This window comes from Diabrotica undecimpunctata, chromosome 1 (genome assembly GCF_040954645.1).
Source record: "Diabrotica undecimpunctata isolate CICGRU chromosome 1, icDiaUnde3, whole genome shotgun sequence".
NCBI classification, from domain to species: Eukaryota; Metazoa; Arthropoda; class Insecta; order Coleoptera; family Chrysomelidae; genus Diabrotica; species Diabrotica undecimpunctata.
The window spans coordinates 30,863,120-32,016,552 of record NC_092803.1 but is presented as its reverse complement, the minus strand read 5'-3'; the positions used below and the strand labels follow the sequence as shown (position 1 = coordinate 32,016,552).

Here is a 1,153,433-nt window from a genome sequence, read left to right as displayed (position 1 = left end):
ATTTCTGTTGGTTTTAGTAGTCTTTGTGTTTTCGCCGTATCTACTCTTGTTTCCGCTATGAAAGTCATTATCGGTCTTATTGTTGTATTTATATATCCTGGTTTTCGTTTCCGTTGTGAGGTATTCGTTTTTCCAGATTGTGTTGTTGAGACATCTTGCTGCTCTGTTTGCCATGTTCAATTGTTTTGTACTTCTTCTTCCACTTTTCCGTAGCTTGAAAGTTTTATTCCCAAGTATTCAGTTTCCATCACTTGTTCTATTATTTTGTTATTTACGACTAGTTTACATCGTCTCGGTTCCGCTGATATCACTATCGTTTTAGTTTTCTCTGTTGAGATCTCCATGTTGTGTATGAGCGCCGTATCTTTGAATTCTTTAATTAATCTTTGTAGGTCATCTTCATTTTCGGCTCTTATTATGGCGTCGTCGGCCTAGCATATTATCCTTATTTCCTTTTCTCCCATTCTACATCCACTTCTTTTTTAACTTTCTTTATAATTTCATCCATTATCAGATTAAATATTAATGGGCTCAGCGAATCTCCTTGTCTAATGCCAGTTTCATATTTGATAGGTTGAGATAGTTTTCCTTTACATCTTACCATAGCTATGTTATCTTTATATATATTCTCAATAGTTTTTACTAAATCCAGTGATATTCCCTTTTCATAATAATAAATGTATCGCGTCCCGAATTCTCACTCTATCAAACGCTTTATTAAAATCTAGACACATATATGCTGGTTTGTTGTATTCCAGCGACTTTTCTTTTATCTGTCTTATTACAAAAACTGCATCCGTGCATGATCTTTCTATCCGAAATCCTTGCTGTTCCTGTTGCAGAGATATTCGTTCGTTTATTTTTGTCGCTATTATTCTTGTTGTCAATAGATTTATTGCTCGATAATTATTGGGGTCTTTCTTATCTTCTTTTTTGAAGAACATCACCATGATCGCTCTCCTCCATTCATCTGGTATTCTGTTCGTGGTGATTATTTTATTAATAAGAAGTTGCAGTTGTTGTACAAGGTGATCACCTCCATAATTTAAGAGTTCATTTGGTATTTGATCTTCTCCTGGTGACTTTCTGTTTTTTAATTTGTTTATTCCTTTTTTCACATCGTTTTGGGAGATTTCGGTCTTTTCCTCAGTTATTATATTTGGCGTTTCTTGTAAAGGTTCTTTGTTTTGTTTTTTAAACATTTCTGTCAGGAAGGCCACCCATGTATCCTCTTTTATGTGTTCTATTTCAACTAGTTCTTTCATTTCGCTACTTTTTTGTCTTATGAAGCGCCATACTTGTTTCTGTTGTCCATAGAAATCCATCTCTAGTCTTATTCTTTTATATTCTTCATATGATTCATTCGTTTTTTCTGACTTATATTTTAGGTAAGCTTTCTTTTTTTGGTTGACATTTTTGTTTAACCTCTAGTGTAAACCATGGTGTTTTCGTTGACCACGTTTTGTTTATTATTTTCGTTCCAAGGGCTTCTCGAGCAGCATCCAGAATATTTTTCTTAAGTTTTCTCCAGCTAGTCTCTACATTGTTTTCATTTTCGATATTCTCCATTTGTATTTTCTGTTCTAGCCTTTTTTGATATAATGATTTTATAGAGTCATCTCTTAAATTTTCTATTTTTATTATTTCCTCTGCATTGATTTGTTTAAGCTTCTCTTTTCATCTTTCATTGAATCTAATTTCACCAAGTACCAAATAGTGATGGCTTCCCACATTGGCTGACGTCAAACTTCTCATATCTACTATCTGTTTATGGTGAATATTTCTGTTTGTGACCACATAATCTATCATTGATCTATGTCCTCTTGTATTTTCAAACGTGTATTTGTGTTGAATTTTATGATCAAAAAATGTGTTGGTTATCCTTAGTTCGTTTTATGTGCAGAATTCTACCATTCTTTTTCCGTTTTCATTGATAACTCTTTCATTAAACCTTTGTTTATATGGTTAGATTAAAAAATACTAATTTCAGTATTAAATCAAAACAACTGAAAACGAATCTATCGTTAATATCTATATTATCGATATTTTTCTTTTCTATCTTCTCCTTATTTTAAAATACCTACCAAGACATAATAAATAAAATCAATGGGGCAGCCTATGAAGTGCTCCGCACGCACACAGGGAACAAAAAGCTCCAAGGAACTCCATTGTGGTAGACAAATTAGATCGATAATGCAGTACACAATAAAAAACAAGCATATCCAGCAAACAAGCGCAACCAAATGACCCAGATGATAAAAGAACATATACAACATTAAACAGAGAAGCAAGAAACCTACTTTTTCAAGATAAAAATACCTTCTGAGAGTCGATGCGAAAGCAAATGGGAAGAGTTTAATAAACAAATACGGTCAAAAAATTATTAGAAGTAAGAAAAACGGTCAAACGTTTTAGAACAAATAGTAAACAAGTAAAATAGATTTAATAAAGTAAAGATCTTGAATGGAACATTACTTATAACTTCTGACTAAAACAAGACTTCAATTCAAACACCATCACAACAACGTATGAAGTGGATAAAGACGATTAAATTTCAGTACAGAAAGTAGAAAATGCAATAATACCTTTATTAAATTGAAAAGCCTGTGAACTACAAACTAAACCGAGCGAATTACTAACACACAGCTCACGAGTATTACGAGAGTTACCATGTTTTCACCTTATTCTAAAAAATTAGATAAAATAATGTATCAATAACATTGACAAAAGGGGCATAGAAAATTTTGTTTAAACTTATCATCATTCAATCTTCGCTTTTCCACTACTGGACATAGATATCCCTTATAATTTTCCATCTGTTTCGATCTGGTGCCTCTTGCATTCAGTTACTATGGAAACATTTTAGATCATTAGTCCAACGTGTTGATGGACAACCTCTACTTCGGTAGGCATCATACCTTGGTCTCGATTCCAGTATCGGTTTTGTCGATCTGTTATCTGTCATTCGAGCCAACGTGACCTGCTCAGTTCTATTTCAGTGTTGCAAGTAACTATACAGCATCAGGCTAACGCTGAGGATGATTGTTTAAATTACCGAGGGCTCATTATCAAAATTTCAGTCACAAAACTATGAAAATGTTATAAAAAAAAATTGAAAAAGAGACATCAGATGTAGAAGAAAAAAATGGCTTACGTGTTATCGGCATAGAGGCTTAATATAGTTCCTGGTATTCTTAGAACGTCGGCGACACATATTGTGTATAGCAGAGGTAACAGGACCGCTTTCTGTAGCAATCCAGCTGGGGTTTCGAGCTCGGATGGGACTTGTCCTAGATGAACTCTGAAACTCCAGTTGCTCACGTACGAAGAGATTAGTCTCGTCATTACTCTGCTGTATCCGTATCCTTTTACATTATAGATTAGCCCTTTATGCCAAACTCTGTCAAAAGCTTTCCTTACGTCTAGGAAGGCTGCTCCTGTATTGTCTATCGTTGAATCCAGCTACTATGTACTCTGTTAATCTGAGTACTTGTAGCTCACTGGAGTACTCTGAACTAAATTCGAACTGTGCCTCTAGTATTATATCTAGTCTATCTGTTTCGGCTTGGAGTCTGCTGAGTATGATCCTCTATTACTGATTGCACATAGTAATCTTATTGGCTTGTAATTTTGCGAAAATCTTTTCTTGGCTTTAATACCATGATAACATGGGCCTCTTTTCACCGGTTTGGGAATTGCCTGTATTCTTGTAAGTACTTTAAAGCCCTGTTTGTTATTTGGTCTGGAGTCCAGGTACTTTTTTTGGCGAGCTTCTTTAATTAGCTCGTTTAGCTTCTCCAGTGATGTTGGAGGAATGATTTCGTTTGGGTTCTTGAGTCTTTCTCTGTGTTCTTCGACTTTTTCTATTAGGTCGATGAGTTCGTCTGGGTGATAATTTAATTTCCACTCTCTCGGGAGAGAGTAGTCCACATTACCCCTGCTTTTTCTTTAGTGGAGTATAATATTCCGTTTTCTTCGTGTATTGGAGGGATTGATTTTTTATCTTTTCTGAGTATTCTTTAAAGCCTTAAAATATTTTGCATATTTGGGCCCTATTCTTTCATGTCTCGAATGTGATTTTTCCAGGTTTGACTACGGTTTTGGGTAATGCTGTTTTGACTTCTCTATTTAGTCTGTTTGCCCTGTTTTTGTCCACCTGGTTCCTTGTCCTTCTCGCTGTCTGCTTTGTTCTATTCTGTCCCCCCACCAAGCCCTTAAATTTTTTCTAAATGTTATGTCAATTTTCATACAATGTTTTGACAAGACTACTTAGTCGTTTTATTAAAAATGGTAGTTATTTTTCCTAACCTCATGGTACCACCTTTGCCGCCAGTATTATGTTCGGGAATATCAATAACCACAGGATATGGAATGATCTCGTTGACTTCAGTATAATTGGCTCCAGCTAAATTAAGAACATTTCTCGCAAACTCTATCACAGCTGCTTGGAAGTCCAAACATATACCTAAAAAAGGGTTTGTCATTCAGCCTGAACCATTTACAAGCCTCAATGTTTTCCAAAGCCTCCAGGTACAACAAAGCCATCGCAAACACATAAATTATACCAAGCATTATGGTAAGAAGCCGGATCCTCATTTAGCATAGTAGTTTTTAAAGTGGAAACTTAAAATAAACTTCAAATTAACTTTAAATCCAGCTTTATTTCCCGCGTGTCTTAAAGCTTTAGTAATCGACGTATACGAATCTTCTAATCGTGTGTATTTCCCCACAGATCCTATCCTAACTTCGTTCTTGAGATTGGTCATTCTATCTCCAAGATCTATCCACGGTTTCATATACTTTTTTAATGGAATTAAGGGGGTAATTCCTAAGTGTAGTCTTCTACATAAATATTCTGCCATACCGTGATTTTCCATGAAAACTGGAACTTCGTATACTGGACACAGGCATAAGTATGAAGTGAATCCCGAATATATTGAGTCTTTTGAGGAAAACCTATGTCATGTCTTTAAATCTTTCCGTAACTTCCGTAACTTTATATAATATATTTATGGAAAAATATGGAATAACTGCAGCTGTCAGTAGAGCCTACCCACATGCTCTGGGGACCTAACCACATGCTCTGGAGGACTTAACCACATAATCTGAAGGCCACATATATTTAGAAGCAAGCAGGTACAAATTTATTTAATGTAAAGCATTAGGTAGGGTTGTTTTTGCAACTTAAATGTTATTTTTTATGTTAAATAAATATGATTAGTTAAATCATTGTTTTATTTGTCACCAGCTAAATGTTCATTGTTTAATTCATAGTTTAAGACAATACTGATTTTTGAGAGACTAAGCTAGGCAAAGCAAAGACGATAAGCTCCCATGGTTGATTGAGGTATTATTTTTTTAATAGTATTTTAATTCTATTTGGTAGTCTTATCGTTACACATTGGCTAGACACATACTTCCTCTTCTTTAGTGCTGTTTTTGAGTGCTTGTTGAATGATATTTTCAAACTCTAGAACTCTTTACTCTATATCTTCTTTCTCTCAAGTTTCTAATTCTAGTAGGATGGGATTCTGTATCTTCGTTTAGTGTTTGAAATTCTGTTTGAAGTCCTAGGTTTCTAGCGAGGTGGGTAATGTGTTGGGTCGGTGGGGCCCATTGCCATGGTGTCCTCGTTGTTTTCTATGTATTGGCTTAATAGTCTTCCGTTTCTGTTCGTAGCGCTATTGCTTTAGTTAGGGTATCTTGCGTTTATTTTGAGTTGAGGTGAAACGAAACTTTTCCTTATATAAGCAACGATCTTATTTCATATTATTAAATGTAATTAATATAAATAAGTGTGAATATTTATATTAAACAAATTTCTATTTTTTTTTAGTATAATATCTATTTTATTATATAGTAAAATTATATAAGCAGGTTTTATAGATTTTAAGTTTCAATCTCCTTTTCTGTTTTAGTCATTGATTCTTTTTAATAAATAAATAGAAATTTTAAATCCTCAAAAAGTAGTTTTAGTATTTAAGTATTCTAAAAGGGTTCAAGTATTAAAACAAACAATTTGCATCATCTGTATATTTTAACCATAATCTTGCATTTTTGTTACAAAAATTTGTGCATTAAAATTCGCGTTTATTAAAGCTTTTCTTTGCAGTTTATTCACTCTTTTGTTATAAATACTTCCTGGATCTTCTTTTTTTATCTTGTGAAATCAACTGTAGATTGTTATGCTAAATCATATTTTCTTAATATTGTTCTGAAGCTATTTTCTTGTGGCATTTTAAATTAATTAATATTTAAATGGGAATAAGCCACAATTAAAGGTTAAAATACATTTATTGACGTTTCAATTTCCACTTCGGAAATCGTTCTCAAAATACCTTTTTTGAGAACGATTTCCGAAGTGGAAATTGAAACGTCAATAAATGTATTTTAACCTTTAATTGTGGCTTATTCCCATTTAAATATTAATTAAATCATATTTTCCTTAACACATTTGTTTTATATTCATTTTTTAATAAAAATTAGAATTTAATTCGAATTTTTACACCTCTTTTAACATCACGTTATTTGGTAAAGATATTTCGAGATTTAATATTATCACTTTTCGTTTTTACATAGCGACAGATAAGAAATCTTAGGTATTCTTTTTATAAAATTTAAAGACCAACTTTTATTAACATCGGTGTCTCCGCGACCCTGATGAAAGATTTAATTGCATACTTGGCTTTCATAATGTAAAAATAAAATATAAACTTCCTGATATTACGTATACTTTTTACTGTATTCCCCAGCTCTATCTTAATTTCTTTATGTTCGTTTATCTTCTTGAGAAATGTTATATCACATTAATCAATTTAGTTTCTTGTAAATACTCCAGTCATCAGAGACCAAAATGCCACTGAACCTCTAAAATTATACGTACAATCTGAATTTTGTTGAGAATGTCAATTTTGGGACTCCACAAAGAATGTAAAACACTTTACCTCTTCTACCCCCAAAACCCCCCTCGAATAGAAGAAAAAACGGAAAAAATCAATTTGCCAAGAATCTTTACAGATAAAGAAAAGAAAGTCTTCAAATAAAAATCTAACTGAGATAATTCTAAATCTACATTCTAAAAAGAATGAAAAAACAAAAAGATGTCATTAAAACTATCGAAAATAGAAAGTTGCATTATTTTAGCCAAGTTATGAGAGGAGAGAGCTACGAAATACTGCCCATAATTATGCAGGACATTTACTAGGATGAAGAAGCTGAGGTTGAAGACGCATTTTCTGGCTAAAGAATCTATGAACGTTGTTTTAACTGCTATTTTACATAGACAACACATTAAAAAAGCAAAATATTTTCAGATCTTTCAAAATACTTTCTTTTAATTATTAGTTTTTATGACCTATTATCTTTGTTTTTATTTTAGTTTTCTTGTTAGTAATTTACAGTTCGAGCAAAATCAAAAATAAAACGCCACTTTTATTTTATTATTTATTCTTCTTAGTGTATTTAAAATGATCTCTTAAAAAAGAAAATTTATTTTTAAGACAAGCATATTTTCTTACCCAATATTTATTTAATCGTACTTTTTATTATTCCCAATATACTACATACAATTAGCTTCGTTTCCATTATGTGGACAATAAGCACTAAACCCCTGGGAATCTGAGTATCGTGCTAGTTATTGTCTCGACACACCAAACGTGACATATTACTAAACAACTAAATTGTGTGCTAATCTCTCTAACTGCCAAATATTTACATGTTCTCACTTGCTCGACACTTCAACCCTTCAACAGAGTTTGGGTCACGACTTGCGGTTGCCGGCCAATATTCGGACGTCAAACTTTGTTTTCAGTTAGGCATAAATAATTCCCTTCTAGGATGTACAGTGGGGACTTAAAATTTAAAACTTTAAATTTACCTACGATAAAGTTTCACCTTACTGGAGTATTAATAAATTAAAGCAATGAATAGGGATAGGCAAATTTGTAAAATTGAGAAAAATATAAAATATAAGTGTAGGTAGTATTCTCTTGAAAAGATTGCTAAAGATAAATGATATTAATATCATGCAAATTTACTGGAAAACACTGCGAATATCTTTTCTTTTTCTAATGGTCCTACTTTCTATTGGAGTTTAAGATCAATCTCAGTAAACAAAATATAGATATTGTGCATCTCAAAACATTGAATATGAATCCAAACCAGTTCAATAGCTTATATTTGACCATGAATATTTGTCTTCCCGTTCTCTCTTGCATTTTATTTTCTATTTATTCTTCGATAATAAACTTTTCGAATTACACGATTAGCCCCTATCTAAAATAACAAACCTGGAATCATCAGAAATGCCAGATATAACACTATACGAAGTTAAAACTACACTCTCAGAAATAAAAACTACGAAATTCTTGGCGGTAATGAAGTAGACAATGATCGAGATGATCAAACTAGGTGGAAACAGAATCATTCAGGCTTTAGCCAAACTTTTTACAGAAACAATCTACCATGGAAAAACCTTAACTATGAAACAGTGCAGCAGTCGTTGTTTTATTACACAAGAAAGGAGATATAACAACCCTAAAAAACTCTTGACGTTTCAGTATGCTATAACACATGAATATAAACTTTTAACCAAAAGTTATTAAAACAAGTCCGGAGGGTAAGTGCGACTTGTATCAGCCCAAAGAACAAGTTAGATTAACTGCAGATCTACAGCACTAACGATGATTTACTACTAGATATACAGGGTAATTTGTAGAATACAATAAACCATATATTCGTAGACTACGAGAAAGCATTCAGTACTAGAAACCAGCAGAAAATGTTAACAGCATTAACAGAATGTCGAATAGACCATTGCGACACTGATATAATCCTAGAAAAAAAAACAAATACATTCTAAATACAGCGAGGAGTACGGCAAGAAGACATTGTCTCTTCAAAGCTATTCACGACAATTTTAGAACATACTATGGTGTATTTTTTAACCAGGAAGAGTAAACTAGAAAGATATTCACAATCAAAAAAGTTACTAGAAAAGTCCTCAGAAGCATTTTCTTTTTTGGTTGATTATCTCGGCCTTGTGGTAATCCAGTAATCAGTATCGGACAAACTCACACGTCGATTCTAACCTAACTGTGTTTTTTTATATTTAAATAATTTTTTCCAATTCACTTACAACTTTATTTTTCTAATTATAATAAAAAAATGTTAGATTGTTATGAAGAAGTTGAAGAATTTTTTAAGAGTTTATTTATGACATTGTAGAAGAAAATCAACCGGAACGTATACTAAAGCAATATATTCGTGATAAAATTATATCTAAAATCCAATGGAATTTTACAATATTTCATTAGCACATTAACTGAAACAACAAATATTGTATGCTACTTTATAGGAATATAACCAGTTTATATTTTATATAACCAACTCTTTCATCGTATGTTGCAAGGATAGAAAGTCGACCGCCATATCTTTAAGACATCTTACTGTTCCAGTTTGCCTATATTCCTTAATTGTTCTTTAAATAGTTGAATTTTATTTTTGCTACCATGGCTGTTATTTTCATTCCAGGATTATCAATTTTTATTTGCGTGTACATGTTTATGTGGGCCAATTTGGCCCACATTAGCCCCATTTATAAAAAGGGAGACAGAAAAGAATGCGGAAATTATAGAGGCATTAGCGTAACTAGCTCGCTGGGAAGGTTATATGGTCGTATATTGAAAAGAAGAATAGAAGAGGAGTATAAAGAAATTGAAGAACAAAGCGGCTTTAGAGCAGGAAGATCGTGCGTGGACAACACATTTACCCTTCAACAAGTGATTGAAAAACGAACAGCTCGAAACCTCCCTACGCATCTGGTATTTATAGATCTGGAGAAGGCTTATGATACAGTTCCTTTAAAACTCTTATTTAGTGTCTTGACGAAAACGGACCTTAGTAAAACATATCTAAAAGCAATACTGAACATCTATAAATGTCCTCAAAGCTCTGTAAAAACAGGAAATACTTTCTCAAGGGTATTTACAGTAACGAAAGGCTTGAGACAAGGATGTTGTCTTTTCCCCATCCTATATAAAATATATATCCAAGAAGCACTGCACCAGTGGAGACAAAAATGTGCGGGAATGGGGTTGAAGCTTAATCACCATTATCTGACAACGCTGTTCTTTGCAGATGATCAAGTACTAATTGCAAGCTGTGAAGAAGATGCAGATTATATGCTTAGAAAGCTCAAAGATGAATACGAAACATGGGGGATGAATATGAATATGTCTAAAACAGAATATATGCGAATAGGCAGTGAAGACGAAGAACCGGATATGAAAATTAGACAAATGAAAAGGTGCTACGCATACAATTATTTTGAAGTATTATCTGCAGTAAAGGAACAACGGAACGAGATATAGACTATGGAGTGCAACAAGGCAGGAAGAGTGTTCAAATTCTAAATTCGATACTTTAGTCCAACAAAGCTACTACGAGAACTAAAATGACTATCTACAAAGTAATTGTAGAGCCCATTCTTACATATGGAGCAGAATGTTGGCAAATGACAGTAAAAGGAAAGAAAAAAGTTGACACGGTTGAAATGGACTACCTGAGAAGAGCTTCCCGTATATCAAGAGTAGAACGTATACCTAATTCTGAAATTAGAAGAAAAACAGATAGAGTACATACAACTTCTGAAAGAATAGAAACTAGACAGTTAATATGGTATGAACACGTACAGAGGATAGACGACAACAGATGGCCAAAAAGAGCTATGAAATACAATCCAAGTAATAGAAGGAAACGAGGAAGACCAGCCAAGTCTTGGATATAAGGTATTATGGAAACCATGAAAGACAGAGCCATTGATGAAGACACCTGGAGAGATAGAAAAAGATAGCGATAAAAATCCGGGAAGTGGCAGAAACTGTAGTATCCCCGCTTATATATATATATACATGTTTATAATGCATTGTTTTTCATTTGATGATAAAAGGCCCAAATCTACTCGGCGTTTTTTAGGTGGAGAAGAATAATTACCACTATTACTTGGCATTGAATCCATATTGTTTTCTTAACACTAATACGTCGCTAAATAGTTCTGAAAACAACTGTTTTTTATATAAATGCAAACGAAAAATCTATAGGAATATTGCAGAAAACACAAAAAATCGTCGATATAGATTTTAAAACTTCATAAATGCCATTAGTGTCAAAATGTCATAATTTAGTGTAGTAAACTTACCTGCGGTTGAACCAATTACAAACAAGCATTACGGCGCAGTAAATTTGAATTACTTCTTCTGGTTAAAACACAAACCATGGTATAAATGCAGATCTGAAGAATGGTTTCAATAGAGAGAAACTCAGTCATTCGAGATTCGGAGAAAACATTGTTCTTATGGCCGATCATATATATGATGCAATAATAGTGTTGGAAAAGTTATATTAGATTTACTTAAACGTTAGACTAACGGTCATGACATGAGCCAGACGCAAATAATGACTAATTTGGTGCTAAATCGTAATATTGCTCGTGATGATAGAAACTTAATGCATGAAATTCGGTTGGGCAGAGATAACCAGAGATATGGACTCCCTCGCCGCATAGGATTAACCTGGGCAGCGTTTGGTAAATTAAATTACGAATATAAATCGGACCTATATTAGCTAGTACACTAGACCTTACCTTTTATTTGAAATAAATTTTTTTTTTAAGATATCACATGCTTCTTTGTATTAGCTTCTTTTTTGATAAACATATTATTAAATGATAAATTTTAGGATTAGTATGAGGAAAAAGAAAAACAAGAAAAGGAATATGTCATAAAACAAACACTATTATTATTTACTGTTTATTTTAATATAAATTAAATATAAATATTTTTCACTTAGTATTATTTAATTGTTATTATTGGAAGGACTGTAATTTGTGATAGCGTCTGTTATAGCATTTAATAACGGGTATTTATCACCATAATCTCCATTAAAATCGTCTAGTTCAAGAGCCCAAAACATAATTCCACCAAGTTTCTGCTCCATTGCATAATTAACCTAAAAAAAGAGATATTTTTAAGGTACACTGCAGTATACGAAAGTTGTAGCTTGATGAGTGCTTATAATCAACATCATTTTATTTGCCATTTTCCTATATTATGGTGTAGGCTTTTCAAATTTAAGGCGCATCAACCTATGTGGATATTAGCGCGTAGACTGATGTGACTTAAATTTAAATAAACAAAAAATTGTTGTTTATCAAGACAAAAGCTTTAGTTAATAACAACAGTGATAACGCAAGATACAGTGAACGGCTAAATTATGGAATATTATCATTATTTCGAGAACCGTCGAGTTTTGAGGAAAATCCCGAAACAGGTCGATTTTTGTTATAAAATACCCATCTTATAACGTACATGGAGTAGAGATTACGTCACCGGTGTGGGTGTAGTGACGTAATCGTTAATTTTTTTAAATAGAAATCGGTATAAAGCGACACCTCATTTAAACTAGAATTTAATTCTCTATTTAACGATATTACATTTTTAACTAAAATATTTTTTTAAGGGTACAAAAACAATTTTTTTTAATTTAAATTCAACTTAATTACAACTAATGATTGAATTAATAATGTACTTTAAAGTAACCAAATTATGCATAATAATTATTATTTTAAATTAAATATTCGAAACGCCATCCATCGGTTTCTTGACAATATGCGAATCTACGGACATATTCATCAAGTACATTGCGGATGACTTCTGGAGTATACTCCATTCCACGAATATACGACTGTATTAAATTCGCTTTAAGGTATCGATTTAAATGGTCCAATGTGCTGAATTGTACAAAAGTAAATTCTCCCCATTTTTAAAATACTGTTATGACAAATATAAACCTTAGATTTAAATATGAAGTTATGATATAAATATAGAGTTTAGTATTGTAAACAAGTTGGTTTTTGAACTAAGTTATTTAAACAAAGTGTAACAATACTTAAGTGATCAAATAGGGTAATTTATTTAGTCGAATATTCAATTAGTATTAAAAAAAACAAAAAAACTTACTTATTCTCTTATTCTCCTAATCTCCTAAAACCATCATCAACAATCAGATTCACAGCCATAATCAGTCGGCGATATATGAAACTGTATATAAATTTTCGTTACTTTTTAATATCTGTAACGACTTGTTACTTTAACTATCAATAGCCGGTATATTATACCCGTTACTTTCGGAACTTTTAAGAGTAAATCCCCTCACAGCAAACAAATATTTAAAACTAACAAAGTGAAATATTAAATCCTTTTTCTGGTTTCTGAACCATCGTTCTGCCAATTTCTTTTCATTTATATTAAAAATAGTATATTTTCTTTTTATTACAGTTGTAGTACCTAATAAAGTAATAAAAGAGTGTAATATCAAAGAAACCCGGCACGCCTCTTTGGTGTTTACATTTCACGGAAAGATTACCCAAATGTCTGTCATTATATTTATTTATAGTAGCGTTTGTGTAAAAATTTTTGTTATTTTCGGATTAAATTTCACAATAAATTGTACGTCTATCTGAACATCTATTAACTGAAATAATTTTAGTTTAGATGTCAGACTAGTAGATCCTTTTTATTGGAATAATGATTAGACCAATTTACCTTCATACTTCTACTTACTTACTTACTTCATAATCCAACACAGTCGTATATTCGTGGAATACCCTATAATTAGACTCATTTCATGCCTAATTTTATCTTTCAAGTCCTGTAAGTTTTGGGGTCTATTGACATAAACTTTTGAATTTATGTAACCCCACAGGAAAAAGTCTAGAGGTGTTAGATCTGACGACCTTGCTGGCCACTCTATAAAACCACGTCTTCCGATCCACCTCCTGGGAAAGCAATGATTTAAAAATTGACGTACTTCACGTGCGTAATGCGAAGGGGCTCCATCTTGTTGAAACCAGATATTTTCGGTAGGTAAATTTGGATTATTGGCATTTGGATACATGTTAGCAAGGAAAGGTATAAGTTGATTTCTCAAAAAAGTTAAATAACATTCTCCTGTTAGATTTTCTTCAAAGAAAAAAGGGCCAGTGATTCTGTCATTAAAGATCCCTACCCATACATTTACTTTCTTAGGAGATTGCGTGTGTGACTCAGTCATCCAATGTTTGTTTTCTTGACTCCAATATCTGCAATTTTGACGATTCACGGTACCATGTAGAGATGGCGGTTTTTGACAAAACACCGGTTTTCGGTTATACCGGTTTTTTTGCTTACGGTTTAACCTGGCGGTTACAACCGGCCAAAAAAAAACGGTTTTTGCAAAAACCGGTTTATTGGATTTTTTAATCCAATAGGTTACAAGTTTGCACTTTCAGTTTGCTTCTGTATTTATAAAATAAAATAAAATTTAAATTATGATTTTGTTTGGAATAATTACTTGAGAATAATAATTATGATTGGGATCCAAAATAATACCTAACCTAATCCTAATTAACGTAAAAAATTATTAACCGGTTTTTACTTTAAAAACAAAAAACCGGTTATAACCGGGACAAAAAAACAACCGATAAAACCGGTTATTGCGAAGTAAAAAAACCGGTTTTCGGTTAAAACCGGTAGGTTTTTCCCATCCATAGTACCATGTATAAAAAATGTGGCTTTATCGAAAAAAAAAAGGATTTAATTGATGAAATGTGGATTGCGGATACATAAATCCTGCATAATTTCAGAAAATTGAAGTCGGCGATCAGAATCGTCGTCGTTTAATTCCCGATGTCGTTGAATTTTGTAGGGATGGTATTTTTCTTTTTTTAAAATACGTACTTAATACCGATCGTTGGGAAACTCCAGCATATTCACCAATCTGAGTTGAACTACTGTGAGGATTGTCATGTACATTTAATAAAATATCAAGTTTCACATTGTCTTCTATTTTAGGACGCTCAGTGTTTTAAATATGTTTAAGGTGCCCAGTTTCTCCAAATTTTCGGACTATTTTACTTACTGTTGATTTGATGATGGGTCTGTCTGGATATTTTGCGTTGAATAAATTGCATTCTGTGTCCTTTTTTTATCTCCGCATCTACTAAGAATTAATATATCTATGCGTTGTGTTTCATTTAAGTAAGCCATAATTTAGTATTCAAAAGTAAAAATTACAATTCACAAAATCGAAACATTTACGTCAATAAATATTACAAGTAACTATGCCACTATCACTTGCTTGAATTAACATTTTTGACAAAAAGTTTCAGTATTTATGTATTTATTTATTTTTCAGTATTTACTTCAGAAAGTCATGGCATGAAGCGATGGATGGCATTTCAAACATTTAATTTAAAATAATTGTTATGCATAATTTGGTTACTTTAAAGTAAATTATAAATTAAATCATTAGTTTTAATTTAGTTGAATTTAAATAAAAAAATTAATTAAATAGAGAATTAAATTCTTATTCAAATGATGCGTCGCATTATACCAATTTCTAATTAAAAAAATTAACGGTTATGTCACTACACCCACACCGGTGACGTCATCTCTACTACATATATGGTCTAAGATGGGTATTTTATAACAAAAATCGATCTGTTTCGGGATTTACCTCAAAACTTGACGGTTCTCGAAACAATGATAATATTCCATAATTTAGCCGTTCACTGTATGTCTTTTAATAATATTTTTTTAATCTATGTGTATCATCTGCTGTTTACATATATATCTTGTCTAAACATATTGTGCTATAGTCTCCATTGTCCCAGGGATATTTGCATCTAAACTACTTTTTATTCTCAAAATACAAACATCAGTAAATGGAATTTACTAATGTTTGTATTTTGAGAACGATTTCCGAAATGGAAATTGAAACGTCAATATACTTACTTTAACCTTTAATTGTGGCTTATTCCCATTTCAATAGTAATTACTTTAAAATGTCACAAGAAAACAGCTTTAGAATAATTACACCTATTTAAAACGTGATTGTTTTTAATTAACCTTTTTAACTTTGCTATTTGTATAGTTTGGTTTATGCCCATTTTGTTACTAAGTTATTATTGGTATTTCTCTATTAACTTTTACGTAGCTGAACATTTTTTCTTCTTTTTCTTCTTGTCGTAGCACTACAACCCGGGGTGGGTTTTGGCTGACTGCACAACTTGCTTCCATCTTGAACGGTCGTCCATAATAGTTGGGTCAGTGGGTAGCCCCATTGTTCTTAGACCTGACCATATAAATTGTCTCTCCATCATATTCCTGAAAGTCCTAAGGGACTTCTTCCTGTATGAGCTTCCTCCCATATTAACTTGGCAAGGCGGTTATTAGCGAGTCTATGGACAAGGCCAGCCCATCTTATTAGACGTTAGGATTTAATCTCTTGGACTATATCGCTCGCTCTATAGATCTGCTTGACCTTAGCATTTGTTCTCATTCGGTATTGGTTGCTATTATTGTCGTGATAAGGCACAAAGATTCTTCTGAGGATTTTGCTCTCAAAACATCTAAGTTTCCTTTCAGTTTCTTTGGCCAGTATCCGCGTCTTACACCCATACATGAGCACCGGTCTAATCACCGTTTTATATATATTAATCTTTGATGTGCGTGTTAGGATTTTAGGTTTAATAGTATTGTGGACTTAACTTAACTTAAAAGAATTTGTGACAAATTTCATTCCCTTTAACGAACGTATGATGCTACTTCAGCTGAAAGCCAAACCTCTAAACATAAATCTAATCCAAGTGTGTGCTCCATCATCTGATAGCAATGATGCTGAGGTCGAAAAATTCTACGCGGACTTAGAACTGTTAACAAAAAACATAAAGAAGCAGGAGGTAAAAATAATTATGGGCGACTTTAATGCTAAAGTCGGTCGAGGAAAAACTGGAAATATAGTAGGAAATTTTGGGTTAGGTAAAAGAAACGAAAAAGGAGACAGACTAGTCCAGTACTGCCAGGAGAAAGAATTAGTCATAACAAATACATACTACGACCTACCCTTACGAAGATTATACACGTGGACTTCTCCAAAAGATAACACCAACAATATAATCAGAAACCAAATAGATTTTATAACGATTAACAAAAAGTTTCGTAATGGAGTACAAAGTGTAAAAACCTATCCAAGCGCAGATGCAGATACGGATCATAATCTATTACTAGTAAACGTCAACATTAAACTCAGGAAACCGGAGAAAAAAGTTAAAACCACCAAAATTAACATCAAAAACCTAAAAGACGACAACTGCCAACAGCAACTAAACGCAGAGATAAATAAATTAACTGAAGGAAGCGTTGAATGGGCAGATATGAAAAAAGCCATACTAAAAGCGGGAAAGGAGGTCCTAGGCGAAGAAGAGAAAACCACTAAAAAAGACTGGATGTCACCGGAAATAGTTGAGCTAATAAATGAAAAAAGAAAATACAAAAATAAAGACGAAAATAAATATAAAACCATCAAGAATAAAATCAAATATGAAATCAGAAAGGCTAAGGAGGAATGGATGAACAAAGAATGCCAGGAATTGGAAGAACTCAGCAACAAACATGACACCTCAAACTTACATAAAAAAATGAAAGAACTTACAGGTAACACCAGACAAAGAAGAACACTCATAACAAGAGATAATAATGGAGAAATACTTACTGAAGAGAGCAAAATAAAGGAAGTATGGGAACAATATATAATCCATCTGTTCCATGACGAGAGAGAAAATGAACAAGATATAGGTGAAGAAAAACAATACCTAAAAATTTTACCCTCAGAAGTAAAGAATGCCCTACAGAATGCAAAACAAGGAAAAGCACCGGGTCCTGATCAAATTCCAGTTGAACTGTTAAAAGCCTTAGATGACGGTAATATAAAGAGACTCACCCGAATTCTCAACCACATATATGTAGAGGGCAACATCCCGGAAGAATGGCTTAAATCGATATTTTTATCTCTACCAAAAAACAACAATCCCAAATCATGTAATGACTATAGATTGATAAGCCTAATCTGCCGCCCTTTAAAGATTCTCTTGAAAATTGTTCAAAACCGAATTTATAAGAAATGTGAGGAGCAGATAGATGAAACTCAGTTTGGCTTCAGAGGAGGCATGGGTACAAGAGAAGCATTATTTGCGTTGACGGTACTCTTGCAGAAATGTCGGGAATATAACAAGAGTACATATGTATGCTTCATAGACTTTAGGAAGGCCGAGTGGAGCATATGAAGTTAATAGATGAATTAAAAAACATCAATTTAGACAAAAAAGACATTGAGTTTATTAAGGCTATATACTGGAACCAGAAAGCAGTAGTAAAGGTGAACGATATAGAAACAAATAATATACCGATTGCGAGAGGGGTTAGGCAAGGATGCGTCTTGTCTCCGACGCTTTTCAACGTGTACTCACAGGTCATATTCAAAAAAGCCTTATGGGAAAGAAAAGAGGGATATAGCGGAGAATGTTAAGAATTCCATGGACTGCCAGGGTCACCAATGAGGAAGTGCTGAGAAGGATGAGTCGAGACAAAAAATTGTTGAGAACGATAAAAGTACGCAAGACTGCATACCTTGGACACATACTAAGAAATAATAAATATAGTCTTCTGCAGGTCATCATGCAGGGTAGAGTCGATGGCAAAAAGGGAATAGGTAGAAAGAGGAAGTCATAGCTGCGAAATATTCGAGACTGGACAAACATGACTGTAGACGAATTATTCCACGTTGCAAAAGACAGAGAAGCTTTTAAAAATGTGGTCGCCAACCACCGTTAATGGGGACGGCATAGGAAGAAGAAGAAGAGTATTGTGGAGGCTGTACCTACATCTATTTGCTGCCTGAATTTTTCTTTTAATCTATTCCGCGATATCGTTATCTGCAGTGATTGTTGCTCCGAGATGTTTAAAACTCTCCACTCTTTCAAAGTTATATGGGTCTATTGTAACATTTTGCCCTATTCTATCTCGTCCCTTTTGTCTGTATGCTGTACGCACATGTATTTGGTTTTCTCTTCGTTTACCGTTAAACCAGTTTTCTTTGCCTCTACCTCCAAATTATTAAAAGTCTCCTTCACATTGGTGACTGTGTTTCCCACAATGTCAATATAATCTGCCTATACTAGTTGTAAATTTTGCTGAACTTTTCACCATATTTATAAGAAAAAAAAAATTTAATTCATAGCAATTATTTATTACCCGCTCCTAATCTTTCGTTCTTTTGGGAAATAATAATAACGTAATTTTGAGATGAATATAGAGCAATTATAAAAGGTAAAAGAGTTTGTTTGTCGTTCTTTTTGACTATATATGTATTTTGGTTTTAGAGAGAGGTTTAGCATATTTGTCATATTTTTAGTTTATTTCTTAAACAAGTCTTCTCATACGTCAAGTGTCGAGTTTTCCTCGTCCCCCAAAAAATAACAAGGTGGCGCCCTTTAAGTTTCCCTTTCTTTTTGTAACAAATTCTTGTTAACTCCATTGGTACGTTTAAACTGTTTTTTTTTTGTGAAGGGGAATTTACTTGCACCTGAAATTCTTATTTCTCTTTTAATCCCTACTATCCCTTCCAAATGGTTATATATTACAACATTAAATGCCAAGGTATATCAATTTGTTAACCAAGTAACACCATTTTTTTTTAATGTTATTAGCATCTTTCAGATTGGAATAAGAATAACGATTTGTATTTATTATTTCTGGTTGGCGCGAGTTTATATCACTAACTTAATTTAGAGATATCGTCTAAAGTATAAAAGTAGACTGCTAGAGACAACTGCGCTTAGATGACATAGATCATCAAAAGAAGAGTAAATAATTTGTTCACTTTCTTCATTATAACCATTGCAGTAAACCCTGTTAATAAAATATTCAGAACCTAATACGGACGAACAAAACTGATATGTTTTGATTTGTTAAGTGTTTATAAGATATTTTTGTATGTTACTTACTTTCGTCTTTACGGTCGTAGGTGTATCAAACGTAAACCAGTACTTATCAAAGCTAAAATAATTTGTATCGTCAACGGTTGTAGCTACCTCAGTGGGATCATTCATCAAAGATTTTACCTAAAATAAGTCAAAGTTATTCTTAAAATATTGCCAACTATAATGCTTCCATAATATTATAATATATATTGACAGTTGCGTTTGCGTTTAATTTGAGTCTCTTACTATTTTGTACACATGTTTCAGGGTCTACCCATCACCAGAGAGACTTGTAATGAGACTGGATCCAAATCAAAACGCACCATCTAGTATAGCAATTATTGAAAAATAATTATTAAAGTATGCATTTAGCGACCCCTGACGAGAAAAGATCAAGCGAATATTAATATCGATTAAAGTAAACTGTATACCCAACATTTATAAATAATATTCCTAGCATCGCTCAGAATGGCTTGATTAAGCTTGGGTATACGGCTCACGTATATAATAGTATTACATAGCTAAAGAGAAAGGTTTTTAACAATCTTTAGCTTTGTGAGTATCACATGTATTTTATTGACCAGGAATTAGAGATAACATAATCGTATTGAAAGACGTTTTAAATTTGACAAGTGATTTTATATAATTTTGGAGCGCTGATTCCAAATCTGCAAACCAATTTTTTCTGTCACGTAAGATGTTTTCGCAAATTAAAAAATAAAAAAAAAAACACTAAATGTGCTTATAAATACATTTATTAATATATTTTAAAAATAAGAGTAATGCTCAAAATAAAGAAAACTACATATTTTGTATACACAACTTAATGAAATTTTTTTCTTTTTGTCAAAAAACTGCGTTTGATAGAAATTTTTCTATAAATTTTGTCAGGCTTATCACATTGTAGCATCCAACAGTAGTCTGCCTTCATGGATACGCTCCATTTACCCTGATAACGTCTTTGCATCTGCTTAATGTCTTGGTAGAAACGTTTCTCTTGGTCTTCGCTAACAGCTCCAAGATTTCCTGGAAACTGGTCTAGATGAGCGAATTAAAAATGTACTTTTAAACTCATATTGCATCCTAGAATAAGAAAACTTTGTAACATTTGTGTGACAATGTTTTCATAGTCTGGAACTTTCTTATTTTCCAAGAACTTTTTTGATAACTTCTTTGAAGTCCACGCTTTCTTTTCGATAAGCGTCATAGAATTTTGAAAGTTTTCGTCTCTGCATGAAAATCTAATGTCGGGACCAACAAAACCTCCTTCTTTTATATTTGCATCGGAAAACTTCTGAAATTTTGAACTAATATATTTTTAAAACATTCTCCGTTTTGGTCAATAGCTTTAACAAACTGTTTCATCAAACCTAATTTTATATGCAGAGAGGGCAATAAAATTCTTGCACGATCAACTAAGGCTTTGTGTTTTATGTTTTTACTTCCTGGCGTAAGGTTTTCTTTTGTAGGCCATTCTTTTTGGGTCCAATGTTTATCTCGTACTCGGCTGTTTCATTCACAAATGAAGCAATATGAACTTCATATAACCAGCAAATTTTTATCATGAAGTCTAGAGGCTAGAAGTTCTGAGGCATCTTTGAGAAGATTTAAGTCTCTTATTAAATCATTTAATTCCATTTGATTAAATAGTTGTGGTCCTTCTTCTGATCCAAAAGTAACGTCGGGATCTGTGGACTCAATGCAGACTGTTCCGAATCAGACAATAACACATTCTCTAACTCCTTTGGTGGAATAGGCATGGACGCATCAGGGCCATGAGAAATAGGTCTAATAGCTTAAAATACTTTTTTTATTTTTACAATTAAATCTCTTTAAATCGCAGGAGCAAAAGTAGCAATTATCAGAATGGTTTTGTGGCTCACACCACACCATGGGAACTCCAAAACTTAATGACTTGTTTCTTCCTTTTGTCCAACTTCTTAAAGCTTCTACACAAACTTTACATACAATATGTGGCGCCAAAGATTTGTCTTGTTCTCCCATTTTCACTCCAAAATGATACGCATTACAAACAGATAAGGTTATGTTATGTCTTTGTTTTGCAACCACAAAACTGACACAAATATATAACAAAAGCAGTCTGCATTTTTAACAAAATGTCTCCTTTTCATAGCTCGAAAAAAGAATAGAATAACAAATAAATAGCACTAATTCGAAACACAGCGATAAACCTTATTTACCACTGTTTTCGACACAATTCAGAATTTTATTAAAATATTTTTGGACAACTGTTTGTGCTATATATATTTACACTAATATCCGTTTTTCCAATTTTATATATAACCTTTTCGTATAATCAAGGAATTTTTATAAGATCTCGATTTGCGAAACATTGGAAGGTGTTAGAAAAAAACTAATGTCAGTTTTGGATTCAGGTGGTCAAAATTATCTAACAAAGCATGTTTATTTTAAAACATTAAATTCATTGTTGGCCTGTTTATTGTACCAGTACCACAGCGTATATTCCATAACGTTGTATTTGTACACAAATACTCTAAAAGAAACCATCTAAGCTTTGAAGTATATATATAAATATATATAGGACTAATTACCTCGTAATATGCCAACAATCCTGCTTCCTGAGTGTACTCTCCTGGGTCTCCCTCTCCTGTGACTGGAGCACCTATACCTGTATTTTCTTTATCCGCTAATATAAAAGTTTTAGCATAGGCTGGAATGCCAAGGAAAAGCTTTTTCGATGGTAGCCCTGCTTGCAACCAACGCGCAATAGTTTCTTTCTAGAAGAAGCAATACCAAAGTATTTATTAAGGGAAAAGTTGTAAATTGTTGTTTGAAAGTAAGTTATAACCGCGGAGCTGATCACGAAATTTACTGCACTTCACATTACCTTCCGAACGTACATGCATAATATTTATAGTTGTAAGTGAGTAAGTGGACAGTGCATATCAATGATAGGAATTTTAAATACGAGTATTATAAATACGATTCGGTCCCACAAACCGACGTTATAGTTTCCGTTGCATTTTGAGGTAAGAATAATTTGTTTGAATAGTTTAATGTTTAAAGTACTGATGTATATTATATTTTAGGGCATACTTTTATAATAAATTACAAGAGAAAAAAATAATGGCGGCTTCATGGGAAAATTTTAATTGATTTGAAGACAGATTTTTAGATGATAATAATGTAAGGTTGATAGACGACCATATTATATAGACTCATATAAATCTGATCTATTCTTAAAGAATTTTTAGTCAAACAAGCTGCAAGAATAACCCTTCTTATTGGTAAAGATGGAACTACTAGGTGGCGATAATATCCTGCGTCAGCACGAAATGTTCAAACACGCGCTGAAATCCATTTTGTCATCCATTGACCTGGACCTAAGGGAAATATAAGGTATAAAATTAAAGCTTCAGAAATATGGGAATGCTTGTTTTTTTCCAAAATATTGGAAACACTTTGTTACACTAACAAATTTATAGAAATACAAGCCCAATTTTGCTCCCCAGAATCACACTTATGGTCGATGTACGTACTGCAGCTCTAAAAAAAAGTCGAAAAACAAGATGTTGTGGCACAAACTATAAAAATTATTTATGTCCAGAGCATCTGACGGGATTATGTAGGCATTGTTATGATAATTATGATGCTCAAAATTGGGAATCATAGTTTTAGTAATTAGTTTGGATTTCGAGGGTAAAATTTTATTTACCTTATTTAATAACATGCAAGTAACTGCTTTATGTTTTAGTACAACCAGAATTTTTTATTTGTTATATTTATTTTGATTATGTTTAAAGCTTGTTCATAAAAATAACGTTTTTTTAGTACCTTCTTAGAATTGTTAAAACAACAACAAAAAAAATATAAATTTCATATATTTGTATGGAGAATAAGGTACACAATTATATCATTACAAATATTTGTTACCTAGAGGTAAATTTTTATTATCTTTTTTAATTTTAGAAAAAGTCGGTTTGTAAAACCGACGGTATCAAAAATTTTAAATTTTATCACGTTATCTGCAGAAGGTTAACAAAAACTGTGGGTTATTTCCAATAAAAATAGTAAATTGTAATTTCGCATTTAAAATCACCTTGTATATTAACCCTCCATCACTCACGCCGTTAAAAAAAATTTAACAATTTTATAAATTTCGCCATAAGTTTCGAAATATTGCTTCTTTTGGGTTCTGCAACCAGGGATACTCTTAATGAAGACTCATATAAGACTATGTTAAATAATGGTGGGAGTACCTATTATTTTCTAGCTGACAGCAATAATTGTTAGTTCAAATCTAACACCCGAGCGATCACGTTCGTCGAAGCGTTAGAAAAATTCTAACTACGCGTGTCTTGATTTTTAGAGAACTTAATTAAGAAAAGTTATAAAATTATCATAAAAGGTAAGATTTTTAGTGAAATACCTAGATTGTTGAACATCCCTTATTATAAGCGCTATTTTGGTTTATTGCAGGTAAATATGGACAAGAAAATGGAAAACCAGTTACTAAAATGGTATGAAAAGATATGGTAATGTTCATTCTGAAAACAGTATCCTCAATACATCTTCTAAACTGTCTACACAAGATCTACCCAGTAATTCTGAAGATGCCATGAAAGAAAGCGGCCAAGATGATGGTTATCCAAGATTTAATGGCAAAGATAAAACACCATGGTTGAAACATGAGAAACACACTGCCAAAAGTAAGACAAAAGCTTGTAATATTGTTACGAACTTACCTGGGGTAAAAGAGAAAGCAAAAGGCGCCAAAATCAGAATACTAGAATGCTGGAAATTGTTTTTCTCGGATGCTATGATCAATAATATTGTAAAATATACAAATCAAAAACTGGATATGATGAGAGTGTTTTTTACTTGTCCTGCTGCTGAGTACGAGGAAGTGCTAGTATCTAGCGGACTTTTGTTCCTTGTTGGGGTAAAGAGAGCGCAACATTTAACACTAGAAGCACCAGAGCGGTCATTTTGACTGCTTTTCATTTTTGACACTCTGTATTACCTATTCATAAAAGTTTTAGAAACTTGATAACTTATGACTTTTTCTAGATCTATTTGAAGATTATAAGTTCTCTTTTACAGGTACTTAGCGTAATTACTTTTTAAGATATGGTAACGTATACCTAAAACTACCATATAGCAGTCATTTTGACTGCTTTCTATTTTCGGCCCTCATTAGTCTAGAGTATTACTCATTCATATTTATTTTACAAAATTTATGATTTGGGACTTTATTATTTACTTGAGGATTATAATTTCTCTTTTACAGGTACTTAGTATAATTACATTTTGAATATATTTATGTTGATGTCTACCTCGAAAAATGCGGTCCTAATGACGAGGTAGTCTAATTTTTGTTCTACTTTTCTGGGAAGTTTTTACTTATTTTATGTATAAAATACATCGAAAATATTTGTTATTATGTAGTGTAAGTATACTCTTTGCAATTGCATGTTCAATCTGTATTTTGATTAATTTTACATTGTGATTTTTATTATTTCTGCTGTTATCATGTCTCGCCGATATTTGACTTAGCAGGAGCTATTAGAGTGTCTACAGAATTTGTCAGAAGATAAATCTGTAGCAGAGTTATCTGATGAAAATGTATCCGATAATGAAGTTGACGAGTATGTGCCTAATACAGTTGATCAAGGACATTCATCGGGCAGTGATTCTGAAGGTGAAGTTGAGATTGAGGTGATGCCCAGTACTTCTGCTTCAACTTCGAATGCAGACTTCAATACATCTTCAGAAATTCAGAAATGATTACCAACCAGGTAAGAGAAATTCGCAGAAGCAATTTAGAGAATTCTTTCATAGATACCATAGGATGGGAGTTACTTGACAATAATGCTAGTACACCAGGTAAGCAACTATATTATATTAGTAGCTTCTATTTATGTGTTCACTTAGGTGTATGATATTTTTGAGCATATTCTTCTTGATGTCACGAATATTGGCGATAATCATGGCAATATTTACCTTATCTGCAGGATGTTCTTCTTCCTGGACCCCGTTTTCCAAATATTTTTCCTTGCAGGATGGCTTGTAGAAGGGCGCATCTAGATTCATTTCGCACAATGTTTTCGAAATATTTTAACTTTTGAAATTTGATAGTGGTCCACGGGATTTGAAGTGTTCTCCGATTTAGCCACAGCTCGAATGCTTTCAATTTTCTGCATATATCTTCGTCAAGGTCAATTATTCAACACCATAAAAAAGAACAGAGAAGACGTAGCATCGCAGCATCCTTACTTTTATACCAAGAGAGAGGTTATGACTCTTGAAGAAGGCCCCCATCTGGTTGAAGGTGGATCTAACTTTTCCGATGTGCGCTCTTATTTCTTGGTTGTTGTTCCATTCTTTATTTATTACGGTGCCATTTATTTAAATAAATAAATAAATGAGTATATACCTGCATACTAATTTATCTCGTTCATTTTAGGAAGGCGTACCAGTCAAAATGTTCTAAAGGAAGCTGCCGGACCAACCCCTCATGCTAAGAGAAGCATTATTAGAGATTCTGTAGCTAGTGCATGGCGGCTGTTGATTGATGAATGCACACTCTGTAACATAAAATCATGTACTGTTGCTGAAGGTAGAAGAAAACTCAAAGATGAAAATTGGCAAATTTCTATTGAAGAAATCGAAGCATCTATATCCTTACCGTATGCTAGGGGAGCTTATATGGCACATAATGTTAGCATAAAGATGCTGTGGTCTGGTACATGGGGTCCAAAATTTTTTCAAGAGACGATGTCTAGAAACAAATTTACACAAATAATGAGTTTTATCCGTTTTGATATGAGAAATACCAGGTCTGAGCGATTATCATTAGATAAATTTGCACTTGCGTCGGGAATATGGAACCCATTTATAGAGAATTGTATATTATGTTATACACCTGGCAAAAATATAACTATCGACGAACAGCTTTTTTCCACGAAGGCAAGATGCCGCTTTACCCAGTACATGGCGAATAAACCCGATAAGTTTGGAATTAAATTCTGGCTTGCAGCTGATGTCGAGTCCAAATATTTGTTGAACGGATTTCCTTACCTAGGGAAAGATGAACAACGACCAGCCAATCAACTTCTGGGGAAACATGTTGTTAGCCGTCTAATGAAACCATTTATAAATAAAGGAAAAAATGTCACGACGGATAATTTCTTTACGTCCATAAAGTTGGTTACGAAAGAAGGCTACCAGCATTGTTTAAACAATCAACCGAACAAGAAAGGATATTCCACCGTCAGTAAAAAATGAAAAGATGGAATTGTACAAAACAAAAATTTTCAAACACGAAGGCTTGACGCTAACGGCGTACCAGGGAAAAGTCAACAAAATGTTCTGGTGCTGAGTTCTTTACACTCGAATGATATTAAAATGGGCACAGATTAAAAGAAAAAACCGGAAACCATCATCTTCTACAACCAGACAAAATACGGAGTAGACGTTGTAGATCAGATGGCTAGACTGTATTCAACCAAATCTGCTTCAAGAAGATGGCCGTTGCAAGTTTTTTTTTAATATTTTAGATATGGCAGGAATAAATGCTTGGGTTCTGTATAAGAAAGTTACGGACAGTCAAATATCTAGGCAAGATTTTTTACTTCAGTTAGCAGAAGAATTGCGAGAAGATCACATGACTAAGGGCAGGACAACATCAACGGATACAAATCCAAGAGGTACAAAAAAACCACCAAATAATAAACGTAAGCAGTGTCAAACAGGAAATTGCAACAAAAATAAAACATTTGAAATTTGTCATATATGTAAAAAATTTGTGTGTGGGTCAGGTACAAGCAAAATTGAAAAATTTTTCTACTGCAAAAATTGTACTTAAATAATTAAATAATTTATTTAAATATATTAAATATGTCTTTTATTATTAGTTATTAACTCAATATAGGTTTTTATCAAATAAAAAAGAATACAAAAACGGCTGGCAATAGAAAATTCTAATATCCGTCATTTTGACCGCCGGTGGTGCTTCTAGGTATGCACAAATGCTGGTGCTTCTAGTGTTAAATACTGATGAACTCTGGAAATTAGATGGCACAGCTCCAGATATTTTTGCAGCTACTATGTCCAAGAAAAGATTTCACCAAATAATTTAAGTTGTAAGATTGGACGACGCCACGAAGAGGCAAGAAAATTCAGCAGTTGATAATCTGGCACCCATTTGAGAACATTTGAGAACGCTAGAACATTTTTCACACAAAATCTCGAAATTTACCCCGAAAAACAACCTAAAGGACCATATCAACTACCCAACGATGCATCTAGTGTAGTAAAAATACTTTTACGACCCATAAGTGGAACCGGTCGAAATGTAACTACGGATAATTGCTTTTCTTCTGTACCCTTAGCCAACTCTTTATTGAACAATCGTTACTTGACAACGATAGGTACTTTGCGTGAAAACAAACAATGAATTCCCCTGTTGAGTTGACTAACATAAAAGAAAGACCTTTATGTAGTAGCATGTTTGCATATGGTGACGATAGAATCAAGTGTGTACGTGTATCATATGTGCCAAAAAAAGAATATAATACTACTTTAAACACTACACAGCGATGGTTTTATTGATGAAAACACCAAAGAGCATTTATCATAAAGCCAGAGATTATTACCGATTACAAAATCACAGAAGGCGGAGTGAATGTTGTTGATAAAATGAAGGCAGAATACTCGGTGACTCGATTTAGCAATCGCTCTGCGTTTACTGTTTTTTGAAGCCTACTAAAAATTTAAACTATAACAGCTAAATAATTCACAACAATAACACTAATATTGTAAGATCTCGAAGAATATTCACCAATATTCCAAATCTGCTTTTCAGTTAAGACTCAGGATTCAAAATATAACCAGAGAAAAACCATCAGTTTCTCAAGGGGCAACTCCAACTATAAAACCAAGATGTCCTTTTTGCCCTGTAAGGAAAAACAGGTTTATCCAACAATATTGTACTAACTGTAAGTTACCGATATGTAAAGAGTACACTGGTTTAACAAATTTTACTTTCCACCACTGCCTAGAAGAGGAAGAAATCTAATTTTATGCGTAATGCGTACATTTTCTTTGGAATAAATCCCCTTATTTGTTTTGTTTTACGGTAATGTGTATATTTTTTTAGTTTACCTAGTTTTTTGCAGTTTTGTTTTAATAAAATATAAGTTTATCGTTTTTTGTGAGTTAATAGCCAATAAACCAATCAGTACTAATGACTCATTTATTTGACCTATACTTATAGATAAAATCTAACACGCGAGTAATGGAGTAATTTTTTGAGGTGAGAGTGATGGAGGGTTAAATAATATTCTATTCAAAAAATATTAAGTTTGATTAATATAGACAATAATAACAATCTTATGTACTACGCAAAGTGTAGATATAGGGTGTCAAATCGGAAAATCGGATAGTTTTGAAATAAAATTGGTCATATCTCGTAAAATACTCGGTATAAGGTAGCCTAATCTTATATTGGAGTAATTCTTCAGAACCGTTATATCAAAATAATATCGTAATATAGAGGATTTTATATTTTAACTAAGAAAGTTTTAACAAACTTCTGGTATAACCGAAAGTAGTAGAAGGCTCCACAAATTTTAGAATAATTAGGCATATCTAAAAAAATCCATATAAGTCTAAATTTCTAGATAATAATATATATATATATATATATATATATATATATATATATATATATATATATATATATATATATATCATGTTTCTGTAAAACGTCTAATCAGAACTCAAAAAGAATAACCTTATATAACGAGAAATATCTACTTACTATTTTTGACAATGGAGAAGAGAGTCCAGTAACATTTGAGTTTGATGTCACATAGTCGTAAGCCATCACATTGACGTTATCTACCAAACTAAAAATTAAGAATTAAAAAGCCTTTTATTAAAACTTACATTAGTATAATAATATTAGTTAACACCTGAAGCGCCACCATACTTTGAAAATTGTTGGTCTCTGGGACCAATTTCTTTTGTAATAGTATCTGTTTGCTAAGGTTTTTTATAATCTATTTGAATAATATTTTTGGGTATCTGTCTTTTTTTTTGTAAATTTTGAAAGATTTTTTCGTAGCTTAAGATTTGTGCCAAGTGGCCCAAAGAATTTATATTGCTTTTACAGGGCCATGTGGTATATACGTAAGAAAACATTTTTTTGACAATTAAAAGAAAATGTTTGTATATTATGATTTGCTTTTAAAGCAAAAAAAAAAGCTTTGGCTCTTAAAGTATGAACTCTCTACTATGTTATAATCTTTAACTTTTCTTCTTCTGAATTTTTTTTCCTTAAAATTTCCTTCGTTTTGAAACACGCAGAAAAAACATGTATAAAGGGAGTGCCTAATGATATGTTGTAGTGTCCATTAACGTATGTTCGGATATATAATAACTTTACGAAATGATGTGGATAACGTTGACAGTACATTCCGTAAAGCTTTGTAAAATTCAGATTACATGGTAAATACAAACTAGTTGATCGTCCTCAGTACTACAAACTCATAATTGTAGTGGATCAATCTACCTTTTGTTGTATCTGCCCCTTTTCTCTCTCTTGGTATTTCACTCCAGATAACAAACATACACAAACAATATAAAGGGAGTGCCTAATGATATGTTGTAGTGTCCATTAACGTATGTTCGGATATATAATAACTTTACGAAATAATGTGGATAACGTTGACAGTACATTCCGTAAAGCTTTGTAAAATTCAGATTACATGGTAAATACAAACTAGTTGATCGTCCTCAGTACTACAAACTCATAATTGTAGTGGATCAATCTACCTTTTGTTGTATCTGCCCCTTTTCTCTCTCTTGGTATTTCACTCCGGATAACAAACATTCTTACAACACGCTCTATTCTTTCAGAACTTAAATGAGTTATTGCAAAAAATGTTTTTTTGTTTACTCTTAAAAGTCCACACTCTACTGTAGGAACAAAATATTTAATTGAAATTCCATGTAGGTTTGGACTTGATCGCTTGGGATTTGACCTTTACAACATTTCAGCAAAAAAAATTTTTTATTTAATTTTATCAGTGGTTACATACATATTATTATGGAACTGCTGAATCTCTCGCATCTTTAAATCTTTACAGCAATACACTTTTTTCGTATGCTTACAGGTGGGAAACTCGGGTAAATTCTTAGTTTTATGCCTTAAAATATTGACAATAAGTCCCGAACCTTTCTCGTTAACTGTAGACACCTCTTACCCATTAAGTTTTACTACATTTTGTTTCCATCGTTTTGTTTTTTTTTGTGATAAAAACCTGATGTTTTTAGCACTAAAATAACAAACAGTGCACCCGGTCGCATATGCGCCTTCATAATGGCGTATAATGGCGTAATTGATATGTGACGTGACGTGTGACTCAATGTAAGTGATTGACCAGTTGCAATTACACAGATATCCAACTGGAATAAGTTCACAAATACAAATTTTTTGCATTTGACTCAAGATTTCCAATGTCTATTTCTTAGCAAATATCTTATTTTGCAGCTGAATTTCTACATCAGCAGATAGCTACAACATGTCACAAATAACTGTCAGCTGAAACTCAAGTTTTACAATTTTTGCAAATACAGAGTTTTGCATCTAGTGTACTCATGTACAATGTGGAATGTTCAATTTAGGAAAAATTGACAAATCCTGTAAAGAAAGTTAAATATTTCGCTATGGTAATAGTTTTGGACAATAGTAGACTATATTAAAAATTGTTTACATACAAGTAAATTGCTTGATTTCAAATTTATAATTGTACAGAGTGATAAGGTTGCTATGAAATTAATAAAAAAATGTTATTATCTTTTAACCTCCTATAACATTGCAAAACCTTGTTTATTAAAAACGATAACATTAAAAAAACTTCAAAAATGTCCACCCTGTTAATATGGGTAGCTCTGTCTATTTAAATTATTTTCCATACGGTCTTATCCATGCTCCAACTTTTACCTAAATAATTTTTTCGTATCTATTACGAATAATTATTAATTGGACTTTTTCACACTAATGCCGCAACCTATATTTATGGTTTATAAACGATTATAATTAACTTTTGTATAGTTTAAAGACAGAAATATTTAAAAATAAAACTTCTCAGTTCGGTTCTGCTAGCGATAAAATATACCACGTTATCAGCTGCCTCGAAATATAATTGTTTTAATTAGTAAAAATAAACCATAATTTAATATTTTATATCTTTACTACAAATTTAATTGCATTATTTAGTGCTCAGAATTTTATCCCAAGTGTCTAACTATTCATTTTGTATTATTTTTATAAAAACAACAAAATAACCTTCAAATAATACATACCTAAAGAGATAAGAAAAATTCCAGTTGTGCCTTGATCGGTTTTTGAACCGGCCACAGGACCGGCTCAATTCTGATCAGGAAAATAAATAAAACGAATTCAAACATTAATAATTCTACACACAACGTCACATAACACTCTTACGTAGATGATGCAAATGATATTTTGATAAATAAAACGAATTCAAACATTAATAATTCTACACACAACTTCACTTAACACTCTTACTTAGATGATGTAAATGATAATTTTTAACTTTTAAACATCCTACAAAAGAACAAGCTACAATTACCTTCCGCATTGAAGGTATACCAATTCATGATAATGTTGGTGCAGTTGGATCACTAGTTAGTCCAATTAATGTACTTTTTGCCTCTACAATTACTATTGACAGGATAAGCATATACTTTTCCTCCAAAAACACTCCCGATTTACTTTTTTATATATTATAAAGATATTGAAATAAATGGATGTCAAATCATACTTAAAATATTAACAAACAAGATTGAATTTTGAGCTGGTCAAGAATACTTTTGCATATACCACATTAATACTGTGAAGGTAATAATAGAACAATCTATTGAATGAAACACACGCCTATACATGGTTTTTGTTGACTTCGAGCGTGTCTTTGACAGCTTATCTCATGCTGCTTTATGGAAAATTTTAGAGCTGAGAAACATCCCGCATAAAATAATTTCCATTATAAAGTCACTGTACACTAAAGCGAAATGCAGCGTGACACACAATGAAATCAACAACGACGAATTTGACTTACTTACTGTAGTCGGACAGGGATGTGTACTTTTTCCGTTTCTTTTCAACATAACAGTAGACTATGTTCTCTCTAAACTAGATTTCGACACAAGAGGGATACCATGGACGTTAACCACACGCCTAAACGATCTGGAATACGAAGACGATATTTGCCTGTTAGAATAAAGGTTCCAAGATGTGGCTGATCAATTGGAAACACTTTCCACTGAAGCCAATAAAGTAGGTTTGAAAATCAATATTAATAAAACCAAATCCATGAGAGTAAGTGCAAAAAACAACGCACTATATACTATCAACAGTATGCAGATTGAAAATGTGGAAAACTTTACGTATCTTGAAAGTGTCATAACAGAAAGCGGAAGTACAGAGGACGATATTCGTATGAGAATACGAAAAGCTCAACAAGCATTCAGCATGCTTAACCCTGTTTGGAGATCTGGCGAGTATAGTACAAGGACAAAGATCCGCATATTCCAGTCAAATTCTGTTCTGTACAAAGTCTGTTCTACTCTACGGATATGAAACCTGTAAAGTGACAAAAAACCTTACAGATAAGCAGGTCTTTATAAATGTCTACGACGAATTGTTCGTATTTTCTGTTCTGTTCGTAACATCATCAGAAACGAAGATCTACTACACCTGACCGAACAAAAAAAAAGAAGACAACAAATAAAGGCCAGAAAGTGGGGTTGGATTGATCATAAAATAATTCCAGTATTGCAAAGTCTGCTCCTAGAGTCTGAAGAAGAAAAAGCGGTCGCCCAATACAAACTTGGAGAAGATCCATTATTGCCGAGATAAAATGTCAAGGAAAGTCTTGGAATGAGGTGAAGGAGTGAAGCAAAATAGAACCCGATGGCGCGTTTTCACTAAAGCTCTATGCTCGACGTAAGAGTTCAAGGGCCTTATATATATATATATATATATATATATATATATATATATATATATATATATATATATATATATATATATATATAAATATATATATATAATATATAAGCACAGGGAAGTCACAAAACTGATAAATACGGTAACTTACTGAAAAACCTTATTTATTGTTCTGATTTATTTATTACTTAATACAGGAGATTTAACTGAATTTAATTTTTATAACGGTTTATTTTCTGCCATCGGTATATCCTCATGCAATATGCAGTCAATCACTCTCAACTACATTGTCATCGAACACTTTAAATTCGTTATATAATAGTGACCACTTCCAGTTTCTATAATATTAGATCGCATTCACCCCCTTGATTTCCCAATCTATCAGTTTAATGCATTTGAAATCGATAAAAACTTGAAAATTTTTATTTATGCATCGATATAAACTATGATATTACGACTTTAAATAAACTACTATGGAAGCAGCATTAAAAAATATAAAAAAGACAAAATCCTGTAAAAGGCAACCTGATCCTTGGAAGAATAATGAAATTGCACTACAAACATTGTCATTTTGTAAACATTTTAATATACATAAAAAACATAATACAGACGAAAACTTACTCAACTTTAAAAAACTTAGAGCTTAATCAAGATACCTTATGAAAATAGCAAAAAAGATACTTAAAAAAGTTACGTATCATCAATAAATTTATCAACTCCCTCAGAGGTTATATGGTTTAAAATTCGTAAACTTACTTGTAAGTTTACTTTAATTTTTAATTAATTAATTGTAATAAAGCTATTCGTGAAACTTAAGCTGGAGTTTACCAAGAAAATTTTAGACGATCTGTTAAATGCTGCCTTAACTCTTCAAGAACTAGAATTGTTCATTGTAAACTCTAAAAACACATCTGAACATGATGCGATGATATCTCACCAATATTCATAAGACACCTATCTTTCACAGCAAGAATAATATTGTTAAATTTATTCAACATGTTTTTTAAAACATAAATTTCCAAAATTTGGGTCACAGGCAATAACTTTTCCCATTATTAAATCCAATAAGGTCTGGAGTTGTAAACCGTTAGCAACATTGTAAGTCGTTTTTGTATTTTGGTATTATTATTTCTATTTGTAACTGTTTACGGTGAAATAATAATAAATATGCAATGTTTCTCCTTAAACCAAGAGTAGTATTATTTTCTTATAGAGAAAAATAAAAACTGGATGAGAGTGGCGCAAGACAGACGATGCTGGAAATATGAGAGGGAGACCTTTGTTCAGCAGTGGACTTTCAAGGCTGGATGATGAATCGAACTCTTGTGTACGTTACTCCACTAATAACCGTGCGTAGTTAATGTAAATTGTATGTTTCTAAATAAAAAAAATTCTCATTTCTTACCGTCTCTAATTAATAATTTCTTACTTAATTTACTATAATATAACATTACTATGATAGAATAATATAACAACTTACTCAGCTAATTTTGGTACAAGATATGCTGTATTAATCAAGTCTACATCTATGGAAACAGCAATTGAGAGTTTTAGTTCGTACTTTTTAAACCTACTCTTTAGATCCTGTAAAAGAGAAATGAAATTTTCTCCATCTTCTTTAATACCACCTCTTGTAGTGGGATACTCCCAATCGATGTCAACTCCGTCAAATCCGTAGAAGGCTAAAAATGCTAGGACACTGTCTGCAAAACTTTGACGTAGTTGTTGTGAATCTGCCATCTAAAATATAACTGTATTATAATAACATATCTAAAATTAGACTGGATAAAATCCCAAAAATTTCCATTAACGTCGGACCGGTACTCGACCCATATCGTTTAGTTATAATATGTAATAGGTTACTCTTTGTAAATGTATTTACCAATACAGGCACATATGGCCCATATAAGGTTGAATGGCATACATTTCAGTTATAATTCATTCAAACGAATTCATCTTTAGTTTGTCAATATTATTGAATCTAGTGACTATATACTTTTGATTTATTGTATATCTACAAAAGTAAATCCAGCCGAGTAAGGTTTAAATAATATATTGATTTTGAAATAATTCTTTCAAACAATTGGGAAAGGCCGCATTATAATGGGGAGTGGCTTCGTCCGGTTAATACCACAAATCTTTATGTGGATGTTCGGATTAATATTTTGAACTAGCACAATTAATTATTATGGTACTTTTTCCAGCATCAACAAGTCTAAATATTTTGCACTTTTCGTGAGATTTTCGTTTACGAAAATTGGGCTGATAATCTTTACTGCAATACATTAATCTTATAAGAGAATTGGGTATGGGATTGCGTCATTCAGTGAGATTTTTTTGTTTCCAGTTGTGTTGCCCAAATGCAAGAATAAGGCGAGACTAACACAGTCTTGGTCTTGGCCTTGCGCCAATACACCTGGTCTTGGTTTTGGTCTCGGCATTGCGTTTCCGGTCTTGGTCTTGATCTTGCAGCAAGATTCTTGCAAGTCTCGGCGTTATCCATTAGCCTATTGCTATTTATTAAATGTTACTTTAGGTCTTAGAACAACGTAACAGAGTAGGTACATTTTAAGCTTAAATTAACATAGCCATAATAAAGACCAACCAATTAACTACTCGTTACTTTATATTTTTTACTATCCAACACCCTAAGTACCGAATACCAAACCGAGAATTACATATCGTTACTCCGTTTTGTTACTTTAAATATTTCGGTATTTTGTTTACACGGCAGCCGGCATTAACTGTTTCTGTTATTAATTTATCTCCTTACTGGGGTGTAGAGCTAGTTTGCGTCCATAGTAGAATACTACACGTGTACCCTGGGTAACGCTAAATAAACTAGCAAATACTGGCGGTCAGATAATTTCAGGATATCCTAACCAAAAACACATTGCAAACAATGCCATTTAACGTTATCAGAAGGCGAATTAACAATAATACAAATGGCCCTTCTCAGGACCCAACGACTAGAAAACTCGGACCTATGATCTGAGTATTATTTTTTTATCTTAAATGTAGAAAGCATATGCTATTCAAAGAGCCTGTACTTATTAAAATTTCTGTTCTACAACAGAATGAGTCCAAAGCTACTTGAATCAATACCGGTTGATTAGGCAGGTTTCCAACCGAAAAAAAGCGGCGCAAATCAGGTTCTTCCACTTACCACATTTATTAAGGCAGGGTTCCAGAGAAAACTTAAAACTGCAGCCGCATTCATAGACCTAAAAGCGGCCTACGATACAGTTTGGAGAGAAAGCATACAAGCTCCTCCGTATAATCTCCTGTAAATCCACCGCTCGAATAATCAACAGCATGCTAGCCGACCGAACAATTCAAGTAGTCACGGGAACCGACATCAGCACCCCAAGAAAACTGAAGAAGTGACTAACTCAGGGGTCTCTCCTAGCTCCTCTTCTCTTTAGCCTGTACATCGCTGATATACCAAAAACCAGATCAAGGAAGTTTGGTTACGTCGATTACTGGGTCCTTGCAACAAGGTGTAAGTCATTTGAATAAAGAGAAGAAATTTTCACGGAGGACTTACACACTTCTTCTTCTTCTAGTTCCATGACCGTTATCGACCCAGCTTATTTTCAGTAGTCGTCTGTAAACCCACATCTCAAAGGCTGTCAAGCGTCTAAAGATAGCCTCAGTTAAAGTCCACGCTTCCACTCCATACAGCAGGACAGAAAAGATGTATCAAAATGTCATTCGAACTCTAAGGTCAATGCTAAGATCGTGACTGCAAAGTACGTTTCTCATTTTTACAAAGGCAGTTCGGGCTTGTACTTACACACAGTGGGAAAGCATTGCCGTAAATCGAGGCTCCAACCAAATGCTACCAAAACAGAGGTTTCCAGCTTTCACCTAAATAACAAGCTTGCAGGAAGAACACTCAATATCCAATTCGAAAACACCATACTCGCCTACAATAAAATACCAAAGTACCTTGGCGTGACTCTTCACAACCCCAATCTTTCAAGAAACATCTGTCAAAAACAGCGGAAAACCTTAAATCCAGAAACAATATCATCCAGAAGCTGTGCGGCACAACATGGAGAGCATCGGCTTCCACCTTGCGATCATCTGCCCTGGGCCTTGTCTTCTCAACCGCGGAGCACTACTCTTCAACCTGGCTTAACAGCCCACATATATAGAAAGTTTATGCCCAATTAAATAACACAATGAGAATGATTGCTGGTGTTATCCACTCTACCCCTACGCAATGGCTCCCAGTACTAAGCCACATTCCACCACCCAAACTACGGCGCATACACTCCCTCACTATTGAGTACAGAAAGATACTTAGTAACGAGATCCTGCCAATCCATCAAGATATAGATGCTGCCAACGGTAACCGTCTACAATCCAGACGACCGCCAATAAATACAGCACAGACTGTTGTGGAAAATTTGATCAACTTAACGACCACTTGGACTCGAGAATGGATAGAAAAACAAAATAGCAGCTTACCCTGCATCACACAAAAAAGACCACCAGGTTTTGACTTACCACGCAACACATGGACTATGCTGAACCGAATCAGAACTCAACACGGCAGATGCGGTTACATGATGCACAAATGAGGTAAACGACCATCCCCACTCTGTGACTGCGGACAACCACAGACTATCTGTCACATTACATAGCAGTGTTCCACAAGATCCTATCAAGGCAGGTCTGAGGATTTCCTAATGGCGACTCCACAGTCGATAGATTATATAAATAAGTTAGATGTTCGTTTGTAAACATATGTATTATGATTTATACAAATTAAATGTAAATGTGTCAAGTGCCATACAATAAATAAAATAATAAATCTCGTTACTTTGGAATATTAGCCGCGTTAATACCTATTAAGCGGGTTTCCTTAACAGTACTTAAGTAACTGCTCAAATCTTGCACGGTCAGTCTTGGTCTTCGTCTTGCTAAATTTAGGAGGTCATGGTCTTGGTCTTGGTCTAGCGAAAACGCAAGAACAAGAACAAGACTAAGACCGATTTTGGGCAACACCAGTTCCCAGTATCGACAGTTTTGTTTATTTATGTTGCCATTTAAATAAATAGAAATTTAGCAGCTTTAGAAAAGTTAATAATATTTTTCAAAAGATCAAAATTTATTTTTGCAATTATTAAGTAACAGAATACAAAGAACTTATTGGAGCCATACGAAAACAGATAAAAGACGATATTAAAAAACATCAACAAGAACATGTAGAAAGAGTGATAGAGAAAAATCAAAGTCTGAAATATACCAAACCGAAATTAAGTAAGAAAAATATTATAACTATGAAAAATCAACAAGGCCAACTAGAAACAAGCAAACCTCAGATATCAAACATAGTTGAAAACTTCTATACTGAGTTATACCGCTCAAGAAACGATTCCCCCGACTCTTCAAAGCAAAATCTAAAAAGACAAATAACAAACGTAAATTCTGAAGTAAGGCCCGAAATAAGCGAAGTAGAAATAGAAAATGCAATTAAAGAATTGAAAAGAAATAAAGCACCGGGTAGTGATGGAATTCTGGCAGAAATGTTGAAAGAAGGAGGAGAAGAAGTCATCAGGTACCTAAAAATACTTTCTAATAAATGTCTATTTGAAGGAAACATACCAGGGGAATGGAATACTGCTAACACAATATTAATACACAAAAAAGGGGACAATACAGATCTGAAAAATTATCGTCCAATATCACAACTATCACAACTTTATAAAACATTCACAAAAATAATTACAAATAGATTGACAACAAAGTTCGATGTATATCAACCAGTAGAGCAAGCCGGATTTAGAAAAGGGTTCAGTACATGTGACCATCTTCACACACTAAAGGTCCTAATAGAAAAAGTTAACGAATACAATTTACCAATCTGTTTAGCATTTATAGACTACGAGAAAGCTTTTGACAGCATAGAATTATGGGCTATTGAGGAAGCACTGGTCAACAGCAGAATAGATTCTAGATATAGGATATTAATACATAATATATACCAACACGCTGAAATGGTAGTCACGATGGATAACGGAATGAAAACGAGGCCAATAAAAATCAACCAAGGAGTAAGACAGGGAGACACCATATCTCCAAAACTATTTACTGCCGCACTTGAAGACATCTTTAAATCACTAAATTGGGAAACGAAGGGACTGTTGATAAACGGAAAGTATTTAAACCATCTAAGATATGCAGATGACGTAGTACTAATAGCCGACAGCTGGAAAGAACTGAAGACGATGATCGATGAGCTTCATACGGAATCCATAGAAAAAGGACTGAAAATGAATCTGAGTAAAACTAAGTTAATGTCGAATAAAGATGATCAACCGACGATAACCATCCAAGGAACAAAAGTGGAACATGTAGAAGAATACATATATCTGGGTCAGGATATCAAGGTAAACAAAGAAAACCAAACTACCGAAATAAGCAGACGAGTAAGAATGGGATGGGCCGCATTTGGAAAACTCTCATACATACTGAAAGACAAAAAGATACCCCAAAACCTTCGAACCAAAATGTTCGATTCTTGTATCCTTCCCGTTCTCACTTACGGAGCTCAAACCTGGACATTCACAAAAAAGAACATGGACAAGATTCGAAAAACTCAGCGAGCCATGGAACGACAGATGCTTGGTATCTCACTAATAGATCGGCAAACGAACGAAGCAATCCGGAACAAAACAATAATAAAGGACGCCGCGAAACAAGCAGCTAAATTAAAATGGAAATGGGCTAGACACAACGAACGTCTCGAAGATGGTAGATGGAACAAAGAAGTCGGAAACTGGCGACCGTGCGATGCGAAGAGACCAAGAGGAAGACCTCAAAGGCGCTGGAGCGACGATATCAAAAGAGTCGCAGGACCAATGTGGAAACGCCTAGCACCCAACAGGGATGAATGGCGAGAAATGGGAGAGGCCTTTATTCGACAATTCGGATAGAAAAAGGGCTAAAAAAAAAAAAAAAAATTGATAAAAATAACTTTACAAATTCTCATTTTAAAGGATCTTCTATGATTGTTTAGTAAAGTTGTGTCACTATTCCATATAATTTACTGGTCTTTACCTTACGTTTCTAAAATCAAATAGCGATATAAAATTATTTATATATTGTTTATAAGTGAAAAATGACGTCTAATCATCTTTTGCATATTTTATTTATTACCTATTTTTATCACCAAATTTATCAAAGCAGTTGTTAGATACCTGTATCAAGGAATGTCACAAGAAAATCCTTAGTTTTCTGGTCTATAGTTAACAAAGGTATATTTATATATTTATTCTTACCACAGAATATTTTCTAGAACCTTCATTCCAGCCACCAATAGCTAATATTGTTGTCAAACAAGGATTGTCTTCTTTAAGGGCTGTAAAGTTTGCGAAGCCAGCTTAAACAATTAAATAAAAAATAAATATTTAAATCTATAACTTACTAAGAAGTTACTTAAATAGTATACTTACTCAGAGTTACATCTTTATACGTGTCCAGTGATGTTGTCTTTTGATCTAAATTAAGACCTGCAAATGCATATACAATTGTGGTACAACTTTTGATGTCAATATCCTTAGTTGCAAATTTGCCGTTCTCTTTTCTATATACAGACCAGCTTCCCCAGTAGCAAACTACTTCAACATCTGGTTTTTTATCTAAAATATTTGAAGTATTTTATTGAACACAAACTTGTTTATAATACTTAATACAACTTTAACTGAATGACAGCTATAACCCTTTGTGGTCGGACTTTTTTTTGTTTATATTAAATGGTGAATAATTTGTTTTTTGGACATATTAGGGCAAAGATAGACAAATCAAAGATTTTTTATATTTTATTTTTGTAATTATTAGAAAAAAAGATGGTACTATGTGTAACCACTAGGCCACAAACAAAAAAAATATTTATCGTGAAATGAATTGAAACAATTTTTTTTTCAGATAGACATAAACCTACTTTACATATAGTACAATGCCATCTTGTACGATGAGGAGTTGCCTTGGTACTGTAGTATGTACAACGTACTTTGGCTCCATGCTGAGGCATATGGACTGCTTTTTTAGTTCTTATATTTAGAGGAACTTGTTTTTTGAACCTGTTACTGGTGCTTGGTTTGTCCATAGTTCTTCTTCTAAAATTTGGCATCTGGGGGTCTGATTTAATTAAACCGGTGGCCACAGCAATTTTAAATTCTTTTGAAGACATCCTCGTACCAGTTGTTTATTGTTTGAAAATTATATATGAGTTTAGTAATGTTGGGTCAACAAAATGGAAAAAAATTCTAGGCCACCACTTTTTGGATTTTCTATCCAAGTCTTAGCTAACTAAGATACTAACATATCAGACTTATGTACGAAGCCCATATATTTGTTGTAATCTTTTACTAATTTGCAATTTGCAATTCGGTTTGCAAATAAATTCTACTGATGTACCATCCTTTTCTTTTCTCTTCACAGTGACATTTTCTTCCGGATTGTGAAAATTGCTTAGAAAATGAATGGGTTTTTTATCCATCCATTGCAAAGCTAGCACGGTGCGCCGTCTTCACTCATTCTCCAGTTTGAGCCACTCCTTTTTATTTTTTTATTTGTTTTAAGTTCATTTTGAAAATCTTTTATATCTTTTCGAGTTATTCTGCATGCGTAAATTTTGTCTTTTGTCAAATCGCATTGTAATGCAACAGAATTAAAATAGTTATCGAAGTAAAGTTTCCCGGTGTATATTTGGAATTGTAAAACATATTCTGACTAATCAGCACGTACCCATACCTTATATCCCCTTTTTATGGGCTTCATCGGCATATATTGGCGTAAACTACTTCGGCCCTTGAAACTTATCATCGATTCGTCTATTGATTGTTACCTGCTGGGATAAAATTTGTACACTTTGTAGAGTTTACCATAATTGCCATTAATTTTCTTAGGTTGTAATAAATTGTCATTTATGTAAAGATGAGTAAGCCATCACCTAAATCTATCATGCGACATACATGAAGAAATAAATCGATCCCCGATAACAAAATTTTCAGGCCAGAAATCTCTATAACTGGGCAACTTTTTCACATCCATCAGAAGGTTTATTCCCAAAAAATACTTTATTGCTTCAACTTTTGTGAGAGTGTTGTTTTTATTAATTTCTTGGACTACATATAGTTAGTTTGGCAAACAAGTATATTCATCAGGTTCCCACTAAACAAATAAAGAAAGAAATCAAGGGACGTATCTTAAACTATCAGGAACATTTGGTACAACGTTTTCTGAGAAAGGACGGAGTTGAGGGGCATTAGTTGGGTTAGTAGTCCATTTTAACTCGTCAAGAATAACAACTAATACCTCGTCTTCACCATCATTGTCATTCGCACCGTCTGCATTGTCTGAAATATCGATTTGTCTATAAAAAACAGCTGACTCCAAAGTCATGTTGATAGCTTCATCCTCGTTCTCATCAAAACCGGATACGTCAGATTCATCCGATGGGATAACTGTTAGTAAAGCGTAAGCGTCATTATTTGTTATTTTACTCAAATCAAGACGCCTTTTTATTTTGGAATTCTGTAACAAAACATACCTATTAGTTACTGATCGGCCTACTGGCACCTATTGGAACCACCAATCAAAATATCAAAAATAACTTGGTTATCTACGTAGATCATAAAGGCTCAATACGGTAATACATAAATACGTAAATTAACATAATACATACCTTTTATCGGTAGAAGAATAAATAACCTCACTGTTATTCACTTGTGAGCGCGCCAAATGTATTATGTACACTATGGATAACTGCTGCTGGAATTTTGTAATGGCATGAGAACTAAAATACACGACGTATACATTGCATTCCGTCTGGTAGTCCCAGCGTACGAATACTCGGACAGTACAAAAAATTTTGTTTAATGGTGGTTCCACCGTGGAGCCACTCAGCCGCAATGAGATAAACTTAAAAACTCAAAATACTACTATTCTAAACTTGCAAAAACATCTGTGTATATTTATTTTCTGACGTTCCAAACTTCACTAGACATTTCATGAATTTCCGATATCCTCTTGATTGTTCTCGAACTATTCTTTTTCGTCAAGCCACTTTTTCTATGTAGGAGAATTTTATGGAACTTTCGTAACAATATATTAATTTAAACAACTTTAGCAATAAGAAAATCAACTATTTATAATTTTGTTGTCATAAATAGCCAACAATTGCTATTTAAGTACGAGTTTAAATGGCTAATGAACATTTTTGACTGAAATAATTACTAATTTTTTTTGAGCACTTCTCTCTATTCGGATTGCCGAATAAGGCCTCTCCTAATTCTCGCCATTCATCTCTGTTGTTTGTAAGACGTTTTCAAATTGGTTCTGCAGTTCTTTTAATATCGTCGCTCCAGCACATTTGCGGTCTTTTCTTTATTCCATCGGCCATCCTCAAGAGGTATGTCCAGCCCATTTCCATTTCAGTTTAGCTGCCTGTTCGATAGCATCCTTTACTTTTGTTCTATTCCGAATGTCTTCATTGGTTTTATGGTCTATGAGTGAGATACCCAGCATCTGTCGTTCCATAGCTCCCTGAGTTGTTCTTATTTGCTTTATGTTTATTGTATTGAATGTCCAGTTTTGAGCTCCATATATAATTACAGGTAGGATACAGGAATTAAACACTTTGGTTCGCAGTCTTTGAGGTATATTTTTATTTTTAAGTACGTATGAGAGTCTTCCGAAGGCTGTCCATTCCATTTTTACACGTCTGCTTATTTCGGCAGTCTGATTTTCTTTGCTTACCTTGACAATTTGACCATTTGATATGTATATTCATCTACGTGTTCTATCTCTGTCCCTTGGATGTTTATCATATGTTTGCCATCTTTGTTTGACATTAGTTTAGTTTTGCTGAAATTCATTTTCAGTTCTTCTTTGTGTATAGCTCCTCAATCATCGTATTCAGTGCATTCCACATGTCGGATATCAATACTACATCATCTACGTATCTAAGATGGTTCAAGTATCTTCTGTTAATAATCCCTTATTTTTCCAGTCTATCTATTTTAAGATATCTTCTAGGGCAGCTGTAAATAATTTTTTAGATATTGTATCTCCTTATCTTAAGCCTCAGTTGATTTATACTGGTCTTGTTTGGATTCCATTACCCAACGTCACTATCATTTCAGCTTGTTCGTAAGTATTATGTATTAATATTCTCTACCTGGAGTCGATCCGGTTGTTGACTAATGCTTTTTCTATTATTGCCCACAGTTCTACGCTATCAAAAGCTTTTTCATAATCTATAAAAGCCAGACATAATGGGACATTGTATTCGTTAGTCTTTTCTATTACGATTTTCAAAGTACATAGATGGTCACAAATGCTGTACTCTTTTCTAAATCCGGCTTGTTCTACTGGATATCCGTCAAATTTAATTGTTAACCTGTTTGTAATAATCCTTGTAAAAGTTTTGTAAGTTGTGAAAGAAGTGAAATTTGTCGATAATTTTTCCAGGTCTGTGGTGTCTCCCTTTTTGTGTATTAGTATTGTTTTAGCAGTATTCCCTGAATTCTCATAATTATTAAGAAATTAAAAGCAATATTTACAAAAACAAAAAAATCAGCTGGTTAAGGTGCTATACTTGCTGTATTTTACTCTGTTCCCATTATTTGAGGTATCGATGAACGATCTTGAGAATTGTGAATACTAAGAGTATCTTCGATATACCAGTAAAGTAGTTCAACAATCGAAGCTAAATGATCGAACATTTATATATGAAAATAAAAGAGCAGAGAGAAGAAAGTATATATTTCTTCCAAATGGTTTAAAAGTGCTAGTATTTAACATGCATAAAGAATTAATACAACAAGAAGACGAGATATTGAGTGACAGTTTCCACTAAATTAGTATCATTAGGTTAAAATGTCAATCGCAAGGGAACGTATAAAATCTATTATTTACGTCACTGTGTTTACACTGAAAGCATGTTTATTTGAGTACATATTCAATTACGACGAGATCTATGTGCAAGATAACCCCGGAAACAAAAAAATAATATTTAAGCATGGCACGAAATATCCCGAACAGGTTTTTAATTTTACTAAAGCAGCGACGACTATAATAATATATCCTTCGACTTCAGTATTGCTGTTACCACATTATGTAATATATAAAGCGGAGAAAATATGGTTACAATGGACTGAAAATGGTTCAAAAGAATCACATTGCCGTACTGACAGAGCTGCTCCGTAGGTTCTCAATATAATCGCACTCATTATGGATGGATAGATTCACAGACATCTACGGATTGGATTACGTTGATCTTTTTTAAGAAATAGAGTGCTAAATTGACAACCCTTTGAGTACATTATGTGAAGGAGAAAACATATTTAGCTGCACCATCCAGGCGAAATATTCAGCGAGCCAAAAGTGTTAGAGGTGGAAAATTATCGATAGAAACCTCTAATTTACATTAAATTACATTAGGACTATCAATAGTTTCCCACCTTTAGACGTTAGCTTATGAGCTATAATAGTTGACTTCAGTCATAATATTACAAGTATAACGTCGAACATTGACATTTTTTAAATTTACCATAAAGTAAAAACTGATTGAAGGCAATAAAGCAAATGTAACTAAACAGTTTAATTAGTAGTAATTTGATAACTAATTCTGTCTTGACGAATAAAGAATAACAAGCTATGATAATTCTGTATTGAGAAGAGTGTATGCGACGTCTCAAATCATAGTTTATTATTGATCAATACTTTAATTTTGTATAAAAAAATACTCCTACTTGAACTGTTTTTACTAACATTACGTGATACGTATTACTATGACTGTAGTCAACCAGCTCTTAAGCTAACGTCTAAAGGTGGGAAAATTTCGATAATTCTAATGTAATGTAAAGTAAATTATAGGTTAATATCGATAATTTCTCACCTCTACTACTTTCATCTCTTTTTATTTTACAACGTATTATGTTTTCTATCTTTTGCGTTATTTTGCCGGTTCTTAAGGCACTCATCCCTGTATATATATATATATATATATATATATATATATATATATATATATATATATATATATATATATATTTATATATATATATGTATATATATATATATATATATATATATATATATATTTATATATATATATATATGTATATATATATATATATATATATGTATATATATATATATATATATATATATATATAAATAAATATATATATATCAACAAACATTGAGATGTTTAAGCAGCGTATAACTCGGTGGAAAACCTTCTGAAAGCTTTACACTAAACTAAAGTTGTGGCATTAGAGGCAGAAATCATGTAGGTCAAAATTATAAAACTCAATCAATTAATTACAGGGAAAAGTTTTTTTATTTCTTACTCTTCAATAACGAATTAAAAAATGTCGTCAGATATGAATAGAAAGAAAATCTCACTTAGCTGAATGTATCAGTGTTTATATTATGCCACTTGTTAAGAGACAAACATTGTCAATAACAATCTTTCTAATATATGTTAAATACTTATATATTTTCTATACTTTTTTCCGTAGGTAGGAAAAAAAGTAGAAAGTTAAATTACAGCACACAGGCTAACTCAACAGCTGACTATTTTTCTTACGTTAAGAAATGATTTTATTACAGCAAACGTATAAAAATTATTCTTACCACATTGAGAGTAAACTGAAACAAAAAAACAAGACAAAAATAGTAGTACTGCCTTCATTATTACTGAAAAATCCACTATAATTATTACACCTATTACCAGTTAAGATAACTACTAAATAAATCGTAGTCTTATATCTTGATCTATATACTGACAAATTAAAAAAAAATCAAGAAAGTTTATATGTATACTCAGTCGACTCACGGAAACTTTGTTTAAAATGAAGATTTTTGTAAATTAATATAAAATTAATTCAAAAAGAATTCTTTGAAAATATCAAAACATATCACCGATTTAATTCGTCTTTTTTATGGCCGGTTTTCACGTTACGTCTTATTGTACGTTTTGTTGGATAGGACAAATCCTATACAATAAAACGTGGCATGTAAACAGCAAAACGTACGTCTTGTTGAATCGAAATGAAATCCAAGGTCAGATCGTAGAAATGATGGAAGAAGCATAGTTTTGCGAGAACTGATAGGATAAAACGTTACGTGAAAATACATGTTCAGACAAGTAGTCCGATCTTGACTTATTTGACTACTAGTTCCACTGCAGTTCGTTTCATTTTCCCAAAAAAAGCTTAATAATGTCAGAGTTGCGGCAATGCACCCACGATTTTCTCGGGGAATTTATTTAATTGTATAAAAGTTTTTAAGTAGTTATGTTTTAAAACCAAGTAGATTGCATTAGAGGTTTCAGGAATTATTTGGCTTAACGCTGGTTTGGATATTATGATTGTGAACTCAAAGTCCTTGACGCTGCGTCCTGTTGTAAGATATCTGAGAGTTGCTGTAAGTCTTTCATGGGGTGTAATGGCTTTTCTCATGAGGTGTCTTATTTCAATATGTATGGTGTTACCAACTCTAGCAATTGACAATAGGCTGAGGTGTCCATTCGCAAATAATTGCGCCAGTCATCTGATTCGCCTCTTTTAGTAACGAGACGTGGGAATACTGGCTTCTTTTTAGAAGCCCACTCTCTTGACCATCTTGTCTTTTCCCTCTTCATCTCCTTTTTCCTCAGTCGTAGTATCTTTATAGTTGAAAAAATAAAAGAAAGCAGCCGTGTTTCCTCCATAATAAAAAAAAACACTAAACAAACTTCACACAACTCAAGACTCTGAATTAGAAATGAGGTAGAAACGGAAGGAAAAACGTAGTGTGTATACACTGGACAAAACGTACATTTTGTCGTACGTTTTATATGACCCACAAAACGTACAATAATACGTAGTGTGAAATCGGGCCTTTATACTTTGTAGAAAGTTTTTACGCAGAAAAAAAAAATGATATTGGTATAATCGTTTTCAAGTGATTATCAACATTTGAAGATCTTTTATTGCAATTTTCTATTACAGTTATTTTATCTGAAGAATATATACGAATATTCTCCGGTGCATCTGAAAATCATTGTCATATCTTTTTTATTTATGTCAGCATTATTCAGATATTTAAGCATATTCAGAATTTGTTTTCCTCTAGACATTTTTCAATTTTTACGTATTATATTGTTATTACTAAATTTAAACTAACATTTTATTTGGAAATACTGCATACTAGCTGCATACTAATTTAAGGTTATGCGTGTTGAGTTGGTTACTCGTTACATTAAAATCTAACCGTGAATAAGGGGACAGGCCAACTTGTCTCATTATTCACTAAGAGAAATACTAATATAGACAGTATCAAGAGGAATATGTTAACATATCCCTTTTGACTAAAAACTAAAGAAAAATTTTGATTCAGCACTTAAAGCTATTATTGTAAAAATTTTCAACGGATTTGTGAAGGCGAAAAACGGATTCCTGCTCAACGTGTCAAACTTAACCTAAAACATATCTTGGTTAGCCCCTAGTGATAAGAAATTTTCACCGATCGATCTGAACGTTTTTACCTTGTTTAGGATTTCTGTCTCTGCAAGGAAGGGCTGGTCCTTTTTTTTTGCAGAGCTAGGGGGGTGTGATAGACGCCAAAATTGATTTTGTTGATTGGTTTTTGGTGGTGGAGCGCTAAAGAGCTGGGGTTCAGAAGATGGCGTTTGTGTTTCGGAGCGTATTAAAGGAATTTTTGCTCAGGTAGACAAGCCAAGGAGAGGTACTTCGAGTGTTACCAGCCATGCTAGGAACGACTGTTGATCAACGTTTTTCGCAATTGCAATTGTTATCTGCGATATTTTAGGGGGATTCCTTCTAGGAAGTCGAACTACTCATCACAAAGTTCCTCTCCAGCGTTGTGTAGAAGTTTTGTTGGAAGAAATTAAACTTTTCTTTAGGGAGTCCTGGTGAGTATTTGCCACGGACGATGGCAAGGAGTTTTGAGTGTTTGCTTGGCTCGGTTGTTAGAGGCAGCTATAGTGCAGACGGAGGACATATCTATATTCTTTGCTGAGGGTTCGAATTCTGACAACCGATGTTATGTTTGCTATTTGGTGGATTAGTACTTACGGATAGTCTCTGCGCTTCCTTATGCAAATTCTGAGGATTTTGCTTTTGGTGGATATTTTGTTATATATTTGCTCGAATTTGACGAGCATTTAGTGACACGTAGACGCACTCCTTGTATTCGATTATTGGTCTTATGTAGGTCTTGTAGATGTACAATAGTGTTTTATTTGAGTGACTAGTGTTGCAGAGATGACCAGATAACGCTTCCAGAAGTGTTGCTCTTTTTCTTATCCTGTCTGGGGCGTTTTGTATGTCGGTTTTCCAGTTAAAAGTCCTGTTAAAATAAACTGCCAAATAGGACACCGAGTTTCTGCAATCAAGGTTTTCTTATATGGGGGTAATCTGACTCTGAGCATTACTGCTGTGGAAAGATTTTACTAAGATTAGTTGAGTTTTGGAAGCGTTAATTGTAACTCTCCATCTAGTGCAGTCATCATGTTTTACAGTGAATATTTCATACTACTCTTTACCCTCTTTTGTTACTTATAGTACGTACATATTACTTACTATTAGTAAATGGGTAGGTAAAACGTGTGGATATCATTTGGTATTCCTATTCCTATATATTTTACTCTTTCGCTAAGGTTGGTCTCCCTTAGAGATATAAAAAATAACTAAAGTCCACTGAAAACTTTCCTAATGCCTTTAAATTTAGTACTTGTAACATTATCTACCAATAAGATCTTTATATTCATTGTTTTGTATATCCATATCATAAAAGAATAAATTTTTTTTACGTCTTCTAGGCCATATTCAAATTATTTACTCTTTATCCCCAACTATCAATTCTCCCTTTTCTGATATATTCTTATGCGCTATCAAACCATCTTTGCCTTGGTCGCCTTTTTATTTTTGTAATTGGGTGCCATTTTAGGATCATCTTTGGCATCCTCTTTCTTTTGTATTCTCATTACCATCCATCCTACTCTCTGTGTCTTTATGAAGCGACTAATGTTTGGTATGTCATACAGTCCCCCTAGCTCCCTGTTTGTTCACACAACCCAACCCATAATACATAAAATAAGTAGCGCCTCGGCTAACTTGCCCGGATAAGGGTTAAACGATTAGCCATGTATAGAGTATTATCAAGCGATAATTACCTAAATAATTTCTGACGTTTACAATTATTGGTATTTGAGCAACATCTTTTCACCGCTCTTTTTTTTGTTACCTGTAGATGTTCAGACTATTCATGTAATCTTTTTTTCTTTATATCTGAATGCAGTAAACTGTACTTTAAAATATATTATTTTTTATTGGTTTTAGTTTACGCGATTTTAAATAAATTTAATAAAATGCCACAAATAATTACGTTCCAATCCAAATAAATAATTCAATAATATCACGTCGCGTCGTTGAGGACTCACTCCGAAAACCAAAACGAATTATATGGATGTCTTGTTTTCTATTCATTGAAATGACAAAAATTATTTATTGTTTAATTACGTTTGGGATAAAATTTATGGCTAGTATTAGCTTCAATTATACTTTTATTATATAGAGCGGTTTCCGATAAATATGATTCATTTAATCCGGGCTGTACAGATATTTTAGAAAAATGTGAATTTTTGAATGGATCTAAATTTGAGATACCTGGAATAGTTAATACCAGCTAATAATAAATAATTTATTTATTTATTATGAAAGCTGTTATCGTATATAAAACAGGAAACAAATTATAAAAGAAATCTCTCTAATTTTTTTCGTGCTCGGAAAGTATGGCCAGTCGCACAGGGACATTACAAACATTATATGAGGTATAGTAACATTAATAGGTTATGTCATTTAACAATATTTTAGAGTTTATGATACAATAATATTTTTCTAAAAAACTGTAGAGCTCTTTGTGTTTGAGATTTACACACAACCAAACTTATTTGGAATCACTATGTATTTCCAACGAATATTAATTTTTTTTTGGAAAAACTTATTGTTGTTGCGAAGATAAAGATAAAGATAATAGTTGTTGTTGCGAAGAAAATAAACAAACTAACTTTCGCTTTCAAAAACTAAAATATGCCTTATATGGGGTTAACGGATGTGCAAAGGGAAAATATTTTTTGTATTATGAAGCAAGCAATGTCTCTGGACATTACTGCAGCTATAGGCGTAACACAGTGTTATGTCAAAAACTTATGCGAGGTATCAGGAGTTAAAAACGCTTAAGAATAAACCAAGATAAAGTCGCCAAAAGTAACAACAGCTCGCCACGATCGATTTATTGTCCAAGTAGATAGAAGAGACCCAACAATTTCTCACCTAAAACTCCAAAAGCTGCTTTTGGAACGTACAGGTGTAAGTTTTTCAGTTGAAACTATAAGAAGAAGACTTCGTGTCCAAGTATTATACAGCAGTAGACAGTTACGGGTTCTCGAGTTAACCAAACAGCAAAAGATTGATCGCCTAAATTGATGTCTTTAATTACGTAACTAAAACATTGGGAACTGGCAAAGTGTCCTTTATTCAAACGAAACCAGGATTTGTGTAAAATCGTATAACCGTTGAATTCGTATACTTAGAGAGGAGGAAGGCAAGCAAGAACGGAAAAAGCCTTATCTGTTTTAATAGCTCGCAAGAATGTTGATTTGGATTTAAAACCTATAATTAGACTCTGAAAAAGTGCAGTGGAAAAAATTTAATTTTCATGCATGATAATGCACCTCCACATACCAGCAGAGTCACTACAGACTTCCATAAAGCAGAATATATCACTATTCTGTAGTGGCCTGCTTGCTTACTCGACCTTAACCCTATAGAACATTTGTCAGATATGATTAAAAAACGTGGTTTGTTTGTCAGAATATTGTGATCTGTTGCTACATCTACACTTAGATATGTTTTGACTGCTAATAATAAATTTCTGTATTCTTTATTTATACATATGAAGTGTTTTTGGTTACGAATCACACGTTCAGGTGTATCTGCTGGTGATCTCCAGGTGTAAAGACGACATTGTGTTCTAAAGTTTGCAATCTGTTGCTCTTGATAATTTTTTGCTTTTTTAATTGAGAGCCTAGGCCAAAATAACAGCGATTAGCCACGCATATTCTTTTTCTCCTTTGTAGACTACAAAAACATGGATGTCTTGTTTTTGCAGTCTACCATTGACTCTAAATAGCAAAATTCTTTTCACATTTCTATGGTTTTGTGTTGCACATCTTAGTTATTTTGTTGCATTCTTGATATAGCTGGCATATATTTAGTTTTATGGGTGTTAATTAGTCCTATGTTTTCTGCAGCGTTTTGGATACGTGTGAAAGCTTCAAGAGCTTCATCTCGGGTTCTTTCCATGATCACGATATTTTCAGCATATGCTATTATTTCTATAATACAGATATATATCATACCTTTAAGTTTATTCTCGAATCTGTTATAATTTTTTCTAACGCTAGGTTTGTATCGTAGATATTTTGCAAATGCTACAGCGCCTGATAGCGGATCATACTGGCGCAGTCCTCTGTTGGTTGTAAATGGTTCTAAAACATCTCCTTGTATTTGTACTGTACATTTAACTTTCTTGATTGTTATTTTAGTAAATTCTTCTAATCCTTTTGGTACTCCAAATTCGATCATTGCCAAATATAATTAAGTGCTGTTAACAGTATAGCTACTTTAACATCTGAGAAGGTGCAATGGCAGTCTTTGTCTTAGTTCGTCGTTTTTTCTAATGTTTTTCAAGTGATATGTGATTAAAGAAAGATCTGTTTTTTTTTAATTAAAACCCATATTAACAATAATATTTACAAAACAATAAAATCAAATGAGAAGATACAACGATACGGATATAGAAGAGAAGTAAAACAACATAAAAAACAGCATAATAGAAACTGTTACGCAAATAGGAGGACTACCAGAAATAAAGTCGAAAGAATGGTTTGGTGAAGAACATTATGAAAAGTAGAGCGCAAAGAATAATTCGCTAGAGAATGGAAGACAAAAATAACAAATAATACCGAACTGAAAGAAAGAGACATGAATCTTTAAATAAATAAAACAACTAGAAATAAATAAAAAGGACAATAAGCATTTTTATCGAATATATAAAATAAAAATATAGTACCAAAAAACAACTACAAAGTAAAAAAGAGGGGTGGAAAAATACAATACAGAATTGTCCATTGTCAAACGATTATCTCCAACCCTTTATGATATCAGGACAAATACGTATAATTTTAGGCAACTGGTTTACCATTCTTAATTTAGTGTAAAATATGGTGAAAACCCCAAATTATTTATAAGTGATAGTTAGTATTAGAGACTCCGTAATGGAAACACAAGACATTGTAACATAATTTTTAGCGAATTAGTGAATTGAAACATGCAAAGCGCCCCTATTCGTCTAGTGACTTTAACATCCCTCGTGCACGATTAATCTGATGTAGTAAAAAAGAGATTGTAACATCAAACATGCAAAAAATCAGTCTGCAGGTTATCAGAATAGACTTAACATCATGAGTTATTACAACTAGACGATACTATTCCATTCAATAATCCAAGCGATTTAGATAAGATACCTAAATAATGTTGAATTATTATGGATTAACGGATTTACTATATATATATATATATATATATATATATATATATATATATATATATATATATATATATATATATATATATATATATATATATATATATATATATAAACTACTCTCCAAAATTAACGCACCACCTAAAATGGACCATGATTTTAAAACTATATTTCTTCTGAACGCTTAATTGGATTTCCATGATTTATTTTTCACATTGTAGGTATATTTCTAGTTAATGACTATATTAATGTTTTTTAAGAAACGTTTTACTTATATACAGGGTGTAAAAATAAAGTTGTGTTTTTTCATCTAATTTTGCAACACCCGGTGGAATGTATTAGAAACAAACGCTACATGTTATGAATATTTTAAGATCGCTTCATTCTTTCTTCACATTTTGGTAAAAAAATCATTACGATACGTGTATTATCAAAAAAAAAGTATGTTCAAAGCATTGCGCGATTTTTTACTCTCCAAAATTAACGCCCGACCTTAACTCTACCATAATTATTAAGCTATTTTTCTTGTGTATCCTTGATTGGATTTCAATAATTTTTTTTGCTCATTGCAGACCTATTTCTAAGTAATTACGGTATTATTGTTTTCTGGGAGGTGTCAACAATTCACCTATAATAGGTACGGGGTGTAAAAATAAATTTAATTTTTCATCTTATTTTGCAACACCCTGTGGAATTTACTTAAAGCAAATGCTACATCTTAATCTTAATACTTTAAAAAAGTTTCATTTTTTTTTTCAACATTTTCGTAAAAAAAACATCGATATCTTTATTATCAAAAAATAAAAGTACATTCAAAGTGTAACGTGACATTATTGAATTGTAAAAATTCAACATTCAATTTCAAGAAATCTGAGCCAAGATGAATGTGTTCAGGCAATTACTTTAGCTGATGTAGGCTTAAGTTATCGTGAAATAGGCTTGAGGTTAGGGGTATTTTATATTACAATATCACGAGTTATTCAACGTTTTCGAGAAACAAACGACCATACGAAACGGCGTGGATAAGGAAGAGAAAAACTTACAACACCACGACAAGATCAGTTTATCAGGCTTCGTGCTATAAGAGAACGTTCTCACAATGAGACATTCACAAATACAAGTGACAAATGTTCATAATATTCAAATTAGTAAAAACACTATATAAAGGCGTCTCGCTGAACAAGATCTGCAAATAAGGATACCAGTCAGAGCTTTAAACGTAAATCATTGTAGAAGTAGATTACAATTTGCCAGAGAGCACCTTGACTGAAATGTTGATGATTGGAAGTACGTGTTGTTCACTGATGAATCGTGGTATTGCTTATATAGCTCAGTGTGAGAGTTAATCGACAGCCAAGAGAACGCTATGCACAGTGTAATATACGACCTATTACTTTATTCAATGGTGGATCTGTAATGGTTTGGGGGGGAATATCTCTTACAGCGCAAACGGACCTTGTTGCTTTACGAAGAGATTTCTTAACAGGTGAAAGGTATATTAGACATTTTGTCTAACCATGTAGTTCCATTTGCTCCTTACATAGGAAATAATTTTCTTTTAATGAGAATTTGTGTCTCCTGTCTCTCTTGACGACATAAAAGTTATTGTGAGAGAAGTTTGGGATGCAATTGATCAAGACCAAATACGCTGCTTGATTTTAAGTATGCCTCGCCGCTGTAAAGAAGTAATTAGATTTAGAGGTGGAAATACTCGTTATTAAGTGTTTTTGGAAAAGGGCAATTGTTAAAGAATATTTAGGTTATATTTTCTTAGGCTTTATTTGTATTAAATGTCAATAAAGTTTATGTAAGTAATGTTTTCTTTGCTTTAAATGTTGATAAAAACTTGTTACATTTAAAGGTCTGTATAATCTTTGATAATAGAGATATCGAAATAATTTTTTCACGAAAATCTTAAGAAAAAACCAATTTATCTCAAAATAATAATAAGATGTAGCGTTTATTTCTAATAAATTCCACAGGGTGTTGCAAAAAACGATAAAAAATCACAACTTTATTTTTATACCGCGTATACGGGTAAAACGTTGATATTTTTCAGAAAACATTAATACATTGATTAACTAGAAATAGACCTATAATATTGGATGAGTCGGAGTCAACAAAAAGACTCAATAATACACTTACAATTATTTTCAAGAGCTAAAATAAAAATACAAATCATCTGATAAAGTAGAACGCATAATGGAAAAAAAGTATTCCCTTTAAGAGGTTCCTATCAGAAAGAAAAAAACACGGTATAGCTAACCCAAACACAAACGAACACGAAACGAACTCTTAAAGAGAGGGAAAAAGCCTATTGAAATTGATGAATTTGAAAAAAATGGTATTCGAAGGAAAATTCATGGATTTTTTTTTTAAAAAGAAATACCAAACCTAAACAAAATTTTACAAGAAGTTAGAGACGACCTGGATTTGCGTCATATCGGACGAACTAAATTGTGGCAAGTTTTAAAAGAATTAAATTTCCGGTGGGAGAAATCAGACCGAAAATCACTTTTGATTGACCGGGAGGAGATAATATGTTGGAGAAGAAATTATCTAAGATCCATACGAAAATTCCGGGCTGAAGGAAGGCCCATCTTCTACCAGGATGAAACGTGGGTAAACTCAGGTCATACTCTAAAAAAAATTTGGTCAGATAAAAATATATTAAGCTCCAGGCAAGCCTTTATGGAAGGTTGGTCTACTGGTATCTCCCCACCTTCTGGTCAAGGCAGTAGATTAATAACTTCTCACATTGGCAGTGAAAAAGGATTTGTTAAGCATGGTTTGTTGAAATTTCAGTCCAAAAGCACAAAAGACTATCACGAGGAGATGACAGCTGATGTTTTCGAAGAGTATTTGGAGCAGATGATTGAACACATACCACCAAATTCAATTATAGTATTAGATAATGCACCTTATCATTCACGACTAGTAGAAAGACTTCCAACGACTGCGTGGAAGAAACAGGATACTCTTGACTGGCTGCGGAATAAGTATCTGCCTTACGAAGATGGAATGGTAAAAGCAGAACTTCTAAAAATTGCCCGGCAACACAAATCTAAGTTCAAGGAATACGTAGTTGACAAAATGGCGGAAAGGCGAAACATTACAGTCCTTAGACTTCCACCCTACCACTGCGAAATAAATCCAATTGAACTCATTTGGGCACAAATGAAAAGTTATGTGACTAGAAAAAATACGTTATATAAAATACAAGCTGTACGTGAATTGTTATACGAGTCTTTACAACATATTACAGAACAAAACTGGAAAGATGCAGTAAGGCATGTAATAGAAGAAGAAAAAAAAATGTGGGATCTTGATAACATAATTGATGCGACCGTAGAGACACAACCGCTAATTATTAACCCTCAAGATGACTCGGATTCCGAAGTTGATCCTATTTATTTTGAATTTGAATAGTTTTCTAATCGTAATTATATAAGGTAAGTAATAATAGTTGTAATCGTAAGGTATTAAAAGGGAAAGGCGCAAAATGTCGCCTGTCAGAATGTTCAATGTGTTTTAAATGTATCCATTTTTTTTTCAAATCCTGAGAAAACTAAACAGCATTTTTGAAAAATTTAAAGGCAGAATGAAATATTTATTAGAATAAATAAAAAGTTTCTTTTGCATGCAATATTTTCAATTAAAAATTATACTATATTTTCTCTTTTATTTTCACCCCTGTTACATAACATATTAAAATAAACATTGAAGAACTTTTCAGGGACTTTCTGCGCTCAGTAATAATGTAATCTTTCATTCCGTGTTTAAATTTTTCAAAAATATTTATTAGTTTTCTACGGATTCGAAAATAATGGATCCATTTAAAACACATTGGAAATTATGCCAGGCGACATTTGGCGCCTTTCCCCTTAATTAAATAAATGTATCTTTTACAAATGGCAAGAAACTTTTTATTATTGAATAAAATAAAGAAGTTTTATTAAAAAATACAATTTACATAAGTACAATTTAAAAAATATATTTATTTAGTTCAAAAAAATGTTTCAATCATATACTCTACGACACTGGTGTAACACATCTGTAACCATTCAAAATACCCTCGTAATAGGATTATAAGGTATTGTATTCCTTCAGATACAAGGTGGGTTAGTCGAAAACATCTTAAACCGTCAGTTTCAGGTTGGTTTTTACTATTATATCGTATTACCTATCCTCTCTGTATTTCAGCTCTCTAATTAGGGTTAAACTTTAGTGAGCTATCGACAAATTGTGAACCGTGTATAGAGATATCTAAAACTATTATTTTTAAAGATCATTTCACCTTCTAAAATTATCGCTTTATTTTTTAGTATTATATTCTTTTTTACATAAACATTTTCGGTATATTTTAGTCCTACTAATAATGTCTGCTTTATAACTACTAACAGATTTAAACTTGGATAATCATAAATATGTCAATTATTCAAAATTATAATAAACAAGGTACCCTCTATGCTTGTCTGAAAACAGTGTTCGTAACTTCTTAAAACCTTTGGCTAACTTATAATGTAAGTCTTTGTCAATATATAAGTTTCATGTTGTAAATATATGACTTACAATTTTGAAAATAATATATTCTGTTATTTTTTTATTCGATTTTAAGCCAAAAAACGTGTCCTGTCCACAGTGAAGTTTTGACCCTTGTCATTCAGTTGACTGCATTTGAATAATCTTTTGGTTGGATGTAACCGATTGGACCCAAACCGGATTTGTGACTGTTCTATTTGATATAGAACAAGTTATGACCTAATTCAAGTTTGTTTAATTAAATATTATGATTCCTACAACAACATAAATCGGCCAGATGTACTTATAGGAAAATAAGATATCTTAGAGCTCATTGTGTTATATTAACTTGGGACAAATTGCTAAAATTCAGAACAGTCAGCTGGTTAAATAAGATTAAGCGGACAAATATCAACTTATATTTTATTTATCATTTAGTTTTGGAGATATAAGGCTTAATAGATGCAATCCAAAATTGTATAGTACAAACTACATAATCGCAAAAAACATTTTTATCTTTGCTTTTACCAGTGAACTGACTAATCTGTTGCCATTGTAATGTCACGCGTATTTCAGCATAAGACATCTTGCAAACAAGAATAAAAAATTATACAGGCCGACAAAATTTCACCAATTTTAGGATCTACAGATAAAAATGTACTTTTTAAGTTTTTTGTAGGCTGGATGAGAATCTAAGCTCCAAATTGACAAATTTAATCTGATTTCTAAGATATCCTAACCTAGAACAGCAAAAATAGCTGTTTTTGAATTAGAAATAGATGCAGGGACTGCTTTGCATCAGTTTTCTCTGTCGAACTGGGAGAACTGGCTAATATTGAAGCGCCAAGTCTATTTATGTTATAAATGTAAATGGTTTTTGCCGTTTTAAGGTTATGTAGCGTCGTTATATAATTTCTATTCCAGAAAATGTAACAACCATCTTAAAGAAGATGTGTCAAAATTTTAAATAACTTTGAGTTTACTTCAGTTGCTGTTTTTATCTTTCAGAAGTTATTTGTGTCAGACAGAAATCTAAATTTAGAAATCAAAAACTTATAAACCTTATTCCAATAACCTCAAACCTGACAACCCAAATCAAATAACCCCAAATCAAACAATCTCAAACGAAACACCCCAAACCCAAGCAACCTCTAGAAGCCATCCATTTAAGTCCACTAGCAGGCATGGAATCCCTAAGATTAATTTCTTATTGTATCATATCAAAATAAAATTACATATAGTAATTATTGTGTTTACTGATCGAAACAAAACACCTCTTAACTATCAACCTCTACAAACATCACCCCTAATGATTTTGTATGTCCTGACATTAGAAACATAATAAAAGATGATAATTTTGTGCAAACGTGGGACTGCCAGTAGAAGTTATACTTCCATATACCCATTCGCCGTTACAAATTTATATGGGAGTCAATCTGCACAATCATTACATATGTAATGATTGGGCAGATTGACAGCTGTAGGTAAGAGAGAGCAGAAAGAGGAACAGAATTGGGTATATAGGTATATGGTGCATCGTTTACTGTATATAAACAACATTTGACTTCTAATAGGAGTATAGTAAACGAAGGATTGAATCAATATTTTGATAAAAATTTATATTTTTATTTTGATGAAATGAAATGTATGAAAGTAGTTGAATGCAAAAAAATTTTTTTACACATACTCTGCAGTAAAATTTATTGTTTATTTTGTTATTAATATAAAAATACAATACAATAAATACACTGCAACATAATTCAAAATAATAATACAATACAAATTAAAATGCAATATTCATAAATATTTAAAAATGACAATATACATAACTTACTTACGCATATGTTTAATTTACCATGATAATAATATTAATAAAAAAAATAATAACAACATTAATAAATATTAAATATATTTACAAAATAACATTTTTATTCTAGCGAGAGAAAGAGAGAGAAAATATATCTTCTGTCTCTCTCTTACCTATATCTTACATATGTAATGATTTTGCCGATTTACTCCTGTACAAATTTCCAACGTCGAACGCGCGCATAGAAGTATAACTTCAAAAAATGTTTGTGGAAGATAAAAATAAAAAGCCAACAACTCGGATTATGTTGTAAACTTTCAGTTTATTGTAAAATTTCGCATTTTTGCGTATATAACATATATTTAATAAGATTAACGTGAAGTTTTTAAACATATCAAAAATAAAAAAGGAAATTCATATTGGGATTCGAACTCACATATTCCAGCGTAATAACAAAACACGCAAAAAATTTGACAATTAGACATGACAGTAATGTATTTCAAAATTTACAGTTCTCGGTCATACAGTGATTTATTGTAATTATTATTTTGAAATACAAAAGCCTAAAATAATTATAAACATTTAATTAATAATACAAACATATCACATAAATAATATTATTAATAAATATTAAATATATTTACAAAAAGGATATTTTTATTCTCGAGAGAGAAAGAGAGAGAAAATATATCTTCTGTCTGAAGTATATGTAACTTCAATAAGGATGGGTTAGTTTTCAACAATAATTGTCTAGGAAATCATCAAGATGCAGAATACAAAAGAATCGTATCAACAATGCTAATATATTTTAAAACTAGTCTGCTCAACGAGCTTAAGTTTGCACAGATGACATAGGACGTAAGCCTATGATAGAGTTAGCTTTTCTGTCAACATAGAACAGAATATTTAGTCTACTGGACAGAAAGAGAGAAGGCAAATATTTATTCTACCGGAAAGAAAGGCGATACTGTATCTGAAAGCTCCGAGACGTATTTGTAATTCGGTATTCTGAAAATAAGCACCGCTCAGAAAACTGAAAAATGGTCTGCAACAAGGCTCGGTACTTGCACCACTAGTTTTAGCCTTTAAGTCGCAGATATGCTGATAACATCAACAAAGTATGATTAAGTCAATAACTGGGCTTAATACAAACAAAATCACTAGAAGCTAAAGATATTCTGAATGAAGATCTAGAAGCTATGGGAACTGATTTCCAAAAATAGATATATCGACCTAAAGCCTCAAAAACCAAAGTAAGCTGCTTTGACTTAAACAACAATTGGCTTAAATAACACTTAACATTTACTTTGATAAATTTGGTTACTTAATACTGGTTGCTTAATAACCAGAATAAACACTCAAAATACCTAGGTTTAACTTTGAACACAACGTTAAGCTTTAAATAATATCTAAGTACAGTTGCCGAAAACTAAAAACTAGAAATAACATCATTCCGAAACTCTCAGGTACAATATAAAAAGAATTGGCATCCACACTCAGATCTTCACGCTTAGCTCTTGTTTATTATGTAGTTGAATATTGCTCACCAATATGGATCAACAGTACTTAAGTTAAAAGGATTGGTATCTAGCTAAATAACACCATGAGAATATTCGCTAGAAAATTCAGATCCACACCAACCCATTGGCTACCAGTACTGAGCGACATTCCACTATCACACCTTCGCCGACCAATCTTCTGACCAAAGAATATACAAAGATCCTTGAGAATACGGCGCTATTGATACATAACTATATAGAAGATGCAATCAAAACTCGACTACGCTCCAAAAAATCTCCCATATAGACCGCACAAATGGGCGCAGCCGTCTAATTCAACATGAATGTTCGAAAACTTTAACAAATATAATTATACTTTGCATCATAGACACACCTTCTCGAGTTGACCTACCACGTAAGGCTTAGTTCACACTTAACAGCATCAGAATTCAACATGGTCGATGTGCCTGTAAATTGCATGGGTGGGGTAAACTACCAATACTCTCATTCAGATGCAGTGAGGTCGAACTCCAATCCAACAGGCACTTAACGGAGGAATTGCACCAGCAGGCTACGAGGGGAGTACCCAAGATTTCTCGTTTACGACGTCCAAGTCGACTAACTACATAAACAGTCTCGATGTTTACCTATAAATTAGATATGGATAAGATTTTTATATAGAATAAATTTTAATTTAACTTATTTATTGTTTAATGTAATCTCATAAATATGTCAAAATGTTATAAGCTAAATAATAAATAAAGTGAAATTTGTTTTATATATTGGGTTAGGGTAATACGGATTTAATTTGTAATAATTATGTGAAAATTAGTTCAGGTAGTTCTGAGGTGTACGCAATTTATTTTATATTTTTAGATTGGTAATTTGATTTTATGTAGGTTACCAATTAAAACAAAACATTGTTCCCATATTTTTGTGTCGGAAATCAAATGATGCCAATAGACCAACGACAATTAATTCCAGGTGTCCCGAACGATGTACAGACGCGAACAAAAAGCGCCGACTGGTAAAGGAAAATGACTCCCCGCGGAGACCCTTAGCATTTCGCATCACTGACATTCAGATACATCACGGGCTCTGGGCAACTGAATCGTAACCGAGAGTTACTTTTAACTTTCTGTTAAATGGCCTCTGCTCGAGTGACAGGCGGACACGACCGCACTGGAAAAGTTGGATGCTTCCTGGACACTTTGATTTCTAAGGTGGTGACTCCGACTTATGGTTTTGGAAAGTTAAGTTTTGGGTCGAGCTGATTTAGGCCTTGGGTTAGGTCAGGGATTAACGGCTAGAAATTGCCGAGATATTTTTATCTTTAAGACTATTTTTAAATGTTCGTCTTATGATCGACGAGCTGATTTAGGCCTTGGGTTAGGTCAGGGATTAACGGCTAGAAATTGCCGAGATATTTTTATCTTTAAGACTATTTTTAAATGTTCGTCTTATGATAATATTTATATCCGTATTTTTTGTTTTTCGTAGTAAACCTACAATATTACAGCCAGGAATTATTCTCTTGGGAGATACACAGTAGCATTTAGTACATTGTAGCACAATAAAAGAGAATTCCATACAATAAAAGTTAGTAATTTATTTTAATAAATTGTCGCTGTAATAAATATGGTAGCACCAGTATATAAATAAAGTCAAAAACAATTTTTTCTTTGCCAGCGCATCACGTATGTGAATTCTTATATTCAAATCTTATGCCATTAAAAGCTTGATAATTCACCCTTTAACTCTTTTATGCGATGTCAGGAAATCTAAATATTTCAGTCCTCACCATCGGGTCGGATTATCAGAGGGTGCTAGGAATTGTCTGACTTGACATTGGTAAAGCTTAAAAAACTGAAAGCGAATCTGTAAAAATAATTGCATTTTGGTTTTCCTCCTGCTGTACATGTTCTAATGCTTTTTATACTGCTATAGCTTCAGCTGTAAAAATAGAAATTTTGATGTTTCTCCAAAATTTGGCGTATAACTGTATTATTATATAATGCTAATTCAGAGTAATCAGCAATATCTACATCAAATATTACAAAGTAGCTGAAGTTACTCAAATATTACATTTCTTAGTCCTTTGTTTAGCTTAAATATATTGCTTAGATAGGTGACCCTTTCCTTTGTGATTTAACCATCGTTTTTTCTTCTCAAAACGATCTTCTCAGTCCTAAGGGATATTCGTTGACTTCTACCCTTAGGGATTTATAAAGTGTAGATTTCATTGCCGCCATACATATTCTTAGTGCTTGTTAATATTTAGTTTACGTAGGTTAGTTTTATTGGCTGTTTAATAAAGTGTACAACCATAACCAATTATTGGTCTTATAACGCTCTCTAAAAAAGTACTTTCGCTGCATTTTGCCTTAATCTGTTTAATTGGTAATCTCCAAGTAGGTTTTTTGTCTAGTATAATTCCTAAGTATTTGACATTGGTGTCCCCTGGAACATCTACTTCATTAGTCGTCACTATGAATTAGTAGCCACTCTATATTATGTCTGGTAAAGACTACCACTTTGGAGACTTATAGACCTAAATTAATAAGTTACGGCGCTCAGAATGGGTCCCATAATTAAGTATAAAAGGTTGATACATTGGTTGAGATATTTACTACGTACATAACCAACAAAATCATCAGCGTACCGTGTATTAGTTACTTTAGATAAGAAAGTGTATGTATTTAAGGCGTAAATATTAAAAAGGATTGGTGCAAGGACAGATCCCTGAGGTAACCCTAAAGTTGTAGATTGGTATTTTACTGGGTAGCCATTATCCTTCCTGAGTCCCACTTGTCTGTTTATATAGAGTTTGCGTATGGACTAGGCGGGATCTGTAGAAATTTAGACCATAATGGACATTTTCCATAGGAAGCTATTTTTTTGCTGGAATCCCTTCAGGATGTGCCCAATATCGATAATCACGATATGCGCCAGTCGCAAACCCTGTGCTAAATTATTTAACAAAATCTGAAAACAATTGAAAATTTCTCATTTTTTTGCTCCTATTTTCGTTTATAATTCGGAAAATATTGATCCTAGGGAAAAAATCATAAAAAGTTAAAAGTTTCGTTATTCAATTTTACACAATATTTCGTTAGCTAGAAATTGAAAATTTAATGTTTATTGTTGAAAAGATAGCAATAATTGGAAAAAAAAGTACAAAAAATGAAGTTAATCCTTTAAATGTTTTCGACTTTCTAAACTTGACTTACAAGCTCCATATTTCGCCTAGAAAAACTTTTTAATATTTTTAAAACGTGTGCTAAATTTTGTTAAGATCGGTCGGATAGGTTTTGTATAATAATTTTGCAACCCAGCCTACTGGAAAAAAATCGCAAATTTTCAAATTTATAGTAGGCCCTAAATAAGGCTCTCAGATAGTTGCAAATTTTTTTATATATAAAGGAAGGCTCAAACTTTCAAACGCTTTCTGTAAAATTCAAATCGGTTCACTAGGAGAGCCTAGAAATTTTTTAAAAATTTTAAACACTTTTTAGATTTATAAACAAATTGAATAACTTTACGAGCTTTAAACATATCAATTTCAAAATTTATACACTTAAAGAACATTAAAAGAGGCTTCTTTAAAAAAAATACCCTCGTCTTGTCAAGTTTTTTTTATATGAAAAGTTTTACGTAATGCGCTTCATGGCAACATCCATAAAAAAGACAAATAAAATCATTATTCAGAAATATTAGTTGCAAATGTAAAAAAACTGTACAAAAACATGCAGTTGTATCAAACATGGTCTCAAATGTTCTGACTATTGTCTTCACTGCAATGGTCAGACATGTAAAAATATTGAACACAGTAAAATATTGGAAGAAGTTGAACGAGATATGGATATGGAGTCGATGGATTCCTTAGATTTTCCAGAGGCACAAGATAAAGCTACAGATGAACGAGAAGAAACATTAAATTAACAGATCGAGGATGAAGATATTGAAATGGAAAGTGAATCTTTTGAGGAAGAAATAAGACCTGAAGATTCTTGTTCTTCCAAAAAAAGAAAAAGACTTTAAAAAAAATTATTGAAGATTGAGTCAAAATAGTTTATTTAGGAAAAAAAATTTTTTTTTCGTTCGCCTTTGTTTTAACAATTTAAATTATTTATGAAAAATTTATAAATACATATTTGTTTACTAAAAGTAACAATTTACTTCAATGTATAAATTGCAAGCTCAAAAAAAAGCATGAAGAAAAAATGCAATTACTTGTTTAACATACAATTGTGTATTGCAAATTTCCCAATTTGCAATTAAAAATGGTATTTGAAAATACGATATTTGAAATTCTTGTCGTCCGAGACATCGATTCAAAAAAAAAGAGCAAAATTGGTTAACAAGAAGCCGAGATAATGCAATTTTTAGCGCGCGCTATGATTTTGAACTCGCCGATTCACGAGTTGAATTCGAGTGATTTCGAGTGAATGTCCCCCACCACCACCTCTCATGCATTCTGAGCGACATTTTACGCGAAAACGGTTTTTTATTTTTCTTTTTTATGGATGTTGCCATGAAGCGCATTACGTAAAACTTTTCATATAAAAAGTACTTGACAAGACGAAAGTATTTGTTTAAAGAGCCCTCTATCACTTATGGTTACACATCAAATATATGCCAACTTTGACCTTTAATATCTCGGCAACCAGTAAGCCGAATGTATCTTTTTTTTTAAGAAGCGTCTTTTAATGTTCTTTAAGTGTATAAATTTTGAAATTGATATGTTTAAAGCTCATAAAGTTATTCAATTTGTTTATAAGCCTAATATATATCAAAAATGTTTAAAACTTAAAAAAATTTTCTAGGCTCTCCTAGTGAACCGATTTAAATTTTACAAAAAGCGTTTAAAAGTTTGAGCCTTCCTTTATGTGAAAAAAAATTTACAACTATCTGACCGCCTTATTTAGGAACTACTATAAATTTGAAAATTTGCGATTTTTTTCCAGTAGGCTGGGTTGCAAAATTATTATGCAAAACCTATCTGACCGATCTCAACAATATTTAGCACACGTTTTAAACACATTAAAGGGTTTTTCTAGGCGGAATATAGAGCTTGTAAGTCAAGTTTAGAAAGTCGAAAACATTTAAAGGATTAACCTCATTTTTTTTGTACTTTTTTTTCCAATTATTGCTATTTTTTCCACAATAAACATTAAATTTTCAATTTCTAGCTAACGAAATATTGTGTAAAATTGAATAACGAAACTTCTGACTTCCTATAATTTTTTCTCTAGGATCAATATTTTCCGAATTATAAACGAAAATAGGAGCAAAAAAATGAGAAATTTTTAATTGTTTTCAGATTTTGTTAAATAAAACATTTAGCACAGGGTTTGCGACTGGTGCATATCGTGATTATCGATATTGGGCACACCCTGAAGGGATTCTAGCAAAAAAATAGCTTCCTATGGAAAAAGTCCAATCCAAAACAGATCCCGCCTAGACTAGTATGGTGTTAGCAACTTCTAAGGCAATATTGAAAAAAATAGTAAATAAAACAGGTTAATAAATATTATCCTGATGGCTTTGAGGTCAAAGATGGCCTAGTGGCAGGCAATATTGTTGATTCGGAGACATAAGAAACTGATATCAAAGGAAGTCGAAAAATGACGTAAATATGACGAACTGTCTCTTCGTGATTGTACATTTATGAAATGTTAATTAAAGCTATTTCTTTTTATTTTTTATGATTATATTTGATTTTCATTTTCAAAGTTATTACACTGTTGTATTATTTTTAATGATTATGTAAGTTATTCTAAAATAGGTTATGTTATTATTTCATGATAACTTCTAAATCTTGTCTTTATAATTAGTTGAAGAGGGATATAGCTAGTTTACCATTTATTTTAAAAATTTCATTTCGTTAACGACAGAGAATTTAAAATATTTACCTATTCAATAAAACGATGCGTTTAAAAAAATTTATAAAACTTTTCTCTTCTAATGAATTTCTTAGATATCCCATTCTTTATTGGACACAGGGCCATCATTCTCCTCGGCTCGAGACAGGAAGTTAAACTGAAAAATTTAGTAAGAATAACCCGGAATAAATCTCCAAGTTGACCTAATGTCCCAGTTTTAACAAGCTGAAAAGCAGTAAATTTGGAGCGGTTAATGATCAATAGCAACTTCTACTCGGCTTTAGTTGGAAACGGCACAAATCTCTCGAGATGAGCGGCCGACTTGCTAATAGCCGACTTCTTACGAGAGTTATAACTTCACCTTTAGAATCGACGACTCATTTATTGCCTTATTATAAAGTTAAGTTCAAGAAGCTTTTGTTGAGTGGTAGCGTCGTTACTTTCTTTTTAGGAGCACTCACAAATGTTAAATTTTATCAAACTAATGAGTTATAAGACGACTAGAAGTCTTGTTTGTTTTCTTAGATTGTATGCAACTTCTTTCTTTTAATTAAATCTTGTTTTGAACTTACGACAGCAAAATATTTTATTTATATATCCATTCAGTTCAGTTAAGAAATAAGAAATTAAGATTTTGATTTACTAATTTCCTTTATGTTTATTTGGCATATGCAAAGGGTTGGTCTAATTCTAATACGCCTTGTCAAATGGCATTAACAAACACATTTGTAGTGTTCCATACTCCTATAAGGAGATTCATTTGTGTACGTTTATGTATCGTACTGATTGATAGGAGAGCTTAGCGGCTAGTTTGGCATTGATAGATCATCTAGCGTTACATAGGTTGCACCACAAGGAAGCGAACTATCATTTAAACCCCAACTCAAATCTTCATCCAATCAAATCTGCCACTGGCACCTGGGCGAGGCTTGATCGCATACGTACAGGACATGGTCAATGTGCTGACTCGCTGTTCAAATGGGGCCGCGCAGAGAGTCCACAGTACGATTGCGAATCACATAGCCAGACTGTGTTTCAGACTGCCCAAATCGAAATCTCCATTACTTTGTGGAATGTTCCCCAGAACTAATTGAATAATTGTGTAAATTAGACAATAATATTAAGTTCTATTTTATTTTAATATTTGTATATGTGTACTTATCGTACTTTTAACATTCAACTAGTGTGATGTGAAAGTTATTTGAATTTATTCATAAGAATTGAAGGTTCATATTAATACAATTCTTTCTTCTTTGCTGTTCATGGCTAGGCATAGTTTTAGATAAATTAGATCTCAATGTATTTGTTGTATTAAAAGTTGTTATGTTCAATGCAGTCTATTCTTTATTTATTTTATTTTGAAAATTCCTTATTTATAAACGACAAAGGTTTTTTTTTCTATTTTTGTTTCTTATGATTTACTATGGGATCATTGACAGTAGAATTTTACTCTCATCATTGCACGTGATTGTCTTAAAAAAAATCACATGCTATGGTTTTTTGGCCCATATTTTAAGTTAAAGTTGATTTTATGGAATTGAGTGAACTACCTTACAATAAACCAGGAATGCAAGTCAAAAATATTGGCAATATCATTTTAAAGTCATCTACTTTAAAATGTATAATAAGTGACTGATTTTTTTTATTGAGAATAACCCGCATCAACCATAGAAGGTTATTTTAGCGGTGGTACAATATAGTCTGTAATATATTGTAATAATTAATATAAAATACAAACTATAAAGTTTTTACAAAGTTGATTATAATTTAGAATTTTTCTTGAAGTATCACTTATATTTGATTATACAATTTCGTTTTCTTTAAAAACCTAATAATTTTGTCACAATCCGCACTGGCTAAAGCGTACTTTATATCACTTGGTAGTCCAGTTACTTGTCTTTCCATTTGATATAATGGACAGTATATAACAATGTGGCCTACAGTTAGGTATATTTGTGTCACAGGAGTAGCATATTCTAGGAGGTTCCTTCCTTAGTAGGTGTTCGTGCGTCAGTCTGGTATGTACTATTCAGATACGATGTAGTACAACAAATTTGGTGTTTTCGCTGATGGATCTGGGTTTGCTTGCCGCAATTTAATATTTGATAAGAGTTGCCATCGTCGTAACCATAAGTTTTTTGTGTACTCATTGATGCATTTTTTTCATATCTGAGGGAGGAATTTGGTTAGTTCTTTCATCGGATCTCTCCATTTTACAAGCTTTTTTGGCTATTTGATCAGCTATCTCATTTCTTGGTATCCCCACATGTGATAGTATCCACACAATATGTAGTTGTTTATGAATATTTTGTAGAGTCACAAGGTCTTTTTTAATCTGTTCTAAAATCGGATGATTCGGATATATTTTCTGAATTCCCTGGATTGCACCTAAGCAATCTGTGAATATTACTGTCATGTCTTCAGGTCAATTAAGAGTTTGTTGTACTGCCTTGGATATTGCAAAAAGTTTAGCAGAATATATTGAGTAGTCCTTATGTAGTGGAAACTTGAGCACAGAATCCTTTGTGACAATGGCGGATCCTACTATTTCCAATTCACGTGTTTTAGATGTATCGGTATAAACTAGTTGACAGGATGAATATTTATTTTTAATATTGTAGAAGTATTGGAGAACAAGAGATGAAGGGGTATTGTCCTTAGTATAAGTTGACAGATATGTGTCACAATATAAAATTTGTATAGTCCAAGTGGGAGCATAATCAATATTGGTATGCATAATACCCGGAAATGTGAAGTTGCTAATTCTTTTGCTAAATAATGATCGAAGATTAGGATTTTGATTGTCTTCTTCTTAAAATGCCTATCCGTTCCGGATGTTGGCGATCATCACGGCTATCTTTACTTTATTTATTGCAGCGCGGAACAGTTCAGTGGTAGTCGTGTTATACCACTTTCGTAAATTTTGATTGTAATTAGAATATTAATGTGTGGAGAAAGCATAGGAGTAGGCCGGGTTTTTTGGATTAGTTGATAGCTTGGTTGCGTATTGTAAACTGAGAGGTAATCTGCTAATATAAAGTGGAGATTCATTTGCTTCGACATAAACGCTTTTAACTGGACTAGTTCTGTAGGCTCCTTAGTTCGGTATAAGCTAGTCTTAGTACGGTATTTTGTACAATATCTAATTTTTTTATTGTTGAGTTTTTAGCTGATTTAGGTATATACAATTGACGTGCTGACGTACATGCTGACTATGGGTGATCTTCGGTTAATGTTGTAACTGTCTGACAACTAACGATTCAATTCAATAGATTATCTCTTACCAATTTGTGGGTTTTCACTTTGTCTGCTAACTCAATTTTATGTATATTAATAAACACATGTAATATTGGCATAATTACTATAACCTTTTTTAATCTTTATCTTTATAAGACAGCACCCTAATATGGGCTTTTTATAATTTCAGCGTTTAATTTACTTTGTACCATTTGACCTGAAGATGCTTTGCAAAGTGTAAAAAGCGAAACCGGTCGTTTAATATTTATAATATATGTAAAATTTAATTTATTGTGAGTAAGTCTAATTTTATTTTTTTTTTACCTATTTAAAATGGACTCACATAAGCAACACATTTATGATTTAAAATTTGTTTAATTTATTTTGAGATTTTGAGATATTGTATTTTGAGAACGATTTCTGAAGTGAAAATCGAAACGTCAAAAAAAAAATTAATTTCAAAGTAAAATTGAGGCTTATTTACAACAAAAATAGTATATTGTTTGCTTTAAGATGCCACAAGGAAATAGCTTCAGAACAATATTAAGAAATCGGTATGGGCTCTTTATTCAAAATTTTAGGAGATTGGAAATTCTATATGAAAAAATGACAAATTGTCAATATTTATTTAAATTTTTACGAATTATGTTGATAAAGTAACTTAATACCAAAGGGTCTGAAGTTACGTCTGGCATATTTAAATAAAAGATTACAAAAAATTCTACACAGAGAGGGTCTATCATATTATACCCTGCTAGCCAACCTGAGTTAAGTCTCACACATTTTGTGTTGTGAGCCCACTTCTTACTCTTGCTACATCTTTTGCTAGTTCTCTATTTTTGCTGCATTGGCACACCGACGCCATTTCCATTTTTTTACATTTTGAGCATGCCAACTTTTAGAAACATTAATTTGGATACTGCAATTAGTTATTGCTGTTTAAGTTTATCTTCTTTAACAGTGTTTGGGATCCTGGGGCAGACATTTGATATAACTAGTATTCCTGCTGGTGTAATAAGTGTTCACATTTCTTAGTTCCTTGGCTGACTACGGTTTTATGGTTCTTTAATAGGGTATCTAATATGCTAGTTTTGTTTGAGTAAATACAAACTTGATTATTGTCTATTCGAGATGCAAAAGTAAATTTTTTTGGTGTGAGTAGAGATCCTGTGGCTAGTATACATTCATGTATTTTTATACCTTGAATAGCTGATCGGATAATGAATTGTTCTTTTAAAGAAAAATTAAACTTGCTTACTGCTTTGGTATATGTCGATATTCATGATGTAGTAGGTATGCTAATCTTTTCAAAATCATTTTTTTTGTTTTCTTCATTTCATAGTATTTTGTTGAGCCGGTCCTGTATTAGCTAATACCTAATAATATCAGCCTATCGCGGTTGTCCCAAAAAACAGGATTATTTAATGTGTTGTAATGAATTATTGGTTATATTAATTTAATATTTAATATTATTTAATTTGTATTAAATTGGTAATGTACTCACAGTTTATTTTGTGTTTGATTAAACTTTGTTGTTCAAAAATATTGTGTAAAATTATTTTGCATTTCTTAAATATAAACTGCTAAAAAATTAGTTTTACTAAGAGCAGAATTTAATCGTCACTATAAAAGTTCCAGCTTGTTAACTGAGCGGATTTTCTTTCTGTAAGTCGTACTTATGTATCTAAAATTGGATTTTTATTAGGGCTACTTATATCTCCCTTAAAGCACGACAATTAAATCACCTGAACATTATGTCATTAAATTTTAAGAATTTCTGATTTCCTTTTAACACTGTCATAAACAATTTATTCGTTCATCAATGATTCAGTCTTAATTACATTCTAGCCACATTTTCTCCTTCTAACGTAATTATAAATTTAAATAAAACTGACTCTAATACAAACGATTCCTTATTAACAATTAATGAATAGGCCGAAAAGATCAAAGTTGTTCTCCACGACTTGGGGACCTAGTGGCATAATTTGCCCCACAGACGGTCTTTTGAAAAGCATTTTACTTAAGACAGCTCAAACAAGCATCAATATTTAAAAATGTTTTGCATATCTTATATTACAATGTTCTTGAGAGAATCTCATAAAAATTTAAATTAAATAATATGAAAAATTAGCAGAATATCTAATGTACATAAAATAATTCTTTACTTTGGGTAAAAAAAAAAACAGATTTATTGATACTAGAAACTGTGGCGCACCCAGTGGAGTTAAAGCCCTACCCCCCCCCCCCCCCAGGGCATATAAAGTAAAAAATATATAAAGAATAGTAGGAAAATGTAACTTGTCTTTCACACACAATACAAAAAATCCAAAACGCTAATTGAATAATTAAATTACCACTTTAAATATGTAGAACACAATTTTCATTGTATGAATACACAATAATTAATATTATTTTTCATTATATTTAGATATAGATACCGAATATTAGGCTTATGACAAAAGTAGACAGAACGAGTCCATTGCGAGTAGCATGCGCCTACAGGATTGTATCTGCGGCGGCCTTGTGGACTGTGACGGATTGTGTTCCTCTGCATGTGTAAGTATTAGAAAGGAGACATCTTTATGAGAGAAGAGAGCATTTGACAACAGCTATAAAAAAAAAGAAGAAAGAGAAAGATCAATGGAAAGATGGCAAGAAGAGTGAAACAACAAGGAAGATGTTGCCCAGTGTACCAAGATGCTGTATCTTCATAGATTCAGAAAGACAGATATAGATAAATGCCTATACAGCGAATACTCCGACATTGTTACTTACACAATGCTGGAGTGCAATTAATGTACAGTGGATAGAACCATAATATATAAAGAAATAGGTATGAACCATGTGACTGTAATAAGAGAGATGATCGTGAAAATGATGGGAAGTACGGAGGGATGGAATAGTGTTTACAATTACATCCGAGCTGTCATCAAAAAAAAAAAGAAGAAGAGAAAGAACAACCGGACCAACGACAGAGATAAGATCTAATTACTAATTTAATAGGGATACGCCGCAATTGAAGGTTAAAATAAGTTTATTATTGACGTCTGAATTTTTGATCTTTGATCTTGCACTGATAACTTGTTTATACTCCGACAATTAATAGAAAAAAAATGGCGGTTGGTACCGAAGTACATCTAGCCTTCATCGACCTAGAAAAGGTGTATGATACAGTTCCAAGACTTAAATTGTGGCAAGCTTTATACAACAGATAACATCGACATTAGTCTATACCTTTTAGGAATAATCATAGAAGTATACAGGGATAACACTACTTACCTAAAAATTGGAAATAGACTATCAGAGCCAATAAAAGTAACTAAAGAACTAAAACAAGGATGCAGTATGTGACCCTTACTGTTTAATTTATATATTGAGGCAGCCCTTTAAAATTGGAAAAACCACTGCCAGGAAATGGGAATCACCATTGGAAATGACGTACTGTTCTTCCTGAACTTTGCGGATGACCAAGTCGTCCTAGCTCAAGATTATTATGATCTAGAATTTATGATAAAGCGTCTATACAGAGAATATATTAAATGGAGGTTACATGTCAGCATGAAGAAAACAGAATATTTAGTTATCCATTCAGATGCAAGGTTTGAAGTGTTGATAGACGAGGACGTGCAAATCAAACAAGTGAAAAAATTTAAATATTAAGGTGCACTCATTGCTAAAACCGCTTGGGAGAAACTGAAATTAAACACCGAATTAATCACTGACGTAAAATTGTAGGATATCTGAACTCCCTATAGTGGGATCGCAACATTTCCAAAAGGAACAAAAAAAAAATAGGGCAAAACATGGCTGAATCAGTTCTTTGATATGGCTCTGAAGTATGGACAATTGATGCAGACCCGCAGAGAAGATTGTTGGCACTTGAAATGGATTATTTGAGAAGAAGCGCTAAAACATCAAGGCACGAAAGAAAGACCAAAGAATCTATAAGAAATAACATGAATGCTACAGAAATGGTGATTGACAGAATAGAAAGAAGAAGTTCAAAATAGTTTGGACACATTGAGAATGGCTGACGAACGTTAGCCTCAAAAACTTCACAAATGGAAGCCTCCTGGAAGAAGAAAAAGAGATAGACCTCGACACTCATGGAATGAAGGAATTAAAAGAGCAACGGAATCGAGAGGTTTAGAGGAGCATACCTTGGATCAGGAGGATTGTCGGAGGAGAACGGGAATACGGTGATAGCCGTCTCCAAAATGTATTGTATTTACAAGTTGAATTAATGTCAAACGTCAATAAACTTATTTTAACCTTCAATTGTGGTGTATTCCCAATAAAATAGTAATTACCTTAAAATGCCACAAGAAAATACGATAGATAAACAACAATAGATAAGATCTAGATAAGAGAAGGGAGTGTTCCAAAAATGTCGGCAGCCTTACAGCGGCCACCCCACTTTCGGAGTACGGTACGTGCGATAGTCAACTGCGCACAAGTAAGAGAGGGTAGTTTTAGTTGGTAGGCATGATAATGGACACCTGAATCTTGGCACTGCTATCTTTAGTACTTTAAATTAAACTAAAACCCAAATTTTAGGGCCTCAAAATGAAGGTAGCATAAAAAAATTTCAAAACCCCCCTCAGACAAATTCTGGGTGCGCCACTGACTAAATAGGTTCGCAGAAAATACTTGTTATGTGAAATTTGATATTACCGTTCTGATTTTAACATGCAAAATATTTTAGTTAACAATATGTATATCAAGTAATTGATCTATGCCTTTAAAGCTAAACATTACCAAAAATTAATAATAAAATCAATAGATTAAAAAAATATGTAAATTTAAGCTACAATCCCCAATGTCAAAGTTCTTTTCTAAGTTAGATGTCCTCTCAGTGGAAGTTAGTGATAAATTTTGCCTACTTTGTGCATTTCATATTAGGTTTTGGGGAATAATTCTATGTATTCATTGGTATGTTACATAGACAAGTTATTTATGATCCTTGAGGACTACATCTACCTTTTAATTAGTCTATCATTATAAACTACACTAAATTATATTATCTCGAGTAGCCATTTTTTTTATGTTTCTACTAGCTCAGTTACGAGAAAGAATTGGGTATTTCTTCCTTTTCGATTGCGGATCACATTTTTAAGTCTTCTACGCCAATATTATGCAGTTTGATCATTAGCTGTAATTGGGTCAATGTGTAGCTCAGGGCTGATAATTTTTGAAACCAAAAAACTAATGAGCGGATGGAACCTGTTGTAAATAGGGGGAAATATAACCAAAATTAACAATAATTTTAAAGCTAAAAAACGATTTAAAACGATTTTTGACAGAACTGCAAGTCCAAAGGAAAAACGTTGAATAGCAAAGTTGTAGGTAATACAAAGATCTGCAACTATTTTCACATAATATGAAAATTTATGCAAAACATTCAAATAAACGAGATTTTGACTTTTTTATTTTTATCCTACACAACAATTTTTTTATACAATTTAGTGAAAACTTACCACAAAAGTAATAACAGTGAAGACAAATGGAATATCATAAAAACAACAACTGCCAATATGGCAAGGAAAACATTAGGCGAACCCTTAGGCAAAAGAAACGAGAAATAGTTTGACCAAGATTGCTAACAAGTAATAAATAGCAAAAATACAGCTAGGCAAAAATATCTACAAGGCAATTAATGAATAAATACAACCCTTTTAAACTCAGATGAAAATTAATTGAGAATTTTTCAGAGCAAAATATTAAGAAAGCTATTTAGACCAACCCATTGTAGCGATGGTTCGTGAGGAATAAAAATGAACTATGAGCTGGATAAATTATTGCAGAGCATAGATATCGTTAGATTTGTGAAGTTATAAAGATCAAAATGGCTTTGCTATTTAGGAAGAATGCCAGATAATCAAGGGTTCAACGAGGGGAAGTATATAGCAATCGCCTTTCTCGATATCAGCAAATCCTTTAAGAGAGTCTGGCGTTAAGGTTTGCTGTATAAAATAAACGAATTTGGGCATATAAATGACATGTCTACTCTCGTTATACCCAGCTAACAAAAGAAGGTTCAGAGGTCGAAACCATGTAGGCGAAAGTATCGCAGGGAGCGGTGTTATCGCCGTACCTTTATACAATTTTCACGGCTGAGACCTCAACAGAACCTAAAATAATGCTAGGCCTATACGCTGAAGACACTGTAACGGCAGCTAGCAGCAGAGATCCCAACCTGGCAACGACACACTGAAAAACAGTCATCTTTTTTCGAATTCTGAGAAAACTAACAAATATTTTTAAAAAATTTAAACGCAGAATGAAAGATTACATTATTACCGAGGGCCGAAAGTCCCTTAGAATAAAACGAAACGTTTTTTTGAATGAGATATTTTTAATTAAATATCACACTAAATTTTCTCTTTTTTTTTCACCCTTGTAACTTATTAAAATAAACAATATAGAAGTTTTTAGGGACTTTCGGCCCTCGGTAATAGTGTAGTCTTTCATTCTGCGTTTAAATTTTTCAAAAATACTTATTAGTTTTTTCAGGATTCGAAAAAAATTAATGCATTTAAAAAGCATTGGCCCGAAATTTGGCGCCTACGCTCTAAAGTGGAAAATAGAGGTCAACCCAGAGAAAATATAGGCCGCCATATACCAAAAAAAAAGAAGAACCCAATAGGATACTAACCCTGTTTAACACTACCATTAAATGGGCAAATAATGTCAAATACCTCGACATTAGGTTAGACAAAAATTAACATTCACCGATCATGTCAAAAAAAACAGTAGGTACATAAAGCCAAGCTTCTCGGGAACCAATTCTGGACACTAAAAGGACAAGAAATACATTTAGGTTTAAAACAAAGATCAGAATGGCAAAATGCCAACCATAATATATGCCTCAACGTCATGGGGTTACAGTAAGTCAAATCAAAAGAAAATTCGGATCATCCAAAATTATGATTACGGAGGTTCTGAATCTTCCTGGATATATTATGTAAAAAAGTACCTTTTAGGTACTTATTTACGAATTCTCAACAAAAAGGAATCCTAAAAATAATAGATGACTGGGCACATGAATCTTCAACAACCTTAGGAACCGTCCAAGCCAAATATTAAGAGAGTTGTCAGACTACGATCTCTAAACGTGTGAACATTATAAACAGTCTTATCTTAATATCATAATGGTTCGGATCTTATGCCCATGCATTGGCTTGAACGTTGACATGCTGTGTTGTTTCTTGTATTGTAATTTTGAAATAACAATTTTAAGTTGTGGTTAAAATGATTGATGCATCTACATAAAATATAATTTTATGTAAAAGTGAGAATGAAAATGTGTTATTTAATGTTCCTAGAAAATTCACTGATTTTTTTTTGTAAGGTTCTTTTAGAAATAACCTAATATAGATACCTATGAGTTTAAATATACGTAAACATAAAAATAAATTATACGTGAACCATATTTATATTTAAAACGGTTAATAAAAAACAAATCTTAATAATTTTTTGCAAATAAAAAAAATGTTATTTGCAAAACATTTGAGAAATAAATTTTAAACATTTAAACCTAAACATACGATCAAAAAAATGGTTCCGAACCCGAACTACTTGTACGGTAGTGAAAGAGTGAAAGACTGACTGAAATACTGAAAACCGCGAAGAAAACGCGCGGCCGGCGCCGAGCTTGTGTGATGATAAGACGAGACATCTGGCAACCAGTTATGTTAGGGTTGGATTTCGATTTCGGTCCTACAAATAGTTCTTTCGCGAACTAGTTCACTGAACTAGTTCATTTTTGTGAAATAGTTCTCTTAAACTAGTTCGTCTAAAAGAACTAATAAGCACACCTCTAGTGAACATAGACGACCCAGACAACAGCTAGCTAAATACAGAGAGAACCTAGAGGACCTACGATGAACGAGATAGCCACATGTCACCCTAATGATGCGGTAACAGAAGGCCCAAAAAGAACAGAAAAAACAAAATATACAAAAAACCCAAAACAACACTGTTACCTATTACTTTTCTCCCTATTAGTATTTTATTTTCACCTTAACTAACAACCTTCTGTTCATTGAAATCATCGAAATTAAAGATCAAGTAAGTGGTAAGTGCTGATATCGTTTTACAAAGACTTACCCATATTGAATGTATAAAGGACCCGTTAGGGCTTTTATAGAGCTGCTTAGTCATAGGCCCATGGGGCAGGTTAAAAGATCTTAGTCACGAACACTGAACATCGAGGTCATATGCGACCAGCATGATCTCCATTGCCAGACCTTTTTGGTGTTCAGCCAGCGAGGAGACCAAAATTTATTTTGCCAACTCGACGGCTGAGTAACCAAACACATACATTTCGAACAGGGAGACATGATGACTTAGGTTGATGGCTCTCTATTCAAAACATATACTTTTTAGGGACTGAAGTTCTAAAGTCATGATATAAAATTTAATTTAGTCATTTCATAGGCATAAAAACCGTTTTTAAGCTACCCCTAAAATAAGGTGACCTAACTACAGAAAAACAGAGGATGTTCTGTTACTCATGGCACCCGAAGTAACGATTAGTACATAAGCTCCCTTATTCGTAAGTCACATGATGGCAAGGGGTGGTGGCATAGCTTGGTGGCCAGATGGGTATCACTGTATGATGAAGTGTGATCTTCGGATATGTGGGTCCTACTGTTAAATGGAACACACATGTCCCTAGGGGATGGGTTGTACGTGTGTGTGTGTGTGTGTGTTTGTCTGTCAAACGGTACGTCACCGGTTAAAGGCTAGGTAATAAATCCCACATTTCAATAGTAAATGCCAGTATCTCAGGCAAGAACTTCATCAAATTATAACTTTCTGTTTTTAAATTTAACGAAGGTGGGTTCTTCGACCTAAACTAATAAAAATGTAAAAATGATGATAAGAACGTAAGTAAAAACATTAAAATCATTTAGTTGAATTTATCTTTTTACGCCCATAAAAAATTTTGCTTGTACTATATTTTCTGAGAAATAATTTCTTTGTTCGTTTGTATCCTTGTGTTAGGTATTCTTTATTTCCTTTCATCTTGTTCCGAATCAAAATTGAACTTATTAATAACGGTCTAATTTTTATTTTTATCGCTTATATTACAGAAATCTTCTTTTTGTTCCAAGCACCACTCTTCGAATTTTGGTTCACTAGGACGCATACTAGGTGGCAGAATTAAAACACTCAATTAGCATTAGCATACACATACACTACCGCACATTATGTGAAACAGCAACTACAAAATATCATATGAATCTCAAACTGCCCTTATCACTGAATGTTATAACTGCACTAATATATGCATTAACATAAATATGGAGACTACTGAAACGATAGAGGTTAAAAAGAGCCATATTTGAGAATCGTGTTATAAATTATAATGACGTCGGTATGTGTGAAGTAGCGACTAAAGGTGAAAAATCAATATTTTTTTGCAGAAAACATAGACATATAATTTAAGACAGACTGACTGCTGCAATACGGCTGTTCCCCCAATGGGAAAGAAAAAACTGACGCAAAGTAGTCCCTGCATATCTAATGGGACGGGTTTATTGACCACGTGACTTTCGCGTTGGTCATTTAGGAAACGTGGTCAATAAACCTGGCAAATTAGAAAGAGCTGCAGAGATTGCTTTGCGACAATTTTCTCTGTCACCCTGGGGGAACGGGCTGGTATTATAAGGATCAGTCTATCGTCTAGTATATGTCTATGACTGAAAATAAACAAACCTTACTCAAAATATGAAATAACATTAAACAATTGCAAACAAAATTGCATACATTCCTCAAATAATTGTAGTAAGTTAAACAATTTATGAATTTTTACTTACCTTTCACTTCATGTGCTTTTTTAAACTCAATAGATTATGAAAAATAAATCCATGCCGCACTGGCAAGATGAGTTGTAATCAATTTAAAAACAAACTGCCTTGTGGCACGTGATATACTGTCACACTGTTGAAGCTGATGTAAAAATTATGAAACAGAAAGGCGTATGTTTAGTTACGACATAATATTATCTGCTATTGGAAAACACAATAGTTTAAGTAACCACTCACCCATTTAATAATAAACAATAACTACAAATAGTTAATAGACCAGCAGTTATTTTTAGAACAGTACAGTAAAGAGATACGCCTACATGCCAAGAGTTTCGGAATTCAGAACATTCAGTAGCATTTTAAAGCGGAGAAAAAACAAAACGTTCGACACATTCTTCTGTTACTAAGCAAGCTATATACGTTATGTAAGAGAAGAAATATATCTATTGTCTAAAATAATATTTCTGACTTATTAAATTAAATTTTAATTTATTAAGTCCAAATTTTCCAAAAAGGTATTTTATCAGCAATCATAGTTTTCGTTTAAGGCGAATACCACTTTTTAAAGTGCAAAGTTTGGTCTAGAAACACGGATGGCTGATCATTGCTACTAACAATGTCCTATCCCAATTGAGAAATCGTGTTATCTGCAGGTTTTAAACGTTGAATTCCCTAGGGATTTTACGAGCCGTTTAAACTTTAAATAAAGAGTTTACTTTTAGAGGATTAGATCGCTTATACTGGACAATAACAGTCGCTTAATGAAATAAAATTCCAAGCCGACAATTTGCGGAGGACTTGAATTTTTTAAACTTTAATTATCTAACTAGAACTATGTATACGCAAAACTGTTTTTATGTTACATACGCAAATACATCCATACATCTATAGGTTATAGGAATAATACCTGAAAAATATGAATAATGATATTTAGACTTGGACAAATACGCAAAATTTATATAATATTTATTATTAATTTATATTAATACTTTTCGGGAATATCTGGCTATTTTGCATATTTATTTAAAAAATTGCATAAAATGCATAAACGTAAATTTATTTCCAATTGCGTATAAAGATGTAACTGAAAATATTGTGGAACTAAGTAACTGAAAATTCCATTGTTTATTTCATTTCAATACTTCAGTCTTCAATATTACCGATAGTACCTCTAGATACTACCTAATGTTCTTAGTATTGTTGCTAGCAGGTAACAAATTTTAATCCCGCAATAAAAGTTCGCTTCAAACGTTCATTGTAAGTGGTATGAATAGAATTGTCCTTTGCAAATCATTTTGTTTTCAAAAGTGAAAGTAAAAACTTAAGCATCGCCAGTCGAGCTTGTTTAATTTGTTAATGAATTGAATTATTTTAATTTTAATGCCGAAAATAACCAGTCTCGCTACTTGAATTAAACCTAACAAAGAACTATCTATGGATATGTACAATGTTTATTGTTCAGTTTGTGGCAAAATTGTTAGTACTTAATATTTAATACTTTTCTATATTTGATATGTTATTTAAAATATTTTAATGGTTGCATTAATTTACATTAATAAAACGGGAATAATATAATGATCTTTTAATATAATACTAAACCTATTTATATATATTATGTTTAATAATAATAACTAGACTTCGGCAAATATGCAAATAAAAATGTAGAAAATATGCGCACGTGTTTACCCGAAAATATACAAATATTTTACAAAATATGCATACAAATAAATAAAAAAATCGTAAAATAGTAACAATTTTATTTAAAAAAAAAAGTGTACATAACTAAATATTTCCTACTATTCATTAAGATTTACATTTATTTTAAGTAACTACATCGTTTTTAAGTATGAATAAACTTATTTAGAATTATGGTAACAATAAATGACCAAGTGGTGTTCAAAATTTTCTAACAAAAACTTGTGGCTTCTGTGTGAGTACATATATTTATATATTTATATATGGAAAAACTTTGTTCAACATCAACTGATGTAACGGGAGCATTTTTCAAACTAACCAAAACATTTGGTTCTAAATTAATTGTTTCCGAAATATTTCCAGCTAGAACACTGACTACTTCAGAAAGAATATGGTAACCTTTATTTTTTTCCATAGTAGCTTCAAATTTTTTTAAAATATCTTTTCCAATATTACCTCTAACGTTCCGACAACATGACGCAAATTCTTTTATTAATGCTGTACTTTCGAACAATGACAGTTTTGGTGATTCTAACTGAGTAATTGTTTTTTGAACAAAACTAAAATTTGATTTTATAAATGAAAGTTCTTGTTGAAGCAAGTTACTCTGAAAAGTTTGTTTAGAATCCAAAGAGATTGGGAACTTTCATCTGTTAACGTATCAATTATGTTCTTTATTTTAACAAAATGATCTGCATAAAAATTAGCTGCTTCTAACCATGTTCCCCATCGCGTTAAAATAGGTTGTGGTGGAAGAGGAATGTTAGGTAGCATTTCTTTATAAACTTGAATTCTTATAGGAGATTTAAGAAATACTTTTTTGACACTGGATATCATGGTATTTGCAAAAGGAAACTTTTTTCGTATTTTCTCTGCAACTCTGTTTAATCCATGCGCTACACAAGTAACATGTATTAAATCTGGGAAAAATATTTTTAAATTTTGTCCTGCTTTCACCATATAAGGAGCAGCATCCGATAAAATAAGCAGTAATTTATAAGAAGGAATAGTTGTCGGAAGAAAAAAAGTTGCTAATGTTTCTTGTATAAAACGCGAAATTGTTAAAGCATTTGTTTTCTCAAGTTGCTGGCATGAAATAAGATGAGATTTTGGTAAGGTATCTTCTTTAAGAACATCAATCAATAAATGAGCAATATACTTTCCTGAGGAATCAGTGGTTTCGTCTACAGATATGTAAAAATAATTATCTGCAATTTCTTCCTTAATATTAATTAACACCGACGAGTATAGCCCGTTCACATTATTTCTTCTTAGAGACCGATCACTTGGAACATTAAGTTTGCAATATTTTTTTAGAAACGAACTAAAATTTACATTTGCTAATTTTGAAAGCGGTATGTTTGCAGACACTAATGCGCGACACAAGTCTTCATTAAAAGTTTCTTGCTCATCTAATTTTTTTGAAGTAGATTGGAAACATTTAGCCATTGAAGTTTGATGTTTTCCTCCTATTTTTCCTTTTTTTGCAATGTGTGAAGCAGTTCTCACATGTTGGTCTATCTGAAATTTCTTCTCACATGCTATCTATAAATAAAAATAAAAACCTTCTCTGGGTTAAATAAAAATATTGTTTGATCGATTTATTTTAACCCAACCTTTAAAATATAAAAATATACAATGTGTTTTTGGTTAATCAAATAACTGGTTTGGAAAAAAAAACACTCGCTAAGTGTTTTAAATGCAGTATTAATCCACAAATTAGTTTTTGTTACTAACCATTAGTACATCATATAACTTATTTTAAAATTCAACAAAAGTTTATTTTTTTTGTTAATTCAATTACAATAAAAATAATTGTGTTTTAGAATAGCTGACTTCATAAAAAAAGTAAAGGTGAAAATTTTTTCTAAATACACACCATTGTATTGTACCATGGACAATTTTTTCTCACTAAAGGAAGCTATTTTTCATTTAAAAACAACCTACGAGTACTAAATTTCAAGTAAATACGTTTATTGGTTTTAAAGTTATTGTTGTTATTAACTAAAAGAATTTAATTTTTTTTAATTTTAACACCCTGTATCTCGAAAAGTAAATAAGTTTGACCCCTCATTAACTATATCGTTTTGTTCAATTTTTCGAGAAGTATCTACAGTCAAACGTTGTAAGTGTCATTTGGAAACACCCTGTATGTATGAAATATTAGATATTTAATAGAAAATATTAGATACTTACAATTTTGCCACAGACTGAACAGTAGATTTTTCCCATATCCATAGACAGCTCTTTATAAGGTTTAATCCAAGTTAAAGCACTGGTTGTTTTAGGCATTATAAAATCACAATCTTCCTTTTTGTTACGCACAACGAGTGTTTACACTTTGAATATCAAAACAAAAATGATTTACAAATCTGAGCATCAAATTAGAAATGTTTAGGTACCTAATTCAATAAACTGGGAGATTTTGGAAAATCCCTAAATTAGGAACAAAACTATTAGCCGTTTACCTGCTGTTAAGATACAATAAATTGTAGATAGATTTGGGGATTAGATCATAAAATGCAAATGAGCGAACCCTTAGCGATTATCCAATAACTGAATGCCTCAGTAACCGAGACTTTCTAAGAATGTTGAGGGCTACTTAAATTGATCTTCTTTGAAATTGTAAATGTTTTGTACCTGTAGAGATTACGTACTTAGATCATTTCTTGATTAAAATGACTACAAAATTTTATACAAGAATTGAAATAAATTGGTATGTTTAAAAATTTTCAAATACAGTATAAAAATCTGAACTTTTATGCACTTTATGCAAACTTTTATACAAATATGCCAAAATATGAAATATTTGCATAAAATATGCACAATATGCAAAATATGCAATATGCATATTTGCCGAAGTCTAATAATAACCTAATAAAATATTAATAATATTGTGTCTAATACTATCTACTACTGTTGTTATTTCCAAAAACCTTCTAGAGCATATAAAACAGCTGGGTCTAAATCAGCATCTCTATAAGGTCGTACAGAAAGCTGTACTCCTCGCGACGCGACGTCCAGATGCGTACGAACATTTTTGGGAGATACTTCAGCATTCCAAGTCATTCCATAGCATGGAAAGAGTACTACCAGAGTTTAATCCTTTTAGCTAAATCTGGACAATAATAATAACCTAATCTATTTATGTATATTTTATTAGAAAATAAATATTTTAACCATTGCTGCAATAATAATAACTGCCATGCAATAATCGTGCAGTTACTTGAATGAAATTTTTTTTATTGATGCCTTTAGTTTAAGATTATAAAAACATCGATTTGAACTGTAGGTATTTATATTAAAAATAAATCTATTCCAGGTTGCATGCGAAAAGAAATTTCAGATAGATCAACATGTCACAACTGTGTCACATTAGCCAAATCAAGACAAGACTTGGAGAATCTGGAGAAATCAATCTGGAGAAAAATATCGATCTTCGGTTTCTAAGTCTTTTCGGTAAAGTTAAAAAGGAGAAAATGAATAAGATACTTTTAGTAAAGACTTGTGCTGTGCATAAATCTCTTTAAATCTACCGCTTTCAAGATTATCCAATGAAAAGTTAACTCGGTTCATCGGGTGTGGTCTGTGAGTGCACGGCAAAATAAAATTTTTGGATAATTCCTTCATTTTAACAATTAAATACCACTCGTTTTTTTACAAAAAACTTTTTGAGTACGTTTCGCTTTTAATTTTAAAAGCATCATCAGTTCAAAAAACAATTTGTAGGTTTTTTTAGATGTTATAAAATCTCTACGATAACTTAACATTAAAACTTACTAACTAAACGAGAAAAAAGAAGCAAAAAACACAAGAAAAACTGTAAAAGAGCACTATTGTTCATTGTTTTTGACCGATGGCTTTATTTGAATGTTGGTTTAAAATGCCTAGAAAAGATTAACTGGAGACAGTTTCGTTGGTTACGATGTGACAAATCTAAATAGTTTCAACACAAGTTGTCCTTTGACAAAGAACAACATGTCAAGACCGTAGATTTAGGAAAAAGGTGAAAAGCGGCTACAAATTTATTACCCAAGGAGGCAAATAATAAGCCTGTACCTATAAAAAAAAAAAAGAAAATGCACCTGATGGACTTACTGCCATACATATCAAAATCACTGTGGGAATTTTACAAAAATCTACCCACAGATAAAGACTTAGCTGATGTGCTCCCAGATTCATCAACTTCTGACGACGATTAAAAGTTTAAAATATCTTTTATCTTTTAGCTAGATTTGTACAATTTGTATGCATAGGTATTTAATGTTTAATACGGTAGACGTGTTTATCGACAAAGTCATTAATCTCCCAGTTTTGCGACAATTAGAATATTTTCATTTCGTCGTGTTTAATAATATTTACATATTGTAGTAAAATGGTGATAAAAAAGTGAAAATATTCTTCCGTGATGGGGGAGAATATATTTATAAGACGCTAATGCGCGAACTAAATACCTCTAAAGTTGTTAGTGAACAAGATATGGATACAGTAAATTACACCACCATTTCTACTGCTACAAGGAGAATTTCTTAATATTAATTCTAGTAATTACAACTTTTAAAATTGTTGTGTATATCTTGAAAATACCAATGATTAGAATATAGGCCGATTGCACCCGAGGGTTATGGGGGATATTTTACATCAAAAATTAAAGATCAACAATATTAAGAAAATTAAAAGTATAGGAAGAAACCGTGTTAAAGTAATCCTCCAATCTATTTTCGATGCACATAAATTAGTCAGTAATAGTCATTTAAAAGACGATAATTTAAAGGGGTACATTCCCAATCACCTCTTAGAAATCAAAGGACTGATACGTGATGTCGATCCAAATATAACATTGAATATTTGAAAAAAATATATGACCTCTAGTTTACAAATTATTAATATTAGAAGAATGCACAGGAAAATAGAAGAGGATGAAAATACAGAATATGTACCTAGACGTAATGTTAAAATTACATTTGAAGGCAATTGTTTGCTAAATTATGTTGTAATTAATTATGTATATTTTCAAGTTGAAAAAATGTTAGGTAAAGTTACACAATCTTATAAATGTCTCAAATTGGGACACATTTCTAAACAATGTAAATGTACACAGGAATACTGCATACGATGTGGAGAAATTAAAACTGATACATATACATGTAATGAAAAAAAAAATGTATTTGTGCATACACTGTAAAAGTGACAAGTGACATAAAAAAAACCAGAAAAAAAACCCTAAATTAGCTGAAGCTTACCGACCTATATCATTATTATGATCTATATTGAAGACTCTTAAACGGATGATTAAAATTAGGTTAGATTTGATGGCTAAAAGATCAAAGGCCCTTGCCTGCTAACCAACATGGCTTTAAGAAAGGTTATGGAACTTTAGATTCCTTAAAAAGTCTTGTTGTAGACATTCAGGACAGTTTTGCCAGGAACAGCTATGTAGGATGTGTATGAGCTATGTATTCTACCTGCTTTATTTTTAGACATCGAAGGTGCTTACGACTCGGTATCTCTTACAATTCTGCAAGAGAAAAAGATTAAATTTTTTTTTGTATTCCAGCACAAATAGAATAATTTATTTAAAGGACAATTATTATACTCTTATAGGACCTAGACTCAATAACAAGGGATTACCTCAGGGCTCAGTTTTGAGTCCTATTTTGTTTAAGATTTACACAGTAGATCTACACAACATCACTATTACTAATATTGCATTTAATATTGTACAATATGCTGACGATTTTTGTTTGCATACAGAAAACAAAACATATCAGCAATGCATTGAAAACCTGAATAAAGTTTATAGATTCCATCAAAAATGGTTTATAGAAAATGGTTTTGAATTATCTTGTGGTAAATCAGAAGTATGTTTATTTACCAGACATAACTTTCCTAATGCCAGTTCAATCATTTTAGGTGGGCACCAATTTTCCTTTAAAAACACAAATAAATATCTGGGAATGATACTCGTCCAGAAATTGACCTTGAAGTTACATACTGATGACATGTTGAATAGATGCAATAAACTTTCTTAAATCAATTATTAAAACGTTTATTATTTTACAAAGCTAACATACGATCTATTTTGGATTACGAAAGTGTTTTGTATGGATCAGCAAATAATGTACTACTAAACAAAATCAACCTTTTACAGAACTCAGCCTTACGAATATGTTTAGGAGCCATGACATCCACTCCTATACAAGCTTTATATTTGGAAGCCTTGGAACCTCCTTTAAATATAAGACAAAGTTTTTGGTCCAAAAAATATTTAGTAAAAGTATACTCACTGAACTCATCTCTATACGAGAAGATAGTGACTTTGAATTGCCATGACCTGACAAATAAATATTGGCAAAAAAAGAAATCTGCCTTACTTTGCGAAGCGTATAATCAAAATATAGCACTTTAAAAAAATATAGATAGAACGAACTATATTTTCAAGAACTACTCTTCTTTATTTTTATGAACAGATATTATTGTACCAAATTATAGTGAAAACATAAATTAACCCAGATATTACTGAAACTTTTATTGTTAACATTTTGAATTAATTTCGAATTTTTATGGAAATTATAGCATATGGAACCAAAAAACACAACCATATATTTTTTTATGGCGATACCTGTCAAGTTTTGACATGTTCTTTTAAAAGGACGGTAGTAATATACGGTACCAGATATCATATATATTTTATTAGTATCAATTTACAAAGAATGAAAGGATTTAAAACAAAATTTTGGATGTAAAGGTATTTTGCACTTTTCACAAAAAAACTGGACTTTTTTGTAACAATATTCACATCGTGATTGCTTTTCTTGATAGTCCGCGTTTTGTTTCTTTTTTAAAAGTTTCCAAAATATTAGTTGCAATAGATCTTCTAAATTCAAGTTGATCCAGTTTACCGTCTTGAGTTTTGTGAATCTGCCACGCATTTTGAATAGCCATATCAACGCAATGAGCAAAAAGGGGAAAATACCATTTCTTTCCTCTTATGGACACTCGATATAAACTGATGTTCTGGTCACTGAGATCAACGCCACCCATGAAGTTATTGTATATTCTAACAATATTTGGTTAAGGAACTTGAATATGTTTTTTCTCTGCTTGTGAAAATCTCTTTACAGAGAAGCAAGGCATTACTGGTACAAAATTGGAAGCAATAGAAACGATATTATTATCATGCCAGCGGCAAACCACTATTCCTGTATTTTTATCAAGACGATAGTCGTATTTACCACGTTCAGTTTTTTTTTATAATAGATAAACAGGGTAAAGGATAAAAAAATTTATCTAATGACAAGTTATTGCAAACATGCAAAACTTTCATTATGTGGGAAAATCTATCCCTAGATATAGCAGCTACCACCATTGCGTTGTGCGAATCGTCACGATTTTCCCAGTACATGTACCTTTTCGGCACAACCACATAACCACTCAATACAAGAACGCCTATAAAACATCGAATCTCATTTTAAGTACTGTCGTTCAAAAGATTTCTTTGTCCTGCGTAGATGTTAGTGTATTCGGTAACCAAATTGATGACTTTATCATCAAAAAACAAATTAAAAATTTCCATCGGCGACTGAGTCATTTTCGGTCCAAATTGAGTTTTCCAGTAAGTACAATCAGGGTGTTGATACAAGTCTCCTTGAATCCAGTGTGCAGATATTCTCTTCTCTAATTGATGGGGCAGCTTTTCCTTGAAAAGGAACAAAGCCAATGGTATATTGTCATCATCCGAATCTTCTTCTGGTAGGCTGGAATTCACAGAATCTTGTGGTAATTCAGTCGCGTTGTCAAAAACAAGTTCTACATCGTTTCTCAACTGAATACCCGGTAAATTACTTATTGTAGTTAGTTCTTCATCGCCGGAGTCACAATCGGTGACATCATCATTGGCATTTTCTGGGGGAAATATGATCAAACCATCTGGAGGGACTGGGATTTCATCAGAATCAAGCTCTTCTAACAGCTCATGCAATTTGAGAGGCCTCCTGAAACAATACGCACGTTGGTAGTACTAATTACTACCGTCCTTTTAAAAGAACAAAATGAAATCCCAAGCGGCGAGCCTTTGAAACAACGTGACAACTGTTCGAGCCAAGAATATACGTACATAAGTCCCTATTATACAATAATCCACATGCAAATGCCGTGAAATAACAGTTTTTTAATTCTAGACTTACCTCCAATTATAAGCATCCATTTTGTAGTCCAAAACCTGGCAACTTACACAGATAACCTCACAATTACAGCATGTGCGCGCACTAAAATCGTTAAAACTTGTCGAATGCTGGCTCTTGAAAACACTCCATCTAGAGTCATCTATCAGTTGGTAGCTGTACTAACCTAAATTACGCATAATTTACACTGCCTTTTAAAAGGACGGTAGTAATATCTGGGTTAAATAAAAATATTGTTTGATCGATAAGGATCAATTACAAAGAGGCAATAGCTCTATATACAGATGGGTCTAAATCTCCAGATGGAACCGGATGCGCTTTATTCATACCATCGTGACATGTAGAAAAGAAAAGTAGCTGAAGTTGATTTTGCCTATATTATAATTTGGTCTGACTCCTTAGCGGTGTTAAAATCTATTGGTGAATATGGACTACCAAACTTACAAGACTGCCCATATATTTATAGAATTAAACATATTAATCAAACTCTATTAACTAAAGGAATCAATGTACATTTTCTCTGGATTAAAGCACATGCAGGATTTTAACATAATGAATATGTTGACTTATTAGCCAAAAAAAGCATTTTAATCGATACCTTTTATTCTACATAAAGTAACGCTTTTTGATAGTATTATTTTTTGCAAGTCAACATTGCTTCGAGAGTGGAACAACCAGTGAAAGGAATAATCTTTTGTGAATCAAAATAGATACTCGTTAATTCAGCCAGATATTCCCAAATGTCCTTGTTACAAGTCTTGTGAAGCTTTCAGGAGGCACATACCTTCAACTATTAGAATACGATTCGGACACGCATGTTATTCAAAACACTTATTTAAAATACAGATTTTGGATGATGACAAATTTGAGCATTGTGGAGAGGAAAGTGATTTAGATCATATATTTTTTGATTGTTCTAAAAATACAGTCTACTCATTCAAACTTATAAATGATTTAATAAAATATAAAATAGCGGCTCCTTGGAACATACTATATTTATTATCACTTGGCTCTATAGATATTTACAACTCTTTAATTAAATTTTAAAAGATCATCATCATCAGTGGCGTTACAGCTCTTTATGAGCCAAAGCCTTCTTCAGACCAATCCTCCATTCGCCCCTGTCTCTGGCAACTCTTCTCCATGCTCTAATTCCGATAGACTTCAAATCATTTTCTAGGTTGTCTTGGTACCTAAGTCTCGGTCTTCCTCTTCTTCGTTGTCCGATCGGCCCTCTTCGGTCAAAAACTTTTCTGACTATGGCATCTTCCTCTCGTCTGATTACATGACCTATCCATCTGAGGCGTGCTACCTTAATGAATTTTACAACGTCAGGTTCTCCAAATCTTCTATACAACTCAAAATTGTAACACCTGCGCCACAAACCTTGTTCTTTTATGCCTCCATATATTCGTCTTAGTATTTTTCGCTCAAAACGTTTGAGCAATTCTTGGTCATTCCTAGCACAGTCCAAGTTTCTGAGCCATATGTTAGCACTGGTCTTATTAGTGTTTTGTATACAGTCAGTTTAATTTTTCTAGGCATTTTTGAGGCCATCTGTCTTCTTAAGCCATAGTAACACTTATTGGCGAGCACTATTCTTCTTTTTATTTCTTCACTGACGTTGTTATCTTTGGTTAGCAGCGACCCTAAGTATATGAAGGTGTCAACAACTTCCAGTTCCAGGTCATCAATTATTATTCGTGTAGGTGTCGGGTTGCTTGACCTAGTGCAACACATATATTTGGTCTTTTGAACATTTATATTTAGTCCCATTCTGTGTGCAGATGCTCTTAACGACCAAAATGCTTCAGTCAGAGATTCTGTGGACCTACCTATGATGTCTATGTCATCTGCGTATCCGACAATTTGTACTGATTTGTTAAAGATAGTACCATTCGTAGTAATCTGCGACTCTCGAATTATTTTTTCTAATGCCAGGTTAAATAAGAGACACGATAGTCCATCACTCTGTCTTAGTCCATTTTTGCAATGGAAGGGTCTTGAGAGATCGTTTTGGATTTTTACCATGCTCTCTGCACCTGTGAAGTCAACAAATATGTGGTGGGTGTCGACGCCGAACTCTAGGGTTTTTTCAAGGATCTGCCTCATTGTAAATATCTGGTCCGTTGTTGATTTATTAGGACGGAAACCGCACTAATATCCTCCCACTATTTGTTCGGCGTAGGGGAGGAGTCTTTTGTACAATACGTTGGACAACACTTTATATGCCATATTGAGTAGAGTGATGCCTCTATAATTATCACACACCATCATGTCTCCCTTTTTGTGTATAGGACACAGTACACCTAACTTCCAGTCTGTGGGTGTTTCTTTCTGTTGCCAGATTGCAGTTATCAGTTTATGCATGTGTTTCATGAGGGGGTCGCCGCCATTTTTGAAAAGTTCGGTAGGGAGATTATCCGAACCGGGAGCTTTATTATTTTTCACTGTTGCGATGGCTTCTCTAATTTCTTAATTTCTTCTTCGGTGGGGGGTGGTTGCCGATCATCTTCATTCAGTTGAAACATGGGATCCTCAATCTCGCCATCTTCGTGGTTGCCGCTAAGCAGTTCTTCAAAATGGTCCGCCCATCTGTTTAGTATATGTTCTTTGTTACTAATTATAGAACCGTCCCTATTTTTACAGGCTATTATTCTGGGTTTGAATCCTTTTCTGCAGCTGTTTATCTGTTGGTAGAATTTTCGTGAGTCTTTTCCATTATGGTGGTTAACAATTTCGTTTAGAGCGTGTTCGTATTGTTCTTTCTTTTTTCTTCTAAACATTCTCTTTTCTTCTCTTCTAAGATTTTCATAATCTTCCAGAGTTAATCTCGTTCTGCGCTGCTGGAGTCTCTTATATGTTTTGTTTTTTTGTTGGTTGATATGTTTGCACTCTTCATCGAACCAATCTTCGTGTTTTTTGGTCTTGATAGGTTTTAATACAGTTTCAGCCGCTGTGTGCATAGCTTCTTTACATTTAGTCCAATGTTCTTCTATACTTAGATTTTCTTTGATTGTTGGTAACGCTTCATTTAATGTTGTCATGTAATTAGCTCTAGCAGTTTCAGATTTAACACCTCAATATTATATTTTGTGGATTTTGTGCTGTGACCTTTTTTTGCGTTAGATATCCGTGCTCTAAGTTTTGCTTTTATAAGGTAGTGGTCGGAGTCTATATTAGCACCTCTACATGCTCTTACGTCCAGTACATCGGAGAAATGTCGATTATCTATAAGTACGTGGTCGATTTGATTTTTAGTCTGGCCGTCTGGGGACTGCCATGTAGCTTTATGGATATTTTTGTGGGGAAAGCACGTACTTACTACCACCATTCCTAACGATGCCGCGAGTTCAACCAGCCGTAAACCATTTTGGTTACTGACCGTATGGAGACTATGTTCACCAATAGTGGGTCCGTAGATTGTCTCTTGCCCAACTTTAGCATTAAGATCGCCAATAATAATTTTTATGTCATTGTTCTGGCATTTCCTATAAGTGCTTTCCACTTCCTCATAAAATAGATCTTTCTCCTCGTCTTCTTTATCTTTAGTTGGAGCATGGACGTTGATAATACTGTAGTTAAAGAACCTGCCCCTTATTCGCAATCTACATATTCTTGGGCTTATTGGGTCAAAAGCTATGACTGTTGATTTTACGTGTTTGTTTAGTATAAAGCCTACGCCAAAAGTGTGATTGCTTTCATGTCCGCTGTAGTATAGAGCGTAGTCCTTTTTCTCCAGGCTGCCGCTACCTGTCCATCTAATTTCTTGGAGTGCTATAATGTCTGCTGAGTATTCATTTAGCGTGTTTAAGAGACATCTTAGCTTCCCTGTGCTATAAAGCGTACGAACGTTCCAAGTGAATAATCCAATATCATTAGCCTTATTTCGTTTGCCAAGTCGTCGACAAATAGACCGTCCGGCAGATTGTTGTGAATTTTCCGTAACGTAAAATTTTTTTACGGGAGGGGGGTGTTAACCCACTGCCAACCCCCTATTCTGGGGACCATTTCTCCCATCCTCGTCAGCCCTGACCCCACCTTCCACTGGGGTTGGTTACCCAGTCTCCAGTAGGGTTGCTCAGGTTTACCGGGGTTTCCCCGTGTGATCCGGATCACACTTCTAGGAGGTGAGGATAGGAATTGAGTAGGAGAGGCTAGAGGTGTTAACTGGAAGCAACACCTTATAATGCGCATCACTACCCCATTTAAACCCCAAATTTTAAAAGATAGTGTTGTGTAATTATTGCCTTGATAGGTCCCTAGGCGTGAAGAGTGTGTCCCTGTTCTCCTAATATCGATGTAACCTTTTATTTTAATAGGGCATTTAGTTAAGTTATACTGATGAATACTGCCTTATTCCTTTTGTGTCTGGTTGTATGACGATAAGTCCAAGCCAAAAAAAAACAAAAAATACGTTCCACTTAAGTAAGCTTGTATTTACGTAATAAAATTTTCGATTATCCTTTGTATTATCATTATTATGTTCAATTACAAAGGGAGTAAGTCATATGCTTATTTGTGAAAAAGGAGGTGAATCAAACAAATATTGCTTTAAAAATATGTTGTTCCCAAATACTCAGCAAAAAAATGTTAATCCATTTAGGAAAAATCATTTTTTCGGAAAATTATAAATAGTGTTTTTCTGGATTTCAAGTTTTACTATTTGTCCCCCTTTTCACGCGCAACAGTCAATTGTATTATCTAACCTCAATAACGTATCATTTTGTCAATGCTAGAAAATGTGATCATGACTATATTTTTGGTTTCACACTGTTTTTTACAGTTTAGACGATTCAGAAGGAAACAAACTTTGGTTGTATCTTAACGAATCCTAGAGTTACTATGTATGAAAATGGTATTTTATTTTTAATCTTCGTCCAACACAATAAAAACTAATAGAAACCGTCGTACCACGACCGTAATATTTCGTTAGTGTTGATTTTAAAAAGAAATATACGCCATTAAGTGGCAGAAAAACTTTTAATATTGCCCCGCAGTAGCTCTAAAACAGCAAGATTGGGTAATATTCCCACATATACCTCGAGATTCACAAATATTTGTGGATCGGTATCCGAATGCAGCGCCGTATTGGAAATTCTCCAGGAGAAAAGTTAGTTTCAAACAATGTGTCGAATTCAATTCTTTCCGAACTTAAAATTTTAATAAAATTCTTTTGGAAGTTAGAATAGGGCCCAAGTTCCAAGTTACACTCAATATAGGATATTATGCTGAAGGTGGATGAAAGTTGAATTAATTTTGGAGCTGTTCAATAAAGGAATTCGAATGATTTCGCGAAGTTTTTCTATGCAGAGATTTTTAAAAAAAGTTTCTTTGAGTACGGAAAATAAGTTGATACATATCGCTGCGGTATTACTGAAATAATATATTTTCTTGCCTTACCAATGAAAATTATGCTCTTTTTTATGTGCAACTTGTATAAGGTAGTTGAGTGTAAGGTAGTTTAGCCTAGTTCTAAAGGGTTCTAACAATTCTAAATATTAGAAGTAAATGTATTAGAGTTAAAAATTAAATTAAAACTTGTAACGTTATACACGTCACATCTTTATTAATTTATATTTAAATAATTATTTTATTTTAATTTCTTTATTAATTTATTAATTTCTTTAACTTCAGTTTAGTTTTTACTATTTTTTTATTTAAAAAGTAGTTGGCGCCCTCTGTTTTTCTTTTTACGTCTGTCTTTCTTTTACTTCTCTTTCTGTTCCGTAGAATTAATATTCGCCATCACTCTTTCTATTCGGTAGACTAGATATTCTGTTCCATGTTGACAGAAAATCTATATCTATCATAGGCTTACGTCCTATGTCATCTGTGCTAACTTCATTTCAATCTCAAACTTAGTTTCTGTCCATCAGCTTTTCTGACATAGTGGAATATATTTTTTTGCCCGTTTCTTAAATTTACAATCGAAGGTAGGAATTGTAACCAGCTTCATTTTATGAAGCTTACCTCACTTCTTTCTTATTTTCTTGATTATGATTTTGTTCTCGATTATATGCATCTAGGAATCTGAACAGAATTTAACTAAGTAATAATAATTATATTTCATTTTATCCTTGCCATTCGCTATTTGTTTAATTGTAATTTTGTAAAATGGCAAGGAAGTTAAACCCCTTTTGATGTATCTAATGCAATTTGTTGTTGTATTTTTAGTTTATTGACCATATCGAAGAATATACTGAGAATTTATTGACAACATTTAAATTTATTAACCATATAGAAGAATATATTGAAGACTTTATTGGCAAATTTATTACCCACTTAATCAGGAGACCATTTCCACATGTTACAACATAACATCTAATAAGTATCATCCTCACGAATTAATTGTTAAGCTTTGGCAGGGTTGATTATTGTTTTTTTTTTATTTTTTTTTTTAATAAACATGATTCATTTAAATTTGTTTTATTTGCTATCGGCTAAGGATTCAGGTTCAATCCCTAGTTTAAGACAAGACGAACTCACACTTGAGATACTGAGCTAAGCAAGGCATAGACGATAAGCTCCCATGATTGATTGAGGTATTATTTTTATAATAGTACTTAAATTCTCTTTGGTACTTTAATTCTCTTCTTATCGTTACAAACTACATATAGTTTTATTATTAGCTCAACATAAGAGCAAAACTAAGAAGACAATTACAACAAAAAAGTAATAAAAAAAGAAAATAAACAACAGGTAAATGCAACAACTGAAAAGTCTTATAACAAATCAGAGAAGAAAGCATTCGCTTATTAACTACAAAGAGAAATCAAAGCTGCTTATTGATTAAACGTAAACATAAAACTACAAATCATTTCGTCAGATATTTGACCCCTAAAAATCATACAAACGAGCTGAATTTTGCCGAAAATACCAATTTTGGGACCCTAAAATAGATTCAAAAAAGTTCACCACTTTTACTTCCGGGCATATCCCTGAAACATCTGTCGTAAAAGGGTAGATACTAAAGAAAAATTGATTTCCTAAGAACCTGTATGCCATAGAAAAAAATGATTTAAGTAAAAAATGTAGCTGAGATAATTTTAAATAGAGATATTAGTTTGCACATTTTCTAAAAAATGAACCGTTCTCTCAGAAACAATGCATGAAATGACCGGCGGTTTTGAATGTCAGTTGCGCGCGCGAAATTAACGTTAGTGTATCAAGTCGACGGTAAAAATTCGATATCTTTTGATTTGAGTGTACTATCGATAAAAATCTAAATGCGTTTTAAAGATGAAAAATGCAGCTTTCCTCTACAATGTTTGGATTTTGCCGGAAATGAAGTACGTGTCTATAAATCTGTTCAGTAAATAAACGTTGCGCGATTTTTGACATTTTTTACAATTCTCGTGAGATCAATAAAAATTATCATTTTAGTTAACCGGTCATAGTGAAATTTCAATTTGATTTTTTGAGACTAGCTTACAAAACATATTATAGTAGAAAATTTTAATTTTAATTTGTGGCAACAAATATGAGACATTTAAAATATGACTAAAAAACGCAGAATTTTAACTTTTATATTATAAACTACGCAGGTCACGAGAAATGCCTCCAAGACAATGGTTTTAGTATGATTTGTAGCAGAAGATGGGTAGTTTTAAAAAACGTACTAATGTAATTAAAAAAAATACCAGTTTTACCAGTACGACAGGTCTGTGAGACCCACACTATCTGTTTTACGAGCCATCAGGTGTGAGTAATTACATTCGTCTTCCATAAAAATCTACAAAAAGAAAAGAGCTTATAACTGAAATAAATATGAGTACAACTAAAGACAGAACAATAATAAACGTGACTAAGAAAAAATCCTAATGTAACAGGAAAAAAATACAAAGAAATATTGAGTAAGGCCGGTTACGAAATAATACAAATTCAAAAGGCATATTAGAAATATTTGGAGACATCTATTGAGCAACATAGAAACTATTTACCCTTGCCAAAATATTCGTAGGTGTACTTCAAGATTAAAAGAATATAAAGCTTTTTGTAGAATTCAATTCGTTTAGTAGTTGTTTAGAAAAAGAACATCCAAAAATTACTAATTAAAGCATTTTTTCAATAAAAAGATGCAAATAACTTAAAAAGTAAGCATTTTTCAAATATTATCAAAGCAGTAAAATAAAATTATAAGTTAACTTCGATCAAACGTATTTCTAACAAAAACCAAAGCTATTGAAAATGTTTTTTTTTGATGATATTTGATATCAATTTCCTGGCCACTTGGAAAAATTTTAAAAAATACATTATTTGAACTGAAAAATATAAAGTATCGAGTAAAAAAGGTTTGGTGGATCAGAAATGCAAACAAACATTGGTTAAAAAAAAAAAGAAAAGACATTTATGAAAAGAGCGACTGGTACAGAAGCTCTAAACGTAAATAATAATAAAAATAAAAATAAAAATAAAAATAAAAATAAAAATAAAAATAAAAATAAAAATAAAAATAAAAATAAAAATAAAAATAAAAATAAAAATAAAAATAAAAATAAAAATAAAAATAAAAATAAAAATAAAAATAAAAATAAAAATAAAAATAAAAATAAAAATAAAAATAAAAATAAAAATAAAAATAAAAATAAAAATAAAAATAAAAATAAAAATAAAAATAAAAATAAAAATAAAAATAAAAATAAAAATAAAAATAAAAATAAAAATAAAAATAAAAATAAAAATAAAAATAAAAATAAAAATAAAAATAAAAATAAAAATAAAAATAAAAATAAAAATAAAAATAAAAATAAAAATAAAAATAAAAATAAAAATAAAAATAAAAATAAAAATAAAAATAAAAATAAAAATAAAAATAAAAATAAAAATAAAAATAAAAATAAAAATAAAAATAAAAATAAAAATAAAAATAAAAATAAAAATAAAAATAAAAATAAAAATAAAAATAAAAATAAAAATAAAAATAAAAATAAAAATAAAAATAAAAATAAAAATAAAAATAAAAATAAAAATAAAAATAAAAATAAAAATAAAAATAAAAATAAAAATAAAAATAAAAATAAAAATAAAAATAAAAATAAAAATAAAAATAAAAATAAAAATAAAAATAAAAATAAAAATAAAAATAAAAATAAAAATAAAAATAAAAATAAAAATAAAAATAAAAATAAAAATAAAAATAAAAATAAAAATAAAAATAAAAATAAAAATAAAAATAAAAATAAAAACGTTTATTGCCTTAAAAAATATATTTACATGTCAAACTTAAAAAATTTCAGCCTTCTTTCTTCGGCGTACCGCTTTTGCACCGCCAGCGTTTGTTGTTTCTTCCTCTCGGTTCCTGGATTTTCCTTGGTGATGTCCTCGTCTGCTTCTGTAGGTACTTGTATCGGCAAACGTACCTACTTCCCTGTATGCCTGGTTTTCTAGACCCTGATCAGGTGGTCGATCAGTCTATGGGTGGATCTAAATATCCTCTGGATCCTGTTCTTCTCGAGGATATCCCTGGTCTTACGTAGTCTTCGTGTGGCCTGGTTGAAGAACCACCTGGTTTTGTTCTCGGCCACTTCCCTCAGTGGCCTGTATCCTAATCTGTTCCTAATTGTCACGTTGGTAACTCTATCCTCCCATGATGCTCCGTCGATGATTCGGTAGCATGATGTTTCAGTTGCTTCTAACTTTTTCCAGTGTGATTCCGCAATGGAGCTCCACACTGGTACTGCATACAGAATCACCGACCTAACATATATGCTTGGTAGAGTTGAATTTTCTTTGCCTTCGAAAGTGGACTGGACCTAAAAATGAAAGGAAGTATTAGTTTTTTAGCTGTGTTAGCTTTAACCTTTGTTTTTTGTGTATGCACCCGGAAGTTGAGTCTTCTGTCGAGGTGGACTCCTAAGTATTTGACCGTCTCTGATTCCTGAATTCTGTTGCCTCATACTGTGATCTCGTTCCGTGGTGGTCGTTTTTCCTGGGTGAATATGATGAACTGCGTCTTTTCGGTGTAGTCCTTGATTTTTTCCAGATGGTTCTCCATGTCATCTATGATTCTTCTTTCGTCTTTTCCGGATACATACACTGCTGTGTCGTCTGCATACAGGGCTGTAGAAGTCCTTGGATCTGTTGGAGGTCTAAAACAAAAATGTTATATAATATAGGTGATAAAATGCTGCCCTGAGGCATTCCTTACTGGATTTCTTGGATCGTCGACATCTTTTGGTCAGCTGAAACTTGGAATGTTCTTGGAATTTTCCGTCAATAGAAGCATCAATAAAATGGCTTCAATATGGACACTATAGTGCCATCTAATAATAAATTACGAAAGTAGAAATGCAAAGATTTCTATTGAAGAAAACAAAATTGAGATTTTTGCTATAATCTGTGCCTTTTATAAATTATAAAGTAAAATAGACGATGCTAAAGTCGTAATAGAGATATGGAGAATCTAAAAGTTGCATTCCACAACATATTTTCTGATCTAAACAAAAATCCTTAGCGAATTGCTTTCTAGTACTCAAAAAGAATCAACCGAAATAAAAATTAGTCAGTTTATTCTCTTTTTATGGGGGTAAATGGCCAGCCATTGAAATGTTAGATTTTGTATACCTACACCATTTTTGGCAGTCTTGGAAAAGTGGGGAAACGGTTTGCGCGCTATATTTCGTAACCTAGCAACCCTACAAAAAATTTTATCAGACATTATTTGTAGCAAATTAAGAAAATCTGTTCCAAAACAAAGTTGTATACTTTGTTTTGGAACAGATTTTCTTTTGGACCTTAAAAGTTTTTTTTTGTTAATTTTAGAATAAAATTCTATTAGAGCAATATAATAGAACATTTTTCGTCAAATAATTTTCACTAGAATTTCGTTTAATTTTACAAATGTCTCTGGATATTAAAGCTTTCTCAAGTTGACCGGGTCCTTGAATACTCGCCATCATGGAATAAGGGATGCAAAGGTTTTTTTGCTGTATTTCCTAATCTTGCAACTCTATAAAAAATTTTGTAAGGAGATATTTGTAGCAAATTAAATTTTACCTTTTACGGTAAAATAAAAACTAAAAAAGTTGTTAACAAAATTACCTAAAAATTTTTGAATAATTTTCTTTTCGGCCTAATAAATTGGTATTGAACCTTACTCTATAAAAACCTTATATTTATACTATTGCTCTTATATCATCATACATCAATTTTATATTAAAAGAAAATAGAAATAAAGTTGTAGAAAATTTAATTTTTTACAATATTGTTTTAAAAGATTTTAAAACTCTTCAATGGACAGTGAATTAAACTCGTTTGTTCCGCTAGCACTACTCAGTTATTCTGAAGATTAAAATAAGTTATTACTGATCTCTTTTTTATACTTCTTCTCTAAAACTTTGAATAAACGGATTTGGCTGCCGTAAAGATTACATGCGCCTTTGGATTTCTTCTTTTTCTTCCATGTTGTATGTGGGCTTTAAAGCCTGTTTCTTCTTCAATATTAGTCTCCTAAATTGTTTAAATTGCCGCACCATCTTTTTCTTGGTCTGCCAATACTTCTTCGTTCATTCGGTGACTTATCTCGTGCTATTCGTACTATCATATCCTCTGCCATTCTACTAATGTGTTCGTTCCACTTCTGTTTCCGTTTTTTCACCCATACATTTATGTCTTCTATATTGCATGCTCTTCTATGTTTTCGCTTCTCTCCCTATCCAACAGTCTTTTCCCTGATATTCGTCGGAGTATTTTCATCTCTGTTGTTTCTAGTAGTCGTCTCGTTTTAGATGTGCCAGGTCTTGTCTCCGCCGTGAATGTTAATATAGGTCTAATTGCTGCTTTATAGACTCTTGTTTTTGTGCCTTGTCTTAGGTGTTTGTTCTTCCAGATTGTGTCATTAAGAGATCCCGCCACTTTATTTGCTTTTAAGTTTTGTTGTCGTACTTCTTCTTCAACATCTCCGTAACTAATTATATCTATTCTCAGATATCTAAATATTGCTTTCTACTTTATTATCTTCCCATCAATTTTGATTTTACATCGTAGTGGGTATTTAGATATTGTCATATATTTGGTTTTTTTTTTGTTGATATTATCACATTGTATTTCTTGGCTGTTGTATTGAAGATGTGTGTTAATCTTTGGAGTTCGTCTTCTGTCTCGGCGATTAATGCGGCATCGTCTGCATAACACAATATTTGGATTTCTTTGATCCCCATTCTGTAGCCATGCCCTTTACGTACTGCTTGTATTATTTCGTCCATTATTATATTAAAGAGAAGTGGGCTTAACGAGTCACCCTGCCTTACTCCGCTTTGTATTGGTATAGAGTGTGTTAGTTTTCCATGTACCTTTGCCTGTATTCGATTATAGAAGTAGTTGTTTTCGATGGTTTGTATAATATTGATTGAAAGCCTTTGTCAGGTCTATAAAACATAGATATGTTGTATTATTGTACTCGTCGGCGTTTTCTGTGATTTGTCTTAGTACAAATACGGCGTCTACGTAGGATTTTCCGGATATAAATCCTTGTTGTTCATCTGATAATGTTGTTAGTTGATTGATTTTGTTAGTTAGAACTTTTGTGGTAAGCTTAAGTGCAATGTTCATTAGATTTATACCTCTATAATTGTTGGGAACTTCTTTATCTCCTTTCTTGAACATTGGTATCATTATGCTGTTTCTAAATGCGTCTGGTATCTTGCAGTGCAATATTAGTTTTTGTAGTTTAAAGTTTTGTTATCTCTAGGGTTATACTTTCTCCTCCCTATTTTAAAAGCTCGTTGGTTATTCCGTCTGGTCCTGGTGACTTTCTATTTTTGAGTGAATTTATTGCTATTTCTAGTTCCTGAAAACTGATTTCTATTCGGATTCGGAGCCATCGGATTAGGAGAAGTGAAGAATTTTCTAATCAATTTTATACTACTAGTGAGCAGGTAGTAGCTGATTACTTTGCTGAACGTTGCTGTAATTGTTACTCTCAAAAAAATGTAGCAAAAAAGCTTGAAGCCTTCTGATGCAAAATATCGATAATATAAGTAACCTTTGATTGAAACGGCGATGCTTTTAAACAACATTACATTCCATACCTTAAGAGCAGCCCATATTTCCATTCCATACCTTTAGTACCCAATACTCTCACCTTTTCAATAACAATTAAGTTATCTCTACCATTAAGTACCACCATCAAATCTCGAAAGTTACATTTCTTTGGACATATTATGCTAAATGAATCCAGTTATGCTCTTCTTCAAGCCATCCTGCAAGGAAAAATATTTGGAAAACGAGGTCCAGGAAGAAGGAGAACATCTTGGTTAAAGAATCTCAGAATCTGGTTCAATACAACATATGTGCACTGCTGCTGCAGATAAGATAAAGACTGCCATGATAATCGCCAACATTCGTAACGGATAGGTACATCAAGAAGAAGCCATTAAGCACACAGACGAAATCTGGAAAGCCTACTGGTTTTAATGACATCTACCACATAGACCTGAAAGTTGTCGAAGAAACTTGAAACGAAGAGTTGAATAATACGATTTAGGTACTAAAATTAAAATAAAATTCAAGTTTAATATAGCTTCTTTTCAATATCATCAGTGTGTTTAAAAAAACGGTAAACATAATTTAATTCAAAATTCTTTTTTTATATTATCTCTTTTTTATGTAGGGTAAAGGGAGAAGAGATGAACCAGGAGGATAGTCGGTCCGCTAGGTATACCTAACCAAGATTGGCAACAGGGCAAGTCTATCCTACTCTGTTGTATCGTTTAACGTTAGTTAGTTAGTTGCTTAAGAGACGTCAATTGTAACGCATCAGTCCGTACTTGTAGGAGTGTTATTTACGATAATTGAAACTGCCACGTGTGATAATTTTATTTAAGTTTTTTAAATTTAATTTTTTGTAAAAGCAGGTGAGTTTGACCGATTATTTGTTAGTTTATTATCGAACTACATTTAAAATGTGTATTACAGAGTAGAAACTACTGCTATAGTCTGCTTATTTTAAACAATACAGGCTGGTCCCTCTGTCCTCTTATTTGAGGATAGATGGAGCACTTACGAGGAGGAGAGTTGGACCAGTATGTTTTGTTTTAGGGTTATGCCCAATAAATATATTCGCAAACAGAATACACTTAAGAGAGGTAACTGGACCTCTAGGGAGCTAAGTGATGCCGTAGATGCTGTAAAGAATGGTGATATGGATATCAATGAAGCCGCCAAAGCATTTAAAATACCCAAAACGACTTTTAAACGTTGAATAAAAAAAAACAATATGGATAAGATGAACCGATTGGGTCCAGATTGTTCTTTAGGAACTGCTGTTGAAGCTAAAATCCTTAACCATATAAAAAAAACTACAAAAAGCAGGCTTTGCGCCAACCAGAACTGGAGTAAGAATCATGGCCTTTAATTTAGCTCAGCCATTACGAATCCCAAATAAATTTAATGTAGATGAAGGTACATTTTTAAATTCATAAATCTGATACAAGAGTTACTTACTGTCTACTTTTAGGTAACGCTGAGAAAAAATGGTTAGAACTCTTTTGAAAACGAAGACCTGAAATTTCAATTAGAACAGCTGAGAACACCTCAATTGCACGAGGTTTAGAAATGTCCAAAGAAACAGTCGATAAGTACTTTTTTGATCTCTAGACAATTATGACGAATATAATTTTTATGATAAACCGGGACACATATTGAATACTGACGAAACAGGATTACAACTGAATACTAGAGCCGGTAGCAGAAAAAGTTTCAAAATGTGTTCCTAGCGTAAGCTCTGGGGAAAAAGTATCAAAATGTGTTCCTAGCGTAAGCTCTGGGGAAAAAGATGAAACAATCAGTGTAATAGCTTGCTGTATTGCAGAAGGAATTTTATTGCCCCCATATGGCATTTTTAAGGGAAAAAATAAAAAAGACCAGTGGCATTATGATATGCCACCGGGTTCCAAGATTAGAATGTCGGAAAAATCAGCATACGTTAAGAGTGACATTTTCTTAAAATGGTTACAAACACTCTTTTTGCCGAGAAAGCCTCCAGGTAAAACCTTATTAATATTAGATGGTCACACATCCGATACGACCAACCTGGATCAACTAGAATTTGCAGACCAAAACGAAATAATTTTATTTTTTTGCCATCCTACACAACACATTACTTACAGCCTTTGGATCGTGCTTTTTTAAGTCACTTAAAAGCAACTTTTATGCTTAATGCCGTTTTATGGTACAGAATAACATAAACAGCGTTCTAAAACGCCTTCAGTCTTATAAACTCTTAGGTCGAGCATGTGGAAACTTAGCAACTGTCCAGCGGCTCTTGCATTTAAATCCACGGGAATTTATCCGTTTAATCCATTAATAATCCCAGAATATGTATTTTTGACACAAACCCCATCAGAAACAAAAACAATGAATTTTCCAGTTCAGAATCTCCTCAACCAGATCCCTCTGGAATCAGTGCTAAAATATCCTTGCACGGTAGCTCAAACAAGTCATCAGTTACTGATGAAGATATAACTCCCGGAAAGGCTCTTGATGAGGTAACGCCCGTACCTGTATTGGTGGCAACAGAAAAGAGAGTTCGTAAAAAAATAACGGGAGAGATTACTGCTCAAGACTTTATTTAAATGGAGAAGGATGTCTTGATTAAGCTCATAACCTATAAAAAAACAAAAACGTAAGAGAAAGCCAAGCGAATCGTCACTATCTGAAGATGTTACTCTAAACGATACTAGTGGTGATGAAAACAGGAGTGATATTGAAAATGAGTGTTTTGGATGCAACGAGGACCGTGTAGAAAATATGAATGGTTACAATGTATTTTTTGTAAGCGCTGGTTACATGAAACTTGTATTGGCTTCGCTAATCTCTGTAACAAGTGCGGGAAGTCTCTTGCTATTAAAAAGAAAAAGGTTTAGCTTGGTCCATCTCTCCTAATCTCAGTGGCCCATCTCACCTTCACAATTGAGGAGAGATAAACCGATGAAGTACCAGTGCATTATATTTTTTTTAGGTTTAAGAATTATAATTTCTAGTTTTTACTTATATCAAAACAAATACCAATGTTAAGTTATGTTATACAATTTTTTTTTATTCTGATGTTTATTTAGTAAAGAAACAGACTTCAGTCCATCTCTCCTCATTTTACCCTATATTTATATACAAACAGGATGATGAAGTTCTCATCGTTTCACAGCAATCTCTTGAGCAGCTATCTATTCAATCCGACAGCTGCTTTGCTATGGACTGTCCAAATTGCTCACCACATTTTTTTTATATATTTTTTTTTGATAGTTGACACTGAAGACTATTTTAGAACTTGACAAAAACTTTACTATTGTATTATAAATTCTCTTATTTCCATTAGGTCAGAGACTAAGAATATTAAACGGGGCATAACTAGGGGTTTTGCGTTACTATAATTACTTTTTAGAATAATTTTTGATAACCTACGTTGTTTTGAACTATGACATCCTTGCAATAAGTGAGTAAGATATGACTGAAAACTAATTATCCTATAGATTAATTAAAAATATAAATGGACTTTTTTAATTTTTTGATAGTCACTCTATGACGTTGTTGTTATGAGAATTTAAAACGCTTCTACTTTCATTAAATATAACAACTACTTCAATATATATTGGAAAGTTTATTTAAATGGATTTATATAAATATTCATATAAATCCATTGTATTTATTTTTCAAATTGTTCTCATGTCGAAAGCCCGGCATTGGAAACGTGCACAGATAGATGCATTTCAAATAAATTAAATTTTTGTTATAAAATATATATAGAGGGTGATTCAAAGTGTATCTTTTACTTACAGAAAATAAATACTAAAACAATTCAAGAGCTTGGAATCGTAAAGGCAAACTGCAAAAACACGTTTTTGGAACACTGAGTATAAAGTTTAAAAACATGTTAGAATAGTAAGGGCAAAAAAGTTTTATTTTTTTAACAAACTTAAAATAAGATAAGTTCTGAAGCTCTTTATTTGTGGCATGTTTGATATAGGTATAGTGTTATGAGATGTAGCCACAATTGGCTGTTACGATAATTACATTTTTTAGTTCCTTGGGATATAGGCGGTAAATTAGGAAATTACTCATGAAATAGGCGAGTTACTGCCTCTTGTGTTCGGGTGTTATCTCCGTAACCAATCATTTGTAAAACTGTTATTTTATGCATTTCCGTTAATCTAACCATTTTTCAGAATTGAATTGAACGAACTTTTTACTTAAATTAAAATACTGACAACTTAAATAAAACAATTTACTAATGCATGTTAAAATAATGTTGCCACGGAAATTCTTTAAAGTTTTTTAATGGTAAACGGGAAATAAGTTTTGAGTATATTTTAGCGAATTTCGGTAACCACATGATTTTAATTTATTTTATCTTAATTAATCTTAATAAACTTGAAAGCGACAACATTTTTGAATGGAGAATGAAAAGACCTTTCAAACGATATATTATTATCACAAGCCTGTACTTCCTATTTTAAAAATTGGGGGTTGTACCTGTCATTCTAAGGGGGTTGAAGGTAGGGGTTACATTTTCACGTTAAAGAATGTCAAGTTATAATTTAAATTTGATGTGTTTCGGGATTGTTTATAAATATGTACAGTAACCTAAATAATGAATTTATTCCATTTGGCTTTTACACACTGTATAACTATATACTACATTGACGACACATTTTCCGCTATAGGATTTGAAGGTATAATAAATACGAGCAACCCTCTATACAATTATATTGTGGACCGAAATTAAAATCGGTCATCATGAAAAAAAGTGATTGACAGTCTTTGATAAAAACCGTAGCAACAATTAATTTTACTGATTTTTAGATATAATAAATTCAATTTATATAAAATAACAATATCAAATCAACTATTGTATTATGCAATTTTTGTATATCTAATTAGTTGAAAAACAAACAATATTTTATTGCAACATAATTTTCGATACAAGCGTATTGAAAAATTTTATACAAATACCAACTTTAAATATTTTAAACCTATTTTTGTTTTAGCAGATATTTTACAAATTTGTTTTATTGATAAAATTTGATGAGGAAAATCACTTAACATTTATCTCGAACAATATTTATGAAACTACAATATTACACAATGTTAAAAAAAAATATATTTATTTTTTACTTTCCTTAAAAAGTGCTGTTTAGCCTTTTTTCTTCTTTACGGTTTTTGCTAATTATATTGAAGTGCCAGTAATCGTTCGCATTCATTTTTTATCTGCTTCTATACTTACGTTTTATTTCTTTCTTGTTGTGGTTATATTTTTTATCTTGATCTTATTAATATGAGAAGAATATATAAAATTTATTTTCTCGTTGTCCATTCCAACTTATTGAACATGATCCATATTTTAGGAAAAATGTATTTAGAATTAGGAGTTTCATGGTTTTCAAGAACAATTTTCATGACATCTTTTATGTCTTTCGACCTAAGTAATGGAAAATGCTCTACTCTTTTTGGAAGATTACTTCAAGTAACTAAGTAAACAAATTTATCTTTTTGCATTATTTATTAATAGTATTGATATTTTATGATGTATTTAGGAACCATAATATCGAACCAGGGAACAACAGAAGAAGATATAAACAACAGACTGAGACAAACAAGAAACTGTATAAGACAACTAAACTCAGTGTTGTGGGATAAGAACGTTACGATAAAGACAAAAAAGAGAATATATAATACCCTGACAAGAAGTATCCTGACATATGGGTCCGAAAACTGGATAATAAATAAGAGAAATAGAGGTAGAATAAGAGCAGTAGAAATGGAGTTCCTGAGGAGAAGCTGTAGACTTACAAAAAGAGACAGAATTGAAAACGCAGAGATTAAGCGGAGAATGGGAGTGCAATCAGACATAATTGACTATATAGAGGTGAAGAGACTATCCTGGTTCGGCCACGTCAGAAGAGCGGACAGAGGACGCTGGATAAACAAAATCACAGAATGGAGCTCGATTGGAAGAAGAAAGAGAGGAAGACCCCGAAGGTCATTCAGAGATGAAATCGACGAGGCTATGGAGAAAAGAACCCTGTGAGATGGAGACTGGAATGACAGGGAAAATTGGAGAAAACGGTTGAGTGAAGGAAGACAGTGAAAACTGTGGAAATCCTTAGTAGTAGTAGTATATTTTTTGATTCTGTGAAAAAAGTGTCTTTTCAAAACTAATAATGTATATGAACTTATTTAGTAACCATGAACATCTAAATAGGAAGCAGATCTATAGGAAAGCAGAAAAAAACACATACGGGCGACTAGTGGTCGATGAATAATGTGGCTTTGATTGTGGCTTATTCCCATTAAAATAGTAAATAAATTTTTCCGACTACTACTACTACTGTTCCATTTTTTTTAAATATAATTTGTTTTTTTTTAAACATCTTATTTTGTTTATATAATAAATAAATGTTCTATAAAATGAATTTTATTATATTTTCATAATTTTATTTCAATATAATTTCATATAAATATAATTGATAAAATATTTTAAAAATGTTTATATTTAGACAGTTACAGCGGAAGAGTCCTTGTGTATACCTAACGAGGAGTAGCTGATAGATATACAAAATGTCAAAACTGACCATAATTGGTTACTTTGAATTTTGACATGTTTCCTATTTTGTTTAAAATTTATAAATACAGAAACTTAGTATGAAGCTTTGCGCGCGCTACTCTACAGTACCGCCTGCTGTACCACTGTTTTTTGGCACAAAGTTTAGCTTAGATCAAGTAATGCTAATTTAATTATCAGCATTCACAGTGGATATAAATTTAATACAAGTGTACGCATCAACTGCAGACAAGTAAAATACCGTGATTAAAACATTTTACCAACTTGTATCAGAAGCATTAGATATGACAAAAAACATGAACAACTTATCATGGAGGACTTCAATGCCAAAGTGGAAACAGAAAGTACTCTCAACATTACTAAAAAATAATTCGGTCTAGGATAACGAATTAAAAGATGAAAACAGATTGGCAGTTCTGCCAAGAGGAACAACTTGTAAATATGAATTTATGGTTTTGTCTACCAAAACGTAAACTAAATACTTGGAAGTCTCCAACTAATCGAGGAGATAATATTGAAAGAACTCAAATTAATTATATACCAGTCAATGAACGATTTAAAAAATACATTTAATCGGTCAAAACTTACCCAGGTGCCGCCCATACTTAACATCAGACCATACTCTACTGTGCTCTACGATCACAGTCACGCTAAAGAGAGTCTATTAAAATGATAGTACCTTTAAAATATCAATAAATGCACTCCAAGGAGAGTGCACTCTATATAAGGTTTTTTAAGAAATTAACAACAAGTTCCATGAAATTAGACTAGAAGATACCAACAACATAGATAATTGCTGGAAATAAATAAAAAAAAAATCACTGCATCTCTAAAATCTCTTTCAAGATAATGAACAGTTAAGAATAACTGGATGATATAAGACATCTTAAATCTTATTGACGTTTGGAAGCAGTACAGATCTAAAGAGAGAAAATACAATGAAATACATAAAGAAATCCGAAAAATAATTAAAGTAGCAAAAGATCGATGGCTACAAGGATCCAGTTCAGAAATTGAGAAACTGGAGCAACGAAACGACAGCATTCATTTGCATAAAAAACTAAATAAATTAACAGATAAAAGTAGAATTTACAGGACTCTGGTGGTATAACTTTAAGTGATATGAAAGAGAGCAATACCGAATGAGAAACTTTCATAATAGAATTATTTCAAGATGACCAAAGAATCTACCAAGAAATAACATCTAACCGATATACCGATCCAACGATTCTAATCTCAGAAGCTCAGATGGCCATCGACCAAGCGAAACGAAGAAAAGCTTCTGGTCCTGACTAAATACCCACAGAATTGTACTAACTATTAAATGATGAGAGTGTGGTGACTATCACCTCCTTTTTTAACAAGATATACATCAGCGCTAGAACTTGTTAGAATTAATATTTATAACTATTCCCAAGGAAAGGAATACCAGACAGTGTAGCGACTATCGACTTATCAGTTGCCCGCAAGAGCACTTGTTAACGAACGTTTTTTCAACGAATAACGGGTCAATAGTTACTAAACGGGTACCCGTGTCGACGGTTCATACATTTCAATGGATATGCGTCCTTTGTCAGTATGGAATCTCCTTAATATTGTCAGTTCCAAAGTAACAAGTAACCAACAAGTGCACACAATAGATGTTATATCATGTTGTCTTCAAAGCAAAAAATGATTACACTGGCGTATTATTTGTATAAAAAATGCAAATGAAACGGGAAAAGCGTAAAATAAAATAGGGATACATCTTATTTTATTATTAAGAGAAAAGTATGGTGCTACCCATTTACTATACAAAGAAATAAAAAAAAAGAATCCTTTAATTACTTCCGAATGGGTCAAGAAACTCCGCAAATGGTTAGAAATAGTACATGACAAACTAAAACGTGCTGACACTAATATGAAACTATCCATTCCACCTGCGGAGCGACTAGCTGTTACCTTAAGGTATGTATGAATTATGTATAATATAATAAACAACTTCTTCATATCAAATTTTTTTACGCAACAAAGAAAGAAATTTATTGAAACAACGGATGCTTATCCGACGCGGTCAACACTCTTGCATAAACTAAAGTGGTTCGCTGCATCGGCCCGACGAACGTCTTGCCAAGTGGGATCGGATACGTAGAAGGTCACAAGTTAACCAACGGATGCAGGTTGCAGGTTGCAGGTGCGTGAACAAACATTCATACTAACCTGAAAGACACTGAGCAACGGCTAAAGGAACGGTTTTAAAATTGGACCGTTGACCGTTCTCGATAAAAAGAGATCTAATGCGGCACACGCTTAAAATGTTGCATATCAAATATTACATTGTTGCATGTATAAATTTTTTGAAGTGATAACTAGTGATGAGCAGAATGGTTTCCAAAACGGTATAGGTATTTGAGAGTCTTTTTTAAATGCGATTACTATTACAAAAGAGCATTGAGATTGAGAGCGATGAGAACCTATTAGGTACGTTTGAACGAAAAATCCTTAGACAAATATATAAGGGGGAGAACGAAAATGACATATAGCGCTATATATAAAGATATATTTTTGAACTATACACAGCATACAATGAATCCAAAGTCATAACATCCATAAAGATCGGACGCCCGCGCTGGATGGGCCATGTTAAACAGATGTTGAAGACTGGAACACCAAAACATATAATGACGCATACACCAGTAGAAAGAAGGTCAAAGGGAAGACCCAAACTTAGATACATGGAACAAGTGGAACAAGATCTGAAAACACTTAAGATTACCAACTGGAAAAACAAAGCAAGGAACAGAACAGAATGGCGGAAAATCCTAGAACAAGCCAGGACCCAGAAAGGGTTGTCGAGCTGCTGATGATGATGAAAAAGTAAGAAGACTGCATATTTAGGGTACATATTATGAGGAGAGCTTAGACTAGCACTTAAAAAGATGTTATGGCTGCGTAATATTTGAAAAGAGATAGGAATTCACAGTTGTGAAATGCCTTGTCAAGCTGCTACAAATAGGATACCTTATTCTTGACTATCTAACATCCGCCAAAGCAAAAATGCACGGCACCTTAAGGGCATAGGCGCAAAATGTCGCTTGTTAAAATGTTCAATGTGTTTTAAATGTATTAATTCTTTTCGAATCCTGAGAAAAGTACTATGTATATTTAAAAATTTTACACGCAGAATGAAAGAAAACGTTATTACCGATAGCCGAAAGTTCCTGAAAACTTCTATAATGTTTATTTTAATAAGTTACACGGGTGAGAAGAATAGAGAAAATTTCGATTTCGGTTCAGGATTCGAAAAAAATAAATTTATTTAAAACGCATTGAATATATTGACAGGTGACATTTTGCACATATGCCCTTAAGAAGTAGAAAAATTCATCTCAAACCCTTTTTTAGAATACCTTTTTATACTTTTCTTTATTAACAGTTTTAAATCGTAATAATAATATGAAATATCATTTATTTTTATCCTAGTTATTTTCGATAACTCATCAACCCTTTTAACCTTTATCTAAAAATAATATAAAATGGCAATTTAAAAAGTTATTTTTAGCGACTTGTTTGTGAAGCATCTATATTATACTATTTAAAACCGTTTGTAAGAATATTCGTGTGTATTACAGAAAACCTTAATATTTCCTGACCAATTACTTTTGCCAATTTGCTCCAAAAAGACATTTTGCCGCTAACTTATAGATGACGCCGTCAAAGTGCTACATAATCAATATTCCAGTTACCATTGCCATCTTGTGGGAGATTTTCAAAGTTAAGTAACAGAATGTTTGTAGAAGAAGATCCTGTTTTAAAGGATGTTACATTCTTAGAGAACAAATGCCAGAAAATCATGGTTTTTTATTTGAAGATGTCACTTTAATGGTCGACATGTAAAATCTGATATGACAAAATGCTGTTAAATTATAAAATAAAGAAAATCTTTTATGACCTTATTAGAGTTAAAGTATAAGTTTTAATTAATTAAAACGTTGTAAGTATGATTTGTTTATTTTTATTGTTCAGGAAGATATTGTTATGATCCTATAAACAAATTACTATATACAGTGCGTCCTTAAAGTAACCCATAAATTTATTATTAGCTAAATAAACAAAATTATTAGAAATTCCCATAACAGGTCGGTTTTTGATTTTTACTATTTTTTCTCATTATAATCTAATATAGAGGGTGAACTCTATGCTATATTTTTTACCCACAGAATACAAATCATTATTATTACAAATTTTTAACAATATATGGCAAAATGATAATTTAATTCTCAAAACATGGAGGAGCTATATTGCATTGCCTATAAAGAAGCCAGGAAAGCCAGATAACAACATTGAGTCTTACAAACCTATATCTTTAAGTACTTGTATATTAAAAACTCTAGAGAGATTGATCAAAAATCGGCTTGAATACTGGCTTTAATCCAAAAATATCATTTCCAAATCTCAATAAGGCTTCCGGAATACCGGGTCTAGACAAGATGCTCTTACAGAAGAAATTGTTATATCTTGGTATGTCAGTTAAAATTTCAAATTTCATAATATCCTTGTACAAGAATAGATGGACTTACTTAAAAATAAATGAGAAACTTTTAGCGCCATGGCTAACGAATATAGGTATACCACAGGGTCTGGAACAGATAGTACCTCCACACTCTAATATATTACAGTTTGCAGATGATGTTAAGTTGTATACCTCCCATGCTACCCTAGACATTTGCAGGCGTCTACTCAAATTTACACTAGACTATATAAAAAATTATTACCATTCTCTATGCTCATCAATATCAACTACAAAGACTGAAATTTGTTTTTTTTTAACGCCAAACTACTCAAAGTAACTTCAAATTAGGAAAAATAGAATTTCTAATCAAAAATTTGCACATAGGCACATATTTGGATCGTTATCTGTTATGGAAGGATCAAATTCATTTTATTATAAAAAAAATTGGAAAACTCCGTGAATAGTCTTAGAGCATTTTGTAAAACCAGTTGGGGAGCTGACCCGAATATTGCATTGCTATTCTATCGCCCAATGATTCGACCAATTTTCGACTATAGTTGTCATTTATATAGGTCTGCGGTAACAGGACATCCTAATAAAACTGAAACCCGAAAGAATTAATGTTTGAGGCTATGTCTTGGTTACTTAAAATCCACCCCTACTACTATTATCGAAATTGAAGCTACAGAGCCACCCCTTACACTAAGGAGACAGTTTTGTACAGATAGGTTTGTAGCTAGAGCTATCTCAAAAACTTCAGCTATTTAAAAATATTTGTAACTTGAATATATTAGACTTAAGCCACAAATAATATTGGCATAACAGAAAAACTCCCATATAAGTTAAAAGTTATAGAAAATTGACAATATTTGAAGATCAATTTTATCAAAATAAACTTCCACCAATTTATGTTCAACCTCCTAAGACTCTCTTCTCCAAGATAATAGAAATATATTATATGGATTCAAACTTTTCAGGAAGTATAATCAACAAAATATTTAAAGATAAGTGGCCTGCATTTCAATATATTCTTGCTGACGGCTCTAAAATTCAAAATAAAACTGGTTGTGCAATATATCACTGAAATTATGATTACAAAGAATCATGTCGATTGCCCAATGAAGCTTCAATATATACTGCCGAACTATCAGCTTTATTACTTACGTTAAAATACATAGCCTCTATTGGTATGGATAATTATATCATTCTGACCGATTATAGAAGCATTGTGGACAAACTAACTTCTACCAAATCCGCAAAACCCCTAAACCATATCGAGATAAAAATAGAAAGTTTACATTATGATATTACTTCCGCAGGTAGCTCGATTATTATTTGTTGATATGCTCGATGGCATTAGAACTTGTCTATTTGCCACAGAATATTTGTATTTTTTTTTATTCTTATTATTATTAATATTAAGGATAGGATAGGGATAAAAAACATGGCCACTCGTTTCTTTTCTAGGGACTCATCACGACAGTTTTTTAAGACAAACTAGACTAGGTCACGGGCAGGAGGTATTAACAAATGGGGTAAAACAGAGGTTTGGGTTCTAATTACGTAATGTTTGTAAACACACACATATATATATATATATATATATATATATATATATATATATATATATATATATATATATATATATATATATACACACATATATATATACACATATATACATATACACATATTTAAACTATATATGAGCTAAATATCAATTTTTGCTTTTAAAACAAACTTACTTAAAATGTTGTATATTTCTTTCTCTTGTTGTGCTAATAAAGTAGGAATGTTGGTTGGTAGACTTACAAACTTTTTCAGTTCTTGGTACAGCATATCTGTATGTGCAGTATATTTTTGACACTCTAAGAAAACGTGATTTATATCGGCTAAAAGTTTTTCTGGACAGTGAGGACAACACGGAGAATCTAAGATACCAATCCTAAACAAATGTGCTGGAAAGCGACCATGATTAAGTTTTAAACGTGATATAATTGATGACTTTTATCTATTATAATCCCACGAATTGATGTAAGGAATGATCGTCGGTAAAACCGGTTGAAGTTTAAAATAGAGGTTCTCTGATGTAGTTAAAAATTTACTGTACTGAGTTTCCCATCTAACCCTAACATCAGCCTTATATACATTAATAAGATCTGATGGGTTGCACATGTTTACTTTCAATTCTGAGTCAAGTGCTGTTTTAGCTGCGAGATCAACTGCTTCATTCCCAGTTATCCATTCTAACCCAGACTAATGTAACTCGTACACCATACTCCTGCAGTTTATATAGACTATTTTTTATAGATAGAAGAATATTTTTGTTATAATGATTAAAAGAAGGGCTTTTAATGGCATGCAAAACTGAGAGAGAGTCTGTTACAATTACCACAGATAAAGGTAAATTCTAATCTCACACCAATCTAAAGCTTTTCTAATAGCTATGGCTTCTGCACTAAAAATTGATAAATAATGAGGGACTTGATATTGCTCTACATGGTTAATATTAGAAACTAAAAATGCACAGCCTGTTTTAAACTTTTTTTTTGATCCATCCGTATAGATGATGATTTCATTCTCTCCTAAATTACAGAGTATAAATTTGAAAATTAATTTTGATAGAAATATATTATCTGGATATTGTTCTGAAGCTATTTTTGTGGCATTTTAAATTAATTACTATTTAAATGGGAATAAGCCACAATTAAAGGTTAAAATACGTTTATTGACGTTTCAATTTCCACTTCGGAAATCTGAAGATTTCCGAAGTGGAAATTGAAACGTCAATAAACGTATTTTAACCTTTAATTGTGGCTTATTCCCATTTAAATAGTAATTAATTATCTGGATAGTTTGGAATTATATTGGTTGGTTTAAATATTAAGGCTGCAAAATCGATTTCGTAAATAGGATATTTTTTTTGACTATGTATTAGTTCTTTATGTCTCTCAGTGTCAATAAAAGCATCAGCAAGAGTGGTAGACGTTTTAATTCTCAAATATTTGTTTGTAAGATTCTGGACCGGTATATTTGATATTTTTTTGACCATAAATGTACTAAAAGTCCTATACTTCATTAGCTGTTTATTAGCTAAGTACTCTCTTCGAAGGCACAAAGGCGGTTCTTGTGCTTCAGCGAGAACTGCACAATTCGGAGACGACATCATAATTCCTAGACTTATTTTAATTGCCTTATATTGAATTCTGTCTAAGATTAATAAGTTTGATTTGCTAGTTGAGGCATAAATAGTACATCTATAATCCATTATCGAGCGGATGTATGACTTATAAAAAGTTAGGGATATTTTAACATCTACACCCCATTTATATTTCGAAACTACACGCAGAATGTTGAGCCCTTTCTCACATTTTTGCTTAACGTGTTTTATGTGGCTGGTCCATAGGAGTTTATTATCAATATAGATGCCAAGATATTTATATTTTTTCACTATGGGTATAGTAAAATCACCTATGGTATACAAATCAGGTGTTTTAAGTCTGTGCTTAGTAAGACACATAACCGCTGTCTTTTGCTGTGAAACACTAAAACCTATAGTATGTAATCACGCATGCAGCAAAAAATATACTCCAAATCTGTAATACATCGTTCATATGAACTATGGATAGTATAGAAACAAATATCATCCGCGTACTGTATAACTTTTATAGTGTCATCCATCAAACTATGCAGCTCTGCTGTGTATACATTAAATAAAAGTGGACTCAATATTGATCCCTGCGGCAAACCGTTATAAACTGTTCTTGGCCCGTGGAGTACATTTCTGTGGTCACGAATATAAATTTTTCTGTTTAGAAACAAATTTATTAAGTTATTTGATACCTGTTTACTGATACCGATTCTACACAATTTTGTTTTTAAAATACTTAAATCAACCACATCATATGCACCTTTTAGGTCCACAAATAGGCATAACATGTATTTGTTATCAGATAAGCATATTTGTGCATCTGTAACCATATGGGTCAATGCATTTATAGTACTATGGCCTCTCCGAAATCCATACTGTGTAGTGGGTAGGAGAGAATTGCTTTCAATAAAATGTTCTAGGCGAAACTTAATCATGCGTTTAAAAGTCTTGGTCAGACAAGACATTAACGATATAGCATATAACATTAAAAAACTCTAATATGCTCTCCGTAAATATCAATACCAAAACTAACAACTTATTACACCTATATTTTAAAAGAAACAATCGCCAGCTAATTCACAAAACTCGAATACGTCCACCCACCTTGACTAACGAATTCGAACTCGAAACAACCCACTTCTACCAGTAGCAGACATAGATAATATCAGTAAAAACAATTGCAAACAAAGATGGCAACGTTTATACAACAAAAGTACAACTGGAATAAACTTTAGAACTTGCCAACCACCAATTCCCAATGAGAGATGGTTTAAATATGAGCCACATAGATTATTTATAAAAACAATAAACAGAATAAGATCAAACCACGCACTCACTCCTGCATACAACCACAGCATAGGTATCACTGATAACCCATATTGCTCCTGTGATAAAGTGGGAGATCTACAGCACCTTATATTGGAGTGTGCACAGTACAGACAAAGTATCAAAATGATGTATGAAAAACTAATTGAGCTAAATTGTCCATTGCCTGTCAATTTAAATACAATTATTTTTTAAAATAATAAGCAGATATTAAAATGTATCTACGAATATATAACGTCCTGTAAATTTAACTTATAAGTAGTTTTAGGTAATAAAATAAAAAATTGTAAATACCACAAATAGTGTGGCTAATTGGCTATGCCAAAGGTAAAAAAAGGATCTCTTTGTTTATTTTTACAGATATTTATTTATTCATTTACAGATAAATTAACCATGTGACTATGAGAGAGGTTATAGTGATAAAAGATGACGGAAAATAACGAGGGAATAAATATTGTTTATTATTACGTCCGAGAAGCAATTAAAAATAAAAAAGAACAAAATAAACACCAGCCGAACCAAGGACAGATATAAGATCTAGATAAGAGAAGGGAGTGCTCCGAAAGTTTCGTCAGCCTTACAGCGGTCAACTCACTTTCGGAGTACGGTACTTGCGACAGTCAACTGCGCACATATAGGAGAGGGTGGTCTTAATTGGATGTAGTTCTGCATAAAGGAACCAACCCACATTTTGGCAGTTTTGAGATAATGAAGTTGTCGATTATAAAAATTAGTGTTCTATAAAATGCAAAATAGAACCAACCTATTTATGTGCATAGTCACGCCATCTGTGGGATAGTACCCTTATGCATACAGTAAAACGCGGTTACAGAATTCTGCATAAAGGAACCAAACGGGTTGGTTCCTTTATGCAAATTTTATACCTAGTTATTCTATTGTTGGTTCCGGTTGTGTTTACATAAACCGTTATCTTTCAAATACATTTTAAGTGTTAACGAGTGATATCATTATGTCTGTGTCCAGAGGACGATATATGGTGCAGCTAACACAAAAAGAAAACAAAGATGAGGTATGTAATAAGTATTAAAAGCGTGTAAAAATAAATTTGTTTAGATTAAGTAAAAATTTTAAACCTAACCTCAATACTTTTTAGGAACCTACCACTGACGGTGATAATCTGTTACAAGATTCGGGTGATTTTTTAGAAGACACCGATGATAGCATTGCTGATGCGAATTATGTACCCTCTTCATCAGATACAGAAGATGAAAATGCCCCGTTGGAAGATGTAGTTAGCAATCAAAGTACTTTTACAATCAGACGGCCAAAGGGTCAAAAACGCAAATATAACAATCAAACACGTGATAGCAGGAAAAAGTTCAAGAACACCAACAAACCTTACGTAAATTATAGAGGTATCCATGTTAATTCCAAAGAATTTAAAAACTACGTGTGCAAGTGTAAGAATAGGTGCAGTGAGATGGTTTCTGTGGAAGAACGAGAAAAACTGTTTAAGAAATACTGGGAATTAGAATCATATGATTCCCAAACAACTTATTTAGGTACACTAATCAGCGAGGAACCAGTCAAGCGTCATTATGGAGTTAGTTCTGGTGATCGGGCGAAACAATTTACTCGAGTATATAAAATAAGTAGTATTAAGGTTTGCCGGGACATGTTTGTTAAAACGCTCCAAATATCAACAAAACGTGTTAATACCGCTCTCGTGAAGATTAAGTCGGACAGTATAGTTGATAAGAGAGGAGCGTATGGTGGTTATTATAAACTTAGCAGTACACGTTTCAACGAAGTTATTGACCACATAAAAAGACTTCCAAAATATAAGTTCCAATACAGACGGGAAGACATGCAAGATGCTGAGTATTTAGAAAGCCACATAACTATTGAGAAAATGCATTCTTTGTATTCAGAAGAAGTGGAAAATTCAGTCAGCTATCAAAAGTATAAAAAATTTTTTTATTCAAATTTTAATCTACGGCGTAAGCCGTTAAAAAAGGACACCTGTAATCTATGTGACAAACTAAATGCTGCTGTAAAATGTGCTAAGAGTAACGATGATAAAGAAAAGTTTTTGCAGGAGCATAAAATACATTTAACTAATCAGGAAAAGGCAAGAAACAGAATGAACAAAGACATGCAACAGGCAAAAATCGATGACAGTTTAGAAGTCCTTACGTTTGACATTGAAAAAACATTACCCTTGCCAAAAATTCCCACGAATATAGTTTTCTATAAGAGACAGATATGGTTTTATAATACTGGTATCCATTCATGCAAATTCAATAAAGGATATTGTTATACATGGTTAGAAGGCAAAGCTGGTAGAGGAGCTCAGGAGGTAGGGTCTTATTTGCTCAAGCACATTGCGCGACATGTTCCTGAATCCACAAAACATCTCATACTTTGGTCAGATTCTTGTGGTGGCCAAAACCGAAATATAAAAATTGTACTACTGTTAAAGGCTGCATTGGAAAATCATTTGACATTAGAAGATATGTCATTAAGGTTTGTGGTTTCCGGGCATAGTTTTTTAAAAAACGACAGCGATTTTTCAGACATAGAAAAGGCATTAAAGTTACAGCAAAGAATCTACAGTGAAGACGATTACATAAATATCATAAAAAGCTGTCGTAAAAAAAATCCCTTACAGGTTACGAAAATGAAAACGGAACATTTTTTTGGGACCAAAGATACAAAAAAGCTTATCACCAACCGCAAACTAGATACGTCTGGAGAAAAAATTTATTGGCTTTATTTGAGAGAAATAAAAATTTATAAAGAAAAACCATTTGAATTATTTATGTCAAAAACACACAGGGAAGACTATGTTCAAGTAGACATTTCAAAAAAATCAAAAGGCACACCTTCTTTAGATAACACAAGGAATATCTTTTCGCCATCGCTAACTCAACTGTGGCCTACGGGCAAACTAATATCGCCCAAAGAGCTTGAAGACATCTCATCAAGTGTGATAGACATCAAGTGATAGTAATGTTGAAGATTATCTTGATGGTTACGACGCTAATTTAGATTTTGAATTTGACGGATAATACATGTTGATTTGATAAATAAAATATTTTGCCTTCTAAAGTGTTACTTTTTATTCATATTGAATAAATATCAGAGTGGTTCCAATATTCAAATTTTATAATCCAGGTATTCACATTATGCAAAAAAGAACCAAGCCACATAACAAAAACAAAATAACATTTTTTATAATATGGTCATTAAATTATCTTAGATTTACACCAATAAATTAGTTTTATCCATAAATGAACGCTTAAATAATTCAAACTGCCTTACTACATTTTTTGCAATTTAAATACATAAAACCTGTCATAGCTCATTTTCATAGCATATTTTGGGTTGGTTCTTTTATGCATAACTACATCCAATTATTAGACAGGATAACAGGAAGGCATCCGTTTGCAGAACCTTCTTCTAAGGGGAAATGGGTTCGGAACTCTACTACTCTCTCTCTTACTACTCTCTACTCTAACTAAAATCCAACACATGCCAGCCATTTCTAGGGATGGATTAACCTGATACGGTTTTAGAAATTTCCACCCTCAGAAAAGAAAAAATGTATCTGTTGAGTTTTTCGGTTGGGGTGATTTATTAGCATCCGGTATTACTACACTTGAGTGCAAAACAATCGACTCAAAAGCAATATTTGAGATTACACCTTCTGTTTAAATGTAAAAAGTATGGCAAGTAAGTGCAAGTAAGTGCAAGCAATAACTTTATTATTTAAGTTACAAAAACTGCTATTATTTGGAAGACGCATTATAAAAACTATATGCATTACGAATAGAGTTTCCTAAATATTCATCATTAGAACTAACGCAAGAAAGACGTTATGAACAGGTAAATCATCAATTACAAATTGAATTTCTTTATTTTTCAGTATTTGATATTATCACTAGTTACACTTTCCAATCGATTTCGCATGAATCGGATGACTTTTTAAATAAATTCTTGAGACATTGATCCCCATTTATCATTTAGCGCAGCTCTCAATTCCGTTACGCTCCTTGATGCATGGTTTCTGTCCAGGATCCTTCATTTAAGCTTATTCCAAACATGATCCATTGGATTTATGTCCGGACTCAACGCAGGCCAATTTATTGTAGATATACCGGTCTCAGTCAGATAGGTGGTGGTGACTCGTGTGGTATGACATTGCACATTATCGTGCATTAAAATAAAGGCATCACTAATAAATCCCACGTATGGAACCACATGTTCCTCCAAAATGTCTCTGATCTAACGATCCGCCGTTAAACCTCCTCCACATCCTCCACCAGGCACGATAACCAACTGGGTTTACCATCTATGGAAATGCCTGCCCAAAACATACAAGCATCACCTCCATATGACACAATTTCTCGTATACAACATTGAGCAAATCGTTCTCTTGGCCTTCTATAAACTTGACGCCTCATGTCATTGTCATGTAGGCAGATCCTACTTTCATCGGAGAATAATCCCTGGCTCCATTAAAAGTCCCCTAATCCAGATGTTCACGAGCAAATTCTAATCGCCTTTGCTTTTGTGCTGCAGTTAGCTTGGGATCCGTAGCTGCTCTTTTTGGTGTCAGGTTTGCTGCCTTCAGTCTTCTTCTGACTGTCCAAATGCTGATAACTATACCTCGGACCTCTCTAAGCTCTTCTTTGGCATTAGCACCAGTTAAATGTCGATTTTTCAGGGATTTAAATACAACAAATCGATCATCTCTCTCCGTTGTTATTCGTTTACGGCCTCCTTCTTGTCAGTGGACATAATTACCAGTATCTTGGTACTGACGATACACTCGGGACACAGCAGATTGGCTTAAATTTAGTCGATTTTCCCTCTGGCTTAGGCCTTCTATCAATAATGCTACTGCTAGGTGCTTTGACGGATGTGGTATCCCAATGCAGTTGCGGACTTAAGTGACTGATGTATTATCGGGTTGGAACGCGTGAAGTCGGAGCGTGTCGATTTCAATGAGTCAAATTCTGACCCCGTCTCTACGTGTTTCATTATTTGTTTGTAATAGGTCATCCGATTTAACAAAAAACAAAACTTTTTTAAAACTTAATAACGAGGTTAATGATTGTACACTAAATATTTTTAAATTTACACTTTTTAGATTGAAACAGGAGACGTACTCTCGCAAAATAATTTTGAGTCGATTATTTTGCACTCAAGTATAGATCATTAAAATTTATTTATGTTTTTGAATAATTTTAATTTGGTAATCAGATTATGTAAAATTAGCTACAATATGTCAAATATTGCAACATATACAAAAACAGTGAATAAGCAAATATATTATGCAAAAAATACAATTTTCATGTAGTCCGGTTTCTAGTTATTACCTGTTTTCTTAAACAGATTGAAGTTAAATTCCGAACAGAAACCTATATTACTAGTCCAAAATTGTAACCCTATTAGACTATAATATTATTTGATTACAAATTAATTATAATTATGTTGAAAACTTCTTTATCGAATTGTTTTAGCTCTTGTGAAGTTTGCAGTACTATATTATAATACAACAAACATATTCCCTAACGAAGTTGGTAAGTTCGTTGTGTTTGCATTTTAAACAGGAGCTTTTCCAAACAAATTATGATAATAAAGAGGAGACAAAGCGCTAGCTCTGTTTTAATTCCTGCGAAAAATGTTGTGCGCCAGACAAAACGACATGCAAAATTTATTTACAAAACACGAAGAGTTTGCATAGATTCGTTTTTATTCGTAGTGGATATAGACCAAGCGAAAATAGTTGAAAAGTGGAGTCGGGTTATTCAGGTTCATATATTCGCAGAAGTTAGAATTTAATTAATTATTCAATGTAAATGCAGATATAATTATAAAATAAATAAGCTTACTTCCTTGTCTCCTCTTTTCGATTATTATTTTACTTATTAAATATTACTACAATATTTTTATAGAAATTAATAAAAATACAACTAACAAACATTTTAGTTTAAATAGAAACAAACTTACTATATTGACATTTTCTGTTTGCCTGATCCAGAGAGGACTAGCTAGCCCCTTATATTTTTTATAAAATACCTAAGAACACCGACATATGAAAATAACTCCCAGCTTTCTTCATTAATAGTGTAATATTTTTATTAATCTTATTTATTTTTTTTATTTTAATCAAAGGTTCTACATTTATAACACTTACAAGTTTATTTAAAGTCTTTATTTGTACAATATACTCGTAACTAATTTATTTCACACTAATAATTATATAATTTATTTACATTTATTAAAATACGCCTTACAATTCGAAACTCGGCGCGATATTATTTTCTAGACTAACTATGTTTCCAACAAAATTCTCTCCTTAAATATAAAATACAGTTATTCGAGAATCCCTTCGATTTCGGACGGCGACCTTCTCGAAAATTTCGGCCGGCAAACAGGTCTTTCAGCTGAGTGGCGAAATTACTAGAATAGAATAGATTTGAAAATTATATATTTATAGTTTTATGCGTCATAATATTTATCGTAACAATAGGTTGAGTTTCACAAAAAATTTTTTTTAAAAGTTTGGGGCGTCAAGTTAAAAATAGTGCATCTGGAAACCAACTGAAGTAATTCCATTACTAATGTTTCACTAATTTTGTTATTAGTTCCAATTTTTAAAAAAATATATGTTAGCGGTCTAAGAAGACCGCCGGGGCGTAGGAAGCGACATCCCGTCGTGCCAAGCGGTCGTTAGAGCCGTTTCATCAGTAGAGGTGGGATTGTTAGTAAGACAATGTACTCGTGTTATTTTTAGCGATACACGACTCTAATTCGTACAAATTTGTATAATAATAAAAATAAGTCGCAATAAAGTTATAATTGTTATGGTTTTGAAAAGCAATATACGTAAAATAAATTGCATAGGATTACTGATTGAAGTACGTACAAAATAAGAAAAATAATGCTCTAAAAAATACAAATTTTTATTTATTAGTACGAATATTTGTGGAAGTTTCACGGTTACCAAAAATTTTTTTTCTCATCACGAAACTGATTCAGTTCCTTTGATTCTGACGTAGACCCTCTATTCTTACCGTCGAGCGGTAAAGAAATTTCATATAGCTCTGATGGCTCGGAAGCGTAAACAGATAAAAAAATTTTAAATAAACTCAAAAAGCTAATTAAACTTGTTGCAAAAAGAAAAATTGGTAATGAGCTACTCTGTTATAAGTCACTTTTTAAGCCAGGATAACATTCCCAAAGAAATACGCTCGAGTGAAAATTCGGGCGAAAAGTAAAAAAATATTGTCCAACTACAGCCTTTGGTATGGAACAATGCTAGTTTCTCCGAACAATTAGATGACTTTTTTTAAGTAATGAACGAGGGCAATAAAATATATTATTGTCTAAACAAAATGAAGGTTACCAAAGCCAGCAAAATTCTACTGATGGATACGAAAAAAATCATAGAAAAAACCTATTAGCAATCACAAGATTTTCTACTACTGTGTGAAAAGCTATAATACAGGCAAGTTACGCCGCAGCTCTTGTAAAAAATTGGTCCTCCTGTATTTATTTTTAAATTTTGATGATTGAAGAAGTCAAAGATGAAATGGTTAATCAAACTAAGTTCCCACCAACAAAAAATAATTGGTACAGTTTGCTGTCCTTGTGGGTTATATCGAACTTGTGAGACTGCCTTCTATAGAGAAATACTGGACCACTCACTGTATGGTTTCAAAAACTGTATGGTTTCAAAAATTATCCCTAGAAACCGCCAATGTTAGCTCCCTCTAAGAATGTGGCACTCCTCCACTAATACCACGTGTCCAGATGGTGACAGCTACCACAAAGTAAAACTACTACTAGATAAACTTGTTAAAAACTTTTAAGCAGTTTATACCAGGACGTATATTCTGTATTTATATTCCTTTCTGTCTGTTATTCCTTTCCAAGGTCGGCTAGTAATCTTCTTCTTCTTTAAGTGCCATCTCAGCGGCGGAGGTCGGCAATCATCACAGCTATTCTGACTTTTGAGACGGCTGCTCTGAAAAGTTTATTTGATGTACATCCGTACCACTCTCTCAGGTTGCGCAGCCATGACATTCTACGCCTTTATTAGAAAATATGACGTAAACATCATTTTTACGTAAAATTGGTACTCTTGTTTAAACATGATAATTTCAACTGTTTTCGATAAAAACGCAGTCGAACTGCTTAGAGTCTTAAAAAAGGATTTCAAATATTATTTCATTTATGAAAAGTATGCTTTGGACTGTCAGATAATTGTCAGAGTAAATTATTTTTGATGTGACAGTGTAGTGTAATGTTGCATTTTTTAAAAGTAATCATTACATTTTTTGATTGAAATGCCTCGTCACAATCATTTTACTAATGAAGAAATGCGAGATATGATTTGCGTATACGCACAAGAAAATTTTTGCGGTCGCTCGGCAGCCAGAAGGTATGGAATGTTATACGCAAACAGAAGGCAACCAAATCACAAAACTTTTGCAAGATTATATCGTAGTTTAGGTGAAACTGGGTCATTTCACACTAAAAATCGGGGTGGTCGACCGAAACAAATCATACCTAATCAAGAAGATGAACTTTTGGTTCGAGTAGATGAAAATCCTGAAATAAGTTCACGACATCTATCAGCAGTAACAGAAGTAAGTCAGTCGTCTATTGTTAGAATTCTAAAAAAAGAGAACCTCCATCCTTATCACTTCACTCCTGTTTAAAATTTACTTCCAACAGATCTTCCACAACGGTTACAGTTTTGCTAACCTATTCTGAATAAACATCGCAATGACAGACACTTTATTAAGAATATTGTGTTCACCGACGAAGCAACTTTTACCAGACGAGGGGTTTTTAATTGGCGAAATAGTCATTATTGGGAAGGAGAAAACCCGCATGCTATTAAAGCTAGACATTTTCTTGACATGCTAGACAAAGCTAGACATGAGTTTAAATTGAATATTTGGTGTGGCATTATAGGCGACCAACTACTAGGGCCTTATGTTCTTCCTCCCAATTTAAATGGAGATTCTAATTTATTCTTTTTGGAAAATACTCTTAGTGATATTTTAGATGATCTGTCACTGGATGTAAGAAGAAAAATGTGGTTTATGCAGGATGGAGCGCCACCTCATTTTTCATTAGCTGTTATAAATCATCTTAATAACGTATTTCCTCAACGATGGATTGGCAGAGGCAGTGATTTTCAATGACCACCAAGAAGTCCTGAGTACAACCTGCTAGATTTTTATTTTTGGGTAATAAAAAAGTCCTTAGTTTATGCCAATGAAATTAATACACGAGACGAACTTTCGAGATACATTCAAAATGCAGCTAATCTTATAAGGGGACAGAATAATATTTTTATAGGCATAGAAATCGGAGGAGACCATGTAGAACATTTGGTTTGAGTTTTCAAAACAAAAAATTGTTTTCAATAAAAACTTTTTATTAGAATAGAACAAATTATCAACTTACTTGCTATCTTTGAAGGATGGACAAGGAACTGCTGGACCTTCGTCCCCTTAAAATTGATGTATTCGTTTCCTTTGACTCTTGCTTGTTTTATTATTTTATTTCTATATTCGTAGGACTTTTCTATTCCTTTCTTTTTTTCTGATTCCTCTCACTCATTTTAAAATATTTTTGTTAAGAGGCGCATAATGCAAGAGTGGCCTAACTGGTAAAAATTGATTTTGAGAAAAACACGATTTCAGTTTTATTCAATTTGACCGCTCTATGTTGCTCCAAGAATTATTAACCTTAGTTTTCAATTTCAACACCTTCAGTTAGTAAATTTCATTTCACATCAATATCACAAAAAAGTAAAATTTTCAAAATCTTTTTCGAAAAAAAAATTGTAGGCCATTCTTGCACTAACATTATATAAATAAAAAAAATAAAGTGCGTTTTTGCATAAAATATAAATATTTTCACAATACTTTATTTGTATTTATACAACAAACGAACAAAAATCTTCTATATCATAAAACACGTTATCTTCTCCATCATCATTATTTTTTATACGTTGATCTAAATTTTTAAGATTTAGATTGTTATAAAAGTTATGTAAATAAAGATGAAAGTTTTCTAATAAACGTAGATGTATTGTGCTTCGTAATATCTATATGTTAAAAATATCCTCCGGATGGTTAGACTTGAGCTAAACACCGCAAAAACAAAGGTGATGGTCATCAGTTAAACGTCAATACAACCGTGGTAACAGCCGTGGTAACCGTGGAAGTGGTAACAGCTTATGGTGAACAACTGGAGAGAACTAACATTATCACTTACCTTGGTTAAAATCTAAATGAGGGGACATGAGCAAAAAAAAATTAGAATACGGATAGAGAAGGTTCGAGCTGCATTCTTTAAGATGAAGAAACTGTTATGTAAAAACAATATTACTTTAAGTCTGAAAATTAGAGTAGTGAGATGTTATGTGTTCTCTACTCTTTTGTGTGGTGTCGAAGGTTGGACTTTGACGGATACACTTCTCAAGAAACTGGAAGCCTGTGAAAGTTGTTTTGCATCGGATGGGAAAAGTTACGGAAGTCGTCGAAACAGTTAAAAATCGCAAACTTGAATATTTTGGCCATGTTATGCGCCACCCAGAGAGATATAATATACTCCATTTAATAAAACAAGGCAAGGTAGACGGAAGAAGAGGGCCAGTTCGAAGAAGAACGTCATGGCTTAGAAACCTGTGAGATTGGTTTAACAGATCCTCTGCATCTCTTTTCCGAGCTGCCGTCAACAAAATTACTATAGCCAATTTGATAGCCAACGCTCGATAATCGAGCTCGGCACATGAAGAAGAAGAAGATTGTTAGATTCTTAATAATACAATTGTAGTGGTTCAGTTAAAGAGTATCGCAACCATTGCATTTTTAACCAGTTGATCAATTCACCCTCGACAGTCTTTTTACGATTATTAATGGTTTTCTCTAATGGAACACTACTCACGAAATCGTTGCCGGTCATTTCTACTACTGTGAAAGGTTTTTGTTTTTTGGCTGTCCCAACCACTCTGGTCCAATCCCTGGGTACATAAATATCATTAAAAGTTTTCTTGTTCTTCTCTATGATCCCAAAGTCACGGTCACAGGCTAAATAAAAATGCCAAAATAAGACACCAAAAGTTTATGGTCAATTTGCTGCACTTTTGATATCTTGTTTTGTATAATGTAATTACAAAATAGAGAAATTTTAATGTACCTATTGTCCGCTTCGCATTGGTCACTATACATAATTAGTTTTGACGTGTTAACATAGTTTTTGACATAATGCTGTATACAAGATCCAATCTCTTGAAAACCTCTATATGCTATGGCTTCATCACAAACTTACATGTGGGCCTGATGACTTGACAAATAAGGGATACCTAAGCAGTATGTCCACAACTGTCTTTATTAGTAACCTACCCCAGTTGAAACATGAGGTGTAGGTAATATAGACATGAGATCAAACGCTATTACCGTGACATCGTTTTTCGCTATTTCACCCAATTCCGACTCCAATGCCACCCCAGCAAGTGAGCTTTTTGCCTTTCGATGATGTAATTAATTTTCTAACTTTAAACTTGCCAAAGTAACTGTAGAAGTTTTTTATTTTTTTTTTTATTTTTATTTTAACTGTTTTTATTTTTTGTTCAAATTCATCCCATCTTCTTCAACTGTCAGATACAGGCGCATGAAAAGTTAGATTAAATTTTTTATGAAAACATCCCTAAAAACAAATTGTGAAGCAGGATCATTTCTTTCTTGTACAAGAAATACATAGTTGACAGATTTAAAGTGGGAGCTAAATAACAAAGATTGGGATTTTTTTTTTCTAGAATACTGATATTTTGGGAACCTCGAAATAAAATGAAAAATATTGTATAGTAAGTTTCTTCTGACTTGTTTTATTATGAGGGTCCTTTTTTACTCTTTTATTGTTAGAGGGTGTACCATGTTGCTCTTAATTACGTAAAGCATGTGTACGTCGACCATCTAAAACTCTCAAGCCTTTTTTAAAAAACTCCTTGCAAACTGGAATATCCAGCCCTGTTTCTCTTGTCAAATAATATTGTCTTGTGTATTTTCTGAAGTCACTTTAAGCAGTATTGGTTAATTTTAAAGTAAGTTTGATTTGAACACGTAACTAAAATGTCTGTAAATCATAATTTGCAAGTTCATACAAATCTTTAAAAATAGTTTCTCGCTGTTGAAGAGTAATGAGTTTATGGCATTCGTTAAAACGACGACAGTCGGATGCATCAAACTGTTTGGCAGCAACTACATTACCCCTAATGCTTGTATACTGACGTCCACTATTTCGTAATTGTTTTCTTATATTACATTGCCATTGACTTCTATCTGCAAATTCTCGGCGAGCAACGCGTTGAAAATTACTATGTAAATCCTGATCCAGTCACCAATACATTTTATTAGTTTAAAGTATATTAGTTTCTCGCAAATGATTATAATATTAATAAAATACCAGTACTTTTTGACTTGATGATTCATATCAGAAGGATTGTAACTGAAACCTGAATCTGCATAATGGCTCATCAATACTAGAGACATCACTGTCATTAAAGGTATTATTGCTTTTGGCTGAAAGAAATAAGTTACAATAATTCAGGCGTGTATTCATATATACGTTTAACACCTTATTCCAAAATATCTACTTTTAATAATTACTTAAGAAAATGATCTGGATAATATATTTACCTGATGTGGATGAAATATCCATAATACTTCTAAACTTCTAAGAGGTGCTTAGAAGCAACACGCGATAAATCCACTATTTGACGAAAATGAGATATTGAGCTTAACTAGTTCCCCAGAGTCCATTCTATAGGTACAACACTTTATTTACCGTCAAAACTAATTAATTCCAATACATTTCAATCGACTAAAAGTTACTTTGGAAGCAAAACAGATAAAGTCCCCTCCGCTTAAAGACCAAAACAGGTAAAGTCCACCGCAACGATTCCAACGAACCACAAGCATGCTGTAGACCCACGTGAGGTGGCGCTACATTTACAGAAGTAGATATCAGTCAGCAGTCAGTATTTTATTTTAGTATAGAGAGTACAGTCGATTTCTTTGTAAATTTTATCTGACCACGTGCTGAGAGGTGTTTTGCGGTTAATATTAATAATTGTATTGAAATTTATCCCCGGAAATGGAACAATCCCCTTTAGTTGTGTCTCCATCTAAAGCGAGAAAGAGGAAAGGTAATCCTACTTCTACTAAGAGAGCAGTTGCAATAAAATTTAGAGTAAGTAATTTTTCTTTCTTTTGGCCATTTTTTTCTCTACTCATATGTGATACGACTTAGGCACTTAAAGTGTAATTAAAAAACTTGACCCTATAGTTCGTTTATTTTACACAAAAAACAACCATTTTGTACGTTATAACTAATACTTCTTGTATATTTTAACACTTTAATTTAACATTTTGGTTCAAGACAAAATCTACCATCACAGTATTTAGTAATGACTGTCTACCGTTTATTTCGCCAAAAAAATATAGAAAATTATATACACAATTGAGTGTTAAATACAAAACATTATGACTGTTAAACTATAGGTAATAATCTAGAATAAAATTGAAGAATGATAAACTAAAATCTGTTTTTGTTTCTAGATATTCGGCACCACATGGGCCCATTATAATTCCAGACTGCAATCACGCTAAGAAAAAGATATACAAATGTAATGAATTGACCTACGAGAATGTCACAGCATTTCGAGATGCTTTTTTGCAACTGAAAAGAAAAGTGATCAAGATAGCTTCATTATGAAACACACAGTAGTAATTCCACGCAGTAGTCACCAAAAAAGATCGGCTGGAAACAGAAAAGAAAAAAATTTCATAGGAAGATTTTTCGTAAGGAAATTGGGTGAAGGTGAAAATGTTCAAGTATGTGAACGGGCTTTTCGACTTATTCTAGGGATTGGTAACTCTAGAATACAGACTATCCTCCACAATTATGCAATCTATGGTAATGTTGCTCAGGAAAGAAGAGGTGGTGACCGCATTTCTAACAAATTCAATGAGAGACAACAAGGTGTTATAAAATACGTCAGCTCTTTAAAGTGTAAAGTTTGTCGTATCAATACTCGTCGAAGTTACCTTTCCTCTGATTTGAGTATGGAAAAGTTAGCAAATATGTACAACGCTCAAGCCAACGAGAACTTGAAAGTGAAAAATTCGTACTTTCGCCAGATTTTTGTGCATAAGTTTAATTTGGGCTTTGGTTCACCTAGGGTCGATGTATGCTCGACGTGCCTGGAACTTTCAGAAAAAATAAAGCAAACAACCGATCCTCGGCAAACCGCATCTTTAAAAGCTACCCAAGCTATTCACAAAAAAAGGGCTAAAGCTTTTTTTGCATTACTAAAAGTACAAGAAAATGAAACTCTTACGCTCTCATTCGATTGCCAGCCAGAAAAATTTGCCCAGTCCCAAAATTCCAGATCAGGAGACTTACTATCGACGTCAACTTTACCTCTTCAATTTTTCTATTGTTGTTGGTAGTTCTCAGTGCAAAATGTCACATCACAAATTAAGAAGATAAAACTTTTTGCAGATGGCTGCGGCGGTCAAAACAAAAATAAAACTATGATTGCTATGCTACACAGATGGCTTCTATTCGCTCCTAAGAACGTTGAAGAGATAGAATTGATATTTTCAGTACGAGGCCATTCTTTTATACCACCAGACCGTTTATTCGTCTTTGCGAAAAAGAGTTCAACAAAAAAGAAATTATCGAGACTCCAGATGGCTATGTTAAAATAATTGAAAAGTATGCTACAATAAGACGACTAGGAATTGACGTAGATATTTTTGATTGGAAGCAAGAGGCAGTAGATCATTTTAAACCTATTTATCAATGGCACTTTAAATTTCAGCCTTCAAAAAAGTTCCAATTCAAGCGAGCAGCAAAATCCCAGCACATGATTCTCATCCAAGCAGAACAGTTTTATTACCACTCCATTGGTAATTTCAAATCCATTATGAAAGGGAAAGAAAATGTTTTAAGCATTAATCCTTCAAAAATTGCTAAGGACAATACATTAGTAAACAAGAAAAAATTTTCTGATGTCAAAAGGCTTCTTGAATTGCATTTTGGGTCTGATTGGAAATCTAATCCATGCTTAAAGTTTTACGTCAATTTTTTTGCTTCTTGTGAAGGACGTAGTGAAGTTGGTGCAGAAGTGGAAGAAGATTTATGTGGTATAACTGAAGAAGCACCAGAATTATGTGTCTAACATGTTATTTTTTTTTTCAATTTTCATTAAGAATGTAATAAAATCATCATACAATATATTTTTTACTCACTTCTTAACTAGTTGTTATTACTTTCAAATTAAAGCAAAATGAATAAACTCCATAAACTGAGATACAAAATGCAAAATATTCAACTTTTGGGAGCAAAACAGATAAAATCCATTTTCAAAATAATAATTGAGCCGTTTAGAAATTTTTTGAGAACTCAAGATTTCTGCACAATAATTTACTCAAACATCTAAACATATTTTACATGTTTTCAAAATAAAATATCTTAATATGAAGCGACCACCGTTTTTTGCCCTTTTCTCAAAAGTGACGTCTTTGGACTTAACGCGTTTTGCTTCTAAGCACCACTAAAAACAAACAATTAAAGCATACATGAGCTATTAGAAATCAAAAAATAATTTTAAAAGATAGGCCACTAGTGCACACGAGAAACTAAAACACATTGATAGGCATGAACGTTGGGCTATTCCTGCACGACCGTTTGTCAACAAATCATAATACGCCAAAGTGACCTTGATGATTCCTCTACCGGTATTTTACTCAAATCAATATGGGCCACTATTGCACACGATAGATTAATACAAATACTAACACTTGGTGTTACTAACTCAAATATAATTTTTTTTTTTAGTTAGGCCCTTCTTGCACTATATTCCTCTAATACAAATAAGTAATCTAAAATATTATTACTACTTTATTCGTATTCAATACACATTTATTTATATACATGCATTCACAACACAAGATTAAACTTGACTGAAAATTATTGGCATTAATGCCCCAAATTATAACGACATGCGCGCTGTATAGGAGAAACACCTTTAGTAATGGACTTATGGTGTTTCTCTAATACATCACCAAATCATACCGCTGTAGATAGGTTACGAATGCACTGACTGAAGGTGTTTCTTTACAAAAATGTGTATTTAAACCTAGTTTAAAAGTCCATTTTAGTGAAAAACCGATTTTGGTAAAATTATGACTTATGGGGTTTCTCAAATAAGTGATTTATTTTATTTTTAATAAAAAATTTCGTGCCTAGTAATTTTCGAACTCGCCACTGACTTTTCGTTCAGTAAATTTAATGCTTTACCTACTGGATCACAGAGGCTTTTGGTATTATATTTTTTTAATATAAATATTAAATTTTCAAAAGGCTTTTTAGGAAAAAAAATATTTGATGCTTAAATAAAAATACCAAAAAATTCCCGGTCTATAATAATAACACAGTGGCGGCAAACGATGTAGTTGTTGTTCGCGAGACTGAACAGCATAAGTCACCGAAATGTTTGCTTAATATACCATCCAGCAAACAACGTATAGGCACGAATTTTGGTACAACAGTCGACAAGGCGCTCTCGTTTAAAATGCATCATTATTGCGATTATGTGCATCGAGGCGGCAACGCAACGTTGAACACATATGCAAATACCAGAAAATACCGTCAAAACTACGGAAACTACATACATAGGTTAATAAGGTCTAACATACGATGTATCTTGTGATATGCAGGATGTGGCAAATTTTAATTTTGGTTGTATGGTTTTATGATATTTATTATTTATCAAATATAATATTATTAAAAAAAAACGAAAATAAGTAAAAACCTTATTATTTGAACTAGAAAAGTTTTAACTGATCACGTTAGATTACAAATTATTTGTTTTCATATTTACTTAAAATATTTAGTTAACTCTTTTTATTTAACTTACGCAAAATAATTGTTTGTTTTCCGTAAATTTTTATTTGTGGGTTTAAAAGAGCCATTTGCTTGAGGGTGATATACGGTTGTTCTTAACTGGATAGTTCCAGTTAATTTGCAGGTTGATTTAAATTGTCGACCTTAATCCATTGTGATACGCTTGAGAGTGCCAAAACGAGCTATCCAACCAGAAAAAAATGTTGACTGAAATTGACTCTAATTGACTGAAAGGTGGTAGGAAACTTCCAGTCAATGAAACAATGTGGCGCGATATTTTTGATATTTGGCACTGTAGACACGGTAGAGTCCATTTTTTCACATCTAATTTGATTAAAGGTCAAACATATCGCTGTGTGATCATCTTCACATAACTGTTGATTCCAGGATATGCTAGATTATGCATGGTGCTAAAAATTGCCATTCGGAGTGGTTTGGGTACAAATGGTCTGGCTGTAGATGTTGCTACGTCACAGTACAAGCTAACGTTTTGTTCCGGAAACCGTAATTTCTTTAATTGACACGATGTTTCCTCCCTTAAGTAGGTTTTTAGTTCTGAATTTATTTCTTGTGCGAGAGCTAAGTCCATGATTTCGATATCTTTATTGATGCTATCGACTCGAAATAGTGCGTCTGCTACACAATATTTGTTAATCCAGAGATATGCTGAATGTTGGCGCAAAACTGTCCTATAAAATCTAAATATCGAAATTGTCTAGAACTGCATTTGTCTAGCTTCTGTGTAAAGGCGAAGGTGATTGGTTTGTGATCAGTGTATATAATTATGTCTTTGCCTTGGATCATATGTTTAAAATGTTTTATATCTAAATATATAGCCAATACTTCACTGTCGTACGAACTTTATTTCTTTTCACTAGGTGAGAATTTTTAAGAAAAGAAAGCTAAAGGTTTCATAACTGTATCTGTTTTTTGTTGTAATACAGCTCCAGCACAAAAATCCGAAGCATCACAAGTGATAAATGTGTCAACATCGTTTACAGGGCGGTTCAGTAAAGTAGCATTAGTTCAAATACTTTTGCAGTCCTCAAAGGCTTGGATCCGCTGTGGTGTACATTCAATTGGTGCTTTTCCATTGACATTTCCTTTTAGGGCATCATGTAGTGGTGCTTGAAGCTTAGCTGCATTGTGTATGAACCTTCGGTAGAAGTTCAACATACCTGGAAATGTACACAGGTCTTTCGCTGTTTTAGGATTAGTGAAATTTTGTACATCTGTTATTTGTTCTTGGGGTGGTTTGAGTCCTGCTAATGATACTGTGTAGAAAACGGATGGAGCTGGTGTTGTATCGATGTGGTGCTTGGTTTGATGTTGAATGTCTTTCAGAATACCGGCGGGTCGCGTGTACTCTTCGTTCGAAGAGTTGTAGTACTGTCTATTAAGTACTGGTTATCAATTTCTACTAGGAGAGCGAAATGTGATAAAAAATCAGTTCCTATAATAAGCTTTGAAATCGCAGTGTCATTAGCCGTGCATAGTTCATATGTAGTTTCTTCGCGTGCGCCCCGTACATATTTTCTGGGAATCACTCACAAATCTGCCCCGGTGTCGATTTAAAATTGTTTTTTAGTTTAAAAGTCTGTTACGAAAAGGCGGCGAGACTTTGGGCTTGGATCGGATGCCGTACTTACCGATTGCCCATGTTGATTACCTGGTGCTTGCAAGAAGGTGAGCACTTTTGAGCACTATCATCAAAACGGTAGTGATACCAACATATGTCATTATTATGCTCCCTGCTGTGGCTTCTGTTTCTATGGTATGGTCTTCCTCTTGAGGTGCTGCGGTTACGACGGTATGTATTAGTTTGTGGTTAAGCAGTTGCGATGTTAGCTGGCTGAATTTTGATTTCAGCTAATTCGGCTGTTAATTTTCCGATGGAGCTTTCAAGAGCAGTGGCCGTTTCCGAAATGTGTGTTCTAGGAGCTACGGTTTCGAAAACTGTATGTGCTAGCTCGGCACCTGTGTCTAAATCAGCGTTTGATTAGGTAAGTAAAATAGCCTGTGTAGAGGATGGCAGTCTACCTAACCACAGAGATCTTATAATATTAGATTTTTCTAATATTCTTAGACTTGAGTTAACCAAAGACTAGTAATCAACTTAATGCTTCCTCTATTATTAAACAATTTTATAGTAAGATTGATAAGTACCAGAATTACCAACATATTTATACCGATGCCTTCAAATAAAGAAAAAGGGGGATGTGCCCTCATACACAATGACTACACTGCTTCATACAAAATCTCAAATTTTGACACAATATTTACAGGAGAACTATTCGCAATCTACAAAGCATTAGAATATTCACTGAACGCCAACTAACGACAGGTGCCTAATAATGACAGATTCCTTAAGTTTCATGAGTAGCCTAGGTACCATTTACCCAACTCATCCATTGTTGCGATTGATAAAGAACTATTTGTATCAACTTTAGCAAAAGAATGCGATTGTACAATATATGTGGATTCCGTCACATATAGGTATATATGGTAATGAAAGATTAGATGCTTACAAGACGGAAGAATAAGTGTAGCAACAGGAAAGGTCAAACTATATTAAATAGACTGACAGTAGGAAATACACGCTTAACACATGAATACCATATTACTGGAAGTGTTTATCTAATGTGCGGTAAGTATTTTAACAGTTTAAGTGTCCAACATTGCTTAGTCGAATGCCCTGCATATTCAAATGAGAGGGAGAAGTGTAACCTACCGACAACGCTACGCGAGTCTCTAGAAGAAAACTGTATCTGTTCGTTTTGTTAAAATCAAAAGGAATATACAACTAAATATAAACATCAGTGCGTGTACAAATAAATGTGCAATAGTCAATACTTCTATTAACCAATGTACTTAGTTTAACTCAGATTTATGTATGTAAAAATCTATGTATGTCAAAATCAGTATTTAAATCTTCGAAAATGTAAATATAGGTTGATGCGCCTAAATTTTAAATAAAAAAAAGCTTACAACGTTATGACTTGCATAAATAATGGCATTTACAACGTTTTGTTCTCTTAGTGAAAACCCCTCATTTAATTATTAGAATGATACAAAAGTAACGATATAAACTTTTTATCACTTGTCTGATGTTCGGTCATGTCGGAATATCCCCCAATAAATCCACCAACCCAAGCAAAACTGTCGGCCAAATAAAACGTCAAGTATGTTATCAAAGAATAGAAACATTTCTCCATAAAAGGCTTTTAAGTCCCGCTCATATTATTTTTACTTTTCTACAGAATTCCTTCTTCATCCGACCGTCTGCCTTTCTAAGAGGGGTCTAAATAAAATATAGCCATGAAGATTACATCGTGGCAAAAATTCTCTCTTTCGGTTTATCCATTCTTGTAAATCAGTGTCTCATCAAATTTTAATAGTAGTCTGTTCGTGAATAAATAAAGATTTACAAAAAGCTTTATAGTTTATGAATACGTATAGTTTCTTTAAGTGTTCGTTTTGGCTCCTGGCACTGGCTCCTGTGAATAAGCACATAAGTCAAAAAATTATGAAAACTGGGATATTATGTACTTAACGTTAAAATGTAATTCCCCAACCTGTGAATAAACAAATAAGTCCAATATTTTTAAATTTAGAGAATTATGAGCATGTGAAAATTCAAAAATCTCGAAAATTACAAAACGTAACAGAATAACTAGTGTTTATGGTTTCAATAAATTTTTGCGAATTGGAAACAAGCCGATAAGTACAGTTATTTGCTTATTCACCACGTGATTTAACGGACTGGGTTCACTTGAAACTTCTATAGTAGGCATTTTATCCATGTTGTAAAATGTAAATATTATTATTTGTCATTCTTTTCTCACGCCATGCATCGTCACTACCTCTTAGATGTTTATGACGCCGTCAGCCATAAAAATATGAAACTTAGTATCTTTGAAATTTAATCAGTTTAGTTTATGTCTATCTAAAACAGTTGGAATAATTATATTGTGTTACTTCGTAAATACCTAAATCAGTTTGTTTTTATAATTATTGGAATAATGAACAATAGAACAGCATTTATTTTGAGCCTGTGTAATAATCAAAACCATCAATTTGGTAAGTAACACTGATACTATTAATATTTTTGTTTATTTGCAATTAGAACATTTCAGAAAATAAGAAAAATATTATTCATCATCTTTGTTAGTTTTTTAAGCCGAAATTTTTTATGTTGTCATTTGAAATCTTCGTCATGTTGTGTAAAATTTTTTTAAAAAGTTTATTTAAAAATTCTCATAACGTTTCTTTTTAGAAAATATTGATAATGATGAAAACCAATGTATACCTCTACCGAGTCCTTCAGATATAGAGGAAACACCTTTGTCCAGAACCTATTCATGGATTGAGAAGCATAGCCTAGTCCAGATTGGATGTAGCCAGAAAGAGAATGTTCCGTGTCAAAAGGATCTACAAAATATTCAGGTAGTGCATGATTTAGAGCATGATTTAAATGCAGATTTCCAGTTTAATCAGAATGAATTAAGCAGAGAAATTTTGTCAGAAAATACTCAATTTCACGTAATGGAAAATTGGTCGGACGTACAGAATAATGGCAATATAACTCATTATTCTGCTGCACAACCAATACAAAATAATGATATTTCGTATCAATCACGGAGCATGCTGGAAGATTTTTTTTTAGAAAATACTAAAGAGTTGACAAACCCTGTAACAGATACGGGCGAAATATCACAAACGACAATTAATAACAATTTTGAAAACAGAGTCGAAAATGAAACCGAATTAAATCTTAGTGATAACAGTATAGATTATCCGAACTTTACCTACCATTCAGATTTAAATAGCAGCGTAGAAAGCGATGGCGAAACAACAGCAGTTCGAAGGAAAAAGAATAAAGACGTTCCTACTCCTTTACCCAAATGTAGAGGCAATGAAAAAACAAGTCGATCCAGAAAACAGAAAAAACTAGCTAAAGTATTACGAAATACAGGCAAGTCATATTTAACAGAAAAGGGGAAAACAATAGCAGCAAGAACAATGAACCCGTTAAACGACTGCCGCCTAAGTGTCTTCTTCTTCCTATGCCGTCCCCATTAACGGAGGTTGGCGACCACATTATTTTTAAAAGCTTCTCTATCTTTTGCAACGTGGAATAATTCGTCTACAGTCATGTTTGTCCAGCCTTAAGTGTAAAATAAGGTTTTCTGATGACACAAGACGTTCACTTTTTAATGAATACTGGCAACTTGGAGACCGTAATAGAAGAGCAAATTTTATATCCTCTTTAATTTGTATAGTGGATAAAAAAAACTGTTCGAGTACGAAGTAATTCTGACAGAGTACGAAAATTTTCATGTAAATATGAAGTTTGTGTTAATGGGAAGCGAGAAAAAATTTGCAAGAAATGTTTAATTGCTACGTTTGGTGAAACAAATGCCGTCATAAACCAAATTATAGTAAACAGACACTCGTCGGTGTCTGCGATAATTATAGACGATCAGAGAGGTCTGAATTCACCGAAAAATAAATGGTCAGAACAAGTTTTAAATGAAGTTGTTGCACATATCGGAAGCTTTCCTGCATACGAGAGTCACTATTGTAGACAAACAACATCTAAATTATACTTACAATCTGATTTGACTATCGCCAAAATGTATCGCCTTTATAAAGAGAATACTAAAATAAAAAATTGTGTTTCAATGACAATCTACTCTGCAAAATTCCATGAACTAGGGCTCAAATTTAAAAAGCCCCAAAAAGATACGTGTTCTAAATGCGATAGTTTAGCAATTAAAATATCATATGCAGAAGAAACTGAAAAGAAAAACTTTAGCCATAAATGATCCGACAACTGCAGTATTTGCTTTTGATTTGCAACAATGTTTGCCAACTCCGTATTTAAAAACATCCATTTCATTTTACAAACGGCAACTCTGGACCTACAATCTAACTGTCCACAATTTAGTTACTGGTATAGCTACTTGCTATATTTGGAATAAGTCTGTTTCAGCCAGAGGGGGAAATCAAATTGCCTCATGTTTGTACCGACATCTTATGGATCTTCCATCAACCATAAAAAGAGTATGTTTATATTCGGATACATGCCAGGGCCAGAATAAAAACAGTCACGTGTCAGCAATGTTTATGAGCGTTTTGAAAAACAAAAGTACAATAGAGTATATTGATCACAAGTTTCTTGTAAGTGGTCATACACATATGGAATGTGATGCAGATCATTCTGTTATTGAAAAGGAGAAGAAGAAAACTACAATGAAAATTAACCATCCGTATGATTAGGTACAACTTATAAGAATCTGTAAACAAAAGAATTCTTTTATAGTAAAAGTAATGGAATCCAACGATTTTCACAATTTTGCAGCATTGAGATTTCCCCAACTGAGAGTGGGGAAAAGTTTCTTTGGAAAGATCTGCAGTGGGCACGTTATTCTGCAGATAATTTTACAACTCTGTATTTCAAGTCGTCACTTAATAATGCAGAAGAATTTAAGTCTGTCAACTACAGAAGAAGAGGAAAACAATCAACCCAGCTTCAACTACTAAAGCTGCCTGATGAGCAAGTTCCGATAAGCAAAGAGAAGAAGAAAAACCTTATGGAACTTTTGCCTTTCATAGATAAACAATTTTGGCCATTTTATCAAGAGTTGTTGGTAGCTGATGTTCCTGACATCGACCCCGATTTAGTGGAAGTCGATCCTGATGATATTTAGATATTTTTTGTGCTACTTTGGTTTATAATAAAATATTTTGATTAAAATTTTGTGTAATTATTTTAGATGTAAGCAAATAAATCACACCTAAATGTGCCTAATACATATAACTATTTAAGATATCTTGAGATACCTCAAATTCACACCTATAGTATACAACCGTGAATATACGGATAAGTCATTCAATCTCTTCTAAAACTTAATTTAATGTAACTCGTTATATTTTTATCCAATAATAGTCTCTTGTTCTCGCCAAAAAAGTGCTTTTGAATGTTTAAACGTTATTCTGCGATTTTCCACGATCCCGTAAACATTGTTTCGACTCTCCTGAAAAATTTTTAACTTATCTGCTTATTCACAGGATTATATATATATATATATATATATATATATATATATACATATATATATATATATATATATATATATATATATATATATATTGTAAATATTGAAGCATGGTGTGTAGTGTGAAGTATGAGGCAAACAAATCAAATGCTTGAATTGTTTCAGAGACGACCAATAGAATAAATATTAAATTAACTTTATACAGGTTGCATAAAATAGCTAATTTTCTTATAATAATTAATCTCAGTAAATAGAAATGTCAAATGCAGACTACGTACAGCAACAAAACAAATAACAGGTATTTCGACCGTACTTTATAAAGATATTAGGAATTTTGTAGTAGGTAAATACTCCACGTGGTATGAATAAAAAACAGAAGTAGATACCCGGCTTAAGTATCATTCATTTTTGATATGAATAAAAAGATCTTTCTGCTCTTTAGGATGAGAATCTATTTCATAAATTTGGAGTCTAATGGTTACCAGTCTTCAGTTTCGTCGTGGCAAAGCTATGGATGATTTCATGTTTAATTTGCGCTAAAAAAATATTATAAACCAAGGAGAAGTACGTGTGATCGTAAATTTAAAGTATTATATCGATTTAATAAAGAAAATGTTAAGCAGCTTTCAAATAACTTTTTGATTGAAGAATCAGAAGAAACAAGAGGTGGGGCTATATGTTCTTCTTCTTCCTATGCCGTCCCCATTAACGGAGGTTGGCGACCATAGAGGTGGGCTATAAGTTACTTCGATAAAATGAAAATATTTTTAAGACATGTAGGTGATCTGTGGTTTCAAACAGAAATGGGAGAAGATAATGGTGTTCATCAGACTACTGTGGCTAAAATTGTGACCCAAGTTGCTGATCAGATAATAGAAAAATGCGCACGTTCAATAACATTTCCTCACACTCCGTCGATTATACTAGAATTTTAATCAAATAAAAGGCAGATATCGAGCACAGTTTATTTATGAAATCTTGCTCCTAAGCAAGAATATATATTTCAAGGCCCGATACTTTAGAAAAATGTAGCAAACCGAAGAAGCCAGAAAAATGAAAACGGTAAATTTAAAGAAGTTTTTTGATCATTTTATCCGTGTTGGAGAACTCAAGGTAAAAATGTGTTAAAGACTTTTTAAATTTAAGTAAAATCGTTAATAATTAATAGTAATGTGACTCCTAGAGATAAACGTGGCAAAAATATTAAACGGGCACTAACAGAAGATTAAAACAAATTAGTTCCTCAGCACATTGAAAGCTATCCCGTAAAAAAAAGTCACTTTCCTGGAAAAGAATATAAATATATAGATAGTAGGCTTAATATAAAAATTATGTACGAAATGTTTAGATCCAAGTAACGAAAACTAAATACAGCTATTATTATACATTATTTCGCGAATACTTTACTTTAAAATTTGGGCCTCCTCAAATAGTAATACGTATGCATACTTTTGCTTGATTATATAAAAAATAACATACCACTTAATATAAAAGAGATAAGAGCTTTTTTTGTGACAACTGACATGGGTAAAATAGGAACCACGGTATTATAAGACTATAATTTGGTCCTTACATATATGAGGTGATTCTATAAAATTAAACATAATTTTCCCTTTAGAGGACACTTCTTCTTCCCTGGTACACAGGTATTTCAGTGTCATAAAAAGATACTTAAAAAAATTGACAGAATATTTGAAATTCGTAAGTACACAGAAATTATTGTTAATTCAAGTGCCAAAAGAAAGTTTACTATAAAAGAAGTAAAAACTATTGTGATTATTGATTAATATTATAAAAAGACAAGCCTGTCCACTAACTCCCAAAAAAGAAATCTTTTTCGATCTCAAAAAACTTTTTTTGCAATTTCGACCTTTATTCATAATGTATATGGCTCCAAAACTCCAGGTTATGTAAAGGCATCAAAAATATTAATAGTATTTTTGGTGCTAATCACTTTGATTTGGATTTTACCGAAACACAACAGCCAATTTATTATCGAATAGCCCAAAATACCAGCATATCCTGAAGACGTGGCGCCAATTCCAAAAAAAAACAAGCAAACATTTGCAAAGCCTGAACCAGTGGGTACCAGAAAATAAGCAGGAGTTTTACGTCAACACAATAAATTCCTGAAAAACGAAGAAATCCACAAATCCAAAGCATCTTAATAGAACTGAACGCCATGTTTTTTTCGATTTTGTTTTATACTTTGTAAAAATATTGTTTTATATTATATTATTACTTTAATTTTGCCTTATTATATATACATATATATATATATATATATATATATATATATATATATATATATATATATATATATATATATATATATATATATATACATATGGGGATTAAACGATGGTATAAGTGTTGGAGAGGTTGTTCTTTTGCTGGTGAGAGCACAAACCATTAAAATCTCCGGTAAATGCCTAACTGATAGTGACGAATGGGTCGCAGCCGATCTAGCAAGTCAGCCAGCTCTGCCAACTAATCCTACCTACTACTTTTACGAAGACGTAAGTCGCGTAATCCCCGACAATGTGTGTGGTGTATTCTGAGAGTGCGTTATGTAGCAGAAGGAGGAGGGTGAAAGGAGGGTTTCAACTCCTTATAATCGGAACATACCAGCGAACCCTTACCAACCCGCACTGAGGCAGCGTGGTAAGGTAAGCCTCACAACCCCTAACATGAACGAGATATTCAAATCATGGCCTCTTATTCTCCCTAGGCCCAAATAGTCTCGAAATGGGTAGCTTTCGGTATCAAGCCAGAAGGGCAGAGGCAGGGCTAAGAATCTGCGGAGTCTAAACCACTACCCAAATAAAACAAAAACGTTACAAAGATGTCATTGTAATAAATAAATCTTAAACAGGCAATGACCACAGACTAATCAGGGCAAAAGTTGTTCTAGATCTAAAACTAGAAAGAATTAAATTAATCAAAAAACCAAGAGTAACCGGTATAAATATTGACAATCTAAAAGAAAACTCAGATCACTACAAAAGTACAATTGATGAAAGATTACATGACCAAATTGACAGCTCTTAATTATTGAAAATCATCCTTGATAGTGCCAAAGAAATCAGAGGCCCGCAACAACAAAATGAACATAGTAAACTGTCTGATAAAACTAAAATAATGCTAAAACAAAGAAGGGAAATAAAAGTAAGTAGCAACATACATAGAATATAATATACTGAACTTTATATAAGGAAAAGTATTAAGGAAGACATAAGAAAGTACAATGAAAGACTGGTAGAAAATGCAACCGAAAACAAAAAAAAATAATAATAAAACAAGTACAGCATTAATCATTGGGAAGAAGCAAATCGTTGCTTTAACAGACGAGAACACCAGAATTACAGACAGAAATGAAATAATACAACTCGTGCCTAAAATCTACACCGAACTATACAAAGCCCCTGATAAACTTGAAGAAGTAATCAGTAACCAGATGTACCAGATGTACCAGAAGTCCTTCCGAAAAAAGTAGAATAAACAATTACAAAAATGAAAAGCGGTGGAATAACAGTGGAACTGCTTAAATACGCTGGTAATTGAGCCTGGAAAATCTTAGCATGCATATTTACAAACTGCCTAAGATCGAGATGCATACCAGACCACTGGAATACAGCAACCATAATTCTCATTCATAAGAAAGTTATTCACAAAGATCATTAACAACAGATTAACAAACGCATTAGATGTTGCACAGCCAGGAAAACAAGCTGGCTTTAGAAGTGGATTCAGTACCATAGATCATATTTATACACTTCGAGAATTAATGAATAGAGCTAAAGAATATGAAATACCGCTAGCATTAACCTTCATAGATTTCGAGAAAGCTTTTGATTTTATACATCCTAAGGCAGTAATAGAAGTTTTAAGCAACCAAGAATTTGACAAACCGTATATAGAAACTTTAGCAACTATATACAGACAAGCAAAAGTGAAAGTAAAAATTAATGAAAACACTCCAGAATTTCTCACTACCAGCGGCGTCCGACAAGGAGACGCAATATCACAAAAGCTCTTCACTGAAACTCTAGAAAATATATTCAACATAATAAACTGGCAGAACAAAGGAATATCCATTAATGGGGAATAATCCTGCAGAAGTACAAGAACTTATAGGCGACCTAAATGCAGTTACCAATGCAGTTGACCTAAAAATTAACTTGACACAAAAACAAAAACCATGTACAACGAGCTAGCGGATGTCCAAGATGTAATAAGAAACAACACTGCACTTGAGAGAGTAGACGAGTATGTATACCTGGGATAATTAATACATAAATCTGGCTCCTTACTTCCAGAAATAAACAGAAGAATGAAACTAGCTTGGACATTCTTTGGTAGAAAGTCAGTTATATTCAAATCGAAGATGCCAATCTACCTGAAGAAAAAAGCATTCGATCAGTGTATACTACTAATCATGAGATACGGCTGCGAAACTTGAACACTAAAAAAAAAATAATATCAAAACTCAGTCACTCAAAGGTCAATGGAGCGATGCATTCTAGGTATACCAAAGAGAGATCAAAAAAGAATAGAATAGATCATACAGAAAACCAACGTTATTCATGTAATCCATAGAATTAAATCTTTAAAATGGCAGTGGGCGGGACATTTAGCGAGAAGAACTGACAATAGGTGGTCCACTAGAATTACACTGTGCTCTCGAAGAGGCGTCAAAAGACCAAGAAGACGTCCAAATTATCTGGGGTCTATCAAAACTACGCCATGATAAGCTAAAAGACATTCTTGAAAGAAAGGACATAGATAATAAAGATCTGCGAATAATTCTCAATCTATATTGGAATCAGAAAGCTAACATCAAAATAGAAAATGAGATATCACAAGCAATAGAAATACGTAGAGGAGTACGACAGGGATGCATTTTGTCACCGCTTCTATTTAATGTTTATAGTGAAAGCATCTGCCAGGAAACCCTTTTGCAAGCAAATGAAGGAATCGTAATCAATGGAGAGAATAAAAATAATATTCGATACGCAGACGACACTGTACTAGTTGTAAGAACAGTAGAAGAATTACAATGATTACTTACAAATATAAATATTGCCTGCAACAATTATGGCATGAGTATCAATATCAATAAAATAAGTATATGGTCTTCAGTAAGAACATGACACAACCAACACATGTTAGTATAAACGGCATTCAAATTGAAAAATATCAAGTTAAAAATACTTGGGTACTTCAATAAACTAAACTGGAGACCAAAACAATGAAATAAAAAGACGTATCGAAAAAGAAGTGCCAGGGCCACTTTCATAAAGATGAGGAAATTCTTATGCAACAAAGATATAAGCATTCCTCTCCAATTAAGAATGCTAAGGGGATACGTATTTAACACGCTATTATACGGTGTAGAGGCCTTGACTCTCAAGCAGAATATCAAGCTTATCAAAATATTCGATTGTGCAGATCCACGTTATACTCTGAGTCAGAGTTGAAGGTAACGTTCAATCCACTATACCCACGAGTTCTGCTTGATTAAGGACAGAGCATAATTATCACTGCGGAAGTCTTTCTGTCCGGGTTGGCTCGCAGATTTAATGCACTAGCGAGCCAGGGAGCCTAGAGCGTTAGCCACAAGACACCTTTAACTCCGCTAGCCACTCGCTTTAAATAGCCGCTCCGGACCCCACCTCGTCGTCTTTTCGAACTGTTGAACGCTGTTGCTGTAGGACGTTCAGCATATCGTTACAAGTTTTTAAAATATAACAGTCCGATTCTTAAGTACAGCTTTGATACAGTTCCCCTCAATACAAATATGGCTACTAATGATTATTAAAATATTTTAAACTTACCCTTATAGATCAACTGACTTTTTGTCTTTCAGACAATTTGCAGTCGAATAATAAATACAGTTCTTAATTATACACAGTGGTATTTTATAACATATCATCACTGACTCATTAAATGCTCTATTAGGTGTAAAACAAATATACCCTACAAATCCAATATTTCGGTCTATAAAAAATGAGATAAATATAATTCAATCAACTCGAAAAGAAATAGCATTTATCTGGGTACCGTCGCATGTAGGAATAGCTGGAAATGAGAAAGTGGAGAAAGTGAGAAAGTAGCAAACACAAGTCGAATAAACTCACAATACACAACCAAATCAATAAATTACCCATATTCCGATCTCAAAAACCTAATTAAAGACCACTGTATAAACATATGGCAAGACTACTGGAAAGATTCAGGAACCAAACTATATGAGATTTATCCCCTTGTGAAGACCATCTTGAATAATCCATCCAATAGAAGGGATCAAGTAATAACTAACCGACTAAGGATTTGACACACTGCACTGACCCATCGATTCTTAATCAATAAAGAACCTTCTCTAACCTGCAGAAACTGTTCTCCCCCATTGACGGTGAAGCATATTCTGATTGACTGCCAGTACCACGAAAAAACAAGAAGAAAATATGGAATCTCAGATGACATCAAAACCACTTTAACCATAAACACTGACCATGTAATAAATTATTTAAAAGATTTACGTTTATATACATCTATTTAATGTAAATAAAATCAACTCTTGTGTACGTTACTCCACTAATAACCCTGCGTGGTTGATGTGGATTATATGTTTTTTTTATATAAAAATAAAATAACATAAAATCACTAACACATTCAAAAATTTAATTCACAAAATGACACAATTTAACGTAAACAATTTAAATCAGAGAACAACTTATTGCCGGCGGAGAGTGCTGGAGGGGTATACTCTGTCTACTTACATTTATTAGCAGGACAAAGGAGTGGAAATTAAGGAAACGTACAGGTTGCGCACTTGTAGATATTCTATCTAACGGTTTCATTAATCTAAAACGAAGAGCACAAAGAGTAAACCCCAAAAAAAAAGGTTGCTGGCAGTCAGAGTGTTAAAATCTGATTGTACTAAATATCTTGCACTACTTGCATATTTAGATTTAATGACACTCTTATTGCCTTAATCATGGTCAAAACGACGAAAACGAACCTATCGTTTTCGCCTCTTTTCTTCTATTATATGAACAAAGGATACAATCAAAATTGCAAATATATGCAAATTCCAAAGTCCTTTTTTCTTATTTTCACTTGTTAACAAACTTTTAATGGAAACATCTCATGTCTAGGCGAATTTCCATCTCACCTGACCCGATTCCGTCTTTTTTATCTTAAGAATTAATTGAAAATATCTTTGAGAGTCTCCTTCGGGAATAGATCCGGTAATGGAAAGTGTGTCAGTCTAATTTTCTTGATGGGATTTTCTCTGTTGTAATTCCACTTAGCTTTTTCAAGAAATTACATCACAATTAGTAGTTTACAAGGAAGATTGTCAGATGGATTTTTTAAAAGTTAATTCTGGAGAGGATAATAAACCATTTAAAAGATGCTGGCAATTACCTTTTTAATTAGTTGTTTTATACAGAGTTGTATTGTTTCTAGAATTAAAATTCGGAATTATAAAACCTGTTCAAGCCGGTTTTATGTTGAAAATTTTTTCTGTTTAAAGCTTATTATGTTTGAGCTCATATATTTTTTAATTTTTGATATATGTAAAATAATACTAGATTTTGTGGCTATAATCTTGCTACAGTCGGTTCACAATTTGTTGATAACTCACTACAAGTTTAACCCTAATTAGAAAACTGAAATACAGAGAGGATAGGTAATACGATATAATAGCAAAAACCAACCTAAAACTGACTGTTTAAGACGTTTTCGACTAACCCACCTTATATCTAAAGGAATACAATACCTTATAATCCTATTACGGGGGTATTTTGAATGGTTATAGATGAACGACCAGTGTCGTAGAGTATATGATTGAAACATTTATTTGAACTAAATAAACATATTTTTTTAATTGTACTTATGTAAATTGTATTTTTTAATAAAACTTATTTATTTTATTCAAAAATAAAAAGTTTCTTGCCATTTGTAAAAGATACATTTATTTAATTAAGGAAAAAGGCGCCAAATGTCGCCTGGCAAAATTTCCAATGTGTTTTAAATGTATCCATTATTTTCGAATCCGGAGAAAACTAATAAATATTTTTGAAAAATTTAAACCCAGAATGAAAGATTACATTATTAATCAGGGCAGAAAGTCCCTGAAAACTTCTACAATGTTTATTTTAATATGTTATGTAACAGGGGTGAAAATAAAAGAGAAAATATAGTATAATTTTTAATTGAAAATATTGCATGCAAAAGAAACTTTTTATTTATTCTAAAAAATATTTTATTCTGCTTTAAATTTTTCAAAAATGCTTTTTAGTTTTCTCAGGATTTGAAAAAAAAAATGAATACATTTAAAACACATTGAACATTTTGACAGGCGACATTTTGCGCCTTTCCCCTTTAATACCTTACGATTACAACTACTATTACTTACCTTATATAATTACAATTAGAAAACTATTCAAATTCAAAATAAATAGGATCAACTTCGGAATCCGAGTCGTCTTGAGGGTTAATAATTAGGTTAATAATCTCTACGGTCGCATCAATTATGTTATCAAGATCCCACATTTTTTGTTCTTCTTCTATTACATGTCTTACTGCATCTTTCCAGTTTTGTTTTGTAATATGTTATAAAGACTTGTATAACAATTCACGTACAGCTTGCATTTTATATGACGTATTTTTTCTAGCCACATAACTTTTCATTTGTGCCCAAATGAGTTCAATTGGATTTATTTCGCAGTGGTAGGGTGGAAGTCTAAAGACTGTGATGTTTCGCCTTTCCGCCATTTTGTCAACTACGTATTTCTTGAACTTAGATTTGTGTTGCCGGGCAATTTTTAAAAGTTTTGCTTTTACCATTCCATCTTCGTAAGGCAGATACTTATTCCGCAGCCAGTCACGAATATCCTGTTTCTTCCACGCATTCGTTAGAAGTCTTTCTACTAGTCGTGAATGATAAGGTGCATTATCTAATACTATAATTGAATTTGGTGGTATGTGTTCAATCATTTGCTTAAAATACTCTTCGAAAACATCAGCTGTCATTTCCTAGTGATAGTCTTTTATGCTTTTGGAATGAAATTCCAACAAACCATGCTTAACAAATCCTTTTTCACTGCCAATGTAAGAAATTATTAATCTACTGCCTTTACCAGAAGGTGGGGAGATACCAGTAGACCAACCTTCCATAAAGGCTTACCTGGAGCTTAATATATTTTTATCTGGCCAAATTTTTTTTAGAGTATGACCTGAGTTTACCCACGTTTCATCCTGGTAGAAGATGGGCCTTTCTTCAGCCCGGAATTTTCGTATGAATCTTAGATAATTTCTTCTCCAACATCATCTTCTCCTCCCTGTCAATCAAAAGTGATTTTCGGTCTGATTTCTCCCACCGGAAATTTAATTCTTTTAAAACTTGCCACAAGTTAGTTCGTCCGATATGAGGCAAATCCGGGTCGTCTCTAACTTCTTGTAAAGTTTTGTTTAGGTTTGGTATTTCTTTTTTGAAAAAAAATCCATGAATTTTCCTTCGAATACCATTTTTGGCAAATTCATCAATTTCAATAGTCTTTTTCCCTCTCTTTAAGTGTTCGTTTGTGTTTGGGTTAGCTATACCGTGTTTTTTTCTTTCTGATAGGAACCTATATAAAGTTGACTCTCCTACGCCAGTCATGTTGGCACAACTTTCGACTATGTTGCGAACAGTGTTTGTGGGATTATGAGAAGTCAGAGCATCGTGAACATTCAGGACAATAGTCTTCTCTCTTGGTGAATAGACAGACTTACTGACTGTACGCAACAGTATCGGTGTAAAACTTGATGATGAAGCCATCACAAACAATCCAACAATACGAGCACGAGCGAAAGGTACGTATATCTTCGTAGGTATATGGAATAAAAAATCACTCACGCACTGCTTATAATTCGCAAAAGAAATATTCGAGACGCTAATTACTGCCGTAGACGCGGAAACACCGACGAGACGTAAATTACATGCGATCAAAAACGTACTAAACAAAAAAATTGTTTTCGTTCGTAATAACTTCACCCTTTCAAGTTAAGTTTCGAATATAATTATATTATTAAAAATCTGGGAAATTCCATCTTAATTATCTTGCAACGAATAGTACTTTCAGATATGAATTCCAGGTTTTCTAGTAAAGTGATTAAACGCAAAGATTAGTATTGAAATATCTAAAGAGATAAGGTATTCTTATTTACAAAATTGTTAATGGTTAAATTCTTATTTTTATAAATATAATATAATAACCAACATTAGTCGTGAAAGTTTTAATTGTTTTTTTGCTAAATATATTAGTATTAAAATATTATCAATATTATCTTTAACAGTATTAAAATATTATATTATTATTTAATGAATAAACACCTTAGGAACGCCTATGATTTACGACCGTTTTATGAGTTTGAGGCATATTTCGTGCTCTCAACAATTTGTGAACGAAGAATAGTAGCGAATAATAAAGAAATTGTAACTGTTCTGACAAACTCTCCAGAGCTTTTGTTATAATGGATAAGTCCACTGGTTTTTCCATTCGGTACATCTGATTACAAGTCCTGGCAATTCATGGCCTTGTTAACCCCTTTGTTATCTCGTCATCTCTTTGTCTTCATCATCTCGTCATCACTTGCAAGTTCCATGCGTTGGTTTCAGTATTTGGTGCGTATTCTGAAGTTGGACCTAGTTCCCATGATTTGGCGACTCTCTTGGCCAATGTGACATCGAGATTCCTTCTTTATCGCTGATCCAGCGCCCATTTAACAAAGTGAACAATAAGTGTTTTGAAAACATCCAGTATTTAGGTAATGAATACTTTTTCATTTATAATTCCATTTTAATTTTTCATACCTCATCTTATAATTTTTGTTCCTCTCTTTTGTTCTCTCTATAATTTGGTCAAAAAATTCCTTTCTTTAAAGACAGAATCACAATGTGTTGTTGGTACCGTAAAATGGGGTGTAGGTGACCGCTGGTATGAATTTGACTGAAAAGTTCGAAAATATTTTCAACATGCGTATTTTTTTTGGTATTAATATTAGTAAAGTTTACGGGCTTGCATTTGGGATGAAGTTGACTGCCGGGGTGAAGATGTCCATCAGGTCAAAACTTGCAGGATCTTTATGGTACCTAGATTGAATCGGCGCTGATTATTGTTTTATCGTTAGTTTAGTTTGAAACGCGGACGGGAGCTGACGCGTAAAATATTTTTAAAGATAATTGCGAACTTATTGACAATAAGTTTGTAAAATGCCGAGGGTGTATAAGCGTAAGGATGGTGCAAAAATTCTTAAACAATACAGTGCGGAAACGATAGAAAAGTGTTTAACAGAAGTTTTAGATGGAAAAATAAGTGCTTATGCAGCATCGAAAGAATACAAAATTCCAAAAGGTACGTTAATGAACAGAATACATGGGCGATGTATTAAACAACATGGTGATCAAACTGTTTTTACCAAAGTTAAAGAAGACGATTTTGTGGATGCAGTGATTACTTGTGCGAATTGGGGATTCCCAGTAAATACATTACATATTTGTTTAACGGCAAAGGCTTACCTAGACCGTCTTGGTAAAAACTCACGCTTTAAAAATAATTTTCCTGAGTACAATCGGGTTACATGGTTTCTAGAAAGACATAAACAAACTCTAATTGAACGCTTAAGCAACAACATAAAAAGAGCTCGTGCTGCCGTCGATGCTTAAATATTACCAATTTTTTTTTGAGGAATTAAGCAAAACACTACTTGAAGGTGTCGACCCTGCTCTTTAAGGTGTCGACCCTGCTGCAATATTTAATTACGACGAAAGTAATTTAAGTGATGATCCGGGGAAAAAGAAACTAATTTATCAAAGAGGGGTCAAATATCCAGACAGTATAATAAATTATACCTAAACGTGCTGTGACAATTATATTATGTGTTTCGGCAACTGACGATATATTACCGCCTTATGTAGTTTATAAGGGTACAAATTTGTGGGATTCATAGCACCAAGGAGGTTCTAGGGGCACTTCATGTTGTGAAAAGAAATGCTGCAGTAAAGGTACGCATTTTAATCGATCTATTCATGGATGGTTTGATGCAATTTGTTTTACCGATTGGTTTAAGACTATATTTTTGCCCCATGCTCGTTTAATTAAAGGAAAGAAGGTCTTAATAGGAGACAATCTTTCGAGTCATTTTACAAAATTACTAAAAAAAAGAGGTGCTCAATATTTGTAAAGGTAATACCATTGCTTTCATTTGTCTTCCAACAAATGCAACACATCTTTGCCAACCCCTCGACGTTAGCTTATTTGAACCAATGAAAAATTATTGAAAACAATTACTGCATGAGTGGAACAAAGTCAATCTAAATAATTCCAAGATTATAATAGTTCCCCTAAGTAACATAAAAAAGCTGTTTTTTGTTTTGGACTTATCTGCATGTAATTTTAAATAAGTAACTGTCTTTTTGTAATCAATAGTTACTACTAAATTGTTTATTACGATTTAAAATCATTTTAGTGTGTTTATCTTCAAATCAGTTAACTAAAAATAATTTTTATTAAGTAAAACCATATACAGTCAACTTCACTCCATTTCAAATGAAGTTGACCAAACAAGCTATTTGAAGGTTCTCGGGAGAAAACCATGAATGCCACAAAATATTTTATTGAAAAAAATGAATTTTACAGTTAAATACCATGTAAAAACTAAAATATGTGCCTGACAAAGCATCTGCTACCTTGTTGAGGACTCCCTTTCTATATATTACCTCGAAATCGTACTGTTGCAGTTCTAAACTCCACCTGGCTAACCGACCTGACGAGTTTTTAAGGTTCTTCAGCCATTTGAGGGACTGATGGTCTGATATGACCTTAAAATTGTATCCTTCTATATACGGCCTCATTTGCTTTATCCCGTACACGATGGATAGACATTCTTTTTCCGTTGTGGAATATTTTGTCTCGGCTGGTGTGAGGGTTCGACTAGCATTTACTTGCAATTACTTTATCCTGGCCGTCGTATTTCTGTGTTAGTGCAACTCCAAGTCCACAGTTCGACGCATCTGTTTGCAGGTAAAATGTTTTCGAAAAATCGGGGCATGCTAATACTGGGGCCGATGTAAGTTTTGATTTTAGCTCTTCAAACGCGTTTTCCTGCTTATCGGTCCATTTCCATCTTATCTTCTTCTTCAGAAGCATGTTTAGCGGTCCTGCTATTGTCGAATAGTTCTCTATGAATCGGCGGTTCCCTTGGGATCTAAGCCGCATTTTTCGGCCTCGCTCTGCAATTCCTCTTTGCAAAGTCGATTTATCCACGACGTACCTGTTACTGAGTCTGTGTCTTTATCTGTCGGCATGTTATTAATTTTTGCTCGGGCGCCAGTTTGTGCTCTTTCGGGGCAACAGACTCAGTAAAACACAGGTTTGAAATAAAAATAAATCTATTAAGTATATATATACAATAAATAAAAACTAAAAAAAAAGGAATTCTACGTTGTATACTTATAAAACAAAAATAAAATGAATTCTACGTTTCCGTCTGGGTCCCGCGATGAATGAGTTCCCCGGCAAACGTCTATAAAAGAAAAGAAACTAATTAGTACTACTAATATACTCGCTTTCGCTTCAATTCAGCGAAAGCTCCGAATATGCTCGCAAACAAAATATTTAGCTGTGCAGACCCGCGGCAATGTTCAATACACAATGCCGACGGGTTCCGCTTGGCTAAGGACAGAGTATGATCCTCAATACGGAAATCTCTGTCCCGGTTGGTTCTGTGCAGATCCACGGTAATGCTCAATACGCAATACCGATGGATTCCGCTTGGTTAGGGACAGAGTATGATCCTCAGTACGGAACTATCTCTGTCCAGAATGGCCCGCTGGTTCACTACACCGGCGAGTCAGGGAGCCTAGAGCGCTAGCTACAAGACTGTCTAATTTCGCTATTCACATGTCATCAAGTGCCACCAATCACGCACTTCGATGTTCATCGCCCTTCCTTCTGGAACTTATAATTAAATTTGATTGGTTAAGAAATGAAAAAGTTTCATATAAAAGTTAATTTATCTTTAAATATGGGACGTTTTTCGGATCTCGGTCAGTGGTGACAAGTAGTGAAGTAGTGTCTAACTCATGGTTTTACCCGTGTAGGGTAGCTCCCTAGAGCACTTTGCTCGAAGGGCTCTGTTTCTTTCTAAGACTCTGAAGCTGAGTTTTTTTCTTCTTAGAAAGAATGTGTTTTATTTCAACCACCTAATAAAACCAAAATGGCATTGTCTCTTCAAGATAATGCCACAATAAGAGCGTACCGGCCAACTACGCAATATAACACCATATTGCGCAATAGTTGGACAGATTAATAAACATGGAAACTTGCACCAAGTTGCAATCAGTTTTTCATACGTTTATTAATTACACCGGAGACGACATGGCGCCCAACGTGGGGCGCCATGTCGGTAACTGATATAACTCCCATCTTCTTCTAAAGAGGGAGAAGGCAAGTTAACCGCTCTATCCGTCGCTTGGAGTGACCTCAGAGAGTAAGGCTCTCTGTCGGAAGCCATTATTACCTAGCTAGGGATTAAAGCCTTTTTGAAAGAATAACACAGTAATAAAAAGTTTATTAATTAAAAATGCACAGTAATTATAATAAGTAGAAATGATATAATATAACTTATGCTAAGAATCTGAAAGAGACGTATAATTATCTCCTGATCCGGAAATCGGGAGAATAATTATACTGATTAGTCTTAAACTAAGAATCTGGAAGGGAATACACGTTAGTTATTAATAATAAACAAAATACAACAAAATTCAAATTAGTAAATATAGAAAATGTCACTTGTCAAAAGTACTTGGAGTAGGAAGGAGTTGAGCTAGAAAGTCGGGATAAGGACAGGAATGTCGGTTGTTATGCCAATCGGGATAATCAACAATAAAATGGGGAAGAAGTACACTGTAAAAATAATTATAAGCAAAAATTCAAATTATTTTTCAAACAAATTTTCTAAGTCAATTGGACCTGTAGAAAATAATCAAATGGTGACAAATAGGCACAAATAATGTATATCAATAGCAGTAAATAAAATAAACAACAAGTATTAAGGTCGTAGAAATAATAATAGAAATTTTAACAGTGTAGCTGAAAAATAAATATCATTAATTTAAAGATAGGAAAAAGTACAAGTTATTTTTAATAGTGTACCTGAAAGAGAAAGAAAAGAGAAATAGCATATAAGTTATATATATATATATATATATATATATATATATATATATATATATATATATATATATATATATATATATATATATATATATATATATATATATATATATATATATCAAAGAGTGTTATATTAAATATATAAGTATCAAAGTATTATATTCAAAGTTTAAATACCAAATACCAACCTTTTGCAGTGTACCTGAAAAGGGGGAAAGGAAGTAAAACACAGTTTATGTACGTTTATTTGCAAGTATCAATATGCCTGAAAGAGAAAAATAAAACAACACAGGAAGTCTTTATTAAATCTCAATCTTAGCAAAAGGATATATGCACCGTCCGGTGGCAAAGTCCCGTAAAGTAGGGACTTAGCAAATCTGTAAGAGAATATTTTCTTACATGACATGTAAGCCCGTCGAAATAATCAGGATTTAGACTAAGTCCAAAAACACAGATTAATTCGGCGAAAAATGGCGACGCTCTTAAAGGAATTTATCAGCAAATTTGACTAAGTCAAAAAGCATAAATAAATCCTTCAAAAATGGCCGCCGTGGTTTGTAGACAAACCGTAGTTAAAGATGTGGAACGTTAGGTTCCGGGTTTTAGAGGTGAGCTGAAAGAAAAACAAGAACTCTCTAGGAACTGAATCAACCAGAGGATCTTACTTGCCTAGAAGGCTGGACCAGCGGACATATCCTGACCCGGTCTGATTTCCTGGCCGTCGTGCACTTCTTTTATGCAGAAAAAAGTAGGTCAATCGTAACGGTCGTTTTGGACCTTTTTACGATTGACCGAGCACGGCGACCAATGCCCAATTTTCAGAATTATCATTGGCTGCAGCTCGGATGCATTTCGACCAATGATAATTCAGGAAATGAGCAACAGACTTCTGAATTATGATTGGCTGCAATTACTGTTGCCATTTGACCAATCACAATTCAGCAGGCTGGGCGACACACACGCCTTAAATAGCCGTTCTGAATCTCCCTTCACCGTCACGTTGTAGAAGTGGATGCGCAAATATTGACACTCCTACGGTTCGAACTGTTAAACGATCAGGGCATCGTTACAATATTATATTTCAAAACATTTATCATTAATATTTACTTCCAAAAAACTGGTACTTAAAACTAAATTAATGTAACAAACAGTTTTTGTAAAAGATAGGAAAACATCAGTCAGTGTCAATCTTTTATACAAGAAAATCATGAAAATCCAGGTGCGTTTTTTTTTCTGAGCCAAACGTTTCATCATTATAACAGGCTGCAATTTCTCAAGATTTGAATTATTGACAGTTCTTTTGTTGTTTTTTTTTATCTTTATTTTATGAGGTATACTCGTACTCATGTACATTTTTTTTGCATGTTCGGATTCGCAAAACTTTGACAAAAACCTTATGTCTGTGAACTTGTCTTCGTTAATAAAGTTGAAGTATGATTGCATGGACGAGATGGACAGGTGACATAAAAAGAGTGACTACAAATTGGATTCAGATAGCACAAAATCGGACTAAGTGGAAAGGCATGCCAGAGGCCTATGTTTAGCAGTGGACGTTAGAGGTTAGTTGATCATGATGATGATTGCATGGGTAGCTCAAATTCAGAAGGTGACAATTTATGCGACTTTTTAGCTTGAACGGAAGAACGGATGGGGTCCTCAAGTTTGATACCATTATAGCATCTCGGTAAAATACAGTGCGAGTACATGAGTAGTAACACGCCTCTTTAATTTTTTGCTTAGCAAAAGGAGCTTTTTTTTGACATATCTATTGTTAAAAAATTTAGTCCATCTCTTGATGAAACACAGAGATATTGAAATTACATTAAATGGGGCAGGCTTTGTACAAGAAGCTATAATATTTTCCTCCCAATCAGCAGGCGTATCCATTATTTTTTTAAGGTTAATAAGGCCCATATTTTTATCGCACTCAAGGTACGAATGGCCTCTAACAGGATATGTTATTGTAATGGATTGAAGAAGTTTTACTACTGATACCATGTAATGAATAAACCTTACCACTGTATAGTTTTTGTTTTGTCCACTTGCTCCGGTACAGAAAATGTGTAGATGTTGAACAATTGGAGACAAATGATGCATAATAAAATCAAAGAGAAACGAACACACTTCATCTGATCCCTTTTTAGCAATAAACTCTGGATATGTATAAAAATAAGAATTAGCGTTTGATAACACATGGATTTTTTCGTCTTTCGCGTCGTCAGTTTTTTGTCCCCCCCAGAATCCTTGGGACAGACTGATAAATCAGTGTGAGAAATTGGATTTCTCGCTATACTCACCTGGGGTACATCCGCTTTTGTTTTAAAATCTGACATTTTGTTGGGAGGTATTTGCCTTGAAACACCACGCTGGCAAGGCGGGTTGGTGAGTTTTTAATTCAGCCGCTCATTGTGAGTACCGACGCTGTTTGAAGCCGCCCGCTCCGGGTCAGACGCTTTTAGGTTTGTGATCTTATACTACCCCTAAAATCAAGGGTTGCCAGCTCTACCATCTTCGCCGTACCGGAAGTATTCTTCGTCACCTTGGATGCCGTTCTGGACTTCATCCGTGGTCCTGGACAAGGGACCCTTAGCAGGTGCTAGCTTCCCAGGTCAAGAAGCTCCTGGAATCTGCGGGGGCAGGGATTGATTCACTTTTTCTGATAGGACTATCCAATAGAATCCAAGGGACTCCAAAGGAGTTCCTACCCGCTACCCGTTAATGGATGGCAACAAGAAGCACAGAACCGTGAAGAGTGGCGAAAAATGGGAGAGACCTATGTCCAGCAGTGGACAGAAGAGGTTGCATGATGATGATGATGAACACATGGATGTTAACAGAGTAAATGGAGAGCTGTCGGCGGTAATATACATCAGTGGTGGAGATATTGGGCAAGGAAACATTTTTTTGGAAGTCCCTAGCTGTAGCTTTATAATTCTTTTCTATGCATGCCCTTTTTTTGCTTTCCTTTTTCCTGTCATAAAACGCTTGAGCCCTACGAAGATCGAGCTCTCTAAGTGCTTTTAATTTGGATATTTCAGTACGTCCAGTTTTCTGGTCTGTGTCAGCTGCTTTCATTTTTGCAGTAATTTCGTTACATTGACTTCAGGTATCCGATCGCGGATAACCGAAAATAATATTTAATTTTTGTCTAAAAATGTCTCTGTAACTTTGATAAGAAATTTTAAATACCGGATATTTTTTTTTTTAAAAAGGGGGATTTTCATTATATTTAAAGTTTCAGGCAAGTAGGTTCTACCCTTATTATCATGTAAGCTATAGTGACTACTTCTTGATTTAAATAACTGGATTTGCTCGGGAACATTATTAACACTACTCGGCTTCAGTTTGTTTTAATTTATTCCGCCCCTTTATATATTTATCTTTAGAAACTGTGCCAGACTGCTTTAACTCTTTCTGTAGATGTTGAAGTTTTGCCCCAGTAATATCATGAACTACACGAAAAAACTTGGAACAAACTTGTACTTCTTCGTAATGTTTTTTCTCGTCCTCAGCATTAGCAGTTGACCTTGGCTGAACTCTGACGCTGTACATATAGGCTGCATCATGTACATTTTTTACCCTAGATCACCGCCTCTGTACGTTTACTAATAATATAAGAGAAGACAAATACGCATTTTGTTCATTATGAGATATCAATGAATTAAAATGATTTAAAATTCTTTGTCTATTCATTTCATTGACTGTGTGTTTAAACACTTCAAGCGTTTGCATTTGCAGAATTTATCAAACTCATGTGACTCACCTGCCCATTTTCACTCTCTTTTTAGTGGATATGTTTCCACTATCTGCCATAATGGTTTTTGCATGGTTTTCTACTGATATAGGGTATTTAAAAACTGTTATACCTGTTTTCTTCCTTAGTTGAAATGTCCAAACATATATATTAACAAAACTTACTAGATGGCATACTTAACTCAATTTTAGTTAATTTGTGACATTCATGGTTTTCTCCCGAGACCCTTCATTTATTTTTCTGCTTTCGGTTTTTTAAAATACCGAATGTTTTTTCTACTAAAATTAAAGTTAAGACTTGCACACATATTATGCAAAAATAAATGATATATTTTATTTTGTTCTTTAGGAAATATCTTTAGTTGAAGTTGAAAAACGGTCAACTACACCCAATTTTACAGTACTAGAGTTATTGAGACATCTGTGGCAAGTGTAAGGTTGGAACTTTTTAAATTTTTTCTATCGGAACTAGATTTAACACAATCTTGAAAATATACATTTTTGGTAATACAACATTATTTGTCATAATATATTAACTTGACACTGATAAAGTACAAGTATAGCAGTGATCTAATAATGTAAAATGTTCAATTTACATCTAAAAAACTAGATGACGGCTATAGACACATATTTCCGCTTCTGCAATGTGTCGGCATACAGAAGTTAAAGAATATGATGAAAGGTCTTATGGAACAAATGAGCACTATGCTAAACATACAACACTTAACTCAAAAATAAACTAATGATTAACACAATAAAATTTGCACTATAAAATGCTAATCGCTTAACACATTAATTTGGACTAATGGTTTGGGGAGGCACTTGTGTTTATTCGAGGCAATATGACAGCTGCGCGTTATGTTGATGACATCTTACAAACCACTTTACTGCCTTATCTCAACGCGACAGCTGTTGGACGTCCTTTTTCAACAAGACAACGCGCATATTGCTCGTCAAACTATGGAGTTTCTCCAAGAAGCTGGCGTTAATGTTTTGCCGTATCCACCCCGTGGTCCGGATTTAAATCCTATTGAAAATGTATGGAATATAATGGAAAGAAGACTGTCCAATTTGCACCATCCTCCACAGACTCTGGCACAGTTAATACATGAAGTTTAAGTTGCTTGGAGCGAGGTGCTACAAGCAGATATCGATCATCTCATTTTTTTAATGCCTAGACGTATCTTCTTCTTAACATGCCATACACCAAAGGGCGTAGGCGACTATCTCATTACTAGAATTCTGTTCTTGGCGGCGTGACATAGCTCGCCTGTATTGTGTATTCCTGTCCATTCTTTAATATTCCTTAACCAGGATAATTGTTTGCGGCCGGCTCCTCTCCTACCTTCGATCTTCCCTTGTAGGATTAACTGTGGTATTTCATATTTTGCTCCTCTCAATATGTGCCCAAGGTAACCAATCTTGCGTTTTTTAATTAATTCAAAGAGTTCTCTTTCCACGCCGGCTCTCTTAAGGACGTCATCGTTTCGAACTCTATCCACCCAAGGTATGCGCATCATTCTTCTCAATGACCACATTTCAAATGCTTCAAGTTTGTTGATAGATGTTTTTTTCAAAGTCCACGTTTCCATGCCATAAAGCAAGATGGACCGTATGTAGCACTTGACCATTCTGTAGCGTATTTCGAAATTTAGGTTTTGATTACATAGGAGCGGTCTGAATTTCACAAAAGACTAGACGTATACAGGAGTAAAATCAGCTACGGGGTCGCCAAACACAATATTATTTTTTTTTATTACTTGTTAATAAAAATTCTTGACAACGTTATCGTTTCATTCTTGATGTAAATCTACCATGTTGCCAAAAAATTAAGTTCAGGAAATTCCTTCTGGGTGTAATATTTCTTATGTCATTGAGTATATTTAGGTTGATATTGTATAGGTAGATTGTAACAAAAGTGTAGTTTATAAAATCAACCTAGCTGTTTTATTGCAATGCGTAATAATACACAGGGCATTTAATATAAAATAAGGAAGTTTTAAAGAACTAGTAAACGTTTTAGATTAATTAGGTATTTTTTAAACCCCACATCCTAAATATTTTAGATACTAATTATAATATCAAGTTTCTCTAAAACGTCTAATTGTAAATCGCAAAGAATAACACACTGTATATCAAATTTTACATAAAAACAGCCCAGTGTAAGAAAGTTTACAACATAAGTCATATTATATAAACAAAGCAAAACTTATTTAAGTTTATAATATTTGACCTCAGCAATCTTTTTATTACAAAACACAAAAGAACCAGAAAAATTCGAGTGTTGATAAAATACGGACAGAGAAAATATAAATCAACTGTTTTCACAGGCACTATTAAGTTTTCCGGATGAAAAGATGACGGATGATGATGTATTAGAAAATTCCTTAACACTTGCTTCTTGTCCGTCTTTTTTTGTGTCTCAGAACGAATGCCAGCCAACTTGTTTTATGGTTTAAAATGGATTATACACAAACAATGGGCAGCGTTGCCAAAAGGATGTTTCATAAATTTTTAATTTAGCAGTATCATTTGTTCTTGTCGTCAGCAATGAAAGTAGCTGCCGAGTTATGAATGAAAAACTCTTGGCATACAGTTAATTTACACTTTAATTTATATAATAATTAAATATGTAGATTTAGATAGGATTTAATAACGACTTAATATTACCAAATTATTGAAAACATGTCTTCAAATTTTTAGTATGAAGCAACTTAGTTTTGAGGTTACACAAACAAATTAAAATAAACAAGACTCTGCCACATCAGTACTTTCAGATTTAAAATATACAGGTTGGCCGGACGAGAACTATACAGAAGTATTATCAGAAACTACAGCAACAAATTTTGAAAACACAGCGACAGGTCAATTTTTGATTAAAGGGGGAAGTATCTTTCCAGTCAGTGGCCGGTCTCCGCTTTCGTGGAGGAGGAGCTCCGAACTGAGTAGGGGCTCTTCTGTACTTCACGGAAGACAGACTGGGCGGGGGATATCCTCAACCTCGACACGGCACGTCCCATATGGCTGATAGGGAAAGTTCCTGCAGATATGCAGGACAGGTACGAATAAGGCATTGCCAAATAAGTACCCGCGGATCAACTGAGGATGACATTAGGCAGCAGTAATGTCATTACTGGATTAAGGCTGTGGGAAGTAAAAATCCTGTAGGCTTAATTCCAGATACTCACAGGCGACACTCACATTATGAGTTAAGCGGCTGTGATACTGCGATCTTAGAGCACTCTTTTGTCCTGGAGTTTGAGAAATCGGCTTCGAAGGCGGAGGAACTAAGACTTTTAGTGAACGGCATAAGGATGCAGAAGGCAAGGAGAAACCACTGCATTAAAGACTTCTTGTAAGTATCTCTAGTACAATTATCATGGTGATAAAAAACTTTAAGATTCCGACTACTGATCATGAAAATCGGAATTCAAGATCCGGCAGGGAAGGTAAATCTAGCTCAAACCGTGAGGCCTTCCAGGTCGTTATCAAGAGAAATCCTCACGAACCAAACTACATTCTAGATAATGGATCTCTAAGAGTATTGCGAACAGCCATAAAGATAGGTACATGGAACGTTAGAACAATGTACGAGGCGGGAAAAATCTATAATGCCATTCAAGAAATGGTAAGACTCTCGATTAATATTATGGGAATAAGCGAAATGCGCTGGACAGATACGGGATACCGAGTTATCAAAGATCACAAAATATTTTACTCAGGAAATCTTAAGAACGAACATATAAATGGAGTGGGCCTAATTATGAATAATAAAATCGCCAACTTTGTCACAAAGGATGCTCTTAGTTCAGCTAAACACAACTCCCATAAAAACAAACATTATTCAAGTATACGCTCCTACAGCGGACGCCCCAGAAGAAATCATAGAAGAATTTTACAATGACCTTACTAATATTGTCAAAAGGATTCGGAAAAACGAAATAATACTAATAATGGGAGACTTTAATGCCAAAGTTGGCAAAGGACAAAGTGGTAATTTAGTGGGATCCTTTGGTCTAGGGGAACGTAATGAACGCGGAGACCGTTTGATTGAATTTGCAACTGAAGAACAGCTCGTAGTGACAAACACCTTTTATGATCTTCCTCCAAGACGACTATATACGTGGAAATCTCCCCAGGATACTCCAGATCACACAGTACGAAATCAAATAGACTATATTCTTATTAACAAACGATTTAGAAACTCTATAACATCTGTTAAAGCTTATCAGGGATCCGACATAAATTCGGACCACAATCCACTTATCGCCAAAATGAAACTTAGTTTAAAGAAAGTTCAAAGACCAAAAATTATGAAGTACGATATTAACCAACTGAAAAATAAAACAGTAAAGGAAAAGGTACAAAAACGCCTAAAAGAAAAAACGTGGGCTCGTACAAAAAAACCATGGGCCCGTACAGAAACAGATAACACAGATGTAGAACTAGAAAATTTGCACAAAGTAAGTCAAGAAATAACAAAGAAATACTTAAAACCTGAAAGAACAACAAAAAAGGAATGGATAACGGAGGAGATATTATGTATGATGGAAGACAGAAGAAACGCTAAAGATAATAAGAATTCTTACAACAACATAAATAACGAAATAAAAAGGGCTATTAAAATAGCAAAAGAAAATTGGTTTAGCTCGAAGTGTACAGAGATAGAGTCATTACAACAAAAACATGATTCATTTAACCTCCATAAAAAGATTAAAGAAGCAGCAGGCTTATATAAACACAAGAACACTGGATTCCTGACAGATAATCAGGGAAACATAGTACTGGAAATAGAGCATAAAAGAGATATTTGGATTAAATACGTGGAAAAAACTTTTGAAGATATACGAAGTAACACTGGTATTACAACAAACACCAATTGCGAATCTGGACCACCATTTACAGTCGAAGAAGTAAAATATGCCATCAAAAGCACCAAAGATGGTAAAGCAGTAGGCCCTGATAATTTTCACTCAGAATTCTTAAAACTTATGGACTATGATGGCATAAAATGGTTGACAAATATATTTAACAGTATATATGATACGGGCGTTGTTCCCCAAGAGTGGTTAGTGTCAACTTTTATAAATCTTCCAAAAAAACCCAATGCAAGAAAGTGCGAAGACTATAGAATTATAAGCCTTATGAGCCATTTACTTAAAACATTTCTAAAGGTCATCCACAAAAGAATATATACAAAATGTGAGGAACAACTAACAAGAACACAATTCGGATTTCGTGATGCTCTGGGAACACGGGAGGCCCTTTTTGCTGTACAGGTGCTATTTCAGAGATGCAGGGATGTGAATTGTGACATATACGTATACTTTATAGATTACCAGAAGGCATTTGACAGAGTAAAACATGACAAATTAATGACTCTAATGCAAGAAATTGGAATTGACAACAAAGATCTTAGAATTATCAAAAACATTTACTACAATCAAACGGCCAAAATCAAAATAGAAGACCAGTTAACTGATAAAATTGCAATAGAACGTGGAGTACGACAGGGCTGTATTTTGTCTCCATTGTTGTTCAATATTTATTCTGAATGGGTATTTAAGGAAGCTTTAGACGGTTGTGCGAAAGGAATACTAATAAACGGTGAATGGTTGAATAACATTAGATATGCAGATGACACTATAGTTTTTGCCGATAATCTGAATGACTTACAGATATTAACAAATCGCATAACAGAAGTCAGCAACAGATACGGACTAGCTCTTAACATAAAGAAAACCAAATTTATGACAATTAGTAGTATGAGAACTATTTTCAACAGTCGAGACATATCATTAAAAACAAAATGCCGTCTATTGAACTGCTACATATTCACAGTTCTGCTCTACGAAATGGAAGCATGGACACTGACTGTTGCATCTATGAATCGGCTCGAAGCTTTCGAAATGTGGTGTTATAGGCGCATCTTACGTATATCCTGGGTTGACAGAGTTACTAATGTGGAGGTCCTGCGTAGAATGGGGAAAGAATGTGAAATTTTCATGACCGTCAAAACTAAAAAGTTGGAATATCTAGGACATGTAATGAGAAATCAAGAACGTTACGGCCTTCTCCAGCTGATTCTCCAAGGGAAAGTAAATGGTAAGAGAGGACCGGGAAGAAGGCGCATTTCCTGGCTTCAAAATTTACGAAAGTGGTATAACACGACTACCACTGAACTGTTCCGCGCTGCAATAAACAAACTAAAGATAGCCGTGATGATCGCCAACATCCGGAACGGATAGGCACTTTAAGAAGAAGAAGATCTTTCCAGTATTTTCGATTAATTTACATTCATCTCTAAGCCAGATTAAAAATTACCTCAAGATTTTTTAACAGCCTTGGAGGGCTGCAAACATTATTTGAAAACCTAGTTTAATACACTGCTCTTAAAAATTTTAAATTTGGTCCAATACTTTATTTTACTTATTTAAAAAAATTTAAAAACTTATAATAAAATAGAAAAACTTAAAATTAAAATTGTATTTACCTGCATAATTAGTTAAATTAGTACGCAAATATTTAAGATTTTAATTTCTTTTTTCGCATAGCTTTATTTTTTTTGTCACATTTGTCACATTGTACATAATAGGATGTAAATAGATAAATATCTTAAACTTAGATAATTCTCTTGTGAATATCAGTTGTAAGTATTAATTTGAGCATTCCAATCCGCAAAGAGTATATATCATTTCGTTGTATTTTATTAAGTGAAGACTTTTTTTGAAAAGTGAAAAGACTCTAATTAGTAAACATAGTGAAGTTGCAGTATGAGGATATGTTCATCCAGATTCCATGTTAAGTACGACGAAAGCAACAACATATCCATTGAAAGATCCATCATATACTATATATTAGTGGCCAGACCATCAAGGCAATGTATTAAGTAGGTAAGAGTAAAACGAGAATCTGAGATAAATAGTTGTAGCTATCTAGTAGCTACAACTATCTAGTTGTAGCTAGAACCAGCTTGGGAGTGCAACGAGAACCAATAAAGATAGATACAAAGAAAATAAGTAAAGATCATAGTACCCCCACTATAAAAGTATTCAAGTTAGAGAAGTATTCAGCAGACAAGAAGACAACAAAAAAATTTAAAAACTGCGTTGATAACTACGAATCACAGCACACTGAACAGGACCGTGACTTAGACTAAACTTGAAAGAAGCACTTCTAAACGGTAGTTAACAAGTACGCGGAATTACAAGAAATAACAGAAGTAAAAAGTGTCCAAACTGGTGGAACAATGAACTAAAATCAGAAGTAAAGAGCAAGAAGGTAGATTGAAATATTTATCTAAGAATCGAAATTACAGACATCTACCAAAAATACAAACAGCACAAAATCAAAGTCAAAGATATATGGTACTAGCAACGAAACAGAAAAGTTGTGTAGAATTTGGATACAAGATGGAAGAAAACTACCACACCAAACCAAAAGAATAACCAAACGTTATTCTTCAAACTCCTGAAAAATCCAAGAAGCGAAAAGTCTCTAGGACGAGATCCTTGAAGTAATTCAGGGGGCAGTTCCCTTTTGTTCTTTCTAATGGTCCCCACAACAGTCAATCCAAATTCTTTTTTTAAAACATTTATTAGAGAATAGCTAATGAACCAGTTATCTAGAGTAATGTTGCGCCCAGAATTCTTTATTGCCGCACACATTATTTTTACAACTTCTTTCGGGGAATTGTCTACAGTAAATGGGCCTTCTGGTTGACGACGCACATAAACCTCCATATTTATGGTATAATAAGTTTCAGCATCACATAAACTAAAAATTTTGAGCCCATACTTTGAGCGTTTGCTTCAAATATATTGTATCCAAGGGCAATTTCCTAAAAATCCAGGAAGCATTTCATCGCATGTTAAATTTTGCGAAGATTTATATCCCGATTTACACTTTTCTACGAATTTGTCAAAAAATACTCGGATGGAGGCCATCTATACTGAAATCGGGATAAGGACATAACCAGTCTAAATATTTCGATACCTTCGCCATTAATTTGCCAGATATCTTCTGTATTCAGGTTATGGTCTTTATATGTCCCTGCCAAATATAAAAGGGCCAAATATATAAGAGCGCGAATTTCAGATGGGTTTGTAAGCTTTGCATCCCTCTCCTTATAGAAATATACTTTTAATGTATTTATTAGTGGATTCTACAATTATGTAAATCATGTCCTCATCAATGAAATAACTCCATATTTCATAAATGTCTTTCAACTTTTTCGTAAATCTATTAGGCCCAGGTGATTGTTTTCCTAAATAAGGCTTGCTCATACGTACCCTTTTGTTTTTTCTTTGATGCTTTCTCCAGACTGTACCATCTTTTCCCCTAAAAACACTTTATTCTTGTACATTATTCAGTAAAACTTCTCCCATTTCCTCTAAATCCTGTTCTTGTTCGCTTTCCGAATCTTCCGACCTCTCATCAATAACTTCCGGATTTACTTCATTCTCGTCATCGTCGTCATCATATTCTATATCAAGCGGTTCTTCTTTCATGAGGGCTTGAAGTCCCTGTTGTTCCTTCTCATTGTTCATTCTAAAAATAAAGCCAAACAAGTTAGACATAAAAGTTTGCTGTAGCTTAAGATTTAAAAAAATTAATATTTGATTCTCAATAATAGAACAAAGAAAATTATGAAATATCGTAAAAGTAATTTGCTGCAATGTAATTTAAAAGTTGATGACTAATTACATAGTAAAAGAAACAGTATAATAGTATATTATTTAAAAAAACTAGCGTTTATACATACCTTAAGGTGATAAGAAACACAATAAAACGATTTATAAAAACTTTTTAGCTAACTAGACGCGCTCGGAAATTATGACCTTTGCGCTGTAACTCCTAATCAACAAACCTCCCGCTACTCTGATTTAGTACTGAGGCTCCTTGTATCGAATGAGTAAGCTACTGAAGGCCGTGGTTGTCAAATGTAATTTTTTTCCGAAATATTAGCAATTTTTAATACGTGCAGTCTTTTTGACTATGTAGCGACTAGTTAAGGGTTTTAAAAATGTTAAGGTGATTTTTATTCTCCGAATACCGAAAAAATGTGTACCCCTTTAATCAAAAATTGACCTGTCCCTGAGTTTTTCAAAAATGATGGCGTAGTTCCTAATAATGCCTCTGCTTCGTTTTAGTCCGGCAGCCCTGTATTGTAGATGTATAAAAAATTAAAACAAAACTGTGTACAAAATCTTAACTGTGTACAAATTCGATTAACAAAAGGGTAGTATTTAAATACATTGTTATCGTAAAAATGTAAAGCGTTAAAACAATCAGTGGGTATCGGACGGAATATAATTTAATCTTTAAACGATTTAATAATATTTTAGGACAACTATTTCATGACCGCTTATTTTTGGTATAGGTTTCACTTCAACAGTTATAATACAAACTTACTTTTTATATTAAGTCTCTCGTCAAAGAGTTTTGCTCATGTTCTGTTTCTAACGAATGTTAATTTAGGTTTAAATTTATTCTGCTCTGCATATCCCTGGTATCTAATTTTCACGTTAACATTTATGTATTACACTTCTCTAGTTATTTTAGTTATTTTTTCATGTGCTCTTTTTTCTTTCTTTCATTTACTTGTCTCGTTCTTGAGTGAATGTCGTTTATACCTCGTTTAGGCTGGGCACCTCTTCAAGGTGCGAACTCCCTTGCCAGGGAAAGAGTCGGCAAGAGCAGACGTAAGTCTGCGAAAGCAGTCTGTGATGGTAAAAGAGAGATTGGGAAGACGAGTGGTTTGCTTAGAAGTAGTAATCAGTCAGTGTGAGTATGGTTGTGGTGAGGAAGATTGTCAGTCATGCCTCACCATGGGGTAACTTCGCGTGTTACCAGCTATACATTTGGAATGACTCTTTTGGTAAAACACTTTTGGCTTGCAGATTATTATAATCTGCGATATCTTAACGATGTCGTTTCTAGGGTATTGAAAGACTCATTAGGAAGTTCGTGTCTAGTCAAAATGAAAAGTTTGCAGGGTGCCTGGTCAGTATGTGTCCTAGACGGTGACATGATGTTTTAAGCACTTTCTTTGCTCTTATTTTGAAGCTTGTGATGGTTCGTAGGACGTACCTCTTACCGAGAGTTCGGATTCTACTCTCTATGGTAAGTATATTTGCAAGTTGATAGAGTAGTGCCGATGGATAGTCAGCAGACTTTTTCTTTGCGTTGCATGTACAGATTCCTCATTATAATAATCTGATATTATTTGTTTACGTTTTTGCATTTTAATAAGATTAGTTGGCATTTCTTTTAATATGGAATTAAGGTAGGTTTTATATCTTAACTTTATAACATAACTTCTCTGATTTTTTTTAAATTGTATATTTTAGCTCTTATTTATGTTTGTACTATCTGGTAGTGGCCCGAATCTGTGTTTGGCCTGCGTCTGTTACATACGTTTATTACGTTGAAGTGTTTTATGTCGACCACTAAGTGGTCGATTTAATTTACTGTATTCCTATCACAGCTTTTCCATGTTTCCTTATGTATATCTTTTTTACATAAAGCATTCGCTGGTATTTTTCCCAACCTTATTATTTCCTAAATTCCAATTATATTGCTTTTATATATTTCCACATTACCAGTAAGAGTCTGTAAGGCCTCCAGCCTGTACAGTGATATTACATTCTACGTAAATAACCCTAAATCGTTGTGCTTTAATGCGGCAAGTCAACGTTTAGATTTCAGTCCGGAGACTTCTCCTTGAATTGTTGTTACCTTTTTTTAAGGTGTTGGGGTTTTCTGCAACGGTCAACGCCTTACATAGAGGACTAGAGACTTTTGTGTTAGGGTTATTATACCTTAGACAAGGGGATCCAGATTTAAGGCGGTATAGACTCGCCTTTACCCATTCCATCGCGGGTAGAATTTGTTAGTGTTGATGACATCTATCAACTAGGGCGTTGCTTGGTACTTAATGATAGAAGCCACTTGGAAAAGCTACTGCCACCAAACCCATTCACACCTTCCCCTTTCTAGCATAGTTAGAACTAATAATAAACTTTAAAATTAAATTATAACGCAAAAAGTTCGTTTTCAAAAAAAGAGTTAATAAGAGTTAATAATAATAAAGGTAATTATTATGCTACACCCAACTTGTGACTCTTATAGTTTACCTTGATAGATTTATCACTTTTTAGTTCTTATCATATAGTAATTTGGAAAATATTTTAAAAGATAAAAGTCTCTAGTTTATCGCATGAATGACAATTTTAAAAGTTTTAATATTTTCAGCCTAAAAACGGCACTGTATAAAAATGATATAAATGTAAATAAAAAGATTTGAAATCACTTTTTTTTAAGATTACACGTCAATGTAGTATTGTCCTCTTTGTACCCTTTTCAAAGCTCGTTTGACATTCCCAACCCTCTGTTATCATCCCTAACAATATGTTATAAACATAAAAACATCCCTCTCGTAAAACACTTTAATTCTCCCTCCAATCTATTCCGCACGCATTCCTGCAAAACTAAACTAATAACAAGCAAACAAAGAGTTGATTTATGTTCCGCCGTGTCCATCCTTCGTCCGCTAGCACACACACACTAACAAAAAGAAAAATGGAACTGCGCCGATGGATGTGAAACGAAAATTCAATTACAACAAAAGTTGTACTTTGTCGGGGAATGAAGAAGGCCTAATTATTTTTCGCCAGAAAGCTGGAAAGCTCATAACTGCTAATAAATGGCCACTTGATTCTAGATGTTGGTGTTTATTTTCAAGGGTAAGATATGTTGTTTGCAATTTGAGCTGATTTCGGAGCTTAATCAAGAAAAATGAACAGTTTATGGCCTTCTGAAGTTTTCGCTTCTACATTTATAACTAAAATTACCCTATATATTCCAGATAATTCTGAAGTATGTCTATAGTTTTTAAAGTTTCCAGTTCCTAATTAGAATAGCAACACACTTAACCTGATCTTCAGTTTAAGTAACTAGTCGAGTAAATAAATTAAAAAAAATATTTTAATAATGGAATATTTTTTTGCAATAATTTTTACAGATACGTCACAAACAAAAGAAGTAGCTAGTAGAAATGGGTTTAATAGTCTTATACAATATTCTCTCTAATGTTTACGCTAAGTGTGCGGTAAAAAAGTATATGGGGGCAATAATGTCAAATCGCATATAAAAGTATACTAGAGGGAAGGTAAGTGCCTGTGTTAAAGGTGTCCTTATGATGAGATCATTTGGTTAAACCAAATTTGCTAAAAGAGCGCAGCTAAAATTTAAAAGTATTCTTCTTCTTCTTCTTAGATTACTCCTGTTTGTCTGCCTCTTATTCTGTTTCAGTCGTTGACTACATTATCTTTCCACCTTTTTGGCGGCCTTTCAAAGGGTCTTCTGCTATACGGCATCTTGTTTTTACGGATGTTCGCTAATCTATCTGGTCCCTTTCGGTTTACTGTTTGTTCCAGTTTTTATTTATTTTTTTTATCTACCTGTTAATATTCTGAATTTTGCATTGTTTGCGTATACTCCTGTTGGTTTGTCTGTCTCTTAATGATATGCCCGCTATTGATCTTAATACTTTCATTTCGATATTTTTGATTTGTTGTTTCGTCTTTCTGGTATCGGTCCTTGTCTCCGCTGCATATGTTAGGATTGGTCTTACTGTTGTCTTGTATACTTTCATTTTGCTTTCCGTGGTCAAATATTTGTTTCTCCATATTGTTTCTCGGAGGCAACCACTTACTTTTGATGCTTACCTTGTGGTCTCTGTTTTTATATCCCTATGACTAGTGATCACCAGTTCTAGGTAATTGAATTTCATTACTTGTTCTACAATTTTGCCGTCTATTCCTTGTTTGCATCTAGGCGGCTCTTTACTGATCACTATATATTTAGTTTTTTTCTATTAATATTCTCATATTAAGTTTGTTTGCTGTGATATTGAAGGTGTGGAGCTGCCTTTGTAGGTCATCTTCGTTATCAGCAATTAGTACTGCATCATCGGCATAGCATAGTATCGTGATTTTATGTCTTTAAAAAGAGCAGTTTTAAATGTGTTTTGGGACATTTGTAATCTGAAAGTTTAAATTCAGAGTTTTTTAGGCATATTTCACATGCCTCATATTTAATACCAAAACTCAAAACTAAAATTATATGCTATAGGTTTTAAAGATTAGTACATAAAAATGGAAATTCCGTAGTGACCAGTCAATGTAAGTAATAAATTTTATTGATTTCATAATATCGTAAAAAATAGCAAAAAAAAATTAATACCTTTATATAAACCGACTTTAAAAAATAAGCATTTCAATGTTATTTAAAATTTGTTAGTACTTTTCCAGCAACAATTTTCTTTTATTGTGTTGATCTGAATAATTATTGAATTCTGCTCGATATTTAAGACTCTCTCGCAAAAGCTAGGCGCCAGATATCATTTTGATGGCTGCATTATTTATAACCAATAACATATTTACAACCAATAAATCACTGAATAAAAACAAGCAAAATAAAACAAACCTATGACATGTATAACTTTTATTTCAATATAATATTTAACAATGTTACTGCATTTTTGCAGGATATGTACATTCATTTACATTTTACATTTATTTATGGCTACAATATATTATTAGTACTATAATAATAATTCGGAATTACTGGTATTGGTATGGGATTTTATTGTATCTAAACAGTGTAATCAAAATAAATTATAACGGACAATATATTAATTAGTGTATTCGAAATTGGTTGAAATCATTAAAGGGTAGTAGTGTTTTTGATTATATTAAAATTAACATGATGTAACTAATATACAGGGTGGCGCACTGAAAACGAAACAGATGCATTTACTGACAGATGATTCCTTTAAAAAAAAAACGCTTGGACCCGTTGATTTTGTTATCGAGGGGGAAACAAAATTGGCATAAAATCACATTAACATTTGCAGCCCCCTAAGCGGGGGTGGCACCATCCCTAAAATCTTAAATGGAAAGGGGGGTCGAATGATCCATCATTTAAAAGGTCTTTCAACTTCCTTTACAATGATGTATAATTCATGTACTTCAATTCAGTAGTTTTGGAGATTTATTGATTTAAAATTTAAATACATCATCGTAAGAGGAGATCAATACATAGCAGCAAAGTTGTTAAAAAATAAAGAATGAACTGACCTGTCAGCCGAGTAAATGTTGAAAATGACCACCATTACTTTCCATGCAATAATAAAGATTTTGCTGAAAATGTTGCCGGACATTTTGCAATATTTGAGGAGTAATTTGATGGCACTCATTTACAATTCTTTGTCGTAAATCTTCTAAGGATGTTGGCTGAGTAGCATAGATTTTGCTTTTTAAGTAACCCCACAAAAAGAAATCCAAAGGTGATAAATCTGGCGATCTTGGGGGCCATTCAACGGCACCTCTTCTACCAATCCATTGACCTGGAAAGGTCTGATCTAAATAATGCCGAACTCTTAATGCGTAATGTGGTGGGGCACCATCCTGTTGGAACATCAACATATTCTCAACGTATCGACCATCATTCTTATTTTCAATTATATCTGTTAGCGCAGGATCTATGGCATTTTGCAGTAATTCCAAATACATTTCACCAGTCAAATTTCCAGGTAAGAAAAAAGGACCAACCAAATGATCGCCAAAAATGCCAGCCCAAACATAATTTTTGTGGCTGCTGTGTGTGTACCTCATGGTAAATTCTGGGATTAGAGTCCGACCAATATCGACAATTATGACGATTTACTTCGCCATTTAAAAAAAAGGAACATTCGTCGGAAAAGCAAATGTTAAATAAAAATTGTTCATCGTTTGTAATTCGTTCACTCATAACTTCACAAAATTCTAATCGCTTATCAAAATCGTCTTCATTAAGTTCTTGTACAAGGTGAATTTTATACGGATGAAAATTATGGGCCTTTAGAATCCGTTGGATAGTACGTCGACTAACACCACACGAAGTTTGCAATTTGCGGGTACTTAATGTAGGATCTACAATAACTTGCCCTAAAACCCCCACTTCTGTTGCTTCGTTCCTTATAGGATTTTCAATATTACGTTTTTTATTGGCGACTGATCCAGTTTCCCGAAATTTAGCTACAAGTTCTAGAACATATTTTCGGTGCACATTATTGTTCTCATGTCGCTCATTAAAAATTTGTGCTGTTCTATTAGCGCACTGATTATTTCCGAAAAATATTTCAATAATTTCAACCCTTTCTGCCGTGGAATATACCATGGTTAATTTATGTATAAAGCAATAAATGATATTTTAACAACAAAGATTGGTCAAATCAATCGCAAACTAATGTACTATTTCCTATTTAAAATAAGTACGTGGCATTTTCTACTTATCTTTCTTCAAGAAACAACTTTTTTTGTCACAAAAGACACTTCAATTGCTATTTTTATTATTAATAAACCATGGGCGTAGTAAATAAAAGCATTTACTTATCAAGAAAATGCTTTTACTCAATTTTTTTCTGAAAGAAGTACAAACTAATTTGATGTACCTATTAAAGTCTACTTTAAACTTTAAATCAATAAATCTCCAAAACTACTGAATTGAATACATGAATTTTACATCATTATAAAGGGAGTTGAAAGACCTTTCAAATAATGGATCATTCGACCCTCCTTTTCATTTAAGATTTTAGGGATGATGCCACTCCCGCTTAAGGGGCTGCAAATGTTAAAGTGATTTTATGCCAATTTTGTGTCCCCCTCGAAAACAAAATCGACGGGTCCGAGCGTTTTTTCAAAAAAGGAATCATCTGCCAGTAAATGCCTCTGTTTCGTTTTCGGTGCGCCACACTGTATAATTTTTCATTATATTGAGTGTTTCAATACTCTCAAACAAAACAAAATTAAACATTTTTAATATTACTATTGGTTATCAAATATCATTCGGTTACAATTTTATTTTGAGTATCGAGTTCGTTTGAAAGAATAACAAGAACAAAATAATTCAAAGGAGCTCATCATTATTAAATTGTCACTTTATCACTCAGACTGTAAAAATAAATTAATTATATCATTTTAAGTCAGTTACAGTGCTAATTACAGTCCATACTGCTATATGGTGTAGAAACCTGGACCATAAAGGCCAATGTGATGAACCTATTGGAGGCCTTTGAAATGTGGGTATTTGGAAGATTACTTAACATTCCCTGGACAGATCAGACAACAAAATGTCGAAGTATTAAATCGAATAGGCAGAGAACGAGAATTGCTGCCAACAATAAAAAGAAGAAAAACTGCTAATCTGGGTCATATATTTCGAACTTCCAAGTACCAGTTCTTAAAGCTTATTATGGAAGGGATTATAGAAGGAAAACGGGGCATCGGAAGAAAGAAATACTGATGGCTTAAAAACATAAGGGATTGGACAAACCTCGATGTCCATGCACTCTTTAGACCCACACAAGACCGAGAGAAGTATGCCAGAATTGTCGCCAACATCCACTAATTGGATAGGGCACCATAAGAAGAACAGTGCTAATGAAGGATTTTAATGTGGTTATTATTTATTTATTTAAGTCATGTAATCGGGACTCACCTAGGGTCATAGAAAATTATTTATCACTAGGGTTTATCATCATTATCACCATTATCATCATGATCAGCCTTTATTATTCATGTCCATTGATGGACATCCCTAAGGGCCTTCCTTAAACTCCTCCATTCTTTAAGATTTTGTGCTCCTTGTTGCTAATTTTTGATAATACTCCTGATGTCGTCAGTCCAACGTGTAGATGGTCTACCTCTACTACGTTTTTCTGCAATTGGCCTCCAATTTGTAATTTTGTTCGTCCACTGTAAGTCGTGCATTCTCGCTACATTGCCTGCCGAGTTCTATTTCACTTCCGCTATGCGTTTATAACATCAGCAATACTCGTACTTTTTAGCAGATCTTTGTTTCTTATTTGGTCCCGCAATATTACTCTCAGCATAGACCGTTCCATTCGTCTCGGTGTCACTCCGAAAAATATAACGAAAAAACAGACGTTTTTTCGTTATGCTGGAGGGTAAAGTAAGTAGGTGGAGAGTTAAAAAAAATGGCCTTCCACAGGGAAGTATTTTAGCATCAATGCTCTTCAATATATACACAAACGACCAACCTACGCCGACCGAAACCAAGTACTTCTCTATGCTGACGATCTTGCAATATGGGCTCAAGAAAATAGTTTCAAAGAAGTGGAGAAGAAACTCAAAACTGCATTAAAAACAATGACAGCGTATTACCTGCAGAATTCCCTGAGACCCAATCCCTCTAAAACCCAAGTCTGCCCTTTCCACCTTCGCGCAAAGGAAGCCAAGCGAAAACTCCAAATTGTGTGGAATGGTAATACATTAGAACACACAAACCAACCTATATATCTTGGAGTAACTCTAGACCGGTCCCTCACCTACAGACAACATTGCATAAAAACGAAAGGGAAAGTAACAACTAGGAACAGCATACTCAGAAAGCTAACGGGAAGTAAATGGGGCGCACGTCCTGGCGTTTTAAAAACAACGGCACAGGAACTGTGTTTCTCAACTGCTGAATATGCGAGCCCCGTTTGTGGAAGATCTGCCCACACCAATAGTAATGGGGTGCATGAAACCAACGCCACTCTCAAATCTATATAAAGCAGCGGGTTTTGCAGAACCCTCAACACGCAGAGGCTTTGCAGAGCACATAGAGAAAATTAAACAGATCGCGGACGAGCGGCATGCCCTATACAAAGCTCAAACACCACGAAAGCGACTAAAATCCAGAAAAAGCTTCGTTGGAACAGAGCAGGATGAACCGCCTGAGTATTTTCCTCTTCCCCAGGTTCAATGGACCGGCCTAGACTTTAAAACGTGGAAAACTATGAGTCGGATAAGAACGGGGGTCGCTCCAGTAAAATCAAACGTGGCAAAATGGGGAAAAATCGACCAAGATGATGTGAACTGTGACTGTGGAGAAACACAGAATATGGAACATATTCTTACATGCAGAAACTGTCCTCATCGATGTACCCTCGAAGATTTGTGGCTCGCCAACAAAGATGGAACCGACGTAGCCCGATACTGGGCCGAAATTTTATGAATGACATATCCGGACACGATAAAGTAAAGTAAAGTAAGGTGTCACTCTCAACTTCGAAGCCGTATTCTCGGTTAGAGTCATACTTTCCGCCCCATAGGTCATGACCGATAGTACGCATTCATCAAATACTTTTCTTTTGAGGCTAATTGGTATATTGGCCGTAATTGTGTCTCGCATATTCCAAAGGCTGTTCACGCTACAAAAATTTGTCTTTGGATTTCGGATGTTTGGTTATCCCTGCTGATTTTTATTTCATAACGAAAATACGTATATTTCTCCACCAGTTCTACCACTTTGTCTTAGATAGTTAAATGGTTATTGGGGACCATATTTGTCATAAACTTAGTTTTGGTCAAGTTTATTCTGAGGCCCACCTTCGAACATGCAACTGTCTAATTATTTTAACATATCTATGGCTTCTCCTAAATTATTTATGATAAGGACAATATTATCTGCGAAACGGAGATGGTTAAGCTTTTTGCCGTCTATTGTTACCTCTGTGGTCCCAATTGACCATCTAAAAGTCATACATACTCTACTGTCGTTATAAATAATTTCGGTGACTGTGTATCTCCTTGCCTTATCCCACGTTTTATTTTTATTGGTCGAGTTTTATCGTGTATTTTTACACGATAGTGGCATTTTTGTAAATATTGTAAATAAATTCACTATATCTTTGGTCAATCCTGCTGTCATTTATTTCTTCTATAAAGCTGTCTATTTCAATCGTGTCCAACGCTTTATGAAAATCTATCTAAAATGAAGACAAAAGGTTTGATGTATTATATAGATTTTTTAATAAGTGTCTTTACTGTATGTAGGTGATCATTGGTACCATAATTTGATCGGAATCCTGCCTGCTCTCTCGGTTGGTAGAAATCTAATTTTTTCTCTAATCTTTATATCACTTACACTGAGGTTACCGAGAGCCATATTTTTTTTGTGGCACTTGATTGAAATACTCTCTTCAATCTTCTTTCGCCAAATGGTTGGGTGAATAAATAATTTATCAGTTCGTGGTTGTGATCAGTGGTGTGATTTTTATGTTTTTTTGAGTAACTTTTTATTATCTGCTTGATTAGTGGGATGTCCAGATTATTGTGAAATGTTTGGTTAGATACATACCATGAAGCTTTACTTATATACGGAGTATTTTGGATTGGAATGTTTAAATTATCTTCGTATTTTAAGCTTTAGTACATAAGCAGTTTATTTTCAAAAGATATCTGAGGCCTTTTGTTTAATAGCCAGTTCATATTTTTAAGTTTAAGATATAGTTGTTTCCATTTAATTTTAATGTGCGTTTTCTATGTATTTGACAACTGGTTTGATGGGAATGTGAGTATTATTAATAGAAACTTGTGAACATGTAGATTTTCTTGCAAAAGTAATTGGCACTGATTTGCTGGCAATAACATTGATCTTTCCTCGGTTAAGCCAGTTTTGTACTTAATCTAAATGATTTTGTCTTTTTTGTGATGATACATGATCGATGTCCACTGCCAAGATTTCCGTGTCATCGGTAAAGCAGCTAAGAAGGTTTCATTGTTGGTTGGAATGTCTGCTGTAAATATCAGATACAGAAATGGGTCCAGAACGCTACCCTGAGGTACACCAGATTGTATGACGTTGTCTTCAATTTTGACTTGGAAGTAACCTGAAAGTAAAGAAGAAGAAGTCAGTTCTTCTTCTTGCAGTATCGTCTTCTATCGGAGGTTGGCTAATATTACAGCAATCTTCACTTTGTTGGCTGCAGCTCTGAACAGCTGTATTGAACTGCACCCATACCACTCCCTTAAATTTCGCAACCAGGAAATTCTCCTACGTCCCACATTTCTCTTTCCTGAGATTTTTCCTTGGATTATGAGTCTAAGCAGAGAGTACTTTTCTCCTCTCATTATGTAGCCCAGATATTCCAGTTTTTTCGTTTGTATGGTTTTTATGACTTCGCATTCCTTCCCCATTCTCAGCAGAACATCTTAATTTGTTACTCTTTCTGTCCATGGTATTTTCCACATTTTCTTGTAACACCACATCTCGAATGCCTAAATGTTTTTGATGTTTATATTTTTCAGTGTCCAGGCTTCCATGCCGTATAGCAGAACGGAGAAAACATAGCACCTTAACATTCTCGTTCTTAAGTTTATATTTATGTCCCGGCTGCATAGAAACTTTTTCATTTTGACGCCTTTATCGCCCATCTCTATTCGCCTCTTGATTTCTCTTGTCTGGTCATTAGTATCAGTGAATCAAACCCCTAAATATTTGTAGGACGTAACTCTTTTAACTGGCTGATTATTTATGGTTAAATTCACATTGGTGTATAGCTTCTTTGTTACAATCATGAGTTTAGTCTTTTTGATGTTCAGTTTTAGACCATATTTTTTGGTTTATGTTTTCCATCAAAAACTGTAAATTTGCTAGGTTATCTGTTACTATTAGCGTGTCATCAGTGTATCGTATATTGTTAATTAACTCTCCGTTAATGTTCATACCAATGTTTTGCTCTAGTAGCGCTTTCTGGCATATTGTTTCGCTATATATATATATTGAATAATAGTGGAGAAACCACACAACCCTGACGCACACCTCGACGAATCTCAATTTATTCGGTTAACTCATTATCAACTTTGATTTTTGCTGTTTGTCCCCAGTACAACCTGGATATGATGTTATTGTCACGACTGTCGATGTTTTTGCTTCTTAGAATTTCATACAGCTTTTGGTGTCTGAATTTATCGAAGGCCTTCTCAAAATCCTTGAAACCTACATAGAGGTCTTGGTTTACATCCAAACATCTTTGCATTAACACACTCAGACCAAACAAAGCTTCCGGTGTTCCCAGTCCACCTCTGAATCCAAACTGTGTGGCGCTTATATCCTCTTCTAATTTATTAAATATTGTTTTGTAAATTATTTTTAAAAATACTTTTAGTGTCTGTCTCATCAATCCTATAGTTCTGTGTTCTGAACACTCTCTGGCGTTATTCGTCTTTGGGATTGTGACAAAAGTAGAGGAGAGCCATTTCTTTGGTATGATGCCTGTTCTATAAATTGTGTTAAAGAGGTTCACCATTATTTCAAGTGCGTCGTCGTCTATTAGTTTCAACAATTCTACAGGAATTTCATCTGGTCTTGCAGCTTTACCCCCTTTTGTGTTCCTTATAGCATATTCTACCTCGCTTTTTAGGATTTCAGGCCTTGTTGTGTCGTCTATAGGTTCTGCCACTGCTATTTCTGGTCTTTCGTCTGCAAAAAGTTCTTCAATGTATTCTGTCCATCTTGCCAGTTTTTCATTTAAATCTGTAATTATTTTACCTTTTTTGTCCTTTACTATGGATGCTTGTTTCACTTTTTTACCTGCTATTTTCTTGATCTTTTTATGCATGTTAAAGCTATCGTACTTTCTGTCATATTCTTCTATTTCCTTGCAGTTGTTCAGAACTCAGTTCTCTTTGGTTTCTCTAATTTTTCTCTTAATTTCGCGGTTCACTTCTTTGTATTTTGTCTTGATGGTTTTATTTCTTCGCCTTTCCTCCATAAGATGCAAAACTTCGTTTGTCATCCATTACTTTTTCTTAATTTTGCTTGGAGCTAAGGAGCCTTCACCAGCTGTCATAAGGGCCTTTTCTATCTCCATCCATTTATTCTCTACATTGTCTGTGTTCCTATTTTTTGCAGCGATGTTTCTAAAATTGTTGTTTACCTGTTCTCTTGCCCTCTTTAGTATAGTTGCGTTTTTCAGTTGCTTAACATCTATCTTTTGTTTAACTGCACTTTTCTGTAGTTTCTTGAATCTTATATTTACTACAGCCACTACCGGATTGTGATCTTATATCAGTGCCTGGATAGGTTTTTGTAGACGTGATGGAGTTTTTAAACCAGCTTCTGATTAGTATATACCCGATTTGATTCCTGACGATGTTGTCTGCATTATCTCTTGGTGATGTCTACGTGTACAATCTGCGGTTTGGCAATCTGAACATTGTGTTCATTACTACAAATTCTTTTTCTTGGCAAAATTGTATGAGACGTTCACCTCGGTCATTTCGTTGTCCAAGTCCAAATTCACCAGTGCATTCATCAGTTTTCACCTTACCAACTTTAGCGTTGAAGTCGCCCATGATTACGGTGACCTCTTCTTTTTTGGTCGATTGCAGAATGCGGTTCGGTCAGTAAGATACGATTTTAGTATAAAGTGTAGTTGGTCAGTTAGTTAGTTGATTTAATAATAACGGCAGAGCTTCTACATTAGATAGGATTACTAATAGAATTACTAAAAAGGTATGCACATTGTTCAAATATTCCACTCAAATATGAAAACGATACTAAAATATCTTATGTAACGCAAAGATATAAAAAACAGTTAAATATTCTAGTTATTTTGGCGTAATATAACATCAGACACCTGATAGAATTTAAGTATTGATTGGTTATAAAAAGAAAAATTAAAACAATATAATAGTTGATGATTTTGTGTCAGACTCATGCATATATTTATTATATTAAAAAAAGGTTTCAAAACTAAAAATCTTAGTTAAAACATATGAAACAGGATACACAAATAAAACAAATACATACCTGAACAAGCCTATAAACATAGTTTGATATTATTGTATTTGATACTATATTTACAGAAACATGTCTCTTTCTATGATGATTTCCCCAGATACGTGAATATTATGACTTTTTCAAATAGGATTTCCTCAGCAATTTATTATTAACTGGTGTTTTAAGCGTCGACTATGTTGGGGAGAGTTTTATGAAAATGTTACATAGGTAAAGATATTTTTAAACCTTTGGTATCATTGTTATGAGATATATGAAATTTCATTTAATATTTTTACATTTCGCTTTAAGAGAATTTTTTAAAAATATCTTTTTTAGATGTCTTTCACAATTTTTTTCTTTTAAAAAACCTTTAAGAAATATTCGGCTTTAATATTTATATTATAATCATATTGTAGTCTTCTTTTTATTTAGATTTAAAATTAAGTTAGGGGTTATAGCAGGAGTTGCTATTTTTAGTTTTATAATATTCAAAGACAAAAATCGTTAGACGGCAAGGAATACATTAGTAAAAACAATTCTAAAAAAGTCGAAACCTTAAAATACTGCATAATCTAATGAAAATGACGTAAATGTGGAAACGTATGAAATGTTGACATTTCCTAGAATACAAAATTTTTTTGAAATATGGCTTTACTAAATTTATTCTTGACCTACGTGTGCTCTGGACTCTCGCGTAGCTACCCACGCGGTATATTATCTACACTAGATCTATTAATATAATATTAAACGAATAAATTAATGTTTAGTAATACGAAATTAGTGTAAATTGATTTGTTATGCTGTTTTAATAAAATATATGAAGATAATACAATTCCCAAAAGAAGACATTTGCAACAAAGAGGGAACTCAAGAATAAATTTAAAAAAATTCTGGAAATGAAAATTTCACATCTGTATGATAAGTTTCTTTTATAATATGTTTCCAATTGTAGTCTAGCATTCCAAAAAGTAAGTATGATTTTGCTTTATGTATTAAGATAACAATAGAGTGTCCATCGAAAAAAAAGTTTATGATAGATACTCTCTCCAAACTTTAAGTATTGCTTCATTAGGCCGAGTCTGATAAGATTTCTCTCGTTACAAGATAAGTTGTAACCTAACATCCGAAATGTGTTTATTCGTGCATTTAGTAGTATATTCTCTCATTTTATCTGTAAATATTCTCATAAAAGCGTCTACTTTATTTTGAATATCTTTTGCTTATTGTTTGGCACCGATAAAGATTTTTAGAAGGGTTTTAGCAATTTCTTTGCTAAATGTGCAGCAGTAACAATTTAATTAAATTCAGCCTGAGAGAGTTACATATACACACCTCTTAAAATGACATCCGGAAGTTACAATTCATGGGAGCAAGTTGTATGTAACCACTCCACCGGTTCCAATGCTCCAGATCATTCCTTTCACCTCTATAGAACTTTGATGCATATTAGGGGCTCTCTTATTAGTTAAGTTCTTGTCGTGTATAAGTTCTGGTTACAAAGACACGATATGATAACCCGATAAATGCAGGCTAGTGTGAGGTGCTTTTTCCTGTTTTCTCTATTATGTATCTTCGAATTAAAATCTTATGAGTGGTCATCACACAGTGCCATGAGCACCTTTGTTGGTAGAACTACGAACTACATCTCACCGCGTTACCTTGAAAAAGGTGTTTTTCAAAGGTGAACCGTAGATGCATGTCGGAGTAAAAGGTTATTCCTAGCGTCGTTCTCTAGCATCCAGTAAAAGGCTATAAATTTGCGGTTCACGTCACGACTTTTTGTTTAGATACATACCTTGTACATATGCTGTTGCTAGAGTATCAGGCTGTTATTTTAATTACAATGGCCAAATACTAGACTGCATTTTATTTCAGTCTTAACTTTCACAAGTATTCCTGATGAGGAAATAAATAACTCGACGCATGTGTAGAACAATAGTGAAATTCGAAATAAAATGAAATGCAATCTTTCACTTTTATATTATTAGTAAAAAAGATAGTGTTTTCAAGGGTGAACCGTAGATTCATTTCGGAGTAAAAGGTTATTCTTAGCGTTGTTTAACAACCTCCAGTAAGCGGCTTTAAATTTGCGGTTCACCTAATTTGCTATCAAAGAGAGGTCTCCCGATCTTGTCTCTCGAGGTTGTTTTAATTATAATGGTCAATCAGTAGACTGAATTTTATTTGTCTCAATTTCCGTAAGTGTTCTTGATGAGGAGTTAAATAACTCGAAACACGTGTAGAATAATAGGGGAATTTAAACTGAAATAAAATGCAATCTTTTTACTTTTATTTTCACGTCGTTTCTCTAAAACGACGTAAAAATAAAAGTAAAAAGATTGCATTTTATTTCAGTTTAAATTCCCCTATTATTTCCCCTTTTTTATTTTCACGTCGTTTCTCTTTGGAGAAAACGGTTGAGTGAAGGAAGACAGTAAAGCCAGTAAATATTAACATCATTCAAACTTATGCCCCTACGGCCGATAAAACCATAGAAGAGCTAGAAGCGTGGTATGCTGACGTAGAAAAACTTATAAAGATGACCAAAAAACGAGACCTAACATTTATCTTAGGTGACTTTAATGCTAAGTTAGGCAGAGGAAAAGTTTCTGGATTGATTGGAGACTTCGGACTTGGAGCAAGGAACGACAGGGGAGAGAGAATGACAGAATTCTGCCAACAACACAACATGGTAGCGACAAATACATGGTTTAAATTACACCCTCGCAGATTGTACACTTGGACTTCACCACAACACAATGAAAACAGAGTAATCCGTAACCAAATAGATTACATATTGGTCAACAAAAGATATCACAATGCAATCATCAGTGCAAAAACATATCCTGGAACTGACATCAATTCCGATCATAATCCTGTTGTTGCAAAAGTTCGCGCAAGATGGAAACTAGTAAAGAAACAAAAACCTCAACACCAACTATTAGACATCCAATTATTGAAAAACGACACCATACATCAGACAGTAAATAAAGAATTAAACAAAAATTTAGGAAATATCGACCACAATAGGATTAGCGAGTACGATGACATAAACGTTCTGTGGAAAACAATTAAAGAACAAATGAACAATGTAACGGAAAAACATCTAAAAGTAACACCTAGAAATAACAAACAGGAATGGATGACAGAAGAGATTTTACAATTAATGAACAAACAAAGAGAATCCAAAGGAAAAAATTACAAGGACGGAGAATACAAAAGACTAAATAGAATAATTCGAAAAAAAATAACCGAAGCAAAAGAGAAATGGCTGAAAACAAAATGCGTGGAAATAGAAGAACTACAACAAAGGCACGATTTTTTTAATTTACATAAAAAGGTAAAAGAGTTTACATCGACTACCAAGAGAACGACTTTTCACACCATGCTGAACACGGATGGCAAACTGCTAGAATCAACGGAAGACAAACTGAAAGAATGGGAAAACTATATTAAAATTCTTTTTCACGACATACGAGAAGAACCAAGATTAGAAAATAACAACGAAGGGCCAACAATTCTGAAATCTGAAATCATAAATGCAATTAATCATCTTAAAATAAATAAAAGCCCAAGTCCAGACGGAATATACCCAGAAACGTTAAAATTAATCAGCGAAGAAAATATCGAAATATTTGTCCTTTTATTCAATCGCATTTATGATACAATTAAAATACCCCAAGATTGGCTGGAGTCAATATTCATCCCACTACCAAAAAAGCCAAACCCACAACACTGCAATGAGTTCCGTCTGATAAGCCTTATGAGTCATGCAGTAAAAGTCCTACTAAAAATCGTACATAATCGTATCTATAGAAAGTGCGAAACAATCATCGGAGACGATCAGTTTGGATTCAGAGCCGGCATGGGAACGAGAGAAGCCCTGTTCAGTTTACTAGTTCTCGCCCAAAAATGCTACGACCAACAGAAAGATATATTTATATGCTTTATAGACTTCGAAAAAGCATTTGATAGAGTAAGACACGACCTACTATTAGAACGTTTGCAAGAAGTCGGTTTAGATGGAAAAGACATCAAATTCTTAAAAAACTTGTACTGGAACCAAAACGCCAGAGTTAGGATCGAAGGTTCCACATCCGCAGAAGTAGAAATTAGGAGGGGAGTTAGACAAGGATGTGTTCTGTCGCCTCTGCTGTTTAATCTTTACTCCGAGTTTCTATTTAAAGAAGCATTGGAGGATTCCAAGGATGGAGTCAAGGTGAATGGCATAAATATCAACAGTATCAGATACGCCGATGATACAGTGTTAATTGCGGATTCCGACGTAGGTCTACAACGACTCATCGACAAGACCAACTCGACCTGTGAGCAATTTGGTATGAAAATAAACATTAAAAAAACCAAAGTCCGGAAAAAACCAAAACGTACCTCAACCTTGCACAATAAATGGGCACATTTTAGAACAGGTCAATAGATTTAAGTACCTGGGATGTTGGATCGATAGCAGCCTAAATCCTGATCTAGAAATAAGATCGAGAATAGAACAGGCCAGAAAATCTTTCGAAAAAATAAAAAAACTGCTTTGTTATTCTCGAATAAAACTCGAAATTCGACTACGTTTATCAAAATGCTACGTTTGGTCGACTCTTCTATATGCAGTTGAAACGTGGACCCTAAAAACATCAACCGTAAATAAATTGGAGGCCTTTGAAATGTGGATCTACCGGAGAATGCTCAAAATTTCATGGACATCGCATACCTCAAACGAAGAAGTGCTGCATAGAATAGGCAAGGAAAGAGAACTTTTTAACACAGTAAAAGTTAGAAAAACATCATACCTAGGCCACATACTGAGAAATAATAAGTACCAATATGCCCAACTTATAGTGAAAGGAAAAATCGAGGGAAAGAGAGGCCTAGGAAGGAAAAGACTATCGTGGCTCAGAAACATCCGACAATGGACAGGGCTAAATTTTGAACAGCTAATAAGAACAGCTGAAGATAGAGAAGATTTTAAAATTGTAGTAGCCAACCTCCATTGAGGAGAGGGCACTTTAAGAAGAAGAAGAAGGAAGACAGTGAAAACTGTGGAAATCCTTAGTAGTAGTAGTCGTTTCTCTACTTAAAGAGCGAAAAAAAAAGTATTTTTCAAAGGTGCACCGTAGATGCATGTCAAAATAAAAGATTATTCCTAGCGTCGTTCAACAGACTCCAGTAAAAGGCTTTTAATTTGCGGTTCACCTAATTGGCTATCGTAGAAAAGTCTTCCGATTTTCTGTCACTTCATATATATATATATATATATATATATATATATATATATATATATATATATATATATATATATATATATAAACTAAAAAAACTTTTGATATTAGGAATATCCATAAAATAAATGATCTTAATCTTTATGTATGTAACCTTAACATAGTATAGTATACTTTTTTTTCTAACCACTAAATTACTAGTTACAGTATTTCCTTCTTATAGTACAGGTATTTGTTTATACATATTTAATATATATTTGTTGTTTTACATAGTTTTGATTATAGACTTTACCCGTCGTAGTTCTTGTGGAATGTCCTTTTTAATCACTAAAAATATTGTCAAATCTTAACATCTACCTTAAAAACTAGGTACAATATTTTTAATTTTATGATCGTCATCCTTTAGCATTTAAAAATTTTAAACTGAAAAATATAAATATAAATCGGTGATAAAGGAATACTGTGACAGCAGTTAGGTGAGCTTATGATTTTCACTCAATTTTTAACGTCTACTCAAGTAAATTTTCGGATATTTATGTTCTTTTAAAACTTCATAATTTAGTTATAGTTAGTGTCTAATTGTCAATATTTTGTAAAATTTCAAAAATAAAGTAATTTACTTAATTTGTGTAGTAATCTCTTAATGTCTTGCTTTAAAACAAATTTGAAATTGAAATATTATAGCTTGAACTAGTATCGTTTACTGACTTTTTGAGCTGTACGATATTTGTAAAAATTTTTTAGATTAGAGCAAATGCTTTGCTATCTTTTTGATGAACTGAAACGCCAAATATATGGCAAATTAAGCACGATTCGTCAAACCTTCCGTCTATAAATCGATATAAATAGAGTGTTTTATAACGTTATTTCTGTATCCCAACGTTATCAGGTACTCGATCTGATATTTAGATTCATTAAAGCAATAGCAAAGCTGTTGATGAACTCTCTAAATCTTTTAAAAATTTCGTGTAGTTCAAAGGGCACATTCGCTAGCCGGCCGTCTAGGAGTTTGTATCAGCCCGAGTGTCTGATGACGTAGGGACACAGAAATAACGTTATAACACTTTATTGACTCATCTTATTCTATTCCCAGTAGCTCCAAATAGAAATCAGATCAGTTGACGTTAGAACATTCCACTTCCTAAGATAGGCCTGCCAAGCCTGCCGTCTACGTCCGTGGCCTCTGTTACCCTCAATCTTGCCTTGTAGAATCAACTGTAGAAGTCGGTATTTATTATTATGCATAAAAAAAATCAGTCAAGAGACAAAAAGACTTATGGAGACACGAAGAGAACTTAAGAACAAAAACGATACGAATGCACGCGTACTACAACAACTTAATAAAGATATTAATAAAGCAGTGAAAAAGGACGTACGACAATATAACACAAAAAAGATTACAACGGTTGTCGAGGAAAATAAAAGTTTAAAGGTGCTAAAGAGATGTCAAGCTCTAGGTAAGAAGAATGTTGTTAACCTCGCAGATCGAAATGGAAACGTGGTAACAGATAAAGATAACATAATTAAGGTAGTTAAAGAATTTTTAACATAATTATATAGAGAAAGAGGTAAGAAAGACGGCACCAAGTTGAGAAAAGTCCAGAATGTTGGTTCAAAGGATATCCCAGAAATAACAATCAAAGAAATCTTAAAGTCATTAAATCGAATGAAAAACAATAAAGCAGCTGGTGATGACCAAATCGTTATTGAGGCAGTTAAAGCAGAAGGAAAGACAGTATTGAAAGCATTGACACAATTATATAACTTATGCCTTTCAAAAGAGGTTACACCATCTCAGTGGAATAAAGCTGTTATAGTAGACACATACTAAAAGGGAGATATAACAGAGCTAAGGAACTATAGACCTATTAGCTTGTTATCTCACGTTTATAAGTTGTTTAAAAAGATAATCACTAATAGGTTGACATCAAAACTAGACTTCTATCAACCTTGCGAGCAAGCAGGATTTAGAGCTGAATACAGAACAAATGATCATTTGCAAACCTATAAGTCGTTGATTGAAAAAACAATTAAATATGATAGACTCCTGATACTTGTCTTTGTCGATTTTGAAAAAGCATTTGATGCAGTCAATCAAAGTGAAATGCTCCAAGTTCTAACACAATGTATAATAGATCACCGATACATATCCCTCATCAGATACATCTATTAGCATGCTACAGCCTGTATAAGACGTAATGAGGATACTGGAACCTTTCGTATTGAAAGAGGCGTTCGGCAAGTAGACAACACGTCACCTAAATTATTTACAACTTTGCTAGAATACGCTTGTAAAATAATAGATTGGAACGAAAAGGGCATTAATTTAGATGGAAAATTTTTAAATAACCTTAAATTTGCAGGTAATATCTTTCTTATTGCAGACAGCTTTGAGCAGGCATAGATAATGCTCCAAGAACTCCATACTGCCACAAAAAGAGTTAATCTCAAAATAAATTTTTCAAAAACACAATTTATGACAAATTTAGTGCACAACAAAAACATCTCCGTAGAAGACAAAGATCTTGAGCCAGTTGACTCCTATAAATACTTGGGCCATGAGATCAGAATAAGTCGAGAGTCGAGAAAAACAAAAAAAAATCGAGCTGAAAAGAAGAATACACCTCGCTTGAGCTGCATTTGGAAAGATGAAGGATATTTTTAGGTCTAAAATTCCAATTTGTCTGAAAAAAGAAGTATTTATTCAGTGTATTTTGCCAGTGAATAATCAAAGAATTCCAATTTGCCAATCAAAGAATAATGTTAGGGATTGCTCTACGCGATAGAATAGGTTATTGAAAGGATAACAACACTAAAGTGGAATTAGGCAGCTCATGTAACAAGATCAGTTGATGACCAGTGGACAAAAAGAATTTTGGAATGAAAACCCCGAATACAAGCTAACAGAAATAGAGATGGACATATAACATAAAAAGAGTGACTACAAATTGTATTCAGATGGCGCAAAATCGGACTGAGTGGAAAAGCATGCGAGAGGCCTATATTCAGCAGTGGACGTTAGAGGCTAGTTGATGATGATGCTAATGATGTGGTCGAAGTAAGCCAATTTTATGTTCTTTGCGGTGTTAATAATTTCTTTGTCTATTCTTAGCCTCTAGGGAATAGTTATGATACTTGTGTGGTGTATACATAAGACCCTCAACATTATGTCGGTAGCACCACATTTCAAATGCCTCATGTGGGCGTTTATGTTGGTGTTCCTACTAATGATCATTATGTGTGTCTTCTTGCAATTTAGTTTAAGGCCGTATTTGTTACGTGTATATACAACGTTATCCATCGTCCTTTATAATGCCGGTGACTGCTTTTAATAAAAAATATTAATAAAATTACCTATAAAATGCCTCAGAAATATTATACTACAGTTTCCATTAATAAAAAAAGTCAATATTGTTTAACATATCTACCATACCATAGTATGTGGTTTTCCTTGTATTTTTTAGAGTTTTAATTTCTATTTAATAATTTTTGTATTCCACTTGTAATCTAAACATAATGTCTATGAATATGTCCAGCAAACTTAAAGATAAATTTTAGCCAAGCGGATTAAAACGTGATGCAGATAAACAGAGCATTACTCGTCCCATTACACTTTATATCACATGCATTCTTGATACTTTTTATTCGTTTTTAGTAAAGTGTGGGCAATGCATATTGGTATCGGGAGGATTCACGAGCTAATCTTCCAAAACCAGTGTATGTCATTCTTATTGTTTTCCTATTTTAAAAGTCCTCTGCATAATATTTTAAATGGCACTGACAAATTTTTTTGCTGTAAAATTTTCATATCTCTTGGTAAAATTTTCTATAAAATTTTTAAGTAAAAAGTTTCGTTAGTGGTAAATCGACTTTTATGTCAGTTTAAGATTTGATTTTGCCGCGTTTCGAAATACTTTTGTCTAAATTTATGAGATTTAGCGATAATCTAAAAATATAACACCTAAAGTGTGTTCAATATGATGAAATTCCGCAAAGGAGTTTGGCGTTACAGACCAATAGATTAACGATTCGGTATGTCTTATACACCATTGTTGCGAATGAAACTGATACAGGGTAACTGGTGAGAATACCAGAATACTACAAGAGCTGAAAAATATAGAATCCGTGTCACGACTCACGCCAAAGAATATTTGTTAAGGTTTTCCGATCTAAGTCAACGATTTTTAACAACAAGAAAGATGCAGTAGGAGTTTAGAAACACAAGTGGCGTTTAAATAAGCTTGAAAACGTTTTGACAGTGTATTGTAAAAGAAAATTTACATTTGCACATTGCTTTGGGGCCAGGCGTTAACCAGAGATTATCGTAGAGCACGGGTAAATTTTGGCAGGAAGCAGGTAAATTAGGAAGAAGCCGATTGAAAACGAGTTCTGTAAATAGACGAGTCACGCTTTTGTTTGCATACAAGTGATGGAGAATAAATAGATACAAAAATTGATTAATATGTACAATGAAACATATCGAATACCATTTTTTTTGGTGTTAGCTGGTTTATGGTGTGAAGACGCAATTTCATCAACTCCACCTGTGGTGACAAATGGGTGCATCGAGTAGCTCAGGAGTCACCACTGCCGGTTCTAAGCCTTGTTAAAGAGAAAGGTTAGAGAGTAGGCTGACAACCCACTCCCGTAAAAACACACTGTTACGAAACATGGACTTTTTTATTCTTATCGGATATTTGTTCCTTGCTGGGGTAAAGAGAGCGCAACATTTAAATACTGATGAACTCTTTAAATAAGATGAAACAGCTCCAGATATTCTTACAGCTACTATGTCCAAGAAAAGATTTCCCCAAGTAATTCAAGCTGTAAGATTTTACGACGCCACTAAGAGGCAATAAAAATTCGGCAGTTGATAATCTTGCACCCATTCGAGAAATATATGAAATGTTTTTCACTAGCTGTTTATCTGCATACACTTCTGAATTCTATGTGACCATAGATAAAATGTTGGAAGCGTTCCGTGGTCGATGCAAATTTAGGCAGTATATAGCCGATAAGCCAGTGAAATCAAGATTTATGTCTTGGTGGACGCTGGAATATTTTTCACTTAAAATCTCGAAATTTACCCCGGCAAACAACTTGAAGGACCATATCAACTAACCAACGATGCATCTAGTGTAGTAAAACGACTTATACGACCCATAAGTGGAACCGGTCAAAATGTAACTATGAATAATTACTCTTCCTCTATATCCTTAGCCATCTATTTATTGAACGATCATTGCTTGACAACGATAGGTACTTTACGTAAAAACAAACAACAAATTCCCCTTGAGTTGACAAATGTAAAAGAAAGACCTTTATGTAATAGCATGGTTGCATATGGTGACGATGGAAACAAGTGTGTACTTGTATCATATGTGCCAAAATAAAATAAGAATGTACTATTACGTTTAACAGTACACAGCGATGGTTTCATTGATGAAAACACCAAAGAGCATACCATGAAGCCAGAGATTATTACTGATTACAACCTCACAAAAGGCAGAGTGGATGTTGTTGATAAAATAAAGGCAGAATACTCGGTAAATCGATTAAGCAATCGCTGGCTGTTTACTGTTTTTTTGCAGCCTACTAAATATTTCAACTATGAACAGCCAAATAATTTAGAAAAATAACACTAATATTGTTACATCTCGAAGAAGCTACATTGCGGAGCTTGGCAAGCAACTTTTAATGTCCCATTTTCAACGACGTTCCAATATCCCAAATCTGCCTTTATAGTTGAGACTCAGGATCCGAAATATTATCGGAGAAAAGCCATCAGTATCTCAAAGGGCAATTCCAACTATAAAACCAAGATGTTCTTTGTGCACTGTAAGGAAGAAGAGGTTTACCCAACATTATTGTACTAACTGTAAGTTGCCGATAATATATTATATGTAAAGAGCACACTGGTTTAACAAATTTTACTTGCCACCACTGCCTAGAAGAGGAAGAAATCTAATTTTATGAGTAATGCGTACATTTTTTTTGGTAAATCCCCTTATTTGTTTTGTTCTAGGGTAATGTGTATATTTTTTTAGTTTGCGTAGTAGTTTTTTTGCAGTTTTGTTAAAAAAAATATAAGTTTATCGTTTTTTGTGGATTAATAGCCAATAAAGTTAACCAATAAGTACTAATGACTCATTCATTTGACCTATACCCATATGTGAGATAAAATCTAACATGTGAGGGATGGCGTAAATTTTTGAGGTGAGAGTGATGGAAGGTAAATTTAAACCTGTGTTTTACTGTCTCAAAGAGCTACCGGTAACACTATTTGTAATAGTTGCCCAAATGCTCCAGCGCTATGTTTGAAATATTTTCAAAAAATGCACAAAGATAATATTTTTATCTGTTAAAATATATCTCTTTCTTTGTTTTGTAACTTTTTATAGTAAAATATTTAGCCAATAATGCGTGATTTTTTTAATAATAGTTACTTTTTCCGTCAGATCTTGCTATTTTCTTATTACGTTTTGACTAACTTGACTAATATAAATCACCCGTGATGCCCACTTATCCGACATACTATTAGGTTTACCTACATCCCACCGGCGTACTTTGTTTGCCCGATTATATATACCAAAAATATTAACGGTCATTTAAACTTTACTCTGTAAAGTATCACATGGATACACATTATCCAAAAATAAACCAAGAAAGTTGATCACCGGTGATACATATACACAGTATCATTGAAAGCCAACCTGTTAAAATATATTATCCATTACTTGTTATACCTAGAAACCATGCATAATCATTTTGTAGCAATTGTTTGGAAAAAATGTTTTAATTCTTCTGTAATGTATCAGCCACATACCCAAGGGAAACAACCCCACCCCCAAGCGCAATCGTTAATCAGTTAGCCCGGTATGTAACAAGTCAACATAGCAAGAAAATAAAAGAAACAAAATAAGGGGTAGTTAGCCTAGAAAAGAATAATTATAATTAATTAAATAATTATTATATATTCCAAATTAAATAAAGAATAAAAAAATTCGACATAGTTTAACGTATACATTTTAAATTAAACAAAGAATGACAATTCGACCTAGTTTAACATATATTACACAAGTTTCGATATTAGGTTAGCTCCAAATTTTTAAAAATTGTGACACCTTAGACCTTCGTTGGAAAATAATACAACAAAGCGACACACCAGCGATAAGAATTGAGCTGAGCTAGCAGGGCACACCATCGCATGATCCATTTTAACACGTGGAGTAATTGAGGGTACGCGTTCGCGGGACATAAAAACGAAAAAATTGGTCAACGAGGTAGTGAGTGCTCGACGACCTAGGGGAGTGCTAGTCGGTCAGCCGTCCCGGTGTGTTCAGCTCAGTTAGCGCGGCATTGTGTCCGACGGGAACGGTAGAGAGTATAAGTACTGAATTTTCGTCTCTCTTAAAATCGTGATAGCGTACAGTACTCCTAGAGTTCATTCAGACTGTTCCTGAGTTCCAGTTCGGACTACAAGACGTATTCTTTAGCAAGGGCCTAAATACGCTAAGGTAACTAAACATAAATACTAACTAATGGAAGAATACAAATAATAGTAGATTGTCCACCTTATATACTCCTTAATAAAGTCTCTTCTCGTCTCCTTTCGCAAAATTTGATAAAACAATAATTAGCTATCTCGTATATCTTGTTGCCTTAGTTGTAGATTTACGATTTATTAATATATAGTATGTTTGAAATTTGGCTTTTGTTCTTTCCCGGCCCATTTCAGGTAGAGACTAGAAGAGAACACACTTTTCGCTTTGTACATCTCTCCGGGTTCTAACGTAAGCCAATAACCTCTAACTCTTTACAGGGCCTGCATCTGAACGTCCTTCATCCCCTTATCCAAATTTTTCCTACCCTCTAGTAAGGCCGCGAGGGCGAAATCACATCCGTTCTGACTAGTTGGACCAGTAAGCCTTGCTTCCGTTCGCAGAGTTAAGTTCCCTTAACATTATAGACGTGGATGTTACATTGGTGACAGCGTTTATTACACCTCAGTAGTACAGATATATTGTTTGGATTATTTTGTCGAAAACTATTTATTATTTTGCAGATATTTCATCTCCCCAGGTATATATTTAGTCTGCTAAAAAAAGCGTGTAAAGTTTAAACATAAATACTAACGTGTGCTCTTCCTAAAGGATCTTTAAAACTCACTTCTGTTTTAATTTGCTTTTATCGCGTCCAGTGCTCAGTTGATAACACAAATCGATAAAACTTCCTGAACCGATAAGTTGCTTTTCAAAAACGTTATTATCAGTGGCTTAGTATTAGATTAGCAGCAAATATGCTCCGTAACACGTGCAATTAGCTAATTGCCTCTCGTTTCCCGACCAGTCGTTGCACGTTACGCTCGGGAGATTTCCATAAATGCAAACTTTCTTGTACAATAAATTGGGTGCTTCCTTTAGTACAAAGCGATTAGGACGAAACGTGTATTCATATAATGTTTTTAGGTAATACAGTTTGCATTAATAGAAAGACCAAAGTTTTTGTTCATTGAATTGGATAGAACTAAAGTCGATTTACATAAGTTTGATTACTTTTTAAAGCTGTTTTATTATTAAGTAATGGATTTCGACCGCTACTTGATGGAAACTCATTTTATCTAACAATAAAAACTTTTGTTTTCAGCACTTCCTCAAAATTTATTTTAAATTATTGTCACTACAACTGTTTTTGCCAAAGTGCCTTTTTCAAGTGATCTATTTTTGGTATGTGTTTACACTTTATAGTTTTTAATTTAATACGTTGAGAAGACGAATACGTTAATACGTTTTTAATTTGTTGATTTCTATACATTCTAATCAAGATAGCTCAAGGACTTTATTTTGATTATGACGAATTTGAAATTCTTCATTAAACGAATGAATATGGTCTAGAAGGTGAAAAGTGTACGTAGAGTCTGTTTTTCTGTTATTGAAAGCCCTTTTATGTTCTGTTATACGTTTGATAAAAGTTCTACCAGTTTGGCCGATGTAAGTTTTTGGGCAGCAGCTACATTTAACTTTGTATAGACCACTGTGTAATTGCTTTTTCTTTTGGTTCTTGTTGTTCTTAATATATTTTCCTAAAGTTGTTATTTATTCTAAACGCTGGTGTTATTCCTTTCTTTTTTATGTGTTATGGCTATTTTTGTTGATATCTTGCCTGTATATGTAATCGAGCAGAATGTACTGAGTTTTTCTCTCTTGTGGTGGATATACTAATTTTAGGGATTTCTTATGTAGTTTTTGATTTAAAATTTTATTTATTGTGTGTTCGTTGTATCTATTGTTTACTGTTATTTGCTTAATTATATTCAGTTCTATCTCGAAGTTATTTCATTATTGTTATTAATTATTTTACAACGTATATTACGTATTATATATTATTGGCCCATTTTCAAAATTCGTCTTGTCTAAAATAATATTATGTTTGTCAGAAAATACAAAAAACATGTTTATCATTAACATAAAGAATAAAAAGACTCCGAAATGTTATAAAATCTGTTAAAACCTTCCCAGGAACAGACATCGGGTCTGATCATAATTCACTAGAAGCTCAAGTAAGAGTTAGGCTAAACAACGCAAAAGATGTAAACGAAGTAAACCTTAAAGCCCTGGAGAACAACAACAAAATTCTTCAAATATAAAGCCCAGTCGTCAGAAAATTGACCCCTAAAAATCACACGAACATGCTAAATTTTGCCAAGAATATTAATTTTGCGACCCCAAAAAAGATGCAAAAATATTTTCCACTTTTATCTCCGGGCTTCCCCCTAAAACTCCACCACGTAGAGGGTAAGAACACAAAAAAATCGATTTACCAAGAAACTGTACGTCGTAGAAATAAAAAATACAAAATGTAGCTAAGATATTTTTAAACAAAAACGTTTATTAGCATTTTTTGTGAACAATGAACCGTTCTCTTAGAAACAACGATTAAAGCGACCGTCGATTTTGAATTTAAGTTATGTGCGCGAAAATAATGTTCAATAAAATTTGTATCAGCTCGACGGTAAAAATTTGATATCTCTTGATGCAAGTGTCGTATGGACAAAATCAAGATGCGTTTTAAAGATAAAGAGTGCAGCTTTCGTATGTAGTTTTTGTATTTTGTGGCAAATAAACTCAATTTTTATAAAGGTGTTAATAGTTATTAATGTACCAAAGGTATTTAGTAGATTTCTATGCCCAGAGGGCGACGATGTTCCACCCCGAGGGCCTCCGGCCCAAGGGTTTGTAAGTCGCCCGAGTTCAATACCCGCGGTGCATACAAAATTTGATGTCATACTACTTCGTTATTGCATCTACAAATAAATATGTTCCAAAAAATCCGAAAATTTGATTTTTGACAATATATTTACGAGTATTTTTTATCTTTTTGTTTGTACCTTTACGCCCTTGCGAACCATAAACTACACTTTATGCCCGCGCGGGCATAAAATACACTATTACGTAGTTGGTAAATAAACAATAAAAACACAATAATAAAGTAGTAAGACACAAATAAATAAACGTGGCAAGATATTTGCCATTTTTAAAATTCACGTGATATTAATAAAGTTGATCACTTTTATTAAACAGTCGTAGTAAAATTTCCATATTTAGAGACAAGTCTTTAAAACCTATGACAAGAAATTTCAATTTTTAGGTGTGACAACAAATATGAGGCATTTGAAATATGAATAAAAAACGCAGAATTTAATGTTTTACACGTCACGTCACGTTTTACATCGCACGTCACGGGAAATGACTCTAAGAAGACGGTTTTGGGTGTAGTTTACTAAAATTGGGTTCTTTTAAAAAAGTACTAGTTTTACTAAAAAACTTATATAAACTATATAAAAAAAAACTTATACGTTTTAGATTGTTTATGTGAAAATTAAATGCAACGCTTTTTAAGCATATATCAAATGCGTCACATTTGTTGCCAAAACTTATAACTAAAATTTCATGTCATAATAGATTTTGAAGTTTAGGGTCTAGTAATCGAAACTTTGTAGTGGGCAGTCAATAAAGGGAATAGATTCTATTAATCTCATGAAAATCATAAAAAAATGGCAAAATCGCGTGAAGTTTATTTATTTAACACCTTTATAAAATCTAAGTTTACATGTGACAAAACACAAAAACTGAATACGAAAGCTAAACTCTTTGCCTATAAAACGCATATTGATTTTTGTTGATAGGACACTTGGATCAAAAGATATCGAATTTTTGCCGTTGAGCCGATAAAATTTTTATTGAACATTGATTTCGCGCGCGTAACTGATATTTATTTAAAATCGCTGATTGTTTTAAGCGGTATTTCTGAGAGAACGGTTTATTCTACACAAAAAGTAGTAATTATAATTTTTGTTTAAAATTACCACAGCTACATTTTTTATTTGAAACATTTTTTTCTACAACGTACAGATTCTTAATAAATCGATGTTTTTGCGTTTTAAGGAGAAGTCGGGGGTAAAAGTAGTAAACATTTTTGCATCTTTTTTGAGGTCCCAAAATTATTATTTTTGGCAACATTCAGCTTGTTTGTATGATTTTTAGAGGTTAAGTGGCATTTTCGTCTCTGGCGACTGGAGTAATATACAAAATTAAACAATAAATAGACCTATAGACAATGCAGATATAAATAAGCCATGCACAAATATCAGAGATACAACAAAAGCAATTACATTAGATATTCTGGAAAAAGGAAGTAAATGAAAAGGAAAATATTAAATGACCTATGAAATCCTAAAGCTGATGGAAGCAAAAAGACTAACAAAAAGATAACACACATGAATATGATAAAATCAACAAAATCATCAAAGTCAAAAAAGCCAAAGAAAAATGGGTAGTTGAACAGTGTATAGACATATAAGCATATAATACACTTTAGGGATCACGATAGTTTTATTTTCTATAAGAAGATCAAAGAGATAATACATACTTTTAAATAAAAAAAACACCCAAAACTTATCAACGAAAACAAAAAAATGACAATTCATAAAGAACAAAGCAAAAATATGTAAATCTTACATATCCGAATGTTTTTGTGATGATCAAGATTCAATAGAATAGTCAGATGGCGAGTTAGACGGGCCTTACGTACTTAAACAAAAACTAATTAAATGTTTGAAAGTGTTGAAGTTTTAAAACTTTTGGATAAAGAAGGTATTAATCTTGTGTTTACTTTCAGAGAAAGAACCTTCCGTAACGTCTCCTTTTCGTTTTAAAATTTTTCACTTAAATTTTTCTTAATCATTTTTTTTGCGAGGGCAGATTGAAACTATGGTAATAAATAATTTTTCGGAGATATTATAGAGGTAGTGGATTATCTAAACGACTATGACTCATGCATGCACAAAGTACTAATTTACTCTTCGACCTACAAATTACCTAAAAATTTTATTAATCATGGCAATGATGTAGTATACTAAGAATGCAACATGTTGATATATTTACATGTAGCTGATCAATGACGGAACTGACGTCATGTTATCTACTGCAATATCCGAAGTGAAATTGACAGGTGAATAATATGAATATAGTTATCCCCGATATTTAAACAGGTAACATTATAAGTTAATGTACTCTTCTTGGTAAATCAATAAATTAAATTTTCCTTTAATAAATGTTACTGGAGATGTGATTTCAAAAACGTTGAAGTGTGGATTTATAGTTTTTTAAGTACTGCCAATTATTCTAACACTGCAAACATTGGATACGTATGTCCAATATGAGACAACAAAAAATACCAAAGAATTTTGTTATTAACAGTTATCCACACAATCTCCTCATATATTTTGAATACACAATAATAAGAATTGAAAGCTCAACAAAGTATTAAATAAAAATTGGTAGTTATTAGCGAAAAATACTGTAAGATTTCAAATAAAACAAATTTCATACTTTTATGATCCAGTGGGTATCTATTTTGAATTGGACATTTTCCATAGGAGTCTATTTTTTTGCTGAAATCACTTCTGCCTTGTATCAAAATTCACGATATACGCCAGTCGCCAACCGTGTGCTTAATTTTTTATTTAACAAGATATAAAAAAAAACGAAAATTTTGGCTTTTTGCGCCCATATTTTGGCCTATAACTAGAGATATAATGCTCCTACAAAAAAAAAAATAAACATGAGTAAAAGTTTTGTTTTTCAATTTTACATAATATTCATCTAGCCAAGAACTGAAAATTTAAGTTTATTGTTTAAAAATAAGCAATAATTGGAAAAAAAGTGCAAAAAATGGAGTCCTTTATTTAAAAAATCTCCTTTAAATTTTTTCAACCATTAAACGTAACTTACAGTTTTTTATATTCCGCACAGAAAAACTTTATAATCCTATTAAAATTTGTGATAAATTTTGTTAGGATTGCAAATTTTCAAAATTATACTGAGCTCAAAATAAGTAAATTAACTTCAAAATTTGTAACCTTATAGAACTATGAAAGAAGCTACTTTTTGAAAAAAAAAACAATCCATTTAGTTTATTGGTTACAGAGATATTGAAGCTTAGAGTTGGTTTGTATTTGCCACCTAACCATAAATGATAAAAGGCTCGTTTTTCAACAAATACCCTTGTTTTGTCAAGTACTTTTTATATAATAATTTTTGCGTGATGCGCCTTGTGACAACATGCATAACAGATACAAAAAAATTCGTTTTCTCGTAAAAAGTCGCTTGAAGCGATTGAGAGGAAGAGTGGGGGTAGCTACTCGGCGCGCCAATACTCCAGCAAAGAAATAATGAAATGAGTCATACGCTTGATATTATAAGTTATCGTATAATTTAGCTGTCCAAGCGCAAAATACACCTAAGCAATTACGACGCGATAGCGTTCACGACGGCGACCGCAGTTCAACTCGTTTTTAACAAACAAATCGATCAGCACGTACAGCAACCTCTTCTTCATCTTCTTCTCGTAGCACTACAACCCGGGGTGGGTTTTGGCTGACTGCACAACTTGCTTCCATCTTGAACGATCGTCTATAATAGTTAGGTCAGTGAGTAGCCCCATTGTTCTTAGATCTGGCCATATATTGTCTCTCCATCGCTTTCGTGGACGTCCTAAGGACCTTTTTCCTGTAGGGGCTTCCTCCCATATTAGCTTGGCAAGGCGGTTACATTGTATGTTGGAGACGAGATTATCTAAGAACTATTAAAAAGTACCGAGAAGAAGGGAAAACAATTTTTTATTTGGACGAGACTTGGCTAAATGAAGGTCATACTATGGGTTGATACAAATGTGAATGGGTTGATACAAATTCATCGAAGTTGTATCTACTGAAATAAACAATATTTTCGTTGGAAAAGGACGCAGATTCATAATAACCCATATGGGAAACGAATACGTTTTGTCAATGGTGAATTATAAAGTTTTGCCTCAAAATCAACCAAAGATTACCACGAGGAAATGACTGCTGACGTTTTTGAAGAATATTTTGAGCAAATGTTGGATGCCAATAACGGCATGGAAAAAAGGAAAGGTAATCGAATGGTTGGATAAACACGCAATTGAGTACAAGGAGAATTCGACAAAAAAGGAATTATTACCTATTGTAAGGCAACATAAACAGATTATAAAAAATATATAATTGATGAAATGGCATTAAACCGTGATGTAATTATTTTACGTTTACCCTCATACCACTGTGATCTGAATCCGATAGAAAATATATGGTCTCAAGTAAAGGGTGAAGTCGGATGCAACAACAAAACTTTTAAATTAGAAGACTTACAAAAATTATTAGAACATTCCTTATCAAAAGTAACTCCAGAAAATTGGATAGTTAGTCATGCTCACAAGGAAGAAAATAAAATGTGGAATTTGGTAATATGACTGATGCAATGCTGTAACCGGTAATAATTAACATGGAGTTGAAGATTCCTTAGATTCTGAAGAAAACAGTGAACCTGAAATGGAATTTGATTAAAATAATATTCATTTTTTTACAAATCGGCCCCTGTTATGGCCACAAATTATTTTATATATAACCAATAAAATAAACATCTTACATTTCTTGCAAATTCATTAGTACCTGTTAATCTCCATCACTCCGACAGTGGCAACTTTATTTAGGGATTAGTAACCCTCAAAACTATTGTATTCTATTCTGCTTCAACCTTTATACCTGGTGGTCATACTCAATTTAAAATTGTTTTCCTATATACTTCTGTAAACTTGTTGACAAATATCTATTTTTCGTGAGTCACCCGTATCGACAGTTTAGGGATTTGCATACATAATGTGCTATCAATATGATGGAAATGGACTATAGTATTTTTTGCTTTTCTGTCAATATATTACTCTCCTTATCTCTCTACTTCTTTTGCTTGACTTTTTTTGCGGAAGGTAACCGTATACCGTTATCTGTTTTAGTGAGACAATTTGGCCTTTTTTCAATTTCTATGACCTTTCGAATAATTCTTGGTTTATAGAAGCGGATAGGGGCTGTAGTTCTGGAGTTTTCAAAATCAATTTTGTGACCTGTACGAAGATAGTGTCAATCTAGAGCAGAAATTGAATCGGAATTGTTAACAGAAATGAAATGTTCATAAATCCTATCTTGTATATAATTTGAAAAAATTGTTTATACCTTTATAAAACTGTCTAGGCTCTTTTAGATGACTTATTTAAATTTTTCACTTTGAAAGCTTTAGACTTTCTATTATGTAATAAAGTTTTGGACTATTTAAAGTGGTTATTTTGAGTCTAACATAATTTGGCAAATCCGAAATTTTTTTTACCGGGTCTGGATTCCAAAATTATTATGCAAAAGCTATTAAACCAAGCCCAACAAAAATTAATACATATATATATATATATATATATATATATATATATATATATCAGACGTATTATAAAATTTTTCTTGACGAAATATGAAGGCTGTAGATTACGTTTAAAAAGTCGAAAAAATTTAAGGAATAAACTTATTTTTTTTGTACTTTCTTCCCAACTATTACTATTTTCTAAACAATAAAGTTTAAATTTACAATTTTGAGTAAGTCAAATATTAAGTAAAACTGAAAAACCAAAATTTTAACTTGTCGGATCAATTTTTTCAGATTTTGTTAAATAAAGAACTAAGCATAAGATTTGCGACTGGCCCATATCGTGATTATTGATACAAGGTGCATTCTGAAGAATTTTTAGTAAAAGATAAACCCCTACGGAAAATATTTATTATGGTCTGCTTTTCGACAGATCTCACCTGGACTGCTACCTACATAGTTTCAACAGATTAGCTATTTTGCTAAAAGATAACGATCTAGAAATAATATTTATTTTTCACAACATATAAGATAGATATATAGTAGATTTTAAATGATATATGTATTATATAAGCATATTGTATATAATATATATATATATATATATATATATATATATATATATATATATATATATATATATATATATATATAGCAAAAAATACGACCGTTGATTAAATTTGGAATATATTCAATGGTTAAATAGCAGAGGTTTTATCGGTCAATAATTGGCAAATAAAAGTCGTCAACTACTTTATTGATTTATTCGAATACGTTTCCCTTTTATTTTTAAAAGCATCATCAGTTCACTACAAATAAAAAAGATTTTAGAATATAAGTAAACAAACCAACAGGGTTCATACTTACAAAAAAAATTTGTAGGGTTTTTTTATAGATGTTATAAAAACTCTACGATAACTTAACATTAAAGAATAAAAACTAAACGAGAGAAACGAAACAAAAAAATACAAGTAAAACTGTAAGAACATGAGTTTATTTAATTTTAACCGATGGCTTCATTTGAATGTTGGTTTAAGCTCTTTCGAGGGTCAAACCACACTAATCTTTTCGATTGTTTTAAATCAGCTCTAGGATGTCATAATTTTCACATGTGGCTTATTGTCGTCCATGTGTTTCTTTGATGTACATGGTGCGCTTACGATTCTTATTGGAATTAGCAAGCGGAACAGGGACGGATCTTTTTTTAAAAAAGGATTCATTTATTCCTTTTTCTTTAAAAAACAAACAAACAAAAAAAATTGGAAAGAAGAATGGGAACTTTGTTTATTTTTCTGAGAAGTGTGATTAGATTTTATGGGTTCTATTTTCGGAAGCGTTTGTCGAGTATCTTTAGTGTTGCCCCAGACTTGATCGCTTGAAGTTTAGAGTTGAGAGTGTGGTGTACAATAATTTATGAAAAACAGAATAATAAGCGCTTGCTAAAAAATGAGCTCCAGGAGAGGACTCACGGAAGACGAACTACGAAAAATCCTTGACGAAGACTCAGAAAATAAAGATGAATCTACCAATTTAGAAAGAGTTAGGAGATGAAGAATTTTCTGAATAAGATCATGTATCTACGGTTGATGATGACAAAGAACAAGTAACAAAAATATTTACAATATACTGCTCGCGATGGAATAGTTTGGAACAAATATCCACCACCTCAGTCACGTGTAAGGTAAGTGGTGGCTCAAGTGCTACACATATTTTCTTACTAAATTTGTGGGTTTTACTAATTGCGTTGTATATTGTTTAGATCCATTAATATACTAAATCCTATGCCAGGTTCCACCAGATATGCCACTCAACGATTTACCCATGAACCTAGAATTTAGTTATATGCATGATATTCTGTTTTATTTTACCTTGTTTAAATAGAGCTTGCTATTGTCTTATAATTTGCCTGTCGTAATATACATACTCAAGGTGAAGTGGAGAAACCATCGGATTCTAGATTGAACCATTATCCAAAATCCTTTCATGATGTGCTCAGACGTTATATATATAGGTATCGCATGTGTAGAAAGCAATAACCGACAACAGAGAGACTTTCGAAGTTTAATGAATAATGCACGTTCTATTTCAATGGATATCTTATTTTTTTTTTAATTGGTCTACATTGATTTTTATACATGCTCTAGATATCTAGATTTTTAAATACAGTATCGTCAATAATAAATTTGATGCTTGCATCCGCCGATTCAGTCATGATCATGCATTTAATTTTCTTCCAATTTATCGTCTGCCTTTAGCATAGTTGTTATCCGTCATAATTAATGGATCATCTGCAAAACTTAATTTTTTTTTCATAATTTCTTTACTGACAGATATAAACTCTATGGAATTTAAAAAAGGTTCTTTATATATTGGTTCACTGTAGATATTAAAGAAAAGTGAGAATAGCACGTAATACTGGCGGACTCCTCTCTGTATTTTTATATCTGGGGTATTCTGGTTGTCAACTCTTACCTTGGCAGTTTGATTGCAATATAGATTAGATATAAATTTTATATCACGACTATCGATATTTTAGCTTTTTAATATATCTACTTATTTATAAGATTTTTATGCTGAACCCTAACAAATACCTTTTCAAAGTCTACAAAGCTACAAAACATAAGTAAATATCCTGTAATATCCTACAGGTCAATTTTAGTACATATTATAGACAGAAACAAATATAAATTACAAAAAAAAACAATCAATTTATTACCATCATATTCGATGTTAATCAGAGTTACTGTAAACCACTTTTATACAATTGCCAATTTAAAACAAATTAATTATTGTGTAGTATCATTGTCCAAGCGTATCTGTACAAAAAATGTATACATGTCATTGCATAATTCGAAAATAATGGCACGGAATATTAATACTATTTTAGGTTTATATAATTTTAAAGTTTTTCATTAAATAATAATCACACATTGAAATCATGCTGTGATATAATATTGTATTAATTAATAGAGATGTATTCGTTGGGAAAAATTTGATATACAAAGGATAATAAATAGTCTATCAGATCAGATTAAATAAAACTTTCTACTGGATCTAAACAATGTAACAGGAATATAAATTAACGGCGCTTTTTAGAGCCTACACTGACAATGATTACCATAACTATCAAGATCATTACTTGCAATAAGCAGAAAATTTTATCTGAACTGTGAAAAATCCACAAACGTGATATATTGTGCAAACAAGAGGCTCACTGGGACATATCAGCACATAAAACAAAGAGTGGCTTCAGATCAAAGACGGACATGTGTCAAAAAAATAAAAATTTAGTTAGTAGTGATTTCGTATAGAAATGATCGTGTTCTTTTCAACGGTGATAATAGTTTCCTTTCAACACGGAAGCAAATATGTTATTTTCAACATACTTCACAGTTAAAGGACTGTTTCAAAAACGGACTCCTGCTGTGAAGGTATATTTCAAAAACGGACATCTCCCCAACAGCCAATGAAAATGCTGTATTCTGATCACATGACTGAGAAATCAACAATGGCCGCCATTGCTGTCAACTTGTCTGATGTTAATCATTTTTTCGCATATTATTAGTTTATAAAGTAAATTCATGGAGTCAAATACATCTGCCAATCCAGGGACGATGCGTAAGATGAAGAGCAATCCCGAAAAATGGAAAAAAATATCCAGAAACGACAAAGGTAAGTCTAATCATTGAACTTAATCATGTACTTCACATTTAATTGCTGTAGCAAATTGTCAATAGGTGGGTGGAAGTTTGATATATTAGAAGTTACTATCGGAGTTATGAATAGTTTCTAAGTGATATGATAATGTCTGGTTTTAAAATATGAAGCTTGAAAGTTGGCTCTAAAAACATAACCAGCTAGTACCACTTGCTAAAGTATTTCATAAAATTAAGAGATTCCTAAAGAAAATTCTTATTATTGACTTGAATGAATAGACTATTCATTAAATTAACTAAAGTTTAATTAATTCTTCCTTTTGTATGTTCATGCGGGTATACAGCTAAACATCTTCCTGTGTACCCCACCTGTCATCACCGAGTTGGATACCAGTGCCAGCTTTTAACAATACGTGATGTCATGGAGTTCTACAAAACCTTTCACCCCATCCCAGAAAAAAGCAAGCAAGATGCATTCATTTTGAAATACTGTCAGGCCCAACCCCAAAAGAAAGAATCCTGAGCTTATAAAGGGGAAAACCACAGTCTTTCCATATTCGGTTGTAAACCACGCTGGCAACAATCTCAACGTTTGCAGGGATGCTTTTCTTAAGGTTTTGCAGCCTATTACTAAGCATAGAGTTATAGGAGTATTCCGAAAATTCAAGAGAGGTGTATCTCGTGTCCCAGTGTAAACCCAAGGCGAAAACCACAAGAAAGTACAGTTTGCTCCGAAAAGAGAAAAAGTAAAAAAGTTCATCTGTAGTTGTTAAGCTATTGAATCGCATTATTCACGACATCACTCATCACGTGTCTACCTACCATCAGACCTGATTATTGCCAAAATGTGGAAAATGTTCAGTTATAGTAAAGACGAATCTGAGAAGGTTACTCAGTGATTTTTCAGGAAAATATTTTGCTCAGATTTTAACATTGGATTCTCTTACCCTACCATGGATGAATGTAGTACTTGTCCAGAATTACAAGACATTATCCAGGTGGAAAAAAAACGGAGAAAGAAAACAGGTGTCTAAAAATGAAAATGAAGTTACACAAGAAACAGGCCTTCTTCCAACACCTGCGAGAAAAACCACAAAGATGTTTTATTTTGAGTTTTGATTGTCAGAAGAACCTTGTTTTACCAAAAGTAACTGATCAAAGTGCGTTCTATTCACGACAGTTTTACATGTTATAACCTCTCAGTAGTTAAAGGATTGCCAAATGAATCCCCGAATCCCAGTACTGTCTCAATTTATACCTAGACGGGAGACAAAGCAAAAAAATCATCCATCAAGGTTGCTTTCATTGTATGTATGTAAGTTGAGATCAGCTGATTTCTCAGGATATGACTACATTCGTTTGGTGTTTGATGGTTGCGCTGGACAAAATGAAAATATAAATATTTTAAATATGTGCTGCAATTTTGTGCTCCCTCAAGCATACAAAAAATTTAAACAGTCTTTCCTGTAACAGGGCACTCCTGCCTTTCTGCCGACAGAGTATTTGGGATGATGGAGAAAACATTAAAAAAAATCAACGCAATTATGACAAAAGAAGAATAATATGATATTTTTAAGAAATATGGTACGACTAAGTTGATTGGAAGGGATTGGGTACCGTTGGACTGGAAACAAGAAGAGAAAAGTTTTATGAAACAGCGGGCCAACTTCATTTCAAAATTTCCACCTGCCGACGAATAGTTCTTCGGAAAACTAAATTGGGAAACATCGTTGTGAAAGGAGAGATGGCTTACAACCTTGACACTGTTGCAGAGAGGAAAATTTGTAAGAACAGCTGCACTATTGGACACATCAACCCAAAAGAAATTCGTATTGGTGTGACCCTAAATGCAAAAAAGGTTAAGGAAGTAGCATAATTGCCTGAAAAACATTTTGTAGTTAATTGGAAAGAGAATGGTAATTTGAAGTACTACAAAGACATAATGCATGCAGAACCTGTAATATCGGCTGAATGTGACGATTCATGTGAGTGTAAAAAAATAATAATGCCTATTTGATGGTGATCTTGTGTTAATTTGAATGTTACCAAAGTTCAAATATTTTATAAGTTCGAATTTTTAGTTAAATTTATTTGTAGATAGGTACTAATGCAACTTAAATAAAAGATTTTAAAATTGGAATTTTCATTTAAAATACCTGATTCCCTATATGAATGTTATAACCATTACATTTTAAGTTAGGTCCAAACCAAGGGTTCACTCTTTCAAATACAATTTTTTTGGCATCAAAAACCGGACACCTACCATCACATTTGGATCAAACATGGACATTTACCCATTTTTGGTCCAAAAGTATACATCTTTATTTTCAAATAATAATTTTATAATAATTTTACATATTACTGATATCAGAATGGCCACAAGATTACTTTTGAAGCCATCACTAAAATTATAGTGAGATTTTTATAAAAAGAATAATAGCAGCTGTGTAACAAAAAAACCAATTTATTTCAATTTTTCTTGCATCACACATGTCCGTCTTTGATATGAAGCCACTCCTACTATTGAGTGAATGCAGCAGCTTATCATAGAACACCAAAGTGAAAGACATGAAAGCGCTATCCTACTGAGAGACATTGCTGTAACATCAGCTGATAAAACATGTCACAACGACTTTAATACATTTCCTTTATAAATTATTATATTTAATTTTATTCATATCATACCTATAGATGAAATTATAAAAATATAACGTTTTTATTCTATATAAAACACAAGAATCCTTTTTCAAATTACGATCCATGAACGTCTTGTGCATATAAACTTAATATATGCGACCTGACCTTCCATTCACCTTAAATATAAGTATTGATCTCTAAATAAAAGCATTTTATTATCTATCATATACTTTTAAAAATCACATCCTTGTGTTTTGTTTTGACGAATATCTCTACTATATATCTACTTATATTTGTTGTTAGCCTCCCTGTATAGTTTTCCCCTATTTTATGCATTCACTTATTTCTAACACAATAACCGCTGTATTGTAGCATATTTGGATTGGTTTCTATAAAAGCGCTATATCTACGTTCGGCACTGATATGACATACTTATCTATATACACTACAGTAAAGTTTTGTACATTTTATATTCGTGAAAACCATCCATTAGATAATAAAATAGACGAATCTGTTTTTAAAAGATAGGAAGACAACCACATATTATATAGACTTATACTTTAAATTTAAAATAATACATATTTTTTAACAATATTTACAATTTAACAATAATTAAACCAAAATCACTTTAATCTTATGATGAAACCGCTGCTTTTGATTTTAATCCTGTGAATTATTATCTTTTATGAGAAATATGGAAATACGTGCTTGGCGGAGGAAGGCGATGGATAGGGACGACTGGAGAAAAATTCTTGGGGAGGCTAGGACCCACACAGGGTTGTAAAGCCAAAATGATGATGATGATGAATTATTATCTTAAGTAAAACCATTAATTATATTAACTATAAAGTTTCTAGGTATGCAAGCGACGAACACAAGTTTACATGCTATGCTCTAGTCCTAGTCCAATAGAGAACCAGAACATACCGAAAAGAGATCATATCGACGTAAAGGAACTTAACCTTTGCCATGACAGCTTAGTAGCAGATCTTAAGCCGCGTAGATGACACCAATATATTCTTCAAATCAAAAGCCCTGTGAAAGCTTTATCTAATTGATACTTGAGTACCAAGGTATGTGCAGATAAAGTAGAATTTTTTTGTCGTAATGTGCTTTAAAAGAGAATTTGTGTGTTGTGTAGATGAGCTTTTTGTGTATTTAGTTAAGTTCAACTTTTTAAGGATACCTAGTTAATCAACTGCAGTTAAAAAGGCTCTTTAAGGAGAAAGGCCGAGCACATAGGCAACATATTTACTCATTACTAAAATCATCACTTCCGAACTAAGATGTCTCTATTAAAACCATCTTTTAAAAAGACGACAAGGCCTTTTGTGGAAATTGTCGTTACCATTTTTAAAAAAGACGACCAAGCCTTATGTGAAAATTACCGGAAAATGTCATTATTTGTTGAACTGTTTCAGAACAGTTACTACCAGAAACAGAGTGTAGGTTCAGATTCAGTTTCAGATTCAATTCAGTTATAGATCTTGTTAAAATCTTCGAAACTTCTTCTTATTAGGGTGCCTGTCCGTTTCGAACGTTGGCGATCATTCTGGCTATGATGACCTTGTTGGTTGCTATACGAAAAAGCTGTGTTGAGGTCTTTCTCTACCATGCTCTCAGATTAGCAAGCCAGGATATTCTTTTTTGTGCTGGGGCCCTTTTTCCTTCAATTTTACCTAGCCAAATGCATTGAAGTAGCTCGTGTCTGCCTTGGTTTTTTTTATATATCCCAAGTACTGCAGCTTACTTCACCATGTTGGCCAAATCCGCGGTTGTGTTCATCCTCAGCAGTACTTCTTCATTGGTGACTTTTTCTGTCCATGGTATCTTCAGGATCCTTCTGTGTAACCATAGCCCAGAAGCCTGAAGTTTTGACAGAGTTTTCGACTTCTATGTCCACGTTTATACTACGTACAGAAGCACTGAGTACACATAACATTTAAGAAGCCTTATTTTTGTTTCTAGGGTGAGGTCATGGCTCTTGAACACAGACCTCATAGTCAAGAATGCACTTTTTGCCTTTCCGATGCGACATTTAATCTCTTCACATACAAATTTGCTCCAGTTATGTTTTTTCTGCTTATGATCATTAGCTTGGTTTTACTGGTGTTTATATCCAGTCCATATTTTCTACTTGTTTGCGTTATTTTATTCATTAAGTCTTGTAGTCCTTCTATGGTATTGGAAAACGCTATTGTTTCATCTGTATACCGCAGGTTATTGAGGTTGACTTCATTTATTGAAATGTCTTCATCAATATCTTTTACAGTCTCTTCAAAAATGTGCTCCGAGTACAAATTAAATATCAGTGGTGAAATTATCCACCCCTGTCTCACTCCCCTTAAGATTTTGGTAAACTCTTTTATGGATGACTTTTAAAAACAGCTTCAGCAGATGGCTCATTAGGCTTATGGTCCTATAATCTTCACAAAGTTTTGCTCCTGGTTTTTGGGCAATGGTATGAACTCCGATTTGAGCCACTCTACTGGTATTTTTCCTGCCTTGTATATTTCAATAAATATTACAGTTATTATTTTTATTTGTTCTGCATCTAATAGCTTTAACAGTTCTGCAGGAATTTCATCAAGTCCCGGTGCCTTTCCATCCTTCATTTGTCTGACGGCTGCTGTTATTTCTTCTGGTAGGATTTCGGGGCCTGAATTTTCTTCAATGGTGAGCTCTTGTATTGTTCTAAGGTCATGGAAAAGTTTATCCAAGTATTCTTCCCATATTTTCTTTTTATCTTCTTTGGTTATATCAAGATTGCCTTTATCATCTGTTATTTTTCCACTGTTGCGTTTTCGGAACTTTCCAGCTATTTCCTTCACCTTTCGATGAACATTGAAGTTATAATATCGACTCTGATACTCCTCTATTTCTTGATATTGTTCTGTTTTTTGTTTCTTTTTGGCTTCTTTTATTTTTCTTTTGACGATGGTATCTATTCTCTTATATTCTTGGAGATTTTCTTGGTTTTTTTTTCTCTGATCCATAAGTTCAAGTATTTCATCGGTCATCCACGATTTCCGTTTTTCTGTATCTTTCTTCAGCTGTTGTTTTTATTTCTCTCACTGTTTCTTGTATAATGGTCAGACTTTCCTCTATATTTCCTGCATTTTTGCATTTTAGCACCTTTGTATTGAGGTTTTTACTCACCTTTAGTCGAACATTGGGATCTTTCAGTTTTCTAATATCATACTTTTTTATCGACTTACTTGTAACCTTCTTGTTAAAATCTTCAAAACGGTAACCAAGAAAGACTCTAGAAAATTTTAACCTCTAATAGATGTCCAAAAAAATATGTTAACAGATTGCGGCTACTGCTTGACAATATGACTGCGAGCGTTAGTACCAGCGATAGAACCACTGGGCATTTTCAGATTATCATGGGAGTTTAAAAAGGGTGTGCAATTGCTCCGACGTTGTTTTCCACTTTCGTAGGAACAATAACGCATCTTGTAAGGGAAGCTTTATAACCAGGTTTGGAAGTAGAATATTGATTTGATGAAGAACTTTTTAACCTAAACATATTTAGTGCCCAAACCAAGGTGTTCTTAACTTCAGTAAGCGAGCTTCAGTACGCCAATGATAACATAATCATAGCTTACTCAGAAAAAGATTTGCTAATAATTTTAAATGTATTTAATTAGGCGTACAATAATTTAGTCCTGTCGCTTAACATACGTAAAACACAAGTTCTTTTTCAGCCTGCGCAAACCTCTAATGCTCCCGAACCATCCATCAGAGTTAAGGTGAAAGTCTTGATATTAATCACTTTTCTTATCTCGGTGGTTCTCTTTCTAAAGATGCGATCATCGATAAAGAAATTCAGTACCAACTGAGATGTGACGGTACAGCTTTTAGTCGCCTTATGACAAGGGTCAGTGTGTTTTGCCAGTGTTAACTTACGGTGCGGAAACGTTAACCATGACAAGGAGAACAGTTCAAAAGATCTGTGTGTGCCAAAGGGCGATGGAGCGTGCCATATTGGAAGTTTCACTACGAGACAAGATCCCAAATTGCCAGCTACGACAAAGAACAGGAGTGGCTGGTGCAGTAGAGAGAGTAGCAACACTGAAATGGAACTGGGCAGGTCACGGACAGATAATAGATGGACAAAGCGGATACTGGAATGGAGACCAAGAGATGATGCCTACCGAAGCAGAGGTCGTCCACCAACACGTTGGACTGACGATCTAAAACGTTGTCATAGGAATTGGATGCAAGAGGTACAAGATCGAAATAGATGGAAAATTATGAGTAAGATCTATGTCCAGCAGTGGATAAGCGAAGATTGAATGATGATGACAAGGGTCTTTGATAACCAGAACATCAGCACCCACACAAAACTCTACATTTATCATGCCATACTGATTATTACACTTACCTATAGCTGTGAGACTCGTACTACCCACAAGCAACACCTAAAGTCTTTGAAATTAGAAGAATTCTGAAAGTGACCTGGAAAGATCGAATAATTAATATAAATATCTTGGAAGCAGCGAACTGTACAAGTATTGAACAGACACACCAGCTTCGATAGACTAGACACGTGGCCCTAATTCCCGATACATGCCTCCCGATACATGAATCTGAGAAGAAAAATCGGGAAAAAAAGGAAAAACGAGAACTTAACCGTTTAAGTCAACGAACTCGCTACCAACGCAGACTGGGTATGTAACAATTTTGGTCGAGTATGCGGATCCAGAATCAGCTTATTTTGTCACGGTAGAACCTACAACTGACTATTTGTTAACAAAAATGGCACAGAAGATGTTTGTACTCGTTTTCGAGTACATGCATGGGATATTAATAATTAGTAGAGCTTTTATTTTCTTTAAACGGACTAAGAATTTTATAACTACTGGATTAGAATCTAAAGCCACATCTAATCTCCAAAATATCTTCGACTATTTGATGGAATTACGATATGCCTTGGTGATAAGTATCTAATCTCCCTAGTGTCTTATAATATTGTCTTCTTCATTTTTACTCTTCATTATTTAGAGGTGATTTTCATAGTACTGTTTAATATTAAATAATTCCCTTATTTGACCATTATATTTGTCTATAGTTGTGGTGTACATTTGAATAAAATTAAAAGTTCTAACTGCTCTTTGCTGGACAAAAACTACTTTTGGTCACTATTGCTCCACCATTACATTGATGAGTGTGTTCATTATCGCAGTAGTACACTGTGTTGTGTATAGTTTAGTGTGTATAGTAACGAATAACAAAAATATTCAATGACATATATATATATATATATATATATATATATATATATATATATATATATATATATATATATATATGGAGTAATACCAAGATCATGGCTGAAGTCAACGTTTATTACTCTACCAAAGAAAACAAAATTGGTATCCTGCAATGATTTCCGGACCATCAGCTTAATGAGCCACATTAAAAAGTTATTTCTAAAAATCTAATAAGTTCTATGTCAGCGATTCTAAAAGAAAAAAGTAGAAGAAAAATGTGGACCAGCAAGGCGAACGATTTCCTGGCTGAAAATTCAACACAACAACCAACCACAAATCTTTTCAGAGATACAGTTTGCAAAATACAGATTGCTGTGATGGTCGCCAACATCCGAAATGGACAGGCACTACAAGAAGAAGGAGATACTGTAGTTCCGTCAATTTCAATTTGGCCAGTATCATGAATTTAAGTGGCCTTTCCTGCTTTATATATAGATTTCACATTCTAGAAATTTACCAATAATGGAAATTTTTCTAGCATTTCTAAATGGACAAATATTATGTAATTATAAATATTATGCAATTATCTGAGCACATAGCTAAGTATAACAATAAGATATTATTGTTTTTCTAGTACTTGCATTCGCTATAGAATAAAAGACTTTATTGATTTTACACGATTTAAATAAGGAGTTTAAACAAAGAAGGATTTTACACTGATAAGAGTAAGTACAGGGCCATACCATTATTGAGATACTTCTCAAAATAATACATAAAATACGAAAAATATATAAAGAGTTCTCAATTTGTTTTCCGAATAGGATTTGGAACGAGACAGGCACTGTTTACCCTTAATATGCTTACCCACAGATGTCTAGATATGAATCAGGATTTATGTAACTGCTTCGTTGATTTTTGCGAAGGAAATACACATGGATTATGTCCACTTTCAAATCTGGAGAATACATATATATTTTTATTTTAAGGAATCGCCTGCTTCTCTATCGCTTGCTTAAAATACCAATATTATAAAGGTAGTTTAAGTTATAAAGTAATAATAAACTGTTTATCAAAAATGACTATTCTTTTGAACGTTTAAAAAACTTTAAAGTTGCCTTCTTTCTCAAACAGCTAACGATATAAATCTCTTTACTAGTGACACCAACATTTTATATGTAATATTATATAAACTAAATATATTTGAAATATTCCTAATGATTATTGTTTGCGTAGATTCGTCTATTTAATTTTTCTGTTGATAGTGGAGCTATAAGAAAATTTATTATTTTTTGATTCATACCTAGTGGAGCTATAACAAAATTAAACCAAGTTTTAAGCGAATTTTCAAGATTGTCTGTTACTTATTTATCGTAACCTGTAAATCATAAATAATTAATATAGAAACAAGTAAACAACAATAAACAGATATTCGGGATAAAATATTGTTGTATATGTGTATTTATAGTATCAGTCAAATTGTTTGCTTGTCCGTTTGTTAACTTATAAAACAAATAATATACATTCCCGTCAATAAAGATATTTACAATAACAAAAATTCCTGGAAAGCCAAATATTGGTGAAGAGCTGGGGTTTACCATTACAAATAAAGTTTAAAAATCTCCATCGATCGTATGTGTACTACAAAAGTGATTCGAGGTAAAGGTCAAAATTTGAGGTTTTTTGATTTTTTCTCGAAAACAGTAAGATTTATCAAAAAAAAAAACCTTAAAACCAAAGTTGTCGATATTAAAATTCTCTACAAAAATGGATTGCGTAATATTTTTCTTAAGAGTTACTATTACTAAGATATCGCGATTCTAAGAGTCATATTATACATGAAATGCACACATTTCCACGCCACCTGTGTGGTAGTGTACCCAGCGCGCATTTTTTACAGTGGTTTCACCTGTTTGCCTATTTCACTAACTATCAAGACAAATTTAGGATTCTTTATCTTGATGTGCCTATCCGTTAAGAATATTGGCGATCATCATGGCAATCTTTATCTTATCTGCAGCAGCGCGGAAAAGCTGCACAGATGTTGTAAATTGAACCAGATTCTGAAGTTATTTAACCAAACCTTTTTCCAACCAAACCAAAATTTTTTCTTGCAGGATGGCTTGAAGGAGAGCATATCTGGATTTATTTCGCATAATATGTCCGAAGAATTATAACTTTCGAGATTTGATGGTAGTCAGTACCTCTCGGTTCTTATTCATTCTTCTGAGGACCTCCTTATTTGTAACTAGGTCAGTCCACCGAGTCTTAAGTATTTTACGATATAGCCACAGCTCAAATACTTCCAGTTTTCTGCACGTATCTTCGTTCCAGGTCCTCGATTCAACACCATAAAAAAGGACAGAGAAGACGTAGCATCGCAGCATTCTTACTTTTGTATCAAGAGAGAGGTTGCGACTCATGAAGAAGGCCCCCATCCGATTGAAGGTGGATCTAGCTTTTCCAATGCGTGCTCGAATCTCCTGGTTGTTGGTCCATTCTTTATTTATTATGGTGCCGAGGTAGTTGTAGTGCATCATTGTTTCTACAGGGGATTGGTTAAAGTAGAGTTATCCTTAAATTTAGAATAATTTAAGAAAACACTACCCGTCAAGTTTTAGATATTACCTTATTATTGATTATTGATATTGCTATTAATTATTGAATTAACTATTGTTTTGATTTCTTCAGATATTTTAATCAGATTTATACCCCTGAAAGTCTACTTTAACAGTCAAGCCTTTACGAATTTTTCTTCTTCCTCTTGCTGGATGTTTATAAGTTGTACACAGGTAGCTGAGTCATTGGTCTCTTAATTAAAATCACAGGACTCTTCTTCTATTGTACTAAAATGAACATTTAAGCAAGACTGAACTTGGTAATTGGTACATGCTGGACAACACAGCAACCCGACTTTTTTACAGTCACACGTGATACTACAACCTTTTTGCAATTGCAAAAAATAGTATTGAGGAGTTTTCCTGGAGCAGTTAGGAGTAAAGTTTTAATCGGTTTTAGAGTATTATCTATCAAATGCCCCAGCCTTCTGGATTCAATTGATTGTTTGGCCAATGTTTGAACTTGTTAAATGTTGTTTTACGCACTCCAGCTGCATAGAAAAGTTATAAGGGGTAAAAGGCTACTCATATTTAATAAATTTTTCAATCTCATCCTAAAATTATTCAGTGATACTCATGCATTGAAATAATAATACAGAGTCTATAACTACTTCTTCTTCGTGAGCTTTTACGGTGCTACTCGCAGATAAAAGAAGGAGTGCGCTTTCAGAGGGTTTTAATTTTATATTTTTAAATGTTTCACCTGCTGTTTTGGACATAAAAGCAATTCTAACTTCACGAGCTTTATGGCAATTAATCTTATCGTCACCAACATTTTCAGAAGCAATAGCTACGATTTTATTCATTTTAGGAAGGGGATCACGAAAAATATTCTAGAAGCTTTTTAATATATTTAACATCTTTTACGCTGCGAATAACTTGCATTTACATGCCGATCTGTTGTGTTTAATTGAAAATTAGCAAGAACTTCTAATTTCTTACACACAGTATTTATTGCATGCATTTCGTAAACCTATTTACTTATTATACTTCCTTTCGTACTTCTTACTCGAGAAATGCCCCTATCTGGTTTCATAGATTTCTTCATCGATTGTTTAATATTCATATCTGTTAAAGCTCCACAACAAAGTTTATCAGAACATCAAACATTCTTCTGTAAACCTTTGATAAATACTAGGATCCATTACCTAGTTAAATCAAAGTATGTCAAGGAGTTTGGCAAGACTTAGCATAAAGAAATGGCCAGATGCATGGAAATAAGGCAGCATTTCTTTACCGCAATTCAAATGTGTTTACCAATCTCCCATAAGTTCTGCTCCTATAAACTCCTTTACAATGGACACCATCCGAAAATATTGTACCCGTAATTGTCCAGTTGGCCCTTGTTTCTGATATTCAATTAATTTATTAAGTAAATCCATGATAAGCCTCAACTGATTGTCTTAACTTAAAAGTTTATTGCAAATAAAGCAAAATTGAGATATGTTGTAGAGCTATAAAATAGCACAATAACCTAAATTGTAGACGCTTGTAATAAGTATATTTACTTGAAGTAAACCTTTAGTACTAAAAGAACAATAAGACAATAGAACTCTTTCTTCTTCTTGATGTGCCTATTCGTTACGAACGTTGGCGATCATCATGGCAATCTTTATCTTCTTGTTCTTTTTCTTCCTAGACCTCGTTTTCCAAATATTTTTTCTTGCAGGATGGCTTGAAGAAGAGCATATCTGGATTCATTTCGCATAACATGTCCGAAGAACTGTAACTTTCGGGATTTGATGGTGATCAGTACTTCTCGGTTCTTATTCATTCTTCTGAGGACCTCCTCATTTGTGACTTGGTCAGTCCACGGGATCTTAAGCATTCTCCGATATAGCCACATCTCAAATGCTTTCAGTTTTCTGCACATATCTTCGTTCAAGGTCCACGATTCAACACCATAAAAAAGGACAGAGAAGACGTAGCATCGCAACATTCTTACTCTTCTATCAAGATAGAGGTTGTGACAACACCAATATAATTCGCTAGGAACATTGACAATAAATGAAAACAAATTATCTGTACTCTAAAATTAACCTTAGACATCCGAATTAGGGATATTAAATGCTACGTTTGTCCAGTCCTTCTGTATGGAGTTGAAGTCTGGATATTAAATACCATAAGACGGCTTAAAGTCTTTGAAATGTGGCTATATCATACACATATCAGAGTACTCAAAATATCATGGATACAATACATTACAAATCTAACATAAATATAAAGTTAGAACTTATAACAACGATTAAGAAAAGAAAGACCTCGTACCTAGGCCACATAATGAAAAATGATTAATTTAATCTGCTAAGAATAATAATTTTAAAGAGAAGATAGAGGGCTAAAGTGGAGTAGGGAGAAGCGCCAAATCATGGCTTCGCAATATCAGAACTTGGGCATGAACGTTCAACAATTACTAAGAATGGCGAAGAACAAAGAACATTTCGATCTAGTAATCGTAAACCTCCAGTAATACCACCAGAAGAAGAAGACAAACTGTATTTGATATATAATTGATAATGAGAAAATATTGGTCATTTTTTAAACAAATCTACGAGATCGTACATTTGCAATCATTTATCATACAATAACTACTCGTATTACTTTTCCTAGAAGATCTAAATATAATAAATAGGAGTATAATTACTAAACTGATTACTAAACCCCTCTCTTCTACGATAGATAAATTTATTTCAATCACTTTGCCACTAGTATGGCAAGTCCTGAGGTTTGCTACTTTATTTTTGTGACTCCCTCGTGAAAGATGTATAAATTATTGCTACATTTATTATTTGTAAAATAATAAGATCAATTTAGTAAAATATTTTTACAGGTAATAAAAAAAAAGTAACAGACATATGTCGTAGATGTAACATATCTACCAGTTAATCCGCGCGTCACGTTCGCTTAGAACTCCACTATCCATTTTTTACAGTATATCTTTCCACACACTTATTAGATTACTTTTATCCAGATGTCCATGTCCTCTCGGATCCTACATCATAACACAGGTTTCTCTGGCAGCCGCCTCCTAATAACAACTTATGTGTCACCTGAGAAAAGCAATCAACGTCACGCACCAGCCCAGAGTCAAATGGAAAATAAGGGAGAGCCCTTTGTTTGAAGGGGAATCGGAATGGGTTTCCAATTCCAGCGGGGCGGGAGCGACGCTGGGAAATAGCCAGTTTTCCGAAGGATCCTCATCGATCACTTTGCCACCTGGAAAGACAAAATAAACTTAAATTAAAGGTGGCGGCTTCTTCACTTTGGAGGGCTCGTTTCCTCGGGTATTAATTAACTTTGGAGAAGGAGCGGGGGAGGGTGTAGGAGTAATTGAATCTTTAATCAGGATAAAAATTAAATAAAACTTGATGCTACTCGAGCTAAAAATAAATAATTGCTACTTATTTTTTGTATTTTTAATTTTCTCACGTTTTATTAAATAATAAGTTATAAATTAATTAATTTTTCAACTAAAATTAATCTTGACTCGATTAAAGACAGTTGATAATTAATTAATTTAATTAAAGTACAAAAAACTTAATATCTGCCTATAATTCTAAAAATATTTAAAGTGGTAAAGGGAAAAATTGATTATGAGACATTTATTTAAAAGCATAAGGCTCGGTCACACAGGAGTAGGACGCGATCTGTCGCAGCGGACAGCGATCCAGCGATCGTCGCGGCGGTCTGCGATATAGGAACATCACATAGGACCCGATATCTTTGTAAGCGATACAGTATACTGCTGTTTCTTTTAAGAGAACAAATCGTGCTAGTTTTCATAGTTCTTTTTTTATTTTTGTTGCAATAAACTGTACCTATATGCACTATATAATATATAGTATATATTATATAATATATATAATATTAAAATAATTATATTTTATACTTTTACAAATGAATTATTTGCGTAAAATTAAGGCAACACTTCTTCAGCTACTTCATTATTTGCTTCGGCCTTCATTTTCACATTTTTATATTATTTGTAGGAAGTGTCAAACAAATATACATATAAGGTTGAATGCTCGAATAAATAAACTTTTATAAATAAAGGCGGATATCGAGCACAGTTTTATTAATTAAATCTTGCCCTAGATTTAATTAATAAAACTATGCTCGATATCTGCCTTTATTTTATAAAAAATAAACATATATTTTCACACTTTTTCAGTAAGTAATTCATTTTGCGGTTTTATTGAGGTAATGGTAATAGCCTCTCCTACTCAAGTCAACCTTACCTTTACGTTGGTGAACCCTGTTATCACAAAAGAGGGTCTGGCGACCGAGTATCAGCGAAATAACTGTAAAAACTGGAATTAAGGAAATGTAATTCCATTAAGAGTAATGACTAATTTACACTGAAGTTGTCACTGCGAGTGAAAAGTGCGAGTGACAAATGAAAAGTGAATAGTTGCGTGTGAACAGAATAGCTGTGAAGTGACAAGTGTGAGTGACAAGCGCGAGTGCGAAGTAAAGTAAAAAGTGAATAGAATTGATTCGATTTTTCCTGATAAGTAGCCTTCCCCCTCTCTTCGCAACAACTGAGAACAGTGACAACTTCGCGCAGTGTGAAAACAGTTCCGCTGTGACAAATGCATGGTACGAACACAGAAAATGAAGTGGTCTGAGGAGCAAACTATGCGTTTCGTTAAGGAATTTATACAGTACGAATGTCTTTACGATAAACGTAGCAAACAGTACAGAAACAAACCATTACGCGAGACATCTCTTCGGCCCGAAGATGCATACCTTAAAATAAGAAGCATAAAATCAGCCAATTATCAAAAGCTGAAGAAAGTAAAAAATTCTAACAAGTCTGGTGCTGGGACGAGCGACATTTATGTACCAAATATTAATTGGTTTTATATATTACATGATATCTTGTCGACTGTCAGCAGTACTAGTGAATGCAGAGAAACAACAAATAATCTGGTAAATACATTTTCATTCATTAATCACATCCATACAATTTGGCATGTCACCGTGGAACAGTGTATTAATATCTTTATTCTCCAATGTCTGGGATTTTCCAACGTATGGGAGAGGAAGAAGAGGCCTGTGTATGCCTCGTGGAGATTATACAGATATTACAAACTTTGACGTACAAGCCGAAAGGGGCAAGTTGGGTCCGATTTACTGATCTGAAAAGTATAATATAATTTTTTTTCTCTCGAAAAAACCTTTCGGATTGCATGCTAATGTTGTAAAGCCATGTATACAGTATGTTTATAATAATACTGATAGCGATTAAAATTACACTTAAAATTTTTATTTATTTTAATAAATTGTTAGTTTATCATTCTGTCTTGCCAAGGAACGGCACCTGTCCCAATAAAAAAATCCGCAAATAAGTTTCTTACGTGTTGTGCTTGATTTGACGATCTATTGTGCATATTTCCGGTACTACAGTTTACTAAACCAGCTGATGGAATATCTCTCAAGGTACCATGTATTATATTGCCTTCTGCATCTTCCACTTCAAGTGATACTACTTGCACAGCGCTTTTCGTTTTCCTCAACCAGATGTGTGAAGCACAACAGCATTTAACAATTTTATCAATTTTGTTCACATGAAACGGCAGAGGTTTTTCAAATATACGAAAACATGCTACTAATATTCCAAATGCGTTTTCAACGATTCGTCTTGCTCTTGATAACCTATAATTAAATATTTTTTCCTTGTAAGTGAGATTGTTATCTCCAGATAGCTTCATCAGATAACATTTTAAAGAAAAGGCATTGTCTTCGACAATCACATGGTCTTTGGGTAAAAGGTTATTTTCTAAAGCTTGGCTGAGGCTGCAATTTAGAAAAACTCCACCATCGCTAACTCATTCATTACATCCAACATCGATGTAGGTTAAGCAATAATCATGATCTACCAAAGCCATAAGTACAAAGCTTTTCTGATTCTTATAACTATTGTAAAAACTTCCAGAATTATGAGGTTCTTTAATCACAACGTGCTTTCCATCTATAACACCACAAAAACGAGGAAAATTCCATGTAGTCGCAAACCTCCTTTCAATAGCTTTCCATTCAGCTTTATTCTCAGGTACCTGTAGTTTTGAAAAAAAAAATGGCAAAAAATAGACTAGTACACATGGCATTCATAGATTTAAAAAAGGCATATGACACGGTCCCCAGAAAACAACTATGGATCACGATGAAGGAAATCGGAATAACTCAGAGGTTAATAGAAGCCGTAAACAACCTTTACAACAACAACAAGGTAAGAGTTAAAACCGGCAATAAATACTCCAACGAATTTAAGACCACAAAAGGCTTATTGCAGGGATGCTCTACATCTCCAACACTGTTCAAGATATTCCTCGAACAAATATTAAAACCATGGAAAAGAAAATGTGAAGGGATGGGAATACCAATCCGGGACAACTTCTTGTACACATTAAGCTTTGCACATGACCAAGTATTAACGGCTCAAGATAAAAAAGATCTGTGCTATATGCTCCGAAAATTAGAAAAGGAATACACAAAAAATGGACTGGAAATAAATCTAGAAAAGACCAAATATTTAACAACAGAGCAAGAACCAGTGAGAAACTTGGAAATGGACGATAATAGGGAAATTAACGGCACTGACAAATTCAAATATTTAGGATTCATACCCTCAAAAAATGGAACCACAGAGCAAGAGATAACCAGCAGATTAGCACAGACAATAACATGTATTAAACAAATGAACGGCGTACTGTGGGATAGACAGATTACCAGAAATACAAATAAGAGAATATATAACACCTTGGTACGCAGTATAATGACCTAGAGAGAAGAAAATTGGGTAATAAATAAATAAAACAGGTCCAAAATCACAACATCTGAAATATAGTTCATGAGAAGAAGCTGTAGAGTGACAAAAATGGATCGCATCAGAAATGAGGAAATAAAACGAAGAATGGCAGTAGAACAAGACATACTTAGCTACATCGAAGAAAAAAGTTTAATTTCGTATGGACATATTAGAAGCACAGATCATACAAAATGGATAGCAAAGATTTCGGATTGGAGCCCAATAGGAAGAAGGAAAAGAGGTAGACCCCGAAGATCATGGAGGGATGGACGAGGCCATGGAAAGACGAGACCTTAGAGATGGAGAATGGTAGAACAGAAAGGACTGGAGACGTTGGCTGAAAGAAGGAAGGCGGCGACAGCTGTAAAAATCCTTATATAGATAGATAGGTAGTTTTGAAATAAAAAATGTTATCATTAAGTTTCAGGATGTGTGCAGTCCTCAGGAGACAGAGACAGTCAACAGTTATGAGCACGATACTGAAGTAACTTCTATTAAAAAAATAGACTCTGATTCTACTTCGGCTTCTCAAACAAAAAGCGATGATACAAAAAAGGTAATATTGATTTAAAATATCCAAGAAAAAGGTTACTACGAGAGTACGAGAATTTGATAGACAAAGCGCAAAGTTTGACAAAAGCTGTCAACGAGCCAATTAGACATACCGATAACGAGTTTGACATTTTTGGAAAAAGTATTGCGGCTCAACTAAAGAGTGTGCCTTTGGATTTGGCAATTGAAACCCAAACGCATATACAGAATTATTAATCAGAGATGCGTTTAAAAATTCTCCGACGTAATATCTACTCTTTTCCACAATCATCTTTATCAAATTATAACTTCAACCTGTCACCGTCTTCAGTTCAATCATTCACATCTACATGCAACGCAGAATGATATTTATCACAGTCCAACTTTAACGTGTCACAACCGTTACCTCAACCATTCCAACCTCCGTGCAATACCACAGAATTATTTCCAGACATGTCCAGCAACGACGATTATGTCGCCAAAACTGCAGTTTCATTAGAAACTAGTTTTCGCCTGGAACTTCGTTCGTAACGGGACGATATTAGATTAACATAATAATATGTATCTCAGTGTTTCACTTACCGTAATAAAATCTTTTAATGAGGTAGATATGGCATCGCTCATTTCGGGAATCATTTGTGATATTGCTGTTTTAGATACTCGAAATAGGTGTGAAAGTATTCTTAAGTTGCATCCGGTATTAATCATGTACAGGAATATTTGTAGTTTAATTTTTGCTGACAAGGCACTTCTCATGCTCAATGCTATCACTTCAACTATCTCTCTTATATTGTTTCGTATTGGTAAACGTTGTTCTTCCTCCATTGTGCACGGACGCGGTTACTTTGAACTTGAAAGAAAGAACTTTGCACTGTGTGAAGCTTTATTTGTCACTTCTCACTTAACACCTTTTTGTCATTTGTCACTTGTCACTTCTTACTTGTACTTTTTACTTCTCAAAGTGTTAATTAGCTTTATGTGATGTCGACCCGTCTTTCCGAGGGGTGTTGGCTGAACTGAGTAGGCCACTTAACCTAGGTTGCAACAGTCGACGTTACACATTCTTCTACATCACCAACCCATCTGGCCAGCATGGTCAGATATGGCCAAAACCTCTAAAAATCAACAATGTCGATTTTAACAGAGACACAGAAGGTACCAGGTGGATAAAAACTGTATTCCGCAATCCCACACCAAAGCAATAGCCTGCCACAAGGCTTACGCGGGGAGGCAAGTCGACATTGAAGAAAAATATGAACAACAAACAGTTTCATATAGCAACATACAACATACGCTTCATGACAAAAGATAAAAAACTCAAAAGCCATTGAAAATAACAGAGGTCTAAAATGTCTAAGACCAACATTGAGTGTCCAAGAAATGAGTGAGGATACGGAACGGAATTTTAATAGCCAGGTGCCTGAATAGAAATGTACAGCCAACAAAAACAAACTTAGTTTCTGAAATAGCTTCAGGTCACATTATTCCAATTCATCGAGAGATAACAGCAATCATACAGAATGGTAACACCTTAATAAAACACCCATTTTTTATAGCCCATATTAAAGATAAATGCGTTCTTACGATGGATATTATGCAGAACAAATTTATCATCCCTCCCTCTCTCTTGTCGTTTCCCTATTATTAAGGATCCTGATTTCTTCCAATAATTTTAACAATTTTTCTTCATTCGTCTCTATATCTAGCTGCTCTGAGAGCTTTGCAGAATGAGTTTCGTGCTGAATTCTTAATTTGGTCGGATCATCTAGTTGGTGATCGTCTTCTTGATCTTCTTCCCGGAACGTTTCCAGAAACAATTAATCTCTCCAAACTATCGTCACCTCTGCGAACCACGTGACCGAAAAATTGCAGAATACGTTGCAGATATATTGTGGACAGCCTTTTTTTAATATTGAGTTGGTTTAGATTGAAAATGTTTTTCCTATGGGCTGTCCAAGGCATGCGCAGCATTCTTCTCCTGTCCCACATAATTTATCAAGATTTCCAAAATAAAATTTTGTTTATTGAAAATAAAGAAGTTGACCTAAATTTGGAATACTAGATACCTAAATTAAGAGTTACAGAGAGCGAGGATACAGAAATTTCTCAAAATTCTGAGAGTATCGTCCTGGCAAGACTGAGTCCAAAACTTGAATGTCTACATTTCGGCGTTGTGAAAATTGAGAAACCCGTTAGTGACGGGATTTTGATAGCCAGATGCCACGTTAATGTAGATAAGATGATTCCAGTAAGGGTTGCTAATTTGTCTCGAAAGCCATTCTGTACCCCAGTAGGAAAAATAGTCAAGTGCGAAAAATATTTTCGCAGTTAAATTTTAAATATAATTCTAAATTAAAAATTTAGCTTTAAGTTACCCAGTTGATGCTTGCCTCTTGAAACAACTGATCAAAAATGTTGATCACTTAAAGACTGAAGGATAAGATAAAAATTAATGAATATATTAACGAAAACTAGGACATTTTTAAATCCGAGAAATCTTCAGGCGTATTACTTTAGTTTAACATAAAATTTTTTACTGGAGATGCAAGACCGATTCTCTAAGCCCCATGGAGATTACCATTTGCTAGCCAAAATGAGTTAAAAACATAATAAAAGAATCTTCAGGCGACTGGTGTTCACCAGTTGTCTTAGTATCTAAGAAAGAGGGATCTGCACTGTAAAAGATTTAAAAATAAAAAGAAACATAACCGAAGAAGTAAGTATACAGGTAACAACAGTTATATAGAAAGAATATCATGATCAGACTTTCCTGGAAAACCTTAAAAAGAGTCTAAATATGATAATGACCAAAGAGCCATACAACAATGGCTTAAAAATTGAGTAAAATCTATTTGGCAGGAAATAACCAAATACATTGGAACTCTAAACACGTACTGAGCTCAATTAGAATCTCTGTATCTTTCCAGCGATATATTATACCGGAAGCATGAAAGTCTCGATCGAGTACGTGCAGTGCAATAACTGGTGCTACTACCAAAATGACAAATTAAAATTGTGTTGCAGAAACTGCATAGCAGTCTTTCTGGAGGACATTTTGGAGTCAAAAGAACATTTGCCAGAGTTCGAGACATATTTAACTATATCAATTGTCGCCGAGATGTAGAAGAGTGGTGTAAGAAATGCAATTTATGTAACAGTAAAGAAGGCCCTAGAACAAAAAGATCTGGTTGAGTGGCACATTATTCTTCCTGAGAGCCTTTTAAACAACTTGCAGTAAATATTTCCGGCCTACTTCTCATGACAAAGAGAGGAAATGAGTACTTAATAGTTGCAATAGATTATTTTTTAAAATAACTTGAAATTGCACCCCTTTCTAATTAAGAAACGACTACAGTAACAGAAGCATTTGTAACAGTCTAGGCATGCTTTAAAAACTCACACAACTGACACTTCAAACCAGTGGCGTTGCGCGCTAGCTCTATTTTACTTTATCTTTGATATCTCACATTTTTAACAGCTGACAACACTTATTTGTGACTATTTTTTCTTAGGCAACCTTATATTATTATATTAAAAAAATTAGATTTAATTTGATACAAAAAATATGCATATACATCACTAGCAGCGCATTTTATTTACAAATTAATAAATGAAATAAAATTTTTGGTCAAAAATTAATCACTATTAAGTAAATTAAAAATACTTGCGGCCACTTTTTGACTGGCAATATATTTATCAATGTATTTAATTTTTTGAAATGTATGTAAAAATGTTATGCTTACTCATACTTCCAAAAAGAGGACTTGACGTGCTCTTAAAGCTGCTAGTAATTTCTGAAAAAAAAATATGGATATAGCAAGACTAAAATATATTAATAATAATATTGTTTATTTAGAAAGCTTACATTATAATATACATTAAAAGACACAAAATACATACTAAATAACCATAAAAACTCACTGAAGTAGAGTTACCGTAAAAGTAGCACCCCTTGTCGTGAGACTTAAAAATATATATTCAAACAAAGAAATATTTAACAGAGTCGACAGCTGCTAGTATATCGAAACGGTGTGTTTATTTTTGCCTCTCCAAAATAGTTTAAATTAAGTGAGAACAAGTTTTCAAAATTTAACTACGCTTTGTGAAGTTATTAGTGATCAGCTGAACTCACTTTTGCAGTCTGTAAGTACAGTTTTACTGTAAATTTTACCGAAAATATATAATTAGTACGTATTTAACATCATTGAAAATTTTCATATCCATATTTGCTTGACGATAAACAAAAACATTTAATTACCATTGACCTGTATCTCCGGCCGGTTTTTTTCTGGCGGCGGACAAGTCCGTCTTTGGGAATGTTTAAACACCAACGAATATGTCGCAAATCAATAAAATAAATTTACCAGGCAATTCTCAAATGGATAATTCTACACAAAGAAGTTACTCTACCGCACTAACACAACAAAAATTTCCGTCAAAACGGCAAGCTATCATTTTTAATTTCATCGAAGATGCGAAAATACAAGATTACCTCCTCCCCCTGGGAGAAATCATCCATCCAAAAAATATGCTATTCTACTCTAGATTATTAAACAGTAGAATATGTTTATATTTATCATCGGAAAATATCGTAGAAAAATTCATGAATGAAAATAACGGCAACATTGAAGATAATATCCAGATTATACAAGCTCGACGGTATATAACTCCTTCCGAAAGAATAATTCTCTCTAATGTTTGCCCATTCATTCCTCATGATGTATTAATTAAAGAACTTGAATCCATGGGGCTTGTTATTCTATCTACAATGTCCTTTTTAAAAATTGGTGCACCGTTACCCGAATTTAATCATATAATGAGCCTTAGGAGACAAATCTTTATCAGCCCAACCGATCTCACAATTCCAGAATCGTTTTTAATTAATTACGATAATACTTCATATAGAATCTTTTTATCAAGCGGCAACCAAACGTGTTACAACTGTAAACAAAATGGGCATACGGCAACTAACTGCAAAAACCCTATCAATTCAAACCCAAATCCTACTTCTCCAACCACAGCAGAAGAAATCTCAACATATAGCCCTCCAGAAATATCAACCATCACACCGACATCTACTTCAAGTCAAACAGACACCCCAACTACAGAAAATCAACTAAATATAAAACAAACTACGAACGAAACAACTACCTTACATATGAAAATTGAATCTTCACAGAACAGTTCAAAAAGAACTATTGACGATACCTTAAGTCCTTCTCCGCCTTCCAATGATACCACTAATAAACCGAAATTTACCAGTCCAGCAGAAATACCATTTAATCCTAAGAAAAAACAAAATAAAGGTAAATCTCTAGAAGCATTCATAAACCAGCAGTCACCACCATTTATTCAGATAAAAGACCTATGTTCAGATAAAAGACCTATTCGACAACATAAAAAATTCACCCGATCCACTTACTACCGTTGAAAATTATACAAACAACTTTACAGCTCTCATCGCTATGTTAAGCAAAATATATCCCTATACTCAAGATAGATCTACAAAGACACGAAATACCAAATTAAGAAAAATTCTTCTAAAACACTTACAGATGCAAATCCCACACGACCTAGTATCCGATACATGACTGCTCACAAACCAATCATTAAATAAATTTATTTAATAAAATAGAGTTCAATTAATTAATACAGTGAAATATCAACGGCTATTACAATAATTTACCTATGCTACAGATCATTCTTTCAGAACAAAATCCAGATTTTGTATGTTTACAAGAGACCAATTTTAAACAAAATCAAAATATAAACTTAAGAAACTTTTTGTGTCACAACCAAAATCTGATAGAGATAGAAAATTGTAATAAGGAGGTAATCTTTATTTGGATCCCATCACATAACGGTATTAGAGGTAATGAAGAAGCAGATAAGTGTGCGCGTGAAGCCGTCAATTCAGCTAACTCTATTATTGTGAAATACGTGATAGCTAGTGATGTTTCAAGTGTTATCAAATCGCGGATCCTAAGTGAGTGGCAAAACCGGTGGGAATTTTCAGTGTCCAATCTTCGGAATATTAAACCGGACATTAAACCATGGAGATGTTTCCCCACTAAAAGAAGGGATCAAGTGACAATAGCTCGTCTTAGATTAGGTCATACCAGTGCCACGCACAAGTTCTTAATTACTAAAGAATCCGAACCAAAATGTGAGCAGTGTAACGTTAAACTCTCGGTGAAACATGTTGTTGTAGACTGTCCAGTTTTCTCCACAGCAAGAATCAATTATGGTATCTCAATTAACTTAGAGAAAGCACTTGGTGCTAATTGTTTATTCACAAATATGTTAAACTACTTAAAAGCTATTAATTTTGTTAATATATAATATGTTTAATATTGCAAATCTGATTCTCGCTAATAACCTTCGGGTTGATGCGAATTTGTAAATAAAAAAACAAATTAACAATTGTATAAATATAAATAGTTAGTTACATATGCGCTCTTACAAAAATACATTAATTTTAATTTTAATATAGCATGTGACACAAGTGTGAGTACCATAAAAGTAAAAGTAGAAGAAGAACTAACCGACCCTTTTGAAGCGGACAATGGGACAAGATAAGGAGATTCCCTGAGTCCTTTATTATTCAACCTGATTATGGATAAAATAACAAAAAAAGTAAGAACTAAAAAAGGATACCAAATGGGAGAAAAGAAACTTAACCCTTAACTACTGACGTGGATGTTTCAGGACGTAGACACTGACATGCGGTATGTCATACCGCTGCCTATGCTCCTTTGTTTTTAATATAAATTTGTCTCATATCACTGTATTACTGTCTTGATTAGGACTTAACTTAGTTGGATTCAATCAATTTATTTTTGTGCCCGGAATGGGTAATTTAATTTATCATATACCTTTTTGAAACTCCCTGTATAACTTGTAAAATAGCATCTTAACTATATTGAATGACTAACAAAAACTTGTAGGAATGGTTTGTCTATAACTTACCAATTATATTATTTAGTTTTTTTTTAATCCAATCTTATGTCAGTAAAAATGTGTCTCAACGGGAGTTAAAAGGTTAATAACATCTCAACACACAAAATTTACTAGCTATTATTTTTGCATCTTTATCTGTGAATCGATTCCTTATAAAATGTGTATAGGAAATAGCTGTGGTATGAAAATTTAAGTATGTCAGCTAATAAACCCAATATTGCCTAATAAAAATCCGATGTATCGCTATATCTACGAACGAGACATAAACCCAGTATTACATCCAGCCACCCATTTGTTCCACGTCTACAGTAGCAGTCTTTTTAATACTACCCATAATATATTCTGTAAAAACGTATTATCAATTTGCAGTTGAATGCTCTCAGTTGCTACGTGGTTCGCTGTGAATAGATCATAAACACGGGCGTTACGTAAAAATAACCAGATTATGTAGACAACGAGTTTGTATATGCAGAGAGTGCATCTGAATCTGTATTAGCTAATAGGATTAATGTTTATGAGAAACTCACAGTGCCAGATAAAATTTATTTTTCTACCCGTAAAGTATTATGGCTAGCTCTGCTTATTATGGATTACTTTTGAAATTGAAAACTGGGAGATTATTATTTTAAAAAAGGGGTCAAATACTTTAATAAAAATCATGATAAAATAAAAAAATAGGTAGAGACAACGTTAAGTCCCATTAAGGCCGAGACAATAAACAAAGAGAAATTTGACAATTCATTTATTAGATTGGATTAAAAACACATAAATTAAGACTAATTTACAACCAAAAAGAATTTTTTTTTTCATGAAAGGAAAAACAGGTGGGTGCGTATACGCACCTTTGGCCGAATACGCATACAATTTTTAAAAAAGGAACGTATTGTATCTTAACTGTAAATTAAATTATAAGATGAAAATTTTCGAAACATTCGGGGTGTAGATGCACTGTACACTTTTTACATAAATAAATAGTATTACTTTTGCACATCCGACATTTTCTTCTTGCACTATTATCGTCTCTTTTTATAATGTGGCCAATATTGTCAAATCTAGTTTCATCTGGTAAAGCAAATTTAGATGGACGTCCATATACTGAGTTTGACAATGATGTAGCTGTTTCTTCACTATTCTCTGCATGTCCACTATATTTTAGTAAGTTAAGAACCAATCTCGAACGAAACTCCAGTTGGGAAATTTTAGAATCATTCGCAATTTTAAAAATTTTCCAACTATTGACCACCATACTGTCAATCATGTTAGTAAACAACGGCCACCACCACTTTTTTCCTCTTATTTTAATACGGTAATTCGCAATGCCATTATCATGCAGATCCACTCCACCCATGTATTGCTTATATTGGTGAATTACATTAGGCTGAGGGATAAGAATTTCTTTGTGTTCTTTACAGTTATAACGTTTAGTTTGCATAGGGGGTAAAACGTCACATGTATTTGTCATTACAGTCACTACTGAATTATCGTTCCATCTTGTTACCAAAACTTCTAAATTGGAATCGAATGTACATGTATATGAACCTCTTTCCTTTTTTTCATAATTTTGTTTTCTTCTAGAGGAAATTAGCAGTGCGATTTTCCCTTACTGTTCCTGTTGCAAAGAATCCTTTTTCTTTCAATAGTCCAAAAAGAGCATATGACGTAAAGAATTAGTCGAAAAAAACCTTACGTAGCTGTGCTTTTAACTATCGAAAGTAAATTCAAAACAACTGCCGTTCCTAAGCTAAAAATATTATCTGTTTTCTCAGTTTTTCCGCCATATGAAATAAATTTGAACAAATAACCAGTATCAGAACATAAACACCATAGTTTAAAACCAAATCTAACAGGTTTTCCACGGATGAACATTTTGCACGAATGTCGCCCGAAATATGGAACCATTTCCTCGTCAATGGAAAGATTTTTTGCAAAGACTCCAAATTGTGCAAACTTTCGGTTAATTATTTCAAAAATTGGTGACAATTTTGAAAATTTATCATTTTTATTCAGTAAGGTGTTATCTGACAAATGTATGTTCTGTTTGATTGAACGAAATCTATGTCGGCTCATGCTTTCTCTTACAATGTGCACTTCTTTATCCTCATCCTTCAACCAATACATATCAACTTGAGGCAGAGTGTGATAACCAGATAATATACATATGCCAATAAATTTTTTTAAATCTGTATCATTCATTTCAAAATCGTGACGGTTATTCTGCGATGCATAAATATTTGTAAAATATCGAATGCTCTCACTTACTTCTTTATCAAAAAGAGTGAAAAAACTTCAATAGGTGACTTGCCTCCATGGTTGGCTTTTATATTTTCTAAATATCGATCAGACTGAGGTTGAATTACTGCCGAGTACGAAGGAGTATCTGTTTTTACCCAACTTGGGACAAATTTGGATGTATTATTTTTGCCTGGTTCTTTCTTTGGACGTTTTGATCTGTGGTTCAGAGGAATATCATCATCAGAATCGTCAGATTTCCCATTCACTTGTATTTCATATGTACCTGCAATATCTGTTTTTATTCCTTCTGTACCAATAATATTATCATCAATGTCTTCTACATCGAAAATTTCATCTGTTTCCGGCGGCACATAAACCACATCAAGTGAGTCAGCATTTTCACAGTCTGAGTCTTCTTCTAACAAAGCCATTAACTCTTTAGTAGTTAGTGCCCTCTTCATTTCATATTTCGAGAATTTACTAAAATAAACAAAAAAATGCACTACTACTACTATATACACGCATTCATATGATAATAATATACATATACTTACCTCATTTCAACTTATATGGAATATAAAACAAATAAACACAAGGAAACTTTCAAACTGATTTAAGTCAAGAAAAAAGCAAATATAACGTTTACAGCACACAGCAATTTTATAAATAGTGAATGAAGTGTATTGACTATTGACGAGATCGTAATTTCAGATTGTTTAGTCTACGAAAAAAATATAACATGATTTCGGCCAAAGGTGCGTATACGAATCCATCGTATAAACATGCAATTATAGACCTTATTTTTAAAGTATGAATGAATAAGTTTTTAGAATAATAAAAATTTTAACATTATTTTATAATTATAGAATACAAAATATGAATTAAGTTTATAATTAGTATTGGAAAAATTTTTTGTATAAAGATGCGCATAAATCATTAAATTATGCAAAATTATAATAATCTTAAAATATTTAAAAAGTAATATTTTTGTCAAAAGAAAAATGATACTATATACCTCAATCTATTGAGATGTTACTTCAATAAAAAGAAAACATTAAAAAAATTATTTTCGGGCCAAAAAAAATTAACAATAAAGGTTGCGTTTACGCACCTTTGGCCGTAAATGGGTTTTAATGTCATCATAAAGAACAAAATTTTATATCACTATTTACTGGTTTATGTTAAAACAAATAGTAAACAAAGAATATGTGATAAGAAATAAGCAAAAGTGAGGTTATTTTTAAAGATACACTATTCCAAACAATACGATTTTCTGCTAATAATTGAAGGGCTCGGGTGTAAATAATGATATCTGACAAAATTGTCGAAATTAAGTTTTTGCATGAAAACAATGGTATATGCAGTTCTAAACAGGAATCTGTTGATATTTCGTTACTAGTTTAAAAGATGGTGCGGTAAATAAGTTGCAAATAGCAGCTAAGTGACATCGAATTTGCCTAAATAATGGTATGTGTTAAAAATAGCATCTAACGATCAGCTGGATCAATGTTTTGTTGCCAAAAATAAAGATGTTTTTAGAGAAACTTTGCTCACAAATAGTGACAGTGAGTTTTATTATTTATTACTTAACATAATGTCAGGATGGTCTCTTTTGACTTTCAAGTGCACAATTTAAGAGGACAGAAAGGGTTCGTTGTTTGTGTTTCGTTTAGTAATAATGTACGGACTTGTCTATTCGTTGCCCATTTTTTCAAAGCTGAAAAAGTCACTTGCTTTTAGCTCATAAGTAATAAGCGGTTTTAAATAATTGCAGGTCTCTACAAACTGGACTTATTTATGGAGTACAGAAATACTCATGTAGGTCTCCTTTCTTCTTTCTTTTAATCAGTGCATGTATTGTGTCTGCTTTGTTGTGTGTATGCCCCTTAAGTAAATATTTATGATGAATTCTAACGACTGAGGTACTATGAACAACCCACATATACATAAAAAATAAAAAAAAATTCGGTTTTGATCAGAGCAGTTGTCTGACCAACATGTTACTTTTTCTGTAAATTTTAAAACAACGGTATATGACTGGCACACCCTTCTTTCAGATCCGTTTTAAAGGAGAGTGTAAGTATCTTCGGTCCTTTTGATTGTCATTTCTTGGACCTCAACTTCTGCTAACTCAACTGCTTGTGCAATAAATTGTTTTCTATGGTCTCAGTCTGTCTGGCTTTTCCAGAAACTATTAAATATTTGCATTTTAAGAATATCCTTAATATAAGTAATACATTCAAACTTATATTATCTATTGCACGAGAAGAGGGACCTACTTATTTAGCTTTTTTTAATTTATTTTTAAAACCTACATGTTCCTCTCCTAATCGTCTCTTTTCTTTCGTTACGTAACGTTTCCAAGTTAAAGGCTTCTGCTTTCTTTTTCTAGTTGTCTTCACAATTGTTTCTGTTTTATCTTCCTCGTTTACTTCAATACCGTTATCCATGAGTTTTTTGAAAAGCACCTTTCTGTAATCATGTTCTTGAACACACGTAATAGTTGCATTTTCCTCACAATCATCACTGATACTGCTATCATCTGGTTCATATGTTATGTCATCCACAGAGTTGTCAGAATATCTACTACAAGAAAGTTCATCAAATATGTTTTCACTCTCGATTTGTTCATCCACGGAGAAATTCTAATTGGCAACGTCAGAATATCTACTACAAGAAGGTTTAGCAAATATGTTTTTACTCTTATTTTCTTCGTCCATGGAGAAATTTCAATTAGCAACATCGTTAAACATAACAGGCTTTAACTGACAGTAGGTTTTATGGTTCTTATGAACAGAAACATGGTTGTGTTCATTAGATGAATCAGATTCAGGCACATAAGTAGAGTGAATATCAGGAGTGTCTGAAAAATAACAATGCTTTAATTATTGTGATACTTCTTAAATAGTTTTATTTAAAATTAAGCTTTTGTTATTAAGCATGGAAAAGTTGTTTGAACTCTGCAATGTATTACACTTCGCAACAATTGTGTACCTACTTTAAGTTAATAATGTTTAGAAAGGAGACGTACAAAATTTTGAAGATTTTCACAGTACACAGAAAAAGTTCACTTACCTTCATTATTTTCTTGTAAACACGTTTTTACCATCTTCATTGCTTTTGATTCAGACATTTTTGGTTGTTCTTTATTATCACATTAATCTCGATAAAGAAAAAAGTTACTTTTATCTATAAACCATGCAAAACCATCCAGCTTACAACCTCAATTTTTACACAGCTGACAGGCTGCTGTCCATAGAGATTGGACTACTGTCTTTTTAAGAATCAGTGTGACATGCAAAACAGACCGATGTACCGCATAAGGCTTTTTGTAACAAATATCATAATGCACATCCGACTTAAAATTTTAGTAATATTACCTGGACAACCACCTATTAAGCAGCATTTGGAAGATAATACCTTTATGTGTATTATTGGCTACATACCTCCATTTAGTGTGAAAATGTACTTTCGGCCTGTCAATTCTAACGAACAGAATTGGACTCGTGCTATTCGATGATGTCCAATGGTACCTTTTTGTACTATGTTAACTGCTTTAAACGCTTTGGAATTTACTATGCTAATAATCCCGGTTCCTTAACACCACGTGAAGAATTTCTACTGATATTATCAATGTCTCTTGTGAATGAATATCAAAGAGAGCGTGCTATATCCATCAAGTTACCGAGAACAATTAGGCTGAGGGTGCAAGAAATATGTGGTTTGAAACCAGAACAAGGACTATTGGAGAGGCTGCATAGGGCTATTGTAATTTAAAAAAGAACAGAAAAACGAAATATTTTGTCATCATTATGGAAAATATCTACGTTACAACACGTACATGCTATGTGTGGTGTGCTACTTGTTTTAAAAATATGTATTAATAATATTTATTTAGGTTTTGTGGCGTATTATAATAAATATGTTTTTACTTCTTTGTCTTAGCTTTTTGCTAATGAAACATTCCCTTTTTTATTACATTAAATAATCAACGTGAAAAAAAATACGTCCCTATAAACGTTATTTTTTTTCCAATCAATCAAATTATTTAAGAGTTGTTTCTACTTAGTGTCATCCTGGTGCCTTTAGTAGCAAACTAATACGCACCCTGATGCGCATCGCCCGACTTCTTGCATTTTATTCAATTTTCTATTGGCCAAGAGGTCCGAAAATCTCATATAAATATTAAAATGTCTTTAAATATGGGATTATTCGGATCTCAAGGCAGTGGAAGTCGGTCCTTTACGGACTCTCCTAGAGCACTTCGCTCTAGGGGCTCTGCTTGTTTTTCTTTTAGACTCTGTGGCTGAGTCTTTTCTACCTACAAACCTGAGTTTTATTTAACCTTAACAGTTATAAAACAAATAGATCTCGTCTTTTTTTAAGACGATATCGAAACATAGAGCGTCCGGAGTGATAATTTTGATGCTATTTTTCCAAAGTATCACCCGTCCGGTACGACATGGCGCCCAACGTGGGGCGCCATGTCGTACGGCCGTAGCGTCCTCCTGGTTTTCAGGGGTTTCTGGATGATCTACAACCGCCGCTCTCGAAGAGGATCATCTCAAGTTTCGAGAGTCCATCTTCGTATTTAAGGAGTTGATTGAGATACCGGCCGCTACGGGCAAGAAGTTCCGCCGAGCCTTTGTGGTAGGTAAGGAGACACCCGAAATCAGAATTCTCTAACAGTTCGAGCTTTCTTACTGACAAAATATTCTTACACTGAATTAATATGTATTAGAATTCTGATGCGTGGTGTATAACTCAAGTTCCACAAAGATGTCGGCCTTCTCGCTTCGTGTAGCCGCGTTCCCTCTCCTCGAGAGAGGTACAAGAATGCCGGCAATGTCGACTCTTCCTGCTGCCAATCGCTTCGTATAGCTACCTTTTTGTTAACAGTAATTCATATAGTTACTATTTACATAAGGTTTTGGAGACGAAGTGGTATTGCAGCTCAACCTGATCGGAAAAGCAATTACAAGTCCCCGTCCGGGCTTTTATTCGCTCTTTACCGTAACAGGCCCAAATAACGCTGTGGTCAGTTCGACACGATTTGAGATAGTTCTAAGACCAATGTCTTTTCTATCTCAGAAAGTCGTGTTCTACTGTCAGGAAGCGTTTTGTAGTCGACACGCCGGTTCTCGTACACTTGATGATTTAACTTCTAAATTGGATAACCATTATTAGGGATTATTCTTCAATTTTCGGACGTCTTCGACGATAGCAGGATATTGGTTAATTAATAAAACTCAAAGGTAGCTTAGTAGCGCACCGAACCAACAAGGTCTTACGGGGCTAGTAGTGTATGACGACTGGATCCCGTTCGGAAGATGTGCTGCTCTTTTATACACATCGTGTTTGAGAATTTTCAGCACACTCCCGTCGAGAGGCCAATGACAGCGCAGTTAATAACGAGCGCTGTGGTTGGCCGGCCAAAGTAACAATCTTTGTCGTGATTGGTTACCTTGGTGACATTAGTTTGAGTAATTATTAAAAATTGGACAATAAACAAAAAATTTACAAATACTAAGGAAAGAAATCAACAACAAAAATATACCATTGTGAATAGACTGATGGAAAATCAAAAACACATCGTCTGCAATTAACGACATAACCACACAAAAATCAGAATATAATATCAATTCTCCTAACCCTCAGAATTTCAACTCAAAACATTGCTTTTTACCTACACGATCGAGGCCAAGAAAGTCGTCTTTTAAATTGACCAAAAAAACACCAATTAATAAACAACTACAGGTTAAAATAACTTCTTGTAATAATAATCTTATTTTAAAAACGATTTCCGGATTGGAGATCGAAACGTCCAAATAAATTTAACCCGTAACTACTACCAACAAAAAGTTATCTCGCAGCTGCTAAAAAATATTAACTAATACATTTATTTCATGTCATAAACACTTTTTTATATAACTCTAAAGTAACTTAATGTAAAATAAATTGTGATTTACAAGTTCGGCATATTTTTAATACATATTGTAAACATTTAGGTAATTTGCACACAAAACAGTATGTATTCGTTTTGTTTTCCTGTCTTTTTTTTCGGGACAAATTGTGCACCTCTTCCTTTTAGATAGATCGTGTATTGGCAGTGGTACAGGTGTGTCGTCTATATCTACTCCAAGGATATTCGCGGCGAGACATCCAAGTTTCCGGGGTACATTTAGGTTGTAAACTATTTTCTTCATATGTGGCGTGTACAGTGCAATACCTAGTTCTTTTAAAAAATTGTTACGGGATATTTCTTTTCCCCGGAAAAACTGATATATTATTTATCTGTTTACACCAGACATATTAAAATATAGTGAAAAATTGCCATAGAGCATCGACGGGTCCTTCGAAAAGTGGAACATGTTGCAAAATTTTCGTCCCAAGCATCTACACCTGATTTGGTTTGATTATAAAACATAATTATTTCGGATTTCCCAGCAGTGCTCTAATTAACGTTACTCTCGTGATGTACTGATGATATTAAAACAACAGATTTTTCCAATTTTTTGGGATATACGATACGAGAGTATTGTCTGATGTAATTCCGAACTCTAAAGAACTAGCAGCTCTCTTTCTATCAGTCATAAATATGTAATTCTCCGTTTTCTTATCTCGTTGGTTATTTCCATTGATGTGGTTGTTACTGGAACAGTTATCGCCAGTGACATTAACGGTTGGAATTTTCAATAGATTTTATCATTCGAAGAGCAATCTCAGTTGGATGTAAAAATAGCGGAGAATTTTCCCTGTATAGACTTTTGCGTTATACATGGAGAGTGTTTAAGAATCGGCTACGATCTGCATTTTTTACCATATTTTGCTGGTTTATTAGGTATGTACATTCTAATACTTCTCTTGAATGGTACTAGCATTTCATCTACTATTACGTGTGGACCTAAAACATAGTTCCGTTGAGAATATTTTTACAAAAGTTTTAAATAGGTTGGATACAGCTACCAACTTATAAGTTTTTACTCTTTCAAACCTTGTAAGATGAATGTCGAATCTTAAACAGCTCAACAAAAAGAAGAATCGTGCAAGTGACATCGAACAACTAATCAAATCTCTCCCTGTATCATCTGTTGCCCATGATAAGTTTAAATCTTCATGGTAAGACTTAAATATACCTTGCATAAATACGTAAATAAAAGCTTCTATCTTAAAAATTTTACCTGTTTTTTTAATCAAAGTTGGGGCAAATTTTGAGAGGGTAAGTCTAGCAGTTAGCGTAATTTGAGGATAGTAGGTCAATTCTCGTGTTGGTATGTTCAACAATAATTTCCAATATGCCATCATTTACTAATAATTTCCAAGCTTCTTTAGGAAACAGTGGTAGATTGAGTAGGGCAGAACATTTCAATCCTGCTCTTATAATGTTATGAGATTTAAATTTGGACCTTTTTGGCGATTGTTTGGCCCATTTTGTATAATTTTTTCCATACTACGCTGATTTTAAAATGTTTAAAGTAGCTATTTTGATACTATCATTATTCGTGGCATAATCTCTGTCTAAGATGTTTTCATGCAATGATTCAACCTTGAGTTCACTATCAGAGTGGTATTTACTGTAATTTTCATTGTCTATTTCATCGCTGTCACTTTCATCTGTATAATTACATAATTTGTGTGCGGCTGACTCCTTATTTTTTACTTCTTGGAGAGTATCTGTAGTTTCATTGGCATCTTCCGAATCTTTCCAAAACTCTTCACTATTTAGAATGTCTCCCATCTCAGACAAAGTTAAATGCTTGCTTAAAAAAGCCATTTTATCTAAATAAAAACTGTGTATGAAGCAAATGATATAAATATTTAAATTATTCAAGTCGTTAACATAATATATATATATATATATATATATATATATATATATATATATATATATACAAAATAATAAAAATAGGTACATACCTTTATAACCAAAAACTTTAGCTTTTTGCAAAAACACTGACTGACCAGAGAATGGGAATGGTTGGACAGACAGTCCCACTCTTCAACTTAAATGAGTAGGACGTATTAAAACTATTGCTGGATCACGCTGACCCTGTCGGTAGCAGTTACGGGTTAAAATTGTATTTTTATTACACTTAATTTTGATTTAATCCCATATAAATACAATATTTATCCTTTTACAATAGTTACAACTTGACCTAGTGGTCAAGATGAGTAAGCATATTTTAAAAATTGTTACAAACGACATAATTTATACTCACCAAGAATTAAATTGGTTTCAGTTGTCGTGGTAGTAGTCGTGGTTGTAGTTGTAGTTGTAGTTGTGGTGGTAGTTGTTGTTGGAACTTTAACTTCTAAAAACAAAATGGAAATATTAGATTTATGTTTGTTGTATGATTTTGTGCAGTAAAAATTATTAAAATTCGGAATTATCTGACAGAAATTCACTTTCACTAAAATGAATACAGATTTATTTCCAATAAATTTAATTTCACTTTAATATGCTTAGTCCAGTTGGCAGACATTATTTTATTAGTTGCTCCAAGGGCTTCTTAGGACACAGATGCTGTATTGCAAGAAGAGAACTGAGCGAGTCGGTGAGAAACAAAGGTTTTGAAATTCTTGAGAGATGACACCACTAGATTCTTGATGATTTGCATGTTTTAGGTCACGGTACAAAGCAAACAGTTCAGCGGTGAAAACACTTGAGCGGTAGTTTAAATTTAAAAGTAGACGTTGGAGTAACAAATGCACAACAAAGGCATCGGTAAAGATGTTTGTGCAGTTAAGGTAGTCTCGTTCAAGAATCTCGTTTAGTTTGTTTTGGATTAGTATGTTGTTATGACATTTTTTGGAGAACTCTATTAGAGAGGTGTTGCAATTTATAATGCTTAATAACCATGGAGTCGGATATTGGATGTTACACAGTAAAATACATCTGAGATTGTTGTGTCAAAGTTATTTAGAATTGATCTTACTCGTGGGTAATAAGGTTTTCCAGTACGAGGTTTATTAAAGAGAAAGAAGAATATTTGTAGAAAATTTTTTTTTTAAAGAGTGGATGATCCTTATTGGCAGCTAGAGAAGAAGCGTGTAAAAGTGTTAAAAGTGCCCGCTTATACTGCAAAGATGGTTCTCCAGTTTCGGAATATAAGCTTTCTATAGGTAAAGTGTGAAAAGCTCCGAGAACAATCCGACGTGCGGCATTGTGGATTGTATCTAACGGTTTTACTCTTGGTTGCGGAAGCATAAACAATTGAACCGTAATCGAGTTTGGATCTAATAACTGTTTCATACAGAAGAAGCAGTGTAGAGAAGTCGTAACCCCAGAAACGATTCAGTAGGGTTTTAAGCAAATTAAGTCTTTTGTTGCATGTTAGCGCCAAGTGTTGTATGTGCTTTTTCCAGGAAAGTTATTGATTTAGCCACAACCCAAGGAATTTCACGGAGTTTTGGAAGGCAATGATTCTGTTGCGAAGATAAAGGACTGGTGTAGTGAATTATTTTTTTGTAAACACCATACCAGTTGTTTTTGTAATGAAGAATTCGAAGCCTGTACTAGATGTCCATTTATCTAGTTGGGTTAAAAATGTCTGTACTATTCTGCACATAGATTCTTTTAGTGTTCCTTTAAGGTACAGCACAAAATCGTCGGCATAGAGGCGAGCTTCGAGAGGTTTATGTAATTTGTTTAATATGTTGTTTATGGCAACTAGGAATAGGATAGAACTAAGTACTGAGCCTTGTGAAGTACCGTTTTCTGCAGTATAAAAATCGTAATAAACGTCAATAACTCTTACTTGGAAGGAAAGATTAGGTGTTTATTGGATAGGTCGAAATTTAAAAGTCTGTTAAAAATGTTTAGGTTTAAAAAATATAGAGAATGTCAGGCGTTATTAAATACGGTAAAAAATAATCATTTTTAGTATTTTATAGATTTTTAATTAATGTGGAAACTTACCATAAAGCCTTGCTGAATCTTCTGACCTGCCCATTGAGTTCTGTGCTGTACACGTATAGGTTCCAACATCTGCTTTGGTAACGTTGTGAATAGTAAGCAACATTACTGTTTTGTAGCCATTCTTTTTTTCCATTATTGAATATTTTTCACTAAAAGTAATATTTAAAGATTATTCACTCGATAATACCACAAAATATTCTATAATAAAAAATGATTTCTATCAATCGTACACATATAATTTTTTGCATATAAAAAAGGACAAAATATGCTAGATTCGATTTTTCAGCATCTTAATGCTTCCCACCACAAATTAATGAATAAGCATCATCTAATCGCGGAATTTCTCATACCGTACTAATTATTCATCTGAAAACTTAATTGACTAAATAAAACTCTACAAAACAATAATATGCCCAATTCTAACATATGGTTCAGAGACCTGAACTATAACAAAAAATAATGAAAACATGTTAGGATGTTTCAAAAGTAAAGTACTTAGGCTAGTCTATGGAGCAGTGTATGACAATGGAGTGGGGGAGAAAACGATACAACTTCTATAGAATATACCAGGAAGCTGATATCGTAAAACATATTAAAATAGGACGTCTGAGATGGATACGACATGTAATGCGGAGGGAACAAAATGACCCAGCTTGAAAAACGCTTCTTGATAGACCCATTGATCAGAGAAGAAAAGGAAGACCCAGAACAAGGTTCCTTGATAACATCGATGATGACATGAGAAATATGGAAATACGTGCTTGGCGGAAGAAGGCGTTGGATAGGGACGACTGGAGAGAAATTCTTGAGAAAGCTGCAGTTCTGCAGATTTATTATGGAATGTATGGATCTATCTGCAATATATTTAGAAGGTCTTAAACTGTGGTCAGATTAGCACTCTCAGCCACAAAGAACATAATATAGAAATATTTTTAGACATATTTTATATAAAGTAAAAACTACTATTATTATCAGATATCGCTATTTGCGTCCATACGAGGCCATATTAGAGTTGCTTCCCAAAACAGGAAATATTTATTTTCACGTTTAGAGCGTCTGTGAATAGCCGTCTCTGATGATCCCTTTTAGTGTGAAATACATATAAACGGAAATACAGACGCACTATACGTGAAATCAAATCTTAACTGTCTTTTTCCTTTTTTTTTTCTGATATACTCTGTAGAGTACTAGAAACCAATTCGCTAAGGATTTTTGCTTAGTTGAGGAGATATGTTGTGGAATGCAATTTTAGATTCCCCATGTCTTTAATAACATCTTTATCAACGTCTGTTTTGCCTTGCAATTATTAGAAGGCGCAGATTAAAGCATAAATCTGAATTTGGTTTCAAAAAATTAGTTTACGGATTTATTATCAGATGTCGCTATTTGCGTCCATACGAAGCCATGTTAGAGTTGCTTTCCAAGACAAGAAAGATTTATTTTCACGTTCAGAGTGTCGGTGAATAGCCATCTCTAATTATCCCTTTTAGGGTGAAATACGTATTAGCGGATATACAGACGTACTATACCTGAAATCAAATCTTAACTGTATTTTTCCTTTTATTCTGATATTCTCTGTACGAGTAGGTACTATAACTTATAGAAACCAATTCGCTAAGGATTTTTGCTTAGTTGAGGAGATATGTTGTGGAATGCAATTTTAGATTCCCAATGTCTCTAATATCATCTTTATCAACGTCTGTTTTGCCTTGAAATTCTTAGAAGGCACAGATTAAAGCATAAATCTGAATTTGGTTTCGAAAAATTTGTGTACGGATTTATTATCAGATGTAGCTATTTGTGTTCATACGAAGCCATGTTAGAGTTGCTTCCCAAGACAGGAAAGATTTATTTTCACGTTTAGAGCGTCTGTAATGATCCCTTTTAGGGTGAAATACGTATAAGCGTATACAGAAACGCACTGTACGTGAAATCAAATCTTAACTGCTTTTTTCTTTTTAAAAACTTCTAATTTAATTGGTATATTTGCCAATATATTAAAATAATGAAAACATCTAACAGATTAAAATTGTTAACACGTCTGCAGACCTATCATTTTGTCTGCAGACCTATCAGAATATATCATTTTTTAATTATATGATTCGATTAATTCATATTTTATAGAATAGAATAAAATATAAATATGCTTTATTGCCACTTAAAATTGTACCAGTTGAATTTCTGGTTGAGTAGTCATAATAAGGTCTTGCTGGAAAACATGTAGGTTTTTACGAATTAAGCAAACAGTTTCTAAAATATAAAAGAGGGAAGAGTTAAAATCCTGTGATTTTTGAATTTATTTCTGCAGTGTGTGATTCTACTGAGACCAAAAAGATACCGTATTACGCTTTGTTATAATTTAAAATAACATCAGATTGGGCAGCTGTACTAGAACCCGTGAAAGGAAGACCATATCAAACACGAGACTCGAACAAAGACAAATCTGATATTTTGAAAGATGCTAACTTAATTTCTTTCGAAACAGATCTTCTTACAGAGGCTAGTTTCTTACTTAACAAATCGATATGAAGGGACCATTTAAGGTTGCTGTCTATAGAAATACCAAGGAATTTTACAGAATCGACGATACTGATCTGGCTATTATTAAGAAGCTAGGGTTGAGGAGCTCCTTTATAGAATAATGCTACTGTCTTATCCACGTTAAAAGAGAGTAAATAGGAATCGGATCAGGTTTTATTTTAAGTAGATCAGAAGTTATAGTTATATAAAGAGTTGGAATATTAGAGTTTCTCCAGGTTATACAGCTATCATCAGCAAAAAAAAATTTACATCGATTTTTAAGTTAGTAATGTCATTTATAAAGATAAGGAAAAGTAGAGGACCCAATACTGAACCTTGTGGTACTCCCCATAAAATGCTTTTGTGACTAGAGTCAGTATCATTTGCTCTAGCTACTTGTTTCCTATTCCTCAAGTAAGATTGGAACCAATTCAAAGAAATACCACGAATTGCGTAAAAATTTAGTCTTTTTATCACAATGTTAAGATTAACACAATCAAAAGCTTTGGCATCGTCACAAAAAACAGTGGCAGTGTAAAGATTATTGTTTAGTGCTTGATAGACCTTATGAACTACAAAAAACAGCATCACTGGTAAAAAGCGGAACTGACTTTGTGATAAAATGTTGTTTTCAATTAAAAAAGACATAAGTCGGACTTTTATAAGTCTCTCAATAATTTTGGATAGGACCGGTAGTAAGGCAATAGGTCTATGGTTGCAGACATTCGATTCTTATGAAGAGGAATAATGGCTATCTTTAGGCTCTCTGGGAATATATCTTTTTTTAAAGTAATCGCTAATTAGTGAGACCAGGACTTCCAACACATTTTTGGGAGATTTAAGAAAATTTTTATGGATAGCCCATCAGTACTACAGAAAAATTTTCTTTAGATACTACTGATTGTTTAGATCAGTTTAGATTTATCAACTGGTTTTGTAAAAAATAAATTCAAGACCTTTTTTGAATTAAGGAGATAGAACATAGGATTTTTTTGTGGCAAAATAGTTTATGTTATATTTCTACTCACATTAACGGAGAATCCATTTAGATTTTCAGGGTTTGGAAGAGAAAATGTTTAAGCTGTGTTAGTTATATTTCGAAGATCGTTTATTATGGACCAAGTTTCTCTTGCAACATTTTTAGAGCTTCCCAGACGGTTCTGAGTGTTTTACATTTTTTAGCTGTTTTGATAAGCTTTACATAGTTTCTTCTGTACTTGGAGATATATTCAGTGACAAAAACGTTGGTAGTACATTTTTTGATGTAGAGTAGTGAAACCATATTCTTGACTGATATGAGCATATCTTTGGTAGTCCAGGGTTTGTGATGTTTAAATTTAATTTTAACTTAAGAAAATATCTTATTGAATACACAGACAAGCCTATCTAAGAAATCACTAAAATTATAGTCCACGTCCACAGAGGGAAAGTGCCTCCCAGAAGCCAAGCACAAATTTTGGAATTTACGAAGATTCTGAGCGGAAAAATCCTACCTAAACCTTGGGTTTTTGAGAATTGTTTGTTAAGAGTGTTAAACTTGGTTTATACTGCTTCATGATCAGATTGATAGTTCTACATTAATATTAAAATTGTAGAGCATAAATTAAGGGGTGAGAAATCTGAGACAATATAATCAGTTATGATAGAAGTTGTTTTAGTAATTCTTGTAGAAGAATTATTGCGTATTGTGAAACCATACGATTTGAATATATTCACCAAGGAAAATTGGGTAGCAGAAGCAACAGTGCAATTATTATTCTAGTCATTACATAGAATCTGTCTGCTTTTATTGGGCAGGTCGTTCTACCAGTAAGTCTCATGAACATTTGTTCAAGAAAGAAGAACGTCCAGTTTATGACGAGTACGATTCACCACTTATGGTAAAAAATGTTCTAGTGAAAAAGTGCGAAAAGTTCAAACGTCACAAAATTAAATTTGATTTACCAACCAATCTTAAAGATATTTTAAATTTAGAAAACAATATAGATAACCTACTTTCGTATTTAAAAGACTTTAATTTACTCAGAAAAGTGTAATTAACTGTTACCGTTCCGCTAATAACCTTATTAGGATGTAACGGGTTTTGTTGTAAATATTCTTACCATTTTACAATAAGAAGTTTTTATTTCATTATTCAAGTTTTTTAATGAATGATGAATCAGAAAAGGACATCGTTAATTTATGAAAGTAATATTAGAAAAAGTGTACATGGAGAGGTATGACATTTTAAATCACGTTTTTAAGAAAGGTCTAAGAAATATCTTGAATACATTTTAACGTTATTATATCGACTGGTCCAACGAAGACTGTAGTAACTCAAATTTTCCACTTTTTGAGTTACGAGCGCAAAACAATAAAACATATTGATATCTTCCCCAGGAAAGAATCGTATCTTAGTAAACGTAGTTATGCAACCAATATTACGTGTAAGAGTTTTATAGTATCTCCGATTTATGAAAAACAACCGTAGAAAATCATCGTATCTTGAGTTACAATAGTCTTCGTTGTTATCTGAGGCGATAGCATAGGTATCGTAACATGAGTTACTACGGTATTCTGCATTAGTTTAAGGTTATGTTCAAAAGTTTAGTTTTGTTATAATTGCCATAATGTGTTCCAGAAGTGAGTTAATATTGGAATTAGCTGAGAAAGCGTATAAAAACACTGAAACGGATATTTCTTATCGTTCTTTTGAAGGTAAATTTATAATAAACTTTACTTATTTTTTAAGGTAAACATATTGCTGAAAGTATTGTAGAAGAAAGCAAATACAAAAAGGCGAATGAGGATCCTGGTGACCACGAGACTGATATTAATCCTGAATGTTCTACAGGTTGGTTTAAATTCCGCATGAAAAAATATTACGTAGGCATTTACCTCATTTTTGTTTAATTTTAGTAAGCTTAGAAGAGAATGAAGTCAATAGGAATGAAAATGAAATAATTGAAAAGGGAAGCGATGAGGAACCATTTCATGCAGACTCTGATACTGACCCAGATTACATTCCGACAGAAGACAAAAACATACCTGAAGTAATAATTGAACCTAATAAGAATATAACTGAAGCAACCACAAATAGAAAGAGAAGAAGCAGAGGCAATATAGAGAGAGTAAGTAGGAAAAGAATTAGAGACGTAAGTGGGCGGATGAAAAATCTAAAACAAGTCTAAACTTGAACATGAAAATCGAAAAGGTATTCAAATTAAAGGAAGACAGATGGGTGCACCATGCGCAAACACATGTAGACTAAAATGTGCTACCAAAATAGCTAAAGAAGATAGAGACCTTATTTTCAATGAATTTTGGAAGTTAAAAGATCATACGAGAAAGTGGGATTTTATTGCTCGTCATGTGAGACAGGTTGCCAAAAAACAGGTAACTATTACTGCAGAACAACGGTTTTGAAGAAATTACTCTCGAGAATATTACTTCTACATTCGCAATGAAAAACAACGTGTTTGCAAAACTATGTTTTTGGAAACCCTTAACGTTTCAGAAACTTGGATCACTACAGCATTAAGGAAACTGAAAGATGGTGGATCATTAGAGGAAGATAAACGTGGAAAGCACACTAACAGACCACATAAACTATCACCAGAACTTAAAGACAACGTAAAAAATCACATAAATCAGTTTCCTGTAGTACCTTCCCATTATACCCGTAAGAATACGATGAAGATGTACCTTGAAGAAGGGCTAACTATCCAGAAAATGTACCGATTGTACAACGAGCATTGCGAAAAAAATAACATCACTACAGCTGCCACGTCACGCCAGTATAGAGATATTTTCAATGAACAGTTCAATATTGGGTTCTTTAAACCAAAAAAGGACCAGTGTACTGTTTGTTCTGTTTTTAATATGGCTAGTGGTGCTGAAAAAGCAAAATTGCTCGAACAATATGAGTCCCATATGAAAAACAAAGAAGTTATCAGAAACTTATAAGACATAGACAAACAGCTTGCACTAGATGATAAGAGCTTGTGTGTGGCTTGCTTTGACCTTCAAAAGGTTTTAGCTACCCCTTTGTCTAACGTAAGTGATTTTTACTACAAAAGTAAATACTCTACATATAACTTTACAGTTTATGATGTTGAAAATAATCAGGGTTACTGCTATGTATGGCACGAGCAGGTGGCTAAAAGAGGTCCTAATGAAATTGCCAGTTGCCTCTGGAAATTTTTAAATCTCAAGGCACAACAAAGTGTTAAAACGATAATATTCTACTTAGACAACTGTGGGGGACAAAATAGGAATCGTTTTGTGTTTTCAATGTTTGCTTTTGCTGCTGCTCATTTTCATATTGATATTGTTCACAGATTTCTGGAAAAAGGCCACACTCAGAACGAGGGTGACAGTATGCATGCTGTTATCGAAAATGCAAAGAAAAGGCAATCGGTTGTATATGTGCCAGAACAGTGGGTTACATTAATTAGAATGGCTAAAACTACAGGAAGAGTTTATGATGTTACGGAAATGTCCCAAGATAATTTTTTTAATTTTAAAAAACTGACTGATACCGAGAATTGGGAACTTAACAACGAAAAGAAATCAATAAAAGTTAGCAAAATACGAGAAATAAAATTTTCGCATGAACACCGCATGAATATAATGTTTAAATACGAATTCGATGATGGTTTTAGAGGTTGTGACATAAAATTAAATCGAAAATGCAGAGGACGGCCTTCCACTACTATCAAATTAACACCGAAACTGTATGATGCACCATTACCAATTGAAGAAAAAAAGCTAAAAGGATTACTGTGGCTGTGTAATACCGGCAAAATACCCACACTGTACCACGGATTTTATAAAAATCTTAATTCAAAGAGTTATGTACCTCCTAAAGTCGAGCTCGAAGTTGATTCAGTTGAGAGCGAAGAAGAGTCGGATGAGGAAAATTGAATTAAAATATAAAACTGCAAATTAAATCAGTAGCTTCTTCAAAATGTAGCATTTTATATAAATAAAGTTAAGAAACAAATAATTCTGGTATTTATTACTTTAAAAATATCTCCATCGAAAACTATAGTAACTCATTCAAAAGTCACTTATGACCATTTCTGTCTTAAATCTATTTTACCCTTGTAAGATCATTATTAAAAGTATTACTTAATGCTATAAAAACATCCATTTAATAGATTAATGAATTTTGGTAACAGTGTAAATACATTTTTATAATTATCTCAATTACATAAAAAATGAGTTACTACAGTCTTCGTTGGACCAGTCGATATCATGCATAATATACACGATTTGAGATTTATAAGATAAAATTATCTACGATTTCCTATTCTATCTGTGTTATTTTCATTTAAATAGATAATCGAGGTAACTTCTATATACTGGTTTGCATAAATTGTAAATTTATTTTTGCTTGATCAAAAGTTTTTCATTTTTATCTATTTTATGGCAATTTTATTACATACTTAAAAATCTGACGTTTATGCCAGTTTTAGAATTAGTTTTTTCATCACGGTTACTAGCACACAATTTTATAATAAAATTTCACAAAATTTTATCTATGTTTGGTACGCTTTTAGTATCAAATTCTCTTGTACAGCAAAGTGCAGAGGAAATGATCACTTATGACACTAGACGCATACTTAATAGGGCTCGTGGTTGACACGAAAAATATAGGTGGTTATATAAATCCTGAACTAGATAAGAGAGTTATGTGGAAGTAGTATAGGGTACAAAGAAAAAAAATATAAAACATGTACTTTCCAGAACGTTAGACAAATACTTATGAAACAGTGATATATCGGTTTTTTAGTTTGAATGTCATACAAGTGGCGTATCTAAAAAATATAATTGGTAAACACGACCAGGAAAATCCTTAAATACTACGCAAAATTTTTACACAATCATGAAGAAAGATCAAATAAACAGAATGAAATTAACCACCGCCTCAGCAGCTTTGTCGTTTTTGTAATTTTTTGTAATATATATAAAGATGTCAAACTATATACATTATATGTACTATACGTCTCACGTTGTTTGATTTGATGTGCCATATGCTAGTATTAGGCTAGCTGTTTATTTTGTAATCAGTCAGAGGCCCTTTTCAGGTCATTAAAGCGAATATACTTTACATTTATCTCATGCTTAATGTAGGTATAAAGCAAATATGTCTATTATCATCAATAGTGTCATGTGATATGTCGTATGACGCAACACGTTCAATAATAACGAAGACGATGGGTAGTGTCCTTTTGGTAATCTCCTTGTTTTTTTATCTAAATATATTCTTTATATATTCCCCTTTCATTTGCTATGTCGCATGTTAGGATTCGATCAGTTGTTTATTACGTATTCAGCCAGAGGCCTTCTTTAAGTCAATAAATAAAAATTTGTCTTTTGGTTATTAAACTGTTTTTATGCATAGTGCTTTAAGACATCTCGTATGTTACTATACGTTAAATAATAATGAAGACACTGTGTATTGCCGATTTGGTAGTTGCTTTGTTTGTTTTTTCTGTCTTAATATATTCGTGATATCCTTCCCTTTTATTTTACGTATCACGCGCTTCAATCGAGCCAATACCAAAGGAGATATGATGTAATTCCCTCTGAGCAATGCCGCAATGTGTGTTTTTCGGTCTCAACATATTCGCTACTGCCTATTCTTTTCAATGATGTACTATACGTCAAGATCCGACGAACTATTATATCTCCACCACAAAATGCTCAAAAATTATTTAGTTCTATATATATACTTTTATCTTGATTAAATTTTATTTAACCTTATTTAGTTTTTATTTTATTTTATTTTGGTAAAGCGTTAACGATTGTTAAACGTCATTTTATTTTTATAGTAAGTGTATGTTTATCTTACCCAATGACATATAATAAATATATATTATATCTTACCTTACAATTACAGTAACCTAAATTTTTAGTAAGTTTGCAAAAAATAATTACTGGGAAGTAGTAAACTTTCTGATGAACAATACTTGAACGATTAATTTGTTGAATGAATTAGCAATAAATCAACCGTATTGTTTCAAGAACAAATTATGATTAAAATGTCAAATTTCTTTTCTAGTTGGCATCCTTACCTTAGTGGTTACCTTACTGGACAAACTCTTGTTATCATAGCCTTTTATATAGATAGATAGTATTTTTTAAACAATAAACTTGGATTTTTGTTAAAAATTTTATTTTGAGTCATAGTGGACTTATACGATATGCGTTTCGCGTAAATTTGAACAGTATACAACGTTTAAATTAAAAATCACATCTCAGAATTAATAGTAAAAAGAAAATTATTAAGTTTTTGTATTACAAGAAAATTTTGTGGGAAAAATTTGATTTTTAAATCATGTGTTTTAGTACAAACGAATATCCTTTGTCGTTTTTACTTAAACAAGCTCTTAGTAGTTTAAAAAACGATTCGAAGAAAATAAGAATGCCATATGGACGACCGCATTATGTACCCAATGCAATAACAGACTAAGCGCCAAAAATCAAAATTTCAGATAATAATACCATATCGTAACTAGTGTGCAAATCTATGTATAAAATTTTATATTAAAAAAACAGTACAAACTTTTTGAATTTGGTATACTTATATTTAAAAATATTTGTTATTTTTTTCTCCTTCTTTTCATGTAGACATGACTCTGTTTTTCAATGTGTCTCCAGTAAGTTGTCGTTCAATCGTTTTTGTGGTCTTCTTACTGATCGTCTTCCCATTGGGGCATCGTCTCTTGCCGTCATCACTACTCTATTTTTTGTCATTCGGCTTATACGATCATTTCATTTTACTCTTCTAATTTTTACCCAGTACTTGATGTTCTCCACCTTGTATCTACGTCGTATATATGTACTTCTAGCTCTGTTCCATAGTATTTTACCATTACTTTTTCTAAGTGTTTTCATCTCCGACATTCTTTTTGTCCCCTCTGTGTCAGGTCGTGTTTCTGTCATGTATGTCATTACTGATCTGACGACTGTTTTGTAAATTCTGCTTTTCATTTTTTTTCCGATATTTTTATTTCTCCATATTGTTTCATTCATGCACCTTACGGCTCTGTTTGCTCTATTCACTTGATCTTCCACTTCTGTTTCGAGCTTTGCATCATACGTTGTAAATCATCTTCACTTTGAGAGAGTAGTATTGTGTCATCTGCGTAGCAGATTATTTTATGCTGTTTTTTTTTACATTTGGTATCCTTTTTTAGTTATTTTTTAACAGGTTGGATGCCGCTATTTTGTATCTTACTTTTACGTGGTCCCAAATTAAAAAAATAGAAAAAACGGTATGCCGTTGCTAATAATTATGAATAATGATATTTTATATGTCATTGCTATTTCAAATATTTAAGAAAAGGTAAAAAAAAACTGACGCTCATAAGCGGCAGTGGCACTGAGTTTCGGCATTCATATCCGTGTACCGTTGACGCTTATAAGCATTGCCTATACTCTACAATCAAACATTATTTATTTCAAAACATGTAACAAAAATAAACTTTAATATTAATAAAACTTTGTTTGCTATATTCTATTTTTGAATTATGATGCTGCAATTTAGACAATATCCTGGATTTCTAGGACAAGTTTCGCACATGTTGTATCAGTCCGTTTTTTTTCTTTGGAACAGCTTTGACATCTTTTTCTGTCGAGTTGTTTTGTACCTGAAGTCGCTTCCCTTTTTATTAACCTATGTTCGATATTTGATGCTTTTTTTATTTAAATTCTCATAAGGAGGTAAAAGTTCATTTATGATTGCCATTCTAAAATCAAATGATGACATTTTCTGTCCAGAATATATATTATATAAGTGAAAAGCATTATTGAGCATCATGTCCATAATATGGAACAAAAGTTTCTTTGGCCATCTTACTGTTTTTCTTTCGTGAAGGTAGTATGAAAGCATTTGATCAAGGAGATCTACACCTGACATATGTTTATTGTATTCGGCGACAGGCAATGGCTTAGTAACTTTTTGTTTTCTTTTATTTTAACCTACTTCAACCATTGTATTTACATATTTATTTGAAATATATAAAACATCCCTCTTATCCTTCCACTTTCCTATCATTACTCCTTTAGCATATTGCGCAATGGTTTCTCCCTTTTTCAGCTTAGTTGAAATAAGAGCTTTGGGTGTCATTTTTCTATTAGACCGAAGTGTACCGGTGAAGTGAGTCTGATTCTTAATTAGAGTTCTGGCTAAAGAAAAACTGTTGTAATAGTTGTCCATATAAATATGATGGCCAATATTTAATAATCCATCCTTTAAATGTAAGACAACTTTTTCAGAATGTCCTTTACCGCCAGTATCGTCTAACATACCGGTATATACAGCAAATTTTTGAGCAATACCCCTAGGGTTTGTTAATAAATACAATTTAATCCCATATTTGTATTTTTTGTTTTTAATGTATTGCTTGAACATAATCCTGCCGCGAAAAAGAACCATGGATTCATCTAGAGATAACTCACATCCTGGATAAAATATTTCTGCCGTTTTTTCATTAAAGAAATTTATTATCGGTCTTATTTTGTAAAGTCTATCTTCAGGTCTAGATTCACCTGGTGGGGGATTTCTGGAGAAATGAAGTGCTCGCAGTATCAGCAAAAACCTGTTTCTACTCATACTAGAAGAAATTCTAGCGTTATTAAATAAAGGGTCACGTTTCCAATAATCGCGCATCCTTGGTTGTCGTACCGGCCATAACACCCATATGTAAAAATATTCCAAAAAATATTAATAATTCTTCCTTCGTCACATTTTTCCATGAGCAAATTCTAGATTTTTCTTGTGTCTGCACCGATAAAAAAATATTTTCCGCGTTAATATTTGTTTCGTCAACTATAAATTCTAAAATATCATCAGTAAATATACTACGAAAAAAACAGATTGGAGTGTTTTCTGGTAGAACTGCATTGAATGACTGATTTTTTAGAAACGGAAAATCTTCCATCTCACCTGGTATATCTTCCCAACAGATGTCGGATCATTCATCTAAAGTTTCTTCAGCCGCAGGTTATTGTAAATCCACATTTTCTTCAGCCGCAGGTTGTTGCAAATCAGATATTACTTTTCCGATTTCATTCTCACTCTTCGAATCCGTTCCTGTCCATCCGCAATCAAATTCCTCCTCTAATTCAAAATCACTAAACTTATCACTATTTTCCAACATTTCTAACAATTCTGCATCAGTGTACTTATGATAACGACTCCTTTTAGGTCTGGAAGGACCAGCCTCAACGTATTCATTTTGCATGATAATAAAACAATAAAAATATTTGAAAAACTTGAACCACGTGTATTTATGAGTAATAAATATCCTTCCTTGAGTGCCTCCTAAGAAATATGCAACACAACTGCGGTTCCGACTAAGAAATGTAAATAAATATATAAATACGTACCGAATTATAAGCGACGGAGGTACCCGAGCAAAATACACAGTGACTCTTATAAGCGTCAAAGGTATCCAACCTGTTAATTATTTTATCCATAATCAGGTTAAATAATAGAGGACTCAGGGAATCTCCCTGTCTTAACCAATTACCCATTTATTGTGTTGTCTTGGTGGATATTTTCAATCGTTTTGATTATTCCTAAAGGTGTCTCTCTTGCGCACAATAAGTTTATGTTCTTTAATTTGTTCTAGTCAAATGCCTTTTATGCTTATCCACAGGTATTTAGTGTTTTGCGGCACAAATATCACAACTAAGAATTATTATGCAGCTGACCTATAAAATGCGATTATCTCAAAAACGGTTTAATTTTGACGATTTTAAAAAGTATACCAGTTCTTTGTAAAAATAATGTTTATTTAATATTTTTTAACAAATAGAGCTAACTTGAAGAGCAAAAAAATTAAGCGCAAATTTATGCCACCTATGTGGCAAAAGTGGCGCCCTCTCTATCAGTTATATTAAAGTATGTTTAAAATTATAATTTGACCCACTCAAAAGCATCCAATTGTAAATTTTTGTCCATAAATATTTGTAAACGTAAAAGTTATAGCGAAAAATAAAATTTTAAATTTCCACTTTAACACCCTGTATGTATATAGATAGAATAGACTAATGAAATAGGAATATTTGTTTGATATAATTTTTTTACATACTGACGAAATTTTAAAATTTATCATTTAAGTTCAAACGACAATAAAAACAACATTAGATCTGACTAAAACAACCGCACACCAACCAACGTATTGTCTCTGTTACGCGGCTCTTACCTTTTGAAAATCATGTCCTCTCCAATGGTCCAGTAGTTATTGGATATCGGAAAAGCCTCCACGTCGCACTTGAGCTTAACGTTCGATTGTAGTGGGGCTCCGACTAGTGGCTTTTGAACCTGCACTTTGGGTGGAACTGAAACAACGTACTCTAATCAAAATTTAATCTTGTCTGTGCGGCGCTTAATATTCTGTAAATTCGCATACATTATCTTTCAAGGATGCGGTAGAATTGTACATAACCAACGAGGATGGAATTTTGGAGTGGATAAAGAGGGAATAGCTGGCACATTTCGACTAGAAGAGGAGAGTTTAATTGTTACAGATTGAAAGATAAAACAATGCAGGCAATATTAAATAATGTTTAATAGTAAATAAGTATATTATATCCATTTATCCATACAGTGTGTCAATTTTAAAACTTACAATGGGCTATATCTCATGAACAAAAGCAGATATCGAAAAATGCTTGAAACCGTTTCTAGGATAGTATGTCACCTCGGGGGAACAAATAAGGGTCTAACCACCTTCTGTTATCTCCGGGTGCTCTGTAGAGGGCTTCAAATATCGCAGTCGAGAGCTCCTCTACCCAAGTCCATTTACTGGGTATGGACTTGGAAAATATTTATCTTCGGTGCCTTGCCTTGAAAAAGGCAAGATATTTCTTACATGACAATTTCTTCGTCGAAATAAAAACACCAAGTTAAGTTGAAACAATTCTCAGCCACAGAGTATGGAAAATAAATGCAGGAAGTAGAGCCCCGAGAGACTAAACTCTCGGAGAGCCCGTGAGGAACTGACCTGGCTGACCTGAAAATCGCCAATATTTATATGTGCCGTTCGAGCGATAAATAGGGATTTCCAGGTCAAGAGCCAATGGGAAAATTCGAAATGCGCACTAGTCCACAGACTATGGCATTCGATGACATCCCCCCTCCTCTGGAGACTCTGCGGCTAGGAAAAATATTTATTGAATAAAATACGAAAATACATAAGAAAATAAATGTATAAAAATACAAAGTAAAGTAAAAGAATTGTATATAAAACTCACACAACACTTATCTGGAACCTGGGGGGCGGGATGTTACTGCAACTTCCTCGGTGATAGGCACCATCCACGGTCGGTGTACCATTTCTCTCAGCGGTTCGTCTTCTTTTCTGCAATCAGGTTCCCATCCACTTTATCCTGGGGTTTCGTAGGCGAGTTTGCCCGGGCCTCCGTGGTATCGCCACATTTCGGTGAGGGCAGGCAGGGACTGTGGCTACTTCAGGATCTCCGTAGTTTCCGAGACTTCAAACGTCGAAGAAGGCTGACTCGTTGAGACATCTGGCACACGGAAGGCATCAGGACTGCTACAGAGCTCGATGGCGGAGTGTTAGAGTATAGACACTCCGTAGCTCTCCCCATTGTTCTCTTGACTTCAACCCATGTTGAAGTCAATGGTGTGTTGCGTTCTGTAAAGCGAGCTGGGTCGCAGGTTCGGAATAATCCACGTTGTCGGGCGCCATGTCACCTCGGGGGAACAAATAAGGGTCTAACCACCTTCTGTTATCTCCGAGTGCTCTGTAGAGGGCTTCAAATATCGCAGTCGAGAGCTCCTCTACCCAAGTCCATTTACTGGGTATGGACTTGAAAAATATTTATCTTCGGTGTCTTGCCTTGAAAAAGGCAAGATATTTCTTACATGACAATTTCTTCGTCGAAATAGAAACACCAAGTTAAGTTGAAATAATTCTCAGCCACAGAGTATGGAAAATAAATGCAGGAAGTAGAGCCCCGAGAGACTAAGCTCTCGGAGAGCCCGTGAGGAACTGACCTGGCTGACCTGAAAATCGCCAATATTTATAAGTGCCGTTCGAGCGATAAATAGGGATTTCCAGGTCAAGAGCCAATGGGAAAATTCGAGGCGGGGCGATGCGCATCGAAATGCGCACTAGTCCACAGACTATGGCATTCGATGACAAGTAAGGGGGAACTAAAATGACATGAAAGAGAATTCACCGCCATCAACCCCCTAAGTCCCACCCACCACAACCAAAAAAGTTTAAATTACAAACCCCTACTTGTGATACATAATTGAAAAAAATATAAAAAATGCACTCTACACTTCCAACAAGATGAAGCTCCTCCTTACTATGTAGTTCCAGTTAGGCACTGGTTAGTATACTAATTATCCAAACAAATGGATTGGAAGGAGAGGTCCTATTGAGTGGCCACCGAGGTCAGCAGACTTACCGCCACCTGACTTTTTTCTATGGGTTACCTCAAGTCAGTTGTTTATAAAAATTAACCTGCGTTACTTGGAAAATTGCGAGAAAGAACTACGCAAGTATGTCGCGCTATTACTAGAACAACATTTGCCAAAGTTCGTGCAGACTTTAAAAATAGGCTGTATTATTATTTAGAAAACAACGAAACCCACTTTGAACATTTACTTAATTGACACTTTTAACAAATACAACAAAAAAGTCCATTTTCCATTTAAGCCAAAGTTTCACAATTATTGCTTCACCCTGTATAATTATTATGTATATCATTGAATAGCATTTTTTATAGTCTTTTCAATGATGTATCACAAGTAGAGGTTTACAAGTTAAACTTTTTTTGTTGTGGTGGGTGGGGCCTAGGGGGTTGATGGAGGTCGTTTCTCTTTCATGTCATTTTAGTTCTCCCTTATTATTCTAGAAACAGTTTCAAGGATTTTTCAAAATCAGCTTTTGTTCGTGAGATATAGATATGTCGTAATGTTAAGTAATTAAAGTGCTAATTTAAAATGACAAATATCCAAAACGTTTAAGCAACAACTAAGGGTTTTATTTATAAGAACCCGACAAACCGGTACAGGCTACAGGCCCTGTAGGCCCCTGGCTTCGACATGATACACAATTATATTTTATGTCTGCACTATTTGGTAGTTTTACATGGAGTGGATTTCATGTTAATCTTCGAGAATAGGTTTAAAAATGAATTTCACACTAGGATGCACAAGCAAAATATTTCTATGTTACTGCGCTGACTCGCTTTGAAATAAAATACTTACATTGATATTTTCTTTAATTGTTGTTTAATATTTAATAAATACTGTTAGGCTTAGAAATAATTAACATTAGCATGAACCAATAATAAACACCTAATAAGAAACTACTCAATACAATTCTTGCATATTAAAACACTGTGATCTTTGCAAATTGGACACTTATATTTCTTACAAATTTAAGTGCTTATTTTTCCGATATGCGAAGGGCTATCAGAACATCTCCTCTTTTTTGTATGAACCAAATCTGTTGATTGTTTCTTGAGTCAACTCGATAAAATTACCCATATGTTTTCGAATGGTTTTTGTAAGTTAAGGGTTTTCAGCCCTTCTTTTCATAAATGGTAAAACTAACTCATTTACTAAACATTTGAGAAAGTATCTTCTTTTATTTATTTTTCCTGCAGAAAACTTTTTATTTTGATTTATATAACTGAGAAAGGCATTACGCGCTGCTACATTTATAATGTTGTACCAAATGGCAAGAGGCCAACGTCTAGAGAAGAAAACTGACAGTTGAATTTTTTTTTGCGCGTAATTTACCAATGTCAAGTTATCATTGAATCCAAAAATAAAGAAAAAATCTCAACTTTCTTTTGAAGCTTAAAATTTGTGGGAAATCTCTTTGTTTCTCTTTAATGTCCTAACACAAATAATTATTATAGACAAGAAATGCTGTGCTAAAGGGATGATAGTAAAAAAGTTGTCAATTGTCAAGTTGTGACCAGAATTTTTGTTATGGAAACGGCCAAGGCCCTTGCAATATTTTTCGTTTTCGTCCTAAGTATATCTGCTAATCAACTCTATATCCTGTTTCACATTCAAAAAGCCCAAAAAATTTGTTGCCATATTTTGCAGGTTTTGATGGAATATGCTGAACAAAATTACTAAATGCAAGTAACTGTTCGTAGATGGTTGTTGTTGTTGTTTATTTGGGTTTATATGACTGCGGACACTAAATCCATTCGCCAATCTTCCAATTTTTACTCATTTTTTCATTAGTCATTGTTCCTTATACAATCTTATCTTAAATCTATTACTAAGTAGTATTGATCTCTAATACATAGTCTTTTTTTTGGTAATTTGTTTCTAGTTTTTTTTTTCTATTAGGTGCTTTTTAGTCATTTAGTCAGTATATATAAAATAGGTGATGAGGTCCTCAGAGTTCTACAGCAAACTCTTCTGCAGCTATCTACTTAATTCAATAGCTACTTTACTGTGGACTGTCCAAGTTCCTCATTTTTCTCTTTTTTTATTTTTGTTTATTTTTTTAAATTTTTTTTAATTATTATTTATTTCTTATATTTTTTTATTTAATTTTTTTTATTTATTTTTTAACTTTCTTTTTTTATTATCTTTTTTTATTTTTTTTATATTCTAACAAATTACAAAGAAATACTTACCCTATATTTACAATTACAATTTGAGTTTAATATCTGAAACATGTTTATACAATAATCTATATAAAAACTCATTGTTTTGTAATGTTAATAAATAATTTAAATTAATGGGATGGTGGATATCGGTCAAAGAATACAGCGAATTTAAAAAATGCTTAATATTATTAGATATAAGAGAACAGTCCAAAATTTTATGTTGTAGGTTACCTATCTGACCACAAGTACATTGTGGACTATCAGCTAGGTTCATTTTAAACATATAGGTATGATGGTGTAAGACAGTGGTTAAATCTTATTCTGCATATAGTTCTGTCATATCCTTTGTCGACTCCATTTTAGAAAACCAAGATTTATCCGTAATATGGTTTCGGATTGCTCTGTAATCCGAATATATCCGTTGTGTGTAATAAAGTGGAAATAAGTTTAATACAATCTTTGTACTAATCTGAGTGAAATATGTATGAATCAAATGACAATATAAATATTATGTTTACATAAAGCTATACCGTTCTCCAAATAATAAAATAATACCCAATTTTCCAGAAATATATGTCATAAATTTGCATTAATTTAGAAGCCCAGCTTTTGTTGATTTAAATATCATAATACAGCTATTGAGTCTTCATTTTTGTGAAAAGTTTGCGTTTCTTTTCTTTGAACATTAAACAGTTTCCGTTTTTTATGCTGGACTTAGAGGAAAATGATTTTTCATTTTAGAGATAAAAATTATGGGTGTGGCTACTACCCCAAATTGAGTTGGAGATTACGTTGAAAATTATTTGAAATGAATTTAAAAAAATTACAAATGCTTCCATTTCTGACCTATAATGTTGATGGCTACAACTGTTCTACCAATCTACCAATTTTTTGTGTTTTTTTTTCAGCTATTTTTCTACTGGGTATTTATTTTGTTTTGGCGTATCGTCATTCTGCTGATCTGAACTACTTAATTATTTGCGCAATTTTTACTATAGATAAATAATAAAACGATTTTTTTTTCTTCATTTATAAGCAATATTATTATTGGTATATCTCTTTAAGAAACATAAATTAGTCTTTTAGTTTTAATTCGTTTTTTTCTTTTGTATATTATATTATTGTTGTTAAGAAATCTTCAATTTTGTGCTAATTTTTGTCTATCTATTTAATAAAATATGAAAGCAAACATGATAAGGCAATAATAGATTGCAGAAGGTACAGAGGGGCAGATACTAACAGTAACCATACACCAATAATAGCAAACGTAAAACAAGAACTACCAATAATACCAAAACCTGTTAGAGATAGATTATATTACCAATTAGAGCGCCTTCAAGAGAAGCAAGTTGTAAACAGGCTAGAGCGAAAACTAATAAAAAACGAGAGAATCCAGTCAAACAGGATATAAATGAAGAGTGACAGACCATACAGACAGCCATGTCGGAAGCAGCGGAAAAGTGTATGGGAAGACAGCATATAAAATGGCGGCTAGACTGGTTCGATGAAGAATGTAAGAATGTTTTGGCAAAAAGAAACAGAGAAAAACTACAAAAAGATAATACCCAAAATGCGATCGAAAACTTTGTGACAAGAAGAAGGGAAGTGAAAAGAATTTGCAAAAATAACAGAAGAAGACAGCTAGAAAATTAATTGAAAAACATAGAAGAAGCGTACATAAATAAAGAGGTAAAGCATTTCTACCAAGAAGTTAAGAAATCCACAGAAACAACAGATGGGCGGAATATTTCGAAGATCTATTAAATACATATCAACAAGAGGAACTTGAAGGAGAATTGGCAAAAAGCTGAAAGACGAACGTGTGAGGAACAAACTTTGAATGAAGTCAAAGAAATAAGAAACCTAAAAAATAACAAAAGTGCAGAAGAAAGTGGTATCCCAGCTAAAATTTTTAAAGAAGGTGGCGAAAGATTAATGGAAAGAATATTTCACTTCACACTAATAATTTGGCAAAAGGAAGAAATGCCGAAACAATGGAATAGTGCTCTTATTTGTCCTGTCTATAAAAAAGGAGAGAAAATGCGAAAACTATAAAGATATAGCACTATTAGAAGTAGTCCATAAAATACTAGCAAAAATTACTAGGAAAACATTAACAAAATTTAAAAACAAAGTGATTGGAGAATACCAGGGAGGTTTTAGATCACGAAGAACAACTACTCATCAAATAAGTGTGTTAAAACTAAAACAAAATAATGGCTACAAACACAAATAAAATTTTATAAGGCTATTGAGAATAACGCTTAGGAACACGATGATTATTGTAATAATGGAAGGAAGCTTTTCAAGAGAGTTGAGAGTGAATAAAAGTTTAAAACAAGTGGATTCGCTATCAACAAATTTATTTAACATAGTATTAGAACAAATCGTAAAAAGATTAAATATAAGCACAAACAGGACTATTTTCAATAGCATGGCGCAGTGCATAGCGTGCGCGGATGATATGGTGATAATAGCGAGAACAAAAAAAATTTAGAAAAAGTTTTACAGAAATTTGAAGAAGAAGCGAAAAGATACGGATTTTACAGAGACTGTTTATAATTTTGAAAAAGTGCCAGAATTTGAATACTTAGGAGTAACCATAACGAACACGAAAAAAGAAGAAAAGGAGATAGACAAAAGATTAGTTACTAAATTCATTACTAAAAGGGAAAAATGTGTCAAGAACAAACTAAACTGCGAGTCTACACTGATCATTATCCAATATATTAGTGGTACTGGGAACAGAGCACGGTTCATTTATACTGTCGATAGTGACGTGGTTTGGTTGGGGGTTGGCGTGGGGATTAGCGTGGTGATTGGCACAGGAATAAGCGCAGAGGTTGGCGCAAACATTTCTGACAGTAGGATTTTGATTGGCTGGTAGAGCGGCTGATATTTTTTTGAGAGGTCTCCATGTCGAAGGTAACCGTATGCGGTCATCTCTATTATCGAGACTATGTGGATTTTTTTCAATTTCTATGGCTTCTTAAAAAATTTCGGATTATAGACGCGGATGAAAACTACTGTTCTGGAGTTTTCAATATTAATTTTGTGACCTGTATGAAGATGTTCTTGACCTCGAGCCGAAACTGAATCGGCTTTGCGAACAGAAATAAAATGTTCATAAATCCTATTTGGATTCTATGATTTGTTTGGCCTATATGGTATCGGGGCAGTCTGCACAAGGAATTTCATAAACTCCGTGTTGTTCATTTGAAATGTTGTGTTTGATTGATCTAACAAGAAAGAAAAGTTTTGGTTGGGGGGTAAATACTGTTTTTATACCTCTTGATATAAGAATTTTGTTGATTTTGTCAGAGACACCTTTGATTTAATTAAAATTATACGCAAGTCCCGACTAGAAAAAGTAAAAAAGAAAGTAAAATTGATTTTTTTTAGAAAAGTTTTACCAGCCAAAACAGTTAAAGTATTTTATTATTTTTTTTTCTGACGTTGTACCCTCTTTAATGACACAGTAGAGGTTACTAAGGGAACAGCTCTAAGCTCGGGCTTTAGTCTTGTAGAGGTATCTTGATCGGAGTTCTTTTTGCAGCTCAAATACAAAGAATTCGTGGAGTACTGAAGATAAAGAGCAGAGAAGTTACCCTGGGTGGGTCTTGGCTGACTGTACAACTTTTTTCCAATTTTTTCGGTCTTCCATCAACCTAGGGTCAAATGGAATGTTCATTTTCCGGAGATCTGTTAGGATGTTATCTCTCCATCGCATTCTGGGACGTCCGAGTGGTCTTTTGCCTGTGGGAATCTCCCCCCATACCAGTTTTACAAGTCTCTCGTTATGCAGTCTGTGCACGTGGTCTGCCCATCTTAGTCGCTGTGATATTTAATTTCTTGGACAATATCCGCGTCATTGTAGAGTGCTTTTAGTTCGATATTTGTTCTGATCTTATACTGGTTTGAAGTATTTTTCGTTCAAAGCGTCTGAGCTTTTCTTGGTTTGCATTGGTCATGGTCCACGTTTCGCATCCGTATGTTATCACAGGTCTGACGATGGATTTATAGATTTTTATCTTTAAACTTGTAAGATTTTTTGATTTTATGAGCTTATCCAGTGTGAATAGACAGCGGTTTGCATATTGGACTCTGTCTTTTATTTCTTCAGTAACATCGTTATCAGCTGTGATTACGGCCCCCAGATACTTAAAACGTTGTACTCTTTTAAAATTGAAGGTGTTGACCGTCACATTTTGTCCTATTCTGTCTCTTAGTGTCGTTCTATTTATACACATATATTTCGTCTTCTCTTCATTAATCTTCAGCCCTACTTCAATTGTTGCTCCTTTCACCTTGTTGAAGATGTCTTTGGTGGATAGGATGGAGTCTCCAACGAGATCTATGTCATCTGCATATGCGAGTAATAGCTTGGGACCTTGAACCGATAGCAATTCTGTTTTTATTTCGGCCGACCTCATGGCTTTCTCTAATACAAGGTTAAAAATTAGTGGAGATAACGCATTGCCCTGTTTGAGTCCACTGTTGATTTCAAAGCTGCCAGACTGTTTATTATTTACACGTACTTTAGATATTCCACCCTCTATACAGACTTTGGTCATCCGAATGAGTTTCTTTGGTATTGAGAACTCCGCCATGGCATTCCATACTTGGCTTCTTTCTATGCTATCATATACCTGTCGAAAATCTATGAAAAGTTTGTGTATGGGTCTGTTATACTCCCATCCCTTTTCTAGAAGTTGTCTCAGCGTGAATAGTTGATCTATTGTTGATCTGTTTGCCCTAAAACCGGCTTGATATCCGCCTAGGACATTTTCAGCATAAGGGATTAGTCTACTAAGAATGATGTTTGAGAGGATTTTAGTGTGGATGGGCTCTATTATATTTTCCTTCCATCGTGCTGGTATCCTTTCTTCTAACCATGCGTTATTAGCTGGTGGATTTGGCGATGTAGTGCGTCTCCCCCATATTTTAGAAGTTCTGCTGGTATCTCGTCCATACCCAGCGCTTTGTGATTTTTCAGCTTATTTAAGGCCTTTTGGGTTTCTTCAAAGGAGGGATTTTTGACGGGTATGTCCGCTGTGATATAGATCTCTTCTTTGTGCTGTTCTTCCTCTATGATGTTGTTTAGAAGGTCCCTAAAATACTCTTTCCATTCTTCAGTTACTTCTTTACCGTCGATTATCATACGGCTTTGATTGTCTCTCAGTGTATGGATGGAATTGGTTCTATGTCCTCTTTTCTCAGAGGAAATTGCTTTATAGAATTCTCTGGAGCCTGGTTTGGGCCGGTCTCTCTCCATAGCTTCATATTTTTGTTGTTCATAGTTTCTTTTCTTTGTGCGTATTATTTTTCTTGTTTCTTTTCGGCAGTGTCATATTCCTTTTTACTTTGGTCTGTTTGCATAGAACGATCGTCGATAAAGGCACTTGACAGGTTGCATCCGCGGCAGGTGTATTGGTACGTCTCAATCACCGTACGGTGGATTCAATCAGCAGATCAATCATCAAATTAATGTAGGTACAGTTAATACATCAGATCAATCCTCACAATAGACTAGACTGGAATAGAATAGACTGAACTAAATGGATGGAGGAAAAAAACGGCAAACAGAATTAACTCACTGTTATCGAATTGGAGGACGTCTGTTCGTCAAGAGAGAACACATTTAATGTAGGCAGCATTGTATGAAGATATATGGATAATGGTAAATTAAAACTGCACTTACCGCCGTTTGATGAAGAAAACCACATGCAACAGAAACAACAACGAAAATGAACTCGATTTCTGATATTCAGACTAGCTAGGGATAAAAAGAGTGTGAGCATTTGTCGAAGAGTGCCACGCGAAAATGGTACTTAATTGACAAGTCCGGTGTGGCCTTATTTTCTATCTTTTCTACTTTCTCTCTAAGATTATTTCATAGAAAACCAACCTCTCAGCTTTTCTTAGAAAGTAAGCTGAGTTGTTCGACAATAGAAACTAACTTCTTTGTTAAGAGGAAGAGTTTCTATTTAACTAACTAAAGAAAATAAGGCCAAGGAACATACTGTGAGTTATTTCGTTGTTGCAAACAGGCATTACAAATTGCTCGTTGCTTATGGGTTATTTTTAAGGCTTTAGCAAAGTATATACCATAGGTGACGTCAAAGTAATAATTTTCTAAGAGTAATAATTAAGGAAATTTTAAACATGCTTCAACGTTTAGATCATAAGAAAAAAATTTCGTGCAAAAGTTAGTTGTCGATTACCGATGTTCAATTAAACTTTGGTCAAAATTTTGGACAATAGCTAGCAACTTTTAGTTGTGCATTTTTTCTCTAGTGACGATGTGTTGTTCTGTTAAAACTCTAGGGCGTCTTATGTAGTCGATATTATATCATAAAAGGTACCTTGATTACGTACATATTTTTAGGTAAATAAGCGCATTTTTAAAATACCTAATTGTCAAACAATGTTTCCGGTTGGATGGAAAGCAAGTCACTGCCGAAATCAGCGGAAGAAAATGTCGTCGTTTCGCGATTCTGGCGGGAGAGCTGTGCAAATAAAAAGTAGGGCCCGTATTGTCGATTTATAATCTCATTTCATTCACTTTCTTTCATCCAGGCTTCCTCAAAATGGATCGTTTTCATTTCTTCGGCTGGAGTAATTTGGGGCGCTTACTGAATAAATCGGCAAGTAAACAGGATTCTATTAAAAATCCTCACTTGTTACATTCCCGGAATGATATTCCTAAATTTCCATGTCGGCCGCGAATACTCTTTTTTATCTTCTTTGTTTTACGCCCGAAATTAGGAAGGCAGTTTTTAAAATTTTTAGGACCGTTTCGGCTTATCTTCGTCGAACACGTTCGAATCTTTATAAGGACTTTATATTCATTAAATATTCTTAACGTGGGTCCTAATTATAATTTAAAATTTCGTATATGCTGAAATATAACCTAAAAATTTAGTACAGAAAATGTCTTTGCACGATGATGTTTGTCTTTGTCGTACATTTATGAATATAAAATATAATTCTAATGGAAAAGCCATAAAGGGGTTTTGATAGGTTGTATTAAAAACAAATATTCTTTACGTAAATACACACAAAATGGGCGGAAGGTAAGTTAAATGTCGGTTAGTGAAGAGAGTTTCCAAAAATTGTATATTAATTTTATCCAAAATAACATTTTCTTGACAGAAGAAAATAAATTAAAAAGATGGACTTTTTCTATGATACTAATAATGATAATATTAATTATAACAACTTAATATTGAAGAATTTGCCACTAAAATAAGTATGACAAACTGCTAAAAATACGCCCGTGCAATGGTTTAATAATGCATCAAGGTCTTAGAGATCTAATCTCTCTTATTAAACACATTGCAGATGTCACCAAGGATCCCGATTTGTTCTAAGTATATAAACAACAAAATTACAAAACGCTAAAAAGTCAGCTTGTTGTTATTTTATTACTAATTCCAATAATAAACCTAGAGACTGTTGGAAAATAGTAAATTTCGAAAAAAAAACAAAACAAGATCCAGTTCTTTACAACCCGATCTACCTCTAGACAAAATAAATCAATTTTTTATTACAATTGCAGAGAAAATACGCAGAGAATAACATCTCTTCCCACTATTATTATCAATGTCCTTTTCAATTACAGAAAATATCATTCTCCGAGTAAGTCCTTGTTACCTTGACCCATTAGGGAAGAAGAGGTCTTTCAAATAATAAAGTCTTATAATTCTAATTGTAGGGACGTTCACGAATTTAACAGCCAAATTTTAAAAGAAACTTACCAAATAGTTTGAACACCTTTCACTCATCTAATTGCTTTCTTTTTATCAACTGAAGTATTTTCGCAAGTACTAAAATACTTAAAAACCTATCTACAAAAAAAGTGATTCCCAAAAAATTTAAAATTACAGACCCATGAGCATTGTTTCTACTTTTGGGAAAGTGATTGAAAAGGTTATTAAACAACAATTTTATTCCTACTTACTTTAGCAACTCACAATATACATTCAGAAGTAGGTGCTCATTCCACTACGAACGCAGTATATAATGTTGTAAGCCACATAGCAATTTCTCTTTGCGACTTGTAGAAGGCTTTTGACTGCGTTTCACACGACAGTTTGGTCCACAAATTAAGTTACTATGGAGTCAGAGGTATTCCTCTTAAGCTTACAACTTCTAACCTATGTGACAGACACCAGGCGGTAGTGTCTAAAAGTCATCTCTCCGATCTCTATCCGTAAAACTTGGAGTCCCACAAGGTTCGGTCTTAGGACCTCTTTTGTTTATTATTAAGGTCAACGATTTGACTAAATTCATATCTCCGTACAAATTCTTACAATTCGCTGACGATACGACATACGTTATATCATGAAAAAATAAAAAATAATGATAATTTAAAAATGTCTTATGAGAAAGTTTTTACTAAATATATCAGATGGTTTGCTGCAAACAAACTGAAACTTAACTTCAATAACACGAAAAATTTAGTTTTATCTGCAAGTACTTTACATAATGATCCAGATAACACAGAGACTGTTAAACTATTGGGAATATCCATAGATAGTCGACAGAACCGGTCAGCTCATATCTCACAACCAAACAAAAAGCTATCAAGTTCAGTATTTGGTACTTGCCAACTGTTGTCGGTTGTTGACGGTTCTCAGCTTTAAAACATTAAAAATGACATATTTTTTTTTCACTCTCAAAATAAACTATGGTTTAATCATATGGGGAAAACCATCAAATACTCTTCACATTTTAAGAATGCAAAAGAAAGCTATCAGAATTTTAGCAGCGGTTAGCTATTCAGAATCCTACTGACCTTTCTTTATCAAATTAAAAATTATTCCGCTACCTACTATGTTGATATTTTAAGTTCTGACTAAAATTCACAGAAAACATGATTTCAGATGTGTAAAATTTTTAAAACATGTGTGGGTTACGATAGTGAAAAACTCTTGCATGTGTTCCATAGTGGGTAAATATAGTTTGTTTTTATCCGTATAGGCACATTTACATTACTAGTGAATACCCTAACGTGGCTATGCTTCTGTGCAATACGTATCGTGAAAAACGTCATTCTGTTTACACTGGGCACGATAGTTTTATATTTCAGTAGTGAACATGACGTCAGCATGTGTATTAGAGGCTACTATTGCAACCTGCTAAATAATAGCCGCTGAAGTAGTTAAAAATCATATTTTTAATGAGAAAAAGAAAAAGGTAAGAAAGAACAGAAGATGGTGGAGCAGGAAATGGATTTTGGATATAAACATTACTGGAGCTTCAGCATTAATTATAAACAGTATACGTGTAATATCTTCGGATGATTTTAAAAAGTTATGTCTAATTTATGTAATTTAAGGATATCTGAGGATCATTACGGTTATCTGGTACAACGTATATCTCACCGAATACAAAAACGTGATACACATCTCAGAAAAGCTGTACCGGCTAAAACGAAACTTGAAATAACTCTTCGTTATTTGGCCACCGGCGACAGTTTCAAAAGTTTGGAAAATATTTGTTTAAAGTTCCAAAAACGACCATAAGTAAATTTCTTCCAGATGTTCTCGATGGCATATATATATCACTCTTCAACTGGTTATAGAAGTAAGTGAAAATATCAAGATATAATAACACTGCTTTATTAAAAAAATAAAAAAAAATTATGTTATTTTAACGACAGAAAATATTTTAAAAAAATCTCCAAAAAAAATTTCTTAAAAATTATAAAAAATTCTAAAAAAATTAAAAAAAATACAGATATGTTAATATCATACTAATTTCAACATCAGTGCAATCTGATAAATTTTGACTGTATTCGCGGTTATGAAAGCCTAAAAAGCGATACATCTCAACGTGTACAGGTGTAGATTCGGATGTCGTAGTTACAACAGGGGAAGGAGTCTCTGGTGGTACACTTGTAGGTGTCTCTGGAGGTACACTTGTAAGTGTCTCTGGTGGTACACTTGTAGATGTCTCTGGTGGTATTGGGTCCATCAAAATTGCTTTCATTACTAGTGAAATCACATTTTGTTGTAGTACAAAACTTTGGGCTATAGGAAAGTTTTGTAACAATGACACACGATATTTTTTTCTAAATTGATCCAAATGATCTTCGCGGTTTTGGTTGGGCAAACTCGTTTGAGCTGCACTAGATATATCTTCTAATTTTTGTAAAGCCACATGGATGTTTAAATCATGTAATGGCGCACTTACAGGTGTTTTATTTTTATTCATTGTACTGCTATTTGCCCAAGTGCGTACAACTTTTCTCTTTTTACCGCTACTTGTAAACTGTGAAGAATGATGAGAAATGGCTTTTGCTCCTACATTTCTGTTAAATGTTGATGTTGAAGTTGTGTTTGTTTCTCCTTTCTCAGACTTACTTGTTCCTGGCTAAGAATGTCTTGCTCCCCGGTGACCTGTTCGTCTTGCGTATTTATATCTTGGATATGTCCATGTTCAGTATCCTGTGTCTCTGTGTCTAGTACATGTATTTCCTGATCCTGATGGTCTTCTGCTTGCGTATCATTCTAAAAGGTCAAATAAACATTACGTCAATTAGATAATATATTTATGTATTAAAAAGTACTTGTTAAAAAATTAAGAACACATTTTTTGTTTATTTATTAAAAACATATAGTTATCAGGGCACCACCTAACTGTAGTTTCGATTATTTTAATTACAAAAAGACTAACAGTATCAATATTATTTCCATAAGTTGACCATGATTACTGCTTTTTATACATAGATGTAGAAGCAAAGGGAAGAGCTTCAGATGGCGGTGTTTGGGAAAATAGTTCTTTGCTTCGTGCTATTGAGAATCATAGTCTTATAATTTCGTCAATTGAAATAGTAGTTGGTGATGATACGTTTCCATTAACAACCTTTTTTTTGAAACCATACAGCAGATTAACATTTAAAGAAAAAGTCTTTCATTATAGATTGTACAGGGCACGGCGAATTTCCGAAAATGCGTTTGGCATTTTAGTCAGCAAATTTCGTATCTATGGAAAACCAATTGCATTAAGTCCTGATAAAGTTAACAAAGTCGTATTGGCATGTTGCGCCTTACATAACTGGTTGCGTAAAACAGGCACTGCCTATGTACAATTTGGTCTTATCGATTTTGAAAACGTGGACCATCAAAGAGAACTGGTAACCTGGATAAATGTTAAAAGTGACGGTATTTTATATATCTTATATATAACAGGTGATAAAAATGGCAGTGGCGAATGATACAACAATAATAATGGACAATTTTTGATACATATAATTACAATACGATTATAATAAAAACTAATTACCAAATTAGAATGAGTTTTCCTTGATTTTACGTGTGACATTAGAAATATGTGCATTATCGGAAATCAAACCACATTTAGTACATAAATATCATCAGCGGACCAGGCGGACTTGGTGCTATTCTTAATTTTCTTTTCAATTTTCAATTTCTAGCTGAGCAACAATTCTTTCTAAGGCTGCGTTTCGCGCGTCTTTTTTGTTATACCTTGCATTAGTTACATTCCAGAGTACAGGCTCACTTTCATACAATTCTGCAAATCTAACGGTCTTCCGTTCATTCATTCTTAATGAGACGCTCATTTTTAAGGTTATAAGCACGAGCTTAATCAAATACAAACTCTCTACGAATGTCCTTGCAGAGTTATATATTAAACATGTTTTGTTTAATGTCTATCGTGGCGTGGCGTAGACCATTCGTGAGAAAATCGTGCTGCACGAACATCTGTTTACATTAGTAGTGTAGCCCGAGCCAACTACGTAAACGTAAGAAACGTTCTTTGTTCACTATACTATAAATTCAATAGGATTGTCAGGGCAGATATTTTGTAGTTCGTTAACACTCGGTGGTAAGCGGCTATATATTTATTTCTTTATTAGCACACAAAACCACTTCTCAATTATCATTTTTGACGGTTACATCTGTTTGAAGTCCGAACTAGAGAAGGTACACTCGCCTTGTTGCGAAATTTATTATTTAGTACCGCTTGCAGCTTATCCGTGCCATTGAGGTATACCCTTAATGCCAATAGAGAGGCAGGCGGTCATCGTTATTTCTTTTCGAAAGTAATTTTCTTAATGCAATACGGCAACATTGTGAAAACTCACCCACAAATAACCATTAAATCTGGTGGGTGGTAGTATTTCATGAGCGTACCGTCGGGTAACATCATGGCATCAAAACCAACGTGCAGTACATCTGTTAATAAACAAAATAAAAAAAGGTGGTTATCTGTGAGAGAAAAGCAAATGATAAAATCGGTTTATGAGGGATTGCGTAGAAGATATCCAGATATGCATATAGAGAACGTTGCGACATTGTCTGGAGATTTAACGAAAGTATCGGCTCGTACGGTTTTCCGAATAATTCAAGGTAACAAACCTATCCAAAAACCAATCCATAAAGGACGTGCAAAAATTGTATTGGACGATAGTACGAAAAGTATAATCCGAAGAAAAGTTCATGGATTTTATTTTAGAAACGAACTGCCCACGTTAAAGGCTATTTAACGAGAAGTTAATGCAGACGCAGATGAGACTTTAAATAAAATATCCATGAGAGTATTACAAAGAACTTTACATGAAATGGACTTTCGGTATGTGAAGAGAAATCGGAAAAGTTTGTTGATCGAGAGAGACGAATTAGTGATATGGCGGAGAAAATATTTGCAAATATTATAGTAATGTAAACGCGCCTTATCTTAAACATTCGTTTTTGTTTTTTAAAAGTATTGACCCATTTAAGTTTTGTGCCATTAGAAACATAGAAAAAGATCTGAATACAAGAGCGAATAGGGTAAAAATATTCAGAAACACGAGTAAAACCAATCGTAGAGCCAAAAAATATTAATACGGATTGATTTTCCACGATAAATAGAAATATACAAATGTGGGTGGGAACTAGCCAATTCCATTTTTATTTTTTAAATTTAGACTAATGAGATTATGTATATTTTGGTTTGTAATTAAATACCGATGCATTTCATTTTAACTGGAGTATGCTTTGATGAAAATAAATGTTGGTTAATAGCAACCACATTAACATATAAAATACGTAATAATAATAATGAAATCATTCCCTTTGAATGCACTTAATGGTAAAATGAGATTCTACATTACATTAGCTGATATAAAATCTGGCAGACAAAATTAATTAATTTTATATACATACGTTTATATCTGTACTATATTTTATATTGCTAGTATATTGCTAGTAATTTTCATATAAAAGTAAATAGTGTATACCAGTGAAAATTTTGTGACGTTTTTTCTTTTAATATTATTTTTTGAATATTGGTGTTTTGGGTTTATGTTTAGTATAGCCATCTTTAGATAGGATATTATTTATAACTAATTGATGGATTCGACCGTTACTTGATGGAAATTCATTTTATGTAACAATAAAACACTGAAAACTTTGTTTTCAAAACTTCCACAAAATTTATTCTAAATTCTTATCACTACAGCTGTTTCGGCTAATTGCCTTTCTCAAGTGATCTGTTTTTGGCATGGGTTTACACTTTATAGTCTCTAATGAAATAGGTTGAGGAGGGGAGAACTGTTTGTCTCAAGCTGGTCATTAAGAATTATATCTGTGTTTTTAATTTGTTGATTTCCATAAATTCTAACAAAGATAGCTTAAGGCCTTTATTTTGAATGTGTAGAATTTTAAATTCGTCACTAAAAAAATGATTATGATCTAGAAGGTGAAGTGCGTATGTAGAATCTGTTTTTCTATTATTGAAAGCCCTTTTATGTTCTGCTATTCGTTTATTAAAATTTCTACCTGTTTGACTAATGTAAGTTTTTGGGCAGTCGCCACATTTAAGTTTGTACACACCACTGTGTAAGTGTTTTTTATGTTGGCTCTTGTTTTTAATATATTTGCCTAGGTTCTTATTTGTTCTGAAAGCTGGTGTTATTCTTTTCTTTTTTATGTATTTGGCTATTTTTGTTGATATTTTGCCTGTATATGTAATCGAAGAGAAGGTACTGGGTTTTTTCTCTGGTGGTGGAAATACTAAGTTCAGGGCTTTCTTGTGTAGTTTTTGATTTAACATTTTATTAATTGTTTGTTCGTTGTATCCATTGTTTACTGCTATTTGCTTAATGATATTTAATTCTGTCTCAAAATTGTATTTTGACATAGGAATTGCTGTTAATCTATGTAACATACTATGATAGGCTGCCAGTTTATGTTGTGTGGGATGGGATGATGAATTGTGAATAGTCGTGTCAGTATGGGTAGGTTTATGAAATATGGAGAAGTCATGTTTGTTTTTAAGTCTGGTAATTTTTAAATCTAAAAAATTTATGGAATGATTTTGTTCTGTTTCTATTGTAAATTCAATATGACTATGAAGAGAATTAATATACGATAAAAATTGGTCGAGTTGCCTGTTAGTTCCTGTGAAACATACCAGTACGTCGTCTACGTATCTCCACCAATATAAAAACTGTTTGAATATGGGATGTTTTGAAATTTTTGTCTCTAGATGATCCATAAAAATATCTGATAGCAATGGGCTTAGAGGATTGCCCATTATAAGTCCTGTACTGTTATTTGTATATAATCCATTATTAAATTCAAAGTAGTCCTGGTTTATGCAAACTTCAAGAAGATGTACAATTTCAAATGTAATGATTGGATTTGTACTATTTTGGTCTAAAAGGTTTTTTACTATAATAAAAGTTTCTGTAGGAGGGATACTAGGAAAAAGATTTTTTTCGTCAAATGAAATTAATCTGGAGTTGTTAGGTAACTGAAAATGTTGTATTTTATTAACTAGTTCTATTGTATTTTTTATGGTAAATTTAGGTGAAAATTTAGTGTGTTCTAAAATAATCTCTAACAGTTTTTTTGAAAGTTTATATGACGGAGCTGTATAAAAAGACACTACAGGTCTTATTGGGTGATCCGGTTTGTGTAGTTTAATGAAAGAGTATAATTTAGGAGGCTGTGGGTTTATGATACTGAGGTATTTCTGTTCTATTGGATTTACTATTGATTTTGAATTTTCTAACGCTAGCTTAATTTGTTTTTGATACTTTTCTGTTGGATCTTTGTGTAACGATTCAATGTTTTGATTATAAGCTGTGTTTTGTGTAATTTTGTGGAAGTTTTGAAAACAAAGTTTTCAGTGTTTTATTGTTACATATTATTTATAAGTAGTTTATTTGTTATTCCTTTTCCCGTTTCATACGTTAAATTAATTTCTTCTAAGAGTTATTTGCTTTGATGACAGAATACTAGGGATGAAAGGAAACAAAAAGATAAATTGGCTTACATAAGAGAGATATTTGACACATTTGTTCAGAATTGTAAAATTGTTATGGTATAAAATTGTGTGTGACAGTTGATGCTAGAACTTTCTACACAAAACGTATGAAAATATATGCTGCAAAACAGCCACCTAGGCCGTGCAGATTTCATAACTCCACTGCAGCAGTTACACTAACAATGTGTCAACCGTTATTAGGTCCGGAAAGAAATGTAACGATGGACCGCTGGATGACCTCTTGTCCAGCGGTAGAGGAAGTTTTAATAAACCATAGATTGACTATTGTAGGTAATTTAAAAATCATGAAGCCACAATTACCAACCGTTATAATCAACGTACAAAATCCTCCCGTGCAGTCTTTATATTTGGTTTTGGAAAACACATGATGACCTATGTTCCTCGAAGAAAAAAAATGTACTCTTAGTGTCTTCGTTTCATGATGACGATATAGTTGATCCAGTAGTGGTAAGCCGGAGACAATTTTATTTTATAATTCTACAAAATGCGGTGTAGACATCGTCGATAAAATTGCTTCTTCGTATAATGTTTCAAGAAATAAGAAACGGTGGCCGTTAGTCAATTTTTATGGAATATTAAACGTTTGTAATATTAATGCTTTTATCATTACTAGATTCAACAATCCAGATGCAGAATATAGCCAAAAGAGGAGACTACTTATAAGAAATTTGGAAATGAAGCCAATAAAAGAACATATGGGTTTTAGAGCATCGACGTCAGTTTACATTCAAATCTTCAGTCTGCAGTTTTTAAATACGGCTACTCTAAAGCTCTATATCTGCCCCCCTCCCCCCAATAAAAAAAGACACTGTAGGTATTGCATAAAACCGAAAACAAGAAATTTTGTAAGTTTTGCTAACATAAGTTGTGCATGCAACATATTGTAGCGTGTTGCACAGACTGTGTAGACAAAATGACGTAAAATTTGATTTCGTGCTACTGTATTTTCTGTACCAATTTTTATTTTGTTATATTTTACGTTTCTTAATTTTATCAAATATATTTTTACTAGCCCTTAATAAAAAATGTTTTTTTATTATGTATTCTTATAATTTTTTAAAATAAAAGTGTAAAAATAGGAACTTTTTGGTATTTTTTGTATTATATAATCCAACTAGCCACAAAATGCATTTTTCTCTTAATTCGTAATTAAAAAACTTTTTGTAAAATAGATTACAGTAAAATTTTTGAAATAATGTAATATTACAAAAAAATATTGCGTCATCATCTTGGTTTCTGATAGACCACCGTCGTGGACTAATGTATTTTTGTTGGACGTCGTGTAGAGTAGTAGTGTTAATCGATTTTTTTTTGAGTTCTCAAAAAATGACTTTCGAGCAAATAGCAAATTTTTGGAAATAATGGAATCAAATGCTTTCATATTTTGGCCATCTTTTAAGGATTTTGGACCACTGTCCGACCAGTATTATGCTTTTATCATTCATTGTTATCCGATTGTTTTGCCCATTTACGAAAAAAATCAGGGATCATACTGTTGCTGACAATACATTGCCGAGCTATCTGCTACATTCTATGTTGTCATAATTGGCTGGGTCATTGTTGCCAATATGGGAGCTACATATTGTAAAAATATTGCTTGTTTAGAAGCAAAAGTTTTTTGATTTTTTCTAAAATTATATTGGTGCTTGGCAGGCCACGCAAAAAGTGGTAAAGGACCGCATGCAGCACACGGCCTACAGATTGCCAACTACTGATTTAGTTGAATTCATATCGGCAATCATTTCATCACTTTATTTATATTCTTATATTTTACAAACAAACCGTATCTGCATTTAATTTATTTGAATGTGATTTATATATTGGCAGTTATAAATTTAAAATATCCATCAGACTTATTAATAAAATCAAATAAAACATATTTTCAATAAAACTAATTTTGGTTTTAAAACAAATATTTGGAATGGAAATTTTTGTTTTACTATTTAATAAAAATGAGGTTTTCGTGGTTATAACAAAATATTGTGGTAATGATTATTTCTGACTTTACTGTACTAAAACACAATTATATAATAATGGTAAATATTATTAAAAACTAAACATTGGCTCTGTAATAACATGCATATAGAAGAGAGTGTTGTAATTTAGGACAGTTTTTACAAAAACGTGTACAATATTATTCGGTTTTCATCTTTTTGCACTAAACAATCGAAAAAATTATTAAAAATGTTTAAGAAAAAATATGTTTTATCGCAGTTAACCAAATTTATAATCTGAAACAAAAATACTTTTTATCGTTTTTTATACGAGTATATGGAGTAAGCTATTATTTCTTCTATGGCTTTAAGTTGTTTTTAAATGTATTTTTTTCTTGTCTCTACATTATTACGTCTGTATATAATTTAAGAAGTTATTTCTGCATCATACCAATCACTTTCCAATCACATTAACTTCGTTACATCAATTTTCCTTATGACATTATCAAAAATAGTACAAGATAAAAAACGGTCTCAATAAAACTAAAATAGTGCAGCATTTTCTCCACAGAAATCTATTCGAAAATCAACTGTCCAACAGATTTACCAGAATATCAAATTAGAGATAAAGGAAAGACCATGTATAAAGACCGGTTTCCCATTTAATTCTGATACGTTTATTACTAGTGGACCAAGTAAGAGAAAATATCTATTACAACATATTTATGTATAACATTTTACTACTCTGTTGTGCCAATCAGAGCTGCTCAAGAAGCTTCATATACTTATATATACCTTTAAATCAAATACGTCTAGAGTTTATCCTGTTATAGAAGTCCATGTAAGCTGAAATTTAGCAGCAATAACTGGAAGTTTAGTGCTGTTATGGTCTATATCTTAGGCGTCCAAAACATTGGTTGAAATTTGTTCTACACCTGAAAACATCACCTACTTCTTCATCACCCAGATCAATGATCTTATCGTATATTCTTTGCTAATACGGTTGTTGTTCTTCAAAAGTATTAAATGTTTCGCCATACTAACAGAAAACAACAGGTCTATACGTTACAGATTCGATACGTTTACCATATCTTTATACAAAATAAAAATGACAAGCTATTACTGTAATAAATAACCTGTAGAGTTATCGTGAAGAGTAAATCATATGCAAAAGGGGGTCCCGAAAAATCGCTTTATGTTTTTGTTTAATACAAGACCTCTTGAAATTGGGGTAATTGCTCGTAAATTATTACAATAATAAAAAAAAATTATAACAATATATCTTTAGAGTTCTACAAAACTTTAAAGTTTTGAAAAATTGTCATTTTTATGGTAATATTTCACTATACTTAATTTCGCATCCCGAACTAAATATAAAACATTATTTAATGCAAGACCTCTTAAAATTTATTTAATTGCCAATAGATTATCACAGTATTTTTAAAAATAAAATAAAAATATATCTTAAGGGTTCTACCGATCTTCAAAGTTTGAAAAAATTGTCATTTTTGTGATATTTTTTCGGCTCCTGAACTAAAATAAATTGAGATTGTACTGTACTATTGTATAATACTGCGTCGTATTATACGTTCCGTTAAAGTTTAGAGAATTCTGTGAACTTTGGTTACGTCAGATCTGCTTTGATGGTAGGAGAAAGACAAGTAGAAGGCTCGGGGTGGTCGACACGTCGTTCGACGTTCAACATCATTACAGTTGCGTTTGTTCTAGTGTTAAAAGCTGATTTTGTGAGTTTTAAATCATGAGTTCTAGGCGTAGTGAGACTACTTGTTCTATAATGGGACCTTACAAAGAACTTGACGATCAACAGCTACCAACTATAAAAGATGTTATAAAATGTATTTTATTTGTGAAGAAAGATCTAAAATTAAAGTGAAATGGAAAGGATCCATCCAATTCAGAAATATATGCCATTGTTTCTAAAGAAGCTATTAATATTTGGACAAAAGCTTCGATTCCAATCATAACTAAGGAACGGATTATTCAGTAACTTAAATATTATTTTGAAAAGTATCTTAGTGTGAAAAGACACCCTAAAAGCAAACGAAATAACAGTTTTGAAAACGAAAGTGAAATATTTTGTAGAGTCAGTTGAAAAGCTTTTCGAAGCTGCTGCTTGTAAATGTATTTCTATTGTATCTTGTTCATATTTAAAACATAAAAAAGTTCCCATCAATGATAGAGACTTTTTATTGGATCAAAAAAATGACAGAAAAATGGTTATAGGCGGTGTTGATAAGAAAGAAACTGTCAGATTCATGAAACGACAGCAGAGAAAAATAGAAGAATCAATGAGGGTAACAAAAAAGTTGTGTGCTACTCAAACGACCGATTCTATATCAGCAAATTGTGATGAAGAAGCAGTGCCTGACTCTTTCTCAACAGAGACACTGTCGACTTTCACGTTTAATAGAAATACGTTGCGGTTGCCAACAGTTGCTAAAGTCAGTGATAGATACGGTTTATCGATGCGATCTGCTGCTACTGTTGCTTCTGCTGTTTTGGTTGACATTTGTAAGGTTTCTACCAAAGATCTGACACTGGTTATTGATCAAAATAAAATCCACAGAGCCCAAAGAGATGCTTCAAAAGATGTTGCAGGTATTGCTGTAAATAGCATTTACTTTGATGGACAAAAGGACAAGACCCTGATAAATAAGAAAATAGGGAATCGTTACCAACGCAAAGAGATTTTGGAAGAACACATCTCTTTGTTATAAGAACCCGGACCAATTTATTTGGGACATACAACGCCTAGTCGTGGCACTGCAAATGAAATTTTTACTTCGATCACAACTTTTTTTGAGGGTCAAAGTTAGAATTTAGATGATGTAATTTGCGTTAAATGTGATGGAACTGCAACTAATATTGGCTGGAATGTTGGTGTGATTCAATATTTAGAAGAGTATTTGGAGAGACCGTTACAATGGTGTGTTTGTTTGCTTCATACTAATGAGTTACCGTTTCGTAACTTGTTCCTGACCATAGATGGTTCTACTTCGGGTCCTAGAGAATACTCCGGACCTATTGGAAAACAGTTAGTTGCTTATGAAAATAAACCCACCGTGACGTTTTCTGCTGTAAATGGTAATTTGCCTGACTTGCCAAAAAATGTGGTTAATGAATTAAGTACAGCTCAAAAATATCTATACGAAATATGTCAAGCAGTATTAACCGGTTTCTCTACTCCTGAATTAGCAAATCGTTAACCTGGAAAAATGGCGCACTCCAGATAATCTCTAATCTCTACTCTGCTGATCGTCTACTCAGACTTTATGTAAGTACGCTTAATCCATCAAAAAATTTACAATTGCTCGGAAACTATGTTGTTAAAGTATATGCTCCGATGTGGTTCAGAATTAAGCAAAAGCGGCGTTTAACGATGGAGCGAAGCATATTTCTCAACTAATTATATACTCTTGATTTCTACCCGAAAATCTAAGATTTGTTGTGGATACCGTTATCGAAAAATATGCCTTTTTTGCCCACCCAGAAAACTTACTTGTGAGTATATTGTTTGATGATGAGGATCACATTAGGGAGCTGGCATGGCGAAGAATAAAAAAAGCTAGAGACACTGAAAGTAGCGATAAACGCAGAATATTTAAAACACCAAAAATTAACTTCTCTGCTAAAGATTACACCGATATTATGTGGCACGAATGTCAGGATTGTCAGGTTACAACACCGCCGGTTCTTCGGCATATTTCTAGTGAGGACCTGTACGTCATGGTAAAAGATAAAAGCTGGGATATTTTTGACTTTCCCTCCCACACAAAATCTGTGGAAAGATATGTTAACTGATTACAGAGGCCTCGCAGAATGTAACTGATGCCACTTCTAGAAATAGCTTTATTAGGACCAGGTTTAAGTCTCAGGCAAAAATGCCAAATTTTGGACACAAAAATAAGTTCCGATTTTAAATTTTTATCATTAAGTATGGGATCTATTTTGTATGTTAAGTTGTTTTGAACCTTTTTCATTAATTTTAATAATAAAATATCTTTTAAATTTAATTTATGTATTCTTTAAAGTAGGGTAGCGCACCCAGTTATTGACACTTTAAGGAAATGTCCCGGAAAAAATATTTCTGATTTCCACAAGAAGAAGAAATATTTATAGCATGAACAAAAAATATAGAAAACTACGCCTTTCTTTGGCACACTTTGCATAAATAATGAGGTGTGTATAAATCTTTTTTCAGCAGGCATTTGTAATGGTACATTCTCATACATTTCTGGTACTTAATTCCCAAATTTGCTACGGTTGCATTTTTCGTACATATAAAATACAATCCTTTATTACGAATGATATTATCCTTAGGGAGGCGCATTGGGATTGTGGACATCCCCTCATTGCTTAAGTTACTTGAACTTGGAGAACTCCGCTGGGTTGAAATATTGGATTTTTTGGTCATTGGAACTTCGTTTTCTGTCAAAAGTGTTGTTAAGTTGCTGACGTGTTTTGGTTTTTCTGGCCTCTTTGTTACTTTGGTCATTTTGTTCATTTCATGCTTTCTCTTATTTTCTTCTTTCTTCATCTCTTTCTGTAGCTTAGCTTCTTCCTTTTCTTCATGAATTTTTTTCCACCCACTAGATGTTATCACGTATGGCACTTTTTGGGTTGTATGCTGAGACTTTCGCTCTGGTGTCAGTTGCCAGAGCAAACTGTCGCGAAACCCGTGATCAGCTTCTACAATAGAATTACAATTTTTTGACGTATTACATTGATTGTGGCACTCGTGAACATCACAGTAAGATTGGCCTTTGCTGTTCCTTGATCCATCTGGTATACATTTTTAGCACCGCGAGGAGCGACAACCTTATCCTCTTTTGGAGAGAAGAGGAAACAAGTTTCGTCCCCGTTGAACACTCTTTTTGGATCTTGCAATATTTCAAAACAATTTTTCTCCTTTAAATAATTTTTGATGTTGGAGAACCAATTTTTTATGTCTTTCTCAGAAATGCAGCTGCTCGCTTTAGTTACCGCTTCTGGAGTTCTCAAGGTTAAGTTTGGATGACGCTTAAAGAAGGCTTTATACCAGTGTCTTCCAGGTTGGTTGTCTTTGAATGGAGTCTTACGTGGGTTGGCGTCCAAGAAGGTTTTCACTGAAAACTGAATATCGTCTCTCCTTCTGGGGAAACCTTTTCTATGGCAGTCAGTAATCCACTCCTCCAACACGTCTTCTTCGTATTTTGTTAAGTAAGTTGCAGGCCCGTGACCAGTTTTTTTGAATTTGTCACTCAGTCTATGTTGAAGGATTTGTCTGGGAATTCCATATTTTCTTGCAGCCAGTTTCTTGGCCATTCCATTTCCAATGTCTCAAAACCATCTCAAATGTTTAATAATTAATAATCGAAATGTCAGTTAATAATGCTGATGCCGATAACTACATCTTACCAGTAATTCCGGAGTTTCAGTTATTGATCGTGGCGCTTTCCCAAGGCTTAGTAACCGGCACCCTTTTATTATTAATAACCACTTAAAAAATAGGCAAAAATAAACGCAAAATTTCAGTTAAATTGTATTCTTAAAAGGGGCATTACTGAATACTACACTTTTAATGGAGAGCCGCTAATAAAAACAAATCGCAAACCTACTGCATTCTTAAGAAAATTGTTAAGAAACTTACCTTGTAGGATGGTGTCAACAATCGCAAGCCCACATCTGTAGCCATATGCAAATACAAAACCAATACCTACATTACCCACAAAAAGGAATGCGCCATCTATCAAATAGTGTACTGATTAGTACTTACGGATTCCTCCTTTTCTTATAAAACAGTAAAAATATTCGAAGTGCCAATAACGGGGCCCGTGCCGACTACTAGGACACTTACCCTATATGATTTAGGTCTGTACAAATGTAAAATTTACAAAACTATAAAGTCTAGTAGAGCCCTGTAGGTGACATGCTATCGTATTTATTTTACATTTTTCATCATCTCTGGATAATTATGCAAATTTAGATACCTCTTGCGTTAGTGTAGCTCAAAAAAAAAAATTATGCAAAGACGGGACACCCTAATATGCAACTCACATGCCATAGCCGTCAGTGAGTTACATACAAGTCACAACCGTAAATTAAGAAATAAACATTTTTTTATCATTAGCGAAGTTATCATTAGTATAGTGCTTTTTTTGAATAATTCATTAAAAAAAAAAGACATAGAGTCATAGAGACATTAGTTACCTGTAAGTGTACCTATTCTATATAATATATATATATATATATATATATATATATATATATATATATATATATATATATATATATATATATATATATATATATATATATATATATATATATAACTAGTTTATTACAGCTGCCGCCGTTTCTCGCAACCTAGCTTCCAACGCTTGCGATCGTTCCAGTCATCTACTTGTAGACCCCTATCTTCCATTGCACCTTTTACTTCTTGTCTCCACGATCTTCTTGGTCTTCCCCTTTTCCTGCGGTTGGTGGGGATCCACTGTAACATTCTCTTTGGCCATCGTTGATCATTCATCCTTTCTACATGGCCATACCATTTTAGCCTTTTGCATTCTATAGTAAAAGGACTTCTACAAGGCTGTGCTACGTCCCCTACTCTGTTTAAAATATTCTTGGAAAATACACTCAAACCATGGAGGAGAAAGTGCGAAGGAATGTGCATACCAGTAAGAGACGAATACCTATACACCTTAAGTTTTGCCGACGATCAAGTAGTCATCGCACAAGATAAAGAAGATCTCAGCTTTATGCTCAGAAAACTAGAAGAAGAATAAAAAAACAACGGAATGGAAATAAACTTAGAGAAAACCGAATACCTAACGACAGAAAACAAGGATATGAGAAACCTAGAGATAGACGAGGGAAGACAAATAAATGGAACAGATAAATTCAAGTATTTAGGAACCATAATATCGAACCAGGGAACAACAGAAGAAGATATAAACAACAGACTGAGACCAACAAGAAACTGTATAAGACAACTAAACTCAGTGTTGTGGGATAAGAACATTACGATAAAGACAAAAAAGAGAATATATATCAACCTGACAAGAAGTATCCTGACATATGGGTCCGAAAATTGGACAATAAACAAGAGAAATAGAGGTAGAATAAGAGCAGTAGAAATGGAGTTCCTGAGGAGAAGCTGTAGACTTACAAAAAGAGACAGAATTGAAAACGCAGAGATTAAGCGGAGAATGGGAGTGCAATCAGACATAATCGACTATATAGGGGAGAAGAGACTATCCTGGTACGGCCACGTCAGAAGAGCGGACAGAGGACGCTGGATAAACAAAATCACAGAATGGAGCCCGATTGGAAGAAGAAAGAGAGGAAGACTCCGAAGGTCATTCAGAGATGAAATCGACGAGGCTGTGGAGAAAAGAACCCTGCGAGATGGAGACTGGAATGACAGGGAAAATTGGAGAAAACGGTTCAGTGAAGGAAGACAGTGAAAACTGTGGAAAGCCTTAGTAGTAGTAGCATTCTATAGTTTCCAGGACGTCAATCTCTATGCCCATACGCTCTCTGATTTCAGTATTCCTTACTCTATCTCTTCTAGTGAGTTGGCATCATCTTCTCCAATAATTCATTTCCATTGCTTTTATTTTGGAGGCGTCATTTTTATTTATTTTTATTTATATATTTATAAATAAAAAAAGTATATTCTAAACAACATTAAATATATAATTAAGAATTGTTAAATACTATAAAAATGAAAACAGACTCATCATTGTTTACCTCGATGTGATAATATAATATTATACACAGTGGATGTAGTTTATCGAAAACATGAACTGATAATTCTATTAGACGGTTATTGGTAAACATTCATCAAGGGTAAACCTTTAATAATAGTGCACGCTTGTGGTGAAATGGAATTTATTCCAAACGCGTTCTTAATATTCAAGCCTGGTAGTAAATTCCATGACTACTACTTAGAAATGAAAGCCACGAATTATCGCAAAGGGTTAAAAGAAAAAATAATTTCAAATTTACCCCCTATTTTAATAGTTATTTGCCATATTGTTTCATATTCAGTATAAGTGAATTCCGTGCCTAAGCGTAATGTAAGCAAACTATGATTGATTGGTTTATACGAAAAGTATGTACAACTTTTAATCCTTTTTATTATAAAATTTTAAACCCGAATTGCTAGATGCACAATCAAACGCAACCGCCCTTGATTGCACTGTTCGACGGTATTGATTGTGCTAAACCTAAAACTAAAGTGCTGACTGACCTAAAACCCGATTGTGCTAAAATCAGAATAATTTATGAGAGAAACAGAACAGAATCCCTAAATTTTCTAGATTTAAAAATTATTAGACTTAAAAACAAATATGAGTTCTCCGTATTTCATAAAACTACCCATACTGATACGACTATACACAATTCATCATCCCATCCTACACAACATAAGTTGGCAGGCCTACCATAGCATGTTACATAGATTAATAAAAATTTAAATGTCAAAAAACAACTTTGAAATATAATTACATATTAATAAGCAAATAGCAGTAAACAACAACGAGTACAATGAACAAACAATAAATAAAATTTTAAATTAAAAACTAAATAAGAAAGCGCTAAATTTAGTATTTCCACGACCAGAGAAAAAAAATCGATTGCCTGTAAAGTCGGTTTTACGGGCGAAGATTTTACGTGACAACGTCTTTTTCTCGGTAGAATATTTATTGATATGCATATTATTAAATTGCACAATAGTTGTTTGCAGTTGAAACGCGCTGTTTCTTCTCAATCGACTGAATTACCATTGATTGCAGAGTGATTTAAACTAATAATTTACTTAACACTATCAACATTTGTCAATAGTATGACATAACCTATAAACTCAGTTTCTCAACTTTTGTGTCAATCTAACAATTAATCAATCAATCATAGTTTACGATAATGAAATATTAGTGTACAATTATTTTCCTTTATTGTTGTAGTTGTTGTAAATGACGAATCTAAGCACTCCACATTTTCACTACAGACACAGCTGACGATACTTTAACCACACGTGTGAACTTGTATTATGACGCTTTCTCGGTTTTCCAACGCCAAAAACGCTCGAGAAAGACAGAGACACAAGCACGCACCGATTCAACGCGCCTAATTCTCTAGTGCTGCGCGCGCAGCGGACCGATCATGTTTGAGTGGGAGAGAGACGCAAGGCATTCGCCGGTCCGGCGGTCCTCTCTCTCGTTCGGTGACTCATCGTAACAGACGTGAGCGGGCGTTACACTTTTTCATGAGTGACTCCGAGCCACAACCTAATTTAAGACGTTATCACGTCAAAACCCAGTACCTTCTGCTCGATTACATATACAGGCAAAATATCCACAAAAATATAAAAGCACATAATAAAGAAAGGAATATATAATAGGCAAATATATAAAAAACAACAAAACCCACAAGAGAAAGCACTTACAATGTATAAAAACTTAAATTTGGCGACTGCTCAAAAACTTAAATCGGTCAAACTGGTAAAACTTTTAACAAACATTTCACCTTGACTTCACAGGAAGCACTGTACTTTTAAGACCATAATCATTCTTTTAATGACGAATTTTAAATACTTAACATCCAAAATAAAGGCCTTCAGCTATCTTTATTAGAATCTATGGAAATTAACAAATTAAAAAGTACAAACATAATTGTAAATATCCAACTTAAGAGATTTGGACTGTTGAGGGAATTGGAATTGTTGAGAGGACAGTTGTCCCCTCCTCAACCCATTCAGTTAAAGTGTAAACACATACCAAAAATAGATCGCTTAAGAAAGTCACTTTGTTGAAACAGCTGTAGTAATAAGATATTATAATAAATTTTGTAAAAGTTTCGCAAACAAAACTTTTAAGTGGATTATTGTTATATAAAACAATATAATGGTACGTCAAGCCCTTGACACACCACTGATCGATGATTCTAATGACATTCGATCAAAGTCTACGATGTTCTTACATCACGAGGAGTCTATTAACCTATCAAACAATTCGACGTTCAAATTGTTTGAGATGGGAGAGACTTCGATGGGATTACGTAACGGGGAGGCAAATTTATATAAGGATAAATTAAATTGCAGAGAGTCAATACAATTAAAATATAAAGGTAAAATAAACCTTTTAAAACTGTTTATACAACTCATGAAACCCCTTAGAAATAAATGTTTCCCACAGCATATAGCTTTTACATATAAAATTACTATCTAAACTAGAAAAATCTATTGTCTCGTCTCAATAAATTTGTTCTCACTGCACTTTATGAAAATGATTCACTTTAATTACATTCCTATCGAAAAACTCCTTCCCTAGTTCTGCTTATAAAAAACAGTCCTGTCGATCAAAAAAAACGTCCTGACTCAAGTTTCTATCTCTTTTTTGGATTGTCCCTATCTGCTTAACTACGGATCTCTCCAGGAATAATAATTTGTTTGTACTTACAAATTCTGCACTTTTTTCATCCAGCAAATCAGCTTTCAAAACTTACTGACACTACTATTTTCACAAAATCTATACTTTTCTTTCAACGTTTAAAAAAAAGACACACGTGTCGATTTGATCTTTCCTCACTTCCCGTCCAACAGCAGATGCCCACTTTTTTCTGCTTCAAAAACCATTCTCGTTTCTCAATATCTTCCATAATTTTCTGTTGACCAATCAACATCTTCGACTCAATTCTCCAAACGCCAACACTTACCAATTCCCATATTTTTGTACAAAAATATGAGACAAAGACTTTCTATTTTCTACTAATACCCTTAATGACTTGTTTCGTGGTAACCGAAATTAATCCTTGAAAAGATGCACGTAGATTTGATATTTCAATATAACAGTTTATTTACTTAAACTAATTTTAAATACGTATCCTAATTTGAAGTCCGAAATTTACCGTAGGTAAATCTAAAATTGAAAAAGTCTCTTTTCTTCACAAAGCAATATAACTTCACAACACAATTAAATTAAACCGTTTATTTAAATATGATATAACTATAACATGATTTTACAAATTTTTGTGTCGTTTTCTTTTTCTCTATTATATATATATATATATATATATATATATATATATATATATATATATATATATATTATAATAAACTCTTAAATATTGGGGAAATCTGCAAGAAAGACTCTAATGTGTATCAATTGTTTCGCCGAACGTTTTCGCTAAAGAGAACTAATTTGGCCTCTTCATGGCTGAAAGAGAATAAATTATAATTAGCTACCATATATTATCTATTAAAATATTATTGATCTTACCGCAACTTAGAATTGTAGAGTTAGAATATTAAAAAACTTAGCTAGTAACATAGTGGTGTTTTTTGTTACTATGTGCAAAAAAAGTTTTTTTTAATGTTTGAAATGTATGGTAGCTTTGAACTTGACACGCAAAGGCTTACCCAAGGTTAATCGAAAAACCCGATGTAACTACACTTAAAAGGAGGCAATTCTTTGAATTGTCGGCAATAACCAAACTTTCGATTTCTAGACAGTTCAAAAGTGAGGCTCTGTTTCAGCCAGAACGCAAGCGCTGACAACTTCATTGTTCTTATGAATCTTCATGTCGTTAAGGCTCATTGGCAAAAAACGAATGACTTTAAATCCCAGTATAGGGAAATATTATTTTGATTCACCTTATTTAACCATATTATATTGTTCATGTATTATTGCATCTTATTGAGATGTATCTAAGAAAAGCAAGGGAATGTTATATATTTTTTTGTGTTAATGAAAATTAATTATAAAGGTATGTTAGTTGTTAATGGATATATCAGTCAAGTTAGTTATCTGTGATATAGTATTGTTATTGGTATCTGATTTAAGTAACAAGTGGTATATATCGCTTAGATTCTTGATGTCACTCTTAACATTAATGGAGAAATCGTTAAGGAAAATATAAGACATTTCAATGAACTCTCTTTTAGATTTATTGTTCTCACAGTGGAGAATTGTGGTGTTAGTATAGTCCATGAGATGACCAGTGGAATGGACATGTTTGGCTAATGCACAACGGTCAGGGTGAATATATATATATATATATATATAAAAAGAAATAGAAAAAAGTAGTCTTCGCTGACAACGTTAAAAAACGGAGCTTTGAGGTTTATTGAACTGGAGGTTTACTGAAATAAAGGGCGACTGTTAGTAAAGCGTCCTCGAAAAATGTATTAAAAGGTGTAAAGGTTTTTTTAACTTACGTGATTGAGATTTGTCTATCTTGGATGTTTTACTAATAGGTGACAATTTTACGCATCACTCATTGATTGAGTCTAATATTAAAAAATACATGTTGTAAAAAAAATTTTTTTAATTGACAAATCTTTTATAAACTAAGACATAAGAAAAAGACAAATAACAAAACAGTTTAGAAGCCAAGTGTGTCGGCCAACTGTGATTTTTGAAGAGGTTAAGAGTAAATGTCATTTCTGGACATTGCAAATGACACTACTTCTTCTTTTGTTTCTTTCTTTCATTTTTTCTTTTTCTTATGAAGTACTATTACTAATAGAGTACACAAAAAGTTGTTTGAAGTTAAAAAACCAAAATTGTATAAGTACTAAATACTTTATGATGGACTGAAAGTTGAAAAATTACAATGAATAAGTTGCTGAAGCATTATTGGAATAGAGAATGGTTATTTAAATATAATAGGTAGAAGCAAATAGTGCTTAATTGATTTATATCACTCCATATATATATATATATATATATATATATATATATATATATATATATATATATATATATATATATATATATATATATATATATATATATATATGTGTGTGTATATATTACTCACCTGACTCACCTACATATCACCTAAATCACTGTAGTTTGTTAATTAAATTGTTACAATTCTGGATATAATTCAGTTTTGTTAATACCAGAAAATTCCAAAATAATTTCAGCACTTACGCAAAGAGAACTTAATTCATTCAGTTCCGATTATTTGGAAGTCTCCGTAAAAGTGTTTTACTTCAATATTAAATTTACGGATATACTTTTATAGTCACCGATGTCATGCAGCTAAAATAATCAATGTATCTTCCCAATATTATCACAGCGTTGGAAGGTCTTGAAGCAAAATCTGTATCCTGCTCACGGCTTGTTTACAATTGAATAATACTCGATTTCGAGCTATATTGAAAACATATCCAAAGTTCGGCAGACTAATCAAACAGAAGGAATTCCGTTGTATATATATAGTATTTGAAAAGCCGCAAATTACAATCATTAACCCTTTAGATTAAATTTACTGGTTCTATCTCTAATGTTTGTCAATAAATTGGAAAGTTTCGCACAATTGCATTTTGTTTGTAGAGAGGTTTAATTAACACTGCTAGACAATGTTTTTGGTTGTTAGGTGGAAATGCTAGAAAATGGATTGTCGCGTATATTTGCTGGTTGTGTAAAATGTTCTATATATTCAAGTAGTTGCATGAAATATCTGGGTTAAATCTATACGAGTTTGCTATACAAAGAAAATTAAACATAGAAAATATTGTTACATACATAATGTAGAACTATATGTAACTAACTAAAATATGAGGAATAGAATAGTGCTATGTGTACTACAAAAAAAAATTTAGAATACTTTGTGTTAGTGATATACATGCCAAACGTAAAAGAATGGTGTGAATGACAAAATATTAAAGAGAAGAGTTTCGGTTTAATGAAGAATGTAAACAAGTAAAAGACAAAAGAAATAAAATGTACATGCGCATTACACTCAAAATTAAACACGAGAAAGGCACGAAAAACTTGAATAAACACTAAGAAAGCAGACAAACTATGCAAAATAAATAATAGAAGATATGAAAAGGAACAAATACTAAACATAAGGAATGACTTTAATAATAATGACACTACAGGAGTTACAACAATTTAGATAGGGATATAAACTATCCCTCTGAAACAAATATAATGCAGTAGTAAAATAAGGCTGGAAAAACTATTCAGACGGTCTGCTAACAACGCAAATACTAACAGAAACAGTCAATGCAGTAGAGGATTTGGAGATAACTTAAGATTAGAACCAGAGTAGTGAATTAATATACCTAACTACAAGATAGCACATAATGGATGCCATTAAAGTACTGAAGAATAATAAAACACTCATAGATAGGTTTTATAAACTAACTACTGATATTGTTAGTAGCACGCGACGGTTGTTCCGATCAATTAAGATCTACAGTCACTTATTAAATTTTTAAAATATTAAACTTATTATATATATATATATATATATATATATATATATATATATATATATATATATATATATATATATAATACCTTATTATATCAATAAAAAATGGAAGTATACAGAGTTTTTAAAAAGAAAAAAAACAAAGAAAACCCATACCCATACCAGATCTAGGCAGGTTGCACTATATAATAATATGTCCACCAATCAACTGTTGTAAATGTACAGAAAAAGAATAAGTGGCATCCATACAAAGTACATCTGGTCCAGGAGCTATTAGAAGATGACTTTGATAGAAGAATCGAATTATGCGAAATCGTTATGGAAAAATGTAACAGAGATCAGGATTTTATACAAACGGTACTTTTTTCTGATGAAACGTCTTTTATACCAAAGGGTCACGTAAATCGCCAGACATATCGATACTGGGTAAGTGAAAATCCACATTGGATGGAAGAATATAGGACACAATATCCCGAGAAGGTAAATATTTGGGACAGCATTATACACAATCAAATTGTAAGCCATATTTTTTTGAGGAAAGTTTAACTGCTTCTCGTTATCTAGAATTTCTTTGGAATTATCTGTTGCTACAGCTGAATCAGCTATCTTAAAATAGAAATGATTTGTGGTACCAACATGATGAGGCTCCCCTACACCGCGTTGAGGTACGAAATTACCTTAATAACATTTCCGCAGGTAGGTGGATAGGTAGAAGGGGACCCATCGAATGTCCACCAAGGTCTGCAGATTTGACTCCACTAGACTTTTTTTGCAGGGATATTACAAGAGCAGAGTGTATCAAAATTGACCGAATAATGTAGAAGAGTTAAAGAAGCGTATCAGAACGGTAATTGTACAAAGAACACCTGAAATCATCAAAAACATTAGGAAAGAATTTATTGTCCATCTTTCACATTGTATTATTGTTGAAGGTCGTCAATTTAAACATTTGTTGTAATTTAATTGTATTTAAGTTAAAATTTATTGTAAGTTAATTGTATTAATAAACCAACAGCTTTGGTTAACCCTGTAGAAATAAATATTCCAATAATTATATCGTTGCAAAGGCGATAAGGACACCTTTCAAATTAACTATCGCGTGACCTTGGTTTGTATTTAAAAAAATTTGTCTATTACGTCATTACACCGACACTGATGACGTAATGTCCAACACATATAATATAGCAGTTGATGGCCATTAAAAAATTAAAATTGACGTGTTTTAAATTTTTTTTTAAAAGTCGTCTGTTTCTAAAATCATGAATTTCTTCCATACGTTTGCATCATACTGTATAATATAAACACGTAGTCTGATTTATTTGTTTTCTTTTTTTTTATTGAGAAATAGTGTAAAATCTATAGCTGAATAAAGCTAAAAACTATTTTTTTTTCTTTTCTGTAAGAGCAATAATAGTGTATTACTTTATGAGGCGGAGAAGCATGACTTTTCTTGACGCGCCCGATATTATCTATACGCGCCTCACTTCGTTCGGCGCGTAATAGAGGGCAAGTCAAGAAAAGTCGCTTTTTTGTCGAATAAAGTATACTATTTTTTCTTCAAACGTAGCAATTTTCAACCATAAATAGTACAATTCATACGCTATTTTTACAGTTGTTTGACAGTTGTTTGCAATTATTAAAGACAGCTTATTGTTGTTGCAACCGCAAGCGCAGATTTAGTGCGAAAATGGAAAACCTAAACGAAATTGAGTCCGCGGCTAATGATGAAGTAGAACGTTAGGGGGCCCTCCAAGTCCGGAATAAAGTATCGGTTAGCGTACAAGCACTTCCAAGAGTGGTGCGTTACAAGAGGAGTACGGCAAGTTACCGAAGACGTTTTACTGGCATATTTTAATATAATGGAAAATGAAAATAAATGAAAATCTTCTACAATGTGGTCACGATACTCTATGATAAAATCCGAGTTAGTTATTAGAAAAAATGTGGATATAAGCAAATTTTTAAAGTTACGTGCCTTTCTGAAAAAAACAAGCGAAGGATATACTGCAAAGAAGTCTAAAGTTTTCACTAAAGATGAGTTTGATAAATTTTTGTTTAAAGCGCCAGATAAGTTGTATTTAGAATTAAAGGTAAAAAAAATAATATTGCAAAGCATGTAGTATACTCTACTAAATTATAAAAACATTTCAGATTGTTTTGTTAATTGGGGTTACCGGCGCCTGTCGATGCGACGAAATGGTGGAAATAAAGACTGTGGACATTGAGGATAAAGAAAATGTAATAATTATCAAAATCCCAGACAGTAAAACACGACAAATTAGATCTTTTACGATAATTGGTCAAAACTACATTAAACTGTATAAAAAGTATGCATCACTGCGTCCTGAAAATATCACAGAAAACCGATTTTTTATCAAGTACCAAAATGGAAAGTGTTACCGAAGTGTCATGGGAATACATTCGATCAGCGCAGTAGCCCAAAAAGTAGCTAGTTATTTAAATTTTAACGATGCAAGCGCATACACGGGTCAGTCTTTACGACGAACTTCAGCAACGCTTTTAATTGATGGAGGCGGAAATCTAGAATGCCTCAAACGACATGGGGGCTGGAAATCAAGCACGGTTGCCGAAGGATATATAGAGGATTCAATAAGAAATAAGAACGATAATGCTCAAAAAATTTTAAACCCTCATGATTCGCCAACATCGGGAATGATTGCTGAAAGTTGTTCTCGACCATCAGTATCATGAACAATTACCAATGCGTATCAAGAGTCGGGAACATTTTTGCACGGTTTCAATTTTGAAAATGCCTCATTAACTAATTGTACTTTTAATATTACTATAAATAAAAATGATGTTTAATTGTTGTTAATGACATTTGTATTGTTGCTTTGTGACATGTTTCATATTGTTGCCATGACAACATTTTTCCCTCCGCTGTAAAGAAATGAGAAAAAAAAACTGCTGCCGGCGGAGACATCAAACTTTGACAGGATCAAGGCAGATAAGCAATGTCATCATTATTTGACGTTTGAAGAAAAAAACATTTAACTTAATTTCTTACTTCTTTTTCAGCAAAATAGCTGTTGGGGAGTATAAACATTGAAATAATATATTATTTCAGAATCAAGATCACAATTTTTAGCAATTTTCTTAAAAAATATTTTTTTTTGTTATTTTTGAAACAAGGGTGCAAATACATCCAGATTTTTTTATATATCTCATCCGGTCCTTTGTATCAGAACCATTGATAGTTTTATGTTGTAATTTAATAAATACCTTAAAATAAAAGTTTAAGAAACTTTAAATAAAATTATTACATTTATTTTGTAAAATATGTTAAAGATTTCTGTGTTCGTGCCCGTTTCTTGAATGATCAAATTCCAATATAAAAAAATACTTTTTCGTGGGACATAAATAGCTTTGAAGGACCAAAAAATATATCGATACAATATAATCGTTCATGTTTCAATAAAGCCCTTAAGAATTCCTTTCCGCATTTACCGGCATATTTTACAGTGACGTTTCTGTCACTTTTCCCGTTCTTTTACTTCCTTTGTAAGTTCAATCTACTTCTCGAATATACAATTTGAGTTTCTAAAATTCGAGTGTAAAAGGAAGTACGAAATCATCACCATTTCAATAAATATTACGAAATTCAGCGACTCAAATTTCGACTTCAGCCTTAGTATTTCCGGAATAGAGTGGTGGGAATTCCGAATGACACTTTTTGCTAACATAAACCGGGAGTTGGAAGTTTCCTGGAGTAGACTCGGAATGCGATCGTGTAAGGGGATACCTAGCGTTTGAGAAATATTTATTGAATTTATTATGTTTTGTTATTGGAACGAGGAACTTCTTAGTTTGTTCTTCGACGTTTTATACTAGAAGTTTTACTTGATTCATTTTCGTTAAAGTAAATAATTTTCTATAATTTAATTAGAATCAGATCACGAAAAAAAGTTTAGAAGAAAAACTGTTCTCTGCATTTGGACAGAAGACATAGAGAAAAGCATAAGCGCACTTAAATACTCACCTCAACAATACACGAAAAACTAGATAAAAGCATATCAAGAATCCTGTAATATAGATCAGAGAAGGATTTTCTTGTGACATTTATTGATACAAGTATCTAACAAATCTTTGGATAAATTTGGTGATAATAATATATATTAAACAAAATAGGCAAAAGATTAAACGTCATTTTTAACTTATAAACAATGTAGTATCGGTATTTAATTTTAAATACTAAAGAAAACTAATAGTAAAGAAATACTAATGAAGATCAGTGAACTACATAAAATAACACACCATTGTCAAGTCAGTCAAGTCAAATTTATTGATCACATGCGACATTATACAAAGTACATGTATGAGACAAGTCAAAGTTACATTTTACAAAGTTATCTTAAAATTATATAAATTAATAAACACGATAAAACATACTTAAAAGTTATTTTTAGAATATGGCTCTAGTTCACAAATGTATTGATGTACACACCTCCGAAAGTTTGGCTGATGTAAATTCATTCGTATATCTATTGGTAATTTGTTAAAGAAACTTATGGCTTCATAGTGTGTGCTACTTTCCAACAAAACAGAACGATGTTGTGGAAGCATAAAGTGATTGTCTCTGAATCTTGTTGAATAAACATGGTTAAATTGAAATTTATTAAATTCATAAATTTTGCTATGTAAATACATTATACACGAAAATATATACAGACCAGGAATTGTAAGAATATTGTTTTGTCTAAAGATGCCTCTACAAGAATCTCTAAATTTCATTTTATACATTATCCTAATAGCTCTTTTCTGAAGTACGAATATCTGCTCTAATTCAGAGGTACAACCCCAGACTTCAATGCCATATTTGGCTATTGAGTAAAAATGGGCAAAGTATACTGTTTTTAATACTGATGTATGAAAGAGACGTGAAAGAGTTCTCAATGCATAACATGCGCTACTTAATCTGGATTTCAAATTAGAAATGTGGTTTGACCATTTACAATTACTGTCTAGAAGTACCTCCAGCAACTTCGTGCAGTCTGTTTTATCTATTGCTGCTTCTATAGTGGCTTGATGGTTTAATAAATTATTTGACGTGAAAATCATATACTTTGATTTCTCTTTATTCAAAACTAATTTGTTAGATAAGAAATAACTGTTGGTGGTGGATAGTATCTGTGTGGTTTTATTTTGCAAATTTTGATCAGACGTTCCTGTGACTAGAATGTTAGTATCATCCACATAACTGATGATGTTAACCCCAGTCAGTGAATTAGTTAACAAAGCCATATCATTAATAAATACTATAAAAAGTAGAGGACCCAATACACTACCCTGAGGGATACCATAATGGATATGAAATGTGTTTGATTCGTTTACAAGTTCATTAGTATCTTTACTTTTTGTCTTCTATTCTCTAGGTAGGAAGTAAACCATTTTAGAACTACTCTACGAATACCAATACCCTCAAGTTTTATTAGCAACAAATTATGATCCAAAGTGTCAAAAGCCTTGGACAAATCGAGAAATAAACCACATGCCTTCTCTCGTCTGTCCAAAGCATCCAACACTAAGCTGACGAAATTTGCAAGAGCTGTCGTTGTAGACTTAGAAGATATAAAACCATGTTGAAAATTATGCAAGACACTATGCTTTTTTAGGAATGCGTTCATTCTAGTATAAACCAGAGTTTCAATAATTATCTTTGAAAACACAGATAAGAGACTTATGGGACGATAGTTGTTAAGGTCATCTTTATCACCACTTTTGAATAAAGGGATTACAATAGATAGTTTAAACATACTAGGAAATATTCCTTGTTGAAAAGAGGCATTTCAAATATCCGCCAGTGGATCTGCGAGAGCATGAATGCATTGTTTTAATAACTTAGGGGAAATCTGATCAAAACCACAACTATGTTTGGATTTAAAACTTTCGACTATACTGGTTATTTACTGTGGGTTAGTAGGATATAAAAACATAGAACAACTATTACGGTTTTTTGATGCTGATGTAAACCCACCTATTTTAGTAGGATCCAAAGCGGCAAGTAACTTTGGAGCCATTTCAACAAGATGGTGGTTAAATTTGTCTGCTAAATTACCGTTATCATCACTAGGTACTTTTGAGTTATTTTGTTTCCCGACTGTTAAGTTTACTAAATGCCAAATACATTTCATTTTATTTGATGATTCGTTTAACTGTCTCATGAAATGACTACTTTTAGCTGCTTTTAATTTAATTGAATATTCTGCCTTTGCCAAATGAAGGACTGGCCTAAGATTACTATTTTTCTGACAGATCGTTTCTAAAAATTTTAGCTGATCCCTTAAATTGTACAGTTCCTGCGTAAACCAATTCGAACGTGTACATTTTTTAGGTTTACATTTAAGTAGTGGAAAATGGGACCGAAAGTAATTTTGAATAGTTTTTAAAAAAGCTAATGATTTATCCTCAGCAGAAATTGTAGTAAATACTTCTGACCAATTTGTTGACTCAAGGGTTTGAACAAAACGATTTATGTTCCTTTTACTATATGAACGGATGAATATATAGGCATCATTGTCTGTGCTAATGCTACATTGGAACAATTGCGCACGATGATCAGAGATAAAACCTTCCACAACCATTGATTTTTGTGGGCGATTTATGTTTGTAACAATATAATCAATTTGAGTTTTACTAGTTGCAGTAACTCTTGTATAATCATTTACAGTTACGGTTAAGCCATAAGAATCTAAAACATTTACCAAGTTCTGCTTACTTAGTGTATTTGATTTGAAATCTATATTAAAATCACCTGTTAATATTATAGCCTTACCTTCGGAGACTAGGACATCAAGTATTAGATCCAGTTTTGACATAAAAACATCAATAGAGCCACGTCCAGGCAGATAAATACACAACACAACACAATTAAAAAGGCAATAGTCTATTTCAACAGCACTCACTTCAAAATTATATTTCTCAGATTCAGAACATATATCAGAACGTTCCTTCCAAACCACACCCTTTTTCACATGGATTGAAGACCCTCCATGTTCCCCCTGGTCACGGCAGTAAGAAGAAGCCAGAGAAAATCCATTTCTATGGTGCAGTTCTAGTTGTTCTTTAGATTTCCAGTGCTCCGTTAAACAGACACATATATTATGTATACCTTCGCACTGCAGGAAGAACTCTAGTTTTCCAATGCTTGTTGATATACATTGTATATTTTGATGAACTAAGCCAAAACTTTTTTGATTGAAAGTTAAAGAATTTTTACCAACTGTGTCAAAATTTGGAGAATTGAATACTTCTAACTTATTCAATTTGAAACCAGTTTTCTGACTAACACTTGGGATATTTAATAATGTAATATCTGGATCAAAAACTAAGCTTCCTCTGTCTGTTTTTTCTTGCGGTAAAAAAAACGACTTACAACAGCTCCGTGAGGCCAAACTTCGGGATTCATGGCCTTGTTGAAGTTCCCTGAACATATTTTTACTTTGAACGATGAGTAAATTGTTGGATGTTTTGATTGAATCATTTCACATGTTGCTTCAGGAAAATTCACTTTAATTAACTCGGTTAGAGAGTCAGTTGTAGTTTCTTTATTAATTCTTGTAACATGTAGAGTTGAAATTTTTGGTACACCCTTAACCTCATCGCTATCTCTATTGCTACCTACTATAATTTTTCTTCGTCCATTAAACTGATGTCGCCTGGGCCTAATAGTTTTCCATTCTTGATCATTTTCCGCCTCATTTATGTATTTCATCGTTAGTCGGTTTTTCGTCTTGTACTAAATTAATGAACTGATCCATTTTTAATCTGTTTTGTTCAAAAAGCAGTCCTTTCGAAACATCTGTTTTTGTTATTGTTTGGGAATTCCCTTATTTATTTACGTCAGGCTTTTTCTGAGTAATTACCAGTTCACTTTTTGCTGCTCTGCCCATAAAGTTTTGTTTGTGTTCTTCTTTCTTTTTTTCGGCAATATTTAAATTGGTATATGTTAGTTATGTTAGTTGTTAGTTTGTTATCTACCAAATCATAAGATTTATTGTCGCTCTTGCTGTTTATAAATTCACCAATTTTATTTACATAGGCAATCACTTGTGGATTTGCAACATTCACTGGCACTTTTAACGTCACAATTATGTCGATTAGTTCATTTTTCTTTAATTTATTTAACTCAGTCGTTAACATGGTTGTATCACACGCCGCCATCCTTGACAAACCAGTGATACACCAGTGACACCATTTTGCTGAACAAGTATAAAAAATCCTGCAAAATGATGGTTTGTAAAGTTGAAAAAAGTGTTATTGCAAAAATAGCTTAGAAAATGATCTTTTTTAATTATTATTCACTTTTTTTATTATAAACAAAAAAAATTGAATTTGCTTAAGAACAAAATTCATGTTACAAATATTTGGTTGTAAGAATTTCAAGGTGTTTCACCTCATAGTTATTGCAAAATTGAAATTGTTTGTCTTAAAAAGCTTTTATCTACATTATTCCTATAATGCTGAGCGTAACATTTCTGTAACGTTTGATAAACAGTGGTCTTATGCACAAAATAAACCATGTAGGACAGCTACGCCGACGGGATCGGTATTGTTACATTTCAGTGACAATACAGCAAACCCGTTTTGATTACGTTCGCGCGGCACCTTCACGTGAGATGTTTCTGTTTGACACTGTACTAATGAAAAGCTAGATTATAGTGTACTGTGGTATTTTTATTGTTATTATAAATTGGAATCAAGCAGCATAGTAACGTTGGATTTTTTTACATACTTCTAGAAGGGCGATTATCATTTGGCGAAGGTACCATATGCTAAAAATAGTTTGATCAAAATAATTATGGATCGTGCTGCGTTTTATGGCAAAAAACGTCTTCCCTTAACGGATGAGAGTAGTACAACTACTGTAGATGATTCTGATATTAATTTCGAGGATTTAGGTAATTATTTTTATAGTTCTTTTTGTAATTTTCTAGTCAATTGTATTGACTGTTTTGTCTTTTTCTAGTATAGTTTAAAATGACTGATTTATACTATTTTTAAAATTGAATGAATCTAACGATAGTACTGAAAAAAGTCAAACTTGTGTGCCATTCAGGAAAACCCTAATAAAAGTCTCATTGTCAACTCCTAAATTGAATTTTTAGGGTCCTTATTGGCAATGTCCATGGTAAAACTATCCAACTCAAGACTGTATTGGAAAACTAAGTTAAACTGCCCAATTGTATCAGAATCGGTGGGAAGAAATGAAATCCAAAATCCATTTTAACGATTATTCCACAATACCAGAAGATAATACCACATATGACAAACTATTCAAAATAGGGCCGTCGATAAATCATTTACAGGCAAAATTTAGAGAAATTCCAATGCCTCAAATGTTATGAACATTGATGAACAGATAGTACTATTCAAAGACAGATCTAGCATTAAACAATATATATCCAGCAAGCCACACAAATGGGACTACAAATTGTTTGCTCTTTGTGATGAGAAAGGAATTATGTATGATTTTTTTATATATAAAATCCAAGCAGTAACCGGAGAACCAGATTTAGGAGCTAGCTCCAATGTGGTACTGCAATTAGTCAGTCATATTCCTGTAGGTGCAAATCATCTTTTATATTTTGATAATTGGTTTACCTCTCTAGCTCTGATGGTGCATTTGGCAAAAAAGAAAATTTATTGCCTTGGAAAAGTAAGGATAAATGGCTTATCGGAAGTTCCTCTAAACAAGGATAAAGATTTACTAAAACAAGGTAAAGGATCCTTCCAAGAAGTCAGAGCAGTCAAATGAGCTTATAATTGGGTAAATTTGCTATCAACATTTTTGTCTGCAGAACCTACCTGAACATGCGAGCGATATGACAAAAAGAATAAACAGAATATTACAATTACCTGTCCAGCTATTGTCAAAACCTATAACCAATTTATGGGTGGAGTGGATTTAATGTATGCATTAATTGCTCCTTACAGAATTCATATTAGACCTAAAAAGCTTTATCATAAATTGTTTTTTCACTTTTTAGATGTTACTGGGGTAAAATCTTGACTCATTTACAGAAGAGACTGTAAATCCTTACAGGTACCTAAAAGAAACATAGCTAATCTCCAAAAATTAAAAATGAGCATTGCAGAGGCACTGCTATTAGAAGGGAAAATAACCCAACCATCAAAAAGAGGTCGTCCATCAAAACCCAGCATAGATGCAGAATTTTCAAAAAAGGGAAAGCTAGGTCCAGCCACTAAAAGTATTCCGGTAGCAGATATACGTCTAGATAAGCTTGATCACTTGCCTATGGTCACAGATAGGGGTAGGTATAAAAACATTAATTGTAAAAGTGCTCCAGTAGTACACCAAATGTAAAGTACACCTATGCATTACAAAGGAAAAAAACTGTTTTATAAATTTTCACACTATATAATAACTTCTATTTTTGTATTTAATTTATAATAAACTTATTTTTTCCAAATTTATTACGTCTTTTATATAGATATTATGAGGAATTCTACAAAAATTCGCACCTTAACTGGAGCCAAATATGGTGATATTGCAATTTGCTGCCCGTACCCCGCAGTAACAATTTTTTTCTGTGGGTTGATACCAAAAAACATGTTTTCAGGTGCGAGCCTTAAAAAAAAGGCAAATTTATGTTTTTTTCAACAAAAAACTGATTTGTTCGCCAAAGCTGTTTCATTCTTCAAGCGATCTGCCTCGAAAAACGAGTGAAAGAGACTTCTATACTTGGAGCACACGTACATATCAGATACCAATAGCTTTGTCTTGGTCTCCAGAATGAACTCTGACCCTTTGAAGAGCCAAGAAACACCTGCTCAAAGCGTGGCAAGCGGTTATTCAGTCACTAAAATCGACGTTTTTTTTTTCATTTTTCCGCGATTTTACCCGAAAATAGATTAAACGATACCTCTATAGTTGGAGCACACATACATATTAGGTACCAATCGCTTCGTCTTGGTCTCCAAAATGAACTTTGACCCTTTGAAGAACCAAAAAAAAGCTCAAAGCGTGGCAAGCGGTTATTCAGTCCCTAAAATCGACGTTTTTTTCATTTTTTCGCGATTTTACCGGAAAATCAAGTTAAAATGACTTCCGTAAGTGAGGTTCATCTACCTATCGAAAGCTGGTGACTTGATCCTCAGTATGTAGCCTGATCCATAATCAAATTATAGACAGTAAATTGTAATATAGCTGAAAACCTTCACATATTAATTTATCGTGTTTTAAGTATGAAAACGATGCGATTGGTACCTAATATGTATGTGTGCTCCAACTATAGAGGTATCTTTTAATCTATTTTCGGATAAAATCGCGAAAAAATGAAAAAAAAAACGTCGATTTTAGTGACTGAATAACCGCTTGCCACGCTTTGAGCAGGTGTTTCTTGGCTCTCCAAAGGGTCAGAGTTCTTTTTGGAGACCAAGACGAAGCGATTGGTACCTGATAAGTACGTGTGCTCCAAGTATAGAAGTCTCTTTCACTCGTTTTTCGAGGCAGATCGCTAGAAGAATGAACAAGCTTTAGCGGACAAATCAGTCTTTTGTTGGAAAAAACTTAAATTTGCCTTTTTTTGAGGCTTGCACCTGAAAACATGTTTTTTGGTATCAACCTACAGAAAAAAATTGTTACTGCGGAGTACGGACAGCAAATCGCAATATCACCATATTTGGCTCCAGTTAAGGTGCGAATTTTTGTACAATTCCTCTTATGCATTATTATGTGTGTAAAACCAAGCAAAAATCCAAACTTTTCCAAATTTAAATCATAAATTATTTCTACACCAAGGACTTGTGTGACGATTTCGTAACGTTTTAAAAAAAGACCTAAAAGTAAAAAAAAAATTCTAAAAAATCTGTAAATTAATAATAGCAAAATAAGAAATAAGAAACAAAAAAATATTTTTTCCTTGATTAAATTAAAAATTCGGCGTTATAGGGTATTAATATGCATAAAATATTGGGTCTACATGAATTCTGAAAAAAACCCTATTAAAACAAAGGCTTATTTTGTCAATTTAAATTATTTAAGGCTTAAAAACATTATGTTAACTATTGTAAAATAGGTTTGCAATAATACGGCGAATTTAATCTTATAAGTAGTTAAAATAACTCTATAAATAATATAATAACTAAAATAATAATAATTACTAAAATAAGTTTTTTTTTGTGTTTGTTATGTTGGCATTTTTACATAATATAAAAAAAAACATGTACTAAAACCCGAAATAGCCCTTTTTTATAAAAATTCACCGAAGCTTTGTTAATAAAAATGAGTAACTTAAAAAGAATCATTTCAAACATTAAAAGTTCAAGTTTAGATCAAAAAAATAAAAACGATTCCTCAAAAAATGAGCCGTACATTATGCGCAAAAAATATACCAAATACAGCAAAATCACTTAAGCTACACAACGCTATTCTACCAAAAATTTATGGTTTACCTAAAACACACAAGAAGAATATACCTATACTTCCTATTGTTTCCTGCATTCAATCACTCTTCGAAAACTTTCAAAGTTCTTGAAAAAGATTATCTCTAATGTCACAAATAAACATCCTTAATATTAAAGATTCCAATGACCTTATTTCTAAAATTAAAAAAAAAATCGGTTGCCTGTAAAGTCGGTTTTACGGGCGAAGATTTTACGTGACAACGTCTTTTTCTCGGTAGAATATTTATTGATATGAATATTATTAAATTGCACAATAGGAACAAGGAATTGAATGAAAATAAGAATTGCACAAATTTTAACTATAGAAATATATTTTGTTTACTAAAACATTGTACATGTAAACTTAAACTTAACTAATTTCTATTTGAGTGATTTTGTTGAGGATAGGACGATGATAGGAGAAATATGAAATGAAAGGAAGTGTTTCTGCTGTAATGTGTAATCCAACGCCAAGAACGCTCGAGAAAGACAGAGACACAAACACGCACCGATTCAAGGCACCTAATTCTCTAGTGCTGCGCGCGCAGCGGACCGATCATGTTTGAGTGGGAGAGAGACGCAAAGCATTCGCCGGTCCGGCGGGCCTCTCTCTCGTTCGGTGACTCATCGTAACAGACGTGAGCGGGCGTTACACTTTTTCATGAGTGACTCCGAGCCACAACCTAATTTAAGACGTTGTCACGTCAAAACATTCACGTACCAGATAAACATAAATTAATATCTTTAGATGTCATTTCACTATACACTAACATCCCAATAAAACTTGCCAATGACATAATTAAAAAGAAGTGGAATGACATAAAAGAGTACACTAACATTTCATTGCAAGAATTCCAATCATCTGTAGAGTGAACGTTAAACTTGACATACTTTTTATATACGGACGAAATATACCAACAAATGGGTAGGTATCCGTTAAATCGAATATATGTCAGGTTATCCTGATACTGTTTGCTATAAAGGCAAGTAAAGTGTTTAGTTATACCCATTATCGTCAATATGTTCCATAGATTGCCTCATCTAACAATATTAAATGCCTTTGTTTAATCAACAAAATATATAAATATCAGGATCTGATATTCTCTGTCTTTTCTAAGATGTTTCTTATATTAAGAATTTGTTCTCTGGTACCTCTGCCCTTCACAAATCTATCCTGCTTAGGTGCTATTTGCCATCTTATGAAATTTTTTAGATGACGTTGCAGAATGAAGAGGATCACCTTACTGGCGTGTAATATTAGATCTAGTAGTTTATAGAAGTTACAATTATTAGTTGGAGCTTTCTTATGTTTAGGTATGGCTGTGGTCTTTCTCCAATCCCCAGGCCAGACGCCTGTGTGCCAAATTTCATTACACAATCGATGTAATGTTCTCACTCAACATACCAGAAGATGTTTCCAGACATCAGCAGTAACGAGATCATAGTCTGGCAATTTGTTTAATTTAAGTCTCTTAAGAGCGAATTCCACTTCGATAAAAAGTATATCAGGTTCAGATTCAAAGCTAGTGTGGTGTTTCCCTGTTGAAGAAGAGTAGAAAGTGGAGGCCTGCCATTCAGGTACACATGGGGTATCCACGGGAATCTGGTCTATATTGGCGTATAAAGACTTACAATACATCCTCAAACATCTATAATCTTGTCCAAATCCGTCTGTACATTGCCTTTATCATCTTTGATAGACCAAGATTTCTGCTTGAATTTACGTGTAAGGTCGCTTACATTACTATTGTCATAAATCTGTCATTTAAGATAACGCTCCCAGCACTAATACACCCTATGGTTTGTAGGAATCATGTGTAAGTGACCATGTAAGTAGTCTATGTGACTGTCATTGAAGCTATTTTATATCCTGTAAAAATGCCATAATTTCTCTATTTGTCACTTTAACGCAGTGGTCGCCAACCTCTTCAATGTGTTGATCTACTTTGTTAATTTTGGAATAAACAGCGAGCTACCCATACGGAAGCCACGTAACGCAACGTAAATGAAATAATCCACAGTTAATCTATCATTATATGTATTTATTTTACTGTTTAACTGGTAATACATAATACATAGGTACCTACTAATAATAAACTAATAACAAAATAACTAATATTACTAGTACGTACTTGTTCATAGCTACATTCCTACCTATCAAACGAAGGTATGTGAAAAATAAACACAAACTTTTATCCAGCCACAACGGCATGTCACGTATGATTTAAAAATAGTTAATAATAACAACAAAAAAGTAACGCACTATCATAAACATAAACATTAAAAAATAAAAAAGCACGTTCAATGAGAAGGCTGATACTCAGACTCATCGATAATTTTTTTAATGTTTGCAGTATAATTTGATGCAGCCATTTGAATACAATTATCCAAATGTCCATCTGTAAGTCGATTGCGATATTTGTTCTTAATAAACTTCATATTGGAAAAAGAAGATTCACACAAATAGGTTGAACTGAATAATGCTTTCACTTTCAAGGCAACACGGCATAGAACTGAATATTTGTCTTTACTTACAATAGGCCAGATACATTTAGTACTTGAGACTAACGATTTTAAGGCTAAATCATTTTGAAATTCAATGACTTCCATTTATGTTGCAGCGATGTCTTCGCCAAAGTTCTGCATAACACAAGCTGCAAACTGCTGGATATCAATTTCCATAAAGGGTGAAACAACAAACTGCGCTACTAAAGCCATTTCATTGAAATCCTTAAAACGATTTTTGAAGTTACTCTTCAGGGTAGAAATTATTTCTACATGATATTTGTTGTCATAGGGTTCTAATGGATTTTGAGATGTTTTTTCTGAAAGAATAGGAAAATGCTTGGAATCGCTGTTAAGGCTGTTTTATCAGTGCACCAAAACCTAGGGACAGTGTTTTCTCTGTTATTTACCGACAAAATGTCTCGAAATTTGGACACGTTATTTGAAATTATGTTGCCTTTAAACTGATGGTTTTACTTTTTTTATTTTTTTGAAACTTCTATTGAAAAATTGGAATATACTGTTTAACGTTCTATTATAACCAAACTTTTTACGCCCATCACTCGAAAGAGTTTTTTTTTCTGTAATCGTTGATTTTTGTTTCACCTTTCTGTGTCCAGTAATAATCGAGAAAAGCGTGTTCCAATTTTAAAGAAAATTTGTAACGTTATAAACGTCACATCTCTATTAATTTATATTTAAATAATTATTTCATTCTAATTTGTTTATTAATTTATTAATTTCTTTATCTTTAGTTTAATTTTTACTATTTTTTTATTCATAAAAATAGTTGGCGCCCACAAAATGTTTTTTCTTTTCTTCCTCTGTCTTTATTTTCTCTCTTTCTGTCCCATAGAATAAATATTTGCCCTCTCACTTTTGTTCGGCAGACTATTCTGTTCTGTGTTGACTGACAAGCTAGTTTCATGATATCTATACCAACATTCTATGACATCTGTGCTAACTTCATTCAGTCTCCCACTTTCTGTCAAAACAACTTTTCTGTAGTGGGATTATTTTTTGCCTCTTTTTGAAATTTATAAAAGGCAAAAATTATTATAAGACTCATTTTTATGGTCTACAACTTCTCTTGGGGTAAGTACTTTCATTGTGATATTTATTCTATAATTCTGACCACATTTCCAATATTTCTAACCTTACTTTCTTTCCAAAGCACATTTTTTTTCTGATATATGCATTAGGACTCTAACAGAATTTAACTAAGTAGTAACATTCATATTTCATTTTATCCTTGCCATACGCTATTTGTTTAAGTGTAATTTTGTAAGATGGCAAGGAAGTTAAACCTTTCTTTTTGATGTGTTTCTAATGCATGTTGTTTCTTATCCTTTTAGTTTATTGGAGATATAAAAACTTTATTGGTCCACTGGACAGTTTATTGGAGATATCAAAACTTTAACTGGATATTTTATTGGGTTTGTTGGACACATCAAAACTTTATTGGAGATATAAAACTTATTGGTTTACTGGACAATTTATTTGGTCTATTGGTTTTATTGGCATATTTGGAGTTCAATAATTGGTCCGGACATACAGCCACGTGTGACTGCAGCTCTCCAGAAGCCACAACTTCTAATTGGAGGATCCAACAGCTAGAGCACACAAGCCGCCCATCGAAGCAATAAGTAACACTTATAACTGTTAAGCTTTGGCAGGGTTAATTATTGTTTTTTTATTGATTTAAATAAATATGATTGGTTAAAATTTGTCTTATTTGCTATCAAATGAGAACTCAGGTTCAATCCCTAGTTTAAGACAAGACGAACTCACCCTTGAGATACTGAGCTAGGCAAGGTATAGACGATAAGCTCCCATGGTTGATTGAGGTATTATTTTTACAATAGTATTTCAATTCTCTTTGGTAGTCTTATCGTTACACATTGGCGCCCAACCGTACTTGTTTTATTCCGGGAATTGTGCCCTGGGTTTTTGGTTTGGTGGCAGATAACAAACTTTGATAAATACTTTCTTATTTATATTTTTTGTGTGTTCATATTATCATTATTTGCAGTTAATTTTAATATTTCCATATTTTTGACTGTTTTTATATATTTTCACATGTTGGGTTAAAAAGTATTACCATTTTTTATATATTTCAGCATATATATTTTATACTCAGATATTTTTATGTTTTTTTTTGATGGTAGGTACTTTTATACTGTTTTAAGTGGTTTGTTTTTTTTTTAACTTAACCAGTTTTTGTGGATAGTGTATTTTAATTACTTTCTTAATTTTTTTTTAAATTATTTCTTCAAGATGCTACCTAAACATTTAAAGACAGATGAATTATCATATGAAATTCTTATTAGGAATGTCTCTGTCCCAAATACAGTAGAGGAAAAACGAAAGATCCTTGCTGGACTTCTTTCTCAGGAAGCCAGTAACCGTAGTTTTTCTGATGTTTCTGTTAATCTATCTTTTGATGTTGATTACCAACAAGCTTTAGCTTCCTATTCTGACCTATTAAGTCTTATATCTGATTATTCAGGTACAAAATCTGATAGTAGATTCAAAGCTTTCAGTTCTCGTTTAACTCATTTGTCTGGTAGAATCTCCCGTCTACAGCCAACTTCTGTAGACGAAGAAAAATTAAAAAAAGCTATCCGCTATGATTTGTTGAAATTAGAAGGTACTTTGTCTGACATTGTAGATCAACCTGATATGGTAGACCAACCTGTTGCTTCTACTCCTGATAGAGTAAACCTCGATTATTCTCAATCTTCAGTCTCACCTGTTAAGTCTGTTCCTGTTTATAAATGGGGTATTAAAAAATTTTCTGGTAAAGAACCTCTACTTCCATTTCTCGAACAGATTGAAACTTTAAAGTTTTCTAGGAACTGCACTGATGAAGATTTATTCATCTCTGCAGGAGACCTATTTGAAGGTGCTGCTTTTACTTGGTGGCATAATCACTTTACAAAAAAATCTTTTAATTCTTGGTCTGAATTAGTTGCTTCCTTAAAGGAAACTTATTTACCTTACAATTATGAAAGAAATTTGTGGGAACAAATACGTTCTACAAAACAGTCTTTCAAACAACCTGTCTCTGCATATATTTCTTATATGGAGTCTTTGATGCTCCGGTCTTCAAAATCTATTCCTGAGTGTGAAAAAGTAGATGAAATCATTAATGGTCTTCTTCCTGATTATGTCAAGGCTCTTGCTTTCCAGGATGTGGAATCAGTTGCAGACCTTACAAAGTATTGTAAGAGATTTGAAGCCGCTCTTACTATTTCTTCTCGCAGTAAATTTTCTGTTGAGTCTCTTTCTTCTTCTGCTACATGTTGGAACTGCAACATGACAGGCCATACTTTTCAAGTATGTAATAAACCCAAGAGAAAGTTTTGTCATAGTTGTGGGTTTAAGAATATCACCACAAATGAATGTAGCAGATGTTCAAAAAACGGTTTGAAACAACGTTCCAGGGAAAACTTTTCGAAGACATTCAAACAACCCAAGTCAGTGAATGTGTCTAAGAAAGTTATACCTAAAACTACTTCTTTTATATCTAATGATAATTTAAGCACTTTTTCTTCAGTACAATCTGAAACTTTACCTTCTTCTAGTACTTCTGTTCTTTCTAGTGGTCCTTTAAATTCTAAGGTACATTTAAATTCTACTTCATTATTAGATGTTCATAATAATGATAATAGACCATATATTTCTATTTCTGTAGGTAGTGAAACAATCTCTGCACTTCTTGATACTGGCAGTAATGTTAGTATTATTGGTTCTCCTTCTTTATTTTTACTTAAAAAACTCAAATTAGCACTTAATTATGATGTTTCAAGTCAACTCACTACTGCTGATGGAAACATTCAGAGTATTTTAGGATATGTTTGGTTACCTGTTACTTTATTGAGTAAAACTCAATCACTTAAAGTGTTAATAGTTCCTTCTATTTCACATAAGATGATAATAGGTATGGATTTTATTCATTTGTTTCAACTTTGTTTGGATTTCTCAAATTTTTCATTTAAGGCTACAGATTTATCTACTTGTGTAGTAAATACTGTTAGTAGTGCTGAAAATCTTTCTGACATTCAGCAGTCACAACTTAACTCTGTTCATCGTAGTGATTCTGTAAATGTAGTAACTGACTCTCTTTCAAGAATTCCTGAAGTATCTCAAGTTTCTCTCTTGAATTTATCTAATTTAAAAACAGATGCTTGGTATAGGAATATGATAGGGAAAGTTACAGTAAACCCTAACTTATATCCTGCTTTTAAGGTTCAGGATGATGTTCTTTATAAATATGTTTTTTCTAGCTCAAAGTTTTCTGATTCTTCTCCAGAATGGAAAATTTTTGTTCCTTCTCCACATAGGAAGGAAATTTTGCAAATATATCATGATGATCCTACAACTGCTCATTTAGGTGTCTTTAAAACCCTTTCTAGGATTTCAGAATTGTATTACTGGCCTAAAATGAGATCTTTTGTTGTGAACTATGTTCATAAATGTAAAGTTTGTGCTTCTTGCAAGCCTTTAGAGAATATTTCTCCTATATTTAATGAAGTTCAGAAGAGAATAGGTCACTCTTACAATACCAACACTAATTGCTACAATGTACGTAGACATGATGTAAAATTTCGTGTAAGTGCTAAAGTCCGGAAGAAAAATAACATCCTTTCAAAAGCTGTGGATGATTTTTCTGCTAAATTAGCTCCCAAATTTATTCCCTGTATTATACATAAAGTTTTATCTCCTTTAGTATATAATCTTAAGGATCTAGATGGTAAAGACCTTGGTAATTTTCATGTGCAAGATATTAAGTTAGATGTTACTGATTCTAGTGATGATGAGTCTCAATAATGTTGTATAATATGGTAAAGCATTATCTTTTATTATTTTATTTCTTTATATTTTGATATTTCTGTAGTTATGATAAACATATTAATCTTATTTATTTGACATTACCCTAACTGTTTATATATTTCTATTATTTTACTTTGGGTAATTGTTTTTGATTTTGATACAATTAAAAGCCTCATCCAGCACTTTATGTATGACAACATGGTTAGTTGCATACATGGTGTTTTAGTTTTCCTAGGATACATATATCCTAAGGAGATTTTGGGCCAGATTATATGAATCTGTGTTCCTTTTTGGTCTTTTAGAGACAATTAATATACCGTAGTAGGTATATATATATTTTTTTTGGATGATGTGTTTTTTTTTATTTCTTTTGGAGTTAAAATAATTCTATGCATCTACTTTTAGAAATCTGGTGTAGAATTATGGCGCTTTGAAGTTTGATTGTAGTATACCTACTTTCACTTGTTTTCTTCTATTTTTGTAAACTATATTTATGCAGTACTTTATTCTTTTGTGTAGATCCCTGGTTTATATTTAGTGAGAATAACATTTCTTATGTATCATTATCTTATTTTCATTATTAACTTACTCTTAGTCTTCTAAGACTTGTTTTATGCAGTTACTATATCTCTTTTGTGTAGAACTTTGTCTTATTTGACATATCAAGTAAAGTTTATATGTATTTTTGAGTTGTTTATCAATAATTACATTTGCATATCAATGTCTACATGCTTTTACCCATTTTATAATTTTGATATTATTGTTACCTTACTTTAGGTACTCAGTTATCCTGAGTACTAATTTTTTTTGAGGTTCATTCATTAGCAGTATCCATTAACTATTCATTTTTGTGAGATATGATCTCTATATTATGTATTTACCTGACTTTGCTTATTTGTCTTTATTTTTGTATACTTACCTTTGACTTTAATTGTTAACTAGACTTCATACTATGTGTATAGAATGCTATTTTGCAAAGGAAGTTGTTGTACTTCCGAAGAAGAATTTCTGAAGACAGAATTCTTCAACAATGTATATCTGAATATATCAGATGCATTGCCCCTTTGTTATTATTATTTTTGTTATTGTGGGCCTGAGCTTTGATGCAGATGTACATTCGTACCACTGGATCTTCCTTAAATGGTGGGTTGTCTCCAGGGTATGGCGTCGGGGGGTTCATGGCACATAGGGCTGTCGTCTCCGAGGAGCGCTGTCGTGGTTTAACCGTGGGCTATGGGCTACTGCGTTCATACCAACATGGTTTCAATTGATCCTTTGGTAGGGTCCATGTACAGTACCAAAGTCTACAGATACCCGATTACTTTAAATTAATTTTTTCCCTTCATTTTTAGTCTGATGAATACTAAAATTCATTGGGTAATATGCATTTATATTCCCCTGAGCGTTCCCCTCAAAAACTGTATATTATAATTAATAAATCTTTATTATAAACTTTATGCTACACCATCTTACTGCTTACTTTATAACAGTACCTATTTAATTTCAGTTTAATGAATACTGAAATTCATTGAGTAATTTTTTTTATTTTTCCAGAGATATTCTCTGTAGTAATTTATTAATATTAGCTTAATAATTTTAGTTTGATGAATACTACAATTCATTGGGTAATATTTTTTTTAATTTTCCCCAGATTAACATCTGAAAATTATTTTGTTATTTTTTTTTTAAATATAGCAAATTTGAGTTATACTTTAAATTTTTTATGAATAGTAATGTAAACTTAATTAATTATATTCATTAATTTAATTATTTTGTTATATATATTTTTTTAAATAACATATAACAAATTTTAGTTTGACGGATACTACAATTCGTTGGGAAGTATTCAATTTCCCTGAGTAATACTCTAAATTTTTTTTTATGATCATTCTTTTGTTATTATATTCATTAACTTGATTGCTTTGTTATAAAGTATTTATTTTTGATTTGTTACTACAGATTACTACTGCATATATTTATTCCTAGGTAGAACATTGTGTTCTTGTTTTCTTTGAGAAAAATTTCTCAGTTGTGTTCGAAATTTTTCTGATGGGTGGTAGGAGTGTGTAACGTTATAAACGTCACATCTCTATTAATTTATATTTAAATAATTATTTCATTCTAATTTGTTTATTAATTTATTAATTTCTTTATCTTTAGTTTAATTTTTACTATTTTTTTATTCATAAAAATAGTTGGCGCCCACAAAATGTTTTTTCTTTTCTTCCTCTGTCTTTATTTTCTCTCTTTCTGTCCCATAGAATAAATATTTGCCCTCTCACTTTTGTTCGGCAGACTATTCTGTTCTGTGTTGACTGACAAGCTAGTTTCATGATATCTATACCAACATTCTATGACATCTGTGCTAACTTCATTCAGTCTCCCACTTTCTGTCAAAACAACTTTTCTGTAGTGGGATTATTTTTTGCCTCTTTTTGAAATTTATAAAAGGCAAAAATTATTATAAGACTCATTTTTATGGTCTACAACTTCTCTTGGGGTAAGTACTTTCATTGTGATATTTATTCTATAATTCTGACCACATTTCCAATATTTCTAACCTTACTTTCTTTCCAAAGCACATTTTTTTTCTGATATATGCATTAGGACTCTAACAGAATTTAACTAAGTAGTAACATTCATATTTCATTTTATCCTTGCCATACGCTATTTGTTTAAGTGTAATTTTGTAAGATGGCAAGGAAGTTAAACCTTTCTTTTTGATGTGTTTCTAATGCATGTTGTTTCTTATCCTTTTAGTTTATTGGAGATATAAAAACTTTATTGGTCCACTGGACAGTTTATTGGAGATATCAAAACTTTAACTGGATATTTTATTGGGTTTGTTGGACACATCAAAACTTTATTGGAGATATAAAACTTATTGGTTTACTGGACAATTTATTTGGTCTATTGGTTTTATTGGCATATTTGGAGTTCAATAATTGGTCCGGACATACAGCCACGTGTGACTGCAGCTCTCCAGAAGCCACAACTTCTAATTGGAGGATCCAACAGCTAGAGCACACAAGCCGCCCATCGAAGCAATAAGTAACACTTATAACTGTTAAGCTTTGGCAGGGTTAATTATTGTTTTTTTATTGATTTAAATAAATATGATTGGTTAAAATTTGTCTTATTTGCTATCAAATGAGAACTCAGGTTCAATCCCTAGTTTAAGACAAGACGAACTCACCCTTGAGATACTGAGCTAGGCAAGGTATAGACGATAAGCTCCCATGGTTGATTGAGGTATTATTTTTACAATAGTATTTCAATTCTCTTTGGTAGTCTTATCGTTACAAATTGCTAAAAAATACTGAAATCTAATAGTGAAACGTGTTACTCATCATTGGCGCTTAGTTTCATCGTTATCGCCTTCGTGACGTCAAATCTCATGAACGTACGGTCAGTTAGTTCGTGTTAAAACTAATTTGAATGGAGAATAATGTATTTGTTTTCATTAAACTACCCGTCGGCCGGCGGCACTGAGTAAAGATGGTCTCGCGTAAGCAGTGTAGAAAAGTAAGTGATACGCCCATTTCAAATCGCAGTATGCTTGGACTGCTAAAACAGCCTTAATTAGGTTTTTTTCCCAAAACTCCAGCTTTTTGATAAATGCTTTTATATCAGAAATCATTTCCGCTAGTTCTTTGTCTCTCTCCTGAAGCTGCAAATTAAGTTCGTTTAATTTCTCTGTAATGTCCACGAGAAAACCAAAATCTCTAAGCCAGATTGAATTTTCTATTTCCGGAGTCGATTCATGGCGTTGTTTGAAAAATTGAACTATGCCAGATAGGACATCATTAAAACGTTTCAGCACCCGTCCTCTACTTAACCATCGGACTTCAGAGTGAAGGAGTAGGTCCCCGTATTGACAATCAACTTCATCGGCCAAGGTTCTGAATAATCTTCTTTGTAACGCTTGAGCTCTAATCTTGTTCACAATTTTTACCACCAGTTTCATAACGTTGTTTAGTTTCAGGAAATTTCCACATAATGCTTGCTGATGGATAATGCAGTGGTAACAGAGAAATTGCGGAAAAGTTTCATCTTTACGACATAACGCCACGAGACCCTTATCACAACCCACCATAGCTGGAGCGCCATCGGTTGTCAAGCCTACCATTTTCGATATTGGAATTTTCTCGGAAGAAATAATATTTTATAAATGAGAAAACAACTCCTGTCCAGTAGTGTGTCTTTTCACTGGAATGAACTTCAAAAGATCTTCTTTAATCGTAAAATCACTAAAAACCATCCTGACGAACACGGCCATCTGGGCAGTGTCAACGACATCTGTTGATTCATCCAGTTGAAGTGAAAAATAAACACAGTTATCTAAGTCAGTTCTTAACTGTAAAAAAATATCATTGCTCATTACTTCTACACGTCCCATCACTGTATTAGCAGAAAGTTGCATAGATTTTATAGCTGAAACTATCTCGTCTTTATGTCTAAAGTTGGCAAATAACGAATCAGCAGCTTCTAAAAACGCCTGTTTTATCATTTCCCCGTCTTCATCTTCTTCTCATTGCGCCATCTCCTTTCGAAGGTTGGCGATCCAAATGGCAATTGTAGTTTTGGAAACTGCTGCGCGAAAGTCTTCATAAGGTTTCTTTTTTTTGTGCAATTATCTGGGACACACGGTACGATGCTTCAGTTGCAGCCTTATTTTTGTCGACTGTTCTTAAAAATATTGATTGTTGTCCAATTAACTGTTTTTTTAACTGTTTCAGTTTCTCCTTTCTGGCGGCAGAATGTAGTGGGAATGATTTTTCAAAATTAGAATGTACAGTTTTATGATGTCTCTTAATATTTCCTTTTTTAGCAACGGAGACCGAAGTATTACATAACAAACACACATTTTTATCTTTAACTTCTGTAAAAAAGTATTGTTCTTCCCATTCCGAATGAAAGTGGTATGTCTTTGCCTTCTTACAACTGCTTGCCATAATATTTTTTTTGTTGTTCTCTACTAACCCAATCGCTGGACGTTGGTTACGCGTTCAGTTTTAAACTAAGCGCAATGTCGCCGTGCCGTGCGTATTTATCCCGTTCAAAGCAATCCAGATCGTTCTCGAACACAACGCGCTGGTCCGGCTGGTCGGTTCTATAAATAAGCCGATTCTAGCTTGACGGCGTCAGGGGCAAATCGCTCACCTCAACGTTGCCGCTGTTTATGTTTAATATTATGATAATTAGATTTTTTTGTGGAATTTTCGGAAGCTTCTCTGATTTTTGCAGTTTGTATTTTTTAAATTAAAATCGTTGTGAGAGCTACCAGAATTGCCTCCGCGAGCTACCGGTAGCTCGCGATCGACAGGTTGGCGACCACTGCTTTAACGAGTAAGGCGATTACTATTTAACTAGACTATGGAAGACAAAATCAACTGTTTATCCTACTACAGTCATTAACCTATTAGTTCAGACAAACCACTAATCAACCGAATCTATTTTAATTCAATCCAAAGCTGATTTAACAAAAGTTGAGAATGTGTTTCTAGTTTTACAATTGCGATTTCAATTAACTACGTTGACTTAGATCTAAAGGAACAAACTTTACAACGTATTCTTCAAATTAGCCCGTTTTGTGACATTCATAAACCCTTCATTACAAATAAATTAGATATTTTAAAACATAATTCTGTGTTAATTACTGAGAATTTAGTTTTAAATGAAGAAGTTTTCTAAATGCAATTAATATGCAAATAAGTTTGATAATGGAAGTATTCCAGTTTCTTAATAGGGTCTATATTTCGAAGGAATTATTTAAATATAAACCTTATTTATACTCCAATTCGGTTTTTAATATAGGCGTGGTGCCAAATTATACAAATTATTATAAAATAAACATTGTGTAAATCATTACTTACAATAAACAAAAATTTGTAAACAAAAGTTTAGTAAGTTTATGATAACTGATAGGAGTTTAAAATAACCTCTTGGTAAAGAAATATTTTGTATAAAAAAAAATTTTTTTAGAAGACGAAGAACAAGGAGGATTAGAGCAGGTCGTTCATGTACAGATAACATCTTCTGTCTTAAACAAATTATAGAAAAGAAAATTGTGACAAATAGAGAGTAACATATGACTTTTGTAGATCTTGAGAAGGCATATGACACGGTCCCGCTAAATAAACTATGGGAAGTCCTGGGCACATCAAACATACATCAAACATTGGTTAGTGCTCTCAAAGATCTATATTATGGTTCAAACTCCCAAATGAAATTCGGAAACCTCTTAGCTGAAAAATTTGCAATTACTAAGGGTCTCAGACAAGGATGTTGTATCTCTCCGACTCTATTTAAGATTTATATCTCTGCAGCTCTGAGACAATGGAAAAGGAAAGTCAAAGGAATGGGTATACAATTGAACGATCAGGATTACATATATACTTTACAGTTTGCAGATGATCAGGTGGTGATCTCAAATGACAAAGATGACATGGAATACATGCTTAGAAAACTAATTAAAGAATACCAGAAATGGGGATTAATAAATATCAATTTAGAAAAGACAAAATACCTCTCAATTGGAGCTGAAGCAGAACAACTCGATATCGATGATAATCTAAAAATAAATCCATGCAACGAATATAAATACCTGGGCGTCATCTTCGACCGTAGTGGAAAAGACGAACGAAAAATAGAACATCGAATTGTATAAGCACGAAGAGCTACAGCATGTTTGAACGGAGTTCTATGGAGTAAAGAAATATCAAAGAAAAGAAAATGGAACATCTATGAGACAGTGGTTAAAACTAGCCTACTTTATGGAGCTGAGACATGGAGAATATCCGAAAAATATAAGAAAAAGGTCGAAGCCACAGAAATGGATGCCATTAGAAGATCGATGAGAATATCAAGAGCCGACAGAATACCGAACGAAGTGATAAAACAACAAATGGGTATAGAGGGCACTATAGTTGAGGATATTGAGAGAAAACAGCTCATATGGTATGGGCATGTGAGCCGAATGGGGGACGAAAGATTGCCTAAAAAAACGATGATGTGGCAACCCCCAGAGAAGAGGAAACGAGGAAGACCACCACAGAGCTGGAACCAGGAAGTTAGGAAAGCGATTAGAGCTCGAAATCTGGACAAAGACCTAACTCAAGACAGAATACAGTGGCGTTTGGGAGTCGGACAACGTCGTAAGACGTTATAAAAAAACCGAATATATATATATATATATATATATATATATATATATATATATTTATATGTATATATATATATATATATATATATATATATATATATATATATATATATATATAAAATTAAATCCTTTATAAAAGGTATGTAAATTTAAAAACCCAATCGGGCTATGTCATGAAGACAAAACGTTTTCGGAATCCATATTCCATCATCATTGTCTAGGTGCCACTAGGTTTAAGGTGGCTAGGCCACGTCTAAGTTTGAGCCACTAAATATCTGGGTAAAAACCCGTTAAAAGTTATAGGTTACAATTTAGTTTACATTATTTTGTCTTATATATTAGGATGTTACGCCGAAAAATCTGTCCTTTTGTTGGGAGGTATTTGCCTTGAAACATCACGCTGGCAAGGCGGGTTGGTGAGTTTTTAATTCGGCCGCTCATTCTGAGTACCGACGCTGTTTAAAGCCGCCCGCTCCGGGTCAGACGCTTCTAGGTTTGTGATCTTATACTACCCCTAAAATCAAGGGTTGCCAGCTCCACCATCTTCGCCGTACCGGAAGTATTCTTCGTCGCCTTGAATGCCGTTCTGGACTTCATCCGTGACCCTGGATAAGGGAATCTTACCAGGTGCTAGCTTCCCGAGTCAAGAAGTTCCTGGAATCTCGGCGTGACAAAAAAAGACAAAATAAGAAATCAAGACTTAAGAAAAAGAACAAGTATCAGTGATGTCGTCGAACGTATAGCCAAGCTGAAATGGAATTCGGCAGGTCACATAGCGAGACTAAAAGACACAAGATGGACCAGAAAACTAATTGACTGGCGCCCACAAGAAGACAAACGCAGCAGAGGACGACCACCAACACGCTGGATGGACGACATTAGACGAATATTCAAGAGATGGCAACAAGAATCACAGAACCTTAAAGAGTGGCGAAAAATTGGAGAGACCTATGTCCAGCAGTGGATAGAACAGGTTGTATGATGATGATGATGATGATTAGGATGTTAAAGTTACCAGTGGATTTGATAACATGGCAACGTACGACTCCACATGAAGTTGCTGGTCCTGAGACAAAGTGTCTACGAGGACTTGATTATAGCAACAAACGTTTTGTCTTCATGACATAGCCCGATTGGGTTTTTTAATTATATACCTTTTATAAAGGATTTTAACAAACTTTTTGTGATACATGGTATACAGCCAGCTACAGGAACTTAGTTTCCTTGTGGATTTTGTATAAAGGTCTAATAACTTGTTGATGAATCATACAATTAGCTTGGTAACATTCTCTTTGCCGTTATCCCTATGCGGGGTCAGCTTCCCTAATTACATTTTTTTTTAAGTGTCTATTTTGGGTCATATCAATATTTATACCCTTTATCGACATGTCCTGCCTAAGGGTCTCTCCGGAGGTATTTTTTGGTCTTCCTCTCCTACTATTTCCAGCAACACGCAGATCAGCAGTTTTTCGTGTTGGGTGATTAACATCTCTACGTTGCACATGAACAAACCACCTTAACCTATGCTCTCTCATCTTGGCAACAATTGGTGCCACCCACAGATTTCCCTAATATACTCATTTTACTTATATAAGCACTCTTTTTTGTAACTTCATTCATCCATCTAAGCATTCTCATTTCCGCCACATGCATTCGTTGTTCCTCTTTATTTTTAATTGTTTTAGTTCCGTACATCATAGCTGATCTTATGGCTGGTTTATAGAATTTTCCCTTTAGTTTCATCGGAATTTTTCTATCACACAACACACCACTCGCTTCCTTTTACTTATCCATCCCAACCTAATTCTACTTCTATTCTATTCTATTTTTTTTAATGTTTAATATTTATAATTTTTGTTTTGATTTGCTGTAAACATTTTTGTAACATACAGTAAAATAAACTATCTATCTATCTATCTATCTACTGCATGTATCTTCATCTATTCCCCCATTACTCTGTAACACGGATTCTAGGTACTTAAAACTATTACTTTCCACAATGATTTCACCATCCAAATATATTATTCTATTTGTTATAACTCCATCGTTAAATTAACACTCCAAATACTCTGCTTTTATCCTACTAAGTTTTAAACCTTTTTCCTCAAGAGCTTGTCTTCACTGTTACAGTTTTCGTTCTAAGTCGCTTTCACTATATCCTACTAACATTACATCCTCAGCATACATTAAGTACCACGGAATATTCCCCTGTAGTTTTGCTGATATTTGAAACCAGAACTAACGAGAATAAAATAAATAACGACTATGCACCGAGCCTTGGTGCAATCCTACTTTCACATGAAATTTATTAGTTTCTCCCACACCTGTCCTAACACTAGTTGTTACTTCCCCATACATGTCCATCACAATCTTAACATTTTCACAGGGGACTGCTTTCTTATTGAGTGCCCACCAGAATCTCCCAAAAAACTTTATCATATGCTTTCTCAATATCAATGAATACCATATGAGCGTTTGTTTCTTCATTCCTGTATTTTTCCATCAACTGCCTTATAATAAAAATTGCGTCTGTTTTTAATCTGCCTTGCATGAATCCAAACGCTCATTTTGTCCTAAACGTGACAACTTATGCCGACCAAAAATCATTCTTCTTCTTCTTAACATGCCATACACCAAGGTAACCAATCTTGCGTTTTTTAATTAATTCAAAGAGTTCTCTTTCCACGCCGGCTCTCTTAAGGACGTCATCGTTTCGAACTCTATCCACCCAAGGTATGCTATAATCATTACTTCTGATTAAAATCTACAGCGTAATGAATAAGCAGAAATCGAGTTTTAAATATTGTATACCATAAGTATTTTGACCCTTACCATTTTATACCTGTGAAAAATCTATTACCATCAAATTTACTTTTAAGGTGCAGATTTTCAAATCATATCCGAAACAGACAAAATCTTGACCACCCTTTCATCGATAAAATATTAGCTGATAAAATATCACCTTTGCTGATATTCGCATAATTCGAATGCTTCTCTTACCTGAACCTAAGGCAATCAAATATTATACCGAATTAACGTGGAGTATTTTTGGATCTCATTTTCCACAGTATTAAAGACTATCAGAAACTGTCAGTGTATGAGGCAGTGAAGACTTTGCTTCCCAATAACTTTCATCATGTGGCAATTACTTGTGATCTTAGTTTTAATGGTAATGTTAAATAATTAGATTATAATAATACATATTTTGACTATTGTAATGCAAATTTTGTAGGTCTAAATAATTTTTTTTCTTCAGTTGATTGGAATATTGTTTTTGATGATTCAAATATTAATATCTCATTAATTAATTTTAAGAAGTTCTTTCTGAAGCAATATCACCCTTTGTTCCGAAAAAAACATATAAACCTTCAAAATTTCCTCGTTGGTTTTCTTGAGATTTAAAAAAACTTGTTATTTCAAAAAAAAAACTGCTCGTGCTAGATTTAAACATACTCAGTTAGCAGCTGATTAATACACCTTATTTTCAAATCTTAGAACACAATGCAAAACATTAACAGATCAATGCTACAGATCTTATATCTCCAACATTGCGGAATCTATTCACTCAGACTCAAAACAATTTTGGAACCATATAAATTCTTTATATAAAATCCACGGAATTTTAAATGTCATGCATTTTAATGACTTGTTAGCTAAATCAAGTAAGCATCCCTAAACTTTTTGAGCTACTTCTAAACAAATATCTTACTTGGTATTGTAGAAATCTCTTGATTAATGAGCAACATGGATTTAGGCAGGGTAAATCTACATCTACAAATCTTGTTTTGTATCATGATTACATTATCAGGGCTTTCGAGGATGGGTACCAAGTGGACTCTATCTATACTGATTTCTCGAAAGCCTTTGACACAGTAAACCATTTTTTACTCATCTTTAAATTAAGATGTATTGGCTTTCCTGAGTGGTTTCTTTCATGGTTAAGTAGTTATCTTGATGAAAGAATTCGTTTTTATAAACGTTTCACTTTCAATTCCTATGTTTGTCAGTTCAGGGGTCCCACAAGGTTAACATGTTGGTCCTCTTCTCTTTAATTTGTTATTAATGATGTTTCTGAGGTAATAAAGGTTTGTCAGTTTTTGTTATTTGCTGATGACCTCAAGTTATATTTTAAAGTTTCAAATCTATCTGATTGTCTAAGGATCCAGGAAGACCTTACCTTCCTGTATAATTGGTCTCTTTCCAATGGTCTCCAGTTAAATAAAGATAAGTGTTTTGTTATATCCTTTGGAAAATCTAAAAATAATGTTGTGTTTGACTATTACATTAATACAAGCCTTCTATCAAGAGTGACTGAAATAAAAGATTTGCTAGTATCATTTGACACTATCATTTATACACACTGTCATTTAACCCCCACATCAACAATTTGTGAAATAAAGTTTACCAAAATCTAGATTTTATCACAAGAATCTCTCGAGATCTTTCAGTAACCACATACAGAATTTTATATCTTACTTTCGTTCGTAGCATCCTGTCTTATGCTTCTACAGTATGGTCACCATACTATTTTAACCATATTCACTCCCTTGAAAAAATTCAAAACAAGTTTCTCCGGATTTGGGCTTATAGATTAAACTTAAGGAACATGTCATCGGTAGAACTCAGGGCAAGGCTAAATATCAGTTCCTTAGAAGACTACAGAACTAAATGTGATCTAGTTGTTCTCCATAAACTACTTGACCATACCACTGACTGTTCTGATTTATTTAGTCTTATCAACTTTAGAGACTTAAGTGGAACTGGGCAGGACACTTAGCCAGAACACAAGATGGACGATGGACAAGACGAGTTATGGAATGGAGGCCCAGAAATTATAAAAGAAGCCGAGGACGACCACCGACTAGATGGACCGACGACATAAAAAGAGTAGCGGGAAACTGGCTACAAGCGGCCCAGTGTAGAGAACACTGGAAAGAACTGAGGGAGGCCTATGTCCAGCAGTGGACGGGATTGGCTGATTGATGATGATCAACTTTAGATGTAACACTAGAATTCTTAGAGACATGTCTTTGTTTTCTATAAAACACTATCACACTAACTATGGCAAATTCTCTCCTATTAACAGGATTCAGATCCTGGGAAATGACTTTTGCCAATCTCATGATCTGGTGGATATAAAATCTGTAAGATTTAAGCACTGTTAAACTGAGTATGTTAGGAATCAAAGATGAGTGACATTTAAATTGGAGTATTCATTTCATTTCATTCTATTAAGATCATTTCATTTTATTTTATTAAAATAATTTCATTTCATTTCATTTCATTTAATTTACTTAATTTAATCATTTGTTTAAAAATAATTATTTAATATTTAGTTTTAGCATGTACTTGTATTATTAGCATATTTTATTTTTGTTAAATTTTGTAAAATGGGGGACATCCCGTAAATAAATAAATAAATAAAATCGAGTGATAATTTTAATGTAAACTTTTTTCCAATACTTTTATCCGGTACACTACGTTCATGTTTTTAAAAAAATATGTAACGGTGACGAATTACGCTAGTTTTATATCAACAATTCATTTTAGTCAGATACTAATTTACGTTATCAACTAAATTATTAATTGCTCAATTAGCAGAGTTGTAATTTTTGGAAAGTAATGTTTGGCCCAATTTCATCAAGCGTTATTAATTTTGCAAGGGAATCTGTTGTCGAACCTGTTTTTATTCAACCATTACACCTACTAATTTGAAAGCCCTTTTAATGGAATTATGAATTTCGTTTTGTATGGGTTTTAAATATTTAACAAAAATCTTTAATCGATTAATTAATGAATCGAGAAATACGAGTAATACGTTTTATATGAAATGTTAGCTCGTTACAGGAACTACGTAAATGTTGCAGGGAACGTTATAAGCTATTTATAGATTGAGAAGCCGCTTAGATGGTAATGGAAATAGAAATGGAAATTATAGAACATGAAACCATAATATATAGAAGCCTAAAACAAATAATCTTTTGAAAGGGGGCATATACCACTAATTGATTAAGTTTGTGTGGGATTATTTCGGAACGATGAGTTTGTGTACGTAATTATTTCTATAAGGTTTAGACAAGGCTTTACATAGAGACTTCCAAACTTTAATGGCTGGTACTGGTCAAATTTCTTAAGCTGCTTAGGGGGCGCCACATATGCTCCCTATCTGGCATAAATTTCCAGATGAGTTTGTGTACGTAATTATTTCTACAAGGTTTAGACAAGGCTTTACATAGAGACTTCCAAACTTTAATGGCTGGTACTGGTCAAATTCCTTAAGCTGCATGTGTCAGATTAATTGTAATTTCGTCTGTTTTTTATCACCACTATTGATGGAGATGGATGTACAACAATGCTTCCTAATAATAAAATTGTTTTATCGAAATAGGTGTTCTTTTCGGGGAATATTTCGCAACGCTTGTATCTTTTTACGGTCGCCATAATTGCTATCGATAGGACTCTTCGCATTTTGATAGATCAATTTGAGTCCACTAATTCAGTAAAAAATCTACCAACACCCGTTGGTCGACAAAATGTAAGATATGTCAAAAACATCTACGCTATATTTTGGAGTGTATAGGAAAATCCGACACAAAACACGACTTCGCGAATTTGTGTGTCCTGACTCTAAGCTGCACTTGTACAAAATCTATCTTTCAAGTATTCAATGTACCAATGTTTGCTATTCTTCCGTTGAAAGATTAGGTGTGGTCCGAAAGCCGTTTTTTTTTTAAGTTTTGACTTAGTCGAAATTGTAAAATTCTACATAGAATTGCATATTTTTTTGATGCAGTCCTTTTTTCAAATCTTTATGGAAAATATTATCTAAAGCTTTTGAAATTGTTTCTTCATCATTATTCTTTAAATATTTTAATCCAGAATAAGATTTTGGCATGACTATAATCTGCAAAATCCAGGTCTGAATTTTTCATCAAGTAACAAAAAACAAAATTTATTTAATTTATTAATGTTTGTATTATGAGAACGATTTTCGAAGTAAAAATTGAAACGTCAATAAACTTATTTCAAGCTTCCGTTGTGTCTTATTCCCACTAAAATAGTTACTACTTTAAGATGCCACAAGCAGCTTCAGAACAATGTAAAATAAATGTAGTTTAATTTACTAATTAAGTTATTTTCGTAGCTTAGGAGATTTTTTAGAGTACCCAGTGATTGGTACTAGTACCAACAACCATCTATATAATTATTTGGGATAAAATTCGAATATTTTAAATATTTTCATTTAAAAGACTTAATTAAAAAGCACCTTAAACTAAGTTTTATGCACATTTACATAAAAGATTCCCTTGCAAAATTAATAACGATTGATGAAATTGGGCCAAACATTACTTTCCAAAAATTACAACTCTGCGGAAAAAGTTTACATTTAAATTATCACTCGATTTTGATATATGATCTACTTACCTTGACAACAAAATACATGAGATGGTTCGTTTATATTTTTAAATATTAATTCGCAAAAGTATTTGGCTGTTGCCCAAACAATACATTGTTAATAGAAAACAATAAGGTAACAATAAATATCAGTGTAACACTTGCACTAATTTATTGAAAGATTTCATATCTGAGTACAAAATATATTTAATAAACTAGTACAATCTACTCAAACTGGAGCAGGTACCTCTAAAAATCGTACGAACAAGCTGCATTTTGCTGAGAATGTCAATTTTAAAACCCCAAATTTATGCAAAAAAAAGGGGGCAGGCATCCTTGAAGAGGCGAAAGCCTCTAACGAGGTAGTCATAACTTTATTTTTTACTACCGAGAAATATTCACAGATATACCACAGTTGTGTGTCACTATCTAGGAGACGTGTTAAAAGGAAATGTGGCATTGAAATAACGCTCTCTATTTATTTTCTTTTTTTGTCATTTTGTAAACAAACTTTGTTTTCCATGTAAATTATGTTTAATGTGACTTATACACTTTTCCTATGATTGCAGAGGTGTTTTCCTGGAAATCCTTTGTAATTAATTTCGAGTTTTCTTGTATATATATTTATTTTCCTTTGTCTTCTTTTACATGTACTTGAGATCGATCCGTGCTCGTTATTTTCCTTTTCTTGCCTATGTTCTCAGATTCTCTTATTTGTTATTTATATCTGACGAAAATATTTTTGATACAATTTAAGTACTTAAGTGATAAATTGATCAATATAGGTTGGAAAGAAAAAAAATCGGTTGCCTGTAAAGTCGGTTTTACGGGCGAAGATTTTACGTGACAACGTCTTTTTCTCGGTAGAATATTTATTGATATGAATATTATTAAATTGCACAATAGTTGTTTGCAGTTGAAACGCGCTGTTTCTTCTCAATCGACTGAATTACGATTGATTGCAGAGTGATTTAAACTAATAATTTACTTAACACTATCAACATTTGTCAATAGTATGACATAACCTATAAACTCAGTTTGTCAACTTTTGTGTCAATCTAACAATTAATCAATCAATCATAGTTTACGATAATGAAATATTAGTGTACAATTATTTACCTTTATTGTTGTAGTTGTTGTAAATGACGAATCTAAGCACTCCACATTTTCACTATAGACACAGCTGACGATACTTTAACCACACGTGTGAACTTGTATTATGACGCTTTCTCGGTTTTCCAACGCCAAGAACGCTCGAGAAAGACAGAGACACAAGCACGCACCGATTCAACGCGCCTAATTCTCTAGTGCTGCGCGCGCAGCGGACCGATCATGTTTGAGTGGGAGAGAGACGCAAGGCATTCGCCGGTCCGGCGGGCCTCTCTCTCGTTCGGTGACTCATCGTAACAGACGTGAGCGGGCGTTAAACTTTTTCATGAGTGACTCCGAGCCACAACCTAATTTAAGACGTTGTCACGTCAAAAAATTTGGTCAATAAACGTTATAACTTTTATTGATATCATGAGAATTATAAAAAATGACAAAAATCACCCAACGTTTATTTATTTACACCTGTATAGAAACTATGTTAATTTATGGCAAAATACAAAAAATGCATACGAAATCTGAATTTTTCATTGCACAAAAATAAACCGTTGATTCTAGACTTTAATATATTACGATTTAAGCCAACTTATTTCAATAAAATGTTGATATTAAGAAAGATACAGAGTGTTAAACTGGAAATTTAAAATTTTATTTTTCGCTATAACTTTCATGTTTGTAAACGTTTTTTTATAAAAATTTACAACTGTGTGCCATTACATAAATAAAGAATTATAATTTAATTCAAACATTAATATAGTCTATAGGAGGCGCCACATATGCTACCTATCTGGCATAAATTTGCGCTTTTGGCTCTTTAGGTTAGCGCTATTTGTGTTAAAAAATTTTAAAGATACATTATTTTAACAAAAAAAGGTATACCTGTTATTAACTTTAAAACTTAACGTTTTTTAAGGTAAGCTTTAATCAAACTTGGGTCTTCCGAACTCTTCGCAACATTTCCCCCCTTGTATTTGATAGGGCTACCTCTAGCAGAGGTGTGTATTTCCACACGGGGATGTGTTCCTGTATTTGGCTTTACCAAGTTTAGAGGATTTTTTAATTTCTCCAAATACCAAATAATATTAGTGCGGTTGACTCACTATTACAATTTAATAAAAAGTTATCATACTATCACCTGCTGCAAAATCTTTCACTTTTTACATCTTTTATAAATATATACTCTTTACATAACTTAAATCACCATACGAAAATATTGAGATTACCTGGAAAAATACAATCTACTATCTCGTACAACGCTGCAAAATCCAGGTATTACTAGATGAGAATCTGTTTCCTTGGATAAACTTTTATATTTAAAAGGAAGTGGGATTTTAGATTGCGAAGTCGGAATGGAAACTGTACGTGATATAATTTTATATGGCTGGATTACGTACTATATTCGTATTGGCCATATAATTATAATAGAGATAAAAATACGAAATGTCAAATTAATATTCAAACTTTGTATGGATAGTTCCTTTATTGGGCATAAGTGATGTATGGAAATATATGTGCTATATATATATATATATATATATATATATATATATATATATATATATATATATATATATATATATATATTCTTATATATTGTTATGATGTGTTTTTTGTTTGAATGATGAGCAATGAGTATTTTTAATAATATAATATATAGGGTTTTTATCGCGGTTCTCAAAGAATTAGCTTGTAAGTACTTTTTTAAATTATCTTTATTATAACTATTATGAAACACACATATATATCTAACCTAGCCAATGTAAATTTAAAATAAACTATCTTTAATTTGATATTCTTATAAAACTAATTAAATTCTATAGACAATGTTAAATTTAAACAAACTATCTTCAAATTTGAAATTGTTATAACACTAACTAAATTATATTAACAAAATTTTGTACCTTTCTTTCACTGAATGCCTAAATGAACTGTTTTCCACTATATAGATTCTAATCACCACTGAATGTCTTCGTACTTCAGTTATCCTTGTTTTTTGTGAAATTACTTTTTCCAATTATCAGCTTCTACCAATTTAAGATATAGTTTTCTTCACCAGCATTTATACACCACCAACCAAACCATTTATATTTATTCTTCTTTTCAATATACCAATATCCAATTATTATAAGTTGATTTATACTAATCTCCAATCATAATATAATTTTAATTCCTTCCAATGTCCATCCAATATTCTTCTAATATACTTTTATAATCTTCAATAATTCTTTGTGTATAATTATAAATGTGCATTAAATATATGCATAATTTTTAATCTTCATTTAACTCACTATATTAAACAATTGGACTATCTCCAACTAACTTTCATATTTCTTATTAAACTGCTTGACTGACTTACTAAAACTGTGAACAATTGACTTCACTAACTAATCTACTAACTTTCATAATAAACTGCTTGACTTCTGACTAAAAACTGCCATCTTGAATCCAAATCACGGGTATTTATATCCTTTTGGATATTCCAGAACCATCTGGTAAGAGATCATGTTCCAATTTGTTCTATTTCTTCGATATCGATGTTCTCGAAAAAAATATCTGTTCTATCCACCGACATAATCATCATTCCAGAATGTTCGACCGTAAACAATGGTCACACTCTGCACTCTGGAGAATTCGTTAATGTTCCATTGATAATTTTGTTGACATTTAGGCTTTTCAGATCAGAATGAACATTCAAATTAGTAACTAACACTCTAATTTAATAAAATACACATTTCAAACAATATAATATTATAACCCACTTTGTATTCGTATTATGATTAATTTCTATCTGTCAATTACTTACTGTATAGTTGGTTGCCTAGGCATATGGCTCACTTAAATCTATTTACAACATTAAAATACAACTTTTTACAATTATTATATGATAATTTCTTAAAAATGCCCTCACATAAATAATTTTTATTAAATTCTCTAGTATATAACTTATTTAAAACAACCAAATATCTAATATTATGTAGTATATAACTTATAAATTATTTTCTATAAACCCTAATCGTATCAATACCCCAAAATAATATTTAAAATAAATAATTTACTTATTATTTTTTTAAATATTAATTTTCTCATACCTTATTAAATTTAATAAATCAAAAATATTTTTTTTTATTTAAAATGTGTTAAATACATCCCTGTTCGCTGTCTATGTCAAAGCAGAGAACAACGGATCACAGTTCGGCTATTCTATGGTCAAACTGTCATGTCAAATGGAGAGAATAAAATATAACCTTAATTAAAAATATAATGGATATTGTGTTCTGTTTATTTATAGACAAAATCTAGGAATTATTTCCATTCAAAATAACTTTCATCAATATAAATTGGTCAGTTTTTCCACTTTATTATATTAGAAAGACATTTTTATAGCAATTATAGTATCAATTTTGTGTCTAACCCCAAATTATGATTTTTAGGGTACAAATTAATTTCCATATATACAAAATTCAAGAAGTATGATGTCAAATTGATTCAAAATAATGAAATCTACCATCTACCATTTAACAAATCAAGTCTATTGAATAAAATGGATATATCAGTAAGTTATTAGTGTTATTATATTTGTGTTAAAGGTATAGAAATCATTATTCAATCTCTTCATGATATTGAAAAATGTCGTTGATATGAAACATGCCTCTTAGTCTGTTCTCTGCATCTATTAACACATAACTATTTAGTCCATTCTGATTTTCAATTGTATATGGACCTTCAAACATTGGTTGTAATTTCTTACAACGGTTTTCTTTAACATTACTTTTTCTAAGTGAACGAATTAACACTAGGTCTTCTTTTTGAAATGTGATTGGTTTTTTTATATTTCGATTTTGTCTTCTGATATATTTTTCAGCTTTCCTCCTAATTCGGTTATTCACTTTCTGCATTACTTGTTCTAACATATCCTGATTATATTCACTAATCCACTTTCTGTTTCCTATATGGCCAAACATTAAATATTCTGGTACTTCCTCTGTATTCAAATTATGTGTATTATTTAAAAAACACTCTACTTGTGGTATATGTTGCTGCCAAGTTTCGTGTTGATTTTGGCACAGTATCCTTAAATATTTTATAACTTCTTTAATATATCTTTCTGCAGGATTTGCCTGAGGATGTCTGATACTTGTAAAATGAATGTTGATTCCCTTTTTCTCACAAAATGTCCGAAATTTTTGGTTGTTAAAATATGTAGCATTATCTATTATGCAATTTCTAAATGGTCCTATTTCTTCGAAAAATTGATTAATATATAATTTTAATGTTTTAACATTTGTTCTAGAGCAGGGATATAGTTTAATAAATTTTGTATATAAATCAACTATCACTAGTATATGCTTTTTTCCTGTTGGACTGAGAACTAAATTTGAAATAAAATCCATGGAAACTGTATTTAGTTTTTCATATACAACATTAGATTTATATGTGTTCTGGTTTTTAAAATTCTTTTCTTTGTTTAGTTGACATATTGGGCATTGGGTAGTAATTTCTTTTGCTATACTTATGTCATTCTTTGCAAAATAATTGTTCCTAAATAGCATCCATAGCTTTCTTGAACCAATATGCATATAATTGCTATGTAAATTTTTCAATATTTTCTTTGCTAAAGTTCTAGTTATTACATATACTTCTATGCCATTTATTATTTTATAATAAACTCCATATTTCTTCAGGACTTTTTGTTTTTCACTCAAATTGATCTGATCTCTTATAATTTCTTCTTTAGAATATAATCCAGTACTTTCTACTAATTGATTTAATCCAATTTTTATTGTTCGCTGCCCTTTTTGTGGTGTATTTTCTAACCTTGATAAAGCATCTGCCACTATATTGGATTTTCCAGGAATGTATTTGATTTCAAAGCAGTATTCACTAAGTATTAGACTCCACCGATGTATTCTACTGTTTCCATATTTGTTATTTAATATAGACGTTAAAGCTTGGTGATCTGTTTCTATAGTAAATTCATTACCCAACAAATAAAATCTTAATTTTGTGACACAGTGTATTATACTTGCTAGTTCTAATTCTGAAACTGAGTAACCCTTTTCATGTGGCTTTGTAATTCTTGAAATGAATTGTATTGGGTATTCGACCCCATCATGTATTTGTAATAATACCCCTGGTAATCTCTCTATTGATGCATCTGTTCTTAATATGAATGGCTGTGTGTAGTCAGGATAGTATATTTTCAAATTTGACAGAAAAATGTTTTTAATCTCTTGGAATGCTAGTTCTCTTCTCTGATCCCATCTCCATTTTACACCTTTTCTCAGTAGTTCAAGTAATGGAATTTCTTTTATACTTAGATCTGGTATCATCCTTTTATAATAATTAATTATTCCAATAAATCCTCTTAAAGTTCTTAAATTGTGTGGTGTTTTATATTCCTGAATGACTTGTGTCCGTTCTGGATCCATTTCGATTCCCTTAGTGTTAAGTTTATAACCTAGATATATGACTTCTTTTTGAAAAAATGTACATTTTTCTTGATTTATTTTTAGTCCAACTTTGTCTAATCTATTTATTATAATTTTTAGGTGTTTCTCATGATCTTCAGCCGTTTTAGAAAAAATCAATATATCATCAATGTAGTGAATTACAAAATGTTCATATTGATCCAAAATATCATGAAGACATCTACATAGAGCACTGCAAGATGATTGAAGTCCAAATGGTACTACTTTGAATTGATATACTACTCCATCTATCTGAAATCCTGTATACTGTCTACTTTTTCTTTCTAGAGGTATTAACCAAAAACTATGCTGTAAATCGATTTTAGTGAAAAATGACATTCCTGTAATTCTTCCTAGTATTCCATCTATACTCATTGGTGCTTTAAATTGCTTTTCAGTAATCTTGTTAATATTCCTTGCATCCAAACATAACCTGATTTCACCTGATCTTTTTCGTACTAATACTATGGGGTTGATAAAACGTGTATCTGCCTTCTCAATGATTCCATCTTCTAACATATTATTAATTGTTTTGTTTACTTCTTTTCTGTATTTATATGGTATTGGGTATGATTTTGTTTTAAAATCTTTTCTTCTTTAACTTTTATACTATGGATATAATTTTGTGCAATTCTATTTTCTTTATTGACAAGTCCTTTGTGTTGCTGCAATATGGAAATGACTATTGATTTATATTCTTCAGGGCAATTTAAAACTTTTATCATATCTTCTTCTTTACAAACAAAATTATTCTTCATTATGTACTCATTATTCCTTGCTTCCAATTTTACGCACTCCGCCTCGTAGGCATCCATCTGCTTAAAATTTCCATTCCTTAAATATTCACTACAATAATTATTCTTTACATTCTTTTGGGACATTTCCCTATCATCAAAATACATTTCTTCTTCATAAACATCATTATTTTCTTTTAATAATATCCTATCAACTCTTATTCCTTCTTCCACCTCATCTTTCTGCATAAATTTAATTATTTGCCCTTCCAAAGTTACCATTTTTTCTTCAAAATCTATCTTTACTTTCTTCTTTTCCAATTCATCATTTCCCATTAATATATCAACACATAAATCCTTGACAATAAATCCTTGCATATTAATTTCTTTATTAAGAATATTAATTTTAAAATTGGCTAGTTTATCAATTTCACCCAACTTCTTATTATTTGCACCAATAATTTTAATTTTTGGAATCTTTATTATATCTGATAGTTTTAATGTATTAAAAATAAAATTCTCCGAGACTAAAGTACTTTCTGAACCAGTATCTATCATAATCTTAATCATTTTATTTTTGGCCAAAGCATTTATATAAATTAAATTAATAGATTCAATAATTTTATCTTCATCTAAAGAAATAAATTCAGAAGGTTTTTCATAATAGCAATGGCCTAACTTGTAATTCAGAAAGTTTACTGAACAAAATTTTGATTATTAGAATTGTCAGATTGTATCTGACCACTTGGATCTGATGTACTATGTCTTTCCCTACTATGACTTCTACTCACATTTTCTTGCCTTGTACGATTTCGTTCCCTGTCTTCGCAGCTCCTATTCCTTCGAACACAATTTACCTGTCTGTTATAGTTAGGTCGCTCTGTATTTCTTCTATTGTTAAAATCTTGTCTATTATTATTAGTACTGTTATTAAAATGTTGTCTATTATAATTACTGTTATTATTATTAAAATTTTGTAAATTATTACCATATCTATTATATGATTGTCTATATTGTTGATTATCATTTTTATTATATTGAAAGTTATTATTGTTTTTTCTGTTGTTATTATTACTTGTCATATTACCTCTTTGTATTCTTTGAATAAAATTAATAAAACTATCTATTGTTTGAATATTTTGTACAGTTACGGTTTGCACAACATCAGCATCAAAATGTCTAGATACATTTAAGACTGTTTCATCCTCTTTAAGTGGTGGTTCTAAATATTTTGCAACTGTTATCAATTTTAATGCATAATCTACCATATTTGATTTTAAATTTTAATTATACTTTCCAAAATATAGAATTTCTCTAAACTTGGCTTGCTCTAATTCACCCCAATAATAATTTAAAAATTTTTTTTCAAATGTTTGAAAATTATCTAAATCATTCTCAAGACTAGCAAACCAAGTTGCTGCATTGTCATTTAATGTCACTCTAATATAATCTTTAATATCATTAATATTATTCACAAATCTTAATTTATGTTTTAAACTATTTATGTATACTCTAGGATGCAAATTTTTTATATTACCAGAGAATTTAATCCCAGTCTCATTTGTTAAATTTAAGTAAGGTCTCCCTATGTCTCTCATTTGTGAAATATCATCTATTCTCTGTTCCACATTTCTTATTTGATTACTTTGGATATTTTGTTGTATATCGTCTAATCTTTCTTCTGTGTTTCAACTGTCTTCGTTAATTTTTACTTCTAAGTTACATTTCTGTAACTCTATTTTCTGTTCTATATCTATCTTATTATCTTGAATAATCCTCTTTACTTCTGTCCTCTCATTGTCTATCCTTTTCTTGTAGTCATTCCGTATACTTTTTATTTCATTTGCTACTTTTTTCACTGCAGCTTCAAGTTTTTTATCCATTTGTTTTACAATTTTATTATTATTATCTTCTATTTTCTTTTCTAATTTTCTATAATTCTCTTCCAATTTCTGTTCTATTTTTTTCATGTCTTCTTTGACTTCTTTTGAATTCTCTTCCAATTTTTTCGTATTCTCTTCCATTTTCTGTTCCATTTTTTTCATGTCTTCTTTGATTTCTTTTGAATTCTCTTCCATTGTCTTGTTCATCTGCATCATTAATGACATCAAAGCTGCCATATTGACATTTTCCTCTCTTTCTGGATTCATTTCTGCAGTATCTTGTGGAACTTGAACTAAACTCTCCTCTTGTATAGGTTGTGTTTCTACTTCCACATCTTCTTCATTCTTTTTGCTTCTTGTACCTTTCTTTCCTTGAGACATTTTGAGACTTTACTTGTTCAAATATAATTAAAAATAAAATCTATAATTTTCTCTTTCTACTGATAATTAATTTACTTATATGAGAGCACTTATCTTCCCAAACTAATTCTTTTAAATAGAGAGCCACCGCGTTGGGTGCCAAATTGTTATGATGTGTTTTTTGTTTGAATGATGAGCAATGAGTATTTTTAATAATATAATATATAGGGTTTTTATCGCGGTTCTCAAAGAATTAGCTTGTAAGTACTTTTTTAAATTATCTTTATTATAACTATTATGAAACACACATATATATCTAACCTAGCCAATGTAAATTTAAAATAAACTATCTTTAATTTGATATTCTTATAAAACTAATTAAATTCTATAGACAATGTTAAATTTAAACAAACTATCTTCAAATTTGAAATTGTTATAACACTAACTAAATTATATTAACAAAATTTTGTACCTTTCTTTCACTGAATGCCTAAATGAACTGTTTTCCACTATATAGATTCTAATCACCACTGAATGTCTTCGTACTTCAGTTATCCTTGTTTTTTGTGAAATTACTTTTTCCAATTATCAGCTTCTACCAATTTAAGATATAGTTTTCTTCACCAGCATTTATACACCACCAACCAAACCATTTATATTTATTCTTCTTTTCAATATACCAATATCCAATTATTATAAGTTGATTTATACTAATCTCCAATCATAATATAATTTTAATTCCTTCCAATGTCCATCCAATATTCTTCTAATATACTTTTATAATCTTCAATAATTCTTTGTGTATAATTATAAATGTGCATTAAATATATGCATAATTTTTAATCTTCATTTAACTCACTATATTAAACAATTGGACTATCTCCAACTAACTTTCATATTTCTTATTAAACTGCTTGACTGACTTACTAAAACTGTGAACAATTGACTTCACTAACTAATCTACTAACTTTCATAATAAACTGCTTGACTTCTGACTAAAAACTGCCATCTTGAATCCAAATCACGGGTATTTATATCCTTTTGGATATTCCAGAACCATCTGGTAAGAGATCATGTTCCAATTTGTTCTATTTCTTCGATATCGATGTTCTCGAAAAAAATATCTGTTCTATCCACCGACATAATCATTATTCCAGAATGTTCGACCGTAAACAATGGTCACACTCTGCACTCTGGAGAATTCGTTAATGTTCCATTGATAATTTTGTTGACATTTAGGCTTTTCAGATCAGAATAAACATTCAAATTAGTAACTAACACTCTAATTTAATAAAATACACATTTCAAACAATATATTATTATAACCCCACTTTGTATTCGTATTATGATTAATTTCTATCTGTCAATTACTTACTGTATAGTTGGTTGCCTAGGCATATGGCTCACTTAAATCTATTTACAACATTAAAATACAACTTTTTACAATTATTATATGATAATTTCTTAAAAATGCCCTCACATAAATAATTTTTATTAAATTCTCTAGTATATAACTTATTTAAAACAACCAAATATCTAATATTATGTAGTATATAACTTATAAATTATTTTCTATAAACCCTAATCGTATCAATATATATATATATATATATATATATATATATATATATATATATATATATATATATATATATATATATATATATATATATATATATATATATATATACTGATTGTGTAGAAAATCCTACAGCGTATAAATTTAATTTACTGGGTAGTCCTGGTTAAAAGTAGACAGAGCTGCTAATGACAAACCGATAGAATTTTTTATTTACTGTCTAAAAATAAACTTTTTTTTGTCTGTTTTTCAATGTGTCTCCAGTAAGTTGTCATTCCATTGTATTCGTGGTCTTCCTACTGATCATCATTTTATTGGGGAACCATCTCTTGCCGTCTTTACTACTCTATTTGTTGTCATTTGGCTTATATAATCGTTCCATTCTACTCTTCTATTTCTTACCCAGTTCTTGATGTTCTCCACCTTACATCTAGATCGTATATCTGTACTTCTAACCCCAACTTTTCAAGTGTTTTCATCTTTGCTGTTTCTAACATCTTCTTTGTCCTCTTGTCTGCCGCATATGTCATTATTGGTCTGATGACTGTTTTGTAAATTTTGTCTTTCGTTTCTTTCCTGATATTTTTATTTCTTCACATTGCTTCATTCAGGCAGCCTGTGGCTCTGTTTGCTCTATTTACTTAATCTTCAACTTCAGTTTCGAGCTTTCCGTAGCTAGATAATGTGACGCCTAGATATTAAAACTCCATCACTTTTTCTATTATCTGACCTTCCAGCTCCAATTTACATCTTAGTAAATTTGCTGTTGTAACCATGCATTTTGTCTTTTTTTCTAGGCCTAGGACTTCACATAGATTAATGTCTTAATGGAAAAAACATTGTAATGCACTTGTTGCAAAATTAAACTCAGTAACTTTTTTGTTTTGAAATTTAAAATTAGTTTTAAAGGAGAAACAATTAATAGCGCTTTATTATGCGCAGACCGAATCTCGTCTGAGATTCGGGATTTTTTTTTTGGGAACAAGCAGCCATATTAATGAAGTCTTAATTGCACAAAAAAGAATAATACGGTCTCTTGGCGGTATCCCTCATAATATTAGTTACAGACAATATTTTTAAAAATTCAAAATACTGCCTTTGGGCTGTCTTTATATTCTGGAGACTGGAAAAGACCATTAGAAAACCAATGGGCAAGTTCATAACAAAATACTAGATATAAAGATACTTTACGTGCCCGAATATGCAGGGGAAATATATATTTCGTTATCTCCTAGTATAATGGGACAAATACTTTTTATTGAATTACATATATAATTATGTTACAGCATAACAAGCTTTAACTAAATTTGAAGGAAGTTTTGAATGCACAAATTTTCTATTCAATTGAAGAATTTCTTCAATTTTAAATGTTACTCATTTTGTTGTTAATTTGTTCATTGTGTTTGTTTACTTATTTATTTTATTTATTTAAGCCAGATGGTATTTAAGCTAATCATTGATGAAGTCAGAAAGCGCGTCAATAAAGGACGAGGATACATAATGGAGAATAATGAAATGAAAATAGTCTATTACGCAAATGATGTAATAGCCCAAATACAGATAGCCTTCAAAGACTAGTTCACAGATTTATTACAAGAGTAATAAACTTTAAAATGACGATTTTAACTTGGAAAACTAGAAAAATAGTAATCAGTAAAGAACCAATAAGATGTAGATGGAAAGTCGATGGAGTTATCATTGAACAAGTAATAAAAATTATATTCCTAGGGATTATACTGTCCAGTTATGGAGACGCTGAATTAAGAGATCAAGTACAAAAGACCAACTAGCGTAACAGGACGCCTTATAATTAGTGTTGCCCAAAATCGTCTAGCAGTCTTGGTCTTGTTCTTGCGTTTTTGCAAGACCGTCTAATTTTAGCAAGACCAAGACCAAGTCTGACCGTGCAAGATTTAAGCAAGAACAAGACTAAGCCTGCGAGACTCTTGCGTCTTGCAGCTAGGACTGAGTGTGGTTTTAGCGAGTATTGTAGTTTGGGTATATGCTTAAAGACTCTATGAGACGCAAAAAAATATGTAATAAAAATTTGAAACATTGAACTTATGCGCGTTACAAACAATACCATAAACATACATACTGAATCAAAATATTCATTAAAAAAACACATTTGACACGTGCTCAGAGGTCATAATTACAATGTTACATTTTTTTCCAGCAGACGACTTCTTCGCTCTTAAATTAGTTGTCCATATTTTGAGAATAGCCGCCCTCTAATCATAAAAATAATCTTCTTGCATTGCGACGCCGACAGTGATATCGTATCGATATTTTTTTAAAATATGTCACCCTAGCTAATAAAAAATATAATGTTATGGACGCCCACTTAATAATTCAATTTTTTTCCATTATAATTTAGTCAGGAGGAATCTAAATAAACAAATCTTATCGGCCTGAGACTATTTATCAATTGTTTCTGCTGAGTGTGCGATGAGATCATTCGGTTAAACAAAATTTGCTGAAAGAGCGCGGCTAATATTCAAAAGTAACGAGACAAATTAATAACAGATAATGTCGCCCACCGTGTAAACAAAATAGCGAAGTACTTAGAATAATGAAGTAACGATATATAATTCTCGGTTTGTTATTTGATACTTAGGGTATTGGATAGTAACGAACATAAAGTAACTAGTAGTATAATAGTTACTTTTTCGACATTACTTAACTTCATTCCCAATTGAGCTTTCCTTTGAGTCTAATGTAATAATTGTTTTTCATCTAATCCTTGTTGTTCCCGGAGAGACAAGTTTACAATTTGACATGAGGGACAAAGTTTCAAATAGTTCTAGTCGGAGTAGTGAGCGTTGGAGTTATAGATCTAAATGACCTATAAGCAAATTTGATGAGTTTTTCGAAATAATTCATGCATCCCAAATTGCTTTGTGTAAATTGTGCCTACATAGAAAGGTTGAATTGAAAATGAACAACAGAAACACGTCAGGTTTAAGGAAGCATCTTATATCTTTTTACAAAAAGAAATCACAAATATTTCTTCCTGAAAAACCAAAATTCGGTAGATATATCACAAGCTTTTTAATAACCTCTGGAAAAAGTGGACATATAAAAATATATACTTATTACCTTATTACCAATTACATATATTATGTATCTACTATTTTATTTTGGTAAATTAATGTATTTATTAAGTAGGTATCTCCTTAATTTAAAATAACTTCTGTTGATTATCATTGCTTTTTTACCTATTCTTTATCTTTTCAAGGTATTTTTTATATAAAAGTAGGGATAAGATTGGTAAAAACATTTATTTTGCTTTAATAAGTGGATTATAGTTTGTTATCTTATCACTTAAAAAATATGTGCCCTTGATACATGTATGTGGATTTCTTGCCCATCATGTTCATCAATCCCTTTCTAGGCAGATAATGTTCTTGCTTTTGTCATTATTTTTTTTTTCATGTTTTAACCATGTTCTTGCACATGTAAGCTTAGTAAATGTAAACGTTTACTAAGAAACATATTGACTTCCGTGGCGCATGGTAGATAGTTGAGTTAGTTAGAGCATAGGCACATATCGCTTAGATCGTGGCTTTAAACCCTACCCTTCTTCTTCTTTCAGTGCCTATTCGTTCCGAATATTGGCAATCATTCTGGCTATAATTATTTTATTGACTGATGCTTTAAATAGATTCGTTGTTGTTGTGGAGAACCATTTCCTCAGGTTCTTCAACCATGATATTCTCCTTCTCCCAATTCCTCGCTTTCCGAATACTTTACCCTGTAGGATTACCTTCAGTAATCTGTATTTAGTGCTGTTTCTCATTATATGTCCGAGATATTCCAACTTTCTCCTTTTAATGGTATACATCACCTCTCTTTCTTTGCTCACTCTTCGTAATACGGTCTAGTTGGTTATCTTGTCTGTCCATGATATCCTTAGAATTCGCCTGTACAGCCACATCTCGAAGGCTTCAAGTTTTTTCTCCATTGCTCCATCCACCTACCCGGTGTCAGTTTTTTAGACATTTATTAATTTGGTTGGTCTTTATTATGGCTATGTTAATTCAAGCTTAAAATGTACTTACTCTGCTACGTTGTTCTAAGATCTAAAGTAACGTTTAATAAATAGCAATAGGCCAATGGGTAACTGCAAGACTTGCAAGACTCTTGCTGCAAGACTAAGATCAAGACCGGGAGTGCAATACCAAGACCAAGACCAAGACTAGGTGTATTGGCGCAAGACCAAGACTAAGACTGTCTAAGTCTCGTCTTGTTCTTGCATTTGGGCAACACTACTTATAATATATAATAACAATATACGGCGAAGTCGAAATATTAACTGTGAGATAAAGTCAGGAATTTATATGGCCCGTAAATTATTAATAATGACGTATGCATTAGCAACAAGACCCGATATAGCCCAAAAAAGAAAGTGCTGGAAAGAGAAAGAAACAGAAGAAATGAGAATACTCAGCAAGAATTACAGCAAACACGCTGAGAGACCGAATAAGGAGTGACGAGATCAGAACAAAATGTATAAACTAGCAGGCTACATATAAAAAAAGGATGGAGCAACCACATCAGTAAAATGACGGATATAAGAGCCATTAAAAGAGCAAGAGAAAAATGACAAAGTAGTAGAAATAGTATCTGCTGTTCGCACAAGTGCTTATATAAATCACAAAAAATACGTAATTTTTTTATGATACTCATACTCCCATTAAGTATATTCTACTCATTAGCTACTACGTTTTGCTCCTTGTCTCTGAATTAATTTTTTATTTATTTGAACCTCTTAAATAATCGCAATGACTTTTATAACTTTTAATTCTTTGCGGAATTGATTCTTGATTGAATTTTATTTATCGTGCTATATTAATTTTTATACACAAAAGTTCCTTGTTCCCTGCTGGCTCCTATCTCGTGCTACTATAACTAAATTACTACTTTATAATTATCTAGTACCCGTGTTATTCCTGCACAAATCTAGACATAAATATGTAGGATAATTTACTCCCACGAATTGCTCCAAAATTGACATAGTTCACGAGATGAGGCACACTCGAGCAAAGAATCAATTACTGGGTTAATATACTAATTGAAATTGTCGATTAAGATTAGTTTATAGTTTACGGGTCATGTCTCTAAGGGGTTTTGTGTAATGATATGCTTGTTTGATCTTCGTAATTTGATATGAGCGAACTCAATTTGCAAGGGCCTTACGTTATCGCATGCGGTCACAATCATAGTCAATGAAGATGTAAAGGTATTGTTTATTTATTTAGCTTATAGCCGCTTATATATAATATACCACCAATCCCAACCAATAATCTGTCATTATGCATTAAGAGAAATGTAATATTCTGTAATAATCAATCTTTTACAAGTAAGTAAAAATGTACTATTTTTTTATATACATGAATATAAAACAAAGTTGTAAATCATGTTAGACCCTTTATAACTCAAGAACCACTGTAAAGATTTTCATGATTTGGTTTTTGGATTCGTCTTAATCCAGAACAACAGAATGATCATTAAAATATCTTAAATGTTTTCAGAAAAAATTCATCTTCACCTTCAAAGTATTTTTCAAGTCGGTCAATACATTTTACCCGTTAGGATGGGAGGTAAAATATAATAATATGGTACTAGTAATTTTTTACCAAATAGGCTACGCCATTACATGTTAACAGAAAATTTATGCTGCAAGTAACTTTGCCTTGTGCCAAACGGATTTTGTTGTGACCAAACGTGTGAGGTCCTAAGATTATATACCCCATCTCTCGTGAATTTTGCTGCATCTGTGAATAAACATGTATTTATAATTATTGGATTTTGGGTGATCCACCTGCTAAAATCAATTATGAGTATCTTCAGGTATCAATTTTTGTAGTTCCTTTATATGGTAAGGATGTAGATTATTCTTTTTAATTATTCGCCAGACAGCAGTATGCAGAATTTCCACAGGAAGATTAATTCGTAAGTACTGACTGTTGGATTATTCTCCATTAAATTAAAAATATCATTTCCATACTAACGTTTTGTCTTTCGTTACATTTGTATAATCTCGCGGTTATAAATCCCTTCGTATTCGATAACTTATTATTCTTTGTTAAGTAAACCGCGCTTCATGGACTCTGTTCAAGGCTCTGCAGTTACCATCACAAAAACCATAATCTTCTTCTTATGGTGCCTATCCGTTACGGATGTTGGACACTAACATGGCTATTCTGACTTTGTTGACTGCTGCCCTGAAAAATCCGGTAGTGGTTAAGTTAAACCATTTTCGCAGGTTATGCAGCCAGGATATTCTTCTTCATCCTGGACCTCTTTTCCCATACACTTTACCTTGAAGTATGGTCCGAAGCAGGTTGTATCGTTGTTTACTGCGCATTATATGGCCCAGGTATTCTAGTTTGCGACGTTTTATGGTTATGACTAGTTCGCGCTCTTTACCCACTCTATGTAGCACTTCTTCGTTGGTAACTCTGTCTATCCAAGAAATCCTCAACATGAGTCTATAGCACCATATCTCAAATGCTTCGAGTCTCTTCAGTGATGCTTCAGTTAAGGACCATGACTCCACGCCATATAAAAGAACGGAGAATACGTAGCATTTTAGTAAACGAACTTTTATTTCCAATTTTATATCGTGGCTAATAAAGATTTTTTTTCATTTTGACGAAAGCTGATCTTGCCTTCTTGATCCTTATCTTAATTTCCGTCGATTGGTCCCACTGTCCATTTAAGTTTGCACCCAGATAACAAAAGTTGGTGATTTGTGTTCTAGGTTGTTGGTTAACTAGTAATTGACCAGGTGGTATCCTATTTTTGCTTATAACCATGTATTTGGATTTTTTTATGTTAAAATCAAGCCCAAACCTGATATTTACTTCTGCCACCCTGGAGACAAGTGTCTGCAGACCTTTAAGACTGTCTGCAAAAATGACAGTATCATCAGCGTACCTTATGTTGTTCAATCGTTCTCCGTTTATAAGTATTCCCTCCTCTATGTCCGTTAGCGCTAGGTTCATAATGTGCTTTGAATATGTATTAAACAATAATGGGGACAATATACATCCCTGTCGCACACGTCTTTTTATCTTTATGTCGTCTGTTAACTGATCCCTAACTCTAACAGCTGCAGTTTGTTCGTAATAGATGTTGTTTATTATACGGCGATCTCTGCTGTCTAGACCAATCGAATTTAATATTTTTATCAGTTCGTCATGTTTTATTTTATCGAACGCTTTCTGGTAATCAACAACAATAATACCCAATACATCCCTGAAGCCGAATTGTGTGTTTGTCATGTGTTCTTCACACTTTTTATATATTCTTTTATCTATAATTTTTAAAACAGTTTTCGGGAGATGGCTCATAAGGCTTATTATTCGATAATCTTCACATTTTTTGGCATTGGGTTTTTTAGGAATTGTTATAAAAGTTGATCTTAGTCACTGTTGGGGTATTTTTCCACTTTGGTATATATTGTTGAAGATCAAGGTAAGTCTTTTTACTTCGTCTTTATCCATAATTTTCAAAAATTCTGAGTAGAACTCGTCTGGTCCTGCGGCTTTTCCCTCCTTAATGTTGTTTATAGCAGCTTCTACTTCCGCTTCGAGAATAGGTGGTCCGGTATCTTCATTTTTATTTTGTGTGATGGTGACATTCCTATCGTCTTCAAATGTTGTTCATAGTTCATACATAGTTCATCCATGTTGTTTTTGTTTCTTCAATATCAACTATTGGATTTCCTTGAGCGTCTGTTAAGTGTCCCGGCCTTTTTGATTTATAGATGCCTGCTACTTCTTTGATCTTTTTGTGGAGGTTGAACGAATCTATCAGATTTCTATATTTAGCTTCTTTGACAGCTTTTTTTATCTCTTTGTTTAGAAATTAATATGCAACGTAGTCTTTCCGCTTAGATTCTTTTCTTCTGTTCATCATCTGTAATATACTGTCGGTCATCCATGGTTTTTCCTTTTCTGTCTCTTTCGGTCGCAGATATTGGTCTAATATTTCCTTTGCAATGTTTTCTAAGTGGTTTATTTCTGTGTCAACATCATTAACTACTTCTGACTTAGATATGTTGTTTTTCAGATATTCCCGTACTTCTTGCTTTATGTCATCATCTCTTAATTGTTTGAGATCGTATCTTATAGGGTTAGGTTTGTGGATTTTTTTAAATTTCAGACGAAACTTAGCGACAAGTGGGTTATGGTGTGACTTAATATCTGCAACAGGGTAGATTTTCACTGATGTTATTGAGTTTTTGAATCTTTTATTTATTAAAATATAGTCAATCTGGTTTCTTGTGATGTTTTCTGGTGTGTCACCGGGTGAGCGCTATGGGTACAACCTTCTGTGTGGTAATTTAAAGAGTGTATTGGTGATTACCAACTCTTCTTTCGTAGCAAATGTGAGTAGGCGTTCTCCTCTCTCATTTCGCTCACCCAGACCTTATGAACCTACTACTTCACCATAACTACCCTTACCGATTTTGGCATTAAAGTCACCCATAACTAGCGTTACTTTATTGGTTTTTAACTTACTTAGGATTTTCCTTAAATCGTAATAAAAAGCCTCTATTACTTCGTCTGATTTGTCTGCTGTGGGTGTGTATATTTGGATAATATTTAGGTTTTTGCTGGGAATAAATCCAATTGAATGAGCATGATTCTCTCGGATATTGGAACAAAATTCGTAACGTATTTGTTTATTTAAAATTATTCCGACGCCATGCTTATGTTGACCTGCTGTATTTCCAGAGTAATATACTTGGTGCTTGTTTATTTGACATTTTCCGGCGTCAGGCCATCGCATTTCACTGATGCCCATTATATCGATATTTCATGGATGGCATTATAAATTTTGCCTACTTCGTACATGGTCTTAACGTTCCAGGTGCATATTTTAATATACTGTTTAATTTTTCTAGGCGCACCCTTTTCTTTTACTTGGGGGTTTCGCTTGCTAACGACCTGGGAGGCTCCGTGATTCTGTGTTGTTATTCCTTCCCTGTCGGATCTTGCACTCCGATATACATGATCAGTAGTCTTTACTCTCAAAGCTGTAGCCATGATAGATGTACAAGAGATATCCATATGGATCTTTAATGCAGTGGTTTTTCCTTGCTTTCTACATCCTTACGCCGTTGACCTAGATCTCGGTTCATCCACCTTTAGAGCCAGTTTCTCAACCCTAGGACAAAAGAGTGCCCTACCACTTACCAACTGATCAGCCCGAAGCCGTTGGTAGGTAACTGGGGGATTGCTTATAGCGGCAATCACTCGGACGTCAGAGCCTCGTTTGTTATCTAGCAGGATGCACCGGATGACCAGAATCAAGATCATCATGCGCGCAGCTGAGGTTGACATTTGTATAGGAGAGGCTATACGTTGCGCATCACTATCCCTTGCATCCCAAAAAAAAAATATTGTACCATAATATCGTACACGATATTACCATATCTGCATATTCTTCGTTTCTGAATTGATAGAGCATACATATTGTTAGTTCTTAATACAGATATAATTTATCAAAACACAGAAATTATTTAATGCATTACAAATGAGAGTCAACGTAATGTGTTAAACAAAAAGATCCTGTCATTGTCACCGCACACTCAGTTAATAAAATTTGAAAATATTAAGGCATATTATTGTTGTTACATTTTGTATTGTATCTTATTTAGATATATTATTTCAAAAATACTCTTTGGTGGTGGTCAATTTGAATAATTACTTTAGTTAGTTATGTTAAGATTATACCAAGTAAAATTAAATAATGGTATATTATAGATAAAACATCCAGTAGCTTTGATATTGCTGAATTAAGACCAATTAGGTATGGGGTTTTTGAGATCGCCCAAGTGTCCCCCTTTGTCAGTTAACATGTTATTCTCCCAAAGAAACATCCTGTATATGTATATGTATACATATATATATATATATATATATATATATATATATATATATATATATATATATATATATATATATATATATATATAATATAATATAATATAATATTGTTCTGGCATAATTTGCTTTATAAAATAAAACACAATCATTTCGTAAGTTACATATATTATAATTGTCAATGTTATGTTTTATCTACTTAATTTTGTAGTCTTTTTCTGATGATGATGAAAAAATGTAGTCAACGAAATATCGAACTGATGAAATAAAGGACATAAGTAACAATCAAAGTAAAGTAAAAAAAGTTACATAAAAATAGAAAATTAAAATATCACCGCTTAAAAAAAATCAACTCAAACTTTTTACCATTATTATTTGCTTAAACGGTATTTCGTTTTAAAAAACAAAATTCTGAAGAAATTCTACACCTCCGCTGCCTTTTGGAAAAACTTCTTTTCTATTTACGACGTCGCAATTGATAAACCGGTTCGGTAATTTTCTAATTCGAATTTTATTGGAACAGTTCGTATTACCAAACAAAAAAAAAAACGATATTTTTCAAACTCTCCCTGAATGTGCGTGGGGAGAGAAATTGGAAAATTAATTGCTTTGCATTTGTTGCGAAGCCATAAAAAGTTTTCATTGATATACCCGGTGTTGTGTATCTTGTTTGCCAACCGGTGACAAGAGCAATTACGCAGAGAAACAAGAATTACCGCAAAAAATTGCCGCCAGGGAAACTCTGTAAGGTTTCAACTTTATTAGTCAAGTTTTTAAAAGTGTACGTGAAAGGCTTTTGCTGAAAAAGGATGAGTTGCCTAATTGGCAAATTTTTTACTACATAGAAATTTTGCGCTGAATTATTATAAGTTCAAAGGCAGGCAGTCTGGTCTCGCAAAGATGTGTTTCAATAAGAATTTTGATTGCGATTTTTATTTGTAGTAAATATTGTCCTGAAGGTATTTTCTTGTGGAATTTAAAGTAATTATTAGTTTAATGGGAATAAGTCACAATGGATAAAAATTTAATATAAAAACAAAATTAAAGATCTGTGATTGAGGTAGTATATCGGAACGGTGTGTTTATTTTTGGCTCTCCAAAATAGTTTAAATTAAGTAAGAACAAGTTTTCAAAATTTAACTACGCTTTGTGAAGTTATTAGTGATCAACTGAACTCACTTTTGCTCGTCTGTAAGTACAGTTTTACTGTAAATTTCACTGAAAGTATATAATTAGTACTTATTTAACATCATTGAAAATTTTCATACCCATATTTGCTTGACGATAACCAAAAACATTTAATTACCATTGACCTGTATCTCCGGCCGGTTTTTTTCTGGCGGCGGACAGGTCCGTCTTTAGGAATGTTTAAACATCAACGAATATGTCGCAAATCAATAAAATAAATTTACCAGGCAATTCTCAAATGGATAATTCTACACAAAGAAGTTTAATTCCATTGAAGATGCGAAAATACAAGATTACCTCCTCCCCCTGGGAGAAATCATCCATCCAAAAAATATACTATTCTGCTCTAGATTATCAAACAGTAGAATATGTTTATATTTATCATCTGAAAATATCGTAGAAAAATTCATGAATGAAAATAACGGCAACATTGAAGTTAATAACTCCCTCCGAAAGAATCATTCTCTCTAATGTTTGCCCATCCATTCCTCATGATGTATTAATTAAAGAACTTGAATCCATGGGGCTTGTTATTCTATCTACAATGTCCTTTTTAAAAATTGGTGCACCGTTACCCGAATTTAATCATATCATGAGCTTTAGGAGACAAATCTTTATCAGCCCAACAGATCTCACAATTCCAGAATCGTTTTTAATTAATTACGATAATACTTCATATAGAATCTTTTTATCAAGCGGCAACCTAACGTGTTATAACTGTAAACAAAATGGGCATACGGCAACTAATGTCAAAAACCCTATCAATCTAAACCCAAATCCTACTTCTCCAACCACAGCAGAAGAAATCTCAACATGTAGCCCTCCAGAAATATCAACCATCACACCGACATCTACTTCAAGTCAAACAGACACCCTAACTACAGAAAATCAACTAAATATAAAACAAACTGCGAACGAAACAACTACCTTACATATGAAAATTGAATCTTCACAGAACAGTTCAAAAAGAACTGTTGACGATGCCTTAAGTCCTTCTTCGCCTTCCAATGATAACACTAATAAACCGAAGTTTACCAGTCCAGCAGAAATACCATTAAATCCTAAGAAAAAAACAAAATAAAGGTAAATCTCTAGAAGCATTCATAAACCAGCAGTCACTACCATTTATTTTAAGCTATGTTCAGATAAAAGACCTATTCGACAACATAAAGAATTCATACGATCCACTTACTACCGTTGAAAATTATACAAACAACTTTACAGCTCTCATCGATATGTTAAGCAAAATATATCCCTATACTTAAGATATATCTACAAAGACACGAAATACCAAATTAAGAAAAATTCTTCTAAAAAACTTACAGATGCAAATCCCACACGACCTAGTATCCGATACAGACAGTGACTGCTCAAAAACCAATCATTAAATAAATTTATTTAATAAAATAGAGTTCAATTAATTAATACAGTGGAATATCAACGGCTATTACAATAATTTACCTATGCTACAGATCATTCTTTCAGAACAAAATCCAGATTTTGTATATTTACAAGAGACTAATTTTAAACAAAATCAAAATATAAACTTAAGAAATCACTAAACTCACTACAATCTATAGGAAGAATATACCCAGAGAATCATATTTTTGAAAAAATTAAACAAAATTTGATAGAGATAGAAAATTGTAATAAGGAGGTAATCTTTAATTGGATCCCATCACATAATGATATTAGAGGTAATGAAGAAGCAGATAAGTGTGCGCGTAAAGCCGTCAATTCAGCTGACTCTATTATTGTGAAATACGTGATAGCTAGTAATGTTTCAAGTGTTATCAAATCGCGGATCCTAAGTGAGTGGCAAAACCGGTGGGAATTTTCAGTGTCCAATCTTCGGAATATTAAACCGGACAATAAACCATGGAGATGTTTCCTCACTAGAAGAAGGGATCAAGTGACAATAACTCGTCTTAGACTAGGTCATACCAGTGCCACGCACAAGTTCTTAATTACTAAAGAATCCGAACCAAAATGTGAGCAGTGTAACGTTAAACTCTCGGTTAACATGTTGTTGTAGACTGTCCAGTTTTCTCCACAGCAAGAATCAATTATGGTATCTCAATAAACTTAGAGAAAGCACTTGGTGCAAATTGTTCATTCACAAATATGTTAAACTACTTAAAAGCTATTAATTTTGTTAATATATAATATATAGTAAATCTGATTCTCGCTAATAACCTTCGGGTGGATGCGAATTTGTAAATAAAAAAAAAAGATCTGTAGTAAACGGACCTTATGCAAAATTAACAAAACCTTTGGAAAACCGAATATATCGTTGGTTTACTGCCAAAACCCGACAAGTGATAAATTAGTTATTTTGAGATAATTGCAGTTAAAGGTTTTAGATAAGGATATCGACATAATAATAATAAAACTAGGATTTTTTTTGGTTTTACAAAATGTAACTAAGAATCAGATAACAAAGTACTTAAAAATAATACATTATTACACAATGTATTGTTTTATTATTATTATTAGTATTATTAAAAAACTTAATTAAACAATAATTATAGTTTTAGCAAATTGTAAGTTGTTGGGTTTTACCAGTAGCAAAATCGAGAACCGGATAAGTTGTCGAACGAAATAATTGACTTTAATTCTATTAGTTGTTAATAAAAAGAAATAGATTAATCTTCATCATCTGAACTATCTTGTACATCTGGTTCCGGTATTCTTTCTGTTATTCCAGGTAATGTTGATAATCCATGAAACCAACCATGATACTCTTCCGGTATGGTAAAATTCTGGCACAGTTTCAGAAGATCTTTTTTTTTTGCAACTCTTATAGGAAGTGGTTGTTAATTAACTCTTTTTAAAACATTCAGCAGTGTTGGAGACGTCTTAGTAATTATGTTGTTGGTATTTTTTAGTTCTTTTAGGTTTACTTGCAGAGATTGATTTTTTTGGTTGCTCTCTTTTATTGTTCCTCCAAAAAAACTAATGCAATCAAAATTATCCGAAAGGTCATAATTTTAATAAATCCGACAAAATTTTAAGCATATAATTTTGAGCCAATTCACTGGTTTTCCGGTTTGGTCAATATTTCTGTTAATAAGTTTTTCCGCAAGATCCGTACAGTCATAGAAATCTTTATACTTCATTTCTTTTACGATATATTCCGGTTTCAAAACATTTATGCCTTTTGTAGTTTTACGGGTTTTTCTTGATCTAGCATGGCGGAAAATGTTCATCCAGTCATGTAAGGACTACACAGGAATAGTTTTATTTGCAAATTCTATTGCAGAATGGCATAGTATATTACTCCGTAAACAGTAATACTTAACACAGACACGGCGTAGCAGTTTTCGTATCTAAGTCTATGATGCAGGCGGTCATTAATTTTCATTATCATTTTCAGTATCAGATAGGCTCTTATTTCTCCAACTACAAACAAACACAAATAAACTAAATATCATACAGATCTATGCACCTACTGCAGATAAATCCGAGGACGAAATTGAACAATTCTACGAAGAAATCAATCAAGTATTAAAATCGACGAAACCACGAGACATCACCGTAATTCTAGGTGATTTTAACTCAAAAATTGATAAAGGAAAAAGTGGCAAACATGTAGGGGAATACGGACTCGGTAAAAGAAATGAACGAGTTGACAGACTACTTCAATTCTGCCAGGAGAATAACATGATTGTATCTAATACATTCTTCAACTTACCAAAGGGAAGACTTTCTACGTGGAAATCACCCCAGGACAATGGCGAAAGAATAATTCGAAACCAGATTGATTTTTTACTGATAAACGAACGATACAGAAACTCCTTAAAATCCGTTAAAGCTTACCCAGGTCAGATATCTTTTCAGACCATAACCCTCTAATAGCGCAAATGAGTATTAAACTAAAAAGATTGGAGCAGAAAAGAAGAGCAAATGAGATAGACGTCAGTCATTTATGTAACCTGGAGGTAAAGGAGAAACTGCAAAAATGTATTAATAATAATTTGAAAATACTTCATGAAAAAGAAAGATCTCAGCCAACGAACAACATAGATAAAAAATGGCAAAATGTAAAAATGGCGATAACAGGTCCTGCAAAGAAAATTCTGACTAAAGAAAAACCAAAAATAAAGCAAAGGTGGATGACTGATAAGATTCTTCTTCTCATGGACAATCGGAGAATAATGAAAGGAAAAAACGAACAAAGGTATAAACAAATACAGAAAGAAATCAAAATAGAAATCAGAATAGCAAAAGAAGATTCTTATAAAAGAAAATGTGAAGAAATAGAGCAATTGCAGGCAAAACATGATATTTTTAATGTACATAAAAAAGTGATAGAACTTGCAGGTACACAAAAACGTAAGCAGCCAAATACCCTGTATAATGTCAACGGAAACATAATAACAGAACTAGAAGAACAGTTGAAGACATGGAAAAACTATATTGAAGAACTCTTTGCAGATGATAGACAACAATCTGAGCTAAGTAACATACAAGAAGACGAAGGTCCAGAAATAACGGAAGAAGAAGTAATGTACGTACTAAAAAGAATGAAAAATGGTAAAGCCCCAGGTCCAAATGAAATACCAACGGAAATCCTTAAACTAATAGAAAAAGACTCGATTCACATTTTAGTTGAACTTTTCAATAGCATTTATACATCAGGAAAAATACCACAAGAATGGCTTTTATCCACCTTTGTTATTATACCAAAAAAGATAAATGCCAAACAATGTAGTGATTACCGTACAATCAGTCTGATGAGCCATGTACTGAAAATATTACTGAAAATTATACACTCTAGAGTACACAGAAAACTGGAAATGGACATCAATAATACCCAGTTTGGATTCCGAAATGGACTTGGAACAAGAGAGGCGTTGTTTGCACTGAACGTTATGTCTCAAAGATGTCTTGACATAAATCACGATGTATTCATGTGTTTCATAGATTACAATAAGGCCTTTGATAAAGTGCGGCATGATCACCTAATCAGACTCCTGACAGAAAAGAATTTAGATAAACGAGACATCCGACTAATAGCAAATATGTACTACAATCAGAAAGCAGTAGTGAGAGTAGAGAATAATATCACTGAAGTAATTGAAATAAAGCGAGGTGTGAGACAAGGGTGTATTAAAATAAATGGTGTTAGATTAAACAATCTGAGATTTGCCGACGACACCGTTCTGATCGCAGAAACACTTGAAGAGCTACAGACATTGGTGAATAAGATAGTAGACTGCAGCGAAGAATATGGACTATCTTTGAACATAAAGAAAACTAAATTTATGGTAATATCGAAATCAACACAAAATGTCCAAAATTTATATTTACATAATGAAATTATCGATCGAGTTAGCAAATACAAATATTTAGGCACTTTTAAAAATGAAGACAACGATAGCTCAGCAGAAATTAAAATAAGAATAGAAAAAGCCAGATCCATATTCACTAAAATGAGGAGAGTGTTCTGCGGGAGAGATTTGAGCCTTGAAATGATACTTTGCCTGATGAGATGTTACGTACTTTCTGTGCTGTTCTACGGAATGGAGTCATGGACGTTGAAAAAGATTGATACCAAAAAATTAGAGGCATTTGAACTGTGGATGTATCGCAGAATCCTGAGAATATCATGGACCGAGAGAGTCACAAATGTCGAGGTCTTGAGAAGAATGAATAAAGAAAAGTAAGTCATATTTACGATTAAAAAACGAAAACTGCAATACTTGGGACACATTACAAGAGGCGAAAGATATGAACTGCTTCGAATAATTATGCAAGGGAAAATAGCAGGAAAAAGGTCCATAGGAAGAAGACGAAACTCCTGGCTAAAGAATCTACGGGAATGGTATAGCTGTAGCAACAACGAATTGTTTAGGTCAGCAGTTTCGAAAATACGTATAGCCCTGATGATCGCCAACCTTCGGAACGAAGATGGCACTTGAAGAAGAAGAAGAAGATTGCAGAATGTATCGAATCTACCTCTATGTGTATGTCCCGTTTACAAGAACTTCTGCTCTATAATTTCAACATTCCCAACACTTCCGCTGCATACATCAATAAAGCAGCCACATTTTGATTGCGGTTCTGCCCACCGCAAGTATACAAGAACAGTGTGATATGGGATACATCACTGTTAATGTGGTTTTTTAGATAGTCGAAGATGCAACTTCATACTTGCGAACTTCCTTTCTGTTCATTCATCTCTGTCCAAACGTAACAGTACGCATTATTCGGTAGTTTTGCTTCATAAAAACATAAATTATACACAGATATTCTGCGAGTGTAATATAACTGGCTCCACACGGGATTTTTAATACTGCTTGCAGGTCGAAAGTCAGTGAAAGAAAATTATTTTCATTGTTTGCTCTTTTATCCTTTGCTTTTGCATTTTGACATGACTTCTTTCTGTCTGTGTGGTAGATATATTTTTGTTTATATTATTCTCTATCACCTCTGTTTGCATTGTCATATACAGAGTAGATTGAACACTGGTTTTTTTTGGCTTAAGAAAAGACAAGTACTCTCTGCAAAATATTCTTCTGTGTATTATTTCAGAAATTGGCACCCACCCACTCATTTTCCTTGCATAGGGCTATGCCCAATTTCTACATATATTTGTTCTTATAAGAAAAGATCGTCTGCATAGCTGTATCAACAGTTGGAAACACTTGGGATGAAAAGGTTATACAGCATTTCTACAGCAAATAGTGTTAAAGGATTTATAAATGAAACACCAAAATTTTGATAGATTCAGGATCTAAAATATCGCTGGTAAATAAAAAATTAATAGTTAAATACAAGTTAATTTGACAAAATTTATCCATAAAATACCTAGGGTGAACTTAGTCGAAGCGAACAGACAAACATTGGCAACAATAAATAAAGGTATAAGAATTAAGGTACGACTGGGAAAAAAGTATTTTTCACTACAATATGTGATCATGCCCAATATGTCGCATGACATGATAGTAGGCGTAGACGAGCCATCATAAAAACATGTAGTGATGGATGTCAAAAGGAGAACAATAAAAATTAACGATGAAGTTGTAGAAGTGGAGAAAAATTTGGATAAGAACAATGACTATGACAAAAGGAGTACAGATAAAATGTATAAAGAAAATTTGGTGGAAATGAATTTGGCAATGAAAAAGGGACAAAGAAGCAGAAGCAAGCGTAATAAGAAAAAATTAAAAGAAATTAATGACTCAAATTTCTCAGAAGAGAAGTGTACAGACAAAGAAGAAAAGGAAGAGATAAAATAATTTAAAACATGGCATTCCTCAAACGAGACGAACCGAGAAGAAGAAAAAAAATATTGACGAAATTATTGCCTGGAGTTTCTCAGAAGAGATGTGTCTAGAAGTAGAAGAAAGGAAAGAGATAAAAGAATTCGAAACATAGTATTCCGGTTACGACAGGAGCAAAGAAGAAGAAAAGAAGAATTTGGACGAAATTATTGCCTGGATTTCCTCAAAAGAGACGAGTCCAGAAGAAGAAGAGAGAAAGATAAGAGAAAACACTTATACATGGGATACATGGAACGAGATGAACATAGACGAAAATAAAATCAGAGGGATTTTTAATATTCATGATATGTATAAATACCATGAATATATAGAATAAAAATAAAGATTTTTTTTTATTTGTAAGAACAATAATTCAATTATATAAAAATAGTTAAGCAACCACAATAGTTTTGAAGTTATGGGTTGCGCGAAAAATTTGTTGAATATGCGGAAAATTTTATCTTGTCATCAGGCGGGGAGTTGTTGTGGTTTGCCTTGATCGACAATATTTAAAATAATATCAGAATATGATTTAATTTTATCGACCAATAAATTTAACCTTTTAAAATATGAATAGAATAAGTTGTCTTGTTAAACATCCAGTAAATAAAATAAGTAATGGTTTTTGTTGAAAATCCCAGGGAGGGCGGAGAGATAATGACAGAGAGGTTATGGATAAATACTTTGAATGCCTAAGTAGAAATATTTGTATACAAAAATTCAATATTCAAGACAATAGATTATACGGAAGCGTTTAGGTAGATAAACCATATCGATTTTAAATTTTTATTTGAAAAAGTTAAAGATTGATTTCATGTAATCGAATAAACTATCTTACAATAAAGTCGTCCCAGGAACGCAACTCAGTAATATTATTTTAAAGTCGTCTACTATAAAATGTATAATATATATCTAAATTATCAAAATAAACGAGTCAGATGAAATTTAATTATTAGAAGAATTTTTCACCAAGTAACAAAAAATAAAATTGGTTTCATTTATTAATGTTTGTATTTTGTGAACGATTTCCGAAGTGAAAATTGAAACGTCAATTAACTTATTTTAAACTTCAATTGTGGCTTATTCTCATTAAAATAGTAATTATTGTAGTAAATATAAGTTATCACTCTTCAATTTCGTCGTACAGTGTATTAGCAATATACTAAGATTTAAAAAATTTTACCTAAATGTATGCAATACATAGTTGTTATTATTAAAGCTCGGATTATAGGCAAAATGCCTTTTTTGCCTATTTTGCCTATTATAATTGTTTTTTGCACTTTTTGCCTTTTTTCGTAAATTCCGCCTATTTGTGCCTTTTTTAAAATTTCATGGTACTACCCATGATATTATTCTATTACTAAACCATTCTATAATAAAATTTTGGGTCAATATTAAAATACATATCAATGGTTTGTTTATATAACAGATTTCTAGGAAAATGTACCTGATCGAGACTTGAGGGTTAACTATTTGGAAATCCCTAAGCTTTATTAGTTTATTATCAGTTGTACAGTCGGTTACTGTATCAGAGTTTAGTCACAAATTGCTATATCCTAGTTTAGTTTTGTTGCGTATACCGAAAAGCAAATAACACGTTTTAAAACGTTTTAGACATTTGTGTGAAAAGATGACATCTAAATTAAGGCTATGGATCGCACCTTATTAGGAACTTTCTCTAGAAGGAGATGGAGCATTTTGTAAATCATGCGGCAAATCGGTGTATTTTATTTTTTCTCTTTTTTTCTCGTCCCACAACATAACTAAATTCTAAAGCGGTTTTAGAATTCTAATTATTTTTTTTAAATTATCAGATTTCAAGTAGAAAAAAGTACTTTATTGACCAGCATTGTGGAACCCCACTTCATAAACGTAATTTGAAAAAATTAAATTCCTCTAAGTTAGCCCAAATATCTCTGCGGGATAGTTTAAGCAGTTCAAAAAAAAAGGAGGAAGGCGCATTTAAATTTGATTTATGCCAGATGATGATTGCATCCAACATTCCTCTATATAAAGTTAATAACCCTAGTTTTAAATGCTTTTTCGAAAAATATCTTAATAAATCCTTACCGGACGAGGGTACATTAAGAAAACATACTGTGGAAAAATGTTATGTGGAATGTATTTCAAAAATTAAGCGGGAGTTAGAGGGCAATTTTTTGTATATTATCGTGGATGAAACGACCGATGTATGCGGCAGGTATATAGCTAATTTAATGGTTGGAATTTTGAACGAAAACTTTGCGAGAAAACCTTATTTAGTTGCCGTTAAAGAATTGGAAAAAACAAACAATTTAACAATAAGTCGATTTATACAAGATAGTTTAACAAACCTCTTTTTACCCAACGCTATACCAGTGAATAAAATAGTTTTAATGCTTTCAGATGCTGCGGGCATAATATGTTAAAAGCTGCTGTTAATTTAAAGATTTTTTATCCTAATTTAATTCATTGCACTTGTGTAGCCCACGGGGTAAATATAATTGCTGAAGAAATAAGAAATCTGTTTCCGTTGGTAAATAATTTTATAAATTTTATGAAAAAAGTTTTTGTAAAGGCTCCGTTGAGGGTGCAAATATATAAAGAAAGACTTCCCGGTGTCCCTTTGCCACCTAAACCAGTAATTACAAGGTGGGGAACCTGGCTCGAAGCAGTTTTTTTTACTTTAAACACTGCAATTAAATAGAATTAGTTATGTCAGAATTTGGTGATGATATTTCCGAAGCCATTAGAAAAGCAAAAATAATATTAAAAAATTCCAAATTGAAACAGGAACTCGCGTATATCAATGACAATTATAAATTAATAGTTACCACAATTACCTTATAAGAAAAAGAAGAGATAAATTTATGTGAGTCAGTAAAATTAATAGATAATTTAAAGACGAAAATTAAATCGGCACCTGAAAGTAACGGTCAATTAATTTAAAAAAAATGAAATATGTTTTCGACAAGAATGAAGGTTTTTCGTTTTTATCTAATGTTGCTAAAGTTTTGAATGGGACATTTTCCGAGGAATTTCAAATTGTGCCAGATTTATTATCCACTCTAAAATATGCTCCAATTACATCTGTCGATGTCGAACGTTCGTTTTCAATGTACAAATTAATTTTAAGTGATCGAAGACATACTTTTAAGACCGAAAATATTGAAAAACATTTAGTTATTTCTATTAATGATAAAATTTTAAGTGGTTAGAATGTTTAATTATTAATTTACAGTTATTTAGTTACTAGTTTATTTAAAATAATGTTATGATTATGATGTGTAAATATACCTGCCTTAAGTTAATATTACGTTAATTCACTTTGTACAATAAATAATAAGTTATATTCCTTTATTGCCTATATTTTGCCTAAATGTTAATATTCCTGCCTTTTTTAATAAAAATCTTTGCCTATATAGGCGTATTTTTCTTTAATTTTTGTTGCCTATAAATCCGAGCTTTAGTTATTACACATAGACTGAAGACCAGTATGTTATTTATAGTAGCGGGAAAAGAGAAACTCAAATAGATTTTGTGCTGTATAGAAGTGAACTATAGATATATGTATAGAAGGCAGACGCGGCCCGGGTAGACGACAAATGACCTGGCTGCGCAACATCAAAGATTGGACAGGATTAGACTTTCAAAGTTTAATAAGGAAAGCCCAAAATAGGGAAGACTTTGCAGAGGTCATCGCCAACCTTCGCTAAGAAGACGGCACCTAAAGAAGAAGTGAACTAAAAGGAGTTACCAACTGTAAAGTGATAAAAGGAGAGTGTGTAGCTAGTAAACACCGACCGGTGATATTGAATATGAAGATATAGGTGAGGCAAAAAGAAAAGCAAATAGAACACCAGAAAGTAAAGTGGAGGAAGTTAAAGAATAGGGCAAAAGTCTCTAAGAGTAGAGGGCTGGAAGAGCTTGATATAAAAGATACAATATATTACTGGTGGAAAGCCAACAGTAGAGATATGGAGCGAATAGGAGAGGACGTGCTAAGAAAAAAATGTGATATAGGGCCTCCTAGAGACAAAGAAAGTTGATGTTTGAATGATGAAGTGCAACAGAAGGTTAGAGAGAAGAAAAAGGCTAGAAAGAGGCATGACAGGTATAAAAGAGAGGAAAATTAGGATATATACTCGTATAAGGTAGCAAAGAGAGAAGCAAATCGTTCTGTAGCTACTGCTAAGAAAGGATTATCTGCATAGCTGTATAAACAGTTGGAAACACCTGGGATGAAAAGATTATACAGCATTGCTACAGCAAATAGTGTTAAAGTGTTAATAATCGATACTGAAATAAAGCAAAGATGTTATGAGTACTTTAGAAAGTTGCTAAATAAAGCTTTATCTTTGCGCATTGTCGTCTTATTTATTTCGATAATGCTCTGTATTCATATTCATGATCTCTTCCAAATCTAGTTTTATGTTCTTTTCAGTGTTGCATCACAGTTAAAGTATTATTAGTTATCCCTAGTTTTCCAGTCTTTTGCGGTCTCGATTATTATTTGTCTTTCAGATAGATCCAAGTATTTTCAGGATAATTATCTACTTCATCCAAAGAAAGGTTTTGTAGTGGACATAGTAAAACGTAAAAAATTGTATTATTTCATTTATAATAAGAAACGATTATAATATAACTAAACCGCAAGGAAAAGTGTAGGGTAAGAGAAACGTCGGCAGAAGACGAATATATTGGCTAAAAACTTACGAATTTGATTTGCAACATCCACCATTATAATATCCAGAGCAGCATCAACTACAATTATCGGTACCAGAATGATTAACAACAGATTGCATAAATCTTTTTTTTTTCTTTTTTGAGTCATTTATATCTTTATTTCTATATTTATTAACCAACTAAGAGTTCTTTCCTTTTTTTAGCTAACGGTTTCTGTACGTAAAATGGGGTGTAGTTGACCGTTTTTCAACTTCAACTAAAGATTGTTTCTAGAAAACAAACTAAAATGTATTATTTATTTTTGTATACGTGTATAAGTCTTAACTTTAATTTTAGTAGAACAACATCGGGGATTTTAAAAAACCGAACCGTTTGGTCAAGTACACTCCGAATGGGGTGAAGTTGACTGCCTATGGTTTTACTTAATAAAAATGATTTTTAGTTAACTGTGGTGAAGACAAACACACTAAAATGATTTTAAATTATAATAAACATTTTAATAAAAACTTTTTATTACAAAAAGAAAGTTAATTACTTATTTAAAATTATATGCAGACAAGTCCAAAACAAAACACAGCTCGCCTTCTTCGGCAAATGTTTGGCGAAATTAATACTTTTTTTATGTTACTTAGAGGCACATTGTCTTTATAAAGAATATCAAGCCATATAAATTTTCCCAATTTTGAGAGTTTTAGAAACTTAACATTAGCTTCATCATTTTTAATCGCTTAAATTTGTCCTACACAATGTTTAATATTCTTCTTGGTTTGATATTCTATTACAACCCATGAATTTGCTTCCATATCATTAATATGAAAGTATTCTGTTTCCTAAGCAATATTACTTTTAATGTCTGCAACTGCATGGTCTTCTTGGTCAAAATTTTCACTCACGCTCTCTGTTCCGGAACTTACTTCATCGTTTATAACAAGGTATATAAAAAATTTTTTTTATTTATTTTTTTTTTTTAATATATGGTATACAGCCAAATACAGGAACTTAGTTTCCTTGTAGATTTTACTTCATCGCTTTCTTCAAAAACTTTTGACGTGACAACGTCTTAAATTAGGTTGTGGCTCGGAGTCATTCATGAAAAAGTGTAACGCCCGCTCACGTCTGTTACAGTGAGTCACCGAACGAGAGTGAGGCCCGCCGGACCGGCGAATGCCTTGCGTCTCTCTCCCACTCAAACATGATCGGTCCGCTGCGCGCGCAGCACTAGAGAATTAGGCGCGTTGAATCAATGCGTGCTTCCGTGCTTGTGTCTCTGTCTTTCTCGAGCGTTCTTGGCGTTCAAGACACATTACAGCAGAAACACTTCCTTTCATTTCATATTTCTCCTATCATCGTCCGATCCTCAACAAAATCACTCAAATCGAAATTAGTTAAGTTTAAGTTTACATGTACAATGTTTTAGTAAACAAAATATATTTCTATAGTTAAAATTTGTGCAATTCTTATTTTCATTCAATTCCTTGTTCCTATTGTGCAATTTAATAATATTCATATCAATAAATATTCTACCGAGAAAAAGACGTTGTCACGTAAAATCTTCGCCCGTAAAACTGACTTTACAGGAAACCGATTTTTTTCTTCAAAATTGGTGTCTTGCTTTTAGAAGGCATGCTATCGTCGTCAATTCCTTTTACTGGACTGTCCTAGACTGAAAAGAAATTAGTTTCTTTCGTTTTATTGTAGGATCACGTTTTTTGGGATCTCTCTGTTCTTTCAAATAATCTAATACTACTTCTGATACATCAGCACTGTTTCGATGAGTGGTTTGCTTCTCACTAGGAATTTTGGCTAAAAGTTTATCTTTAGACAAAGAACAAATACCACAAGCATAAAACCACTTTCCAACGTTAACTGCAGCAGACGGCGCCATTTTCTCAAAAACTTTTTTTATTAATCTTGGAAATAAACTTTTTCCAACAGACGATGAGTTTGGATGGGCTTTCTTCCACTCGTGCAGTACTTGTTTCCAATAATTCTTCATTGATAGAAAGAAGCTAACGCCAAGGGGTTGGCAAAGATGCGTTGCATTTGATGGAAGATAAATGGAAGCAATGTTATTAAACTCACAAATCTTGAGCACTTCTTTTTTAAAATGACTCGAAAGATTATCTCCTATTAAGACCGTCTGTCCTTCAGTTAAACGAGCATGAGGCAAAATTATAGTCTTAAACTAATCGGTATTAATTGAAATTCCATCAAACCATCCATGATTAGATCGATTATAACCTACCTTTACTGCAGTATTCCTTTTCATAACATGGGGTACCCCTAGGACCTCCTTGGCCCCAAGAATCCCACAAATTTGTAGCCTTTTAAACTATATAAGGCGGTTATATATCTCCAGTTGCCGAAGCACATAACATAATTATTGTCACAGCACTTTTAGTATAATTTATATTATTGTCTGGATATTTGACACCTCTTTGATAAATTAGTTTCATTTTCCCCGGATCATCACTTAAATTACTTCCGACGTAATTAAATATTGCAGCATGATCGACACCTTTCAGTGTTTTGTTTAATTCCTTAAAAAATTGTTAATATTTCAGCATCGACGAGCTCTTTTTATTTCGCTTAAGCGTTCATTTTAAGTTTGTGCATATCCGCCTAGAAAGCCCTTAGCCCAATCGTACCCAGGAAAATTATTTTTAAAAAGTGAGTTTTTACCAAGAGTCTTGGTAAACTTTTGGCAGTTAAACGAAGATTCAGTATATTTAATGGGAATCCCCAATTCGCACAAGTAGTCACTACATCCACAAAATCATCTTCTTCAACTTTGGTAAAAAGAGTTTGACCTTCTTCTTAACGTGCCCTATCAAGTCCCCTTGACGTTGGCGATTTACATGGCGAAACTGTCTCTGTCTTGAACTATTCTAAAGAGTTGCTCAGCTTTCCTCATTTCTGTCCACTCCCTGATATTCTTTAACCAAGAGGCCTGCTTTCTACCAATTCCTCTGCGTCCTTCGATTTTACCCATCATAATAAGTTGAAGAATATTATATCGGTCTTTCCTTACTACGTGTCCAAAATAGGCCATCTTTATACATTTGATGTTATCAAGCAGCTCGCGAGCTGCATTTGCTCTCTCAAAGACTGCCACATTTGTCAGCATAGCCGTCCATGGAATTTTTAGTATACGTCTGTGCAGCCACATTTCAAAGGCCTCCAGACGAATAATGGTTGATATTTTTAATGTCCATGCTTCGACACCGTATAAGAGGACTGACCAAATGTAGCATTTAACTATGCGCTTTCGAAGTTGAAGTTGCAAGTTATCATTACAGAAGAATGACTTCATTTTTAAAAATGTCGTGCGGGCTATCTCGATTCTACGTTTTGTCTTTTGATCTGGATCTAGTTGTTCAGTAATATGGCAACCAAGATAATTAAAACTGGACACTCTTTGAATTATATGACCATCAACATATAATCGTGCATCTTGATGTGCTAAACGGCTAAACAGAGTTTGACCACCAAGTTGTTTAATGCATCGCCTATGTATTCTGTTCATTAAAGTATCCTTTGGAATTTTGTATTTGTTAGATGCTGCATTAGCAGCACATAGTATAACTATAACATAATTGATCGGCCAAACTGTGATTGTCAGCTGTGTTATAAAAAGTGGGCTGTCAATAATCTTTAATGATATATTGAATATATCATATACAAAGCAACTAAATTGTTTCTAAGGTCGAATGTTAAATGTTAAATAGGTTAAAATTCAGACGAATTAAGAGAGCAGTAACAACTTTGTTGAACAGAACGTTAGACTGAAAATCCTCGTTCACTTTACTTCTCTAAGCCCTTATACTTATTTAAAATAATTCTCTTTATAATCAAATACGTACAGAAAATTTCGACGGCTCCAGCGACTACTTGTGTTCTCAGTTACACATGTCTGCAAACTACTCTAATTGAATTATCCATGTACGGCTCGTTGTGTTAGATATGCTGCTGGAACGTGAAATTCGCAAATTATAATAATTAGATTAAGTCCTGAGCCTGGAACGAACATTGTTTCCCAAGCAGACAATGGATTATTTCCAGGGGTTTTGAATTAAAAATGGGAAGGAAAACACCGGATTGCATACAATGAGATTGGGTAATTGACCGATAGTTCCGGAACGTTTACGTGTAGTTTTTGTAATTTAAACAATTATTCAAACACAGTTTTAGAATTACCTATTGAATTACAAATTGTTTTTGTATTAAACATATTTTGGTAATTGAACTAAAACTTAAGGAGTAGATTTTACAACAAACAATTAATCAGTTAGAATCATGGTCTAGGACTATCGGATTACAATTTTCACCAACAAAAACTAAATGTATTTTATTCACACGAAAAAATAACTCCACATCTAAAGCTATATAATCAAACCCTTAGTTTCACAAATAATATCAGATTTTTAGGTATGGTTTTCGACCAAAAGCTCAGCTGGAAAAAACATACAGAAGAACTTAAAAAATCATGCCAAGCAGGACTAAATTTTATGAAAACTATTTCCAGCAAAAACTGGGGAGCAGATCAAAATACACTATTACATGTATATAAATCTTTAATTAGATCCAAACTCGACTATGGTGCGATAGTTTATTTATAAAGTAAAATATCAGTATTGAAAACATTAGAAACTGTTCAAAACACAGCTCTACGAATAGCTACAGGTGCGTTTCGAACGACACCAGTTAAAAGTTTACAATGCTTAACAGGAGAACCACCACTAAGTTTACGATGCAAATACCTTTCTCTCTCATATGCCTCTAAAATAGCTAGTAATAAAGAACACCCTACTTATACCAATACGTTCACAGATCGATTTCAAGACACTTTCTCTACAACAAGACTAGATCCACCATTTTACGAAAGAGTTAGAAGAAACCTTCATTACCTACATCTTAAATTTCCTGAAATTCTCCCAACAAATTTCCTAACTTCTCCACCTTGGTTAATACCGATTCCCAAGATTAATACTAACCTTAGTATATATAAAAAACGTGAGACTATAACAGACCTGATCAATCAATCATTCTTAACAGAAATGGAAACTTATAAAAATCACTATAAGATATACACTGACGCATCCAAATCTTCAAACGGTGTTGGTGCAGCCATCCTTACACCCAATACATCCTTAAAATTTAAATTCAAGCCCATTACTTCGTCATATACTGCGGAGTTATTTGCAATATTACAAGCACTTATCCACATAAAAGGGTCAAAACAGTCCTCGTCTCTCATAATAACCGATTCACTAAGCTCACTTCACACTATCAAACGTTTATATACCAATAATCCAATTGCCTCACATATCAAATCAGAAATAGAGATTCTAAATAATAATAAGATCACTGTTGACTTCATGTTTGTTTCATCACATTCAGGTATACAAGGAAATGAAGAAGCAGATGAACTAGCATGCTTAGCATCCTTCAGCCAGGACTCCATTCTTATTAATGAGGTTTCTTCAGATGACTTTAAGTCAGAAATAAAACATAAAGTGTTAAGTGCGTGGCAAAATAAGTGGAGTGCATCACAAAATAAACTCAAGGAATTTAAACAATTAGTAAAACCATGGTTCCAACCCACAGCGAATAGACAGGACCAAGTGAGAATAACACGTTTGCGACTAGGACACAGTAACTTTACACATAAACACCTCTTTACGCGAACTGTGCCGCCAATGTGTGAAAATTGTCAAATAACACTCACCGTGAAGCATATACTAACTCAGTGCAAAACATATGAAGCAGCAATAAAGAAGCACACTATACCAAATAATATAAAGGAAGCCCTAGGAAAAAACATGAACATTAAAAACACAATAAGTTATCTTAAAGACTCAGGACTGTATCAATTATTGTAATTTTTTATAACTTCACCTGTATTATATATTTAGGTCGCTAATAACCCTGGTGGTTACAGCGTAAATAAATAAAAAAAAGGAGTAGATTTTATATTTATATTCTATATTTTATATTCACGTCAGATAATACCGTGATAGAGAGATATAATTAATAAGTTATAGTACTAATAAAGCAATTTCGCACATTCTAGTAGAGACCGACCGATTAATCGGCTTCGGCATCGACTTCGGCCACCTTCGGCCAATATTTAAACCTTCGGCCAAAATTCGGCTTCGGCCAAAATAAAGCCGAAGGTTTCTCCGAAGGTGGAATAATAAAATGCTCTGTCTGTATACTAAACTATAGAAATGAAATAATCTCTGAACAATATGCTTCGGCGAGTCTTTGATAATTTGAATAATATTTACACTTTCTTTTATACCCTAACTAAAACGTTTTACAAACTTTCAGGTCAGGTAGTAGGTAGGATATAAATTTTAACAATAAGCCAAGATGTCTCAAAGATCTTCATTTGAATATTTCTCACGTAGTAAAATTCTGATAATTTTAATTTTATTGTATTTGTTAAAACTCACGATTACTGGTGTTTTGATTAGATAGTATCTAGTCTAGATCCTCGCTTTAAATCAAAATATTTGACAGACGAGAAAGTAATTACATGTAAAGCAAGTATTTTAAAATTTTTACGTGAATCTGATAGCTCCAAGTTTAGTTATACAAATAAAGTTCCTACGGCTCTCGCTTCAACATCATCATCTACAACTAAACATGTAGTAGATCTAGAAAACAATAGTCTTTGGAATTCAGATGATACTTTTGTCACAGCCGTTCTAGATACAACACAAGAAATTCATAACGACAACGATCTCAATGCAGATTAACTAGATTCGTATTTACTAGAGGCTTTGCTTTTAAGAAGTGCCCACATATTTCATTATTAGGAATCAAGTCCTTATATTTCTTTAAAAACTGCAGCCAAAAAATTTCTATCGGCACCACCAACGAGTGTACCTAGTGAGCATTTAGTCAGCTCTACTGGAAAACTATATGCTGACAGAAGAACTATTTTGTTAGGAGAAAACGCTGACAAGCTTCTTTTTCTGACATATAATATTAGGATGTTTAATTGCGAATATTAGCTACCAGATCCAGTAATCAAAAATACTCACTCGCTTTAATTTTTTTTAATGTTATTTATTTTTATTATCCCCATTAGGAAGAAGAGGAAGACCCATTAAAGAATGGAGCAGTGACATCTCGCAGATACTGCAGAGTAAGGGTAAGACTTGGCAGGAAGCAACACAGATGGCATCCAATAGGAAGGAATGGAGAAAGTTCGTTAAGAGCTAGGACACCTCAGAAGACTGTCAAATATTGTAATTTAATGAATTGTATTTTAAACGGCCCAACACCGAAAGGTACAAATGGGTCTACTGATTAAGTAAAGTAAAGTAAAGTATTTTTATTATCGCTTCCATTACCAAATAATGTATAAATGTTTGACTTTTTTATGTCATAATTTCATATATTTTTTAATTTTATAATAGGTATATTTTTAGTCACCTTCGGCTTCGGCTTTGGCCGAAGTTATCCTACAGGCTGAACTTCGGCATCGGCTTCGGCTTCTTCCAAAAAAATCACATTCGGTCGGTCTCTACATCCTAGCAAACGAGCTGATGTCTGAAATAGATCAACCCATTACTTACTAGCCTTCCATATGAAGACCATGGGGAAAAACAAAGAATGTACATTTTTGTCTCAAATCAAGTAATGCTATGTGACCGAGAAACTAGCAAAGTTTGTGATGCACAAGTTATCGGTTAGCAATAACCTGCTAGTTGAAAGCTGACCATAAACTTTTATTATACTTGCTAAGAACCACAAATGTCCGAACGGAATTGCAAGTAACAAGGAATGTTAGTTTCGGGCACAGCGCAGCTGGTACGAGAAACGTGTGTTTGTTTTGTTATTCATTCTGGCTGTTGTTGTTTAAGAGGTTATTGTGTGTTGTATTAGTTTGAATTGTGTGGCTTATTTACTGAGATTATTACAGTAATTAGGTGTTGAAAATATCAAGTAGTGATGAAAACGTGGAATCACCAAAACAAAAGGTAAAATCTAAAGGACGAATGACTGATGTCATGCGAAAGCTTCACTTTTTCTTTTTCTAAGCATTTTCACTTAGTTCTTGTTCATGTTCACTGTCCGTAAAATGATCACTTTCTATATAATATCCTTCTTTCACATCATCATCACTAATGTCACAGTTCGCCTCATTATACCATTTTGTGCACACACTCTGTACTCTTACAGCTTTACGAGAACTATCCATATTAAAATAACACTAATGATGACCTTGCGTCTAGTAGACTCCGCGACGTAAATATTTCGAAAACGGGACGAGCGCGCTATCTCTCATTAACACGTTCGAATATACTCTAAAAGTTGGGAAGGTATAGTTGGTTTCATGAAAAATGGTTGAGTGCTTAATGGTTACCTGAGTTGATTCTATTGTGTATACAAGAGTCTCTCAATAAACTACCGAAGTACACAGGGTCGCTCTTCAGAAAGTTTGTTATTTAATATATTTCATTGGTAGCTGTGTAATACACGATTATAAAAATTTATTAAATTATTTCATATGGTATTTTCAAATTGTTCAAGTGAATATACTTGATAATTGAACAATTTTTAACATGAAGAAAGTAGTTTAAAAATGTACAGTAATAATAGTTCTATTTACAGTATATACATACAAATGAATACATAATGTAAAAAATAGATGAATTTAAAAAAAATATAGAAAAATATGTACAAGTTAATATTTACAAAAAAAAATTCCCAAAATAACCAAAATATATTTATGAATTCTTAAATACCTAATTCTGTTTCGCTGTCGCTATCCTCTTCAAGATTAATAACAATTGGTTTAATTATGTGATTCAAAGTAACGTATGAATTTTCTACGTTCATTACAAGTCGTACTGAATTTTTCCAACTTTCTGGGGAGATATCATCAACACATTTCCTTATTAATTCGACTACACTACCACTTAAAGTCGGAGAAACATTTTGTGACCTAACATTTGACTTTAGTTGGTGCCACATATGCTCTATGGGATTAAATAAACAATAGAAGGGCGGAAGCCGTAACACTGTATGTCCCATGTCCTCGGCCAATGCGTCACAAACATATACTTTTTTAATAGAAAATGATTTTAACACTTCTAACAGTTCATTTTTTAAATAACTTTCTTCAAAATATATATCGTTTTCTAACAGGTAGTTTTGAATTTCAATTTTCGTGTTATTTGCACTTGGAGACTTATGTAATTGACGACTGTGGTAACTTACATTGTCCATTACTATCACACTATTTTGAGGAAGGTTAGGTATAAGACAATTCTTAAACCATTGCTCAAAAAGCTCTGCCGTTGTATTCTTATGGTAGTCCACGCAGGAGTCTTTAATGTTCTTTGCAGAAAGCCATAAGGCATTTGGGACCCAACCATTTTCTGATCTTGCATGTAAAATTGTTATTTTTTTCCCTTTGTTTGATGGAGCTTTTGTTTGACACCTGTTTGAAGAATCGGACCATCCTTTGGATGGTGTTTCATGAGTGTCAAACCATGTCTCGTCCAGATAAATTATTGGTCGATCTTCTGTACGGTACTTTCTTATGGAAGTTATATATTCAGTACTCCACTTTTGTAAACGATGGGACTCCATAAGCACTTGCCTTTTATCAATTGTACGATATCTGAAGCCCATTTTAGACAAAATCCTCCAAAGACTAGTGCGGCTACAGTTTATTTGTCTATTATCATTAGTAAGCCGTTGTTTTAAAGCATCTAATGTAAGTATCCGTTGCTCTTCGTACATTGTGTAAATTTTTCGTCTTATTAAGTCCTTATCACTTTCGTCAATACATTTGGTAGAACCGGCATCCTTACGCTTCCTTCTTGACTTAATGGGATTTGATGTAATTCTTTTCACTGTGGTTAGAGGTATTTTCGTTAAATCAGATATTTCACTGGCAGCAGTATTAGCAGTAAGTCCTCTTGTAAGTAAAGAACTATATATTGTTTTTACGATTTCTCTAGCGTCAGCAGATAAATGCTTTTTCTATGCTGGAACACTGGAAGAAGCACCATCAATGTTTTTTCACGGACGCCACATAATGCTGTTTTATAGGTATAAATAGGTATAACACTTGTAACACTTTCAACTAAATGAAACAAAATGTATATTTAAAAATTTCTCATCGGTTTTATATACTTTTACATATTATACAGAATAGAGGAAACCTGTATAATTATTAAAGGAAATACTTAACGATCAACAAATTTATTGTGGTCATTAAAAGATCAACCATTGATAGTGAAACTCACTGTTAAGATGTTTACAACTTTATGAAATAAAATGTATTCTAATCGTTTTTTATAATTTTATACGATTTTTTAATCGTTTTTATATTACCAGGAATTTATTATACACACAAGATAACGACACTCCACAGTAGCTTTAATTTTACCTGAATACTTACCTGCTCAACTAATGTTGACTAAGCTGGGGTACTTGCGGTCGGGTTTTATTGCAATCATTAAGCACTCAACCATTTTTCGTGAAATAAACTATACACCGAATTACAGGTTGCTACGTATTTGTGGCGAGAAACGCAGATGCGTTAATAAACGTGCGGAGTTTGTGAGACGCAACTGTCACCAGTTAAGGGTTAAATAGTTTTGGACCCAGTGAATTTTCTCATTGACCTAACGTTGTATTTTTATGTAATTACCGTTTTTGTGTAATGTTGCAGTGGTCGTTGCTTGATAGTAAAATAATTGAATTACAAGTTTAGATATCTATATTCTTAGCTTCATTGATTAAAGTTGACCGACATCATATATTTGATATTAAGAGAAAAAAACAAAGAAGATAGAACCTTTTAATACAATGAATAAAATTATTTTCTTTTTCTTTTTATACAGACATGACTGTCTGTTTTTTAATATCTCTGCAGTAAGTTGTCATTCCATTGTTTTCGTGGCCTTCCCACTGATCATCTTCCTATTGGGGAATCGTTTCTTGCCGTCTTCCCTACTGTATTTGTTGTCATTCGGCTTATATGAACGTTCCATTTTACTCTTCTATTTCTTACCTAGAGCTTGATTTTCTTCAGCTTGCATATTATATGTCGTATATCTGTACTTCTAGCTCTGTTCCATAGTGTGTTACCATAAATTTTTGTTGTGTAAATTCTGCGTTCCGTTTATTTTCCGATACTTTCATTTCTTCGAATTGTTTCATTCAGGCAAATAAATAAAATTATAAGATAGTAAATGATACATAATTAAAACTTATTAATAATGACAAAGGAATAAATATCTTTAGAGCAACCTGCAGTTTGATATTAGCTAAATGAATAGTAACTTAAAATAATCACTAATCTTATAAACTTAGAATACAGTTTACTTTTAGCAAACCTAGATATTACATGAAATAAATATACGTATTCATTAGAGAAATTAGGAAATTCTACAAACATAGTTGTGGAAAATTCTTCAATGCAAAAAGCAGTAGAATTTGACGTAACTGCAAAACGAACAAATCAAATAAATCCCACTGTCAACTACGCTTGTTTCGTTTCCTGTTTAAACTTGTGCAGACGAAATAGTCACAAGGCACGTTCGAAAGTTTTGCGAGCTGGTGTTCACCTCCGACTACAAATGCGTACGATTTCAATGCGGTTCAATTGGCTGAATGAATTCGCATAGTCACTTTGAGCACGAGAAAAGTACGAAATTTCTGGTAAAAACCTCAAAGTTTCCCGTCTCGCGAAACGTTGAATATTTAAAGTTCCCAAACATGTTGCTGCAAGTTGTTCTTTGTTTTTAGTTTCAGTAATATGGGTAAAATAGAAAATACAGAAGTTTAAGTATCGAAAATTAAAAAATACGTTTATTCCGTATCATGCAGTTGGAATTTAAAAAATTCTTTTAATTTATATTAACATACATGTTTCATATATATATATATATATATATATATATATATATATATATATATATATATATATATATATATATATATATTGTGACAATTGGGGTTTATAGAAAATAATTTATAAGTTATATACTACATAATATTAGATATTTGGTTGTTTTAAATAAGTTATATACTAGAGAATTTAATAAAAATTATTTATGTGAGGGCATTTTTAAGAAATTATCATATAATAATTGTAAAAAGTTGTATTTTAATATTGTAAATATATTTAAGTGAGCCATGTGCATAGGCAACCAAAAATACTCTCGAAGTGACAGATAGAAATTAAGAATTATAAGGAATATAAAGTGGGGTTATAATAATATATTGTTTGAAATGTGTATTTTATTAAATTAGAGTGTTAGTTACTAATTTGAATGTTTATTCTGATCTGAAAAGCCTAAATGTCAACAAAATTATCAATGGAACATTAACGAATTCTCCAGAGTGCAGAGTGTGACCATTGTTTACGGTCGAACATTCTGGAATAATGATTATGTCGGTGGATGGAACAGATATTTTTTCGAGAACATCCATATCGAAGAAATAGAACGAAATTGGAACACGATCTCTTACCAGATGGTTCTAGAATATCCAAAAAGATATAAATACCCGTGATTTGGATTCAAGAGGGAGTTTTTTAGTCAGAAGTCAGGCCAGTTCATTATGAAAGTTAGTAGACACATTTAGTTAGTGAATAGTGAAGTAAATTGTTCAGAAATTTCAAGAAGTCAGTCAGAAAAGTTTAGTAAGAAATATGAAAGTTAGTTGGAGTCAGTGAATCAGGTACAAATAGTCAAATTGTTTAATATAGTGAGTTAAATGAAGATTAAAAATTATGCATATAATTTAATGCACATTTATAATTATACACAAATAATTATTGAAGATTAAAAAAAGTATATTGGAAGAAATTAAATTATATTATGGTTGGAGATTAGTATAAATCAACTTATAATAATTGGATATTGGCATATTGAAAAGAAGAATAAATATAAATGCTGTTTGCTGGTTTGGTTGGTGGTGTATAAATGCTGGTGAAGAAAACTATATCTTAAATTGGTAGAAGCTGATAATTGGAAAAAGTAATTTCACAAAAAACAAGGATAACCGAAGTACGAAGACTTTCAGTGGTGATTAGAATATATATAGTGGAAAACAGTTCATTTAGGCATTCAGAAAGGTACAAAATTTTGTTAATATAATTTAGTTAGTGTTATAACAATTTCAATTTTGAAGATAGTTTGTTTAAATTTAACATTGTCTATAGAATTTAATTAGTTTTATAAGAACATCAATTTAAAGATAGTTTATTTTAAATTTACATTGGCTAGGTTAGATATATATGTGTGTTTCATAATAGTTATAATAAAGATAATTTAAAAAAGTACTTACAAGCTAATTCTTTGAGAACCGCGATAAAAACCCTATATATTATATTATTAAAAATACTCATTGCTCATCATTCAAACAAAAAACACATCATAACAATATATATATATATATATATATATATATATATATATATATATATATATATATATATATATATATATAAATATATATATATATATATATATATATATATATATATATATATACATCTAGCGGTTAATCTGAGCTCCGTTCTAAAACGGTATCATACTAACTCCAGTAGAATATACACCGTGTATAGTATTATCTAAGTAGCGCTTTATTTAGACTCCGACCAACATGTAGGATTAAGTGGACTCCACAACAGGATAAATCATTTGTGGGATCCGTATTTACCATTTTGCGTACACTTCTAATCTCCTGAGATGTTGCCAATAATTGTATTAGTAGTAGATTTTCAAATTTTACAGCTGGTACATTTTGGAACTTGAAATTTATTTAAATATCCATCAATTTAGTCATGGAGAAATTTCAGGATTATTTGGCTAATGTAGTTAAATATAAATTGTTAACCGACACATAACTTTATTTTACTTTTTAGTTTTAATAAACAAGGCGGTAATTTATATTACTTGTTTTATATATTTTTAAACATAACAAAGTGTCTATTATAAACGTGGAAAAGTTAAGTTTCCATTTTTATTAATTAGTATTTTTTATTAAAAGGCATTGTCACTAAAACATTTAGTTCATAAATGTACGTACATCGGATAGAGTAATCGTGTAACAGTTTATGAAAGTAGAAGCCCCTTCGGTAGGATTATAATGCTTGTTACCCTATTAATATAATTAAAGAAAACTCAAACAACAGGGAGATCTTTGTAATTTTTGGATTACTGCAGTTTATGACATGCAATGTTTGTTTTATAGCGTAGTTGAATTTAAACTACAATAATTTATAAATCAATCTTTAATAACATACTTTTTTACTGCCTAATTTCAATAGATATGTCGATTTTTAATTAAAATATTTAATGCATTAAAGTCGCGTAAAGATAACATTTAATTTTAAAGCTATTATTATAATAGTCCAAAAAAAGTATAAAAGTCTAGGGAATTCAATATCCCACTATGGATTGGTTTTATAGATTATCGTAAAGCGTTCGACAGAGTCAAATGGATACACTTATGACTGATACTAAAAGAATTAGGTGTACAACAACACCTAATTTTGCTGATAACTGAACTGTACGAACACACTACTGGACCATTTAAACTAACATTAAAAGAAGATTGAAAATCAAAACGAAATATAAGTATCTGGGAAAAATTTCTCAAACGATATTAATATTAAAAGGGACTTTAAAGAGCATCTGACAAAGCATGCTAAACCTTAAGGCGACTAAACCACACAAAATGGTTATTTTAGAAAAATTATAGCTCGTTCCAGAAAGAATTGTAAATATAATAACATTAATGTAGATTAAGAAGACACGCTGAAGAAAAAAACAGTAGCGGTTAGCCTAAATAAAGAAAGGCAAAATGAAGATGTAATTTGATGTTTTGAAAAAATCTGATCCGAAAACTGTATGAAAAACATCTCATATTATAGACATAGAGCGCGGCGGTGCCTCTACCGTCTGGCGGCCTATATCGGAAACTTTTACTACCATTTGACTATTTGTGTACAATTTTGTGTATGGTTAAGTGGCACACCACAAAAAGTGTTTTTATTTTCTCTTTTGTTCAACAATTAAAATGTATTGCTATACTTCTAGATGTTCCAATACAATAAAGGATAATAAACATAAAGCACAGGGTAAAAATTTTTATTATTTTCTCTGCACTAGTTATTATAAACACATAAGCTATACTACAATTAAAAACTATGACCACTATGAAAAAAATACGGTAGACTATGACTACATTTGTGCTTTAGCACTATAGTAAGAACAAGATAAAATTCTTAATTCCTACATAATTATATTCTTCTTCTTCTTTCAGTGCCTATTCGTTCCGAATATTGGCAATCATTCTGGCTATAATTATTTTATTGACTGATGCTTTAAATAGATTCGTTGTTGTTGTGGAGAACCATTTCCTCAGGTTCTTCAACCATGATATTCTCCTTCTCCCAATTCCTCGCTTTCCGAATACTTTTCCCTGTAGGATTACCTTCAGTAATCTGTATTTAGTGCTGTTTCTCATTAAATGTCCGAGATATTCCAACTTTCTCCTTTTAATGGTATACATCACCTCTCTTTCTTTGCCCACTCTTCGTAATACGGTCTCGTTGGTTATCTTGTCTGTCCATGATATCCTTAGAATTCGCCTGTATAGCCACATCTCGAAGGCTTCAAGTTTTTTCTCCATTGCTTCAGTTAGTGTCCAGGATTCAACTCCGTAATACAATATTGAGAAGATATAACATCGTAGGAGCCTTACTTTTATCTCCAGATTAAGATTGTGGCTTTTAAAGAGTTTGGCCATGTTATTGAATGCTGCACTCCTAGCCTTCTCTATTCTACATTTTATTTCCTGTGAGTGATCCCATTGTTCATTTACTGTTGTTCCAAGATAGTTATACTGTTTTACTCGGTCCACTGGTGTATTATTGATAAGTAGTTGAGCGTCTCTAACTTTATTTTTGCTGATGATCATAAATTTAGTTTTTGTTATATTTACTTGAAGTCCAAATCTTTCACTTACTTCATTTACTTTGTTTATCAGTTGCTGTAAACTGTTCAAACTGTCTGCAAAAATAACGGTGTCGTCTGCATAACGGATGTTGTTTAGGCGTTCTCCATTTAGAAGTATTCCATGTTCGCATTTTTCCAAGGCTTCACTAAATATTTCCTCTGAATATAGATTAAATAATATAGGTGAAAGTATACAACCTTGTCTAACGCCTCGTAGAATCTGGATCATTTCCGTTGGTTCACCTCCAAAATTCGTTCTATATTAACGTTCATAATTATATTAACGAGAAGTTAATAAAACTTTTGTTCGTTATCAGTAAGAGAAAGCGCATTTCAGAATATATTATGAAAAATGTTGTTGATATTACAATATCAGATGATAGGAATACAAAAATAAAAAACAACTTACCTTTTCAAAACAACAATCAATCACTTCATTTTATCACGAAAAATTTAAAAATTGCAATGTAATTGAACCCATTTTGCGAGCTATAGTTACATTGATACTTATGTGGCAATTAGCTGTAAAGTCATTAGTCTTTCGCGTCGTATCATATTTTCCTAATATTTTTTGTAGGCAAGCGGTTTAGTTTGTGTAATATAATATCCCCAATTCGTCTCATAATATTTAGTTTTCAAAACAGCTGTTAATAATTCGTTCACATTTTTTAAAGCTCTTTGCAGTACATTTGAAAATAAGTCGACAGTAAGATACTTTATTAATTAGTTTATTAGGTAAGCCTAGGTCTGCCATGGTATTTCATAGTTTTATTCTTATGATTATATCAGTGTTTGTTTAAAATCTATAAATAACTAGTTTAATGTTTTTTTTTGTATTCCCAACATTTCTAATTAACTGCCTAATAGTCAATAATTGATTATTCACTCAATCGTTCCAGGTGTATTAGAAAAAATATTGTATATCCTAATAATTAATAGATATATAGCTTATATATAGCTTATATCGCTATAGTTTGTGTAGTACATTTTATTATCCCTTTTGTGTATGGTATGCTTTTCAGCAAGTTGGTACTTGCTCTTACTTCTAAATTGACAGATCAGCTGTTTAACTGCCTGTGCTTAACTTTCTTCTTCATTTTGCAAATATATATAAAATTTATAAAACTCTGACATACCGTTAATTAAAATATTGGATACCCTATACTATTCAATCAACGGAAATACTAAGATCACACGGGGAGAATCTGTCTCTATCTAATTAGCCTTTTTCGGTCCATCTTTGGACATAGGCCTTCCCAATCCTTTTCCATTCTTCTCTGTCTGTCGGTATAGTTATCCACCTAGAGCCCACGTGCTTCTTGATATCATCTGCCCATCTCATTTGGGACCTTCCTCTGCTTCGTTTATATTCCCACGGTCTCCAACTTGTAAGAATTTTGTTCCATCGGTCTTCTTTTTGTCTTATATTGTGCCCGGCAAATCTCCATTTCAATTTTGCAACTTCTTGTCTAACATCCCTCACTTTTGTTTTCTCTCTTATCCACTTGTTTCTCTTCTTATCCATTAGTCTTATGTGCAACATTTGTCTTTCCATTGCTCTTTGGGTTTTTATGGTTATGTCCATGTTTGCTTTTGTAAATGTCCACGTTTAAGAACCATAAGTTAGAACAGGGAGTACGCATTGATTGTATACTTTAGTCTTAAGATGCTGTGGATATCTTTTGTTTTTAAGAATGTAGCTTAGTTTGCCAAATGCCGCCCATGCCAGTCTAACTCGTCTTTTTATCTCTGCTGTTTGGTTTTCTTTGTTACGTTTTATAGTTTGACCCAGATATATATAATCCTGAACTTGTTCTACTTCATCTTGTCCGATCCTCATTGTGATGTTTTCATCTGTATTTGTTATAATTTTGGTCTTGCTGTAATTCATAATAAGGCCTATCTTTCCAGCTTCTACGTCCAGTTCTTTCATCATTTCAAATAATTCTTCTCATTTATCTGTTATCAATGCGATGTCATCAGCGTATATTAGATGGTTCAAGCGTTGTCCACAAATTTTTATACCTTTTTCTTCCCATTCTAATCTTTTAAAAATATCTTCCAGAGTCTGATTGAAAAGTTTCGGTGATATTGTGTCACCCTGTCTCACGCCTCTATTTATTTGTATTGATTTTGTTTATTCATATACTTTAATTGTTGTTTTGGCTTCATTATATATATTGGCTATTAGTTCCGTATATCTGTGGTCAATTCTGCTGTTAATCAAAGAACTTTTCACTGCCCAATGTTCGACACTGTCGAAAGCCTTTTCGAAATCTGTGAACGCTATATATAGAGGAATATGGTATTCATTTGCTCGTTCTATAAGTATTTTCATACTTAGTAAATGGTCACTTTTGCTGAATCCCTTTCTAAAACCAGCTTGTTGGGTTTCCATCGAATTTTGTCGTCAATCTATTGGTTAAAATTTTTGTTGGGAGTTTATACATTACATTGAGGAGTTTTATGGGACGGTAGTTTTTTATATCTGCTTTATTCCCTTTCTTGTGTAGGATAATGGTTACGGATTCCTTCCAGTTGTTTGGGATTCTTTTTTCTTTTAATATCTTGTTAAAAAGGGAATGTAGAGTGTTAATTACCACTTTTCCACCATATTTCAGCATATCTGCAGTTATTCCATCTTTTCCAGGCGATTTGTTGTTTTTCATTTCTTTCAATGCCTTCTTTATTTCTGATTTGCTTATTTCTGGCTGTAGCTCTGAGTTGACATTTTTTACTTTAGCCTTAAGTTGGTTTTTAATTGTTTCTGGTGGTTCCTTTTTTGTTTTATATAGTTCTGAGTAGAAATGGTGGATAATATTTATAATGTCATCTTTAATGTTTGTTTCTAGTCCGTTTTCATCTTTTATTTTGTTTATTTCACACTTACCTAATTTCGGTCTTAAGCATTTCATATTTTTGTTGTTTTGTATTACTTTTTCTATTTTTATTTCTTGTTCTTTTCTCTTATTTTCTCTTATCATTCTGCTTATTGTTTTATTGATTTTTACATATTCTATAGCTTCCTTCTTTTATCCATAAGCTTCTTTGTTTCTATTGATATATCGTTGTTCTTTTTTAGATCCTTTTTTGCTATTTCTTTTCCTGATGTAATCATCGTTGCTGTAAGTATGTTGTCTATTTCATCTATATCTTTGTCATCACTGTCTAATTTTTAAGTAAGTTGTTCTTTTAATAGGTCTTTGTATATCTCTTTATATTGCCCTAGTTTGTTTCTATCTACTAGATCCCAGGTTTTAATTATTTTTCTTTTCATTTCATAGTTACCGTAAACACTAATTTTTGCTCTGACCATCCAGTGATCGCTACCTGTTGTGAATCTGTTACATCTTTAATGATATATCGTTCCGTGGACAGTATGTAGTCGATCTCATTTTTTGTGGATCCATTAGGGCTGATCCATGTCCACTTTCGTTGGGGCTTCTTTTTGTAAAAGGAGTTCATTGCGTATAGATGCTTTTCTTCTAGGTAGTTCATCAAAGTAGCACCTCTATCATTTCTCTGACCATACCAGAAATCTCTTATTTTAGTTTCTTCCTTGTTTAGTTTTCTACCCAGTTTGGCATTGAAATCTCGAATTAGTAGTATAAGATGATTTTTATGTTCTTTCATGGCCTTTGATATATCTTCATAAAATAGTTCGATATCTTCGTCATCATAAGCTGTCATGGGGGCATATACCTGGATAATTTTAATTGATGTTCTTCTTATTTTAAGTATGACATAGGCTGTATTCGGGTTTCTTCTTTTCGTCGAGTTTCTGATAGGCCTATGATATCTCATTTTATGTTTGTTAATTCTTCTTCCAGTTCATGTACTTTTTCATCCGTAGACATTGATCTAATATTGTATGTCCCTATTGACAGGTTGACGGATTTTTTTGATTTATGTTGTGTTCGTCTTAGTGGGTTTTTGTTTTTATCTATCAAAAGCGAATTATTGCGTCTCCCAGATACCGCGAGGCAGACCTTTGAGGTGTGTGATAATATTATGGGTTATTTCTGGTTTCGTCATAATTTACACTGAAATTACTAACAAGAGAGTGCTCTTACTTCCACATGTTCAAATTGATATATAGTACCAACAGATGCTAGTTATATACCATCAGTACTAATAAAATGAAAACTATCAATTTAATGTCAATTTCATTGAATAATCAAAAGAATCGAAAATATATACCAAAACAACACAATAAAAGTAAAAGTAGAAGAAGAACTAACCGACCCTATTGAAGCTGGTAATGGGATAAGACAGGGAGATTTCCTGAGTCCTCTATTGTTCAACCGGATTATGGATGAAATAATAAAAAAAGTAAGAAATAAAAGAGGATACCAAATGGGAGAAAAACAAATTAAAATAATCTGCTATGCAGACGACGCAATACTATTCTTTCAAAGTGAAGATGATTTACAATGTATGCTACACCAATTTCATATAACCGCCAGAAAATATAACATGTTAATTTCCTCAAAAGAGACAAAATGCATGGTTTCAACAGCAAGTTTACTAATATGTTAATTGGAGCTGGAAGGTCAGATAATAGATAATAGAAGAAAGAGAAAATGAATCAGTCATATTAATGTAGAATAGCAGAAGACAGAGTATTTGTCATAGCCTTAGACAAGTGCCCAATTGAAAAAAGACCACAGGTCGTTCAAAGCAGACGGAAATCTAGAAAGAAAATAGAATAGATTTAAAAAAAAAATAAAAGCATAAACATGTCTTTTCCTACTCTTTTAATATTGAAAATACGCAAATAGAACCTTGAATTAAAATGTAACCTTTGATATCTGTGATAAACCCATCATCACCTGAACAATGGCGCCATGTATGAAGTTGAAATTTTTTACACCTATTTTAACTGTTTATTTTTTTATTATCTATATATGAGTTACGAACGATATCACAAACTTATTTATTTTCCACAAACAGGCTCTTTAATACCTTAAATTATTACTATACAAATCTGATTCGAAGTATCGTCAAAAAGTAATACACGGCATGTAAAATTTAAATTTTCAATAAAAAGTAAAATATTAGGCATTACTTATGGGGTTCAAGAACGAGCCTTTACGAAAATTTAAGTACTAAGAAGATCAGAACAATCGGGCATACCCAGGGTAATGATTAAATAATTAATCGGCTAATTCGTCAGTCGCCCTTTAATATGATTTTGTCAAATTAGTCCTTTTTAGGACCAACTATTCTAATAACATATGTTTATAATTGTTAAGGGTATATCTAGAGATCAAGAAACTTTACTTTACTTAAACTTATCAGACATATGCGCTAAATACGAATCTGACTTATTTCTAGTGCAGGAAACACATATAGGGCCTAACGTAGGGTATTTGGTATAAAGCTTATCGCTGAAAACCACATTATAGATATAGACATGCTATCTCTGTTGGAAAAAAAGCAAAGAATAACTCAAAGTAAGAAAGGACAACACCAGTCAGCTTTCAGAGAACCTTTCAACGATGTTGAGCTTGGATCCACCATCTACATATTTAATGAAAAATAATACAACTACCGACATTGAGGATCTGAGCACTATTACGAAATCTGGACCAAAAACACCACAATGGCTTATCCCGATGATGAACAACTGTATTCAAATTATGGAAACACCCAAAATCTAGAGACAAGCCAAAGTTGTTACCTTGCTTAAACCTGGCAAAAACTCCAACGACCACAAAAACTATCGGCCAATATCTTTATTTTCTCAGCTATTTAAAATACTTTTGCACAAGATCGTTAATATGATTTCACCGATATTTGAAGAAAAGCTCAAATTAAAAGACAAAAGTGGCTATAGATAGGGAAGATCATTTAGATTACAAATGCTAAATCTTACCCAACACATCAAAGACGGGTACGAAAAATATCGGGTATCAGGGGTGGTATTTTTAATCTAAATGCCGCTTACGACACCTTAAATTACCAAATATTTCTCGAAAAACTATATGATATCCCCTTAGATAACAAACTCACTTATATTATTTGCGTATGCCTACACAAGAGAATATTTTTTGTATCACTCAATGTTAAGAATAGCAGATGAAAAACGGTCTCGCTTGGGGTAGCATAAAAGCACCTACACTGTATAACATTTACCCAAACGATCAACTCATACCGGTAGATAATAGGACTAATATTATAAAGACGATACACCTATTATTGCAAAATAAAAATAAACTGTGAATCAATTTTCAGTCAAAACCCCTGAAAAACTCATGTGCGCTCCTCAATTTCCCTTACATAGACGCTTTCACAAACTGAACATCCAATAATGTCATGAAATTGTTGAACTGTAGACTTCCTATAAATTTCTTGAAAATAGTTTGTATCCCACGGGATCAGTCACAGATCATTGTTTAAAACTAAAAGGTAAATTGAGGACCAGAAATAATATTCTCAGCTAAAAATGAGGCGTACGTCCTTCCGCCTTTAAAACATAGACGCTTGCACTATATGCTTCTGCTGCCGAATATACCTTGATAGATAAATTAACCATTCTTTCTTTTTGTGTACACTACTACCCATTTAAACACAAAAATATCTATTGCAGCACTTAACCATATTTATTTTGAGATAACCTTCTATCGAGATATCATATGAGTATACAAATAAGACCAGAACTAAAATAATAAAAAAGCTTTATACAAGATATCGCAGAAGAGTAGATGAAATAAAAGTAGTTTTTATTAATCGGGTGCTTACATAAAACGTACAAAGACATACTCACGTAAACAAAATACATTACGAAATTTCTGTAATAAAAAAAAACATCGAATTCGGCATTGAACTAATAAAATTATATTAAATAAAAAAACAACATTTCTAAAAATGCAGAAAAAATAAAATTTTCTATGCAAGCGAACATTCCATTAAATAATAAGCCGAAATCCTTTTGTATCTATATACCTGTTTTTTAAAGAACCAGTTACCTTTTAGTACGTAGTTATACCAGGTAATAAAATATCCTCTGTTACACAGTGTAATGCATATGACATTACACTGTCTACAAATAGTAGATAAAAATAAGGAGCCCATATAAACCGTTCAGGGTATATGTTGAAAATATACGGTATAATCGCACAGTTGCCAAACTCTCAGAGCTTACTTAAACCGATAAACGTATGGTTCAAATATACAATGAAAAAGATCTGAACGACCCCTATAATATATACACGTGAACTAAACGATATACATTTATGATACAGGGGTATTTACGGGCTCCAAAAATTTTTTATAAATTATGAAACTCTACATGTTGACGAATCGACAGAACCAATATTATGGAATGGTCAAGTGAGCTCCGTATATCGGTATCCACTTGACCACGGAGCTCAATTAAACCTGAATTTTAACATGGGCGGAGTTCACTTTATGCCGTAGATATATATATATATATATATATATATATATATATATATATATATATATATATATATATATATATATATATATATATATTGTTATGATGTGTTTTTTGTTTGAATGATGAGCAATGAGTATTTTTAATAATATAATATATAGGGTTTTATTTAAATATTTAAAGTTAGAACGGCGACCAATTACAAAGAAGCCTCAATGTCATGAATGCCAACTTACAATTTTCATTTTTGACAATTATATTGCCAGAAACTAAAATTTTGTTAAATATTCTTTTTTATTTAATAATAAAAAAGAAGATTTATTTATCATTGATAGATGCCTGAAAAAATGTAACAAGTATATGGAAAATTAAATTAAAATGTGATATTTAACTGGTTTTATAAATAAACTATAGAGAAATAATATAATTATAAATTTTGCTTGGATTTTAAATTTCTGATCTTTTGTTTAAATTATTATCACTTGTGCTAATACAAACCATTTCTAAAAAAGTCCTTTTGAATTTATTACTTTCATTAAACAAAATTTTAGTGTTATCAAAATCCATAATAATTATGGTCTTTGTAATTCATAATCTGAGGCATCCGGTCCGAGTGTTGCCGGTCAGGTGCCTCTTCACTCAACCCCTTAAATGCTTCCATGTCGTATAGTCTAGGTGCCAGGCGACATACTGCATCACTCGTAAATAACTGGCTACAATTTTCAGGATAGCTTTACAAGACCTCGACCTCTTGGGATACTTTCTGTACCGGGTGCTTTTTCTCTCCAGTTTATCCAAAAGTGGTCATTTTGAAGTGATGTATTAAATTTATTAATAACGTATTGCTGTTTAATGAATACAAAAGTCGAGTTCGTGAAATATCCGAAAAAATCTTGCCAGACAAACATTTTGGTTCCATAAGTCCACAAAATTAAACATGCCAAAAAAACAACTTCAAAAAATTTAGTAAGAACAAGCTGATTTTATCTGTATCGTTCAAAAATAACATGAAAAATACTAGTTTTACATTGTCCGACAAAATGTACTCGCCAATGTTTCCGTCCAACAGTGAAAATCGGCTTTTCCACGAGTCTGTGGAAATTTATTAATAACTGTCGGAGAAAAAAAAATTAGATTTGTGAAAGATTTACATACTAAATGGAATACGTGTCCGACAAATATACCCAAAACTCAGTCCGACAAAAAATTGCAATTTTTTTATTTATTTAATCTATATAAATTTCAGGTATTACGCAAAGCTTAAATTTTATAAATAACCGTCGGACTAAGTACAAAATTCATTTTTTAGATAATTATTTAATGTTTAATACTATTGTCGGACAAATCAAATGGTTCGGGAGCGTCCCATGAACAAATCAATTATTTTTCGCGAGAAATGCAAAAATTCGCATTTAAAGAATCGCGTTATTGAAAATTATGCGTATAACAAGGATTACTGGTATTTAAGTAAGTATTTGATATTTTATGTTATATTTTGTATGATTATTAAAAAAATTTGTAAAAATAATATAAACATATATATAAACATATTATACAATAAAAAATAATTTAATAATTAAACTTTTTTTTGTCATTCTTTATCAGAACTGTTATTTAACTCTTCATCAATTGAACTAAAAATGTCCTCATCGTTCTCTTCGTTTTGACTTTCCGTATCTGAAATAATAATAGATTGTGATTTTTTACAAGTACTATATTTCAAATATAAATATCAAGCATAAAATATTATTACCATATATATTTGAAGATATATTATCAAATGTAGGACACATTTTTCTTCTATGAGTGTCCATTCACAATTTTCAGGTTTTAAATTTGTTGGTGATCTTAAATGTGCATTTCACCAAACACTGCATATATATAGTATTTTTCATATAAAAATGCATGCACGTCACAATTTATATAAAGTGACGTCACTTATATTTAAAATTTCCAGAACGTCAACCTTCAACCAGTTCAAATTTTCCTAACACAGCTAATAATACGAAACACATACGGAACTGCTTGATCTTTCATAGGCGTCAACATGGTATAATAATCAGAAAAATGCCTGCGGTACTTTCAGAATAAATAGAAAGCATTATCCCAAGAACCTTTTGCTAAATGATAACCAATTAAAACTGGGTGAATCTGATTTTGTAGGAGATGAGTACAGTGGAATATCAGTTTGCAAATGGCATGACAGAGGCAAAAACTGTGTGGTCGTAATTAGTTCTCTTCGTGATCCTTCATTGAAAGTTGATGTTGTTCGAATAAACAAAGAAGGAAAAAAAGAGAAAGTACCCTGTCCACAATCAGTAGCTGAATACAACAAATTCATGGGAGGCGTTAATCTTTTTGATCAATACCTTACTTCTTACTCCATCTCATGGAAAAGTCGTAAATGGCGGATGAAAATTTTCTTCTACATTTTAGATTCTGCGATTGTGAACGGATATATAATGTACAAAACATCAATGGCCGCTGAAAGGAAAAAAGCCATGTATCATTTACAATTTCGATCGATACTAGCCAATGAATTAATTGGTAATTTTTCCGGCAGAAAACCAATAGGTGCTCCAACTACTAGAAGCAAAAACAAAATGCGTAAAATTGGTGGACGTTCTATTTCTACCAATAATGTTAGTAGAAAAACGAATGTTGGGGTGCATTTATCAGTAAAGGGGAAGTATAGGCGATATGCACGTTGCTCCACCAAATCAAATGTGAAGAGATCAAAAATAGCATGTAGTGAGTGTAATGTTTAGACTTCGGCAAATATGCATATTGCATATTTTGCATATTGTGCATATTTTATGCAAATATTTCATATTTTGGCATATTTGTATAAAAGTTTGCATAAAGTGCATAAAAGTTCAGATTTTTATACTGTATTTGAAAATTTTTAAACATACCAATTTATTTCAATTTTTGTATCAAATTTTGTAGTCATTTTAATCAAGAAATGATCTAAGTACGTAATCTCTACAGGTACAAAACATTTACAATTTCAAAGAAGATCAATTTAAGTAGCCCTCAACATTCTTAGAAAGTCTCGGTCACTGAGGCATTCAGTTATTGGATAATCGCTAAGGGTTCGCTCATTTGCATCTTATGATCTAATCCCCAAATCTATCTACAATTTATTGTATCTTAACAGCAGGTAAACCGCTAATAGTTTTGTTCCTAATTTAGGGATTTTACAAAATCTCCCAGTTTATTGAATTAGGTACCTAAACATTTCTAATTTGATGCTCAGATTTGTAAATCATTTTTGTTTTGATATTCAAAGCGTAAACACTCGTTGTGCGTAACAAAAAGGAAGATTGTGATTTTATAATGCCTAAAACAACCAGTGCTTCAACTTGGATTAAACCTTATAAAGAGCTGTCTATGGATATGGGAAAAATCTACTGTTCAGTCTGTGGCAAAATTGTAAGTATCTAATATTTTCTATTAAATATCTAATATTTCATACATACAGGGTGTTTCCAAATGACACTTACAACGTTTGACTGTAGATACTTCTCGAAAAATTGAACAAAACGATATAGTTAATGAGGGGTCAAACTTATTTACTTTTCGAGATACAGGGTGTTAAAATTAAAAAAATTAAATTCTTTTAGTTAATAACAACAATAACTTTAAAACCAATAAACGTATTTACTTGAAATTTAGTACTCGTAGGTTGTTTTTAAATGAAAAATAGCTTTCTTTAGTGAGAAAAAATTGTCCATGGTACAATACAATGGTGTGTATTTAGAAAAATTTTTCACCTTTACTTTTTTTTATGAAGTCAGCTATTCTAAAACACAATTATTTTTATTGTAATTGAATTAACAAAAAAAAAACTTTTGTTGAATTTTAAAATAAGTTATATGATGTACTAATGGTTAGTAACAAAAACTAATTTGTGGATTAATACTGCATTTAAAACACTTAGCGAGTGTTTTTCTTTCCAAACCAGTTATTTGATTAACCAAAAACAGCTTGTATATTTTTATATTTTAAAGGTTGGGTTAAAATAAAGGTTTTTATTTTTATTTATAGATAGCATGTGAGAAGAAATTTTAGATAGACCAACATGTGAGAACTGCTTCACACATTGCAAAAAAAGGAAAAATAGGAGGAAAACATCAAACTCCAATGGCTAAATGTTTCCAATCTACTTCAAAAAAATTAGATGAGCAAGAAACTTTTAATGAAGACTTGTGTCGCGCATTAGTGTCTGCAAACATACCGCTTTCAAAATTAGCAAATGTAAATTTTAGTTCGTTTCTAAAAAAATATTGCAAACTTAATGTTCCAAGTGATCGGTCTCTAAGAAGAAATAATGTGAACGGGCTATACTCGTCGGTGTTAATTAATATTAAGGAAGAAATTGCAGATAAATATTTTTACATATCTGTAGACGAAACCACTGATTCCTCAGGAAAGTATATTGCTCATTTATTGATTGGTATTCTTAAAGAAGATACCTTACCAAAATCTCATCTTATTTCATGCCAGCAACTTGAGAAAACAAATGCTTTAACAATTTCGCGTTTTATACAAGAAACATTAGCAACTTTTTTTCTTCCGACAACTATTCCTTCTAATAAATTACTGCTTATTTTATCGGATGCTGCTCCTTATATGGTGAAAGCAGGACAAAATTTAAAAATATTTTTCCCAGATTTAATACATATTACTTGTGTAGCGCATGGATTAAACAGAGTTGCAGAGGAAATACGAAAAAAGTTTCCTCTTGTAAATACCATGATATCCAGTGTCAAAAAAGTATTTCTTAAATCTCCTATAAGAATTCAACTTTATAAAGAAATGCTACCTAACATTCCTCCTCCACCACAACCTATTTTAACGCGATGGGGAACATGGTTAGAAGCAGCTAATTTTTATGCAGATCATTTTGTTAAAATAAAGAACATAATTGATACGTTAACAGATGAAAGTTCCCAATCTCTTTTGGATTCTAAACAAACTTTTCAGAGTAACTTGCTTCAACAAGAACTTTCATTTATAAAATCAAATTTTAGTTTTGTTCAAAAAACAATTACTCAGTTAGAATCATCAAAACTGTCATTGTTCGAAAGTACAGCATTAATAAAAGAATTTGCGTCATGTTGTCGGAACGTTAGAGGTAATATTGGAAAAGATATTTAAAAAAAAATTGAAGCTACTATGGAAAAAAATAAAGGTTACCATATTTTTTCTGAAGTAGTCAGTGTTCTAGCTGGAAATATTTCGGAAACAATTAATTTAGAACCAAATGTTTTGGTTACTTTGAAAAATGCTCCCGTTACATCAGTTGATGTTGAACGAAGTTTTTCCATATATAAATATATGTGCTCAGACAGAAGCCACAAGTTTTTGTTAGAAAATTTTGAACACCACTTGGTCATTTATTGTTACCATAATTCTAAATAAGTTTATTCATACTTAAAAATGATGTAGTTACTTAAAATAAATGTAAATCTTAATGAATAGTAGGAAATATTTAGTTGTACACTTTTTTTTTAAATAAAATTGTTACTATTTTACGATTTTTTTATTTATTTGTATGCATATTTTGTAAAATATTTGCATATTTTCGGGTAAACACGTGCATATTTATGCGCATATTTTCTACATTTTTATTTGCATATTTGCCGAAGTCTAGTAATGTTGGTCTGTGTTTAGAATGTTTCGCAGAATTTCATAAAACTGGGTAAATTTTTAGTTTGAACAGTCGCTATTTAGAATGTGTAGAATAGGTATGTTTGTGAATTTCCCCATTTTTGTGATTTATTTATATAAATAATAAGTGGCTATATGGCTAGCCACCAAACTCTAGATGTTATTGGGTTTTCAGGACGGTTAGTGGCACATGTAGAAGCCACCTCAAAAAATACTTTCTGATAAAAATTTAATTATAATTTAATAATAATTTGTCATTTTTTATAAAATAACATTTCATTGAAACAAGATTTAAAAACATACAAGAAAAAATAATTTTGCGCGTTAAAGGGTTAATTTCAATTCTTTTTTCTTATACGTGTAGGAGTGTACGTTTCCACCCTATGATCATACCCCTTCCGAAATTAATTTTCTGATAGAATTCCGATCTTCGATTAACTGCTCGATAATATCGCAACTCGACGAAAAATAATAAAAGTTCTAATATCCTGGATTTAGCAAAGATAGAAAATCATAACTCCTTAATTGTATTTTCGCTGACTGGACGAAAATTTTACAAGCTTTATGTACTTTGGCATTAAGGAGTTTATTTTTCAAGTAACTTTTTACATTAGTAAAAAGGGATAAAATGAAAGTGTGTTGAATTTATGCTAGAAACGTTTTTTGTTTATCAGCAAATTCTGAAACACACATGGGCAACAATCTAAAAACAAATATGTTAAAAGAAACTTAAAAGGGAATAAAAATGCCAATTGCCAGATTGCCAATAGCGGAGTTCTTTTTTCTATATTTATGTAAAATACAACACAAGTACAAATAGATCAGTTACTGAGGGTTTTTACCTCCGAATTCTTTATAACTGAATCGATTCATTTGAAATTTTCTGTGCTGGTAAATAATTACTCAAGGAACAAAAGTTATATAGTGCCGATGTGCGCTTCCACCCTGGGGGTGTTTGCCACCCCTTTTCGAGGGTGGAAATTTTTTCACTCAAAATAACCACGCTATTCGATAGAAGGACCAATTTCAAACAAAAAATCTGGTAAACATTTTTTTCACTAGATCAATACTTTTTGAGTTATTCGCTGTTGAAAAGTGTCATTTTTCGTTAAAAGAAAACATGTTTTTCAAAGGTTTTTTAAGAATAGCTCTGAAACTAGGAGTTTCATCAAAAAAAGTGTAACGACTAAAATTAAAGCTCATAAAAAAACAAAAAGATAGACTTTTTAATAAATATTTTCAGTTCAATATTAACTGAGTTATGGCTGTTCAAAGAAGGTTTGTTTTTGTTTTTGTCTTTCAATACGAGTATTTAACGTTAAATAACGGAAAACGGGTATATTTTTCGACAAAAACTTATATAATATTTTTATGAGAGCTTGAAAAGACCTTTAAAATGAGTGATGGTAAAAGTTCTTTGCACCAACTGTACATGAGATACGATAAAAAAAAACGATTAGTTTCTCAAATTTTTGTAAAAAAAACGCAATAAAACTAACGTCATGTTCAATAGGATTAAAATAAATTGTTTTTCTTATATAATTCACTTTATTTTAGTGTTTGTTGTATGATCCAAAAGTTTAGCCACTTTAGAAATTACCAACTAGGCTTGACGGAGTAACGTATCTAAATTTTTTGAGAGAGATTTTCCAATTTTTTGAGAAGACAAACGTTTAAATTTGAGACGTAACTCTTGGCACATGCATGATGGTGCACCACCACATTATAGCCTATAAGTTAGAAATTATCTAGATGAAATTTATCCTCAAAGGTAGATTGGTAGAGGTAGTGTATACCCATGGCCAGCACGTAGTCCCGAACTAAATCCCATCGACTTTCACTTGTCGGGCTACCTAAAGTCAATTGTTTATAAAAAATAATAAATAGCCGTCAAAAGTTATGGCAAAATATTGTAGAAGGGCCCAAAGAAACTCATTATTTAAAATAAGACAAAACTTACACAAAAGATTTAGAATATGTAGTTCATCTAATGGTGAACATTTTGAACACTTATTGTAATTTTTTTCGTTTCGTTTTGAATTATTCATTTTGTCAATTGTTTTATATTTATTTTATTTTTTAATTTAATTTAATTTTTGATTTTTTTTGTTAAATTTGTTACTGTGTAAAAGGTTTAATAAAAATAATTGTTTCAATCTTATGAATTTTGGTTGCAAAAATTATCTACTACTAATACATTTAGTATTCACTGATATTTAACAGCTTTTAAATAATGTTTGAATTTACAGTAGTTTTTACGTCTCTAAAATATACGTTTATTTCGAAAACGGTGTACTTTTTTGATTTGAAACAAGAATACCGTTTTTGTGTAGAATTGAATGTTATTTCATGTTTTTAGCATTAAATAATAGCAAGATATCAAATTTTACTTAAATCGGGAAAATAGTTTTCAATATATCCCTAAATAAAATATAAAAAAATATTATTGGATCACCCTGTAGAATAAAAACTAGCAACATTTTGCCTAAGTAATTTGAGCTCAAACGCTTTATTTTGGTGTCAGCTATCACCCATTAGCTAATGTCCAATTAATTATGGGACACCCTGTATATACATATCACTGAACATTTTTATTAGGACAGTTTGATTAATATAACATTCTAAAGCATACCTGGACCACATAAATAATAAATTTTATTTAAATAATTATATTTTCCGGTCATTAATAATATTGTTTTTCATAGGATAGATAGAGTCGTTCCAATAATTTGCATTAATTAGTTTACTTTATTGATTTACTTAGATTATAGAGTACACTAGTGAACACATAGTTTGCTGCCGAAAAGTTTTTTACTATATCTAGGTAATTTGGGTCGGCTGAATCCAAAAATGCCACCAGATTTGCTCCATCGGATTGTTTTCAGAAAATGCGACAACAGACCACATCTCTTACACTTCTATATAGTGTTGGTACCCATCAAATAAACAAAACACAAATAAAATTTAAGTAGGTAAGATATTTAGTGTACAACAATACACTTACAAAAATCATCACACATATCTGCCAAAAAAACATAATTTTTCATCGAACCTAACCAGCATCGCAGCACAAATCTGTTATTTAGCGTCACCTAAAAACTTCCTTTTATAGGATTTTCTTGCAAATGCTTTAAAAGGACAGTTCCTTTGAAGACTCCAGCAGTAATCCGCTATCATGTCAGTGTCCCATCTCCCCTGACACTTCTCTTCTATGGTATTAATATCTTGGTGGAAGCGTTCCCCTTGTTCTACACTAAGGTCACTAAAATTTTCTGGGAAACGGTCTAAGTGGCTGTGGAGGTAATGAATTTTAATGAATGAGGTAATGCATTTCTTCCACTATATCCTGGTAATTTTCCGATTTATTATTTCCAAGAAAATTTTACACAACTTTCACAAAAGAGACCATGCATTACATTTAATTTCAGTCATCAATTCTGTAAAATGCGAATCTTTTATAAGTAGTTGTCGTATTTAGGGCCCATAAAATATTTCGGCTTTTAATTTTTTTTACTAAGTGCGGGGAGTTTGCTGGTCAAGTATTAAAAACAAGGAGATTCTGGTCTAGGGCTTTTACAAATTATTTCATCAGCCCTAGTTTAATATGTAACGAAAGTAATATTATTTTCTCTCGGTCGACCAATGCTATCACAAAGACAAAGGAAACAAGGATACTTTGTATAGCCACCTTGTTGTCCCAGGAGAAAGTTCACCATCTTAAATTCAACACAGGTCGCCCAGTTTGTCATTACTGTTGGTCATACTTGATGTTTTTTAGCATAGTGTTTATTATTAAATCTTGGACATCCACTAGCTCCTTATACATGGTTTTTGTTTTTGTCATTTTAATTTTTAGACTAACTTCCTTGCTAGCTGCCTGTAGGTCGCTTATAAGTTTTTACAAATCTGCAAAATTATTAGCGCAATCAGAACAATGTCGTCTGCAAATCTTAGATGGATGAGGTATTCTCTATCAATGGATTTTCTTTATTCTGCCAGTTCATTTTGCTGTATGTTTTTGCTGTTTCATGTGCAATATACAGGTTGGTTCTTAAGTAATTGTACAAAAAGAAACAGTAGATTCTACACTTTAAAATATTACGATTTAAGCCAAATTGCTTCAATAAAATGTTGATATTAAGAAAGCTACAGGGTGTTAAAGTGCAAATTGAAAATTTTATTTTTCGCTATAACTTTCATGTTTGTAAACATGTAACATTCGCCATGTTACCAAATCCACTGGTAACTTTAACATCTTAGAATTTATCACAATATAATGTAATCTAAATTTATAAAACAAATTTTAACGGGTTGTTACCAACATATTTAGTGGCTTAATACATGTATACCCACCTAGTGCACTGATGATGGAACATGGATTCCGAAAACGTTTTGTGATATAGTGTAACGATACGATCATTAATAATCTAACATTTTTAACGTTAGCAAACCGACTCCCTACATTAACTACTAATTTGCCGCCGTTGGAATATGCAACCCACAATACTATCTCTTATATTTAATATTATGACTTTCGAACATCGATATATCGATTGATAATATAATCGATTCCCTTGTCATTGGAGAGGAAGAAACCTAACTTTCTTGAAGGGAATTCTGGCCATTTTGGAACAGAACTTCCTAAAGAGAGGTTGTGGAGTTTGATTGCCGCGGGCAGGATCTTATGAAGGAAGAGAGTTAAGTTATTTTGTTATTTTTTTTTTTGGAGTATGGAATGAGTTTTTAGTTACAAGAAGTTATTTAGTTTATGTGAAGTCGAAGTTATTTTATTTTATGAAAAATAAAACTTCCAAAAGATTCTGGTGAGTTACCACAATTTACATGTAAATTTACGAGTCCTAAATCATTTAAACTTTCTCATTAAAAATATCCAACAATCATTCTCATTTTTTTTATACACATATATAATATATTCCAGTGTAGTAACATTAAATATTTGAGCCAAGGTCACTTAATGACAAATATATTCTAGTTTTTGTTACTAGAACAAAAACTATATGAAGTACAAGAACATAGAATAAAAAGTTTCTTTTTTGTTCTCTTGTAGCCCGCCGGCTCCAACCTCCAGAACTACAATTATCATTTAATTTTTGATTTGGGGAAGAAGATTTTTTTTTTAATTTGGGGAAGAAACTTGGATTTGGTGAAGAATTTTAGTTTCGATTTCTGGTTGGTCTGCCAGACCTTAAAAGCGGTTACAAGAACATAGACAGTTGCTGATCTTGGAGCCCATCCACTACCTGGACATTAGACAGAAGATTGCTACTAAGGACATTTGTTTTCCTTTTTTTTTAAATCTATTAGTAATTTAAATTTCAATTTTTTATAATATATACATATATATCTTGGATACTTAGGCCTTCAGCCTAAGTGGGTTACCAAAACAGGTTTGTGCACAATCCCTGGGTAGTACCCTCAACTTGCTGAATCCTTTTACTTGTCTTAATTTTATTCCCTATTTACTTTAAATTTGTTTATTTATTAATATTTTATATAACACTTATAATAAGTTGTCAGGATATATAATCCAATTTTATGGTCAGTTGTATGTACCTTCATAATATCAAATTGATGTAGTATTGTTCCAATTGCTTAACTGTTATTATTTTATTTTTCTGTAATATTTTATTTATTATTTACTCCATGTGAGTTATTCAAACAGTTTTAACATAACCTTTTACATCATTGTTAGAGGACTGTGTAGATCAATTGATTTTTTTGTATATATTTATATTTTTGGGTCCTAGTTTTAGGTAACTGTTCTTTGTAAATATATTTTGGGGGATATGTTTGAGTAATTGTTTATTGCATATAAATATAGGGTTGGGATAGTACATAAGGTTTATAATATAGTGTATAAAGCATTTTAGATTTTTATTTTTTTTTCCCATAATCTTTTATTTTTCAGTTAGTGTATAACTATAGATACCCCAAATTGGTGTGATATTCAAAATTCACCCTGGCGCCCATCTCAATATCATCTTAGGATTGATCTAACTATCTTAGGATACTACAGGCAAGCAAACGTGCCAACCTCCTCTCTAAGCACTACTCTCATTCTCTTGATCTAAGCCTATTCTATTGTAGTACTTCAAGTAAATTTTATATTTTCTTTTGCATTGGTTACATTCCCTGTTTATTTAACCATAAATCTTACATAATTTCTAATATTGGCTTCACCATCTCAGGCTTTTCCTTAGCTTTCCCTTATTTTAATTGGTAACAATAGCCCTTTTAAATTATATACCTTTTATAAAGGATTTTTAATAAAATGTTTTGTTATATATGGTATACAGCCAAACTACAGAAACTTAGATTCCTTGTAGATTTTATTTTTCAATATTTTAGAAAATAGTGAGCGCAAGCTTATCGGTTTTAGGATTCTATTTCCTTCGGGATTTTCTGATATATGAAATTAAAATTATTTGGGCTCTTTTTTAAATTAAACATAAACAGTTTCCCAATTCCTAATCTGGCGATAAAGTCGGCCTTTCCTTGGTGCCATCTGCCCTTCCTTTCCAATATCAAAATGTGCCGATCACAAATAGCACGACAATTATCCAAAAAGTATCTAAAGCTTACTATATTGCTGTTTTTCCAGAAGCTACTGAAATCTCCACCCATTATTCTACTTTCAAAATTAAAGTTGTTAGAGGAACATTTCTAATAGAACTACCCCTAGGATGTGAGTTTAGAACCAACAACGAAGTTTACATCCACTCTAGAGCAACAATAAAGGAAGAACCGTTAACTTTGCCAAACATAAAAATTAAACTTCAAGGGAAAGATCCAACAATAAAGTCTCTAAAATTAGATTATAATCCAATTAGATAAACTACAGAAACTCTCAACAGAAGACGAAAAACTCCAGCCCTGTCTTTAACAACAATGGATCATTATCATCAACGGACACCATCAATATATATCCTGGCAACAGCCCTTATCATTATTTTGGTTTACAAATTACGGGAGTTATGGAAACAGAAGAAAAATGAAGAAGAGAAGAAGATTAAGCTCATCCAGAATCCATACCTTTAGTTTTGTTCATCCCTTACAAAACTTCCCAAGGGGATGAAGAAATTACGGTGCAGTAACCCCGGAGGTCAGCAATTCCAATCAGCAGTTTTGTCAGCATTTCATTTTTATATAAAATATTGTAATGAAGTACAGTTATTTTCAATCAATAAAGTAGTGGTAGCAGTATAGTTGTAAAAGTTATTAAAGGGTCTTTTAAAAAAATGCATTCGTGACTGAAAACCTTTAAGTCACAGGAGACATTTTTGAAAATCAAACCAGTACGAATATGAATGATATTACTGACTTCGCTTAATGTAAATTTTTTGAGAGGAGCTTTAAATTTTTAGGGAGGCTCTAGGTAAAGAAAACTATTTTAAAATGTGCAATAAAGGTTTTATTTTTAAGGTTTAAAAATAATGTTATAAAAAAAAGTTAACCCTAAGACAATATGATTGGACAGACAGATTTCGGTATTCAATTAAAAATAATTGACTCAGAAATTTTTCAAGGGCTTTCATTAATTTACATACATGGATGATCGTAAATTTACACGTCAATAAAATGTGCTTTTATGATTTTCAGTAGCTTGTACAAATTTTCGCATTTTTAGCTTCAACATAACTTCGAACATTAACCGGGTACAGTAACAAGCTCTCGAAATATTTACGTATAGAATCTAATTTCGTTTATTTGGACACGAGCGATGTATATAACTTTTTATGGCGTTTTCATAAATGTCTGAAAGTTAAGCATTAACTATTAAATATGTATAAGCGGTATTCTGTAAAGTAAATGAAATATTTCTGGACTGTTCATCCTTTTTCATTTGCCATTTTGCCATTCCATGAATTAGAGCAGTTCCCGGAAGGTATAGGATTTGGAATAGAGATGGTGAATGTTGTAGTATTAAAGCTGTAAGATGGATTATATAGCTTTTACGTATGAGATATTATATAAATTCGGACTCTTGCGAAATATATTTGAATTAAACTACAGGCGGCGATGTAAACAAAATAGAGAAAATTCAAAGCAGTGAAATACGTGTTTATTGAAATTATTTATTAATAGGAAAAAGATCTTTGTTTTTTTCTAAAAAACTTAATATTTCGCTATTTATTTGATAGCTTCATCAGGAGTACACTGTAAAACAATTTGAACATTACAAAAATGGCGTACAAATACATTTAAAAACCACTTACAGAAAATTAAAAGATTTCACAAATAAAAACTGACATTGAAGTATGTAAAATATTGAATGTCAAGATTAAATTGTCTTCCCGACTTCGAAAAAATTTTCCCTTTTTCCCGAATTTTTTGTTTATCCTTTAGTGTCTATTACTGGTACAGTGATAACCAGTTATTGACACAGGTGTTGATTACTAGATCTCAGAAGCAAAAGCTTTGATACCTTTCCTTTTTTAATATGTTAAGGTTATCTATATTCCAACTTTTTCCATAGTTTCTACAAAAATCAATCTAACTCTGTACCAGTTATTGACACCCTTTTTTATAAACGAGTTTGTGGTAATCTTCTAAATAAAATCGGTGTCTATTACTGGTTCCGGTGGGTGTTAATTACTGGTACTAAACATATTTAGGTTCTGAAATGTACTATTATACTTTTTAATTTTTCTAGGATGGCTCCAAAATTTAATTAAAGTCAAGAACAGGTACTGAAAGCTTTGGAAGCGGTTGGTCAAGGTATACCAATCAAAACAGCTAGTAAAGCGTTTGGTATTCCTTGAGTTACCTTGCTGTACAAATTTAAAAGGAAGTCTCCTGTTAAAGGAAAGTGAGCTTAAAAGATGGATTTTTTATTGTGGAAATTCTAGTTTTCTTTTCAGATTGTCGTTAAAAATTTGAAGGTCAACTACTTTTTCCAATGGTAGACACGGCCGACACTGATATGAAAATTTCCTAAGAAAGCATCCGCAAGTTGATGCAAGAGTTTCACAGGATTTAGCACCTGGTAGAGCATCGGTAATGGAAGAAACCATAAGATCGTGGTTCTGTGATGTTAGGCAACATCTGAAGAAGGTCGATTACCTAAGAATATTGGATGTTCCTCAAAGAATATTTAATTGCGACGAAATAGCCTTTTTTCTTTCTCCCAAAGGATCTGAAGTTCTTGTAAGAAGAGGCGACAAAACAGTGTATACCTTTATAAACTGTGACGAGAAAGAATGTATTACAACATTATTTGTTGGAAATGCTTCTGGAAAACTGGCTCCTCTAATGGTTGTGACGAATTTTCAAAGATTTCCTAGAAATATTATACAATCTATGCCTAACAATTGGTCATTTGGAAAGACAGAAAGTGGTTGGATGATCTCAGAAAGTTTTTACAAATATTTATTAAAAATCCTTTGTAAAAGGTATATATTTTTTTTTAAAAACCCAAACGGGCTGTTATAGACAAAACGTTTTCGGAATCCATTATTCCATCATCAGTGTCTAGGTGTACATGAATGTAGCCACTAAATACATGGGTAAAAACCCGTTAACAAAAATTTAGTTACATTTGTTTTACATTATATTATATAAATTGCTAGGATGCTAAAGTTACCGTTTGATTAGGTAACATGGAACAGTAGATACAGGAACGTAGATTCCTTGTGGATTTTTACAAATACATAACAAATGTCTTTTATCCATGGTACTTGTTGCCCTGTATCGTAATTCAACTTATACAATACAACCTATGGATGTCTTTTTTTTTCATCCCTTGAAAAATCAATGGAAAAAAATGATACATAATTGGCGAATGGAGAATAATCGAGAACGATTAAAACATGAAAATTTTGCTCCAGCATTGTATAAAATCCTTGACGCTATAAACATTGAAAAATATTATCAAAAGATCTAAGGTTTGCGGTTTATATCCATTTAATCCTAATGCTATAAAATATTCTGAAATAATTAAAAAACCTTTTATAAATATCGCAAGCCAGAGCTAAAATATTGATGAACTCACACCTCACCTTTTGTGAAAGAAGATTGCTTGCAGAAAAGTTTTGTTTGTTTAAAGCAACTTCTAAATTTTGGAATAGAAATATAGAGGATAAAAGTTTGTACGAGTACTGGAAAACTGTGGTAAATTATGCACATTCTGATGCCAATAATACTGTTCGGAAAAGTTTAGATGCCTCAGAGTTGAATTTAATCCACAATGAAGGCCAATATATATAGCTAGATGAACCTCTTGCCAACAGTACAAGCCTGGAATTAAAAGTCGGTGCAGATGATCAAGTAAGAACATTAATAAATTTAGATGTGCTTCCTGGCAATACTAAAGATGATACTGTTAATGATAAAGTATGTATTAGCAGAAAAAGACTTATTAATCGAAAATAATGAGAAACTGTATCCAAAGAAACAAATGAAACAGTTTTGGTGCACAACTGCATTTCTGATGTAGACGAAATTGAATTACAAAATTAGACCAATCTAGAAACATTAGAATTAATAACAAAGAATACTACTATTCGACAGCAGACTTCAGAACTCGTGAATTTAGGTACTGATTCCTCTGTAGAGGAGCAAAATTAGACCAATATGGAACCATTAGAATTAACAACAAATGATACTTTTACTAGACCGCAGACTCCTAAACTCGTGGATTTGGAAAATGTTTCTCCTGTACAGAAGTTTAAGTTACAAAACCAGACCAATCTAGAACCATAAGAATCAACTGCAAATGATATTTTGATATCTCCTGATAATTATAAACCTATCAAACCAGTTTTAAATGATCTAACTTTGAAAAACCAGAATTATTTAAATATTCACTGAAGTTTATCAACAGCAACTGATTCCGAAAATAGTATCGTTTCGCTAAAACAGTCTAGCCCTAAGGAAAATGTACAAAATTAAAAAGTCCCTAATGTTGTACGAAGCCCCTTTAAGAAATCATTATTTTGGCCTACATTATTGGCCTTATTGTTTTATATTTTTTAATAAACTTTTTTAAATATTTTTTTATTAGTTAATTACTTACACATTTAACAATATTATCGGAATTAATTAAATAAGCAAGTTCGTACCTAAGTACTTTAAGAATGGGACATGAGATGTCTATTATAAGGACAGTTAAAAACTGCCGTTGTCGATTACTGGTACAAATGGTATTATTCTTATTATTTTATTTTTCGTTTTAAAGTATGAAATTTTCCGACATTTTAGATCACACCAATTAAAAGTACAATAACAGAAGATCATGAGAAACTTAATAGATTATATTAATATTAAAACAATATTGATATATTGAAAGCTTAATTTCAAACTTTACCTTAACGTGTCTATTACTGGGACATTAACCTTACCAAGGCAACTTATATATAACAATACTGTTACAAATATCTCAGAAAATCGGGCATGTGTTAATCCATGACAAGTTTTTCAACCTATGTTGACTAGTCCTAAGTTAGCCATGTCATTTCTATGTCACGTAGCCCCTTGCTACGCTGTTACGTAGTTATGTATATATTTTTCTTCTTCTTAGTCGTTGACCTGATGCAGGTATCGTGATATCATGAAGCTATTAGCTAAATTTCCCAATGTTACTCCTCGTTTTTCTATCTTCTGCCATTCTAGCACATTCTGACAATGGAGCACCAATGGTAGCAACAATATGGTCCGTGTATCGTGTGGGAGATCTACCTCTATTTCTTTTGCCTTCTACTTTTCCCTGGATGGTAAGTTTTTCAAGACCATTTCTTCGAAGCACATGTCCAAAATAGTTTAATATTTGTTCTGATATTTGTGTTCTTAGTCTTTTCTTTATGTTTAGCTGGTCCAGTATGGATTCATTTGTTCTTCGGGCCACCCATGGTATTCTCAGCATTCGTCTCCAGCAGTACATCTCAAATACATCTATGTTCTTTTTGTCTTTCTCAGTAAGGGTCCAGCATTCCGATGCATAAGTAAAAACTGGAAAAACTAGACTTCTTACTAGTCAAATTTTTTTATCGGTAGTTATTTCGTGGCTTTTCCAAATTTTTGTTAATTTTGCCATAGCAAAACAGCAAAAGCAAAATGATAGCAAAAAAAGATACACAAATTTATCTACAACATGATCCTCGTTTTATCTCTGTTTATTTTAAGGCCCATCGTTAAGCTTACGTCTTCTATCCGTTGAAGCAGGTGAATCAATTCAGCTTCAGAACTAGCGAGGATAGTAGTATCATCTGCATATCTCTAGTTGCAAATCTTCTTCCCGCCAATGGTGATGCCACCGTTCCAGTCCTCAGTAGCTTTTCGCATTATCCATTCACCATAGATGTTAAATAGAATTGGGCTTAGTATGCAGCCTTGTCTCACGCCCTTTGTGACCCTGAAACTATCGGTTAGTTCCCCATTTATTCTAACGCTGGCATAATTGTTCTTGTACAGGCTTTTAATTAGCAGTATCACATGATTGGGGACTCCCATTTTAGACAAAACCTGCCACATTTTACTCCCGTTGACCAAATCGAAAACTTTACTATAATCTATGATGCACAAATATGTTGTGATGTTGAATTCTCTGGATTTTTCTACAATCTGCCGTACGTTTAAAATTTGTTCTCTAGTACCACGTCCGGGGACGAAACCTGCTTGTTCCTCCGCAATGTTAGGTAGTAAAAAGGGCTTTATCCTCTCGAGAATTATGTGTAAGAGTATCTTACTGCAATGCACAATTAGAGCAATTGTGCGATAGTTGCTACATAAATCTTTCGCTCCCTTTTTATGTATGAGAATATATAGTGATTGTGTCCAGTCTCCCACACTCTTTGACAAATTTGATGTATTATATCCACTCCAACGTCATCTAGGCCCAAATCATTTCAATAGGTATGTTATCTGGACCGGCAGCTTTCTGACTTTTTTGCCTCATAATTGCTGCTTCAACTTCACTTTTGAGTACGTCAGGTTCCGTTACAAAACTGGCATCTTCTTGTTGTGATGGGGCGTCTTTGCTTTCCTCCATCATTATATATATATATATATATATATATATATATATATATATATATATATATATATATATATATATACAGCTGATATATTAAGTTTGGTTTTTGTTGTCAATATATTTTAAATTTGCCTCTTAACATTTTTAAAGTTTTCTCAAATGGTACATTGGCGAGAAGGTGAGACATTATAATTTCCCAAAACCGTTAAGATCTTAGTGGTAATAATAATAATTCCATGATATTATTAAGGATAAATCCAAAAAGGAAAAGCTTTAAGAATGGAAAATAATTTATTTATCTTAATCTATTTTCATTCATTGCGAGGATATAAAGTAGCAGTCAAAAATACAATGACCAATATCAGTTATTTGTCAATACATTTCCTTTCCACCTCTTACACGCGATCCTTCGGATTAGAATTCGAAATGCTGAGGAAAACCCACATCAATTAGGTCTCCGGCGTCTGTCCTATTAAAGGCAAATGTCGGTTGATTCGCATAATCTAAAAAACCCAATAAATGTACACAAAAGTGCTATGATTAAATTTAGTCCTTATTGAAATTTTAAATCTTTGTTGCATGAAGAATAGTTTAGCATAATATATAAGTAGGTAATTATATATTTTTCGTTAATCCTGTAAGACACAAAACTCATTTTTTCTGTTTAAGACGAATATTTTTCGAAATTGTGAAATCAAATATAAGTTATCTCAGTTGAAAAGGGTTATCTGAGGAAAAAAAACTGAAATTATCTTTAATTTTTTTAATGGGATGGTAAATATTGCTACCAGTGAGCTTCTGAGAATTTAAAGTTTGTTTATATAATAATTAAAAGTACAATAGATTAAAATTTATTAATCTCTACCTGGTTCGTAAACTTAACCACGTCATTTAAATACAAATAATTTAGTAGTAGGAATAAGACTAAGCTTTTCTAAAATGAACTAGTAAAATCTACTTGTTTACCTACTTGTTATTCTTTGCTGCTGTAGCCTTATAATCTAATTTTCATCTTCAGTTGCATTTTGATATCTAAAACAGTTATTACACATGTCTATTCTTGGTAAAGTTTGTTTAGCAGAAAATGGTGGACTTCAATTAGTGCGGTTGTAAATATTATTAAATTTATCTGACTTGGCTCATTGTTAAGACCTTGTACCTCAGGTAAACCATTGTTACCTGAAAGCGGGCCTTTTATACTATTATCGGTTAATCCAGGATGTTTGTAGTCGATACTAATTGAAGTCAACCATTTACTGCTAAACAAACTTTACGTGAAATTTTAAATGAAAGTCATTGTGAAAAATTTTTCTATACAACCATGATTTCTCAGGCACTATCTTCTCACTGTTGCATTTGTGAACATATATATCATACATTTTTTTGTACGTTGAGGTCCTGTGGCAAATATTCATAGGTTAAAGACTTTCTACAATAATGTGAAGGGACTGTAGGAAAAGATCTAATGTGGCTTTTGATAATTCCTTTCTTCGGGTCTTGCGACTCCAGGGAGATGGCGACCTCTTTTACTAGTCTAAACAACATGACTGAACAACATAACAATCTGATATATTTTTCAGTATTTTTACAAAGGTTTCTGATATGTTGAACGTGGCAAGAAAAATTTCCTGACAAACTTGAATTTTGTGTTCCTGTTTCACTAAATAATATTCTGTAAATTCTTAGCTTTTAATACTGAATTTTTGGTTTTACTTCAACTAAAGAAGAAGTAGGTATACTGTTTTGCTTTTCAATATTTCCAAGTTCATTCCAAAATGAAGGTTGACAGCGCTGCCTATATTCTTCATTAAATTTACTATTAAATTTTTTGGGGCATTTAGAACAATCTTTGGTTTTACACTCCTTGCACTAACTTCTTTGAATCGTATAGAAATATAGGACTTACCAATCTGTGTCAACCTCTTGCGTATATTGTTCTTCCACGTACTCGAAACAGCCTTCCTTTTTCTTTTACATTGCGAACTGACACTGCACTTCCATCTCTGGTACCCACTGCGCTACCATCACTGGTACCCACTGCACTCACATTCGGCTCCAACACAAGGCTTCCTTCATTCTTCATTTCTATCTTAGCTGTCGGTTTTTGAACCGAAGAATTAAAAGACTCCCCAGATGAAGAATCAGGAGTTGACGGAACATAATGAGGGTCATCAATAAAATCGTCACCAAAAAATATATCCTCACATTGTTCATATCCCGGTCCATTAGATTCACTGGTAGAAACATGCGAGACATTATTTGAATGTATCACTTGTTGTGACGAGAGCGGTAGATTATGAGTATGTGTTTATTGCGAAATCATGGTATCACAGAAATGTAACAGCACTTACATTTCTGTGACACTAAAAGATTGCTAAGAAATGTAGTTACGAAAACTTCTTACTGGGGTTTTAGGTGTTCGGAGAGATACAGTTTTGTGTCACTCAATAAAACTTAAAGGTAAGTTCAATGGTATACATGGAAAAAATGTATTTACATTTTTGTGTCACTAAGCCGACTATTGGGGAGTCGTAAAATAAAGAAGCTTTTACGTTATATCAAACATTAAATATTTCAGACTGAAAAGCCACAGCTTAGTTTAATTATGATTTTTGTTCATGATATATATAATTTAAATGTGGCAGCCAACATGGTCTATACAAAGCATAAAATTATTCCTTTGTTAAGTGAAGTTTTTGCTTTTTGCATAGGGAATGCTAACTAAATTAAAGCTAATACTACAACCCAATTGTGTTCTTATTGAAATATCTATTATATCTCCAACTAAAACTTGCAACTTCAACCTGTAAACCCACATCGAGTAATTAAATGCAGTGAAATACAATGTAAGGGTATGTGGGTGTAGTCAATTTAATTAGTGACTTTGAATATTTGCTAAATAGTTAATACTTAAAATTCTATACAGTTACTCTTATTCTAAACATGTTCTGTTATTAAGTAAAATATATTAATTAAGTGTAATATAAATCTAAATATATATATATATATATATACATATATATATATATATATATATATATATATATATAAAAATAAATATATATATATATATATATATAAATATATTTATATAATTGTGTATAACTTAAAAAATAAAACATGACGTAAGACAGAAATACAATAAACATATTACAGAACGATGAAGCAACAGATCCTGATAAATTGCACATGTAATTCATAAAATTAATAGGAATTAAAACGTTTTCAGAAGTATTTAGTAAAACAGATTATACTGATGGTTTTGTGTAAAACTTAGAGGTCGCTGGTTAAATGAAATTAGAATAACAATGGAGAAAAAATACAATATTTTGACTGTAAATAAAAGTAGCGAAAATAGCAAATATTTAATTGTGAATAAATTACGAGAACTAACTGGCTTTAACTTATTACTGTTAACTGTACCAAGACATAGACTTACCTTTTGGTATATTCGTAACCAGTGGAGTCGCGTTGGTACCACGTCGCGACGCCGGGACGCCAAGGCTCGATAGAGGACCGATATAAACTGGGTGCGTTTCGTTTGCTGTCTCGTGATGAAGTGTTTCTTGAGATGGTCAGAAAGAACTCTCTGACAGTTAGGTAGTTGATGGGACAAGTGCGTCAAGTGCATGCCCATAAATCGACTCTATTGTATTCCGATTTTGAATGGCAATAATTCTAACCGAATGGTCCCGGAAATATGATACGGTACAACAGTTTCTGTGTTTGCGACAGAAAATATCAAAAGAGAAAGTCAAATTTTTTGAGCAGACTACATATGTTTAAGCCAGTTTACCAATGAGATTTTACTGAATAACAGGAAACGATATATTTTATAGCAAAATCGTTAGAATACACCATTAAATTAGATCATATTACAGTATAGTTTCTTCTTCTTCAAGTGCCCTCTCCGCTACGGAGTTTAGCAATCATCATTGCTATTCTTATCTTTGAAGCTGTTGCTCTAAATAATTGGTTAGATGTGCACTGTAACCAGACTCTTAAATTGCGCAGCCAAGATATACGTCGTCTCCCCACGCTTCGTTTGCCCTGAATCTTTCCTTGGATAATTAACTGGAGCAATCGGTACTTTTTCCCTCTCATTACATGACCAAAATATCCCAATCTATAGTTTATCCCAATCTCTTCTTCCTCCAATGCTTTCTTCATAATTTCTTCCGAATAGAGATTAAATAGCATTGGTGACAGCACGCATCCTTGTCTAACTCCTTTTTTAATTTGAATTTTATTTGTTGTGCTATTTTCGATGCGTGCGACTGCTTTCTGATTATAATACAGAGTAGATATTATTCTTATATCGCGAGTATCTAACTGTTTAGCTTCCAAGACCTCTAAAAGTTGGTCATGCTTGACGTTATTAAACGCCTTGTTGTACTCAATGAAACAAGCAAATACAAGCAAACACCTCTGTGTCAAGATGTTAAAGGCAAATAATGCTTCGCGAGTTCCATGTCCCTCCCGGAATCCAAACTGAGTTTCTTCGATATCTTCTTCCAATTTTCTGTAAATTCTATTGTGAATTATTTTGAGGAATATTTTTAAGGTGTGGCTCATCAGACTGATCGGAAGAGGGACAAACGTTAATCTTAGCCATTCTTCAGGAAATAAAATGTTTTCATAAATCTTGTTAAATAAGTCTACTAACAAGTGGATTCGATCTTCGTCTATCAACTTTAGTATATCCGCTGGTAGCTCATCTGATCCTGGAGCTTTGCTATTCTTTGATGACTTTACCGTTTGCATTACTTCTTGTTTGCTTATTTCTGGACCTGTCTCCTCTGGAAAATTATCACAAGGAGGCTGCCTTTGATCGTCAAACAGTTCTTCTATGTATGTCTGCCAATGTTTTAGTTTCTCCTCTGTTTCCATTATCATCTTCCCTTGTTGGTCCATAAGTACTGTCTGCTTCCTGTTTCTATTGTTGATAATTTCTTTAACTTTCTTGTGAAGATAGAACGAATCATGTTTGGCTTCCAAATTTTCAATCTCCTTACATTTGTCTTGTAACCATTGTTTTTTAGCGTCGCAGATTTTTCTTTTGATCTCTGTGTTAATTTGCTTGTACTGTTCTTCATTTTTGCCTTTCGATAGTCTTCGAGAATTCATTAATAACAAAATTTCGTCACTATCCATTCTTTCTGTTTCTTTGTATAGTTTCTATAGTATAGTAAAAGAAAGTAAAAAAAGTTGTAAAATGTGAAAATAAATACTACATACTTTCCCGAACACTAATAAATTACACGAATCTGGATAGCTTACTACCTTACAATTGTTAACTTACCCAAAAAATCCAACACAATAAAATATAATAATTATAGAATCATCATTTCTATGTACCACTTACTCAAAGAGAAAGTTAAAAAACGATTAATAGCAGTTATTTGAACGCAGTTCAAACTCAACAATCATTCCAATTCAGTTTTTAGTTCAACGGTGAAGAGATATGTAAACGTCGGTTGTATTAATAATGAGTTGGCTAAATTGTGCAGAGCATGACGCTGATAGAAGAGGCAAACAGACATTAAACGTCCAAAAACTTTTTCAGACCGCAAAAATGCAAAGATCCTTTCCAATATAATAAGAATTATATTGAAATGAGGTAAAACCATGGGCAGTAGAAGAAGCGCTAGTTAATTGCCGAATAGATTCACGCTACAGAATGTTAATCCACAATATATATCAAAACGCCACTATGAGAATTCAGCTAGACAGAGATTTGCAAACTCCATTAATTAAAATTTGTAGAAGTGTCAGACAAAGGGATACAATCTCACCCAAACTATTTACTCTGGCGTTGGAAGACATTTTTAAATCTATAGACTGCGACAATAAAGAGATTTGTATAAACGGGAAATATTTAAATCATCTAAGATTCGCCGATGATGTACTTCTGATAGCAATAACTATGGAACAACTACGAATAATGATTTCAGACCTAGAAAAAACATCTCTTGAGAAAGGACTGAAAATGAATCTAAAGAAAACTAAAATAATGACTAATACAGAAGACAGATCAGTAATTACCATGGGTGGAACAAACACAGAACACGTCCAAGAATATATTTACTTAGAAAAAGCTATCAGAGCAGACAAAAGTAACCAGACTAAAGAAATAACCATAAAAATAAGAATAGGGTGGGCTGCATTCGGAAAACTCTCATATACTATCACAAACCAAAAAATAACTTTAAAATTAAGAACGAAGGTATTTAATGCATGCGTCCTACCTGTTCTGACATATGGTGCCCAGACGTGGACGTGTACTAAGAGCAACTTAGATAGAATAAAGAAAACTCAAAGAGCTATGGAAAGACAAATGTTGGGAATATCGTTGAGAGATAAAAAGAGGAACGAGTGGATAAGATGCAAAACCGAAACAACAGACGCTGTCGAACATGCATTGAAATTAATATGAAAATGGGCTGGGCATAACGAAAGATATCAGGATGGAAGATGAAATAAAGAAATTGACCGCTGGCGACCATATACTACAAAAAGATCAAGAGGTCGACCGCAAATAAGATTGAAAGATGACATTGAGCAAAGTGCAGGTCCAATGTGGAAAAGACAAACAGAAGACAGAGACAAATGGAGACAAATGGGAGAGTCCTATATTCAACACATGAATAGATTTTTGGCTATAGATAGATAAAAAATATCTCCTAAGGTAAAATGTTCCGGAAGCAAACTGAGCCTAAGTTTGGATTTCCAGGTAAAGACTTTTCAGTGAGAACACCATTAAAGGTTAAAAAATTAGGATAGTGACAAATTGGTAGACTTTTGAGATGCCTGCTCTGAACAGTTCATTTGATGTACATCCGTACCACTCTCTCAGGTTGCGCAGCCATAACATTCTACGCCACCCTATGCTTCTCTTTCCTTGAATCTTTTCCTGCATAATCAGTTGGAGCAAGATGTATTTCTCTCCACGTGTAGTATATCCGAGATATTCCTATTTTTTTGTTTTAATTGTATTTATAATTTCTATTTCTTTATTTATCCTTCTCATAACCTCTTTGTTTGTGACATGTTCTGTCCTCGACATTTTCAGAATTCTTCTATACACCCATAGCTCGAATAATTCCAGTTTTTTCATTGATGTCGCATTTAATGTACAATATTCCATTCGTAAAAACAAAGTCAAAAAAACATAGCACCTCGCCAACCTAACTCTTAGTTGCAATTTTAAATCCCTTGTACATAGCACTGTTCTCATTTTGTTCAAATTTGCTCTAGCCTTTTCTATTCTGATTTTGATCTCCTTAATGTAATCATTTGTGGCGTTATTCATTGTTCCCAGATATGCATATTAGAAGATTCTCGTTATTTCTTTGATTTTGCGTTATTCTCATAAATTTTGTCTTCTTGACGTCATTATTAGACCGTACTCTTTTTCATATTCCGCTATTTTGATCACTAGTCTGAAGATCTTTATTATTTTCGGCTAAGATGACAGCGTCGTCTGCATATCTAATGTTGTTAATGGGGACTGCATTTACCTTTATTCCAGCTGTTTCTTCCCTTAAGAAATTTTTTTCAGGATCTCTTCGAAATAGTCCTTCCTTGTCATCCTTGTCTGACTTCATGTCTAATTTTAATTTCTTCTGACAGCTGTTCGTTAACACGTACTTTTGCTCACTGTTTATAGTATTAATTTGATATGATCCTGAGGTCATTGTTGTCAATCTTCTCTGATTGCAGGACATTCACTAATTGTTCATGTCCATGTCTTACTTTATCGAATGCTTTATTATAGTCAATAAAACATGCGCATATATCTTGATTAACGTCCAGGGATCTTTGTATAAGTATACTAAGTGAAAAAAGAGCTTCACGCGTTCCTAGGCCTACATTATATTGCATTGTATTTATGCATATCTGGTCTTCTGAAAAACATAGTGTGTACAATGTGGTGTCGTTTAGTGGGATTCCCATATCACTGATTTTACATATCTTCAGCGCTTGCTGTAAGTAGATATTAAGTATTATAGGGGACAGATAGTATCTTCGTTTGAAACCTTTGTCTATCATAAAATTTTTGGAAATCTCTTGGCATACCTTTATTTTAATCATGTTTTTATAGAGTTCTTGGACTGTCCTGATTAAAGCTACGTTTATGTTTAATGTTACGGTTAATTAATTTTGGATGTCAATTGCATTTATTAACATAATTAATTGCTTTAATGATGACAGGGTCATTTCTTACGTCAGAGATCATATTAACAAGCTAATAGAACCTCGATATATTTATCAAGGTATACTTCAATGTTCAGTTTTTTTTCCAATATTATTCAATCTGTGTAGCACTGGATATTATATGACATTTATATGGATAATAAATATCGATTTTGGAATAATAAAATAAAAATGTAATGATAAATTGTTTAAACAAAACGCGATTCACTGGATTTCCTTATTCCGATTTGATTTTACATTACCTTAAATTCTTTTGAGATAAATATTTAAACTAATATTTTAAAAACTAGCTTTTGCATTTCTAACTTTGTCATGTACTGTGTTAAATTAATTCTCTTTTACCTTTAGTAAACGACGCCCAAATAAAAAACTTTTTCACGTTAGTAGTTTTAATATTCAGTGTTTACTTTGAATACTAGAACTATACCTAACCTTTGACGAGTAGCTTATAATTATTTCGAACAAATTTATTCATCCTATATTCCAACAGATTCCTCGCTACACAGTTCATCTATTCAACGTTTCCAAGTCAACACGTTGTCTACAAAACATGTCTAGACTGCAATATGTTTTGTAACATTTCTCTGGAGTTGTACAAATACGTTTTCACATGTTGATATTGAGCAACGTTGTACATAATATTGTCTTATTTTAAGATTCAATATAACTAGTGCATCATTAGCTTGATACCGTACAAACTGGAAAATGTATTAATTAATACGTACAGAAATATGAAAATATATTCTTGTGCTTAGAAGAACTTGAAATAATAGTTTAATAGTAAAGCCTCCATTAAAGTTTGTATTTTGAAACAGGGACACCATTAATATACATTTTAACGTTAATTTATAATAAAATAATTTTATAACATTAATTATTATACTACAATACTGGAGAAGGCATCCAGAAGCACAAAAAATTTATAAGAAGCATAAGAAAAATCATAAAATTCTACGGTTTTTTTATATTTATTTGAAAGCTAAAATACAAAGTATATTTTTTCTTCCTATTTTTGTTTTATTGATAGTCACATGGCTGTTTTACTTCGGTTTTTAGCGTCAAATGACTTTGTCAATAAAAACTCGGAACTAAAAATTCTTTACTCGGAAAAGTTTTTTTTTTTTTTTTTTTTTGTGGCATTGACTTTCGTCATTCAGCCAGTCTCGAAAGGTTATAATATATTCCTTAAAAAAGTATAGACAGATAAGTACAGATTATTTCTCTCAGACAAATGCACAGCGATATCCCTAAAACGAAATAGACGAATAATTAATAGAAGAACACGTCGAAGGAAAATACAAGGACACTCGCTTCTCGTCTAGGGGTCCGTCAAGACATTTATTTTAACAGACAAACAATACTGGACCACGGATAAGGTATTGTTACATATAGGATAAACAAAGGGTACAAGTCTAATCCTATACACGCTCATGAAAATTTTCATGAACGAGTACCAGATTTATAAAGCTATGCATGTGTCTGACAAAAATTCTATAATTAAATTATATATTGTTACAGAACCTATGGCTAACAAAGACTGTATATTATATGGAGCGTATGTATTGCATTTAGTTAATTTTGTATACAGGGAGTTTGAATGCTGAATAAATTCAGGACATTCAAAGAAGATGTGATCGAGGTCACCTAGCTTGCTGCAATGTTTGCAACTATCATCATCGATGACTTTAATTTTAAATAAATGGCATGGGTAGCATGCATGTCCAAAGCGTATTCGATTTATAGTAGTAATATATTTACGAGGAGCTTTGAAATTCTGAAACCAGGTTGTTTGAGGTAGAGTTGGTTGTAAAGAGGTATACCTTTTAGAGTTTGTAGAACAGTAATGTTTCCATTGCTCTTTCCATCTAAGTTGCTGATTTTTTTTGAAAATCGTAGTAACATCTGATGTGTTAAGCATATATTTCAACGTAGAGCCAGTTGTTACACTCATTTTAGCCAAGTGATCTACATATTCATTGTGTTTGAGACCAATATGTGCTTTGACCCAAATAAATTTTATGTTGACTCCAGTCGATGATAAATGATACAATCGGTCTTTTATTTCAAATATGTAGGGGTTGCTAAATGTTGAGGGTAATTCAATGTTTTTTATGCTCTGCAAAACTAAAAGGCAATCTGACAGAATTAAGATATGTCTATTACAGGTGTTTTTAACATATTTTAAAGCTTCAAGTATAGCTATTGATTCCGCTGAAAAGATTGAAAATTCATATGGTAGTTTATACTTGAAATCTACGTTTGTAGCAGGTAAAAAGTATGCGCATCCCGTCCCTTCTGTTGTTTTTGATGCGTCCGTGTATATAACTGTGGCTTCCCTATAATCCTGCAATAGAGATATTAGAAGATTGCTACTCATAATGGTGTTCTCACTATAAGTGGGTATTATAACCTGAGTTCTGTGGTATAAAGAATAGTAGTCTAAGCTTCTGTCAACCGTGTCCAATTTCTTGAAAAAAATAGGATTATTCTGTAATGCCATGCATAAAGGCGGGGAAGGTTTTTTCTCCCAATATTTGTTTGTAAGATCTGACTCGTTAAGTTGACGGACGCTTGAAAATAACTGGGAGTTAGTTAATAGAATTTTAAGAAGGCTTTTTTCACTTAAAAAATTTCTTCTATTTTCCAGGGGTAGCTCAGCGGCTTCAACATATAAGGGTTGTATAGGGGTTGATCTCATAGCACCCAAACATATCCTCATAATAGAATTTTGAAACGTGTCGATTTTTCTTAAAAGGTTCTTAGAGGCGGAACCATAAAGAGTAGCACCGTAATCTAGAATAGATCGTATATATGCGCGATAAAACAACAAGGATGTTTCTACATCGCAACCCCACCACGTTTTAGTTGTCATTCTGAGGAAATTGCTGCCTTTGTTACATCTATCAAGCATGTACTCTATGTGTTGTCTCCAAGTTAACTTCTTATCCAAAATAAGGCCTAGATATTTGACATGATTTTGAAGCTTAAAACATTGATCGTTCAGAATGATATTTTCATTTGTAGGAATGTTGTGTCTTGTGAAGATAGATACAACTGATTTTTCTATAGATAAATTGAGACCATTCTCTAAGAACCATGAAAAAAGGGATTCACATACTTTGCTAAGGCTTTGTATACAGGTTTCATATTTTTTGTTTTCTGTATAGATGCAGAAATCGTCGGCATACTGTACGATTTTGAATGAACTGTTATTTATTTGGATGTTATGTATGTCAGAGCTGTATATATTGAATAAGATTGGAGATAAAACTGAGCCTTGTGGTATACCTTGATAATTATATCGCGGTCCAATTAGCTTGTTATTATGATCTCTTACATAGATGATCCTCTTTGTGTAAAATCCAATTATTGTATCCACGAATGCGATTGGCATATGAAATAAATTAACCATTTTATTTCTTAAAGTTGACAAGCAAACTGATTCGTATGCTCCCTCAATATCCAAGAATAGTCCTGTTAAATAGTTGTTTCTGGTTAAGGTATTTTGTACATCTACCACAATGGTTGTTAGAGCATCTAGTGTTCCAAAGCTTCTTTTATAACCAAACTGATTTTCTGGTAGCAAATTATTTTTTTGTAACCACCAATCCAGTTTAAATTTTATGAGTCTCTCTAGAGTTTTAAAAACACAGGAAAGTAACGATATTGGTCTGTATGAATTTGCAATATTTGGATCTTTACCAGACTTTAGGATAGGAACCACAATGGCGTTTTTAAATGAATCAATAACGATGTTATTTTGAATGATGTCATTAAATACCTGTAACAGCAGATCTTTAGCGGCTCTTGGTAGGTTGATTAACATAGGGTATTTGATTTGATCAATCCCTGGTGAGGTATTATTGCAATTTTTGAGAGTGAAATCTAATTCAGATTTAGTGAAAGGTTTCAACAAAAAGTGATTGGATTGGTGACTTTGTTCGGATTGGTTAGAGAAATATTGAACCCAGGGAGGAGAAACTTTATTAAAGAAGTCATCTAAAACTTCATTGCTGAAAGGTTTTATACTATTCTGCGGTTTTCGATTCATTTTGTTGGCCTGTGACCATATTTGCTTAGCAGAGGTATTTTTGTTTAAATTGGAGCACCATTTGATCCAACTGGATTTAGCTTTTTGCTTCAACTGCTTTTTTGTTCGAGCAGTAACTTCCTGACATTTTAAGTAGTTATCAAAACTCGATGAAAGTTTGTAAGCTTTTAAAGCCTTTTTTCTTTCATTAATTATAATATCACATTCAGGGTCCCACCATGGTGGTGGGGGACGATTTTTGAGTTTAAGAATTTTATATTGAGGGATAGATTTTGAAGCAGATTCATTAATACAATTAATAAGAAAATTATAATTTTCGTAAGTGTTTAAAGAGATACTATAGTTGACAAACATGTTTTCTATTAAGGATGTATAAAGTGACCAATTGCCTTTATTGATATTCCATTTGCTTTTTGGATAAATTGTTTCATGTGATGTGTTAGTTGTGGAAAGGTTCATGGTTATAGCAAAATGATTTGACCCTAAGGTATCTGAAGATACGGACCAGGAAACTTTACTGGCTAGATTAGCTGTACAGACAGAAATGTCAATCATAGATTTCTGAGTACCATATTTAGAAAGATATGTGGGTTCCCCATTATTCAAAATAATAAGATCTAGGTCCTCGACACTGCTGACGATTTGATGACCTGCAGCATCATTGTGCAGTGAGCCCCATAAAGAGTTATGAGCATTCATATCCCCTCCAATTATACAAGGTGATGTAACTTGAGAGAAGATATTTTTCCAATCATCTTTAGAAGTATGGACTTTAGGAGGCCTATACACAGACAAGAAACTTAATTCTAAATTGTTAAATTTAACGGAGATGCCACAAACTAAAATTTTATCATTGAAATTTTTAGTAATATTCACTTGACAGAATGAGATAGAAGTTTTAATCAAAATTGCTACACCGGCATATCCATCGTATCTATTCTGGCGGATTATATTATAACCTTTAAATATATAGTTTTGATTTGGTTTGAACCATGTTTCACTTAACAACGCTATATCAATGTTTTCAGCTGTTAAAAAATGAACTAAACTATTTTTATTGGATGCAACGGACCTTCCGTTCCATTGTAAAATTCTCAGAGTTGTTTGTCCTTGGAAAACCTTATTTACTGAAGATGTCCTCCAACATCTGATTCTAACGAATAAGTAAAAAGTTGTATAATAAAATAAGTGAAAACATTCATATTTGTTTTTTTAATAGTGCATTTTGATCTTGGATTAATGTTTAAATAAGAAATACTGCCAGAAAAAAGTTCCATTTGAATTACATAATTTAGATAAATAATTTTGATTTTGATATATGCTAAGAATTTTATTTCAATGTTTTAGTACCCTCCAATACTGAAAATATTTTTTGATTTATGCTCTTATTATCTACAGATTTTAAATCCTCAAGTGTGTGAATATTTTTTAAAAAATTAATGACACACTCCGTCACTGCCTGAGCAATATCTTTATTATCACCTTCTGTGGGTTGAAAGGTAGATTGCTTTGGATACTGGGGAAGAGGATGTGATGGTCCAAAACGGAAGTTAAACATGGGAGGGTTCTGTAAGTTTGGGGATGAGGGAGAAGTAGTGGCTTTACGTTTTTTGTTGTTATGGGTTAGTGTCATAGGTCTGCTACTATCCGAACGTTGAGAATTTGTAGGTTGTGGCTGCTGGAAAGCATGTTTATTACCAGAAGTTTGAGGTAGTTTCGGGAAATCTGCCTCGTAGTTTGTTAAGGCAGAAAAGCGATTGTTCGTTGTTATTTCTGTATATGAAGATTGAAAAAGCTTTTTGGCTTCTAAAAAGGATACTTTCTGTTCTATCATCAAATTTTTAATACGTTTCTGTTCCTCGTAAATTGGGCATAGTTTGGAAATCGATGTATGCTGTGTACTCTTGCAATGTATACATGATTTATTAAATTCAGAACAGTTATGTTCTTCAGTTTTGACAGATCCACATAAAATACAATGTTCTTGGCTGCTTTTGCACTGTTTTGATATGTGTCCGAATCTCAAACATCTATAGCATTGTGTGACCCTGCCTATAAACTTTTCCAAATTAAAATAAACAAAATTAACGGATATAACGGCTGGGTAATATGTTTCCTTCAAAGCTGACTACAATGGTCTTCTTAGGTACATACTCAGCTTTACCATCTTTTTCAATTTTCCTGTGCATTCGTCTGATGTCTAGAACCCTTGAGTTTGAATTTATGTTTTGTTTTAAATAATCAACGTCGTAACTTGTGTCAACGTCTCGGATCAGACCCTTGACCTCTAAAAGGTGATTAGGTATGAAAGCTTTTAAGTTTAATTCTTTTAAATTTTTATTTGTGACCAACTTATTAGCTTCTGCTATTGAATTTAATATTACTTTAACGCAATTTCTACCTATTCCCTTAATTTCCTGAATGTTTTGTACTTTTAGATTTTTGTGTAAAATATGTCCTACAAACATAGGATGCAAACGACCCAAACTTTGCTGATTAGTTTTTTCAACATATACGCAATAATTATTTAACAAGTACTTATCTGGATTTATCGAGTCAAATAGTTTTGGTTCGTCCTCCCTAGCACCTATTGTTCCCGTTTCCATGACGGCAGCAGTACTTTCCATATTGGAAAAACTATCACTTTCACAAATAACTCCACTATCACCATCTGGCCTCTTATTTTTTACGCTCCCCATGGCGGGGGCGAAGTTTTTAAAATCTAACTTATTTAAATTGTTTTGATAAATTTAGCAACATGAAGAAACAAAAACTTGAACACTAATTAATAACAAATCGGTAAGCCGGTTATTGTTGTTTGACTTCTCTCTTCGAAGGTTCAAACGATACTGCGGAAAAGTTTTAGGCATCTATTACCATACTTAATTAATACGGCTAAAACACTGCGATGGAATTGTCCAAGGGAAATCAAGTATCGCCCAATTAGTTTTTTTTTAATTTTGTAAAAATTGGTCACATCTTACGTAGCCCAGCGTATCTATCACTGTACTTCAAGCAATATTGCGGTATGTCATATATTAAATCACGCATTCCAGGGACAAAAATAAATTGATTGAATCCAACTTACCATAGTACAAAAGTGTACACAAAAAAAATTACAGCCCTTTGAAGTTACAAAATAAAAATTGTTTTTTTGCATTATCTTCTATTCTACTTTACATTTTTTAATAAAAATGGACACGTTACTTTCTTGTTCTGACAGCATTTTTCATACAAGAGAAACAACAAAATATAAGCGCACAGAAAAATTTTAAGTGGGGTGTGCAGCCTTAAATCCCCCCAAATTTTTAGTACGTTCAAATCAAATGAATTTTTTGGCATCATGAGTTTTACACATTATTTTAAAAAAATTTTTGCTTGCTATCACTTTTTTCAAAAAACAGTTTTTATTGAGTTACGGCCCTTTTCATTAACATTTATTAAATTACGTGCCACTAAATAAACGGCTTTAATGAATTAATAAGTACAAAAAATGTCTAGAACCTCTATAAATATGATATTAAAATAAATTTTCAAAATGACCCCCATTTTCTTCAATTCACATTGGGTATCGTTTTAATGAGAAAAGCCGAATGCGCTGAAAAAACATATTTTTCTGACGAAATTGATTTGCAGCTTTAATTATTCTAACCCTCAATTGTTGTTCGTCCTCTATTGTTACAGAATACATTTTCTCTCTTATAAACCCCCAAAAGCAAAAGTCCATGGGGTTAAAATCTGGACTTCTAGGTGGACAAGAAATAGGTGCGTCACGATCCCTTCCAATCCACCGACCAGAATACTGCCTCCAAAGGTATTCCCGGACTTCATTACTGTAATGCGGTGGAGCGCCATCTTGTAGAAACCACATGTTTTGCCTTATTGCAATATTCACTTCTTCCAAATAATCTTTGCCTCTTTGTAAATCGTTTGCTAGGAACTGCAAATAATTATTACAATTTAAATTGTGCGGAAGAAATACTGGGCCTATTAGATTGTTATCCACCATTCCTGACCAAACAATAACTTTGAAAGTCCTTCGGTGATGAGTCGTTTTTTTAGCGTGAGTTCATTTCTACTGAAGGTAGCCACGTCGGTAAACAAAATATTTCTAATAAAATTAACATTTCGAGTGTTTTTCATTAACAACCAATCGTAAAATCCAAACCTTTTAGGACAATATTCAACCAATAACTCTTGAATCGTTGCTAAGTGATAGGGTTTAAGCAGCTGATCCTTTAAACGCCTCCAAACCCTTACGTGAGGAACATTTAGTTGAGCAGCTATTACTCTTGTACTTGTTCCAGGGATTTTTTCAATGATTTCGAAAATATGTCTTCATCAGTTACATCCATTATTGGACGACCGCTATTGCTAGCAACTTGCGGTTGGAATGTACCCGTTTCCCGTAAACGACGATCAATGGTCAGAAATAATCGTCCATTGGGTGTATTTTGATTGGGGTATTGTACTGCATAACGCCTTGCGGTTGCTGCACTATTTCCTTGACATTCACCTACGATATTCCCGATAGTTTATTGAAATAATAATTTAATCTGATCCAACTTACCCAAAGTTAAATGCATATCTGCCATTTTCAGAAATGTGTAAGCCATTGTAATATCAAAATTTTTAATATTAATCTTACTCACACAATAAATGATAGCTTCAAATTATTGACTATTATTGATTAAACTGTTAGTAATTGTTGTATTCGTAGAAACTAATTGTAATTTTATGGCCAACTAGGAAAAAACTAGTTTTTCGAAAAAGTGATGAGGCAAAAAAGTTTTAAAAATAATGTGTTAAACTAATAATGCCACAAAATTCATTTGATTTGAACGTACTTAAAAGTTTGGAAGGAATTTGGGGCTGCACACCCCCTTAAAATTTTTCTGTACGCTTTTATTTTATTGTTTCTTTTGTGTGAAAAATACTTTTAGAACAAGAAAGTAACTTATTACAAAATGTCAAGTAGTTTAGAAGATAATGCAAAAAAACAATTTTTATTTTGTAACTTCAAAGAGCTGTAACTTTTTTGTGTACACTTCTGTACTAAGTTAAGTTAGATTCAATAAATTTATTTTTGTTTCCGGAATGCGTGATTTAATTTATGACGTACCTTTTTGAAACACCCTGTATATACCAAAAAAAGGAACCTCTTTACTGCTTTCATCGACGACAAGAACCCGTTTGAATCAGTGCCGCATGAATGGTTCATACATATATTAAAAATATAGGCAATGGTAACATAGTGATCTTTTTAAAACATATAATGTTAGAATGGAAGACAAAAATTTACTTCCAAATTCCTGGTGAAATCAATAACGAATCTGAAATTATTTCTATTTGTGTATCTGTGATGAGTGAACTTTTTTTTACTTGGAGGTAGTGTGAGCCGTATGGCTAAATATGGAATTTAATAAAATTATAAATAATTCGAATAGATAAATAAATAATACGAATAGACCAACAAAAATCGAAAGAAACCTATAAATCGTGAATTATGACAAGGATGTGTGCTTTCCACTTTAATTTTTATTATGTATTCAAAAGAATTGTTTAAAGAGGCATTAGAAGACGTAAATGAATATTTATTTAAGGAGCAGTTCTGAATAATCTTAGATACGCAGATGACACAATACTCCTTGCGGACAGCAGAGAAGGACTACAGATCTTGGTTGATCGCATTACCCAATACTGCGAAAGGTATGGAATGGCACTGAATACAAATAAAACAAAAATCATGGTGGTAAGCAAGAACAACATTGAGAAAGACAGTGTTTATGCTAAAGGCAGGGTACACAGATATCAGTACTTAGGTTGCGAACTAAATGAAGAATGGGATAGAAGTACGGAAATAAAATGGCGTTTTGATATAGAAGTGCTTTTAATAAGATGAAAGCAATATTATGCAATGGAAAACTCAACATCGAAATTAGAACTAGAGTATTGAGATGCTACGTGTTCTCTGTCCTGTTATATGGAGTTGAGGCCTGGACAATTACAGAGGCGACAAAGAAAAAACTCATTTACTTTGAAATGGGGTGTTATCGAAGAATGTGGAAAATATCTTGGACACAACGCATAACACATGCGGAAACGCTACGAAGAATGAAAAAAGATATACTCAACACTACAAAAAAAAAGAAAAATGCGCTACTTTGGTCACATACTAAGAAACGAGAAATACGAATTGATGCGGCTGGTCATACAAGGAAAGGTGGAAGGCAAAAGAGGACCGGGGGAAGGCGCACTTCCTGGCTGAAGAATCTGAGACAATGGAGCGGTAAAACGTCAATAGAACTTTTCAGAACGGCTGCAGATAGAGTCAAATGGGCCGTCGAGAACGTAACTACGTCCCTACTTGAACGAGTTTTCCTATATCTACCCTACCACCCTTGAATTAAATATACCTATTACAAAAGAAGTGTTTAACTTTAATGTTTTTTAAATTTAACTTTAGAGTTTTTTTATCTATATGGTACACAGCCAACTCTCGGAATTATCGCTTGTTAAAAAATTTATAAATATCTAATAAAATTAAATACATACAGTCTTCTTACACGTCTCTCTGATGATGAGTAGACCCTGAAATACGTGTAAGAGAATGGTACGAGTCTCGAATTAAATCTCGAATCTCGAATCTCGAATCTCGAATATATATATATATATATATATATATATATATATATATATATATATATATATATATATATATATATATATATATATATATATATATATATATTAATTCTAAAATTAAATTAAATTATTATTTTTTTGATTATATGACATCAAATATTTAGGACAATAAAACTATCCGTTAGATTCTTATCAGTAAGGTGTGTGCTCCAGAACACTAGCTGCTGTACTACCTAACTAAAACTCTAACTTAAACTTTTGAATTATACACAAAACTGTCAAAGAAATACCCGCAGTTCCGATTTGCAATTTCCGACAGACGCTCCCACAAAGTCGACTTATCAAAAATCGTAAAATTTCTAACAGATCTCGAGTGAGCATATGGTACAAAAAGGAATACTTACAAGTAATATGCAGAGTGATCCGCTTGCTCACTGCCGGAGGCACGTCGTTACTTGCGATGCATAAGTAAGCGCCCATCTGGCGCCGTTCGACCCTTACGAGATTCAGACTTGGACCTCGAAACGTATCGGCTGAAACAATAAAGTTTTTCAGTGTCCAGGTTTCCTTTACAACTGAACTCTGAAATTTAGCAGTTTCGATCGAATAGTTGTGGCGATAAGTTGCACCAACTCTCCCGAAATCGGGCAAAGTGTTGTATACAACTAATATAATGTTATAAAGGGAAATTCAATGACAATAAAAGTTCATATTCTGACATAAGATGCAACTACAACGTATTTTAATTAATGACTACACTTTATAAATTTGTTATTTTTGAAGAATTTAAAAGAATTTGATATTTCTAGTTCATATTTATATCAAGCTTGGTAGAATTTTTTTTTAAATCGAGAGATGAATAATGTTACCGTTAAAGAATAGGTAAATATATTTATAAGACTAATTTATAAGATCTATTTGCAACACCTATAATTACAGACTTCTTATGAGAGAATGGATGATGCGATTTATAGTTGAGATATATCGTGAATACCATGTTTATTTTGTGAACCAAATAGTTTCAATTGTGTGATTATTGCGATGTAAAATGATATCCAGAAAATGTATTTTATTTTTCTGTTCAATTTCCATAGTAAACTTTAGTTTTGGATGGTAACTGTTAAAATTATATAAAATTTCGACTGTCAATTTCTTACTTCTAACTCCCGTTCGATAATAACTGATCATCCTGTCAATTAAATCTATTCCTCCCATGGATTCGTTGTATTTTTTAACAATGTTGTCTTGGTACCTCAACATACTGGGAGTCCTTTTTTGACCATCTTTTACATTCATCTGAATGTTCTATTTGCAACGCAGTTGACGCTAGGATAACTGATTCCATATCATACCATTGGACTATGTTAATTTTTTTATTAAATCTTACATCTTTCTCAGAAGAACCACGACCTAATCGACTCATCGCCTTATCCGACGTTACATGAACTGCTTTGGGTATTTTGGATGTCATTATTCTACCTGTTAAAAAAATATTTTTGTTTAACATGTACCTACTAAGGTGGTGAAATATCTATCAATGAATACATGATTGTGTTCCTTCTAATAATGTTGTAGATAACTTAATAAATGCGGATGGACCAACACCTAACTTCTTAACATCATTATCATTCTGCAAAAATGTATTTTTACGTTGATAAATATCGAAGTCTAATATTAATCCTTCAGGAGTGGCGCAAAATTTTTTTTTAATCCTTCTAGATTAGGTTTACCTCGAAAAAATTGTTTTATGTTTTTACACGCCCGTAAAAGATATCATTTGTTCATCCACAGCAACCTTACTGTATCTTGGAAATGTCAAGCAACCTGTTCGTCTTCTTTCAACTAAACGTCAAATCTTAAATAATTTGTCAGCGTCTCTTTGACCAGCTTCAATAACTACTTTTAAACTGCTTCTGATTTGAAAATATCTATAACGTGTCATTGCTTGTTTTTGTTGCCTTTTTGTTGTCTTAGCACAAAACATTCTTATTTGTGGATATTTTAGACAGGGCGTTAGTATAGATATTCCAAGTATTTTTTTACCTCAGTTAAAGTAACGTTCAAAGGTTTTATTTTTTCTTGCAAAAATTTAATACTTGTACAATTACAAATATTCTGAAAAGCTGAATCATCAAAATACATACCGACGTAGTTTTCAACTTTCCAATTTTTTCTCTCGTGGACTATATCGATAATTCCAGTAACGTTTACATGCTGGGGGACAAAAACACTCATTTTGTGTCATTTATTTCGATTCTTAAGCCTCATTTTCATTCATTGTGTTTTACGTTATCGAATTCAGTTTTAGATGGTATTTCTGTGTCTTGCTTATCATCTGTATATTGCTGAGGTTGATTTCGATCAAAGCCGTCATCAAAATTTTCTGAATCTATAACGTCTATATCCGAATTTTCCAGACATTAAAGAAGTCTTTCATGGTCAACTTCGGGTCTTAAATATTTTTTATTAACAAAGACAACTGAAACATAAAAGTCTAATTATAATATTATGTAATTTACTGTTTTATTTGAAAATAAAGTTCCAATTATAGTTTTAAATTAATTTATTAACGATTCCTGTATAATAATACATAATATAATATGTATGCAAAAGGACCTGATGTCAATAAAAATGGACATTTCTGTTTTAGACAAAGAACAAACTTAAAATGGTTTGTTAAGACAACTACATTACAAAATTATCTCCTTACTATCAATTGTTCTTTACATCCACCTACCATGTTTATCGTTAGCTAAGTTAAAATGTGCTCTCAGCAATACGGAGCGCTGTTGCAAATGTGTAAAACATGTAATAATTATAGCTAGTTTTCGCCGAAAGTGTTTTCGCCGAAATATGAATGTTTGGTAATGCGTCACAACAACAAAAGATTATTCGGATAGCCATTTATATCGTGGAAAATCCAGTAACCCGTATATATTTCAAAGAGCGACACAATTTTTGGAAAGTGTATAATTAAGTTGTGGTTATAAAGGTATAAGGAATTTTATTATTCTTGGAACTTCAGAAAGAACAAACAAAATAAAGTTTAAGAAATTCTTTATAATTATAAGAGAGGTTGAATTTGGTAAGTTATATGGTATGGTTGAAAGTTTTTTTATTGGATGAAAAATAATGATGGAAGGGGGGAACGAGCCGATGTCTGGAATGAATGAGAAGATTTGAGGGGAGTGGTGTTTGTTCGATCGAAAGGAGAAGTCCAGTTTTGAAGACCGTGTGTTGGAAAAGTACCGCAGGTTGTGTTAAAAGTTACAAAAAGTAAAAGTGTTATTAGCAGAATAGTGGAACGGGTGATAGACCAAGAAGAGAGGTTCTTTTGAAAACTCCTTGGAGTCTGATGTGTCCAGTTGTGTAAGTAACGAGGAAAAGTTTGTTTGAATTTGTGGCACCGAGTCGATAAAAGAGATCCTTGGGTCATAAAAAGTAGAAGTGATTCAAAAAAAGAAAAGGTGGAGAATTGCAGTAGGAGAGGATAGGAACGAGCACTGTGGGAAGCAGTGAACAAGAAGGAGAGTAGAATTTGCAGAGTAGCAGAAACACATTGTTGGGGAACGAAGAAATAAGATTCTCTATTCGTATTCTTAGTATCATATAAATATACTAGGATTAAGAAAATTGCAATATTTAATATTATAATTCCTTTTGATAAAATAAATGATATTCATAATTTCTGTTGAACTTATGTGCGTATTTTTAGTTTCCCGTATCTATACCGATAAGGAAACAACTAAGAAATACTAGAAGCCACGAATGAAAGTGATTTATATAAAAATTAAGCCATGAGATTTGTTTTTTGTTTACGTTTTGATTTGCTTATTTAGTAAAATTTTTTTTTTTGATTAATTAATGTAGTTGACTCCCATCAACACCAACAGTTTCAAAGCAGATCATAACAATATATATATATATATATATATATATATATATATATATATATATATATATATATATATATATATAATTATGGAACTATGTAGATACTAAAAAAATTATACATATTTCAATTTTAATTTCTTGGTACAAGAACCCGCACTATAGAATAAACTCAATTTTTCGGATTTTTGTTGGATATGTAGATATAAAATCATATATATGTTTTGAAAATATCGTCGGCTGACTGTAAAATTTTGCTTTTTTATGAATGCTTTCCGAAAATAAGTAAAAAGTATGGTTGTACTAGACTGAGTAACACGGTCGGATACATAAAAACAAGACCATCGGGATTAAAATACCGAAAATCGAACAATGCTTTTCTTTTAACATATGAAAACAACGGATAATATTTGTAGACATAAGTTATTATCTATAAATAATATTACTAAGCTATTTACATAAAAACTGAGCTACTTAAAAATATAATATAGATTTGAGTTAAAAATTAACCGACGAAAATATTGATAGATTGCAAAAAAAAACACTTTTACTATAATTAGGACTAAAATTCATAATAATTCATTTAACGATTGGAAATAAAGGTTTATTATTAAGAATTAGAAATGTTGGTCCAAAATGGCTGAGTTCTATACATAATCAAACAATATTTAGTAATACAAAGATTTTAAGCTAAAGACTTTGTTAGGTTTATACTATTTTTTATAGTTGATCACTAGTGAGTGTGGTTACAGTTTGAAATCATATTTGATGACACAATAAACTAATTATTTACGAATGTGCCATTAGAAAAGACTTTAAATATTATAGTCAAGACAAAATTAGAGAGTAATAATACATTGGCAACTAGAATAAGACTAATCATATAAGCTATAATGGAGTTATCAACTTTATGTACTGATAATACATATTTTTAACTAAATAATGAATTCTATAAACAAAATTTTGGTCTAGCAATGGACTCTAGTTTATCTCCATTATTAGCTGATATGTTTATGGAAGATTTTAAAACAAATATTATTTCTAAACAAAATTTAAAACCCACAGTATGGTGTATATGTAGATGATGTATTCTCAATATGGCCTCATGGATCAGAGCTGTTAGACGCATTCCTGAATGATAAAACAATAAAGAACAGACAATAACATTTACCATGGAAAAGTAATATAATAACACACTACCTTTCCTGGATGTTTTAATCTCTAAGAACGATACAGGATATGAGACTAAGGTGTATAGAAAACCAACACACACCAACAGATATTTAAATTTCAAATCAAATCACAATATTATTATTAAAAAGGGAATCATTAAATCCTTATATGATAGAGCCGAAGTTACTTGTTCGAACGAAAGTTCGTTCTTGGAGGAAAAACATTTGTTAACATCTGTTTTATTAAAAAATGATAATCCTTTATCGTTTATGAATTAGGAATTTTCAACAATCGACCGAATAGAACAGAACAACTTAAAACGAGATCCTACCGCATACACAAGGAATAATACGAGCAAAATAGCAATACCATACATAAAAGGATTATCAGAAAAACAAGAAACGACAAAGAATTGCATTTTTAAAATACCTTGTGAATGCGACCAGTTTTATTTAGGTGAAATATCAAGGCCATTATATATTAGAATAAGTGAACATCAATCTTATATTCAATTGATAATTGTCTAATTCCTCAACCCGAGAACGCTAAATATCTTGGCATGCACTTGGATCGCCGTCTAACTTGGAAAAAACATATTTTTAACAAACTAAAACAGCTTAGACTTAAATTGAGAAATATGTATTGGATCATTGGACGCAATTCAAAACTATCTCTGGATATTAAAATTTTACTCTACAAGTCCATCCTCAAGCCCATATGGACTTATGGGATTCAGCTATGGGGCACTGCTAGCGTCTCCAATACAAACATCTTACAGAGATTCCAAAACAAGGTGCTGCGTGCCATAGTCAATGCGCCATACTATGTATCCAACGAGGGGATTCAATACGACATCCCCCTAGAATCCATGAAAGAAGCCATACAACGTTTTAGTGCTAAATACTGTAAACGAGTGCTAGTGCATCCTAATGCGTTTGCTCGACAACTAAATGTGCGGAACGTCTTTGAAGTGCGTAGACTAAAACGGCAATTGCCGTCCGACTTGTCCAACTAAACATAATAAGTGTATTCAAACTAATAAAATTTTAATTTTAGAATTGTAAAGAGGTTACTCACCAGAGTAACTCTCTACATATCTGCATTTTTTTACCATACCAAATGCTTAATGCCCAATGGCCAGATTGTTGTACTCACTTCGTTATTTATAAACGTATAGCGATATACGAGATATTACATGACACTATGGATGATAATAGACACACTATAAGGTAAAATTTGCTTTATTCACCTAAAGAAGGCCTCTGGCTAAGTACAAAATAAACAACTAGCCGAATCCTAGCATATGACTTATCAAATAAAACGACATAAGACATGTAGTAGATATAATAACGTGCCATCAAAAAATATATATTACAGATAACGACATTGTTTTGTTGACAATAGGAATTAAGATTTATTGCAATTCCATCTCTAGAGCAAATTTATTATAATGCCTTAAAACTAATTTTTTGGTTATTTTTTAGCCTTAATAGCAATACAAATAAATAAGTAAGTAAATAAGTAATATGCTTTATTGTCACTGAAAATTGTACAAATTTTATGGACAAAGCTTATAACAATAAGACAAGAAAGAAGAAAAAAATCAGAATAATATTCGTTTGTACTTTTAAATAAAAAAAAAACAATAAAATTCTTCCAAACTTAAACATAAAAAATACTACCTAATTAAGAACCTACAACCTTCGTAAAGTGTACCTAACAAAAAATAAAAATTAGGAAAACAGATTAATGGATTAAGGGCTCAAATATTCAACCTCCTTGTGCTAAACAGTAACCAAATCTCTCATACAGATTTCTCCTCATATTTTGAAGTAGGGTTGGTGTAATGCTTGCAGAGAAATGAAGTATTTTTGCCTTTAATTTGACTAGGTTTGTGGCCCTTTCAAACTGATGCCTATAAATGTTTTCTTTGAGAAAACATCAAAAAAAGAAATCGTTAGGCGCTAAGTCACAGGATCTAGCGGGCCATTTAATTGTACCACGTGTAATTATCAGTCGATCAAAAAACGTTTGATTGAGGAAGTCAATAGTTGCTTGTCAATGGAAACAATGTCGTGATCTGTATATATACAGGATATCAGATATAAGAGTATCAGATCATACTTTATATTTACTTGGTTTAGATGAAAGACGTTTATTGTTTTAAAAATTTAACGAGTGACTGCAGATTGCAATTGATTGAACCTTCCGTCGCATGCAACGGGCAGAGTTACAAGTCATATTATAAATTCCACAACATTTAATACTAAAGTCTTACATTACAGAGAACTATATTTTAACATCAAACAATCGTAATTTATCGCTACTAATGGAATATGTTAACTCTTTGGTCTTATAATCGACACTGAAACTAGTGATTCAATCCACCTGTTCCCGACGTAATAAGCACATTACCAGCAGAAATATTGATAAAGGAAGTAATAAAACTTCTCTCGCATTCAGCATATTTTCCAAATCTATCGCTTTCTGCAAACATTCCATCGATTCAGGCACACAGTAATTTCAAATGCAAAGAGTTGGAAAAATCTGTCCATCGAATCGAATGCTATTGCCATGTCAACAACGTGAGCCGGCGAATAAAATGTGTATTGTACTTTAAAATTTTCGTTAGATTCTAATCAGGTCACAGGTGTCTTTGCATTTTGATAGGTTGTTCGGAAAATATTTTCTCGGTTTATGAAATTCAAACAAGAATTCCCGGTTTGTTCTCTGAATGCAACGATGATGCTAATCGAATTAATCAAGGTTTTATGGTTTTTCGTTTGATCAGAAAAGAGAATACATTTCCGTATTATACAGCATGGATCTACCATTAATTTTAATAAATTCTGTAAAATCCAAATGGGTGATCTTCCCATTTTATTTTCAAGTAAAATTGTAAATTAAACACGTAATAATTAAACAATAGATTTTAACGTAAACGTTATAATTGCTGGCCAGGCACTAGGCCACTATTAAAAATAATCCAAAAAATAATAGAACAAAACAGAATTTCTCAAGAATAAAGGTCAAGGATCCTAATACCCCTTTTTAAAAACCGAGACCAATCGGATCCAGAAAATTACAGAGAAATTAATTTATTAAACACAACACTAAAATTAACAACACAAAAAGTGATTAGAAATAAAAAGGCAGAATTTACAAAACTGAATATAATTATGACACTATCAGAAGAACAACAAGTTTTTAGGTCGGGAAGATCAAGCACCGACGCTATATTTATAATAAGGCAAGTGTAACAGAAATCATTAGAATACAACAAACCGGCATATCTATGTTTCGTGGACCTTAAGAAGGCAATTGACCAGGTCAAATTAAAGGACGTTAGCCAACTATTGTTCACAAGGGAGATACCTCTAGGAATAATCAAAACGATCAAAAATATCTACCAAAACAACAAAATAAAAGTAATAGTGGAGGAAGAACTAATCTATCCTATTCAAGCTGGTAATGAGATAAGATAGGGAGATTTTCTGAGTCCTCTGTTGTTCAACTTGATAATGGATAAAATAATCAAAGAAGTAAGAACTTAAAAAGGATACCAAATGGGTGTTTGGTATCCTTTTTTTAGGATGGAGTTTTAACATCGAGGCATCACATTATCTAGCCACGGAAAGCTAAAACTGAAGTGGAAAAGTAAATAGACCAAACAGAGCCGCAGGCTTCCTCAATGAAACAATATGGAGAAATAAAAATATCGGGAAAGAAATGAAAGGCAGAATTTACAAAACAGTCATCGGACCTGACACAGAAAGGAAAAAAGGATGTTAGAAATAGCAGAGATGAAAACACATGAAAAATTGATGGCAAGACACTATGGGACACAGGTAGCAATACAGATATACGACGTAGATGCAAGGTGAAGAACATTAAGACCTGGGTAAGAAATAGAAGGGTAAAATGGAATGATTATGTGAGCCGAATGACAACAAATATAGTAGTAAAGACGGCAAGAGACGGTTCCCCAATAGGAAGACGTTTGCCATTATCACCACCAGGAGCCAATGAGTGTTACCTAGGTAAAGATAAAGTTACCGAATGGTCTAAGGTGCAACCGCATAAAAGTAAAACTCGAAAGTTCATATAATATAACTGTATATAACTATAATGTAACTAAAGTAGAAGTAAAGGCGTTTTTAGGGATAATGATTGCTGGTGAAGTCATGAGGTTATCCGATTTGAATTTTAAAGATTTGTTTTCAACCGATGATATGACTAATGATTTTTTTTACACTACTATGAATAAGCAGCGGTTACTCTGTATACTAAGATGTATCAGATTCGATGACAAAGGAGTAAGGTCAATAAGGTTTCAAGGTGACAAGTTAGCACCTATTTGCGATCTTTTTGACTATGTAGTAAATTAATGTGCACAACTTTATACACCAAGTGAATATCTCGCAATTGAAGAACAATTGTTTCGTGGCAATTGCAGTTTTCAAGAATATATTCCTTCCAAATCTAATAAGAATGGAAATAAAATTTTTGAGATCATTGATAAAAAAAATTTGTACAATTTAAATATGAAAATTTACTAAGAAACACAACTAGAAGGCCAACTCAAAGTAAGCAAGTCAGCGAAAGATGTTGTCATTAGATTAATTTTACCAATAAGTAAAACTAGGCGCAATAATATTGTGTATAACTGGTATACCAGCATTGGACTTGTAAATAATCTATTACGCAATCATGAATTAACACTTTTATTGAACGTTGAGGAAAAATGAAAAAAGAGACCGCCAGAATTACAACCCAATAAAACACGGCATGTGAGAAATTTCATTTTCGGTTTTACTAACACAATTACCATAATATATGTACCAAAAAAATAAAAATCAGTTTACTGAATTCTAGTTTACATAGATTTACATAGTAACTATTAACATTTCATAATATAACAAAGGGTAGGATTTCGAGCCCTTCCAAAACAACACAACGATCGATAAGAAGTATGCACTTTATTAATATAGAGAAGGTTAAGTCATATAATATACTTAGAACAAAAAATCGAATTAACAAAGCTTAACTTAAAGGCTGACTTAAATAGAAGATGGGCAGCATTCGATAGATTACAAACATTAGTTAAATCAAATTTGCCAAATACTTTAAAATCAAAAACTTTTGATTAGTATGTGTTGACGGTACTGACATTATGGAAATAATACATGGGCTTTTAACAACCACATAGTCTACAAACTTCAAGTGACTTAGAGAGTCGAACGGAGAATGCCTAACATAAAGCTCAGCGATCGCAGGTCCAATGAAGAAATAAGAAGGCGAACAAAAGTTGCAGATATAATCTTAAAGATTGCCATGTTAAAATGGAACTGGACAAGACATATAGGAAGAATGGAAGAGTACCATTTAACGAAGCAAATTATTAAAAGGCGACCAAGGGCAAACCAGAAAAGCAGAGGCAGACCTTAAACCAGGTGGATTAATGACATCAAGCGAATTGCTGGTCAGGAATGCATGCAAAAAACAAAAATGAATGGACAATTCTAAAGGGACTTACATCTGACGATGAATGGAATACGATGTGTGATACGATGGAGTAATTTTTCAGTAGTAAATAAAAATGACTATCTTTCCTGGGTCAAGACAATGTGCACGATATCACACTGACGAAAAAAGCGCCTTTGATATGTTTTTATCGACGACGTCATTGAACATATATTTCTATGTACATATCAGTATCGAGATAGATAGGTGGGTGAAAACTTTGACTGCTTTAGAGGGGTAAATCATATTTTAAAAACAAAATTTTTGGCATTGGTTGGTGTATTATATCATTTAGCCGAGTTAAAAAAGCAAATCAAATTCATTTTCTGGAGCTGTGTAAAAATGATGGGGCTGAATGTGGAATATTTATGGCAACTATGAGTTGCAACAGATTCTTATCTATACTGAGGGCTATACTACGTAACAATAAAGCTCGTAGAGCCAAAACACAAAAAATTGCAATGTAATACAAATTTTTTTTAATCGTTTGATATATAATTTGCAAAATATTTATTGTCTTGGTGCACATATAACCATAGATGACATGTTTAGTTTACAAACCATGAAAGTATGGAATACCACTCTAAGACTTTTTATGTTACCGATTCTTTTTCCGTGCCATATCACAAATATTCGATGGTGGCGATCATCATTGCGAAGACTTCTCGATCTTCTGCAGACGATTTCTTCTATATATGAAATAATTGTCCTACATTTGATATTGGAGTCTATTCACGAATGTTTTCTACCTAAGGAGCCTGTTTTTTTTCCTACAACTCTACGGCCTTCTAAATTGCCTTTAAAGATCAGCTGTAGTATTTGCTGGAAATTATATAATTAACTGCTGGAAGCCTTTCGTGGGAAATGTGCATTTAGGCAATATATTCTTAGTAAACCAGCGAAGTATGGCATTAAAATTCATTTACTGGCTGATGCGGAAAACTGGTACACTTGTAACTTGGAGGTGTATGTAGGTAACCAGTCAATTGGCCCATTTCAGCAAGATAATAGTTCGGCAGCACTTGTAAAACGTTTGATAAAACCTATTGCAAATACAGGTCGTAATATTACATGCGACAATTTCTTCACTTCAGTTCCACTGGCAATAGACCTTTTAAATAATATGCATACTACATTAGTGGGAACTCTAAGAAAAAACAAGCGTGAGATACCAACAATTTTTCTCGCTACGAAAGAAAGGAACGAAAATACATCTATGTTTGCTTTTGGGAAAGAATGCTTACTTACCTTCTACGTACCAAAGAAAAATAAAAATGTTTTAGTTTTGTCAACTTTGCACGATCAAGATATTATCGATCATAAAACAGGTAATGCTAAAAAGCCTAAAGTGTTAACATTTTATAGCCAAACCAAATCTGGTGTAGATGTGGTCGATAAATTAAAATAAATATTTATATTCAGTTTCAAGAATAAGTTGTAGATGGCTACTTACAATTTTCTTCAGTCTGTTAAATATTTGTGGCATAAACTTCATTATTTATTATGAAAATACTAGTATTGAATTACCACGACGTAAATTTCTAAAAAATCTGGCTTTAGAACTGATTCTTCTTCTTCTTCAAGTGCCATCTTCGTTCCGAAGGTTGGCGATCATCAGGGCTATACGTATTTTCGAAACTGCTGACCGAAACAATTCGTTGCTGCTACAGCTATACCATTCCCGTAGATTCTTTAGCCAGGAGTCGTCTTCTTCCTATGGACCTTTTTCCTGCTATTTTCCCTTGCATAATTATTCGAAGCAGTTCATATCTTTCGCCTCTTGTAATGTGTCCCAAGTATTGCAGTAAGTATGACTTCCGTTTCTTTATTCATTCTTCTCAAGACCTCGACATTTGTGACTCTCTCGGTCCATGATATTCTCAGGATTCTGCAATACATCCACAGTTCAAATGCCTCAAATTTTTTGGTATCAATCTTTTTCAACGTCCATGACTCCATTCCGTAGAACAGCACAGAAAGTACGTAACATCTCATCAAACGAAGTTTCATTTCAAGGCTCAAATCTCTTCCGCAGAACACTCTCTTCATTTTAGTGAATATGGATCTGGCTTTTTCTATTCTTATTTTGATTTCTGCTGAGCTATCGTTGTCTTCATTTATAAAAGTGCCTAAATATTTGTATTTGCTAACTCGATCGATAATTTCATTGTGTAAATATAAATTTTGGACATTTTGTGTTGATTTCGATATTACCATAAATTTAGTTTTCTTTATGTTCAAAGATAGTCCATATTCTTCGCTGCAGTCTGCTATCTTATTCACCAATGTCTGTAGCTCTTCAAGTGTTTCTGCGATCAGAACGGTGTCGTCGGCAAATCTCAGATTGTTTAATCTAACACCATTTATTTTAATACCTACGGATTGCTCAGAGAGTGTTCTATTCATTACGTCTTCGGAATAGAGATTACATAGGGTTGGTGACAGTATACACCCTTGTCTCACACCTCGCTTTATTTCAATTTCTTCAGTGGTATTATTCTCTACTCTCACTACTGCTTTCTGATTGTAGTACATATTTGCTATTATTCGGATGTCTCGTTTATCTAAATTCTTTTCTGTCAGGAGTCTGATTAGGTGATCATGCCGCACTACTTTATCAAAGGCCTTGTTGTAATCTATGAAACACATGAATACATCTTAATTTATGTCAAGACATCTTTGAGACATAACGTTCAGTGCAAACAACGCCTCTCTTGTTCCAAGTCCATTTCGGAATCCAAACTGGGTATTATTGATGTCCTTTTCCAGTTTTCTGTGTACTCTAGAGTGTATAATTTTCAGAAATATTTTCAGTACATGGCTCATCAGACTGATTGTACGGTAATCACTGCATTGTTTGGCATTTATCTTTTTTGGTATAGTAACAAAGGTGGATAAAAGCCATTCTTGTGGTATTTTTCCTGATGTATAAATGCTATTGAAAAGTTTAACTAAAATGTGAATCGAGTCTTTTTCTATTAGTTTAAGGATTTCCGTTGGTATTTCATCTGGACCTGGGGCTTTACCATTTTTCATTCTTTTTAGTGCGTACATTACTTCTTCTTCCGTTATTTCTGGACCTTCGTCTCCTTGTATGTTACTTAGCTCAGATTGTTGTCTATCATCTGCAAAGAGTTCTTCAATATAGTTTTTCCATGTCTTCAACTGTTCTTCTAGTTCTGTTATTATGTTTCCGTTGACATTATACAGGGTATTTGGCTGCTTACGTTTTTGTGTACCTGCAAGTTCTTTCACTTTTTTATGCACATTAAAAATATCATGTTTTGCCTGCAATTGCTCTATTTCTTCACATTTTCTTTTATAAAAATCTTCTTTTGCTATTCTGATTTCTATTTTGATTTCTTTCTGTATTTGTTTATACCTTTATTTGTTTTTTCATTTCATTATTCTATGTTGTTCGTTGGCTGAGATGTTTCTTTTTCATGAAGTATTTTGAAATTATTATTAATACATTTTTGCAGTTTCTCCTTTACCTCCAGGTTACATAAATGACTGACGTCTATCTGATTTGCTCTTCTTTTCTGCTCCAATCTTTTTAGTTTAATACTCATTTGCGCTATTAGAACTGATTAGACCACATCAAATGTTACGATTGATCATAAGAACTCTCCCTGTATTGTTACAAATGCAAATAAAGGACCATTTGGGAATTCAAAATGAAGCAGAGCCTGTAGAAATGGAACAAGGATCTAATAAATGTGCATACTGTTCTAAGAAGAAGAACCGAAAAACCCAGACAAAATGCTGCAAGCCAAATTGTAGAAGACCAATTTGTAAAGAACACACAAAAACTTTGTGTAATTCCTATTGGGAAATAGAGGAGGAAGAATCTGAGTAGATGCATATTTTTAGATTTGTGCAATATTTTTAAAAATTTTCATTTGTGTATTGATTATTTCTTTTGTATATTATCATATTATTTTTGCTTTAGGTATTTGACATTTTTATACTTTTGATCTATATTATTTTATGACTTTTGTTTTGTTAAATTAATAAAAAAAAGGTTTGTGAGACTTTCTATAATATGTGAGTATAACCCATTTTAGTTTTATGTATGTATAAATTCATTCTTCCTCGAAATAAGTCGAATTGATGAAGGTGAGGGCGATGCTCATACGCGTGCAACCACGTCCCAATAGAAGACGCGTGTAACGGCGGGTTAAAAATGTTCCATAGGCTTGTAGTCTATAATATATTATTGTTATTCTTTCTAGATTTTTTTACCATTGAGTAATTATTTTATTTTATCAGTATACCTAGTCTGTTTAATTAAAGCTCGACTTATTTTATCTTAAATATGTCTGTCTACTTATCGATGTAGTTCTGTACTTAATAGGCTTATAATTGCCAAAGCTTTTTCTAATCCATAACGTCAAGAACTTCATCTAAACCATCCATGGCTTAACGTTCATTCTTTTTTCTTCTTTTAACTTCCTATTTGTGACACCATTAATGAATTCTGTGATTGATTAGTTTTCCATCCTATTTAAATAGCTTAGACCCCATTCAATCCTACTTTAATGTAGGTGAGATTTTGGTCGGAAATGGTTCAATAAAAAGGATGTGAGTGTTAGTAATCAGATTCTACAATCATGGGATCCTTTGTTAGTAATAAGATTATAGCACATCGTTATTTTATAGGAGTGGAGCATCTGATCGTGATTTCATCTCGGGGAACTTTATTTTCCAATTTAATGTCGGCCTTAATGGCGTCAAGGAATCAATTTAATTGGCGATAAACGTAAAATATTACGAAGTTTTATACTTGGTTCTCAATTAATTTCTATATAATTTAATATTAATGCCTAAGTTGCTCTTTTCTTAAAATATAAAAGTCAGTTTTATATCGTAAATTAACATTTAGACTTCGTAAAATATTAAATAGATTGGAGTATAAAAATAGAATAAATAAAATGTACATTCATTGCATAAACTTTTTTAAGTAAGCAAAAGTTTACATTTAAACTTTTAGATACTAAAAATTATTATTTATTCTAGAAAGTCGAGTATAGATTTTTAAATTAAAAATTATGTACTTATTAAGAAAAACGAGAAAATAAAAAACTTAGAACGACAATAAAATAAAGAAAACTGTAATATCTCAGGAATGAAACAGTAATGACTTGACAAAACAGCAGTTCTATGAAACACTAAAAAAAACGCTGAGAAAATCTCGGGAGAAGATATATTAATTATTATTCACTCCGTGCGTGACTGACGCGACATCTACCGCCTTCATCTGACAGCTTTGGACCTCCCAATTTGAGGCTAAACATATGTTAAAAAAGATACCAAATTGACATGTATTAAAAATTAGTTTTTTAATTATGTTTTTTCAGTTTATGTTCAAAATAAATTTAGTACTAAAAACTGGGTTTCTAAAAATTCATCAACTTTATCTTTTCAACCCCAAATGGAAAAGAAATTTTTAATTTTTAATATATATATATATATATATATATATATATATATATATAAGAAATACTGGATATTATTGACTGTCGATATAAACAAACAACACAGTTTATTAGGGCTGCAGTCGATAGGTTTGGCCGGGATATTATAGAAACACTCTTTTGACTTTTGGTCGAGCTTTCGGAATTCTTTTATTCCTTCTTCAAGATACTCTAATTAGAAGAAAGTGTAAATATTTACAACATATCTCAAATTGTCATTACAACTTACTAGTCGTTGAGATTATTTTTGCAAAGCTACGACACTCAACATTAAAAACACACATATAAAATATAACATTTAAAATAATGGACAATATACATTTTTTTTTTAAATTTAAAACACAAAATGTAAAAAAATGTATAACAAAGTTAACAAAGTAACTTTGTTATACATTTTTATTACAAATGTACATATTTAATTTAATTTAATCTAATTACTAAATAATCACTTAAGTTTGTTCTGCAATTTTGACTAAGCCGAGTTAGTTATCATAGAAGATGTATTTCAATTATTCATATTGTTACATTGAAATTTAATTATTTAAAGTTTGTTAAAGTATGCCAATATTAACACATCAACCAACTGTGATATGTAAAATTAAAAAAAATTAGATACATTTATTAGTTTTAGCTTATTTCATAAAACTAGATAACTTAACTTACAGCATTTAAAATAGAAGAAGAACTGTCACACTTTAACCTAAATTTGTCAAATTTACCTCTAAAAATCTAATAAATAACATAAAAAACTCATTTTCTCCAAGTAAGAGATGTAGTGCTTCCAAATCCTCCCCCTTTTTAAATTTAATGTCTGTTTCGTCCCCTTTTTAAGTGTTTTCTGTGTGTCTTAAAGTATCCTCAATTCTAATTTTAATCTTTTAACTTTAATTATTGGACTTTACAACTATTTGCCACATATTACAGCAATACTTTATCAAAGAAATTTGATATTTACAAGTTAATAGAATTGCACACTCACACAATTTGTACATCTAATCTCATTCATTGTCTCACAACAGTCACGTTCTAAATAAAATCTCAATAAATAACACATATTTCATAAATATATATCCAGAATAAATATAAATAACTTTTAAATAACTCAATGGTATAGAACATTACTTTCATCAAACAAACAATTACATTACACCTATCTCTACTTCATTGGATAAAATCTGTCCCCTCAAGAACTTCCCCGTTTACTGTCAAACAATTACAATAGCAGACTTGAGTTCTCCAAACAACAATACAGGATAGTTTGAACCATGTTCTTTCAACCATCAGTTAATAGAGTACCGGCATGTAAGTAATGTTTTATTTATTTGTTAATTTATTAATTCATTACAGTTTAATACACTATTTATCAATTTGTGGGTCCTACCTTGTCTGCTTAAACATTTTATTCATTTTGATAAACCATAGACATGTAATATTGGCATAATTACTGTAATTTATATAATTTATATCATCTATCTTTGTTTATCTTGATTAGACAACACCCTTATATGGGTTTATTATTTCAGCATTTATTTAACTTTGTATCGAGACCTGAAGATGCTTTGCATATTATAAAAAGCGAAACCAGTCGTCTGGACAACACAAACGTGACTGAGAATATAAAGAAGAAGAATACATATGCGGCAGTTGACCATTACTTAAAAACTGGGCATCAATTTGACTACTCAAATGTCAAAGTTTTACAGCAAGAGAACAATTACAAAAACAGATTGTTTTTAGAAATGTGTCATATTAATAAAGAAAAATATGCAGTAAATTATAAGGTAGACACGGGACAGTTGAGCAAAATCTACTGTAATATTCTTAGTATGTTTAAATAATTTTTGTGTACAATTATATTTTAAATCACCCTGTATATTTTTATTGTGTAATTTTATTGTGTTTTAATTGTTTTTTAGTTGCTTTTTTGCTTAAAAAAATTAAGTTAATTACTAGTGACTAGGTGCTTTAACCAATATTGTCAGTACTGTTTTGAATATTATGTACATTTTTAAATATTTTTAACTCTAAATCTGTAAGTATATCATTGTTTATTTTCCCCTGATATTTATATACATTTTAAAAATTTTAACCATATTTCAGTTGTCTCCTGATAAAGCTGACAAAAAATCAGCGAAATATAGAGTAATAAAAGAAAAGAGTTTTCTTTTATTACTCCAATCCAATAAATTGTTATATATATATATATATATATATATATATATATATATATATATATATATATATATATATATATATATATATTATATATATGTATATATATATTTATATATATATATATATATAGATATATATATATATATATATATATATATATATATATATATATATATATATATATATATATATATATATAACTAAAAGAACATTACCATAAATTTTAGACGTCCTTTTCGGCATTTACGCCCAAGTTTAATGGTATTGTGTTCTCTCAACAAGGGCTAATTCCTCCCTAATCCCCTTTTGCTGACTGTGACTGCTTTGAAAATCGTTTGCGAGATTTGATAGATACTTAGATCTCTGGTGCAAATCTTAATGGCGATGTAAACTTCAGTGTAAAATTAATTGTTGAATTATCCGGATTGGGAGGGATATATTTGGTGATAGACTAAATTCAGTTTCAGTTTTTGTTTGAACGGGGAAAAATACTTTCGGTCAGTATTTTAAGGTTTGTGTTTAAAAAAAACCTAAAATAAAATTTTCATAGCCTAGACACGCCTAATATTTTCTTAAATGAATTGTTCGATTGTTACACTAGTACGTAAAGTAAAACATGTACAAAATTGTACTTAGGACAAAATAAAGCGTTTTATTTTATATTAACGTTTATGATAGTTTTTTTAGTTACAAGTTACTTTACGTACTAGTGTGTAAAGTTAAACTAGGGTATAAAGTTGTAACGTAATTATTTTGCCTACCATAGGGTAAGATTATGGGATTCAAAGTTGGGGATAGAAATTACTGGGGCAAAGATAGGGTAAGTAAAATAAACGCTACTTGTGCAAACGGCACTCAGGGTTGGGTAGGAGAGCTGGGTTTGTGAATAAGTAAAAAGTATCAAGGAGTTTGGATTGGGGCAACTACAAAAATATGAAACAAACGGTCATGAATCTCTTGGGACAAAATAAAAAGAAACAGGAAACACCTCTAGTAATTTATAAAGAGCGCCACCTCAAGGTGTCTAATTATAACTATTACAACAACTAGTTGTAACTAGGGAAATAATTATCAGAAATGCAAAACATATCTTTTTCAAATAAAACTCAAAAAAGGGTTAGTTAAAAAAAATAAACAAATGTTAAGAAACAAAATGTAACATTTATTTTTGTAACACCACAAAAAGTTACAAAATAGACAATACAAAAATACTATATTAATAGTCACAATTCAAAAAAAATACAGAAAAAACTTACATGTCATCCGTTTACAAACTCCATGAGTTGGAGATACTACATAAACTTACAAATGTTACCGCATAGAGATTAACGTTTTTTTTAACAAACAAATCAAATAAATATCGATAATAATAAAGCTAGCTGTCATAAACATTAAATTTTAAAAACTGAAAACAAATAAAATAACAGCTAAAGTCAAAGCCCAAAATTTACAATATTAAATATTACTATTTTTTAAATATTAATGAAAGCAATTATTTTAAAAAAAAATGTCTGTCTTTACTTTTGATCAAAAAGTTACCTGGATTTTTCACTAACAAACTGCACTAAAATTTCTGGAACCAGACGCCACTGAAACCTCCGAAACCATAAAACTGGGGCTAGACCTGGGCTTCACTCTCTATGCAGCGAACACACGAACAAATCCATCTCCATACTGCCAAAAAGCCTTGGATGACAACCAGGGAGAAACAAAACGAGGATGGAAACGACTATTCTTCCAATCCTCACTCAAAACATTAACTGAACCATTAACTGCTACAAAAATACTTTTCACTGCTACATATTTCCACAAAAAGGGGCCAAAAACAGAAAACCACAAATTCGATGGATGAATTTGGACATAACGCTGGAAATCACCGCTCTTCACCGCGGTTCCAACGAATGTGCTGAAATTATCTTTAAAAATTGATCGCATACGTTAGAATAAACAAAGCACTTTGGGTATAAACAAAACACAACGGAAATTAAGACGTAAATTATTAATTTGAAAACGCAATATCGGGTGGTTTAAACAAAGAAATATCGAAGAATTTGCGCATGTGACATAAACAAACAATAAAATGATTTATCCACGGCAACTTGAAAAGAACGAAATATTATTTGGGTCTTAAATTGAAAGATACGAACTAAGAAACATTGAAAATTCTTCGTTATTATAATGCATATATGAAGGGATTTCAATTTAATAAATATACGAGGTGATTTTCAAATGCTACAAAGTAACTTATGTACTTTTATTCCAAGTGAGCAGCATGTAATAATGCCATAGAAAAATAATAATAATACATATTGGAATTTTACATTGCAGATGTCTAAAATAAATTTGGAGGAAGTTTTAAAACTTGATTCCGATGAGATTTTCGATTGGCTTGATGGATTTGATGATAAGCAAGCAGAAAATTCGGATGTTGGTGGCGACAGTGACGGGGAAGAACAAGTAGAATTTCATAGGAGAACATTGTCTACCCGTAGCTCTTTAGGTAATATAGTAAACAATAAAAGAGATTTTTTATTATATAATTTTTTATAGGTTAAGTAGATGATCACACTTCGTTGCCATCAACAAGTTCAGAAAATCAGAACGACTTTAATAATTTTAATAATACAGATATATTACGGTCCAAACGAGTACGAAACATAGCAAGTTACTCCGAAAAAGAATCATTTAATGATTTTGATGATTCTGATGATTCCATTCAAGATCCAGATAATGCCCTTCTTCAAGAAACTGTTCTCTTGAATGCCGAACTGGAAGAACCAGAAAGCGACTCTGACCAAGAAGTGGATAAACCCCTTGTTGCGGATAGGAACACTAAAGAAAAATATGTTTTTTCTAAGAAAACAAATAATTCCCCAATATTTTCGAATTATAATTTCACTTAAAAACCAGGAAACAAAACGAATATTTTTGAATATTCGCCGCCTCAGATTTTCGAAAAAATTATTGGTTTGGGCACTTTGGAGTTGATTGTGGAGTAGTTCAATTTATATTCAAATTACCGAGTTTACGCATATACTGGTGGTCTAATCAAAACTTTAAAGTTGATAGAATCGCTAATCGTATATCCCAAAAGCGATTTTTACAAATTTTAAGATTCTTGGGTATAAACAAAAACGAAACGATGCCTAAAAGAGGGGAGCCGGATAAACTTTACAAAATTAGGCCTCTAAACGATACCGTTAACAACAATTGTAAAAGGTTATTTACGCCTTACCAACATATAGCTGTCGATAAAAGCATGGTTGCTTTCAATGGCAGAACAACACTAAAACAATATATGCCGAAAAAACCAATCAAACGGGGAATAAAAGTATGGGCCCTTGTTTGTTCCAATACTGGATATATTCTTTCATTTCAGATTTATCAAGGAAAACAAGGTACAATGCCAGAGCCTCACATAAGAGAGAGGGTTGTTTTACAACTAAGTGAGCCTTACTGGTATAAGGGATACTGTGTTTATTTTGACAACTATTTTTCCTCATTTGATTTATTGAAAGGTTTATTAGAGAGGAACACTTTTGGTTACGAAACTTTCAGGCTAAATAGAAAATATCATCCAAAAACAATACTAAAAACAGACAAGATGATGAAGGTAGGGGATTCAGATTATGTGCAATCATGGGAACTATCGGTAGTAAAGTGGAGATATAGAGGAAAAAATCGGTAAACGTAATAAATTCTATTTATAATCCAGAAGTCATAACAAAAGTAAAAAGAACAAACAAAATAGGACATCGAGAAAAAGTCAGCTGTCCAGTGGCTATTGGTGAATATAATTTATATATGAGAGGAGTCGATAAATTTGACCAACATCATTCTACATATTCAATTTGTTGGAAATCACAAAATACAACTATTTTATTATTTAGTTGATGGTTGCATTGTAAACTCCTATATTTTATATAAAGAGTAAGTTCCTGCCAAAGAAAAACCTATCTCACATTTAACATTTCGAACAATTCTCGCTGATGAGCTAATTGCAGACTATAACAGTCGCAAAAGAAGGGGCACAGCTGCGACAGCAATTAAAGAAATTAAAAAAATTGGAGGAAGAGGTGTCTCCATAGAAACTAATATTAGAAAAACAAATTTGGGCGATCACTTGCCAGTAAAAGGAACATGTCTAAGTTGCGCATATTATAGCACTGCAAAGAAAGCGAAAAGAAGTCAAATTGTTTGCCGTAGATGTGAAGCGGCTCTCTGTTTAGAATGGTTTGCACCGTTTCATGAAACATATGAAAATGTTTGATATACTGATTTTTTAAGAAATAAATACTTTTGTCCATTACTTTTTGTTCTCATTTTGAAAAACAGAATTGGTGGATATTTTGACTAGGATTCAAGCATAGAGTATATGGTCCGTGACGTGCGCTGGTCGAAAAATCGACCACCCCCTCCATCTCAAAGTTCAAACTTAAATTTTTTTTAAACTCAGCAATATGCTAATTTTTGTATATATAACTCGTACATATCGTTATTTGTTTAAAACACCGAAAAAAATAGTTTTGCGCGGTAGTCTCGTTCAAGAATCTAGTTTAGTTTGTTTTTAATTAGTATGTTGTTATTGCATTTTTTTGGAAAATCGATTAGAGAGGTGTTACAATTTGGGATGCTTACTATTATTTTGTTCATTCAATTTTTGAAATTTCACAAAAAAGACATAAATACCCTTGTTTCGGATGGTGGCACTATTTTTTCCTTTAGTTTTAATCACAAGACTCTTACACACTAAAATCTATAAAAATCGTGGGAGCCATTTCCGAGATAATAGAGACGGTCCATACTTAAAATTTACCCTGTAGATTGCGAATAAAAAAAAACAAAAGCAATATTTTAAAAGTACGAAAAGGGCGTTCATTCTTGTTTTTTAAAAAGGCATATTATACCGTGATTTTAATTTGTGACATTTTTCACTTCAAAATCATTATTATTTTGCTCATTCAATTTTTGAAATTTAACAAAAAACACATAACTACCCTCTTTTTAGGTGATGGCACTATTTTTTCTTTTAGTTTTAATCGCAAGACTCTTTGTTACATACTAAAACCTATAAAAATCGTGCAAGCCGTGTTAGAGATGACCAGGGCGCCGCATACCAACAACTTACCCTGTAGATTACAAACGAAAAAAAAGCAAAAGAATTATTTTAAAAGTATAAAAAGACCTTTATTTTCGTATTTTTTAAGGGTTTGTAGGTGCTTTTGAATAGATTCTACAGTGATGTTAAGTCACGACATTTTTACACTCCAAAATCACTATAATTTGGCTCATTCAATTTTTGAAATATCGCAAAAGAGGCACAATTGCTCTCTTTCCGGGTGGTGCCACTATCTTCTCTTCAGTTTTGATTACTAAAGATTAAAAAAATTGGTCTTAAGAATGCGCTTTTAAATTTCAAAATCAATGTTTTTGACATCAAAAAAGTGGATATTTTCTTTGGAATTTTTGAAATAAGATATTAGCAATTTTCATAACAAACAAGTAACGAAGAGGTCTTAATAATAGCAAAGGAGAATACTAGTGTGGCTTTAGAAAAGAAAAGACGTACCAAAGATAAACTTTAAAAGGAAAATACAAGCTGGCAGTCACGAATATATTAAACCGACAATGGTAATCTTCGTAGATTTTCAGCAAGCTTTTTATAAAATAAAAAAAAATAAATATTTAAGCATGAGAAAATCTTTAAGGCTTTACCAACAATAATAAGAATAAAAAAATAAAGCACATGCTCAGCTAAAAGTGATAATATATTATTATTATACATAAATGTAATTTTCAAATGCCTTTCAGCGATAAACATTTTTTTTTTATTTAAACACAAAACCACATTAACCGAGTTATTAGTGGATATTATAACAAATACATTAAATAAAATTGAATAACTTGATTTCTTTTAAATAGCTTAACACTGTCGAAATTTTTTGGTGAGAACTGTCTTGAGATCATCATCTGTGAATCCGTGGGATCTTCTTTTTTCCTTGAATTGAGGACAATCAAGCAGAATGTGTTTCACATTCAGTGGGTTAGAGCAGCTGGAGCAGATAGGTAGTGGTTCTTTTGTTATTAGGTATTTGTGTGTTAATTATTGTCAGAGCTTTATTTTACCTATATTATTTAAAGCTGCTTCTATAATTATATTGTTTAAGGAGGTAATATTAGAGTTTATATAATCACTTGGATGATAGTTTTCAATTTTCTTTTCAATGTCATTTTGATAAGACGACCAGTTTGCAGTATTTAATTTCCAGGATTAATAGATTGGAAAATTAGGAGATTGAATTTGATTTAATAATATGCAGATAGGAAAGTGGTCAATGTCATATAACGATTTTAAAGTATTCCACGTGAGAAACGTTGATAAGGATTGACTACATAATAATAAATCTATGGCGGAAAAGGAGCCATTATAGGAGTTAAATCTGGTAGGTTCTCCTGTATTAAGTAATAGTAGATCAGAAGAGTCAATGAGATGTTTCATTAGATTACCGTATTTATCTGTTTTAGAGCTTCCCCATGCAGAATGATGACAATTCATATCCCCTAAAATTATTTTTGGGTGTGGAATTTGATCAAAAAGGTTATTTAGTTCCTGTAGGTCTAGCTCGTTAGGATGTGGTAAATAAATGTTGCATATATTAATATGTTTTTGGTATGTTATGCTCACTGCTACAGCTTCAAAATTAGTACTTAATGTAATTGGCTTAGCTTCTAGATCTGTACTAACGAAGATAGCTACTCCGCCACTGGCCTGTTGTGCTACTCTGTTTTTTGGAAAACATTGATAATTTCGAAGATTTATATCAACTTGTTTAAAATGAGTTTCTTGAAGACATAAGATCTTTGGACATAATTCATTTATTAATAGTTTTAACTGTTACAAATGGGTATAAAACCCATTAAAATTTCACTGTAAAATAAAGGAATTGGATATATTAGAATTCTGCCTGAGATAATTGTTCATCTGTTTCTTCTGTGGAAGAGATATTATTGGGCTTTAGTTTGTTTTTTAATCTAGTTATATTATTTTTTAGTTTTGATTTGTGGGTATAAGCGTGATCAAAATTAAGGATCTCAATTAGCTTGGCAGTTTCATTCGAGTAATCTTTTGAAATTATTTCAGGGTGTTTGGCATATATTGTATTTTCTAGAAAGTCACATATTTCGTTATAATTTAAGATAAACGGGGGTAATCTGTTTTCTATTTTGTCTTTAATTGACTCTAGTGAAAGTAAAAGTTCTTCGCGGGAATTTCTGGTTGACTTTTTTGACTTTTGTTTTTGGTTTGCTTACTACAGGAGAAGCAAATATCTGTGAATCGGTCTGTGGGGTATTTTCGTTAGTGTCTGGAGAAGATAAGGTGAACCTTTTTAGTTAATTAGGGACGTTTGTATTAATTGGATTTGGTGTTATTTCTACTGGAGTAGTATTTCTGATGTTGTTTGAGGTTGATGATGTTGGAGTTTTTAAGGAAGATGTTTCACTTCTATTACTTATGGATCCTGTCAGGTTATTGTCAGTTTCCATAATTTGTTCTGTTTGGTTATTAGAGGATTTTATTGTAATTAATGTGCTTTGAAAAGTTTCTGGGTGTGCACTATCAGTGGATGAATTAGCTTTGTCAGAACTTTGTAGTTTTGTTTGGTTATTAGATGTATTTACTGTAGGTAATATGTTTTGAGAAGTTTCTGAGTGTTCATTAGAAGTAGTCTGCCGTGTTAACTCAAAAGGGCGTAACTGCATTTTTTATTAAAAACGAGTTTCATATCCCACGAGTTATTTAGTAATCTTTTCTACAAATCTACCTGAGTTTCATAGCCGTATCTGCAATAAAACCGGATATATACTGCTTAAATTAATAGCCGTATCTGAATTTTCTACTAAAATGTTAGCTTTAAAAGCCGCAACTGTAAATGTTAACACAAAAAGCCGTAACTAAAAAGTTTTTGGCAGATACGGCCTATTCACTTAACATTTCAAGATATTATTATGTTGGCGCGAAAAGTAGTAAACTGTCAATTTACTTTATTTCTAACCCTACTTTTTCGTGTTTTCATAGAATGTGTTTAGTTTGTTGTTCATAATAAATATGGATAATAATTTTGCAGAAACAACTACTTAGTAAGTATATTTTCTATTAATTTATATAAAAGGCTAAACAAATACAAATTCTTACCTTGTACCTATGTGTCAAGGTAAATATTTTTGGTTCTGAAGTTATTGTAAATTGATCTTTTTGTAGGTGATTATGCTCCCAAGATGCGATACTTTCAAAGAAATTGTATTTACTCCTAGCCTGATAGCCTTTAATGAGTGCTTTGTTCCAGTTGGTACTTCTAAAACTTCTACAGTTGCTGTTCTATGGCATGAAGCTATTTCTGGACGAAAAAAGGCTGATATTGTTAGCACATTTTATGCATTTTTAAACAAAATTAGGGATTCCGAAGAAGTTGTTATTTGGGTGGATAATTGTTCAGGTTAGAACAAAAATTGGTGCTTGTACACATTTTTTGTGTATGCTGTAAACTCGATAGAATTGAACATTAGGAAATTAACTCTAAGATATTTTGAGTCAGGTCATACATTTATGGCAAAGTTTATGACTTCGTTGATTTTGTAAATGCGGTTAAAACGTTAACACGTAATGTCTAAGTTATCGACATGGCTTTTAATGATTTTTACAACTGGAAAGACGAATCATCTCAATATAAAATAACAAGGTTGGTCCCTCGTCCGTACCTTCAACAAATGATGGAAGTTTAGTTCATGAGAGGTTTCCATACCTTAGGTTATAAAACTAGTTTTGAAGGAGAAATCATAAGTGCCAATTTTTTAAAGGCTAATATCCATAAAATTGGCATTGCAAAACCACTCTCTATCTCTCAACCACGAGGTATTACCATGGAAAGAAAACAGAAAATAATCACTAAAATTGGTCAAATAATGCCCCCAAATCGCATTACATTTTGGAAAAATATTTTTGTCAGCGAAAATGTGGACACAATAATTGATGATTATTATAATATAATAACTAGTTCGGAGTAGAAAATTAAGTATTAATTATTTATATTTAATTGACTGAGTATGATATTTTACTTAGTTTGTATTGTTGTTTACTTTTTTAACTTTTCCTAATTATTAAGAATAACTTACGAAATTAATACAACATTAATATTGTAACGTTCATTTGTTTAATGCAATAAATATTTTCAAAAAATCATGTAGTTACGTTCTTAATTATATACCTCATGTTAAGTGAAAAAGGCGTATCTGTCAAAAGTGTTGTTTTCCCATGTTGATACTTTACCAAAATCTGTCACATGATAGTATAAACCTATTTATTAACTTCTATATGGTACAAGTCACAACTTTTAAAAAAATCACGATTGCCTCATCAAAACCACTAAAACTGATTTTTCTCGCAAACTAGTTTAAAGCAGATACGCCCTTTTGAGTTAACACGGCAGTAGTGGGGTTTGCTTGGTTAGAGCATTCAGCTTCCTGATTACCAATAGTCTTGCATTTTGTACAGTTAAATCCTTCTCTAGAAAGGTATAAACGATAATTGGTATTATCATAAGAGATAATAAAAGAATCAGGAATAGATATATTGTCTAAAGGTGTAATAAATATTTGCCTTCTAAAACTCAAGACATGATTGCATTCGCTTTCAGGCATACCTACTCTTAGAAAAGTCATTTTTAAGACGGAGTTTATACCCATCTGATGTAGTTCTTGTTCAATTAACGAGTTTGGAACAGTAGGACAAGCATTTGATATGACTAGTCTTTGAGCTGGAGAGATAAGTCTTCTTATTTCTACTTGAGTTTCCTTTATATTAACATATTTGTGGTAGTAGTGAATCGACTGCATTTTTGATGATAGATATAGACATAATCTATTGTTGGCAATTCTGGAAGCGAAGGATACGTTACGTGGACCAACTAGTGAACCAACGGCGATGATATAGTCATGAACTTTAGTTCCTTCAATACTGGAAAGTATTATAGCTTGTTCTTTTGTTGGATCTTTAAATGTGTTGACAACACTGGAATATGAGACGTGAGATGAAGTGTGAGTAGTATTCATAGTTTTATTCGAAGTAATGGTTGAATAATTATAAGTCCGGCTCTATCACCGGTTCGAAAACCAGTGTGGATTTTGACCCAAAACTGGATTTGTTTCTATTTCTTCGGAACGCTCTAGGTTATATTAATATAAATTATTAATATAATACATTAGTACACTGTATTGCCATCATTTATCGTTCTGGTTCATTAACTAATCAAACAAAAACCATGTACCAATGATAACAAACAGTAATTTAATATTATAAAAATTTTCAATAGATTTAAGTGACTTCTTTAAAAAAGTCCCAATACATTTAAAAACCCATCGGTGTTAAGTGCAGTAAAGTTTTGCTTTGTTTCTCTACCGACATCCATCAGTGTCGTAAAAAAGCGAAAATAACGCATTGAAAAGCTTTATAAAAAGCTTTTTCACTATATTAGTCCGAAGAGCTTTTAACCATATCAATGCTTCAGTTTCAGTATCAATCTGCCCAAAAGTCCATCGTTTAGTAGAGACATAATCAGTCTCAGTAGAGCATAAACATGATTTTTTGAATATAGCCGCTCGGCTTGTTTTAACGGTAAACAATGACGCCGACCACGCGCACTCTTTGAAACGAATTTCATCGTAATTAAAAAGGGTCATTTTAAGCTAACCGCACAAAAACTAGCAACATTTTGTTTTATTTTATTTTAATTTGAATCACGTAAAGTTATTGAATTTCGTTGTTTCCATAACTTCCCGTATAATTTCGAAGAGGGTATATATCTACTTTATTCGTTTGTTTTGAGGTTTATTCCTTAGTGTTTCATGTTTATGAAAAGATATAAAAACTTAACCGCATGACTCTCTCATTAGATGCTATGTATTTTCTAAGTTATTATACGGAGTAGAGGCCTGGACACTTTCCGAAGCTTCTTTAGAAAACTAGAGGCATTCGAGATGTGGTGTTACAGACGTATTTTAAGAATTTCATGGGTGGATCGTGTGACTAATGTTGAGGTCCTACGTAGAATAGGCAAGGAATGCGAGATTATTAACACCATCAAAGAGCGCAAACTAGAATATCTTGGCCATGTTATGAGGAATTAACCAATTCGGCTTGTTGCAACTCATTCTTCAGGGCAAGGTATTTGGAAAGAGAGGACCAGGGAGAAGAAGAATATCTTGAATTCAAAACCTGACCGGACTATTCAGAATAGCAGCAAGCAAAGTTAGGATATCCATGTTGATCGCCAACATCCGGAACGGATAGGCATCGTAAGAAGAAGAAGAACCGCATGACAAACTATATGTCACAAAGAATTATAATAATACCAGGTGTCACAAAAACATTGGTCATAAATATGATTTTCAGGAATGAAAATAACTCGATTTCTTTTTCTTATTTTGCAGTCTTCTAATGAAAGTTCGCGATCACTTCTTTAAACGTTTCCTCATAAATTGTAACATGAAATATCTCTTTAACACTGAAGTTGGCCCAAACTCTGATATTCCTTATCCAGGATTTCATCTTTCTTTCCATCTCTTTTCTTTCCTCTATACTTCCTTGCATGATGCCGTGTAGAAGATGGATATCTGGTCCAGATACCACGTTTTTCTTATTTTAATTGTGTTCATAAGCTTTCTGTCATGATCAATGACGCAATAATTGTCTTGTGCAGTCCAAGGAATTTCAAGAATATGCCTATACAGTGTGTCCCAGACTAATTTACCCACGCTATATCTCTTAAACGAACAGAGATTTTCGAATGGGATGAAAAGTGATCTATTCTACTTGTAATACACTTTAATATGGCGTAGAAAAAATCATCCCCTAAATATTCATCCCTAAGTTACAACCCCTAACATTAATTTTTTAATAGTTTTATTGTCCCTAAGGTTGTATTTTACTTATACGAGTAGTATGTTCAATTTGCAATTTATTTAAAATTTGTTTGCTTGTTTTACTTTCATTCTTTTATTTTGTAATATTGATGATTTATCTAATTTCAGTGACAATAAAGCATATTTCTTTTCTATTCTATTTTTTAAGGCTATCTTGATTAATTTAACAAAAATAAAAAATAAACTGATATTTTCTTGATACCTTACAAACCCATTTTATTAAAAAAAAATCGGTTAAATAGACAATAGAAGACCACATGCAAAACTATAAAATAATGTACAGGGTGCTATTAAAAAATTTAAGTTAGGGGTTGTAACTAAGATATGAATATTTAGGGGATGATTTTTTTCTACGCCATATTAAAGTGTATTACAAGTAGAATAATTAACTTTTTGTCGTATTCGAAAATCTCTATTCGTTTAAGAGATATAGCGTAGGTAAATTAGTCTGGGACACCCTGTATAGTAACATTTTAAATGCCTACATTTTTTTTACAGATTGGGCTTTCAGAGTCCAAGCTTTTACATCAAATAGCAGTTGCGTAAATACATAACTTTCGACGAACCTTAATCTAATAACCATACTCAATTTTTTATTTTGTAAACATTGAGTTTTGTTTTATAAATCCTTTTCGAGCTATTTCAATTCTGACCTTCATCTCCTCATCTTGATCTAATTGTAAGTTTATAATTGCTCCAAGAAATTTATACTTGTCGACCCTCTCTCTAACTGTTTGCCTTTAGATTTTTCTTTATTTTATTTATCTATATTCATTGTTAGTCCCATCTTGATTCCTATAAAGGTGGGTACACATATGCGAGCCAAACGGTATACGTGCTGTACGCGTACAGATCCTTGAAAAATATTCTACATCGTACTGATCGCATACTTATCTCGATTCATGGAAAGCGACAAACCAACAACGAACACACTTGTGCGAAATGATTCATTTTATTTATAAATTGGGTACTGATTTATGTTTCTGTTTTTGCTTGTTTAACAAAAATAAAAATATGTACAATAATCAGTTTACTGTTTTCTCACGTCTCTCTAGGAAGGAACACGTCATTCACACAATGTCGATTTGATGAGACAATAAAAATGTTCGCTGCGTCTAGTAAGCGCCGTCCAAACTCAAAGACGAGCTTCCTTTGAGCTCGTGGAATAAACCGCAACAATTTGGTTCGCAACGAGTCACGATGAAACAGTACGCAAGCGGTTTTTTCTGCCGTACACATTAACGAATATAGCGTTCGCATACCGTTTGGCTCGTATATGTGTACCGACCTTAATAATTTGTAAATCTTTTATTTTTTCTGCCATGATTGCGGTATCGTCTGCAAATCTTATGTTATTATTGACGCTCTCTTAGATCCTTACACCTTCAGTTCTTTCCCATGAACTCCTAATATTCTAGTTCAGACTACACATTAAATAATTGTGGCTACAGAGCAATCATCTCTATGTGACTCTTCTTTGAATTTCTACTTGGTTTGTCTCACTATCTTCCACCCTTACGACCGGTATTTGATTCTATAGATTTTTAATTAACCCTGCACTTTTGGCGCCCCATGTCTAAACACCAGTAGTGGCGCCAAGTCTGACAGACCAAAATTAAATAACTTATTAATTAGCAAATTAAAAAATACTGCTGTATTATCTAGCTTTACTTCTTTACGAATATCATTTAAACAATAAAATATAATTTGGCCCTAATAAATAATACAACCTTTCAAAATCATTGATAAATGATGGATGTTCATAAATTGTGAAAAATAAAATAAGGGTTCATGCAAATTAACTTTTATTTTATTAATGATACAAAACAATAAAATATAAGATTTGTTTATCAAACTTGATTTTATGAGTTGCACTTTTAAATAAATAAATTTTTTGCACATTTGACAAAAATAACGAGTCTTATTGTATTTAACGCAAAAACTACATCGTTTTTTAATATTTAAATTTTCGGGATTACCTCTTGGAAATTAACTTGAAGTTCCAGCCACTTCTTGGCGTCGGTTGCGAATAGCTGGAGAGATATTTTCCACATTGGAGCTTTAGATGCTGGTCGATTAGCTCTGCGGCCATACTTTGTATGTATATTCTACAAAGCAAATTATCATTTTAATTATTGACCATTGACCAGATATATAATTTGGGAATTTATTCCAGCCACATTCATAAGTGAATAAAAAATCACCATTGGCCATCTCCGGGTATTTCGGGCTACGCGTGCTATACTGCACAAAGTTCGTCAACGGTGTCGACCCCAACTTTAGTTGAGTTATAAGACGTTATAATCTCTGGCTTCTGTTGATCATCTGTTGATTCGTCTATTTGATCATTATTGTGCATACTTGAGGACAGTATGAGATTTTTCCCTTTTTGGGTACATAGGATACTATTGTAGTATTTTCTTGGACTCCACACATACTTGAATAAACAGGTCGATGTTTGGTGTTTATAAACTTCAACGGTAATTTTCTTATCGTGTTTTTTCTCACACGTAAGGTTTCTTCCAGTACCCAATATTGGACCAATTAATCTCTCGACAATACTAACTGAATCATTTTTTAAATGAAAGGGTCCACCTGGTTGTAAACCAACATATGGTTCTAGCTTTAATGTATATTTAGTTCTTGCGTCAACTAAGGCAAAGATTTTTAATCCATATTTGTTCGGTGTTAAAGGAATATACTGTTTAAAACCGCAAAACATTTCTTAACCAAAACATTTTATCCCCGCTGCCATTCTGCTCCCACAACTCTTCTGTGCTTACCAGTTACTTTTCAAAGCTTTCAATTACATCAGTAATTTTATAAGAACGGGCTCTGTTATACATTTATTTCATTTGATCTATATATTTGTTTGTACTTTCAACAATAATGTTTAAAATATCTTTTACACCCGGTAACTGAAAAACTTTATTAAATTGGGATTTTTGCCGACCTGTACCTATTTGAAGCAACGTGTTATACATTTGTGCATAGTCAGCGCAGCAAGGAAAATCTATAAATTGAAAAAAATAAGGTTCCATTTAAAAAAATGGTGATGACGTCATTATACTTAGGTGATTCACCCTGTATATTAAATTATAATTTAAAAAAATAGAAAATTAAAACAAAAAATCGACCTGTATTGACAATTTCTAATACTTTTGTTTATTTAGCTAATAATAAAATTACGCGTTACTTCATGGACGCACTTTATATATTTTTATTATTATATCAAAAAATTTTATGCATTCTGAATGCACATTTTGTGACAGTGGAAAGATTTTTACCCTTTTCCTGTCACATCGTGTCTATTTGATGCTGATGCTGATTTCACACTCTCTGCACTAAAACAAAATCTCATTATATTCCGCACGAAAAAAAGTTTTTAGGACACGAAAACACTGATTATATAAAAGTATTTATTTCCATGGAAGAGCGAGAAGCAGATGTGTCCATCAAGGCATAAATTAGCGCCATTTTACAGATTTCAACTCGGTTTAAAGGATTAAAGGACTCTGACGTAGTAAATAAAACAAATGCAGAGTATTTTTTTATATAAAATGCTTATTTCCTTCCTTTGACATCCTTCTTTAAGCCTGAAACTGAATTAGATTATTAGTGTAACCGTAACAGTTAAATACACTTTGCTTAGTAAATTAAAGTATTTTAAAAACAAACGTAGATTATCTATAGTTTTTTTTTTAAGTTCTTCTTAATTTTTTGTATTGTATAATCATTTACCCAGTACATGTAAGGTTAAGCATGTCTTGCTCTAGGCAATACTCAACCAGAAATAAATTTCTCAACGCTGCAACACTGAAAAACTTTTTCGTTCACAAATAACGTTAAACTTTAACAATTCCACCGAACAAACACAGTAAAGATAAAGAGCCTAGATTTTACAGACTTTAACTAAAAAATTACTTTTTTATAAGGAAGCTTAAGATAATTTGAAATAAACTTAAAATTCTTTGCACAAACTAGCTCGGCGCATGACCGCCGTGGTATCTTCATGACGGCCAATCTTCGAATCCGTTTTTTGAGTTTAAAATGTCTTTTTAAACGTTTACACGTTTTACCGTAAGAGGTGAACTGCAATCCTTACTAATAGGGACTTCTTCTTAAAAAAAAAATGTTCATGAGAAGACTGAGTATGTCCAACTCCTTAACGGAAAATAATTATTCGCTTTCGTCTCGATACCTCGGAGGGTTGCTATGGTCCAATTTTATTTTTTATCTCCTGAAGATTTGAGGGTGTGTATTTCCATTTATTTTTCCAGTTCTCCAACAGGTGCTTTATAAAACAGCTTTTCAGATCCATACTTACAGATTAGGGTGATATGGGGATACTGTTGTTTATAGTTTCTTTGACATTTACGTCTGCTACTTCATTACCTATTATTCTAAGATGTAATGGGACCCAGAGAAACTTAAGGCTTGTATCTTCAGTTTGAAATTTATTTAGTTCTTTTTTTAATAGTAAAGTCAATGGATGCTGCATGTACATTTTCTTTAATATTTTTAGTGATAACATAGAATCTATCACGATTAATATTTGGTTCATCTTATTTGCATTTGTGTGCAGTATCGCTTGGTAGATTCTATAGAGTTCTTCTGTTAACCCTAGAACAACAACGTGAAAATAGACTTACGATACTAATAACGTGGCGTCGTATATGACTCCAATAGAACTGGCCGTAAAGCATAACAAAAGTACATTACTTTTTAAATAAATAGTTTTTTATTTTGGTTTTAAACATATATATTCATAAATTTTATACAAAAATGGTTTTGCACAAAAATAACAAATGAGAAACTTAAAATAAAACCGTGGTACTGGATAAAAGTATAAAAAAACATTGACAAAATGCAACAACTAGACAAATTATTTTATATGTAATGACACATAACAAACCAAAGGATACACTTTTATAAACAAAAAGGAATTTACTTGCAATAACTGCAAATGCACAGGCGGTGTTCAGCGCAGACCATTTTCGGGCAGTGCTCACATTTTATCGAGCCCTTTTCGGTTTTGCTTCTTGGACAAAAGTCACAGCGACCCATTAAACGTTGGGGCTTTTTTTCTATTATTTCTTCATCTTTATAATATAAAATGTCTCTGATACTGCTGCGGATTTATCTTGGCAAGTGATTATTATACATTCGTTGTTTTAAATAATTTTTAACCAAAATGAACTACAGCTCTTTTAGAAAGTTTGATCGAGACAGTGGTTTATTAACATTTAGTTTATGTATGACGTAACTGTTGACTTCTGCAATATCCAACATGCCATAGAAAATTCGCAATGGCCATCTGCAAGTTTTTCTGGCGACTGTTGTTAAATGGCAGAGTTGATCAAACGTATCTACACCACCTTTTGTACTATTATAGAACAAGATTATCTCTGGCTTTTTCGATTCTTCATCTACATCATCTTGAGTATGCATAGACGATAAAAAAATGACGTTTTTATTTATTTTTTTGGAATGAATGACACTCAAGTGTTTTTCTCATCAAAAGCAAATAGAGATAATGAAACTTGTTTTCTTTTTGTTTCAATTAATTGGTATTTCTGGCTTGTTTTTTGTAAGCGTTCCCACTACAGTAAGGTCTTTTTCTCTAACACTTCCGATACTTCATACGAAGTGAACCAGTTATCCATGGTGCAATTCCTATGGATTCCATATATGTCACTTGTAAGATGCAGTACATATTGTGTTGGAATTGAATATTGTGAACAACGGACTTTTTTTCCCACGTAAGGCTTGGGTGAACACATAATATGTCTTGGCATCACATATTGTTACTATTTTGAGCTCGTATTTGTCAGATTGATTAGGAATGTACATTTTAAATCGACATCTACCTCTAAAGCTTAACAAACTCTCATCAATGGTAACATATTCGGACGGGGTGTATATCTATCTACACTGGCCCTCGAAGATGTTCTTGTTAATGTTGTGGTTTTTTATCATCAAACCTAAGGCATAATATTAAAAGTTCAAAACGATTTTTGCACATCGTAGCTCTAAAAACAGGCGGACCAAACAGCTTAGACCGTAAATCGTAAGTCGTAAGATTTAAAGATTTTAAGACAGTACTGAGATAAAGCAATCCTAATAAAGCGCGAATTTCAACAAGGTTTGTTGGTTGAAGATATCGTTGTTCAGAACAAAAGCGAGCTTTTTAATACCTATTTCACAATTTGTGTACGTCACAACAATTTCTAATAGATCCTCTGCAAAAAATGTCTGCCACAATTTGTCTATATTTTTTTCAGTTCGAGCTGCTCCTCTTGGTTCAGGAAGATGAGTAATTAAATTGTGCCGAGATGTTCTTGTATTCTTAGAATGAAAAGGTTTTAGATACCATTTGTGACCGTTTTTTGAATAAATTATTGTGTTATGTTGCGGACTATGTTTACATGTAGTTGGGTCTGGACGTTCTACCGCTTCTTCGGCCAAAATTTCTGAATTAAGTGCATCAAATTCATCTTCCATATGATCTTCAGTTTCCTCCAAATCTTCAGTCTCGCTTTCCTCGCTCTCAATACATATTTATGTCACCATCGTCAGTGTCGCCCAAAAGCAACTTCTCAAGTTCATCATGAGTTAAAGGCCGCTTACTTTTATAAAGTATGTTTATGTTGGGGTTGTACTGGTATTTACCTAGTCAAATACAAAATATCTCTTAGTTTTTAGCAAAATAATAAAATAACCTGATAAAAATTTATTTTTCACGTAAATATCAACGTGGTGTCGTATACGATAAATCGCTCAGATTTCAGAACTTCAAAAAATTATATGCACGTATCCTCTTGCCTGTGTGATCGTTGTCACTGAACTAAAAGTTACTGGAAATACAAGCGATGTATGTTTTGTACAGAAGCGCGTGAGTACACAGCGATTACATTTTTCACCGGTCATCGGCGAAGCCACGTTGTTGTTCTAGGGTTAATATAGTTGCAGTATCTTTAATTCTATGTTTAAGAATCTTTGTGCTGTCAGTTATTACCATTCTGAGTCAATTTTCAGTTGTAGTCGCGTCAGTATAGTACACTGTGTAAGCGAAATGGGATTTAATTAGATCTTTGAAGAGTTGTATGATAGGATTGGTGTTGTTGCTATTTTTTTTTGGTAATAAACTGCAATTGACTGATAGAATAAGATGGAGATGAAGATATATTTTTGTATTCCTATAAGTTCATTTTGAGGGAATATGGGAGAATAAATTTTGAAGAGTCATTAGACATAAATATTTTTAAAATGTTATTGGAATTCTTTTATTTACAGTTGTGGTAGAAGTATTATTAAGGGCTTATAGCTGCCACGAAGCTTTAGAGTGGGTTCACCCATTTCAGTTTGTATGCTGGATCTATATAAAATGAGCAGTATTTTACTATCGCCACTCAAAGTCTTGCGAGCTAAATACTTTAACAAGTTAGGGCCATTTTAAAATGAAAAAACTAACTGCCGGATATGACTTTTTCAATTTAACTGTTGATCAAATATCATTTCTAGAAATTTTATTTCGTTTGTAAAAAAAAAGATTTTAGTTATTAAGCGTTAAGTTTGGATTATCCTTGATATGTCTTTCAAAAATAATATTTATTTCGTTTTATTAGAGCAAAAATTTAGGCGGTATTTAGGGACCAATTTACTAGTTTATTTAAGTGTTCTTGTAATATTGACGCCAATAAGATTAACGTTCTTGCTTTTGATGTAAATAATTGGGTCATCAGCATGATTATAGCACCATTCGTTCAGACTTAAAATGTTCTTTAAGTTAAAAAAATTGATTATTTCTTGTTTAACTGTTAACATCTTCTTCTTAAAGTGCCTATCCGTTCCGGACGTTGGCGATCATCACGGCTATCTTCACTTTGCTTATTGCAGCGCGGAACAGTTCAGTGGTAGTCGTGTTATACCACTTTCGCAAATTTTGAAGCCAGGAAATGCGTCTTCTTCCCGGTCCTCTCTTACCATTTACTTTCCCTTGGAGAATCAGCTGGAGAAGGCCGTAACGTTCTTGATTTCTCATTACATGACCTAGATATTCCAACTTTTTAGTTTTGACGGTCATGAGAATTTCACATTCTTTCCCCATTCTACGCAGGACCTCCACATTAGTAACTCTGTCAACCCAGGATATACGTAAGATGCGCCTATAACACCACATTTCGAAAGCTTCGAGCCGATTCATAGATGCAACAGTCAGTGTCCATGCTTCCATTCCGTAGAGCAGAACTGTGAATATGTAGCAGTTCAATAGACGGCATTTTGTTTTTAATGATATGTCTCGACTGTTGAAAATAGTTCTCATTCTAACGAATGCTGCTTTTGCTTTTATTATTCGCTGTTTAATTTCTGTTGAGTGGTCCCATTGGCTATTTAAATTGGTGCCTAGATATGTATATTGCTCGACTCTTTCGATATTCTGTTGGTTGATTGTAAGTTGAGCGTTTAGTATTGGTTTTTTACTAATTGTCATAAATTTGGTTTTCTTTATGTTAAGAGCTAGTCCGTATCTGTTGCTGACTTCTGTTATGCGATTTGTTAATATCTGTAAGTCATTCAGATTATCGGCAAAAACTATAGTGTCATCTGCATATCTAATGTTATTCAACCATTCACCGTTTATTAGTATTCCTTTCGCACAACCGTCTAAAGCTTCCTTAAATACCCATTCAGACTAAATATTGAACAACAATGGAGACAAAATACAGCCCTGTCGTACTCCACGTTCTATTGCAATTTTATCAGTTAACTGGTCTTCTATTTTGATTTTGGCCGTTTGATTGTAGTAAATGTTTCTGATAATTCTAAGATCTTTGTTGTCAATTCCAATTTCTTGCATTAGAGTCATTAATTTGTCATGTTTTACTCTGTCAAATGCCTTCTGGTAATCTATAAAGCATACGTATATATCACAATTCACATCCCTGCATCTCTGAAATAGCACCTGTACAGCAAAAAGGGCCTCCCGTGTTCCCAGAGCATCACGAAATCCGAATTGTGTTCTTGTTAGTTGTTCCTCACATTTTGTATATATTCTTTTGTGGATGACCTTTAGAAATGTTTTAAGTAAATGGCTCATAAGGCTTATAATTCTATAGTCTTCGCACTTTCTCGCATTGGGTTTTTTTGGAAGATTTATAAAAGTTGACACTAACCACTCTTGGGGAACCACGCCCGTATCATATATACTGTTAAATGTATTTGTCAACCATTTTATGCCATCATAGTCCATAAGTTTTAAGAATTCTGAGTGAAAATTATCAGGGCCTACTGCTTTACCATCTTTGGTGCTTTTGATGGCATATTTTACTTCTTCGACTGTAAATGGTGGTCCAGATTCGCAATTGGTGTTTGTTGTAATACCAGTGTTACTTCGTATATCTTCAAAAGTTTTTTCCACGTATTTGATCCAAATATCTCTTTTATGCTCTATTTCCAGTACTATGTTTCCCTGATTATCTGTCAGGAATCCAGTGTTCTTGTGTTTATATAAGCCTGCCGCTTCTTTAATCTTTTTATGGAGGTTAAATGAATCATGTTTTTGTTGTAATGACTCTATCTCTGTACACTTCGAGCTAAACCAATTTTCTTTTGCTATTTTAATAGCCCTTTTTATTTCGTTATTTATATTGTTGTAGTAATTCTTATTATCTTTAGCGTTTCTTCTGTCTTCCATCATACATAGAATCTCCTCCGTCATCCATTCCTTTTTATTTGTTCTTTCAGGTTTTAAGTATTTTTCTGTTATTTCTTGACTTACTTTGTGCAAATTTTCTAGTTCTACATCTGTGTTATCTGTTTCTGTACGGGCCCATGGTTTTTCTGTACGAGCCCACGTTTTTTCTTTTAGGCGTTTTTGTACCTTTTCCTTTACTGTTTTATTTTTCAGTTGGTTAATATCGTACTTCATAATTTTTGGTCTTTGAACTTTCTTTAAACTAAGTTTCATTTTGGCGATAAGTGGATTGTGGTCCGAATTTATGTCGGATCCCGGGTACGCTTTAACAGATGTTATAGAGTTTCTAAATCGTTTGTTAATAAGAATATAGTCTATTTGATTTCGTACTGTGTGATCTGGAGTATCCTGGGGAGATTTCCACGTATATAGTCGTCTTGGAGGAAGATCATAAAAGGTGTTTGTCACTACGAGCTGTTCTTCAGTTGCAAATTCAATCAAACGGTCTCCGCGTTCATTACGTTCCCCTAGACCAAAGGATCCCACTAAATTTCCACTTTGTCCTTTGCCAACTTTGGCATTAAAGTCTCCCATTATTAGTATTATTTCGTTTTTCCGAATCCTTTTGACAATATTAGTAAGGTCATTGTAAAATTCTTCTATGATTTCTTCTGGGGCGTCCGCTGTAGGAGCGTATACTTGAATAATGTTTGTTTTTATGGGAGTTGTGTTTAGCTGAACTAAGAGCATCCTTTCTGATACAGGTACAAAGTGACTGACACAATTGGCGATTTTATTATTCATAATTAGGCCCACTCCATTTATATGTTCGTTCTTAAGATTTCCTGAGTAAAATATTTTGTGATCTTTGATAACTCGGTATCCCGTATCTGTCCAGCGCATTTCGCTTATTCCCATAATATTAATCGAGAGTCTTTCCATTTCTTGAATGGCATTATAGATTTTTCCCGCCTCGTACATTGTTCTAACGTTCCATGTACCTATCTTTATGGCTGTTCGCAATACTCTTAGAGATCCATCATCTAGAATGTAGTTTGGTTCGTGAGGATTTCTCTTGATAACGACCTGGAAGGCCTCACGGTTTGAGCTAGATTTACCTTCCCTGCCGGATCTTGAATTCCGATTTTCATGATCAGTAGTCGGAATCTTAAAGTTTTTTATCACCATGATAATTGTACTAGAGATACTTACAAGAAGTCTTTAATGCAGTGGTTTCTCCTTGCCTTCTGCATCCTTATGCCGTTCACTAAAAGTCTTAGTTCCTCCGCCTTCGAAGCCGATTTCTCAAACTCCAGGACAAAAGAGTGCCCTAAGATCGCAGTATCACAGCCGCTTAACTCATGATGTGAGTGTCGCCTGTGAGTATCTGGAATTAAGCCTACAGGATTTTTACTTCCCACAGCCTTAATCCAGTAATGACATTACTGCTGCCTAATGTCATATCCTCAGTTGATCCGCGGGTACTTATTGTTAACTGTTAACATAACAAGTGAAATTGCAATTTACTTTTAATTATATATTGCAATTATTGTATTTTTGCTTCTGCTAATAACCCTCAGTGTTTGGTATGGTAAGTACATAAAAAAACCCTATTTTTTATTTGTATGTATCTTTAAAGAAATAAATTTAACAATTCTAAATAAAAAGTATTACCAAAACACATGCTAAAGAGAAAAATAGCTTTTGAAAAAAATTCAACAAATAATTTTCCAATTTTCGCGAAAACACATTTTTCGTCTCTGTGAAGTATCTCTACTATAAACCATTCCCAGCATCCTTATAAATATATTTTCTCTTTTAGATTGAATCCTTATTTTGGTAAACCTCGAAAAATCCACTCGAAATCTGTTTCTTTCTACTGTGTTTGTTTCTCTGTATCGAATGTAAGCTCTTTTCCAAACTAATGCACAGTAGGTCCCGTATTGAAAAAGAAATCCCCTTTTTCAATGCTTAGTGCATTGGCAAACTCAGGAACGGATTGAAGATGTTGTTCGATATTGATTATATTAGAGCTTTTCTGATAAATAGTATTATTTTATACGGAGGTGATGTTCAATATAAACCTATTTTATTTTCAGTTTTGATTGTTTACTTTAACTTTACACTTTAAATAAAAATTTTATCTTATTTTGTCTTGTCAACCCCTTTTATTTCACGGGCATAAGCATACTCCTTTTGTTGGCATTAATGTTGTAGTGGTTTAATAGATTTACCTCTGTATGGGGTAGTGGTACATATATTTGTACTACTTGTTGTTTTCTGTAATTCGTAGATATCTAAAATAAGCTAAATCCCTTTCGGAAAGGTAAGGGCGATAACTCTAGGTGATAATGTAGCTCTCAGTACGAGCAAGGCCATTTTTCGATCAAAAGACTAACATAACGCCATAAAGTGATACAAATCAATACCATTGGGCATGTATTATAATCGTGAGTTTATCGATCTAATAGTGATACATTTAATAAAACGTTAATAATACAATGTTTTATTATAAAATTGATTGAACTGCTGATTTTCGTTTTTTTGCAACGGTATATTATTACATCGTTAAAAATATATATTAGAGGTTAAATATTCAGTTTGTTAGTGGTGTAATTTTACCTTAATATTTGTTGTCAAGAACAATTTCCACGTAATACCAATTTAGAATTGAAATAAAATGTTTTCTTAATACGATATAATTAGAACTAAAATTTTTTGTTTAAAATGTGGTGTATATATATATACAATTTTTTGTTTAGTATTGACCGTATTTTATTTAAAATATTTTGTTGGGTATATGTCAGGTTCTATCAGTCTGAAATTAAAACAATTCTGTTTTTTAGTTACTTAATATTTCGCCAATTGATTATTGGCTTCATCAAAAGTGCTCTACAAATTTATTAAAACAAAGAGATAAGCAAAATTACGATCAAATTACGTAAATATGTACTTACAGAGGTAGAATTGTTCACAAAAAAAGAGACATGATTAACATTAGTTTGACACTTTGACAATTAGACTGACAATTTTGCTTGTATGCTGAAATTGACACTTCAGCGTACAAGAGAAGCAGTAACATCTCCAGAAGATGCCAACCCCTAGTGTTGGCGAAACGTCGAGAATTAATCTCAGAAGACAACGGCCTAACAGCCCGAACAAACAGTTTAACAAGTTAGACAAATTGGAGTCTGTTCATAGTTAATATTCAAAATGCAATTAACTTAAATCTTCCTCTTTAAACAAATGAAAATATTGAAGAAGAAGTTCATCACCTTACATCAATCAGTCAACAGGCAGCTCCAGATCTAAATCAGAGAAATAATTGTGAACCATTTCCACATCATATAAAAATCAACGAAAAGAGAAAACTAAAAAAACAGTGGCAAACTTCCAGATCTCCTGAGGACAAAACTGAACTAAATAGGGCTACTCGTTTGCTTAAAATACAACTACACAAATACAAAGATTAAGGCATAAATGAATTTCTTGAAAGTCTAACTGCGACAGATGACACAAATTACTCTATTTGGAGACTTTCTAAAAACTTAAAACATCAGATTAAGCATGATGGTCCCGTTAGAAATAAAAATGGTAATTGGGCCAGGGCCGACGAAGACAAAGCACAAGCATTCGCTAATCATCTCAGCCAAGTTTTTCAACCTCATTTCAGAACTATATCAATGGAAGAAGAAGAATTCATTTCCAAGAACTGAGATGCACCCTACCAGATGTCATCTCCTATTTGCTCCGTGCGTGACTGACGCGACACCTACCGCCTTCATCTGACAGTTTTGGACCTACCAATTTTCAGGTTAAACATATGACATTAATGACATATGTTTGACATTGTTAAATACAAGCGAAATTGACATTTATTAATAATTAACTTTTTAATTATATTTTTTCAGTTTATGTACGAAATAAATGTAGTATTAAAAACTGGGTTTCTCAAAATTCATCATAATATATCTTTTTAAGCCCAAACGGAAAAGAAAAGTTAAAAATCTAGTACTGGCAAATCAAGTTTTTCACGTGAAAGAGCATATAATTAAAAACAGTAATAGTAAAAGTTATAATATAAAAGCTAAAGTCGTCAGGCACTCTGCAGTTAGCTTGAAGCCTTATAAAATATCATTTAAGGTAAATTATTTAAATATTTCAATTGTATAAAAATGAGGTTACGTGATATTTCCTTTTTCATATTAATAGCACGGATCCATCTTTTTCTTTTCTCTAATTTATATGTAATCTTTGGGAACCTATAAAAACTACACTTACTATTTTTTCTACTATTAGCACAACTAAATACGCAACATGTATTTGCACACATGTTTGATAAAATTTATGCGTAAAAAGATAGTGTCCAATTTTGTCATATTTCGCCGCTAAGCACGCTGGCATCGTTTCAAGGTACCCCTACCATGGTCACGCACGGAGCGAATAGAAAATATCAAAATTAACGAAATTAAAGATTTAGTTAAACATCTCAATACTAAAAATGCTCCAGGGTATGATTTAATATCGGGAAAAATATGCAAAAATTTACTCGAAGAAGGATTTCGGTTAGTTATGTACATATTTAACTCTATACTAAAGTTAGGCTATTTTCCGTTTCAATGTAAAATGGCACAAATTATTCTAATACCGAAACCAAATAAATATCCACACGAACTATCATCCTATCGTCCAATAGTTTGCTTCCATTATCTCTAGGAGATTTGAAAGGATACTCCTTCAAAAAATGAATTCTATAATCGACAGTCAAAAGTTAATACCGGATTATCAGTTTGGATTTAGGCAACAACATGGAACAATTGAGCTGGTGCATAGAGTTGTCAAAGTAGCAAGATATGCAATTGAAAAGAACAAATATTGCACTGCAGCCTTTTTGGATGTCTCACAAGTGTGTGATAAAGTATGGCATGAAGGGCTGTTATCCAAAATAAAAACTCACTTTTCTCATTCTCTTCAATTTAAAAAGTCAACTCGGATCTTCGTCTTAGTCCTTCATTTCAATTTTCAGTTACAGTTTCTTGCTTTATTGCTTGTCTTTCTTTCTTTCTTCCTTTTACTCTTATATTTTTGCCTCTATTTACTTTATTTTGTCAGTTCATCCTGTGTTTTTTAACATATTCTCATTCTGTAACCAAACAAGCATATTAGATTGTTATGCAAATCAATTTTTAGATCAGGCTTATTATGTAAATATTTTGTATTGTAATTTTTCGTATTCTACTAAGTACAATTATTTGTGTAAGCCTACTGGTATTGAATTTTTAAGAACCTATTTTTTAATTATATTGTATTACTTAATAATAATGATAAGAACACAATAAGAATACAGTAAAAAATATGTATTAAATTGTAGAAAAAAAGTTTTATCCTTACCTGATATATCAAACATTTTAGATTGTGAATGTTCATAACCATCACTAGATCCTGCATTTTGAAATATTCTGGGTTCGATATTTCTATCTTCATCAGACTGAGGATACATCTTTAGCAAAATACAATGTTGCTCTGGTTTATTTACAAAATAGACCATACTTCTCAGAAACAGTTGCAGATATAGTGATGTATTTGTATATGTAATAGTGCTAATTTGCATCACCATGTCTTTTTAAAAAACAGCTACTCATTCATTAGTTAAATTGTTACTGCCATCTATAAAGGTACAGATAAAGTTTGAAGGTACACTACTGTTCATTTTCAGAGTTATGCATCTCAACAATTACATCAAAACTTTAAAAATGTGACTTACACCACTTTGGCTTTAACACCCTTAAATGTGTGAAGTAAAATAAAAAAAATCGGGTGTGGCAGTCCAGTGGGACTGCCGGTAGAAGTTATACTTCTATACACGCGTTCGCCGTTACAAATTTATATGTGAGTCAATCTTCACAATCATTACATATGTAATGCTATAGGTAAGAGAGCAGAAAGAGAAACAGAATTAGGTATATAGGCATATGGTGCATCGTTTGCTGTATATAAAGAACATTTGACCTGTAATAAGAGTATAATAAATGAAGGATTGAATCAATATTTTGATGAAAAGGTATATTTTTATTTTCTTATAATATGTATGTAATATGTATGAAAGGAGTTGAATGCAAACATTTTTTTTACACATACTCTACAGTATAGTTCATTGTTTATTTTGTTATTAATATAAAAATACAGTACAATACACTACAACATAATTCAATATAATAATACAATATAAATTGAAATGCAACATTCATAACTATTTAAAAATGACAATATGCATAACTTACTTACGCATATGTTAAATTTACCAGGATAAAAATATTAATAAAAAAATAATAGTAATATTAATAAAATATTAAATATATTTACAAAAAAATATTTTTATTCTCGAGAGAGAAAAAGAGAGGAAATATGTCTTCTGTCTCTCTTTTACCGATATCTTACAGATGTGATGATTTTGCCGATTTACTCCCATACAAATTTCCAACGTCGAACGCGGGTATAGAACTATAACTTCAAAAAGGAAATAAGTCCCACGCAAACAACTCTTTTCTGAACCTTAAAACTTAAATTACTAAATTTTAAGGTAACTGAACTAAGCCTCAGTTTTATTAATAGCGTCTTGGCGCCATTTTGTAGGATACTTTTAAATGGTACCATAGAGAAATTAATATATTACTTGAAAGCACATGTATTAGCCATGGAGAAATTAATATATTATTTGAAAGCACTTATATAAATCATTAGGTCCCTGGATTTTTTGATTCTTTGTGGCACCGTTTCAAAAGCCCCACTAAATTGTGAAAATCTTATTAAATTAACTCTCGGTGGAAGAACTCTTTCTTCCCAGGTGGATAACGTCACTAGTAACCAAACTAGATATGCCAAAAATCATAATTTAAAAATAAAATCGACCTTTTTTGAAATTTATGTCATGCATATAAGCATAGACATAAAAGAAATTTAAAATAATAATTCTTATATTTGTCCTTTTCATCTCTACGCCCATGACTACTATATGTACTAAATATTCAATGATAAATAAAATGGTTTGGAAAATTTAATAATATATAAAATTAGCGAAACAATCTTAAAAAGTATATTATGATTTCTCTATTCTTTGATTTTTAAAACGAAAGTGACAAAAATCAGAACATAATAATTAAAAAAATATATTCCCTCATTGGGATCGAACTCGCGACTTCTGGTTCTAAACGCCGCGCCCCAACTCATTCGTCCAGAAACCTTAACTAACAAGGTGGCTAATCAATGTCATTATTTGTCAAAAACATTATTGGTTGTATTTTGTGTTTATGTTTATTTGTTTATTTATTGTATTCCAAATATGGAAAGGTTATTACGAATCATATAAGTTCCAGGAAGAATATTTATTTGCAAAAGACTTTGGCCAAATGTATATATCTACCGAATTAATATAAAATAATAATAATATTAATAAATATAAAATATATTTACAAAAGGAACCTTTTTATTTTCGAGAGAGAAAGAGAGAGAAAATATATCTTCTGTCTCTCTCTTACCTTTATCTTACATAATATGTAATGGGAGTGAATTTTGCCAATTCACTCCCGTACAAATTTCTAACGTCGAACGCACGTATAGAAATATAACTTCAAAAATATGCCTGAAAACCTAAATAGATATGTCAATAACATTTTAACTTTATATAACTCATAAAATCAAGGTTTTAACTTTGTGTTTATCTCTAAACTTTTAAAATCAATAATCTTATATACTACTAAAATATAATATATATTATATTTTGGTACATTAACATTTGTGGAATTTTTTCACATCATTTTCATAAAAATGTTTTAATTGCAAGTCTATTTTGACCTCCCATATTGTAATGCTCCGTCTATTTTGAGATCGCACGTATACTTTTTAAAGTTAAATCTAAATCTAAAAAATCTAAATTATAAAAAAAATAATTTTTCAAAGTAAAATTAAACGTTTGCAGCTCTGCTCTGTTCAAGCATTTTTGCAAGCTTCCAAATCGATAAAATTGAGATTCACTTCGTAAGATTGGATAAATCCATTACTCATATTGCGGTAAAATCTTAGTGCAAACTTAAAGTTACCGCTTTAACCCTTTTAAGAATTTCGCATTGGAATATTATATTCAGAACTATGGTTTAATGAAAGTTATATCTAGGGCTGGTTGTAAGTAAATATTCCCTAAAGGGCCATCATCGAATGAACGTAAGGAGTATTAAATTCAAGATAATAGTTATGAAACAGTTTCAAAGTGAAGTTAAAATAATAGCAAAGTAGGAACAACTAATTTATAAATAATATTTTTATAAGAAAGAAACCAACTAAAAATTTTTTATAAATACAATATTAAATTAAAACTAAAGACATTTTAAAGAAAATCTCTAACCAATTAAATGTTCGAACAAACCATTATTTTGCGCTAAACAAAATTCGAATATATTAACTAAAGCAATTCTCATTGCATTCAGCTGATTTGACTGTACCCGACTAGAAAGTTGAACAACTTTTTCTTTCAGTTCTGCTAAATTGGTGGCTCGTTTGAATTCATGCCGATATAATTTTGATTGTAGCATTTTTCAGACATAAAACTCTAAAGGTACTAAATCTTGTGATCTAGGGAGCCATTTTATTGTTCCTCGTGTAGAAATTAATTGTCCAGGGAATGTTTGTTCCAATTAATTTGTAACTTCAATTGTATTATGTGCTGGGAAACGATTCTGTTGAAACCAGATATCACCGAAGTTGACCTCGAGGTTGCGAACTTTAGAAATCTAGATACTTACGTTCATCAGATTTCCCGTAACAAAAAATGGACCAATTATATTATCGTTATAAAGTCCAGTCAACACATTTAATTTCTTAGGCTATTGTGTTTTTACAGCAATACTCAAATGTTTATTTTCCCTAGACCAATAGCGGACGACAGATGGATTATGACGTTTATGGATTGTGAATGAAGATTCATCGGAAAACAAAACATTTTTTTAAAAGATATTGTTCTCATTCGATTTCTCCAGTTTTACAAAATTCCATATGTTTAAAATGATCGTCTGGAAAAAGTTCTTGGGTGATCTACACTTTATAGCAATTGTATTCATTTCATTTTAAAATGTTGCTTACAGTTCGCTCCTTTAGGTTAGCTTCATCCGCAATTTGTATACGCGAACAAGGCGTTTCTTTAGCAGTTAAACAAACTTGCATTTCGCGAGTTTCGCGTTCAACAGAGATTTGTTTAGATCGTGATTCTTCCGTTGGACGACATTTCATGCTTCAAGTATTTATGTAACCCAAATTTTTAAAGTTTTTAATAATTGATCGTACTGTTTTATATGTCGAAATTGAGCGATTTTCAAAAGCTGCAAAAATAACTGCATTATTTCTGCAATAAAATGGTTCTCATATTACCAATTCTTGATGATCTTTCTTTACATTAATGTATACATTAATTGATCTTTACACCCTAAAGAAACCACTTGAAGAGAACTTTATCATTTGATTTATGCGCGAAAATGTGCAACTTTGCTTTTGGTATATTTTTTATGGTAATTATCAAAAACGAGTATCGATATTAAAGTAAACTTGGTGATTTTGCTTAATTTAAGGTATAAATTAATTGGTTTTTACCACAGAAAGGACAGCGCTTGTTCAAGGATAACAATCGCACTATAAAATTTTGCATGTAACAATAACATTTTTTTGTAACAATTAAAATTAAATAAAATTTTCTTGATGTTGGATTTTTTTTACAATAACGTATACATCAATTCATGTTTACATCCTAAAGAAAGCCGCTTGAAGAGAACTTCATCATTTGATTTATGCGCGAGTACATTTTATTTGGTAATTACCAAAAAGGAGTATCGAAGGGTGTACACCGTTTATACTATCTGTCTGTCTATGGAAGTGCGTTATTTAATTATCTCACGCTATTTTAACATATCAATTTCTCAATTCGGTATTCTTTGTTAAATAATCAAGTAATGATATAATCGTTTAAAAAATAACAGTTAAATGATTACTTAATGTAAGGTTTAAAGTCCTTAGACGAAGTTTGAAGACTTTGTCTGAGGGCTAGCAACCCTCGTGAAATCTTATGTTGCCATGTAGTCAATTCCTATTGTAACTTAAACATCATAATTTATAATTTAAAACAATATAATTTAAAGTTAATCTAACACTATTTTAAACGGTTTTTAGTCATATATTTAGAGGTTTTAAACTTGTAAATCCAATTACCACTGATGGTGGAATATTATTCTTAAACACGTTCTGCGATGTAGCCCGATAGGGTTTGTATTATTGTACCTCTTTTAAAAGGTTTTTTTATAGCCATTTTCAAGAATTTAGTTTCCTTGTGAATTTGAAACTCTGTTTTATAACGAGAATTCAAACATCTTTAAAATTTATCAACTCACGATAAAGTAAAGTCCATCTTACAGCTTGCAATTATACCTGCAAGTGGCAAGAAAGTTGCGTAAAGGCATGCCCAGTATGTTGTCAGCTGATTATGTCCTGCAACTTCGTGCAACTGCGCGATAATCGGTTTGGTGCCATTTTCTCTGCAAATTTTCATGCAAGTCAATGGTCTTATCCACCATCTCCGTTCTCCGCGTTCTAAATTATTAACTAAAAAGCTGGCTGCAGCAATAATAATACTTAAGGGTGCTGCTACTGCATTTTTCCTTTTAAATTTGGCTATTTTTAATACTCGACATGTCAAAATTTACTAAATAGTATTCAATAAACAGCAGTAAGTAATTTAAGAAAAGAGAAGTTTATAAAGATGGTGCAGAATAACCTCAGTTTTTCAGGAGGAAATATAACTCTCTAAAATAGCTTCTAAGTTAATGCTTTCACAGCATTTAATTTCTTAATACAATTAGAAATAAAAGTAACTTTGTAAAAAACTTTTTATTCACTTTAGAGTAATGTGACATAGACGGTTTGGTATCAAAAATGTTGCTGAAAATACTGACATAGAGGTTTCCATTCTACACCATCGATAAGTTAGATTAAGGGTAAACATTTCAACATTAATTGCATTTTAAGCCGAGTTGCAAGCTGTAAAATCACACGTAAAGACCTTGCAATAGACTTACACGAAAGTTAGTCAAGTTAGTCAATTGCAGCAAGTTTCCTTGCGAGCTGTAAAGCACACGGTTTTCACACGATAGATTCATCGCTCAAATCCTCCGATCAGTGGCAAATTTTATAGTCAACAGAACTAACAGAATTAACTTTAGAAATTGTAGCTAAAATAATAAATGCATTATTAAGCACACATATTAAAAAAAGTGTACACAATATTTGCTTATGAAGAATAATTGTGTATTTCTAAAAGATAAAATTAAAACTTTATTCGGAGGTTTTAAGAGGGAGTGTCGCTGCTACCTTCGTTGGAAGTTTATGTCAACTACACAGAGGACAACAACCTAAACTCGCTGTTTTCTGTTCAAAACTAAAATTAGATTTAAACTAGAATTACCGTCGCCCATTTCATAGGTTTCAGATTACGTAATTGGATGTCCTCTCTAAACTGTTTTCCTAATTTCCGGGGTGCATTCTCAAGCGTTGTCTGTCCATCGTGAGTTGTCGTAAGTGGAAAATATATTGAATATTTTGGTTATCTAGGTAATTTATTTCTATTGTATTCAATTCTAGGCAATTGTGGGATTATTGACACTTGACATTTTTCTTATTTTGATATATGGGCTTTATTCTTTGGCTGTTAACTGATGTTTTATGTTAGGAAGACAAATATGTATCTTTGGAAAATCGTATTTTTTTATAATTTTGTTTATTTACAATCTACATCGTTACTAAACCTGTTACTAAACCTGTAAGTAATTTAAATCAGGTTTACCTAAAATTAAGAGAGATGCAGGAGTAAGTCAACAAATATCTAATATAATTCTAAATGTTAAGTCAGAAATTGTGTGAAATCATGTTCAAAACCAAAATCAAACCAAATCCCTATATATTAGTATTCTATAGAAAATGTCACACCGAGAGTGCAGTACGGCAAATATAGGAATGCACAATTGCCGGATTTCACGCCTTGTGCTTGGCGATACAAACAGGTCCAAGTGGTAGTCACAGAACCGTACCCAGATCTCTACGCCGGGCTCTGTTATTTATTATAAAATAATATATTGATAAAATAATTGCCTTCAAGTAGCCAAATAAGAGGCATGAATTTGAATAAAAAGACCTTAAGTTTTTAGCGAGAATTTTATTATAAAACTGTATACTTTATTATACCAACAAATGTATTTTAAATTACATTTCTTGATAGCTATAAATATACCGGGTGGAACATCCGGTAACTCGATTTCCGTTCACCCAGCAAAATATCCAAGAAAAACTTTTTCTTTTGTAAATATGTGAAAAATTATCAGGAACGGGAATATCGAAAAAGCTTTGCATATTTTTTAATCCCGGCAATGTTATTAAAAAAACAAGTTGCGCACTTGAATCACTGCGAAATTTTAACACCTACTATGAATTTTTTTTTTTGTGGAAATCTGAAGTGCAGTTTTTGTCCTTATTAAAACATAATGCAGTCTCGCATTTTTTACACACAACATAAGTTTACCTAGTTCCTTGGCATAGCAACCTGGTAGTTTTCAGCAAAACCTTGTGTTATTCCATATGGGATAATGGTTTTCCTTGCCCACACTTGACGAGATGAGCAGGTATAAGGTTTATAGTGTAAGTTATTTAACATTATATTATATTTATACTTTATTAAACTAACAAATATATTTTAAATTACATTTCTTGATAGCTATAAATATACAGGGTGGAACCTCCGGGAACTCGATTTCCGTGCACCCAGCCCAATATCCGAAAAGTCCATACTCTGATTGGACTGGTAAATGCATTTTATTGGTTATACAGTGTAAAATAATCGAGGTTACTCACAGATATTTAATTAATTATACTAAAGTCGTCCTCTACATCCGAGATGTAGGATTCGCTTTCGCTACTCTCCTCTGTGTTCGCGTGTATTATCAATTGGTCTACGTCATCTTGCAGGTTGTCCGCAGTCCACATCTCAGTTTCCGTTTTCTCAACAACATGAGTGACATAATTGCGCCAATTTTGCTCTGTGACGCGTGCGAAACCGTCGTCCATCAACTGGCGTACCTCTTCGTTTTTAAAAGTGGTATTATGGGTACCTACATATCGCTTAACTTGGTTCCACACCATTTCTATAGGATTCAATTTGCAGTGATATGGAAGAAGCCTTAAAATATAAACATTATGTTGTGAAGCATACTCATTAAGATGATACTTATCGTATTGATCTTTAAAAGCACGCGCTGCTTCTAATAGCTCGGATTTCAAATAACACTCCTCGAAAAAAATGTCTTTTTCTACTAACCATTCCTTGATTGCAGCTTTATTCCAGGAATTGTTAGGGAATCTCTCTTTACGGGAGTGGTACGATGCATATTATAGAGAGCTGTTTTTTATTTCAATTGACTAAGCAATAATTCTATATAACTGACCATTATTTTTTCCCTTTGGTGTCCGTTAGGGAGAAGTTTCACTGCATATTAATGGTGTTCTCTGCTGGTAGTCTGTTGGGCATTTCATTCCATAAACTGCTATGAGAGCTCACTAATTTCGACATGCTTATGAATTAAAGCCTTTTGTATTCTTCTTAAACTGAGAAAAAAATTAAAAATGTATAAAGAATCACAGCTATTCTGCCAAAATAAACTCATAACTATCTAAATATTTCATTAAATAATTTTAAAAGATAAAAAGATTCAAAATTATGAAATTCAATAAAACATTACAAACAGGAATTTAAGGAATATCCTTAAACTACCAACTAGTCATTTTAAATTTGTTGTGCGTTTTTCCCAAAGACTATAACATAAATATGAAAAACTGGGTACAAATTGTTTTAATTAAAAATGGAAGTAGTTTATTATTCTATGAATGAAAAGATTTTATTGTTACCCTAAAGGAAGCATAAAAATGGATATCGATTTTGTAATATCCAGAACGCTTTTCCAATTATTTCTGTGCGATTTTAAATAAAGGACAGGCGACGACAAAAATCAAATTATTATCACTTCCCGTATTTCCAAAGTTGAACTACATTAAACCGAAAATTACCTTTCTGAGTTTCGTGAGCCCCAACTGGCGTAATTAAATGTCCTCCGTCCTCCCTTCTCCACAATATTCTCGGCTCTGGATGTCCTACCGCCCGGCAAGTCAGAGTGACGTTCTCTCCTTCCTTTATGGTAATGTCATTGCTCGTCCCGGAATCGTCAATATCCGGAGGCACTGGAATAATAAAAAAGTGAATTTCAATATTTTGGTTTGTACTAAAAGAATGGAAATAAAGAGGAAACGATGATCTCTACCAACGACCACTGTCGTATAAAGTATTTTATATTTCTTGTAGAATAAATGTGTATGTAGCTGACGTGTTATTCATAAAGAAGTTATAAATTTTGAGCGACTCTATTAATACACTGGCATTAGACCATATACTGGTATAAACAATTATTTTCTTTGTCACATAGTAGAATATATATATATATATATATATATATATATATATATATATATATATATATATATGTAAGGCCAAAGAAATCTTCTGAACTTCCACCATTTGGCATTTTAATCATATTTTGTTCTTGAGACTATACATTTATTAATAATCCTTTATTAATTACATATTAATATATTTAATAATTAATTTTATACAAAATAAATATGAATTTAATACAAAACAGTTTAAAGCTTTATGTTAGTTTAGATTTTAAATTCTAACGCCATCTGAACAACGAAATCTGAACTACTGACATTTCAACCGATGAGTCAATCATATTGTGTTTTTAAATCAAAACAGATAAACTGACAGATAAAATATAAAATATTTATTTGCCAAACAAAGTACGAAATAAAAACATCTGGAAAATAAATTGTGTCTATTGTAGTTCATTATTATGCTGTAGGTTATCGCGAAATCAAAAATATAACCTAAATGTTGTTTAGTGTAGGTTAATGGATATTAAAAGATTTAATGAAATCGAAAAGTATGATCAGTATGATCAAAGAATATAGACGCATATGCGATGCTTTGTTATGATGTTTAATGTTTATAACTTTAATGCGAGAATATAATATTTATTGGTTTCAAATGAGTGTAGAGTAATAAATCATGAAGTGTCATAAAATTTGCCTGAATTTCGGTGTCGTCATGGGCGTAGGCAAATAGACGGATGTCAACTTCGTCGTCAAAAATTGATGTACCTCAAAATATCATATTTTGGATATTTTGTGATAACCAATTTTATTTAATTTTTCGATTAACTTATTCTTCAAACTCGTATTCCATTATATGGTCATTAAAGCTAATTACATTTTTATTTATAAAAACAAATTCACTTCCTTACTGAACGAATAAAAGCATTAGAAGAAACTGATAAGGGTATGACGCACCTCCTAATATTACTAAGAACTAAAATAAATCAACATGAAGACTAATAACGCGTAATGAGGTTTTACTTACACTTTCATTATAATCCCTCTTTTATTTTATTATTATCATTCGACATTCGACATTCGAGTTAGTAATTGTTACTACACCAATTAAACGTACAGTAATATTGTGATATAGAAATAGTGAAAAAGTTATAAAATGGCGACATTTACTCCAAAGAAAAGAGGTGTAAAAAATTCTCCGCTATCTGTTAGTGAAAAAGTTATAATTTTAAATGTATATGATAGCATAAAACACGATCACCCTAGTTTGTCTGTGCAAGAAAGTGTTGAGCGATGTGCCCGAATGACTGGAATTGGACAGTCCACGATTTTTAAATTATTGCGAGAAAGAAAGATATCAGGCCAGTTAAGTCCATGCAAGAGAAAATCAGGAAGACCAATAAAAATCTTAGGTGAAGACACCAAACGTGACATTCGAAGAAAAGTTCATTCGTTTTATTTTAAAAAGGAAATACCCACCCTTGACAAAATACTAATGGAGATAAGCCAAGATAACGATATTCCTTTGATATCCAGAAAACTTTTATGGAAAACTTTAAAAAGTATGAATTTTTCCTGGGAAAAGCACAATCGAAAGGCACTATTACTGGAAAGTGATGAAATCATTTGCTGGAGACGAAAATATTTGAGAACTATAAAACAGTACCGCAGAGAGCACAAGAAAATTTTTTATCTTGATGAGACGTGGATAAACGAAGGTTATATAGTCCAAAAAATGTGGCAAGATAAAAATGTAACAAGTGCTCGCCAAGCTTTCATAGAAGGCCTTTCGACGGGTATTAAAGTGCCTTCGGGAAAAGGGAAGAGGCTTATAATTGCTCACATTGGAAGCGAAGAAGGATTTTTAAAAGAAGGTTTGTTAAGCTTTGAGTCGTGTCGGACGGGAGATTATCATGAGGACATGAATTCGGATGTCTTCGAAGACTACTTCGGGGAAATGTTAAAATTTCTTCCAGCTGATTCGGTCGTGGTTATGGATAATGCAAGCTACCATTCAAGGCGCATAGAGAAGGTACCAACTTCAGCTTGGAGAAAGCAAGAAATTATTAACTGGCTGTCAAATAAAGGTATTCAGTTTGAGACGAATTCAATAAAGAAGGAACTACTAGCCGTAGTAAAACAACATAAATCTCGCTTCATAAAATATGCCGTAGAAGATGTAGCAGAAAAGTATAAAGTAACTGTGCTACGCCTACCGCCATATCATTGCGAATTAAATCCCATAGAACTTATATGGGCACAAGTTAAAGGATATGTTGCAAGGCACAATACCACATTTAAAATGAAAGATGTCAAGGTATTGTTTGATCAAGCCATTATGGAAATCACATCAGAAAACTGGCAAAAAGCAATCCAGCATGTTTTAAAAGAGGAAGATAAAATGTGGGAACTGGACAACTTGGTCGATCAGGTGGTTGACCCTATAATTATATCACCAGGGGATGATGACAGTTCTTCGGATGAAGACTATAGTGATGTAGAATTGTAATAACGTATCCAGTAAAGTTTTTGTAGTTTTTGTGAATAAACTGATTTAAACTCCCCACAAGTGTTTCAATATGTAAAGTTCATTCGTGTGTGTTTGTGAGTATTTCCCGATTTCGGTTCGTATATATTTTATTGTTACATTTTATATTTTTTTAATAACACTGTTCTGCTGTATTACATTTTTATTTCCTTTAATATGATTTTTAAGAATGCATATTCTTTTGTCAATTAACCCACTAGCGCGCCTCTGGCTCAGTGTTTATCTGTCGATAACAATGGACTAATCCCTTAAAACAGGGTGATACCTACCTGCTCTTTATGAAACGACAGAATTTTGCAATGCGGACGGAATTTATTGACGGATTATTGACGGATTACCCTGTAGCGCTTTTGAATACTTCATGAGATTTTATTACTCTACACTCATTAGAAATAGATTATAAATATTTTAATTTTTGTAATGATAAAGACTTTTTTATAACGTTAAGACTAAGTAAACCGACAGTGATCTATATTCTGAGAAAATATTCTTAATAGTTATTAATGAATGATTATAAAAGTAGGTGTATACATATTTTCATTTATTTAGTTTAAGGATTTAATATTCAATGATTAAAAAATTAATTAATAAACCTTTTTTAAGAGATATTGGTAATAACAATTTAATAATAGTAGTATCGAATTCCAAAATGAAAAATATGCATATAGTGCCTAGGTTGTCAGATTCTTTTAAAATTTATACAATGAATTCAAATATATATAAAAAAGACTTAGAGTAAGTATACAAACTACACAGAGTGTAGTAGGAAATTTTCAAAACTTCAATAAACCTTCTAAATAGTATATGAAATATTGATTTTAAATTCTTACAATTTCGTGATACTTCTTGGATATATTTTTCTTGGTACCTACCAGGTAGGAATACATAATGCGGTATTCTTTCTCTCAGAAGTTTAAATGGAGATAATAGAAATGGGTTCTTACAAGAAGATTCTGATTATAAAGTAAAGCCAATTTTAAGTAGACGACTAAACAATCCAATCTCTATAATGAATTTCATATTAAAACCAGATATGCAACATAATTTTTTATGTATGGAAGCGACGGTTTAGGTACTATTTTATCCAGTGGAAATGACTGTAAGATTGAAAAGATTTAACCGTTCTAATCAACAGCAACATCCTACGAGTATAACCTAACGAGAGATCAAAATTAAGACAATTTTGAGGATGAATTGCTAAATGAAGACATTACTGAACTTTTTGAGCTTTAAAAGTTTAAAATGTTTGAGCTAACTATATATAATATTGTATTGTTATGAAAAAATTTGAGAAGAGTCATTAAACAGGTATTATTTTTTTATTCGTAATTAAATTTTTATTTACATTGCAACGATAAGACTACCAAAGAGAATTAAAGTACTTTTATAAAAATAATACCTCTGTCAACCATGGGAGCTTATCGTCTATGCTTCGCCTAGCTCAGTATCTCAATTGTGAGTTCGGCTTGTCTTAAACTGGCAATCAAACCATGAACCCTTGGCTGATAGCAAATAAAACAATTTTTAACTAATCATAATTATTAAAAATAGGAAACAATCAACCCGGCCAATGCTTTACAATGAATACAATGTGTATGATACTTATGGCATCGATGGCATCAATGGGCTTCTTGTGTGGCCTCCCAATTAGACGGTTAGGTCTTTCAGAGTATGTTGTACAATAATACGGTTGTTTTAGATTATATTTTAAAATTTCCCATAAAATTTTCAATAGTCTTCTATACAGCCAATAAAACTTGAATTCGACCAATAAATACAGCCAATAAACTAAAATATCAGAAACAGCTTTTAGAGACACATCAAAATGGGTTTAATTTTTTTATCATTTTACAAAATGACAATGCAACAAATAGCAGATGGAAAGGATAAAATGAAATATAATTATTATTACTTAGTTAAATTCTTTGTTAAGATTCCTATATGCATATAAATGGAAGCGTGGTTTCGAAAGAAGTGAGGTTACGAATGTTGAAAATGCTGTCATAATGATAGAATATAGATTACAATGAAAGTACTTATCCCAAGAGAATTCTGCAAACCATAAAATGAAGCTCTCTTTTATAAATTTCAGAAACAGGCAAAAAATTATATTCCCACTACATTAGAAAAGTTGATTGAAAGGAAGTAGGTATAGGGAGACTAAATGAAGTTTGCACAGATGACATAGAACGTATGCTTATGATGGAATTAGCTCTTCTGTCAACCTAGAACAGAATATTCAGTCTACCAGACATAAAAAGAGAGAGCGAATATTTATTCTACGGGACAGAAAGAGAGAGAAAAGAAAGACAGAGGGCGCCAACTTCTTTTTAAAGAAAAAAATTAAAAACTAATTTGAAGGCAAAGGAATTAATAAATTAATAAAAAAATTAAAATAAATAATTATTTAAATATAAATTAAGAAAGATGTGATATTTATAGCGTTACAACATAATTTAATTTGTTCCTGCCACCACAAATTGTATAGTCAAAAGAGATATTAAAACATTGTTGTGATTTCTGTGACAATTGATTAAATAATCGTGTAATCCGAAATACATTTCACATTTATCTTAAAGATAAGTAACCGCAACATAATTTTACGTAAAAAGACGGATACATTTTATTTTATAAATAATTGTCTATCCTTCAGATAACTATCTGTTAGATAGGACAATATTTATCTGGAGGTGAAAAGACCGGCCCTCTGATGTATATGAAGCTTATTATTTTAAAAATTTAATTTTTAATTCTTTTGAAAATTTTGTTAATCCTAAATAGAAGGAAGACAAAAAAAAGTAAGTGGGGTGATTATAGATGCAAATGATTGGATCTCCCGTGGCATGGTGATGCCAGTGAATAATAAAAGTAAAATGTAATGGCATGTTTATCGATGGAAGTAACCGTATATACGCATTTTTAAATATTGGTTGGCTTCAGTACGGTGTAGCCAAGTTAGAAAAGGAGCATTTTAACTTGGGAAAGGATCACTACAGGGGCATTGCGACCAATTTGTGGCATTTGTGACATTTGTGACATTATTCTGCGACTAGGATTTCTTCGTCCTTTAATCTTTTCCTGTATTATATTTTGTAGGAATGCGTATTCTTGTCTCCACATTATGTGGGTCCAAGTATTACAATTTTCTCTTTTTTATGGTATTACTTCGGATCTTTTAACCATTCGACTTATTACTTTTTCTTTTGTGACTCGCTCAAGTCAACTTATTCTTAATTTTTCGTCATTTTCACCACATCTCGAAATTCTTAATGCTTTTTATACTGTTCTGTTTAAGAGTCCATGCTACCCCGCAGCGCAACTGCTGTATTCATATTTTAATAACTTCTACTATCTACTAATCAGATATGATCTTAACATTCTTATTCGTAGAGGTAGACTGATATCGGATATTTCAGAAAGCCATAAGTGGAGAACAGCTCCCAAAGGAATGGACGCAGGCATATATGACATCTATATTTAAGAAAGGAGATAGAAAACAATGCGAAAACTACAGAGGAATAAGCGTAATATCAACAGTAAGATTATATGGAAAGATACTGCGAGAAAAGATACAGCAAGCTATAAAAGGCAAAATCGGGGAGGATCAGACAGGCTTCACGGCAGGAAGATCATATATAGACCACATATACACACTGGAACAACTATTGAAAAAGAAAAAAGCAAAAAATAGAGATATACATTTTTTGGACCTAAGAAAGGTGTATGACTCTGTACCAAGGTCAGAACTATGGGAGGAAATGTACAAATTAGAAATACAAACGGAACTCATAGAAGCTACAAAAGCTCTGTATAAAGAAAATAAAGTGTCCATTAAAATGTGAACAAGAATCATAGCAGACTTTACCACAACAAAAGGGCTCCTGCAGGGTTGTTCCACATCTCCAACCCTATTTCAAATATACTTAAAGAAAGCCTTGATTACATGGAAAAGAAACTGCGAAGGCATAGGAATACCGGTACGGAACGAATACCTATATACATTAAGCTTTGCAGACGATCAAGTAGTAATTGCACAAGACCAAGACGACCTCAGATACATGATAAAAAACTACAAGAAGAATATACCAAGGCTCTCCTAGATATTAACCTCGCGAAAACATAGTACCTATCTACGAAGAAGACATAGAAGATCTACAGATTTATGACAACGTTACAATCAAAGGAAAGGATAAATTCAAATACTTGGGGTTTATAATCACGAAAAAGGCAACAACAGATTAAGAAATTACACAAAGATTAGAACAAACAATAACAGCAATCCGACAACTTAACTAAGTATGGGGGAATAGACACCTAAATATGAAGACAAAACACAGATTTATAAAACATTAGTGCGAAGTATTATGACATATGGGGCTGAAAATTGGATCATAAACAAGAAAAACAGCAGTAAGATAGTAGCAACAGAGATGGAATGCCTGCGAATATGCTGCAGAGTAACAAGAATGGATAGGAGAAGTAATTATGAAATAAAGCAAAGAACATCAATAGAAACAGACATACTAACATATGTAAAAAGAACTAGCGTCAGCAGATGGATAAAGAGAATAACCGAATGGAGCACTATAGAAAGGAAGAAAAGAGGACGACCCCGAAAATACTGGAGGAACGAAGTAGACGACACCATAAGTAAGAGATGCCTAAACGATGGAGAATGGGACAACAAAGAGAGATGGAAACGGTTCAGCAAGGGAAGGCAGTGAATACTGTAGAATCCCTGAATATGTATAGACTGATATCACGATTATTAAAATATCAATATTTGTTATGTTTGATCTAATAGTTGGAGCTTTATCAAATATCATTATTGATCAGGTGCATTCGTAAGTTGCTAATACGTGCGTTGAAATAATTAACCTGTTGAGAAGTATGTTTCTAATCAAACCGTTAAAAGTGTTTGCTTGGCATTTGGTTGATAACTAAAAACAAATTTTGATTTACTACATTGTAAAGTTGTTGTTAAATAATAATTCCATAAGTCAAATATAAAACCTCATAAAGTTAGTTTTTAGAAAGTATTAATGCTTTTTGGAATTCAGACCTCCATGTTAAAACATTTTCTATTTCCTACACTTTATTTTTTTATAATTCTCTTCTTTAAATTTTTTTTCATGTATAAAAACTGACACTTTGGTTTTTTTTTATATAACAAACTGATCGTTTTTTAATCTGTATGTTTCATAATTTTAAGCTAAATTTTTTTTTGTTTCTACGGATATTTGCTCATTTTACGAGAGCTGATGATGTGTATGTATTCATATACGAAACTTCTTTAATAAAAAGATGAACAGCCTATCCCCTTTCTTTTTTTCTCCAACTTTTGACAGAAAAACCTCCACTATCATAGTGAACTGTTTAATAGTATAATTGTCATGGACTATTTTCCCTAAATATTCTCTATTTTCCAAGAGATATGCAAACTGGTACTTAATGACATGCTTATTGTTATTTATGTATTTGTGACTTCTTTATAGTTACTTAAAGCTAATATATATTACATCCCCTCCAATTGGAGGGGGTGTATTACTTGAAAAAATTAAACAACTTTTCAATATCTGCCTTCACAGCGCCAATATTCCAACAGACTGGAACAACGCTACTATGATTCTATTACACAAAGCAGGAAACAAAGCAAATTTAGAGAATTACAGACCGATTAGCCTCCTCAGCCATATATATAAGTTGTTTACGCGAATACTAGTTAAGAGAATGGAAAGAAAATTAGAGACTTATCAACCAAGGGAACAGGCAGGATTCCGAAAAAGTTACGGAACAAATGACCATCTACAAAGTATAAAAACCCTAATAGAGAAAGAAGTGGAATACAATAAACCTCTAGTTCTAATATTTATCGATTTTCACAAAGCCTTTGACGAGTTGAGCTAAGCAAAATATTACAGGCGCTTAAAGAATGCAGGCTAGATTATAGATATACTTAATTATTATACAAAATATACCTGCAGGCAACAACCACTGTCAGATTACATACTAACAGTAATCGCATAAAAATAGAACGGGGGGTTAGACAAGGAGACCCAATGTCACCTAAACTTTTTAATACGGTGCTAGAACATGCTTTTAAGAATTTGGATTGGATGACAAAGGGAATAAAAATAGATGGAGAATATCTAAACAACTTATGTTTTGCCGATGATATACTTATAATAACTGAAGATCTAGGTATGGCAAGAGAAATGGTACAGGAACTCGTTGTGGCTACAGAAAGTGTAGGTTTAAATATAAATATCTCGAAAACAAAAATCATGACCAATTTGGTACTCAACCAGAACATCAGTATTGGTGGTAAAGAAATAGAACTCGTAGATAGATATACATACCTGGGACATAAAATTATGATTGGCAGGGATAACCAGACTTATGAACTGAAGAGAAAAATCGGCCTTGGGTGGGTAGCATTTGGAAAACTGAGAGAAACTTTTAAAAGTTTTTTAAGAGCTGCCCACATGCCTAAAGAGAAAAGTATTTGATCAGTGCGTCCTCCCAGTCTTGACGTACGGAGCAGAAACACTTACCTTAACAAAAGCAGCAGCTACCAAACTGAGAGTCACGCAGAGAAGAATGGAGCGGTCCATGTTAGGAATAACTCTGCGAGACAGAATAACCAACGAAGACATCAGGAGAAGAACCGGAGTGACTGACATCATCCAGAAGATAGCCAGACTAAAATGGAGATGGGCAGGACACATAGCCAGAATGACAGATGGGCGATGGACAAAGAGGTTATTGGAATGGAGGCCAAGGGAAGACAAGAGAAGCGTCGGTCGACCACCTACAAGATGGACTGACGATTTAAAAAGACTCAATAAAAACTGGATAAGAGCGGCGCAAGATAGACGGGGTTGGAAACATGAGGAAGAGGCCTATTTTCAGCAGTGGACCCTTGAGGCTGGATGATGATGAATATATATTACATTTATGTACAGAACTGGCCACTGTGATTTTTTTATTGGCCTTAAGTGGTGAGTATTTCGAAAACTACTTTTAGAATACTATCCAGCGAAGTAATTAACAGACGCCTTTGTTTATAGAATGTTTTCAAGCATAATAAAATGTGTTAGTTTTATACGATGTTAGTAAAGTTACGTAATTATTTCTTAATTTTAAAAACTAATTTTTGTCAAAATCATGTACAAAATGTACATGGTGACATGATTCAAAAATATTGCATTATAATAACGTTAATGTTATTGTTTTGTTTCTCTAAATCATTATCATCATAATAACTTTAAAAGAGAATATCTTGTACGTGGCATCCAAAAATATTTTATTAAATATAAACATTTAATATTTGTATGCATTAGCGAGACACGCTTTCCTGTTAACTTTAACTTGTACTTTCGTGTATAAGTGTTGATGTCAGTATGCTCTGCTTCAAGTACTTACCAGTAACGTTACCATTACGTTATATTCTTTTTTGGAATAACTTTGACATGTTTATACACTAGTCTATTTCCACTTAAAGTAATGGTGACAAGGTTCAACACCAGTCCTGAGAGCTAGAAAAAGAGAGGTAGAAGAAAAGCAATCACTTAAGTTTCTCGCTTTTCAAGCTGGAAGTCTGAGGGCCTAAGACAGCAGCAGCTTAAAACATATTGCGGTTGATAATTTAAATTCATCGTAGTGTAAACTAGGTGTATGCTCCGCTGAGTCGGAGGTCTCAGAAAATGGGCGATGATGTAAAGTACAGCGAGTTTCTCCGTCGGGGAAATATTTGAATATACTAATTAACACTTAAATTCGCGATTTCTGCCGCTTTTTCGGCGTGTTTTAGAAACGTACAGCGGGCTAATTTTCTCTGTTGCTCCATCTTAAGTAAAATAAAATTTGCAGGTTTACGTAATGTATTAAAACTATATGTATATATATATATATATATATATATATATATATATATATATATATAAAATAAAGTTTTATTTTGGGGTTGCAGTCATTAATAGGGCAGGAAAGTGAAACTCTTTGTTCTTTATCTAGCTTTCGCAAAATTTATTTGCTTCTTCAGGATATGCTAAAATATGGTATCAGTAAATACAATGAAATTAAAATTAAATAGCATTGTATAAAAGTAGTATAAAAACTTACAACATGAGGTTAATCCATTAAATTTTCAAATTTACAAAACATTAAAACTTAACTTATTAAAATTATCTGGTTACCTATGTAAGTACAATATTTTAATTTTATTTAATTTTGTACAAATTCATTATGACATTGATTATGTTGATGTTTGATTTATGTCAGAAAGACACTCGTTTCTGTTTATTATATTTTTTGTTGTTGATAACTAGCTCTTGATTGTTATTATGGTTACGTACAAAGTGGCGCCAAATATGAATATTTAAATTTCTTGAAATTATAGTATTTATAGTCAGAAAATCTAATATTAGAAAATTATAGTATTAATTTTCGTAAGACAGAATGTAATTATAGATATTGCTTAGTTTATCAATATCAGTTTTTTTATTAACGCATTGATATTTATTTACGCATACCATTTCTAAGAATTCTCTTTTATTTAATTGGTTTTCACGTCTTAATATATTAGTTTCATTGAAATTAAATGAATGATTTTTATTAATTGCATGATCTATTAATGCACACGTATTTTTTTTATTTCTAAGGTCACTTTTATGTGATGTTAGTCTGCCTATTAGATTTCTGGATGTGTGTCCGATGTATGACTTATCACAATTTTCGCATGGTATTATATAAACTACATTTGAGCTTTCCATAATGCTAATAGGTGATTTAGTTTTTGTATACAATGATGCTAATGTTTTAACATTTTTAGTTCCAATTTTAATATCAGAATAGTTAGCAAAGACTTTAGTTAGTTTGGGTGTTAATGTTGTAAATTGAGATTGCACGATTTGTTGATTTGGTTCTCTTGTTTGATTAATGTCAATCATTCTATTATTAGGATTGATAAATAAAAATTTGTTTATTATTTTAATTGGGTATGAATTCTCTAATAAAATGTCTTTAAGTTCTAATAACCCTTTGTTGATGTTATTGATGTGTGATAATTTGACTATTCTGATTTTTAAAGCCAATATCAAATTTATTTTCATATGAGGTGGATGTTGTGAATGATAATTAATAAATCTGTTACTAAATATAGGTTTTCTGTACCATTCAGTGCTTAATACGTTTTGTGCATTACGATTGATTTTTATGTCAAGATATGGGATGCTATTTTCTATCTCTTTTTCACATGTAAATTGTAAATGTTCACTATAATTATTAAAAGTTTGTAAAGTTTCATTTATTTTGTCTGTAGGGAAAGCAAGTATTAAGTCATCCACAAATCGTTTGATAAATGGGATATGAAAAGACAATTTATTTAAAGAATCTCTTATTAAATCGTCTAGTACATAATTACATAATATACGCGATATACTTGAGCCCATAGGTGTGCCAAAAATTTGTTTATAGAATGCATTATCAAAAATCAATACATTAGAATCAAAAATGAATTCTAAAGTGCTTAAGAACGTTTTTTTGTTAATTTTGCAATTTATTTTGATTTCCTTCCAATGTCTGTTTATACTATCATTAATAATATGTAGTGGTAAATTAGTAAATAAAGATATAACGTCAAAGCTTACTATTATATAATTATTTGGTAGTTGATTGTTATTGATAAAATTACTTAGTTCAAAGGAATCTTGTATAGAGAAACTATTATCTAAGTTATATGACCTTGTAAGAATATCATTCAAAAATTTTGCTAATTTACTGTTTGGTGAATTAATTGAAGATACAATTGGTCTCATTGTTAAGTTAGGTTTATGTACTTTTGGTTGGGCATAAAAGCGTGGTGTGACAGAGTTATATATAGTGAGAGTTGAGGCTTCTTCTTTAGTGATCATTTTTTTATTTTTCAATTCGGTAACTATTTTGATAGCTTTCTGTTGCAAGGTACTTGTTCTGACAGTTCTGGATCATTATTTTGAAATACAAAAGATAAATATAATTATGAATATTTAATAAATAATACAAAACATATCACATAAATAATAATATTAATAAATATTTTATTATATATGTAATATTATATGTATATATATAATATATATAATATTAAATATATATACAAAAGGAACATTTTTATATTCGAGAGAGGAAGAGAGAGAAAATATATCTTCTGTCTCTCTCTTACTCATTATCTTACATATGTAATGATTTCACAGATTCACTCCCATACAAATTTCCAACGTGGAGCGCGCGTATAGAAGTATAACTTCAAAAAGTTGTTTTATGTTATACAGGGTATTTAAAATATTATAACGAAATTTCAAAGAGAAGTGTCTAACGGGAAAGAGGTAAAAAATTAATATCTTTAAATGATTGTTTAAATTTATAAAATGATTGATTTGGTTAAATCTAATTTCTAGGTCTTAACATTTAACAATTTGCAATTGCGACTCCGGGATTTGTTTACTAATTTTCTACTGCTGAAGAATTAATTGCAGCTGATACACTACGACGATTAGTATATAAGAATTGAATTAAAAAATATTTTAAAAACTTAAATGAAACTAGTTCTATTTTCAAAAAAGTTTATTAACTATATTTGCTTGATGGTGACTATTCCATCTAAAAGTGTCTTGATAGAACGGAGTTTTTGTGCCTCAAGTGAATAAAAATAAAAACGCACCTAAGTAACATAATGGTCAAGGACACACTTTTCAACATATCAAACATTTTCAGAGAAAAGGATCTACTAAACACCCGTTTTATTACATCATCCAAAAATTTGCAAGTCCGAAGGATAGGTGAATTGCCCCTATATAGAATACGTTACAAGAATTAAATAGAATACCAAAGAAAGTATTGAACTGGACACCGCATGGAAGAAGAAATCAAGGTAGACCAAGATTAAGTTGGAGAGAAGGAATCGATAAAGACTTAAAGAAGAGGGGAGTTGAAAGAAACCTTTGGAACGACTAAGATAAATGGAGACTGGAAATCAGAAGAGGGCGTAGAACGTTATAAACTGATTGATTGATTGATTTAAGAAGTACCTGTTTGGTAAGCTAAGCCACTACAGTATGTATTGTTTGTTTTAAACTAATTAGATCTAACAACTATTGTGTTAACGAGGATCCTTTTCTATTAACTTTTTTGAGTAGATTATGGAATTAGATATGGTTTTATTTGGGTAAGTTAGAAACGGAAATGAAAAAATGGGAAAGTGGGTACGAATTAGTTACGTTAGGATGGTTTACGTAAGGTTAGGTTAGGGTACGCCAATGCTTTACATTTTTATCTGGTTAATTTTACTGATATTTTTGAAATTAAATACACTTAGGTGCAAAAAAATCGATCCATGGGTATTATTTGCTGAAAAAAGAAAACGTTTGAAGATATTAGTTTTAAATCAGGTATATATGTAAAAGTATATGTTAGATTAAAATAGTTTTTACAGATTATCCAAAAAAATCATTTATTTATAGAGACATACGCCAAAACTCAAAAATACAAGAATATTCAAAACTTTCTGAAATTAAGAAAAACATTGATAATAAATCAATATCTAGTGTTTCCCCCTCGGGCCCTTATAACAGCCTGTACACGTCTAGGCATTGAGGTAATTAACCTCTGGATATCAAATTGATCCAATTGGTCCCATATTTCTTGAAGAGCCGCTGTAAGTTCAGCCAATTTGTTTGGACGGGGTACTCGTGCTCGAAGACGTCTTCCCATCATATCCCATATATGTTCTATGGGATTGAGATCGAGACTGCTAGCTGGCCAGTTCATACAGACAATGCTCACCTCCTCTATATATTGGTTAACGATTCTAGCACCGTCCATAAAAATAAAATAAGGTCCAATGAAAGGAGCAAAAGGTACCACATGCTGATCTAAAATACCTGTTATGTATCTTGCAGCAGTCATAGAACCTCTATCTACAATAACTTAATCAGTATGGGCTTCTGAAATGATACCAGCCCAAACCATAACAGAGCCCCCCCCAATAACTTATTCTTTCCGCAATATTACATTAAAAATATCGCTCTCTGTGTCTTCTCCAAACCCTTCCTCGGCCGTCTGGTGACCTTAGACAAAATCTGGGCTCATCTAAGAACAATACATTGCTCTAATTTGCATCACTCCAGTTTTCATGTTCTCTTGCAAAATCAAGGCGACCTCTGCGATGTTCTATGGAAGTATTGGAGATAGGGCTGGCCTTCTGGATAACAAATTACCTTCTGCAAGTCGTCGACGAACTGTCCATCTGCTTACATCCACATTTCTCACTTCGCTTAGACGATTTGCCAGTTCAACTGAACTGAACTGATCCTGGTCTTCTTGTGAAGTTACCGGTGTCGCTAAAATGCCAAACTGCTCTTTGAACCGAAGATCGACTAACACCCAACATTTCAGCTGCATAATATTGGCTACGACCATCTTGAACTAAAGTCACCGTCCTTGCAGCATCTGTCAGAGTTAGAGACATTTAGGAAGGATAATTAAATAAAAATATAACACGTTTTAAAAATAAAATCACTACAGTAGTATGGTTGTTGAATTAAAAACAACATTCAATAAATATCTACTTGCTTCAGACCCTTTTTGACATAAACCTGAAATACCAATTTGTTTTAAGAAATATAAAAAGCAATATTAAAAATATTATTTTATTTCTCGTATACGAGGGTACACCTAAATACACATATGTAATTTAATGTCCCTAAAATTAAAAAACTTCAAATAAATAAGAAATAAGGAATGGATAGATTTTTTGCACCTGAGTTTAGATAGTTTAAACTTTAAGTTTAAGCTTAAAATTTTGTAATTGACGAATTTCTTTCCATGAATAATAAATAATCAAGTACAACTATATAATAAAAAAGTATGAAAAGGTTTAATTTATTTGAATCACATTTTAATTTTTGGCCTATGCTCGTAACGAATGCCAAAAAATATTCTCGAGTCAGTTCGCTAGACATGCACTTACATTCAGTGCACTCTCATCCACCACTTCAATCTAACCGACCTAACACACAGGACTGAGATTGTGAGTAACCATTTTACACAGTCATAAATTTTTACCGTTGTAAAAGTGGATTCTGGTAATAAAACTTTTAAAGATTTTGCAATAAGGCTGTAGTAGATTTTATCACAAGTACATCTGCAACAAAAAAAACTTTTAAAAAGTTTTATATACGTAAAATAACATTGGTTTATTTCGTTCGGTCATCTGACTTTTAGTTTAGTAGATTTAGAGATTTAAGAATGCATAGGGAACGTTTAATTTTTTTTACATTTTCTTATGGAATCATATTTATGTAGTCTTTAGCCACTGCTGAAGATTTTCATCCACCATAGGGTTTTAAAGTATGCATGCATCAATAAGTAGGGTTTCATGAACATCAGGGGACCTTTGTGTCTAGAATATTTTTCGGGATTTATTTTTAATATAAACTTTTTCGACAGTAGATATAACTGATGATTTCAAAAGTGAGTTCAAATAAGGTAAAAAAGAAATAAATTAGACTTACTCACAATCAGTTTAATTTTACTGCCTAAGACGACCAGTTTCGCATTCTAAAATTTGCAAAGCATCATCAGGTCAATGGTACAAAGTAAATTAAATGCTGAAATTATAAAAATCCTATATTAGGGTGCTGTCTTATAAGGTTATAGATCAAAAAAGTTATAGATCATAAAAAGGTTTTAGTAATTATGCCAATATTACATGTCTGTGTTTATTAATATGCATAAATGGCTTAAGCAGTCAAAGTAACAACCCACAAATTGGTAAGAAAAAAATCTGTTGAATTGTAATAAATTAGAAATAAACAACATACTACTTACATTCCGGTACAAGAGTTTTTAGATAGTGATTCGTGATTCATAGTTCAAACTATCCAGTATTACTGATAATGAGTGATCTTTGGTCAATGTTGTAACTGTCTTACAACTTAGGAGGAAGTTTCTTGAGGGGAGGGATGTTAACAGATGATATAGGAGTAAGGTATATGTTATTGTTTGTTGAAAGAAAATGTGATGTTTTATATTATTTAGATTATTAAAGTTATTTATGTTTATTAAAGAGATATATTTTGAAATGTGTGTTAAATTATTGAAAATTTTATAAGGAAAGAGGACAGTTATATGACAATAAATGAAAGTACTTGTACTATTTTGTGGGTGTGCAATTTTTTTAACTTGTAATTATAAATGAAATGAAAAAGTTCCAGTAAACTAAAAAAAAGCAGCATCTACAAACAATTCCAGACAATAAGGAACCTATTGATTTTTTTAAATTTATTGTTGATGATGAACTAGTAAATTTATTTATTGAGGAAACTAATCGTTATGCTAGAGAGCTTTCTTTTAAAAGGAATTAATGAGAAGTCCAGAGTTACACGATGGAAAGCTGTTACATTCGAAAAAATGTTGACTTTCTTAGTACTAGTGTTGCACAAAGGAACAATAAAGTTAAGTAAATTACAAGATTACTGGAAGGGTATCTATTATATTATCTGTTTAATATAAAATGCTTCGATGAGCACATATCATTAGTAGTGACAGATTTATATTAATCATGAGATGTCTATATTTTACCAATAATAACCAACAAAATTTTACAGATCGTCTGATAACAATTAAAGCAATCATCAATTTTTTTAACAGAAAGATGGGAGCCATTTATTGTCCCGGAAAAAGTTTGTCTCTGGATGAGTCAACAGTATAATGGTGTGGGCGTCTCATTTTTCGCCAGTACATCAAAATCAAACGCAATAAATACGGAAAAAAGTCACACATGTTAACCGAAGCAAACGGTTTAATTTTAAAAACTTTGGTGTATACTGAAGCAGCCGACAATATGGGAGAGAAAGGTCATATAAGTAAAGTGGTTCAGTATCTACTGGAGGGCTATCTAGATTCTGGACATAATGTCTACATAGACAACTTTTATACTATATATGAGTTAAATCACTATTTGTCTATCTTTTGTCAAGAATAACTAGCGCTGGTAACTGTGACGCAGAAGTTCGGAGGAGAGGTATTGGTATGGCAAAAAATGCAATGAGTCGCCTAAGTAACGTTTGGAAAAACAGATACATCTTTCAACATATTAAGATAAGAGTGGGGAATGCCCTTGTAATCTGAATATTTCTATACGGGGCAGAGACTTGTACTCTTCGCGGACGCAAGCGCCAAAAATGAATGCCATTGAAATGTGGAGGGAAGAAAAATGCTGCGCATATATTGGACAGCTCATAGGACAAACGTTTCCATTCTAAACCAACTCGAGATTAAAAAAAATCGGTTGCCTGTAAAGTCGGTTTTACGGGCGAAGATTTTACGTGACAACGTCTTTTTCTCGGTAGCATATTTATTGATATGAATATTATTAAATTGCACAATAGGAACAAGGAATTGAATGAAAATAAGAATTGCATTACCGATTTATTAGCTATTTTATATATTATTTATATTTTATATATTATATTTTTATATATTATTTTATATATTATTTATTTTATATTATATTATTGATCTTATTATTTTCTACAAAATTTATTTGAAAATTTTTTCGATATATCAATTAGTTGCGGAGATATCGATCATTGAAGTTATTGTTTGCTACCAGTATTTTATATATTTATTTTTTTCAGTTATAAAAAATTACTATTTCCAATTGTGTCTACCAAGTATGGTCACATGTATTTGCCTACATATTAAATAATAATAAGTACAGATAATGTTATGTGACGTTCACTTCTGATTATATATATTTTAATATTTTTAATTTTAAAGAATCAATTTGAAAATCAAAACACTTATTCAGATCGAAGGTTCAAATTTTTGCTAAATAAATTTGAAAATAATTAAAATTTGTAAATGTAAATGGTAAAGTTGAAAATTAAAACATTTACTAAAATTGGAATTTGAAATTCTTGCTAAACACAGTTAAATTCTAACTCCGCGCGTGGTGATTGGTAGGTTTAGTTCGTTTGTTTGGTCGCCCTGTTTTGACAGGTTAGAAGTTATACTTTGTTATTTTAAATGTTTGACTAGCAATACACGCTGTTTCTTCTCAATCGACTGAATTACGATTGATTGCAGAGTGATTTAAACTAATAATTTACTTAACACTATCAACATTTGTCAATAGTATGACATAACCTATAAACTCAGTTTCTCAACTTTTGTGTCAATCTAACAATTAATTAATCAATCATAGTTTACGATAATGAACTATTAGTGTACAATTATTTACCTTTATTGTTGTAGTTGTTGTAAATGACGAATCTAAGCACTCCACATTTTCACTACAGACACAGCTGACGATACTTTCAACGATTTTCAACTTTAGCGATTCAACGCGCCTAATTCTCTAGTGCCGCGCGCAGCGGACCGATCATGTTTGAGTGGGAGAGAGACGCAAGGCATTCGCCGGTCCGGCGGGCCTCTCTCTCGTTCGGCGACTCACTGTAACAGACGTGAGCGGGCGTTACACTTTTTCTTAAATGACTTCGAGCCACAACCTAATTTAAGACGTTGTCACGTCAAAAATTAAATTAAATTAAATTATTGGTAATAAATTAAATGGTAATTGGGTACGATCAGCAATTTCTTTTCTTTTTGTTTTGACGCCTCCAGGACCAACAACAATAATGCTTCTTTGTCGGAAGAATGTTTGATACCCGTATGTACTTATCCATATATTAGATAGATATCATATATCAGTCCATTGCATTTTTTGTAATTTTACTGAATCGTTAGATATATTTCGATAGAAAGCTTTGTTATTTTTTAAAAATATGTATTCAATAACCTAAAATGTAGTTTTGTTTAATTCTATTTTACGGAAATTTTTATTTACAGAAATTCATAGATTTATGGGTTAAACAAGATTGTTGTCGTTATAAGGCAATTACGTAGTATTATGTTTCCAGTGTACAAACACCGACAAACACTTTATTGCACAACAACTAGCAATGAAAAACAACCCTGCACTAACCCACTACGTCTCCGATTTATTCATCCGGCTTTCTGTGCGCGAAAATGGCCCTTATCTAAAGTCGTTTTCATGTTTTACTGCCGCGGAGTTATCTTTCTAATGTGTGGGCAATATTTTCCTGTTGTCGGCAGTAGATTCAATCTGCGCTTAAAAATCCGCCATAAGCTCCTTCTAATGGCAGTTTCATCAGCACATAATGTTTCAAGTAAATTAAGCGGCTACGAGAAGTACTAACCACAGCTTGTAATTACATCGGTTCTTTTTGAATTTGGATTTAAAAGAATCCGGGATTTACTGATTTTAAGACTTCAAATAAATATAACAAGAGAAAGTTTTTTGTAGTAGTAAGCTTTAACGGCCCTTTATTAGATTTTATAATGATATTAAGTATTGATAGTTAACATGTTATATGAGTCAGTTATGAAAACTTTTATCAATAATAATCTGAAGAGGTAATTGGTGTTCTAAAAAAATAATTTTAGTCTGTAAAATAAATCAAAGCTTGAAGTGGGCGTAAAAACGTCTGTCTGGAAATTTAAGGACGCTACGTTAAAATAATGTATTAAGCTCACATTATTGGTGTTTAGAAAAATCTAAAATATTATTTTAATACAGATATGCCTACAACTTACTTATATTTTTCTTAAAATTTACGGAATATATAAAACAATAAACACATATTTATAGTTAAAACAAAATACTTATGCAAAACATGTAAAAAAATACTGTACAAAATATGGTACATCAGCTATAACCCACTATAACTCTCTTGGTTTATACAAGCGGATCGGGGGCAGTCTACTCAAGGAATTTGAACTTCGTATTGTTCATTTGGAATCTTTTTGTTTTTATTGATCGAACAATAGATGAAAGTTTTTGTTGGGGGATTAATATTGTATTCATCTCTCTTTATTTAACCCTCGATCACTCGCACCTCAAAAAATTATGCCATCACTGGCGTATTAGATTTTATCTAAAATATGGGTATAGGTCAAATAAATAAGTCATTTGTACTTATTGGCTAAGTTTATTGGCTAGTAACTCACAAACAACAATAAACTTATATTTTTTAAGACAAAACTTCAAAAAAAACTACTAGGTAAACTAAAAAAATATACAAATTACCCTAGAACAAAACAAATAAGGGGATTTATTCCAAAAAAAAAATGTACGCATTACGCATAAAATTAGATTTCTTCCTCTTCTAGGCAGTGATAGCAAGTAAAATTTGTTAAACCATTGTGCTCTTTACATATTGGCAACTTACAGTTAGTACAATAATGTTGGGTAAACCTGTTCTTCCTTACAGGGCCAAAAGAACATCTTGGTTTTATAGTTGGAGTTGCCCCTTGAGAAACTAATGGCTTTTCTCCGGTTATATTTCGGATCCTGAGTCTCAACTAAAAAGGCAGATTTGGGATATTGGAACGTCGTTGAAGATGGGACATTAAAAGTTGCTTGCCAAGCTTCGCATTGTAGCTTCTTCGAGATGTTACAATATTAGTGTTATTGTTGTACGTGTTATTTGGCTGTTTATAGTTAAAATATTTAGTAAACTAAAAAAATAGTAAACGACCAGCGATTGCTAAATCGAGTCACAGAGTATTCTGCCTTCATTTTATCAACAACATCCACTCTCTTGTGAGGTTGTAATCATTAATACTCTCTGGCTTCATTGTATGCTCTTTGGTGTTTTCGTCAATAAAACCATCGCTGTGTAGTGTTAAAGGTAGTAGTACATTCTTATTTTTTTTTTGGCACATAATATGATACAAGTACACACTTGTTTCCATCGTCACCATATGCAAACTTACTACTAGATAAAGGTCTTCCTTTTACGTTAGTCAACTCAGGGGGAATTTGTTGTTTGTTTTTACGCAAAGTATCTATTGTTGTCAAGTAATGATGGTTCAATATAGAGTTGGCTAAGGGTACAGAGGAAAAGTAATTATCCATAGTTACGTTGCCACCGGTTCCACTTATGGGTCGTATAAGTCTTTTTACTACACTAGATGCATCGTTGGGTAGTTGATATGGTGCTTCAGGTTGTTTGCCATGGTAAATTTCGAGATTTGGTGTGAAAAATGTTTTAGCGTCTACCAAGGCATAAATCTTTATTCCGTATTTCGCTGGCTTATTCGCTATATACTGCCTAAATTTGTATCGACCACGGAACGCTTCGAACATTTCATCTATGGTCACATAGAATCCAAGTGTGTATGCAGATAAACAGTTAGTGACAAACATTTCATATATTTCTCGAATGGGTGCAAGATTATCAACTGCCGAATTTTATTGCCTCTTAGTGGCGTCGTCAAATCTTACAGCTTGAATTATTTGGTGAAATCTTTTCTTGGACATAGTGGCTGCAAAATTATCTGAAGCTGTGCCATCTAATTTCCAGAGTTCATCAGTATTTAAATGTTGCGCTCTCTTTACCCCAGAAAGGAACAAAAGTCCGATAAATGCTTGCATTTCCTCGTAGTTAACAGCAGGGCAATCCCTAGGGCGGGTATAAAATACTCTCATCATATCCAGTTTTTGATTTATATATTTTACAATATTATTGATTACAGCGTCCAAGAAAAACAATTTTCAGCATTCTAGTATGGTTTTGGCGCCTTTTGCTTTTGCTTTTACCCCAGGTAACTCCGTAACAATATTACAAGCTTTGGTCTTACCTTTGGGAGTGTGTTTCTTATGTTTCAACCCTGGTGTTTTATCTTTGCCATAAAATCTTGGATAACCATCATCTTGGCCGCTTTCTTCCATGGCATTTTCAGGATCACTGGCTAGATCTTGCGTGGACTGCTCAAAATCTGTATTGGGGATACTGTGTTCAGAACTAACATCACTTAAGTCCTTATCAGAATCTAATGGTTCCACATCGCTGTTTATCTCTTCGTACCATTTTAGTAACTGGTTTTTCATTTTCTTGTCCATATTTACCTGCAATAAACCAAAATAGCGGAATAGCTTATAATAACGGATGTTCAACAATTTATAGATATTTCACTAAAAATCTTACCTTTTATGATAATATTATAACTTATCTTAAGTGATCTCTCTAAAAATCAACACACTCCAACACTTGCGTAGTTTTTTCTAACTAGATTTTTTCTAACGTGCCGACGAACGCGATCGCTCGCTTGTTAGATTTGAACTAACAACAATTGCTGTCGGCTATAAGATAATAGGTACTCCCACCATTATTTAACATAGTCTTATACGAGTCTTCACATGAGTATTCCTGGTTGCAGAACCCAAAAGAAGCAATATTTCGAAAATTATGACGAAATATTTATAAATGTTAGATTTTTTCTAACGGTGCGAGTGGATGGCTAAGAATTTTGTCGATTTTATCTGACATCTTTTTTGTAAAGAAGAAAAGCATTTGAATGATGCCGGTCTGAGTCTTTGAGTTGAAATTGAGTGGGAGGTTGATGTCTGTGAATGCTCTCATTAATGTGATTTTTTCGGTAATGGTAGCATCGCAAAGGCGTATTGATTTAGAGACAACGGTATTAATGACTGAATTAATCTGTGAAGGTAGATGATGAGTGTTGGCATGCAAGTAACGATTGGTATGGAAACGGTTTTGATAAACAGAGTAATGAAAACCTTGAAATTTGTTTTTCTTTATGATAACGTCGAGAAACGATTAAGATGAATCAGTTTCCATCTCCACCGTAAAGCGACTGCGGTTATCGCGAAAACTACATAAATCGCAGCATCCACAGACATCAATCTCCCATTTAATCTCAACTCAAACACAGAGACCTTCATCACATGCAAGCTTTTCTTTCTTACATCAAAAGTGTCACTGACAAAATCGATAAAATTCTTAGATCAAAAGGAATAAAGACAATATTTACACCCCAAAAAAACTTTCATCTCTTGTCCGATCAATCAAAGACACCATTCCAAATGAACAACACATAGTTTAAGAAATTCCTTGTGCAGACTGTCCCCCATCTTATATAGGAAAATACAATGTATAATCGTGCCATTTTTGTTCGCAATTCCAATTCAGTTTCAGCTGTAGGTCAATACCATCTTTATATAGGTCACAAAATTCATTTTGAAAACTTCAGAACCATAGACTTATCATCTACTCAATAAAGAAAGTAACGGCATCCGGTTACCGTCGACATGAAGGCCTTTCATAAACAAAATATTGCCCGCTTTACCCTCCAATAAAAATCCCACCCTCAGAAATTTTCGCGCCAACCCTTGCACCAAACCACATGCCAACCGCCACCCAAACCACTTTACCATCGACGGTATAAATAAACCGTCCGCTTTTCCCAGTAGCAGTGGTGCATTGATCAGTGTAGTAGTATCTGGGGGATTGGAAGACTAAGACCTTAAAAGACCTGAAAAAGACATCAGAAAGGTCGTCGAAAGATCAGTGCAGTGATAATCGACGAGGATCAACCCGAAAGTAACGAATTTTCAGTAAAGGAAGAAAACCCTCTAAATCCAACAGAAGTTTCTAAAATCATAAGAAAACTAGCCGAAGCAGGGCCCCAGTAATGGAAGGCGTCCACAACATTGCACTCAAAGAACTACAGAAGAAAATGATACTACAACTACACTATATCCTCAGCTTTTGCCAGGAAAAAGCGCATCTTCCGACCAACTGGAAAAAGTCTTCTACAGGCCAATATCCCTCCTGGAATCAATACAAAAAATCATTTACAGAAGACTAGTAAAGACGCTGAAAAAAGAAGAATACTTCTAGGTTACCAATTTGGATTTCATAGAGGAAGAAACTGCGAACTTCAACTAGCAATAGTGATCAGCGACACGAAGATTCCATTCAACAAAAATCAGAAAACAAAAATGGCCATTCTCTACATCTATAAACTAAACGACTTGGTCTGGAAGGAAGCCCATATTCACAAGATGGACAGAGCTAGGTTGTCTTATTATTTAGTTAATGTATATGATGCATGTTTATGTCATAGAACATTTCAAGTTTGATATGATTAAAGTCAAGAATAAAAGGATTCCAAGTAGGCATGCCTAGGGTAGTATTTTATCACTCATTTTATAAAACATTTTTGTTTTAGACTTACCAATGATGCAAGAATGAATATAGCCCTATAAAAGATTAATACGCCAATCTACACATCAGGAAAATATGACAGAAGAATTGTCGAGACTCTTGAAAATTTTTTCAAGAATCATGAAGAATTTCAAAATTCACGAACAAATGTAAAATCAAAATCAATGCGAAGAAGGCACACTTTATCATCTTGGCGCAGCAACTAAATCCAGCACTAGTCAAAACATACTCTTAAGAAAAAAGAAGCAAAAATCACACATGATCATGTAAGAGCCTTTGAGCTGCGAAGAATAAACTCTAGTTATCCATCATTAGTAACAGTCAAACGACTATCCGAGACAACGTTCGATGGCAGACAAAATAGTCGCAGAAATTATCTTCACAATTTAAGACTCTACGATATATATTATACAAAAATCACCGAGTTTTAAACCGTCAAGAAAACATGGACTTATATCATTAGAAATTGAAGAAACCGTTGCAAATGTGCAACAAAAGATACTATCTTTATGTGCAGCTGTGCTGCTGTACAACATTTAGTGGAGAGCTCAGGGCAGAGAAACTAATAACGAAGATTTCTGGTTGGCACGAAAAAGCTAGTTATTATGTTAATAGGTTCCACATCTTTCTGTTTTTAAATAATGTCCTTTATGACACTACAATTTGTTTTATAGCTTTAAGTATTTATATTTTGATTTATGTCATTTGTACTCATGCTAGCTATTTTTATCTGGTTTTTATAAATGGTTATTTGATTTTTTTTCTTTAACCTTTCATACCTATACATACGCACGGTTCAGGAGATTACCTAAGATATACATATACCTAAAACAATAGGTGGCGTATATGTAGTGTCTGAAGAACATTGTTGAAGTACATGGTTGGGTAGGCTGGGTGCTAATACTCGTGTTATTATTTTGTCTAAAAGTTGTTAAGTTATATTGGGTAATTGGGTAATCTGTTTTACTTTTCCTAGTTTTCTTTAATATTTATGTCGTAAATTTATTGTAGATATGAATTACAAAAAAGAACAGATTGGATTGTTAAAATTGATGAAGGAATACCTAAGTAACGATCTTATATACTAAAACGCTAAGCCCTTTTCTTGTCCACCACTTTACTCAAAAACCATATTAGATAATTAAAATATTTTTTCGGAATATTATTAGTATTACGTATGAGATTGTCAAGATATACTTTTGGTACACAAATTCACTTCCGGTTTTGAGATGACCGGAAGTTAAAATTTACTTTAAGTTTTAGACCCCACAATGTATATATGGATCAAAAGGTCTCGTCGAGACGAATCTAAATATGTACTTCCGGTTGCGATCCGACACCGGAAGTGACCCGAAACGCGCATAAAACGTCAAGATAGAGCAAATCTGACACCGTATTCGTGATCAGCATGCAAAATTAACTGCTAAATGATAACATTGTAACAAAAAACGACGATTGTTTTCGACGAAATATTTCGTGATATTTAATACACTTTTTACTTGCATTATTATTGATGAATGTTATGTATATTCTTGCTTATATTGTTTGTATTGATCTCTTAATTTTTCTCGTAAAATAAAAATTTCATTTAAAAAACTGGATGTCGAGTTGGTCCGCTAGTAAAAATTATAGTAATAATAACGATGATGAAGAAGCTGAAGTTGACAACATTAGGGAAAGATCAGAGGATAGTGACAGCAAGGAGTTTGACGACACACTCTAACTTACTCTAACACACACCAGCGTGATCCATATTTCGTAAGAAAAGAGAACATAACAAACTGGAAAAAAAAAGTTGTCCATCGAAAAACATCAGAAAGCGTAAAGCTTTATTATTTCTACAATTACCGGGAGTAAAAAATAATGGAAAATCTAAAAAAAACTTAGCACGACATCTGGGAATGCTTATTTGATCAATAAATGTTGTCGGCTATAACCAACCATACAAATTTAAAAATTGAAAATGTGTAATCTAGTTTTAACATTAGAGACTAATGAACTTGAAAAACCTTTGGAGAACTGATGGCAGCTGCATTAAAGCCTTTCGACTTATTATGAGTAAAACAAGATTTTAATTTTTTTATGAGATGTGTTCGATTTGATAATATTCGAACTAAGTAAAAACGAATTCAGTTACACACATTAGTTTCATTGAGAGTACTGATGGATAGTCAAAAGATGAAAAATTTGATTTGTTTCACTAAAAATGTAGATATTTTTCACTAAAAATTTAGACAGTATATCCCGTCCAAGTTAAACAAGTATGGAATTAAAATTTTCGCAATATACGATGCCAAATTATTTTATTCCAGCCACTGAAAAGTGTGTATGGGTAAACAACCAGATGATCCCTTTTAAATAGATAACAGTGTAAAAGCAGTTGTTGAAAGATTTTCTCAGCATATAAATGACATCAACTTAAATATAATCACAGACAACTGGTTTACTCATATAGAGCTTTCAGACAGCCTAAAATCCAATAATTTAACTTTATTAGGAACCATCCTCAGAAACAAAAAACAGTTTTTTTTTTTTAATTTACTAGGTAACCCATCGGCCGTTTAAATTTGGTAATGGGACAACAGTTCCTTCTTATATCCAGGGAAAAATCGCAATGTTCTACTAATATCTACTATGCACTATGTTTTGTATAAAACTTAATGAGGTCGCTGGTTAAATGATATTCGATAAATAATAATAAAGTAAAAATGCGATATTTTGTTTGTGAATAAATTAGCGACAAATAGCAAACACAACTGTAAATAAATTAGGAAAATAACTGGTCTTACTCATTATTGATGTTTGTACAAAGAATATCGACTTACCCTTTGAAATATTGATGGATTCTTAGCCAAGGAGATCTCCTGGAGGACGCCCGCCGACGCGGCTCTATGGCACGAGAGCCAACAAAATTGGTGTGTTTCGTTCGCTGTCTTGGGATGATGTGTCTTAAGATTGCAGGTCAGAAAAGAATCTTTTGGCCGTTGGGTAGAAGAGGGTACATCAATAAATCACCCTATTGTATTGTGATTTAGAATGCGATAATTTAAGTTAATTGAGACCGTAATACGAAACCGTACACTTGTGTGCATATTTGTGACACAGAATACAAAGGAAGTCAAATTCTCCGTACTTAAAACATAATACATGAGACAACCAGTTTAGCAATTTTACGAAATAACAGGAAACAATATATTTTACCAAAGTCGTTAGAATACATAGCATTATATTAGATCACATTACAGTACCGTAACAGAAAAATATTAAATGTAAAAATAAGAAATAAATAGTATATACTTTCCCAAACATTCTCCCGCGCCAAAAACGAATGTTTTTAAGAACAGCTGAAAATATAAGTGTAAAGAATAGACATGAAAGATCGATATACTAATAAAGAACTAAGTAAGAATAAAATATGAATTGACAAATAAGCAGCGGTCATATTTTGACCACAGAACATTGTTGGATGTCGTCTGACCCTGTGCTCAGATTAACAACGCGTACAATGTCATCAATTAGAAAAGAATAGCGTCGAATCAGTAGAATTTTTCGACCGACTAAACTAGAAAGACTGTGTCATACACAATACCGTTGGCTCCTTTTCCTATAAGAATTCCGTGGGGCGCGAAAAGACAAGAAGAAGAATAGCGTCGAAATCTCGGCGTGGTGTCCCATTTCAAGTTTTCAATGACAGCCGGGAAGTAATGATATTTCGACGAGCTCCACGGTAGGAAAATGCCAGTTTGGTGAAAATTATAATAATTGTGCCAGTGATAAAACACGACTAACACAATCAGAGAGGTGTTGACTAGAAGGCATTTGATGCCAAGTAGAGTGTGGTATCAGTTCTTGTATGTGTTTAGTACGATTGCCAATTTGGGGTAGAAAAATTAGCTCAAGGGAGCGCAATCGTCGATATCGGAATCGAAATATCGGAAGATCGGACGAACAACCGTTTGACAAAAGTGACTAGATCAGCCAGCAATATGGCTGCCAGGAGTTCCAATCTTGTCGAGACAGAGCGAGCATGAAAATTGGACTAGACTCGTTGACAAAAGTGACTAGATCCGTCAGCAGTATAGCTGCCAAGAGCTCCGATCTCGCGATAGATGTTCTTGTATAAAAATAACACCAGAAATGTAACACATACAAGTACAGAGGTCAGATGTATCTGTTCAAATGTTTCATCATCCAGGATACATTGAAATACCACAACGGTTTTAGAACACGTTTGACTTGCAAAAAGACATGGAAAATGAATAAAAACAAGAGGATAGCAACAAAAATACGACTGATTTACAAACGAATGGCCCGCTTTGTGAACGGTTTGTCAAAGGGACAAGAAGAATTGAGAAAAGAAATCAGTCGTAGGATTCCATTTTAGGCCCAGTACCGTAAAAATGAAAGGTTCCTCTTTGTCAACGAACAACATGTCAAAATGTGTAAGACAAAGCCTGAAAATAATTAAAGATGGTTGCTGACGTTGTTGATTTGTCTAGCGAAAAACCATCAAGCTTTAAAAGCTAAGATAGTGCTCACTGCAGAAGGTGAGTAGTATCAAAGATAATCACTTGTGGAGTGATTCTGACGTAAGTGCGTCGAGATGGCTGCTGGCCACTGCCTAGCGGAAAAACATCGAGCATTAAAAACTAAGCGTTACTCTTGTAGAGTTTATAAGCAAAATAAAACGAAGAAGTACTGTTAGTAACGATACGTAGCAAAAACTCTTGGAGAGGTTTAAAAAGTCTGATCTCCAGAGAACCCCTTTTATAGTTCCAAAATTCCTCATTTATTTTAATTTGGCGATACGTTTGCTTTATATCGCAAATAAAACAACAACGAAGATATCGAAAATTAAGCAAAGAACGAGATGCCCTTTTAGGACCAGTATCAAAAGCGTCGATTAGCGACACACCTCGAACGTCATATAGATTGGCGTCGAAGCTAGTACGAATTTTGGATAAAAGAAGAATGTGTTTTTTGAAAACTGTGTGAGAGTTATAAGAAATAATCGATTTAAAATCGGATTCAGAAACCGCCATCATATGTTGAGAAGTAACAAAATCTTCCACGAATGCAACATATGTCTCTTTCTACTAATATCTACTATGCACTATGAAGATTACATTGGCCCTTCATTTGGAAAACCAAAAATGATTTTTCATATAACAAAATAAAGAGGGCATTGATGTGGTATACCAGCTATGCACTTAATATAATTGGGCTCGTGGTACTCGACAATGGCCAATAGTATATTTTTAAAGAATGTTAAATGCGGCTGCTAAGCAGCTAAAGCAGCATGTTCTTCTGACATAGCCTTCAAAGAGGTCCAAATCTTAAAATATTGATAAAACAAAAAATCCTTAACTCATGGGCGGACCTGTGGAGTAAAACAAAAACTAAGCTGCATGACGTTCAACCCAACTTATCTCGCGTCAATATCTCCTCTATGAACAGTAAAGAAAAATCAGTTATTCACCGACTACGAATAGGGCATACACGTCTCACACATGGATACCTTATGGCATCAGAAAACCCTCCAGTATGCCACTACTGTAATAGCCTCCTTTCTATCAAACACGTGATAGTGGACTGCTGCCAGTATGATTCTTCCAAAAACAAGCACAGCCTAAAAGGAAATCTAAAAGACATTCTCAGTGTTCCAAACCGTTTTGACAGTGTTCTTAGATTTTTAAAAGAAACACGTTTAATTCAGCTAATATAAACAGTGCACAGTGATAAGCTTTATTATTTTCACCTTTCTATAAAAAAAATGTTCATCTCAAATTCTTCTACCTATATAAAATATGTATAATGTTGTAAACTGTACCCGTGTCAATGACCATAAGCTGTCGAGACACGTTAATTTTAAACAAAAAAAAAATGCGGCCTGCTATAAACGCTTCCGTAATTTACCATGGTAATATTCCTTATTCCTGAACATCATGTAAAAAATTTTTAGTGATGATTTTAATGTCTCTTGTGAATGAATATCAAAGAAAGAGTGCTATTCCATGAATTTACCGAGGATCATTATGCTGAGGTTGCAAGAAAGCTGTAGTTTGGAACCAGACCATGGACCATCAGAAGAGGTGCCCGGGGCCATTGGTCGCTGTAGTTTGTGTAATTGCTAGAAAAACAGAAAAACGAACTACTTTTGTCCTCATTGTGGAAAATATCTATGTTTACAGCACGTACATGCTGTGTGTGCTACATGTGTTGAAAATTTGCGTTAATCATTATGTATATACGGGTTTTGTGGCGTTTTACAACCATATGTTTTCACTTCTTTGTTTAAGCTTTTTGTTAGTAAAGTGGTCCCTTTTTAATTACATTAAAGCATTAATGTGAAGAGAAATACGTCCCTATAAGTCTTCTCTGCTTGTCAATAAAATTATTTAAAAATTGTTTGTGTTTTCATTTAGTTAATTAATTAATAAATATAGCAAAATAAACAAAAAATGACAAAAATTAAAAATTATTTCAGAAACTGAAAAAAGCGAATCCGAAGTTCTAGACCATGTGCGAGCACTAACGTGCCAAATTTTGCTGCAAGAAATGGACGGTTAACCTTGAAATAAACATATAAATATATTTTCAACAGGTACTAAAAAAAACGAATAAATGAAACTTTCGTGAAAAATATATCTATAACTAATGTTGTAATAAATACAACCTCATAACTGTTAGCGAGTTGCACTGTGAAATCGTCTGCATTTCCTTTACATCATTTACAATTTCCGAAACTAGCTGCACCACTAGTTTAGACGTATCGATTTTCCTCTGTTTACAATTTACGTCAAAGAAAGCACCACCTTGTTGCCACTAGACATAAGTTACCACACGAAATATGACCAAGTTTAAGGATAAGAAATGAAAAATACGCGGCGTTATTTTCAGGTTAAAATGTTGGATACGATGAATAATTGTCCAGGATATGACTGAACTTTTCTTCGGAATAAATGGGGCATATAATTCAATTCGGGCTTTGAAATATTTTGTTTTTTCTCTTGACTCTTATTTTGATTTCGGGAAATAACAAGAAAGTGTCGGGAAGATATATTGTCAACGGAAATATAAATGTATAAACCCTAATGGATTCAGATAACGAAACAAACGAGATCTGGTATTATTAATGATAGTTTTTATTAAATTTTTTTGTAACAAGATATATTTACACTTTAGTAATGATTGACTGATGTAATAGTGGGGTAGTAGTATGTCTCTGTTTTATTTTTAATTTGTAACGTTATAAACGTCACATCTCTATTAATTTATATTTAAATAATTATTTCATTTTAATTTCTTTATTAATTTATTAATTTCTTTATCTTGGCCCCACGTTGGGCGCCAATGTGTAACGATAAGACTACCAAAGAGAATTGAAGTACTATTGTGAAAATAATACCTCAATCAACCATGGGAGCTGATCGTCTATACCTTGCCTAGCTCAGTATCTCAAGGGTGAGTTCGTCTTGTCTTATTTGCTATCAACTGAGAACTCAGGTTCAATCCCTAGTTTAAGACAAGACGAACTCAACCTTGAGATACTGAGCTAGGCAAGGTATAGACGATCAGCTCCCATGGTTGATTGAGGTATTATTTTCACAATAGTACTTCAATTCTCTTTGTTAGTCTTATCGTTACAAATTGTTTTTGTAATCCCGCCGCTATCTGTTTCTTTGCATAAATCGCTCCAATATGTCACTGCAAAAAATAATTTCACTGTGCGTGAGTTGTAAAATAGGGGTTTAATTTTTTATTAAACAATAAAAGAAAAAAAATTCAAAAAATTCGATATTTTTTCTCCTTTTTTCGCATACAACTCAAAAAGTGCTTAAAATAATTTTATGTAATAAATGTCATAAAAGTTTTGTAACTAAATTCTACATCACACAATGTTAGTTTTAAATTTTAAAAACTAATATTCCCATTGAAAAAATACTAAAAGCAAAAAAAACCAGTTGAGAAAAAAAAGTTTCTTTTAGCTTATTTTTCAGACTAATATCAAATTTCGAGAAAGGAAACTATATAATATATTTAACCATCACACAAATATTCATTAAAATCGATATAATAGTTTTTTGTTGGTATATCTCCTGTCTCGTATATTTTATTAAAGATGTTTAGAAGATAATGTTTACCCTTATCGTCGAGTAGTTTGATTATTTCGCTTGGAATTTCATCTACACCGGTTACTTTCCTATTCTTTGATAGTTTTATAGCTCTTTCCATTTCATCGAATGTTATGCTTGGGCCAGTTAATATATATTTTCGATTTCAATTTCTGTTCTATCGTCCCTGGTATTTACCAACCTACTAAGGTACTTCTTATGAATCTGGCGAGTATCTTTTATATAACATTCAAAAGAGTGATACTCCTGTGGTTTTCACATACTGCTTTATCTTCTCTTCTGGGTTTTCTAGCTGCAGCAGATATGTTCCCCCTTCTATTCTAAGAGCTGATTTAATCCCTACCTATATCTGTAAAGTTTTCTTTATCATTTTTCTCATGGCCGCTTTCAGCTCAGAAGCGTCTATATGCAAACCTGTTAATCGCGTTATCCTTTTCCTTCTCTTTCTCTAGATACTCAAGTCTAGTCTCAAACATCCTTCTTTGTCTGTTCACTTTCTTTACCAAAAGCTTAATTCTTTTTCTTCAGCTTTTGATTTTTTTGCTCCTAATTCCTAAAATCTTTTGCATAAAGTCTTTGCTCTTTAGGCCATGTCAGTCAACGTCTAGTGCCAATTGTTTTAGTAACTCTATTATCTCGATTTTCATTTTGACTCCACTTTCCTCTATTCACGTTCTAACTACCTTTCTACTTTTCTTGACCTTCTTACTCTCGTCAGTTCGTCAGACGACATTTTTACGCTTCATTCTTAAAAAAAAACGGCTGTGGCAGTCCTGTGGGACTGCCGGTGGAAGTTGCACTTCTATACACGCATTCGCCGTTACAAATTTATTTGTGAGTCAATCTGCACAATCATTACATATGTATCTAATGCTATAGGTAAGACATAGCAGAAAGAGAAACAGAATTAATAACAACTTACTAACAATTAATAAACAATTTTTGACCTGTATATTTGACCTATTTGACAATAGAAGTATAGTAAATGAAGGATTGAATCAATATTTTGATGAAAATGTATAATTTTATTTTCATATGTATGAAAGGAGTTGAATGCAAAAATTTTTTTACACATACTCTGCAGTAAAATTTATTGTTTATTTTGTTATTAATATAATAATACAATACAAATTAAAATGCAATATTCATTAGTATTTAAAAATGACAATAATATACATAACTTTTCTACTTACACATATATGTTTAATTTACCATGTAATAATATTAATGAAAAAGTCCTCCCCGACTGGGAATCGAACCCCGGTCTCCCGCGTGACAGGCGGGGATACTGACTACTATACTACCGAGGACATGACATAAACGTATTTCAAAATTGACAGTTCTGAATCATACAGTGATTTATTGAGATTATTATTTTGAAATACAAAAGACTAATATAATTATGAACATTTAATAAATAATACAAAACATATCATATAAATAATAATATTAATAAATATTTTATTATATATATATATACTATTATATGTATATATATATCTTTATATAATATATATATAATATTAAATTATATATACAAAAGGAACATTTTTATATTCGAGGGAGGAAGAGAGAGAAAATATATCTTCTGTCTCTCTCTTACTCATTATCTTACATATTTAATGAGTTCACAGATTCACTCCCATACAAATTTCCAACGTGGAGCGCGCGTATAGAAGTATAACTTCAAAAACTCATCCACCTTATTACCTAATTAGCTTACTTATTGAGTATACTGTTCTTAAATCAATACAAGAGACTCTGTTTCGCTAATCACCGTCTAACGCCAACCATCACAATTTATATTTCGTGTATATGTGCTCGGGATATAGTCTGAAATTTGGATTTTACTACCACGGAGCCCAGTACAGGCCCTTTACGTTTATTTCTCAAATAATAGTGTTTAATAAGAGATTTAGAATTGTTTCAAATTTGCAAACACTGCAACTTTATACAACTGTCTGTCAATAATATTCTAATGGCTGCATCGCTGACCTGTCGGCCTTGAAAATATTAGACTGTCTATAACTAATGTTTTTTTTAGATTACAGGACGTTAATCGGCGAAGGAGGTTAATAATTATAATGCCAGCAGATAATTCTCAAAATTTTTGGTAGGTATGCTAAATTTATTGTTGCCAATATGTACAAAACGGGGAGAGACAGGGGAAGAGTTTATGCCAAAAATTCAGTATCGCCAATATACAAAATATCGATAACATCAAATAAATGTTTGTTTGTTTATTCACTTCAATGAAAATAAATCACAATTTCAATGAAACATAAACTGGGTTATATTTTTTTAAAACAAATACAACCAACAAAACAAACTGATTTAGCTGTATTAACACTCATCCTTTGTTTTACATAGAGTCAATGTTATCCATATCATTTGAACCAGGCTTAGAGCATAATTCAACCGTTCATTCTGATGATTCAATTCCTTGCTAGCGATTCTTTACTCGTAATTAATTTTTAAGACACAAGTTATACAATATCCAGCTCCAAAAATTATATTTTTTAGTTAGTAAAACAGAAATTAGTAATTGATTTCAGTTTTATTTGGATTGTACCACTGAAGAAATATTTACTGATGGTCATATTATCTGGATGAAATTCTGTGAAATTATGATGGAGAATTGCAATGAAAATAACAATTTTTTAAAGAATATTTTATGTACAGACGAGTTTTACTTTACCATCCTCAGGAAACTCTACCCGTTGTGCGTTATTGGCCTCAGAAAAATTTGGTCTGTGCATACGCAGTATCCATAAAAGTTGAATGTTAGGATTCAACTCAAACGCAGTAAAATATCTTGAATGACTTTGAAATCTCTTTTTTTCTGCACTTTAATATCTTCAAATCAATAAAAACGAAAAAAAATTCGTTAATTATTTTTGGAGCTTAAGGGTACGCAAATACATTCTGCCATGTTTTTACAACTTTCACCCTTATCATATTAATATATAATAGTCTCCCGTTTTATACCGCTTTGCGGCTTTGGGAGTATAGCAGGGTAGTCTACTATATCTAGGGCCTACGGTATACAAGGAAGGTAACATGGCCAGTGCTACGCTTCAACCCTCTATTATTACCCCTGGTTTTACCCAAGGTACTCATTTTATTCAGGCTGAGTCGACCTGGGGCTTATAGACATTTTTTTAAAATGTCTAGATGTTCTTGCCGGCGGTAGGATTCGAACTCCGGACCACCGGCTTGCGAGGCAAGCATCCTACCGCTTGCGCTACGCAGTCCCTACTATTTGCTATCCACCAAAATAAAAAAAAGTTGTTATGCCTTAAACGATTCATAAAAAAGGTGACGAATCAAGTACCACAGACCCACCAGAAATCATTTAAGTTTACAATTCTAGATGAGTTTCCAAAAGGGAGGAGTGTACCAAGTAAGCCACACATATTCTACAAATATAACGACGCATCGTTGGCCATTATGCCTTTTGCATAACTTGATAAGTATTATGAGGTATAACTCGACGAACTTTTTACGTAGTTTTAATTGTGTCGAAAAAGTAAATTGTAGTCAACTGAATATTTTTGCAAATCACGAAACTAGAATTTCAAAGATTTCTAACTGACGAAACCAAAATCCAGATTTTTTCTTTAATTATGTGCCATTTAAGAATTGCAAGACAAAACAGACGTTGATAAAGATGTAAACAGAGAAACAGAGAATCTAAAATTGCATTCCACAACATATCTCCTCGACTAAGCAAAAATCCTTGGCGAATTGGTTTCTTGTACTCATAAAGTATATCGAAATATAGTCTTTATGAGTAATACTCTACTTTTTTAGTGTTAGCTTCAATTACAAAAGAAGGCACTGAGGATGATCTGAGCGAGATCGAAAACGTCACGATATGCACCTGTGTGAATTTTGACGACACTTTTTAAAAAAGTTTTAAATTAAATGTTTTATACATACAAATGTGAAGTGTTTTACTACTACTACTAAGGATTTCCACAGTTTTCACTGTCTTTCTTCACTCAACCGTTTTCTCCAATTTTCCCTGTCATTCCAGTCTCCATCTCGCAGGGTTCTTTTCTCCATAGCCTCGTCGATTTCATCTCTGAATGACCTTCGGGGTCTTCCTCTCTTTCTTCTTCCAATCGGGCTCCATTCTGTGATTTTGTTTATCTAACGTCCTCTGTCCGCTCTTCTGACGTGGCCGTACCAGGATAGTCTCTTCTCCTCTATATAGTCGATTATGTCTGATTGCACTCCCATTCTCCGCTTAATCTCTGCGTTTTCAATTCTGTCTCTTTTTGTAAGTCTACAGCTTCTCCCCAGGAACTTCATTTCTACTGCTCTTATTCTACCTCTATTTCTCTTGTTTATTGTCCAGTTTTCGGACCCATATGTCAGGATACTTCTTGTCAGGGTATTATATATTCTCTTTTTTGTCTTTATCGTAATGTTCTTATCCCACAACACTGAGTGTAGTTGTCTTATACAGTTTCTTGTTTGTCTCAGTCTGTTGTTTATATCTTCTTCTGTTGTTCCCTGGTTCGATATTATGGTTTCTAAATACTTGAATTTATCTGTTCCATTTATTTGTCTTCCCTCGTCTATCTCTAGGTTTCTCATATCCTTGTTTTCTGTTGTTAGGTATTCGGTTTTCTCTAAGTTTATTTCCATTCCGTTGTTTTTATATTCTTCTTCTAGTTTTCTGAGCATAAAGCTGAGATATTCTTCATCTTGTGCGATGACTACTTGATCGTCGGCAAAACTTAAGGTGTATAGGTATTCGTCTCTTACTGGTATGCCCATTCCTTCGCACTTTCTCCTCCATGGTTTGAGTGTCTTTTCCAAGAATATTTTAAACAGACTAGGGGACGTAGCACAGCCTTGTAGAAGTCCTTTTGTCGTCTTAAATGGATTGTAGGCTTTATTTCCACATTTAATAGCTACTTTGTTTTCTTTGTATAGTGCTTTAACTGCTTTTATTAGTATTTGTCGGATTCCGAGATCATTCATTGCTTCCCATAATTTGACTCTAGGTATTGAGTCATATGCTTTCTTTAGATCAACAAAGGCCAGATAGACCGGTCTACCTTTTGCCATTTTCTTCTTTATCAGTTGTTCTAATGTGTACGTATGATCTAGGCATGATTTTCCTACTGTGAACCCTGCTTGGTCTTCTCCAATTTTTCCTATTATTTCAGTTTCTAGTTTTTCCTTAATAATTTTCCCGTAAAGTCTACCTACCGACGATATTATACTAATTCCCCTATAGTTTTCACATTTTTTCCTGTTTCCTTTCTTATGTATGGATGTGATGTATGCTTGTGTCCATTCCGCAGGTATTTCTTCTCCATTTAGTCCTCTTTCGAACATTCTATGTAGCATGCGGAATAACTTTTCCGTTCCGTTTTTAATTAGTTCGTTTGGTATTCCTCCGGGTCCTTTGGCTTTTTTGTTCTTCAATGTCTTGATTGCTCTCTTAACTTCTGCCAGGCTTATTTCTATCTGGTCGTATGCCCCATTTCCTGCATGTTCTATATTCTCTTCCTGAAATTGGGGACGGTTTTCTGTAAGTAGTTCTACGTAGTATTCTTGCCACTCGTTTTCACTAATTTTGCCGATCTGGGTTTTCTCTGTCTTATTTCGTTGAAGTGCTTTTAATATTCGCCATGATTCTGAATTTCTCGTTCCTCCGATATGTCGTTCTATCTCTGTGCATGCTTGTTCCCATCGTTCGTTCTTTTCATTTGTTACTCTTTTCTTTACCTCTCTGTTTTTCGCTCTATATAGGTCAAAGTCTTCCTGTTTTTTGGTGTTTAGGTATTTTATGTGTAGTTTTTTCTTAAAAAGCGTTTTACTTCCGTATAAATTTATAAATTTGTTTCAAATGCACTTGATAAAATGACTAATATTTTTAAATGTATTTTCAATTCACTCATTTAAAACCCAACGTGACGCTTTAAAATTTAAAACTTATTATCGATATTTCTCTTAATCATCTGATTTGATTAACTTTAATGTATCGTTCCTACTGAACGATTTATATGGGACCGACTCATCTCTATTGATTTTATTCGAGATCAGTATACCAGCCAGTTTTTATTATGAGCCGAGTTTCGTACAAACTTTAGGACCAAAAAGTGAGGTGCAAATGGGAATTGAAGCTGACAAAAAGTCGCATAACATTTATTCGATATTGCTTTCCATTTCGAAAGCGAATATTTTTGTTTTAGACAAAAAAAGTTTTTTGAGGACGTCTAGATATGAAGCTTGTCGTTTACAAGGATCGATATCCTATTTCTGTTATATCTGTTGATCTATTTTATTATATTTTCTGATATATTGTATGGAATAAATTCCAGAAGGTAAAAAGATCAAATACGATCTATTCGTTATGGGACTTCAGAGAAAATTGCTGGAATGTGAAGTTTTTGATACGAGGGAGGAAAAAAGTTAACCAATAACTCAATAATTTCCTTAACTATCTGCCGCGTACACACCCTTTTATGGTTTAAAACTTTATGACTTATTTTAAACGTAGAAAATTATCAATTACCAAAAAAAAACCAGACCTTATAATTACTATTCTTCTTCTTCTTTAAGTGCCGTCTCGCAATCTGACGTTGGATATAATCATCACGTCAGTTTCTTGTAATACTTCTTTGATGGAACAATTTGGCACAAATTACTAAGCTTTATCGTGTTCAGAAGAACGATATAGGATGCCATTTATTATAATAAATGTCTCAAAAGACTTAATGATGGGGGTCACATCTGTGTCCACTCTTTTTCTCGAATGTTTCTAGCTTCGGATATAGGCAAGTTAAGTCACAAAACAAACATTACATAAATTTTCCTTGGCAATTTCACGACAACAATGACAGGAAATGGTAGGATGTTTCGAAAGAAAAATACTAAGGCGAATCTATGGAGCCGTAAATAAAAATGGTGTCTGGAGAAGAGGATACAACTTCAAACTCTATAGAATATACCAGGAACCAGATATCGTAAAACACGTTAAGATAGGACGTCTAAGGTGGGTAGGCCATGTAATGCAGATGGAGCAAACCGACCCAGCTAGAAAAACGCTACTTGATAGACTTATTGGTCAAAGAAGAAGAGGAAGACCCAGAATAAGATTCCTAGATAACATAGATCAAGATATGAGAAATATGGATACACGTGCTTGGCATAGGAAGGCGATGGATAGGGACGACTGGGGACACACAGGGTTGTAAAGCCAAAATTGTGATGATGATGACAGGAAATAATTCTATGTATCTAAGAAAATTCGAAAAAGCCAATACCACTGCTAGAGCCTTAATTTCTGTTGTATGTTAATTATTTTGTATGGTAATTATTTATAATTTTTCAGTAGGTAACTTGCATATTCTATTGAACTTTCTTCGGGATCCTACCTCTGGGGTAAAGGTGCTCCTAATTCATATAAATGGCTTCGTAGGATCAGCCTGGCACAGTATAAGAGAGTGAGTCAATAGACATGTTAATTAGGTCAAGGTCTTTTCTTGGGAGGGAGGAACCCCATTCTCAAGTAGATCTCCTCCGAGTAAGTTGGCTTAAAGGTTTCTTCTTCTTCTTCAGATGCAAATCCACTAATGAATGTTAGCGATCACATTTTTCATTAATTCTCTATTTCTTGCAATATGTATCAGAGATTGTATGTCGTTAATCCCTGTCCATTGTCTTATGTTTCGGAGCCAGGACATTTTCTTGCGTCCCATTCCTCTCTTGCCTTCAATTTTACCCTCGATTATAAGTTGGAGAAACTGGTATTTTTCATTTCGCATGATGTGACCTGGATACGCCGTTTTCCTTTTCTTGATGGCTTCGAAAAGTTGGCGTTCTTGGTTTATTCTTTTAAGGACATCTATATTTGTGATTTTCGCTGTCCATGGTATTTTTAGGATACGGCGATAGAGCCACATTTCGAAAGCTTCTAATCTGTTTATATCCCTCGTTTTGAGTGTCCAACCCTCTACGCCATATAGCAGCACTGACCACACGTAGCACTTAGTAAACATTAGTCTCAGTTGAAGATCAAATTCTGAACAAGTCAGTACCTTCTTGAATTTTACGAAAGCTTGTTGAGTTTGCTCAATGCGACATTTTACTTCCTTGTTCGATGCCCGGTCTTCAAAAAGCCACGATCCCCGGTATTTAAATTTACTCACTGTTTCAATGGACTTAGTATTCAGTGTTATGGTGGAGTTTTCAAGTGCATCCAAGTTTCTTGAGATATCATAAATTTGGTTTTTTTGGTATTAATCTCTAATCCCATTCGCTTACTGTATTCTCCGATTATAGTGACAAGTTGTTGAAGATCGACTATGTTGTCATAAATTAAGACACCATCATCAGCATATCGTATGTTGTTGATCAATACTCCATTCACTTTGATTCCCATCTTTGGATCCTCCAAAGACTCTTAAAATACGGCTTCCGAATAAATGTTAAATATAAGAGGGGAAAGCACACATCCCTGTCGAACGCCCTTCTTATATGTATGGGTTTGGATATAGAATCGTCTATTTTTAACTGTGCCGTTTGATGCCAGTACAAGTTTTCAATGCACCTTTCTTTAAGATTTGGATTGGCATAAATCTTTGGTATCAAGAGCGAGTTTTAAGAAAGTTAATAACATCTTTTACATTTGGAGTGGCATGTATGTTCTAAATTGCTGTTATCTTATTTGGGGAGCGGTTGAAACCATCCTAATTAAAAGTATGTCCAAGATATTTTACCTTATCGTTGCTGAAAACACATTTAACACGATTAACGTGAAGGTTAAAAATAATTTTAAGTCTTTTAAAAACCTCACCTACATCGTAGAGATTACATTCAAAAATTAGGGGCAGTATTATGCCGAATAAGCAAGCATAAAGATATGCGGCAAGCCTAATTTGAAACGTTTAATAATCCGTTAAAATGTAGATGGTACTGTTCTAAATTCAAAGGGCATAGCTTTATACCTATCTGTACCAAAAGGATTGATAAACGATGTTATATCTCTGTCTTTCTTCTTCACTAGCATTCAGTGATATCCACTTTTTAAATCTAATGTAGTAATTAAAACAGCCTTGGTAGTAGAATCAAGTTAATTGTCAACTCTAGATAACAGGTATTGAATAGGAACAGTAATATTGTACAGACACCTATAATTAACACAAAGTCTCATATTTCCATCAGGTTTTTTTAACTAACACCACTACATATGAAGACTCAGATTCGTCAATGATTTTACCTTCTAGAAGATTATCTAGTAAAGAACAACGAATGTTTTTATGAGCTGGTGCAAGACGATAGGGGAGTTAAAAAATTGGATTATCATCTTTTAACTGGATACCATATTCAGCATACGGGATTTGTTCTTTACACTCATCAAAAACTGTTTTACGTGTTTGAATTAAATGATCTAATTAAAGTATTTTATTGAAATTTAAAATTTTACCATCAGTAGGCTTAAGCTGTAGTTCTATCTGAGAAATTGTACATGAGGTATTTTGGATCTGCTTCTTAAAAAAATCAAAAGTTTGTAAGGAATTACCTTTAAAGAGACACTGATATGTAAGTATATTTAACACTTTTTAAGCATTTGCAATTAAATCTATACGAAAGAGTGTTTTACTTTTTTTATGCTTAGGTATTGTAGGGCACGTAGTGGGAATTTTCTTTCCACGTAGTTTTACATTGGCTTCATAAAGTATAGTTTGTACTTGGCGTATATGTCCGTCTGCTAAAGTCATATTTAACTAAGTCTTTTGAAAGTATAAATATATATTGAACAAAAATGTTTGAAAAAAATCTACCTTGCAATGGTATTTCTAGCACCAGAATCGAGATATACTAACCCATGCCTTCTAACAATATTAACTTTAATCAAAGACATGAGGGCTAGTGCACAAATATCTGTGTCAAGCACAACTAGACTTGAAGTGTAAGTGGTATTAGCTGAATTTATAGAATTGAGCTTATTGCTCGAACTCTGACAAGTGGGGCATTGCGACGTTATATAACCAAGTGATTCGCATCCATGACGTTTAACTTTAGATCCCTTTGAAACTTCAGAAGAGCTGGATTGACTTATTTGTTGAGTTGGAGCCAATTTACAACAATTGTCTTAAATATGTTTAAAATTATTGCAAAACTGACATTTCCATCTTGATCTGGTAAATTTTCTGTCATCATTTCCATCCATTTTTGGATGTAGGTCTCCCCCAGTTCTCTCCATCTTTCCCTATCTTGAGCTGTCTTCTGCCATGTGGGACCTCCTTGTTTCCTGATGTCATCTTTCCACCTAATTTGTGGTCTGCCTCTTCATCTCTTTGCATTGTATGGACGCCACTTTCCGATGGCATTGTTCCATCGTCCGTCTTGGAGACGTTCATTATCTCCAGCCTGTTTTCATTTCAGTTTTGCTGCTTGTTCTATCGCGTCTACTGTCTTTGTTCTGGTTTTGATCCACTGGTTACGTTTTCTATCTCTAAGTGATATACCCAACATTGGTCTCTCCATCGCTCTTTGTGCCTTCCTTATCCTATCCAAATTGGCCTGTGTAAATGTCCATGTCTGTGTTCCGTAGGTGAGCACCGGTATTATACAGGAGTTATATACCTTGCTTCGTAAGTATAGAGGGATTGTTTGATTTTTTAGAACGTAAGAAAGTTTGTCGAACACTGCCCATCCCATTCTTACTCGTCTCGATATTTCGGCTATTTGATTTTCTCTGTTAGCTCTGATTGCTTGCCCTAGGTGGATATACTCATTTACGTGTTCTATTTTTTCTGTTTGTATTTTTATTGCCTCTTGGTCTTCCGTGTTTGTCATTACTTTTGTTTTGTTGAAGTTAATTTTTAGGCCTTCTTGCAGTGATTTTTCATGTTCATTCAGCATTAATTCTAGTTCTTGTCATTCCGAGGAGATCAGGAGTATATCATCCGCATATCTAAGGTGGTTTAGGTAATTACCGTTAATACATATTCCTCTGTTTTCATAATCTGTTGATTTTATTATATCTTCGAGGGTCAAGGTAAACAGTTTAGGTGAAATTATATCGCCTTGTCGGACTCCTGGTTTAATCGTCCAAAGGGTTTATGTCTAACCAATGTATTAACTTTATCTTTAGACTTATCTTCAAAAGTATATTAAATTGCTCTTACAGTTTCGATAAGATCAGCAAAATATTGAATTTGACCTCTCTAAAGTCTATTTCTAATTTTACGACTGAGCAATGTATATATCATATTAATTTGATGAGTAATGTATAGCTCAGGTGGTTTTCGTAACATATCAATAAAAACATGACAAGAATTAACGAAAATATCTCTCTCACCGTGCTCAAAGGAAAACGATACTTTAAAAAATTTATATGGTAGCCTGTTAAACTACAAGAATGTCTTAGAGCCTTATAAACATCATCCTAACTAAGGATTGTAGATTAAATACCTTGTCACCAAGTTGCAGCATAATGATCTAATAACATCGGCAAACCTTTTATTGTATTTTCCTGTAAAATGTAAAGTTTTTTTAAAAACCATTATGGCACTTATAAATGCTATCCTAATGACCATTATGGCTATTCTAATGGCTACAGTGTTATTTCATAGTCAGAAAATCTGGACAAATAATTTAAAAAGTTTTTACTTCTAGTACGTTTTTTAGTCTGATTTTGGACAACAACTTGTGCCTTGGTCATGATTATAAGTGCACATAGAACAGCAAATTTGTCTTGTTGCATTATTATACATGATTAACTATGGTCAAAGCAGCTGGTTGATCCTAAGCTCAGTTCTAAAATGTTTGTAAACTAAGAAGCACTTCTGAGTTTATACGTGCTCTTAAGACGATATCCATATCAGGGGATAATTCAAAATGAGATTTGTACATCCCAATTAAAACAGAATGTTAAAATAGTAGCACAAGAAGGCAGTTTAAACCGGTATTCAATTGCAAAGAGTATACAAACTGTTGAATCTAGCCAGCTAAGGTTACTTCTTTCAAAAGGTACTAAATTCTTGTGTTAAAAAGCCCCACGTTAGGCGCCAGTTGTAAGATGATGGTAAATAAACTGTCATTAAATGTGATAGTGTGATTAACAAAATGAGCAATGACTAAAGAATAAAGTGTTAACTTTATTTAACAGTAAACTAAAAATACAATTTATTTCATTTCCATAACCACATTGTTTTTGTCTTCTTTTTCACTATTGTTAACATAACTGTCAGACTGTCACTTGGTAGTTTAAATACACGTCTTCACATATATTCCTCTTGCTACAACATAAATTTTTGCTTGGCATAAAGTACAGTGCGAGTAGAAAGAACATTTTATAGGAACCAGGCCAATAAATTATTTTGATAAAAATGACTACGAGATTAAACACGCTACAGAGCTGGGCGTAGGAAATTTCGACACTAAGCAGGTAGCGACTAAAATTTAATGGCAATTTTCGACACCAGCCCTAATTCCCGTTTTTATCTTACAGGTATATTAGACACCAAATAAATATAGCTGCGACATAAATAAAATACCATAATTAATTTATTTATTTATTTTAATAAAAGTAATGTGCATTTTATTTCTTTATAACTGTAATAATATCTAAATATAATACAACTAGTACCTAATTTTTGTACATTTTACCGTTAATATACTTGTATACAATGATTTATTTGCTATTATAGGAATGATAAGATACAGCTTTTATAAAATCTAACCTACGTATTTGTTGGGATCGTAGTTTATCCATCATTTTCTCAAAAAATGGCAATTTAGCCTTAACAGTAGTATCTTTGATTTTTGCTGGTATATGTAAACTATTTATTTTGACATAAGTGTCTACTTAAAATTCTTTTAACTTTTCAATAAAAATAAAAATAGAAGGATGTGTTGAATAAAAAGAAGAATTAAATCTCGAATGAAAGGATTCACAGGCATTTGTGGTCCTCGCAATAGACGGATTCTGATTAGACCATATGTGTGGTGGAAATAGAGCGCTATAGAAAATGTAATTTTCCAGTAAATAATCTGCATATACATCAAGTGTTGCGTTTATAGGTTTATATGACATTAAATCATAAAGAAAGCATTCTTCAACTTCTGCTGGATTTCAATAAGTTAAATCAAACGTATGCCATAACCATTTTCCAATTTCTGAATTTGTATCCTTATATTCTTGTACCAAACCCAAAGATTGAATTTTTTTAAACCAGTTTTGGTGTAAGTGAAAACGGCATCCACTAATTTTTGCATTGGGCCACATATACAATAAAGCACAGTGAATTGCTTTTTCAAAGTCCACAAATATTTCAGTTGGCTCTAATGATAATTGAAATGTTTCAAAAATCTTAGACCTTAATAAAGAAAATAAATTTTTGTATGTCATTGACAATTTGTCCTTTAACAAACAGTATGCTAAAGGAACATAATGTCCATTTTCCAAGCCATGTATAGTAAATAATTGTAGAAAATATTTGGTACTGTATGAAAATGTACCATCCATATACAAAGTTTTTAATTTACACAACAAACGAATATTTGGCTCGCATGAAAATACAATTACATTTAATTCAGGATGATTTTAAAAACAAAAAACTTTCATTGCGACAGGTTTTAGGAGAATAATTACTAACCGCGTTATGGACTTCTGATATGCTTCTTGGTAACGGACCTGGTAACAGTTTCCGACGACAGTTGTAAATGTTCTTTCTTATGCTAGCTATGTCAGGAACCGTCAGCAAATTGGCATCACACTCAGCAACAGCAGTTTTTGTAATTTTGGCAGGCTTTTCCGATATGTCCTCTTGGGCTTTTCTTTTACATGCATTGGTTACCATCTTTACTTCAAGCTTTTTTGGAAAGGCTTGGGATTTAAAATATATAATTTTATTGATTGTTAAAACATCGAATATAAAAGCTCTGCAGAAAACGTAATTAAAGATGGTAATATTACCAAAAAATAAATAAAATCTTTTATACGAACTGTGATATTTATATCATTGTCAAAATTACTTACATGGAGAGTCTACTGAAGTGCAAATGTAGTTTAATTTGAAATATTTGAAAGTATAAACTGTAATAGATGTGAAAGTATTAACAACCACTTTTATTTTAGTGATATATTTTAGAACTTTAGAACTATATAAACCTTTTAAAATTAGAGCCCTACGAAAGAAAATTAGACAACGTCTATATTTAACTGTCAAAAAAGAATATATTTCTGTTGATGAACAAACTACTCAGTAGTGTATCAAGTTGTAAGTACAACTTTGACAATTTACAATTACCTGATTTATGAGTCAGTGAAAATATTCTTACTATATTAACATAACCCGTAAAAAAGAACGTGAATTATTAAATATTGCTTTATAATTGGTTTAACAGTCAATAGAAATTGATTTTAGTTATTACAATTCTGCGAGCTATTTTTATGTAATGATCGATTTGATAAGTTATTTTAATTCTTAAATGTGTGAATTTGTTAATAGTACACGTGTTTGTTTGTGGTTACGTTTGAGGTTGTACAAAGAGCAAGTAATGTTTTTTTCTTTTTCTTAGTGTTGTTAATCTCGTACTGCCTACTAATTTTTAATTTTTATTGAAATTTTTTTTGTTTTTCTTGCAGAAAGTTTAATTGTTTTAATAACAATTAAACTTGTTTCACTATAGTTTGCTATTAATTAAAAGGTGCACACTTGTCCCAGAGATTTATCACATGGGGCAAATGCGTTTTTTGTGTAGAGACAAATGCGCCCTTACATTAACGCACTTCACTGGCATAAAATGTGAATACCATTTTTTAACTCTCAGGTATATATCATAATATTCAGAAAAAGCCCTTAACAGTGTTTTAACTGTTATAAGAATACAGATATCCCTGTGACAACATTACGGAATCACTTGAGAGGAAGAAGAGGTGCGAAGGGATCAGGACAAGGTCGATCTTTCTTTGTCGACATTTCATTGGCAGAAAAACATCAACTGACAGAAGGTTTTCACATGATGGAGCAATGGAGATTTGTCCCGTAAAGAAGTTTTAAAACTAACCCAACAGTTCGTTCAATCAAACAACCTAAAACTAAATTTAAAGATGACAGACCAGGTAAAAACTGATTTATACATTTTAAAAGAAGTTATCAGCTGTCAATAAAAAAAACCAAAAATAGTTGAGTTTACAAGGCTGCCATGAATCCTTTTGTTATTAAAGATTATTTTAGGTTGTTGGGCAAAACCATTTAATCTTTGGGGCATGCTCAAAATTTGAGGAAATTTACAATATAGATGAAACTTGATTTTTGAGTAACCCCTTTAAATCAAAAGTTGTTGGCAAACAAGGAGCATCATGCACAATAAACACCAGTGGATTGGTAATAAATAGCAGTGGTGATGGCAGCAAGCGCTAGTGGCAAAAAAATTCCCTCATCAATCGTTTTTAAATTCAAAATATCTGGGACGAATGGATTGCCGACGAAAATGATGCCTTCGCTGATACTTCCTATGCTGCTACTATAAATGGTTCGATTGAAGCTATTGTATTTCGCAACACTATTTTAAGCGCATTTTTGTGAAAACATTGATTTTAATCGACCCAAATTACGACGGCCATTTAACGCACCTCACGGCAGATTTAAGAAATTACGCGAGATCGGAAAATATCACTATCCTGAAACTACTAGCTCATACAAGTTACATTCTCCAGCCATTGGATTTGGCGGTGTTGAAAGCTTTATAATCAATGTAGTACAAAAAACTCGTAAAGCGGCACCGACAGCTTACTAGTCGGAACCTTCCCAAAAAGGTTTTTTCTAAGCTGATTGGGAAAATATGGACAACAATCAACCCAAAAGTTATCAAAAATGGATTTTTGATGATAAAAGGGAACCTGAGAATTGTTACCAGGCTTCTTCTTTAGGGCGATAGCAGATTTTAGCAGGCGTCAGAGAGACTTTTCTAGATGTGACAGATATTGCCACCTTCTAGACAAACTAGCGAGTATCGTATTTCAACAATATGGACTTTGTAGAATTATAGGGAACTATTCTCGTAGCCTTATGATCATTTTTTTTATACTGCCAGTATCTTTCGACAATCTCCTACAAACTGTAAAAAGCGGAACACCAACTGCAGCAAAAAAAGAAACGAATTGCAGCATGCGATGAAGTGATTACTGTAATATGCAGCAAGACTCAAGTGATAAAGACCAGGACGATCAGATCTCTCTGCACGATGAATTTGAAGATGAAGATTTCGTGGATCACATTTCGTTAAAAGAAGAAGAAGACGAGAAGACACTTCTTCTTGGTTCTCCGCCTAAATTTTCTGTGGGAGACGGGGTTCTAGTGGCTTCCAAAAGCTAAAGTCAGGACATAAATGTTATTTTATATACATGCTACGTGATTTCTCTCACTGAAACTGATACCCAGGTAAAGTTCCTGAGGAAACACACAAAGTGCTATGTTTTTCCTTAGGTAGATAATATATCACTTTTGACAAAAGAGGATATCCTTAAAGTATTCCCCCTTCATATATCTTAGGACAGGAATGCATAATGTTAATATTAAGTTTTCGCAAAATATACAACACCAACTAAAATAAATTGTACTTTTGCCCCTAAATAAAGTACTTTCTTAATTTGTGGTAAGTCATTTGGCCCTTCTAAATTTATTTTTTTTCAACATTATAAAGATTAAAAAAAAATTTCTTCAAACTGTATGCAGAAAATCCTATTAAATAAGCGCAATTACCTGTAATGCAACGCATGGAAAATATACAGTATGAAAACCACGTATGGAATAAAATTGTTTTTGTTCTTATTTTAGAAAATAATAAAAAACGTTGAGATACCTTAACTTTTAAATTTAAATGTGCGTTTTTTAACATTAATTTGAATGTACAGGGTGATCCACGCAAGTCTGGCATAGTCCATAATCTGCATTTAAAATGTAACACCCTGTAAGGTAAATGACTAGTCATTCCCACTATAAGAAAGTTAAAGCTAAAAACCATATAAAGCCAAAAACCCAATAATTGCCACACAATTTTTCAAAATACCAATTATTGCCACCCAGTCATTGCCATACAGAAATAATTCTACATTTTACTGAAAAATCTTGTTTATTATTAGAAATTCCACAGGTTTTAGGCCTTAAATGCGTCCACTGGCAAAATAAATTCATAACGGATCCGTTCACCAGTGCTGAATAATTTCTTCATTTATCTGATTTAGTGACTTTTCAAAAACATAGCCAAAATGATATTTCTGAAGTTTATTGTCATCATTGTCCGTTCTCCACTTTTGAACTTCATTTCATATGCCAATTTTAAGGGCCCAAACACTGATATATCCATAGGTTGTAGCAGATGGGTTGAGTTGGGACACAAAGCTATCAGTTCTATTCCATTTTCTTTGCAAAAGTTGGACACATGCAACGTAAGATGAGAAACATGTCCGTCAGCAAAAAATAAAATAGGTTTTTTAATATTTTCTCTAATGAGCCACGGATTAAATATATTGGTGATGTATTCATAAAATGTACTAGAACACATCCATCCATTATCTGAAGTTCCCAGAGCCCAATCTTTCATATGCCAACACAATCATTGGAGGGGCGATTTTTGCTGCAGCATTAGCTGTTACCAATACTGTTATATTTTTCTTGTCATCTCCAGCAGAGCGATAAATATTTTTATCACCTTTCTTAGCCAAAACCTTTCCCTCTTGAGGTGATAAATAAAATGCACTCTCATCGGCATTAAAAACACTATTGGGTTCTTTTGTTATATCAAACAAATATGTTGACTTTAAGTATTCCTCAATTTGACTTAACCACTGTCTTAAATTGTATTCACATTTTCCCAACTGGGAGTTAAATTGTGTGACACTCTTTGAGATATTTCTGGATGTCTTCTCAAAAACAAGCGTCACTGGGACGGCTATGAATAAATGATTTCTCTCTTTCTGTAGAATTTATTATTTTCTGAACTGTATCCAAAAGCTGAACTTTTGACACAGGAAAATGTCTTTCTGATAAATGTAAAATCCATTTCACTAAGACTGATTCCTCTTCTTTGGTTAAAATTGTAGAAGGGTCCATAGAACCAACTAATGGTGACTTTCCATCCCTCTTATGCCTCAAAGTACTACGAAGAACTCCATGAATTTTTGCAGCCGTGGCCACTGGGATTCCCTTTTTCACGTCCTCTAGAGCTTTGGCCAATTGCTCGTTCGAATAATTCCTTTTAGGTGCCATTTCTGGAATGAACAAAATACTTGTAATACCAAATATTAATGTAACCAATGATTGCCACTTTAGAACCAGTCATTGCCACCACTGGCAATAATTGGTAAAAGTAAAGTTTTTGTAATAAAAAAAAATAGTGGCAACACCGTAATTTTAAATAGTCAATTTACACATTATAATGAATTAAAAGTAACCCAAACCAATAACGGCCACTTGTGGCAATGACTGGTATTCATAAAATATTTTGCAACCAGTCATTGCCAGGTACATTTCTTTAGAAATATGTACCCTTAACTGAATTTAAACAGCAAACAAATGTAGTTTAGAGTATTTAAGAGGAGCACATGTGTAAATAAGTTTATAAAACAATAATTTACAAAAGTAAATAAGAAAAAGAAAAATGTACTTACCTTAATTTTTTCATAAGAAATCACAAAAAATAGGAAGAAATTTTACACAACACTACTCTAAGGGGTATACAACAAAAATTGCTGAAGCTTGGGTATTGTACAACAGTACACAGTTGCCAAACTTAATAAGGTATTGTAATTTGATTTCAAGTCATTTTCTAATTTTCTTAGAATTTAAGGGTCAGTGGCAATAATTAGTAGAGTGGCAAGGACTGGTTGTTTACCTTATATTTTTTTTATTTTTATATTTTTAGATTATATTATAATCTGGTAACCCGAAATCATTTGCTTCTATGTAATTACTATTTTTTTACAATATTAAATATTTCAGGTGTCAACGCACACATTTTACATGCATGTTATAAAAACAATCAAGCCATAGAGAGAAAAGCATTTTTAAAAATTCTTGCAAGACAACTTGCAGAATCATATCTCAATATAAAACTGTATAATTTTCGATTACCTAGGGAGCCTCGTATAAGTATAGGTAGAATACTAAAGAAAGCTTTACCTTAAGCATAGAAGGAAGAATGAAATAATCAGAACCAAAAACGAAAGAGATATGCTATCTGTGATCAAAAGAATGACAAAAATCCAAAATGTCGTGCAGCAAATGTTCCCGACCCATGTACGGTGACTGCAGGGCATAATATGTTTGCAAGAATTGCATTCAGAAAAATGTTACTTCGTAAATAGTTCGCAGTTTTGTTGACAATAATAGATTTTAATTAGAAAGTTTGTATATTTTAGTTCCTTGTTATTTATATGAAACGAAAAAATCAAGAAGGAAATAGTGATTTTATTTTTAATATTTCGTTTGTAAGAAATTTATGTTCTGCTGTCAAAAAAACATTATAAAATAAGTTACGTTACGTTTTTTAGCATTTGTCATTATTAATAAAAAACAAATATAAAATGGGCCTACATGGTTTTGTTCCAGCTTAAATGGTTATAAATTATAACGAAATAATGAATTATGTCTTAATTAATTTCACAAAAAAAATAAATCACGATGCCAGTTGGGGATTAAATAAAATTATTTCTATTTTGTACTGCTGTGTGTTCTAGGTATATATATATATATATATATATATATATATATATATATATATATATATATATATATATATATATATATATATATATATAAAACATTCGACTGTAAACATAAAACGTTAATTAATATTAATTTTTGAAAAAAATTTAAAAATATTAGTTTTTAGCATTTTAATTATAAAAATATTAGCAACATGTAAGGAACCCATTAATTACAGATACATTTGTGTAACTTTCTTAGTTACTAAATAAAGTTAAAAGCGAAATCAGAGAAATTTAACAGCCAAAAATGTAACACGAGAACAAATATTTCAACATTTTGTTGATTTTGCTCGTAGTTAGAACGGGAGCCGTAACATAAAATACAAAAAGAAGAGTCCAGAAAATAGTTGCTAGCGAACAAGAGCTGTAGAAATGTCCTTTTCTGAGTAAATAGATTTAATTTGAATTCTTTCTCTGTTGTATGTCCAGTCTCCCAAGAATTAAGTTTATTCTTGAAATGTTGACTTGTCCATGCTACTCGAATAAAATTGTTTGAGAATCTGTATACGCTGCTCTGCTATTAATATTACAAAAATGTTTAAATTGTTTTTGCTTATATTTTACAAAAATAAATTCTTTTATAAAATAATATCGCAACAATATTCCATACGAAATAGCTTTGTACTACATTTAACTGGAAAAAACTATATCCTTTGAAACAATAATAAAAATAGTAAGACATTTCTATTTGACTTTATATCGAACCTCCTGAAAAATATTGTATTTTAAGAAGGATTGGCAATAATTGTATGAATTATACTGAACAGCGAAACATTAATGATTTGACATTGTCAATATAAAGTTTGTTTAGTTCTGTGGCATGCATAAATTCCTTATAACCACCGAACATTCAATGTATTTGTATTTCCTATCGTGTAAGTCACCGAAAAATTATTTTTTATCCTTTGCATCGCTAAAGTTGATAATAAACACATTTTCAAGTTTGTTTATATATCACAGATTCGTATTTGCTTGATATTTCTTTGATCGTGAAGCCGCTATAGGATATTTTGCGCGTCAATTAAACAAAAATCTTCCCGTTTATATGCTTTGTTTATACCAAGTTGTTCGAGTATATTAGCTCGAGTAGCTTTTCGATTTTCGTTTCTGTCATGAAAATATATTGTATTGTAGCAGTTATATATGGAGTTGAAGTTGGGTTGGAGATTTTAGACAGACAAGACGCGGCGTGGATCGCCTGAAGAAACCGGCAAATTTGTTAGTAGAAAAGTGTATTATACTGGAATGGAATGTAAAAATTTTTGTCAGAGTAATCACTGTTTTGTTTCCGTGCTGTGTCTCATCTGAAGGTTTTGTAAGACGGCGTTTCATGTAAGTACCCCTTTTGATTCACTTTTTGTAGTAACTTCATTCCAGCCCCTTGTTATTCAGTTATCTACGACCCAGCTTTCCAAACAAACCAAGAGCAGCCGTTCGCAAACGTTTCGGTTTGTTTTGCTTAGCCTATCACTAGCCCAGCAATTTCTGTCCCCAATTTTCAACCCCCTATAGTAATACCCTATTACTCTATATTTGAAACAAATACTTTTGGGACGACCTCATATCATAGAAAGGGCTTCGACAAAAACGGTATTTTTATAAAATTTGTATCTTAAGTTGCTTAGATTTGCAAAACGTACTTGTGCAATCTAAAAGAAGAAGTTGTACACGTTTTAGATCAATTGTAACATGAAAGTTTAAATTCCGCGTTTTTTTAGGCATATTTTAAATGTCTCATATTTGTTGCCTAAACTTAAAATCAAAGTGTTTTAATGTAAGTTTTAAATATTGGAACCTAGCAATGAAAATTACATGGTGACCGATCAATGGAAGTGATTAATTTTATTACTCTCTCGAGAATCGTAACGAATGGTAAAAATCGCTCAACGTTTATTTATTAAACAACTTTGTAGAAACTGACTACATTTGCGGTAAAATTAAAAAATTGAGTAGGAGAGCTTAACCTTTAAAATTAATTTTGATTTTGTCGATAGGATACTCTGATTAAAAGATATCGAATTTTTATCTTCAAGGTGATACAAATTTTATTTAAAAATTATATACATATGCGAAACTAACATTTAAAATCACCGGTCGCTTCAAGCGTTCAAGCGGGGGACGGGACGGGGGCCGGGACGGGGCTCGGGACGGGGGACGGGACGGGGGACGGGGGACGGGGGACGGGGGACGGGGGACGGGACGGGGGACGGGACGGGAGACGGGTCGGGGGACAGGACGAGGGACGGGACGAGGGACGGGACACGGAAAGGGAGACAAGACGGGACTGGCCATTTGACCGCGGTACGTTCCGCAAAAATTGCACTTTAATTATTATCGGAACGATTTGGTATTTAAAGTAATATCTACATTATGTTTGCAACGTAGATAGCAATTAACAGGTTTTCCATTTTAATAATTTATATTGAACAAATTAACATATTAGAATCAAAGAAAATTTTAACGTGTCCGACAATTATTTAAGATTAATTGCGGTGTACGCCTGGTATGTAAAAAATTGTTTTATGACCTCCTAGTTAATCGTCATCCGACATTACACGAACCCCAGATGATGATGTGATATAATATCCTAATGGTACCGATTCGTACATAGAATGTTTGACGAATTGTATTGTTGCGCCGTATATATCACCTTGCAATTCGTCATAGCGATAGCAAAAGTTTTGCTGAAGTGTAAACTTAACACTCTTCGAAAATCTTAAAAGGATAGAAACCGATTTTGTTATCTCGTGTTTCTTTTATCGTCACCAAAATAGATGACACTTCTTGTAGCTTCCATGATTTGTGCGAAACAAGCAGTGACCTTCGTCAACCATCTTTGTATGAATTTTTATTGTGTTTCCCGGATATCTGATGAAGCAGGGAATATGCGAAAATAAAAAATAACGATAACTTACTTACTTACTTAATCAGTAGACCCATTTGTACCTTTCGGTGTTGGGCCGTTTAAAATACAATTCATTAAATTATAATATTTGACAGTCTTTTGAGGTGTCCTAGCTCTTAACGAACTTTTTCCATTCCTTCCTATTGAATGCCATCTGTGTTGCTTCCTGCCAAGTCTTACCCTTACTCTGCAGTATCTGCGAGATGTCACTGTTCCATTCTTTATTGGGTCTTCCTCTTCTGTTCTTCCCTATTGGTTTGGCGTCCCACACTCTTTTTACTTGTCTATTATTGTCCATCCGGGTTAGATGTCCAAACTATGCCAATTTTTTCTCTTTGATTGACTCGAGTATCGGTTTGATTTTGAGTCTTTCTCTTATTTCTTCATTTCTGATTCTATCAGTTCTTTTTACTCCTATCGTTCTTCTGAGGTATTTCATCTCTGCTGCCTGAATTCTGCTCTGATGTCTTTTGTTTAATATCCAATTTTCTGCTACATATGTCACTGTAGGTCTATATATTGTTTTGTATATTATCATCTTGGTCTTTGTTGATATTTCTTTGTTATTAAGGAATCCCCTATTTAGTGCTTGGAATAGTTTTCCTGTGTTTTCCATTCTGTTGTTAAGATCATTCTCGATGTCTCCTTTGTTGTTGATTACTGTTCCTAAGTATTTGTATGAATTTGTCTGTATTATTTTTTGTTGGTCTATCATTACTTCTATTTGATCTTCCGTCCCTTGTTTCCTTGTTATTTTCATTATTTGAGTCTTCTCTTTGTTTACGTTTAAGTTGTATTTGCTTGCTTCTAGGTTCCATTTCTCTAAGTTGTATTTCAGTTTTTCTGCAGTTTCCGCAATAAATACTATGTCGTCTGCAAATATACACATCTCAGCATTTATCATTTGCATTCTGTTCCAACCGATGCAGTATTTCTTGAATGTTTTCTTACATTCTTTTACTATCTCATCTATTACATTTATGAATAGTACTATGCTGAGACTTCCCCCTTGTCTAACTCCTTGGGTTGTTTCAAATGGTTCTGACTGTATATTTAACATTCTTACTGTATTTGTTGTTTTCATGTATATACTCTTTGTTGCTTCTATCAGTTCTTCACTTACTTGTTTCTTCTTTAGGCTTTCCCATATATCTTTTCTTTTGACTGAGTCGAATGCTTTTTCCATGTCTATAAAGCTCAGATGTATTTTTTTATTTTTCTTTAAGGCTTTTTCTATTACTTGTTGCATGGTGAATATATGGTCTTGTGTGTTGTGTCCTTTCCTGAATCCACTTTGTACATCCTCTAATTTATGTTCTATTTCTTTTCTAATTTTCCTTTCTATTATGGTTTCATATACTTTTGCTGCTACACATAGTAGTGATATACCTCTATAGTTCCTACAGTCTCTTGTGTTTCCTTTCTTGTATATAGGTATAATTACTGCATTTGTCCATTCTCTGTGTATTACTTTTCTCTTCCATATTAGGTTAAAATAACGATAAAAGATCCTAATTTGCAGATCGTTTGTATTCTGTGTCTAGTTAGAAGTAGTCTTAGTTGTTATTAGTTGTTGCTGACGGAGTGTTGTTATCGTGCCATTTATTGCAATATGGTAGATTAGAAAAAAGAACAGAGCCGTCTGCAAGCCATTTGGGATGAGATTATGTCTGATGAGGACAATGAAAGCGAATTTGCCGATGTTTATTTGTCAGAAGAATATGAACCTGAATCTTTCAATCAGTATTCTTCTGATGGTTGCGAGGAGCCAGTTCCCAAAAAGCGTGTCCAGAAAAATGATGAAAAATCTGGCGAAGGTACTTTTAATGTGGTTTCTGCAACCGTAAGTTATTTAACTTTATTTTTATTTTGTCAACAATAAACAGGTAAACTTTTTGTAGATGGATTTGGAATCTGGTTTACATAAAACTATTTCAATCCAAGGAACAAGGACTGTTTGTTTAATCCAAGGAACAAGGAACAACAAACAAATATTATTGATGTAACTATACAAGAAGTAATTGATATGGCCACAATTACTGAAGAAGTGTGTCATAGCGAGCAATTTCAGTGGAGGGAAGTTGATGAAACATCGCTAAAAACATTCGATTCCAGTGTAGAAAACGACGGAATAAAATCTTCGTATTACGAGAATTATATAGATCAAGAACCATATGATTGTTTCAAGATCTTCCTTACTGACGACATAATAAATTATATAGTTGAACAAACCAACTGATATGCACAGCAGGTTTTACAAAATTATACTACACCGTCAAATAAGAGGAAACACAAAAAGAAGTGGGTTCCCACAAATACTTCTGAAATGGAAAAATTTTTTGGCATTATTATGTGGATGGGATTAGTCAAATATCTTCGAATAAAAGCATACTGGAGTAACGACATTTTGTATACAAATTTGATAAAAAGTATAATGTCTCGAGATCGTTTTGAAGAGTTATTAAAGATGTGGCACTTTAGCGACAATAATGACCGATCTGTAGTAAATGATCGGCTAAGAAAAATTACTCCACTTCTCGAGAAGCTAATTGAACAGTTTCAAGCAGTAATGGTGCCATGTGAAGAAGTATGCATATATGAGACACTTGTGCCGTTTAGAGGACGCCTAAAATTTAGGCAATATATAAAGAACAAACGGCAAAAGTTTGGCCTAAAACTGTATTATTAGAAAGAAATACACATCTAGTTGGCACTGTAAGAGCTAATCGTAAACTCAATTCTCCCAAAGTGGTTAATACTAAATTAAAAAATAATGAAATTGTTGCTGAAGAAAGTTCTACTGGTATAGTAATGCTAAAGTGGAAAGACAAACGTGACGTGATGATGCTTACGACAAAACATCAAGCAGACACCACTAAAATACAGAACAGACGCGGTGAAATAGATAAACCAACTGCTGTCGTTAGTTACAACAGGTGCAAGAGCTACATTGATTTATCAGATCAACTCAAGTCTTACTCTCATTGCCTTAGACGAGGTAATAAGTGGTACCGAAAATTAACAGTTGAACTGATTTTTGGCTGTGCATTAGTAAATTCCTTTCTAATATATAAGAAGGTTACACAGAAAACAATTCAAATAACGGAATACAGAGAGCTGTTAGCTGCAAGGTTATTATTCGGTAAACATCGTGTGGACCACATAAGGAACGAAAAAGCAGATGATATAGAACAACTAGAACACGTTTTGGTACACCATAAACGAAACCGTTGTGTTGTGTGTTATAAGGCCTTAAAAGAATCACATAACAGGAACAGTCATCAGTTTGGCAATGCAATGGGTGTAAAAAGAATTATTGTATATCTTGTTTTTTTCAGGAACATAAGATGAACAAGAAATAATATTTTTTTCGTAATTTTACATGTTTTGTTATAATTTACTAATATTCCGATGTTTCATATGTTTATTATAGCTTTCCACTAAAACAGAATTTTTACTATTTACATTTTTTTATTCACCTTACTAAAAATAGGTTCATAAAATAAAAACAAACGTCCGGCGCATATCAGCTTCTCGCTAGGACGGCTCTTTTTGTACTCCTGCTTAAATAGCACAGTCGCATGAACCGTTTTGTAATACAGGCCATCTAAGTGAAAGTATACCATGTGGTACACCATTTGTACCACGCGGTCCAAGGATCAAATCGAGTTTGTTTCACGTATTGTCTCACGCCGTACGCAACGTGTTAACCCTTTGGCCACAGAATAAATAATAATCAGAATGCCCACTATCAGATGCCGCCTTTGAAGTGTGTCAGCACGCGATCGCCATATTTTAAACGGAAACATAGACTCTCATTGAGAAATTAGTGACAAGCTACGACAGAACTGTAATTTAAATTTTTAGAGATTATTAATTTAGTAAATTTGAAATAATTTAATCTATTCTTCAACTAAAAGTACGAATAAAATAGAACATTACGTCTATGGTTGCCGTAAATAAATTAAACCGGGTTAATTTTTCTATGCACATCAGGTAAAATTTCACTGAACAGCACTGGTTCCGTTTAAAACATGGCTAATTCCGTCAGCGCGAAAGAGATACGCTTACTTATCGTGACAAGCAGAGTGGGCATTCTGATTGTTTATTATTCTGTGCTTTGGCCCCTAAATTTACAATTGAGTAGAATAAACTCAAAAATATGACTGACGCTGCATTCAAAGAAACAGCAACAGAGGGAGAGAGAAGAGAGTTAAAAAGAGAGATGTTACTGTCTTAAATTTTACAGTGATTTGTCAGATTTTTGACATTCTCTGTAATAAATTTGCCCCTATAAAACGGTATTCGCTACTGTCACGTAGAATACTATTGCATTGAAGCAACGTTTTAGTTTTATTTTTAATATATTTCAGACATTTAATAAGGCAAACCTCAACTCATATTGCCAGGCATTTCAGCCAGTTGCTCATACAATTTCCGAGTGCATTTCTGATCTGTCGGCGACATCTCGAGAACAAATTATTTTTAATTTTATCCAGTCCTTCACAAAGTCACATAAACGTCTTGACATCAGACGTTATTCCGGTGGGCAGAACATGGAAAATTCGTTTAATCTGAAAGGACAGAACTCTGTTAGATACGATTCTCCCGTGGCCACAATAGTGCAGTCAAGTTCAGGTTGCCGACGAGATAAGATCTCATCTGAGCCAATACCAGCAGAAACCGACTTCAATTTTCTGCTTTTGTAGCTTGGCCATTTGCTAGTAGCTAGTAGAGATAAGTTGTTTGTAAAAGACGATGGCAAAGGCGGAATTTTCCACGATTTCCTGCAATTTATTTTAGGGGTGTTGTAAAAATGTGCTTTGTTCTGCTCATTTTTGGTACAATATATAGATAGAATATTGTTTTTTATAGTAAATTATTAAGAAACTGCTTATAGAAGGCAAGATAGCCTTATAAGTTTAATATGTTTAATATATTTTAAATAATTTCGGAGGTTATATTATTTTTGTTTATATTCTTTTTATTTGCTTTTTAAAAAAGATCCAAATGACTGAGTCCTTAGAAGAACTCAAAACAAGGTACAAAAATTTGAATACATAAACGGTTTTAGACTTTTTTAATTAGCTCAAAGCGGCAAAAAACTAACTGAATAATATTTTTTACCGAATTACTAAAAAGGTACAGGTGTTCCTCGGTATATATTTCATTTGAATCAAACAATAAACTTTTTTATTGTAAATAATAAAATTCAAATGCACTATTCAATTATGGATCATAGTTATAATAATGAAAGTTCCTGAATGCCTAGAAGAAATTTTTTAAAATAGCTGGAAATTGAGCTGGTAAAATAGCACCTGGGAAATCTTTTGGAAGGTCTGTACCTTCCAAGAAAAATTAATGACTAATTTCTGAATAAAGAAATAAAGATTAAGCCGGAAGTAGATGAACTGCCGATTACAGGTCAAAGAAAAAGTTACTAGAATATGTTTCAACTGTAGTGGCGGAAATTTCTCAGATCAGTCATGCCTCGCTAAACAAAGCAGTGGCGTTCCAAAAAATACTTATGATTTAAATCAAAATGTTAAAGATAGGTACACACAATTTATTAAACAATGATATTAGATTATATTTTTAGCAATATTGTACTACATTATAATATATGTTATTATAATATATCACATACATATATTGTCTGTATGTGAAACCATAGATACGTAGTACCGATTACAGTATAAATAAATATTAATTACAAAGATTGTTTTAACTTTAAAACCCTTGTTATTTATATTATAACTCACTTAAACGTCACAAAGTTAAATAGAAGAATATACGAAATGATTGTAGTAAAGTAAAAAAATAATACATACATACACGACAGTTTGGAAAACTTATATTCACATAGGTTACATAGGTACATCGTAATGTTAAATTATATTATTCGCTTTTATATTCAGATGCACTGTCGTCGTCACTAGAATCATTTAAATAAATACTTAATTCTTGAGTAAGTACATCTATGCGACACTCACTTTCAAAATACTTATCTTCAACCTTAACAACATGTACACGCACTTTATTTCAGTTATCTACAGTTACTATAGCTATGTATGTGATATGCAGAGATATGACTTGCGATATTTACACCTGCTTTGTGGACTACCAAAAAGCATTTGATACAGTTCAACACCAAAAAATGATGGATATTCTAACAAAAGCCCAAATGGATGATAAAGATCGGCGTATAATACAAAATTTATACTGGAACCAATCAGCCACAATAAGAACGAATTTTGGAGGTGAACCAACGGAAATGATCCAGATTCTACGAGGCGTTAGACAAGGTTGTATACTTTCACCTATATTATTTAATCTATATTCAGAGGAAATATTTAGTGAAGCCTTGGAAAAATGCGAACATGGAATACTTCTAAATGGAGAACGCCTAAACAACATCCGTTATGCAGACGACACCGTTATTTTTGCAGACAGTTTGAACAGTTTACAGCAACTAATAAACAAAGTAAATGAAGTAAGTGAAAGATTTGGACTTCAAGTAAATATAACAAAAACTAAATTTATGATCATCAGCAAAAATAAAGTTAGAGACGCTCAACTACTTATCAATAATACACCAGTGGACCGAGTAAAACAGTATAACTATCTTGGAACAACAGTAAATGAACAATGGGATCACTCACAGGAAATAAAATGTAGAATAGAGAAGGCTAGGAGTGCATTCAATAACATGGCCAAACTCTTTAAAAGCCACAATCTTAATCTGGAGATAAAAGTAAGGCTCCTACGATGTTATATCTTCTCAATATTGTATTACGGAGTTGAATCCTGGACACTAACTGAAGCAATGGAGAAAAAACTTGAAGCCTTCGAGATGTGGCTATACAGGCGAATTCTAAGGATATCATGGACAGACAAGATAACCAACGAGACCGTATTACGAAGAGTGGGCAAAGAAAGAGAGGTGATGTATACCATTAAAAGGAGAAAGTTGGAATATCTCGAACATATAATGAGAAACAGCACTAAATACAGATTACTGAAGGTAATCCTACAGGGTAAAGTATTCGGAAAGCGAGGAATTGGGAGAAGGAGAATATCATGGTTGAAGAACCTGAGGAAATGGTTCTCCACAACAACAACGAATCTATTTAAAGCATCAGTCAATAAAATAATTATAGCCAGAATGATTGCCAATATTCGGAACGAATAGGCACTGAAAGAAGAAGAAGACTATAGCTAATTCCTGCTCCACCAACACTTTTACGTCTTCTAACTTAAAATAAACGTTTTGTTTTGCAACTTCATTTTTTATTTGCGTCCAAACTATTTCTATAGGGTTCAAGTCTGGATGGTATGGCGGGAGTTTTAAAGAAACATGTCCACATTCTTGCAGCACTTTGTCAAATTTATATTGAATATGATCTTGTTTGTGTCGTTTGATGATTTAATACAATTGCGGTTTTAACATTGATGCTACAAATGGTAAATTTTTTCCTGCCAACCAAGATATCATATCCATTTTTTTTTAGAATTACTGGTGGGTGCTTTATTAATTTGTACAATATGATATAATGCATTATCAGTAACAACAATAGATCCAACAAGCAAATTGGGGATTAACTGTTCTGTCATCCATTTTGCATAATTTTCTGAATTCATATCATCATGATAATCAATCTCCTGTTTTAGCTCCTGACTTAAATATCAAAAGGCAATTCTGTATGAAACCCATCTCCCCACCACTATGTACGATAACCAACCTACTTCCTTTTGAAATCTTTTTGAACAGTCCTTTGCCACTGTCATCTGTTCAGCTATTTGACGTAGTGTGTCCTGTATGTACATAGGTTTTATCAACATATACAATTGACTTACTTCGCTTCTGTAATATTAAATTTTGTCCAAATATTTAATGTGTAGAGCACGAATATCATTCCGTTCAATTATTAAACGTCGATTATCTTTCATTCTCTTCCATTTAAATGCCAAATCTTTCACAATTCTGTAAAGAGAACTCACACTTTCAGTCCATTCGTACACCTTTTTAAGCCTTTTCTGCAAAAGCTTCAATGATACACGACAACGTTTAGTCTCATGAAAACGATGAATAGTATTTCTAATGAACTGTTTGTCATATTTCTTCAAGTCTATCACGGTTGTTTTCCTTTTAGCAAGTGAGCTGGAAATTTTAGTGTATTATTTGACTCTGCGTTTGTTAAATGATCTGTTCCACAGTACGTAAATATACTCCAGTAGCTTTACTCACACGTTGTTTAATACTGGTTCAATTATCTATAGGAAATATTATATGCATATATTTAAATACATTGTAAACTATTCCTTTGTATTCTGGTGTCAATCTGATCTGTTTACTCGTACTACACTAAACCATCTCCATTCCACAAAATAGTTCTAATACGCGTGGTAGCACCTTTTTTGTTGAGACTCGACAACATAATAAGACTAAATAACGAACTTGTTTGAAATCCAGTGACTAGAAATTCTCGGAAATAATTCTTATCAGTTCTTTGTATGTTCTTAACGAGTCGTTAACGAGTCATTTATAATTAGTTTTAATTACGGTTTTAAGGTTACTGATACTAAATTAGAAATTAATTTTTACCAAACTTTATAGAGTATCAATTATTAGAGATGGTATTATAATAAACAAAAAGTTTGGTATCTATAAAACAATATATCTACAATCAAACTTCATTTATTATTTCATTGAGTAATATTTTGTAATTAGTGAGATTTCAAATAATTTAATTTTTTAAATATTGCAACGCCACTGCATGGGTCTGATCATAGATCTTCTATTGTCTGCGCGATTAACTATTTCGTGAAAGCCACTGTAAAAAAGCGATGAGAACCTATTAGGTACGTTTGAACGAAAAATCCTTAGAGGCATATATAAGGGGGTGACAGAAAATAACATATGGTACAGAAGATATAATTTTGAACTATACACAACATACAATGAACCCAAGATCATAACATCCATAAAGATCGGACGTCTGCGCTGGGTGGGAATTGTTGAACGGATGTTGGAGACTGAAACACCAAAACATATAATGAGGCAAACGCCAGTAGGAAGAAGGTCAAAGGGAAGACCCAAACTTAGATACATGGAACAAGTGAAACAAGATCTAAAACCACTTAAATTACCAACTGGAAAAACAGAGCAAAGAACAGAACAGAATGGCGGAAAATACTAGAACAAGCCGGGACCCAAAAAGGGTTGTCGAGCTACTGATGATGATGAAAGGAGGTGTTGATACTTTAGACCAGATGGCGACAAAATCTACGTCGAAGCGACCGACACGAAAATGACCACTCTCAGTTTTTTTCACTTTGTTGAATATTCCAGCCATTAATGCGTACTCTCTCTTTATTATCAATTCTTCAAATTGGAATAATAGCAATCGTCGTCGTGTGTTTCTGCAAGAATTAGGACTTGCCTTAACGCTACCGCTTTTTGAAAAAAGAGCTGCAAATTTAAATGGACTTCATTACTTTGTAGTGCATGCCATGGAGAATATATATTTGAACGGAAACTTTTTTACGTTGTACCTTTAACACAATTCCAACATGGAAAGAAACGATGTCATTCATGTTTGAAATTAGCAAAAATCTAGGAAAGAAAAAAGACCAATAAGTTGGCAAAAATAACAAATAATAAAGTCTTATCTTTTTAGTTGTTCCATTAACATCTGGGAATACTTCTTTATTTTGTAAAATTGTTATTTTTAAATTTCTTTTAATAAATAAGTACCTTTTTGATTAATATATATGCGAACAGTTATTGACCCCTCTTGGTCCTCGCTGTTTTTAACCCATTAACGCCGGCCGTACTTATTTGAGGACGCCTACAAAAATAAACATTCTATTGAATTTTAAAATGTTTTGGGCTATTAGTCAAGTTTTCCCTTATCGAGATAAATAGCGTAGTCAGTAACTGGCTTTAGTTCGCTTTAAATACAACTAGATGTGATTATATAGTGCTTCGTATTACACGAGTTTCAAAAGAGGTGTAGTAGCAGAATAATAAACATTTTTTCATCAAGAAAAAAATTATATTTTATAAGTTTTATACTGGAAATTGGAAATCCAAGGACTATTCTAAATGTAAGTATTCACCATAACAAATTTATTTTACATTTGGTCGTATTTAACAGCCACTATATTTTACCGTCCCCAAACGAGGACGTTAGGCACAAAAATATGCCTAATTCGTGTATTGGCTTCTTTTCAGTTCACCATGGATCCTACAATATGTTATCTCTCTAAAACCTTCCAAAAATTGGAGCAAGCCTTGGAAGAAGCTAATAATGAGGAAAGTGAACAACAGGAGAGATTAATTTGTGTGTTTTGCCACCAAATTTGGATGAACTGACAGATAATGAAGAACATGATGATGATATTCTAGAATACAAATTTTTGAAAAAGTACTTACTGAAGAAATTATTACATACATTATATCTCACTGGGTATAACAGATTACCACGAGAGAGGTTATACTGGTCATTAGATGAGGACCTATGAGTTTCCTGTGTTTACAACGCTATGAGCAGAGACAGGTACTTAGAAATAAAAAAGTTTGTTCATCTAGCGAATAATGCCAAAATACGCGATTCTAAAGATTGTATGTACAAAATTAGACCCTTAGCAGATAAAATTATAGAAAAATTCTGCCAGTGGGGATGTTTCCATAAAGATATATCCATAGACGGATCCCTGGTGAAATATTTCAGCCATACCGCAGCAAAACAATTTATTAGAGGGAAGCCAGTCATATATGGATATAAGAATTGGATGATAATTGGTTCCATTGGATATTGTTATGGTTTTGACATTTGTTGTGGAAAAAAACCAAATGATACTGAAGATACTAAAGGAGTACCAGTTGGTGCTAAAGTAGTAATTAATCTTTTAAAATACCTGCCCGACCCATCTAGAAATGAAATTGTTTTCGATAATTATTTCACGACATATCAATATGTCAATATCAGTATGACAATAGTGTTTGTTCTATGTTATCCAATTATGATACCATTGAACCATTAGGTCAGGTAAAATGGCGGTCCGGATCATCAAAATCAAAAGAAAATGTAGTACAGCCAAAATTGTTTGCTTCCTACAATTCTGGAATAAAATAAACGAAGAAAAAACTAAATACATGGTCGTATCAAAAAAGGAACGACAGCGAATAAGACAAAACATTACCATAAACGATCATAATTTTGAGGTGGTCAAAGAATTCAAATACCTAGGAGCAACAATTACCAGTGAAAACACAGGAGAACGGGAGGTTGAAATACGAATACTGGCGGGGAATAAATCATTCTTTGCCATTCAACATCTAATGAGGTCAAAGCTTCTCTCAAGGCGTGCCAAAATCCAAATGTACAAAACCATAATACGACCAGCAGTGACATATGGAAGTAAAACATGGACATTGAGAAAGAAAGAAATCAATAAGCTATTAGTATGGGAACGCAAAATCCTGCCAATTATATATGGTCCTTGCAGGGACAGCGTGACAAATGAATGGAGGAGCAGATACAACAATGAAATAGAGACTCTCTTCGGGAAAGGAAACATCGTAAGATACATAAAAGCCAATAGATTAAGATGGGCAGGCCACGTGGTACGGAGTGGTGACGACAGACTGATTAGCAATGTGTTTTGGGAAAGACCAGATGGTAGAAGATCGACAGGAAGGCCTAGAAAAAGGTGGAAAGACGCAGTCAGGGAAGACCTGGAGAAGATGGAAGTAAGGCCATGGGAAATAATAGCACAGGATCGGAATCAATGGAAGGCAATAGTAAACGCAGCAAAAACTCACGAAGAGTTGTAAAAGCCAATGATGATGATGATGAATTCTGGAATGGGTGTAGTATGATTATGATCAGTGCATATCATTATATCATAATAGCATAAAAGGTAACAAGTGGTGGTGGGTTTTATTTACGTACTTTCTTGACATGATTATGACTAATGCCTGGAAACTTCATCAAATTTCTGCTGAAAATGTGATGGATCAGTTAGAATTCTGTCGTCATATGGTACGTAGTTATTTGAGAGATGGTTTCACTTCAAGGACACAAAGAAAAAGAAAAGCTGGTTCCAGCATTGAAGTCACCGAAGGTTTTCATTTTCCGGGAAAACTAAAAAAACAGTTAAAGTGTTGTGTGTGTGTCATATGACGGCAAGGTGAACATGCAAAACGTGTGAAAAAACAATGTGTATTAAAAAAGGATGTTTTAAAAAATACCATACAAATACCTAACGTCCCCATTTGAGGACGCCCTTGCATTTCAAAATGTTTTTGAAAAAAAATATATTTTTTTGAGTATGTGTAATAAATGTAACCCAAAAATCACAATTTTGTACCGTTTATCATTTTTTCCACGCTTGTTTCTTTTTAGGCTATGGGTTAATTAAAGGTTGGCCCTGCAATGGATAAGTAATAGTTTCTTTTCTTATAAGTCCTTTTTTTGTTTATTGTTTAAAGTTTTTTAAAAAATAATATTTGTATAATTCATGCATGTATAATCCTATGTATGTACATAAACTCGTAATCCATGCAAGTACTTAAAGGATAACATGTTTTTTTTGCCTTCTGAAAACTTCTGTCTTTGTGACGTACGGGATTTTCTGATTCAGCTGACGATATAAACATCCAAGACATGATGCATAATTCTGTTATTACTCATCTAATAATTTAGCACCGTTTGTTGCTAAAGTGCTTTTACATCAACAAACATAATGCGTTACTACTCAAGAAATAACCTGACGACACTGCAGCGCCGTGAGCAATCCTTACAATACCATCAACCGTCGACAACATTCCTCGGGGATAAATTGTAGTGCATTGTCAGTAAATCCCTGTAATGGTAATGTGTGTAACTTTACCAAGATGATATTTATGGGCGTAAGTAGATTAGAGAAATAACAGGGAGAATCGGCGAACTACAAATTGTAGGAAATGTGACTGGATTTTCATTAAATCGGGCATTCAGGATTAATTTGTTTGATTACGTAATTAAATTACATTTTATTATACGTAATTTACATTTGAATTTTTATAGAACTTTATTTTATAAAGGTTTTTAATATTTCTGGAAAATACAACATGAAAATTTTCGAAGATTCACAGTGTAACGTTATCAACGTTACATCTTTATTAATTTATCTTTAAATAATTATTATTTTATATTAATTTCTTTATTAATCTATTAATTCCTTAACTTCTAATTTATTTTTTTTTTCTGTTTTTTCTTAAAAAAAAATAGTTGGCGTCCCCTCTCTCTTTCTGTCCGGTAGACTAAATATTCTGATCTATTTTGACAGAAGAGCTAATTCTACCATAGACATAATGTTCTATGGCATCTGTGCTATACTTCATTGTAGTGACAACTTCTGTCTCAAGTTCCCACAATTTAAGTCGATCAGCTTTTCTAACGTGGTGGGATATTTTTTTTGTGTGTAGTTGAAATTTATAAAAGAAGGAAATATGAAATAATGTTTATGTTATGGTCTGCAGAAATCTCTTTGGGTTTATGAAATAGTTTATTGAATAACACTAATTTCTGCCTCTTCTTTCGGGAGTAACCTCCTGAAAACGTCGTCGACGATGGATTAACCACATATAAAACCAACCAACTAAGAAAGACTGCCGCTGTCTTTAAGGCCACTTAAATGACAAACATCTAAGACCTACCCACATAATCTGGAAGCAACAACATCCTATACAGATACAAGCAACCCATCGATGCCACAAGTATCATTTCATTTTATTGTAAAGCTATAGGCAGGGTTTGCTTGTGCAAACTAAATATCATTATTTTGTTTTATGCTAAATAATTATAATTAGTTAATTCATTGTTTTATTTGTTACCAACTGAATTTTTATTGTTTAATTCATAGTCTAAGACAAGACGGATTCACACTTGAGAGACTGAGCTAGGTGAAGCATAGAAGATAAGCTCCCATAGTTGATTGAGGTATTATTTTATAATAGTATTTTAATTCTTTTTGGTAGTCTTATCGTTATACATTGGCACCCAACGCCTGTTTACAGGTTGCATAATGCCATATGGTTACAACAGAACAGTTTTTTTGTTTTTTAAATACATTGTAAACTATTCCTTTGGATTCTGGTGTCAATCTGATCTGTTTACTCGTACTACACTTAACCATCTCCATTCTACAAAATAGTTCTAATACGCGTGGTGACACCTTTCTTGTTGAGACTCGACAATAAAATGAGACTAACTAGTAATTCTCGGAAATAATTCATATTAGTTCTTTGTATATTCTCAATGAGTCGTTAAGGAGTCATTAATAATGACTTATTAATTACGGTTTTAAAGTCACCGATACTAAATTATAAATTAACTTTTACCAAACTTTATAGAGTATCAATTATTAAAGATGGTATTATAAAAAGCAAAAAGTTTGGTATCCAGAAAACAATCTGTGTATAATAAAACTCCATTTATTATTTAAGAGAGTTATAATTTTGTACTTGTGTAAATGCGATTTTAACTAATTTAATTTGTTTAATATTGCAACGCCACTGCATGGGTCTGATCATAGATATTCTATTATCTGAGCGATTAACTATTTCGTGGAAGGGCTCGCCACTTGATTTGAAATAAGTTGTATTAATCGTACAGAATGTATGATCACTGCAGGATCACTACGTTCATAACTTAGTTCATCAAACTCACATTTGTACATACATTTAAAATTAGGATTTATTGATTATAGATTGCCCGTCAAAAAGTGGCTGCAAATATTTTTAATTCAATTAATAGTAATTCATTTTTGACAAAATATTGTGGATGGATTATATCAATTTTTGCGCTAATTATTCTGTTGGACTGCGAACAAGGCACTAAACAATGATGCTATTTTAAGAAATTCAAAATATAGCTGCCGTTAGTAGCCAGATATTGCTAAAATGTCAAACTGATAAATAAGAGATGAGAAGAAATCATCTTATTACATTAGAAAAATCACTGGTGATGGATCATATGCGAAAATGGAAACTTTCCACGATATCACGTAAACTCCAAGACATTATTACAAAACAATTGAGCCAGGAAATACCCATGACTTTTCATAATGAGGAACCGATTCAAAAATCCGAGTTTTTTCTGTCCTAGAAGTAAAGATGGGAAAGTTAAAACAGTGTGTAGAAAATGCAAGAAACATAATTGCCGAGATCACACTGCCAATATATGTCAAAATTCTTTGACATGAATTATCCTCAAAAAATTTAATTATTTAAAAAAATAGGAGGGCATTTCCAGAAAACACAGATTTATTTGGTTTATGTAGTTGTTCCTATCTAATCAAAGAATCATATCCTAGAAAAATTAAAAATTGGTTATCCTGTTCGAGCCATTTCGTTGATGCCATGATCATCAACAACCAATAACCAGCGATTCTCAGTTTTAATTTAAAATCGAATCGCACGATCCTCTCTGGTAAAATTTTAATTATTCCACATATTCTATAACAAACATATCACAACAATGAAACTGTCCGAGAAATAACGATTCCACAGATTTAAATTTTTTATTGTTCTTTTTGAAAAAATCTAACAAAGCGATCCATGGAGCGGAACTGAATAAAAAATACGAACGTAAATACGGGCATCTGGTTTTTGTACTTTACATTAGCTAAAATGAAAATCGATAGCGTCCTTCATACTAGCAGTTTTATAAAAAAGAGATAAGCCCCGTACACCGAGATATGATGCATTTGATTGATGTTTGTACAAGCCAGAATGAACTCCGTTGATGAACAGAAAATTTGATCATTGAAACGAAATTGGCTCGTATTATCGCAGTGCCTAATGGCATTTTAGTTATATAGGATCCTGACTCTCTGACAACGCAGAGAAGTCGCTCCTTACGAAATTATGATTAAAGAGTGAGATGTGTATTATAGGGCTAACTATAATTAATAATAAGGGCAAATTTTTTAAATGGTTATATCGTATATTGGAAAATAATACAGTTTAATAATTAATTTCTTCTTCTTATGCACTGCTCGATTTTTGTTAACGGCAACTCGGAAAAGGGATGCAGAGGGTCTGTTAAACCATACCTAAGAGGCGCCCCTACTCGGGGTCACCGTTTAGTTCCTTACCTATAATGATATTCCTGAGAAAAATAGTGTAGTAGTCATTTCCTTGGCTTTATAGCCAAGGGAATGTACAAGCTATGTACAAGCTGTTTAGGTGGTTGCCACCGCATCGGATACTGTGATGTATTGACCGTTCTGATCTACATAACTTCCGCTCAATATAAATACTAAAAAATCGTCTATAGATTTTTAGGTTTGATTTTATATAAGCCCTTAAACCAGTAGGCTGCTACTTCCGCCCTTTAAACCGTTGTGAAGACTTTCTTCGCCGCCAAATATGCCGTTGTGGACTTTATCCGTGAACTTGTACCAGGGAAACTTATCCGGTACTAGTCTCCCGGGTAAGAAACACCTGGAATCTGCAGACGGCAGAAATTAATTCATTTCCCCCACTAGGACAATTCAGAAAGAGTTCCTACTCGCTACTGCAGGGGTTAATAACTATATGGTTATAGGTAAAAAATTATACTATATATTATATATTAATATTTAACACTGTCTTAAATTTGTTGAAATTACAGGAAAATAACTGCAATATGTAATATGTTAAACGAAATATTTGATTTTAATAACAGCAGTCAAGGTTAATTAGCAGTCAAATAACAAAAAATATTGTCATTAACCTATTACTAAGATGATGTAAATGTAACTATAACTGTTTAGATTCACTTTATTTGGTCTTTAAAAAAGATCGAGGTAACTGATTTCTTACGAGAACTCCAAATAAGGAACAAAAAAGTTAAACAAATATTTTTTATTCTTTTATAATTAATCCAAAGTGGCGAAAAACTTAGAAGATATTTTTTTATTGACGTTTATTATAATAAAGGTACATGTGTATCTTGGCATAGATTGCTTTGTAATTAAATAAATTTATTTGAGCTATTACTTTTTTTATTGTAATTAAAAAAATTCCAATGCACAACTCAATTATTTATACTATGGTTTTATGTTGGTTAGGTTAATGAATGTTGATTATACACAGGTTTTGAACATATTTTGCATCGTTTTTTGTCTTTCGCGGTTTGTGATTTTCTTGACGGCATATCCAACTCCTTCTACATATTCATAATCTGCGAATGCGAATCCTCCTCGCTGTACTGATAGTGGTCCGGGATGAGCCAGATGTCAAATACCGGGTTCGGAACGTAGGCTGCGTTGTGCAGAAATGGATGACGCAGCACGGACTGAAACTTGCGGCAGAGAAAACCGAAGTCATCCTTCTGAAAGGGACAAGGAATAGGCAAAGTGTTGAATTACAATGTGCGGAAGCACGTCTAACACCCAAGAAACAAGTAAAGTACCTAGGAGTGACATAGCACTAAAATGGAAAATGATGAGAGCACGTGCGGAAGGTGGTCCGGAAGGCTGCGAATAGTGCGGCTGTGTTGGGGAGGGTGATGCCCAACATTTGGGGACCCAAATCCAAAAGAAGTAGGGTCTTACACGGTATTGTAAAGTTGATCGTCCTCTACACGGCACCGGTCTGGAGCGAGGCGGTAGACATAACGGCTTATAGGAGGTTCATGACACGAGTGGACAGAATGAGTCTGTTGTAAGTGGCATGCACCTACAGGACTATGTCTGCGGCAGTCTTGTGGACCATCACTGGATGTATTTCGTTGCATGTTTTGGCGGTGGAAAGAAAGAACTCTATGAGAGAGAGGCCCAAACCTTACTGAGGTCGAGAGAAGACAGGAGAGGGAAAGATCAATTGAAAGATGGCAAGAAGAATGAAATAACACGGAGGATGTGGAACAGTGGACGAACATGTTGATCCCGAACATAAGAAATTGGATGGACTGTGGCCACAGCCGACTAGATTATTTGCTGACGCAGGTGCTCACAGGACACGGGTGTTTTAGGGTCTACCTCTCTAGGTTCGGAAAGACTGACACAGATGAATGCCTATACTATGGATACTCGGACACTGTGACACATACGATGTTAGATTGCAGCAGATGGATAGTGGAAAGGAACAGAATGAAGAGAGAGACAGGTGTGAATTTTGTTACAGTGAGGGAAATGATTAAGAGAATGATTGACAATAAATGAGGTTGGACTAACATATACAGCTATATCCGTGTAGTAATCAAGAAAAAGGAAGAGGAAGAAAGATAGCTGGACCAAAGGCAAATGTAAGAGTAAAAGATGTTGGAAGTTGAAGCTAGAAAAGTGGGTCAGACTGTATGAGTTGGAATACGTGAGTCAGACTGTGAGGAAGGAGGAAATACCCTTCTGGGAATGATGCCGTACTAGGAGCGATGAGGGTCTTCTACGCGCTACCTGGAACGAGACAGGGAGTCCCCTTGCTGATGAATGGAGAGTGGATGTGTATGAATGGAGAATGAATAAATGAAGGTAGTGCCTTGGAAGTTATGTCGGCCTTACAGCGGCTATTCCGCTTCCGGATCGACTATGCGACGAGAGGGCATTTTAATGTACCGCGGGAACTATAGCCGGGAGTACGAAGAACGAATCCTGCACTAAAGTCAGTCAGGCGGCGTCCGAGACTGAGATGTCTTTTGTAGATTACAGACCCCCCCCTCTATAAAGACGAAAAAAAAATATGCAGCAACTACTAGCCACGATGGCGTGTTCAGATTTTTTACGTTATGGTCCTTTTTGAAATTCTGTTATTGTAGGTAGCAGTAGTTAATGTCCAACACACGCTCTATAGCTATTTCGGTAAAGCAATTTATTTACCTTACATTTGAATAGAGTAGCGCGTATCTGCATGGATGCAATACAAAGCTTATGTACATCGTATTATTATAGCTTTGAGAAGCAATCGACTCGCGTTAGTATATTTTGGCTCTTAAGGAAGTCAGAAACTTCCCAAAATAAGAGAATCGACATCGATAACTTAAAGGTGTACCTCTCATCATATATAACAAATAAGAACCATCATATCCTTTAGTCCTTTTTAAAGTATTATTACTTTTAAATTGATGAATACTCAGGTGAAAAATACAGACCAGAGATAGTAACGTTTATAATTATACGACAGGAGGAGTAGATACTCTGGATAAATTATACGTAAACTATAATGTAGCTTAGGGATGGGAAAAACCTACCGGTTTTAACCGAAAACCGGTTTTTTTACTTCGCAATAACCGGTTTTATCGGTTGTTTTTTTGTCCCGGTTATAACCGGTTTTTTATTTTTAAAGTAAAAACCGGTTATTAGGTTTTTACGGTGATTATGATTAGGTTAGGTATTTTTTTGAATCCCAATCATAATTATTATTTTCAAGTAATTATTCCAAACAAAACCATAATTCAAATTTTATTTTATTTTATAAATACAGAAGCAAACTGAAAGTGCAAACTCTCATCAGCCAGAAACAATTAAGTTTTATTATAATATTTCGTTGAAAAGGTATTTGTAATCATAATATTTACATAAGAAGTGATCTTTTACATCATCTATTTTTCACACTTGACTCTTGACATTGAAAGTGGGTGAATGGTTGTTTCTGGTTGTTTCTGATTACCAAAAATAATGTTCTGACTATAAATATCGAATTACCGATTACGAATACGAATCTCCAAGGATTTCCCTACGTTTTCAAAACGATACACCCATACAGGAAGTATTAAATGAGTTAAAATGTACCTATTATACAAATATACAAACGTGTTAAAAGTAATACATGATAATTTTTTTTTGATGGTAGTAAAAATAAAAGATGAATTGCATTATTCAACTTATTTTTAAGTAAAATATTTATGTTGATATTATTTTTTTTTAATTCCATTTGAAAGAGTCTGGGAAATTTTTTATAAGTTGAAATGGTTGGGGTGGGGAATTTTTTGGGTTTGGGAGGAGAGGAAAATTGGTGGGTATTTTAGAGGATTATATTTTTAAATGGTAAATTAAATTTGCATCATTAATTGAATACAATAATTGCATATTATATTCTACTCTCATTATATTTATTGACAATAGAACCTGAATTATTTTAGTGCTCTCTGTTGAGCAGTAGTATAATAATTTTGGTTTACTGCTCTCTGCATCTGAGTACAACCAGATGGAATTCTGTCTACCATATGCTTAAAGGATTTACACTAATGTCCCCATATATAGCTGCAATATTGGCAGATCCCCCAATTAAAAAAGCACCAAGGATGATTTCTGATTCAGATATAAAACTAATCACTGAAATTGTAAGCATTTTATCGCCTTTCGATGAGGCCACAAAGGAGATCTCAGGTTCCCAGTACATTACTGCTAGCCTTGTTATCCCCCTTGTGTCTATTATCGAAAGATTTTTAAGAAACCTCAAGCCAAACCTTAGTACAGCTCAAAAGTTATGCCAAAAGCTTATAACTAGCCTTCAAGAGAGGGGCACTAGGCTTTTACGAAATCCCCTGCTTTGCCATGCTACAATCACGGACCCGAGGTTCAAAAAACTATATCTGAATCCGTGTATAGCGGAGACAGTCAGATCCAATTTAGGCTCCGAAGTTAGGACGTAACTTACCGAAATCGGAAAACTTTCTCCTTCCTGCTCCTTCCAGAATGAAGAAGCCAAAGTGAGTTTAAAATCAAACCCTCTTTGGTCTTCACAAGATCTGGAGTTAGTGAACAGTGGTTTCAGTTCAAGTTCTCAGGACACACAGATTCAAAGTTCTTTTTCAAATGAACTGACTCTATATCTGCAGCGGCCTTTGCTGCCAAGTGATCCGTTTTCATTCTGGGATCAGAACAGAACCTGTATGCCAGGCTTGGCTTTAATAGCTAAAAAAATACATGTCGTTGGTCGGAAGTTCGGTGGCATCAGAGAGACTTGTGTCATCATTGAATGATATTGTGTCAGATGAGAGAAGCCGCTTAACCGACCAACATATTGTATGAACGAGTTTTTCTTAACAGGCTTCATAAAAAATACTGGCCAACATAATGCTAAATCCATTTCATATAATATAACCTATTTGTAATCTTCTAACCTAGACTTTTTTACTTAAAATATTACTTCATATTCTTTTATTGTATATTATTGCAATATGTATATATTAATCTTACGCTATATTATATTTAATAATAATCATAATAATCATAATCACAATTAATAATAAAATAATAAATAAATATAATAATTAATAGAATAAAATGGTTTTTATAAAAATTGTGTTTTGTTTATATTGATATTGATGTTCTTTCGATAGTTCTAATTTTGATCATATTGATATCGAGTTGAATGAAGTATCGCAAACTAAAGTGCTTTGTAAATGTAACTTTGTAACTATTGGATTAAAAAAACCGAAAACCGGTTTTTGGAAAAACCGGTTTTTTTGGCCGATTATAACCGCCAGGTTAAACCGTAAGCAAAAAAAACCGGTATAACCGAAAACCGGTGTTTTGTCAAAAACCGCCATCCCTAATGTAGCTAGAAACACAAAGAGATAGCCAATGGTTGTTTTTTATTCCATGGCAAATACGGTAGGGGTTAACGCAAATTATTTACGTTTCTAATAGGGTAACTAAGTAAGTAAAACTCAGTTAATATTTAAATGGGAATAAGCCACAATTAAAGGTTAAAATACATTTATTGACGTTTCAATTTCCACTTCGGAAATCGTTCTCAAAATACAAACATTAGTATTAATTACTAATGTTTGTATTTTGAGAACGATTTCCGAAGTGGAAATTGAAACGTCAATAAATGTATTTTAACCTTTAATTGTGGCTTATTCCCATTTAAATATTAATTAATTTAAAATGCCACAAGAAAATAGCTTCAGAACAATATTAAGTAAAACTCAGGTTATTTTATTCAGAAATAATATCTATCAAAAATTAACACAAATTTGAAAACTTACAGAACTACACAGTTATTGGCCATACAAACAAATTTATTGGCATATAGAATTATAGTCATTGGCCATTCATAAAATTCCTAATTTTCGTTTTTTGTTTGTGCAAGTAAGGCACACAAAACTGTTAAAGTTTTCAATTTCTTGTTGTTTCTTTGCACATGTACCAATATGGTAGCCTCTAACACAAAATAGACATTTTATTCCAACTTTTGATTTAGATATATGTATTAGAGGAACAAGAATAACACAATCCTGTATACAAAAGATTATCTACAGGTGGGTTGGTGTCTTTTGATTGTTTTACCGTTATATCTGAGAGAATTTGTATTTTCTCATGTTCTGGATATACCTCAGTTTCAAAAAATAACTTTCTTTTAGCCGACTCACCAGCACGTTTTTCTTTGCTGGTCTCTAAATTTGTACATTTGGTCGGGGATGTATTCTTCAAATTTTATGAATTATTCATATTTTTGCAGACATCAAAAAATATGTTATCAATTGTGGGCAAATTAACGTTTTCCTCTACCGAATCAGGAAATTGGTTCCGTGACAATTCTTGAGGTCAATCACTTCTGGTATATGCACTCTAACTCCAGTTTTCAAAGTAGTGCTTTTAATTGTATAATAAATAAGTATGTCTGCTTTCAAATAATTTGTATCTGCAATATCACCTGTATTTACTGTAATATTTTCGTTATTTTTCACACAGTTTAAAATTTTTTTGTTTTTCCTTGTTTTTTTGACCTTTTGACCTTTGCATTTGCGCAATTTTCTTTTGTTTTCGTTCTAATTTTATTTTTTCTTGTTTTGCTTTTACTTCACTTTTACGTCTCTCCGCATTTTGACGAACTTAAGAAGTGAGCACGAAGGGCAACCTTTTTGTTTATTTTTGGCCCTTCCTTCGAGGGTTTTGGCCAAAAAAAGAATTTGTCGATTGAGGTGTCAATTTCTTTAGATAATGAGTTGTCTTGATTAACAAAAGGAAGATTATTGGATGTCGATTAAATATCTAAAGTCATTGTATCTTCTATGACATCTTTTATATTATATGTAATATCACCATTTTCTGGAAATTGCATATCATTAATTAGGTAAGAAGGTTAAGTGTAATATCTGAAAACATATGGGTTTCTGTGATAGTAGAGGTATCTTGTATTTCATTTGTGATTCTGCCTGTATCTGTAGATCGTGAGCAGATCTACAGTTAGTTCTCCATTTAGTTTTTTGCAATTATCCAAACTTTAAAATTTTAATATTTTTGCGGCTCCAACTGTGTGTACAAAATCTTCATATGTTATTGATTTTGTGATAAAAATAAACATTTGGAATAGTCTATTGCTTTAGGGTTCAATGAATACAATCCAGATGCTTTAAAGTCATTAATTATGAAATCTGATTTTAATTAACTAATGGCTGTGTTTAGTATCAATGCAAAATTCTCTTTATAATACTGTTCAGGTTTTCGCGTCTAAACTTTAATAATACCCAGTCCCAATTTGCCTTTAATGCAGCAATATCTGCAGGTTGTATAATTTTGGTCGCATTGGGATATAATGCCACTAAAATAATTTGTAACTTTAAACATAATTCACTGATTTGAATGGTTAAGTGAGTTTTATGTCCGTCAACGAACAAAATAACTGGAAATTCTTATTATTGTTATATCTTTGTAGATTTTAAACAAGCCTATGATTCAATAGATAGAACAATTCTACCTAATATATTGGAAGAATTTGGCATACCATCAAAATTAATACGACTAGGGCAAATGATAATGACAGAAACAGAAGCAGAGGTATGTATTCAGGGACAGATCACTGATGCGTTTACAATAACGTAAGGACTGAAACAAGGCGACGGACTGGCCCCAACGCTCTTTAATCTTGTTCTTGGAAATAACAGCGGAAATAAGATACTTACAAACAAATCTACTAAATTAGCAGCATACGCAAATGATATAAACATAATGAGCAGAACAGTGAATGCAGCGGAAGAAATCTACGTTGAGTTTAAACAGAGTGCAGAAGCAGTAGGGCTAGCAATAAATACAAATAAAACAAAACTACTCATACAAACCAGAAATAACACTTTATTGACGATATAGAACATGTGAATAGATTCACATTCCTAGGAATGGATCTGGTCGCAAGCAATGAAGAAGAACCGGAAATAAATAGAAGGCTTATGCTGGCAAATAAAGCCTATTTCGCGATGGGCCACATATTCAAATCTCGCGAGACGTACATTGGAAAACAAAACTCCGGGTCTATAAAACAATAATCAGGCCCATAGTAAGTTATGGTTGTAAAACATGGGTGGTGACACAGAAATCTGCCAATGCATTAGATGTATTTGAAAGAAAAATATTACGTAGGATACTGGGCCCAATAAGTGAAAACAACAATTGGCGAATTAGGTATAATAGAGAAATATACGAGCAATATAGCAAACCAACCCTAGCACAATACACTAAACTGCAGAGATTACGGTGGGCAGGACACGTGGTCTGCATGCATGAGAATAGAATCCCCAGAAAATTACTAAATGCAAGAATGCAGGAAAAAAACAGGTTGGAAGACCTAAAAAGAGATAGGAAGACGAAGTCGATGAGGATGCCGGAAACTGTCTGGGAACTCGTTGATAGAAAAGAACAGCGGTAAATCGAAATGATTGGAGAAGCCTGTTGAAGGAGGCCAAGGCCCGATTTGGGCTGTAGTGCCATTGGATGGATAGATAAGTTTCCTTATAGCATCTTAATTTTCTTAAAATAAAATTTAAGTTTACAAAAAATCTCTTTTTTATATACACGTCCACTTATCAAAATTACAAAAAAAAATAAATATATTTTTATATCTTGTTTAGAGTTTTTCAAATTTCGGGTCATTTATGACCCCATGATAGAAGTTGACGGTTAATATAAGTCAAAATTTTTTGTACTTTTACGTTTAGGGAACTATTCAGTCTGTTTGGTTTTTAAAATAAAATATTTTCTTAAGCTATTTCTATATAAAAAAAACGTTGTTTTTTGTAGACTATATCTGGTTTTCATTTCAAATAGGAACAACATTTTTTCGACATGGGTCTGTAAGAATCGGCGCCCTGTTTGTTTTCTCCCTTTCTTCCCGACTCTAGGGTTAATTAAAATATTCTTCTAGAATTTATTAAAATAATAATATCATCAAAATTTGATCCCTGGAATCTCACAGGCCAGTATATTAATAAATCATTCCTTATAATCCACTGGACCGAACATGAAGTGCAAGCAGCGCCTGCTTGTTTAAAACATTAATCATTTTAAAAAACAAACTAATATGGCAGATTTATTTAAACAATGCTAAAACAAATACAATGAGAATAATAAACAATTACACGAGCGAGAATAATCTCTAGTTTTATTTGCTTTTTGAGAGCATTGTTATTTTTAAATTGAAATGTAGTAGTATTAAATTGTATGAAGAGTACATACAGTTGTCTAAATTGAGAGAGCTCTTGTAATATTAAACGTATAAATAAATAGTATTGTATTATTTAGAAAATATTAATTTAAAATTTAGCGCAGTAACTCAATAATTTATTTAAAACGTATCTGTCAGATTGTGAATACAATTATTAATGTTAAAAAATAATTAACTTCATACACATTTATTTATGAAACAGTAACTAGTTTAACAATGAAATTAATGTGAGTCAGGTGAGGCTTTTGTCGACTTTAGAGAACCCCTAAATGTCAATTTTTTAAAACCGACGTAGGTCCGTTTTTACATGGTGCGCACAAATTTTATACATGCACTGGATAGCGATCCGGTAACAAATCTTCGTTAAGTTTAGATCTGTTGCCATCGGCCTTAACTCGATGGATATAAGATCATTTTACCAAACGCAGTATTCCTCTCTAGTGCGAGATAGAACAGAGTATAGTTCGTAGCTCTAAAAATTCGATAAACACTGCAAATCGCCGCACTGTGTGGGCCCCAAGTGGAGAGGACCAAAATAACACCAATAGGACAGTCACATAGAAATCCTACCAAAAATATAATAAAAAAACATAAAAAACGGCTTAGGCCAACAAAAATTTTTTTTAAAACTAATAAAAAATCCGGCGAAAGCCAACCAAAAAAATATATAAAACACAAAAAACCCGGGCAAGTAGGGCCCAAACACTTGAACACCAAGCAAGCAATTTTAGATTCGCGGACAAGTCACTAGGGGATAACAGGAATAAAGTCACTACTTCTTCTTCAGTGCCTTATCCGGTCCGGATGTTGGCGATCATCAAGGCTATCATGGTTTTGTTGACTGCTCTGCAAAACAGCTCCGCTGAGGTCATCGCAAACCATTGTCGGAGATTTTTCAACCACGAGATACGACGGCGTCCCGGTCCTCTTCTGCCAAATACTTTACCCTGCATAACGAGTTGAAGATTTCGATATTTTTCTTCGTTCCGCATCACGTGGCCGAGGTACTCAAGCTTACGTTGTTTAATTAAATTAAGCACTTCTTTTTCTTTTGTCATGCGCTGTAGGACCTCAACGTTGGTGACATGGTCCACATAAGATATTTTTAGTATCCTTCTGTATATCCACATCTCGAAGGCTTCGATTCGTTTTTCAGTGGCTTGCGTCAGTGTCCAGGCTTCGACTCCATATAGTAACACTGAAAGAACGTAGCACCTCACTATCCGCATCTTGGTTCCCAAACTGAGATCACTTCAGCACAGCAAGGATCTCAACTTAATAAATGTAGACCGTGCCTTTTCAATTCTGGATCTAATCTCTTGAGCGTAGTCTAATTGTACGTTGAGGGTAGTTCCGAGGTAAGTAAATCTGTCGACTCTCTGGATCTCTTCGCTACCTGCCATTAGTGCCCCGGGATCTAAATTTGTACGGCTGACAACGATGAATTTAGTTTTCTTAATATTGAGGTTCAGTCCGTATGTTACGCTCACAGTTCGCACTCGGTCTAGTAAGGCCTGTAGATTGTTTAGGCTGGTTGCTGGTAACACAGTGTCATCGGCGCAGCGGATATTATTGATGTATTCACCGTTCACTCGGATTCCCATGTCTAGGTTTGTGAGGGCTTCATTAAAAATCTCCTCAGAGTATATATTGAAAAGAGTCGGCGATAGCACACATCCTTGCCTTACTCCTCGCATGATCTTCACTTGGTCGGTCAGCTGGTCTTCGACCTTGACTTGAGCACGCTGGTTCCAGTATAAATTCATGATGATCCGAATGTCCTTCTCATCCAATCCTACTCTTTGTAGTGCGGTGACCATCTTTTGGTGCTGACAACGGTCAAATGCCTTAGCGTAGTCAATAAAACAAATATAGACATCACAACTGACATCGCGGCATCTCTGAAGTAGGACTTGTAAGGTGAAAAGTGCTCACGTGCACCCATGGAATTGCGGAATCCGAATTGCATTTCACCGACATTTTCGTCGCATTTCAGGTAAATTCTGGCATGTATGATTTTAAGAAAAATTTTAAGTGCATGACTCATAAGACTGATAGTTCAGAAATCTTCGCACGTTTTCGCAGATCGTTTTTTTGGTAGCGTTACAAATGTTGACAATAGCCATTCCTCTGGGATATTACCTGAATCGTATATGGCGTTGAACAGTTCAGTTAACTCCTTCGTGCTCACTTCACTCATCACCTTAATAAGTTCAACGGGTATTTCGTCCGGACCTGTAGCCTTACCATTCTTAGACTGTTTTAAAGCAGCCTTTACCTCGCTTTCTAGAATTGACGGCCCTGTCATGCAATTTATTTCCGGAAGGTTGCCTCGGTCGTCCCAGAAAAGGGAAAAGGGAAAACTTTTCATTCACTGTCGTCGCCAGATTACCGTCTTTATTTATGAGGAGAACAAAGTCACCCTGTCCTGAATTTCAATCGGTTAGAGAACCATGTTGGAGTTCTGTTAGCCAGGACTCCCACATGAAGAGCATTTGGCTTATAGTTTTGCCCCAATCGCGCATCAGAGGTTTACTCTTACTCCGAATTGAGAAATTATTGGAGAAAGATATGAGGAATCTACTTCCCTTCTTGGAGAAACTTAGACAAAATTGAGTGGGGTGACTGTAAATGGCAGTTGGTTAGATACCCGTTGCATGGCGACGGGCAAAATCACTAGTAATCAATAATTGCCTAATTGTGTAGTAAAGTATTAAAGGAAATAAATAAGGAAATATTATTCCAAAAGAACTCATACGAATAAATACAACTTTGTATTCGAGAAATGTAAATCAAACTTTTGTAATTTTTTTTTGTAAAAATTTCAATATTTTTTTTTTTGTAACCTATTACCTTTGATTCTTATTGTTTTTTATTAATAAAATACTATTTTTAAAGCAATTTTTGGTTTGCATGAAATCTAAAATTCCCAAGAAAAGAATATTCTCAAATAAACGTGTCAAATCAAATCCTTAATTCTATTATTGGCTATATTAGCAGCAACAAATTTAAGAAACAAGGTGTAAATTTTTAACGGAGTAAACCAGCCATTTCTGTTTGAGAGATTTCTTTTCGAAAACTACTGAAGCTTAACTGGAATAATCTTTTATGCATGGAAAAATCCTGTAGAGTTTACACTTTCAGCGATTTTTGGATTGATCAAAGTCAATTTCTTAGTATTTAAAAAGCCATTCTTGGTTCAAAGGGCAATCTAGCCTTTAGAAAAGCCCGAAGCGTCTGTTTGTTACGCTGCACACAAAGTCCAGCTAAAAATCTTTTACGGTCATGAACATTCTGGTTGAAAAACAGCGTCGTAGGAATTTTTAATTAAAGTTAATGTTGAATTTCTCAAAAATTAATTGTTAGGAATAAATTTGTATTATATCTAGTTTCATTTCTTGTATTTCATAGGTTAAACGAAATTAAAAATGTAAGCAACTAAATCTGGGCATTGCATTTTTCAACTGACTTAACTTGACTTTTCACTCTGACTAAACAAACAGTTTGTAAAATATCGAAAGAAGTCTTTGCTTTTATCGGAACGCCCTCATCGACTATCATAGATAGAATATGATTCTTGATAACTGATTCTCATGAAATAAGAATGGATTGCAGGCTAAACTAACGGCCGGTTTCCGAAACGTTATTCAAATCTCTGATCATCTAACCGAGCTGTCAGATTTGATCAACTGTTAACCAGCGACCAGTTTCTAAAACGTTAATTATCTTAAAATTACATGATCGTAGAAATCGATTATCTGACATAGGATTTGGTATCGATATTGTCACAATCGGCTGTCATCCTTCAATATTTCAATTATTCTAACCAAACTTATCTAAAATAATAAATAATATATTAACTTGTATCAAAGAATATAGACGCATTGTAGTTAAATAATAAATTAAATAGTATTGTAGTAAATAATAATAATAATGAGCAGTCCTAGAAAAAATTATACCGAGAGAGAGAAATGTTTGCTCCTAAGTATAATTGAAAAGTAAGTATAAAATTATAGTAGTTACAGAAAAAATTTTTAATTATATTTTTTTTTAGATACAAGAATCTAATAGAGAACAAGTGTACTAATGCTTTGTCGACAAGCGAAAAAAATGCAGCCTGGGAAAAATAATGTTGGAATTTAACGCCAGCGCTGAATCTCCAAGAACTGCAAAGCAGTTAAACACTGCCTATTTAAATTTGAAGAGGGCCACTCGCCAAAATATAGCACAAGAAAACGTAAGTGTAAAAATCTTTCCATTTATGTACAGCTAAATGAATTGATTACATTTTAGATTAAAAAATATACTGACCAGAAGATTTTGGACCAATTAAGGAAAGATGAGATTGCAGACAAAGTAGGTGTAAATCTTTTTAACATCATATAAATAGTATTACACTAGTTCTGAGTGGGATGTCTTTATAAAAATTTCATGTAGCCCACCTAGTGTTAACTAAATAGTAGTGTTTCTTAATCAGTAGTGAATTGTTTTCAGAAAGAAATACATGCAACAGGTGGTGGCACATTTAAGCCACGTTTAACAAAGGTAGGTGCACAAATGTTGGGATTAATTGGAAACCAAATCCAACCTTTAACCAATAGTTGTGACAGTGCATCTGCTTACTTTACATGTGGTAAGTTCTTATTTGATTCAATTATTTAAATAAAAGCAACTAAATCTAAATTAACCCATTAATGACCAACCAATGAAAAACATTAATTTTTTCAAATTTTTTATTGAAACTTCTTAAAAATATCTAAACTAAGACAGGTTTATAATTTTTTAACTTACAATTAACAATAACAATATTTTTTGTATGAATATAGATAAATATATAGTATGACTTTTGCATAACCTACATTTCTTTTGTGTACTTGTATCATTCCTTCTAATCAAATGACCAGTGGTGTCAAATCTTACATCATCAGGCAAACTATCTTTGGATAGATGTCCATAACATGAGTGAGAAGCCAGTTCGGAGTTCACAGTTCCATAATAACGTTTAAATTTCATAAGATAATGCAAGTGATCAAAATTATAATTGTGACATTTTATATCATTTGCTATATTGTAAATCTTCCAGTCATTTACAGGCTTTCCCCGAATGAACTCTTGCATAGGTGATATCCAAAATATAGTACCATTTTCTGGTCTGTTGAAAGGTTGTGTTCGAATATACCAAATTGTAAAAATTTTCTATTCGTCATGTCAAAGATAGGAGTAAGTTTGACAAAATTATTATCTTGGTATAATTGAGTATTATCACACAAATGAATATTTTGTTTGATTGATCGAAATTTATTTCTAGACTGATTTCCCTTAAATCCCTTGTTTTTATCTTGTGACAAATACATGTTACATTGTGGCAAAGTATGATAGCACAATAATATGCAGATATTGATAAAATATGTCAGTTCAGGGTGCATAGACGCACCTTTAGCTGTTAATGGGTTAAGTAATTCAATTTAAAACTATTTATATTTTTTTTTATTTTTATAGTTACACAAGATGTTGAAGTAGAGGTTAACAACTTTCAAGAAATAGAAAACAGGGATTTGTCTGGCAGTCAGTGCTCCTCTGCAGCACCATCCACATCTGCTGTGCTGCCAAATACAACCAATAAGAAGAGGCTATCTAAAAAAAAAAAAATTAGGAAGTGAATCTTTAAAAAGAGTGTTTTATAAAAAAAAATTGGAAGGTGCAGTTATAGAAAAACGGACAAAATTAATTAATCATAGTAATGAGTTGAAAAAAAAATATCCTAGATTTAGAACTAAAAATAAAAACTTTACAATATGAAAATTTAAAACATTAAAAATTTTGTCTTGTAGCTTTGTAATTCAATTTACTATTTTTATTGGGAAATAAGCCACAATTCTACTTTAAAACAAGTTGTTTTGACATTTCGATTTCTACTTCAGAAAGCGTTCACAAAATACAAAACATTAATAAACTAAACAAATTATGTTTTTGTTACTTGCTGAACAATTCTTATAAAAATTTAATTTTATATAACTTATTCATGTAGACAATTCAGACATATATTATACATTTTAAAGTAGATGACTTTAAAATGATATTGTCAATATTTTTGAGTTGTGTTCCTGGGACAACTTTATTCAAAAATAGTTATTTAAAAATAACTTCATATGTATGTTATTTAAAAACTTAAATGATGTACCCTCTATATGTTATAGACTTATTAATAATTATATTTAATATTTAAATAAACTTGTTTTAAAGTAGAATTGTAGCTTATTTCCCGATAAAAATAGTAAATTGTGTTAAAAATTTTATTATGTGAATAAAGTAATATAAGTAATAAATCAAATTGTGTTTTCAAAGTTTATGTACCCACCTATTGAAATGAGTTGTTACTAGAGATGAACGCATAATTGTATTCTCATTTCTTCCAGCAATCTCACACATCTCCTCAGGAATAGAAGCTTCAACATCTATTATATCATCAATGTTGTCATTGTGATTGAGAGCTATATTATGCAATACAGCACAAGCCACAACAATGTTCATGGCTGTATCTAATTTTACCCGTAGCCCCATAGACAGGCAAGGAAAACGCCTTTTTAGTACCCCAAAACATCTTTCTATAGGATTTCTTGTGGCCACTTGTGCCCTATTGTAAGCTTCCTCGCCATTTGTTCTGGGCTGCAAAAATGGGGTCAACAGGTAACTTCGGCAAGGGTATCCACTATCTCCTAAGAGAAAGTCATTCCCATACACACCACTTTCAAAATCTGCACGTACATGGCTATCATTAAATATAGTTGTATCATGTACAGAACCAGGCCATCTACAAATGATATCTTGAATTCTCAGCTGTGCATCACATATTGCTTGTGTGTTTAAAGAAAAGTAACCTTTTCTATTTCTGAACAGTTCTGCTGTTGGGCCTCCAATTGACTGAATTTTTATGTGTGTACAATCAACAGCACCAATTACATTTGGAAAATTAGCCAATGCATAAAAACCAGATTTAACACTTATGCGCTCCTCTGCTGTTGCAGGCATCTTTATAAAAACTGGTCTTAATCTAGCTATAGCAAGAGATATTCTCTTGATGATGCGACATGCTGTTGATTTGTGCACTCTTACATTATCAGCTACAGTCAGTTGGAACCCTCCAGTTGCATAAAAGCTGATTGTCAACAATATCTGCTCAATGGCACTAATAGATTTGTTGCGTTTGGTTGTTGGTTCTATATTATCTATTAGTCCTACTAATTCTGTCACAACTCCTTTAGACAGTCTGTATCGTTTTTTAAATTCAGTATCATTGTAGTGTGTCATAGGATTCATCCTGGTTCTGCGATTAACTATAGGGACGGCATTCTCCTCCTCGCTCGACAATGAAAAATCAGAAATGTCAGAAGTGTCCATAATCTACAAGTTAAAATAAATATTTTTTTTACAAAAGAGCCTTATTTTTATTGAATAATATGACTTACCTTATTTACAGATTTATTTTGTAACAATTTGTTTTGGGTATTTATTAATTACACTATATTTAATTTTAAAAATCTAAATTATAATTAAATAACTAATAATTATAATTAAAAACTAAAAAACTCTTTATTTAATAACTATTTAACCTATATAATAACTAAAAAACTCTATTTAATAACGAAAAACTCTATTTAATAATTAAAAACAACTCTTTATAAAAATTAACAGCCCTTTAATCACCCAATAACCTCAAATTAGGTGACAGTCGTTTTTGATCGCCGTTTGACATGCGAAACTAGTTAATCGGCGTTTCAGAAACTCAAAACACTTATAATCGACTGTTAACTAACGATTAATCGCATGTTAAATCAGGTGATCGACCGTTGTTGAATGTAGTTTGATTGACGTTTCTGAAACTCAAAATGTGTTTAATCAACGATTAACCATCGATTACATAATTTTTGAGATGATCATCCTTTCGGAAACCGGCCGTAAGTCAAGATAGCCAGACATGGCAATAAAGTAAACAGTGGCAACTGGCTGTTCCAAAACTGATCATGCGGCGTGAGATATAGCTACAGAAACTGCCTATTAACAAAGGTGTAAAAGGCAAAGGAAAACCAATGTAATATATTATCTCAAAGAAAATTTCTTCCAATATTACACTAACAGAAAGTGAACATAGAAGTGTAGTGACCCGGCTCACTCTTGGTACAATCTATATTTCGGGTCGGATAGTGTGAAATATGCTACCGGCTGCCAATATGTAACGGATTAGGCATCTTGCAGAAACTGTGCGACTGAATCCAAACCTATACTAAATTTAAGAAAGAGTCAAATAAATAGAATATACAACGTATAGGAGTTGATTTAAAATCCATAAAAGCTACAAATAATTTAAAAGGAAATGCTAAACCACAATATTTTGTGTAAGAATAAAACAACAAAAACTTTGTTTTCAAAACTTCCACAAAATTTATTTTAAACTCCTATCACTACAGCTGTTTCGGCTGATTGCCTTTCTCAAGTGATCTATTTTTGTCTTTTGTCTTTTGATCTATTTAAGTCTTTTAATGAAGAATTTAAAATTCTTCACATTCAAAATAAAGGCCTTAAACTATCTTTGTTAGAATCTATGGAAATCAACAAATTAAAAAACACAGATATAATTCTGAATGACCAACTTGAGACAAACAGTTCTCCCCTCCTTAACCTATTTCATTAGAGACAATAAAGTGTAAACGCATGCCAAAAATAGATCACTTGAGAAAGGCAATCAGCCGAAACAGCTGCAGTGATAAGAGTTTAAAATAAATTGTGTGGAAGTTTTGAAAACAAAGTTTTCTGTGTTTTAATATTGTTACATAAAATGAATTTCCATCAAGTAACGGTCGAATCCATCAATTATCAAAATATTTTGGTATTGGGACTCTAAAAAACTGAAACTGAACTGAAAAAACTCCATCTCCTTGTCAGAGCATTTAAACCTTAAACGTGATCTGTCATGAGTAAGGAAGGTAATATAAAGACGACCGCTACCGACAAAATATTGGAAACATGGTAAAATGATTGTAGTGATTCATATAGAAATAGGAGGACTCGAGCAGAAAATTTATTGCTCTCCGACCACCCTAAAAAATCTTTTGTCTTGATCTCTGAAGTAATAGATGTAATAAAATCACTAAATATAAATATATCCCGAGACATTGACATAATACCAGGAGAAATGCTATGATCACTAGGTGACACAGGTCTTACTATCTGTGTAGCTGTTTGGAATTCGGTAAAATGGCCATCTGATTGGTATACCAATATATTTATATCTCACTATAGAAAATTTAAATGTTACAACAAGTAAATGCAGTTTCAGGAGCTGTATGCTTAAAAATGAACTTTAGGAAAACAAAAATATTGAGCCAGGACCAGCAAAATATAACAATAAAAAATCGTACCATAGGAATTGTTAAATTATTTGTATATTTGGGCCAATATATTATGTATATTGGGCCGGTCACATAGCCATATGTGACAGATATAATGATAATAGGAGAATACGAACACTCCTAGAATGATGACCAAAAAGGAGGACAAGAAGCATGGAAATACCTCAAAAAGACGGGGAGATGACATAAGAGCAGTTGCAGGTAAACAGTAGAAGAATAATTTTAAAAGTTTCCTGGGTGGAAAAGATTCGAAACTCCACAATACTGGAACGTCTCAGCAAGACTACTGAGATCAAAAACAGCATCAAGCAGAGAAAGCTGGAGTATTTCGGACATGTAATGAGAAGTCTCAAATACAGTTTGCTTAAAAATTTCATGCAAGAAAAAATAGCAGGCAAACGCAGTCGAGGACGAAGAAGAATCTAATGGTTGAAGAACTTGCGAGATTGGTATAGGGTTGATACAAGCATGCTATTTATGGTGGCAGTGAATAAAATTAAGATAGCTATGATGGTAACCAACATTATAAAAGGACATGGTACATGAAGAAGAAGGGAAATAGTGGATTAGATTGACGCAACATAAAGAAAGATGGAACCAATTCGGTGAGACCTACATTCAGGAGTAGATGAAAAATGGTGGACGAAAAATAAAAAACACAAAAAATGAGCCACTACCATTATGTGAAAACTACCGTACATTTTCATTTTTAACATATGCCAGTAAAATTTTGTTGTAGGGTAACGGGTAGAGTGATTGGCCACTTAAGGAATTGCCAATTGAATTAAAATTGTAAATTGGTATCTTTTAAAGTGAAATATTTTGTAAGGGTTTTTAATAGTAATGAAACATCAGATTTCATAAAAACTTAAGTTATTTTAATCAGAAATAATAATGTATATTAAAAATAAACACAAATTTGAAAACTTACAGAACTACACAGTTATTGGCCATACAAATATAGTTATTGGCATATAGAATTACAGTCATTGGCCATTCATAAAATTCCTAATTTTCTTTTTTTGTTCGTGTAGGTAAGGCACACAAAACTATTTAAGTTTTTAATTTCTTGTTGTTTCTTTGCACAAATACCAATATGGTAGCCTCTAACACAAAATAGACATTTTATTCCAACTTTTGATTTAGATATATTATAGGAACAAGAATAATTCTGTATACAAAAGGTTATTTACAGGTGGGTTGGTGTCGTCTGATTGTTTCACCGTTATATCTGAGAGAATTTGTATTTTTTCATGTTCTGGATATCCCTCAGTTTCAAAAAATAACTTTCTTTTAGCCGACTCACCAGCACGTTTTTCTTGGCTGGTTTCCAAATTTGTACATTTGCTTTGGGATATAGTCATCAAATTTGATGAATTCATATTGTTGCAGGCATCAAAAAATATGTTATCAATTGTGGGCAGATTAACGTTTTCCTCTACAGAATCAGTAAATTGGTTTCGTGACAATTTTTGCTTTTCTTTGAGGACAACAACATCTGGTATATGTACTCTAACTCCACTTTTCAAAGTAGTGCTTTTAATTGTATGATCAATAAGTGTATCTGCTTTCAAAATATTTGTATCTGCAGTATCAACTGTATTTACTGTAACATTTTCCTTATTCTTCACAACAGTTTGACATTTTTTGCTCCCGGAATTGACTCCTGTGGCAATTTTTTTTTATTACTTTCATCTTGATTTCCCTGTTTTTTTTTACCTTTATTGTTTGCTTTTGCGTCAACTCGCTTTTGCTTTCGTTCTAATTTTATTTTCTCTTGTTCTGCTTTTTCTTCAACTTTACGCCTCTCTGCATTTTGATGATCTGAAGAAGTGAGCACGAAAGGCAACCTTTCTGTTTGCTTTTTGCCCTTTCTTTCTGGGGTTTTTGGCCAAAAAAAGAATTTGTTGATTGAGGTGTCAATTTCTTTAGATAATGAGTTGTCTTAATTAACTAAAGGCAGATTATTATTGGATGTCGATTGAATATCTTCTGTCATTGTATCTTCTGTGACATCTTTTATATTATATGTAATATCAACATTTTCTGGAAGCTGAATTCGAAAATCCTAAAGTAGATTTTCTTCTGTAATAACAGGAATATCTTGTAAGTTGCATATGATTTCATTGCCACCTACAGGGTTAAGTGTAATATCTGAAGATATATGGGTTTCTGGGTAGAGGTATCTTGTATATCATTTGTGATTACACTTGTCCTTTGGTCTGAATCGCGGATAGATCTATGGTATTTTGAAATAAATTAAATATATTAAAGAGCAATTTTGAATCTCCACTTAGTTCTTCGCAATTATCCAAATTTTGAAATTCTAATATTTTTGCGGCTCCAACTGTGTCTACAAAATCTTCACATATTATTGATTTTTTCACAGAAATAGTGTGATTAATACCTTTATGCGGTTTTTTGATTTTCCCTAAACATTTGGAATAGTCTATTGCTTCAGGGTACCATGGATACAATCCAGATGCTTTAAAGCCATTAATTATGGAATCTGATTTTAATTGACTAATGGCTGTGTTTAGTACCAATGCAAAATTCTCTTTGGTAATCACTGAATTCGGGTTTTCGCGTCTAAACTTTAATACTGTCCGGTTCCAATTTGCCTTTAATGGTTTAAATGCAGCAATATCTGCAGGTTGTATAATTTTGGTTGCATTGGGATATAAGGCCACTAAAATAATTTGTAACTTTGAACATAATTTACTAGTTTGAATGGTTAAGTGAGTTTTATGTCCATCAACAACCAAAATAACTAGAAAATTATTGTTTTTCGCAACTAGGTACTTATATAAGACGTTTCCTATGTATTCATAGAAGTTTTCATTCTTCATCCATCCCGTATCGCTCCATCGTATGTCCCATTCTCGTGGAACGGTATTTAAAATATTGCTAGGAATTCGTTTATAAGGGTAAATAATCATTGGTGCTGTTATTTCTCCACATGCTGTAAAAGTAAACATCACTGTCAAATTAACTTTGGAGTGATGCTCTATTTGATATACATTTTTGCTTCCCTTTACAGCCAACACTCGTTTATTTTTGGGAAATAAGAGGAAGCAGGTTTCATCCCCATTTAAAATACGTGAAGGGTCTTGAAGAATATCAATGTAACCTTTACGATGCAAGTATTCTTGAACACCGGTGAACCATTTTTTTACATCTTTTTCAGACACAGCTGAACTTGCTGCCGTTACTGCTTCTGGAGTTCTCTAACTTAAATCTGGGTGTCGCTTTAAAAAGGATCTATACCAACCTCTTCCGGGCCGATTGTCAGTAAAAGGATTTGCACTTGGATTTGCGTCAAGAAAACCTTTAACCGAGTCTTACCGGAAAACCTTTGTCTTGGCATTTTATGATCCAATGCTTTAAACGATTCTCTTCCTCCAAACTAAGAATAGGATTGGGACCAAGGGTAGTCTTTTCATTAAATTTTTCACTTGCTCTAAACTGCAATGTTGCTCTTGGCACATTAAATTGTTCAGCGGCTTTTCGTTGGCTCATGCCATTTTCGATGGCCTGAAAAGCAGACTGAAGATCTTGTTCTGTATATTGTTTGTGATACGTTTTATCTTTCCGGATATTTGGCATTTTTGATTCTAAAACTAAAATCATTTATTAGTAATAATGTTACTAAATTAGTAATAGTAATAATAAATTAATTAGCATTAATTTTATAACAACTAAAACGATTGTAATTTTATAAATACAAATCCGGACAAAAAATATATTCTTATTACACATTACAGTTATTAGCCACCCTGTGGTTTAGTGATTGGCAGTCGGCCAACCACTGGTTATTGCCTTAAAAAATGAAAAAAAAATGTGTAAAATATCTTATTTTAGACAAAACTAGGCTGAAAAAGTCTAAATTATAATAAATATTTTAATTCGAAGTAGGTACAGTAATTGGCCGGCAGGCCAATCATTATAACACGGACATATTTAAGATACAATGCTTGGCCACTCAAATTTACCGCCAAAATGCATAACTTAAATATTAAAACCACTGATAATGTAAGATGTACCCCACTTAATCGCCATAAAATATTAATATACCCAGATACATAATACTATTAGCCAATATAACTCACCTCGTGAATAGCCTTCCTTAACAAATTCTTTAAAAAACTCTTAAACCTGGATGCACCTGTTAAGCTTCAAACAACACACGCCGTAACAACTAGATAATTTTAACTGAGAGAGATGATAGCTAGACCAAATATACAGCAATATTGCCAGATTTTAATGCAAGTAAATTTATTTCCTTATATTTTCTGAAAATCTTAATATTTCGGATTTTTGTGAAAGTGGCCAATCACTAGTGACCGGCCAACAACTGTACCCGTTACCCTATATCGTCAAAAATAGATTTTAAACGTATCTACACTATCAAATACCGCAGGAACAAGCAGGGAACAAGCAATACCAATATCAGACCATGAGATCCATATTAAGGTAATGCGTCAGAAATTTTCTTGAGCCTGTTTTAATTTAGACTTTACCATTTTTTCTAGGGGATGTTAGGATACACATTGTTTAATATTTGCAAGATACCAAGGAAATTACTTAGGATCAACCATTTTGGTATTTAATTTTTATGGACGAATTTTGAATATTGTATATAGTTCAGTAAAAAAAAAATGCTGAAATATTTGGGAAGTCTACATTGAAATTGCTTGTTAGGCGTTACATATGCAGCACCAACTCCTGTATTACATTTGGATATATCTGTAAGTATCCTGTGAAAAATTTCTCAATTTTTGTCTATGATTGAAGTGTGATTATTGTTAAAAACAATTGAATTTATTTGTTGAATGCTTACTAAATGCAGTTCTTCTTCTTCATGTGCTATCTCCTCTAACAAGGTTGGCAACCATTATGGCAATTCGCACTTTCGATACCGCTTTTATGACCTTTTTCGAGGTCAGCAGAAGTGCAGTTAAACCAAGTTCTCAAATTGTTTAACCAGAAGATGCAACTTCTTTCGCGACTCCAGATATTGCAGTTTTCTGACTTTAATTGTATTTAAAACCTCTTTATCTTTTCCCATTCCTCTCAACACCTTGATATTCGTGACTCAATCCACCCAACTTATTCTTAATATCCTTCGGTAGGCCCATAACTTTAAGGCTTCTAATCTGTCTTCTAATATTTTATTTATTTGTTTTTTATTACTGATGCCATCGAGCAGTCTTGTTTGATTTTGTTATCTAAATAACTATGTTATAACTAGACTTCGGCAAATATGCATATTGAATATTTTGCATATTGTGCATATTTTATGCAAATATTTCATATTTTGGCATATTTGTATAAAAGTTTGCATAAAGTGCATAAAAGTTCAGATTTTTATACTGTATTTGAAAATTTTTAAACATACCAATTTATTTCAATTCTTGTATAAAATTTTGTAGTCATTTTAATCAAGAAATGATCTAAGTACGTAATCTCTACAGGTACAAAACATTTACAATTTCAAAGAAGATCAATTTAAGTAGCCCTCAACATTCTTAGAAAGTCTCGGTCACTGAGGCATTCAGTTATTGGATAATCGCTAAGGGTTCGCTCATTTGCATTTTATGATCTAATCCCCAAATCTATCTACAATTTATTGTATCTTAACAGCAGGTAAACGGTTAATAGTTTTGTTCCTAATTTAGGGATTTTCCAAAATCTCCCCGTTTATTGAATTAGGTACCTAAACATTTCTAATTTGATGCTCAGATTTGTAAATCATTTTTGTTTTGATATTCAAAGCGTAAAACAACCTTGCCTAAAACAACCAGTGCTTCAACTTGGATTAAACCTTATAAAGAGCTGTCTATGGATATGGGAAAAATCTACTGTTCAGTCTGTGGCAAAATTGTAAGTATCTAATATTTTCTATTAAATATCTAATATTTCATACATACAGGGTGTTTCCAAATGACACTTACAACGTTTGACTGTAGATACTTCTCGAAAAATTGAACAAAACGATATAGTTAATGAGGGGTCAAACTTATTTACTTTTCGAGATACAGGGTGTTAAAATTAAAAAACATTAAATTCTTTTAGTTAATAACAACAATAACTTTAAAACCAATAAACGTATTTACTTGAAATTTAGTACTCGTAGGTTGTTTTTAAATGAAAAATAGCTTCCTTTAGTGAGAAAAAATTGTCCATGGTACAATAAAATGGTGTGTATTTAGAAAAATTTTTCACCTTTACTTTTTTTTATGAAGTCAGCTATTCTAAAACACAATTATTTTTATTGTAATTGAATTAACAAAAAAAAAACTTTTGTTGAATTTTAAAATAAGTTATATGATGTACTAATGGTTAGTAACAAAAACTAATTTGTGGATTAATACTGCATTTAAAACACTTAGCGAGTGGTTTTTTTCCAAACGAGTTATTTGATTAACCAAAAACACCTTGTATATTTTTATATTTTAAAGGTTGGGTTAAAATAAATGTTTTTATTTTTATTTATAGATAGCATGTGAGAAGAAATTTCAGATAGACCAACATGTGAGAACTGCTTCACACATTGCAAAAAAAGGAAAAATAGGAGGAAAACATCAAACTTCAATGGCTAAATGTTTCCAATCTACTTCAAAAAAATTAGATGAGCAAGAAACTTTTAATGAAGACTTGTGTCGCGCATTAGTGTCTGCAAACATACCGCTTTCAAAATTAGCAAATGTAAATTTTAGTTCGTTTCTAAAAAAACATTGCAAACTTAATGTTCCAAGTGATCGGTCTCTAAGAAGAAATAATGTGAACGGGCTATACTCGTCGGTGTTAATTAATATTAAGGAAGAAATTGCAGATAATTATTTTTACATATCTGTAGACGAAACCACTGATTCCTCAGAAAAGTATATTGCTCATTTATTGATTGGTGTTCTTAAAGAAGATACCTTACCAAAATCTCATCTTATTTCATGCCAGCAACTTGAGAAAACAAATGCTTTAACAATTTCGCGTTTTATACAAGAAACATTAGCAACTTTTTTTCTTCCGACAACTATTCCTTCTAATAAATTACTGCTTATTTTATCGGATGCTGCTCCTTATATGGTGAAAGCAGGACAAAATTTAAAAATATTTTTCCCAGATTTAATACATGTTACTTGTGGAGCGCATGGATTAAACAGAGTTGCAGAGGAAATACGAAAAAAGTTTCCTCTTGTAAATACCATGATATCCAGTGTCAAAAAAGTATTTCTTAAATCTCCTATAAGAATTCAACTTTATAAAGAAATGCTACCTAACATTCCTCTTCCACCACAACCTATTTTAACGCGATGGGGAACATGGTTAGAAGCAGCTAATTTTTATGCAGATCATTTTGTTAAAATAAAGAACATAATTGATACGTTAACAGATGAAAGTTCCCAATCTCTTTTGGATTCTAAACAAACTTTTCAGAGTAACTTGCTTCAACAAGAACATTCATTTATAAAATCAAATTTTAGTTTTGTTCAAAAAACAATTACTCAGTTAGAATCACCAAAACTGTCATTGTTCGAAAGTACAGCATTAATAAAAGAATTTGCGTCATGTTGTCGGAACGTTAGAGGTAATATTGGAAAAGATATTTTAAAAAAATTTGAAGCTACTATGGAAAAAAATAAAGGTTACCATATTCTTTCTGAAGTAGTCAGTGTTCTAGCGGGAAATATTTCGGAAACAAGTAATTTAGAACCAAATGTTTTGGTTAGTTTGAAAAATGCTCCCGTTACATCAGTTGATGTTGAACGAAGTTTTTCCATATATAAATATATGTACTCAGACAGAAGCCACAAGTTTTTGTTAGAAAATTTTGAACACCACTTGGTCATTTATTGTTACCATAATTCTAAATAAGTTTATTCATACTTAAAAATGATGTAGTTACTTAAAATAAATGTAAATCTTAATGAATAGTAGGAAATATTTAGTTATGTACACTTTTTTTTTTAAATAAAATTGTTACTATTTTACGATTTTTTTATTTATTTGTATGCATATTTTGTAAAATATTTGCATATTTTCGGGTAAACACGTGCATATTTATGCGCTATATTTTCTACATTTTTATTTGCATATTTGCCGAAGTCTAGTTATAACCATGACCAGTTCGTTATGGTTAAAATTGAATTTAATTGTTTTTATTTAGTTCGGTGTTTTGTTAATGTTTAAGAGGCTTAATATATTAAAAATAGTTATTATTTATAGATATAAAAAATAATATGTTTGAGTGTGTCAATGGAAACACTTTTTTATAGCGGTTTCTGAGACCGATGTCAGTTTTATTGTTCAGAAAACCTTTGTTAGTTGCGAAAGGTCAACATAAGTTTAATAAAAGCATGTTTATTAGTGAAAACCATTCCCACTGCTTAAGATACGGAAAATTTAATTTATGTGCCATAAGACCACTCTCCTACTTTTTTTAGAAAAAGTATTTCGACTTTTCAGAGTCAAGGTTTTTGTAAATATTTAAATACATCATTTATATCGATTAGGAATAACCCTTTAATAAATTTTATGTCACTTAGTTATTATGTAAATGTTTCTTGTGCTTGTTCAGAGTAGTAATTATACTTAGTACTAAAATTTTCTGCTATAAAATAACATAAATATGGACATTGAGTCTATACACCGACAGACTTGGACGTAAAATCCCTCACTGAGAAAGCAACAAGTCTACACTTCATCCCTAATTTACTCTTTTTTATCCTGCTGCGTCTGGCGTTTGAAAAATTCATCCAGTGACGCCACGGGCGCCTATGGTCGTTAGCCGCTCGCCTCGAAAATTAGCGAAGAAGCATGAGTTTATTTTACATTACACCAACTTATCCCCGTCTTTTGTTGAAGGCCCCATTGTCTTTGATGAGTTTGTTTTTACTGAAGCTGAAGTAATAAAGAGGAGATAGATTGAAAAAGAGCATCTCATCGCCAATGTGTGGTCTGCGGTTATAAAAACGGACGCTTCAGCAAAAAGATGATAAAGGCAGGACGATCGGATCAACGAATGTGCATATTTCATTCTGGTTTATGTACTGCTGTTATCGATCGGTTTATCTTATGGTTTACCGGGTGAAATGAGCTTTTAAATTGGGTAATGACTAATAAATATCACGCTTTACTGAAAAAGAGATTAAGGCAAGAGACAATAGCGGGATAATGCCATAATCTGCTTCGTTCGAGTTGATTGTACATTGGCACATAAAAGGCTGTTTTAAAAGCTTAACACTGTTTATAATGCAGTTGAGTATTCAGCTAATTTCTGAATGAAGCTCTAACACTACAAACAGTTTATTTTAATTTAGTTCATTGTAATTATTTAACTTACCGAAGTGAAACATTTGGCCGTTTACCATTTAATATGCTTTGTCTGCTAGCAATATTATTTTGTAGTAGATTTATCATGAGATATATCTATATAAAAGGCTATGATGACAGGTCACACTTTAAGTCTAGTAAACTAAGGGCGTCATCTAAGAAACAAATATGAACTACCATATTTCAATCATATTTTGTTCTTGAAACGATAGGTTTAATAAATATTATTGTATTAATTATATATAATAAAAGAAACAATTAATTTTAATAATATTTTGAAGGTAGAATTTATAATAAAATAATTTGAAGATTTACGTTATTTTAGATTTAAAACCTAGCGCCATCTAAGAGAGAAAAGCTAAACTACTACTCACATCTGACATTTCATTCATAGGTTTCAGGTTCAATGAAAAATACTAACAGTAATAATTATATATATTAATACATATTAATTACATAGATAATTAATAATACGAATATTTATTATTATTTTTTTCCCAAAATTGAAAAAAATCGTGGTTGCTCCAATTTAAAGGTAAGATCTGTTTAGTAAAATAATTTAAAGCCTTATGATAGTTTTGTTTTCTCAAGAGTAAGAAAAAAGACAGACGTAAGCGTCAAAGTTCTGGATGCACCAAAGCAAGGAAAATTAATCCAAGGAAGCGATAGATTTTTCACTAAAAATATAGTTTTTAAAAATGTTTTGTAAGATTCTTCTTCTTTTTGTGTAGATATAACTCTATCTGTTTTTAAATATGTTTAACCCATTTAGAAGCCCACTTGTAGAAAACATAATAAAACCATGATTTTTATTAAATATATATTTAATTAAACACAATAAAAGATAATTTAAAAGCTACACGAAGAAAAAAAAACTACTAGTTAATTTTTTAACGTTGCGTTAACGCAACATTGGGACTATACGTATAAGATAATAATATTTTTATTTTCACTTAGCTATCATGTTGGGTTGTGGAATAGCGATAGCTTTTCTTACCTTGCGATTGTATCGTTTTATGGGAAGAACAGGCTCTACTGGATCACAATTGGTTGCCACCGTCAACGCACAACACTTATTTTATTAGTTTGATCGTAGCAACAATCCATAATGCCGTGATCTTTTTTCCAATGGATTTTGTGTTCTCCAATGGACGATTCAGCAGCCTGTTTTCACGTATTGTTTCAGTGGCAAAGTATCCAAAAGATACCGATAACAGTCGTATTGATATTCGATACGACTAATAAACCGAGCATACGCAAGACAAAATAACAAACACTACGTGTTTATCAGGTGAGTCAGGTTTACACAAGAAATTAGTGACTTCTATGTATTATTCTTATTGTCCCATAGTTGCGTTAATGCAACGCTATATTTAGGGTTCTGAAAGGGTTGAGGTGAAGTACCTTGGTATTACCCTTGACAGAAAGTTAACATGGAACTCACACTTAGATGGTAGAGTTAAAAGAGCATATATTGCCTATGAGCAGTGTCGACGAACGGTCGGACGCACCGGGGGCCTCACGTCCAGGGTGATCGCCTGGGTCTACACCGCTGTCATTAGGCCAATGCTAACTTACGGAGCTATTGCTTGGGTACCAAAAGTGCTACAGGCAAGAGCTATTAACAAACTAAACCATATTCAGCGGATGGCTTGCACAAATATAACAGGTGCCATGAAAACAACACCAACTGCTGCAATGGAGTTGATCATTGGCATCACGCCTCTAGATATATATGTCAAAGAGGTGGCGCTAGTGACAATGATGCGACTGCGCTCAGCTGGTGCAAACCTTGATGTAGGAATGGGACAATTGAGAACTCGTTTCTGGCGGGGAGAGCTGGATGCATTATCACTGCTACAGGCAGGCTGCGACTCAATTGAACCAAAGTTTTGTCTTTAACAAACCCTACAAAATTAAAACAAGACAGTATATGGAGACAAACGTGACAAATGCCTATTGCATATACAGCGATGGCTCCAAAATAAAAGAAGGCTCAGGATGCGGGATATACTCCAGATCACTGAACCTAAGAATAAAGTGGGGTATGAGCAAATGCCAGCGTAGTTCAGACAGAACTGACTGGTATCTCCCTAGCCGCAAAAGAGATAACCCAAAAATGTATAGCTATAATGAAACTATAATGATCTGCACAGATAGCAGCTATTAACCTTGAATAGACCACCTGTCACATCAGGTTTAGTAATGGAGTGTCACGAGTCACTAACTCAAGATTCGGATGGTAATACCATCATCCTGAGGTGAGTTAAAGGACCCAATAGGAATAAAGGCAACTACATTGCTGACCAATTATCTAGGAAGGCGGCAAGCCTAAGACTCTTAGGACCTGGGGATCTTTTTGGTTGGTCAACTACAACAATCGCGGAAATTGTCAAATGTCACTTCCATACGCAAACCGTTAAAGGATGGGAAGAAGGGAAAGGATGTAAACTTGCCAGGGTAACACTAAGTAACCTTGAAGAGTCAACATCAAAGAAGTACTTGGGAATGACCAGGAAAAATCTACGTTTGGCAGTTGGTTTTTTAACTGGTCATTGTCAACTAAGCAAACACCTCCAAGTGTGAACGAGAAGACAAAACTGTAGAGCATGTCCGATGTGAATGCCCAGAGTTATCGTTAATACGAGAGTACGCGTTCGGCGAGTCCTGGCCCACACCTGTCCACATAAGAGAGATGTCTCCTGGTGACTTGTCCACCTTCCTAGAATTGGCAGGATGGACAATGAGCTAAGGGTGACAGCTCCCTGGGATAATGCACAATGGGTCAAATGTGGCCTAAGTGCTGTGAAACTTAACTCGCCCTCCCTACTCTACAGATACAGATACAGAAGGTCCTGAAACGACATTATTTTTTATAAATAAATAAATTTTCCGTTTAGATTATTATTACTTTATGTCCCTAAGCTATAAAAATATATTGCGAATGATAAAATAATAATACCTAAATATTTTAAAGCATTTGTTATAATTTCTATAGTTATTTTGCTATTTTTAACGCCATTTCGAAATATATTTTTTGGGTGGAATTTTTTTTTTCTAAATTGTTAAATCTTTCTTAACACAATACTATCTGCAATTTATACAAAAAACTTCAGTATGAATGTAAAAAAAAATTGCATTCAATGTGTTGCGTTAACGCAACTATGAGTTGTTAATTGTTACAAATGAATAAATCAATGATTTGAAGTAATTTTTATTTTACATGTGTGTTCTATTCTTGCATATGATCTGCCTTTCACGTATGCTACATACAAAGTACAACGAACTTGCTCGTGTGAGAGGGTGTACCAGGGCCGCCGCTACCATGTGTGCCAAGTGTGCATCGCACACGGGCGGCTAACAATAGGGGCGGCCAAAAGCAGTCCACTGATGATAATACTTTTTTAAAACGAAAAAAATTTAAATAATTAAATAGTAATGATTAAGATAATTAAACTAACTAAAGATAATGGGCAGGACATGTGATACGCAGTAACGACAATCGCCTTATAAACAATGTGTTCTGGGAAAGGCCAGAGGGAAGAAGGTCTGTAGGGCGGCCTAGAAAAAGGTGGAAAGATGCAGTCAAAGAAGATCTAGAGAAAATGGGAGGGCGACAATGGGAATTACTGGCACAGGACCGACAAACATGGAAGGCAATAGTAAACGCGGCAAAGACTCACGAAGAGTTGTAGCGCCATTGATGATGATGATGATGATGATGATGATGATGATGATGATTCAGATAATTCTGTGAACTCTAATATTCCAAACAATAATAATTATTCAGTACGTGATAATACTTAAATGTGTTTCATTTATCATGTATACTTCTTTTTTTCAGTTTAATCTGTCAGAAAATATTATTTATTATATGAACTGTCGCCCTTTTGTAGGTACAGTCATAAAGCAGTTTCGGGAATACTTTTTAATTCAAAGCGGCTGGCGGCTTTCGGACTCCAGTTATTTGAGATTTCACACGAAGATACTTTACAAAAATTTAGGCAAGTGGTTGTAAAGTTTCTGTTATAATATTCTTCCTATGGTTATGTTTATAGATGGGTTATTATGTCTTATGTACAGTCTTAGTTGAAAATTCGATGAATTTAGACACGCTTTTGATTAACGATTTTGTTTGTTAAATATAGTACTGTACCCGTTTCTTTTGCACAGTAGATACTGTATTTCGAAGTAACTTCGATATCAGAGCAATTTTATTCGTATACGCGTTACGGCTAAATATTATTTAGAGAAACATTATTTGGACCACTTATTTGCAGTGTTTTTGGATTTATTTTGTTAAATTCGCCCGGCTTCGTTCTTAAGTGATAATTTCAAAATGTCCGAAAGAAAAAGAAAACGACTTTCAGGTTTTTAATATAGAAAAATAAGAGGCAAAAACTGAGGAGAAAAAAAAACTTAGCGGTGCACTGGAATCAGTTTTGATGAAAAACATACATGAAAATATAAAAGACTCGGATATAAATTTAGGACCTTCAACTTCAAGCAAAGTCCAAACCATAGAAAAAAGTACCAAACAATTGAATATTCCTGCGGATAGAGATTGATGATTTGATGACAATAATAGCGATAGTGCGAGTACTGATGCTGAAACGCCTGAACCTGAAACCACCAACCAAAACAGAACAATTAATGTTCCAGTTAATCTGGATTGCAGTGTAGGAAGCTCCAGCATATGCTTGGTTTCAGATGATCCCGGAAAATGGCCTGCAAATATGAATCTAAGTGAAGTTCAATTTGTTGTTGCAAATTTTCCTCAGCAAATTACAAAAATTAACTTCCCCAGAGACACAAATAATAGGAAATTTTCAGAAACTTATCTCATATTAACTCATTATCACTAAATAGTGTTTTTTGTGCACCTTGTAAACTATTTTGTTGTGATGAAAGCAGCCGACAATTACTTAGTGGAATTAATGGGGTAAGTGACTGGCAACATTTAGCTGTTATTTTAAAAAGACATGAATCCGGTGCAGCTTATATAAAATATTCTCAAAAACTGTTTGAACTATCTACAGCATTAAAAAAAGGATTAACAGTTGACTCTGCTCATCAAAAATTATATGGAATGGAGAAAAAACATTGCGGCGCACGTAGAACAAATAACAATTGTAGTAAGATGTGTTTCTGCTTTCTGCAATGCTATCTATTGAACATGAAGTGTGTGCGACATTGGGCATTAAAGATATTGTCAAAAAGTTTTCCGAGACGAAAGCCTGAAAAATGCGTTTTTAGTTTTTTTATGTGTTTATGTTTCTATTCACGGTTTATTTTAATTAAATGGACGTTTAAATTAGGATATTAGGATAGGATATTAGGATATACATTAGGATAATATATGGAGGTTGGATCATGGAGATTAGTCTAAATGTTGAAGTAAATATTTATCTATTTACAAATTATTATTGTTATATTATACATCTTCTGCACATTTCTTTAAATAATAGTATGTATGTCTAAAGTGTTGGAAGGGGGGCGGCAAATATTAAGTTGCACACGGGCGGCCAATACCATAGCGACGGCCCTGGGGTTTACTCCCGTGAATGAGTTTACTCTTACTCTTACGGATATGAGAAATTTACTCCCTTTTACTAGAAATATTAGAGAGATTAAGAAAAAATTGGAGAGACTCAGACAAAATTGAGTGGGGTGACAGTAAATGGCAGTTGGTTGGATCTCCGTTGCATGGCGACGGGCAAAATCGCTAGTATTATTAAATTATTACATACGTAGAACGAAATTACATAGTAATTATAAAGTACTCCCAGGTTGAACCGACAGGTGCATCTAAGGAGAAGATGTCCTAAACTTCATTGCTGATTAACTTTAATCTGATTAATTGTTATGTTATGTCAAATTCAAAACTCACTTATCATTTATTTGGGGCTTTAAAATTTTGTTTTCCTAAAGGGCCTGTAATTTCTTTATTTGAATAGACATAAGTTATGATCCACAAAGCATTGTCTAAATGTTGAATTTATGGTCAAAGGTTAAATTATTAATATTATGTCACTGGTCTTTGAAACAAGTGTTGTGCTCTAAGAATTTACAAAAAATTTCTTGATTCGAATGCCAAGTAGCTACTGATATTATACCTAACTTACTACAGCAATAATACCATGACCGCTATATAAACACATTAAAAATGTCTAAGGAACAAAAACATTCTTTCTCATATAAACTTCAATTTTGATTGGATTTTAAAAAGTGACATACTGCTTTAATTCCTGATTAGTACACAATACATTCAGCTTAGATTTAATGTGCTATTATTACTTTATGATAAAATATTTAAACAAAAGCTACAAAGTAAATCAATTTAACGGATATTTTTAACATAACAGTCAATTGAAAATATAATATTCTAATAAAAAATGTGTTTAATAACCTGCGCTTTCTTCAGCAGCAATAATTATAGCTTGACCGCTTCTTGGCATGCTTAAAATTAAATTATTAAGTTCGTTTTGAGCCAATTTGATCCATTCCTGTTCAAGAAGATCTTGAAGACCATGACTAGTATAACCATTGTGCAGGTGAGAAGCAATCTGAAGTATATCCAATACATGCTCACTGGAATTAAGATCTGACGATTGTGCTGGCTACGGTAAAAGTGTAATATACTCATTATATAATCAATCTACTACTATTGTCACAGTATGTACCTTGCATTATCCTGCATGTAACGTAAATTAGGACCTGCAGCACTAGCAAATGGAAAGACAACAGGTTCTTAAATCGATATATTAAGATTGATTTAAAGTGCCTTTTACAAAAACGGAAACAGTTCGATGGTAAAAAATTATTCCAGCTCACATCATAATGTGCAGATTACTATATGAACGAACATCCTATATATGCCTGAGTCTTTCTTGTCGACCAGCTCCTCTCCAAACTCTCAGTCTTTTTTAATCACTTATTAATCAATTTTAATTTTTTATGTGAAAAAAAAAAGGAAAGTTATGACGAACTTGAATCCGAATGTCAAACAAAAACAAATTATTTATACATGAAACTGTATATTAATGTATAATATATTGTTTTAACTATGATAGTTGTAGATTAATACATTAGTTGTACAGAAAATCAAAATTAAGATATGCAAAATTATTAATTTTGATCAGTAGAACAATTAACATTAATTGGTTAAAAAAACAAGTAAATACAAGTTAATGAGATACACCATATGGCTCAAATAGCTCTGTGAGTCTAGATATTTTACGTTTTAAAAGATAAGGAAGCGTTTAAAGTGGTCGCCGTTCTTTGTTAGAAAATGGCACGAGAAGTAGAAAAAGAAATCAATGAAATTTATTATGAGTAGTAGTTCGAATGTGTAGAAATCTACTCTTTTCATTATTCGAATGATTTTCATCTGGTATCCATTATTTTTTTCTTCAAACATTTTTTGGATGGATCGGTATAAGGAAAGTTTAATTTTGGTTTTAGTTTAGATTGTTAGGTTTGAGCGGTATCGGTGTAAGGATTGAGTTACTCTATGAGGTGGGAAAAACATTTTTTGACCATATTCAGTTGAAACTTTTTAGAAGAATACATTTTTGGCATTTTCGTCAATTTTTCTAAGAATACTAAATGAATACTATTAAACATAGAAAAGGAATTATTTGTAGTATTGGGCAAAGTAAAGTCATCTAAGCTCTAAACAATATTAATCAATTACCAATGTTCTCTTCAATATAGTTGGTTATCCGTCATTTAGGAAGTTAAATTATTCTGTAGTTAGCATCTCTTCCTATAGTCTGTCTTTGGCATTAAAACTTGTTAAGCCGCATATTAGGTTGTGGCTATTGAAATCTCTTGTAAATTGCCTTAGAGAACTGCACAAGCCAACTGCTTTAATACATTACTGTATTGGAAAGCTAAGTAATTAAGTCAATGATGTGCCATAAATGGTCTAGTCGCTATTTAAAATGAAGGGTTTGTGGTACTGGAAAGTTGCTGGCTACGAATATTGGTGTCATTATATTGAACCACCCAGTAGAATGTAGAATGTAGAAAATGGGGCGGCCAATAGAGCCTGATACACTGCGACCTTTGCAGATCTATTGTGTTTCCCCCTTATTTTAAAGCACTTCATCTAGCTTGGTCCTCTTAATGAGACTCAACAGCCTTGATAGTGGCCTTTTCATATAGCCTGGTGCTTCCGGTTTTTCCTCTCCGAGTTCTAGAAACCGCATTCGTGTGAGACCTTCGCAATGGCACAGAACGTGTAGAGCGGTTTCCTCTTCTTCCAGACAGAAACGACAGGTGTCCTCTTCTGTCAGGCCTATGAGACTCAAGTGTCTATTGAGTCTACAGTGCCCAGTGAGCAGACCCACTATCATTCTGACAGTCCTGCGTCTGTGCGAAAGTAAGTCTGCTGTAAATTTAGCCGAATGTCCTTTGATGAACTGTTTGGCCTGCCTCTGTCCTGGTGAGTTGTTCCACCACTCAAGAGACTTCTGTTGCACCCATTTGTGTATGGCTGCCCTTTTTATCGTATTTGCGATTCCAAAGAAGGGTTCCGGACCAACCAGTGGCGTAGATGTGCCTTCTCGGGCCAATTCATCGGCCTTCTCGTTGCCACGATGACCCTTATGTCCCGGCACCCAGGCAAGTGTCAACCTGTTTTGACTTCCCACCTGAGAGAGGACATCCAAACAGTTCCATACCAGCCATGAATCGACCTGTACCGAAGTGAGAGCCTTTAGAGCCGCTTGACTATCCGAATAGATAACGATGGAGTCGTTATCTACATTTCGGCCGATTAGTTCCATAGCGCACCTGTGTATAGCAGCTAATTCGGCTTGAAATACGGTCGCGTATGCTCCTAGACATACCCGGACTTCCGTCCTTGGTTTTATGCCATATATTCCAGCCCCCGTACCTGTATCCGTTTTGGAGCCGTCCGTATACCATATTGAGTTTGCTGTTAGCGGCGGACCAGTTTCCCAGTCCTCTCTTTTTGGTATTGTAATTTGAAAATTTTTGTGAAAACTATACCTCGTAACCATTCGGTCTACAGGCATTCCTAGAACGGGGTCTGCCTTTATGTCCTGGTATAGCCTTAAGTTATCAGCTCCCTGCATCATACTTATTGGAGCTTGGCCTTGGATCAACCGATGTACTGTTGATCTGGCTTCACTCTGTATGTATATATGCAGAGGTGGTAGGTTTAGCAGAACTTCTAGCGCGTTTGTTGGGGCTGTTCTCATGGCTCCTGTAACACTCAAGCATGCAAACCTTTGTGTGCTACTGAGCAATCGAATCGCCCCGGACTGTTGCGTTTTGTTCCACTACGCCACTGAACCATAAGTTATCATGGGCCTTATAACCCTTGTGTACAACCAGAGGTTTATTTTAGGATTTAACCCCCAATTCTTACCACACATTCTTCTACATGTGTTCAGGGCCATAGTGGCCTTCTGTGTGACTTTCTGAATGTGTGCATTCCATGTCAGCCTCTGGTCGAATATTACACCTAAGTACTTGGCCTGACTTGTGAATGGGATCTCTACTCCCTTGAGCACTAGTGGCTGTAAGCCTTGCAGTGCTCTTTTTCTGGTGAAGGGAACAACAGATGTTTTTTTAGGGTTAACCTTCAGGCCTTCTTCCTCACACCAGCTGTCCACCATCCTCAGAGCGACTTGAAGTCTCTCCGAAATTATTTTGGTAAAGCGTCCTCGGACTACAATTACCAAATCGTCCGCATAACCCAGACAGTAAAAACCCTCCCTGGACAGTGTATTAAGTAGGTCGTCCATAAGCGTAGCCCACAGTAATGGGGATAAAACTCCTCCTTGTGGGCAGCCGCTTCCTGCCTTCGCTTCAATAGTGGCTTCACCTAACGAGGACACAACGATCCTGTTTGTTAAGGTCGCCTTTGTCCACTCGCATATGAAGGCAGGAACTCCTCTTCTTTTAAGCGCGTCCGTTACAGACTCGAAGGAGACGTTATTAAACGCTCCCTCCACGTCCAGAAACGTCGCCACCGCTATCTCCTTGTCATCTAGCGACTTTGAGAGCAGTCTGTTAAGATCATCCAGTGCCAAGTCAATTGACTTTCCTGGCTGGTATGCATATTGGCGATCGCTAAATGGATTCTCCATCAGCACGTCGTCCCTAATATACCTGTCTATCAATCTTTCCAGCGTTTTTGCTAGGAAAAAGGATAGACTTATTGGTCTGTATGACTTGGGGGTCTGGTCCATTACCCTAACAACCTTGGGGATATATGTGACTTTCACCCTTCGCCATGCGGTTGGAATATATCTCCATGCCAAACTAGCTTTCCCACCCAGTAAGCTGTCATCGATGCAATAAAGACACGCAAATCTCCGCCACAAGAGAACTTTAAAGTTCAACCTTCTGCGGCAGCGGTCATGTTAACATTTTTTTTCGAACATCAAAACTTTTTGCTCGTAGAGCTAACAGGACCTAGAGTGCATATCAACGCAAACCTGTATAATGAAACTTTGAACAAACTGCATAAAGCATAAGACAAAAATATGGCTTTATATTTTTGAATGCAGTGAAAGAAAGTCTACAACGAGAGAAATGGACACTCTATTAACCCGATTTATCGCCTTCTGTAGAACGCAAAGCAGAAATAATTCTTCTTGTTCTAGCAGCAGGTATTCCTTAAGAAAAGTATACATAGGTAAAACAATGGTATATGTGAGGAAATTTTAGTGGTAATCATTTGTATATATATTTGTCAATAATATTTTTCTGGGCTAAAGATGGGTTTCAATTAAACAAGCCTCGTATATCTAATATATGCGTTTGTCACCATTTACACGGCTAACTGCACTTTCATCATAAAATTTATTGAATGCACGGTGACAACATGTTAAAGATATTTCCAATATATTCCATTACTCTAAATGACAATGCTGATGACATGAATAAAACTCATTTCTAGTTGTCACTTCGCATGCATACCCTATTCGACAGACCGAGTTATGGCCGACAATTTGTAACAGAAACAGGTAGATAAAGTGTATGCGGTTTGATAGCCTGAGACTGAAACGTGAGAGAGTTACAGAACAATGGAAAATCTATAGGATTTGTTTTACGTAGAATACAGTTCCTAATGCATTGGAATTTCATATAGTGCTAGTATACGGGTTTAATTTGCTTTATATAATACTTGTATAGAACATAAGAGATTGAGTTAAATGGGATGTCGCTTGGCATAATTTAACACAATAATACTATGTTTAAGAAGAATTCAAAATATAATAATGCAAGTAAATAAGTAAAAAATTTACACGACAACGAAAATATTAAAATATTTAACGTGGAGGATGAAATTCTTAGTACTCATAAGACTTTTGTTATTTACCTAGTTACTATGGCTAGTGTCGTAAATTAGCTGTAGGTAAATTAACTATTTTATGAGAGTAGATTATTTTTAAGACGAAGGTTAAATAAGTTTTTTTTAAACGTTACAAATTGACAACGTTATTGACAATATAAAAATGCTACTTTTACGTCTATATATATAAAAGTGAAACACTTTTTACGCCTTAAGTCAAAAGCTCAAAAGCTTCGTTAACCGCGGTGTACTTGGTAGGCAACAATCCCTCAAAATGCTGATGATGATGGCAGATTCTTCTTGTGTGTACCTATTCAACCAAACTCCATGAATACCTAAGAATACCGTCCATAAAAAACTATACTATATAAACTATACAGCTGTAAAATATACAGCTAAATACAGCTCGAAATAGAAACTTTAAACACGATAATGCACTAATCAATGGGCTTATCAATGGTCCATCAAGAATTAAAAGACTGAAGAGACACTGGCCGGAAGATCTAGATAGATGATACAAGGTGAATCAGTACATGTCGGCAATAACCCAAGCTATTATCATCAACCAATTAATTTAGTACTCAGAATGTAACAAGTAGATTGTAAATAAATAATTTAATAAAAAAAAAACGTTTGAGGGGAGCGTATGTTCAACAATAGACGTAACGAGCTTCAGGTTTAAATATTTTTTTATTGTAACTATTTCAACAAACATTATAATTATGGTTGTTTAAATTGACAAATATTTTCAATTTTCTATTTAAAATCAAATTATTCCAAACTTTAAATGTGATTCGTTATAAATAGTTGACACCCACAACTTGCTATTGGTCAAATAATTTGGGACGGGTTTTTCAGTCACTTTATCAATAAAACTAGTTTTAATTTCTTACATTTTTATTGGTGAATCAATAATTTTGGGTACGACTGTGGTTAGGAGTACATACCACTAACAAAAATAGCTGTTGAATGTCTTGTTTTTTGTAGGTGTGTGAGTAAAGCTGAAATATTATTTGATAAAACAGTAAACCAATAAAAAAACGAACGTGCCTCAAGACCTGTAACTTATTTATACTTAAAAATTTATAGACTGATGACAATAAATGTATTTTGTTGGTTGTTTGTGTTTGTTTTTTTTTATTTAAAGAAACAAAGTCGCATCCACCCAAAGTTTATTAGCGACATTCCTGTAACATTTGTAATAATTGTAACAATTAATTACAATTTGTGAACAGTTGAACATTTTTGTAACAATTAATTAAGTTACATTTTGTGTAACATATTTATACATTTAAGTAACCTAATAAATTGTTCGGAACTAAACTTTTGTTGAGGAGTGCTTTCAGGTTATTTGGCAAATTCTAAGACTGTCATCGATTTCAGGTTCACTATATGAGAAGAGATGGGCATGAGTATACCTGCAGTGTCCAAGTCGTAGACGTGTAATAATAGTTTGGCATCTTCTACTTCTGGCTTTGGACTTCTATGAAAAAATATCACTTTTGATGGTTCTGAGTTTCGAACTAGAGTCATTCCACTCCCGATTCCACGCATTTAACACCTTATTTTTGAAATAAACTTTTAGATCGCCTGCGATACTCCGACACTCTGTTTCTGATGCGTCACTGGTGATAGCGTTACGCGCACTAGTATCTGCTTCTTCATTCTCTTCTATGCCTATATGAGATGGTATCCATAGGAAGTGGACTCTTCTGAAATTTTCTTGAGCTTTCATTAATTCGGCCCTGATAATTTTCTTAATGGGGTGTTTAGGGTATACATTTTGCTTAGCTTTGACTGCGCTGAGGGAGTCAGAAAGAACTAGACAACGAAAACAGTCATATTGGTTGGAGTTATATTTTTTTGGGAAATTCAGATTAGTTTTCTGAAGTCATATTACATCAGGAGATTGTTCACCAATTAGATGATGGAGCATAGCAAGGCGATGAAAAAAATCATCAATATTTCACTGAAGTAGAGACTTGAATTTAATGTTGCTTAACTGAGATATGTTACTTTCCGCTTCCGATGCCTCACTGTTAATATAATTATGGATTTTTTTCCTTATGGACGTAAATTTACATTTTATGGAACTTTCCTTTAAATGGGGATAAACTTGACTGAGCCTATGGGACAAAGCTGGTAGGTCTGTGGTATATTCTTGAATTGTGGTTATAGGATCTGTTGACCCCGTGATATTCATTAGGAGCATGTTAAGTTGATCAACGTTTAGAGAGAAAGGTAGAGGGTAATTTTCTATGAAGTTGTTAGCAGGGTTAAGTAAAAATGAGCATTCAGAAGTGCTTGCTGAACTAATTTTAGCTTTTTTAGATTTTGCTTGGACTTTAGGTGGTGGAAAAATGTTACATTCTTTTGAAGATGGATCTGCTTCAGGTGAAATAATTTCATCAAAGTTTCTTTTTGGTTGATTAATTATGTGACTGTCCTTATTTGATGCATCTACTTTGTTCGGTATCTCCAGGATATTATAAATAGACATTTTTTCACAATGAGAAGGGTTTGTGTCAATGGATGCTTGCAAGGATATATTTGTTGCGCTGGATACCGATGCTTCATTGTTTTGTTTGGGGTTTAGAGCACAAGTCGTTCCGCTGGTGTAACTAACCTTCTTGCTCTGACAATTTCACCCTGTATTTCTATTTGACCATGATTATTCATAAAATCGTCCACTATTTGTTTATTGGATAAATACATACATATGCGATTATTAGATAATCTAGAAGAGAAGATTATATTTTTCGGTTGAATTATATTTCCAAGTGGTAGAAGGTAGTCTTGAAGTTTGGTGTTTTCTAAGGCACTAAAGATAATTGCTTGGGACTTTAAAGGAAATTGCACTCTCGACGTTGCCGAAGAGTATGACTGTGATGTGTTTATTTGATTTTGATGGCCTTGTATTGTAGAACTGTTGTGTGATTCCATGTTTAAATTCATTTCTATAAACGTTTGTGAAAAGTAAGTCCGACCCAGTACACCTGCTAAAACAGGTATATCGGTCTTTACTAAAAGCGGTTATTTGCTGATAAAACTGGATTTGTTTATTGACAACAATAACAAATAATTGCAATTTGCTGTCTTTAATGCTATATCGGAATGTATGGATGATATGTGGAACTTCAATAATCGTGCTCTCACCTGCATGTTGATGAAATCAGCTCTTCTTTTCAGTTTATCGGACAAAAAACCCGTAGTAAACTGCATGAGGCGGTCGGTGAAATTACTTTACTTTTCACCCTACAACAGGTGAATTGCAGGGGTTTGATCAGTCAATTATTGGCAGATGTAAGACGTCAACTACTTCATTAGTTTAGTTGAATGCGTTTCGCTTTTTTTTAGGGTTTATATTGTTTCTTCTAAAGATATACTGTGTCAAAATGAGAAGCAAACACATTGTTTCTGACGGATGGGATTTTTACTATCTGCTAAAAATTTTGCAGCATATGCTAGGCTAAGATATTTTTCTCATAATTCCAAATGTATTTCTTCTACCAAGCATAATAAGCTGTCTATGCGTGTGGCAAAAAAGCTTTTAAGTTCATTCTTACAGCAGCATTTTGGATTGTTTGCCACTCTTTTAAAGATGATTGACTAATAAATCCGTACACTCTTAAATCAACCTCTGATAAGGCTTTTATATACTGTCAATAGGATATCTAGATTACTACCTCAATTTTCAGTAGCCAGATAATATGTCATTCCATTATTATCGTTACAATCTACCCTGTAAGATAATAGGTAAATTACCTTACCATTTTATGTTTTTCCGCTAAAAAATGTTTTATAATACATTAGTATTTTGAATAATGCCAGTTCAAAAATTATTACGCCTGTGGACCTCTGTTATTAAAAAGAAGATTCTGTGGGTTTACCTGTCTAACACAGCTGTGTATCTGGCTTGTGTTAGTTTATGGTTAATGTGAACTTGAAATTGACTAAATAAATTATAATCTAGTTGCTGTGAATATATTTATAATAGATAGTATTATATATTATTAGAGCATTTTGATTTTATCTTTAATTTTAGTGAGTTAATTTAATTAATTAATTTAACCAATTTATTTATCTCTATATTATATTATTAAATCGTATTTTCCAATGGCGATCAAAATAGTAATTTATTCTTCTCAATTAAAAATTCTGATAAACTTGTTTTATGTTTTACTTATATTATGGACAATTTTTGCAAATAGATTGAGACTGATTATAGCAAATATATTGATAGTTTTATTTTGATTCTAGTTGCTTACTTTTAGTTTAAGTTGCTTACTCTTCCGCCTAAATCACTGTATTTTTCCGTTTTACCGTATTCTAGTAATCCGGTATTTAAAAATGTAATGAAAAGTTTTTAATTAATATAATTATCTAGTATTTGTAGTTTATACGTCATATAAATGATCATAATTAGCAAAAATCCTAATATAAAATACCATTTTTTATAAACGATAAACCCCTAGAAAGAGTTAAAACCTTCACTTATTTAGAGTGCAACATAAGGATTGTTATCACTCTATACTGCGTTTCAAACGTTAGAATCAGTGTGATTGTAAATTGCAAGCCCGTTTGCCATATTTCGCCCCTTCTGTCCTGTGATATATCGGAAATAATCCCTCCTTTCGTATTCAACAGCAGTTAACAGCAATAAATGAATACTACAATATGTAATAACTACCAAAATATTCCGTAAATTTTTATCGGTACAGGTGACTACACAGGTGAGGAAAACTTACTATTCAAGGGGAAGGCATTTTTGCCAAACATATTTGTACGGTATTTATATCTTAGATAGATAATACAAAAATAATGATCCTCGATCCAATGCCGTACAAAAATATTGGTACCAGTAGCAGTGGCAATCGTTGATTTTCGGAAAATTTTGACCCCATTTAAAGAAACCGAATAAGAAAAATTTTTCTTACGGGAACGGCCTCACAACCTGGACTATATTACTTTTAATGTAATTTAGCACAGTTTTTTTGTACGGCACTTTGTTTTTGCTGGTAATAAATGTCAATATTAACAAAATATATCATTGCAGTACAGAAAATTTTTATTATACTACTACTACTACTAAGGATTTCCACAGTTTTCACTGTCTTCCTTCACTCAACCGTTTTCTCCAATTTTCCCTGTCATTCCAGTCTCTATCTCGCAGGGTTCTTTTCTCCATAGCCTCGTCGATTTCATCTCTGAATGACCTTCGGGGTCTTCCTCTCTTTCTTCTTCCAATCCGGCTCCATTCTGTGATTTTGTTTATCCAGCGTCCTCTGTCCGCTCTTCTGACGTGGCCGTACCAGGATAGTCTCTTCTCCTCTATATAGTCGATTATGTCTGATTGCACTCCCATTCTCCGCTTAATCTCTGCGTTTTCAATTCTGTCTCTTTTTGTAAGTCTACAGCTTCTCCTCAGGAACTCCATTTCTACTGCTCTTATTCTACCTCAATTTCTCTTGTTTATTGTCCAGTTTTCGGACCCATATGTCAGGATACTTCTTGTCAGGGTGTTATATATTCTCTTTTTTGTCTTTATCGTAATGTTCTTATCCCACAACACTGAGTTTAGTTGTCTTATACAGTTTCTTGTTTGTCTCAGTCTGTTGTTTATATCTTCTTCTGTTGTTCCCTGGTTCGATATTATGGTTCCTAAATACTTAAATTTATCTGTTCCATTTATTTGTCTTCCCTCGTCTATCTCTAGGTTTCTCATATCCTTGTTTTCTGTTGTTAGGTATTCGGTTTTCTCTAAGTTTATTTCCATTCCGTTATTTTTATATTCTTCTTCTAGTTTTCTGAGCATAAAGCTGAGATCTTCTTCATCTTGTGCAATGACTACTTGATCGTCGGCAAAACTTAAGGTGTATAGGTATTCGTCTCTTACTGGTATGCCCATTTCTTCGCACTTTCTCCTCCATGGTTTGAGTGTCTTTTCCAAGAATATTTTAAACAGAGTAGGGGACGTAGCACAGCCTTGTAGAAGTCCTTTTGTCGTCTTAAATGGATTGTAGGCTTTATTTCCACATTTAATAGCTACTTTGTTTTCTTTGTATAGTGCTTTAACTGCTTTTATTAGTGTTTGTCGGATTCCGAGATCATTCATTGCTTCCCATAATTTGACTCTAGGTATTGAGTCATATGCTTTCTTTAGATCAACAAAGGCCAGATGGACCGGTCTACCTTTTGCCATTTTCTTCTCTATCAGTTGTTCTAATGTGTACGTATGATCTAGGCATGATTTTCCTACTGTGAACCCTGCTTGGTCTTCTCCAATTTTTCCTATTATTTCAGTTTCTAGTTTTTCTTTAATAATTTTCCCGTAAAGTCTACCTACCGACGATATTATACTAATTCCTCTATAGTTTTCACATTTTTTCCTGTTTCCTTTCTTATGTATGGATGTGATGTATGCTTGTGTCCATTCCGCAGGTATTTCTTCTCCATTTAGTCCTCTTTCGAACAGTCTATGTAGCATGCGGAATAACTTTTCCGTTTCGTTTTTAGTTAGTTCGTTTGGTATTCCTCCGGGTCCTTTGGCTTTTTTGTTCTTCAATGTCTTGATTACTCTCTTAACTTCTGCCAGGCTTATTTCTATCTGGTCGTATGCCCCATTTCCTGCATGTTCTATATTCTCTTCCTGAAATTGGGGACGGTTTTCTGTAAGTAGTTCTACGTAGTATTCTTGCCACTCGTTTTCACTAATTTTGCCGATCTGGGTTTTCTCTGTCTTATTTCGTTGAAGTGCTTTTAATATTCGCCATGATTCTGAGTTTCTCGTTCCTCCAATATGTCGTTCTATCTCTGTGCATGCTTGTTCCCATCGTTCGTTCTTTTCATTTGTTACTCTTTTCTTTACCTCTCTGTTTTTCGCTCTATATAGGTCTAAGTCTTCCTGTTTTTTGGTGTTTAGGTATTTTATGTGTAGTTTTTTCTTTTCTTTTATGCATTTCAATGTGTCTTCCCTTAATTTGATATTCTGATGGGTGTTCCTTTGGTCGTCTTCTCCAAGAGCTTCTAAGGCCGCTGAAATCAGGCAGGTTTTAATGTGTTCATGCATTTCATCTAACGTGTCATATCTGAATTCTTCTAGTTTTTGGTCTAGTCTTCTTTTGTATAAATCTTTTATTGATTCTTCCTGCAATAGATGTAATTTGAGCCTCTTTTCGTTTATTGTCGTTCCCGTTGTAACAATCGATGTATGTTTTTGTTTTGTCCAGATATAGGGGAATTCCATCCATGTCACCACAAGTTTGTGATCTGAAATTTTGATTATAATATCCTATTTATGAGAGGGAACTTAATTTTCATCTCATAAGCGCATGTACCATTAAAAATGTAGGGCATATCCAAAAATGTTATAATTTCATGTAACCTTATTTAAATCAGTGAGTTTTATATTGGCCCAAATCACCTCCCTTGTTACTTAAAAACAGAGGGGTGTGTCCTAGATTTCCCATCCCTGTATAGGTTATTTCACGAAAAATGGTTGAGTGCTTAATGATTGCAATAAAACCTGACCGCAAGTACTCCAGCTTAGTCAACATTAGTTGAGCAGGTAAGTGTTCAGGTACAATTGAAGCTACTGTGGAGTGTCGTTATCTTGTTTGTATAATAAATTCCTGGTAATATAAAAACGATTAAAAAATCGTATAAAATTATAAAAACGACCATTCAATTATAACTATTCAATTGAATAACATGTTACAGGAATACCAGATAGTGGACAGTTTTATTTATCTCGGGTCTAGGGTAACTAACAATGGTAACTGTGGAGCAAAAAAGAAATGTATTGGTATAGCCAAAAACGCGATGAGTCGCCTAACTAAAATTTGGAAAGATATATCTATCTCTCAAAATATCAAGATAAGACTGGTGAATGCCCTTGTATTCTCAATATTTCTATATAGGGCAAAGACTTGGCTCTTCGAGGACGCGAGCGTCAAAAAATGAATGCCTTTGAAATGTGGTGCTGGAGAAAAATGCTTGGCATATCTTGAAAAACTCATAGGAAAAACGTTTCCATTCTCAACCAACTCAAGATTTAAAAACGCTGTTCACTATATATTTGCAACGTATGTTTTTTTTTTCTCACCTAAGATCGATTTTTTCATAGATTTTGTTCTGTTTTCAGAGTCTGTAAAATTTCTGCAAGGTCTCTTTTTTTTGTTACCTAATTCGTGAGATTTAGTCACAGTTGTATTTGACAGCACTGTTTTCTCAATTGTTGTATTTTTTCGACAAAACAGCTGTAATATCCATGCTTTGAGATAGTGTACCTTGGCCAATACTTTAAAAAGTGTAATTGAACTGGTTTTTCTCATCACTTCCGGCATTATCTCTGTCAAAATCATTTCCATTAGTTGGATAATGCAACGTGAGTTGAACTTCGTTACACTTATATTTAGAAGCCTTGCCAATTGAACACTACAAAATATTTTTCGAAATAAGTCAAAAAAGTTCTACAAAATCTCCTAAAGTTCAACCGGTGAACTATAATATAAGCTAAGAAAACTTAGCACAAAAGTAATCACCCTTTAAGCGGTTAGAAATTTCTAATGTTATGATAAACAGTTACCTTCTAACGTCTACTCTGTAACCTATATTAAGAAAATTACTATTTAAATGGGAATAAGTCACAATTAAAGTTAAAATAAGTTTATTGACGTTTTAATTTCCAATAAACTTACTTAACTTAAACGTCAATAAACTTACTTTTACCTTTAATTGTGGCTTATTCCCATTTAAATAGTAATTACTTTAAAATGCCACAAGAAAATAGCTTCAAACTATTTTAAAAAAACAACTAATTTTTAGTTGAAAACTAAGAACTAAGTTGAAAATGAATTGACCGAGGATCTCCAGATTCGCCGTGAGGTCCGCCAAGGGTGTATTTTATCACCCTTGTTATTCAATTTATACAGTGAAGCCATCTCAGAATTCGCGTTTGCCGAGGTCAGTGAGGGCCTTATAATAAACGGTGAGCCACTTAATAACATAAGATATGCTGACGACACCGCCCTTCAGCCAGGAACACTAGAAGAACTGCAACACCTTGCTGAACAACTAAATATATATTGCAAGGATTATGGACTAAAAATAAATTTAAAGAAAACCAAGTTCATGGTATTAACAAAAGCACAAAACATCAAAGTTAAGCTAGTACTAGATAATACAGAAATTGAACAAATATCTTGGTACAAATACCTTGGAGCATGGATCACAGAAGATACTGATCAGACAAAAGAAATAAGACGCCGCATTGAAATTGCACGGTCAACTTTTAATAGAATAAGAAAACTTTTTTGTAATCGCGATATCAATATATCGCTCCGAAAAAGAATGCTTCGATGATATATTTTTTTACCCTTTTGTATGGGGTTGAAGCTTGAACACTTAGAAAATCCAACATTAAAAACCTAGAAGCATTCGAAATGTGGTGTTACCGACGTATTTTGAAAATATTATGAATGGATCGCAAAACAAACGAACAAGTTCTCGAAAAACTAAGAAAACAATGCGAAGTTTTAAATTCCATAAAAATCAGGAAATTGGAATACTTGAGGCATATCATGAGAGGTGAAAAATACGAACTACTAAGGAATATAATGCAAGGTAAAATCAAAGGCAGAAGAAGCGTAGGAAGACGTAAAATCTCGTGGCTACGCAATCTACGTGAATGGTTTGGATGCAGTTCAGTTGAACTATCCAGGCGCGTAACCAACAAAATTATAATTGCCAGAATGATTTCAAATCTCCGATAGGAGCGGAACTTGAAGAAGAAGAAGTAACGATACGTGACTACACTTCCTTTATGTCGGGAATTGACAGAATATGCCACATGATTTTATATTATGGTACACTACGAAAAACTTTGAGATGGTACATGAAAGATTTCTTTCACGTAGTAGATATTTGCATATGGAATGGCAACTGGTTGTTGAATAAAAATAGAAACACGTTAAAAAAAACAAGAATGTGGTACCTTCAGTTTAGGGAGGTAGTGATAAAACATTTAATGGGATAAACAGAACGGCCAAGCAGAAACAAGTTTTTGCGGAACCCTACTTGAAAAAAGAAAATAAGCCGAAAATATGTCGACAGTGCAGTGCTAGCAAAAAAAGGGCTGTTAGCTGGTACACATGTCAGGAATATAAGGGAAATGATGGACAACCCATTGGGTTATGTGTTACACTCTGTTTTGCTGAGTGGCACAGAAAAAACAACTAAACTTATATTTCATTTTTTATTTTAAGTAATTTTTATTTTTGTTCATGTTTAAGCAATAAATGAATTTTTATAAGTAGTAGCTAAAAATTTTTATGACACATACTTATTTCTGACACTTAAGTTAGGCACATTCAAATTTTTATTACTATAAACCAGTGTCACACATGTGTGACATTATCCAAAACAACTTTTTTTCTAATCCTTGTTCAATCATAATACTCCCCAAAAATGGTGGATTTGGCATGTTTATTTCATGTATAACCACAATCAGTTTGATGGGACAGACCTAAAAATAGATTGGTTGTGAATGTGTTAAAAAATTTAACTATCAAAATTTTACCCTTTTTTATGCCAGTTTAAGTGGAAATATACTTTCAGGTTTTACTAATGATTGGTGGACTGGATCGAAAACGTTTTAAAATAATTGTATTCCTTTTTGATAAATTTTAATTATTTTTAATAAAATAATATTCGTAATAATATAATCTTTGTAGCTTATTTATCCATATTACAAAATATTTAAGCTATAAAGCATTATTATTGCACTTCTAAATTTGTAACGAGGTTGGGACAGCAGAAATGAATAAATCAGTGTTAAATTCACTTTAAGATTTTAAACCTAACATTCTCCTTACTTTTCAAGGAAGTTCTTTAAAAACACCACCGACATCCATAACTTTAATACATATTTTCAATTTAATGTGCAAAGTTTTAGGGATAATGTCAGTGGGGTATTTACTTCAATACTTTATATCTGTGGAAATATTCCAATATGGCAATATTTTCAGTTAAGTATTCTAATAAATTAAATGTTTAACCGAAACTATTGATTAAAGTTTCTACAATTTTGAGTTTTCAAAGTTCAATTTGCTATCGTATCTTTTAAGTTTCTTTGAGGAAAACTTAATTTATTACCAGAAATACAGTATCAGAAAATTTAATTCGATATAAAATATAGATACTTCGGGTTTGAAGTATCTGACAATGAATATATTATTATTTTTATTAGATTTTAGCTTTATCCAAGCGTAAAATAGATATTATAGATATAGTTAACCGTTATCTTTATACCCAAGTACCTGATACGGTAGTCTATACCTGTTCGGGTGTATACTAGTTTACTAGTTCGCTCCCGCGGTCAGATTTTAATACCCCACAGAAAAGGGGCATAGGTAAATTCGCTCTGGCCATATATTTCTTAGAAAAGATATTTGAATAATGTCTTCTCAAACTTTGTATTTAGAGATAGTACAAGCACTCTTGATACTTATATTTACCTATTAATACAATTAACACTACTATCATTGTTTAAAAAAGAATGAGTCCTTTTTAAACAATGCTACTATATAACACTACTTCTTACTTAAAAAAATATTAAAATTATAACGATAATATCACTAAAGTATTATGATGTTAGAGCTCATATTCCCTTGTTCAATATTTGATGCGGTTTTTCCGTATCAGAAGTAGCAATTGACATATTTCTTTAAAAAGATTGGTAGGTATTTAGTAGTCTACCTGAAATTTTATGATAAGAAATAGGGGTGGTGCGAATCTTAACATTGTTACTTTAGTTCCAGTTTGAATGTCGTTATACCTAGTTCATGATGGAGAAATCTGAAGTAAGTGAAATGTTAAGTGAAAAGGGCAAGTCAATGTTAGTTATTGACAATTACAAGTATACCTTCCATAAAATGCTTGCTAATAATAAACGTTGGCAGTGTGTAGAAAGAAGTTGCAAAGCATTTGTTAAAACTTTAAATATTTGTAACAGTGTAGTCGAATGTAGTCATAACAATACCCATGAAAGTTTATCAAAAACAGTGTTAAACCAGCAAAAATTAAGTAATAGTGTTAAGAGGAAGGCAATGGATGATTTGTGTGAAAAACCATTGAAGTTGATACACAGCGAAATGAAACAAACAGGCACTAAAAGTCTTACTGTGGAAGATGTATATTTGATTAGAAAAATATTTATAATAGCAGAAAACAAGTTATTCCCAAAATTCCGAAGTGCGCGCAGGAAGTACATGACTTGTTAATTAAACTCCGTGGAAGTGACAACCAACCAAAAATAACAATTGTCATTGAAAAAGAATCCGGTAAAAAAATTTGTTACTTTTTCTTGTGTATCTAACTTAACATTTTTAAGTAAATTAGAAACAATTTATGTTGATGGAACTTTTAAATACCGCACTAAATTTTTTATTCAACTATTTACAGTTCACGGACTCGAAAATGGACACTATGTGCCGTTTTTGCTTTCAAATAAGTTAACAAACTCATATGTGACTGCCTTAAATTGTTTAAAGACGGAGTGTCAAAAATTGAACTTAAATTTTAGTCCCAAGGTTGTGTATACCGATTTCGAAAAAGCGATCCATGCAGCTGTAAGTGAAGTGTTTCCATCTGTGAAAATAAAAGGATGTAGGTTTCATCTCGGACAATCATGGTGGAGAAAAATTCAAAAAGTGGGTCTGGCTACTGAGTATTTAAACTACAATGAACGGACAATACCTTAGATATATGTTTGGTCTACCTTTCCTAGATTCATTAGAAGTAGGTGAGTGTTTTGCTTTAGACTTTAGTGAAATATTACCAGCACAATACCAAGCCGTACAACAATTTGCTGACTACTTGGTGGACAACTATATTTTTGAAGAGGCAGACTCCCCTCCTGAGGTGTGGGCGGAAAACAGTTCATCACTTGAGCGTACAACCAATGCCTGTGAAAGTTTCCATTCTAAATTTAATTCATTATTTTACAATCCGCACCCTAATATATTTCAATTTTTAGAAATTTTAAAAGATATTCAAATTGACACTTATATAAAAATACGAAGTTCTGTGAAACCAAAAAAATGTACCGAAAAGTACTTCTAGAGCGTCAAAAATTTGTTGATCACAAAATAGCAGAATTAAAGCAAAATAAAATTAGTAGATTTGATTTTGTCAAATGTATTTCATTTAGATTTCTAGCGAAATAAATGCCTTGTTTTAATTTTTATTTGTTTAATTTTGTCATGGTAGAGAATATCCCATATTACGTTAGTTTTTACACTTTCTTCTTAAACCTATATTTTAGAGTAGACACAAAAATTATTTCAGTAATTTTTAAAAACAATTCAAAATTTCTAATATAATTTCTAAATCAATCACTAACATTTTTCAAAATACATAGCAGTAATGAGCGCGCTAATAACCGGCAAAATAACGCAAAAGATGAAAAACATATTAAGTTGTGAGATCAATAGAAATGAAACTAGTGGAGATGGGAAATTTAGCGATAGAACCTATAAATTTACATTTCATTTATGATTTTCCACCTTTAGAAGTAAGAGTTTGGAAATTTCTCATCTCTACTAGTTTCATCTCTTTTATCTTACAACTTCATATGTTTTCCATCGTTTGCGTTATTTTGCCGGTTATTAGCGCGCTTATCACTGTATTTATATAAATATGTAACTACCAATATTTGATATAATTTCTAATATAAAATACAAAAGCCGCAGTACCTATGTTCCTGGTGTTAATTATCCTAGAACTTAATAGATAAATACTTAATCCGCTTGACCACGGGAGTGAACTAGGTTATGGTTTTTGGAGCGAACTAGTATGTAATTAAGAGGGTTTTTTGACCTTGGGAGCGAACTAGTGTGCTCCGACCTGTTAAAATCTACCCAGGTACCTTTGCTTCGGTAAATTTCGCTTGTACTTTCCGAAAATAACAGACGCTTTTTATTTTGATTTGTCTGCTTTGAGTGTACATTTATAACTGTGCTTACAAGCTGTTACTATTTTTGTGATTATATGCGTGTTTTATGTTGTAATAATGGCAAGAAGAGAAGTGAGTGCTAGCGAATTTAAAAGGTAAGTTATTACGGTTTATTTTTTTTACATAGACCGTTCAATTTTAGAATGACTTATGAAAAGCAAAAGAAGTACTTGCAAAAAATTATAGACAATATAGACGTGGAAGTAGACAAAAATATCGAAAACCAGGAATCAGATGAGGACTATGTTCCGCAAAGGAAACCAGATGGATAAAGCTTCTGACGCAGGGGTCGTTTTAGCTGACATCAATAATAAGATTAAAATCGATACCGACGACAACGATAGTAGTGACAAAGGTTTTGAGGATTTTCAAGGAAGTTCTTCCCAAAGTGATGTTCTGGTTGCAAAAGATGAAACGATTTGGCAACGAAAACCGTTAACTGCAAGTCGAATACTAAAACGTAACCTTTTGCATGAAAATATGGCCCAGTACGTTCTACTAAAACTTTTTTTATTAGAAATACATTCAAATGTGTTTTTAGTGACGTAATATATGACATAATTATACGCGAAACCATTCAAAAAGCTAATGGCGTTTGTGAAAAGTATAATGCTGAAAACCCCGACAAACTTTGAAAAGTTTGGAAGTCACTCACAACAGAAGAATTTAATGCATACTTAGGTATTCTTATTACAGCAAGAGTACGGCATTCGAATTCAGAACACTCGAAAGATTTATGGAAAACAGACTCTCATCCTTTGTGCCCAGTAAGTATAGGCATAATCGTCCACTATGTAAAGAACGCTTAGTAAATATAAGTAAGTGCGGACAATGTGTTTCAAATGTTACTTTTATTTATGTTTTTATATCACTTTTATTATAAAAAAAACTAGACACAGCTTCATGATTTACTAAAACATTAGTGTTACCCGGGTGCCACGGGTGTGGACGCAATAGTGCAAAAACTTTGACAGGTATTTTTAATATATTTTATGCAATTTTTTTCTTTGCGTTTTATTATAAATATCTTCTTTCTAAATGATTTTAGGAAAAACTAGAAGCTGAAATAAAAATATTTATACTATCGTCAATGATTTACATAAAACAATTACCAAGGATATTCAAGTACCTGGGTATAGACACAAAGGTTATTAGAGGAATATTGATATTGTTAAGTAAATGGTATTTCAGTTTCTAATTATATGTCTGAAATACTCTGTTTTTCTTCCCTTTATGGTGTCCAGCAGCTGACGGTTAATGTTCATCATTCTAAGAACGCTCTCGTTAGAAGTTTGCGATATCCACGATATTCTTATAATCCGCAGGTAACGTCACATTCCAACCGATTCTAATTTGCACAACCTTGTTGCTTTTAGAGTACCGCAACCATAAAATAGGATCGACCAAATATAACGCCTCAAAACCATTTTACGAAGGTTTATTGACAGATTTCTATTACAATGAATTTGTTTGCATGTTATAGCTTGAATATCGACTGTATCGTTTAATATTCAGATGAATATTCCTTCTTTCCTTTTAATGTGTACATCTTGATAGAATGCGTAGAGATTATAGACTCAACGATTACTGCAAACAATATTATTTTAACCCGGGATCCGATAGGTGGGGTGTAGTACACCCCAATAATACTGAAGCGCCTAAAACATACGGAAATTTTGCATGTAGTGGCAACAGCGGCTAGATAGCTTTCTATTGTATATCCATTTATGCGATAACATATAATTTTTAGTCTTAGTTATCTGTTTAGTTTCGCGAAGTATATTTGGATTAAAAGCGGTCAGACCCCACGTGTCGTATTTTGTACATTCTGCAGAATTATTTTTAGTTTGTTTTACTCCTTTAAATAATTAACCTTTAACTACGGGCGCCCAACCATGAATCTCAAATACGGGCGCGGTGTACTCTATACACCAGTTACCAATAGCTACAGAAACAAAATTTCTTTAATAATTAGAACTATATTAAATTGCACAACTTGTGTTTAATAAATAATTAGTTATTATATAATAAAAAATTAAACTAAAAAATAATTCAAAATGGTAAACCAGTGAGAAAAAACGAAAATAGTAATTTATTACATATTGAAACACCAACCTAAAAAAATATGCAAAAATTTTTAAATTTTTAACTAGGTAGAAAAATAAACACATACGAGTCTTTATTCACTTTCGTCTTCTTCCTGGTTATTTGAGTTAATACACTCAGGACAAATAATGGTGGAATGTTCTTTGCAAACCATTCTCCTGCATGTCTGACACGAAATGGTTGTCACTCTATTTTTATGCCTTCCGCAGCAATAGCACCTTCCTCGTATTTTTGCTGGTGGATCTTCTTCTTCTTGTTCCACTACAGTAGCTTTATATTTCTTTAGGAATAGTTTTAAATCTAAGGGCAAACTCTTTATTTCAGCTCGTTCTGAAAGGTGTGGTCTCAACAAAGATAAAGATAATTCCTTTAAAAATATCCTTCTATATTTTTGAGGATTGTTTATATTTGCAACATTATACAAGATTTGGCTGTTAATTCCTGCGATGTTTAGGAGATGAAAAAATATAACCATCGGCCACCTTTGCGTTCTCCTTGATACCAAGTATATACCGCACATTTTATCTACTGTGTCGACACCTCCTTTGTGAGAATTATAATCTAAAATTATATTTATTATATTTGGCTTTTTTTTCTCCGGATCTACTGCAGAATCATTATGCATGGTTGATATCAAAGGCACAGCGTTATTTTTTGCAGGGACATATGATTTTATAGTTACCTCTTTTTGAAATCCGAAAAGGGACGATCCAACTTCTCTTTCTTTATGTGGTAGGAACTCCAACGGCAGCTCCCGTTTATTTATTTTTTAGTGTGCCAACCATTGTTACTTTATCTTTCAAAAGATCATTGGCCAATGAGTAACTTGTGTACCAACGATGCACGATATCAGCAGGTCTATTTGATTTGTTGTAAGGTCCTTGTGGCTGATTAGCACAATACACCTCTAAATTTGTAACATAAAATGTCTGGGCATCACAAAATACAAATACTTTTAACCCATACTTTGCAGGCTTGGACGGGATATATTGAATAAAACTGCATCTATATCTGAAAGGTATTAACATTTCGTCAATTGTTACTTCTTCTCCTAAACAGTAGTTATTGTTGCAGTTCTCCACAAAACGATCCAGTGTAACTCGAATAGCAGCAAGCTTATCAGTTTCCTTGCGTATCTCTCTACTATTATTGTCATCAAATCTTAGAGCAGCAAGCAAAAATAAAAATCGATCAGCACTCATGCACGCTCTAAATATTTCTAAGTCGGTTCCGTCTTTAATCCACAATTCAAGAAATGAATTCATGTGTCTGGTTTTGCTTTTTAGTTCCTGCAAGAAGTAGTAGTCCGATAAATGCCATAATTTTTGTTTTCGTTGTGTCTTTAGCCCGTCTCGGCCGGTTATACTTTATTCGCATATTTGCAATTTTCAAGTTTGTACACTGAACTATATTTTCAATAATGTCACTTAAATTTGTTTCGAAAGCACTTCTCTCATTGGTAATATCTCTAGCACTCAGCACTTTTGCTGGACGTTTTGCTACATTTGCTCACTACTGAATATTCATACCACTTTGTTTGTTTATGTTTCGCTATAAAATACTCATCTTCATCGCTTTCTAAACTCTCACCATCGCTCTCGATATCTGAATCAGAAGACTCTTCATCATTTAGTTCTATCTCCGACTCAGTCCTATAATCGTTGTCTTCCGTAATTTCTTCTTCTTCTTCTGACGAACTAGCATCCTTTTCTCCCCTAACTTCTTCCCCAGGTTCTTCTTCCAATAATGCTTCAGCCATAGCTCTAAGCTCATCTTGTGTGAGACTTTTAGGGTTTCTAACACGCACTCGATCCCTATAAAAAATATTTCTCCTAAGTTTTCATTTCACATTTTTGTATAAAAAGTACAATGTAACATTTACTATACAGAAAATAACTCGTTTGCAGGTAATTTAAAGTTTAACATTCGTTAAATTTATTTACATAACTATGTGCGTGGTGTAGAGATAGTGCAAGCACTCCTGACCACGGCGCAGTAGACGAAATTTGGTTTAGTCCCCACTTCCATGCAAAACGCATTGTACTGTGCACTATATAATTCCACTTACAATAGAACCTTTCTGCCTTTACGTGAATTTGACTCCGCCTTCGCGCAGCTCCATGGTCAGGAGTGTTTGTTTTACCTATACTGAAGGCACCGTTCGGGAACTCACTTTGATATTTTTTATCACAACTCAACTATTTGATCAAAAATCACGTATCGACTTTAACAGACAATGGTTTATACTATACTGATAGGTTACGTCGAGCTCCGTAAACACAGAAAATAGTTTTAAGAAACGGCAACCAACTTAACACGCATGGTGTACTGTGTACACCGTAGCCCGTAGTTAAAGGTTAAGTATGGTAAGTGAATAGTACTTATTATAGATTTTAACATATTTTTTATTAGTTTAAGCTAAAATGAATTACGAACGAGAACAAGCACGCCTTCAGGCCTTATGGGATAAAGTAGACAGTGACGAATGTATTGACAAGAGTGATATGGAAGTAAGTGAAGAAATAGACAATGTTAGTGAAAATATTGACCATCTTAACCAGCTTCAAGATGTTGACGTTTCAGATATCACAGACAACTCAGATGAAGATGGAAGTCCAAATGTAAGTGCCCGCTTTTTAGGAAAAAATGGAAGTAAATGGTTGAAAGCTGTACCAAACAAAAACGTTAAAACAAGATCTGAAAACCTTATAACATATCTACCTGGTGTTAAAACATATGCTAAATCCGCCAGAACTCCTATTGAATGTTTTTTTAGTTATTTGTATCTGAACAAATGGTTGTTGACATTGTTACATGCACTAATGAAAGAATAAGAGAAAAGACTGAAAATTGGAAAGATTCAAATCACTTTGGAGAAACAAATCCTTTAGAAATAAAAGCTGCACTTGGCCCCTTATACTTAGCCGGTGCATAAATAATATCATATATCGGTGCAAATAATCATCGTCGTCCGTGTGAGCTATGGAATGTGGATGGCACAGGTATGGACATATTTCGGTGTACAATGAGTCAAAGAAGATTCGAGTTTTTAATTTCATGCCTTCGGTTTTATCATAAAAAAAACAGGGCAGACAGATTGAAACTGGACAAATTGGCACATATTCGAGGAATTGTTGACCGATTCGTGAATAACTGCAAGAATGCCTATACACCGTCTCAATATGTAACAATAGACGAAAAATTGGAGGCGTTCCGTGGTCGCTGCAGTTTTAGACAATATATACCGAACAAACCAGCTAAGTACGGTATAAAAGTACACGCTTTGGTAGATGCATGTACATACTACCTTGTAAATATGGAGGTTTATGTTGGTTAGCAGCCAGATGGACCTTTTAGACAAAGCAATAGACCTAAAGATATTGTAAACCGTCTAGTTGCCCCGATATCTGGAATAAAACGGAACGTGATGTTTGCCATCTGGTATACTAGCTACAAACTCCTCGAAAACCTACGAAATACTCACAAACTCACTGCGGTTAGAACAGTTATAAAAAATAAGCCACAAAAACCTTTAGAATTTTTAAATGTACACAATAGAGATTTGTATTCTACACGGTTTGAGTTTCAAGAAAATTGTACAGTAATATCCTATCACTTATAAAAGGGAAAAGTGACATTATTGATGTCATCTCTCCATCATGATAATTCGGTGGGTGATACGGAGAAGAAAGTTCCTGAGATAGTATCTTTTTATAATTCTATTAAGTGTGGCGTTGATGTCGTGGATGAAATGTCCGCATCTTATAGTATTTCACGTCGGAGTCGCCGCTGGCCACTAACAATCTTTGTCTCAATACCGCAGGAATTAATGCCAAATAATATACAGAGTGAACAATAATGACGTGAAAACTGCTAGGAGAATTTTCCTAAAAGAGTTCGGAAAACAATTAATAAAAGACAATCAACGGAATAGAGTAACAAATCCGAAGTTAACTCGAGAACTGTGTAGTTCTATAAGACATGTTTTGGGTGAACAATCAGAGCCAGTACCCAAGAGAAGGAGACCAGGTCAGCAGGGAAGATGTTCTAAGTGTCCTCGTGTTCGTGACAAAAAAACCAAATACGTATGCGAGGCTTGCGAGATTTACCTCTGTCTTGAGCATGCCCAAATCTATTATAAGGACTGTACAGATTTTGAATAATTATTTAAGTTCGTATTGTTTACTAATTTAGCCATCTTTGCTTTATTAATTGTAAAATCATTTTTCTTTTGTCTTTAATTTAGTTGTGTTAATTTGGTATTTTTCTTGGAATACGAATTTATTACAGGGTGCAATATAATTTATTTTTATTAAGTATTATACATAAAATCATTTTTCTTGTGTTTTTAATTTAACTTAAACTCATATAATGTTATTGATTACATGTTGTGTACTACAAATTACAATAATAAATAATGAAAAATAAACGCAAAGATATTTTTTGGAATTCTTTAACTTTTTCAGTTGCTGGGGTTTGTCACACCCCACCTGTCTGATAGTGAAAAAAAATTCACCTGTCGGATGCCGGGTTAATTACAGTTATTGTGATTTATTTCCAAAAAAATATATTAGTATATGTATAACTTGCTACTATACTAATACACATGCACCAGCTTGAGAACGTTATCAGGAATCTTAGTCTTAGTACAAAATTAAAAAATATTGCTTTATAGTAAAATAATGTTCTAATATTAATATAAACAAATGTTCACACAAAGCAATCATAGTAATAAAAACTGTCTATCTAGGGCAAGTGCGGTTCAAATGCGAATGAGAGCTAAAGCTTTATAGGTAAAACAAACACTCCTGACCATGGAGCTGCGCGAAGGCGGAGTCAAATTCACGTAAAGGCAGAAAGGTTCTATTGTAAGTGGAATTATACAGTGCACAGTACAATGCGTTTTGCATGAAAGTGGGGACTAAACCAAATTTCGTCTACTGCGCCGTGGTCAGGAGTGCTTGCACTATCTCTAACTACCACCACCCATTTCGTAGGCCTTTAACCAAAATTAACTGTACAATTTCATTGAAACGTTGCATTAAATATCAATGACTGTATGAAACGGGCGTTAAATGTGAAATTTAATTTCCGACATAGCATCGCTGTGGATAGAGGTATTTGTGATTAAAAAAGAAAATGATAAATCGTATAAACTGATTTTAGAGGAAACAGGTTGACAGTTGTACAGTATTTATTAATTGTCAAGTGGTAAAATGTGTATACATATTTTCCGTAATCACTTTGCGTATTTGGATATATTTGAGTGTAGTTATTTCGTGTACCAACAACGTTGCTCACAAGTCTCACAGTTGGGTTAAAACAAATTAGTCGCTGGCATAGCGAATTTTAAGGCGGAAATGTTCTTTAGAGTTTTTTTTTTCTAAAAGTCAATATTTTTGAAGTTACTCATGACTAAATGTTCACAAATTTCACGTCAAAAACGAATTTTTTAAACGGGTTTTCGCGAATAACTCAAAAAATTTAGACTTTATCAGAAAAACTGTTATTGGATATAAACTAAAGCTTATAAAGTTAAGAGACTCGTTTTTTATTATTACCGAAAACTTAATATTTCCAAACTTATGGCTGTTCTGAAGTGGACTTTTATTCATCGAATACAAGAATCCTGAAAAACAGTAAGTTTTTCATGAAAAACTTATCAAAACTTTTTAAAAAATCTTTAAAAAACCTTAAGTGATTTACAAAAATATTAATGTTACTTTTAACTAAAATAAAGTCACCCCCAACCACCTTGGTGGTACAACTATTGATTAAAAATTTACTTCATTTATATACAAACATTTTATTCTGGAAGCTTAACTGGTTTATATTACGTCGTTTTTACGTCGATTTACAAACTTTGTAGAAACAACCGATTTCAACATCGCTATAAAAATGTTGTTACAATGTTAAGGTTGTTACAAGCCATTTTACATTCGTTTTTCATAAGGGAGATTCAAACGAAATATGAAGATGAAAAGAAGTTTGTTTATTTGTATCTCTTGAGAAGTTACAAATGATTTTATATTCCGTTCTAGTCCGGCAGAAAGTATTTATTGTGAAGCTAATGAACATCCTCTATGGCTTAGGCGAGAAAACCTTCTTCTCTCCTATGTTGCTGCAGTTTCTTCCAATCCGTCCAATCCAGTACATCATTTAATTACATCATCACCATTCCCATAACAACCCTCCATGTAACTTAATTATACATCCTATTCCTAGTCTTCTACAACCGTTACTAAGAGATATAAATTTATCTGAAATCAGAACTCTACCATTCTCCAATAATCCCTATTAGATCAACATACTACCACACCATGATATTTCCCTCACCAAGTTTAACAAGGAAGATACCAGTATTAGTACATTAAAAATTTTTTTTTGGAACTTATAAACAAAAATAAATATAACATAGTTCTTTACACTGACGCGTCAAAGACTAAAAGTGGTGTTGGCTACTCTGTAACTACTGTACAACAGCCTATCGAACTCTCTAAAATTTTTCCTTGGTGTAGTATCCACACTGTTAAACTACTAGCTATCTCACATGCTTTCAAATATGCCCGACAATATCCAAATACACACATAGTCATATGCTCTGATTCACTTTTCTCTATACACTCCATTAATGCTATATCCACCAATCATCCTATCGTCCAAGATATTCATGACTCATATCAGCTTCTTATAAACCAAAATACAACTATCACTCTGATATGGGTACCATCCCACGTTGGTATTAGTGGTAACAAAAACCTGATTGCCTTGCTAAAAAAGCCCCATCATCCACGGACACCATTATGAATATACAAATTTGCAACGATCTCAAAGCTAGACTGAAGAAGCTTAATCCATCCACCTGGCAAATTCACTGAAATAATGTTACTTCAGCGCTGCATGAAATTAAACCCTCAGTGAACCTTCTTACCTATCAGAGTTTATCTCGAAAAAATATGGCAATTATACGGAGATTGCGTATAGGACATACCCGTCTAACTCATGGCTACCTGATGAGATCATCTCCACAACCAAAATGTCAGCACTGCAATAATACGACTCTGCGAATCAGGCATATACTTATCGAATGCCCTTTTTATGCCAAAATACGCCAACAGCTCGACATAAGTACTAACTTCAAAGAGGTCCTAAACAGCACATACCAAATTAACAAGGTTATCAAATTCCTCGAGAAAATTCAACTGCTCAACAAAATATAAATGTTATATTACAAGTTTTTATTATTTTCTCTTTATGTAAAATGGTAACTATATTATTTTATAATTTATATGATATTGCCATGTAAATCGTAACTCGTGCTAATGACCATAGATGTCTGTTGCATGTTAATTTAAATAAAAAAAAATATATATTTTATATGACAATAAATGTTTCTATAATGTATAGTTTTTGTAAATAATTTAATTCTTTAATTATTAGTATACACTCACTCCAAGTGGAAAATTCACTTATCCCAGATACCTACGGTCTCAAAAGGATTGATCTCTCTTGGTAATTTTCCCGTGTTTCTCTGAGTCCTAGGTAACTTAATATGTAGGCGTCGATGTATCTCCCAAAAATTTTCGTACGCATCTGGACGTCGAGAGTAGTACAGCTTTCTACATAGTCTTATATAGATATTTAATTAGACCTAGATTTTTTATGTTTTCTAGGAGGTTCTTTTGAATGACTCCAGTAGTAGAAAGAATAATAGGTGTCATCTGCCTACTTTTCATTTTCCATTGTCTTCTTATTTGTATTTTCAGATCTTTGTACTTGGAGACCTTTTAGTTGTTTTTAACTCACAGATTATTATTGCTAGATATCGCTACATTGATTCATTTTATTTGCCCCGTTAGTTTATTAACTAGTACGAGATCTGGTCTATTATGTGCTACTGTTTGCTTGTGGTATAGCTTGTGGTTGTCATTCTCAAGCATACTCTTTGAAATGTATTGATAATATGGGAGATGGTTTGTTTGGAGAAATATTAGTTTGAAAGTTACCTCTTGATAAAAGATCTTCCTTACAGAGTCATTCTTCTTCTTCTTGATGTGCCTATCCGTTACGAATATTGCGAATTCGATAATCATGGCAATCTTTATCTTATTTGCAGCAGCGCAAAAAGCTGCACAGATATTGTATTGAACCAGATTCTGAGGTTCTTTAACCAAGATGTTCTTCTTCTCCCTATACCTCGTTTTCCAAATGTTTTTTCTTACAGGATGGCTTAAAGAAAAGCATATCTGGATTCAGTTCGCATAATATGTCCGGAGAATTGTAACTTTCGTTCATGTCATTATTTATATTCAGTTGCAACAAATGCTGATACAACCCTCGGTAAGATGTTGGATGGTTGCTTGGGCTTGACATTTATATTGGCATTTGTCGTTTTAGGCCTAAGGGTCTTTGATTATATTTTTCAGGTAATTTTTGGTTTGTATAACCTAATTTTGAATGTCAAGTAATGAACCTTCTGTTTCAGGGAACATCTTTTCTTACTTGTTCTTAGTAAGATGGTTGTTGCGCAATTCTGGTTCCCTTAGTTTGATTGGTGTTGTGTCGTCTATTGCACAAATTGCAATTCCACCTGCACCTAAAAATAAGTTCTTAAGTTAGTAATTTGTTTTTCTAATGGCTCACTTATATCTATAAGTCCTTGTTCCCCTAAATGCCGTGGTAATGTCGTACTTTCTACTGTACTGCAGTTCCAGTATGGTGTTTTTGTGCCTTTGTGAGATGTGTTCGTACTTTGTACTGAAGAGTTTTTAGATCCATTTTAGTCCACTTAATAATGCCAAATGAGTAGCTAAGCGCGAAAAATGCATAGGTGTTTAGACTTTAAACAAATTTTTACTATTGAGATGTGAGTATAGCACCTGTTTTACCCTTGGTATGAACTCTAAAATTAATTCGATTTTTATTTGTTTATGGTCAATTTTCCGTGCCTACTTTACTTCTAGATATTTAGACATGTCATTTTTACCCATAACCTCGATGTTTTAGCCATTTTTCATCTTAAATCCTTCGGGTTGAACCTTTCCCTTGACTATATTTAGTACACGGCACGTGTCTAGTTCATAGTGCATACTAATATTATTTGAGAAAGTTTCTACAGTTTTTAGCATCTGACCTAAGTTGTTTCGAGTGTAAGCCATTTATGCACTTTATATTATATTATTTCTTTAATTAATTAGATTTGATAAGCACTCATAAGTACTCCAAAACATCTTAAGCCAGAAGTTTTGAACTTCGCCTGGTAAAGCAGATTTCCAGTTATAAAGCTCTTTGATAATATTAGACACTTCTTATGTGGTCAAGGGTTCGTTACAGTTGTACGTCGAATGTTTTATCCATCCAGCATTGGTGTTAAAAGTAGCTGGTATGGAAAGTTGATTTCCCAAAACTCCTGAATTTCTTCTTGCCTTGGTTATGATTTATTGGCGCTTTTTACAGTGGATTAAGTTTCTGATAAAACGCCTTTTGGGTATGCTCAAATATTGCATTGTCGCATTTCCGGCTTTTACCAACTGTATACCTCCTTATTTTTCCTGAATAAATGGAGAGTTTTTGTTTTATTGTATCCAGGCACTATTGAACGACTATGTTGTTTTCTGGCTCATATTGCGAGTACTTTGCTGTGCTCAGCTTTATTTATTAAGCTCTTTTGATGACTTTTTTAATTAGTATTCTTCGTATATATTTGACCAATATCCCTATAAACATTTTAATCTTGTTTAAAAGCTGTTTTTCCAATGGTGCAACTCTATTATCTGTCTTTCTGATATTAGTACCCTGTCGTGTTTTGATCCTAATTCCCAGTACATTAGCCATTGCTGTTGCTAAACAGGAAATAAGCATATGCAAATATTCCAACGTATGGGTTTCTGTGACGTAATTGGATAGGAATTTAGTATTCAAAATTTGTAACAGAACACCTAGTTTTTTAGAAGAGTTTATTTTTGGTAGCGGTGGTCTGCTAAGTGGGTTTGTTTCATTAAATTCTTATACAGCAAGTGCCATTTTGCTTACCAGCATATTGCGTAACTCGTTATTGTCCTATTATGTTCTATTAGGTTGAGTTTATTTTATGGCAAGCTCATAAATCTGCTCATGTATTACATTAGCGACTCGATCCACATTTACTTCTTAGTTATTAATCTCTCGTTTGACTTTTTTTCTTAAGGTATTGCGTCTAGTCTCTAAGATAAGACTGTTATTTATAATTACCCGGTACTGGTCTGCAACTCGTTGTTCATTTACTTTAATTTCTGGGTACTTCCTGGAAAATTCTGCATGCAGATTTTATCAGTGCCCGATAGTTTCTTGACCGAGGTTTGTCACCTGGTAATAAATAGGCAAAATAATTTCATTTATGGACATAGTCCATTTCATGCACTACCTCGGTCGTCCCGCTTGACTGAGCACCTTTAGCAAATGGAGCACTTGGTATTGCTGGACTCGCTTGTGGTTGTTCTTGTTATTGGGCTGTAGCTGATTGTGTGACGGGGACCCGCCTCCTCAGCACCCTACCACCGACATACCGCATGATGTCACGTCCAGCGCCAGCTCCAAACGTGCCCTGGCGATCCTCAGGCAGCGACCATAAACACAAATTATATATCTCCATTTTCATGGATTTGCACTTTATACCTACTGCCAGGTATCAGCTTTTGTTCTACGGTAGGTATCCCTGCTACTCTCTGGGTATCGGTTCTGAAAATACCCAGAGAGCATCCATCGTTTGCAGACGGCCGCAACATATAGAAGAATTGCCAAAAAAATCCCACAGAAGGAGTATTATTTAAATACACACATTTAAAAACAAAATATATAATTAGCTCAATACATTGAAATGTCAGATGGTAGTTCAGAATTCTTTCATAGATGGCCCGAGGAGTTTAAATCTAAACTAACATAAAGCTTTAAATTATTTTGCTTATTAAATCGTATATTAAAATAACCAATATTGTTAATTATATTAATACGTAATTAATATTATTACTATTATTAATTAAACGTTTCGTTTTATAAACAAAATATAATTGAAATGTCACTTGGTAGTTTAGATTTCTTTCCTAGGTGGAGCTAGGAGTTATCCTACCGCACAAACAGTGTGAGTTGACGTTCTAGCTTTTTATATAGACAGATTTAATATTTGAAAAGTATGGTTACTGTTGTAGATTGTCACTTTATAGACAAATAGAAAAAATCACTTATTTTTGCGCTACTTGTTAAGTTATATAAACGTCGAAGCTTATTGTCACCCAAAAGTATGAGTATTCTGTCTGATTCCGAAGATCTCCGAATCTCTCTGAATCTGATAGGATTGTTGCCTACCAAGTTTACTGCGATTTACGAAGCTTTTGAGCTTTTGACTTTTACATTTTTGTGCTTCACTTTTATGGGGAATTGTAAATATGCGAATATGGAAAAAAAAATTCAATTTTAAATATATTGTATTTTTCTTTTACCTTCGTCGATTGTTGAATGAAATATCTTTGTTTGTGTAATACTAGTTATTTATTGTACAAGATGATAAAATTGTACTTTATCTTTAAGAACGTTTTTAAGCGTCGAGATGTCAGTCGAGTCGCTAATTATGCTCGAGATTTTAAAGAAAATTGTAATTTTTAGCAAAAAAATCGCAATTGTGTTGCTCCGTTGCTAGGGATATGAATTACTCCGTCAAAAAATGTCAAACAAATGTTACGTTTTGGTTTTTGCAGAGAATATTGTCGCGTTTTGTGTACAAAGTGAATAAATACGAAATGGACGGAAAAGAATTGACACAGAAAAGAAAAACTTGCCATCAGATGTAGAAAATGCAGCGTTGGAAGCAGAAAGTTTATTGTTGCCACAAAAATCTAGGATGATGTATGAGAAGGAATACCAGTCTTTTAAAAAGTGGAAAAGCATTAAGAATATCAATGGCGTGAGTGAAAAAATACTTCTGGCGTATTTTTCTGAAAAGTCGAAGAAAGCGATGCCATCGTCATTATGGTCGTATTATTCGATGCTGACGCGTACGTTGTTGGTGAATGAAAATTGCGACATTTCTAAATTCAGCAAGTTAACCACCTTACTAAAAAGCCTGAGTGGAGGATACAAAGCTAAATAGTCCAAAATCCTGGAGTCAGATGACATTATTAAATTTCTGACAGAAGCTCCTGATGACGTCTATTTGTTGATGAAGGTTATTGCTATTTTTGGTGTGCATGGAGCGACTAGGTCCGATGAATTGTACAAGTTAGAAGTGTTTAACGTGGACGACAGAAAATCGATGATAATCGTTTCATTATCTGATACTAAAACCAAGCAGGAAAGGTCGTTTCATATTACTGACAAGAAAAGTGGACTGAGTTTCTTGGAAATTGTGAGAAAGTATATTGCCTTGCGCTTCAAAAACGTACCTCACAGTAAGTTTTTTGTAAATTTCCGACAGCAAAAGTGCACTAATCAACCGGTGGGGATTAACACTATATATAATATCCCCAAGAAGATTGCAGATTTTTTGAAACTTGCAAATTCAGAAATGTACACGGGGCATTGTTTCCGTCGTTTTTCAGCTACTATGTTCGCAAATTCTGGAGCTAGTCTAGTAAAAGTTAAACGTTTAGGTGGATGGAAATCGTCATCTGTTCCAGAAATTTACATTAAAGAGTCAATAAGCAATAAGATTGCTGTATCCAAGTGTATACTTGGCGGACCAGAAAATCAATCCAGTACCTCGAATCAAGTGTTTAAGCAAACGAGTACAAGTTGTGATGCTCGAAAAATAGATATTTCTAATGTTAATTGTAAAATTTCAGTTATTTTTAGTCCTTAATGTGTTTGTATTTGTACATTTTATTGAATAAAAAAAAGTTAAAACATTTTATCTACTCTTGCTGTTAAAGTGTCACTTTATCTACCCTTGCGGTTAAAGTGATGTTTTATCTACTCAAAACAGTTGTTATTCGCTCCGTGCGTGACCATGGTAGGGGTACCTTCAGGGCCGCCGCTACCATGTGTGCCAAGTGTGCACCGCACACGGGCGGCCAACAGAGGGGGCGGACCAAAAGCAGTCCACTGATGATAATACTTTTTTAAAACGAAAATAAATTCAAATAATTAAATAGTAATGATTCAGATAATTCTGTGAACTCTAATATTCCAAACAATAATAATTATTCAGTACGTGATAATACTTAAATGCGTTTCATTTATCGTGTATACTTCTTTTTATCATCCTAATCTAAAAAAAATGTCAGAAAATATTATTTATTGTATAAACTGCCGCCCTTTTGCAGGTACAGTCATAAAGCAGTTTTGGGAATACTTTTTAATTCAAAGCGGCTGGTGGCTTTCGGACTTCAGTTATTTGAGATTTCACACGTAGATACTTTATAAGAATTTAGGCAAGTGGTTGTAAAGTTTCTGTTATAATATTGTTCCTATGGTTATGTTTATAGATGGGTTATTATGTCTTATGTTTAGTCTTAGTTGAGAATTTGATGAATTTAGACACGCTTTTGATAAACGATTTTGTTTTTACACTGTAGTGTACCCGTTTCTTTTGCACAGTAGGTATTGTATTTCGAAGTAACGTCGAGATCAGAGCAATTTTATTCGTATACGCGTTACGGCTACATATTATTTGGAGAAACATTATTTGGACAACTTATTTTGCAGCGTTTTTGGATTTATTTTGTTAAATTCGCCCGGCTTCGTTCTTAAGTGATAATTTCAAAATGTCCAAAAGAAAAAGAAAACGACTTTCAGGTTTTTAATATAGAAAAATAAAAGAGGCAAAAACTGAGGCGAAAAAAAAATTAGCGGTGCACTGGAATCATTTTTGATGAAAAACATACATGAAAATATAGAAGACTCGGATATAAATTTAGGACCTTCAACTTCAAGCAAAGTCCAAACAATAGAAAAAAGTACCGAACAATTGAATATTCCTGCGGATAGAGACGGATGATTTGATGACAATAATAGCGATCTGGATTGCAGTGTAGGAATCTCCAGCATATACTTGGTTTCAGATGATTCCGGAAATTGGCCTGCAAATATGAATCCAAGTGAAGTTCAATTTGTTGTTGAAAATTTTCCTCAGCAAATTACAAAAATTAACTTCCCCAGAGATACAAATAATAGGAAATTTTCAGAAACTTATTATTATCGCACATTACCTAATCAAGACCAAATTCATCGCCCGTGGTTACTTTACTCATTATCACTAAATAGTGTTTTTTGTGCACCTTGTAAACTGTTTTGTTGTGATGAAAGCAGCCGACAATTACTTAGTGGAATTAATGGGGTAAGTGACTGGCAACATTTAGCTATTATTTTAAAAAGACATGAATCCGGTGCAGCTCATATAAAATATTCTCAAAAACTGTTTAAACTATCTACAACATTAAAAAAAAGACTAAAAGTTGACTCTGCTCATCAAAAATTATATGAAATGGAGAAAAAACATTGGGGCGCACGTAGAACAAATAACAATTGTAGTAAGATGTGTTTCTGCTTTCTGCAATGTTATCTATAGAACATGAAGTGTGTGCGACATTGGACATTAAAGATATTGTCAAAAAGTTTTCCGAGACGAAAGCCCGAAAAGTGCGTTTTTAGATTTTTTATGTGTTTATGTTTCTATTTACGGTTTATTTTAATTAAATGGACGTTTAAATTAGGATATTAGGATATTAGGATATACATATTCTGGACGTTGGATCATGGTTATTAAATTAGGATAATGGACGTTTAAATTAGGATATTGGGATGGGATATTAGGATATACATTAGGATCATATATGGACGTTGGATCATGGAGATTAGTCTAAATGTTTAAGTAAGTATTTATTTATTTACAAACTATTATTGTTATATTATGCATCTTCTGCACATTTCTTTAAATAATAGTATCTATGTCTAAAGTGTTGGAAGGGGGGCGGCAAATATTAAGTTCCACACGGGCGGCCAATACCTTAGCGGCGGCCCTGGGTACCTTGAAACGATGCCAGCGTGCGTAGCGGAGAAATATGACAAAATTGGACACTATCTTTTTACGCATAAATTTTATCAAAAATGTGTGCAAATACACGTTGCGTATTTAGTTGTGCTAATAATAGCAAAAATAGTAAGTGTAGTTTTTATAGGTTCCCAAAGATTACATATAAATTGGAGAAAAGAAAAAGATGGATCCGTGCTATTAATATGAAAAAGGAAATATCACGTAACCTCATTTTTATGCAATTGAAATATTTAAATAATTTACCTTAAATGATATTTTATAAGGCTTCAAGCTAACTGCAGAGTGCCTGATGACTTTAACTTTTATATCATAACTTTTACTATTACTATTTTTAATTATATGCTCTTTCACGTGAAAAACTTGATTTGCCAGTACTAGATTTTTAACTTTTCTTTTCCGTTTGGGCTTAAAAAGATATATTATGATGAATTTTGAGAAACCCAGTTTTTAATACTACATTTATTTTGTACATAAACTGAAAAAGTATAATTAAAATGTTAATTATTAATAATTGTCAATTTCGCCTGTATTTAACAATGTCAAACATATGTCATTAATGTCATATGATTAACCTGAAAATTGGTAGGTCCAAAACTGTCAGATGAAGGCAGTAGGTGTCGCGTCAGTCACACACGGAGCGAATAGCAACATTTTAACATTAGCTATGGAAAAAAATAGATTCTCTCCAAGTTTAAATATTTTCTAAACACTTTTCTTTTGATTATTTGTTTGAAAAAAGAATTAAAATCACAGTTATTCGTCGCACTTTACGTATTAACTTACATTAAAATATTTTGTATTTTTAAGATACAATAGACATATCTGTATATTGCCACATTTTACTTTATGCCTGTCAAATGCGGAAACCATTTAAAGTGGGTATTAAAAAAAATTAAAGGCCGCTTTCACGTTTCCGCGATGCCGCTGTGTATCAAAAAGGATCGTAACCAATTAGATTTACAAAGAAACTTTAAATGCGTGCTCTTCAAAGAACTCGGAGCCTCTCGTTTAATAGCGTGGGCTGCAAAATTAATGGAAAACATTAAACTTTGCTGGTGTTTTATTTGGGCTTTTAACGTTTCTCGTTAGGGAATAATATAGTTAATAATATATAGGTGGTAATAGAGTTTAAATAAAGGAAAGATACGAATTTGTTTATTATTTAAGTCTTGTCTATTCGAGTGGGTATTTCTGGAAAATTATTATGTAGATGAAGTATCTTAAATATTTAGTACATCAATTAAAACAGAAGGGCGTGCAATGGTAAATAGCACGATTATATAAAAAATAAGAGTTTTGAAAAAGAAAAACTGGTGCTTGAAAATTCAATAAAACATACAAATAGAGGATAATACAAAACATACCAAAAAATTTGCGAACATTTTGCAAACGAAAAACAAACCAACGCTGCAAGCAGCTTAGATCTTAACTTTTTAACACAATTATAATATTAACTGGTAAATTTAGGGAATAATGTGGTAAAAAGGAAAGACAAATAGTAGAAAAAATATAAAAAAAAGAAGAAATTTATATTAGTGGTTACATCAAAGCAATTGTCTATATCTCGACAAATTAACTGTTTTTTAAGTTTTGCTTCAATGTAATCGATATTTGTCATAATTTCAGTGTCGCACAAAGATATCCCGAAAAATATATTTATTGCTATGCTAAAAACTGACAGTTTAGCGTTTATAAATTTTTAAGTGAGAATATTGGGATCCCGAACTTGAACCAACCAGATACCTCATGATAATGGCTCTAAAAGGGATGCCGAAACGTTGATTTTAAAACTCTCACAAATATGTATGTATATATATATATATATATATATATATATATATATATATATATATATATATATATATATATGTATATATATATATATATATATATATATATATATATATATATATTTTGTTATGTTTCTTCTTTCCCAACCAAAGAAAAATAAATAAAAAATACCATCGAAATAAAATTTTAAGATATCAATATAGACAAATTGTATATAGTAATTTAAGATAAGATTTAGTGTAGATAAGAATAGAAATTTGTTTGGCAAACGACCTTTTTCCGTTTCAAACAAAATTATCAAAAAACCTTTGTTTAGAATTAGAAGACATTTTACCTGTAAGTTAATCTTTTTATTGTTTGTATAATCGAATATTAAATGACCATATTCTAATCTTTTGAAATATGTATAAATTGTGTATTGACAAAACCAATTTTAAAGTAAGCGATTTAGTTTTTCTCAAAAACTAAACTTAGGCTTTAGACTTTAGGCTTTTCCAAAATCATGGTAAACACAGTTTGAGCTTTTGATTGGACGGTCGTTTTTAAATAGGAATTTGTGAGCCGATCATGAGAACCGGAGAAGCAGATATAATTTGGTCATCGAAGGAAACAGTCGTTTGTCTCAAGATAGGGTGTGGTTCGTGAGTTGGATACCGGCATTATGAAAAGAATTGAATAGTTTTGCAGAAGGATATAGCAAGTAGATTGAAAGAGGTCCTTGTATCTACCGTTGGCATTTTGTGAAGATTTCTGAAAGTAGTTTTACGGCATCAAGTTGACAAAAGGAGGTCCTTGTGTCATTAATAAGTAGTTGAGTTTTTGGAGAAGTGCCTTAGGTGTTTTGGGTTAGTGCAGCAGCTTTGCAGAGACGTTAGGAAGAAGCCTAGGTACCAAAAAGGAGAGATCACATCGTTGAGGAGACTGGATTTTTCTGTGTATGTTCCAACATACAACTCAATAAGAAAATAAGAAGTAAGTGGTTTGTACAATTGAATTTTATATCTGTGAAGGATCGGTTTGACATCATGGTCATTAGCATTCAAATTTAAGAACTGAGGTTTTGTTAGGCTAATCAAAAGTTTAAAGTTTTGTTGTTTCTTGTTTCAAGTAAAGAAAAATTTAAGTAAAATTGGTTTTCACTTAATATAAATGTATGTAGATTTAAAATCTTATTATTATAAACATTTGATTTAATTTCTTGTATGCTGATTGATAAGATAACGACAGAATTTGATAATTGTTTTATTCGTTCATATAAAATAAAGAAGCGTAAATTTTGTAATATAATATATTTTTTATTCTTATCCTTCTTCTCTATCCCGATAAAAGACAAGTAGAAAATCTTTGAATCCATCGAACACAGGTAATATAAGGAGTTTATTTTACTTTTGATAACAAATAAGTTATATTTTTTGATTTGCTCAATAAACTAAGATTAAAGTAAAAATAAATAATCATAACAGTAAATATATATAGAAAAGGATAATGCGAGTGAATAAGTGAATAATAAAAGAAAAATTAATGGCATGTCTCGCAAAACAGAAAACAGAAAACAGAAGTCAACCGTATATACGTATTTCTGACTATTGGTCGTCTTCAGTACGGTGCAGCCAAGTTAGAAAAGGAGCATATAATAACTTGGAAAAGGATCACTACAGGAGCAATGCAACCAATTTGTGGCATTAGAGTTAGAAGACCCTGATGGTTTCCAGGGCAACAACTAACACCAACCACGGAAGAAGCTACAGCTACCTAGGGAAGGGAATGCCAAACATTGAAACGTTTAAAACAAATGGAAAAGGATAATGCGGGTGAATAATAAAAGTAAAAAGTAATGGCATGTCACCCAAAACAGAAAAAAAAATGGTGGAATTTGTTCATGTGGCAGAAAGTGTAAGCCCAGTTCTACCCCCAGAAATTTTAGTGAAATCAAGGTAACTTTTGTGTTTAAATTTTAAAGGGAAAATAACAATAAACATTTTTATTGATAATTGCTTTCATAAGAGTTTGTTAAGATAATTTTTTATTTGTAATGATTTATTTCTGCTACAAATTATAGCCCAGTAACGATAGTAAGTTTTGTAGTATCTCCAACTCCTAGAGTTTGTAAACGGATAGGACATAGTAAGCGTTTCTCTTTGTTTTTTTTTGTATTTACTTTTATGACTATAAATATAGTATTTTTGTACTGTAGATTTTTGTAACTTTTTGTGGTGAGACAAAATAAATGTTTAGTTTTTTTAAACCATTTTGTTTATTTCTCTTAAATAACTCTCTAACCCCTTTTTTGAGTTTCATTTAAAAAGATATATTTAGCATTTCTAATAATTATTTCAGTAGTTACAACCACTTGTTGTAATGATTGTAATTTAGCAACTTGAAGTGGAGTCCTTATGTCAAATAGCTAGAGGTTCTTCTTGTTGTTTTGTTTGTCCATTTGTTTCTGAAGATTCTTGTAAGTACCCCTTTGTTTCATTTTTTTGTAGTTGCCCCTGTCCAATCATTTAAAAAGATATATTTAGCATTTCTAATAATTATTTCAGTAGTTACAACCACTTGTTGTAATGATTATAATTTAGCAACTTGAAGTGGAGTCCTTATGTCAAATAGCTAGAGGTTCTTCTTGTTGTTTTGTTTGTCCATTTGTTTCTGAAGATTCTTGTAAGTACCCCTTTGTTTCATTTTTTTGTAGTTGCCCCTGTCCAATCATTTAAAAAGATATATTTAGCATTTCTAATAATTATGTCAGTAGTTACAACCACTTGTTGTAATGATTATAATTTAGCAACTTGAAGTGGAGTCCTTATGTCAAATAGCTAGAGGTTCTTCTTGTTGGTTTGTTTGTCCATTTGTTTCTGAATATTCTTGTAAGTACCCCTTTGTTTCATTTTTTTTTGTAGTTGTCCCTGTCCAATCCCATTGTTTCATGCACTTATTAACGACCCAGCTACTCCAAATAAACCCCGAGCGCCGTTCGCGTACAGTTTTGATTTATTTTGCTTGCCCTATCTCTGCCCCAATAACTTCTGTCCCCAATTTTCAATCCACTATAATAATATCCTATGTGGTAGGCAAAATATTTCGTTACAATACTACGTCTAAAGAAATAAACTCTAATAATACTTATTTGTCTTTAGCGGAATCTGTTCCTGAAAGATATCCATCTAAATCATTAGAATATTCAAATCGATTAAATGGTTGAACATGACTATAGATAAAAAATCGGTTGCCTGTAAAGTCGGTTTTACGGGCGAAGATTTTACGTGACAACGTCTTTTTTATATATTATTTTATATATTATATATTATTATATTATTATTTTATATATTATTTATATTTTATATATTATATTTTTATATATTATTTTATATATTATTTATTTTATATTATATTATTGATCTTATTATTTTCTACAAAATTTATTTGAAAATTTTTTCGATATATCAATTAGTTGCGGAGATATCGATCATTGAAGTTATTGTTTGCTACCAGTATTTTATATATTTATTTTTTTCAGTTATAAAAAATTACTATTTCCAATTGTGTCTACCAAGTATGGTCACATGTATTTGCCTACATATTAAATAATGATAAGTACAGATAATGTTATGTGACGTTCACTTCTGATTATATATATTTTAATATTTTTAATTTTAAAGAATCAATTTGAAAATCAAAACACTTATTCAGATCGAAGGTTCAAATTTTTGCTAAATAAATTTGAAATTAATTAAAATTTGTAAATGTAAATGGTAAAGTTGAAAATTAAAACATTTACTAAAATTGGAATTTAAAATTCTTGCTAAACACAGTTAAATTCTAACTCCGCGCGTGGTGATTGGTCGGTTTAGTTCGTTTGTTTGGTCGCCCTGTTTTGACAGGTTAGAAGTTATAATTTGTTATTTTAAATGTTTGACTAGCAATACGCGCTGTTTCTTCTCAATCGACTGAATTACGATTGATTGCAGAGTGATTTAAACTAATAATTTACTTAACACTATCAACATTTGTCAATAGTATGACATAACCTATAAACTCAGTTTCTCAACTGTTGTGTCAATCTAACAATTAATCAATCAATCATAGTTTACGATAATGAAATATTAGTGTACAATTATTTACCTTTATTGTTGTAGTTGTTGTAAATGACGAATCTAAGCACTCCACATTTTTACTACAGACACAGCTGACGATACTTTCAACGATTTTCAACTTTAGCGATTCAACGCGCCTAATTCTCTAGTGCCGCGCGCAGCGGACCGATCATGTTTGAGTGGGAGAGAGACGCAAGGCATTCGCCGGTCCGGCGGGCCTCTCTCTCGTTCGGCGACTCACTGTAACAGACGTGAGCGGGCGTTACACTTTTTCTTAAATGACTCCGAGCCACAACCTAATTTAAGATGTTGTCACGTCAATAATAAAGATAGGTGATATTTTAATGCTATAGCCAATATAAGCTTAACAAATATATAATTATACATAATAACTAATAATACACATACAAAAATACATTTTTGGATAGTAGGAATGTATATTTAGGTAGTAACAATGAGTAATTTCCACTCTGTATAGAGAAAGAAAAATAGGAAATTATGCGACAAGGCACTATTTCTGTACCAGCAGAACTGGTTGAAATAGTGAAACTGGCTAAGAAAATGAGTAAATGTTATAAATTGTTAATCAATATGAAAATTAGTTTTTTAAATAAAAAAAGGCATCAAAACATAATGAAAAAGTTTTGATTATCAATGTTCAAAGAGCAAAATGCAATTCAAACACTTCCAAAATGATAAACTCTTAGTACGAGGACCTTCATAATATGCATTAGCAAAAAAATCTCATAAAAATAATATTATTATTATTTAGTAACATAATACATTAATAAAAAATTCAAAAATTTTGTTTTTATTTCTGGTAATAGTTATTATAAAGATGAAGATTGTTATAAGATAAGTAACTAACTTGTAAATAAATGAAAACCTGTAGATAATTCTCAAGGAATCTACGTTCCTGTAGTTGGCTGTATACCATATATTAAAAAATTTATTAAAATCCTTTGTAAAAGGCATATATTTAAATACCCAAACGGGCTGTGTTAGACAAAACGTTTTCGGAATCTATTATTCCATCATCAGTGTCTAGGAGCACATGAATGTAGCCACTAAATATATGGGTAAAAACCCGTTAACAAATAATTAGTTACATTTGTTTGACATTATTTCTTATAAATTATTAGGATGTTAAAGTTACTCCTAGACACTCATGATGGAATGATGGATTCCGAAAACGTTTTGTCTAACACAGCCGATTTGAGTTTTTAAATATATACCTTTTACAAAGGATTTTAATTAATTTTTTGTAGATAATTATTTTATCTCTAACATTTTTTTATAAACATTATATAATTTTAAATCAAATGCTGAATGAGTCTCTACAAGTACAAATCAGGAAAATTGCAGTCGTTTTTATAACAAATATGAATATTGTATCATGTACACGGTACATGAAACGTTACACTTCATTTCATAATTCCCGACTACGTCTTCTGGAACGTATTGGCATCGAGTAATGGTATAAATTTGGCGGCGGTGCCTCTAAAATAAAAGTTGCACAACCACAAATTTGAAAGTTTTAAGAGAGGTAATAAAAGAGTCGTGCAGAACTTGCCTCATTGCCCATTTCTTTTAGAATTTACTTTTGAGCCATAATTTCTAGAAAACAGCGCCCAGCGTTTCTTTTATATACTCGACTATATGTAACTTTAATTTTTCACTAAACTAGAGCCAAGTAAATACTGTCGTAGCTTAAAAATAATTTAAAAATATTTTATGAAAAGCATTTGCTCTTAGTACTAAAGACGTTGTTGGTTGTTTAAATTTTGTCTACGGTTGGTTTCTCCTCTTTATGAAAATATTTTATATTTATGATAATGCCTTAATATACCTTATTAAGAACGTACTCTTACAGAATTTTTATATTAAGACAATCTAATTTTTATAAGTGTAAGCAATTAGGCCATATTTCAAACAAATGTCCAAACGTCAATACCATCAGCAACTCAGGCCCAAAATTTAACTATACCGAATCCTACTTCTACGCCAAATTCGCAGTCTTCTATCGATATTGGTAGCCAATTACATCAAGTTGGGGTAGGTGATCCAAATATTACACATACTCCGAAACCATCTTCAATTCCTTCTATTCCAAAAATTTTACAACCGCCGAGTGAAATGAAAATAACTATAATTGCCGATGAGAACATCTCCGCTAAAACTTCAACTGTAAAATCACTGAAAGAAAAGGATCCACAAGCTTCACCCGAAATCACGAAAGATTAACCCTGTTCATCCGTGAAAAGAAGTATTGACAAAATATTATCTTCTACCATCGAAAATCTAAATTCAGAAACCAAAAAAATTCAAACACACAGCACCAACCTCACATTTTCTTAAATTAGTAAATCACCTATAGAAATTATCAAGGAATATACATCTGATTTTCTTGGTCTAATAAATCTGTTAACCATATTTTATTCATACATATCTGACAAGACTACGAAACATCGTTTCACCTGTCTTAAAAATAAATATTGCAACACTACCTAGGTAACGATTTTACAGACAGTGAATTATCTTTCCTCGATGCATAATTTTCAACTCTATACTACAGTAAAATATTGATAAATTATTCCATCGCCTACCTATGTCACAAATTATCAGAATACTCCCCAGAAATAATATGCTTACAAGAAACTAACCTTACTCCTTCTAACATATACTCACCAAAACAATTCAACTGTTTTCGAAATAAATAGAACGAACACCAATCGCGCTAGTAGAGGAGTGGCAATCTTGATAAAAAATTCAATAGACCATGAAGCCTATCCACTCTTAACAGATCTCGAAGCCATTGCGGTAAAGATTTCAGAACCACATAGAAAATTCTACATCTGTAATATTTACTTGCCTTCTAACATACAAGTTAGTTACGAAGACCTCTGCAAACCTCTTAATCAGATACCCACACCCCGCCTAATTTTAGGTAACCTGAATAGCCAGAATACAAATTATTACAGATTTTCATCTAAACTTTTTAAATGATGGCAACCCTACTAGATTTATTATATCGATAGGTGAATCATCAGTTCTAGATCTTTCTTTATGGAATCCTAACTTAACCATAGGTTTACACTGGGAAGTATTGACTTTTACATATGGAAGTGATCACTTTTCCAAAGTTATTACGAATCTCAACTATGTGCAGATACATCAAGAATTTAATCCAATGTGGAAAACTAACCAAGAAGATTGAGATTTATTTTCTTAATATATTGATAGTTACATATGTAGGCCCAAATAAAAAATGATATTGACGAGACCATTAAATCACCAAAAAATAGTAAATCTGTTTTTAATAATTATAAAAAGCATAGGATACTGCAAAACTGAAATAATTTTAAAAAATTAAAGGCAAAAGCGCAGCTTACTATAACGCAAGCTAATATAACGCAAGCATAAGGAATTCATGGCAGAAGTTTGTATCAGAATTAAATAACACAACCAGCTCCAAGGAAGTCTGGCAAAAAATTAGAAAAATTGTGGTACTCCTCGGAGAACTTTTATCAAACACTTAAAAGTACAAAATAAAATGGTATCTCATGATAAAAATATTGCAAACGTTCTAGCGGATTTTTACGAAAGCCTCTCAAACGACAAAAATCCACGTGCAGGTTCTTCAAATTCATTACCTGATACCTATACTCTTCCTAATAATGAAAATCCTAACGTAGCAATTATTAGTCGCATTAAATTTCAAGAACTTATTTCAGCAATTTCAAGCCTTAAAGATTCTTTTCTTGAACCCGATGATATCCCAACCATATTTCTATAACATCTTCCAGGCTCAGCCAAATACCATTTACTGGACATATTTAATCACATATGGACGCTACAGCATTTTCCTTCAATATGGACTAATTCCTACGTCCTATCTCTTTTACTACTACTACTACTTGTCGGTTTCTACGGCCCTCTCTCTCAGTTCTTTATTTATTCCTTCGCTCCAACTTTTGTCGGTCTACCTCGTTTTCTATTTCCTTCTGGTTGACATTTTTATATTTTTTTTGGTATTCGTTGTTTATCCATTCTTTGTATGTATCCGAACTAGATAGTTGTTTTGTTGTTAGGTTACCTGTGATTGTTCGTTTGATTCCCATTATTATATATATATATATATATATATCTACATCCTTTGTCTTCTAGATCTTCCTGCAGCTCTTCTCTAAAAATCCATTTCCGTCGCTTTCAGCGCTGCTAGTGATCTTTCTTTCAGTGGTCATACCTCACAGCTGTACAAAGTGATACTCTTTTAAAAGACAAAAAATTACGATATAGTCTGGAATCATACATGCCAACCTCAATTACTTGTTTCATGTGCAAACTTATAGAAACAGTCGTTAACAGTAGATTAATGTGGACATTGGAACAAAATCGATTACTGATTACTGAACAAAATGGATTTAGGCAGAATCGATCAACGGCTGATAACATTCTGGAACTCGAAAATATTATGGAATTGTTTGCTACTAATAGAAAATGTACCGCGATATTTTTTGACTTAAAAATGCATTTAATACTGCCAGGAAACACAGGATTCTAAAAACGTTGTATGAGTAGAATATCCGGGGACACTGTTTATCGTTCATTAACAATTTTTTAACCAATCGGACTTTTCGGGTAAGAGTTTCCCATTTGTGTTTGAAAACTCACTGCTTAACAAATGGAGTACCACAAGGGTCTATTCTTAGCTCAACACTCTTTCTAATAGCGATTAATGATATTTTGAAAACCTGGTCTTTGAATACTTTCACTTTGCAGACTTTGAATTTTCTACTACAAAAACAAGAGTCATGGTTTTTGCAAAAACAGTAAATGTAAGTACTGCGTCAAATCTTACGTTATATGGGAAACCAATAACAGTAGATCCTCATATTAAATTTTTAGGAATGCATTTAGATAACAAACTGACATGGCGAGAACATATTAAGCAATTACAATTAACTTGCCGTTAGAGAATAAATATTTTATCAAACACGAAATTGGGTCCCCACCAAAATACAATATTATCAGTATTCAAAGCGATAATCAGATCTAAACTCGATTATGGATGCATCGCTTATTGTTCTGCCGGAAAGTCTATTTTAAAATCTCTAGATTTCATACAATTCATAATAATGGTCTAAGAATCGCACTACGAATATTTAGAAGTACACCTATTGAAACCATATACGCTGATCTTGGTGAGTCATCCCTTTACCACATGCGGATATAACTGACATTAACACATTCATCCTCGGTATACTTTAATCCAGAGAAACCTATTTACAATAACACCTTCACCGATAAATATAACGAACTTTTGAATTATAATGATAAACTAAGAAAACCATCATCATCATCATCAATCAGCCCTGAGTTGTCCATTGTTGAACATAGGACTCCTCTAGACTTTTCCATCTGCTTCTGTTTTGCGCCCCTGCTATCCAATTGGTCACGATTCTTGTGAGGTCGTCGGTCCATCGCGTTGGGGGTCTTCCTTGGCTTCGCTTGTCAGCCCGTGGTCTCCACTCAAGCAATTTTTTTGTCCAACTGTCGTCTTTCATTCTTGCGACATGTCCTGCCCATCTCCATTTTTGCCTTGTAATATGTTCGATAGTGGCTTCCACTCCGGTTCGTCTACGAACTTCCTCGTTTCTTATTCTATTTCTTAAGCTAATTCCAAGCATTGATCTCTCCATCTTTCGTTGTGTCCTTCTCAATTTTTCGGCTAATATTTTTGTGAGAGTTAAGGTTTCTGCTCCGTATGTGAGGACTGGTAGAACGCATTGGTTAAAAGCTTTTCTTTTTAAATGGATCGGTATATTTGTTTTAAATACGTCTTTCATTTTTCCGAATGCAGCCCAACCCAGACTTATTCTTCTGAGTAGATTGCATTTTTGGTTCTCGCGTTAATCTTATTTCGTGACCCAAATACACATATTTTTCCACAAGTTCTATAGGCGACTTTTCGATTTCTATTAGCTCATTGGGGACGAGATTGGTCATCATTTTTGTTTTTTCATAGTTTATTTTTAAACCGACTTTCTGGGTTACTTGCTGTAGTTGTTGTAGCATAACTCTGGCTTCTCCTAAGTTGTCTGTTATGACACTAAGAAAATTAAACTGTTATGACATTGTATATTAAGATAACCATACTATGAAAGAATTAGAACAACTTGTAAGAAGTTAATGAGATGTACTGCTGGAGACGAATGCTGAGAATACCATGGGTGGCCCGAAGAACAAATGAATCCATACTGGACCAGCTAAACATAAAGAAAAGACTAAGAACACAAATATCAGAACAAATAATAAGCTATTTTGGACATGTCCTTCGAAGAAATGGTCTTGAAAAACTTACCATCCAGGGAAAAGTAGAAGGCAAAAGAAATAGAGGTAGATCTCCCACACGATACACGGACCATATTGTTGCTACCATTGGCGCTCCATTGTCAGAATGTGCTAGAATGGCAGAAGATAGAAAAACGTGGAGGAACATTGGGAAATTTAGTTAATAGCTTCATGATATCACGATACCTGCATCAGGTTAACGACTAAGAAGTAAGAAGTTAAACTTTGATTTTCCTGACATATTCGATCCAAACAACGCCGATCCTCATATCCCTTGGTCAATAAATATTTCACAGTGTAATGTATATTTGAGCAAATATATTAAGTCGGAAATACGTCCCTCGGAAATAAAAACTATTTTGTCAGATATACTCCAAACTTATGAAAATTTCTCCAAAATATTTATGCTCCAAAATTTAGCAATGGAGTTAGTGCCGCTTTTATGATCAATTCAAGTAAATATCTATTTCAACTATCTCCCCACTTTAGCATATATGCAGCCGAATTATTCGCTCTTTATCAAGCAATTAAGTTTATTAATTATACTAATATCGTCAAATCGGTAATTCTTTCTGATTCTCTGAGTTTAATTACTTCAATTCAACGAGTATATCCTAAACACTCAATTGAAAAAATGATCAAATCAGAACTTTAAACATGTCACGAATAAGGAAGAACAGTTGACTTCATATGGATTCCTTCTTATGTGGGTATCCCCGGAAATGAAGAAGCACACTTAAGTGCGCGTAGTGCAGTGTCTAGTGCGGACTAAGAAATAATATTAAAGTGCGGTCCAGAAGACTTAAAATTTTCTATTAAGGCAAAAATCTCAGAAGTCTGATAGGACGAATGGCAAATATCAACGTCTAAACTACGACAAATTACAGACACAGTTAAAGGAACTAAACCTTTTTACAAAAATTGTCATGAACAAAGTGTAGTTAACCGATTACGATTAGGCCATACCAGGCTCACACACTCTAGGAACTAAATCCGAAAGGAGGAGGGTCTTACATGGTGTTGTACAGTCGATCGTCCCCTACGCGGTACCAGTCTGAAGCGAGGCTGTAGAGATAACGGCCTATAGGAGTCTCATGACACGAGTAGACAGAACAAGTCTACTGCGAGTGGCATGCGCCTACAGGAATGTGTCTGCGGAAGCCTTATGGACTACCACTGGATGTTTTCTGTTGCATGTTTTGGCGGTGGAAAGAAAAGAGCTTTATGAGAAAAGAGGTCCAAACCTTACTGTGGCCGAGAGAAGACAGGAAATGGAAAGGTCAGTTGAAAGATGGCAAGAAGAATGGAACAACACGGAAGATGTGGCACAGTGGACGAAAATGCTGATCCCGAACATAAGAGATTGGGTGGACTGTGGCCACAGGCAACTGGATTATTTCCTGACGCAGGTGCTCACAGGACACGGGTGTTTTAGGGCCTACCTCTATAGGATCGGAAAGGCTGATACAGATGAATACCTATACTGTGGATACTCGGACACTGTGACACATACAATGTTAGATTACAGCAGATGGATAGTGGAATGGAGAGAGAGACAGGTGTGAATTTTGTTACAGTGAGAGAAATGATTGAGAGAATGATTGAAAATAAATTAGTTTGGACTAACATACACAGCTATATCCGTGCAGTGATCAAGAAAAAGAAACAGGAAGAAAGACTGCTGGACCAACGCTAAAGGTAAGAGTGAATGATGCTGAAAGGTGAAGCTAGAAAAGTGGGTCACACTGTATGAGTTAGAATGCGTAAGTCAGACTGTGGAAAGGAGGAAATACCCATCTGGGAATGATGCCGAACTAGGAGCGATAAGTGTCTTCTACGCGCTACCTGGAACGAGACAGGGAGCCTCCTTGCTGATGAATAGAGTGTGGATGTGTATGAATGGAGAATGAATGAATAAAGGTAGTGATTTGAAAGTGATGCCGGCCTTACAGCGGCCATTCCGGTTTCGGATCGCTGGATGACAGAGGAGGGTCTGGTTTAGCAGGTAGGCGTTCTGCGTAGACTCGGCGACGAGAGGGCATTTTAAAGTACCTCGGCAACTATCGCCGGGAGTACGAAAAACGAATCCTGCACTAAAGTCAGTCAGGCGGCGTCCTGGACTGAGATGTCTTTTGTAGATTCCAGACCCCCTCTATAAAGACGAAAAAAAAGGCTCACACACTCTTTTTTTTTTAAATGTAACCCACCAATATACGAGCGCTGCAATTTAACCTTAACAGTAAAACATATCTTTGAATGTAACAAATTCAAACATCAACAAGCTCTTTATAATATAGATTCAAATGTATCAGTTGCGTTAGGTCAAAATAAGTATTCAAAGAACTTAATCGATGTGTTCCATAAGATTTAATTTTTTTTGTATAAAATTGTTTACTTTTTAGTACTATTTTGTAAAAAAATATTTCTTGTAACCATGTAATATACCTATACTTACAAAATTGTAGTCTCAAAAAGCAATAGATTTATTGTATAACATAAATTAAATTATGGACAAAAATAATAAAAATAAATAAACATTTGATTTGTGACGTGAAGTAAGTCTATTTTAATTCCAAAAACATTAATAAAGAACGGATACTTCATGAAATTTTGAATTTATGATTCAATACTCTTACTATAACTCACTTGATCAACATCTGTTGGATAGAGATAACTTTTTAATAAAAAAATGTTCAACCAGTGCCAGACAGAGACACAGATTTATGATATCTTTTAAAAATTTGTCGTGTTTTAGTAACAAATGGACTCACCATGTACGTCTATGCATCCGTATTGTTTTTTCATCTCCCCAGTGTTGATCTGGCACATGTAACAACCGCGGTCCGACTCCTTTAGTTGTCGTATACGCAATTGCCATGTCTTCAAGTTGTCATCGTGATTAACTGTTATTCTGGGGTTGTGAGTTATTACTCTGCTGTGAAGTGCTAGGATGGTCTGGTCGTCCGCTTTCATCCATCCGACCTACAAACAAAATTCCGTGTTCAGATCGATACTTTATTTTCCACGTAATATGACGCGCAAATTGATTTTAGTTCAAATTTTTGAATATAAATTACAAATTTAAATACGTTAGCTTTTGGGGAAAAGTGTCTATTCTGACATTTATACACCATTCAAAGATAAAGTGTGCAACTAAAATTAGCTATATCAAATATATATATATATATATATATATATATATATATATATATATATATATATATATATATATATATATATATATGTATATATATATATATATATATATTATATATATATATATATATATATATATATATATATATATATATATATATATATATATATATATATATGTATATATACAGATTGAACGAATTTAAAACGGAACATACAATTTAATATATGTCTGTTTGAACTGCATTTGAAATAGTGGACCAATATAAAACTTGGACAAAAATAAATCCATACCCGGTGATAGACATTGTATAAAATATCGTTCAACTATCTGTCTCCTTTAAAGGAAAGAGGAGCTTGCCTAATAGTCGGAGAGTAAGAGCCGAAATTTTGAACTGATCAATCATATGACATTTCTCTATTGGAATATATTCATTGTAACTGGGTTAAGACTTTGCCTTACAGGCGGACGCCCCTCATGGTACAGGGGTAATTTTTTTCGGAAAAATTAACGATCGATAATATGGCTGAAAATTTACCCAGAGTAAGGTATAACTAGACGAAATCCTAAAGGGCGGACGCGAGAATGGATACATAAGGGGTGGCGGACAGGGGTGAAATTGCAATTTTTTGGGAGAAAATTAACGATAAGTAATATGTCCGCCATTTTCATGGCTCATTATTTAGCCCCTAAAAACTCTAAATCCAAAAGAGCGGACAGCTGGGTTGATACAGAGAGCCATAAAACGGGGTCAAATGTACCACTTGCCTGCGCATTTTAGGTCTCGGTAACAATTTTCAAACTGATTTTATTATGATATTTTTATACCGATTGATTTGAAAATTTGTATGCTTACTTCTGTTACTATTCTGAAAAGCGTCAATTAGAGTTTTCCTCAAAATTTTCCAAAAAAATTTCCGTAAATGAAAATTTTCGTACTTTTTGGAGGTAAAATCTAATTTGTAGAATCCTTTCGATTTTCTGTCAGTTATACCATGATTTTTTTCCAAAAATTTTCAAACGATTTTTCCGATAAGAAAAAAAAAATTAGAAAAACTTTAAAAAATTCGTCATTTTTCTTACTCTCATTGATGTCATCACATTCATCATCTTTGTCACTTTCACTTTCAATAATATCACATTCATTATCTGCTTCATTTTCAATCACTACTTCTCGAACTGATTCTGGCATCTGAGGTCCACTAAACCATTTGAATTTATATGTTTCATCTTCAAACTCCCAACCATGCTCTTCAACAATCAACTCTGTTGGTACTTTTTTATGAGCATTTGTCCAAATATTTGAAATATAATGGGCTCGCAGTAGATGTTGGTGTAATTCATCTTGACATGGTCGTAAGCTTGAAGCATCGAAATTTTTTAGTTTTTTTTTTTAAAGGCTCGTTCACATCATGCAACTTATACTACCGGTTAAATAGTGAAAATCTGACATCGTTTACTTTTCTTTTTGGAATTGTTCTCGTCAGTCCTGTTCCATATAAGTGACATATGAAAGTTTCTAAGGTTTCAAAAACTTCATTACAATCGAAGTCACTTTCACCAAGTTGGATAAAAGCATCTTGATACTTATTACATTTAGCGCATGCGTCTAGAATTACTGATCTAAATGGAACGCGCATCATTATTATTTTAATATTTTAAAATAATATTGATGCAAAATTAATGTCCAAACAGAATTTGTAAAATTATAATTAACTAATGAAAAAAAAATTCAATCAATTTAAAATTTAAAAAAAAATATTGAAAATATCTACAAAGTAAATTTCAAAACTTAAAAAATTGATAATTCCACTATAAAATTGATTTTGATTAATAATTATTTGTAAAATGTTAAAGGAATTCTACAAATTGAATTTTACCTCTTGATAAATAGAAATAATATATTTTGTATTTGATTATTAATGTAATAATAAATCAAATTTTTCTTATATCTGAACAACCATTATTTATGCAATATAAATTTAAAAACCTTTTTATTGTAATAAAAAATAAGTAAAATTACTATTTGTTATACCAAAAATATTAATAGTTATCATTATAAAATTACTTTAATTTAATAAAATATCAAATATCAAACATTTATTCAATTAAAAATTAATTCGTAAAATATTTATATTTAAGAAAAAAATGTGATTTGTAAAGTAAAAGTAAGTAAAAAGTAAAATGTGATTTGATTCTACAAATTAGATTTTACCTCAAAAAATTACGAAAATTTTCATTTACGGAAATGTTTTTGGAAAATTTTGAGGAAAACTCTACTTGACGTTTCTCAGAATAGTAACAGAAGTGAGCATACAAATTTTCAAATCAATCGGTATAAAAATATCATAAAAAAATCAGTTTGAAAATTGTTACCGAGACCTAAAATGCGCAGGCAAGTGGTACATTTGACCCCGTTTTATAGCTCTTTGTACCAACCCAGCTGTCCGCCCTTTTGGATTTAGAGTTTTAAGGGACTAAATAATGAGCCATGAAAATGGCGGACATATTACTTATCGTTAATTTTTCCCCAAAAAATTGCAATTTCACCCCTGTCCGCCACCCCTTATGTATCCACTCTCGCGTCCACCCTTTGGGATTTCGTCTAGTTATACCAAGATCTTACTCTGGGAAAATTTTCAGCCATATTATGGATCGTTCATTTTTCCGAAAAAAATGACAACTTCATCCCTGTATAGCCACCCCCTGTACCACGAGGGGCGTCCGCCTGTAAGGCAAAGTTTTAACCCAGTAACAATGAATATATTCCAATAGAGAAATGTCATATTACTGATCAGTTCAAAATTTCGGCTCTATCTCTTGGACTATAAGGAAGCGATAAGTGGTTTGACGGCATAATAACTGCTTGTGTAGTCTAGTTTTTTCAGTGATTCTAGGCAACCTATTTGGGTGGAGTTTTGACTTGTTCTTGAATGAATTCAGAATCCAGCAGCCCGCTGAAGTATTGGATTTTTATAATATAATTATTTGACAACCTTTTGTTGACCAACCACCTAGAGCGGAGTTGAGCCGAAATACATTGATTTCGTATGTTCCGTTTTAAATTCGTTCAATCTGTATATATTTGATATATATATATATATATATATATATATATATATGTAATATATATATATATATATATATATATATATATATATATATATATATATATATATATATATATATATATAAATCAAGGATCATTCGAGGAGTGGTTCATTATAAAGAAATGTTTCGTACAAACAAGGATTGCTCCTTAATATATCATATTATCTTTAAATTTACCGCTCTAATGGGGTGTATACTAGTTCGCTCCCGTAGTCAGATTTTAATACCCCACAGAAAAGGGGCATAGGTAAATTCGCTCCGGCCATATATTTCTTAGAAAAGATACTTGAATATTGTCTTCGCAAACTTTGTATTTAAAAATAGTGCAAGCACTCTTGACCACGGCGCAGTAGACGAAATTTGGTTTAGTCCCAACTTCCATGCGAAACGCATTGTACCATGCACTGTATAATTCCACTTACAACAGAACCTTTCTGCCTTTACGTGAATTTGACTCCGCCTTCGCGCAGCTCCATGGTCAAGAGTGTTTGAACTATCTTTACCTATTAATACAACACTACCATCATTGTTTAAAAAAGAATGAGTCTTTTTTAAACAATGCTACTATATAACACTACTTCTTACTTTAAAAAATTATAAAATTATAACGATAATATCACTAAAGTATTATAATGTTAGAGCTCATATTACCTTGCTCACTATTTGATTGGGTTTTTTTGTATCAGAAGTTGCAATTGATATATTTCTTAAAAAAGATTGGTAGGTAATTAGTAGTCTACCTGAAATTTTATGATAAGAAATAGGGGTGGTGCGAATCTTAACAATATTACTTTAGTTCCAGTTTGAATGTCGTTATACCTGGTTCATGATGGAGAAATCTGAAGTAACTGAAATGTTAAGTGAAAAGGGCAAGTCAATGTTAATTATTGACAATTACAAGTATAACTTCCATAAAATGCTTGCCAATAATATCAAATGTTGGCAGTTTGTAGAAAGAAGCTGCAAAGCATTTGCTAAAACTTTAAATATTTGTAACAGTGTAGTCGAATGTAGTCATAACCATATCCATGAAAGTTTATCAAAAATAGTGCTAAACCGGCAAGAATTAAGTAATAGTGTTAAGCGGAAGGCAATGGATGATTTGTGTGAAAAACCATTGAAGTTAATACACAGCGAAATTAAACAAACAGGCACTAAAAGTCTTACTGTGGAAGATGTACAGTTGATTAGAAAAAATATTTATAATGGCAGAAAACAAGTTATTCCCAAAATTCCGAAGTGCGCGCAGAAAGTACATAACACCGTGGAAGTGACAACCAACCAAAAAGAACAATTTGTATTGAAAAATGATCCGATAAAAAAATTTGTTGCTTTTTCTTGTGTATCTAACTTAACATTTTTAAGTAAATTAGAAACAATTTATGTTGATGGAACTTTTAAATACTGCACTAAATTTTTTATTCAATTATTTACAGTTCACGGACTCGAAAATGGACACTATGTGCCGTTGGCATTCTTTTTGCTTTCAAATAAGTTAACAAGCTCATATGTGACTGCCTTAAATTGTTTAAAGACGGAGTGTCACAAATTGAACTTAAATTTTAGTCCCAAGGTTGTGTATACCGATTTCGAAAAAGCGATCCATGCAGCTATAATTGAACTGTTTCCATCTGCGAAAATAAAAGGAAGTAGGTTTCATCTCGGACAATTATGATGGAAGATAATTCAAAAAGTTGGTCTGATTACTGAGTATTCAAATGACAATGAAGTCGGACAATACCTTAGATATATATTTGGTCTACCTTTCCTAGATCCATTAGAAGTAGGTGAGTGTTTTGCTTTAGACTTTAGTGAAATATTACCAGCCCAACACCAAGCCGTATAACAATTTGCTGACTACTTGGTGGATAATTATATTTCTGAAGAGGCAGACTTCCCTCCTGAGATGTGGGCGGAGAACAGTTCATCACTTGAGCGTACAACCAATGCCTGTGAAAGTTTCCATTCTAAATTTAATTCGTTATTTTACAATCCGCACCCTAATATACTCGTATTTCAATTTTTAGAAGTTTGAAAAGATATTCAAATTGACACTTATATAAAAATACGAAGTTCTGTGAAACGAAAAAAAGTGTACTGAAAAGTACTTCTAGAGCGTCAAAAATTTGTTGATCACAAAATAGCGGAATTAAAGCAAAATAAAACTGGTAGATTTGATTTTGTCAAATGCATTTCATTTAGATTTCTAGCGAAATAATCGCCTCGTTTTAATTTATACTTTAGTAATATTTAAAAACAATTTAAAATGTCTAATATAATTTCTAAATCAATCACTAACATTTTTTAAAATACGTAACAGTAACGAACGCGCTAATAACCGGCAAAATAACGCAATAGATGGAAAACATAATAAATTGTGGCAAGCTTTACAACAACTCAATATTATACCTTTTAGGAATAATCACAGAAGTACAGGGATAACACTTCTTACCTAGAAATCGGAAATAGACTATCAGAGCCAATAAAAGTAACTAAAGGACTAAAACAAGGATGCAGTATGTCACCCTTACTGTTTAATTTATATATTGAGGCAGTCCTCCAAAATTGGAAAAGCCAGGGAATGGGAATCCACATAGGAAATGACGTAGTATTCTCCCTGAACTTTGCGGATGACCAAGTCGTCCTAGCTCAAGATTCTTATGATCTAGAATTTATGATGAAGCGTTATACAGAGAATATGTAAAATGAGAGTTACAAGTCAGCATGAAGAAAACAGAATATTTAGTTATTAATTCAGATGCAAGGTTTGAAGTGTTGATCGACGATGACGTGGAAATCAAACAAGTGGAAAAATTTAAATATTTAAGTGCACTCATTACTAAGAACGGCTTGGGACAAACCGAAATTAAACACCGAATTTATCAGGGACGTAAAATTGTAGGATCTCTAAACTCCTTATGGTGGGATCGCAACATTTCCAAAAGGAACAAAAAAAGAATATGGCAAACCATGGTTGAATCAGTTCTTTTTTATGGCTCTGAAGTATGGACAATTAATGCAGACCTAAAGAGAAGATTGTTAGCAGTTGAAATGGATTATTTGAGAAGAAGTGCTAGAACATCAAGGCAGGAAAGAAAGACCAAGGAATATATAAGAAGTAAGATGAATGCTACAGAAACGGTCATTGACAGAATAGAAAGAAGAGGTTCAAAATGGTTTGAACACTTAATGAGAATGCCTGACGAACGTTGGCCACAAAAACTTCACAAATTGAAGCCCCCTGGAAGAAGAAAAAGAGATAGAACTTGACGCTCATGGAATAAAGGAATTAGAAGAGCGATGGAATCAAAAGGTTTGGAGGAGGAGCATGCCTTAAACCGGCAGAAAAACGAGATTACGGCGATAGCCGTTTTCAAAATGTATTGTATTTACAAGTTGGATTAATGTCAAACGTTAATAAACTTATTTTAACCTTTAATTGTGGCTTATTCTCATGAAAATAGTAATTACTTTAAAATGCCACAAGAAAATAGCTTTAGAACAATAGATAAGATTTAGATAAGAGAAGGGAGTGTTCTAAAAAATGAGTGTCGTCAGTCTTATAGTGACCTCCCCACCTCTTTCAAAGTACGGTACGTGCCTCCACACCCCTTTCGGAGTACGGTACGTGCGACAGTCAAATGCACACAAGTAAGAGAGGGTGGTTTTAGTTGGTAGGCAGGATAATAAATACCTGAATCTTTGGCACTGCTATCTGTACTTTAAATTAAACAAAAACCCAAATTTTAGGAACTCACAATTAAGGTAGAATAAAAAAATTTCAAAACCCAACCCTCAGAAAAATTGTGAGTACGTCACTGGTTATGCAAGGAGCACTATTGTTTATAAATACTAAAATAATTAACTAAAAACGCCTAAATAGTTTTGTAAAACTAAATAGGTTTTTATAGATATATTACTTATAGAGTGTAAATTTTATATCGTACTTTCAAAATAAAAGTTGCAGTATCTACTATTGTGTAGCTCTGTAAGTTTCAGCATGACCGGTTCAAAATTCAAACCGATAACATTTATATTAAATTTTGTTATAATCTGCCAAAGTGTTGTACAAAGTAATTGATATGGCAACCGTTAGTATGACGTTTCGTTTGAAGCGTTTCGAAGCCTATCATCTATCGATGATAAATACTACCATTGTTTCAGATGGAGCCATCTCCCTACATTACAATTTGAAGGCGGCAGTTCAAGACGTAATTCTTGTTTAACAAGATTTTTCATATGTTTATGAAAAAATATTTAACCCTCTATTGCATGAATTTATTTTATTTTATTTTTTGACGAAATAAAATAAAATTATATTAAATTACTCTTAATAGATGTATGTAGAATTCACCGATATATATAGTTTTTTGAAAATGATCCAGTTTTTGAAAAAAAAAAAATGTGTGCCCATTTGGGAACATTATGTATAAAAACTTTTATTAGAACCAATTGTCATACACATTAGATAGATGTATTGTCAGTAACACACTATTCCAAATTGTGAAACTTCTTAAAACAATTACTTTTAGAATGAAAGCATAAATGCACCTTACATTTCTCGCAATGGACCCTTGATTTTCCTTTACAGTTTATCAACTTACATCATTCCCTGTTTACAGTCCAGTTTGGCCAGTGTGAAAACTGATCTGTTTGTACATATATATTGGGTCTAGGTTCAATGCATCTTCTTTTGGATGGTTGTTCGGGTGTAGAACTTCTAGGACGACCTACTTTTCTTTTTTGTAAAAGACCACTGTTAGTTAGTTGTTCAGCTAGAATTGTTTTGAAATTCAGCAGTGGTATAATCTCTTCAGTTTTTCCAATTTGTTTTTTAATTCGCCTGTCTAATAGCCAAGCATTGACTACTGCTACATCCAGCATATGATAGAAAATACGGTGGTACCATTTTTTACTTTTGATTTTGATTGGATATAATCCCAATAAGGAATCTTGCAGATCCACACCGCCCATGTGCCTGTTGTATTGTTGTACAATGTCTGGGCAATCAATTTCTTTCCTAGTTCTTTCGGTGCGAAAGAATCTTTCCACTTTGGCTGTTGGTTGAGTTCCACAATAATCTGACAGTAAAGACACAATTTTGTTGTCACACCACTGGACTGTATGTATTGCAGTATTCTCATACGTGCCAGAGTGTTCCTGAATGCTACCCCTTTGTAATTTTTTAATTTCCTTCTTTTGCCAACCTTTATAATTGAGAATTCGATTTGTACGGATTGTTGCGATAGAATGTATGCCTCGTTTTGACAAATATGACACCAGTGGTAGGCTTGAAAAATAATTATCATAGAAGAGTTTGTGATGTTTATTGGATGGTACTTCTCTGCTCAACCGAACTACAACATTACTAGCAGCTCCCAAATTTACTTCATTCGGTAATTCTGTGTAACCATCTTTTCCAGCCAAAATTTCAAAATTATATGAAAATCCTGAGATTCCTGAGAGAACCCACATCTTGTATCCCCATTTATGAGGCTTTTTGGGATTGTATGTCTTCATGCTCGAACGTCCTTTGAACGATATAACTTGTTCGTCACAAGATAAGTGTTCTTCTAAAGGTATTTGCAAACACGATCTTTTTATTTGTTCAATCAGAGGCGCTATTTTGTCAAGACTGCGCGTATTTTCTAAATTATTACTAAAATGAAGAAACCTTTTGATTGTTTCAAAACGATTGATAGGCATTACATCTGCAACTTGTGAAATTCTTGTTGTCGGAGCCCAATAGCGTCTTGTAGTAGGTTGTCTTATTAGAGACATCCACAGCAATATCCCCATAAAATTTTCAATTTCTACAGGACATGTGGTAATTGGCTTTTGTGGATTTGTTTGAGCGCTGTATATACAAGTTTGTCGAACTACCTCAATTATAAAATCTGGTGTCAAAAAAAAACTAAACAATTTGTAAGGAGAGTTGAGCTGCAATATGTTGATTGGAAGTAATTCACTACCTTCAAAATGCAGTTCATCTATATTTCGCACAGTTTTTGAAGGATGCCATGTCATTTGACTTTTTTTGCTAGATTTTTGTTTAGTAGGTAGTTCAGTATCCGAATCATCGGTTGATAAATTATCATCTTCATTATCAGAGTCTTCTTGACTGTCAATGATTACTCTGGGCCGGGTGGTTTGTGCAGCTAACGGCTCAACATTATCTTCATCAGATAGTTCCGAATCTTCACTTTCAGATGGAATCTGTCGTAACTTATAGGGCTGAATAGTTTTTGCTGTATTGTTGTAAAACGATGTTGGTGGAATACTTTCAAATTCATCCATTTTTTTCTGAAAAAAAAAGTTTACTTCAGGTTTATTCAAATTAATTTATTTAAACCAATAATGCATTAAATAAGTACCAACTTGATAAAAACAAGCTATAAAATATTAAATTTTTTCAGTTTCAAAATTTACTTTTAGCACACAATGTTCCCGTACGGGAACAGTAATAATTTGGGGCAAATTCTAACAACAACAGAGTAAATTTATTATTTCAATATATCAGTAGATCCTTACAACACTTATAAACGCGTATATAATTTTTATTTATCAAACTTACCTTATTTTTAGCTGATATTTGAAAATAAAATACACGTGCTAAACAAACAACTTACTCGAAGGTCACTTCAAACAAAACTGCTATTTATTGAAATAACCGGTGGGTATATCGGCAACACACAATACACATCTAAGAATGAACGTTCCCAAAAGGGAATAAGATGTGTACGCGCTTAAAATTGTCGATAGCAAATACTCATGGAAATTTTATATATTGAGTTCCCGTTTGGGTCCATTATGCAATAGAGGGTTAACGTTTTATTGCAAATATTTTCCACTTTTACAGTTTGATATATTATTATGTTGTTATTAAAAAAAATTTCGGTTTCTTACCGGTAACTTTATTATAAGCCGAAACATATATTTTCCTATTGGGACAAAACTGTATATTAAAAAATTTTCAAAAAATTCATAACTATTTCTTATAATTATATCTTGATGCTGTAAAAAAAAATAACAAAATCCTATGTTTGGGATTCTCGCTTTATACTTAGAAAAAAGTAGTTTTTTTGAGTTTTTTCAAAAACAAAAATATAAAGTTTGCTTAAAAGTTGTCAAAATACTTCTAGTCATCACATACACCTTCTCAAATTTTTTCAAATTTTTTGAATTTGGAGTTTGTCTTTTGGGGGGTGCAGATCAACCCTAAGTTGTGAGATAAGTAGAACTGAAACTAGTGGAGATGGAAAATTTAGCGATAGAACCTATATATTTCCAGTTCATTTATTGTTTCCCACCTTTAGACGTAAGAGTTTGGAAACTGCCACTTGGAAACTTGGTTGTATGGTCAAAAACTGTGTAGTTTTATAATGTTTTAATTTTTTGTTAATTTTTACTATACATTATAATTTTTGCTTATAATAACCTGAGGTGTTATAACATTTGATGTTTCATTGTTATTAAGAAACCCCTTACAAAATATTTCCCTTTAAAAGATACCAATTTTAATACCAATTTATAATGTTAATCCAATTCGCAATGAGTGTTTCCGTTACCCTATGTAAGCTAACTTTAAGCTACCAATTTTTCCGATCCCTACGTTGCTGCCAATTTACTTTCAGTTATTTCTATAGAATTAGTCTCAATTATTGACTCAATTTTACTTATAATCATTAGAAAGTAAATATTTTATTAGAATACGCTATAGAAGGTTTCTGAATAAAAACTTTTTGAATTTTTAGATACACTTTACAAAAACTTTTCGAATATATTTCCAAGCCTGTAATCGGATGTTCTAATACTCTAATTCTCTCTACAGCTTTTTTTTTAAATAACAGCCCCCAGCGATACAAATATAAGGAAAGATTTTTATTTTTTTTTAACTTAGCAAAATCTAACAATCGATACACATTATCGAAGTTATGGCTTAAATATTTATTCAATAGAACCCCAATAATCAAGGGAAACTGTTTTCACAAAAACGTCTTTACATATATTTTGTTATTGGTTCGCCTACGTTTTTAATGGTAAAGCTGCTTACGCATTCAAGCCTACGGGCACAGGAAAAGCATATCTTTCAATAGCGCTAAAACCCCCATGGATGTATGCTATAAAATGTTGTCGAGTTTTTAAGAAAATATTTGGAGGCAAAGAATAATAGAATTTGCAGCTTTTATGTGCCGGAGTTGTTTGCCGGATACAGACGATTTAAATAATCCATTCGCGTTGACTGCCATGTTTTATTAAGCTGTTAAAACAACTTGGGATTTACACCCACACGGTGTTTATCGTTGTGATGTTGTCTCGGACTCGTGCAGAAAATTTTTTATCTTTTATAATTACAATTTAATTATATTTAATAGTGATAGTTTCACACGTTAACAACTTTCCTAAAATTTGGCAATAAGAAAGAAATTCTTCTTATTCGATTGCCTGTACTTGGGCACTAACTGTAACAGAATGTTAAAAAAAATGGTCATAAATTATACCACGATTTGTAGGAATGAAAATAAGTCGATTTAGCCTAATTTAATTATACGCAAATCACCTGGAGAAGATGGGATAGTTATTGAACAAATCAAAGAAGGAGGAGGAACGTTAGTAAATGTGTTGAAAAATATGTTGAATACTTATTTGACAAGAGGCGTAACCCCCTTTCAGTGGCATAATGCAATAATAACCATAATGCACAAAAAAGATGACATTTCAGACCTAAACAACTACAGATCTATTAGTTTGCTCTCCCGTCATCATCATCATCATCATCCAGCCCATTTTCACATCCATTGTTGGATATAGGCCTCCTCCAAACGTCTCCAGTTCTCTCTATCTTTAGCTGCTGCAGTCCAGTTTGTTTCTATTCTCCTTAGGTCGTCGGTCCATCGGGTAGGTGGTGTGCCTCGACTTTACTTGTCGGCTCTTGGTCTCCACTCCAATAATCTCTACGTCCATCTTCCGTCTTCCATTCTAGCAACATGTCCAGCCCACCTTCACTTTTGTTTATTGATTCGCAGTATAATATCGTCTACGCCAGTTCATCGGCGTATCTCCTCATTCCTCACGCGATCTTTCAAGGTCAGGCTCAGCATTGATCTCTTCATTCGCCTTTGTGTTACCCTCAGTTTTTCGGCAGTAGCTTTCGTTAAAGTTAGGGTCTCTGCTCCGTAAGTCAAGACTGATAAGATTCATTGGTTAAATGCCTTCCTTTTCAGGTGAATTGGGGTATTTGTTTTAAAAATGTCTCTCATCCTTCCATATGCCCTTTTTAAAGTCTACAAATATCAATGCCAAGGGACGGTTATATTCGTTAGTTTTTTCTCTCAGACTAATAGAAAAAAAAACTTGCTCTTCCATACATACAAACTATTCATGAAGATAATAACAAAACGGCTTGTGAACAAACTGGATAGTTACCAACCTTGTGAACAGGCTGGGTTCCGCTCCAGATACGGAACAAATGATCATCTATAAGATATAAAAACGCTAATAGAAAAGTGTACAGATTATAACAAGCCTATCTTTCTTATATTCGTAGATTATGAAAAGGCGTTTGATACTATAGATCATCATAAAATGCTTCAAGCATTAACTGACTGCCGCATTGACTACCGATATATGGCATTAATTAAAAGTATTTACGAAACTGGTACAGCTTGTGTCCGCCTTCATGAAGATATCAAGAAGTTTCGAGTAGAACGTGGAATTAGACAGGGTGATACTATCTCCCCTAAATTGTTTACAGCTGCTCTTGAATATATGTTCAAGCAAATGGAACGAGAGGATAACATGGGAATTAATATAAATGGAGAAGATCTAAACCACCTAAGATTTGCCGATGACATCGTTTTAATATCTGATAGAGTTAATAAAGCTACAAAAATGCTGCACACGCTCTATAAAGTGTCAAAAACAATTGGTCTTAAAATTAACACCTCAAAAGACCAACCTTGTAGTCAGCGGTAAAATTCTGATTGAGAGCCATAACATCGATCAAGTAATAGCTTACAAATATCTAGGGCATGAGATTCGCTTAGGCCGAGATAATCAGACAACTGAAATACAAAGAAGGATAGGTCTCACATGGGCTGCCTTTGATAGATTGAATAACATTTTCAAGTCTGTTATCCCAGTTTGTTTCAAAAGAAAGGTTTTTAACCACTGCGTTTTACCAGATCTTACATATGGTGCAGAAACACTGACTCTGATAAAAAGAACAATAGATAAAATAAGAGTTACATAACGCGCTATGGAAAGACCAATATTAGGTATTACCATCAGAGATAAAGTACCAAACCTAGAAATAAGAAGAAGAACAGAAGTCACAGATGCAGTTAAAAATATATCCATGGCTAAATGGGCTTGGGCCGGACATATTGCGAATGGAATGGTTGGATTAACGAATGATGAATGGACCAGAAAGATTCTGGAATGGCGACAAAGGCAAGAGGCGTATCGAAGTAGAGGACGACCACCGACTAGATGGACGGATGATATCAAGCGCATCACCACAAACTGGATGCAAGAAGCACAAGATAAAAATAGGTGGAAAATTTTACGGGAGGCCTACGTTCATTAGTGGATAAATATAGGCTAGTTGATAATGACCTATACGCAAAAGGGTCCTCAGAAAAAGTTCCGAATTAAACCTAATTTTTTAGTATTGCTCCAATGCAGTTTTAAACTTTTTAATAAAAATTGATATTATATTATGTTGCATGCTATAGTCAAGTAGAAAATAGCTGTATGTATAACAAGCGAGCAAAGTGCTACTTTTTCTCCCGAGAATAAAGTTTCGACCGTTACGCGTCGGGCAGAAATCATTCAAGGGAGGAAAAGGCATTTTACTCCCATGTTATACATATTATAATTTTTCCACCTTGCTTAAATAATAAGTCATGTTTTCATTTTTAAATAATTTATTTAAAATAGTTTGTTTAAAAAATTATTAGAAAATTAAAACTAACAATTAGGTACGGTATAACTGTATTTTCATAATTGCATCCTAAATATGTTAAATTTGTGATCGGTCAATTATTTATATTAATATTAAATGTAAAATTTTAATCAGTGGTTATTTGAATAGCACTAGAAGTGAGAGCTCGAGTCAACGTAGTTTTCGTGATATTTTCATCAACACTTTTATTATACATTTGATATTCTCCGAAAGTACTCGTATTTGGCTAACTACAATCTATTTTTTTAACTTCCGTCACTACCATAATTCGTTTTTTGCAAGAAATTGCTCTACATACTCGTCAGCGATATTCATAGATTTTCAACCTCCGTGTTGCCTTAAAGCAAGAATATCTGCTTCAGAATTGGCAAGTAAACTTGCCAAGGTTCTTCTGAAACTATGCCCTGTACAATTTATAGAATTAGGCAGTTTTAAAAATTCTGCAACTTTTGTAGAAATTTTAGCGATTGAATTTTTTCCAATCAATTGTTTGATAGATTTTGCTGCTCTATAGCGGACAAATAAACGTAACTGATCCATTTTAAGAGGTATCGATATATATTTCCCATAAATATCCATACAATTGCCATGGGGGGCCATGCCCCGATGAAGCATTGATTACAAATATTCCCTGGATATTTGTTTTTGTATTTGGTATATTTACTATTAAAATTAAACCTTTATATTAAACTTTTGTGGGTTGTATTATATGGCATTCTTCTTTTTCATGTGCCGTGCTCGATTGTAGAGCGTCTCTGTCAAAAACAGCTTCTATAATTTGATTCCTTAACTATTCTGCAAGAGCGCAAGACTGTTTTAGAAAAGGATTCAGTACAAGCGACCATCTGCTTACGATAAAAATAATAATTGAAAAGGCCAACGAATATCAAATCCCAATGTATATGGCATTTGTAGACTATGAAAAAGCATTCGATAATGTGGAACATTAAGAAGTAGTCTTTACAAAATGGGAGAATAGACTATAGATATACGGACTTAATTTCCAATATATATGATCAAGCAACAACATCAATCAAAATAGTTGAACAAACGGAGCCCATTAAGATACGGCGAGGAGTCAGACAGGGTGACACTATATCACCCAAACTATTCAATCAAGCTTTGGAAGACATTATGAGGAAATTACAATGGAAAAAACGGGATATTAAAATTAATGGCCAATACTGGAATCCCTTGAGATATGCAGATGACATTGTATCGATAACAGATAAAAGGGAAGAATTACAAAATATGATGGATGAATTAAATAGCAAATCAACAAAAATAGGTCTACAAATGAATAATAATAAAACGAAAATTATGACCAACCAACCAGAAGAATTAATAATTACAATTGCACAAACAACTATAGAACAAGTAAAAGAATATGTATATTTGGGACAACTAGTTAAATTAAATAAAGAAAATCAGACCGGAGAAATAAAGAGAAGGATACGGTTAGCTTGGGTATCCTTCGAAAAACTTTCCTATATACTAAAAAATAGAAAATACCCCCAATATTTAAAAACAAGAGTCTTCAACCAATGTATGCTTCCTGTTCTCACCTAAAATTCTCAAAATTGGCCGTTTACAAAGGAAAACATGGAAAAAATAGCAAAGACACAAAGAGCCATGGAAAGGCAAATGCTGAACGTCAGGCTATCAGACAAGAAAAGAAATACTTGGATCCGCAACAAAACAAAAGTGACCGATGTATTAATGCAGATAGCAAAACTTAAGTGGAAGTTCGCTGGACATACCATAAGACAGAAAGACGGCAGATGGAATAAGATGATTATACACTGGAGACTATATAGTTACAAAGGAAAAAGAGGAAGGCCACAAATGAGATAATCGGATGACTTGAAGAAACACGCAGGCCCAAAGTGGATACAAACAACCTACAATAGAGAGACGTGGAAGAAGACAGAGAAGGCATATGTCCAAAATTGAACAGCAAGGGTTGTATAGATAGATAGATATAATTATTCTGCACTAGTTATTTCCAGAGAACAAACATAATCTTCCATAAATCATCAAAAAAAGTTCATTGGATTTAGATCTCAACCGCACGGTGCCCATTCAACTGGCGCATTGGATTCCTTTCCTATCCAACGTGCTAGATATTGTTGTTATAAAAATATAGAGGGACAGATTGTTTTGTGAAAACGGTAAATAATTTTATATGTTTAAATTATCGAGAAGAAATACTAGCCTTTCTAAATAACATCTAACACTTTCAGGCCAATCGTTTACCTTAAATAATTGATACAGATAACATATTAAATCAAAAATATAATACACAGTGTTAAAAACTTAATAATTTAATTTTTAATAGTACAAAACCCAATATTTATTATACACAAAGTTTCCCAACGTTAAATTGAGTATAATATTACGTAGCGTTAAACAAATCTGTCAACAATGTCGAAAAAAGTGTCATTGCAAAATCTATTACTGATGTATGTAGTGAAAATACAAATATAATTATTACAAAGCCCGATCGAGGATTTGTCCATTTTGTATTTTTGTAGGTTGTTGCCATATTCGTGTTTGGTACTGCATAAAGGTCGGTACACATATACGAGCCAAACGGTATGCATACGGTATGCAAACGCTATATTCGTTAATGTGTACGGCAGAAAAAACCGCTTGCGTACTGTTTCATCGTGACTCGTCGCGAACCAAATTGTTGCGGTTTATTCCACGACTTCAAAGGAAGCTCGTCTTTCAGTTTGGACGGCGCTTACTAGACGCAGCGAACATTTTTATTGTCTCATCACATCGACATTGTGTAAATGACGTGTTCCTTCCTAGAGAGACGTGAGAAAACAATAAACTGATTATTGTACATATTTTTATTTTTGTTAAACAAGCAAAAACAGAAACATAAATCAGTACCCAAATTATAAATAAAATGAATCATTTCGCACATGTGTGTTCGTTGTTGGTTTGTCGCTTTCCATGGATCGAGATAAGTATGCGATAGTACGATGTAGAATATTTTTCAAGGATCTGTACGCGTACGGTACGTATACCGTTCGGCTCGCATATGTGTACCCACCTTAAGAAGCGATAGTTGCATTTGTTGTAATCCGTATTGTAAATGTTAGTTTGGATCCTTCACAACAACTTGAATCACGTTACCAGCATATATTTAAAACTGCTGGGGGTATACTTTGCGAGTGGGGTTGATTTTGGTTTGCAGTAACATTTGGAATAATATAATTAAGTTGGTAACCACCACCACTGGTCTCTTGCATTATATGGTTTTTATTAATTTTTTTGACCACAACAGAAAAAGATCATTATTTTTGTTTTTAAATTTTTGTTATACTTTTGTCTATTTTTATCACTTACTATCGTAAATGAGCTATCAACAAAAGAAGTTTGTGTTCAAATTTATGATAGCGCTTAAGGTGGTATGTCACAATGTTAAAGTATATATATTATTTACGTACAGTTATCGTCATTATTTTAAAACAAATCTTTAACTTTGATTATGTACGTAAACTGTAAACTTTCTATTTTAATGATATCTAGTTAAAATTTTCAAAGAAAGCAGTAAATTTTTCATAACTGTACTTATAAATAAATCCATATCATAACTTACGTGTTAACGTGCTTAAACATTTGTATTGTGTAATAACTTTTTAACTTTGATGATTAACTTTATAAAACCCTCTATTTTAAGCTAATGTTCAGTATCCAATTTGCCGTAATTTTTAAATTAACTGTAGCTTAAGATAAAATTACAATTAAAAGCTACAAACTAGGGATTTTGTTGATATTACCGTAATAAGTGGGCATTTAGATAATGAGATATTAATTCTGCTATCACTTAATAGATGGGAAAATAAGTTTACATGCACAACATTAAAAACTAGTTTTGTGGTTATGATCATTATCTATGGGTTATGCAGTAACCATGGTAATACGAATCACGTAGTTTTGTTTAACAAACCGGCCCCTCCTAGTTAATATTTTGACTTTGTTTGACTTTTAATGTTCAATCATGATTGTATACCCTCACAATATCTTAACAATACAAGTATACTATTTGTTTCCTTTTGTATCCATTTGGCACCATGACGTTATAATATAATCGTGGTTAAAAGTCAATAGTGGGGGATAATACTGGTTTTTGCATAATATATAAATTACATAAGCTCTAGCATGTCGCGTGGGCCTCATCTAAAAACAATTCCAGTTTTTTTAATTTTTTGGCAAATTTAATTTTTATAGAAAAAACAATATTATGTAATCATCGAGTAAATTTTGTCGAATAATTACTTCCATAAGTTAAAAAGATTATTGAAGTTTACTTGAGTCACAATAAGAAATGAGATACAAATCTGAAATTTTCTGAGCAAAAAACTTCTGTTAATATTCGAATTGAAAAAAATTGTTATTGTAGTGACGCTGTTTTTCAACTGACTAACTAGTTTTATTTACTTCAGAATAATTACCATAATCCTTTTTTTGATCATTATTTACCTGTTTTCCAAACAACATATTTTAGAGAAAAGTGACCACGAAAGAGACTCTAAACAAGAGGTTTCGTCAGAAGAAGATGAAAAAAACAATAGGGAATTTACAAACACGTATCCGTTCTCATAATATTATACAGCAATTTCCTGGTCCCAAAAGTGATTCACGGAACGCGATTTCAGCAATTATTGACTGTTCAAATATTTTCCTAAGTAACTTAATTATTGAAATGAAAACTACTTCGATGAATACATATATTGAAAAAGTTAAAAATAGGTTTGAAAGGGATAGAGATGCAAGATTAACGGATGATAGAGAAATTCATGCATTTATTGGAATTTTGTTGTTAATTGGTATATTTAGAAGTTCAAGAAAATATGTTAAAAAACTCTGGAACAATACAAAAGTTAGCGGTCTTGAAACGTGCTACCTTGCGATGAGCGAAAGACGATTTAGATTTTTAATAAGGTGCCTCAGATGTGATGATATCAGAACAAGAAATGAAAGAAGGGACATAGATAAACTAGCACCAATAAGGGAAGTCTTCGAAATATTTGTAGCTAATTTCCAAAAAAAATTCAGTGCAAGAGAAGTGAAGTTGACTATAGACGAACAACTATTGGCTTTTAGGGGTCGCTGCAGTTTTAAACAATACATACCAAATAAGCATGCCAGATATGGAATCAAGATGTTCGCATTAGTGGATGCAAAGACATTCTACACATTTAACTAGGGACAATTGGTTTACCAGTGTGCCACTAACCAAAGAACTATTGAAAAATTGGAAAAAACTAACTTAAGTTGATACCACGAAAAAGGATAAACGTAAAGTACCAACAGAGTTCTTACCTAAAAAAAATAGAGAAGAACGAACTTCACTTTTTGGTTTTCAGAAAAATTTCACCATGATTTCCTATTGTCCTATACAGAATAAGGCTGTTCTATTGATTTCTTCAACGCACAATGATAATGCGATTGACCCGGAAACTGGTGATTAGAAGAAATCTGAAATCGTTACCTTTTACAACCATACTAAAATAGGTGTAGATACAGTTGACCAAATGTGTGAAAAATGCAATGTAGCAAAAAACACAAATCGGTGGCCCATGGTCATATTTTATGATCTGCTTATAATGTCTGCGATAAATGCCTGCTGTGTATATAAAGCTAATAATATAAATGAAAAAGTTTCAAGAAGCGACTTTATTGAAAACTTATCATGGAAACTAATCAAACCTCAAATTAAATATAGATCAACTACTTTACCTGCCAAAAGAACTTACACGACGAGCTCGCATACTACTTGGAGTTCAAGTAGTCTAATATTTGAATAAATTACGTGGGACGATGTTGTATTTGTCCACGAGTTTGCAATAAGTCAAGAAGAAGGTCGTGCCAAACATGTGGCAAATTTGCAAGGATCATCTCAGGGATATTTGCACTGAATGTTTGACGGACTAAAATTGTGCCACTTTTACCCATTTAATAGTTTTGTTCTTGGGTTACCTTTTTATTCTATTCTCTGTTATTCATCGCTATTGGTCATTTTATAAGTACAAAAATATACAAGTTTTGTTTTTATTACTAAATTGAGTTTATTTTTGTAACCATTTTTATTTATATGTGAATAAAGACATAAAAAAGCACGACCTCGTTTTTAATTTTACCACTGTCAAAATTACCAAAGCTAAGGAACAAAGCATATCTAATATCAAAGTACAGACATAAGTAAACACGTTTTTAACCAATATTTGTTAAATTTGTCAAAATTCGGTATTATACAATAAAAAAATATTGGTCTACGATCGTAGACCGTGCGACTAAGCTCGTCAGCAAAAACCAAGCGACTAACGGAGGGTTAATATAGTCAAAAAATAAATATGGTCATTTTACCATTTGTAAAATATGTTCCGTATGAAATCGTCTCCATAACCCTTTTGTCAGGTATAAGCTATATAAAATCTGCAGAAAGCCCAAGTTTTAATGACTCTTAAATTGCTCCAAGATACGCGATTTCCTGTTTTGGTATTTTGCGGTCTTTCAAACCCCTGTTTTTAATTGTCATTTTATTACAAGGGTTAAACCGACTATTTGCATAATTTTGATATTAGGTTAGATTTAAACAAAAAACCCTCAATTCACACCGAAAGTAGACGATTTGTGAATGAGCGTTTTGGGAACAGATCTTTTACTTAATTACAGCAATTATGTCCTCATCTTCCGACTACATTTGAATTTACTGTTTAATATATTGTAATCCCCAAAGAAATAAATTATCTGACCTTATTAAAGGATCTTAGAGTGTGGTTTTGGGACGGAGGGACGAAGGGCGGGCAAAAATGTTCAGAATTCCAGAGAGAGGGTGGTTTGTAAGCATAAAAAAGTGGTTTAATATACCGCAGAATGAGATCAAGATGGATGCGTGTTAAATGCGTGGGCAATTTATAAAGTCAAAATTAAACAATCTTGATGGGATTAATGAGAAATTTAATAAAATATAACAAGAATGTCTAATACATTTATTTATTAAAAAACTTAATAAGAAATTCGCAAAATAATCTTTAAATAATTTAATATTTTTCTTTTTTATTCGAATTTCCCCATATATTTTCCATATTGTTCTGAAGCTATTTTCTTGTGGCATTTTAAATTAATTTATATTTAAATGGGAATAAGCCACAATTAAAGGTTAAATTACGTTTATTGACGTTTCAATTTCCACTTCGGAAATCGTTCTCAAAATACAAACATTAGTACATTAAACAAATTTTGTTTTTTGTTACTTAGTGAAAAATTCTTCCAATAATTTAATTTTATCTGACTCATCTATATTGACAATTCAGACATACCTTATACATTTTAAAGTAGACGACTTTAAAATGATATTGCCAATATTGTTGAGTTGCGTTCCTGGGACGACTTTACTTATAAGATAGTTCATTCGATTACATGAAATCAACTTTAACTTGAGAATATCCGTCAGAAAAGATCATAACATGTAATTCGTCTTTAAAAAGACAAATACATGCCATGATGACAGTAAAATTCTCCTGTTAGTGATTCCATAGTAAATTATGAGGGAAAAACCAGGAAAAAAACCTCATAATACTATCCAGACATGGTAAGTATTTGATCGTGCATTTAGTTTACCTTCAATAAACACCAAATTCCAATTTTATATGTTTGTTATTTAAAAAACATAAATGATGTATTCTCTATATGTTACTGACTTACCAATATTGGTATTTTTCTTTTAATAACTTCCTCTTTCAATATGGGTAACCAGATCCTACTACATTCTGCCGAGGAATTCGCGACACAATTGGTCTCATTTAGCATAATTAGAGCGGCTTCTTTGATTTTTCTCTTTTTACCATCCGTTTCAAATATAGTCCTATAGTCGGTTAGGCCTTTTCAGAAAAAAATTTTCGTTTATCTAACCGCCATTTGGCCATTTAAAATACACTATGACTTAGATTTGCCATAGAAAAGTTACTACTTAACCGACTTAAATAAGGTTTGAACCTAAATAAAATATATATTGACTTTGTTGTATAGTTTTCTTTTTTTTTAATTTTAAAGTTATATTTTGGTAGTAATATTATTTTAAAAAACTAACATTTGAATGGCGCTTACTCCTTGTTTTTAATGGTTTTTAGAATGGTTTCTCGGGGGCATAAAATAATGAATCTTGCATTGCAATCCATTTGGGAAGATCAGAAAAGCAATGTGCAGGAATCCAGCGGAAATAATAAAAACCATGGTTCATTTTCCACTGAAAATGAGGTCCTCAATGAAGCGCTAAAGCATGATATTCTTTTAGAGCCTGTACTAAAAGACCATGAACAAGAACTCCAAATGCCTAGTTCTGTTCTAGATGATGATGCCATTGTGGATTTCAGTTTTCCTCAAGTCTAAATTTGAATATTGACAGCCGTTTATTTTCGAATATTGATGAAACTGCCGAAGAAGAGACTGATTTATTAACCTGTGATAAAAAGCTTGTACCTTACTCAGATAGTGATGATACTGATGATAGTAGTAATAATGCCGCAATAGTATTTAGTTCATTAGTTGATGATAAGATAGGTTGTAATGATTTTATACAACAAAATGATTCTTTAAACTCCGAATCAGATTCATCATCCTTGACAGTATTTTTTAAAAATGAGACTGAAATTGACAGCATTAGTTCTAGCTCACTACGTTCTAGTTCATCAACTGGTTCAATTTTCTGTTATATCGGTTCTTCGTTTCTATTAGTTTGTTTTGTTATTGATAAATGTTATTTTCTATTATCAAATTTTGATTTGCATTTTATTTCTATTAGTTTTATAATACAACTTACTTAGTTATCAATGTAGAAAAAATGGTACCTTTTAATAGTTTTTGTTGTTTTTTACTTAATATAACGTGATAATTATATTGACTTTTATTTTTGTATAACAATATAACTCTAAGAAACTCATAAATATATTATTGTGTATTGTTTAATTTGTATTATTTTTACTTAATTGTTATGCTTTAAAATGAAAAGAGTTATTCTCCATTTTTGTTATAATTCCGTAAAATTAAAAGGCGTACAAGTTCCTAAGCGACATTTTTTGATCAAAATACTTTTTTCGAAATATGGTAACCGCCTTTCAAAAAGGCTTAAACACCACAGAACCTAACATTAAAGGCGTAAGCACCAAAATGTTAAATATCTCATTTTTTTAATAATTGTTTTATAAATAACATATGGTAAATCAGAATGCCTCAGTTCGATAATAATAAAATGCCAAAAAAATGTAAAAAAAGAAATATTAAGCGATATTAAACGTTTTTTGTGTCTCCTGAAAAAAACTGTCAATGGCACTTATGCCTTTCAGTCGTGATACCGTCGATATATTTTTTTTATTTAGCCTTACTCTCTTGACGAGCAGATACACTTTCGTCCGAAATATCATAATGAGTTCAGTTTTACCTTAAATTTTTACCTGAAGACATAACACTTTCGTCCAAGTCAAATATTTTTGCATATACACTTTCGTCCAGGGGTCGAGCTCCGTGGTGACCAATCCCATAATTAAAAAAAAGTTGTCTTACTGTGTTATAAAATTTGTTATCTTATATTAGTGAATTTAAAACTAGAACAGTTATAAAAGAAAAACTTGAACAACACATGGACCATTATAGCGAAGAACAAGCCAGATTCCGAAAAGCCAGATCATGTTTAGATAATATATTCATTATGAGACAGGTGATTGAAAAGAACAAAGAAAAAAACATTGAAACACATATGACCTTTATCGACTTAGAGAAAGCATACGATAGCGTGCCCAGGAAACAACTATGGGAAGCAATGAGAAGAATGCGCGTTAGAGAGAAATGGGTGAATATAACACAGACTGTATAAAGAAACACAAATGCAAATAAAGTTAGGTAATAAAATAACAAAAACAATCACCGCAACAAAAGGCCTCAAACAGGGATGTGGTCTTTCACCTACACTTTTTGACATATATATAGATCAGGCTTTGAAAAGATGGTATAGAAAATACTAAACAATGGGCATACCAGTACAAGAGAATATATTACATTCACTACTTTTCGCAGATGATCAAGTCATTTTTGCACAAGACAGGGAGGATATGGAATATATGATAAAGAAATTAAAGGAAGAATATGAACTTTGGAGACTCAAGATAAATATGTGCAAGATCGAATACTTATGTATTGGACCCGAGGTTGCAGATTTGAACTTTAGTTTAGAAGAAGAGACTATTAAGAGTTGTAAGGATTTTAAGTATTTAGGGTCAATGATTAGCCGAGATGGTACTTGTATGAAAGATATAGAAATGAAAATAGCACGGGGAAAACAAGCCACAAGAGCACTTCATGGAGTGATATGGAACACTCTAACCAAAGAAAAGAAAAAGAGGATCTTTCAAAGCATAGTGATTGTGATTACCCTATATGGAGCGAAAGTATGGCCAATGACAACAACAATACGAAATAAAATAAGAACAGATGAACTGGACTTTATGAGAAGATATCTACAAATCACAAGAGCGAATAGAATAAGAACGGAGGAAATATGGAACAGAATGGAAGTAAAATGCTCAATTACAAAAAAGTTGGAAAAAAGAAGTGGTACGGGCATGTACAAAGAATGCCAGAGCATAGGTGGCCGAAAAGAATATTAAACTGGGACCCGCCGGGAAGAAGACGTAGAGGAAGACCTGCTACAAGATGGAAAACATACGTCGGAAATGCTATGATAGTTAGAGACCTCAGAGAAGGTGACTGGGAGAATAGAGTGCTGTGGAGGACGAAAACGGCGAACTCATAATGGTAAAAGCGGAAGAAGAAGAAGAAGAAGAAGATTGGTGAATTTCATTTACAACTGAGAATATAAATAGCAAATAATAATAAACTTACTTAAAAACTAAAATAATGGGAATAATTTTCTATTTTACTTTTCAAAAATTTCTTACGAGCTACAGTTTTGTTATTAGGTCTGTTACATTTATGAATACTTTGAATTATAATGTAGATCTCATTTTGATATTGATTGATAACCTCTGAAAACACGAATATATTGGGATGGTATGTATTTAGGGATTTATTTAAATATGAATGGCAAGATTCATATGCATTGGTGGTTCTCGTAGTTTCTGATGATTTTGCAGCCCAGAGCATAGGTGGAAATGTTGAGTTTTCATCAACATATATCTCAACTAAATAATCAACAAAAGCATTTAGTTCGACACTCTTGGGCATAATATCGATCAGATCAAAAACTAAACAATCACCGACTTCTTGGTGATCTAGAAAAAGAAGACCAAAGCAATGACCAATTCATTTTTCCACTTCAGTTCTGCTTTTGTAATCATTTGTTAAGCCAAGTTCTTGAATTTTACGCCACCAAGCCTGCGAAAGATGGAATCTACATCCGATTATTTTAGATTGACCCCAAACTGATTTAACAGCCTTATTAATTGATTTTTGAAAATCAATGACAATATCTTTTGGAAGAAAATTTAAAGTCAGCTCTGAGCATTTGGTCTTTATCAAATTGAAACATGTTTCAAATGTAGATGATAATTTATCTGGCAATAAACAAAATACTATTGGAATGTACTGGCCATTGTAGTATCCGTAAATTGTAAACATTTGATAATAGAAGTTTGGGCAATATTTAAATGTACCATCCATATATATTCTAGAACACATTACATAAATGTCTGAGATTTGTCTTACAAGATATAATAGTCAATTTTGCACTCTTATCATTTACCAATAAAAAGTTTTCATTTCTAGACGTGATGATAGGGCCCTCTAATTTTTCCAATGATTCCAGTACTTTTTATAACATTTTTGATAAATCTGAGAGTAATTTTCTTCTTACATTATAAATACTTTGTTTCGCTGATTTTAAATTCATAATAGTTAAATTGGTATTTTCTTCTCACTTAAAACGCGATGTAAAATTTTCCTGGGTTGAGTACTTATATCTTTTGCAGCTTTACGCTTAGCTGCTACTCTTACAAACTGTTGTTGAATGCAGTTGGCCTCCAGACTTTCATGAGAATGATTTAAGTTTTGTCTAGAAATTGCTACATCATCCCCAATTGTGTAGACGGCAGCGTTACAACCTTTGGTACGACATCTCCAGCCACTTTCTAACTTTTCGGCAAAATTAAATTTATAGTTATTCACAAATAAAAGAAGAGCACCTCTTTTCGTTGAACTTTTTTTCATCACCATACGTTTGTCGAAATTCTCCATGACGTTTCAAGAATAAATGATTTTCATGACACAATTCAAGACTATAGCAACATAAACACTTTGAGAATATTTTCACAAACGAATAAACTCGAAGATTCGTTCATATTTATATATTTAATATTAATTGCTTCGTTTTATTTACCATTTATTATCAGTCCAAGGAAGAAGATCTTGGACTGATAATAAATGGTGAGACGATCAACAATATAAGGTATGCTGACGATACGGTTCTCCTAACGGGAACGCTAGTAGAACTACAACATCTCGTTCAAAGTCTCAATATATATTGTAACAGTTACGGCTTGAAAATTAATTTGAAAAAAACTAAATTTATGGTAATCACGAAATCCAAGAACATCAGAGCTAATCTTGTAATAGACAATACAACGATTGAGCGTGTGTCCTGTTATAAATATCTAGGTGCTTGGATCACAGACGATACTGATCAAACAAAAGAGATTAGATGTAGAATAGAAATCGCTAGATCAGTCTTTAATAGAATGCGCAAACTCTTTTGCAATCGTGATATCAACATAAAGTTACGAATACGAATGCTGCGGTGTTATGTCTTTTCTACCCTGTTGTATGGAGTAGAGGCTTGGACACTAAAACAGTTGACCACAAAAAACATCGAAGCTTTCGAGATGTGGTGCTATAGGCGCATTCTCAGAATATCATGGATAACCGCGTCACTAACACGCAAGTACTCCAAACTTTAGACAAAAGATGCGAAATTCTAAATGAGATAAAAACTAGAAAGATGGAATACTTGGGGCACATTGTGAGAGGTGAAAAGTACGAACTTTTAAGAAATATCATGCAGGGCAAAATTAAGGGCAAAAGAAGTGTGGGAAGAAGAAAAATATCGTGGCTTCGTAATCTACGTGAATGGTTCGGGTGTAGTTCGATTGAACTTTTTAGGCGCGCTGCTAACAAAGTCGCAGTGGCCATGATGATTTCCAATCTCCGTTAGGAGTGGCACGAGAAGAAGAAGAAGCTTCTTCGAAAAGCATTACGAAAATTTACTTAGGGGCTTGGACGAAAATGTATACCTTCTTTTATGACACTCATTATTTTGGACGAAAGTGTAATCGCCGATCTTGTCAGCGTAGGTCACTGACAAAGGTAAAATTTTATTACATTACATTACCCGAATATACAATAACATTACATTCGATAAAAAAATATGTTAAATACTTTAAATGTTGGTACAATTATTAATTATCAAATTATAAACAATGTTTCCTCTTCTAAATTTCCTGGTAAAGCCTAGTTTCATAAAGTAAATTATTAATGTTTTGGAATTGATCAGGCGAGCTGATAATATTTTGTAGGTTTCGACTAAAAAAGATTCTTTTTCCTGTTGTTTTTAAAATAGGGACAGTCTACCAGAACACTTCTGTTTATAACATAGAACATTACCTCAGTACATGTAGGTGGATCTTGGGAAGTCAATAAATGTTTATGAGTAAGTCTTGTATGACCTATTCTAAGTCGGCGAATTAAGATTTTATTTTTTCGTGTCGTGGAAGGAAACTTAAGTTTTTTAATGGTCGGATGGATATCACGAAGCTTAGAAAGAGTTTTATATAAATATTGAAGTTGTGGCTAAAAGTTCGATGTTAGTCAGATGTGGTGAGATATGTGGCATAGATTGAAGATTACTAGTAGAGGAGAGTTTAAAAGGTCAATACTTAGTAATTTATAGGCTGGATTTTTATCCTATTGATGCTGGAGAAGGTGATCGTTATGTCTGGAGGCCTGTCTACGAGACAATATGGTTTCTGCCGGGGTAAAAGTACAGTGGATGCGGTGACCGATGTGCTTCGGGCGGCACGGGAAATTGGGACTGATCATCGATGAGTCATCCTGATTCTCTTTGACGTCCGAAATGCTTTTAATACATTGCAGTGGGGTCATGTAGTGAACTCTTTGGAAGCAAGGAAATGTTCTGGGTATCTGAGAAATATGGTCGCTGATTACCTTTCCGAGAGGAAGATTGTGGTGGAAAATGGTGATTGATGGTGGACCCAGAGCTTCGTCCTGGGTCCGAATTAAACTGCGAATACGGGGAGTGTGTGACCTCCTTCGCATTTGTGGACGATATTGCTATGCTGGTAGCGGCAGGGGACAGGGAGGAACTCTTGCTTCAGATTATGCGTGCGTGTGTCCTCGTTGAGGATTGGATGAGCGAGCATGACCTTTCTCTCGCGGAGGATAAGATGGAGGCTGTAGTACTCAGAGGCTACAGAAAGGGAGATAGGGTTGAATTTGAGTGCTCGGGAGCGAGAGTGATGCCCAAAAAGTACGTCAAGTATCTGGGAGTTACTCTCCACCAGAGTGGGAAATGGGAGGAACATTTGAGGGGGGTGACCCGCAGAGCTATTCAGAGAATGGCTGCGCTGGGGAAGATAATGCCTAATATCGGTGGACCCAAATTCGAAAGAAGAAGGGCGCTTCGCGGTGTTGTGCAGTCTGTCGTCCTCTACGCGGCATCAGTCTGGAGTGAGGTGGTAGAAATACCAACTTACAAGAAGCTCATGGTACGCGTGGACAGAACTAGTCTGTTGCGGGTAGCATGTGCCTACATTAGTGTGTCAGCTGACGCTCTGTGTGTGATTACCGGCTGTGTACCTTTACATGTGCTGGTAGATAAAAGGGCCAGGATTCATAGTGGTAGGGGGCGGAACATTGGATAGCGAGAAATAAATTCAATCGGTCAGTGTCAGCAAGAGTGGGAGGCAATGCATGACGTGGCGGAGTGGACAAAGTAACTAATCCCGAACCTTGGAAGCTGGGTGGACTGTGGGCACAGGCAGCTGGATTATTTTCTGACTCAAATGGTCACAGGCTAAGGCTGCCTTCGCAGCTACCTTTTCAGGTTAAGGAGGACTCAGTCCAATCAGTGCCTTTATTGTGGTCTCTCAGATACTTTTACACACATGTTGTAAGACAAATTTTGATTTATTGACTTAAAGAAAGCCTCTTGTTAAGTACAAAATGAATAACTGATCGAATCCTAACATGCGACATAGCAAATGAAGGGGGATAATATATCAAATATGTAAAGATAGAAAAAAAAACAAAACTACTACTACCAAAAGTGCGTTATACAGCATTTCGTTATTTATGAACATATAGCGATATACGAGATATCACATGATACTATGGATGATAATAGACACACTTTAAGGTAAATTTTGCTTTATTGCCCTGAAAAAGGCCACTGGCTGAGTACAAAGTAAATAACTAGCCGAATCCTAGCATATGTCTCATCAAGAAAAACGACATGAGACATGTAGTAGATATAATGTATATAGCGTGCCATCAAAAAATATATACACAATAATCGAAAAATGATCAGAAGAGTTAGAAGAGTATCAGATCATACTTCATATTTACTTGGTTTACGCGAAAGAAATTTATTGTTTTAAAAATTTAACGAGTGACTGCAGATTGCTATTGATTGAACCTTCCGTTGCATGCGACGGGAAAAATTACTTGTTTATAATAAAATAATTCAATTTTAAAAATATATATTGAAATATCCACGTCGCTGGAATTGTATAATTTTCCAACATGTGGCATTGACTACAGCAGTGGACTTAAGAACGCGCAGTTGCCACAATTACCTCAATGTATATTACCTATGTCCAGCTGAAAGATTTACGTACTGTACATATTAAGCTCTTAAAAAAGCATTCAGTGGGTTGAATTGAGCAAATGTTATTATAAAGAAAATTTTTCCACATAAGACGATTCAGAATTTTTTATTTAAATTAGGCAAAAGGCAATTAACCCATTAGCGCCCACCGTTACTATATGGTAACGTAAAACACATGATTTTTAAAAATACTGCGGTACGCCCATGGAACTAGTCAGCGACATATTTTGAAAACTATCGTTTCTATGAATACTTCAGGCACCCATAAAACGTAACGGATTCGTATTTTAGTCTTCTCTCAACCGTCGAGAGATAATCATATGACAGTGTGGTTTGAGTTTATAGAAAAAGATGGACGTTCATTTTGCGTAAGTAATTTTTGACAGTCTTCTAGTAACTATATTTGCATATTTAAAAAAAACTAAGTTTATTATGCTCCAACTTATTATAAATTGTTGTATTTTATCAACAATTAAATGTAGCGAATTTGGTAGGAATAGTCAAAGTACGTTGTTACCATATGGTTGCGGTGGGCGCTTACGGAGTCATAATTTAATTTTTTTTTCAGTCGTGGATTTTCGTTAGCAGAAGCGCTAGATATGGTTTACGGTGACGAAAAATTAGCTGAGCAAGTCGATAATATTTTTATAACACCGCCAGATGTAAATGGTGCTGATACAGACGAGGATTCTGCGAATGAAGATGAAGGTGGATTCATAAATAACCTAACAGGTGCTTAGTTGTACAAATAATGATATACGTACATATTATAATTGTTTATTTTTACAGGTAGGCAGCTATGAGCGCAAGCAGAAATACAACTTTCTAGCAACGAAAGGATCGGTACTGACAATGAAGAAGTGCAGACAGATGTAAGTATAACCAGTAATTTTGTAATTTGCTTAGGTTTAAAATTTATTTCTATTACAGTTACAAGCAGTAGTGGAGACACCCGAAAGAGAAACTAGAGCATCGTTTCAACTATGGCAAAATGAAAGAAAAGATGTATTAATGAAAAACTGTGCTTGGGTTCAAGGAGACTTACAGTCTGCAAGTTTTTCGTTTCCAGAAGAAGATTATTCTAGGTATGAAAATCTATCATGTCTTGATATGTTCAGTATATTTTTTGATGATGAGACAGTAAACTACTTAGCGGAAGAATCCCAACGATATGCACAATTTGTAAACCAAACTGACCCATGCATTACATCTGGAGAAATACGTTGTTTTATAGGTATTCTCCTGCTATCGGGGTACAATCCATTACCATCGAAGAGAATGTATTGGGATACTCATGATGATGTAAAGAACACTTTAGTTTCTAATTCAATGAGACGAAATAGATTTCTGCAAATTCAAAGGTTTTTGCATTTCGCAGATAATACAAAGCCTAATATTAGTGACAAAGCATGGAAAATTCGACCATTGATTGACAGAGTAAAAACAAAATGTCTTGAAAATTTTGTTCCAACAAAAAATCTATCATATGACGAGTCTATGATAAAGTATTATGGCCGCCATCAATGTAAACAATTTATACGAAATAAACCAATCCGCTTTGGTTATAAAATGTGGTCGCCAAATACTTCTACTGGATATCTGGTAAACTTTGACCTATACCAAGGAAGAAATACACGTTCAAATGAACAATACGATAAACTTTTTGGCAAGTGTTCATCCCCTTTGGTGCGAATGCTTGAAGAGATAAATCAGTCAGATTTACACTACAATTTACACGTTGACAACCTATTTTCAGGATTTAATTTATTTAGTTACCTACGATTTTTGGGGTACGGCACAATTGGAACAATTAGAGAAAACAGAATTCCTTCTAGCTGTCCCTTGGAAAAAAAGAAGGAGTTTTCTAAAAGAAATCGTGGCTATTCACAACATACAATAGGAAAAAACAGCGGTATCTTACTGGTGCGATGGAAAGATAACTCTGTTGTCACAATGGCATCTACGAGTTGTGGTGGTTCAGCATTGGGCACGGTAAAAAGATTTTCTCATAAAGAAAAACGCCATATTCAAGTAAGTCGGCCTCACTGTATTGCTGAATACAATAAAAATATGGGGGGTACCAACTTGATGGATCAAGGTGTTTCAACCTACCGAGTAGCAATTCGCAGTAAAAAATGGTACTGGCCAATTGTAACATGGTTGTTGGATGTTGCAGTCCATAATTCATGGCATTTATATAAAAAAAAAAATAGATATATCCTTGCTATCGTTTAGGAGAGAATTGGCCCAAGTTCTTCTCGCAAGATATGGAAGTCCTCCCTTATATACAGGAAGACCTACTCTACATAGACAGAACTTGCCAGATCTTCGTTTTGATCGCATCGATCATTTCGTTACACCAAGCAGTAGAAGGCGATGTGCTGGTGAAGGATGTACAACATCTGGACGAACAATGTGCCAAAAATGCAACGTTGGTTTGTGTGTTAATTGTTTTATAGGATACCACCCCAGACGATAAAAATATTCTCAAATAAATATTTAACAAAAAATTAAAAATTTTTATTTCGATCCTAAAAATTGCTTAAGCGCCCAGCGTTACCATATGGTAACACCATGTAATTTTTTTAAAAAAAGACATGAAACCGAAAAACTTATTTTTTTGGATTAAATTATTAACATTTTCATCTAATTAACTCTAAAAGTAAAGATTTTCAAAAAAAAACTTGGGCGCTAATGGGTTAATGTTTATTTTGTAGGCAATAGTCCGAGAAGATTATTGAAAGAGTTGGATGTAAAGTGTGGCGAACAGATAACATAACATCACCGGGCCACTATTTTTTATTATTATTTTATTTACGTCGTTATTTACAGATCCTTAAGAAATAAGCTTTTCGGTGTCCTAGTGTGACTAAAGTACTTTTATATTTTGTTTTGAAACTGCTTTTTGTTGGTTAATAGAAGTTTTGGTAAAATAAGACTTTTGTTTTATTTTACCCATCTATAACGGGTAGTTTTACATCAATACACCCGACAATGACACCGACCATTTTTGAATAAAAGATAATATATAGATTTTTTATCCTTTCACCATATTTTATAGTTCATGCCGATCTACACCTTTTTTTATTTTTTAATAATTTTTTTTTGTATAAAACAATTTGTGTGGGTAAATAAATTCCAGCTCTGCGTTACGCACCTGCGGGAAAGCCTGAATTATCTTGAAACGTTGCTTCACTTATTTGTCGAGTAATGGCGTTGTTGATAAAATGAGGATTTAGGCGATAGCTTTAAAATATTGTGTTTGGAATTGCGACATAAATGGTTCGAATATAAATGATATATTTTTCGAGACGTACATCTTGGGGATTTCACCGAGACATTTCCACACAGCTGCTTGTTATTATTTGTTCTCGCAATACATAACAACTTTTGTGTCGTTGTGCTACACTAAAAATTCCATTTGTGTTGTGTAAAATATTAAATCTAAATGAAGCAAATGCGTACAAATACTTTATTGCACTTTTATGTCTGAATGAACAATAACTGAAATTATTCAGTTCATTCATGAAACTTAAATGAAAAGTAAAAAAAAACTAAAAGTTTGTTACCAAACAAGAATTTTTCAGTACTTTATCTTTGAGTATAAAGGCTTTTAGTTTTTTGCCGATTTTAGACGTTCACATATCGCACCTTAAGAACTATAGGGCACTAACTGCTAAAAAATCCTAAACTGAATTGACTATGAGGAATTATTAAAAAAAATTCTCTTTTTGGGCTATAAGGCATTAGTTAATACTTGCACTCTATACCCCTAAATGCTGTATATCATTGGTAAATTAAAAAAAAAATTGGGAACTGTAAAGAATTATTTGCAAATAATTCTTTATTTTACTTAAATTTTTTTCACATAGTCAAAGCTATGGGGCATTATTTGCACATAATTCCCTACAGTTCTTAAAGTCGGCAACACTGTTACTTAGCTGTGTCAATTAACAGCTGTCAATAAAGGCGTGTTTTGCGCCAAAAGTAAGTACCGACTAATCTGTTGTTGTGCCTTAGTCATTCATTTACGTCTTGACTTCTTTTGGTGTAGCTTTTATTTTTGAGTAATCTGTAGCAAAAGTTTAATTGTGATCCAGATTTAGCCATACGGCTCACACTCCCTTTAAGGGGAAAATTCACTCATCCCAAATACCTACGGTATCAAAAGGATTGAGCTCTTGTGGGACTCTTTCCGTGTTATCGAGCCCTAGGTGACTTGGTTTGCTGGAGTATCTCCCAAAAATTTTCGTACACATCTAGACGTCGCGAGGAGTACAGCTTTCTGCATGGCCTGATAAAGATGTTCATTTAGACCCAGCTGTTTTATGTTCGCCAGGAGGTTTTTGGGAATAACACCAGCAGAAGATAGAATAATAGGTACTGTCTGAGTACTTTCCATTCTCCATTATCTCCTGTTTTGTATTTCTAGATCTCTGTACTTGGCGATCTTTTCGTTGTATTTAACACGTAAATTATTGGTGTTAGGTATCGCCACATCAATAAGTGTTGTTTGCCTAGTAAGTTTATTCCCTAGTATGATATACGGCCTATTATGCGCCACTGGTTGGTCTGTAAGCACAATGCGGTTCCAGTATAGCTTGTAGTTGTCCAAGCATTCTGTCAGGGACGTATTGATAATAAGGAAGTGGTCGGTTTGCAGAAGTCCCAGTTTGTCAGCTAGTTCTTGGTTGATAATCTTTCCTACTGAGTCATGGCGTTCTTTATAATCAGTACCGACAAATGCCTGGCAGCCACCGGTAAGATATTGAATGGTTTCTTGGGCTTGGCATCCATATCGGCATTTGTCATTTTGAACTTGAGGATCTTTTACAATATATTTCAGGTAATTTTTAGTTGGAATACCCTGATCCTGAATGGCAAGTAGGAATCCCTCAGTCTCGGGAAACATCTTTCCTGATGTCAACCAATAGTTCGACGCTGTATTGTCGACATATTCTTGGCTGATCTCATTGAGATGTCGCCCATGCAGATGCGCATTTCTTGTTCCCTCAGTTTAAGCGGCGTTGTATCATCTACTGCGCAAATTGCTCGATGTAAAGTAGATGTCTCAGCCTGTACCTGAAAATAAGTTCATAAATTAACAATTTGTTTATCCAATTGCTCACCTATATCCATAAGTCCTCTTTCCCCTTGATACCGCAGATCCGTAAGAAGTGTTCTTACTTTCCGCGTTATGATTGAATTATGATTATTATTATCAATATTATTACCTATAATTACTTACTGTTCGTCTGATGGGTGGTCTTCCCACACAATACTATGTTGAATAATATTAAATACTCTATTGAATAATACTAGGCACGACTAATACAGAGTGTTTTTTATTTATTTATTTATTATGTCGGTATTTAACAACAAGAATCTAAATAATTAATTATGTCTAATTTCAATAAATGCACAGTTATATAGGTAGTTTAAATTGATAACTAATTAGATTAAATTTTACTTCAGTTACGATCCTTGCTAAAAGAAGGGACTGTATTCTCAGGAGAAGATGAGATTTAACCAGAAATTTCGGAGATTAAAAGAGCTGGGCAAGAAGATAGTCCTACAGAAATAATCTCAGAGAGAGATACGTCGAAGAATGGAAATCTATCAACAATGTCAACTGATAAAGCTGCAAGTCGTAGACAAGAGCTGTTAAAATCAAAAATAGCCTCTGAGATATGTTCGTAGCGCATTCTTTTTTACTAGAATTCAATATTTGTTTATACGTGGTCAATTAAATAACTGGATTGATGGCCTCTCTATATTAGTTTCTTTCACTTCAGTTGATCAGTGTTCTAGGAGCATAATTTCATAATCAATCATCTGCCCCAATGATTGTGAGATGCATGTGCTACTAAATGGGGATAATATCTAATTAAAATTAAATTAATAAAACTAGTGCCATGATGTTTAGAATTAATTTTATTGGTAGTTAGGGGAGAGTTACCTAAGACGGGACGGTTCCCAAGTAGGGACACTAGCAATTCTAAAAAATCTGTAACAAGTGGCAACACCTGCACTGGAAGAATGAAAGCTCGCCAATCAGTCGTATTGTCACGTAAACGACACGAGGCTAGCATACCGGTAGCGTTCGTCAGAACAAGTTGTTAATGTTTACATATTTTTTTAAATTTATTTACGTACAACATTATAGTGAATATAGCGTTAATGGTAAGTATTTGTGAAACTTAACGTTATTAGTCAATAACAGAGTTTATAGTCATTGCATTTCACTGTAAAGTATTTGCCACTAAAGCTTTTGTTTAATATCGGTTAGGATTTTTACAAAATGGGTGCAAATCTCTTAAGATCGGACAACGTTAAACTTCCTAAGTCGGGAGGTCCCATCTTAGGAACTAAAATATGGCTACAGATATTCTTCTTATACCTGCCTACTTTTAACTAATTATAAATCATTAATTACTCATAAATTCTTATATATAATGGTAATTCATTCTGAAAACATTTATAAGTAGGGGTTCAGTAATTAGATTATACCCAAGGAGGTCATAATATTCTAACCTTGATTATAGCTAAGTAAAGATAATGTGTCATTAAAAAATGTTTTATTCAGTGAACTCTATATCTCGTAAGTGGCACTGATATATTTTTCTTGTACAGATTCCAAATAGAAATCCAAATTCCTATTACAAAAGAAAAACTGATCGTGGAAACTGGTCCGTTCAAAATATGATTCTAGCTGTACAAAAAGTTCGGAATAACGAACTATCGCTTCGAGAAGCTGCTGACAGATATAATATTCCTAAAAGTACTCTTAAAAGACGAGTTACAAACAAAAATAAAATCGTTACCGAAAATGACAAATATCTTGGTCGGTTTAGGCAAATATTCTCAGTTCAACAGGAACACGAAATTTTAGATCATATTCTTGAAATTGAAAAGCGATTTTTTGGAATCACTTATAAAGAACTTCGTTGTCTGGCATTTGACTTTGCCCAAGCCAATAATATTGCTAACAATTTTAATAAAGATACTCGAATGGCCTCTAAAAAGTGGGTTTATGGGTTTTTGAGTCGACATAGAAATATTTCTCTGAGAAAACCAGAAGCAACCTCATACGCTAGAGCTACAGGATTCAACAAGAATGCAGTCCAAAGTTTTTTCAACAACCTGGAAAGTATTTATAATAAACATCACCTCACTCCAGATAGAATCTGGAATATTGATGAGACCGGAGTGACCACCGTCCAAAAATTATCTAAAGTTCTTGCTCAGGGGGGTAAAAAGCAAGTGGGAGGTTTAACAAGTGCCGAAAGAGGAGATACTGTCACTATAGTAGCTGCTATGAGTGCAAGTGGCAATTTTCTTGCGCCTGCTTTTATATTTCCCAGAAAGAAAATAAAACCAGAGCTGATGGACAATGCACCTAACGGTAGTCCGGCATTTCCACAGGACAAAGGATGGATGGATCGTGATGTTTTTTTAAAATTCATAAAATTTTTTGCACAACAAACCAGACCTTCGAAGGAGTGCAAAATTCTTATTATTTTGGACGGCCATTGTTCACATACAAAAAGTTTAGTCGTTATAAACTTCTGTCGCGAGAATGGTATTATTTTATTATGCCTGCGACCACACTGTACGCATAAAATGCAACCCCTAGATGTTTCGTATTTTAAATCATTAATGAGTTATTATGATTTGTACCTTACTAAATGGCTAAAAAATCATTGTGGTCGTACATTTGGAATATATCAAATCTCAGGGGCGGTTGCAGAAGCATTCTCAAAGTCATTTTCTGTACAGATAGCGACAAATGGATTCCGAGTAACCGGAATTTGGCCTTTTAACGAAGACGTATTTCAAGACTGCGAATTCGCTCCCTCTAAAACGACGGAACAATCAGTGGACAATGAAACTACATCACAGGTCAATAAATTACCCGTAATGATGGCTCATACCGAAGGCGTAAATCAAGTTGAAATGTATGATAATCCGATTCCTTCAACCTCAAAACAGTCTGTTTTAAGGTCACCTAAAGATGGCGATTCCTAAGATAACAGACCGATACAGAGAAGCCAAATCATTCCTATCCAATTTCCGACATCCAAGGTAAAAGTGACTGATATTAGTCCGCTACCAAAGGCACAGAAAAAGAAAGGTAAGACTTCTTCTAGACATTCTCTGAAATCCACGATACTCACAGAATCGCCGTATAAAAATGAATTAGAGACGTTGCAATCCACAATCCCTACTAACAAGGTTAAATCTGTGAAACGAACTGTAGTTATGGACCACAGCGCTCGAAATGCAAATATAAGCAATATCACAGTCGTCACTTCAACTAAAGATGATTCAAACTGCATTGTATGTGGAAAGAAGTACGCAGATAGTAGTGAAGACTGGTACAACTGCAAAATATGTTCAAATTCAGCTCATGAGTCTTGTGGAGTAATGGATGATCTCTATTTTATTTGTGGAAGTTGTATAGAGTAATGTCCCCTTTTTAAGAAACCCAACGGACCATCTTAGGATTCCGGTTTCTCATGATGGGACATTCACACCTTTTTTTTAATAACAAAAAACGAAGCATATTTTTTATTTTTTATTTAGTTTATATCTAAAATGTGTTAATAATTAGAAAAGTTTCATTTTATTACCTCAACTTTTTTTAATATATATAGATTTTCAAGTATTTGTTATAAAAAAAAACTGTCCCAACTTGGGTGACTCCCCCCTATCAGATATTACACTTTTTGTGTCATTTCAGATAACCAGTAGTTTTGCTGGCTACAGTGGTGTGAACCTAGATCAAGACCATCGAACTGGCGGTGATCATCAAACAATTGTAAATACCTAAGTCATTCATCATCATTATTAGTACCGTAAAACGGGGCTACTGGATAAAACTTTTTTGAAACTTCGTTCTGCCACACAATAAGTTAAAGGCATTTTTGAATGTATGAATTATTGTGATTGTCAAAATGGTCTATAGATAATTTTTCCTTATTAACAAGTGTTTTGGCTTCTCCATTTTTGCAAAAAAAATATTAATTGTTAATTTTCAAGTAGCCCCTCGATGGAGTTAGTTAAAAATAAGCCTTTAAAAACGTAGTATTTCAAATAGCCCATTTGTAGGGGCTTCTTGAAATAGCAAAATGAAATAAAAACCTATTGTGTCTAAGATTCGTTAAAATAGATAAAAAAACTTGGTTTTTAGGAATCGTCTTAATCATTAGGTAAGCACAGAGCAAGCATAAACAACAATGATAAGTCGTAGCCAGGCATGCCTTTCCAAGTAGCACTGGATACGAATCAACAAGGAAAAAGAAAAAGAGGACGCCCAACACAAACTTAGTGAAACAAATATATCCCGCAAACAATTCCTGTAGCTCGCATTGCATTGTAAGGTCGGGTGAATAAATGTGTGATTGTTGAAAATGAGTGTCTACTATCAAAGTGCAGTAGTGACATGACTGCAGTCTACTATATTATTCTTAGTTGATTCGAGGGTACTTATTCGGATACGTCTTATTAGTACATATAGACGATTCTTCTACAGAAATGTTTTTTATTATCCATTGTCAGGCATCATGTAGAAGTTGAGGCCTCCTCCTGCAGAGTTTATATTAAGTAAAGTACTAAAACGCTAGTAATACTGACATGGTTAGTAACATCAAGAAAAATAAAGTAAGCTGCTTTTAGTCTCTTAGTATTGGAGATGCCCGCTGCAATATATTAATCTGTATTTTAATCACAAAGACGATATTATGTCTTATGTCAGGCATACAGAAAATTTGTAATAATGTAAAAAAAGGCTTTGAAATAATACCTGTAACTAAGCGTTATATCAAAAATGTAACAAGTAGTGAAAAGCAAAAAATTATATATGGAACATGCACGATTTGAATTAGCATTGTACTCAAATTATACTACTATACCTCAAATGTTGAGTTCGAGCATGCCTTTGACAGCTTATCTTATACTGATTTATGGCAAATTAGTGCTAAGAAGCATCCTGCATAAAATAATTTCAATATAAAGTCACTGTATACTGAGGCGAAATGCAGCGTGACACACAATGAAATCAACAGCGACGAATTTGAGATACTTACTGGAGTCAGACAGGGATGCGCGCTTTCTCCGTTTCTTTTTAACATAGCAGTAGACTAAATTCTCTCCAAACTAGACTCCGATACAAGAGGGATACAATGGACATTAACCAAACGCGTAAGCGATCTGGAATACGCCGACGATATCTGCCTATTAGTACGAAGGTTCCAAGATGTGACTGATCAATTGGAAACACTTAAGTCCTAAACGCCCACTTAAGCACTAAAGCCAATAAGTAGGTTTAAAAATCAATATTAGTAAAACCAAATCCATGAGAGTAAAGGCAAGAAACAACACGCTATTTACTATCAACAACATGTAGATTGAAATTGTAGAAAACTTTACGGAGCTTGAAAGTGTCATAACAGAAAGCGAAGGTACAAAGTACGATATTTGTATGAGGATACGAAAAGCTCAAACAGCATTCCGCATGATTAACCCTGTTTGGAGATCTGGTGAGTATATTACAAGCACAAAGATCGGCATATTCCAGTCAAATGTCATGTTTGTTGTACTCTACGAATGTAAAGATAAACTGCAGGTCAGAATGACGGTATTAAATTTTTGTTTTGATACAGTGCAGCAACAACCGCTGATACGTATTTCGACCTTCTTAGGTCTCTTCAGAATGGTATAGTCACTGCTCATGAGTCCTAGAGACCTAAGAAGGTCGAAATACGTATCAGCGGTTGTTGCTGCACTGTATCAAAATAAAAATATAATACCGTCATTCTGTTTTGTTATTTACTTCGTTTAAAGTACCAGAAACTGAATTCACTACGAATTTTGACCAGGATGAACGGCTTGTGGAATGCAATTTTAGATTCCCTTGCGGAGTAATTTATCCAGCTGTTTGTTTCGCAAATTTTAGGAAACACAGTGGTTAAGATTTGAATTCGGTTTCGCTAAGTAGAAATCGTTTGATTTCTCTTTTTGTTTATAAACTGCAGATCTTTATTAATAAATGTCTACGACGAATTGATCGTATTTTCTGGCCTAACATCATCAGAAACAAAGAAATAAATATATAAAAAATTTGTTCGCAAAATAACTAAACAAAAAGAATAATAAATCATTTTGTAAGCTATCTGTCTTTGTTTTCGATAATGGTGCAATAACTCCGTATATTGTCCAGACGTTATTTTAACGTGTTTGTAAAGCAATGTCAATATTTCTAACTCTAACTCGATTGTTCCTGTCTCTCGCCCATAAAATTGGCCCTTTTAGGGACGTTACGAAGAGCGGAAATAATGCTGGTCTCTTGAGAGAGGATATCCTGCCGTTTATTGCGAAAAGACTGAGTGGAGAAATGTACAGACGAGATGTGCCGTACCAAAGTTAAGTGGTTTTCATTTTTATGTAGTGTTTATTAGGAACACATAAATATGACACTTATTTGCAGATGTGGATGCTATTAATTTATGAATGTTCTCAAAACCTAGCTGGTAGTAGCTAAATATAAATATGAGGTATATTAACATTTACAGTGGGTAATCATTACGTTTTCATTTTCAGATTAAGTAAAATTTGTCTTTCGTTAAAAAATCAAAACTAAAATTGGGAAAATCCTTTTTGACGGTTTCAAGATGCCATTTAAATATATATTTTACACTGGATTATTAAAATATGTACCAAATATACTTTAGGAATGGCGGTAAAGTGAAGTCGTTTTACCCTTTCGTATTTCGGATTAAAGCCCGAAAAATAATTTATGACTCTAGTTACAGCCACTCTGTTATGCTTTACCTTTTCTACCTGCTTTGTGGTACCGAACCTCCTACTGGTCGGCTGTAGTACTTGAGGATAAATCAGCGCTACCAAAACAATTTTTTTATAAATCGTGAAAAACCGCAAATTGAATGCTTTGTGATGATAATTTATTGAAAAAACTTTATATTTGGAAATACGGAAAGTTTTATACCCAATGCTAGTCTTAAATTTTCTTCGACAAAAAAAACTGATGATTACCACGGAAATATGGACGCCGATATTTTTGAACATTGGTTTGAGGAAAAATTATTAAAAAATCTGGAAAATCCGTCATTAATAGTGTTAGACAATGCTTCGTATCACACCAGAGAGGAGGAAAAGTTTTCCACAAGCAGCTGGAAAAAAGAAGACTTAAGAAAGTGGCTGTCGGAGAAAAATATAGAACACGAACATCTAGTTTTAAAAGCTGAATTATTAAATAAGTGCAAAGAACACATTACTAAGAAAAAATTTTTCGTTGACCAAATGGTACTAAAATATGGTCATGAGGTCCTAAGACTACCACCATATCACTGCCAGTACAATTCAATTGAATTGGTGTGGGGCATCACTAAAAACTACTATGATAAACATGCATGTAAGACCACCGACGAAGCCAGCGTTTTACAACTCTGGCAAGATGCACTAAACCAAGTCAATGAGGAACAATGGCAAAAATGTATTGGGCATACTGAAAAAAAAATTTTAGAGTCATATGAAATAGAACAAGTTATTGATGAAGTAAGACATTTAATTAATCGTAATGATGAAGATTCAGATGAAGCGGATAGCGAGTCAGATAGTGATGATACCTGTCCATAGATTAAGACGTAGATAGAAAATTTAACACAAAAGGGTACCAACCACCAAAAAAAAACAACAAAAAATAAAACAAAAACCGCATGCAGGAGAGAGCCGGAGGCACGCCGCACGACGCTCTTGAATGCAAGCACCAAAAAAATTAGATTAGCAAGTAAGGTAGATTAGGGACATGACTGGATGAATGACTGGGTATTAGACGACGGATGAAAGGATTCGATGCTTACTCGCTCTCGACTGCACTTGGTGCAGAAAAGGGAAAGCAAGTATCGGCACACACAACCATCATTAGATCGCCGAACAATTGCTTTGACCGGTAGTGAAAAAGCCAAATGGGCTAACCTACCACTTAAATGTAAATACACGGAAATCTCCCATTGCCTGACGGGGGATACCGCGAAATAGTCGAGACCTGGCTCCAAAGACGAGGGAGCGGAGGAAAGCCGGGGCTGGTTGTACCGCAGGAGGACAACCTACCTCAGTGGGTTTGGGAAGGTGTGTGTGGGAAGTAGGAATAAGTATTTGTTTTATATAGATATATATTTTTATAGATATATTTATAAAATATATAAAAATAAAAATATAATACAAAATTTTGAACACCCAGTATTAACATTGGCAAATTTTTTTATGGTTAAATAAAAATAGAGTTTAGTACACGCTAAAAAAGAATTTTTGTTTTTTCAGCATAAATATTAACCACAATATTAATTTTTGAAGTTGCATGTGTAATATGAAAAATTTTTCAAAAACTTTAAATATCTCAAAAACGGCTATTTTTTCGAGAATGGTATCCCAATAAAAATCGATCCAGAATTTTACGTAGATTCTAAAAAAAAATAACAAAAAGCACAGTTTCTATTTAAAATAAGAAACTTAATGGCGACTTCCGGTACAACCGGAAGTGCTAGAAGAATGCAAATATTTAAAAAATGAAGAATGCTTTTCATAACCCATTATTCCAAGTTTGCAGAAACCAGTGACGACCAGAACTTTGAAAACTTTTAATCAACATGTTGCGTGAATGACCCTGTATATTTCATACTGAATGTTTATCAATTTACATTATAATATTCAATTATTATAAAACATAATACAAAGTTATTTTATTAATAAAATCCCTAATGTCGTATTATCAAATTAAGAAAACCGTACATTTTTAATTTGAGAACCGCTGACTACCTGAGGCAAATCTGAACAGACACTTTTATTACTTATGCGACAGGCTAAAACGATCCTACTATAGTCATTTTTTTAAATGTTCTTCTAAATAAAAATATAATTTCTTGAGGTTACAAATGGTAAAACTAATCACTGCAAAGCTACTTGTTAATAACGTCATGCACTGGTGTCATTTATTTTGTTCATGTTGTCCGGAGGTCAATTATTGGCCTGCTCTCTCTCTTGGATGCTCTCTCGCTATACAACAAAGTAAGGCAGCATTAAACAAATACCGCAGAGACAGTACTAAAGCAAATTTAATTACCTTAAAAAAACTGAGAGCCAAATCTAAGTATGTAATTAAACAAAGCAAAAAGGACTTTTGGAAAAAACATGTCTCATCCGTAAATACTGATACTCCTTCCAGCAAAATTTGGAAAAAAATTAAATACATGACATGAAGGAAAACTTATTCAAAAATTTCTGCCATACTTACTCAAAACAGCAGTCACTTGTAGTCAACAAATTGTTAACATCTTGGGTGAAACTTTTCATAAGAAAGCAACAAATAGACTTACTTCAAATTGGCAGCTTTCCATGTCTACTAATCTAAACTCCAGTTTATCTGATAGTAGAAAATCCCATCAAATTTCTCTAAATATGGCGTTTACATTACAAGAATTATCAGACACATTGTACTGTGGCAAAAATTCAGCTGCAGGTCCAGATAACATTTCCTTTATCTTTATTAAAAATCTGTCAAGGCCTAGCCTAGCTAAACTGTTAAAAATTTACAATTTAATATGGACCAAAAAATCATTTCCAAATTTGTGGTAAAAATTCATAATAATTCCTGGTAAAAAACAAGACAAGCCTTTAACTGATCTAAATTCCTACAGACTAATTTCTCTTATATGTGCAATGTGCAAACTTATGGAGAAAATGATCAATAAAAGACTCCTATGGTTCCTAGGAAAATATAAAATAATAAATTTGGCACAATCAGGTTTTGGATCATATCGAAGTACAGCAGACAATCTAGCAATCCTCCAAACATCAATCATTAACACCTTTCAATGGAAACAAGACCTAATAGCTGTTTCGTTTGATATCGAAAAAGCATTCGATACTCTGTATAAGCCTCTTATTATAGCTAAACTCGAGGAGTACAGTATACCTAGAAATATGTCTTCATTTATTAACCAATTTCTAACAAATAGAACCTTTAACGTAAGAGAAAATTTGAAAATCTCTATGACTTTCTTACAAACTTATGGCGTTCTACAAGGGTCGGTATTGAGTCGTACACTCTTTATTTTTGTTTTAAATGATTTATGTAATAAAATTGAGCTTTCGGCCAAGTTTGCACTTTACGCAGATGATTTAATAATTTTTTACCAAGGTAAACACAATGTTGCCACTTGCAAACTACTTCAGAATGCTACTGACCAATTGCTTGAATGAACTTCAGTAAGTGGATTTAACTTTTCTGTTGAAAAGACAAAAACCATTAAGTTTTCTCGCAGGACAGCCAGTACTATAAATCCTAAAATTACCATAAATGGTACTTTTTTAGGATTTAAGGACTCGCATTCGACAGTAAACTTACTTGGAAATGCCATTTAAAAGATCTCAAAACTAAGTGAGCAGATCCTAACTTATTAAAAACTCTGTTAAATCATCATGGTGCAGACGAAGACTCCTTGCTTCAGATTTGTTTAATACTGCAGTAACTGTGAATACTGCAGTTTCATTTATATGTCAGCTAGCCCATCAGATTTAAAACTTCTTAATTCTGTACATAATACTGCACTCTGAATATGCCTTGAAGCCTTTAAGTCGAGCCCCGCAGAGAGTTTATACAGAGAAGCTAATGAACTTTCCCTCTGGCTACGACGCCGGCAACTCCTTTTAAAATATTCGTCTTGAATTTCAGCTAATACCGAAAACCCAGCTTATAAATTATTAAGTAATGAACTTTTAAACTCTCCTTCTCCTATTAAACTTCAATCTATGCCACAGTATCTCTCACCACATCTGGATAATATCGATCATTCAGCCACAACTCCAATATTTGCTAACAACCTTTAAAGAATTAATTGCTAACAACACATTTGACCGAATTTTATACACAGATGCTTCTAAAAGTCCTATAGCTGTTGGATGTGCTGTAACTTCAAACACAGATTTAATCACATCTTGTAATCTTCCGCTCTTCTGCTGCATACATACTATTGAATTATTCTCTATTCTCCAAGCTACAAACTTACTATCTCCAAAAAATAAAAAAGTAGCAATATATTATACCGACTCTTTAGCATCTATCTATTCTCTTAAAAGTATGCATACGGCACATCCTTTGGTTCAAGCTATTCAAAACTCTTTCGATAGTTTAATCTTAATGGGAGTATTCATAACCATGATCTGGATTCCTACTCATGTAGGAATCCCAGGTAACGAACTAGCCGATCTCTTTGCAAAAGAAGCCTCGTCTTCTAATATGGAAACTGAAAATATACAACTACATACAGATTTACAGTCGTATTTTAAAAATATCATCCAAATATCTTGGCAAGATCACTGGAATAAAATCCCTTCCAAGCTTCGTGACATCCATCCCAGCGTTAAAAAGCTTGAGTTTCCTTCCATGACACGAAAAAACAAAATCTTAATTCGCCGACTTAGAATCGGCCATACAAGACTAACTTATAAACATTTAATGACTTCCCAAGATCCACCTACATGCACACACTGTGGTAATATTCTATCTGTTAAACATATTCTCGTAGACTGTCCCCACTTTAACAATGAAAGAAAAAATAATCTTTTGAGTCAAAACCTACAAAATATTCTCAGTTCGCCAGATCAATTCCAAAACCTTACTAATTTCCTCTATGAAACCAAGCTTTACCAGGATATTTAGAAGAAGAAACGTAGTTTAGAATTTGATAATTCATAATTTGTACCAATATTTAATGTATTTCTTTATTAATTGTAATGTTACTGTATATTCTTGTAATGTAATGTAATAAAATTGTACCTGTGTCAGTGACCTACGCTGTCGAGACACGTAAAGCTAAATAAAAAAAAATTAATTAATCTCATTGAATACGAGGTATAGTAAATAATACTGGTTTACTCACCAACAACAGACCATGATGAAGAAGAAGTGATGATACTCTATGATGATATCGAAGCTGCTCTTAAAGACCATCAAGGACATTTCACTTTTATATGTGGTAATTTTAACACCAAAACAGGAATGAAATCCAACCCTATAGAAACACCACTGAGAAACTTTGCTTGGATAATAGAAATGAACGTGGCCAAATACTGTTAATGTTCATGCTGCAACATGAATTTTTCCAAATACACAGTTTTTTTTTAAAGAGGCCACAGAAAAGGTGGACCTGGCAAAGTCCTAATGGATAAACTCAAAACGATATAAATTTTATTATCACAGACAAAAAACACACCTTTAAAGATATCATGGTTCTAAACAGATTTGTTACCAGCAGCGGTAACATTAGCGTATATCATAGAATGGTACGAGGTAAAATAGAAACAAGCTCAAAAAAAGGAGAGGTATAAGATGATTAAAAAGAAGAACAAATCAAAACCATAGATGAAACGTTAAGATGTAGATAGGTTTCAGCAATGTATTTCCTACATACTTAGTAGTTCTGAAACAGAAAATAATATAAATGACTTAAATAATAAATTAGCAAATGCCTTACTGGAAAGTTAAAACAAATCCAAGTTTAAGTTCTAGAACTCAAAAAGAAGAGAAGGTGAGCCAAAATACCAGGCAGCTAATGCAGAAAAGAAGAGAAATGAGAAGCGAAACGAAAACTAGAGTCGAAAAACTACAAAAATTAAATAAAGACATATCCAAGGCTGTTAGAGAAGACACTCGAAAGTACAACCAAGAACAAATCGAACATATCATTGAAAACAATAGAAGTATGAAAATATTGAGAAAATGACTAAGAACGGGGACAAGGCAGATAATAAAGATATTAAAAAATAAAAATAGAAATGGTCATCTTGTAGATTGAAGATTGTGTAGTTACTTATGCTATCAAAATCGGAAGCACTTGCTTACTTAATAAAATCAAAAACCTTTTTAACATGTGCCTTTTGGACAATAATATACATCGCACAATGCTGAGGTAGGTAATTCTATTGTATAAAAAAGATGATCTCCATGAATTAAAAAACTAGAGACCTTCAAGTCTTCTTAGTCACCTATACAAACTCCTTACAAGAATAGTAACGAATCGCCTTGAGAAAAAACTTGATTTCTACTAGCCAATAGAGCAAGCGGGATTTCGTACCGAATTTGGAACAAATGATCAGCTACAGAGCATTAAAACGGTAATAGAAAAGACTATCGAATACAATCGACTACTCGTTCTGGCTTTTGTAATTTTTTTTGATCGCTTTTTTTTGATTTCCATAAAGCCTTTGACCCAGTAGATTTTAATAAAATCCTGGAAGCACTACAAGCATGCCGGATTGACTACCGACGTACAAGGTTAATTTACACTACATGCAAGAACGCAGCTATGTTGGTGAAACTACACAAAAACACGGATCATATCCCATTCGGCAGAGGAGTCTGACAGGGTGATATCTTATCGCCTAAAATGTGTACTGCAGTACTAAAATATGCTTGTAAAAACTTAACTGGGAAGGGAAAGGCCTAAACATTGACAATAGAATATTAACAAATTTGAAATTCGCAGACGACAGACGGAAAGGTGGACGAACAAACTAAAGGCCGAGGTTAGATAAAAGAATTAGAACAAGACTCCCTATTCGTTGGACTGACGATCTCAAGAAAATGTCAAGAAACTGGATGAAAAGTGCTCAAGACATAGCACAATGAATAAAAATGAGAGAGGCTTATGTCCAGCAGTAAAAGCAAATGGCTGGGTGATGATAATGAAATTAATCTCTGCTTTATATAAGTCTTTTCATGTCTATTTCTCTAAAGCGTCACTTTTAAAATTAGGAGCTATATATTCTATTTCATTTTCGTCATTAGTAGAGCAACTGGAAACACGCGAAGATCATTCCACTTCTAAAACCGAAGAAAGATGGAAGAAGACCAGAAAGCTACAGGCCTATTTCTCTCCTGGAAACCATGGGAAAAATTCTGGAAAAGATCATCTACAAGAGACTGATGAAGCACACAGAAAGAAGAAGAATTATCCAAGAGGACCAATTCGAATTCAGAAAAGGAAGAAACTGCGAACTGCAGCTAGCAAGAATCATCAGCGACACCAAAATAAAATTCAACAGGAAACAAAGGACAGGACTAGCTACACTGGACATAGAAAAAGCATATGACACGGTTTGGAAAAAGGCACTAATCTTCAAAATAGACAAAGCTAGGCTACCACACTACCTCATCAACATCTGTGACACTTATCTGTTCAACAGAACATTTCAAGTATCAGCGGACCAAAAGATGTCAGCAATCCAGGATATTCAGGAAGGAATGCCTCAGGGCAGCATTATATCGCCAACATTTTTGTTTCAGACCTACCTACAGATCCAAGAACTTCAACAGCTCTGTATGCAGACGATACAGCAGTGTATGCATCCGGAAAAGACGAAGGAAGAATAATCAGGGATATAGAAAACCACTTGGACAAAATCACGAGAAACACCGAAAAATGGAAGATAAAAATCAACGCCCAAAAGACGCAATTCATAGTCTTCAGCCAGAGTTCCAGACCACCACGAAACCAAATCAGAGTAGGAGGCAACAGGATTCAGGATGAAAAATCAGTCAAGTACCTAGGAGTCCACCTCGACAGAAGACTCAACTTCCGGGTGCATGCACAAAAAACTAAGGTAAAAGCTAATGCAGCTAAAAGACTAATTCTCCCTTTCATTTTTAGGACCAGTCTACTGTCCAAGGCCAAGAAGATTCAGTTATACCAGGCCTATGTTAGATCGGTGATGCTATATGCTGTTCCAGTGTGGAGTTCCATAGCAGAGACACACTGGAGAAGATTAGAAGTTACGGAAACATCATGCTACCGGATCATCGACGGAACATCATGGGAGAACAGAATCACGAACGCAACCATCAGAGAAAGGCTCCAGTACACACCACTGAGGGAGGTGGCTGAGAAAAGGACCAGGTATTTCTTCCACCAGGCCACAAGAAGACTCGATAAGACCAGGGGCATCCTCGAGAATAACAGGATCCAGAGGATGCATAGATCTACCCATAGACTGATCTACCATCTGATCAGGGTCTAGCCGGATGGTTGCCGGAAAACAGCCATGCAGGGAAGTAGGTACGGTGCCTTAAATTAGTACCTACAGAAGAAGACGAGGATATATCCACACAAAGATGTCCAGGATGCCGAGAGGTCAAATCATTAAGAAGCTGGTGGTGCAAGAGCGGGACGCCGAAGAAGAAAGAAGGCTAAAATGAATGAAATTAATGACATGTAAATTTTTTATTAGGCAATAAACGTTTTTATTTTTATTTTTATTTTTTTATTTTATCATTAGTAGACAGAAGCTTTAACAACATTATTGGTTTGATGATGATGATGGAGATATGGAATGGATGATGGAATATTATTTTTTGTTCAAAAATAATTCTTCCGTGAAATATTTACTTACGCATAATAATAAAGGACTTAATAATATAATAAATTTGTAATCTACTGTTCTACGTTACTGATTTCTTCACATTCAAAAAATATTGATAATCGTTGTCAATTATTAATTGGCAAAAAGCCTCGTAATCTATTTCGATAAACTTGATTGATGAAATCCTCGCAAGTTCTTGTACCCTAATCCACACCTAACTTTGCTGTCATAACTAATATCGAAGCGTCTTCACATCATCGTCTCCCCAAATTTCCTCGTAATCAATAACCGGTTACATAAAAAACCGGTCACCAGTCAATTTATCACTGCAAGCTGGAACATCTGTTTCCACTTTCTATAATGATACAGTCGTATTGTTCTTCCATGCGATCCATTCCATTAAAACAAAGTCTCGCAACTTCCCGTTGCAAGATCTTTTCAATTCGATGTCACAAAAGGCAATCCATAATACCGTGCTTGAGATAAATGAGAAAAGAATATCGATTGGGAGACGATTGAGATTGAAGGCGGATTTAAAATTCACGGCATTGTTTGTAAACAAAAAATACGATCTTGATAACGGGTAAAACAAAGAGAGTTTTTAAGAGCAGCGGATGATTGTATAGTACAAGTAACAGCTTCACAGCTTCTAATCAATAAAAACTGATCAAAATAAAATATTACATTACCATATTCATGTACAGATATGTTTTATTCTAATTCTAAGGTTAATTATATAAGTTGACTGCGGAAAAAAAACTTTTCACTTATTTAATCATAATTTTCTACTAAATAAAAATATTTAAATCAAGGATAGACATTTTATACTAATTAAAAACTAACCTAATATATTGTTCTTCTTTTACGCATATTTTTTGTTAATGAATATCTGCCAGTATTAAGACAAATTGATATATAATCTTATACGTTGTGAGTAATGAGTGTATATATATGTGCTTGTTAAAATTCCTTATCCAAAGGCTTGATGTTTTTCCTGGAACTATTTTCATTAAATCTTGTTCTTCGTTATGAGACGTGGAATGTTTTGTTTCTTCGACAAAGAAATCTTTTTATTTCTTTTAGCGGCCCACATAGCTCAGAAATGAGTGCGTCTCGGTACCAAATGATATGAATTCAACTCCCATTACAAGATTACAAAGTATTTATTATATATATATATATATATATATATATATATATATATATATATATATATATATATATATATATATATATATATATATATATATATTATTGTGATATTTAAAGTCTTGGTGCGCCAAGCAATAATTAGCTAATTAATTTTTTTGATTAATTAAAATTATTTAAATGATATGATTATGACTCTATCACAATTTTTAATTCTTTTATCTCAGGGTTAAATTCGTGCTTCAATATCTATGCTATTACATGTGAAAGGTAAGGTCCAGAGAATACCGGAATAATAAAAAAACACATATGATCTAACACTATATATTGAAATAAAAATAATGAAATAATTCACACTCAAAAGTTTTCAATAAACAAATCTCATATAAGGATTCTCAAAATTTTGTTCTCCGTACGTGAACAATCAAAATTAATGGTACAAACAATATTAATTGAAATCTCAAAATCCCAAACTATTCTAACTCTCCTAATCAAAATATTTATATCCTTTCTCAATTACGTGTAAAATTTTTGTTATCAATAAAAGAAAAAAAACTGCAGAAACAAAAATATCTCTCTCTGATGATGAGTGGTCCAAATCCTTGTTCCTTGTAGACTATATTATCTCCTCTCAACCGCTCCCTATGTAAACAGCAATCTTACACAGATTGTTGCAAGTATATCGTCCTTAATGATCTCCTTCAAAAGCACAAATCATTCAAATTATGATAGCCTTTCTCCTCTCGATAAACTGAATCTCTCGTTGGCCCGAGTGAAAAATGACTCTTGGAATATCTTCTCTTTACGATAAACTGAATCTCTCGTTGGCCTGAACAGTGACTCTTGGAATATAAGTAGAGAAATATGACTTACAATATTTTGCTGCTTCAGCTTCTGTCAGATACACTAACTCCACAAAAACTCACTAACATTCCACTACTGCTTGCTACATTTCAGGAACCGCCAGAGAACAATCACCGTTCCTCTCACAGACTTGGAAACCAACTGCCCTATCTTTTCTCTCTCCTCAATCTCGCTAAACTTTTTCCTACATACTTATCCAACCTTTTTCAATCTCCGCCAATCAAAACTCGTCACAATTCCCCCATTTTTTCATTTCGATAACAAACAAATTTTTACCTATAATTATAAAATTTCCTAAAACTTATTTACAAATAATATTTTCTATAATTCTTAAAACTAACAAAAACCACTTTCTAAAATCTCTTCTATTTGTCTCTAATCACTGCATTAATGTATTTTGGAAAACCCCGTTCAATTGTCTTTTTGTTTTCACTTAAAATTATGCGGGTCACTCAAGTATAACAAAGAAATAATTTATGCAAAGCTTATATTTTGTTTAGTACAGGTAATTCAAGAAATTAATAACTCTCCTTCTTCGAAATGTTTGTTGGATATTATCCTACTTATCTGAATTATTTTAATGTTATTGAATTTTGAAATATTTTTAAACAGACCAATATTTTTCTCGATTTTACATATCATAACAATATATATATATATATATATATATATATATATATATATATATATATATATATATATATATATATATATATATATATATATATATATATGTTGGTAAGTGTATCACTTATCACTGTAAGGTTGTCTCTATTTTCCAGGCAATCCTTCACTGCCTGTAAGATATATAAAGGCAAAAAAGTACGTATTGTTCAATGACCGTCTTCACAGAATAGCCAGACGAGAGCGATTAAGGCACTCAATTCTGTAGAGTTCTAAGCTAGTAGGAGATTGTGTGGGTGCCATAAGTCAAATAGATAACGGTAGCTTGGATACCAGCGCACGAGGGTCATAAAGACAACGAAAAAGTAGACAAAAGGGCCAAATAAGGCTCATCAATCCCATCAGTTGGACAGGATCCCTTCTGCGACGTTGCAAAGGCAGTAACAAGACCGGCTATAAGAAGGTGGATAGCTCAAAAATCTGTGAAATGGTGGAGGAATTCATTAGAACAAAAACAGATGAAACAGATCATTGCAGAACATTCGCAAAAATTCACTCCAAAATTCTAACGAGATCTAATAAGCAAAGATAGATAATCAGGTTAAAGTCATACCTAGTAGATCTGCTAGCAGAGTATTGTAAGCTTTATAGGCAGTTGAAGCTAATGGGATTAACAAATCATGACCTACGCAGATTATGTCACCTACAAGAGTATCGAGAAAACAGCAGGTTTTATGGCAGTGTAACAGTCTGGCAAAAGTGCGATTCTTTGCATTAGGCGAAGAAAACCTACCGATGAAGAGCTTCATGAAAGCTTTAGTCTTAAAGTTAGTAGACCTTTCAAAAAATATCATGCTAGAGAATGTAATCTAGTGCTAGATCTAAAAAGATCCTAGTGAAATTGGTTAAAAGCGGAAGTCTATGGTCACCAAAAATAATAAATCATCCAGTGAAGGCGGCTTAGCGACCAAAACAATTAAAGTAATGTGAGAATAAGTATATACATAATTCATAAGCTACGTGTTATGATTTGGCAACACAGTGAGTGGCTTAGTCTCCTAAGCCATTATACACTGTTCACTAGTCATTAGACTACAGTAGTGTAGTGACTATTGAGCAGTGTAGTAGTGTCAAGGTGCTCAGAATACACTACTATACTGAAGACATTAGAGAGGATGTCGAAAGCTCAAACCAGTGATAATCGACGCGGTTCAATCAGGAAGCCTTGTGAGTTTAATATTATTTTTATAATAATATTGATCTTAGTTTTAGGTTTAATTGAACTATGTTAAATGAACTTAAATATTTCTATCTAATTGTTAGTTAATATTGTAGTAGGTTAGGATAGTAGTACATTTTTTATTTTGAAATTCTTTTGTGTTTTTGATTTAGTTTCATGCAACAGCGTAGCATTGTCAGTTTGTTAGATTTTCCAGTTTGCCTGTTCTTCTCTATTTAAAACTTTATTTAGCAAGTAGTAAAGTTTCTTACTTTTAGAAACCGCAACTCCGCAAGGATTATGGCAAATTATGTAGTTTTACCTGCACCTACAAATGTGGTCGTGTTTATTATTATTGTGGCGGACTTTAAATTAGTTGGAATAATTAAGAGAATAACGTAAGCTAGGAAGTAACTGACTCCTTTGCGAGTCAGAATTTATTATACGTGAGAAAATTCCACATTTACGTTTATTTTTATAAATTGACAAATAAAGAAATTAATATTATTAATAGACGGTCCATTGTCAAAAATATTGATGTATTTACAGAAATAAACTGAGAAGTTATAATAATAATAAAATTATTAAAAATTAAAAATATTATGACAGAAATGTAAAGAGACTATACGTAAAAGATTTTTAAAAATAATTGGGAAGATCAAATAGCCGAGTGCAACAGATGATATAAGATTTTTTTTATTGTTTGTCATGCAACGTATCGTGCTGTGTTAACATTATTCTCTGAAGTCTTCAGGCTACTGTATCTTCAGTTTTCGAATTGATAATGTACTCCAGTCATCAGAGACGAAAATGCCACCAAACCTCCAAAAATCATACGAACAAGCTGAATTTTGCCGAGAATATTAATTTTGGAACCCCAGAAAAAGATGCGAAAAAGTTTACTACTTTTACCCCTGAGCTTTCCCCTAAAACCACCGCGGAGGGGAGTAAAAACGCAAAAAAATTGGTTTACCAACAATCTGTATCCCGTAGAAAAAAATGTTTCAAATAAAAAATATAGCTGAGATAATTTTAAATAAAAGTGATTATTAGCACTTTTGCTGTAGAATGAACCGTTTGTAACGGGATTTAATTAAGCATCCAGAAATAAGATCTAAGTAACCCAATTCAGTTTAAAATTTGAAATCCTTTTAATAATATTATTCATTGCTTATTGCTAAATGCGATTGTTTGTTTATGACATTGATAATATCTTTGTAACTAGAACACGCGCTGACCTAGTGAAATTAGCGATGTAATCAAAAGCTTATTTAATAATGTGTACAAATTATATTAGAAAAACATGAATGTATAAACCAACGCACATGAGTTAAATACCCATAAAATAACAGGAGTAGATTCATTAGGAATTAAGAACTAAGAGTGAACAGTCAAAGCTAGTGTTGTCATCCGTCAACTGGGTACTTCCTCTCGTATTGTAATTAGAGAACCAATAAAGTAATTATGAGTATTCAGTGAGTTCGAGTTAATCAACCCCATGCAGGGGCTAAACTACCTCTAGAGTTCCACTATATGGAACTCTTGATGGAAGCAATGTAATAAACAATATATAATTATCTAACATTATTATATGTCAATCCTAGACCAGACGGAAATGGAGCAGATATAAAATGAGAGGAAAGATGTCGAAGTACGAGGTACAGGAGAATGGAGTTGTAAACAGTAATTTCATCGTAAAGAACAAAGATGTCAAACCAGATATGGAGCTGAAAGTACTGCTATACATAATCAAGGCAGTTCTAACATTATAGTTGGTATGGTCAGTATGGAAGACGCACAGGAGGAATGTGTAAAGGGACATCCATCGAGGCATAGTAGCAAGATCAACGACAAATATAGACGTTTAAAGTGGTAAGTCTGTATTATCTGTTTTGCATAAATAAATATCCGTAAATATGTGCAATAAATCGTCCTTGCACGATTTATTCCATATTTTATTGAGTGAATAATATAATACATATTTTTATAACACGATTAGGTCACTAATTTTTAATAAGATCATATGACCTCTATTTTTATATATATTTACCTCAAAATATTTATGTTGCTGACATGGTTTTAATCTATTTATTTAATTATTATTATTAATCTATTTTATTATTATCATTATCTTTGACTATTTTATTACTATTAGTCTATTATTGACAATTTTTAATAAGTACGTTTAATAGGTTTTATCATATTTATATAATTTTATATATGTATATATGTTTTTAACAATTTTATCATACTGCGTAAGACTATCGAATTTATGTGTTCATTTCGAAGTACAAGAATAACGCAAATGACGTACCTAAAGCTAAATAAGTTAAAGAAGACGAACCAAGTAATACAGAGCAAGCAAGGTGTTGCCCAGTGAGTTTGATGGAAGCGCAGGTAAACTGCAGTCATTGTTAGATGCATTAGAACTCCTTGAGAAAATAGCGATAGGGCACAAGGAAACAGCGATAACATTAATCAAAACAAAATTAACCAATAAAGCCAGAAACCTTATAACTACAGAGGATATAAACCCAAGAATAGCAGCGGCACTAAAGAAAGAATTAAGAGGCGGCAATCCAAAGTCAGTATCAAATATGGACTACAAATGAACGTTAAGAAAACCAACTTCATGATTATTTCTAAGCAACATACAGTAGGAAGGCTAGATATAGAGGGAAAACAAGTAGAAAGAGTGAATAACTACAAATATCTGGGAACCTGGGTAAATGAAAACAATGACCAAGGTAGAGAAATAAGGACACGCATTAAATTGCAAAACAAGCATTTATAAAAATGAAAACAATGTTTGTCAATCGAGACCTTCCTCTGGATCTGAGGATAGAACGGAAGCCACCCTGAAGAAACTAGAATCCTTTGAGCTGTGGATATATCGCCGTATTCTTCGGATATCCTGGACAGACCACATCACTAACGTGGAAGTAATGCAGAGAATAGGCAAAAGCAAAGAAATAATCTTCACCGTAAAGAAACGGAAGCTTGAGTACTTCGGACATGTCATGAGGCATACTAAGTACCGGTTGCTACAGTTAATAGTCCAAGGAAGAATCGAAAGTAGGAGGGGACCGGGAAGAAGACGAAACTCATGGATGCATAACCTGCGACAATGGTTCGGACTAACATCAACCGAACTGTTCAGAGGTGCCGTAAACAAAGTCAAAATAGCCTTGTTAATAGCCAACGTCCGAAACGGATAGGGCAAAGGAAAAAGAAGAAGAAGGCTCATAATGCAAGGTAAAATCAAGGGTAAAAAATTCATAGGAATGCGAAGAATTTCCTGGCTGAGAAACCTAAGAGAGTGGTATAGGGTATAGTTGCAGCTCAGTAAAACTTTTTAGAGCAGCCGCCAATAAGGTACGGATAGCTATGATGATAGCCAACCTCCGATAGGAGAAGGAACTACAAGGAGAAGAAGAATCCAAAGACGGTAATAGCTAAATTGGCAAAGAAAAGACAAGGGTATAAACATGCAGCGGTCTATGCATCTGAAGTTGAAGAATTAGCAGAACAGCTAAAAGTTGCATATATAGCGGAAGGAATGCCATTGGAACTAGCGAAAAAATATTCAACGAAAACTGTAGTTGCAACAATGAAACACAACGTCAACACAGAAAAAGCTAAATTAATATTGGAAGCATGTTACTTCACAACCACGCACAAAATAATGTCCAATTTTTTATCGATCGACGCGACAGAAGATAGCACACAAGGAAGAGTGTTAAATTATAGGACAAATTACGTAGCAAAGAGAGGACAGCAACAGTATAGGAGAGGATATCACAACAAATATGACGAATAAGGAGAGAAGATCTATCTTTGAACAACAGAACGAAGCAAAGGGAAACCAATAGAACTATACACATAGAGCGTATAGACAATACGGCAACCAGGCTAATAGAGAAAACCAGTGAGGAGGGCATAATAGGAATGTAAGGCTACTAAACTTAGAAGATAGCCAAGGGAAACCGGAAAACCCGCAGTTGGGGTTTTGAATGAAAAAGATAACAGAAATACACAGTTCGAAGTGGAATATTACATTTACAACTTCGACTTAGACCTAACAAATTTCGTACCAATAAAAACAGGAATCCTAGGACAGACAAATAAATTTATCATAGACACAGGAGCCGATATTTCTATACTCAAATGTTCACAGATTTTACGCACGAACTTACAAAAATGCTAACGATAGAGCATAACTCCTCAACGGCGTAACACCCACAATCGATTGGAAGATGTAAGAAACTACATAGAACATTAAACGAGTACGTGACATCATTCAGAGATGAAGACAGAGAAAATTGGGACGTGTGTTCCTAGGTACTTCGAACAGAAGTCATATTAAAAATAAAGGTAATTTTGAAGATGCAGTTTGAAAGCAATTAAACTTGGATCAAAATTAATGGGATATTTTTTAATCGCTGCACGTTTTACGAGAAGGATGGCATACCTTTTTTAGATTTTCAACTAAAACACCACCATTTAAAGATAATTCTAAATAATAGTCACAGACTTAAAACAATTAGAAGACAATACGCAGAATAAAATGCTAAGGTAATCTAAACTAAAGCGAAATCTCGAAACAACGCCATCTTAAAAAACGTGTAAAAATATCATTTACTTTATAATAAAGTTTAAAGCCCAATTTCAGAACATCCGGAAAAAAATCTAAAGCTAATATTTCAAGAAGAGATAATTCCGGTTAATCCTTTAAATTTTTTGTCGCCTCAACTCCACAAACGCGAAAAGATATCCCGAAAGTTATCCCATCAATTTTTTGCCGCCCTTTTGGCGTAGTAAAAATATGAATTAACATTCAAGAAGCTTCTCCGACGATACCGAGCTACAAAAAGGGCACAATTCATCTTGTTAATTCAAAATGGAAGAGAGTATGACACCGCCAGACCTGATATACTCTAAAAACGTTTAACACTTGCCATTAGAACGGGATCCACTCTCCCGACGGACGAACTTTTACAAAGTAATTTATTAGAAAATCTGCTTCGGGAAGATGCCTGTCCCTTAATGAGCTTTAGCTAGTTTGCAGAACTTTAGGGCCATGAATACCCTACTTAGCGTTCCGTTATTGATGTCTATTGGGCATTGGTGAAACCGAACTAAAATTTTAAGGATATTTACTTGACAAGTGGTAACCGCAAAATATCGTAAAATAGAATATTGGGGTTTATTGGATCACGCAAGGGTAACAATTTTCCCATAAAATGTGTTATGTTTGAAGTATACTTACCGAAAGGTGAAAATTTATGTTCCTGAAAATCACAGGTTAACAAGTTCCTTTATAAATTTACTTTATATTAGTTGATTTTTCTGAATTTTTGTCAAATAAGTCTATTTTACTCATGGCAGCCTTTAAAAATAAAAAAAAGTTTTTTTACGTATCAAAATTTTGCATTCCTTGTTTTTAAATATAACCTCTGATAAAGTTTTGAATTAAAAATTAAGATATTATTCAACGTATTGTGTTTATCTACGTATTTCTCATTTTTCTATAGTAAAAATATTTAGTGGAGGACTTTTTTATTCCTAATTTTATTAACCGGGTCTAACGGTGTCAAATCATATTGTAGGAGGTCCAGTGTTGAACAAATTCCCCTCGTTGGCTCAGTGAAGATGTTCGTTCTGTTGTAATGGAAACACCAAATAATAGTAGCAGAGTTTATTGTTGAGACGTACACTATGGGTGTAGACCCGGGATTACTTTGAGTAGAGACTGATGAAGTTGATCGTTGAAGACTATATGTTCGTTGAGTGAATATTGATTGAATGCTTCTCTAGTCAAGAGATATTAGTTTTATATAAATTCTATTTGGGTCAATATTTTTCGCGTACCTAGCGTGATATGTGTATTTAATTTATGTAAATTGTTTAACTTTGTCAGTACTTTTGACTGATGTCCAAATTATTATTTATAATTGACCAAATGTGTATGTAACCTAATTAACTACGTGTGTGTATTTAATAACAAATAGATTCATTCGGTCTACTGGGTGATAAAATTATACTGTCCAATTTCGGATATGAATTCTGAAGATTTGATATTGGACAAGTGTATTGATTCCATTCAATTCAGACTAAAGGAAGTAGGCATTTACATATATAAAAAGACGAAGACCTGGACAACGTCGTTTTCAAATAAACATGTACCGATGACGCTCCCAGCCCAAAATATACATCAAACAGTGACTTTTTCAAAATACATTGATAACTTCCAAGTACAATTGGACCCCGTAATGCAACAAGGAACCAACTGACATTAACTTAGTTTTGAGAACATCAAGAAAAATGTTTTATTTATTTGAAGAAAGTATTTGGACATAAAAATATTAAAAAACGACTCAAAAGTAAACATGTTTATTATAACTTATGGATATTAACGATATAATCAATTAAACAACTAAAAAATTAACTCCTAAGTAAGAAAAAAATCACGTGGTTCTTTGTTGTTAAATATAACATTGACAATCCGCATCTGGTTCGAAATCTGGATTTCCGTTAAATCCGTCTATATCCTCGATGGCACATCCTGGCATAGATGGAATAACTGCAGAACTGATAAAGAACGGTGGACATGCGCTATGGAGGCGTATCCATAAACTAATCGACCGCATATGGACACTAGAAGTCATCCCAGAAGATTGGAAAGTAGGAATCATACTTCCTATGTACAAAGGGGAAGACAAACGACTCTGCAAAAAGTATAGGGGCATAACAGTTTTAAATGTCGTCTACAAGATATTATCAAGAATTATATACAGCCGCCTGAAATCGTTTTCGGAGGAGATTCTTGGTAAATACCAATGTTGCTTCAGACCAAAGAGTTTAACTATAGACCAAATACATATGTTAAGAGGTATACATGAAAAATGTGTTGAATATAACAAACCTATTTACAACTTGTATATCGATTTTAAACAGGCGTTTGATGGAGTAGATCGACAAAAGATATTAAAGCAACTATCTATGTTAGGGATACCCAATAAGTTGATTATACTTATACGAATGATCCTGGAGGGTTCCAAAGCTATGGTGAGAATAGATATGACGCAGGCCTTTGATATTGAAAATGGAGTTAGACAAGGTGATGCCTTATCAACAACACTTTTTAATTTAACTTTAGAAGCCTTTGTTAGAAAACTGGATATAAACGGCTGTATTTATACAAGATCAATGCAAATATGCGCATATGCGGATGATGTTGCCATAATAAGCCGCAACAAAAGGGTATTAAGCGAAAATGTTATAGAGCTGAAACGAGAAGCTGCTACATTTGGTCTATATATAAATGAAAGCAAAACAAAATATATGGAGTGCACAAAATCGAATGAACATAAGAATCTGAAGGTAGACAACCATACCTACAAATATGCCTCCACTTTTCCCTACCTAGGCTTAATAATAAATGACAACAACAACATCAGTCAAGAAATACAAGCACGGATTCTTAGCGGTAATAAGTGCTTTTATGCATACAAAGACTTAATGAAAAGTAAGTTACTGAATTGTGAGTCTAAGCTGAGAATCTACAAAACAGTAATTAGACCAGTGGTCACATACGGAGGTGAAACGTGGACCCTCTCAACCACTGACAAAAAAATCAACTGAGAATATTTGAGCGCAAAATACTAAGGAAGATATTTGGACCAACCCAATGTAGCGAGGGTTCGTGGAGAATTAAAATGAACCACGAGATGGATGAACTAATGCAGAGCGCAGATATTGTCAGATTTGTAAAGTCACAAAGACTAAACTGGCTTGGTCACCTAGAAAGAATGCCAGATAATCGAGCTTTAAAAGTAGTCCAGAGATGGAAGCCCCAAGGAAACAGAACAAGAGAAAGGCTCCGTAAAAGATGGATAGAGGGGTCCGTAGAGAGGGGTCTTAAGATCCGACAGGGCAGAATAGAAGAACATTGTTAAGCAGGCCAAAACTCACAAAGGGTTGTAGCGCCATTAGAAGAAGAAAGAATATGAATGCTACATAATCAAATTAACTACTAAAAACTTAACTCCTAAGTAAGAAAAAAATCACGTGGTCCTTTGTTGTTAAAAATATAATATTGACAATTTGCATCTGGTTCTAAATCTGGATTTCCGTTAAATCCGTCTATATCCTCGATTATAGTATTATCTGCTATAAGATTTGTATAGAAATCCTGGCAACTTAACGGTATTAAGTAAAGATAACTTTGTATATCTTTAAGTTTTGCTTCCGAAACTGGTTTTCCTTTAGGCCACAATGGTTCCAAATACGTGGCAAACTGTGACCCAGCTGAAGGTTCTCTTCCTGTTTCATTTTTTATGTTTACTTCTGTATAATCGTCAGTGCTTGATAAGTCTTTTTAAAAATTATGCTATAAGGCTTATCTTTACACAATTTAATTTCTTTGGTTTGTAACCAACTTATTGTCTCGTTGGTTTTACTTTTTTTTTATTGGTGATTTGTTTTTTTAATTTTGCGGTACTCAAAAAAACTTCTTGGGTTATAATATTTATATTAATAGGTCGTTTTTGTCTACAAGTTTTGATTATATTTATATAATGGGTCGTTTTTGTCAAAAAGTTTTTATTTTATTGCTATATTCCCCAGGTGAAAATATATTATGTTGCCTTTTAAGTGTACATTCCACATCTCCAAAATCACTATCATTTGGACGAAACGTATCACCTAGAACTAAAAATCTCAACCTGATAGTCTTTAAATACTGTGATTCCTCTAGAAGACATTTTAACAAAAGTCCTACTTTAATATTCCCGTTTTGACCCACGCAAGAGTCGCTCCACAGAATAATGTGCTCAACTTCATCGCTAACATTACTGAAAATATATTTTCTTAGACAAGACCCCACTTCTTGAGTTCCACAGCCTGCCTGCCCTTCGAACCATAAATGAAAAGTGGATTTTTTTTTGCTTACCTGCATAAATTCCGCAGTTATATACCCATAACTGTCGTTTATAAAATATAATATTTGAAGATATGCGAGGTACAATAAAGGCAGCGTTTTTTCTAAATCAAAGGTCAAAGTTTGTTTGTCTTCTATTGCTTTGGTTAAGTCAAGGTTCATTTGTTTTATTCCTAATTCAGCTTATTCCAAATGCAGTTCCTGTTGCCTAACAATATCCATCATCTTTAATACCCTGTATCTTAATTTTAAAGGCATCACATTTATTGCAGGTGTCTTTTTTGGCTTTTTTAGTAGCAAGTCAAAATCATTTAAAAAAATTCTTTCAAAAGTTGAGAAACTAGTAGGTTTTCACTTTTTGGTTTGTAAATATTATACATTATTGATAAAGTAGTTCCTTCTTGCAAAAATTCTTGGTCCATTTTACGTGCTCTGCAGTAATGAGATATATACCGTGGAAACTGGTTTATATGAACTATAATATTTCTTTCATCTGCTGACATTTTGTTGTGCCCACCGCGGACTCCTCGCTTATCAAATGTAGTCAAAGTTCTTACTTTTTGAAGCGTAGTATTTATGCGTTTAGTTGACACTTGCAATGTATTGGTATACATATTTCTACAAACTACTACTTTATTTATAAAATATTTTATTAAGAATTGTCGTAATGCAAGATTAGTGGCCTACAAATTTTTTCTCTGTGCAGGATGTCCTCTAACGGATGTTGATATAAATGTAGTTTGTAGATTATAATCAGCTAAGTTCCAATAGTGTTCGAAAAACTGTTGAAGGGTTTGAACATAAAATTTTTTATGGCATTTAGCGGAACATAAACGCATGTATCTGATAAAACCTCTTAATTTTACCTTGAATTTACTAGTTACCCTCTTGTTGAGTAATATTCCATATTGATGTTAGTTTTTATTTTTCTGTCTGTTTTTAGTTTTAGTTCTGTCTTGTTGTGCAAATTTTCTATTTCTTCCTTTTCTTGAACGACCCGAGAAAAATATTTCTGCATTCAAAGTAAACTGTTCACTTAAATTTTGATCTAAACTTTCATCTGAAGATATGTTACTGTAGGTAGGTTCGAAATTTTTATCCCTAACAGAATCATCAGAATCTTCTTCATTACCCACATCGTTAGTAATCGATATATCCTGTTCATTAGAATTACTGATTTCTAATTCTGCACATGAACTACTGCTGGTACTTGGTTCCTGCTTTTTCTCCCTGTTAATTGGCTGGACCTTAAAAATAACTTAGCAATAACTAACCAACTTACATATTACAAAAAAAATCAAAGTGGAATTAAAAAATTATGAACAAAAAAAGCTTATTATTTTAAAAATTGTTAACTAACGTACTATTAGATACAAGCAAGTAAAAAATACAATATTCTACACAATTTTAAAAATGTTTTTAAGGTTAGAAGTTAAAAAATATAAATCAATACACATATCTCTCGCAAATTGCAAATATAAGCTTCAGTTGAAGATGATGGCGTCAACGTTACATTTCTCATAATTTTTTGCACTCTTTGCGATAGAAATTTATTTTGGTAAGGTAACATAATTATTGATTGCTAATAGTAATCAGAAACCTAATGAAATAAATCTACAACATGGAACCAACTGTCGGATGTTACAGATAGCTACAACAAGGAACCAAAGTTACTTGGTTCGAGATTGAAAACCTGTACCACTGATTTTATTATTCTGCAATATGGTTCTATCGTCCACCAGATAGTGCTAAGATGCCAGAACATTTGGCTCGTTATGGCAGAACATGAATTATTTACAGTCTATTCGAACCAAGAACTTCATTTTCGAAAAAATGTTAGTTGGTTCAACTCATCTCAACAAATGTCGTCTCTATATGTTTTAGTAGTTTGTCAGATATCGTAATTATGAGTGATGATGAGGAAGATGATGAATTATAGAAGTCACAAGAAAACTCTTTTTTTTTCTTCTTCTTCTTCTTAGCGTTTTTTCGTCGATTTTTTGACAGAGGCCTCTCCCAACTCCTTCCATTTATCATGAGAAACATACTTTCACTTTCGATCTGTTCGATCTATTCTTTTGATATCGTCTACCTATCTCATTTGTGGTCTTCCTCTTGGTCGTTTTCCATTGTAAGGTCTCCAATGTTGTATTCTGGCATTCTAACTTTGGTCTTTTTGTCTAGCAATGTCACATGCAAAGCTTAATTTGACTTTGAGTTTTCCGAATCCTGCCCATGCCAGTCTTGCTCTTCTAGTAATTTCCGCATTTTGTTTTATTTGTTAAAGATGACGCAGTTGAGAAGCAGTTTGGATTCCTACATGACAAGACGAAGATAGTCTACAAAGACTGGTCCACAGATTTTAGATAAGAGCAAAAGAATTTAATATGACAATCTCATCTCAGAAAACTAAAACGATAGTAGTTAGCAAGCGACCAATCAGATGTAAAACAGAAATAGATGAAATTAGTATTGAACAAATAATGGAAATACAATACCTGGGAATTACACTGTCTAGCTATGGAGACCTGGACAAAGAAGTGAGAGATCAAGTACAAAAAGCAAATAGACTGGCCTAGATAGATAGATAGAATGCCTTAATAATACTATATGGCGAAACAGACACATTGACACTGAGATGAAGTCAAGAATTTATAAAGCCACTGTAAGACCAATAATGACATATGCCTTAGAAACAAGACCCGACACAGACTGGAAACTGCAGAGATGAGAATACTGAGAAGAATTACAGATAATACGCTGAGAGATCGAAAAAGAAGTGAAGATATTAGAAGAGAATGTAAAGTACAGTGTATAAATGAATGGACACAAAATAGAAAAAAAGAATGTAATAACCACATAAGCAGAATGGAGGAGACCCGTGTCGTCAGAATAACAGGAGATAAGTCACCAATCGGTAGAAGTATCGGACGACCGCGCAAAAGATGAACACCACCTTCTATAGAGGTACTAATTCGCCAATGAACAAGCAGAATTGCTTATAAATAGGAAGAAGAAGAGGAACTTCCGTACAGAGGTGGCACTGTAAGAAGAAGATTAATCTTTTTGTTGTTCATTTACTTAATTATTTTATCGGTAATCCAGTATTTTTTCCTGTTCTGGCATTTTTATCGATTTAGCATTATCTGGCATCTTTACTTATTTATAATATATTGTCTTTTAAGTTCGTCCATTGGACGTTTTCATTCTGACATCTTCCCTTATTAGTTGTATCTGGGAGTAGTTTTTGATTTATCTTTTTTTCAAAGCTAAATTTTGTTTCCCGTTTCTTATTGCGGGGAGGTCAATGTTGTGTCCATTTTGACTCTGTTTAAAATAATATCGATTGAACCTGAACTCAGTAATAACTGGGTTGTGATCAAAATCTACGTCAGCCCCTGGAGATGTATCTTGTTTATCATATTATACCCCGTCATAGATAAACATGTATAGAAAAATATTTTTTTATAATGAATTAATAAGTGTAAAAAAAGTTCCAGAATCCAATAAGGAATATTTGAAACTGCAATGTGCTCGGGATTATTAAAACCAGTTTTAACACGATAATGTACCTATCGGCATACTGCAAAAACTGACCAAGTTAAAAATGACTGTTTTCGAGAAATTAAAGTTTAAAGGCTCAGGGCTATTCTCTTCCACTGGTTCCATTCCAGGAAATTTTCTTGCATCATTTCGGGTTTGGCGTGATAAATGCATGTTTTCAGCTCTTTTCATCAAATGGTTTTTCATCAACTGCAATGATAACTGTTTAAAAAAAACGTTATCTAGCGAGAGTATTGCTTTTGTTAGAATTATAGGGTATAAAAGCATTTACACCAGCTACATTCAGTATTTCATAAAATATGACCATAGGCCAGCATCGGGTATTTCTTGCTCAATTATTATATTTACCACATAATTGATCGGCAAAATCTACACCTCCTTTGGTCACAATATAAAATGTTATCATCTCAGGTTTTTTAAGTGCAACTGTTTGTTCATCGATTTTATTGTCATGATGTAAACTGGAAGCTACCAATACACATTTGTTTTTTTTTTGAATATATAAAGCAATAGTAACAGTTTCTGTAAAGCCAAATAATGTTGAATGTATGTCTTTATTTTTAGGTTGAATGAATGCCGGTGGTATTTCCGTACAGTTCCAATAACTGATAACTTATGATTTTTAAGCACATTTTCCATTATTTCAATTCCAGGAAACCAAAAATAGGCTTACACAATCGTTTTACAACATCGTCAGTTTTGTTACCAATTTTATATGGCCCCTTCGGCTAAAGCCATGCGTAAATCTCCAGATTGACGGTGTAATAAGTTCTGACGTCTACTAAAGCAAAAACTTTGATACGATATTTTGCTGGCTTGTTGGGCATATACATACGGAAACTGCACCTGTCACGGAAGGCCCACAACATTTCATCCAATGTCACATACTCACCAGCGCTATATGATATTTGACAATTATTACTGAACAATTCAAAAATGTTTCTAATATCAGTGATCTTGTCTACTTCTTTTCTTTCTTCTCTTGTAGTTATATCATCCAGTCTTATACATTTCAGAAGAAAACGAAAACGATTTGTGCCCATTGTTGCCGGAAATATAGAATTACCAGTTTCATCAGTGGTCCAAAATTCGGTAAGATTTAATCTGTTGCCATGTAATGTACCTGCTAGGTATAGGATTTCGATAATAGCTTAAATTTCATTCAAAGTAGTTGGTTTTTTCTGTAATCAGAAGCTTCGTTATTTGTTACTTTGCGTATATAAATATTTGTAGTATGTACAATGCGAGATAAGATATCTTCGCTTATGAGTTTTAACCAGAATTCTAAGGGTGTTTTTGAATTTCTGGCATAGACCTTCACCCCAGGGATATGGGTTTTTATATTTTCTTGCCTAGTGCGAACGTTTTTACGGGGACATTCTTTTTTCCATTTCGAGTTATCATTCCTACGAAAAAAAAAAGAAAACTCTCACCTGGTTGGCTGTCTTTATTTTCTACATGTGCTTCACCTTCACCTTCACCTTCTTAGTCTGTGTTATGATTGCTGACTTCAAAATAATCAGGATCTGCCACCGAGTCAATATTATCATCTATATCCTCTACATCTGTGGGTACCTCCTCATATAGCTTTTGTAGTGCCTGTACTTCTTTCTCGTAATTATTCATTTTAACCTAAATAATAATATAAAATAATTACTTCAATATGATACAACAACTGTATAGTTGTAGTGTAGTAGCAACACAGATGCTGGTCCAAAATTGTTACGATCAGAAGAAGGATGTGTTCCTATGCTTTTTAGATTACCAAAAAGCGTTTGATCGTGTCCAACACTACCACCAAGTTAATGCAGATCCTCAAGAACGTTGATATAGACCAAAAAGACATAAGATGCATTGAAAAATTGTACTGGCATCAAACGGCACAGTTAAAAATAGACAATTCTATATCCAAACCCATACATATAAGAAGGGGCGTTCGACAGGGATGTCTGCTTTCCCCTCTTTTATTTAACATTTATTCGAAAGCCATATTTCAAAAGTCTTTGGAGGATGCAAAGATGGGAATCAAAATGAATGGAGTATTGATCAACAACATACGATATGCTGATGATGGTGTCTTAATTTGTGACAACATAGTCGGTCTTCAACAACTTGTCACTATAATCGGAGAATACAGTAAGCGAATGGAATTAGAGATTAATACCAAAAAAACCAAATTTATTATCATCTCCAGAAACTTGGATGCACTTGAAAACTCCACCATAACACTGAATACTAAGTCCATTAAAAGAGTGAGTAAATTTAAATACCTGGGATCGTGGCTTTTTGAAGACTGGGCATCGGACAGGGAAGTAAAATGTCGCATTGAGCAAGCTCGACAATCTTTCGTAAAATTCAAGAAGGTACCTACTGACTTGTTCAGAGTTCGATCTTCAACTGAGACTAAGGTTTACTAAGTGCTACGTGTGGTCAGTGCTGCTATATGGCGTAGAGGGCTAAACACTGAAAACAAGGGATATAAACAGATTAGAAGCTTTCGAAATGTGGCTCTATCGCCGTATCCTAAAAATACCATAGACAGCGAAAATCACAAATATACATGTCCTTAAAAGAATAAACCAAGAACGCCAACTTTTCAAAACCATCAAGAAAAGGAAAACGGCGTATCTAGGTCACATCATGCGAAATGAAAAATACCAGTTCCTCCAACTTATAATCGAGGGTAAAATTGAAGGCAAGAGAGGAATGGGACGCAAGAAAATGTTCTGGCTCCGAAACATAAGGCAATGGACAGGGATTATACAATCTCTGATACATATTGCAAGAAATAGAGAATTAATGGAAAATGTGATCGCTAACATCCATTAGTGGATTTGCATCTGAAGAAGAAGAAGATACAACAACTATAAACCTCACCTCTTCTTCTTCTTCGCGTGCCATATCAGAATTATCCGACGTTGACGATCAACATTGCGAGGGCTTCTCGATCTTCTGCAATATGGAATAATTGTCCTGCATTTGATATCTGTGTCCATTCACGAATGTTTTTTAACTAAGAAACTTGTTTTCTACCTACACCTCTACGGCCCTCTATTTTGCCTTTAAGGATGAGTTGTAATATTTTATATCGACTTTCCCTTACTATATGTTCTAGATAAGACATTTTTCGATGTTTAACAGTCTTAAGCAGTTCTCTCAGGATAGCGGGTAGACATTCTATACGATCCCGGTAAAGACAGGTCTGCTTCAGGGATGCGCCCCTGCCCACGCGAGCTCGGCTTTTTCTCCCAATCCTCTTCCGGGAGAGAAACGGATCCTAAGCCCTAAATCCTACCCACCAATCCAGACCTTCCCAAATCCTTCCCTTCCCTCCTCAACCCGCACTGGACCAGCGTGAGGAGATAACGGTCCAAACCTTCAAGTGAATGTACAGGACAAAAAAGAAAATGCCCCTAGTGCCCAGCAGTTCCCAGAGACTTGATCACGGAAGCGATCAAACAACTAACGGAAGGGGGGGTGCTAAGAATCCCTAGGTAAGACCCGGCTGCCACAAGATGACAATTTGCCTATGCTCCTACAATATTCGAACACTGACGGACGACAATAGATTCCCAGAAATAGAAAGTGAACTAAAGGATATAAAATGGAATATCTTTGGTATATGCGAGACCAGAAGAAAAAGTGATGAGTATATAATACTAAAAAATGGCACACATTTTATGCATAAAGGTGGCGAATACACGGGAGTGGGATTCTTGGTAAAACAAAGCCTCACACAGTGTATCGAAGAATTCAAGCCCATATCAGATAGAGTAACATATCTCATCATCAAGATTAATAAAAGAACCACTCTGAAAGTGATCCAAGTGTACGCTCCTACCAAAAGCCACGACGATGAAGAAGTAGAAATATTTTATGATGAAATAAGAACAGCTATAGATACAAATAAAGCAAATTACAAAATACTATTAGGAGATTTTAATGTTAAAGTGGGCAAAAAAGAGGAAGATTACAAACATTTAATTGGTAACTATGGCTACGGGAAAAGAAACGATAGAGGAGAAATGCTTCTCAATTTCATGAATGAACATAACGTGTACTCAATGAACTCCTTTTTCAATAAAAAACCAAGCAGAAAATGGACATGGATGAGCCCCGATAAAAAGACAAAGAATGAAATAGATTATATCTTAACGAAGAATAGAAACCTAGTAGAAGACGTATCAGTATTTAACTAGTTTGACCTAAGAGCGATCATAGAATAATAAGAACAAAACTAATAATTAACAAAAAACTGGAAAGAAAACGAATACATAAAAAAAGATACAAATGGACATCTAAAGAAATCAAAAATAGTGAATTTAATAAAAAGATAGCGCATGCATTAAATCAAGTTAGCATGCAGCAGATAAACTCCAATGATATTGATGATTTGAATAACCTTATTACCGAAACAGTGAATAAAAGCCTTCTGCAACTGAAAAAACCAAAAACAACATACAATGAATTAGACAAAGAAATATTACAACAAATAAAAAGAAGGAAGATCTTAAATAAATCTAACAAAAGGGGAACCGACGAATATAGAGAACTTAATAGGCAGATTAGAAAAGGAATCAGACAACAAAAAAGAAAAGAAAACGAAAAATTAATAACAACAACTATTGAAAAAAATAAGAGTATAAAATGCCTCAGACCGACACTAGGACGACGTCAGATGATATCATTAATGGGAAAAGACGAAAATGAAATCACAACTAGAGAAAACATACTGACACGAATAGAAGAATTTTACACAGAACTTTACAGAACACATCAACAAGATGATGAGATGAGACCAGCACGGAAATTATTAAAAAATGTTGAATCAGAAATAATGCCAAAAGTAACAATTTCAGAGGTAACTACAGCATTGGAAAACATGAAGAGAAATAAAGCTGCAGGAGAAGATAGTATTACCACAGATATGATATTAGAAGGAGGTAAAAAACTAATTGCAATTGTAACTAAGCTTGTGGACAGTTGTTTACATCAGGGCAAAGTCCCTAAGAGCTGGAACAACTCTAAAGTAATCTTATTACACAAGAACGGTGATAGTCAAAAATTGGAAAACTACAGACCCATCAGCCTACTGTTACACCTGTTTAAAATACTCACCAAAGTCATAACTACTCGACTAACAAGGAAATTAGACGAATTCCAACCATATGAACAGTCAGGTTTTAGAAAAGGCTATTCAACTTCCGATCACCTGTTAACCACAAAAATATTAATAGAAAAATGTAACGAATACAAGTTTCCAGTTTTCCTAGCATTTGTAAAATACGAAAAAGCTTTCGATACCATAGAACACACGGCCGTAATAAACGCAATGCAAAATTGTAGAATAGACAGCAGATATATTAACTTAAATTAATAAAAGAAACTATGAACCAAGCTACAGCTACATACTACCTAAATGAAAATGAACACACGAACCCTGTACCATTAAACAGGGGAGTCACAGGGAGATACTTTATCACCCAAACTGTTCACCTTAGTTTTGGAGGACGTTTTTAAAAACCTAAATTGGAAATATAAGGGAATAAACATCAATGGCCGCTACCTAAGTAATCTACGATTTGCAGATGACATAATCCTGATAGCTACTGACCTACAAGAAATGCAAACCATGCTTTTAGAACTACATACCGAATCTTCTAAAATAGGACTGAAAATGAATTTAAACAAAACAAAAGTCATGCACTCCGAAGACACCGTGACAATAATAAACGATAAAGTTATAGAAAAAGTTGAAGAATATAATATATACTTAGGACAAAGAATAATACTAAATAGGGAAATTCAAACTGAAGAAATAAAAAGAAGAAGAAAGTTAGCTTGGGCAGCATTCGGTAAACTGAACTATATACTCAGAAATCAACAAATTCAATTACATCTTAGATCTAAAGTTTTTGATGCATGCATTATTCCGATATTAACTTATGCGGCACAAACATGGACAATCACAAAAAAGAATATGAATATACTTAGAGTCACTCAACACGCGATGGAAAGAGCAATGCTAGGTATATCACTTAAGGACAAGAAAACAAACACATGGATAAGACAGAAAACCAAAGTCACCGATGTGGTGCAAAAATCATTAAAGTTGAAATGGGAATACGCTGGACATGTAGCTAGGAGCGATCTAAACAAATGGCACAGATCAATTTTAACCTGGAGACCATACCAACACAAAAGACCCAGAGGCAGACCTCCTATGAGATGGACAGATGATCTGAAAAGGACTGCCGGGAAAAATTGGCTACAAGTAGCGTACAATAAAAAACAATGGAAAGGAAGACTTGAAGAGGCTTATGTTCAGATGTGGACGTGAATGGCTAGACAAAGAAGAAGAAGAAGAAGCAGTTCTCTATCTTTGTTGATACTCCTTAGTACTTCTTCATTAGTTGTCCTTGCTATACAAGGTATCTTTAGCATTCGTCTATAAACCCACATTTCAATTTTGTTCATGATCAATACTTTTAACGTCCACACTTCTGTACTATACAAAAGTACGGACCAAACATAGCACTTAACCATTCTTTGTCTTAGATCCAAACTGAGATGATTATTGTAAAGAAATGACTTCATTTTCATAAAAGTAGTTTTAGTCATTGCTATTCTACGTTTTATTTCTATGTCTGGATCTAGTTGGTCCGTTATCACAGTTAACAAATATGTCATTTTGTGAACTTTCTCAACTTGGACACTTCGTTTAATTGCAGCTTTGCATCAAGATGTAGGTCACGACTACTAAAAATTTGGTTTTGTTTGAGTTTATTTTATTGCCCATTTCCTCTCCTACCTCGTGAATACGATCAAGCAGAATTTGGAGACCTTCAGTATTATATGACAGAATTACTGTATCGTCTGCATATCTACTCACATTAAGTAGTTCCCCGTTGATTTTTATTCCATATGGTTGTCTCTCAAGTGCCTTTTTAAATAACTGGTCCGAGTAAACATTGAACAATGTTGGCGACAAAAAACCTCACCTCTAGTAATTTTAAAATAATAAAACTAACATAGCGGCAATTATTTTCTTACGACAGAAAAACGTTCTAAAACGTAAAATACCTGGTACTTTATTCGTCAAACAAGTAACGCGAATGGATATGTTAGGCCTGTCAGGCCCACAGCGCCCCCTTTTCGAATTCTAAGTAACTAACAATTATAACTGATACATAAATCCATACTGCTTACGAAGATACACTGAACATAAAAATTGTAGAAACAAAGTGGTGCATTTTATCGCGAAAAATAAAACCTCGTAGGCCTGATAGGCCCTACTTATGCTCTGTTGGGTTAAGACCATATCTGAGCTTAATTTATTTAATTTGAAATAAAATTACGGGCCATTTTAATAAGTACAATAATATTTAATTTTGAGACAGATTTTCTGTATAATTTCAACTGATTTGTATTTAACAAATACTCCGCAATGTACTCGTAACGTATTTAATGTAGTCTAATCTGCATAACAAAAGCCTTAGAAATAACCACCTCACTGATCCACTTGTAATTTTTTAGCAACGACCCGAATCGACTCAGTGAACAATTCCACATTTAGCACTTCTCTACGACATACCAAATTCTCAATTTCCTTTTATAACAGCGTATTTCTGGAGAAACACCTTTCCGAGACTACTTTATCCGTCCGTTTGTGCATTTACCGTAAAATCCTAAGCATTCTTTGACTCAGGTCGAACGCTTTGGCCCCAAAGAATTTCTTTAGATTCGATGCGGGTCCTTTTCGGCTCACGTGTCACTCTTAAACATTTTAAAAAAGCGTCGGATGGTTTAGTGTAATGTTTAGGTTGCTGAGGAAGAGAAGAAAGTGGATAAGCATATTGAAAATTTAGAATAAGTAAATTGTAATCTATTTTAAATTAAAAAGAATATTTTACTTGACTGAATAAGTTCATATTCTACACAAAAAGATTGGAATATTATATATACGGAGTGAGTTTTATTTGTGGAACGCTTAAATTATTTCGGAAGCTCTTGTGACGTGGCCGATATTATGATCGATATTATAATGGTATTTACATTGTTGTCTAATCTTCCGTTTTTCTGGAAATCTAATGAAGTTTCTAATGCTAAATAGACCACCCTGTATAAGCTTTGCTTTTCTCGTTTATTTTAAATAATCTTCAATTCATATCCTTTTAATATCATAACAAGATTTATTGTAAATTAGTAAAAATAAATACATTAGTAAACAGTTTAACGAAACGTGCAGTAATAGATTCATCCAAATCATATCGCAGAAAACCTACAGCAGCTAAAAACAAATTCATGTTAGAGGTATGTCAATATTTGTTTCGTAAAAAAATTATGAATTTTAAAAAATCAGTCAAGGCAATTACAGCAGATTCTTAAAATAATGTCCGTTCACTTCAATACAACCAGCCATGTGATTATTTAAAATTTGCAATATATTTTGCAACATCCCTGACTCTTGAATTCTGCTTATCTCGATGGTCCTATGTTTAATTCCTGAATATTCCCATATCCTATGTTTAATTCCTGAATATTGGTAGATTTTGTTTTATAACCGATGTTTTTCAAGTGATCACTCAGAAAATATTCAAAAGGATTTATGTCGGGTGATCTCGGCGGACATTCTGTAAAACCATGCTTCCCAGTCCGTCTTATGAGAAACACATTATTTAGGTATTGACTCGCAATACGCGCATAGTGAGGTGGACACTTTCTTGTTGCAGCCAAATATTCTCGTTTGGCATATTGTTATTATCTGAAAGTTTCAAACAATGAAATTTTTACATTGAAAATGTAATTGAAAATTCTTTCTTCTTTAAGTGCCGTCTCCTGATCGGAGGTTGGATATCATCATCACTATCTTTACTCTATCTAGTGCTGCTCTGAAGAGTTCTATAGAATTGCATTTAAACCAGTCCCTTAAATTCTTCAACGATGACACTCTCCTTCTTCCTATACTCGTTCCTCCTCTTTTCTTTCCCTGTATTAACAGCCTTAGCAGTTCATATCGCTGTCCCCTCATTACGTGTCCCAAATATTGTAACTGTCTTATTTTTATTGTGTTTATTATTTCGCATTCTTTGCCCATTTCACGCAATACTTTCGTGTTAGTTTTCTTCTGTGTCCATGCTATTTTAAGCATTTTTCTGTAACACCACATTTCAAAGGACTGTAACTTATTTATATGTTCTTGCTTTAATGTCCAGCTTTCAGGTTCATATTGCAGTATTGAAAACACGTAGCATCTCAGTGCTCCTACTCTCAGTTCTACTCTAAAGTCTTTGTTGCAGAGAATTATTGTTTTCATTTTTACAAACGCATTTCTTGCAATTTCTATCCTGGCTCTTATTTCGGTTGTTTAATTATTATTGTTTGAAATCCAGGTTTCTAGGTATTTGTATAGGTATATTTATTTTCTTTGTGATTATCATATATTTGGTCTTTTTTATATTCATTTTTATTCCATATGTTTCACAAAAACTGTTTGTTTTGTTTTGCAGTAATTGGAGTTGTTCAGCAGAGCTTGCCATAGTCACGGTTTTATCTGCATATCTTATGTTTTAATATATCTTCCGTTAATTATTCTTCCTTTACTTTGAGATAGTAATGCTTCTTCAAAAATGGCTTCACTATATACATTAAATAGTAACGGGGACATAACACATCCCTGCCTAACTCCTCTCCCGATTTCAATTTCTGGACTGGGTTCGTTATCTACTACTATTTGTGCTCTTCGATTCCATTAGAGATTTGTTATTATTCGTAAGTTCCTATGGTCTATGTTTTTTGTCTTTAAAATTTGGACTATTTTTTCATGTCTTCCTTTGTTAAGTGCTTTTTCAAAATCAACGTAACAAACATGCACATCAACATTCATATCCATGCATCTTTGAGCTAACACATTAAAAGCAAATATCGCTTCTCTGGTTCCTAGTCCGTTTCTGGACCCAACCTGACTATCACCTATTCCTTCTTTCAGTTTTTTATTTATACGATCATGTATTATTTTCAGGAATAATTTGAGAATGTGACTTATTAGTGATATTGTTCTGTATTCACTGCAATATTAAGCGTTTGTATTTTTAGGGATAGCACAAAAGTTTGAGAATAACCATTGTTTCGGTATGTGTCCTGTTTTGTATACTTAGTTAAATAAGTCTAAGGTTTCATCATTTGTCTAAGGTTTCATCATTTATGCATTTTAAGGTTTCTATATTGATTTGGTCTGGACCTACTGCTTTACCATTTTTGCTGTTTTTTAATTCCATTATATTTTCCTCTTTTAATATCTTTAAAAACATATCCTCTTCTACTTCTATCTCCATCCGTTCTGTTTTATTGTCTTTGAACATTGAACAGTTCATTGATGTATTCTGTCCATCTCTTTAATTTGTCGTTAGTATTCCACACAAGTTTCCCATTTGCATCTTTCAGTATTCCCGGTTTTCTTGTTCTATTGTTGTGAGTTAATTCTTTAATTTTTTTATGTATGTTAAAACTATCATGTCTTTTCTGGTATTCTTCTATTTCTGCGCATTGTTCTTTTAACCATTATTATTTAGCTTTCTTAAATCTTTATTTTAGATTCTCTACTAAATTCTCAATTATATTCTCAAATCTCTATTTAATTGAAAATACTTACCTGGAATTCGAAATAACCGAGATATCTCAGGTATAATACTATTTTTCAATAAATCTAAATACGCTATACAATTTCGGTTTTATCAATGACCAATTATTTTGTAGCTTTTTATTCCAAATCATACATTAAGGTATTCTGGATACTGTGTGTGTTATTCACGCAGTTAATGAGGCTTGTTAATTAAAAAACGAACTCATCACAAAACATAACACTACTTAAAAAAATTAGATCGTTTAGGTTTTAAAATTCATTCATTGATCCATCATTATGTCTGCAAACTTTTCAGGTCTATCGGAATCATCATTTGAAAATTCTTGAACTCATCTTAGTTTGTTTGCATGGAATTTCTTTTCGCGTAAATTTTCATTACCGGTGTTTGCAAAACCTCAAGTTTTCTGAATATTTGTCTAGTACTTAAGTGTGTACCGTCTTCTAAGAGGACACAAACATCTAAAGATTTGTTTTTATTTGATGCATTTTTTTGCGCACTGATTTGGATCAATTTTTCACTAAACAATTTCAGTTAAACTTTTTTAATAATTTACTGACAGTAGAGCGTGTTACGGAATTTTGGTTAGGATACGATCCATTCATATACGACCCATTGTGACTTTAAATAACCAATACTAATTTGTTAGTCGAAGTTGTTATTGTAACAGTCATTCATTATTTTAATTTCAACAAAAATAATGTAAACGTAACTAATAACTCCGAAATTATGGCATTTAAGTACTTGAAAGATTACAGTAAAGCTACTAAAAATAGAGAAAAAGCTAAAATAAAATGGAATAAAAAAATCCCTTAAAAACCATAAAAACTTTATGAAGATTAGTAAGAAGACATTAAAAATATTAAAATCAATCATCAACCAGAAGTTAAATAAAAGAAATTGAAGGCAAGCCAAAAGTGGGAAAGTTCCTGGGGATTAGCTGTATATCATAGTATTTAAAAAAGGTTACGCTGAGGTAAAAACTTGTATACATAGTTAGTATTATAACCCAGGCGCTGATATTTAATCTGACCAAAATCCTTTAGTGGGCGTGTATATAACCAAGTTAAAGAAAACACGCGGAAAAACTGTAAAAAAACATGATATGAGAAAACTGAAATGTGGTGAAATAAAAGAAATACAACGGAAACACAGAAGAGGAGATAGAATCTCTTAATAAATAAGACATGGATGGAATAAGGAAAAATAGGAACAATAACTCTATGTATAAAACATTACAACGAGATATACAGAGAAAGATCAGAGAAGCCATACATAAAGAACTGAAAAAAAAATGCCAAGAAATCCTAATTCTACAAAGTAAATATGATGACTTCAACGTGTATAAAAAGGTAAGAGAAATTACAGGCAAATGTAAAAACAGAAGAATAAGTAAACTTGTTAATGACAAAGGAGAGGTAATCGTGGACAAAAAAAATATTGATAATACCTGGAAAAATTACATACGAAATTTATTTTTTGATAAGAGAGAGAACCAGTCCCCAATACCTACGGAAACAAGACCAGCTATACTAGTGTCAGAAATAAAAGTAGCCGTCATATCATTAAAAGAACGGAAAGCTCCAGGACCAGACGGATTACAGTCTGAATTTCTTAAATTTCTTGATGACGAATCTTTAAGAATACTATGTAAAATCTTCAATAATATCTATGATAGAGGCAATATTCAAAAAGATTGGCTAGTTTCAGAATTTATTACGTTACCAAAGAAACATAGAGCGAAAAATGCGGAGAATATAGGCTAATAAGTCTAATGAGCCATACACTAAAACTTTTTCTTAAAATTATACATCGCAGAATATACAAGCACACATTTTGAATTCTTGGAAGGCGTAGGTACAAGAGATGGACTGTTTAGTCTACAGGACAGGTATTATTTCAAAAATGCAAAGATATGACTTGCGATATCTACACCCGCTTTGTGGACTATGAAAAAGCACTTGACATAGTTCAACACCGCAAAATGATGAATGTTCTAAAAAAAGCCCAAATAGATGATAAAGATAGGCGTATAATACAAAATTTATACTGAAACCAATCAGCCACAATAAGAACAAATCTTGGAGATGAACCGACGGTGATCTGGAGATCACCAGATCAAGATTCTGCTAGGCGTTAGACAAGGATGTATACTTTCACCTATATTATTTAACCTATATTCACAGGAAATATTTAGTCTTGGAAAATTGCGAACATGGAATCCTTTTAAATGGACAACGCCTAAACAACATCCGCTATGCAGATGACACCGTTATTTTTGCATACAGTTTAAACAGTTTAGAGGCACTAATAAACAAAGTAAATAAAGTAAGTGCAAGATTTGGACTACAAGTATATCACATATCAAAAACTAAATTTATGTTCATCAGCAAAAATAAAATTAGAGACGTTTAATTGCTTATCAAGTATACACCAGTGGACCGAGTAAAACAGTTTACAGTATCTTGGAACAATAGTAAATGAACAATGGGATCATAGATTACATGAAGTAAGGCTTATCTAAGTAAGGTGCCTGTTTTATCCAGCGGAAATTCCACAGCAACACGCAAATTAGGTTAGACGTGAGTGGGCCTCTACTTTGTTTATAGTTGAGTCTTAATTTGGATTTGTAGCAGATACAAAACGAACAAAAATTTGGAGACGATCTGGCAATGCTGAACGATTGATCACCGTGCAAGAGGTTTATAGACAGCAAGGTGGCAGTATAATTGTAAGGGGTAGCATCACTCTTGCTGGAAGAACCAATCTTGTTTGTCTGGAACGGTTTCTAAATGGACTACCGCGATATTTTTCCCGAACCTATTGTTGTACCCTTTGAATAACACGCTGATCCCCAATTTTAATTAATGCACGACAGTGCGCGTTCGCATGCTGCTAGAGTCGTGCAAATATTCCTTGAAGATAATGAAATTGAGGTTTTACCATGGCCTGCACAATCACCAGATTTAAACCCTCTATACACCGGTATTTAGGCGCCACGCCCTTCCGGTAGGGATCTATGGAGGAGTATCACCGAGCCGCAAGCCCATATCTTTGCCGTACTGCTCCACCATAGGCCAATCAGACACCGGCATATTCTAGTCTAAGCCGCAGATTCATCTAGAATTTTAAACTGCTGCGTTAGCCTTTTTTATTTTTCTCTACACCGAGCTGGGGCACGATCTCACATCCATTGAACCATTCGACAGTGAAGCGAATGAGAATCGGCCGCCTAGCCCGCTTGGCTATCTGACCGACCCAAACTGGGTCGGTCATCAACCTAAACCCAATTCAGCTACTATGGGACATATTGGGCAGACTCAATTTACAACAAAATCTTGCGTTCAATACAAGACAGTAACTGTTTGAAGATTTTTCAATGGAGTGAAAGAGACTATCGCAGCAAGACATTGGCTATCTGATCATGAGTTGACCTTAGAGATGTAGGATAGTAATTAGCAACCGCGGAGGAACCATACGCTATACTAACTTAATCTAAAGAATACTTTGTTGGGAGTTGAGGCGCAACAAATTATATTTTTATTTTTTTTACCAATATTTGATTTATGGACACTTCTCTTTTAATTTAGTTAAGAGCTGTTGCAATACATCTAAGAAAACATGTTTATTTTATAATCGGGACACTTGTTTCTAATTTTTTATTAAAAATATTTGAAATAAATTATTTGAAATCCTTCTGTAATCTCGCATTTTGTTTTTGTCCCCTAGATTATTTTAATGTGTGTATATACATAACACAGATCTGATTTTTAGTATTGCATAATATGGTAATATAAATATTACCACAGGTATAACTTAAAATTATTCTCGTCCATCCAACACACAACAGCTTCTCTCGGCCATTGAAAAAACCTAATTTAATACTACAAACTCGAGAGCTCACGTAATTACCAATAAGGTATGTCCGGTACTTTCTGACTTGTACTAAGTTTTAAATTAAATTTTAAAGTTTTATATTTGCTCCGTTCAACGAACTTTGGACGAAGTGTAGAAAGAGGTGTTTCTGCAACTCCGTGGGCCATTTCTCAAGTTGCATGCTGCAGAGTTATTCTCGAGATAGGAAAGCTAAATAAATATGAGAAATCATGGTTAAAGAACTTCAAGCAATGTAGATAAAACGAACACCGTCTAGGATACGAGTTTTGTTTTAGAGAGTTATTATAAGAATCGTTTTTCAAGCAAAGTTCAGTTTATTTCAGATGATAAATTTAAAGAAGTAGACAGTGTATCACAAGTTTTCTAAAAATTATAAATTGTAAATTACAGCAAATTTAGAAAAATAGTCACTTTTAAATTGTTTACTTACATTTTATACAATGTTATGAATACAAATGAAAATCCTGAAACAGGTCAATTTTTATATATAAAAATACACTTTCCTAATGACATTATTTAAATGTAGCTCGAACGTTCTAGAGGTAGTAGTTACCCCTAAAAAAAATTTAAATAAAAAGTGGTAGCGTATAACAAAGCGTTTAAAATGGTTGTCAATGCTCTATTTAAAGTGTATTTTTATGTATGAGAGAGTAATAAAACAATAAATTATGTATGCAAATCCCTAAACTGTTGATACGGGTGACTCAATGAAAAACAGATATTTGTCAACAAGTTTACAGAAGTATATAGGAAAACAATTTTAAATTGAGTATGACCACCAGGTATAAAGGTTGGAGCAGAATAGAATACAATAGTTGTGAGGGTTGCTAATCCCTAAATAAGGTTGCCAGTGTCGGAGTGATGGAGGTTAACAGGTACTAATGAATTTGCAAGAAATGTAAGATGTTTATTTTATTGGTTATATATAACCAATAAAAGTTTAATAAGTACCTACCTATTTGCAAAATAAAGTTTAATTCTTTAGATAAAATAAAACGTTTTATTTTATCTATTTGCAAAATAAAGTTTAATTCTTTAGATAAAATAAAACGTTTTATTTTATCTGAAATGAGTGCATTCCACGAAGTAAGGGTTTCAACAATCAAACATTTAATTCTTTAATTCCAGGAATCTACGACAGTAATTGACTAGATAATTACCTTCTAAACTTATTCCACAGAAAATGTGATAGTGGGTTTTTCCATTTTGTATATAGGAAGGTCCAAGTGGCGTATTCAAAATTCTTAACAGTTCACTAAAAGTAGGTACTTCAGTTGCAAGGTGCAGTTCATTGTGTATACTAGTGTTATGGAAAATTTGGAAGTGCCGTGTAAACGCCGAAAAATTGATCCTCTAACAGTTAATGAAAAAACATTAATATTTAATTGTTTTAAATCATTTACAGACAAACGTTTATGTGAAAGTGTTGATGAGACCGTTGAGTTAGTTAGCAGTACACTTGGTGTTGGGAAATCTACGATTTACAGAGTTATTAAAGAAGAGAAATGTGTTAGTTTTCAAATGCCACGTAATGCTCCAGGGAAACCAAAATTTCAAATAGAATATCATTTTGAAGAAGGACTTCGACGGAAAGTGCATGAATTCTTCTTTAGACAAGAATTTCCAACATTGGATAAAATTCTTGTCTCAGTTCGAGATGATAAGGATTACCCAGAAATGAGTCGAAGTACGTTATGGAAACTTTTAAAAGAAATAGGCTTCCGCTGGAAAAAGAATCCCAGAAAGTCTATTTTATTAGAAAGAAGCGATATTGTCATATGGAGAAGACATTTTCTAAGAACCATAAAGGAAATGAGAAACCAAAAAAGAAAAATATTTTATCTTGATGAAACATGGATCAACGAGGGTCATACACCAAATAAATTTTGGCAGGATGAAACTGTTACAAGCCAAAGGCACGCTTTTGTAAATAACTTATCTACTGGTTTAAACCCACCATCAGGAAAGGGACGCAGGCTGATAATAGTACACATTGGCAGTTCAGACGGTTTTGTTGAAGGTGGTTTATTAACTTTTGAATCAACTCGTACCGGTGACAACCATGAAGACATGAACGCTGATCTCTTTCAAGAATGGTTCGAACAAATGATAGATCTTCTTCCTAAGAACTGTGTAATAGTAATGGATAATGTAAGTTATCACTCCAGACAGAAGGACTGCCCACAACCAAGTGGTTAAAAAAAGACTTGCAGAATTGGCTGAGTTCAAAAAATATTACGTACCATCCCGGATCTATAAGAAAGGAACTTAATTCGTTGTGTGCCCTTCATAAAGAAAAATTTAAAAAATACGAAATTGATGAAATTGCCAAAAATCGTGGAATGACAGTACTTAGATCCCCACCATATCATTGTGAATTAAGCCCGATTGAACTGGTATGGGCACAGATAAAGAGTGAAGTTTCAAGAAAAAATACCACTTTTAAAATTCATGATGTTAAACAGTTGTTTTTGGAGGCCGTAAATAATGTAAAACCTGAAAACTGGGAAAAGGCAGTAAATCACACTATTAAAGAAGAGGAAAAAATGTGGAAGCTGGACAATATTACTGATAAAATGATCGAGCCAGTTATTATAAATCTTGGTTCTGAAAGTTCATCTTCTGAATCTGATTTGAATTTGTAACAAGTAGCTGTAAGTTTTATATTAATATTTTTATTCATCTATTTAACATACCTTAGACGGTTTTAAAAACTCTTTTTCTCTTTTGTAATTTTTAAAAATTAAAAAAAATGTGAATTTTTTAAAACCCTTTTTAATGTAGGCCAGTCAGTTCTAATATAGTGTGTGATAAAAGAGGTCACTTTTGTTTACATACACATAACACTTTATAACATTGAAATAATTCATTTATTTTTTACAATTATTCAAAGTAATTTTTCAATTAATCTTAAGCACGCCCATGGAGTGGTCGGAGCTACCAGTTAAAATTATGCTAATTACTCTCTTGTTCATAAAAATAAACTATAGCAATGTTTTATATATAATATTTTTTTTTGTACAGGGATAGTCAAAGAAAAAATTATTTTATTTCTTCAAAAAGCCATCGAGTCGAATATTTTTCACGATTGACTGGTCTATTGGTTGTTTTGTTGTCAAGAAACTAACATCGGATCTTTTATGACATTTACATGTCACAAAAAGATAAGACGTTTTTAAAATTAATATTATTTCGCTGGACCTCCTTAATAATAATTTCAAGTGAAAATACTTTTCATTAGGAATTTTTAAACATTGTTCTAAATTATTTTAAAATGAGCTTAACTAAATCCTAGAGAATTCAAATAATAACATTAAATGATAAAATAAGCACGCATTCTGAGGTATGCTGATTATTTAATGGAAAGCATACCGAACGTCACATTTCCCAATGTACGGTGAGTAGAACTGAGAAAAAATTCGGAGAATTTGGAACTGTCAAAGATCTTCTCAAACCTGGCAAATTAAAATTAAATGATCAAAAGATATATGATAATGATCAAAAGACATAGAATGTATTGCTAACTGTTCAAATGTATCATTCGAAAATTGAGAATAGGGCACACACGCCTTACCCGTGGAATTACCTAATGAATTCCAGTAATCAGATTTTGTACCAGTACTGCAACAAAATGACTTCCGTAACACATTATGTACTTCCTGATTGTCAACAATATCTAGCGGTCAGAAGAAAATACAATCTTGGTAACAACCTAAAAGACATACTTATCCCAAACGACATTAACTATAAAAATGTATTAAACTTAATAAAAAACAGAAAGTTATACAATTTAATTTAAAACAAAATGTATTACAAAAAATGTATTGTAACTAACTTTTACCCAATTTAAAGTATTAACAATGAAAACTTGAATGTAAATTGACCCTGTGTCAATGACCATTAGCTGTCGAGACACATATTTTCGAAATAAAAAAAAAAACGTCGTACCTATAATCGGTTCACAATTTGTCGATAGAGAAAACTAATAAATATTTTTGAAAAATTTAAACGCAGAATGAAAGATTACATTATTACTGAGGGCAGAAAGTCACTAAAAACTTGTTGAAAACTACAATGTTTATTTTAATATGTTATGTAACAGGGGTGAAAATAAAAGAGAAAATATACTTAGTATATTTTTTAATTGAAAATATTGCATGCAAAAGAAACTTTTTATTTATTCTAATAATTATTTCATTCTGCCTTTAAACTTTTCAAAAATGCTTTTTAGTTTTCTCAGGATTAAAAAAAAAGTGGATACGTTTAAAACACATTAAACATTTTGACAGGCGACATTTCGAGCCTTTCCCCTTTAATACCTTACGATTACAACTACTATTTACTTACCTTATATAATTACGATTGGAAAACTATTCAAATTTAAAATAAATAGGATCAACTTCGGAATCCGAGTCGTCCTGAGGGTTAATAATTAGCGCTTGTGTCTCTACGGTCGCATCAATTATGTTATCAAGATCCCACATTTTTTGTTCTTCTTCTATTACATGTCTTACTGCATCTTTTCAGTTTTGTTCTGTAATATGTTGTAAAGACTCGTTTAACAATTCACGTACAGCTTGTATTTTAAATCACGTATTTTTTCTAGTCACATAACTTTTCATTTGTGCCCAAATGAGTTCAATTGGATTTATTTCGCAGTGGTAGGGTGGAAGTCTAAGGAATGTGTTGTTTTGCCTTTCTGCCATTTGGTCAACTACGTATTTCTTGAACTTAGATTTGTGTTGCCGGGCAATTTTAAAAGTTCTGCTTTTACAATTCCATCTTCGTAAGGCAGATACTTATTCCGCAGCCAGTCAAAAATATTCTATTTCTTCCACGCAGTCGTTGGAAGTCTTTCTACTAGTCGTGAATGATAAGGTGCATTATCTAATACTATAATTGAATTAGGTGGTATGTGTTCAATCATCTGCTGAAAATACTTTTCGAAAACATCAGCTGTCATCTCCTCGTGATAGTCTTTTGTGCTTTTGGACTAAAATTCCAACAAACCATGCTTATCAAATCCTTTTTCACTGCCAATGTGAGAAATTATTAATCTACTGCCTTGACCAGAAGGTAGGGAGATATGAGTAGACCAATCTTCCATAAAGGCTTGCCTGGAGCTTAATATATTTTTATCTGACCAATTTTTTTTTAAAGTATGACCTGAGTTTACCCACGTTTCATCCTGGTAGAAGATTGGCCTTCCTTCAGCATGAAATTTACGTATGGATCTTTGATAATTTCTTCTCCAACATATTATCTCCTCCCGGTCAATCAAAAGTGATTTTCGGTCTGATTTCTCCCACCGGAAATTTAATTCTTTTAAAACTTGCCACAATTTAATTCGTCCGATATGAGGCAAATCCGGGTCGTCTCTAACTTCTTGTAAAATTTTGTTTAGTTTTGGTATTTCTTTTTTGAAAAAAAAAATCCATGAATTTTCCTTGGAATACCATTTTTGTCAAATTCATCAATTTCAATAGGCTTTTTCCCTCTCTTTAAGTGTTCGTTTGTGTTTGGGTTAGCTATACCGTGTTTTTTTCTTTCTGATAGGAACCTATATATAGTTGACTCCCCTACGCAAGTCATGTTGGCACAACTTTCGACTATGTTGCGAACAGTGTTTGTGGGATTCTTAGAAACCAGAGCATCAAACATTCAGGAAAATAGTCTTCTCTCTTGATGAATAGACAGACTTACTGACTGTACGCAACAGTACCGCTGTAAAACTTGATGATGTTGATGATGAAGCCATCACAAACAATACAACAAAACGAGCACGAGCGAAAGGTACGTATATGTTCGTAGGTATATGGAATAAAAAATCACTCACGCACTGCATATAATTCGCAAAAGAAATATTCGAGACGCTAATTACTACCGTAGACGCGGAAACACCGACGAGCCGTAAATTCCATGCGATCAAAAACGTACTAAACAAAAAAAATTGTTCTCGTTCGTAATAACTTCACCCTTTTAAGTTATAGGCCACCCAATCACCCATCTATAAGCAGAGTATAAGCTGAATATAAACAACTGTCTGAAATTTCCTTTAGCAACTATATTAAGGATGGTATAGATACTGCCCTAAAAAATTATTCAAAATTATTTTGGAAGTACATCAATGATAATCGATCTAGTGATAACCTACCTAAGTCCTTATTTTATCAGGTCCAATCTGCAACAAAATCATGGTACAGCTGGTTTCTAAAAAAGCTAATACGAATCTTACAGCTTCTTTTGTAGTTAACTTAGCAGTTTATTGTGAAGGATAAACACTTATTATTTACATACTATCACTGTCACTGCCAAATATTAAAATTTGTCAGATAACTTATTCTGTTTAACCTCAAAACCCATTGATATATTAAGATATAATCAATTGTTTGTTGTTTGTTGGTTTATTTTATTATTTCACTGTCCTAATAAATATATCGGACCAATCAAATGAACTGCTCAAAATGATCAAATCTTATTAAGAGTTGTAATTGTTATTTTATCAAGTCCAATCTGCAACAACTGGTCAAGACATAGCTAATTTATTTATGAACTTCTTCCAAACTGTATATTCACCAAATAACAACAAAATTTACGTTCCTATCCATCCATTAAATAGCAACTTTAGTACAAATATTTGTCCTTCTAAGATCATGATGATCGATATAAATGGGCTTCTCAATAAGCTTGCTGCTGCACCAGATAGAGTGCCTAATTTTTTATTAAAAAAGTCTGTCTGTAGCCCTGTAATGCCATTCGTTATATTATTTAATAGATCTCTGAAAACCTCTATGTTTCCTTCTTCATTGAAACAAAGTAACGTTGTTCCTCTGTTTATAAATGGTCAGAAAGACAACATTGAAAATTATCGTAGTTTTTGTATACAATCTGCAATACCTAACCTTTTCGACTGTCGTATAGCAAAGCAGCTTTCTTGGTTATATAAAGGCTTAATATCTCAATTACAACATGGTTTTTATAGCAAAAAATCCACTGCAACAAACTTTGTTTGCTATCAATCTGATTTATTATCTCAAATGGAAGACCGTAAACATGTAAATGCAATATACACAGATTTTTCCAAAGCATTTAATCGTGTAGATCACCAAATACTTTTGGGCAAATTAATTAATATAGGCTTTTATGTCAGCTTTGTTAAATGGATTAAAAACTCTACATCTTGTAGAAGTCAAAGAGTCAAGATAGGTTGTTATCTATCTGACAGTATCTCAGTACTATATGGAGTTAGGAGGCCACCCTTCTCAACTTCTTTTTAATAGCTTCGTTAATGACCTCACTACCTGGTATCTCAGTACTATATGGAGTTACTCAAGGAGGCCACACTTCTCCACTTCTTTTTAATATCTTCGTTAATGACCTCACTACCTGTTTCCTAAATAGCAAATGTCTGATATTGGCAGATGACTTGAAATTTTGGAAAGATATTTATAGATAGCTCAATAGATCAAGCCTTGTTTCAAGATGATTTAGACAGACTGCAAAATTGGTGCAATCAGAACAAGCTCCACTAAAATATAAATAAATGTTGTTTTATAAGTATTTTTCGTAATGTCAATAAAATTAAAACAAGCTATACTGTTTAGGTATGGTTTTTGACCAAAAGCTCTCCTGGAAAAACATACAGAAGAACTTAAAAAATCACGCCAAGCAGGACTAAATTTTATGAAAACTATTTCCAGCAAAATTTGGGGAGCAGATCAAAATACACTATTACATGTATATAAATCTTTAATTAGATCCAAACTCGACTATGGCGCGATAGTTTATTCATCAAGCAAAGTATCAGTATTGAAAACATTAGAAACTGTTTAAAAGACAGCTCTACGAATAGCTACAGGTGCGTTTCGAACGACACCAGTTGAAAGTTTACAATGCTTAATAGGAGAACCACCCCTAAGTTTACGATGCAAATATCTTTTTCTCTCATATGCTTCTAAAATAGCTAATAATAAAGAACAAACTACTTATACCAATACGTTCACAGATTGATTTCAAGACACTTTCTCTACAACAAGACTAGATCCATCATTTTACGAAAGAGTTAGAAGAAACCTTTATGACTTACATCTTGAATTTCCTGAAATTCTCCCAACAAATTTCCTAACTTCTCCACCTTGGTTAATACCAATTCCCAAGATTATTACTAATCTTAGTATACATAAAAAACGTGAGACTATAACAGACCTGATCAAACAATCATTCTTAATACAAATGGAAACTTATAAAAATCACTATAAGATATTCACTGACGCATCCAAATCTTCAGACGGTGTTAATGCAGCCATCCTTACACCCAATACATTCTTAAAATTTAAATTCAATCCCATTACTTCGTCATACACTGCAGAGTTGTTTGCAATATTACAAGCACTTATCCACATAAAAGAGTCGAAACAGATTCCGTCTCTCATAACGTCTATCAAACGTTTATATACCAATAACAAAATTGCCTCATATATCAAATCAGAAATAGAGATTCTAAATAATAATAAGATCACTGTTGACTTTGTGTTTGTTCCATCACATTCAGGTTCCATCATATTTATCACAGGTATACAAGGAAATGAAGAAGCAGATGAACTAGCCCGCTTAGGATCCTTCAGCCAGGACTCCATTCTTATTAATGAGGTTTCTTCAAATGATTTCAAGTCAAAAATAAAATATAAAGAGTTAAGTGCGTGGCAAAATAAGTGGAGTACATCACAAAATAAACTCAAGGAAATCAAACAATTAGTGAAACCGTGGCTCCAACCCGATATACAAGCAACCGTAGCAACCCGTAGCAACCCGTAGCACAGTAGACACGACCAAGTGAAAATAACACGTTTTCAGAGTAACAGTCCACGACTAGGACACAGTAACTTTACACATAAACACCTCTTTACGCGAACTGTGCCGCCAATGTGTGAAAATTGTCAAGAAAAACTCTCCGTGAAGCATATACTAATTCAGTGCAAAACATATGAAGCAGCAAGAAAGAAGCACACTATGCCAAATAACATAAAGGAAGCCCTAGGAAAAAACATGAACATTAAAAACACAATAAGTTATCTTAAAGACTCAGGACTGTATCAATTATTGTAATTGTTTCTAACTTTACCTGTATTATATTTTTTAGCTCGCTAATAACCCTGGTGGTCACAGCGTAAATAAATAAAAAAAAAGCTATACCGTTAATAACCAGCCACTGAATTTGATGAACGGGATTTGGGTGTAATTTTTGTAACTATTTAACTATGTAACTATTTAAATTTTTGGGTTTAACTATTAAATTTCGTATTATTTATATCTACGTTTTCTGTGCATTTTTAATTTTTTTTAGATTTTTTTATTTTAAAGTATTCTCATTCTACTTTTATAATTTATATTCCGATCCTAGTTTCTCTTAACTTTTTCGATAGCTATTTAAAGAGGTGATATAAAACCTAAAAACCTAAAAACCAAAAAAACATACTTGAATAACAAGGTACATATTTTTTTTTATTTTAAATTAAGTAAATACATCTCACAAATTGTTAAAATGGTAGTTTGTATCTCTGATTCTGTGATATATACAGGCAATAATATACAAGCGTTTTGTCTAAACGAGGAATGCATTAAAGCATATAATTGCTCTTTCGATTCCGTTTGCTAAACTTTACAAAATAATGACTTTGAAGTTAAGGAACAAAACTAGAAGACGAAATACGACGCCAAGTTTGGGACAACTAGCAAAGTTTCAAGATTGTTTGTTGTGATTTCAATTCATGGACCAAAATGATAGGAAAATGAAAGTTTTATCGACATTTTTATATATTTATATTAATATTATTAAAAATTTAATTTAATTAAATTTTCTCTCATTATTTACTTTATTGGTTAGTCCAGGCGGGATCTGTTTTAAATTTGACATTTTCCATAGGAGTCTATTTTTTATTCTGGAATCTGTTTTTTTTTTGTCAATCATTTTCCATCCACTCCTGAATGTAGGTCTCTCCCAATTGCTTCCATCTTTGTCTATCTTGCGCCAATCTAATCCACTGTTTGCCTGCCACTGTCCTTATGTCATCTACCCATCTTTTTTGAGGTCTTCCCATGCTTCTTGTTGTTGTCCTTGGTCTCCATTCTAGAATTCTCCGTGTCCACCTGTTGTCATTATATCGGGCTACGTGACCTGCCTAGCGCCATTTCATTTTTGCAATTTCTTCCACAATATCCCTAATCTTCGTTCTACGTCTTATCTCGGTGTTTCTAATCATGTCTCTTAGTGATATTCCAAGCATGATTCGTTCCATTGCTCTTTGCGTTGTTTCTAATTTTTAAGCGGATGGAGGTGTTTTTCAAGATATATGCTAATTTGCCGAAAGCGCCTCATGCCAGTTGTGTTCTTCTTTTAATTTCAGCATCTTGATTTGATTTTCGTAGTTTGATAACATGACCTAGATATACATAGTGTTCAACATTTTCTATGGTATGATTTTGTATTGTTATATTTGTCTGGTCTCGGCTCAGTATTTTTGTTTTGCTGTAGTTCATTTTTAAGCCTACCACTCCTGAAACTGCATTTAATTGTTGTAATATATCATTTAGTTCTTGGATATTCTCAACAGACGAGGAAGCTGAATCATATTACGAGGATCTGACAACAGCAAGGAACCAAGAAAAATCACACTTCGTAATAATCGCAGGAGATTTTAATGCAAAAATTGATACAAAAGAAGATGGCGACACACAATATATCGGTCGCTTTGGGCTGGACAACAGGAACGAAAGGGGTGAGATGTTGTACAACTACTTAAACAACGAAAATTTATTTTGTCTCAACACTTTCTTTAAAAAATCTAAACAACGTAAATGGACATGGATCAGCCCAGACCAGAAAACTAAGAACGAACTAGACTATATACTCTACAATAACAAAAACATATGCACCGACGTGACAGTACTAAACAAATTCTATACCGGAAGTGACCATAGATTGGTTAGAGCGAATATTAAAATACAGACGAGAGTAGAACGAAACAAACTTATTAAATGAGAACGATACCCAACCACCGATGTCCTGTTTCAAAAACAAACGAAATACCAAAAGGAGCTAAGCACAAGACTAAAATTAGTAGAGACACAGAGACAAATGGATATAAACGGACTAGCCAATAAAATAAAAGTAACTGTAACAACATCGGTTAAGAAAATATGCTCAAACACTAAAACAGCCAAAACATCTAAACTTCAACCTAATACAATTAAATTACTAAAAGAAAGACGAAACAGAACAGATCGAACTTCGGACAGCTTCAAAAGTTTAAACAAAAACGTGAAGAAAGAAATTAGGAACGATCATAGAAACCATACCAACAATCTAATAAAAAATATAATACAAGATAACTGCAATATGAAAGTACTCAAAGCAAAAAACTCAAACGGCACAAGAAAAATCATAGAAATAAAAAATGAGAAAAATGTCACCGTCCGAGACAGAAAGGAAATAAGCGAGGTCATTGAAAAATTCTACACTAAATTATACTCGTCAAATACACAACCACAACAACGACGTACTGAACGAACAATAATTAACACCGGCTCAGAAGAAATACCGGACATAACCGACTATGAAATAAGAATGGCCCTAAATCAACTAAAAACGAATAAATGTCCGGGAGAGGATAAAATTACAGTCGAAATGTTGAAAATCGGTGAAAGAAAAATAGAACAGGTATTAAATATTTTATTTAATAAAGTAATTGATGAAGGAAATGTTCCTCAAGAATGGTACAACTCCGAAGTCATTTTACTATTCAAGAAAGGAGACAAAGCAAACATCGAGAATTACCGACCAATATCCTTGCTCTCACATCTGTATAAATTACTAACTAAAATCATAACCAACCGCCTAACACATAAGATAGATTTCTATCAACCTATCGAGCAGGCTGGATTCAGAAAACATTTTAGTACCATAGACCACTTGCACACCGTAAGAACACTGATAGAAAAATGCACCGAGTATAATGTTCCAATTCATATGGCGTTCGTCGATTTCTATAAATCATTCGATTCCATCGAATTATGGGCAGTGCTTGAATCTCTAGAAAATGCACGTATAGTTTCAGGATACACTAACATAATTAAAAACAGTATATTCTTACTTCAGTATATTCTTATTATCATTATCATAAATTAAACACAACTAAACTAATTAAACATCTAAAGATCTAACATCACAAGAAAAACCAAATGCAAAATATACAAGACCCTGATAAAACCGGTTCTTGTATATGGATCAGAGACATGGACACTGTCGAAAAGCGATGAGAACCTATTAGGTACGTTTGAACGAAAAATCCTTAGACACATATATATGGGGGTGAAAGAAAATTACATATGGCTCAGAAGATATAATTTTAAACTATAGACAGCATACAATGAACCCGAGGTCATAACATCCATAAAGATCAGACGTCTGCGCTGGATAGGCCATGTTGAACGGATGTTGGAAACTGAAACACCAAAACATATAATGAGGCAAACACCAGTAGGGAAAAGGTCAAGGGAAAGACCCAAACTTAGATACATGCAACAAGTGGAACAAGATTTGAAAACACTTAAGATTACCAACTGGAAAAACAAGGCAAGGAACAGAACAGAATGGGCGAAAAATCCTAGAATAAGCCAGGACCCAGAAAGGGTTGTCGAGCTACTGATGATGATGAAAGAACACACTGGAAAAACAACATTGTTGTGTACTGATTGCATTCTGATTTCCGAGAGCGATGCATCTGAATAAATAATAAATTTGTAAAATCTAAATTACTGCAAAAAAGTTACTTATAATACAAATCTAATATATTGTGCTTAATATAATATTGTTTACTTTTTTTCAAGAGTTTTAAACTGCATTACAATATCTCTAACTTATTTATGTAGATTTAAGTAGCAGAATTAACCTAGATGCACACCCAATAGAGTCTTAATTAATATTAAAAGTTTAAACATCTGCGGCCTTGACGATAGCAGTGTGCTTGAGAAAGCACAGTTGTCATACTTATTTCAATGTATATTACTTATGTCCAGCTGAAAGGTTTACGTACGTATAATATTAAACATTCTATTATCAAAATCTTACCTTGTAATGTCCAAGATCTGTAACTGTACAGCTCAGTACTGCCTCTCTTCCGAGAGCTACTGTTACATTTTGAATTGGTCCAGAAAACTGCGGAGTCTCATTCGAAAGTCTTGCAGCACTTAATGTTTGGGCTACATTTTGATCTGAAAAAAAAAAAATAAAATTTTACCAAGAACTAAAGAAAAGGAGCTAAAACATATTTTAACTAAAAATTGGTTTTCATAAAAAAAGTAAAAACATTAAATAAAAAATGCATAATTCGTGTTTTGCATGTGAATAATGCACAGCAGTTCATTATCATGATGAGCACTAAATCGTATCGACCTAACTTTGATATCAGTGTGCCTTTTAACCTTCATCGGACTTATTGAAGTCTATTTTGACACCAGATCACAATTTTTGGATTTTACTTTATAGATCTTAATTTTTAAACGGCAGTCTTACATCTATCTATAGATTGTATTAATAAAAAATTATGCCTACAAGAACATTTAACGGTTAGATTAAATTTAAAGTTTAATTTTATAGGCTGGGGTCTCCTAATACCCGGGCCAGCCTTTTATGTCATATAAAATGAATTCTAATAAAGTTGTAATAATGTGGAAATCCCATAGATTTTACGAATTAGTACCGACTATGAGTATATTATCGTTTTATGTCAGGGTTTCACATGTTTACATGGGGAATTCCCCGAGCTGCGATAAAATTTAACGAAATAATATAAATATATTGAGTATTGAGTTCCAGTGTCAGTTGGTTTCTTGTCGTATTTGCGAATAGTGCATACAACTCTGAACATGAATTAAGTTTTATTTATATCTGGCCAAAAGAAAACTGAGTGGAGATGAACTTTTACGTTTTAAGATGAAGACAATGTAACAGAGATAGAAGAAGAAAATGATATTATTAATTAAAGCATAGAGCAAAATGAACCAACAGTTACTGACTCCGAAGGCTTACCGGTATTGGTTGCCAAAAAACACAAAAGTGAAACGAGCAAAAGCCAATATTCGTAGACATGCTCTAGGACTTACAAATTACAGTGATGATAATATCAAGTATAAAGTATCATATTATATGAAGTATCAAAAACACTTTCCTTCTGTTTTTTTCAGACGAAATTCTAAACATAATTGTCATGGAAACGATAAATGGAATAGTTAAAACCAAAATAAAACTTTCTGTAGAGATTCTGTAGAGATTCAAGCCTATATTAAAGTATTGCTTATGATTGGAGCTTTTCATGGATCGAAATACCAGCTGCTATGTCTAGAGATAGGTTCAAGAAATAACTTTATTTATACGTTTTGATAATTTTTCAAACCAGAAAAGAACGAAAATCAGTAGATAAACTGGCCCCAATAAGAGATGTATGTAATATTTTTATTTCTAATTGTAAGAAATCTTTTAATCCAGGCGACTATCTGTGTGTAGATGAGCAGCTCGTGTCTTTTAGAGGTAAAGTACTATTCCAAGTTTATATGAAGAGCAAACCTGACAAGTACACATTAAAGATATGGGCCCTTGTGGACTGCACTACTTCTTTTATTGTAAACATGCAAATTTATTTGGATAAGTTTTTGAAATGTCAATAAGAAAACAAGCAAATTTTAAAATCTATTAATTTTTAGGAAAACAAGGTCCTAAGGTGAAAAAAGCTCAAGGCCAAAGAGTTGTCCTAGACTTGATAGACCATTAGGAAGGAGGGTTTGGAATAATAACTGCAATTTTTTTACGAGATTACAACTTGCGGATAAGTTATGGGAGAAGAATATAGCTCTATGTGGAACTCCTCGAAAAAATAAAAAGTATATTCAAAGGGAGCTTCTACCAGCATGATATAAAACAGACTATTCGCTTTTAGAAAACATAAAACGTTAGTTTCTTATGTTCCAAAACCAAGAACTGCAGTCATCTTACTTTCAAGTGAGCAAGTGAGCATATTTACGGCAAAGTGGTTGGTGAAGAATACTCCTATAAACCTGAAATTATTCTACATTATAACAAAACGAAAGGAGCCGTCGATACAACCAATAAGTTAGCTAAAAAATATACTGTACAAAGAAAAACAAACCGTTGGCCGATGGTTATATTCTCTCATCTTATTGATTGAGGTGTTAATTTCTATAAATTGTGGCTACTAAAATATCCAGATTGGAAAAAGTACAATATAAGTAGGCGTAAAATATATATTTTGGCACTGGGCAAGGAACTTATAAAGAAATATGTTTTCAGACGTTATAACAATAAGCACAAAGAAAAGAATAAAAAACGTCATATGGCAGATGTATTAACAAACCTTTTGAATATTACTGAGCCCAGAGTAGAACAAACAATAAATACAAGGGGACAGCGCCATGTGTGTTATAGAGGCAAAAACAGAAAAACTAGTAAAATATGTGTAAAATGTAACAATTTGTATGTCTAGAACACGCAAAATCAGGGATAGTTTGTGTACATTGTACAAATAGTATGTAATTGTTATTTAGTCTATTAGCATCAGCAGTAGAATGTATTTTGTCGTAATGTGTATGCTTTAGTCTAATAAATGTTCAATATTTTAAAAATAATGTGTTACTGGTACAGTTTTTTCGTATAAGTATAGTTAACACCGATTTAATAATGGGGTTTGTTCAAAAACATGCCCGTCTTTTGGGTAATATTTTGAGGCCCGTCCTATAAAGGTTAACTTTCTTATGGATCTTCTTGATGTGACGATTTAGTGACTTGAGGAAGGGATAATAAAGATCACACATTTGTAGGAAATCTTTGAGTAAAGTTTTAAAGCATAGAGCTAAATTGACTGGAAGATTGATAAATTGCCCTCCATCATCCAAAACCAAATCAACAACTGTGTGTTTTACTTTTACTTGTGGCGTCTTGTAATCTAAATAGGCCACTTCTTGGACGACGACATTCTCTTCCTACATTTTACACTTTAAAATCAGTATTGGCTTTGATGCATTTTGATTCTGTGAGTGATATGATTTCGAGGATGTGCGAGGATGAAGACACGTGGTCAAGAACTCATGCGTTTGTTAGACAGATGTTCCAGTCCAAGGAGACTGAATAAAGACTGTTGTAATCATGAAAAAAATTGAGGCGTTTAAGTCTAGCCGTCAAGCGATTTTTAACGGAACGTGAGGAGGCGGAAGTAGTGCCAAAGATATACCGCCACCAGGGCGAATCCTGGACTGCACTCGCAGATCAGAAGTGTGGTTGAGAGGATATAGCGGTTGCGAATGCGGTTTTTAGTGGGTAGGTTTTAAGAAGAATGCTAGCACGGCTGTTAGAATCACCTATAACGATTAAATATTCGTTATTTGGGGTCTCGTTTATTACAAAGTGCAGGTATTCATAAAAGTTGGTGTCTTGTAGTAGTATGTCTGTTGTTTTCAGGTGGATATATTGCTATCACATTCAGAAGGTTGAATTCCAGTTTAACTTTTACAATAACTATTCTTTCAGAGATACAAAAATAATTACATACTTTTATATTTTATAGTAATAAATAAAAATGTCACAATAAACTAGTTTTAGTAATGGTAAGCACATCTAAAACAAACCAGAATGACTTGTTTGGTATAAAATTAACTTTCCAAAAATGGTTTAAATTCATTAAGCATTAGTAAAGTTTTCTTACACACTTTTCACCTAATATTTCAGCTTTATAAACTTTCTTGTTTATAACTACCACCTCGAATTACCTCGACCACCTAAAAGATGGAGTGATAATTATTGGCAATCTACCTCCCAGGAAATTAACCATAGGCAGCTTCAGAATTAAACCGATCAAAAGATCTCCAAGAAGAAGAAGAAGAAGAAGAAGAAACTACCTCGTTAGAATTTAAGCACAATTAGAACTAAACTCCTATAAATAAAAATAAAATAGAGGAATTATAGGTTGCCTTTTTCCATTCCATGAGTTTTATGGTATATCTCCAATCTATCCGTCTTGCTACGTAGTTCTACCAATTTGTTCTGAGATGGCTAATCATTTCTATTTTGCAGAGCTTTATTTTTTGTTTTATTTTTTAAATAACGTACAATATAGGCACTTAAGTCATTGCATCTCTTAATTTTATCGTTGTCGCCCTGGTTAGAGTTAATTTTCTACTCCATAAATATATAACCGCTGGCAACACACTTAGCCTTTTCAGATTTACTTAGTGTGGTATAAATTTTGTCAAAATTTCAAACCTACTTATTCGTGCATGCACTATTATCATATTGAATTTACTTTTAGTCATGTAAACTGTATCTAATTTTACGCGTGAATGAATATTTTCTGTATTAAAATGATTTATACACCAATGAAACATTTCGTAATATATTTTAAGGTAGTTGCATGAAATAAATCGTTCAATTTGAGCTTCGTCGCTTAGTATGCATCGCCTCTGAAAACCCTTGTACTTCACAAAATATGCAGGAAAATTTCTTTACATTTTATTTTTCTTTGCGGTCACTCTATCGCACCTTACATTTTAAGATGATTCAGCTGAACTGAGCAAAATAGTCATTCTAAAATATAAAACCACTCTACGGTTGAAATATTTTCACCCGTATAGTCCAGGAAACGAAGGTTTTCACCTCGCAATTTTTTCGGAAAAAATCGATTTACTTGAAAATTCAAGAATAAGTAGTAGAAAGTCCAAGAATCAAAATCTATGTGATGCCGAAAGGCGCGTTCATCATGGAAATAGGGCTGTTTCCTAAAGGGTTTTTGCCTGAACGGCATGCCTGAGGGGCCTTAGCCTGATGGGCTTTAATGACGTGTGGATCTGTGTCCAGCTTTTTTTATATGTATCTTTAAAGTTAACAGTTTGTTTGTTAGTGGGGGTTTTGGGTGAAAATAATAGGGGCGTGGTTTAAGGGTGAGTGGGATGTGCATTCCCAAGTGTATAATGCTCTCACATATCCCGTGTATATGTTTTTTGGGTTTTTTGTTTTTTTGTTTTAACTAGTTAGTGAAAATAAAATAAATAACTAAAATAAGACAAATCATAATAAAAATGGGGTGGTGGTTGGGAGTTAAGGATATTTTTGCGTACGCTCATTTTTTTTGGTTTTTTGATTTTTTTGGATTTTGTGTTTTTTGGGCAAAACTGTTAAGCTATCGGGGATTTCTATGCGAGTATCTTTTCTTTACGTTCAATCGGGGTTGCCCCCGTATCCTGCCAGCTGTTGTTTAGGAGCTCTCTTAGCAAACGGTTCGGATGGTTTCTGAGGTTTTCAAAGAGCTCATATGCATGTTCGTCCATCATGCTCAGGACTCTCTTTTGCTGCGAATCTCTATATACGTACCTTAAAGGTACGTACGTAGGGATTTTAAGAGCCTCCCTGATCATGAAGTTCTGTACAGTTTGAATTTTCTTCCTGTTTGTTTTACATGCATGTCCCCACGCTGCAGAGGCGTATGTGAGGGATGGCAGAATGATGGTGTTTGCCATTCTTATTTTTGTTTTGAACCTCAGTTTACTTCTCCTCCCAATTAGCGAGGAGAGCTGACTTTTGAGGATATTTGCCTTATGTACCGTTTGGTTTATGTGATCGGTAAAGGTGAGACTGTCTATCTAATGTTACTCCGAGATATTTGGCGTTGTTAAGATAATTCCCTGTCTGGGATTCCTTGACGTCTTTTGTACATGACAGCCTGTATTTTGTCCGGGTTAACGGCAATTTTCCACGGAACACATCAAGATTGCAGACGGTTTAGGGCCGTTTGTAAGTATCTGGTGGCCAGATTTGGATTGCTACTGCTAGCAGCTATAGCAGTGTCGTCTAGATACCATGTGTGGTGTTAATTGACATTTATTGATAAACACTTTCATTGAGGTTTCTTGTTGAAAAATTGAATGCATCGTAAAAAAGTTGTTTTAATCCGAGTAGTTCATCGGTATATGACCTCTGTCATTTATTTTATTATATCCATATTTTTTGATTCTGCTTTTATTCGAATTTTTTATTTGAAACTTAAACGGAATTATTCGTATATTAACTTTTAAGCGCTTTAATCATGTTGCCAGCAAAATTATAAATTTAGTTCTAAATGGACCGTGGCCCGGAACAATACATCCCGCCACACGGGAAATACTTAAACACTGCTTTTAATGGAAATGTCATTCGTCAACATCACGTAATAAAACAATAAATTGGCCGATCTCCTAATAACTCGCTCAATAATGTGCTCTTCTGGGGCTTTTTGAAATAAACAATAGAGTCAAACATGCTTATTAGAATACCGGCTATAGGAATATCACGGTATAAGAAATAGAAATTTGAGGTCCCGTATCGTTTTTATTTACTTCTTAATAAATTTATCCGTTTATAGGAATAAGTACAGTACAGTTTAAGTAACATAATACCGCTTAATAGAATACTTTTAGGTAAACAAATAACTGTATATTCAATATCCTAATAATTTAAATGATGTCTGGTTTATTAGGGTCTGTTTATGTTATTAAGAAATACTTTATTATTTTGTTACTAGTACAATTTTGACCTTTACCCGAAACATCTATAGGTCATAAAAGTACGTTTTCATTTGTCTAGAAATTACTATTGCCAGCAATTATATACACAACATATCTCCCCATCATATTAGCAAAAATCCTTGGCAAATTGGTTTCTCGTACACGTATAAAGTATATCGAACTAAAAGAAAAACAGTTAGGATTTGGATTTACGTATTACATTTTTTACGTTTTGCCTTGCAATTCTTAGAAGGCACAGATTAAAGCAAAAATCTGAATTTTAGTTTCGTCGATAGAAATCTTCGGATTTCTAGTTTTGCGATGTATTATCAGATGTCGCTATATCGTCCATACTGTTGCCATTTTAATGTTGCTTCTTTTCGACGGAAAAGATTTGTTTTTACGTTTAGAGCTTCTAAAACCGTCGCTCTGATGGAATGAAATACGTATAAGGAAATATACAGAGGTACTATACGTATATCAATATAAGTGCATAACAGTGTGTTCCCGTCCATCCTGTAAGTACTCTTTAAAATTATATAAAACAAAGTCATTTCACAGGAATTTATTTTATTTATCATAAGTCGGCTTCATATAAAAACTCTAAACTAGTTCATTCGTTATCTATAATGACATAATTAAATTGCCTATTGAAAAACAGGTCCGTATTTCAGGTCTAAATTAATTTTAAATTATAAAGAAAAGATGTTAAATCCAACTGACGGGATTTCTGACTACAAAAGCTCCCAAAAGGAAAACAATACTAAAACTTATTCATCTGCTGTGATTGAACAACAATTCCCTACCAAAGATCAAGCTATTATATTCCCAGCCATTGAAAACCTAAAACTTCAAGATTACCTGATTCCACTAGGAATGTTGATCGAGCCCAAAAATATTCTATTTTCCTCATGGCTTTCTAACAACAGAGTGTGTATGTACCTTGCAAACAAAAACATTGTTAAACATTTTATGAATAATTATGGAGAGTTTATTGAAATTAATAATCAACGAGTCCAAGCACGCAAACTAGTCACTCCAGCAGAAAGACTAATTCTGTCAAACGTTTCTCCCACCATACCGCATGCTTTACTAACTTAAGAAATTGAAAAATTGGGCCTTAAAACTATGTCTCCCATGTCATTTCTCAAGATAAGTGCCGGTTTGCCGATTATATAATAAAATTTTAAGATTTTGCCTGGCACGATTATATAATAAAAAAAATTACATAGTTGGAACATCCAAGATCACTGTTTCTTCTTTATTAAAAACTTTCTTCAAAATAGAGCTTTCAGAGTTAGGACAAACAACACAACATCAGATATAATGTATCCAGAAAATGGCATTCCTCAAGGCTCGGTTATAAGTCCTTCGCTCTTTATAGTGGCAATCAATGATATTCTCAAAAATCTAAAATCGCCTATAAAAGCACGCGTCTACGCGGATGATCTTGTAGTTTTTTGCAAAGGTAAAAATATATACAAAATATATTTTGTCACACACAAAACTTTATACAACACTTAGAACTCTGCTCACAAAAAACAGGTTTCTGTTTTTCCACTGAAAAAACTCGTTTCATCCTGTTTTCTGAGAAAAATATCACAAAAACCTAAAGTGATGAGAACCTCTATGTGATGAGAACCTAAAACGTGTAACTTCAATAAAATTCTTAAGCATGACATTTGAAGAAACTCTAAGCTAGAAACTTCATATAAGAAATTTGATCTTATCTTGTTACAAGCGATTAAATCTTCTAAAAACTCTGGCCAATAAAGAATGGGGCGCGGATCGCCAAACACTTTTAATGTTATACAGAACATTAATCAGATCAAAATTAGATTATGGATCTACTGTGTATTCTACATCCACTAAGACACTGCTAAAAAAACTTGACAGTCTTCACAACCTATCTTTAAATATAATACCAGGAGCTTTTCGCACAACACCAATCGAAAGTATTTATTGTAAAGTTGGTGAACCGTCCTTAGAAGACAGAAGACTTTATCTAAGTGTAGCATACGCCGAAAAAATCAGGTCTAACCCAAAAAACCCTACTATTCACAATTGTTTTAAAATTCCCAAATCTCTTCATAAATAAGCCAAGAACTGACAAACCTTTCTACGCAAGGATTAGAAGCTATTTAAATCAATTAAATTACACGTTCCCAGAATGCTTTTCCTCCCAATCGTCCCCAATTTCTCCATGGCAAATAAAGAACCTTCAGTACCTAACCCGCCTCCAGAAACATTTCTTTCGACAAACATTCAACAAACCCACAGTTAATCAAATCTGCCTTCAGCGATATGCTTCACAACTAGAAGGATTATACACATATATACACAGACGCATCTAAATCAAATGAAGGTACTGGTGCTGCAGTCATAATCCCAACATCGACAAATAAATACAAACTTCCTTCAGAGTACTCCATTTACTCTGCTGAACTATATGCTCTATACCAGGCCACCCTTGCTGTCAACGCATCCAATAATACCAATTATATTATACTCACAGACTCTCTAAGTTCCGTACAGTCAATCCAATATGTCTATCCAACTAATCCTTTAGTCATCAAGATAAAAGAAGAAATCCACACTGCTCAACTGAATGGAAAAAACATTATATTATTCTGGATACCATCCCATATTGGAATTCCAGGAAATGAAGAGGCAGACAATGCTGCAAAAGAAGCTGCAAGTAGTGATAGTGCGGAGTGTACGAAAACATTTACGATTGCGGACGTGAAAGCGGCGGTTAAATATAAAGTGCGATATATGTAGGAAGAAAAGTGGAAAGTGTCATCGGCCAAGCTACGCGATGTTAAAAAATCGATAAAACCCTGGCCCACACTACCAACAAGTCGGAGAGACCAGGTAATATTAACGCGACTCCGACTGGGTCATACGCGATTAACTAATAGCTACGTGTTCTCTAACAAACAAGAACCAAGATGTGACAACTGTGATGAAAAATTAACAACCAAAGATATATTAGAGAAATGTCCAGCACTAACGGCCAAAGCGCATGTTGTACAATATACCAAACAAACTTAGTGATATTTTGGGTCTACAGTACAATATTTTAATCATAAAAAGTTTCTTAACCTCAATTAACGTTTTAAATGCTATCTAAACTAACATTATACATGTAATACAAATTATTGTTCGCTATCATTGTTTCGCTAATAGCCAATTTGGCTGATGCGATTTTGTTAATAAATAAAAAATCTTAACTGCCTTTCTTTTATTTTGATATACTCTTTATGAGTAATTGAAACCAATTCGCCAAGGATTTTTGCTTAGATGAGGAGATATGTTGTAGAATACAATTTTAAGATTTTCCATATCTCTATTTACATATTTAAGTATGTCTGTTTTACTTTGCAATTCTAAGAAGGCACATATTAAAGCATAAATCTAAATTTTGGTTTCGACCATAGAAATCTTTGGATTTCTACTTTCACGATTTAAAATAATCATTCTTTATTATCATTTAATTTTGTTATAGAAAGTATATTTTGTTTTGTATTGCTGATTAAACATATTATTAGTAATTAACTAATTAGCATAGTAATACTTTAAAAAATATGATTAAAAAAAATAAACTGTCAACTATCTGAATTTCGAGCTCGTATACTTATACACATATATTCCGCTAATATATTGATTTGTATGTTATTTTAACTAATTTAAGCTTTACCATAAGTGTCGTATATAGTGAGCAATATAAATAATCATTCCCGTACAAACTTTTACATTTTCCTATAGGGTCCAATATACCAACACATCAACCGCCCATAAACAACTTTTTCCGTCTAGAAGTTTCACACAACCGATGGAAAAAAATTTAGGGCGAAAAAATGGAAATGATCCCAAAGGACGACGTCCACTCCCTATGCATCAAATTCCCGTATCAGAAAAATCTCTCGTGTTCATTCTGGTTTTGACATTCCGGGGCCCGGAGCAGTGCGATCGCCCGTTTTTATTTTGAAAAGTGATGATGACGATGCAGCAGCATCGCAGGGTGAATAAATGAGAGACGTGATCGGTCAATGTACCCTAGTTTTTTTTTATGGAATGAGATCATTTAGTCCCTTATATTATCGTACTTAGCTTATAGATGGATTTCTGTGATCAGTGTAGACACTAGAGATTTATTATGTATTTAATATTTTTTTAATTGCTACGATACTAGTTTATAAAGAAAGTTTATTTCATTTTTAGCCATTCAAAACTGAAAATAAAACTTAAAAGGAAACTTAATTTTCATTCAACATTCCGAAATTTATACTATAATATAGATAAATTATAATTATAATATGTGCTTTGGGGTTGCTAGCTTCTTCCTTTTACCAAATGATATTTACTAATCTACAGTTTTGTAGAAAACAAAAGTTTTATTTTGAGAGTCCGGCCCCGATATCTAGCAGATCATACAGCTCTATATCGGTTCTGACAAATTTGTTAATTACTGGTAGTTAAAATTAAAAATATAATTTAATTTTTATACTGTTTGCAACTTAAAGTTAAATGTGACAGTGTACTGAAAATCGTAGAATTCTGTGAGTACAAAACTGCATTATTAATAACCTTAAAATCAGAAGTTTAAAAGGCAAAATATTTTATCGATTTCAATTCAACTAATCGATTATCGACAACAACTTTTTGCTGGTTCTCGCTGCTAACAAGTAATTAGGCTAGGCTGCTGTTCAATTTTATTAAGTGGCCAGGTCCGGCTTCAGATCATCTGTGCCAATGTACGTAAATTCTCAGCGGGAAGATGGATGAACCGGAATCAGCTACTACCTCACGAAATATACCCACTACGTCACACATATCTTACTCCAATGCATTAAACAGTTTCAAATATCCTTCAAAAGACCAAGGTTTTATACTTACAACCATACAAGGAATAAAAGTTTTCGAATATATAAAAGCTGTTGGATCAATAGTACAGCCCAAAAATGTTGTTTGGGCATCCAAAATAGCAAACAACCGCATCTGCATCTACCTATCCTCTAAATATGTAGTTGATCAATTTCTTAGCTCCCACAAACATATAAATATTAATGGTAACCAGATTGAAGTAAGAAGACTTATAACCCCTGCCCAGAGACTCATCATATCTAATGTATGTCCTACTATACCTAATAGCATAATTGAAGAGCACTAAAAAACTATGGGTATAAAATCCGCCCCCAACATGACGTTTTTACGAGTAGGCATGCAAGACTCAGAATACAGCCACGTACTCAGCTTTAGGAGGCAAATGTTCATAAGTCCTTTAGAAAATGCATCAATTCCTGACTCATTTCTAATCTCATTGGACAATACATCATATCGACTATACATTTCCATAGATGGTTTAAACTGCTCCAGATGCAAGATTGTCGGACATCACGATTCTGACTGTCCTTCTTTATCATCATCAAGCAACTTAATTAATCAAATGGAAACTGACCACCACGTGAATATACATAACTCTACCAATGAAAAATATAATCAGCTACAAGATCAACCACGAAACCAATACCAAGAAGATACCGAAACATTAATGAAACCAGAACCCAATACCATACAAAATCACGCATCAGCTACAAAGCACCAAACGACTTCCTCACAAACAAACAATGAATTACAAATCTTGAATCAACCAAAAATATTCCAAGATAATTCCTTAGTAATTGAAAGCGATAGAAAAAGCACTAAAATTACTCCTGCGACTAAAAGACAAATATCCTCTCCTGAAATTCTTGAAAATGACCTACCTCCTCCCGATACTCAAAAACCTAAGAAAAAGCCTAAAAGCCAAAAAGATATTTCAATTATTCTAAATAAAATTAAATGAAAACATTGAAATTAGAAACCCTTCCTTTACACTTACTTTTCATGAAATATGTGATTTTCTGGCAAATTCCCTTCACTCAAAACATCCTGAACGCATTGTTAAAAATTATTCAAATGAAAGCCAAGAAATAAAAGAAATTTTAAACTTTATATATTCTCAATATTGTTCTGAAGGTATTTTCTTGTGGCATTTTAAATTAATTACTATTTAAATGGGAATACGCCACAATTAAAGGTTAAAATAAAGGAAATTGTTCTCAAAATACTTGTTTGAGAACGATTTCCGAAGTAAAAATTGAAACGTCAATAAACGTATTTTAACCTATAATTGTGGCTTATTCCCATTTAAATAGTAATTAATTTATATATTCTCAAATACAAAATAAAACTTTAAAAAACAATATCACCAGATTGAAGAAGAAACTGCTTCTCAACAGTCCTTCTTCTACTGACGAAACTGACTAAGAATCAAGTTCTCAACAATAAATAGTTAACACGTAAAGAGTTAATGGCCAGCACATTCATATTACAGTGGAACCCCAACGGTTATTTTACACATATAGAATCCATTAAGCTTCTTATACACGAATATCTTTTTTTAGTCATATGCCTAGAAGAGACCCATTTCAAGCACCAAACTCAAAGAATGTCTAAGTCAAGTAGGAACCAAACTCATCTTACCAAAGAATAGAAAAGACCAAGTCATCATCAACCGACTCCGAATAGGACATACTTTCCTTACACACAAGCATATCTTCAACCAGGAGGCTGCTCCGATGTGTACCAAGTGCAACACTCAGTTGTCAGTGAAAGATATAATTGTTGAGTGTCCAGTGTACCAGAACGAAAGAATCGCGTGTGCCCTTAGTAATAATTTAAAAAGTATACTAACGTTAAATTTACAGTCTTTATTAAGTTATCTTAAAATGACTAAACTATATACCAGATCGTAAAAAATATTTTTTTATGTAACAATATGTATCTTACTGTTTGTGTATGTCCCCCCGCTAATAACTTTTAGTGGTTGATGCGGGTATATTTGTTTAAATAAAAAAAAAAGTTTTATTTATCAAAAACTATCCTTGCTAAGATAAAAGTTTATTATTTAAAAAGAATACTATATAAAACGTGTCAACAAATAATTTTGTTTTTTTTTTAATTCTAATTTTCTAAAAAGGGCGATCGTGACCTTGTAGACAATTAAAGACCAATTTCAATTGTTTCGATATTCAGTAAAATAATCGAAAAAATTCTGAAAAAACGTCTTATATCGTACTTCGAAACAAATAACTTTTTTACTAGTTCACAATATGGGTTTAAAAAGGATCCACAACACATGCACTTTTAGATGTGATGAGTGTCATACTTGATAGCCTTGAGAAGAATAATCACTCTGCCATAACGCTGTTGTGATCTTTCAAAGACCTTCGACTGTGTTTCTCATGATATTTTGCTAAAAAAACTGCACTTTTACGGTATAAGAGGTACTCATTTGGAACTAATTTCATCGTATCTAAAGGATAGATACCAAGCAGTCAAGTACGGAAATTGTCTCTGAATTTAAGCAGAGATAAAGCATGGAGTTCCACAAGGACCAGTTCTGGGCCCTCTATTATTTATAATATATGTTAACGGCTTACCCAATTTCATGGCTCCACTTAAAACAGTTTTATTTGCAGATGACACTACTATTGTTTTTTTTTGATAAAAATCGTTTAGTTTTAAAAAACACGTCTGAGTATGTAAATTCCAATGCTCAATCATGGTTCTTAGCAAATAAACTTAAACTAAATGATAGCAAAACTTAAATTTTTTTTATTAACTTTCGATGTGAGTGTTGAAGAAAATAATTTCAAATTGTTGGGCATAACAGTTGGCAACACATTGACATGGTATAACCATATTGACCATCTCAAAGGTAAACTTTCTAGTAGGTATCTTATGTTTACTTACACAATTAAAACTTATTACAAGTGTTGATACCTTGAAAATAACGTACTGGTCTCTTTTTCATTCATTTTTAAGCTATGGTTAAGCTATTCTAAATGTTTCATAACAATGATTTTGAACGGCCTTGGGTGAATTCTTGCATTGGAAATTAATGTTGACCATTCGGAAGGTGTCCATACAATACGTTTGCAAATTAATTGTTGTATAGAAGTATGCACTGAGTCTACAGGCATATTAGTGTGGCCAGGAAGAAGGAATGTTATTTTAATGTTACATATATTTTTTGATGATCCTAAGAATGTATGCAACATGCCTAATATGGCTCTATTTTTATTTTGACCAGCACAACTGTCACAATACAAAAGCCACTGTTTTGACATATATTTCCTTTCATCAGTTTCATTTAAGTATTATAAAATAACTGTACTTATTTCATTACTACCACGATTACCATCTGTTTCTCCCCAGAGGTAGCAAAAAGCGTCTTTGCTTCCACTTTCATAGACAGTTTCGTTGTACATGGCATATTTACGAGAATAATACAAAAGAAAGTTGGTTCCGTGAGGGATGTTTAAAACTTTTTGAAGATCAAAACTAACACATAAATAACTAGTATCTTGCTTTGAAAGTTTTTGATCAGAAAGAAATTTTGATTTGCATTCATCTTTATCTTTCAAATGGTTGTCATGTTATGCTATTTCTTCTGCAGTAAACGTAATATCTTTATCCTTTTTTGAGTCACACATGCCACGTTTGTCCTTCTTTAGTAAATGAAAACCAATATTGAAATCCTTATGAAAAATATCACGAAATACTTTTAAAGAAACAGTTTTACTTAACAGATTATGATTTTCTTGTTGATCCTTTACGAAAATTCTATATAAAAATATACATTTTTTAGTAGGCAAATATTTTTTAGATGTACTTGCTCTGCAGTAATAAGAGGGTACTGCTGATAACGGCTTTTTAAATTCGTGCACATAATTTTAATCTAGAGCTTCAGTTTTGTGAAAAGGATCATGTCTGCCTCTTTCATCTTTTTTAGCAAATGTTTCGGCAATTGCATTATCTTTGGTGTATCTTAATGTCATTTGGGATATGCACAATGTTTTTAAAAGGAGTTGTTGGCATACTGCGACTTTTGCTCCATCCTGTTCAATAAAATATTTAAATGTTCGATTTCTTCTTGATTTAGTTCCTGTTCGCCTTCTTTTAATTGTTTTTTCTTTCATAAACAGTAAAAGAAAACCCCTTTGTTTTTGATAGCTACCCAACCCCCAGTAAAATTCAAAGATCTCATCAAGTTGTTGTTCAGTGAAATTTTTAGCACATGAGTTTTCCAAATTTTTCAGCAGACTTGACATGTTTTTTATTGTTATTTTTTTGCTTTTTTACACCAGCATCGCCAACCTTATCTAAAAATTTAGCAGAAATATGGTAATCAGAATTAGAGCTTAAAAAAAATCAGAATCCTTGTTTTCTTGGAAAAAATAATCGATGTCAAACCTTTTAATTTATTTTGATTTCTGGGAATTATTGGCAAAATGCAGAGATGTTTCCGGATCAGAACTCGTATAATTTACCAAAATCTTTGTTTGGTGTTTTTATAAGTTTCTTGATCTTGATATAGATTAACTTGATTCAACTGGTAAATGTCAGATTTTTCAGGTAGAGAATTATCATAATCATCTTTATCAGATTGTATTTTAGAAACGATGGCGTTAATACTATCCTCTACAAGAATAATCGGAATGTTAGCAATGTCAACCAACTCTTCTAAATTCAATGGATTATTAGGAGTATATGTGTTAACAAGATGATTAGAAATATTTAAAACAGGGCAATGAGTCTCGACATTTTCAACAATGGCAGAATTACCATTGTTTTCTAAAGCTTTTGCAACACTGTTCTTTTCAGCATTCTCCAATGCCATTAGGATTTTAAAACCTCTTGAAGAATAAGCCATACTCAACATACAAAAGTGTTGTACAATAACAATTAATAAAATAATAATTATTAAGCATTTAACTCACCAGAATAATAAAAAATGGCACACAAATAATCTTATAAATAACCACCATAACAATAATAACGATTAATTTGTAAAGTTTTAAGTTGATACACTTTATACACGCGGTTATTATCTTCTATTAACCGTTTTATTTCGACGAGAACTATTATCAGCAATCCAGAGTGGGGTATCGTAAACGGCTTCCACTTATCCGACACGAATTCATGTTGCATAAGATGTTTTGTAGGGATCAACTGGTGCTTACGATAATTTTCGGTTACAATTTCTTAAGACAGCTTACCGAATAGGGGCTTACGATACAAAATAAAACATTATTGTGCTACATCAAGTACGTTTAGATTACGATGTTTTATGAGGACTGATGTAGAACAACCCCAACAATCGTATGAGACCAAAGAAGCATTTTATACTTTATTGTCGCTTACAATGTTCTGTCAAACTCATCGATATATATTTAGTTTAAATATTCTTATTAGAAGATTTGTTGTTCATAAATAAATGTTTTATTATTTATTTATTTTAAAGAAAAAGTACCGAAAAAAACAAAATTTTTATTAACAGATTATTTCTTCAAATAATTTTTAATTTTAATCTCGATAACGCTTTTTTTTTATTTTTTTTACAAGAAAATATAGGGAGTACCATTTTACTTAAGTTTATTATTTTTGGGGGATGTTGTTTTTGCTGTTACAAATCTAATATCTTTACCATTCCTACAATTTCTTTAATAAAAAACAGCAATATCTTTAATATGTCATAATTTCTAGGGAATAAACTCATAAAAAGTATCCCCATATTTCGCTATCGCCCCAAAGAACTTTATAAATGCATATTAAAAAACCGAGTGCGAAACTTCACGATTTATCGCATTAAAAGAAATCAATAAGTTCCCCGTTTTGGCGGAAAGTTATTGGATTAAAGTCTGGAGTAATAGAGATGGGTGCTCCAAATAAAATTAAGAGAATACTCTTAGAAGTATCTTTAAAGTTAAAATTTCTTTTTTAGTATTTCCTAAAATCACTAAATGGCAAGTATGAAATATGTTCAGAAATTCAAATAAATCAGTTAACGAATACAAATATGTCGTCAAAATATCGACAAATAAATGGAAAAGACATTTTGAAAATCAAACATAAAAAACGGGCGTCAGTCCAGTGGGACTGCCGGTAGAAGATATACTTCTATACAACACGCGTTCGCCATTACAAATTTATATGGGAGTCAACCTTCACAATCATTACATATTATGTAATGCTATAGGCAAGAGAGAAGAGAAAGATAAACAGAATTAGGTATACAGGTATATGGTGCATCGTTTGCTGTATATAAACAAAATTTGACCTGTAATAGAAGTATAGTAAATGAAGGATTGGATCAATATTTTGATAAAAATGTATATCTTTAAAGGAGTTGAATCCAAAAAAAATATTTGCATTCAACTGTTTTGCAAAACATACTTTGCAGTAAAATTCATTGTTTATTTTGTTATTAATATAAAAATACAATACAATACACTGCAACATAATTCAATATAATAATACAATAAAATGCAATATTCATAAGTATTTAAAAATGACAATATACATAACTTATTACTTACGCATATGTTTAATTTACCATGATAATAATATTAATAAAATAAAAATATTGTTTCGTGATACAACTGTCAATTTGTCTGACATTGACAGATACAAAATTTAATTGTTGTTTTTTGTGTATATAAGCACACATTTAAACTTTCTTAAGATATTTCCAAGTTTGAATTTATAATTTAACATGCCTAACGAGGCTCAAGACAAATCTGAACAGAATGGAAAAATAATAATAATATTAATAAATATTAAATATATTTACAAAAGGAACATTTTTATTCTCGAGAGAGAAAAAGGGAGAAAATATATCTTCTGTCTCTCTCTTATCTATATCTCACATATGTAATGATTTTGCCGATTCACTCCCGTACAAATTTCCAACGTCGAACGCGCGTATAGTAGTATAACTTCAATAAAGGGAACGACCTGTTACAGATTGCTTAAAATACAACTACTAATTAAGTATACTGTATATAAGAAAACACCGATGGCCTAGTTAGTATAAAGTATTACCATCGCAGTATATAAAAAAGGTGAAAAAAACGATCCCACAAACAATATCGGGTTAAGTCTCTTAAGCGCTGACAAAAATTATATCGCTCGAAGTATATGGCGTATAAAACCGGAACTGATGGCGTGACAGAAACCTAAAACTATTTGCTTCTCAAAGTTTTTACCGAATCATCTGAACACGGAATTAGCAGCGTAGTTGTCGAATTTGACCTCGCCTTAATTAAGTTTTAATTTTAAATAAGTTCCCACAAAAATTTGAATACCGGCACTTTAAAGAATAATTTCGAACCCAAGAAGTCGCAGAAGAGGGACCCTATTGGTCAACATGTTAAATCTGGTACGACCTTGGACACGAACAGATGGATAGTTAGAGGGGAGTGTGCTGTGGAAAGGAAGAGCAATGGAGGGACCAGGAGAGTAAACATCGTTTTCGCAAGAGGTTTGAAGATCTGGCAAAGTTTCTCTTAATTCTATGTGTGTGGCAAGAAGAAGGTGATTTGAGCTTTAAATGTAATGTGGTAATTTTTATAATGTGAGTTAAACACCGTTTGTTGTAAGCTGTATTACATGTCAAGGGATTTGAAAACAGCGTCCTGAGCGCTAAGTTAGCCGACATGGTTTTAACAAGAAAATAAGTATCCAAACTTAAAGGATCAAATTTACCTGAAGTCCAGTTTTGGTATTTGATTTCATTTTTTCCAGAATTGGTCTAGCCTGAATTTTGTACCTCCAAGGGCCAGATTTTAATTGTTTGAAGTTTGTGGAATAATGTTTTTTTGTTTAAATGTAAAATAACAAATTTTTTCTATAATTTAAAAATATATAACTAGCCTTTGAAGCGAGTAGTTTTGTTCAATTTTTCTAAATAAACATTTATTCGTAATACACTTAAATTTGCTTTCATAACAATTTAAAAAGTTTATAAATAAATTTAAGTTTTATGTAATAGCTAATTGTCATATTTTAGTTTCTTTTAAATAAATTTAACCTTGATAATTAATTAATAATTATCAAGGTTAAATTCTTTTCTTCTTTAGGTGCCGTCTTCTTAGCGAAGGTTGGCGATGACCTCTGCAAAGTCTTCCCTATTTTGGGCTTTCCTCATTAAACTTTGAAAGTCTAATCCTGTTCAATCTTTGATGTTGCGCAGCCAGGTCATTTGTCGTCTACCCGGGCCGCGTCTGCCTTCTATTTTCGCTTCTATAATAAGTTGAAGGAAGTTATACCTGTCGTGTCTAAATAAGTGTCCAAAATATGACGTTTTACGCTTCTTGACAATTTCTGTGAGTTCACGTTCTCTATTCATACGCCTTAAAACTTCTTCATTTCTAACGCGGTCGGTCCATGGAATTTTTAGCATACGACGAAATACCCACATCTCAAAGCTCTCTAAACGTTATAACAAAGCTCTCAAACATTTAGTATATAACAATTAGTACATTTTTTCTGTCATTTGGTAGATAATCATAGTTTTAAATTTTGTTTTTTGTTAGAAGGTTCAATGTAATATCTTTTGATAGATTTAGATATGCTTTGTATCAACTGTTTATGTAAAATAACAATAAACATGTAACATTTCCTCTTTAACTAGAAGTTTAGAATAATATTTCTTTAAAAAAATATTCACACCTAAAGATTTTTAGCAAAGAAAAACCTTAAACCTTTCTTTCTAAGCAGCAAGAGGATTTTTTTAAACAGCCTCCTAATTCTTATCCATGACCTTGCTCTCCTACCAAAACGAGAGTACCCGTTTTATTTTTTTTGTTTACTCTATTTTCAAGCACAGTAATTTTTCAGTCCTGTTTCATGGATATACTTTCTTTATGTGGGGATGGTAAAATGAAACAATTATATTAGTTAATTTATAAGCGTGCTCTAGGAATTTTACAGAAGTAAAATTGTATTCACTATAAGTAAAAGGTACCCTTTTTGTGAGATTTAAAGAACTGGTTCTTTTTAATACAGACATAATTAATAAAAATTAACAATGTTACACACAAATTAACATACAATAAGAAAAATAAGGTTATTTCGACAAAAATAAAGCAAAATTAATACAAACACAATTACCAACCTACTAATTTAAACATCTAAGTTAACTTTTAATAATGAAAAGGGCTGAAAGTATTATAAAACTGGGTGTGACAGTGAAGTTTACTTTAGTCTAGAGTGAACATTAGTTAAGGTTTAGTTTAGGTCGTCATTATGAAATCGGGCTAAAATTTTAGTTCTATACACTTTTCATTTAGAAGAGATTTCTAGACTAGCACACATTAAATATGGCTACAGTAAACAATTGGAAGAGTCTTTTTACGCGACGAGGAGAGACCGTTATACAACATGTAAACTTTTTCAATTTTATTAACATCTACAAATTTTGTAACGATTAAAACGTAACATTTTTGTTCTTATTAATTTCAAAGTACTTTCCATTATCGGTAAGATAGTTTCGAAACAAACTAAACTAACAAACTAACTATTCTGATGAGACTTATTAAGTCGAAATACGTATTAATAGATACATAGACGCTTTGAACTTGAAATCAAATCTTTTCTGTCTTTTTCATTTTACTTTCCATTATTTTCTGCTCATACTATTTGATTCTCGTTGATAATAACTTATTTTTCCTTTGTTTTTATTCCCATATTTCATTTCAATATTTTCCTACTACAAATGAATTCACTGATTAATTTCTTAATCCCCTCGTAGTTGTACCTGCACCTGCTTTGTTATACAAGAAACAAAAACCCCACTACTAAATAATTTACTTGTATGAATCCGATTCGATTTATTTCCTTTTTAAAATAAACCGTAAACTAAATAAATGCAAAAATACATAAATCAACAAAATTATTGACATACGAATTCTCCAAACAATACTGGAAAACCTCAAAGAAGATTGTTCGAACAGTAAAACTAGAAAAGAAAAAACAAAATACATTAAAAAACAAAACAAAATAGAACAGTTTTAGTACCTTAATTTTTCTACGTCGATTTTGTTCGAATTTCTGTAAACTAATTTTACCATTCTCATATTTAAATTTTTTTCTATGAGCACTATATAAAAAACTAAAAGGTTTCACATTTTTGCTTGTTGTTGGTGATAAATGTATGAGGCTAAATAAAAGCTGTTATTTTATTACGCTTTTACGATAGAAGGTAAAAAATTATGTTATCGATAACATTCAGTTATAAATAGACATTTGAATTTACAGATTGAAAAGTTTACATAACTACAAAATATTACTGTTATTTTATGAGTTTATATTTGATATTAAAAAATATCAAAAAAAAAGTTTAAATTTGTCATTTATTGTTACATTGCATGTTTACAATCTACTCTATACACAGAGTAATTAGTAAATAGTCTGCAAATAAATTAACGTGGGTTAGGTACCGTCCAGTGACTGTTCTCTAAGTACAGTGTAGCCCAAAATAAACAGTACTGAACTTGTAATTATTTTATTTTTTTAATACCTAATATTGACACTTTATAACATATTTTAAATAATCTCCTCCTCTCTCAAGACAGTTTTCATACCGATATTCTAGATTTCTCTTAATAATATGGAATAAAGGTTGTCCCAAGTCCGCGAAGAAGGCTCTAACGGCATTCTTTAACTCATTGATGGTTTGTGGTGCCCGTTTAAAAACAGCAGTTTTGGGCATGCCCCAAATGTATGCGTCTGGAGATGTTAAGTCTGGAGAATGTGCAGGATAGGAAAAGTCAGTAAATCGTAAAATGAATTTGTTTGGAAAATGGCCCTGAAGAAATTGACGAACTGCGATAGTAGTATGGCAAGTTGCCCCATCCTGTTGGAAAAATAGGTCTCGAAACTGGTGTTAAAATTTGTATGTACCTCTGTTGATTAAATGTGACTTACCTACATTTTCTACACCAGACACTCACTTTTGCACTATGTAAAGGAACTTCTTGAACTTCATCTGGTCTGGCAAAGCCCAGAAATCGATTTGTTCAACGATATACATGGCCTGACAAATGAAAATGTGCTTCGTTTAAAAACCATACATTTTTCAAAAATTCAGGATTTTCATACTGTAATGCAAGAATTCTGGCACAATATTACACTCTACTGTGATAATCGCTGGGATATAATTGATGACGTACCTGAATCACATACGAAAATGCACCCAGCTTCTTTAGGATTCTTTGCAAGGAAGTTCGTTTTAAGTCAAGATGCAATGCTGTTGTTGTCTGGCTGGATTCGATTTTCCAAGATTCGCTTAAAAACACGTTTATGGTTATCGTTGTTGATAACTGTCCTGGAACGCCCTTTCCTTTTCATTGGCACAATACATTACCCGTATTTCTAAACTTTTCAACAACCTTCAAAATTACAGCATTACTTGGAGAACGTTTATTAAACCTTTGTGTGAATTGATCACACACGTATTGCAGACTTGCACTATTACGTCGGCCGATTCCGTATGAGCGAACATAATGCTCCAAAAGAAACACTTTCCCCTCTGTACTTAATACCATTTTTAACAATAAGGCTTTAATAATTAATTGTTTACAAACTAACTTGACAGGTCTATACTAGTTAATGTGAATACGACAGCGTGCACAAAGAGACATCTATGTTTCGGTTTCAGTACTGTTTATTTTGGGCAATACTGTATTATTGCGGTAGGTCTTCTGGCCATACTCTCTTCAATCTTCTTTCGGCAAGCAGTTGGGTGAATAAGTTATTTATCAGTTTGTTGTTGTGATCAGTGGAGCGATTTTTATATTTTATTGAGTAAATCTTTATTATGTCCTTAAGTAATGGGATGTCCAGATCATTGTGAAGTGTTTAGTTAGATACATACCATCGAGCTTTACTTATCACACGGAGTATTTTGGGTTGGACTGTTTTAAGTATCTTCGTATTTGAAGGTTTACTACAGCCTCATAGTGTAACGATGTTCTGATCGGTTAACAGTTCGAACCGTGGGAGTGTCAATATTTGCGCATCCACTTCTACAACGTGACGGCGAAGTGGGATTCGCAACGGCTATTTAAGGCGTGTGAATAGCGGAATTAGACAGTCTTGTGGCTAGCGCTCTAGGCTCTCTGACTCGCCGGTGTAGTGAACCTGCGAGTCAACCCGGAAAGAGAGATTTACGTATTGAGGATCATACTCTGTCCTTAACCAAGCGGAACCCATCGGTATTGTGTATTGAACATTACCGTGGATCTGCACAGAGCCATTCCGGACATAGAGATTTACTTATTGAGGATCGTGCTCTGTCCTTAGCCAAGCGGAACCCATCGGTATTGTGTATTGAACATTACCGTGGGTCTGCTATTTCGTTTCTTTATTAGTAATAATTAGTTTCTTTTCTTTTATAGACGTTCGCCGGGGAACTCATTCATCGCGGGACCCAGACGGGGACGTAGAATTCATTTTATTTTTATTTTATAAGTATACAACGTAGAATTCCTTTTTTTATTTTTATTTATTGTATATATACTAAATTAATAGATTTATTTTTATTTCAAACCTGTGTTTTACTGAGTCTGTCGCCCCGAAAGAGCTACCCATCACAAACTGGCGCCTGAGCAAAATTAATAACATGCCGACAGATAAAGACACAGACTCAGTAACAGGTACGTCGTGGATAAACCGACTTTGCAAAGAGGAATTGCAGAGCGAGGCCGAAAAATGCGGCTTAGATCACAAAGGAACCGTCGACGAATTGAGAACACCACTCAGAACCTATTTCCAAAATCGCGAGGAAGCGACAGGAACAATCCCAAAAGAAAAAACTTCCACGGGAGCAGCATCCGACACACTGACCCAGGAAATTTCGGTCATCCGAAGACAATTACAGGAGTTAACAATAACGAAACAAATGGGGCAACCAGAATTGCTAAATCAAGTACGAAAGTGGAACACACACTTCGACAAGAAACATTCGGATGCAATAGAATTCTTAGAGAGGATAGACGAATTAAGCTTGGCCTACGAGATCGATAAACAAAATCTACTAAGAGCATTACCAGAATTATTAGGAGACCACGCTTTGTTATGGTACAGAAACAGTAACAAAAATTGGAAGTCATGGACAGATTTCAGCAAAGATTTTAAAAAAGCTTTCTATCCCAGGGGATATTTGCTACAACTAGAAGAGGAAATCCGAAACAGAAAACAGAGACAGAACGAACCAGTAGATAGATATATCACGGAGATTCAAACATTCAAAAATATAAGACGAGAAGGATCTTTTTCCAGAAACCAAGAACTCGAAAGGATATACAAAAATTTGTTACCAGAATATAAGCTTTATGCTCGCCGCCGGGATTTCGGAAACTTAGCCGAATTACAGGATTTGGCCCAAGAATACGAAGCTCTAGAAGACGAAAAGACCCGAGCAAATCAGATTTGCCGTGAAAACTGGAGACGCACGGACCAAGCAGAGTACGATGCGAAAACGGCATGCTTTAGATGCAAGATGCCAGGTCACAGCCGTAAAAACTGCAAAAACCCATGGAAAAAGTTTTGTTCGCGTTGCGGCAGAGAAGGGGGTTTACAGGAGAGACTGCTGTTTCAGGCGTCAGAGGCGTCTTGTAGAAGTGGATGCGCAAATATTGACACTTCCACGGTTCGAACTGTTAAACGATCAGAATATCGTTACAATAGTTCTATCCTATATGCCTAAACTGGTATAAGTACAGCTTTGTACAGAAGCAGTATATTTTCAAGAAAGAACTGAGACCTTTTGTTAAATAGCCAGTTCATATATTTTAGTTTAAGATCTAGTTGTTTCCGTTTAGTTTTAATGTGCGTTGTCCATGTAAGTTTTTTAACCAGGTGCAATTCCAAGTATTTGACAACTGGTTTTATCGGAATGAGAGTATTATTAATATAAACTTGTGGACATGTGGATTTTCTTGTTGTAGAAATAACTTGTACTGATATGCTACCATTAATACTGATCTTTCATTGCTTAGGCCAGTTTTGTTATTGATCTAAATGATTTTGTACTTTTTGTGATGCTACATTAGGGTGGATATCCACTGCCAAGATTCCCGCGTCATCGGCAAATGTAGCTAAGAAGGTATCATTGCTGATTGAAACGTCTGCTGTAGATGTCAGATACAGAATAGTAATAGTAATTTGAGGAGCTGTCGTCAATTTTGACTTGGAAATAACGGTCAGTAAGATATGATTTTAGTATAAGGTATAGTTGGTCTGTGAGATGTAATTTCAGTTTGTAGAGGAGACCTTCATGCCATACTTTATCAAATGCCTATTGTATATCTAGAAACACTCCAGTGCAAAACTTTTTCTCTTCAAGAGTTGTTTTAATTACATTTACTATTCTGTGGCATTGTTGGATAGTTGAGTGTTCACGTCTAAATTGGTGCTGTGGTATAATTTCGTTTATGGGAACAACTTGCTCGATTTTATGTAATAGTAGCCTTTTTAATACTTTTGACATTATTGGGAGTAGCCTTATTGTCTAGCCTATTGTGGGCTAGACAATAGGCTAGACAATAGCCTAGCCTAGTAACCAGGTAAGCACACCTGGTTTCGGAATCATAGTAACTTGAGCAAATTTTGATTGTATTGGAAAGTATCGAAGACGTATGTTGTATATTATTGTTAATAGCACCACTGCTTTTCTTGGTAGCTTCTGAAGTAATTCCCTTATTATCAAATCATAGTCATGAGCTTTCTTAGGATTTAGCATTTTTATTTGTTGTCAAAATGTTTTTTTCTTTATTTAATACTCTATTTAGTCTATGACTTATCCTGTTAAGGTACGTTATATTTAGTGGTCAAGCTCTTCTTTTTTCTGCTACCAGTTCTCTTATATTAAGGGGGATATTATGGTTTTCTTGCACACTTCTTTGGCGCTGTGGTGTTGCTTCCCATCCTGTTGTTTGTAAAACTGTTGTTAAATAGTCTAATTTTTGTATTTACAGAATTTTGGAAAACATCCCAGTTTGTTTCTTTAGTTTGTGAGTTTGAGTGGTAGTGTTCTCCATATTATAATGGTACTTAAATTTATTATTATTGTACTGTTATCTAATGTTAAATCGAGGTTTAACTCTATTGCACTATGGATGTCAGATATCCCCTTTATTATAGCAAAATCTACCAAATCTGGAATTTTGTTGACATCCGTAGGCCAGTATTAATGCTCGACCTTTAGGCGTGATTAATCTGGAACCCCATGTGATGTATTTGGCATTCCAATCTCCTGCTACTATGAATTTGGATCCAAGTTTGTATGAAATCATGATACTCTTCGCTTGAAATTGGATATCTAGGTGGGCTGTAGACTGATGATACTCTGAGGGAGGTGTTTGCTTCGATTTTATGCCACAAAAGATTATATATTCTTTAAACACTGTCTCATTATCACTGGGGTGCGAAAGTTATGTCGCTCCTTAAACTCTATCCATAACACAGCCCTTTACCTCTCTCTAGAGGGATGACGTTCCAGTCCATCTGAAAGTCTCTACTGTGAAGCCGATGAACCCTCTCTTTAGATTACATGTCAACAGCTTCTCTTTTACATGCTACATCTATCTCTTCTAACCCACTTAATACTGTTTATTCACAACACAACCAATACCACACCTTTCTTAATAAAAATTTCTATATTTTTTACATTATTATCCACAATAACAAACGACATTAACTTTACACTCAGAAATCCCATTCCCTTTCTTCCAATTAATCCTTGGATTATGCACTTTCCTTAAACTTACACACATTTGAAAAAAATTAGTAAACTCGAAGCACCTAAAGAACTCATAATAAAAGCATTTTTTGAAATTCGAGACAATAATCATTTTGATCAAGTATTAGACACTGATGCGTCCAAAAGTTATTAGGGAGTTGGCTGTTCACTCACCTCTATCACCCAACAGTCTCATTTGTAATTTTTTTATTCCTCTTTTGTGCAATGTATATACTAAAGAATTGTATAATGTCTTACAGGCTGTTAAGCATATTAAACCCTCGACTAAAAATATTGCCATTTCTACAGTATCTTTAGATTTCATTTTATATATTCAGAAATTATTTGCCAATCATCTTTTTGTCCAAAATATCCATTACTTTTACAACTTTTTTTTTACAATAATCACTAAGCTTACTTTTATTTCGATTGTGTCTCACCTTTATTTACCTGGCAATGAACTCACAGATTAATGATAAGATCGTTTTTACCCTGTTTAGGCCTGAGCCTCTTCAAGGAATGGGAAACTCCGTATTTTTTTTTTCTAGGAGTTGTGGGGGTGCGGTAAACGACAATCACGTGAAATGATGCATGTGGAGGTGGAAGTGGTGGACTACTAAGAAACAGGAGGGTAGCTGAAGGTGACTATGTGTATGATCTGAGAAGATCCAGAAGCGCACAAGAAGAAGTGGGTGCTGCCAAGCATGCCAATTTAGGTACTTCAGGGTTACCAGCCAAGTTTGTAGGAACGGCTCTTTATCAGCGTTGTTGGCGCGCAGACTTTACCTGCGATATTGGATGGGGAATGATTCTAGTATATCAAAATACTCATCAGGAAGTTCGTGTCCAGTGTTGTGGAGAAGTTTAGCTGAGGAAATGGAACTTTCTTTAAGGGAAGCCTGGTAAGTATTTGCCCTCTATGATTGCAAGGTGTCTTTAGTATTCGTTTGGCTCTGTTGTTCGAGCCGGCTATGGTTCTTAGGACATACTTCCTGCTAAGGGTTAGGATTCTGTCCTTTATCGGTGATATGTGTGAAATTGCGTAATAAATGTGGGCTGATGGATACGACCAGTCCTTCCCCATGCAGTATCGTAAGATACGACGTTCAGTGGCCGTAATTGCGTTTAGTTGACGTGCATTCAGAGAGGTGTGGATGCAAGCCTTGTATTCGACTATCGGTCTGACAAAGGTCTTGTATGTGTGCAACAAAGTTTTGGAAGATGTCCCGCCCAGTTTGCCGGATAGCACTTTCAGGAGGTTAAACCTCTGCCTCATCCTATCTAAGGTTTCTTGAACGTCGGCCTTCCAGTTGAGAGTTCTCGTAAAACGAACTCCCAAGTAGAGAACCGAGGTCCTGAAGATGAGGTCTTCTCCTAAAAGCGATATCCGGCCTCGGACGTCTTGACAATATGAAGATTTAAATAGGATTGCTTGTGTTTTGGAGGGGTTTATAGTTACCCTCCATTTGTTGCACCATTTCATGACTCTGTCCAGATAATGCTGAGACCATTCGAATACAGTTTGCTGTACACCCTCCCTGTGAGGTCCAGAGGTGAGGATGGCCGTATCATCAGCGAACAGGAGAAGAGACTCTGATCCTTGCTGTGGGCGGGGGATGTCACTGTTGTAGACTGTGTATATTACTGGTGCAAGTATTCAGCCCTGGGGCACTCCAGCTTGTGGAGTGAATGAAGTGGATAAATGATCAGCGATTTTGATCCTGATAGTCCGGTGTGAGAGATAGGAATTTATTAGCTTAACGAAAGGAGTAGGCAGTCCAGCAAGGTGGAGCTTTTCAATCAGGTCTGTGTGCCAGACCTGATCGAATGACTTCTGAACGTCTAGGAATATGCCTATGACGTGTTTCCTTTCGTTAATTGATTGTGAAATGAAGGTTGTTGCTTCTACCAATGCATTTTGTGTGGAGTGTCCAGCCCTGAATCCGAATTGGTAGTCTGGAATTTGGAAGTGAGCGTCTAGGAATTCTACGAGTCTCTCCTTAAGGATTCTCTCGTAGACTTTACCTAGGGTGCTCAAAAGTGAAATGGGTCTGTACGATTCAGGGTTGGTGAGGGTTTTCCCCTTTTTGGGGATCATGACTGTACTGGCTACTTTCCAAGGAGTAGGGATAACATGCTAAAAACGCTTTAACATATATCACGTCAACAACTCACATACAAATTTGCAAAGACTTAAAAATAGAAGCATACAGTTATACCAGGACATTACAGCAAACTCAGTGGAGCTCCGTAATTGCATCCTTACGTGCAATCCAGACCCTATTATATAAGCCATTATAACCTTACAATTTATAATACGAAAAATCCGCATAGGCTACACCAAGGTAACACACAGCTTTCTGATCACATCAGATGTCCACCCTATCTGTCATGCCAGTGCCAACCAAGAGTAAGACACATTCTTACCAAATGTCATCAATACAATGAAGCACCACGACAGCTAAATCTTAAACAGCAGCTAGGCGACATTCTCAGTGGTTCCAACCAGTTAGGTTTTTCAATTTTAGAAATTTTTTTTGTATCATAAACTCTAAAATATTTTTATATGGCGTAACTCATTAATGCTAGTATACCTCTTGTAATCGCCCCCGTGTGAGTGACTATAGCTAACGAGCACGTAAATGTAATTAACAAAGAAATTATGCAAACCATAATACACACAGATTTTAATATAGTGTATAAATTTATTGGTCAATAATTCATTACAATTACAATGAGTCTTTGAAAATATTAGACACCATTTCAAAATATAATTTATGCAATCACAATTAACTAGCCAATTATACAAGAGCTTTTAACATAGTATCTGATTTTTTGCTAGTTATATTATTAGTTAACGATTAAATTATGTTTATTGATAATTCCCACAAAATTAAATAATTAATTATTTATTTGATGCAGCGTTATTAGGCCTTTATAACCTTATGCGCATAGAAATCAACCGACTTCCCAATTTTGAACTTGATTCAATTATGTTTGTAACAAATTCCCAAAAAATTTTATAATTAAAATAAATACAGTTGGTTAATTTGATATTGAATATTAAGTCATACCATACTAACTTATTATTGTCATAAAGCAATTCCGCCATTTTGAATTTTATTGTAATTTACAAAATTAAAATAAAACTTCAAAGATGCAACTAATGATTTATTGTAGTTCAACATGAACATAAAATTATCAAGAAGGCGTGCTGTATATGAATCGTACGAACCGAAAACATAATGAAAGCTTATTAAATGAAAGTAGTCATTAGTGTAAATTGTTTGAAAGCCAAAAGTATTCGCTAAAAGTTTGCTTACACGCGGAAAATTTGAGCATCAGAAACGTTTATTAGTTTATTCACTGTAAAAGTTTATTACAACAATGCATGCTATACTGGAAAAAGCAAGTCTAATTATTGTTTTAATTTGTTTGTGACACGTGAATAAATTCAAATAGTGGAATATGGTTATACAACCAAACGTAATGACCGCTTCTTCGTACCAAGGGTGTCATCGTCGTTCTAATGCAGTTTAAGAATAATAAGAGTTTCTTAAATTCTAGCCAGTAATATTATTGAGTAAAAAATAAGAAGAATACGTAACGAATATAGAATAACTTTAAAAAAATCTGCAACTGATTTAAAACCTACCCGAGCTGATCTCCAAATATTCCTGCATTTTACATTAGATCATTCATACTGGACATTATAGTCGTAGAAGTAATATTCTGATAGGGCTAGAATATATCTTTATAGCAGTTACCTAAAAAAAAGTGGTCGGGAGATAAGGTGGGAGGTTTACAGATTGCTGCATCCACATTAACGAGCTGATGAGATATGACGCAGGTGCAATCATAATTTAGGTCTGACATTTTAATGCACGCACGAGCGGACCTAGCTTAATTACCAGCCTTATTTGAGATATTTGACTTCAAACTTTTCACTCTATTAAAATTCAGTATATGTTACAAAAGTCGTAATTTTTTGTTTTCGAAGACAGTTTTTTATGTTTTCTCTAGGTGCAAAATAGTAACTTGCTAATGTTAAAGAGAAACGAAAAAAAAAATATAAATATAAAGACTTACGATTTTCGCCACATTTTAGTAGGGCACAAGCTATTTTTTCTTTTTGAGAATGACAATAAAAGTCGTTGTTTTGAATATTCTATATTATTTAAGAAATTAATCAAAAATAAAAAAAAAAAAACACTTGCACTCAGTGTTAACAGTAGGTACAATTTTCTGAATATTATGAAAATAGTAAATAAACATTACTCATCTCGTATGTCAAAGTCTAAGTCTCCATCATGGCATCTTCTACTGTATCTTCTGTACTTCTTACTGAAAAGGGAGAGATACAGAGGTTTTGGCAGAGGTCTTAGGCACAGAAAGTGGCTTGCCTGTGGGCCAAAGAGAAATCAAGTGGTTACTTAGGGATTGCATTTTAACGGGCCGTCCTTTTTGAAGTTTATTGTGAAGATCTATTTCAACTTCACTAGTGTTAAAATCAGTTTTTATAAAAATACTCAGTGGTTTATCCTTTCTTATTTCAATTTCTCTTGTTTTAAGCCAGCTTACCTTACTGTTTTCTATGTCTGATTTACGGTTTGTAATCATAGTTTCCAACTTCTTTGTTCCAACGAATTCTTCTTTTTTTATTCTGTGAACTACTAGTGGGTTCTTTTTACGGGATTTCTTCATCACGGTTAGGTAATCATCAACGGTATATAAACGTTATTGAAATTTTAGGGCATTTTCAATATCTCCAAAATCACTAGCATTGGGTAAAAAACTATGATCAGAAAAGAGATAGAGTAATGCAATTTTTTCAATGGTAGGATGAGATTTCAAAATCGTTTTCAGAATCAAAACTATTTTGATCTTGCGGTTTTGGCCGCCACAAGAGTCTGACCACAAAATTACATGTTTTGCAGACGTGACATTTTCTTCAATGTGTTTCTTAAGAAAACTGCCTACTTTCTGGGCTCCCCGACCTGCTTCACCTTCTATCCAAACATAACAATGACCTTTGTTATCCTTGCCGCTATGGATACCAAGGTTGTAAATACATAATTGATGCTTATATTATACGATATTTGTTGGAATTCTCGGAAGGGGAAGAGTTTTTTCAAAATCAAAACAAAAGGTTTCCACTTCTGGTTGATCTTTGCTCATCTTCATGTCTAGCTTTCTTCGAGATTGTGCATTGTCAGCTTTTGTGTATTTTTAATTTCTAATTCGAAACAATCACATCTACTACAAGTATCTTTTTTCAACTTTTTTCTTTGAAGATTAAATCGTGTTAAAAATATTTTTTTGTAAAACGAAAATTTAACAGGATCATTGTCTGCTTCTTCAATGTATAATTCATACATTTTACTAAATGTTGTTTCTTCTGTTAGGTATTCTCTTTCTATGTTAGCTCTTCTGTACTAACTACTAAATGTGACTTGTACTTAGGGAATTTCCTTATGTGCTCAATTACTTTTTGTACAAGATTATCGTTAATTTTATTATGACCTCCACTTTGACCACGACAATCTCGAACACCCATTGGACGTTTCATAGCTTTCAATGCTGCATTGACTTTGCAACTTGATATTCTCAAGGTCTGTAAAAAGAAAGGGTTACACGCTGTCACAGTGGATATTGTGTATATCCTTGTAGTATTTCGTTTGTTACTGGTTTTTGTTCTTTTACTCTTTATTGGGACTTTGGAAATATTTGAACAAGTTATAGCTCTCTTAATTTTATAGAAAAATTTAAGCAATAACTGACACTACTTCTTAACATAAACGCCTCAACAAGTTATTGTCAACAACGTTTATGTACGTATGTTGCCAAATATTCGATTACCAATCATTAAAACGCTCGCAAGAGGCGCTTGGTCTACTGATGCAAAACTAATAAACAAAATTAGTCGCTTGGTCTAGTTATGCAAAATTCAAAATCCAGAATAAGAAGAAAGGCACTTGGTCTTTTTAAATATATCTGGTTAACCGTTACTAACAGACTAATGGGATTTATTCTGTAGATAATGTACGCTATTTCCCACCAGAAAGCGCCATATTCCACAATTTGAGAAAATAGCGCCTGGTCTAGTGATGCATAACTCCGTCCAACTTATTTATTTATTGCCAATACCAAAGTTTTTCCCACTTTAAAATAATTCCTGTAAGTATACTAAAGCATTTATAATAGCCAAACATACGATATAAGATCGATCTGCACTGATGTGTTTAATGAATACAATTTTTTAAGATGTGTAAGATGTTGTAGATATGTAATTTAGTATGTTAAAAGTTATAAAAAACAAGGTGTGTCCGATTTGATGTTGTCCTGACTATAAATATTATTTAATAATAAAAAAGTAATATTTTTTGTATATATTAGAAAAAATTCGGCACGGGTAGATTATTATTTTAGATGTTGTCGATCATTCGGAACAAAAAAAGGTCTTAAGTTGAATAGTTTTCGAGTTCTTCTTCTCATGGCACCGAGAAATGTTCATCAATATATATTCGTAATGAAATTTCTATAAGTGACAATGTACTAAGAGATATAAATATTGATAATGACTTACCAAATTGTAAGAAAACCACGTTTTACAAACTCTTACGAAAATTAAATTTTAAATTTCAAAAACGTGGAAGGAAGAGTTTGCTACTCGACAGAAATGAAATTGTGCTATGGCGAAGAACGTATTTGCAAAATCTGCAAAAGACAATATAGAGCTGAAAATGGAACAATTTATTACTTGGACCAAACATGGATAAATGCTGGCCATACAAAATCAAAAGTTTGGGTGGATGCTTCTGTGACTTCTTCAAGACGTGCATTTTTGGATGGGCTATCTCGACAGGCTTAAAAAATCCCTCAGATAATGAAGATATCACTTTTGTATTTTGAGAACGATTTCCGAAGTAAAAATTGAAACGTCAATAAACGTACTTTAACCTAAAAAAAAGATTGATATTCTGTCACATCGGAAGTGAAAACGTTTTTGTTTCAGATGAACTATGGACTGTTCAATCAAACAAAACTGGAGACTAGCTGGGAAGTCATTTGAAAGTTGGCTTCAAAAGATTTTTCCAACACTGGAAAAAAATGTTGTGATGGACAACGCCCGGTACCATTCCAGAAAATTGGAAAAAGCACCCATTATTGCTACAAAAAAGGCAGATATTTAAAATTGACTTGGCTCAAAAAACATTCTATTTAAAGAAACGCTGTTAAAAGTGCAACTTTTAAAAATCGTTAAACAACATAAAGCCAAATAGAATAAGTACTTAGTAAATGAACTGGACAGAAGCACACATAGAACACTGTTAAGGTTGACACCGTACCACTGCGATCTCAATCCAATAGAGCTTGTATGGGCACCAGCCAACAATTATGTTGCTGCGAATAACACAACATTTAAATTTGCTGACGTTACAAAATTAATTCATGAACCTCTATCTGCTGTATCCATGGAAAAATGGAAAAACTGTGTTAGACATGAAAAAGAAGAAGTAGAGCCAAAAATATGAGAGTTTGACAGTTTAATTGACGCCGAAATGGAGCCTCTCATTATTAACATTAATGGTGACAGCAGTACATCAAATTCTGAAAGTTAATAACGCAAATACGGTAATTTTATTAACTTTCTTTTTTCTGCATACATACTTTATGTTGTGGTTAATAGCTCTCGATCTTGTAAATCTTTTTTATATTTAAAAAATTAATATACTCTAATCTGTATCTGTCAAAGTTTGTCTGTTTTATAGTCTCTCTCTAATTTACTAGTCCGGCCCTGAACAAACGCGTGTTTCCAGCGTGAATTTGTTTACATCGTCCATAGCTTGCAGTTGAATTTACTTTAGTTCCATCTTTTTTATACCTTAGATCTATGATCTGTGTTTTTTGGGTAATATTTAGTCTAATTTGTTATTGTGAAGACTAGCTGTCTTGCCATATTTTTGGTGGTCTTCCAGGAAGCCTTCATACATTTGGTTTCTCATCTCTTACAAGTTGCTTAATGCTTTAAAGTCCAACCTAAAGTCCGTTTAGAGGCTATATCTCAGGACTAAGCAACCCTCGTTAAAAGCTTACGTTGCCATGAAGTGAATCTACTTAAAATTTTAACAACATACATAATTCTCAGCAACAATGTAATCTGTTTCCAATTAAATGACATTTAAAAGGTTTTCATCCTTTAGATATATATAGTGGCTCTAAACATAGTAGCACCTAGTAGCACCACTGAAGTTGGACTATTTATTCTAAAAACGTTCTGTGATTAAGCCTGTAAAGATTCTTTTAAATAAATATTACCTTTTGTAGAGTATTTTTTAATAAACATTTTTGTGTTATATGGTATACAGCTGACTGTATTATGGACTGGAAATTAACTTTTTTCGTGTGAGTATTAAATAATAAGTAAAAATGGATTATTAGTTGCTGTCAATACAAATAGCTGCTATTTTGTTTAGTTACATCTCTACTTAAAAAAAATAATAATACAAATAGGTATCTCTTGAGAAGATCCACCAATAATTTAAAAACCTGTTAGATATAGAATAAATCACCAATTAGAGCGCATTCAAGAGAAACAGGTTGTAAACAGGCTAGAGGAAGAAAAAATAAAAAACTAGACAATCTAGTCTAAGAGGATATAGAAGAAGAGTGGCAGACCATACAAACAGCCACGTCGGAAACAGTGGAAAAGTGTATAGGAAAATATTATATAAAACGACCATAAGACTGTTTCTATGAAGAATATGGGAATGTTTATGCAAGAAGAAAGAGGGCAAACCTACAAAGGTATAAATAAAATACCCAAAATGCGATTGAAAACTATGTAGCTAGAAGAAGGGAAGTGAAGAGAATTTGAAGAAAAAAGAAAAGAGAACAGCTAGAAAAGCAATTGAAAAACATAGAAGAAGCCTACATGAACAAAGAAGTAAATAATTTTTATCAAGTTAAAAAATCCAGAAAACCTACAAAGAATAATTCACAGTGTGGCAGAAACAAAGAAGGCTTACTTTATAGGTAAAGCAACAGAAAAAGTAAACAGATGGTCGAAATATTTCTAAGATCGAATAAATACAGACCAACAAGAGGAACTTGAGGGAAATAAAAATTGGCAAGAAGGTGAAAAGGACGTGCGAGGAACCAAGTTTGAATAAAGTCAAAGAAATAATAAGAGATCTAAAAAATAACAAAATTGGAGGAGAAAGTGGTATCCCAGCAGAGATTTTTAAAGAAGGTGGCAAAAGATTGAAGGAAAGGATATGTCACTTGACAGTAATAATTTGGCAAACGAAAGAAATGCCGAAACAATAGTAGTTGTATATAAAATACTTGCAAAAATTATTAGAAAAAGACTTATCCTGGAGCAGACTTGAAGACAGACCACGTTCCACTGGTGGGAGTATTTCGAGTCAAACTCAAAACAGTGCAGAAAAGAAAAGCACAATCATACGACCTACGTATGCTAAAAGACCTTAATGCGAGGATTAGAGTCCAAGCCACGTTAAACGAGCAAGTGACTGCAATTAAAGACGAATCGAATGAAGAACAAACATATTACAGAAATAGTGCGAAATGTAAAGGATAAACACTTAAAGACAGATAGATTAATGAAGAAAAAATCATGGATGACAGATGAGATCCTGAAACTAATGGAAGAGAGGAGAAGCCAAAAATGACCCAGACAAATATAAATCCATAAATATATTAATAAGAACGAACATCAGAGAAGCAAAAGAAAAAGAAGCAAGAGAAAGATGCGAAGAAATTGAGACTCTGCAGTCAAAGTACGATAGCCACAATGTACATAGGAAAATTAAACAACTCACAGGGGGACTAGGACGAAGACAGAAATGAAATATAACTGAATCTGACGGAAACATCACCTTGAACAAACAGAGTAAAATAAGAACATGGAAAGAATATGTAGAAAAACTATTTGAAGACCAAAGAGATTAACACCTTTGAGCTAGAAGATGAGGTAAATGATGGACCAAGAATATTACAACAGGAAGTTTATTCCGCAATAACACAGCTACAGGATGGCAAAGCGGCAGGCACTGATAATATACAAGCAGAACTACTAAAACTAATGGACAACGAATCGATAGCAATAATTACAAAGATATTCAACAGTATATACAACTCTGGAGAAATACCAATAGAATGGCTGAAATCTGAGTTTATTGCACTTCCAACAAAACCAAGAGCCAAAATTACGTATTACAGTCAACACTAGTGACTCAATATACACGTTAAGAAGACAAAGCTTATGATAATTAGCAAGAAAAGGATAACAGAAGGTCAACTCTACGTCAACCAATTCCCTGTAGAAAGAGTGACGCACTACAACTACCTCGGCACCATGATAAATGAAGAATGGACCAATAACCAGGATATTAGAGCACATATCGAAGAAGCTAAATCCACAACCTCTCTCTGGATATAAATGTAAGAATTCTGCGATCCTACGTCTTCTTTGTCCTTTTTTATGGTGTTAAATCGTGGACCTTGAACAAAGATATGTGCAGAAAACTGGAAGAATTTGAGATGTGGCTATATCGGAGAATACTTAAGATCCCGTGGACTGACCCAGTCACAAATAAGGAGGTCCTCAGAAGAATAAATAAGAACCGAGAGGTACTGACCACCATCAAATCTCGAAAGTTACAATTCGTCAGACATATTATGCGAAATGGATCCAGATATGCTTTCCTTCAAGCCATCTTGCAATGAAAAATATTTGGAAAACGAGGTCTAGGAAGAAGAAAAACATCTTGGTTAAATAACCTTAGAATCTGGTTCAATACAGTATCCGTGCAGCTTTTCCGCGCTGCTGCAGATAAGATAAAGATTGCCATGATGATCGGCAACATTCGTAATGGATAGGCACATTAAGTAGAAGAAGAAGAGCTTTTCTTCCTATATAATAATATATTTGAAAAGTTCTTAGATGAAATAGCGGTATCTAAGTTTTAAAATGTCTATAGTGGGGTAAGTGAGTGAATTCAAAGTCTCTTGTACAAATTGCAAAGCTGAGTAGATTTCTGCCAATTGTAAAACATCTAGGCTTAATTCTGAAAGGGCCTCCACTAATAAAATATATGATTTATGTTAGATTGGTATATGCTATAAGAACGTTAGTTACAAACTTTATGAGGTGTAATGAATTTACCGCCTCCTCCAACTCTATATTCTAGTTATGTTAAGCCTATAGCGAAGGTATGTGAAAGTGTTTGTAAAGCTTCCATGATAGCTTCAACTGAACAGGCAGTGCGTACAAATGACAATCCTCAAAAAGTGACCTTTGTGTAGCATTAGATGGATCGTGGCAGAAGCGGGGCTAAGTATCGGTCAATGAGATAGTATCTCTAGCTTCTGTCGACACTTGGAAAGTTTTCGATACTCATCCCATAAGTAAATACTGATTGTGAACGTCTAGGGGTAAAATCACTAACAGTGGAGACTGCACAGCAAATTACATTGGCACAAGTGGAGGATGAAGGTGGAGGCATGAGGGCGCATTGAAAATGTTTGTGCTTTGAGTTGCTCGGTGCAATGTTTGCTATACTCAGTACTTGGGAGATGGCAACTCCAATACTTATGGGACTGTTGTGTAAGCTAAACCATATGGGGATGATGTACAAATGGAAAAGTAAGAGTGTATTGAGCATGTGTAAAAGCGTATGGACACAAGATTGCCTAAGCTCAAAAAACAGTCAAAAAAGAAAAGTTAAGAACAAAAGCTTTGGACATTCTACGGGTTAGCAATTAGAAGGAACTTTCATAGTTTATCTGAAATGAAGAAACCTGAGATGGCCGCTTATTTTTTATCCGGAAATAAAGATTTCATTCACTAATTGTGTCCCAACGATGAAGCGACATGGTGCAAATTCAACAAGACCATATTAAAACATAGACGGTAGGATCACACAAAACATTTCCACTTGCCTGTAGAATTCATAGGTATTGCTGATCCTGCACTGTTGGGTAAATATCTGGAAGGCAATAATCTTATTTGGTCTCGCATCCTGAAAAAATCCTTTGTCACTTTACATACATTATATTTTGGAGTGTATGAAGCTTTTTTAATATTCAACCAAGGCTACTCCAGTAAATGAAAGGTTTTAGAACATTTAGGTTTAAAAGTTGTTTCCAACATGGTAGACGCCATAAAACGTTTGGACTGCGAGCGTATTTGAAAGGCTGAAATGGCAGCAACTGAACTAAAAAAAAAATAAAAAATTAGAGAAGAGTACCCTAAACAAGAGGAAGTTGAAATACCTCTATAAGGAAGTGGAAGATCCAATCAAACTGTCATACGGTGCTGGAGAACAGTAAGTGTAAGTATATCGGTAGCTTGCTTTATAGCTTATTAGAGTATTTTATGTTTTTGTGATTTCGGAATACTAGGTTTTTAAGTTTTTATGTAAAATCTATTTGGATTTAGCTGATAAAAGGTCCAAGTTTTACCAGTAGTTGTAGATACATAATATCAATTCCTGGTAAAGTTTTATTGGTCAACAAATCAAAATTTGTCTCATAGTAAATCTATTTTTATCTATAGTGCCCTATGATATCTCGTATGTCGCTATACGCTCATTAATGATGAAGATACTGTGTAGTGCCCTTTTAGTAGCTACCTTGTTTGTTTTTTTTATCTCGATATAATGTCTGTCCCCTCCTTTTTTCTTTTACGCATCACACCTTCCAATCGGACCAATACCAACGGAGATATATGATATAATGCCGGCGCTGGGATTTTTGTTACAGACAGATAGACAGAATAAGCAAGTTATATATTCTTCTTTCTCTATATTAAGTACCTAGTTAAAGAACTCTTCCCATCTATTTAATACATCTTTTCGTGTTGCTTACCGGTTATCATTCTTTAATAAACGAATTTAAAATTCTTCACATTCAAAATAAAGACCTTAGCTATCTGTATTAAAATCTAGGGAAATCAATAGGTAAATTAAAAAATACAAACATTTTTAAAAGACCGACTTGAGACAAACAGCTCTTCCCTGTTTAACTTATTTAGTTAAAGACTATAATGTGTAAACACATACCAAAAATATATCACTTGGGAAATGCACTTTGGCCGAAACCGCAGTAGTGCTTAATAATTTAAAATAAATTTTGTGTAAGTGTTAAAAATAAAAATTTTCAGTGTTTTATTGTTCAATAAAATCATATTACAAATTTAATATTATCATGAAAACTAACTGAAAGGAGTCGGAAAATTCTTCAAAATTTAATGATCATTCACGAGCAATTCACTTTATCAATTGTAATAATACTATTCTTATTAACGAATAAAGCTGTTCATTAAAAACCTTAAGTTAATAAATTAATCGTAGATAAAATTGAGTATATTACTCGCAATATTGACTGTTATTGATATCTTATCTAATGGTTATTATTTTGTCACGTTATAATCTATTCTTATTATTATGCAAATAAAGAATATCAAAAACACTAGAAAAAATAGAACTAATACCAGTAACTTTACCGAAAGGCAATTAAAACACTGTATTGCAAAATGAGTACATTAAGTAAAAGTTAATATGTGTTGAGAAAAAAGTATCAGTATATAAAATGAAACACACAGTTAAAATTAAAGTAAAAATATTGTATATCATTTCCCTCTATGAACCACAACCAAATAAGTCCCAATAATCCAGCGCATTAATCAAACTCAACCGGTTTTATCCAAGACCATTATTTTCTTTAACAATCCCTTAAATGTTCATTTCAAAACAGTTATTATACGAATAAACATTTCTACAAAATTCTCCAAAAACAATCTTTGTATAACAAGAAAACCCTTCTAATCAAAATGAACGCAAAGATCAACTAAAAGTTTAAGTGGAAATAATAGCGTTAAGAATTGTCTAAGTTTCAGGGAGAGCAAATGGCTTGATTATCTTCTGTTTGTCTCGGGATAATAATAAAGAAAGTTATACCCCGGCCAGGCTGGCTTTTCAGGAAGTGTCGCTTTATTTTGAAATCTTATTTAAGGCAGAGTCGTAACTCCACACTTTACCAAGAAGACTGCAATGTTGCATTTATTATAACTCAAGAGGCCCTAATACAATTTAAAGAAATATAGTAGTACCTACAATTACAAATAGTGCACTTTTTTTTATTAAACAAAAATTCGCATCCTGCTGAAGGATATTAGTGACATAACGAATACAGTATATTTAAATGAATAAATTTGCATGAATAAATTTTATACAACATATTATTTACACCAGATAGATACACTATTAGTTTTCTATAGTCAAAATTATTTCCAAGTACCGTTTGCAAGTTATTTGGGATAACACATACGCGTCTTTTCATGGTATATTTAGGACAGTCAAATAGGAAATGGTCTATACTGGCTTCTTCTTCTTCAAGTGCCATCTTCGCGGCGGAGGTCGGCAATCATCATAGCTATTCGGACGTTTGAGACGGCTGCTCTGAAAAGTTCATTTGATGTACATCCGTACCACTCTCTCAGCTTGCGCAGCCATGACATTCTACGCCTCCCTATGCTTCTCTTTCCGCATAATCAGTTGGAGCAAGGTGTATTTATCTCCACGCGTAATATGTCCGAGATATTCTAATTTTCTTGTTTTTTATTGAATTTAAAATTTTCATTTCTGGCTACTACGTCACAAATTGAACTTTTGGAACTTCGCTGTGTGAGAATAGGTATGCATGTACGTATATACTATCGCGCAGTCTAAGACGTGTTAGGATTACTTAAGATCTTCTGCTTGTTGCTGTTGATTGCCACGGTGAAATGCTACTATTTATCTGCTGCAATTTCAAAACCGAATTTTGCCACTCCCAGATTACAATGTATCTGTCATTAATTTAATAATTTTACCTTTATGTATACAATAAAATCGTCTGCGAATAATCGAGCCTTTAGGGTTTTAGCTAGATTATTAATGATATTATTAATTGCTACTAAAAACAACGTAGGGCTAAGTACAGAGCCTTATGGAGTTCCATTTTCTTCAGCGTGTTTCTCGGAGAAGAAATTATGTACCCTTACGGAAAATGATCTACTGGACAAAAACTTGTTAATAAAATTAAGGCAGTTAAAAATTATTGCAATAAAGAATTGTTTTGTGGCTAACGCTTCGTGGATGTTACTTTCCAAATCCAAGATATTATCAATTCCAGAGCTATAAGTCGAAATCCATTTTGTTCCAATATTAAGTGATTAGATGTGTTTATCATCAGTCTATGGCTTACCATTTTCTCCATTAACTTGCTTGTAGAACGTGTTAGACAACTTGGCTTATAAGATTCAGATTCTAAACTTGGTTTTTGCGATTTAAAAAAGGAAGATAATGGTTTTTGACCAAACTTTTGGGAATTTTTTGTTTAGCAAAATTAAATTGATGATCTGGAATTGGTATAGTTTTGCGGAAAGGAGAATATTATTTCAAAATATTACTGATATATCGCCAGGCCCTGGTCTAATGTTCTTTAATTCCGTTAAGGCATTATTCAGCTCTTCAACAGTAAAAGGCAGGTCAAGTGAATGGTTTTTGTCTTACTTTTTGTCAAATTTCCACTTTCGGCTTGTATCTTATAAATTAAGAAAAGTATCACATTATTTTTTGCTAAAAGACATAATATTAAATGTTTTAGCTAATTCATTGGCTTTTAAGACTACCGATAGATATTTCATTATTTATTTTTAATTTTGAGATTATCGGCGTATATTCTAAGGTTAGTATTTTCTTTGTCCTTTTCCATACTTGATTCGTAGGAGTTGAAGAATTTATCAGAAATATATTTGGACCAGGACGATTTTTAGCTTGTTTCAGCTCTAGTTTTCTAAATTAAGCTCCAGTTTTCGTCAATTTAAAATTGAGTTTATTTTTAATAGTTTTTTGTCTTTTATAATTATTTACCGCTACTTTACTGAACCTAATTGCATTATTATATTCTGAAGGCCACCAGAGTACGGAGTGATTGTTCTTATTGATATTTTTCGTTTTTCTGACAAATAAATCAGTATTAGTTTTAATTATACTAAGTAAATCATCTACAGCTGATTTTAGGGAAGATTGAGGTTAAGAGAGGCCTTGGACATAAACGTATAGCCTGGCTGATCAATCTTAGGAGGTAAACGTCAACCGGTCTATTTTGAGCTGCTGTGAATATAATAAGATGGGTCAATGTGATAGCCTACATCTCTAGACAATAGGGACATTTAGAAGAAGAAAGCATTTACTGACTTATCGACATTATTGGATTAAACACAATTTGGCATTTGACCATCAGTATAGTTTCCAAATATTGACCAATCAGTTGTCTAGATTTTCCACTTTGGTAGAAAGAAATCTTGTCTTGAGGGCGTGGGGTTATTTATTATTATAGGATAGTGATTAATACCATATTTATGTATATGGTAGAACTTCTTACGTAAATCGTGGCATCAGTGAACGGTCGCACATACTTGGGTCGATTGCTAAAGAGTTTTCGGTACGTATATTGAATCTGGTAGAGGAGTGATCATTAAAGAAATTTAATTAAAGGTCTGAAATTATGTTTTTCACTATATTCCCACTGCGATCTATAAAAGAAGATCTTTAGATTATATTGTGCCCATTGAAATCTCCCACTATTAAACGGGGTAATGGTACCTGATGTATTACTTCTTTTAATTCCACGTAAGTACCTAACTGATACACAAAATGATAGATAGAGATTGTAAATAAAATATGTTTTTTGATTGGACTTTTACAACTACTGCTTCGAGGTTAGTTGTTACTGGGAGTTCCTTGACCTCTAGAGATTTTTTGACAAGGGTGGCAACGTCGCCAGAAAAGAAATTGTTTTTTGTTATTCTATCTTTTCGAAAACATTTAAAATGACTGTAATTATGTACTTAATGTGGGTTTAAAATAGTTTTATGCAAGCATATTATCGTGTATAGGTCTCCATTCTAAAATTTTCTTGGTTAGTTACGACGATTATCGTTATCGAATACGTTTTCCAACAAGGAGGTCAGACGACATTAAGCGCAGCCTGCACTGGACTAGTACTGAAGGCACAACTCTTAACGAACATATTAATTAGACCGATGTAATCTTTTGTATATTCCTGAATGATGCTCAAGAGATCAGCAGACCTGGTATTATTAGTTAGTTAACATTTTGCGGGATCTAGCAGCCGTAATACAGGGCTACTACTACTTTTCTTTGAAAAATGTTTCGTCTTCTTGATTTTTGGACGAATTTTAGGCTCAAGGAACGTCTTACATTGTGCTAAAAAAGGCTCAATTTCATGTGAAATTATATCATTAACGATGTGTTTTTGAGAGTTAGATTCTTGAGCAGTATTTGGTATTTTAGTTGTAGTGCATCTTGGGATGCTAATATTGGTTCTTCCGGTAGTGGATAAATTTGGTATGGAACTGCATTAGTTAAAACATTTGTTCTTTTGACAGTGAATGTATTTGTTGCGGAACTGCTTTATCTAGACTAATAAAGATTTTTGATTATTTGAGTTTTGATCTTTCAGCACTGTTTTTTTAACATTGATTTGCTTTTTGAAAAGGTTTCTTGTAGTTATAGCATGTCATGCCATCTTAAGATATAAAAGTCCTGTAGGACCTATTGTCACACTTAAGTAGAAATGACTCCAGAAGTGTTAAAATATTGGGACTGATATATTTTTGCCTCCTAAAGCTGAGAGTGTGATTATATTCAGGTAAAGTGGCACTACTTCATATTACCACTGGTAAAAGTGATTTGCATAAAAATTATGGTAAGTTGTAACGAAAAAATTAAGTCCGCTTTAATTTTTTGTGGCGCAGAAAAACTTAAACTCAACCCTGCCAAAACCACAATGGTTGAAACTATTATAATTTATTTATATATAATTTATTTACAATTTACTTCAATTATACACATACATTATATTCTGAAAAATAAACTGGTTTAAAAAAGTTGGTTTTTTTTAAATCACTTAAATTCTAAAAAGAAATCGAGAAAATGCTACAATACAAAAAACAGCTTTTTTTGTACTAAGAATTTTAATTTTTTTTTGTTTCTATAAAATAAAAATTAAAAGGTATATAATTGCTTAAAGATTGTGCTAAAAGCACTATTTTCAAGACCTTTCAGCGCAACGTTTTTTAGAACGAAGGATCTGAAAAAAGTTTATATAAACCACTTCGTAGCTTTTAAAATAATCTTCAAAGTATTGTATATTAAATTTTTTTCAAGCATTTTTTTTAAGGTCGCGCTGCAAAGGCTTGATTGCAGATTATTAGTCGATTGAGAAGAAACAGCGCGTATTGCTAGTCAAACATTTAAAAATCACTCAAATAGAAATTAGTTAAGTTTAAGTTTACATGTACAATGTTTTAGTAAACTAAATATATTTCTATAGTTAAAATTTGTGCAATTCTTATTTTCATTCAATTCCTTGTTCCTATTGAGCAATTTAATAATATTCATATCAATAAATATTCTACCGAGAAAAAGACGTTGTCACGTAAAATCTTCGCCCGTAAAACCGACTTTACAGGCAACCGATTTTTTTCAGTGAATAACGACAGCCTATCCACAGAAAGCAGAGGACGTGGTCGATGAAGCAGACGCGGAAGTAGACGTGGTCGTAGTCAACCACCGGTCAGAGCAGAAGGATGTAATTATCATGTTCTTTCTCAAATTCCTATTGGCTTAGAAATTATAGCTCCTAATGGAAGATCGAAGCATTGTATAATGCATTTGCTGATAGAAGAGCACATCAAAATGTGTTCAAAGATATTTCCGGGCCTACACCATATGCCAAACGTTGTATTGATGAAACGTGTACCTAACAGTACTTGGCGACTTCTTATTGACGATAAAATTTTAAAACATATCACCGACTGTACTATTCAAGAAGCACGCCGAGTTCATTCAAACACTTGGTCTCTAACAATAGAAGAGTTAAAAGCATTTATAGCTATAATATATGTACGAGGATCCATGGGTGCTAAAGGTATAGATTTGAATTCGCTGTGGTCCGAGAAGTGGGGCAATGCTTTTGTAAAAGCGGCCATGTCACGTGACAAATTTGGAGAAATAATGAAATATTTAAGATTCAATGTCAGGTCTACATGATCGCAAAGACTGAAAGACGAAAAGTTTGCATTAATGTCGGAAATTTGGTACAACTTCATTGCTAATTCACTGAGCAGCTACGTTCCAGGACCATATCACTGGTGACAAGCAACTGTTTCCATCGAAATGCAGATATAGGTTTACTCAGTTTATTGCCTTAAAATCCGATAAATATGGTCAAAAATTTTGGATAGCCGTGGACAAAGACACAAACTACATTGTCAACGCCTTTCCTTATTTAGGAAAAGACGAAGCGAGACCAAATAACGAGCGCCTCGGTAATTATGTGATAAAAAAGTTGATGCAACCATATTTAAAAAAAGGAAGAAATGTTACGTGTGACAATTTCTTCACGTCACTATCACTGGCTTAATTTTTGAAAGCGAATAGTACTAGTCTCCTTGGTACTATGAATAAAGCTCGACGTGCAATCACGACTTGTGTAAAGTACGTGAAAGAAAATTTATACAGTACAATACTTCTAAAGACAGGTGATATCTTATTGCATATCTCATACAATGCACTCGGATGTACAAATTGCATCCACTGAGAAAAAGAAACCTGATACTATTAAATTTTATAATGAGACAAAATATGGTGTTGATGTAGTGGACCAAATGGCACGCAAGTATTCAGTGAAAGCATCGTCTAGGCGTTGTCCACTTTACACATTTTACAATTTACTGGACTTGGCTGGAATAAATGCTTGGATCTTATATAAATCATTGAATAAATCGCAAATAAGTCGCAGAGATTATATTCTAAAGCTAGGAGAAGAACTCTCAGAAAAATACGCAAGGACTAGAGCTGCTGTCAAACGAACTGCCATCCCAGATGAAATCGATGAACCTCAAAAAAAAAGAGAACACGTTGTAAAATTAAATCAGAGTGTTCTGTAAACAAATCATTTCTAAAATGCCACGAGTGTAAAAAAACAGTCTGTAAAAAATGCACTTCCAAACAATATTTTGTATGTTCATTATGTAGGTAAGAGCACTATCTAGTAATGTTTTATATTAGATTCTCACTTTGTTTATTACTATTATTAATTATTAAATAAATATATGATATTTTGTTTCAAGTTTCCTTTTACATTTTCGACTTAGATCATACGGGTCAAAAATGACCCGTTCCCGCTTATAGGACTGGCAGAAATGTCAGCGCTTCTAGTATTAATATCTTTCATAAAGAATAGGTAGGCTTAAATGGGCTGGACATTTGTCGGGATCAAATTAAAATTACCCACCTAGACGAACCGTATTAGTAGACCAATACTGAGATTGAGGGATGAAGTGGATGAGGACGCGAGGAAGATCGGCATACCAATCTGGCAACGGTTGACGATAAAGAGAAACGACTGACGAAATAGACTGGGGAAGGTCGAGGCTCAACTAGAGCTGTAGCACCACTCTTGACGATGATGGATTTTTGTATTTGATGAACAAAACTCTACTTTCGAAAAGCCATAACAATATTATTATGTATTAAGCTTACGCTAGAAAAAAATCTCTGTATTTTTAAGCCTCATTTTATACCCAAACAATTTTCATGACAAAATTTTAATTTATTAAGTTAGTCTATAAAAATAAACTCTTTCTACCACAGAGTTGGGGTAATAACCACCCTCTCATATTGGCATACGATTGATTTTTTTGACCTTTGAGCTATTTTTTACCTACTGTCCAAATTTCAAGCAAATCCATGCATATAAAAAGAATTCTGAGCAGAAACCGCCATATCATGGACTATAAATAACTCTAATCACATTATTGTTAACATTGACATTCAAAATGGAGTATGGCACCCATTAAATGCAGTTTATTCACTGGGACTTAATAAAATACGACGAATTAATATTTTGCGAGTATGTGGCCACTTTTGGTCTTCTTAATTACGCGTGACAGATGGTTTTTAAATTGATCGTAGAAAAAAGATGCTATATTACTTTTCGTAACCTTTTTAAATAATTTTCTTTAATCTGCGACTCTGTCTAATTCTCCGCTTAATGAGTCTAATATTGTGGCGTGGTGTTTGGTTATCAAATTTGTATTAGCTCCATAGCTGGCACGACTTGCTGGCCCGGAGCTGTTATTTGAAAATTGGTTATTTCTGAATTATAATGCGCCGGGTAGGGTGAGGGTTCAAAATTACCCTTAAATATAATTAAGTTTTTACTTCTTCGTTGTGAGTTGCGGTGAACCGATTTCCTTGGTTGGTATCTTCTTTTCGAAAATTGTAATTTTAATTGTAATTATGCTAAATTGATTCTAAATTAAAATTTAAGGTTGAACGCCGAACGACGTAACTTATATCGAATATAAAGCAAAATTATTGCAGATGACAGACAACCTGGGAAATTAAAAATTGGCCTTTATTATATTTAAAATATGCATTTAGAAAGGGCGGGATTTATGAAATATTGTTCAAATATTGCAAAACATATCGTTTCTGCTTCATTGCCGTACGTATATTGTTTTTCTAATTCTTATTTTTCATGTTACTTACTAACATACGAGTAAATAGTAACTGCGTCAACGAAAGTTGATTTTACTCGTGCATTATTTTAACGATTTATGTGTGGGCGTGGGCTTCTCTAGACGTTTCGCTAAAGTTCTACGTAACTATTCAGGAGCAGGTAGAATGTTGATGAAGGTAAATTAATTCAACTTATTTGACGATGAAACCTAAACTACTTATGGAAATGGCGAATATAAGGAAATAAGTTGACAAGTTTAATAGTAGGATTACCGATTGCATTTAATAGACTGGTGCCTTTGTAGTTTTTGCAATTGTTATAATCACCTTTTTCAAATAGTGATATAACTTCTGCTGCTTACTACGTTTCAGGGATTTTAAATTTCAACCAAAACTGATTCATAGATATTGCATTCTTACGTTTAGCACAAGATTTTCATCATATACGTTTTAAGTTTATTTGGTATGCTTTGGTTGTTTTGACGTGACAACGTCTTAAATTAGGTTGTGGCTCGGAGTCACTCATGAAAAAGTGTAACGCCCGCTCACGTCTGTTACGATGAGTCACCGAACGAGAGAGAGGCCCGCCGAACCGGCGAATGCCTTGCGTCTCTCTCCCACTCAAACATGATCGGTCCGCTGCGCGCGCAGCACTAGAGAATTATGCGCGTTGAATCGGTGCGTGCTTCCGTGCTTCTGTCTCTGTCAGTGTTGTTCGGTCTACCGATTTTTCGGTAGATCTACCGAATTTGATTTCTATCTACTGATCTACCGAACTGCCCCTTGAATCTACCTAATTTTAAAACAAATATCACAATGACTTGAAAATAAATTCGGATAATACAATTTATCTTTTTATTTCTGTTACCATCAAAAAACTTTTCAGTGTAACCTAATACTTGGTATTTTTAATACGTTTGTATTAAAATTCATTTGATACTTCCCTATAGTGTTTAAAAATATATTTGCAAAGATGCAAAGAAAGCGAAATACCCCGAGATTCAAGTTCGTAATTTTATACCAAATAATAACATATTGTATAAACATCATTCCGTAATCATAATCATTCACACACGTCTCTTCAATTCTCAAAGAATCTCAAGTATCAAGTGATAAATTATTAGCTAAATGACGGTGTGTGTGCTGTCGGTTTTCTTTGACTGCCGACTTAATCCATTAGCAGATAATGGTTGTTACATCTATTTGAACCAGAACATTTTAACTTTCTGTAAATATTATGACCTATAACTATTTCTCAAAATATTATTAAACCTTATTTGTATCATAATAGCTGATGTGAGCATTTGGTCCCAATAATTTGATTCTTTATTTATTAAACCTGGAGCCTGCGTAGCGCAAGCGGTAGGATGCTTGACTCGCAAGCCGGTGGTCCGGGGTTCAAATCCCACCGCCGGCAAGAACATCTAGACATTTTAAAAATGTCTATAGGCCCCAGGTCGACTCAGCCTGAATAAAAATGAGTACCTTGGGTAAAACCAGGGGTAATAATAGACGGTTGAAGCGTAGCACTGGCCATGTTACCTTCCTTGTATACCGTAGGCCCTAGATATAGCAGACTACCCTGCTATACTCCCAAAGTCGCGACAGCGGTATAAAACGGGAGACTATTATTATACAAAACAAAACAAAATTCAATGAATTATGGTTATTTCTAATAATTAGTTCAGCATAATTATTTAAGGTCTTTAACTTTTGAACCATTAAGTCGCCACCATAATGGGAAACTTTTCTATTTTTAGTTTTATGGAAAAAAGTTATTCTTTCTAAAAAGTTCTGAATGATCTAAAACTTAGAATACAATCATCAGATATTAAATTTTTTTAGTAATATAGGCAGTTTATCAAAAAATATGAATTTTATGTTCATATTTTTTGACAAACCTCGACAAACCATAAAACTAAAAAAAAATTCCATTATGGTGTTCACTTAATTGGACGCACTGTATTATAATATATATATATATATATATATATATATATATATATATATATATATATATATATATATATATATATATATATATATATATATATATATATATATATATATATATATAATTTACGTCATTGCATATGATCTACCGAAATCTACCGAATTTTGCCGAAGGCATCTCCCGATATTGGATAAGCTCCACGGAACATCACTGGTCTCTGTCTTTCTCGAGCGTTCTTGGCGTTCAAGACACATTACAGCAGAAACACTTTCTTTCATTTCATATTTCTCCTATCATCGTTCTATTCTCAACAAAATCACTCAAATAGAAATTAGTTAAGTTTAAGTTTACATGTACAATGTTTTAGTAAACAAAATATATTTCTATAGTTAAAATTTGTGCAATTCTTATTTTAATTCAATTCCTTGTTCCTATTGTGCAATTTATTAATATTCATATCAATAAATATTCTACCGAGAAAAAGACGTTGTCACGTAAAATCTTCGCCCGTAAAACCGACTTTACAGGCAACCGATTTTTTTTTTCTTTTAATGTCTGAATATTCTTGTATCCGACTGCTAGGTTTATACCACAACTTTAACACAGGATATATATATATATTTATATATATATATATATATATATATATATATATATATATATATATATATATATATATATATATATTGTTATGATGTGTTTTTTGTTTGAATGATGAGCAATGAGTATTTTTAATAATATAATATATAGGGTTTTTATCGCGGTTCTCAAAGAATTAGCTTGTAAGTACTTTTTTAAATTATCTTTATTATAACTATTATGAAACACACATATATATCTAACCTAGCCAATGTAAATTTAAAATAAACTATCTTTAAATTGATGTTCTTATAAAAGTAATTAAATTCTATAGACAATGTTAAATTTAAACAAACTATCTTCAAAATTGAAATTGTTATAACACTAACTAAATTATATTAACAAATTTTTGTACCTTTCTTTCACTGAATGCCTAAATGAACTGTTTTCCACTATATATATTCTAATCACGACTGCATGTCTTCGTACTTCGGTTATCCTTGTTTTTGTGAAATTTCTTTTTCCAATTATCAGCTTCTACCAATTTAAGATATATTTTTCTTCACCAGCATTTATACACCACCAAGCAAACCAGCAAACAGCATTTATATTTATTCTTCTTTTCAATATACCAATATCCAATTATTATAAGTTGATTTATACTAATCTCCAACCATAACATAATTTAATTTCTTCCAATATACCTTTTTTAATTATATTAAACAATTGGACTATTTGTACTTGATTCACTGACTCCAACTAACTTTCATATTTCTTACTAAACTTTTCTGACTGACTTCTTGAAAATTCTGAACAATTTACTACACTAACTAAATGTGTCTACTAACTTTCATAATGAACTGGCCTGACTTCTGACTAAAAACTCCCTCTTGAATCCAAATCACGGGTATTTATATCTTTTTGGATATTCCAGAATCATCTGGTCAGAAACCATGTTCGATCTCGTTCTATTTCTTCGATATGGATGTTCTCGAAAAAATATCTGTTCCATCCACCGACATAATCATTATTCCTGAATGTTCGACCGTAAACAATGGTCACACTCTGCACTCTGGAGAATTCGTTAATGTTCCATTGATAATTTTGTTGACATTTAGGCTTTTCAGATCAGAATAAACACTTAAATCATTAAATATATATAAATTAAACATTTTAAACTAACATTATTATTATAACCCCACTTTATATTCCTTATAATTCTTAATTTCTATCTGTCACTTCGAGAGTATTTTTGGTTGCCTATGCACATGGCTCACTTAAATATATTTACAACATTAAAATACAACTTTTTACAATTATTATATGATAATTTCTTAAAAATACCCTCACATAAATAATTTTTATTAAATTCTCTAGTATATAACTTATTTAAAACAACCAAATATCTAATATTATGTAGTATATAACTTATAAATTATTTTCTATAAACCCTAATCGTATCAATATATATATATATATATATATATATATATATATATATATATATATATATATATGTCCAAAAGTTTGGAATAGGTACAAATAAAATATCCACGCCTATGGTGGTTTTAAAACTATTGTTAATATTCATTCTAGAGCGTTTTTAAATGAACATGATAAAAAATTTGAATTGTTTTTGTATGATTTTGGTCACATTTAACCGATTAGCGTATTTACACATTATTTCAGTCTTTGTTTAAATTTTAATTGAGCCGTTTAAAAATGTCTAGAAACGTGATATCTCATTTTGACAGATCTAGAGTAATTGCTTTGTTACAATGTAAACAGGGCTGTAGTCACAGGTGTATCGCGAATATTGTTGATGTTACTCACAATGCTGGATCGAAAATCAAAAAAAAATCCAAGATACAAATGAAGTCAAGGATCGTCCCAAAAGTGGTAGAAGTCGATATACAACAGCAGCACAAGACTGGCAAATAACATTGATAGCTCATAGAAATCGTCTGGAATCTACAAGTGGTACACCCAGAGAAATTTTTGGGCTTCAAGGACTGAATACTTCACGAAAAACAATAACACGCAGAGTAAGTGTGATAAATTTGTATCGTAGAAGACCGCTACGTGTTCCTAAACTAACCTACCAACACAAAATAGTTAGGTTGAAATGGGCTAGAGAAATAGTGTATCATCGTCCTAACTGGAATAACGCTATATTCTCTGATGAGTAAAAAATTGGCTTAGTATCTGATTTGCGAATAACACTGGTTTGGAGGGCCCCAGGACGACAAGCCCGACTAGAAACAGCCCAACCGCGTGTCCCATTTGAAGGTGGCAGTATTATGGTTTGGGGTGGTATTATGAGTGGTACACGGACGTCACTGCTGGTTCTGGAGAAAAGAGTCACCAGTGCTGTGTACATCGAGGAAGCTTTATATCCTGTTGTACGTCTATTCCGAGGGGCAGTAGGGGATGAATTTCTGTTTATGCATGACTACGCACCTCCTCATCGAACAAAGGCAGTAAAAACTTTTCTAGAAGAAGAAGGAATATCTACTTTACAGTTGCCCTCGAATTCCCCCGACATAAACGTTATTGAACATGCTTGGGACATTCTCAAAACACGCATCAAGAAGCGAAACAATCCCTCTATTACACTTCGAGAGGTAAAAGATGCTGCGCTATTTTTTGTCTGATCATTTCTTCTACAAGTTCTACCTCTTTTCCATTGATTCTTCTTACGTTCCATGTTCCCATTTTTATCACTCCTTTTTTCTGCAGTATATCTTTCATCTTCTTTCTATTTTCATCCTTGTTTACCTTTGCATGTTTTCCAGTTCTTTTTTTATTTTGTTCCATCTCCATTCTTCTTGGTTTACTAACACCTTGTTGTAACCAATTTTGGCGTCTTTGCCTTTAACTTTTTCGTTTTTTGCAAAATTTCTTAGGTGTTTCTGCTTTTCTTTCTCTTCTCTAGTCAAGTCATCATTAATGAATACTTTCTCTCCTACGACGTTTTTTAGTTTATATTTTTTTGCCATAATCTCGTGTTTTTCCTTTTCATTTCTTAGTTCTATTACGCATGTATTCTCGCCTATTTTTTTTACTGTTGTAGGTGTAATATCAATTTGGAGATGTTTATTAAAAAGTCTTTTTATTCTTTATTTTAGGCTGCTCGGTTCATTTGTATCCATTTTTAGACCATTCATTACAATGTTGTTTTTTCTTCTATTTTTTTCGATTATTTAAACTGCTTTTTTTCATTTATTGTAACTCGCTCCTTATTTCTTATTTCTCTTTTCTTATATCCTAATTTTCTTTTTTTAATTGTTCATTTTCTACTATCAGTTTTAGTAGAACTTCGTTTGTTCTGTTTTGTTGGTCTTTAATTTCTCTTATTTCAGTTTTTATTTCTTTCTGTTCTTGCTTTATATCTTCTTGAGTTGTGTTAATTTCTTTCATTATTATTAATAACTGGTCTAATTTCTCAGATTCAGTTGTTTGGCGTTTTGTAGGAGTTCTTGGTGTTTTTTTGCTGTTTATAAAAAAATCTATATTTTCTCCTTTTTTTTTTCTCCCTTCATCTATAGGGTATTCGTCGCTGTCCATTCTTATGATATTTTAATATGATATCATATATCTTATGATAATACTAAAACTTTTACTTTAACTTTAAACAATAAATTAAGAATTTTAAACTTTTCTCTTAATTATATGAATTGAATTATATTTCTGAACCGCCTTCGTCCCCAACTCTTCTTTTCATCTATAGGTATAGGTCTGCCAGAGTTTTAATTTAAATATAAAGTGTACATACCTAAATTCACAATTTTTCCGAAAGAGCACTTTTAAACCTACTTGCTTGTAACAGGTGAACACACACCTCGAAGAACTAAAAAAGGATACCAAATGGGAGAAAAATAACTTAAAATTATCTGCTATGTAGGTGACACAATACTGCTCTCTCAAAGTTAAGACAATTTACAAGGTATGCTGCAAAAATTTAATATAACCGCCAGAAAATTTAACATGTTAGTTTCCCCAAAAAGACAAAATGCATGGTTACAACAACAAATTTACTAAGATGTAAATTAGAGCTGGAAGGTCAGATAATAGAACAAGTGGTGGAGTTTATATATCTAGGCATCACATTATCTTGCTAGGGAAAGCTCATAACCGAAGTAGCAGATCAAGTGAACAGAGCAAACAGAGCCGCAGGCTGCCTGAATGAAAAAATATGGAGAAATAAAAATATCGTTAAAGAAATGAAAGGCATAATGTACAAAACAATCATCAGACCAATAATGACATATGCCGTAGAAACACGTCCTGACACAGACAGGACAAAAAGGATGTTAGAAAGAGCAGATATAAAAACACTTAAAAAATGTATGGCAAGATACTATGGGACAGAGCTAGAAGAACAGATATACGACGTAGATGCAAGGTGAAGAACATCAAGAACTGGGTAAGAAATAGAGGAGTAGAATGGAATGATCATATGATGTGACAACAACAACCCAATGACAACAAATAGAGTAGTTAAGACGGCAAGAGACGGTTCCCCAATAGAAAGACGATCAGTAGCAAGACCACGAACTCAATAGAACGACAACTTACTAGAAGCATATTGAAAAACAGAAGTTCCGCAAAACATCTTTGTACAAACCTGAAATCGCATTGACGCATATTATTCTTTGTCTACTTTAAATAAACAGACATTTTGCAGCCCAGTAGGCACTTAAACCGTTATTTCATGCTGTTTCACAATATTGAGGGAGTAGATGTCACTCAAACTTCTTTGTTAAAGTGCAAGTAAAACGCCGGCACATACAAAACTTACTGCAATTAAAACGTATTTTATTCGTAGGGAACTTATAACATTATGGTTGGACACATCTCAATTTAATATGCCAGTTGGTATTGTGGTAAAACGATGTGGCAAATTTTGACTATTTTCGGGTAATAGGAAATTTGGAAATAAAAATAATAAGGGACACAAACAAATCCTTAAAAAAAATTATAATATGTGAAACACAGTCCTCGACACTTTGCAAAAATTAATCTAAAATATTAAAAATGAAGTCTTAAGACAACATACAGGAAACTTAAAAAGAAAGAAAAGAACTCATTTTAATATAGGCGGAAAAGAAAATGGTGAAACAATATAAATAAATAGAAATATGAAACAAAAATTAAAAGCTCAAGACGAAATCCTAAACGAATTAGCAAAACAGGGCGGAGAAGGTAATGTTAAATAGGAGGCAAACCAGGGCATCCCCTTGTTGGACCCCATTCTTTATCTCAAAGAATTGAAAATTTTCTCCTGGTATCCTAACGCTGGCTTGTAAGTTAGACATTGTCATTCTCGTTAATCATAGTAAGTTTTTCTGTTATACCAAACGCACGCATTGATCGGTATAGTACTGTTCTCTTGACACTGGCGTATGCGGCCTTGTAGTCGACGAATAGGTGATGGGCTTCAATGTTACATTTTGATGTTTTCTCGAGGATCTGTCTTATGAAATGAATCTGGTTAATTGTTAATTTTTCTAAAAACTCATTTTCTTCAAATTTCCTTTTTTACTGTAAATACTGGGTCTATTTACGGTTTATTAATAAACAAATAAAAAATATATGTGATTAACAACACTTATTGCACAGTTTACTATAAAAAATGTCGATAACTACCCGACAGTTGTTGATCAGCACACAGAGCGCGAGAAACATTTTATGTCTTACAGAAATTATGGAAAACAAACCAGGACCTTTAAAAAAGTAAAATAGGATTTTTAAAAATAACATAAACTAATAAAAACTGAATTACTAGCTGTTTTGGAATAATCTGACAACTAAATACACCCCTTCGAAAACAGTAGCAATGATCCAGATTATTAATCGAAAGCGATAATAAATCCAAAGAAGACTTACTTTACAAACTTCACAAGATCTCTGTTGTTCATCTACCCATGCAATTTCCTCAGACGTGGAGAATATTGCACAAAATAATTAAAGTTATATTGAAATTAAGTTGGGTTTTGCCATTTACTAAGAAAGCAGATGTACAAAAAAGTGGATAAACAAATAAAATACAGAATTAAGAAAGCGAAAGAACAATGGTTTAAAGAACAATGAGCAGAAATAGAAGAATACCAGAAAAGACATGATAGTTTTAACACATATAAAAAAATTAAAGAATTAACTCACAACAATAGAACAAGAAAACAGGGAATACTGAAAGATGCAAATTGGAAACTTGTGTTGAATACTTACGCCAAATTAAAAAGATGGGCAGAATACATCAACGAACTGTTCAAAGACAATAGAGCAGAACAGATGGAGATAGAAGTAGAAGAGGATATGGTTTTAAAGATATTAGAAGAGGAAATTAAAACGGCATTAAAAAACAGCAAAAATGGTAAAGCAGTAGGTCCAGACCAAATTCCTATAGAAACTTTAAATGCATAAATGATGAGACCTTAGACATTATAGTAGACTTATTTAACTCAATAAGTATACAAAACACGACGCATACCGAAACAATGGTTACTCTCCACCTTTTGTGCTATCCCCAAAAATACAAACGCTAAATATTGCAGTGAATACAGAACAATATCACGAATAAGTCACATTCTCAAATTATTCCCGAAAATAATACATGGTCGCATAAATAAAAAATTGGAAGATCGAATAGATGATAGTCAGTTTGGGTTCAGAAACGGACTAGGAACCAGAGAAGCGTTGTTTACTTTTAACGTGTTAGCTCAAGGATGCATGAATATGAATGTTGATGTGCATGTTTGTTACGTTGATTTTGAAAAAGCATTTGATAAACTAGGACATGAAAAATTAGTCCAAATTCTAAAAAAAAACATAGACCATAGGGAATAATAACAAACCTCTACTGGAATCAAAGAGCACAAATCGTAATAGATAACGAACCCAGTCCAGAAAATAAAATCAGGAGAAGAGTTAGGCAGGGATGTATTATGTCTCCATTACTATTTAATATAGACAGTGAAGCCATTTTTGAAGAAGCATTACTATCTCAAAATAAAGGAATAAAAATTAACGGAAGATCTTTTAATAACATAAGAGATGCAGATGACACCAGGATTATGGCAAGCTCTGCTGAATAACTCCAATTACTGCTAAACAAAACAAACAGTTTCTGTAAAAAATATAGACTAAAAATGAAGTCTAATTTTATTTCTTTTACCTTTTTTAATAGTTATATCTTTATGCTTGTGGAAAATAAGGACTATTCAGTCTTGGTTATAAATTACATTTTAATATTTAACCATAGATACTGTAGTTTGTTTTTTAAATACTTTAATAATTTGATCCTTAATCTGGTGTATATTCTACAAAAGCAGACGTTAAAGTAATATTATTGCAGCCAATATATTTTGTTAAGCTACGTTCCAAAAGGGTTACACAAAACTGCCAAATAATCAAGTTTAAATTTTATACGTCACTAAATATTTTAATTAAGATCCTTTAGTATTTGTAAAGCACAGATTTTGCAAGGTATATATAATACAGCGGTGTTAATTATCAGATCTCGAAAGTTTCCAACCTACACTGCAGTTTTAATTAAACAAAGAAATTAGGATTTACAGCTTTGCGGTGCACGCTCTGTGATAAATGTACAAATGCCGGTGTGTTTTTAAGCGCGAGGAAGAACCAATAAAAGATTTCAAGTACAATTAAGGATTTAAGCAATCAAACAGAAGTTTTTTATTTATTTTGCTATATTTAATACGGAAAGGCTAATTGTTAATTTCAATCAAACATTCCTTTTTTATCTATGGTAACAATTACAAATTAAGTTCAGTCTGCGTATATCTTTCTTAATACAAAAAATTTCAGCAGCACATTCAACTCCAGACCGTGTAATGATATATATTCAAGTCAAGTCAAGTCAAATTTATTGATCACATGCGACATTATACAAAGTACATGTATGAGACAAGTCAAAGTTACATTTTACAAAGTTATCTTAAAAGTATATAAATTAATAAACACGATAAAACATACTTAAAAGTTATTTTTAGAATATGGCTCTAGCTCACAAATGTATTGATGTACACACCTCCGAAAGTTTGGCTGATGTAAATTCATTCGTATATCTATTGGTAATTTGTTAAAGAAACTTATGGCTGCATAGTGTGTGCTACTTTCCAACAAAACAGAACGATGTTGTGGAAGCATAAAGTGATTGTCTCTGAATCTTGTTGAATATACATGGTTAAATTGAAATTTATTAAATTCATAAATTTTGCTATGTAAATACATTATACACGAAAATATAAACAGACCAGGAATTGTAAGAATATTGTTTTATCTAAATATGCCTCTACAAGAATCTCTAAATTTCATTTTATACATTATCCTAATAGCTCTTTTCTGAAGTACGAATATCTGCTCTAACTCAGAGGTACAACCCCAGACTTCAATGCCATATTTGGCTATTGAGTAAAAATGGGCAAAGTATACTGTTTTTAATACTGATGTATGAAAGAGACGTGAAAGAATTCTCAATGCATAACATGCGCTACTTAATCTGGATTTCAAATTAAAAATGTGGTTTGACCATTTACAATTACTGTCTAGAAGTACCCCCAGCAACTTCGTGCAGTCTGTTTTATCTATTGCTGCTTCTATAGTGGCTTAATGGTTTAATAAATTATTTGACGTGAAAATCATATACTTTGATTTCTCTTTATTTAAAACTAATTTGTTGGATAAGAAATAACTGTTGATGGTGGATAGTATCTGTGTGGTTTTATTTTGCAAATTTTGATCAGACGTTCCTGTGACTAGAATGTTAGTATCATCCGCATAACTGATGATGTTAACCCCATTCAGTGAATTAGTTAACAAAGCCATATCATTAATAAATACTATAAAAAGTAGAGGACCCAATACACTACCCTGAGGGATACCATAATGGATATCCAATGTGTTTGATTCGTTTACAAGTTTATTAGATGTTATCTTTACTTTTTGTCTTCTATTCTCTAGGTAGGAAGTAAACCATTTTAGAACTACACCACGAATACCAATACCCTCAAGTTTTATTAGCAACAAATTATGATCCAAAGTGTCAAAAGCCTTGGACAAATCGAGAAATAAATCACATGCCTTCTCTCGTCTGTCCAAAGCATCCAACACTAAGCTGACGAAATTTGCAAGAGCTGTAGTTGTAGACTTAGAAGATATAAAACCATGTTGAAAATTATGCAAGACACTATGCTTTTTTAGGAATGCGTTCATTCTAGTATAAACCAGAGTTTCAATTATCTTTGAAAACACAGATAAGAGACTTATGGGACGATAGTTGTTAAGGTCATCTTTATCACCACTTTTGAATAAAGGGATTACAATAGATAGTTTAAACATACTAGGAAATATTCCTTGTTGAAAAGAGGCCTTACAAATATCCGTCAGTGGATCTGCGAGAGCATGAATGCATTGTTTTAATAACTTAGGGGAAATCTGATTAAAACCACAACTATGTTTGGATTTAAAACTTTCGACTATACTAGTTATTTCCTGTGGGTTAGTAGGATATAAAAACATAGAACAACTATTACGGTTTTTTGATGCTGATGTAAACCCACCTATTTTAGTAGGATCCAAAGCGGCAAGTAACTTTGGAGCCATTTCAACAAAATGGTGGTTAAATTTGTCTGCTAAATTACTGTTATCATCACTAGGTATATATTTTGCCTACCATAGGGTAAGAATATAAGGGGTAGAAAATTGGGGACAGAAATCATGGGGGTCGAGATAGGGCAAGCAAAATAAATCGAAACGTATGCGAACGGCACTTAGGGTTTGTTAGGAGAGCTGGGGTCGTGGATAAGTAAATGGCAAGAGGGTTGGATTGGGGCAACTACAAAAAAATAGAACAAAGGGGTACTTACATGAATCTTCTGGGACAACTGAATAAATAGAACAAGAAGAAAGACTTCTAGCTATTTAAGAAAATAAAGACGTCGCTTCGAAGGATTCTAAAATTGAATGAAGGAAAAAAGGGCTCTTTCTTCCTAAAAAAGTAAACACAAAAAAAGGTTAGGAGATTTTTCTAAAATAAAAGACAATATGTTTAATCATCAATCACATTGATCATCACATTCAATCTTCGCTTATCCACTGCTGGACATAGATCTCCCTCATAATTTTCCATCTATTTCGATCTTATGTCTCTTGCATCCAATTCCTATGACAACGTTTTAGATCGTCAGTCCAACGTGTTGGTGGACGACCTCTACTTCGGTAGGCATCATCTCTTGGTCTCCATTCCAGTATCCGCTTTGTCCATCTATTGTCTGTCATTCGAGCCACGTGACCTGCCCAGTTCCATTTTAGTGTTGCTACTCTCTCTACTGCATCAGCCACTCCTGTTCTTTGTCGTAGCTGGCGATTTGGGATCTTGTCTCGTAGTGAAACGCCCAACATAGCACGCTCCATCGCCCTTTGACACACACGGATCTTTTGAACTGGTTCATAGAAATGAAATAAACATTTATTTTTGTCTTAAACAAACAGTTACACAAACAGATAAACAAATTACATCGGTTTATACCAAAATAAAATCTAAGACTTATGTCCTATCTGTTTATAATTGGGAAACGCTACAAAAAACTTTCAAAACTATGATTAAGGTACTTATTAAGAAAATATGTATAGTCCATACATCTGAAAATGCATTACTCATGATTATATCACCTACGACAATGGAAATATAATCATAGGATTTGCAGCTTCCAAAAACATGGTCGTTGGAAGTACCTACTTCTCCCACAAGAATATCCATAAAGTAATATGGACTTTGCCTGATGAAACAACACAAAATCAAATATATTAAATCCTAATAGAAACCAGGCACTTCTCTAATCTAATGGATCTACGTACTTATCGTGGAGGCTGATGTAGATTAGTAATGTATGAAAATTGCCTTACAAATATAAACACAATAGATGCAAATTTAACAGCTAGCGAACAAAGAAATATATGTAGAAGAATAATTAAGGAATCGGCATATGACGTCCTAGGACCAGAAGAAACTATTCAACGCAACGGTTGGTTTCTAACAGTTTTAAAAAAATTATTTTAATTCCGAGTAAATATTCAAAATAATGTTACTTACGCTATCTATCTGCCAAGTGCATTTAAATTACCTCAACGATGTTACTATAGTTTCCAATAGCTCCAATTGTCGCCTCAAAATTGGAGCGTTTGTAAACTCCTCTCCCTATTAATCTCTTTCACCTTTTCTCTTTGAACTGCCAACAGACAACACCAAAATTCTGTTTGAGTGGTCTCTTGACGAGGTAAGCCGAAAAATTTCTGTTCTCTTACATATATTCAAATAAATATTTATTCTAGACTCTTATTGGAAGCTCAAATAGTTGCTTGAACTATGTTTGCAACGTACAATAAACGCAGTAATGAGGAAAAACGCCTGTATCGAAGAAAAAAGCGGACCTTGGAAAACTAGATTCCACAAGGGGTTTAATTAGTAAACGGAGAAGATGAAACTAGAAAGTTCTACAGCATCCTAAATAAGACAAGCAAAGAATTTAAACCATCGCTGACGATGTGTATGGACAAAAATATACATATAGTTAGTACCAGTAACGTAGTAGGTTTTGTCGTGTTAAAACCATTCTAAGAATGTATGGTTTAAAAAATCATGAATAACTCACAAATTAAAGCAGTTAGGTATAGGAAATATTTAATAAATAAAAAATAAAATAAATCATAAAATAACAGTTCATTACCATACTGAAATACAATGTGTTACATGTAAAACAACTCATAACAATATTAATTCCAAATTTCGACCAACCTTGTATAAAAAAAAATTTAACATTTCGCTGTGTTAATTAATTTTATACAATAGCAGAGTATATTAAAAGTCTTGTGCATATAAATATATTTTTTTAAATCAAATCTCTACAGTTTTACAGGGTGTTAATTTAGCTAGGAAATTAATAGAAAACGTAATTATCTTTTAAATTACCTTGTATAACACTGCCAAACCTAAAAAAAAAATGAGAACATCAAAGAGAAATGTGCTTGTGTTTTTGCCTAAATAATTTTTTTCGTATCTCTTACTACAAATGAGTAATCGGACTAATCGTTCATCGCACTAATATCACACTATGACTTTCTACTGACTTCTTTTTAATACAAAAAAATATAAATATATTCAAAAAGGAAAAGACAGTTAAAATTTGAATTCACGTACAGGGCGCTTGCGCATCCGCTTATACGTATTTCGGCGCAATAGGCCTCATCAGAACGGCTTTTGCAGTCGCTATGAACGTGAAATAAATATTTTTTGTCTTAGGAAGCAACTCTAACATGGCTTCGTATAGACGCAATGTAGCGACATCTGTTAATAAAATCGTAGACTAATTTTCGAAACCAAATTCAGAATTCCGCTTTAATCTGTGCCTTCTAAGAATTGCAAGGCAAAACAGACGTTGATAAAGATCTTAAGAGAGACATGGGGAATCTAAAAATTGCATTCCACAACATATCTCCTCAACTAAGCAAAATTACTAAGCAACCAAGCAAAAACTAAACTAATAAATATATTCCTTTCTAGTTTGCTATATTCTATAAAAATCATAATTAGTTGTGATAATTATTTGTGTTATTATTCCTACAAAAGTTAAACCCAAAAATAAAAAACTACAGAATAATAACTTCATAGTGCCATTTTATAATTTACAACAACAGAGAATTAAATAAAGGTAATTTTAGAACTTTATATAATCCAACTCGTAGAGTATTTTTATAAAACTCACTAACTCACTTGTGGATACAGGGGTTTATACATTTTTGTTGTATATTTTTCATTACAGCTCTAACAAGAGTTGCAAATATAATGAATTGCTTTTATATGCTCACAACTCATCATTTCTCAAATGTATCCCCATTTTTTAACTGAATAACATGTTGTCTGTTCGAACAATGTATACCATATACAATATATCCGCATGAAAAAGTGAATAAATTTACTAGATTTTGAATTGAGTGCATTGCTGTGTTTCTGGTAATTCTGCAATCGCATACAACTGTTGGAATAAAAGCGAGACAGGAATGTAAAAGTTTGTAAAATTGGGCTTTTGGTTAGATTTGTTTTATAAAATTGTTAGTAAAGCACTTTAGGCGTTTATTTGCCTAACGTAATGTTTTATATTAGTAATAATATATTTTCTTTTTGGTTTTCGTCAACTTCTAGACAATTTTTATTCTCAGTCTGCTTGAAATAACTTACAGTTTAAATGTTAACCTACAACATATCTTGCAGGGATATTTTGTATGCAATTTTCTTAAAAGGGTTCTAAAACTGTTTTCTTGTCATCATCATCATCATATAACGGGGGTCCTACGGCGATTGCCGCTTCCCGCATTTCAGCCTCCAGCTCTCCAATCTCCCTCTTCTAAGCCTCTAGATTGCATTGTTTTTGTACTTTCTCCTCTCCAGGAATTTGGTGGTCTTCCCCTTTTCGTTCTTTCTGGCGGAACATACATTAAGGCTTTCTTTGGCCACCGCTCCTCCTCCATTCTCACCACGTGACCATATCATTGTAATTGCCTTCCTTGTATTCTATCTGAAAGAGTATCTTTAATTCCTGTACGGTTTCGTATTTACTTATTCCTGATTCTTTCCATTCTCGATACTCGACATGACCTTCTAAGATAATCCATTTCCACAACGTCTACTTTATCTCGTTCATTCGTTGTCATCATCCAACATTCGGCACCATATGTGGTAATTGGTTCTACAATTGCTCTGTATACGCGAAGTTTGGTATGCATCTTTATTTTATTAGACCACAGTAATGAATTCAGTATTCATATGCATTTTTTCCCATGGGTTATTCGGTTGTGTACATCTATTTTAACTCTGCCATCTGCTGATATGATGCTTCCTAGATATTTATACTGGTTGCAGCCTTTTATGACTGCATTTTCAAGCCTCAGATCTGTGGTATTTCCTCCAATTTTTAAATATTTTGTTTTGCTTATGTTTACAGTAAGCCCCCAATTGGCATATTCCTCAAATAATTTTCGATTTATATAATTTATATCTTCCTCATCGGTTGCAACCACCACCTGATCATCTTCAAACAACAATGTATACAGAGTTTCGTGTCCCACTTCGATGCCCATAAATCTACATTTATTTCTCCAATTCCTCAATGCTTCTTGGACGTATATTTTAAAGAGTGTCGGTGACAAACAGCATCCTTTCTTTAGGCTGTTCTTTCTTCTTTCAGTGCCTATTCGTTCCGAATATTGGCAATCATTCTGGCTATAATTATTTTATTGACTGATGCTTTAAATAGATTCGTTGTTGTTGTGGAGAACCATTTCCTCAGGTTCTTCAACCATGATATTCTCCTTCTCCCAATTCCTCGCTTTCCGAATACTTTACCCTGTAGGATTACCTTCAGTAATCTGTATTTAGTGCTGTTTCTCATTATATGTCCGAGATATTCCAACTTTCTCCTTTTAATGGTATACATCACCTCTCTTTCTTTGCCCACTCTTCGTAATACGGTCTCGTTGGTTATCTTGTCTGTCCATGATATCCTTAGAATTCGCCTGTATAGCCACATCTCGAAGGCTTCAAGTTTTTTCTCCATTGCTTCAGTTAGTGTCCAGGATTCAACTCCGTAATACAATATTGAGAAGATATAACATCGTAGGAGCCTTACTTTTATCTCCAGATTAAGATTGTGGCTTTTAAAGATTATGGCCATGTTATTGAATGCACTCCTAGCCTTCTCTATTCTACATTTTATTTCCTGTGAGTGATCCCATTGTTCATTTACTGTTGTTCCAAGATAGTTATACTGTTTTACTCGGTCCACTGGTGTATTATTGATAAGTAGTTGAGCGTCTGTAACTTTATTTTTGCTGATGATCATAAATTTAGTTTTTGTTATATTTACTTGAAATCCAAATCTTTCACTTACTTCATTTACTTTGTTTATCAGTTGCTGTAAACTGTTCAAACTGTCTGCAAAAATAACGGTGTCGTCTGCATAACGGATGTTGTTTAGGCGTTCTCCATTTAGAAGTATTCCATGTTCGCATTTTTCCAAGGCTTCACTAAATATTTCCTCTGAATATAGATTAAATAATATAGGTGAAAGTATACAACCTTGTCTAACGCCTCGTAGAATCTGGATCATTTCCGTTGGTTCACCTCCAAAATTCGTTCTTATTGTGGCTGATTGGTTCCAGTATAAATTTTGTATTAATCGCCGATCTTTATCATCCATTTGGGCTTTTGTTAGAATATCCATCATTTTTTGGTGTTGAACTGTATCAAATGCTTTTTGGTAGTCCACAAAGCAGGTGTAAATATCGCAAGTCATATCTCTGCATCTTTGAAATAATACTTGTAGACTAAACAGTGCATCTCTTGTACCTACGCCCTTCATGAATCCAAACTGTGTGTCTTGTATTCTCTCTTCGCATAGCTTGTATATTCTACGATGTATAATTTTAAGAAAAAGTTTTAATGTATGGCTCATTAGACTTATTAGCCTATATTCTCCGCACTTTTTTGCTCCCTGTTTCTTTGGTAAGGTAATAAATTCTGAAAGTAGCCAATCTTTTGGGATATTGCCTGTGTCATAGATATTATTGAAGATTTTACATAGTACTCTTAAAGATTCATCATCAAGAAGTTTAAGAAATTCAGATTGTACTCCGTCTGGTCCTGGAGCTCTACCTTCTTTTAGTGATATTATGGCTGCTCTTATTTCTGCCACTAGTATAGGTGGTCCTGTTTCCGTAGGTATTGGGGGCTGGTTCTCTCTCTCATCAAAAAATAAATTTCTTATGTAATTTTTCCAGGTATCATTGATACTCTCTTTGTCCACGATTATCTCTCCATTGTCATTAACAAGTTTACTTATTCTTCTGTTTTTACATTTACCTGTAATTTCTCTTACCTTTTTATGCACGTTGAAGTCGTCGTATTTACTTTGGAGAATTTCGATTTCTTGGCATTTTTTCTCCAGTTCTTTCTGTTTGGCTTCTCTGATCTTTCTCTGTATCTCTCGCTGTAATGTTTTATACATGGAGTTATAGTTCTTGTTTTTCCTTCTTTCTTCCATTAGTTGCAGAATCTCTGTCGTCATCCATGTCTTATTCTTACCTTCTTCGTTCTTCATAAAATTGTCTTTAATGTCATCTATTGTTTTCTTAAGGGATTCTATCTTATCTTCTGTGCTTTCCGTTGTATTATCGATTTCTTTAAATTTTCTATTTAATGTTTTGCTGACTATTTCTTTTACTTCGCTACATTTCAGTTTTCTCATGTCATGTTTTTTTACAGTTTTTCCGCATATTTTCTTTAACTTAGTTCTATACACGCCCACTAAAGGATTGTGGTCAGATTGAATATCAGCGCCTGGGTAGGTTTTAATACTGTTGAAACTATTTCGATATCTTTTGTTAACAAGCATATAGTCTATTTGATTTCTAATAATAACGTCTTCTCCGTTGTCTCTAGGTGATTTCCACGTATACAGGCGTCTAGGCGGTAGTTTGTAAAATGTGTTTAGCACGATTAAGTCATGCTCAGCTGCTTTAGGCTGTTAGTGACTTTAAATTCATTTGAGGTTCTGGTTCCAATTTTTACACAACTAACTGTTTTCTTGTAAATAAGTTAAATATTATTTTTTATTTACAAACATTGTCGCAATAACCTCTGAGGTTATTAGCTATACTTCATCTAATTTACATACCGTTGCACGTCATCGGCGACATAGCCCGTGACGTCACATAATACCAACACGAAATATTTAGGCGGTAGGTGTGTTCTTTTTTAGAATCACTTTGCCGAGTACACTGCCATTACAGCCACTAGACATATTTTATTATATAGCCGTAGAAATAATATTTAAAGATTTCTATTAATGTTAACTTAAAGAAATACACAATAATATGTTTCATTTAATTTGTATAAATGCATTATAAAGCATTTTTATGAAGAACAGTTGTTCGGAACACACTGTAACTGTAATCGAACGAAGTGAAATTTTGGAATAAATTGATAACACTTATTTGACAGTTGCGGTGTTGACACTTTAGTTTTGCTTTTATTATTTATTATTAATCAAACTGTGTTGTTTTTTAAACAAGCGGCTGAAATTGTATTTCACAAGATTATTTTTTAACTCTTGTTTTGTTTCTATTTATTTACATTAAATATTAATTTATTTTGTTGTATAATTTACTTTTGCAAAAATTATGTGACCTATTTTATTTAAAATGGATTCAGGATTTTTTTATACTTTGGCAACTATGTCAACTTCGATCTCTGACGTAGATAATGACGTGCAACGGTATGTAAATTAGATGGACTGTACATATATTATTATACATATGCACAAGACAACTTACTTATAAATATTAAATTTTGGTAAGTATGTTAATGTCTTTAAGTAATTTTACCAATTGTTCAATTTTACAGTTTTCTCCTAAGATTTCACTTGATCCGATGATGTTGTTGTTGTCTCTGTAACTGGTATCTTGGATACTCTACAAGGACATGCTTAACACTGAGTTGAACATTACAATTGCCAGATAAAGTAGGATTAGTTTAGCCGAATATATGCACGTGTTTAAGTCGGGTATGTCCTAGACGAAGTAAAGTAAAAACGACTTGATGAGTTCTGTTGGAAATTTGATATTTCAACGGTTTTAGATATTTTTTCACTTCGCGAAGTTTGGTAAGTGGAACTGTCCCACTGGTTTTGCCACAAATTTTCGACCTTCACTTTAACAAATGATTTTAAATCATTTAGCACTACATGTCTCACTTCACTCGCGGTTTCACTGTTTCTTGATTGTTGGACAATGCAGTCCGCTTCTTCGTTTTCTTGACATCCAATATGTGAAGAAACCCATATAAATTGATAGAGAGAGTATCGTTCTTTCTAAAGATATTTAAGGATAATATCGAATTGAGGAGCGCTTATTGTCCGAGGAGAAGAAATTCTTATGAACTTGGAATAGGTATTTGGTATCGGAATTTGTAAAGCCATGAGAGTTTCCTAACTATTTTCCTAACTTTACATAATTAAACGCTAAGCTTCTGGGATAACTCACTCGACGTGTCCGTGTCGAGTACTTCATCCTCGTATTTGAGTTTTCTGAGTTGTTTCGTTAGTTTCTTTGTTAACTATGTACATTTCAATTTTAGTGGACGCTCGAATGTACATGAAATAATTTGGATAAGGTTTGTATAAATGCTTGAGTGTCTCATCATTTAATCTTCGCTTATCCACTGCTGGACATATATCTCCCTCATAACTTTCAATCTATTTCGATCTTGTGCCTCTTGCATCCAATTCCTATGACAACGTTTTAGATCATCAGTCCAACGTGTTGGTGGACGACCTCTACTTCGGTAGGCATCATCTCTTGGTCTCCATTCCAGTATCCGCTTTGTCCATCTATTGTCTGTCATTCGAGCCACGTGACCTGCCCAGTTCCATTTTAGTGTTGCTACTCTCTCTACTGCATCAGCCACTCCTGTTCTTTGTCGTAGCTGGCGATTTGGGATCTTGTCTCATAGTGAAACGCCCAACATAGCACGCTCCATCGCCCTTTGACACACACGGATCTTTTGAACTGTTCTCCTTGTCATGGTCAACGTTTCGGCACCGTAAGTTAACACTGGCAAAACACACTGATTAAACGTTTTTCTTTTAAGGCATATTGGTATATTAGACGATTTGAAAATATGGTTCAGCTTGCCGAAGGCTGCCCAAGTCAGTCTTATACGACGGAGAAGCTCAACGGTTTGGTTATCTTTTCCTATGCGAATCTCATGACCTAGGTATTTATAGGCCATTACCTGGTCTATGGATCTTGTTCCTACGCATATATCTTCGCTGACTACAAGATTTGTCATCATCTGGGTTTTAGATATATTTATTTTCAATCCCCCTTCTAGCGAGGAAAGGTAGGCTTAGGCTTGAGTGTCTAAGGTATGTTTATTTGTAACACTAATAACATATTTAGCTCATTAAATGTTTTCAAATAAATCAACTATTTCTTTAAAGGTTATTATTTGTTTTTTGAAATCGAATAATTCTTTAATTGGTTGCGTTAGGATTTCTAAAGACACTGTTGATGTTTTGTTTTTATTTTTTTTGGTTTCTGGGATGGCTTTAAAAAAACGTTGTTACTAGCTGATGTCTCAATTAGGGGTGTTATTACTTCAGATATAGTTCATTTGGAGGATAATTTTGATGTATTTTCCTCATTAGATACGCTAAATTCTTGTGGTGGTGCTAAACTGTTTTTATTTTCATTGAGAGTTAGACTTATTGTATAGACTGGAAGATGAAGACTTTTTAGTAGTTTAGTAGTTTTGCTTGTGTGGGATGATGTAATTGGTGACGTTAGTATATTTGTTTTGGATAGTACTGATATTGCATTAACTATAGATGTATCGTGCGTTATTAAGTGGATTGTAGATGATGTTTTTGAAGACGACGTTGAAGTATTTAATACATTTATAGATGTACTCATTGTTGAAGGTGTCATAGCAGTCGTTGCTGCTGAAGATACTGTAGTAGATTAATTTCTGTTTGAAAATATAGTAGTTGTAGTATAATATAGCAGTTAGGACAGCTGTATTTGAGGTATTAACAGTTACTTAGCAACTACTGGAAATGTGGTTATGTTGTTTTCAAGGAAAACATACACTGTCTAGCGTTAAAAAATTCGATTGTTAATGTCGTCATACGGTATGAAAATGAAATCGGGAATTCGAAATGTGGGTGAGGATATGTAAATATGTCGACGAAAACTAAGTCCATGTTTGTCTTCTGGATTGCTGGTTTCTATTCTTAAAAATAACATTGATTAATTTAATTTTAGCTCCAAATATAAAATTTGTTTCTCAATTATCTTACGTGCAATAGTGGGAGATGTATTGAATATTGAGAGTCTTTCACTTGAAGCAATTAGTCTAACGACTTATTTTTCGTATTCTTCTAATTTGACATTATTGAGAGAATTAAAAACTATTGCTTGTAGTTTGGATGGATAGATTGATTCTTGTTGTTTACTGGCTGCAGATGAGTAAGATAAAGGTGGTTGTAAAGTACATTGGGATAGTTCATCGTTATTCTCAGTAACACCAAATTCCATTTTTAATCATCATTTGATTATCCTAAATACGTACCTGTTCCGCTTCAGGTTTTGGTAATTACGTTTGATGATAAAAACTTGTGTCGATAAATGGCTGGTAAAATTGATGTACTGTGTTTCTTACTGTGATCACGGATTACTTTATTAATAATAAAATAAGTACTCACAGATCTTATTTCTTTAACGTACAATGAACTAACACTATAACACTATATGATGATGCAGTGTAAGAATTTTACGATTTTTATTACTATATAAATTTTACAATTTGTCAGGAAAAATGTGGAACTCTTCACGATTTTTCGTGTCATCCTTGAGCAGAGGCCATGCTAATCTTCTCTGTATCGTTTTAATTTTAGTATAAGTATCGCCAAAGCGAGTACAGTTAAATAGTTTGGTTATGGGATTGAGCGACAATTGTTTGTAATGAAAATTACATTTTCAAATAACGTTTGACTTTTCGATTTCCACTTCGGAAATCTTTTTTAGAAACGATATTTAAAACATTGTGCGAAGAGTATTACCAAAAAGTTATTAACCCATTAGCGCACATTGCTCAGTGGCAACTTTGGTTGCCAGTGAATTTCAACAACCATAAAATCTCATGTCTATTGTGTGTGACCTATTTCTAGGTTGTATATAATTTTTAGCATGTCCACGTGTATTTCTAACCCACAACTTTGCTTGTAAACTAGTAAGTGCTTGCTAATATTTATTTCAATATCAAAGTTCTGCTGCAACCAAACTTATTCCTGAAGAATGTAAATATGTTTTGATTAATTCTTAATATTTTATATTCATATTAAGTTTATTTTAAACTAAAGGTATATCATATAAATATAATGATCTAAGAAAATTAACTGGTAATTGAATTATAACAGAACTATGGTACCCTGAATTTACGTGGCAACTTTAGTTTCCACTGAGCACAAAAATGGTTTATTTTTCTTTTAGCACTGATGATAATACCTTTAGAGTGGATATGATTATAAAAGCTTGTGAAGAAAATTACGGATCTAGTTTTATTTTGTCAAGAATTTGGTCTGTAGGAACAGATCCTAATATCAAATCTGCTGAAGCTGATACTGACGAATATTCAGATTTAGCACATGACGTAACTGAAGGAAATCCGAATCATCCACCAGGTTGAATCCTTAGATTGCAAGCGATTGTTGAGTTAGATGAGAAAATTGCTAAATAGTACACTAAATATTTGTTTGGATGAGAAAAATATTGAATTGCTACAGCCAGATACTTTAAAACCAACTGGAAACATAAATCGAAAAGTAATTGCATCTTCAAATACGTTTGGTCTCAACATAAAGAAAACAGTTAGAATTAACCTGCCATTACTATACCCTCTGGACCATTGACTATGGATTTTTTGAAAAAATTTGTAAATTCTCCGGTTTAAGCTTTCAAATGAATTTTTACCAATACTTTATTGGAACATGTAATTACACAAACTATTTTTTATGCCATGCAAAAAATATAACATAGCTTAATTATTGTAACTTATGACGAAATTTCTTGGAAATAATCTTTTTGTCTGATTACCACTAACTTCAAAGTAAGCGGATATTTTGGCAAAATGAACCTGACTGCTAGGTAGTTATAGTTATAGAACCAATATAGAGACGTACGTCGATTCTATGATATATGGTATGTCCATCTAAAAGATAACTCTAAAATAAAGACTGACAGGTTTTACAAGGTCCGTCCTCTGATTATCTAAATATTTTATTCAAGCAAGTATCGGTTAGAAATTCAGTTGCTATTGATAATCCCGTATTTAGCAGATTCACCATAATCCCGTATTATGGATATTATCTTACAAAACAATTTATACAGAACAAATCTATTCGTTTTGGAGTTATTGTTGATGTTAGCAAACCGGAATGGATTTGTATCTCATTCCGAATTTAACTGCGGTGTCCATACAAAGCTTCCTGATACTGTACTGAAAGAGAAAATGTAGTACTAGCACTTGCTGCATATGCCAACGTTCCTGAAAGAACTAAATTGTATTTTGACATTTAGTTAACTTCTTTGTCCTTAAATAAAGAACTGCCCAAACGAGGAGGGAAATAGATGAATTTGTGTCAGAAAGAATCTTTCAAGAAATCTGGAAGAGGTACGAAATACTCCATATCTAACGGAAAGCTAACAGCTATTAGATGGAATAACAATGCTATTGTAACAGTATTTGTAAAATGGTATTCATACCGGAATGTGTACGAATGCGTACGAATAAGTACTGCGTATATTATACCATTGTGTACTAATGTCATCTTTACATTCATTAAATAAATTTAAAAAATACTTCCCTCTATTACTTATGTTTAACTAACGTAGTAACGTAGTTAGTAATAGTACTAACAAAGTAATATTGTCCCTATTTGTAGCCTTACTTTTTTATACAATTACCTGATGTAAGGTTGTTTAAATTTGAGGAATTACAAGATGTAATTTTTTAAGCTTTCTTAAGATTGTACTTTACCGGTGACCTGATGATGACCAAAAAACTGTAGTAGTCGAAACCAGTCGTCGCTTACTAAATAAATATGTTGTAAGTCTGTCATTTATTTATTTTATTTCTGCTACCTAGATTGTAATGAACTTATACGAGCAACTAATCCATTATTTGTTTCAATATTCGTTTATCCAATATTATTTTTATCTCAGAATACAAAGAAAAATGTCTTTTGCTTCAGGTAACAACAACAAAACATAATGTTAAAGATTGTGACTTAAAGAAAAGTTCTAACTGAATACGTCTCAAAGCATAATAAAATCTTGCGTTTTAGATTCAATTTAACACAATGATTTTAATTTTTATCTTTATAAAACTTATCGCACTAAGATCTATTTCCAACTAAAAATATCCGCAAAACTTAGTATACCATAAATTTAGAGCACAATAAACCGTTTTACTCAACAAGTTCCGAATCAATAAAAAGCGATTTGCTATTTTCCAACCCATTTATCGACGAGTAATTACACTAGATCTTAAAGTTTCCTTCAGACTGTAATTCTGCCGTTAAGGAAATTTGTTACTGCTTTGCCCGATTGAGATAGAACGTTAGCAATAATCTTTTTTGTAATAAAATGGAAAATTGGGAAAACTTCAAAGGATGCGCACCATCCCAACTTGAATAGCTGCTATTCACAAGATTTATCGAGCAATTGAAGATACAGATGTTTACACGTATTTTTCAAGTACGACATTGCTGTCTGCACTAACGAAAGAAAGATTATTAATGAGAACTTTTATAAACATTTTTATTATATGTTAAAGCTGCTTTATAATATATTATATATATATATATATATATATATATATATATATATATATATATATATATATATATATATATATAGGTTATATGAAAATCTAGCCTAGAAAAAATAATTTGGCTAAAATTCTGATAATGGCTGAGATATGCTCTTTTTTATCCTCTTTAAATGCATTCGGGACATCAGAGAGCCTTTTAGAGTAATGGACTTGTGTAGATTAAAATGAGGAAAATATTTAGCTGCAACGTTAGAACTGACATAATCATGGACCATTGCGAATTAACCCTCTAAAGAAAGACGATATATTGTCATTATTTAGTTTAATCCATGTCGAGTGCCATAAGTTCTCAAATTTCCTTGACAAAAGTCAGTCTGTGCCAGGAATTCAAAGCAGTGACCACCATTGACAGTGACAGTAGTTATTAAAAAAAAATAAACGAATCATAAAAAGATTTGATAATTAAAAAAAAAACATTTTTAGGTTTTAGAATTAATTAGATTAAATTCGAAAATTTTCATAAATATATATACAGTGTGTCCCATTTAAATTAAGTAAGCTGGAGTATTTCTGATGAAATCGAATGTAAAGTAGTAACAAAAAATATGGCGTTAGGTGCTTGATGTTTTATTGCACTTTCTTTTAAAGTTTCATGATTATCTTGTTTTTTTTTTTTATTTCAAAGATTTAGTTAGTTTCATACTTAATCTAAACCCTGTATATGGTCTTTAATTGGAGTTAAAAGCTTTATTAATGTCAAAGAAGATTGCGCAGGAGTTTTATTAGTTAGCTAGTACCTTGTGAAAAATATTATTAAGGTCAAAGGTATTGTCAACAGAACTTTTACATTTCCTAAATCTTGACTGTTCAACCCATATATTATATATATTAGACTATTTTGTTCTAGTTCAAGAAGAAGTCTATTGTGTACCATTTTTTCAAGTACTTTACATATTACATTTTTATTAGGGTAACCGGTCTATATAGTTCAGATAATAATTTGTTTATATTTAGTTTTAAAATAGGTATAATAAGAGCATTTGCCTAGTGTTATAAAAAAACAAGAAATTTAATTCAAAGCAGCCTAAGAGACTTATTTAGCCCTTGAAATTACGTTTTGGTGTAATAATTCATTGAAGTGAGCTGTATTTATTCGTGTATTAAAAAGAATGACTTCACTGCTCTTCAATGCTCCAGACCATCCCTTTCCATCGTATAGCACTCTGATGCGCGATAGGGGCACACTATCACCCAAATGCTCTTTATGTGTAAGTCCTAAGTACAAGAACTCTAACATGGTTCACTAACCGCATCAATTGCAGGCTATTGTTAGGCGCTTTATTTCTGCTATCCTCTTGTGACTTATTGGCAAATCTTAAATAACTTGCTTGGGCCTTAAGTATCCGTTCCGGGCTACATCCAGTTCAGTGATGTGGTGCTCGAAGATTTGGACCTTAAGTAAACATTTACGTAAATATTTTTTTGTATATTTTTTTTGTGGGATGTCCTGAAAGACAAATCGTATTAGTCGGCCTACACAGTGATTGTGACTGTCTGTATTGATAGAGCTACGAACTACCCTCTGGTTTTTCCTGCATATTTTCTCTCCAGGATATATGTTTGGTTTTAATTTAATATTTGTTGCTTCGGACGCTTGTGTTTCCATCGATATAATCCATCATATCTCATTATCTCTCGCAATATGGAACTGGGGAAGTTTTCTAGCTCTGCAAATTTTGTTCTTGCCTTTTTTGTCATCATATCGGTCACCATGACTTATTGCAGTTCTCTAAATAAAAAACGTTCATCGACGTATCTTGATAAATGGACTTCTTCTCTTAGGCTGCTGTTGTGAGCCGCTTGAGTATTTTTCTTGGTTGTTTTACGTATGTGTCCCCATGGTCGAGATGCGTTTGTTAGTGTCGGTAGTATGATGCCATTTATTAATCCCATCTTTGTTTTCGTTCTTAGTATGATTCTTCCACCTGCGAGTACTCTAATTGACGCTTTTGACATGTTGGCTTTTATATTGTGGCGTCTATGTATTTTTTAAAGGTTACTCCTTTATCCATTATTACACCCAGGTATTTAGCTTTGCTTTTCCATTCAATGGCAATATTTTGCACTGCCAATTGTTGATGTCTCTCTTTGAACAGCACAGCTTGCGTTTTTTCGGAGTTTAGAGCGATTTTCCATTCATTCTTTGATGTTATTTACGCTGTTTGCAGGTTGTATAATCCTCTACATACATTTCTATGTTTGGCCGCTATCGCCGTATCGTCAGCATAAAGACTGAGTAGAATTCCAGGTGATCTTGGAACATCCGCGGTGTATATCGTATACAGCAGTAGTGACAGGACTGCCCCCTGTGGTATTTTAGCCTCTAGGTTTCCAAGTTCGGACAGGAATTAAACTATTTAAATTCTGAAGCCCCGGTAGGCTAAGTATGAAGAGATTAGTCTCGTGGTTCTCCTGATGTATCCATAACCTATAATTTTGTAAATTAGCCCTTGATACCACACTCTGTCAAAGACTTTGCTTACGTCCAAGAAGGCTGCTCATGTGTGTTGTTTGTCATTAAAGCCAGCTGCTATGTACTCTGTTAGTATGAGTACTTGTAGCTCGCTGGAGTGTTCTGTTCGAAATCCAAATTGTGTTTCTAGAATTATTTATAGCCTGTCTGTTTCTTCTTGGAGTCTGTTGAGGATAACTCTTTTTACAATATTACTGATTGCTTGAAGTAAACTTATCGGCCTGTAGTGTTGCGGGAATTTGCTCTCCTGTTTTGGTTTTGGAATCAAGATGACATGGAAAAGCCTTTATCTTAAAATCACATTTACTATATTGGTAAGAAATACTATGACTCTCCCCAGTAAGTATTTCAGAGCTCTATATTCTATGATTTGGTCCAGGTGCTTTTTTTGAAGAACTGTTTTTAATTAGTTCGTTTATTTCCTGCGGTAATGTTGGAGGTATGGTCTCGCTTGATTTCTTGTGCCTTCTGTTGTTCTTTGACTTCTTTTATAAAGTCTATATCTTCGTCTGAGTAATAATTTAGTGTGAACTCTCTCTATCGAGACTCATCATCACCACCTTGGCTTTTTACTAATTCTCGCCGTGTATTGGGGGGATGGAATTTCTGTCATTTCTTAATATTTTTTTCTTCTTCTCATTGCGCCGTCTACTTTCGAAGGTTGGCGATCCAAATGGCAATTGTAGTTTTGGAAACTGCTGCGCGAAAGATCTCTGCGGATGAGCGGTCGAACCATCTCCTCAGGTCTTTCAGCCACGAGTTCTGGCGTCTTCCTACTGATCTTTTGCCCTGTACTTTTCCTTCCAGTATAACTTGAAGTAATTCATATCTTTCGCCTCTCAGCACATGACCCAAGTATTGCATTTTCCTCTCTTTGATTATTCTTAGTAATTCTTTTTGTTTACAAATGCGACGAAGTACCTCAACATTAGTAACTCTTTGTACCCATGGAATCCTCAACATTCATCTGTATATATACATCTCAAAGGCATCTATTCTTTTTTCTATTTCAGAGTCCATTGTCCAACTTTCACAGCCATACAGTAAGACAGAAAAAACGTAACATCTGATCATTCGGATTCTAAGCTGTAGACTAAGGTCTGATTTTGTAAAAAATGTTTTAATGCTCATGAATGTTTTCCTTGCTTGTTCGATTCTTGATAGGATTTCTTTTTTTGGATTACACTGACTATTGATATTTGTTCCCAAATATTTTATGGAATTTACCTGTTCTATTTTTTTATAGCTTCCTAATATTTTACATATTTGGGCTTTGTTCCTCTATATCTTGGACGTGGTTTTTCTCCGTGTCGGCTACGATGTTGTTGTAGTACCATTTTAACTTATCTGTTTAGTCGGTTTGTCCTATTTTTTCGTCTACCAGGTTTTTTGTCCTTCTAGTAAAACTATCTAATTTTCTGGTAGATATTGGAGAGAATAAATTGTTTTATCAGGACATGGTGATGACTTATTAATTTTTCCAGTTCTTCTACAGAAATACTTTGTCTAGTGATATTTACAAATTTATAAGTACAAATAACCAATTTTTTTGCAAACAACAGATATTTTTGAAACAACAGAGTAAGATTTAATTCTTCTTCAAGTGCCATCTCCGCAGCGGAGGTCGGCAATCATCATAGCTATTCGGACTTTTGAGACGGCTGCTCTGAAAAGTTCATTTGATGTTCATTGCACAGCCATGACATTCTACTCCTCCCTATGCTTCTCTTTCCTTGGATCTTTCCCTGCATAATTAGTTGGAGCAAGGTATATTTCTCTCCACGTTTAATATGTCCGACATATTCTAATTTTCTTGTTTTTATTGTATTTAAAATTTCCATTTCTTTGTTCATCCTTCCCAGAACCTCTTTGTTAGTAACGTGTTCTATCGATGATATTTTCAGAATTCTTCTGTACACCCACAGCTCCAATGATTCCAGTTTTTGCATTGATGTCGCATTCAAGGTCCAAGATTTCATTCCATAAAATACAGTCGAAAAAACATAGTACCTTGCCAACCTAACACTTAGTTCCAGTTTTAAATCCCTGGTACATAGCACTCTTCTCATTTTGTTTCAAGATTTAATTAGTTACCTGCAATTATTTGAGACACATTAATAATATTAAAAAGTAAGCATTTTCAGGGATGCAAATTAATATATGTTTTAAAAATCTCGCTAGATGATATTTTGTACGATGTATTTTTGTTTGTCGAGTACCGGAGCACGTGTATTCTTGCGTTAATTTAAATAATTGCTTCATATTGTGTCTTTTTGCTTGTTTAGGAATGTATGTCCTACCCAACAGTAAATAAAAATATACAGGGTGAGTCATGAGGAACTTTACATACTTCTACCATATGTAGAGTCCCTCAGGGAGCATATCATGTGGCCACTAAAAAATGTCAACTCCTCTTCTTTATTAATTAACAGGGTGATTTGTGTAATTGACCATTTATTTCATTTTACTGTAGTGTTTATACGGCTCATTTGATTTTTTTAATTTTTGCATGATACAGTACACTTCTATCAAGTATTCGACTGGTATTAGCTAAACTAAAAAATTCCAGGACTGGCTTTGGAAAAATTAATTTAGGGATTCGTATTAAATATTACACCCTGTATATATATTTTTTAAAATACAATAAGTGATTTTCAAACTACATAAATAGCCAATGAAAACGACATATGCGACAATGTTGTCGCACTTTTATTAAATTTTTAGTGAACGATCAAATCTTACCAAAAATAGAACAACCATAATGAAGTATCAAATTATAAGGTAATTAATTTAAACAAATGTTATAAATTTCAAACATTTTAATTGAAATGATTAACTGAGTCACTGCACAACAAAAAACAGTAACTACTAACAATAACGAAGAACAATTTAAGAAAAACTAAAAATATGTACATAGTTATGATAAACCCATAAATTAGAACTGGAAAAGATACAATGATGGTAACAAAATAAATATAATTCAAAATAGATTTTCGAAATCGAACCCTGCAGCGTGTACACATTTTTGTTGCCGAATTGTTAATTGACGTATTGAATTACGGATACTCTGATGATCGTTTCTAATAGTATTACAACAATGTATAATTCTATCAATTAATTGTTGTCGGTTATTAATATTCACTGCGTAAACTAGTTGCTTCAATCGTCCCCAAATATGGTAATCAACGGGATTGAAATCAGGGGATCTTGAAGGCCACGAAATAGGACCTGCACGTCCTATCCACCTGTTCCCATAAACATTATTGAGATGTTGTCTCACTGCCAGTAAAAAGTGTGGGGGTGCCCCATCATGCTGAAAATACATCCCTCGGATAGCAACGTTCGCGTTGGCAAGCAAATTCGGCAAAATATTTTGTAGAAAGTTCAAATAGACCTGCCCTTTTAAAGGACCATCAAAAAAGTGAGGACCTACTAATTGGTTATTTATGACACCAATCCACACGTTAACCGAAAACCTTATCTGAGAACGACGTTCTCGAATAGCATGGGGATTTTCTTCTGCCCACACATGTGAATTTCGTGAATTATTTATCCCGTCTCTGGTAAATTGGGCTTCATCTGTAAATAGTGTCCTGTATAGCGTTGGTCGATTATTGTTAATCCATCTACAAAATTCCAACCCATCGATCTCATCTCCAGCATGTAGTCGCTGAACCATTTGAATGTGATATGGGTATAGATTATTTTTTTGTAAGACTCTACTTACTTTTGATTGAGTAACATTGAGTTCTCGACTTACTTCTTCTTCTTCTTCTTCTACGGCACTACAGCCCAAAATGAGCCTTGGCCTCCTTTATTTTTTGCCTCCACCCTTGTCTGTCTGTGGCTGCTCTTCTCCATACACGGACTCCTAAAAGTGCTTGTGCGTCGCTGCTTACTGTGTCTTCCCAGCGCTTTCTTGGCTTTCCAACTGGTCTCTTTCCCTGCATTCTGGCGTTCAGTGCTCGTTTTGGTAGCCTATCCTCTCCCATTCGTATTACATGTCCGGCCCATTGCAATCTTTGTATTCTAATGAAGTCTGACAGGGGTGTTTCCTTATACAGTTGATAGAGCTCGTTGTTATATCGAATTCTAAAGGTTCCGTTTTCCCTCACAGGTCCTAGTATTCTCCTCAGTACTTTTCTTTCGAATGTGTCGAGTTTGTTTTTGTATGTTTCTTTCAGGACCCATGCTTCGCTGCCATAACATGCTATTGGCCGAATTAAAGTTTTATAGATTCTCATCTTTGTATTTCGGTGGACACTTTTAGACCGAAATATATGGGAGAGGGCAAAATAAGCTTTGTTTGCCTGCGTTATCCTTTTTCGTATTTCTCCATCCTCTGCTCCATCGGCATATATTTCTACTCCCAGGTATGTAAACTTTCCAACCGTTTCAATGTCATCTTCATGCATAATGTTTTGTGGGATTATATTTCTTCTCGTCTGTACCATTATTTTTGTTTTTTCTGTGTTAATTTCCAGACCTAGCCTTTTCGTTTGTGTTTTTAACTCTGCGTATGCTTCCTGTGCTCCTGTTGATGTTCTACTCATAATATTAATATCATCGGCGTAGGCAGCCAGTTGAACCGTTTTATTGGTCAGTAGGTTTTCTCGTCCAGTTTGCATTTGCCTAACCGCATACTCCAGTGCCAGGTTAAACAATGTTGGTGCCAGCCCATCTCCCTGCTTTAGTCCCTGCGAGATTTTGAAAAAGTCTGTCCGGTTGTTTTGTATTCGTACACATGCCTGAGTTTCATCCATTGTGGCTTTAATGAGTCTAATCAGCTTATGTGGTATTGGTAATTTTGCCAATATATAGTATAGTCTGTCCCTTTTGACTGAATCGTATGCCTGTTTGAAGTCTACAAACACGTTGTGAACATCAATGTCGTGTTCCCACGATTTGCTCAAGACCTGCTTGACTGTAAATATTTGATCCATTGTCGATCTTCCCCGTCTGAAGCCCGTCTGATATTCTCCAATAATATTTTCTGCTAGTGGTTGGAGTCGCTGGTTTATAATATACGTGAGGACTTTATACGCTGTACATAGTAGAGAAATTCCACGGTAGTTTTTGCACTGGAGTTTGTCTCCTTTTTTATAGATTGGGCATACTATACTTTTCTTCCATTCGTCGGGTATTTTCTCTTCTTGCCATATTTCTTTGATAAGCGCGTGGATATGACTTGATAGGTGGTTGCCACCTACCTTATACAGTTCTGCTGGAATCTCGTCAACTCCCGGGGCTTTATTGTTTTTCTGGGCCTTAATAGCTTCGAGAACTTCCTCTATGGTTGGAGCTTCTACTTCAACTTCGTTCTCTTCTACATGGTTCGTACCCATTTCATCTTCCATATCTACTTGTGTTCCAAGTAGGGTCTGAAAATAATGCTTCCAGGTTTCTGTGACTTTCTGTTGGTCACTGATTATTTGCCCACTTTCATCTTTGCATAGGCTTGTTTGAGGTTTATATCCACTTTTTATCTTTTTTAGGTATTCGTAAGCTCCTCTAGTTTCGTTTTTTTTTTTTGACTTACTTGTCTAGTGCTTATTGTAGGGTTCATAGTAACGGCGTCCATAATGTCATCTTCCTGCGCTTCATCTACATGTCGCTCTGTTGTTCCACTAGGAAAAGTGCCATTTTCTAGCAAATAATTAAAAAGTGACCCAAATGTTGCATGACTGGGAGTTCGACGATTAGGAAATCTCCTGCGATATTCTCTACTAGCAGCCCTACCATTCCCATTACAGAATCCATAAACAAATATTATCTCTGCATATTCTGTGGTCGAAAACTGATGTGGCATTTTGAATGAAAGTAACAAAAGCTCTACCAAAACTAACACAATGTACTTAACGTAGATATGACAGAAGAAATATGTATTCTTGTACACATAAATAACAATTGATAATGACAATAATGACAATGGGTATAAAATATCAAGAAACGTTAAACGGTCAACGCCAACCTTCATTTTAAACTTTTTTAGATTTATTTTTGTTTAGTACAGTTGATGCAATGTATTATTATTTGACATAGAATTTTAATCATTTACAATCAACAAAAACTAACACATACAAAAGGTTTGACTTTTTAAACAACTTAATTTATTATTTATCGAAAATAATGCCCCAATACGATCTATGAGTAAAAATTTAAAATTGAAAAACAATTGATTCTATCGTAGAGATAATACAAAGTGACAGTAAAGATGTTAATTTTCTACGTATTAGATTATGTTGTACGAACTCATTTTAATTAAAATGTTTGAAATTTATAACATTTGTTTAAATTAATACCTTATAATTTGATACTTCATTATGGTTGTTCTATTTTTGGTAAGATTTGATCGTTCACTAAAAATTTAATAAAAGTGCGACAATATTGTCGCATATGTCGTTTTCATTGGCTATTTATGTAGTTTGAAAATCACTTATTGCAGTTTAAAAAAAATTTATACAGGGTGTAATATTTAATATGAATCCCTAAATTAATTTTTCCAAAGTCAGTCCTGGAATTTTTTAGTTTAGCTAATACCAGTCGAATGCTTGATAGTAGTGTACTGTATCATGCAAAAATTTAAAAAATCAAATGAGCCGTATAAACACTACAGTAAAATGAAATAAATGGTCAATTACACAAATCACCCTGTTAATTAATAAAGAAGAGGAGTTGACATTTTTTAGTGGCCACATGATATGCTCCCTGAGGGACTCTACATATGGTAGAAGTATGTAAAGTTCCTCCTAATAACTGTATTCATTTGAAATGCATGTTTATAAACAAGCTCATTGATCTTACGCTTGGAAACTTTTACATACCAGACGAATAAATATTTTAAATTCCCATTTCTTCTCCCTCAATGCGCCGTCTTTACCGTCATAATACGATAAGGGACATAATCCGCTTCTACTTCTTTCTAGTAGAAAAATGTAATCCGTCTTCATTTTAAACTCTTTCATCTACGTAATAATATTCTCGGTCGGGAATAGAAAAAGTGTTGAATATGTAATGCCCTTCTTGTTCGCGGTTGATTAAAATTCTCCAACCATGAACGAGGGAGAATTCTGTCACGCTGCAAAGAGCTGAAATCAGCTTATTTCAATTGAAATACTCTAATTAAGTCTTAGTTCCAAGAATAAGAATTAGAAACTAAAATGAAAAAAGAAAAAGAACGTTAATTGAAATTGCCGACTAAGGACTGATGGGAATCTTAAGAACGACATTTTTTCATTCCCCTAAGAGATTTTCGTCCAGACCTTCTCGAAGATCATGTTTGCATAGTAATCCCTATTACGGGATTTGGATCCGTTTAAATTAAATTCCAGAAATTTAACATTTAAACGTATTCTAATATTCTCATTCAAACTGAAAAAAAAGTTTTTAAATGCAAAGAAACTTGTATCTGGCAAAAAAACTATACTTTCTACTGTATTTACATAATCTGGGACAGAATTTTCATCAAAATTGTCCCAGATATTACTAAAACTTTTATTGGTAACATTTTGAATTAATTTCGAATTTTCATGGAAATTGTAGCATATGGAACCAAAAAACACAATCATATATTTTTTTATGACGATACCTGTCAAGTTTTGATATGTTCTTTTAAAAGGACAGTAGTAATATACGGTACCAGATATCATATATATTTTATTAGTATCAATTTACAAAGAATGAAATGATTTAAAACAAAATTTTGGATGTAAAGGTATTTTGCACTTTTCACACAAAAACTGGACTTTTTTGTTACAATATCCACATTGCGATTGCTTTTCTTGATAAAGAACCAAGTGGTTAATACCGTCATATCTTGAATTGGCTACCGAATTCGAATTCCGCTTAGAAGGTCCGCGTTTTGTTTCTTTTTTAAAAGTTTCCAAAATATTAGTTGCAATAGATCTTCTAAATTCAAGTTGATCCAGTTTACCGTCTTGAGTTTTGTGAATCTGCCACGCATTTTGAATAGCCATATCAAGGCAATGAGCAAAAAGGGGAAAATACCATTTCTTTCCTCTTATGGACACTCGATATAAACTGATGTTCTGGTCACTGCGATCAACGCCACCCATGAAGTTATTGTATATTCTAACAATATTTGGTTGAGGAACTTGAATATGTTTTTTCTCTGCTTATGAAAATCTCTTTACAGAGAAGCAAGGCATTACTGGTACAAAATTGGAAGCAATAGAAACGGTATTATTATCATGCCAGCGGCAAACCACTATTCCTGTATTTTTATCAAGACGATACTCGTATTTACCACGTTCAGTTTTTTTTATAATAGATGAACAGGCTAAAGGGCATTTCATGGTGCGATTTTTCCTTACAGTGCCTGTACCAAATATGCCTCTTTGTTTTAGCTCATGCAGTAAATGATTAGAAGTAAAATAATTATCAAAAATAAGATGGAATCGCCTTTGAGGCCATACTTCATTCAATCTGTCTGCATAGGATAGAACTACTGATGCACCCAATCCAAGGACTTTATATTGTTTAGGTATTGTAGTGGAATTACCTTGGTAAGGAGAAAACCAAACTATGTATCCCAGACGAAGGGCTCCTACCCACATTTTGTACCCCCAACGGATTGGTTTTCCCTTGATGAATTGTTTTGTGGGATGGCGACCAAAATACGGAACCATTGCCTCATCTATGCTGTGATGTTGTTCTAAAGGGGAAAATTGTATAAATTTTTTGTTTATTACGTCGAACAGGGGTCGCATCTTGGCAAATCTATCAAATTAATCTAATGACAAGTTATTGCAAACATGCAAAACTTTCATTATGTGGGAAAATCTATCCCTAGATATAGCAGCTACCACCATTGCGTTGTGCGAATCGTCACGATTTTCCCAGTACATGTACCTTTTCGGCACAACCACATAACCACTCAATACAAGAACGCCTATAAAACATCGAATCTCATTTTGAGTAATGTCGTTCAAAAGATTTCTTTGTCCTGCGTAGATGTTAGTGTATTCGGTAACCAAATTGATGACTTCATCATCAAAAAACAAATTGAAAATTTCCATCGGCGACTGAGTCATTTTTGGTCCAAATTGAGTTTTCCAGTAAATACAATCAGGGTGTTGATACAAGTCTCCTTGAATCCAGTGTGCAGATATTCTCTTCTCTAATTGATGGGGCAGCTTTTCCTTGGAAAGAAACAAAGCCAATGGTATATTGTCATCATCCGAATCTTCTTCTGGTAGGCTGGAATTCACAGAATCTTGTGGTAATTCAGTCGCGTTGTCAAAAACAAGTTCTACATCGTTTCTCAACTGACTACCCGGTAAATTATTTATTGTAGTTAGTTCTTCATCGCCGGAGTCGCAATCGGTGACATCATGATTGGCATTTTCTGGGGGAAATATGATCAAACCATCTGGAGGGACTGGGATTTCATCAGAATCAAGCTCTTCTAATAGCTCATGCAATTTGAGAGGCCTCCTGAAACAATACGCACGTTGGTAGTACTAATTACTACCGTCCTTTTAAAAGAACAAAATGAAATCCCAAGCGGCGAGCCTTTGAAACAACGTGACAACTATTCGAGCCAAGAATATACGTACATAAGTCCCTATTATACAATAATCCACATGCCAATGCCGTGAAATAACAGTTTTTTAATTCTAGACTTACCTCCAATTATAAGCATCCATTTTGTAGTCCAAAACCTGGCAATTTACATAGATAACCTCACAATTACAGCATGTGCGCGCACTAAAATCGTTAAAACTTGTCGAATGCTGGCTCTTGTAAAACACTCCATCTAGAGCCATCTATCAGTTGGTAGCTGTACTAACCTAAATTACGCATAATTTACACTGCCTTTTAAAAGGACGGTAGTAATATCTGGGTTATACATATGCACAGAAAAGGGCATACAAATTTTAAAAAAATATTAAAATTAAACAAATTTTTTAACTTGTAGATGTTTTGTATGCTTATGTTGAACGAAGGATTCTGAGAAGAATATTCGGTGGCATCTGTGAAAATAGTGTTTGGAGAAGGAGGTACAACTACGAGATATATCACAGATATAAACATATATTTGGTGGTAAAGACTTAGTATCCTTTATAAAAATAGGAAGACTAAGATGGGCAGGACATCTGGCAAGATCACAGCAGAACAACCCTTCTAGAAGAATCCTTATGTCACAACCTGTGGGAAGTAGAAGTAGGGGTAAGCCAAAACTCAGATGGAGGGATGGTTTAGATGTGGATGGTAGACAAATAGGCGCAGCAAACTGGCAACTGGCATGTTTTGTATTGAAGTAGAAACTTCTTTCTACATGAACACTGGTTTTAGGCGAATATTTAAATATCGCAGTAATGTCCGTGGTCATTTAAAAGTATCAGTATTTACTGCCAAGAATAAACCAATTTTTTTTTTAATTTTAAAAACCTTTATTTTTAAAAATTGTTGTATCGTTTTTTGTGAGTTTATTTTTGTACACATGAATCAGTTTTTCTAAAAATACTATTATTAGCAACTTTATAATTATTAACTATTTCGTCATATCATTCATATTATACAGTAATAGCCACAGATCCCCTGCAGAAAACGCTGGTGCTTCCCCTCCCGTGAGATCCATCAAACAGCAAACACCACCCCCATTATCGAGAGAATAAAAACTCTCGATCACGTATCCACCCGGAAGCCCAAAAACAAACACCTTCATCCCCCGTCTATTCTAATGCAGGCTTGCATTGACGAACTTCCGGAAGATTGCGCTGACATTCTAGAGGCCACCCCACTAGCCTATCGCTCCCAAACCTAACCTTGAAAATCCTTTTCCCTACCCCGGACAGGGGGAGATTGGTTTTTTTGCGGTTTTCCAATCTCACTACTTTACGATACATGTCCGGCCCTGAGAAAATAGCCGCAACTATTTTCTCAACTGAATCGACAGCTGCTGAAACCGTCTATCGAACTCCGACGAGGCTTGGCCGTTAGCGGAAGCAACCGATAACAGAATTTTAGTGCAATCCACTAGTTCTGAAGTCGATTGCAAACGCATACATGGCTGCAGGAACAATGGTCACTAGAGAACACGGTTCTGGTTTCTGTCGATTCAGACTCGCACACATGCATACTAAGCACAAATTCACATAACACACTCACACACAAATCCAACAGTGAAGGGGTCCTCTTTCTGCTATCGAAACATTCTCATTATCAGGATCTTCGACAATCTACAGCCTCCGTTACTTTACACGGAGTTTGTGGGTGGCCGGAGAAAATCTAATGATTTGACGGACACAGTAACAACGAAATAGTAGCGACCGTCACTGTTGGATTTACACACACGTTCACACTGAGCCAGATGCGACAGGTCGACTCTCGAAAGCCGAGGCGCCTCCACTCACGAGCACACTCGGTCACAAAATTACAGTGCAATACGCTGGTGTTGGGGCCGAGTTAAGCTCGAGACTGCACAGGACCAATGGTCACTAGAGACCCGGCCTAGTCGCATCTAACTCAAAAAAAACACATTCAATCTGGAAAGAACACCAATCCAGACGAACCCGTTCACCCCTGGCTCACTGGCTAATAATAGTGACTCAACCCCCTAGCAGAAGAAGAAGAAGAAGTGCTAAAACACCGCTGGTTTTTGGGACTGTTTGCTAAGGTACTCCATTAACAACAAATTCAACTCTAGCCTGAAGAGGATCAACCGACCCTAAACGGGTACAACAAACATTCTCTCCTCTCGAAATAAAGTTCCTTATCCTATCCCACTGAGAATATACATTGTCTACTACAGTTTCCCTTCCTCTTGTATCTTTTGAATGAATAAAATTATAATGATGAAATTTGAAATTTATACGGCGTTACAGAGCCACTGTGACCGATAATTTTTAAATGAATATTTTAATATAGAAATTAAATAAATAATACAATTGTAGTTTCCCATTTAATTAATTAAGATTTAAAAAACAGTTCTTATATTAAATAATTAAAATAAGCTCCATCTAGGTCCTAACAATAATGCATCATATTGCTAAACTCTTGTTGTACTCGTTCAAATATCTTGGAGGTAATTGGTCTACACTATTCAGCAATTCCTTGTTTCAAAATATCAATATTGTCAGGTGCTCTAGCGTAAACCGTATATTTTAAGGACTACCAGAGAAACAAATCTAATGGTGTGAGATCCGGTGACCGAGCTGGACATTCTATCGAACCTCTTCGTCCAATCGATCTACCATATTAGTTTTCATTTAGATAACGTCTTACTTACATCGAATATAATAATACACTACCTTTACTGGATGTTTTAATCTCTAAGAACGATACTGGATACGAAACTCAGGTGTATAGAAAACCAACACACACCAACAGATATTTAAATTTCAAATCAAATCACAATATTAATATTAAAAAGGGAACCATTAAATCCTTATACGATAGAGCCAAGATTACTTGTTCTAACGAAAACTCGTTCTTGGAGGAAAAACATTTGTTAACATCTGTTTTATTAAAAAATGATTATACTTTATCGTTTATAAATAAGGAATTTTCAACAATCGATCGAATAGAACAAAACAACTTGGAACGAGATCCTACAGCATATATGTAAACACGCATGGGAAAATGAACATAGGGTTCAATGGAATATTTCAAATATAGTCATAAAAGAAACGGATGGTAAAAAGAGAAAAATCAAAGAAGCGGCTCTAATTATGCTAAATGAGAACAATTGTGTCGCGAATTCCTCGGCAGAATGTAGTAGGATCTGGTTACCCATATTGAAAGAGGAAGTTATTAAGAGGAAAATACCAGTATTGGTAAGTCAGTAACATATAGAGGATACATCATTTATGTTTTTTAAATAACAAATATATAAAATCAGAATTTGGTGTTTATTGAAGGTAAATTAAATGCACTACCAAATACTTACCATGTAGGGATAGTATTATGAGTTTTATTTTCTGGTTTTTCCCTCATAATTTACTATGTAATCACTATCAGGAGAATTTTACTGTCATTATGGCATGTGTTTGTCTTTTTAAAGACGAATTACATGCTATGATCTTTTCTGACAAATATTCTCAAGTTAAAGTTGGTTTAATGTAATCGAATGAACTATCTTGTAATTAAAGTCGTCCCAGGAACGCAACTTAACGATATTGGCAATATTATTTTAAAGTCGTCTACTTTAAAATGTATAATGTATGTCTGAATTGTCAATATAGATGAGTCAGATAAAATTAAATTATTAGAAGAATTTTTCACTAAGAAACAAAAAACAAAATTTATTTAATTTACTAATGTTTGTATTTTGAGAACGATTTTCGAAGTGAAAATTGAAACATCAATAAACGTACTTTAACCATTAATTGTGGCTTATTCCCATTTAAATAGTAATTTCTCTGTGCAATTTTTCGTAGAGTCAAATTTTGGATCGCGCAATGTTGCAAGCTAGGGGTAAGACGTGGGAGCTCTGTTGCCAGTTTGAATTAAGTCCGAACAATGCCAAAGCTTTTGATTGAGTAATTCAAAATATTTTCTACGGCATTCAAGATATTTCTTAGAATTGGTTCTAATCTAACTGGAGAAATAAGAAACAACTAATTAGAGCAAATGATATTGACTCTAGTTAGAAAAGCATTGTAAGTGGATTACCACAAGGTTCAGTATTGGGTCCTTTACTTATATTCCTTATCTTTATAAATGACTTAATTATTTTAAAAGGATGGAAACATTTTTCTTTTTGCTGATGATACCAGTATCGCCTGGAGAAACTCTTATATTGCAACTCTTCATGTAACTTTAATTTCTGATATACTAAAAATAAAATCCTGGTCCGACTCTAATTTACTCTCATTTAATGTAAGTAAGACACTAGTATTATCTTATAAAGAAGAGCTTCAATATTTACTTCTTAATAACAGCATGATCAGTATCGTTGATTCTGTTAAATTAATTAGTATTTTTATATGCCAGCAAACATGCCATGAAACATACGCAGGGTTAAGGCAGGGAGACGCGCTGGCGTACCTTCTCTTTAATATAGCGTTAGAAAAGACTATAAGATATGCCGAGTTACACAATAGGGGAACAATTTTTAATAAATCAACGCAGATTATGGCTTACGCTGACGATCTGGATTTGATCGCACGTACTACACGAGGACTTAAAGAGATGACTTCCACCTTCTTGACAGCCGCACAAAATATGGGCCTTAAAATAAACGAGGAAAAAACCAAAATGTTAGCATCTATTCCAAATAACAGAGATAGAGCTAGAAACGCCGAAGAAAACTTCAGTATAGACCAATATAATTTTGAGGTAGTAAATAAGTTTACATATTTGGGTTCTCTCATAACAAACGATAATGACACATCTGAAGAAGTAAAACGGAGGGTACTGCTAGCAAACAAATGTTATGTTGGACTAAGCAAGCAGCTAAAAAACAGAAATTTAAGCCAGAAAACCAAACTAATAATATATAGAACACTCATAATACCAGTGCTGACATATGGGTCAGAAACATGGACCATCTCCAAAACAGACGCAAATCTTCTGCTCCTCTTCGAAAGGAAGATACTAAGAAGAATAATGGGCGCATTCTGTGAGAATGGTATTTGGAGAAGGCGATATAATTTCGAATTGTACGAGAAGTATAAAAAAATAGTAAATGGTAGAGATGTAATATCCTTCATAAAAATAGGTAGGCTTAGATGGGCTGGACATGTGTCAAGAGCAAATGAAAATTACCCACCCAGACGAACTCTATTATCGGTCCCAGTGGGAAATAGGAGTAGAGGCAGACCACGACTGAGATGGAGGGATGGTGTGGACTAGGACGCAAGGAAAATCGGCGCGGCAAATTGGCAACGGTTCGCGATGAACAGAAACGTCTGGCGAAATAGACTGGGGAAGGTCAAGGCTCAACTAGAGCTGTAGAACCACTGATGATGATGATGATATGCCAGCAATCTTAAATGGTCCCTTCATAATATAGATTTATTAAGTTAGAAATTAACCGCAGCCTGCTATTCAATAAGATCTGTTTCTAAGGAAATCAATTTGGCGTCTTCCAAAAAATTATATTTTTCTTTGTTCGAGTTTCATCTCCAATATGGTCTTTCTTCTTAGGATTGGTTATTTTTAAATTAGAAAAAAGAGCAACACGGTATGTATTTGGCCTCAGAGGAACAACACAATGCAAAAGCTACTTCAAAAATTACGAAATTTGAATGATTCCCTCTCTGTATATTTTAGAAACTGTTTGCCTAATTCGTAAAAGTATTTTCAACAAGAGATTATCATGACTACTCCACCAGACAACTAACCTTTGATGTTTATTTAGAAGGAAAAAGGAGTATTGGACCACTGCGCAAAGTATGAAGTGACAATATTCCACAGAGGTAAAATGACAAAAGCCTATCTACTTAAAAGACCCATCATATGATTAATAAATAGAAGAGTTTCCTAACGAATAACTGGGAAATTACAGTACCTCTAGGTATAACTAACTAAATCTCTTTTTTATATATATTTGGGTATCACATGCAGCAACTTCAACTTATTAGATCGTAAGATTTTATTAAGCAATTTGCAGTTTATTTAAATTTTGCAATGGATTGTTTATTTTATTATCTTCTATTTTATAATATTAATGATTTATAAAATATCAGTAAATTTTAATTATTATTGTTTAAGCTTTGTTCATAAAGTTCTACAATTTTCAGTGACAATGAAGCCTATTTTTCTATTCTATTCTAGCATAGAGTCACAAATCAGGCAATGCTGGAAAGACTAAATATTCAACCTAAAATTATATTTATGAAGAACAAAAAACTTAAGTTCCTTGGTCCCGTCTCTAGATGCCCAAAACATAAGTTCCTACAGGTTATAATGTAACGAAAGATAGTTGGATAAAGAAGAGTGGGAGGTAGAAGAACTTCTTAAAAACATTTTCATTAGGTATTGATCGTCTAATTAAAACTAAGTATAATTTACTAAAAATTCAGTTATATCATACACGTATTTTTTATCATTACCACCATATAAATTTTTAAAAACTTCTCGTGAAAAAACAGTAAAGATAAATTAATAGAAATGATTTTTTAAGAAAGAACAAACATAACTAACTTCACAGCACACAAACTTTTTTTGGAAATTTAGGGATATGTGCATCGAGGAGTGTTTTCAGAAAAATACTCTTATAACAACTTATATAAATCAAAGCAAACAAACAGAACGAGAATCTTCTTTATTGTTTTAGGCCAACTTTTATCAAATGAAAATATGAACACTTGATTGTCGAACAGCTTGAATTCAGCGAGTCAACAAAATACTCGATATTTAGAAGTGTTTCGTTTATTTGGTCAAATATTTTGTAAATAATTCTGGAATAAAATTGAACATTTGTTTTTATTAATTATTTAGGTGTAATACAACACGAAAAAGTCAGAAAATAAAATTAAAATATTTTTATTCGCGATTTCGCGTCGAAGTCTTTATAACAAAAAAAAACGGGTGTTGCAGTCCAGTGGGACTGCCGGTAGAAGTTACACTTCTATACACGCATTCGCCGTTACAAATTTATTTGGGAGTCATAGCAGAAAGAGAAACAGAATTAATAACAACTTATTATTATTATAATAATACAATACAAATTAAAATGTAATATTCATAAGTATTTAAAAATGATAATAATATACATAAAAAAAAGTACACTAGAATACAGTGCAACATAATTCAATATAATAATACAATAAAAATTAAAATGCAATATTCATAAGTATTTAAAAATGACAATAATATACATAACTTTTCTACTTACGCATGTGTTTAATTTACGATGTAATAATATTAATAAAAAAGTCCTCCCGGACTGGTAATCGATCCCCGGTCTCCCGCGTGACAGGCTGGGATACTGACTACTATACTACCGAGGACATGACACAAACGTTTTTCGAAATTGACAGTTCTTCTGGGTCATATAGTGATTTATTGAGTTTATTATTTTGAAATACAAAAGACTAATATAATTATGAACATTTAATAAATAATACAAAACATGTCACATAAATAATAATAATAATAAATATTTTATTATATATATATATATATATATATATATATATATATATATATATATATATATATATATATAGTATTATATTTATATACAATATATATATTAAATATATATACAAAAGGAACATTTTTATATTCGAGAGAGGAAGAGAGAGAAAATTAATCTTCTGTCTCTCTCTTACTCATTATCTTACATATGTAATGATTTCACAGATTTACTCCCAAACAAATTTCCAACGTGGAGCGCGCATATAGAAGTATAACTTCAAAAGTGGTTCTCTGTAATGTGGTTTGTGAGGTAATACCGTTTATCTGATTATTATCCGATTTTTTTAGAAGAGGAATTTTTTAAACCCATAACCACACCTATTCGATCCAGTTTGTTTGCTTTTATTGAGGATATTATTTTGGTGTCCTATATAGCCAAATGAAATAAAAATATATTCCTGCATTATGGCGATATAATTGATGACGATTCCATGAAGCTCGAAATGATTCTTGACTACAATTCTATAAAGCGGGAAGTTGACACAGTAGACAAGTTATTAAGTATATATATATATATATATATATATATATATATATATATATATACATATATATATATATATATATATATATATATATATATATATATATATATATATATATATATATATATATATTGTAGCATTTGAAATTTATTGGAATCCCCTCGTATATGTGTTAATTGAAATCCCCTTATATATGCATTATAATAACGCAGAATTTTTTCAATGTTTCTTAGTTCGTATCCTTCAATTTAAAACCCAAATAATCTTTCGTTCTTTTTAGGTCGCCGCCGTCGATAATAAATCATTTTATTGTTTATTTATGTCACAGGCGCAAATTCTTCGATATTTCTTTGTTCAAACCGCCCGATATTGCGTTTTCAAATAAGTTTACGTCTTAATTTTCGTTGTGTTTAGTTTATACCCTAAGTGCTTTGTTTGTTCTAACTTATGCGAGCAATTTTTAAAGATAATTTCGTCACTTTCAGTGTGAGATCCAGTCCCTTTTGTTCGTGTGTTCGTGTCCAGAATTCAACTCCAGTTTCCAACCTCAGGAACTTGTTTTTGTGTTATTGTGAAATCCAGGTAATATTTTTTTTTGTGTAAATTTAAAGTAAAGCAGGCATTTTTTAAAAAAAGTAATAATTGCTTTCATAACAAAAAAAGATTTGTAATAATTAATAAATTGTAAAATTTTAGGGTTTGACTTTAGCTGTCAATTTATTTGTTCAGTTTTCTTTTTATATAATGTTAACTCACGACAGCTCGTTTTATTATTTTTGATTTTAGTTTGTTTTATTTTTAAAAAAAAGATAATCTCTGTGCGGTAAATTTTGTAAGATTATAATAGTATCTCCAACTTCTGGAATTTGTAAACAGATGAAACATGTAAGTATTTTTTGAATTTTTGTATTTTGCGACTATTGTTGTATTATTTTTTCACTGTCTATTTTGTAACTGTTTGTAGTGACACAAAAATAAATGTTAAATTTTGTTTCTTAACATTTGTTTATTTTTTTAACTAACCTTTTTTGAGTTTCCATTTGGAAAAGATATGTTTTTTATGTTTAATAATTATATCTCAAGTTACAACTAGTTTTTGTAATAGTTATAATTAGGCACCTTAAAGTGGCGCTCTTTATAAATTACTAGAGGTGTTTCCTGTTTCTTTTTATTTTGTCTCAAGAGATTCATGACCGTTTGTTTCATATTTTTGTAAATTTACTACTTACGCTTTTTTGATTAGAGGTGTTACGTTGGTATCTTTTTCTATCTGAACTTTTTCGTTTTCATGATGACTAGGAATTGGTCTGTACTTGCATTTGACTCGTATGCAAGATTCGTGGCTTTCATTTTCACTGCTCTAACACGAATATATCCAGCTTACCTTTTGTATTCTTAAGCCAATCCTAAAATTAATAATTTTACTAAATAGATTTTACTAGGTGTTTACAGGAACAAGTGCATTCTTTGATTCGTTTTTTTAATACCTCGTTTATGTGTAGTATTTGTATATGATTATAGGCTGTGCTTTGTTTAAATAGTTTTTGCATCATGTGACAATGCATTAAATGTGATATGTTTTTGCAAATTTTTGCTAGTGTATTAAAAATTTTCCGTTAAACTTTGTATACCCTAGTTTTAAGTATCATTTTTATTAGTTATTGTTTGTGCTAAATTTATCAAATAAATCCTTTTTTCGGTGCCTGGCTTGATTTATGCGGCACTATTCAAGAGTTACGAATATATATTTTCAAACACAAAGTAAAACTTTTGGTTACGTGAAAAGCTCTTTTCAGAGTACGTTGTAAGCTCAAAACTCAGCTGCCCAAAAACTCCTCAAAACTTATTGAAACATTACGCCAACTTTTCTCTTTTACATACACATGTAATTCAAAACGCAACGTAAAGTTAGTTTGTTGCATGTTACTGCAAATTCAACATCCTGTCGAGCAAATCTTTTCATTGGTTCTTTTATATATCAATCCGGGAAAGGTCGAATAGCACACTTGGAAATAAAGGAAGTGAAACTAACTTTCGTTCGTTGGTTGTTTTAGTTGTTGGGGGATTAAATTCGAAAATATCCTTTCCACGAGAATATTTTCTGTTAAGGTCCAAACTCGGAAATATACTTTTGTATTTCAAACAAAGTAGTAACATAATCAACCAAAAAAGAAGCAATACTTTTTATTAAGTTAGTGTGTTATTTATACAGATATTGTTGTATTCGATTGGTAACATTCAACACAGAGTCTTACAAAAATGTTGCACTATTTGTTAATATAAAATACGAAATTTGGAATTTGGTTATTTAACTATTAAAATAATTGGGCAGTTGAAAAAAGAGTAGCTTATTTTTTTTACATATTTAAAAATATAACATTTTTATTTTTTTACCATAGTATTAATAGTATATTACTTTATGAGGCGGAGAAGCATGACTTTTCTTGACGCGCCCGATATTACGGGCAGTAATAGAGGGCAAGTCAAGAAAAGTCGCTTCTTTGCCGAATAAAGTATACTATTTTTTCTTCAAACGTAGCAATTTTCAACCATAAATAGTACAATTCATACGCTATTTTTACTCGAAATTAACTGTGACAACTATCAAAGTCGTCTAGATGTTAGAAATTAAAATAATTAAGTCGTCGGTGGGATTTGCGTCTCCCTGGTTACAGTTGTTTGACAGTTGTTTGAAATTATTAAAGACAGCTTATTGTTGTTGCAACCGCAAGCGCAAATTTAGTGCGAAAATGGAAAACCTAAACGAAATTGAGTCCGCGGCTAATGATGCAGTAGCACGTTTGGGGCCCTCCAAGTCCGGAATAAAGTATCAGTTAGCGTACAAGCACTTCCAAGAGTGATGCGATACAAGAGGAGTACGGCAAGTTACCGAAGACGTTTTACTATAATATTTTAATATAATGGAAAATGAAAATAAATGGAAATCTTCTACAATGTGGTCACGATACTCTATGATAAAATCCGAGTTAGTTATTAGAAAAAATGTGGATATAAGCAATTTTTTAAAGTTACGTGCCTTTCTGAAAAAAACAAGCGAAGGATATACTGCAAAGAAGTCTAAAGTTTTCACTAAAGACGAGTTTGATAAATTTTTGTTTGAAGCGCCAGATAAGTTGTATTTAGGATTAAAGGTAAAAAAAAATCATATTGCAAAGCATGTAGTATAGGTACTCTACTAAATTATAAAAATATTTCAGATTGTTTTGTTAATTGGGGTTACCGGCGCCTGTCGATGCGACGAAATGGTAAAAATGAAGACTGTGGACATTGAGGATAAATAAAATGTAATAATTATCAAAATCCCAGACAGTAAAACACGACAAATTAGATCTTTTACGATAATTGGTCAAAACTACATTAAACTGTATAAAAAGTATGCATTACTCCGGCCTGAAAATTTTACAGAAAACCGATTTTTTATCAAGTACCAAAATGGAAAGTGTTACCGAAGCGTCATGGGAATATATTAGATCAGCGCAGTAGCCCAAAAAGTAGCTAGTTATTTAAATTTAAATGATGCAAGCGTATACACGGGTCACTCTTTACGACGAACTTCAGCAACACTTTTAATTGATGGAGGCGGAAATCTAGAATACCTCAAACGACATTGGGGCTGGAAATCAAGCACGGTTGCCGAAGGATATATAGAGGATTCAATAAGAAATAAGAACGATAATGTTTAAAAAATTTTAAACCCTTATGATTCGCCAACATCGGGAATGATTGCTGAAAGTTGTTCTCGACCATCAGTATCATCAACAATTACCAATGCGTATCAAGAGTCGGGAACATTTTTGCACGGTTTCAATTTTAAAAATGCCTCATTAACTAATTGTACTTTTAATATTACTATAAATAAAAATAATGTTTAATTGTTGTTAATGACATTTGTATTGTTGCTTTGTGAGATGTTTCATATTGTTGCCATGACAACATTTTTCCCTCCGGCGTAAAGAAATGAGAAAAAAAAACTGCTGCCGGCGGAGACATCAAACTTTGACAGGATCAAGTTAGATAAGTAATGTCATCAATATTTGACGTTTGAAGAAAAAATAAATTTAATTTAATAATACAGTAACTTTCATTAAAGTTCAGTTAAATGCACATTGCACACGCACTTGTAAAAAGAGCACATTCAAACTCACTAAAAATTTTCAATGTATTTTATAAAGATAATTAAAATCTTTACAGAAAAGTAGAATAAATCAAAATTTTTACATGTATTTCTTTATTTTTTGTAAAAAATATAATATTCATTCAAAACTGAATAACATACAAAAATTAAATAAAAACATGAAAAAGAAATTAAAAATTATCATTTATAATATATGGAAGGTTTGTTGAAACAATCTAAACAAAAGTGCGGTTGACCTTCACAACTGTCACAGTAAGTTACTACTTTTTTGACCCGATCACCGAATTTTTTCTCCATAGCATCTACACTCGCGATCATAAAATCCGGGTCACCTTGAAAATTTCAAGCTTCTGGAAAAAAAAACGAATTTTTATTGTTTTTATTGAAAAAGCAGAAAACAAACGAAATTGTTGATAAAACAGGCATACGAAAAAAATGAAAAATACAGAACCTGGTAAAATATCAGTAAATTTCAATGACTAATATCGTGTATTGCCTCCACTTGCTCTAATGACCTCTTGCAGACGACGGGGCATACTCTCAATATTTCTCTGGATTACGTGTTGTGGTATGTTATTCCACTCTCTCACTGACAGATCCTTAAGCTCCTGTCGGTTGTTAGGAGGAGATGTTAGGGGTTGAATACGTTTTTTCAAATCGTCCCAGATATGTTCGATAGGATTCAGGTCCGGAAACCTAGCTGGTCAGGATAACCTTGTAATTCCAACCTTGTCCAAGTATTGTATTCTGATCGTGGCAACGTGCGTTTGAGCGTTGTTCTGCATAAAAACCGTGTGTTTTCTCCAAACCTTGTCATGGTATGCATAACTGGTTCTTCCAAAATCTCCGTAATGTCCCTTCGTGCAGTTAAGGACCCATTTTCGATCAAGGGTAATTCTGTGCGAAAGTCGGAATATACACCTCCCCAAGCCATGACCGAGCCTCCACCAAATGGCATTCTTGGAGCAATGCAAGCTTGTGAAAATCATTTAGTGTTCTCCTACAAACTCTTACATGTCCATCGGATCCAGTTAGGCCGAAACGGGATTCATCTGAAAATAACTCTTTGCTCCAATCTTTAATTCCCCAATGCGCGTATTGTCGAAGAAAAGCTTGTCGTGCAACTCGATGCGTCAGGCGAAGTGGCGGTCTTGTAGCCGTTACACGTGATGATAGTCCAAAAGAATGAAGTCTTCTTCTGACTGTTTCAGCGCTAACATTGCGATTTCGTACTTCCTGTAAACGATTTTGATGTATAATCGCACTTGAGATCCGGTTTCGTAAAGCCTGAAACACAAGAAAACGGTCATCTCGTACCGTGGTCATTCTTCTTCGTCCAGAGCCAGGTCATCTGGATAGCAAACCCTTCTCCTGAAAGCGTTAAAGCACTCGTTAAACCGAAGAAAGGTCTACGCCAACAGTTCTTGCGACTTGCCGTTGAGTGTGACCGTCTTTCACAAGCGCAACAATTCGTGTCGTTTCAACCACAGTCAAGGGTATTTTTGGCAAAAAATAAACAATAATAAACACTAATAATGGCACTAATAAACACTAATGGTGGCAATAATAAACGTTTGTTCGTTGCGTTTGGACAAAGTCGAAGCACAAATGAGGCATTTAAAATAAGCGGCAGTTACAGGTACCGTTCATTTTGGGAAGTGTCACTGAAGTGTTTGGAAAATCGGCACTATTGAAATTATTTGTTGCAAAGGAAACCACTAAGCCGACAACAATTCCCAGAAACATGCATTAGTTTGTTTTTATGTTATTATTATTTACGATAAAGCTCATTAAAAATGAAATATCGGTGATTTTCAAGGTGACCCGGATTTTATGATCGCTAGTGTATTAAAGTATTTTTTGATTTTATCAAAATGTCCTTCCTTTTTCACCAAAGTATGAATTTTCATCGATCTACTTCATCGTCGTTCATATTTGTTGTTGTTCCCCTTCGGAATCATTCTGTGGCTCAATGTTCTCTTCATAATTTATGAGCGACTTTATTACATGATCTCTAAATTCGGTTATTTTCATCTTTCTATCGACTAGTTTGTAGCATGCAGAAAATTATTTAAACTATTTAATATTTAAGGTATAAAAATTTGCTAGTACATCCCTAGCCCGAGTATAAATATTTCCCAAATTGTTTGTTTACATTTGATGTAAAGGAAAAAATTCTAAATTTCAGTTTGTAACTGCGACTTTAAATATGGTTTTATTTATTTGTACGCTTAGTTCTACTATGTGGAAAACTGGAAGTGATTCAAGGTCGTTTTGCGATATAGTTTGAAGTGGTTTAACAAGAATTTTGGTTTGTTTCGTTGTGAAGACGGGTTAGCGGGGAAGGAAACGGTAGAAGCTGGCCGGTGTAGAAGGTCGAAGAGAAGTCAGGTTTGAATATTTGGTCAAGTTGAATATTTAGTTGGCCAAGAAGCCGGCAAAATTTGTTGAAAATAGTAAATTATACTCTATGTAAAGTGTCAGTTTTGGACAAGTAATTACTATTTCTATGTTTCTAAGTATCTAACAGATTTGTGTCGCCTACAAAATTTTTTAAAGATATTCACATTTCCCAGTTTCCTGTATTTTAAGTAGCCCAGTCGAAGTTTGTGTCTAGTGCCGCCAATTTCAACCTCAAATTGTTGTCCTAACTACGAAGCCCTTTCAAAAACTTTTTGTAGTATGGCGATGAATTTGTTCGCGTGGCAGAGAGTATATTATAGTCTAGGTCCTACCCCCAGAAATTTTAAGTAACAGTGCATTACAGTGAAATCAAGGTTACCTTATTTTTTGTAATCCACAAGGAAACTAAGTTCCTGTAGTTGTAGTATACCATATATTAAAAATTTTTATAATAAAATCCTTCATAAAAACGTATATAAAAACCCAGTCGGTCTATGTTAAATAGACAAAACGTTTTCGGAATAAATATTTCATCATCAGTATCAGGTTAATACATGAATGTAGCCACTAAATATGTGGGTAAAAACCCTTTAAAAATTATTAATTGAAATTTGGTTTACATTATTTCTTTTATGAAATTAAGATGTTAAAGTTACCGTTGGATTGGTAACATGGCTACATATGACTTTAACTTTAACAACTTAATTTTATAAAAGAAATAATGTAAACCAAATTTCAATTAACAATTTTAATGGGTTTTCACCCACATATTTAGTGGCTACATTCATGTATTAACCTGACACTGATGATGAAATATTTATTCCGAAAACGTTTTGTCTATTTAACATAGCCCGACTGGGTTTTTATATACCTTTTTATGAAGGATTTTATTATAAAATTTCTTATTTTTTATGTATTTTAGGACGGAATAAGCTTTTCTTTCATCCAGCAGGAAGTTTCCTTGAAGCGGCGTTCCCTTTGTTTCATTTTTTGTAGTTGCCCCAATCCAATCTCATCTTGTCATTCACTTATCCACGACTGCAGCTCTCCAAATAAACCCTGAGCAGCGGTCGCATAAGTTTCGATTTATTTTGCTTGCCCTTTCTCCACCCAATAATTTCTGTCCCCAATTTTCAACCCCTCATAATAATATCCAATGTGGTAGGCAAAATAATTCGTTACAAGTTAAGATAAATTTTCTTACGGGTGAATTGTAACTTGCTTTTGCTAACAAAAGTTTGGAAAGATAGATCTATAATAGTCTCCCGTTTTATACCGCTCGCGGCTTTGGGAGTATAGCAGGGTAGTCTGCTATATCTAGGGCCTACGGTATACAAGGAAGGTAACATGGCCAGTGCTACGCTTCAACCGCCTATTATTACCCCTGGTTTTACCCAAGTTACTCATTTTATTCAGGCTGAGTCGACCTGGGGCCTATAGACATTTTTAAAAATGTCTAGTTGTCCTTGCCGGCGGTAGGATCAGGACCACCGGCATGCGAGGCAAGCATCCTACCGCTTGCGATACGCAGGCCTCTTAAGAAAGATAGATCTATCTCTCAAAATATCAAGATGCGGTTTATGAATGCCCTTGTATGCTCAGTATTTCTATACGGGACAGAAACTTAGAGTCTTAGCGGATGCAAGCGCCAAAAAATTGATCTGTAAGAAGTGGTGCTGGACAAGAATGCTGCGCATAACTTGGACAGCTCATAGGACGAATGTTTCTATTCTAAACCAACTCGAGACTAAAAAAAAGCTGTCCATAATATATCTGCAACGTATTCTGCAATTAATTGGTCACGTGATTCGCGGAGGTGACGATAGTTTGGGGATAATAATTGTTTCTAAAAACGTTTCAGGGAGAAGATCAAGAGGACGATCACCAATTAGATGGTGCGACCAAATTAAGAATCTAGCTGGAAACTCATTCTGCGAAGCTTTCAGAGCAGCTAAAGATAAAGACCAATGGGAAAAATGTTAAGAATATTGGAAAAAATCACAATTCTCAGTAATCGAAAAACGACAAGAGGGAGATAGTAGTTATCAGTGACTATCATACGTCTTGATTTCAAAAGGCGTTCTGATAGTTTAAATATTACATTTGTTGGTACAGAAACGTTAGTTACCTTTATTTTTTTTTCTTACATGCATAATTCCTAATTTCCATGTGTAGAGAAAGAAATAATAGACTCATCAATACAGAAGTTAATGTAGCAGTGGTCTTACTTTGTACAAGTGGTCACCATCTGGGCACGTGGTATTACCAGAAAAGTGCCACATTCTTAGGAGCTGAAATCAATTTTTAGGCATAATTCGGTTTTTATGCATAATTTTGGGAACCATATAATTTTTGTAGAAATTTTCAGTGCTCCAGTATTTCTCTATAGATAGCAGCCCCATATAACCCCTTAGACTAGCAAACTCAAAATAGCACAAAATGTATGTGGAATACAAATTAGTTTTATTAACTATTTTATCTACAACTGTATCGTCCACAAAAATTCGAAAAAAAATATTATAGGGGGACAAAATCTTGAAATTGCCAATGGGTTTTTTCCAATGGAAAATAGCCCTAAATCCAGACAAAACACAGGCTGTAATGTTTAGTCACAGAAGAAGTGTACCAAATCGCGAAATTACAATCGAAAACACCCCAGTAGACTGGACCAACCAGGCTAAATACCTAGGGGTACATCTAGACAAGAAGCTAACGTTCACTGAGCACATCAATCAGCAAGTACTCAAAGCCAAAGCGTTGAAAAGTCAGCTCTCAACACTTATAGGAAGGAAAAGTAAACTACGATTTAAAACCAAAATCGGGGTTGCGAATAGTATTATCCTGCCAGTCCTAACATATGCATCCGCAGCGTGGGGACACACCTGTAAAACAAACAGGAAAAAGATACAGACCACTCAGAATCAAATAGTCAGAGACGCCCTCAAGATACCAAGGTACGTACCCTTGAGATACGTATATAGAGACTCAGGACAAACAAGAATCCTACGCACACTAGACGAGAGGGCATATGAAATTTTCAACGGACTAAGAAACCACCCAAGCAGAATATTAAGAGAGCTGACTAACTACAATGAAAACATAAGGACGGTACATAGAAGACCAAAACAACAGATAGCTCGATATAGGGAGAACCCGAACGAATAAATAAAGAATGAGATGGTTGCAAGAAGAACGAACAAAGAAATGCAGTCATTCAGAAAACACACCAAAAAAACTCTGGCGAGAGGGTACGCTTTTCTTTTTAGGTTTTTAGGTAATTATAAGTCCAATATACACCGGGGTGTGTGAGAGCATTATACACTTGGGAATGCACACCCCAATACACGCACACAAATAGGATTAAGGAAAAAAGATAAGAATTGTTGTCCAGGCATTTTATAGTCCCGAAGCCACAAGGAAGTCCACAAAAAAAAAAGTGTTTTCTGATTAAATAACGTAAATTCATGTTGATATATTCATACTTTTCATTAAACCGTTTCACGTAAATTGACCTTATATAGCAAACATAGAAGGGGCCCGTCAGGCCTTCTATATACCGCTCCGCGGACTAGGCCCTTAAGGCAGATCGAATGAAAGATCTACTCGCGAAATCCGAGCACTGAGGTCATGTGCGGCATACATGGGCTTGGTGGCCGAACCCCTCTCGGGTGCTCAGCCGGCGAGGAGAACAAAATTTATTTTGCCAAATCGGCGACTGAGTGACCGAGCACACACTCTTTTCTGGACATAGAGTCATCAGCTCAGGCTGATGGCTCTATGGTCGGAACACACGCTCTTTTTTCTTTTTTTTTAGGGACTCAAGTCCCGACGTAAAGCTAGAGTAAAATCAATAGAGTCAGTAAAGTAAATAGGGAGAAAAGCCTAGATGTGGCTTCCCCTACAGTTAGGTGGCATAACCACATTCACTAAAAACCGAGGATGTCCTATTACCCAGGGCATCTTAAGTAAATTTCAGATCATAAGCCTCCTCACGTAAGTCACACGATGAAGAGGGGTGGTAGAAAAGCCTGGGGGTCAAATAGGTACCACTTCGACTAGCGAAGTGTGACCGGTTTGATCTTCGGACATGTGGATCCCATTCTTACATTGGTATACACATGTTCCTAAGGGCAGGGTTGATCACTGCGTGTGTGTGTGTGTGTGTGGGTTTTTTCCATGAAAAATTCTCCTGGCTTTGGTGGTGTTCATTTTTTTAGAAGATAATATATTTTGTTGCCTGTGTTCATCAATTTTAACTTAAAAAAAGTCATCTAATTCATTCGAGGAAATAGCATTGTTCAATTGCAAAGTTTGAATTTGGACAATATTTTTTAAAATTTCACCTGAAAAGTGTATTTCTTTGGGAATGTTATCCTGGTTTGGAAATGAAAATTACCAACGAAATATTATACAAAAAGGCACGTACAAAAGGAGAACCATAGAGGAATTACAAGGGAGATAATATTCCAGGTAAACAGTTAGGTTCACCTTGCAGGTAATTTTACTTATTGATTTTTCGTTTTTTTTTAAGGTGAACACGAAAATGTTTAAAAAATTTTGCTAACGAGGAATAACAAGAAAATTTAAGACGTTTTTATTCTTTGGATTGTAAAGGTAACCAAGACATACTTTTGCAAGGACTAATAGAAGTTTGCAACATTCAAAGTCAGCGCGCTAGGCTATATGTTGGAAATAAACCAAAGTAAATAAACTGTGTTAAAAATAAGTCATCTTTATTACAAGAGATTTTTTAGAGTAAAGTTTTCTCTAAGATTTGGCCGACTACAAATTGATATCTGTTCAACTTCTGAGACATTGAATTATAAGATAAAAGACCCCAATTTAAATAAAACCACCAAATGAGCAGCAGTGGCGGAACTTATGGTTATTAACATCGAAGGAAAAATTTTTACACCAAATTGAAAAATGAAAATGATGGTTCCAACAATGGTATCATATTAGCACCAGCATTCGACTTTGTGCAGAATATTCAGTTGCCAAAAACGCCTGTAGGGGAGGTCCTTTATTATCAACAATATTAACAGTCTCCGTATTTTGTATCCGCAATATCAAAGACAAAAGTGCTAGAATGTTTATTTATCATAAAGGAGAAGGTAAAAAAACCAGTAATGAAATTTGTTCTTATCTTTTGGATAACCTAAGCGAAATTTTAGACAATATAAACAAAATTCAATTATATAGTGACAACTGTTGGGGACAAAATAAAAGTCACACACTCATTCGCATGCTCCTTTTTCTAACGGACAGTGCTAGATTTTCGAAAATTATACACTATTTTCCAGTTAGAAAATATTGCTTTCTCTACTGTTATAGATATTTTGCAATTGTAAAGAGAAACATAAGAAAATTCGATAGAATTTTTTCGGTCCGAACTAACCAAAATGATTATCAACTAACCGAAATGATTATAACTAGGAGTAACATAGGAAAATTTTCTGTAAAAGAAGTATAAACAGAAGCTTGGATTAATTTTAAAGATTGGTAGCCTACTTTATATAGAAAAAATTGCATATCAGAACAAACTGCTTTCAGAAGTACAGCATGCAATGCAAAAGTAAACTTCAATATCATCAAATTTTCTCAGTTTATTTACGAGATTGAAAAAAATTTTTATAAAAAAAAAATTTTTACTGCTTTTGAGTTTATAGATAGAACCTTCAAACATACATTTCAGCTACAACAGCCTGGAAAAATTGATATTGTTTTACCGTCGAAACCTGCCTATTTATTAGGAAAAGTGCCCATCAAATAGGAAAAAAATGGAGGATATCAAAAAATGTTTCGTATTTGTTAAGGAAACATACAAAGAATTTTATAATTTACTACTTTTTTGGCCTCTACTGCTAATAATTACCTGTTGAGAGTTTTTTGTGAGGTTTACGAATGAAATTTAGCGTACGAGTTAAATTTATCTATAAATTTTATCAATGCTATGCAAAAAGCTCATAAGTCCAATTAAAAAATGTATCACAGAAATTTCAACTTTTATTTGTAAACTAAAACCATTATTGTGAGGTGTTAAAAATCTCTTTAACCCTTAACCACTGACATGCGGTATGCCATACCGAGCCGAAAATATATTTTGTTGTAAAACGTGTTTTATAAAAGATTCTTAGAACACCATCTGTGTACCTTCAAGTGGGGTTTAATTGTACCTGCTCTCAACTGCTGCAGTTTTAGTACACGTTTAGTCTTTGAGCTACGTTGACATAAAGTTTTCTTGCGGTATCAAGTACCGCATGTCAGTATTTACGTTTCTATAGTTAAAAGCACTGTAGTGTATTCTTTTGCTGTTAGTATGGCAGCAAGTTCATCCAGTTGTTCTAAATTTAGCCGCAAAACTGTAAAGCTTTCAGATGATGATTTTGAGGATGTTTTATCTCAATGGGCTGACGAAGTACCTAGTGATTTAGAATATTTTAGTGATAGTGATGTTGACGATGCAAGCGAAGAAGTATGTATTGAAAGTTCACACGACACCGGAAGTGCGCAGTCGGAAAGTTCTGAAGACGAATATCATTTAAATGATAATGGTTAGTCATATTTTTATGGCAAAAATCGTTTTAGGTGGTCTACTACAGCACCCTCGAAAAATGTAAGAACTCCGTTACACAACCTTGTATCAAAAGTACCAGCTGTACGGTCCAGAGATGTAAGAAACGAAAACTCATCATTTTTTTTTTAATTTTCTTATTTCTGAGGATATAATTCAAGAAATACGTAAATGGACAAATAATAAATTACGTGCAATTCGTGAAAACTATAAAAGAATGAATAGACCAGAACTAAATGAAATTGATGAAATAGAACTAAAAGCCTTTTTGGGATTGCTTTTATACTCATCAGCTTTTAAATCCAATGACGAAGATATAAATTCTATATTTGCTATAGATGGCACTGGTAGAGATATACTCAGTTGTGTTATGTCAAAAGAAAGATTTGCAATATTTCTTAAATGTTTACGTTTTGATAACCCTCTGGATAGAGAAGAAAGAAAAAAGATAGATCCAACAGCAGCCATTAGTAACATATTTAATATATTCATATCAAATTGTCAAAAACTGTATTCCGTAGGCACATGTGTTTGTATTGATGAAATGTTGGTCGGCTTTAGGGGAAGGTGTAGGTTTAAAATGTATATGCCTAATAAGCCTGTGAAGTATGGCATTAAAATAATGTGCCTGACTGATGCACGAACAAGTTACTTATACAATGCCTATATATATGGAGGCAAGGACACTGACGGAACTGGGTTATCTGAGGAAGAAAAGAAGATGAATAAACCAACTCAATCTGTTCTTCGGCTTGCTAAACCTATTTATGGAACTAACCGTAATATCACAGCTGATAATTGGTTTAGTTCTATAGAATAAGTGAAGCAGTTAGAAGTAATGAAGTTACCGTATGTGGAAACCCTCAAGAAAAATAAACGGGAAATCCCTCCGGAATTCTAGCCACACCGATGTAGTCAAGTAAATTCAACTACTTACGGATTTACGAAAAGTTCATTCCTAATTTCCCATGTGCCAAAAAAATCGAGGGCTGTTTTACTTATTTCTTCGATGCACCATTCAATAGGCACGGATCAGATTACTGGAAAACTAGAAATTATAGCTCATTATAATCGTACGAAAGGAGGTATCGATACTTTAGATGCCAAGTGTGCCAAATATTCTGTAAAACGTCGTTCTCGCCGATGGCCACTTACTATTTTTTACCGCATCATTGATATAGCTGCTGTTAATTCGCATGTTGTGTACCAATCACTACAAGAAGATAATATGGAAAGGCTAAACTACACAAAGGAGTTGGCGAAACAATTAGTTTTACCTCATTTACAAAGAAGACTCGAAAATCCCAGAATCCCGAGAGAATTTTATGTGGTATTGAGCGAATACTAGGACAAAAACGCCAAAAAGAAGCAGATTTTGAAGAAAGGCTTGAGAAAAAGAAGACGTGTTACTTATGCCCAAGTGCATTAAAGCAAAAGACTTTTTATGTGTGCTTTTCTTGTGGAAAACCAGTGTGCTTACAGTGTACAAAGAAAAATTGCGGACCTTGCGCGCAAAATGACTAGTTATTTTATTGTAATTTTTGGTTATTGTCAGAATTTTGTATTTTAGTTTCTCATTAAATTTAAATCATTAGTCTGTTTCTTTTAACATTATTTTACCATTTGTTAGTCACAAGTAATCAATTTTTCTTGTAATTTAGTTTATAAACGATTTTGTAGTAACGTCCACCATTTTAATAAATATTATGCATGCATTCATAATATTCTTGAAAAAGTAAAGTTTATTTTACTTGTAGCAGTATATTATGCTACAGCAATGTGAAGAATCATTCCGTAGTTGATATAAAAAACAAACACAGTGATATAAGATAAATTCATATTAAAAACAAAGGAGAATATCAGAGTCTACGTCCTGAAACATCCACGTCAGTAGTTAAGGTTTATCATCCTCGTTTTTTGGACATGTGTTGTTTCTGCAAAATAGCGATTCAATTAATCTAGACGAATGTCGTAAGGAGGAATGTAATCAGCTATACTGATAGAGGCATAAAAGATTACGATTATGTTGTAAATATATTTTGTCAAAAACTGTTACAAATATTAGTTTATATTAAGCTAATTATATGCAATTAAAAGTAATTTTTAATATATCCTTCGCTTGTTAAAACCCAGCATGTAGCCCATAAAAGAGACGAACGCACCTCAGTTCCATTCAACCGATCCCCGTGCATAAAAGCACACTTTAAAAAATTTATCACCGGCCGCATTGTGTCTTGGGATACGATTACGTAACGTGAAAAAGCCAGTAAAAGTATTTTACTGGCCGGGACGCTATTGACAAAACATCAATTCGTTTAGAGGAAGCACTTGGGAAATGAGAACAATTTCATTTTGCACACTTTGTATTTGATACAGTGGCGCTTTAAATTGAAAACGGCAAAGTGGGGTTTTAAGCGTCAACAAGGGTGAACTTATTAAGGCGACAAAGAGAGAATTATGTGTGTTTACTCATACATGGCCTCTGTTTTGGTTTAGATGTATGGCAAAAACATTTATGGGAATTACAATGGTCTTTAAAAATTTATTCTAGAAATAGAAAATAATAAGGAAATAAATAATTTAAAGCTTTTTTATTGTGATCATTATTAGAGCCGTCTTTTAGTAGAGATATAATATTGTGTTTTAGTTGTGTTAACACTTTCGCTGCTGGCTTCTATGATACGGAATTGTGTCATCAAGTGCCACCAATCACGCACTTCGATGTTCATCGCCCTTCCTTCTGGAACATATAATTAAATTTAATTGGTTGAGAAATGAAAAAGTTTCATATAAAAGTTAATTTATCTTTAAATATGGGGCATTTTTCGGATCTCAAGTCAGTCAAGTATAGTCAGTGTCAACACCTGGTTTTACCCGTGTAGGGTAGCTCTCTACAGCACTTTGCTCGAAGGGCTCCGAATCTTTCTAAGACTCTGAAGCTGAGTTTTTTTCTTCTTAGAAAGAATGTGTTTTATTTCCACCATCAATAAAACCATAAAGGTATTGTCTCCTCAAGATAATGCCACAATAAGAGCGTACCGGCCAACTACGCAATATTACACCATATTGCGCAATAGTTGGACAAATTAATAAACATGGAAACTTGCACCAAGTTGCAATCAGTTTTTCATACGTTTATTAATTACACCGGAGACGACATGGCGCCCAACCTTCAACGAATTCTACCACGACTCCGAGATGTCAGAGTTCTCATGCTCCGTGATCGAAAATCGCAAACAGTTCCGACACGATGCCTGCATCAAAATCACTCAAGAAAACAGCGGGGAGAAGCATCGGATGTTAGTACACCAAACTAACATGCCGATACCCACCTTCTGCAGCCCTGAAATAGGGATGGCGGTTTTTGACTAAACACCGGTTTTCGGTTATACCGGTTTTCTTTGCTTACGGTTTAACCTGGCGGTTATAACCGGCCAAAAAAAACCGGTTTTTTCAAAAACCGGTTTTCGGTTTTTTTAATCCAATAGTTACAAAGTTACATTTACAATGCACTTTAGTTTGCGATACTTCATTCGACTCGATATCAATATGATCAAAATTAGAACTATCGAAAGAACATCAATATCAGTATAAATAAAACACAATTTTTAATAAAACCATTTTATTCTATTAATTATTATATTTATTTATTATTTTATTATTAATTATGATTATGATTATTGTGATTATTATTAAATCTAATATAGCGTAAGATTAATATATACATATTGCAATAATATACAATAAAAGAATATGAAGTAATATTTTAAGTAAAAAAGTATAGGTTAAAAGGTTACAAATAGGTTATATTATATGAAATGGATTTAGCATTATGTTGGCCAGTATTTTTCATGAAGCCTATTAAGAAAAACTCGTTCATATAATATGTTGGTCGGTTAAGCGGCGTCTCTCATCTGACACAATATCATTCAATGATGACACAAGTCTCTCTGATGCCACCGAACTTCCGACCAACGACATGTATTTTTTTAGCTATAAAAGCCAAGCCTGGCATACAGGTTCTGTTCTGATCCCAGAATAAAAACGGATCACTTGGCAGCAAAGGCCGCTGCAGATATAGAGTCAGTTCATTTGAAAAAGAACTTTGAATCTGTGTGTCCTGAGAACTTGAACTGAAACCACTGTTCACCAACTCCAGATCGTGTGAAGACCAAAGAGGGTTTGATTTTAAACTCACTTTGGCTTCTTCATTCTGGAAGGAGCAGGAAGGAGAAAGTTTTCCGATTTCGGTAAGTTACGTCCTAACTTCCGAGCCTAAATTGGATGTGACTGTCTCCGCTATATACGGATTCAGATATAGTTTTTTGAACCTCGGGTCCGTGATTGTAGCATGGCAAAGCAGGGGATTTCGTAAAAGCCTAGTGCCCCTCTCTCGAAGGCTAGTTATAAGCTTTTGGTATAACTTTTGAGCTGAAAAGGTTTGGCTTGAGGTTTCTTAAAAATCTTTCGATAATAGACACAAGGGGGATAACAAGGCTAGCAGTAATGTACTGGGAACCCGAGATCTCCTTTGTGGCCTCATCGAAAGGCGATAAAATGCTTACAATTTCAGTGATTAGTTTTATATCTGAATCAGAAATCATCCTTGGTGCTTTTTTAATTGAGGGATCTGCCAATATTGCAGCTATATATGGGGACATTAGTGTAAATCTTTTAAGCATATGGTAGACAGAATTCCATCTGGTTGTAGTCAGATGCAGAGAGCAGTAAACCAAAATTATTATACTACTGCTCAACAGAGAGCGCTAAAATAATTCAGGTTCTATTGTCAATGAATATAATGAGAGTAGAATATAATATGCAATTATTGTATTCAATTAATGATGCAAATTTAATTTACCATTTAAAAATATAATCCTCTAAAATACCCACCAATTTTCCTCTCATCCCAAACCCTAAAAATTCCCCACCCCAACCATTTCAACTTATAAAAAATTTCCCAGACTCTTTCAAATAGGATTTAAAAGAAAATAATATCAACATAAATATTTTACTTAAAAATAAATTGAATAATGCAATTCATCTTTTATTTTTTTATTTTTACTACCATCAAAAAAAAATTATCATGTATTACTTTTAACACGTTTGTATATTTGTATAATAGGTACATTTTAACTCATTTAATACTTCCTGTATGTGTGTATCGTTTTGAAAACGTAGGGAAATCCTTGGAGATTCGTATTCGTAATCGGTAATTCGATATTTATAGTCAGAACATTATTTTTGGTAATCAGAAACAACCAGAAACAACCATTCACCCACTTTCAATGTCAAGAGTCAAGTGTGAAAAATAGATGATGTAAAAGATCACTTCTTATGTAAATATTATGATTACAAATACCTTTTCAACGAAATATTATAATAAAACTTAATTGTTTCTGGCTGATGAGAGTTTGCACTTTCAGTTTGCTTCTGTATTTATAAAATAAAATAAAATATGAATTATGGTTTTGTTTGGAATAATTACTTGAAAATAATAATTATGATTGGGATCCAAAAAAATACCTAACCTAATCATAATCACCGTAAAAACCTAATAACCGGTTTTTACTTTAAAACTAAAAAACCGGTTATAACCGGGACAAAAAAACAACCGATAAAACCGGTTATTGCGAAGTAAAAAAACCGGTTTTCGGTTAAAACCGGTAGGTTTTTCCCATCCCTACCCTGAAACCGTCGATGTGCCACATCTCCGACGAGCCAGCCTACTTGATGCTAAGTACCTGATGCAATGGATGTCTCCGCAGTAGCCAGTCACTGCCTGGCCTACCATTATTTGGTCCAGAGCACCACGGAGGCTCAGGCAAACTCGCCTGCGACACACTGGCGACATGCAGATGGGAAACGTACAGCTAGAGAGGACGAAGCCGCCGTAGAGGAGCACGTCGTCGAGGATGGACCTGCAGATGCTGTCAACAAAACCGACCACCGCCTGTGAGTGTTTTTGTGCAGTGCAAGTGCGCGCTACGCGAGTGTAGTGTGTGTTAGAGGACTGTAAGTAGATCTGACAATATACACATATACACTTTTAATATATTTTATGCATTTTTTTACTTTCCTATATGTGATTTGTAAAAAAAATTGTTTTCTTAAGTTTTTTAATAAAATCAGCTTTTTTTATCAGTCTCAGAGTCTCCAAAGCAGGGGGGATGTCATCAAGTGCCACCAATCACGCACTTCGATGTTCATCGCCCTTCCTTCTGGAACGTATAATTAAATTTAATTGGTTGAGAAATGAAAAAGTTTCATATAAAAGTTAATTTATCTTTAAATATGGGACATTTTCGGATCTCGAGTCAGTTGTGACAGTAGTGATAGTAGTGTCTAACTCATGGTTTTACCCGTGTAGGGTAGCTCCCTAGAGCACTTTGCTCGAAGGGCTCTGTTTCTTTCTAAGACTCTGAAGCTGAGTTTTTTTCTTCTTAGAAAGAATATGTTTTATTTCAACCACCTAATAAAACCATAATGGCATTGTCTCTTTAAGATAATGCCACAATAAGAGCGTACCGGCCAACTACGCAATATTACACCATATTGCGCAATAGTTGGACAAATTAATAAACATGGAAACTTGCACCAAGTTGCCATCAGTTTTTCATACGTTTATTAATTACACCGGAGACGACAATTGCCGGGTGCGGCATTTTTTTTTTCTAAAAATTTTATTTTTTTATTCTTTATAATGGTTTCAGTACCAACCTGAAGCCAATATATAGAGCGTTTAGTTGTTTTTATTATCGGGCGCACCTAGGTATAATTTTTATTCAAGTGCTGACTGACACGCATGCGTGACAATATATTTGTTACTACTTTAAAAGTTGATTGAAGACAAGTTAAATAAAACTTAGTAAAAACAATTAAAAACTAAACAAAAAGTAACAAAAACTTAAAAACTAGATAAACAATAAAAAATACTTCAAATTCATAACATTACTATATAATTTGTTTATATGTATAACATTAATTTGTTTCTATATATATTATTTATTTATATGTATAACTATTGACGATAATCGTTAAAACATTCGACGTATAATCCGGGCTCTTGTCTACATTCTTGGCGGTGGTAAACTCATTTTAGGGATTTTCTTGCCAGGGCATACTCTACATCACTTTCTTACTGTTTTTCATAAAGGGTCATCTGACGTAAAACAAATTGTTTATGTAGCAAGTAAGAATTGATTAACATCAATTGTATGTAATGTATGCCCAACTTCTTGTACCACCTTAATAATTTTCTTTTACAGGGGTTGTAAGAGTTTAGTTTGTCTTGAAGATCGACACTCCCATATGCTTATTATAACCAAAAATTGCATTAGGTTCTTTTATAGGTCTATTTCTTCTATAGACAATTTTCCAACTAAAATATAATCAAAAAAACAAGCAATTCGCTCACCTTTTTTTATTTTTTTTTTTCATGTCTTTGGAATTATGATTCCTTCTCACATTTAGTGTTCCAGTACAGTAAGCACTTTAATTTGTTAATATTTTAGCTAGTTCATAGGAATTATAAAAATTGTCCATGTATATACTATATCCTTGGTCCAAATATTCCTGAAGTAGCTCTAGAACTACTTTTGTTGTGTGACATTTTCCGCCGTCATCCTCCAGGGCTCCAGTGTAGACTAAAAATTTAAGAACTAAATCGCTTGGCTCTGTAAGAATATAAAGTTTTATCCGGTATTTATTACGCTTTTTCTTGATATATTGTCGGAATACCAAGCGTCCACGCCATAGCACCATTGACTCATCATGAGAAAAGTTTTTCCAGGATAATACACAGCAGAAATTTTAATATTGAACAACATTAGGAGCTCGTTCTTTGTACAACCAATCTTAAACTTTTTAATTTCAAATTAAATAATAGATAAGATTTCAGTAATCATTGGGTCTGTTTAATTTGATGACTTCAGCGTTTTAATCATGCAACAAATTTTAACATTTTTTCTCGTGAAACTGGCTTCCAGTTTTGATTTCTTTGAATTCTTGATTTTTTCGTATATTTTTAGAAAAAAATACCTCTTCTGCATACAAGTTGGTTTCACTGACGATTAAATCCAAAATGTCGTTATCAAATATCATTTTAAAATAGTTGATTGGCTCCTTGTCACCTGGTTGAAACAAACGTTCATTTGTTTTCTAAAACATAAAGTTTCTTTCATATTTATAGTCCAGTCAGGACAAGTGGTCTAACACAGTTTCATTTTCGTTGGTAATGTCATTTTGGATTTGAATCGGCATTTCATCTATTGTAACAATAAAAAAAATTAATAATATTGTTATCATATAAAGTAGAAAAACTTACGCTTTCTATCGACGTCTGAATACTCCTCGGATTCAGAAGAAACGCCCTCAAAATCAGAATCAGTGTTACTGCCAATAGAAATATTACTGAATAAGTCCCCCTCGTCAGTAGATTCATATAAGAAAGCTAACATCTCACTTTCAATTAGTTTATTAGGATTTTTCACCGGTAGTTTATTTTTTACAATTTGATGGTCCCGATACAGAGTACGCCATTTTAATAAGCCAAAACTGTCTATACGCGAACGTAACAAAATACTCGTAAATAAGCCAACAAACAACCTTCACTGTCACAATACATTCGCAATTTGGATTGAAAATAGAAACTTGTGTTTTATCAGTGTGTTTAAATATTAATAGTATTTATTCCAATTTTAATTGTAAACAAATATCAACAATAATTTTTCAGGTGACGATGATCGAAAAGCTTGGGGAGAAGCATTCGCATTATTTTCAGATCGTTAAGAAACAAACATCTACAAATTTCAATTTTCCAGTGGCGTACAGCGTTTATGGGAACGTAAATAAAAACAAGAAAGACACAATTTTAGTGTATCTTTTTAAATCATTTGTAAAATAAATTTAATCGATACGGTTTATTTGACACACTGATCTTAAATATTGGTGTATTTTTAAATTTACGTTATGGCGAGACATGCATGAACTGTTGCATGCCGTGTTCTTGCATTTATCGCACGTTACTGTTATTGTAGAATAAAACAGTATCTGGATTTTGACTCACCGGATCCACACTATCGCCTTTATGCGTTGTGGATAATATATTTACCGCTATATTCTTTTTTGCGCTGTAACTAACCATAGTCATGTCTTGTTGAAAGGAAAATGTTCGGGTGGTATCTCTGCTTTATTTTTCTTCATTATACCAACTTCTTAAGGTGTCGTCTTCTTTCTAAGTTTGGCTATCTTTTCTAGAATCTGGTATTTTGTTCCTCCCATCACGTGGCCAAGGTATTGTAGTTATCTTATCTTTAGTTCATTATTTAGTTCTGTTTCTTTTGAAAATGTTCTTAAAACTTCCTTATTAGTGACTCTGTCATACATTCTCAGGATTCTTCTGTAAAGCCACATGCTAAAAACTTGCACTTTTCTCATCATCGTCATAGTCAGAGTGGCTGCGCAAAAAGTAAGCGCATTTTTATATCGACACACAAAGTTTTATTGAAAAAGAAATATTTTATTTTTATAAATGACTGATGATGATTTTAATTATGGAAGTTAGTTGTTTGCAAAATGATTATTCGCATTTATTTAAATTCCAAACTATAATCGATTTTTATAAACGTCCGATGTTTTGGCAAAAAAAAAACATGTTATTTTCCCCAAAACAGACAAAAGCTGGAAGGTCAGACAATAAAACAAGTGGTGGACTTTAAATATCTAGGCATCACATTATCTAGCTACGGAAAGCTCGAAACTGAAGTGAAAGATCAAGTGAATAGAGCAAACAGAGGCACAGGCTGCCTAAATAAAACAATATGAAGAAATAAAAATATTGGGAAAGAAATGAAAGGCGGAATTTACAAAACAGTCATCAGACTAACAATGTTGACGGCAACACACTATGAGGCAGAGTTAGAAGTACAGATATATGACGTAGATGTAAGGTGGAGAACATCAAGAACTGGGTAAAAAATAGAAGAGTAGAATGGAACGATCATATAAACCGAATGATAACAAATAGAATAGTAAAGACGACAAGAAACGGTTCCCCAATAGGAAGAAGATCAGTAGGAAAACCATGAAAACGATGGAACGAAAACTTACTGGAGGTACATTGAAAAACACAGAGTGTCATGTCTACATAAAAAAAAAGAAGAAGGAAAAGAAGATATTTTGGCCATCAGTAATAAATTTGGTCTTATGCTTATTGGTGAGAGAAGAATAAGAAGATCCAGAACAAGGTACGTTAATAATATTAATAAAGACACCAGAAATATGGGAATAGATGCTTGACGGAAGAAGGCGATGGATAGGGACGACTTAAGAGAAAGGACCCACGAAGGGATGTAAAACCAGACTGATTATAAGATAATGAGTTGGGCATTATTATTTGATTTTTTTATTAAAATTAGAAACTTGGTTTTATCCAACATCATATTAAAGCCATAATGTAAACTTGCCGTAGAAATTTTGACTATTTTATACAAATCTTCAATATTCTCTGCCATTAAGCACAGACCTTGTCTGAACGAGTGTCAACAACAACCCCTATTGGGAGTCACGTTGCCATGCAGGGTATCGATTAAATACTTTAACATCACAATATATTTTCAACAATAGTGTGACACAAAACAAATTTTGTAACTTTTAAGAGATTTTATCCAGATATTTAGTGGCTTCTTCTTCTTCTTGATGTGACTATCCGTTACGAATGTTGGCGATCATCATGGCAATCTTTATCTTATCTGCAGCAGCGCGGAAAAGCTGTATTCTATTGAACCAGATTCTGAAGTTCTTTAACAAAGATGTTCTTCTTCTTCCTGGACCTCGTTTTCCAAATATTTTTCCTTGCAGAGTGGCTTGAAGGAGAGCATATCTGGATTCATTTTGCATAATATGTCTGAAGAACTGTAACTTTCGAGATTTGATGGCGATCAGCACTATTCGATTCTTATTCATTCTTCTCAGGACCTCCTCATTTGTGACTCGGTTAGTCCACAGAATCTTAAGCATTCTCCAATATAGCCACATCTCAAATGGTTCCAGTTTTCTGCACATATCTTCGTTTAAGGTCCACGATTCAACACCAAAAAAAGGACAGAAAAGACGTAGCATCGCAGCATTCTTACTTTTGTATCAAGAGATAGGTTGTGACTCTTGAAGAAGGCCCCCATCCGATTGAAGGTGGATCTAGCTTTTCCGATGCGTGCTCTAATCTCCTGGTTGTTGATCCATTCTTCATTTATTATGGTGCCTTCTGTTATTATTTTCTTGAAATGACCCTATGTTATTCTTTTCTTGCTAATTATCATAAGCTTTGTCTTATTTACGTTTGTATTGAGTCCATATTGTTCACTGTAATACGTGATTATTTTCATTAGAACTTGTAGGTCTTTTAAGTTGTCCGCAAATACTATGGTGTCATTTATTTAGCCGGTAACCATTTGGTAGAATACCTTTTTCAGTTTCGTGCAAAGCTTCGGTAAATATTCTTTCAGAGTACATATTAAAGATTAGAGGAGACAGAATACACCCTTGCCTCACTCCACCCATGATTTTAACATAGTTAGTGTGTTCACCTTCAACTCTGAGATTCGTTGTCTGATTCCAGTAGAGACTTCTAATTATTTTCAGATCTTGGTTGTTAATTCCTGTTTCTTTTAGTATTTGCATCATCATCAAGGCTTGCTGTACTTAATCAAACGCTTTATCGTAAACAACCAGACATGCGTATACGTCGCAGTTGACGTCTCTGCATCTCTGGAATAAGACTTATGCTGAGAACAAAGCCTCTCCAGTACCAACAGCATTTGTGAACCCCAACTGGTTGGGAGAAATTTGACTTTCACACAGCTTGTAGATTCTCTTATGAATTATCTTTAGGAATAATTTTAGGAGATGACTCATGGGGCTTATAGTACGGTAATCTTCGCATTTTTTGGCTCCTGGTTTTTTTGGAAGTACAATAAACTCAGATTTTAGCCATTCTGTTGGTATTTCTCCAGAGTTGTATATGTTGTTGAATATCTTTGCGATTATTGCTAGCTTGAGTAGTTCTGCTTGTATATTATCAGGGCCTGCCGCTTTGCCATCCTTTAACTGTGTTATTGCGGAGTAAACTTCCTGCTGTAATATTCTTGGTCCATCATTTATCTCTTTTCTAGCTCAAAGGTGTTATCTCTTTGGTCTTCAAATAGTTTTTCTAGATATATTCTTTCCACGTTCTTATATTACTCTGTTTGTCCAAGATGATGTTTCTGTCAGAATCAGTTATATTTCCTTTCTGCCTTCGACTTAGTCCCCCTGTGAATTCTTTAAATTTCCTATGTACATTGTGACTGCATTGTACTTTGACTGCAGAGTCTCAATGTCTTCGCATCTTTCCCTTCGCATCTCTGATTTTATATTTATGGTTTTATATTTGTTTGGGTTATTTTTGGCTTCTCTTCTCTGGTGCATTAGTTTTAGGATCTCATCTGTCATCCATGATTTAGTGGCTTGAATCATGTATACCTGGTAAGATTACACTGATGTTGGGCATTTTACTCCGAAAACGTTGTTTGATATAGCCCGTAAGGGTCCTTTTAATTAAATTCCTTTTCATAAAGAATTTTTATATAAAACTTTTGTGATTAATGGTATACAGCCAACTAGAGGAATTTAATTTTCCTTGTGCACAATAAAATTCCTACTAGATCTATTATTATTTCATCTTTTGTAATCTCTTTTGTGTTTCGTTCTCTTGAGTAGGGATCGTATATTATTAGATGATGATTAAAATGTAGATATTTGTATAGTCGACTATCTCTTTAATCATTTGGATAGTAATACATTGTATAATTGCACTTTTCTCGTCAATAACATCGTATGTAGTGAGAAGCGGACAGAAAACAATTTTTACGATGCTCCTTGTAAGCGCTTTTAAAAATATTCTTGTTATAGGAAGTTTTCTCCATTTACTTTTGATATTTTTGTCTAAGAACAATTCACAACGCAGAATGATTGCTTGCTTTAACCCATTCGTCAGAAGTATTTTCATTTACTTTTACTTTTAACGAAGCTGTTTAATTTTATATTTTCCAAGCGTCAACAGTCCGCGGTCGGTATTTTTTTGGCCAATATTAAGCGTTTTTTTTTTAAATAATTTGCTGTGTTAGAAATTGTTTTTTCTTCACTTTTCTTGCCTTCCGACAAACTTCCAGTATTCTTTTCCGTGCAGTTCAGGTACTCACTTTAATAACATGATTCAATAAATCAATTCAAAGGTCTGTACTTTTCTTTCTTGGATTTAGTTTGCTATTTCTTTTTAGAATTTTATGAGTTTTTGAATCTGTTTTAGATTGCATTTTTCTTATCTTTTTGGATACTATGATCCGGAGTTTTAAAATATTTCTAAAATTCTTGATTTTCCCACACCGTTTGCCACGAAGAAAGGCTCACAACTAAACTACTGATACTCAAAAACTAGTCAAATGAGTAAATTATATTCAAGGTCGATCCGTCACACTGCATCTAGGCTACTATAACTGGTTTGAGGAGGTTTGAAGTATCACTGGTAATCACATACTATCTCAGACCAGAAAAACATGTTTATCCCAAATAGTTCGAACAGTATAGTACAAAATAAAACCTATTCAAAAACAAACTGTGTATTGTTTACACTCTAACAAATAACAAAGTGTAAATGAAAAAGTTAGGACATTTTTGTTAAACTAACTGAAATAATATTGCAATAAAATAGTCATTTTGACAAAAAGAAAAAATGTATTGGAAAATTTTAGTGTTTGTGATTTATTTGGTTTGAATTCGTTAGCAAATAGAACAAAATAAAATATTGGGGTGAGATCATTTTATTAAAAAAATATTTAATACTGCAGTTGCCAAAATAATTAACAAATCAATTTTTAAACAAGTTTTTTTTATTAACATTTATGTGCTCGGCAACTATGGCCACTCGCACGGGGGCGATTAGACACAACAGTTCAAGAAAAAGAAAGTAGAAAGGTAGAAAAAAACAAGTAGCTACTAGAAAAAAGAAAAGTGGTGGAATATTTGTATAAAAAGGGTGTCTGAAACGTTAAAAAATTAGAGCAATTGACTGAACTCGGAAAAAGTGCAGTGTATGAGAAAATAAAGAGGATAAAAAATGGCATAGATATAAGACATAATATAATAGCTTCGGGTAGATCGCGTAAGATTCGCGGAAATAATTTAAATGCTTTAGTGGCTTTAGGACGACAAAATCCGCGCCTAGGGTTTCGACAATTAGCGAACAGATTTGGAAATCAACGAGGAATAAAAGTGTGTCCAGAAAGCAAGGCTATATATTATCAAGGAATCCAAAATAAATCCCTACAATGACACCTCTGCAAAGTCAACGAATAATAGATTTTTTTCAACGTTTTCGAGAAAATAATTTTAATAAGGTCTTTATATCTGATGAAAGTTGTTTCCGGCTTGGTGCAGATCATCTAAAAGTCCTATCAAGAGAAAATGTTACTGTTCAAATTTCCAAATTTTCCACTAAAATAGTGGTTTGAGGAGCAATATCTCAGCGTGGTGCTACACCTCTCTGTATAGTTAATGGTACTGTTGATAGTGTGAAATATTGTGATATCCTAAATGGTTTTCTTCTTAAAAAGGCTCATGTTTTATATTCAGAGGGGTGGCGTTTTCAGCAAGATAATGCAAGATGCTATACTTCTGCATATACTCAAGCTTGGATGCAAGAACCCGAATTGGCAACAATTCTGTGGCCAGCAGTATCTTCAGATCTTAGCCCCATTGAAAACATATGAGGACTGATAAATATTGAAGTGGAACGAGCAGCGCCATGAGATCAACAAGAAAGTTTGATTCAGTTTTAAAGGTCTGGAACACCATTACCGAAAATTATGGCCTTGACCTAGTTTCGGGTGTACCTGAACGTTTAGTTAAGTGTTTAGATTTAAATGAAGGTTGTATAAGTAAACGAGATAAATTATTTGTTAAAATTTTATATTTTAAGGGATAAAAATAATACCGTAAAATTATAATTCTGCTTTATTTTTTCCGGATACTTTCTAGATGGACTATATAACTAAATGGTACAGAATTACTTCTACTTTATTGTTGGCAGTAGTGTACATAAAGCTGTAATATTAATCAAGTTCAAAATTTGGTAGGAACTTTAGTTTCGCAAGATTATCTGCAACTTAGTTTGACGTTTACTTGGTTAGGTGAAAATTGGAAACTGATTCGGGAATCAAAATGTTAACCAGCCATCCCTTTATGGAGCAATAAGGGATTTCAAGATAATATTCCTTGCTTTAACTTTATGAAGCTTTAATAATTTTAGGTCTAACTCGCTTCTTAATTTAATAGTATATAGTAATAAAAGGCTCATTTTTATTTTTTCTATTTTTAGTGGTTTTGAGGTTTCATTATTATCAATAAAAAGTTTTTAGAATTTTTTGTAATTTTTCATATGTACTACATATTGTGCTATTGTAGAAATATGCAAACAACTAAAATAATACGGCGTCCATCATTATATGACAAAGTAAAATATTTAATCAGAGTTCAGATTAATAAGAATCTAATTTAAGATTGGAAACAACCCTCAATAATCCATGGGGCATAGTGGCAATGTGGAAAAAATATTGAGAAATATTTTTTATAGTGACCATGAGAAAGAGGATACAGAGAAAATTAATTATGAAAAAGTACCACATATTTTATAATTCAAAAAAAATAATAATAAAGATTAAAAACTATCAAATCTCAGAGGGAAGATGGGGAAAACAGGGAGAGCGCTCAGCGAAATAGCAGAATGCCTTAATAACAGTATAGACACATTAACAGACACATTAGACTACAAGGCTGGCTACAAGGAACAAGGATTTGGACAACTCATCTTCAGAGAGATAGTTTTTTTTTACCATTCGTCAGTTTTTCTTTATCAACAAAGTTTTTTTCTTTTAATTCCTTCAGAAAAGATAGAAATATTTATCAGGAGATATAGAGCAACAATTTTTGATTTGAAATTTTTATTTATAGTATATAACATTAATTTTTGAAGGTTCACGTACGTAGAATAAAATTTTGATAATCATTGTATGCGATATTTTTTGTTTAAGATATTTGAGTGTGAATTTTATTTCAATATATAATTTTGTATCATATATGTTTATTATTCCGGTATTCCATCAGACCTTACCTATCATATGTAAAGCGTAGATATTGAAGCACGAATATAACCCTGAGATAAGAGAATTAAATAGTGTGATAAAATCATAATTGCATTATTTAAATGAGTTTAATTAATTAATTAATTAGCTAATTAATGGTTTGGCGCACCTCTGACTTTTAATATTACATTAATATATATATACATATATATATATATATATATATATATATATATATATATATATATATATATATATATATATAAAATTTTATGTAGTATCTAATAACGCAGTAGTTTGCGCAGTCTTCTTTTTTTCTTTTTTTGTATATTGGTATCAGCATAAGATTTATCCATGATGAAGGCATTTTTTTGTCTCCCATATAAGGTGTAATAGTTTATGAATATTTTCTATTAACTTTTTTTCTTCGTATTTTATACTAGCAATGATTCCAATATCTCCAGGTCTTTTGCGGTTTTTTAGTTTTGTAATTTCTGTTCTCATTTCTTCTTAAAATTGAGGAGATATAGTTATGTCATTTTTTTGTTCTTTTATTTTTTCTTTTTCCGTCCTTTTGTCTTATCCTTTTAGTATTTCCTTTAAACGCTCTTTCAATACAGCGAGCATATCGCCTGTATCAGATATCAGATCCCCTTTGTTATATTTTATAAAAAGTGTTTTTGTTTGTGTCTTCTTGCTGTTACCCTCTATTTCTTAAAAGAAATTTTTTTAAAAGAAATTTACTGTTGTTTTCTCTTAAGTTGGGTTCTATTTTTTAAATTTTTTTTTCTACAAACTTACGCCTTTTTGCTGTGCATATAGTTTTGAAAGATGTAAGACATAACGGAACTTTAAATATAATATAAAACCTATGGCAGTCAGATTCTTCTAAAATTCAAACAAAACATAGAAATAAAAGCAGAACAAAAATTTTAAAAAATATTTCAAACTCAAAAGCCTTATACAAAATGAATATAAAAGTTCTTTAAATTAAGTTTTTTGATTTTCCACTTGACTGGCAATCACCTCGCTCTAATTGAATTGAATTTCTTGAGCAATTTTCTATTACGTTTGAAAACCGTCGGAAATTTAAATAGTTTTGAGTTCTATTTATAAATGTTGGAGCACTTTGTTGCCTCGGTACTGGCTGATAATTGCAAGAAAATTTTAATCAGTAAAAGAAAAGTTTCTTTTATTTTGTCGCATTTTTCACTATATAAAGTTCAAGGTAACGGAACGTTAGTTATATGAGTATTTATGGAAAAACCAAAAAGAAAAGATTCATTAATAATTAATAGTCAAGTATAAAATCATCATGTTATATTTTAGTACACCTAGCTGTATTATTTAGCAATATAAGCTAGATAATAATTTACTAAACTACTACTTCCGAGAAGAATATATGGAACACAAGTCTAAGATTTAATCTCTCTCGTTCTACGTCATATCTCGGTGTTTCTAATCTTGTCTCTCAGTGATATTCCAAGCATGATTCGTTCCATTACTCTTTGCGTTGTTTCTAATTTTTAAGCAGATTTTTTGGTAACGGCTACTATCGTCTCCAAGCCGTAAGTACAAACTGGTAGTATGCATGTGTGAAACACCTTTTACTTTAAGTTTACAGAAATGGAGGTGTTTTCAAGATATGTGCTAGTTTGTCGAAAGCGCCCCATGCCAGTTGTGTTCTTCTTTTAATTTCAGCATCTTGACTTGGTTTTCCTTGTTTGATGACATGACCTAGATATACATAATGTTTAACATTTTCTATGGTATAATTTTGTATTGATATATTAGTCTGGTCTCGGCTCAGTATTTTTGTTCTACTGTAGTTCATATACTAACCTATCGAGATTCATCATCATTTAACCCAGATCTATCCACTGCTGGATATAGGTCTCCCTCAGTCTTTTCCATGTATTTCTGTTTTGTGCTGTTTGCATCCAATTTTTTTCGATCCGTTTTATGTCATCAGACCATCTTGTTGGTGGACGACCTCTACTTCGATATGCTTCTTGTCTAGGTCTCCACTGTATTATTCGCTGTGTCCATCTGTTATCCGATATTCTAGCTATGTGCCCCGCCCAGTTCCACTCAAGGGTCATAATTCTTTATATGACATCTGTCACTTCTGTTCTCCGTCTTATTTGCTTGTTCGTGATCCAATCCCTACGAGAAATGCCTAACATCGATCGTTCGATGGCTCTTTAAGTAACACAAATTTCAATAAGGATAATAAGGATGAATATAACTGCCGTTTACAGTTTTGTGAAATAATCAGTGAAGAAATAACTGTCAAACCCGACTATACACTTGTGTTGAATAAAAATCTAACTTAATTGACCTAGTTAGTATTAAACTAAAAATATCATTCACATCTAATGCACTAATATAGCGTAAACTTCACTCTTTTTGACTATTTTACAAATACGAATTTTTTGTCTCTCATAATTTCACTAGTAACTTCATAAAAGCATTAAAATTTTGTGTAAATTAAACCATAAGCATACCAAATAGAGCCTTAATCGAGTTTACATTTTTAAAAAGCAAATGTTGATTTAAAACGTAAACAACAATATGATCCCTTAATTTAGAAACGCTCCATGCTAAATTTTAATTTCCTGTTGCATAACAACCTGAATGCAGATGCTAAACAATGGTGTACTTTAGCATACAAATGAGTGCTTTGCAGCGTTGCTACAATGGAGGTGCGGCAGTTAAAAATTTTTATTTAACAAACAAGTTCTTTGGGTAATAGATCTTTTAATTAGCGTTTAAAAAGAATAAAATTAATGTTAATTAAAATATAAATGTAAAACTTTGCTATCAAGCTACATATCTATGTTCACCAATTTTTATTAAATAATGACATGAGAATGTTTGGATAGATTTGAATAGATGTAGAAATAGATAATAAAGAAAAAAAAAGTAACGACGGAATGAAAGAAAATTTAAAATCACGACCTTGAATATACCTCCACTTAGCCGAAAATGTGTAAAGTTTACAGAAAAATGTTAATAACCAATATACTAAAAAATAAATTAAAACCTAAAAAAATACATACATAAAAATATGTTTTGCGTTATTGAAAAAAAAAAATACATTTTTGTTTACCGAAAAAACTATGGTCTAGTAATATGAAATACCGATATGAGGTTATATGGAATACTATGAAATATTCTTTTAACGACAAAAACTACAAATATAGATACTACCATAACTCGTGTGCACAGAGCTTACATCTTAGGGACTGTATCCAAATGTCTTCCCTTAAATCAGTAGTTAAACGTACTGAACAGAAAAAGACCTGTATCAACTTTTGGGTTAGTTACTGTCCATATTCGGAAATTCTTTTCATTAGTCGAGTCATCTTGGGTGGGATACTTTCATTCAAATCATCTGGAGATGTGTCGTCTTCTACCTGCTCCTTTCTCGCTTTCTTCCTAAAACAACTTCAACTTGATGTCATATCTTTTATTTTGCTGCTACCAGGTTTTGCATCGTCAGTTGGCTTTTTTTTTTCTGTCAAACTCAACTTTTTTTTTAATTTTATTTTCTTCAATTTTCGATACGTTTGACTCTTTCAGTTCGTTTCTGTTTGAAGTTGTAGTGAAAGTTTTTGCTGTTCCCGATTTTCGGCTTCTTATTTTTGACAATTTTTAAACACAGGAATGGGAAGTATGTATTGTGGTAAAACTGATTGTCCATTTACCCCTTTATCGGCATCTTTCTGGTCAGGAGGCGGATTTATCTGGCTTTTACGTCCAACGGGTGCTTCTTTATTCTTATGTGCTTTCACTGAAAAATCCTCTTTGGAAAAAATATCTTTGTTTAGTGGAAAGATACCTGTTTGTTGAAATCCATCGAGTGCCATTTCGCCAGTTTGGATCTCCGAGTAAACTTTACCAAGCAGGTCAGCGAAGCAAAATGAGATATTGGGCAATTATTTTGCCTTAAAATTGACGAATTTCTTTACTGTAGAAAATTTTTAAAGACACTATTACGGACTTGTCGAGTGGTTTCATCTTGTGTGTAGTATGAGGCGGTAAGCACACCAAATTACCCAGTCTCCTACCTTCTTCACGATCGACCTTATCATCAAATCTAATGTATCTCAAAAGAAACCGAAATCGGGATAAGGACATAACTAGTCTAAATATTTCGATACCTTCGCCATTAGTTTGCCAGATATCTTCTGTATTCAGGTATTCAGATGGGCTTTATATGTCCCTGCCAAATATAAAGCGTGCGAATTTCAGATGGGTTTGTAAGCTTTGCATCCCTCTTCCTAGAGTAATTGCTTGCTATACTTTCAATGTATTTATTAGTGGATTTTACAATTATGTAAATCACATCCTCATCAATGAAATAACTCCATATTTCATAAATGTCTTTTAACTTTTTTGTAAATCTATTAGGCCCAGGTGATTGTTTTATTAAATAAGGCTTACTCATACGTACCCTTTTATTTTTTATTTGATGCTTTCTCCACACTGTACCTTTTTTTCCCCTAAAAACACTTTCTTGTTGTACATTATTCAGTAAAACTTCTCCTAATTCCACTAAATCCTGTTCTTGTTCTCTTCCAAATCTTCCGACCTCTCATCAATAACTTTCGGATTTACTTCATTCTCGTTATCGTCGTCGTCATATTTTATATCAAGCGGTTCTTCTTTCATGGGGGCTTGAAGTCTCCTTTGTTCCTCCTCATAGTCCATTCTAAAAATAAAGCCAGACAAGTTATATATAAAAGTTTGCAGTAGCTTAAAATTAAAAAAAAAATAATATTTGATTCTCAATAATAGAACAAAGAAAATTATGAAATATCGTAATAGTAATTTGCTGCAAAGTAATTTAAAATTTGATGACTAATTACACAGTAAAAGAAAGACAAAAGTATAATAGTATATTATTTAAAAAAACTAGTGTTTATACATACCTTAAGGTGATAAGAAACACAATAAAACGATTTATAAAAACTTTTTAGCTGACTAGACGTGCGCGCAAATTATGACCTTTGCGCTGTAACTCCTAAGCAACAAACCTCCCGCTACTCTGATTTAGTACTAAGGCTCCTTGTATCGAATGAGTAAGCTACTGAAGGCCGTGGTTGCCAAATGTAATTGTTTTCCAAAATATTAGCAATTTTTAATACGTGCGGTCTTTTTGACCATGTAGCGACTAGTTAAGGGTTAAATTATTTTATTCACATTTTTGCTTTATTGTGGTCAATCAGTTTTTACTTTATGCCAAATTAAAAATGGAAATACGTCACACATACGACATTACACATAATATTTATGACCGAGGTGATATAGCTCGAAGCTAACGTCTAAAGGTGTGAGACTATTGATAGTGGTAATGTAATGTACTGTAATGTACATTATAGGTTTCAACCGATTATTTCCCACCTCTACGAGTTTCGTCTCTTTTTATTTCACAAGGTAACTCTGTTTTCGATCTCTTTCGTAAAAAGGCCGGGTGGTAAGACACTCATCACTGTATAAAGTCTACTGGGAAAAAATTATTCAAAATTTGCTTTTACATTTTTATTTTTCTACGTAAAGTTTTTCTCAAGGTTTAATATATTTTTGGTTAGATGTTTAAAATTTATTGTTAACTATTTTGTTTTTTAATTTAGAGATTTTGAGCCTACTAGTTACTAGCGTAAGGTATAAAATATTTTTTATGTATCGTCAGTAAAGACTTGACTATCGTCAAAACTAAGATGAACCCTCTTACGTTGCTCATTATTTTACCAAAAACGACCCCTCTTCTGATATGTTTATTATACAGAAAATTCGAATAAGTCAAGCATAAAATCAAACTTTTAAATGACATCAACGCAAGCACAGCGCGAATACCTTTCCAGATCGGAACCTAAATCAAAATAATGGTCTTTCACATCATTTCTTTCTATATCCGCGTTGTTCGTCACGACTTTCCCATACCCATGAATAAGTTATTGATCTTAACTTCACTTTTTAAATTTCCTTAGATCCAATATAATGCCTAATAAATCCTTACATAACAAACGTTTTATTCCCTCTGTCGAATTTTTCACCGAAAAAGATGGAAATTAAATAAATTTTCAAGAAACTTTGTTTAAAACGACTACTTATCATCTTTTCGATTGTAGAAGCATGTTTTACAGGATTGGACTTAAAAGTAAAACTCTTTGTTTTTAAACTCACACATTTATAATATTCCAAGCAAATAGAGAAAACTAGTCACAAACATAATTAATCGGCGGACAGAAAAATATCAGGTTTATTCCTACCGAATTTATTTTTAAACTTGAGAGCTGATTTTTGGTACAGTCATACTCATTTCTGTAATTTTGCTTTCAGAATGTTTTGTGGTTCGGATTTCTTCTTCTTTCAATATTACTTTTTTTTTCTAATTTGACGTATCTTTTCCAGATTTGTCACTCTATTCACCCATTTTGTCTGTAGTATTTAGCAGTTTTAAAATTAGATTACAAAACTCTTTATGTTGTTCTCCTAGGAGAATTTGACACCTACTTCATATAGTATGGTGCTAAATTCCCTACTATTTCAATATTCTTAGTTCCATCTATCCAATGGCGGAACAGCCCAAATCGGGCCTTGGCCTTATTCAACAGGCTTCTCCAATCATCTCGATTTACCGCTGTTCTTTTCCATGAACGCGTTCTCAGGCAGTTCCTGGCATCCTCATCGACTTCGTCTTCCCATCTCTTTTTAGGTCTTCCAACAGGTCTTTTTCCCTGCATTCTTGCATTTAATAATTTTCTGGGGATTCTATTCTCATGCATGCGGACCACGTGCCCTGCCCACCGTAATCTCTGCAGTTTAGTGTATTGTGCTAGAGTTAGTTTGCTACTGTATTACACTAGTGTGTTATTTGCTCAAGTAAAGCGCCAATCAGTATTTTTCGTAAATTATATCGTTGACGTACTAGAAGTACAATATATTGGGTTTTTGACACCAATTTTTATACAGTATGTGCTATTGCATGTTGGTATTTTTATTTGCTAATAATTTTTATGTAACATTAACTCTTTTATTTTTTTTTTCTGGCTAGGAAAGAACATCTTTACAAAACGCAATCCGATGTGTGCTCAAAATAAGTCCTCTCAAATGCAATTCCCTCACCTGCGCTTATCTCGAACTCTTATTATTTCTTCTTGTTCTCCCATCTATCTTCAGTAAAAAAATAAAGTGTGCATTGCAGTATCTTGACTTGCGTTTTATCAGATCAGGCTTCTTAATTTTAAATTTTAAAGCTTTTTAAATTAATTAACCCTTAACTAGTCGCTACATGGTCAAAAAGACCGCACGTATTAAAAATTGCTAATATTTCGGAAAAAAATTACATTCGGCAACCACGGCCTTCAGTAGCTTACTTATTCGATACAAGGAGCCTCAGTACTAAATCAGAGTAGCTGGAGGTTTGTTGATTAGGAGTTACAGCGCAAAGGTCATAATTTCCGCGCGCGTCTAGTCAGCTAAAAAGTTTTTATAAATCGTTTTATTGTGTTTCTTATCACCTTAAGGTATGTATAAACGCTACTTTTTTTAAATATTATACTATTATACTTTTATCTTATTGTTTAGTAACCTTTTGAATATACCTCTCTTTCTTTTACTATGAACCTAATTAGTCATCAAATTTTAAATAACTTTGTAGCAAATTACTATTACGATATTTCATAATAATTTTCTTTATTCTATTATTGAGAATCAAATATTTAGAATTTTTTTTCAAGAAGAACCGCTTGATATAGAATATGACGACGACGATGATGAGAATGAAGTAAATCCAGAAGTTATTGATGAGAGGTCGGAAGATTCGGAAAGCGAACAAGAATAGGATTTAGAGGAAATAGGAGAAGTTTTACTGAATAATGTACAAGAAGAAAGTGTTTTTAGAGGAAAAGATGGTACAGTGTCGAGAAAACATCAAAGAAAAAACAAAAGGGTACGTATGAGCAAGCCTAGTTTAGTAAAACTATCACCTGGGCCTGATAGATTTACGAAAAATTTAAAAGATATTAGTGAAATATGGAGTTATTTCATTGATGAGGACATGATTTACATAATTGTAGAATCCACTAATAAATACATTGACAGTATAGCAAGCCATTTCTCTAGGGAAAGGGATACAAATCTTACAAACCCATCTGAAATTTGCGCTTTTATAGGCCTTTTATATTTGGCAGGGTCATATAAAGCCCATCACCTGAAAACAGAAGATACCTGGCAAAGACTAGTTATGTCCTTATCCCGATTTCGGTTTCTTCTAAGATGCATTAGATTTGATGATAAGGTCGATCGTGAAGAACGTAGAAACTGGATAAGATAGCTGCCATCCGAGTATTTTTTGACAAATTCGTAGAAAAGTGTAAATTGAGATATAACTCTTCGCAAAATTTATCATGCCATGAAATGCTTCCTGGATTTTTAGAGAACTACCCTTTGATAGAATATATTCCAAGCAAACCCTCAAAGTATGGGCTCAAAATTTTTAGTTTATGTGATGCTGAAATGTATTATACCATAAATATGGAGGTTTATGTGGGTCGTCAACCAGATGGCCCATTTACTGTAGACTATTCCCCGAAAGAAGTTGAAAAAATAATGTGTTCGCCAATAAAGAATTCTGGGCGAAACATTACTCTAGATAATTGGTTCATTAGTATTCCTCTAATAGATGTTTTTAAAAATAAAATTGGATTGACTGTTGTGGGGACCATTAGAAAGAACAAAAGGGAACTGCCTCCTGAATTACTTCAAGGATCTCGTCCTCTAAAATCAAGTATGTTCGCCTTTGACGATACATGTACCTTAGTGTCGTATATCTCCAAAAAGAAGAAAGTTGTATTGCTTGTTTCATGTCTACATAATGACGACGCTATAGACAGAGAAACATTTGAACATTATAAACCAGAAATCCTGACGTTTTATAACAAAACAAAATGCGGGGTTGAAGTCGTTGATCAGCTATGCTCCTCTTATGATGTTTCTCGAAAAACAAGACGTTGGCCCATGGTAATTTTTAACACCATACTAAATATCGCAGGCATTAATTCGCTAGTGATTCATGCAAGTAACAACCTTGCTGATAATAAAATGCGTACAAGAAAATTTTTGAAGCATTTAGCATTTTCTCTTTTGGATGAACATCTACGGGTCCGAGCAACAGTAGACAATTTAAATAGTATGAATACGTACTGAAGTTACGTATTAAGGCCATATGTAATATTCCTAACACAGACGGTACTCCAACGAATAAATGAGTACATGGTAGATGCTACTTTTGCGACCGTAAAAAGAACCGGAAAACGACTGTTTCCTGCTGTAGATGTAAAAAGTTTTTATGCAGAGAACATACACGTGTAGTATGCGAAGAGTGCCAAACTGAACTTATTCGGATTAACTAAAAGTTTCCTTTTTTTATCGGAGTAGAAAATAGTTTTTTAATTATCCAGTGTTTTTAACATCAGTTTACATTTTATATTATTTTTAATATGTTACTCTAATTATTAAGCCTTAATAAAATCGTGTTTTACTTAAACTGGTTCCAAACACTTTTATTAACACAAACTAAGAAGTAAAAGACCAAACGGCCGTTTCGACCGCGCGAGACTACTAATTTTCAAAAATTCCTAGCGACTACTGAAGGGTTAAATGAGAAGTAGCTTTATATAAAGAAAAATAATAATATAAAAACTATCTAAAAAATTAACTTTGAAAGGTTTAGCTAAGATTTTAAGTCCCCAAAGGGACTCATTACAACTTTACTCATTACAACGATAATTTAAATACTAAACAATTTTTATTACTAAAATATTTTGAAGCAGCAAAGACGGAACAATTTAACAACATTAATTTATCAAATTATAAAACACAATAAAATACCGGAAGAATGGAGAACGAGCGAATTAATTCTACTATTAAAAAAAGGGATAAAAACAGCCAGAAAACTACAGAGGTATAAACTTGTTAAATACTACAATAAAACTTACAACTAAAATTTTACAAGTGCTGATAAATCAGAGGATAAGTTTAGCAGATAAACAACAGGGTTTTAGTAGTGGAAAATGGTCTACAGATGCAATATTCGTTATAAAGCAAATGACTGAGAAATCACTCAGAGTATAATAGACTAGCATTCCTGTGTGTGATTGACCTAAAGTAAGCATTTGACAAAGTAAGACTCAAAGATGTAATTCATCTTCTGTATAATAGAGAAGTTCCCCTAAATACTAAAAAAATATAGAAAACATCTACCAAAACAACAAATTGAAAGTCAGAATAGACAACCTACAGAAACTATAGAAATAGGCAGCGGAATAAGACAAGCAGATTGATTGCGCCCAATGCTCTTCAATTTAATCATGGATGAAATCATCAAAAGCGTTAACAAAGGATGAGGATACAGAATGGGTAACAAAGAAATAAAAATACTCTGTTACGCAGACGACGCAATATTGATAGCCCAAGATAAAGATAGTCTACAAAGACTGGTCCACAGATTTAACATAAAAGCAGAAGAATTTAATAGGACAATCTCATCTCAGAAAACTAAAACAATAGTAGTCAGCAAAGAACCAACCAGATGTAAAATAGAAATTGATGGCATCAGTATTGAATAAGTAACAGAAATAATATACCTAGAAATTCTACTGAATTCTACTAGGAATTCTACTTCTACTTTAATAACACCAAAACAGACACATTACCACTGAGATGAAGAATTTATAAAGCCAGTGTAAGACCAATAATAACAATGTCTCAAAAACAAAACCCGACACAGCCACCACGCAATGGCTACAGGAAATGGTAGAGATGAGATTACTGAGAAAAATTACAGGAAATCCGCTGAGAGATCAAAAGAGAAGAGAAAACATTGGATGAAAATGTAACGTACAGTGTATAAATAAATGGACACAAAATTAAAAAAAAAACCAATGGAATAACCACACAAGGAGAATGGAGCAGACCTGTGTCGTCATAATAGCAAGAGATAAGTCACCAATCGGTAGAGGAAATATTGGACAACCGCGCAAAACATGGTGTGACAACCTTCAAGGTATTAATCCGCCAATGAACAAGCAGAATTGCTTATAAAGAGGAAGAAGAAGAAGAATTTTGCATTTAATATGTTAAAACAAGTTAAATTTACAACATGTTTATAATAATACTGTTTAAAATAATACAAGTATAAAAATTTACATAAAAGGTATCGCGAATTTACTAAATACAATAGAGGTTATGTCTATTGGAATTCACCGACCTCAAGCGACAAAATTTGATAACGGATTAGCATTATTAACACCGAAAAACAGACAAAAGCGCAAGCTCCCTATCGGATGGTTAAAATATATATTCTGATAATACACTTTTATTTTTAAGGTATGCATTTCTAACAGACAGAGAATTGCTATTTACGCAAAAAAATTATCAATTAGGATCGTTGGACACGTCTAAATTTATAATCAAGGAATTTGAATTATTGCTGTACATTAAACTGCTTTTAGTTGTAGAATAGAAAGACCAAAGAAGACATGGTAAACAACCCATCGACTCAATAGACAACACATGGGTATAAAGCAAATTGTTTTTCAGAAGCCCTTTATTTTAAACTGGACGTAATGTAGGCAATCGGCTGCACAATTCTGAAATTCCAGCTTCAGTAGTACCAGCTTGAATAGATATACAACGCAAGATAGAGTTAACTCTTTTTGTATCTAAGAGTTTTTATTCGAAGTGTTTTTTTTTAAAAACAGTACCCATTATATAAAGGAAACACGACTGACGCATGTCTTGTCTGCAACTCTGTTATAGTTTTTATTTTCTGCTATAACCCAGCACTAATACCACATAGTCGGCTAATAGTTTGCCTGTGTACTTGTATACCGTGCTTGTATACCGTATACCCTTTCCCAATGAGATTTGTATTGTGTACGAATCCAGGATTTTTTTTTTCGGTCACGGATGTTGCTTTTTAGTATTCCTGCGGCAGGCTTTAGACCGAATAATTTTGTAGCTAATCCTCACCGGCATTATCATCAGCTTTTTTACAGCCGTTTATTGGCCTTTATGATATACAAGAGTGGATTGAGACCTGCGTTTGTGTACGGCGGTGAAGTTTGGCCCGTAATAAGAGCCAGGAAAAGAAGATGGAGGTAGCTGAAATGAAAATGTTATGGTGGATATTGGCTAAGACTAAAAGGGACAGGATCAGTAAGTATTTGATTAGAGTAAAAGCCAGGGTAAGTCTTTTAAGTCTCAAAAAAGATTCAAGAACAAAGACTGCAATGGTTTGGTCATTAATTAAATAAAAAAAGAGGTATAGTCAACTCGAAAAAAAAAAAAAACACTGTGTGGCAGTAAACTTAAGGAAGTAAGGTTTATGTAAAGAAGACCCGATGGACCGAAATAACTGACGACGAAGAGTAAGGAACAGCGATCCCTAAAAAGGGAAAAGCTGAAAACGAAGAAGAAGAATTTTCCCTTGTACTGGGGTAACACCCGTAAATTTTTCGTTTTCATCATCATTTAACACTCTGCGTGGGTCCTAGCCTCCTCAAAAAATTTTTTCCAGCCGTCCAATCCATCGCGTTTCTCCGCCAAGCAAGTATTCCCATATGTCTTATGTCTTCATTGATGTTATCTTTTGTCTAACTGTGATAACCAGTTAGACAGAGGTCCCAGTATACTGAATTTGGAAGTCAAAATGGCAATACAGCAAGTAAAAAACAATAAAGCACCTGGATCAGATCAGATCCCTGCTGAGCTACTTAAACTTTTTGATGAGGAAAGCATTGCCTGCTTAACCACTTTCTTTAACAAAATTTACAACGAAGGAAAAATACCAGATGATTGGTTAGAGTCACTGTTTATAACATTACCAAAGAAAAGCAGGCCCACCAAATGCAGCGATTCTAGACTAATCAGTTTGATGAGCCACACTGAAGATACTCTTACGAATTATACAAAACCGAGTATTCCTTCTATCCGAAAGTAGGATGGGTAATAAGCAATTTGGATTTAAAAACGGTCTAGGAACTAGAGAGGCACTATTCTGTATGCGCGTTCTATTACAAAAAAGTTGTGAATTCCGAAAGAATGTTTATGTTTGTTTCATCGACTTCGAGAAGGCGTTTGACAGAGTACAACACGATACACTTTTCGATTGCCTACGGGTAGCAGGACTTGGCCACTATAATATAAGACTGCTGAAATACCTATATTACAATCAAGTAGCCTCTATCCAAACTGAAGACAGTCCGACTAAAAAAATATCCATCAAACATGGAGTACGGCAGGTTTGTGTTTTGACACCCACTCTTTTTAATCTGTACTCTGAAGAAATCTTTAGAAAGGCTTTGGATGACAGACAAGAGGGAGTAAGACTAGGTGGAGAAGTAATCAACAATATTAGATACGCTGACGATACAGCCATTCTTGCAGAAAATTGATAAGATCTCCACACATTACTAGATCTAGTCAGTGAAGCAAGTTATCGGAGAGGCCTAAAAATCAACATTTCAATGACAAAGTGGATGGCAGTTGAAAAGATCAATATAGATCAAGGTCTGATTTCTCTTAATGGAGAGGAGATCGAAAGGGTAAATCATTTCAAATACCTTGGCAGCTGGTTAAATGTAAATTGTGACTCTGATGAAGACATAAAAACCAGGATCAAAATATCACGTAAGGCTTTAATGACCTCGAAACCAGTTTTATGCAACAGAAACCTGTCGACATATATTCGTAAGAAAGTCCTGAAATGTTATGTGTGGTCCTATGATGGACCACACATAACATTTCCTATTGTATGGTTGAGGGACATGGAAGTTTAAAAATCACAATGCTAAACAAGTTAAAAGCATTCGAGTTGTGGTGCTTTAGACGAATCCTAAAGATATCGTGGGTTTCGCACACTTCCAATAAAGATGTTCTTTAAATGATCAATTCAGAACGTCTGCTCATAAACACCATAAAGAGGAGAAAAACAGAATACTTCGGCCATATAATTAGAGGACCCAAATACCATCTACTTAGCCTTATAATACATACAAGGAAAAGTGAAAGGAAAGAGATGGATTGGTCGAAAGAAACTTTCATGGCTGCGTAATATTAGACAATGGTGTGGTTCCACAGTAGAAGAATTATTTCGCGCAGCAGCCGACAGAGAAAGGTTTCAGAAAATTGTAAACATGATGACGGCCAACGTCTGAATACAAACACGGCACCCAAAGAAGAAGACAGATGTTATCAAAGAACCTTGTTCTCGGTCTTCCTCTTCTTCTCTGGCTAATGGGTTTATCAAGGCTCGTTTTTCTATCTAATAAACTTTAGATCGCTAGTTGCGCATTTTAAAAATGTAGAAAAACTTATTCTGGAAAATGATTTAGATATTTAGGGTATAAGTGAAACATGGTTAAAGTAACCAATATCCAGTAAGAACAATAATATATCTAGCTATAAAATTTGGAGCGGGTCGAAAGGAATAAAAATAACACAGGTGGAGGTGTAGGGATTTACATAAATTGTAATATATATGATATGCTGATTGAGTCATCAAATACAATTTTGAGATCAATCCAATGAGTTTTGGAAACAATTTTATCATCAGTACTGCCAAGTGTAGATCATTAACTCTGTTTGTCTTACTTTAGTGTTGATCTTTTAAATACCAATAAACATTCCACACAATTCATTACAGATGTATTAGATGGTCTTGAACTAAAGCAGATGGTACATCAAGCAACTAGAATCACCCAGTTCACATCAACTCTGCTTGGTTATGTAATCACATCTACTGTAGATAAAATTTTGTCTATTGAAGTAAAACATATCCCAGAAATAAGGATTATAAAATGGTTGTTTTAAAATTTGTTTGTGATGTTAAAGCTAATACAAATAAATTTATTTTTTTTTTTTTTTTTTTTTTTTTTATTTCAACTTTAACGTGCTTGGCTACTATGGCCACTTACACAGGTACTATAACATGAATTTTCATTACACAAACATTAAGTGTTACATTAAGAATATGTTACAATAATACGGAATAATAATAATATGTTATACAATGTCTAAATTAAAATCTAATTATATTTTTTGATATAAGTGTTCATCTCTAAGGAATTGTAGCACAGCTTTTATTTGGTCAGGGTTGTTTAGGATACCTCGTACTTCACTTTTGAGTTTGTATTGTAATCTTCTGGCCAAATGTTGATGGCATTCAGTGAGAATATGTTTGATTGTCAAATATGATTGGCAGATTTGACAGGAGGGACGGATGCTAGAGGACATTAGGTAGCCGTGTGTGAGTTTTGAATGTCCTATCCGAAGTCGTCTTATCACAATGAGATCTCGTCTTGAGAGGGCTGAATAGTCAAATGTAGGCTGACTGGTTATTGACGGTTGTATTTCGTGCAAGATCGAACGGTTAGAGTTCCAATGCTGCTGCCAAAGGAGTCTGGTTCTTCTTTTAATATATGATTTTAGGTCCTTACAAATTTGAATTTTATCGGTGATTTCAGGTGATGCTGTAGCAAGTTTAGCATAGTGATCTGCAGTTTCATTGCCTTCTATACCAATATGTGATGGCAGCCAGATTATGGTAACTGTTATGTTTTGGGACAAGATAATTTGGTAAGAGTCTAGGATCTTTTGGACGATTGGATGATCAGTAAATATATTTTTGATAGAATAGATTGATGCTAAAGAATCTGTGCATATGGCAACCTGCTTATTAGGTGGAGATATATGGTTAAAAGCTTGCAATATACTAAATAATTCGCCAGTATGAACGCTGCTGATGGCTGGTATAAGTGATGACTTAATTAGTGAATGAGAGGTTGTAACAGAGCAGCCTACTCCTGTGTCATTTGTTGAGGCATCCGTGTATAATATTAGGTCGTATTTATTTGTATCTATAATGTCTTTAAATGCATTTATAATGATCTCTTTCGGATGTTTATTTTTATCGAAGTTGGTGAGCGAGGTGTTAAATTTGGGCGTGGACATGATCCAAGGAGGAGATGGAGGGAGATAAAGAGGAAGGGTATGTGTAAGAGAGATATCATTAAGTGTCTGTGCTAAAATTAGTGGAATAGGTTTTATTGGTGGTAAGAAATTGGTATTGTGTAAATTATACGTGGACATTACAAATAAGGGATGCACTGGATTAGAGGGGTTAGCTGATACCGATGCTGCATAAGAGAGTAGCAGTTGTTTTCGTCTTATACAAAGAGGAGGTTCGTTAGCTTCGCAATAAAGATTATCTACAGGACTAGATCGAAAAGCGCCAATACAAAGACGAAGGGCTGTGTTGTGAATTGAGTTTAGAAGGTTAATATATGTTTTGGAGGCGGATATATATATATATATGTGACAACCATAATCTAGTTTGGAGCGTATTAGTGATCTGTATATTTTAAGAAGTGAGTTTTCGTCAGATCCCCAATAATGATGTGATAGAGTTTTTATTATGTTTAGTCTTATGCTCGTTTCTCTTTTTATTGCAAATATATGTTGCTTCCAAGTTAGTCGTGAGTCAAACGTTAATCCGAGAATTTTGCATTGTTTAACAACAGGAAGAGGGACATTGTTGATCAAAATAAGTGGAGATGGAGAAGGGGGACGTCTACTAAAGTTTATAATTTTAGATTTTACATTGGATAAAGATAACCCCATGTCACTAGTTTTTTTTAAAAGTGTGTCAACAGCAGTTTGAATAAGCTTCGAGGTGGTAGAAGAGTTTTGTCCATGACAGTAAATTACTAGGTCATCAGCATACATGATATGTTTAATAGGGGAAATGAGGTGAGAGCATAAATCACTTATTGCTAGATTAAAAAGTGTAGGACTTAGTACCGATCCCTGAGGTACGCCATCAGTTTGAGTATAAGTAGAAGATAAAATACCGTTGACAGAGACTCTGAACGATCTAGAAGATAGAAAATTTCGTATGAAGTTAAATATATTACCATTAATATTAAGAAGGATAAGTTTGTTTAATATATATTGCCTACTTATAGTGTCAAAAGCACCTTCAATATCAAATATGGCAGCTACGACTTCTTGTCTTTTGTTTAAGGCCTCTGATATATGAGTTTGGAGGATTACAAGGTTGTCTTGGGTTGAACGGTTCTGACGAAATCCTGACTGTTCACTAGCAAATATCTTATGTTTTTCAATGAACCATAGGAGTCGTTTATTAATCATTTTTTCGAATATTTTGCACATCGTACAAGTTAGTAATATAGGTCTATAAGAGTTGGCCAAGGAACGTTCTAGGTTAGGCTTTTTAATAGGTATTACGATAGAGGTTTGCCATTGATTGGGAAATTGGTTAGATGACCAGATTAAATTATACATCTCAAGTATTTTGAGTAGGCTACAGTTTGAGAGCTTTTTGATTAATATGTAAGGAATGTCGTCAGGACCAGCGGCATTGTTTTTACAAGTTTGAATAACTGATACTAGTTCTTCAAAAAGAAAGGGAGAATTAAGATGTGTGATGTCCATTATTGTTTCGGGTGAGGAACAGGGTGGGGTGTTAGGTAATGGTTTTCGTAAGGAGGCATCTATTTTACTTTTGAATTTAGTGTCGAAGTGCGTTGCTAGGGTTTCACCGATTTCTCGATTGTCAGTGATTGTAGTGTTATTTACAGCAATACTAGAGATTTTGAGGTTGGTGTTGTTTCCTTGGATTTGCCTAATCTTTTTCCAGAGGTCCGCCGGATTGGTGTTTGAATTAATAGAGGATACATATTCTCTCCAAGATGATTTTTTACTTTGTTTTATAATAAATCGGGCTTTGGCTCTAGTTTTCTTTAGTTCAATAAGATTCTCCAGATTTTTGTTTTTACGGTAATTTTTAAGAGCTAATTTTTGTTGTTCTGTTGCAGTTTGGCAAGATGTATTCCACCAAGGTACTGCCTTTCTTTTATGGGAAATACTATTTTTGCCTATGTGCAAATTTGCAGCTTTAAGTATGGAATCTGTGATTAATAATAGATTATTGTTAATATTGTCGGATAGGGATAGAGAAGGTAAGGTGTTATCTGTTTGTGAAGTATAGTCTATCCAGTCGGCATTTTTTAGCCGCCAGAAGTTTCTGGTTATAGTTTGTTCATGGTTGGAGATATCAGATGATACAAATATTGGAAAGTGGTTGCTGTCATATAGATCATCGGAAGTTTTCCAAGTTAGTGAAGTATATGTTTTTGGGTCGCTAAAACTAAGATCTATCGCCGAAAATGTGCCAGAGGAAAAGTTCAGATGCGTATTAGAGCCTGTATTTAGTAGACAGGAGCCTGTGCAATTGATAACGTTTTCTATAGTTTTACCTTTGCCATTAGTATGGTTTGACCCCCACATAAAGTTATGAGCATTGAAGTCACCTACTAGAATATATGGAACGGGGAGCTGATATATAAGATTTAGAATTTCAATTTCTTTAAGGGGGTAGTTAGGAGGAATGTAAACACTGCATATCGTAAGTTTATTAGGACACCAAGTAGTTACGGCGATAGCCTCGAGTTCGGTGGTGATGAGAAGATGGGATGAATATATTTCACTTGAAATAAAAATAGATGTCCCACCACTGGCTCTGTCACAATTAGTTCTGATATAATGATATCCTTCGAACTTTTTTAGTGTGGGAAGCTTAGATATTTTTGAGTTCGTTTCTTGTAGACATATGATATCGGGTTGTTTTTCTGTCACTAGTTGTTGGATTCTTTCAATACGGGGAAAGAACCCATCGCAGTTCCATTGGATTAAATTGAAGGTGAATCTTGAGTTGAAGGGGTAAGGGGCAACTGAGATGGTTGTTCTGGCTGTTGGGAGATAAGGATTTTGGTTTCATCATCGGTTAGGAGTTCAGATGAGACGCTGATATTATCAGAGTCATCTGAGTTTAGCTGTCTTTTGATTTTCTTTTGAAGTCTCGTAAGTCGATTTTTAAGGGATCTTTCCTTAGTTTCTAAATGGAGAACTGTTATGTCTTGTAATAGTCCTTCAATATTTGACGTAAAAACAAAAGCTTCATTAAGTGGACTAGGATTACCATGTGTATTTTCTAGGAAAGCAATAAACTGAGTCTCGGTCAAAGTTAAACCAGATGGATTATTTTTATAAATGGCCGCTACGGATTGTAGTGAACTAGCTGTTAGATTATGTTCCTCTGATTTTGTAGTTTTTGCTTTTTTCTTGTGAGGTTTGGAGATAGTGTTTGTGTTTGTGGATAACGGAGGAAGCATTTGGTTAGACGATGGTTCGGGTGTACTTGCTGAAGATAATATAGAAGGAATATCAGAATTGCTGTCTGTTGATATAGCTCTTTTTTGTCCTTGTGTGGGTGGAATTGATGGGTGTATAGTTTCAGTATCTATTTCAGTGTGGGTTTCTGTGCAATTTAAAGTAGTTAGGTCTGATTGAACAGGAGTGTTTACGTCAGAAATTATATCAGTAATTTCAGATGTAGAGGGCTCTAGATGGGGTAGTTCAGTTTGAGAAAAAGTAGTTGGATTATTGGTACATGAGTCAGCGGTATGTCCGACCTCTTTACATAAAAAACAATGCAATTTATCCGTAGAAATAAATATTCTATAAGGTGTGTTTTCGTATGTAATAACGAAGTTTCTATCTATTGAAAAGTTCTCTTTATCGGGGATAATATACGTTACTCTTCGGAAGCTCATTATGTGTGCATAACCTTCTCCGAGTGCACCACATTTCACAAATGACACAGGAGAGACCAGCTGTAATCCAATATCTTTAAGGGCTTTCTCAATTATGGAATGTGGAATTGAAGGAGATACGTTAGATATAAGAAGGCGTTTAGCTGGGGTGATAAGTCTTCTGATGGGAACTACTGTAGAGTTGATAGAGATATTTTGATGTGTTTTTAGAAGGTTATCGACAACTGTAGGCGAGGAAAGATAAATACAGATGCGGTTATTCGGAATACGTGATGCAAAGGTAATGTTTTTTGGGATAACAATGTCCCCTATAGCTTTAACATAGTCAAGTAAAACAGTATTTGGAATAGCGTGCATTAAAATGGCTTGCTCCTTACGTGGGAAAGTAGGAGGTGGAGGTTTGGATAAAGTAGCAGCGACATATGATTTTGTGGGGAGGACTTGTGGAGTTGTGAGGTTTTGATTTGAGTTCATTTTTGTGAGTGTTCCTGGATACCAAAAACACTTCACTTAACTTTTAGTATTGCAACAGTCGTCCTATTAGGACACTGTGGATAAAATAATAGGAATATAACAGTTACCTGTATCTGCAGTTTTACTTCAGTTGAATATAATAATATTATAGTCCAATAATAATTGCTTTTTCCATAACACACAAAATAATTCGAATTATCACATCACAAGGTAATGTTTACTCGTTGGCTACATCAATGGGAATTTTGAATACTAATTAATTGTAATATAACTATTAAATACTGTTTAATATGCACACAATTATTAAAAATTAATAGGAGAACTTTTAATTATCAAGTTTAACTTTTAAATAAATTTATTTAATAATTTATTAAATTATTGTCAGTTTAAATCAGATCTAAAGTCTATACCATGGAGAATAATTTATGAATTGCAAGATGTATTCAGTAAAGTCTCTCTCTACTAATAATCATTACACTACTTGACGTTTATGTTCTATATCAGACTTTCAGAATCTGAAAGAAATATGCTCCATGGTTAACTGATACCATCAGAGTATTAATGTAAGCTAGGGATAAAGCGTTTAATGCTTATAATATTACTAAAACTATAAATTAATGAAATGACTGTAAAGTATTCACATGCACACTAAGCACAAATTCACATAACACACACACACACACACACACACACACACACACACAAATCTAACAGTGAAAGGAGCACTCTTTCTGCTACCGAGTCATCCTCATCACCGGGACCTCCGACCATCTGCAGCCTCCGTTACTTTATACGGAGTCTGTGGATGGTCGGAGAAAATCTAGGTGATTCGACGGACTCTGTACCATCAAAATGGCAGCGGCCGTCCATGTTGGATTTACACACACATTCTCACAGAGCGAAATACGGCAGGTCAACTTTCTAAGCCGAGGCGCCTCCACTCGCGAGCATACTCGGTCACAGAATTACAGTGCAATACACTGGTTTTGGTACCGAGTTAAGCTCGAGACTGCACAGGACCAATGGTCACTAGAGACCGGGCTTGTCGTACCTAGCTCGAAAACCAACACATTCACTCCGGAAAGAACATCAATCCAGACAAACCCTTTCGCCCCTGGCTCACTGGCTGACATAAGTGACAACAGCTCCACAGAAGAAAAATGCTAAATCTCCGGTAGTTTTTTGGTCTGTTTGCTGAGTACACCATTATAAACAAATTCAAACTCAAGCCTGAAGAGGGTCAAGCGACCCTAAACGGGTACAACAAACATTCTCTCTGTAAACATTCTCTCTTCTTTTCGTAATAAAAATCCCTACAATATCCTTCAAAAATAAAAATTGAAACAACAACATCAAGTATTACGTAACTTACTAAGAGCCACGACTATGAGAGACAAAAAAAAAATTATATTTTAAAAACACATTTGCTTCATATTCTAAAGATATATGTGAAATAATTTTAAACATTGGGTAAATAATTGCACAACCAAAAATAACTTTTAAATAAAAAACGGGGAATGCAAAAGAGACAAAATCTTCGACTAACTTCGAAAGAAAAGAATTCACAACATTCACAACAATACGTTTTGGTAAAAATTGTTTAATTATTTATTAAACCCGTTAGTAGATTAATCAACTTTTTGTAAACAACAGGGATCTTTATATATACTTTTTACTATTAGTTCCTATCAGCAGTAAAAGCCAATAAATCGGTAGCAGTTTACAATGCAAACACATCTGTTTATTAAAAAGAAACTATAACTGAGTTTCTGGTTTTAATTAAATCTGTTATAGAATTGCCCTTTGGCGCTATCTGTTTTCTTTTGTAGATAGCGAAATACTCGTAATTGCAAATCTTTTTCTAAAAAAAAAAGATACATCAAAAATACATAACAGAAAAATATATTTCCTTGTTCGGTTTATTATATTTGAGTAAACACATTTTACAGTCGAGATTCACTTCTCGGTTAATATAGAATTCCTTTGTCTAGAAAGAACTCAAAGTGAAGATTAATTTACATTAGTTAGGCAAAAAATTTAAATATTATTTATTAAATAATTTTAAGATATTTAAGATATAAATAATCTTATAAAAATAGACATAATATAAAAAAACTTACAATAAGGTGAAAGCATCTGATGTAAAATGGTATATGAGTACCCTAGAAGTAAAGGGTATAAGTGACAGGTTTGTAAATATTGAGATAACTGCATTGCCAAACTAAAAATCTTTCATTCTATTTGGAGATAAAGAAATCTAAGCGATACGTCTACAGGTGCTGCGTTCTAGCGGTTAAGTTACTTAACCTCCAAGCCAACTACGAGTAGGGCTTAGAATAGAAGAGGTACAAGTGCACTTGTACCCCTGTTCCACTTTGTCAGACTGTTAGTTGTGTTTGTTACCATTTTGGATGAGTAGTAATTTTATAGCTGCTCTAAAGCAATATTAATTTGTTGTTATATTAATACTTTATTATAAATTGCATTGTTTCACGTTATTGTAAACTACAGTGTTTTTAAGAAGAGTTCGTTTTTTAAACTTTAAAGAAAGTTGATGTACGCAGAAACAGCAAAAGATGAGTGTCACGACCTAAAGGATGCAAGAAAAGTTGGGATCATCTTCGACTTGCAAAAAACTATGTCATCTCCTAATGTGTCAACTTCGCATATTATTTAAGGCAACTATGGACGTATAACTAAGGTGTGCATAACCTACTGACTGAAACGACCCATTTCTTTATGTGGCACGAAGGTCAGGCTTCACGTGGATGTCAGAAAATATCATCTTGTCTCCTAAAATATATAGAAAACTCTCCCCATCCGTACTACGATGGCACCCTTGTTTTTTCAGGCAAAAATGTCGATGACCATCTGCAGAACCTCTATGCGGAAATTCCCTGTATAGGTGTGTTAGCTTTTAGCCCCGTTTTAGACGCTAATCCTGGAACCTACGTATTAAGTTTAAACATTGACACAAATAATAGGGTAAACCATAACCTGTTAGGTTAAGTTAGGTTAGGTTAGGTTAGGTTAGGTTAGGTTAGGTTAGGTTAGGTTAGGTTAGGTTAGGTTAGGTTAGGTTAGGTTAGGTTAGGTTAGGTTAGGTTAGGTTATTGCCCCCTCGGCATACGCCGCTCAAAAGCTAAAAATCTAGCTTTTCTAATGGACTGGACTCCACTGAATTCCACTGCTACCCATTAAATACTGGCTTTAACTTTAACTTTAAATGAATGCTATTTCCAACCAATTATTGAGAACAACCAAGACATTTAAAATATCTGACGTCGTGTACAGTACCCTGAGCGAAACAGGCGCTATATTGCAAACCGTGATATCCCGCCTCTTAGTTCAGGCCCAGCATTAAAACGTTAAAGATGAGACGCGTCCTACGTTTTTAACTCAAGAGGATCCAGCTCAACAATCCCTAACTTTGAACTAATCAAAACTAGACGAAGTTTTCCATGTAGACACCACTTGGTGCTGCATCTATTTTGCATTTACTGACAATTGTGTGGCCATTCTTATGCGCTAAATAAAATATGAGTGTAACTAAAACTGGTTTGATATAGTTAAAAAAGAAAAAAAGACCTGTCTGTACCTTAACATTGGATGAAGCTGGTCACTTTCTGCAAGTAGAAAGTTCTTTACAGTACAGATAAAAAATGACGATTTTTTAGACTTTCAAACACTTGCCACATACCTCAAGCAAAGCGTAAAAGAACTACAGAGTATGCAGTGGTTACATTTTCAGAAGGACAAATCCTTCACCCCGTTATACAAGAAAACGGGATAAAACTTGAGGTAACATAGAAGGGATAGATGGATAGACGACGTAGAGAGGGATCTTAAAACCATGAACATCAGGCAGTGGCGAAGGAAAGTATCCGACAGGGCAGAATGGAAAAACATTGTTAAGCAGGTCAAGACTCACAAAGGGTTATAGCGCCATTAGAAGAAGAAGAAGAACATAGAAGGGTTTAGTGAGCTATCTATGAGACCCATTCGAGATCTGTCCTTCTGCCAGATCTCTTGCCAGTACCGATTGACATAAGGCTGCTCGTTAAGCAAGCTAAATATTCAAATCTTTAACAGTTACTCAACTACGTACCTACAATTTACCATGAGTTCTTCACAAATCTGCGACATGATAGTCAACAAGCTGGAGAACTAGCAAATCCAGAAGAAGCAGAAGTCGAAAATGTCGATTTGGATCAACATTACAACACTGAGATTGACGAATCTGTACAAAAATTTTATGATCTATTTACATTTTTACCTTTATGTTGCATTTTTAGAAGTAAATGGGTAGAAGTGCTACTTAGAAACCTAAAAATAGCTCCATAATGAATAAAGTCAATCAAATTATGAGTTTTTGTTACAAATAATAATAACAATGTTATTATTATACCTACTTATAATATAAACCTACAGTTACTAAACCGAAAAAGAAAAACTTGCATTAAATAATCATGGCAAAACCAGTGAAGGCTCGACTTTAAACGGCGTTTACTCAAAATTTACTTCTAGGGTCCTCATATATGGGCGAGAAAACGAAGTATTAAACCTACCAATTTTCCGCAGCCATATGAATCGCTTAAAAACTTTTTGCATTTGATTTTGAAAGTTTCAGAAAAATTTGTGCAAAAAATTCATGGTGGTAAAATAAAAATTACATTTTTTGCATAAGAAAACGTCATTTCCAACATTCATAAAAAATGAAAAATTTGCAACTATCAAAATATCGGCAGAAATAAGTTTATTCTTGTTTTTTGGGGGTTTTCGATGTCACTGAATACAAATATAATCACGACGATGGTCCTCCAGCTACCTGGTGCCAAGGGTGTACCTGGTTCCCTGGAGTTCTATGTTATTTTTATTCGAAATAATGCAAAATAATTACGTCGGACGTTTTCGAGGTTGCGACAGCGATAATCTTCGATCTACCTGCCCAGGGTGAACCTCGTCTTCTAAAGTTAGTGAAAGTGAAATGGATTTAAACCAAAATAGAGCCACTATAGACAACATATTCATAATACTTAGAAAAATACAAGAGAACGCTGATGAATACGACATAGAACTATATAATATGTATATAGACTTTAAACAAGCTTTTGATAGTATGAAAAGAGACAAAATGCTGGAAGACCTCCGAAAACTAGGCGTTAAGTCTCTTTACACATATTCTTATTTTTTATTAATATTTTTTTTTATTACTTTATCTTTATATTTAATTATTTGATTAAGGTGTGTGTATGTCTTCTTCTTCTTCTCGTGCCACTCCTAGCGGAGATTGGAAATCATCATGGCCACTGCGACTTTGTTAGCAGCGCGCCTAAAAAGTTCAATCGAACTACACCCGAACCATTCACGTAGATTACGAAGCCACGATATTTTTCTTCTTCCCACACTTCTTTTGCCCTTAATTTTGCCCTGCATGATATTTCTTAAAAGTTCGTACTTTTCACCTCTCACAATGTGCCCCAAGTATTCCATCTTTCTAGTTTTTATCTCATTTAGAATTTCGCATCTTTTGTCTAAAGTTTGGAGTACTTGCGTGTTAGTGACGCGGTCCATCCATGATATTCTGAGAATGCGCCTATAGCACCACATCTCGAAAGCTTCGATGTTTTTTGTGGTCAACTGTTTTAGTGTCCAAGCCTCTACTCCATACAACAGGGTAGAAAAGACATAACACCGCAGCATTCGTATTCGTAACTTTATATTAATAGTGTATGTGTATGTCTTATAAACGTAAATTAATATGCCCCTGTTCGCACCGCCCCTATGAGACTTAAGGGAAGCGAAGCTACAAGACTACACGCACCTCAGTCTTGTATAGATCAGCGCGATAAATACTCCAGTTTTTTTGTGTAAACTTAAGAAGATTCTGCCCCCTGAGTGTCCCCAGTGCACTGTGGAAGAAGCAGAAGTGTTAGTTCAACATCACAGGTACCGTAATTTGATTGCATACACACAATATTGATATAAATAGATAAATTTTACATATAATTTATTTTCGTATAAAAATAATACTAGCACCTAAATAAATAATTATGAACGAGTGTTTACTCTTATAGTCATTGACATTTGTACACTAGATAGACCAAAAAAATATCAGCGTCATAAAAATGATGCTGCAGGGTTCAAAAGCCGCAGTTTGTATAGATGGAGAACTGTCTCCCCTGTTTGACATCAACATGGGGATGAGACACAAGAAGACGCACTTTCAACTATGCTGTTTAACCTAGTTCTTGAAGCAGCCATCAGAAAAATCAATGTAACCGACCATATAAACACCAAAACAGTAAAAATTATTGCATATGCAGACCATGTCGCCATTATTAATATAAGCAAGACACGATTAATGTAAACATTTAAGGAAATTAATCCTGAAGCACAAAAAAGAGGGCTTATAATTAATGAAACAAAAACTAAGTACATGACCATCAAAAGAACACCTGAGATTGAAACTAATATAGCAATAGCCAACTATACTATTGAACGTGTGGATGTCTTTACATATCTGGCAGAAATCAATCAGAAGAATTTCGTAAGTAGCAAAATTAATGCACGTATTTCCAGTGAATATTTCCATCATTAGATAAAAGAACCAAAATGACTATCTACCGAACTTTGATTAGACCCATAGTAACCTATGGTTGTGAAACCTGGGTAATGATAAAAACAAAGGAAGCCCACCTCAAGACATTCGAGAGAAAGATACTGAAAAAAGTATATGGTCCGGTGTAAGAGAAAGACGGCACATGGAGAATCAGGAGAAATGACGAGGTTAATAAACTGAATGAAGGGTATGACATTGTAAGATTTGTGAAAAGTCAAAGACTGTCATGACTGGGACATGTTTAGCGACAAGAAGACACGAAAACGACAAAGAAGATGTTAGAGTGGAAGCCGGCCTGAAAACCATAAATATAAAACAATGGAGGAGAAATGTCCAAGCGAGATCTGAATGGAAGGACAAAACTATACAGATACAATACCCATCCCGGGTTATGTTGCCAAAAGACGAAAGAAGAGGATTACCTGAATTAAAAATATTTTCGGCTACTTTTTGGCAACCTATTATGATTGTTTATTTATTTATTTATTTAATTAACGGATATAAAATTTTTACAGAATGCATTCTCCTAATTTAAAATGTATGTAAAAATGTTAGTTTGATGAACTACCTTATGAACGTAGTCATCCTGCTAAAGGGATCTTGTACTAAAACTCGACCATATGCTTTATCGACAAGACTTTTTAGCAATAAAATTTTCCGATAGGAAATTTGAAATATTTTGGTTTCAAGTATAATTTCCCAATATTGTCGTTCTGTAAATTTTCCAGTATGGACCTGATTTTGTTGAAACACGATTTTGTAGCAGATAAGATATTGAAAGTTGAAATATTCAGCAGCCCTCCGAGAAAACCTTATCATCTTACGACTGGTGTTGATTTAATGAAATTAAATAAAAGATAATCGTTTTAACACTTTCAAATAATTGGTTTGATTGGATTTCAAGAAAAGTGGTTTTACAGACATTTATTTTTGATTAGACGTTGGTTGAAATTTACCAGATTCCTCTTTTAATTAATAAAGAATATGGTATTTTAAAACACGGATTAGTGAATAGCATCAATAGAAACATTGTTAAATTATCGATTAGACAGTTGAATGGAACAAAGAATACGTTGCTTTCAAAGAGTCTTAATTTTTCCGTCCATCAGTTACAAAATTAGACATAATTAGGTATCCGGAAAATCAATATATCTGCCTTAGTCCGCCTATAGTTGTATTATATGAATAATAATAATACAGAGTACTCTGTAAAAGGGGACCAAAGAAAACAAAATATATGTAAATAAGAAATGACTTATTTATTTATTTACAATTTATAATAATTTATCCATTTATTATTTAAACGAAGATGAATGCATAATAATCTTACCAGCAGACAAAAGTTATGCAACCGTTATAACGAAAAAATTTTAAGATTGGAGGAAAATAAAAAACTAGTCACAAATGGACCATAACCCTAAACTATAATATAAAATCCTATTAAAGTTTAAGTGTTACTGGCTAGGCTAGGAAAGAGAAATTCTAACACACCTGTACAACAAAATACCATTTCTGTATGGAGCACAGAAAAGTACTATAAATAAGACAGCTTTGCGGTACTATGGGTACCAATCGACCCAAGTTCGTATAAGAGATAACAAAAACATTGGCATACGAGTAGAATACTTTGTCAAAAATGCACAACATTTACTACTGAAAATTAAAAATAGTTTTGGATGCCAACATTTTTGATAGAGTTTGACATAAATAACTTAATTACAAATGTACCTCAATGTAGACAAACTTTAATAGTATATATTTATACAACGAGCATTTAACGATAATGTGAGTATGAGAAAATGTCGTATAGAATACAGATATTATCATTATCATCCAGCCTCAAGAGTCCACTGCTGAATATAGGCATCTTCCTCATGTTTCCAACCCCGTCTATCTTGCGCCGCTCTCATCCAGTTTTTATTGAGTCTTCTTAAATCGTCAGTCCATCTTGTAGGTGGTCGACCGACGCTTCTCTTGTCTTCCCTTGGCCTCCATTCCAATAACCTCTTTGTCCATCGCCAATCTGTCATTCTGGCTATGTGTCCTGTCCATCTCCATTTTAGTCTGGATATCTTCTCGATGATGTCAGTCACTCCGGTTCTTCTCCTGATGTCTACGTTAGTTATTCTGTCTTGCAGAGTTATTCCTAACATGGACCGCTCCATTCTTCTCTGCGTGACTCTCAGTTTGGTAGCTGCTGTTTTTGTTAAGGTAAGTGTTTCTGCTCCGTAGGAACCACCGTGGAGAACGCACTGATCAAATACCTTTCTCTTTAGGCATGTGTGCAGCTCACTTTTAAAAGATTCTCTCAGTTTTCCAAATGCCAACAGCATTTGGAAAACAGGTATTATAATGGTAATTAATGCAAGTAGCATACAATATTTTGAACATGTGTTAATCTTTGAAAACAGATGGCCCTCTAGCTCTAAAAGAACGATAACTTTGCCTCTTCGGTAAATATAAATATTCAACAAAAGAATCTCCTAATATCGCAATTAATTAAAAACGAATAGTAAACGGCTAAACACAAAATTGTGAGTTTCTTGATCATAATTTAGCTACAAATATGCAAGTCTGAACACAACATACACTGTTCAAGAGTGAGAGAACCAAGAGATATTTTGGAGTGGGTTTCATGATGTCGGAGAAAGTAAACAAAGCAAATCATGAATGTGTTGCTTGTGTGAGTCCATTTCAAAAGGTAAAAGAAATAATAAGTTAGACTTACTCACAATCAATTTAATTTAACTAATCGGACGACCGGTTTCGCTTTCTATAATATGCAAAGCATCTTCAGGTCACGATACAAAGTTAAAATGCTGAAAATAATAATCCCATATTAGGGTGTTGTCCAATAAAGATAAAAACAAAGATAAAAACATAGGTAGGTGATATAAATTATATAAATTACAGTAATTATGCCAATATTACATGTCTGTGGTTTTATAAATGAATAAAATGTTTAAGCAGACAAGGTACGACCCACAAATTGGTAACATAGTCTATTAAACTGTATAAATAAACCAATAAATAAACATTACTTACATGCCGGTACTCTATTAGTTGCTGGTTGAAAGAACATGGTTCAAACTATCTTGGATTGTAGATTGGAGAGCTCAGGTCAACTATTGTAATCATTTAACAATAAACGGGGAAGTTCTTGAGGAGACAGATTGTATGATCTTCAATGGATTGATCTTCAATGATCCATTGAAGATCATACAATCTGTCTCCTCAAGAACTTCCCCGTTTATTGTTAAATGATTACAATAGTTGACCTGAGCTCTCCAATCTACAATCCAAGATAGTTTGAACCATGTTCTTTCAACCAGCAACTAATAGAGTACCGGCATGTAAGTAATGTTTATTTATTGGTTTATTTATACAGTTTAATAGACTATGTTACCAATTTGTGGGTCGTACCTTGTCTGCTTAAACATTTTATTCATTTATAAAACCACAGACATGTAATATTGGCATAATTACTGTAATTTATATAATTTATATCACCTACCTATGTTTTTATCTTTGTTTTTATCTTTATTGGACAACACCCTAATATGGGATTATTATTTTCAGCATTTTAACTTTGTATCGTGACCTAAAGATGCTTTGCATATTATAGAAAGCGAAACCGGTCGTCCGATTAGTTAAATTAAATTGATTGTGAGTAAGTCTAACTTATTATTTCTTTTACCTTTTAAACAAAGCAAATTGTAAATTTTCAACCAATATCAGACAGAATATGTAACTTGAGAGTCAGAGGAAAGTATAGGAAGATTCATTAATGTATATGCGCCCCCTGAAGATAAAGACTTAGAAACCAAAACAGAGTTCTACGAAAAGTTAAGCACCTTAACAGAGAATATACAGAAATACGGTATAAGGATAATCAATAATGACATGAATGCGAAAGTCAGAAAAGAGGAAATATATAGAAGAATAACAGGGTGACGAAGTTTACATAGGGAATCGAATGAAAACGGAAAAAAAATTAATAAAATGTGCTACAAAGAACAAAATGAAGATAGCTAGCACAAGGTTTGATCACAAAGACATTCATAAGGTAACATGGACTTCTCCCGATGGAAAAATAAAAAATCCGATAGATCATGTCCTAATTGAAAGCAAACATATATATATATATATATATATATATATATATATATATATATATATATATAGATATATATATATATATATATATATATATATATATATATATATATATATATATACAAGGATTTCCACAGTTTTCACTGTATTTCTTCACTCAACCGTTTTCTCCAATTTCTCCTGTTTAGCCAGTCCCCTTCCTGTAGGTTTCTTCTACTCATTGCTTCGTCCACCTCATCTCTGAAAGATCTTCGGGGTCTGCCTCTCTTTCTTCTTCCTATCGGGCTCCACTCTGTTATTCTATTTATCCACCGATTTTGGTCTGCTCTTCTGACATGTCCGTACCATGGTAATCTCTTCTGTTCGATGTAGTCTATTATGTCGGAGTTCATTCCCATTCTCCTCTTAATCTCCATGTTATTTATTCTGTCTCTTCTTGTTACTCTGCAGCTTCTCCTTAGGAATTCCATCTCTGTTGCTCTTATTTTGTTTTTGGTTTTCTTATTTATTGTCCAATTTTCACACCCATAAGTGAGGATACTTCTTGTCATGGTATTATATATTTTTTTCTTTGTTTTCATGCTGATGTTCTTATCCCATAGTACCGGGTTCAATTTTCATATGCAGTCTCTTGTTTGTCCTAGTCTATTTTTTATCTCTTCCTCCGTTGTTCCTTTGTTTGATATTATGAAACCTAAATACTTATACTTGTCTGTTCCTTTGATTTGTTTACCTTCGTCTATTTCCAGCTGTTTTATTTCTGTATTCTCCTTTGTTAGGTATTCAGTTTTCTTTAGGTTTATTTCCATCCCATTCTTTGTATATTCCTGCTCCAGTTTTCTCATCATAAAACTGAGGTCATCCTCGTCTTGTGCGATCACTATTTGGTCGTCGGCAAAACTTAGCGTATATAGATATTCGCTCCTTACTGGTATACCCATTCCTTCGCACTTTCTTTTCCATGGTTTCAGGGTTTTTTCCAGGAATATTTTGAACAGGGTGGGGGATGTGGAGCAACCCTGTAGTAGTCCCTTTGTTGTCTTAAATGGCCTGCATATTCTATTGCCCGTTTTGATAGCTACTTCGTTATTCTTGTAGAGTGCTTTTACCGCGTTTATTATTCTTCGTGGAACTTCGATGTCTTCCATTGCTTCCCATAGCTTGGTTCTAGGTATTGAGTCATATGCCTTCTTAAGATCAACAAACGCCAGATGGACGGATCTATTTTTGGCCATTCTTTTTTCTATTAGTTGTTCGACCGTGTAAATGTGGTCTAAGCATGCTTTCCCCGCTGTGAAACCTGCCTGGTCTTCTCCGATTTTATCTTGTATATATATTTCTAATTTTTCCTTTATAGTCTTTCCATACAGTCTGCCTATAGACGATATAATGCTGATTCCCCGATAGTTTTCGCAGTTTTTTCTATTTCCTTTCTTGTATATTGATGTCATATAAGCTTGGGTCCATTCTGCCGGTAAGTCTTCTCCATTCAGTGCTCTCTCAAACATAATAAGGCAATAATCGATTGCAGAAATTACAGAGGGGCAGATACCAACAGTAACCATACACTAATAATAGCAAACGTAAAACAAGAACTATCACTAATACCAAAACCTGTTATAAATAGATTAAATTACCAATTAGAGCTCCTTCAAGAGAAGCAGGTTGTAAACAGAGCAGAGGAAGAACGAAAAAGAGTAGATAAACTACCAGCTATATGAGTTGTTTTTGATCGATTTGTATCCAATTGTCAACAATATTTTATTCCTAGTCAATACTTGACGATCGATGAAAAATTAGAATCTTTTCGGGGACGTTGTTCCTTTCGGTAATATATCCCCAATAAGCCGTCCAAATATGGCATTAAAATATTTGCCTTAGTGGATACCAAAACATTTTATATTTAGAAGTGTATGGCTCACAGCCTGAAGGACCCTTTTAATTTAGTAATAGACTGTTTGATGTAGTAAACAGGCTTGTAGATCTAATCCGTGGTACTAACCGCAACATTACATTCGACAACTGGTTAACCGGCATACGGCTAATGGAACATTTGCTTAGTGAACATCGGTTAACATCTGTGGAACTGTTCGTAAAAACAAGAGCAAAATACCGACAATCTTTTTGAATTCCAAAAACAGAGCTGAAAACCACGCAATTTTCGTATTTAAAAAAGACATTTCTTTAGTGTCCTTTGTCCCGAAGAAAAATAAAATAGTTTTAGTAGCTTCTTCACTTGATACATAATTTGACCAAAAATCAAATAAACCTGTATAGACTTTTATAATCACACAAAAGGTGGCATATGTATTTACTGCCTAATAATGCAGGAATAAAATAGTTATATTATTTATCAATATAACAAGCCAACTGAAAAACTAAAACGCAGATTTTTTTTAAAAGAACTTGGTTTGGCACTAATTAAACCATATATTGAACAAAGAGGTAAGAATCAAAGAATACCATCAGACATAAGACCGAAACTATAAAGAACTGATAGCGGAGAGGACTCTCAAGGACCTTCAAACAAGAAACAACGAACAACATCCAGATGTGGCAGTGGTTTAAATAAACTATATTTTAGTATATTTTTTAAATCGTTGAATATTTTATTTAAAATTTTAAGGTTGCATGTAAAAATAAAATATTTTCTTAATTTTATAAATAAAAAAATGGGGTGATAATTACCACAACACACAGCTCCTCTCAGAAAATTTCACCACACAGTCGCCGGGTTAAAGAAGTGATAGATAAATGAACAGTGTCCAGTGGGAACATCTGTTACTACAGGTAAATGTAATATAATATATAAATAAATATCCTTACCTTGAATACCCAAACAAACGTCAAGTATCATATGTCCAAATAATATACACCATTTCAGCATGGCCATTTTCAGCATCATAGGTAAACTAACTTAAACATTATAAACGTTCTTCTGAACCTAAAAAATAAAAAACAGATCTCAATTAAAACTATTTAAAAAAAATAGTATAAAAGTTGTTGTTTTAATTTTTATTTGCCTACTTCTTACTTTCTTATTAAGAAGTTATTATTGGCCAAATTAACAAATAACAGTAATTTACTTATAAGAAAAATGACGATGAAAACTTTGAAATGAAAGAATCATAGAAGAGATAATGGTTCACACGCTCAGCAGTTGCATTGATCAGTCCAAACAATCACAGGTGGCAATCATATTGTTAAACATAACAATATAATAAAATTCAATTCAAAAATAAAATAAAAATCCAGAGATGCTACAGTATCTCCCAAAAGTAGTGACTATACAAATCATCCAAAACATAAATAAATATAGTTGTTGCGCGTGTAATATCGGCTATGTGCTGAACCCCAAATTTTACAGGAGAGGAAAAAACTGCCCAACTTTTTATTCAAACCCTTTAGTTCTTATTATATTTCCTGTTCATACTATTTACATATGTTTATACAATACAAAATTAGGTAATTATAGTTATTAAACACATTCATCTAAGGATTTTATTAGCCTAAGTAAAGACAAATTGATAAAATAAAAGGTATAAAACAGTATTACAAAGAAAAAAATCTACAGATTAGGTTTTAGTTTTTTTTTTTTATCCTGTACGTACGGTAACTCGTCGTAAAACGCGTTGTGGTCTGGTTCTATTACTGACTTCAAGTCTATGAGATGATCGTATTTAATTTTTGCGTTAGGACGTGGGGAGGAATAGAATGATTTTGAATTTTCATTGCCACATTTTTGTCTATGAGGTAAGCTATCCCATGGTTCATTATGGAGGAGTAGAAACTGTATGTCTCCATTAGGCATGTATTTTAAACCACGAATATCGGTGCAAACAGGATCTCCTACAATTTTACCAGGTCTGAGTGAAGGTAGTGTACTTAGAAGTGCTTCATAATTGAAGAAAAAAGTAATATCCAATGGAATAAAATGGTATGGTTTCTTTGGCCTTTCTGCTCTCATGCGAGATATGTAATCCGCTGGGGAGTTAATGGGAGGCTGAAAGTAGTGTTCTAGTAGTAGTAGAGTGAAATGAACAGAACCCGCTTGCATCATAGTATGCCCCTTGTCCAGGTATACAGGGTGAGTCATGAGGAACTTTACATACTTCTACCATATGTAGAGTCCCTCAGGGAGCATATCATGTGGCCACTAAAAAATGTCAACTCCTCTTCTTTATTAATTAACAGGGTGATTTGTGTAATTGACCATTTATTTCATTTTACTGTAGTGTGTATACGGCTCATTTGATTTTTTTAATTTTTGCATGATACAGTACACTACTATCAAGCATTCGACTGGTATTAGCTAAACTAAAAAATTCCAGGACTGGCTTTGGAAAAATTAATTTAGGGATTCGTATTAAATATTACACCCTGTATAAATTTTTTTTAAAATGCAATAAGTGATTTTCAAACTACATAAATAGCCAATGAAAACGACATATGCGACAGTGTTGTCGCACTTTTATTAAATTTTTAGTGAACGATCAAATCTTACCAAAAATAGAACAACCATAATGAAGTATCAAATTATAAGGTATTAATTTAAACAAATGTTATAAATTTCAAACATTTTAATTAAAATGAGTTCCTACAACATAATCTAATACGTAGAAAATTAACATCTTTACTGTCACTTTGTATTATCTCTACGATAGAATCAATTGTTTTTCAATTTTAAATTTTTACTCATAGATCGTATTGGGCCATTATTTTCAATAAATAATAAATTAAATTGATTAAAAAGTCAAACCTCTTGTATGTGTTAGTTTTTGTTGATTGTAAGTGATTAAAATTTTATGTCAAATAATAATACATTGCATCAACTGTACTAAATAAAAATAAATCTAAAAAAGTTTAAAATGAAGGTTGGCGTTGACCGTTTGACGTTTCTTGATATTTTATACCCATTGTCATTATTGTCATTATCAATTGTTATTTATGTGTACAAGAATACATATTTCTTCTGTCATATCTACGTTAAGTACATTGTGTTAGTTTTGGTAGAGCTTTTGTTACTTTCGTTCAAAATGCCACATCAGTTTTCGACCACAGAATATGCAGACATAATATTTATTTATGGATTCTGTAATGGGAATGGTAGGGCTGCTAGTAGAGAATATCGCAGGAGATTTCCTAATCGTCGAACTCCCAGTCATCCAACATTTGGGTCAGTTTTTAATTATTTGCGAGAAAATGGCACTTTTCCTAGTGGAACAGCAGAGCGACATGTAGATGAAGCGCAGGAAGATGACATTATGGACGCCGTTACTATGAACCCTACAATAAGCACTAGACAAGTAAGTCGAGAGCTCAATGTTACTCAATCAAAAGTAAGTAGAGTCTTACAAAAAAATAATCTATACCCATATAACATTCAAATGGTTCAGCGACTACATGCTGGAGATGAGATCGATAGGTTGGAATTTTGTAGATGGATTAACAATAATCGACCAACGCTATACAGGACACTATTTACAGATGAAGCCCAATTTACCAGAGACGGGATAAATAATTCACGAAATTCACATGTGTGGGCAGAAGAAAATCCCCATGCTATTCGAGAACGTCGTTCTCAGTTAAGGTTTTCGGTTAACGTGTGGATTGGTGTCATAAATAACCAATTAGTAGGTCCTCACTTTTTTGATGGTCCTTTAACAGGGCAGGTCTATTTGAACTTTCTACAAAATATTTTGCCGAATTTGCTTGCCAATACGAACGTTGCTATCCGAGGGATGTATTTTCAGCATGATGGGGCACCCCCACACTTTTTACTGGCAGTGAGACAACATCTCAATAATGTTTATGGCAACAGGTGGATAGGACGTGAAGGTCCTATTTCGTGGCCTTCAAGATCTCCTGATTTCAATCCCGTTGATTACCATATTTGGGGACGATTGAAGCAACTAGTTTCCGCAGTGAATATGAATAACCGACAACAATTAATTAATAGAATTATACATTGTTGTAATACTATTAGAAACGATCCCCAGAGTATCCGTAATTCAATACGTCAATTAACAATTCGGCAACAAAAATGTGTACAGGCTGCAGGGTTCCATTTCGAAAATTTATTTTGAATTATTTTTATTTTGTTACCATTATTGTATCTTTTCCAGTTCTAATTTATGGGTTTATCATAACTATGTACATATTTTTAGTTTTTTTTTAAATTGTTCTTCGTTATTGTTAGTAGATACTGTTTTTTGTTGTACAGTGACTTAGTTTATCATTTCAATTAAAATGTTTGAAATTTATAACATTTGTTTAAATTAATTACTTTATAATTTGATAATTCATTATGGTTGTTCTATTTTTGGTAAGATTTGATCGTTCACTAAAAATTTAATAAAAGTGCGACAACATTGTCGCATATGTCGTTTTCATTGGCTATTCATGTAGTTTGAAAATCACTTATTGCATTTAAAAAAAAATATATACAGGGTGTAATATTTAATACGAATCCCTAAATTAATTTTTCCAAAGCCAGTCCTGGAATTTTTTAGTTTAGCTAATACCAGTCGAATGCTTGATAGTAGTGTACTGTATCATGCAAAAATTAAAAAAATCAAATGAGCCGTATAAACACTACAGTAAAATGAAATAAATGGTCAATTACACAAATCACCCTGTTAATTAATAAAGAAGAGGAGTTGACATTTTTTAGTGGCCACATGATATGCTCCCTGAGGGACTCTACATATGGTAGAAGTATGTAAAGTTCCTCATGACTCACCCTGTATTTGTTCAATAATAATATTCCTCGATTTTGCAGTATCACTTAAGACAGAAGCTAAAAATTTATTTTGATTTTGATAATTACCACCATCTGAAATTAAGGTTACATATTTAGAGCCTTCATCTAAGTTTGAGACGAAAAGATTTATGTGAGAAGTAAAATCATTACTGATTACGCCACCATTAACCTCATGCCATACATACAGGTTAACATTACTATCATTTATTTCGTAGATGGTAAAATTATCCGTTAGTAACTTTTGCTTATAGTATATCTTAGATGCCAGAGTTTTGGACTGAGAAGTACACTCTGCATATCCATCGCGAGCACCAGTTTCTGATGGCAACTCTAGCTTCATCTTATATTTTAATATGCTTTAATATAATAATCTTATTTTGAATCATTTCATTAATGGTAACAGTGGCAATGTTTTTGTTTTGTGTGTCTTCGGGACGTTTAATTTTAGCATCATAATTTTTCTTTTCGAACTTTTCGTATTGTGTTTCATTCAAAATTATTTCATTTTCACAGCTCATGGCATCGTCAATTATGCTGAGGAGTTCATTATCAGTCACTAATATAGATGTTCCTTCTGGTTTACTGTTTTTATTATTATTAGTAGTATTAATAATAGATGTGAATTCACTATTTGAACCAAATTCCTCTAGCCCCATTAACATTATCTTCTTCCTCGTGACTCCATTTTCTAAATAAAAAAATTAAAAATTAATATTTTTGGCAGAACTGTAATTTTTGCAAAAGCAGTTCAAATGAATACTTAAATTTTTGCTGTTATGTTATTTAGTTTCATCTGATTCTCAAAGCAAAAATATTGAAAACACATATTTGTTATACCTTTACAGAGAAATGTCTTCTCTGTCTTAGATTATTTTTCATGTTAAGAACGGCTATAATTAACTGTTCTGATGAGACTTATTAAGTAGAAATAAGTATCAACAGATACATAGACGCTTTGTACGTGAAATCAAATCTTTTCTGTCTTTTTCATTTTTATTCGGATCTACTCTGTATGAGTACAAGAAACAAATTCGTTAAAGATTTCTGCTTAGTTGAGGAGACATGTCGTGGAATGCAAATTTTAGATTCCCCATGTCTCTATTAACATCTTTATCCACGTCTGGCTATGCCTTGCAATTTTTAGAAGGCTCCAGATTAAAGCAGAAATCTAAATTTGTTTCGAAACTATCTTACCGATTTTTCTATCAGATGTCGCTATTGCGTCCATAACGAAGCCATTTTATTGTTGCTTCCTAATAAGACAGAGAAGATTATTTTTCACGTTAAGAACGGCTATGAATAACTGTTCTGATGAGACTTATTAATTCGAAATACTTATCAACAGATACATAGACGCTTTGTACGTGAAATCAAATCTTTTCTGTCTTTTTCATTCATAGATACATTTAAATTTTATATAAAAATATTCTAAAATTTTCATTTTTTAAATTTATTTACATTATTGAATGTTTGTATATTACTGGTGACATCTAGGTAAACAATTTTACGGGTGGCCTACGTTTAGCAGTGGACAAATATAGGCTAATTGATAATATTACTGGTAGTATGAAAGTCATCGCAGAGTGACATTGACGTTTTGAGTTTTATACTGAATTGAAATATATTTTTATATATTGTTTAAATGAACTTATTTCATAGTTAAATAAATTCTTAAGGTTATACGTTAAACATTACCTTCATTTTAGCTTAAATGCTCCGTTATTAAGTTATTAAAAATCATATAAACCTAACAGTTTATTGAAAACAGTTGCTGTTGTTCACAAATGTTATCTTTCCAATTTCTGAGAACTAAATGGAAGTGGATAGCTATTGTTTTGGCAAAGCTATAATGTCGACTGTAGCACACAAAGCCACATCCATTATGGATACACCGAGTTAATTAAATATGTATACAGTAATGCAACGCCAAGTGTGAAACTACGCCACGGCACGAATAGGTCGCTACAAAACAGGGATATACGCAAGAAGATACAATCTCCTCTAAATAATTTAACCTGTCGGTAAGTGTGCCTCATAGCATAAACATATTAACAAGTTATATTAGTAAGACGCAATAAACGGCTTTGATGTCAATAACGATTAACGATATAAACTAAAGTTTTATACAGATAACGACATTGTTTGTTGACCATAGGAATTAAGATTTATTGCAAACCTCTAAAGTATATATATTATAATGCGCTAAAACTTATTTTTTTGGTTATATTTTAGCATTAATAGCAATGCAAATAAATAAGTAAGTAAATAAGTAATATGCTTTATTGTCACTGAAAATTGTACAAATTTTATGGTCAAAGGTTGTAATAATAAGACAAGACAGAAGAAAAAAATGAGAATAAGAATCGTTTGTACTTCTAAATAAAAAAAAAACAAAAAAAATCTTTTAAACATAAAAAATACTACCTAATTAAGAACAAACTTCGTTAAATGTACCTAACAAAAAATAAAAATTAGGAAAGCAGATTAATGAATTAAGAGCTCAAATATTTCACCGCCTTGTACTAAACAGTAACCAAATCTGTCATGTAGATTTCTCCTCATATTTTGGAGTAGGGCTGGTGTAATGCTTGCAGAGAAATGAAGTATTTTTGACCTTATTTCGACTAGGTTTGTGGCCCTTTCAAACTGAGGCCTATAAATGTTTTCTTTGAGAAAACCCCAAAAAAGAAATCGTTAGGCGCTAAGTCACAGGATCTAACCGGTTCATTTAATTGTACCACGTGTACTTATCAGTCGATCAGGAAACGTTTAATTAAGGAAGTCAGTAGTTGCTCTAGAGTTGTGAGCCAAACACCCATTCTGTTGAAAATAAACCTCCTGAAAATTAACGGGGAGGCGTCGAACTGCCGGAATGATCTCATTCTGTAAAAGTTGTAAATATTTGGGCCCGTTTAGGTTTCCATCGATAAAAAAATGGACCGACAATATGGTCGCCTAACATCGCCTAACTTTTGCGGATACTGCGTTCGCACTGCAACACTGAGGTGCTTATTTTTCCGAGAATATTACCTTGCAACCGATCGATTGTGTTTTTTATGTAATGAAAATAAAGATTCGTCAGAAAATAAAATATTTTTTAAAAAGTGTACATTTTCATTCTGTTTATCTAACATAATTTCACAAAACTCCATCCGCTTAAAGTTATCTTCCGAAAACAGTTCTTGTGTTGGTTGTATCTTAAAACAGTGAAACCCATTCCTTTTGTGAACTCGCTGGACAGTTTGAGCATTCACGTTAACTTCCCTAGCAATTTGTACACTATTGTAGGGTTCACTAGCTTCCACAAAAGCACAAATATCAATATCCCTGTTTTGACTCTCCTCATCGACAGGTCTAACACGTGGTTCATTATCTTTATGACACTTTTGACAACTGTTTACACATCCCGAAGTTTGAAAATGTTTATTGGTATTTTTAACTGTTATAACACTTGGTGGGGGTCTATTTTCGAAGGCAGAAATAAATTAATTAATTACTTCGCGTATAGAATGACCCTGAAAGTACCATGTTACACGTTGCACTTTTTCTTGGACGGTATACACCGTAATAGGCATTTTATTAATTATTTGTTTATTCTTTCAGAACTTCGTTTGAAATTACCTACCGTAAAATGAATATAGAGGTAAAAACGTGTAACATGTCACAGCGATTGCTATTGTGTTGAATATATATATATATATATATATATATATATATATATATATATATATATATATATATATATATATATATATATATATATATATATATATATATATATATATATATGTGCTCGGTCTAAAGACTATAAGTCAAAAATATTATTTTTGCCGAAAAAGACTATAAAGGACTATATCTTTACCTTCGTATCAATATAACAAGTCAATATGCTAATATAAATTAAATAAAATTATTTGGCTTTTTAGTACAACTAGATAAATGGACCTTTAATTTGGTAAAAACAGTTTCTGTCAACTTATACTGTTTATACACTTCGAGTTTGTGAACTATTCTGGGCTCTAATAGAATGTGTTGACATGTACTGTTTTGACCATTAATAGTGAATCAACTAAGTCAGGCGGTTTGACTTGTACTAAGACAATAGCTTTCAGATACGTGTTTTAAGTTTACTAAGCAAACAAACTTTGTGAAGATGATAAAACCAAAATAAAAGATGAGATAAATATTCATCACACTGCTGCAGACAATGCATGTGTTATAAAGAGCAACGATACAGAAAAAACAAAATGTGATAGTACTTTTAGATGCCCCTCTTTCGACTTGCAGTAGTGTCGCCCAACTCAATACGTAAATTCTTCTGTTGCATTTTACAAAAGACAGTTATGGACATATTACCTAACTTTTTATGAAAATGGAAGAGAAAGTGTAGCATGATATGTTATGTATTTATAAAGAATTATTATCACTACCACCACATGGTTCCAAAGTAACCCTGTACTCGGATACATGCGGTGGTCAGAACAAAAATTCACAAGTTGCTAATATGTTTTAATAACAATGCAGAATAACACTAATTTAGAAGTTATTGACCCTAAATTGATGATGAGTGGACACACTCATATGGATTGCAATATTGATCATCAATTGATCGAAAAGCAAAAAAAAAGGTTAAGTGTTCCAATTAGCCATCGTCACGACTGGTATCAGCTTCTGAGAAGTACAGGAAAAAAGAAGATAATCAATGCTCTAGAACTTTACCATAGTGATTTCTTAAATTTTTCAGTTCTTTTGAAAAGTAACTATCTAATGCGTAAAAAAGATACAGAAAAAAATCCTTTCAATTGTTTTGATGTGAAATGATTTCGTTATACAAAAGAAAAGGAAATTATTATTCTTTATAAAACGTCACTTGATAAAAAAGAGGCATTTCTGACGCTAAAATAAGTCATCTGGTACGTGTGGTCCAAATAATAAATAATAAGTCACATTTTTTTTTGTAATTTCCATTTAAGTATTTAAAAAAATACTTTGTTCAAGTTTAGTATTAGATTAGTTTAAAATATATAATGTATATACGTATATATATATATATATATATATATATATATATATATATATATATACATTAAATATTAGTCGTGAAGTGACTAGTGAGTGTAATAGTGTTTGGGGGCTGGATGACTGATACCTCGGAAGCCCTGAAGAAGACAAGAGAGGATGTCGAAAGCTCGGCTCAATGGATATCGACGCGGTTTAACCCGGAAGACTCGTGAGTTTAATATTCATTTTTATATTATTAATAATCTTAGCTCTAGGTTTAGGATATAAAAGAGCAACGACTGCTCAATAAGCAGTGATAAAACAATGGAAAGGGGTGGAGTCCCTTTCTTACTTTGACTCTTGAAGATCTGTCAGATAAGGGTAGAAAAGAAACTACTCTATATATTAGCGAAAAGGTTTTGTTTTGTACTTAAAAAACAGCATCAGTCCAAATCTGCAAGAATAACATTCTTTTAGAAAGATTTTTAAACCTCTTTGAATTAAAAAAAATTCCAAAAAGGGGCCTCTTATGTTGAGTGAAAGAAGATGATATGACTGCACATGTAAATTACATTTTACCTTATTATCTCCTTTCATTCAATATGAGAGGTCACTTTTTGGCCTCTTTTAATTAAAAGAGCTTCACAAATCCTTCGAAAAGAGTTTTAGTCTTGCAGATTTGGACTGATGCTATTTGGTAAGTACAAAACGAAACGTTTCCGCTAATATATAACATAGTAAACATCTAGCTTGTTTATTTTCTCTTGTTATCTGACTTAGAGTCACAGGGTGACTCTCAGTCAGATATTTAGTCAGATATATATATATATATATATATATATATATATATATATATATATATGAATATATATATGAATCCAAAATCTATTCTACAAACAAATAAATGGGGCAACTATTTCCAGTAATTGCCAATATTTTTATGGAATATTTCGAGACCAGAGCACTATCCACATCAATGCTCAAATCCACATGTTGGCTACAATATGTTGACGATACATTTGTCATGCGGTGTCATGGCAGAAATGCCTTGGTATCTTTTCAAACTCACCTGAGTGGTATACATCCTAGTATCCAGTTCACGATGAAGGTGAAAACTGATTCATCCCTACCGTTTTTTGAACGTTATCGTAAAGAAAAACTAATCCCAAAAAAGTTTTCATCACTCTATTTATCGAAAACCCACCCATACCATACCATACCAGTCGTTCACAAATTAATTCAGTTATTAATACGCTTGTTTCCAGATCAAGACGCCTTTGCGATGATGCAAGTAGACCCGCTCAGCTCTTTAGTTTAAAACAAGCCCTTATCCAAAAGGGTTACCGTGAAAATCAAATTATTAGGAGCATCCACAGATATCAATATCCCGTTCAATCTCAACCAAAAGACTCAGACCCCTATCATACGAAAGCTTTTGTTCTCTGCATTCTAATTATTGTCTTCATCTTTATCTTCTATTACATGGAAAATAGTTTAAGGCTAGTTTTGGTCATCCTTCGCGTTTTCCTCGCATGATATTATTCCCTCGCAGATTCTATTATAGCATAATATTGTTAGCAAATTCAAAAGAGCTAAAACAATATGTAACCCGAGATATAAAAAATAATTTTATCCAAAAAAATAAGAAATATTTCAACAATATGTATTAAATAAAATTTTATTTATTCTCAACAACTTCAATTAGATACAAAACGTTATATTTTTAGAAAAAGTTTTTTTAAACAAAACGAAAATTTATGCAATAAGATCTGAGAAGAAGCATAAATTCTACTTCATTCTCGAAAAACTTCGGGCACCAGGGGCTGTATTTATAATTAAATTAATTCAGAGGGACAAAATAAATTATATCAGATCGGTTTTAATTAACATTCTGTTTATATTAGCTTTATTTTTCTTTTTAACCAGTCTGTACCTACTTCTTTCTAAAAAAAAACCTTGAACTTGGATGTCAGGTAAAAGGTTAAAGTTAAAATCAAAATGGAGTGTTTATATAGGATGCTGCCTGCAGGTTTCATTGCACTTTATTGAGTTGATATTTCATTGTATTTACTTTTTCTCAATTGCACAAATTTGTCTCTTGTTTGATGTAGTTACTGAAGACTAAATTTTAAAACAAAAACATTGTAAGGTGAAGCTTTATTTTTATATTATTTTCCAAGGAAGTATAAACAAAGAAACATTCAATTCAAAGGTTGGTATATAAAATATCACAACACATTGTGCCTTTTTGATCGGTAATTTAAAAAATTAACTCAATATTTAGTAAGTTTTTTGTTAAGCGAGTTAATTTGTTCTTCACAGATATTTCTATAAAAATTAAATGTAACAGATGGAAAGTCCTACCAGAAATCCAAGAGAGTCATTAATATTTATTATCGATAAGTGTGTACTGCAAGGCAGCGAGATATCGCCTCTGGACAGAATCGTACAAAAGAACAGAGGCAAAAATATTTTAGAAAATTATTTTCAAAATTTAGGTGTGTTTAAAAGCTGGTTTTATACCGTTCTCAACTGAATTTAAAAATATTAACATAAATTATACATAGAAAGTTTACCATTTATTAATACAATTCAAAAAGTACTTAGGTTAAAAAAAAAACATGGACAAGTCAGTTTCACTATCACTGTCGTTTTAGATCTATAATAATTGTTTCTTTGAGCATGCTATTTGCATTTTTCCAGTTTTCATTGGTTATTCTCTCCATTTCTAATAAATTCAATTAGACAAACCACAGATGAATTTAGGGGAAGCGAAACATTACTTTTCCTTACTGATGCTTTTAGCTTATAACAATGTGTTCAATAGTATTAAACATGCAATAGTAAGAAGGAAGTCTTAATAATGCATGACCCATTTCCTCTGCCAAACTGTCGCAAAAATATTGTTTTCTGATGGAAAATGATTTTAAAGTTTTAAGTAGTTGTTTTTTAGAATAATTATCTTCACATTATATATGATTTCCAGCATATATTCCTGGATTTTAAGTTTGGTGTTATTAGAACATGGAACTTTATTCAGCCTACGACTATGGTAGCTGGTATTGTCCCTCACAATTATACTGTTTGGTGCATGCATGATAAGGCTAAAGCATTAGGTATAAAATCATTTTTTTCCTGCATGGATTATTGTAGCATAAACCTCTGAACTGCATTGAGCACATAAGTATACTTAAGATATTGCCTGTTTTATTTTGTTTTATGCTTAAAAATGTCGAATAATAGTAATGTTTCTTGAGCAGAAGAGCCCTTTGAAGACTCAGATTCGGATCAAAACTATGGTGACGAAGAAGGTTCAATCAAAAGGTTCATTTTAGAACAGGTAAATTTTTAAGTTAAGATTCTAACACTGCATGTAAAATCTATTAGTGATGGTGGATACCACGTTTTACTTGCTATTAGTGATATTTATTTTCTATATTAGTAAAGTCTGTTAAGTGATATGATACATGTAACATGTTTTACTTGCAGAAATAGCTAGTCATATTACTTAGTACTTGACATTATTTCTTCCTTTTTATTTCTTCCTTCTTGTATGTAGTCTTGAAAGCCTCTTTTTTCTTCAATATTGGCCTCCTAAATTGTTTAAATTGTCGCACCATTTTTTTCTTGGTCTGCCAATCCTTCCTCATCCATTTGGTGACTTATCTTGTGCTATTAGTACTATCCTATCCTCTGTCATTTTACTAATGTGTTCGTTCCACTCCTATTTCCGTTTTTTCACCCATCCATTTATGTCTTCTATATTGCACTCTCTTCATACGTTTTCGCTTCTCTCCTATTCAACAGACTTTTTTCTGATATTCGTCGGGAGTCTTTTCATCTCTGTTGTTTCTAGTAGTCGTCTCGTTTTAGATGTGTCACATCTTGTCTCCGCCGTGTATGTTTATATAGGTCTAATTGCTGCTTTATAGATTCTTGTTTTTGTCTTAGGTGTTTGTTCTTCCAGATTGTGTCATTAAGAGATCCCACCGCTTTACTTGCTTTTAAGCTTTGTTGTCGTACTTCTTCTTTAACATCTCCGTAACTAGTTATATCTATTCCCAATTATATCTAAACCTTGCTTCCTGCTTTATTATCTTCCCATCAATTTTGATTTTGCATCGTAGTGGGTATTAAGATGTTGTCATACATTTGGTTTTCTCTGCTGATGTGTCTTCAGATTCAAAATGTGATATTATCAATTTTTTTTTATTTTGTCACTTAATAAGTTTTATGACCAGGCCCTTCAAATATAAAATCGCACACCCAAATTATAAGCAAATGCGAATCTTAATCAGCATTTGCTTATAATTTGGAAACAAGTTACTTCTCAGTCTAGACCAGAGTTTCCCAAACTTATCTAAACCGCGACCCCTTTTTGCTAAAAAATTTGTTCGCGACACCCCAATTTCCCCCCACTCATTTGTTCAATATTATTTGACAGAAATAGCGTGCCTAATTTACAATTATCTGATGGTTTCTCAAATTTAATTTTACTTTACTGTTTAAGTTTATATCAAAAACAATTATTTTATTTTAATACAATTATTTTAATGATTGCGATCTGTCCCACTGCGCAAGGAAACCTCAGTTTGAATCCAAACAGCCTATGGTGGCGATCGCGGTGTTGAGTAATGTGTAAATATTTTACGACTTACATATTCCCGTTTACGTATTTACGTGTACGGTAAATTATAAATTATGGATAAGTTTTTAAAAAGAAGTGCAGAACCATCTACGTCTGAAAGTGGCAGTAGCAGCAATAAAAAGAAAAACAGATTCTACATTAATGAATATCTTAAATATGGTTTTACCGTTATTTCCAATAAACCACAATGTGTTATTTGTGGACAAGTCTTGTCAAAAGAAAGCATGAAGCCATCAAAGTTACTTTGACATTTAAATAGCAAACATCCAGATAAAAAAGACAAGCCCGTAGAATTCTTTGAAAGAAAGCTGAACGTCCTTCACAAACAGCAAGACAGTTTTCCCTTGGCAACCACTACTAACGAAAAAGCATTATTAGCAAGTTATAAAGTTGCTCATCGTGTTGTCAAAACTAGTAATCCGCACACAATTGCTGAAAATCTGATTTTTCCAGCAGCTGTTAAAATGGTACATATAATGTGTGGGAAAAGAGAGGCTGCAAAATTAAATACAATACGTATGTCAAATAATACTATCCAAAGAAGAATTAGTGATTAGGCAGAAGATATTCAAGCGCAAGTTGTGGAAAATCTTAATAAATGCACGTACTTCTCTCTTCAAATGGACGAGTTCACAGATATATCTAACTATGCCCAATTCATTACGTTTGTAAGATATGATACAAATAATGGCATTCAAGAAGATATTTTATTTTGTTCCCCATTGGAGACCAATACCACTGGAAAATGTTTACTCGACACTTTTGTGAAACGTACAAGTAAATATGATATTGACAGGGGTAAATGTATTGCTATATGCACAGATGGCGCTAAAGCTATGACAGGACATAAATCTGGTCTTGTCGTCAAATTACAAGAAATAATGCCTAATGCCAAATGGAGACATTGTTTTTTACATCGAGAAGCTCTTGCGTCCAAAGCTTTACCTCCTGAAATGGACTGTGTTATGAAAACTATCATTAAAGTTGTAAATTCCATTAAAGGAAAAGCTTTGCAGACCCGTATTTTTATAAAAATTTGCGAAGACATAGGTGCTTTATTTGAAAATCTTCTCTATCACACCGAAGTAAGGTGCCTTTCAAGGGGCAATGACTTAAAAAGAGTATTTCACTTAAGAGCAGAGCTTTTAATGTATTTGACAGATGAGACGTCCCCATATGAAAATCAATTTTCCGATCCTATTTGGCTTCTGAAACTAGGTTTCCTTGCTAATATTTTTGAGCAATTAAATATTTTGAACAGTAATTTACAAGGTCGCGACATTAATATAATTACAGCCACAGATAAAATTAAGGCGTTTCTAAGAAAAATCGATTTATGGTTGACCTCACTTGGCAAAAAACAACTCGATTCATTCCAGTGCCTTCAGGAAATTATGTAAAATTTATCCAATTACAGTGCTACAAATTTTGAACAAGTTTTTGCTGACATGCATGTTACTTTGCTCAATTTAAAACAATAGCTCTGTGATTATTTCCCCGAAGAAATTCAAAACAGTTACGATAGTTGCAGATGGATACTAAATCCGTTTTTAGCCGATTCCTTTCAGCCTGTTGAAATACCAATAAACATGAAAGAAAAACTTGAAAATTGATTGAAATATCAAGTGATGGAATGTTAAAGTTCCAATTTTTTTCCTAGAACTCGGACCAATTTTGGACCAATTTGGAAAAGATGCAGGAATACCCCCAGTTGGCGAGTGAAGCTGTAAAATGTTTGGTTCCATTTGTAACATCATATTTGTGTGAGTTAAGTTTCTCGTCTATGACTGCCATTAAAACAAGAGTTAGAAATCGCCTCGTACTTGAAAATAATATAATTGTGTGTGTCTCAAATACACAGCCTAGATTTGAAAGATTAGTTTCACAGAAACAGGCGCATAGCTCTCATTAAGATTATAATATTTGACTTTGTTTTACTCTTTTATTTTTAATTTAACTTTAATATTTAGTTTTATATTTCGTCTGATAATTAATTGTTAATTTGTATTTACGGCGTTGTTAAAATAAAAATACATGATCTAACAAAGTGGTGCTTTTGTCTTATTTTGGAAATGTTCGGCGACCCCCTTGTACCTCATGGCGATCCCCCAGGGGGTCGCGACCCCTCACTTTGGGAAACACTGGTCTAGACTAACATAAACCAGTCAAGTGGATAAATACTTACAATGCGGCTATAAAAATAGTAGGAGGTATGCGAGAAATTCTATATTTCAATCAAACGCGGACTGTCAGGCCGTGCGCATGTAGTGAAAGGTTAACCCGTAAAAAAAAACTATGTAAGTAAATAATTACTAAACGATAATGATGAAATACAATTTTAATAACAAAAATTAACCTAGATTTCTAGGTTTTTTTATATATCTTTATTAAAATTCAGCAATATGTAGAAAATTTCGTCTTTGAAAACAAATCTACGATATAATAAATCTTGATATAATCCAGAAAAAAACTCTTATTTTTTATCATTGGGAAAATCCACAAATTCTCTGTAGGTTTCTTTCTTTTCTATTTTTACAAGTATCTCTTTTTCAACACAATACACAGTTTAACATAAATTTAAAAGGGACAAAATTTTAACACGTTACGTTTGACACGTTTCTAGGCTCCATAAGAAAATTCAGCACACCTTTATATAAAAATACACTTTCCGCAAACCGAAATGGAGCGAAAATGTTGTATGTATGTCGATAGAGCGATAGATGGGTGTAAAATATATTATGAATGTACCCTAGGAGCGGTAAAATTTTGTATTATTTGTTGCATTTGTACATCTTCCAGAAATATATCGCATCTTTTATTAAATATATATTCGTAAATTATATCATTCTTTAAATATGTTGTTATTTTATTTTTCACTGATTACAAGGATTACGTACTAGCTGACCTGACAGACTTTGTCCCTTCGTAGCTATATGAGTTCATAATCTGGCTCATTTTATATGGCTTAATACAGTCCAATAACTTCACATTTAGACTTAAATGCCTTGCAATGTGGACCCACAACGTCAATTTGTCCAATAGCGAGAGTGTGCTGTTAACTGTAATTGATTGTCAGGCTATTATTAAAACCTCCTTTATGGGGACTAGACGCGACAAGTTTTGATTTAGAAAAAATGGTACGATCATTCAAGCTTTTTTAATTGAAATAAAAATCCAAGATCACAATTGAAATTATTACCGTCATCCCTTGACGTCATGTGTTGAACAAAACAGAACAAATTTAATGAATTTTTTAGATCATTCTGAATAAAATAGTTCTTCTGTAGATTTTCTGGTAACTTAATCGTTTTTGAGTTTTCGAGGAAATGATAGAACACGGTAAGAACTTGAATTGAGTTCCTTGGTGAATTCAAAAATATTGTTTTTTGCTTATGAGACCTAATGTTAAAAACTAATGGAGGCCTATTTTGTTCAGAATAATCCAAAGAATTAAAAAAAATATATTGGTTGGTCCGAAAAAATTGATTGTTACAAATTGTTTAAAAAAATTGTTTCAAAAAAATTTTTAAGTACTTTCGCCTAGGAGACCTCTTGAACCTTATTATGGAGTATTTCATAAATGGAATATTTTTCCGAACGAACCCGGTCTTTTTGCCTTGTCTAACTACAGATTACACATACTTACTACAGATTACTATCATTTAGAAGTATTGAACAGAAGGATCTAACACCAATATGGGGAAAATGATGAATGTTATTCAAGTATATGCACCAACAGCTGACAAAGAGGAACAAGAAATAGAAGACTTCTACGACAAATTGCAAACAATAATGAAAACAACAAAAAAACGTTGAAGTTCTGATACTAATGGTTGACTTCAATGCCAAAGTGGGCAGAGGAAGTGTGGAGAGTTGTGTTGGAATGTATGGATTGGGAGAGCGAAATTAGCGTGGTGACAGACTCATTCAGATGTGTCAAACAGAAGAACTGGTAGTTATGAATACAATGTTTAAATTACCAAATCACCGGCTCTACACATGGAAAGCTCCTGGTGAAAACAAAGAGAATTATAAGAAATCAGATAGATTACATCTTGATAAGGAACAGGTACAAGAACTCTATTACAGCAGTGAAGACTTACCCTGGAGCAGATGTAAACTCGGACTACAACTCAGTAGTAGCAAATATGAATGTAAGATTGAGAAAACCGTTAAAAATAAAAAGATCTAGACCACAAATATACATTGATAAACTAAGAGACCCAAATACATACCAAGAAACTCGAAACAAAATAAATCAGAGTATCCAAGAAATAAAACAACAAAATAAAAACACTACAGATATTGAAACAAAATGGAAGAATACAAAGAACACAATAGAGACTATGGGACGGAAAACATTAACATTTAACAGCTGCCAAACAAAAATGGATGACACAAGAAATTCTCGAAAAGATGGACGAAAGAAGAATACATAAAAACATATTTTCGTAGAATTGTTTGGCATCCAAAGGGATAAGAGACAGGGAAAGATAAGAGGAGGAAGGAGCATAGGAAGAAGGAGAGTATCCTGGTTGAAGAATTTAAGGAAATGGTTCAACTGTACCTAGTTCTATAGAACTCTTCAGAGCAGCAGTAGATAGAGTAAAGATAGTGATGATAATAGTCAACCTCCGATTAGGAGACGGCACTTGAAAAAGAAGATGTATTAAATGGACTCACTGTATAAATGGTATTATATAACACGTACCTCCGGTTCTGGTAATAAGTTTTTATTATTTTCTAAGGAAAAAGAAACTGCACTATTTTCTATAGCTGTACACATCAGTTTGTAACTTCTAGAACTTTTATTCGTTAGGCTTAGATTATTCGTTTTGATGGAATAATAAAACAATCTTACTTAATTAACCTGGCCAAAAATTATAACACTATTATCGCTAGTTGGTTGACGACTGATGCACAATGCCCAATGATCCATTAGGTGCTTGAACTTTGGTTTAAAATAACGAATTATCCGACAAACGACGACGTTGCGTAATTCGATCTCTTGAAAGCTAGACAATAAATATGTTGTGTTTTGTAATAAAGAATTTATCGACTGTTTGTGGCGCTTGATTCGTTATTAATCTTAGAAGATACGGATTTTTGTTTTTGACCATGAATTATGTACTAATATTGGCGCTTGATTTGATATTCCAATTTTTATTGTAAGAGTTTTTAATTCTGTAAAATCAACTTGGCTTTTAATTCGATATTACAAATCTTAATGAGAGATTTTTCTTAATAAAATAATCAATGTCGCTTAATAAGGTTCTTAAAAACCGCTTTATTTGTACTTTTTTACAAAAAACATATTTTTATATATAGATTTGCACCCTATCTGCTAAATGGCACTATTATCCCGATTTTAACTCCTATTCGAAACAGGTTGTTCATTGAAAGAGACATTAGTCGTTGCTAAAAATATAATTTACTTTTGACACTCAAATAGCTACTAAAAAGATATTAACATAATTGTTAATATCATAAAATTCAAAACTGTACCAGCTGAATAACGAAAAAATCATCCAAAACATTTTTCTTTGTACACAGATCTACCATGAATTTACCACGATATATCTTATATTTTTTTACCATTTTCTGAAAATTTTACTCAAAATTGTACATCAACGAATATACAGAGAATGCAAAAGAAACCTGAGCGACAATCAATTTGGATTTCGTATGGGGCTTGGTACAAGGAAGGCATTATTTGGCCTCCAAATATTACTACAAAAGTGCCAAGATCAGCTAAAAGACGTGTTTCTCTGTTTTATCGACTACGAAAAAGCGTTTGATCGAGTAAAACACACAGAACTCATATAGAAACCCTAACACAACATGGTATAGACCATAACACTGTAGCACTTATTAAAAAACCATATTGGGATCAAATGGCGTCGATCAAAAGTGACAATCGTCTGACAGCAGAATTTCCAATAAAAAGAGGAGTTAGTCAGGGCTGTGTACTTTTTTCACTATTATTTAACATATATTCCGAAAAGATCTTTCAAAATGCCCTCAAAAATATTGAAAAAGGAATAAAAATCAACGGAGAATACGTAAACAATTTAAGATACGCAGACGACACCGTCATTATTTCGGACAGTCCTGAGGGTTTACAACGACTTTTAAATGTCCTAACCAGAGAGAGATAGCTTAGGACTAAATATAAACACAAATAAATCAAAAGTAATGGCTGTTACACGTGCACCAAATGTCGACATTAATATTTGCATCTATAACAAACATATAGAACCAGTACAAAGATTTCAGTATCTTGGTTGCTGGATAACAAACGACCTTGACCACGAGGTCGAAATACGTGCTTGTATAGAATATGCTAGGTCCGCATTTCAACGAATAAAAAAATTCCTAATAAACTCTACGTTATCGTTGGATATCCGATACAAATTTGTTAAAACGTTTATTTATTCCATATTGCTATACGAAGTGGAAACATGGACTCTCGGAATTACAAGTATGAGGCGTATAGAAGCCTTTGAGATGTGGGTTTTTCGAAGGATGCTGAAGATCACTTGGACAGAGTACGTGACCAACAACGAGGTGCTAAGAAGAATGGGTACTGAGAGAGAATTCCTAAATATTGTAAAAAAGAGAAAAACAGTTATCTAGGACATATTTACAGAGGAGAAAAATACAACTTCCTACGACTTATAATGGAAGGGAAAGTGGAAGGAAGAAGAGGTCCAGAAAGAAGAAAATGCTCCTGGTTGAAGAATTTAAGCGACTGGACAGGCATGGACACACCTTCGATACTAAGAACAGCTCAAGATAGAGAGCAATTTTCTGTAGTTATAGCCAACCTTCAGGAATGGAGAAGGCACCTTCTCTTAGAAGGTGCCTTCTAGGCACCTTCTAAGAAGAAGATATCTTATAAAGTTATTTATTAAAATCAATGTTAATATTAGTATAATTAACACTTTAAAAGAAAATAAATAACAAATAATAATAACCAACGTAACCTAACCTGTTTGATCGTTTGGATTGTCATTAAATTCTTTCGATCTGTACAAGGTCTGGTTATTCGATGTTATACAAACTTTCTATGATAATTGTATTACGAGGTTTTGTCTTACGGTAAATGTCGACGAGAGGAATGGGAATAACACAAAAAGTGCATTTTGCCAAAAAGCGTACATACAAGGTTTAGCTCTGACGATGACGATATATCATCTACTCTATTCTTTTAACTTTACCACTATAAAAGATTTTAAGTTCAATATTTTAAAACAGCGCTATAAAGTAGCAAAAAGAAATCTTATATGAGTATGCTGAGTAACAACAAAATGGCGCCCTATAAAAATACAAAACATTTCCCAAAAATTTTATTAATTTCTAGTTCTGAAAATAATTTCTATCTTTTCTCTAGTTCTGTCTACATTTTCTAACTATTAGATTTTAGTATTGTGTAGCTTTGAATCATACATTTTGCTATAAATACAAAAATAAAGATATTTGTAAATTTTTTAATAATACCTACATTTGTTCCAGAAATATTAATTAAATACAGAGGATTATACGGCTAAATTGTTTTTCCACAAAAATATTTTTTATATCTAGCTTATCTCCGTTTTCTCCTCGATTTATAGTTTGCAGGTAGAGCTATTTGCTTAAAATATTACCAAATATTATATCCGTATAGGTATAATAAATTTTTCATTGGCCATAAAAATGTCGTTATTAGTATACCAAAAATAAAATAGGTGTCGTTTTAAAATATAAATTCTTTTTAAATTTGAATAATATCCATTGAAGCCCTAATGACAAAAGAAAGAATGTATTGGTAGGTATGCAAATATGGAGTGTATTATAATTTATTGCTGTAAAGGTACCGCCAAAATTTACATAAAAGAGATTAAATTCTATTTTTTTTTAAAGAAATTCAATCTACAAAGTCAAATGAGAATTATTATATTTAATAGAATACCCGTGTAATTCGAAACGCCTATTTATTATACTGTTTTAACCATAACACAATAGCAATTATATTTAATTTAAAATAATAAAATTTAATTTGTTTTTAAATTATTATCTACAGCATGTATTTATAGATTAGTTCTATATATAGTTATAGGTTAGTCAGCGATTTGACCACTAAAAATTATACGGACAAGCTAAATTTTGCTCTGAATATGAATTATGGACTCCAAAATAGATGCAAAAAAGTTAACCACTTCTATCCCCGGGCTTGTTCCTAAAACGCCACCTTGTACAGGAGGAGAAAGAAATGAAAAAAAATCGATTTACCAAGAATCTAATTAAAAAATATTTATAAGCACTTTTTGTGTTAAACGAATCGTTCTCTCAGAAATAATGCTTGAAGCAACCTGCGATTTTGAATATCAGGTATGTGCACGAAATTAATTTTACTAAAATTTGTGTCGGCTCGACGGTACATCTTCGATATCTTTGATCAGACTGTCCTACCGACAAAAATTAAAATGCATTTTAAATGTGAGAAGTTCAGCTTTCGTATGCAAGTTTTGTGTTTTGCTGCAAATTAAGTCAGTATTTATAAAGGTGAAACAACCATTTCCGAATTTTCGTTGAATGGTTACGATCATTCCGTTTCATTAAAGGTTATGTTTAGACCAGTCTTCGTCGGCCTAATTAGCAAATCACATAAGTCACAAAAGCAAAACTTTCCAGGAGACACATTAAATTAATTGAATTAAAAAATACTGTAAGTTTTTGTTCTAAATATCGATAATAAATCTACTACAGGTTAGAAGTATATTTTTGTCTAAAACATGATACCAGTTAATGAAAATTATATAAATGGACTTATTGATTTTTCTGCGCTTATTCTTATTTTTGTTGAACTTGTGTTACTTAATAAAAATACCTCGTTTAAACAATTATTACATTTTATTGATAACTTTTCTACTTTAAAAAGATTTTTTGAACAAATTAAAATTTAGTGTACTTAATATTTTATTTTCGTATTATTCATATGGCAACTGATCGTAAAAATGGTGGTATTCTTTGGGTAAAATATTTTGTAAAGACATTAAGTGGTCGAATTTCTCTCTTTTGATTTTTAATGGAGCGCTATATAGACGAGGAAGTTCTTGCAGTTCAGTAGCTTTAACTTTGATATATCTTGATGGAAGAGCTTCCCAGTCGGCAACATGTCTCAGTTTAAAATCTATGGTACCGTTTGAATTGTACCTATAAGCCCGGATATCATTAACCGTTGGGTCTCCAGCTTTGGGCCCAGGTCTAATTGAATTGACAAAATCTACGTGATCAAAATCTTTAAAAAAGCTATGTGTACGGTACTCTACGTTATAATTCTTGGGATGTAGTCTAGCTGTTCTACAAACATCAACATAATCTGCCGGTACATTTATGTTTCTATTTTGTAACTTGCGCTCAATAACGGAATGCATATAATCGCATTCCATTTGAGTATGATCTCGTTCCAGGTACTTCTAAATTATTGTAATTTTCCTAATCACAGTCAAATTAAGTAAGGCATTTGCAATGGTTCCATTCCTATTTTGACAGCCACATCTGTCGCTCCAAAAAATTAAGCAGTTATTTTCATCTTCACCATTATTTTCTGTTTGTGCAAGGTGATTTATTATAAAAGTGCTAATTATATAAGCAAATAATTGTGCACTTAATCATCTCTCGCCTTCATGCAAGATGTTACAGTAACCAGCTTTCGTCTTCAAATCATACACGAAACTATGCACAATAAGTTTGGTTTTAAAGTAAAGTGAACCAGCATTTGATTTAGGGCATAGAAGCACCGACTGCAAGTCCATCGTAAAGACGCTATTATTAGACTTCTTATTCAATTCCTTCTCATGCCTCGCTTCATCTTTCTTTTGTATTTGTTAGTGATACTCTTTTTCGGTAACGTTTTTACTTTTAAATGAAATGCAGACGTCGCACTCGTCTTTTTTTGGTTTAGACAGGCTAAGATAGGAATCTTCAAACATATGACAAAAGTAAGCTATTGATATTGGAGATTGATTAAATTGAGAACACCATGTTTCTTTATACAATCTGTGCAATTCTGATTTAGATTTACAAATTGGTTCAAGATACTGTTTTGAGGATGAACTTCTGCAATAATGAGATTCAACTTTTGCAAGCGATTTAAAAAAATCTTGCAAGTGCTCTGAGAACATTTTCTTGTTTTTTCTAATCCTGTCGTGTTCTCGTTAATTGTTTTTTTGATATCCTCATTATTTTCTGTACTTATGTGGTAAGCTTTTAACCAATTATGTATTGTCCAAGGTTTCAAGCCTAATGTGATTAAAAATAGTTTTTTGCAAACTCTTAATTTTAATCCATTCTTTTCAAGATAATAATTATATGAACATACTCTTTGAGTATGTATGAATGTCTCATTCTTTCTATTTATAGACCTCAAAGTATCTACTCCTTGGGTTGATAGAATAACAATTAACTTCTTTTTAAGTTTTTTTCCGAAATGAATCAAATAGGTTATTACGGTGTTCTTCAGAAAAGTCAGGACATTTTAACTTGGAAGTGCTTGGGTCAAACTTGCAATTACATGTCTTTGCCAAAGACTTTCTGGGTCTCTTTAAGTCATATGTCCTTTTATTACAATCTTTCTTCTTCCCAAAAAATTTGGAGCCCAACTCTCTCTTCCTTTTATTCTCCTCTCGTTTCCAACCCTTTTTGTCAACATGTCTGCATTTGCGTCTTTTTTTGACAATTCTTCATCTTCGGTCTCTTCTTCAAGCAAGATCTCTTTTGTTGTATCATTAGTTTCTGACAAAAATTCGATCAAATTATGTTCTCGAATTATCTCTCCATTCGTATTATTTGTTGTCTCATAATTAGTTACTGGACTATAGAGTAATGTTCTTTCTTACTTACTTAATCAGTAGACCCATTTGTACCTTTCGGTGTTGGGCCTATGTTCTTTCTAATTCATTCAAATTTTCTTTCAGTACGATTTCCGTCTTAATGTCAATAGCAACAGCACTTGTTTCATTTGTCTGAACGATTATTTCTTTTTGAAACGTCATCAAAATATCCTTATTTTCTAATGTTGATTGTGCTACTGCATCTACGTCATCAGCAAAGGTTTTTTTATTGCTCCCCGAGCAGTTATGTCTGGTTTGATTTTTGGATATATTTTTCGCATGACATATTCTAAGGCCAGGTTAAACAACAATGGGGACAAGGGATCTCCCTGTCTCAGTCCAGAATTTACTCAGAAAGCATTTAATATTTTTCCCCCTATTCTAACTTGTGCAAAAGAGTTACTTACACACATTTGTGTTACCGCAGCTAGTTTCTTGGGTACGCCGAGCTCGATCTTTGCCTTCCATAATGTTGCACGATTAATTGAATCATAAGCCTGTTTGAAGTCTATAAAAATCTGATGCACGTCGTGATTATATTCCCAATACTTTTCAAGTATTTGTCTTATTGTAAATAAGTCGATCTGCCAGGCCTGAAACCACACTGGTAGTCACCAACTATTTCTTTGGCGCATGGTACTAATCTTTTTAATAATATCGAAGCCAATATTTTATATGTAGTGTTGATTAGTGAGATTCCTCTGTAATTCATGCACGATTCCTTTTTTCCTTTTTTGTGTATTGGTACAATAATACTATCACACCATTCTTTCGGCATTATTTTTTGTTGCCAGGCCATTTCTATTAATTGATGGATTTTACTTATGAGTTTATGACCGTCTGTTTTAATTAGCTCGGCATCAATATTGTCCAGACCAGGGGATTAATCGTTTTTAAGCGTTTTTATGGCATGCTTAATTTCTTCCATGCTTGGTGATACTGATGTTCTCCGTTGTTTCCACCATTTTCATTGTTTTCATCAGTGAAATTTTGGATATTCAGGAGCTCTTCAAAATATTCAGCCCATCTTTCTATTATTTTGTTTTCGGCAACCAGCATTTCTCCATTTTTATCTCTTATGAAGTTGGGTGTGCTTATGTACGAGCCTCTCTTATGTTGTCTTACTTCTCTGTAGAAATTTTTATTTTGATTTTGTCTGTGTTCTCCTTCTACGTTTTCAATTTGTTGCTGCAGATATTGGCTCTTTTTAAAACGTGCTTGTTTCTAAAACATGTAGTTCGTAGTTTTTATTTTCTTTTGAGTTCACAGGTATTTTCAAGTTCAAATCGGGATTTAAAAAAGTGTTGTGTTGAATTTTAGCCATCATAAGCATCTTCTGAGTTCTGCTTGAGATTCTGCAACCAACAAAAGAATTACTTATAAAATACTTGTTGATTTCGGCAAAAGATAAAAATTTTTATCTTCATGTGTCTGAATTCTCAGCTAAATAGATTCAATTTTATGCATTAACGTATTACTTACATTATTACATACAAAATACAAAAAATGTATAATTATTTTATTAACATCTAATTTCAACTTGCCATCATAAAATAATATGTAAACACACAAGTCCATCAGGGATTCACATTGTATGACCAAACATAAGAAGAGAAAATCACATAAGTCCCAATGCTACAATAATTTACTTGAAATGGTGAATAACAACAATTAGTTCTTAATGTACAATTTTCAGCCTAAATTTAACAACTTAACAAGACCTTTAGCACGCACGTGGGTTTACCGCGTAAATACCAGGAGTTATGTGATTTTCCTGTCTGTTACAACTGACGTTGGACTTGTGTGTAGTATTATTTTCAACTTTATTCCATTGCAGATTTCTTGGGATTTGTGGGATATTTTTTAACTAAAAGATGTTTTTATTCTCTACCATATGGTAGCACAATGACAATTTCGACAAAAAGTGGACTTATGTGATTTGCTAATTAGGCCGACGCTATATAGTTTCGATTTAAGTTTCTGTTGTTTTGTCGTCAAACAGTTCCTCAATATATTCACTCTACCTCTTCAGTTTGTCGTGTTCATTGACTATAATATTTACTTGTTTAATAAATAACTTACTTATTGTTGACCTATATGGTCCGATTTTCAGATGTTAAATATTCATCATCATCATTATCATCAACCTGTGTGCGTCCACTACTAAATATAGGCCTCCCTTAGCTCCTTTCATCTGTCTCTGTCTTGTGCAGTTTGCATCCAGTTATTGCTAATATGCTTCAGGTCGTCAGTTCATCTACTTGGTGGGCGTCCTCTTCTCCGTATTGCTTCTTGTCTTGGTCCCCACTCTAAAATACGTTTTGTCTATCGGTTGTCTAATAATCTGTCGACTTTTCCTGCTCAATTCTATTTTAACGACGCGACGCAGTGGGTCCAAGAAGATACTCCAAGAACGACTAAAGAATGTTCTTAACAAGAATGGAGATGACCCAGAGACATTCCAGTTTCAGTCAGCGGAAGAAGCAGTTTTAATGAAGATAGAAGAAACTTCTAAAAGAATTAAAGAATCTTCTAAAAAAAAATGATGATAAATTCGAGACTGTTTCCAAAAGATTCGATGAAACGTCTCAAATGATTGAAGAATCTTCTCGAAAGAATGATGAAAGATTCAATGAAACGTCTCAAACTATTAAAGAAATAGCTAGACAAAACGACGAGAAATTCGAAAATATGTCTAGAAGATTCGACGAAGTATGTAATAAAAACAATGACAAATTTGAAGAAGTCACAAGAACATTCGATAAAGTAGAAGAGAAGATCAAACAGTTAGAGAGCATGATAACTAATACAAAAGTGCTACCACCAGTTAACACAATAGCCTTAGATCCGGTAGTGAAAGAAGAATCACCTAGAGACAAAACGACACATAATATGAGATTCAAATTGCCACCATTTGATGGAAAGTCTTCTTGGTCCATATACCTTAGACAATTTGAAGCTATTGCGACAGCCAATCATTGGACAGAACAAGAAAAAGCTGTTTCCTTGACTGCTGCTTTACGAGGTGATGCTGCAGATATCCTAAGATCGATTCCTAAGGGTCAAGAAAAATGTTACCAGACCTTGTTCACTCGACTAGATAAACGTTACGGAGATGCCCATCTACAACCAGTCTACAAAGTACAAATAAGAAGTAGAATCCAACAAGCAAGTGAGAGTTTGCAAGAATTTGAAGCAGATATTGCTCGTATAGCGTTGTTGGCATATCCAGAGGCACCAGACAACATTTTGGAAGAAATTGCTGTAGATGCCTTCGTCAATGGGTTAAGAGACAGTGAACTACAGAAAGCTTTACGACTAGCAAGACCGAAAGTTTTAGATGAAGCGCTCGCTATTGCCTTGGAACATGAAACAGCTAGTCAAGTTTCACGGAGCTATCGAGTACGAACCTCCGAAGAGAGCGACGAACAAAACGAGAAACGTCTGGGGGAAATCGTACGGAAAGTAGTTCGTAACATGATGCCGAAGAGACACGAAACCAGATGTTCGAATGATGGCGACGTAGGTCACATTCGCCGTAAATTGCAAGAAAATAATACAACAGTCAGAAAGCTAGAACAAATGGAACACAGGGCTGGAAAGAGTCATTCAAATGCTGATGCTCAGTCAAGACGGGCATACAGTGCAAATCGTAATCATTGTCTTGAATTAGAAGAACGACTTTGCCCCGTGAGACGAACCGCCGTCATTAATGATCAATGGCAGCCTCAACAGCTACAAGACGCTCAAGCAGATGATCCATGTATAAAAAGAGTATTGGATTGGATGAGTCGAAGTAAAAGACCTTCTTGGCAAGACATTAGTGCATGTAGTCCAGAAGTCAAGTCTTACTGGAGCCAATGGAATTGCCTAGTGCTGAAAGATGATCTTCTGTATAGAACCGTTGAGAACGATGATGGTACAGAAACTAAGCTTCAGTTGATTGTACCTAAAAGTAAAGTGTCAGAAGTTTTACGTCAGTTGCATGACGGTTCATTAGGTGGACACTTTGGTATTACGAAGACTCTGCAAAAGGTTCGAGAACGGTTCTATTGGGTGAACTGTAAAGATGATGTAAGAAGATGGTGCCGGAAATGTGAACTGTGTGCAACCAGTAATGGTCCAGTTGGTAAAAAGAGGGCACCCATGAAACAGTACAATGTTGGTAGTCCTATGGAAAGAGTAGCAATTGACATTGCAGATCCACTTCCAGAGACGAATGATGGAAATAAATATATCCAGATAGCCAGTGACAGAATGAAAGATCAATATGATTCTCGATGCAAGAGTGAAAGCTATGAAGTAGGTGATCTTGTCTGGCTTTATAATCCACAACGTCGTCGAGGCTTGTCTCCCAAACTGCAAAGACAATGGGAAGGTCTATATGAAATTAAAAAGAAAATAAATGACGTAATATACCAAATTAAGAAGTTGCCGAAAGGTAAACCAAAAGTAGTTCACATAAATCGTCTTGCACCATATACTGGCTCAAATGAAACAGAAGAAGCACGAACCCTTCAACATGAGATCAAAGATGACCGGCGACCAAGCTTTAATGAATTTATGTCAAATTACGCAGAGAGAAAGAGTGCTAGATTCGGCGTGACCACAGAAGTTCACCAGGATCTTTTTAGTGTTCCGCATAACGTCTCTCTAGCCCACTGTGTTGCCCAAGATCTTGAGATGACTAAAGGAATCTCATCCGTATTTTATTGGCCATACCCAAGATAGGCCATGCACTAGATAATCTGGACTGGAAGATTGTCAGAAGCATGCTTGAAGTGATCTTCCGAGAAACCGGCGTACGAATTACTGTGTGTTGCATTAACCCGATGAGATCGTATCCTTCAAAGTCAGTAGACTGTTATTTCTTTCTAAAGGGTTCATGCAGAGCTGGAGAGTCCTGTAGATTCCGCCATCCTGTGCCTACATATAGAGTTGCTGATCGGGACGATCAGATTTAAGAGGGGAGCAGTGTAACGAAATAGCCCATCTCCGATACGTCATAATTCTTAGAAGGACGAATCTAGAAAACGTAAGAATCGGCATGTCAATAGCGCCCGTCTTTCGGACGGGAGACAATTAGAGGTGGGACAACGCCAGAATGTTCTCGAAAAGTAACTTTATTATATATATGTAACGTTGTTAGGAGTGAGTTTAGTTGTTAAGATACTACCGAACTGTAAAGTTATAAATAAATATGTTTACATAAATTCGAACCGCTCGTTTTATTTAATCACGCTACAATACCATGCTCGTTCAGATGTGCCTTCTTACAAGTATGTTCTAAAAGCGTCGTGAATAGCTTTGGAGAAACGGTGTCTCCTTGCCGTACTCCTAGCTGTATACAAAATTTATTTGTTTGTTGTTCAGATAGTCCTACGCTAGCTGTAGCATGTTTGTAGATATATTTGATTATGTTAGTGTAGCGGTGATCTATTCGGCATTCTGTTAATGCTTTTAACATTTTCTTATGTCTTATGGTATCGAATGCATTCTCATAGTCGACAAATATCAGTGTCAATGGTTTGTGGTATTCTACAGATTTCTCTATCAGGTTCTTTATCACTAGTAAGTGGTTGTTAGTGCTGTATCCCGATTTAAATCTAGGTTGCTCTTTAGTCTGAAGTTTTTATATGTGTAAAAGCAAACTGATAGGGCAGTAGTTTTTTAAATCTGTTATGTCTTCTGGCTTGTGTAATAAAATAATGACTGCACTGTTCCATTGAGAAGGAGTTTTTCCTTGATAGATGCATTCGATGAAAAGCTTGGCCCAAGCCTGGATAATTTTATTTCCACCTAGTGTGATCGCTTTGATCACCACTCTCTTTGCCAGGGGATTTGTTATTATTCATTTCTAAAAATGCCGTTTTGATTTCGTATGGAGTTCTGGCATTAATTCTGATCCCTGTTTGGTGATTTTGGGCGGGGGCTGATCATGCCTTTTGTCGGTACTTAGGCCAAAACTATTAAATACTAGTTAAAACAAAAATTCAGCCCTATCTTATACTTTGTATTTGAAGAACTTTGGATTTATACCGGCCAATAATGATGTTTGCACATTGATATCAGTAAAGATTTTTAATAATACGTAGGTATGCTTTACTTAATTAAATGCCTTCTCAAAGTCAATAAAATACATAAGAACTAGAATAAAAGCTAAATTCAGCTCAAATAGAGTTGAAGAGGCCCATTCTAGGGATCAATTACTCATGTCTTGGAATGTGTAGCGAGGATCAAGTGGCAATGAGTCGGGCATGTTGCTCGAGAAATCTTTGAAAAATTAACGCAGAGAATAACAAACTTGAGCCAAGAGAAGAGGACAGAAGTTGTCAGAAAACATCGTGGGCAAAAAATGGAGCGGAACTGCTAAAAATAAATATCAGTAATAGACGAACAAGGGCCGAAGAAAAAGAAAAAGAAAAAGAAAAAGAAAAAGAAAAAGAAAAAGAAAAAGAAAAAGAAAAAGAAAAAGAAAAAGAAAAAGAAAAAGAAAAAGAAAAAGAAAAAGAAAAAGAAAAAGAAAAAGAAAAAGAAAAAGAAAAAGAAACAGAAAAAGAAAAAGAAAAAGAAAAAGAAAAAGAAAAAGAAAAAGAAAAAGAAAAAGAAAAAGAAAAAGAAAAAGAAAAAGAAAAAGAAAAAGAAAAAGAAAAAGAAAAAGTAAAAGAAAAAGAAAAAGAAAAAGAAAAAGAAAAAGAAAAAGAAAAAGAAAAAGAAAAAGAAAAAGAAAAAGAAAAAGAAAAAGAAAAAGAAAAAGAAAAAGAAAAAGAAAAAGAAAAAGAAAAAGAAAAAGGAAAAAAAAAGAAAAAGAAAAAGAAAAAGAAAAAGAAAAAGAAAAAGAAAAAGAAAAAGAAAAAGAAAAAGAAAAAGAAAAAGAAAAAGAAAAAGAAAAAGAAAAAGAAAAAGAAAAAGAAAAAGAAAAAGAAAAAGAAAAAGAAAAAGAAAAAGAAAAAGAAAAAGAAAAAGAAAAAGAAAAAGAAAAAGAAGAAGAAGAAGAAGAAGAAAAAGAAGAAGAAAAGTTTAAGATCAGTTTTAATTTTTATTTCAAAATCGTTTAAAAACGGTTTCTGACTAGGCAATCGAAATTTTAAATTTAATCAATTGTGGTTCAATCCCATAGAAAATAATATATAAATTACTTAGCATATCAAAGAAATATTGTTTATTCTTAATAATTCTAATAAAGTTCTGACAATTAAAACTTTTCCATTAGTTAGTAACTATGTTACAACCGAAAAAAATCCGAAAAATATAAACATCTCTAAACTAAGTTCAAATTACAGGGTGACCTTAATTTGATGCTCGGCAGTGTATATCTAAATTTTGCACTAAACTGAGTATATTTTTCCAGTTAATTGCCAAGTTGGCCTAAATTGCCTCATCGAAAAAAATAAACAGAAACATTTATTTCTGGGATTACTCCTAAATTTCAGTAATAGAGTTACAAACAAAAGCTTTTCGTCGAATATACTTTAATTAAGCATTTCCAAACTGTTAGTCAAAGGACAAAATAGATGCCTTTTTCTATTTGCCCGGAACTGCACAAACATCCGATGAAATTCATGCAAAGTTCCAGATGAAGTTCCTGAATGTTTGACAGGCCAATTTAAAATGTAAATTTCGAGTTCGGTGAAGCGTAAAATTGTAAGTCGAAAGAGTTTGAATACATTTTTAGTTTTAATATGGTTTATTTAAGCCCTACTTTGAAGTTTTACCGCAATTAAAGTAATATGAGCCGAGTTGTGGGAAACTATGTTACAAAATTCAAATTAGGCGATGAGTTAAATATAATATTGTGGAGAGAACAAAACTAAAACCTTAAAAGGGTTTCCGCAATATTCCATTTTATAGACGGCAAATGCTATTAAATATATTGTGCACAAATAATAATAATAGTCTCACTTTATACCGCCAGGATTATAGCAGGGTACACCATGCCTATGCCCAAGGTAATCATTTTTTTCAGACTGTGTCTACCTGATGCCTGTAGATATTTGTAAAGATATTTAGATATTTTCGCTAGCACTGGCCTGAGCTATCCGGTGCACAAGTAAATTGCAGAATAAAAAAAATCGACCAATTGTAATGGTGCCATACGTGTTTTCTATGAAATCAAGACCTAGGAATTTTGTATAATTCCTTTGTTATAAAATAATCTGTATATAACAAAATTATGACATACATTATAATTTCGCTGCTATAGCTGAATATTTAAAAACTGCACCATAGCAGAATGCATATCACAATTATATTATAACTATGACTTCATAGATGGGTATATAAATTGTATATTATACATTCTTTAGGATTATTATATTTGAAATAGTTGAGACCAAGTCAATTTCTGGCGACCTAATCAACACATTTTAATACTTGAAATGTAGGTGATTGTCAATAAAAAGTTTTTTTAATGAGAGTATTAAATTTGTCTTCGAAATAACGTCACACCTGAATCGAATGATTCCCACACTGGCTCCCAATATCACATGACGATCCTGTAATCTCCATGTAATAAAAAAAGAACGAATTCTTCTGATCTGACAGAAGTAAAAGCCCGTGGCCACTTTCCCCTATGATAAAGAACCACCAGAATAAGGAAAAAGAAGCGTAGATCTTTATCAAACAGGCGGGAAATAGTAGAAGAGTAGCAACTGTGACCGAGCAAAACAAAAGACTAACAAAAGGTGCGAGCAACAAAAAATACTAACAAAACCCAAACTACGGGCAGTAGGGGCCCACATCCTCGAGCGCCGACTTACCGAACTGGGCGCAGTCTATAGTATGGACTAGAGGCTCGAGCAAGAAAAACAAATAGATCATAAGTCACTAGATATAGCAAGAATAGAGCGCCTTACGCTGGCCTGCATTTTTCGGAGTAGGATTTTGTGTGGAAGGCCATCTACCCAGGACTCTTACATAACAAGCACTATGCTGATAAAAGAGCCTCTATAGAGCATTATAGCGCCAGTGGGGATGGTGAAGTAGATGGTCTGGAGAATTGGTGCGGGGTGGAGTGATTGCTGATTATACAAGGTAATGCTCCTCGCCTCCTTCCCTAATATCATTCAAAGTGTGCAAGTCTCTCAGGAAGTGATCAATAAATCAACTTAGACACCACATACGCCATTTATGTAGATTGTGTGCGCATTTTGCATGTCACATTCTAATTCGGTTAAAGCTCTTCCACATCTTTCGTGGCTGTTTGAAGCCATCAGGCTTTTAATCTAAGTCAATAAGGTTGGATACTTTAGGTAAACCTTCTTTAGTCCACAGCGTGCTCTATCTTAAGGTAAGATTAAAATATTCTATTGGGCTGTTACCATCGGTAGTTTTCTGAATTAAAGTTGGTTTGCTGCGAAATTCGGGATGTCTGCATACATTAGGAGTTATAAGTTCCTATTTATTTTCAGCTTCGACTGTACTCTTTTATCACGGCCTTTTATCTTCGTAAAACAAGCGGTGGTATATGGCTAAGGATGGGAAGCCAATATAGTGGAGTAGTTTTGATGCAGTGAATTATTCTGATTGCTATATTTAGCTAGGCATCCACTATATTCACATGGCGACTATTTAGCCAGAGTAGACGAACCTTAGCACAGATATTTGTAGTGTGTCCGCAGATGCATCCTAGTTAGTACCATAGAGACTCCGAATAAGGTTATTTCTGGTACTTATTTTTTGTGCAGTTATTTATAGATATTTTTTATATGACATAGGCCTGTCTAAGGTAATCCCAGATATTTTGGGTAGGGTTAATATGGTAGTGTTCCGTTCCTCATTTCAACCTTTAATTCTTGATTTTCCTGGTGCTTATTGAGATAAAAACAGCTAACCTCAGTTTCATTTAACTAAATGTGAGTATCAGGCGCCTTTTAGTTAAATGTTCTTGTGATTTGTTAAGGTTGTTTGTAAACACGGTTAGAGTAATTTAAGTCAATCGGTAAGGTTTTGACCGAGTTTGGTATAAATAACTATTGTACAAAATGCATGAATATGATTACTGTGCAGCAGTGACCTGTCTTCGTGCATCATACCTAGCCAACAGCAGGTTCAGAGTTTGTTTAGAGTCAACTCTGTCCGAAGTCGGAACTTGGAGGCAGGTGGGACGCAGGTAGCGATGCGGTCGTCTTATCTGTATACCATATACACAACAGATACACCAACTGAACACAGATCGTTGTTAAGCCTGTACGCTGACGACACTGCCATGGTAGCTAGTAGCAAAAACCCGGACTTAGCGATCAGTCACCTTTTAGGTGTCGTAAATAGACTCCAAAGATATCATCATCATCATTGGCTTTTACAACTCTTCGTGAGTTTTTGCCGCGTTTACTATTGCCTTCCATTGATTCCGATCCTGTGCTATTATTTCCCATGGCCTTACTTCCATCTTCTCCAGGTCTTCCCTGACTGCGTCTTTCCACCTTTTTCTAGGCCTTCCTGTCGATCTTCTACCATCTGGTCTTTCCCAAAACACATTGCTAATCAGTCTGTCGTCATCACTCCGTACCACGTGACCTGCCCATCTTAATCTATTGGCTTTTATGTATCTTACGATGTTTCCTTTCCCGAAAAGAGTCTCTATTTCATTGTTGTATCTGCTCCTTCATTCATTTGTCACGCTGTCCCTGCAAGGACCATATATAATTCGCAGGATTTTGCGTTCCCATACTAATAGCTTATTGATTTCTTTCTTTCTCAATGTCCATGTTTCACTTCCATATGTCACTGCTGGTCGTATTATGGTTTGGTACATTTGGATTTTGGCACGCCTTGAGAGAAGCTTTGACCTCATTAGATGTTGAATGGCAAAGAATGATTTATTCCCCGCCAGTATTCGTATTTCAACCTCCCGTTCTCCTGTGTTTTCACTGGTAATTGTTACTCCTAGGTATTTGAATTCTTTGACCACCTCAAAATTATGATGGTTTATGGTAATGTTTTGTCTTATTCGCTGTCGTTCCTTTTTTGATACGACCATGTATTAATACTCCAAAGATAAATGTGCCCTAAATAGAACTCCAAAATATAAAGTAAAAAATTGCACTAAACCCGGAAAAAACACAAACCGTCATGTACCAAAAAGATATGGTAGACCAAACAGGGAGATAATAGCCAACACTCCCATAGAATGGGCCAACACATCAAAATATTTAGGAGTAACGCTCGACAAGAAACTGATATTCACAGAACATGCGAAACAAGTGGTAAACAAAGCGAAAGCACTAAGAAGTCAACTCTCTCCAATGATAGGTAGAAAAAGTAAGCTAAGATTCAGCACAAAGATCAAAGTGGAAAATAGAATGGCACATTTAAATCCAATAGGAAAAAGATACAAACAATGCAAAACCAAATGATTAGGGTTACTAATGTAGTAAAATGTAAGAACGATACACAGACGGGCCAAACAGCAAATCGCAGGATATAGGGAGGACAAAGTTGTAGACGGAAAAGTTTTAAAGCACATTGACGATTATGTGTTGAACTAATTTCGATGGAAGCCCTAAATTGCCACTTTTCAATATTGTAAAATCGAAAAGTTCAAGTCCAAAGTTGATAACCATTTCTTGCCTGCCATTACAACTTCTTTTATTTAACCGATATATCAAGAAATAATTTTTGCTTTTAAGAAAAATTATAGAAAAGAAGTTATATGAAAAATTATAGCAAATATGAATTTTTATGACAAGACGTGTTCAGCTAGGTTCAATGACATGGCAAGAAACATTTCAATTCTCTCTGTTAGTTATATGATGAAAAAAAGTTGGCAGTGAAGAAAGCGGCAGCCTTAACACGAAGACTAATAAACATAGTGTGGTCCATAACAAAACAACCGATAGTAAGTAGAAGAAAAAGAAAAGACGCTGGTGTGTTTAGGAAACTAGACCTGAGTGATGTGGAGATCATTAGAAGAAAAATTTGTAACATGTGTGATGAACAGATGATCCCCACGTTAAAAACCATTATGCAAAAGTTGCAAAAAGATGACACAGGAATCAAGTGCTGCAGTGAAACAGTAAGGCAATGTCTTCTAAAAAACGGCTTTAAAATAAAAACGATCTATAAACACTAAGTGATTATGGAATCTGCTGGTCTACAAATATAGAGGACGGAATTGTTAATTTAAATTCATAAATACAGAGAAAGTGGAAGAGAAATTATTTATCTGGATTAGACGTGGTTTGACACCCATGACGTTTCAAAATATGGTTGGGCAGATTCTTCTGGTCACTGTCCAACAAAAGTTCTATCAAATAAAGGAAAACGTATTACAATAATCCATGCAGGAACAGAAAATGGTTTTATACTTAATGCTTTAGCCTTGTCATGCAAAAACATAATTCTTTGAAAATTGGTTTTCAACGAAGTTATTGCCAGATATACCACCAAACAGTGTAATTGTGATGGACAATTCCAGCTACCACAATCGTATGCTGAATAAAGTTTCATGTTATAATGACACCAAACTTAGAATCCAGGAATGTGTGCTAAAAAATGATATACAGGATGTTTCAAAAAAAGATAACCCCGTCTCTAGAGTAGGTAAAAAACTGAAAAATAATTGGGGTTTGCTTAGTAAAAAATTTTTGTAACGCCATGCGTTTTCAAGATACAGGGCGTTGAAGAAACAAAAATTACGCATTTTTTACGATTTAGCCGAAACTACTGGCAACATTGTAATGAAAGTTTATGCAAATATGTTTTGAAAGCTGATACATCCCATCAATTTGTTTTTACATCTAATTCTTATAGAGGGCGCTAGTTACACGGATAGTACTAAGTATTAGGCAATATAACTTTTTTAAGAGTATAATTATTAATCAAAATTTCAAGTAAACTTCAAAATCATTCAATTTTACACGAAAAAGGTACTCTTGGTAAAACTCGGTACTGTGTACCGTTTTCGGAATATTTTGATTTGAAAATTATGAAGTAATAATTGATGCTGGTAGTAATGATAAAGTTCTAATAGGTATACCTCTATTTTCTCCAAGTGTGCCATGGAAATCTGACATTTATTGATTGTTATGACGATAAATCAACAATAATTAAAGTTTTGAAACCTTTTTATTTGTAAAATCAAATCAAAATGTACTCAAATGTTGAATACACTAACATGTTATTAACCTTAGGCGAATGTTTAGGATGGGGTAGGATAGGATGGGATAGGAGTGCAGCTGTGATACGTTATGCAGAAAAGTTTCCTAGAAGAAACTTACCAAGTAAAAAAACATTTAGAGCCGTTGAACGACGTTGTCGAGAAACTGGGAATGTGAGAAAAAATAAAATAAATTCTGGTAGACCAAGAACAACAAGAACAATTAATAAAGAAAATAATATTTTAAATTTACTTGATCAAGATCCAACAGTTAGCGTAAGGAATATAGCAAGACAAACAAATACTTCTTCTTCAAGTACTTGGCGGATACTGAAAAAACAGCAATTACATCCTTATCATTACAGACAAGTCCAAGAGCTCTTGCCAAATGATCTACCGGTTAGAGTGGATTTTTGTGAAACATTGCAACAAAGGATAGTCCACAATCCAAATTTTTTAAAATGCATAAAATTCTTTTTACGGACGAGGCCATTTTTACGCGACAAGGTATGTTTAACTCCCATAATTCACGCTACTGGTGTGATGAGAATCCACGAGTCAAAAGGGTATCTCATTACCAACACTGATTTAAAGTTAATGTTTGGGCAGCAACTTTAGGTAACAAATTAATAGGTTATCTATTTTTTAAACAATTCCTTTTTCGAGATATTAGAAGATTTAACGCTAAACGAGCAAAGATCTTTATTTTTTATGCACGATGGAGCTCCACCACACTTTGATAGAAGGTGTCGTGATTGGTTGAGTAATTATTTTCCGAATTGATGGATTGGTAGAGGTGCAGAAGCTCCGATTCATTGGCCTCCTCGGTCATGCGATTTTACGCAGTTTGGTCGTACATTAAAAAAAAAGTCTATGCTACAGAGGTAAATTCACGCCAAGAATTGGCAAAGATCAATTTAATGACATCATAGCTGATCCCCTACCGTTTAGAAGGTTGATGGAATCTTTAGAAAAAAGAATAGACTTTTGAACACGTACTGTAATTGAATTTTATTTTATGTTCTTAGTCATTAATTTAATTTTCTTCTTGTGAGTTATGTTTAATTACTAACTATTTTATACCAGCATCAATTATTACTTCATAATTTTCAAATCAAAATATTTCGAAAACGGTACACAGTATCGAGTTTTACCAAGAGTACCTTTTTCGTGTAAAATTGAATGATTTTTAAGTTTACTTGAAACTTTGATTAATAATTATACTCTTAAAAAAGTTATATTGACTAATACTTAGTACGATTCGTGTAACTAGCGCCCTCTATGAGAATCAGATATAAAAACAAATTCATGGGATATGTCAGCTTCTAAAACATATTCGTATAAAATTCATTACAATGTTGCCAGTAGTTTCGGCAAAATCGTAAAAAATGCGTAAATTTTTTTTTTCCTTAACGCTCTGCATCTTGAAAACGGATGGCGTTACAAAAATTTTTTACTAAGCAAACCCCAATTATTTTTCAGTTTTTTACCTACTCTGGAAACGGGGTTACCTTTTTTTGAAACACCCAGTATATTATGAAGATAATTATTTTAAATAACAATTACTTTAAATAGCTTTAAAATCATTTTCCACCAGAAAACAATATTATTGCGACAGTTTGGCGGAAAAAATGGTTCATACAGTATTAAGACTTCCTCCTTACTGTTACATGTTCAATCCGATTGAACACATATGGCATGAGTTAAAAGCATCGGTAAGGAGAAGTAATGTTTCGCCCACACTAAATTCATCTGTGGTTTGTCTAATTGAATTAGAAATGGAGAAAATAGCCAATGACAGCTGGAAAAATAGTATTGCCCATGCTCTAAAGATGGAAAGATCTTATATAAATACAGATGGGTTACTCAAAGAAACAATTATTATAGACCGAGATAACGACAGTGATAGTGGAACGGGCTTGAACTTTTTTTTAAATGTAAGTACTTTTAAATTTGTATTTGTAAATGGTAAACTTTCTATGTTATGTTCACGTTATGAGACATAATAAATATAGAGTACTACAACTGATCATTCAAGGGAAAATAGACAGCAGAAGGGGTCCAGGGAGGAGAAGACACTCGTGGCTCCAAAACTTGCGGCAATGGTTCGGATTGTCATCTGCTGAACTATTCAGATCTGCCGTAAACAAAGTCAGAATAGCCATGTTGATTGCCAACGTTCGGAACGGACAAGGCACATGAAGAAGAAGAAACTTTCTGTGTAAACGTAATTTATGTAAATATTTTTAAATTCAGTAAATACGATCCTGTTCAGAGGCGATCCCCCGCTGCCTTGCGGTAGACATTTATCGATAATAAATATTAATGACTCTCTTAGATCTCTGGTAGGACTATAACAATTCCTATCTGGAAGCCATAATGCAAAATAAATAAGTTATTTTAGAGTTTGTAATTTAAAATCTTAAATGTCACGAAAGTGTATTTTTCATAATTAAAAATTAAATTGAAATTTGCGATTATATTTTGTTTCTAATTACATAATTAATTAAAACAAATTAATGGTCTTTTATAAAAGACATTTAATTGGATAACTAGAAATAAATGTTCTCTTTTAAGCGACTTTGAGAAAGAAAGAAAAATGAACCCGGTTTTTGACACCGGAGGTTTTCTTATTTTCTAAATTATATACTTTCGAAAGTTTGTTAAAAACTTGTAGAGGAAAGTTGTGTAGTTTGTTTTTCAGCCGTCGTTTTTAACGAAGCCCTTAGTTAATGTAATTTAAAGTTTTATAAATGAAATTCAAACAGACAATTCAGCTAGCATAGGTAGGGATGTAAATTTTTTAATTAGGACTTGAAGTTTTGGCAAAGTACAAAAAATTCTGTGTTTTACTCACTTTTTTGTCTCTATTTAAGTCTCTAGTTTGCTCATATACCGGAAACAGATGGTTCACCAATATAAAAAAGTGAAAATAAATAACCACCAATGATGCTTAGTAGTAAAAGACGTAGTTAAAAAACTCGACAGAAAAAAATCAAATAGATAATGTCCTACGTAAATTACGAGGTGTGTTCAAAAAATATTCCAAATTTTTAAATTTTGCGGGTTTGGATAGTCCAATCTTCAAAAAGTTATGTTAGTATCATGCTGCTAAAGTATAAATAAATTTGCAGCTACATTCATTTGCAGCTGTTAAGATTTGATGGTTTTTGTGAGATTGGCAATTTTCATTTAATTAAAAAAATGTATAAAAGAATTTTTATTAAAATTTGTATATGATAATAATAATAAATTTTGATAATGATAATAAACACATAAAAAGTACAGAGCTCATTTGCTAGTATTGCCGCCAGGCCCCTATGTAAAAACTTTTATATATATACATGTGTTGCAAAGCACGGCAGTTCCATTGCAGACTGATTATAGACGTATGTATAAATATGTTAACATAGACTGAGTAGTCTATAGAGCTACGTGACGATCTCATCTTTTGTTCGCTATTTTTTGTGTCTCGGTTTTACATTAAATATTTTTTTAAATTTCATCAAATTTACACCTTTTTAGTGGAGGAGAGAGAGAAAGAGAGAGTGAGGATTTTCAATGCGCTAGAGAGAGACGTATCAAAAAGGCTCAAGAAATCTTGTAGGCCAGTACGCGCGGCCGTGTGCTCGGTAAATGTAAATATGTACGTCTATAATTTTGAGGGGGGTAGGGTTTTATTTTAAATTTTTTTTTGTTGGATAGTATAACTCTTCAGCAGTATCCAATTAAAATTTCAGAGTTATCGGAGCAAAATTTATGGTGTTATTGGCATTTATATAAGTGATTGAGGTGAGTGACTGAGAAGAGTGACCCAAGTGTGATAGTAAGTTAGGTGAGTGAGTAAGGTGAATAGGTGAGGTGAGTGATTAAGGTCAGTAAGTAGTAAGGTGAATGAGTGAGTAAGGTCAGTGAGTAAGTTGAGTGAGAAAAGTCAGTGAGCTTGATGAGTTAGTGAGATGAATGAGTGAGGTAAGTGAGCAATTACATAGAAATTGGAATGAGTACAGTGTCAAGGTCTCATCATGATGCTCTTGCGGTAGCTACCAATCAAGTTACTATCTATCTATCTATCTAATTAGCCTTCTTTGGTCCATCTTTGGACATAGGCCTCCCCAATCATTTTCCGTTCTTCTCTGTCTGTCGCTATAGTCATCCGCCTAGAGCCCACGTGCTTCTTGATATCATCTGCCCATCTCATTTTGGGCCTTGCTCTGCTTCTTTAAATATTCCCACGTTTTCAAACTTATAAGAATTTTGTTCCATCGATCTTCTTTTTGTCTTATGTTGTATCCTGCAAATCTTCATTTCAATTTTGCAACTTCTTGTCTAACATCCCCCACTTTTAATTTCTTTCTTATTCACTCTTTTCTCTTTTTATTCATTAATCTTATGTGAACATATTTATGATTTTGTCCATGTTTGCTTTTGTAAATGTCCACGTTTGGGAACCATAAGTGAGTACGCATTGATTGTATACTTTGGTCTTAAGATGCTGTTTTTGGATATCTTTTGTTTTTAAGAATGTAGCTCAGGTCGCTAAATGCCGCCCATGCCAGTCTAACTCGTCTTTTTACCTCTGTTGTTTGGTTTTCTTTGTGTAGTTTTATAATTTGACCCAGATATATATAATTCTGAACTTGTCCTATTTTATCTTGTCCGAACCTCATTGTGATGTCTTCATCTGTATTTTTTATGATTTTGGTCTTGCTGTAATTTATATTAAGGCCTATCTTTCCATCTTCTACGTCCAATTCTTTCATCATTTCAAATAATTCATTTTTATCGATTATCAATGCAATGTCATCAGCGTACCTTAGATGGTTCAAGCGTTGTCCACAAATTTTTATACCTTTTTCTTCCCATTCTAATCTTTTAAAAATATCTTCCAGAGCCTGATTGAAAAGTTTCGGTGATATTGTGTCACCCTGTCTCACGCCTCTATTTATTTGTATTGATTTTGTTCCTTTATATACTTTAATTGTTGTTTTGGTTTCCTTATACAAGGTGGTCCAGAATTATGTACATTAATTTCTAGAGCTCATAGTACGTCCAAAAATAAGGGTACTTCTTTATGTACACTTTTTTATCATCATCATCAGTGGTGCTACAGCTCTAGTTGAGCCTTGACCTTCCCCAGTCTATTTCGCCAGTCGTTTCTGTTCATCGCCAACCGTTGCCAATTTGACGCGCCGATTTTTCTTGCGTCCTCGTCCACACCGTCCCTCCATCTCTTTTTTATAAAACTGAATAATAAGGCAGATACAACCCTTTAAAGGGGTGAATTGAAATTCTTATTTTTTCAAATATCTTCCAAACGGTTTTGAATACGGAGTTCATATTTTGGGAGTGATTATAAGACATTAGGATAATTAATTTCATGTCACCACCTACCACATCCTATATTAATACAGGATAGTTTTGGAGGGTAAGTGGGGGTTATTGCGTCACATGTTTTTTTAATTTTTACATATTTTAAAAAAATATTTTAAAAATTGTTTCCTTAGACTTTTTTACGCAAAAAAGGTGCTCTTGAAATATTTCGATAGATATCACCGTTTCCGATTTATTTAAACTCGAAGGTATACATGTATTTTATTGTAATCATTACATTTCTTAATATTCATCAAGTATGTTTTGGAATTGACACTTGTGTTAGGAATAATATTACAAATTAATGGAAAACTTAGTTAATACTTAACATTTAATTAATGGAGAAACTAATATTTCACAACAACTGTTCAAAATGTCCTCCATTTTGTTGAATACATAATCTAATTCTTTTATTTAGCGAACGCATTAATCAATTTAATGTTACTGGATCGTTTTGTAAATCGGTAAATACTTGTTCAATTTTGTCTCTTAACTCATTTACTGTATTAATTGGAGTGTTATACACTTTTGATTTCAAATAACTCCATACTGTAAAGTCCATTGGATTAAGATCACAACTACGAGCAGGCCAATGAATCGGGGCATCCGCACCCTGGCCTATCCACTTATCAGGGAAATGTTCATGTAACCACCTTCTACAAATTCTTGTGTAATGTGGTGTAGCACCATCATGCATGAAAAACATGTTTCTTCGTATTTGTAATGGAATATCTTCCAAAATATCATGTAAAATATTGTCTAGAAAATTGTAATACATGTTACCATTTAAATTTCCGGGAAAGATGTGGTATCCTATGAAACTATTTCCTAAAGTAGCTGCCCAAACGTTTATCTTGAACGTGTGTTGGAAGTGAGTTTCCATTGTAGCCCTTGGATTTTCTTCAGCCCAGAAGTTCATATTTCTAGAATTGAACATACCTTGTCTTGTAAATGTGGCCTCGTCTGTAAACAGAATGTTGCTTAAAAAATTTGGTGCAGTTTGAACTTTATTTTGCAATACTTTACAAAAATCAACTCCAAGTGGCATATCGTCAGGTAACAATTCCTGCACTTGTCGATAGTGGTAAAGATGTAATTGCTCTTCATGCAGAACTCTTAAAACACTTTGATGGAAAATATTCGTTCTTAATCCTAACCTCCGTGTACTTATTGTGGGGTCATTTATTACAGCATCCAATATTTGCTGTTCAACGCGAACACTTCTTACTTCTCTATGACGACCAGCATCTGTATTCCTTCTTTGAAGACAACCGGTTTCTCTCAGTCGTCGTTCAGTACTTACAAAAGTCCTGGCATTGGGAATATTTCTGTTCGGATATTTTTCTCTGTAGCGTCTTACAGCGGCAGCGGCATTTCCCGAACATTCCTCTAATACTAAAAGTATGTCTGTCATCTCAGAATTTGAATAGTGTGCCATATTGAGGGCAAACAAATTTAAAAATATAGCAAAAGAGACGTGTTAAACAAATTTCACTGCCGAGTACAATAAAAGTGTAGATAAAATAATTTAATTGTTATTAAACGTCACTGACAATTCATAGACTACTTGAGATTAAAGTGTTGTTGCTAACATAAGTGTCAATTCCAAAGCCTACGTGATGAATATTAAGAAATGTAACGATTACAATAAAATACATGTATACCTTCGAGTTTAAATAAATCGAAAACGGTGATATCTATCGAAATATTTTAAGAGCACCTTTTTTGCGTAGAAAAGTCTAAGGAAACAATATTTAAAATATTTTTTTAAAATATGTAAAAATTAAAAAACATGTGACGCAATAACCCCCACTTACCCTTCAAAACTACCCTGTATTATTATAGGATGTGGTAGGTGGTGACATGAAATTAATTATCCTAATGTCTTATAATCACTTCCAAAATATGAACTCCGTATTCAAAACCGTTTGGAAGATATTTGAAAAAATAAGAATTTCAATTCACCCCTTTAAAGGGTTGTATCTCCCTTATTATTTAGTTTTATAAAAAAGTGTACATAAAGAAGTACCCTTATTTTTAGACGTACTATGAGATCTAGAAATTAATGTACATAATTCTGGACCACCTTGTATATATTGGCTATTAGTTCTGTATATCTGTGGTCAATTCTGCTGTTAATCAAAGGACTTTTCACTGCCCAATGTTCGACACTGTCGAAAGCCTTTTTGAAATCTATGAACGTTATATATAGAGGAATGTGGTATTCATTTGCTCGTTCTTTAAGTATTTTCATACTTAGTAAATGGTCACTTGTGCTGAATCCCTTTCTAAAACCAGTTTGTTCTTTCGACTGGTATTCTTCGAATTTTGTCGTCAATCTATATTATATTAGTTTAAATTTTTGTTAGTTTATACATTACATTGAGAAGTGTTATAGGACGGTAGTTTTTTATATCTGCTTTATCCCCTTTCTTGTGTAGGATAATGGTTACGGATTCCTTCCAGTTGGGATTCTTTTTTCTTTTAATATCTTGTTAAAAAGAGAATGTAGAGTATTAATTACCACTTTTCCACCATATTTCAACATCTCTGCATTTATTACATCTTTGCCAGGTGATTTGTTGTTTAATTTTAAAATGGCTGCAGATGCAACAAAAAATAAGGCAGAGTTCTTCGAAAGCATGATGCTGAAGTATAAAAAAATTATCGTTTTTTAAACGCGTTTTTCTTGAAAATTTTTTTCAAAACTGTGTTTACTGTATCTCAAAAACTACTCAATCGATTCGTCTCAAATTTTGCATACTTTTTTAAAAGATAAATTTCTAGATAGCAACGTTGATATATTGTCCATTTTATTGTTATACTTTATTTTAAAACATGAAATTAGTCAAATTTTAACAAACAATTTTCCAAAAATGCAGGCTAGGGAAAATTCAGGGAAATTCACTAAGTATTTTTGGATTTGTTTTTTAATTATCCAATTATAAGTTACGATGAACTCCGCAAAGTAACTTTTTTCTTTTTTCACTTGGAAAATTAGCTGTCCTTTTTTAATCTTTAATATTGTTTTACCAAAATTTTAGATAAAACTCTTGAAATATTGTACTCCAATGCACTAATGTTAAAAATAAATTCATAATAAACAATTAAAACAAATGATCACGACCACAGGATATGAAACACAGATGTAGGGTGTCATGGCGATTAACGTGTTAATGTATCATAAGTTTTTCTGTTGTGTCGGGTAAAGCTTATAATGAAAATAATATTAAAATATTTTAGTCCAGCTTACATGGAATTAGATATAATGCTTGGTAATATTTTCTTATATCCTATCGTCTACCTATACTTTGTCTTGCTACTTGTGTAATATCAACTTACTACTGCCAAATTTTCAATACATACCTAAAAATGCCGTATATATTCGCAAAAATAATCCAAATTAGCGATTTATATTTACTGGTAGTGCATAACAAAATCTCTCATTTATTAGTAATCTATCGACGTAATTAATTTTGTTCCGGGATTTAATAAAACACGTTTACATTATCTAGTTTTAAAATTGGGTATTATTTGCATACTATTTAATTCAATTTTGCTTGATAATAGATTAGTTTTCAACGGTTATTGATAGATAATTATATTTACATTTTCTATTAAATTGCAACTGAATTGCGACTACATACTACAAAACATGAAGTGTCATGGGACGCTAAACTGAATCGTTCTTACAATGAAAATATAGTAGAGGAAAAGCGTCGACTTCCGGTAATGTATACAGTTATTACTAAATTTGAATAGTGCCACGCACAAATATTTTGTAGATAATGAAAAATTAAATATTCTCACCAAAGAAGTTTTGCAGGCAATAAAAGACGCAAAGAACAACAAGGCACCCAGCAAAGACCTAATAACAGCCGAACATTTTAAACACCTAAGTGATAATGCTGTCAGGAAATTAATATCCCTCTACAACATTATATATGAACATGGCATAATACCGCATGACTGGCTAACATTCACATATATAGCTCTTCCTAAGAAACAAAATATATGTAAAATGTATAGAAGAATCCTGAAGATATCATGGACCGAGCATGTAACAAACAACGAAGTCATGAGAAGAATCAACAAAAAACTGGAAGTATTGGAAACCATCAAGACACGAAAGCTGCAATACCTGGTACATGTTATGCGTAATGAGAGATACAACCTACTTCAATTGATTATACAAGGGAAAATCCAGGGCAAGAGAAGTGTAGGAAGAAGAAGAATCTCATGGTTGCGTAACTTGAGGGAATGGTAAGGATACACATCAATTGAACTATTCAGAGCAGCAACATCTAAGACCAGAATAGCCATGACGATTGCCAGCCTCCGTCGCGGAGATGGCACGTGAAGAAGAAGAAGAAACAAAAAGCAAGGAAATGTGAAGATTATCGAACTGTATTCCTAATGAGTCATGTCGCTAAGATTTTTATGCGAATAATTTATAACCGAATTCAAAATAAGTGTAAAGAATACCTGAGTCGTTCTCAAGATGACTTTAGAAAGGGTACAGGCACTAGAGAAGCAATTATGGGATTGACACTGATAGCGAAAAGGTATCTTGAGGTTCAAAAATGGCTGTATGTGTGTTTTGTCGATTATAGAAAGGCCTTTGACCGCGTCAAATACGAAAAATTGATTGAGGTGCTAAAAGAAGTAGGGTTGGACGGACACGACATAGCTATCATAAGTAATACATACTGAAACCACACAGGATGCGTTCGAATAGAGAACGGAAACACCAAGTACATCAACATAGAATGAGGAGTGCGTCAAGGGTGCATTTTATCTCCCCTATTATTTAATGTATATGTCAAACATATAATCAGAGCTTCTCTTGAAGATCGCCCTGAAGGTGCCAGAGCCAATGGAATCATCATTAACAATATAAGATATGCCGATGACACCATAGTATTAGCAAAAACAGAAGACCAACTACATATATAGATGAACATATTATCAGAAGAAAGTCATAGGCTGGGCTTGGACATTAACTTTTCCAAAACCAAAATTCTGGTATTCCACAAAAACCCCCATGAACAAGTTACACCTAACATACAAATAAATGGTATCACCCTTCAGAGTTCTTAAAGCTTCATATATCTGGGCAGAGAACTAAATAGTCGACTATACCACTCAAAAGAAATTAGAAGACACATTGAAATAGCAAGAACTGCTTTCATGAATATGCGTAAAATGCTCTGTAACCCCAAGCTATCAGTCTCAATAAGATTGAGAACACTAAAATGTTATGTGTGGTCTCTATTACTATATGGCTGTGAGACCTGGACATTAAAACAGTATGACGTCAACAAATTAAATTCAAATAAATTAGTTTTTGCTCAATTTACGTTACACAATGAAGAAGAAGTTTATTGATTCAAAAATGGGGAAAACCCTAATACATACAAAATTAATCAATTTATAACATTCATATATGATAAAAATAACAATTACACTTAAAATATTGTATATACACTTATTAAAAAATATAAAACAATAATATATAACATAAAACATGACAACAAAACAACTACCTAAGTATTGGTGCCTTTAATATGGTCCATTAATTTGCTTTTAAACATTTGTATAGATGAACAACTTTTAACTCTTTGAGGAAGCTTATTAAAAAGATCAAAACCCTTAAACAACAAAGAGTTTCTTGAAGCCGTCCTTTTTGTTTTCACAATGTGTAAATTGCACTTACCTCGAGTAGGGTAATTGTGAATATCACAATTCCGTGTAATAAACTCACAAAAGTAAGCAGGGGCCAAATTTTTTAGAATTTTATAAATGAACAACATTGTAAGGTAAAAGACCCTTTGTTGAACTAAAACCCACTACAGCATGCTAAGCATTGTTGCTATAGGTGTATATCTGTTTCCACCAATAATGATTCTCATTCCACGATTTTGTAATTTTTGCAACTGGGCGGATTGATTTAAATTGAAGAGAAAAATAACTGACGAGCAAAAATCGAAGTGAGTTTGAATAATCGCATTAAAAACTGTAATTCTAGTTGAAATTGACAAATTTTTAGATATTCTTGAAAAAAAGTATAATTTTTTAGAAATCTTTTTTAATAGGTAATTAAAATGGTCATTAAAAGACAATAAATTATCCAATATAAGACCAAGGTACTTAATTGTTGTAATGATTTCTATTTTGTCATTGTCAATTTGAAGATTAATAGTATTAATATCAATATTTGAGTACTTGTATTTCGTTGTTATTATCATAGCCTTTGTCTTTAACACATTTAACTTTAGTTTGTTGATCTTTAAATATTTATTAACAGACTGCAATGCTGAGTTCATTTTAGATACAGCATTTTCTAAGTTTGAGTCAAAACATGCAAGTAGGGTGTCATCTGCATACAAATTATAGAAATCACATTTAACAAACAAGTTTATATCATTTAAATACAATATTAATAAAAATAGTCCTAAGACACTACCTTGAGGTACCCCAATATTAACACTAGTTGCAGAAGAAGTAATATCATCAATCCTCACTTGTTGCGTTCTATTCAATAAGTAATCTCTAAACCATTCAAGAACATTTCCTCCAATACCATAGCCTTCTAATTTAGTGAGAAGTATATCACGATCAATAGTTTTAAACGCTCTTTTTAAATCAAGGAATACTACTACTACATAATTATTATTGTCCAATTCAGACCTGAATTTACAAAGTGAAAGTTGCAGTGCAGTTTCACATAAATACTTTTTACGAAAACCTGACTGAGTATTCATTACGATTTCATTTTTATCAATGTGATCCATGACTTGATCATATACTACCAATTCTAATAATTTCTCAATGGGCGGAAGTATATTTATAGGTCTAAATTCATCCGCCTTAATAGTATTATTAACTTTTGGTATTGGAACAACTGTACTGATTTTTAGTAAATCTGGAATTTTTGATGATCTAAGAGAAGTATTTATAAAATTTAAGATAACGTGACCACAAGTTACAAAAAACTCTTTTAATATTTTGGAGTTTAGTATTTTATTAATGTTACTTCTATTATCTAACGACTTAACCATGACTGCCAAGTCGCTCAGTGACAGTAACCGAAATTCATGTATACTAGGATACAAATTCTGATTATCATAACTCCATAGTTCTTCAGAGTCGATAGTTTCAACAATTTGCAGAATACTAGAGACGAAATACTCCAACCACCAAACTGAAGCACCATTTCAACTTTGTCACTCAGAATGCATAACTGATTCTGGACCGTAAATTCAATGCGATAAGGGAATTTTTGACAATTATTGTTAATTAGTGTTTTTAGCGTTTTCCACATAAGTCTAGAGATATTTTTATACCTATCGATTTTATTAAAATAATATTGTTCTTTTTTTGCTTTTAACATATTAACTAATACATTTCTTGCTCTTTTAAAATCCTCCCATTTGGCATTTCTATCATTTATGTTGGCAGTTTTAAAAGCTTTGTATAATTTGTCCCTAATTTTAATTTTACTATTAACTTCGTTATCAAACCATGGTATGTTACTTTTGATCTGACATGTTTGAATAGGTGCTATTTTATTTATGACAGACTGACTGTTTGATAAAATTTCATTGTAAATAGTATTGACATCAGTACAATCTAAATCTTAATCACAACAAAGTAAATTCATTTGGATTTGATATATTTTTTCCTCGTTCAGACATCTGTAACGTTTACTAGATACATTAAAATTTTGAAAGCTATTACTAAAACTGACTGATATTATTGAATGATCACTCAACTTGGGAGTTGAATGAACAAAACAACTAACCAGATCATTATTAACAAGAACATAATCAATTAAGGTTTCACTAAAATTCGTAATTCTAGTAGGTTCTGTTACTAACTGCTTAATCCCACATTGTAAAAACATTGCTTGAATTTTCTGAGTGTAAAAGCTAGTACTTAAAAAATCCAAATCACAAATATGATATGCTTACAAAAACATATTACATGGAAAACACAAAAGCAGTCAGAGTTTTATATTCCCAGTAAGGCACAAAACATTACTCCGCAAATTATACGATACTCTCAATGACCACCATCTGGGTAAGGTCGTATATTCCTTCCTGCAAAACAGACGTTTTTTCGTTATGCTGGAGGGTAAAGTAAGTAGGTGGAGAGTTAAAAAAAAATGGCCTCCCACAGGGAAGTGTTTTAGCACCAATGCTCTTCAATATATACACAAAAGACCAACCTCTGCCGACCGAAACCAAGCACTTCCTCTCTGCTGACGATCTTGCAATATGTGCTCAAGGAAATGGTTTTGAAGAAGTGGAGAAGGAACTCAAAACTCTCTTAAAAACAATGACAGCGTACTACCTGCAGAATTCCATGAGACTTAGTCCTTCTAAAACCCAAGTTTGCGCTTTTCATCTTTGCGCAAAGGAAGTAAAGCAAAAACTCCAAATTGCGTAAAATGGTAATACACTAGAACACACAAACCAACCTATACATCTTGGAGTAACTCTGGACCGGTCCCTCACCTACAGACAACATTGCATAAGAACGAGAGGAAAAGTAACAACTAGGAACAGCATACTCTAAAAGCTAACGGGAAGTAAATGGGGCGCACGTCCTGGCATTTTAAGAACAACGGCACAGGCACTGTGTTTCTCAACTGCTGAATATGCGTGCCCTGCTTGGGGCAGATCTGCCCACACCAAACAAGTTGATACCGCGCTAAATGAGACATGCAGGATAGTAACAAGGTACATAAAACCAACGCCACTCTCAAATCTATATAAATTATTGGGTTTTGTAGAACTTTCAACACGCAGAGGCGTTGCAGAGTACATAGAGAAAACAAACCAGATCGCGGACGAGCAGCATGCCGTATACAAAGCCTGGGGTAGAGTATTTCCTCTACCCCAGGTTCAATGGACCGGCCAGTCCCTAGACTTTAAAACGTGGAAAACTATGAATTGGATACAAACGGTGGTCGCTTCAGTAAAATCTGTGGAGAAACACAAAATATAGAACATCTTCTTACATGCAGAAACTGTCCTTATCGGTATACCCTCGAAGATTTGTGGCTCGCTAACAAAGATGGAACCGACGTAGCCCGATACTGGGCCGAAATTTTGTTAATGACATATTCGGACAAGATAAAGTAAGAAAGTAAATCTGTAATAATTAGGGTGTTAGTTTGCGGAAAACTGAAGTGGACGTAGAGTATGAATGCAAGAAATTGACTAAACAATCTATTAGAGTATTATTAATACTGTAGAAAAAAAGAAATCAAACTATAAAATTAAAATACTAAAAATTAAAAATCAAAATTAAAAGCAGTGTGATGGGGTATAATTCAAATAGTTCAGTTAAACCCACAGTCAGTGGGAGAACCATAAAATTAAAATGACAAAGCATTACTCAAGACCAACTGACCAACAGTGCAAGATATTGAAATATACAACTTTGGAGATCGTATATCTAAATTACGAAGAGATATGAAGAGTATAATCAATACCAACTATAGATCAATTGAAACTGAGCAAGAAATGGGTATACTCAGTGCAGGAAGCTGCAATAAAGTTTTTAAAAATAGGTTTATATTTAGTATAATTTAAATTAATTTGAGTATTAAGACAGCGAGAGTTTTCATTTGTTTTCCTTGTAATTATCAAATCTTCCAATAAATTCAACTCCAAGTAGTTTTTCTTTCTACTAATGTCATGTAAAATAGATGAACTAGTGCTGATGTTAAAATTCTGTTTACTGGATAAGAAATGTTAACCAAAACTTGAAGAGTTTGGTCTTTTCAAATGTTCTGAAATTCTAGTAGATAACATTCGAATGGTTTTACTTACATAAGAGACATCACAATCATCACATTTTAATTTATAAATACCACTTTTGTCAAGTGTATTCATCATATCTTTGGTATTGATTAAAAAGGAACCTAAAGTGTTGTGTGACTTGAAGGAAATTTTGATGTCTTCAATTTTAGAAGTAAAAAGTTTTGACATTTTATTGGAAATGTTGCTAATATAAGTAAAGGAGAAATATCTGATGTTATTTGAAGCATTGGGTTAAAGCAAACATTGTGATGAATAAGCAAGTTTTTTTGCAATTTTAAGTTTAACTCTATTTAGAAGCTTATGCATAATGTTGGGATCATAACCATTATTGAAACAATTTGCTTGAGAGTACTAAGTTCTAAATTGAAGTTATCACTTTAACGTGGAAATTTTAGTAACCTATGAACGTAGCTGTTGAAATCAGTCATGTTATGTTGGGTTGGATGATTAGATATTTCACGTATAACATGATCTGTTTAAGTGGGTTTTCTGTACATATTGTACTCTAGAGAATCTTTATTACGATATATAGTCATATTCAAGAAGTTCCACTTACTATCAGATTTTGGTTCCAATGTAAAAGAGATGTTAGGATAGAGGTTATTAAGATCATCCGGAATCTGTAAAGCATCATCTTAGGTTCATTTTATGAGAGCTATACAATCATCAACATATCTTGACCAAAAATCTATTTTGTTGTTGTTGTTGTTAACAAATTTCTGTTCTAAGCTGTCTAAGAAAATATCAGCTACAAAAGGTGATAATAGAAATCCCATCGCTTGGTTGCTAAAGGTCAAAAGAAACTAAATAAAAACTCTCTTCTATTCTAATGTTATTTAAACGTTCTATTAGATCTAAAAAATTTGTAATGGAGAACTTAGGTTTAAAATTAGTGATAGACTGAATTGTGTTGTAAATAAACTTTGATAATATAGAAACTGGAGTGTTGCAGAGACTTACAACAGGCCTTATGGGACAATTGTGTTTATGAATTTTAGGAAGTCCATATAACATAGGTGTTATAGGATTAGATATAGTTAATTTTTGTTGTTATATTTAGTAATAGTATCATAAAGTAATTTAACCATTGCTTTGGTTTAATTAATATAGGTATTAAGGGGATTTTTTCCTAAACTACAAATCTATTATCTGATAGGAAAGATTCTACTTTCTCTATGTATTGAATTTGTACTAAGATTACAACACAATTTCCCTTATCAGCCTTGCTGAGTACTACAGAATCTCTGTCGATTTTTCGTTTAATTGATTTTAGCAAATCCTTTTGTTTTTTAAAAGAATGGTGATTTCTATGAAAATTACGTTTGTACTTACATTTTTGTTGTTAAAGTAAGCTAATGCAAAAATTCATCAAACATTGTTTAATTTCAGCATTGTTTGTCATACCTTCTATAAGAGTATCCAGCTCCACTGTAAAGCCTCCTAGCACTGAGTCAGTTAATCTAAAATTCTGGAATTCAACCTTACATCACTTTAACAACATCTTTGGTTATAATTATGTCTACATAGTCGTACAAAAAACTTATTTTTGAAAATGATTTCCGGGGTGTTAATCGAAACATTAAATACTAGTCAATTTTTGTTTTCTTAATTAGAGAGCTTTGGTAAAGATCAATTACTAGTTAATTAAAAATATGATTTTGAATCATAATCAATAATTGTGGCTTAATCTCATAACAAAACATAATATTTAAGGTAAATATTAAATACCAACGCTTTCTCGTAAAAAATATGATTTCTGCCCTTTTACTTGAATTTACATGGTTTTTATCGAAACTGCCAAACCAGAGCAAATTCACAGCTGAATCGCACCTCGACATATTTTAATCCCATTTTTTCGCTCACCGTTTATAATTGCATATTATAGACATTCGTACTAATTAAGCTTTCTAATTAAAAGGATGTTAATTAAAAAAGTTCGTCGATAATCAGATTATTTTCATAACTACGCCTGTATTCTGGAAACCTGTTAAAAGCATTTTAAAATAATGTACAACGGTAAATATATTTTTTTTTTGAAAATGATTTCCGGAGTTTAAATCGAAACGTCAAACGTCATTTGTAGCTTTATTCCATAATATTAATATAATATTTAAGGTAAATATTTTGGTAATTTAGTAGCAACATACAATTTCGCAATTTAAACAATTAATTAAATAAATTATATGAACAACACCGTTGCTAATTCTGCTGTACGTTTAAGTTGAAAATCTAATTGAAATATAATTAGTATTTATATATATATATATATATATATATATATATATATATATATATATATATATATATATATATATATATATATATATATATATATATATATATATATATATATCTTCTTCTTCTTAAAGTGCCCTCTTCTCAATGGAGGTTGGCTACTACAATTTTAAAATCTTCTCTATCTTCAGCTGTTCGTATTAGCTGTTCAAAATTTAGCACTGTCCATTGTCGGATGTTTCTGAGCCACGATAGTCTTTTCTTTCCTAGGCCTCTCTTTCCCTCGATTTTTCCTTTCACTATAAATTGGGCATATTGGTACTTATTATTTCTCAGTATATGGCCTAGGTATGATGTTTTTCTAACTTTTACTGTGTAAAAAGTTCTCTTTCCTTGCATATTCTATGCAGCACTTCTTCGTTTGAGGTATGCGATGTCCATGAAATTTTGAGCATTCTCCGGTAGATCCACATTTCAAAGGCCTCCAATTTATTTACGGTTGATGTTTTCAGGGTCTACGTTTCAACTGCATATAGAAGAGTCGACCAGACGTAGCATTTTGATAAACGTAATCGAATTTCGAGTTTTATTCGAGAATCACAAAGCAGTTTTTTTTTCACAAAGTTTTTTTTTTCGAAAGATTTTCTGGCCTGTTCTATTCTCGATCTTATTTCTAGATCAGGATTTAGGCTGCTATCGATCCAACATCCCAGGTACTTAAATCTATTGACCTGTTCTAAAATGTGCCCATTTATTGTGCAAGGTTGAGGTACATTTTGGTTTTTTCGGATTGACATCACTTTGGTTTTTTTAATGTTTATTTTCATACCAAATTGCTCACAGGTCGAGTTGGTCTTGTCGATGAGTCGTTGTAGGCCTACGTTGGAATCCGCAATTAACACTGTATCATCGGCGTATCTGATACTGTTGATATTTACGCCATTCACCTTGACTCCATCCTTGGAATACTCCAATGCTTCTTTAAATAGAAACTCGGAGTAAAGATTAAACAGCAGAGGCGACAGAACACATCGTTGTCTAACTCTCCTCCTAATTTCTACTTCTGCGGATGTGGAACCTTCGATCCTAACTCTGGCGTTTTGGTTTCAGTACAAGTTTTTTAAGAATTTGATGTCTTTGCCATCTAAACCGACTTCTTGCAAACGTTCTAATAGTAGGTCATGTCTTACTCTATCAAATGCTTTTTCGAAGTCTATAAAGCATATAAATATATCTTTCTGTTGGTCGTAGCATTTTTGGGCGAGAACTAGTAAACTGAACTTACTTATTATTTCTATCACAAAATATGCAGGAAATAATAAATTTTGTGAGAGACAAAGGTACAATCACAGAATCTGCGATAACTTTGCAGTTATTTTTTTATGCACTATACATAAAAGTTTAGAAAATTTCTATTACAAATAAATGAAGTCTCGTAGACTATCAAAAAAAGCTTTTGATTGCGTTTGTTACTAACTAACGTAATCTTTATAAAGATTTTTATAAATGTATAAATGTACAAAAAGGTGACAGGAATTTTTTAATTTAAAAACTAGGGAAGCACAAAAGTATTCAAGTTGCTTGAAAACAAAAAAAAAGAGTTAGGTATATAAAGGTTCGTCCTATTATCTGACATTTTTAATCTGTATGATAAATTTGTCAATTTGAAGAAACTTCCTAGACCTGGTTTAGTAATACTACTGACACTGGCTAGAAGAAAAATCTATAACTTAATACTCGCTGATGATCCTACACTATAAAAAGCAGCAATAAAGCAATATTATTATATTGGTTTTTTTGCGACGACTTAAGATTGAGAGCAAGCAAGGTTGGCCTAAAAATTAATAAAAAACACAAATATATTAATCATTCTGGCTTTACAATTGTGCGTGCGTCCTAGCCTCCTCAAGAATTTCTCTTCAATCATCAGTATCCTCCGCCAAGCAGGTATTCCTATATTTCTCTTGTCTTGATCGATATTATCAAGAAATCTTGTTTTGAGTCTTCCTTTTCTTCTCTGACCAATGGGCCCATCAAGGAACATTTTTTTATCTGGGTCATTTTGTTCCATTCGCATTACATGCCCTATCCACCTAAGAAGTCCTATCTTAATATGTTTTACGATAATATGATTCTTTGTATATTCTATAAAGTTTGAAGTTGTATCGTCTTCTCAATACTCCATTGTAATTCACTGCTTTATATATTCGCATTAGTATTTTTCTTACGAAACATCTTAACATGTCTTCGTTACTTTTTGTTAGAGTCCATGTCTCTGAACCATATGTTAGAACTGGGCCTATTATTCTTTTGTAGAGTTTCGTTTTTGTATTTCTCAATATAATTTTGGATTTAAGGAGGAGATTGAGCCCACAATAGAATCTGTTGATCGTGCAAATTCTGCGGTTTATCTTTGCGGTAGTACTATTTTCAGTATTAAGGAGCGCTCCCTATATGTTTGGCATTGTACAATTGAGAGATAAGTTATGTAAGTATGAAATAGTAGACAGCTTCGACTACTATTAAAATTACGAAAATAATTTAGAAAAAATTATTGTCTTTCTGAAATGAGAGTCTCCCACTCGTTAGACTAACCAGGGCCCTGATTCTATTTCATTTCGATGTCGAAATTTAAAAGCGACTACGCCATGACAGTCGCAATCGCTAGCGATTCTCATTAATTTCGATTGTAGTTAAAACTGGGGATATTTACTTTATCATTTTGACACTGCTGAAAATTTGGGTTGGCCCTGTTGTTTATTGGCTGCACTACGCTTGTTGAATGTTTGTTTTGTTTACGTTACGTAAACGTCTTTTTTTTCTTGTTTGAGTTGTTAAATCATAAATAGTGGCCATTCTCAATTATATTTTGAATTGAAAGAAAAGATGGCAAGAAAAAAAGGCAATGTGGGGATCCTTAAGTTATAACCACTAAGATTTGACTTAGTGGTTATATTCTAATATATTTTTAAATTTACTGCAGCTTAGTAATACTAACTCTAAACATTTTGGGTATCCTAGAGGCATAAACACCTTCTTCCAAATATGGTTCTAATACCCTTATTAAATAATTTGCAGCTTGTTTATTAAGCCCGAATTGCTGCCTAAATTGAGCATCACTTAGTGAAAAAGAATTTTGAGTATCCCGTAACATTCTTTTTAGCCTCCGTTATGAGCGTCGGATATCTATCCTCTCTAATTTCTCCAAAACTAGCAAATGTCCTTAAAACACAGCCATATTAATACTTTTTGCCTCAGTTTTCCTTGCAAGGATCAAAACACCGCCTACCTAAACTGAACCTAAGTTCACTTCTCCCAGTCCAGTCAGTCATGTCAGATTAATTTCGACTCAAAATGAAATTTCAACCACTTTCTTGAAGTTGAAATTAATTTCGATAAGTCGAAAATTAGTGACGTCGTTTGGTTAGTTCAGCTGAAATCCACAAGGTTCGCAAAGTCGCATTTCGACGTCGCCATATTAATTTCGACATGTTTTGAGTCGAAATCTCAATTAGAATTATGGTACAGATCTGACATTGAACGAGATTATTTTGTTAAATACTTAAAGAATTTAAATGTAGGAACACAAACATGAAGGTATATAGTTCGGTGTTCTCGAATTGAGGACCGTTATCTGAACAGCCAAAATAAGTGCACCGAATTACGGACCGAACGAGATTTTAATGAGTAAGGAAATATGTAAGAATAAAATATTATTTTAGATTTAGTTTATTTTGAGCTGTCTTGAAAGGTAGTCAAAATGAGTGAAATTAAAATGATCTTAAGTGAAAAGGGAAACTCGTTACTTGTGTTGGATGATTAAAAGTATCGTGAAAAAATAGTGCTTAAAATTGGTGAAAACTTTTGGACATGTACGGTAAATAAATTTAACGCAAAATTGTTTACGCTAGGTGCAGATAATACATTTTACCTACATAAATATCCCATGAAATATCAAATAAATATCTACGATTATTGGAATTATATTTACTTTTAATAATATTTTTACCTTCTTGAAGTCTTTTTCTTCTTCTTGAATTCGTGCGATTTTTTCAGGTATAAAAGTAAACCCTTACTTAAAATTTTATTTTGGTCCTCAATACGTGTCTGCCCGTATTGTTGACTATACTAATAAAATCAGAGTTCGAGTTAGTACTAAATCTAGGTTAAAAGTAAATTAAAGAATTGACTTGTTTTGACTGTTCTTTTTTTTGTCTGTTTGTGATTTTTTTTTTATTTTTTTTTATTTTTTTTTATTATTTCCTTATATTACTTTTTTGAAAGTGTTATATATGTACATATATATATTTTTTATTTTTGTTTGATCATCTTTTATAATAATTTTGTGTGTGTGTGTGAGAGAGAGAGATGGCATTAGACAAAAAATATTTTGTCAGAAAATTGTTATAAGGATGTTTAAATTTTTATTTTAGAATCGTTTATAAACTTGATTAGAATATTATATATAGATTTATCAGAATAAGATAACAGATTGCTGATGTTAACTGGTAGGCTAATATTGAGATTAATTAAACCTAAATATAGGCTTCGAATCTGTTCGCTATGATTAGGACAATCGAAAAATAAATGGTTCAAATCTCCGACAGATTTGCCATCACAAGGACAGAAAGGGGTTTCATAGATTCCAATCCTATGTAGATGCTCTGGAAAGAGGCCATGGTTAAGTTTTAACCGGGTTATTAACGAAGAATGTACTTTATTATAGTTAAAATTAAAATAGGGAATATTTTTTGGTAAGCATGGATGAATAGAAAAGTAATGGTTTCTTGAAGTCTTCTGAACCTCTTTATATTTTAACATCCATCTTTCCCTGCCAATACTCCTGATAATAGAAAAAAGATCTTTAAAGTAGTAAAAATTTGTAATTTCGGATATCTCAGATGTATTTTTTGCCATACCATCTACTAATTCCTTTCCAATTACTCCATTATGTCCTTAAACCCAGAGTAAAGTAACTGTTTTTTTTGTGAATTTTAGATCATGTAATAATTTTTTGATATCAAGTATAATAGAGTTTTGAAAACTATCCAATGAATGGCTACGAATAGCTTGTAATACTGCCTGAGAATCTGATACTATTACGACGTTCTCACAATAATTAGTGACACACCAACTTAGTGCTTTCTGTATAGCAGCAGCCTCGGCTGTAAAAATAGAACAACATTCAGGAATTCGATATTTCTCAACATAATTGCTATTTGAAACAAAAAATACGAAACCAGTACTTTTAACAGTTTTTAAACCATCTGTATAAATTATTGTTAAATCTTCTCCTAATTTGCTTAGTATGGATTTGAATATTATATTAGTTAAAATTGGCAAGTCTGAATAAGAGGGCATTATAATGGTTGGTTTGTCTATCAGAATTTCAAAGTCTTGTATGTAAAAAGGAAATTTTGGTAGCTGCAATATATGTAAGATTGAAATGAATTCGTATCTATAAAAGATTCTGCAAGAGGAGGAGAATTTTTTATTCTCCAATAAGAATTTGTTAAATTTTCTGTCAAAAGTAAACCTATTTTGTGAACCATAGTTGTATTAAACGATCTGTATGTTATTAGACGTTTGTTGGCTAACATTTGCCTACGTATGTGTAAAGGTGGTTCCTGGGCTTCTGCTAGAACTGCTTGATTTGGTGAAGACATCATAGCTCTTAGACAAATTTTTATTGATATAAATTGTATTCTGTCAAGAGTTAATAGATTTGTTTTGCATGTTGAACTGTAAAGAATACAACCGTAATCCAGAATGGATCGTATGTAGGACCTATAAAATATTAAAGGGATATTTTGATCTGCACCCCATCTTTTTTTAGAAACGAAACGCAGAAGGTTAATTCCACGCTCGCTATATAATAATTTTGTTTTACATATTTTTTTTATTTATTTTTTTTTGTTTCTTTTTTTTCCATTTTTTTTTTCGTATTAAAAGGTTTATTACATGATTGGTGTGTTCGCAAATTGCTAACAAGTTTTATCTTAATTCTATAGTTGGTACATTAAATTGTTTAAAGTTTATATTTACAATTTCTTATTAACTGATAAACACAATTAAAGATTTCTACGTTTCCAGAGAAAATTAATTCATTTATGTGAAATGGGAAACAGACATTTAGTTTTCGTAAGTTTTCATAAAAACATGCAGTATTTATTGGTTTACACATTTTAATAGGATATGTGTTAAATATCCATATTTTTTGCAGGTACAGTTTGGAGTGTCTGTTAGATTCATTTTGTACATTCTTGAAGGTGTTAGAGCATGATTTGACCTTAGCCTATTAATAGTTCTAATAAAATTTCTGTTGGACTCTGAATAAAACCACCTTTTTTTAAAAAGTGTGGGTTGCCAATATTTAAAGGTTGACTATCTTTCGGATTCCGTATAATTGGCTTGCCATTTTAATTTGAGCCGATGTTTACTACTTACTTCTATATCTGACACCGGTAGAATATTGTTGTCTATGGTTTCTCCGCTTAATAATGCTTCTTTTGCCAAAGCATCTGCTATTATATTACCCTTTATCCCAGAATGGCCCTTGATCCATGCGATAATAATTTCTCTTCTGATATTTGAAACCTCGTAGTACAATTTTAAAAATCACGATCCTTAGTAACCCAAAGAAAAAGAAATTCTGATCGTATTATTGGAACGTTGCTTTTTCTGTTCTCTGCTTGCATCTATTAGTATTGTTTCTGTTTTATAAAAAACCAACTGACAAGAGATAAAAGGATTCTACCAGTGTTCTCGAAAAATTAAGTGTTCTTTTAATTCTAATTAAGTTTATGGAAAAATATTAATTTCTAGAATTATTTTACTATTTCATAATTTTTATAATTTCAATATTTGTATCAGTTAAAACCTGCAAAAATTTAAGTATAATAACAATATCTTTACTGTATTCTACATTTTAGCTGAGAACTACTCACTAAAAAAACATCTAATTGTACGCTATAGTTTTACATAAAGGAACAAGCGGTAAGAGACACACAAAATTTATTTTCCAATTAGAACTCTTTCACTTTGAGCCAGGCATCGTCCAACCCTTTTCCCTTTCCATTTGTTCTTTTATTCTACCGAAAACACTACATCAGCTAAAACGCCCGATTTAATTAGTAGAATGTCTGGAAAGGACTGGTTCCTTAAGTGGAGCACATGCATATGGAATAAAAAGGACTTCGACGTGCTTTCCGGAAGTGACAACAGGAAGGAAATAAATTAATTGAATTTTTCGCCAGCGAGAAAGAAGTGCATTTATGTGGGTGTTGGTTGTTTAAATAACATTTCCGATAAATGCTATTAAATAGATGTACCAAAGAATTGTACAACTATTCCACAAGGAAATTAAATTCCTGCAGCTGGTTGTGTACCATGTATCACAAAAAGAGGTTTAATTCTTTGTAAGTAGGTATATTTAAAAAAACCCCTAGAAGGGCTACATTAAAATAAGTAACGTTTTAATAATAATAAGTTTATTCCATCGTCAGGTTTAAAAGCAGGTTAACATGCCTGAGCCACCAAAATATTAGGGTAAAACCCTTTACAGAAATAAACGTTGCCAAAAAATATACATATTGTTGTTAAAAGTGAAGGATGTTTAAGATTTTATTAGATTTAACTTCAGGCAACATACATAACCATGTCTCAAGTGAGTACCAGCGTCCGGAGGGTAGACCTCTTCAAACGGACTTCAGCTGGCAACTGGAAACGGAGTTGCCAGCTGAAGTCCGTTTAAAGAGGTCGTAACCGATTTAAAATCATTACAAGATTCCTCCATTTTAACGATAACCTAAACATAGATAGTTCAGACAAAACATACAAAATTTCTCCATACCTTGAAAGTCTTCGCAAATCATTTACTGAATATACTTTATGGGAAAGCGAATCTAGCGGGGATGAGGCCATGATACCATACTATGGGCGCCATGATATCAAACAACATATAAAAGGCAAGCTTGCTTTGGGTATAAATCGTGGTGTTGGAATCAGAAATATGGTTACCTCATAGATTTCAATATTTATCAAGGAGTCAAGAGAAAAACCAATGAATACAAAAAATAATTTGGCCTTAAATGTGAAATAATATTGCAGTTTGCACAACCTACGATCAAATAGAAAAGAAAAATGTCCATTCAATGAAATGTTTAAAAAATTGGTACGACAATAAGATGCTGTTAGATGTAGATGGAATGGCAACAGCATCGAATGACCATAAACGACGCCAGTTGATCAAGCGAACTGATACTTACTGAAAAACAAATCAACGCAATCACAGTTTATTTGGGCTTATAACGAAAATATGGTATTGGCCTTTACTTATCTGAGGTCTTGATGTCTCTATACAAAATGTTTCGTTAATTTACCGGAGAATGAGACAGACTATCCCGGAACAACCCGAAATTGATTTACTTCAGTTTCGTCGAAATATAGCCAGAACCTTGTTGACGATGTTCGGTATTCCTCCAAGAAGACCTGGTTCATCTCAATCTTCCATAAAAAAAATATTACACAAGATGTTTGATTTGACAACGTCGGCCATTTTATTTCTACCCAAGAAAAACGAACCCGATGCGTCCTTTGTCACTTAACAACCAATAAAAAATGTATTAAATATAAGGTTGCCTTACATAAAAAATGTTTTATTAAGTTTCATAGTAATAGGCAATAATTTTTTAAAATTATTTTAATGTCAGTTTATTTAAAACTATTTTATATAATTTAATAAAACATTCCAAACAACGTATTTTGAAGTTATACTTCTATACGCACGGTCGGCGTTGGAAATTTGCATGGGAGTGAATCTGTGAAACCATTACCTATGTAAGATAATGAGTAAGAGAGAGACAGAAGATATATTTTGTCTATCTTCCTCTCTCGAGAATAAAAATGTTTCTTTTGTATTTAATATTATACTAGCGGACCAACTCGACATCAAGTTTTTTAAATGAAATTTTTATTTTGCGAGAAAAATATACAATATATACAATGACCGAAAGTAAAAATATTTTTATCAATAACTCAAAAACTATAAATGATAATTTCGTGAACTTACATTTTTGAACTCTACGTTGAATTCTCTATTGATTTGACTAATAAAAACGAAACCGGAAGTCGACCTCAAAACCGGAATGCAATTTTTAGTTCATCAAATGTCGACATGGATATCATTTAGCAGTTAATTTTGCATGCTGATCACGAATTCTGTGTCAGATTTGCTCTATCTTGACGTTTTATGCGCGTTTCGGGTCACTTCCGGTGTCGAATCGCAACCGGAAGTACATCTTTAGATTCGTCTCGACGAAAAATTTCGATCCATATATACATTGTGGGGTCTAAAACTTAAAGTAAATTTTAACTTCCGGTCATCTCAAAACCGGAAGTGAATTTTTGTACCAAAAGTATATCTTGACAATCTCATACTAATCTCTAACGTAATACTAATAATATTCCGAAAATATATATATATATATATAATATATATATAATATAATATGTATTAATATTATTATTTATGTGATATGTTTTGTATTATTTAAAATTAAACGTTTATAATTATTTTAGGCTTTTGTATTTCAAAATAATCACTGTTTTACCGAGAACTGTCGATTTTGAAATCCGTTAGTGTCATGTCTAATTGGAAAATCCTTTACGTGTTTGGTTCATACGCTGGTGGTTGTGAGTTCGAATCCCAATTATGAATTTGCTTTTTTATTTTTGAAATATTTAAAAACCTCACGTTAATCTTATTAAATATATGTAATATACGCAAAAAACATAAATTTTAAAATAAAATGAAAATTTACAACATAGTCCTAGTTGTTGGTTTTTTATTTTTATCTTCGTAAAGTAAGTTATGTATATTGGCAGTTTTAAATACTTATGAATATTAGATTTTAATTTATATTGTATTATTAAATTGAATTATGTTGCAGTGTATTTATTGTATTGTAATTTTTATATTAATAACAAAATAAACAATGAATTTTACTGCAAAGTATGTGTAAAATGTTTTTTTTGCATTCAACTCCTTTTATACATAAATAAAAATAAAAATATATATTTTCATTAAAATATTGATACAATCCTTCATTTACTATACTCCTATTACAGGTGAAATGTTTATATACAGCAAACGATGCACCATATACTTATATAACTAATTATTTTTCTCTTTCTGCTCTCTCTCTTACCTATAGCATTACATATGTAATGATTGTGCAGATTGACTCCTATATAAATTTTAAACGGCGAACGTGTGTATAGAAGTATAACTTCTACCGGCATTTCCACTGGAGTGCCACGCCCGTTTTATTTTAATTTCTTTTACATACTTACTATCCAGTGTTTTGTTTTCGCAAGATCCAATTATCAAAAAAATTGAAGTTTTTTATTTTTTAAAAATATATTTTTGTTAATTTTGTGATTTTTCGAGCATAAATTTTTCAGAAACTAAAAAAAAGTAAGCTTAAAAAATAGTTCTGAGTATGACTGGGTTAAAGCCTATTTAATTTCTTAAATTGATTTCCATATTTATTATTTATTTAACTATATATTTTCATGTAGTTAAATAAATTAGCAAACAATTCTTGATATAATTACTTGACTTGTAAGTTCTAAATTCTTGTAAATAGAAAACTGTTTTTCTCAGCTATCATCAGAACCATTTAACAAGACGCCCTGAAAAGAAGACAAGTTAGATCTATTAAATTAAAACGTTCGTGTCATAGAAAATAATTAAGTCGATTTGAAGTTAGCACATAGTTTTCTGTAGTTTTTGTCTCAGGTGAGATAATATACGCCCGGTGAAAATAATTGAAAAAGTTTGTGACACCCTTCTAGCGATATCTTTAACTAAGGATCTTCGTATTTCGTTTGAAATTCAGACACTTACTAGCGCTTTGTTCGTTTTAAATTCGCAAAGTTTTAGATTTAAAATATGTTTAGTTCCTATTTATTTCTATGGAGTTTTTATTCTCGTTACTGAGTAAGGTTTTAAATAATAATTTTAAAAAGTTAATTATTCATCTATCTATATAAAATGCTAGGACGCTAAGTCACCATGTTTATCCGGTAGGGTAACTACGCCAACTAAGAAAGATATCTAAACCACCAACTGATATTTTAATCTACTTAGTAAATCGCATGTTTTTCCTGAAACGACACGTTTATTTAATAATATTAACTACATAATAATAGAATTACCAATATGATTAATGTTTTCGCAAAATTGCCAAAAATATTCTTTGCTGTAATTTTAAGATAATATTTAATAAACAAAATAATTTAAAGCTTTATCTTAGTTTAGATTTAAACATCTAGCGCCATCTAGGACAAAAATCTGAACTACCAACTGACATAATTAAGCTTATCTGATAGATAAAATATAAAATATTTATTTGCCAAATAAAGCACCATCTAAGAAGTTATCTGGAGGATAAATTGTGTTTATTGTAGTCTGTTATTATGTTGTAGGTTCTCGCAAAATCAAAAATATTGTAGCATTTCTATTTCCCCTTCTTCTTCTTCAAGTACCATCTTCGTTCCGAAGGTTGGCGATCATCAGGGCTATACGTAATATCGAAACTGCTGACCGAAACAATTCGTTGCTGCTACAGCTATACCATTTCCGTAGATTCTTTAGCCAGGAGTTTCGTATTCTTCCTATGGACCTTTTTCCTGCTATTTTCCCTTGCATAATTATTCGAAGCAGTTCATATCTTTCGCCTCTAGTAATGTGTCCCAAGTATTGCAGTTTTCGTTTTTTAATCGTAAATATGACTTCCTTTTCTTTGTTCATTCTTCTCAAGACCTCGACATTTGCGACTCTCTCGGTCCATGATATTCTCAGGATTCTGCGATACATCCACAGTTCAAATGCCTCTAATTTTTTGTTATCAATCTTTTTCCATGACTCCATTCCGTAGAACAGCACAGAAAGTACGTAACACAGAAAGTACGTAACATCTCATCAGGCGAAGTTTCATTTCAAGGCTCAAATCTCTTCCGCAGAACACTCTCTTCATTTTAGTGAATATGGATCTGGCTTTTTCTATTCTTATTTTGATTTCTGCTGAGCTATCGTTGTTTTTATTTATAAAAGTGCCTAAATATTTGTATTTGCTAACTTGATCGATAATTTCATTGTGTAAGTATAAATTTTGGACATTTTGTGTTGATTTCGATATTACCATAAATTTAGTTTTCTTTATGTTCAAAGATAGTCCATATTCTTCGCTGCAGTCTGCTATCTTATTCACCAATGTCTGTAGCTCTTCAAGTGTTTCTGCGATCAGAACGGTGTCGTCGGCAAATCTCAGATTGTTTAATCTATTTCCCCTGGTATATGTTAAAACACCGAAAAATATTCTCTATCTTTTTTCGTCGCTGAGATTGATAACATAAACATTTTTAGTTTCTTTATATAACACAGATGGGTATTTCTTCTGATATTGATTCCGCCTATTTAAGATTTTGCGCATCAAATAAACAGGAATATTTCCGTTTATGCTTTGTTTATACCGAGTTGGGGGAATGATGTCACTCTACAATGGACCACGATAGGAGTCAGGTCATTGTTTAGTTCGGATTTTTCTTTTTTAAATCCGTGATGGTTTTTTGTTATTCATTTTTTGTTATCGGGTATTAAGTAATGTAGTTTGAAGTGTAGTAGCAGTTGAAAAAGATCTAGATTGGAAAGAGATAGCTTTCGGCGTGTAGTCTTCAAAGTTGGCAAGTTTTTTAAGTTAAGAGGTAAATTTGGGCTCAAGCTGCTATTTGTCTGTTTTTGTTGAGTTTATCTGTGATTGATTGTACTGTGCCCTATGCAACGGATTTGTAATAAATACGGCATTTACAACCATTTGAAAGGTCCACATGGTTTTAAGAAGGAATTGAGTAGCCGAGTTTTGAAGATTGCAGTTTGTTGTTATCCAGGATAATCTGCAGCCCGAATCAGTGTCCAACTTCCCAAGAATTGTCCATTTTGTGTTCCATGGTCACCCCAGACTATTTGAAGGGTCTCGGGAGAAAACCATGAATGTCGCAAATTAACTAAAATTTAGTTATGTACGCCATCTAGTAAGTTTTGTTAATACCTATGTTTGGACATTTCAACATCAATTCTGGCAAAAAATATGTTTCCAGATTAGGTAAAATGCATAAAGCGAAATCTCTACTAACATCTTGTGGTAAGACATGTTTATGTAAATGCTATGAGAAGTTTCCCGAAATTATTATACAAGAGTTATTTAACGCCTACTACCATCTAGCTAATAAGCATCTCCAAAGAGAATTTTTATCTCGGAATATTAAAAAACTACCAAACAATCCTGCAAAACACTACAAAAAGAAAGCCTATACATGCGCCTACTTTTTAAACCTAAATAACCAAAAAGTTAGGTCTGCAAGTTATTTTTCAAAAATACTTTAAATATTTCCAATTATTCTATTGATACTGTTTAAAAAAAATAAATGAATTTGGAATTTTACAAACGGAAAAAAGAAGCACACATTTGAATCGTGCTAATAAAACAGATCAAAATTTAGTTAATGCTGTAATAAAATAAATAAATAGCTTTCCGCGAAATGAGTCAGATTATTGTATGATTTTCTACAAAAACAGAATTTCTGGAGGGATCTCTTAATTTAAGCGTTATGTATAGGTTGTACAAAGAGGAATGTTTAAATGATAATAGGCCGTTTGTTAAACAACCCATTTAGTCGAATATTTTTAATATTAAATTTAACTTGGGTTTTTTTAAACCAAAAAAAGATTTATCTGTGAGGAGTATAAAAATTCAAGTGGTGACGAAAAAGAAATTAAAAGAGAAATTTTTGAGAAGCATCAAGAAGAAAAAATTTTTGTCTCGTACGGAAAAGGAACAAGATAAAATTTTGGCTTTGCAATATAAAGATAATTGTATTTTGTTATGTTTATATCATTTACAGACTGTTACTCCACTGCCAAATGGTAATGTTGCAACATTTTATTATAAAAGTAAATTGAACGTTTTAACTCTACAATCTTTAATATAAAAGAAAAATCTGGATTTTGTTACATGTGGCATAAAGGAAAAGCCAAACGAGGAGCCAATGAAATATCAACTTATGTTTATATATATATATATATATATATATATACCCGGTATTTAGGCGCCCTTCCGGTAGGGATCTATGGAGGAGTATCACCTAGCCGCAAGCCCTTATCTCTTGCCGTACTGCTCCACCATAGGCCGATCAGATACCAGCATATTCTAGACTAAGCCGCAGATTCATTTTAGAATTTTAAACTACTGCGTTAGCCTTTTTGTTTGCTATTCACCGAGATGGGGATTTGAACTGACATCTCTCGCATTGAAGCGAAGGAGAAGCCAGCCGCCTTGCCCGCTTGGCTATCCGATCGACAACTTATGTTTTTCAGTTCCTAAAAAAATATGGTATTCTAACAAAAAAAGTGGTATTCTACAGCGACAACTGTATAGCTCAAAATAAAAATAAATTTCTTATGTGTATGTATTTATACACTGTAGGAAAATATAATATAGAGGAAGTAGATCATAAATACCTTATTGTTGGTCTCACAGAAAACGAAGGTGACTCAATGCACTCATGTGTTGAAAAGGAAAGATCAAGAATACTTAAAAATGGTCCAATTTATGTTCCATCTGAATTGTTTACCATTTCAAAGTCAGCTAAAAAGAAAGGTAAGCCATATGACGTTACTGAGATATCAACAGAAGTTTTTTTTTATTGTAAAAAAAATAGCCACGGGAGCGAATTCTAATGTTAATGAAAACGGCCAAAAAGTTTTAATCAACGACATTAAATGGATTAAAGTCAAGAAAGACGAACCTGGAAAAATTTTCTATAAGACCTTCAAACAGAAAGAATTTGATGTTATCGATATTAACAAGAAGTTAAGAAACCAGAGAGAAAAACCAACTTCTTGCCTATGAGCAAGCACCATCGATTCCGATTAAAAAAAAAAATAATGATTTAATGAGTTTATGCAACGATAATTTAATAACAAAGAGACAGCATGACTTTTTCAGATCGTTATCTTCATCCGATGTGACCACAACTTAATATGATTAATGTTTCATTCTTTTTGTTTTTTGTCATTTTCGTTGTCAAGTTTTAAAATTGCCTGAAAACATGTAGGTTGAGTATATAATTTATCTAATATAATGATTGAAAAACAAAATTGTTTTGTCTTTTTTAATAAAATGTGTAAAATTTTAAACAAAACTTCAATACAATATAAGTTTATATAACACACATTTACGGATATCGTTAAAAAACAGATTTACTTTTAGGGCAGCAGTATGACAAGTAACTTTTTTTCCAATTGTTTTTCACTTTTTTATGAATTACTATAAATATTTATGTAAGGCCTGTAAAGTTATAGACTCAAGCAAATTTCCATTTAAATCCATTCTAATATAAAAAAAAACGGGTGTGGCAGTCCAGTGGGACTGCCGGTGGAAGTTACACTTCTATACACGTATTCGCCGTTACAAATTTATTTGGGAGTCAATCAGCACAATCATTATATATGTAATGCTATAGGTAAGACATAGCAGAAAGAGAAACAGAATTAATAACAACTTACTAACAATTAATAAACAACTTTTGACCTGTAACAGGAGTATAGTAAATGAAGTATTAAATCAATATTTTGATGAAAATGTATATTTTTATTTTCATATATGTATGAAAGGAGTTGAATGCAAAAATTTTTTTACACATACTCTGCAGTAAAATTCATTGTTTATTTTGTTATTAATATAATATTACAATACAAATTAAAATGCAATATTAATAAGTATTTAAAAATGACAATAACATACATAAGTTTTCTACTTACGCATATGTTTAATTTACCATGTAACAATATTAATAAAAAAGTCCTCCCCGACTGGGAATCGAACCGCGGTCTCCCGCGTGACAGGCGGGGATACTGACTACTATACTACCGAGGACATGACACAAACGTATTTCAAAATTGACAGTTCTGGATCATACAGTGATTTATTGAGATTATTATTTTGAAATACAAAAGACTAATATAATTATGAACATTTAATAAATAATACAAAACATATCACATAAATAATAATATTAATAAATATTTTATTATATATATAATATTATATGTATATATATCTTTATATAATATATAATATTAAATTATATATACAAAAGGAACATTTTTATATTCGAGAGAGGAAGAGGGAGAAAATATATCTTCTGTCTCTCTTACTCATTATCTTACATATGTAATGATTTCACAGATTCACTCCCATAAAAATTTCCAACGAGTAGCGCGCGTATAGAAGTATAACTTTAAAAACATATTAAGTAATGAAGTTTCGTAAAAATTTCAATTGCGCTTTTCTCGAAACTACATTATTTGACATATCCTACTGTTGCTTTGAGTCGACGATATATCTACAAAATATTTGTAAGAAGAGTGTAAAACTCATGGGAAGGAAGTTTGTTCAGTAGTGAATGCAAACAGGTTAAAGCAGAAGAACAAGAAAAAGTTTATAATTTTGAGAAATCTTTTTACAGTAAAACTCTTTATAAGGTATATTGACAACCAATATGTCGTAGAACTTATTATATAACTTATAATATGTCATAGACTTATCTGAAAAATAGTTATTTTTAAAAAAATATTTACATCATAATCAATAAATATTTTCTATACAGGATGTTTCAAAAAAAGGTAACCCCGTCTCTAGGGTAGGTAAAAAACTGAAAAATAATTGGGGTTTGCTTAGTAAAAAATTTTTGTAACGCCATCCGTTTTCAAGATACAGGGCGTTGAAGAAAAAAAAATTTTACGCTTTTTTTTTCAATTTTTCCTAAACTACTGGCAACATAGTAATGAAATTTTATACGAATATGTTTTGGAAGCTGATACATCCCATGAATTTGTTTGTATGTCTAATTCTCATAGAGGGCGCTAGTTACACGGATCATACTAAGTATTAGTCAATATAACTTTTTTAAGAGTATAATTATTAATCAAAATTTCAAGTAAACTTAAACATCATTCAATTTTACACGAAAAAGATACTCTTGGTAAAACTCGATACTGTGTACCGTTTTCGGAATATTTTGATTTGAAAATTATGAAGTAATAATTGATGCTGGTATAAAATAGTTAGTAATAAACAAAACTCACAAGAAGAAAATTAAATTAATGACTAAGAACATAAAATAAAATTTAATTACAGTACGTGTTCAAAATGCCCTCCGTTTTCGCGAATACACAAGTCTATTCTTTTTTCTAAAGATTCCATTAACCTTCTAAACGGTAGGGGATCAGCTATGATGTCATTAAATTGACGTTGAATTCTTTCTTCCAATTCTTGGCGTGAATTTACCTCTGTAGCATAGACTTTTTCCTTAATATACGACCAAACTGCGTAGTCCAAAGGGTTAAAATCGCATGACCTAGGAGGCCAATGAATAAGGTATTGTTTAAAAAATCAAGATACATATCACCATTTAAATTTCCAGGTAGAATATGATAACCTATTAATTTGTTACCTAAAGTTGCTGCCTAAACATTAACTTTAAATAGGTGTTGGTAATGTGATACCCTTTTGACTAGTGGATTCTCATCACACCAGTAGTGTGCATTATGGGAGTTAAACATACCTTGTCGCGTAAAGGTGGCCTCGTCCGTAAAAAGAATGCATTTTAAAAAAATTGGATTGTGGGCTGTCCTTTGTTGCAATGTTTCACAAAAATCCACTCTAACCGGTAGATCATCTAAAAAGAGCTCTTAGACTTGTCTGTAATGATAAGGATGTAATTGCTGTTCTTTCAGTATCCGCTATGTACTTGAAGAAGAAGTATTTGTTTGTCTTGCTATATTCCTTACGCTAACTATTGGATCTTGATCAAGTAAATTTAAAATATTATTTTCTTTATTAATTGTTCTTGTTGTTCTTGGTCTACCAGAATTTATTTAATTTGGTTTCACATTCCCAGTTTCTCGACAACGTCGTTCAATGGCTCTAAATGTTTTTTTACTTGGTAAGTTTCTTTTAGGAAACTTTTCTGCATAACGTGTCACAGCTGCACTAGAACATCCTGAACATTCGCCAAAGGTTAATAACATGTCAGTGTATTCAACATTTGAGTACATTTTGATTTGATTTTACAAATAACAAGGTTTCAAAACTCTAATTATTGTTGATTTATTGTCATAACAATCAATAAATGTCAGATTTCCATGGCACACTTGGAGAAAATAGAGGTATACCTATTAGAACTTTATGATTATTACCAGCATCAATAATTACTTCATAATTATTTTCAAATCAAAATATTCCGAAAGCGGTACACAGTATCGAGTTTTACCAAGAGTACCTTTTTGGTGTAAAATTGAATGATGTTTAAGTTTATTTGAAATTTTGATTAATAATTATACTCTTAAAAAAGTTATATTGACTAATACTTAGTACGATCCGTGTAACTAGCGCCCTCTACGAGAATCAGATATAAAAACAAATTCATGGGATGTATCAGCTTCCAAAACATATTCGTATAAAATTTTATTACAATGTTGCCAGTAGTTTCGGCAAAATCGTAAAAAATGCGTAAATTGTTTTTTTCTTCAACGCCCTGTATCTTGAAAACGAATGGCGTTACAAAAATTTTTTACTAAACAAACCCCAATTATTTTTCAGTATTTTACCTACCCTAGAGACGGGGTTACCTTTTTTTGAAACACCCTGTATACAAAATATTAAAGAAGTGTGGGATAAATAAGTTTATCTTCTGATTTTCAGGGTTTAAAACTATTCCAAAAAAATCTATAGGAACAGAATTTTCACAAAAGTACGCCCTTCAGAGATTTATAAGTGATTAAAATAAGAATCGGCTATTGTTAATAACGATTCAGGTATTGTTATATTTCTTCAAAACCGGTGGATACAGGTAACAGTCTTAAATTCACAACATTTTTACAGGAAGACTCCATTAAAATTTATATTTTCTTTAAGCCGAAATTTAGAAAAAGTGCTGTAAATTTCCTTAAAATTTTAATTTATTATTCTCGATTACGAAAAGATTATAAATTCGTCCTATTTTTATAAACTTAATGGCCTACTTTCCGATGAATGCTTTTACATAATTATTTTACATAATGCTAAAGACTACTGGTGAAAACAAATGATGACAGCATTCTCGAAAATCAAGAAATGTGGCCAAACAAAGAGGGTGAAACCGGTCTATCATTTATTAAACCTTCCAGTCCATTTCAAACGACGATTTAATTAGTCCCTTCACAGCCATCCATCAAATCCCTAAAATATTCCCTTAATCGTTGATTCTGTTTACAGTCCGACCACCAACAGGTGAGTGAGCGTTGTGGAAATTAACAAGTGTTGAGTATGACTAAAGGGCCTTCAGCTAATAAGGGTCATAAAGGGCCGCCCTTTTAACTCCCCGACTCAAACTAAACGGAAGTAAATCAACGGCGGCACCCCTCCAAACACATCGATTGCCTTCGTTAACTAATAAAAAGTTTCTAAACTGTTACTGATAGATCCGGATTCGCGTAATGAAGAAAGTTTTTTGAGTATTAGTTCTCTTCTAAAGAGTTCAAAAATGGAAAGTCAAGTTTGTGCTTGGCTTAATCGATCTTTTTCTTAAGTATTATTATTTTTCATTTATAAGATCCGGCGAGTCTATAGTTGCTAATTATTAATGATGGTGAAGACTTTATTAATATCGATTTAATGTCACATTGTATTTTTATTTTTATTATTTTTGCATAAAATTTAAGTATACAAACCATAACCATTTTTCCTTTAAACTACCCAAAAGGAAAGACGTGCGTATTATAAACAGTCACAACTAAACAAAACTAAACTGCCCCTTAAATTTGATTAACTTTTCAATCTTTCAAAATTCTGAATACCCAGTCAATAAATAAAATAACTTAAAACATCTTATACATATATTACAGAAGTACAGCTGATTTGGTTTTTTTTTTATATTTAAATTATTGTGTCTCGGCTGCAAAGACCATTGACACAAACAATATTGTGTACAATAATTACAAAAAGCACATGTTACTAATTGCTACAGTTAGTATATAAGCTTAAAACCTATGACTAAATAATACAACAGTTTTATCAGTAAGTTACCTATCTGTTAAAGGTAAAGTACATGGAAAACAAGGGGTCATATTCTGTTGAACAACTGAGTGTCTTTCAAGAAAAAAAAACTCGATTTCTATTAAGTTGTAATAAGGTGGAATATATTATGTACTGCATAAATATGGTTATTTGGTCGGGACACCAGACAGTTATTGCTATGGCCTCTGAATTGGTAGTTAGGATATATTGTATAGAAAATAAGTCATTGGACACGAAGATAGATGTTCCCCTACTTGTTTTTGTATACATAGTCCGAAGGAAATGGTAACCTTCAACATTTTTAAGATCACGTCTATGAGTTTCCTTGAAATTGGTTTTTTGAAGGTAGATGATATCTGCTTTTGTATTATTGATTAATTGTTGTAAGCATTCTAAGCGAGGGTAGAACCCATCGCAGTGCCACTGCACTAACGTGAAAATAAAATATATTTAACATTAAGAACGTTGAGAGGTTAGAGAACAGTCGGTTAGATAATCTTTATCATTATTTGTAGATTGCGATGTTGTGCTTCCAATTTCTGAATTGTCTATATTAAGTTGCTGTTTAATTTTCTTAGAAACTCTTGTAAATCTATTCTTGTTTTTTCTATCTTCCAGTGAAGGGTATATTCTAAACATGTCGTCGAGTAGTGATCGAACATATTGAGTGAACTGCTGTGCTTCTTGAAGAGGGTTATTACTGCCGAATGAGTTTTCCAGAAAGGTACGAAAATTTTCAAAAGGTAAAGAGGATACGTTATGATTTTCTTGATAAAGATTATTGATTGTGAGAACAGAGGAGGCGGTTAATTTAGATTGATCGGGTGCGACTTTCTTGGATTTTATAGTTTTATGCTTTTTATGCACTTTTGCATCGGGTGAAGGCATTTTTATGTCTTTTCTGGGTAAGTTAGTAGATGTGTTTGTTTCTTGGGAGGTAGAATCGCTAAAGTCAGAACGAGTTCGTTTCTGACCAATGTTAGGAGGAAGAAATTCATTGTTTGCGGCAATAGAAGTAGTGGATATATCGAGAGTTTTTATCTGTTGACTGGGAACCGTATTTTGTGTTGTGTTTGGTGGTGTCATATTGTTTAATATTGGGGTAACAGGAATGGGGTCAGCTGGGGATGTTTAATTGGGAGAGGATTGTTAGGGGGATTTTGACAGTTATTTGCTATATTTCCATGTTTTTTTGCATAGAAAACATGCCATTTTGTCGGGAAATATTCTTTACGAATTATTGTCGAATGGAATTATTAATGAACTTTCAATTTCGAGGCTATCTGTGGTTGGAGTAATGTATACCTGTCTTCGGAAGCTCTTAATATGCGTAAATTCATCACCGGGGATTCCAGCTTTAATATATGACACTGGTGAAGCCAGTTGAAGACCTAGATCTTGAAGATGTTTTTCTATAATTTCATGAGGTATTGATGAACAGACGTTGGAGATTATTAGTCTTTTGGCTGGGGTAACCAGTCTTCTTACGGGTACTTCTACAGAGTTGATTGTAATCGTAGGGTATTCTGTTAATAAAGTTCAGGATTTGTTAAGTAGATGCATATCCGATTTTTGGAAATTTTCGAGGCGAAGCATATGTTTTTGGGGCTGACAATATTACCTATGGCTTTGACGTAGTCGAGTAATTTGGTTCAGCATGTATTAGTACGGCTTAATCTTTTTTGGGATATTTCGATTTGGGTTTTGACATAGTAGCAGTTGCATATGAATTTGGATTATTACTGATGATGTTGTTTCCAGACATAGTGTTGCTAACTGTAGGAGAACATTGATTTAAGTTCTAACTCATGTAGTCAAAAGTAAACATTTTTGTTTTTCTTGTAATAAAGTTTCGACTGATAGGCAGCAATTGTAGCGCATATCTGTATTACTGATTGCCTGGCTAATACTTCGCCGAACCAGTCCTTGATAGGACTGGCTTATATCAAATGTGACAAAAAATGTCAACACAGCTGAATGTTTTGATTAGAAAAGTATTAACAAACAATTTCTTACCGAATAATATTACAGCTCTTGATGTTAAAAACTGTACACAACAATTACTAATTACTTTTTGTTGGTTAAATACTTTTGAAAACTGGTATTTACCGCGATAAACAGCCAATTTTTACACTGATTCACAGAGCGGTATGTCCTCGTTCGAATGACATACTGTCAGTCGATTTGGTTTTTTGACCATCTTAAAAAGTAAAAAACATAGTTTTTTATACATTCTAAAGAAAATGTTTTAAATATAAGTTGTAGATCATAAAAAATTCTTTATTTTGAGAGTTGCCAAAATAAAAAACATAATTGATCGAGATAATTATAAAAAAGACACTTATTTTTGTCGTACTTATAAATATTATTAACTTTGATTTTGCATAACAACATAATTTAATATAACTACTCTAAATTGTGACGGTTACTGAATTCTTAAAGTTTCTTAAATTTTAAACAAATAGACCATTCGATTACTCGATCATTCAATTTGTTTATCCCGGAGGTTCATTATTTAAACAATTGTGATTGCCCAAACAGTCGCTCTAGATGTACTTTATAAATAGCAATCAATTCTTTGAGGCTTTATTTATAGGATACAACTTGGTAATAAAACAGTAGGTCAAGAAATACACATTTATTAAAAATCATTTAGAAGCAGAATAATATAAAAGTTTTTAGGTGCTTACATACAGTTGAAATAAGTAAATCACACGATCACGTCACTAAAGTCCATCTGTTTCAAGATTAGGGTCTTCATCTGCAATATTGTCACATGTCAATATGTTAATATCAAATTAATGGAAAATAGGCAGTATCAAATAAATAATTGAAATTAAATCTCTTTTTTTCTCTGTAGATAGATATACGTTGTTTCGAATCATATTTGTGAGATACAGAGAGAGTTGAAAATTTCCCACGACTTCTAAAGTTGATCACATCAAAGTTATCAGCAGTCAGATTTTTCTTATATTTGATTTTTCTTATTCATATTGCAACCACTTAACATCATGATACTTGAATGCCAAACCATTTTCAATCTTTTTCTTCAAAACTAGCTTGTCATTGAAGAGTTTGGAAAAGTCATAAAAGTTTTATTGCTTCATTTCACACACCTCAAATTTGTTCTTTCTCTCCGTGGATTTAACAAGCCGAAACCAGTCATGTGGATGGTAAATTGGAATTTCACTTTTTTTCTTTTGTTTTTCTATTAGGACGTGGTCTACGTCACACTCCATATGTGTGTTCCCAGGAATTAAGATCTTATGGTTCATATCTGTACAATGGTGGATTCCTCTATAAATTTCAAAAACATCACCGACACATGAGAATGTTTCTTCTGACCACCACAGGTATCGGAATATAATGTTACAAACTTTACTGTAGGTGATGATTTTTTAAGAAGTTAGGTAGGTATGAAGCTATTTTGTTTCCTCCGCGACGAGCTATGCATTCATGCCACATGTAATGTTTGGATTTCCCTGAAGCTCCATCATGAATAGTGAGATTGTATGTCCACAACTGCCTTTTATAAAACAGAACGGAAGATCCAAGAAAAGCTATTGGTAAACATTGCTGTAGGTCAAATGTAGAACACGCTTTTTTTCAATTGTTTTTGATTCTTCATTGTCGAATTTTTTCATGGTATATGCGTTATCTGCACTGGAGTGATGCTCTTTGCGTTGAATTGTAAGGACAGCTTTGTCAGGTTCACTAACTGCCGTCTTTATTTTTATGTTCAATAAATCGAATGTGTAGCACGATGATAAATTTAGTAATCGCTAAGTATTTTTATAAATTTTTCGACTAACTGGATTTTCCTTGTCTTGCCAGTATAAGTTGTAAATAATTAGTAGGTTAAGATGAGATTGCAAGTATTTCTTGTCATTAGTACGTCTAGTGTAATGACTTTCGTACAATGGGAATGAATAAATATTTTTAACCTTTTACTACGGACGTGTTGCCTACGGACCCCCGACTAAATTTAAATTACGCGCAATTTTTTATTTTTGTTGTTATAGGTTTGTGACTCGTAGCTACCTTCAAATTACAGTGACGTCGATCGCTTCACTTATTGTTGATAAGTTTTTCAGTAGTGTGGTATTTAGTTTATAACTATCTATGTACTGTGCCCTATCTGAGGGATTTGGAAGACGGTGTTTTCAACCATTTAAGAAGTCCACATGATTTTAAGAAGAAATTGAGTGGCCGAATTTTGAAGATTGCAGTTTGTTATCATCCAAGATAATCCGAAGCCCGAATCAATTCCAACTTCCCAAGATTTGTCCATTTTTATGTTCCATGGTAAACCAATTCCGATTTCAAAAACTTTCTTAAAGGAAATACATCAGGCAAAGTGATATCAGGTACTTTTTATTAAAAAGTAAAATTAGAAATTTTTCAATAATAAAAATTTGCTTTTATGTTAAACTAAAAAATTGTAAATACGTGAAATTATAAGGTTTATGGATAAGCTAGTTGTTTTGTTGATAAATTTTGCTAATATTATTTTTTTTTATTTATGTCTTTCTGACATAAATCCAACATCAACATAATCGATGTCATAATGAATTTGTACAAAATTAAATAAAATTAAAATATTGTACTTACATAACTAGATAATTTTAATTAATAAGTTAAGTTTTAATGTTTTGTAAATTTGAAAATTTAATGGATTAACCTCATGTTGTAAGTTTTTATACTAGTTTTATACAATGCTATTTAATTTTAATTTCATTGTATTTACTGATACCATATTTTAGCATAATATCCTGAAGAAGCAAATAAATTTTGCGAAAGCTAGATAAAGAACAAAGAGTTTCACTTTCCTGCCCTATTAATGACTGCAACCCCAAAATAAAACTTTATGTTATATATATATATATATATATATATATATATATATATATATATATATATATATATATATATATATATATATATATATATATATATATATATTTAGTTCTAATTTCGTTGTATTTACTAATACCATATTTTAGCATATCCCGAAGAAGCAAATAAATTTTGCGAAAGCTTGATTAACGAACAAAGAGTTTTACTTTCCTGCCCTATTTATGACTGCAACCTCAAAATAAAACTTTATTATATATATATATATATATATATATATATATATATATATATATATATATATATATATATATATATATATGTATATATATATATATATATATATATATATATATATATATTATAATACATGTTGATAAAATAAAATAAAAAACTTTTTATCAGTCAAATTCTCAAATAAGTCTAACTAAATGTGTTGGAAGTGCTGATGTACGTATCTCAAATAATACTTGCTTAACAAGCACAAAAGTTAGTTTTGCTCTTATACTTGCAGAATGTTGAATTATTAAGTTTTCCTGATCTGCAGCTACGAAAGGAAGGAAGAACCGCGAAGCAAAATTATAAGAACAGCAGTGGATGTATTAATTTTCAACTGACATAACAAACTTGTGCTGAAATCTTAAATTCGTGGTTTCCGGATATCGAGTTCTGAGTAACACCATATCTACATATTTGCACGTAATTGTTACATTAGCGTACGTTTCGGTAGGGTACGGAGAGCAGGATTGTTTGTAGAAAAATATTGGAAATAATATATATTTGATAATTTAATGTGTATACAGGGTGAGTCATAAGAAACAATATATATACTCCTACCTCGTATGGAGGCCCCCATGGAAAATAACAAATAACCATTAAAAAGCGTCTACACCCATTATTTAATCTCTTTCTTTAATACTGACCCTCCGAAGAACTGAAGTGGTCATCATTATGTCGTGTATTGTCTATCTCCAAAGATCTCTGTCTCTGGTCAGTTCTTTTATTTCATGCATAGGTCTTTTGCATATTCATGTAATTTGATCGATCTATATTGTTGAGAGAGCTTCGTCATAATCTTGGCCTTTTATCTTTCCTTGGAGAATAAGTCTTTTCATGTTTTTTGTGTCTGTCCACACAACATGAGAGATATTATTTAATAATATACAGAGTGAGTTGTAAATTTGGAATGAAATTTCTATTCGTCATAACTTTTAAACGGTTAGTTTAAAATGGGTCTCATATTCAAACATCATCTCATATTCAAATATCAAATAATACAGTTATGCAACCATCACCCAATCAACTAATTTACTCAAAATAGAAACAAACAGGTCCGGCTTTAATAAATTAGATTCTTTTGTTGAGAACAAAAATTTCACCCCGTATACGGCTCTTGAAAACTTTACTAAGACTTTTATAAATCAGATAATTAGAAAATTAAAACGCCATATTTTTTTTTCACACGATTACTAGTTTTTAATTAAAACAATCAAATTTGACTACTCGTATAAATTAAAAGATCGGCAAACTGAACCACAGATTGAATGGAGGTTATTTTAAATATTAATTTTAATTTTCAATATTTAAAAAATAGAGTTTAATATTACTCTATTCTTAAAAAAAATGTAAAATAGAAGTCTTCAATAAAATGCAAATAACGATGAATTGCTAAACAAATTGTATACTGGACGATATTTTAGTATTATTAAAAATAATTTTTACTTTGTCAATAAGTTGTCTTATTTAAAATGTAAATAACGAGCTGTGATAATATTAATAATTAAAAATGAAATAGATTTTTAAAAAATTAAAATTTTTTTAAGAAAAGTAACGTTTTTTAAATCTGTGTTCAATTTTCCAAACTTTAAATTCATAGTCAAATTTGATTTTTTAATTAAAAACTGAGTAATAATTTGGGGGAAAACCAAATATTAGTTATTTTAATTGCCTATTTGTTTTATTAACAAAATTCCTTTTTAAAAGAATTTTAAAAGAGTTTTTAAAAACCGTTTCCAGGGTAAAAATTTCCTCTGAACAAAACGAACTATTTTTTTTTAAACCGGATATGACCTTTGACAGTTTGAATCCATTTCGGTTTGTTTGCTCAATCTTAGAATAAATAATCAATTAAAAAAGTTTTATAATTTTAACATTACATTTACATTTTACGTTACATTTTTTAAATCGACTTTGCTAACCTTTTAATTAATTTGATTTTTTTGCTATGATCAAAAAGAACTAATTTTTTTAAGCCGGACCTGATTTCTAGTTTGAATAAATCTGTTAATTAGGTAGTAGTAGTGTAATGTGTAGTAACTCACCAACCCGCCTGGCAAGCGTGGTGTTTAAATGCCAAAACCCCTCAGCATGAATAGACATTCAAGAAAAGGGCCCTCAGTCCCCGGCAGCTCGCTAGTTCCCAACCAAGGTAGCGGTAGGATTCACGGACAGCGGGCAGAGGGTGCAAAGAATCTTTGGGATGTAAGAGGCTACCAAGAACGACGAACGCTGCACATAATTACGTATAATGTAAGAACCTTATCCAAAGATGAAAAAATGACGGAACTGGAGGAAGAACTCAGACATGTGAAATGGGATATTATAGGAATTAGCGAAGTCAAAAGAAGAGGTGAAGATCAGGTCAAACTAAAATCAGGCAACATATTCCACTATAATGGGGAAATAGAATCGACAACTGGAGGAGTAGGTTTATTAGTACACAAAAAATTACAGAAAATGATACAGAGCATTGGCTGCATTTCCCCAAGAGTTATGTATATAAATCTAAGACTAAATAAGAGATACAATCTGAAAATAATCCAGGTATACGCCCCCACCAGCGATTACGAAGATGAGATTGTTGAAGCCTTCTATGAGGAAATCGAAAGAGCAAAAAAGCAGGAACCGGCCCATTACAATCTGATAATGGGAGATTTTAACGGGAAACTCGGAAGGAAAAAGGACGAACAAGAAGTAGCAATCGGAGATTTTGGAATCGGAGTAAGAAACGAGAGAGGCGAAATACTTACCAACTTTCTACTGCAACACAAACTGTATGCAATGAACACCTTTTTTAAGAAGAAACAGAGTAGAAAATGGACGTGGGTTAGTCCAGATGGAAGAACTAAGAGCGAATATGATTATATAATAACAGACAAAAAGCAAATTATTCAAGATGTCACTGTACTTAATAAACTATCAGTAGGAAGCGACCACAGACCAGTAAGAGCTAGAATAACGATAAACCTACAAAAAGAAAGAGCAAAGATGATAAACAGTGGCAAACGCATAGTTTGGAATTCACCAAATCAGCCAGAAGCGTACATAAAAAATATAGCCGAAACTTTACAGAGTAATAATCCCAAACCTCTAAGTATCGACGATCATAATAAATTAATTACAGACTCGGTTAGAAACGCACAACTCAAATTTTGCAAGAAAAATTACACCAAAAGTGAAAAGATTAGCAAAGACACAAAAGCTCTCATGGAAATATGACGAAACCTAAGCGAGAAAGAAAAGGGAAACAAAGAAGAATATAGAAAACTAAATAAAAGAATTTCAGCGGATATTAGAAGAGATATAAGAAGATATAATACTAATGTAATTACTCAAACAGTAGAAAAGAACAAAGGTTTAAAGATAATGAAAAGAGAACTCACACAAAGTAAAAAAGAAATATACAAGCTAGAAGATAAAGATGGAAAGGCAACAACAGATAAACAAAATATTCTGAAAATAACTATAGAGTTTTATAAAGACCTCTATACCAGCCACAGACCACAAGAAAATTTACCGACACGAGTAAAGACTCTCATAAATCAGGGATCGGAAATACTTTTACCCATTACTGTGTCAGAAGTAAGATCAGCTTTAAAGGAAATGAAGAACCATCGGTCGCCTGGTGACGATGGACTCGTTATTGAGGCAATAAAAGCAGGAGGAGAAATTCTATTAAAATCAGTAAGCGAACTGTTTAATAAATGCTTACATGCGGGTACGATTCCTAAAGACTGGAACAATGCAGTGATAGTCTTGTTACACAAAAAAGGTGATATTACTAAATTAGAAAATTATAGACCCATCAGCCTCTTGACACATATGTATAAACTCTTTATGAAAATCTTAACAAAGAGACTAACACCTAAACTTGATTTCTATCAGCCCAAAGAACAGGCAGGCTTTAGGAGAGGATATGGCACAAATGACCATTTGCACACCATAAAGATCTTAATTGAAAAATGCATCGAGTACAACATACCACTGGTTCTTGCATTTGTCGATTACGAGAAGGCTTTTGATACTGTAGAGTTTGAAACCGTACTGGAAGCCCTAAATCAAAGCCGAATAGATTACAGGTACACGTCACTAATCAAAAACATCTACGAGAACGCTACATCAAGTATACGACTACACGAAGACACAGAAAAATTCAGCTTAGGTCGAGGAGTAAGACAAGGAGACAATATTTCACCAAAATTGTTCACGGCAGCTCTAGAGTCAATATTTAAGAACACCCAATGGCAAGATATGGGCATCAATATAGATGGAGAAAGATTAAATCATTTGAGGTTTGCAGATGATGTCGTATTAATCGCAGATAACTTACAGGATACAGTTTCTATGCTACATTCGCTTAAAAGTCTGTCTGAAAGAGCAGGATTAAAGATAAACTTTGAGAAAACTAAACTTATGACAAATCTCGTAATGAGTGAAAATATAACTATCGACAATAATACCATACAACAAACAGACACTTACAAATATCTGGGACACGAGATCAAAATAAACAGAGACAATCAAACAAATGAAATACAGAGGCGAATAGGCCTGACATGGGCAGCATTTGGCAAACTAAGCCATATTCTAAAAAGTTCAATTCCCATGTGTCTCAAGCGAAAAGTTTATAACCAATGTGTTTTGCCTGTACAAACTTATGGAGCAGAGACTTTAACACTCACGCAGAAATCTGCGAATAAACTAAGAGTTACACAACGAGCCATGGAACGTGCAATGCTGAATGTGAGCCTCCGAGACCACATAACAAACCGACAAATCAGGCAAAGATCAGGAGTTCAAGACGTCATCGAAAGAACCACGAGACTTAAGTGGAACTGGACAGGACACTTAGCCAGAACACAAGATGGACGATGGACAAGACGAATTATGGAATGGAGGCCCAGAAATTATAAAAGAAGCCGAGGACGACCACCGACTAGATGGACCGACGTAATAAAAAGAGTAGCGGGAAACTGGCTACAAGCGGCCCAGTGTAGAGAACACTGGAAAGAACTGAGGGAGGCCTATGTCCAGCAGTGGACGGGATTGGCTGATTGATGATGATAAGTGTAATGTGAGACGTATCAAACTTACCGTTCAAAAGATATAACGAATAGAAATTTTAATCAAAATTCACAAATCACCCTATATATTATTAAACAATTGGATCATGGCCATCAAAGAAGATCGCACCTTTGTACTCTAACCACTTAAGTGAGAAATAAATTTCCATATAAAGGTATGGAAAAAATTATCTGAGTATGGGGCATTAAGACAACAAAACTAACTGCAAAAAAAATATTATATAGACTTGTATGTCTGAGAGACTAACATGTAATCACATGTCTGTGATAGACTCGTAAGCACTATGGGGAGTCTTGTCTAAACATTGATTCCGAAAAAAAATTAGTATTTGGATCGGGATAAAAAAACCCTGCTAAAAATCATCCATAATAGAAACCCTGCTAAAAATCATCCACAATTTGGATTTCGAAATGAAATGGGCACAAGAAAAGCACTATTTTCTTTTATCCTGCTGACCCAAAGATGTTTGGATGTTATTCGAGATCTTTATGTATGCTTTATAGACTACAACAAGGCATTCGATAAGGTAAAACATGACCGACTTATCGAAGTACTCAAAAACAAGAATCTGGATGTGAGGGATGTAACATTGATATCAAATTTATACTACAGCCAACGACCAAATGTGAAAATTGGAAGAGAAGTGTCGCATACTGTCGCCGTTATTGTTTAATGCTTATTCTGAAGAAATCATACAAGAAACTTTGGTAAACGAGACAGTTGGCATAAAAGTGAACGGAAGTTTAATTAACAACATTAGGTATGCCGACGATACAGTCATAATAGCCGACAACTTGGAAGACTTAGAAAGAATAATGAACAAAATATTAAGATATAGTGGAGAATACGGACTTTCTCTTAACATCAAAAAAAAAAACAAATTCATGAAAATTAGCAAGAACAACAATACAAACGAAATATTAACGGTAGGCGGCCAGCAGATTGAGAAAGTAAAAAGATATACTTACTTGGGAACGATAATCATAGAAAATAACAATTATACTGCAGAAATAAGAGTCAGAATTGAAAAAGCATGTGCCAACTTCGTGAAAATGAAAAAGATGTTGTTAAGGATTCCACGGGTAGATAGAATCACGAATACAGAAGTGTTAGGGAGAATAGGCAGAGAGAGGGAAATGGAAAATACAATAAAAGAAAGGAAATTGCAATATCTCGGACATGTCATGAGAGGCGAAAGATACAACATCTTGAGACTCATAATTCAAGGAAAAGTAGAGGGTAGGAGAAGCGTAGGAAGAAGACACGTTTTCTGGTTGAACAACCTGAGAGGGTGGTTTGGTTGTAGCTCAAGGCAATTGTTCAGAGCAGCTGAAGATGGCACTTAAAAAAGAAGAAGATATTTTACATTAAATCAAGTGTTGATTTAATCTCAATTCATAAAAAATAACATAACAGCATAAATTAAAACAATTTATATAACAGTTTTATACTTTTAATTAAAACAATTTTAAATAAAATTTTTAAAAAGTCCACCACGTTCAGCCAAGCAGTAGCCTAATTTATTGTATGTGCCTTCGGGTCTTCGACGATGTTTTGAGTGTTATGCTTTGAAAGGCCTCAATGAGTTTTTGCAATAATTTGTCTAAATTTCCAGGACGTTCATGCTCATGACAGTAAATTTATTGCTTCACATAACCGCATACGAAAAAGTCCAAAGGTGCAAGGTCAGCAGAGAGAGGTGGCATTTTTATGGTCTTTATAACTCTATCTAATATCTAACTCTCTATAACTCTATCAATAAGATTCCAATGTGTCTGAAAAGAAAAGTATTTAATCAGTGTATTTTGCCAGTGGTGACCTACGGCGCAGAAACCCTTACACTTACAAGAACAACAGTGAGTAAACTACAAGTTGCGGAAAGGGCAATGGAGAGAATAATGTTAGGGATTTCTCTACGTGATAGAATACCCAATGCCACTATACGCAAAAGATCAGGAATAGCAGAGGTTATTGAAAGGACAAAACACTAAAGTGGAACTGGGCAGGCCATGTGACAAGATCAGTTGATGACCGGTGGACAAAAAGAATTTTGGAATAAAGACTCCGAATACAAGCTAACAGAAATAGAGGTCGACCCCCAACGATATGGACAGATGACATAAAAAGAGTGACGACAAATTGGATTCAGATGGCGCAAAATCGGACTAAGTGGAAAAGCATGCGAGAGGCCTATGTTTAGCAGTGGACGTTAGAGGCTAGTTGATGATGATAACTCTATCTAAAGACGTGATGTTTAAAAACTCTAACACCTCCCGTGCATTATAAGCTGGACAGCCTTACTGCAACCAAATTTCATCCATATTAACAGGTAATGCTCCAACTGCTGGAATTATTCACACTACCCGACAAACAGTGTGACTTGTTGTCCTAGCCTTTTATATGGTTAGATAGCTAGAAATAAATTTTGCCGACCGCATTTGCTTATTAAGGTTTATTTTTGAATAGTATCCTAATATTTCGTTCTCTTGGATAATTATACATTTGTCATCAAAGCAGTTATATTCATAACAAATAGTAAACTGAAGTTGGCTGATATACATACTATAGCTAATTTAGTATTCCCTTTAATTAATTTAAATTCACTGCAATCCAAATTGTATGTAAACAGTGCACTGACCCAATTCCTCGACTACAAATCATACGCTTACTCGGGAAAAAGCATGTTGATGTAACGATAGAAATTAAAATATATACAACTAAAGGAAATAAATTGGAACTTTTGATGTCGGCCCCTAAATGGGATCATAGGGAGGAAATGAGTTAAAGCAGAGTATCAACAAAGCGCTAATAAAATGCTTTTTGACAATACATTTGCAGATAGATAGATAATTGCGAACGTTAGGGTTTCGATCCAAACAGTTTTGGTTTGGGAAATGATTGCTCTTTGTTATAATGGAATGGCGAAAATTGAATTCGAATATAGTTTGCAAATTGGTGTTGGAAATTTTAACATTAAAATATGAAACTATAATTCTAGCAATATCGCTTAACCATGGCATTTATTTAATGAATTAAAATCAGTAGGTTAACAACTAATATATACAGTATCATGCAAACGTATTAGATAAATTCATTATTTCAGAAACAGACAACTTTAAAAAAAATCTTATGACACTTCAATTTTAATTTTTGAATGACCATTAGCAGATATAATATATGTGTTGAACATTAAGTCATCAGTGTCGGCGTAATGACGTAATCGACGATTTTTTTTAAATATAAACCTAGGTCAAGCGACAGCGCATTTGAAAGGTCTTCTTATGATCTTTGCAATGATGTCATCACTTGAAGATTTATTTCTACAGGGTTCACCAAAATTATGAACTTTATGTAACATGGAATTACAATAAATATCCATTCACTAAACTAAAATTCACTAAGAAACGCCACTGGAAATAAAACAAAATAGTGTTTTTTGCTGGTTCCGAAAAAAAAAATACATTGATAATAATCAATGCTACATTATAATCTGAAATTAATTATTATAGTAAGTATTCCAAGTTATTTTTCAAAAATATTTAAATCAATATTACCATTGACTCGTCTTTATTTATCAATGATCCTGTGAATCTGTCAAATAATAGACGTCAAATTTTTACTCTTCGAGTTTTTTGCCGACGTTAATAACAGCATTTATAAAAATGAAACTAACAAAAACAGAAGGAATCCAGATTTTAATCATGATTGGTTATGGAGATAGAGTGAGGACTTAAGAAAAAGTTCGCAATTTATTTACTACTAAATACCCCAATCACGAACCAATTACTCTTTGCAGAAGTGGTAGAAAATCAATATCCGAAGCCAAGAAACTGGACATTGTACTGGCGTTTCAAGAAAATCCCCGTACCACTTCTAGGCAGGTCGCACTAGATAATAATTATCACCAATCAACTATTGTCACAGTGCTGAAAAAGGAAAAGTGGCATCCATACAAAGCACATCTGGTCCAGGAGCTATTAGATAATGACTTTGATAGACAAATCGAATTCTGCGAAACCGTTATGGAAAAATGTTACAGAGATCAGGGTTTCATACAAAAGGTAGTTTTTTCTGATGAAGCGTCTTTTATGCTGAACGGTCACGTAAATCGCCAGACATATCGATACTGGACAAGTGAAAATCCACATTAGATGGAAGAGTATAGGACACAACATCCCGAGAAGGTGAATGTTTGGGCTGGCATTATAAACAATCAAATTGTAGAGCCATATTTTTTTGAGGAAAACTTAACTGCTTCTCGTTATTTAGAATTCCTTCAGGATTATCTGTTGCTACAGCTAAATCAGCTATTTTCAAATATAAATGATTTGTGGTACCAACATGATGGGGCTCCCCCACACTACGGCGTTGAGGTACAAAATTACCTTAATAACGTTTTCCCAGGTAGATGGATAGGTAGAAGGGGGCCATCGAATGGCCACCAAGATCTCCAGATTTAACCATGTTTTGTGGGAATATTAAAGAGTAGAGTGTATCAAAATCGACCAAATGATGTAGAAGAGTTGAATTGCGCATAAGAACGAAAATTGCACAAATAACATCTGAAGTCATCGAAACCATTAGGAAAGAATTTATTGCACAGTTTTCACATTGTATTATTAGTGAAGGTCGTCAATTTAAACATGTGTTGTAATTTAATTGTATTTAAGTAAACATTCATTGTAAGTTAATTGTATTAATAAACCAACAATTTTTGTTAACCCTGTAGATATAAAAATTCAAATGATTATATCGTTGCAACGGCAACGCTAAATCGTCGATTACGTCATTACGCCGACACTGATGACGTGAAGTTTACCACATATATAGCAGTTGATGGCCATCCAAAAATTAAAATTGACGTGTTTTAAGATTTTTTTAGATGGTTTTTGTTTCTGAAATAATAAATTTATTTCATACATTTGCATCATACTGTATATAGTGTACTTGATTATTGTGAGAAAGCACAGTAGATAGATTAAAGTAATGAGTACAAAAAAAAATATTCTAGATAGCTTTACACTTTATATTTTAAAATCAGTTTTAATCTACGTGTTTTGAACCGGTCTGCTAAATTGAATTTATATTTTTTTAAACGGAGACTCTGTTTTTATTCTTATTTTGAAATCTGCTTTACTTCCCAACCACAACAATATAATTTTCCCTTATATCCTATATATCTAGATCTTATATTGAAACAAAATTTTTTATAGTACTGTAAAAAACAGTACCTACTTTAAAAAAGTTATTTCGACGTTCCCCATATAACGGTTGCATCTTTCGTGACTATGATGTATGTTAGATTATGTTACTGATGTATCGACCGGTTAACAGATCAAGGTGTTTAAGCGAGAATAGAGGTGGACTATTCCAAATTAATCTAGTACATAATAACTTGCATATATATGCTGCCCTGATATTGGTTAAATTAGTTGATTAAATATTATCGTACTATAAACTTATAAATAACTATATTTAAATAAATTAGAACCACTCCTTTTATTGATAAAACGCTACAGTTGGTGTTATTGTGTGTGGTAATTTATTTATTTCAAATTAAATGCAGCAGTGACTTTTGAAAAAGACTTTGAAACTTTTATAAAGTATTGTTCATCGGGAACATCGCCGGGAAAATAAAATACAGGGTTGTTCTATTAAAAAATATATAACTTTAATCTGGCACGCCGCCGTTGTTATGAATCAAGTTGTAAACTTGCAGCTAATCTTTAAATCTGAAATTTACGTTCTTGGCAAACACCGGCCTTATACAAGAAGACGCAGTGTCTTGTATTTTATTTACTGGAAACAAAAAGAAAAAAAAACAGATAATATTTATGCCAAAAGTTCTGTTTAAGTATTCGTATGGTACTTTTTACACTGAATCCACAAATGATAGTAGTTTTTTATCTACCACGTGTGGTTTTCTTGTGACAGTCAAATACAAATATTTAATTTTTTTACCTATTTACAACTCTAAGAAAATAAGTTTACTACATTAAAGCTATAGTGTATTTTTATGTTTGAGAGAGTAATAAAACAGTAAATTATGTATGCAAATCCCTAAACTGTTGATACGGGTGACTCAATGAAAAACAGATATTTGTCAACAAGTTTACAGAAGTATATAGGAAAACAATTTTAAATTGAGTATGACCACCAGGTATCAAGGTTGGAGCAGAATAGAATACAATAGTTGTGAGGGTTACTAATCCCTAAATAAGGTTGCCAGTGTCGAAGTGATGGAGGTTAACAGGTACTAATGAATTTGCAAGAAATGTAAGATGTTTATTTTATTGGTTATATATAACCAATAAAAGTTTAATAAGTACCTACCTATTTGCAAAATAAAGTTTATTTCTTTAGATAAAATAAAACGTTTTATTTTATCTATTTGCAAAATAAAGTTTAATTCTTTGCCTATTTTCAAAATAAAGTTTAATTCTTTAGATAAAATAAAACGTTTTATTTTATCTGAAATGAGTGTATTCCACGAAGTAAGGGTTTTAACAATCAAACATTTAATTCTTTAATTCCAGGAATCTACGACAGTAATTGACTAGATAATTACCTTCTAAACTTATTCCACAGAGAATGTGATAGTGTGTTTTTCCATTTTGTATATAGGAAGGTCCAAGTGGCGTATTCAAAATTCTTAACAGTTTACTAAAAGTAGGTACTTCAGTTGCAAGGTGCAGTTTATTGTGTATACTAGTGTTATGGAAAATTTGGAAGTGCCGTGTAAACGCCGAAAAATTGGTCCTCTAACAGTTAATGAAAAAACATTAATATTTAATTGTTTTAAATCATTTACAGACAAACGTTTATGTGAAAGTGTTGATGAGACCGTTGAGTTAGTTAGCAGTACACTTGGTGTTGGGAAATCTACGATTTACAGAGTTAATAAAGAAGAGAAATGTGGTAGTTTTCAAATGCCACGTAATGCTCCAGGGAAACCAAAATTTCAAATAGAATATCATTTTAAAGAAGGACTTCGACGGAAAGTGCATGAATTCTTCTTTAGACAAAAATTTCCAACATTGGATAAAGTTCTTGTCTCAGTTCGAGATGATAAGGATTACCCAGAAATGAGTCGAAGTACGTTATGGAAACTTTTAAAAGAAATAGGCTTCCGCTGGAAAAAGAATCCCAGAAAGTCTATTTTATTAGAAAGAAGCGATATTGTCATATGGAGAAGACATTTTCTAAGAATCATAAAGGAAATGAGAAACCAAAAAGGAAAAATATTTTATCTTGATGAAACATGGATCAACGAGGGTCATACACCAAATAAATTTTGGCAGGATGAAACTGTTACAAGTCAAAGGCACGTTTTTGTAAATAACTTATCTACTGGTTTAAACCCACCATCAGGAAAGGGACGCAGGCTGATAATAGTACACATTGGCAGTTCAGACGGTTTTGTTGAAGGTGGTTTATTACCTTTTGAATCAACTCGTACCGGTGACTACCATGAAGACATGAACGCTGATGTCTTTCAAGAATGGTTCGAACAAATGATAGATCTTCTTCCTAAGAACTGTGTAATAGTAATGGATAATGCAAGTTATCACTCCAGACGTATAGAAGGACTGCCCACAACCAAGTGGTTAAAAAAAGACTTGCAGAATTGGCTGAGTTCAAAAAATATTACGTACCATCCCGGATCTATAAGAAAGGAACTTTATTCGTTGTGTGCCCTTCATAAAGAAAAATTTAAAAAATTCGAAATTGATGAAATTGCCAAAAATCGTGGAATGACAGTACTTAGATCCCCACCATATCATTGTGAATTAAACCCGATTGAACTGGTATGGGCACAGATAAAGAGTGAAGTTTCAAGAAAAAATACCACTTTTAAAATTCATGATGTTAAACAGTTGTTTTTGGAGGCCGTAAATAATGTAAAACCTGAAAACTGGGAAAAGGCAGTAAATCACACTATTAAAGAAGAGGAAAAAATGTGGAAGCTGGACAATATTACTGACAAAATGATCGAGCCAGTTATTATAAATCTTGGTTCTGAAAGTTCATCTTCTGAATCTGATTTGGATTTGTAACAAGTAGCTGTAAGTTTTATATTAATATTTTTATTCATCTATTTAACATACCTTAGACGGTTTTAAAAACTCTTTTTTTCTTTTGTAATTTTTAAAAATTAAAAAACATGTGAATTTTTTAAAACCCTTTTTAATGTAGGCCAGTCAGTTCTAATATAGTGTGTGATAAAAGAGGTCACTTTTGTTTACATACACATAACACTTTATAACACTGAAATAATTCATTTATTTTTTACAATTATTCAAAGTAATTTTTCAATTAATCTTGAGCACGCCCATGGAGTGGTCGGAGCTACCAGTTAAAATTATGCTAATTACTCTCTCGTTCATAAAAATAAACTATAATGGGGGACTATTTTTCTACTGGTGCATCTCTTGTAAGTATCCAGCAGTAGTCAATCAGCATTCTTGGACTTCGGTCTCTTATTATTTTTCCATACTTGAAATATTTTGATAAAAACGTTCTCCATATTCATCACTAACATATTATCCAACATTTTATGAAAAAAAGTCAAAGTAGGAATCAAGAAATTTTATTTTAAAATACTTTGTAAAAGAAAATTTTTACATAAATATAATTTATGTAAAAATTGTTTACTTAATAATTTATTTTTTGGGTAACGTATTATTTTTAATACATATTGGAATTAAAAAAAATACAGAGGTAATAATAAAAAATAAAGTAGAGTTTTTGAAGAAAACGTAATGTGATAAACTTTTTTGATAGTATATGTAGTTGAATTCTACTAATTAAAATACACAAGAAATAGTGGAAATACTACATGGGACAAAACATGTATTTTATAGAGAATTATCTGGCCCTGGAATACATTGTAAGATACTCAATCTTAAGTATGAAAAAAACAATCGTAAATAAAAGACTACGTACTAAGGCATATACAGGAAGTATATACAGGCATATACAGGAAGAGGCATATACAGGAAGAGGCATATACAGGAAGAAATGCTGGAGTCATTCTCCCGCATAGTATGATCCGTCTCCAACATGGGACTAGACGTAAAATTTTAATAAGACGAAAAACATACCAATAAATAGTAAGCAAGAAGCCACGCTAATTACCATAATTATATACCTAATATTCCTAATTAATAAATACAATAAAGAAAAAAAAAAAAAGAAATTCAGCGCAGGATCTATCTAGTAAATCCAGCGTCCAATATACTTTTGAGACATGTGTGTTGAATTCGTGTATGTAAAATTGTCACTTGGAGGAGGATACAATTTTAAACTGTATCAAGCCTACGGAGACTCCAATGTAATAAAGCTAATAAAACTTGGCAGACTGAGATGAATAGATCATGTGGAGTAAATTTGGAGAACCCTTTAAACCAGCAACGAAACCTAGAAATAGGAATGAATGTAGAGATTAATTGAAAAGTCCAACTCTAGGTTGTGGAACCACAGATGATGATGATGAAAAAGGGAATTATTCAAAAACCTTGTTATTTTAGTTCACCAAGTCTTTAAATTATCATAGCTCCGTTAAATATTTTTGTGCTTTTATTAAATGCAATACAAAAAATTTTAAAAATAAATTTATGTTATATAAAGGTTTTTTATTTAGCAGCTTACAATAAATTGATACAAACAATTTTATTTACGTATATTTAGCTTTAGTTTACGGAAATTGTATAATTGTTTGTTATTTCGACCATATACAAATAAAACGGTTTAGTTGATTAGTGAAAAAGCCGATTAAGTATCCGTTAAACAAAACATGTTTTAAATTGAAAATTCAGTATGTAATAGTGTTAAATATGTTCACCAAACCTAAAATAATAACCACTTCGATATGAATGAGAGTTCACTGCAAAGCCCACTGTTAAATATGGAATCATTAAAAATGGTTTAATAAAATTGCAAATATACATTGTTTAAACATATTTAAAAGCAGCTTTTTATAAATATATAAATAGTTTATAGATATATATTTAGATGGACGTATGACGTGGAAAATGCATATGTTTACAAAACGTAAACAAATGGGATTAAAACTACACCAAATGTACTGACTGATTTGCAGGAAATCCAGACTTATATAGAAAATAAACTCTTAATCTACAAATTAATTCAGAAGTTGATAAGACATGCGAAATTAAACTCTGGGTTGCATAGTTACAAATTACCAATAATTACAAAAATAGATTGTTTCTCGACATTTCATATCAACCTATCAACTACATATACAGGGTGAGTCATAACTATTGGGACATAGACTAAGGACAGGTTATTTGGACCAAAATATGGCTATTGGGCTAAATATGCCTTAATAAAATGTTGCTGAGAAAAAAGATACAGGGTGTTAAAGTTAATTTTTGTTTTTCGTTTTTTGCTAATAGTTTCTCTGTATATTTATAAATTTCTATCAAAATTGGCACAGGGGCATAGTCTTAGACAAGAAATAGTATTTTATTTACAATTTTACGTTTTGTCATAGAGGGCGCCACGTGGATCATTCCTAATGATCAAATTGAGTCTAAACTTTTTCTGATGAAACTTTTTAGTAATTTTTATTAGAAAATATGACGTAAACATCATTTTTACGTAAAATTGGTACTCATGTTTAAACATGATAATTTCAACCGTTTTCGATAAAAACGCAGTCAAACTGCTTAGGGTCTTAAAAAAGGATTTCAAATATTATTTCATTTATGAAAAGTATGCTTTGGGCTGTCAGATAATTGTTGTTGGTAAATGTCATTTGTTCAGAGTAAATTATTTTTGATGTGACAGTGTAGTGTAATGTTGCATTTTTAAAAAGTAATCATTACTTTTTTTGATTGAAATGCCTCGTCACAATCATTTTACTAATGAAGAAATGCGAGATATGATTTGCGTATACGCACAAGAAAATTTTTGCGGTCGCTCGGCAGCCAGAAGGTATGGAATGTTATACGCAAACAGAAGGCAACCAAATCACAAAACTGTTGCAAGATTATATCGTAGTTTAGGTGAAACTGGGTCATTTCATACTAAAAATCGGGGTGGTCGACCGAAACAAATCACACCTAATCAAGAAGATGAACTTTTGGTTCGAGTAGATGAAAATCCTGAAATAAGTTCACGACATCTATCAGCAGCAACAGGAGTAAGTCAGTCGTCTATTGTTAGAATTCTAAAAAAAGAGAACCTCCATCCTTATCACTTCACTCCTGTTTAAAATTTACTTCCAACAGATCTTCCACGACGGTTACAGTTTTATCAACGTATTCTGAATAAACATCGAAATGACAGACATTTTATTAAGAATATTATGTTCACCGACGAAGCAACTTTTACCAGACGAGGGGTTTTAATTGGCGAAATAGTCATTATTGGGAAGAAGAAAACCCGCATGCTATTAAAGCTAGACATTTTCAGCATGAGTTTAAATTGAATATTTGGTGTGGCATTATAGGCGACCAACTACTAGGGTTTTATGTTCTTCCTCCGAATTTAAATGGAGATTCTTATTTATTCTTTTTGGAAAATACTCTTAGTGATATTTTAGATGATCTGTCACTGGATGTAAGAAGAAAAATGTGGTTTATGAAGGATGGAGCGAAACCTCATTTTTCATTAGCTGTTAGAAATCATCGTAATGACGTATTTCCTTAACGATGGATTGGCAGAGGTAGTAATTTTCAATGGCCATCAAGAAGTCCTGAGTACAACCCGCTAGATTTTTATTTTTGGGGACATATGAAGTCCTTAGTTTATGCCAATGAAATTAGTACACGAGACGAACTTTGGAGATACATTCAAAATGCAGCTACTCTTATAAGGGGACAGAATACTATTTTTTTTAACGTCCGAAAATCCTTTATAAAAAGAATTAGAAAAGGCATAGAAATCGGAGGAGACCATGTAGAACATTTAGTTTGAGTTTTTGTGAGTTCTTTTAAGTTAAAGTGTTTTTTGGTTTTGATTTATCGTCAAAACGGAAACCTTACGTTAGTTACAACTTTGTTTATTAGTTTGGTATTTGATAGTGGAATAATTGTAAATAAAATACTATTTCTTTTCTAAGATTATGCCTCTGTGCCAAGTTTTATAGCAATTTATAAATATACAGGGAAACTATTAGCAAAAAACGAAAAACAAAAATTAAGCTTAACACCCTGTATCTTTTTTCTCAGCAACATTTTATTAAGGCATATTTGGCCCAATAGCCATATTTTGGTCCAAATAACCTGTCCTTAGTATATGTCTTAATAGTTATGACTCACCCTGTATATCAACTAAAAATGCCATTTATATTAAAACTGACACTAACAGCCGGTTTCAAAAAGTAAAGTTACTTTAAAAAACTAATCAAGTTTGTTTGGTTTTTTGTTTTGAGCATTATTTTTCACAATTGGGGAGCAACTGAACAAAAAGCAATAAATACAGTTTTAGACATTTTTAAGTCAATCCTACAAAGTACTTGGTTTAATTCAATCTACATTACGTTATATCTATACTTTGTCTCAAAGTGACTAGTCTGTACAGGGAAAGATATGCAATGCTAACCTTATGGGAATTTCGCCAAGACGTTGCCAGTTTTATGCGGTGAGCGATGGCGTTTTCTATTGTCTATCTTTCAAAATAAACGGAATAAACCAGCAGTTCTCAACAAGTCCTCACGTATAATTTTATGTAATTTACAAATATCGTTTGCTAATAATTTTACTTAATACTGTACATTATTTGTTACCAATAGTAACTTATCAACTTTTATCTTTTATTAGTAGCAGTAGTATAATAAAATGTGCATTAAATAAACATTTGTTTCAAAGTTTAAAATAATTCCGGTAATTTTTACTGCCAAATTTAAAATGTTATTTATGTCCCTGCGATGATAATTACTGCCATAATGTGTAAGCAATTTGTAATTTTGGTTGATATCAACTGCAAATACTTTCTTCTAAGTTATTCAGTAATTAAGAAGCAATTGGAGTAATTCTTGTACAGAATATGTTTAAAAGCTTGATACATCCAGGGCCTTAATTAGTCTTTATTTGTTCTTTGGAGCGCATAAACATATTCGAGTTATTTGTACCATCTTGAGTGTACTATTACTGTTTTTATTATCATTATTATTATTTGTTGGTGAAGATAAATTTAATAATATTTACGACCGAACTAATTGAAGTCCACCATTTTCTGCTAAACAAACTTTACCCACATGTAAAATGTTTGGTAACTTAAAAACTGTCCATTCAGCAGAGGTTTCCGTTGTAGAGAGGTGTCCGTTAACAGAAGTTTTACTGTATTGAGTTTGACGAGATAATAGAATCGTTAATTCTTATCTAATCGTTAGATAATAGAATCGCTAATAATTAAATTAGAGCAATTATATTGGGATAAAAAATATCTTCAAAAGTAACACATCACTTTTTAAACCCTAAAATATATAGTTCTATAAAATCGATTATAATTTCTCTTCGCGGTTTAGAGCTTTCATTTATCGCAACTTCTCGAAGTGAAATATTAAATTTTAACTGCAACGTTTCAAAGAAACGTGATGCCGCAGATTTCGAGGCAAGGAAAATTCATTAAAAATAATAAGGAGTTACAACTGCCAATGGGTTATGAACTTTTAGATATAGCGGAGAAATAATTTAAGAAGAAGTAATAGGTACAATATGGTGAAAATTATTTTAAAGACATCATTCTTTCTTTCACTTTACTTTTTATCAGTTTGCACCATATTTATGCCAAAGTAGTTACAATAGTTACAACTACAGGCGTGCTATATTTTCTTGCTTTATTTTTTAGATTTACCGTGTTTTATTCCTACAAGAACAAAAAACACTAATAGTAAATTAGAACTCAGAAAAACAATAAGGAATTCCCTGAAACAAGATATATAAATAGAAAAATTATTCAGAAAATAAAAGTAGGGAAACATATATATCAAGATCAAGAAATTACGCCTAACGGGAAGTATCTCATAAAATAAAAAAGTAAAGATTATTCATAATGATAAACTGGATGTTCTAGAATGTCACTCACGAAAAATAACTACCAAACGTGTGGACAGAAACAGGAAACTTTGCAAAAACTATCCAAAAATAAAGAAGCATAGTAGAAAAGATACTTAAAATTTAAGTACTTATGTACATAATACTTTAGTATGTGTAACACGATGATAATCTTTTATCTTATTTAAGCTGTATTATCTATGTAAGTTAAATATTTGGCAATTTTCTAATGATGTATGACCATTTTTATATGAAATGATAATGTGTATGGATTCATATACGAAACGTCTTTCGAAATAAATGGTAAAGTTGTAAGTATTTTTTCGTTTTCGTTTTCGTTTTTCAACAGTTATCATCCAGATATACAGTTTAAAATAGAAGTAGAGGATAATGAACAATCTGTTCCCTTCCTCGACATTAAACTAATTAGAACTAACAACAACAATATCCTAATGGACTGGTATAGAAAACCAACATCATCAGGTAGATACCTACACACTACCTATCAAATCACAAACATTCAATGAAAATCAATCTATTAAAACAAATGAAGGCCAGAGTAATGAAAATTTCAGATACAACTTTCTACAAAAAGAATCTCAAACTTTTACACAACCTCTATACAGACAACTCTTACCCCACTGATTTAGTTAAGAAAATCCTTTATGACACCCCTTCATTTCTTCCTTAGAATATATTAGATGAATTAAACAACATTAATACAAATGTCCAAGAGGGAGTAGGTTATGCCGAACAAATAGACACCAACATCCGAGAAATAAGAGAAAATGTTGAACAGAACACACCCAATGAACCAATTACAGAATATATAATGATTTCTATGATTTCTCTACCTTATGTCAAAGAGCTCGCACCCAGACTAGCAAGGGTACTAAATCCTTTTTATAATTTCAAAATTGCAAATAAAACGGTATTTTTAATAAAGAGCCTTCAGACAAAAGTAAAAGACAAAACATCTAAGGAGCAAATGTCACATGTAGTCTACAGCATTCCATGTAAAAACTGCAACAAAAAATACATAGGCCACACAGAAAGGCATTTAAAAAATTGCATAATTTCACACAAAGCGACTGCCGATTGAATCATGACCGTTGCTCATTAGCGCTTCATGTAGTAAATGAAGGACACCAGATGGACTTGAGTCAGTAGAGGTTCTAGAAAGGGAAACCAATTACAAAAAACGTCTTTTCCTAGAAATGGCTTGTATAGTACAAACAGAGAACAACATAAATAAAAAAACAGACATCCACCACCTTAGTGACATCTACTCCTTTCTTTTAACAGTAAACAAACAGCATATGAAATTCAATGATTTAACATATTCTTTTTTAGAACAAGATTAATACATTACCATATTATCACATAGTTTAACAATAGACTCATACAGCACATTCAATTCGATTCAATTAAATTATAATAATCAAGTTTTTTCAAAACAATATTAACTACGACATCATTCTATACTACTCTTCAACCTTTACATAATAACTAGGTCTTGGAATTAACCAAGATCTAATTATCAAACTCTTGTTAAAGTGATCTTCAATCACTTTAACAATTTCAACTTTTAAATAGCTCCAACTTGAGATTCTGATCAAATACATGTGCAGACACCTAATGAAGGCAAAGACCACTAAAATCTCCATTCTACCTTGACCATCAAGGAAAGAAGAAGATTTTAGAGGTTAGAGTTTTCAAACCTGCAAATCAACCATATTGTCGGCTTTACATGACATAAAGTTCAGGTTAACAATTCAATAAAAAAAGATGTAAAACTCTCTAGAGAGGAATTTCTGTCCAATACACAATAGTAATAATTGTGTGTTGTCTTTGTACCAGTCTTTGTAAGTTTACAATACATGTATTTTGTGTATAAAAACTTATACAATTTTTTACAAAATTTGTATAACTTTGACCAGCTTTCTTTATGGCGATAATCTCAAATCGTAAGTAACGTAGTTAAATAGACTGTCAAATGTTCATGTATAATTATTTGTAGCTCATCCCTGATGATGTCGATGACTATCGACGAAATATTGGAATAATAAATGAACAAGAGTACACTTAGCCTACTACTTAGCCACTACTTTATATATATATATATATCTGTACCGTAGAGGTAAAGGGTAGTATATCCATTTAGTGAAGTTTTGAGATAATGGGAAAATAAGATGAGTTCCAGATAATTATTGCAACCATTCTTAATCTGAAGACATATGAAATTATGTATTTATATAATTGTAACGTTATATTTTAGTTAATCAATATTGTCCTACTGTGATAAAAAATTTGTTTATATATTACATAATATTGGGACTTAAGGTCTTTTGCCTCGGCATGTACCGGCAGATAAAACATTGTAAAAAATAGTAAGTGCCTACATAAATTCAAACAAAAACACAAAAAATGATAAAAAAAACATTTATTCATCATCGCTATCATCAACTTTTTTTGTAGTAACAACTAAATTTCTATAGAACTCCTGAAACTGACTGGGGATCCATTGTAAAAGGATTAGTAAGTGATCCTTTTTCTTTTGTGTGATCCCTTTTGGTTTTTGATATCGTAGTGGTAACTGCTCTGGAAGATTGATCGCAGTTGCTGTTCTTCTAGCGACGTGTAATTCTTTGGGTCTAATTTCTTTAAAAGCCTCTTTATAAAAAATTATGGTCGGTGTGTCTTTTTTTACTTGGAATTGGACTACGTTTGAAATGAGGAAATTATTATTGTCGGCATTTTTCTTTTTACTGATGAATGGGGATTGAGATTGAGAGTAAAGTACTTCAAAATTTTTGAAGTCATCCTTGTCCATTTTAATCACCTGAGCACCTACGGAACTGATTAATTGCTGCCAATCCCAAGGCGTTACGATCTGCATTGTTGGCTGTTTTTTTACAGATCTTTCAATTATAGCGTGCACTTGGTCAGCTTCTAAATGAGTGTGTCCTCTCAGTAAATATTTATGGTTAACTACTTTTAAATTAGGGCAGATGTTGAAAAGCCAAAAGTAGCTCATCATTACCATAACATTGCGGTTTTGACTAGGGCAATTATCTGACCAAATAACCAATTCTTCCACATCAGTTTGTGATAGAACTGTCATAGCCCATTTAGTTAATGCCGAGGCAATTTCATGGCCACCCCTTCCAGCTTCGGATTCGTCCCAGATAAGGCAATACGATTTATTTTCTGTGGCGTCGTATATCGTGAAATTTATAGTCCATAATTTCAGCTTGTAGAAACTTTGGTTATTTGTCAAACAGGGCGTAGGCAAGCATTTCTGCAAATCACACATTATAATTTTAGTTTTTCCAGCTGATTTTTTGCTTTCATTTTTATCGTTTGCTTTCATTTTGTATCGACTTTCTGCTTCTTGAAGATGTTGTTCATAATTTCGCCGTAATGTTATTGTTTCTTGCTCGGAACAGTTTTTTAATTGTAGCATAAACCGATCGCAACTATCACAAGTATCCACGGAAACCGATTTAAATGCTAAATTAAAATCATTATTGAAAATTTTTTTATACAGCCATAATTTAACAATTTCATTATTTGGAATGTGGTCTCCTTCACACTTTAAGGTATATAATTTGTACATTTTTTCACGGCTCAATTCTGGTCCTAGATATTTCTTGGCAGTTTTGGATCGAGAATAATGACTTTCGTAGCACGGAAACGACTTAATGTGCTCTCGTACTCGATCCAAAACCGCTTCTGGTGTTTTATTAATTGGTTCATGCCTTCCCCTATGGTCTTGTGCCACAAAGCCTTCCATATTGTCGTTTTTTAGAACGTTACGTACAACTGTTTCTGAAATATTTAGAGTGTTAAAAAAAATTTTTTACATACGTCAATTTTTTTTACACCTCCATCTAACTTTATATCAAAATTATAAGAAATGCTGACTTCTCTCGGCCTTTTAGAATGGTTTTTAGGTCTACGACGTATTACTCTTCGGAGTGATATGCGAGCGCACAAATTGACGCTTTAACTCCCAATTTTTTGTGTTACACCAATAATTCTCAAAAATTTGCTGTCTTACAGCTTCTGCTATTTTTTCTGAACATTTTAGTCGACAAGGAGGGCAAGGGGGCTTCATTGCTTTAGCTTTTACAATTTTACCTGATTTATTGATGTGTTCCTTTCCTCCTAATGTTGCCTCTACTCTTTTTGTTACTTTCCAAGTTTCTGGTTTCTTATGACGTCTTTTCTTTTTGATTTGGTTATTAGTTTCCGTTTCATTTTCAGTCAAGTTTTTGTCAAGTTGAACATCTTCATCATCATCTGCTTCCAATTCACCATTATTGTCTACCAAATAATTGCTACTGTAGCTATTGTTATTGCTGTCCATATTTTCTCCATCATCGTCTGTGTAATCGGGGTCTTTTACGCTATCATCATCGCTAACACATTCTTCAGTTAAATTAGACAAATAATTGCAATTTTGAGCACGGCTTGTTGAAGTTTGAGCAATATCAGAGGCGTTCGTCGATTCTGTAAATAAAAAAATTTATTTTTATTTAATCTTCTCTATCTGTCGAACTGTTAACAGTACACAGAATAATTTATTATATTAAATGGGAATAAAGCCACAATTTATTTTTAAATGAATTTATTTAAAAATAAATTGTGGCTTTATTTCCATTTAAAATAATAAATTACATAAGATACCACAAGAAAATAACTTCAGAACAATACACAGAATAAAGCAAAAAATGGATTAGAGGCATTGTTGTGTGATTCTCAAAAAAAGCAGCAAGTTCACTATTTTGCAGGTTGATGTTTTCTTAGAAAGATAATACAATACCAGTTACTACAAAAATACTACTTAAGGGGATGGGTACGAACTTTCGACTTCAATGATATTTAAATGGGATTCATTTTTTTTAGAATTCTGAGAAAACTAATAAGTATTTCTGAAAAATTTAAACTCAGAATGGAAGATTCTGGGTTACGGGGGTGAAAAACGAAGAGAAAATGTAGTGTGATTTTGAATTTGAAATATCTCATTCAAAACAAATTTTTATTCATTCTAAGGGACTTTCGGCCCTTTCATTTTGCGTTTAAATTTGTTAAAAATACTTATTAGTTTTCTCAGGATTCGAAATAAACGATAACATTATTTAAAATACATAGAAAATTTTGAAAGGCGTCAAAATTGTGCATTTTTGTTCCTTTCCCCTTTCTGGTTATATTAATTTTGTATTAGTATTAGATTTTACAAATATTTGTTGAAGATTAAGAATTTCAATTACTTTAAAAAAGGAGCAATAAATGTACTTATGCATCTGAGAATCGGGCAGTGAATAAAACAACATAATATCTACCGGTCAGAACTCTTACAACAGCAATATTTTCAAATGCCCAAACTATAAAGACTCTAAAGAGCAAGAACAAGTAAACACCTACTATATAAAACGTGACAAACCAACATTTTTAGAACATGTTAACAATTTCCTAGTGTTATAAGATTATATAAAAATTAAAACTTAACCTCACTTACCGTCTACGGTCAAATTTTCAGCTTTTGCTTTTTCCACAATAGCACATATCCTCGATCCAACCATGTTTTTTAAATTTTCCAAAGTTTTAGAGTCTTTGGAATTCATTTTTGCTTTTATTTTTTGTAACTGTCAACTATCTATCAAGTAAAACGCTCTGTCAATCAAGGTGACTAACACTTGTCTGGAGATACTGCTGTTTACCGCGCGCGAAATAGCCTGCTCGATAAACAAATCCGACAGCGGATGGAGTTACTATGCTTTACCTCGTTCTCCAAAGGATATACTACTTTTTCTTATAAGAATATCTAGGCCACCAGTAATACTTCACATACCATCTTTTGCCACAAATAAGATTGGAACATTTTAAGCTTAGCCAAAGTATTAAGTCCAAATTAGAAAAAAATGGAGTTACTACCCTTTACCTCTACGGTACAGATATATATATATATATATATATATATATATATATATATATATATATATATATATATATATATATACATCTAGCGGTTAATGTAAGCTCCGTTCTAAAACGGTATTATACTAACTCCAGTAAAATATACACCGTGTATACTATTATCTGAGTAGCGCTTTATGTAGACTCCGACCAACATGTAGGATTAAGTGGACTCCACAACAGGATAAACCATTTCTGGGATCCGTATTTACCATTCTGTGTACATTTCTAAACTCCTGCGATGTTGCCAATAATAGTATTAGTAGTAGATTTTCAAATTTTACAGCAGGTACACTTTGGAACTTGAAATTTATTTAAATATCCATCAATTTAGTCATGGAGGAATTTCAGGATTATTTGGCTAATGAAGTTAAATATAAATTGTTAACCGACACATAACTTTAGTTTACTTTTTAGTTTTAATAAACAAGGCGGTAATTTATATTATTTGCTTTATATATTTTCAAAAATAAAGTGTCTATTATAAACTTGGAAAAGTTAAGTTTCCATTTTTATTAATTAGTATTTTTTGTTAAAATGCATTGGCACTGAAACATTTAGTCCATAAATGTACGTACATCGGATAGAGTAATCGTGTAACAGTTTATGAAAGTAGAAGCCCCTTCGGTAGGATTATAATGTTTGTTACCCTATTAATTAAAGAAAACTGTACAACAGGAAGATCTTTGTAATTTTTCGATTACTGCAGATTATGACATACAATATTTGTTTTATAGCGTAGTTGAATTTAAACTACAATAATTTATAAATCAATCTTTAATGACATAATTTTTTACTGTCTAATTTCAATAGGTATGTCGATTTTTAATTAAAATATTTAATGCATTAAAGTCGCGTAGAGATTTTCACTAAACATTTAATTTTAAAGATATTATTATAAAAGTCCAAAAAAAGTATAAAAGTCTAGGGAATTTAATATCCCTCTATAGATTTGTTTTATAGATTATCGTAGACAGAGTCAAAAGGATACACTTATGACTGATACTAAAAGAATTAGGTGTACAACAACACCTAATTTTGCTTATAACTCAACTGTTCGAACACACTACTGAACCATTTAAACTAATATTAAAAGAAGATTGAACTTCAAATGGTAGATTAACTAACGAAATATAAGTATCTGGGAAAAATTTCTCAAACGATATTAATATTGAAAGAGACTTTAAAGAGCATCTGACACAGCATGCTAAACCGTAAGGCGCCTAAACCAAACAATATGGATATTTGAGAAAAATTACAGCTCTTTCCAGAAAGAATTGTAAATATAACATTAATCTAGATTAAGAAGAAACGCTGAAGAAAAAAACAGTAGCGGTTAGCCTAAATAAAGAAAGGCAAAAATAGGTTATATTTGATGTTTTGAAAAAATCGATCCGAAAACCGTATGAAAAACATGTCATAGTATGGACATCGCGCGCGGCGATGCCTCTGCCGTCTGCCTATATCGGAAACTTTTACTACCATTTGACTATTTGTGTACGATTTTGTGTAAGGTTAAGTGGCACACCACAAAAAGTGTTTTTATTTTCTCTTTTGTTTAACAATTAAAATGTATTGCTATACTTTTAGATGTTCCAAAACAACAAAGGATAATAAACATAAATTATGAGGTACAAAATTCTATTATTTTCTATGCGTAAGTTATTATAGACACATAGGCTATCACACAGTTAAAAACTATGAAACCTATGAAAAAAATACAGTAGACTATGACTACATTTGTGTTTTAACACTATAGTAAGAACAAGATAAAAATCTAAATACCTACATAATTATATTAACGAGAAGTTAATAAAACTTTTGATAGTTATCAGTAAGAGAAAGCCCATTTCAGAATATATTATGAAAAATGTTGTTGGTTTTACAATATCAGGTACATTTATATAATGATAGGAATACAAAAATAAAAAAACAACTTGCTTTTTCAAAACAACAATCAATCACTTCATTTTATCACAAAAATTTTAAAAATTGCAATGTAATTGAACCCATTTTGTGAGCTATAGCACTCTTATGCGCTTTAGGAGCACAACTATCAGCTAAATGTTCTTCATGTGGGAGTTCTGAGTAATAGTACTCCAACATGGTTCTCCTGTAAATTGTCAAACTTAGTCTTAGATAACAACGACAACCTTCTTAGTATTTATGTACACGATACCGTCTACAATTATGTGATTATGTGTACGTGCCAATATTCTTTTAAAAGAGATTAATAAAATTCGCGGGTAGACACCGCGACATCGATATGTCCCGTAGCGATACATTTACCATTTTATTGTAATTAGCATTTAAAAATGAAATTTTCATCACTATGTGTATGTGTATTTGAGTCACACAGTCCTGTAGCAGATTTAGTCTAAAAAGTTTTATTTTACGCACAATTAGCACATTGGCTCTGGAAATGACCTATACACATACATTATTAATTATTTCCAATCAAGATTTTTAAGCAGCTCTGCACCATTGGTTCATTTTTGTTGCTTTTTTTATTTGCCCTTTCTTTTTATCGTCATCATTACATAGCGCTACAACACTGGGTGAGTCTTCTCTAACTACAACTTTTCTCCACGTTGATCGGTCTTCTATGAATCTGCAATCAAATGAAATATTAATTTTTTGAGATATCTGATTTTGTGTCCGATCTAACTTAGTCAATAGAATTAATTCTCCTGGACTTATAAGATCTTTCTTCATTCAGTATCTGTTCTTAATCTATGCGGATTTGTAGCAGTATAGTAATAAAACCTTATTTGTTTTAGTCATTCTTCATAATTCGCATCACTATATTAAAATAGGTCTGAAGTTTGTATTATGTTCTTTATTTCTTCAGTGGCTTTATTATTAACTGTGATTATTGATCCAATATATTTAAAGTCTTCCATACTTTAAAAAACGTAGTTGTTGACTTTAATGTTTTATCTAAATTCATTGAATTGGTCTCTTCTGTGTATTTGCTTGTATTTGGTTTTCACCTCGTTGATTTTAAGTGAAACTTTTTTCATGCTCTCTGGACTTTGTTGAAGATGTCGTTTAGGAACGGGAGAGAGTTTCCTATGAAATCTATATCATAAGCATCATTCTAGGAGCTGCTTTGTTAATGGACCGTTAATGGATTACGTGTTAAAAGGACGTTATTTCTATTTTGGTAAGCTGTTCGTTCATTTTTGATTTATTTGAATCGAGAATCTGTATTTTATTAGATCTCTGGTTTATTTATTTATATCTCTGGTGTTTTGTTTCCTGTATCGTTATTACAAGGAGTTTGCTTAATACCGAAATAGGGAATCCGGTGGTACGTACATGATCTTTTGATTACCAACATTAGAAAATTTGTCTTACTGTAAAATCGTGATGATTTTACTAGAAAATACAATGTTGTTTAATAATAATGAAGTTGTTTCGCTTTGCCTTCTCCATCGAGGTCGCAGTGAGACTGCTATCGTTATACCTTCTGGTATTTAATATTTTGCCGGTCAAGCAACAATTCCAAGAGTTATTAACTTGGTACTGATATCTCTGTTCCCCGATTTTAGCAAGCCATTAAAACTGCTACATTCATGCTTTCTATTATCCAACGACCAGCCAGACGATTATATATAATAGCCAAGGAAGGTTTTGGCAATTTAATAGGTTTTTTGTGTGTTAGAATATAATTTCTCCAAGAAAGTAAAGATTATCTATCCGCTATCCGGATTTAATCCATCGATTAAATATTAGAATACTATTGAGTAATGCTATTACATACCAGCAAAAAAAACGGTATAATAGTCAGTAACGAGAAAACCAGATAAATGTTCATTAAAAGACAAAAGAGTCGATGTAGAATAGGGCATATAACGTAACAATAGACCCATATAATTTTGAAAGGTTTGAAAGTTTAAATCCAGAAGTGTAATACAAACTACTAAAATCAGAATATAAAAAAACAATGTAAGTAAAACTCACAAGAAAAGCCCCAGAAATGTTTTACGACCGGGAACTAATGCTAAGGTCAAACAGGAAAATAAAGATTGGATTTAATTTTTTTGCTTAAAACTTAGCATTGCCAGCTTGTATTCTGTTATTCTCTTTTGTAGTGTTTTTGTTAAAAGTGCTCTTAAATCCCAAATATTTAGGCTTATGAACCATTTCAAAGTTGTACTGGTCTATTAAAATATTGTGTCCTATTCTGTTTCGTAGTGCTCTTCTTATGATAGCCATATATTTTTTTTATTATCGTTGATTTAGAGGACCCTTTTCTGCGCTTTTTCTATTGAATGTATTAATATTTTTTTGTTACTAATAATTATACTCGCTACTATATTAAACTCATCCTCGAAAGTCCGTATAATCTGAAGACCTTGATTATTAAACTGTGAGATTTTCTGTATTAGCTTTCCGGGCGATGCTCTCCAAAACGATCGTAAACACGATTGGAGATACGGCATCTTCCTGTTTGAGGTAACTGTACATTTGAAAGTAAGTTGACAGTTATTTCCTTAGGTATGCCTAGTTCTTCCATAGCATTTTAGTTACAATCTTATAATTATATCATATGTTTGTTTAAAATCTATAAATAACCAGCTTAATGTTTTTTTATTCCCATTTCATTTCCCATAACATTTTTCATTAAGTATATAATGTTCCTAACTTCACATTAATCTTTCCTGATTTCACATTTGTGGTTGCTGTATGTCAAAGAAGACACCATTTTCCATAGCGGGTGCTATGATTCCAATGGGATAAAGTACAACCTACATATTTATTGCCAAAATTACTTTACTGCTGTATCGAGTACCGTTTACTGGTATATGAATTTTGTTACGAATTTATCTTGTGTGCTGAATTCTATTAAATCTTTTACCGCGAATTGAAAAGCACCTTTATTTATAACATTTATTTTTAACGTTCTGTGGAATATTTTACGTTTATCTAAATAAGTATTTACTATAGTGTATAATAGTTGTAATTTTATTTTACTATTTGTATCTATATAGGTATAATTTATAATATATGAATTGTCTTATATTATACAAAATCATCCTATTTGCGTAAAGTGATATTTATGTGGCAATTAGTTGTAAAGTCATTAGTCTGTCCTGTCGTATCAAATTTTCCTGATAATTTTTGTAGACAAGCGGTTTAGTTTATGTAATATAATATCCCCAATTGTTCTCATAATATTTAGGTTTCAAAACAGCTGTTACTTACGCTAATTCATTCACCTTTTTAAAGCACTTTGTCCAGTTTTCTGTGAAAGCATATTTATTTTACTTGTAGATTACTCCTTGTTAAAATTAATTTCTTAGGTAAGCCTTGTTCGGCATTAGTATTCTATGGTTTCATTCTTATGATTATATCATGTGTTTGTTTAAAATCTATAAATAACTAGTTTAATGTTTTTTCTGTATTCCCAACATTTCTCATTAACTGCCTAATAGTGAATAATTGATCAACGATTTATTAAGTTGTTCTAATTCCACACTAATGGTCTCCTATTTGATAGTTCACCTATTCACTCAATCGTTCCAGGTGTATTAGAAAAAATACTGTATATCTTAATTATTAATATATAGCTTATATATAGCTTTTACCGCTACAGTTTGTGCAGTACATTTTATCATCACTTTTGTGTATGGGTATACTTTTCAGCAAGTTGGTACTTGCTCTTACTTCTAAATTGACAGATCAGCTGTTTAACTGCCTGTACTGAACTTTCTTTTTCATTTTGCAAATATATATAAAAATTAATAAAAACCACTCTTGATTGAAATATTGGATACCCTATACTATTTATTCAACGGAAATACTAAGATCACACGGGGAGAATATTATGGGTTATTTCTGGTTTCGTCAAAATTTACACTGAAATTACTAACAAGAGAGTGCTCTCACTTCCACATGTTGAAATTGATATATAGTACCAACAGATGCTAGTCATATACCGTCAGCACTAATAAAATGGAAACTATCAAATTAATGTCAATTTCATTTAATTTCATTTAAGGAAACACACCTCAAAAATATTGACAATAAATTAAAAATAGCTTAAGCGTTATAAAAGTAACAGAGCAGCAAAGCTCACAGCATGAGAATAGTGCCTCGTACTTTTATATAGAAATTTGTTGACAGACAAATATTTATTTTTTTATATACTAGGTTCTAAAAAAAGTGTACTCAAAACAAATAAATATTATCTAACAAGTGTTTTATTCCAGTTTCATATGAAAGCACCAGATATTAGATATTATAAATTTCGTCATAGGTGCAAATTTGAAATGAAAACCAAATGATAGAACATATAGTGAAATATAAATATCTTAGCCCTCAATTGCCCGACTTCTTTGTAAACTTGTTTGTTTATAAAATGTTTTAATTTGTATATGTGCTCAAATATCCATTTACAACAACTATTAATTTTTTTAGATTTTTTAAATTTCGTTTGGGAAGAGTTTTGGGAGTGTTTACCAAAAACTAACGAATTAAGTTTTATACTTATTTATTATGCAATTCAAAAAAACAAATATTTGTAGTTGTAAAACATAAAGCAACTTTACATTTATCGCACATTACTTTAGAAGTATTACAGCATCCTGGTTTTTTGCATCTTCCCTTTTTTTCAGAAATTACTGGCCAGTGAAGGGTTTGGTCAAGCCTAACTTCCTTTGGTAGGACAATAGCAGTAGATCCTCTCCTCTGTTTTTTTACAATTTCGTTCTCAATTTCACTGAGCCTGGGACGTCCTTTGTGTTTGATCTGGTCATTGCTTGCTAACAGTACGCTACATAAGTGGTACTTAAACTGTAACAAAGGCAACTTCTTTTTAATTTCAAAGTAATCACAATCACGACAGCAAGGGTAATCACAATCATGAGGATGCAACAACCAGCTGTTAACAACAGCTAAATCCAGAAGGTGAAAAAATATTTTTAGATAACACTTTTTAGATCTTATGTCTGTTCGGTAAAGAGCAATTAGTGAATCCATAAGATCGACACCTCCAATAAATTTATTATAAAATTGCACTGAATTTGGACAGCATACAATAATTCTTGATTTTTGTTTCTTATTCCACCTCTTGACTAACGAAGTAGGCTCAGAACCAACAAATGTACTAAGCAAATGAACCGGTTTATTATCGTACCACTTTAACGCTGTTTGTCTTATGCCATCTACTGTAGCGTGCTTTTCTTCTACAGTACCTCTGCTCTGTTTCTTTATATTCTTGTCATCAGAAAAATGGCAATAAGGCAATCTGTTTGGAAGAACAGTTCCCAAACATTGCAGTTCACGTTTTTCCATTTCAATCTGCAACTGAATGCTATTGAACCAGTTGTCAAAATATACTTTATAGTATTTGTTTGGTTTGACTATCTCACACAATCTTATTACTACATTACCGCTGGTGTCTACATTAGGCAAATGAAGAGGATGTTTAACAGTTCCTGTATATAATTCCCAGTTATAAACAATACCATTGCTATCACACAAAACAAATGCCTTGTATCCCCATTTTTTGGGTTTGTTCTTCATATATTGTTTTAAAGAATGTGCCTCTTTGAATGGTATCATTTGTTCATCAATACACAATTTTTCACTCATTGGAATACTTTGAAAATTTTAAAATAGACCGTTGATGAATGGTCTAATTTTGTATAACTTATCATTATTGTTGACCATATTTTCGTTATTATTGAAATGCATTTTAGTTTTTATTTCTTCCCAGCGATTCCTAGATATAGTATCGACTATTTGAGCAACACGTGTTTCCTTCTGCCCTTGATGGTCTGAATGATGAAATGAAATGATCTTGTCCTTGGCAAGCCATATATTGACATCAGTAGAACATATCCAATAAATTGGTTTAATTCTGCTAGTGTCATATTCAATGGTTTATTTATATTCTTTTGCAGTGCATACAAATTACTTTGTTCTACTATGTTTTCCAGCATATTGGTAGATATCATCTTTTTAAAATAATGTAGAGGGGATTCCGGTTCTAATAATTTGCATGTTGGTAAATTACCTTTCCATTCTGGAATTGGAAATACTGTTCGGAAACCACTCTTCCACTGAATGTTTTTTACGATCATTTTTGACCTTTTGAGCACATTTTGTTCAGTGTGTTTTTCTGTTTTATCGGTATCGCCCTCATCTTCATCTTGGTCCAAATCTAAATTGGTATCCTGGTCTAAATTTGCTTCGTACAAATCATCTTCATTTTCCATTTTATTTGATCCTGGATCGATTGATATCTGAGTACCTGGAAAATTCATTATCACTTTCTTATTATCTAAGCAACATACCTGTTTTTTATCACAGTACTGAAACAACATAATAAAATAAACAAATGTCAACGGTAATCAATATCTAAATGCTGATATAATGCCTCTGTATGTATTTTAAAATAAATTGTACACAATTTATAACAATAAATCACGATCGAAAATACAAACTAATAAGGCAGTCATGTCCATTTGACATACTGTTAAACATTTCCATATAGGTTTTGTCATAGGTTCATCGAGTGTATTAAAATGTATAACCAAATGTTGCCTGAAATTAACAGAGGGCATACTAGAGTCGTAAATTGTTTTAAAAAAGTTTTCTTCATCAAAAACTCCTTTGTTGCCTTGAGTACACACCCTATAATATAGAGGGTTAAAATAGCTGTATTGAGCGAGGATAAGGTTATTGATGAGGAAAAAAAGACCCATCGCTGAGGAAGTGAGAAAGTAATTGGCAAACGCAAAGAGCACTTTAATTACATTAAATAAAATATGCATTACAATCTATCATGACACACATATCTTGATACACATGAAACAAGACAATTAATAAACACGTTAAGAGAATCTTAAGAAATAATAACCAAAATTTAATTTTTAATACACAAAAGAAATAATGATATACAGAAGATACACAAATTAAAAAAACGTTATCCCCTTATTGTACGCAAGAGAGATACCTCTAGGAAAAATCAAAGCGATCGAAAATATATACCAAAACAACACAATAAAAGTAAAAGTAGAAGAAGAACTAACCGACCCTATTTAAGGTGACAATGGGATAAGACAGGGATATTACCTGAGTCCTCTATTATTCAACCTGATTATGGATGAAATAATAAAAAATAAGAACTAAAAAAGGATACCAAATGGAAGAAAAACAAATTAAAATAATCTGCTGTGCAGACGACGCAATACTACTCTTTCAAAGTGAAAATGATTTACAACGTATGCTGCACCAATTTCATATAACCGCCAGAAAATTTAACATGTTAATTTCCCCAAAAGAGACAAAATGCATGGTTACAAGAGCAAATTTACTAAGATGTTAATTGGAGCTGGAAGGTCATATAATAGAACAAGTGTTAGAGCTTAAATATCTAGGCATCACATTATCTAGCTACGGAAAGCTTGAAACTAAAGTGGAAGACCCAGTGAATAGAGCAAACAGAGCCACAGGCTGCCTAAATGAAACTATATGAAGAAATAAAAATATCGGAAAAGAAACGAAAGGCAGAATTTACAAAACAGTCATCAGACCAATAATGACATACGCGGCAGAAACAAGATCTGATACAGAGATGACAAAAAAGATATGAAACAGCAGAGATGAAAACACTTAGAAAAATTGATGGTAAGACACTATGGGACAGAGCTAGAAGTACAGATATACGACGTAGACGCAAGGTGAAGAACATCAAGAAATGGAAGAGTAGAATGAAACGATCGTATAAGCCGAATGACAACAAATAAAACAATAAAGACGGCAAAAGACGGTTAACCCATAGGAAGACGATCAGTAGGACGACCACGAAAACAATGGAAAGGCAACTTACTGGAGGCACATTGAAAAACAGACAGAGTTATGTCTATATAAAAAGAAAAAGTAGAAGAAGAAGAAGATAAGCAGAAGCAGAGTGTTTAGAGAAAATAATGAATGTCATATTAATGTAGAATAGCAGAGGACAGAGTATTTGTCATAGCTTTGGACAAGTGCCCAATTGAAAAAAGAACACAGATCGTTCAAAAAAGACGGAACTCTAGAAAGAAAATAGAATAGATTTAAAAAAATAAAAGCATAAACATGTCTTTTTCTACTTTTTTAATATTGAAGATACGTAAGTAGAACATTGAATTAAAATGTAACCTTTGATATTTGTGATAAACCCATCACCTGAACAATGGCGCCGATGTATGTAGTTAAGATTGTTTACACTTATTTTAACTGTTTATTTTTTTATTATCTATATATGAGTTGTGACAGATATCACAAACTTATTTATTTTCCACAAAGAGGCTCTTTAGAACCTAAAATTATTACTATACAAATCTGATTCGACATATCTTCAAAAAGTAATACACGGCATGTAAAATTTAAATTTTTAATAAAAAGTAAAAGATTACGCATTACTTATGGGGTTTAAAAAACGAGCCTTTAGGTAGATTGAAGTACTAATAAGACCACCGCAATCGGGCATACCCCGGGTAATGATTAATTAATTAATCGGCTAATTCTTCAGTCACCCCTTTAATATGATTTTGTCAAATTGGTCCTTTTTAGGACCAACTATTCTAATAACATATATCTATAACTGTTAAGGGGGTAAATCTAAAAATCAAGAAAGTTTACTTTACTTAAACTTATCAGACATATGAGCTAAACACGAATCTGACTAATTTCTAGTACAAGAAACACATATAGGGCCTAACCTAGGGTATTTGGTATATAGCTGATCGCTGAAAACCACATTATAGATATAGACATATTATTTCTATCGGAAAAAAAGCAAAGAATAACTCAAAGTAAGAAAGGACAAAACCAGTCAGCTGAGAGAACCTTTTAACGATTTTGAGCTTGGATCCACCATCTATATATTTAATGAAAAATAATACAAATACCGACATTGAGGATCTGAGCACAAAGCTTATTACGACATCTGGACCAAAAACACTACAATGGCTTATCCAGATGATGAACAACTGTATTCAAATTAGGAGATACCCAAAGTCTAGAGACAAGCCAAAGTTGTTACCTTGCTTAAACCTGGCAAAAACTCCAACGACCACAAAAACTATCGGCCAATATCTTTATTTTGTCAGCTATTCAAAGTAATGTACATCACAAATACTAAATCAAAGATGGGTACGAAAAATATCGGGTATCAGTGGTGGTATTTTTCAATCTAAATGCCGCTTACGACACCTTAACTTACAGAATATTTTTTCAAAAACTATATGGTATCCCCTTAGATAACAAACTCACTTATATTGTCTGCGTATGCCTACACAAGAGAATATTTTTTATAATCACTCAATGGTAAAAATAGCAGATGAAGAACGGTCTCGCTTGGGGTAGCATAAAGGCACCTACACTGTATAACATTTACACAAACAAACGATCCATACCGGTAGATACTAAGACTTCGATTATATAGACGATACACCTATTATTGCACAATAAAAATAAACTATGAATCAATTTTTAGCCAAAACCCCTAAAAAGCTCGTGTGTGTTCCTTCAATTTCCCTAACATAGACGCCTTCACAAAACTGAACATCCAATAATGTCATGAAATTGTTGAACGTAGACTCCCTATAAATTCCCCATCTGCTGCCGAATATACCTTGTTAGAAAAATTATTATATTAATATGTTAGACATATTTATTTTGAGATAACCTTTTATCGAGATATCATATGTAGTACATAAATAAGACCAGAACTAAAATAATAAAAAAGCTTTATACAAGATATCGCAGAAGATTGGATGAAATAAAATTAGTTTTTATTAATCGGATGCTTACATAAAACGCACAAAGACATACTCACGTAAACAAAATATATTACGAAATTTTTGTAATTAAAAAAAACATTGAGTTCGGCATTGAACTAATAAAATTATATTAAATAAAAGAACAACATTTTTAAAAATGCAGAAAAAATAAAATTTCCTATGCAAGCGAATATTACATTAAATAATAAGCCCAAATCCTTTTGTATCTATATACCTGTTTTTAAAAAACCAGTTACCTTTCAGTACGTAGTTATATCAGGTAATAAGATATCCTCTGTTACTCGGTGTAATGCGTATTAGATTACACTGTCTACGAACAGTAGATAAAAATAAGGAGCCCATATGAACCGTTCTGGGTATATGTTGAAAATATACGGTATAATCACACAGTTGCCAAACTCTCAGAGCTTACTTAAACCGATAAACGTATGGTTCAAATATACATTGAAGAAGATCTGTACGACCCCTATAATATATACACGTGAACTAAACGATATACATTTATGATACAGGGGTATTTACGGGCTCCAAAAAATTTTTATAAATTATTAAACTCTACATGTTGATGAATCGACAGAACCAATATTATGGAATGGTCAAGTGAGCTCCGTATATCGGTATCCACTTGACCACGGAGCTCAATTGAACCTGAATTTTAACATGGGCGGAGTCCACTTTATGCCGTAGATATATATATATATATATATATATATATATATATATATATATATATATATATATATAATATATATATATATATATATATATATATATATATATATATATATATATATATATATATGAAAGTAAAATATTACATTTTATTTCAATTCAAATTCCACCATTATTCTACACGTGTTTTTAGTTATACCATTTTTCAAAGTAAAACACTTACACGTCACGATTTATACAAAGTGACGTCACTTGTATTTAAAATTTCCAGAACGTCAACCTTAGAGTTCAAATGTTTCTAACACAGCTAATAATACGAAACCCATACGGAACTGATCGATCTTTCATAGGCGTCAAAATGGTGTAATAATCCGAAAAATGTATTCATCATTATATTGAAAATTTTAAAATTATATTGATTAAATAACCAAAAACATTTGTTATGATTAATAATATAAATTTTATCAAATAACTCTTCAAGTCTAATATTGCACAAAATAATAATTTTAATTAAATAGATTAGATAATTGTACGCAACTGATACCGGAATACTTCAAATTTTATTGACAGTTCAGCGTGTGGCAAAAGTGTATAAAGTGTTGCCGCTTTTTTAGAGTAAGAATTTTGTTTATGTTTTGATTTCTTACACAATTTGGTCATAATATAATATCTATTAATAAATTATATTTATAAATACATATTAAATTTAGACTAATAGCTTTAAAAACTAATTATTGTTGTGTATTGTGATTGTGCTATGTCAAAACAAGTAAATAGTCTGTAGAAAGATGATCGGCTTTCATATAAGATAGATAATTTTGAACAAGAAATAATGGCTCGACTTCTTTACTATTACAGCCCTCAAAGAGGTAAGTTAAAAGTTTAGAATATACAGGGATGAGTGCCTTAAGAACCGGCAAAATAACGCAAAAGATAGAAAACATAATACGTTGTGAAATAAAAATAGATGAAAGTAGTAGAGGTGAGAAATTATCGAAATTAACCTATAATTTACTTTACATTACATTAGAATTATCGAAAATTTCCCACCTTTAGACGTTAGCTTATGAGCTGGTTGACTTCAGTCATAGTAATACGCATCACGTAAAGTACGTAAAAACAGTTTAAGTAGGAGTATTTTTTTATCCAAAATTAAAGTATTTATTATTAATAAACTATGATTTGAGACGTCGCATACACTCTTCTCAATACAAAATTATCATAGCTTGTTATTCTGTATTCGTCAACACAGAATTAATTATCAAATTACTACTAATTAAACTGTTTACTTATATTTGCTTTATTGCCTTCAATCAGTTTTTACTTTATGCGAAATTTAAAAAATGTAAATGTTCGACGTCATACTTGTAATATTATGACTGAAGTCAACTAGCTCATAAGCTAACGTCTAAAGGTGGCAAAGTCCTAATGCAATTTAATGTAAATTAGAGGTTTCTATCGATAATTTCTCACCTCTACTACTTTCATCTCTTTTTATTTCACAACGTATTATGTTTTCTATCTTTTGCTTTATTTTGCCGGTTCTTAAGGCACTCTTCGCTGTATAATTTTGTGTTAAAATGTTTTCTTATGTATTTTAGTGTGTTGCAGTAGTCTTAAAACTAAATGTATTTACTGTTAATATAATAGTTTGACAAATATTTGACATTTTAAAAATTCCTCACTTACTTACTATTCTGATGTTTTGGCAACGCTGTGGGATTCTGACGTCGTAAATCTTAAATGACGTGCAAGAATTTTTATGTGAAAAATGCTATATATCAGAAAGTTCCACAAGTTTTTTATTTTTGTAAAGAGCAAAGAAGATAGTGTTTTCATAGGTTAACTGTAGATGCATGTCGCAATAAAAGATTATTCGATAATTACTTAAAAATTAATTAAAGTTTTAAACACGAGATATCTAACATTAATTTCCCTCTGGTCTCGTATTGAAAACAGCGTGTTTTTTCTATCTTATATCCAATGTTTTATTGCTCCTTTAAGCTTTTGGTTTAATAGCTTTATCTTGGAAACTGCGCGACTGAGATGAACTGTCAGAGCGCCTTAATTTATGTAGGTGTATCGATTACATCACACAAACATCTCCCGAAGGGAAACTACTTATAGGGAGTAAAGGTAATTATAGTTCATTATTAAAGTAAACTTTTAGTGGTGATAAAACTGTACGTCTTTTACGTTAACTAAATAAGTTAAGAGGCGAATCTGATATTAATTTCTTGTACCTTCCAATGGTGATTTTTTAATAATGACGTCACGTGTTAGGTATTAATTTAATAATTCACTTACATTTAAAATTCAGTAAATAAGGGTTTTTATCTAAGTTTTAGCAAATAATGTACTAAGCGTAAGGTTAATAATGATAAAATAGATTGTTGAAAAAAAAAGGGCACCACCTGTTGGACAGGTGGTGCCCTTTTTTTCATACACTAATATAAATTATTTAAATGCGATTCTACTATCATGTATATTGTTTTAAATGACAATTAAAATATACCAGTTTAAGTATAAAATATATACTTTTGTTTAAAATTATACAAAATAATACACGTAAATGTCAACACAATTAACTAAAAGTAAGCCAGTAGTATAATTATCATGAAAATCCCTTGTACCAAAATATGATTAACACAAAGACCTATCTAAGTTTTCAGATTTTTGTCTTTAAATAATTAATGAACCGATGCGTTACGTCCCCATCTTAGGCAGGACTGAACACATCACTCCATTCTATTACAGAATAATAATCCAAAGACGGTGTCCATGAAGCTCAGCCAGACCAATCTGATACCCAGTATAATCGGGTGTACTATTAGTCTTTCTCAAATAACATGCAGCAGCAACCTCCCCAAACTATAGGTTGTTATATACGCTCTGGTTGTTTCTGAATGATTCCCCAAAGGTAAATTTCTTCCCGATTGATCTGCTAATCCACTACCAGGATTACATTCTCGCAATAGAAAACAATGTATTGTAAACAAAAGAATATAAGACCGTCTATATAATATGTAGATAGTATCAAACTTTAGCAAGTTGATCAAATTGTTTACCTTGGATATCAGTTAAACTGTAACGCAGGAAGTCACTTGGAAATAAGATCCAGAATTGAGCAACCCAGAGCTGCTTCTAGGAAGATGTGCAACGTATTATGTAACAGAAATTGCGGATCCACCTATATCGCTGCTTCGTGTTCTCGGTCTTACTTTATAGTGTCGGTGTTGGTGTCGTACTATGTAGAGGCTATCAAAAGGTGATGCTTTAAAAGAATTTTAAAAGTTTTTTGAGTAGAGAAGATTCGAAATTCCACAAAACTAGAACGTCTCAGCAAGACTACTGAGATTATAAAAGGCATCAAAAAGGGAAAGCTAGAGTACTTCAGATATGTCATGATAGGTCCCAAATACAGATTGCTACAAAATATTATGCAAGGGAAAATAGCAGGCAAATGCAGTCCAAATCGAAGAAAGACTTTATGATTGAAAAACTTGTTAGCTTGGTATGGTATTGATACAAGCATGCTATTTAGGTGACTGTGAATACAATTAAGATAGCTATCGTGGTAAATAACATTCTAAAAGCACATGGTACATGAAGAAGAAGATGGACAACAATGTCCGATTCAAAGATGTGTTAACTGCAATGAAATCGACGATTTCACTTTTAATCCTCTCTTTGAACTAATACCCTTATTTTTTTGGCGATTTCTCCTCAGATTCTCTCCAGTACATCGTTTGACCATATTTTAACATAATGGTCAAAACTTTCACCCTGTTTCACATCAATATAATATATACCAATACGATGCAGCGGTCTGGAGATTATTCATGCTTAGTTTGACCACCGTTGAATGACGAAAAGTATCAGCTGGTTTACTCCTGCATTTTAATGCTTCCAGGATTGCATCCACTCTTAGGAAACAAATTGTAACTGCGCAATAGCCTAGGAAAAGCATGCATGCTGTTGTCAGATTTATAATATTTCATTAAGTTTAATGAGAATGTCTCTATAACTGTGTGGAATTTTTTTGAATCCATTTTTATAACAGTCAAAACTAAATCAAGACGTAGAAACTTGAAGATATAGGGTGAGGAAGCAACTATGGCAGACAAAATTAGCGTTCGCAGATTAAAGTTTAAATTAAAACTGCCATAACTTTGGTTCTCGATAACATAAAGGCTTCGTTAAAAAGTTTTATTTCAAATCCTTAATAAAAGGTATATAATAAAATACCCAAACGGGCTATATCATAAATACATTACAGAATGTTTTCGCAATGTAAATTCCATCATCAGTGTAAACTGCAAGTATATAACAACTTTAATTAAAAAAAACGTAAAGTTTAAAATGTTGACTAAGGTTAAGCAAAATGTGGTTAATACTTACGAAGTATACATGCTATGAGCCACTAAAATATATGGTTGAAAACCCTTTAAATGTTATTAATTTATAGATATGTTACCTTATATATTATTATAAATTAGGATGTTTAAGTTACCGTTGGAATTGGTAACATGGCAACGTATGGCTCTACATAGGTTACATGGTCCTGAGACAAAGTGTCTTCGAGGACCTGTTGATAACAACTGATAAAAATGACAATATTGACATGTTAGGACGAATGTCGGAACAAAGCAGTTAGTGCAACTTACGGTAGTTGTCTAAAAATGACAAAAGCCAGCATTATTTAAAATTGAATAAGTTAAAATTATAATAATATAACAGTATCAACCATCAATGTCTTAGTCTGTAATGTGAATTTATGCCGTATATTTATGTTGAAAAACATTAAAAAAATTTGTTTTATAAATTAATTTAGGTAGACTGGAATACATGAAATTTTGTAGGTATCGATAGGCAACCAACTACGCATGTGTCTAAATTTGTTTGTTCTTAACTAAAGATTAAAACAACAGGTCCTGTGTGTTATGAAACATTTGGGACCTAGGAAATAGTAAAAAAGACATATGTAGGAAGATGGTTCTATAAAATTTATTGTTGAGGAGTGATATAGTAAATGATATGTTTGAATGTGCTATTGAGATGAAATTTTAATATGAAAAGAATGTTTTTGTAATGTAATGTTCATGTATTGCTTAACTTACAACTTAAGCATGGAAGGCCCTCTATGTCAAAAAACAACATTTGGTACCTGGTAAATATAATAGATTTTTTTTTAAGTTATAAGTTCATGAACATAAATTAGTGGTTCGGTGTGAAAAATAAAGATGGTAAGTTGTTTTGTGTGTTGATCAGTATGCAAAACAAACAGAAAATTGATGGCTGAAAGGTAGTTTGATATTGTATTGTTCAAACATTGCTCAAGTTATAACTTAAAAAAAAGAATAAGGCCCTAGTTTAAGGTGGGTAGATGAAGTTAATAGGCATTTGGTGTTTATTGTAACGATATGTAAAAACTGCAAGAGTAGTTAGGTTTTAGGTGGCTCTGTTAAATTTACTAAAGTTATGTGATGTTTTAATATTATTGTAAAAGGAGAAAAGACTCTACAAGAGGCTGAAGTCTCCAGAGATCTGGAACCAAATCCTGAGGAAAAGTGGATAATTAATTAAATAATAGTGAAAACAGTTTTCTGTTTACTGTTTTTACTGTTTTCACTACACTTTATTTTACTTATCCACTTTCCCTCAGAGTTTGGTTCTGGATCTCTGGAGACTTCAGCCTCGTGTAGAATCTGTTCTCCTTTCACAATAATATTAAAATATCACATAACTTTAGTAAATTTAACAGAGCCACCTAAAACCCAACTACTCTTGCAGTTTTTAGATATCATTACAATACACACCAAAAGCCTATTAACTTCATCTACCTACCTTAAACTCAAACTTATAACTCACCCTTTTTATATTTTTCAGGTACCAAATGTTCCTTTTAACATGTGGGGCCTTTTTCTTTTTCTTAAACCACCTTTCAGCGATCAATTTTTTATTTGTCCTGCATACTGGTCAACACACAAAACAACTAACATAGAGGGCCTTCCATGCTTAAGTTGTAAGTTAAGCAATACATGAACATTACATTACAAAAACATTTTTTTCATATTAAAATTTCATCTCAACAGCACATTCAAACATATCATTTACTATATCACTCCTCAACAATACACTTTATAGAACCATCTTCCTACATATGTCTTTTTTAATATTTCCTAGGTCCCAAATGTTTCATAACATACAGGACTTGTTGTTAAAATCTTTAGTTAAGAACAAACAAATTTAGACACATGTGTAGTTGGTTGAATATCGATACCTACAAAATTTCGTGTACTCCAGTCTACCTAATATAATTTATAAAACAAATTTTTGAAGTTATACTTCTATACGCGCGCTCCACGTTGGAAATTTGTATGGGAGTGAATCTGTGAAATCATTACATATGAACGCAGAACATAGCGTGTGGCAGTCCCACTGGACTGTCACACGCGTTTTTATTTTTTTCAATATTTTTCAACATAAATATAGGACAAATTCACATTACATACTACGACATTGATGGTTGATACTGTTATATGATTATAATTTTAACTTATTCAATTTTAAATAATGCTGGCTTCTGTCATTTTTAGACAACTACCGTGAGTTGCACTGACTGCTTTGTTCCGACATCCGTCCTAACATGTCAATATTGTCATTTTTATCAGTTGTTATCAACAGGTCTTCAAAGAAACTTTGTCTTAGGACCATGTAACCTATGTAGAGCCATACGTTGCCATGTTACCAATTCCAACGGTAACTTAAACATCCTAATTTATAATAATATGTAACACGTCTATAAATTAATAACATTTAAAGGGTTTTCACCCATATATTCTAGTGGCTCATAGCATGTACACTTTGTAAGTATTAACCACATTTTGCATAACCTTAGTCAACATTTTAAATTTTACGTTCTTTTTAATTAAAGTGGTTATATACTTTCAGGTTACACTGATGATGGAATTTACATTCCGAAAACGTTCTGTAATGTATTTGTGATATAGCCCGTTTGGGTATTTTATTATATACCTTTTATTAAGGATTTGATATAAAATTTTTGTGATACATGGTATTTATAGAGCCAGCTACAGGAACAGTTTCCTAGTGGCTTCGTTAAACGCTTAAAATGTAGGCTTTGTTATTTATTTTAATTATTCTTTAAGTTTTATTAGTATAGAATAATTAAACAGGTGAAAGAAATCATTAACGACCACATAAATGCTGGCGTACTTGTCAAACATAAAGCTCAATTTTTAGGCGGTCAAAAAAATAGTTAAAGGTCTGGACTAAAAAATTCAATAAGTACAAATTGTTGCATATATATATATATATATATATATATATATATATATATATATATATATATATATAGAACTGTCTTTACTTAAATTTTTATTTAATTTGAACCTGGCAAAAGAAAGTACTGTCAGTTTACAAGTTATGAAAAATGCGATTTTCGAAATACTGACTATATCTAAACAGTTGTATTTTAAAATCTCCTAAATGGATTTTAATTATAAAATGCTTGTTTAAAAGGTAATAAAAATTAATTTAGTCATTATGTTTCTAAAATTGTTAATTTGTTACTATGGATTATCTACAAAGTGATAAGGAACAGCAGTTATAACAATAAGAAGTCGAAATCCATGAAGAAAGTTACAGTAATGTTGAAGTAGATGATCTTTTTAAAGCTGAGCAACAACTTATTAGTAAAAACGCCAACCACTATGAGGAAAAAAATGACGGAGAGCCACAGCCTTTTATTAGTCAAAAAGACAAGAAGGTATATAAAAGATTAAAAATTCAAAGAAATACCCCTACTTCCGTAGAAATTAATTTTTTTATCAAAATGTCGTAATTTACACAATCAAAAGCTTTGGCATAGTCACAAAAAACAGTGGCAGTATAAAGATGATTGTTTAGTGCTTGACAGACCTCATTTAGTACAGAAAACCTAGCATCGCTTGTACATTTATTACATAAAAAGCCGATATGACTGTGATAAAATGTTGTTTTCAACTAGAAAGGACGTAAGTCGGGCTTTTATAAGTCTCTTAATAATTTTTTATATTTATTTATTTATGTATCGTATGGCAATTACAACACATTACAACAAAATTACAAACACTAGTAATATAGGTATATGACGAACTTTAAATAGTTACAAACAAACATCAAGTTTATTAACCCTTTCGCTCATGGCGTCTACAATTGTACATATAATTTTCAAGTATCTGGCCTACCCAAAATTGGCTTCGTTTTACAGTTATGTGATATCTTATACATCCACAGACATTCTGTAATAAGTATTGCGTAGTTTATAGTGACTTCTAGCATAGAGAAGCAACAATTTATAACAGCTAACAGCTGTTTCCATGGTGGTTACTGTGTTACACGTTCTAATCAGGTAAGCTCTCGTAATTCGATAAATATGTCAAAAATTATTGGTCATCTAGTCGATTTTATGTTTTTATTTTTAGTACAAGTATTGTATTATTAGATGAATATAAATATTTTCGTCATATATTTCTTGCAGTGACTATGACAGGTCTCTAAAATATGGTGTCTCCAATTGTAGACAATTATATAAAAGGAAAGTTAAATTTTTTTTAAGATATTTTATTTGTTTTAGAAAACTATATCTAAGAGGAAATATTTGACCGAAAATCAACTTCTTGAAGAGCTAGATAAGGGCCTTTCTGATATAGAAGGGCCTGAAAGTGATTGTAGTAAAGATGAAGATATTGTAATGCGAAGATAAATTGGAGATCCTTTACCTGATGATATGTAGGATATAATTGCACAAGCAGACGAGTTCCATAATGTTATCGAGGAAAGCATTATGGTTGAGAAACATCCAACTTTAGATTCTGATCAAAATATGGATATATCCCAAAGAAATGAGATCATATGGATGCAAGACGTCAAGTTCCAAACCAGAAGTATGTATTTTGAGAAACAATCGGTTCAAAACCTTTCACTTGAGAATGAAATGTATCCAGTAGAATATTTCATGAAATATTTTACAGAAAACTTCGAAAAAATGGTCGATTGTACCAATATTCATGCTCTTTAGAATAATAATAATCATTTCTCACCTTCTCACGTTTCCTTTTTAAACCTCCTATTACCAACGAGAGAAAATTCCGAAAGAAGCAAAGGGGATTTTCTGAGGAAGTGATATCAAATGGTGGAGTTGTTTTGGTCAACTAGCTGGATAATAAGTCGGTAGCATCGGCTTCAAATTAAGTAGGAATAGAAGAACAAGACACAGTAAAACGTTGGGATATAACTACAAAACACGAATTGAAGTAAACCGACCTCAAATAGTGAAGGAATACAATACTCCAATGTGCGGAGTCGACAAAGCTGACGCTCTTATATCATTATACCGAACAAAAATTCGCTCCAAAAAATGGACACTGAGAATGATATTTCATGCGGTGCATATGCCAATTGTAAATTCTTGGTTAGAATACAGAAAAGATTGCCAATTACTTGGTCGCCCAACGAAAAAACAACTAGACTTATTGCACTTCAGAATGGAGATAGGTGAGATGCTCATCAAGTAGGGAAATGACATTTCCAAGAATAAAGTAGGAAAGCCTTTTAAAGGTGATGCTCCTGTTCAACTGAGTCGAACTAGGATTAAAGTAAGGCCTCTTGCAGTGGTACAATTAGACAACATAAACCCTATGCCTGAGCACACTAGGATGTCCCTTTCTGGAGGGTGCAAGAATGTTGGCTGCAAAGGCAGATCTAGATGGACTTGCACTAAATGTAAGGTGCATTTGTGCCTCCAAAAAGATCGCAACTGTTTTGTAAATTTCCATGTAAAATAAATACTTACCTTTTATGTTACATACTTACATTTTGTTTTATTTTTTACTGTATTTTCATTCTTCAATAAATTTTATAATTTAATTTATTGACTATTTATGTCTACAGTTGTAGACATTATTTTTTTCATATACTTAAGGAAGCAAATTTTAAAAAAACAATTCAGCGGTGTTATTTATCATATTTTACCAAGATATTAACCAAAAAATAATTTTTATCTGTGCAAACTTGACTCTGAAGTTGCATTTTTGATAGGACCGGTAGTAAGGCAATATAATAAGTCAGTCTATAGTTGCAGACATTAGATTTTTTACCACCCTTATGAAGAGGAATAGTAATAGCTGTCTTTAGGCACACAGGAAATATACCTTTTTCTAAGAAATCGTTACTTAGTGAGACCAGGACTTCCAACATATTTTTTGGAAGATTTAACAAAATTTTTATGGATAGTCCATCAGTACTACAGAAAGATTTGCTTTTGATACTATTGATTGTTTGGATCAGTTCAGATTTATCAGCAGGTCTTATAAAGAATGATTTCGAGACATTTTTGGATTGGTCGAATAGGAAATTGGATATTGTTGTGACAAAATAGTGGATGTTATATTTCTACTCATATTAACGAAGTATTCATTTAGATTTTCAACGTTTGGAAGAAAAAATGTTTGAGCTGTGTTAGTTTTATTTCGGAGATCGTTTATTATGGACCAAGTTTCTCTTGTAACATTTTTAGAGCTTTTCAGACGATTCTGGTTTCATTTTTTAGTTGTTTCGATAAGTTTTAGATAGGTTCCTCCATACAAGGAGGCTAAGTAAGTAACAAAAACCTTGGTAGTAAATTTCTTGATGTAAAGTAGTACATATTTTTGGCTGATACGCGGATACCTTTGGTAGTCCAGGGTTTGTGATGTTTTGACTTAATTGTAATTGAAGGAAATGCCTTATTAAAAATACAGACAAGCCTATTTATAAAATCTCTGAAATTATAGTCCACGTCAACAGGGGGAAAGTGTTAATTCTTGTAGGAGAATTAACGTGCATCGTGAAACCATACGTATTGAATATATTGAATACCGCATAGTATCTTTCTGCTTATATTGGGCAGGTCTTCTAACATATTTAACAGCTTCTGAAAAAATAGTTCTGTGGAAAAATTAGGTGATCTATAAATGGAAAGAACGTATAGATTAAGATTCTTGTTATGAACCAATCTAAACTCAAAAAAGGATTCATTCAACAGAAAGTCATATTTGAAAGTCATATAGCTAAAATTATCTGAACTTAGACGATCATACCTAGCAATTATGGTGTATTTTCAGACAAAAAAAGGCTAGTTGTCTACAAGCCAGTGCTAGGTAACCACAACTATCGGGGGAAATTTTAATTCCTTTAGATACAAAAATAATTCATTTAATATTAAGCCCAATGGTCGCAAATCCAATTAAGAAATAAAAAGGCGATTAAAAGTATCAGATGTAATCTAAAAGATTACTATGTAAAATGGAAGAAATGAACCTAGTCAGAACCAATAAGAAGAATGGTAGGCAACTGTTAAATAAAGAGAATTGTTAAATGGCGATAAAAAGCAAATAAGAGAAGTAAAGACAGACCTCAAATTAGATAGACTAATGACATCAAGAGAATGGCTGGTCAGGAATGGATGCAAAAAAGAAGAACAGAACTTAATGGACATACCTAAGGAAGGCTTTACACCAACGAAGAGTGAAATAGCGGTTAATTTAATGATGCGGCTGATATATTTGTATGTATTTATATTTACATATTTATAAATTATGTATACATATATATATATATATATATATATATATATATATATATATATATATATATATATATATATATATATGTATATATATATATATATAATTTTTGTAATTGATTTTATATATTGTAATTAAAATTCATTTTTATTATTTTTTTAAGAAACACACACAACGTAAATTTGACTATAATACAGAAATTATCATGATAACAACAAATATTTCCTTGCCTGAGTATCTAACACCACGTACTTCCACAAAGAGTTCCGTTCAGAATACCTCGTAAACTTTAAACTCACAACTTCCCTTCCGGAAAACTCCAGCCGGCTCTCGCGGTTTCGAAATTTCGCGGTTCCGGCGACTTAGGAGTCGCGACGCTGTTCCCAGCGAGCGTGTCAACGGATTTCGTACAACTACTGACCGATATCGGAACGCGACGCCTTCTGTGAAACTCATGCGCCCGCGACGAGACTAGGGATTTTTGCACGGCTGTCGGAGCAAAGCTCAGCCGGAAGGGCATTCTTACAAGAAGTGCACCCAAAGTGCAATACAAAGATACTGCTTGCCATAAGCCCTTTTTCCGTTGTCGTCCTTCGGGAGCTCTATAATTTATCTGTTTCTTTATTTGAAATTTACCTTATGCTACTCGATAAATTTAAATAATCCAATTTTTTCGTTGAATACCATATCATCAAACAAATGCAGCTGCTACACAGCCATAATATATAATGCAAACTTAATAAAATATTAGATTTTTTATAATGAAATATAGAAGTAAAATTAGTTCAACAATGAACAATATAAAAAAAGTACTACAGAACTAAGTTCAAAATAAAATAACTATTAATAAATAACCTTCTATTCTTCTTCTTGTTCCTCTTTATAAGCAATTCTGCTTGTTTATTGGCGGATTAATACCTCTATAAAAGGTTGTCACTCCATCTTTTGCGCGGTCGTCTAAAACGTTTTTTGCCGATTGGTGACTCATCTCTTTCTATTTTGACGACACTGGTCTTCTCCATTCTGTTTATGTGGTTATTCTAATATTTTTTTATTGTGGGTCCATGCATTTATACACTGAACGTTACATTTTGTTCTAATGTCTTACAACAGTAAATTTTAATCTTATTTTGAGTTTGTAATATACCATGACAAGATATAACGTCCACGCTGACAAGAATATGTTTAAGCCTTCTCAATAAATTTCTGTAACACTTTAACAAGTTCAAATTTATAGTCACTTATGGTTATAAGTTTAATATCTCTATTCTACAACGTGAATTTTGTATTTGATTTAAGATTAAAATATGTTGATTTAAGTAATGATACTAATCTTAACGATTCTTCAATGTTATGTTGGAGGATTTATGACCACGTGTAGATGTAAAATCAAATTCTATATAATGAGTATGTATAATGAGTAAAGCTCGGATTAGAGGCAAAATGCCTTTTTTGCCTATTTTGCCTATTTGTTCCTCTTTTAAAATTTCATGGTACTACCCATAATATTATTCTATTACTAAACCATTCTATAATAAAATTTTGGGTCAATAATAAAATATCCCTAAGCTTTATTAGTTTATTATCAGTTGTACAGTCGGTTACTGTATCAGAGTTTAGTCACAAATTGCTATATCCTAGTTTAGTTTTGTTGGGTATACCGAAAAACAAAGAATACGTTTTAAAACGTTTTAGACATTTGTGTGAAAAGATAAAATCTAAATTAAGGCTATGGATCTTTCTCTAAAAGAAGATGGAGCATTTTGTAAACCATGCGGCAAATCGGTAAGTTTTATTTTTTCTCTTTTTTTCTCATCCCACAACATAACTAAATTCTAAAGCGGTTTTAGAATTCCAATAATTTTTTTTTAATTCTCAGATTTCAAGTAGAAAAAGTACTTTATTGACCAGCATTGTGGAACCCCACTTCATAAACGAAATTTGGAAAAATTAAATTCCTCTAAGTTAGCCCAAAGATCTCTGCGGGATAGTTTAAGCAGTTCAAAAAAAAGGAGGAAGACGCATTTAAATTTGATTTATGCCAGATGATGATTGCATCCAACATTCCTCTATATAAAGTTAATAACCCTAGTTTTAAATGCTTTTTCAAAAAATATCCTAATAAATCCTTACCGGACGAGAGTACATTGAGAAAACATACTGTGGAAAAATGTTATGTGGAATGTATTTAAAAAATTAAGCGGGAGTTAGAGGGCAATTTTTTGTATATTATCGTGGATGAAACGACAGATGTATGCGGCAGGTATATACAAGATAGCTCGATTTATACAAGATAGTTTAACAAACCTCTTTTTACCCAACGCTATACCAGTGAAAAAAATAGTTTTAATGCTTTCAGATGCTGCGGCATATATGTTAAAAGCTGCTGTTAATTTAAAGCTTTTTATCCTAATTTAATTCATTGCACTTGTGTAGCCCACGGGGTAAATAGAATTGCTGAAGAAATAAGAAATCTGTTTCCGTTGGTAAATAATTTTATAAATTTTATGAAAAAAGTTTTTTTAAAGGCTCCGTTGAGGGTGCAAATATATAAAGAAAGACTTCCCTGTATCCCTTTGCCACCTAAACCAGTAATTACAAGGTGGGAAACCTGGCTCGAAGCAGTTTTTTTTTACTTTGAACACTGCAATGAAATAGAATTAGTTATGTCAGAATTTGATGATGATATTTCCGAAGCCATTCGAGAAGCAAAAAAAATATTAAAAAATCCCAAATTGAAACATGAACTAGCTTATATCAATGACAATTATAAATTAATAGTTACCACAATTACCTTATTAGAAAAACAAGAGATAATTTTATGTGAGTTAGTAAAATTAATAGATAATTTAAAGACGAAAATTAAATCGGCATCTGGAAGTGTGCCAGGTGGACTATATTAGAAAATTTGTGGTAAATAAGTTGAGGTACCATACCAGTCAAATACTGATATTTAATTATTTAGTTTTAGAAAAAAAGAAGTTAATAAAAAATTATCGAGAAAAGTTTTTTGTGGATAGGAGGATGTCGTCGGATCCAAATTTGAAAAAATTTTGGGTGAAAATTGGAATGATCAATTAAAGTGTATTAAATGTATTAATAATTTGTATTGAGTATACATGAAGTTATGAAATATATTGTGGATTTTAAAATAATGTTCAAGTTACTTTTACATACCACGTGGTGATAATGGATGCCAAATGAAACAAGAATCTAAGGGATCCCTTATACATGTATATAGATTAAGAGTAGAAAAGAGGAGCGGAATAAGATCAGGTAATGTTGTTTTATATTCAATTTCATATTATTGTATGCGGGGTGTATGAAACGGAGTGATGCGACAGGTTTTGACCCGTATTTTCTATTGTAAATTCATAGAAAACGCGCGCGTGCATTGTCTATAATAGTTAATATAATCACAGATCAACCATGTCAACCAAGGAGTGAGAAAAGTTAATAGACAAGGAAATTAGTTTAGTAAAAAATAGGCCAGTCCTTTGGGACAAGACGCTGGTTAAATACAAAGACAATACTGCAAGTATTGCAGGCTTGCGCGAAATATGCGTTATTTTAATGGAGAATTTTGAGGCTATGGAAAAAAGATAAAGACAAGAGTTCGGTAAGTGTCTGTTTTATTATTTAATTACATTCTAAATAGCTTCATCTTGCCATGGAACTGATCCAGCTTGGGACATGAAATAATTCATGAATTCTGTTTGAACTAAATTGGCAGTATTACCACCTCGTGATCTTACTTCATGGATTAGGTTTTCGTAACTAAATTCTTCAGATACGTTATTATCACTGTTTGAGCCCTCCTTGTTTCTTATAAAATTACAATATACAGCTATTGTTTTATCGATGTCTATAGGCCGATGGAACATTCATCACTTATTAGTTAAGATATCGAAGGCACATTCAACGTATCTCCTAGCTCTAGTCAAACGATAGTTTTTTTTTTTTTTTTTGGCTTAGACTTATCGTCATACAGCCAGACACAAAAGGACTAAGACAGTCATCATTATAATTTTTACCTAAATGCCCTATCAAAATAAAAATTATTACATCGATATTAGGAAGACAGGGACACACTCTTCTCGCTTAGGGACCTATCAAGGCATTTATTTATAAAAGACACAACAACACTAGGTCACGGAGAGGAGGAAGTTATACAAATGGTTTAAAACAAAGGTAACAAGATTAACTAAATAATTTTTAGAGAATTATAATGATAATTTGCTGTCTTTTAAAAATTTAATTAAGGAGTTGTAAATATCTACAGAGCCAAGTGATAATAAATATAGTATATTCCAAGGAGCTGCTATTTTATATTTTAATAAATCATTTATAAGTTTGGATGAGTAGACTTTGTTTTTAGAACAACCAAAAAATATATGATCTAAATCACTTTCCTCTCCACAATGCTCACATTTGTCATCATCCAACACCTTTATTTTAAATAAGTGCTTTGGATAACATGCGTGTCCGAAACGTATTCTAATAATGGAGGTTATGTGCCTCCTGGAAGCTCTAAAAGACTTGTACCAAGGAAATTTGGGAATATCTGGCTGAATTATCGAGTATCTATTTTGGTTCACAAAAGAGTATTCCTTCCACTGGTAGCTCCATTCTCGAAGTAATGTTAACTTGCAAGAAACAATACTGTCATAAAGCGTTACTTTATGTAGAATACCAGTATCGGTTAAAATGCTTTCTTTGGCTAATAAGTCGACATATTCATTATGTTCAAATCCTGCATGTGCTTTAATCCAGAGAAAATGTACATTGATTCCTTTAGTTAAAAGAGTTTGAATAATATGTTTAATTCTATAAATGTATGGGCAGTCTTGTAAGTTAGGTGGTCCATATTTACCAATGGATTTTAACACTGCTAAGGAGTCCGACAAAATTAGAATATGGGCAAACTCAACTTCAGCTACATATAATAAAGCTTCATATATTGCAATAGCCTCTGCTGTATAAATCGAAGTTTCCGGGTTCAGTTTGAATTTCTTTTCTATATGTTCCGATGGTATAAAAAAAGCGCATCCGGTTCCATCTGGAGATTTAGACGCATCTGTATATAGAGCTATTGCCTCTTTGTATTTGCTTGTTATAGATAGAACAATATTTTTATTTAAATATATATTTTCACTATAATTTGGTACAATAATATCTGTATGTAAAAAGAAAGAAGAGTAATTTTTGAATATGTAGTTCGTTCTATCTATATTTTTTAAAAGTGCTATATTTTGATTATACGCTTCGCAAAGTAAGGGAGATTTCTTTTTTTGCCAATATTTATTTGTCAGGTCATGGCAATTCAAAGTGACTATCTTTTCGTATAGAGATGAGTTCAGTAAGTATACTTTCATTAAATATTTTTTGGACAAAAACCTTCGTCTTATATTTAAAGGAGGTTCTAAGGCTTCCAAATATAAAGCTTGTACTGGAGTGGATCTCATGGCTCCTAAACATATTCGTAAGGCTGAGTTCTGTAAAACGTTGATTTTATTTAGTAGTACATTACTTGCTGATCCATACAAAACACTTCCGTAATCCAAAATAGATCGTATGTAAGCTTTGTAAAATAATAAACTTACTTCAACATCCGATCCCCACCAAGTTTTATTAATTGATTTAAGAAAGTTTAATCCCTTATTGCATCTGTTCAACATGTCATCAATATGTAACTTCCAGGTCAATTTCTGGTCGAGTATCATTCCCAGATATTTAATTGTGTTTTTAAGGGAAAATTGGTGCCCACCTAAATTGATTGTACTAGCATTAGGAAAGTTATGTCTGGTAAATAAACAAACTTGTGATTTACTGCAGGATAATTCGAAACCATTTTCTATAAACCATTTTTTATGGAATGCGTACACTTCATTCAGGTTTTCAATGGATTGCTGATATTTTTTGTGTTCTGTATACAAACAGAAATCGTCAGCATATTGTACAATATTGAATGCAATATTAGTAATAGTGATGTTGTGTAGATCTGCTGTGTAAATGTTAAACAAAATAGGACTCAAAACGGAGCCCTGAGGTAATCCTTTGTTATTAAGTCTAGGTCCTATAAGAGTATGATTGTCTTTTAAATAAATTATCCTATTTGTGTACAAGTCCACAACGTTAGAAGCAAACTGCGCTGGAATATGAAAAAATTTAATCATTTTTTCTTGGAGAATTGTAAGAGATACCGAGTCGTAAGCACCTTCGATGTCTAAAAATAAAGCAGGTACATAACTGTTCCTGGAAAAACTATTCTGAATGTCTACAACAAGTGTTGTTAAGGAATCTAAGGTTCCATAACCTTTCTTAAAGCCATGTTGGTTAGCAGGTAAGAGACTTTGATCCCTTAGCCACCAATCTAACCTAATTTTAATCATCCGTTCAAGAGTCTTCAATATACATGATAATAATGATATAGGTCGGTAAGCTTCAGCTAATTTAGGGTTTTTTCCCGGTTTGGGAATAGGGACAACTATAATACGCTTAAAATCGATTATGCCTTTACCCTCAAAAATTATCTGGTTAAATATATTTAAAAGTAATTCTTTTGCGTTATCTGGCAAATTTTGTATCATAGGATATTTGACTGCATCATATCCTGGTGAGGTACTAACGCGATTATCAAGGGCAAACTCTAATTCAGCTCTTGAAAAGGTTGTTAAGAGAAAATGATTCTGATCAGATGAGAAAGTTTCAGATGGTATTACATCTATCTGGTTATTTACGTAAGGTGGAGCTATTTTATCAAAAAAGTCGTCTACCCATGTGTTACTTAGAGGCAGTGGAAAGTTAACTTTTTTCCTGTTCATTTTCCTTGCTTGGTTCCAAATAAGACTAGATGGAGTTTGTTTATTTAATTTTGAACACCATTCAACCCAACTTTGTTTGGCCTTTAATTTTAGGAATTTTTTGACACGAGCATTCACTTCTTTGCATTTACAAAAATTTTCAAGAGAAGGATTTTTTTTGTAGTTTACTAATGCTTTCTTTCTTTCCGCAACGGATTCATCACATTCCGAATCCCACCACGGAGCGGGAGTACGTTTACATTTAAATGATTTATATTGACAAATTGATTGTTTAGAAGCTTCATTAATACAGTCAATAAGGAAATTATATTTTTCTTGCGTGTCTGAGTAGGCGTGAGGGTTGTTAGTTAATAAGGTTTCAATTAACTGAGAGTATAATGACCAATTGGCTTTTTTAATGTTCCACTTACTGCTGGGATAAATGATATTCGCATCAGTTCCCAAGATATCGATTACAACCCTTATAACGAAGTGATTTGATCCCAAAGTATCAGTATCTACAGACCACGAAATTTTATCAAAGAGAGAAGGTGAGCAAAATGTGACATCAATCATGGAATCTGTGTTTCCTGGTCTCGTTTGGCAAGTTGGTTGTCCATTATTCATTACCACATAATCTAGATTCTGAATTGTCTCTACAATTTGATGGCCTGTTTTATCATTTTTAGATGAGCCCCACAGAGAATTATGTGCGTTCATATCTCCTCCAATGATACAAGGGTGTTTTAATTGAGAAAATAACTTATCCCAATCTTCGGTGTTAGTTTTAGCTTTCGGACACCTATATACAGAGAGTAAAGTTAAATGACTTTTGTTATAGTTGATTTTAATACAACAAGCAAGCAATTTTTTATTATAATTTTTTTTAATTTTTATGTTTTCAAAGGGAATACCAGTTTTAATTAAAATAGCAACTCCGGAATAGCCGTCATCCCGATCTTCGCGTATTACATTATAACCTTTATAACTATAAACAACATCCCGTTTAAACCAAGTTTCACTTATTAAAGCTATATCAATATCTTCGGTTATTAAAAAGTTGAGAAGGCTGTTTTTGTTAGCAACAGCTGATCGAGCATTCCATTGTATTACTTTGAGTTTAGCTTTGAAAGTAATTAGATTAGTTATTTTTTAAAAATATTATCTAAAACATTATTAATACCTTTGGCTAACATATTGATATCAAGTGATTTTGCCTGTTCTAAACAATTAATATTTTGAATAAAATCTGAGAAAAGAATTACTAAAGAATCTACTAATTTATTTTTCTCATTGTCTATAGTTGAAAAACTTTCCTTGTTTAAGGGTGGTAAAGGTTGAGATGGTCCAAATCTGAAAGGGATGTGAGGAGATGTAGGATGTGAGGACATGAAACGATAGTTGAATATTCGCTTATTTTTGTCCACATGCATCCCGCCAAACGGTCTTAGTAAATTTTCGTGTAATCCGAAACCTTCGTCTTCACTGACCACATAAGGAACTCTCGTTTCTGAGTCTTTTATTAATGGGCAGTGAACCGCTATTTATTGGTATTTTAAGTCGGACATGGTTCCGTCGACAGCTCCGAGACAGTGGGGAAAATTAGCTTTTTTGTTAAATCCACTTGCTATTTGTTCCCATTCGTCGACTGATGTAGGAATTCGCATAACTTATTCACTTAAATTGTTCCATGTGCATCTTGAAACTTCTTTAATAATATTGCTAAGAGTCGATACACCAACGCGATAGGTGTAATGAAGATCTTTAAATGGACACCCGGATGCTGCATACCTGAAAATAAAATTGTTTTACACTTGTTTTAGAAAAACTTGAAAAAGTGGAGACAGATGGGAGATGCATAGGTGAGAAAACTAAAAGATAAAAAAAATTGCAAGACGTCTGGTTCCGCTGCCTCAAACACGAAGCCCTACAAATACCATAATCAGATGCAGTTTTTGAAAACGGTTGCTACTCGTGGAACGCACGAAAGCGTCTCTGCTAAACAAACTGAAGAACGCACCGAAGATGACACCACGACATTGACTGAACCTACAAACGAAGATAACAGTGTGACTTTAATGACAGAACTTGACAATGACAGTCAAAAGGACAAGCAAAATCTAGCTCTCCTGCCAAAACGCAGAGCACCAGCCAAAAGAAATTTTAATTAAACTGATGCCAAAATAATGTCCTACATTGACTATCAGATAAAATCGGAGAAAGTTGAGCAGGATGATCACAATTTATCGTTCGGCAAAGGTTTTTTGCCGTCCTTGGCTTTGCTTGATGATGACCAAACTTTGGAATTCCAATCAGGGGTGATAAACCTACTACAAAATGTTAAACATAGGAGAGTTTTCCAGTCAACTTATGAGAGGTCAGCCTATACACAAATATCTGGTGCTAGTCACTATCAATCCCAGGGCTATTTTAGCAGACCACAGCCTACTATTGCCAGTAAAATCTATATACAATGATGCTAGCAGACCACAGCCTACTGATTGTGCACTATCACCAGTACAGTGTATACAGTGATCTGTCTGAGTTTTACTCATAAAAGTACGTACCTTAAAAATATCGCGTTTCTTTTCTGGGCAGATACTTTTCCTTCATCGAGTATGTTGGTTTTTTAAATCATTTTCCAATAGTTTAAGAAGTTCATCAAAAGTAGACATTGGCATACTAAAAACGACCTAATCTCGGAACGAAGATTGTTTCTGAAATCAATTGGCTTAGCTTTGACAAGAGAGAACCTGCTAACCAAAGCAAGAGAACCTCACTTACAAAAGAATATAAGAAATATCGCAGGAAAATTATGCGGAGTACATGCAGACCAGCGCCTCCGCGTCCAAATATACGAGGCCGTTGCACCTATTATCCAAATCGTAAAACACGATATTTATGGGTCAAATGTCAAAAATGGCTATGTTTAGAGCATGTTTAACCGATTTGCGAAGACTGCAATGAAAATTGAAATAAGGATTAGAATTTTGTTTATTAAATGCAAGAGAAGTACATTTTTGTTAACTTTTTTTTTTGCATTTTCTTAAAGATGTTGTTTATTTTATCATTAGGTTTAAAATGGTTAAGATGTATTAAAAATTAAATAAAAAAAGATTGTACATATATCAAATAGTTTTATTTTAATATTTTCTAATTTATTGTGTAAAATAAAAACTGGGCCTCATAGACCCCACACGACTGTTCATGTAACTTGCATGAATCCAATTATTTAAGGGTTAATATTTTTACAAATGTTACGGGTGCCGCTAATAACCTTCGGGTGGATACGACTTTGTCTTTTTTAAATAAAAAAAAAGTTATTGCTAGAAGGAAAATTAAAAAAAATATATTAAAATAATATATGCACTTGGTCCGTTAACGAATATCGATGTAAAAAATTAGATTGAAAAATTTCAACCAAGATAATTTCAATAAAGCCTAAAGATCTTTAGTTGTGTAGTAAAAAGTGTAATAAATTCTGAGAATTTTTATGGTCTAAAATGGTGTCGATGACAGATCGTAATTTTTGCACGTTTAGGTTTTACGCTATCCGCTTTTGTTTTCGCACTTGAGCCATTTTTATCTCGATTGCTACCCACGAAGCTAATTTGTGTTGGGAGGCGAAGGACCCAAACGGATGATAGCCATTATTTCTAATAAATATCACATTTCGCAAACCCCTTGCTTATTTATGATTATTAACACTAGCATTAATTTCTAATACAGATACACATAATATCTCTCACAGGAAATTATGTGTTGTGGGGAAAGAGTTTGTTGGAATCGTTTGTCAGATTTCTGTATATATAGTTGGGAAAAATAAGTTAAAAGAACATGTTAAGAACTTTCAATTATTCATGTGTCTAAAAAGTTTTTACATAATTTACGCCAACAGCATGTACATTATGAATAAAATCATTAGTTGTAATTTAGTTGAATTTAAATTAAAAAAAAATTGTTTTTGTACACTTAAAAAATATTTTAGTTAAAAATGTAATGTCGTCAAATAGAGAATTAAATTCTCCTTCAAATGAGGTGTCGCACTATACCAATTTCTATTTAAAAAAATTAACGGTTACGTCACTACACCCACACCGGTGACGCCATCCCTACTCCGTGTACGTTATAAGATGGGTATTTTATAACAAAAATCGACCTGTTTCGGGATTTCCCTCAAAACTCGACGGTTCACTGTATAAAGTATGCATCTAGTTAAGGTAGGAGTTTATCAGGCATAGTGCAGGAAGATGAAAGCTCTCTGGTAGTTTTTCTTTAAATTTCCAATAAAGTTGGACTTTAAAACTTTTTGAAAACTTTTAATTGACGATATATAGTTGACTTTAATTTATCAATATACCGTACTAAGTAGAGCATACAGAAAGGTCCGTCTTCCCACATTAAATTTTCATTCTTATATATGAATTTAATTATCGACAGATTTCAAAGAAAACCTCGTTTATATTCAGAGATCCTACGCAATTTAGCAAATAATTGAACTCCTTCCAATTACGGCTCTTGCCCTAATTGGTATTTCTTGAAGTCATCGATTGAAATCAGACACGTGCTCTTTGGAAAAGCTGTGGAAGTGGAAGTTTCGATGGTCCTAAATATTTGAAGTGGGTGTTTATAAAAATAATAACTTAGGGGAAAGCGAAAGCTTTTCTTTTAACTTAAAAAGCATATCCAGCTCAATGTATTTTCATGAACCCATAACCTAAAGTAGCAAGCACAAGATTTAGAAAATGTTACTGTAAAGTAAATAAAAAATCGTGTACTTTCACCTAAAAATCTAATTCCTGATTTTATTCTAATAAGTGAAAACTCCCAATCACATTTTGTTAACACTGTACAATATATTATTATGATATCGTTGCAAACAATATAACTGACGACGTGGACCTAAACTGGTCTATGTTACAAGAATATTGTTTGAGATAACTGGCAAAACGCGCAAAAGGTCTGACCTTTAATATTGGTGACGTAACCAGTATCTAAACATGGACTAAAAAAATCAAATCAAGGTAAAAAAAATAAAGCATAAACGAAATTATATATATATATAGAAATGTTTCTTCAACGTCGATATTCCCAAAAAAAAATCTTTATTTCGAAAATAAGTTACAATTTTTGAGAAATTCTACAAACTACTACATTTAATGATTTAAACTTGACTATTGAAACATAATAATTACAATAATAATAAAAATATTGATTTCTTCCTATTTATAACGTCGGATATCGGAATCTGCTGATTCTTAATAGTAAGGGAGCTTATGGCTACATTTCTCCTCCCTCCATTGGTTGGGACTTCGTCCTCGAAGTTTTGGTTACTTCGGCTATCAGCTCGTCTAGTATCTGGATCTGGGCAGGATGCAATTTTTCTCCAAATAGGATTTTGGAAATTCGTTTTCTTTTCCTAATTAGGAAGATTATTAGGAAAGCTAAAATAGTTAAAAATATTATAACAGAAGTGGTGCTCAGTCCTATGGATAATCGGGGTAGTACTTCTATGGTATCTATTGGTTGAATTTGGCCATGTGTCTCTGGGATTGTTAATTTTTCGATTTTCATCTCATGGTTTGGTATTAATTTTATTGGAACAATTTTTGGAATGGAAATGTCTTGAGACGTCTTTTTATTAAATTGGATACCTTCAATCATTATTGGTACATCTGTCGTCAAGAGGCTGGTTGAATTAATTTCTATCTGCTGGATTCTCATTGGGTGAACTATTCCTAGCAATATGACTTTGCTGGTTTCTTGGAAAAAGTTCTCTGTGATTAATGTTTTTGTGCAATTATCTACATTGGGTATGTTACATTTGGATTGTACATAGTTGGAACAGACTATGTTATCGCCTTGTCCTATACAAGTGTTGAACCATTTATTATTTGTATAGTAGCTTGCAGGTGGCAGAATCATAACATGATCTTTGTTTGGAATGGGATAGATTTTATAGGTAGTATAAGGAATTTCATGGAGTATAGGGATTTTAATTATTATGAGCATTGTATTTGAAGTTACACAAACTAAAGTTTTTGTTGATTCTATAAGTTCATAAGGGTGTTCATTACTATTGGGAATTGAATTTCTGGGATAAATTTTGAGAAGGTTCTCTTTAAGGTCTATTATTTCCTTTAAAGTGAATAATTCTATATTGGAGATATTAAGTTCAGATAAAGTAATGGTTCTAATAAGTTTCATTAGAAATTCGTTTATATTTTGGAGATTTATTATCTCGTTGTGTAGAATGATATAGCTGTCAAAATCAGCTGATAATTTGTTGAGTGCAGATATGAGAATTGAATTATCAGAATTTAGTTTTTCTAAAAGTTTATCGAATCTCGTGTTAAAAGAGTTTCCATAAGATATTTGGTTATTAAATTTTTTTATGATTTCGTTTTGTTTATTTTCTAAAGAGATTATGTGTGATTTTAACAAGTCTAAGTCAGAGTCGTCTGGATTTCCAGTCACGTATTTGATGGCTGTACCTAGAAAATTAAAAAGTCCGCGTTTCTGTTTTCACGTAATCTTGTGTAGATCGTCTTTTGTTTGTTCTTGTATGTGGGTGTATTGGGAGTACAGTAGCGAGAGAGGTGCATTTTTGAAGTGATCTTTGAAATAGCTTGTCGGACTAGCGTCAATACTGTCGGATAATTTGTCTAGTGGAATGTGAAGAAAATGTCTGTGATAGTGGGAGATTTCTCTTGATTTGCCTATCTCTTCAGCATAGTAACCATTATTCGGAATCTCCTGAATATTGAGTGGATGGACCAGGGCGAGGATTGTCCTGTGAAAAATTTGGGTCTTGAGTAGGTTTATCTACATGTTTTCGTATTCGTTTTACATATTTAAGGTGAGTGCTTGTTAAATTTTGTTTATCTGTTTTACCGATTATTTTTGTTTTGTCTTGCGTTTCTGGATGAATAGTGGAGAAAGGGGCTTGTAATTTGGACTTATGTTTTTTCTTAGAAACATATAGGGATTTTGTAAGGTCTATTTCCGGAATATCTTCGGCATTTTCGTTTTGTCTATCTAAAAGTTGTTGTCTTTTTTGTTTTTGTTTATTATATAGTTCTGCAATAAAGGGTTGGAGTTCTTCTTTATGTCTTTGATTATATGTTTCGTATATCGGAAGATCAAAGTCGAAATGTATTTCTTCTGCATAGGGTCCGTACAGAATTGAGAACGGGGAATAATTTGTGGAACTGTGGATTGATTGGTTGTAAATAAGAATGGCGTGTGTTAGAATGTCATCTAACGAATCATTTGGATTTTGGGCTTGTAAGGTCCTAAGTTTTTCAATAAGAGTTGAATGAAAGCGCTCTACAGGAGAGTTTGAGGAAGAATTGTTTACTGTTGTAAAATGTATTTCGATTTTGTGGATATTTAGGAATTCTTTAATGACTGCGGAATTAAATTCGGTGCCGCTGTCGCATACAATCTTTTTTGGGTAATTGTGGTGCGAAAAGTAGTGTCTTAATTTATTTAGTATGGAAATGGAAGTTTTGTCGGTGAGCTTATAGCATTGACCGTATTTGGAAAAAGAATCTATTATTGTGAGATACAGGTTTTTATTGCAGTGGAATAGATCGATATGTAATATATCAAAAGGTTTTTGACCTAACAACGGTCCTAATTGGGGAAGTTTATAAGGGCGTCGTTCGTATTTATTTTTTAGGCAAATTTCGCATTTATTGATAAAATTAGAAATAGTTGTCTGCATTGAGGGCCAATAAAATTTTTGTTTTAAATGTTTGTAGGTTTCAATTATTCCGTTGTGATTTTCTACGTGATATTTCTTTATGCATTCTATTTGTTGGTTTTCTTCTTCTATGTCCTGAAGTAGTATATTGCAAAATATTGCTTTGACTGTGGAATTTATTTTTTCTTTAAAATAGTTACAGATAAAAGGTCTAAATTCGTGAGGGATTGTTATTGCAAATTTTTGATTTGGTCTAAGGATATTTTGGAAGGTATTTGCTATTTCTGTTTTCCAATTATTTGTCAAAGTGACAGTGTAACGGTGTTTGTTAAAAATTCTTTTGTATTTAATTTCAAAATTATTTGACTCTGGTTTAAAAATAATTTGGTTTGAGGATAAATTAATTGGTTCAGGTGAAATCTCTATTCCAGTGATAGGGTTCTCAACTGATGTATGTTGTGTGTTAGTACTGTTTTGTAAGTTGTCAAAATCGGCAAGGAAATCGTCTATGTCGAAATTGTCGGGTGGTTCAGCACATTCTGAATTCGGGGGTTCAGCACATTCTGAACTCGAGCTTAGGGCATTTATTTGGACTCGGCTAAGAGCATCAGCAACTTGATTCTCTTTGCCTTTTTTATATTTAACTTCAAAATCATATTCTTCTAGTTTAAGTCTCCATCGGGCTAATCTAGAAGTGGGGTCTTTAATTTTGTAGATCCATACGAGAGGATTGTGATCTGTTTCTACAGTGAATTTTTGGTTGTATAAATACATACGGAAGTGTTTACAAGAATCTAGTATGGCTAAAAGTTCTTTTTCAATAGTGGAGTAGTTTCGTTCTGCGGAATTTAGAGTTCGAGAATAGTAGGCAATAGGGTGATTATTTTGAGATAATACTGATCCTATAGCTATATTAGAGGCGTCTGTAGTCAGTACAAAAGGCTTTTCGAAGTCTGGATATTGTAAGACTGGAGAATTAGTTAACAATTGTTTGCATTTTGCAAAACATTCTAAATAATTTGGATTTGTGGGGTCGATAGTTGCTCCTTTTCGAGTACATCTCGAAAATGGGGACGTTATTTTTGCAAAGTTGGGTATAAATCTTCGGTAGTAACCGATTAAACCAAGAAATGATTTAATTTCTTTTACTGTTTTTGGTAGAGGATATTTTTGTATAGCTTCGATTTTTGCTGGGTTAGGTTTGATTCCTTCGGTTGTCACTACGTGACCTAAGAAAGAAACTTCTTTCGTGAGAAACTCAGATTTGTCTAACTGAATTTTTAAATTATTTTTTCTGAAAGTGTCAAAAATAGTCGCAATATGAACTAAGTGTTCTTGCAGTGACTTGGAAAAAATAATGACATCGTCCATGTAGACGAAGCAAAACTTATGAATAAAGGGCCTAAGAATATTGTCCATTAACCTTTCGAATGTTGCTGGGCTATTCTTTAAACCAAAGGGCATACGTAAAAATTCAAAGTGACCATGCGGAACTGAAAAGGCTGTTTTCCGAATAGAATCCGGATGAACTTCAATCTGATGGTAACCTTGAGCTAAATCTAATGTTGTGAAATAACTGGCTTTTCCTAAGTTATCCAGTATCTCATCTATCTGAGGAAGTGGGTAGCGATCACTTTCAGTATGATCATTGAGCTTCCTATAATCAATTACTAATCTAAATTTTTTCTGACCTGAGGCATCAGCTTTTTTTGGTACTATCCAAACTGGAGCTGAGTACGGTGAAATTGACGGTCGAATTATCTTATTATCTAATAAATTATTTATTTGTTTTTTTATTTCTTCCTGCATTGCTTTGGGATGCCGAAATCCCTTTACATAAATTGGATTTTCATCCTTAGTTTTAATTTCGTGTCTAACAGCTGACGTGAAAGTTAAATTTTTATTTTCGTCGTAAAATACGTCTTTAAATTTTTTGCAAAGACTTATAATTTTATATTTTTCTTCGTTATTTAAGTGCGAAGTACGGATTTTGTTATCGTTAAAATGCGTCGTTGGAATTTTTGCTATATTATAATTACAAAAGTTCTCAACTTCAATTCTCTTATTAAATTTCATAGGCATAGGTAAGTCGAAAGTGTCTAGGAAGCCGTTTTTTGCAACGTGAATAGAATGGGGAATTTTGATACCTTGAAAGTGTGTTTCGCGCAATAAAACTTCGCCATTATGAACGCTTACTGGAATTTTTTGGTATAATGTTTCAAATGGAATGCTAACGTGAGGATTCTCAAAGGTTAAAGTATGAGTTGCGTAGCTAATTGTGGCGTGGAATCTTTTCAGATCGTAAGTTCCAAGGAGGAGGTCAAAGTATTGACTGAAATCTGCAATTTTTACGTCGAATGTTTGTGGAATTCCATATTCTAGGAATAGTGGCGTCTTAATATTTAAGTCGTGCTTGGAAGTAATTTTCATTGACGTTAGCGAAAAAGGTTTTCGATAAATATGATTTTTATCAAATAGTTTGAGAGCTCGCGGATTTAAAATTGAATGGGAACCGCCGGTATCGATTAAAACGCGTAGATGTGTTTTGGGTGTAACGAAGCAAGGTAACCCAGGGGAACTTTCGATATTATTTAGGTTTATACAGGGGGTGGATGATCGTCTAACGGGATGGCTTGAAAATCCTGATGATTTTCATCATGCAAATCGGGCTCTTGTTCGGATTCGTAATTTTCGAAATCATTTTCGAAATATTGGGTATCATTTGAATCTATGTGAAAATTGTGGCTTCTATTAGTTGTAATTGTCATGGGCTGATGGTTTCTGGTTGTGGTAGTTTGAACACCGCTCATTGGAGTAGCAAAATTTGGTTGGGGTCGAGGAGCTTTATATTTATTTAGTCTTTGTTGGTTGTTTTTCGGAACATTGTTTCGTTGGAAGGATTGATTTTGTTCGTGAGAACTGAAATTTTGTCTCTGAGGAAAATTATAGTTCTGTTGTGGAGTAAAGTTAAAATTGGGCTCTGTGTTGTGAGTTGAAGGTCTCACATAATTCGAATGCGTGGGTTGGAAGTTTGAGTATGTGGGTTGGAAGTTTGAGTGTGTGGGTTGGAAGTTTGTGGATCTTTGATTATTCGAAGATTGATAGGGTTTATTTTTGAGTGGGGCCTTTTTGTTTTGTTGGCTCTTAAGGAAGTTCATGTATTGTTGTTGATTTTTGTGGTTATCGTAGGCAATACACTTTTGAAGGGCTTCTTCTAGGGAATTTAATTCAAAATGCGATAAGTATTCGCAATAAGGCTCGTTGATTCCGGTACAGAAAGTTTTGAGGGCAATGTTTTTGAAATATGGAGTTTTAAATGTTACTGTCGCGGGATTATCGTTTAGGGTGATGTGTTGGAGTAAGTCGTTCAGATTTGTAGTTATTCTCTGATGATAATTGTCGTAGGATTCACTATGTTTTTGGACGGTGGTGGATAGTTGTGTTACTAATATGTCTTCGGAACGTCTGTCTCCGTATTTAGTTAATAATGCTGGACGAATTTCTGTCCAATTGGTTTTATTAGAATAGTTTAAGAAATTTCTAGGTTCTCCTTTAATTCGAGATACGATATGGGAATTTAAGATAAATTCTTGGGACGGATTTAAATCTTGGGTGCCTAAGAAAACTATTAAATTATCTACTGCTTTGATAAAGGTGGAGAGGTTGTCTCCAGAAGAGAATTCGGGCAGAGTTGAGCAAAGGCTAGCAATATCGCTATTGGTCATCGGCATTTTGGAACGTAATTTAGATGCAGGCTTAGATTTAGAGGTTTGTAGATTTCTTTTTATTTTTAGATTTAAACTGTCGAATAGTAAACTTAAATTTTCGATACTATTTTGGGAAATATCATTCAATGTACTCATAAAATATATGCAAAAATATAAATGCAAGTATATATAAAAATTCGTTGAAGTAAAATGTTATAAATAATATAAATTCAATAAACAATAAATAATAAATTCAATGTAAATGTTTAAGAATTCAATTAAAATAATAAATGCTCATAAACAATGGTAAAGAAAGGAAAAACTTACGCAAGGATGATCGTGTTTGATTTCCAATACATTTTTCTCTTTTACCAGGTTCTTCAGGATTTCATTAAACTAATGTAGACCAGGAAACGACTATGTTTCTGTATGAAATATCCTGTGGTTCGCAGCGCCAGAAATGTTTCTTCAACGTCGATATTCCCAAAAAAAAATCTTTATTTCGAAAATAAGTTACAATTTTTGAGAAATTCTACAAACTACTACATTTAATGATTTAAACTTGACTATTGAAACATAATAATTACAATAATAATAAAAATATTGATTTCTTCCTATTTATAACGTCGGATATCGGAATCTGCTGATTCTTAATAGTAAGGGAGCTTATGGCTACATTTCTATATATATATATATATATATATATATATATATATATATATATATATATATATATATATATATATATATATACCCGGTATTTAGGCGGCACACGCTCTTCCGGTAGGGATCTATGGAGAAGTATCACCAAGCCGCAAGCCCTTATCTCTTACCGTACTGCTCCACCATAGGCCGATCAGATACCAGCATATTCTAGACTAAGCCGCAGATTCATTTAGAATTTTAAACTGCTGCGTTAGCCTTTTTGTTTTTTGTACACCGAGCTGGGGATTGAACTGACATCTCTCGCAGTGAAGCGAAGGAGAAGCCAGCCCTCCAGCCCGCTTGGCTATCCGATCGACCGCCCGATTATAAGTGTTTAATTTAAAATCTCAAACATAAAACGGTTTGTTGAGCACAAAAGTACTTAGACCACTTGTGAGTTTATATTTGTCACCTACTGTATTACTGTATTACTCATTATTTACCTCGAATAGTCGGTAATGTAGCCACTTTATCAGAAACTTTAACACCTCTTCTTATTTAAGGTGGCAAAGATAGATAAAATGTATAAAAAATTGATGGAATAAACTTCAACATTTTTTTAATATCCACCATTTTTTTTATGATATGGACAATCTATACATGGACATATATGGTCCATTGTTTATGTAATTTAAACTTTTTAGCCAAAAATTCAAAACATAGCCAATATATCAGCAATGAACAAAATGATAGCCCATGTTGGTACCTTCTCCTCTAGTAAAAAATGAAATAGAACCTAAAGTTGATTAAAAAACCTCGACAGGGATGTCTACCAGAGGGCTTCAAACTAAGAGGGGAACTACAGGTTCAAACCTGATTGAAAAATAATCTAAAGGGGTAGTGGGAACCTAAAGGTGACAAATATTTATAAAGTGGGTGCTTCAATGACAAACATAGAGATAATTAATTATATATTGTTATTATTAATATTAACATAAGGTTAATAAACGATGTAATAAAAAATAATGAAATAAAACGTATATAAGTATTTTCAGTAATCGCTTTATTGTAAATCAAGTGAATCATAATTATTAACAAAAATCTGTTTTATTTTTATTGTAGTGCTTTGTGATATACAATGTTTTTTGTTTGATTACCTGGTGAATATACAAACAAATCTGATGGTTTTTCAACACGGGAACAGGCAACATACAATTGAGCATGTAAGAAACATGGGTTTTCTAGATTAATACCACAAACACCTAATGATTGCCACTGGGACTTATTTGTGGTAATAGCAAAAGCAAGCCGCACTGGAAACTGTAGTCGTTTAAATTCAAATGCCACATCAGTCGGAATCATTGAGATGCGTCGTATCAAAACGTCTTCTTCTTTATACTTTCCTTTTTGGTATAGTTGCTTCTATCACGTTTTTCAATAATTTTTTATCGCTAACCGTGTGCCGTTGCAAAGATGCGGTTGGTTGATATTTATCAACGTTATAACTACCGACTAAACTTTTAATTGAAAAGTGTGAGGTGGCAATCCTGTTAAATCCAGCAAGTTTAAAAAGTCAAGCGGATAGTTGGCGACATCATCTTGGTTAGTAGCCGAATCAACTGATTTATATATCCTCAATTCGCCTATAATTTATTCTTGAATTTTGAAATTTAGTTCATTTAGATATATATATATATATATATATATATATATATATATATATATATATATATATATATATATATATATATATATATATATATATATATATATATATATATATATATATATTACAAGCGGGGATCCTACAGCTTCCGCCGCTTCCCGCATTTCGATCGCCATCTTTTTCTATCTCTCCAGGTGTCTTCATCAATCGCTCTGTCTTTCATGGTTTCCATAACACCTTGTATCCAAGACTTGGCTGGTCTTCCTCGTTTCCTTCGATTACTTGGATTGTATTTCATAGCTCTTTCTGGCCATCTGTTGTCCTCCATCCTCTGTACGTGTCCATACCATATTAACTGTCTAGTTTCTATTCTTTCAGAAGTTGTATGTACTCTATCTATTTTTCTTCTAATTTTAGAATTAGGTATACGTTCTACTCTTGATATAAGGCAAGCTCTTCTCAGGTAGTCCATTTCAACCGTGTCAACTTTTTTCTTTTCTTTTACTGTCATTTGCCAACATTCTGCTCCATATGTAAGAATGGGCTCTACAATTACTTTGTAGATAGTCATTTTAGTTCTTATATTAGCTTTGTTGGACCAAAGTATCGAATTCAGAATTTGAACACTCTTTCTGCCTTGTTGCACTCTATAGTCTATATCTCGTTCCGTTGTTTCTTTACTCCAGATAATACTTCCCAAATATTTGTATTCGTAGCACCTTTTCATTTGTCTAATTTCCAAATCCGGGTCTTCGTCTTTACTGCCTATTTGCATATATTCTGTTTTAGACATATTCATACTCATCCCCCATTTTTCGTATTTATCTTTGAGCTTCCTAAGCATATAATCTGCATCTTCTTCACAGCTTGCAATAAGTACTTGATCATCTGCAAAGAAAACAGCGTTGTCAGATAATGGTTGTTAAGCTTCAACCCCATTCCCGCACATTTTTGTCTCCACTGGTGCAGTGCTTCTTGGATATATATTTTGAATAGGGTGGGGGAAAGATAAGTCTTAAGCCTTTCGTTACTGTAAATACCCTTGATAAAGTATTTCCTGTTTTGACAGTGCTTTGAGGACATTTATAGATGTTCAGTATTGCTTTTAGATATGTTTTACTAAGGTCCGTTTTCGTCAAGACACTAAATAAGAGTTTTAAAGGAACTGTATCATAAGCTTTTAGTTCATTTACATCTAGGTTTTTTGCAGCCAATAGAGCCCGTTCGCTTAACCAATCATTGTTTCTGTAATTTTAAGCAACATCTGAAAACACCTTTTGAATGAGTTCATCTTTTGATCGAGTAAACTGACAAAAACTTTGAGGAAAGTTAATGCAACCAGTCAAGGTGTCTATAGGAAATTTGCCATTACCAATGTCAATGAGTTGTTTAGAGAATACGTCTCAAGATTGTTCATTTTGCAACTTGACGCGCATATTCTTGCTTAAGTGTAATACCTTGACATGTTTCCACAAATTGGAGGACTTTAAACATGGATTGAATTCATCAGCTGGAATTGGTCGTGGAATCACTGGCAATGTTTGACGAAAATCTCCTGCTAATAAAATTATTGCACCACCAAATGGGTTATGAGTGCTCCGTAGATCTTGTAAGGATTTATTTAAAGCCATCAAATATTTTTTATGTGACATCGTGCATTCATCCCAAACAATCAATTTACATTCCTGTAAAACGTTTGCAATTGCAGAGTTCTTAGAAATGTTGCAGGTTGGAGTTTCGTTGCTTTGCATGTTTAATGGCAATTTGAGTGCTAAATGGACTGTTCGATTACCTTCAAGCAAATTTGCTGCGCTTCTCGACGAAGCGACTGGAAGTGCAATTTTATTTTGTGAGCGAATTGTTGCTAATGTTAATGAAATCAAAAATTTCTTCCTGTACCACCAGAGGCATCTAAGAACCTCCTGTTTTATCATTTGTTACTTTCATAAGTGTATCAAATACACTTCTGTTGTTCATTCAATAGTGGAAGATTTGTTTGAACTAATTCTTTCAAAGTATTGAGATCATACAGTTTTTCTCGGTGCAATTCTTAGTTAAAAGCATCATTCATTGGACGATTGGGCGCGGTCAGGCCTAATTGAAATAATAGTTTGTTTGACATCATCAAGCACATATCCTTAATTAAAATCAATGCTTCATTGTAAATTTCTTCGCTTATTTGTATATTTGGATTGCCCCTTTTAATCCGTATTTGATACAAAATATCATCACACAATATTATCTTTGTACTTGATCCCCATCGTTTTGGCATATCTCAAAAAAACTGGTTAATGTAGTAGATGGTAGCTGAACAGCTCTTTGTACTGCGTTATGTGCTGTAAGATATACTTTTTGTCCATTTTCTAAATTCACAGCTAAATAAACAACAGTAGGGTGTCTCTCATGAATGGAAAAAGAAGATATTCGCCAAACTGCTTCATTACTACTAACATAGCGACCCATTTGGTATTGGGTAACTTCATCATGGGAATTCTCTGCATTAATACCAATCACAGCCGTATCACTCCCTTTGATTACATATTTGCAAATGTATTTAATAGATTTCACTGAATGGTAAGATTCAACGTTGATGTGCGCTTTGAAGGTCTTTGATAAAATGGGTGAATATATAACAATTAAGCGATTATCTATTTCAATATCTTGAAGTTCAAGATAAACTTCAATTATTTTAGATTATCGATTTCAATATAAACTTAATTGAAAACCAATAAAATTCAAATTGACTCTACATTTAGTTGGAAAATATTTGTATGGAAAAAATAAGAGGGCTGTTTTAGGGTTTTCCCGGAAATTATTCGAATACTGTTTGCCGTAAAAACCATCCTTAGACTTCAAGGATCATTTTAAAAAAGAATTGTTAAGATTGGTCCATGCGTTGTTGAGTCATGCGCTTACCAACACATTTTGCGACTTATTTTTATATTATAGATTTATAATGTACCCTATAATTGGATTGCACAGTTTTAAATATTTTTTATATAATTATTATTACTTCCCAAAAAAAGTTCAAATATAAACTGCCAGAAATAAATAGAGCTTCTGTGCAACATAATATAAGAAGCTTTCTTGAAACACAAAGTAAATAGAACAAAGAAACGTGATATGTGATATGATAAAGTTGCCAATTTAATCTGCGAAGACCATTTTATTATAAAGCCCTCGACGAATTGTAAATTCATACGGATACATAACAAATAAGCAACTTCAGCTCGTGAGCCGCTGAATATAATAAACTTTTCATATAGCCGAAGACAATGGTATATTTCTTTGTATTATTTATTTCGTTATATACAGTTGAGCGGAGTCCTAATGCAATGGACGATGTATATGTGTATTAATATTTATTTGGAACACTGGATATCGGGATAGTGTAATATATTTTCTGCACGTGTGGACAGAACAAGTGGGTTGGTAGTTTAGAAATATCAATAGTTCATATTTAATTTATTATGAACAACAATGAAATAAATAATCAATTTAACAAAAACAATGATAAAAAATTTATTTAATTTTTTTTTTGAATTTCTCTATATTAATAAAATACAGAATACTCCTTATATAATAATTCCTTTAATAGAATACTGATGTATTTTTTTTGATTAACTTAAATTATATTTAGTTAAATATACAATGGAACTATAAAGACATCTTTGTTAAAGATGTCTTTATAGTACTTCTCTCTTTGTATTAATTGGTATTTTTACAAGATTGTGGCTCATCACTATCATTATCATCAATGCCCTTCATTAATAATGGAATGTTTGCTGATCTTACTTAGAGCTCGCCGATTCGCTTATTGCAGTGAATCACTCTGCATTCTTCTTGTAAATTGTTAGTTTGGTATATAACTTGGTTTTCGTTACAATTTTCTACCCCTCATATCGATCTTTGCATAGTTTCCTCCAGTTTCTTAATTTCAGAATTTTGATATCCCCTATGACCTGGTCCTTTCACCTTTTTCTGAGGATTTCCCTTGGTCTTTCAGTTTTTGGCTTTCATCTGGTTACCTTCTTAATTAGTAGGTCATTTTTTCTTCTCTCTATGTGTCTCAGCCATCTAAATTTCTGCGCTTTAATAAATCTAACTATTTAATTTCTTCATTTTCCATTCTTATCAATATCATAGTTCTTCCTTTCAAATCTTCCGACTAATTTTTCTTCATTTTTATACAAGATTGTAATTAATTGCCCTGAAAGGCAGTATTTAGTGACGAACTCCAAAAAAAGAAGAAGACCACATTTTATGTATATATTTCAAATACAAACTAGAACACTTAATTCACGTCCAGCTGTTTCGAAGAAGAATATATTGTAACGAAAAAGCTGACAAAAGTAGATAATAGAAATTTTCTCGTTTACCAATACTTAAGGAAGACCACAATGCTCAGTTTGGGAACTTCACTCCTTCTTATTTTTGTCTTCTTCTTTTTATATAAACCTGACTAGTGGTCTTCCTACTGATCGTCTTCCTTTTGGGGAACCGTCTCTTGCCATATTTACTACTATAATTGTTGTTATTCGGCTTATGTGATCGTTCCATTCTACTTTTCTATTCCTTACCCAATTCTTGGTGTTCTTCACCTTGCATCTACTTCGTACATCTGTAATGCTAGCTCTGTCCCATAGTGTCTTACCATAAATTTTTCTAAGTGTTTTCATCTCTACTGTTTCTTACATCCTTTTTGTCCTCTCTATGTCCGGTCTTGTTTCTGCCGCGTATGTCAATATTGGTCTGATGACTGTTTTGTAAATTCTGCCTTTTTTTCTTTCCCGATATTTTTATTTCTTTATTCAGGTAGCCTGCGGCTGTTTGCTCTATTCACTTCAGTTTCGAGCTTTCCGTAACTAGATAATGTGATGCCTAGAAATTTAAACTCTATCACTTGTTTTATTATCTGACCTTCCAGCTCCAATTTACATCTTAGTAAAGTTGCTGTTGTAACCATGAATTTTGTCTTTTTTGGGGAAATTAACATGTTAAATTTTCTTGCGGTTATATTAAATTGGTGCAACATACGTTGTTAATTATCTTCACTTCGAGAGAGTAGTATTGCGTGGTCTGCATATCAGATTATTTTAAGTTGTTTTTCTCCCATTTGGTATCCTTTTTTAGTTCTTACTTTTTTTAATGTTTTATCCATAATCAGGTTAAACAATAGAGGACTCAGTGAATCTCCCTCTCTTATTCCACAGCCAGCTTTAATGAGATCGGTTAGTTCTTCTTCTACTTTTACTTTAATTGTGTTGTTTTGGTAGATATTTTTGATCGTTTATTCCTAGAGGTATCTCTCTCTTGCGTACAGTAAGTGGATAACGTCTTTTAATTTGACCTGGTCAAATGTTTTTTTAATGTCCACGAAACATAGATATGTCAGTTTGTTGTATTCTAATGATTTTTCTTGCTCTTGCCTCATTATAAATACAGCTTCGGGGCATGATCTTCCAGACCTAAAACCTTGTTGTTCTTCTATGTATAGTGTTATAATTTTATTCAGTTTATTTTTTATCACCTTGGTTGTTAATTTTAGTGTTGTGTTTATTAAATTAATTCCTCTGTAATTTTCCGGGTCCGATTTGTCTCGCTTTTTGAATAGAGGTATTAGGATGCCTGATCTCCATTCTTGAGAAATTCTGTTTTGTTATATTATTTTTTGGATTAGTTTTTATGGTTGTTTGGTCAGATCTGGTCCTCCGTACTTTAGGAGCTATTTGTTAATTTCCTTAATGCTTCCTTTGCCTCTTTCTCCTCATTATTTATTTCTTCGTTTGTCGTCACCTCTGGTGTTGGTGGTTTATTATCGTCACCTTTAGCAAATAGGGATAGAAAGTAGTCTATCCATGTTTCCTTCTCAATGTGTTTCGTTTTGATTAGTTCGTTCAATTTTTTTCTTTGTCCTCTGATCATTCTCCATATTTTTTTTGTGTTCCGTAAAAGTCGTGTTCCATCTGTTTTGAAAAGCTTTGCCATTGTTTCCTTGTTATTTGTCTAACTAAACTATTCGTTTTATTTCTGATTCGTTTATAGTGATTGTATGCCTGTTGTGTTTGTTGTGTTCTGTATTGTAAAAAGGCTTTCTTCTTTTCTTCACATATGGTCTTTACTTCCTCTCTAAACCATGGTGTTTTCTTTTTTGATATGTTAGTGTTCGTTACTTTCTTCTCTTCAAGTGATTCTGTTGCTGCATTAATTATGTTATTTTTGAGTTTTTTGCCAGCTTTCCTCGTTGTTATCGTTTTCTAATATTTTATTTCCAGCGATATTCCCTGATATTCTTTTCCTGTATAAGTATTCCATGGATTCCGTATTTAGTCATTCGACTTAGATTTTTGTTCGCTCTTTTGGGGGGAAGTATTTCAGGATATGATTCCTATTTTATTTAATATTAGGCTATGGTCGCTACCGACATCTGCTGAGTTGAGGTATCTTAAGTCGACTATTTTCGATGGATGTATATCGCGGTTGGTTAGAACATAATCTATCATAGATCTTTGTCCACGGGTGTTATTAAATATATATATTTGTGTTGGTCTTTGTGGTCAAAAAATGTGTTGTTTATTCTTAGTTCGTTATTCATGCAGAAGTTTATCATTAGTTCTCCATTTCCGTTTTTGACCTCCTCGTTATGATTTTGCTTAATTCCGGGTATTACTTGATTGCCTATTCGAGCGTTAAAATCCCTCAAAATTATCATCGCTCTGACTTCTTCTTAATGGGAGGATTAAAGACAAATAAAGATAATAAAATATAACAGTTTGACAAAAAAAATAAGAAACGCGGAATGCAGCTGAACTGCAAAACAAAATGGGCTCCAATGAGTTTTAACCTGAAACTCAAGAATGGACTCAAGATTAAATAAATTAGAAAACCACATCTCCCAAAAACATCAAACAGACATACATCATATCTGAACTTCATTTGAAACAGTCGATCATTAAATTAAAACACATTAAAACCATAAATTCAAGTAACTTTAAGTTCGACATGTAGAAAATGTAGCTTAAATACCTCTCTTCGTTTGCGAGGCTAGCCGAAAATAACCGAAATTTTCGTTGGTCAAGCTGAGCTTGGCTGCTCACAACGTCGCTCTTACTTTTAGTCTTTAGTTCACTGAATAGGTCGTTAATTCCGTAACGTATGAAAATAAAATAATTTCGTTAGTTCAATAAGATGTATAATATACATATATTATAGTTAAAAAAAAGATCGAAATTTTAACTTCGTGTTTTGGAGGATACTTAACTCGAGAAATAGTAGATTTATTCATTGATGCTTTTGAGAATAGAGCGGTTTCTGTAAGTTGTTGATGTAAGTGTATTCAAAACAGTCACAAATGGAATAATCCAAGTAAATTACGTGTCCGTTTAAATAAAGAAAATAATGTTTGTGTAGCTGTTAAAACCATGTAATCGTGTTCAGGCAGAAAAATTGCTGAGGAAGTAAACTTAAGTCAGGCCAAAGTACTGTTCGAGGTATTTAAAAAAGAAATGGACATCGATGCTGAAACTACTACGTTTAAACGAATGAAATTCTTAACAGAGATGATGGAAAATCAAAATGATAACCAGAATTTTTAAGCAACATTTTATTTACTGACGAATCGATAATTATTTCTCTTCACAGGAAACACAATCCATTTATTGTTCGATATTACTCTTGGGAAAATAAGCATCTGAGTATGGCTGTAAATACACAATACCCACAAAAACTTAATGTTTGGTCCAGAATTCTGGGTGATTATGTAATAGGCACCTTTTGATATCGAGATTAACCTCAACAGCACTAAATACCTCTAACTGCTATAAAATCAAATCGCTCCGGCAATTCTGCAAATTTTGGAGATATTCGGTAACAGCATGACGGATGTCCCGTTCATATTACCAGGGCAGTTACCAAATTTTTTAAAAGGACATTATCCCAACCTCATTTTTGCAACAATCGGTAAAATTAAGTGGCCTCCAAGAACAGCAGATTTGTCCCCAGATGATATCTTTTTTGGGGTTTTATATCAAAATTTATCGACATAATTTTGAACGTGCAGAAAATTTAATTGAGTTAAGGGCAAACATTATCCAGCTTTGTGCCAACATTACGTCGAATCAACTCAGAAATACAAGAGTAGCTTTATTATATGTTTAGGTTTGGCTATTGTAGAATAACAAGGTCAATTAATTAAACATTTTAGTTATTTAATTTTTTTGCTTAAATAAGTATTTTAAAAATTTTATATTTAAGAAGAATTATGTTTTGTTTCTTTACGAATTTATTTTTAATTTTCAAAGCTGTTACGGATAAGTTTTAAAAAAGTCAGTAAAAAAACCTTGCAAAACGGATGACAAAAGAGCAAAATAACTCTTCATTAACTATAACCGTTTATTGTTTATTTCTCCATAGACCGTCTAACTAAAAAACAATCATCGATTATTAGAAGACTGACTTCGAATTAACCAAAGCAAACTTACCCACGGTGTTCCGATGTTCTCAAAAATTCGCTCACTTGCCACCATTACATTGTTTATCTGACCTTAAAACATATCCTTACTGACTGAAAATCATTTACCAACCTGTGCAAAGCATTGAACTTGAAACCTATTCTTCAGCAAATAATCAACAATCCTACAGAGATCACAAAAACTATACAGTTTTTAAAAACTGCTCATCTCTCCCACAAGATTAAACCTTATGAACATTATTTGTTCTAGAAATATAAAAGGTATGTAATTATTATTTGTTTTTAGTATTTAATATAAGTCTAATGTTAGTTTTACTGTACTAGTCAAGATAGTGCTGTCGGGGTACTTGATGTAAATAAATAAATATTTATTTGTTTACTTAGCTTTTGCTGCTGCGATGTATTGTTTAATTACAAAGGCCAAATTACCAAAATTGTTGACGACTGAACTACAACACGTTGATTTCGACACATCATGGCCAAAACGTATTGACCCCAATGTTTCACGTACGAATTTGCATGCCATTTACCGGAATTAATTGTAATCATATGTGTTTTAAATCGTAATTTAAATGGAACAAGAATTTCCGGTATTTGATTGTCGAACAAAATGCGACTGGTTCAAACACGGATTTAAAATACACAGATTAAAAGCGCTGATTTATCTTCTGAGTGTATTTTAAATTTTATTTGTTACCGTTATAAATGCAAAAAATAACACAGTAAAAGACATTATTTAATCTAATAAGGTTCTTTGATATTGGTGCACTCATTTTAGATGAATAAAACAATTATACAGTTTACATTAAAAAGTTTAGGTAAAAATGTCCTATATCATAGGGGTTCCAAATAAATGGTAAGTATGGAAAGGTAAGCGACTAGATCTTACTTGTTATTTTAGAAAAAACGGTTAAAATCTAAAAATTACGTGTTTGGCTCTAATATTTTTTCTATCTGCCACGGAAGCCTCCGAATACTCACTATGGAAGGCAACACGAAAAATTAATCGACCACAACTTTCTAATCCGCCTATCCAGGCCAATAACGGACAATGGGCCAAAAGTAACAAAGAAAAAGCCACAGTCTTTGCGAAATATCTGAAGGAAGTGTTCCAAGCACATACTCAAAACAACAACCCCGATGCAGATGATAATATACAATCGTATTTAGAATCTCCATACCAACTAATAGCACCATTGGATAAATTTACTGCCAAACAAGTTTTCAACAAAATCCAAACATATATGAATCCGATGAAATCCTCAGTGTTCGATTTAATCACTGCAAGACTTCTAAAAGAACTGCCCAAGAAAGGAGTGCAATATTTAACACAGATTTTTAAACAATCCTAGGAACTGGTTATTACTATCCCTTTTTGTGGAAAGTTGCACAGATCATTTGATTACCCAAACTGTGCAAACCTTTAGAAGAAGTTAAGTCCTATAGACCTATCAGTCTACTTTCAGTGATGTAAAAGGTTTTGAAAAACTACTACTAGACAGATTACAGCCAATCCTCGTACAAAAGCAGCTGATACCCAACCACCAGTTTGAATTCAGACAACAGCATGCTACCATTGAGCAAATTCACTGAATTTGCAATTCCATAAACAAAGCCTTATAAGAGAAGAAATACTGTTCTGCAGCATTTTGGGATATCTCGCAGGCTTTTGATAAAGTCTGGCACACTGGCATGCTATACAAAATAAGACAAGTTCTTCCTCTCAACTACTTTCTAATCCTCAAGTCCTATCCTTCCGACCGGCATTTCCTTGTAAAAGTAAAGGATCAGTACACTAACTTATATCCAATTAAAGCTGGAGTGCTTCAGGGTAGTGTTCTGGGACCTGTTCTCTACCTACTTTACACAGTAGATCTTCCTACAAGTCAATACATCGTCACAGCCACATACACAGACAACACGTCAATCCTTGAGGCTCATTCAAAATTATATCTCGCCTCACAACTGCTCCAGACCAATCTCGACAAAATAAAGATTTGGTTACAAACATGGCGAATTAAAGTTAACGAAAGCAAGTCAGTACATAATAGAACGTTCACAATCGAAAAGGTACATGCCCAACCGTCTTATTAAATAACCAAATACTACAACAAAAGGATGATATAAAATACTTAGGTATGCACCTAGACCGCAGATTAACGTGGTAGAAACACAAATTCACGAAAACAACACAGTTGGGTCTGAAACTCAGTAAAATGTACTGGCTAATAGGAAAAAGGTGACAACTAAATTTGTACAATAAAATCCTAGTATGAAGTCAGTGATAAAGCCAATATGGAGTTATAGGATCTCACTGTGGGAATCTGCGTCAAGATCCAATATCGACCTACTGGAGAAATTCCAATTGAAGACCTTCCGCATTATCACAAATGCACCGTGGTACAAGCCCAATGAATTCATCAATCGCGATTTTCAGATGAAAACTGTCAAAGAAGAAATTGCCAGTTACTCCCAAAAATATGACAGACGACTGCAAAAACCATCCCAACGCGCTATCGAAGAACCTTATGAGGCCCCAGGTAACCAAAAGGCTAAAGCGTCTTACTCCAAGCGATCTACCTACAAGATTTTAAACTTTTATATTAAAATTTTTTTTTATTTATTATAAACATTATATTAGAGTCACAAATAATTTTGTTTGTTACTAAAAATATGATTTAATAGGTTATTATCACTGGACAGTCTCCTGTAGGTCTCTTGTAATCTAATTAAACAATTTACTTATTGTAAACCTTATTACTACTACTACTACTACTACTACTACTATCGGTTCACAGCGTTCTCCGACGCCTTCCGACTCCTAACCGCCATTATTCTCTATTTAACCATAGGCCTGAAGGGATTTCTCTTTCCTCTAGTTCTTTTTCAATTCCCTCTTTCAGCTTCTTCTCGGCCTTCCTCTATTTCTTCTTCCTTGTGGTGTCGACGTCAAAATCTGTTTTGGAATTCTGTCATCTGGCATTATCTGTACAGTAATCTCTGTATTGTAATCCTTGTTACAGATTGTAAATAAATGGGATGTTCAAAAAAAAATTCCTAAATTATAATAGCTTTACCAATAGTGGTAAATATTAAAAATACATTGTAAGAATAATAAATTACAACTATTATCAGTAAATTTAAATATGTAAAATCTAATGTAAACAATATAAGAGACCACAAATGGTTGTGTTCAGTTTAACAAACATTTTCCACCTAATATTTATGTTAGTTAAATCTAAAGCAAGCTACTTTATTAAAGCTAGGCAATGTATTATTCATAGAGTAAACAAATAATTTATAATTATTGTGGAGTGTAAATTCACAATCATGAAAAAGTTTGAGGTAGTAGTTGACATCATGAATATCAAACCCATCAAAACAAATACACTTCCTAGGAAATGGAACCTTCTCACCCATATCGACATTGTAAATGCTAGCAACCTAGGTTTACAAACAAAAATTTTAACAATAAATAAAGGAATAGCAGATCATAAGCCTTAAATACTAGAGATAGAAACATGATAGGGAAGTACAACTGGAAAACGGAAAGAAAGAAAACGAAGTGCACCAACTACGAAAGACTTGTGAGCACTGAAATACATAACGTTCCAGTGATAAACAATCCACAAGAAATACAAGAAATAGTCTAGGAGTTTGAGAACATTATACAGAAAGCACTTAGAACTAGCACTACAGAAAAGAAATCAGAAATACACATGGGAAGGTTAAAGCATAGTAAGGATAAAATAAAGGAAAAGAACAGAGCCAAACAAAAAGCCAGAAGGACAAGGAACCAGATGGACAAAAACAGGACACACCGACTAAACAAAAAAGTTAAAGCAGCACCACAAGAACACCGTAGCCGAAACTGGGGTAATGAAGTCCAAGATATGGAGGAGCAAGGCCCAAAGATGAAAAATATTTGGAAGCTACAAAAAATATTAAAATGATAGAAAAAGCCGAGGTGATAAGAGTGACTCTCGAGTAGTGCATATTAAATTATCACCTTGACGACGATGTAGATTTTGGAGAAAAAGTAGAAAAACAAAAAAAAAGGCCCAAGGAACCAAACGAGATCATTCCTCCATCACCGGAGGAGATAAACAAACTAATTAAAAACAGATCGCCAAGAAAAGCACCTAGATCAGATCAAATAACAAATAGAACCCTGATACATACCGGCGAGAGCCACAGTATTTCTAACCAACAAAGTAAATTCGATTCTAAGATATAGGCTCTTTCCAAATCGATGGAAGAAAGCCTTTGTGATTACGATTTCGAAGCTTCATAACTGTAGGCCGATAAGCTTACTTCCAGCAATCAGTTAGATTGTGAAAGACTAGAAGCACCGTTTGGATTCCGATCAGAACAATTCATGCTACAAGTACTCAGACTAACAAAATACAGAGCAGCTAGCTTTAACGAGAAAAAATACACAGGAGCAGCCTTCCTGGACGTAATCAAAGCCTGGGCTCGATAGAGTCTGGCATAAAGGACTACTTTACAAAACGAGGAGCAGCGGGGTAATGACGAGACTGATTTTTTTCATACTTAACCAACTGAAGCTTTAGAGTTCGAATATTAAACCCGAAGTCTAAAGTACCACAGGAAGCCGTCCTATCATTATTACTGTATACAATATATACAATATATACAATATATACAATATACACCGCTGATGTTCCAAAATTACATGGGATTCTACTCAGCCTTCATGCAGACGATATATATATATATATATATATATATATATATATATATATATATATATATATAGCTGTAAACAATCTGCAAACAGCGTTAGACAACATCGTAGAATAGAGTATACAATAGAAAATTGCCATACTCTACAAAACGCAAGTGGTGCTCTTCAAAAAGAGACATTAACAGCCCGAGGAACAATTGACAGAGAAAAATAATCCCATCGAATGAAAAAGCGAAGCTAAATAACTAAATACCTAGTCCATTATTGCCCTGGAAGCAATATTGGACAAAGGATTATGATAATAGATAATCATATCTATATTAGAGTCCATTATCTATAATAGAGTCCTCTTATTAATAAGAGGACTGGCAGGTAGAAAAACTCAACAGAAGAAAAACAAAGATGAAATTATTATATAGAGCCATATTACTGATACCAATATATGCATGTCTCACATGGTGACACGTCTGTAAAACAAGTAAGAGAAGAATTCAAGTAGCCCAGAACAGCAGCCTTAGAGAAACTTACCGAGATAAGTTGACTTTTTTTATTCAGAGAACTGCAACAAGTCAGAAGGACCAATATATTGACAGAAAAAGCCAGAACAAAATTCGCGGAGCTGTAGAACCACGCAAGTCTTACGCTGCGAGAGATAATGAGATATGATGCATTTCATCTATGGAAACACAAGCGTCCGAAGCAAAAAATACTGGACTAAAAATTAATATATACCCAAAAGAGAAAACAAAAAGGAAAACCAGAGGAAAGTTCGTAGCTCTATCAATGTAGAGAGTCACAATCACTGTGTAGGTCCACTAATAGAATTTTTCTTTTAGAAATCTTTAGAAATCCTACAAAAAAAAACATATACTAAAAACATAAAGAACGAATTCTGTCTAAAAACAATTATAAAAAAATACTAACAAAAACCAACGCAAGCCACCAAAAAATTAACAAAAACCAAAACACTAGGACACGTAGGGCCCAAACCCTTAAGGTTAAGTCTCCGAACTAGGTGGAGCGGGAAAATGAGACTTAAGGGCCGAGTCACAAGAAGATACCACGAATACAGCGCCTTACGCTAGCTTGCAATGATTCTCTTAGGGCATCATATTGGATTTCTTGTGTTAGGACTCCAACATAAAGGAAATTGGCTGATAGTGTTCCCCTATCGCGCATCAGAGTGTTATAGAGGCAAAAAAGAGATGGTCTGTAGCATTGGAGCGCAGTGAAGTGATTCCTATTTTATACACGTTTATACACCTACAGAATTAATACACCTCGCTCCAATGAATTGTTACACCCTAACGTTATTTCAAGGAGTGAAGAAGTTTTTTAGGCTGGGTTTAATTAAATTGCTTGCTTGCTCTTGTGATTCTTAAAAGTGCGTCTGCCCTAGGGGTTAAAATAGGCTTAGCTGTATTTCTGACCTTAATACATTTTATATTTTGGTTATACCCAAAATTATTTAGTATATTTATTATTTAATATTTAACTCGGGACACAGCAAAACAAAATTAGTAATAAAATATGGTGGAACGAAGAAATCGAATATATGGTAAAACAGAATAAAAAACAGCATCTAAAATGGCTAAATACAAAAAATACTGAAGATCATTAAGCTTACAAAGAAGCCGATAGACAACTACGAAAAATGATAAAACAAGAAAAGAATAAAACATGGGATCAGAAATGTCAAGAAATCAATACATACATCGGAGGGAAGCAATGTACAGTGGTATGGAATTTTATACAATCAGTAAAAAATACAGGAAAAGACAAAGCACACATACACACCATAAAACCAAGACAGTGGAAAGATCACTATAAAAGCTTGCTGACAGAGACAAGACAAGAATACCTAGCGAACTCCCCAACACAGTCAGTACATATACAAGGAGAGGAAGCGAGGGTAGACATCGAAACAGTAAGGAAGGCTGTAATGACCCTAAAGAATGGTAGATCGGCTGGACCTGAGGGAATCTATGCTGAAATGTTTAAGAATGGAACTCATAAACTATTTGAAATATTAACTTATGTGATCAATCAGTTTCTAAATGGACACCCAGTACCAGAACAATGGAGAACGGCATGCATGTCCTCAATACACAAAAAGGGGGACAAAAGAAATTGTAATAATTATAGAGGCATATCGGTAACCAGCACCCTGAGCAGACTGTATGGACGAATTTTGAGAAATATGATCGAGGAAGAATATAAGCACAATGAAGAGGAAGAACAAAGCGGGTTCCGTGCAGGAAGATCGTGCACCGATAACGTATTTTGTCTTAAATAAATAATAGAAAAAAGATCGGCTAAGAATCTAGAAACTCATATTACTTTTGTAGACCTGCAAAAAGCATATGACAACATCCCCTTAACAAAACTGTGGACAACGTTGAAAATATCTAACATCAACCACACATTGATAAATGCTGTACAAGAACTATATAGAGACTCAAAAGCACAGATAAAAACAGGGAAATATCTAACGGAAGAATTCCTGGTTACAAAAGGCTTGCGACAGGGATGCTGTATCTCACCAACCTTATTCAAGATATATGTTGCAGCGGCATTGGAAAGATGGAAAAGAAAGGTACATAGGATGGGTATAGAGCTTAGCAATGAATGTATATATACACTCCAGTTTGCTTATGACCAGGTAGTGCTAGCGACCGACAGGGAAGACATGCAGTACATGCTAAGAAAACTGATAGAAATATATAACGACTGGGGAATGAATGTCAATACAACAAAAACCAAATATCTTTTATCTTTGTATTGGAAACGAGTCAGATAACATAGACCTCGAAAACGGACAACATATTTCCTGCTGTCAGAGCTGTGACTACTTGGGTGTTACCTTTGACAATACAGGAAATGATACACGGGAAATCGAAAAACGAATCACTTAAGCAAAGAAAGTCTTAGGATGTCTCAATGGTATACTGTGGAGTAAAGAGATAACGAAAGGAAGGAAATTTAATATATATGAGACCATGATTAAAACTACTCTTCTTTATGGCGCTGAAACATGGAGAATTAGTGAAAAGAACAAAAAGCGAATAGAAGCAGTAGAGATGGATGCAATGAGAAGGTCTGTAGGTATTTGCAGACGAGACCGAATCAGAAATGATGTAATAAAACAACGTATGGGAATAGAAGGAAATATAACTCAAGATATAGAGAAGAAACAATTAAGGTGGTATGGGCATGTTTAACGGATGCCAGCATCAAGACTCCCCAAAAAAGTAGTAGAATGGCAACCGATAGGTCGACGGAAAAGAGGAAGACCCAGATTAGAATGGCAACACGGCGTAAACAAGTCCATGAGCGAAAGAAATTTAACAACAAACGACTGCGAAGATAGGAAGAGATGGTGTTTAGGTATCGGACAACGTTGAAAGACGTTCTAAACCGATGTGTATATATATTATTTAATATTTTTATTTATCACTTAAAAATGATACACGGAATATAAATAACTTGTTTGAGGTAATTTGTATTATTAGGTTGTTTTAGTACATAATAATCAAATATTATATTCATATCCCAACAAAATAGTCTCTCGATATAACAGTAATTTGTAATTATTTGATTTGGTTCAGACTGTAGAATTTGATGATTGATTTTAATAGATGACAACTAAAATGATGCAACGTTTAAACAACTGTTGCTAACTATTAATGGGAAAATTAATTACCAATTCCATAGACGAATGCAAAAATTCTTGTAATGTAAATTTATTGTTAAAACCCTACCAATATGATCCTTTGATACTAATACATCGTAAAATGTACGACATTTATTAAAACACTAATAAAAAAATACAAAAATTTATATTTTCACAGTAGTTATAAAATTTAATAAAATTATAATATATTAAGGTCGGCATAAATGTTATTATCTCCTATACTGAACAGCAATATATTAGTAGTTTAGTGATTTCCTCAGATTGCTCATTTACATACACTCTACAAAAAAGTTTGTTGTCATTTTTCTTAGTCTCTTCTTGTCTCTCATACTGTCCGTTATTTTTTAATAGGATTATTCAGTTAAGAAACTGATTGTATATCTAGGATCTTGTTTATGCCCTGTCGCATATTATGTCGTAAATTTGGTGTGTTTAATCTTTGGCGCATCTATGGTTCAGCAAGGATTTTGCCTAAATTAAACAGAGCGAGAGAGCGTCTTTCTATTTGCTTTGTGAGAATTATGACAGTGGATCACATACGAATTAATAGGACTTATGTTTAATATCCCATAAAAGACACACAGAGGCCATCTTCGTGTCTTCCTGGAGCACGACATATTACTGTATAACTGATCAAAAATATCTACTCCTGATTTAGTTTCATTATAATTTAGAATTATGTCAGGTTTTTCATTTTTAGAAACGCTTGCTCCGTCATGCATAGTAGAAAGTAACAATACTATTATATGGAGTTTTGATAAACAGAAAAGTAATGTCTTTATTTATCAAAACAAAACAGTGACTTACCTCTTTCCCTATTTTTAGTATTTAAGAGTACTGGTGATATTCCTGTTTTATTATTTTTTCTAACAGTTCCTACAATTGTTAACTAGTATGGCTGTTTTAAAAATTTATCCGCCAAAGCCAATAAAGTAAACCAGTAATCCATGATAATGTTACGGTTACTACCCATGGCCGATTTTGTCAATTCTATTACATAAAAATTTGCAACAGGAAATCTTTCGGTATTGCTGCTTTTTCTAAGAAATGGGTTGGTATCAGTCTAATATTTGGAGGATGAATCGCAAAACATAACAATCTTTGTGTCTTACTTAGACGGCTTATTAGAAATACGAGTATATATCAGAAACAAGCATCTTCCTCTAAATCCTGAAAGTTCCATAAGCATATTCTATTTATGAAGTTAAATGTGTCGATAGCAATTAAAGTAAATTGTATACTCACGCTTAATCAAGCCATTAAGAGCGATGCTGGGAATATTTATATTCCACTATGCATCAACAATTTACCCATATAAATTACCATCTTTCTTGTACTCATTGCGTCGAGTAAGAACGATAAATATACGAAAATGGTTGCGTTTCGATTTAATTTGAGCTTCTTACCACTCCCTAACTAGTCGGTGCGTTTTGGTTTGGTTTGAGTTTTCTTACAAACTCTCTCTGATGACGGGTAGACCTAGAAACACGTGTTAGGGAGTGGTAAGAAGCTCAAATTAAATCGAAACGCAACCATTTTCGTATATTCTATTTATCACGAATAGAAGTAAATGAGTCGTTTTGTCTTTTTTTTTTCTTTGTAACTTTTTTGTCTAACCTGAGATAATTAACTAAACACATAAAATGTTCTATTCACATACAAGCTCAATAAAAGTATCATATGATTTCTTTAAACATCTCTTTATTGTTCAGATGATTGTCTTTTTTGAGTGCAGAAAAAATCAATATTTCAACCAATGATAGTAACTCATCTTTGGAAATTTTTGATACCGTAGCGAAATTTTCTGGGTATTTGGATGACTGTATAGCAGTCTCTTCATTCATATGATGAATAATTATGTCAAGTATGTTATCTTAAAAGAAATGCACAAAGTGTTTCTCTATAGACGAGCATTTGCGTGATTTACCTTTAAAACCAGAGATAAAATATAGTATATTTCCAGACCCCGCTCTGATTCACTTAGTTCATTGTTTGGATGTTCATCTGCGGCCAGGTTTACCTTTCATGTTTACTTGTTTTGGTAAAACTATATTTAGATCTGGAACTAAAATTTTGTTTTAATCAAACTTTAGGGATTTAATTGTCGATTAGAAAACACAGGTCTTGTATTTTGTAGATACAGTATAGCCCAAAATAAACAGTACTAAACTTATTGTTTTATTTTATTGTTTTAAGAAATACATATTGTATTGTATTGACACTTTGTTACTTGTTGTAAATATGCTCCTCGTCGCTCAAAACAGACTTCATACCGATGTTCCACGTTCACGAAGAAGGCTCTAACAGCATCTGAATCTGGTTGGAAAATATCCCTAAAGAAATTGACAAATTGCGACAGTAGTATGGCAAGTTGCCCTGTCTTGCTGGAAAAATTGGTCACGAAATGCTAAATTACGTGACCGATAAAATTCATGTATAAGATAAAGCGTGTTAAAATTTGTTTGTACCTCTGTTGATTAAGTGTGACTTGTCTACCATTTTTTTTGATTAAGTACGGACCAACGACTCCACTTCCCGAAAATGCACACCAAACACTCACTTTTGCACTATGTAAAGAAATTTTTGAACTTCATGTGGTCTGGCAAAGCCAAGAAATAGATTTTTGCAACAATTTACGTGACCCGAAAAATAAAAATAAGCGTCGCGTCGTCTAAAAACCATACATTTTTCATAAATTCAAGATTTTTATACTGTAACGCGAGATTTCTGGCGCAATATGACACTCTAATGCGATAATCCCGAATATTTGTATTTGTTAATCTACCCCTATTACATACTATTATTAGAATAAAACATATCAAAATAAAACAGAAAGTTAATAAATTAATAAAATCAATGGAAATTGCAATAAAACAATTATTTAAAGAAAAAGCAGACGTGTTACCTTTATAACGTTATATATTAGTTTTCGGTTCCTATATTAATAAATATCGACTGTCACAAAATTTGAGTACCCTGTATAGCGAATTTTATAATTTTATAAAAGTCATAAAGGGTCACTTAACGACAAAAAATTTCGAAATAAAAAAAACAATGTTTGACCTTATTCTACTTTATTTTAAATAAAGAATAATCTAATCACTAAAAAATTATTTTAAAACGAGCAAATCAGTAAAACATCTGAATGAAAAATTTTAAAAACATGTCTTTAAACGTTAGGATATACGCCGTCAGTAGTAATTCCACATTGGTTATTCTTATTTCTGCTCATCCGAATATATCCGTCCATTCCCCAGTTTACTCCCCAGGAGTTTTTGACGATCCAGTAATCTTTTCCATTTTCTGTGCCATAGCCAACAACAAGTACACCATGATTCAATGAGTCAAATTCATTAGAGCATTCCGTATCATCAAGTATTCCTACAAATATGTCGAATAATGAGTTACAGATAGGATTATTTGTCATAAAATAGTTCGAATTATATTTATATAAACAAAACTGTACCTGACACATATAGCTGAAACTTAGAAGAAGCATCAATAGCTACGGAAATGGGACCTTTTGCAAAAACTGCGTTTTTAAGATCTTCTTCGTCATTTTTCTTAATATAAGTAAAGTTGCTGATCTTGGCAGCAACTTTGGAAACATCAAATCTACATTTATCGTCCACGCCTTCTTAAGGATAATCCTTTTCTGACATTATTCCCCCTTTTTCAATATATTCCAGAGCTTTGTCCATCCAACCTCCTCCGCATCCATAACAATTGTCATTAGCGCAATCAACTAGATTTTGTTCACTTAAAGATACCAGATTTCCAGTTTTAAGGAAATGTGCTCCTTCTACTGATCCAGTCTACGATACAAAAATAAAATAGGATAAATTTTGTTAAGCATTAAAATTAAAATTACTTACTGTACTGAAGGTCCAACAAGAGCCAAACATTCCTTGATCTTTTACCTCTGTTACAGCTCCCTTATTTCTCCAATCAAATGCTGAAGGTAGATCTCCTAGTGGAGCTAGTAAGTGTGTAACATGAGGTTTGTTAGGCCTTGAATTTTTAGAAAGCACCAACATGTCCATAAATTCTTTTTCGGTCAAGTCAGCAAATTTGGTAACACCCAACATGAAAGAAGACTCTCCATTGTAATATTTTTTATTGTGATTTTCGATTTTTTTCAGATTTTCTTGAAAAATTGTGAAACGGGTCTGTTCTTCAACGTAGTTTATGTAACTTTTGTTATGTTTAACCTAAAGAATTAAATGGTTAGTTAATTTATACATTTTTTAAGTTTAACAAAATTTCAAATAAATTTTAATTATCTTAAAACTTATTTAAAACAAGAAGTATTTAGTGGTTATATTAATTATTACAGTTCTTATAGTTTTACCTTAAATTGTACCCATTTTTCTTTATCGTTTAATGCCTGGATAGCGGCAGTTGTCAGGAAAATTAATATTAGAAACTTCATCTGCAAAATAGAACAAAATGTAACAATGTTACTGAGGAAATAATTATTGGTTTACCTTAATTTTTAAAAACTGGGAAACCGTTTTATAACAAAATTGAATACGTTATGCCTTCTAGTAGACAAAAATTTGCTTTTATATTCTGATTTTGCTTAGTACAAAACATCTTGCAAAACTACATATAAAAACAATTTTCGAAATTTTTCTGTTTTGAAAAGACTAAAATCCCGATTGGTTATTTATTTTGTTTACGTGAGATTTAAAGATAAGTGTCTAACTAATTAAGTAGTCAGGTATCAGATAAAATTGCTGATAAAACATATGAATCCCACAAATTGTTGTTATTTTTAATTATAATATAGATATTAGTCAAAATTTGATCATGATACAAGATATGTTTTCTTATTATTTTCTATACTCCATTCGTCAGATATGAACTCAACCTTTAAAAGTTATACAAAAGGATGCAAACAAGTTTACCACGTTTAGCCCGCAAAAACCACCCTCCGTAGGGGAGGAAAACGGAAAAAATCGTTTTCCAAAAAATGTGTACACCGTAGAAAAAAATGTTTCAAATATAAAATGTAGCTAAGATAATTTTAATATTACTACTACTATCGACACTACAAATAGGTACTATTTATCAGTCTTTGTCAATATTTGTTATTCTCATACTTAAACCCTTAATTATATCAAGACATATCAAGGAATATCTATACAGAATAATAATTTGCTTAGTCCTAACATACGATTCAGATAACGAGACTAACAAAAAATAATGAAAATATATTAGAACATTTCGAAAGAAAATTACTAAGGCAAATTAATTTATGGAGCTATGGAGCAGAGAATGAGAATGAAGTCGAAGATGGCGAGACACAACTAGAATATACCAGGGACAAGATAAGGTAAAGAAACAATAATATAGGACATCTGAGGTGGGTAGAGCATGTAATTCAAGTGGAACAAACTGGCACTGCTAAAAAAATACTCCTTTATAAACCCATTTGACAGAGAAGATGAAGACACAAAACAAGCTTCCTTCATAACTTCGTTTTCTTCACTTGCAATATCAGAATTATCCGACGTTGGCGATCACAATTGCGAAGGCTTCTCGATCTTCTGCGAGATGGAATAATTGTCCTGCATTTGAAAACTGAGTCCATTCACGATAATTTTTAACCAAGAAACCTCGTTTCTTGCTACACCTCCAGGGCACTTCATTTGTTTTTAAGAATCAGTTGTAGTATTCATATTATACCCGACAGGAAATTTAAGTAAAGACGATTTCTACAACAAGATGAATAAAATACTCTCTGAAGTTAAAGAAAACTGTAAAATCTTTATAGTAGGAGATTTAAACGGCAGAGTAGGAAGAGAAGAATATAATAGAGTCGTAGGAAGATATGGGGAACAAAGAATTAGTGTCAACGGAATGCGTCTTAGAGATTTTTGTGAAACAATGTCTCTCAAAATTATGAATGGCTTTTTTCAATATCGAGACATCCACAAATTTACATGGATACAACCTACTAGGAATCTGCGCTCGATAATCGACTATGTAATCCAACGACAAACTTCCCTACACCTCCAGGGCATTTCATTTGCTTTTAAGAATCAGTTGTAGTATTCATATTATACCGGACACAAATTTGCCGAGTCCGAGGCTAGTATCCACACAGGGTTGTAGACCTTTTATTTTCTTTCATTACTATTTAAATGAGAATAAGCCACAATTAAAGGTTAAAGTAAGTTTATTGACGTTTCAATTTCCACTTTGGAAATCGTTCTCTTTTCCGAACGATTTCCGAAGTGTAAATTGAAACGTCAATAAACTTTTTTTCAATCTTTAATTGTGGGTTATTCACATTTAAATAGTATATATATATATATATATATATATATATATATATATATATATGTATATATATATATATATAAAATATATAATTTATATATATATATATATACATCCCGCTATCCTTTTAAAACCTTTTCACGTTGCAGTAATTTAGCATCACCAAGAATTGCTATCATTTTCTATTTATAAATTGTGTATGTTCGTTTAGTGCACCTTTGTAGGCTTGGCACTGTTGTCGGTTTTTCAATATTCCGATTTTTTTTATATATTTAATTTTTTACGTCATACCTACGTTTTAACATCGAGCGGTAAAATCACTGTATTTGGCATCATTTTAGAGCCAATAGATGTTGCCGGTATTAATCCTTAAAATAATATTTTAGATACCTAAATATCGATCGCTTTGGGTTCAAGTTCAAAGAACGACATTGAAACTACCTGCTCACAAGTTGCAATCTCAACGGGTTTTTTCTTCGTTTAGATGTTATATTTATTCAACCTAGATATTTTTGCCCAGAGAATCGTGTAGGGGAATATTTTACATAAATTTCAATTTACAACCTGTTTAGTCGAAGCTATCGATGAATAGTTTGAGATAAATATTATGGTTTTATGGGATTAAGGCCTTAATTATTGGTTGTGATCCTGTTAATGTTTGAAATTTTGATTTCCATTCCTGAAATCGTTCTCAAAAAACGTTTTTTTGTACAAAATGTGTATACACATGTTTACATAATTTGTACAATAAACAAAGTTATTGTAAAATAATAGTGGAAATCAAAACGTTAAATATTAGTTAATTAAAAATGTAATTTTCATCTCAATAACGACCAATAATTGTGGCTTAATCACATAAAAAAATAATATCGGATACCTCGCTAAATAGTTTAAAAAAATCTTATACAGAAATTTAAATTCTAAATAGTATGAGGGGTAGCTGACGAAAAATTCGTAAAGACGTACACTTGATTTTGCTTTGTTTTTTTAAACAATCTTAAAAGGCAAAAAAAAATTTTTTGCTTATAAAACGTTTTGTATACATTCTAAAGAAAAATAATTCAAATAAAAGTTGTAGACCATAAAAAGTTTTTTATGTAGAGAAATACCAAATTTAAATACATAAATAATTGATATAATTTCAAAAAACCGTAAACTTTAAGATATTATGTTTGTAGTAATTTATAAATGTTAATAACTTTGTTTTTTGCCTAACGACAGGTAATATAGCTACTTAAAATTATGGCAATTGATCAGTTATTAAAGTGTGCTAAATATCAAGCAGATCAAAAAATATTTTACAATTTATTCAATTTGTTTATGACAGAAACCGATTATTTAAACAACCGTACTTGTCCAAACAGTATGACTACAAGTATTTTGTAACTTGCAATCGATTCTTTGCGCTTTCAGTTTTAGGGTATATTAAAAAAACTTAAACATATTATTAAATTTTTTATTAAAAACAGTTTGAATAGGGGACTTTTTAGTTTTTAGACCACTTCACGTTTTTTCAGTTTCTTTGACAAGTGAGGATTGTCTATTCGCTTATTTCTTAATATGGGCTATGAGCAATTATCTAGTCAAGTCAACACTATTATAGAAGTTACCCATACTTTTCCAGTACTCATTCAGACGGTTCATCTTAATTGTCCCCATATGGAACATAAGTCCGAGAAAAGTAGTACAAATAGGTACTATTTATCAGTCTTTGTCAATATTTGTTATTCTCATACTTAAACCCTTAATTATATCAAGACATATCAAGGAATATCTATACAGAATAATAATTTGCTTAGTCCTAACATACGATTCAGATAACGAGACTAACAAAAAATAATGAAAATATATTAGAACATTTCGAAAGAAAATTACTAAGGCAAATTAATTTATGGAGCTATGGAGCAGAGAATGAGAATGAAGTCGAAGATGGCGAGACACAACTAGAATATACCAGGGACAAGATAAGGTAAAGAAACAATAATATAGGACATCTGAGGTGGGTAGAGCATGTAATTCAAGTGGAACAAACTGGCACTGCTAAAAAAATACTCCTTTATAAACCCATTTGACAGAGAAGATGAAGACACAAAACAAGCTTCCTTCATAACTTCGTTTTCTTCACTTGCAATATCAGAATTATCCGACGTTGGCGATCACAATTGCGAAGGCTTCTCGATCTTCTGCGAGATGGAATAATTGTCCTGCATTTGAAAACTGAGTCCATTCACGATAATTTTTAACCAAGAAACCTCGTTTCTTGCTACACCTCCAGGGCACTTCATTTGTTTTTAAGAATCAGTTGTAGTATTCATATTATACCCGACAGGAAATTTAAGTAAAGACGATTTCTACAACAAGATGAATAAAATACTCTCTGAAGTTAAAGAAAACTGTAAAATCTTTATAGTAGGAGATTTAAACGGCAGAGTAGGAAGAGAAGAATATAATAGAGTCGTAGGAAGATATGGGGAACAAAGAATTAGTGTCAACGGAATGCGTCTTAGAGATTTTTGTGAAACAATGTCTCTCAAAATTATGAATGGCTTTTTTCAATATCGAGACATCCACAAATTTACATGGATACAACCTACTAGGAATCTGCGCTCGATAATCGACTATGTAATCCAACGACAAACTTCCCTACACCTCCAGGGCATTTCATTTGCTTTTAAGAATCAGTTGTAGTATTCATATTATACCGGACACAAATTTGCCGAGTCCGAGGCTAGTATCCACACAGGGTTGTAGACCTTTTATTTTCTTTCATTACTATTTAAATGAGAATAAGCCACAATTAAAGGTTAAAGTAAGTTTATTGACGTTTCAATTTCCACTTTGGAAATCGTTCTCTTTTCCGAACGATTTCCGAAGTGTAAATTGAAACGTCAATAAACTTTTTTTTAATCTTTAATTGTGGGTTATTCACATTTAAATAGTATATATATATATATATATATATATATATATATATATATATATATATATATATATATATATATATGTATATTTATATATATATATATATATATATATATATATATATATATATATATGTATATTTATATATATATATATATATATATATATATATATATATATATATATATAATATATAATTTATATATATATGTATATATATATATATATATATGTATATTTATATATATATATATATATATATATATATATATATATATATATATATATATAGATCTAGCGGTTAATGAGAGCTCCGTACTAAAACGGTATTATACTAACTCCAGGCGAATATACACCGTGTATATTATTATCTGGGTAGCGCTTTATGTGGACTCCGACCAACACGTCGGATTAAGTGGACTCTGTAATAGGTTAAAACACTTTTGGGATCCGTATACATTTCTTTGCGTACCCAACTAAACTCCTCCGATGTTGCCAATAATTTGATTAGTCGTAGATTTTTAAATTTTACAGCAGGTACGTTTTGGAACTTCAAATTTATTTAAATATCAATCAATTTAGTCATCGAGAAATTTCACAAATACGTACTTGGTTAATGTAGTTAAATATTTTAATAATTATAATTTATATTACTTGCTTTAATTATAGATAAACTGAAATTAGTGTCTATTATAAACTTTGAATAGGCAAGTGTCCATTTTTATGTACTAGAATTTTTTTTAATACATTGGCACTGAAATATTTATTATATTATAAATGTACTTTCCGATGTTTCGATTGCTATAGTGTATGACTTACAATATTTGTTTCATCAAGCAGTAAAATTTAAATTATAATAATTTATAAATCAATCTTAAAATTATAATTTTTTACTGTCTAATTTAAATATTTCGATTTTTTAATGTAGGGAATTCAATATACTACTATACTTTAGATACACATAAACACATAGATATAATATTTCGGTGTCTTATGGTATAATTTTAGCCAACATATCTATTACAATTACATATAATATGTTCGGCCTTATCGTTTTAAATACTTTGTCGCTTGTGCAAGCTATCATTGTTTTCAATGTTAAATCATTGTTTTTTGTATCTTGCGTTGTCAGGCATATAATTTTTAATTTAGAAGTACATGTATGTATAATATTCTTTTTTCTGTCACTTGGTTTAAATATAGTACACTTACATTCTTCTTGCTTATTTATTTTTATTCGTAATACTTATAAAGTATGTAATAACGTACCCGTTGTTGCAAAAATCAACAACGGGTACGAAAGATATCAGGTATTAGGGGTAGTATTTGTCAATCGAAATGCCGCTTACGACATATTAAATTAGAGAAAATTTCTCCAAAAATTCTATGACGTCCTCTTAGATAAAAACATCACTTGTTTTATTCACAATCTAGATTGAATTGCTCTCTTCTGTTGATTCGCTTGTATTTGTTTTTCATTTTGTTGATTTTAAGTAAAACATTTTTCGTGTTCTCTTCACTTTGTTGAAGATGTCGCAGACGGGAGAGAGTTTCTTATGAGATCAATATCATTACCATATGCTAGAAGTGCTTGGTACTTTGGGCCATTAATGGATTGCATTTTAAATAGGCGATTTCTATTTTAGTAAGCTGTTCTTTAATTTTTTGAATATTTGAATTGAGAATCTGTATATTATTCGACTGTTTTATAACAGTGTTTCTTGTGTTATAGAATATAGTGCTGTTTATATAGTGCTGTTTAATAATAATAAAGTTCAAGCAACAATTCATATATGCAATAACTTGGTACTGATATCTCTGCTCCCCCATACCAGGTAGCAGTCCCGAAAACATTAAAACTGCTACACTCGTGCTTCCTATTATCCAACGATTAGCCAGTCCAGGACTATACCCTTATTATGGTACTAATATTGCTGCTGTCCCTTATAAGTGAATAAAATATGCAAGGAAGGTTTTGGCAATTTAATAGGATTTTGTATGTTAGAATATTATTACTCCGAGAAAGTGAAAAATATCTATTTGTTATACGGATTTAATCTATAGATGAAATATTAGAATGCTATTAGCAGCAAATAATATGGCAGATAATATGCTGGAATTAGCAGTAGCATGTACTAACAGTGGCCATACCTAGTCCACTGTTAGTACATGCTTTTAGAAAAGAGAAAGCCAACTTATCCAATTTAAAAGCAGACAAAATCAATTCCAAATATGGATCGTAAGCCAATCCCTTATGTAAAGACTCTAAAGTAATAATTAGTGAAACTGTAAGCCAACAGCATAAAGTGCTGGTACTAGATATACAAGTAAAATATGAAATAAAACCAAAATATCGAGGAGAGTCACAAAAACAATTAATTGACGTTAACAAGCGACAAAGTAGTTCAATTTAGAACAGAAATAAAAAAAGAATGTGTTGGAATATGGAAAAAGGTCATAATGAAATTTGGAGAAATGTGTCAAAAATTATTAAAGAGGGTGTAACTAAAATACTTGAAAAAATCTCAGAAAATTGACTTAAAAATTGGTAAATATAGATGTCAGACGATGTTTAAGACAATATAAAAGACAAGAGAAGATTATATAAGGAGGGACAAGAAAAAATAGCAGAATAAGATTATCAAAAGTATCAAATAGATAAAGAGGAAGCAAATGTGCGGTAGCACAATCTAAGGTAGCAGCGCATGAAAAGCTGTACAATGAACTGAGTACTAAGAAAAAAACATATACAAAATTGTTAAAAGTGGAGCAAAGAAAACCAAAGATTTTAATCAGATTAAATGTATACGATATAAATACATTAAACTATTTATGCAAGGAAAGGATCTAAAAAATAGCTACAAGGAGTTCTTTAACGACCAATTAAACTAAGAGTTTGAGAAAGCATCTATAGAGGCAACAGAGACAGTAATAGCAATGGTGCCGAAAATGACGACCGCGGAAGTAATTCAAGAGCTACATAAGATGAAAAAAGAAAAGGCATAGGTCCTGATGGCATCCCTGGATATATATGATCAGCATTAGGAAAATCAGGAACAAGTTGGCTAACAGGACTATTTAATAGAATTTTGAAAGTAAGGCGAATACCGGATGAATGGAGAAGTAGCATTTTAGTACCTGTATACAAAAACAAAGTAGATGTTAAACTCTGTACAAACTATAGAGCCCTAAAACTACTCTGTCACACCATGAAACTGTGGGAGAGAATAATTGATAGTAGGATAGAGGAAGAAACAGAAATATTAGGAAATCAGTTTAAATTCATGCAAGGCATATCAACAACGGATGCAATTTTTATCATAAGGCAAGTAATGGAAAACTAATGTTAGAACAAGTGAGGGTAAGACTGATAAATTTCATTTGAGAATAGTATTGCATCAGGGGTCAGTGCTAATCCCTTATCTCTTCTAATTAGTGTTGGAAAAATTAACGAAAACATGTTAAGGAGATATCCCTTGGTGCCTTATGTATGCTAACGATGTGGTGTTAGTAAGAGATAAGGAGAGATAATTGGCGCTTGAGCAAAAAGGTCTAAAAATAAGGTAAACAAAAACAGAGTATCTAAAGTGTGCATTTAAAAATCAACATTAGATATTGATATTGGATACCCTATACTATTTAATTAACAGAAATACTAAGATCACACGGGGAGAATAATATGTATTATTTCTGGTTTCGTCAAAATTTACGCTGAAATTACTAACAAGAGAGTGCTCTCACTTCCACATGTTGAAATTGATATATAGTACCAACAGATGCTAGTCATATACCATCAGCACTAATAAAATGGAAACTATCAAATTAATGTCAATTTCATTTAATCAAACGTACTAACCTTAAAAATGATCATTTAAGATAACACACCTCAAAAATATTGACAATAAATTAAAAATAGCTTAAGCGTTATAAAAGTAACAGAGCAGCAAAGCTCACAGCATGAGGATAGTGCCTCGTACTTTTATAAAGAAATTTGTTGACAGACAAATATTTATTTTTTTATATACTAGGTTCTAAGAAAAGTGTACTCAAAACGAATAAATATTATCTAACAAGTGTTTTATTCCAGTTTCATATGAAAGCACCAGATCTTAGATATTATAAATTTCGTCATAGGTGCAAATTATAAATGAAAACCAAATGATAGAGCATATAGTGAAATATAAATATCTTAGCCCTCTATTGCCCGACTTTTTTGTAAACTTGTTTGTTTATAAAATGTTTTAATTTGTATATGTGCTCAAATATCCATTTACAACAACTAGTAATTTTTTTAGATTTTTTAAATTTCGTTTGGGGAGAGTTTTGGGAGTGTTTAGCAAAAACTAACGAATTAAGTTATATACTTATTTATTATGTCATTCAAAAAAACAAATATTTGTAGTTAGTTGTAAAACATAAAGCAACTTTACATTTATCGCACATTACTTTAGAAGTATTACAGCATCCTGGTTTTTTGCATCTTTCCTTTTTTTCAGAAATTACTGGCCAGTGGAAGGTTTGGTCAAGCCTAACTTCCTTTGATAGTACAATAGCAGTAGATCCTCTCCTCTGTTTTTTTACAATTTCGTTCTCAATTTCACTGAGCCTGGGACGTCCTTTGTTTTTGATCTGATCATTGCTTGCTAACAGTACGCTACATAAGTGGGACTTATGTAGCGTACTGGTTTTTCTTTTTAATTTCAAAGTAATCGCAATCACGACGATGCAACAACTAGCTGTTAACAACAGCTAAATCCAGAAGGTGAAAAAATATTTTTAGATACCACTTTTTAGATCTTATGTCTGTTCGGTAAAGAGCAATTAGTGAATCCATAAGATCGACACCTCCAATAAATTTATTATAAAATTGTACTGAATTTGGACAGCATACAATAATTCTTGATTTTTGTTTCTTATCCCACCTCTTGACTAACGAAGTAGGCTTAGAACCAACAAATGTACTAAGCAAATGAACCGGTTTATTATCGTACCACTTTAACGCTGTTTGTCTTATGCCATCTACTGTAGCGTGCTTTTCTTCTACAGTACCTCTGCCCTGTTTCTTCATATTCTTGTCATCAGAAAAATGGCAATAAGGCAATCTGTTTGGAAGAACAGTTCCCAAACATTGCAGTCCACGTTTTTCCATTTCAATCTGCAACTGAATGCCATTGAACCAGTTGTCAAAATATACTTTATAGTATTTGTTTGGTTTGATTATCTCACACAATCTTATTACTACATTACCGCTGGTGTCTACATTAGGTAAATGAAGGGGATCTTTAACAGTTCCTGTATATAATTCCCAGTTATAAACAATACCATTGCTATCACACAAAACAAATGCCCTGTATCCCCATTTTTTGGGTTTGTTCTTCATATATTGTTTTAAAGAATGTGCCTCTTTGAATGGTATCATTTGTTCATCAACACAAAATTTTTCACTCATTGGAATACTTTGAAAATTTTAAAATAGACCGTTGATGAATGGTCTAATTTTGTATAACTTATCATTATTGTTGACCATATTTTCGTTATTATTGAAATGCGTTTTAGTTTTTATTTCTTCCCAGCGATTCCTAGATATAGTATCGACTATTTGAGCAATACGTGTTTCCTTCTGCCAAAATGATCTTGTCCTTGGCAAGCCATATATTGACATCAGTAGAACAGATCCAATAAATTGGTTTAATTCTGCTAGTGTCATATTCAATGGTTTATTTATATTCTTTTGCAGTGCATACAAATTACTTTGTTCTACTATGTTTTCCAGCATATTGGTAGATATCATCTTTTTAAAATAATGTAGAGGGGATTCCGGTTCTAATAATTTGCATGTTGGTAAATTACCTTTCCATTCTGGAATTGGAAATACTGTTCGAGAACCACTCTTCCACTGAATGTTTTTTACGATCATTTTTGACCTTTTGAGCACATTTTGTTCAGTGTGTTTTTCAGTTTTATCGGTATCGCCCTCATCTTCATCTTAGTCTAAATCTAAATTGGTATCCTGGTCTAAATTTGCTTCGTACAAATCGTCTTCATTTTCCATTTTATTTGATTCTGGATCGATTAATATCTGGGTACCTGGAAAATTTATTATTACTTTCTTATTATCACTATCAAAGTCAGAGTCTTTGGATTCGTCGGATATTTACTGCTTTTCCCGTAGAACGTTTTTGTATCCATCTTAAAGAAATAATTTAAAATAATATGGTAAAGTGTGGATTCAAAGCAACATACCTGTTTTTTATCACAGTACTGAAACAACACAATAAAATAAACAAATGTCAACGGTAATCAATATCTAAATGCTGATATAATGACTCTGTATGTATTTTTATATAAATTGTACACAATTTATAACAATAAATCACGATCGAAAATACAAACTAATAAGGCAGTCATGTCCATTTGACATACTGTTAAACATTTCCATATAGGTTTCGTCATAGGTTCATAGAGTGTATTAAAATGTATAACCAAATATTGCCTGAAATTAACAGAGGGCATACTAGAGTCGGAAATTGTTTTAAAAAAGTTTTCTGCATCAAAAACTCCTTTGTTACCTTGAGTACACACGGGGCTATAGAGGGTTAAAATAGCTGTATCGAGCGAGGATAAGGTTATTGATGAGGAAAAAAAGACCTATCGCTAAGGAAGTGAGAAAGTAATAGGCAAACGCAAAGAGCACTTTAATTACATTAAATGAAATATGCATTACAATCTATCATGACACACATATCTTAATACACATAAAACAAGACAATTAATAAACACGTTAAGAGAATCTTAAGAAATAATAACCAAAATTTAATTTTTAATACACAAAAGAAATAATGATATACAGAAGATACACAAATTAAAAAAACGTTATCCCCTTATTGTACGCAAGAGAGTACCTCTAGGAAAAATCAAAACGATCGAAAATATATACCAAAACAACACAATAAAAGTAAAAGTAGAAGAAGAACTAACCGACCCTATTGAAGGTGACAATGGAATAAGACAGGAATATTACCTGAGTCCTCTATTATTCAACCTGATTATGGATGAAATAATAAAAAATAAGAACTAAAAAAGGATACCAAATGGAAGAAAAACAAATTAAAATAATCTGCTGTGCAGACGACGCAATACTACTCTTTTAAAGTGAAAATGATTTACAACGTATGCTGTACCAATTTCATATAACCGCCAGAAAATTTAATATGTTAATTTGCCCAAAAGAGACAAAATGCATGGTTACAACAGCAAATTTACTAAGATGTTAATTGGAGCTGGAAGGTCATATAATAGAACAAGTGTTAGAGCTTAAATATCTAGGCATCACATTATCTAGCTACGGAAAGCTCGAAACTAAAGTGGAAGACCCAGTGAATAGAGCAAACAGAGCCACAGGCTGCATAAATGAAACATTATGAAGAAATAAAAATATCGAAACAGAAACGAAAGGCAGAATTTACAAAACAGTCATCAGACCAATAATGACATACGCGGCAGAAACAAGATCTGACACAGAGAGGACAAAAAGGATATGAAACAGCAGAGATGAAAACACTTAAAAAAATTGATGGTAAGACACTATGGGACAGAGCTAGAAGTACAGATATACGACGTAGATGCAAGGTGAAGAACATCAAAAACTGGTTAAGAAATAGAAGAGTAGAATGAAACGATCATATAGGCCGAATGACAACAAATAAAACAATAAAGACGGCAAAAGACGGTTAACCCATAGGAAGACGATCAGTAGGACGACCACGAAAACGATGGAAAGGCAACTTACTGGAGGCACATTGAAAAACAGACAGTTATGTCTATATGAAAAGAAAAAGTAGAAGAAGAAGAAGATACACAGGATAACCATTAAAATAGTTGCAAGAAAGATAAAATAAATCAGTCATATTAATGTAGAATAGCAGAGGACAGAGTATTTGTCATAGCTTTGGACAAGTACCCAATTGAAAAAAGAACACAGGTCGTTCAAAAAAGACGGAACTCTAGAAAGAAAATAGCATAGATTTAAAAAAATAAAAGCATAAACATGTCTTTTTCTACTTTTTTAATATTGAAGATACGTAAATAGTACATTGAATTAAAATGTAACCTTTGATATCTGTGATAAACCCATCAGCTGAACAGTGGCGCCGATGTATGTAGTTAAGATTGTTTACACTTATTTTACCTGTTTATATTTTTATTATCTATATATGAGTTGTGACAGATATCACAAACTTATTTATTTTCCACAAAGAGGTTCTTTAGAACCTAAAATTATTACTATACAAATCTGATTCGACATATCTTTAAAAAGTAATACACATCATGTAAAATTTAAATTTTTAATAAAAAGTAAAAGATTACGCATTACTTATGGGGTTTAAAAAACGAGCCTTTAGGAAGATTGAAGTACTAATAAGACCACCGCAATCGGGCATACCCCGGGTAATGATTAATTAATTATTCGGCTAATTCTTCAGTCACCCCTTTAATATGATTTTGTCAAATTGGTCCTTTTTAGGACCAACTATTCTAATAACATATGTCTATAACTGTTAAGGGTATATCTAAAAATCAAGAAACTTTACTTTATTTAAACTTATCAGACATATGAGCTAAACCCGAATCTGACTAATTTCTAGTACAGGAAACACATATAGGGCCTAACCTAGGGTATTTGGTATATAGCTGATCGCTGAAAACCACATTATAGATATAGACATACTATTTCTATCGGAAAAAAAGCAAAGAATAACTCAAAGTAAGAAAGAACAAAACCAGTCAGCTAAGAGAACCTTTTAATGATTTTGAGCTTGGATCCACCATCTACATATTTAATGAAAAATAATACAAATACCGACATTGAGGATCTGAGCACAAAGCTTATTACGAAATCTGGACCAAAAACACTACAATGGCTTATCCAGATGATGAACAACTGTATTCAAATTAGGAGATACCCAAAGTCTAGAGACAAGCCAAAGTTGTTACCTTGCTTAAACCTGGCAAAAACTCCAACGACCACAAAAACTATCAGCCGAAATTTTTAGTTTGTCAGCTATTCAAAGTAATGTACATCACAAATACTAAATCAAAGATGGGTACGAAAAATATCGGGTATCAGTGGTGGTATTTTTCAATCTAAATGCCGCTTACGACACCTTAACTTACAGAATATTTTTTCAAAAACTATATGATATCCCCTTGGATAACAAACTCACTTATATTGTCTGCTTATGCCTACACAAGAGAATATTTTTTATATCACTCAATGGTAAGAATAGCAGATGAAGAACGGTCTCGCTTGGGGTAGCATAAAGGCACCTACACTGTATAACATTTACACAAACGAACGATCCATACCGGACTTCTATTATATAGACGATACACCTATTATTGCACAATAAAAATAAACTATGAATCAATTTTCAGCCAAAACCCCTGAAAAGCTCGTGTGTGCTCCTTCAATTTCCCTAACATAGACGCTTTCACAAAACTGAACATCCAATAATGTCATGATTGTTGAACGTAGACTCCCTATAAATTCCTTGAAAATAGTTTGTATCGCACGGGGTCAGTCACAGATTATTGTTTAAAACTAAAAGGTAAATTGAGGACCAGAAATAATATTGTTCGCAAGCTTGTCAGCTAAAAATGAGGTGCACATCCTTCCACCCCTAAAACATAGACGCTTGCACTATATGCATCTGCCGCCGAATATACCTTGTTAGACAAATTAACCATTCTTTGTTTTTGTGCACACTACTACCAATTTTAACACAAAAATATCTATTGTAGCTCTTAACCATATTTATTTTGAGATAACCGTTCATCGAGATATCATATGTAGTACACAAATAAGACCAGAACTAAAATAATAAAAAAGCTTTATAAAAGATATCGCAGAAGATTGGATGAAATAAAATTAGTTTTTATTAATCGGATGCTTACATAAGACGTACAAAGACATACTCACGTAAACAAAATATATTACGAAATTTCTGTAATTAAAAAAAACATCGAGTTCGGCATTGAACTAATAAAATTATATTAAATAAAAGAACAACATTTTTAAAAATGCAGAAAAAATAAAATTTCCTATGCAAGCGAATATTCCATTAAATAATAAGCCCAAATCCTTTTGTATCTATATACCTGTTTTTAAAGAACCAGTTACCTTTTAGTACGTAGTTATACCAGGTAATAAGATATCCTCTGTTACTCAGTGTAATGCGTATTAGATTACACTGTCTACGAACAGTAGATAAAAATAAGGAGCCCATATGAACCGTTCAGGGTATATGCTGAAAATATACGGTATAATCGCACAGTTGCCAAACTCTCAGAGCTTACTTAAACCGATAAACGTATGGTTCAAATATACATTGAAGAAGATCTGTACGACCCCTATAATATATACACGTGAACTAAACGATATACACTTATGATACAGGGGTATTTACGGGCTCCAAAAAATTTTTATAAATTATTAAACTCTACATGTTGATGAATCGACAGAACCAATATTATGGAATGGTCAAGTGAGCTCCGTATATCGGTATTCACTTGACCACGGAGCTCAATTGAACCTGAATTTTAACATGGGCGGAGTCCACTTTATTCCGTAGATATATATATATATATATATATATATATATATATATATATATATATATATATATAATATATAATTTATATATATATATGTATATTTATATATATATATAATATATAATTTATATATATATATATATATATATATATATATATATATATATATATATATATATATAAATTATACAGGGTGGTCCTTAAGAATTTGTACAAAAAGAAACCATAGATTCTACACATTAAAATATTGAGATTTAATTGCTTTAATAAAATGTTGATATTAAGAAAGATACAGGGTGTTAAAGTGAAAATTAAAAATTTTAATTTTCACTATAACTTTCATGTTTGTGAACATTTATGTATAAAAATTCATAACTGGGTACTATTGATCATCAAAAATTATAATCTCATGAATACTTTAATGTAGCTGATAGAGGGCGCCACATATGCCACATATGTGGCATACATTTGCACTTAACTTTTTTGCTTTTTAAGGTACCGGTGTTTATGATAAAAAATATTAAAGATAGATTATTTTGCCAAAAAAAAGGTATACTTGTTAATAACTTCAAAACTCAACAGTTTTCGAGATATTCGCATTTTACAAATCAACTACATAATTCAGATTTAACGCAATTACTCCAGGCAACGAAAGAAAATTAAACAAAAACATCAATACTTCTGAATTTTGATATAAAATGCCTTTAATAAAGTTAATAGTTAAGGAAATATTAAATAAATATATTAGCAGGATAGAATAGTAGGATTTGACAAAATAACAGAATAATTGGATTTTTCAACAAACATTTTACGTTTCTTATTAAATTAAAGTCATAATCAAAATATTTTATTAATAAACCAAATTAAGAAATAGTTAAACTTAATAACATTAAACTTTTTGTTAAAGTAAGTGTTCGATATGTCCACCATTTTCTTTAATTCATTTGTCAATACATTCCATAAAAGATCGTCTCATATCAAATAGCATCATTGGTTCTAAAGAAACTGCTGCAGTATTTATAATAAGTATTATAAGTATAATATATAATAAACATAATATAATAATAAAGTATGTGTTTGGGAATTTTATGAATTAAATAATTATATTAATATCTCACCACATGACGAAGGAATATGACTACCACGAACAATCCAACGTTTAGGAAAGTTGTATTTAATTATGTTCTCACTGCACTTTTCTCTATAATGTGGTGGTGTACCAATCAATAAAATCATTTTATAAAAAATGTAAATAAATCTTACCATTCAAATTACAAGGTAATTCGCATGTTCATAAAAAATAATTACAAATGGTACCAAACCATACGATATGCATTTTAAACATAAATTTTAAATAAACGTATGGTTTGGAAAAATTGGTAATTATTTTTTACGGACATGCGAATTACTTTGTAATTTGAATAGTGAGACTTATTTACATTTTTTATAAAATGATTTTATTTGATTTATTGGAAGAATTGTCATCAAACTTAAGGCGAAATATGTGGTTTATGCAAGATGGTACACCACCACATTATAGAGAGAGGGCAGTGAGAACATACTTAAATACAACTTGCCTAAATGTTGGATTGTTCGTGGTAGTTATATTCCTTGGTCATGGGGTGAGATATTAATATAATTACTTAATGCATAAAAATTCCAAAAGAATACCTATTATTATACTTATAAAACTTATTATAAATACTGCAGCAGTTTCTTTCGAACCAATGATGCTATTTGATATGAGACGATATTTTATGGAATGTATTGACAAATGAATTAAAGAAAATGGTGGATATATCGAACACTTACTTTGACAAAAAGTTTAATGTTATTTAGTTTAACTATTTCTTAATTTGGTTAATAAATAAAATATTTTAATTATGACTTTAATTTAATACAAAACGTAAAATGTTTGATGTAAAATCCAATTATTCTGTTATTTTGTCAAATCCTACAAATCCTACTATTCTATCCTGCTAGTATATTTATTTTATTTAATATTTCGTTAACTATTAACTTTATTAAAGGCATTTTATAGCAAAATTCAGAAGTATTGATGTTTTTGTCTAATTTTCTTTCGTTGCTTGTAGTAATTGCGTTAAATCTGAATTATGTAGTTGATTTGTAAAATGCGATTATCTCGAAAACTGTTGAGTTTTGAAGGTATTAACAAGTATACCTTTTTTTTGTTAAAATATTGCATCTTTAATATTTTATATCACAAACACCGGTAACTTAAAGTGCAAAAAAGTTAAGTGCAAATGTATGCCACATATGTGGCATATGTGGCGCCCTCTATAAGCTACATTAAAGCATGCATCAAATTATAATTTGTAATGTTTAATAGTACCCAGTTATGAATTTTGATACATAAATGTTCACAAACATAAAAGTTATAGTGAAAATTAAAATTTTAAATTTCCACTTTAACACCCTGTATCTTTCTTAATATCAACATTTTATTATAGCAATTTGGCTTCAATCCTAATATTTTAAAGTGTAGAATCTACAGTTTCATTTTGTACAATTACTTAAGGACCACCCTGTATATTATATATTTATATATAAATTATATATTTTATATATATATATATATATATATATATATATATATATATATATATATATATATATATATATATATATATATATATATACATCCTACTATCATTTTCACATCGATACATTATGCTTTTCCCATCAATTTAGCATCGTCTTGCAAAGTAGCATCTGTATATCGACGCTACTTTACAAGACCTCAATAACTGTTTTCCTGTACTTGTTACAAGAATTTTAACCATCTCATTGATTAGAGTTTTGATACCGTGTTGGTATTTTAAAATATCCGCTTTCTCTTTTTATCCCTTACTGAGTTATATAAGTTTATTCCAGAAAATGTTTGAGTCTAAAATGATGGTACAGTGAAAATATTATATATATTTAGTTCAGGGTTTTACCGTTTACTCGCTGCCATTATATACATGAAAATGTATATCCCACTTTCATTATCAATCATTTTAGCATCAGAAATTTGGCATCGCTGTTGAATATAATATTGCCCACAACGAAATAGTAAATTTAAGAATATATATATATATTTTTTTCATCCACAAATCATTTTGGAATCATGTTTGGTTAAAAGGAACGGGTTATGATATATTGCAACTACCTATTGTATCTTCACTCCAATTCGTCCAGTCGCGACGTACAGCCCCTCAAATGATAGGATTTAACCAATTGAAAACAATGAAATAAAAAAATGAAATACAGCAACATGTCCAAAGGGCCGTAGTCACGTATCTTCGGTCCTATTAGTCCAATCGTGACGTATAGTACCTCTAATGATAGGATTTAACATAAATAATACAATGGGATAGAAAAATCAGATGCAGAACAATGTCAAAAGGGCCTTAGTTGTGTATCTTTAGTTCTATTAGTCCAATCATGATGTGCAGTACCTCAAATGAAAGGATTTGACAAATAAAATACAATGAGGTATAAAAATTAAATGGAGTAGCATGTCAAAATGGCCTTAGTTATGTATCTTCGGTCCTATTAGTCCAATCGTGACGTACGATACCTCAAATGATAGCACTTAACCAATAGAATACAATGACATAGAAATCAAATACAGCATTACGTCAAAAGGGCCTTAGTTACGTATCTTCGTTTTTAGTGGCCCAATCGTGACGTACAGTACCTCAAATGATAGGATTTAACCAATCGATTACAATAACATAGAAAAATAAAATACATCAGCTTGTCAAAAGGGCCTTATTTATGTATCTGCGGTCCTATTAGTCCAATCGTGACGTTTCGTACCTCAAATGATAGAATTTAACTAATAGAATACAATGAGATATAAAAATTAAATAGAGTAGCCTGGCAAAAGGGCCTTAGTTATGTATCTTTGATCCTATTAGTCCAATCGTGACGTAGAGTATCTCAAATGGTACAATTTAACCAATAGAATACTACGACGTAGAAATCAAATACATTAACACCAAAAGGACCTTAGGTATATATCTTTGCTCCTATATATGTTATGTCAAAAGAGCCTTAGTTGCGTATCTCCGGTCCTGTAGGTCTAATCATGACATATGGAGCCTAAAATGATAGGATTTAACGGAGATAATACGATGGTGGAGAGAAATTAAACATGGCGGCATGTAATAACACCTTAAACTGGCAGCAATAAAACGAATTAACGCACAGAAGTGTGTGACATATTACGTGACAGGATTATTAGCGAATACCATACGATTACGTCATGCATATCTTTGCATACGTCCACTTTTAGTTAACTACTTAGTATGTATTCAGTACTTTGCTTTACGGTTGTTGAGGCATGGGCTCTTAAACAGAAGAATGTTAAAAATCTTGAAAGCTTTGAGATGTGGTGCTACCGCCGTATACTAAAAATAAGTTGGGTGGATAAAATTACAAATGAAGAGGTAATACGCAGAATAAATAACGATCCAAAAGTTATACTGAATATAAAAAAGAGAAAACTTGAATAGTTTGGCCACCTGATGAGAGGACAAAAGTACACATTCCTACAAAATATAATGCAAGGAAAAATCCAAGGACGCAGAAATCCAGGCCGTATAAGAATGTCCTGGATAAGAAATTTAAGAGAGTGGTTTGGCTGTACCACTAACGAATTATACAAAACAGCAGTAAATAAAATTAGAATCGCCCTAATGATATCCAATCTCCGATAGGAGAGACACTTAAAGAAGAAGATATGATAAACTCGAAAAATCTCCAACGTTCACTGTTAGACATATGCCTCCCGTTTAGTGCACACATTTACTGCTCCTTGACGCTGTGATGAGAATGAGATAGGATTTAACAAATAGAATGACAGAAAACTAAACAAGACAGTGTGTCAAACGTGGAATGCGTCGCAGAACGTGAAATATTAGCGTAAAATATCCATTTAATTTTTTTCCTTAGTTGAATAATTTCTGCTGGTATTTGGTCTAAGCTTACTTCTGTTCCCCATTCAAGCTGTTTCATAGCTAATTCTACTTCCTCTTTATAGTGCTCTGTTCATCTGTTTTGGTAAAACATAAAACAGTTGTTTCAGATATCTTTATCGCGTTTCCTTTTTTTATCGATGAATATGCTTTCGTTTTCATCTTCTACTATTTCATATGGAGCTACACGATTAACAATTCCAAATCAAGAAAACACAAATAACACTCAGAATTATATTATACAACTAATAGTCGAAAAATGAAGAGCAAGAGATAGATAATCAGACAATTAAGATCAGCGCTACATGATGCACGCAATTCCACATTTGAACACTACATTAGTACATTGTCTAAAGAAAATCATTCACTATGGATAGCAACAAAAACACTTAAAGAGACCTGAACAATACAACCCACCAAATAAGAAAGATGACGTTAGTTGAGGAAGATCAGACCAGGAAAAAATGTCAACATTTTCAGAATACCAGATAATAATAATCAAGCAATAGAACACTGAAAACTTTTGTTTTTAACTGTACGCCCGTAAATGACTTATTATTTTTTAAATAACACTTAATATTGCGCACTTTTTTATTGTATTTTTTCATCTTTCAAGATAATTCTTATAGGAATATATTTATTTATAACATATGGTCTTATGGTCTTATTACGGCTTTAAGATTATACGACCTAAATGTATCTTGTACCGCACTGCTAATTGAGAATTATGTTTGTAATGCGATAAGAGGTCCGGATATACGAGACACCAGTGACTCATGCCTCACTGATAAAAATCCAACAGGAATCTGCATTTCTATAAAAAAAATAGATTAATTTGTTTTGTGTATTAATTTAGTTTAGTTTAGTCGAACAAGAGTTGCAGTAACAGATTTTTCTAAATATAGAATGTAAACCATATTTCCAATGCTTTGTGAAAGAGAACCAGTTTATAATATTCCGGACGACGTAATAACACCTTATTTTAGAATATTGGTCGTTGAATTGAAATCATTGTTCAAGAAACGAATTATTCATGTGCAGATGTTTTGCTATAAAAACATGTAAAACCAAAATCTCGATTAAAAAAGTTGCAACCAGCTACTCACGATGAAACTTAACCCCATAATTGATTTTACAAGTGATAAAATGGGTCGACAAAAGACCAGCTTTAATCCTTACAACATTTAAACATAATAGTTGTATCTTGGTTTAATCAAATGAAAAAAAAAATTATACACAAGTACTAAAACCACAAACTATTCTCGATTATAACTTGGTGAAAAAGAGTGTTGATTTTAGTGATCAAGTGGCTTCTTACCAAAGCCCAATACGCAAAATTCTGAAGTGGTACCGGAAAGTGGCAGTGGAATTAATATTTAATGCCGCATTTAATACCGTAGTAGTCAATGCTAAGTTGCTAAATAATAGAAAACGTAAAAAAAGCGACAACCTATCCTTATGTTCAGACTGGAGTTCGCGAAAGCATTTGCAATTAAAGAAATGTTGTAACCCTAGTTACACCCAAAGATACCATCTCAGGCAAAGCGATGTAGATAATACAAAGAGAAGAAAGTGTACAAGATGTTACAAACTTTTAAGAAGAAGCATGACTAGTAGAAAGTTAAAACATACTGTGAAGAATGTGATGGCAATACTGCAATATGTCTAGTGTGCTTCATTGAAGCACATTAAAAAATAATTTTTCTTATACAGGAACTATTATTGAGTAAAAACGTATTGTGCCTCAAGTGGCCTATAGTATTGGAAGTCGTAAGTTGATAGTTTCTAGTAGAACGTTTTTATTGTTAATTACCTCCGTAAAAGTGAGTTATAGTATTTATAAAAAGATGGATGTAAATAATATGCCTTCGACATCTAAAAAAGCTAGATGTGAACATAAACGTAGATTGACCACTGCTGAATTACAATCATTGTTAGAAGCATCTGTCGAGGACGATGTAGATTAAATGAATGATGGAAGTGACTCTGATTGACTCTGACGAAATATTTGCACAAAGTCGTTCAGAAAAATCGAGGATTGCGTTTTGGAAAGAGACAACACAAACAGAATTTAAGACTTTTCTCGGACTTATGTTCCATATGGGGACAATTAAGATGAACCGTCTGAATGAGTACTGGAAAAGTATGGGTAACTTCTATAATAGTGTTGACTTGACTAGATAATTGCTCATAGCCCATATTAAGAAATAAGCGAATAGACAATCCTCACTTGTCAAAGAAACTGAAAAAACGTGAAGTGGTCTAAAAACTAAAAAGTCCCCTATTCAAACTGTTTTTAATAAAAAATTTAATAATATGTTTAAGTTTTTTTAATATACCCTAAAACTGAAAGCGCAAAGAATCGATTGCAAGTTACAAAATACTTGTAGTCATACTGTTTGGACAAGTACGGTTGTTTAAATAATCGGTTTCTGTCATAAACAAATTGAATAAATTGTAAAATATTTTTTGATCTGCTTGATATTTAGCACACTTTAATAACTGATCAATTGCCATAATTTTAAGTAGCTATATTACCTGTCGTTAGGCAAAAAACAAAGTTATTAACATTTATAAATTACTACAAACATAATATCTTAAAGTTTACGGTTTTTTGAAATTATATCAATTATTTATGTATTTAAATTTGGTATTTCTCTACATAAAAAACTTTTTATGGTCTACAACTTTTATTTGAATTATTTTTCTTTAGAATGTATACAAAACGTTTTATAAGCAAAAAATTTTTTTTTGCCTTTTAAGATTGTTTAAAAAAACAAAGCAAAATCAAGTGTACGTCTTTACGAATTTTTCGTCAGCTACCCCTCATACTATTTAGAATTTAAATTTCTGTATAAGATTTTTTTAAACTATTTAGCGAGGTATCCGATATTATTTTTTTATGTGATTAAGCCACAATTATTGGTCGTTATTGAGATGAAAATTACATTTTTAATTAACTAATATTTAACGTTTTGATTTCCACTATTATTTTACAATAACTTTGTTTATTGTACAAATTATGTAAACATGTGTATACACATTTTGTACAAAAAAACGTTTTTTGAGAACGATTTCAGGAATGGAAATCAAAATTTCAAACATTAACAGGATCACAACCAATAATTAAGGCCTTAATCCCATAAAACCATAATATTTATCTCAAACTATTCATCGATAGCTTCGACTAAACAGGTTGTAAATTGAAATTTATGTAAAATATTCCCCTACACGATTCTCTGGGCAAAAATATCTAGGTTGAATAAATATAACATCTAAACGAAGAAAAAACCCGTTGAGATTGCAACTTGTGAGCAGGTAGTTTCAATGTCGTTCTTTGAACTTGAACCCAAAGCGATCGATATTTAGGTATCTAAAATATTATTTTAAGGATTAATACCGGCAACATCTATTGGCTCTAAAATGATGCCAAATACAGTGATTTTACCGCTCGATGTTAAAACGTAGGTATGACGTAAAAAATTAAATATATAAAAAAAATCGGAATATTGAAAAACCGACAACAGTGCCAAGCCTACAAAGGTGCACTAAACGAACATACACAATTTATAAATAGAAAATGATAGCAATTCTTGGTGATGCTAAATTACTGCAACGTGAAAAGGTTTTAAAAGGATAGCGGGATGTATATATATATATATATAAATTATATATTTTATATATATATATATATACATATATATATATATATATATATATATATATATATATATACTATTTAAATGTGAATAACCCACAATTAAAGATTGAAAAAAAGTTTATTGACGTTTCAATTTACACTTCGGAAATCGTTCGGAAAAGAGAACGATTTCCAAAGTGGAAATTGAAACGTCAATAAACTTACTTTAACCTTTAATTGTGGCTTATTCTCATTTAAATAGTAATGAAAGAAAATAAAAGGTCTACAACCCTGTGTGGATACTAGCCTCGGACTCGGCAAATTTGTGTCCGGTATAATATGAATACTACAACTGATTCTTAAAAGCAAATGAAATGCCCTGGAGGTGTAGGGAAGTTTGTCGTTGGATTACATAGTCGATTATCGAGCGCAGATTCCTAGTAGGTTGTATCCATGTAAATTTGTGGATGTCTCGATATTGAAAAAAGCCATTCATAATTTTGAGAGACATTGTTTCACAAAAATCTCTAAGACGCATTCCGTTGACACTAATTCTTTGTTCCCCATATCTTCCTACGACTCTATTATATTCTTCTCTTCCTACTCTGCCGTTTAAATCTCCTACTATAAAGATTTTACAGTTTTCTTTAACTTCAGAGAGTATTTTATTCATCTTGTTGTAGAAATCGTCTTTACTTAAATTTCCTGTCGGGTATAATATGAATACTACAACTGATTTTTAAAAACAAATGAAGTGCCCTGGAGGTGTAGCAAGAAACGAGGTTTCTTGGTTAAAAATTATCGTGAATGGACTCAGTTTTCAAATGCAGGACAATTATTCCATCTCGCAGAAGATCGAGAAGCCTTCGCAATTGTGATCGCCAACGTCGGATAATTCTGATATTGCAAGTGAAGAAAACGAAGTTATGAAGGAAGCTTGTTTTGTGTCTTCATCTTCTCTGTCAAATGGGTTTATAAAGGAGTATTTTTTTTAGCAGTGCCAGTTTGTTCCACTTGCATTACATGCTCTACCCACCTCAGATGTCCTATATTATTGTTTCTTTACCTTATCTTGTCCCTGGTATATTCTAGTTGTGTCTCGCCATCTTCGACTTCATTCTCATTCTCTGCTCCGTAGCTCCATAAATTAATTTGCCTTAGTAATTTTCTTTCGAAATGTTTTAATATATTTTCATTATTTTTTGTTAGTCTCGTTATCTGAATCGTATGTTAGGACTAAGCAAATTATTATTCTGTATAGATATTCCTTGATATATCTTGATATAATTAAGGGTTTAAGTAAGAGAATAACAAATATTGAGAAAGACTGATAAATAGTACCTATTTGTAGTGTCGATAGTAGTAGTAATATTAAAATTATCTTAGCTACATTTTATATTTGAAACATTTTTTTCTACGGTGTACACATTTTTTGGAAAACGATTTTTTCCGTTTTCCTCCCCTACGGAGGGTGGTTTTTGCGGGCTAAACGTGGTAAACTTGTTTGCATCCTTTTGTATAACTTTTAAAGGTTGAGTTCATATCTGACGAATGGAGTATAGAAAATAATAAGAAAACATATCTTGTCTCATGATCAAATTTTGATTAATATCTATATTATAATTAAAAAAAAAACAATTTGTGGGATTCATATGTTTTATCAGCAATTTTATCTGATACCTGACTACTTAATTAGTTAGACACTTATCTTTAAATCTCACGTAAACAAAATAAATAACCAATCGGGATTTTAGTCTTTTCAAAACAGAAAAATTTCGAAAATTGTTTTTATATGTAGTTTTGCAAGATGTTTTGTACTAAGCAAAATCAGAATATAAAAGCAAATTTTTGTCTCCTAGAAGGCATAACGTATTCAATTTTGTTATAAAATGGTTTCCCAGTTTTTAAAAATTAAGGTAAACCAATAATTATTTCCTCAGTAACATTGTTACATTTTGTTCTATTTTGCAGATGAAGTTTCTAATATTAATTTTCCTGACAACTGCCGCTATCCAGGCATTAAACGATAAAGAAAAATGGGTACAATTTAAGGTAAAACTATAAGAACTGTAATAATTAATATAACCACTAAATACTTCTTGTTTTAAATAAGTTTTAAGATAATTAAAATTTATTTGAAATTTTGTTAAACTTAAAAAATGTATAAATTAACTAACCATTTAATTCTTTAGGTTAAACATAACAAAAGTTACATAAACTACGTTGAAGAACAGACCCGTTTCACAATTTTTCAAGAAAATCTGAAAAAAATCGAAAATCACAATAAAAAATATTACAATGGAGAGTCTTCTTTTATGTTGGGTGTTACCAAATTTGCTGACTTGACCGAAAAAGAATTTATGGACATGTTGGTGCTTTCTAAAAATTCAAGGCCTAACAGACCTCATGTTACACACTTACTAGCTCCACTAGGAGATCTACCTTCAGCATTTGATTGGAGAAATAAGGGAGCTGTAACAGAGGTAAAAGATCAAGGAATGTGTGGCTCTTGTTGGACCTTCAGTACAGTAAGTAATTTTAATTTTAATGCTTAACAAAATTTATCCTATTTTATTTTTGTATCGTAGACTGGATCAGTAGAAGGAGCACATTTCCTTAAAACTGGAAATCTGGTATCTTTAAGTGAACAAAATCTAGTTGATTGCGCTAATGACAATTGTTATGGATGCGGAGGAGGTTGGATGGACAAAGCTCTGGAATATATTGAAAAAGGGGGAATAATGTCAGAAAAGGATTATCCTTACGAAGGCGTGGACGATAAATGTAGATTTGATGTTTCCAAAGTTGCTGCCAAGATCAGCAACTTTACTTATATTAAGAAAAATGATGAAGAAGATCTTAAAAACGCAGTTTTTGCAAAAGGTCCTATCTCCGTAGCTATTGATGCTTCTTCTAAGTTTCAGCTATATGTGGCAGGTACAGTTTTGTTTATATAAGTGTGATTCGAACCATTTTATGACAAATGTTTTTTAATATGTAACTCATTATCAAACTCTTTTGTAGGAATACTTGATGATACGGAATGCTCTAATGAATTTGACTCATTGAATCATGGTGTACTTGTTGTTGGCTATGGTACAGAAAATGGAAAAGATTACTGGATCGTCAAAAACTCCTGGGGAGTAAACTGGGGAATGGACGGATATATTCGGATGAGCAGAAATAAGAATAACCAATGTGGAATTACTACTGACGGCGTATATCCTAACGTTTAAAGACATGCTTTTAGAATTTTTCATTCAGATGTTTTACTGATTTGATAGTTTTAAAATAATTTTTTAGTGATTAGATTATTCTTTATTTAAAATAAAGTAGAATAAAGTCGAAAATTGTTTTTTTTTATTTCGAAATTTTTTGTCGTTAAGTGACCCTTTATGACTTTTATAAAATTATAAAATTCGCTATACAGGGTACTCAAATTTTGTGACAGTCGATATTTATTAATATAGGAACCGAAAACTAATATATAACGTTATAAAGGTAACACGTTTGCTTTTTCTTAAAATAATTGTTTTATTGCAATTTCCATTGATTTTATTCATTTATTAACTTTCTGTTTTATTTTGATATGTTTTATTCTAATAATAGTATATAATTAGAGTATATTAACAAATACAAATATTCGGGATTATCGCATTAGAGTGCAATATTGCGCCAGAATTCTTGCGTTACAGTATAAAAATCTTAAATTTTTGAAAAATGTATGGTTTTTAGACGACGCGACGCTTATTTTTATTTTTCGGGTCATGTAAATTATTGCAAAAATCGATTTCTTGGCTTTGCCAGAGCAGATGAAGTTTAAAAAGTTTCTTTACATAGTGCAAAAGTGACTGTTTGATGTGCAGTTTCGGGAAGTGGAGTCGTTGGTCCGTACTTAATCAAGGAAAATGTTAGACAAGTCACACTTAATCAACAGAGGTACAAACGAATTTTAACACGCTTTATCTTATACATGAATATTTTCCAACCAAATTCAGATGCTGTTAGATCCAACTTTTGTGCAACCCATATACCTATCTACCTCTACACATCTTCGATCCCACATCTCAATTTTACTTTTCACTACTTCTCTTTTTACATCACGATTTAATTTTTGATATATCTTGTAATCTTCCTCCTTTCTCGTTGACATCCATTTCTAATAAGCAGTTTTCTTTTTGTTTACTAACGTTTGCATATTCTTCGACCACCATTTTTGATTTTTTGTTTTATGTTTGTCTTTAGACCCCAAAGCTTTACTTGCAGCTTCATGAATGCATTTTTTTAAGTTGCTGGAATAATTCTTTTGCCGCTATATAATTTCTCGATCCACATTTTGTAATTTTGTGGCCAGTCGTAATTTGTAAAGAAATTTCGTTGAATCTTCTTTTAAGCTTTCTGGGTTATATTTAGGGGATGTTACTTCTTGTTCCTTTTCTATATTCTGTACCTGAGTGTTATTGTTTTTGCGATAGTTAACTATCACGTTGGCTATAAGTAAACGATGGTCGAATCCATATTCTGATCCACGGTATACCCTTACGTCAGTTGTTTTCAGCTGGGAAGTTTGTCGTTGGATTAGATAGTCGATTATCGAGCGCAGATTCCTAGTAGGTTGTATCCATGTAAATTTGTGGATGTCTCGATATTGAAAAAAGCCATTCATAATTTTGAGAGACATTGTTTCACAAAAATCTCTAAGACGCATTCCGTTGTCACTGATTATTTGTTCCCCACATCTTCCTACGACTCTGTTATTTTCTTCTCTTCCTACTCTGTCGTTTAAATCCCCTACTATAAAGATTTTACAGTTTTCTTTAACTTCAGAGAGTATTTCATTCATCTTGTTGTAGAAATCGTCTTTACTTTCTGGATTTACATCTTCATTTGGGGCATACACTCCGACAATTACAATGTTGTGTCCATTCTTTTTCATTTCCAGTATTAGCAGTTGTTCATTTACTTTAGTCCCGATTTAATATTGTTTTTAAGATTTTGTCTAATGGCAATAGAGACTCCCCTCTAAGCTCTGTTATCTTTACTAACTCGACTGTAGATATGTATATATCTTTTTTTCCTTTTCCTTTTTCCTTTTTCTTGGTCTCGGTGAGAATATATATATATATATATATATATATATATATATATATATATATATATATATATATATATATATATATATATATATATATATATATATATATATTGTTATGATGTGTTTTTTGTTTGAATGATGAGCAATGAGTATTTTTAATAATATAATATATAGGGTTTTTATCGCGGTTCTCAAAGAATTAGCTTGTAAGTACTTTTTAAAATTATCTTTATTATAACTATTATGAAACACACATATATATCTAACCTAGTCAATGTAAATTTAAAATAAACTATCTTTAAACTGATATTCTTATAAAACTAATTAAATTCTATAGACAATCTAAAATTTAAACAAACTATCTTCAAAATTGAAATTGTTATGACACTAACTAAATTATATTAACAAAATTTTGTACCTTTCTTTCACTGAATGCCTAAATGAAATGTTTTCTACTATATATATTCTAATCACCACTGAAAGTCTTCGTACTTCGGTTATCCTTGTTTTTTGTGAAATTACTTTTTTCAATTATCAGCTTCTACCAATTTAAGATATATTTTTCTTCACCAGCATCTATACACCACCAACCAAACCAGCAAACAGCATTTATATTTATTCTTCTTTTCAATATACCAATATCCAATTATTATAAGTTGATTTATACTAATCTCCAACCATAATATAATTTAATTTCTTCCAATATACCTTTTTTTATCTTCAATAATTATTTGTGTATAATTATAAATGTGCATTAAATTATATGCATAATTTTTAATCTTCATTTAACTCACTATATTAAACAATTGGACTATCTCCAACTAACTTTCATAATAAACTGCTTGACTTCTGACTAAAAACTTCTAAACTTCTTAAAACTCTTCTGACTGCACTATCTAAAACTTTTCTGACTAAAAACTTTCAAAAACTGCCATCTTGAATCCAAATCACGGGTATTTATATGTTTTTGGATTTCTAGAACCATCTCGTAAGATATCATGTTCTATTTTGTTCTATTAACTACTTGTCTGAATTTTCTGAAACAAACCATTTCGCAAACATGGCCATCTCCGGAGATCCAGAGAATTCCATTCTTTTCTATTAATAATTTTGTTTACATTTAGGCTTTTCAGATCAGAATATATAATTAAATTTGTAACTAACACTCTAATTTAATAAAATACACATTTCAAACAATATATTATATAACCCCACTTTATATTCCCTTATGATTAATTTCTATCTGTCAAATTACTCCGAGAGTATTTTTGGTTGCCTATGCACATGGCTCACTTAAAATATCTACAAAATGATAACTACTAAAATACAACTTTTTACAATTATTATATGCTAATTTATTAAAAATGCCCTCACATAAATATATTTTTATTAAATTCTCTAGTATTTAACTTCTTAAAATAATCAAATACTTAATATTATGTAGTATATAACTTATAAATTATTTTCTATAAACCCTAATCGTCACAATACCCCAAAAATAATATTTAAAATAAATAATTTACTTATTATTTTTTTAAATATTAATTTTCTCATACCTTATTAAATTTAATAAATCAATTTTTTTTTTTTTATTTAAAATGTATTAAATACATCCCTGTTCGCTGTCTATATCAAAGCAGAGAACAACGGAGCACAGTTCGGCTATTCTATGGTCAAACTGTCATGTCAAATGGGGCAATGGATGCGATATCAGAGAATAAAATATAACCTTAATTAAAATATAATCGATATGGTGTTCTGTTTGTTTATAGACAAAATCTAGGAATTATTTCCATTCAAAATAACTTTCATCAATATAGATTGGTAAGTTTTTTTTTTTACTTTATTATATTAGAAAGACATTTTTATATCAATTATAGTATCAATTTTGTGTCTAACCCCAAATTATGATTTTTAGGGTACCAAACAATTTCCATATGTACAAAATTCAACAAGTATGATGTCAAATTTATTCACAACAAAGAAATCTACCATCTATCTATGAAATGGATCTATCAGTAAGTTTTTTTTTTAAATTCTTTTCTTTGTTTAGTTGACATATTGGGCATTGGTTAGTAATTTCTTTTGCTATACTTATGTCATTCTTTGCAAAATAATTGTCCCTAAATAGCATCCATAGCTTTCTTGAACCAATATGCATATAATTGTTATGTAAATTTTTCAATATTTTCTTTGCTAAAGTTCTAGTTATTACATATACTTCTATGCCATTTATTATTTTATAATATACTCCATCTTTCCTAAGGACTTTTTGTTTTTCACTCAAATTGATCTGATCTCTTATAATTTCTTCTTTAGAATATAATCCAGTACTTTCTACTAATTGATTTAATCCAATTTTTATTGTTCGCTGCCCTTTTTGTGATGTATTTTCTAACCTTGATAAAGCATCTGCCACTATATTGGATTTTCCAGAAATGTATTTGATTTCAAAGCAGTATTCACTAAGTATTAGACTCCACCGATGTATTCTACTGTTTCCATATTTGTTATTTAATATAGATGTTAAAGCTTGGTGATCTGTTTCTATTGTAAATTCATTACCCAACAAATAAAATCTTAATTTTGTGACACAGTGTATTATACTTGCTAGTTCTAATTCTGAAACTGAGTAACCCTTTTCATGTGGCTTTGTGATTCTTGAAATGAATTGTATTGGGTATTCGACCCCATCATGTATTTGTAATAATACCCCTGATAATCTCTCTATTGATGCATCTGTTCTTAATATGAATGGCTGTGTGTAGTCAGGATAGTATATTTTCAAATTTGACAGAAAAATGTTTTTAATTTCTTGGAATGCTAGTTCTCTTCTCTGATCCCATCTCCATTTTACACCTTTTCTCAGTAGTTCAAGTAATGGAATTTCTTTTATACTTAGATCTGGTATCATCCTTTTATAATAATTAATTATTCCAATAAATCCTCTTAAAGTTCTTAAATTGTGTGGTGTTTTATATTCCTGAATGACTTGTGTCCGTTCTGGATCCATTTCGATTCCCTTAGTGTTAAGTTTATAACCTAGATATATGACTTCTTTTTGAAAAAATGTACATTTTTCTTGATTTATTTTTAGTCCCACTTTGTCTAATCTATTTATTATAATTTTTAGGTGTTTCTCATGATCTTCAGCCGTTTTAGAAAGAATTAATATATCATCAATGTAGTGAATTACAAAATGTTTATATTGATCCAAAATATCATGAAGACATCTACATAGAGCACTGCAAGATGATTGAAGTCCAAATGGTACTACTTTGAATTGATATACTACTCCATCTATCTGAAATCCTGTATACTGTCTACTTTTTCTTTCTAGAGGTATTAACCAGAAACTATGCTGTAAATCGATTTTAGTGAAAAATGACATTCCTGTAATTCTTCCTAATATTCCATCTATACTCATTGGTGCTTCAAATTGCTTTTCAGTAATCTTGTTAATATTCCTTGCATCCAAACATAACCTGATTTCACCTGATCTTTTTCGTACTACTACTATGGGGTTAATAAAACGTGTGTCTGCCTTCTCAATGATCCCATCTTCTAACATATTATTAATTGTTTTGTTTACTTCTTCTCTGTATTTATATGGTATTGGGTATGATTTTGTTTTAAAATCTTTTTCTTCTTTAACTTTTATACTATGGATATAATTTTGTGCAATTCTATTTTCTTTATTGACAAGTCCCCTGTGTTGCTGCAATATGGAAATGACTATTGATTTATATTCTTCAGGGCAATTTAAAACTTTCATCATATCTTCTTCTTTACAAATAACATTATTCTTCATTATGTACTCATTATTCCTAGCTTCCAATTTTACGCACTCCGCCTCGTAGGCATCCATCTGCTTAAAATTTCCATTCCTTAAATATTCACTACAATAATTATTCTTTACATTCTTTTGGGACATTTCCCTATCATCAAAATACATTTCTTCTTCATAAACATCATTATTTTCTTTTAATAATATCCTATCAACTCTTATTCCTTCTTCTACCTCATCTTTCTGCATAAATTTAATTATTTGCCCTTCCAAAGTTACCATTTTTTCTTCAAAATCTATCTTTACTTTCTTCTTTTCCAATTCATCATTTCCCATTAATATATCAACACATAAATCCTTGACAATAAATCCTTGCATATTAATTTCTTTATTAAGAATATTAATTTTAAAATTGGCTAGTTTATCAATTTCACCCAACTTCTTATTTTTTGCACCAATAATTTTAATTTTTGGAATCTTTATTATATCTGATAGTTTTAATGTATTAAAAATAAAATTCTCCGAGACTAAAGTACTTTCTGAACCAGTATCTATCATAATCTTAATCATTTTATTTTTGGCCAAAGCATTTATATAAATTAAATTAATAGATTCAATAATTTTCTCTTCATCTAAAAAAATAAATTCAGAAGGTTTTTCATAATAGCAATGGCCTAACTTGTAATTCAGAAAGTTTACTGCACAAAATTTTGATTATTAGAATTGTCAGATTGTATCTGACCACTTGAATCTGATGTCCTATGTCCTTCCCTACTATGACTTCTACTCACATTTTCTTGCCTTGTACTATTTCGTTCCCTGTCTTCGCAGCTTCTATTCCTTCGAACACAATTTACCTGTCTGTTATAGTTAGGTCGCTCTGTATTTCTTCTATTGTTAAAATCTTGTCTATTATTATTAGTACTGTTATTAAAATGTTGTCTATTATAATTAGTATTATTATTAAAATTTTGTCTATTATAACTAGTATTATTATTAAAGTTCTGTCTATTTGGATTACTGTTAGTATTATTAAAATTTTGTAAACTATCACCATATCTATTATTATTGTTTTTCCTGTTGTTATTATTACTTGTCATATTGCCTCTTTGTATTCTTTGAATAAAATTAATAAAACTATCTATTGTTTGAATATTTTGTACAGTTACGGTTTGCACAACATCAGCATCAAAATGTCTAGATACATTTAAGACTGTTTCATCCTCTCTAAGTGGTGGTTCTAAATATTTTGCAACTGTTATCAGTTTTAATGCATAATCTACCATATTTGATTTTAAATTGTGATTATACTTTCCAAAATATAGAATTTCTCTAAACTTGGCTTGCTCTAATTCACCCCAATAATAATTTAAAAATTTATTTTCAAATGTTTGAAAATTATCTAAATCATTCTCAATACTAGCAAACCAAGTTGCTGCATTGTCATTTAATGTCACTCTAATATAATCTTTAATATCATTAATATTATTCACCAATCTTAATTTATGTTTTAAACTATTTATGTATACTCTAGGATGCAAATTTTTTATATTACCAGAGAATTTAATCCCAGTCTCATTTGTTAAATTTAAGTAAGGTCTCCCTATGTCTCTCATTTGTGAAATATCATCTATTCTCTGTTCCACATTTCTTATTTGATTACTATTTATTTGGATATTTTGTTGTATATCGTCTAATTTTTCTTCTGTGTTTCTCCTGTCTTCGTTAATTTTTATTTCTAAGTTACATTTCTGTAACTCTATTTTCTGTTCTATATCTATCTTATTATCTTGAATAATCCTCTTTACTTCTGTCCTCTCATTGTCTATCCTTTTCTTGTAGTCATTCCGTATACTTTTTATTTCATTTGCTACTTTTTTCTCTGCAGTTTCAAGTTTTTTATCCATTTGTTTTTCTATTTGCTTTACAATTTTATTATTATTATCTTCTATTTTCTTTTCTAATTTTCTATAATTCTCTTCCAATTTCTGTTCCATTTTTTTCATGTCCTCTTTGACTTCTTTTGAATTCTCTTCCATTTTTTTCGTATTCTCTTCCATTTTCTGTTCTATTTTTTTTATGTCTTCTTTGACTTCTTTTGAATTCTCTTCCATTTTTTTCGTAATCTCTTCCATTGTCTTGTTCATCTGCATCATTAATGACATCAAAGCTGCCATATTGACATTTTCCTCTCTTTCTGGATTCATTTCTGCAGTATCTTGTGGAACTTGAACTAAACTCTCCTCTTGTATAGGTTGTGTTTCTACTTCCACATCTTCTTCATTCTTTTTGCTTCTTGTACCTTTCTTTCCTTGAGACATTTTGAGACTTTACTTGTTCAAATATAATTAAAAATAAAATCTATAATTTTTCCTTTCTACTGATAATTAATTTAATTATATGAGAGCACTTATCTTTCCAAACTAATTCTTTTAAATAGAGAGCCACCGCGTTGGGTGCCAAATTGTTATGATGTGTTTTTTGTTTGAATGATGAGCAATGAGTATTTTTAATAATATAATATATAGGGTTTTTATCGCGGTTCTCAAAGAATTAGCTTGTAAGTACTTTTTAAAATTATCTTTATTATAACTATTATGAAACACACATATATATCTAACCTAGTCAATGTAAATTTAAAATAAACTATCTTTAAACTGATATTCTTATAAAACTAATTAAATTCTATAGACAATCTAAAATTTAAACAAACTATCTTCAAAATTGAAATTGTTATGACACTAACTAAATTATATTAACAAAATTTTGTACCTTTCTTTCACTGAATGCCTAAATGAAATGTTTTCTACTATATATATTCTAATCACCACTGAAAGTATTCGTACTTCGGTTATCCTTGTTTTTTGTGAAATTACTTTTTTCAATTATCAGCTTCTACCAATTTAAGATATATTTTTCTTCACCAGCATCTATACACCACCAACCAAACCAGCAAACAGCATTTATATTTATTCTTCTTTTCAATATACCAATATCCAATTATTATAAGTTGATTTATACTAATCTCCAACCATAATATAATTTAATTTCTTCCAATATACCTTTTTTTATCTTCAATAATTATTTGTGTATAATTATAAATGTGCATTAAATTATATGCATAATTTTTAATCTTCATTTAACTCACTATATTAAACAATTGGACTATCTCCAACTAACTTTCATAATAAACTGCTTGACTTCTGACTAAAAACTTCTAAACTTCTTAAAACTCTTCTGACTGCACTATCTAAAACTTTTCTGACTAAAAACTTTCAAAAACTGCCATCTTGAATCCAAATCACGGGTATTTATATGTTTTTGGATTTCTAGAACCATCTCGTAAGATATCATGTTCTATTTTGTTCTATTAACTACTTGTCTGAATTTTCTGAAACAAACCATTTCGCAAACATGGCCATCTCCGGAGATCCAGAGAATTCCATTCTTTTCTATTAATAATTTTGTTTACATTTAGGCTTTTCAGATCAGAATATATAATTAAATTTGTAACTAACACTCTAATTTAATAAAATACACATTTCAAACAATATATTATATAACCCCACTTTATATTCCCTTATGATTAATTTCTATCTGTCAAATTACTCCGAGAGTATTTTTGGTTGCCTATGCACATGGCTCACTTAAAATATCTACAAAATGATAACTACTAAAATACAACTTTTTACAATTATTATATGCTAATTTATTAAAAATGCCCTCACATAAATATATTTTTATTAAATTCTCTAGTATTTAACTTCTTAAAATAATCAAATACTTAATATTATGTAGTATATAACTTATAAATTATTTTCTATAAACCCTAATCGTCACAATATATATATATATATATATATATATATATATATATATATATATATATATATATATATATATATATATATATATATATTCATTTCCGCTAATTCTTTGAATACTTCTGTTTGTTTGGTTCTAAGTCCTTGTACATTCCATGTAGCCAATATCATTTTCCTTTTCCGTTGCATAAGTCGTCTTTGTCTTGATCCATCCTTTGTATTCCGATGCTTGTGATCGAAGGTATTATATGCTTTTTTTGTATAACCTAAGTACATATTTATATATCTTCGATTTATTTAGACAAAAGTATCGAAATATAATAAACACAAAACATTATTTAAACTCTTCGTATCTTTTTAATTAAAATAACATTTCTCTTGCTTTTTCACGATTAAAACTGCTTTGTCTAAAAACAAAGACCTTACTCCTACAAAAACTTATTTACTAAAATCAGATGCAGGATTGGCCGCATATATATTAAGCTGAACGGAATGGCATAGAATGTTTTTGCGTCTGAATTGAAAATCAACAAAAAGAACAATTTAATCGGACCTTAGGTTTGAAAATCAGTTTGTAAAAGATCGATATAAAAAACACACCAGTCACAAATAGAATATTTTAGTATTCAGAGATTTATAAATAAATTATTACAACTTACGCAGTATTACTTACTCTCTCTTTTGAGAGATTCATTTTATTCTCATCTGAGGTATGTACAGATTAATTCTATATTAAAAAAATAAAGCTCTATCCTAAAGACATTTTGCTATTTGATGAATTTTAATATCGTAACATAAATCCTAAAGGCTCAAAGATCGAAATAAAAAACACATCAGTCACAAATAGAAAATTTTAGTATTCATAGATTTATTAATAAATCATTACAACTTACGCAGTATTACTTAATCTCTCTTTTAATAGATTCATTTTATTATCATCTGAGATATGTACAGTAGGGTGTCCTGTATTTGCATAAAAAAAAATTTTTTGAGCTACACTATCGCAAGAGCTATCCAAATTTGCGTAATTTTCCAGAGAATATAAAAAATGTAAAATAAATACGATAGCATGTCACCTTCAGGGCTCTACTAGACTTTAAAGTTTTGTAAATTTTACGTTTGTATAGACCTAAATCATATACTTCAAATAATACACAAATTAAATTTAAAAGATATTTTATTATTAAAGTTAATGAAAAAGGTTCAAAACAACTTAACAAACAAAATAGATCCTATATTTGATGACAAAAACTTAAAAATTTGAACTTATTTTTGTGTCAAAAATTTGGCATTTCTTCCCGAGATTCCAACCTGATTCTGATAAAGCTATCTCTAGTCTAGAAGTAGCACCAGTTACATTCTGCGAGGTCTCTGTAATCAGTTTAACACATCTTTCCACAGATTGTGTGTGGCAGGAAAAGTCAAAAATATACAAGCTTTCATCTTTTACCATGATGTGAAGGTCCTCAGTAGAAATATGCCGAAGAACCGGTGGTGTTGTAACCTGACAATCCTGACATTCGTGCCACATAATAATATCGGTGTAATCTTTAGTAGAGAAGTTAATTTGTGGTGTTTTAAATATTCTGCGTTTATCGCTACTTTCAGTGCCTCTAGCTTTTTTTATTCTTCGCCATGCCAGCTCCCTAATGTGATCTCTATCATCAAACAACATACTCACAAGTAAGTTTTCTGGGTGGGCAAAAAAGCCATTTATTTCGATAACGGTATCCACAACAGATCTTAGATTTTCGGGTAGAAATCGAGAGTACATAATTAGTTGAAAAATATGCTTCGCTCCATCCTTAAAAGACGCTTTTTGCTTAATTCTGAACCACATCGGAGCATATACTTTAACAACATAGTTTACAAGCAATTGTAAATTTTCTGATGGATTAAGCGTACTTACATAAAGTCTGAGTAGACGATTAGCAGTAGTAAGCCATCTGTAGTGCGCCATTTTTCCATGTTGACGGTTTGCCAATTCATGAGTACAGAAACCGGTTAATACTGCTTGACATATTTCATATAGATATTTTTGATCTGTACTTAATTAATTGACCACATTTTTTGGCAAGTCAGGCAAATTACCATTCACAGCACAAAAAGTCACGGTGAATTTATTTTCATAAGCAATTAACTGTTTTCCAATAGGTCCGGAGTATTCTCTAGGACCCGAAATAGAACCATCTATGGTCAGGAACAAGTGACGAAACAGTAACTCATTGGCATGAAGCAAACAAACACACCATTGTGACGGTCTCTCCAAATACTCCTCTAAATATTGAATCACACCACCCTTCCAGCCAATATTAGTTGCAGTTACATCACATACAACGCAAATTACATCATCTAAATTCAAACTTTGACCCTCAAAAAAAGTTGTGATCGAAGTAAAAATTCAATTTGCAGTGCCACGACTAGGCGTTGTATGTCCCAAATAAATTGATCCGGGTTCTGATAGCAATGAGATGTGTTCTTCCAAAATCTCTTTGCGATGGTAACGATTCCCCATTTTCTCATTTATCAGGGTCTTGTCCTTTCTTCTATCAAAGTAAATGCTATTTACAATAATACCTGCAACATCTTTTGAAGCATCTCTTCGGGCTTTACATACAGCTCTGTGGATTTTGTTTTTATCAATAACCAGTGTCAGATCTTCAGTAGAAACCAAACCCACGTCAACCAAAACGGCAGAAGCAGCAGCAGCAGCAAATCGCATCGATAAACTGTATCTATCACTTTAGCAACTGTTGGCAACTACAACGTATTTCTATTAAACGTGGAAGTCGACGGTGTCTCTGTTGAGAAAAAGTCAGGCACTGCTTCTTCTTCTTCATCGCAATTTGCTGATATAGAATCGGTCGTTTGAGTAGGACACAACTTTTTTGGTGCCCTCATTGATTCTTCTGATGTAACCAAAGTTCACAGAATTCTCTAAACTTTAACGGAACGTATAATACGACGCAATATTATACAATCGTACAGTACAATCTCAATTTATTTTAGTTCAGGAGCCGAAAAAAAATTATCACAAAAATGACAATTTTCCCAAACTTTGAAGATCGGTAGAACCCTTAAGATATATTTTTATTTTATTTTTAAAAATACTGTGATAATATATTGGTAATTACATAAATTTTAAGAGGTCTTGCATTAAATAATGTTTTATATTTAGTTCAGGATGCGAAATTAAGTATAGTGAAATATTACCATAAAAATGACAATTTTTCAAATCTTTAAAGTTCGGTAGAACCCTAAAGATATATTGTTATAATTTTTTTTAAATTATTGTGATAATTTACGAGCAATTACCCCAATTTCAAGAGGTCTTGTATTAAACAAAAACAAAAAGCGATTTTTCGGGACACCCTAATGTACAGAGTAATTCTATATTCGAAAAATGAAGCTCTACCCGAAAGACATTCTGCTATTTGATGAATGTTTATATCGAAACATAAATTCTTAAGGTTCACTTTGAAGGTGCAATTTTTCTAATAAGTACTCTCATGAAATTAACTCCTGTTTGTAGTAAGATCTAAAAAGGTGAAAGAGTGGTTTTAAAGAATAAATGAACTAGGCTCTTACCGAAGACAAATATAAAAAATTGCAAGAGAAAACTAAGAAAAGTTTTTAAATTGGACCAAAAAATGTTCAATACATTTCGTTATATACATGCATATCTTTTTGTTTCCTTCTTTCTGACCGTTATAGTTGCTTTCCCAGTGTACCGCACTACTCACATCGCCAACATGTAATCATTTCGACACGATAATTTTTTTTAGTGTATTTATCCTACACTCCGAGTACAACCAAGAAAAGTTTATCTATCCTCCATCCTTCTTTCCACTATACCTACATCCTCAGGAGACAATCGCTCTCTCCAATGGCGGTATAGCTCATATCGAGCCTTGGCTTCTCCAAGCTATACCTTTAACCTTGTCGGTCCCACGCCGATCTTCTTCAGGTTCTCACGTCTAGCAAATTTTGTGCGTCCGCTGCCACTTCATCCTTTCACTTTTTCCGTGGCCTTTCTTTTGGTCTTGCATCCTGCATTTTACTATCTAGGTCTGTTTTTGGTAATCGCTCAAAAGAAGACCACCTGTTTCTAACTAAAAACCGACAGAGGAAACCAGCGAAAAAACCTGTAATCCAAACTGTAAGACATCAAGCTGAAGGATGCATGACCACACGATAAGGGGTCTCGAACGGTTACCTCCGGATACTAGACCTCCGGTTGTAAAAAGCCTTTCTTGATTAAGCCGAGCTTTGAGCGACCATTTATTCCCCAGTTACTCGTATGAAGAGTATGTAACCAATTGCAAAAAAAATGGATGTTAAGGATGCTAGTTAAAGAACCCCTAAAAAGAACATCTCCAAAGTAGGAGAAGAACAAATTCCCAAATGGTCTCAATATAAATTCGAGGGCGAAAGTAGCATACTAAGTGGAACGGATCGAAAACAGCGGGGTCTTAAAGCAGGGATTCCCAATAAGAAAGCCTTAAAACAGATACTGCAAACAAGAAAATCTCCGAAACAAAAAGGGGAAAAGAAAAAGATAAACCCCTTTCTACGAAAACTTTTGGGTAAAGAATCAGATCAGATACAAGCACCCCTGTAGGTACGCAAATAATACGATCCCGAACCAATAAAAAAGATGTAACTAGCAGAATTAAGATGAGAATAATGTACCCTGAGCACCCAGCACAGATAATAGATAATGATAATTTTAGGAGGCTGCAGAGTACCATCCTACAAACCATTGAGATCCACCAGAAGATGGATTAGAAGTTCTACGGTTGCTCACATCGACCTTAATGGCTTAAGGTAACATGCGTTGATAACAGAAGCTCCAAATTGCTAACTGAGGACGAAAACACTCAACTCACGAGGTGGAGTAAAACTGATGGTAATAGAAGAATGTGTCTGCCCAAAACTCAAATATGCACTACGTATATATAACGTCTACTGAAAAAAATCTCAATAGACCAAGAAAGACGAATAGGTGCCTGAAGACGCAGGGCTAAAAAGTACTCCACTGCGAGAAATCAAGTCCAGGAAACACCTAGACTTTCTCAATAGACGATCCATCTAATAAAAGCCCTGGAGAAATTAAACTTCAGGCATTTCTTAGGCTTTGGTCAGATCATCGTTAGACCAAAGAAGGCCAGAAGAAAGAAAAAGTCTTCTTCCTCGGAGCAATTAACGAAGAAAACGAAAACAATGGAAGTGTCGCCAAACTCTTTTGAAAGTCTTAGCGTACCGGCCAAAGAGAAAGGGAAATCCTCCTGTTTCACACAATTCCAGCAACCGCAAGAACGAAAATAGGAACAATTGAAAACCTCCCTAAATAAAAAATTACATCCACGAGATAAAATTAAAAATGGTGTCAGTAAATATGGTCCAAACGATCTGCATAAAAAGACCCTCCAAGAGGTAGCAATAATTAAATTCGTACAGGCGGATCTTTAAGAGGTCAAGGCTGCTTCATATAGTATTGGCAGAAGATTCGCAAATGAAGCTACAGATGATGAAGCACTACTCTAGGAGCCTTGGGTCACTGAAACAGGCCGAATTAGCAGCCTAGGATCAGTCTCAACTAAGATACTGTATTGCTTAAAAGTGATAAAACGCAGAGCATGTGTTGTACTTAGGAAAGATAATAATCACATCTTACTTTTAGGTTTCTGTGCGGAAGATTTGACTGCAGCTCAAATAACTATAAGGGAGGAAGCAGGCAGACGTAATATAGTCGACGATTAAAAGTCATCATCAGTTGCAATGCCAACTCACACCACGTGATAAGGGAAGTAAAAGAACCGATGAACGAAGTGAATTCCTTTTAAAATGTATTTTAGGATAAGCACTCATATTAAATCATAAAGGCTATGCACCTTTCTTTATCAACAAGAAACGTTAGAGCATTATTGATATAACTATAAATTGTAAACAAATAAGCAATAACATTGTTAACTGACATTGACTTTACCTTATATACAAGTAAACCATTCTTAATTAGCTATTGGTACCTAAAATACATAAATTCGGAAGAATATCGTACCAATTTTATTGCAAAGATAGAAAATATAATTCATAATATCAAAATAATATAAAAACATGTTTAGATATTAAAGAGGTGGGTAATCAAAACAGGAAATCAATTCTCACAGCATACCAGGAGAACTGCCCAATCAAACCAAGACAAATAATAGACAAACGTCTTGCTGGAGCAGAAAACTGGAAAAAATAAAAAATGAAATAATGAGGCTATCGAATGAAGCCAAAGAATTAAATCACTAAGAAATATACAGAAAAGCTCTTAAAGTATACAAGAAAGAGATAAAAAGAACGAGACAGGAATTTTGGATTAAGCTTGCCATGGTATTTCAGATATACCTGCCAACACCAGAATTTACAAGATTCTTACCAAGGATCCAGCAAAAGGAGGAGGCGTACTTAAAAGACCTGACGGCACTTTTGCCGAATCTATAAAGAAAACACTAGAGCTCTTATTAGAGAACCACTTTCCAGATTCAACAACTATTGATGGGCAGAGCCAGTCTGAAAACCAAGAACGATCTAAACATCCTAGGAACGCAAACTGGAAATTATCTTTAATTAACATTAAAGCATTAAAGTAGTTCAGAAAATCAGTTACTTTAGTAATATTCATCATTTAGTCCGGATCTATCCACTGCTGGATATAGGTCTCTCTCAGTATTTTCCATGTATTTCTGTTTTGTGCTGTTTGCATCCAATTTTTGTCGATCGGTTTTATGTCATCAGACCATCTTGTTGGTGGACGACCTCTACTTCGATGTGCTTCTTGTCTCGGTCTCCACTGTATTATTCGCTGTGTCCATCTGTTATCCGACATTCTAGCTATGTGCCCCGCCCAGTTCCACTTAAGGGCCATAATTCTTTCTATGGCATCTGTCACTTCTGTCCCCCGTCTTATTTCCTTGTTCGTGATCCGATCCCTACGAGAAATGCCTAACATCGATCGTTTCATGGCTCTTTGGGTAACAAATTTTATTTCTTACTTTCTTGGTTAGTGTTAATGTCTCTGCACCGTATGTAAGTACTGGCAACACGCACTGATTAAAGACTTTTTTTTAAGACACATAGGTAGTTCTGATTTAAGAACATAGCTTAGCTTGCCGAATGCCACCCAAGTGAGTCCTATGCGGCGGCTTAGTTCGCACGTTTGATTATCTCTTCCTATGCGTATCTCATGTCCTAAGTACTTATATGAGGTGGTTTCTTCAATATGCATGCCATTTACTGAAATCTTTTCGCTTAACACAAGATTTGTCATGATTTGTGTTTTTGTGTGGTTGATTTTTAATCCTACTTGTAGGGAGGCTAGGTATAGTTTCTCCAGTTGCGATACTGCATCATCGATTCTGTCAGCAAAATGGATAATATCGTCAGCAAACCTCAAATGACTAAGCATTCTTCATTGAAATTAATTCCTTTTTCAATCAGATTTGCGTTCTTAAACATATGCTCTAATAATTTTGTAACCAATTTTTGCGAAATTGTGTCTCCCTGTCGCACTCCCCGTTTTATTTTAAATACGTTGGTCTGTTTATCTGCCAGTTTCACACTTGCTGTCCCATTTTGATAGATGTATTTTATCATGTTTATATAGCGATGATCTATACGGCACTCTGTTAAGGCTCTCAGTAATAATGGAGAGATTAAATTAACCGCCTTTCTAGATATAGAATTATTTAATAATACAATACCAAATTCTCTTTAATATGCAGCATCATTAAAAGAAATACCCGCTACCGTATGCAATTGGATTAAAGCAATGCTGAAAAATAGGCTGATTCCAACTGAACTGCAAAGAGAGATGATTCTAGCCAAGACAGCTGGAGGGTGTTCACAGGGGGGAGTGCTTTCTTTCCTCCTGTGGCCACTCCTGGTAGATGGCTTGTTTTAATGCTGGAAAATATGGAAATTTTCTATCCAGCACATTCCAAAGAACATAAAATATTTATACTAGATGATGCGTAAGCGAAAAACTCAGTGGTCAGTTTTACAAGGAGACGTAAAATAAATAATATCTGAATGCCCGCTCTGTATGGAAAAACTGTCAAAAAGGCGAATGAAATAATATCTAGGCAGCATTAAAGGCACTAAAATCGAATCAAATTTACTCCAAATTAGTTTGGAACTGCCTGTAGAATCTGAGTCGGATCGAAAGAAGTAATAAACTAAGTCTGTTCTAGGTGCCTGGTCATACTGGTATTGAAGTGAACGAAAAAGTGGACCTACTTGTCAAGAAAGCGGCATAAGAAACATTCACAGGCCCATCAGCTATCGTTGGCATAGCAAGAAGCACAGCCAAAAAAAATATTATCGGACTGGGTGAAACGGATAAAACGTAACCACTGACACGAACAAGTGGGTCTCAAAGAAAAACAAACTAAAAATGAGACAGAGAAACACGTTCTTTGGATTTAAGTATTACCAAGTCGAGCCCTACGATTTTGTAGAAGTGCCACGTTAGGTCATAATAGATTTTGTTAATGATGATTTTGTTTGAAATTACTTATTATCGTAAATAACGACCAAAAATCAGTTGAAAAATTAAATTTTTTCCCAACAAAGTACAAGTGAAATGAATATCACCTTACTTGGGCCGCAATCCCATATCTCTTGCCGTACTGCTCCATCATAGGCCGATCAGACACCAGCATATTCTAGTCTAAGCCGCAGATTCGTTTTAGAATTTTAAACTGCTGCGTTAGCCTTTTTTATTTTTCTGTACACCGAGCCAGGGCTTGAACCCACATCCACTGAACCATTCGACAGTGAAGCGAATGAGAATCATCGGCTGCCTGGCCCGCTTGGCTATCTGACCGACAATATTTTTGACATTCCTATATTAAATCTGAAATATACTATTACTACTACTACTTTTAACTGATGTAGATATTAAAAATTAAAAGGCAAGAGTTTTTACTTAGATTTTTTTTTAAATTCTTTCCTGGGTTAGCACGTAAATTACTATGGTTGAAAGTCTAATGATTTTTGGTAATGTTCTTTAGAAGAAGTAACTTAACATAATACAATTGTTTAAAAATACTATAACGTATCACCTTACTTTATTGCTTTATTGCTTTATTATTATTATTATTATTATTTTACCTCTATATTAGATGTCCACAGCTTAGATATTATAAGTGACTATGGTTGTTATCAAATATGTTTTCCATTTCATCCATCTAAAAATGTGGTCATTGTTGTACTTTGAACTGTAGTTATTATGAATTTAAATACATTTTTTATTTCCATTTTTTTCCCTTTTAGATGTTTGCTTTTAAATTTTTCTAATTGTTTAGCACGTAAGCTTCTATGATCTAAAGTTTATTGATTTTTGCTAATGTTCTTAAACAAGTAACTAATAATAGAAAATAAAAACGTCAAGTAGTATTTGCTGAAAATCATTATTGTTTAATAAACGTTCTAAAAAATGATTAAGACATAATAAATATTTTAAAATTAAAAAATATTTAAATAAAATATCCTATGGTATATCTTAAAATCTGATCTTAAAATGTGTAATCTACTAAATCAATAAAACGTATCTGTTGGGGGTTTTATATTTTGAAGATCACAATACTTAATCTCTAGTAAACATATAAACAATAAACAAATTGAACGTATTAAGCAACCGTTCAGAGGAATGACCTTAACCTTACCCAATAAAAAAATTATTATGGAACATTTTTTTATTATTTTTTATTTACTATATTGTTTATATTTACTTACGTATATTATGCGACTTTCTCAAAAGACTCTTTTCCTTTAGATACCATCTCTTTATTAAAGGTTGACGATGAATCTTACAAATTCTTATTTAAATTTATTGGCTATTAACTCTTACAAAAAACGATACACTTACATTTTTTTAAAAGAGAACTGCAAAAAATCTACTAAACTAAAAAAAAATTATACATTTTTCTATAATAAAACATATAACGGGATTTATTGCAAAAAATATACGCATTACGCATAAAATTAGATTTCTTCCTCTTCTGGGCAGCCTTAGCAAGTCTAATTGGTTAAACCAGTGTGCTCTGTACATAATATCGGCAACTTACAGTTGATACCATATTGTTCGGTAAACATGTTCTTCCTTACAGGACAAAAAGGACATCTTGGTTTGATATTTATAGTTGCCTCTTGAGCAACTAATGGCTTTTCTCCAGCTATATTTCGGATTCTGTGTCTCAATTGAAAGGCAGATTTGGAATAGTGGAACGACATTGAAGATGGGATATTTTACAATATATTAGTGCTATTATTGTAAGTTATTTGGCTGTTTATCGTTAAAATATTTAAAAGTATGCGAAAAACAGTAAGCGGCCAGCATGTGCTAAATCTAGTCACCGAGTATTTTGCTTTTATTTTATCAACAACATCCACTCTGCCTTTTGTGAGGTTGTAATCAGTAATAATATCTGGCTTCAAGGTATGTTCTTTGATGTTTTCATTAATGAGACCATTATTGTGTAGTTTAGAAAGCAGTAATACATTATTATATGTTTTTGGTACATATGATACAAGGAAACAGTTGTTTCCATATGAAAAGTCGGAGGGAAAAGCGATGAATGTTGCAAATTTCATAATTTGCTCTAGAGTATTGTTTATACTTTAAACTTACACCTACTAGTTAGAAATAGTTCAAAAAGTATAAAAATTAAATAAGGAAAAGCCCTATTTAAAATAAAGACGTCTATTAGTTTTAATAGTATAAGCAATATTAGTTTTTATTAAAAAAAAACAAAATTCAATGAAACGTTAGTTTTTATGGGGGAAAAACGATGAAGCTTCCCAGATTTAGTGGTAACAAACATACCAAACAGTCAGTTTTTCTGAATGTAGTGGTTTCTTAACTTACATTTAAGGATTATTCTAACTCAAAATAAAGCAGTTTTGTTTATTGACGTAGTCATTTAGCAATTATAATAAATCCTGGTGATAGTTCAGATTCAGACAGTGACGAGAATTAAAATACATGAGTTTCTATTTCGGTTGGCAGTTTATTGTTATATATAGTTACCCAATCTTTTATTTCAGTCTTGTTTGAAGACATGTTTGGTACTTTCTCCAAGAATATGGTATGATATGGAGCGACATTTATTATAATAATTATTAGGGATGTTTCAGACAAATTTTTTAATAGTTGATTTTCAAACCACGATAAAAAATTTGCTTGATTCATTTCTTCATATTAGTCTATTATAGCCAATTTAGGAGAAAATATAGCCTGTGCACCCTTAATGAAGCTATTTTCATTACCAGCATAAACAAAAAAAATTATTTCAACAGCTTCATGTCTTCAATATATATATACAGTTATATAGTGAATATAGGAATATATTACGGTTTTCCATCAGTTTTAATAGATTTTACACATATTTTATTTTCTTCTTGACATAAGCGACATATAGATCTATAGATCAAGTTTCATCTATAATAACAAACTTGTACAGTTCTTCATGTTTATGTATTTTATATAATCTCAAAGACTCTGCTTTCTTTAGAGCAATATGAGATTGTTCCATAAGTCCTCGCCTTCGAACATTTTTTAGCCATTTAAAACCAATGTCTTTCAGTACAATATTGAGATATACGATAACCACTAAACAGATCTTTTTCCTTCAATTGAATCCATAAATGGGTCAAAGTCACATGAGTGACAAAAGGAAGAGTTGCAATTCTGACTTTTGGGTACCCAGACAAAGACGAGTATTAGTAAGATTGTAATGTTAATACTCAATTTGTGAAAAATTTGCACTTGTGTCACTGTTGTCCTAAAGGTTCGATATATTAAAAATATAGTCCGTCTAGAACGTATCGGGAATTTTATATTTTTCCTAATTTTAATAGATTTCCTTTTTGTAACATTTTAAGACAAAAGAAATGCATCAAGTAGGTTTTGCCGATAATAGGTTATGGACAAAATCGCATGACAACACTATCTGTCCAATATTGTTGTTTGTAAACAGACTTAAGATTTGTGAAATAATGTCGCAAGTAGAAAAAAGAAAAGTGGTGGAATATTTGCATAGAAAGGGTGTCCTAAACATTAAAAAATTAGTCCAATTGACTGAATTAGGAAAAAGTGCAGTGAATAAGACAATAAAGAGGATAAAAAATGGCATAGATATGAGACACAGACCAGTTTCGGTAATTCGTAAGATTCGCGGAAACAATTTTAATGCTTCAGTGGCTTTAGGACGACAAAATCCGCGCCTAGGATTTCGAAAATTAGCAAACAGATTTGGAAATCAACGAAGAATAACAGTGTGCCCAGAAACTGTTTGCATGCCACTGAAAAAGCAAGGCTACATAATCGAGGAATCAAAATAAAATAAACTCGATTTTATCTTTTAAGAAATCTCTTAAATCTAAATTGCTAAGTGAATAACACATGTGCAACTATTTGATGACCTGTTATGAAGTATGTATAAACTGTGTGATAGTTTTTGGACAATATTTAAATGTTAAATGTTTCTATTGGTTATGGTTTTTAATTGATTGTTACATAACATGCAAAAAAATATATTATATTTTTTTTCTCCCTTGCTTAAGATGAAAAGCAGAGGTACTGATTTCTTGAAATCAGCACCAACTGATCTTCGGCCTTTTTGTTCTTTCTTATTATATTTTATGCATATTTTATAATTTATATATTTTGTGTATTGTATGAATTTGAAGGAAAAATAAAGACCTTTATTATTATTATTATTATTAAAAAAAATCCCTACAATAACACCTCTGCAAAGGCAACGAAGAATAGATTTTTGTCAACGTTTTCGAAAAGATAATTTTAATAATGTCTTCATATCTGATGAAAGTTGTTTCCAACTTGGTGCAAATCATCTAAAAGTCCTATCAAGAGAAAATGTTACTGTTCAAATTTCCAAATTTCCCACTAAAATAATGGTTTGTGTAGTAATATCTCAACGAGGTGCTACACCTCTCTGTATAGGTATTGGTAGTGTTGATAGTGCGAAATATTGTGGCATTCTAAATGGTTTTCTTCTTAAAACGGCTCAAGTTTTATATCCAGAGGAGTGGCGTTTTCAGCAAGATAATGCAAGATACTTCTGCTTATACTCAAGCTTGGATACAAGAACACGAATTGGCAACAATCCCGTAGCCAGCAGTATCTCCAGATCTTAGCCCCATTGAAAACATATGGGGACTGGTGAAGATTGAAGTGGAACGAGCAGCGCCATGAGATAAAATGTTTGATTCGGTCAGTTTTACAGGCGTAGAACACCATTACCGAAAATTATGGCCTTGACCTAGTTTCGGGTGTACCTGGACGTTTAATAAAGTGTTTAAATTTAAATGGAGGTTCTATAAGTAAATGAGATGAATTATTTGTTGAAATTTTATATTTCAAATGATAGAAATAAAAACCGTAAAATTATAATTCTGTTTTCTTTTTTTCCGGATACTTTCTAGACGGACGTATTTCTCAACATTGGGTAATATTAGATCTTCTTACCAATATTAACTTTGTTGTTTTTTAAACTTTTTTTAAATCTATTTATTACCGTTCTATATTTATGTTTATACTAGTAATAGTAGTTATGGTTCAAGCTGTTTAATGTTGAGTTCATAAATCTCATCAATAATGAAAAAGAAAAAACACTATTAATAGTTATTAGTCCAAAAAAAGTCATTAAAATAATACCAATAATTAAAAAACAAGTAAGGCAACAACACGAGGTGTTCCACAGCTACGTGGCTCCGTAGCGGTCACCCATCCAAATGGTAGCCGCGTTCGACACTGCTGCTATGTGACAATAGAATAAAATTGATACAATAGTTATCTACTAGCGGACCAACTCGACATCGAGTTTTTTAAATGAAATTTTTATTTTGCGAGAAAAATTAAGAGATCAATGCAAACAATATAAGCAAGAATATACATAACATTCATCAATAATAATGTAAGTAAAAAAAAAGTGATTATGGAATTACATTAGAAACGCATTAATACAAAATTATTGTAAATGAAATTCTTTAAAGCTCTTGTTATTTCCTGTTAAACATAAAAATATGACACATAATTCACAATCAACTTTTGTCTTACGCTTGCAAGCTGGAAACTTACATCTAACAGAATTTTTTAACTCGAATGCCGTTGCAAAATCTTCCCAAAATCAGAATTTGTAGAAATGGTATCTTTAAGGAGTAACTCAGAAATAGCTATTTTAAACTCCAGCAACTTTATAATGGTTTTGTTGACATTTTAAGCAAGTTGCTTATGGTCATCTCTGTATAGAATCCAAGAATTGGCAACTGCAAGGTCAAATAAATGAAAAATGGTTTTGACAGTATCCATTTCATACTTTTAGCTTACCTTCAATAATAGCTGATCAATTTTAATCAAATAAAATGCAGATACCGAGCACAGTTTTTTTATTAAATCTTGCCCAAGTACTTTCGCTCCTAGAGCATCTTCAGTATCATCTGAAATAAGCTATGAAATGTTTTTTTTTTCAACTGAAGAAAAATTATTAGTTAACTTCAAAAAACCTCGAAATTGATGGTTGATAAAATTTTTTATGTAATATAACGTTTTAGACTTACTTCTTCAAAATTGGGCAATCCAACAATATATGGAAAATATCACAAACATTAAATAATACATTAGCAGAACACGACACAAGGACACACAGTTTAAAAACTATTGAAACTCAACGAAGCTACATATTGGGTGGCATCGGGAGAGAGAATGGCTTAACGGAAGTTGTCATGTCTGACACATGACAACTTGGATGGGCAGTCACAATCATGGTAATGTGATCCGCACATTTCAAAATTCTATGAAACTGAGCATTGACCAAAGGTCCAACTGACAGAACTATAGATAATCAACTGATGAAATATAAAATTATATAGAACATTTACCCAACGAGGTGAGGCTGCAATAAAATTTTTAAAAACAGGTTTAAATTTAGTAAAATTTAAATTAATTTGAATATTAAGACAGTGAGAGTTTTTATTTGTCTCCCTTGTAATTTTCAAATCTTCCAATAAATCCAACTCCAAGTAGTTTTTCTTTCTACTAATGTCGTGTTAAATAGATGAACTAGTATTGATGTTAAAATTATGTTTACTGGATAATAAATGTTGTCCAAAACTTCTGTAATTCTAGTAGATAACTTTTAAATCGTTCTACCTACATAAGAGGCATCACAGTCATCACATTTTAATTTATAAATACCACTTTTGTCAAGTGTGTTCATCCTATCTTAGGTGTTGATTAAAAAGGAACCTAAAAAGTAAAGAACTTGAATAGAAGGTATGACAAACAATGCTGAAATTAAACAGTATTTGAGAAACTCTTGCATTAGCTTACTTTAACAAACCTTTAAAAAACAAAAGGATTTGCTAAAATCAATTAAACAAAAAATCGATAGAGATTGTCGAGTACTTAGCAATGCTGATAAGGGAAATTGTGTTGTAATCCTACAACAAATTCAAAATTTCGAGAAAGTACAATCTTTCCTTTCCGATAACAGTTTTGTAATTTAAAAAAAAAATCCACTTAACACCTTTATTAATAAAACAAAAGCAATGGTTAAATTTTTTAATGATACTGCTACTAAATATAACAACAGAAAGTTAACTGTATCTAATCCTATAACACCTAGTATATATGGACTTCCTAAAATCTATAAACACGATTGTCCCATAAGGCCTGTTGTAAATTTCTGTAACATTTTATTTTTTTATTTTATTTAAAATTTTATTTACAACACAATTCAGTCTATCACTAATATTAAACCTAAAGTTTCCATTACAAATTCTTTAGATGTAATGAACGTTTAAATTACATTAAAATAGAAGAGAGTTTTTATTTAGTTCCTTTTGACCCCATTTAGTTTCCAATTCTATTCCATATTTAGTTTCCAATTTTGTTTACTTCTATACCAAGAGATGAATCATTACCTTTAGTACACAACCTTCTAAACAATTCCAACATACTACCAAAACACAAAGATGCAAATATACAACGCTCTTGAAACAATTTCTACATGAAAGGACAGTAAAAAATCAGCTGATGCATTTTTATTAATGCAAGCTATTAGGAGCCCAGAATTTTTCATTTCAGTAGTTTGCCTTAGTAATGTTTTAGGTACAACTATATCACTTAGTCGTCTTCTTGAGTCACCAAAATTAGGTTTGAAGAATGCTACTGAGGCCATAGAGGACACTAAATGCATTCTTTAAAATAAAAGATCAAATGCTGAATCTAATTTAAGCAAACTTTAGAATGAAGTGAAGGAAATAGCTAAACAACTAGACATTGAACTGAAGATGCCACGTATAGTTTCTCGTCAAACCTGTCGTCAAAACCAACCTGCTAACTCTTGCGAAGAATATTTCCAAAGATCTATTTATTTACCGCCTTTGGACAATATCTTAACTGATTTAGAAGAACGACTTTCACTGAAAGTTATAAATCTATTTAATCTTCGAGTTGTTTTACTCAAGAGAAAATGTTACTGTTCAAATTTCCAAATTTCCCACTAAAATAATGGTGTGTGTAGTAATATCTCAACGAGGTGCTACACCTCTCTGTATAGGTATTGGTAGTGTTGATAGTGCGAAATATTGTGGCATTCTAAATGGTTTTCTTCTTAAAACGGCTCAAGTTTTATATCCAGAGGGGTGGCGTTTTCAGCAAGATAATGCAAGATACTTCTGCTTATACTCAAGCTTGGATGCAAGAACACGAATTGGCAACAATCCCGTAGCCAGCAGTATCTCCAGATCTTAGCCCCATTGAAAACATATGGGGACTGGTGAAGATTGAAGTGGAACGAGCAGCGCCATGAGATAAAATGTTTGATTCAGTCAGTTTTACAGGCGTAGAACACCATTACCGAAAATTATGGCCTTGACCTAGTTTCGGGTGTACCTGGACGTTTAATAAAGTGTTTAAATTTAAATGGAGGTTCTATAAGTAAATGAGATGAATTATTTGTTGAAATTTTATATTTCAAATGATAGAAATAAAAACCGTAAAATTATAATTCTGTTTTCTTTTTTCCGGATACTTTTTAGACGGACGTATTTCTCAACATTAGGTAATATTAGATCTTCTTACCAATATTAACCTTGTTGTTTTTTAAACTTTTTTTAAATCTATTTATTACCGTTCTATATTTATGTTTATACTAGTAATAGTAGTTATGGTTCAAGCTGTTTAATGTTGAGTTCATAAATCTCATCAATAATGAAAAAGAAAAAACACTATTAATAGTTATTAGTCCAAAAAAAGTCATTAAAATAATACCAATAATTAAAAAACAAGTAAGGCAACAACACGAGGTGTTCCACAGCTACGTGGCTCCGTAGCGGTCACCCATCCAAATGTTAGCCGCGTTCGACACTGCTGCTATGTGACAATAGAATAAAATTGATACAATAGTTATTTACTAGCGGACCAACTCGACATCGAGTTTTTTAAATGAAATTTTTATTTTGCGAGAAAAATTAAGAGATCAATGCAAACAATATAAGCAAGAATATACATAACATTCATCAATAATAATGTAGTAAAAAAAAAGTGATTATGGAAGTCGACCTCAAAACCGGAATGCAATTTTTAGTTCATCAGATGTCGACATGGATATCATTTAGCAGTTAATTTTGCATGCTGATCACGAATCCGGTGTCAGATTTGCTCTATCTTGACGTTTTATGCGCGTTTCGGGTCACTTCCGGTGTCGGATCGTAACCGGAAGTACATATTTAGATTCGTCTCAACGAGACCTTTCGATCCATATATACATTGTGGGGTCTAAAACTTAAAGTAAATTTTAACTTCCGGTCATCTCAAAACCGGAAGTGAATTTTTGTACCAAAAGTATATCTTGACAATCTCATACGTAATACTAATAATATTCCGAAAAAAAATTTTAGTTATCTAATATGGTTTTTGAGTCAAGTGTTGGACAAGAAAAGGGCTTAGCGTTTTAGTATATAAGATTGTACAAGACGATAAAATAGTACTTTATCTTCGAGAGCGTTTTTTAGCGTCGAGATGCTAATTATGCTCGAAAAGATAATGCGATTTTATCGTAGTGTGCAATACAACATTTTTTCTATAGCAAGACTTCAAGTTTAGGTGAAAAATAGAATGTCAAAGAAAGTTGTAATTTTTAGCACAAAAATCGCAATTGTGTTGCTCTTGTTTTTGCGGAGAATATTGTTGCGTTTTGTGTACAAAGTGAATAAATACGAAATGGACGGAAAAGAATTGACACAAGAAAAGGAAAACCTGCCATCAGATGTAGAAAATGCAGCGTTGGAAGCAGAAAGTTTATTGTTGTCACAAAAATCTAGGATGACGTATGAGAAAGAATACCAGTCTTTTAAAAAGTGGAAAAGCATTAAGAATATCAATGGCGTGAGTGAAAAAATCGTTTAGGCGGATGGAAATCGTCATCTGTTGCAGAATCTTAAATTGAAGAGTCAATAAGCAATAAGGTTGGTGTATCCAAGTGTATACTTGGCGGACCAGAAAATCAATCCAGTACCTCGAATCAAGTGTTTAAGCAAACGAGTACAAGTTGTGATGCTCCAAAAATAGATATTTCTAATAATGCTAATTGTAAAATTTCAGTTGTTTTTAATCCTTAATGTGTTTAAATTTGTAAACTTTATTGAATAAAAAAATGTTAAAACATTTTATCTACTCTTGCTGTTAAAGTGTCACTTTATCTATAGTTGCGGTTAAAGTGATATTTTATCTACTCAAAACAGTTGTTATAGTAACACTTTAACATTCGCTATGGAAAAAAAAATTAATTATTTCGGCAGATTGTACAAATAATATTTAGATTACTTTTTAATCTTGTTTTCATCATATTTTTATTAATCCTATTCCCGACGAACACAATCCAAATACACAAAAATTATAATAAATAATATTATTTACTAAATTTAACTTTATAAAATACATCCACTGGGATAATAGCCATTTCGTAATTATTAAATTGACAGTAGTAGGTTTCAATGATAATTATCTACGTACGTTTCATTTACTATTTTGATTTAACTTGTTTGAAAAATGAATCATGGCGCACGGGAAAACATAATGTGGAAGTAATTTATTTAGTTTTTGTTTGAGTTTTATAAATATATACTACACATAAGGATATTGAATTCATTTATATTAATTTGTCATATATAACTTATCGAATTTATTGACCTTTTTACGTCACACTCTAACTTATATCACGCCCAAACTACTGGTGATCCCTGTATACGGTTGATAACGAGATTTGCTTCTCACGGAAATAAGCGATATCCGTCGTCTTCGCGGTAGACACTGTTTGCTTTGGTTGGTGCTGTGAGGATCTTTATTGAATACGTGATGACAATATTCTACGTCGCCGGGGGCAATAAACATTCGCAACCTCTGCCTCTATGAAATCTATTCCTAGCGAAAATGGAATTCTCTTCTGTTGTTTCTGTGCCTCTTCACCATGCCTTGCAAACGATTTTATAATATCACTTTGTAAAAATTTTATTCTACAGTAAATTTTGAGAAACGTATGTAAAAATGAGTGCAATACAGATTAAAGAACTAAATATGAACCTCTAACTTTTATATGAATATTATTACGACTTAGCGATGGTAAGATGGCAAAGATTTGCAAAATAAAGGAATAGTAAGATAACATGTTTTAAAATTATTTTTTTTTTATCTAACAACGTTTCTTGTAAAAATAAATTTAACTTTGTAACTAATGCCTGCAGGAAAATATTTTTTTATACTTGGAAAAAACACAAAAAATTGTTTTAGGACAATTTGTAGCTCTGTTTATAACAATTAAGAGATCTATAGCTTCATTTGAAAGAGCTAATTTTAAAGTTTAAACTTAACGATCGTTTAGACTTTAACATTCGAAACATATTGTTTATTTCTTACCCACAAGCTGAATCTTATTTTAATGGAAAGAATATGATGCTATAATATTACAATAACAAGTTTAATAAAGTTTACCTCGGAAAGACGTTTATTTATAACAATTATTTAACAAATAAAAAATTTCACTTTTATTTGAAACCAGTTTATTCTTTTGTTTCTAATACGCAGATTCACGTGGTAAATTTTAATTTGTAATATTGCAGCATTATATTTTATTCATCCTCATCATCATCATCAACCTGTATGCGTCCACTGCTGGACACAGGTCTCCCTCAGCTCTTTGCATCTGTCTCTGTCTTGTGCAGCTTGCATCCAGTGCTAACACGCTTCAGGGCGTCAGTCAATCTAGTTGGTGGGCGTCCTCTGCTCGGTACTGCTTCTTGCCTTGGTCTCGACTTTAAAATGCGTTTTGTCCATCGGTTGTCTGATAATCTGGCGACGTGTCCTGTCCAATTTCATTTTGAGGATGCGATTTTTTCGATAGCGTCTGTTGTTTTTGTGCTACGACGTATTTCTTCGTTTGGAATTCGGTCTCTCAGAAAGACACCCAACATCTGGCGCTCCATAGCCATCTGAGTCAATCTTATTAATTACCTTATTTGTTTGTGTTAATGTTTCCGCTTCATAGATGAGTAGATGTAACACACATTTTTTAAATTAGATTAGATTAGTCATTATTTGCGTCTTGTTCATATTAATCTTCAGTCCGACCTAAAAGGAAGATCCGATCATCCATATGATCGGCTTTAAGTACGATGTCATCTGCAAATCTCAAATGACTAAGCTTCTCTCCATTTATGTTGATACCATGCTCGTTTAGATGTGCCTTCTTACAAGTATGTTCCAAAAGCGTCGTGAATAGCTTTGGAGAGACTGTTTTTCCTTGTTACAACTGTGTTACAACAATTAAATGCAGTTTCAGGAGCAATAGGCTTAAAAATGAACTACAGTAAAACAATAAATACTGAGCCAAGACCAGACAAATATAACAATACAAAATCATACCATAGAAAATGTTGAACATTATGTATATTTAGGTCATGTCAATAAACTAGGAAAACCAAATCATGCTGAAATTAAAAGAAGAACACAACTGGCATGGAGCGCTTTCGGCAAACTAGCATATATCTTGAAAAACTTCACATAACTATTTATTATACTGTTTTTCTGTCCAGAAATTAACAAAACATTTTTAAAAAATTTTAATTAAAAAAAAAGTATTTAATGAAACTTTTTACTAAATTATGAAATTTTTTATTTAGCCGAAACTTTCAAACTTCCATTTCAACCATAATTTTTTAATAACAACAAAAAGCATTCCTGATTTATTTTTGAAATATTTAACAGTGCCTTTTAATGAATAGTATAATGTGACAAAATTGTATCTTTTAATGAATAGTATAATGTGAAAGAAGACAGACTTGTCAAATTCTGCCAAAGCGAGGAGATGGTAATAATGAATACAAATTTTAAATTACCCAAAAAAAGACTTTATAGTTAGAAATCACCTGCGGATTCAGAAGACATTGTTCGAAACCAGATAGATTACATCTTAATAAAATCTAGATATAAAACGCCATAAAGTCTCTGAGAACATACCCCGGAGCTGACATAAATTCAGACCATAATCCATTAGTAGGCGTAATGCAGATAAAATTGAAGAAGACCCAAAAACAAACAAAAATACCACGGTTTGATGTCTTAAAGATAAAAGAAGAACCTATACGTCAGAGCTTAAAACAAGAAATAAATAATAACTTAAAGAAAATCAAACAAGACGTGATAAAAACAATAGATGTTAATGACAAATGGAACATGGTACAGGAAACTTTAATAAATGCAGGAGAAAAGCTACTGCAGACAAAAATAAGAAAAAAACAGATATGGATGACTTCAGAAATCTTAGATCTAATGAAGGAAAAAAGGAAACATAAAGGCAGGAGTAAAGCAAAATACAAGGAACTACAGAGATTGATAGGAAAGAAAATAAAAGAGGCCAAATCCACCTGGCTTGCTAATCAATGCAGTGAAATAGAGGCATATGCTTAACAGTATGATAGCTTTAAAATGCATAAGAAAATAAAGGAAATGGCAAATACACTGAGAAAAAAGAAAGATGCCCTCCTGAAAGACGCAAATGGAAAAATCATTATAGAAATTAAAGAGAAAGTAAAAAAATGGAAGACATACATAACAGATCTGTTTGAGGATAATCGACAAGAACCGGAAGAAATCTACAGCAAAACGGGGCCAGAGATCATAATAGAGGAAATCGAACAAGCAATACGAAACGCAGAAAACGGAAAAACTGTAGGTCCAGACGAAATACCTGCGGAACTACTGGAATGTCTAGACGATGAAACTCTACCTGTACTTCTGGACCTATATAATGAAGTATATAAAACTGGGAAAATCCCACAGAAATGGTTGGTGTCCACCTTTGTAGCAATACCAAAAACAGTATATGCCAAAGATTGTTCAGACTATAGGACAATATCACTAATAAGCCATACCCTCAAAATATTTCTAAAGGTGATTCATGGAAGATTATACAGAAAACTAGAAGATGATATGGATGATACTCAGTTTGGGTTCCGCAAGGGACTGGGAACGAGAGAGGCATTGTTTGCTTTTAATGTCCTCTCTCAAAGATGCTTAGATATGAACCTAGATATTTATTCCTGTTTCATCGACTTCGAGAAGGCATTCGACAGGGTCCGACATGAAAAACTAATAGAAGTACTGAGAAACAAAGATATAGACAGACGAGACTTACGAATCATTATGAATCTGTATTGTAATCAAAAGGCCAATATAAAGATAGAAGAACAAAAGTCCGAAAATATAGATATAAAGAGAGGAGTAAGACAGGGCTGTGTTCTGTCACCATAACTGTTTAACGTGTACAGTGAAGCCATATTCCAGGAAGCGATAGCGGATCTGGGTGATGGAATCTCTGTAAACGGAAGAATAGTAAATAACATAAGATTCGCTGATGACACCGTTATAATGGCAAACACCCTGGAATCGCTACAAGAATTGGTAAATAGAATTTACGATTATTGAATTAGATACGAACTAAAAATAAATAAGAGAAAAACTAAATTTATGATTGTCTCAAAAACGCAACATGGAAATGAAAGATTAATGATAGAGCAAACCCAAATAGAAAAAGTAGACACATATAAATATCTGGGAACTTGGGTTGATGACAAAAATGACCAAAGCAGAGAAATCAAAGTCCGAATTGAAACGGCAAGGCAAGCATTTGTGAAAATGAAGAAAATGCTTACCAACAGAGAGCTTCAGTTGCATCTCAGATTGAGGGCTCTAAAATGTTACATATTTTCTATTTTACTATATGGAATGGAAGCTTGGACATTGAAGAAACTACAAATAAGAAAAATAGAAGCGTTCGAAATGGGGTGTTACAGAAGAATATTAAAAATTCAGTGGGTTCAAAGGATTACAAATGCTGAGGTACTACAACGTCTAAATAAGGAGTTAGAAATTATGAACAGCATAAGAAGAAAAAAACTAGAATATTTGGGTCACATAACCAGAGGAGAAAAATATGAGCTCCTGAGAATTACTATGCAAGGAAGGATCCAAGGAAGAAGAAGCACAGGAAGAAGACGCATCTCCTGGCTGAAGAACCTTAGAGAATGGTTTAACTGTAGTTCACTACAACTTTTCAGAGCAGCAGTCAACAAAGTGACCATAGCCGTTATGATATCCAACCTCCGATAGGAGATGGAACTTAAAGGAGAAGATAATGTGAAAGTTTTTACGCTGTATCGGTACTATTCAATCTTGTTATTTAATCTTGTTAAAATAACAACTAGTAGTATATAAAACATAATTTTCACAATGAATGAATATTGGTGAAATTATTACAATATAGTCTTAAACTGATTTATACTTAAGATTTGTACATATTTCAATTAAAAATTTGAATCATAATAATTTTTCTAAAAAGATTAATTTATTAAAAGTTAAAATAATATTATTTTTTCTAAAAAATTTTATAAAACGCAAAAATTTAATCCTATTCTACGACCACGCGGCATTTTTATATAAAAATATCTAAAGTTGCATTTATTGCCCCACTCTTTCATATTTATTTTTAGAAGCAATAATAGAGCTGACATGACCACTCCTTAGTGGTACCACGTGCGTCCCACCCTGACTACTCTTTGCCGACTTTCAAACATAACAGTGAACAATTCTTCTATAAGCGTCTATATTCTTTGGTTTTGGTTTTTTTGTTTTCCTTAGGATAACAATTTGTTGAGATATTGCTGTTCAAAGTTTGCATACACTAGTGATTAGTAACTTATTTAAGCCCTTTCAACTACACTTCATTTAAAAATAAGGGTTTAATTTTTTTTTTTATTTAAATGATCTTATTGTCCTTAAAAAACCTATAAAATAGTTTTCTAAACACTTAAAATCCAACCGAGTTATGAGTAAAAAACCAATCACATATTTTATGAGATATGAGAACGCGTATACTGGAGCATTGTAAAATACACATAATGTGCTATTAACGCACATAATACAGATCACGAAATTGTTTTATGGACCATACAACACAATGGCAAATCGCTGTGACATGTTACACGTTTCCACCTCTATATTCATTTCACAGTAGGTACGAATTGTCGTAATTGTCGCATTGACATTAAAAATTTCAAACAAAGTTCTGAAAGAATAAACAAATACACTTCTCAACAATTAAAGTGGATATCAAATAGAAAAATGGAATGATATAAATAAAGATTTATTTTTACTTCGTATTTTCATACAGATGAACCGAAAGAAAGAAATTCTTTAAAAAAAAATAGAAAATAAACAAAAATTGTAAAATTAACAACCTAAAATTTCTATTCCTGCTCAATTTCTAATATCCCGAAAAGAAAAATTAATAGTGTGTGGGTCCACCTCTGTGTCGCCTTAGTGCTCTAACTCTATTTGAAAGACCTCTTATTAAATTATTGATGAACTGTTGTGGTATACGTTCCCAAATCGCGCGTAATGTATTGGCCAACTGATCTAAGGTTTGGGGCGGTTGAAGGAGCCTGTTTTGTTGCCTAGACATTTCGGCCCAAACATGTCCAATGCAATTCATATCAGGTGAACACGGTGGCCACTCCATTATTGTAATGCCATGAGCTTCTATACACTCGTTGACAATTCTCGCACGGCGAGGGCGAGCATTATCATCAATCAGAACAAATTGTTCGCATATTGCACCAAAAAATGGAACAACTATTGGTACTATGACTCTGTCTCGATATCGTGTAGCAGCCATTGTCTCATTAATTAAGACGACTAAGTCCGTGCGACCGTCAAAACATATGCCTCCCCACACGCAAACCGATCCACCTTCAAAAAGAGTGGTTGGGACTCTCAGATTTTCATTGTAACGTTGTCCTCTTTCCCTCCACACCAATATTCGGCCATCATTTGTTTACAAACGAAATCTAGACTCGTCAGTAAAGAGACAATTCCACCAATTTTCGAAATTCCACTGATAGTGCTCCATCGCCCAGCGATATCTGCATGCACGCTGCTCCCTAGTTAGTCGTGGATGGGTAGCGCGCCGTCTAGCCCTTAAATTGGATGCATGTAACCGTTTTCTAACAGTTTGAGTGGAAATAGCTCGTCCAGTAGCATGCCTGAAGATACTGTTAATTCTGGACGCCGTGAATGTTGGGTTCCTTCTTGCCGTCAGAACTACAAAACGGTCTTGCCGACGAGATCGTTCTCTTCCTCCTCCATGCCTGTATGTTGCAGATCCAGTTGCTACATACCGATTCCATGCACGACTTTTCACACTTTGCGACACATTTAGCCTCATAGCAACCTCTTGTTGAGTTATGGCTTGTTGGATCCAACGAGCTATGTGCTCGAGCTGCACTAGTTCTAAACGTCTTTGCGGCATAATGTTTTTGTGATAAATAGATTTCTTGACTTATTGACAACTGGTAAAGCCAATACAAGCACTTTTATACGAATAATATATTCATGTTTGGAACAACATGTCTCTTTATGTACGAGATAAGGGCCGATAAGAATAGGGAGAAAATAACCACATGCAAAAAATATTGGCAATAAAGATAGCATATAGAGTATAGTACAGGCAATTATTTTAAAAATAGTTTATGTTAATTTTAGAAATTTTAAAATTATCCACTTCAATTCTTGAATAGTGTAATTAATAAAATGCCTATTACGTTGTATACCGTCCAAGAAAAAGTGCTACTTGTAACATGGTACTTTCAGGAACATTCGATAAGCGAAGTAATTGATTTATTTATTGTTACCTTCGAAAATAGACCCCTACCAAGTGTAACAACAGTTAAAAATACCATTATACATTTTCAAACTTCGGGGTGTGTAAACAGTTGTAAAAAGTGTCATGAAGGTAATGAACCACGTGTTAGACCTGTCGATGAGGAGCGTTAAAACAGGGATATTGATATTTGTACTTTTGTGGAAGCTAGTGAACCCTGCAATAGTCTACAAATTGCTAGGAAAGTTAGCGTGAATGCTCGAACTGTCCAGCGAGTTCTCAAAAGGAATGAGTATCACTATTTTAAGATACAACCAACACAAGAACTGTTTTCGGAAGATAACTTTGGACGGATGGAGTTTTGTGAAATTATGTTAGATAAACAGAATGAAAATGTACACTTTTTAAAAAATGTTTTATTTTCTGACGAATCTTCATTTTAATTACATAAAAAACACAACCCATCCGTGGCAAGGTATTATTCTCGGAAAAGTAAGCTCCTCAGTGTTGCAGTGCGAACGCAGCATCCTCAAAAGTTAAATGTTTGGACTGCAATGTTAGGCGAGCATATTGTCGGTTCATTTTTTATCGATGGAAACCTAAACGGGCCCAAATATTTACAACTTTTACAGAATGAGATCATTCCGGCAGTTCGACGCCTTCCCGTTAATTTTCAGGAGGTTTATTTCCAACAGGATGGGTGTTCGGTTCACAACTCTAGAGCAACTATTGACTTCCTCAATCAAACGTTTCCTGATCGACTGATAAGTACACGTGGTACAATTAAATGGCCCGCTAGATTCTGTGACTTAGCGCCTAGCGATTTCTTTTTTTGGAGTTTTCTCAAAGAAACATTTATAGACATCAGTTTGAAAGGGCCATATACCTAGTCGAATTAAAGGCAAAAATACTTCATTTCTCTGCAAGAATTACACCAGCCCTACTCCAAAATATGAGGAGAAATCTGTATGACAGATTTGGTTACTGTTTAGCACAAGGAGGTGAAATATTTGAGCCCTTAATTCATTAATCTGCTTTCCTAATTTTTATTTTTTTGTTAGGTACATTTTACGAAGTTTGTAGGTTCTTAATTAGGTAGTATTTTTTATGTTTCGGTTTGGAAGAATTTTATTGTTTTTTTTTATTTAAAAGTAGTTCTTCTTCTTTAAGTTCCATCTTCTATCGAAGGTTGAAAATCATCATGACTATGCGGACGCTATTGACTGCCGCTCTAAAAAGTTCTGCACTACTGCATTCAAACCATTCCCTTAAGTTCTTAAGCCAGGATATATTTGGTCTTCCCACATTTCGCTTTCCTCGGATTTTACCTTGCATTACAAGTTATAATAATGCGTATTTTTGCCCTCTTATCACATGTCCTAAGTACTCTTTAAATACTAAGTACTACCTTTAAAAGTACAAACGATTCTTATTCTGATTTTTTTCTTCTTTCTTATCTTATTGTTATAAGCTTTGTCCATAAAATTTGTACATTTTTCAGTGAAAATAAAGCATATTACTTATTTACTAACTTATTTATTTGTATTGCTATTACGGCTAAAAAATAACCAAAAAATTAGTTTTAGAGCATTATAATAAATATGCTCTAGAGATGGGATTGCAATAAATCTTAATTCCTATGGTAAACAAAACAATGTCGTTATCTATATACTTTCACTTATCCTTACAAACTAGTAAGGGTTGTTTTTAAAACAAATTACCTATTGTCTTTATAATTTCAACGAAAAAAAAATACTATTTGAATTTCTTCGTAAAGGGTGGTTTTTATAAGTGTAAAAATTATGTGGTAAAAAATAAAAATAGTACATAAATGTAAATTTATTATCACTGTATAATTAAATAATTCCAAAGCATAAGTCCACTGGAGGGTAAGTATAACCTAAATCCAAATTTCCATGCAAATCAGTATTCAAAGACACTTTTTTATTTATACGTATTCTAGAAGGTAAGATTTAGGGGTTAAACTGTAATACAAACTTAAATTATGTTGTATAGTGTTAACTGACATTTATCCTGTTCAATAAAAACTGATTTGAATCAATTACCCTCTTTAATTCACAATTATACAATGTTTTTCTAATAGGGGTAGTTTTTCTTATAGAACCTTAATTCAAATTTTTATGCAATTCGGTGGTGACATTAAAAAATATACAGTTTCGTCGTATTTCACATTCATTTACTGGGGTACTATAAAAATATGTCACAGGAAAGAAATTATAATTAGATTAATAAAAAAACAGAAATAAAAAACAACATATTTTTTACACTAATCTTTTAATATCTAATTAACCGTATCAATACACAAACTGAAGTATGTATGTAGCAACTAGGTATCAATGTTACATTTTGAAAATTCCTACTAATTAGTTACGAAAATGATCTAAATATTGCTTTGATTTTGCAAGTGGTTTTATTGTAAAGATATCCAGAATATAAAAGAAGCTTTCGGTAATTTAGAAAACATTAAGTGTTTCGTTGTGTATTCGAAAGGTTGCACGGTGTGTACGTAAGAATAAAACACTTTTTCATCAAAATTTTTTTAAATATATTTTTTTGCGACATGAAGCTTTTTGTTATTATTTTTTTGGCTACTGCTTCAGTTCACGCACTGAGTGATAAAGAAGAATGGGTACAGTTTAAGGTGAGAAAAGAATTTATTACTTACTTTTTAATAAATCTGCCTAAATACTGAACTATTTTTTTTTTACTAATTATTACTTTTTAACTATTTAGATTAAACATAACAAAAGTTATAGAAATTACATTGAAGAGCAAAAGCGATTTACAATTTTTCAAGATAATTTAAGAAAAATCGCAAATCACAATGACAAATTTGATAAGGGATTGTCTAGTTTTAAGTTGGGTGCAACCAAATTTGCAGATTTGACTGAAAAGGAGTTTTCCGATATGTTAGGACTTTCTAAAAGTAAAAAATCCACTAGAACTCGTGTTACCCACTCACTTTCTCCAATAAAAGATCTGCCATCCAAGTTTGATTGGAGAGAAAAAGGAGCAGTGACTGAGGTCAAGGATCAAGGATCTTGTGGCTCCTGTTGGAGTTTTAGTACGGTAGGTAGTTTGTATTGTATATTTTATTATTGTTTGTTATTGGAGCTTGAGAAACACATACTTTAGTCACTTTATATATTAGCCCTTTAGTTACTATATTATTTTTAAGCGAGTCAATTGTCTTAAGTTCCTTTTCAAAACATAGTCCCATTTGGTCGTTTATTACATTATAATTTTAATATCTTCTTTTGACTATTATTGTATTTTTAATTTGTCTTGGTATCACCAAAGTATGCAGTTTTTTCTGTTTTAAACTTTTACGGTATTTTCCGGTATTTTACGGTATTTTCATACGTAGTGTATGCGTAAATCTGTAGATACAGGGAGAATTTTAAACATTGGATAGTTGTTATTTCAAGGTATATATTTTATATAAATAATTAAAGCTGTTATCATGGTTTTAATATAGCTAGTAAAATAAATAAAACCCTAAATAATATCCTATGTAAGGTGAAATTATGTTTGCATCTATCATTATGTGGGGTCGACTTAACTAATTACATTTCTTTATTTATAAGTTTTCATCCTGGTTTACCGACATCTCCTCCCTAATAATCTCGTCGGGTCTTTTTTGAGATTTCTTTCTTACTTTTTACAAAAAATGCTTCTAATATACTCTTTTTAATTTTATTCTTTTTGTAACTGCACTCATATATGTATGCATATTAATTTTCGTTACACGCATACGTTGCTTTCCTTTTGTTTTAACTGCCCAACATTCAGTTGCATACATTGTAGCTCTTCCAGCAGGTTTAAAGAATTGTTTTAATTATATTCATAACACCTAACACTTTCTATAACACAACACATCACTCGTTTCTTTCCACTCCATTTATCTCATTATTTCTATTGGGTCTCTACCTATTTCAATATTTCCATGTTAGAATATCTATCCTATGTATATAAAATTACTAATTTTCACAATCATTTCATCACATAAAGCTAGCAGAATATTTGTAACAACTCCATATTTAAATGAACTCTTCCTTCTTCTTCTTCAAGTGCCTTGTCCGTTGCGAACGTTGGCTATCAACATGGCAATTCTGATCTTGTTTGCGGCGCTTCTGAATAGTTCGACCGATATGAGCCCGAACCACTTCCGCAGATTTTTGGAGCCACGAGTGTCTTCTCCTGCCTACCCCCTCGCTTACTGTCTACTTTCCCCTAGACAATTAATTGCAGTAGAACTCTCCCACATATGTTAATAATAAAACTATTTGTTTATTCCTTTATTACAATAGTTGTTAAACTATCTAGAAAAACTATATCACATGTTTTCCCAAGATAAATAAATATTTTATAAGAATTTGTTTTTCTATTCTTTTATTTTTCCTTCAGTTGCATTGTAATAAAACTTGTATCTGTTTTTGGTATCGTCCCGAACCTGTCTAATTATTCTCTCCCATATTTTCATATTGGATCAAATATTTACAGTCAAGCAGGTCTTGAGCAAATCGCGGAAACACGACATTGATGTTCACAACGTGTTTGTAGACTTCAAACAGGCATACGATTCAGTCAAAAGGGACAGACTATACTATATATTGGCAGAATTAGCAATACCACATAAGCTGATTAGACTCATTAAAGCCACAATGGATGAAACTCAGGCATGTGTACGAATACAAAACAACCGGACAGACTTTTTCAAAATCTCGCAGGGACTAAAGCAGGGAGATGGGCTGGCACCAACATTGTTTAACCTGGCACTGGAGTATGCGGTTAGGCAAATGCAAACTGGACGAGAAAACCTACTGACCAATAAAACGGTTCAACTGGCTGCCTACGCCGATGATATTAATATTATGAGTAGAACATCAACAGGAGCACAGGAAGCATACGCAGAGTTAAAAATACAAACGAAAAGGCTAGGTCTGGAAATTAACACAGAAAAAACAAAAATAATGGTACAGACGAGAAGAAATATAATCCCACAAAACATTATGCATGAAGATGACATTGAAACGGTTGGAAAGTTTACATACCTGGGAGTAGAAATATATGCCGATGGAGCAGAGGATGGAGAAATACGAAAAAGGATAACGCAGGCAAACAAAGCTTATTTTGCCCTCTCCCATATATTTCGGTCTAAAAGTGTCCACCGAAATACAAAGATGAGAATCTATAAAACTTTAATTCGGCCAATAGCATGTTATGGCAGCGAAGCATGGGTCCTGAAAGAAACATCCAAAAACAAACTCGACACATTCGAAAGAAAAGTACTGAGGAGAATACTAGGACCTGTGAGGGAAAACGGAATCTTCAGAATTCGATATAACAACGAGCTCTATCAACTGTATAAGGAAACACCCCTGTCAGACTTCATTAGAATACAAAGATTGCAATGGGCCGGACATGTGATACGAATGGGAGAGGATAGGCTACCAAAACGAGTACTGAACGCCAGAATGCAGGGAAAGAGACCTGTTGGAAAGCCAAGAAAGCGCTGGGAAGACACAGTAAGCAGCGACGCACAAGCACTTTTAGGAGTCCGTGTATGGAGAAGAGCAGCCACAGACAGACAAGGGTGGAGGCAAAAAATAAAGGAGGCCAAGGCTCATTTTGGGCTGTAGTGCCGTAGAAGAAGAAGAATATTTTCATATTGTACCAAAGTACTACTATTGTAGTATTATGTAAGTGTAAACAGGTATATTATTATGTATTATATTCACATGCATTTCAGCTTTTATTGTTATTTTATATATTATGCTACTTCTCCATTTGTCCGTCATTTGTCCAAGTTATATTATTTTATCAAACAAAACTGTTATCAAATTGGTTCCTGTTTATTCTTAAGCTGTCCAAACTTTCCCAAAAATAAAGCTGGTCCAACTGCTTTACCATTCTTTGTTTTAAAAAGCACTTGTACCACTTCCTTGTTTCCTAATGTGGTGACCATTCCTTCAGTAAGTTTTACATCGCTTTTTCATATCCTTTTCGTGAACTAGAATTTGATTATCTTCACATGTTATCTTTACATCAATCTAATCTGTTTGTTTGCTCAAAATTTGGCTTTCTAATGTATCTTTTACATGCTTTCGCTTTCTTTTTGATGACCGTATGTCGATATTTAAATAAATTTCTCAGTTTTATGTCACATGTGGCTAGATAATATAGAGAGAGTTCCACCAAAGCTCATTTTTTTAATTACCATAATATATGTGGATTGAACGAATTTTTCTCATAAGGAAATAAGAGCCATATGAGTTAAACCTGTATATTAGTAATAAATTATATTAGTAATAAATTATATTAGTAATAAATAAATTATTATGGTTTTAAATCATAAATGTGTTGCTTGTGTTAGTCCATTTCATATAGGTAAAAGAAATAAAATAAATTGATTGTGAGTAAGTCTTATTTTATTTCTTTTACCTATTTATTATGGTTTTATATTTAAAAATGCTGCTATTTTAAATTTAGTCAATCATTTTTAACATTTTTTGCACAAACTAGACTGAGAAATTTTACTAGTTTATTCGTTAAGTCTACTATTTTCTTTATATAGACGTTCATATTATGCTTTCTTTTGTTAAAGTTAAACAATCAATGTAATCTACATACATAATATTTGATACAGATGGTAAATTTATTCTTTTTTACCGATGCTTTGTTCTCGAAAAAATGAATATTTTCTTTAATAAATAAAATTTATTGTAATACGTTAATATCTCTTCTTTTGTAGACTGGAACAGTCGAAGGAGCTTATTTCCTTAAAACAGGAAAATTGGTATCTTTAAGTGAACAAAATCTAGTAGATTGCGCAAAAGATCATTGCCATGGATGTTCAGGTGGGTACATGGACAAGGCTCTAGAATACATTGAAGCAGCTGGAGGTATAATGTCTGAAAAAGATTATCCCTATGAAGGCATTGATGATAAATGCAGATTTGATAGTTCTAAAATTGCTGCAAAAATAAGTAACTTTACATACATTAAGAAGAACGATGAAGATGATCTCAAAAATGCTGTTGTTGCAAAGGGACCCATATCAGTGGCTATTGATGCCAGTTTTAATTTTCAATTATACGATTCAGGTATTAAATATTTTATTTATTACAAATTATGTTAATTTAATATTTTTATTGTATACAAAATAATATTAGATAAATGTAACAAATAATTACATTTTGTAGGAATACTCGATGACACTTCATGCCACAGTTACTTTAATTCGTTGAACCATGGGGTACTGGTGGTAGGATATGGCACAGAGAAAGGACAAGATTACTGGATCGTGAAGAACTCCTGGGGAGCCGACTGGGGAATGGATGGATATATATGGATGAGCAGAAATAAAAATAACCAATGTGGTATTACTACTGATGCTACATACCCAAATATATAAAATTTTACTTTATTTATAATCTTTATGAACTATTTTATCAATAAACAATCATTATAGTTATTGGATATTTTATTACTACATTATTTTGATAGTTCTGACAATATCTTAAGCAACGATTATTATAAGATAACACCTTATTACCAACACACACACAGCATTAAATCCAACATAAGTAACTTCACTTGCATTTAATTTTTAAAGCAGAGCATGTATATTCTCTGTGGTAAAATGATAAGGCGAGCGTCACAAAAGTAGCGTCACGACATGAACTTAAACCCACGGAAACTCGGTGCAAGATTGACAGTCACAGTGAACGCTTAAAATGCTTTTACGCGACGAAGAAGTGCCGTTTTACAACATATAAACTTTTATAGATTTTTTTGAAATCTAAAGAAGAAAATATTAAATACATAATGAAATCACTCAATATTGTACAAATATTGAATAAAAATGTAAACGAAGGCTAAAAAGATATGTAGTCTGAATGATCATTAACCTATGCGCTTCCACTGCTACACATAGCTCCCTCTCTGCTCTCTGTATCTCTTTCAGACGTAGAAAATGCTTACTCGACAAACCTTTAAAGAATTACCAGACAAAGAGGAAAGGGAAAAAACCCAAAAAAAAAGAAACTAAACCGCTTTAATAAGGAACTAAAGTACATGGAAAACCTTAACAAAGAGAACGAATTCAGGACATTCTATAGGAACATTAATGTCAACAGAAAAGAATTCAAGGCAACTACAAAAACCGATGCCGAATTTGAAATGGCGACCTACTAATAAAAGAGAAAGATTTTATCTACAAAATACTAAATATATAATATTAAATAAATACGTGGAATATTTCTACTAGCTGCTTTATATAGAGAAAGAAAAAACCTGAAAGACTAAACGGATGATGTAAGCAAAAGAAATGAGAGGGAAGAGAAAGCACCAATGATTCTTGAAGTTCGAAAAATGAAAGAAATTCATAAAAAAATATGGATACAAAAATACCTTGCCAGTAATTAAAATATTAAAAAATTTTAACCATACACAAAAAATATCATATTCTTGAATGCTCTAACCATAGATGAATTTCGCTCATAAGTAAAGTGTATAAAATATCATCCTTTATAATATGCAACTAAATAGCAGAACAAATAATAAGAAATTAGTAGGCTGAATTTAGAGGTGGTTAATTCATTATCAATTAATTCATTCATCTTATTGCAACCCTGAAACAAATTTTACAAAAACGCTGAAACATAGTATAGATAGAAAATTTAGTTAAAAATTCTTTTATAGAAGGTATATAATAAAAAACCCAATCGGGCTACATCATAAAACGTTTTTGGAATTAATATCTCATCATCAGAACTATCTGGATAGATAACATGGCATTTGCATTTGCCACGTTATCCATTCCTATTGTAACTTAACCTGTAATTGGTTGTTCACTCCCTGAGACCAAATATTTAAAATGTTTTTTTTTTCTAGAAACCTGCTTTTTAAATGTTTATAATTGTATTTTAAACAACACTTTTTTTTCAGCTTTGTTTTTTGTGATTTTTTTAGTGCCCACTGGTGGTCACGCGGTCCCAGGTTGTAATTTTCATAGGGACCAAATGTTCACCAGTGGTCACGCATTTCATTATTTCTTTTGTTGCAGATTTTAAACAATAATGGCACATTAATAAGACAATAAGAACTGCTTTGGGAGTTGGAAAATTTGTCTGATGTTAAAGCAGCAGACTATTCTGAGGATGACTCCATTGCAGATCGAGATTACTCATATTATGAAGAAAACTCCGATTCAAGTGAGGATGAACTAGCTGCATTTGATGTCGAGAACAAAGTTGCTGAAGTAGTTCCTTTTGCCGATAATATACCCCAGAGCAACTGGGAGCCAGTGACAGGAAACAGATTGAAATTTAATTTTCTTTATGCCTACACCGGTGCACCCGAACATATAATCCAGAAACTTCATAGTGCCTCTCCTATAAGTTAATTTAAAACTTCATAGACGAAGAAATTATCTCATTGTTTGTGGAAGAAACCAATAGATTTGCTGCACAAAGAAATACTGCGAATGAAGCTGCCTCAGTAGGAAACGGAACTCCAAGACTTAGTAAATGGGTTGACACTGATTGTACAGAGATGCGCAAGTTTTTGGGGATTGAGTCTCCCCCATTATCTTGGAGATGAGAATTATGCATTTGCCAAAATTTAGGAATTACTGGAGCAAAAAAAGAATTTATGAAAATGGAATTCCAAAAATAATAAGCCGCAATTGATTTGAGATGTTAATTTCGGTGATTGATTTATCAAACAATGAGCAACCAATCGATCTGGAAGAAAGAGTCCACAAAATCTCTAAATTTTTAAACGTATTAGAAAAGAAATTTAAAGAATCGTATATTCCCGAAGAAGAAGTTTGTATAGATGAAAGCAACGTACCATTTCGAGGACGTATTTATTTCCGATAGTATATTCCCAATAGAAAACATAAGTATGAGCTAAAGGTTTTTAAACTCTGTATTGCTGGAGGCTATACATGGTTGTTTAAAGTCTACACCGGCAAAGAAAGAGCGGACGATATATCAGTTGCCGAAAAAATTGTCACAACACTGATGGATGGACTTTTGGATGCAGGTAAAACTGTATATACCGATAACTGGTACACTAGTGTTTCGCTGTCTAATATTCAACGACAAACACATTTAGTAGGAACCCTAAGGACAAATAGAAAATATAATCCCTAAGATGTGGTAAAAGCTAAATTGAGAAAGGGTGAAGTCGTGGCCCAACAAAACCAAAATAAACCAGTTGTCTGCAAATGTAAAGATAAAAGAAATGTTGTTATGCTTAGTACCAAACATGACGACTCTATGGTTACAGTTAATAGCAGAGGATAAGAAGTTCATAAACCAGCGATGGTTGTAGATTACAACAAAGGAAAAGCTTTTGTCGACACTTTTGACCAGATGGCATCTTATGCGCCATACGTGAGAAGAACCGTCAAGTGGTATAAAGCGACTAATTTTTCATTTTGTTACTTCAACAGCTAAGGTAAATGCTCTGCATCTGTATAACAAAATTAATAATAAGAAATTGAAAATAATAGAATTCAAAGAAAATATCGTCGAGGCTCTGGTTTATCAAGATTTAAATCAAATTCCAATACTTTCAAGGCCCTTCAGTTTCAAGATAAAACACTTCTTGAAAGAATACGACGGGCAAAATAGGATTACCAGAAAAAGGTGCAGCCCATGCATGCAGACATGACTATGTCTCAGCAACAAAATTCAGTTTATGCTCGTAAAAATGCGAAAAAAATTTATACGTATTGTGATCCCTGTAACCTGCCAATGTACCTCGAATGTTTTTAAAAGCATATCTAGCAAATATCTCATTTCCAGAAATTAAATTTTTATTATTGTTGTTGTATTACAAATACGTTAAGATTACTTGTTTTTTTACTATTTATCTAGGTTTGTTCGTTTATTTTTGTTTTTATTGGAATATAATTCAATTTATTTTTGTAATAAAGGATGTAAAAAGACACAATAATATTAGTTTTTTGTACTGCCAAAAATCACAACCGATACATTCATTTTGCCTGGTACACGTGAAATTTTGTTGTTTCCTGCCACCACTGAATACGTCACTATACGTAAAACTAATATAAACCGAGCCCACATATATGGCCACGGTGACTAAAAGTAAGTAACATCAAAAATGTTCACGGGCGGGCACTGACTTGAAGGAAACATTGAAAATGCCCACCGGTGGACACATGGCGCTAAATAATGTGTTAAACATCTTAGTTTACAAAGTTAAAAAATGTAACTCAAAGGTAATTTAATAACATTTAAAGAGTTTTGCCCATATATTTTGTGCCTTCAAAAATGTACATCCAGATAGCACGGATGATCGAATGACACCTACTATTCTGTAAATAGAAGAAAAATGTTTAAAGCAACAAAATACATAGAAGTAGCAAATCAGTTAGTGAGTTTAACAAAACTAACCCTTACAAAAGTTGAATGAAAAGTACGAATCCAGAGGGAACTAGCTAAACCTTTTAAAACTAATTAATAACGGGTTGCGCTAGGGTGACACTATCTTCTGTGTTCTGTTCACTATGGCTCTGGAAAAGTAACAAGTATGTTATTAAATCAGATGCACCAGTAAGATATATATATAGCACTACATTGCAAATTCTTGCCTGTGCTTATGGTATCAATATTGTTGTAAAAAATTATGATACGAAAACAAAACTTTATGTCATTTTGTGCAAATTTCATCTACCCTAAAAAATCCGGCTGAGAAAACCACCATTTATTGGTTAGAAATAATACATAACTAAGATGAATTCTAGAAAGTAAAGAATTAAAAATCATAACTAAAACAAAAAAAATATTTGAGAGAAAAAGAAAGTGAAAGTGAAAATTGTTGACTCTACTAAACGTGAAGTATTTGCCCAAAAGGAAATAAAATGTGTAAACAAAAAAATTTAGTAGTATTGTTTGTTATTTTTAGTGAGAATTAACCACAAATTTAATTAAAACTACGTTTACAGATTTTACAGGTTTAATTTGTATTTTAAGAACAATTCCCGAAGTGTAAATCAAAACGCCAAACTAAACGTATTTCTAACTTAAACTGTCGATTATTTCTATTAAAAGGAGTACCTAATATTAAAATGTCATAAGAAAATAACTTACGAACAATTTTAGGTTAATAAACAAAACCGCAATTTAAAAAAATATTTTTTACATCTATCATCTTTTGATCTTTAATCAACAAAATCAATTAACAAATCGTAGATATGTTACATTTTGTAAACCCTAATTCTTACGAATATTATCTTAATTTGCTTTTATTTTGCAAGATGTTTAATTGTAAACATATTCAGAATATAAAAGAACCTTTCGGTAATTTGGAAAACATAAAGTGTTTCGTTGTGTATTCGAAAGGTTTCACAGTGTGTAAGTTGTGCTACTATAAAACAATTTTTTCATCAAAACTTTTTAAATATATTTTTTTGCGACATGAAGCTTTTTGTTATTATTTTTTTGGCTACTGCTTCAGTTCACGCACTGAGTGATAAAGAAGAATGGGTACAGTTTAAGGTGAGAAAAGAACTTAGAAGTTATTTTTATTAAATCTGCCTAACTACTGAAATATCTTTTTTACTAATTATTACTTTTTAACTATTTAGATTAAACATAACAAGAGTTATAGAAATTACATTGAAGAGCAAAAGCGATTTACAATTTTTAAGATAATTTACGAAAAATCTCAAATCACAATGAAAAATTTGATAGGGGATTGTCTAGTTTTAAGTTGGGTGCAACCAAATTTGCAGATTTGACTGAAAAGGAATTTTCCGATATGTTAGGACTTAGTTAGGACAAAAGTAGGAAATCGACTAGAACTCGTGTAACGCACTCACTTACTCCAGTAACAGACCTTCCATCCAAGTTTGATTGGAGAGAAAAAGGTGCAGTGACTGAGGTCAAGAATCAAGGATCGTGTGGCTCCTGTTGGAGTTTCAGTACGGTACGTAGTTAATATTGTATATTTTATTAGCGTTATTTATTGGAACTTGAGAAACACATACTTTAGACAATTTATACGTTAGCCCGCAAGTACCTATTTTTAACTGAGTCGATTGCCATGAGTTTATTTTCAAAACCTAAGACTTTCTATCTTTCATTGAATTATAACTTATAATATCTATTTTGATATCTTTTTCGTGAACTAATATTTGATTATCTTCACATGTTATTTGCACATCCAATCTGTATGCTTGCTCAATATGTGGCTTTCTTATATATCTTTATCTTACCTTTTCTTTTATCAAAATGATCGTATAGATCTGTTTATTTCTTTTCTTCAGCTTTTGCTATTGCTGCTTTCGGTTTCTTTTGACGACCGTATAGTTTTGAATATTCGTGTCTGACTTATTTTCTTGCCATTGTTCATATAATTTTCTACTTTTTGATCTTGCCAGTATTAATTTTAATTTCTCAGTTTTATGTCACCTCTGGCTAGCCAATATGGAAAGAGTTCCACCAAAGCTCAATCTTTTAATACCATAATATAACTGAATTGAACAAATTTTCCTCTAAGGGAATGAGAGCCGTATAAATTAAACCTATATAATAGTAATAAATTATTATGGTTTTATACTTAAGAATATAAAACCTAACGCCAAATAACATGAACTGTTTTACGAGTTTATTCGTTAAGTCTGCTATTTTGTTAATTTAAATAATTTAAATGTAGTTTTATGAATTTTTCTTTATTCAGACGTACATATAATTTTTTTTGTTGGGGTTTATGTTAAACAATTATTGTCATCTATATAAATAATATTTTATACTTACCTTTTTTACCCAGGCTTTGATCTTGAAAAATGCATATTTTGTTCAATAAATAAAACTTATTGTAATACGTTAATATCTCCTCTTTTGTAGACTGGAACAGTAGAAGGAGCTTATTTTCTTAAAACAGGAAAACTGATATCTGTAAGTGAACAAAATCTAGTAGATTGCGCAAAAGATAATTGTTATGGATGTTCAGGTGGGTACATGGACAAGGCTCTAGAATACATTGAAGCAGCTGGAGGAATAATGTCTGAAAAAGATTATCCTTATAAAGGCATTGATGATAAATGCAGATTTGATAGTTCCAAAGTAGCTGCAAAAATAAGCAACTTTACATATATTAAGAAGAACGACGAAGATGATCTTAAAAATGCTGTTGTTGCAAAGGGACCCATATCAGTGGCTATTGATGCCAGTTTTAACTTTCAATTATATGATTCAGGTATTAATTATTTTATTTGTTAAAAATTATGTTAATTTATTATTTTTGATTGTATGCAAAATAATATGAGATAAATGTATCAACAATTACATGTTGTAGGAATACTCGATGACACTTCATGCTACAGTGACTTTAATTCTTTGAACCACGGGGTACTGGTGGTAGGATACGGCACAGAGAAAGGACAAGATTACTGGATCGTGAAGAACTCCTGGGGAGCCGACTGGGGAATGGATGGATATATATGGATGAGCAGAAATAAAAATAACCAATGTGGTATTACTACTGATGCTACATACCCAAATATATAAAAATTTACTTTATTTACAATTTTTATAAACTAGTATATCAATAAACAACCATTATAGTTATTGGATATTTTATTACTACATTTTTTTGATAGCGTTGACAATATCTTAAGCAACAATTAATATTAGATAACGCCCTATTACCAACAGACACAGCATTACATATTACCAGCATACATAACTTGACCTGTATATTATTATTTTTGAACAGACGCTTCTACAACCACATTGTAGTACTTTATTCCTTTAGTAAAATGCTAAGGCGAGCAATCTATAAAAAAATAATAAATAAATATAAATCTTACTTTATTCGATTTTAAAAATATGATTTAAATAAAAAAAAAAACAGAAACCTTAGTACGAACTTCGCGCTAGTTTACAGTACAGCCTACTGTATATTTTTTTATATTATTACTACTACAGCCTACTAAGTCTAGACTATTACTAATGCTGTAATTATTAAGCGTCTTAATTTAATCATCTATAATTAATTTTAATATTGCATAATATTTTCTGGACCAGTAAATTTTCCGTTTTTTTAGATTTCTGAGTCACAAAGTCTATCGTCTATATCCCTTAAACGGTATCTCAATGTTTTCTTTCCATCTCTTCAGCGTATCTTCAATACTTGTAATTATTTAGTTATTTTTATTTCCTAATATTCTTGTTTCTTGTCTACCTGTTATTTCTTTTACAATCCTATACACATCAGAATTATCGTACCTTTCCTTAAGTTTCTGATGGCGTTGTTGATTCTTTTGTCTTCAATTGCGTTTGATATATGTTTTCGTCTTACGGTTATAAGGTCCATGCGGTCCGGATCTCGCGTTATCCATTCTTGTTTTCTATTATTTTCGTAAACCCGATGTCTTCTATTTGAGTCTCAGATCATTATTTAAGTTACTCCAATCCAATAGTGTTACTCCAATCTCTATCTGTACGAAGTTCTCTATCGTTTCTATTTCTTTATAAACCTTGATACTTATTTTTTTCCTTTCAGGGTTTTTCATTTGTCAGAAGTCCATTTTTCTTGTCACTATTCTTTTTCAGATATATTTTTAATCTTAAAATTATTATAATAAATTGTAATCTTTATAAATGTCCACTCCAAGATAGGTTTTAGTGGATTTTATGTACCTCTTAAAGTTGTGATTGAGCAAAATGATGTCAATTTGCGTCCTAACAATTGTTTCTTCGGCATTATGGGTCTATTATATTTTTATTATATTTAGTTCTAAAGCTGAGGACTAATGATGGGATTGCGTGCGAAATATTTAGGGCAGCAACAGGGTTTAATTTATATGGAGAGCTATACTAATTGGCATACTAGCCTATGAAGACAAAAGAAAAAACTAATAAAATAAACTTGCAACAATATAATTTATTTTTGATTGTGCACATAATATAACGATAGATTTCTTTCCGTGATCTAACAATTGCCAAGCTAACTATCCAAGTATGGCCTGACAGAGTTGATATTATACTATTCTAAGACTTTTTATGTCACAAATATTTAGATTAATTTTGGTAAACAACCAGGCAGGCCATTTCAAAAATTAAATATAGCAGGAGATATAGCCTCACCGCTTGCTCAAATTGTGTAAAAATAAAAATCAAAACCTAGCTTAAAAAGTTTTGTTTCAATTGATTCAGTTTTATTTTGTTAAAATCCACGCAAATATCTTTTTATCTAACTATTGGCTATGCGTATATATCCGTGGTTCCATATTATTATCCAGCTACTGCCATTTTAACAAAATTTAATCAACGTAACAATACATAATTACTAAATTTATTAGACAGCGGAGACTGGGACCACTGAAGTCAGTATAACTGCATTTTCAATTACCTATTTTTCAAAATAATGTTGTTAAATTTTTAATACCTAACTTGTTTTTTCATTCATTTTGTTTCTAATTTATGACAATCATATATATATTTTTAGTTGTTTTTTTCTACAATCCACTGAAGTATGGGGATCATTAAAAAAGATAAAAACCAACCATATAGAAGACAGAATCAGCGTTATTCTGATTCAAAATTGAAAATTTTATTATAAAAAGCTGTTGACCGAAAGTAGGGATATGTACAAAACAACACCGCAGAATGTATAAGAACATCATGTATTGTTGCTTTCGAAACATGAACACGTACAATGAGAGTATGAACAGCTGGAAATTCTCTTAAAAATATTAGTTTTCCACTATTTATTCCATTTATTTCCGATTTATTCCACTATTGAGTAAAATATTAAATAAAATAATAAAATATAGAGATAAGCAATTAATTGAACATAATATGACATTTAACTAGATTAATGGAAAAGATCATATTTATATTCGCTGAAAAATTCGGGAAAATTAAAAGTGTATTCTGTTTGAAAGATTTCCACTTGGATGTCTGTATTTGCTGAAAATTTCGTGAAAATTAAAAGTGAATATTTTGTTTAAAATTTGAAATATTTCGATTAAGGGTGACTTGCTGATTAAAAAAATCTTAACATGTGGCCAAAAATTATGCACCGTTTTGCCGGAAAATCGAACAAACTGTAGATCATTGGATTTTTATCAAATTTGGTTAATCGGCTATGTTGGCGTCAAGTTTGGTACGAGAGTAAAGCGAATGGATATTTCCTACATAGAATTGGCCGCTTGTTCTTCTGCCTTACTCAGAATTTTCCTACATCTAACTGTTCGTAAGCAAAATTTTCACTTGGATGTATGTATTCGATGAAAATTTCGAGAAAATTAAAAGTGTACATTTTGTTTGAAATTTGAATTATTTCGATTAAGGGTGACTTGCTCATTAAAAAAATCTCAACGTATGGCCAAAAATTATGCACCGTTTTGCCGGAAAATCGAAAAAACTGTAGATTTTTTAATTCGATTTTTCGTCTTTTCCGGCAAACTGGGGTTAGGGGATCAGAAAAAAACACATGTTTGGAATAAGCTGGACCAAGTGCATGTACCAAAACATTAAACAAATTTTTTTTTTGTAAAATTTGCCAAAAATTTTCCAAGGGGGTACCCTTGGATTTTTATCAAATTTGGTTAATCGGCTATATTGGCGTCAATTTTGGTCCTAGAGTCAAGCAAATAGACATTTCCCACATAAAATTGGCCGCTGGTTCTTCTGCCGTACTCAGAATTTTCCTACATTTACAGTTCGTGAAAAAAATTTCCACTTGGATGTCTGTATTTGCTGATAATTTCGTGAAAATTAAAAGTGAATATTTTGTTTTAAATTTGATTTATTTCGATTAAGGGTGACTTGCTCATTAAAAAACTCTTAACGTATGGCCAAAAATTATGCACCGTTTTGCCGGAAAATCGAAAAAACTGTAGATTTTTTAATTCGATTTTTCGTCTTTTCCGGCAAACTGGGGTTAGGGGATTAGAAAAAAACACATGTTTGGAATAAGCTGGACCAAGTGCATGTACCAAAACATTAAACAAATTTTTTTTTGTAAAATTTGCCAAAAATTTTCCAAGGGGGTACCCTTGGATTTTTATCAAATTTGGTTAATCGGCTATATTGGCGTCAATTTTGGTCCTAGAGTCAAGCAAATAGACATTTCCCACATAAAATTGGCTGCTGGTTCTTCTGCCATACTCAGAATTTTCCTACATTTACAGTTCGTGAAAAAAATTTCCACTTGGATGTCTGTATTTGCTGATAATTTCGTGAAAATTAAAAGTAAATATTTTGTTTTAAATTTGAATTATTTCGATTAAGGGTCACTTGCTGATTAAAAAAATCTCAACATGTGGCTAAAAATGAGCATCGTTTTGCAGGAAAATCGAACAAACTGTAGACTATTGAATTTTTATCAAATTTGGTTAATCGGCTATATTGGCGTCAATTTTGGACCGAGAGTCGAGCCAATGAAGATTTCCTACATAAAATTGGCCGCTCGTTCTTCTGCCATACACAGAATTTTACTACATCCAACGGTTCGTGAAAAAAATTTCCACTTGGATGTCTGTATTTGCTGAAAATTTCGTGAAAATTAAAAGTGTATATTTTATTTGAAATTTGAATTATTTCGAGTAAGGGTGACTTGCTAATTAAAAAAGTCTTAACATGTGGCTAAAAATTATGCACACGAAAATCGAAAAAACTGTAGACCAGGTTTTTTTTTCAAATTTCGTTAATCGGCCATGTTCGCGTCAATCTTGGTCCGAGAGTCAAGCGAATAGACATTTCCTACATAGAATTGGACGCTCGTTCTTCTGCTATACTCAGAATTTTCGTACATCCAACGGTTCGTGAGAAAAATTTCCACTTGGATGTCTGTATTTGCTGAAAATTTCGTGAAAATTAAAAGTGAATATTTTGTTTGAAATTTGAATTATTTCGATTAACGGTGACTAGCCGTCTAAAAAAAATAAATATGTGGCTAGAAATTATGCACCGTTTTGCCGGAAAATCGAAAAAACTGTAGACCAGGATTTTTTTCAAATTTCGTTAATCGGCCATGTTGGCGTCAATCTTGGTCCGAGAGTCAAGCGAATAGACGTTTCATACATAGAATTGGACGCTCGTTCCTCTGCTATACTCATAATTTTTTTGCATCCAACGGTTCGTAAGAAAAATTTCCATTTGGATGTCTGTATTTGCTGATAATTTCGTGAAAATTAAAAGTGAATATTTTGTTTAAAATTTGAAATATTTCTATTAAGGGTGACTTGCTGATTAAAAAAATCTTAACATGTGGCCAAAAATTTCGCACCGTTTTGCCGGAAAATCGAACAAACTGTAGATCATTGGATTTTTATCAAATTTGGTTAATCGGCTATGTTGGCGTTAATTTTGGTCCGAGAGTCGAGCGAATGGACATTTCCTACATAAAATTGGCCGCTGGTTCTTCTGCCATACTCAGAATTTTCCTACATTTAACAGTTCGTGAAAAAAATTTCCACTTGGATGTCTGTATTTGCTGATAATTTCGTGAAAATTAAAAGTGAATATTTTGTTTTAAATTTGAATTATTTCGATTAAGGGTCACTTGCTGATTAAAAAAATCTCAACATGTGGCTAAAAATGAGCATCGTTTTGCAGGAAAATCGAACAAACTGTAGACTATTGAATTTTTATCAAATTTGGTTAATCGGCTATATTGGCGTCAATTTTGGACCGAGAGTCGAGCCAATGAAGATTTCCTACATAAAATTGGCCGCTCGTTCTTCTGCCATACACAGAATTTTACTACATCCAACGGTTCGTGAAAAAAATTTCCACTTGGATGTCTGTATTTGCTGAAAATTTCGTGAAAATTAAAAGTGTATATTTTATTTGAAATTTGAATTATTTCGAGTAAGGGTGACTTGCAAATTAAAAAAGTCTTAACATGTGGCTAAAAATTATGCACACGAAAATCGAAAAAACTGTAGACCAGGATTTTTTTCAAATTTCGTTAATCGGCCATGTTCGCGTCAATCTTGGTCCGAGAGTCAAGCGATTAGACATTTCCTACATAGAATTGGACGCTCGTTCTTCTGCTATACTCAGAATTTTCGTACATCCAACGGTTCGTGAGAAAAATTTCCACTTGGATGTCTGTATTTGCTGAAAATTTCGTGAAAATTAAAAGTGAATATTTTGTTTGAAATTTGAATTATTTCGATTAACGGTGACTAGCCGTCTAAAAAAAATAAATATGTGGCTAGAAATTATGCCCCGTTTTGCCGGAAAATCGAAAAAACTGTAGACCAGGATTTTTTTCAAATTTCGTTAATCGGCCATGTTGGCGTCAATCTTGGTCCGAGAGTCAAGCGAATAGACGTTTCCTACATAGAATTGGACGCTCGTTCCTCTGCTATACTCATAATTTTTTTACATCCAACGGTTCGTGAGAAAAATTTCCATTTGGATGTCTGTATTTGCTGATAATTTCGTGAAAATTAAAAGTGAATATTTTGTTTTAAATTTGAATTATTTCGATTAAGGGTGACTTGCTGATTAAAAAAATCTAAACATGTTGCCAAAAATTATGCACCGTTTTGCCGGAAAATCGAAAAAACTGTAGACCATTGGATTTTAATCAATGGCTCCCAGGACTGAGCCACATTCCACCACCCAAACTACGACGCATACACTCCCTCACTAGTGAGTACAAAAAGATACTTAGTAACGAGATCCTGCCAATTTATCAAGATATAGATGCTGCCAACGGTAACCGTTTACGCTCCAGACGACCGCTAATAAAAACAGTACAGCTTGCTGTGGAAAATGAGTTCAACTTAACGACCATTTGGACTAGAGAATGGATGGAACAACAAAATAGCAGCTTACCCTGCATCACACAAAAACCACCAGGTTTTGACTTACCACGCAACACATGGACTATGCTGAACCGAATCAGGACCCAACACGGCAGATGCGGTTACATGATGCACAAATGGGGTAAACGACCATCCCCACTCTGTGACTGCGGACAAGATCCTATCAAGGCAGGTCAGAGGATTTCCTAATGGCGACTCCAGAGTCGATAGAATATATAAATAAGTTAGATGTTCGTTTGTAAATATATATGTAATGTTTTATACAAAATATATGTAAATTTAAATGTAAATGTGTCAAGTGCCATATGGTAAATAAATAAATAAATAAACTGATTTTAAACATAAGAATTTACACCAGGTAACTTAGATTTTCCCTGATGGAAGAACAACCACTTCGATTGATTTAATCTTTATAGAATTAAGATACGGAACAGACGTAAGGATCTTCAAAAGCTCTAGACGTGCAAACCTAGACTCAGACTATTGCTTAGTGATTGTTACATTAAGAGTTGAAATTTAAAATGACAGGAAATAAAATAAAATGGCAACATAAAAATGGAACGTGCAAAAGCAGAGAAATCCAGCAGTTGAAGAAGGAACTCGAGATAACTCACCAACAGGCCAAGGAATAAAAATATAAATGAAGAAGTCTAAAAATGTATATAGTCTGGATCATTATTACCCTATACACTTTCATTGCTGCACATAGTTCTCCCTTAGCTCTCTTTATAACTTTTAGCTTTGTGCGGCTTGTATGCAGTTACTTCTAACATACTTCAGATCGTCAGCTAACCTAGTTGGCAAGCGGCGTCTGCTCTGTAGTGCTCCATAATCCTAAACTCCTTCTGGACCTACTGGACGAAATATTGAAGCAGCAATGAAAGATAAAATAGAAAAAGATACTTGTGCGCCCAAAAATCATTGGTTTGACGATGAAGGCAATATTGCAACAAGAAAAGGTAATTACTATTTAAATGGGAATAAGCCACAATTAAAGGTTAAAGTACGTTTATTGACGTTTCAATTTCTACTTCGAAAATCGTTCTTAAAATACAAACATTAAGAAAAAGTAAAACCTATAAAGAAATGCTTACTCGAAAAAACAGAGCAACTATAGAAAATTACCAGACAAAAGAAAAAGACAGAGGATACATGAAAGAACGAAAAGAAGCCACATAAAGAAGGAATTTAAAGATATAAAAAACCTTAATATAGAGAGAGAATTTAGCATATTCTACATAAATGTTAACATAAACAGAAAATAATTTAGGGTTAGTACAAAAACCAATGCCAAAGTCGGGATGGCAACCTACTAACAACAAGAAAAGGTTAAATCTACAAAGTTTTAAATCCTAAACTGGAATATTTTAACGTCGTACTTTGTAAAGAGAACGAAATAAAACCTAAAATCAAAAAAGATGAGGTAAGAATAACAGATGAAAGGGAAGGTTAATAATCAGCGATTACAAAGAGTAAAAAACTCATTAGAAATTCATAAAAGAAAGATGTATAAAAAAATCCCTCCCGATTGAATGGAATATAAGAAAAATCTACACCATACACAAAAGAGAAAATGTGTTTGAATGCTCTAACCATAGAGCAATTACGTTCCTAACAAAAGCATATAAAATTATTTTTCCCATACCATTTCAATGTAAAGTACCACATGCAGAACGAATAATAGGGAAATAGTAGGCTAGATTTAGAGGTGGTCAATTGGCAATTCATCAGATTGCAAACATGAGAAAATTTTTTAGAATATTACTGAAAATATGGCATGGATACTCACCATATATATTCATAGACTATATTTCGTAGCAATAAAAGATCTTTTTTTTTTTTGTTTTTCGTCTTTATAGAGGGGGGTCTGGAATCTTCAAAAGACATCTCAGTCCAGGGCGCCGCCTGACTAACTTTAGTGCAGGATTCATTCTTCGTTCTCCCGGCGATAGTTCCCGAGGTACTTTAAAATGCCCTCTCGTCGCCGAGTCTACGCCGAACGCCTACCTGCTAAACCAGACCCTCCTCTGTGATCCAGCGATCCGGAAGCGGAATGGCCGCTGTAAGGCCGGCATCACTTCCGAATCACTACCTTTATTCATTCATTCTCCATTCATACACATCCACACTCTATTCATCAGCAAGGAGGTTCCCTGTCTCGTTCCAGGTAGCGCGTAGAAGACACTCATCGCTCCTAGTTCGGCATTATTTCCAGATGGGCATTTTCTCCTTCCCCACAGTCTGACTCACGCATTCCAAGTCACACAGTGTGCCCACTTTTCTAGCTTCACCTTTCAGCATCATTCACTCTTACCTTTAGCGTTGGTTTAGCAGTCTTTCTTCCTCTTCCTTTTTCTTGATCACTGCACGGATATAGCTGTGTAAGTTAGTCCAAACTAATTTATTTTCAATCATTCTCTCAATCATTTCTCTCACTGTAACAAAATCTCTCACACCTGTCTCTCTCTCCATTCTGTTCGTTTCCACTATCCATCTGCTGCAATCTAACATCGTATGTGTCACAGTGTCCGAGTATCCACAGTATAGGCATTCATCTGTATCAGCCTTTCCGATCCTATAGAGGTAGGCCCTAAAACACCCGTGTCCTGTGAGCACCTGCGTCAGGAAATAATCCAGTCGCCTGTGGCCACAGTCCACAGTCCAAGAGATTGTCTTATGTTCGGGATCAGCATTTTCGTCCACTGTGCCACATCTTCCGTGTTTTTCAATTCTTCTTGCCATCTTTCAACTGACCTTTCCCTTTCCTGTCTTTTGTCGGCCACAGTAAGGTTTGGACCTCTTCTTTCATAAAGCTCTTTTCCTTCCACCGCCAAAACATGCAACGGAACACATCCAGTGATGGTCCATAAAGCAATAAAAGATCTAGAAGTACCAAATCAGTTGGTATGTTTATCACAAAATAACTCTAAAGTTGAATGCAGAGTACAAATCAGTACGAAACAGTAATACGTATGTCACAAATTACAACCACCGGTAAAATATTATAACAAATTATTGGAAATTCTCGCCTGCACTAATACTATCAATATTGTTGTAAAAAATTATGATACAAAATTATAACTGTATGTCATTTTGTGCACATTTTCCGTACCGTAAAAAATACCACCGGATCAAGAACCACCATCTATTGATTAGAAATAATAATTAACCAAGATGAACTTAAAAAATAAATAAGTAACAACCATAATCTTAGCAAAAGAAATATTAGAGGGGAGGAGAAAGTAACGAACATATTGGTGGCTTTTAACGCCGAAAAATAATAAAGTATTTGGCAAAAAGAGAATGAAATGTGTAAACAACAACTTTTAGTAGTATTATTTATTATACTTAGTCGGAATTAACTAAAAATTTTATTAAAAATAGGGTTATTTCAATTTTTTTCGAAAATCGTCATTAAAATATAAATTGTATAGGTTTAATTTGTATTTTAAGAACGATGTCCAAGGTGGAAATCAAAAGTTCAAAATAAACGTATTTCTTTCTTAAACTCGGATTAATTCCCATTAAAAAGACTAAATAATAATAAAATGTAACAAGAAAATAGTTTCTGGACAATTTAAGGTTAATAAAGAAAACTGCAATAAAAAAATATTTGTTTACATTTATTATCTTTCGATCTTTAATCAACAAAATCAGGAAACAAACAAATGTTGCATTTTGTAAATAATAATAACTACGAAAATATTGCTTAGATTTTGCAAGATGTTTTATTGTAAACATATCCAGAATATAAAAGAAGCTTTCGGTAATTTGGAAGACATAAAGTGTTTCGTCGTGTATTCGAAAAGGTTCACAAGCAGTGATACAGTAAAACAATTTTTTCATTAAATATTTTTTAAATACGTTTTTTTTTCGACATGAAGGTTTTTGTTTTAATTTTTTTGGCTACTGCTTCAGTTCAAGCATTGAGTGATAAAGAAGAATGGGTGCAGTTTAAGGTGAGAACCGAATATAGTAATAACTTTAACTGAATGGTGAAATATTTTTTTACTAATTATTATTTTATATCTATTTAGGTAAAACATAACAAAAGTTATAGAAATTACATTGAAGAGCAAAAGCGATTTACAATTTTTCAAGATAATCTAAGAAAAATCGCAAATCACAACAACAAATTTGATCAGGGACTGTCTACTTTTAAATTGGGTGCAACCAAATTTGCAGATTTGACTGAAAAGGAGTTTTCCGATATGTTAGGACTTTCCAAAAGTAGGAAATCGACTAGAACTCGTGTTACCCACTCACTTACTCCGGTAACAGACCTTCCATCCAAGTTTGATTGGAGAGAAAAAGGTGCAGTGACCGAGGTCAAGAATCAAGGATCGTGTGGCTCCTGTTGGAGTTTCAGTACGGTGGGTAGTTTGTATTATATATTTTATTAGCTTTTTTTATTGGAGCTTGGGAAACACATACTTTGAACACTTTATACGTTAGCTCGCTAGTTCCTATTTTTAACCGATCGATTACCTGAACCTTATTTTCAAAATATAACACCTTTCTATCGTTAATTGCATTATAAATTCGAATATCTATTTTTGACGTTTATTACGATATTATATATAACATTTTTTTAGTATCGCCAAAGTATACACTTTATAAAAATCGCTTTTGTACATCCTTTTCGTAAACTAATATTTGATTATCTTCACATGCCTTTCTTATATATCTTTATTTTACCTTTTATTGTATCAAAATGATCGTATATGTAGATCTGTTTATTTCTTTTCTTCAGCTTTTGCTATTGCTGCTTTCTTTTTCTTTTTGACGAACGTATTTTCTTGCCATTATTGATATAATTGTCAACTTTTTTTATCTTGCCATGGTTTAGATAAATTTCCCAGTTTTATGTCACCTGTAACTAGATAATATGGAAAGAGTTCCACCAAAGCTCAATCTTTTAATACCATAATATAACTATGTAAATTGAACGAATTTTCCTCTGAGGGAATGAGAGCCGTATGAGTAAAACTTATATAATAGTAATAAATTATTATGGTTATATATTTAAAAATATAAAACCTAACGTTAACTAATATGAACAGTTTTACTAGTTTATTCGTTAAGTCTGCTATTTTGTTAATTTAAATAATTTTAATGTAGTTTTTATGAATTTTTCTTTATACAGACGTACATATAATTTCTTTTGTTGGGGTTTATGTTGAACAATTAATGTCATCTATATACATAATATTTTATATTTACCTTTTTTACCCAGGCTTTAATCTTAAAAAATGTATTTTCTTCAATAAATAAAAATTATTGTAATACGTTAATATCTCTTTTTTTCTAGACTGGAACAGTAGAAGGAGCTTATTTTCTTAAAACAGGAAAACTGATATCTTTAAGTGAACAAAATCTAGTAGATTGCGCAAAAGATAATTGTTATGGTTGTTCAGGTGGGTACATGGACAAGGCTCTAGAATACATTGAAGCAGCAGGAGGAATAATGTCTGAAAAAGATTATCCTTATGAAGGCATTGATGATAAATGCAGATTTGATAGTTCCAAAGTAGCTGCAAAAATAAGTAACTTTACATATATTAAGAAGAACGATGAAGATGATCTCAAAAATGCTGTTGTTGCAAAGGGACCCATATCAGTGGCTATTGATGCCAGTTTTAATTTTCAATTATATGATTCAGGTATTAGTTGTTTTGATTGATAGATATTATGTTAATTTAATATTTTTGATTGTATTCAAATTCAATAATATTAGATAAATGTATCAACAATTATATTTTGTAGGAATACTCGATGACACTTCATGCTACAGTGACTTTAATTCTTTGAACCATGGGGTACTGGTGGTAGGATATGGTACAGAAAAAGGACAGGATTACTGGATCGTGAAGAACTCCTGGGGAGCCGACTGGGGAATGGATGGATATATATGGATGAGCAGAAATAAAAATAACCAATGTGGTATTACTACTGATGCTACATACCCAAATATATAAAAGTTTACTTTATTTACAATCTTTATGAACTAGTATATCAATAAACAACAATTATACTTATTGGATATTTTATTACTACATTTTTTTGATAGCTTTGACAATATCTCAAGCAACAATTAATATACATCCTACTACCAACACACACAGCATTACATATTACTAGACTTCGGCAAATATGCATATTGCATATTTTGCATATTGTGCATATTTTATGCAAATATTTCATATTTTGGCATATTTGTATAAAAGTTTGCATAAAGTGCATAAAAGTTCAGATTTTTATGCTGTATTTGAAAATTTTTAAACATACCAATTTATTTCAATTCTTGTATAAAATTTTGTAGTCATTTTAATCAAGAAATTATCTAAGTACGTAATCTCTACAGGTACAAAACATTTACAATTTCAAAGAAGATCAATTTAAGTAGCCCTCAACATTCTTAGAAAGTCTCGGTCACTGAGGCATTCAGTTATTGGATAATCGCTAAGGGTTCGCTCATTTGCATTTTATGATCTAATCCCCAAATCTATCTACAATTTATTGTATCTTAACAGCAGGTAAACGGCTAATAGTTTTGTTCCTAATTTAGGGATTTTCCAAAATCTCCCAGTTTATTGAATTAGGTACCTAAACATTTCTAATTTGATGCTCAGATTTGTAAATCATTTTTGTTTTGATATTCAAAGCATAAACACTCATTGTGCGTAACAAAAAGGACGATTGTGATTTTATAATGCCTAAAACAACCAGTGCTTTAACTATGGATATGGGAAAAATCTACTGTTCAGTCTGTGGCAAAATTGTAAGTATCTAATATTTTCTATTAAATATCTAATATTTCATACATACAGGGTGTTTCCAAATGACACTTACAACGTTTGACTGTAGATACTTCTCGAAAAATTGAACAAAACGATATAGTTAATGAGGGGTCAAACTTATTTACTTTTCGAGATACAGGGTGTTAAAATTAAAAAAAATTAAATTCTTTTAGTTAATAACAACAATAACTTTAAAACCAATAAACGTATTTACTTGAAATTTAGTACTCGTAGGTTGTTTTTAAATGAAAAATAGCTTCCTTTAGTGAAAAAAAATTGTCCATGGTACAATACAATGGTGTGTATTTAGAAAAATTTTTCACCTTTACTTTTTTTTATGAAGTCAGCTATTCTAAAACACAATTTTTTTTATTGTAATTGAATTAACAAAAAAAAAAAGTTTTGTTGAATTTTAAAATAAGTTATATGATGTACTAATGGTTAGTAACAAAAACTAATTTGTGGATTAATACTGCATTTAAAACACTTAGCGAGTGTTTTTTTTTTTCAAACCAGTTATTTGATTAACCAAAAACACCTTGTACATTTTTATATTTTAAAGGTTGGGTTAAGATAAAGGTTTTTATTTTTATTTATAGATAGCATGTGAGAAGAAATTTCAGATAGACCAACATGTGAGAACTGCTTCACACATTGCAAGAAAAGGAAAAATAGGAGGAAAACATCAAACTTCAATGGCTAAATGTTTCCAATCTACTTCAAAAAAATTAGATGAGCAAGAAACTTTTAATGAAGACTTGTGTCGCGCATTAGTGTCTGCAAACATACCGCTTTCAAAATTAGCAAATGTAAATTTTAGTTCGTTTCTAAAAAAATATTGCAAACTTAATGTTATAAGTGATCGGTGTCTAAAAAGAAATAATGTGAACGGGCTATACTCGTCGGTGTTAATTAATATTAAGGAAGAAATTGCAGATAATTATTTTTACGTATCTGTAGACGAAACCACTGATTCCTCAGGAAAGTATATTGCTCATTTATTGATTGGTGTTCTTAAAGAAGATACCTTACCAAAATCTCATCTTATTTCATGCCAGCAACTTGAGAAAACAAATGCTTTAACAATTTCGCGTTTTATACAAGAAACATTAGCAACTTTTTTTCTTCCGACAACTATTCCTTCTAATAAATTACTGCTTATTTTATCGGATGCTGCTCCTTATATGGTGAAAGCA

At 32.8% G+C, this 1,153,433-nt stretch overlaps 7 protein-coding genes, 1 long non-coding RNA gene, 1 other non-coding gene and 1 pseudogene across 10 annotated transcripts; 5 read left to right on the top strand and 5 right to left on the bottom strand.

Moving 5' to 3' along the window:
- Window positions 1-11,793: 11,793 nt before the first annotated feature.
- On the bottom strand, window positions 11,794-47,657 carry LOC140447554 (chitotriosidase-1-like). The gene is made up of 8 exons (XM_072540271.1): window positions 47,535-47,657; window positions 41,342-41,527; window positions 41,168-41,268; window positions 35,356-35,615; window positions 29,661-29,748; window positions 22,429-22,614; window positions 19,880-19,996; window positions 11,794-12,006 (listed from the first exon to the last, which is right to left on the bottom strand). Exons 1-8 carry the CDS (start codon window positions 47,590-47,592, stop codon window positions 11,854-11,856), a joined length of 1,149 nt encoding a protein of 382 aa, XP_072396372.1. The 5' UTR covers window positions 47,593-47,657; the 3' UTR covers window positions 11,794-11,853.
- Window positions 47,658-223,469: 175,812 nt separating this feature from the next.
- Window positions 223,470-737,771, bottom strand: LOC140436376 (lachesin-like). Its single transcript, XM_072525165.1, has 11 exons — window positions 737,471-737,771; window positions 736,654-736,701; window positions 732,322-732,428; window positions 637,471-637,681; window positions 480,005-480,175; window positions 426,352-426,480; window positions 260,598-260,733; window positions 246,877-247,025; window positions 245,177-245,269; window positions 231,509-231,559; window positions 223,470-223,639 (listed from the first exon to the last, which is right to left on the bottom strand). Exons 1-11 carry the CDS (start codon window positions 737,769-737,771, stop codon window positions 223,470-223,472), a joined length of 1,566 nt encoding a protein of 521 aa, XP_072381266.1.
- On the top strand, window positions 312,079-316,421 carry LOC140447536 (uncharacterized). Of its 2 annotated transcripts, none has more exons than XM_072540251.1 (2): window positions 312,079-312,509; window positions 312,810-316,421. In XM_072540251.1, exon 2 carries the CDS (start codon window positions 313,692-313,694, stop codon window positions 316,245-316,247), a length of 2,556 nt encoding a protein of 851 aa, XP_072396352.1. In that variant the 5' UTR covers window positions 312,079-312,509; window positions 312,810-313,691; the 3' UTR covers window positions 316,248-316,421. The 2 variants fall into 2 exon arrangements, with proteins under 2 accessions (XP_072396352.1, XP_072396344.1); XM_072540243.1 differs by having other exon boundaries at window positions 312,770-316,421.
- Window positions 566,714-567,870, bottom strand: LOC140447551 (uncharacterized). The gene is made up of 2 exons (XR_011951606.1): window positions 567,602-567,870; window positions 566,714-566,877 (listed from the first exon to the last, which is right to left on the bottom strand). It is a non-coding gene; the product is annotated as an uncharacterized lncRNA (long non-coding RNA).
- A 66,262-nt stretch (window positions 737,772-804,033) lies between the features above and the next one.
- On the bottom strand, window positions 804,034-804,140 carry LOC140432948 (U6 spliceosomal RNA). Its single transcript, XR_011949854.1, has one exon. It is a non-coding gene; the product is annotated as a U6 spliceosomal RNA (small nuclear RNA).
- A 256,113-nt stretch (window positions 804,141-1,060,253) lies between these two features.
- On the bottom strand, window positions 1,060,254-1,061,804 carry LOC140438435 (cathepsin L-like proteinase). Its single transcript, XM_072528117.1, has 5 exons — window positions 1,061,631-1,061,804; window positions 1,061,495-1,061,575; window positions 1,061,019-1,061,354; window positions 1,060,610-1,060,958; window positions 1,060,254-1,060,524 (listed from the first exon to the last, which is right to left on the bottom strand). Exons 2-4 carry the CDS (start codon window positions 1,061,573-1,061,575, stop codon window positions 1,060,782-1,060,784), a joined length of 594 nt encoding a protein of 197 aa, XP_072384218.1. The 5' UTR covers window positions 1,061,631-1,061,804; the 3' UTR covers window positions 1,060,254-1,060,524; window positions 1,060,610-1,060,781.
- A 25,570-nt stretch (window positions 1,061,805-1,087,374) lies between these two features.
- Window positions 1,087,375-1,088,894, top strand: LOC140447512 (digestive cysteine proteinase 1-like). Its single transcript, XM_072540209.1, has 5 exons — window positions 1,087,375-1,087,508; window positions 1,087,564-1,087,644; window positions 1,087,785-1,088,120; window positions 1,088,181-1,088,529; window positions 1,088,617-1,088,894. Exons 1-5 carry the CDS (start codon window positions 1,087,482-1,087,484, stop codon window positions 1,088,826-1,088,828), a joined length of 1,005 nt encoding a protein of 334 aa, XP_072396310.1. The 5' UTR covers window positions 1,087,375-1,087,481; the 3' UTR covers window positions 1,088,829-1,088,894.
- A 38,126-nt stretch (window positions 1,088,895-1,127,020) lies between these two features.
- LOC140447519 (cathepsin L-like) lies at window positions 1,127,021-1,132,084 on the top strand. Its single transcript, XM_072540219.1, has 4 exons — window positions 1,127,021-1,127,248; window positions 1,127,341-1,127,676; window positions 1,131,362-1,131,713; window positions 1,131,813-1,132,084. The coding sequence occupies exons 1-4, from the start codon at window positions 1,127,168-1,127,170 to the stop codon at window positions 1,132,022-1,132,024; spliced, it is 981 nt and encodes a 326-aa protein (XP_072396320.1). The 5' UTR covers window positions 1,127,021-1,127,167; the 3' UTR covers window positions 1,132,025-1,132,084.
- A 4,955-nt stretch (window positions 1,132,085-1,137,039) lies between these two features.
- Window positions 1,137,040-1,139,180, top strand: LOC140447528 (cathepsin L-like; annotated as a pseudogene).
- Window positions 1,139,181-1,146,314: 7,134 nt separating this feature from the next.
- On the top strand, window positions 1,146,315-1,151,433 carry LOC140436207 (cathepsin L-like). Its single transcript, XM_072524938.1, has 5 exons — window positions 1,146,315-1,146,396; window positions 1,149,356-1,149,396; window positions 1,149,475-1,149,810; window positions 1,150,749-1,151,100; window positions 1,151,204-1,151,433. Exons 1-5 carry the CDS (start codon window positions 1,146,315-1,146,317, stop codon window positions 1,151,413-1,151,415), a joined length of 1,023 nt encoding a protein of 340 aa, XP_072381039.1. The 3' UTR covers window positions 1,151,416-1,151,433.
- The last annotated feature ends 2,000 nt before the right edge of the window (window positions 1,151,434-1,153,433 follow it).

What these genes read in the sequence shown, in the direction of transcription:
- LOC140447554 (XM_072540271.1), bottom strand. Translation starts at nt 47,592, where the DNA reads ATGAAGGCAGTACTACTATTTTTGTCTTGTTTTTTTGTTTCAGTTTAC. An exon ending in GTATAAAGATGTAACTCTGA is followed by an intron (nt 41,269 to 41,341) that starts GTAAGTATACTA and finishes TAATTGTTTAAG; the next exon opens with CTGGCTTCGCAAACTTTACA. An exon ending in CTTCTCCATTGTCAAAAATA is followed by an intron (nt 22,615 to 29,660) that starts GTAAGTAGATAT and finishes TGCTTCTTCTAG; the next exon opens with AAAGAAACTATTGCGCGTTG.
- LOC140447536 (XM_072540251.1), top strand. Translation starts at nt 313,692, where the DNA reads ATGCTACCTAAACATTTAAAGACAGATGAATTATCATATGAAATTCTT.
- LOC140436376 (XM_072525165.1), bottom strand. Translation starts at nt 737,771, where the DNA reads ATGGCAAACACCATCATTCTGCCATCCCTCACATACGCCTCTGCAGCG. An exon ending in TCATGCAACTACCTTAAAAT is followed by an intron (nt 732,429 to 736,653) that starts ATATTACGAAAT and finishes GTGCTGCAAGAC; the next exon opens with TTTCGAATGAGACTCCGCAG. An exon ending in GAGGACATGATTTTCAAAAG is followed by an intron (nt 247,026 to 260,597) that starts GTAAGAGCCGCG and finishes TATTACTTTTAG; the next exon opens with TGAAAAATATTCAATAATGG.
- LOC140438435 (XM_072528117.1), bottom strand. Translation starts at nt 1,061,575, where the DNA reads ATGAAGTTTCTAATATTAATTTTCCTGACAACTGCCGCTATCCAGGCA. An exon ending in AAAAATGGGTACAATTTAAG is followed by an intron (nt 1,061,355 to 1,061,494) that starts GTAAAACTATAA and finishes TTAATTCTTTAG; the next exon opens with GTTAAACATAACAAAAGTTA. An exon ending in CTTGTTGGACCTTCAGTACA is followed by an intron (nt 1,060,959 to 1,061,018) that starts GTAAGTAATTTT and finishes TTTGTATCGTAG; the next exon opens with ACTGGATCAGTAGAAGGAGC.
- LOC140447512 (XM_072540209.1), top strand. Translation starts at nt 1,087,482, where the DNA reads ATGGTTTCCCAGTTTTTAAAAATTAAG. An exon ending in CTTGTTGGACCTTCAGTACA is followed by an intron (nt 1,088,121 to 1,088,180) that starts GTAAGTAATTTT and finishes TTTGTATCGTAG; the next exon opens with ACTGGATCAGTAGAAGGAGC. An exon ending in GTTTCAGCTATATGTGGCAG is followed by an intron (nt 1,088,530 to 1,088,616) that starts GTACAGTTTTGT and finishes ACTCTTTTGTAG; the next exon opens with GAATACTTGATGATACGGAA.
- LOC140447519 (XM_072540219.1), top strand. Translation starts at nt 1,127,168, where the DNA reads ATGAAGCTTTTTGTTATTATTTTTTTGGCTACTGCTTCAGTTCACGCA. An exon ending in AAGAATGGGTACAGTTTAAG is followed by an intron (nt 1,127,249 to 1,127,340) that starts GTGAGAAAAGAA and finishes TTAACTATTTAG; the next exon opens with ATTAAACATAACAAAAGTTA. An exon ending in CCTGTTGGAGTTTTAGTACG is followed by an intron (nt 1,127,677 to 1,131,361) that starts GTAGGTAGTTTG and finishes CTTCTTTTGTAG; the next exon opens with ACTGGAACAGTCGAAGGAGC.
- LOC140436207 (XM_072524938.1), top strand. Translation starts at nt 1,146,315, where the DNA reads ATGAAAGATAAAATAGAAAAAGATACTTGTGCGCCCAAAAATCATTGG. An exon ending in CAATATTGCAACAAGAAAAG is followed by an intron (nt 1,146,397 to 1,149,355) that starts GTAATTACTATT and finishes CTACTGCTTCAG; the next exon opens with TTCAAGCATTGAGTGATAAA. An exon ending in TTTTCAATTATATGATTCAG is followed by an intron (nt 1,151,101 to 1,151,203) that starts GTATTAGTTGTT and finishes TATATTTTGTAG; the next exon opens with GAATACTCGATGACACTTCA.